This window comes from Panthera onca, chromosome B2 (assembly GCF_046562875.1).
Source record: "Panthera onca isolate mPanOnc1 chromosome B2, mPanOnc1 haplotype 2, whole genome shotgun sequence".
NCBI lineage: Eukaryota > Metazoa > Chordata > Mammalia > Carnivora > Felidae > Panthera > Panthera onca.
In genome coordinates this window covers 71,616,012-72,624,532 of record NC_138343.1, presented here as the reverse complement: position 1 = coordinate 72,624,532, position 1,008,521 = coordinate 71,616,012, and the positions used below count along the sequence as shown (strand labels likewise).

Below are 1,008,521 nucleotides of genomic sequence, written 5' to 3'. Positions count from 1 at the left end.
GAGATTACGTTTTTTTTTTCTCATAGAAACCCAGAAATTGAGTTCTCATAAGTCCTGTCATCTATATTGTCAAATGTATTCAGACAATTGACACAATGTGCTGACTACAGGTTTTAACTAAACACAAAGAACGCATCCACATTTGTGTCTGAAAAATTATTTCCAGCTGTCTTTTTAAAAACTGGCCAGTACTTGATATTCCTGTTCTTAGAATTTCTTAAACCAGTGTATTACATTCATTACCTCAGGATAATCGAATGTCTTAAATGGGATTTCAATTACTTTGAAGGTTAATATTTTTACAGTATTTCTCATCTTGTTATATTCATTAAGAGTTTAAGGTGATATAACAAAGGATACATTCAATAAAATTGCCAATATAAAAATACTATGAGGGGGAAAATATCAAACACTTAGGTCAACATAGTTATTGTAATTGACACTAAGTGTGTCTCTGAGTTCTCTGGCAGTTAGAGCTAAAGTGAAATATTTTAAATTTAATTGTTTGAATAAGCAAATTTGTTTCAGTAATCAGTATAGAAGATAATTTACTTAGAAATGAATTTTATCCTTATAAAGTATAGTTTCTATAGTTACAACTCTCTATATAATATATGTATAAATATATATTTGTATATATAAAGTGAAATATATTATAATACATTATATTGGTTTTATAAATAGAACTACTGAACAATTATTATTGTTACTGAACTATTATTTTAACCCTTAAGAATATTATGCCAAACATAGCCTGAAGGTATATTTTCATGAAGGCATTTCTGTGAAGATATGGGAAAAGAGCAGACAGGTCATTGGTTAGGGTACTGACATATACACATATACATATACATATACATATACATATACATATACATATACACATACATATACATATACATACAAATACATATACACATATATACAGACTCTGTGTTCTACAGTGATGGAGGACTATAGATCATACTACTCATATTAGAGATTGGTCCTCTGGATTAGGGTCTCCTGGATGCTTTAAAAATGTAGTTTGCTACATTTTGATTTAGAATCTCTCAGGACAGAACCCTCCACTTGACATTTTGGGGTCATTTTTAGATTAAATTATATGTTACAACAGTAAAATTAACTTTTTTAGTGGAAAGTTCTGGGAGTATTGACAAATAAAATCCACGTATTGAGCAAGTACTTCAGGTGATTCTTTTATCCATTAAATTTGATCACCATTGATTCCATCATTGGTTCTCAAACTTCACTGTGCATCGGAATCACAGGGAGGCTTATTAATACACAACCCTGGGATGCCTGGGTGGCTCAGTCGGTTAAGGGTCTAACTCTTGGTTTCGGCTCAGGTCATGATCTCGCGGTTCGTAGACTGACAGCTGCAGGAGCCTTCTTGGGATTTTCTCCCTCTTACTCGCCCCCCACTCGCCCTCTATCTCTGTCTCTCAAAATAAATAAATAAATAAACATTAAAAAAAAAAAAAAAGACACAACCCTGCTGTTGTCCACCCCCATTACTTTTTTTTTTTTTAAGGTTATTTAGTTTGAGAGAGAATCCCGAGCAGACTCTGCACTGTCAGTGAAGAGCTCTATGCAGGGCTCAAACTCATGAACCATGAGATCACGACCTGAGCCAAAACTGAGTCAGATGCTTAACTGACTAAGCCACCCAGGCACTCTCTCCACCCCCATCATTTCTGATTAAGCAGCTCTGGGAAAGGGGCTGCAAATTTGCATTTTGGACAGGTTCCAGGTGCTGGAACTGCTGCTGCTGCTTCTTGAGGAGCCACACTGAGAACCACTGGCTGAGAGCAATAGTTCTGAACCTTCGCTGTACATCACAGTCACCCAGGGAATTTTGCCAAAAAACGTGGATACCTAAGCTGAAAGAAACTCTTTAGAGATCCTGACTTCATTGGTCTGTAGTAGATCTCAGACATACAGCTTTACATGAACTCCTCTGGCGATTTTAATACGCAGCCAAGGCCAAGAACCACTGTCATAGTGGAAAAAAATGGATATCATTCCTTTTAGTCAGTTTGTCCAGAGTATATATTGGCTGGACTTTTGAGAAGAACCAAAGAGTACTGATAACGCCTGTTACAAGGTATTGCATTGAAAGTGTTCATTTTAGTATATTTATTTTAAAAAATCTTACTGCCTCCATTATATTGAGAAGGTAATTAAAACATAATACTATTAATTGAAACTCCAAAGAATATAAAATTAATAAGCGGAGGCATTTCTCTCTGTTTCTATAACCCATAGTTCATGATTCATACTTTGAATATCAGGCAGTCCTGGGGGAAAATTATATTTTCTTGTAAAAACCAAGGATTTGACTTGTCTTATTCCCCATATGCCAGTTTTACAATGTCGTGGACTGCTAACGTACCTCTGAGGAAAACTTTGGATCTATTCAAGCACTGATAAAATACTAGTTTTCACTCCACAGTTATTCACCATTAATCTTGAGAGAAATTATTCGAGCTGGAAAATATGGAAGAGGAGATGTTATAATTCAACCATCTGGGCCATAGTATTGCTCCAGTGGGATAACTGATTTTGAATAATATTGCATTCAGATGAGCAGGCCAAGGAGTAACGACTCCCTAATAGCTAGGAGCAAAGTCTGAGCTGTTCTCTGGGGTAGCTTCTTCAGTGGAAGAACAAGCTCTTAGGATCTGTTCTTTCCAACATTACTTTTTTGGTGACAAGATAAAAACATTAACATGTGAAAAATTCACAGCCTCTTTCCCTTTTCCCAGACATTACGCATTTATTTCCCCTCCACTTACTCTTAATTCACATGCCCACACCGATGTTAGTTCTACCTTAACTACTTTATTTTAATTATACAAACCAAAGTAAATTTAGAGGGCAAATGGAGGTAATCTATTGGGAGAGGAGAGATTGCAGCAGGGTAGACACACACACACACACACACACACACACACACAGGAGAAATAAAACTGCCTTGGGCCTATTGTTTGCATTAATGGCCTTGATTCTTCTCTACTATCTACATTACAAGGAGGCTCATTGCATTTAACTCTTCCACTCTGAATTTTCATTCTTCCAGGTGACGTGTTCTGGCCAAAAAGATGTTACAATATGTAATGAAAACAGAGACTTGAAAAGTGCAATTAGCTTAATATTTCTTGCCTTCTCTCATCACCATGCAAAGAACATGTCTGAGTGAAACTGTTAAAGGATGAGACACATGTAACAAACCCAAATGCCCTCAGCCATACCAATCCAGATCATTCTAGATCAATCAATAGCCAGCTAATTCCAGCATGTGAATAAGCCTGGCCAAGCTCAGCAGAGCTGCCTCATTGACCTATAAGGGATGACAGATGCATAGGTGAACCCAGCACAAATCAAATGAAGCCTTCAGTTTTGTGAGCTAAAAAGGGTTTATTGTTTATATGCCTGGGGTTTGCTGTGTTGCTTTGCAACATTATCATAACAATAGATATCTGATACACAGCTTGAGCATCTAAATTTAAGGCAATTTAAGGGGAGATAGACCAGAGTTGGGGAAAGGTTTTGGGCTGTTATTAGAGAGAGAACAGGCAAAAGAAAGTGATTTTCAAAAAAATTTGATGTGTGTTTTAAATGAAATACCCCTGAGCATTAAAACTTTAATTAAATTTTACATTTCTTTCCAGTTAATTTTGATTGTCCTATTTGAATTGTATTGAATATAACTTACACTGAGCCTGGCCTCACTATTACAAGAAGCAGACCAAAACTTATGGGTTATATTTCATACAAGTTTATGGAACAAGAAAAATATTCAGGAAACTTCAGTCCAGGTTAAGGCTATAGTCAAGATACTTGGAATACCTAGGAACTAGGCATATCATCATCATCTATTGGCTTCAAATCCTGTTATAGATTACTCCAGAAAGAGAAGCAGAATGATATGAGAATGCACGTTAGAAAAATCTATTTGTGCTTAATGAATTGGAATAATAGAACTCTAAATTACTCATAGAATATTTAATGAAATAATCTAAAATGAGAATAAATCTGCTGGATTCTCAGGTCTTTAAGTCAAAACAATATTTGTAAAGTATTTGTAAGTAGGTTGCTGCTAATGAAGAAAGCATACCAGTTGATATTCTATAAGTATCATAATTAGCTCTCATTTGAACTGAGATATTTAATAAGTATTTGGAAAAATTATGCAAAATGATCCCAATGATTTTGACAAATAGAAACAGTTTTCTAGGGAGAAAGTTTTCCAAAAGTTTTTTTAAAAGAAATAAAGGGAAGGTGTGCCTGGGTAACTCAGTCAGTTAAGCATCCAACTCAGGTCATAATCTCACGATTCAGAGGATCATGCTCCGCAGTGGGCTCTGTGCTGATAGCGTGGAGCCTGCTTGGGATTCTCTCTCTTTCACTTGGCCCCTCTCCCCAACTCGTTCTCTCTCTCTCTCAAAATAAGTAAACATTTTTCAAAAAAAAGAAATAAAGGGAAAATCATTGCCATTTTCACCTTTCAAGCTGAAACAAGATGAACTCAGGTCTGAGAGATGTAATTGGCACCGTAGCCAAGCACTGATGAATGGGAGAATAAGTTATATACTATTTCTTAAAGATAATTTGACAATTATTAAAAATTAATCAGCAATGATTAAATAAATATGGTACATCCATATTATGAAATATGCTTTAGAATTCAGATCATGACTTTAAATAAATTTAATGAATAGCAAAAACTAACAATATAGAATTAAGGACAAAGAGAAATTAAAAAAAACACCTACAAAAAAATAAATTAAAAAATTAAAAAAAAATAAAAAACACCTACCATATGAATTGTATGACATAAATATATATAAATTTGACAGTTTTACATTTACTTTTATTATTTTTATTTTTTATTAATTAAATCAATCTAATTCTAATCCTCACTTCCTGTGACGGCAATAAATTCTAGATCTCCTGTTTTGCATGGCTCCTTCCTCCTTCCTTGGTTCAGATTCCAATGCCAATCACCTTAAAACTTGTGGGAAAATAAGAAGAGTCGCTTGCAATCAAAACATAATGACCATTATCAGTATTCTTATTAAATAATGATACTGTCAATTACTGTATCTGACAATGTGGTCTAGACAGGCTGTGTAGATGATTTTCTCTCATCTGACCACAGGTTAACCTTTCAACCCTCACCATTTCTGTTAAGTCCATAGCCTTAGTAGCAAATTTGTACATTTATGTAACCATCTTTTTACAAGGTCTTGTCAGCTCTGTGTTGTAGAGACACTGGGATACAAAACTATAGGGGACATTTTCGCTCTCTGTGCTATGTATATAGAAACTCCTGGAATGATACAATATAGCAGATCTGTCCATGCTACTCTGTGTGAATAGGGCAGAGTCTCTACCTTTCCAAGAAACCAGAAACTCTAGTCTTTCTCTCCCAATACTGGGGAAGTGATTCTCCAGCGATGTGTCAATTCCTCTACCCTCTTAAAACAATAGCATCAAATCACCTCTTCTTTGAGGAAATCTGACCAAATCCTTTGGTGGACAAAAAGCTTTCAGAACAAAGCCATGCTCTGGGTCTATCTGCATGTGTGTGCAGAAGGTTGTCTCTAGAACAATCTTCCCCTACTTGGCCAGAACACACATTTAGAAAGAAGTGCTATCAGTACATCTAAGTAAATGTAGCCTCACAACTCAAGACTACAAGGTCTAATCTTTCTTCCTTTTAGGGAGTTGGGGAAAATACCTTGGTATGTATGTGTATATATATGTGTATATATATACTTATACGTATATATATATATGTGTGTGTGTATATATATATATATATATATATATATATATATATCACAGCTTTTTAAACAATTTAAAACAATTTTTAAACATTTGACATTAAGTAAATGACATGGCACTATGGTCATCTACATATTTTATATTTAGGGGAAAAAATCCCTCAAATATTCAGAGAAAAATGCTAATTAACATGAAGAAGTTTAAAGTTTTTTTTTAATCTTAAAAAAAAATTTATTTTATCTTTTTTTTTTTGTTTTATTTTTTGAGAGACAGAGACAGAGTGCTAGTTGGGGAGGGGCAGATAGAGAGGGATACACAGAATCTGAAACAGGCTCCAGGCTCTGAGCTGTCAGCACAGAGCCTGACACAGGGCTTGAACCCATGAACCATGAGATCATGACCTAAGCTGAAGTCAGACACTTAACCGACTCAGCCACCCAGGTGCCCCTAAAGTTTTTTTTTAGACAGATAATAACAATACAGGACAAAGTAGACATTTTAGGTGTAAATAGAGAAAAAAAGTTCTGGGAGTTAGAATTATCTGTAAAGTGAGGACCAATGATTCCAAATTTACTGTGATTCGAAAATATCTAGAATATCCAGTCCAGAAATATATCTACATGTATGCCATCAATGAATTTTACTGACAAAGACCCAAAATCTATTGAATGAGGAAAGTCTTATCAACAAACAGCATTGTGAAAAATTGATAAATGAATGGAAAATTAACCTCAACTTCAAACTTCTCGCTACACACAGAAATTAAGTTGAAATGGATCATAGACTTAAACATAAAAGTTAAACCTATAAAACTTATTGAATGCATCATAAAAAAATTTGTCCTAATAGAAAAAGCAAACAATTCTTGAAACATAAAAGGCATTAGTCGTGAACAAAATTGATCATTTGGTAGGCATAATAATGGTTTCCAAATATGTCCATGCCTTAAGCTCCAGAATCTGTGAATATTACCTTACATGTGAAAAGGTACTTTGCAGATGTGATAAAGAATAGAGACCTTGAGTAGGGAAATTATCTGGTAGGCCCAATCGAACAAGAGTGCTTAAAAGCAACTGGGTCAAAAAAGAGTGAGACAGAAGGAGGAAAGAGACATTCACAGTGTTAGAGGGACTCAATCCATCATTTCTGGCTCTGAAGATGGAGGAAGGAGTCATGAGCCAAAGAATGAAGGAAATCTTTGGAATCTGGGAACCACCTTTGGTGAGCAGCCAACAAGAAAATAGGATCCCAGTCCTTACAATTGCAAGGAACTGAATCCTGCCAACAATGCTAATGAACAAGGATCAGATCTCTCCCCTGGAGCCCCCAGCAAGGAATGTAGCCTGCTGACCTCTTGGTTTTAGCTCTTTGAGACCCATGTTAGATTTATAGAACTTTAAAATTATATATTTGTGTTGTTGAAACTGCTAAGTTTGTTACAGCAGCAATTGAATGTAAATGTAGATGAATTAGACTTCATCAACATGGCAGAGGATGGGCTAAATGGGGGATGGGAACTAAGGAGGGCACTTGTGATGAGCACTGAATGTTGTATGTAAGTGATGGACCACTAAATTCTACTCCTGAAACTACATTACACTACATGTTAACTAACTATAATTTAAGTAAAAACTTGAAACAAACAAAAGTGTTAAACTTCTGCTAATCAGAAGTCACCATTAAGAAGATGAAAAGGCAAATCACAGTCTAGGAGAAAATATTTACAATACATATATCTAACAAAAAACTTTGATCTGAAATATAGAAAAACTCCAACAAATCAATATCAAAAAAGAAAAACAACTACATTTTAAAATTTATATTCAGGGGCGCCTGTTGGGCCCAGTAGGTTAAGTGTCTGAATTCAGTTCAGGTCAGGACCTCATGGTTTGTGAGTTTGAGCCCTACATCAGACTCTGTGCTGACAGCTCAGAACCTGGAGCCTGCTTCAGATTCTGTGTGTCCCTCTCTCTCTCTGCCCCTCCCCCGTTCACACTCTGTCTCTCTCTGACTCAAAAATAAACATTAAAAAAATTAAATTTATTTTCATTATTTTATTTTATTTTTTATCTTTAGTTTCAAGTGTAAAATACAATGATTCAACAACTCTATACATTACTTAGTGCTCATCATGATAATGTACTCTTTTTTTTAAGTTTATTTATTTTGAGAGAGAGACCCTACACCAGTGAGGGGTTAGGGGGCAGGCAGAGAAAGAGAGACAGGGAGAGAATACCAAACAGGAATTCTTTGTCAGCACAGAGCCTGAAGCAGGGCTTGATCCCATGAACTGTGGTATCATGGTCTGAGCCAAAATCAAGAGTTGGACACCTAATGGACTGAACCACCCAAGTGCGTCATGATACTTAATCCCATTCACCTATTTCACTCATGTTCCCACCTACCACCCCTCTGGTAACCACCATCTTGTTCTCTATATTTGAGTCTAAATTTCTTAATTTGTCTCTTTTTTCTTTGTTTTGTTTTTTAAATTCCACATGAGTGAAATCATGTGATATGTGTCTTTCTCTGGCTTATTTCATTATACCCTCTAGACCCATCCACATTGTTGCAAATGGCAAGATTTCATGCTTTTTTATGGCTGAGTAATATCCCTTTATATATATACCACATCTTCTTTATCCATTCATCTACTGATGGACACTTCCATATCTTGACTATTGTAAATAATGCTCTAATAAACATAGGGGTGCATGTATCTTTTTGAATTAGTACAACCACAGTTTTTTCACTGGGCAAAGAACTTGAACAGACATTTATTAAAATAACAGATGCAAAGACCAATAAGACAAAGTTGACCTTTATTCATCAAGGAAATTAACACAACATATAATACTATTTCATACCAACAAAATGACTAAAATTAAGAAGACTGACACTGACAAGTATTGTCAAGAATGCAGAGAAACTAGAACTCTTGCACATTACAGATACCAGAATAAAAATGTACAACCACTTTTGAAAGAAGTTTGTCATTTTCTTAAAAAATTAAACATATGCCTCCCCAGAAAACCCTTGACTATATAGTTACCCAAGAAAAATGAAAATATATATTAAAAAAGAAAAACTTGTTCATGAATGTTCATATCAGCTTTATTTGTAAGTGCCTACTACTTGAAACAACTCAAATGTTCATCAGCAAAAGAACAGATAAACAGGGGTGCCTGGGTAGCTCAGATGGTTGAACGTCTGACATTGGTTCAGGTCATGATCTCACGATTCACAAGTTCGAGCCTCTGTGCTGACAGCTCAGAGCCTGGAGCCTGCTTCAGATTCTGGGTCTCCCTCTCTCCCTATGCCCCTCCCCAACTTGTGTGCTCTCTCTCTCTCTCTGTCTGTCTCTCAAAAATAAATAAAAACATTTAAAAAAATTAACAGATAAACAAAGTATGGTCACATAATAAAATATTATTTAGCAATAAAAAAGAATGAATAGTAGTTCAACAAGAGTTAAATGGGTAAATTTCAAAGTATTATGTCATACACACATTATGTCATATATATTATGTCAAGACACAAAAGAGTACAAAATGATTCCATTTATAATATATGGAATATATATTATTCCATTTATTATATATATATATATATATATATATATATATATACATATATACACATACATATATAGTCAGATAATAGAAATCAGAAGAGGGATTGCCCATGTGAGTGACTGGAAAGATCAACAAGGAAGCTTTCTGGGATGATAAAAATGTTGTATATCTTGTTTGGAGTTGTGGTTACATGATTTTATGTATTTATCATAACTTGAATCATAGTTTTAAAATGTGTGCATTTCACTGTATATAATTTTACCCAAATTCTGGAAACTTTGACAAGGAGTATGTATATATTAGAAGTGGAATAGGTCAGACATTTTGAACTTATGAAATACTTAGGAGAAAATTTGTTGAAAATTATTCATTCAACAAACCTTTGTATTAAGAAAATATTATTAGATTCAACAAAAGCAATGACAGGTCATCATGGACACTTCAAATTATATAGTTCAAGAAACAGAACAAAACAAAAAAGGTTATGGCACAATTATTTTGAGATATACTTTAAGGGTAATAGTTATAAAATTCAACAAGATGAACATAGAGACAACTTCCCCTGTCCACTGTTTTATTACCAATCTCTTTAGAAAACATACAACAAATCAAGACCACATTGAGATACAACTTCATACTGCTCAGAGTGGCTAAAACTAACAACTCAGGAAACAACAGATGTTGGCAAGGATGTGGAGAAAGGAGAACTCTCTTGCATTGTTGGTGGGAATGCAAACTGGTGCAGCCACTCTGGAAAACAGTATGGTGGTTCCTCAAAAAATAAAAAATAGAGCTATCCTACGACCTAGCAATTGCACTACTGGGAATTTATCCAAAGGATACAGGAGTGTTGATTCGTAGGGGTACATGTACCCCAATGTTTATAGCAGTGCTATCAACAGTAGCTAAATTATGGAAACAGCCCATATGTCCATCAACTGATGAATGGATAAAGAAGATGTGGTTTATATGTACAATGGAATGCTACTTGGCAAAGAAAAAGAATGAAATCATGCCATTTGCAACAACATGGATGGAACTGGAGAGTATTACGTTAAGTGAAATAAGTCAGAGAAAGACAGATGATCACTCATATGCAGAATTCGAGAAACCTAATAAAAGACCATAGGGGAAAGGAAGGAAAAACAAGTTACAAACAGAAAGGGAGGGAAACCATAAGAGACTTTTAAATACAGAGAACAAACAGGGTTGATGGGGGTGGGAGGTTGAGGGGGTAGGGGAGGTGGGTGATGGGCATTGAGGAGGGTACTTGTTGGGATGAGCACTGGGTGTTGTACGTTAAGTAATGAATCACAGAAATCTACTCCTGAAGCCAAGATTACACAGTATGTTAGCTAACTTGACAATAAATAAAATCCATCCATCCATCCATCCATCCATACATACATACAACAAAAAAGAGAGACTAATTTGTCTTATTTACAGTGTATTGTCACCACCTATTAAATTCTTTTCACATATGGGGTGCCTGGGTGGCTCAGTTGGTTAAGTGTCCAACTTCGGCTCAGGTCATGATCTCACAGTACGTGGGTTCAAGCCCTGTGTTGGGCTCTGTGCTGATGGCTCAGAGCCTGGAGCCTGGCTTGGATTCTGGGTCTCCCTCTCTCTCTCTGCCCCTCCCCTGCTTGCACACTCTCTCTCTCTCTCTCAAAAATAAATAAACATTAAAAAAATTGTGTTTTAAGAAGAAAATTCTTTTCACATGATATGCTTCAAATTGTCTAATAAATAAATATAAATAAATAAAATATTCTGTTTCAGAAATGTATGTTGGTGAGGCAACAATAAGGGTTTCAGTGTCCTAAGAGCTGGAATATATTTTGTCCTATATTTTGCTTATGCAGGTCTCATTGTGGAGTTATATGTCACATTTCATTTAAAAACAGAGAGGGAGGCAAACCATAAGAGACTCTTAAATACAGAGTACAAACTGAGGATTGATGAGGGGCTGAGGGAGAGGGCAAAATGGGTGATGGGCACTGAGGAGGGCACTTGTTGGGATGAGCATTGAGCATTGTATGCAAGCAATGAATCATGGGAAACTACCCTCGAAGCCAAGAGCACACTGTATACACTGTATGTTAGCTAACTTGACAATAAATTATATTTAAAAAGTAAAATAAAAAAATAAAATATTTTAATGTTAACATTTAAAAAATAGTTTTCTTTGTATCATAAAAGTAATATTATTGCACAAAATTCAGGCATATTGGAAAGTCTAAAAGGGAAAGAAAAAAATTTATCTAGTAGTCAGTCCAGAAATAACCACTGTAAATACTTTTGTTACATATTTACCAAGGCTTTATCTATGCATAGAAATATATTTATATACAATCACAGTAAATGACCATATGTATTTATACTGTTTATAACTTTCATCATACTGCGAAATTCCATGTTAAAAATGATAGATAAGGAATGGCAATTGAAGCATTTAAAAATATTTAATGGCTACATAGCATTCTTTGTAAGAAAATGTCACAATTTATAAACAATTCTTTGATTATATATTACATTCTCCTTTTATTGTTATATTGCTATTCTATATAATACTGTGATGCATAATACTTTATAGACTACTATGTTACTAAAGACTGAGAATAATCAAGAAACATTTTTGTGAAGAGTTCAGAAAAATTGAAGAACATGATAAAATGATCTCAATTGTTGAAGCATCTTGGGGGATAACTATACACATGTGAATGTGTGTGTGAGAGGGGAGGACTCAGAACTTACAGTGAGTGCATTAAGAATCTTCTCTTCCTGTAGTTTTACTTTTTTGTGTGTAGGGGGGAGGACAAGGGAGAAGTATTAAAAATGAACATTACAGAGTTCCCCAGTGGAGAAAAAGAAGGTTCCAAAAATACTGTATCCAACTTCAGAAGTTTGTTCATGAGGCAAAATATTGGTTTGGCCTTGCTGAAAGCATGAAGCTATGTAAACGGCATCCATGCTAAGCCCTTCAGCTTCATTAAGCACTAGTTGGTAGAGTTGGTTACCTCCCAGTCAAAGACAGCCTTCTTTGGTCACTATCCAGCATCCACTTCTTGAGCCCTTTCAAAGAGCAGAATCAGTGGGGATAATTATGCTGGTCAGAAGAGAAGACTTATTAATGTTGCCAAGTATATGGAATAACATTCTGTGGTGAGTGATTAAGGAAAATAAAACATAAGAATCTTGAGACATTTCTCTTTGAGATCTTATACAGATTAGAGGCATCACTTCCTGTCCCTTTGATTCTCAAATGCCCTGATAAAGGAGCTATGGCAGTGTAGCTCTATATTCCACAGTATGCCATTTCCCTAAAATAGTCACTGGTATATTTATGGCATGTTGTTTTCTTCATAATTAGCATATATTTCATATTGATGTGCTTCTCCAGAGATTTAATAATTTAAAAGAGCACCATATCCACATTTCTACTTAGCCATTCATAGTCATATTATCTGATTTCCCCATTTTACATTAACCCAAGAAACTTCTAATTAAACAAGAAGAAAAGTCAAAATATTTGTATCATATAGACAGTTCTTCTGATTTTTCTTAGAACCACAGTTAATAAACTTAAACCAATGTTATCAAGCCAAAGCCTACTTGTTTTATAATTCAATGTTTTCAATCAGTTAGTGTGCAGTTTTCCCCAAATTCACTTAGCATATAAATATTTTTCTAGTTACTTTTTTATTTATCATAACACTTTTTGAACTATAATCCCAATTTTTAAAAAAATCCCTCATATCTTTTTAGACAATTTTTTTTTTTTTATTTTTTTTTTCAACGTTTTTTATTTATTTTTGGGACAGAGAGAGACAGAGCATGAACGGGGGAGGGGCAGAGAGAGAGGGAGACACAGAATCGGAAACAGGCTCCAGGCTCCGAGCCATCAGCCCAGAGCCTGACGCGGGGCTCGAACTCACGGACCGCGAGATCGTGACCTGGCTGAAGTCGGACGCTTAACCGACTGCGCCACCCAGGCGCCCCTCTTTTTAGACAATTTCTAAGAATAAATTATAGACTGATACAAACCTAAATTTGTCTAAGTGGACAGGCAAAGAAAATAACTATCAAATATGGTAATAAGTATAATATTTTATGTTATAAAATAACATTAAAAATTTTTTTATTGTTTATTATTTTTGAGAGAGAGAGACAGAGATAAAGAGCAAGCAGGGAAGGGGCAGAGAGAGAGGGAGACACAGAATTGGAAGCAGGCTCCAGGCTCTGAGCACTCAGGACAGAGCCCAATGCAGGGCTCGAACTCGTAGCAAGATCATGACCTAAGCTGTAGTCAGCCACCCAACGAACTGAGCCACCCCGGTGCCCCTAAACCAACATTTTTAAAGACAAAGATAAGACAACTTGTGTCACAGAAAACGATGTAGTTTTTTGGTCACTTAAAATTAATTTTATTAAAAAAAATTTTTTTTTCATTTCTTATTCTATTTTTTTAATATAATTTATTATAAAGTTGGCTAATATACAGTGTATACAGTGTGCTGTTGGTTTTGGGTGTGACACAGTTTAACAATATAACTTTGAATAATCATTACATCAAAATATTTCTTGGGGCGCCTGGGTGGCTCAGTCGGTTGAGCGTCCGACTTTGGCTCAGGTCACGATCTTACAGTCCGTGAGTTCGAGCCCGTGAGTTCGAGCCCCGCATCAGGCTCTGGGCTGATGGCTCAGAGCCTGGAGCCTGCTTCCAATTCTGTGTCTCCCTCTCTCTGCGCCCCTCCCCCATTCATGCTCTGTCTCTCTCTGTCTCAAAAATAAATAAATGTTAAAAAAAATTAAAAAAAATATTTCTTATTGCTGTACTGTAACTCTAGGATCTTCTCTGTGTCATCTTGTTTACATTTTCCCACTCCTCTACACCTATGTAAACATAAATGATTAAGTCTGCCCCTCAATATCTAGAATAAATAGTATAATTTGAATTGATAGAAATTCTCATGTTGCAGTTAGTGAGTTTATCTTTTATAAGGTATTTTCAGGTATTTATTGCTTCAAATTAAAAAAGGATTGTGAATTAAACATCTATGTTTCTGATATATATACTCTCATTTTGTTTAAATAGTTGCCTTTTGTTTAGGAATTTCTTAGAATAATGACTTGTTGGCAGAACTGTAGAAGATAGGAGCTGTGATGCACTACTGTTGGGAATAAAGGCTTGTGTGACCATTCTAGAGAGCACTCTTTGGGAACTTAATTGAATATGTATATACCACTTAACTCAGAAATTCTGCTCCTGGGTACAGACTCAAACAAATTCTCAAATAGGTACCTAAGTAGACACATGGTGGAATGTTCACTGCCACATCGTATTTGATGTCAAGGATTTGGAGGCAACCAATCTTCTCCCTGTCATCAGAAGGCTGTATAAGTAAGGTATCATGGATACAATGTGGAGAATTATGAAGAAGCTCATGTCAATGAACTAAATGTAATCATAAAAATAAAAAATATGGATGTATCATTTTTAAATGTAATGTCAATTAATAAAAGAAAATGAAGAATGAGATATAAAACATGACCTAATTTCTATAAATTAAAAATATATCTATACAAAATAAACATACCAAATTTTCAAGAACACAAATAAAAATCCTATCTATTAAGTATATTAGAATAACTGACTCTAAGTGGAAAATTTTTATATGCATATTCTATTTAATATCTACATGTATGTAAGCATATACACACAAATGCATATGTTTTTCAACCTCAGAAGGAAGAATAAAGTTAAAGATGAAAAGCTCTATACTTGAAATCCCAATTCAATAATAACAAAATGAACTAAATGAATCAATGATTAATAGAAATGATTAAAACTAAGAAAGGATGTAGTATAATTTAGTCATTTTTGAGAACCATTCTATCTCAGCTGGGTTTTATGCAGTTGCTGACCCAAATCCCTCAAAATTCCAAACAAACCAATGAAAAGTGAAAGGTTAAAACCTTAAAAAACTTTCTTTAATACACATATGCCAATCTAAAGATAATCATATTTTGACATGTGTGGTTTCTAAAAGAAATTTTCCACACTATAGCTTTTTTCCCAATGTCTTTTTCTTTCTTCAGAGACATAGATGGTTAAAGCAAAATATGAAAAAATAAAATTTTCTGAGGGAGAGACACCAGTAGGTTCTCTATGAACCAGTAAATATGGATAAAAGGCGCTAGTGTTACCTCATCGCTCCCTCTGTTAGCCGTGAGTGATGTAGAGATGGATGCCAGAGAAAAGTCCAATAAATTTGGGAATGTGAATAACATAGCTCATTGTTTCTCTTAGCAGTGAAGACATCCTCTTTGAATTAGTGGAATAATCTGAAGCCAAGTTTCCCTCCACTGTAATAAGATATAATTATGTTGACATGGAATTAACTCTATTACAGGACATTTACTAATAGTAAAAAAAAATAGGGTAGATTATGGGACTATTAACCCCCACTGACCTAAGTCCCCACCAAACTGCCCCTTAGGATCTGTAGTAGGCAATTATTCAATGGCCCCCTTCCAAAGATGTCCAAGTCCAAATCTCTCGAATTTGTGGTTATTATAGGCTACATGGGAAAGAGGAAATTAAATTGCAATTGAGATTAAGGTTGCTAACTAGCTGACCTTATGATAAGGAGTGATCCAGGATTATCAGAGTAGGCCCAATGTAATTACCCGGTTCGTTCAAATTGAAAGAAGGAGGAAGAAGAGAATCAGAGAAAGATATGTGACTGTGGAAGCCAGGTCAGAGAGATGCTATGTTGCTGGTTTTGAAGATAGAAAAGCATTAAGAATTAAGAAATATAGACAACCTCTAGACACTAGAAAAGGCAAGTTAAATGGATTCTCCTTTAAAGACTCCCCATGGGAACACAACCCTACCAACAATTTTAGCCAGTGAGATCCATGAAGGACTTCTAACTACAGAACTAGAAGATAACAAATTGCATTCAATATTGAGGCAGTATGCTCCAATTAAAAGTCAGAGATAAAGCACAATAGATAAAATAAGCAAGACCTAACCATATTTCACCTACAAGGGAAGTATTTTAAATATAAACACACAGATGGATAAAAGTAAAAGAATGGGAAAATATGTTCCATTTAAGCAATAAGCATACGAAAGCCAGAGATGGTATATGAATCACATAAAAAAGACTTCAATATGAGGAGTATTACCAAAGATAATGAGACATTTCATAATGCTAAAGGGAAAACTTTATAAGTAAGACATAAAGATCATAAATAAGTACACATCTGATTATAGAGCATTGAAATGCTTGAAACAATATTTGAAGAATTAAAAGAGAAAACAGGTAATTCCATAATCATGGGGGTAGATATTGATACTTTTCACTCACCAGTTTATAAAGCTAGAACCAGAGTAGTAAGACAGAAGAATTGAATATCATTTTCTACTAACCGTAAGTGAGATATTTATAAAACATACTGCTAGCAACTGCAAAATAGATATCCATTCAAATGCACATAGTACATTTAACACGATAGACCATACACGGGGCAATTAAAAAAAAACAGTCTTGATGAATTTAGAAGGATTACATTCATACAGAACATGTTCAATAACTACAAAAATTAGAAATTAAAATTGCTTTAGAAGTTAATAACAATAAGATATTTAGAACTACACAGATTTGCAAATTAAAAATAAAAACACACATACCTAAATAATGCACGTGTAGGAGGAGGAAGTTAGAAAATATTGTTAGTGAATGAAAATTACAGCACAACACATCACCATTTGTGAGAGGCTGCTAAGCTGCATGCAGAGGAAAACCTATAGCTTTAAATGTTTTTATAGAAAATAGTAGAAATCTAAAATCAATGATCATGAGTCCTCCACAAGAAGCTAGAAAAGAAAAAGAACAAATGAAAGGCAAGAAGAAGGAAAATCAAGTCAAGAGCCCAAATCAACAAAATAAAAACACAGACAGATAATAGAGAAAATAAACCAAAATTGAATTCGTTGGAAAGATCAACAAACTCAGTAAATCTTCCCCTAGGACAGATCAAGATAAAGAAGGGAGGGCATAAATCACATTACCACAAATCAAAGAGTTCATCACTATAGATCCTACAGAGAGAAAAGGAAGTAAGAGAATGCTATTAACAACCTTATGCCAACAAATTCAACAGCATACAATACATGGAATTCCTGAAGTGACATGCAATGCTAAAGCACACTTGAGAAGAAGAAATATATGTTGCATCAACCAATTTCAACTGCTCAGTGACATTCTCCTGCAGTGAGCGAGAATGCAAAGGGCTGATCCTGTGAAGGGTCTGTATGAAGCTGTCAAGGGTTCAGAAGGTAAGTACCAGGAGTTGTGAAGTCCTGGTTGGGGTGTTGGCAGCATCCAGACTGGATTGCTGGATACAGTGTGGGAAAGTCTGTTCTGCAGGGACATGTTCCAAGGCATCCTCTCTGAGCTGCCCTCTCTGGGGGGAAAGTATCTTGACAGGTCCTCAGGTGATTCACTAAGGTGTGTTGGGTGTCCAGCACCCAAAAATGTAGAAGACAGTGTTTCACCTGTTAGGGAATTGTCTATTTTCCAAGGAGAAAGTAGCAAAAAGTAGGACCATAGAATATTGTATACTGTAGCAGTGCTGGGACAATTGATGCTCAATGAATCCCACATAAAACAGTGTCATCTCTCTTAGTTCTACATTTTAATATCTAAGATACACTAAGAGTTCAATACCAGACCTCTTCCCATATAACAAAATGACTTAAATTGCAAGAGAAATGACTGTTTCTAGAGTTTATATCATGTACCCAAGTATTGTTCCAGGAACATCATTTATTGTCTATTCCTTATAAAAAGCCAGTAAGGGGTATATTTCATTATTTTCAATTTCTAGAGAGGAAAAAAAGGCTCAAAGAATTATAAACTTGCAAAGTCCAATGTAGCTGGTGTTGGGGTCAGTTGAGAGGGCTGTCTGATCCGGAGCTCACACATTGTACCACTCTGCAGTGTGTGAAATGCATCCAAACTTTAGAGGAAACAAAGGTTTCTTCACAAAGGTGAGCATTTCTGGCATCTGGTTAAGCCCAGAAACAATTACTAACCTGGACTTTCTTATGATGAAGTCATGTGATCCAAGCAACCATTCTTTTTAATAGCTTATTATGTACAAATTCTGTACTTAGTAAATATTTTTCTCTTTAAGAAATAAAGAAAAAGAAGAAATATATAACCTTAAGAACTGTATATTATATATATTAAGAATCTTCCCGCAAATAAAGCTCTGGGCTAAAATGACTTTACTGTAAACTCTACCAAATATTTAAGGAAGACATGAAGGTATTGCACACTTTCTTCTATAAAACAGGAGAAGTAGGGGGGCTTGACTGACACAGTTGGTGGAGTGTGTGACTCTTGATCTTGGGGTTGTGAGTTTGAGCTCCACACTGGGTATAGAGATTACTTAAAAATAAAATCTTTAAAAAAAGAAGAAAGAAAACAAGAGAAGTAAAAATCCTCTCAACTCATTCTATGAGGCCATTATTCTGATACCTTAACCATACCGAGGTATTATAAGAAAATAAAATTGCAGACCAATGTATTTCATAAACATAGAAACGAAAATCCTTCAAAAACATTAGCAGATTAAATTCAGTATACAAAAACAGTAATTCATAATGACAAACAGGAATTATTCCAGGAATGCAAGATTAGTTTGTCATTTAAAACTAATTGATACATTGGGGTGCCTGAGTGGCTCAGTCAGTTAAGTATCTGACTTCGGCTCAGGTCACAATCCCACCATCTGTTGAGTTCAAGACCCTAACTGGGCTCTGTGCTGACAGCTCAGAGCCTGGAGCCGGCTTCAAATTCTGTGTCTCCCTCTCTCTCTGCCCCTCCCCCGCCCCTCTCAAAAGTAAATACCAATTAAAAAAGTTTTTTAAACTCACTGATACAATTCACTGAATTAACAGAATAAAGGAAGAAAACCTGTATGACCATCTAAATAGATGTAGAAAAAGCATCTGACAAAACTCAACATCCATTTATAATAAATGTCTCAACAAACCAGGAATAGAAGTGAACTTTTTCAACCTAAAAAGTGGACCTTTATGAAAAAAAGTATGGCAAATAGCATACATAAATGTGAAATGATGTACCCTTCCTTCCTAAGGTTGGGAAGAAGGCAAGGGTGTCTACACACTCACTTCTTTGCTATTATACATCATTCTAGTGGTTTCTAGATATTATAATAAGACAAGAAAAAACATAACTGACATACTGCTCAGGAAAGAGGTGGTAAAACTGAACTTAGTGAGGTCATGGGAAATAAATTTAAATTTCAAAGGGGCAATTTAATTTTTTATATACTAGCAGTAAATATTTAGAAATTAAACGTCCCATGTGTAATAGAGCCAAAAACAAAATACTTAAAAATATATGGGGCAAGTGTCTAAAATACATGCAAAACTTTCACACTGAAAATATTGCTGGGAAAAACTAAAGATGCAAACACAGAGAGAAATATACAATGTTATATACTGGAGAATAATATTAAGTTTTTATTTGAATTCCAGGGGTTTTTTAGTTAAATTCCAGTTAGTTAACATATAGTGTAATATTTAGTTTCAGGTGTGCAATAGATGTGATTCAACACTTCCGTACAACACCCAGTGCTCATCACAACAAATGCCTTCCTTAGTCTCCATCACCTTAGTCCCCATCACCATCCTCCTGTCCACCTCCCCTCTGGTAACTATCAGTTTGTTCTCTGTAGGTAAGAATCTGTTTCTTCATTTACCTCTCTTTCTATCACTTTCTTTTTTGAGGGGGAAACAATATTTTTAGAATTTCACTTTTTCCAAATGTATTTTAAATTTTTTTTTTAACGTTTATTTATTTTTGAGACAGAGAGAGACAGAGCATGAACGGGGGAGGGTCAGAAAGAGGGAGACACAGAATCTGAAACAGGCTCCAGGCTCCGAGCTGTCAGCACAGAGCCCGACGCAGGGCTCGAACTCACAGACCGCAAGATCATGACCTGAGCCGAAGTCGGCCGCTCAACCGACTGAGCCACCCAGGTGCCCCTCCAAATGTATTTTAAAATTAAATTAATTCCATAAAAATTCTAGCATTTTATATAAATTGACAAATGGACCTAAAATTTATATGGAAATGGCTTAAATGCAAATGGCTTAAAATAGACAAAGCAATTTTAAAACACAGTAGAATTCTTACACTACTTGAATTGACATCTCCTATGAAACTTCAGCAATGTATACAGTGATATAGGTGAAATGATAGATCAGTGGAATAGAATAGAGTATAAAAAAAGATACCGACACATACGGCCAATTGATTTTTCACAAAGGGGCCCAGGCACTTCAATGGCAAAAGGAGCCTTCAAAAAATTGCAGGAATACCTGGATATCCATAGACTTTTAATTGTACCACACACAAACACAATACTTGAAATGGGTCAAAAATTTAAATGTAAACCCTAAAAAATATTAAAATCTGAAAAAAAGGTAAAATTGAACCTTATCAAAATGTCAAGGTTTTTTTCTTACAGCCACCAATAAGGAAACAATAAAGTGTTTCATAGGAGAGAAAATATTTGTAAATTATATCTGACAAAAGATTTGTATCCAAAACATATAAGCAAAACTTGTAATGCAATATTAAGACAAATCACCTTATCAAAAAATAGGTAAAATATCTCAAAGACGTCCCACAAAGAGAAGGTGTAAGAATAGACAGTAAAGATGTTTTAAAAATGTTCAACATCATTGGACAACCCTATGATATGGCTAAATTTAGAAAGACTGACAAAACAAGCATTTGTGAAGATGTGGAGTAACTGGAAATCTTTTATACTCTGGCTGGATGTCAAGTTATCAGTTCCTTAGAAAAGTTAAACATATGACTGACCCATCCATTCCACTTCTAGGTATTCATCCAAGAAAAATGAAAACATGTTATCTATGAAGGTTTGCAGAAACATACACAGTATCTTTATTTATTATAGGCTAACCTTGGAAACAACCCAAATGTCTATCAATAGATGAATGTATAAACACAATTTGGCATGCCCATATAAGGGAATCCTGTTCAGCAATAAAAAGGAATGAAGTAAATCCAATAACATAGATAACATAGATAAATATTAAAATAAATGTGCTGAGTAAGAGAAGCCAGACAAAAAACAGCACATTCTGTATGATTTCACTTTTAAAAAATGAAAATCAATTTATATCAACAAAAGGCAGATCAGCTCTATTGAGTCAGGATGAAAGAAGGAAAGGATTGCAAATGGAGTGAATAGAATATTTTCAGGGAGATGGAAATATTCTGTATTATGATTTTAGTGTTGGTCTCACGGGTGTATATGACTCAAAATTATGAATTATAGATTTTAAATAGATGCAATTTATTAGTCCTCAATAAAGTTGATAAGAGGAAAAAAATAAAAAAATTAACAGTTGCAGCAAATATAATCCAAGAAACTGAAGACAAATCTGTAAGAATATATTAATTGAAACAATGAAAATGGTCTCACTTCCCAGGATACTGTTTATTCAGAGAAAGGCCTCTGATCCCCCTGGAAAGGGGTACATAACAAGTTAGATGAAAACTGAGCCATAGGTGTGCTGCAATCCACAGCACCCTCCACCTTTTTCCAGTATGAATCTTTTTTACCGTTCCTATAATAGTCATCCAAGAACTCAGCATTCTCTTCAAGGAACTTGCTCCCTATTCAGCAAATGAGTTTGTTTCTTAACTCACTCAGAAAATTAAGACCATCAAGTATGAACCTCCTTTAAAATTCTTCAAATGGAATTAAAAGGTCTCCATTATTTGGTATGGCTTACCTCTCCAGCATTATTTGAGTCTCACTCTAGCCTCCTATTACTGTTCTCTCAACAACAATATCTCCATGCCTCGGTTACCCTCTTCTCTTCCTTCTTCTCGTTATCTCTGGTGAATAACTGCACATATTTCAAAACTCCCATTTCAGAGGTTTTTCTATGCAGTCTTTCTAATTTCTGAGCTGGAATTCATCACTCTCTATAAGGTGATCCCATTGCAATATAGACAGATTCTATCATTGAATCTATATTCAATTATATTATTCTCTTTTTATTTTTCCTGATGTATCATGAGAGCACAGGACAGATTATTTCATGCTTATCCTGTAACTTGAACAGTGCCTGGTATATTTTAAGAGTTCAATATACATTTGTAAAAGAAATTAATGACTTCAGTAACTTGAAGTTTAATATATATATATATATATATATATATATATATATGTATATTTATAATCTAATTTAAGTCTCACACAACCTTTTGAGCTCTTCTCAGTCACCAGGGAATCCAGGGACCTGAACCCAAGCCAGATTCCAGAAGATCTAGGTATACAATGAGATGGGATTAGTCCATGGGCCATTGAGTGGGCTGGGGAGTGTCATCAAATAAGCATGACTGCCTACTGACCTGTGAGCTGGACCCAGGCACTGAGAGGCTCCTCATGCCATCCCCTGTCCTTGGACTGTGAATTCCACTTGCCTTTCTTACTCAGAGGCTGCTTCAAAGACATAGCCTGGAGATAGTGATGTGATATTGAGAACACATGCATAGTAAAGTGATTGAATCCAGTTAAGGCTTCTTTATAAATTTTTAAGATTTGGCAAGCAGGTGCAGGTATCCATTCCTCTTACTGCTACCCAAGGCAAGTCTCATCTGTAAGTTTCCTTTGTTTATTAAAACTTCCACTTAAAAATCTTGAGTGGCCTGCCTCTTCCTTTGGTCTCTCCCTGCCCATATGGGGGCCAGTTACACTTGGGAAGTTCTGGAGGAGATTACAAACCAACAGAGAATCTATGAAAGCATGCAGGAACAGACATGCCATTATGAACCAGGCAGAGCATCCATATGTAACATAACTAGTAGAACAGAGACATCAGAACAACAGCAGTGATTTCAGAAGGACAACTTATGAGCCAGACCTAAGCTGGTAGGCTATGCCCCACATGTCTTTGACAGAACAAAGTGGCCTTGAAAACAGGTGGTATTGAAGTAGTTATATATTCTTTAAAAGCTTGGGTGGCAATCTTATGGGACAGCTATTACACATGAAAAACTTATAAAACTGAATTACCCAAGGTTCCACAAGTGAAAAGAGGCAGAGCCAGAACTTGAAGCAATGCTTATGATATCAAGTTTATGATTTTTCTCCTACTAATTAATAATGCCTTGCTTCAAGGAAAGAGACTTGTGTACACCTTGCACTGAAGACAAAAGGAGAAACAAAGCAATAGATGCAGATCCAGGAGAGCATGCTTTTATATAACTAAAGGGATAAGAACATTTCAATTACGATTGAACAAGTGTCAAGTGCTATAAAGAAGACTAAGAATGTGTCACTGAGTTACAATTTCAACAGTGACAAATGATAGGACATCTATTTTTTACATCCATCTGTAAGCATGGTACTTCCCCAGGTGCACATATACATAACTCAAGTCAAAAATGTACTTTTATCCCTAATTGATACGTAAAACTAAAGGACCCTTGCAGACAAGCATCCTTCTTTATCAAGATCGCATTAACATTCTTTACATTCCCTGTACACCTACACTGGGACTCACATTTCCACCCCCAGAGGGTTTTCCTCTCAGGAACACTGCTTCCAGTGGCTTTATAGGTTATTATTGTGGTGATGCCTTTGGTTAAAGTATGTTGTCCTCATGAGATCCCTAGCTACAGAATTTGGGCCTTTTCCAGGCAAATAAATTTTGCCTGTGAGAATTGCGGACCACCTCATAGAATTTACTTCTCTTCTCTTGCTGGAAGAAAAATACTGAGTTATCAGGACTCTCTTCTGATTATTCTTGGATTCTTGAAATCTTGTTATGTCTAGGATACTACCTATACCACACTGAAGGTATTATAAGGCTATGGGATATCTTCAAAGAGTGGCACATTCTTTGCTTTAGGTGACTATTCCCTGTTGACTGGGGGAAGGGGATGCATGAAAATATTAACATATTTCATATTTATATCAGATGGCTATGTCAGATTCTTTTAGATGTTATGGAACGAAGACTCTCAAATGGAGAGTTAGAGTGCCATCTTTTACTTTGTGTTGGATAAAAATACCAGATACGACCCAGTATCGGGAATTCTGGTGGTACCTTGGCAACTCTAGAAGCAGTCTTGCCAGTACTTTCAACCACTACACTGATCCAACTACTTCCTAATTAAAAGTCATTTTTCATGATTAAATCATATTAAACTGTTGATATTTTACTGTATTAAACCCATAAAAGCAGGTATTTCATATATTTTGGCAGAATACCACTGCTACTGCTAGCAGCTTTCTGCTTTCTCCTCTTTGCTTCATGCTTTCTCCTTGTTTATTATTCTGATTGTCTTCCAACTTCTCATTTGTTGTAACTTCTGCTTATTGATTTCTCTGTGTCTTGTAGCTCATGGGACAGTAAGTCATTTGTCTCTGTTTATTAATGACATATCTTGCAATAAATGATTTTTGGCATACTTGATCATACTTTTTAAAAAAAATTTTTTAATGGTTATTTATTTCTGAGACAGAGAGAGACAGAGCATGAGCGGGGGAGGGGCAGAGAGAGAGGGAGAAACAGAATCCGATGCAGGCTCCAGGCTCTGAGCCGTCAGCACAGAGGCGGGTGCAGGGCTCGAACTCACAAACCCTGAGATCATGACCTGAGCTGAAGTCGGCCGCTAAACTGACTGAGCCACCCAGGCGCCCCTAATTGATCATACTTGAGGTAGAGCACACTCTTTGGGTAGAGCTCTCATAGCAGGCCATTCCGTATTCCCTATCCAGCCTATAGGTGCATTGCCTCTCGGACTGGTGCCATTCCTGGTTACTAGTACAACATTTGATTGCCTATGAAGCATAAGCAGGTATGAAGGGGAGCATTGAAAGTAGCAGGCATTAGAGTTGGTTACTCTTTTTTTTTAAGCTCTTTTTATAGTTGGAGAAAAATATATCCTCATTTCTCAAGGTCTCAAACCACATTTCTCCAGAGGTAGTCATATTACTTTGATTCCTTTTTTCCCCTTCTCTACGAATCAATGGGGCACGTAGTCAAATGACCCCATTAAAAACACATGAAATAAAGAACCCTTGACAATCTGCTAGGCCATAGACTCAATTATGATTTATCTCTTCACAAACATATATTTTAAAGATGACTTACACATTTCCCTTTAATTTTCTTCTTCCCCAAATGGGGTTTTCCTACATTGAAGTTTTATCCCAATCAGTCCTCAGATATTTAAGATCAATAATATATATTTAAATAATCTTTGAAAACTTTATCCACACTGAAGCAGTTTAGAATGGCCATCAGCTTTTCTTAGCTTTAACACAAACAATAGGTCAAGCAGTCTCCAACTGAACCATGTCTAAATAAGTCTGGCTCTCTCCCCTCATTGTTACTGCTTGGCAGGCTGAAGGCCCCAAGGTCAGGTCATGGCCCCATCTTTCCAGAGTATGATGGAGCCTGAAGTCCGGCTTTTCCTTCACTCCCTTCCAGACTGTTTCGTTGCTTTTTCTTCCTCAATGTGGCCAGATGGACTTTTTTATATCCTCTACTCAGCACTGTTTGGATTCGGGTTTTCAAGATGAATCCAAGTTTAACCTCTCAATGTTACAGAATCTTTCCAAGGAAAAATTTTTCCAACCACTTTTGTGCATTTAAAATGTCTAAATAATTGTATTTAAAAAAAATAATTGCTTCATCCAAACTTCCTCCTAGCTTCATATCTGTATCTAGTGGACATGACATAGCACACACAGAGGCAGAATTCTCCATGGATTCAACTCATGCTTAGTTAAAATGAAAGAAAAGTCAATTAGAAAAATATATTTTATATAAGAAACACACGGAGGCAATTGGGGGAAAACAGAACAAAGAATTATTTTCTCATGATTTACTTTTATCAATTATGGTACAAAATCTTGGCACTCTTTTTTTTTTCAATTCTAAGCAAAGTGAGTAGACTTCATCCTTTTTCTGCTTCATACCTAGAGATAGGGCATCTGATCTATGTGACATGCTACATCTATAAAGTAGTTCACTAGGATTATCCTACAGATTTAACAGACTGCAAGTTATATGCAATTTCAAATGTTAACTGCAAGTTGACCCTGTTTTGTTCCACTGTTTGCATGCCTAACGGTTAGAATTGAGACTCTTTTTATAGGTGAAGAACATTAAAATCTTAAGTGACTATTAAGGGTATTAGGGTAAGGAGAGGGGGACACCGAGTCTGCAGTACACAATTTGTGGTTCCCTGTCTAATTTTTTTTTCATGGAACTTCATCAACATGGACCTTGGATGGGGCCCTATGGATTGCCTTTATTTAGAGTATACGAGAAGTGAAAATTTACTTCTTTCTTGCCCAAACAACTAGATTTGAACAAATCTCAAACTACCTCTAAGAGGGAAGCATTGTGTTTTTTTTAGCATCCTGAAGGTATCTGTTAAATTTTGAGTGCCTTTATCCTACTCTTTTGAAATCTGAGCTGAAGGAAAGCATCAACTTTGTTTATTTTGGTTACTTATGTTTATTATTTAAACTTAGCATGTTGATAGTTCCAGGGAGATTTGGATTTTAGATATTATTTCCAATGGTGGATTGAAAGACATTATTCCTTAATAAAATAATTTAATAAATCAGAAACTAGGTAGTAGAAATGTCTGAAGACAGAGGTCTCCTGCCAAAACACTAAGCCTGTTAGGATATATGCTCTCCAGAATGGCAGAACCCCTTCATTTTTGGATTGACACACATTCATTAAAAATAAATTAATGTTCCCATCTGGTCTGACTCATTTGATGAGAACAAGAAGTTCCTCTAAAAGTACAAATAGGCATGGGGTTGGATTTGTACAATCTTCCTAGGTCTAAAGACCGCAGATATAATTCTGATGTGTAACTAAAATATTCTGAGCAGAACATCAGCACTCCCACTTATGTGTGAAGATATTTATTGCCCTGGATTATGCCAAAGATCAATTGAATTTTTTTTCTTTAACAGCTTTCTCTTAATCAATTTTCAAAACTAACTTCTGTTCCAAGATCAAGTGTTATATTATTAAGGGATGGATAAAGGTGTTCTGTGTTCATTCTGACTCATTTTTACAAAAGTAGTGGTGGAATTCATAAATAACTTAATTAAAATGTAAATTCCTTCAGCAGGGTTCTTGAAACAAGTAGCTCTGAACTTCCTCCATTCTCTAAGCCCTCTGGGGGTTGCATGTTACAATCTATAGTCAGAAAAGGGAGAAGGTAATGAAGAAAGAAAGAAAAAGAAAAAGAAAAAAATATATATACATACATATATATATGTATGTATATATATATCTCCATACATATGTATATATATATATATGTATGTATATATATATCTCTAAAGCTCCCAATAACCATAGTAGACTTGAAATACTGTAAATCAAGTTTATTTATTATTCTCTTTTAGGCGAGGAAAAGATTATCTTGATTTTTATGTCAGGCAATCAAAATTCTCTTTCACTTCTCAAGTTCTTAAATTACTTTCTATTCCCATTTTAATCTCTTTGGCCTTCATAAAATACAGTTGTCTTGGCAGAATTAATATAAAGTTATTTTTGGTTTTTTTAAGCACTTAATTCAGGAGTCACGTTTTCAAAAACATATATAACATAATGCATTAACTTGACACTCTATGCATAAATTCAGCCTTACACATAAAAGTGTCTTGATTATTGTTATGAACAATCTCAAATTGGCATGTAAAGTGAGATTTCCATTGAGTCAATGTTTTTAATTCTCTCTATCAGCATATTTCAAGGGAAAAAGTTCATGAATGATAAGCCAAAGAGATTTGCCAATTCTGACAATGTATTTTTCTTCTTTCATAGAAGAACTAGGAAAAGAATTGTATACTTGTATGAGTTATTTTTTTGAAACCTGATAATATCTTTTTCTGAGAAAGACCATATGCAGCAACCACAAAGACATGTGTGAAAGGAAGTGAGTGTGTGTTATCAAGAAAAAAAATGTAGACAATATAGACAAATTACCTTTCAAATGTAATTTTATCCAAGTACATAAAAGAAATTTTTTACCCTGTTATGAATTTGAAAAATAGATTTAAACTTGGTTTCAATTAGTACTGATTCTTGGGGGGTGGGATAGTAAGTTCAAGATTTCTAATAATCTCTCATTCTGAGAATCAAGAATTTTATCATAAGAAATCAGAGCCAAGTTATAATCTATAAAGAAAATAGTCTTATTTAGTTTTGGCTCCAGGTTTTCTTCACTAAAGAGAGCCAACATTTCCTTCCAAGGGACTTCTAGGATACAACAGACCTAATGTTTTATAACGTGGCTACATGTCTATATGTACAGTTTAAAATCCATGAAAATGTTGCTTTTAAGTCAGGGTCCCTGAAATGGACTTAAGGAAAGAATGTGATTACAGATGTTTGGCTGGCTGCTTAGTCGGGGTCTTCTAGGGGTAATACTTTAATTGAATAACACCAACTAAGGTCTAGTCTTCCACTTAAGACATTTAGAAACTCAATTTGGTAAGTACATTCTGAGATAATCAGTCTCTCTTGGACTGGTTCATGTGAATCCAATTCATAAGAGACTTAGGAGTTACATTTAGTCTCCTTCTCTGTGCTCTAGGCACTCTGGACTTTGTCCTGCCAAATATAATCCCACCTCACAGCTTTTAAACTATATCTTCCCTATGTCTGAAATTCTCAATCTTTGTATCTCTGTTTCGTTTGGTCTCAGTTGAAACATTACTGCCACAGATGGCAGAGAAATGCCATCTGACTACCCTATCCAGCATAACCTCTCCCTGGATTCTTTGTTCTTCTAACTTACTTTACTTTTCTACATAGCACTTAGTCGTACGAGAAATATTACTTATTTAAATTTTCTTCCAAATTAACCTCCCTTCCCATTAGGATATACATCTCATAAGGATACTTTTGTCTTTTTCCCCTGCCTGCCCCAACACTAAGAAAAACAGAAAGCTGATGCTCAATATATTTATAGGCAGGAAGAGGAACTAGGCATAACCTTTGATTTTTCCCTGTTTCTGTCCATAAAAACAACACAGTAACTAAGATAGCAAAACATAAGCTCACACACAGCATATGTAAGTTAAAAAGTGACCTTACCACAAATTTCAAAATATGAGTAGTCATATGCAGGTACAAATCCTATGTGATATGAGCAGCTATTGAAAGAAACCAAGGGAAGGCAAAGGGACTTCTGCAGTCCTTAAAGCTGGAGAACCTAGAAACTGCCAACAGATACCTGTTCATTATTTATTGACTCTGTGTGCAAAGTCCAGTAAGCCAATAGAACCCAAAACTGGGAGGGGATACCGGAGGCTCCGATGTAAGGGTACAAGGAGACCTCTGGAAAGCTAGATTGTTCTAAGCTAAAAGAACATTAGAAAATAATCAAAGAATTTATGCTGGCTAAATTTATGTGCTAATCTGACTAGGCCATGATGTGTCCAAATATTTGGTCAGATATTATTCTGTGTTTCTGTGATGGTGTTTTTGGATGCAATTAACATTTAAATCAGTAGACTGAATAAACCACACTGCCCTCCCTAAGGTGAGTGGGCCTCATCCAAATATTTGAGGGCCTGAAAAAGAGAATATTCTTCCTGCCTAACTGCCTTCAAACAGTGGGTCTGAAGGGAAACAGTGGGTCTTCCTGAATCTCCAGTTTACCAGCTGCAGACTGGGAACTACATCATCAGTTCTCCTGGGTTTCCAGTTTGCACTTCATCCTGAAGTTCTTGGGACTTGTCAGCCTCCATAATAATGTAAACCAATTCCTTACAATATCTCTCTTTAGCTAGATGATAGATAGATGATAGATAACACAAATCTCCTATTCTGTTTTTCTAGAGAATTCTGACAAATATAATCCTCTTCAGAACAGAGTCTAACTGAAGAATAAAATTTAAATTGAGACCGAAGACATTCTAGAGACAAGAGAAAGAGAAGCTCCACATGGAATTGCTATAAGAGGGTAAATTATAAAGATAAGTTCAAAGAGGCAAATGTAACAACTGAAAAACCAACCCTAGAATCCTATAGCTACAAAAGATATTTTGGTCTACTATCTTTTTTTTTAGTGTTTATTTATTTATTTATTTACTTATTTATTTTTGCATTAGGCAGTGGTATCTTTTTTTTTTAAATATAATTTATCGTCAAGTTGGCTCACATACAACGTATACAGTGTACTATTGGTTTGGGGGGTAGATTCCCATGATTCATCACTTACATACAATACCCAGTGCTCATCCCAACAAATGCCCTCCTCAATGCCATCAGCTATGTTCCCCTCTCCTTTGCCCCTCCCCCATCAGCCTTCAGTTTGTTCTCTGTATTTAAGAGGCTCTTATAGTTTGCCTCCCTCCCTGTCTGTTTGTAACTATTTTTTCCCCTTCCCTTTCCCCATGGTCCTCTGTTAAGTTTCTCAAGTTCTACATATGAGTGAAAATATATGATATCTGTCTTTCTCTAACTGACTTATTTCACTTAGCATAATATCCTCCAGTTCCATCCATGTTGCTGCAAATGTCAGGATTTCATTCTTTCTCATTGCCAAGTAGTATTCCATTATATATATAAACCACATCTTCTTTACCCATTCATCAGTTGATGGACATTTAGGCTCTTTCCATAATTTGGCTATTGTTGAAAGCGCTGCTATGAACATGGAAAACCAGAAGGACTCCACCAAAAAGCTGCTAGAACTGATACATGAATTCAGCAAAGTGGTAGGGTACAAAACCAATGTACAGAAATTGGTTGCATTTCTATACACCAATAATGAAGAAAGAAAGAGAAATCAAGAAATCAATCCCATTTACAATTTCACCAAGAACCATAAAATACCTAGGAATAAATTTAATCAAAGATGTAAAAGATCTGTATGATGAAAACTATAGAAAACTTATGAAGGAAATTGAAAAACACACAGAGAAATGGAAAAACATTCCATGTTCATGGATTGGAAGAACAAATATTGCTAAAATGTCAATACTACACAAAGCAGTCTACACATTCAATGCAAATCAATCAAAATTGCACCAGCAATCTTCTCAAAGCTAGAACAAACAATCCTAAAATTTGTATGGAACCACAAAAGACCCTGAATAGCCAAAGTAATGTTGAAAAAGAAAACCAAAGCGGGAGGCATCACAATTCCAGACTTTAGTCTCTACTACAAAGCTGTAACCCTCAAGACAGTATGGTATTGGCACAAAAATACATAGACCAATGGAATAGAATAGAGAACCCAGAATTGGACCAACAGCTGTATGGCCAACTAGTCTTTGACAAAGCAGGAAAGAGTATCCAATGGAAAAAGGACAGTCTCTAGCAAATGGTGCTGGGAGAACTGGACAGCAACATGCAGAAGAATTAAACTAGACTACTTTCTTACACCATACACAAAAATAGCTCAAAATGGATGAAAGAACTAAATGTGAGGCAGGAAAACATCAAAATCCTAGAGGAGAAAGCCGGCAACAACCTCTTTGACTTCAGCTGCAGCAATTTCTTGCTCAACACATCTCCAAAGGCAAGGGAATTAAAAGCAAAAATGAGGTCTTGGGACCTCATCAAGATAAAAAGCTTCTGCACTGCAAAGGAAACAATCCATAAAACTAAAAGGCAACCAACGGAATGGGAAAAGATATTTGCATATGACATATCAGATAAAGGGTTAGTATCCAAAATCTATAAAGAACTTATCAAACTCAACACCCAAAAACCAAATAATCCAGTGAAGAAATGGGCAGAAAGCATGAACAGACACTTTTCCAAAGAAGACATCCAGATGGCCAACAGACACATGAAACAATGCTCAACATCACTCATCATCAGGTAAATACAAATCAAAACCACACTGAGATACCACCTCACACCGGTCAGAGTGGCTAAAATTAACAACTCAGGAAACAACAGATGCTGGCATGGATGTGGAGAAACGGGAACCCTCTTGCACTGTTGGTGGGAATGCAAACTAGTGCAGCTGCTCTGGAAAATAGTGTGGAGATTCCTCAAAAAATTAAAAATAGAACTACCCTACAACTCAGCAATAGCACTACTAGGAATTTATCTAAAGGATACAGGAGTGCTGATTCATAGGAGCACATGTACCCCAATGTTTATAATGTGTATTTATTTTTGAGAGAGAGAGAGAGAGAGAGAGACTGCAAGCAGGGGAGGGGCAGAGAGAGAGAGGGAGACACAGAATCTGAAGCAGGCTCCAGGCTCTGAGCTATCAGCACAGAGCCAAACATGGGGCTCAAACTCATGAACAGTGAGATCATGACCTGAGCTGAGGTCAGACAGTTAACCAACTGAGCCACCCAGGCCCCCCCATTATCTTTTTTTAAGATCACAGGAAGACACATTTTAAATATAAGCAACACAAGATGGTAACAAATCATATATGAAGCTATTATAATAAAAAGTGCTATTATAATTTTAAAAAACTATCTCTACACAAAACAAAGATAGAAAGATATGCCCACAAAAGGAAAAAAAAAAGCCTATAATCTTGTATTTTAGGAAAAAATAAGAGATAATTAAGAAAGGCTAAAATAAATTAAGACAGTTATATAAGAGGTAAAATAAAAGCATAAATCAGAAGCAGAAAATTTTAGGAATGAGACAACTATACTAAAAGTAGATTTGAAAAAGGAGCTCACAAATCTTAGGAGAAAATTTTTTTAAAAAAGAAAAATATTCTGTCAGAAATGAAAACCAAATTAGAGGAAATGTAAGAGTAAAAACATACCATGAATAATATTATAGGAGAAGGATGAATATTTAAAACAAACAAAGAAAGGGGCACCTGGGTGGCTCAGTTGGTTAAGCATCCGACTTCAGCTCAGGTCATCTCTGGGTCTGTGAGTTTGAACCCCACATCGGGATCTGTGCTGACAGCTCAGAGCCTGGAGCCTGCCTCGGATTCTGTGTCTCCCTCTCTCTCTGCCCTTCCCCCTCCACTTTGTACTCTGCCTGTCTCTCTCAAAAATAAACATTAAAAAATTTTTTTGAAAAAACATATTCTCACAAAATAGCAATTCCCAAAGAGAAAATGTAATGTTAAGAACAAATACAAAATTTTATATTTAAAAAAAATGAATGACCTGAAATGCACAAATTCCTTGATATGCCAATTACAAAAGGAAATTCAAGAAGAAATAGATGTCCATGGCTCTCCACCTATTAAAGACATTGAACTTGTGGTTAAAAATCTTCTCACAAAGAAAACTTAATGAATGGTAGCAAACATTTAAGGAATAAATATTACCAATTCCATAGGAAATCTTTCAAAAATTTCAAAAGGAGAGAATACTTCTTAACTTATTCACTGAGGTCAAGATTACTCTGAAGCCAAAACCATACAAAGACATTACAAAAAAAGAAAACTACAGTTCAACATTCCTCATGAACAAAGACACAAAAATTCTAAACAAAATGTTAGCCAAACTGAATCCAACAGTACATGAAAAGGACAGGGGTTTATTCCAGGCATGCAAAGTGTTTTAACACTTAAAAATCAATCAGTATAACTCAACATATTCATAAATTAAGAAAGAAAACCATATAAAAATTTCAGTAGATGCAGAAGAAGCATTTGACAAACCTAACATACATTCTTGATACAATTCTCAGCAAACTATGGGTAAAAGGGAGTGTCCTCAACCTGATAAACCTGATAAAGGGCATATAAAAAACCCAGTGGTGGGGCGCCTGGGTGGCACAGTCGGTTAAGCGTCCGACTTCAGCCAGGTCACAATCTCGCGGTCCGTGAGTTCGAGCCCCCCGTCGGGCTCTGGGCTGATGGCTCGGAGCCTGGAGCCTGTTTCCGATTCTGTGTCTCCCTCTCTCTGCCCCTCCCCCGTTCATGCTCTGTCTGTCTCTCTCTGTCCCAGAAATAAATAAAAAACGTTGAAAAAAAAAATTAAAAAAAAAACAAACAAAAAAAAACAAAAACAAAAAAACCCAGTGGCACTTAATGATGAGAAAATGAATACTGTTTCCTCCTAAGATCAATATGGCAAGTATGCCTGCTGTGACCATTTATATATAACATATGTATATGTATATATATGTTAAAGAAGTTAAAAAAAAAAAAAGAGAGAGAAGTAAGAGGTGTCTCTATTAGAAAAAGAGGTAAATTGCTTATATTCACAGAAAATAGGCTCATCTATATAAGACAACTGATGCAACCTACTAAAAAAAGCTACTAGAACTACTTAGAAAGTTTATCTGGATTGTAAAGTGTATACATTATGTATATGTACATACATATACACATATACACACACACACAAATATCAAGTGTATTTCTATATAACAACTAACAACTGGGAATTGAAATAAATAAAACAGTGTCATTTTCAGTTGCCTCAAAATATGAAGTATTTAGGGATAAATCTGGCAAAAGTACAGGACATTTGCATTGAAAACTATAAAACACTGAGAAAAAATAAAGAGCTAAATACATGGAGACAGATACTCATATTTATGAGTTGGAAAGCTCAAATATTGTTAAAATGTCAATTTTTCTTAAATTGGTCTATAGATTCAACACAATTGTGATAAAATTTAAATAGATTTTCTTACAGAAATTGAACACTGTGTCTAAAAATCCTTTGGAAATGCAAAGGGCCTAGAGTAGCTAAACTAACTTTGAAAAAGAACAAAACTGGAAGGCTAATGTATCGGCATAAATAGATCAACAGAATGAAGGACATAGAAATATATCATGAGATAATGGACAACTGACTTTTGACAATGGTGCAAAGGCAATTCATTGAAAAAATTATAGCATTTTCAACAATGATGCTGGAAAAACTGGAAATCCATGCAGAACAATGAACTCTGACACATACTTTGTACCATGTACAGAAACTTAATCAAAATAATCATAGATCTAAATATAAAACTAAAAACACTGAGATGCCTGACAGTCAGCTGAGCATCTGACTTTGGCTTCTGTCAGGATCTCATGGTTTGTGGGTTCAAGCCCCACATTGGGCTTTGCACTGACAGTGTGGAGCCTGCTTCGGATTCTCTCTCCCTCACTCTCTGCTCCTCCCCTGCTCACGCTTGCTCTCTCTCATTCTCTTTCTCTCTTTCTCAAGAATAAATAAACATTAAAAAAGGTATTTTTTAAAAAACTAAAAATATAAAAGTTCTAGAAAAAAAACAGAAGATAAAATCTTCATGATCCTGGGTTAGGAAAAATGTCTTAATTATAGTAAAAATGCAATCCATAAAATAATTTGATCAGTTAACTTCATCAACATAATAAAACATGTTCCTATTTAAGTTGCACTGTCATGTCACAAAAATGAAAATATGAACCATAGAATACAAGAACAATTTTGTGAATCATGTATCTGCTAAAGGATATGTATCCAGAATATTTGGGAAGTCTCAAACTGTAATGGAAAAAAAACAAACAACCCAATCAAAAATGGCTAAATATTTGAATACGTCAACAAATAAGATACACAGATGGCAAATAAGTTCATGAAAAGATATTCAGCAACAGCCAAAAACCAGAAACAACCCCAATGCCTATTGAGAGATAAATGGATAAACATACTGGGGCATCGCCATAGAATGGATAATATATGACAATAAATAACAATAAACTATTGGTGCATGCAACAATGAAGATAAATCTCAAAATAATTATGCTGGAAAAAAAGTATGCTGCCATGGTTGTCTAGATATGGGAATAAGGAAGGATTGGCAGGAGGGATAACAGACACAAACTTTTGGGATTAATGAATGTATTCACTATTCACTACACTCTTACTAACTCTTCCTTTATCTTTTTGTATAGTTGCAGAGATTGAAATGTTGTTTGATTCTATATTATTTAATAGTGACTATATTCAACAATGAGCTTATATAATTCCTGAACGTTTAACAATCTACTTTTTTTTTTTTTTTAATTTTTTTTTTTTCAACGTTTTTTATTTATTTTTGGGACAGAGAGAGACAGAGCATGAACGGGGGAGGGGCAGAGAGAGAGGGAGACACAGAATCGGAAACAGGCTCCAGGCTCCGAGCCATCAGCCCAGAGCCTGACGCGGGGCTCGAACTCACGGACCGCGAGATCGTGACCTGGCTGAAGTCGGACGCTTAACCGACTGCGCCACCCAGGCGCCCCTAACAATCTACTTTTGACACTAGTTTGAGCAAGCTCTAGCATACCACTGTAACTGACCCTCCAAAAAGAGGTAGATCCAGATGGTTTCACAGTAGAATTCTAACAAAACATCAAAGGTCCAATATTGCATAAAATTTTCCAAAGTATAAAAACGAAGGAAAACTTTCAAATTCTTTTTAGAACAAGTGAAACATTCATATATAATTCTGATAGAGATAGTATAAAAATTAAATTAAAAACTAATGCCACTTATGAATATCAATGAAAAAGTACTAAATGAAATAATTATGAACATAACCCAATAGCATATTAACAAAATGATAAATCAGACATTTCAAGGATGTACAACTCGTTCAATATTAGGAAATCCATTAATACATAATAATAATAAATCTACAAAGACAAATTATATATATATCCCCAGGGATGCTGAAAAAAACTTGGCCCAAATTCAACACCCATTCCTAATAAAAACACTCCAGTAAATAAAAATTGTTAAATGTCCTGGAAAGACAGATAAAGCACAACCATCAAAAAATGAGAGATGAATGGGGAGAGTACATAGAAAACAGAATAAACTTGCATGTCTTTAGGATCTAAGACTTCAGTGCAAAAGAAGAGAAATATACATATAACATCAAAAACATAAAAATTCTAATCCTCATTTTGAATTGGAAATATCAGTATAAATTAGATATGTTTTCCCTTAAAAAATACCTATTTATTATTTCTGAACACTGAGCATATCTAGACTAATCTTAAAGCAATAAGCATCCCAAGAACCTATAATTGGGGAATCTCAAAATCATCCTCTAATAAAGATAAAATGTTCTTTTCAGAAATGGTGGATTCTAGACTTAATGGAGGAAATACAGAAGGTTAAACATGGAATATCTCATCAGAGTAGAAAATAAGGACTCAGAAACCATGATAAGACCCAAAGTAACTGAAGTTGGGACAATTAGATCACTAATAAGGATAAACGAAACACAGTGAACATATCAAATATATTTATTTCCATGAGCTCACAGGGATGTCCCCCCAAAAGACATTTTGATGGGTACTAGCAAGTGAAAATTATTATTTTGAAAATGACAGAAAGCATGATTTGAAAAGTTGATCAAGGGGAAAGAAAACATCACATATAGTTATGCATTTATTGTATCTTTTATTTATCATCTGTATCTCAGAGTAACCAAATAGTGATGAAGGGATGCTTCTATTTTATAGAAGTTTTCCAGTTACTCATTAGAAAAAGGAATGATAAAATTAGAATATGTTGATGACACTGTATTGTATAATTAAAATTTGCTGAGAGTAAAGAGTAAGAACTTCAATGTTCTCACACACAACACAAAAAAGGCAAATATGTGAAATGATGGATGTCAGTTAATTCAATAATGGGAATCCTTTCAGAATGTACACATATATTAAATCATTATGTTGTACACTTTTAATATCTTACAATTTTATTTTTAAATTATATCTCAATAAAGATAGAAACAATATCAATTTTCAAGCCTTTGCAAACCCTAATGAATTAATGAAATGCATAATCATCAATGACTGCTGATATCACAGACAGAAATCCAGACATCATACATTTGCTGATGAATATACACATACCTATAAAGTAGCCTTGCAAAAGTTGAACAAAAACAAAACTGAATTTGGGTCTGATCAGGCCTTTTTATATCAGTCTGAGTCTAAACAAGATACAGAAACCATATAGTAATTTGGACAGGAAAAGTGTTTTTTTTTTAAAATGTTTATTTATTTTGAGAGGGAGAGAACATGCACACAAGTGAGGGAGGGGCAGAGAGATGGAGAGAGAACATTAAGCACCCTCCATGCTGTCAGCGATGAGCTGGATGGGGGGCTTAATCTCACAGAGAGACCATGACCTGAGCCGAAATCAACTTAACTGACTGTACCATCCAGGTACCTCAGGAAAAGTTTAATATAAAGAAACATTAACTACTTCAGGATTGGTACAATAAGGGATTCCATAGTGTGGAGTAAAGAGAATTCTAAATAATATAGGAGTGGCAGTAGGGAGTTGCCACTGGCCCAAGGGCTGAAACAGAACACTCAAGAATCTTGAAATCAGGGAAAGACTACCAACCAGTAATGAGATCTAAATCTCATGGGAGAGGGTGTGGTCAAGAAACACTGAATAGCAGATTCACTGAAGTGCCACATGGAGGGATTTGCTGAGAATCTCAGAAGAAATTGCCCAAGAGGAGACTCACCCTGGAGAAATTCACTGGAAAAACTTTCTTCGAGGTAGTTGAGAAATTCCTCCCACAAGAAGGTGCTTATCCTGGAACTTCCTGCAAAAGTACCCAAAGGGGTGCCAGGGAAGTTGTCCACAGAAGGTGCCTTGTGATGCTGGCCACCTCGCACTACACAAGAGCCAAAAGAGCATACCAGAGCCAGGAGGCAGAATTCCTTTCTTCCTCTAGAATCCCTACTGATAGAGCTGAATATCATGCCCACTTGTAAGAGAAAATATTTTCCAATATCATAAGCAAGGTAATGACAGGTGGATTTGGAACTGAGGAGCAATATAGATTGATAACTGGAAAACTTTTTTTTATTAGTTTTTTTGTTTTTTTGGTTTTTTTGAGAGAGAGAGAGAGAGAGAAAGAAAGTGAGCAGGGGAGGGGCAGAGAGAGAGGGAGAGAGAAAGAATCCCAAGCAGGCTCCATACCCAGGCTGGAGCCAGACACAGGGCTCAATCTCACAATCCTGAGATCATGACCTGAGCTGAAACCAAGCGTTGGACACTTAACTGATTTAGCCACTAGGTTCCCCCAAAGGGGTGTTTTAGTTAACTTAGACAGCGATAACAAAATACTGCAGACAAGGTAGCTTAAACAACAGGTAACTATTTTCTCACAGTTCTGGGGGCTGGAAGTTCAAGATCAAGGTGCCATCAGGGTTAGTGTCTAGTGAAGGTCTTCCTGGCTTGCAGACAGCTGACTTCTCCCTGTGTCCTTATGTGACTTTTCTTCTGTGTGTAGATGGAGAGACAAAGAGAGAGAGAGAAAGAGAAAGATATCTATGGGGTCTCTTCCTCTTCTTATAAGGACAACAGTTCTATCAGATTAAGGCCCTACCCTCATCGCCTTATTTAATCTTTATGATTTCTTTATAGGCCCTATCCCCAAATATAGTCATATTGGGAGTTAGAGCTCCAAAATATGATTTTGGGGAGTGCACAGTACAGTCCTCAACAAGATGCAAAGCAACATGTTTATCTCATGGGTATATAATCAGAAAATTTTAAACAAAGAGCGAAGGGAAGTCTATTGATTAAAAATAAATCAACATATGCAACTAAAAAAAGCTATTTTCGCAAATGTGAACACTTACTAGATATTTGATGACAATAGTTAATGTTTTCAGAAGTGATAATGCTAATGGATAGAGGCTTTTTACAGTTCTCCTGTTTTGATGTTTTATGTGTTGAAATATTTACATATAAACTGATAAAATGTCTTGGATTTACTTCAGCATAAATCAATGGAGAAAGGAAACAGATGAGGGTAGAGATTAATTAAGATTGACATAAGTTAATAACTGCTGATGCTGGGTGACAGGAGAGCTCATTAACTTATCTCTCCACTTTTGTGTAAGTTTAACATTTTCCAAAATAAAAAGTAAAAATAACAGCAAGTATGCCTATAAATAGAAAGACTAAAAATTGTAAAAGAATACTATATTCAACTCTGTCAATTTGTTTATAAATATGTGTATATCTTAGAAGAATATAAATTAAGAATATAAATTATTGATTATCTTCAGAATTGGAAAATTGAAATAAACCAACTGAAATATTAATTATTAAAACAAATTGCTAAACTCCCTTCCAAAAATATGCCACAACTACATGGCTTTGCAGGAAATTTCTTCCAAGCTACCAAAGGCCAGAACATTTCACAGTGTACAAATTTTAGAACTTCTATATCATGCTGGCCAATAAAGTCCACAACTTGGTATCACCTTGCACTGAAAGATATTCGAAAGGACAGACCATATTTGAACGTTAAAAAACAAAATCAATAATAGCATTAAGGAGAGAAAGTAGTGGTGCTATCAACAGTTTGAATTTTTGAGAACTTTCTTGTGATACAGACAAGATGACATTGGAAAGACAAAGGAACATAAGAGTGGAGGAACCTCCTAACTATCACAAATTAAGAAGGGGCTTTTGAATAATACAGAGCTCCTGAATAGTAGCATGTGCATTAGTCCAGGAAGGCAGGAAATTAATTTAAGGAGTTCAAGAGCCCTGGGTCTGACTTTGCCTTTGGACTCTACTGTTTATGGTGACTATCTATCGACTATAGCTACGGCCTAGGTAACAGTAGATAGAAATCTGCAGTGATCATTGACGGAAGCAAAGCAATGATGATACTGATTTACACTGGTTATTCCTAAAAATCATTTTGAAAAACTAAATTAGGCTGAGAATAACTGTGAGTGAAAATAGGCACTTAAAAGGAGGCTTCCAATTTTCGCTACCAGAATGACCAAGGGCAACCACCAATTCTTTGAAGAGAGAGAACTGTCATGTAATATCCAAATTCCACTTTATAGTAATTAAAAATTCATGAACATATTTATACCTAAATTATTCATATAAACAAAATGTATTAATCATATCATGGGCTCTTTTCTGTTAACTCTTTTGCCATGTTCATAAATCCTAGCTTCAATAAATGTTCTAGGCAGGTCCTGAGAACAGATACTTTACACTCATATATGTTTAGACTTTTACGTTGTTTCAAATCAATTCCAAACATCTGATCTCAACCTTTTAGGGCTCACCTTGCTTTTCTATACTTTGTGACCCTCTATCTCCATTCTCTCCTAGTTTCCTGCTACCAGTCACTCTGTGCCTGCTTGAATTTGTGTCACATTTCCACTTATTTTTCTAACTTAAATGCAGAAGTCATTTCCAATATATGCACCATGGTTGTAAGTAAAGTTACTACTAGTCTCTAGCCTCTGTCCTGTGAGAGTCTGTTCCTTGCAAAATCACCACAGCATGGGGGATTGTGGAGGAAATGCAATAAATACTTTATAATTGTGATGATGGAATGTAATGTGAAAAGCCTTAGCACTATCATTTCTAGGATATTTATTTATTTATTTATTTATTTATTTTAATGTTTATTTTTGAGAGAGAAAGAGTGTTGAATGGGGAAGGGGCAGAGGGGGTGGGGGGGGACAGAGGATCTGAAGCAGGCTCCACGCTGACAGCTAAGAGCCTAATGCCAGTCCTGTACTCAACCTGAGATCATGACCTGAGCCAAATTGGGTGCTCAACTGACTGAGCATCCCATGTACCCCTAGAATCTTTAGGTGCATGTGCTGCATCTTATGAATGTATCTTACCATTTGAAAAAGACAAGTCTTCCTTAAAGATCAGCTGTTGCAGGATTCACTTGTCCTTTAAACCACATTCGAAGAAGTGAATGAATCCTATGAGATTCTCTCTGATCTCGACACCTGGTGAAGAATACTGACAGCGCTTAAGATCTCTATTATCAAGACCAAAGAATGGACGAAAGTGTACACCTCTTATATCATTGCTTTAACTTTTACCTTAAAAAGAGAATTGAAAAACCTTACACAGGAGTTTGTAGTTTGCATTTCTCTAAACTGACGTCTGCTTAATAAGGCCAAGCCTGGCACACTCCTCACCGAGTGGTCAGTGTCTCCTCCCTAATGGTACAGACTGTGTGGCGCTATGAAGCATAAAATTATCAACAAGGGGATTTCTGGTGCTTTTACTTGACTAAGAAAACAGTTTATAAAATAATATTAAGAATATTATGAACTTACTTAAAACTAGAAGGACCATATATCTCAGTTCTCCCAAGGAAATAACAATTTTGATTTATTGTTCAGAGTGATTTACTTCTAGTGTCTTCTTTCAGTGTCAAAAATATTCCTATGTGGGAGATAAATTATATGGTTCCACCATCTGAAACCCCTGGCCTCCCAGAGTAGCATCCATTTCATCCTCAAACCAGATAAAAGAGAAATGTAACCAGAGACGCAGCTCTTTGCAAAAGCAACTGTGGGCTGCCAGCTACAAAAACATCAGGTTTTGCTCTTGATCTACTTATACAGTAAACAACAAATTTTTAAAAAATGTATGAAGAAAATAACTGGACATGATATCAACAAATTAAGTTAAATTAAATTATTAAAATATAACCACTTGCTATTAACCAGAATAATCTTTCATACATAATAAGTGATAAGGAAGGATGACAAATAGAACATACATAATATTTTCAAAAATTTAAACACAAATAAAACTGTGGAATATAGTTCAGAAAAGAGAAATAGTATTAATGCAGTAGAATTAGAGGTTTACATAATATTCCTTTATAATCTTGTATAATTCTATTGCATTAGTCATTGGGAAAACAAGAGAAGAAAAGTACAGAAAAAAATAGAATATAATCTATCTACATAGAGATAAAGTTACGACAGTATTGGAGAACAACTTCCAGTCAGTTATAAGGTGACAATCTTTTTTATTTTAACCACCATTAAAGTTTTTATACTATCAGTTATTGGCTAAGATTCACACTGTTTTTTCTCATTTTTGGGATTTCCATTTACCTCATCCTACCTGAAAATATATTCCCTTTACATGGGTTGATATGTATCTATTTACAATTAATTTTGATAATCAATGGCTTCATGACTAAGAAGAACAGAAAAGTTTGTTCTTTGTGGGAAAACGTGCCTCTGGGTAGGATATTTTGGATATCTTTCCAGCTGACATATAATAGTAATATGCATGACCTTTTTAAAGATGGAAAATATATACATGAAAAGTAATACTTTTTTTTATATACAAAAGAAAGTTGTGGAAAGGAAAGGGAGACTTTAAAATCAGCAGTCCTGACACTGGGTCTCCATTGTTACATGAGTAGTGTTACCTTAGGTAAGTCCTTCACTACTTCGAGGGGTAATGAGGAACAAATGTGATAATACATCAGAAAGCATTTGTAAAGTGTAAAGTTTACACATGTTGATATCGTGCACATCATTATTACAGAAACATTGAAAAAATTGAGTATAGAGTAAGATGGATGTAATAGTATTGACATGTGTTTAAATACAAACTAAAACGAAACAAAACAAGAACTACACGCAATGATAACAGAAAGAGGAAAAGGGAAGTAACTGGGATTATTTCAGAACATACCAAAGTTTTCTTTGGAATTATAGAGTAAAGTGATGTACACTGGCTCCAAATAATAGATTATAGAAAACTTTAAGTCATTCTTTGTGAATAAAAATGATATCCTTTTTTTTCACAGTAATGCATAATAAGTCAGTACTTTTAAACTATTTTGAATTTCCTCAAAAATAAGGTGCTAAAGATATTTGCTACCTCATAAATCTAACACAGAAAATTTCTGAGATTCCACCATGGTTGAAATTGTGGTTAGCTATAAATTGAGAGAAAAAATATTTTCAAGTGACAAAAAGAATCAAATAGCACCATAAGCACTGAATTCAAAAAGAACTAGGGGCACCTGAGTGGCTCAGTCACTTAAGCGTCTGACTCTTGATTTCAGCTTAGGTCATGATCTCACGGTTTGTGAGTTTGAGCCCTGTATTGGGTTTAGTACTAACAGTGTGGAACCTGCTTGTGATTCTCTCCCTCTCTCTCTGCCCCTCCCCCACTCTCTCTTTCTGTCTCTAAATAAATAAATAAATAAATAAACTTTAAAGAAAGAATTAAAAAAAAAGAAAGAACTAAAAAGACAGGTTATCTAGCCATTGGAATTGGACTCTTATGTAAGACCAAATGTGACAGTTTAGATCACTCAACTTCAGTGCTAAAGTTGGCAGAATAATTCTTGTGTGAAGTAGAGGTGGGAAAGAATTCAATTTGGTACATAAAGTATAAATACCAAAGATTTTTTTCAAACAAAATATTTTCATATACTAATAAAGTCACTTTTAATGTATAAAGCTTATAGAACTTCCAAGTGCCTCATTTTGGAAAAAGTCCTGAAGAAACCAACATCAAGCATAAAATATTAGTAACTATTGCTGCTTCTGTCGATTAAACAGCTCAAGACTCAGTGAAAAGAATAAGGCAATGAGAGCACTCAATGCATTTCTAGAAATTGTCAGTGTTCCCACTATTCCAATGATCACTTTGAACCTTAAGAGTTGAGTTCCATTAAAAAAAAAAAAAATTGATAAACTGAATGGTCCTTTACCAAAACCCACTACACAACATCAAGCTCCTTTGCTGAAGGATTTCACCTTAATGTGTGAAATTAATCCTTGTTCTGGAGCAACAGGTTGGGTGCCTTAAAAGCCTACTTGTTTCCTTGAGTCGTGCCTTGCAACCCAGATGAGTTTAGTATTTCAGAAGCAGACACTAGGGGAAGCGCTGAACCTGCCAATTCTGTAACAGATACCGGCGTGTCGTCACGTCTCACAAAGACCACCTTTGTGGACCGCATTCTTTTCCCATCAGGCCGTGCAGCGCTGACCTGTGGTGTGTTTTTAGTTTCCAAAGAATGCTGATCCTCTCTAAAAGATCTACTGAAAACTGAGTGTTGAAGCACAAATGAAAAGTGAAAAGTGCCATTTAGCACACAACATAATTATTTCATGGCCTACTGCAAGTTAGCAAAGGCACGTTTCAGCTTTTAAGATGTGAAAGCCAGACCATGCTGTATCATAATATTTTGTCTGTTTTCTGGAAACAGCTTTAAATCCCCCTTTTCCTGGGTTGGTGGCTGCTGAGAAGGAAGGGAGAAGGGAATGATATTTTCATGTGGAATAGCTTTTTAAAGACTGAGTAATAAAACCTTGATTAAGTGAACAAACATTGAATTCAATATCTGCAATAGCCAGATCCTTTCAAAAGAAACTAGCTTAACCTCAGGAAATAGCATAAGCAATCATAGCTATTAAATTCACTTTGTACTAAAATTTAATCCATCCAAGTGCACCAGTAAAGTCAATACCATGAATAGCCATACAGTGTGGAAATGTATACACATACTAATTTTTAATACCACATAGGTTTAATTTTATACACATTCTATATAGTGCATGCTAAGTGGAAGAGAAAGTAAGTTTATATGACTTTCAATTCTCACCAAGATTCCTTCAATAAATTAATCTTGATGGTGGCATAAAAGATGCCATTTTTCTAGAAACATTCTAAGGATCTATAAACTAGTGTCCTTGGTCCTAATAATTGAGAATAACTTCTTTTTAAAAAATTTTTTAATGTTTAGTTTTGAGAGCGAGAGAGATTGTGCGGGGGGGGGGGGGGGGCGGGGGAGGGGCAGAGAGAGAGAGGGAGGCACAGAATCCGAAGCAGGCTCCAGGCTCTGAGCGGTCAGCACAGAGCCGCACGCAGGGCTCGAACTCATGAACCATGAGATCATGACCTGAGCCGAAGTCGGACGCTCAACTGACTGAGCCACCCAGGTGCCCCGAGAATAACTTCTAATTAGAGAAAAGAGAAAAGATAAAAAGGAATTACATCTTTTCCCAGGAAAATTCTAAATGTTTGCAATAGGAGCTCTTACGGGAAAGGATTTTCCCTTTGACTCACCACCACACACCACTATACCACAAATAAATTTTGAGATAAGGTAATTTGCTTCTCTGCCCAGATATCAGGTAACAGAAGAAAAAATAAACAGCTCCTTTCCTACTTTCAGTGGATTAAATTTTTTTTTATTTTTCCAGAACTATTAACAAATGACACTCTTGTGATTACATATTTTCCCACCTGTGTCTGCAACAGCTGAACTGGAACAGTATGTTTACTGACCACAGTATAATGACTGCTGTCTAGAACCTTCTTGATACATGTTATTTGAATGAACCAAGACTTTACTGAATTTCAGAATAGCTTGTTAGCTTTTATCAGTGTGAAATGTAGAGATCACAATATCATAGAGAGGCGGGAATATTTGCAACATTTATGTTATATACCTCAACTCAGACTTTTGCCCTACTCCCAGCACCAGCCATTTCCCAGTGCTGTTTTTTCTTTACAGTCAATCCTCGTAGCTTGTTGAGAAAGACTTTCATTGAGAAAGCGATAAAAAGCATCCCCAAATATTTTTATTCTGTAATTCTTTACTAAGTGCCCACTATATACCAAGCACTGTGTCTGGCAATATGAATAAAAACTCAAGGATAATATTTGATGCTATTTGACAAATTAGCTCTTGTTTACTATAACACCATGAAATCATTTAAGGAATAATTTTTTGTTGATTTTTCTACCATATGTTAGATGTCAATTCTCACAGTAACTATGAATTAAGTGTTATTATCATTTCCCACTTTCAGATGAGGATACTAATGCACAGAGGAATTAAGAAATTTGCCCAAAGTCATACAGATAGTTCCACAGACAACATTTGGACCACGGTAGCCTGGCTCTGAAGAAGGGCTCTTAACCACTAAATTATGCAGCAAAGTCTTGCTGGGTATGATGAGAAAGGAAAGCCTTGCAATATTATATGATTTGTGTTAGAAGTATCTTTTTTGACTGTAATATAGCTCTTTCTGTGGGTTAGCCAAAAGTTTTATGTAAAACAATCACATATTTGCTGAACCACTCCAAAGAAATATATCCATTTGATAAAGACTTTTTCTCCGAATTATCAGTTGAACATTATTCATTTATAGACCTTCAACAAATCGTACCACTTACACAAACAGTAATTAGTTTTAATTTCCCTTTGTCCACCTAAAATAAAAGTGGAGTAATTGATATCTTGGTACTGAGAATTTCATTCTACCTAACAGCAAGTTCAGCACTTTACATGAAAGGGTATTTGATAATTGTCAAGAATCTTAAAATTCTGATGACCTGTGCCTGAAAACGTTGTTTTATGAATTGAATTTCCTGTAACATGTTTTACAAATAAATTCTGGGTCTTAGATTTTGATGATGCTTATTACTGTTTGGCCTTAGTCTTCTTGCCCTAAGAAGAAGATTTTAAGATTATAAATACAAAGAGCTCCACAGCTCTTTTTACTGTAAGTGAAATGACATCTGGTTAAGTGGATTCAGTGTTTTAAGAAATGCCTCTCAGTCATAGACTTTCTTTTATGTCCTAACTTGGGCTTTGTTCTCTATCAAAATGCTTCATTGTTCTACACTCTGTTGCCCTCCTTTTCGTATGTATTTTGAAGGCTTTCTCCTTCCACTGTAAATATTTAAAATGTGTTTTTAATGGTTCATGCTTTGGTTTATCAAATATGTATGAAGGATCTATTATGTGCTGGTACTGTTTATGTGTTGGAAATACGAAGGTGAATTGCATTTGGCATTAGTTTTAGATTGTTTACATTGCATAATAATGCTCAATTTATACCAAGGAAAGTGTGCGCAGTATATATGTCTAAACTATAATGTTCACAACAAAAGGAAAACCTCTGAACCTAGCATCCAACCCAAGAACCAGAATACCATCAGAATTACAAAAATCTACAGGTTTGTTCCCAATTCCATTCCCTCTGCTTCCGTTCAAGAGGCAACTACCACTTGAACTTGTTGTTTTCATTCCCTTTCTTTTCTCCTGACCCTTACCGTTTTTTCTCCTCTTTTAAGAGTTTTAATATGGGTGCATATATCTACTTTCACTGTTCTGTAATATTTTATTCTTTAAAAAGATACAATTTTATTTATGTATCTACAATTAAGGAAACTTTGGTTTATTTTCAAATTTTGCTATTATGAACAATAATGCAATAGACATTCTTGTATATGTTCTTTAATTCAGGCTTTAGAATCTCTTGTACACACTCTGTAGTGAAATTGCTAGGGATGATAATAGGAAGATCCATGTTTTCAACATGCTATCAATATATATACCAAATTAAACTCCCATCAGAATTTCATAAGAGTCTCCATTGATCCTATGTTGGAAATTACCATGCTTCTTAAGTTTTACCCAACTAGTCTGTGCTAAATAATGTTACAATGTTAAAACATGATTTCTAATGAAATTTAATATATTATGTGTCTGGATCATTTCTATTGACTCTTCTATGAAATACTGCTTCATATAATTTGTTCCCTTTAAAATTTTTTTCCACTTTAACATAAGCATTAAAGATTTTGGTCCATTAAAAAATAATTTTGATGTATGGCATGAGGTAGAAAGCCCATTTCATTTATTTTTAAAATAATATACCATAAATAAGCTTCATTTATTTACAGATCTATTTATTTCCAAGTGCCCTTCAAAGTCACCTCTCTTATATGTCCAACTTAGGTCTGTTTCTGATACATCTTTTTCATTCTGTCGGTACTTGTCTGTTCCTGTGCCAATGCCACATGGCCTCAATGAGCTTTATAACATATTCTTACTTTTCTTTTTTCAGGAGTAGCTATATTATTATTAGTCCTCAAAAATCCCATTGGAAGTAGATTAAATCTATTGATCATTGGAGAAAATGACATCTTTATGATATGGAATTTTCTTTCTTATGAAAACATTATCTATAATGTCTTTTAATAAAATGTTACACTTTTTCATATATACATGCTTTGCTGTGTTCATGCTTAGGCGTCATATTATTTCTTTTTAAATTGGTTTTGGTAAGTGATATTTTTATAAGAATATAACCTCGAATAAATCAAGCTTTTTACATATTTCAAATCTTTTAAAAAGTTCTCTAATTTTAATTGAACTATCAAAAATTGTAAGATGTGTGTGTTATCATCTCCCACTTCCATGGATATTTGCAAGTTCTTCCCTAGAATTTATGTAAACTTTTGCCTTCTACATTTTGAAGCTTTATTATTTAGTGCATTCTAGTAATCTTTCTGTAAACTGAAAGTTTCCATTCTTGATAATGATTGTAATTAATATTAGAAGTTATTTAGCAAGAGTCAGTTAATATTTACATCAGAGCTGTATTTATTACTCAGTCAATGAAACCTGACTAAGCATTGTTACATGGAAGCACTAGTATTTGGCTGGGTATAGTTTTTATTCGGTTCGGTTGTACTGAATCTTTACATTTAGTTTTCCCCAAATGTAATCATTTGCTTTACTTCCTACTGGAAACATTCAGTAAATAATAAGAATGAAAATAAATTCCCAGTATATAGGCTAAAATTAAAAAAAAGAAAGGTTTTCTATTTAATATTCATTTAATTAAGATCCTAAGTACACAGGACACACCCATCATGTTCTTCAGCCCATTGCTATGTCCTTATCAGTGATTCCTACATAAACCTGTATGTTCACTTGTATCTCTTGATTCTAATTTCTTGTCTTTATCCCCAAAGGCACCAACTTTAGTAAATTTAATACACATCTTACAATTTATCTGCCTGTCATTTATTTTCATAGTTGTTATTCTGGAACAAATAATGTATGTTTTGTGTCAATGGAATTCTCATAACTGGTATAGCACTACAAATAACATACTCTTTCACATTTTTCCTTAACATTCTTCTTTATGTTTAGTCATGTTGCTCTTATTTACATGATTCTTTTGACTGCTTTGTATTAGTGCATATTGTAAATTTACAATATATTTACTATAATGATCCTTAGTGGCACTTAGGTTATCTCTAATTCTTTGCTTTCAAAACCCACTGAGTTTAGAACAATCTCATTCTTGTCTCTTTGGAGACCAGTGTGAATACTTCTCTGGGCTATGTATCCAACAGAGAATTGCTGGATGGTACACGTATTATACATACTGTAATATATACTAAATATATACTAATATATGCTAAAATATATATGTGCATATACATATTATATATATTTCATATTTATATATTTTGTATTTTGCATATATTTTACATATATATACATATATCATACATTTTATATATATATTTCACATAGGTATATATTCCCATATCCTTACAACTCTTAATGTTATCTGGTTTTCTAACTTTTGTCAACATTAAGGATATAAAGTGGTATTTCACTGAATTACCTTGTGCTCTTGTGACTACTAGTTAAGATGTGTATCTTTCAAAAAACAAAAAGATATATATCTTTCCCATGTGCATATTTACCATTTAGGTTTCCCCTCTTGTAAACTGATGTTCATATTCTTTGCTAGTATTTTTATTAATTTGATTTTTTTCCACTTTTAACAGATTAGCAGTTTTTTCCTATGTTTCAGCTATTAATCTTTTGCAATTGTTGATGTTGTAAATACCCCCTGCCAACCTGACAATTTACTTTCCTTTTGTTCCTACTGAATGGCCTTTTGGAGTATTTAAAAACCATGATGATATTCCCCTCTGTTTTGTTCCATTAGATTTTTTGGTTTTAACCTTTTATAGTTGGATATTAAATAAGTTGGAGATTTTAATTTTAATGTATGCATATGTGATATAGAAATTCTGAAATTTTTCCCATATGGTGAATCAACTTTCTCAATGCAATAATCTAAAGCTACTTTTTAATATAGATTTGTGGTGTTACTTCTGCTATATACCAAGTAAGACTCACTATTCTCTTCTATTTGTTATAGTGTCTTGGGATCAATAACACACTTTTAATAACTATGGCTTTATAATATATCTTAATATTCATAAAATATGTCTGCCCTTTTTTATTTCATAATCCCTCAAAAGGAAATTAATATTTTTATGTTCATGACCATGATAAAGTTCCTCATGTTAATGTCTTTTATTATATTCTTTAAAGATTGTTGTAATAGTTATCCTACTTTCTATTATTTTTATTTTTATTTTTATTATTTTTATAGTTGATTATTATTAGTATAAAGAAAAATTCCTTACTTTTTTTTTTTTAATAAATGTTGATTGTGTCTTGTTAACTTAGCCAAGTACATTATTCACTTCAATAGTTTGTTCATTTTCCTGGGTTTCAATTTAAATGATCATATCATCTTCAAAAAATAAACTTTATAAATGGCATATACAATAGATATAAATAAGATAATCAGTTGTTTAGAAATTTTATGACAGCGTGTTGCCAATGGTCAGTGTTCAGGAAGAATTCTGAGAAAAATCATGACTTAAATAAAAGTACAGAGTAAATATGAAGGTTTAATTGGAGTTTGGGATTTCATAATGCCAAGATTATTACAGTACCCTGCATTATTCTTTGTATGTACTTTCTTATTAGCATCATGATAAAAATAAATATCATACCGCCAGTTAAATTTTATACTGGTTGTTTATGGTTCCATTCTATAAGGGTCTTGATAATTAATGTGTTAGTTCCTTGGGGAAGATGAAAAAGTTCTTTGGTGAAAATATCGTCATACATGTGCAAAATGTTAAATTGTGAAAACTTGTCTATAATTTTCTAACACACACATGCCTATACTCCCCAAAACTAATTCCTTTCAGACAATTCCCACAGCAATTTTTCAAGCTGTCACTGTCTTCTTGGAACTAATTTTATGAACAGAGATTAGTCCTTTTCAAAGTTAGAATTGGATATCTCCCCCAAATAAAAGTTGTTCTTTTATCTGTAAAAGGAAAATAAGTAATGTAGGTGATAGGCTTGCATTATCCCATATAAAATTGTTATGCTGAACAAATTCATCAGAGAGAAAATGTTTTTAACAAAAGCAAACCAGAGTAATAATTGGAGGTTTGTGAAAAATAGCCAATTGGCTAATTTCTTTCTTTGCTTTGGATGTTGTAAATGGTAATACTGTCCCACCCAAATAAAACTTGATATGAAAAAAATGATCATGTTTGGGATAAATGTAAGACACTGAACCATATGCTCTAATTTTAAAAAAGAAAAGAATATGTCACTATACTTAGCTAATTTTCAATTATAAATGAACTTAAATAATGTTATTTGTTCAATTTAACAAGATATCTATTAGTATTTGTGTAATAAGTTTGCAGCTAGGTCCTACATATATTTCTAAACATAATATCAAAATGATGCTATTTAAATATTATATTTAAATGTAATGTTTCTGAATTGATTTTAATTCATTAGACTTTGTTTAGAAATGAGAAGGAAGCAAGTATCAGGATACATAAATAGTTTCTAGCAAAACTGTTTATCAATTATATTCAGCAAGATTCACTATTCCAATATTAAACCATTCATATAGTCAATAAATATTCACTAAGCACGTCTATGTGATCATTGTCCTAAGCAAAGGAGACATAATATTTAAAAAGAGATTGACAAAGTTTTGAATGAAGATTATAATCTAGTGAGAGAAACCTATAATAATTAAATTTATAAGCAACTGAAGAAATAGTTTAAGTAAAATATGATGGGTATTGAGAAGAATGCAATGTGCAGTGGGAGCGCATTAAAGGGAGCTCTACCTCAACCTGAAGACGTTAGGAGGGGCCATAGTAAGTCTTCCAGAGGAATTGACACACAGACTGAGACAGATATTTAACATAGGCTGGTGAATGGGAAGGAAGGGAGAGGAGGGTGAAAAATATTCTGGGCACACATGGGGATTGCCTGTTGAAAGACATTGCAGTGAGACAGAGCTGACACAGCTGAAGAGCTGAATGAGTTCCCTATGGCTACAGTTTGACAAAAGGAAGGGTAATGCCCAGAGAACAGTGTAAAGACAAAACCACTGGTTAAGTGATGAAAGGTCTCATAATATCCCGTGAGTATACATGTAATTTTAGGCAGTCTGGGGGATTTGAGACAACAAAGTGTCATGACCATAGTTTAATTTCAGGAAGATCATACTGGCACCATTCAATGAGTGAATTAGAGAAAGCCAAAATGGCAGCCAGGGAATCTAGTAAAAGACTATTTTAATCATGATGGTCTACGAGGTACAATCAACAGGACTCCATGATCAATTACGAATAGGGCAAGAAAGTAGAAGAAGTCAACAATAGCTCTCAGGTTCCTGATCTTAGAACTGAGTGAAACATGATACCATTCACTGAAGTGAGGAATACAGAGGAGGGGGAATGAGGGCAATTTAGTTCTGGACAAATTTAATGTATCTAGAAGACATTCATGTGAACATGTCCACTAGGAAGCTATAGTCTGGAACTTAGGAGAGAGAGCTGAGCAGAAAATAAGACTTTGTGAGTTATCCATGTATATTTGACAATCGAAGATATGTGAGAATTTGAGATATACTGGGGCCTAGAATGAGAAATGACACCAGGGCACCCCCTATAGTATTGCAGTGTTTAAAAATATAGTAATGTAGGGGTGCCTGGGTGGCTCAGTTGAATGAGTGTCCAGCTCTTGATTTTAGCTCAGGTCATGATCTCATCATTGGTGAGATCCAGCCCCGCACATTAGGCTCTCTGCTGACAGCACAGAACCTGCTTGAGATTCTCTCTCTCCTCTTTCTGCCCCTTCCCATGCTCATATTCTGTCTCTTTCTCTCAAAACAAATAAAATAAACATTTAAAATGTAGTAATGTACAAAGAACTCCAACTCATATCAAATGGTAACATTTCCTGAGAAATAGTGAACTTTATTAAAATGAGCTATCAAAATAAAAAGACAAGAATATGAATGAACATGGTACCTAAATACATTTCAACTCTGAAAATCTTTCTATATGTACTGAAAAAACTGTCCCAAATGTTATATAAACAAACTCATAACTTGACTTTTGTTTCAAGCTCCTAAAAAAAATCATTGAAAAAAATGTCTTCCATACCACGTTACTTTCAAGCAAAACAATTTACCATGCAGAGCAGGGTCTCTCAAATTTATGTTAAATATATTTGCTATGATTTCACCAATATTAATTTGCTAAAGACAGTTGTTAAATATACGAGACCAGGTTAAATAGGAGTTTCATTTTCTTACGTTTAGATCATTTATCTTCTTACAGTTGTTTTTTAATTAAAATAAATTATTAAATAATACTTATAATCAATTGAGAGAAACCTAGTTTACAAGTACAAAAGTAAAACAAAGGCTAACATTTAAAGCAAGAAGGAATTTAAAACATTTGGTTTGGGAAAGAAGCTTAGAAAATTGACCCTCTGAGATACACTTTAACACCTAGCTATAAGTCTGAAGTGGATTTGTCTATGATAAACAATCCTAACAATAATCCATCCTGAAAATCATTGAAAGACAGTTTACTGGTGAGCATATCATACCTCCTTTTATAGCCTGAGGATGGAGTTGAACTAAATTACAATCAATAAAACACCTGTAAACTTGTGTATTTTAATCTTTTCTGAAAGCAAATGGAAATGAAGATACATACATATATATTGAGGGGCTTTGGAAAAACAGATATATGCCAGGGCAGATGAGGGGAAACCTAAATTCCAATTTACTATATTCTGGCAAGACAATTGTTATTTAAATTATAAATATTGTTTTATATAATTTTCATTAGCTCATCTATTTACCTCTGTCGATTATTTTTCTGTTCTATCTCCTAGGGATAAACATGGGTGAGTTATAATTAATTTTCTGATCTTTTCCTCAAGCACTTCCTCTGAATTAAATACTTAACCTTTTGTCAACTTGGGACAATAGTTGTTTAACAAATGTTAATTTACTGTCTCTCCAACCTCAGTTTAGTTATGCAAATAAATACAAAAGGCTTAAACTAATCGTGCTTCCCAGTTTAGGTCAGGGAATTTTGGTTCCTTGTTTTAACATCAACAAAAAGGTGTGTTGCTAAAAGATACTCCCACTGAAATAAAGGACAGCAGGTTTCTGAGAAGGCACTGGGAGCCCTAAAGTGATCTGAGGACAAAATATATCTGGCATTTGGCTATCCCAGAGAGCTATTTCCACCTACTTTTAAAGCTCTGAGCCAGACCATACTTACTTACATTCTTAATTAATGCCTTTGTGTTTTCCCTACAGCTGTCTGTACAACACAGCTTTGGGGCCCTCTGTTCCTTGGCAGGAATATGGCCTTTATGAAGAAAGTCAACTTCAGCATGCTCTGAAGGCAACACAAATGTCAACTTCATAGGGGATGCACTGCCAACCAAATCAAAGGCTTTAAAAGAAATTTAGCCATGATATTGGCTCTGCCAATGCTTCCCACATCCCTGTCTCACAGAGTGCATTGATTCTCCACAGATTCTTCACTATTGGCCTAAATAAAGAGCTCATGAAGAGGCAGAAGCTGTGAACCATCTCAACAGCCCAAAAAGACTTTCATCCCAAGAGGGGATAAATCCAGCCCATGTAGTGTCACATAACTGAACATGTGTGTGAACATACTATATTTTGCTTAACCAGGAAGGAATTATCAAAAGGTAGTGTATATTCTACATTTAGTAAATATGAATATATGATTAATTTGATGTTTAAATTGTATTCTCCATATACAGCATGATTTTATAGATTCCTTGGTAGTGTCCAGCTACATATATTACCAGATTTTGTGTCAGTATATCAACAGACAGCTAAAATGCCTCTCTGATAGTTATTAGGGATCTCCTGGAAGTGAAATATTAATAAAAGAAGTGTTTTGTCTCTACGACACGGCCATAATAAGCAGCGTTTGGGGGAGCATCACAAGAAGCATCCTGCTTCTTCCCTATATTTTATCCCACAATACCACAACTTTCAAATCTAAACACCAATTGCTTTTCTCTACTCCTGGAAAGGGCAGGAATTACACTGCTATGTTATAAAACTTTGTACCAATTTATATAAAAATAAATTAAAATCAAAGAAAAAGTCTAATTGGCACCTACAATGAGATCTAACATTGTACTAGTACATTGTGCTTCTTGTTTCCCAAACATTTTATTCATTTATACTTCAGCAGTAAGCCCAATTGTGTCCAATGTCTAGGGATTAGAAGTAGGTTGTAAACCCTTATTAATTCCCAGGGGACATGATATTGAATCAAACATTTCATCTACATGATGTTTTTTGAACTTTATTTAGAGGCATGCAGTGCATTACAAAGGATAAAATTTGTCTTGGTGTGAGAGAAACTGTCTCTGAAACTATAAGATCTGACATTTTACTTCTAACTTTTTCTTTGATCTCTTTGCTTTTTGCAGAAGTAACACTGTCCTTAAGGAATGAGAGTTGGGTTTTTTTGGTCTGTTTGGGGTGTGTGTGTGTGTGTGTGTGTTTTTTGCTTAGCACTTTATACTTACCTAGTTCAGAAGGCTTAGAGGAGATGGTAAGTAGGAGCACTTAGATTCCTAATTTGGCCTAACAGGATATCAGAACATAAATAGAAAAAAGATACATTTAAACATCTTCAGAGTTACATATTTTGTAGATTTGGTTACATATAAAACAACTATCTACCAGGTATAAACATTCAAAGGCACAAACAAAAACATAGAGAAAAATTAGGATAATGATAAATTAGGCAATATAGTTCAGGAGATCAAAAATATATATGTATATTTAGGTATATATTAAAACTTCATATTTCACCCATACAAATGATAGCTGCACCATAAGTACTCCTTCCTCTCTGTAATTTATATATGTTCTACTAACTGAATAGTAGTAGTTTTTTGCTTTTTGTTTTTTTAGAGAGAGAAAGATCCCGAGTAGGGGAGAGGAGCAAAGGGAGGAAGAGATGGAATCTTAAGCAGGCTCCATGCTCAGCGTGGAGCTCATCATGGGGCTTGATCCCATAGCCTTGGGATCATGACCTGAGCCAAAATTAAGAGGTGGACACCCAACTGACTGAGACACTCAGGTGCCCCTGAACAGTAGTAGTTCTTGCTCTGAGTTGTTCTGATGGTTCCAAATTTTGTTTCCAAAAATATGTCAGTGAACCTTAGTCCTTAATCTATTATAAAATTGATTAATTAGAGCTTATATTAAAAAAATGCTTTCTTAAAGTGGGTTTACTGCAATTATCCATTCTATCTATGCTTTTGATCACCATACTTTATATTTTACAAGCCCTTACTCAGAAGACTATGGGATACTTTATATACCAAATAATTACTTCTTACAGCAATTTTTAATGGTTGGAAAATATACGCTTTTGAACTGGAAAATTAAAAACATAAATCCAGCCCCATTATTTAATAACGAAATGCCATCAGGAAATGTTACTATTTAATCTGTTTAGGCCTATTTCCTCATGTGTTAAAGGGGTTGTAGAGAATAAAGGGAGCAATACTACATATTGATACTGTCTCCACAACATTAATTCTGCCTATTCCTAGGTGTCCTGCCATATGCCCTTGGAAGTGATGCTGAGTCGGCCATCAGTTTGAGGAATGGAAAACTTGTTTCTCTGTCAGTATTATGGCTTTCAATAACCTCTTCCCAAACTAATCTGCATATGGTTCTCCTTCCTTTAACTACAGATATTGGTTCAAGTGATTCAATTCAGGCCACATAGATATAGGTGGAAATTTTCTGGAAGCTGTGGGTGAAAAAAAAATGGCAGTGGACAGATTTCTCTTTGCATTTTTCTTCCACATGTTGGGGTACACAAGTGTGAAACCTGGAAGTGTTGCAGCCATTTTGCCACCATGAAGTGTCAACTTTATGCTAACATTGACACTATGGGGCAAGCAGAGAAACAAAGAGAAATTGTGTCTTTAGTGTCATCATTTGAGTCACAAAATCAAACCAACCCCAAAGACTGTCCTAATTTCTACACTTTTAAAGTGTGCTTAAAGACTTTCATTTGCTTTTTTTTTTTTTTTTTTTTTGCTTTTGCTCTTACTATTGTTTTTGCTATTGTTTTCCTACTTTCAACAGGGAGAGGAGTAACTGCTAAAAAGGGATGTCTGCACCAAGATGTACTTTACTTATTTTCCAAATTTTAGAAGGCAATGTGTTTCATTTTGCATTCTGAAAAACAAAGTGTTTTTTTTTTTTTGGTTCTGTTTTATTTTAATACTGTCCTTATTGTGTGTTCTCCCATGTCCTCTCTCTACTTTGCCCCATCTTGTTTGCTGCCCTAGAAGACTCACCTTTTTGGAACATATTAGGTGTACCTGGGTGGTGCCTGGGTGGCTCAGTCAGTTAAGCATCTGACTCTTGATTTCGGCTCAGGTCATGATCTCACGGTTAATGAGTTTGAGCACTGTATGGGGCTCTGCACTGACAGTGCAGATCCTGCTTGGGATTCTTCGTCTCTCTCTCTCTCTGCCCCTCCTGCACACTATCTCTCTCAAAATAAATAAATAAACTTAAAAAAAAATTCACCCACATCCCCTGGCTTCTGTTGGGTTTAGAAAGGCCAGCAGGAGATTAAAGGAAGGGAGAAGGTCAGGGTATTTTTTGCTCTGGGCTTCCCCCACTAAACATTTGCAGTGAGCTGAACGTGTCCTTCCACTGAAGACCACGGAGGAGTCTACAAAACTATCTGCTTCAGAGACCCAAGAACTCTGTGCTTCCCTTGTTCCCTTGTCCTAGGAGTGGTAAAAACTTAGATGCTATTATGCTGTATTACTGGGCTTCTTCTGTTCTACAAACTTGATATATTTGCAAATGAATCCCATGTGAGTGTGCCTCAAATTATCTCTTTGAGTATATCATCTGGTTCTCATTGGAGTCCTGACTGATATGTAACATAGTATTAACAGAACTATTCTGTGGTCTGTCTGTTCTACCCAAGTCCATAACATTAGAGTGGAGGTCTTTTTGGTAAAATTCTTTGTGTGACATAATCAAGTTCTCTTTCATTAAAGAGAGAAACTGTTATGATGCATTTCAAACTACCACCAGATTAGGTTGATTTTGTCTTTTCATCAAATTTGATGGTCCTCCTCAGCTGTGCTCATATTGAATATATGCCAAAAATTGGCCATTATAGCTACTCAATAAGCATTCGATAATAATGGAACATATTTTCAGGGCTACACATTATGTGAACAACTATGTCATTGTGGAGAAAATCCTGGGATATAAGCCGCTTTGTATCAAGGCTTTCAAAGATGTGAAAAGAATTATCTCATGCTATAAGGATTTCAATAATGGCTTTAAATTATAGCAAGTTGGTACAGTCCTGGTCCTAATGCAGTAGGAATAGAAGACCCAAAACTGCATTCCACCTTCTAAATAGAGCAATTACTTTCAGTCCCCTGAGGCTGTTGGTACATGAGCTCTAAACAACCTGATTTTGCATGCACATAACTTCATGTGGCAGTCCAGAAATTATAGAAATGCCTAATTCCACTATGGCTTATCAGGGTGTGAGTGATCAGGGGGGATTCGTTTTAAATGCTTGTTTTTTAGACTTAAAATGACCATTAATCGCTACCGATCTGAATGGACATCCTAAATCCACATTACTTTTCTTTATACTATAAACTTCCTTGGTAAAACATTTCTTTTGTCTATCTTGTGAATAATTACAAACACAATCAAATCTTTCTGTTTCTCATTTGACAGCTTATGTATGTGGACACACATGGATTTCGTGTTATGAGAACTGCGATTATCACTTGTCCAAAATTTTCTAACTCGGATGATTAATAAGGCACTTGAGATGTGATTTCATTTAGGTTTTACTAAGCATGACAGTGTAACTGTGATTCTTATCCAAAGTATTTCTTCTTCTCTAAACTGGAAATAAAGCAAAATAATAAAAAGAGTAAGAGTATTTGATGACAAAGTTGTGATAGGGGTAGGAAAGAAGAAAGAAAACTGGTAAAGTTCCACAATTCTTCTAATCTGAACTATTAGAGGAAATTTGAGGAGGAAAAGGTTTAGGAATAAAGTACTCTATTATCCTTAATATTTGAAAATCTTTACTACTGTCACTGCAATAATTAGGCCCATTTTTGTTCCTCATACCACTTCTACCTCTAATTTATTTCTCCAAGGATTCAGAAACTAAGGAAGGGAGATCAAATGGCAAGAATTTCCATGAGGAGATCAAAACAATGGTGACTGGTCTGGTCCCTTCTGTGTGCAGTTACAGCCAGATTATTTTCTAGAGGAATTGAATTTTCCTTAAATATCAATGATAAACTGACTCAAGTGTGGGTTTGAGCTCAGTAAATATTAATTCAAAATTCTCATAAGTCATTTTAAAATTACTTAATTTATCACTTTTTTACAAATCAAATGGAGACTAGGAAGAAGTTATTTTTAAAATTCTACATATGATGTATTTCAACCCATTTTAAAATAAATTAAGCTTCATGTCATTAAATGATTTAGTCATTTAATCCATAATAATGTAGTCTATATATATAAAGTATATAAATTAAATTAGTATCTTACATTCTACATCAAAGCTATTCATCTAATAGTGTAAAATATTTTATAACACCTAATGGTATAAAATATTTTACATATGCTGCCAAAAGCTATTTTAATAAAAATTTTTTAATATGCATTATATACTAATTTAGGTATATTTATAAATATTTTTACTTTTATATAATGAAAGCTAATCAAATACAGTTATTATTTTTAAGAACTTACTATGTGTGCTTTTTCTCTATTAGTACTGAGATGGTATTTAGGCCCAAGAAAACATCAGTGATTGACATTTTTCATAGTTTAAATTAAAATTCCCTCTGTTAAGTGCAATCCCCCCCCCCAAATAAAAGAAAATATTTGTCAAACCTAACTTTATAAACCTTTAATAAATCTCTTACTAAATCTCTTTAAACACATCTAGAAATCAAACACTTAGAGATAACATGTAATAGCACTTTGCTGAATAATGTCTTTTTTAAAAAGTCTGGGTAAGGATTTTAAGAGCTTCAGTATAATAATTAAAGTAATTATATGCATGAATTAAAATGTACTAGTATTCACAAATATAATATGTTGAAATGTTAATTTACTGATTTAAACTAACTGAATCTACTTTCAATTGTTAGCCATTTTAGCAGCCTGTAAAAGCTTAAAAAGCAATTTTAATAAAAAAGTATCACTATTTGTTATTTAATTCACAAAATTTTCAAAGATTGAAATATTGTGCGCTTCATTTATTGTGTGGAAAGGGTAGAAGAAACGCTTTTCTCTGTTTTGAATCTCTAAAGTTTATGTTCAGCCTGCAATCGTGGAGTCTTTATTTAAAAATCTAAAAATTTAAAAATGCATGATCATGAGTAAATAAATAGATACAATTAGCTGGTACAAATTGGTAAAGATAATAATTTATGATATATTCAATGAATCATAGAAAGTTTTTATTTTTCCCCGATCTATAATTTTATCTGATACCATAATTCAATTCTGATACATTGCATAGGATGTACCAACAATCATGTTGATAAACAAATAATCTCCAGGACTTCCTTGGGTGACCTTTTTGATGGTAAAAGTCACAACACATTAACTGACACTTCCAACTACACCAAGGTTTGTGGAGACAGTGGCTTCTGTGCCCAAGCGGGTTGCAAATAAATTTCAAATGAAACCTGGCATGACCCTGAAGGAATTCTAACCTTACACTGTTGTGATAGTTTACCAAGATGGCTTCAGAGTAGAGTAACTTTACACAGCACATTAAAAAAAAGTGTATATAGGGGCGCCTGGGTGGCTTGGTCGGTTAAGCGTCCGACTTCAGCTCAGGTCATGATCTCACGGTCCGTGAGTTCGAGCCCCGTGTCGGGCTCTATGCTGACAGCTCAGAGCCTGGAGCCTGTTTCAGATTCTGTGTCTCCCTCTCTCTCTGCCCCTCCCCTGTTCATGCTCTGTCTCTCTCTGTCTCAAAAATAAAAAAAAATTTAAAAAATGTTTAAAAAAATTAAAAAAATAAAAAAATAAAAAAAGTGTACACACACACACAGTTAGCAATCAACAGCATGGGTGGGTGCAAAAAAAAAATTCTACATTAAAACGTTTGTTGGAATGTTCTACACTTCCCACAGAATAGAAAATAAAATAACCTTTTATACAATGAATCACAGTGACACTCCTCGAGTTTTTTGCCCATACACATTGTCCAAAACATGTCTTCTTTGTAGCAGCTAGGCCCTGGCAGCACTGTGCTTGGCTGAGTTCACAAATCTGTTGTAACCTGTAGCTTCCCTGTCACTTCTCTGGCTCTTCTTTCCTGCTAAGCTTTGTTTCCTGGCAGTAATTAAAACCTTCTGCTACTGCCATAGCTATTGCTGCTGCTGGAACTGCCATAGCCACCTTGGTTTCGTGGTTTGGCAAAATATTGGCCTCCACCACCACAGGGACCAGAGCTTCTCCCTCCAAAATTTCCTCCTTTCAATGGGTCCCAAATTTGAAGTTTGATTGTTGTCATTACCAAAATTATTATGGCTTCTGCCACCTCCAAAGTTGCTTCCATCATTACCAAATCCATTATGGTCATCCCTACTGCCACCAAAGCCACCTTGTCCACCGAAACTGAAGTTTCCTCCATGACCAAAGTTGTCATTCACATCAAAAACACCTCCATGACCCATCATCAAAGTTTCTAGAACCACTTTGACCTCTTCAGCTGGATGAAGCACTGGCCATATCTTGCTTAGATACAGCTCTCCTTACTTCACTGTTGCAGCCATTCACAGTATGGTATTTTTGAATGACAGCCTTGTCTATGGAGTCACGGTCATCAAATGTTACAAAAGCAAAGCCTCTATTTTTGATGCTGCCTCAGTCAGTCATGATTTCAATCACTTCAATTTTCTCATATTGTTCAAAATCATCTCTTAGATGTTCTTCAGTGTCTTCTCTAATGCCACCAACAAAAGTCTTTTTCACAGTTAAGTGGGCACCAGGTCTTTGAGAATTTTCTCTCGAGACAGCCCTCTTTGGTTCTACAACTCTTCCACCCACCTTCTGTGGCCTTGCATTCATGGCTGCATCCATCTCCACCGCAGTGGCACGCATCACAAACCCAAAGGCTCTGAGCCGCTTGCTGTTTGGATCTCTCATTTTACCACATCATCCATAAGACTTCCCCATTGCTCAAAATGGCCCCCCCAGACTCTCATTCATTGTTTCAAAGTTCAAACCTCCAATGAAGAACTTCGGCAACTGTTCAGACTCTTTAGGAGACTCTGACTTAGTCATGACAGCAGTGGGAGGAGACACTTTAACAATGCTTACTCTGCAGCGTCCGTGGGCAGAAAGCGAATCGTAGAAAGTTATTAAAGTGAACTTCAAGACTATGATGATGGAACGTCTGATGCCAAGATTCTAATGGGTCAGATATTGGTGTTGATAGTGTTTAAAACTTTGAAAGCCAAATTTGAGCATTTTGAGAAAAGAAAGACTTTGAAAGTTTGCAACATAGGCTGTACGGCAACATATTCCTAAAAAGTCTGAAAAATCTATATAATTCACTTATTCACTTTCCTCCAAATATCTGCTAAATACAAACATTTCCTCTTCAATATTTCAACATGTGCTAAAATCACCTGTGGCTATAAAACTCTTTACTGCATAAGCCTTCCAAGCTTGGACATTATCTAATTTAGAATATCATTCTTTATCTTTGCCTTCCTGAAATTGTGATTCATTGTCTATTTGTCAGCACTCTGCAAATTAAACGGAATAAGCTAAATCATTCAGTTTCTACATTTTCTTCCAGCCTAACAATTTTCAATTTCTTTCAACACATTTCATGTGGTACTTTTTTGAGTCCCTCGATCTTCCAGCTATCTGTTTCTGGAAAAGATCGTCATATCAACTTTCGTGTTACAATATGTTACCCCAAACTGCAGGTATGACCTGACCTGACAAGAATAAGATCTTCATTTTTTATGAAAAACATTTCATTATGTAAAACAAACATTAGTGTAGGCTGCAGTGGCATGTTTACTAGGCACTGAGGGACAAGAAATATAGTGTGAACGTTACCAATTATTTCTAAAAAGTAGAGTGACACAAAATATGAACTAATAATATGAACTAATCAGATAAAGCAGAGCTCCTCTCGTTTTTTTCTTCTTTAAGATTTTATTTTTTAGAGCAGTTTTAGGTTCACGGTAAAATTGAGAGGAAGGTACAGAGATTTCTCATATGCCCACCCACATACATGCACAGTCTCCCCCATTATCAACATCCCCCAGCAGAGTACATTTGTTACAACCGATGAGCCTACACTGACACATCATAATCATCCAAAGCTCATAGTTTACACGGGGTTCATTCTTTTTTTGTTCTTTACTGTCTTTTTAAATTTATTTTTGAGAGAGAGAGAGAGAGACAGAACATGAGTAGGGGAGAGGCAGAGAGAGGGATACACAGAATCTGAAGCAGGCTCCAGGCTCTGAGCTGTCAGCACAGAGCCCAAAGTGGGGCTGGAAACCATGAACCATGAGATCATGACCTTAGCTGAAGTCAGACACTTAACTGACTGAACCACCCAGGCGCCCCTCATTGGCTTCCTTCTTAATGTTGTATATCCTAGGGGTTTAGACAAATGCATTATGACACGCACTCAGTCATAATTTCTTTTATGTGTACATATATTTTGTCTATTATAAACTACTAATAATACTAAAAATTTTATTTCTTTTAAAAATATTCTTGTTGAATATTAACTTTCACTCAAGTATATAATTGAGGGGTTCCTGGGTGTCTCAGTCAGTTGAGTCTCCCACTCTTGATTTTGGCTCAGATCATGATCTCACAGTTCGTGGAATCCAGCCCCCCATTGGGCTTTGCTCTAACAGAGTGGAGCCTGCTTGGGATTCTCTCTTTCTCTCTCTCTCTCTGCTTCCCCTCCCCACCCCCGTTTGTGTGCACATATGTGCACACACACTCTCTCTCTTTCAAAATGAATAAACGCTTTTAAAAAAGAATATAATAATGGAAATATCACTTTCATATTCAATAAAATATTTGATCCTTTTAACACATTGTTGGAAAGATAGGAAGGACATTGTCTTTGACCAAGAAAGAAATTTTTGTTAATAAATGTGAGGATACTGATTTCAAGTCTTAGACCTCCAAACCACATTGCCTCCCCAGAAGGGCCATTAACTACAAAGGCTTTACTTCTCTTGAGTGGTCAGTTTATTTGAAATAAAACCAACATCACCATATTTGCATGCCATAGGGTCACCATATTTCCTTTTAGAATTTCTTCTCAGTTCATCAGTTAATCTGAGGTCACAAGATATTACCTTCCTATTAGATATATCATTTTAGATATATACCTATTTTAGGTATATCATTAGATATCATTTTTAGATATCTATTAGAGCATACCTATTAGATATATCATTAGATATCATTTTTTAGGAAAAAATTTAAGTTCTCTGAATAAGAAATGTATTTGGATGCAAAACTGTATGAAAGTGAAGTTTATTTGTTTTGTTTGTTTTAAAATGTGTACTTTTTATTCCCAACTATCAAAAGCCAAAGATGTTTGGTATTTTTTCTTTCTCCTATCTCTGCCATAAATGCCACTTTCCTATACGAGAAGAGGAAGAGAATATATTTAGAAGTGTCTCTGTGTATCCTTTGTTTTATATTCAAGTTGCCTTGAGAACTCATCTATTAGGTCTGCTATTAGAATCACAAGTCTGAAAAGACACAATTGTGTTCAATATTAGGATTAACCTTGCACTAATACTAGGCTGGAAATCAAAAATGTTCTCTAGTAATCATATAGTTTTTTAATTTCATCACTTTTGCAAAACCCCTTTCTACCTTGTGATTCCAAATGTGAAAGGTCAAGATGGGCCATATCCTCCCACCAGTGATGATGCTTTTGCTACATCTTCATTGAGTACTTCGAACCTTTAGCAAACATTTGACAAGATTAAAACACAAGATTTTTCCTTTGATCTTTCATACATGTTCAAGCCAATGTGAGCTCTGATTTTGTTCAGAGTTATTTCCTCACTTTATTCAAAACTCTTCAATGATTCACGTATCCCACAAAACAAACTCAGAATTCCTTAGTCTCACATGTGAAGTTTTGACTATCAGTACAGAAACTGCTTTCTCATTTTTATTTCCAACCACAAGAGCCCTATTCATTGGGCACACTGAATCGCGCTCCATTTTCCAAACATACTTTCCACTTTGCTATCTTTGAGCCTTTGTTTGTGTCATTCCTTCTATGAGGGATGGAATTCCCTCCCTCTTCTCTTCCAGTCAATATCCTACCTTGACCTTGCTTGGAATGCTACCATGGATCTTGAAGTGTGTGCTGATGTTTGAGAATTTGGGAAATATGTCACTTGGAGAAAGTCTGAGTTTTTGACTCGTATTGCCGGCTGGCAACAAGGGTGCATTTCCTAACTTGCCAACAAGATAGTTTAGACTGAATTTTTTTTCATTTTAAAAATGACACAGTTTCATCTGAAAGAAGGGCTCAATAGAAGTGGAAAATAATGGGGAAATATTGTTTTATTTTAAGCATAATTTGTCACTCTCACATCATCCCATCTTTAATACTTTGCTGGATTGATTAGCAGGTGAAATCACAAATTTGTTGAAACATTCCACTTTCCTTCTGGAAAATCCAGTTCTGTGAGTAGTTTCAGCAAGTATTTACAATTCCCACTGGAACGTGGAGACAATCCTTCTTTAATGTTGCCACTCATCATCATCAACTTCATATTAATGAACAACATTTTTACCATGGATATCATTTCATTTTCATTTTAATGAAATTAAAATGAACTTTACAATTTAATTTTAATTCAACAAATTGAACTTTACAAATAAAGTCTGCATTAAAAATGAGCCATCTAATGAACTGAATAGAAGACCAGATGCCTGGAGGCCCTTAAGTCACCAGAGTATTGGAATCAAGATGCATTTCATGGGGCACATATTTACCACATGTTACTGTAAAGTCCATTGAGTATTGAAAGCGACAAATTTTGTGTGGTTTTACTTAGTGCTCATATCACACTGATTGATGGTCTAAAAACAATCTTTGGACTTGGTTTACTAATACCAAATACAAGCTTTGGACTTGGTTTACTAATACCAAATTATTATTATAAATTCTGTTGACTTTATGAATGGTTTAACAACCATTCATTTTGTAGAATAATCAATCAGGTGTTTAGGGCTATAAAGTATAAATAAATTCCCAAATGATGTAGAGAGTGAGCTAGATTTGTAACAAACAAAAATGCCTTCTAACACATGATTGTTCTATGTATGTAGTACATTTGTGTCATTTATTAGGGTCAAAGCAGTTTATTATGGTTTACAAATCTTCAGAAACCATGAATGGTATGAGTGTTGACATGCGAAAGCTTGGATGCATTCTAGCATTGTGTATATTTAAGTGTGATTACTATTTAACCGCACTGTAAAAATAATGCAAATGCCTTGCAATCTCCTTTCCCCTTTTTGCTTAAAATATTTCATATTTCAAAGCCTACCTTTTTAATTCTTTTTTTTAAATTTTTTTAATGTTTATTTATTTTTGAGACAGAGAGAGACAGAGCATGAACGGGGGAGGGGCAGAGCGAGAGGGAGACACAGAATCAGAAGCATGCTCCAGGCTCTGAGCCATCAGCCCAGAGCCTGACGTGGGGCTCGAACTCACAGACCATGAGATCGTGACCTGAGCTGAAGTCGGACGCTTAACCGACTGAGCCACCCAGGCGCCCCTTTAATTCTTAACTACTAGCACATACTTGTTTCAACAAGGCCTAGCATATTCTTGCAATTTAACAATTAAACTTTCAGTGGTGTCAACCTTTTGTCTTATTGCTTTTTTTGTCCTATTCATTACATCTTTTGTTTGTTTTATAGAGCATTTTTTAATTGTGTGCTTTTTAATAACTTTTTTAACAGTAATATACAAAACCTTTAATAAGTGATAAGGTAAGAGCCTTAACCAGTCACTCTGTATTCATTAACTAGTCCCCAGAAGCCATAGCTATTCCAATCATTGCCATTAAAAGCCAATATAGTTGACCAGGTATGTTCTGGTTGCATATCATCTATATCACCCATGTTCTGAAGTGGATGCTCTATTTGTATTTGGGTGTCTAGAAACACAATGACAATAGAATAAGTCCCCTAATGTCTCTCAAAGAATATAAACTTTTTTTTTTTTTTTTTTGGAACCAAAGTGTAAAGGAATCACTTGGTGATTTATTGTCTACTTCTCATTCATTTATTAATTCAGATGGATTTTCAGGCTCAACTGCATTATAAAGATAGCATGTATAATTTGGAAGACATCATTTTCCATTTTCCATCAGCTTGTGCCCTGTTTATAGTCTTCCATTGTCTGGCCTATGAAAGTACTGTCATATGATGACTCAGAGTACGTGGATGGAACTGGAGGGTATTATGCTAAGTGAAATTAGTCAGTCAGAGAAAGACAAAAATCATATGACTTCACTCATATGAGGACTTTAAGAGAAAAAACAGACAAACATAAGGGAAGGGAAACAAAAATAGTATAAAAACAGGGAAGGGGACAAAACATAAGAGACTCATAAACACGGAGAACAAACTGAGGGTTGCTGGAGGGGTTGTGGGAGCGGGGATGGGCTAAATGGGTAAGGGGCACTAAGGAATCTACTCCTGAAATCATTTTTGCACTATATACTAACTACTTTGGATGTAAATTTAAAAAAAAAAGAGTCAGAAAATCAGGGTCCCAGACCCAGCTTAGCTACTAACAAACATTGCATTCTCAAGATTAATCATGTCTTTTGGACCTCTGTTTCCTTTCTTGCAAAACCTAGGATTTCAAATTACCTATCTGTAAATATTCAAGTGACTTTAATTCTTTGAAAATATGTTTGAAATAAAGGCAGATATTTCTAGATGTGACATACAGACTTTGTTCCATTATGAAAAAAGAAGCATTCATTTTTAATGCTAGTTTAGTCATGTGCTGAAATCTCAAGACTTCAATTGACTTCAAGCTCATATTCATCAAATCCTGTGTTCACTGGAGATTATAAGCCTTACCTTTTCCTTGCTGTTTAGCTATTAACGTTTCTGTTCTACCAGACAGTAAAAGGCAGTGGGATAATCCAAGACACACTGAGCAGTTGTAAAGAATTTCTCTTCATTTCTCTCAATAGAATTTTAACTTCATTTTTCATTTGATCATTTACCTTGTGTTGATCTGAAGTTTTTCCCACCACTGAAAATATAATCATCTAAGTATATATATATATACATAAATATATATATAATATTAATAATTTTCCAAGAGACATTCCTGAGGAAACAAATAGTTGAAAATAATTTAGTATATTATACTAAATTAATTACATGAAAATAATCCTACAAATTACTTAAGTTTTACCTGATCATTTGTTTGCATCCAGTCATTTGTGTAGGCTACAAAGGTGTTACTGAGCACTTTGGGGCAGAGTTCTCAAACTCAATTTTGAAAACTAGACTAATTTGGAGAACCTTGAAAAAAATACCAATAGCTGGGCTCTACCTCATAACACTTGGCTAAGAATTTCTTCTTTTTTTTAAATTAAAAATTTTTTAATATTATTTATTTTTGAGAGACACAGGGAGACAAAGTGAGAGTGGGGGAGGGGCAGAGAGTGAGGGAGACACAGGATCGGAGGCAGGCTCCAGTCTCTGAGCTGTCAGTACAGCCCCACCTGGGGCTCGAACCCACAGACCGTGAGATCATGCCCTGAGCCGAAGTCTGACACTCAACCCATTGAGCCACCCAGGCACCCCATCTTCCTTTTTTTTTTCTTTTTTCTATTTGAGAGAAAGTGAGAGAGCACAGAGGAGAGGGGAAGAGGTAGAGAAAGAAAGAATCTTAAGCAGACTCCAAACGGGGTTTGATCCCATGACTCTGGGATCAAGATCTGAGCCAAAATCAAGAATGAGATGTTCGAGGACACCTGGGTGGCTCACTTGGTTGAACGTCTGATTTCGGCTCAGGTCATAATCTCCCGGTTTGTGGGTTCGAGCCCTGTGGTGCGCTCTGTGCTGACAGCTCAGAGCCTTGAGCCTGCTTCAGATTCTGTGTCTCCCTCTCTCTGCCCCTCCCCTGCTCCTGCTCTGTCTCTCAATAATAAATTAAAAACAAATTTTTATAAGAGTGAGATGTTCAACTGACTGAGCCACCCAGTGGTCCCCAGAAATTCTTGAAACATTACGTTAGGGATAACAATGTATATGTAAAATAAAAATGTCATTTATTTGAACTACTACATGATAAGAGACATTAAAGCAGTCATTCCCAAACCATACTGCATATTAGAATCATCTGGGAAATCTTTAGAAACTGTTGATACCTGCATTGCTTCCCACATATTCTGATTTAATAAGTTTGAGGTTCAGCATTGGCACTGGGTTTTTAAAACCATTTAATACTCCTGTGAAACAAAGTCCAGAAACCACCACATTGAGAGAATGCCTTTTTTTATATCAATATGTTTTGCTATTTTATAATAATTACATATTAAAAGTGTGAAAGTATAAAACATAAACTCTTCAGATGGGCATCTTGGTGGCTCAGTCGGTTGAGTGTCTGACTTCAGCTTAGGTCATGATCTCACTGTTCACAAGTTTGAGTCCCACATAGGCTTGCTGCTGTCAGTGCAGAGTCCACTTGGGATCCTCTGTCTCCCTCTCTCTGCCCCTCCCCTTCTTGTGCTCTCTCAAAAATGAATAAACATTAAATAAATATTAAAAAATAAAAATAAAACAGAACTATTCAGAGATCTCTGAAAAGAAGCAGAAATAGAAGATATTCAGAATGGAGTATTCCAGGTTTAGGAGACTCAAGTATTGCTCCAGATATGCTGCACAAAATACCATTTCTCCATAAATCTATTTTTTCAATATATATGGCATTGTGTTGTATGTGTGTATGTGTGTGTGTGTGTGTGTGTGTGTGTGTTTTACCTTTTCAACACATTTGTGACGTAAATTATTCATAAAATTGGAAATATTGGGAGCTGTCAATGTTAAAAACAGACATACTGCCTAATTTTTATTGCCAATTCATCTGGATTATTATTTTCACTTGCTTGATTTGAAATTTTAAGGATAGATTCAGATTAGCTAACGCCAATGGATGTTCCTTTTCAAAAAATGTGTTGGCTTATTTTTTTTAACAATTCCAATGCTATTCAGTAATGGACAAAACAGATTTTTTTCATTGGTCCTCTCCGTTGGTAATTTTCAATAGGTAGATAGCATAAAGTCTTGCTATGTATTTTTGGAATTGTTTTGGAAGATTATCTGCACTTTGGGAGGTTTTATTTTATTATGTTTTGATTTATTTTGTTTAGGAGAATCTATATTGGGCATGCAAAAAAATGTAGTTATTTGTGTGAACTACATTCCTCTTGGTGAAACTAGATCTCTATTATTGACATTAAAACTAAATCTTTCCAGTGATTAAGCAGGGTGGATGAAACTGGGAAAGCAGCGATCATTAGATAATCATTGAAGATTGCCTGTAAAATCGCTTGGGCAAAGAGACACTTCAGTGTCACTTGGCAGTGGGCATGGCTGAGAATACATATCAAAAAAGCACAGGCATGTCATCAGTAAAACAGACACTAAGGAGGGTGTGGATCTTTAATACCATTGATACTTTGAAAATAACAATTTTTTCCTAATATTAGTAAGAACCTAAATGCCATCTCTGATGTCTTAGGAGGCTGTAATGATTTATTTTTGCTATGGTCTGAGAGTACGATCTAGATATTAGTGTGGAAAGGAAAAATTCAGAGATCAGCTATCTCACTGAGTTGAGAAAATAGAAATTGTTGGTATCTGAAATTTGTAGAGCATAATTCTAGAGAGGAGTGAAATATAAAAAAAAAAAATAACTTCAGAAACCTGCATGGAGTTTTCTTTGAGTCATTGGCTGAATATTAAATTTCATAGGGTGATACACCACAACACCAGGCAAAAAACAATTACTGGGGATTGTAAATGGAACAACTTAGAAATAAAAGGCTATTTAGCAATTGAAAGCTGCAGACTTCCAATACATAAGAAAATTGATAAATCTCAAAACCATTACATGAAAAAGAAATCAGATACAAAATAATACATACTGTATGATTTCATTTGTATGAAATTCTAGAATAGTCAGTACTATCCTATACGAATAAAAATCAGATCAGCATTTGTTTTGAACTGGGCTTCAAGTAGCTAAGTGGTGTGGCATGAGAGAACTCTTTGGAGTGATGGAAATGTTTGAAATTTTGTACTAGTGCTCATACAGATAAATTCATTGACCTGAAAACTTAAAATAGGTGCATTTTATTTTATGAAATTTATACCTTAATAAGGTTGATTTCATAAAAGAAAAAAGTTACATTTTCATCTCCTTTTTCAACTTGTTTCTTGGAATGATAATCTGATAACTGGAGCTTTAGCAGCTACACTGGACGAGGACAAGATCTGTCTCCTAGGGGATACTAGAGAAATGCATGAAAGACTTCCAGTCTCTGAAATGATACATACTCATGATAGGTATACATGAGTCATGTATATCTAGATGAGATATACACATCTAGACAGAGAGATCACTGGACTTTTCATCTCCCATTTCTTTTACATGGGAGAAAAACGAACACTACTGTTTTAAGCTATTATTTTTCTGTATTATATTCCTTGAAGCTAAGCCTGACTGTAAATAATACATACTGCTTATGGGCAGAAAGAGTATTTGACTTAAGAAAATTAAACCCATGTTTTAATTTACTACCTACAATGCTAGAATCTAAATGAGCAAAACTTATAGACCTCAGTGAAGAAAAACAGTGTAATAGTGCAAGCAGTCTACACCCAGAGTAGTCCCATTTTGGAGCTGAAGAAAGATTTTGTTAACATAGAAGGACCAAGAATGGATGTCACCTCTGTCCCCTACATGAGGAAAATCATTAGGAAACTATTCTAATTAAACTAAATCAGGAAAAATTTCCAATACAGAAAAGACAAAGATCACACTAAATAATGATGAACAATAAATCTAGAAAAAATGATAGATTGATGTATATGAATGTAATCATAATAGTACAACTGAGGATTTGTAAAATGTGTTAAATAAAGATCTCACACTGCGCGCGCGCGCGCGCACACACACACACACACACACACACACACAAGTAAGGGAAGAAACACTAACTTAGACTAAAAGTCCTAAAGTTTTTGCAATTAAACATCATTGGGAAAATCAAAGCCTTATAAAAGTTTCATCTCAATGGTGAAAAGAGAAGAAAGAAAGTAAATCAGCCTCATAAAGAAGGATATTCTTTACATTTAATGGTAGAAAAATACAGACTTAATATTCCTTTAAAGATAGAATGATAAATAGTAGTCAAATAGAGGTACATGATGGAACTTATAAATTAGTGAGGATGTAATTAAAAAGAAATTTGCTCAAATATATTTTTTAAAAAATCTAATTAAAAATTTGTAGTAGAAGATATTGAGGTAATGGGAAAATTATAATGAATATGAATGAGTTCATTTTCTTAACAAAAAGCAAATACTTCAAAATATCTAGCTAGGGTTTGTAAAAGAAAGGTGGCCAAATTGTAGTCTTTATAGATGGGATATGCACAGCTAGAAAGAGAGATACTTAATTGTACATTGATTAGGCTGTTTCTATGAATTTCTGAATTAATCCTTAAGACTAAAATATCCTCACTTTTCATTTTGAATTTAAAATTCTACTTGCCTATCTTCATTCTTATATATCCTCCTCAGACTACTATTTTATATGTCTATTTTAATATTTCTCTATTGTGGTTAAGAGACATTTCTGTCTACAGATTGTGACCTCCTGAAAGAAGGCATTATATATTATAATAACTCAATAAATATTCTATTATTAAGAAAGCTTATCTCTGTCCTTATTACAAACCCTTTGTGTAATTGCTTTTGTCATATTTCCATCATTCAGAGGGCTTCACATCCTGTTTTGCTAAAAAGAATGTGACCTCAGAGATTGTTGAATAAAATAGAACTTTATAATATATAGAACATTTTCAAATATAGAAAAGTGTGTTGAGAAACATAACTAGAAAATGAGACAACAAAAGGGTCAACAAAAATAGCATGCATATAAAGTTCTAAACCTCACCTTCTTATTTCATAGGCAGGTCTTTTTGTTTGTTTGTTTAAAGATTGTTTTGTTTTTAAGTAATCTCTACACCAAAGTGGGGCTTAAAATCACAACCCTGAGATCAAGAGTCACAGGCTCCACTGATTGAGCCAATCAGGTGCCCCAGCTCTTTTGTTTTTAATTAACATATGTTCTCTCTTATTTGGCCACATATTTAGCAAAATTAACTCTCTTTTTCCAGCTCACAGTAGATTTGGAGCAGCATAGTACAAACGTGCTAATGGATGAGAGATTTTAAAGGTACTTACCAGTACACATGCAGTGAAAAAAAACTGTTCATTGCATAAATGTGAGAGAAAAGAGAAAGAAAATTATACAAAACAGATTTAAGAATCATAGAGGCAAAATGTCTTAGAAGTCTAATAGTCCCTTTGGACATCTTTCCATTGAAGTACAAACAATAAGAACATATTTTTAATGATGGCATTGATACTTTGAAGTGTACAAAGTGTTCCCACAATCCATTTGTTGTAGAGAGCATGTAATGCATGCAGTTTTTAAATGCTTCTATTAAAATACAAAAAGGAAGAAAGTTGATTGATTATATTATTCACCTAGATGAACACCTCATTCTATAGCAAAACCCAAATGATGCTTCATTTTATTTTATGTTCTTTTAAATATGGATGATTTGTATTTATTTCCTCTCATTCTTTGAACATCACTGAAAAATAGGTAAAGAAATGATTTCTATTGCATAGGTGATGATATATAAGTTTGCAAACAACACAGATTCCCACACAACTAATTTGGATAATAATCTTGAAAAAAATATAACTCTAAATATTTTGCCCTCATCCATCAAAGACTTTTGATCTATTTTTCACATACTTGTAGTTAAGAAAGTTGAGGCTTTGCAACTTCATGAGAACCCTCAGGTTACCCTGACTGCTTTCAACATTATCAAGAACCATTTTTTTTTGTGAGGGAGAAGCAAATGGCACAATGTTACCAGCCCTGGACCAAGATCATGAATTCTTAAACCACTTAACAAAAAATTGCAATGTCAATGTCAACCCAGCCCATCTCAAATATCTCCTCCCAGCCACTTCAATATAAAATTGATCATCGGGGCGCCTGGGTGGCTCAGTCGGTTAAGCGTCCGGCTTAGGTCATGATCTCGCGGTCCGTGAGTTTGAGCCCCGCGTCAGGCTCTGGGCTGATGGCTCAGAGCCTGGAGCCTGCTTCCGGTTCTGTGCCTCCCTCTCTCTCTGCCCCTCCCCCGTTCATGCTCTGTCTCTCTCTGTCTCAAAAATAAACTTAAAAAAAAAAAATTTAAAATTGATCATCACTGATCATCATCAGCACCTCAAAAACTCATTGGCATGTTTACTTTTATTTTTAAATTATGTTTTATTTAATTTACTCTGTTGTTACAGGTGCATAATTATGAATCACTGGAATTCACAACTCAGTTGAGTGTGATGTGGAGAACAAAGGCAAGAGAAAAAAATATATATATTTCCTTACAACCTATTGCCCACTGGTAAGTCCTTGAGATGTTGGTAAGTGCCTAGTCCTTCCTCTAGGAACTCAACTGCCTCCATGTTAATAGTTTGCTAAAGGCAAAGGCAATTTCAACATTAGCCTGGCTTCCAGAATCCTGTAAGTCTCCTTTAACATATAAAGTTCCCTCGGAAACTTCCTTTATCTCTACTCCCCAAGCTATGTTAGCCATCATCTTCCAAACATATGGTCCACTGATATATATCTGAAGGGTCTCATGACTGAAGTTTTACTAGACAGTAGTAAATGACCTTATCCTAACAACAGCTAGCCCCTCAAGGTCCCGGAAACCTTGCTTCCAAATTCCATAGAGACTTATGCTATCCCTAACTCCCTCCCAACTTGAAAGTATATAATAGGCCACTCCTCACACAACCCCAGGGCAGCTCTCTGTGCCTATGGGTCCTGTCCCTATGCTTTAATAAAATCACCCTTTTTGCATGGAAGATGCCTCAAGAATTATTTCTTAAACATTGGCTCTGAACCCCAACATTTTTCACATCAAGTACAGCAGTTCTTCCAGAGAATATGCTTTATTTGAGCTGTAATACAGGCTAGGACATCCTTAAACCTCCCTGTAGGACTAGAGAGAAATAATGGAGTAGTGAATAGAGGTAAAGAATATACCCAAGTGGGCAGATACAGCTTATGTGTTGCAAAGGTTGAATGGTCTGGACTTTGTTCAATACCCCCCATGTATTACTCCCCCATGTAATGGTATTCTCAAAACAGGTTCTTCAAACGTCAGAGAGGGAGAGGTGGACCAATAGCCTAAAGCATGGAAAAGCATGTAAGACATTTGTAAGACTGCCTGAAATATATTTTGATTGCATTTACTGATGTATTTATAAAATTTAGTGTTTTTCTCCCCACATGGTACATTGTTTAGTGAATCTGTCTGCAAAAATAGAAATGTCTTCACCTGCTAATCTCCAAAGTAAATATGATCAAATTAAAGCTCAAAAGATGCCTTCGTGGATACTACAAAACAGCAGAGTTGGTTTAGATATTTATTTAAATGGCCATTGCCAAAAGGTGAAAAGTAACACTGAAACTATTCTCATTAGATTGAAAGTTATCAAGACCCACTGAAGAATTATTTCTCTTAAAATGTGTTTGCTCCTTTCTTCTTAATGCCTTCTGGAATGGTGCAAAATACAAACTAGATCTCAGAAATATTTTTTGTGTAGGTGGATTAATTTGATTGCATAATAATTTCCTGATGTGATGGCTTACTCTTGTGGTCATTACATAAATACTGTTTGAGAGTGATGAGTGAGGACTTACTGGGGTCATATTTGGATCCTACCCAAAGTGGAAGCAAACATTGGGCCTTCTGTTTCCAACTCGGTAAAAATGTTGGAAGTTTTTTTTTTTTTTTTTTTTTTTTCACAAAGCGTCACACATGGATAAAGTAGAGTAGAGGTAAAAGTAATTTTCTAAATAAAGATATGATCCAGGTGCCCACATCAGAAACTTCAGGACTGACTAAGGACTAGTCAATCTTGGCAAAATTTTGCAAGTGACTCAGATGCACTGCCATGATTGAGGACTACTCTGGGATGAAGTCTGTTCAAGATTAAAGTGGAAAGGAACATAATACTTAATGAGAGTTGAATGGGTTATTTCACTCATTCATGTTTGCACTACAACATATCTAAAATGTGTACTATCAAAGGAGCATGGGGTCCACTAATATTAGGTAAAGCAAGAATATTCTTCCACAGAGGCATTGAATGGTTCTTTTTCGATTTCCTTCCTGTTCATATTTATGTCTAGCTCTGAGCATTTACTTCTAAATTTTAATTATCATTGGTCAGTCTGGTAAAGGTTATAGAATTCTCCTGAAGAAAATGTATTAAAATGTTCCCTAGTAAACTGTCACCCAATGTTGTATGGTTTGGGATGCTCTATTTACATTATGAAAGCAATAAATTAAAAAAAAAACAGCAACAATGACAAAAATATAGAATTGGAATTTGGAATAAAGCCTTACTACAGCACTTAGAGACTTGCTATATAAATCATTTTCCACTTGTTTTTAGTGAAATCACAAGTGTTCAGATCCAGTATCATTGGTCAATTGTAGCACACATGTTCAAGATGCTAATTATGTTTGCATTTATAATAATGCTTCTTAATAGCATGGAATTACTCAGAAGAAATAAACTGATCACACAGGAATACAGTTGCTTCCTTAAACATCTTTCAAATGAGATTTTTTAAGATCATACTGTACAGCAATTATTTAGTAGTAATACTCACATGTACACATCACTTTATTAGTAGATCATATTTGGAGCATAAAAATAGTTACAAAATTATGTTCTCATTTTTTATGTGAAATAATAATCTAAATAGTCTCTAATAGTACAATACCATATATCTTCCTAATATATTTCAGTTTATTTTTCAGGTAAATTTACATGCAGTCGTGAGAACAGGAGAGCATGAAAACTTATTTTCCCTGTTCTCATGAGTTTCTCTGCTCAGAATATGCAGGTCATGATTGTGTAGGTTTCAGTCATCAAATTTTTCTCAGGACAGGGCTCCACAAAGATTTCTATTTTGCTGTGAATAAAGCTAATTTTTTTTATGTTTTGGTTACTTGAATTATGTGTAGACAGCTGTCATAAAAAATCAAGTAAACACTTAAAAGTGTTAAGGTAACATAAATCCAAGATTACTATTCAAAGTCATAATACAAGTGTTCCTGATGTGTTTGGTCAAGGGAAGTCTCAAATGTGTGTTTAATAAAGCCTATTCAGCCTTCATTCATGATTTGAACTTGAAGTAACAATTAAGGATTGATACAAACCTTCAAAAACAATGCAATTTAAGAAGATAACGTAATTCTTAACCTTTTTCAGCATTTGAAAATAAATAGTAGTTACAGATTTTTAATTGCAACAAATGCTAGTAAAACCTGGAACAATGTTAGTTTCTTATACTATAAGCCTAGTTTAAATTAAATGGTACTGGAGGGTATCACAAATAATTGACCTTCAGGGCAAAACAAACAAGCCATTTCCTTTTGATGATAATATTGTAATAATAAAGACAAAATTTCCATGTTAACTCTTCAAAGAAAACCTGTCTTATTATTTCACAAAATTATAGAGAGAGAAAAATAAGTTTTCCTCTACCCTTCTAGGTTTTTGGCTGAAACCTCCATGTAATAAAAGACGGATTAACTGGAAAAAAACAATCGGAAATTTAGTAACATGTATACTTCCTGTCAGGGAGGAAGACCTTCCTCTGCCCTTCTAGCTGGACTTAGAATCAAATTGACATAAGACAGGTTAATAGCAGAAAATCAAATTTAATAGGTATACATACCTGGAATCCACACAGACATGAAATTAACAGTGAGGCAGCATGAACCTTATACGATCCAAGGAAAGGGATAGGGGCCTAAGGACACAAAAGGGAGAAAACTCATTAGCAAGAAAGTGAAAGGAGATGTTTGGGGAAAACAAGATTGCTCTATTATTCAGATGAGTTCCTTCAGTACAGGGGGCCTGTTAATATTTCTCTTCCTGTTGCAGGCTCTCCTTTCCAATGTAAATTTAGGCAGTTATGGGGGTGGCAGAGCACCTTTCCTGCATCTGCTGAGTTTTTATTACATTTTTTTTTAAAAGAGAGAGTTGGGAGAGGAGCAGAGAGACAGAGAATCTTTTTTTTTTTTTTAAGTTTATTTATTTTGAGAGAGAGAAGACTGAGAGCATGGGGGAGGAGCAGTGAGAAAGGGAGAGACAGAGATAGAGAGAGAGAGAGAGAGAGAGAGAGAATCCCAAGCAGTCTGCATTGTCAGTGCAGAGCCTGACATGGGGCTCCATCTCACAAACTTTCAGCTCTTGACCTGAGCCAAAAGTCAAGAGTCAGATGCTTAACTGACTGAGACCCCCCAAGAGCCCTGGTTTTCATTACTTTAAATTTGAAATAATCTTTATGCTAAAGTGACACATTTTTGGGGTGTCTTCTCCTGCATCCCTTTATTGCTGTATATATGGGAGATACCCAGAGAAGCTGAGTAACTCTTCAAAATGTACCGAGCCAGCACCTTAAATACTATCTCTAGCTAAAGCCAAAAGTAAGATTTTGGGGGATGGGAAGCCAGTTTTGGGACATTTTCAGGCAAAGCACAGTAAACCAGGGTATGACTGTTGAGAAGATTTAGTTTCTACCTTCTCCAATGATAACATTTCCTGGAGATTTAGTCATCCTCTTCTTCCTGGTACAGGGAGAGAGACACTCTCAGAAATGGAGATTTCCCTTCTAAATGTAAATGTCTCTTACAAAAGGGTAATGCAGAGGCCACTTTGAGGCAAACTGGCTTGAGTGATGGAATGTGGAAAGGGCCCACAGGGACCACCTGGCTGAATACAGACAGGCCCAACAGGTGACCCACCTCAAAATATCCATAGGCCCTAAATAACCAATGGGCTACTTATAACTAGGCACAGTTACCAAAAAAGGGAACATTCTAGAGGTGGCTACCTCTTCATCTTTCCCCTTTAAATAAAGCCCCCATCCACTACCTCCTTGCAGACAGCTTTTCCTTGGTAGTCCTGCCTGCTCCTCCGTTGTGATGTATTCAATAAACTTCTCCTTAGTTCTCCTTAGTCCTTCTCCTTAGTTCTGCCTCAGGGGAATCCTTTCACTACCTGCAGCACCAGCTCCCACAAGACCATCACCCCACATTTAGGGATCCCCATCCAATTGGACAGATCCTCTATTTAGACACCACAGGTAACTTCTGCTTAGTTTTCAGAGCTTCTCCCTATGTCTGCTCTTTCTTAAAAATAATTTGCCTAAAACAATCCTTATGTCATAGAGGCCTACTTTGGGACGACAAATTGTTTTCCTTAAGAAGAGCTTTCATTCTTGGAGGTACTGGTGTCCTATTATTTTTAGTCATCTTAATTACATTAAAATGATCCTTCCTGCCTATGTCATTTAGTAACTAATAACCTGACAGAGTATAAATTTATGGTGGAAGTCACTTTCAGGCAAACAGGGTTGAGCAATGGAATGTAGACAGGGCCATGGTGATCATCTGGCTGAATACAGACAGGTCCACCAGGCGACCCACCTCAGCATATCCATTGGCCCTAAATGACCAATGGGGTACTTAACAACCAGGCACAGTTACCAAAAAAGGGAAAATTCCATAGGTCACCATACTTCTTCATCTTCCCTCCTTAAAAGCAGCCCCTTCTAATCGCCTTCTTACAGACAGCCCCTCCTCTGCTGTCCTGTCTGCTGCTCCCTTGGTGTGTATTCCGTAAACCTCTATCTCCTTTGTTCTGCCCGAGGTGAATTCTTTCACCACCCATGCTACCAACTTCCACTGGATCATCGCCCCACATTTGGTGGCCCCCAACTGATCCAGATACACCCCATTTAGGTACTACATTTATGAAACTGTTAAATTGAAAGAACTCTCATCTCAGCATTTGTAAATGATGTTCCTTAAATTTATTTATATTTCAAAGCATAATGGAACATATATTTTCAATTTCATGGTTACATAACTATCATGTGTACACACATGAAAACATGTGTGACACTAAAGACACTAAAACTTATGTTACATATGATTAAGAAATGGATTATCTTGAATTATCTGATAATTCCATTACTTTAATATATATATATATATATATATATATATATATATTTTTTTTTTTTTTTTAACGCTTATTTACGTTTTGAGAGACAGAGACAGAGTGTGAGTAGGGTAGGGGCAGATAGAGAGGGAGACACAGAATCCAAAGCGGGCCCCAGGCTCTGAGCTGTCAGCACAGAGCCCGATGCAGGGCTCAAACTCATGAACCTTGAGATCATGACCTGAGCTGAAGTTGGATGCTTAACCAACTGAGCCACCCAGGCACCCCAAATAATTCCATTACTTTAGATGGTCCTTTTAAAAGTTTGGTCATATAATTTTCCATAGTTTTTTCTAAGTATGTACTACAATAAAATTATATATAGATCATGACAGTTGCTGGAAGAGTAAGTGAAGTCAAGAGAAGGTTTTTGAGATTGAATAAATAATAGCACAGTTGGTGGAATAGCTCTGTGCAGAAAAAAATGGACAATGTTGATAAGAATTGCTAGAGAGATACTGAAATGGCTTCAAAGCACAAAGTTGAACAAAAACCCAAATGGCTGCCCTAATATTTCAGCGAAACTCAATTTTAAAGTAACCTTTTTCCTCCTTCCATAAACCTCTCCTACCTTTTGTTTCAGGAACCGGATACCACCCTATCACATGAGGAAGGAAGCTGGCAGCACATACACAATTCCTGTCAAAACTGGTTAGATCCCGTATTTCTCTGTAAACCCCCCAGCCCCTTTCTCAGGGTGGGCTTGCAGTTTTTTGAAGCCTTATTCACTGCAGCCTACTTTGCCAAGCAATTCCTGTCAAAACTGGTTAGATCCTGTATTTCTCTATAAAACCCCCAGCCTCTTTCTCAGGGTGGGCTTGCGGTTTTTTGAATGAAGCCTTATTGACTGCAGCCTCTTTTGCCAAGCAAAGTATTAAATTATCTTCCTTCCTTATATCCAGACTCTGTCTTTGCATTACATATTTCGGCTCCGGAGCACAGAGCTTGGTTTTCAACAAAAGTATCTCAAATATGTAATAGCAGAGAGGATCAGGTATCCAAGGGCAAAACATGGACACATTAACTACACTTTGAAGAAGGAAGGCAAAATTGGGGGGTACAGAATATTAGATGGGTGGATGTGCTGGTAGAAGTTTATGGAAGCCCTTTTCTGATTGTTTCGGATTGCACAGTAGTTTAGGAAGCAAGATCATAAGCAAATACTGAATGAGAGGGAGAACATGCTGAAATTGTAATGAGAAAAGTCTGTGATATTGAAAAGAGCTGGAGAAGAACAGACTAAGATAATTTCTGGGCAGCTCTATGAGCTCATTTGAGGTTTGTGGCCATGAAGTGAAAAGCAGCATGGGTTGTGTCATATTCTGTAGTCCTGGTCACTTTGTGGGTGGGGAACAGGTGAAAAGAGAAATTCAGTTGGTCGTGTGTTTACTCATCAAGTGTATGAAGCAAGGAAGGGGCGAGGAAGGTGAGAACTTATCATGAAATGATTGTAATGATTGATTATGGACGTTAAGTTGGGTAAGGGGGAAGCAGAGACGGTGCAAAAGTCTGCTTGGACTCTTCCTGACTTGATCTAGACCACTTTAAAAAGAAAACTCCTAGGGGCGCCTGGGTGGCTCAGTCGGTTGAGCGTCCGACTTCGGCTCAGGTCACGATCTCACGGCCCGTGAGTTCGAGCCCCGCGTCGGGCTCTGGGCTGATGGCTCAGAGCCTGGAGCCTGCTTCTGATTCTGTGTCTCCCTCTCTCTCTGCCCCTCCCCCGTTCATGCTTTGTCTCTCTCTGTCCCAAAAATAAATAAACGTTAAAAAAAAAAAAAATTAAAAAAAAAAAAAAAAAAAAAAAAGAAAACTCCTAGATGAAGCATCAGTGCTTCCAGAGTAGGTCTAAACCAATCCTGGTGCAAATGAGGTCTCTCAGAGAAGTGCTTTCCTTGCCACAGGCTCTAAATTACCCTGTCAAGGCCCCGTGGAAAATAGTTCAAATGACCCCTGGAAATCAAATGGTTGCTTCACTTTCCTTATTGTTTATCAATTCAGTGACAGGAACATTATGGATACTCAAGCGTTTCCCAAAAGAAAGGAATCTTCTCTATCTCCAACAAAATCAGAGAAGTGTTGGGATAGATACACAGGTCTATTAGCGTAATTCCAGACTTCATCCTCAAAATGTATGGGTAGTTTATCCCTCACCTCTACAGTAAACCTATGGCCCAGTTGGTCTGGGCATTTCCCAGTATACACCTATTATCCTGTCATCCTCAGGTTAAAGCTTCCCTTTACTCTAAGTGTTCCAGTTCAAATAATGAATATATCTAATCAGTCACCAAGATTTGGCAATGAGGGCCAATTTAACACTAATATTTCCTATAATTTCTATCATTTGAAACTAGATAAAAACCCAGAGTACAGGTTTAATTTATATGTAAAACTAAAATAAAATTAACATAGCAATAAATCTGTGGCATTTATTTATGCTCTTCCCATAAGCACAGCTACTAGCTATATATGCCCTTTAAAAATTTAACAAAAACAAAATGAATGTTTAAAATATTAAATATAGGAAATGTATTGCCTTTACAATAAAAAGTTATCAGCTGCGTTTTATTTTCATATGAAACTAATGCTAGGCCACTGGATTTGGATGTAATGAAAAAATATTTTAACACATTTAAATGGAAAAAAGTCTTGACTATTAAAATTTTTATATCAAAAGATCATAAGACTTTTGCAAGAAATAAAGCATTTCTCAATAAAGTGCTTTGTTTTGTTTTGTTTTAATATGTGATACCCAGTAAGCTCCACTTAAAAAATACAAAAATGAGTAAAAATAATAACACATAAGTACCTTCATTCTTAACATGACAGATAAATATGATTCCCTTTGCTTGGCTCAGTTTTCCCCCAAATCCATTCAAGTACATGAATCACAGATGTTCCCATGGCAAGTCCTTAGAGATGTGAACACAGGGTATAAACAAATATTTAAAAATAACTTGAGTAACAGACAGAAAAAATTAAACGTGAAAAATGTTAATACAGTTTTAAGATTAGCAACAACCCTTGGAGAAGTAGGGTGAGCATCTTACTGAAATCATAGAGTGTAGGAGGGTGCAAGTTCACAGTATGTCATTTCTGAATGTGGGAGAAGAGAAGCTATGAGGACCTCACTTGGCAGATGACAAACGTCCTCTAGGCTTTTCTAGGTGAAAGCCTGCCAAACATGAAATTTCTGCATAAAACTGTCAACTGATCTGTGGCACCATTGTATTGCTACAGATTTCAGGAGAGATAGCCAAAAGAATGAAGCTAAAACACATGCAAAAAGATTAAAACCAGTTTTGAGTGTTTGGGAGCAAAGGAGGACAGGAATCTACAAATAGAATTTAAAATATATTGAGGAAGAGGATACAAAACTTATATTGGAAGTAATAATTACTTGACTCCAAGTGACATAACAAAATTCAGCTCTACTTGCTATCTTTTATTCATGAATATTTAAAAATTATTAGAGCTGAAGGGGATACTGGGTAAGTCATCAAAGAGGTAGAACTATTCCACCTTTCAGTAACTCCAGCAACTTCTGGGTGATGAGGTGTGTGGTAAGACCAGTCAGTTTCATAGGCATGAACCCATTGCTGGGCTTTTTTTGTTATGTAATTTTCTCGATCAGGAACAGTGCTATGGAGACTTCCATAAGAGTGATTAAGGTGCTCTGTGAGTCTATAGATGCCTGTGCTTACACAAGTATTATAGGCAAGGAAGGTAAATCCTATCCATAATGTAATTAACTAGGTAGCTAGATGGCCACTCTGAGGAATGGTGCCATAAGAGAGGTTCCATGTGGGTCCCTGCTATTAATAGGTTAGGCATTGAGCAGCAATCTTAGTCAGGTCAGACTTGATAAGGAGAATCGAACATTGATGAACCTACTCGTAGCTTTTACTCCTATCTCCATGGTTATTTTTCCTTCCATGGATTTGTTAGCCAAGAACTGGAAAGAAAGTGACACATCCACAGAGTCTGTTAGTTTGTTAGAATTAAGTCTGTTGGTTAGAATTAAGATTCGCCTCTGTTGTGGATCCTTTTGAATGATATTCACATTAGACACAACTATATTCATAATCTGTACTCATTTTTCAAAGTCCATCCACATACCTCTTACCCAGAGTTCTTTGTAACCAGTCTTCCAATCCTATTCCTTCTGAGTCACCACCCATCCATCCAAGCCATTAACAACTGGTGATAGATCTCTGTAGACCCATATTTCTGATCATCTCTCACTCCAGGTAAAGTGGACAACCAAATGTTCTGCTTGAGGTTATGCCCATTTGGTAAGATTTTCTTTTACCACTGTCTCTTAGTGTTACCTTTGAGTGGAGCTGTACTGCTATGACTTTCCCCTTTTAGGTTATAATAGCATATTGCATAGACTTAGTTGTTCACTGGACTCAAGATATTGTTTTTGTTTTCTTCAGTTAACCAGTTGTAAGGAATGGATCATAGCAATGGATCATAGGTACAGTCTGAAAGACAGAAGGTGATATAAGATGAATCAGTGTCAAAAGAATCTGAGTCTTCTGATACAACTTATACTTTTTGGACCTGATTGAGCTCAGTCTCCAATATACCATTTCCACTTGATGATGGATTGATACTACATACACCCAAACTATAGCTAAGTGGGGCAGATGACAGTTAGTAACAGTAATCTCAGATCCCATGCTGACCTGAGTCTTTTCCAAGTCCCAATAGCAAGCCAGAGACTGTTCCCCAAAATGAGGTTAGCTAACTGCAGTGAAATGCACTGAATTGCTCCAAAATTCTAGAGGTTTGTGCTGTGATTCTCCTTTTGGTGATGACAGAGATTTCATTCAGCATACCCATTGCTATGAACATTCTGAGTATTGTTGGATTGGCAAGATCAAAAATCCAAGTATTAGAGCAACTTTTACTAAAGCCTTAACTTCCTGCAAAGCTTTCTTTTGTTCTACTCCTCTGTGGAAACTGGTAGTCTTACAGAGGAGTCTTGATTCATCGAAGTAGCAGTGTTGAATGTGGTAAATATATGTTTCCTCCCAAATCCAGAAAAGCATATCAAGTACCATAACACTTTTTTTCAAGGTAGATTGTGTGAAGTACACCAATTTGGTTTTCACTTTGGAGGGATATTTCAACATATTCAAGACATATACCCTCCCCCCCACAACACTAGAAATATTATTGAGCTGGAGAGCCCCTAAACTTTGGTGCAGTTTGTTTCCCACTGTTTAGTTTGGATATGTTTTATTAAGGCATCTAAAGTACTTGCACTTCTTATTCATAGGATCCAACCAACATAATGAAGTTAATAAAAAGGCCTAATGTAAAATTTTGTGGACTGTCAAAGATTCAGAGCTAGTGTGTGGTACGACCTAAAAGATCTGGGTATTTCCTTTTTCTTAGTTCACTGTCACTCTATTGTGGCCTCAGGTCCCTTTGGAGAAGGCCTGGAATGTTTACTATATGTACTTGCAATGATAGTGCAGGGTTTTTCCTCAAAGGAACTCAATTTCCTCTTCATTCAAAAAGCTCTGGGTCCAAAAATTTATATGGCTGTGAGTCTCCATTGTTAAGCTCAAGTCAGATTCTTGGCTACCTGATACAGAGTGTTTTTTTTTTTTATTTTTTTTTCTATTATACAGATCATACAATGCTCTAGTTGAATGACCATTTATGTTGTTTCCAAGGACACCAGAACAATTTGCCACTGTCAGAAATCCCTGAAAACCAAGAAATTCTTATTACTGATATATCCTTTTGGTTCTTTATGGTATATATGTTAACCTTATCTTTGGCAATTAATTGTTGTCATTTGCTATCATACTCTTGGTCCCCACTAACAACCACTAGTGGTTTGTTAGTAAATATTTAACAACTACATTGCTAGCACAAGAAGGAAAGGAAGGAAGGAAGGAAGGAAGGGAGGAAGGAAGGAAGGTTATGGGAGAAAGAAAGGAAGGAAACTGTCTGTGGCATTTGCTGATTTTGGGGGTGTAAATAATACCACTACGGCTGACTTCAAGTTACCAATGTGATATCACTGAACATAAAGTTGGGAAGAGATATAGTATATAGTATTTTGTATTTCCTCCACATACACATACTAATCATAATCTCATGGGCTTTTCCAATTTTGATATAAATTACTGAGGAATAAGGAAACGATGGAGAATAAAGAATCAATACATCATTTGGCACAATGAATCAAAAATTTTTTATAATCAGTTTTAATGCTAACTCCATGTGGGTGCTTGCATTTTAGAAATATATGTAATGATAAGATTAGTGAACCAATTTTAACATTCATATGGAGCCCTCTTAATATTGAGAGAAGTTATCAGAGTCAAAATTTTATGTGAGCAATTTTGCTAAATAAAATAAATATAAGTCATTTATACAACTCTTTTTAAAATTGAAGTAAAGCCAGATCCAAACTGATTTTGAAACTCCAAATCACAATGCTTACAATGACTTTAAACTTCAATACCAGACATTACTATCCTATCTGATTTTTCTGAAATTTTAGACAGAACTATTATAAACTGGAATACTGCTTGCTTAATGGGATCTTCTTGTATTGTCTATCTACAATCCTCCAAATTTATCTTTGTGATTCTAGATGTTATGATTTTTAAATATAGATTACTTACTAGTTGGCTATGATGTTGTTACATAATGGATTATTCACTTCCCTCCCCAGTAAAACAAGTAAATTAAACAACTGGTAATTTCCACCTGCAAGGTTGGTGTGAAGCACATCTCTTTAACTTCCTTAGGTTACTACACATATTTTTCTTCCCTATTTTTGTGTTGACACATCTAATATTTGGTTACTATCTATTTTACCTTCTTATAAAATTAAGTAGTCTTTGTCTCTTGGACTAAACCATTTCAACATAATACTACAGGATGTAAAAGGTTATAAAATAGGGAGACTGCCAGTCCGTGTGAACATTCAGTGGGGTGGTACAATAATCTGAATGATGTAGGAAAGTATTTAGGACAAAAGAGAATTAACACATGGGTGAGTAGCTTAGGCAAGGTCATTCAGGTAGAGTATTTTGACACTCATAGATTATTTTCAGTATTCTGAATTTTGGTTTACAAGGATCTACTATTTTAGGGCCCTGCCTATTGTGCCCATATTATTTCTGGCTGTCCTTAATCCATCAAACTCCTATCAGATTACTTCTGACACTTATTGCTTCTGACACAAAATTCAATTATAAATCTACTGTGTTAGGTAGAATCTCCCAGTCTTTCCTTTGGAATTAATAAGTTTCTGGCCTCTGACACCATCCATCTTCCAAATCATGATATTGCTTCACTTTTTTGCTTAAAATTTCACAACTTCTAGTTGGATCTGTGCAGCTCTTTTCCAGAGAAATTTTTTGATGGAACAAATTGCACTTTTGTATTGTGCTATTTAATTGTGTCATATATGTTTTATGCTGCTTTTAAATACTTAATGTTGTTATTTTTAAAAGTAATGTGTGAAAGGCAGGAATGATGGTGCAGTACTGCTGACAGTGAACCTTCCCAATTTCTTCTTAAAAAGAGATAGGCCAACTAGGAGCAAAGAAATAACATCTATCATAAAAGTTGCTGACAAGATATTTCTATGAGCCTCAGAGTGAGCAAGCAAGGCCAACCCAATGTAGTATGAAAACCTGCATAGGAAGAGAAGCTGTGTGGGAAAAGCAGAAGAAAGACAAAGAGGGCTTCTAACAGATTTAAGATCTAGGAACCAGAAATTCCCAACAAGCCCTCATTTCTATAAGAAGGCTTCCTCACTCTGAGTGAGTCAACTGACAAATTCGGGAGGGGCTCCAAAGGCTCCACCTTGTAAGCAAATGAGACAATGAGAACATGCTGGATATCCCAGGCCCAGAGGGTCCCCCAAAATACTCAGTGACTAGAAACAGCACTATGAGGAAATACTGCTGAGAACAGAATTTACATTTATTTGACCAGGAACTCTGAGGTGAAGAAGGATGACATTTCAGATACAAGTGGGAGAGGGGTCCTGACAAGAATATATCTCGAGAAATTTTGGGGAGAGGGACTGATGTCAGCAAGATGGCAGAAAAGGAAATCCTGGCCCTTGCCCCCCACTAAAGAAACAATGATATAACAGCCATATATGGACCAGAATACCTTTACAAAAATCCTAGAATCAAGTTAAGAAGTTGCAGTACCCTAGAAGAGCACAGGACTGAGAACAGCTGCATTGAAATAAATAAGAAGAGCAATTGACCTTTACCTGTGGTTCCCTCTCCTCCAAGTTGGCAAAGTTAAACATCAAGAAAAATCCCATTTGCCAATGACTTCTCCTGAAAGCGAAAGAGACAGTGAAGGGTGCATCCAACATAGTCAGCCTTTTGGAATGCTGCCTGAGAAATTTTCTCCTGTCTTGCTTCACCCAGAGTGGTGAGGAATTTGGCATAGCTGGAATGCCTCAGAACAGCTAAGAACAAAGAAGAAGCATGGGTGGCTCTCAGCAGCTGGTGTGGCCCCCAGCAGCCAGCTCAGCACCCAGCAGCCAACGCAATCCCTGGAAGTTGGCAACGAAATCAACAGACAGTGCAGATCTCAGCAGTCCCTGTAAATCTCAGCAGATGACGCATTTCTCAACAGAAGGCATGGATCTCAGAAGACATTACAGTTCTCAGCTGCTGGATGAGATCTGTAGGAACTGGAATGAGGAGCATAACCATGAGACTTCTTCAGGAGAGGGGGATGGAAGTGGAACTTGTGTCCAGTATCCCGGCATCTCAGTTTACTGCCCAAGGGAAAAAAGAAGGATGGCTCTCAGTATCCTGGTTCAGCAGGAATAGAAGAAGATGTACAATCCTGAGACTTATCTCCCAGGAAGCAGGGAGAGGAATAGAATGTTCACATCCATAATAAGGCTTGTGAGGTTCCCAGAATCTAGCCAGGCTGACTGGTTAAGGTTTTTTATTGCTGAAGCCAGTCCTTAAAACTGGAAGAGGTGGCTGCTTCCTCAAATGTGCAAACATGAACACAAAGTTATAAGAAACAGAGAGAATCAAGGAAATACAACATTAACAAATGAAAACAATAAATTCCCAGGAACAAACACAAAAGGAAAGGAGATTTATGAAATATGTGACAAAGAATTAAAAATAATTATTTTAAAGGAGCTCAGTGAGCTGCAAAAATAAACAGGCAGACAACTATACAAGGTAAGGAAAAGAAAATATGAACAAAATGAGAATATCAACAAAAAGATAGAAACCATACAAAGCAATAAAAGAGAAAATATGAAGCTGAAGAATACAATAACTATTCTAGAATTTTTCATTCAATGGAGTTTCATAGAAGATTTGATAAAGCAAAGGAATCAGCAAACTTGAAGGTAGGTCATTGAAATTATCCAGTCAGAGAACAAAGAGGAAAAAATAAGAGTGCTCAAACCTAAATGACTTGTGGGGAACCATCAGATGAACTAAGAATACAGGTAGTATAGGAATCTCAGAAGTAGAGAGAGATTAAGGGGCAGAAAGCTCATTTAAGGAAAGAGTGGCCAAAAGCTTCTCAAATCTGGGGAAGGAAATGCCATCCAGATTCAAAAAGCCCAAGAAACTCCAAATGTGAGAAATTTAAAGCAGTTTACACCAAGACACATAATAAAATTGTCAAGGCTAAAGACAAAAAATTTTGAAAAGAGCAGGAGAAAAGAGGCTTATCACATATAAAGGACCTTCCATAAACTATTAGCAAATTTTCAACATAAAACTTGTAGTTCAGAAGAAAATAGGATGATATATTCAAAATGCTGAAAGAAAATTCAAAATAAAAAATTCAAGATGTTTTATGTAAACCTCATGGTAACCACAAATACATATACAGAGATATGTATGATATATATGATATTTGATATATATGTATTTGATATATATCATATATATGATACATATGAGAAATAGAGAAGAATCACAGAATATCACAACAAAAAATAATAAAACACAAAAGAAGATAGAAAAAACAGCAACAGAGAAAACGAAAAAGACAAAATAATTAACAAAATGGCAATGCATACTTCCCTTATCATTAATTACTTTAAACAAATAGTGGCTGAATAGATAAAAAGACCCAACTATATGCTGTCTACAAGAGAGATTTGTTTTAGATTAAGTCTGAAAGTGAAGGGAGAGAGAAATGTATTCCATGCAAAGAGTAAACAAAAGAGACCAGGGTTCATGCTACTTACATCAGACAAAACAAACTTTTTTTTCATTTTTTAATTTAATTTAATTATTTAATTTAATTTAATTTAATTTTATTTTAATTTACATCCAAGTTAATTAGCATACAGTGCAACGATGATTTCAGGTGTAGATTCCTTAATGCCTCTTACCCATTTAGCCCACTCCTCCTCCCACAACCCCCCCAGTAACCCTCTGTTTGTTCTCTATTTTTAAGAGTCTCTTATATCTTGTCTCTGTCTCTGTCTTTATATTATTTTTGCTTCCCTTCCCTTGTGTTCATCTGTTCTGTGTCTTAAAGTCCTCATATGAGTGAAGTCATATGATATTAGAGAAAACAAACTTTAAATAAAAAATGGTCACAAGGGTCTTAGAAGTACTATACATAATGATAAAATGGTCAAATAATCAGGAAGATATAAAACTTATGAATATATATGTATGTACCCCACAACAGAGTAGCTAAATATATAAAGCAAGTATTAATAGAACTAAGGGAAAAATAAATAGGAATGCAATAATAGAATACTTCCTATATCACTTCCAACAATGAATAGAACATTCAGAGAGAAATTCAATAAGGAAATAGCAAATTATAGATCAAATGGATCTAACAGGCACATATAGAACTTTCCATAAAAATGGCAGCATAATGAAGGTTCTTCTCAAGTGCACGTGGAACATTTTCTAGTATAGATCACATGTTAGGCCACAAAACAAGTTCTAAATAATAAATTTAGAAGATTCAGTCATATCAAGTCTGTTTTCTTTTTTTCTTTAATGTTTATTTATTTATTTTGAGAGAGACTGCGAGCAAGGAAGGGTCAGAGAGAGAGGGAGACAGTGAATCTCAAGCAGACTCTGCACTGTTAGCACGGAACCTGATATGGGACTCGAACTCAAGTACTGTGAGATCATGACCTGAGCCAAAATCAAGAGTTGGACCCTTAACCGACCGAGCCACCCAGGAACCCCTCAAATCTTTTCTAACCACAAAGATATGGAACTAGAAATTAATAACATAAGGAAACTTGGAAAATTCAAAAATATGTGAAAATTAAATGATACGCTCCTGAATGACCAATGGGTCAAAGATGAAATCTCGAGAAAAATCAGAAAACATCTTGAGACAAATGGAAATGATAACACAGTATAACACCAACTTATGGGATGTAGCAAAAGCAATATTAAGAGGAAAGTGATAAATGCTTATATTGAAGAAGAAAAACAGATCTCAAATAAACAGCCTAATATTACATGTCAAGAAACTAGAAAGGGAAGAACAAATTAATTCCAAAGTTAGCAGAAAAAAGAAAATAATAAATCTTAAGGCAGAAATAAACAAACTGCAGGCTGAAAAAAAAAGGAAAGAAAAAAATCAATGAGAACAAGAGTTGACTTTCTGGAAAGAAAACCAAAATTGACAAACCCTTAGTCAGACTAATATTGAAAGAGTAGACTCAAATAAATAAAAACAGAAATTAAAGGGGAGACGTTACAACTGATGTCGTAGAAAAAAATGTAAGAGAATGGTACAAATAGTTATATACCTACAAATTGGGTAATCTACAAGAAATGTAGAAATTCCTAGAAACATACACTATCAGGACTGAATAATAAAGAAATAGAAAACTTGAACAGACCAATAACAAGTGAAGAGGTTGAGTTGGTAATCCAAAACCTCCTAACAAAGGACAGCCTACAACATGATAACTTCACTGGTGAGTTTTAGTAACTATTTAAAGGAGAATTAATACCAATCCTTCTCAAATTCTTCCAAAAAATTGAATAGGAAGAAACACTCCCAAACTCTTTTTACAAGCATTATCTTACAGTGTCAAATACCAAAGCCAGACAAGGACACAATAAAAGAAAGTTACAGTCCAACACCTCTTATGATCATAGATGTGAAAATCCTTAACAAAATATTAGCAAATTGAATTCAACAGCATATTAAAAGGATCATACACCATGATTATATGGAATTTATTCCTGGAATGCAAAGATAGCTCGAAATACACAAGTAAATAAACATGATACACTACCTTAATACAATGAATGAGAAAATCATATGATCATCTCAATAGATGCAGAAAGAGCATTTGACAAGATTCAGCAGTTTTTCATAGTAAGAATTCTCAACAAATTAGGTATAGAAAGAATGTATCTCAATATAATAAAAGCCATATATAACAAGCTCAGAGTTAACATCATACTCCATGGTAAAAACCTGAAAGCTTTTCCTCTAAGATGAGGAATAAGACAAATCTGCCCAGTCTCTCACCACTTCTACTGAACATAGTCCTGGACATACTAGCCAGAGCAGTGAGGCAAGAAAGAGAAATAAAGGGCATCCAAATAAAAAAGTAACAAGTAAAATTGTCTCTGCTTGAAGAGTACATGGTCTTATACATAGCAAACCCTAAATGCTCCATATACACAAAAAGTTAGAAATAATAACCCAGTTCAGTTAAGTTGTAGAATACAAAATGAAAATACAAAAATCAATTGTGTTTTTATACACTAACAATGAACTATCTAAAAAGGAAATTATAAATCAAAACTTCAAGGAGATATCACCTCACACCTGTCAGAATGGTAAAATTAACAACACAGCAAACAGCAGATGTTGGCGAGGATGCAGAGAAAGGGGAACCCTCATACACTGTTGGTGGGAATGCAAAAAGGTGTAGCCACTCTGGAAAACAATACGGAGGTTCCTCAGAAAGTTAAAAATAGAACTTCCCTACGACCCACAATTGCACTATGAGGTATTTACTCAAAGCACACAAAAACACTGATTTGAAGAGATATATGCACCCCAATTTTATAGCAGCATTATCAACAATAGTCAAGTTATGGAAAGAGCTTAAATGTCCATAGACTGATGAATGATAAAAAAGAAGTGGTATATACAAATGGAATGCTACTCAACCATCAAAAAAGAATGAAATCTTGCCATTTGCAAAGATGTGGATGGAGCTAGAGACTACTATGCTAGGCAAAATAACTCAGAAAGAGACAAATACCATATGATTTCACTCATATGTGGAAATTAAGAAACAAAACAAGTTAACATAGGGGGGAAAAAGAGAGATGAACCATAAAATGGACTCAACTATTGAGAACAAACTGAGGGTACCAGAGGGGAGGTGGTCAGGGATTGGGTTAACTAGGTGGTGGGTATTAAGGAGGGCACTTGTGATGAGCACTGGCAAGTGATGAATCATTAAATTCTACATCTGAAACTAATATTACCCTGTATGTTAATTAATGAATTTAAATAAAAATTTAAAACAAAATTGAATCAATGGATAAACATATAAATAAAGACAAAATGAATAAACAAAAAACAATCTAATTCATAGTAGCATTGAAAAGAGTAAAATAGTTAGGAATAAACTTAGCCAAGGAGGTATATATTGACCTAAGTTTCACACATTTACAAATTTTTAAAAAAAATTTTGTAATGTTTATTTTTGAGAGAGAGAGAGAGAGAGAGAGAGAGAGAGAGAGAGCATGAGTGGGGGAGGAGCAGAGCGAGAGGGAGACACAGAATCCAAAGCAGGGTCCAGGCTCTGAGCTGTCAGCACAGAGCCCTACGCAGGACTTGAACCCACAAACCATGAGATCATGACCTGAGCCAAAGTCGGATGCTTAACCAACTGAGCCACCCAGGTGCCCCACCTTTTACAAAATTTAACTCAAAATGGATCTTAGACTTAAAAGCAAGTTAAAAATTATAAAACTCTTAGAAAAAGAACATAAGAGAAAAAACCTCTGATCTATATATAAACCAATCTCAAACTTTCCTCCAAAAGCATGATCCATAAGAGGAAAAGTTAAGAAATTGGACTTGATCAAAATTAAAAATGTTTTTGCTCTGTGAAAATCCCTGTTAAGAATATTAAAAAAAAGAGAGTCTTGAATAAAATATTTTCAAACCATATACCTGACAAAGAACTAGTACCTCTAATATCAAATAGAACTTTCAAAATACAGATACTGAAAAAATGCAAACAATCCAGCTAGAAAATGGTACTCAAGTCATGAAAAGACATTTCACCAAAGAAGATATACAGATAGCAAATGAATATAGAAAAAGAGGTTCAACATCATTAGCTATTAGGAAATTACAAATCAAAATCAAAGTGTCCAAAATAAAATGTAGTGAGAACAAATGGTGGCAAGGATGTGAAGAAACTGGAGTGCTTATAATTGCTGGTGAGAATGTAAAATAGTATAGTCACTTTGGAAACAGTTTGGCAATTTCTTTAAAATCTATGAGGGGCCTTCACTTTCAAATGTCCCCTCTCTGTAAAGAGAGCTTTGCTACTATTCTCTCTTTCTAATCTTATAATCTAATAAGATTTGCCTGTTGTTAAAAAAAAACAAACAGAAAACAAAAAACAAAAAACTATGCATGCACAGCCATATGGCCCAGCAATTGCACTCCTGGACTTGTTTCCCAGAAAAATAAAAACCTGTGTTCACAAAAAAAACCTGCACATGAATGTTCATAGCCCTTTTATTCATAATAGCTAAGAACTGGTAACAACTCAGGCATCCTTCAAAGGACGAATGTGCAAATAAACTGTGGTACGTGCATACCATCGAATACTACTCAGGTGCAAGAAAGAATGAACTATTGATGCATGCAGAAAATTAGATAGACCTCCAGAGAATGATGCTAAGTGAAAAAGCAAAGCAACATAAAAAGTTACACACTGTATTATTCCATTCATATAACATTATAGAAATGACAAAATTATAGAAATGGATGACAGACCAGTAGTCGCTAGGGGTTGGGGGGAGTGATGGTGTGACGTGGATGTGTATGTGACTATAAAAGGGGAACAGAAGGGAATCTTGTGGTAATAGAAGTACGTCTCCTGATTGTATAAATGTCATTATCCTGGTTGTGGTATTGTTCTAGAATATTGCAAGATGATATCATTGGGGCAAACTAGGTAAAGGCTATATGATTTCTCTGTATTCTTTTTTCTTACAATGGTATATAAATCTATAATTATCTAGAAATACAAATTTTAATTTAAAATAGCCATAAACTTCTTCTTGAGTCATCTCAAGAAGTATTTTTGAGTCAAATTTTTTAAAGATGCACAGTTCAGAATGGTTAGCTAGCATATTATATAAAAGAACCATAATTCAGAGGAAATGATAAGTACTTCTTCAATCAGTATGTCAATCAGCAAATCTCATACTGTTAAACAGCACAATGAGTCTCATTTCTGTATGTATGAAAATAGTTTCTTAGCTAATAGAATACGTTTTTAGAAAAGTATTCATTTTTAAAAATAAAAGTATGTGGATGGGCTAACATATTTCAAAGATACTCAGTGGTTTGGTGGAGTCAACTCATATCAGCTTATAAGAAAGATTGTTAACTTTTCAGGAATTTTGAGAGTCAGTTATTAAATACAGCCATGATTAAAAATTAAATTATATAAATTTGAACTTAAATATATTATATTAAAAACAAAGGTAATACATACTCAAACCTCATCAATTCTTAGTTATTTTATGACTTTATTATTACTTATGCTTTTGAGATGATTTACATCTATTATAACTATTTAGTGAAAATACTATATAGTCGTGTATTACTCCACATATTTTCCCAATTTCATGTTCAGTGACATCATGTGGATAGCTTGAGGTCAGCCATGGTGGGTATATCTATACCACAGAAATGAACAAATGCTAAAAATTAGTACTTTTCGGGCGCCTGGGTGGCGCAGTCGGTTAAGCGTCCGACTTCAGCCAGGTCACGATCTCGCGGTCCGTGAGTTCGAGCCCGCGTCAGGCTCTGGGCTGATGGCTCGGAGCCTGGAGCCTGTTTCCGATTCTGTGTCTCCCTCTCTCTCTGCCCCTCCCCCGTTCATGCTCTGTCTCTCTCTGTCCCAAAAATAAATAAAAAACGTTGAAAAAAAAAATTAAAAAAAAAAAAAAATTAGAACTTTTCTTTTCTGCAGAGCCAGCTGTTAATTTTTACTAGATGACACTCTCCATTTTTGCCTGAATATAGTTTAAGAAACTAGAGAGGTCTTTAGCTTATACTCACTAATTGATCCCTGAGTGTCCTCTGTGTAATCATTGGTTGTCAAATGGAAAGAGCACTGACTTTGGAACACCTAAACAGACTCAGCTAGGACTTCACAGAACTTAATCCCTAGGTTGAATGAACTGATTCTTGCCGACTTGCTAATGAACTAAATGATTAATAGTAAATTTCTTTATAGTTGCTAGAAGTAAACATAGGTGCTTATTGTAGAAAAATTGGATGCATAAAAAAACTAAGATCATTAAAATTATTGATGATCCCATCTCCTAAAATGAACTATTTTTTTTAAGAGTTTGGTATTAAAAAAAAAACGCCTTAGTATATTTTTGAGATTATTTAAAAGAAATATTTTTGAAAGAAGCTTATAATTGTTAGCATTCTATACCGGTTATGTGCCAGGAGCTCACTACGTATTTACACATATTATCTCAGTCAATAATCACAGTAGTCCTTTGAGATATGATCTATAATTTCCCCCATTATAAAAATATGGATAAGGTACAAAGAGGTTAGGCAACTCATTCAATTTACCCAGCTAGTAAGTGCTTAGAGATAAATTTTAGTAAGTACTTAAAACTGAAACTCAGACAATCTAATTTTAAAGGCTGTTTTTTCTACATTTCTAGTCTGTTCTGTTTTATGAAAAACAAAACAAAACTTATCTTTTTAAATATTCTTGAGAAATGTTATTTGAAAGGTTATATGACACTTGATAAGATGGATGTGTCATAGTTATATATATTTTGGGAAATGTTATATAGTGGGTAGTATTTATTCAGAGTTGATTGAATATGGTATTTGTGATCTTTAAAAGTATGCCTAAGGGTCCTTGGACAGAAATATAATCTCCAATTATAACATTAACTTTTTAGGGAAAAGCAAAGTCATCATTTCAATTTTCTGTACCTTTTAGAAATGTAGCCTATAGTAAGTTCGGCAAGTGCTTATACTTTTTAAAATGGCTTCAAACTATTTATGCTCATCTAAATCAAGATAAACTGTAAATGTGGCTACAAAAGTAAGCAAAAGTATTTTAACCCCAAATTTTGCCTACTCGAACCAAATCTCTATACAATAGAATGGATTAATTTAATTTCACAAGTTTAAGCAACTTGCAGATTAGAGTTAAATATTCACCTGAGATCTTTTGTGCTGCATATTGATATACATTTAGAGGATCAATTAATGATTTTTATAGCCAATGAATTTTATTGAATTATTAATTAAAACACTATATTTATAATAATTGCTATTATATTATATAATAATTATTAATTAACTTAATAGATTTATAATTAATTAATAAATTTAATTATTGATGCTAATAAAAAAGCATTATAATTAAAAATTTTATGACCAGTATTATAAGGTTATATGAAATATAATAGGTATCAGGGCACCTGGGTGGCTCAGTCGGCTGAGCACCCAACTCTTGATCTCAACTCAGGTCTTGATCTCAGGTTCATGAGTTCAGGCTCCTCTTTGGGCATGGAGCCTACTTTAAAAAAATGAAATAGGTATCTTCCTAAAAAATAAATAATGTATACAAATTAAATATGCATGCTTATATACAAAGCTGCAAGGTCACTTATAGAAAATTGTCAAACTAGCCTGCAAACCTTCACTGCTTTATTATTTACAGTTACTTTACAAAGCATTAGAATGAAGAGACTTCATCAAATTCATGGAAAGGGAGTAAAGGTGTATCTTTCAACACTTTTCATTTGGGTCAAGTTGCTAGTATGGTCCAAACATAATGGAGATAAAATAATTAAACATTACCTTGTCTGTCCCAGTCCCAGAAGTAATATGCATTCATGAATTCTAAGTTGCAAAAGAGATATACTCAGGTAGGAGAAATGTGTTGCTTAATTTGGTGACACTTACCAAAAGCTACCACAGTTCATATCATCTCTTCCATTACCATACTACAGAGTGAGAGATGCCATCCCCAGAGAGATGGCAGTTGCCCCCAAGGAGGTAAACAAACTGAGGACAATGAATCTGCCTCAGCACTAACATTGCAAGATTCACTTCAGTAGCAAATTAAAAACTATAGAAGTGGTACCAGTAAAAACAGAGCAGAGGAAGATCACAACAACCTGACTTGGTTTTCCTGGAGAAAGCCTGCTCTTTAATAACAGCTATACCTGGCCATAAATCTTGGCTCCATTTCACTTGTGAAATTTGTGATGTTGTACACAAATTCTAAAGGCTCCTGTTTTTTGTAGGTAAGAGTTGGATAATAAAACATACTTCATGGAGCTGTGTGAAGATTAAAGGACCTAATATGTGTAAAGTGACTGGAAGTAATTGGCACATAGTAGACACTGAAACAGATGCTTTCCTTTCCCTCCACCTCACCACTTGTGAGCAGTATGAAAGCCTGGGTGTAAGAGAAACAGTCATTTCAGTGACTTGGGTACTAGATATAGACCACCAGAAATCAAACAAAAATCAGCAAATATTGCATCATTAGGATGATAAAAATAAAGAAAAGCCAGAGACAATAGGAGTAAGAGCACCTCTCCAACCATAGCTGGAAAAAATGTTAAGACTTACAATGGCATGGTAAATGAGGTCATAGAACAATGAGAACTTGTCTACATTGTGGAGAGCTTATAAATTCACACAACCATTTTGGAAAGTACATCAATTTAATTTTATCTAATAAAATTGACCATAACCTTTCATTACAGACTATAAACCTTAGAGAAAGTTCTGTGCATAGGTTTCTGGAAAAATGTACAATGATGTTCATAGCACCATTGACTGCAATAGAAACTCTGAAAACATATGAATTTGCCTAACAGAAGAAACAATTGTGATACACTTATTCAATGGCTTACTATTCATCAATTAGAAAGGGTGAACCAAAGCTACATGTTCCAGTAGCCATTAAGACTAAATTTTAATTATTAACAATTAATAAATATCTTTATACTCTCTAGAAAAAAGTAAACATAGGTGCTTATTGTAGAAAAATTGGATGCATAAAAAAACTATATAAGATCATTAAAATTATTTACAATCTCATCCCTTAAAATGAGCTATTTAAGAGTTTGGTATTAAAAAAACAGCTTGGTATATTTTTGAGATTATTTAAAAAATAGTTTTGAAATATTTCTAAGTGAGGTAAGTTAGACGCAGAAAGACAAGTACTGTATAATCTCATGTGGGAAATCTAAAAAAACTGAACTCATAAACACAGAGAATGGGTTGGCAGTAGCTAGAGGCAGGAGGTGGAGATGGGGGAAATGGGTGAAAATTGTCAAAAGTACAAACTTCCAGTTACAAGACAATTAAGTTTTAGGTATGTAATGTATAGTGTGGTGACTATAGTTAATAGTACCGTATTGTATTTTTGAAAGCTGGGCCGCCTGGGTGTCTCTGATGGTTAAGCGTCCAACTCTTGATTTCAGCTCAGGTTATGATCTCATGGTTCGTGAGATTGAGCCCCATGTTGGGCACTGACAGTGTGGAGCCTGCTTGGGATTCTAGGATTCTCTCTCTCTCTCTCTGTTTCTCTCTGCCCCTCCCCCACTTGTGTACTCTCTCTCTCTCTCTCTCTCAAAAAAAAAAAAAAAACATTTTAAAAATAAAAACATAAGAAAGTTGCTAACAGGATAGATCTTAGAAGTACTCACCACATGAAAACAAAAGTTGTAATTACAAAAGGAGATAGATGTTAACTAAACTTACTGTGGTAATCATTTTGTAGCATGTATACATAGGTCAAATCGTTATGTGGTACACCTTAAACTTACACAATGCTATATGTCAATTATATCTTAATACACTGAAAGAAAGACTAAAAGGCATTATATTAAGAGAAAATACAAATTAGAAAAACATATACATAGTCATGTGTAATAAAAATGTAAAGTTTTAAAAGTTACAAAACAACATTGTACGCTGACAATATCTATATATATCTATATATCTATACATATAGATGCATATATGGAAAGAATAAAAAGTGAATGACAGTTATGCAAGTAAATGCTGATAATAGTTGCCTCTGGTATGATATTATTGAGTGAGAATAATCTTGGGAAAGGAGTGTAAGTATTTTATTTCATTTGTATGATGATTTGCATTTTTTAATTTATTTTGTTTTTTAAAGTTTACTTATTTATTCCAAGAGAGACAGAGACAGCACCAGTGAGGTAGGGGCAGTCAGAGAGAGAGAGAGAGAGAGAGAGAGAGAGAGAGAGAGAGAGAATCCCAAGGAGGGCCCGCACTGTCAGTGCAGAGCTTGATGGGCTCAAACTCACAGACTGTGAGATCATGACCTTGCCAAACCAAGAGTCAGACGCGTAACCAACTGACGCGTAACCACCCAGGCACCCCTGTATGATGATTTTTAAATGGGTGTTTACATTAATCTTTATCCTTTTTTGAATATATAACATAATAGTCAAAATGAAAACTAAAAGTAGAAGTAGGTAAGACTTTTAACGTACACACGTTTAAGAAAACTGTTACAAATAATGAGACCATAAAACATAGTAAAGAAATCTTCCTGATACTGAGCTCATGGTTTTAAAAAAAGTCAAACTTGTAGTAACACAGCAGAAAAGTAGTTGTCAGGGGTAAAGCAGTGGTGGGAATAGGAGAGGTTGGTAAAAGGGCACAAACTTTCAGTTGTAAGGGGAATAAGTTTTGAGTATCTAATATAGCACGGTGGCTATAGTTAATAACACTGTATTCTATCATTGAAATTTGCTAGCAGAGTAGAACTTAATATTCTTACACACAAAAAAGAAAAATATGTGAGGTGATGATGTGTTAATGAACTAGATGGTAAGACTCCTTTCACAAGGGATGCATATATGAATCATGATATACAGTTTATTTTTCTTACAATTTTATGTCAATTAAAGCTGAAATTAATTAATTAATTAACTAATTAAGTGTTCTCAGCATGAGTTTTTTTTTTTTTTAATGTAGCATGCCACTTAGTGATTCTAATACATTACTGGTACACAAATATAACAGGAATTTCTACCCTCCAGCATGAGAGATTTTTACTTTTATTAAACAAAATTGAGTTATTTTTTTTACTCAGAAGCAATACTTTTAATTTATAAGGATATAACATATGTATATATTAAGATGTATTTAAAAATTGGTTTGTTTTCTACCAATTTATTAGAACATTCTAGGATACTGCAAATGCTTGTAATCTATAGTCTAACCCACATAGATTAAATAAAGCAGAACCCTCCTTCTAGTGCTCCTTTCTGAAGAGAGCATAACATTTTTATTTTCCTTGCAATTTAGAATATCTAAAAACCCATGGTTTAATATATCATTCTTGCTCGTATTTCACAACCATTTTATGTGTGGTGTCATTATGCTAGGTCAAATCCTGTGGAAAAAAGAGGACATCAGCAGAGTTTAAAAGTATACTTTTGAACATAGACTAAAGAATGTTGGACCGACTATCCCCAATGTATTGAATTCATCTCCACAAGGAAAGAGAAGTATGTTTTTATTGGAAGTCAAAAAAAATGTGGAATGTAAATAAGGAGTCATACCTACTTATGTAATTAAGGAATCTAGCTAGCAAGTTAGCTTTTTATCGCTACCAATTATCATCTGTAGTTTTATCTATCTAAATTTCTGAAAGCATTATCTTTTATGGGACTTATTGGGTGAGTAATTTCAGAGACTCATTTCTGTATCTTCCTTTGAGTGTTTAGCTAGGTGGGAAGGGATAGTAAGTAAGAATATTCCATTTTCTCTTTTCCCATATCTCTCATTAGAAATCTTTTATTTAAATGTCAAAGTACAAACAAGGCAAGTGGTCAGGGGCTTTTAAACAACATTTCATCACTGTTTTTCTGATTATACCCAGATTTTTCCTAGAACAATTTTTTCCCATGGATGGGTTGTGAGGAAACAATGCATCTGATTAAAAGTCATTTTAATGTAATGATTAAACTAAACATGGTCTAAAGACAGAAGTGAGTTCCAGGCTCAGCTGGGTAAACCTAAGCAATTTCTAAGCAATTTGTTTCATCTCTCTGAATGCTTTGTTTGTATCATTTACAATGGAAATAATCCCCATAGAGTTGGTGGGTGGGTTAAAGAAGACAAACTATGCAGTGTTTAGCACAGACCCAGGCACAAAATACAAGCTGAATATAAATTAGTTCATATCATTCTCCCCTGTATCCTGGGGAATATATCTTTCTTTAATTTTCAACACTGAAGAAAGAGGAATATAGCTCATACTATTTCATACCTTGTGTAGCAACTGAGGGGGAATAGAGACTGCACACTAATTGTCTGAAGTTTCATTTGGTATTGTATTAGTTTCCTGTGTCTGCTATAAATTACCATAAATTCATTGGATTACATCATTTATTCTGTTAAGGAGGTCAGAAACCCAAAGTCAGATTCACGAGGCTGAAGCTAAGATGTCAGCGGGGCTGCATTTCTCTGGAAGCTCTAGCTGAGAGTCCATTCCTTGCCCTTCCAATCCGGCAGTGTGATAAAAAATCTGCATTCTTTATTTGTGGCTGTGTCACTCCAATTTCTGTCTCTATGGTCACAGGACCCTCTCCTCTTCAGTGTGGAATCTTGCTCTGCTTCTCTTTTATACATGTACTGTTGGTAGCTTTCTAAAAGGGATCACTGAGATCCCTTTTAGAGAATCTAGAATAGATCTGAGATCACTCAGATGATCTAGAATAATCTCCCATCTCAAGATCCTTAACTAAATCACATCCAACATCACTTTAAACATTACCAGATTCTAGGGGCGCTTGGGTGGCTCAGTCGGTTAAGCGTCCGACTTCGGCTCAGGTCACGATCTCGCGGTCCGTGAGTTCGAGCCCCGCGTCGGGCTCTGTGCTGACAGCTCAGAGCCTGGAGCCTGTTTCAGATTCTGTGTCTCCCTCTCTCTCTGCCCCTCCCCCGTTCATGCTCTGTCTCTCTCTGTCTCAAAAATAAATAAATGTTAAAAAAAAAAATTAAAAAAAAAAATAAACATTACCAGATTCTAGGAATTAGTACCTGGATACCTTTGGGGATAATTTTTCAGCCTACCACAAGCAAATTACCCTCCTAATCATACTGATTATTTCTGAATTACCACTTCTTCTTTATCACATCACTGGCCAAAAAAGATTCTTTGGTTTAATATCTGCCACACATATGTGATATATTAAACCTTACAAAAGGAGTTGGTTTTCCTCAAGATTTTAATCAGACTTTGGGGTCTAGATTCAAACTGCCTGGCCTCAAGAATTGGGTCCTCCATATACTAGATGTGTGACCTTGGGAAGTAATTTAAGCTCTCTGTACCATAACTTCCTCACTTACAGATGGAAACAATAATTATTTCATAAATTTTATGTGAGGATTAAAATAAATCACACTTGTAAGATGTATGCAATAGTACCTACCACATTACTAAAGGAGAATTATTTTTATTCTTATTATGCTGTCGCTGTTGTTATTAAATTGACTTGCATGTGAGTTGCATTTTTTAATCAGTGATGACAAACATGGTTATCACATGCAGAAGGGAATTTGATTCTATGGCCATGCTACACTAAGGACAAAATGGAAGAAGTTGAAATATAGTAGAAGTCATGTGGCAACACCTATGATTTATCCTTAACTTAGCACCAGATGAAAAACATAATTGAAATTTTGAAGTTAACATTTTAATTTAATTAATTCATTTATTTATTTGAGAGAGAGAGAGAGAGAGAGAGAGTGAGAGTGAGTGCATGAGCTGGGGAAAGGGGCAAAGGGAGACAGACAGGATCTTAAGCATGCTCCAAGCTCAGTAAGGAGCCCGAGGCTGGGCTCAATCCCATAACCCTGGGATCATGACCTGAGATGAAATCGAGAGTTGAATGCTCCACTGACTGAGACAACCAGGAGCCCAGGGAAGTTAACATTTTTAAAAGAAGCCAAATATTATTCAACAATTGTTTAAAAGGTTTATAGAGGTCACCAAAGAAATCCTAATAGTCACATTCTGGAAAATGTTATAATTAGCATCAGTGGAATTTACTAGTCTAAGGTGGACTGAAAAAAATTATTTTTTCATCTACATGTTGCACATTAATTTTATAATGAAAAGTATTATTGCTTCTTCCATTTCTAACTTGTGTATATAATATATATCCATGTTTCTTATATGTATACATGTATATGTGTGTCTATATAAACACTGTATTTATAGCAAACATTTTTTCTATGAATGGTTTTCAAAGAGTTAATTGACTGCATGTTTGTTGAATGCTGTTGTTTGCATTCTAGCTGCAGTATAATAATAAGTGATGGAGTATAAGTATAATAATAAGTGAATAATAAGTATAATAATAAGAGATATCCTGATTCAATGGTAGAATTTCAGTATCAAAAAACTGTAGTACATGAGAGTTTTTAAAAAGCCATCTATGAGTAATAATTATAATTAATAATTACACATTGTTCTGTGGATTACTACATACATTCTAATATTTGATCCTCAAAAACATCAAATGATTTCCCTATGATTTCATAGGTAGGTCTTCTAAAAAACTCAGAAAATTAATCTATGACTCAAACTCCTATGCTTTGCTCCTTACTTTGCTCCTCTCAAAGGTTTAAAGGATAAGACCTATAGAATTTTAAAGGAAAGTGTTCATTATGATCTGAGAATCATGAAAGAGAAGTCACTGAAGTGGCTGAATTTTAACTCGATCTTTTTCAGAGATTTTTAAAAAATATTTATTTATTTATTTATTTACTTATTTAAATATTTATTTGTTTTTGAGAGAGACAGAGAGAGAGACAGAGCACGAGTGGGTAAGGAGCAGAGAGAGATAGACACAGAATCTGAAGCAGGCTCCAGGCTCCAAGCTGTCAGCAAAGAGCCTGATGTGAGGCTCAAACCCATGAACCATGAGATCATGACCTGAGCTGAAGTTGGACGCTTAACCAACTGAGCCACCCAGGCACCCCAATTTATTTATTTATTTTTGAGAGAGAAAGATAGAGCATGAGCAGGGGAGGGGCAGAGATAGAAGGAGAAAGAATCCCAAACAGGTACCTATCCAGCTGATAGGTGCACTATCAGCTCAGAGTCCGATGGAGGCTGGAACACACGAACCATGAGATCATGACCTGAGCTGAAACCAAAAGTTAGATGTTTAACCGACTGAGCCATCCAGGCTCCCCACAATCTTTTTTTTAATGTAAACTTTACCCCCAGTGTAGGGCTTTAACTTATGAACCTGGGATCAAGAATCACATGCTCTACCAACTGAGCCAGACAGACATTGCTTACCTCAATCTTGGTACATAAAACATAACAGCTTAAAATCAGGAAGAGTATTATTGGATAAAGGAAACAGTCTCAAAGTTTAGTGAGAAAAAAGTGCAATTATGGAATCGGGGATTATCAAGTCAATAAATACTAACACCAAATTATTGAAAGACTAAGAAGTGCAGATTTTTTAAGGGAGACAATGGGGAGTTAGAGTTTTTGAAGAGAAGAGTGATATGCTGCACATTCTTTAAAAGGAAGATAAAGTCACCAGCAGCATGTAAGTAAGATGGATAGGAAGGAAGGTGTAGTGAAAGGTTGCTGTTAGGGGCATAATGCAGAGCCTTTACAGAGCTACAGCAGAGTGTGGAAAAAAAAAAAAAAAAGTAAAGTGTATGAGAAAAGACAATTGAAAAGAATGTGTTGATTTACTTTAAAAAAAGATAATAGTATTTTTAGCTGCCTACTAATCATTCTTTTATGTTGATGGATATGATTTTCTAATATTTTGTTAAGATACCTGAACCTATATTCATAGGATATATTTGTGTTTAGTAATCTTTACTTGAGATAGTTCTCTGATTTTGTATCAGGATAATACTATCCTCATTGAGTAAGTAGGAAAATATTTCTTCCTCTATTATCTGAGAGTTGGTTTATAATTATTTATTCATTGAAGGCAGGAAAAAAGTTCACCATGTATGACATCTGGGTCTGAAGTTCTGTTTATGAATGGATTTTAATTGTAAATTCAAATTCTTTATATAGCAGCACTATCAACAATAGCTAAATTATGGGAAGAGCCTAAATGTCCATCAACTGATGAATGGATAAAGAAATTGTGGTTTATATATACAATGGAATACTACTTGGCAATGAGAAAGAATGAAATATGGCCTTTTGTAGCAACGTGGATGGAACTGGACAGTGTTATGCTACGTGAAATAAGTCATACAGAGAAAGACAGATACCATATACTTTCACTCTTATGTGGATCCTGAGAAACTTAACAGAAGCCCATGGGGGAATGGAAGGGGGAAAAAAAAGTTACAGAGAGGGAAGGAGGCAAACCATAAGAGACTCTTAAAAACTGAGAATAAACTGAAGGTTGATGGGGGGTGGGAGGGAGGGTAAGTGGGTGATGGGCACTGAGGAGGGCACCTTTTGGGATGAGCACTGGGTGTTGTATGGAAACCAATTTGACAATAAATTTCATATTTAAAAAAAATAAAATAAATTCAATTTCTTTAATAAATATAGGAATGTTTATGTTTTCTCTTTCTTTGTAAGTCACTTTTAGTAACTTAATGCTTTTAAGGAATTTTAAGGATTCTATTTTATCTAAGTTGTTAAATGGACTGGCATAAATTTGTACATAATATTTAGCATCTTTTTGCTGGCTATGAGATTTGTACTGATGTCCCTTATTACTAATTTTAGTTAGCAATTTTATTACTAATATTAGTAATGTTATTTTTTGTGCCTTTTTTTCTTTATTTCTTGACCAGCTAAGAGATTTTTTCCAATTTTATTGATCTTTTCAAAGAATCATCTTTTGATTTCACTGAATTTTCTCTTTAGTTTGGCTGTTTATTTTACTGATTTCTACTTTTCTCATTGTTTTATTCCTTTGCCTCCTTGGAATTTAAGTTATTTTGTTTCTCTAGCTAGAGGTGGAAGCTTAGATCATTGATCTTTAGATCTTTCTTATTTTCTCATATTTACACACATTAATTTTACTTCTTGCTTCTCAAAATGTTTCCATGCTGTGTTTTCATTTTCAGTTCAAAAGGTTTTCTAATATCTTTTCCAATTTGCCTTAGACCCATGGATTATTTAAATGTGTGTCATTTGAATTCCAAATTGTTTTTATTTACTGGGTATAATTTTGTTATTAGTTTCTAATTTAATTTTGTTGTTGCCCAATCTATGTGGTTTGAATTCTTTTATACTTACTGAGACATGTTTTATAGCACATGTGACCTCTAACAGAGAATTATGTAAGCTCTATGTATATTTGAAAAGAATGTATATTCTGCTCTAGTTGGTGGACTGTTTTATATGTATTAGGGTAATTTAGTTTATAGACTTGCTCAAGTTTTATATGTATACTTACTGATTTATTTTGTCTATTCTTTCTGTCAGTGACAAAGGAGTATTATAATCTTCAACTATGACTGGCACGCTATTTCTTCTTTCAGTCTGTTAATTTTGCTTCATGTATTTTGGAGCTTTGTTTATAACCGAGTGTACATTTATAATTGTTAAATATTTTTTGCTGCATTAATCTTATCACTATCACATCTCACTGGGTCTCTAGTAATGCTTCTTACCTAAAGTGTGAGACTTTTTGTTTTAATCAGTGATATGAGAAATTTAGAGAAAAATTGTACATATATGCATGTACATGTGTGAGTATAAGCATATATGTATGTATGTATGTATGTATGTATTACATATGTATGTATTACATTTACCAATATCTCAATTCTGATGATCTTCATTTTTTTCTTGCATAATCCATTTTAGTCATGGGTGCCATTTCCCTTCAGCATGATTTCTTGTAGTATTTCATGAAGTGAAATTCTGCAAGCAATAAATTCTCTCTGGTTTCAATATTTATTTGGCATTCAGATTTGAAGATTAGTTTGGTAAGTTATAGACGTATTAACAGTTTCTTTTCAGTACTTTGAATACCATTTCGATGTCTTCTGACCTTCATTATTTCTGAAGAGAAGTCAGTAATTAATTGTTATTGTTTGCTATATATATTATGTCATTTTTTCTTGTTGCTTTCAATATTTTCTTCTTATGCTTGGCTTTTATACAATGTGGCTATGTGAAATTTTCTTTGCATTTATATTGTTTTGTTTTTATATTAATGTTTGTCATTGAATCTGGGAAGTTTTTTAGCCATTGTTTCTTTAAAAAAAAAATGGCCTGCCTCCTCCTTACTTTCCTCCTTTCCTTCTGGGACTCCACGAAGTATAGTGTCCATTGATTGAATATGGCCCCACAGGTCTCTGCAGCATTATTCATCTTTTTTTTTTTTTTTTACATCTTTTCTTCTCTCTGTTGTTTACATTGGAAAACATTTATTTCATTTGTATAATTTCCAGTTCCCTGTTGTGGTTTCTTAATTTTTTGTCATTAGTATCAAATTAGTCTTTAAATCTTAATTTGTAGCATATTTTAGCACTTTGAACAAATTTGAAATAGTTGCTCTAAAGCCTTTATCTGCTATACCCCACAATTGGGTCCATTTGGAGTCAATTTCTAATGACTGCTTTCTTTCTTGAGTGTGATTCCCATATTCATGTTCCATCGGTCATTGTGTTTTGAAGATGTTGGAACCCGGTTGTTGTTGTTGTTGTTGTTTTTTTTCCTGGTGAAAATTGTTGCCTGTATTTTGTTACAGGAGCTGTTTAACTTGCCAAGACTCAAACTGAGAAATCTTTCTCTGGCATGGTGGGCAACTGTTGATAATCTTGCTCAGTTTTTCCTTCTGCCAGATGTTCCTTTCTCAGCTTGGGCTCCTGAGAGTCTCCCCTGAATCTGTGTAGCTTAGTATTGATTCAAAGACCAGGCAGAATTTATATTCAGATGTTGCAACTTACTGTCTCAGACGTTTCTTTGCCTCCAGAGTTTGCTCCCAATCTTACCATGAGCCTCAGTTCTGCTCATAAGCCTCCCAAACCGTACATGGGTTTGGCAACATGCTAAAAGAACAGCAAACACGCAAATCTCACCAGGAGCAATTCTCTCTGTTTAAGTTAGGTACTCTCTAATTTCTGTCCACTTGTGCAGCAGATGCCCTCGGGCCTCCGTGTGTTTGCAATGTTAGGCAGCTTATCTGCTGTTCAGGACTGTCACGTGCACCTTGAGCCAGAGATACTGCATACTGCCATTTCCTGAACTGGGGGGAAAAAGGGTCACAGAGCCCCTCAAACAAGAGAGCCATACATTTGTCATTCTTATCCAATGTAGCAGTTGCTCAGGAGTAAAAACTACAAGTTTCTGACTGACTCTTTCTTTTTCAAATGCCTACACACAGTTTTAAAATATTTTGTTCTAGCTTTTAAAATGTGAAATTGTTATCTATGGTTGGAATCACTGGCTTCTTCACATAGTCATTATTGGAAGGTCTTGCTACATATATATATATTTTTTTTTAATTTTTTTTTAACGTTTATTCATTTTTGAGACAGAGAGAGACAGAGCATGAATGGGGGAAGGTCAGAGAGAGAGGGAGACACAGAATCTGAAACAGGCTCCAGGCTCTGAGCTGTCAGCACAGAGCCCGAGGTGGGGCTCGAACTCTGGGACCACAAGATCATGACCTGAGCCGAAGTCGGACACCCAACCGACTGAGCCACCCAGGCGCCCCACATATATTTTTAATTAGAAGTATTTTGTGTTTAAGTACATTGTAAACCCATTCACTAATATGCTTGAGAGGAGACACTGCAGTTGGTAAGTTCAAACTCAAAAGCATATGAATTATCTAAATTTAAATTCTTATTTTAAAAAAAGCCTTATATAATGAATGCTTATCAATAAAGGTGAATCTTTAAGACTAGTGCCTGTATAATCAAAACCTTCTCTCTAATGGTGACTTTTCATAAGTGAGATAAATTTATTGAACTAAAACAGATGTGATTCTGTAAAGGTTCTAGTGGAAGTCCAAAGTGTTCAGAGGAAGTTTATACTTCCAAGACTCATTTCATGGTTCACTGGGTAAAACACATCTTTCTGTTCGATGATTTCAAAATAATTCTTGAAGAAATTCATCATGCTTTGAAGAATACTGGAAATTCAGTTTAAAACAGGCATGAAAGATTAGGGAAAAGAAATATGAAACACCCCACATTTCCTAATTTCTTGTATTTTACCAGTATGATTTAGATTAAATACAATTTTCTCTTTTTCTGTTTGATGTTTCCAATATTTTATTGTCCTCTGGCAAGATTTGATCCCTAATAAAAAAGTCACTACATTTTAAAGTGTAATTCCTCTTTACTTTATGAAGTATGATAGAACCTCAAAGTGTTTTGGATAATTATATCAGTGCCTTATATTATGTGAAAGGGTTGCCTTATCAAGGTGTATAAAATATAATTAATCAGTGTTTCTTCTATTTTTGAAACTTTAATAAGAATAGAGGAAAAGTAAAGTAAAGGAGAGAGAGGATAAAAAAACAGGGAGAGGGGGAATGTATGTGGGTATATATATATATATATATATATATATATATACATACATATGCATAGTTTCAAACTTGGAAAACATGTTGTAATTTTAAGCCACTTTTCTAGAACTTTCATTTTTTTCATCTCACTGGTAAGAAAATAAAAGAAATGTAGTTTATGTCCCTGCAACAGTGCTAATGAACTGTCTTATCTTGGTTTTCCTTCACTATTGGACTGGCAGCATCCTGAGGTTAAAGTGGTATGTATACATCCTTGGATCCTTCAATGCCTATTACAGTGTCTGACACATTTATGCAATCATAGTTTTTGCTGAAAGAATGAATAAATACTGGATTTCGTGTTCATTTCGCCCTGACACTCATTTCCAGTTAAATGAACCCTTTTTTTTCCCTTTCAGTGGAAGAGGGGAGGAGGTCATATTTCAGTAAGGAAACTGAAATTGGAAAAGCCATGCAGTCAGTAAACCCTTATCAGAGGGTATAGACAACTTTACTATTAGCCTTTTAAGGATAATCGGATTTCTGCCCACTGAAGCAAAACCATCCTCAACAAGAAACAGTGAATTGATTAAAGCTTTGTTCTGCTCTGGCAGGCTTTCAGCATTCTTGTGTTTTATACAGAACACAGATACTCTTTGGATTCTGTAGTACAGGATTAGATGATCTACAGAGGATCAGTACCGCAGACCTTTGTCTCTCTACAAGCAACATCTGCAATAATCTACACCAGATGGTGCTGGAGACGTCTTTAGTTTATAACCTTCTCCAAGGAACTCATGACTAAAATGAGGGTAAAATTAAGAAATAAAATTGTAAATTTGTGGAATAAAGTTGGATGGTTCTCTGTAAGTTAAATAATATTTTTATTGTTGCTACATATTTTTTATATCCTCTCTCATACTATAGTTGAACAGGATGATGTGTAAACAGGATTGAAGGAAAGTTCTGGAAATAAAAATGGATAACTATCTTTTGTGAGCATTTTTTCTATACTATTGAAATAGTTTATAGTGTACATGTGTGGGTATGTATATATTTTTTATTAATAAAAAACCGGTTTGTTGTATAATAGTTTTAAACAAGTATGTTAGGTTTCTCTCAATTTACCACTTACACATAATTAAAGAGCTAAACACTACTGCTGATGTTACTAAGGATGTTTTTCTCACATGAAACATGCCATGGATGTGAGAAGAGACATTAGTATCCTGATATAAATATATACTTGTATATAAAAGTTCTTAATTACTTGATATGCTAAGATTTTCAGTTTGATACCAGAAGATTAAGTTATTACAGCAGCATTGTATTAAATAAACCCTGTCAGATACTGAGGATGGAGGTATAAACTGTCTACAGCAATGTATCCAGCAATTATAAAATGATAAGAGAATTCCACCAGCACTGAGGTTGACGAAGAATTTGAACAAGGATTATACATATACTCAAATCACTGGCAAGACATTTGGTCATATTTCCTTAGATCAAGAATTTATAAATATTAAAAACCCAGTGTAATAGGTATAAAAAATTCTTTAGAATAAAAGACAACATTTTTGGAAGACTCGGGGAAATATAACATCTTTAAAGTACTTCAATACAGAACACAAATTAATAGTTAAGAAAATTACTTTGCATGCTCAATGGGAAAAAGTATGACATAGCTTATACAAAACAGAAATCAAGTTTTATAAAGAAAAAATAAGATTAAATAAAAAGGCAAGAATATGAGATGAATTAGAAAAGGAGGAAAAAGAAGATTGTGAAAAAAATGATATACCGATTTTCAAACTTCATCTGAAGGCTTGTTTAAATATAACAAATATAATGAGCAATGCAAAGGAGAAATTCACATTTTGTATGGCTTTTTACACAATAAGCAAAAAATATGTAATTAATGAGGGATGTAATAATTTAGAGAACAGAGAATTGAGAGTTTAAATAGAATGATTTAAAAAAGATCAACTGCAATAGCAATGGTTATCAAAGATGTAAATGAAGTAATTCAAGAGGTGAAAAATACTTTCCAGTATACAGAATTTTTGTTATGTTTTCTTCTAGTTTTATAGCTTCAGGTCCTATGTTTAAGTCTTTAATTCATTTTGAATTCTCTATAACCTTAAGATAATTTTTTTTCTCGGTTGGGGTTCAGCAATTTTTTTCTGTAATAGATAGTAAATGTTTAGATAGTAAATGTTTCAGGATCTGTGGGGCTGCATACAGTCTGTATCCTTTTTATTTTTTTTAACTCTTTAAAAACATCTAAGCCTTTCTCTGCCTGGGCCATGGGGTACAGTTTTCAGTTTTCAGTTTTCAGTTTTCAGTTCCCTGTTTTAGTAGCTTCGGAGAATACATAGTTTAGAATTAGATTCAAAGATTAAATCTCAAAACTCAAGCTGAAAACACAGCCTCAAAAAAGTTCTATTTTTTCTTAATTTAATTTAGGATATTATTTGGAGTGTGTAAAATGTGATTGGAGTGTCTTATGTAGAGTCTGATATTCTTGAGCTCCTTTTACCAGCAGAGGTAAGCTCTCTTTTCCTATCTAAATAGATTAGCCCTTCCATTAAAACCCCTGTGATGGTTTCATCTGACAGGATTGCTTCACAAAGAGCATCCTATTCTCTTCATAATCCACCCGAACACCATCCATTAATCTCAAACCTATAAGTAGTTAAATATCAATATGCTCCAGCAGGACAAGTGCAGAATCTTCTCTATGAAGAGATCTATGAACTAAAGTTTGGCAATATTTTGCTAATTCATTTCAGCTGTAACCTAAGGAACAAGTCTAGGATGAGATTCTAAGAATGTTACATCACAGAGGAAGAATAAATTTATTAATATGGGTGCCTTTTATGAAGATTCTTGACTTAGTGTGTTACTGTGATCAGCTTGAAGTGACTTCAGTAGATTATTAGTTTGGTTGCCAGAATCCTGATTTTAACGGTGGCTTTCATTCAGTGAAATTTTTATGACAGAATTTCCCTGGCATAATCGGTAGGAATCAAGGCTTATAGGGATGGGAATTGTGGACTGAAGTTATTTGGTATCAATAGACTTCCCTTTCATCCATCAGAGGACCCAGGAAACACTCAATTCTCAAGGCATTAAGAAATTAAATAATAAGAGAAATAGCATCCATGATATCTCCATGATGGCTGTCCTTGATAGGCTAGGAATTATGATGACAGATACTGCCATTGAAATTGGTTCCTGAATTTAATAGAGATGATGGAATTCTGTAGCAAAGGAGTCCAGCAAATAGTGACTAACCATCAGAGTCAATGCAGGCACCAACATTGTAATAATAGGCATCATGGATAGAGCGGAAACTAGAGTGTTTTGACATAATGAAATCAATCAGAGTGGTTTGTTGTTTATGGTGAGCCAAGGGATAACACAGTCTACTAAAGTATTACTTCATCCATATAACCAAAAAGTCCCTAGACACAGTGAAAAGATACTTTATTTGAACTATCAACATAGAAAGTCCTGGTTTTCTTACCAGTTAGCAGTCCTGTATAGAAGAGGAGTCTGATCTTCTTGGGAAAGTACTCTGCAATAAGGCCATAGTATTGTGGTAGGCAGAATAATGATCCCCCAAAGATGTCCTTGTCCTAATCCATGAAGCCTGTTAGATTATACGACAAAGTGGAGTTAAGACTATTAATCAGCTAACCTCAAAATGGACATTTTTTCTGCTTTATCCAGACAAATTCAATGTAGTTACAAGAGTCCTTAAAGTGGAAGAAGGAGGCAGAGGAGGGAGGCAGAGGGAGACGTGGCTAGCAAGAATGGCCAGAGAGACGCAATGCTGCTGGCTTTGAAGACAAAGGCAGAGAGCCAGGAAACAAAGAATGAGGATAGCCTCTATAGCTGGAAAAGGCAAGGAGAGATTTTCCCCTAAAGCTGCTAGAAAGGAACATAGTTCTACCTTATTTTCAGCCTAGTGAGACCTATATCAGACCTCTCACCTACAGAAATGTAAGATAATATATTTGTGTTATTTTAAGCCCCTAAATTTGTGGTAATTTGTTACATCAACAAGAGAAAACAAATATATACTATAAATATTTCTCCAAGATGTTGCCAAAGGTTTCTGAAGCTATTTACATATGATGACTGTGAACTTGGAAAAGAGTAACAGACTTTAGGGATACTGGCTCTGAATTAATGCTAATTTGGGGAAACAAAATAGTTCTGTAGTCCATATGGAAGTTAGGCAATTGATAAAAGGAGCTTTAGTCTGAATCTCTTACATGGGGCCCACTTAATCAATGAACACATCCTGTGGTGTTCCCACATGTCAATTCCTATATTTATAGTTGAAATAGCTGTACTCAGCAAATGGGAAAAAATGCACAACCTGGCTTCCTGACTCGTGGACTAAGGGCTAATATGGTAGAAATACAAATGGACCTTTCTAAATTTACTCCTCCCTACCAAAACACTAAATCAAATCCAGTCCTGCATTTATGAATGAATTATAGAGATTACTTTAATCATCAATGACTTGAAAGATGTAGAGGTGATGATCTATAGCTCATTTTTGTTAAATTGGCCAGTTTGGTCAATGCAAAAGTTGGATGGATCTATGACTGTAGGTTATTATTAATGTAATCAAAGTTTGATTCTAATTGCAGCTTTCCTCCAGATGCGTGTCTTTACTGGAGCAAATCAACATAGCCAGTGGCATGTGGTATGGAGCTATTGATCTGGCAAATAAGCTTTTTGCCATTACCAAGGCATATCTGAAGTCATTTGATTTTTACCTGGCAGGGACAACCTTATTGTCTTACTTCAGGGCTAAGTTAATTCTTCTGTTTTGTGTCATAGTATAGGACACAGGGACATCAACTACATAATGTCTCAAAGAACATCATGTTGATCCATGACACTGATGACATTATGATTGCACCTGTGAGTAGGAAGTACTAGCTACTCTAGATGTTAAGATGCCTTATATCAAGAATGTCAGAGGGTGGACAGTAAACTCCCTGAAAAATAATAAATTAAATTTATCAGTAAAATTTCTAGAGATTCAGTGGTCTGTGATACGTATGGATATCTATTCTAGGAAAAAGGCAGGATACTGTACCTGTTAATATCTACCAATTGTTGAAAAATTCAACATATAATGGACCTTTTTAGATTTATTTTTTAACAGTTTTACTTCTTTTTTAATGTTTATTTATTTATTTTGAGAGAGAGAGAGTGGGAGAAGGGCAGAGGGACAGACAGAGAGAAAATCCCAAACGGGCTCTGAGCTGTCAGCACAGAGCCCAATGCAGGGCTTGAACTCAAGAACTGGGAGATCATGACCTGAGCTGAAATCAGGAGTGGGATGCTTATCTGACTGAGCAACCCAGGAGCTCCCCACTGTTTAGATTTAGAAAGTAACATAAACCACATTTGGGTGTGGTGTTTTTACATGTAACTTAACACATATATCAACTAGCCGGGAGTGAAACCCAGAGCATGAGACTGCTCTGCAGCAGACTCAAGTTGTGATGCAATTAGTTTTTCGACTTAAGTCTTGTAAGTCAGTAGAACCAATGCTAATCAAAGTATCTGTAACAAATAAAGATGTTTAAACTGCATCTCTAATTGGCCCAAATAGAAGAATCGGTTCCTCCCCAAAAGTTTTGGGGAAAAGCTATTTTTTCCTGTGTGGATAACTATTCTCTTTGGAGAAGCAGTTATTTGATTGATACCTAACCCTGGTAGAGTCTGAAAGCCTGACTAAAGAAAAGAAAATGACTACTATAGGAAACCATGTTAGCTAATCCAATAAGCCATGGGAATAAGTGAATGCAGCATCAGCATGATTAAGTGGAATGACCCGTGAAATATCATGTTTCAACAGGTCAGAAGATACAAGTATGTTGTCTGAGCAGATACATCAGATTTTCACTATATCTTCTCCAAGATTGTATTGCAGACCCTTCCCCAGCCCCTCTTATGACTTCATGTGAAGTTACCTACAATCAGGGGAGAAAGGAAGAAAATATCAAACTTGCTCTATAGTGGGTCTGCATCATATGGTAGCATGGGAACTAGGGAAATACTGCTGCATTACAGCCCATTCAGGGGTAACTTAAAACAGGGTGGTAGAGGAAAATCATTGCAGTGGGCATATTTCAGGCAATACATGTAGATTCCCATTCTTAATAGAAAAATAGATAACATAATTTGGAATTATATACCAATTCATAGGCAATGCTAGTGGGTTGTCAGGTTGGTCTGGTATGTGGAAAGAACAAAATGGGAAGACTAGTCAAGATATGTGGAGATGGATCTTTCAGAGTGGATATGGAATTTGAAGATAATGATTCATCTATGTTAATGGAGCTCTCAGAATGGGTGAATGGGTACAGAATTGAAAGTCCAATGTGAACACCTATTGAACTGCATAAAAAATATGGTGGAAAATATGACTTGTCCTATGGTTATCAGTCTTTTTTTTAATCTTCAGCTACAATAGTTATTTAATGGGTCCATATACAAATTAGTAATAGTAGTTGGAATGGAGTTGATGAACAGCTCAAAATAATGGATATCTTCTCATCAGACTGATCTAGATGTTGTCACTACTGAATCCCCAACAAGATTAATAAAGAGGTCAATGTGAACACCTGATATGGCTTTAGTCACCATGGGAATCAGCTAACAACCTGGGGATAGGTTGCTTACATGGACTTATTTCCATAGAGTAGAGGGCAGTAACTTGTATTTACCAGTATTCACACTGGTACTGGATATGTATTTGTCTTCCTTATGGATTCGAATCTGCTAAATTCATCATTAGTGGACTAACAGAATGACTTATGGACCATCACTATAATCCAAACATCACTGATTTGACCAAGGAATTCCTCATTTCACAGCAGAATAAATCCAGCAATATGAAAAAAAAATGAGGAGAATGATATAATTTGGACATAGAAAACTAGTAAAGAGGACAACTATGACTATTTTGTTTTGGGGGATGGGTAAAAGAACCTTAATTCAAATAAAAGATAGCTTTGGTTTAGATGGAAACAAAAAATTATTGTCTGAGAGTTAAATGTTAGTGAAAGCGTAAGAATGGACTCTGAGCAAAAATATAAATTTTCCTAAAATTCAGGCAGAAAAGGAAACATAAAGTCCAGTAGAAAGCTGGGGGAAAATTTGATGAGCTGTTTTGCAAAAGATGGAATCCAGTTGGCAAAGCACGTATTTCCTTCCTTAGACTATGGGCCTGGCCATATGATTTACTTTGGCAATGGAATTGGGTAGAAGTCTTGCACATCTTTGCCTGACTCTTGTATTCTTACCATTGTCATGAGAAATATATACTTAGGTGAGTTCAGTGGTCCAAAAAGGGTAATAGAAATAAGAAACAGAGCCCTTTCCTCAGTTACCTCATAAATCTGCAACAAGAAGCAGAGCCACCAAGTCGAGCCGATTTAAACACTCATCGGACCCTCAGTGAATAACACCTCTATAAAAATATATGTTAATTGTTCCATGCTGCTAAGATATTTTGTTGGTGTTTATTATGCAGAAATAGCTGATTGATACAAATGAATAAATTTCTATTGACCATATAGTCAGTAAGTGTAAAGTCACACAGTGAAGGTCATGAATAGACAGACAAGTTGAAGCATAATCTACCACCACCACAGTGAAGCACCTGCCTGCACACTCCCATGCACAAAAGGGACAAGTAAATATTGACAAACACAAAAACTGAAACAAATGTTTCCACAAGAGACTTTGAAGTTCCGCAAGAGGGTTGAAAGACAGGAAAAGATACAACTGTACTCTGGAGATTTTATGAACATCTGGGCATAAATCGATAACTGCTTTACAGACTAGGCAACAAGTGAGGTCATTCTTCCTTCCCTGTCTAGATTCCAAAAGGTCTATGGTTTTGAAAGCAAGTATGGGCAATGCAACGTTGGCTGGGACATTGTTGTTCTCATGATAGGCATCATCAGCAATGACAGCAGGCAGATTTACATCTAAGTTGATTTATAGGCAGCAGTCTCCAGGCATTAGGACCCAAAGAGGCCAGATTTTGCGTAGTGACAATAGTTTAGAAACTATTGTGTGAGCAGCCTTTAGGAAAGCCACCATTTAACTGGAGAATGAAGTAAGAATGTTAGCCTTCTGCTGCAGAAGGTGTGAGCACAGCAACAGTTCTTTTAGGCATATTGTTTTAGACCATTTTGTAATATTACTGATGAGACTGTATATTCTTTTGTTCTGACAAGCATCATTAAAGAAGTTAATATCTTGTATGTAATTTTTCAATCTCATTTTTATTTATGACCCATTTCTTCCCTCATAGGAAAAACAGACAAAATATCACCTTAATTCCTCAATTTAAAGAGAAAGCTCTTTCCTATGAGAAGGGCATGCAAGTGCTCATAGATTTTACTCAATTAAGATGGAATTATATTATAAAGGTTTAAATTCCAAGTCTAATCCCCAAACAGTACTTATATTGCTAGTAGTTTTAATTTTTTCCTGGTACATATTTCCATTGTTCTCATGAAAAGAAAATTTTAATTGCAGAGAAGGAAAATAAATTGTCTTAGGAAAAAATGAATCACCCTTTGAGGAAATGTAGTCACTGGTGTGCTCACACAAACTCCATCTGATATATACTCTCTTTGTCTCAACCCACATAATTTGTAATCTTTCCCACCAAAGGCTGATTTTTAAAATGTCTTATAAAGAAAAAAACATCATCATAAATTCTGAAAACACAAGCTAACTATTTTAAAATCTGCATATTATCTACTTTTTTTTCTTGAAACTCTCACTAGAAATAGGGTAAATGCATTGTTTATTTCCAAAGCAACATCAAAATAGACCACACATATATTGGATGAGCCTGGATGGGATAATTTCTATATTAGCTATATGAACTGGAAAATCAAATCAGTGTGCCATGTCAAACACAAACAAAAGTAGACAGCTTAATACATATTCCATGTGCTATGAAACAGAGAAGCTATTTGAAGATGAAGGAAAGGATCATTCAGCTAAGAAATAAAGTAAACAATGATGAAATGATACGATGAGCAACAAAGAGAAGTTCTCAAATTTTGGCAACTATTTGGGATCTTAAAACTTTATAAAAACAGGAAAACAAGCTTCCTTTTAAGAAATACAATTCAATTCATCATTTGTTATTATTATTGTTGTCGTTGTTCTTTGTGCAAAGAATACTTTTAGTTTGTGGGTGGAAAAAAATGATGAATAAGGAAGAAATACATAATAGGGAAGACAAGAACATAACCTCTTCCTGTCTGCAGCCAAATGTGCTAGTATAACTAAAGGAAAACAAAGGATTCCAAGGCAGAGTAAGAACATACCTTGCTTGGGGTCAGGAGAAGCTTCTTATTGAAAAGTAGCATTTGTGGTCAGCATAAGCCTGGTGATATTACTACACAGAAATGTAACCTGAAACCAATGAAAATTTGAATCCAGAATTAATAGCAAAATTCACGAATAATAAATAAATATAGTGTGCTTAATTTTTGAAGCTATAGGCTATTTTATTAAAAACTAAATATCAAAATCTTCTTTTAGAGTTAGTTGCAATTTCAAAATTAGTTGAATATTATGTCCACAAAGGAAATCAAAACAAATATGCATTTACAAACACCCTTCTCCAAGGATTCTAACACACCCCTTCCAATTTCCCACTTAGAATTTTAATATGGTAGAGGTGTTGGTGATGAATTGTCTGTGACTGCTTATGGATAGACTATTTACCTGCCCATCAAATGTTTATTGATATATTATTATTTGTAAGGCAGTATGAGTGCAAAAGAGAAATAGATATTAATAGGATGAGTATAAGTATACTATGGGACATTAAATGAAGATAGTATTTTCAAAAAAATATTTTTCAATGTTTATTTTTGAGACAGGGACAGAGACGGAGTGCAAGCGGGGGAGGGGCAGAGAGAGAGGAAGACACAGAATCCGAAGCAGGTTCCAGGCTCTGAGCTGTCAGCACAGAGCCTGGCGCTGGGCTCGAACTCACAAGCTGTGAGATCATGACCCGAGCCAAAGTCGGATGCTTAACCGACTGAGCCACCCAGGCGACCCTGAAGATAGTATTTTGAAATGGAATATTATGAAGAACTTTGAGGTTGTGGTGATATTTGAGTTGAATCTTGAAAAATGGATATGATTTGGTGCACCAAGATTTAGAAAAATGTAGTTGAAAAGTTCTAGAAATTATCTTGGAAAGAACAGAAATGTCCATCACATCAAGGTACATCGGTAGGGATCTCTGTGAAGGCAGTTTGCTGGAACATATATTGTGTGAAGAGTACTGAGAATTATTTTTGGAAAATAATATTTGAGCCAAATTATAAAGGTAAATGGAGTTTGGTTCAACTCTGTTGTCAGTGGGAATTCACTCTCAGCGTTTTTATTTAGTTTGATTTTTGTTGTAGGACAGTGACATGAACAGATTGCATTTCAAGCATCTTCACCTGGAACAAAGTATAAAATTCAGTAGAGTTGTGACAGCCAGAAAGTTGGAGACTAGTTGGCTGGTTACTGCTACAGTCTGGGCGAGGGATTAAGGAAACAGCAGAGGCAGTTGGGAAGGAAGAGAGGTTAGTAAGGGCAATTCTGGGCAGCAGACCAGATGCTCTGTCAAGGCAAGGGAAGGAAAAATACAGCAATGACAGAGACCGCAAGACAGGTATGGGGCCCAAAGGAATGCCTTGTTCACACCATTCCTTAGAGCCCAGTCTCAGGAGACTGAGTTATTTGCTCCCTTAACTCTGCTTTCAAGACCAAATTAAAGCCTAAAAACCTGTTAAGCCTCTAAGGTTTAATGAGAAATCATTGATGTTTCCTTGTCATTTTTCAGTAAAACTAGTGAATGTCAGAGCTGAAAGGAGTCTTCGGTGTCAATTAGCTGAGTCTCTCATTTTTAAACAAGAACACTAAGACCCAGAGATATTGAGTAACTCATTCAAGTTCACACAGCTAATTATTGCCAACTCTGTAATGGAAATATGAGTCTCTTGCCAATTGGGTGCCTGCTTCACTCTGCATCTGTGGATTTAACAAGGGGGCTGGGAAGAGGGGGACAGAAGCAGTGTCTGGAAGGGTGATGACAATGGAGAAAGTCCTGGTAAATGCAACACCAGGATGCTGACACATGGGTGTTAAATTTAAGAATGGCAGTTAGCTTTCACCCACTTGATGGGATTGATATAAATGTTGATAAATAATCTCCATTTATGAGCTCATGGTTTTGGAAGAGGTGTTATGGAGATATACACACTACATATATGAGGCAGCAATGCTTCAACAGTCTTTTGAATTGTCAGCCCAAAGCATTCATTAAAAATATCAGGGAGACAGCAGGATCTATATCAAGCCCACAAGACTCAGAAACAGATACCATAGCTGCAAAGGATCCGCAGTGGCAATTACATGAGTTACAGGTACGAACAGAACACTGTAGCATATAAACTCAAACTATTTCCAACAAAGAAAAGTCTATTTATATATATTCAGACAATAGTTGGATCTAATGCAAACCTAGCGGTCTCTGTATTTGCCAGGATTATTTGGCTTGTTTTATTCTGCCAGATCCAAGCTAAACACAATACATGGGTAACCTCCTCTCTACTTTGAACAGAGAGGCAGACAGACTGCCAGAGCACCACATGTGAAAGGCCTAATTGAGGGGAGGGATGACTTAGTCAGCTATGCCTAAAGACTTTCTGTACTTAATGAGAGTGCAAACCTACTACATCACTACAAGATGAGTCAGTAAGATTTTGTGGTCACTAGTGACTACAGATGCTACTTTACTCAGAATTCACAAAGGTGAAGTGTTTGTTGAGAGAGGACTCTATGTATTAACCCCAAAGGAGGTACTAGCAGCTAATGAATGGTCGCTTTCGACTAACTCTCCCATAGCCCAAACTGAGTGTAACTTTTGCGAGAATATGAAAGAGCCAGGACATACCAGAATACTTCAGAGTCTGACTGCCCTGAGTTTAACTTCTGAGTTTCTGCCATTTATGCGCTTTATTCTCTGTGATACAGGAAAAATTACTAAGTTTAAATTCTTCTTCTGTAAAAAGGGGCTACAAACATCTCACATATTTGGTATAAAAATCACATGTAAAATATCTAGCAAAAAAACTAATACACTATAGATACTCAGGAAATTGTAGTAAATTACAGCAGCTTTTATCACTCAGAATTTTATTTCAACATGGGACCCTTGGCTCTCAACTATTATTTGGTCTTCCTTTCATATAATCTGTATATAATCAATTAGAACAAATCATAAATCTGAAAATGATAATAGAACACCATCTTATTTTATTTCCTTCTCTCTAGGAGGTATACATTGCTAAATAATTGGAATTCGATTTAGCTTCCTATGTACAAATTATTGCTTTATAATTTTAGAGAAGGTAAATGAGTCCAGATATTGAGAAAGAAAAAGTAAGGCCACCTGTGAAACTGTGACACAATTATTTAAATTCATGGATTCGTTTAATCCACTTTTAAACTAAGAGAATTGGAATTATTAATAGGTCACAGCTCCCGCCTTTAGGGAAGTCATGATTTAGCAGGGGAACCAGAAGGCTAAACAAACAAACAAATTGACTATATGTGTGTTATATGTGTGTGAGAGAGAAAGAGAGCGAGATGGAGCAAGGGAGAGAAAGAGTGAAAGACAGAAACAAGGATTGAAAGCAAATTATGGGGGAATGAATAACAGAATGGTTTGCAAAATTTTATGAAAACACTCAAGATGGAACAAATTCCTGTTCAGCCATCACTTTTTCTTTTTTATTTATTTATTTATTTTTAATGTTTATTTATTTTTGAGACAGAGAGAGACAAAGCATGAACGGGGGAGGGTCAGAGAGAGGGAGACACAGAATCTGAAACAGGCTCAATGCCCTGAGCTGTCAGCACAGAGCCCGACGCGGGGCTCGAACTCACGGACCACGAGATCATGACCCGAGCCGAAGTCGGCCGCTCAACCGACTGAGCCACCCAGGCGCCCCTGCCATCACTTTTTCAAACCAGCTTATTAGTATACTATTTAAAACAAACTAAAACAAAACAAAGAAACATCTCTTAATAGAACATTACTATAGAAACTTCCAAATAGTCAACTGTGTTCACCCAAAATCAACTATTTCTGTTTTACAAAATCCAAAATTATTCTTACTAGGAAATTCAGTTTACTGAATGAAAGAACATAGTTGAAAAGAATCCAAAAATATTCTTTGTTGAGTACACACAGACTTACTAAGCAATTCACATAGGTACATTAACAATTTACTAGCCAATGTTTTGTACAACAAAAGATGTTCTTGTTAACTGTCTTTTCAGCATCTCTAATCGATTTTGTCTAATCAAACCCCTCTGATTATCTGGGCCACTAGGAGGCCTCACCATGATTGAAAGACTTTGGCTCATCCTTCTTTTGAATCATGCTGATGATACTGGCTTTATGGCAGCTGGTCAGAAGTGACCACACACTCTACCTCACTTCAGGGACCTCTAAAGGGTTTCTCTGGCTCCTGTAAATCCTCTAAGAGGTCTTGTTGTCTATTCTCTAAAGCCACTTTTTTTCCAGGAAGACCCAAGAAGGTCTGTTAGAAAACTGTCTTCACCAGAAGCTCAATTAACTGTCACTGGTCCCATTGATCTCTTTAAAATTTTCTATACCCTACCCAAAACTTATAGCCTTAAGTTGTGCATTGCAACCATATGCTGATGGTTGAAATTAGAAATCTTCAAATGCTTTCCTGCCCATTAAAGGTGGGTTACAGACTTTGAAAAATAGAAAGTCTTTATTATGTTGGGTCATTCGTAGTGGGAAAAACTATGTAAAGTAAATTATTTAAGATAAAAATGAAATTAATAAATTAAAAAACATTAAATGATACATTATCTTAAAATGAAACTAAATTAAGATGATGTGTGTTTTTATATTCAATAACATTCAAAATATAATTGAAATTCTACCTAATTCTTAGAATGGACAAAAATAAAAAAGAATTCAATCACATCATATATGAAAGGCATGAATGCCAGTGTTCTTCATTTTTTTAAATGTTTATTTGTTTTTGAGAGACAGAGAGAGAGAAAGAGAGAGTGAGTGGGTGAGGGGAAGAGAGAGAGGGAGACACAGAATCCGAAGTAGGCTCCAGGCTCCAAACTGTCAGCACAGAGCCTGACATGGGGCTTGAACTCATGAACTGTGAGATCATGAGCTGAGCTGAAGTTGGACACTGGATGCTTAACTGACTGAGCCACCCAGGTGCCCCCTTCATTTTCTATTTGGTCTTTACCACAAGATCATAAAGAGTACAAAAATATTTGAGATATTCATCAATTTCCCCAAGGGTTTTTGTTAATCATTTGATAACCAATCTTTCTCTTTAGAAGCCTCTATCTTGTGATTATCTTTATTTTCTTTTAATCAGAATTAAGCAGTTTCACTATGCCATTTCTAATTTGTCAGTGATTTTGCCTATGGATTGATCAACTCTCCAATACAGTATTGCAAAATCAGCTTTGTCATTTATAACTGACTTTCACTGTATTTGCATTGTATTATTTAGTAATTATAATATCCAAAAACCAGTAAGATAATAAGTAGGAAAGAGTAGTACTCATGTGAGTAATTCTCAAATGGAGAATTAACTTTATAAATGGTCAATTCATTTGTAAATATGTTCCTATTATAATGTCATTTACCTCATCAATTATAAGTTTTCTAATTGGTAGGATACAGATAATTGTGTCATATTGACTCTTGTATTATCTTTGCATTGTACTTAGTAATTGTCAGCCCAACCTTTTGCTCATGATCAATCTAAGGAAACGTCCACAAATAACCTCACAAAATCAAAAATTACTTGATTGCTCAAATACTTATTAAGGTAGTAAGCCAGCAGCGAGAAATTATCATGCCATTTAGTGACCCTCACAATTTTTTTTATGTGTATTTATTTTGAGAGAGAGATAGAGTGTGGGGGGGGGGAGGGGCAGAGAGAGAGGGAGACACAGAGCCCAACGCAGGACTCGAACTCACAAGTTGCCAGATCACGACCTGAGCCGAAGTCACATGCTTAACCGACTGAGCCACCCAGGTGCCCTGACCCTCACAATTCTGATCTAAGACGTGCAAATTATTAATAGTACTGTACTTGTCTCAGTGATAAGAGTGCCCAGTCCAAATCTCATGACTCTGAGGGGCAACTAACTATGAAATAATGAGTTTTAGTTTTTTGTCATGGACTTTCTGGCTTATCCTTCATAGAAATGTAGTAAGAATGAAAGTGTCTGCTTGGCAGGGTGACAGTCCAAGGAATTCCAATTGGATCAAAGAGAACTCCTATCATCTAAAAGCCTAGAGCTCTGGATCCTGGCTCTTTCTTTTCCACGAACTCCAAGTGGAACTTCATAAAACTCTCTGTGACACCTGTTATTTCAGTTTTTCTCTCTGTTAAACTGGATAATGACCCATGCCCTCTTAATCCCTGTGATAGGCTGACTAATGACCCCTGAAGATGTCTGTGTCTTAGATCCACAAAACCTGTGAATATGTTGCTTTATATGTTAAAAGGGATGTTGCAAATGTGATTAAGTTAATGAATTTGGGATGGGAAGATTATCATGGGTTATCCAAATTGGGCCAATGTGGTCACAAAGATTCTTATAAGCAGTAGGCAGGAGGATCAGAATGAGCAACAGATGTGAACATGGGAGCAAGATGTTGGAGTGATGTGAAGAAGGGATCATAGCCAAGGAAATTGAAAAAAGGTAGTAAATGGATTCTCCCCTATAGTTTCCTCATGGAACACAGACCTACTGACATCTTGATTTTAGACTTTTGATCTCCAGAACTGTGAGGAAATAAAATTATGTTGTTTTAGGCCACTAGGTATTTAGTGATTTTCACAGCAGCAATAGGAAATTAACACAACCTTCAACAAATGACTGTGAAGACCAGTGGGGCAATAAGCACGAGATCTCTCAAGAAAGTCAAAAGAAATGTTTCAAGGCAAGATGATATGGTAGGTCATTTACTCTGTCCACAGATAATTAGAGAAATTCCATAAATTATAAACACTTGTGAGCCAGGAAGGCGGATTGTTCCTTAGTTTTCACATACATTAAAAAAAGTGAGGAAAGTACAATTAGAGGTGGCAAAGATCTTGGCTTTCTTGATCATGCCACAGGGGTCTCCAGGTGCATTCTGTATCACTCCTGTGACCTTCAGTCATTAATTATGTTGTCCCATTTTACTCTATGCCTTTTCTCCTTTTTCCCCTTCGATTCTCGCACCCCTTCCTGCTTTATTAAAATGGTGGCTTTGGGGTGCCTGGGTGGCTCAGTCGGTTGAGCGTCCGACTTCAGCTCAGGTCACGATCTCGCAGTCCGTGAGTTCAAGCCCTGCGTCTGGCTCTGGGCTGATGGCTCAGAGCCTGGAGCCTGCTTCCGATTCTGTGTCTCCCTCTCTCTCTGCCCCTCCCCCGTTCATGCTCTGTCTCTCTCTGTCTCAAAAATAAATTAAAAAAAAAAAAGTTAAAAAAAAATGGTGGCTTTGTTGGAGGTAGTGGTAAGGAGGCCATTAAAAAGAACCTAAAGTTGTCACATCTTCAGGGAAACTTTCTCAGCATAAAAAGCAGCTAGCCCCACATGTGGGAAGGAAGGATGAGGTGAGAGAAAGGGGTAACTTGGAACATACCATAAATATTCAGACTCCAGCTTGGAAGTCCACAAAGGAAATCAAACTCACCCATTTTTCATTTCCTGGTCATTACTTCTTTGGCTACAAAGTAACCAGTTCTAAAACCAATCAGTCTAATGTTTAAAAGTTTAAATATGATACAGAAACATTTACAAGGACAGGAATTATTACTTTGAGTATTATGTATATTTCCTAGGTTTACTAAGTGTGATATTGTGATTTATAATAAGAAACATATATTTGGTTTTCATCCCATTCCTGGGATGTGTGGCACACATTCCTGGCACACAGCTCCTAAAAACATTGGAATTTCCTAAATGTTGACAGGAGGGAATCATGGTATGTTTTGTATGTTAATGAGGTGACTTTTAAGAAAGCCTGTAGGTAAAATAAGGCTAAGGGCTGAGTGCCAGTGGAGCTAACCTTGTAATTAGGGTTGGAACTTTCAGCCCCATCCCTGACCTCTGACCCACAAGGAGGGGAGAGAGACTTAAGACTGAGTTCAATCACCAATGACCAATGATTTAATCAATCATACCTATGTAATGAAGCTTCCATAAAAACCCAAAAGGACAGTGTTCAGAGGCTTTCCAGGTTGGCAAACACAGAGAGATTCAGGGAGAGTGCCATGCTTGGGGAGAGTGCTCCCACATATCTTATCCTAAACATCTTTTCATCTGGCCATTCATCTGTATTCTCTATCATATTCTTTAATAAACTGATGAATGTGTTTCCCTGAGTTCTGTGCGCTGATATAGCAAATTGTTGAATCTAAGGAGAGAAGGTCATGGGAACCTCTAATTTGTAGTCAAGTTAGACAGAAGTTACGGGTAACCTGGGGATCTACTACTTGTAATTAGCATCTGAAGTGGAGGGAGTCTTATAGAACTGAGTCCCTAACCTATGGGTTGTAACTGAAACACAGAAGTGCAAGAGCACCTGGCTCCAGGGGTCCCAAATAGAACAGAGCCAGCCACTTGTTGTTGACAAAATCCAAAGGCAGAGAGATAAGGGGTGGTGAAACAAGAAAGGAGTTCATTTCAGTGAGGCAGACACCAGTAAGACAGCAGACTAGCATCTCAAAGACTGTCTCCAAAGTGCTGAAAATACTTCTGTGTTCATATAAGGAAAACAAAGGTTGGTGGGTACATGCAGGTGGGCAGTAAAGGTCAGGTTGATCTTTACTTTGGGGGTCAGCCACATGGGGCCTTGCTAACGTCAGGGCAGTCTCCAATGCGTAAGAAGGTAGTTTCAGTTCCTATCACAGTATGCTTTGCCCACTGGGTCTCTTGTGTTGAGTTAAGAGATGAATTGGAAAAAAACATAATCAATTAGAAAGTACAGGCTGAGGTCAGAATGGAGATAGTTTAAGTCCTCTTTCAGGATCTGATGTTATCTCCAAGTACACAGTGTCAGAATTGAGTTAAATTTTAGGACATCCAGCTGATATCCTAGAATTCCTTGATTGGGGGGTGGATCCCCACATTCAGTGTCAGGAGTATTGTGAGTATGGTAGTAGTGTGAGAGCAAAGGAGACACACGGGAGAACTGGGTTTTCCATATACTAAGTGAATGCTGATTATCTGGAATCTTCATGTAAAAACCCCCACTCAACAGCAATCTGTTTAAATTCTACAGTTAGACTAAAAATATTAAGGTACATTTCACTATAATTTAAACATGATGACAGACGACAAATGAAATTGACTATTGATCTTTATGTTTATATTCTTCTCTTAATATCACCTAACATTCTTAGAGATAACTCTAACATATGCCACTTATAATAATGACTACAAACTGTCAGCTAGTCTTAATACGAATATCAGCTTACACTGTCAGTGCACATTGCTCAAACTGTCATTGCACACTGTCAGCATGATATGCTCAACACATGATTGTTTCAGTTAATATACTGACTAAAATTTAAATATATGAGCAATAGTTTCCTGGAAAACATGTGTGAAATGTAAGTGTTGCTTATGTGATTTCAACAACCAAAAAAGAATAAGGTAAGTTTGTTCCAAATGTCAAAGGACTGCCCCCAATTCAAAGGAAGTCTGAGAAAAGAGTAGCCAATTAATATGTAATCAAGCATTCTATGAGTAATCAATAATTAGTAATTACTAATTACCATTAGCAATTACAATCAATTACTCCACAATACCATAAATGGGACAATACTCAGGAAACATGTGAGAAAGAAATAAAAATGCAGTTCTAAGTCTTACTGTTTTGAAATAGTATTCTTTATATATAATGGTAAAATGGGAGGATATCAATTAAGCAGTTATCTCAACTTTGTAGTTTATCGTTCTGAGTTTGGGCCAAAGTATAATGTCAGGCATATGTTAAGTGTGTGTGAATAAACACACGTGCACACACACACACATGCATTAATATCTAGCTTTTTTTTTTTTTTAGTACATTATTCATCTCTTTATCAGGTATCCTTCATTTGGTTATTCTGAATAGGCCACTCAGTTTCACCATTGGAGGTGATGATGGTTAATTTTATGTGTCAATTTGGCTAGGCTACAGTACCCAGATATTGGTCAAACGCCAATATTTTTTATTGGTATTTTTTAGATGAGATTAACATTTAGATTAATAGACTCCGAGTAAAGCATATTACCTTCCATGGGGTGGGACACATCCAATCAGTTGAACCCTTAATTAGAAAAAGACAGATTCCCTGAGAAAGAGAGAATTCCTTCTCCAGACTGCCTTCAGACTCAAACTGCAAGAGCAACTCTTCCCTGGGTGTCCAGTCTACTGGCCTGCCCTGCAAAGATTTTACCTGCCAGATTCTACCATAATCATATGAACCAATTCCTTAAAATACACCAGTCTTTCCCTCTCTCAATCTCTCTCTCTTTCATATATATATTAGTTAGTTTCTGTTAGTTCTGTTTCTCCAGGGAATCTTGTAAATACACCAGTTAATTAGAGTTCTTTAATTCGCAGTGAAAAAGCAAATCATAGTATCATAATATTCTGATATACCACTTTCTGAGAAATCTCAGATTTTTTTTTAAATATTTATTTATTTTTGAGACACACACACACACACACACACACACACACACACACACAGAGTGTGAGCGGGGGAGGGGCAGAAAGAGAGGGAACACAGAATCAGAAGCAGGCTCCAGGTTTTGAGCTGTCAGCACAGAGCCAGAAGCGGGGCTCAAACTCACAAACTGCGAAATCATGACCTGAGCTAAAGTCAGATGCTTAACCAACTGAGCCATCCAGGTGCCCAGCAATCTCAGATTTCTATAAGACATCACTAATGATATCATGAAAGAAAAGGTAGAAAAATTTAAAAGTTTGTTTTGCTGCCTCATCTACGTACACCTTCCCAATTTTGAGATGCAATCTATAAAATCTAAACTCAGGGGGCGCCTGGGTGGCTCAGTCGGTTAAGTGTCCCACTTTGGCTCAGGGCATGATCTCGCGGTCCGTGAGTACGAGCCCCGCATTGGGCTCTGTGCTGACAGCTCAGAGCTTGGAGCCTGTTTCAGATTCTGTGTCTCCCTCTCTCTCTGACCCTCCCCTGCTCATGCTCTGTCTCTCTCTGTCTCAAAAATAAATAAACGTTAAAAAAATTAAAAAAAATAATAAAATAAAATCTAAACTCAGGAAGGTGGCAAAGCTCAGAGTGGTTCTAAACTACTTTCTGTTTTAGCATTCTTTGATATTACAAATATCAACACAAGATTACTATATAATAATATTCATATACTTAGTCCCCTCAATGGACAGTAATAAATTGCTTGATTGAAATAGGTAAATTCAGACAGTAAAAATAACTGAAGGATCCAACAGCCTCATTTTTCTTAAAAAGCTTTGTTAATTGTTTCCAATATATATTATTAATAATTACCTTATGAATACTTAATAAGTAAGTATACAGCTGAAAGTGAGAATCCCATAAAATTTACTTAACTTTCTCATTGTTATAAGAAGTAAAAAATAAGCTATATCTTTTCTCATTACAAAGGTAACTGGCATTTTCATATTGAAGTTTGTTGTCTCTTCTGTCATTTACCTAAATCAAATTACCTAAAATGTACATTCCGAAGAAACATTTCTGTTTTCATCTGGAGCATTGACCCCTGTGCTACCTTTGGGATGTTTTTGTTGTTCTGTTTTGTTTTCATTCCTGAGGCAGGGAAGGATGCTTATTCTCTTCAGGTCTGAGTTTGCTTCTGGCCGTGTAAACTCTCTAATCCAATATCAAGGCATAACTACTCCAAGTAGTTATTTAGCAAAACAAAACTTGGTTTTTCACTAAAATCCATTATCATCATAGGTAATATATATATATATATATATATATATATATATATATATACACATATATATATGTATATATATATACACACATATATATGTATATTATTCAGACTGACTCTGATATGCTCAACACATGTTTGTCTCAGTTGACATATTGATTAAAATTAAAATGTATGAGGAATACAGTTTCCTGGAAAACATGTGTGAAATGTAAGTGCAGCTTATGTGATTTAAACAACCAAAAAGAATAAGGTAAATTTGTTCCAAAGGTCAAAGGACTTCCCCTAAAGTTCTTTTCTCTAAATATCATTGTTTTTCTTGCTCACCTACTTGTTAAAATTTATGGGGACGAACAACAGAATTTTCTGGAGAACTTCATGATCCTGCAAATGAGGCTGTGTAACTTATGCCAACGAATAAAATGTGACCAGTTTACTCAAGGTCAAAGCATTATACCAGTTATGATATTGAATAGGAAAAACTAAGAAAGAAAAGATGAAAGAACTGAAGAAGTACTTGGCCCTGTCTTCTCTCGATCAAAGACAAAATTTGGGCATTGAAGTTTTAAGCATGATAATAGGTGAACATGTATGATAGTATATTAAACATATGATATTGTAAGGTGTTTTTTTTTCTCATTTAATATAAGAATCCCCACATGAGTGAGGTACAGTGATTATCTTATGGATGATGCACCTAAGGTGGTTAAGTTGCCTGAGGACATATAGCCAGTGAACATTCAGACCAGGATTTGACTCAGACATCCTGTCCTTACTCTAGATAGGGCTTATAAAATTCAGTACTATACATATAGAAAAAAGTTTTCAATTCTTAGATTTTACAGGTTTTTAAATTCAAATCCAGGTACATAGTAGATTTCTTATTGTCTGAAGACAAAGGGAGATGAACAGTTAAGGAGTGTCCAGGTTTTCAAGTCATACTTGTTACCATATCATAAATTAGACTTAACAACCCCATCTGGGCAATGGCTCAGCAAACTGGGCTATGCCTAGAGGCCACCTACTTAGCAGCTGGAATAAAGGGACCTTTGGGGGACAAGACAGAAACAAGAGGGTGGGGACAGCAATTGGAGGGTGGGTGTCAACTTTCAGTAAATAGGAAACTTCTTAAAAGGGATGTGTGGTGGTTAATGGCAGGAGTCCAGCAGAGGTGGAACTTTCTCTTAAATATCATCTAATACAAACCTTTCTCTCAGCTGGCCAGCCTCTCTCTACTGTACCTTATAAAACATATGGATATTCCTATTCTTGAGCCTTTTCTCTTATTCTTGATAAATTTATTTCCAGAATATATGTCAGTCTTTCTTTTCTTTTTTTTTTAACTTTTTTTTTAATTTTTTTTTTATTTTTGAGACAGGGAGAGACAGAGCATGAACAGGGGAGGGTCAGAGAGAGGGAGACACAGAATCTGAAACAGGCTCCAGGGTCCGAGCTGTCAGCACAGAGCCCGACGCTGGGCTCGAACTCACGGACCGCGAGATCATGACCTGAGCCGAAGTCGGCTGCTTAACCGACTGAGCCACCCAGGTGCCCCACAGTCTTTATTTTCTAATGAAATGGTGTTCATTTGTTACCCCAATAAGTAAACTCTCTTGGCCATCTCATCACATGCTACCTGTTTAACTATGCTGAAAACATTCCTTCTATCTCATTCTTGCCCATCATTTACAAATAACAATATTTTTATTAAAAACTTTTTCTAATATTTATTTATTGTTGAGAGACAGAGAGAGAAAGAGAGAGAGAGAGCATGAGCAGGGGAAGGGCAGAAAGAGAGGGAGACACAGAATCTGAAGCAGGGTCCATGCTCTGAGCTGTCAGCACAAAGCCCGATGAGGGGCTTGACTCACAGACTATAAGATCATGACCTGAGCCCGAAGTCAAATGCTTAACAGACTGAGCCACCCACGCACCCCCATGAATAACAAATTTTTAAAGAAGTATTGTGATAGTACCTGGGTCATTTCTTACAGTTTTTAAAAGTTATTTTTTTCTCTTAAAAGGATTGCTTTCTTTTTTCTTTAAAGTTTATTTTGAGAGGGAGAGTGTGTGTGAGCAGGGAGGAGCAGAGAGAGAATCCCAAGCAGGTTCTACACTGTCAATGGAGAGCCCAATGAGGGGTTCCATCTCACAAACCATAAGATCATGACCTGAGCTGAAATCAAGATTCAGATGCCCAACTGACTGAACCACCCAGGTTCCCCAAGGATCAATTTCTTAATACGAGAAACATTTTCACTCCAAATATTGAAAAGCCATGAAAGTGTTGAGAAAAAGATGAAAAAGAATATTTAACATGAAAATGGAATGCCTACCTTTTTTTTTTTTTAATGTTTATTCATTTTTGAGAGACAGAGAGAGACAGAGCATGAGCAGGGAAGGGTCAGAGAGAGAGGGAGACACAGAATCCGAAGCAGGCTCCAGGCTCTGAGCTGTCAGCACAGAACCCGACGCGGGGCTCGAACTCACAGACCGCGAGATCATGACCTGAGCCGAAGTCAGATGCTCAAACGACTGAGCCACCCAGGCACCCCATGAATGCCTACCTTTCTATCTATGACCTGCAATAATTTTTGGTTTTTGTGGGTTTTTTTTTTTGTAGGTTTACATGTTTAACGACTATTTAGATCTTCACTAGGGCGTTGTCCAACTGAGAGCCTGCCCACTTGCTCTTCTGTCTTCAGCATAGTGCACAAAGCCTGAAGCACCAGGTGTTCAGTAAATATTAAGTTAAATGAATTATAGTATCTTTTTCCCTCAAATACAGAGCTTCACTTGAATATAGTGATAAAGTATGTAAATTTTACCCAAATAGAAACAGATCATAGGATCATAGAATTTTAGAAGTGAAAGAAACTCATGAGGTTTCTCTCTTGGTGCCTAGGACCATTTTAGATAGTAGGAGTAAAGTACACATCAAGAGATTCTGAACCCAGTTCTCAAGTTGCTGTTTTTTCCCCAGTTATGTGCATTTTTTCCTGATCTTTTAAAATCCAAAATTTCCTTTCCACTCATATTGGAATAACTCTGTCCAGTCTGCTTACCAGATGCCCTTATACTAGCCCTTGTCAAAACTCCGTGTGTTAAGTGTCATCTATTTATCAGATGTTCCTTCCTTTCCACTTACGTTAAAATTTTAGTGTGTCTCAACTATAAGGAAATTATGGCTCAGTTGCAATAGAACAATGCAAATTTCAGAGAGAAATGTTTAAACCAAAGGTAGCAACTAATACTCTAAAGCTTTTTTTAAATGTTTATTTATTTTGAGAGAGAGAGAGCACAAGTGGGGGAGGGACAAAGACAGAGGGAGACAGAATCCCAAGCAGGCTCCAGGCTCTGAACTGTTACAACAGCACAGAGCCCAAAGCGGGGCTCAAACTCACGGACTGGGAAATCATGACCTGAGCCGGTCTGATGCTTAACCAACGGAGTCACCCAAGCGCCCCTCTAGAGCTTTTAAAATAGAGAACTATAGGATGCATTCAGAGTGCTCACCTACTCCAAGGCCACACTATCACTATTTTTATAATGGTTGAATTAAAAGATGTTAGGATGAGAGTCAAGGACCTACTCATCAACCCCTATGCCTATTATATCAATAGTTTCATTCCTATGGATTTTTATAGCTTCAAAGCACAAACACACTTGAGACAGTTCATATCTGCAAACACCTTAAAGAGCATTCAAAACCTTATATGGGTTACTAAACACTTGACATCAATCCTGAGGCTCAAAGCAGGTACCTAAAGGATGGAGGGAGAAAACAGCATTAGAAGTAGTTTAAGTACATCAAAGGTCAAATCTATCTAAATGAACTGGATTTGAGCTCTTTCTCTTCAGACTCAATAAACCTTTTGTACAATTTTATGGGACTTATGTGTATTGCAGTTACATGAGTATTTTATTATTCCCTCCAGCATGTGTCCTCCGTTTGGGTAGGAACTGTATAATGCTTCTATTTGTCTCCTCGGTTCCTATTCAGTGCTTTGCATGAAGAAAATGTTCATTTTATGTTTGTATATTAAATTTTGCTTTGAGTCATCATTACATTTGGCAAATACACTCTTTGGTCACATGTAGAATAAAAGAAGAGCAAGCAATAGTCCATGGACTTGGGCTAATTAATCACAGAAGCACTAATATTCTAAAATACATCAGCTATAATGTGGAACAGCATCCATTTTGTTGGTTTTCTATCTCTAGATACAATTAAAAAGAAAAATACAGTTCATAGGCATTTTCAACCTATGAATTTTGTAATTTTGACCTTTGAATCTCCATACTTTCACCAACAACCTTTGCAAACCACCAGTTTCTGGTTTTATTTAATATGTCCAAATTAGATTTAACAGAACTCAGACCCATTCCAGCACATCAGGCACAAAAAGTCTCTTTGATCTTTTTGCCACTTTTAAGAAACATCTGCATCTTTGTAAAGACCTAGCAGGATGAGCCAAAAGTTTGAGAACAGATACAGCCACATGCAGGAAGATAGAATTATTAGAGGAAACAACTCTCCTTGTTAGAGTCCCAGAGACCTGAAAGAAAGCCGGCAGTATCTAAGACTTATAAACACAGAGTCATTTCCAAGAGTTGGACTGTAGAGGTGACCCATCCCATAATCCTATTGAACAGGACAGACTGCTCTCATCATCAAAGGACAGGGTGGTAGCATTGGTTATATGGTTATCCAAGCATTCGCTTCACAACAGAGGAAACTCACAACCCAAAAAGTGCACAGTTGTACATTGCCCTTTTCTAACTTTTCAAGATAAAGTTCACACCTTTCTTTGTCAAAATCCCTCTGTTACACTTTATTCAGTCTGACAGGGAGAAAGAGCATCCTGCACATACCTCCAAGATATCCAACATATGTCTCCATCCATAAAAGTGGTTGCATTTTTCTCCCTTACAGGGCTCTAAGCCCCCTAAGGGCTTAGTAACCCTTTGCATGGTCCACAGACAGCTTTTGTCACATGTTTGAGCTGAACTGAACTTTTTTGTTCCAGATAACTGTTAGAGTGTGCCATGTAAAATAACATTCAAACGCTTCTCCTTTTGAGCAGAGTGCTGCAAATGACAAGATGGGGTTTCCAAGAGTAGCTCAGATATACTGGACACAAGAGAGGCCATGAAGGCCAGCTTGAACACCAGGGAAGGGTTAACCTATGCCTCTCATTTCTGCTGCTGCTCTGAGGTTTATTTTTCCCAAGCAGGTGGACGTGGACCACTGAATGAAGGAAAAAGCAAAGTGGCAGATGATAGACAGCAGAAGTTTTCAATCATAGACTCATCCAGGTTTCTAGCACATGTTGTAGATCGAGTGTTCTGTGAAGCCCAAAAGGCATGAACTGAACAGAAGGTTGAGCCAAAACTTCTCATGACTTACTGAAAACATTTCCACGTCTTGGAAATATATCCTAATAGGAATTCCTATCATTTCTGGAAAATCCAGACAAACCAATATGTTCTGAGAATGCAGGGCCTTCCCCTCCCCTTTTAGCAAGAAAGATATAGTAGCCAGTCCAGGCAGTGCATACTTGAGAATAAGCTGCTTTGAGAATTGAAACGAGAGGAGATAAAGTTTTATATACTATCCTATACTATCCTGAATTGTCATGCATAGATGTACACATATGTGTATTTATGTTGATAATACATTATCGACTGGGAAGCAAAAGGTATGGATTTGAACCAAGCTTCTCTCCTCAAGGAAGGTTACTAAATGACTTCCGAAACTCCTTTAAATTCTAAATAATATTGTTATTTCATTTTATTTTTATCAACTTTATTGAAGTATATTTTAGGTACAACAAACTGCATGCATCTCAGGTATGCAATGAAATGAATTTTGACAGATGTACACACCCATGAAACTACAAACACGATCAAAAGACAAACTATTTCCATGACCCCCAAACAGTTTCTGGTGCCCATTTGTAGTTAATCCATTCCTCTATCTCCAACCCAGCCAAACACTGTTCTGTTTTCTGTCAATATAAAGGTTTTGTAATTATGTAAATGAAATTATATAGCATGTACTCTTTTATGTCTGGCTTTGTTCACTCAGCTAAATGATTTTGAGATTCATCCATGTGACTGCATGCATCAGTAATTTCTTTATTCCAATTGTTTTCTTTTGTTTTGTTTTTCTAACCACGCATCTGCTGATGAACATTTGGGCTATTTCTAGTTTGGAGCTATTCTGAATAAAGCTGCTATAACATGCACATACAAGTCTTTGTTTGTTTCTCCCAGGTAAATACATAAGAGTGGAACGACTGGGTCATATGTTAGTTGTATATTTAAATTCTTAAGAGAGTGTAAAATTGTTTTCCAAGGTAGTCATCAAATTTTACGTTCCCACCATCGTTATGCAAGAATTCTTACAAATCTTCACCAACGCTTGGTATTACTATTTTTTTCTATTTCATCCATTCTAATATATATGTGTAGCTCTCATTTCTATCTATATTTTCTTGATGACTATGTTAATCATTTTCTCATGCACTTATGGCCATTACTTTATATTACTTTGTGAAGTGTCAGTAAAGGTTTTTTTTTTTTTTATCATTTTCATTGTCTTTGTTTTTACACTTGATCTTAGCCAAAAGGCTGAGAAGCGATCATTGTCTTTGTTTTTATTGTTGAGTCATAAAAGCTGCTCATATATGTTGGTTAAAAGTCTTTTGTCAAATATACATATTGCAAATATCCATTCTCAATCTTTGGCATGATTTTGGTTTTGTTTTGTTTTGTTTTATTTTTTTTAATGTTTATTTCTGAGAGAGAGAGAGAGAGTGCGTGCATAAGCGAGCATGAGTGGGGGAGGGGCAGAGAAAGAGGGAGACACGGAATCTGAAAGAGGCTCCAGGCTCTGAGCAGTCAGCACAGAGTCCCATGTGGGGCTCAAACCCATGAACCATGAGATCATGACCTGAGCTGAAATCAGACGCTTAACAAACTGAGCCACCCAGGCACCCCATGTTTTTGTTTTCTTAACCGTGTCTTTGGAAGATAAAAACAAAATTTGCTGATAAAGCCAAGTATGTATTTTTATGGCTTATTTATTTATTTATTGTTTCTCAAAATTACAAAGATTTTCTCTTTTTGGTGTTTTTCTAGAAATTTATGATTTAACTTTTTATTTTGAGAGAATACTTGGGCACATAGAAAATTCTCCCAAGTCCAAAATACTGAGTGTTCCCAAGGATCCCTCACAGAGCTTTCCTTAATTTTAGCATCTTTTGTAATCATATTACAATAATCAAAACTAAGACAATAAGATTGGTAAAATACTATTAGCTAACCTGGAGATTTTATTTGGATTTCACCAGTTTTTACACTAATGCCATTTTTCTATCCCGAGATCCCACATTGTATTCGGTTGTCACATTTCCTTTGTGGAAATAAATGAAGACCATCCAAATAAGAACAAGCAAAAGCTAGGGCCACTTGGGTGGCTCAGTCGGTTAAGTGTCTGACTTCAGCTCAGGTCATGATCTCATGGTTTGTGAATTCGAGCCCTATGTCGGGCTCCGTGCTGACAGCTCAGAACCTGGAGCCTGCTTCTGATTCTGTGCTCCCTCTCTCTTTGCCTTTCCCTGCTCTCTCTCTCTCTCAAAAATAAATAAACATAAAAATAATTTAAAAAAAAAGAACAAGCAAAAGCTATATATAGCACTTGCTATAACATGGCGGTCAGCCACCATCACTTGTACTTGGCAGAGATTCAAAGATGGGCAGAAGAATGAGAAAGCTTATGGAGGAAAAAAAGGATAGACTTGGGTATGCTCTGATTTGAGGCTGTTGGCATAGGGAAGCGGTAGGTGGGATACCAGAAGTTAGGTATCAGATATGATTCCTTAGGGGGTGATAATTGGCTTTTCCAGGTTCTAATTTAGAAGCTGGGGCAAGAATAATGGAGGCTGTCAGATAGTCATCTGGCTGGCTTTTGGGGGCCAGTTGCTATGGGGGTGCTGTTTGGCTTTCTGGAGTGATTGTTACTAATAGGACTTTGATTTCTTAGACTGGTTATTACACATAATAATGGACTGACTTCTTAGACCAGTGGCTGCAGATTGTCGGTCAGAGTTCTACTTTTATACATGGTTTGGCCATTGTCCATTTGTATGTTGAGTCTCTCATTTTTGTCTCCTCCAAAGGAGTGATAGTTTCCCCCTCTTCCTTATGCTTTATGACCTTGGCCATTTTGAAGACAGCTTCTTGGTTATTTGTGTCTGCCTAATGTTATTTCATGATTAGATTGAAGTTATGTATTCTTGGCAAGAATAACACTGAAGCAAAATTCCCTTCTCAAGGGGTACATAATGTCGACAAGTCTTATTATTTGTAATGTTAACTATGATCATTTGGTTAAGGTGATGTCTGTTGAATTTCTCCACTGTAAAGTTACAGTCTTTCCTTTTGTTGGTAATAAGTGTCTTGGAGCAGATACCTTGTGACTATGCAAATATCCTGAGTTTCTCCTCAGACTTTCATCCAGTAATTTCAGCATACATCAGTGATCTTTCCTGCAAAAATTCTAATGAAGATTAGAATTTCTATTCTTTCATTTTAGAAATAGAATTTAGAAATTCTATTTAGAAATAGAAATAGAATTTCTATTTCTTTCACTTATTATACATTTATTAACTGAAATTGTCCTGTAAGAAAGAACTTTACCTTATCCCTTAAGTATTATTTATTTATATTTACGTGTATTAGTGGAATATTTTTGTTGTATAGATTACACAATAATACTACCATTACTTATTTTTTTGCCAGACTATTTGGGATTTGGCCATTGGGCACTCTTTTAGGTTGCTTCCTGTGTGCTTTTAACATGGTTCCATCTTTTTCTGAGCACTCTCATACTTTATGGCACTAAAATGTGCTTTTTGCTCATCTTGTATTTTTTTCTGTCCCAGATTTGGAATCAACTACGTCTCCTTGGTTCCATTTATTGAGAATGACATTTAGAACCATGATCTGGGAGCTATACATGCTAATTGGATATGAATGAGGAATGTCACTGTTTCTGTACCTTCTCAGTGGACAGAACCAGGAGATATATGTATGTATACTAACACACAGAAATTTATATTTATTTGTCTGTCTAGCTGTGTTTGTATATTTGTGATTCCAATAGAACACATGTCTATTTACCACCTCCTGACAATCTTTATTTTATAGTTGCCAAATACATTGCAATACATGCATTCTATACCTCACAAGAAAATGTAATTTTTGCTTTAAACCATTATACTCATTTTAAATAAAGAGAAAGGCATCCTTTATACCTACCTGAATATTTTCCATTTCTGATACTTTTCATTTATTTCTCAAGATTTGTGTTTCCCTCTGGTATCACACTTCCTTTCAGCTTTAAGAACCACCCTCTTGAAGTGCAGACCTGCTGGTGATTTTTTCTTATTGTTTTTTATTTTTGTTTATTTTGTGTTAACCAAAAGTATTTTTATTTCACCTTCTTTCTTGAAGCATATATTTTGCTGGACTAGAATTTTGGTTTAACAGGTTTTTTGGTTTTTTCTGTACTTCAAATTCTTTTTTTTCTTTCTTTCTTTTTTTTTTTTTTTTTAGAGAGAGAGAGAGGGGATGTGTGCGTGTGAGCCAGGGAGGGTCAGAGAGAGAATCCCAAGCAGGCTCCATACTCGGCAGAGCCTGACATGGGACTTGATCCCTTGACCCCAAGACCATGACCTGAGCGGAAACCAGGAGTTGGACACTTAACCAACTGAGCCACCCAGGTACTCTTCCTTTCTGTACTTCAAAGATTTGATCCATGGTTTTCTGGTCTTAATTGTATCTGATGTGAAAACTATAGTCTTTTAAATCATCTTTTTTTCTGACTGCTTTCAGGATCCTCTTTCTCTTTGGTTTTCAAGCAAATTTGTTTTGATGTGACCAGGCAGTATGTTTGTATTTACTCTACTAGTGATTCACCAAACTTCTTGAAGTTGTAAAATTAAGTCACCAATTTGGTATGTTTTTGACCATTATTCTTGATATGTTTATTTTTGCAGACAGTTAAATTGATTAGACCTAAACTGTAAATTCTGTTTCACCTGCAGTGGGTTGTATTGTAGATCTCAGTTCAGTCCTTTTACTTTAAGGGAAGCTACTTTGATTTTGCTCCATGTATGCATGGTCCCAGGGTCAATCAGGAAGTTTGGGTAGAGTCTACAGTTTAGGGCTCCTTTCTTTGGCTTTTTCCTCTTCAGGACTTCTTTTCCAATCTATAGAGGATATTGACACCCTGGGCTCTGTCTTCCAGTTCTTTAGCTGCTGTTTACCACCTTGCACCTGTGACTGTGGTTAGTTTCAGGCTCAGGTCATAAAAATAGGAAGCTTAATCCATGAAAGACTTTTCTTCAGAATTCCAAGTCACCTCCAATATATATCTGCTTTCATTCACTCTCCCGAGTCATCAAGTAGAATTGTATGTGTGCGTTTTCTCCAGAGTATATAGCTGTTATCTGCTGATGAGTCAATCTCTTACAATCTTATTCTATCATAGTAAAGGCAGAAATACCCCAAATTCTATTATTTTATATATCAATACATTGTACTTTTGAGTAACTAGACTGTTGCAAATGCTACTTATTACTTCAATTTCCTCATTTTCCATAATGTTAATTTTTATTTTAAATGAGTTACTGTTTTCATTGCTATTACGTAGAGTACTCACAACTTATCAAGTATTTTCACTTACACCATGTTTTCTGTTTTAAAATAACCCCATGATAGAATAGATATTCTATCAGGGTAGATAGAATTTTTAACAGTTTAGAGAAAAGGAAATTATAATCCCAAAGATTAGAAGATAATGTAAGATCACACACTTGGTATGTATTCGTGTGTGTGTGTGTGTGTGTGTGTGTGCCCCCACGTGCATGTGTGCAGAGAGAAAACTGCCAATTTTTAGAGCAGGAACAACCTAAAGAAACCTTAAGGATAATTAAATCCAAGTATTTATTATGGAAGAGTGAAGCTAGATCACTTAGGTGACTTTCAAAGCTTGTGTAACTAGTTATTGTCTTACTGTGTCTTAAAGATCAAACTAGTATGAAAGGGCATACATGGGAAGGAAAAGGCCAATATCAGCTCTATAGAAGGAAAGACTTTTAGCAAAGGTGCCATATAAAGATAACAAACTAAAGAATTATACATTCTCCATTAATTCAGAGGCACTTAAGCAGAGACTGAACTTGTCAGGAGGCTGTAGAATATATTTAAGCATTTGATGGGTAACTGAACTAGAGTTAAAGGCCCTCCATACCAGAGCACACGATTTAACAATTCAGTGACTATCACGCTGTTTCTAAAAGTGTCATTCTTTTGTTCTGACTCTATCATCTTGATTACACATTTGGGCATTTGTTCTGAAGAGATGATTTTTACAACTGTGGGACTGGTATTCTTAGCATGTTGTGCTTGCAGAGTTTTTTGGTGCCGCCCAAGACAATATTTTAGAAGCCCTGTCAATAGCATACATGGATGTCATATGAAAAAACACTTTCATAAAGTTAGTATTTATTCTTATTTGCCAAAAAATTTAACTAAGTTCATGTTCTCATTACAGTTAAAGTCAATTGTGATATGAAAAAGCAGAAATTTCTTCTTATAAATCAAACACACACAGATATACACATGTATGTATAAATATAGATATGTGGATCAATGTTTTCCTTGGAAAATATTTTTGTGACTTTATTAATATGAATGTAGTTTGAATTGAAAAGTTTTTGAGAAAGAGAAAATGTGCAAATTGTAATTGTCAGTACTGTTCTATAATTCAGCTTAATATACTCACGGGTCACTCCCTCTTTTCCAGAAGGGCAAGCAAGAGCTTTGGAAGTTCCCAAGACCATTTCAGGAGTTCTTCAAGGCCAAAACTATTTCCATAAAAATATGAACACATTATTTGACCTTTTACTTTTATTCATGTACAAGTATATGGTCAACTTTTTCAGAAACCACAGGCCATGTAGGATGTCATTTGCTCTTACTGCTAATGGAACACGTGCTTGTGTATTCTTGTTTCCTAAAATTAATGTTATCATATAAATATGTTCATTTTCATCTTTTAAGTAAACTTTTAACTAGTACTTAGACTTCTATTAGTCTCGCTGTTTATATTTTTTATAATATTTGTAAAATCATTATGATCCAATAAATCTTATGTTGATACCCTGAAATTCTCCTTGTACCTATATAGAAATACAAAAAGAAGTTCAAGTTGTCTGGATTTGCATAATATTTTAAAATTTTTGAAAAACATTCTAAACTTTTAATTATTATCTAAAGCTTGTTACTTTAGAATATTTAATATTTCAAAATTTTTAATATTAATTTAATTTAATATTAAATATTTAATATTTTGAAATTAAGGAAAGATATTTTATATTTAAGGAATGATTATTCACTAAAAAGATATAAGAACATTCATTTTCTCAACCCACAGATGCACCTTCTATATGTAAAGATGCTGAGAAAAATAAAACTTTCATATTATTTGACTCATGAATGAGAAAAATCTATTCCAAAGAACCTGGTTAAAACTATAACCCAGAAATAAAACTATGACAAAATGCTATTTCCCTCATCTCTATATATGCTAATAATTGTACATATGTATTTCTTTATATTTATTTCTTTATTGTATATTAGTCTTTATTATATGTGCATGTGTGTATATATATAGTGTGTGTATATATACATATATGTATATGTATGTGTGTGTGTATATATATATATATATATATATATATGCACATTTTTTTTCTTTTAGAGAGAGAGCAGAGCATGAGCTTGGGAGAGGGGAAGAAGGAGAGAGAGAGAATGGCGGAGACTTAAGCAGGCTCCACACTTAGCGCATAGTCTGATGCAGGGCTCCTTCCCATAACCCTGGGATCATGACCTGAGCTGAAATCAAGAGTCAGAAGCTCAACTGACTGAGTCACCCAGGGGCCCACTTTATTGTATCTTCTGAAACAGAATATTTAAAAATGGTTTTATAGTGACAGTTAAGTTGCAATGTCATTTTGAGACCAAACATTTAGAAGTTAAAGAAAAGAATAAATGTTTAAAATATAGTGCGGTTGAACTCTTTAACAGTGAAAACTATTTGTAATAGCTTTTCAAACTAGTGTTTCAGAAGACACTGAAATATATCACAGGTTATATTATCATATTTCACTGGCTGGAGAAGACCACATGGTAGCTGGAGTTTAATAAAGCTTTGGACCATTGACATTGTATAAAGCCTACTGACAAAAATTCAGTAAAAGCACACACATCAGTGTCATTTTTCAATGTTACAGCATCTTGTCAAATGAGAATTTTGCTTGCATGCATGGAGATGAGATAGTATCTTCAGAACTATACTTTTACAAATCAGTGAATCTACAGATATGGCTGGACTTGCTCATTTGTTTGTATTTAGTTGGTATGGGCACCAACTAAGCAGCCAGGAAGATCTTGTTTTATATGAATGTTTGGCATTCAAGCACAAGTGGCACTGAAATATTCAAAGTGTTGAGTAATGTTTTTGAATTTCATAATTTTTTTGGACCTTGTGGAAGAGCTGTGTTTACTTTTGCAATGATGGTACAAATGCAATGATGGGTAAAATTGGTGGTACCTTAGCATAAATCAAAGTAGTGACACCAAAATGTACTGGTGGTGATTATATTTTTCACTGATTGGCATTTGCAAGTAAGAAAAAAAGCCAATATTACGTAGGAATCTCTGGTTACTTGGATCTCCCTGAGCACTAAGGATAATATAATTTGATACCTGCTTTCTCCCCTGGAACACTCAGGGACAGTTTGATGGATTTCACTTGAGGGTGGTTTTTATGCCTCACTTTGTTATATTATTCCATAATACAGAGAGGTTGGGAGGGAGAAAGATTCAGGGATGAGTGAACATACTGCCAACTTCCCAGAAGTTAGTTGGTAAAAATATAAATAAATCAATCCATTAATCTTTTCTTAGAAGGCTAATTTTTAAAATAATTTTCACATAGAACTTTGTTATTGTCCTTCACAAGTGTAATCTAGGTTTATAGACTTTCTGTTTATTTATTGTTTTATTGATTTTTAATTAATTTTATTTACTGTTATCTTTCTCCCACTATAATGTAAAGCTCATGAGGATTGGGCCAATATCTATGTTCTATTTGTTACCCTGAAGCTTAGACTGATGACAGGTACATAGTAGGCACTCAGCAAATAAATGTAAAATGAAGGATTTTTATTTTCATGTTCAATTTAACATGTCTGAATTTTGTTATATTTTCTGAGCTATGCTTCAGACGAATCGTCCCTATCAACAACAACAAAAAAGTCTATCCAGTTACATCTGCCGTTATTTAAAAGACAACAACAAAAAAGTCTATCCAGTTACATCTGCCATTATTTAAAAGACAAATAGAATTTCCTTTCTATGGAAAACAGATATCTTTTAGCACTTTTTCTGCCTTTTTCTCAAGTTTATTTATTTTGAGAGAGAGAGAGAGAGAATGGGAGAGAGAGATTGAGCATGCACATTAGCAGGGAAAGACAGAGAGGAGAGACAAAATCCCAAGCATGCTTCACATCATTGTTACAGAACTCAGTATGGGGCTTGAACTCATGAACTGTGAGATTATGACCTGAGCCAAGATCAAGAGTCGGATGCTTAACCTACTAAACCACCCAGATACCCCACAGTTTTTAATTCTCTTTTTGGAGTTGTGATTTATTGCATTAAATTAGTGATATCTCATTGCTTCTTCTCTTTAGATTGCTCTTCAGTATTTTTGCCACTTTAATCTTCCAGACTTAGTTAATAATAAATACGTGTTTTTTGTTTATTTATTTTTGAGAGACACAGAGAGACAGACATGAGCAGGGGAGGGGCAGAAAGAGAGGGAGACACAGAATCTGAAGCAGGCTCCAGGCTCTGAGCTGTCAGCACAGAGCCCAATGCGAGGCTCGAACCCATGAACTATGAGATCATGACCTGAGCTGAAGTCGGACACTTAACCGCCTGAGATACCCACACACCCCAGTAAATATGTGTTTTTAAACATAACTTTATCTAGTGGGTTAAAACCATGTAAATCCATGTTTATAGGATGCATAAATAACTCAGAGACATTAACAACCAGAAATATCCCTACATTTGTTATTCACTGACCTTTTCTGGTGACCAATGCCTTACTCTCTTCTGCTCAGGATAGTAAGTTACAGCCTCACCCTGATTAGTGCCACACAACTGAGTCAGTTTGGACCTGATTAAAATCTCCTTCCTCTTTGGTTAAGGACTTGGAAAAAGCCTCCTCCCAGTTTACTATTATACTTGTCTTCACATGCATAGCCTTCTCACCATAGCATGTCCACAGAAGTATCAGGGAACAATTAATCAGCTCCCTATTGTGTCTCGCTATCCATCTCCCTAGGCTTCTATACGTTTTCCTGGCCTCTGTTCTTACAAAATCTCCTGATGGGTTTAAAGACTGGTTTAGAATCACTCGTTGTTGAAGGAAATTGTTCCTCTCCCTGCCTTGTTTCATCCCACTTTTTCTGTAGCTAAACCCATTTATGTCTTGTTTTATATACACCCTATTGATCCCCAGTTTGGGGACCTACAAATACACTAACATACATCCGTGCATACTCAATCATACAAATACTGAATGATATCGCTGCCTTCAAGCACCAAGATCAAACATGAGCATTCAGGTCAGCTTCTTTGGGTACTGGTGCCAGGTTGGATCACACTGGAAAGGGTTAATTTGGATGGCTGGCCATGCTCTTGAAGGGGATAGATAAATTTGTTCTTCCATATTCATAATAGCACATAGCATATTTCAAAAATATGGCTACAGTGGCTAATATATTTTCCTATGTAGTTTGTTTATTTATCATCATCACTATATATATATGTGTGTGTGTGTGTGTATATATATATATATATATATATATATATATATATGGTTACTTGCTATATATAATATATATATATTATACATAGCAAATATTTATATATTATGTATAGCAAATATTTATATATTATATATAGCAAGTATATATATATACATAGCAAATATATATATATTATATATAGCAAATATTTATATATTATATATATGTGCATATATATATGTGTGTGCATAATGTGTGCATTATGAACACAGCATGAATTTCATTAAATTAAATGCCCTAGAATATGGAATGTATCTATATTTGTTAAATCTAACATTATTTTCCAAGCCACTAAATTTATTTCTATTTTAAAGAAGTGAATTCTGATGTTCAAAGCAGAAAAGTAGTTTTTTCCTAATGGCCCACTGTATGTCAGTGATGGAGCTGGTAATAAAACCCCAGGTCTCTGAATCTCCAATTCAGTGCTCAATTGAAATTGTATTCTTCACTCAATGAAAGCTAAATGAGAAAATAAAAGTTACACTCTGATTCCACAGGATATGTTGTGTCAGACTAATGTCCCCCATTTTACTCCTTGCAACCCAAGCATACCTCAAGTACTATTTACAAAATGACCTGTGAAGGTCATTTTGTGTAATAGTGCAATGTTTGAAGATTGTGAGTCACCTATACTGAAATAGTAACAAAGCATATTTTGTAAGCCTTCTCCCCCTTGTTCATAAAGTTAATAGACCACTTACCTTAGTCTCCTAATGAGGTTATGAGAATTTATTCATTCAAACTAATAGCTATAATGATAAGTACAATACTAAGTTGTGAAGTAGATATTTAAAAAGTTCCCTGTAATTTGCCAAGCAATAACCATGATAATTTAACTTATACTATCCCACTGAAAGTCCTAAAAATAATAGTGAGATAAATATTATTATTATTACTTTACTATTGATAGAGACAAAGCTTTGAGGGTTCAATTCATGCAACAAATTAAAAGAACCAAGTTTCAAATTCCATTCTTAAGGTCAACATCTCTGACACTAAGGATAAGGCATTATTCTAAAACCCTTAGATTTCAAATCTGAAAAAAATAAACAAACAAACAAATAAGTAAGTAAATAAATAAGAAACTGAATTTAAGAAAGAGAAAGTATTTATTATCATCAGTATCTTCTGTGTGGGGGAACCTGGGTGGCTCAGTTGGTTGGGCATCCCACTTCAGCTCAGGTCATGATTTCATGATTTGTGTGTTTGACCTCCATGTCAGGTTCTGTGCTAACAGCTCAGAGACTGCAGCCTGCTTCAGATTCTGTGCCTCCCTCTCTCTCTGCCCCTCCCCACTCACAGTCTGTCACCTTCAAAAATAAACATTAAAAATTTTTTTTAAATCTTCTGTGTGTTCCACAATACTCTACTAGAGACACAATGAAACATTTGTAATTTGTAATCTACATTCTCAACAGGTATGCTATTTATAATCATAATAAAAAGGAACTTATATTTTATTACTTAAGAGAATTCTACCCACTTTGAAGGAGTTTAACAGATGCTTTTAAAAATTTTTTATTGTATTTTAATCGGCCTAATATTTACCAAAAAAACACAAACATGCCATGTGAATCACCATATAAAATAGATATTAAACTAGGCAGAGAATTACCTTAGTTTATTACTTTTCTTTGGTTAAATATTCATGGAGACAGTCATCATCTATAGAAACCATCACAAAAATGAGTAAAAGTAACATAAGACCATTAAAATATTTAAAGATAATTCAAAAGGCTTTCATGCAGAGTCAGAAATCTTAAGGATAGAGACGATACATGCCAAATAAAACTCTAAAACCATATATCCCAAAAGACAACAGCTAGGAAACAGAGTGTTAATAATGTATCTAGTAATTCCTAGAAGAAAGTAACAGGGAAGAAGGTCTATTAATGCATAAAGTTTGAAATGTTTCACAGTAGGTATATGCAATGGTTCTCAACACTGGATCCTTATAAGATTTCATTGCAGAGCTTTTAAAAGATCACCTACTGCTACACATCAACCTCACTGATACTCTGATTCAATGAGTGGACCTGAAGTAGAACTCTTGAGCCTATAATTAAAAACAAACAGCCAAGCAAACAAACAAGCCTCCTCAGAATATTGTTATGGGTATTCAGTAGTTAAGAACCACAACAAACAAAATGATCATAAAATCTTAATTACACGTGGGACATATTTTTATATTCCATCATAAGTTGTGATAACGGGGTTTACAAATGGTGCTTTCTTAGTTCAAAAGGAATATGTAAGTAAAAGGAAGGAAAAGAAAAATTATGTTCATCTGATTGGAAAGGCCACAAAAGAAATAAATGGTGGGATTAAAAATATAATGCAGTTACCACATTTATTGTTTAAACCAAATATCTTAGTATTATGTCTGATATTTGGAAAAGGTATTCTGTCAGTACTTGATGAGTCAATTAATTATAGTAGAAAGTATTTGACTTCAGTAAAAGGAGTGTCTCAGAAATGTGGAGAAGGAAAAGTTACAGTTGCTACTTCATACATAGCCAACATGAAAGCCTTTTTAGTGAAGAGTACCAAAAAATAAATATACAAAGAAACCCATCCTGTTATGTTACCTTTAATACTATTGAATAAAAAGCTGGCATATCAAACATAAAGTCTAGAATCTGTAAATTTATATTTACATTTTAATTTTTGAACATTGAGATATAACTATAAATCTGACCTAAACCATAAGTTTAGGACTGTAAGAAAAGGACTGTAAGAAAAAAAAAGTGATTTTATGGTGTTCTTCCTTAATTCCTAGCACAAAGTTTTGTACATAAGGAGCTTTCCATATTATGTTAGGTGGCCTTAGAGAAACTTGAGCTTCTAAGAAATAAAATTCTGGCTACAGAACTGGAAGCAATAAAAAGATGCACCAACTATAAAAAATAACATGACTGCTGAGGGACTTGTTTTACCAGCTCTGGCATTTAAAGAGACAAGATTACATTCAAAATATTAAATAATCAGCATGGCATGGACACTTATCAATTGGAACAGTAGTAACAACCAACCAGTCCCACTTAACATTACGTAGCAGTTTCATATCAGCCCTGCATATGGTACATCTTAAAATAAGATGAGGTATAACATGGTTATCAAGAATGATGCACACACAAAAATTCCATAGGAAAAGTGTTGAGGAAGTTAGGCTCAGGATATGCTGAATTTAAACAGCAAATCAGGGTGTCCAAAAAGCCTCATAAAACTTCATATAGCATAAGGGCCCCTGGGTGACTCAGTCAGGTAAGCATCTGGCTCTTGATTTGGGTTCAGGTCATGATCTGATAGTTCATGAGTTGGAGCCCCGCATCAAGCTCTGTGTTGACAGCGAGGAGCCTACTTGGGATTCTCTCTCTCCCTCTCTTTCTGCTGCTCCCCTTCCCTATCTCTCTCTCAAAAAAATAAATAAACCTAAAAAAAATGTATACTATAGAAAGACACACAAGAACCATTGTCAATGTTTGAAGAGTTCGTTGTAATCTTCACAAAGGAACATGTTCTTCAACTTCTAGTTAGCATCTGTCATCCTTGACAAGAGAAAGTCTAAAAGAATGAAAGGGAATTTGAAATTAAAAAGACTAACAGCCACTTTAATAAGTCCAGTTGTTTAGGCCTAGATCAATTACATCCTCAAAAAAAAATATTGGGAATGTGATTGTAAATTGTAATTTTCAAAAACTATAAAGATTTTCAGAGGACCCTGGAATTCTGAAAACATGCAAGTATAGATGCTACATGAAGCCTTTAAAAAAGTATCATTAAGAATAACTCATGATATTCAAACTAATACCCAATTTCACCCATTCAATAAACATTCTCTGAGCACTTATTAAAGGTAAAGCCTTGTGCTCTAGAGTGAGGAGAAAGATGAGTATCTGCTTCTAGCAGGGATTGTAATGTTATATAAGCTGGCAATTCAGGAAATACTGTCCATACAGCGGGATTTAAATTCTGTAAGTCAGTTGTTATATTACTTCGGAGTAGCGTAAGTAATATGAGTCTATATTCAACAGGCTGATATTCCAAATACAAAAACGATATTGAAAATGGATAGAAGTCTACGTATAACAGAGTGTTTATGGGTATTCCACATAGGGCTTGCTTCTTCATTCTTTTTTTTTTTTTAATTTTTTTTTTTTAACGTTTATTTATTTTTCAGACAGAGAGAGACAGAGCATGAACGGGGGAGGGTCAGAGAGAGGTAGACACAGAATCCGGAACAGGCTCCAGGCTGTCAGCACAGAGCCCGATGTGGGGCTCGAACTCACGGACTGCAAGATTGTGACCTGAGCCGAAGTCGGCCGCTCAACCGACTGAGCCACCCAGGTGCCCCCCCATTTTTTTTTTTTTTATTTTTTTTTTTAACGTTTACTTATTTTTGAGACAGAGACAGAGCATGAACGGGGGAGGCTTCTTCATTCTTTACTATGAAGAATTTTGTATGACAACATAGAAGCCATGGAGATTAAAACTGTATAAAGTTTAAAGGTGAAGGAAATAACTAAAATATCAAATGACAAAACTGAGATGTAGGAGTACTCTGATCAATGATGGGTTCAAACAACTGAATAAGAACAAGGTAAAGTCTTGATCTGCGAGCAAAAGAAACCAATTGTGTAAGGATGACATGGGGTAGACCTGGCCTGACAACAATTGAAGAAAAGAGATTCAGGAGACTTATCTGGCCATAAATTCTATATAAACAAAAAAAGTGACTTATGGTTAAAAATGTTCTATTTGCATGTATTCTCAGGTGTTTTTTTAAATAGCATTATTCATAAGAAAAAAATGAAGACAGCATAAAAATAGATTAGTTAAGTAAATTATACATCAAAAGCCAGTAGATGTATAATACAGCTCAGTAAAAGATTTTCTAATCACAATAAAATGTTACATAAACAGAAGGATGTATGTTATATATTCGGCATTATTTTAGCTATGTAGAAACTAATATGGAAATCATACTAAAAGAAAATGTGTCAAACATTTAAAAGTGGTGTCCTAACAGTCAGAGATGGAGGAGAATATATTCCCTAAATTTCTTTTTTATTTTCTCAACTTTCATAATACACTTCAAAAAGTTATTACCTTTATAATCAAAATGTTTTAAAGAAACTAATTGATTATCTCCTCATTTACAACCTTTGAATCGATTTTGATTATTAATATTTAATAGAATCTATCAATGATTGTGGGAAGATAAACTAGATTTAAAACCTCATTGCAGGAAAAATTCTCTATACAAACTTTTTTCCATGAGATAAGCAAGAACCAACTATATCCATTATTGTAAAATATCTATGTACAGCACACTCTTTTTCTACCATCTCCTTTTATCATCTATCCATTTTCAAATCATTCACACTATTTTCCTAAACAATATCTGGACACTCAATGCCTCCTTGTCAATGAGAGCCGTGTATCCTAAACAAGCAATGGGAGAAACACCAGTGGATCTGCTGGATACAAGATCAAGGCAGAAGGGGCAGTACTGCATCTGGGATGGTGAGTAGGTCCAGTTGAGGTGATCAAGAGAAAACTTTTGTAATGTCAACACATTGGGTGTGATAATTAGGCACTAGAGCAAGAGGGCCCAAAATGAAAATAAAGGAGGAGGACCAAAGACCAACTTCATTTACATCACAATTTTGGCTTGGGTCAGCTCTGTGAAGTGCTGGCTTAATAGTATGCGCACTAGTAAGAAGGGGTCAACATATAAACAATCTTTCAAGATTACTTCGAATCCTCAAATGAAAAAGTGTTTATTGACCAATGTTACAATAGTTGCAGAGCAGAGAAATATTTCTAAGGAGTGGCAGGTGAGCTCAAGAGACAAATGAGTTTATTTTACATTTGTGGATATATAAATGCTATCAATAAATTAGACTAAATGCATTCTTTGACTTATATAAATGAGGAGGAGTTTCAGTTGATTTGGTGCCATGGATAGTTCTAGGACTGTCACAAATTTAAAATTAATATAAATATGACAGAAACTTTTAACTTCATGGGTTTTAGAAGTTATTAAGTATGGAATAAATCCAACCATCTGGCAACATTAGTGATGCAATTTAAATTTTTCATCGTCAACATACAACTTAAAGATTTATTTCCATATATAAACATGAAATTTCCAAACTTTAGGATGTATGCCTGTTAAATAAGGTAGACATTTACAACTGAAAGACAGAAATCATCATTTAAACAATTACATTTAAAAATACACAGCTTAGACCTCTTGTGAGCTTCACTGCTCCAACATATTAAACATCCTCCTGACTCCAGGTTTGTTCCCCTCAACCTCTACTTTATTTTCTTCCTTCTGCTTCTAGGGTCATCTTTCTGAAATGTAAACCCTATCTGAATCCCCAACAGAAAAATCTTCCAAAAAACCCTCCATTTTTGAGAGGAGCCAAGATGGCGGAACAGCATGGAAGCTTTTTGTGTGTCTCGTGTCCATGAAATACAGCCAGACCAACACTAAACCATCCTACACACCTAGAAAACCAACTGGAAGATTAACACAACAATCTGCACAACCTGAACCACAGAATTCAGCATGTACGCCACACGAAAAGCTGAACTTGGGGGGCAAGAAGCCCCAAAAGGTAGGGAACTCCTTTTGCAGGCAGAGAGAGGACAGAGACTGGGGAGGGGGGGAGCATACGGGAAAAGCACCCCTCCCCAAAAGCAGCTGGAAAGAAAGTGGAAAACTGGAAACAGCTGCAGGGACTAAATTAAAAAGGGAGAAAGGAGAAAGGAGAGGGTTTAAATTCCATTAAGACTGTAAACAAGGGGAGCGCAAAGGCTGCAACTCCACAGATCGATACCTGGCGGTGCTCTGGTGGGAAAGGTGAATCCCCAGGAACAGAGTGGGGTCCAGGAGGTTCTTGGGCCACATGGGGAAAAGTGGTTCCACTGCTGGAAGGACATTTGGTAGAGACTGTTGAAGCCACCTGGTCCCAGCAGACCCTGGAAGGCAGCCACATTCGCTGGTGCTGGGGCAACGTTGTTGAGGGTGAAGCCTGGTGCCAGATGTGTGTTGCGATTTTCCATGGTCCCTGAAACGCTGAGGCTACACTGTCTCACAATTTTTTGGGGGGGCGGGCTGGCACCTGGCCACAGTCTTGGGGCACCGGCAACAGCAGGGTCCAGCAGGCATTCCTGGGTGCAGCCAACATTCGGCCATTGCTCATTCGGCCATTGTCGGTGAGACCCTCCCGCAGAGGGGCGGAGAGGGTCAAAGCTGCAGTCCTTCGGAAGTAAGGGGCCAGAGAAAACAGCCGCATCTGAGACAAAACTTGGGAGAGAGATCTGCCTGGGGCCTGGTCACGGAGAGGGGAAAAGCAGGGAGTGGACGAGAGCTGAAGATGGAGGTCCGGTGTGCGATTGCTGATCCGGGAGAACAGACTGGATGGCTGGGTGGCGCCATTTTTCCCCACTCCTGCTCATGTGCCCTGAGAGCACCGCAACAATCCACCCCAGTAGGCTAGCAGTGCCATTTAGGGGAGAGTGGAGCTGTTACACCAAGCCCTGACCAACTCGGCCAACTTCGCTCTTTAAGAACACAAACCTCACCACCGGCTTAATTAATCGACTATAAAGAGCTACATGGACTGACCTCTAGGGGAAAACAAAGCAATTTTGGTCCTACTTCAATCTGTTAGCAGGTTCATCTATTCAATTTTCTTTTCTCTCTCTTTTTCCTTTTTCTCTTTTACAATTCTTTTCTTTTTCTTGAATACAGAGAGAGAAAAAACTCATTTTTATTTTCAATTTTTGTTAAAAATATCTCTTTAATTTTATTATTACATTTTTTATTTTTGTGTAAATTTTTTCAAATTCTACTTTACTTCCATCATTTTATTTTAGTCTACTTCAGGGTTCTCACCTTTTCAAATTTTCAAACAATTTCCTTTTTTTCTTTTTCTTTTTCTTTTATTCTCTTTTTCATTTCTTTTTCTTGACTGCAGAAAAGAGAAAAACTTCATTTTTACTTTCAATTTCTTTAAAAAATATTTTTATTTAATTTTTATTACTATATTTTATGCTTTTATGTAAATTTTTTCAAATTCTATCTTACTCCTATCATTTTATTTCAATCTACTACATGATTTCTTTTTTGTCTTTTCTTTTTTCTTTTTTTGATGTTTTCTTTTTCATTTCTTTTCTTTTTTCTTAAATACAGAAAGTGAAAAAATTCATATTTTTTCTTTTTAATTTTTACTAAAATTATTTTTCTATAATTTTTCCTACTATATTCTCTACTTTTGTGTATTTTAGTCTACTTTAGACTATTCATTTTTTCAAATTCTCAATTTCCTTTTTTGCTCTCCCCCGCTTTTTTTGTTTGTTTGTTTGTTTCTTTGTTTTTTGTTTCTCTAATCTGTCAAGCCACTTTCTACACCCAGACCAAAACACACCTAGGAGCTAGCATCATCTATTTGATTTTTGTGTGTGTGTGTGTTTAGTTTTTAATTTTAATATTGTATTAATTTTAATTTTTTTAATTTCAATTTTTCTACCTCATTAATTCCTTTTCTCCCTTAAAAATGACAAAATGAAGGAATTCACCCCAAAAGAAAGAACACAAAGAGACGACAGCCAGGGATTTAACGAACACAGATACAAGCGAGATGTCTGAACCAGAATTTAGAATCACGATAATAAGAATACTAGCTGGAGTCAAAAATAGATTAGAATCCCTTTCTGCAGAGATAAAAGAAGTAAAAACTAGTCAGAATGAAATTAAAAATGCTATAACTGAGCTGCAATCACGGATGGATGCAGCGGCGGCAAGGATGGATGAGGCAGAACAGAGAATCAGCGATATAGAGGACAAACTTATAGAGAATGAAGAAGCAGAAAAAAAGAGGGAGATTAAGGCAAAAGAGAACGATTTAAGAATTAGAGAAATCAGTGACTCATTAAAAAGAAACAACATCAAGAACATAGGGGTCCCAGAGGAGGAAGAGAGAGAAATAGGGGTAGAATGGTTATGTGAGTAAATCATAGTGGAAAACTTTTCCTAACCTGGGGAAAGACACAGACATCAAAATCCAGGAAGCACAGAGGACTCCCATTAGATTCAACAAAAACCGACCATCAACAAGGCATATCATAGTCAAATTCACAAAATACTCAGGCAAGGAGAGAATCATCAAAGCAGCAAGGGAAAAAAGTCCCTAAGCTACAAGGGAAGACAGATCCGGTTTACAACAGACCTATCTACAGAAACTTGGCAGGCCAGAAAGGAGTGGCAGGATATATTCAGTGTGCTGATTCAGAAAAATATGCAGCCAAGAATTCTTTATCCAGCAAGGCTGTTATTCAAAATGGAAGGAGAGATAAAAAGTTTCCCAGACAAACAAAAATTAAAGGACTTGGTGACCACTAAACAAGCCCTGCAAGAAATTTTAAGGGGGACCCTCTGAGGGGAGAAAATATGAAAATATATAATATATATAAATAAATAAATACCAAAAGCAACAAAGATTAGAAAGGGCCAGAGAACACCAACAGAAACTCCAACTCTACAAGCATCATCATCGCAATAAATTCATCTTTCAGTACTCACTCTAAACGTCAATGGACTCAATGCTCCAATCAAAAGACACAGGGTAACAGAATGGATAAGGAAACAAGATCCACCTATATGCTGTTCACAAGAGACTCACTTTAGACCTAAAGACACCTTCGGATTGAAAATACGGGAATGGAGAACCATCTATCATGCTAATGGTCAACAAAAGAAAGCCGGAGTAGCCATACTTATATCAGACAATCTAGACTTTAAAATAAAGACTGTATCAAGAGAGGCAGAAGGACATTATATCATAATCAAGGGGTCTATCCACCAAGAAGACCTAACAATTGTAAACATTTATGCACCAAATGTGAAAGAACCCAAATATATAAATCAATTAATCACAGACATAAAGAAACTCATTGATAGTAATACCATAATAGTGACAGACTTCAACACCCCACTCACAGCAATGGACAGATCATCTAATCAAAAAATCAACAAGGAAACAATGGCTTTGAATGACACACTGGACCAGATGGACTTAACAGATATATTCAGAACATTTCATCCTAAAGCAGCAGAATATACATTCTTCTCCAGTGCACACGGAACATTCTCCACAATAGACCATATACTGGGACACAAATCAGCCCTAAGTAAGTACAAAAAGATCAAGATCATACCATGCATATTTTCAGACCACAATGCTATGAAACTCAAAATCAACCACAAGAAAAAAATTGGAAAGGTAACAAATACTTGGAGACTGAAGAACATCCTACTAAAGAATGAATGGGCTAACCAAGCAGTTAAAGAAGAAATTAAAAAGTATATGGAAGTCAATGAAAATGATAACACCACAACCCAAAACCTCTGGGGTGCAGCAAAGGCGGTCATAAGAGGAAAGTATATTGCAATCTTCCTTCCTAAAGAAGGAAGAAAGATCTCAGATACACAACCTAACCTTACACCTTAAGGAGCTGGAAAAAGAACAGCAAATAAAACCCAAAACCAGAAGAAGACAGGAAATAATAAAGATAAGAGCAGAAATTAACGCTATCGAAACCAAAAAAACCAGCAGAACAGATCAATGAAACCAGAAGCTGGTTTTTTGAAAGAATTAACAAAATTGATAAACCACTAGCCAGTTTGATCAAGAAGAAAAAGGAAAGGACCCAAATAAGTAAAATCAAGAATGGAAGAGGAGAAATCACAACCAACATAACAGAAATAAAAACAATAATAAGAGAACATTATGAGCAATTATATGCCAATAAAATGGGAAATCCAGAAGAAATGGACAAATTCCTAGAAACATATACACTACCAAAACTGAAACAGGAAGAAATAGAAAATTTGAACAGACCCATAACCAGGAAGGAAATCGAATTAGTAATAAAGAATCTGCCAATAAACAAGAGTCCAGGGCCAGATGGCTTTCCAGGGGAATTCTACCAAACATTCAAGGAAGAGTTAACACCTATTCTCTTGAAGCTGTTCCAAAAAATAGAAATGGAAAGAAAACTTCCAAACTCTTTCTATAAAGCCAGCATTACCTTGATTCCAAAACCAGACAGGGACCCCACTAAAAGGAGAACTATAGACCAATTTCCCTGATGAACATGGATGCAAAGATCCTCAACAAGATATTAGCCAACCTGAACCAACAATACATTAAAAAAATTATTCACCACGACTAAGAGGGATTTATACCTGGGACGCAGGGCTGATTCAATGTCCGCAGAACAATTAATCCTCTCATATGATCCTCTCAATAGATGCAGAGACAACATTTGACAAAATACAGCATCCTTTCTTGATAAAAACCCTCAAGAAAGTAGGGATAGAAGGAGCATACCTCAAGAGCATAACAGCCATATATGAATGACCCAACACTAATATCATCCTCAATGGGGAAAAACTGAGAGCTTTCACCCTAAGGTCAGGAGCAAGACAGGGATGTCCACTCTCGCCACTGTTATTAAACATAGTATTGGAAGTCTTAGCCTCTGCAATCAGACCACACAAAGAAATAAAAGGCATCCAAATCGGCCAGGAGGAGGTCAAACTTTCACTCTTCGCAGACGACATGCTACTCTATATGGAAAACCCAAAAGATTCCACCAAAAAACTGCTAGACTTGATTCATGTATTCAGCAAAGTTGCAGGATATAAAATCAACACACAGAAATCGGTTGCATTCCTATACACCAACAATGAAGTGACAGAGAAATCAAGGATTTGATCCCATTTACAGTTGCACCAAAAACCATAAAATACCTAGGAATAAATCTAACCAAAGAGGTGAAAAATCTATACACTGAAAACTATAGAAAGGTGATGAGAGAAATTTAAGAAGACACAAAGAAATGGAAAAAGATTCCATGCTCCTGGATAGGAAGAAGAAATGTTGTTAAAATGTCAATACTACCCAAAGGAATCTACATATTCAATTCAATCCCTATCAAAGTAACACCAGCATTCTTCACAGAGATAGAACAAAAAATCCTAAAATTTGTATGGAACCAGAAAAGACCCTGAATAGCCAAAGCAATCTTGAAAATGAAAACCAAAGTAGGAGGCATCACAATCCCAGACTTCAAGCTATACTACAAAGCTGTACCTATGAAGACAGTATGGTACTGGCACAAGAACAGACACTCAGATCAATGGAACAGAATAGAAAACCCAGAAATGGACCCACAAATGAATGGCCAACTAATCTTTGACAAAGGAAGAAAGAATATCCAATGGAATAAAGACAGTCTCTTCAGCAAGTGGTGCTGGGAAAACTGCACAGCGGCATGCAGAAGAATGAACCTGGACCACTTTCTTACACCATACACAAAAATAAACTGAAAGTGGATGAAAGACCTCAACGTAAGACAGGAAGCCATCAAAATCCTCGAGGAGAAAGCAGGCAAAAATCTATTTGATCTTGCCCGCAGCAACTTCTTACTCAACATGTCTCCAGAGGCAAGGGAAACAAAAACAAAAATGAGCTACTGGGACCTCATCAAAATAAAAAGCTTCTGCACAGTGAAGGAAATAATCAGCAAAACTAAAAGACAACTGACAGAATGGCATAAGATATTTGCAAATGATATATCAGATAAAGGGTTAGTATCCAAAATCTACAAAGAACTCATCAAAGTCAACACCCAAAAAACAAAGAATCCAGTGAAGAAATGGGCAAAAGACCTGAATAGACATTTCTCCAAAGAAGACATCCAGATGGCCAACCAACGCATGAAAAAATGCTCATCACTCATCATCAGGGAAATACAAATCAAAAGCACAATGAGATACTACCTTACACCTGTCAAAATGGCTAACATTAACTCAGGCAACAACAGATGTTGGTGAGGATGCAGAGAAAGAGGACCTCTGCTGCATTGTTAGTGGGAATGCAAGCTGGTGCAGCCACTCTGGAAAACAGGATGGAAGTTCTTCAAAAAACTAAAAATACAACTACCCTACGACCCAGCAATTGCACTACTAGGCATTTATCCAAGGGATACAGGTGTGTTGTTTCGAAGGGACACATGCACCCCCATGTTTATAGTAGCACTATCAACAATAGTCAAAGTATGGGTAGAGCCCAAATGTCCATCGATGGATGAATAGATAAAGAAGATATGGTATATATATACAATGGAGTATTACTTGGCAACCAAATAGAATGAAATCTTGCCATTTGCAACTATGTGGCTGGAACTAGAGGGTATTATGCTGAGTGAAATTAGTCAGTCAGAGAAAAACAAAAATCATATGACTTCACTCATATGACGACTTTAAGAGACAAAACAGAGGAACATAAGGGAAGGGAAACAAAAATAATATAAAAACAGGGAGGGGGACAAAACAGAAGAGATTCATAAATATGGGGAACAAGCTGAGGGTTGCTGGAGGGGTTGTGGGAGGGGGAATGGGCTAAATGGGTAAGGAGAATTAAGGAATCTACTCCTGGAATCATTGCTTCACTCTATACTAACTAATTTGGATGTAAATTTAAAAAAATAAAAAATAAAGTTAAATTAAAAGATAAAATAATAATACACAGCTTATTTTATCATATGCTAAAAATTAGCTTCTGAATTGACAAAATACAGACAGCAGATTTTTTTATAGATCCCTTAATTATTTCTATGTTTAAAAAAATGGCTGTTTTTCATAAAATCATGAAGCCTGATGCTTTCTTTTGTACATTCATTCTTTTAAACACAAATACACTTATCCAAGTTATTCAAATTTTTAATAGCAGTAAGTTATAGAGAGAGAAAAGAAGAAAGAGGAAAAGCAGAGAGAGAGAGAGAGAGAGAGAGAGAGAGAGAGAGAGAGAGATGGAGAATAGAAAAACCTAAATAGCATATAATGTAGGCTAAATTATTTCTACTTTTTTTCTCTCTATGGAGTCTATATGTCAGTTGAGTTCTAATAATTATTAAAAGACCAATTCTGTTTATTTTCTCTCTGTGTCCGAAGATACTTAACCAAAACTTAGATCTCTATCACAATACAACAAAGAGAATCTCTAGGGGAGACTCACAGAAATGATACAAATGATAAGATATTGGGCTACAGGATCTGAAAGTCCATCATATCCTCAAATTCAATGATATCCTCTTAGCTTTCACATACCAGGTGGGACACATAAGTAGTTGGTCTTCCCTGGAATTAGTATAAAAGTTGACAAAAAGTCTCAGATTCTCCCTGAATAGGCTCATTCAAGATCCTAACTTATATAAAAAGAGCAAACTAAATAAAAACATCTTTCTGACCATATATTCTATCATTTCATCTAAGTCACTTGTGGCTTACCACCAACTCAGAAAAATTAATCATCTGTAGTAATATATGTTCAAAGTAGAAACATAGATTCTGAAGTTAAACTGTCCAGGTTCCCACCTCAATTCTGCCACTTGTTAGTTATGCTCCTTGGGTAGGTTGCTTGACTATATCAACTCTGTGACATAGTTCTATTTAAAATATGGATAATACTGGGTCACCTGGGTTCTCATTTGGTTAAGTGCCCAACTCTTGATTTTGTCTCAGACCACGTTCTCATAGTTCATGAGCTCAAGCCCTGCGTTGGGCTCCGTGTTGACAGCAGGGGGCCTGCTTGGGATTCTCTTTCTCCCTTTCTCTCTGTCCCTCCCCAGCTCACACACACAGTCTCTCTCTTTCTCAAAACAAATAAATAAACTTAAAAAAGTAAAATATGGATAATAATATAACTTACCTCATAAAGCTATTGTGAGAATTAAATAAATTATTATGTGTTTGAACATAGTCTGACACATAATAGATGTTATATGTATGTTTGCTATTACTACTATCATCTAATCTTTTAATTAATTTCTCTGAAAGTAGGAAAATTGAGTAGAGTTAGTATGAGTTTGTAACTCACAGCCTTCTTTTCTCTTTGCATCTCTTCTTATCAAAGATATAAGTTGGTAATATTGTAACAGGGTAGAAATGTTAAACTCAAATTAATTTTACCTTTCTCTTAGCATCTTAAGAAATAATTCTGCTCATTTTTGTAAAAAAGGAATATTTTTCTGGGACTGGATAAAAACAAATTCCCTCCTTTCCAAGAGGAAAAGATTAGAAAAGATAATTATGGTTTACGATAACGTATCTTCAAGAAAAGGAAAAGTAGTTTTTAGACAATGGTGAGGAGTCCAGTTATAATGGTTTCCTGAGATTCTACCTGATAAACCATCAAATTCTGCTGTGTGAGTAATTAAAGAATAGGAGTTCGATGTGCATCAATGAGTAGACGCAGGGAGATTGGAGAGCCTTCGGTGGATAAAAAGAAGTAGCCGATTAGAGAATGATCATTAAAGTCCTTTCTGGAAAGCACCAAGTGAGTGGGAAAAAGAAAGAACATTAAAAGTATATTATTTTGGTGTCCATGAACCATTTTGAAAGAGTATATTTGACCACAAATCAGTCATTGTATAGATTATAAAGGGACTTTGTATAAATTATTAGTGTTTGGTTCTAAATATTAGAATGCAAAGGATCTATTTACTCCTTCTATCAAAAGTAGCCTGATTTTCCTTGGAGAAGGAGTTTACCTCTCCCCAGAGTGCAGTAGCAATGTTATTGAGGTGGGCCTGGCAGACTTAACCCAGTCAAACCATCTCATCACATGGTTTGGTATTTAAGAATGAAACATAACCCATTTCAAGCCAGGGAGATCACATGGAAGTACAGTTTTTCTTCAACTGCATGAATTGGTCAGATAATGGAAGGTGCAGGACTTCAGTCATCATAAAAGAAGGTAAAGGGGCCACCATGTAGAACTGTGAAAAGAACACTAGTGCCATGGAAGATGGAGCAAGGAGAGAAAGGAAAAACTGAGATGGTTAGTGACTTATTCACTGTGCCAAGTACATAAACATCCTTTTTTGAGACTACTGAGTTTATGAAGTCAATGAATTCATTTGTGGTTTTTGATTATACCAGTTTATGTTGAGTTTTCTGTTATTTGCAATTAAAATAGTCCAGCCAACACAAATAGTAATTTCACATCCGTATCCTAGGCTTGCACTTGACTAACAAGTGTTCAGGCATATAGTAATTTTATTTATTATGAGCCACACATCCTGTTAGCTGACCCCTCTGCTGAAAAATGTCACAAAGTTTTAATCTAATTCTATCTGATGAGTCCACAAGAATCTCTGAGAGGTTAAATAAAGCTTGCTAGAGTAACCAACATGAGGATAGAAGAACTGGAAAACATTGCTGCAAAACATTTTTTTCCAGTCATTTGTCAGCATCCTAAGTTCTAACCTAATAGTCATAGCAAGCACATAGTAAATCTAGCTTTATCTACTCATTTAGAGGTAGCACTCCACAGGTCAAACACACACACACACACACACACACACACACACACACACACATTGAACTATTATCCTACTGTACCAAAAGAAAGGCATAGAAGTGGCCTATATTCCAATTTTCAACCACTAATCTTAGTCATACATGGCCATATCATTATTTCTCCTGTATTACTTGGAATAGTAATCACTTTTTCTTTCCTGGAATAATAGGAAAAACGGATGGTTGTAGCAAAATTCCATGTGTTTGGACATGTGAGGCCTGTTAGCCCACAAGATAACCCCTCCCAAAGGACTCATCTTCATATTCTAAAACATGAATTTGAGGAAGATAGCGGCTTAGGAGGACGCTGGGCTCACCGCGCATCCTGCTGATCACTTAGATTCCACCTACACCTGCCTAACCCAGAAAACCACCAGAAGACTAGCAGAACGGAGTCTCTGGAGCCAAGCACAGACAAGAGGCCCACAGAAGAGGGTAGGAAGGGCAGAGAGGCGGTGAGCGCTGCACGGACTGGCGGGAGGGAGCCAGGGTGGAGGGGCGGCCTGCCGGCCAAGCAGAGCCCCTGAGTCTGGCTTGCAAAAGCAGAGGGGCCGGACGGAGTGTGTTCTGACAGCAAGCGGGACTTAGCATCTGGGAGGTCATAAGTTAACAGCTCTGCTCGGAAAGCGAGAAGGCTGGAGGACAAAGGGAGGGAGAGTTGCTGAGCCCCGGGACGACAGAGCTCAGTTTGGCGGGGAACAAAGGTGCTCACCAGCGCCGTCTCCCTCGCCCATCCCCCAGCCAAAATCCCAAAGAGAACCCGTTCCTGCCAGCGAACTTGCTTGCTCCACGCAAACACCCAACTCTGTGCTTCTGCGGAGCCACCCCTCCGGCAGCGGGTCTGACTCCCTTCCGCTGCCACAGGGCCCCTCCTGAAGTGGATCACCTAAGGAAAAGCGAGCTAAGCCTGCCCCTACTGCCCCCGTGCACGTTGCCTACCCACCCCAGCTAATACGCCAGATCCCCAGCACCACAAGCCTGGCAGTGTGCAAGTAGCCCAGACGGGCCACCCCACCCCACAGTGAATCCCGCCCCTAGGAGAGGGGAAGAGAAGGCACACACCAGTCTGACTGTGGCCCCAGCGGTGGGCTGGGGGCAGATGTCAGGTCTGACTGCGACTCTGCCCACTGACTCCAGTTATACACCACAGCACAGGGGAAGTGCCCTGCAGGTCCACACCACTCCAGGGACTATCCAAAATGACCAAATGGAAGAATTCCCCTCAAAAGAATCTCCAGGAAATAACAACAGCCAATGAACTGATCAAAAAGGATTTAAATAATAAAACAGAAAGTGAATTTAGAATAATAGTCATAAAATTAATCACTGGGCTTGAAAACAGTATAGAGGACAGCAGAGAATCTCTTGCTACAGAGATCAAGGGACTAAGGAACAGTCAGGAGGAGCTGAAAAATGCTTTAAACAAAATGCAAAATAAAATGGAAATGACAACGGCTCAGATTGAAGAGGCAGAGGAGAGAATAGGTGAACTAGAAGATAAAGTTATGGAAAAAGAGGAAGCTGAGAAAAAGAGAGATAAAAAAATCCAGGAGTATGAGGGGAAAATTAGAGAACTAAGTGATACACTAAAAAGAAATAATATACGCATAATTGGTATCCCAGAGGAGGAAGAGAGAGGGAAAGGTGCTGAAGGGGTACTTGAAGAAATTATAGCTGAGAACTTCCCTGAACTGGGGAAGGAAAAAGGCATTGAAATCCAAGAGGCACAGAGAACTCCCTTTAGACGTAACTTGAATCGATCTTCTGCACGACATATCATAGTCAAACTGGCAAAATACAAGGATAAAGAGAAAATTCTGAAAGCAGCAAGGGATAAACGTGCCCTCACATATAAAGGGAGACCTATAAGACTCGTGACTGATCTCTTTTTTGAAACTTGGCAGGCCAGAAAGGATTGGCACGAGATCTTCAATGTGTTGAACAGAAAAAATATGCAGCCGAGAATCCTTTATCCAGCAAGTCTGTCATTTAGAATAGAAGGAGAGATAAAGGTCTTCCCAAACAAACAAAAACTGAAGGAATTTGTCACCACGAAACCAGCCCTACAAGAGATCCTAAGGGGGATCCTGTGAGACAAAGTACCAGAGACATCGCTACAAGCATAAAACATACAGACATCACAATGACTCTAAACTCATATCTTTCTATAATAACACTGAAAGTAAATGGATTAAATGCGCCAACCAAAAGACATAGGGTATCAGAATGGATAAAAAAACAAGACCCATGTATTTGCTGTCTACAAGAGACTCATTTTAGATCTGAGGACACCTTTAGATTGAGAGTGAGGGGATGGAGAACTATTTATGATGCTACTGGAAGCCAAAAGCAAGATGGAGTAGCCATACTTATATCAGACAAACTAGACTTTAAATTAAAGGCTGTAACAAGAGACGAAGAAGGGCATTATATAATAATTACAGGGACTATCCATCAGGAAGAGCTAACAATTATAAATGTCTATGCGCCGAATATCGGAGCCCCCAAATATATAAAACAATTACTCATAAACATAAGCAACCTTTATTGATAAGAATGTGGTAATTGCAGGGGACTTTAACACTCCACTTACAGAAATGGATAGATCATCTAGACACACAGTCAATAAAGAAACAAGGGCCCTGAATGATACATTGGATCAGATGGACTTGACAGATATATTTAGAACTCTGCATCCCAAAGCAACAGAATATACTTTCTTCTCGAGTGCATATGGAACATTCTCCAAGGTAGATCATATACTGGGTCACAAAACAGCCCTTCATAAGTTTACAAGAATTGAAATTATACCATGCATACTTTCAGACCACAATGCTATGAAGCTTGAAATCAACCACAGGAAAAAGTCTGGAAAACCTCCAAAAGCATGGAGGTTAAAGAACACCCTGCTAAAGAATGAGTGGGTCAACCAGGCAATTAGAGAAGAAATTAAAAAATATATGGAAACAAACGAAAATGAAAATACAACAGTCCAAACGCTTTGGGATGCAGTGAAGGCAGTCCTGAGAGGAAAATGCATTGCAATCCAGGCCTATCTCAAGAAACAAGAAAAATGCCAAATACAAAATCTAACAGCACACCTAAAGGAAATAGAAGCAGAACAGCAAAGGCAGCCTAAACCCAGCAGAAGAAGAGAAATAGTAAAGATCAGAGCACAAATAAACAATATAGAATCTAAAAAAATGGTAGAGCAGATCAACGAAACCAAGAGTTGGTTTTTTGAAAAAATAAACAAAATTGACAAACCTCTAGCCAGGCTTCTCAAAAAGAAAAGGGAGATGACCCAAATAGATAAAATCATGAATGAAAATGGATTCATTACAACCAATCCCTCAGAGATACAAACAATTATCAGGGAATACTATGAAAAATTATATGCCAACAAATTGGACAACCTGGAAGAAATGGACAAGTTCCTAAACACCCACACTCTTCCAAAACTCAATCAGGAAGAAATAGAAAGCTTGAACAGACCCATAACCAGCGAAGAAATTGAATCGGTTATCAAAAATCTCCCAACAAATAAGAGTCCAGGACCAGATGGCTTCCCAGGGGAGTTCTACCAGACGTTTAAAGCAGAGATAATACCTATCCTTCTCAAGCTATTCCAAGAAATAGAAAGGGAAGGAAAACTTCCAGACTCATTCTATGAAGCCAGTATTACTTTGATTCCTAAACCAGACAGAGACCCAGTAAAAAAAGAGAACTACAGGCCAATATCCCTGATGAATATGGATGTAAAAATTCTCAATAAGATACTAGCAAATCGAATTCAACAGCATATAAAAAGAATTATTCACCATGATCAAATGGGATTCATTCCTGGGATGCAGGGCTGGTTCAACATTCGCAAATCAACCAATGTGATACATCACATTAATAAAAGAAAAGAGAAGAACCATATGATCCTGTCAATTGATGCAGAAAAGGCCTTTGACAAAATCCAGCACCTTTCTTAATAAAAACCCTTAAGAAAGTCGGGATAGAAGGAACATACTTAAACATCATAAACGCCATTTATGAAAAGCCCACAGCTAACATCATCCTAAATGGGGAAAAACTGAGAGCTTTTTCCCTGAGATCAGGAACATGACAGGGATGCCCACTCTCACCGCTGTTGTTTAACATAGTGTTGGAAGTTCTAGCATCAGCAATCAGACAACAAAAGGAAATCAAAGGCATCAAAATTGGCAAAGATGAAGTCAAGCTTTCGCTTTTTGCAGATGACATGATATTATACATGGAAAATCCGATAGAGTCCACCAAAAGTCTGCTAGAACTGATACATGAATTCAGCAAAGTTGCAGGATACAAAATCTATGTACAGAAATCAGTTGCATTCTTATACACTAATAATGAAGCAACAGAAAGACAAATAAAGAAACGGATCCCATTCACAATTGCACCAAGAAGCATAAAATACCTAGGAATAAATCTAACCAAAGATGTAAAAGATCCGTATGCTGAAAACTATAGAAAGCTTATGAAGGAAATTGAAGAAGATATAAAGAAATGGAAAGACACTCCCTGCTCATGGATTGGAAGAATAAATATTGTCAAAATGTCAATACTACCCAAAGCTATCTACACATTCAATGCAATCCCAATCAAAATTGCACCAGCATTCTTCTCGAAACTAGAACAAGCAATCCTAAAATTCATATGGAACCACAAAAGGCTCTGAATAGCCAAAGTAATTTTGAAGAAGAAGACCAAAGCAGGAGGTATCACAACCCCAGACTTTAGCCTCTACTACAAAGCTGTAATCATCAAGACAGCATGGTATTGGCACAAAAACAGACACATAGACCAATGGAATAGAATAGAAACCCCAGAACTAGACCCACAAACGTATGGCCAACTCATCTTTGACAAAGCAGGAAAGAACATCCAATGGAAGAAAAACAGTCTCTTTAACAAATGGTGCTGGGAGAACTGGACAGCGACATGCAGAAGGTTCGAAACTAGACCACTTTCTCACACCATTCACAAAAATAAACTCAAAATGGATAAAGGACCTGAATGTGAGACAGGAAACCATCAAAACCCTAGAGGAGAAAGCAGGAAAAGACCTCTCTGACCTCAGCTGTAGCAATCTCTTACTCGACACATCCCCAAAGGCAAGGGAAATAAAAGCAAAAATGAATTACTGGGACCTTATGAAGATAAAAAGCTTTTGCACAGCAAAGGAAACAACCAACAAAACGAAAAGGCAACCAACGGAATGGGAAAAGATATTTGCAAATGACATATCGGACAAAGGGCTAGTATCCAAAATCTATAAAGAGCTCACCAAACTCCACACCCAAAAAACAAATAACCCAGTGAAGAAATGGGCAGAAAACATGAATAGACACTTCTCTAAAGAAGACATCCGGATGGCCAACAGGCACATGAAAAGATGCTCAACGTCGCTCCTTACCAGGGAAATACAAATCAAAACCACACTCAGATATCACCTCATGCCAGTCAGAGTGGCCAAAATGAACAAATCAGGAGACTATAGATGCTGGAGAGGATGTGGAGAAAAGGGAACCCTCTTGCACTGTTGGTGGGAATGCAAACTGGTGCAGCCACTCTGGAAAACAGTGTGGAGGTTCCTCAGAAAATTAAAAATAGACCTACCGTATGACCCAGCAATAGCACTGCTAGGAATTTATCCAAGGGATACAGAGTACTGATGCATAGGGGCACTTGTACCCCAATGTTTATAGCAGCACTCTCAACAATAGCCAAATTGTGGAAAGAGCCTAAATGTTCATCAACTGATGAATGGATAAAGAAATTGTGGTTTATATACACAATGGAGTACTACATGGCAATGAGAAAGAACGAAATATGGCCCTTTGTAACAACGTGGATGGAACTGGAGAGTGTGATGCTAAGTGAAATAAGCCATACAGAGAAAGACAGATACCACATGATTTCACTCTTATGTGGATCCTGAGAAACTTAACAGAAACCCATGGGGGAGGGGAAGGGAAAAAAAAAAAAGAGGTTACAGTGGGAGAGAGCCAAAGCATAAGAGACTCTTAAAAACTGAGAACAAACTGAGGGTTGATGGGGGGTGGGAGGGAGGGGAGGGTGGGGGATGGGTATTGAGGAGGGCTCCTTTTGGGATGAGCACTGGGTGTTGTATGGAAACCAATTTGACAATAAATTTCATATATTGAAAAAAATAAAGTAGTACAGCAAAAAAAAAAATAAAAATAAAACATGAACTTGAAATTCATTATTTAATATTGTAAATAAATCTTTGAAATTCAAGATACCAAAATGGTTTCTAAACATATGTCAAATTATTTTTATAGTAGCTAGAGTAAGAGCCTCAGTAGATACATGCGTTCTTTCCTTCTTAACAATTTGGTATATTGACAAAAATATATTGGACCAACTCATGACATTCAGGACAATAGTTGAATAATCATGCAAAAAGCTAATCTCAAATCTTCTAAAGAGTTTTAGAACTTTTACATGATTGTAAAGGATGAAAATAGAAAATTATAATCAATGCCTACTTTGCATTCTCTCATATCACTTTCTAAATTTATCCAGAGGTTTCACATTTCAAATTGTGGTGTGTGTGTGTAAGAAAGAAGCAGAGAGACAAAGACACACACACACACACACACACACAGGGGATTGTTGTTGCTTTTGTTGTTTTTGAATCATTGCTATAGCTCCTTGTAGTTGGTAAACTACTAAAGGTCAAGGACAAAGTCTATTAGGCTGATAAATGGGAGGCTCTCAATGTATATTTGTTGAATGTATAGATGAATAAATGAATAAATAAGTGAATAGTATCATCCTCTATTCTGCATGAATCTAACAATGAAGGCAAATGCTGCAATGACATTAGTGTGTCTATATTCTTGTTAAGTGATCTATATTTACTGTACAAATATTAAACACCTAAAAATAATAGCCAGCAGAATAATGATGTTCAGACAAGCACATACAGCAGCATTGTCTTTGACAACTCTTGCTCTTCTAAGAGAACAGCAGGCTTCAGAACTATCTAGAAGTGGACTAAAGGGTTATGCTAAGAAACAAGCTTAACTGTCCCAGGGAGTGAGAGGCTTCCTGGGACTTGCATTTTAAACACTATCTCTGGGAAAATCCTGTCAAAGGAAAAATGCATCAGATGCAGTTAAGGCAAGGAAGAACTTATTCAAGACTCCTGCAATAAGAGAGGATGAACTCATCTCTACTGAAACAAAGGTGAAAGGGATTTTCTTTTTTAAATTTTAATGTTTATTTATTTTTGAGACAGAGTGCAAGCAGGGGAAGGTCGGAGAGAGGGAGACACAGAATCCAAAATAGGATCCAGGCTCTGAGCTGTCAGCACAGACCCTGATGCAGAGCTCAAAGAAAGGGATTTTTTACATTGTTTTTAATGTTTATTTATTCTTGAGAGAGAGACAGAGCATGAGTGGAGGAGGGGCAAAGAGAGAAGGAGACACAGAATCTGAAGCAGGCTCCAGGTTCTGAGCTTTCAGCACAGAACCGCACACAGGGCTTGAACTCACAAACCACAAGATCATGCCTGAGCCAAAGTCGGCCGCTTAACTGACTGAGCCACCCAGGCACCCCTGGGAGAAAGGGATTTTAAGCTGGGGCACCTGGGTGGCTCAGTTGGTTAAGTGTCTGACTCTTGCTTTTGGCTCAGGTCATGATTTCATGGTTCATGGGTTGGAGCCCTGCATTGGGCTCTGCACTGACAGTGTAGAGCCTTCTTGAGATTCTCTCTCTCTCTCTCTCTCTCTCTCTCTCTCTCTCTCTCTCTCTTTCTCTGCCCCTCCCTTGCTCACTTGCTCTCTCTCTCTCTCTCAAAATAAATAAGCTTTTTAAAAATTTTACAAAAAAGAAAGAGTTTTTAAGCTTTGGAGCAAGCTAGTGGGAAAGTATTGGAGGACATTAGGAGGGAAATTGGTCAAAGGTATTAGGCCATTTATGTTTGCTAATTATTGTTTTTTGAAATTAGGCTCCTACCTTCCCACAAAAACTAAGAAATAGCATGCTATCTTTCTTGATGGTCACTTGTCAAAGAGATGATTCTGAGGTCCCCCAGAAAGATATTCCTGGGTTGTGAAACTGTCAAGTGGCTGTGAGAAGATTTACAGTTTCAAAGAGGCAGAGAAAATTTTCAGTGGAAAGTTTTCTAAAGTTAATGCTCTAAGAAAGGGAGATTTGGGCCTAGAGTAAAAAAAAAAAGCATATCTAAAGTTTAGTCAAACTGAGGAGAATGTTAAGGCTATCATGCTCAGTCCCAGGGCACCTGGGTGGCTCAGTTAGTTAAGTATCCAACTTTGGCTCATGTCATGATCTCACAGCTTGTGAGTTTGAGCCCTGCGTCAGGCTCTGTGCTAACAGCTTCAGATTCTGTGTCTCCTTCTTTTTCTGCCCCTCCCCTGCTCTCTCTCTCTCTCTCTGTCTCTGTCTCTCTCTCAAAAATAAATAAACATTAAAAAATAAAAAATTAAAAAAAGACCATCACACTCAGTCCCAAGCAAACTGGGAGAACTGTCACCTACTGGATGTTAGGTGTTGCACAGAACTTCACTAAAAATTCTCTATAGCTAAAATTTGAGATATTCACATTTAGCAAATTCTCACATAAATCTATGATTTGATTAGCTTTGCAGGCCTACCAAGAATATGACTGCTTTTTTTCTTGTAGGATATCTATCTCAAAATACAAAAATTATTTTTGTTTCCATGAAATAGTTTTTAGAAACACTTATTTTTGGAACTTTTGTTGGGTTTTACTAAAACGAAGGTTTCTTATTCAGTAAAAACATCTTTAAACAAATCACACACACACACACACACACACACACACACACACACACACAAAGCATTTAAAGAATGAATCTGTGTTCCATGATGCTTTTGCTGAGCAATAAAAATCCCCTACAAAGGGTTTTAATTTATTGCTACACATTCCACCTCCTCATCCCCAACCTTAGCATTGTTTCAGATACTAAGAAAATCAAAGACCTGAGATTTGCTTCTTTCAAAAACATGAATTACAATAATGTGGCCACAAGGTCAACTTTGATCATTTAAACTCTGATGATAAGGACATGATAATTTCTATGTAGCTTGAAATAGCAGGTCTGTTGAAAACAGTCTTTCTGCTGTAATGAAAAATAAATCTCATAAGTTTCCAAGTTAAAATGAGTCAGTACTTTATTTAATAATATTGTATTGTTCATTTCCTATATTTTTAGTTCTTAGGAGAGTTCTGAGGCCATATGGTGAAGGAGTTAGACTCTAGAAATGCATTGAACCAAACATAGAACTAGGAACAAAAAGGAAAACCCTTTTCCAAAATCTGTGGCCAATTCATTGTTAGCTTGAGCCAAAAGAGGGAAATGAGAAAGAGCCTAGATATTTTTGTAAAGAACCAAATAAATTCTCAGTCAAATGTCAACAACCTTCAATGTTTATCATATTAGAAGAAAGACCATCACATCATCAGTAGCTTAAGACTACATTAAATTTATTCAGAGGGTAAAAGAATGAATTGGTAGTTCCAGCGGTTTTTATCCCCCATGTTAATTCCAGGAATTCTATTTCTCTATGGTGTGTGTGTGTGTGTGTGTGTGTGTGTGTAACAGTTCTGAGAAACTGTCCAGAGGTGATAAAATTAGAAAAATGTTGCAATGCACTTACTATATTAAGAGTTGAGAGAAAAACAGAAACCTCATCGAGTATATATAACGAACAGAAAATGGGTGAGTTTGGGTAAGAATGAATACACACACACACACACACACACACACACACACACACACATTAATTAGCTCATTCAAAAAATATTTACTGACCAGACCATCTTCTATGTGCCCAGGCCATATTATAGGTAATATATGAGTAGGAATGTTCTCTGTGGAACTAACATTCAACAAATAGCTTCATGTATGTATCATCACTCCAACACAACAGAAACCTAGTTCTTGCTCTTAAGACACATTGAGTAGGTAGGTTTGTCATCAAAACAACCCTCTTCCATGCCATCTTTCAGAATGAAATTAAAAGAGGCTCTACCATCTTTAATATATGGCTTCTAAGATCACTCTGGAAGTTGTCTCCATTCTAGCTTGCTGAAATGGAGAAAAATTAGTGGTGGATGGTCAAGGAGAAAGCCAGGGACATTTAATGGTCTAGGCTTGGAAGCAACCCAAGGCTTATCTACTCACTTTATGACTAGAACTGGTCAGCTGGCTGCAGGAGGGTGTGGAAAATTTTGTCTTTTGCTTCCCATCAGCACTTCATAACATGGAAGAGGAAAACGTGTTTTTCGGTAGATAGTCATTTCTTCTATAATCTATCTCTCTTACCACCAAATATTATTCTGTACCCCATCCCCAAGGAGACAATTCAAAATCCAATCCAGTTGCTGTGTTCACTACAAAGTCCTTCTCTATATAGGACATGCACTATCTTTTCCATCCATTCTAGATGGACTTCTCATAATTTAATGACCTATGAACTAAAAGGTCAATTATTTGCATCCTCCAACCTGACATGCCTATTTTATAAGGTGGAGCAAGGATGGAAATAAGAACTACCATTCAAAATGTTGAAGAATACAAGATAGCAATCACTCATTCATAGCAATAAAGCATCCTAATTGGCAGTTATTGTGGAGGTCTCTACCCTAGCAGTGATGAAAAGTCCTTTATTTACCCAGAGACTATTATCTGGAAGAAGCTGTTTTCAACTATTGTCCTTCAGAGCCATATCTCAACAGTGGTGTTGAAGAGTATGTCCTCCTTGAAGGATGCACAGATTTCACAACTCCCTTCTTGTTACAATACAAATTTGATAGCTAAGGAGTTGCTATAAGGTTTGAGCCATCCAACATTTCTTTGGAAACATAAGTCTTTCAAAAACAGTAGGGTTCTGATTTACTTGCCTCCAGTCAGCACCAGGTGCCAGTAACTATAACTTATATTTTCTCGTAGACATAATTCTCAAGACTGATTTATTTCTTTGCTTCCATGCCTCTATGTCTCCCTTCATGGCAGCCACCTTGAGGCCACATGAAATGACACGCTTGAGTGGAAAGGAAGAGTTTGAATTTAAATCTTTCAGAGCTGAGTTCCTCAGTTAATGAAAACCCTGGATGACCCTTTGTTACTTATGCCCTTTTTAGATCTTGTTTCCTACTGTTTAAGTTTAGACTCTTCACCCTTTTGTTTCTGTTCACGAATTAGTCAACTCTTGCTTAAATTCTATAGTGTTTGTGTAGAATATCTTCCCAAATGTAGTAAATAACAAACAACCCATGTTACTAACGTTCTGCTGTCCAACCTCTTCTAGAGTTACAAACTTTGTAGGCATTTACTCTGCCTTCTAAATAGTTGAAGGCTATACTTCTCTTTAATAATACAGTTAGACTAACTGACATAAAACATGGAACCCAAAAAGTACACTGTTGTAAGCATAATAGAAGATTATTTCTATTCATGTGGAAGTATTAGGTAGTTGAACAGTTTAGTGGGATCATCCTTGTACACACAAATATTCAAGAACCCATTCTGATGGAGCCATTGACATTTTCAACATGTTGTTTTCAAGGGCACCTGGGGATTACCCTAATTCTAGCCAGAGAGAAAGTATAGAAGGGATAAAGAAGCATAAGCAAAGATTTTAGCAGCTAAACCTTGAAGTGTCACACGACATGTCTGCTCACAGTTCCTTGGCCAGAACTACTTGCATGGCTCCACCTAACTGCAAGAAAGATGAGAAATGCACTACTTCCCTTTAATGACTGTATGTTTCAGAAGGGGAACCACATTTTTGTTGTTGTTGATGGACAATTAGCCAAATCTGCTACAACTTGTTGACTTGGTAGTAGATGAGAAGAAGGGGAAGACATTTGGGGTGGTTGGGTAGGGCTGGCTATCATTTGAAGAGACACTTCCGTCAGACAGATTGATATAGGAAGGGTTGAAGTGGAAAGATCCTGGCTTTTTGTTGTTTTAAACATCTCAGAGAGGGCCACTGTGCCTAACGCAGAGTGAATAGTGGAAATAGGGAAAGGTGATACTGAGAGGTAAGCTCAGGACAGATCAAGCAGGGAGAATTAACAGATTTGAATTTAATTTTAAATGTAATAGTTTAGAATATATTTTAAGTAAAAAAAGAAATTATTAGACATTTTAAAGACCATATTGGAGTTTTTAAAAATTCCTGTTTGCTGTATGGAGAATGGTGGTAAATATAATGGTCAGAAGAATGAGACAATCATACTAATCTTGATAAGACACTAAAGAATGTGCAGAAGAAAAGTGGAGAAAAATCTCACCTTATATATATCATTAAGCCATTAATTAGGTCTACTTGGATCGCTTGGATGGTCATTCTTTGTGAGACATAAGAAACTGCTGTCTAAAAACACAAGATGCTTACCAACCTAAATGAAAACTTGAAGGCAAGGATCTCATTTGGACAAAGAATATATGTGTTCTTCTACTCTTTCTACATGTACCCAATATATTTTTCCCCTTTTATTAACCTTTATTTCTTCATATTAAAAATCTGCTTGCTAAATTATTTAAACATTTTATGATGGAAAGTAATAGCATATTTTTCTTTTTCCTTTTTTTTTTTTAACATTTATTTATTTTTGAGAGACAGAGAGAGGCAGAGTGTGAGCAGGGGAGGGGTTAGAGAGAGAGGGAGACACAGAATCCAAAGCAGGCTCCAGGCTCCAAGCTGTCAGCACAGAGCCTGATGCGGGCTCAAACTCACAAACAGCGATTTCATGACCTGAGCCAAAGACCTACGCTTAACCTACTGAGCCACCCAGGCGCCCCTATAGCATATTTTTCTTAATCGGAACTTCCTTACACAAGGATTAGAGATCTCATGGACAGTGTAGAGAAATGAATGTTTTTGTGTTTCTGTACAGTTAGGCTTTTCAAAGAAAAGAAAACTGGAAGGTGGATTAAAGGAAAAGGCTTGCTAGTTAAAAGGTGAGTGGGGGCACCTGAGTGGTGCACTTGGTTAAGCATCTGACTAGATTTTGGCTCAGGCTCAGACCATGATCTCACAGTTCATGAGATGGAGCCCCACATGGGGCCCTGTGCTGACAGTTTGGGATTTTCTCTCTCCCTCTCTCTTTCTGCCCCCTCCCCATGTTTGTGAGTTTTCTCTCTCTCAAAATACATACATACATACATACATACACATACATACATACATAAATACATAAACATTTTTTTTAAAAAGATGAGTGAATAGTGAGAGATCTCCAGAGAGATTTAAAGGATTTACCTCCTTGGTGTTTGTTTACATTTCAAAGGATGAAACCCAGAGTCTTTTTTTTTTTTTTTTTTTTTTTTTTTTTTTACATTTCAAAGAATTTTAAATCATTAGGGAGTAAAGATTTCTCTGCCTTTTTCAGGAGGGAGGGGGAACTGTGTAGCCTATATAAATTCCCACATTCATAATTTGGGGCTTCTTATCCTGTAAGGCAAAAAATTCCCTTGCACATATATGCCCATGTGACCCTGACTGCATCAACCCAAAGGGGGAAGAATAGGGCATGGAGAATTAATGTCATTGCTACAAGAGATAATACCCTGTCCCTAATCCAGAGCCTTGATGTTTACTTTCAGGATAATATAAACAAATGCAGATATTAGAAATGTATTGGATTTATCAAAGGCGATCCTTTCAAAGAATATGTACCACAGATGGATGGAAAATCATGGAAGGGTAAACATACAAGAGTGATATCCACCTCTAAAAATAGCACCCATGACAATAAAGCTCAGAACAAACTGAGACTTGTGAAAAATAATAGGAACACTATAAAGGGATTTATAGATACTCCTTAAGCAAGGAGATGAGCAATGAAGGGAAAGAGGCTGTAATACTAAGACTGAAAGAAAGTCTTTTAATAAGGAAAATAATGTGTTATTTTCACTAAAACAAATCCAAATTCCTTCACTGTTTGATTAGGGTAATAAATTACATATAGTGGAATTTATTTAGGCAAGGCATTTTGACAGTTAGTTATAATACCTTTGTAGAATTTTTTAAATAGGCTAGATTTATACAGTTATTGGGTGATTATATGGCCAAATTATAATTTTGCATTGCATTAATGATTAATAGTGTCTTGTAGATCAGGAAAATGTTCACCACTGGTTGGCCATAAGATTTGATCCTGTTATACATTTTAATTAGACTTGGCTGAAAGAAATAATGTAGTCTTTTGAACAACAGAATTATGATTCAAAATTATCTAAGCTAGGTAAGCCAAACTATAAGAATAAGTGCAATTGATAAATTCTCACTTGGATTCAGAAAGCTAGTTACAAACTGGGGAGCCCTGAATTAGCAGCAGCATAATTTGAACCTACCTTTGACACTGGAACCCAATATTTGTCATAAAAGTTAGACTTTAGCTAAATCACTGTGCCATAGGTTTTGGTCCTAGCATTATGACTCAAGAGCTGAGAGATCTGGAGGAAGCCACTCAGTTGCGTAAGCCTGTGTCACTTTCTTGTTCTGTGCATGGTATCAATTCAAAAGAATTTCAGAATTGTGATCTATTATTACCATTCCAGCCTTACAACACTGTATCTGGTTCTAGAAGATTCACTTCAGGAAAGACATTGGCAAACAAGAAAGTATCCTGAGAACAATAGCCAGAACATAGCAGAATCCAAAACCTAAGTAATGGTACCCATTTGAGAACAAAGGACTTTTATCTAACTAGGTAGGGAATGTCATCTATACAAAGCAATATTATATTGACATTAAAAGGGCTTGTGTCAGGGGAAACATAGATAAGGAATAACAGAGTTAACTTTGTTAACTGAATATTTAGAAAAAGTGGCATAAATTAGAAAAAAAATGTAGCAACAAACATCTCAAGTCCATTTTGAATTGTTTGAATTAATTAGATAATGGGAAGTGTTGCCTTATGGACAACCAGTTTTGCCATAGGAAGAAATTCTAGGACCAACAGATAGATGTTAGTAACACAGAGTAATAACAGTAAAACCTTTTCAACTCTAAAAAGAATTCCCTTAGAAATAAAGAATGCCAAGTTCCTGAAAGTGCTCAAGCTAAGGCTGGAAAACCATGTAACTGGAGATGGGGTTGCTGTAAGATAACCCCCATGAGCTTTTCCAAATACAATTCATTATCCTATTAAATGAGTAAAGCCTATGTGGAGAAAAGGTTAGGAATACAGGAATATCAAAATAATATAAAAATATCTAGTAAAATTTGCAAAGGATAATGTTAGAGTAGAATCTGGAAATCATGTCTCTGGAAAGATTTTTCAGGAATGCAAGAATCAATGGAACAAAATGAATTTTGCAAGAAAAGCACTGAAGCTTGAAAAATAAAAGCTATTTGAAAAGAAAGCAAAATTCCAATTTTAGTTTTCCCAACATAACTATAGATTTATGGGTTGAAATTTCCAAATCACTAACATTTTACAATTTTCAATTCTTAGGTCACTGTGAATATCACATAATACACACAAATAAAACACATTATGCATATCTGCTCATACAAAGATTTGTATGCCCATTTAGAAATAATCTAAATAGGATTTTCACAGATGCTGAGAGCTTTATGGATTTTAAAATTTAGGATAATCCAGAATCATTTCAGCCATTAACTACAATCTAAAATAGATAAAATTTCCTTACTATGTTCAGCTGAAGGCCACATTTATTTACTTTTTATTTTATTTAGTATTTATTTGTTTTTCATGATGTTTTCTCAGTCTTTTTTCATGTTTCATATCATTTGTCTTTAGAAGAGATTTCCATGAGACAAGGCGGACCATCACTATAATTTCTAGTTTATAGATTCAGTGAGTTTCATTCATTTGTTCATTTGGTTCATATTTACTACTCAGAATAATCATGTATGATATCAAATAGTGGCAATATTATGGTGAGCTACTACCAAAGGCAAGTGATTAAAATAACTGGTGAAAGGTGTTAAGTGCTATGAAGTGATATAGCAGAGGCACTTGACCAAGAACTGAGGCAGGAGGCAGTTCATAAAAGAGATATGGTCTCAGTTAGTCCTGAAGTTTGAAGAGGAATTATTCAGAATAAGGAGGAAAAGGTACTCCAGACAAAAGAAAAAGCCCATGTGAAAGTAGAGGTATATAAGAATTGATAGGCACTAGGACTTGAAAGAATAGAATTGTGCTGGCACATAGAGTGCATGGGGGCAAAGCAGGTGTGCAAAAAAACCCCAAAACAAAACAAAACACCCAAAAAAACAAAAGCAAACAAATAAAAAACCCCAAAAACTATATAGCTGAGCAGGAACTATACTTTTTAAAGGCGTATCAATAAATTTAATCTTTGTCCTGAAAGCAGTGAGAAGATATTGAAGATTTTTGTCTGCCTGAAAGTAGTGTCAGAACTTGCTCTGATGTGAAGAATGGACTTACGACTAAGACTGGATCTTGGGGTGACTGGGTGGCTCAGTCAGTTGGGTGACTGACTTCAGCTCGGATCATGATCTTGCTGTTCATGGGTTTGGGCCCCGCGTCGGGCTCTGTGCTGACAGCTTGGAGCCTGGAGCCTGCTTCGGATTTTGTGTCTCCCTTTCTCTGTCTGCACCTCCTCCACTCGCACTCTGTCTCTCGAAAATAAATAAACGTTAAGACTAAGACTGGATCCAAGAAGACCATATGGGGGTCCATGACAGTCCATCATATGATGGACCTACCATGAGCATGATAGTGCTCATGTACTTACTAGTACTTACCATGATGATCCTAAGGAAGATCCTACAGTTTCAAAACATATGTTTTAAAGAAAATCCACAAAACTTTGTTACTGGTTGCTTACGGGGAGTGAGGGGGATAAAGGAATCAGAGATCACCTCCAGTTTAGAAAACCGAGTAGATGGTAGTTCCAAGGAAATAGAAGACACTAAACAAATTAACATAAGTTTGGTTTGCTTTTGAACACTTTCAGTTTCAGGAAGTTTAAAAAATAGAGATAACAAGGAAGAAAATACACAGATCTAAGACTCAGCCTAAAGACAAAATCTTATATCTGATAAGTTATTTTCCAAAACATATAAAGAATTCATCCACTCAATAGCAAAAAAACAAAACAATCCAATTTAAAAATGGGCAGAGGAACTGGACAGACATCTTTCCAAAACAGACATATAATGGCCAAAAGCACATGAAAAGGTACTCCACATCACTAATCATCAGGACAATGCAAAATCACAATGAAATATCACCTCACAACTGTTAGAATGGCTACTATCAAAAAGAAGAATTAAGTGTTGGTGAGGATGTGATGAAAGGGGAGCTCTTGTGCACCACTGGTGGGAATGTAAATTGGTGCCACCACTGTGGAAAGTAGGATGGAGGTTCCTTAAAAAATTAAAAATGGGACTACCATAAGATCCAGCAATCCCACTTTTGGGTATATATAAAAACAGGATACGAAAGAGATATCTACACTCCCATTATTTTCAATAGCCAGGATATGGAAACAATGTAAGTGCCCATTTATAGATGAATGGATAAAGAAGATGTGGTGTATATATACAATGAGATATTATTATATTATTCAACCATGAGAAAGTAAGAAATTCTGCTATTTGTGACAACACACATGGATCTTGAAGCATTATGCTAAGTAAAATAAGCCAGACAAAGAAAGATAAATATTGGTTGGTTTCACTTACATGTTGAATCTAAGAAAAGGAAAAGTCATTCTCATAGAAACAGAGAGTAGAAAACCAGTTGTGGGGGACTAAGGGGTGGGAGGAATTAGGAAGAGGTTGGTAAAAGGATACACATTTTCAGCTATAAGATGAACAAGGTCGTAGGATCTAACGTATACCATGATGACTGTAGTTGATAACACTGTATTGTGTAATTGAAATTTGCTAAGAGAACTTAAATGTGTTTTTAAAAAAAAAAAGATGGTTTTATTTATATTTACATCTCACAGCCACTACCATACATAACACCCAGTAAGTTGATGATGAATTAAAGGATATGAAGAATAATCTGGGTCCATCCATTTCAATGTAAGTTATCCTTTCAATTATAAATGGCCCTTGCTGTCTATTTTTACTGTTTTATAAACTGTAAATAGATATAAACTAGTGATATTTTAGGAGGAATGAAGCCAAAGTGTTTAGGAAGAGGGAAGTCAAATACTAAAAATACAGCTCGCTAAGAAAGGAGCAGGGGAGAGAAGGTATATATGCACGTTATCATCTCTGCCTCACCCATTAGCCTCTCTTTTATTCTGTTTCTGAGTCCCTTTATTTCACAGAAAAATACTTCTGGAGATTATATGGAGAAGTGCTGAACTATAAAGGACTAAGGGCAGGGAAGGGAGGAGTGGTCTCTTTGTGGGATGCTACAGACTGTACACAAAAAGCATTGGCAATTGACAACTTGATGGCACAGAGACCGATATCAGAACCCTGCATAAAACTAAAGTATTAACAATGTCTTCCAGTCTCCTTTGAAGAGACTACCTTTTTGATTAGTGTGCCCATTTCTTACATCCTCCATTTCTTTTCAATACTTGGTCAGAGATGGGAAGCAAGGAACTGAATTCACTGGTAGAGGAAAGAGGTTTAAGAGCAGATTTCTAACGCAGATGGAGATGAAGGCCAGACGTATCAAGGGTGCAAAGTCAGTGTATCAGATAATAATAGAAAGCCACATGTAAAACACAGGCCAGGAAATGACTCGATGTCTTACAGTGCTCAGTCATTTTCTTATTAAGAAACATGCTCTTTACTAGCCACAGGAAAAGCTCCTTGCTACTTTTGCCTGCTGGAATGTAGGATACACATTTCATTGGTCTCTCTTCCTGAAATCTGTGGCTTGAAACTTGGAGAGCAGAAAGGTCATTAGATTTAGCTGGCCTAAAATAATAATACTCCAGGAACCAATTTCAATTGTCAAGTAAAAGCATTGGCTTGAGATCTAAAATCCTGTAATTTACTGGAATGAATTAATTGACATCTTTAAAATGCAAAATTTATTTGCAGCATTTAGGAAAATGTGTAGCCTCTGTGAATTAGGGCTGTGTCTTAAGAGAAAAGTATTAGTTTAAGCCCAACACTGAATTTAAAAAAAATTTTTTTTAACATTTATTTATTTTTGAGACAGAGAGAGACAGAGTGTGAACGGGGGAGGGGCAGAGAGAGAGGGAGACACAGAATCAGAAGCAGGCTCCAGGCTCTGAGCCATCAGCCCAGAGCCTGACGCGGGGCTCGAACTCATGGACCGCGAGATCGTGACCTGAGCCGAAGTTGGACACTCAACCGACTGAGCCACCCAGGTGCCCCCCAACACTGAATTTTAAAAGACATTTTATATTTTGTATAATTTGATAAATTTGATATTTAAAAAAATTAAGTTTTATTTATTTATTTTGAGAGAGTGAGAGAGAGAGAGAGAGAGCGCGCGAGCATGAGCAGGGGAAGGGCAGAGAGATGGAGAGAGGAGAGAATCCCAAGCAGGCTCCACAGATAGTACAGAGCGCCATGTGGGGCTCCAGCTCACAAACCATGAGATTATGACCTGAGCCAAAATCAGGAGTCGGATGCCACCCAGGCGCCCCATAAATTTGATATATTTATCAGTAATTATCTCTTATCCTTTATCTTCAGCAAGGAATGAGATTTTAATTTTCAATATACCAACCAAAATTTTCACAAAGGATGTTGTTGAAACTTTAATATTTTATAACACCAATGTAGAGATGTTCCTACCTGCTTCTTCAATTCCAGTATATTCCAGGATTATGTATAGTTATAACTCTCCAAATTTAACTGTCAAATGAAGAGATCAGGATTTTCTTTAAAATTCTAAATTAAGAGAGCTATCATATATAGGAAAATATTATTTTTCCAAGGGATCATTAATAATGTCCAGGACAGATTTTTTTCATACATGATCTCTTATATATGTGTTTGAACATTTCTCTTAAGCTTCTATAATATGTGTCCTTGAGGTATGTGCCAAGGAAAGGCAAGGGAAAACCATAGGATGGTTGTGGTAATGAGCTCAGTATTCATTTAAAGGACCCTCACCTGATGTTAGGTCTTCCAAAATCCATATATTCTGAATGAAGTGGTCATTCCTTCTACTTAATAAAAAGTATTTTCAATAATTAATAAATAAACCACGGAGTCCTGATGTAAAAAATTCTGTCAGACCCACTGGGGTAAGGAAGACATAGACATTTTGATTTCTTGGAGCACTTAGTGGAAGGTCATAATCTCTCTCTTTTAATGTTTAGTCATTCATTCTGAGAGAGAGTGAGCAGGGGAGGGGCAGAGAGATAGAGAGGGAAGGAGAGAGAGAGAGAGAGAGAGAGAGAGAGAGAGTATGAATCCCAAGCAGGCTCCGTGCTGTCAGTGCAAAGCCCAACGCAGGGCTTGATCTAATGAACTGAACTGCAAGATCTTGACCTGAGTTGAAATCAAGAGTTGGTACCGACTGAGCCACAGAGGCACCCCAGGTCATAATCTCTTTAAATGGTGTGGGTTTTGCCTATTGTAGGACAACTCATAGCAGCAGGGAATTTGATATTTCCTAGGGTAGGTTTCAGCTCTCAGAATTTACTTATGGATGTACATATGAATTCTGATCACAACTATGGAGATTATATATAATATAATAAAATTAATACAATATATTTATTTATATTGTATTATATATATAATATGTAATATGTAATATATAATATATAATATATAATACATATGATATAATATATATAATATATAATACAATATAATATATAATACAATATATAATACAATGCAATATATATACAATACAATACAATATAATAATATATAATACAATACAATATACAATATATTATATTATATCATATATTAATATAGGATATTGATTTTTCTCCTTTGCTCTGGGGAAGATCTAAAGTCATTTGTTCTCAAGCCTGGCTGCTATTGGATCACCTGGGGAAGCTTTTAGAAATTTTGATGCCTGAAATCTACCTCCAGACATTCTGAGTCTATTGGATTAGAACAATGGTATTTTTAAGCTTTCTGGGTGTTTCTAATGTGCATCTGAGGTTAAGAATCATTGTTTTTGGCCACTGTGCAAAGCCAGACCTCTTTGGTCCATGACAGTGACTACTTCTTGAATTTTGATCTTAGACGTAGAAATGCCTAAGTTTGAGTTCATTCTCAGCACCCACTAGCTGGAAGGGGCCTTGTTAGTTTCTAATGTTGAGATTACTTTATGTGAATTATAGAAAATAATATCAGCTATCTCATGGGATTGTGGGGAAGACTAAATGAGATTCTACAATTTAAAATTATTAACTAAGGGCTTAGCATAGAATATGTCTGAAATATATACTGTTACTCCAGCTACTGCTGCTGCTGTCATACTTCTCTGATTACTAACCGTGCAATTCAAACATTTCAAGTGGAGAGATGGCCATGGTTGGTGGCTCTTTGCATATTCCTCCCCACAGGGTGAGGCCAGATTTCTACCCAAGTCCCCAGTATGGCTACTTCTCCTGCCAGCACATTTGACTCAAACCTCCTTCCCATATAACACAAATGTTTTTGAATTGTTCTCTTAGACTTATGTCGCCTACTGAAATGTAAGCCAAGTAAAAACAGAGCAATTGTCTTCTACTTTGCACTATATATTTTCAGTATACTTGTCTATATCAGACTGAAATCTTGAAGTGAGGGTTGAAGTCCAACTCTTCTTCATGTTTATATAACGTCTTGTCTAATTTTTTACACAGGGTAAACACTCAAGGTGAGTAAGTGAATAAATGAGTCAAAAAGTTATATACCTGACAACCCATGCATATCATATCTTGCCTTCTTGGCTTTTGGTATCAGGAAAAGCATCCCAGAATTAAAAGTCTTGGTAGTTCAGATCACACTATATTTTTTCTTGTCAGCTGAAAGCTTAGTGATGGCATAGGCTCTGTCTGTTATTCTCCCCTAGGAGAATTCCAATCACACAGCGGATGCTCAATAAATACCTGGAATAGGACAGTATGAATTTACGGATAAATACTTGGCATATAAGCTCTTTAACCTCTGCCAAATCTTTCCTGAACTTTATGATCCATGTGGATGCTTTCTAGCCTCTGGGAAATTCCATTTGCATCTCTCAAATCAGGGTATCCATACGTGGTGTCTTCTCATTGTTCCAGAAGTACATGCATATCATTTGTATGTGTGTATGCTTTTTTTCGCTAAGTTAGACTACATCCTTTTCAAAGAAGGGGTCAAAGGTTTTCCTCCTTTTATATCACTCATACTACTTAGCCAAGGTCTGGACATGCCTTGAATGATGATTAATATAAATGTTTATTGATCTATTCCCAAGCAGCAAAGTCAAGCATATTGTTGTTATTATTCTTCCCACTTTCCACTTCAGTTTTATGTTATAGGGAAGCTTAAAAAATCACCTTCCATAGGGAAATCTTGTAGGAGATTAAATCCTTCTTTGTGCAGGCCAGCGTGGGTGATGAGGGCTGCATGGAAGAGAGGGAATGCATGGCCTGACTCAGGGCTGGTCCCACTCTGTGTCTCAGAGACCTCAGCAAGTAAGTAAACAGGGTCTAAATGAATTCTGCAGACGATACTAAAATGGGAAATGTTGGAATAATAAAATGGGCCCTAGCAAGGAAAATAAAATAAGGTTCAAGTTGGAAAAAAGAACTAACACATCTAGAGGAAAAATAATTCAAAACACAGATTCAGTAGGAGAGACAAACTTGGAAAGCAGCACATGTGGCAGGCTACCCTCACACAGTCCAAAGCCTGGGTTGACATTTCAGTGCACTCATTCCCCTTCCTCCCCCTCATCCCTGAAAGGGCAACACTCTTCTATTGTTCTGACAAAATTGGAGGCTGACATTTTCATATCCCAAGTTCAACCCTTGTGACTTGAACAGGTAAATGTAACCGGGAAAGATGAGACATAAGTAATGAATTGGACAAAGAAAAATGTAAATATTTATCCACAATGATAATGTCTCAGAGCAGAACAAGAATAGATTATCAGAACAGAAACTAGGTGGCAAAACACACTCTACAAAATAAAATATTACTATTAATACTCCATCACACCTTCAATCACGTTTATTTTATGGCCACAGCACAAGGGCTCATACTTAAAAAGATGAACTGAGGTTCAGAATGTGTTACCATTTTGGGTTTTTCCTCATATTCAGAGTGCATCTTACCTGTAGCACCACTACTGGCCTTTTCATGGCCTTCAGCTCTCCAATGTCAGCCACACCACTTGCACTTCTACCAAGACAGAGTGAAAGAATCGACATTTCTAGAGGGCTGGGATAGGCTATTCTTACTACTACTTTCTGTAGTATGAAATTATTTTAATGCAAGCTTGCAATTAATTCTCAAAAATTGATTATGGCCTCCAATAGTCTATTTAACCCATATCATTTATCATTTCAGTTAATTTTTACTATGTTTCCCTACCTATCCATATTAAGAGTTAAAAGGAACAGGGGCACCTGGCTGGCTCAGTTGGAGGACTGTGCAGCTCTTGACCTCAGGGTTGTGGGTTCTAGCCCCAGGTGGGGTGTAGAGATTGCTTAAATAAACAAAACTTTAAAAAAGAAAGAGTTAAAAGGAACAGAGGAATCTCTGTATCCCAAGTATATTTGGAATCTTGCACAAATTCAGATTAGCATGAAAACCAGACAAAAAGAAAAGACAGACTAAATATATTGAGAATTTCATCATTAGCCTGTTGCCTGATTCTCATTTGCTCCACCCTTATTTCTTTTAGGCCAAGGGTATGAGACTGCAATTATTTTCAAGGTTTCTAAGAAAAAAATTGTTTACTATCATTACTATAATAAGCAAGAACCCTGGCAGTTTTTAGGTGTGAATAAATTTCACACAAAATGATAACAATGTATATTTTCATTTTCTTAAGGGATATTTGGGCTAAAAGCTATCTTGGACTTCCACGTCTGAACAAGATGAAGTAAAAGAGTCTAAATTTACTCTGTTGCCTGAAACAACCCAAAATGGACAAGCCATATGAAAAAGGGTTTACACGATACTACACATTAGGCAGTGAAAAACACTGATCTGTGAAAAAAGGGACAACAAACAAATGAGAACTACCACTGCCCCAGCATGTTATTTAGGAGATTTTTCAGGTCACAATACAGGGAGGAATCCAGATACAGACTGGCAAACTATGTAAAATGAGAAAACAGAGCTGAAATTCTGGGGAGAACAAGGCAGCCACAGTTCCCAGTAAGAGGTACCACAGAGGAAAGAGAGTCACAGAGAGAGATCTAGTTTTGAAGAGAGTCCATCTTGAGTATCCAGTTGAGTAGTGATCAACAAAGCCATGTGAGGAAACTACCCAAGACAAGAGGAAAAATTACCAAAAAAGATAGAGATAACATTCCTCAGCACTCATACAGGAGAAGGGATCATATCTGTTCTCACTAACCAAATTGGAAAACCTCAAAATTCATGGGTCAGTAGGTAGAATACACAAAATGGTCTTGCCTCAATAGTGGGGAATAATTAGCCATAGACTAATAACTGTTCTAGTCTTGCCTAATAAATATTAAAAGCAAAACAAAAAATCAACTTTTTTCATGTAACAACTTCATTCTAAGATAAAGCTCAACAACATTTGTGGTAATAAAAAATATTCACTACCAAACTGAGTAAGATTCACAATGTTTAGCATCCAATAAAGAATTACCAGGTAACAACAAAGCAGTAAAATATGACCCAGAATGAGGGCTAATTAACAAAACCAAGCCAGAACTGACACAGATGTTAAATTGCAGATAGGAATAGTAAGTATGTATTATGAATATATTACATATATTCAAAAGTTAAATAGGGATATGAAAGACATAAAAAAGTATACTTCTAGAGATGAAAACTGTGTATGATATAAAAAAATACACTGATGGGATTAATGCCAGAGTAGATTAGACACTGCAGAATAAAAGATACATGAACTTGATAGTAAAGTGATAGAACTGTCCAAGATGAAACAAAGAGATGAATACAGCATCAGAGAAACATGGGAAAAATTCAAATGGCTTGGTATGTATATAATTTTCTGGAAGAAGTGGGGAAAAGGAGGGAGGCAAAAGGAAAGAAAGAAAGAAAGAAAGAAAGAAAGAAAGAAAGACCTAATGGACACTTTTTTTTTTAATTTGAAAATAATCTATTAAGTACATAAGTCCAAGAATCCCAAAGTATAAGGAACATGCAGAAAACTATACCACGTACATTATAATCAAATTCTCAAAACCAGTGAGAAGCAGAAAATTTTAAATTCAGGGGGAGAATAAAGACATTGTATGTACAGAAGAATGAAGATAAGGATGAAAGCATATGTCCTGTTGTAAACAATGGAAGTAAGAAGACCGTGAAGCAACATTTTCAAAATAGTGAGACAAAAATTGCCATCCAGAACCAGGGGGAAATCAACAAAATTTTTTTATAAAACTAAAACAATAAGGAACTATTCTTCCCTATTGTTTGCTAAAACAATAGTTTTATAAAACTAAAACAATAGTTTTAAATAGTTTCTATTTAAAACCTAAATCTAGTTCTTTGAGAAATTCAATGAAATTAATAAACCCCTAGACTGAGATATTAGGGAAAATACAAATTAACAATACCAGGAATGAGAAAGGTGACATCAGTACAGGTTCTACATATATTAAAGGATACTAAGAGATTATGAAAACTTTTTGCTAAAAACTACAATTACTTAAATAAGATGGACAAATTCCTTGAAAGACCCAAGCTACTTTACATAGCTCACTCAAGCTAACTCAAGAAATAGAAACCTTAATTACAGATAAACATAATAGAATTATGTCTATTAGAGTAACTGAAATTTAGGTTAAGAACAACAACAACAACAAAGTTCACACAAAGAAACTCCAAGAGCACATGGTTTCTCTGGTACATTTTATTTTAAAAAATTAAGAAAAAAACTAATACCAATTCTACAAGAATTCTTGCAGAAAATTTAGGTAGTACTTCCTCACTGATTCTTTGAGGCCAGGATTACCATGATACCCAAATCAGAAAACCACCGAACAGTATTCTTCATGAATATAGATGCAAAATTTCTAAATAAAATCTTAACTAATCAAATATAACAATATATAAAGAGTTAATACTTCATGACCAGACGGGGTTTCTCCTAGGAATGTAAAGTTGATTTAAGATTTTAAAATCAGGGCCATCTGGGTGGCTCAGTTAAGCATGTGACTCTTGATTTCAGCTCAGGTCATGATCTCATGGTTTATGAGATCGAATCCTGTGTCCAACTTTGTGTTGACAACATAGAGCCTGCTTAGGATTCTCTCTCTCTCTCTCTCTCCCTCTCTCTCTCTCTCCCTCACTGTCGCTCCCAAGCTTGCACTCTCTCTCTCTCTCAAAAAAAAAAAAAAATTTGACTTTGAGGAGCCAAGTTGTTGGAACAGCATGGAAGTTTTTTGTGTGTCTTGTGTCCATGAAATACAGCCAGACCAACACTAAACCATCCTACACACCTAGAAAACTGACTGGAGGATTAACACAACAATCTGCACAGCCTGAGCCACAGAATTCAGCAGGTACATGGTGCAGAGAAGTGAACTTGGGGAGCGAGAAGGCTCAGGAAGGGAGGTGCTTTGGCAAGTGGAGAGAGGATGGAGACTGGGAGTGGGGGAAGAATATGGGAAAAGCACTCCTCCCCAAAAGTAGCTGGAGAGAAAGTGGAAAATTGGAAACAGCTGCAGGGACTAAACTAAAAAGGGAGAAGGGAGAAAGAGAGTTTAAATTCCACTAAGACTATAAACAAGGGGACCACAGAGTCTGCAACTCTGCAGCTCGATACCTGGCGGTGCTCTGGTGGAAAGGCGAATCCCCACAAACAGAGTGGGGTCCGGGAGGTTCTCAGGCCACACAGGGAAAAGCACCTCCACTGCTGGAAGGACATTTGGTAGAGACTGTTGAAGCCACCTGGTCCCAGCAGATCCCAGAAAATGGTCACATCCGCTGGTGCTAGAACAAGGTCCTTAAGGGTGAAGCCTGGTCCCAGATGTGTGTTGTGATTTTCCATAATCCCTGAAACGCTGCTGCTACACTATCTCGTGAAATTTTTCTGGGGTAGGCTGGCACCTGGCCACAGTCTCGGGGCACCAGCAGCAGCAGGGTCCAGCAGACATTCCTGGATGCAGCCGGCATTCGGCCATTGCTCGGTGAGACCCTCCCACAGAGGGGCAGAACGGGTCAAAACCACAGTCCTTCAGAAGTAAGGGGCTGGGGAAAACAGCGCATCTGAGACAAAACTTGGGAGAGAGGTACTGCCTGGGGCTTGGTCATGGGCAGTGAAGAAGTGGGGAGAAGATGAAAGCTGAAGACAGAGGACGGGTGCATGATTGCTCATGGGAGAGAACAGAGTTCCCATATAAAGACTGGGTACCTGGGTGACGCCATTTTCACTGTTCCCACACATGCACATACGCACCTAAAAGTACTGCAACAATCCACCCCAGTAGGCTAGCAGCGCCATCTAGTGGAGAATGGAGCCGTTACACTGAGCCCCGCCCAACTGGGCCAACCTCAGTCTTCAAGAACACAAGTCTCACTGCCTACTTAGTTTATGGACTATAAAGTGCTACATAGTCTGACTTCTAGGGGAAAACAAAGTAATTTCAGTCCCATTTCAATCTGTTAGCAGGTCCATCTATTCAATTTTCTTTCTTTTCTTTTTTCTTTTACATTATTCTTTTTCTTGAATACAGAAAGAGAAAAAATTCATTTTTATTTTCCATTTTTTATTTAAAATATTTTTCTTTATTTTTTTTACTATATTTTTTACACTTGTGTAAATTTTTTCAAATTCTATTTTACTTCCATCATTTTATTTTAGTCTACTACACTGTATTCACTTTTTCAAATTTTCAAACGAGTTCTTTTTCTTCTCTTTTTTCTTTTTTCTTTTCTTTTTCTTGAACACAGAAAGAAAAAAATTCATTTTTGTTTTTAATTTCTATTAGAATATTTTTCTTTAATTATTTTCCTACTATATCTTTACTTTTGTGTAATTTTTTTCAAACTCTATTTTACTCCCATCATCTCATTTTAGTCCACTTCAGTGTATTCATTTTTTCAAATTCTCAACCAATTTCCTTCCCCCCCCCTTTTTTTTCTCTAATCTGTCAAACCACTTTCAACAGCCAGACCAAAACACACCTAGGATCTAGCATCAATTATTAGATTTTTGTGTGTGTGTTTAATTATTTAATTTTAATATTTTTTAATTTTAATTTTTTTTAATTTTAATTTTTCTACTCCATTAATTCATTTTCTCCCTTAAAAACTACAAAATAAAGGAATTCACCCCAAAGTAAGAACATGAAGAAACGACAGCCAGGGATTTAACCAACACAGATACAACAAGATCTCTGAACCAGAATTTAGAATCACGATAATAAGAATACTAGCTGGAGTTGAAAATAGACTAAAATCCATGTCTGCAGAGATAAAAGTGGTAAAAACTACTCAGAATGAAATTAAAAATGCTATAACTGAGCTGCAATCACAGATGGATGCAGCGGGGGCAAGGATGGATGAGGCAGAACAGAGAATCGGCAATGTAGAGGACAAACTTATAGAGAATAATGAAGCAGAAAAAAAGAGGTAGATTAAGGCACAAGAGCATGATATAAGAATTAGAGAAATCAGTGAGTCATTAAAAAGGAATAACATCAGAATCATAGGGGTCCCAGAAGAGGAAGAGAGAGAAATAGGGGTAGAAGGGTTATGTGAGCAAATCATAGTGGAAAACTTTCCTAACCTGGGGAAAGACACAGACATCAAAATCCAGGAAATCACAGAGGACCCCCATTAGATTCAACAAAAACCGACGATCAATAAGGTATATCATAGTCAAATTCACAAAATACTCAGTCAAGGAGAGAATCACGAAACCAGCAAGGAAAAAAGTTCCTAATCAACAAGGGAAGACAGATCAGGTTTGCAGCAGACCTATCCACAGAAACTTGGCAGGCCAGAAAGGAGTGGCAGGATATATTCAGTGTGCTAAATCAGAAAAAATATGCAGCCAAGAATTCTTTATCTAGCAAGGCTGTCATTCAAAATGGAAAGAGAGATAAAAAGTTCCCCTGAATGGGGCGCCTGGGTGGCTCAGTCGGTTAAGCGTCCGACTTCGGCTCAGGTCATGATCTCACGGTCTGTGAGTTGAAGCCCCATGTCGGGCTCTGTGCTGACAGCTCAGAGCCTGGAGCCCGTTTCAGATTCTGTGTCTCCCTCTCTCTCTGCCCCTCCCCTGTTCATGCTCTGTCTCTCTCTGTCTCAAAAATAAATAAACATTAAAAAAAATTTAAAAAAAAAGTTCCCCTAACAAACAACAATTAAAGGAGTTGGTGATCACTAAAGCAGCCCTGCAAGAAATCTTAAAGGGGACTCTCTGAGTGGAGAAAAGGAGAAAAAAAAAAAAAAAATATATATATATACCAAAAGCAACAAAGATTAGAAAGGACCAGAGAACACCAACAGAAACTCCAACTCTACAAGCATCATCATCGCAATAAATTCATATCTTTCAGTACTCACCCTAAACGTCAATGGAATCAATGCTCCAATCAAAAGACACAGGGTAACAGAATGGATAAGGAAACAAGATCCACCTATATGCTGTTCACAAGAGACTCACTTTAGACCTAAAGACAACTTCAGATTGAAAATACGGGGATAGAGAACCATCTATCATGCTAATGGTCAACAAAAGAAAGCCGGAGTAGCCATACTTACATCAGACAATCTAGACTTTAAAATAAAGACTGTATCAAGAGATGCAGAAGGACATTATATCATAATCAAGGGGTCTATCCACCAAGAAGACCTAACAATTGTAAACATTTATGCACCAAATGTGAAAGAACCCAAATATATAAATCAATTAATCACAGACATAAAGAAACTCATTGATAGTAATACCATAATAGTGACAGACTTCAACACCCCACTCACAGCAATGGACAGATCATCTAATCAAAAAATTAACAAGGAAACAATGGCTTTGAATGACACACTGGACCAGATGGACTTAACAGATATATTCAGAACATTTCATCCTAAAGCAGCAGAATATACATTCTTCTCCAGTGCACACGGAACATTCTCCACAATAGACCATATACTGGGACACAAATCAGCCCTAAGTAAGTACAAAAAGATCAAGATCATACCATCCATATTTTCAGACCACAATGCTATGAAACTCAAAATCAACCACAAGAAAAAAATTGGAAAGGTAACAAATACTTGGGAGACTGAAGAACATCCTACTAAAGAATGAATGGGCTAACCAGGCAGTTAAAGAAGAAATTAAAAAGTATATGGAAGTCAATGAAAATGATAACACCACAACCCAAAACCTCTGGGGTGCAGCAAAGGCGGTCATAAGAGGAAAGTATATTGCAATCTTCCTTCCTAAAGAAGGAAGAAAGATCTCAGATACACAACCTAACCTTACACCTTAAGGAGCTGGAAAAAGAACAGCAAATAAAACCCAAAACCAGCAGAAGACAGGAAATAATAAAGATAAGAGCAGAAATTAACGCTATCGAAACCAAAAAAACCAGCAGAACAGATCAATGAAACCAGAAGCTGGTTTTTTGAAAGAATTAACAAAATTGATAAACCACTAGCCAGTTTGATCACAAAAGAGAAAGGAAAGGACCCAAATAAAATCAAGAATGAAAGAGGAGAAATCACAACCAACACAGCAGAAATAAAAACAACAATAAGAGAACATTATGAGCAATTATATGACAATACATGTGCAATTTGGAATAAATGGACAAATTCCTAGAAACATATACACTACCAAAACTGAAACAGGAAGAAATAGAAAATTTGAACAGACCCATAACCAGTAAGAAAATCAAATTAGTAATCAAAAATCTGAGGGGTGCCTGGGTGGCTCGGGCAGTTGAACGTCCGACTTCAGCTCAGGTCATGATCTCGCAGTCTGTGAGTTTGAGCCCTGCATTGGGCTCTGTGCTCACAGCTCAGAGCCTGGAACCTGCTTCAAATTCTGTGTCTCCCTGTCTCTCTCCCCCTCCCCTGCTCATGCTCTATGTCTCTCTCTGCCAAAAATAAATGAACATCTTTAAAAAATAAAAAAAAAATACATCTGCCAAAAAACAAGAGCCCAGGGTCAGATGGCTTTCCAGGGGAATTCTACCAAACTTTTAAGGAAGAGTTAAAACCTATTCTCTTGAAGGTGTTCCAAAAAATAGAAATGGAAGAAAAACTTTCAAACTCCTTCTATGAAGCCAGCATTACCTTGATTCCAAAGCCAGACAGAGACCCCACTAAAAAGGAGAACTATAGACCAATTTCCCTGATGAACATGGATGCAAAGATCCTCAACAAGATATTAGCCAATCGGATCCAACAATACATTAAAAAAATTATTTGGCACAAAAGTAGACACATAGACCAATGGAATACAATAGAAACCCCTGAACTAGACCCACAAACATATGGCCAACTAATCTTTGACAAAGCAGGAAAGAACATCCAATGGAAAAAAGACAGTCTCTTTAACAAATGGTGCTGAGAGGACTGGACAACGACATGCAGAAGGTTGAAACTAGACCACTTTCTCACACCATTCACAAAAATAAACTCAAAATGGATAAAGGACATGAATGTGAGACAGGAAACCATCAAAACCTTAGAGGAGAAAGCAGGAAAAGACCTCTCTGACCTCAGCCGTAGCAATCTCTTACTCGACACATCCCCAAAGGCAAGGGAATTAAAAGCAAAAGTGAATTACTGGGACCTTATGAAGATAAAAAGCTTCTGCACAGCAAAGGAAACAACCAACAAAACGAAAAGGCAACCAATGGAATGGGAAAAGATATTTGCAAATGACATATCGGACAAAGGGCTAGTATCCAAAATCTATAAAGAGCTCACCAAACTCCACACCCAAAAAACAAATAACCCAGTGAAGAAATGGGCAGAAAACATGAATAGACACTTCTCTAAAGAAGACATCCGGATGGCCAACAGGCATATGAAAAGATGCTCAACGTCGCTCCTTATCAGAGAAATACAAATCAAAACCACACTCAGGTATCACCTCACGCCAGTCAGAGTGGCCAAAATGAAGAAATCAGGAGACTATAGATGCTGGAGAGGATGTGGAGAAACGGGAACCCTCTTGCACTGTTGGTGGGAATGCAAACTGGTGCAGCCACTCTGGAAAGCAGTGTGGAGGTTCCTCAGAAAATTAAAAATAGACCTACCCTATGACCCAGCAATAGCACTGCTAGGAATTTATCCAAGGGATACAGGAGTACTGATGCACAGGGGCACCTGTACCCCAATGTTTATAGCAGCACTCTCAACAATAGCCAAATTATGGAAAGAGCCTAAATGTCCATCAACTGATGAATGGATAAAGAAATTGTGGTTTATATACACAATGGAGTACTACGTGGCAATGAGAAAGAACGAAATATGGCCCTTTGTAGCAACGTGGATGGAACTGGAGAGTGTGATGCTAAGTGAAATAAGCCATACAGAGAAAGACAGATACCATATGTTTTCACTCTTACGTGGATCCTGAGAAACTTAACAGAAACTCATGGGGGAGGGGAAGGAAAAAAAAAGAGGTTAGAGTGGGAGAGAGCCAAAGCATAAGAGACTCTCAAAAACTGAGAACAAACTGAGGGTTGATGGGGGGTGGGAGGGAGGGGAGGGTGGGGGTTGGGTATTGAGGAGGGCACCTTTTGGGATGAGCACTGGGTGTTGTATGGAAACCAATTTGACAATAAATATCATATATTGAAAATAAAATAAAATAAAATAAAAAATAATAAAAATTAAAAAAAATAAAAAAATTATTTACCACGACCAAGTGGGATTTATACCTGGGATGCAGGGCTGGTTCAATATCTGCAAAACAATTAATGTGATTCATCACATCTATAAAAGAAAGGACAAGAACCATATAATCCTCTCAATAGATGCAGAGAAAGCATTTGACAGAATACAGCATTCTTTCTTGATAAAAACCCTCAAGAAAGTAGGGATAGAAGGAGCATACCTCAAGATCATAAAAGCCATATATGAACCACCCAACGCTAATATCATCCTCAATGGGGAAAAACTGACAAATTTCCCCCTAAGGTCAGGAACAAGACAGGGATGTCCACTCTCGCCACTGTTATTAAACATAGTATTGGAAGCCTTAGCCTCTGCAATCAGATAACACAAAGAAATAAAAGGCATCCAAATTGGCCAGAGGAGGTCAAACTTTTACTCTTCGCAGATGACATGATACTCTATATGGAAAACCCAAAAGATTCCACCAAAAACTGCTATAACTGATTCATGAATTCAGCAAAGTTGCAGGATATAAAATCAACACACAGAAATCGGTTGCATTCCTATACACCAACAATGAAGTGACAGAAAGAGAAATCAAGGAATCGATCCCATTTACAGTTGCACCAAAAACCATAAAATACCTAGGAATAAATCTAACCAAAGAGGTGAAAAATCTGTACACTAAAAACTATAGAAAGCTGATGCGAGAAATTTAAGAAGACACAAAGAAATGGAAAAAGATTCTATGCTCCTGGATAGGAAAAAGTAATATTGTTAAAATGTCGATACTACCCAAAGCAATCTACATATTCAATGCAATCCCTATCAAAGTAACACCAGCATTCTTCACAGAGCTAGAACAAATAATCCTAAAATTTGTATGGAACCAGAAAAGACCCTGAAGAGCCAAAGCAATCTTGAAAAAGAAAACCAAAGCAGGAGGCATCACAATCCCGGACTTCAAGCTATACTACAAAGCTGTAATCATCCAGACACTACGGTACTGGCACAAGAACAGACACTCAGATCAATGGAATAGAATAGAGAACCCAGAAATGGACCCACAAACGTATGGGCAACTAATCTTTGACAAAGCAGGAAAGAACATCCAATGGAATAAAGACAGTCTCTTCAGCAAGTGGTGCTGGGAAAACTGCACAGCGGCATGCAGAAGAATGAACATGGACCACTTTCTTATACCATGCACAAAAATAAACTCAAAATGGATGAAAGAACTCAATGTAAGACAGGAAGCCATCAAAATCCTCGAGGAGAAAACAGGCAAAAACCTCTTTGATCGTGCCCGCAGCAACTTCTTACTCAACACGTCTCCAGTGGCAAGGGAAACAGAAGCAAAAATGAACTACTGGGACCTCATCAAAATAAAAAGCTTCTGCACAGTGAAGGAAATAATCAGCAAAACTAAAAGGCAACCAATGGAATGGGAGAAGATATTTGCAAACGACATATCAGATAAAGGGTTAGTATCAAAAATCTATAAAGAGCTTATCAAACTCAACACCCAAAAAAAACAAATAATCCAGTGAAGAAATGGGCAAAAGACCTGAATAGACACTTCTCCAAAGAAGACATCCAGATGGTCAGCTGACACATGAAAAAATGCTCATCACTCATCATCAGGGAAATACAAATCAAAACCACAATGAGATACCACCTTACACCGTCAGAATGGCTAACATTAACAACTCAGGCAACAACAGATGTTGGTGAGGACGCAGAGAAAGAGGACCTCTGCTGCATTGTTAATGGGAATGCAAGCTGGTGCAGCCACTCTGGAAAACAGTATGGAGGTTTCTCAAAAAACTAAAAATAGAACTAGCCCACGACCCAGCAATTGCACTACTAGACATTTATCCAAGGGATACAGGTGTGTTGTTTTGAAGGGACACATGCACCCCCATGTTTATAGCAGCACTATCAACAATAGCCAAAGTATGGAAAGAGCTCAAATGTCCATTGATGGATGAATGGATAAAGAAAATGTGGTGTGTGTGTGTGTGTGTGTGTGTGTATACACACACACATACATACACAATGGAGTATTACTCGGCATTCAAAAATAATGAAATCTTGCCATTTGCAACTACGTGGATAGAACTGGAGGTTATTATGCTATGAAATTAGTCAAAGACAAAAATTACATGACTTCACTCATATGAGGACTTTAAGAGGCAAAACAGATGAACATAAGGGAAGGGAAACAAAAATTATATAAAAACAGGGAGGGGGACAAAACAGAAGAGACTCTTAAATATGGAGAACAAACTGAGGGTTATGGGAGGGGTTGTGGAGGGGCGATGGGCTAAACATGTAAGGGGCACCAAGGAATCTACTCCTGAAATCATTATTGCACTATATGGTAACTAATTCAGATGTAAATTAAAAAAAAAAAAAAAAAGATTGGAAATCAGTCAGTACAATTTACCATATTGACAAGAAAACAAAACTAAAACAAATCTGAAATAGAATCATCTCAATGAGTACAGAAAAAGTATTTGGCAAAATCCAGTATCTATTCCAGATACAAAATTCATAAAAGTAGAAACAGGAAGAAACTTTTTAACTTAAAAAGGGCAACTATGAGGAAATTTTATAGCTTCATTATACTTAATGGTAAAACATGAATGCTTTGCTCCTAAGTTCAGGAACAAGACAGGGATATCCATTCTCTCTTATTTATTTATTTATTTATTTATTTATTTATTTAATTTTTTCAGTCTCTCCTATTTAACGTTGGACTGAAGTGTCTAACAAGTGAAAGGAAGCAAGAAAAATTATCAGCCAGATTGGAAAGGAAGTACAACTGTTACTACTCATACATGACCTGAATGTGTATATAGAACATCCAAAGCAATCTACAAAAGTGCTACTGGAACTAATAGGTGAATTTACAAAGTTTTATTAAATGAGGCACAAGATCTATAGTCAAAAGTCAATTGTCTTTCTATAATATCAATAAATAATCATAAATTAAAATTAATAACTAATACCATTTACAGTAGCAGCCAAAATATGAAAGTAGGGATGATTTTTCTTTAGATTTTTTATTTATTTTTGAGAAAGAGAGAGAGAGAGAGAGAGAGAGAGAGAGAGAATGAGTGGGGGAGGGGCATAGAGAGAGGGAGACACAGAATCCAAAGCAGGCTCCAGGCTCTGAGCTGGCATCACAGAGCCTGACACGGGGCTCAAACTTGCGAACTGCAAGATCATAACTGGAGCCGAAGTCGGACGCTTAATGTACTGAGCCACCCAGGCACCCCTGAAAGTAGGGATAATTTTGACAGAAGTCATGAAAAATTTATGCAGTGAAAATTATAAAATATTGCTGACAGAAATTAATCAGGTCATAAATAGAGAAATGTACTAGGCTCATGGTTCAGAAGACTCAGTATTATTAAAATGTCAATTCTTTCCAAATTCATCTATAGATTTAATATAATCTCAATCAAAATCCCAGTCAGTTTTTTAATATAAATGGATAAATTTTTCAAAATCCATTTGGAAACACAAAGAATCAAAACAACCCTGAAAAGGAAGAACAAAGTTAAACAATTAAAACTAGCTGATTTCAATAGTTATTTAAGCAACTGTAACCTAGCTAGTGTGTAGTGTGGCATTCAACAAGATGGACAAATAGAGTAATGAAACAGAATATAAAGTCCAAAAACAGAGTCACCCAAAAGTCAGTTCTCCAACTGATTTTGAAAAAGATGCAAAGCAGTTTAGTGAAGAAAGGATAATATTATCAACAAATTATATTAGAACAACTAGATATTCACATGCAAAAAATGGGCTTCAATATTAATACAGAAATTATCTTAAAACATATCATAAAACATAAAAGTAAAAGCCAAACTTCTCAAAAACATTGGCAAAATCTTTGTGGCTTTGGTGAGGTACAAATTTCTTAGATAAGACACTAAAAATGTAATTCACTAAAAAAATTAGTTATTCAGATTGCATCAAAATTAAAAACGCTTCGAAAAGCCTTGTTCAGAGACTGAAAATAAATTATTCTATCATTTATTGTTTTTTAGTTATAATTAACCATACATATTCACCATGCTCTTGAACTGGCAATATAAACAGAGAAGAATTGAATATATTATAAGTTACAAAATAGCATGAGACTGATAAACATTAAGTAATATAAAAAACAAAGTTGGCTAATTCTGAGCAGGAAGAGAAAAATTTGTGTTGAGCACAAAAGAAATTTTAAAAAGATGAGATGTGGGCTGGTCCTTGAGTAAATAATAGGGTTTAGATATACAGACAACAGTTAAAGAAATCTGGAAGGAAATAAAGATGAATGAAGATGCAGAAACTAGACTATATGTAATATTTAAAGAAAAAAAACCAATGCTGGCTGGTGCTTGCTTAGGTAAGAGGAAAGCTGAGTAAGTGGATTACTAAAATATTATGTAGGATCTTGAATGCCAGGCTAAGTTGTCTATGTGCACTGGAGAACCAACAGAGAGCTCAAACCAAATGTGGTCAAATGAGTCATTGTAAAAATTATTTTGACTGTAGTATGGTTTGGAAGGTGTATTAACAACAGAAGTAGAGACGTGAATGACTTTTTTCCCTAAGTTTTATTTATTTATTTTGAGAGAGAGAGAGAGTACAGGACGGGTAGAGAGAGAGGGAGAGAGAGAGAATCCCAAGCAGGATCCCACTGTCAGTGCAGAGCCCGATGCAGGGCTCAAACTCATGAACCGTGAGATCATGACCTGAGTTGAAACCAAGAGTAGGCCACTTAACCGACTGAGTCACCCAGGCACCCCAAGACTTGAAGAACTTTTTGCAAGAATGGTAACCAAAATTTTTCTGCCACTGATATTCAAAAAAACAGCTTTATGTCTATTGCAGTTACTGTGTAAATTACATTGTAATTTTATTTTTCTGGTTTTTTAGCCAGTGCATTTGATGCTAAAACTGTCTTTAGAGTTTAAGAAGTTTAAACTGTTTGAGGAAGTGTCATCATTTCTTCATGAATATAAATCTTCTTGCTATTATTATTTTTGTTAGAATTAAGTATTAGATAAAACTACTTCTGGGGCACCTGCATGGCTCAGTCCATTAAGCATCCTACTTCGTCTCAGGTCATGACCTCATGGTTCATGGGTTCCAGCCCCGTGTAAGGCTCTGCGCTGACAGCTAAGAGCCTGAAGCCTACTTCAGAATCTGTGTCTCCCTCTCACTCTGCCCCTCCCCTGCTTGCACTCTCCTCTCTCTCTCTCTCAAAAATAAATAAATATTTAAAAAAATTAAAACTACTTCTATAGCACCTATTTACAAAGATATGCTCTGTTAAATAGAGTCACCTGATGATAAACTGTACATCTTTGTTGTTTAGTATAGTTTAGCTTCACCTTTCTCTTAGTCTTTATGTAAGATTTATCTATTTTTGTATGTTTATTTATTTTGAGAGAGAGAGAGAGAGAGGAGACAGTAAACACATGCACAGGGGCAGGGAGGGGGAGGGGCAGAAGGAGAGGAAGAGAGAAAATCCCAAGCAGAATCCCTCCACACTATCAGTGCAGAGCCTGATGTGGGACTTGATCTGAGCTGAAATCAAGAGTCCAACGTTTAACTAACTGAGCCACCCAGGTGCCCCAAGATTTATGTATTTTTATTATTTTTTTTAAGATTGAATAAAGCCAAACACATTGGAGAACCCAAGCCAAACACCAAAGCTGTGCCCTACTTAGCAGAATAATAGTAGACTTTTAATGAAAGAGCTTTATAGTCAGACATACCCAATTTGACTACTACTTCAGCTCTGTGACTCTGAGCAAGTTCTTTTGTCTCTCTGTGTTTCAGTTTCCTCTTTTGTAACATTTGGATTATATATCATTGTACACCTACCTAATAAGATTGTTCTATAGATTAAAAGGAAATGTAATTAACACAGGATCTGAAATGCGTTCACATGTATTCTTGCTGTTTCTGTTAGTATCCAGTTGCTGTGTATATGCTGGGTCCATCTAAAACTCTCCAAAGTCTATAGATGTCCTGTGTGTCATTGGTCTCTGATGCCTCACAGAAGATGTCATAAACCCACTGAGGGGAAGTTGGACATAAAGTTTACTCCTTCTTCCATCTTGGATGAAGATTTGAAATATGAGTTGTTATATTGATGGGAGGGAGGCCATCTGGAAATAAATGAAAAGTTGCAGAAGGAGAAGAAGTTCTGGGGCCGTACATAAGTTTTTTTTTTTCAAATGTACCCCTCTAAGCCAAGATTGTAGACACTCATAGTCTCATGATGCCTGTGTGCATGGGAATATCAGACCAAACTCCCCTTTCCACTCCAGAAATCTGAAGGATTAAAGCATTAAAAAGAGGTGGTCTTAAAAACGTCAAATTAGGGGGGCGCCTGGGTGGCTCAGTCGGTTAAGCGGCCGACTTCAGCTCAGGTCATGGTCTCGCGGTCCGTGAGTTTGAGCCCCGCGTCGGGCTCTGTGCTGACAGCTCGGAGCCTGGGGCCTGTTTCGGATTCTGTGTCTCCCTCTCTCTGACCCTCCCCCATTCATGCTCTGTCTCTCTCTGTCTCAAAAATAAATAAACATTAAAAAAAAATAAAAAAAAAACCCACCTCAAATTAGGTATAAAGTATTCTCCTTGCTTTGTCACTTGATTTTTAAAAAATTGTCTCCAAGTAAGAAAAGCGGGTAAACAAAAATATTTTTATTGTTGACTATTATTACCATCCTTACCTAATAATAGGTTATTTGTTGAGTACCTACTATGAGTTAGACATGGTAGTAGATACTTAATTTTTGTTATTTCATTCATCCTCCCCCCCAAAAATCAATGTTACAGAGTTATTATTATATTTCTCATTTAGAGATGAAAAAGCTGAGGCTTGGAGACATTGACTAATTTGTCCCAAGACATACAGCTAGTAAATATCATGTGTGGGCTTCCAACTCAAATATCTGATGCTACAGTCCATATGTTCCTGCTATGGAATGTTTTCAAGCATTGTGTGTCTGGGGCTGAGATTGCTTAAACACCTAGGTCTTAAGCTGATTCAAGAGAATCAGATCTTGACTTTAACATTACTTATATAATTTCAAACAAATAACACAAACTTGTTTTTCTCAACTGTCCTATTTATCTTAGTGTTTTATTACAAGGGAAACATGCAATTTAGTGCTATAAGTTACAGTAAGAATTTGCATGCTCTATATAAGGCTGCTTCTTTATCACCATGATTATGATTTTATAGCCTATTAATGAGGTTAATGAGGGTTTTTAGCTACTTTCAAAATAATTACTTTTAGCAATTAAGACAAGCATCTTATTAAATTGAGAACCTAAAAATAATCATACATTTTTAATGTTGCCATAATTACCTAAGGGGGATTCCAGTTTGATCACAAAGATCATAGAAAAGCATAGAACAAGTTTTCAGACAGTACATTAGCAAATAAGTTCAGCTTTATTAAGAGAAAATATAATACAACCAAATTTATTGCCATTTATCACTTATACTAGTATAAGTTGAGGCAGTTTGAATTTCCTCAACATCAAATCTCAATGAATATATAATAGGGAATGTCTTACTATGGTAAATAGACGTATATATATATATATTTATTCTAACTGTATGCACATAGAATCAAATTTTCAATGCTCAGATCATAAGATCTTGATCAGCTTGAGGAATTTGTAAAAAGAAACAGTAGAAGTTGATGTTTCAAATAGATTTTAAGGACAGATCACAAGAGTCTTTATTGAAAGTCTAAAGAATTTGTATTTTACAGTGTGACGATGGAAAACCACTAAGTATATCTGACTAAAGAAGGTATTCATTGGAAGTTTTGGGTTAGAAATACCAGTGGTACATCAGAAGAATTCAAATAGGGAAGGAGACTGAAGGCAAAAATAGTCCAAGTGGCAATTTAAAGCTTGGGAACTGAAATAATGGCAGCAGTGAGAAAGAAGAAGAAATGAATAAAATAGACAAATCATAGTCAACTCTAGTTGATGGGGACTGAGTCTGCAAAGGAAATGTTGGATCTGATGGCCTGAAAGAATAGATATATCAAAAATAAAAGTAGGACAGTTACCTGAAAGTAAATACAGTTAGGAAAGAAGTGTCTTAACATAGAGAATTTGAGGTGATTTCAAGATAACAAGAATTAGCCAAGCAAAGAGTTAGAAAAATATAGAATTGGAGCCCAGGATCAGGTTAATAGATTTAACATTTACCAAAAGAAGATGTTTTCAAAGAATAATGGAAAGAAACAATAAGAGGCTTGGACTAACATATTTTATACATAAGAAGGATACTAAGAATACAGAGAAGAAAAGGCCAGAGAAATGGCCATAGCATGATATATATATACATTTAAGAAGACCTAAGAAGACAGACTTTCAAGACTAAGATGGAGAGGATAGGAGTTGTATTCTTTGTCTTCACGATATTAGGAATCAAAGTTTTAAACCAAAGGGACAAAGACAGGCAAATTAAATTACTGAAGAGAAAGCAGAGAAGAAAATAATATTTACTGAGGGCCTATTATGTGCTGATATATGTGCTGGACCTTGTGTGACAGAACTAGAGAACTGAATATTAATTAGAGAATGTTTCTTCCAAGAAACCCCAGGGGCAACTGAACCATCTTATAAATGACTCAGAAGGGATACTAATGGGGAAATTGGCTCAAGTTAGGTGAGCCAATTTTTCATTACCATTGAAAAAAATTTCAAAACCCAACTACTATAGTCAACAGATATTTCATCCAAGTTGTTAGGTGAATTGAAAACAGTGGATTGAAACAGTAGAGTTTTTAAGCAGAGTGATAGGGTGATGTGTGTAAAATGTGTATTGAAAGGTAGATCAGAGTTCAAGGTCACTCTCCACTACTTATAACTGACAACCATGAACAGTTCTCTGATTTTCAATCTATTCTTATAAAAAATAAGATAATTATGATAGAAAGTGTCTATAATATATATAATTTTTATGATCATGACATTGAGTAACTTTACATAATGGAATTCAAAAAAGAATCTTGTCTTAAAGTTTGAAAACAATGAACCACAGGTAAATCATGTTATATAGACCAGGACAGCAGTTAGCCCAGAAATAAGTAATAATGTTCATGTGTAAGTGCTTCCTCCTTACAGTGTTTGAACTCAAAGAGAAGACATGATGTTATTCAACACACACAATGGAAATTTTATCATCAACACACAAGCACATTCAAGTGCATGATAGAATTATTTCCATTCTTGGAGATGAAAAACAATATCCAAAATAAATAAGACACAGTTGGTACGTATAAGGTCAAAGTGAATATATAACAATTTGACGACATAGCACTTGTGACATTAAGCTAGGGTTGGCAGGTGAAGGAGGTTATCAGATTCTGCTCATCAGGACCAACGAGTACCATTACGATTTTTCTTTTTCAACTGGTCATTTTATAAAAAAAAAAAATTATACTTGTAGGATTCCACCTGAGGACACAAAATTGATAAGATTAAAGTCACACATTAAAAAAAAAAAAGAGGAAAGATTCAAATTGGCAATCACAAAGGTAATGATGAGAGGTTTGCTCCCAAGTTTGATCTCTGCCTTGTGTACTCTGGCCTCACAAACATTACAGCAGCTCCTCCTGGGTAAAATAAAGAATCTTGATTTAGAGTCTACACATTCTCTTCCCAGTTAGACACACATTCAATTGCTCCTAAGGGGATATTTTATGACATCAAGTGTTCATTGCCACAATATAAATGGGAGAAAAGTGGAAGAGAGGAGGACAGGAGCAAACTAAAAACAGAAATTTCATTTGTGTTTAAAGTTCAGGTTTAGAGCCACAGTATCAACAGTTTTAGCTCTGAAAACAAATCTTCAGTGCTCACATTAAAGGCATGGCTGAAGGACTTCATGTATTATTTATCTCGAGCTTCAACAGTCTACATGCCCACAAAAAATATCATTTGAAAAAATCAGGAATCATTGCAATAAAGACCCAAGGAAGTATTGCTATAGAAAATGCACATAGACACTAAATTCTAAAGAGTTAAGATATTATTATATAGCCCCAAAGAGACATCTATTTATTGTACCACATGTCCTTCTGCCTTCTGACATCCAAAGGCTAGAGATATATCTAAATTTAGTTTACATAAATTAAATCCATTGAAAGATCCTTTGACATTACAAAACCACCCACCGCCAACAAAAGACATTTATATCTCCAGCTAGTTTGTGGATGAGCAATTACTCTTTGCTGACCACCCATGCAGCAGAGTGCAAAGATGTACACATCTTCCACACAAGTCAACTTTAAGAGCACAGATTAGTTTGCAAAACATAATGCCCTAGGACAACTGGAGACAAGAAACTCCCTCTATTAAAAAAATACACTTATGGGGCACCTGGGTGTCTCAGTTGATTAAGCATCCAACTTTGGTTCAGGTCATGATCTCATGGTTTGTGGGTTTGAGCCTCGCATTGGGCTCTGTGCCCAGCTCAGCTCAGAGCCTGGAGCCTGCTTCGGATTCTGTGTCTCCCTCTTCTCCCCGACTTGCACACTGTCTCTTTCCCAAAAATAAATAAACATTAAAAAATACATTTTTACTAAGCCAGTCATATAGTTTAAGAGTTTTATAATTTACAGGCATGAGGGTGGCTAAGTCGGTTGGATGTACTACTCTTGATTTGGGCTCAGGGCATGATCCCAGGGTTGTGGGATCAAGCCTTGCAGCAGGCTCCACATTCAGCATGGAGCCTGCTTAAGATTCCCCCTCCCTCCCTCCCTCCCTCTCTCTCTTTCTGTCCCTCTCTCTCTCTCTCTCTCCCACTGCCCCTCTATCTCATTTGTGCTCTCTCTCTCTCTAAAATAAAAAAAGAGTTTTATAATTTAATATTATCTGGGCAAGTTATGCAGCTGAGGAAGGATATCTCAGATTATACCTGGTACTGCAAGATTTTCTCATAAGGTCCTGGAAATGTATATCAATATTAATAATTTCTAATGGAGTTTAAAATATATGTAAGATTGAAATGTATGACAACCTATGTATGTTTTCTAGGGCTACCATAACAAAGTACCACAAATTGGATGGCTTAAATAACGGAAATTTATTCTTTCACAGTTCTGGAGCCCAGAAGTCTAAGACTGAGCTGTTGGTAGGACTGGTTCCTTCTGAGGGTGGTGACATAAGTCATCTCTTGGCGTGTAGATAGTATTCTCCTGAGTCTTTACATCATCTCCAATCTGTACATGTCCTTGTGTCAAAATTTCCTCTTTTTATAAGGACATCAGTCATATTGTATTAGGAGCCCACCCTACTCTAGTATGATCTCTTCCTAACACATCTAATTACATCTGCAATGACTATTTCCAAATAAAATCACATTCTAAGGTATTGGGGATAGAAACTCCAAATATCAGTTTTGAGAAGGGCACAACTCAACCCATAATACAACCCTAACCATGAAGTTAAGAGTACTGAAGGGGTGCCTGGGTAGCTCAGTCTGTTAAGAGTCTCACTCTTGATTTCCTTTCAGGTCATGATCTCATGGTTCATGTGATGGAGCCCTGCGTTGGGCTCTGTGCTGAGAGTGGAGCCTGCTTGGGATTCTTTTCTCCCTCTCTCTGCCCTTCCCCTCACTTGCACACATGCGCTCTCTCTCTCTCTCTCTCTCTCTCAAAATAAATAAACATTAAAAAAAGAGTTCTGAAAACTACATAACATTTCTTATTTTTTAATTCTTATAGGTCTACAACAATCATACTTAATTTATACATTCCTGGATTTATACTTTCTCTGTGGAAATTAAGTACACAAAAAGAGCTTTAATGTTAAAAACCAGAGAACAAGAGCAGGAGAAATCATCAAAGACATTAAAAACAAACTATTAGAATAAGATGTGCTAGAATAAGTTTTCATTTTGGCTCCCAAAGTATGTTAACAATTATTTATGGAAAATCTTTAGTAGCATTTTTAGCATTTGGAAAATCTGTAGATAACAAATGGATGTATAAACCTGGTTTTGGGTCAAGATTGATAGACACAATTATCACTTTTTCAGCTCTGTATAGTACTAGTTAACTTCACTGAGGTTCAGTAAATGCCACAAGCTATTGTAGTTTTTAAAAGTATTACGCCTTTTCCCTTTCTTTCTTTCTTTCTTTCTTTCTTTTCTTCTTTTTCTTTCTTTCATTTAAGTTTTATTTAGATTCCAGTTAGCATATAGTGTAATATTAGTTTCAGGAGTAGAATTTGGTGATTCATCACATACATGTAACTCTCAGTGCTCATCACAAATGCCCTTCTTAATACCCGTCACCCCTTTATCCCATCCCCCTGCTCACCTCACCTCCAGCAACCCTGTTCTCTATAGTTAAGAGTCTGTTTTATGGTTTGCCTCACTTTCCCCCCCCCCTTATGTTCATCTGTTTCATTTCTTAAATTCCACATATGAGCGAAATTGCGTGGTATTTGTCTTTCTAACTGACTTATTTGGCTTAACATAATACACTCTAGCTCCATCCACATCATTGCAAATGGAAAGTTTTATTCTTTTAAAAAAAAAAATTACGTTTATTTTCGAGAGACAGAAAGACAGAGCATGAACAGGGAAGAGGCAGGAAGAGAGGGAGACACAGAATCCGAAGCAGGCTCCAGGCTCCAGGCTATCAGCCCAGAGCCCAACGTGGGGTTCGAACTCACGATCCTCAAGATCATGACCTGAGATGAAGTCAGATGCTTAACCGACTGAGCCACCCAGGCGTCCCAAGATTTTATTCTTTCTGATGATAATATTATAATATACTAGTATTCATATATATATATATATATATATATATATATATATATATATAATACCTTCTTTATCCATTCATCAGCTGATCCACACCTTCCTTTTCCATTTATTCATCCATAATTTGGCTATTGTTGATATACTGCTACAAACATCAAGGTGCACGTATCCCTTTGAACCAGTATTTTTGTATCTTTTGAGTAAATGCCTAGTAGTAAAATTGCTGGATCACAGGGTAGTTCTATTTTTAACTTTTTGAGAAACCCCATACTGTTTTCCAGAGTGGCTGTACCAGTTTGCATTTCCACCAACAGTGGAAGAGGGTTCCACTTTCTGCACATCCTTGCCAATATTTGGTTTTTCCTGTGTTGTTAATTTTCGCCACTCTGACAGGTATGAGGTGATAGCTCATTGTAGTTTTGGTTTGTATTTCCCTGATGATGAGTTATGTTGAGCATATTTTCATGTTCTATTTTTGTTCTATTTTACCATGTTCTGGTAGCCATCTGGATATCTTCTTTGGAAAAATGTCCATTCATGTCTTCTGCCCATTCCTTAATTGGATTATTTGGGGTTTTTAGGTGTTGAGTTTGATAAGTTCCTTATGGATTTTGGATACTAACCCTTTATCATAGATCTGTCATTTGAAAATATCTTCTCCCTTTCTAAATATCGCTGTTTAGTTTTGTTGATTGTTTCATTTGCTGTGCAGAAGCTTTTTATCTTGATGAAGTCCCAACAGTGTATTTTTGCTTTTGTTTCCCTTTCCTCCAGAGACATGTCTAGTAAGAAGTTGCTGCAGCTGATATCACAGAGGTTACTGTCTATATTCTCCCCTAGGATTTTGATGGTTTTCCTGTCTCACATTTAGGGTTTTACACAAATTTTCTCAGTAACTACAACTTTCTAATAGATATTGCCACTTTCCCTGCATCCATTTAAGGACATATGTCTTTGGGAGGTTAAGTCACTCAGCCAGAAACACATAGCTTGTTCAGAGGCCCTTAAAACTCCTAAAATGCTTCCCATGTTAGAGATGACAATATTTTAGAGAAAACTAGGAATGTATACACCTTCTAGTTACCTCTTGCTTGTGAAAATTATGCAACATTAATTTTTAATATTACAATATTACATAAATAATCTTTTCAAACATAAAAGGCAAACATTTGGATAAATGAATTCCCCAAAAGTGGTAAATTTGATTTCTCTTTCAAAATAAATTATTAAACAACTCAAAGCTACATTACTTACCTGGATGATATATCAGATTGTATAATCTGCATCATCAAAAAGGCTAGAATATTGAAAGGTAAATGTTTTGAACAAAGAGGGCTGTGAGCTATAGTAGAGATTACTATGGTGAGATTGCTCACCCACATCCAGTTATCCTCTCTTACTTGCTGCTTCCTGCTTTCATATATTAGATGGGAACTTGTGACCTCACAGGGGACTGTGAGAAGTGGCGTATATCACTTCCGGTGTAAGGCATAAATAGCTTCTGCTTAACCCTCTGGCACTCACATGCCCTGGGAGTTTTGTGCTCTGTCATTCTGGATTCGCAAGGTGCAGTCTGAAAGGAAGTTGCCCTGCTGTGGCACCTGCAACAGACTTTGTATGTCAAGCCACTAAGTATATTTGTCACCAGAGCATAGTCTAATCTACCCCAATTAATAACACAAACACCAATATTTAGAATTTATTTCTCTGTCACTTTTAAGCTTTCTTAAGATTTGTCAAAAAATGTAACCATTCCACCTGGACAGTCAGAGAAGCCCAACACGCAGGTGACTTCTCCCTAGAGAAATCAGATTGGCAACATGTAAAAGGATTTCATACCTACTTGCATGGTATGAAATCCATTCTTCACTTCACAACTGTTCTAAATGTATGGGACAGATGGAGAAACAAACTGCCATCAAAAAGTTGCCAGCTTTGACATTCCTAGGACAAAAAAATGCTTCCAAAAGGGCATAACTCCACAAGCCTTCACAATCTGGAGGACTAATTCACTTCATCGCCTTCATCAAATATTTAGGAATAGTACAATGTTCACTGGGATAAAACTAATGGAGAAAACAGGGAATGTTCTGATGCCTTTGTGCAAATTAGGCATTTTATTTTAACTTTAGAATTTTGCACAAAAGCACCAAAAACTTCTTTTGAATTTAAGAAACTGACAGTTGACCGACTGGATTGCTCTAAAGCTATTGTGCCTAAGTTATATAACTGTCCATAGAGACTATAAAATTTCAGACATTATACCTGGAAAAAATACATTTGTTACAACCTGGATTTTCACTGAAATATTTGAACTCTCAACTAATATTGCGGGATCTGGAGCCTGCCTGTATTTGACGCCCAGCTATCCCACTTAACAAGAATGTGTCTTTGGACAGATAAATTGTTTTTGCTCTTATACAATGGCAATTATCCCCACATTATAGTGCAGCGAGGCTTAAGGAGTCTTACATATGATAATCCATATACCGCAGGGCCTGACAGATAAAGTGTACACCGTGCTTTTTAATTAGTATTACACAACACCTTTAATTAGTATTACATGAACAGAATTAAATTAAAATGGAAATAACAAACTACTTGTATTAGTTTGAGGATGAGCAGGCGTGTTGCACCAGTGAGCCGCTGAGGCTTTTGGGTTTGTCTTTTAAGCTCAAATCTGTTTTCCTACTTCTTCAACATTGGGTAAATAATTGAGTGAACGTGGGCGAATTATTTAATTGCTGAATTCTTCAGTTTCTCCCTCTGTCAGCTGATAAGAACAGATACTACACTTGATCTTGGCCAAAAGGCCGAGAAACGATGTCAGCTGAGGTTGAAAAACATAGCCCAACTTAGAGGAATGTGAGAAATAAATGTGAAAAACCATGAAAGGTCCTTTTATCACAACATTACTTTTTTCAAAAGTCAAAAGGGATAGTGTATATACATCATTAGAAAAGTGTTTTTAAACCTAAGTACAAAAATATGTATTTGATCATTATGTTGTAGTCATTCCCAAGATAACTAAGATCTAGCATTTGATAATATGTGAAGCCAGACTCAAAACACCAGTATTTAGAAATATTATGGAAAATTACTATATGCTTCAAGAAACGCTTAAATATCAAGTATAAAAAGGATGGTAAGTGGCGCCTGGCTGGCTTAGTCAGTAAAGCATGCGACTCTTGATCTCAGGGTCTTGAGTGGAGAGATAACTTTTTTAAAAAAAGAATGTTAATACTTTATATCTAATAGCTGGAATATTTTGCATGGCTTATATCAGATGTAGTAAAATGCATACAGAATAAAAGCTTTATTAAATACCTTATAAGAAACAATTAAATCAACAATTAAAAACAACTCTGCATTGTTCAGCATTTTCAATAGTTACAGGATGGGGTTGAGACAATACACACAGTTGAAATAAACTATATGTGATTTGGGAAAGGAGTTTAAAACACACACACACACACACCAGAATAGAGCTGGGAACACAGAGCAGGAGCAAATGTAACTTCCTAAGAGTTTTTCTTTGGTTAGGCTGGGTACTGTTAAAGTAGAGAAAGAAGCCAGGAAATCACATTTCTATTTCACTACCCATCTTTTTAGCAGAGAAACACTCTTTCAATACCCAGGAAAATATGTACATGCCACCTCTCCTGCCTCCATTTCAAAAAAAGTTCATGAACATGGAGCTGAGTTTATCCATGCTGCTGAGCATCTCCAGGCTGCATATCCATGCTGCTGAGCATGGATGCTGCTGAGCATCTCCACATGGCCCTAGCCCAGGAAGAAAGAAGCAGCACCAGGGGGCAAGGGTCCCCAAAGTGGCTTTCTCCATGCATCTTAAATACAATAGTAGTTTTGGGTTTGTTTGTTTTTTAATTGTGGATACCAAGAGACTTAACAATTTTTTAAAAAAAAATTATAATGTTTATTTATTTTTGAGAGAGAGAAAGAGAAAGAGAGAGCAGGAGAGTGAGCATGAGCAGGGGAGGGCAGAGAGAGAGACAGACAGAATCTGAAGCAGGCTCCAGACTCTGAGCTGTCAGCACAGAGCCCAACACGGGCTCGAACTCACGAGCCATGAGATCATGATCTGAGCTGCAGTCAGTAGCTTAACCAACTGAGCCACCCATGTGCCCCACAAATTTTAAAAAAGCCATTCCATAGGGTGCCTGGGTGGCTCAGTCATTAAGCATCTGACTTCGGTTCAGGTTATGATCTCTCTCTGCCCCTTGCTCACTTGCACCCTGTGTCTCTCTCTCTCAAAAGAAAGAAAGAGAGAAAGAGAGAAAGAGAAAGAAAGAAAGAAAGAAAGAAAGAAAGAAAGAAAGAAAGAAAGGAAGGAAGGATCTCATTCCATAGCTCACTTATTCAACAATAACAGGCTGGGAAGATGCATGCACATGGGTCTAAGATCAAGCTTCCTTGGCTTTCCAGACTCACTTTCAGAGGCTCACATGTTCTGAGTAACAACGGATTTTCCCCAGAGTTTCACAACTGCACCCTGGGGTTCGAGTAGCAATGGGAACACTGTCAGTAAACCTGTCCCCTACCCAGTGGAGGCCCAAATTGAAGCTGGGAAGTCCTCTCTAGATATACCACTTACAACACCTGCATGTTCATGACTATGAGCCTGCAGTCAGGAGTGGGTCTGCCCCCACTAGAACTCCAAATCCATCTTTCCCAACCTCTTCAACTGCATCACCAGGACTAGGGCATCACTTAAGGTTTCTTCCTGCCCAACCGCACCCAAATCGCAACCTGGCCAGCTGTAGCACTAATCCCTTCAAATTTTTAGGTCTTTTTATACATTTATTCACCCCCAAGAAGTCCCAGATACAGGGGACAAGTCTCACTCACTGTATGCTAGCCTCTTCATCCACTTCTCCCACCCCTTGGCTACCCCCAAATCCCTTCTACTGGGCCCTCTGAAACACATTAGAGAAACCCCTGTTACCCTCCACCTCTTTTCAGAATGTTCTCTCCACACTTGTCTCCAGAAGATCTCATTCCTCCTTGAGGCCCCTAACTCCCCTACATCTTTCACCAGTGGTGTCTGTTGTTGCTACAACAGTGAAGTAGACATCTTCACTGTTCATTGTTGCTCTCAGGCTATTCTTCCTCCCTACTTCCTAAAAAAAAGCCTGCTTTAAATCTCATAGCATTCATTTACATCATCCACAATCTATCATTTTTGCTGCATGCGTTTCCCTCACATTTTTATGTCTCTCCCTTATATTTTTCCATGACTTAGCTTGTAGCTCATTATCAATCTCCAACATTGCTGCTCGTATATTCTTGTGGGTTCAAGGTTTATGCTGTTGCCTCTTTTCCACCTTAGTCTTTCATTTCCATCAATTCCTCTCCTACAATGATCTTGTCTTCTACACTTCCACAATTACCACCTGCCATGGTCACACCCCAGTTCTCGTCAATGCCAATAACATCAATTTCTTTGTCATCTCAGTTTATAACTCACATTCACTGACCCCCACTTTCTATCATTCTATCTCATTTCCTGTAATAATACAGATTCCAAAATACTTAGAACACACTGGGATCTCTAATCCATCGATTTTGTAACTTTTCACCATCCCCATATCTTCATACCTTCTCTCTCCTTTTTATTTAGCTTGAATTCCATGGTTTAACATAATCAGCACCTTGCTTATACCCTTGAATTCCCCCCCCCTTCACACTTTATTGTACTTTCTTGGCAAAAGCATAACCCTTGTTAAATTCAGTTCTATACTTATTCTGGTCCTACATCCACAGTTAAGAGAAAAATCTCTCAATTGTTCTGACTCTTCTCATTTTAATTTCATGGCTGTGAATCTCAAGTGCACATTTAATGCTGCACATTCACAATATGTCCTTAATCAACCTATGTGATCACTTTCTACTTCATTAGCCTATTTACTCTTCCTCTCCCCAGATGACTATATCATACCTTTTTTATTCTGTTCTTAAATCTCTAACAGTCTCACCCCAAAATTCACTCTGAGCCAATCATGCTCCTTCACATTTCTTGACAAAATTTAAGCATCAGAAGAGAACCTCCATAGACCTCCAACACCAGCTACACCCACCTACCTCCCCTACCATCTATCTGCACTCACATAATCTGCCTCCCTACCTGGCATCACAGATATAAACTATCCTTTCATCTCCCCAAACTCCATTCCTATTTGTTCTATTTGTTCTCCAGATCCTACCTTTACTTACTTTCCTGTGGCAGTTTTTTACTCTTCTCTATTATACCATCTACCATTGTGTGTGTGTCTCTCTCTCTGTCTCGCTCTTTCTCTCACCCTCCCTCTCTCTCCCCCTCACCTCTGCCCTTCTCCCTCCCCTCTCTCTCCCTCTCTCTTTCTCTCATCAATATAATATTATGCTAATATGTCTATCAATTTAAAATACCTTTTCATGACTGCACCAGTTCTCCTGTATTTATTGTCCCATTTCCTTCATCCACTTTGCAGCAAAACTCTTCAAAAATGTTGTCTATACTTCCTTTTCTAATTCCCCCTGCCCAATTCTACTTCAGGCTTACTCCATTGTTGATTTTGCTCCAACTCTTCACCAAATTTGTTTTTTGTTGACATTAAAAATGATTTCTCTATCACAAAATGATTAATTCTTAGTCTATAGCACATTTCTGATCTGTCAGCATTTTTGGACAAAGCTGATTGTTCTCTACATCTGAGCCTCCAGGACACCATATTCTTTACTTCCTTTCTCACTGTTCACTCCTTCTCAGTCTCCTGTGTTCATTCCTCTTCTTATTCCAGAACTCCAATTTTGTAATGCTGCAAGGCCGAGGTCTTGGTCCTTCTTCATCACTCAGTGCCTTAGTGATTTCATATAGCCTTATTGCTTCAAAAAGAATCTTTTTGTGGATGACTTTAAAATATATATAGTTCAAGTTGAAACTTTTATCCCAAATTTCATATTCATATACCCAACCACCTACTATCCCTAATAGATATTTTAATCAATACATCCATAGAGTGGATGAAGAAAGAAGAGAGTGATTGAAAGTTGGACATTAAGAGATTCTAAAAATAAAACAAAAGAAATCATCATGACAACTTCACACATTTTGATATTAGAGGCTAGTCACTGAATTATGCAAACATAAGTATTATAGTAATGCCAACCTAAAAATCCTATAACATGTCATCATTATTATAAAGTGCATGTTAATAAATGCAATCAACTAAGTAGTAATCATTTCATGCTGTTTTGAATCTTCTCCTTTTCTAAATATTTAATATTCTTCCATATTTCACTTTTCATTCAATTTGAGTGAAATTGATGTAGATGATATTTTTAATTATAAAATCTAAAAATTCTCCCAAAACATCTCTGAACTAAAAGACAAAACAAAACAAAACAATAATCTTGTAATGATTTTTTCACAAAAGAAAACCTTTTACAACCTTTATAACTGATGATTATATGGAGGTCAATTTGAAATGACCTTTACAACCTTTATAACTGATGATTATATGGAGGTCAATTTGAAATCCTTCATAAAGCAGTGATCTTAACACTGTGAGAAATGGAAGAAATATATTATGTCTGTGTTTGAACATTTTATAAAGTAATGATAATATCTATATATATTCATGGAATCTTATTTATACACATGATAAACACACATATACATAAACATCCTCTTGAAAAATATAAACTCAGTAGGCTTTTTTTTTCCTGGGTTAAGCATTGAATGGAAACACTGAAACACTCCAGTGATTTTGGTTAATTCATTTTACCTTCAAAGACAATACCTTTAATCTGAAATACTGGCTCCAGTTTTCAGCATTGAATTCCAAGTAAGCCTTAGATTCTTATATATTTTTAAAAATTTTAATGTTTGAGAGAGAGAGAGAGAGAGACAGAGCATGAGTTGGGGAGGGACAAAGAGAGAGAGGGAGACAGACTCCAGGCTCTGAGCTGTCAGCACAGAGCACAGCTCGGGGCTCAAACTTGGGAATGGCAATATCATGACCTAGGCCAAAGTTGAATGCTTAACCAACTGAGCCACCGGGTGCCCCACCTTAGATTCTTATATTAAAACTGGATAAAAGAAGTAAGTATAAACTCTCTATATAAACTCCCCAATCCTTCACCAATGATTTATTGATTAAACATGAGAGGTTACATCATTACCAACTGACATTAAAATTGAAATTCTCCCCCTTTTGCAAAAAGTTTCTGGTATTATTTCAAACTTATAAACTCATAAATTTTAAAGCTGTTTCTGGTGTTTCATTAATCTGTTTCCAACTAAGGCTAGATCCTAGCTGTAATTTTATTAGGATTCAGAAGTGATATTTTTCAAGATAAGGTCATGGAGTTTACCTTAGGAATTTTCCTTCTTGAAGTGGGAAGCCCTTGGAGAATTATATTAAAGAAGCAAAAGTAAAAAGAATGACTAGATAATTGCTTCCTCCACATCAAATGAAGATTGTCTGGCCAATTTTTGTTGTTCATAGAGTTAATGAGACCCAACAGATGTTTAATCTGATAGGAAACAGATTCTGTACCTTGGTGTGAAAATATAAGCATTCCATCCTTTGCCTAGTCATCTTCGCTATAGAATATTGTCAGAAGCTCACTCCATTCCAGCCTGTTCTGTTTGATGATTGTCTGTTCTTGTTGATGTCACATTCCATTACCACTACAAAATATTTCAAACCATTTTCTTCCCTCCCTTTTCCTAAAAATACTAACACAGTCAAAACTTCAACAAAGGTGAATGCTTTAATCTCTGCTGTCAAGTCAGCAATTCACACTTGCCCTCTATGGCAGAAAGCACACTCTTCATCCACCCGTGATGGTGAGTTAGAGCAGTGCTGTTCATACGGTTACTGCCGGATTCCTGTGTCAGCACTCTCCATGTTAATCCATCTGTTCACTCCTTCCCCGTGGTTGTAAAGTCAATTAGTGAAAATCGACTGGAACCAAGATATGGAGATTCTATTGACTTGAGTAAGGAGCTTATCTTCCTTCCTTCCTTCCTTTTTTTTTTTTCTTTTGAAAATGGAATTATAAACTACATAATGAGCCCTTGCAGGTGGAATGGTTTCATCAGACAGCCCATGCCCATAGACGATTAGTCATGTATCATGAGCCATTTATATATTCAGGCAGGTGGAGCAGATACACTCAGCCATGGCATGCAGCCTCATCAGTCATGTAGACCTACTTAGCTACTATGTTATCCTAACACACACTTTTGGAAAATTCAACCACTTGCCCCAATATTTCTGAGAATGAATATCATCTGTACTATTAAAGATGTATTTTTTACCAAACAAAATATTTTAAAATTATGGTCAGATGTATACTTCATAGATTTGATTAATCTAATGATGTAATAGTCTATTAATAATGCCTGCTGATAATACTTGTTATTAAACATGTTTATTTTGATTCATTCCAGGACTTCTCATAGTTGGATGTTGTTGTTTTATTTATAGAAAGAAAAGAAATCCATGTAGATAAACAAGTGTTTAAGTAGCACATGTATCTTTGAATATCTATGCTCACAAGTTTAAGGAAGGCACACTAGGTTTAAGCTGTTATTGAATGTCTTTTGAAAGTAAATGACTTCAACTAGGGAAAGTATATTGTAGACAAATCACTTTGAGATAGGCACAATAAAATATACATATGCACTTAACACACATGCACATGCATACCCATGGAAGGAGGTATTTATAGAAGTACATCTGTACATATAGTAAAGTTCAGTTATCTTAAGAAATTTGTGAACTATTCTCCTCTTACTCTAAGGAAAGGCAATAATGCTATCTTAAAGGAATGTATGACTTTGTATCAAGGATTAAAAGATTTAATCCTTTTGGGAAATTAAAAGATTTGTACCAAATAGAATCTTGAGCCCTGCTCTGGCCACATGTCTACCTAGTAGCTAGATTGAGAACTGAAATGTGATTGAAGAACAGACCTTTCACAGACTGATGAGATTTCACGAAGCCTTACTGATGAGTCAGCATAACATGCATTTAATGAGTGTCTATTATATGAAAAGTATTCTCTGAGGATGCTATGCAGCAGGAAATAAGTTCTATGTGTAGTGACTGAGATTCAGTAACATAGAGTAAGTTGAAAGAAGGAAATAGTAGAATGTAATCTTGCTCTAAAGAAGATACAGTCAGCACTAAAACAAAGTAATCAATGTAGACTTTATAAAGGAAAAAGAACATAAGCTGAAATTGAAGGATGGTTAGTTTCATGAAGGTCTGAGGGAAAGGTCAAAGTTCTAAGTAAATGAACCCTTACATGTAAAGACATAGTGCATTGCAGGAACTGGATTATTGAATGAAAATAGACAGTGTTGTGCATTAAGGAAACAATTTTATCTGTTAAGATATTAAAAAGTATGCAGGTAAAAGATTCCACGGTTGATTTAACAGTGCTAGTATCTTTCAGTATCCAATTTTCCCATCCTTCATATTCCATTTCCCTGAGCTTACAGACATTTGTTTCCTTTGTTGTCTCGTGGTCACAAGATGGCTAGTATAATTTCAGACACCAGGCTCTCATTCCACAACAAAGCATAAAGGAAGCGGGTGGAGGAACCATTGCCTATATGTCCCTCTTTTACCCAGAGAAACATCTATCTCAAAATATTCCAAGCTTAATTCCTCTATATTTAATTGGCCAGAGCTTGGTCACATAACCACCTCAGACTAACCTCTGGCCAAAGGAAAAGGAATCCACCATGATTATAATTCATCCCCTGGAACTGTGCAAGGTGATTCCTGAAGAAAACCAAGGTTCTTTTGGCAAGGAGCAAGGTCTATTTAGTAAGTAACCAACAATCTATGCCATTATGGGTATTTCTGGCATGTGGCATACATGGAACTCATATTACCTAAAACTGGAACGATTTGAACTGGAGAATGAAAATATTGACCATCAATCTAAGAGGTTGATTTTTAATTTGATTGCCAATTGGAAGACTTTTAAATCAAAAGCTTTGTTGGTTTGTTTCTTTATTTTTCAGCTTAATTTTCTTTTGGTTTGGTTTCATTCCACTGGTAGGAAAATTACTCTAACAGCAGTGTATAAACTGGATCAAAACTGAGAGTCTGGTAGTAAATGAAGGCTGGGAGAGTTTTTCTGATTACAAGTAATGACCAGTGGGAGATGGGAGTAGAAAAATTATTCAAATGGCATTGCGGAGGAATAATTGAAGAACATGGGAACTCGCTGAATGAGAAAATAAGTAGGAGGGCTCACAAAAGGACTATAAATCTTTAAGCTTAGGCTTTTAGAAACATAGTGCTTTCATGAATACAATAGGGGGGGTCAAGAAGATGATTCCACAAGGAAGCTAATGAAAGCAGTTTTTAGCAGACTGAAATAAGCTGAATTATCCTTTGGCTAATTATTTTGCCAAAATTACTACCATTTACAATACAACACAATGTAACAGTAAGCAATCTAGTAACCAGGAGGCAAATACTACTAAAAAAAGCTGAAAAAAGTCCTGAGTTTAGCATTAAACTTATACAGTAAATTATTAATAAAATGTGTTCACACAAAAAAAGGTTATTAAAGAATAGTGTAGGGGCGCCTGGGTGGCTCAGCTGATTAAATGACCAACTCTTGGTTTTGGCTCAGGTCATGATCTCACAGTTCATGGGTTTGAGCCCCACATCAGGCTCTGTGCTGATGGTGCAGAGCCTGCTTGGGATTCTCTCTCTGCCACTTTCCTGCTCTCTCTCTCAAAATCAATAAGTAAACTTAACTTTTTTTAAAAAAGGATAGTATGTATAAAATATTTGGTTTGTTAACCTACACTCTGCACCTGATGATAGAGTATAAATTGCGAGTTGCCTTAAGGGAGAAAAAGTTAAAAAATGGAATATTTTTAGCAGCTGCATTCTGACAATGAATTTGAAAGTTTTTATTTTTAATATTGCATTTATATATATGTTTTGAAACAACACTAAAAAGGAACAAGTTAATTTTAAGTGCAGTCTGTATAAATCATGATATGAATCTGATATGGACAAAATAAAATTTCTAGATTAAACAAAGAAACATAGTAATATTTAATAGGTTTTTCATTACTCTCCTTGTGAAGCCAATGCATTTGCTAAAACATGTTATTACATACCTTAAAATATATACAAATATAAATTATATTAAAGCATCAAATAAATGGAAAGAATGACCGGAAAATAGTTTAATAGATCAGGAGAAATCATTCTTAAGCTTAAAATATTTAATTATGCTAACTACTTTATATTAGCTATAGGCTAAATTATAATAGCTTCTATTTTAGACATGAGTAAACTTAGGATAAATAATAATATTTAATCTTTCTGAGCTCACACATCTAATAAAAAAATGACTCCACAGCCCATTATCTAAAACTTCTGTAATTTTGTGTATATATGATATGTATTCAAAGTTTGTTTCTTTACAATATTGCTATAAAAGCCTACACATAATGACACATAAAGCTGGTATGCACCTCTTAGAATAGCAGTGGCCAATTGAGAAAAGAAAAGCTGTAATGCTGGAAAAATTTGCTCAAACAGCAGAGGCCCACAGAAAGTCATATTATGGCTGAATTTTCAGCCATACCTGGCCATACAGATGCCAAAACACCAGTAGTGTTTGCCCTTATTCCTTGAGCTAACATTATGATTTCAGGGTAATTATGTTTTCTGTGTTTCACTTAGTAAGCAATTAATAAAGCATAAAGCTCTTATTTCTACTCGTGTGTTTATATTGTTAATACATTTTTATGATTAATAGGTCCTCAAGATAATATTTAAGATAATAAATAAGTACTTGTTAATTTACACTTTGTTAATAACAAAAAAGTTTTTGCTCCTGCATATTATTCATGCACTTGGCTCTTATATGGAGCTATATTCTATTAGTCTTTTTTATTATTAAAAACTAATACATTCTAGTTCATGGGAAGACTTCAATGTTTGTTAAACTGAACTCAACTACACCATATTTGAATAATGCCTTCTAAAATCCCACTCCTGGTGAACCTCAGTATCACTTGATTTCAAACTGTACATGAAGGGATTGACCATAAACTAAATCTCTTATCTAAAACAAGACTGGGGTGCCTGGATGAAAAGATGCTCAACGTCGCTCCTTATCAGGGAGATACAAATCAAAACCACACTCAGATATCACCTCACGCCAGTCAGAGTGGCCAAAATGAACAAATCAGGAGACTATAGATGCTGGAGAGGATGTGGAGAAACGGGAACCCTCTTGCACTGTTGGTGGGAATGCAAATTGATGCAGCCACTCTGGAAAGCAGTGTGGAGGTTCCTCAGAAAATTAAAAATAGACCTACCCTATGACCCAGCAATAGCACTGCTAGGAATTTATCCAAGGGATACAGGAGTACTGATGCATAGGGGCACTTGTACCCCAATGTTTATAGCAGCACTCTCAACAATAGCCAAATTATGGAAAGAGCCTAAATGTCCATCAACTGATGAATGGATAAAGAAATTGTGGTTTATAAACACAATGGAGTGCTACGTGGCAATGAGAAAGAATGAAATATGGCCCTTTGTAGCAACGTGGATGGAACTGGAGAGTGTGATGCTAAATGAAATAAGCCATACAGAGAAAGACAGATACCATATGGTTTCACTCTTATGTGGATCCTGAGAAACTTAACAGAAACCCATGGGGGAGGGGAAGGGAAAAAAAAAAAGAGGTTAGAGTGGGAGAGAGCCAAAGCATAAGAGACTCTTAAAAACTGAGAACAAACTGAGGGTTGATGGGGGTGGGAGGGTGCGGAGGGTGGGGGATGGGTATTGAGGAGGGCACCTTTTGGGATGAGCACTGGGTGTTGTATGGAAACCAATTTGACAGTAAATTTCATATATTGAAAAAAAAATAAAAAATAAAATTAAATTAATAGAAAAAAAAAGACTAGGGGTGCCTGGGTGGCTCAGTTGGTTAAGCGTCGACTCTCGATTTCAGCTCAGGTCGTGATCTCATGATTCATGGGATCGAGCCCTAAGTCAAGCTCTGCACTGACAATACAGACCCTGCTTGGGATTCTCTCTTCCCCTCCCTCTCTTTCTTTTTCTCTCAAAATAAACAAATAAACTTAAAAAATAAAACAAGACTCAAAATTGTATAATACTTAATAAATACATGGCTAATTATGAGTCATTGGTCCATCTTCCTAAATAAAAGCTCTAAGAAGTTTCCAGTGGAAACTTTATGCTCCTTTTTCCTGCTGCTCTAACACCTTTGAGGGATATAGGAGGCATTCGGGGGTTCTTTAGCTGTACCAATACAGTTTTTTGATGGCGAGTTCTAAATTTTTTTAAAATTTATTTATTTTTGATAGACAGAGAGAGGCAGAGCATGAGCAGGGGAGGGGGAGAGACACCCACAGAATCCGAAGCAGGCTCCAGGCTCTGAGCTGTTTGTTAGCACAGAGCCTGACGCGGGGCTCGAACCCACGAACTGCGAGACCATGACCTGAGCTGAAGTCGGACGCTCAAGCGACTGAGCCACCCAGGTGCCCCTGTTGATGGCAAATTCTAAAGAATAGTAAAAGAAACTAGAAAGAAAAGAATATGTTTGAAATGTCTATCCCCTCTTCCTTGCCATTCTGATATCTACTACCATTACCACGCTAGACGTACATGCAACTCACTTTTACACTTATTAGTTTAGGGTCAATATCTTTATTTGTGAACAGGCAGCTAGAGAAAATAGTTCAATTGCTTAGGATACTGATATTACTTTAGACAATCATTCTCCTCAAACTCCTCATCTCTAAAATGGTAGTAGTCAAAATAATTCAAGAGAGATGTCTCGATTTTCATATACATATACATTAATAAGAGTATTCTATTGTCACCTGATGTTGCCTACATGTAGGTTAAAACTTCAGCATGAAAAAGTATGTCGTTTTCTCACATAGATATGGTTGACATTTAACAGGGTCATTGTACAACCTTGGCCATTGATTAAATCTAGCTCCATTAACAAACGGAGGTGGGACCAGCTATAGTTCTTGTAGCTGCTCTATATCCTGGCTTCTCCCTCAATGTATTGTGACTCTAACCTCTTCTGCAATGAGGACATTATCTCCCTCAGCTAGAAAGCCTTTTATGACTTCTTTTGAGTACCATGCTGTCAGTTTATTTGTACAGGGCTGAGCATATGGCATTTCCAGCTCAGTTCATAAGACCACCTATTCCACTTGGCAGTGGTAACCAGGAAAGAACAGAGACGCTCATTCTTGATATCCTGCTGCCAACTTTTTAGAACACTGGAGAGAAGCACATTCAGATTAGAGTTTTGGGATGTCATTAAAGAGAGAGAAAAGATTGGAAGAGGAAGAAGAGAAAATGTTTAGAAAAGAAGGCATGGGAGCTTAGTATTTATCTCTGGCTATTTTTTCAATCTAACAGAGGTGACCCATTTGCCTCTTACAGTTTATTTTCCCCAGTTAGCACTCACTGTTAAATTAGTCAGAAATGAATAAGCAGGAAGTAATAAGTGCCCCTTGGCTTGACTTGTGGAGCTAGGCCTAGAGATCAGTTTAGGAAAATGTGCGTTTTGATTCTTACTAGTAAAAGACTCCATAAATAATAAACTGAAAAGAGAGTACTTCGGGAAAGTTTATTGTTACAACAGAGAAAAGGCATTTCCTTGTAAGAGCACAATGAAGCAAGTGTTTACAAAGCTAAGATTTTAGATCTTGCAAAAGTTCATTCTCTTTTCCTCACAGTTATGTAGATTCCACTTACCTGGAAAGGGGTAAGCAAGACTCACAACACTCAGTTCTGACAATGACAGTCTCACTTCCTAAACTTTGCTCTAAACATCCCACCTTGTAACATCCACCCACAATAGCTATTTTAACAATTTTCAGTGGGATACGTGAATATAATTATTCTATTTTGTGGTAAATAAAATAATAGTTATTATAATGTATGCTTTTTGATATCATTCTCAGAGATACAAGTTGGTTTTTTTTGTTAGATCTATTTAAGAAGCATCTCACAATAAGATAACCTCTTATAACTGTTCTAATTATTTAAGTAAGATTTTTTTAAAGCAATCTGTACACTCAATGTGGGGCTTGAACTCACTACCCCAAGATCAAGAGTCACATACCTTTCCAACTGAGCCAGCCAGACACCCTATTTAAGCAAGATTTAATGGAGATCAAAACAGCATTATAATATATGATAAAATTCAGGCACTTTCCAAAATGATGTGTGATTTGCTAAGACACACAGCACAATAATTGCAATTAATATGGGTTATTATACATCATATTTATAAAACATATAAAAGGAGAGTGTGAGTGACTTTATCCAGTGTGTGTGTGTGTGTGTGTGTGTGTGTGATCTTCTTCCAAAATGTTCAGTAAATTTGCAGTGTCACATAAGGTCAGTGATTGAGACAAAAGCAGTGTTGGCTGTAAATGTTTAACAACCAAATATCTGGGGGGTAAAAACATTGCTTTGTAGAATTGGCTGATCTCTGTGGTGTAAATATTCCCATAATGGCCAATTTCAACCTACTAATGTCATGTCACAGGATGAAGAGTTAGGAAGATACATGCAGTAGCTCACTATTACATAGTATTAACAATATACAGATGCAATATGTGTAAATAACCTCAAGATGATAGATGACAGTAAAATAATTAGGAAGCAATTAGTTTTGAGTCTTTATTACTTTTGTTTTCAATATAATTTAATTGCAAGTTATACAATGTACTATTTAATAATAGAAATGTTTAACAACCCGCACACAAAAATTCTTGAAATGTTCATAACTGGTTCTTCCAAGCTTGTAAGAGCCAGCCCTGTATAGGGCATACATATTCATCTCCATTGACTCCCTAAATATCATGAAAATGGTATCAAAAATTCAAAGAAAAAAAGGAGCACAGAGCAACACGGTGAAAAACCCAGCTGCCAACAATGAACTACCATTTCAAGGAAACTGGGAAGGATGGAAGGATCATAAAAATGTACTGATAATAAACCATATTATTGAAGAAACTGGTCCAAATGGGAATGGAAAAGAGAAGCAACACAGACCCAGCAACATCAAGATGTCTGCAGTTCACAGGGAGGAAAGGCACCTATGCCCAAGAGGGAACACCCCCATATTTCTTCCCGTATCTACCTCTTTCTCACCCGGGGAACCTACATTACAGACTCCCTCCAACTTAAGCAGGTCTGTGGTGAGTTTCCTTTTAAGATGAGAAGCCTGCCGAAAAAAAAAAAAAAAAAAAAAAAAAAAAAAAGACCAACCCAGCTAACTATATTGATCAGCTTTTATTCACACATAGGAAACACAGGTATTTGAATAAAATCAACAATATGAAAGGAAAGGAGTAAGACAAGCAGAATTATTCACCCCAAATAAACAGAGAAAAAAAGGAAGCAGAAAAAAACAACAAAAGATTAGTTAAATCAGTGTCATTAAAGAATATATAGGAGGATATTCAAATCCATAATATAATAACAAGCTGCAATAAAAGCACAAAGTAAAAAACCTACTACGTGCAAGGCAGTCTTCTAAGATTTTATGGATGTCATTTGTTGCAAATTTTTGAGAAAACATAAGAGTTGGTAAAAAAAACCAAAGAGCTCTGAAAAAGTACAAATACTAGTGACATACTAAATATTGAGAGGACTGTAAAACAGAATGGAAGTGGTTAAAATGCAAAATTCTTATTTCAAAATAGAGTTGTGGAAGTATCCCAAAATTTTGAGCAAAATTACTTGATTGCTAACAGGTAAAAAGGATACATACAGAAAGCCTGAATTTCATCAGATTCTAGAGTTTTATCAAAGAGAAGAAAACGGGAAGATAAAATGTTCAAAATAATAAATGATAAAAATTTTCCTAAGTCAGTCAGAGAAAGACAGATATAATTTCACTCATGTGTGGAATTTGAGAAACACAACAGATGAACATAGGGGAAGGAAAGGACAAATGGAGGGAGGCAAACCATGGAGGGAGGCAAAAAGAGAGGGAGGCAAACCATAAGAGACTCTTAAATACAGAGAACAAGCTGAGGGTTGCTTAAGGGGAGATGGAGTTGGGGGGGAAATGGGTGATAGGCATTAAGAAGGGCACTTTTTGGGGGGAGCAACTGGGTGACATATGTAAGAGATGAATCACTGGGTTCTACTCCTGAAGCCAAGACTACACTGTATGTTAATGAACTTGAATTAAAAAAATTTTTCTGAGACACAGAAAGGTACAGCTTTTCATATTAAAAGTTCTCATTGATATAGTTTAGCTGGGATGCTGAAAAAAATAAGTAAGTAATATCCATGCCTGCATCTAACACACTTGCATACATTTTTCAATGCTTTTTCTATGGTAAGGAAAAATGATAAAAGCTCCAAAGAGAAAGAGGTTATCTAAAGGGAGCAATAATCAAACTAACATTATTATTGGATGTGATGATTGAGTAAGGTATTCAAAGCTGTGAGAGCAAGTCATGTATTAAATCTAAAATCCATGTACATTTCAATACTAATTATGTGAGGAAACACATTTTTCCAATATGTAAATAAAAATAAAAGCCTACAAATTAGACATTCTTTCTAGGAAATAATTATATTTAGTTAGGTATACTCCAATGAAAAGTAAAAATAAATCAAAGAAGGTAGAAAATAGACTCCAAGAAACAATGGAACTAGTTAAGGGGTGAGCCAGGTTAGGGTAGGAAACAGAAACTCAGATCTGTAGCTCACTAGACAACCACAGAATAGAAGAGAGTATCCCAAATAAAAATAGGAACAGAAGGGTGAGTAAATAAAAGCATTAAATTCTTTAAAGTTATAAAGGCAACCACTTAAAACATGTGAAACAGTGGTATTATTAACAATAACTGGGGGAGTAAGGAGAGAATCGAAGGCTAGTGTGGGTTCTACATTTTTCATATTTTATACTGGAAAATAAATAGATGTTAGATGATAATTTCACATTCTTTGTTGTTGTGTTGTTTTGATTTTCCTAGAATAAAAAATTGCTTTTTTTTTTTAACTTGTTTAGTTGGTTTCTTTGTTTACATAAACACCTATGGCCCTAAACTACATCAAACTTCACATTTTACAGACTGTGCCAACGCATCTCGATGTATTACATCAAACTCACAAGGGTGCTGCAAGATATTTTACACTGTTGAAGAAACCAGCAATACTCAACATCTTCCAGCCACCAAGCAAAATACTACCTCAAGTTAGATCATAGTTTCAATATTAAATGGAGCCATAGTTTTTCTGATGATGTCATATCTACATCAGAAAGTGTCCTTTCACGGACATCTTTTTTTTTCTAAATGTTTTATTTATTTTTGAGAGAGAAAGAGAGACAGAAAGAGAGAGAGAGAGAGTGGGGGAGGGGTAGAGAGAGAGGGGACAGAGGATCCGAAGCAGGCTCCGTGCTGACAGCAGTGAGCCCAACGTGGGGCTCGAATTCATGAACCATGAGATCATGAGCTGAGCTGAAGGTGGAGGCTCAACCAACTGGACTGACCAGGCGCCCCTCCTTGACATGTTTTGCAAGACTGCTGTGATAAAAATCAAGAATTTTGGGAAACTCAGTGTGCCCTAGGAAATGAGGGTGTCGGTGTTCAATCTAATTCCACGTTTTGAGAGTTGTCAGTGCCCAATAGCTACTCACATTCTATTAGTAAATACTTATGTTTATTTAATAATGATATAAAATATATTTCTTTCCATTTACATACATTTTTACTTCTTAGTTTTAATGTCTGTAGATATTACTTTTCTATCCTCCCAATAATGTTTAAGTCAACATTAAGTTCCATCCTCTTTTTTAACTCATATAAATGTTTTCAAATTACACACACATCTTCATTTCAGTAAAATATAATCATATTTTTATTCTCATTCCCTATTTTCTTTTGAAGGGACACTCAAGGAGGGAAGATGGGGAAAACATCTTTCTCTGAGAGATATTTAACTTTTATGCATTGTTTAAACTGTTAAAAAAAATCACATGTATGTACTACCTTTATATTAAAAAATCAAAATTTTGCCAAAAAGAAAAAGTTTAAAATGATTATTAGCAACCAAATAAAATTTGGTTTAAATAAATTTAAATAAAATTTAAAATTCAGAACTGTATGAACACTAGAATGATATATATATATGATTATATATATAATTATATATAATGATTAAATATGATTATATATAATATATGGGCATATATATGGTATATATATGGAATATGATTTAGAAATTAAAAAGAATAAAGTGTTGTTGATAACATGCTACAATAGGGAGGAACTTCATAAACATTTTGCTATGTAAAATAAGATAGACACAAAAAGTCATATATTGTATGATTCCACTTATAATAACTGTCCAGAATAGGGAAATCCATAGAAGCAGAAATTATCCTAGTGATTGCAGGGGCTGGAGGAGGGAGGAATGGAAAGCAATCATTATGATAAATGAGATTTTGGGGGGGAACTAAAGATGCTCTGGAATTAGTAATGAAGGTTATGTAACATAGTGAATATACTAAAAGCCACTGAATTGTGTACTTTAAAAGGGTGAATTTTACAGTATATGAATTGTATTTCAATAAAAAAATTGTATGAAAAAAAGGAATATTAAATCAGTCTCTGAGCTTTATAGATTTTACCCCTTGAAACAGTTTGATATCTAACACGCCTTCTTGGATGCAACTGGAATTTGTTTCACTTGAATTGAGTATTTAAAAGACCTTTTTTTCCACTTACAACTTTTTAGACTCCAGAGAATCCCTAAGACACTTTCAGGCAGGAGAATGGAATCCTTCTCTTCAATTCATGAGGTAAAGCCTCCCTTCCAATTTTCCAGCCCACAGACAGGTATTCCTATTACTTCAAAATAAAAAGAAGAGTAAAGAAAAAAGAAAGCAGGAGAATATTCATTCTGGAAAAAAAAATAGATGTTTTCTTTCCCAAGGAAAGACATTTTGGCCACATATTTTTATTTCAGCCATAGAGTGCTTTAACATATCCATCCAATTTCCCTGGTGTTATTTTCCACCATATTTTTTCTGCTTTTATGTAAACACAAAAAGAATAAATTTATCCTTTTCTTAAGTTAATGTAGTTAAGTACTAAAATCTGGTACTTCAGACAAGACTGAAATGTGTGTGTAAAACTTGTATTCTTAATAACTAGATCAGGGAATGGAAACTTTATGTAAAGGGACAGATAGTAAATATTTAAAATTTTGCAGGCTTATGGTCTTGCAACTACTCAACTCTGATGTTATAGCATGAAAAGAACCATAGATGATATATACAAGAATTAGCATTTTAGAATTTTATTTGCATTCTAATAAAACTTCTTTTACAAAAATAAGCGGTAGGCCAGATGTAGCTTATAGACCATAGTGTGCTGACCCCTGAACTTGACAAAAACACTTGAAAAAATTTAAAAAGTTGAGAAATTGATAATAAGAGACATCTTCACAGTTATAGGAAAAATATTTATTGGTTTATCCTCATAATAACTATTGGTATATTTAATATAATTTATTTCATATTTTATCCTTTTTGTTCATAGATCTGACTGAGAGTTATCATCTAAAATTGTAACTACTGAAGTTATTAATTTGTTAGATCATCCCTCTTTTAGTCCCATTTAAAGAATCACATGTGTTTTTTTTTTAATTTTTACAAGGTTTTATTGTAATGATTTTTATTGATTTCATTATAAGAACTATTCTTGTGAGAAGTATGTCAGGAGTCACTGTGGCTTCCATTTGATCCCCAGATCATGTTTTAACGACCCTGTGTGTAATCTTAGAACAATAGGAAACTGTGTGTAATACCCACTTCAATCACCAACACTTCATTAGAAAGAAAATGTTTGCACATGTTCCAGCAGCACAGCCAGAACAAGTGTAGAAGAGAAAACCTCACTGGTTCCATTTCTTATTTCTTCCCATTAAAATTCTCTGAGCTGATGATCAGAAACTAAAATTATGATGACAAGGTGGTTTCGGAAACTGGCAGCCCATCAGATGTTTTTGCCAGTGTTTTAAAAATTTTGAGACATCATCTGGTCTACCAAGGTCCTGATAAATAATAGTCTTTCCACAACAGGAGTGTATCTACAACTGAATGATCTTTCTGCACTTGCCCCTATTATGTCCTCACACAATTTGAAAAATGAATGCTGGTTGCAAAAATATTCTGTGGAATCAAAGAAGAAATGTAAATGGACTATTGGAAATTGAATCCAATTTCACCCCAGTGAAATCCAATTTCCAGTGATTTATTAGCTCTTGTTCTCTTAAAGGTTTTAGCTAAACAATAGAATTTCTGACCTTATACCAAGGGACATGGCTTTAAAAAGTGAGACTATCAATCCTCCCTCTAAACTTTAAGGGAAGATTCTGTTCTTCAGGACACTAAATATTTCCTAGAAATGATATAGCCAAGAATGGAAGAAAGTGTAATATTTTGTAAGCTAAATGGATCTCTAAAATTGATATAAAATGCCTCAAAATGTTTGAAATCTGCTGGAGATTCTTTGTCCTCCCCCCACCCCCAACCTTTATGCTTTGGCCTGACATTGGTTGCAAAACCACTGTTAATTTGAGGGAAAATATCACTTAATATGGAATCTAACATTCCGCTTAATATTAAGATTTGACAACACAGATGGGTTGCCTGGGTAGCTCAGTCAGTTAAGTGTCTGACTTCAGCTCAGGTCATGATCTTATGGTTTGTGGGTTCGACCCCCGCATCAGGCTCTGTGCTGACAGCTCAGAGCCTGGAGCTTGCTTTAGATCGATCTCTCTCTCTCTCTCTCTCTCTCTGCCCCACCCCCACTTACCCTCTGTCTCTCTCTTTCAAAAATAAATAAACATTAAAAAAATTTTTTTCAAAAGATTTGACAACATGGAAATTAGAATATAAATGCATAAAAATGCAACATCTCAAAATGTACGTTTGGCAGACCTAAATTAAATCAAAATTTTCAAGCTGACCTATAATTTTAGAAGTTACAATGTGTCAGTAGATTAGACATTTGTAAAAATATACATCCTTTCATGTTCATTGTTAAGTAGTTGCAGTTAAGTAGTATGCCTAGTGGTCAAGTAAAATTCTAGAAAATTATACCATGATTCTGTTTTTTCAGAAAATTTGACTTCTTTCCATTTTGTTTCTATTATAAATAACACATAAATGAACACACTGTTTCATTCAGTTTTTCCTTTTTTATGTTTCTTTCCTTTACAAAAAAAATCTGTTATTTAATGTGTAAAAAATATAAATTTTTCGGACACTTTTGAATATATTTTGCTAAACTGCATTTTAAAACTATAACTTACACTAGCACTACTTTGGATTTACTAGTTTTTTACATTTGTCTAGAGTTGTGTTCTCTATTTTTTTTTTTTTTTTTTTTGCATATTCAGTTTAAAATCATTCAGCAAATTGGTGCAGCCGCTCTGGAAAGCAGTGTGGAGGTTCCTCAGAAAATTAAAAATAGACCTACCCTATGACCCAGCAATAGCACTGCTAGGAATTTATCCAAGGGATACAGGAGTACTGATGCATAGGGGCACTTGTACCCCAATGTTTATAGCAGCACTCTCAACAATAGCCAAATTATGGAAAGAGCCTAAATGTCCATCAACTGATGAATGGATAAAGAAATTGTGGTTTATATACACAATGGAGTACTACTTGGCAATGAGAAAAAATGAAATATGGCCTTTTGTAGCAACGTGGATGGAACTGAAGAGTGTGATGTTAAGTGAAATAAGCCATACAGAGAAAGACAGATACCATATGTTTTCACTCTTATGTGGCTCCTGAGAAACTTAACAGGAACCCATGGGGGAGGGGAAGGAAAAAAAAAGAGGTTAGAGTGGAAGAGAGCCAAAGCATAAGAGACTCTTAAAAACTGAGAACAAACTGAGGGTTGATGGGGGGTGGGAGGGAGGGGAGGGTGGGGGATGGGTATTGAGGAGGGCACCTTTTGGGATGAGCACTGGGTGTTGTATGGAAACCAATTTGACAATAAATTTCATATATTAAAAAAAAATAATAAAATAAATAAAATAAAATAAAATAAAATAAAATAAAATAAAATAAAATCATTCAATATTTTTTTACCAGTGTTTTCTCAGTGCTACTTTGTGTCAGGCATTGCTCTAAATTCAGAGGAGCTACATATGAAAAGACACAAAAAGTTACTGTTTTCATGGAGCTTACAATCTTGACTTTGGAATCTACACCAATGTACCTTTTACTTTTGATTTGCTTTTAAGAAAACATACATTTGGTTAGATCAAAAACTATTAGTGCTTCATTTCCATGAAATAACTCAATCTTCAGAATACACTTGGGAGACTGGATGGTTAGATAGATAGATTTCCTTTTTCTTTTTTTTTTTCTCAGAGAAATTAGAGAGCAAAGAAGTAAATGTTTCCAAGATCACACAGCCAGTAAAAGGTGTAGACAAGACTGAGACCAGGAGTCTGACTTCAGAGACTTTGTACCTAATGCTTATGTTCTATGTCTCCTCCATGATTATCAGCTGAAATGGGTATTTTTAATATACCTTTGTAACTGTTTTAGATATCTTCTCATATTTACTTATTCAAATGTTGATATTATTCTTATAAATGTCTAATAACAATATCATATTTAAAGGAAATGGTTAACAGTGTTAGCTTTGCACTCATACAGACCTGAGTTTGAATTCAGCCAGTGTACCTCTACCTTTGTTGTCTTGGGCAAAGTACTCAGTCTCTCTAATGCTCCTTTTCCCCATCTACAGGTATAAAGCCAGGCCTCCTTGGAGGGTTGCTGTGACGATCAAATGGGATAAGAAATGTAAGCTTTTAGTTCATTGCCTAACACCTAATGACTGCACACTACATTTGGCTTGTTAATATAAATACCAAATGACCTCAAATAATTGAAAATAAGAATTTTACTACAGGAGGAATGAGGCATGGAAAATTTTGGCATAGCACAGATACTGGGGTATCAGAGAGTGTGGGACTTTGACCAGTCAGAGCCTAGCACTAGGAGTTAGGTAGGGAAGGAGAAAAGAAAGAAGGAATCAAAGCAAGCTTTATAAATTTCAAAACTGCATTGATAGAGGAAACACTTATATGACTAAAATCTAAGACAGGCTTTCTAGCCCACTGCTGTCTGGCTTATATATATATTTATATATTATATATATATTATAAATATAATATTTATAATGTATCTACATTACATCAATGTATATGCATCTTTGCAAATGATTAAGACAGTAATTTATGACAACTTGAATGTAGGTACTTGAAGAGATAAAAGTATGCTGACAATCTCCCTAGAACTCTATGGCATCTCAGTGAGCTCAGTGGTTATTAAAGATCATTGCTTGATGAATGTTTCTAGGTCTTAGAGTTTCCTCAGGTACAAATCCTAGATTTTCTTCTCTAGAATCCTTCTTTATGAATACATATTCTCTTTCCAGACAATAATCTGGACAAAGCTTTTTAGATCCTCTCTACATGGGTAGACTACATATTTTTTCAGGTATCTTAAAGATATGAGTGGATTTAAAATTATTCTTCCTCCCACTCCTTTTTTTCCCTCTATCCACAAATATGCATGATTAAAAAGAAGTTAGAGAGGCACGGAAAATTCATTTTTCATTCATACAGAATTGTGGATACATTCAATTCAGTCAAACAAGAAAGGAAGTTTGAGAGAGGGAGAGCAATCCTTCTAATGAGCCTGGTCCGTCCCCATTGTCATCGTGGTTTACTCAGTATGATGATGTACCAGTTTATGATTTCCTGACTGTTAGAGCTCTAAGGCCACCCTCATCTACTTTACCTCCCATAGAATAGATATCCACATGGAATGAAGGGAAGAGAGTGTCTACAATTGGGTTATACAGAAACTGTATCATTTGGCAAAGAGGTGGAAGACAGTGATAGAGGAACTGATAAATGTACCCACTAACATGACACAGGTCTCCATGATTTTGAGCAGCTTCCTAACAAGCTACTTTCAACTGAAACTTCAGAGCTAGCAGCAACAATAACATGATGCCCACATTTTAAATCATTCTCTCCTTGTTAACCATTAATGCTGTGCAAAACTTTAGCTTTTGTGATAACTGAAGTGGTCATGTGCTGGTGACCATACGAAATTTTATTTAGTGCCATTATTCCTATTCCAATATGGGAAAAGTGTGTCACATAGGGAGGGTAAATCATTCTCATAAGCCCACAGTGTCAATTAATGGCCAGTGTTAGTGCCACAAATCTTGATCTTTTCTACCTGCTGCTTCTCTCATGTTGCCTGTCCTTTTCCCCCACGTCTCTCTGAAATTAAAATCAAGAAAGCTCTTTACGCAGCCCTACATTGATGCTCAGTAGGTAACGGCAATGATAAGACTTCCCAAATCCCTTTCTGAAGTGGGAATAATATAACTAAAATCAAAATGAATGAACACCATTGCAAAAGCATGGGAGTTTTAAGAATGATCTCACACGAATGCAAAGATCTAGGGAGGTATACCTGGGCTGAGGCTGACCGGGTTGCAGCTGTCTTTCAAAACAGTTCAGTAGGGAATCTCAGAAATTAAGGGAACCTCACTGTAACAACAGAAACTAAAATGGACTCTAAATGTCCTCAAAGAGCCAAAGAGATGTGTGGTCACGCCAAAGTGACCCTGATACTTGGAGGCTCTATATATCGGGGATGTCTGCATCTGCCCCTGATGTACAGCAAACAAGTGCCAGTTTTTAGGTTATCATCCTCGGTTCCTAACAATGTGGATGAGTTATAGGAGAGGATGTAATGTGTAAGGCAGGGACAAAAGTAGAATAGACTTCTCCATTTGGGAAGGATGGAGGAAGAGGATAGGTAGCAAAACTCATTAAATGTATATTCATTCATTTTCCTTTTTTTATTATGGAATCAAACTGTAACCTCAGAAATATGTTGCATAGAGATCCTTTAAAAACACTTTGCACATTTTTTACATTATCTCCTTTTATCAGTCAATCTAAAAAATATGAGTATGTGTGTGTACATACACATATATATGTATACATGTGTGTATACATACATATAGACACCTTTGTACTTATAGATGCCCACATAGAAGTGTATACACATATAAGTGTGTAATCACACACATGTACACATAGATTTATGTATTTGTAAACATACTGATCTTGAGTACTCTGATTCAAAAACTATGTTTGATATCAGAAAACAGTAAAGACATAATCTCAGACTTCATGGAGCTTATATACTGAAATTTTATCAATGTAGCTAAAATTAATAACTCAGGAAACAACAGATGTTGGCAAGGATGCAGAGAAGGGGAACCCTTTTGCACTGTTGGTGGGAATGCAAACTGTGCAGCCACTTTGGAAAACAATATGGAGGTTCCTCAAAAAATTAAAAATAGAACTATCCTATGACTCAGCAATTGCACTACTAGGTATTTATCCAAAGGATGCAAAAATGCTGATTTGCAGAAGCACATGCACCCCAATGTTTATAGCAGCGTTATCATCAATAGGCAAATTATTGAAAGAGCCCAATGTCCATCGCCTGATGAAAGTATAAGGAAGATGTGGTATATATATACAATGGAATACTACTCATCAACATAAAGAATGAAATCTTGCCATTTGCAACAAAATAGATGGAACTAGAGTGTATTATGCTAAGCAAAATAAGTCAGGCAGAGAAACATAAATATCATATGATTTCACTCATATGTGGAATTCAAGAAATACAACAGATGAACATATGGGAAGGGAAGGAAAATTAAGATAAAAAAAGAGAGAGAGGCAAACCATAAGAGACTCTTAAATACAGAGAAAAAACTGAGGGTTGCTGGAAGGGAGGTAGGTGGGAAGATGGGCTAAATGGGTGATGGGCATTAAGTAAAAGAAGAAAGATTTATATGATCTGAAGAGAAACCAAAGTATTGGGTGATGTGCATTAAGGAGGGCACTTGTTGGGATAAACACTGGATGCTATATGTAAGTGATGAATCATTGGGTTCTACTCCTGAAATCAATACTACACTGCATGTTAACTAACTCAAATTTAAATAAATAATTAAAAATAAATTTATCAATATTTCCACAGGAAGAATTACAAGATGGTCAATTCTAGTTAATACGTTGTCATAAAATATCTAGTTTTTGATAAACAAAAAATATACATAAATTTATTACATTCTTCCTAGTAATTCATAAACTATTGATCAGTTGTAAAAATAATTTTGATTCTTCATGGCATCCAATCATAAATGGACTATTAAGTTAGCCATCGATAAAAAAGTCATAGATATGCCATAGATAAGCCAAAAAACAAATGAACATTAATGAAATCTGGATGGTATTCTGCAATCTTATAAAGCACATAAGATATCTGAAAGAGAACTACTAATATATGTGGCTACATGAACTTTGAAATATTTACAAATTAAAAAAGAAAGCGAAAAACTAAGAAAAGTATTTATAGATATAAGATAGACCAAATGTTCATGTTTTTAATAGATGTAAATCTTGGGCAAGTAAATAAATAAAACCTAGTATATAAAATGTTTAATAGGGTGCCTGGATGGCTCAGTCGGTTAAGCGTCCAACTTCATTTCAGGTCATGATCTTGCGGGTCTGAGAGTTGGAGCCCCGTGTTGGACTCTGTGTTGACAGCTCACAGCCTGGAACCTGCCTCAGATTCTGTGCCTCCCTCTCTCTCTCTGCACTCCCCTGCTCACATTCTGTCTCTCTCTCAAAAATAAATAAGGATTAAAAATTTTTTTTTAAATGTTTAATAGACAAATGAAAAGATGAGGTTTTTTTTCCTAAAAAATAATGAATACATATAAAAATTCAAACTCACTAATAATCTAAGGACTGCATTTTAAAATATAATAATTATATTTTACAAAACTATATCATTTAATATATATTAACAATAATATTTGATAATGTTATGAGAAATCCCAGACCTTAAAAACAGTGCAAATTGCTACAATTTATTTAGGAAAAAAAAGGCAATTTGTACCCAGAATCTTGAAATGTTTTCACTTTGCTACTTCTAGTGACCTTTCTTCAAGAAACAATCTTTAGCATAATGTATGAAAAAAATAAACAAGGATTTTGTTCCAACACATTGTGAAGCATAGAAAAATAAGAAAACAATCTACTCATTTCCAATTTAGCATAATGTTTAAGAGCTTCAAGAAGTCAGACAGACTTGACCTTTAGCAAATTATATAAATTTCCAGAACGGATGGAAGTTATCTAGTTTGCCACATAAGAATAAATTCTGATTGGTGTGTTTCCAGATATCCCAGGTGAAGAAAAAGACATCCGTGTAATAACAAGGTTCCAATTATATGTCTCTTTCTATCATTGAAGAATACCTTTTGTTGAAAAGTCACAGTAAACTTTTCCCTTATATTGGCTATAATTTTGCCACATGCTTATCCCCAAACCACACAATATATCACATATTGGCTTTTAAGAAAGGTGCAAAAGCAATTAAGTGAAGAAAAGATAGTCTTTCCAAGAAATTGTGTTGAAAATGTTGGACATCCATATGCAAAAACAAAAACTCAACCAATAGTTCATACCTCATGTGTTATAGAAAAATATGCTCAAAATGGATCTTAGGCCTAAATGTAAAGCATACAACTTTTAAACTTTCAGAAGGAAACAAAGGAGAACATCTTTTGTGACCCTGAGTTAAGCAGAGATTTTACACATGACACCAAAAACATGATCAGCAAAATTTTTGAAAAGTTTTAAATTCAACTTCATAAAAATTAAAACTTTTGTTCTGCAAAAGTTACTTAAGAGAATACAAAAAAAACAAGTCACAAGCTGGGAAAAACTATTTGCAAATCACACATCTGACCAAGTTTTTGTTTTTGTATCTAGAATTCATAAAGAACTCTCAAATTCAGTAGTAAGAAAACAAACTGCCATAACTCAATAAAATGAAATGTGCAAAAAATTTGGAAGACACATCTCCAAAGAAATTGTACTGATGGCAAATAAGTACATGAAAAGTTGCTTAACATCATTATCCATTAAAAAATGCAAATTAAAACCATAATGAGATATATACATATATATATATGGCAGAATATGTATATATTCTGTATATATGGCAGTATATATATGTGTATATATATATACATATATATATATATATATGTATATATATATATATGGCAGAAAGAAAGAAAGAAAGAAAGAAAGAAAGAAAGAGAAAGAAAAACTGAAGGATTCAGAATGACTTGGAAATTTCATATATTGCTAATGGGAATGCAGAATAATAAAGTCACTAATGGAAATCAGTTTGGCAGTTTTTTATGAAGCTAAACATATACTGACCATCCAGCTCAGCAATCCCACTCTTAGGTAGTTATATAATTGAAATAAAAACCTGGATTCACACGAGAACACGCACATGAATATTATACCAGTCTTATTTGTAATTACCAAACACTGGGAACAACTCATATGTCCCTCAGTTGGGAAATGGATGACCCTGCTGCGGTCCATCCACTCAGTGAATCCTACTTGGCAATAAAAAGGAACACATTGTCAGACACTCCACAGAAGCATGAATTTCAAATGCATTACTCCCAGTTAAAGAAGCTAGACTCAAAAGGCTACATATGTGATGGCTCCATTTATATGACATTCTAGTAAACACAAAAGTATAGTGACATAGGACAGATCAGTGGTTTCCAGCAGTTAAGAATGGGATAAGACACAGCCTGAGAAACATTTGTAGAATGATGGAACTTTTCTGTATTTTGCTGGTAGTTGTGGTTATATAATTCTATGCATTTGTCAAAACTCAAAAAAAGTAAAAAGGATAAATAAGCAGAAAACAAATGATAGGAGTTTTATATTCTTCCAAACTTAAAGTATGTTTGATGGATTTCTAATCAGAGTAGGGTTTAATATCCTTTACTTTTTCATTCTTTTCTCAATTTACATTTTCCATCAAGTGCTTATAATTTTGAGTTTTAAAATCATGGAATATATTCCACATTGAATACGTTACTAGCTACATCATTATGAAGAAGTTATGTAATTTCTCTGAACCTAATTTTCTTATTTCATAATAGATATAACAGTATGTGTCTGACAGTACAGATTTTAAAAATTATGTAGACGCACAGAGAATAACTAGAAAAATGCAAGGCAATATTAATATTTTTTATATTGTCAGCAAATATTAACAAAGGCTGCACTCACTGGAAAAAGGTATCTGTATGAAATCACAAATAAATAAGGAAAACAAGGAATGTTGCATAAATTATATTAGTGAATCACGTAACGAGTCTAAAAAATAGACCAATGGACTTCAGGGAATAATCCAGAATTGGCAGAAGGATGAATTAGATAATTTAATATGCATTTTCCATGTCTGATTCACATGGTTATGTAAGCAATAAACTTATTTCTTCTATCATTAGGCCAAGAACATGCCAGATAAAAATATGGTTCTTCGAAACATGGAGAGAATTTAATTTGAGAGAAAATTATAAGAGACACATTGTAATGTGTATTACAAAATAAACAAAATTGCTTAAAAAAAACCTTTCCTAATCAAATATTAGCAGTGGTTAGGTTTACAAAGCTAGGTATCTAATCTCCTAAATCTAGTAATGTGGTTAGAACTAAGTAAAAGAGTAAAAGAATTCACCATTGCCCCTAAAAGGTAATCCCCTCAGTGTCTTATCAAGGTCACGTGAGCACAAGAAATTGCAGGCTTTCCAAATCCATAAAAACATGCAGCTAAAAAGCCACACCTCACAGCACCTGGTAAACATTTAACCCCAGAAACTGAAAGGTGATTTGGGGTAAGCCCTCAAAAGTAGATGACTGTTGTTAAACTAACTGGGAGTTCTTTTATTTCATAATTATTTTCCTCTTAATTGTGGCGGTAGCTAAGAATTTAACACGTAAGACTTCATAATAACATTACCCTGCAGAGAAAGGAAGGAAAGAGGGGAGGGAGAAAAGAAGCAACATAGACAGGCAATACCTTTCTCTTGTTCGTATCCCCAGAGGAAATGTTTTCAAAATTGAGACTTCCGGGAGAATATTTCTTAAAATCATATTTACCGGGGGGAAAAAAGCTGCTTGAGAGCTGTTCAAAATTTGTAAACAAATGCATTTCATCGGATTCCCTCAGGCCTGTATCCCTTCTTAGAGTTCAGAATGATCAATTCAAGTAACACCTCCCACACTCTTTCTTTTCTAAGAGACTGCTTCTATGCCTCTGCCTAAAAACACACTTCCTCTGGAAGAATCCACTGCAGGCAATATCCAGCAAGAAAGGCGAGTCTTCTTCCCTAAGTGACTAGCTCCTGCCTGCAGACACGGGTCTGGCCTCTCTGCTCCTGCCCTGTGGAAGTACTGGTATCGATTCTATGATGCAGGGATTTTACAAGCCAACAGTTCAAGGAAGGAGAGAGTAATAAGATCATTGAGTCCTTTTATGCGAAATAGAAAGGTCTACATCTGGCCAAAAAGTAATTCAAAACACAAAACTATAACATTTTACTCGGTCTTCTATAGAGCCTGCTGCACGGTGACCTCAGATTAAAAAGACAAATGTGTTGTATTCCTACTCTTTTGAGATTTTTTGCCTTATAAATGTATATTTGAGCATGAAAGAAAAGTTGAGCTACATATATTATTAAAATTTAATGCATGAGAAAATTTTACTTTTCTTTTCTTTTCTAATCAATATGTTCCTTTGATTATTATCCCACTTCAGAGAACTTGAGCATTTTATTTTAATTAAACTTTAACACGTGCCTATTTTATTTTATACAATAGTGTGATAAACTTACCTATAATATGTTTCAAAATTAATGTCCTGTATCTACTCGTGAAACTAAGAAAAGCCTTTCCAAATTGGAAAGGAAAATTATTAAAGAAAGGGTGATTGACTGGGCTGCATTTTGAACTACCAAGATTATATATAAGTAGAAGTTGAAGTTTGTCCTGGAAAAACTATCTACCCATGTATGACAAGAAAAAGTTAATCAAAATTTTAAAATAAAGAGGTTTTAAAAGTAAATAAAAGCACAAACATACTAATAGAAAAATGACAAAGATGTAAACTGGTTATTAACTAAATAAAATTCATCCTCACTTTCAAAGATAGAAAAAAACTCAACATGGGAATAAAATATTTCTTTTCATCTATCAGGCAGTCAAATATTACAAATTGAATGATTAGTGCTCCTGAGGAGACAGAAATCAACACATTATAAACTCATGCATGCACACTTAGTAATATCACAATGATTTCTAGAAAAATCATTTAGAGACATACACTTTAAACTCATTGCCGTATCTGACTTTAAGAGGTAAAACAGAGACAGAAGCAAGGGATTTACTCAAAGCAGACTTTAGACTCGTATGCAGTGTGTTAATTTTGTTCTTCCTTTTTGCTTTACTCTAAGACATTCTCATAGCACTTGTGTGATTAAAAATTGACACAAAAACTTGCAAAGAATTCTTACATTATAATGGCATATATAACTCAGTACTTAGTAAGAATATATACACGCCCATCACAGCAACCTGGAACCAAGAGAGACCTATGCATCAGGAACAGGAAAAGTTGACAAAACTCTAGGAGCCAGCCAGGAGCCTTGGCACAGGGTCCAAGGATGCCCCAGCTTCACCTTCATTCTAGATTCAGTCAGCACTAGGTTGAGATGGCACTTGTTTAGTTAAAGAGTGCAATGGTGGAAATTGTAGGTGTCAGTCAAAACCTAGAAGACGGTCAGAAAGACTGCCACCCATTAATCTCTACAGTTGTATACCCTGCCCTTGGCTGAGATGTGGGATAGGGATCCAAGTCAGAGGAGGAAGAGCCACACCAGGGAGGAGTAGCAGAGATCCTGAGAAGAATGGCAGGATAACTGTATGTTAGGTAAACGCCAGTAGGCAAAACTGGAGAAGGGTGATGCCTTAGTCCCACAGATTAAGACCTCACATAGTCATTCAGGAAACATACCTATTGGTAGCCAAAGACAACCCAGGCAGCCTGGAATTGTCCCCCCCCCCCCCCCGCCCCCATTACTTAAATACAGGTGTCTTTAGAGCAAGATGATCTGGGGAGCATGTTCAGAGGTGCAGCTTTAATGCCAGGCCATCCCTCACAAGTCTAAGTGGGTCACGTGTTCATTGCCTCCACTAGCTAGTAAGACAGTGATCAGGATTTGAGTGTACAGATGGAGAACCTTGTGGGCAAATCCATGAGGGACTGGAGAAGGAAGGAGAGGCTGGAGAAATGGATCTGGCCATGCCTATATTCTTTTTATTTATGAAAACAATACATGCACACTTCAGAAAAGAACAAATAAAAAGCAAGATTTCATCCTTCCCTTACCCAGTCCCACTTCTAACAGGGAGCCTCTTTCAATAACTTCTGAATTTAAATCTTGATATGGTTACTGTATCCAATTCCAGATAATTCAGTTTTGTCTTAATTTGTTGATTTATCAGCTCTAAAATACATATATGTCTTTGTGCTATGAAAAATGAGAACCTTTGCTTATGATAGTCTTACCTACTTTCCTGTATAAGTTCTGTTAGTTTTAATTCTTCTATTGGCCACTTTTTATACATTTGTTAATTCTAAATTGTTATGCCCTTTTTTAACCAATTCTGAGCATATATAGTAAGTCTCCACAATTTAACATGTATTACTCAGTTTTAGTAACTGCCATAACAAACAAATGTACAGTCCAAGTGGCTTAAGATAAAATGTTTCATTACTCACAAAAATCACAATTCCTCATGCATTTTCTCACTTGGGTTCCAGACTGACAGAGAAGTCAGTATCTTGAAACCTATGAGTTGACACCACAGAGGAAACAGTTTGGCAAGTTTCAAACTAGTAATTCAATGCAGTGGCCTAGAGGTAACACTTGACACCTTTGCTCAAAACTCATAGGCCAAACTTATTAAAGGTTTGAATTCATCTTTTTACATTCTTCTTAGATCTCATAAATGCACACAAATATCAGTTGGAAGTTTTCATTTGATTTTTACAACAACAACAAAGTGAGATCAAATTACCACATTTTAGGAGCTATATTTTTATTTTTTATTTTTTTAATGTTTATTTATTTATTTTGAGAGAGAGAGAGAGAGCGAGCACACGAGCAGGAGAGGGACAGAGGGAGGGGAAGAAAAAAAGAAACCCGAGCAGGTTCTGTGTTATCAGTGCAGAGCCCGACGCGAGGCTTGGATTCACAAACTGTGACATCATGACCTGAGCTGAAATCAGGAGTCAGACACTTAACCAAGTGAGCCACCCAGGTGCCCCAGGAGCTATATTTTTAAGCTGGATAATTCTCCAGGTAAAAATATGTAGATGTAACTCACTTTTTTAAGCCAACTGATATTCTATAGTTATGCTATCCCAAATACTACTAGCAACAAGTAGCTATTTAAATTTTTAATTAGTTTAAATTTTTATTAATTAAAATTAAATAAAATTTAAAATGGACTTTCTTGGGGGCGCCTGGGTGACTCAGTCAGTTCAGTGTCCAACTTTGGGTCACGTCATGATCTCACAGCTTGACCCCATCGTCGGACTCTGTGCTGACAGCTCAGAGCCTGGAGCCTGCTTCAGATTCTGTTTCCTTCTCTCTCTCTTCCCCTCCCCTGCTCACGCTCTGTCTCTCAAAAATAAACACAAAAAAAATTAAGATGGGAGTCTCTTAGTCCACTAGCTACATTTCAGTTGCTCAAAATATCCAAATATATATCTAGTATCTGCCATATTGGATGGTGCAGTTATATAACATTTCCATCATTGTAAAAAGTTCTGTTGGTCAGAGCTAATCTATTATATGAACATACAATAATTCATTCAATCACCCCTCTATTAGCAGACTGTATCTTATACCATTCCAAATGAATAATGCTGAATATACATTCTTGATCATAATACTGTATGTACTTGGGATTTCTATTGGTAGAATTCCAAATAGAATGCTTGAACTAAAAAAAGTACATACATTTTAAATGTTAAGAGATATTGTGTATTTATTGTTCCAAAAATATCACTGCAACTTATTCTTCTGCCAGCAATATATCAGAGGACTCTGATGATCTCTAAGCTGTAGGCAACATTCTTCTTTTTATTGTTTTCAGTCTGTTGGGTTTTCATTAAAAAGCCTTTTAATCAATATTTAATTTATATTCCCCTTACCTCTAGTTAGGGTGAGAACCTTTTCATGTGCTTGCTGGCAATTTGTACTTTCTCTACAAAGAATTGCCTATTCATGGTATTTGTATATTTTGCAATTCATTGTTTAATTTCTTACCAAGTGTCTGTTTTTTAAAAATACATTAATATTTTTGCCGTATGTACTTGCTTTTTCACTTTGTTTATTGTAGTTTTGTGACTTTTTTTGTGTGTTTATGAGGTCAAATTATCTTATCCTTAATGACATCTGGATGTTTATCTAGACTTTAACACTGTACTTGCTGGAATTTGGCTTCTGTGTTCAATACTTGAAAAATTTTTCCTATAATGTCACCAGCGATGGTCTACTCGACAAAGCAATAAATATAACTCAGTCTTTATTTGACGAATCGTCTTTAATACATTGACCATTCCTTTCATTTTGAAACTTTTTTGTCTGAAATCAATCTTTATTCATATTCCTTCTGTCTTGACCACCCCCTTCTCAGATCCACTCTCAGATACTCTTGCCCCATTTTTCCCCCTTCTTTGTAACATTCCTTGGATGATCTTTATTAGACCTATTGCTTGACAACCTTCCATATGTCACTGATTTCTATTCTGATAATCCTATGTAACTTTTCTCCTATAATAATTAGCTGCCTATTACAAATCCCCGTTTTGGAAATCTCCCTGATACCTGGAATCCAATATTTCATAAATAGAACCCCTCTTTCTTTATCTCCTCCTCATGCCTTTATGTCAAATCTATTCCCTGCTTTTAAAAGAAACTAGCCATCCATGCCAGAAACTTGCAAGACTTTCTTTAAAGTTTCTTTGTCCTAACCTGTCTCAATCATATGTCCTACCAATTATATATCTTTTTTAGTATTCAATAGGTATATAGCTATTATCCACTGCTATTGACTTAGTTGAGGCTCTGATTTCCTGTGTGATTTTCCAATATCCTTCAATCATCTTCCTACCCTCCATTTTGTTTCTTTCTAATTTGTTTTCTATACTGTCTGTAAAATGATCATAAAATACAATATGACAACAGTTTCTCCATTATTCATAAGTAGAATCTCCCTATGAAACCGTTTATAAGCTGAGATGGTATAAAATGAGGAAGCAATCATCATTAAGTTATATGGAAATTTTTTAAGTATTCCCAGATCCCTCCAAAATAACCCTTTTAGGCCTTTCTGATACCTTAGAACACATCTTTTTTGCTAACAGAGGCACAAAATAAATTGAGATAAAGAACAGATGCTCACAGACACAGTCCAAAGCGGCTTGATGCTGAGCCCCTGAGTGTAGTTCCCAGAGAACGAGCTTGGTGGTGCCACTCTCGCTGCTCGGGCCACCCTCTGCTCCCATACAGGCTTGCTGCAAGGCCAATGCTGAATGCTATTTTTGCTTTTCACTTCTTTTCCTAAAAGTGAAAATCCTCTCCAGATTTCTTTTGGTTAGCAAAAACAGGCACTAATGCAATTCTTTCATAAAAGCAAGGTGGCATAATGCAAACTTTCAAAAAGCAGGGGACACCTGTATCGCCTTTAAACGTAACATCCTTAAGTGACCCTTTGTCACTCTCAAGATCAAATTCAAACTTCTCACCATATACTGGGAGGCATATCATCTTGAGATATTATATGCCTTTACTCACTCACCTCTCATATTTCCAGCCATATTTCCAGCCATAAAGATATGTTTATACTCTGAGTGCATCGTGTGTTTCTTCCTTGGCACAGATTTAGCCTCTGATCTTTGTATCTCATCCTCTCCTTTAAATCATCACATAAAAATCACCACTTCTCTGAAGCCACCCCTAACACTCTCACACCTCTACCAGTATTGAGTGCCAATTTTGTTAGGACTCTAAACCCCATGATTACAGTTAACACTCTGTGCTGCTGTGATCAAAATTATTAGCTTTTTGGTTTAGTTTCTTATGACACTCATGAGACTGTGAGCCCTTTAAAGATGAGAATGCCAAAACATTTATTCATTCATTACCCAAATATTTAGATTATATTATATACACTTTATATCTTATTAGCAAATTCTATCCTTTAGAACAGGTTGCATGGAGACAAGGTTAAAAAATAGCCCTGGAGTCAGACGATTTGGTTTGAGTCCTGGCTCTATCACCTATAACCTGTGTAAATTAAGGCAAATAGCTAAGCCTTGTTAAGTGTCAGTTTCCTCATGTCAGGAAAATAATGCCTATCTCACATAGATCTTTTGAGAATTAACTGATATATTTTAAACTTTTAATACAGAGATCAGCACTTAGTAACCACAACACAATAATTTTCATCTTTAATATTATAGCTTTTTATAAATACAGAGTGATAATTTAACATGTATATGGCTATTTTCTAGCCTAATATAAAAATAATGCTCCTGGTTTGCTCTGTGTTAGCTTTGAGAAGTTATCTGCACCAAAAAAACTAGAAATAATAAATTCAGTAAAGTGGCAGTATACAAAATGAATACTGAGAAATTGGTTGCATTTCTATACACTAACAACAAAGTCACAGAAAGAGAAATTTAAAAAAATAACACCATTTACAATTACACCAAAAAGAAAAAAATACCTAGGAATAAACTTAAGCAAAGAGATACAAGACCTGTACTCTGAAAACTATAAAACGCTTGTGAGAGAAATTGAAGATGATGCAAATAAATGGAAAGATAGCCCATGCTCAATGGAAGAATTAATATTGTTAAAATGTTCATATTACTCAAAGCAATGTACAGATTCAGTACCATTCCTATCAAAACACCAATGGCACTTTTCACAAAACTAGAACAAGTAATCCTAAAATTTGTATGAACCACAGAAGACCCCAAATAGCCAAAGCAATCCTGAGAAAGAAGAACAAAGCTGGAGGCACCACAGTACCAGATTTCAAGATACATGAAAAAGCTATAGTAATCAAAACAGCATAGCGCTTACAGAAAAATAGATCAATGGAACAAAATAGAGACCTTGGAAATAAACCCACAATTATATGGTCAATTAATCTATGACAAAGGAGGCAAGAATATACAATGGAAAAAAGACAACCTTTTCAATAAATGGTGCTGGGATAACAGGACAGCTACATGTAAAAGAATGAAACTGGGCTACTTTCTAACACCATACACAAAAATAGACTCAAAACGGATTAATGACTTAAATGTGAGACCTGAAACCATAAAAATCCTAGGAGAGTAATTTCTCTGACATCAGCTGTAGTAATATCTAGATACATCTAGATATACCATTTCTAGATATATCTCATACGGCAAGGGAAACAAAAGCAAAAATAAACTATTGGGACTACGTCAAAATAAAAAGTTTTTGCAAGGCAAAGGAAACCACCAACAAAACAAAAAGACAACTTGTTGCATGGGAGAAGATATTTTCAAATGATATATCTGTTAAAGGGTTAATATCCAATATATATATAAAGAATTTACACAACTCAACACCAAAAAACAATTTGATTAAGAAATGGGCAGAGGGGGCGCCTGGGTGGCTCAGTCAGTTAAGCGTCCGACTTCGGCTCAGGTCACGATCTCGCGGTATGTGAGTTTGAGCCCCGCGTCGGGCTCTGTGCTGACTGCTCAGAGCCTGGAGCCTGTTTCAGATTCTGTGTCTCCCTCTCTCTCTGACCCTCTCCCGTTCATGCTCTGTCTCTCTCTGTCTCAAAAATAAATAAACGTTAAAAAAAAAAATTAAAAAAAAAAAAAGAAATGGGCAGAGGACTTGAATAGACATTTTTCTGAAGAAGATACAGATGGCCAACAGCATGAAAAGATACTCAACATCTCTAATCATCAGGGAAATAAAAATCAAAGCCACAATGAGATACTATCTCATCCCTGTTAGGATGGCTAAAATCAAAAAGACAAGAAATGAGTGTTGGTGAGGATGCGGAACCCTCATGCACTGTTGGTGAAAATGTCAATTGGTACAGCCCCTGTGGAAGGGCATGGAGGTTCCTCAAAAAATTTAAAAATAGAAATATTATATGACCCAACAATTCTAATATTGGGTATTTACCCAAAGAAAAGATATTTGCTAATATGAAAAGATATATGCTCCCCTATGCTTATTACACCGTTATTTACAATAGCCAACACATGGAAGCAACCTCAGTGTCCATTAGTAGGTGAATGGATAAGGAACATGTGTGTGTGTGTGTGTGTGTGTGTGTGTGTGTGTGTGTGCATGTGTATAATAGATTATTACTCAGCCATAAAAAAGGATGAGATAGTGCCATTTGTGATAACATGGATGGACTAGCAGGTGTTATGCTAAGTGAAACAAGTCAGACTGAAAAAGATAAATATATAATTCCATTCATAAATGGAATCTAAAAAAATGAGTAAACAAAAAACAGATTCAGATCTACAAAACAGAAAATAGGGGTGCCTGGGTCGCTCAGTCAGTTAAGAGTCCAACTTCTGCTCAGGTCATGATCTCGTGGTTTGTGGGTTCAAGCCTGGCGTCGGGCTCTGTGCTGACAACTCAGAGCCTGGAGCCTGCTTCAGATTCTGTGTCTCCCCCTCTCTCTTCCCCATCCCTCCATTCACACTCTGTCTCTCTCTCCTTCAAAAATAAACATTAAAAGAAAATTTTAAAAATATATAAAATAAATAAAAACATTAAAAAATTTTTAAATAAATACAGAGAATAAATTGATGGTTGCCAGAGGGAAGGGGAGGGAGGGTTGGGAAAAATGTGTGAAGGCTCTTGGGGGATACAGGCCTCCAGTTATGGAATGAGTAAGTCACAGCAATAAAAGGCAGAGCCTAAAGAATAGCATCAATGAGGGGCGCCTGGGTGGCTTGGTCAGTTAAGCGTCCGACTTCGGCTCAGGTCATGATCTCACGGCCCGTGAGTTCGAGCCCCGCGTCGGGCTCTGTGCTGACAGCTCAAAGCCTGGAGCCTGTTTCAGATTCTGTGTCTCCCTCTCTCTCTGCTCCTCCCCTGTTCATGCTCTGTCTCTCTCTGTCTCAAAAATGAATAAACGTTAAAAAAAATTTTTTTTTAAATAAATAAAAAAAAAATTAAAAAAAAGAATAGCATCAATGATACTTTAATAGTGATGTAAGACAGATTGTACTTACACTTGTGGTGAACACAGCATAACATATAAAATTGTCAAATCACCAAATAGATAGATGATAGATGCATAGATAGATAGATAGATAGATAGACAGATAGATAGATAGAGATAGGTGATAGATGGATGGATGGATGGATAGATAGATAGATAGATAGATAGATAGATAGATAGAAATAATCCACACTAAATGACATCTCTTTTTCAAAATATTCATTCTGTTCTTGCTACCCTGAAATACTTCTTAATATCATTTATAATTTTGAGATTTCTGGGTTCTATATCCTATTCATTTGATCTACATTTCTATCTTCATGCAAATACCACAGTCTTATTTATTGGGGCTTTTTAGTGATTTAGTGTGATTTTCTAGCTTGGTTCTCTTTTTACAAAGTTGTTTTATCCATATGTAAACAACAATAACAACAAAATTTCAACCCATACTTTGCACCAAAAACAAAAACTAACACAAAATGGATCTTAGATCTAAAGGTAAAACTTACAATTATAAAATTTCTCAAAGAAAACATAGGAGAGAGCCTTTGAGACACTGGTTTAAGCAAATATTTCTTACATACAACATCAGAAGCATGATTCATAAGGGCACCTGGGTGGTTCAGTCACTTGAGCATCTGACTTTGTCTCAGGTCATGATCTCATGGTTCATGAGTTCAAGGCCCACGTTGGGCTTGCTACTGTCAGCCTGTCAGTGCAGAACCCACTTGGGACCCTCTGTCTCTGTCTCTCTGCCTCTCCCCTTCTTGCACTCTACCAGAAATAAATAAATATTTTAAAAAAGCATGTTTCTTGAACAAAGTGTTAAACTATATGATCCTTTTAATGTACTGTTGAACTCAGTTTGCTAATAGTTTATTGAGGATTATGGCATCTACATTCATCAAATATATTGGCCTGTCATCTTCTTTTCTTGTGGTGTTTTCTTCTGGTTTTGGTATCAAGGTAACACTGGTCTTGTAAAATGAGTCTGGAAGTGTTCTCTCCTCTTTCACATTTTGGAAGAGTTTGAAACGTATTGATGTTAGGTCTTCTTTAAATGCTTTGTAAAATTCACCCATGAAATCATCTGGTCCTAGACCTTCCTTGGTGTCAGATATTGTGCTAGGTACTGGTAATTCAAATCTGAATCTTGTCCTCCAGAAATTTATGACTTAATGGTCAACCATGTGCAATGCTACCAAGAGGTCAAGTGAGGTAAGGACAGGGACAATATCCTTTGGTTTTAGCAATGGAGAGGAGTTTCAACCAAGAATGGATGGCAGTAGGGGCGCCTGGGTGGCTCAGTTGGTTGAGCGTCTGACTTTGCTTCAGGTCATGAACTCACTTTCATGAGTGTGAACTCCACATCGGGCTCTGTGCTGAAAGCTCAGAATCTGGAGTCTGCTTCGGATTCTGTGTCTCCCTCTTTCTCTGTCCCTCCCTGACTCGTGTTCTGTCTCTTTCTATATCAAAAATAAATAAAAAGATTTTAAAAATTAAAAAAAAAAGAATAGATGGCAGCAGCCACAGTTTAGAGGCTCAAAATTAAATGGAAAGAAAAAGATAAGAAGTAGATGAATGAGAATATTGAATTGAGTGCAAGATCTTTTTATGATCATGAAGATTAAAGAAGTTTTAAATACTGAAGGGACAAAATGAGAGAAATATTGAAAATTGAGAAAAATGAGGGAATAACTGAAACACTAACTCTAAGGTAGAAAAGAATGGGATTCAAAACACAGGTGGTAAAACTGGCTTTTTGTCAGAAGAAAAACAGAAGATCAGTTGACAAACTGAGACAAACAAATGTGTGATTTTGGTTCAGAACCTAACAGAGTTTCTTTCAAAGGTTTCTATTTATTTGCATCATTAGATGGTCTCTGCTAAAAAGGGAGTGTTTTCCACTGAAAGGGAAAATATTTTGCCAAAAAGAGCGAGAAAAAGAGAATGAGAGAGTCAAAACTTTAAAATTACAGACCTTTAAAACCAATTATTATTACTAATGAGATATGACTTAAAAATAAAAGCACCAGAGTATAATGGCATTGTTAAGTAGCATTAGGATCTCCTTTGTTTGATCACCAGGATTGTATAAAAATATATCTACTTGTGAGTTTTCTCCAGGAGAGGAAAAAGCAATTGTCAGGATTCTTCTATGAATGTGCAAAGGAGTTTAGAATATGAACTGTAAAGACTAGTCAGTGATAGCCCAGTCTCAGTAGAGAGGAATGTAGTGGACAGAAGTAGGATGAATGAAAGTCCCCAAGTAGTGAAAGAGCAAAGTATTGGTGGTTCAGTGGTAGAATTCTCAACTCTCAAAGTGGTAATAGAACACGTGTTTGGGTTATCATTGAATCCACAGCTCAAGTGGACTCAGATAGATCTCTGAATTATAATGTAAGAGGTAAGTTTAAGGATTTGACTATGTGGATGATGGGGGGAAAAAAAGGAGCAGAGAAGAAGGTTGCTGGAGATATGGAGATGAAGGTTTCCAGAAAAGTGGAACAATCAATCTTGTGGATATTGGTTTCGCTTGGGGCAATGTTAACATGTGAAGTGTTAATGAGTTGGGAATAGGTGTCAACGACTTTGAAAATTAGAAGAATAATCAGAAAGTTTATAGAATTTAATGACAAGATGAGTAGATAATTATAGTCTAATGCATTGACCTTAGAACAGCTGAAATTTTTGCATGAAGGAGAAGACAAATATCATGAACAAAGCCATGGAAGTAACAGGAAAGAGAGAGGTGAAGTAAACACATGGGACATAGCTCCTCCATCTGCTGAGTATAGCACTGTCTGAATTATGTGTTTATTATTTGATATCTTTATATACCTTGAGGGTAGAGACATAACTTAATGATCTTATATACCATAGGAGATGTGCTCTAAATACTTTTTGCTATCCATAAAAAATGTTGAATTTTTCCAGAAAAACTTTAAAAAAATTTTTCAAAAGATACACTTTTGCTGACCCCAAACACCCCCGCCACCATTGCAGACCTGTCAATAATGAGAATCCAATTTGAAAAAGACGAGGCATAGTCTTCTCTACTCTAAGATTCTAAACTCAAATATGAAATTCCATTAGGTCTTTCTTCACTTTCAGGATGCAGTGCAAAGTGCAGGGCAAAAGAGCTCACCTACTCTTCCTAATAATTTTCAATCAGACTATTAAGTCTCTTTTACAACCTGTTTTCACCTGAATCCTGAGTGTTTTAGAAAGTCAGTAAGTCAGTGCTTTTTGTCCTTCAGCTTCAACCTGAAAATTCATTCATAGGAAAGAAAGAAAGGTAGCATTGTGTCACATAACCCAAATAAGCTGATCAGGCAGATGGCTGAAGCATGGGTGAAGAAAAGAACTTCTCCATTGTGGTAACAAACACATTGTAAGAGGCTAAAGAGAGATAACACTGAAATGAGAGATAGTAAATTGGAGTTCAAAACGGTTCCTGTGTCTTCCATGATGTAGCTGTTTAGAAAGTTATATAACATCTTGGGGCTAACATTCCTTACCCATAAAATTGTTAGACAATTATCTGACCACAAAGGTCCATTTTAAGTCCAGGATAAACAATTTTTTAAGTTTTCTAGACCCTAAATAAATTGATGGAATTTATCTAACATAGTTGATTGCATCTAGCTCCCTACCTCAGTTTTCCAATACATTCTCTCCTCTGCCTTGTCATAGAACATCTTGGGTCTCTCAAATTCTGGCTTAAAGCATTCTACTTGGCAAAATTTAGGATAAAATGTCTAAGACTGCACCCAAACTAGAAGAATTAACTTTCAAAAACTGTTTATTCTGGGAAAGAGAGAGAGAGAGTCAGAGAATGAGAGAGAGGTGTAGGGGCAGAGAGAATCCCAAGGGCTTGATGCAGGGCTCAATTTTGCAAACCTAGAGATCATGATCTGAGCTGAAATCAAGAGTCAATCACTTAGCCGACTGAGCCACCTAAGTGCCCCTAGCCATTTCTAAATGACATGTTTATATTGCACTTTCTTAATTTTGTTTTTGTTTTGTTTTTGTTTTTGAGAGAGAAGGGGAGAGCAGAGGGAGAGGAGAGAGAAAATCTTAAGCAAGCTCCACACCTGCTCTACATCCAGTGCAGAGCCCGATTTGGGGCTCAATCCCAGGAACCATGGGATCATGACCCGAGCAAGAGTTGGAAGCTTAACAGACTGAACCACGCAGGCTTCCCTAGAAGAATTAACTTTTGATCACTGCTAGTTAAAGAACTCTAAAATAAGCAACTATCTCCTCTGACTTGAGCATGAGATGGTGTGGTATGCTGAGAAATTGCCTAAGTACAGTACCTGACATGTGGTATGTACCAGTTAAATATTAGTTTTCTTCTTTTGGGGTCATATGGGTCTTTGACTGGAGCCAAAATATATGTATGCTTTTCTCCAGAGTGCAACAGAAGCACCAAATGTTTTAAACTGAAACTGACTCAAGCTCAAGACAAGAATAGAACCATTACCTGGTCCTGCTCCTGCTCCTAGGACTTTATTTTTCATTGAGAGGTGGCGCTTTGTTTGAGATGGAGGTGGGAATTCCTTTCTCTCCTCTAGTTATAGTTTCCTGAAGTGCAAACAGGAAGAATTAAGCTATTCCCTTTAAGCCTCAGTGTCAATTCAATTTCACACATAGAGCAAATTGTTCAGTGTTCTTGTTTTCAGCGTGCAAGCTTAATTTGGCTGTTCCTGACAATATAATTGGTGTATAAAAGCAAAAAAAAAAAACAAACAAAACCCAATTTATACCATTTTGAACAATGTACCAGCGACCAGGGTGTAAATATATATATGTACATATATGTAATAATATACATATACATATATACACTAATATATAGTATATACTATATATGCTATATATGTATATACTAGTATATACATATATATACTAATACATATATAATATATATACATGTATGTATATATTATTTAATGCACACACAGACACATACATCTTCAGAGTCCTTGACAACTCTGTCCTCCCCTCCCTCCCAATTTGGTTGTTCTAATAAAAGAGAAAAACTTAACACTGTAGGAAAAGACAAATATGGGGTGAATGGGTGGCTCAGTTGGTTGAGTGTCTGGATCTTGCTCTCGGCTCAGGTCACGGTCTCATTGTTCGTGGGTTTGAGCCCTGCTGCACAGGGCTCTGTGCTCACGGTGCAGAGCTTGATTGGGATTCTCTTTCTCTCCACCTCTCTCTCTCTGCCCCCCCACCCCAAATAAATAAATAAACTTTAAAAAAAAAAAAGGAAAGAAAAATAGGGTAAATGACATTTTAAATATCTCTTGAAGGGATTACCAGGAAAATAGCCCAGTGCCATAAAGGGAATTAAGGGAACTGAAAGCCGAATGGGGAGTAGAGCGGAGGGGGGCAAAGCAATTCATTCTGCTGAAGGTCACTAATATATAACAAAACCACATGCAATGTGAAAGAGTCTGCATGTGTCCATACTGTGAAACAGTGGCACCACAGTGTCATAAGAACTGTGTTAATAATGCTTAAGAGTTTAACACAGTTAATCAACATAAAATAGGATTATCTTGTATCAATAAGAACATTAATAATAGATATTGAAATAGTACCTAACTCTAAATTACTAAAGCACTAGCAGGTAATTGAGATTTTTAATATATAAATTTTCCGACAATAATTTTATTTCCATGGAAAAATATATGGACTCTCAGAAGATTTAAAAAGACATGAAAAAATAGAGTGGTATCAGTGTGTGTGTGTGTGACTTTTGTACATTTTGGCATAATAAAATAAGTGAGGGATCAAATAAATTTTACTTTTGGGGTATTCTGGAAGATACATAGGAGAAAAGGAAGGGGGAGAGAATTCCTGAATAACAATCTTAGAAACTCCACACTAGTCAGAATAAAAGACGCGTTTTCTCCTGAAAATTTTTTTTTAAGTTTATTTATTTTAAGAGAGAGAGAGAGAGAGCAGGGGAGAGGGAAAGAGAGAGAAAGAGAGAGAGAGAGAGAGAGAGAGAGAGAGAGCGAGGGAGGGAGAATCCCAAGCAGGCTCTGCACTGTCAGCACAGAGCCTGATGTGGGGCTCGATTTCACAAACTATGAGATCATAACCTGAGCGGAAATCAACAGACACTTAACTGACTGAGCCACCCAGGCGCACCTGAAAATTTTGTCTCAAAATGACCCTGCATCAACTACCCCAGCTGTTATGAATGAATACTGACACAAAAAACAAACAACAAACAATGGATTGATTTAACTTTAGAGGGACATTTACATCCCTTCACTGAATCTTCTTCACAATGTGAAGCGTACACAACAGTAATATTTTATTACTCATTTAACTACTGAGCTAATTCCCAAAAAATATGATTAGATTATCCTTTGCTTATATCCTTTACACTTCTTGTTATAGTTGGTAAAACAATAGTGAATATCCCTAACAAATATTCACATAAATGTCTCACTTCCTATACATTAGTAGCTATCCTACAAAACAAACAAGTTGGAATTGGCCTGGGCCCAGCTTGACTCAACCCAAAATGTGCCAGTCTCGTAAGAAAGGTAACATTCTGGTGGAACCACCGAATTTATAAATACAGAGTCTGACCTCTCTAGATTCTTCTATACTTTATCCTGTTCCCTGGAATTCTTCTTGGAGGAACCTGATTGTTTCCATTTGAAATATTTTATCTCTCAGAGGTTTCTTCTCAAGAACATCTTCTGGCTATGTTAATATCTCTGTAATTTTTGAGGAAAATGTCTCATATTAACCCTTGTTATGGGCATGGACCATTCAAAGGCTATACTGATAAGTGTCTAAAAGACATGTTCTAGAGTCTGACTGTCCAAGTTTAGATCCTGCCTTTATCAGTTACTGGCTGTGTCCTCATGAACACGTTAATTAACCCCCTGTGTCTCAGTTTCCTTGTGAGATAGTAATAATAGCATGTTTTCTCAAAAATTTGCAATAAATGACATCCACAAAATCTTAGAAGACTTCCTTTCACATAGTAGGCACTCAATATATATTAAAATCATTAATTTTCTGGTATGGGGGTAAGGCAGAAAGGGAGTGAGAGGAAGGTTAACGTTTTTTCTTTGGTTTCTGATGTTTTTTGGTTATCCGTTGCTCCCTCAGTACATAGCCAGCACCTTCAGAAAGTAGTCTAGTACACATGACTTATAGATTCCTAGATCATTACATGCTGGATAACTAATACACAATGATTTATTCCTAAATTCTCTTACACTTACATATGCTTCTCAAACTTCTGCTCTGCTCTTGTTTACACAGAAGGGATGCATGTCTTTTCAAACATAAGATCTTGTTGTCCCTGATTAGAAACAAGGAACTTAATACATTCTTTCCATAGAGGTATTGCATCATGTAGCTTGCCATCAGAAAAGCTACATTTTACCTCTACTTTTTTTTTTTATCACTAAAACATTTCCCCCAGTCATCACTAGAGATTTCCCCCAGTCCCTTTATACATCACTTTAAACAACATTTGGCAAAAAACTTTGGCACAGAAACTTGTTCAAAATCCTTTTTTTTTTTTTCAAAATTGAAATAACACCCAGTTGTTTCTCTTTCTTTCCATATGTTCACATGCTCAATTACTTCTGAATTTGTTCACTATACAGAAACAGACTAAAAGGGTTAAGATTAAAGTGAATGAAACCACAAACATAATGAAGAAGATAAACTTAGATTTGTTGATAAAATCCCAGGAGACACAAACAGATTTGGAAACTTTTTTCTTGAATTCTATAGAATGAATTTTTTAGCCTCAAAAAATAAAGTACTCTGCTTTACTCAACAGGCAATCAATGGATTAAGTAAGTCACTTCAAAGAAATAGAGCCTGATGACCCTAAATCAGTACATACATCAGATACTTCCCAGGAAGATCCCATTCTGATATACTCAGGAAATCTAGAATTAGCTGATGAAATTTCCTTAATGAAATTTCTTTAACAATTCAGAGGATGATGTTAGCTTCCATAATTTGCCTAGACATCATCATACTCAGACAACTTATAAATACTGGAGGGAAATTCCATTTTCAGTCAAGCTTCTGTCAGTATTTTTGAAAAGCTCCACATTTTTTTTTTCTGGAGTTTTTATTCAGTGATCATTGCCAAAACCCTTTGGTTGCTTAGTATCTGGCAGGAATACCTTGAGAATCTGGTTATTTCAGTTGAGTGGGTATAGGGAAGGCGGGTAATTCTAGATATGCAAATTACATGAACTTCAAGTTACAGATCAAATTTAAACCTTTGTATATTTGAGTTTATTTGTCTTTGGCAAAACAAGTCTCCCTGTTCCTAAAAGGAAAAAGTACTGAAACATACCTTACTGAGAAGGCAGGTAAAGTTGGTGGTAAATCAAAAAGCTCATAAAACTAATATTTGATGATGTAAATGTAAATGAATTAAAAGCACATGGATGAAAATTTTCTTAAAATATACAAAGTTATATGAAATATACATTGGATTTTTCTTAGCCTGGCACAGTAGAAAATTAATTTAAGATGATTGGAACATTAAAAATGTGGCCAGGTTCACTTGTTCCTCAGACGTGTGCTGAAAGAATGGCATTTTATTTCAAGGCAGAATTCTTGTGATCTGAGAGAGCTTCCATCCATTTATTTTTATGGGTCCTCCAATTGTAAAGAGCCTCTGGGAGACTTCAAAACTCACACACGAGGAATTAAGATCTAAGAAATTCTTGTTACAACTAAGACAGATTTTAAAAAATCTACTTCTGAGTGATCCAAACCTGTATGTAGCTCTCTACTTATGATTTATTAAATTCATAAAAATGTCTCCATAGTTCCTAGATCATCAGCTTACAGCATGCATATTTTATTTGGAATTTCGCTTATGTCCACAAAACTCTGTTCTTTTTGTGCAATGCAAGTTGGTTAGTATTGGTGAAACAACCATTAGAGTTACTCAAAGTTACACATTGTATATTAATCTTAACCCTCCTTTTTCTTAGCTAACAGCCATGGTCAGAGGGATAGTGTTGCCAGTGGATACAACTTATTAAAAACTACTAATCTCAAGACCTATATTTTACATATGTTCACACATACAGTCTACCCACATCACCACAAACCATGTGGCACTGCAGTAAAGATATGCTAAGGTTTACCTGGGTTTGCAACAGAGTCTTTCTTGTAGATTTGTCCACATTTCATTCCCTGAACGCTGTCTTTTCTCTGTCACACCTTCACAGCCTCTCTGAGCTTCTCACTCATCTACTTCCTGGAGTCCATTTATCCTCCATGACCACTTTCAAATCGTTCTGTTTCCATGAAGAAATTCTAAGGATGGCAGCCTACGCTGATTTCTCCCTTTCCAAACATGTATTAATAAGTATTTTATTAATTTATGTTTTTCCCCATACACTTGTTTGTTTTATACATGTTGACTTGCTATCTCACCAAGTTTGTAAACTGTTAGAGGGCAGGGTGATGCCCAATACATTCTTTATTACCTTCCTCAGTGCATAGGAGGATGTCTGTGGTGTGTTTCCTATAATTAGAAACCGCTACAGGATCAGTGATGGCCCTTTTTGGTTTGGAGAAGCTATACCCTCTTCTTCCACAGATAGACAAAAATGCCCCCTCATAATAAGTTACACACAGAAGTACGCTGAAGTTCTGGTAATGAACAGAAGGATAAGAAGAGGACTGAACAGGCATACTCACTCTACTTGGATCTTTCCTCACACAGAAGGAAGGCTGCTAGAGCAATGGGGCTATTCCTCGAGAAAGTTAGACCCAACTCATCACAGACATCCTTAGAGAGTTTGTAGATAAACTGTATCCCTTCTTTTCTCTTCTCTCTCACTCTTTGCCAGTTTCTTATTTCCAGATATAATATCTATTTTATTAATCTGCATTTTCTAAGATGGAATAGCAAAGAATAAACAAATCAGCTACTTCTCAAATCAAAGCACTTATCTGGTTACATTGTGCACATTTACATGGAGATATGATTGGAGAATTTAACTTCTGCTTCATCTAATATATGTGTTCTTAAAAATTTCATCTTATTTTGCTCTTTTTGTTCTATGTGCTTTGGTATTTCCTTTTAATCTGCCTTTTTCTATTTGGGTTATGTTGCTTCAGCTTTTATTTTCTACAGAGTTTTGGATTATATGTGTGCCATTTCTAATTCTACTAGATTTCAGATTTAAAACCTAACAACCAGTTACGTTTTAAAGATTATAAAGCCTCTAAGATCATATTAGAGGCATGATCTGATAAATTAGTGTCCTTTCTATTTAAGATGAAAATGTCATCCACCTTTACTCTACACATAGTTTCTACCCATGCACTCATCCACTTTTTGGTCTTCTCTGTAACTATATGTGGGTTAATTATAAATTATTGAATTATTGGTTTTACATAATATGCCATTGTCATTTTGGACATTCGTATGTACTTTTGTACAAGTGATTGGTGTTAGCGAGCAAAACCAGGTATAGGCTACATTTCATCTAGTTTTCCACTTTATTTTAGCCTCTCAAACACCTTGTAAAGTACAGAGATATTTTACATGGAAGTGACTTAACCGGTATCTGACAGAAGTCAAGTGCAACATGTCTGGCCATAGAGTGTCTAAAGGTAACAGCCCAGCTCTTGACAGTCAGAGATCTCTATTTTTTTTAAAGAGTGTCAGGGTGTTTCACATCAGAAATACAACCATCAGGACTCACTTCTTCATTATGATCATAAGAGACGTGCTTAATGATTATGTGTGGGTTGCTAACTTCCACAGCCTCCCGTGACTTCTGGGCTTCTTCATCAGGTGTCTGTTTGCACAGCCCTCGAGACTTCAATATTCTTTTCTTTTTTAGTAATAAGAGTTTTTCCTCAAAAACTTCTTATTTTTTAGGAAAATAAAATGTGTGCTATATTTATGTTAAGTCCTGGCATATTACAGAAACTCCTTATGAAATATTTAACTTTATACTGTGCTGTCCACAAATGACATTTTAAAAACATTTTCAACCTTTCTTCTGAAAGCAACATTTATATAAAATAATAGCACCAGTCTTAAGTAGATGAGTTTTGACAACCATCAAAACATTCCCACCATCACGATCAGGATATTACTCCAAAAGATCTGTAGTCAACCCTGCCCCTCCTCTGGCCCCAGTCAACCACTCCTCTGCTTTGGGTCACTACAGATTAGTTTCACCTGTTCCAAAATTTCATATAAATGGAATAACATAGTAGTATGAACGCCTTTATTCCTGCCTTCTCTCATTCGGCATGTTTCTGAGATTCACCTAGTTGTATATATTAGAAGTTCGTGCCTATTTTCAGCCGCGTAACATTCCATTATATGAACACACCACAATTTGTTTAAAAATTAACTTGATGATAAGCACTTGGGTTGTTTCCATTTTGAAGTGATTATAAATAAAACTATTAAACATTCATGTGCAAGCCTTTGTGTTGATGTACGTTTTCATTTCTTTGGCATAAATACATTAAAGTGGGATTACTTGATTATGTGGTAACTGAATGTTTAACTTTGCAAGAAACTGGCTGAATGTTTCCAAAAGGGCCATACCATCTACATTGCTGCCAGCAACATGAAAGAATTCTACTTGTTCAACACAATAGTTTGTTTTGTGTTAATTTTTAAAATTTGAGTCATTCCAGGGGTGCCTGGGTGGCTCAGTCAGTTAAACATCCAACTTTGCCTCAGGTCATCATCTGGCGGTTGGTGAGTTTGGGCCCTGCGTTGGGCTCTGTGCTGACACAGCTGCTTCAGCTGCTGTCTCTCTCCCTCTCTCTCTGTTCCTCCTCCTCCTATCTCTCTCTCTCTCTCTCTCTCTCTCTCTCTCTCAAAAATAAATAAGCATTAAAAATGTTTTAGATAAAATTAAATTAAATTAAATTAAAATAAAATAAAATAAAAAATAAAATTTCAGTCATTCTAGTAAGTAAGTATATCATGGTATCCATTATGATTTAACTTGAATTCCCTGGTGATTAGTTATATTGAGCAACTTTTCATATGTTTACTGCCCATTCACATACATTGTTTTATGAAGTGTCTATTCAAATATTTTGCCCACTTTTATTGGGATGTTTTGGCCTTATTCTTTTAAGAGTTATTTATAAATTCTAGACACAAATTCTCTGTCAAATATATGGATTGCACAGACTTTCTCCCAGCCTTTGGTTTGCCTTTTTATTGTCTTTAATTGAATCTTTTAAAGAGTATAAATTTTTAATTTTTGTGAAATCTGAGTTATCAAATTGTTCTTCTATAGCTAATACTTTTTTCTTCTTAAGAAATCATTGTCTGCTCCAAGGTTATGAAGGTTGTCTTCCACATTTTTGGTTACTTTTATTTTCACAGAAAATACTTAATTTTCTGCCTGTGTTCCTTATATTGCATTTTTAGATCTTTTGCAATCCTTTCCAACTGTTAGGCCTAGTTTTTATCAAATATTTTTAATGTGCTGGGCATTTTTAAAAATTTTTTTAAGGTTTACTCATTTTTTAGAGACAGAGAGAGACAGAGCGTGAGGGGGGGGAGGGGCAGAAAGAGAGGGAGACACACAATCTGAATCAGGCTCTAGGCTCTGAGCTGTCAGCGGAGAGCCCAACACAGGGCTGGAACTCATAGTCTGTGAGAACATGACCTGAGCTGAAGTTGGATGCTTCACAGATTGAGCCACCCAGGTGCCCCTGCACTAGGCATTTATAAATAAATTATCTTACACAAATTCTAAAACCGTCCAAGTGAATTAAATATTATTGTTATCCTCATTTTGTAGAAGAGGTATGTAAAATATGGATAACGTAAAAAAGCCAAAGGGCCAGATTTCAAACCCAGGCAATCTATTCCTAGGGCCATGTTATGTGGCCCCTTAGTCCATTTCCTTTACTAGGACTTTCCAACTCACTCTGTTGTGTCTCACCTTATCTTTTATTTTCATCCAAGTTTTTCCTCTTTTTGGAGCTGTTCCTGGTTCCTAATACTTTACAATTCTTTGAGGATTTCAAAAATTTCTTGAACTTTCTTCTTTTATCCTAACATGTAGTTTTTAGTCTATCTTCCTTCACTAATTCTTTATCCTTGCCCATGCCTTCACCACTAAGCTACCAGGTTTCATGTATTTATGTTTTCACCTGTTCAAATATGGTAAATTCAGACTATTTTGACTGTAGATTTACTTTGTTAATATATAGTGTGTTCTGACATTGTGAGATTTTTGTATAACTCCTAAATGTGTACCTGTACATTTTTACCTACCCTGATATATGATTAGTTGGGAGGTAAGTGAAGGTCCATAGCTCCTACTCAAATTCCCCTTTTTCCTGGCAGTTTTACCCCATTGAAGTAACATGCTTTTCTGACCCAAAAGCCTGGTTACTGATATCCTAAATCAATGCAGTCCGTGGAAGCTATAATTTTCATTAAGCATTCCTTCAGAGACTTTTCTAGGTTACAAACCCCACCAATATGGTTTACTTACTAAACAGCAACATGCAAGGGCTGAGACTTCCTCACACATGGAGTGCTTAATATCCAATTGGTTTTTGGAAATTACTATCTGTGAAGGATTACGTGAAGAAGATGAAGAAGAAATGTGAGCCACCAAGTTCTAGCTGCCTTAAGATGAGGAAAGATCAGGATAGAAGGACAGCTGCTCACACCTTAAGTTTCTGAGTCTAAACAATGTCTAGAAGGTATATAGGGTTTACTGAACTTTTCCAGGCATCCTCTGTCACATGAAGCAATGCTCTAGTAAAGTTTTCACAAGCCAGTTCTATCTATATACATATCCATGTAGGAAGATCAACATGCAGGCACTGGAAATAAGTTAACTATTATTTTGTGCTCATAAAATGTCTGTCATGTGTTTTGATTCTTTGAAAGTATTTTACTGAGGGCTTAAAAGAAACACCATCAGGGTTACTTATCAACACCATTTTAAAGCAAAATTTCCATAAACTATTCCTTCTCATCTTTAAACTTCAAGTGCTGTTTTTTTTTACTTTATTTATTGTTTATTTATTTTTATTGTGGTCTCACATTTCCTAACACAGCTTGAGTCAATACCTAGTAGTTAGCATTCAGCTGATTTTTTAATTTCACATTTTATTTAGACAATTTTATCTTATTGTATTGTATTTTCAAATGTTTATTTATTTTTGAGAGAGAGAGAGAGAGCATGCAGGAGTTGGGGGTAAGGGGAGAGAGAGATGATCCGAAGCAGGCTCTGTGCTGACAGCAGTGAGCTGCCATGGGGCTCACTCACAAACTAGGGAATCTTGACCTGACCTGAAGTTGTATGCTTAACTGACTGAACCACCCAGGTGCCCCTTATGTAGACAATTTTAAAAAATTTTATCATAATCTCATTTGGGGATGCTATTTCTAGCTTATCATTTTTTTTCTTACCTCTACAATTAAACATCAGCTTCCTTTATCGAAGGACAACAGCAATTTCTAGTTTCAAATCTGTTCAATGAAAATGGAATCCGGGGTGCCTGGGTGGCTCAGTGAGTTAAGTGTCCAACTTCAGCTCAGGTCATGATCTCACGGTTCACGAATCTGAGCCCCCTCATCGGGCTCTATGCTGACAGCTTGGAGCCTGGAACCAGCTCCAGATTCTGTGTCCCCCTCTCTCTCTGTCCCTCCCCCACTCACACACACACACACACACACACACACACACACACACTCTCTCTCTCTCTCTCTCTCTCTCAAAAATAAATGTTAAAAAAATTGAAAAAAGAAAAAAAAAGAAAATGGAATCCATAGTTTTTTATTCTTTTTTTTTCTTTATAGATGAGAGAGAAATTGGAAAACACTGTTGAAAGATATATGAGATCTTCCAAATAATTTATGTAGATAATTCACCTCAAAGAGCTGAAGCTTTGTTCCCCATATTTTAAGTCACTGGGGGCTGCATATAGTGATGTCCTTCAGGGAAGTATGATATATAATTGTAGAATGATTAGAGAGAAAAATAACCATTTTAAAGTAGAGATAAATCTGACAAACACTACCTTAGGTGATCAAGGCTAACATCAATAGCGATAGCTCATGTTGATAGTATGCATCCTTGATATGATATGATGAAAATGACACTTTACCTCTTCCTCCCAATATTTCATAACCCAGGACAATTGTGGGGAAAACATCAGATTAATTCCAATAGAAGAAAATTTTACAAAATATATACCCAGTACTCCTTAAAATTGTCAAGGTCATCAAAGCAAAGGAAGTGTAAGAAACGGTCATAGACAAGAGGAGCCTATGGAGACCAGATAACTAAATGTAATGTGGTATCCTGAATGTCATCCAGGAACAGAAAAAGAAAATTAGGTAAGACTAAGGAAATCTAGTAAAGTGTGGACTTTATTGATAAGAAAATGTTGATATTGGTTCCTTAGTTGTGACAAATGTACTATCCTGATATTAATATTAATAACAGAGGAAAGTGGATGTGGAGTATATGAGAAATCTATTATATTTATAATGGCTCTGTAAATCTAAAACTGTAAAATAAAAAGATCTTAAATAAACGTATATGACATCAATTTATGTAAATAGATGAGAGTCTCATAGTATCAGACATATATCTGGATAAAAAGTAGTCTCCCAATAAATGACTGTTTAATTGATTTCAATTCAATGAAACAAGAACTTACCTGTGCATCAAAAGTCCTGTATGATAGGAGATGTCACATGCAGAGCTCTGTTATCTAAAAAGGTAACATGACTGATAGTTAAAATATAGACTAATTTTCTAGGCTTTTAAATTCCAACAGAGAACCTGATTACATTTGCACTGCTATTACAGGTGCACTACTGAATCTTCTTGGCCACAGATTTTTTTTCAGAGACAAACAGAGGAAATTAAAACAGGAAAACTTTCTGCTTTAGGGTTTAAACATTTATTATGTTTGACAGCAGGTAACAGAGCTAATGCTATCTACTCACTACTTAGTCACCACTTTCTCTTTAACACTAGAGTTTGGCTCCTACTGAAGGTTAACCTCACCCAAACTATGACATTGATGCTACAAATATGTACACAACACTATTCATCATGATGTCTATAATCTATTCCTGTCAATTCAAAGGAGTATCCTTTGTTTACATTAAATTTTTATAACAAACGGTTGAAGTGTTTTTTCAGGATATTATAAAAAGTGGCATGAAGTTTTACAAATTAAATTTTTCTCTGCTTAAGACAATTATGTTTTACAATAGCTAAGTTTCACCATTATCCCTCTGCAATGACATTCAATGACGACGTTAATGGTTAGCCAAATTAAAAACAAGAAATCTAATTTGCTCTTTCCAGGTAAAAAAAATAAAAGTGAAGTAGATTTTGTGGTTTAATGTTTATTAAGTTAATATGGAATATTAAGTTAATATTTAATATATTAATATTAAATGAATGCATTCAATAATGTAATATGAAATTTACACATAAAACTAAACATTCCCTTATACATAGCATTTTTCTATTTTTTGTAGCTCTACATTTATTGCTAAAATAAATGTAGTTTATTTGACTTGCATCTAGAATGAAATACAAAGTGTATCTAACATTGTTTGCATAGGCTCTATAATTTACGAGCCTTTTGGAACACTTTTAGTAGCTGCAGCAACTCAGCCTGGGGAGAAATATTAGTTAGCAAACAGCTGTGAGAAAAGTTTATGATGAAGCAAGAAAATACACTGATTTCAAACATAAATGGTTCTACTTACATAAAAATATTTTTCCTGGCAATGGACTGGTCAAACATATAAAAATTAACATAAGTACATATTAATAAAAACAGGGATCACATATGACATTCAATAAGTCTGAATATTTATGAGGCCAGTTTAATAAAAACAGGAGTTGTTGTACCTTGTTTTCTTAGTGGGAGCTGGACCACTAACTAGCACAGGGTACAATCAATGTCAGGATTCTAGCTATTGGGTTGCTGGCTTTTACAAGGCAAAGATAGCAAACACTTATTATCCAAAACATTTTACGGTGCTGAGTTCCTTCAGTTGTAAACTTCACAGAGAAGCTAAATCCATGTGATAAAGTATAGAGGTGCTTTAATGATGGCCATTCAATAAAGACCAATAAAGTGGTTCTGGGTGAGACTGGAACTCTACTTCATTTTTAGAAGTGTACACACACATATACACACGCACGCATGCACACAGACACACAAACACACACACACACAAATGTATTGCAGTTTATGTAACATTTTACCTTTTGATTTAATGAAAGAAAGCAATAATACATTAAAAATGGGAAAATTCTTTGACCCATTCCTCCTAATCAGAGCAGATCTTGGTATTGTTAATACTATAGGTTCTTTTGAAGATAATAGGAAGCAGTATCTACCTTCTAAAGCCACAAACACTTTTACTTAATTATTTGCAGTCTCATTCCCCATATGCATTGATTCTCATTTTCTTCTCATTGAAAGACATTTTAGTGCAAAAAGTATTCTTCAAGAGATCTTTGTGTGTTAAACTTCCAAGCCCTTAAAGGACATCAGAATATCCTTGCTGTACACACATTTATTTCAGTGTTACAGCTCTCTCTCTAACTGTTGAGAAATGTGATATGCAGTCAATTCTTATTCTTTTGTAAGTCCTCTAGAAACTTTTATACCTTCCTCTTTGTCTTCCTTGGTCATTGAATTCAACTATAGTCTATCCAGGTGTATTTTTTTTTTCTTTTATCTCTAACTTAATTGGTGTAGTAGGTTGTTTGTAAAGATGAGTAATAATTTCTGCTTTCACATTTGTCTGCTATTTTTGCAACATGCCTTTAATGTTCCTCCTTTAAGAAAGAACAGTCTACTTTTCCATCCCTAAATCTAGGCTTGGCCTTATGATTTATTTTGGTAATAGAATATTTGGCCAGCATGATGTAAGCAAAGACTTGAGTAGCACTTGCACACTGGGGCTCTCCCTCTTCTGTAGCTCTTTGAATTCTGAGACCACCGTGTGAAAATGTGAATGTGGCTGAGATGGCCTGTGAGAGAGGCCACTTGGAAGACAACTGAGGGTTCCTGGTTCATAACCTGCCAAATACGGGAGTGAGGGCATCCAAGTCACACCCATTCCATCCGACAGGTGGCCACAGACCGATGATCGAGCCCAGGAGAGATGAGCAACAGAATCACCCAGATGATCCAAACTCAAATTCCCAGCTCTCCAAATTTTGAACTAATAAATGATCTTTTTGTTTTAAAGCACTAAGTTTCGGGGTGGTTTGTTACATAGAAAAGGCTAACTGATGAATTGACTTTCCCAAAGAACTGCCAGGCCAAAGTTTCCCATATTTCTTTAATTCTTGGGAATTCTCAATTATTACCTATTTAACTATTTCTTTACATTTTAATTTTTAAAACACTTTATTGAGGTATGACTAATGTGTAAAAAGTTGTACATATTTAATTTATACAACCCAGTGAGGTTGGGGATAAGTATACACCTGTGAAATTGTCACCACCATGCAGGCCATAAACATACCATCACATTCCAAAGTTTCTTCCCACACATTTCTTATTATTGTTATTATTAATGTGTGTGTGCGCATGTGTGTGCAGCAGAAATTTAACACAAGATCTACCGTCTTAGCAAATTTTAAGTACACAACACAAAGATGTTAGCTGTAGGCACTACGCCATATTGTTGATGTCCAGAATATATTTATCTTGTAAAACTGAACTTTGTACCCTTTTACCATCACCTCCCCATTTCCCCTTGCCTCCAGCCCTGGCAGCTACATACAATGGAATATTATTCAACTGTATAAAAGATGGATACCCTGCCATTTGCAACAACATAAATAGACCTGAAAAACATTATATGAAGTGAAATAAGCCAAACATAGAAAGACAAATGCTATATAATCTTACCTATATGTGGAATCTCAGTTTGTTTTTTATCTCCACTTGAAATTGCTTTTATATGGATTTTTGATACTTTCACTTTTTCATCTCTATTTAGAATTTATTTTCTATCACTTTATTCTTTTATGAGATTTTTCTTTTTCTTTTTTAATTTTTTGATATCTCAATCTGATTTCTATGTGAATAATTTATTCCTCAGCTGACTTATCCCTTTATTACATTGTTTGATTTATTTAAATCAACCATTTTATTTTTCATATTTTGAATTTCTATTTGATGCTTTATCATTGCATCCTACTTTGTGTTGTGTATTTCCTATGCATATGTTTATTTGTCTAGTGAGATTGTTCTTATTTTGCCCTTATTTTATTCTATTTTTAGTCTCTAATTCTACTGAATTTTCTTGTATATTTTTAACTGGAAGTGTCAATCCAATGTATACATTTACCATGATGAAAAACTTTCAAAGGAGTTTTTACGTAAGAAATAGACTAAAGTTAAAATAGGAAAACCAGTGTTTATTAACACCAACTGCCTTTAATCTTTAGGGATACATTCAAATGTGACTCTGATGTGATTATTAGGTCTTGACTAAAAGGTCAGAATACAACCTTCTTGGCAAAAGTGAGCGTTTCATCCTGAAGGGACTTGGGGTTTCCACAGCCAGTTGTCAATCTTAGAAAAACGATTAAAACTTGGGAAGCGAACATTAAATGTAGTAGTGAGAAAATATTCCTCCATTCTGAAGTGAGGATCAGTTTAGTAAGAATGTGAAAGAAGCCCAGGCGATGACTGCTGCAGAGCTAGTCTTGACTATCTGAGGGCAGCCTTTTGTTTTAGGAATAACTCTCCAATCACCACATAAAAACAATTATGACAGGACTGTCCATAGCATGGGTCTGCCTCACACAGGGGTAAACTTGTGACCCAGCTGATTCTCTCTCCCTCTCTCTCTTTCTGCCCCTTGCCTGCTCATGTTCTCTCTCTTTCTCTCTCTCTCTCTCTCTCTCCCTCTTTCTCTCAAAATAAAGAAATAAATTTAAAAATAATGAACTTTCTCACTTTATATCTCTTAGGATGACTACTAGAAAAGAAAAGAGAAAGTGTTGGTGTGGATGTGGAGAAACTGGAGCCCTTGTATGTTGCTGGTGAGACTATAAAATGATGCAGATCCTGTGGAAAACAGTATGTTGGTTCCTCAAAAAATTAAAAATGGAAGTACCATATGATCCAGCAATTCCAATCCTGGTTGTATATCAGAAAGAATTGAAAACAGATTTATTAACAGCTATTTGTTTACCCCTGTTCATAGCAGCAGTATTCGCAATAGCCAAGAGGTGGAAGCAGCCTAAATGCCCATTGACAGGTGAACAGTTTTAAAAATGTGGTAAGTAGAATGTTATTCAGCCTTAAAAGGAAAAAAAAATACTGGCACATGGTACAATGTGGATGAACCTTGACGACATTATGGTAAATGAAATAATCCAGTCACAAAAAGGCAAATATTGTAAGATTCCACCTCTCTTAAATTAAATTCAAAGCATTTAAATTAGTTTGAAGTAGTTAAATTCAAAGAAACAGGAAGTAGAATGGTCATTGCTAACGACTTGAAAGAGGGGGAAATAGTGAGCTATTTCTTAGTTGGCAAAGAGTTCCAGTTTTGCCAGATGAAATGTCCTGGAGATTAGTTACACAACAATGGTTGTGTTATTATACTTAACACTACCGAACTGCACACTTATAAAGGTTCAATGGTAAGAGGAAACTTACCATTTTTTATGGACATTTTTAATGCTTTGGGTCTCAAGTGCTTCTTAAAATTCTTCTCACATTTGGAGAATTTCTTATATTCTGAGTCCATGCAAAGTACTCATTTTTCCAGTTTCCCTTGTAGCCAGATACAGGCATATGACTTGGCTCTGACATTCAAAATCACCCTTGCAAATCTTCAATTCAGATGCAGTGCAGAAGGTGACATCACACAGGATTTGCACCAGCAATGGTGGGAGCAGACACATGGTCCAGTGTCTTCTGACAAAGCAGCACTGATGGGGAGAGGGTCAGTGGGATGCTTCTGCATGTGTGCCTGGTGCCAGCCATGGAGACTCTAAGGGGCCAGCCCTGTAGTATAATATGTGTGTTGTTCCCAGCTGGGTTGCATCCAAGTCTGAATCTGTCTCTGCAAGATATTCTGGGATCTACCTAATATCTTCAATAAGTTATCTTTCTGCTTGAATTAGCTATATGCCCTTTACTAGGTTCTTAACAATGGAGAGTCTGAGGCAAAAGCTGATATTTTTTTTTATTTGTACCCATATGAAAGCAGTATGACTGAAAGTTTTTCATCTTATTAAAAGAGACAGAATAACAACAACAACAAATACTGAACTGGCTGAGTTCATGTGGGGTAAACAGTAGTGACTATAGGAAAGATTGAAATCCTTGTTAGATAACAATAAAGCAGTTAGGAGACTTTGGCTATGGTGCCTTGGGGTTTAGTGTGCCTCACAAAGCTGGAGCTTTAAAAAAAATTCAAAAGGCACCTGGGTGGCTCAGTTGGTTGAGCGTCCAACCTCAGCTCAGGTCATGATCTCATGGTTCTTGAGTTCAAGCCCCGCATTGGGCTCTTGGCTGTCAGCACAGAGCCCGCTATGGATCCTCTGTGCCTCCCTCTCTCTGCCCTTTCCCCACTTGTTTTCTCACTCTCTCTCTCTCTCTCTCTCTCAAAATAAATAATTAAACTTAATAAACTGAATACAAAGTCAATGTTGCTTGCTAATGGCCTCATCCTCTGAGACAAAACAGTTCTGATTGACTAGGTTCTCAATTAATGTGTGGAATTAATATTACATTTCAATAAGCATAATAAGCAAATTGATACATCTGCATCTGGAAAACAGCACATATTTTGCATCTGGGCTCTTAATTAATACATGGATCTGATTTTTAAGAAAACAAATCCTATAGTTCCAGGTTAACACTGATTGTACATTAACATTTACAATTTTTTTTAATTCCCTTAACTATTCTTGGAGGTGGTTATTATTTTCTCCTTTTATAGATAAGGAAAATACAATCCAAAGTTTAGGAATCCTACCTAATATCACACAGTTAACTCATGGAGCATTGATATGAGATCTGACTACAAACTTTCAAAATATCATTTTGTTTCTGTGAAAGTTTGAATTTAGTATGTGACTAGTAACTTAACTATTTTATACCTCAATTTCCCCATCCTCAAGAATGATTCAGTTTCCCTCTATTGACATTGGATTCAAAATGAAAAAAATTTCAAGAGAGTACCAATTATAAAAATAGCATTCAACTAAACTTATAATAATTCTTGATGCTTTTACTGCATAAAATTCTGACTTCTTTTTCTTTTTCTCTCTGAATTCCACATGGTCATTTACCTTCCTCACATCTTCAATTCCATTTAAGGAAAAATATAAACTGAAACTTTTTTTAGTGATAAAATAATATTCAGTAAAAAATACCCAATCATCATCATTTTCAGAATTCTTAGGGATTTGCCAGTGCAGAATTCAGCAGGTTCCTCCTAAACATTTTCCAAATGTCCCCAGCTGTGCTTCTCAGAATCAGGCCAGACCATGGCTAGACAGATAGTCACATCAAAGTGGCATCTTATGGACAAAGAGAACTCCCTCCTCCAGAAGTCTACCAGAGGGTCCATGAGGATGAGATCATCCCTGCAAATATTGTTTGCCTTGCTTTTCTCTTTATTTTCTTAACCAGGAGAGTGTTTGTCCATGAAATGGTTTGGCAAGGCCTATTATCCCAGAGGATTTCTTAAACTAATAGTCCCAATGTCAAGCGTAGGAAGAAAAGTAATTATTTTTGAACACAAAATATTCTTTATTATGAATTATCAAATTGTTTTTCATTTTGAGATTTCCAAAGTTTTATTTTTATTCCTATTTGTAATTTGGCCCAAGTATGATACTATCAGTGAAAAACCTATTGACTTGTTTTTTTGTGTTTTGTGTGTGTTTTTGAACCAAAAGTAAAATATTGTTTCGAGTTGAATGGGTGCCTCAATTCTCTGAAAAGCTCTTACACGACCTTACACCTACTTGTTTCTCTTGTTGAAAAGTAAATGATTTCATTAGGGAACACCCTGGAAATGAGAATCAACAGTGGATATGTTTTCCTAAGCATTACCTGTTTGGATCTGAACATGATTGTTCTCCATAAAAGTTCATTTGGAATTTTTACTTCCAAAATAACTGGACTGAAATTAGGAAAAAGCGATCCCATCCCATTCTGTCCTTTTTTCCCCATCCGACTCTCCCTGCAAAGTAACTAGGCTCTATGCCTAAGAAAATAGTCACACACTCACAAGCTGTAAAGGGTAAAAAAAATTACTACTCAAAATGTAATTCATTGCCAACCACAATTCACTACTTGAACAACCAGCTACTGACTCATCTAATTTTACTCTCACATTCATAAGAACATTTTACAAAAAAGCTCTTGAACAGATTCTTCATAAAATTGCTACTTGCAATTAGCTCATGCACTAGTATTTTGCCTGTGTGACTTTGTACATGCTGCTTTTTTTTAACTGCAACACCCTTATTCACCTGTTTAAATTCTACTGAGCCTTAAACTCTCAGCTCAGAAGCATCTTTCCCAGAAATCTTTCCTTGTCTGCTCTCTACCCTGGTCACTCCTTGTAGATGACTCCTTGTTGCTCCCAGGTGGTTATTACACTAACATCCATTATGCTGCATTTTAGCTGCTAGTCCATCAATCTCCTATAGTAGGTTGTGAGCTCTGTGAGGGTAAGTGCTGTTTGGGGACATATATAATCAACCCCTAAGACAGTGTGTAACACATTTTGTGGTCAATACATGTTTGCTGCATGAGTAAATTAATGCAGGAATTATTTACTCCAGAGGAAGTATGTGTTTCTGGTTGACTCTCCATCATCTATTCCCCACCATCTATCCCACAGCAACTCTCTTCATGCCAACAGAGAACTAAACCCTCCCACATGTTCAGTCTTGTGAATTTGTGGAAAATGATCCACGGTTCCTTCAAGGAAAGGGTTAAAACAATGTGTATTCTACCTCTAGCCACAGGAACTGCTTCAGGGATATGCATGCAATCTAATCTGAGCTGGTGAGAGTTTGCAGCATTTTGAGGGGAGGGAATGCCCTTTTCTTTTGCAGAAACTATTGAAAGAAGGCATTCTGTTTCAATGCACATGATTACAGAAAAATGACTACAACCTCAAGAGCTGCTAGTGACCGTCTTGTAATGAAAACAGGAGAACATCCCTGACAGTAGAATGCAGGAGGAAGCAGAATCAGGAAACAGCAAGAGAAACCATACCCTGCTCACATTATTTAAGACTTGAAAAAAGATGTCTCTAAAGTTAGTCCCTGGGCTATTCAGTTAGGAGAGGCAATATTATTTTTAAAGCTGTTTGAATTAAGTTTTCTGTTCCTGCAACATAATTAGCTCTTTTTACTTAAATGGCTCAATTTTTCAACCAATTCTTCCTTTAGTTCAGTCCCCCATTTGATAAAATATTTCATCATCTGCTTCAGGTCTCCCCTAAGGGCATAGTAAGAGCAGAGTGGAAACAACATGGGTTTTGAATTCAGATAAACAGATGTTTTCATTTAAGTTCTACCTTTTATTATCTGTGGACACTGGGCAAGGCATTTTACCCTTCTGGGTCTCATTTTCCTCAACCTTACCTACCTTAAAACTCACTGGAGGATTTAATGAGATAAACATATTTAACTTCATGCCTATGAGTTAGACGTTCATAAGATAATTTATATTTTTCTTTCTTCCCTTGTAATTCTCACTAGCTTAAATTGGCTCATGGGAATTCTGACATTTTGAGCCTCTGAAGCATAAATACCTTTTCATTCTACATCTAACAGCTACCATATAAAACCCCCTGATGTCATCAGCATTCAGAACAGCCTTTCATACCATTTATATATTCACACCCCAGTTTTGCTATCATTGTAAACGCCAACTCATCAACTTTCTCAAGTCCAAATCCACACTTTACATTCATTCTTCTTGATCACATGTCTATGTTTAATTCTACTTGCACTTACTGAGCACCTACTATATGCCAGCTTTAGAGAGACACAGCTGAGTAAGACATGGGTTCCTGTCCTCAGGATCCTTACATCTAGAAATAGAGACAGATTTTCTAAATTCGATAAATTCAAAAGACAGTAAAAAATGATGAGGGCAAGAGTTATATGCATGGGTCATATAGGTGCACCCTGAAAAAGAAACTAGTGTGGAAGCAGACAGTCGAATCAGGAGGCAATTGTAATAAACTAGGGGAGAAATGACTGTGGTTGACTCAAGATGGTGCCAGTGGAGGAAGTGAGAAATTAACAGATTACGGATATATTTTAAAATTTGAGCCAAGAAGTTGTGCTGATGGACTATATGAAGAGTGTGAGAGAGTAAGAGGTGTCAAGGATAGCTCCCAACTTTAGGGGAAGAGAAATTTCAAGAATATAATTATATTAAGTTTGATGAGGAAGACTGTGGAACAGAAGCTCAGTAGAGATATACAAAAGGTAATAAATACATATATACACACATATATAGATAAATATGGAATATATATATATATATATATATATATATATATATGCCTGGAGTTTATAGTAAAGACCTAGATAAAGACATACATTTGAAAGCTATTTGCATATGGAAGGTGAAAGCTTTTGTGATTGAGTAAGGCTATCAAGGAAGCAACTGCAGATAGAAATTAAAAAAGATCCAAAGACTAAGACTTGGACTCTATTGTTAAAAGGTTGGGGATATAAATATACATGCAAAGAAAATAACTGAGATTATATGCAACAAAATTGTAACATTGAAAAGGGAAAGTTATATTTTCTTTATCTTCATTTGCTAATTTTTTGATAGTGAAAAAGTATTCTTATATAATTGAGACTATTAAAAATTAAAATAAAAACTTGCTAATCATACGTGAATTTTATAGGTAAGAAGACAAATTAGTTAATTGCTTAATTTGGCCTTTTGTGTCTTTTAAGTAATTCCAGATTCTAAGTTGTTTTGTGAGGGAGATGCTTACCATATTCTCCAGACTCTCCTCATCCTCACCAGACTTCAGTGTTATCCCTCTCCCGGTACATTTTTCTAGGATCAATTTAGAAATGCTCCTGGTATTAATTGGACAGAGCCAGTCCCAAACACCAAGGTCCTGTCATCTGTCACCTTGATGGAATAACTGGGGTTCTACTCTATACTAAGGACTAATCTCTTCATGCCCTATTAAATAAGTAAACTTCTGTCTTGTTCTTTATTCTTATAGAACTCCTTACCCTCATCACCTAGGATTAGGATGACCTCCAACGTGTTTTATACCCCAAATAAAATAAATAGACTACAAAGAAAAACCATTATTTTCTTTAAACTAATGGACTATCTTCTTAAATACTTTTTGTTTTGACAAAATAATCCTTGCCTTTGTAGTTTTCCTAAAATCATGTGGCTGAGTTATAAAGATAAAGGTCAAAAAGTTCATCATTAGAGGTATATAAACAAAAATAACATCTGAATTGTCAATTAATATGTAGTAACACTGTTAAATATTGCTACAAGTTTTTCTTTCAACCTTTTCTATAAAAGACAGTTGGAAGATTTATCCAATATTATCATTCACAGTGAAAATGCCTCATGAATAGGCTTATCTTGAAAGCATGCAAAATATACATAAAACCAAAATTATTTATTACTATTTTATTCAGTGAAACATCCTGAAGGTCTTCTATGTTCCCAAGTGATAGCGCTATTTTTTTAATTCTATATACAGTGAAACAACATGTGGAGACCACTTACATTATATATGAACAACAGGCATTTTATCCACTACATTTTGGAGTATGTGTTCTCCCGGAACATAGACCCTTCAATGCTATTAGGTGACTCATGCTTAGTTTGATGCTTGTATTTTACCAAAATTATTAACTTTATTTATATGAGATAGCAATCATGAGTTAAAATGATAGAGCCCTTCCTGCATATTGCTTTCAAACTGAAACGTAAAATAAATACTATTGATAACATGGAATCAAATGCTTTATAGCAGCTGATAGAGAACTTAATTTGCTTAGATTTTGACCATTGACAGTTGAGCATCTGCTTTCATTTTAATTTCTCAAGTAATGGCACTTCTGATAGAAATAAAAGTGTATATGGTGATGGTATAAATGCAGAACAATTTGATCACCATGATTGATCCCATCCACCTCTGCAAATTTTTAAGTGCTTGATGAGGTATCAGTTACTCTGAACCTTTCTGACTGCCTACGGCAAGAAAAAATGATTTTACACTCTTTTAATAGATGTAACTATCTCATGAAAGTGAACATCATTGACTCATTCATTTGTTAAAGAGAATTTCACTGAAAAAGTGATTCTTCAGAGAAGTGAGATGGTCGAGTCCACTTGGGGGAGATGGTTCCAAGCAGAGAAACAAACCATGGCAAGAGCAGTGGGACTGGAGTTTGTCTGGAGAGTTTGAGCAACTCTAAGGCAAGGAGTGTGGCTACAACAGAGTCAGCAGAGGCAGAGGTAGCAAATATTAGAGCAAAAAGGTACCTGGAGGTAGCCTTTTGGACCTTGAGAAAATTCCGGGCTTACTTTGAGTGAATCAGGGCAATAGGGGAGAATTTTGAGCAGGGGCATTACATGATGTGTCCTTTGTGTTAAACTTTTAAAGGATCACTCCAGCTGATATATGGAGAAAAGACTGAAGGGAAACAATAATGAAAGCCAGTGAGGAGACTGCCTCCATGATCCCGGGGAGAAATGGTGGTAGCAGTAGAAGGGGTGAGAGCAATCATTTTCTGAATACATTCTGAATAAATTCTGAAAGGATTTGTTGATGGATTGCATGTGAGGATTAAAAGAAAACTAGGGGAAAAGAATCATTCCAAGATTTACATCAGTACCCCCCCCCCCCCCCCACTCCATGTCTCAGGCCTTCGACTTTGGAATGGGAGTTACACTGTCAGCTTCCCTGGTTCTCAGGCCCTTGGACTTGAACTGAATCACACCATCAGCCTTCCTGGCTCTCTAGTTTGTAGACAACAGATTATGTGACTTCTCAGCCTCCATATCTGCATGAGCCAATTCCTATAATTAACCTCTTCATATAATATGTAATCTCCTCAAATATATTGGTTCTGTTCTCTGGAGAACCTTGGCCAAGATAGTACAAAAAGCCATGGGATTAAATGAGCTCACCAGAGAAGGGAATGAGGGAAAAGAATGTGATCTCTGAGAAGCAACAAGATTAAGACATCAGGCTGATTAGATATCAGCGAAAGGAACTGAAAACAAGTGGTCAGTGGGATGAGTGGGAAACCAGAAGAGTGTATGTCATTGTTATTACTATCTGCATCAACAACATCACCATCAGCATTAATCAAATGTATAGGCGTCATTCGTGAACTATTCCAACTAACTACCTTACAAAGGAGGTACTATTATAATCTACATAGCAGTTAAATGATTTCCCCAAAGTCAACACAAAGAATAGAAAAGTCGAATTTTAAACAGGTCATTTGACTCTAGGGTGCAGTTTCTTCACTGCTACAAAGTGGCAACCAAAACTTAGGAGAAGAGAGAATGGGAGTCGTAGTAGAAGCACATTCATCATACATTTTTGTTATTTATAACATTTCCTTATTTATAACATTTTTGTACCCAAACATCATAATCAATCACTAAAAGAGCTTATAAGGAATGTTTTCTAATTCATATTCTTTTCCATTGGTACTCCATGTTTATGTATAAATACTAAACTAAGAAAAGGCAATGCCCATGTTCCTACTCCAAATCAACAAGTGTGAGTGCTATATTAAAGATGTGATGCATGTGGCTTTGTTTAAAGCATGCTGAGATGCGAATAAGCAACTGAGGTCAGATTGTTGGCCTAGGGAAGCCACAATGAGATGCTGAACAAGTCACCTGGCCTCTTTGAGCCTCCTTTACTGAATCTGTAAAAGAGAAGTTATACTAGAAGTTAAGTTAAAAATTTTGTCTGTAATTTTTATCTACTCCAAAAAAAGGACTGTGCATTTTAATCACTGAAAGTTCCATGATGCGGATTAAAATATTTTTGTCAAGCCCCACAAACAAATGTTTCCTATGTGATATTTTCTTCAAGTCTACATATAAGATCATGAGCCGCATATAAAAAGTGATAGAAAGGGTACAATATCTTTTTTGCAAAACATTATTAAAGCATACAATTTTTCTAAATAATTCTAAGGAAAACAGAGATTTTATTCGATTTTGAAGTCTTTTTAAAGCATGAAATATTTTAACCTTATAATGATAATCAGTGAATATTAATGCCATCACCATCTCACTATCATTAAAATCTCTGGAATGGAATAAGAAATCTATATGTTGGATTGAAAAATCAATAGGATGTCTTCCTACTGTTTAATAATACTTAGTGAACTTACTTTTTTGCATCAATTACATTTGTGAAAACTTAGCAAATATAATTTAAAGAATGACAACTGTGCACACAACATTGTCCTAGACTTATCCTCTTATTCATTTCATTATTACCAAGCCACATGTTTAAATATGGTTTATTAAAAGCAGATCTTTGCTTACCATGGATAATTTAACCCAGAAATAAAATTATAGAGGCAAACTTCCCAGTTTCTATAATTACTCTGGGGGTCTCTAAGAATTTACTCAGTGGCTACAACTCAGACATTTTTCATTAACTTCATACTATTTAAGAATTATTTAATTTCTTCAAAACTAACAATCACTCAGAAAAGTATAAAAAATTCATACAGTAAGCAAATCTCTTCTCTCAAATAATAATTAAGCAATATTCAAGGAGATAAAATAATATTCCAGGTCCTCTGGGTTATCCCTGGGCCAGCTCAGAAAAGTTCATCCTCGGTGGATTTTTTTCTTCCAGACTGGAGTCACCCTTTCCAATGGTTGAGTAATTAACATTCTACTCCACTCAAAACTCCTTTATCTGAAAAATATCTGAAGAGATTTTTCTGAAGTTTAGCCCGTTTGCTTGCCAATCCATTACTCTATTTCAGAAGTCTTTAAGTACAACATTTATAACACTGCCTTACAACCTGAGTAAGTGACTCATGTGTTCCACAGAAAGCTGCAGCAGGCTCACACAGGGATGGAACACAAGGAGCTGAGGTGCTGATAAACAGCATCAAGGCTGGTAGCCCAGGGAGCCTGTGGACTTGGTCTGCCAGAATCAACAGCAGCATGGCTGACAACACATTCCATGGCTACATGTAAAGAATTAACTAGAATTCAAAGACACACATTAAGGAACAGTGACCTAGAGGTGCTGGGTATATGCCTGGAATCAAGAATCAGATTTGTGGGGCGCCTGGGTGGCTCAGTCGGTTAAGCGGCGTTCAGCTCAGGTCACGATCTCGCGGTCTGTGAGTTCGAGCCCCGCGTCGGGCTCTGGGCTGATGGCTCAGAGCCTGGAGCCTGCTGCGGATTCTGTGTTTCCTTCTCTCTCTGCCCCTCTCCCATTCATGCTCTGTCTCTCTCGGTCTCAAAAATAAATAAACGTTTAAAAAAATTAAAAAAAAAAAGAATCAGATTTGTATCGCATAGGATCATAAAATATATCTACCATCCAATCAGTCCATCCATATCTGTTTTATTGAAGGGTGAGTGCCAAGACTAAACTGACACTCTAGAATATCAGAAAACTTCTTCCAGCTTCAACTTTATTCTCCTACATTTATCAATTTAGTAATAGATAATAAAAGAATAATTTTTTGCCTTCCTTCTACTTAAAAGAAATTCCTGGAAACAGTGAAATTTCAGAAGCATGCAACAGAAGAGGCAAGGGGAAAAAAAAGCAGTACCACCTGAAATGCTTGGTAAATGTTTAAAATAAGTCATCCAAGGGGTGTGTGGGATGGCTCAGTTGGTTAAGCATAGGATGCTTGGTTTCAGCTCAGGTCATGATCTCACAGTTCATGGGATCGAATCCCATGTTGGGCTTTGTATTGGGCGTGGAGCCTACCTGGGATTTTCTCTTTCCCTCTCTCTCTACCCCTACCCTCCTCAAAATTAAAATAAAATAAAATAAAATAAAATAAAATAAAAAGTCATCAAAGATATTAAGCATTCAAAGAGTGAAGACTAGAAGTATGATCTATAAAAAAATAATTGATAAATTGGACTTTGTTAAAGTTAAAAACTGTGTGTGAAAAACACTGTTAAGAGAATGAAAAGGCAAGTCACAGACTGAGAGAAATCTTTGTAAAAGATATTTGATGAGTAACTGGTATGCAAACCACACAAAAAGCTCTTAAGGCTCAATAATAAAAAAATTAAAAATGAATAAAAGAGCTGTACAGGTATCTCACTAAAAAAGGTATACAGACAGCAAAAAAAAGTATATGAAAATATGTTCAATATCATATACATTAAGGAACTGAAAATTAAAACAATGTAACACCACTACTCACTTATTAGAATGCCTAAGATCCAGACAGTGATGACATCAAATGCTGATGAGGTTATGGAAAAAATAGGAACTATCATCATTGCTGGTAGGAATGCAAATGGTACAGCTACTTTGGAAGACAGCTTGGCAGTCTCTTCCAAAACTAAGCACTCTTACCATGCAATCTATCAGTTGTGTTTTTTGGTACCTACCCAAAGGAATTGAAAACTGCCACACAAACATCTGCACAGGAATTTTTATAGCAGCTTTATTCATGATTGCCCAAACTTGAAAGGAACCAAGATGCCCTTCAGTAAGTGAATGGAGAAACAAACTATGGGACATCTAGGCAATGGAATATTATTCAATATAAAAATAAATAAGTTGTCAAACCATGAAAAAATATGGAGGAATCTTAAATGCATATTTAAATGAAAAAAAAAGCCAATCTAAAAAGCCTACATGCTGTATGACTCCAATTATACAATATTCTGGAAAAGGCAAAACTATGGAGATAGTAAAAAGATCAGTGCTCACTGGGGGTATGAGCAGAGGTAGGAAAGAAGGGACGAATAGGCTAAGCACAGGAGATTTTTTAGGGCAGTACAATTACTCGGTATGACACTGCAATAGTGGATATATGTCATTATACATGTATCAAAACCCATAAAATATACAACACAAAGAGTTAATACTAATGTAAACTTTAGACTTTAGTTAATGATAATGTGCCAATCAGCTCACCAATTTTCATAAATGTACCACACTATTGCAAGATGTTAATAGTGGAGGAAATTAGGGGACAAGCAGGAGGAGATATATAGGTATCTCTGCTTTGAGCTCAATTTTTCTGTAAAGCTGAAACTACTAAAATTTTTTCTAACATAAAAAATGACCAGGATTCTGCACACGTTCATAAAGACAAATACATTCAGACTAACATCATTTCTGTTTTGTTTTGTTTGGAATACTTCTTTAAAATACTTAGGAATACTTTGTTTAGAATACTTGTGTTAGTAAGAGACAAATTAAAAAGCAAAATAAAAGAGATAAATAAATAGTGAACTTAATCTGTCACACATAAAGATGCAAAAATGAAAACTGGGATGATTTCCATCATATTTGTTTTATGTGCTTTTTGGGACTAAATACATATTGGTCAATAAATTCACATTAATTAGCCATGCTGTTATTTAAAACACAGAAATAAATGAATAGAAATGAAGATATTCATAAGATACAGTTGCCAATATTAGCAGCTATCTGTTGCTCTGAAACCATTAAAAATTTTTTTTAATGTTTATTTATTTTTGAGAGAGAGAGAGAGAGAGCACAAGCAGGGGAGGGGCCAAGAGAGAGGGAGACAGAATCCAAAGCAGGCTCCACACCATCAGCACAAAGCCAGTGGGGCTCAAACCTATGAACCATGAGATCATGACCTGAGCTGAAGTCGAATTCTCAACTATCTGAGCCACCCAGGTGCCCCTGTTGCTCAGAAAACATTTAGGTAGTTATAATTTACAGTCATAATATGAGAATTTTAAAAATGGGTTGAATTCTGAAATTTATTCATATAGAAAAAATTTAAGACCCTTTTTATAGTAGAGTATTGATTTCATTCCAGATTTTACACTAAGTTTAAGACAACTGTAACTCTGAGGGTGAAGATAGTTCACTGATACTTCTAAAAGTTATTGTTTATCACTTAATGAGAAAAGCAAAGCCTTGGGCATTTTTTGATCATCACTGGAATTCAGCAAAGTAAATCAACATAATATAGTCTTAATAATTATACTCAGAATAAGAGGGAAATGGGAAAACAGTTCATAAAGAGAAATCACAAAGAGAATTTAAAAACCACATCTCAAAAGGTAAAATTCCATGTTCTTTTCACCCATTGGAATAGGGAAATAAAATTGTTACGAGTATTAGCATTTTGGTTTTAAATTTTGCTTTCAGGTAAGGACTATGAACACTTTTCCTAACTTTCTCCTTTTTAGTGTTCCTCTTCAAAATGTTTTGCATTTTTTTTTCTGGCTTTCCAGTTAGTTTAGTCTCATCTAGCCCATGTTTCAAAGTTGATCAATGCTAGAAAAGTGACCCTTCTCCTTAGGTGATTATATGGAACCTGCCTACCCCATTTGCTTTGAGTAAGTTGCTTTTTTCTGATGATACCCAGATGATACAAGAATAGTTAGCTCATCTCTTTTTTACATTTTTCTTAAAGACTCTGGTTTGCACATTGCCAGAAGTATTTCACCTTACATGGGAAGAACTTCAATCAGATCTTGCTTCATTCCACATATTATGAGAATATAGAGCTCTCCTAGAATATTTGTCTTTGGCTTATACCCCCCAACTCTCAGTAAACTGGGTTGTCAAAATTTGCTATATTTCATTTTAAAATAAATTAGCAAGAATTCAAATCTATCCCTATTTAACCTCTTCTACAATAGTTTCATTACCCATTCTCTTAAAGTTTCTGGCAATGCCAGAAGAAGGATCAGTGGTACTAATTGTTTTACTACTTATAAGATTTAAGGAAATTGAGGCATTATTTCAAAAATCTAGATATAACCATGGGTTTGTGTTATATATGAAAATACCCTCTTTAATGAGCATCAAAACAGAAAATCCATTTGGAATACTGGGTTTATAGTAAAAAATATCAAGTAATTAAAGTGTGCAGTCAGGAATAAGGTTACTGAGCTGTAGTCTGAATCTGAAGATGAGAGTTTAGAAGAATCCTTAATGGAAATCAGAAAACAAGATAAAAAATCTGGGGGAGCAGTGTTCTTTATAGCAGAAGTCAGATAATCAACAGCTGATCTTGGAAGAGGGTGGAAGACATGCTAAGATTCCTCAAAGATCAGAAATGGTGGAAGAATGCCTGTAAATTTCTCTATTCTTAATGATGTCCTCTCATCTCCTTACCCGGGAATTACAAGCTGAACTCAGGAAACCAGTCCAGCCAATTTTACGAAGGGCTCTGGTCTCATCAGAAATTCATAACAGGTTACTGGCACATTAACCCTAGCTCTTTCAACTGTCACATGGCTATAGCTATGGACTCTTTAAGAGAAGGGAGGAAGGAAGGAAGGAAGGAAGGAAGGAAGGAAGGAGGCTAGAAAGTTTGAAGCTATTTTGGTAGTATGCTAACAAGAATTTCTGAAGTTTTGCATAGTTTTGGTCATAGTAATGAACACCATTTATAAGTGTGACATATGTTTTTGCAGTACTAAAAACAACTACAAATTAGTAATAAATTCAGAATTTAACCTTAAGTTATTGAGAACATGTTCTTTTGATGGAATTTGCTCACTAAATTTGCATAATATTTACTTGACAGACCACAAACCACAATTTCCATTATAGAATTCAAGTTATCTGTGTATCAAACATCTCCAATGTATTAATAGAAGAAAATAAGATAAAGAATAGGAGATGAGCGCTAGAGAAAAATGTGACCCATAGTGTGATAAATACTCTAAGTACAGTATTTAAATAAATATAAATATAGATAATACTATATTCTTACTAGGAGGAAATTCAACAGATCTTGTTTAAATGGTTTTAGCGATTGTTGACTGAATTAGTCTAGCAATATTGAGTCTTCCTAAAACAAGTCCTATGTTTAGATTATTCGTCCTAATCTATGTATTCAGAGTATTTGGGAAAATTAAATTAGAAAGATTCATCTTACATATTGTCTTTAGCTGCATTCAAGCTGTCATAGCAAAGTTGAATAGTTGCAACACGGATTGTGTGTCCCAAAAAGCCTAGAATATTTACTCCTAAAAGGAATAAAGCCTAAAAAGAGTTTGAAGACCTGTGGCCTAAACTAACAAATTCAATCTTAAAAAAATAAATACCACAATGACAATAAAAGGAAGTGGGACATGTTACTTTACAATTTGCAATTTTTATACTATAAGTATAGGACATCCCTGACATATGTATGAACTATCAAAGTGATATTTGAGTCCTAGGGTATGAGGAAACTGGAGTCTCTGAATCCAGATGTGGGAAGGGTCCCCCTTTTTACAGTCTTAGATCCCATCTGTTCTGTTCTCTAAGAATCAACTTTTTGAGTCAAAAATGAATCAGTAACTTAAATCCAACTCTCCATTCTCAATAGTTGCCTTCCCTGTAAAATCAGAAATGTTTATGCTAGTGTTTCAAGGTTTTCCATTCCATATGACACTGGAAATTTCCTAATTCTGAAGCTCCCTTTCTGTAGTGAATCATAATAATAATATGCTGTGAATAATTTGTTTGCTACAGTATAGCAATGTGGTAGCCAGGGTCTCAACAATTCCAAAGAATTGAGAAAATATAATTCAAGTCTGAGAGTACCCAGAGGAACAGATATGTTAGCTGCAGCTGTCTTCAAAACAATTGAGAGATATAATTTTGGTTTTGTAAGGTAAGTAAATATGACTAATAAACCTTGGAGTCTTGCATAAGATCCTACTTTACACTCACAAGCACCCTCATGGGGTACCGAGAGGTGAAATCCTGCCAAACTCTTTGGATATTAGCAAACCTTACTCATAACACAGTTTTGCTATTTAGATCTCTTCTGGATCACACCAAAAAGGCATTTCCCCCTGGTTGATAATTCAAATGAGATTTGTTTTCATCCATGTGTGGGACTGGATTGAGCCCAGGAACAAAAGTGACTAGGTTAAGAGGCAGATTGCTTGGCCGGCTTCAGATTCCATGGCTACAAAATGATAGCAAATAACTGGAAAGCAGAGAACGACTAAAGTAACGCCAAATCGATCAGTTCCTTCGTTGGTGCCATAAATTATCAGGCCTAATAAATCAGAAACAACAAGTAGACGCTGAGGGAGAATATGACCTACTTTATTGGGTGGGCGTGGAAGTCATATTAATTTTTACCTCGTGCTGCAAAATAATATAAACTAATATTATCTATTAAAGGTATTACAGAAGAACTGATAATGGGTAAAATGAATCTTCTTTACTTATCCGTGTTTATCAAGTGCCTATCAATTTAAAGCAGTGAATCAAACTGCACTGGGCTTCAGTATCAAATGTTCATCTGTCTGAGCTCTAATTCCAACTACGTTTACCTCATCTTCCTCCTTTGTTATTTAGCTTCAAGACAAGCTTCATGAAAGAAGAGTCCTGAAGCTTGACAGAGCTGTTATAACACATATTTACACTGTAATTTTCACTAAAATAAATTTATATATTTTGAATTTTATCTCTTATGTGCATTGTATTTTATATAATTATTTATTGAGTATATAATATTCCATATATTCAATCCTTTGTTCACAGATATTTATATTATTTTCTAAATTTTGCTATATAAAAAATGTTATATTTGCAACAACATGAATGGACCTTGGGGGCAGTATGCTAAGTGAAATAAGTCAGAGGATGACAAATACTGTATTATCTCATATGGGGAAATCTAAACAAAACAAAAACTCATAGATACAGTGGTGGTTATCAGTGACTGAGGCAAGGGGTGAAAGTGGTAAAATGAGTGAAAGTGGTCAAAAAGTATAAACTTCTAGTTATAAAATAAATAAGTCCTGAGGATACATTGTACAGCATGGTAGCTATAGTCAATAATGCTGTATTGCACATTTTAAAGTTGCTAGAGTTTAAAAGTTCTCCTTATAAGAAAAAAAATGTAACTATGTGTGGTAATGGATATTAACTAGAATTATTGTAGTGAACAGTTTGCAATATATACATACATCAAATGATTATGTTGTATACCTCAAAGCTAATATAATATGTCAATTACATGTCAATTTTAAAAATGTTATGAGGCGTATCATTTCTCTATGTTAAATATCTACAAGTGTGATTTTTCTAGTATGTAGGTCCAGTAGTAAAATCTAAATATCTAGACTCATATCAATCTTTAGAATCATATCATAAAATTATCATCTAGTAAGGTTGTACCAGTCTTCACTCCTAACCCAGTATATGACATAGATCTGGAAGATGAATAGGGCTTCCTAGGTAGAGACACCCCGTTATAATAACTATATTATACAAGAATAGCACACTTAAGTCACCAACTTTTCTTTTGGTTTAAAATGGTAAGATCTACATTTAGCCAAGGCAACACTAAAGGTAATACAAGGATAGACTCAAAAGTTACACCAGCTTCTGTAGCCACCATCTGTTTGACTGAAGTGAAAAGGTACGGTGACAGAGAATGAGACAGCATAAAGTCTTTTCCCTTTGTGCATCTGTCTTTCTCTTCTATCTCCTGTTTTTTTTTTTTTTCATGTACCAAAAAAAACAGAACTAATCCATGAATTCAGTAAAACTGCAGGATACAAAATCATCATACAAAAAAATCAGTTGTCTTTCTACATACTAATGAAGAAGTATCTGAGGAAGAAATAAAGAAACCAATCCTATGGGTGCCTGGCTGACTCAGTTGGTAGAGCATGTGACTCTTGATCTAAGGGTCATGAGTTTAAGTCCCAAGTTACGTATGGAGCCTACTTAAAAAAAAAAAAAAAAAGAAAGGAAAAGAGAGGAAGGAAAGGAAAGGAAAAGAAAGGGAAGGGAAGGGAAAGGGAGAGGAGAGGAGAGGAGAGGAGAGGAAAGGAGAGGAGAGGAGAGGAGAGGAGAGGAGAGGAGAGGAGAGGAGAGGAGAGGAGAGGAGAGGAGAGGAGAGGAAAAAAATAGAAAAGAAAAGAATAGAATAGAATTCCATTTACAATAGTATCAAAAACAATAATATACTTAGGAATAAATTTAACCAAGGAGGTAAAAGATATGACCACTGAAAACTATGATACTCATGAAAGAAACTGAGGAAGACACAAATACATGCAAAGATATCCTGTGTTCATGGAATGAAAGAATTGATATTATTAAAATCTCCATACAACTCAAAGTCACCTATCGATTCGATGCAGTCCCTATAAAGATTACAATGGTGTGTTTTTAAGCTCAATTACTGTTAGTTTCTTAACTATATCCTCCTTTACCCTCCTACTTTTCCTACTTAAATGTATTAGTGAGAAAGAAAAAACAAAGTTATTCTACTTGCAAGCTGAAAAATATTTGTCATGAGTGATCCATTTGTTCAAAGTAACATTAAAATGTAAGACTTTATCTTTATTTTTTATTTGTCTGAAAGAGGTTTTGTCATGGGAGATCCATATTAAATCTATGTGATATTGGGGCACCTGGGTGGCTCAGTAGGGTAAGCATCTGAATTTGGCTTAGGTCATGATCTCGTGGGTCATGAGTTCAAGCCCCACATTGGGCTCTGTGCTGACAGCTCAGAGCCTGGAGCCTGCTTCGGATTCTGTGTCTCCTTGCCTCTGCCCCTACCCCTCTCATGCTCTGTCTGTTTCTCTTAAAAATAAATAAACATTAAAAAAATTTTAAATAAATCTATGTAATACATATAGTTTGATGAATGATTTTTTAACATATACAGACATACCTTGTTTTATTGTGCTTTGCTTTATTGCACTTTGCAAAGACTGTATTTTTTACAAATTGAAGATTTTTGGTAATCCTGTGTTGAGTAAGTTTATCACCACCATTTCTCCAACAGCCTTTGCTCACTTATGTCCCTGTGTTAACATTTTGGTAGTTTTCACAATACTTCAAACTTTTTCATTGTTACTATATCTGTTATGCTGATCAATGGTTTCTTGAGATTAAATCTACTCCTGATGAAGACGTTGTGAAGTATGTTGAAATAACAAAAGATTTAGAATATTATATAAACTTAGTTGATAAATCAGCAACAGGGTTTGAGAAGACTTGTTCCAATTTTGAAAGAAGTCCTACTGTGGGTAAAATGCTATTAAACAGCATCACATGCTACAGAAAAGAGTCAAAGGAAAGGAAAAGTCAACTGATACAGCAAACTTCATTGTTGTCTCATCTTAAGAAATTGCCACAGTCACCCCCACCTTCAGCAACTACCACCCTGATTAGTCAGCACCACCATCATTGAGGCAAGACCTTCCACCAGCAAAAGATTATGCAGAAAGCTCAAATAATGGTTGGCATTTTCTAGCGATAAAATATTTTTTAATTAAAGTATGTGCATTGTGTTTTTAAACATAATGTTATCACACATGTAATAAACTACAGTATAGTATAAACATACTTTTATATACACTGGGAAACCAAAATATTATTTTACTCACTTTACTGTGATATTTGCTATATTGCGGTGGTCTGGAATTAAATCTGCAATATTTCTGAGGTGTGCCTGTAATGGTTTTAAGTCTACCAGAAAGGTAAAAGGGATGCCAAATGGAGATAATTTTTTTCATAATGATCTTACAAAGCCATGTAATGGAAAGAGCACTGAATTTAGAGGTAGTTTTTTTTAAGGTCAATTTTAGTTTAATATTATATCTAAGACCTGGAAAAATCACTTACATTATCTGAACTTTGGTTTTATCTTGCAAAAGATGGTGATAATATTTATTTTACAGATTTGTTGGGGATATTAAATGAAATTAAAGCGATTTGAAAATAAATACCATATAAATAACATAATTTGTATCTTATATTCTGTTAATATGTCAAAGGCAGTTACTTTATTCCAAGAACCCAAACAAAAACAGCAATTCATGTGAATAGGGAAAAGTATAATAAACAGGTGAGCCTAAGGTTCTCCATCACACCATATAATGCCAAAAGACTAAAGATATTATAACTGGTCACTATGGCCATTCGTCATAACAAATAGATATTCTCAAAACTGAAGAATTCATCATCTAACAACATGTCTTTTAAAAAATTTCTATCAAATGATCAAGTTAATTATAAGTTAAAGACAAATGTGAGGTAAAAGCTGTCACACAATGGCTAGATAAATCACTGATCAGTTTGAATATGTATATAAAAAATTATGGGAATTACAGTTACATGAGAATGTAAATGTTTGGTGTCTTAATGTTAAGCTGTCAATAAAAATGTAAAAGTCAAGCTACAAAGGACATAAAGTTATGCCAATTTTCTTTATATCATGAGTTAATTGGTTCAGTAAAAATATAAATAAGGTGTTTTTAAAAAATTTAAAATTGTTAGAAGTTTTCATGGACTTTTTCTAACCTTACAAGTATCTTTAAAGCATTAGTATATTTTAGTGGGAGATATTTATGAGAAGTTCAGTATTTCCTTAAATTTTATTTCAGGTTTTTCTTCTGTAAACTTTAATATAAAATACTTTATTTTAGAATATAAAAATTAAATATGATTGCATTTTATGCATTTTTTATAAAAATACGTATCTACCACTTTTTCTTATACAGACTGCAAAAGCTAATTCCTCACTTTTTTCAGCCCCATTTCCAGTGAGAAGTGGAATTATAGTATAGTTATAGCCTATGAGCTATAAGCAGAAATCTACTGTAGGAGAGAACTACCTAGAAAAATTTTTTTGTTTCCTTTGCAATATAGGAGAGGCACATCTCTGACTAGTACTTCCTTTTTGTTCATGTCTCAAATATAGATGCCTAGAAGGGTGCCCGGGCGGCTCAGTTGATTAAGCATCCAACTCTTGGTTTGACCTCAGGTAATGCATCCAACTCACGTCATGACTTCACACTTTCATGGGTTTGAGCTCTGTGTCAGGCTCTGCTCTGGCAGCATGAAGCCTGCTTGGGATTCTCTCTCTCTCTCTCTCTCTCTTTCTCTCTCTCTCTCCCTCTCTCTCTCTCTCTGTTCCTCTCCCACTCACACTGTCTCTGTCTCTCTCAAAATAAATAAATAAATAAACTTAAAAAAAAAATATATATATATATATATATGTATGGATGGATGTAAAGTAGCCATTTTACTACGATGAGACCAAAAAAAGGGGGGGAGAGTACTAATAATAACACAGTTAAAATATATAGAGTTTTTATTTCATCACTGAGTTTCTATATCATTTCTAATTTCTTGTTATGTGGGAAAAAAGTAACCTTTATTCACCTAAACCACTATTGATTTAGTTTTCAGTAATTTGCAGTTGAAAGCAATGTTAGTTGATACACTATCTATCCATGTAAAACTATTAGTTTATACACATAAAGCAATATGTAGTATGATGTACTATTAATTATATATTATATCTGAAATTCTGAGTATATTTCCCCTTTCTGAACTTTGATGAATTGCTTACATCTTTCAAAATGAGAATATATTGGTTTTTTTAAGTGATTATTCTTCTAAAGCGTATGAGTATTTTTGAGGCTTGACAAAGTTATCACAGAACATAAACAATATTTCATAATATCTGATAAGAAATTAGACAGGAGATAAATTTTAAAACCATTATTTCGTAGTGAAGAAAACTCCTACATCAGACTGACAAAAAAACACTGCTCTTGCTGAATCCAATTGAGTGAGCAAAATGGCTTTTGTGCTAATTTTAAAAAGACAGGCTGGAGTGCTTGGGTGGCTCAGTTAGTTAAGCATCGGACTCCTGATTTTGGCTTAGGTCATGATATCATGGTTTCTGAGTTCAAGCCCCACACTGGAGTCTGAACTGACAGTGAGGAGACTGCTTGGGATTCTTTGTCTCATGCTCTCTCTCTTCCCCTCCCCCACTTGCACTGTCTTTCTCTCCTTCTCAGAATAAATAAATAAATTTAAATAAAATAAAGAAATAAAATAGATACATCCAATGCCACCTTTCTTATACATAATAATTGTTGACCAGTAGTAATGAGTATTTTCAGCAGAAATCTTAAACTATAATAACATGTAGATGTGTTTTGCTGACTTTTATAAAATAATTTAGGCTTTCTTTATAATTTGGTCACAGATACAAATACTTTTGTACTATTTACATGGATAGGTATGCTAAAACAAATTCATGGTATAAAACACTCAACTTATTTAAAGGAACATCTGGCACTCAAGAATGTTAGAAATGTACATATATTTAATAACAATGACTATGAAATCATAGTATTTATTTAGTATTTATTTATAAATCCATAGTATTTATTATAGAAAATCATCCTTTAATTAATAATAGTCTTTTAACTTTTCTCACATTAATATAAATGTAATGTATTATTCTTTTTTTCTACAGTTTAGAAATATCCACTTTAGCCTGAATTTATAAGCTTTATAGTAGGTGGCACATTATTTGAGCCTCTGAGCATTTTTTAATTTTTTAATGTTGATTTATTTTTGAGAGAGACAGAGTGAGAGTAGGGGAGGGACAGAGAGAGAGGGAGACACAGAATCCAAAGCAGGCTCCAGGCTCTGAGCTGTCAGCACAGAGCCCCAAGTGGGGCTCGAACCAACAAACTGTGAGATCATGACCTGAGCCAAAGTCAGACGCTTAACCAACTGAGCCACCCAGGCACCCCAAAACTCTGAGCATTTTTAATAATCATTTAATTCAATCAACCACAGACACTCAAATATTGAGCACTGATTTTTAATTTGGTTATTGTTTTGCCTCATTATTTAACTCATAATACTGTACTTCATGTTTAAAAAAGATAATTTAGTTTTATTATATACAAAGCAAATTAGTGAAGTAGAAGTAACTTAGAAAGCCAGAATACTTCACCTGCTTTGCACAAGACACTTAATATTTTGTGAGCATCAGTTAATACCTCAGGTCAATAATTCGCTCTCTTGCAAGGGTAAAATGAAGTAGAGCAGATTGGTTTTATTAGAACTGTTGCTCAATTGTAGTAAAAATTCCAAACTAAAATCAATATATTTTAGACTGCTCAAAATATGTGGGATTTTCACTTTATTTTTTCCTTAAAATGTAGTTTCATTAGATTCTTGATCTGTTTTTGCCATTTTCCCCCCATTTCAAAGTTGTTTCATGGAATTCCTTCCAGAATATGATAAAAAACAGATACAAAAGTTTGCCAATGTATTGTAGAACAGGGCAAAGCCTCTGATGGACAGCACACATCTGGCTTAGCAGTGGCCTTAAAGCATAGAGCTTCTGAAGTCCATACCTCATTGTTACCTTGTTATATTCTTTGGTAACCCTTCTTATTTCTCGGTTTTGAAAGGACAGAGTACAGAAACCTAAACAATTAAGAGGAAATTTTGAGGCAGAATAACTACTATGTGCACATGAAAAAAGTAGAAGCGGCAGCATTTTTTCCCTCTGGGCGGGGGGCAGAGGGTGGAGATAGGCCAGGCACATTTTTCATCATTATTCCTGCTCATGAGTAAAGCAATGAAAGGAGGGTGGGGTTTTTTTCCATAAATAATCATAAGGACAGAGGCAGGTATGTTTATAAATAGAAAAAAATATATATATATATAATGCATATAAAAGATATATGCATTTTATATATAGCTAGATTATTCACTGCACTTCTGTGAAGAAAAGCAAAATGCATTTTAGAGATAATGCATGATTGCATGATATCTTTGGCTGAACACAGCAAAGCACAAAAGAAACCAATTATACCCCATGTTGTGAAATTACTTTAAATTTCTACGTTTTAATCCTTGTTGGTTAAACTCATGATTAACTGTTCACAATGTGTTATTACAACTCTGCCAGAGCTCCTGGGGTCATTGAATCTCTGTAGAATACCTTCCTAGCTAAAAAGCTCTGTCTTTCTTTTCTAATGGATGGTGAGTGTGTTGGGAGAAGAAGGATATTGGAGGAGAAAGAGAAAGCATCATCATCACAGACTCTATACTGGCATATTTGCCTCCATATATACTCCCTCCAACTTTCCAGTAGAGCAATTTCCAAATAATTTTTAAAAAGCATTGATGAATGAGTTATTTAATGAAACTGGCTGAGCCTCTTTAATGTCCAGAGGCCCACTGAGAGGAGGAAAGGGGGAAGACAAACTCCACCAGATAGCCGAGATGCTGAGAATAAAGGACCCAATGAGGCCTTGAACTTCATCTGGGAACTGTGCCCTGGGAGCTATCCAAGGTACTAACCAGCCACAGCTTAAACTTTGTTCCAATTCTGATTAGTTTGTCCTTGGGAAGCAGGGGGGATAAAAAGAATAGAGAGAGAAACTTGATGTCGAGGTTGTGAGTTTGAGCCCCACGTTTGGTGTAGAAAGCACAAAAAAAATAATAATAAACTTTAGAAAAAGGTAGAAAGAACAGAGAAACGTTATTCTACCTACTCTAAGTTCAAGTCTTGACTTTTACTGTTGCAAGTTATGCATTTAATTTCTCTAAGTCTTAATTTCTTCACCTGGAAATGGACATAATAATGCTACCTATCTCATAGGATCATAAGATGTTGTAAGGATTAAATTGGTTAACACAAGTAAAGAATTTTACACAATGCCTGGCACAGAATAGGTACTTTATAAGTGTTAACTTTTTATTATTCATATAGTCAAAATATAATGCAACAAGTACCCATATGTATAACCATATATGTTACATTTTGTTACATCAACCCCCAGATATAATGCTTATCTCTTCTACTAGAATTTTATACTCCATAGGGGCAGAAGGTATGTCTGTCTTTAACCATTATTTCCCCAGTACCTGTTCCAAAATAGGTTTTCAATGCACATGTGCTGAAAGTTAATAAATGAAGTAAGGAAATAATAGAGTGACCATGAAGGAAAGAGAGCAGGTTGCATCACCAAAGCCATTTAAAAGAGGGGAAAATGTGCACATTATATTCCCAGCTTAGGAAAAACTGGAGCCAAAGAGCAACCAAAAAAAATGGTCCTACTTTTATTTCTACCTATGAGAAATTCTTTTGGGGAATTTTTGAAGCATAGAATAATACTATAAATACCTGGGCCAATTTTCACAATAAAATGCTTTGGGAACCAACATATTTTTCAGCTTTATCTTAAGGATGTTTGACCCTACAAAGTCCTCTAAGTTTATAGACTTTACTCCAGTACCACACAGGCAGCATAGCATAAAAAACAAGCCACTTGTGCCCTCCAAATGTTTATAGTTTCCATCCTAACCTCTGACTGTAAATTATTTAGAATTTAGAATCCAAATATGCCCCTAGATCGTCCTGTTTTCTGACATCAATAATCATCTTCCAGAAGATTGTCCTTCCTCAGTATGTACCTGATGCCCATCATGCTTCCTGAGCTCCAACATCTATTTTATGACTATAATTTTCTTTTTACTCCTATGATTCCTTTCTGAGCCAATCTGAACACACATGCCAAATAACCAGTCTTCCTTGGAAAATACCTCAACACTATGGACCCAGATACAAGTTAAGGGACTCTCATTTCACATGAAATCAATGAAACTCTGGAAAATGTGTGTAAAAAAGAAGTGCAGTATACAGGTAGCTGGACTTATAATCGTTCCAACCTCACCAAATACAAAAGCAACAAAAAAAGTTTGGTGAGAATGGAATTCTTAGAATATGGTTTTATGTACTTCCTAAAAGCTACCTAGATTTTGTACAGTTATATCGATTTCATCGTATTCAAAATACCACACTTTAAGAACAATAAAATTCATATTGAAAAATGACGTCTATTTTTTCCTAATAAAAAAGTTTCTTATCCTATGGAGTGAGCCTCCAAATGAAGGAATAAGAGAATAATTATTGTATGATTAAGCACACTGAATACAGAATAATGAAATATATTTGGAATGATGGGCAGGTTGATCTGCTAAGTTTGTGTCCTTACAGCCTTTATGATTGCGTGAGATTGTATGGGCTGCATAAATGTTGTCCTTTTCTCTTTAATTGTCATATCATTTATTTTTTCCCTCTTGTAGGACATTAGGCAAAAGAGACAATAGCTCATTTATCAAAGATGAAGACTCTGCTCACAAATAAATATATACATAGTCATAATTGCAGGCTGATTGATTCTGAAGTCTTACAGAGACCATCTACTAATGACTGTGACAACTAGGCAGAACTAGAACCGAGAGGCTAAAGAATTTTCCTTTTACCTGAAATAACTGCATAGCTATGTTGATTTGCACTTTAGTGGAATGAAAATTTCCATTCCTAGAAAAAGAGAAATTTAAGCTCTTTTTTAAAAAATTTTTTTATGTTTATTTATTTTTGAGAGAGAGAGACAGAGCGTGAGTGGGACAGAGTGAAAGGGAGACACAGAATCAGAAGCAGACCCCAGGCTCTGAGCTGTCAGTACAGAGCCTGACACGGGGCTCAAATTCACAAATAGTGAGCTCATGACCTGAACCAAAGTCAGACGCTTAAATGACTGAGACACCAAGGTGCCTCTCAGTTCTTACCTTAAGTTTTTAAAAGCTGATTATACTGGTTGTAGGGGTCAGTAGAAAGAGAAATATGCCATAAGCTGTCATCAAAGCCATGAAGAATAATTTCCAAAGTGTTCATTAAAATAATCAGGCATATTATAAAGACTAATGGTACCATAGAACACATTTATGTCCTATGAATTGCCTCTGTTTTTATGCCCATTTCAAAAAAATATATAAAAATAAATATAACATTTCATAGATTTCTTTGGAAAACTTTATCCTACTTGTTGCCTTCACAGGACTTTTAAGAAATGTGCCTTTATCTTAAAATCCAATGTGATTATAGATATTCCATGCTTCTCAATAAAGAAAGTAAAGTTAATTGGCATTCAGAGTATTGAGAATTTGAATATTGAATCAATGGTATAAACCAGGGATTGATATATATTATAATTACCTTAAAGAAATTGAAAGATTTTTAGATATAAAGATGTTATGATAATACAATTAATGGTATTAGGGTATTGTAAAGAATGTCTGTGTATCACAAAATTTGGGGATCAGCCTAGAACAGAAAAAAATATATACAGTGAAACAAAGTTTATAGTGCTTACCTAATACTGTGTAGAGGAGGGAACCAGTCAATTAAATTCAATTTCTTGTACCGTGAATTCATGCCTCTTATGGGATTGGATTATTAGTTTATCACAGCTTAATTTTATTAGCCATTTAAATCAATCAAACAATTCTTGTTCCAATTTCATGGTGTCTGAACAATATGACTTCCGAAATAGAGATTTCTCAACAGAGATGATAGGCAGAGCAGCCAACATGAGTATCTTGTTCATACTATGTTATAAATCACTATGAGTTAATAAGTAGGCAACCTGCTTAATATATCAGTCTTTATGATGTTCCTTATGATGAGTCCCTTAAAGACAGATCCATGGCACTAATTTAATCAAGTTTGAGGTTCCCCAAGCCATTGATAGTTGACACAAAAACAAGGCATAGTTTTTCAGTTACCATCATGAAGGCATAAGATAATCAGGCTTTTCTTAGCTGTTATTTGACCTCATAATTGCCACTTAAACTGTGAAATAAGAAATGACAAAAAAAGAGCCTGTGGAAGCAAATCATGGCCATTCTATCAAATGTGACCTTAAAGAAAACATATACGGTCTTTGTTACAAATTCTACTGCTGCTTAATTACAAACCATTCTTCATGGCCTAGAACAACAAACATATGATCAAGGATTCTGCAGGCCAGAAATTGGGAAGGCACAGTAGGAATATTTGTTTCTTTTTCTAGGGTCTCAGTTGGGAAGACTCAAATGGTTAGAATAAATCCCATGCCTGAGCCCTGAAGTTATAGGGTGAATCTTCACTGAGATGTTGGGCACTTGGGTCAAAATGATTCAAAGAATAGGGGCAACCGGGACTGTTGACCAGAGCACCTACATGTGACCTCTCCCTTTGGCTTGGGATTTCCAGACCATGTGGTCGCAGGAACAACATCTTCTTATGAGAAAACATCCAAGAGTGGCCATCTCAAGAGAATCAAAGAAAGCAGAATGGCCTTTTCTGACTTACCTTTAGAAATCATGCAGTTTCACTTGTACTAAATTCTATTATTAAACTTATTTATAATAAGTTACTAAGATTCACCCAGAATTCTTTTTAGTTTTCTCCATAGCATACTTACATGTTGTTACCTAATTCTTTATTGCCTACATTAAACCTACATTAAATGTAAATGTGTTTAATGTATTGTCTACATTAGCCTACATTAAAATATAGACTTCATGAGACAGAAATTATGTTGTTGTTTATTCATGGACCTTTTCTCAACACTTGGCACTATCCTAGCACATAACTAGTGCTAATAAATCCTTATTGATTAAATTAATGAATAAATTTTTATATTTACTTGATAGATATTAAAATAAGCAAAGATATTTAGAAAACATGGACATGCTGTATTTTCAAAGCTGGAAGTTACAGTATTGAATTTGAAACCTGTGATTATCTAAAAATGATTCATAGAACACTAAATCTATGCTATATTGCACAAAACAGGTTTCATGGTCAAGTATATTTGGGAAACACTTAATGCCAGTTAATTCTTGGAAAATCACTCTACTTAGCACATTAAAGGCTCTGAGAAACCTTATCATTTTTTAAAAAAAAGCTTAATTTTGCTCTATTCACTGTCCCCCACTTTACCATAAAACACCTCTAATCATTGAGTAGTTACTTACCTTCCATGGGGCTAGTTTTCACAGAACACATTTTAGTTAAGCCCCTCATTATAAGTTAATTAAAGTTATTTCTTGATATTTAGGTGCCAGAAACATATAAATATAAAGGCCCACTCTCTGGAGATATCAAAATATGGTGACAGAATTTAAGCTTCTTACTTAAGTCACAAGAAGAGTTATTGGAAAGCTCAGAATGAAAGCCAAGGTCTTGTTCCTATCAGTAAAATACTCCTTTTACAACACCGTGGTTTTTCCAGATTCATAGACACAACCCTACCTTGGACTTACCATGGACAGATGGTTATTCTCTTTTTAAAAGCCTTTGAGAAATACAATTTGTAATCTCCCTCAGTAGCCTGCCCCATTATTTATCAAGTCAAACTCAGATTGCATTAGGGTGGGATTCCATTCCAGAGGGAAAGCATTTTCTTTGTCTGATTTAAAATGTTCCATTAAAAAAAAATTTACAATAATTTCACAAGCACAGTTTGCACTTGTGCGTTGGCCAATAGGGTGGTGGAGCTTGGAGCAGTGTCTTCAGCATGCACTCAGTCCTTGGCACTAGGCCCTAGTTTAATGACAGTCTGAGTCCTCACACTCACAGGCCCCGCCCAGTGAGGCTGCCAAGGGTTTGTCATAGTCATGCACATCAGTCAGTCATGAGAATGGAATGTGAAATGGTCCAGAATACAGCAGACCCTGAAGCAGAGCGTTTTCCAGCTCCAAAATGCTGAATGTTTAAAGTACAAACCTCTATATATTTCACTGAAGTAATAAACTACATAATTAAATCATCAGATTCCCTCTTTATTTCCTCAAAGATGTTAATCACTATACTCATTTAGGTATATAACTTTATTTATCAAGTATTTTCCTATAGGCTGACATTCATCCATTTGTCCCACTATATTATGTAATAAACAAAATCTTAGGAAACTAGAGGAAAAATATTATGCAAGATAAAATACAGACTTTGCATTTCTACAGGTCCAGTTTGGGTTCAATATTGCCTCATCAACTGTTATGTAGCCTTTAGCAGGTTACTCAACACAGCCATGGTTTCCAAATATGAAAAATGAGGACAGTAAGTACAGCTTCACTCTACTTTTATAAGAATTAAATAAGAAAACATATTTAAAAGTAGCTGACAAAATGCCTGGAACATAGTAGTTTTCAGTAAATATTCTTTCCTGTCTCATATAAAATCAGAATTGTATTCTAAGTCTCTTGAGAAATTTAGTAACTAAAAGAATCTTGGGATGGGGGTGGAAAGGAGTTGTTGTTAAATTGGGTATAGTTTCATTTTACAAGATCAAAAAATTCTAGATATCTGTTACAAAACAATGAGAATACAGATAACACTACTGAATTATACACTCAAAATGTTTAAAATGGGAGGTGCCATCAACAAGATGTTGGAATAGGGAGCTCCCTACTCATATTCCCCATCAGCAACAATAATTGGACAGCTATCTATGGAAAAAAACTGTCTTTGGGGGAGCTTTGGGATCCAGGTAGGAGATTTTGAAACACTGGTGGAGCCCAAGACGAACAAGGGCCATTTTGAGAAAGTAGGCCTGTGCCCACTTAGCAGATTTATTGGCTCTGGTCCTAGCAGCAGCCATGTGACACAGCTCTAACCCATTTAATTGTAATCCTGGAGACAATACCATCAGCCTAGAGACCCAATAGATGTTTACATACTGAAACCAAATCTGTAAGGACTAGAAGAGGTGTTTGCTCCTTCAAATGCACAGACACCAATACAAGGCTACACAGATCACAAAGAATCAGACAAAAATGACACCACCAAAGAAACCAATAAAGTTCCCAAAGAAATGGAGATCTACATATTGCCTGACAAAGAATGTAAAATAATAATCTTCAAGAAGATCAGTGAGATGTAAGAGAACACAAATAGACAAAAAAAAAAAATGAAATCAAGAAAGTAATATTTAACAAGTGAGAAGGTTAATAAAGAAATAGAAACTAATAAACAAACAAACAAACCAATAAATAATGACCAAACAGGAATGCTGGAGGCAAAAAATACAATAACAGCACTGAAAAATTTAATAAAGAGTTCAACAGAAGCCTCAATCATGTAGAAGAAATCATCGGCTAGCTTGAAGACCAGTCATTTGAAATTAGCCATTTAAAATAGCAAATTAAAAAAAAAATGAATGGAAAAGAGTGAAGAATCATATGGGACCTATAGGACACCATGAAGCATTATAGGAGTCCAAGAAGAAGTGACAGAGAAAGGAGAAGAAAGCTTATTTTTATAAAAATGGCCAAAAACTCCCCAAGTCATGAGATAGATATGGACACCAAGATACATGAATCTCAAAGGACTTCAGACAAGATCAATCCAAAGGATTACCCTGAGAAATACTATAGATAAATTCTCAAAAGTGAAAGACAAAAAGAGAATTATAAAAATAGCAAGAGAAGACATTTGTCACACACAAAGGAACCTCCAAAAGACTATCAGTGTACTTCTCAGAAGAATCTTTGCAAGCCCGGAGGGAGTGGAATATATTCAAAGTGCTCAAACAACAAAAAAAGCAAAACAAGAATATTATACTCTAGAAATAAGGGAGAGATAAAGATATTTCAATATAAATGAAAGCAGAGGGAATTCATCACTGGTAGATACGCATAAAAATGCTAGAGAGAGTTCTTCATGTTGAAATGGAAAGGCACTAAATAACATAAAAACATGAAAGTATAAAACTCATTATTAATGGTAAATATATAGCCAAATTCATAAGATTCTAATTCTGTAACTGTGGTACCTAAATTACTTTTAATCAGCTTAAAACAGATTCTTACAAGATGTTATATGCAAACCTCATGGCAACCACAAAGAAGAAACCTCTAACAGATACAAAAAGAGAATAAGAAATCAAAGCATACCACTACAAAAACAATCACAAATAAAAAAAATAAATAAGAGAAGAAGGAAAGAAGAACTACAAAACAGAAAACACTAAGAAATTATAAAAGTAAGTCCTTCACTATGAATAATTACTTTAAATGAAAATGGAATAAATTCCCCACTCAAAAGACACAGTGTGAATTGAATGGGTAAAAAACAAGATTCAACTGTGTGCTGCCTATAAGAGGCTCACTTTAGATTTAAAGACATATATAGGCTGAAAGTGAAAGGTTAGAAAAAGATATTCCATGCAAATACCAAACAAAATAGAGCAGAGGTGGCTATACTTACATCAGACAAAATAATTGTTTAGTCAAAATTGGCCACAGAGAAAGGTTACTATATAATGATAAAAAGATAAATTCATCAAGAGGAAATAACTGTATTAAATATATATGCACCCAACATTGGAGCACTTAAATATTTAAAGCAAATATTTACAGAAATGAAGGGAGAAAAAGACAGCAATGCAGTTATAAGGGACTTCAATACCCTATTTTTAAGAATGGACAGTTCATTCAGAGAGAAAATCAATATGGTAACAGCAGACTTTCATAACACTAAGTGGACTTAATAGACATATACAGAAAATTCCCCCCAATAGCAGCAGAATGTACACTGTTTTTAGGTGCACATGGAAATTAGAATAGATCACATAGATCATGGGCCACAACACAAGTCCGAATAATTTAAGAAGACTGAAATCATATCAAGTATCTTTTTATAACCACAATGATATGAAACTAGAAATCAGTAACACAAGTAAAATTGGAAAACTCACAAATATGAAGATATTAACACATACTGAATAACCAATGAATCAAAGAAAAAAGCAAAAGTAAAATTTAAAAAAAAATCTTGAAACAGGTAAAAATAGAAAACAAAATACCAAAACTTAGGGGATGCAGCCAAAACAGTTCTAGGAAGAAATTTTATAGTGATAATTGCCTACATTAAGAAAAAAAAAGTTCCCAAATAAATTGTCTAACTATACTTCATAGAATTGGAAAAATAACAATGAAGCCCAAAGTAAGCAGAAGGAAATGATATATCAAGACATGAGTAGAAATAAATAAAATAGAAGCTAGAGAGACAACAGAAAAGATCCACAAAAGTGAGAGTTTTTTAAAAAAGATAAAATTGACAAAACTTAGCTACGTGAACCAAGAAAAAAAGAGAAGATTCAAATAAATAAAATTTTAAATGAAAGAGAAGACATACAACTGACACCACAGAAATACAAAGGATCATAAGAGACTACTATCAACAATTAAATGCGATAAAGTGGATAACCTAGAAGAAATGGTAAGTTCCTAGAAACATTCAACCCATCAAGACTAAGTCATGAACAAATAGAAAACTGAACAGACTAATAATAAGAGATTTCAGCAGTAATAAAAAATTAAAAACAGCATAGCAAAGGAAAAAAACCCACCAAAACTAAAAGGCAAATACAGAATGGGAGAAGAAATTTGCAAGTGACGTATCTGATAAAGAGTTAGTATCCAAAATCCATAAAGAACTTATCAAACTCAACACCCAAAAAACAAGTAATCCCATTAAGAAATGGGCAGAAAACATGAATAGATATTTCTCCAAAGAAGACATTCAGATGGCTAACAGACACATGAAAAGATACTCAACATCAGTCATCATCAGGGAAATACAAATCAAAACCACAATGAGATACTACCTCACACCTGTCAAAACGGCTAAAATTAACAACACAGGAAACAACGGATGTTGGTGAGGATGTGGAGGAAGGGGAACCCTCTTACACTGTTGGTGGGAATGCAAACTTGTACAGCCACTCTGGGGAACATGGAGTTTCCTCAAAAGGTTAAAAATAGAACTACCCTATGACCTAGCAATTGCACTAGTAGGTATTTAACCAAAGGATACAAATATACTGATTTGGAGGGGCACATGCACCCCTATATTTATAGAAGCCTTATCAACAATAATAAATTTCCAATGTATGGAAAGAGCCCAAATACCCATCAATTGATAAATGAATAAAGAAGGTATAGTGTATGTGTGTGTATATGTATGTGTGTGTGTGTGTGTGTGTGTGTGTGTGTATATACATATATATATATATATATATATATATATATACACATAATTGTTGATAAGGCTTCTATAAATATAGGGGTGCATATATACATACATATACACACACATACACTACACCTTCTTTATATATATATACATATATATATGTATATATATATATGTATATATATATACATACACACACACACACAATGGTATATTACTCGGCCATTAAAGAGAAAACAGATGAACATGGGAGAAGAAAGGAAAAAAAAAGAGAAAGGGAGGCAAACCATAAGAGACTCTTTTTTTTTACATTTATTTATTTTTTGAGAGAGAGAGAAAGAATGAATGGGAGAGGGGAAGAGAGAGAGGAGACAGAGGATCTGAAGCAGGCTCCACACTGTGAGCACCGAGCCCAATGCAGGGCTCAAACTCACAAACTACCATGAGATCATGACCTGAGCCAAAATCAAGAGTTCACTGCTTAACTGACTGAGCCATCCAGGCACCCCATGAGACACTTAACTACAGAGAACAAACTGAGGGCTGCTAGAGGGGAGGTGGACAGGCGATGGACTAAATGGGTGATGGATATTAAGGAGGGCACTTGTTGAGATGAGCACTGGATGTTATATGTAAGTGATGAATCACTAAATTGTACATCTGAAACAATGTTAACTAGAATTTAAATAAAAATTTGAAACAAAATTTAAAAACTCCCAACAAAGGAAAGGCCAAGACAAGATGGCTTCATGGGTGAATTTTATCAAACATTTAAAGAATAATTAATGTCAACTCTTCTCAAACTCTCCCATTTTGAAAAGGAGAAAACACTTCCAAACTCATGGCCTTTATGAGGCCAGCAATATCCTCACACTGAAGCCTGACAAGGACACCAAAAAAGAAAAAAAAAAAAGAAAAAGAAAACTACAGACCAATATATTTGCTGAACATACATGCAAAAATCCTCAAAATAAAATACTAGCAAGCCAAATTCAATATCACATTAAAAGGAACCATGATCAAGTTAGATTTATCCCTGGGGTGCCAGGATGTTTCAAAATATTCAAATCAATCAATGTGATACACCACATTAATAGAATGAGAGATTAACAGCCATAGGATCATCTCAATAGATGCCGGAAAAGCACTTGACAGAATTGAATATCCTTTCATGAAAAAATGCTCAACAAATGAGGTATAGAAAGAATGTACCTCAGTATAATGAATACTGTATGTGACAAGTCCACAGCTGATAGCATACTAAAGAGTGAATAGCTGAAAGTTTTTCCTCCAAAATCAGGAACAAAACAAGGGTGCTCAGTCTCACCACTTTTTAAAAAAAAATTATTTATTTATTTTGAGAGCAAGCAAGGAAAAGAGAGGAGCTTGAACTCATGAACTATGAGATCATGACCTGAGCTGAAACCAAGAGTTGATGCTAAACCTGACTGAGCCATGCAGGTGCCCCTGGTCTCACCACTTCTATTCAACACAGTAATATAAGTCCTGACCAGGCAATCAGGTAGGAAGCAGAAATAAGAGACATCCAAGAAGGAAAGGAAGAACACTGTTTCTATGTTGTAGATGGCATAATCTTATGTATATAAAACCCTGAAAACTCCACTAGAAAACTGTTAGAACTAATAAATTCAGGAAAGTTGCAGGATGCAAAACCAAAATACAAGATCAGTTATGTTTCTATACATCAACCACATGTTACCCAAAAAAGAACTAGAAAAAATCCCATTTACAATGGCATCAAAAAAATAAAATTCTTAAGAATAAATTTAACCAAAGAGGTGAAAGATCTGAATAATGAAAACTATAAAATATTGATGGAAGACATTGAAGAAGGCACAAATAAATGGAAAGGTATCCTATGTTCATGAGTTGGAAAAATTAGTATGATTACATATTCATATTATCCAAAGCAATATACAAATTTAATACAGACTATCAAAATTCTTTTTTTTAATGTTTATTTATTTATGTTAAGAGAGAGAGAGCACGATCTGGAGAAGAGGAGAGAGAGAGGGAAAGAGAGAATCCCAAGCAGTCTCCACATCTTCAGCACAGAGCTCAATGCAAGGCTCGATCTCACAACTGTGAGATCATGACCTGAGCCAAACCCAAGAGTCAGATGCTTAGCTGACTGAGCCACTTAGGCACCCCTAAACTATCAAAATTCAAATGGCATTTTTCATAGAATTGAAAAAAATCCTCAAATTTGCATGGGACCACAGGAGGTTCTGAATAGCCAAAACAATCTTGAGAAAGAACAAAGCTAGAGGCATCACACTTCCTGATTTCAAACTATATTATAAAGCTATAGTAATCAAAACAGTATTGCATTGGCATAAAACAGATATTTAGACCAATGGAACACAATAGATAACCCAGAAACCCAAACATAAATGTTTAACTTTTTATATTTTTAATCTTTGACTAGAATACCAAGAATACACAATGAGGAAAGGATTGTCCCTTCAATAAATGGTTTTGGGAAAGCAACTATGCAAAAGCATGAAATTGGACAGTTACCTCATGCTGTACACAAAAATTTACTCAAAATATATTAAAGTCTTAAATGTAAGACCTGAAATCATAAAACTAACTCTCAGAAGAAAACATAGGGAAACAGCTCTTTAACATTAGTCTTGACAATCTTCTTTTTGTAGATGACACCAAAAGCACAGGTAACAAAAGCAACAGTAAACAAGTGGAAGTAAATCAAACTAAAAAGTTTCTGTACAGCAGAAGAGACAATCAATGAAATTAAAAGGCAACTTACAAAATGGGAAAAAACAGATACATCTGATAAGTGGTTAAATCCAAAGTATACAAAGTACTCATATAATCCAGTTCTAAAATGGGCAAAAAACCTAAACAGACATTTTTTTTCAAAGAAGACATAGAAATGGCCAACAGGTACATGAAAAAATGCTCAATGTCACTAATGATTAAAGAAACACAAATAAAAATCACAGTGAATACCATTTTGCACCTGTTAGGATAATTAGTATCAAAAAGACAAGAGATAACAATTTTTAGCAAAAGTATAGAGAAAAGGGAACTCTTGTGCACTATTGGTGAGAATGTAAATTGATGAAGCCACTATAGAAGCAGTATGAAGGTGGAGACTCTGCCAAAAAATAAAAAACTACCATACAATCCAGCAATTCCACTTCTTAATATATATCCAAAAGAAATGAAATCACTATCTCAACAAGATATCTGCACTGCCATGTTCAATGCAGTATTGTTCATAATAGCCAAGACATGGAAATAACCTAAATGTCTGTTGATGGGTGAATAGATAAAGAAAATGTGACATGTATATAGTGGAATGTATATATCCATATATATGGATATGTATTGAATTTTTGTATAGAGTAGAATATTAATCAGCCATAAAAAAGAAGGAAACCTTGCCATTTGTGACAACATAGATGAAACTAGAGAGTATTATGATAAGGTAGACATAGAAAGACAAATACTGTATGATCTCACTTGTATATATAATCTAAAAAAGTTAAACTCATAGAACCAAAGAGTAGAACAGTGGCTTCCAGACATCAGGAGATGGGGGAAATAGGAATGCTGGTCAAATGGACACAAACTTTCAGTTATAAAATAAATAAGTTTTGGGGATCTAATTACATCATGGTGATTATAGTTCACAATACTGTATTATATACTTAAAACTTGCTAAGAGACTATATCTTAAATTTTCTCATCAAAAAAAAAGTATATGACGTAAGGGATCTGTTCACATTGGGAAAAAAGGGTTAACATAATATTTATGTTACTTGTTCTTTAGCACAGTTAAAACATCTAAATGTTTTTCAGTATTTTATTTTCTTTGTTTCAAATTTTTATTTAAATCCTAGTTAGTGAACATACAGTGTAATATTGGTTTCAGGAGTAGAATTCAGTGATTGATCACTTACATGCAATGCCCAGTGCTCATCCCAACAAGTGCCTCCCAAATGCCCATGACCCATTTAGCCCATCCACTACTCACTGTCCTTCCATCAACCCTCAGTTTGTTCTCGGTAGTTAAAAACTTTTTTAATTAAGAAAAGAGAAAAACATCAGAAAATCCCAATGGAAAACACCCAACCAGTACTCCTCAAAATTCTCAAAGGCATGAAACACAGGGAAAATCTGAGAAACTATCACAGCCAAAGAAGCCTAAGAAGACATGATGACTAAATGTAATGTGGTGTTCTGAATGGGATCATGGGGCAGAAAAGGGCCTTACTTATAAGCAATGACCTTTATCACCTCACAATAAGTGGATTTGCTTACCTTCCACATTTTGGTGGTTAGGCCAAGTAGACCAGGGTAGAGACCTTAGACCAATAGGAGCCAATGAACCCATGGTATAAGATCTGAATAATTGGGTAGTCAAAAAACAGTAAAAAAAAAATTATTATTTAATGGAAATAGTCTAGTTGAACTGTTTAAGCTTGGCTTTATTGTAATAGAATCATTTGAAAGGTAATTGTGGTTCCAGGTATTCTCTTTGATAGATAGTTTAGGCATTTAGCTATTTTGAATTTTTGCATTAAAATTTTATAGTCTTTATGAGTTATGTTATGTAACTACCTTAATTTACTTTCCATTGAATTGTTAAGGTGAATAATTTTATTTTGATTTTAACATGCCCAGAAAGCATATTTTTGGTGTGAAATGTCAAAGTATGTTTTTCTTCCCTACATGAAAATAGCTTACAGATTTGGTTGACATTTGATATAAAGTGATTTCTATAGTTTGAGGCACAAGTGAACTTCAATTTTAACCTTGTAATGATTATACATGTTTATGGAAAATGAATTGAAATGTAGAAGTGCAATCATTGTCTGCCTTTTTTCAGGTTTTGCCAGGCCTAAATGCCTTTTTATTTAGAGAATTTTCCATGCCTTTGAGTTACTAAAAATCAAAATAATGTAAACTGGTACATTCTTATTTGGTTGAATCTGTAGCCAAAAAGGCAGTGACCATGAGCTTTATTCATAATATCATATTTTGCATGGGCTTTGCCTATGGCTCTTGGAACTCATTGGTAATATATCAGGAAAAGGGGAATAAACCATTCTGGAAGAATGGTCTGGCTTAGGGATGTCAGAAAGCAAAGTTAGAGCATAATGTAATCTCGGGAGATCTGTGGTGGTGTTTGTAGTTAAAAGGCCCTGCCTGGTGGGTGGGTGCTTAGCAGCAAACTAGACACTTATCATTAGGCTGGTGGCACTCAATTGGATGCAAGGAGAACACAAGAGGTTTGATATAAGACCTCAACAAGTAGCCAACAGGACTGTGATAGGACCCGTCTCCCAAAGAAGGAGCTGGCTACAGCCAGGAGGCTTTAAGAATACTGGCCAAATGAGCTGGAGTTCAGGGTGCTAGTATCAGAAGTATATTTGAACACAAACTAAGAAGTGGGTTAAAGGCGAGATGTAAAGAATTTGCACAGAAGTGGGGAAACAGAAACAAATGCTCAGGGTTAGTGACCCAGTTGTGGGGATTCCATCTAATTCTAGATCTCACTTATTAACTGGTTCTCTCAATGTTATTCTCATTGGCTTGAGGATAGAGGAGTTTTGAGCTTATGGCAGAGGATCCTTGGTTACTAGTGATGAATAAGCAGAAATGGAATCACATGAGATCTTTAGAACAAATATTTTCAACTCAGTCAACCAATTGGTTTTATTTTTCCTTTTCATTGCTTTAATTGATTGGATTAATCTTTTACTTTAGGATTATATGGACATAACCTAATGTACATGGCATTTTCTTCTATATGATATTGAGTTCTTACAAATTAAATTCAAAACCTTCTTTCATCTCAAGTATTTAGAACTATATTATACAGTATTCTTGATTTGAAGCATATTTTTAAATATTTTGGTCATGTCTAAACTCATTTCAAGTAAAATTTTTGGAAATTTTTTTATTAGAGTCTAAAATACATTGAGGAAAATGTATACATTATAAGTGTACAACTTAATGAATGTTCACAAACTGAACATGTCCAGATCAAGGAATAGAATATTACTAGTATCCCAGAAGCCTCTTCAGTTCTCTCTTCTAGTTACTCTGAAAGAATAATCACTCCCCTGATAATAGATAGGCTTTGTGTGTCTTTGAACTTTATGTGAAATGTATCATATAATATATATTCTTTTGTGTCTGTTTTCTTTTGCTTAGTGTTATATTTATGAGATTCCTCAACGTTGCTCTTAGTCATAATCATTTATTAACATTTCTGTGCAGTATTCCACTGTATAAATATATCATAATTTCTTTTATTACTTCTACTGGTGAACAAGTAGTGTCTTATATTGGTGCTATTATGTATAGTGTTGCTATCAACAGGCCAGTACCTGTCTTTTGGAAAACATATGTGCATACTGTGGATACTGTGGAGTGAGATTTCAGGGTTATGTATCAGTGAACGTTTTTAATGTGGTAATGATGTTCACAAATTTGTCAGTTAGCCAATCCCAAAGATTTTCTGTTATCACAAACATATCACAGATCTATCCTCACTGCGCTTGATTTCTATTGCCCTACTTTTTGCCTCAGTTTTATACACAGAGATTTAGTTATGTGCCTCTTTCTTCTGTTATACATTTATAATTTCCCAAATATTAATTCTGAAACATAAGCACTCTAATTTTAATGAGGTAAGGAATACAACAACCCTATTCTCAGTTTTAAAAATTCATATATCAGTCTACTTAGTTTTTAGGCTAAACCATCATTTCTCAAATGATAGAGAAGAAATATTAAATAACCTAATGTAAAGTTGTTATCCTTTTTAAAAGTCGACCATGTTGGGGTATCTGGGTGGCTCAGTCAGTTGAGTGTCCGACTCTTAATTTAAGCTCAGTTTAACAGGTTCACAGGCAAAATAATGGCATATAAAGTAGTTGATATAGGAACTGGTATGCAAATACTAGCTGGGAAAAACTCCAGATTGTGTCAAGATGAATACATGACCAACGATCAAGAGAACAAAGCTATTGGGGTGCCTGGGTAGCTTAGTCAGTTAAACATCTGACTCTTGATTTCAACTCAGGTCATGATCTCATGGTTGGGATTTCAAGCCCCACATTGGGTTCTCCACTGGGCATGGAGCTTGCTTAAGATTCTCTCTCTCTCTAGCTCTCTCTCTCTCTCTCTCTCTATCTCTCAATCTCTCCCTCTACCGTAACACCTCTGCTCGTGCTCTCCCTCCCTCTTTCTAAAAAGAGAGAGAAAGAGAGAGAAAGACAGAGAGAGAGGACCAAGCTATTTCAAGACTACTACAGAGTTTAAGAAGTTTCAAGATTAAATAAGGGGCTGCGTTTCTAAAACTTAGTAGCTAAGCATAGATAATAGATTTTGGCACAGGTAGGTGCTTCTCAGCAAGTTCTGTAGTTATGGGATAACTTCAGTAAGTTGTCCTAGTCAGTTCAGGCTGCTATAACAGAATACCAAAGACTGAGTGTCTTAAACAACAAACATTAATTTGTCACAGTTCTGAAAGCTGGGAAGTCCAAGATTAAGGTGCTAGATAAAATGTCTCGTGAGAATACTCTTCCAGTTTGCAGATGACTGGCTTCTCATATGGTAGGAAGAAAGAGAAAGACAGAGAGAGAGGGAGAGAGAGAGAGAAGGGAGAGAAAAAGCTCTCTCCTATCTCTTCTTATAAAAGCACTAACTCCCTTCATGAGAGTTCCACCCTCAAGCCCTAATTACCTCTCAAAGGCCCCACCACCTAATACCATAACACTGGGGGTTAGAATTTTTCAAAATATAAATTTTCAAGAAACACAAATATTCAATCCACAAAAGTTGTCATTCATAGAGCAAGAAATTGGAAAGAAAAAAAATTCCCAGTGCAGTGGGCATGGTTTCTCTGACAGAAATTTAGAGAAAGCTACATGCCTTTGTTAAAATTATAAATTTACTGCAGGCACACTGGATCATTATGTTTCAGGTCCATTCTGCTTAAGAGAAAAACTTAACAGTAAGATGTGTCTCCTCTGAACCATAATATTTATCTTACTCTTTTCCAACATTCATTATTAGCCAACTTTAATGGTTTGGATTAATTTTAAATAATAGGACATATATTTTCTTGATCTATATCTATGAATCAATTTATATACTGTGCAATGCATAATAAATTCAAGCTTCAAAACTAGCTTAGCTGTATCTAATACATTGTTTTAGTATTTTTATATTACTTCCACCTATAAAGTTTAATCTTAGTTTTCCATTGACTCATTTAAGTGTCTTAGGTAAATTATTTACTTTTTTGTTATTTTATTTTTATATGTGCAGGTAGTAGAAGACATTTCTTATATGCTTCACAAGATTATTGAATCAGTTATATTACTTTTTTCAAAAAAAGAATAAATGATATTAGCATGAGGTTATAATTTTTCTAAATTTCCAATAACTATTTGCTCTATTTAGCTATATTTTCTATATTCATAGCCAAATATGGTCCAATATTCTTTAAAATTTTTATAAACAAGAAAAAAATATAATTCATTTAAAATTTTTATAAAGAATCCAGCTAAGTAGCAGAGTAGATGAAATAGTGTATTAAACAAAAAATTCCAAAAAAGACCATGAGTGAAAAAAGTTCATAAAATCAAAACTGTTCTTTCCTTTGACCTTATTATCCTTAAGAATATGGAGTCCAAGAACTGATCACAACCATAAGACCCACTTGGAAATCAAAAGTGGAAAAAAGCATAATTAATCATTTAGATAATTCTCAAGAAGTATGATGTGTAAAAAGACCTTTGGATACTAGCTTTGATTTTTTTTCTCTATATGAATATAAGCTTTAAGTACAGTAGTGGATACATTAACTCTTGATCATGACTATTGTTCAATAATGGCTTGAGTTTCAAGTATAAGCATAAAGAGTTAAGATGTCTTAACCCCTTATTTTGTAGATAAAGATTTCTAGTTCACTGGAATAAATTTACCTGTCCTAAAATAAAATAAATTAAGGTGAATCCTAAAAATTAGAATACAGAGTTCTCATTCTTGTTCTCAGATCTTTTCCATTATCCCAAATTACCCCTAAAAATTATCTTAGTTGGACCTGATAGTCATTGAACTTCTCAAATTCTTACTTAATTTGTATCTTTTTATTTTATATGTTTATATTAGGTCAATTTCTCCCAAGAGGTTATTTCTAAATTATGGATAATTTTGAGGAATTAGGTCTTTTCTGAGTTTATAATTCTTCTACTTCCACAGTAATGAACCTTCACTAATGAAGCTGAATTATGTTTTGCTTTAAGTAAAATAGACTCTTTTTAAGATTTCAATACTTATATTTAAAAATTATTCAAATTCAAAGTTTTTTACCCAGCCAGATTGATCCTAAAATATCACAATCAGAATTAAGTGAAATAGACATTATTTATATAATAGAGCTGTATAAATTTATGTTGTGTTGGTTTCATTAAAAATAATTTTCTACTTGTCTAAAAAAGCTCCCTATTCAAGATTTCTCTTCTAAACAAAGAAATTGTGGGCCACATCCTCTCATTTGCACTCCATTTGGAGATTTTTTTGGACATTTCAGTTTTTGCAACATTAATGCAATAAAAATGAACCTTGTCCAGTTTTCCTACTAATAATTCATATTTTATACATAATTTCCACAAAATATTTAAAATGCATTTGAAATCTCTGTTACTTTTAATGTAGATTCTCTTAAGCTTTCCCAGAAATGTAAGATTATATTGAATTTTTAATTGGGTATTTTTCAGTGTTTGGAATTGAGAAAAAATTACCATGATTTAGGCAGTGTAATTCAACTGTTGTAACTACTAAAATAAACCCAAATAAAACTTATGTATATGGTTAACAGATAGTCAACAAAATTATGCCTCTAATCAGGAAAGTTTCTGCTTGTATAAAATAGGATGTATACCATTCTAAATGGATAAGCCTATTTATTAATTGAGAAGAATATAAAAGAACTCTAATTTCATAGGTGGATAGAATTTGAGATCCCATATATTTGATCTGAGTCAAAAACTAGACGCTAAAAAAAAAAATGACCTATGGGTTAAAAGTAGTACAATGGTCTGTTTGTTTCCTGTCTACTCCTCTACCCAAGAGGCCCACATCTAATCATCCTGCATCTCTGGACTCAGTGCCCACAATTGGGCACCCATTTGGCCTCAAATACTGGACCTATAAGCTGGCCTATAGCAATATAGTACCAGCTAGGAATCTGTTCCAACTTTGAGATTATATTACTTTATTAATTTATTCATTTATTTTAAAAATATTTGTTGAGTGCCTACTACAGACCAGGCATGCTACCAGTCATGAGAACATAATAATGAGTAAAAATTACAAGTTACCTTTCATCTTCTATAGCACAGAGATCAAGATAGATATTGACAAATTATTACACTAAAAGCATAAGCTTAACATACCATGGATCATTTTTAAAAGGTAATTCAGGTCTGTGTTATGATCCGGGGTGTATCCTGAATTCCGAGACTATGAGAAAGAAAAGGGCAGGCAAGATATCTACATTCTGTGGAGGAAGGGGTTAAGGAGAGAAGGCAGAATTGGGCATAAACAAATACAATCAAATTTAAATAACTGAAGAAAGATACTGCAGTTTGTGGTAAATGTGAAGGGAAAAGACTGAAAGATAACAATAGAAAATAAGAAGAGGTTACCTTAGGTAGGGAAATAAATTTACAAATGGACCTCAAACTGGCTTTTTCAGGAGAAAGGGAGAAGGGTGTTTCCCCCACCAGATAGAATTTATTTTCATGTCTATAGACAGGAATTATTTCCACTGCTTTCAACTTGCTGTAATTCCCAGTTGCAAAATTGCTCAAAGGCAAGGCTCACAGGTCCCACGGAATTAGACAATTCCCAGAGGTTCCAGAATTGCAGTAAAATAATACCCAGAAATCTCTTTTGCTTATTCCAAAGTCAAACTATTTGCATGGATAACCAAGAGAATATGGTGTCCTGGAAGCCAACAAACAAATTTGTTTCAATACAGACTAAGTGAGGTCACCTCAATACAGGTCATCCATGTTGATTACTACTAAGAAGTACAAGAAATTGAAGACAGAGAAGTATCCTTTAGATTTGATAACATGGAAACCATCAGTATCTATTCCATGAAATAACAATTTTTGAGAGGAACAGAGCTAGAAACCAGACCACTGGGGAGTGAATGAGGAGTTGAGAAGTTAAGGCTGGAAATGTAAATGTAAATGCCTCTTGAGAGGTTGGGTTTTTTTGTTGTTTCTGTTGTTTACTTACTAAGGAAAACATTGAAATGTAGTAGAATCTGGAAGAGAAGGATAATATAAAATAGAGAGTACATGGAACTTTTCTTTCCCAGGTTAAAGAAAAAAACCTACTATGTTATCTAAGTTCTGAGGCTCTTTTTCAATATTCTACCCAATTATCCAGTTTTCTAAGACCTAGTTCTCCCAAATAGTTGGGCATTCTATTTCTGCATCACCCTATCTCCATGTCAGAAGCTTTACATTTTATCTATCTTTACATCCTCTAGCTGTCAAGATCACAATCAAAGTCCTGGTCTAGAGCCATCTACCAAATACTAGCCCTATACCTGCTTAAATGAACATCAAATTTCTGATTCACTTTGAACTTTTGACTCCTGGTGATCATTCCCTGTTTGTTGTTTACCTCTTAAAGAATTTCTCACTTTTAAATTTTCCTTAGCCCCCAATTCTTCATGTCTCCGTGCTTAGAATCACTGGCCTCTGATGCTACTCCTGTGTTGATGTTTTTGTCAGGCATCCTTCCCTAAGGATCACCATAGATTCTGTCCTGGGATTTCTTTATTAAATGATTATGACAACTAGCTTAAATGCAAAGAATTGAGAAGACCTTATGATCTAAGCAAATGATAGAGATTTAGGAACAATATAATCAAATTACAGAATACAATCAAGAGGCGCCTGGGTGGCTCAGTCAGTTAAACGGCCAGCTCTTGGTTTTGGTTCAGGTCATGACCCCACAGTTCACGAGTTTGAGCCCTGTATAGAGTGTCTGCTTGTGAGTCTCTCCCTCTCCCACTCTCTGCCCTCCCCTGCCCTCTCCTTCCCTCTCTCAAAATAAATAAATAAATAAACTTTAAAAAAATGCAATCAAAATGAACTTTTCTTCTTCACAAAAATTACATAGAAGAAAAAGCTTTATGTTTAATTAAATCCTACTAACGTGGTCTTAGAAATGAGAAGTAAGTATATCTGATATAATTATGTTAGACTGGGTATATGAGAGAGAACCTAGTTAGGCACTTCTAGATATTTTCAAATTTCAAAATAATGGATAGCAAAGCTATTATCTCTCCTTTCTCTGAAGACAGTGGTCCTGATAAGTTTTAGAAGCAGTCATCATAAATTATAAGGTAAAGTATCTTCTCAAATCATTAAAAGTAGCCTATTTTGATACAGTGCTTTCTCTTAACCCAAAAATGGAATTTATATATGTATTATATACACACATATATGACATATAATTATATATGTTATATATGTTATATAATTATATGTCATACATGTGTGTGTGTGTGTGTGTATATATATATATATATATGTATATATATATTACAATTCTTATGAACTTAGAAATGTCCAGCTTCTTGGAATCCCTAATAAATTGTGCATGTCAATTCATAAATTTTAAAAGCCACATTTCTAGCTGAGACGTTTGCCCTAGATAAGATAAAGCAATGGAGGCATATATTTTATATATTTCTAAATCTTCACTTACACAAGTGAATAAGTATATTCTATAAGGAAGAAAAGAAAACATTGGTTAATCTGGTGACTCAGTTCAGTGAAGGTCTTTGAAAGAGCTTCTGATATATTTTATCCTTCCAAAGGGCTATTATTTACCTTTTCCCATAGCAGCAGTAAGCCAATGTTAGTATAAGGTTTGTATTAAGCTTATTTTATTAGATTAGTATTATTATTCCCAGAACAGGTTTAAATAAAAAGAACATTTGAAGTCAGATCTTAATTTATGTAGAGCTAGGTTTGAACCACAATACCATGCTTACTTATTTGTTAGGAGATCTCAGGTCATATAGTATCTCTAGCCTGCGTCTTTATGTGTGAAATAAAGATAATAGAGATAATAAGCAATCACCCATAGGGATGAGGGGAGTAAATAGACTATTTAGAAGTAGTCCTAGTGACTAGTATGTACTAGATGATGGATAAATGTTGGTTCCTTCCCTCCCATTCAAAAGGAGAAAGCAGATACAAAGAAGATGCAATAAAGTACTTGGCATCTCACAATTAACTAAAGCAAAAGGGTCCAAATCAGGCTCCTTTGTTTTCAGTCACAATATCAACCAATTAATCAGTTGAAACATGAAAAGTTTAGTCAACCAATATGTTGCTGTTTCTAAATATTAACACGGTTGGTTAAACATAATAATAACAGCTCTTTGTTAAAGACCTCAGCCACCCCTAACCCCAGTTGTTAGCTCTCCAAAAATAGAAACTATCTAGGGACCAGACATAGATGGATTGATGTTAATCCAAAGCCAGTAGTGAAACTGAGTGAAGGTCTCTATGACAGTGAGTCAGTAGCGCCATCTATGTGTGAGAAGAATAACATGTTCCTCTGTGACTGATCTTTCACAATCAAATAGCTGGTTGTTTTGGTAATAGACAAGGGAAACAGAGCTACAGTCTACTGCTCAGGTTCTGCGCCATCAAGCTTCTGCAGAGTCCCTGGCTGATTTCTTAACTTCAATTTTCTAAGCCAGTGGTTTAGGTTAGAGATATGGATACTTGGACTGGGCAGATAGGACAAATCACTGAAAGGACTTACACCATAATAACATTTTATGAGTAAAGAATAGAATTTTTGGATATTGGTTGATATAGGCAGATAATCATGCTCTACCTAAAATACTAGTAAGTCATGCCCACATAAAAAGAAAAATATAAATATTTCTAAATATTTTCATCCCATATTGTATAGGAAAGAGCTTTAACATCCATTATCTCTTGAGCCTCACAATAACAATAAGTAAGGAAGAACACCAATTGATATACTTCCTACTTCGTGAGAAAACAAAACTACCTCTAATTATCCTTAGCTTAAATTAAAACAGCGAAAACACTAAGATGCCCTGACGGTTATCTGTAATGATAGTATCCATAATATTATTAGCAATTACATGATACTTATCATTTTAATTTGTAAAAAAAAATTTTACTCTTAGGTTTTTTTGAATATTATCTATGTCAGTTTTCCCTCCATAACTAAACTCATTGTTTTTAAAAAAGAAATATTTTTCAGAACATATATAAATGCATTGCTATTTTGAATTAGCTAAGTTTACCTCATTTGATCATTTTCAAGCATTGTTAGTATGAATACAATAATGAATACAGCTGCTCACATTACATATAATTATATCCTATTTTTAATACACTGACGTCTCGGAGAGAAACACTTATTCCACTAAATTTAAGACGAAAATAATATCTGAGAATCCCTCACTAGTCAAGAAGGCAAGAGAAGCAAAATCACGTCTGGGAGGTGGGGTTTTACATTCCATCTCCTTACTTCATAACTTCCCGCAATTAGCATAGCTCATAAGGTCAGCTGACATTTCCTTTGGCACTTGGTAAAACATGATGTCTTTCCAACATTATATCATAGAACTGCAATATATCTAATTTGCCAGAATTTAAAGAAAGAGAAAAAATACTGTGCTTCTTTAAAACCTCTAGCAAAGATTTTTGTATGGATCTCCTATGACAAAATCTTTTTTAGCTTGCAAGTGAAATAATAACTTTGTTTTTTTTTTCACCCGTACATTTAAATAGAAAAGGTGGGAGGGCAGAGGAATGTGTGGTGAGGATACCAGCAATTATTAAGCTTCTACTATTTCCCAGGTACGTTACATACAGTATTTCATTTAATCCTCTCAGCAGTCATTTAAGAAAGCATTAAAATTTCCATTTTACAGGTGAAGAAACTAAGGCCCAGTTGGGTTAATTAAGTACGTTTCTGAAAGCTAATACAGTTAGCAAATGACAGACTCAAGATCTGTATTCCAGTCTGCCCAACCTAAACACTTATGTTCACTATATTACCCTATGCAGTATATATTTATTTTTTTTTAAATTTTTTTTTAACGTTTTATTTATTTTTGAGACAGGGAGAGACAGAGCATGAACAGGGGAGGGTCAGAGAAAGGGAGACACAGAATCTGAAACAGGCTCCAGGCTCTGAGCTGTCAGCACAGAGCCCGACGCCGGGCTCAAACTCACTGACCGCGAGATCATGACCTGAGCCGAAGTCGGCCGCTTAACCCACTGAGCCACCCAGGCGCCCCTGCAGTATATATTTAAAAGCAAAAGAATTACTATTAAAACATCTCCACTAATTTAAAAAGTCAAGCACAAAAGAACACATTATGTATAATTCTTTTAACAAAACATCCAAAAAAACAGGAAAAACTAGTCTACCATGTTAGAACAGTGGTCATCCTTGGCGGGGGGGGGGGGGGGGGGGGGACGGGCAGGGGTAGGACCAGAAGGGTGTATACGATGGGGTACAGATATGTTTTGTTTCTTAATCTCTGTGCTAATGATGTATCAATGTTCATTTTTTTTTTTTTTTTTTTTTAACGTTTATTTATTTTTGAGACAGAGAGAGACAGAGCATGAACAGGGGAGGAGCAGAGAGAGAGGGAGACACAGAATCCGAAACAGGCTCCAGGCTCTGAGCTGTCAGCACAGAGCCCGATGCGGGGCTCGAACTCACGGACTGTGAGATCATGACCTGAGCCGAAGTCAGACGCTTAACCGACCGAGCCACCCAGGCGCCCCTTCAATGTTCATTTCACCAAGCTGTACACTCACAACTTCTGCACTTTCTCTTTGTATACTGCATTTCAAATTAAAAAAAAATATATATATATACCCGTTTTTCAGTTGGATGAGACATCTATGCCATGACATTTAGGCTTGAATTAATTCCATTAAAATGCTTCTCTTTAGCTTACATAAAGTCCAAACATCTTGAATTTGAAAAGCTAGGCAGAACATCTTTCCAAAATGACTTTCATCTGAGACATCTGTATTTCTGTTTCTGATCCCATCAAATCCTCAGAGGTCAGAGGTAAATACTTAAAAATAAAAATATGAACCCTTTATACTGCCAGCCACATCTAAAGTGACTCAGATCAAGAATTGGCTCCTGTCTTGAAGATGATGTATTTTTCACTCTTGCTATATCAGGCTGCTTGGCCCAAACATACCTAGAAATTACACTCTAGTACTGCCTTTTATTTCTACATTTAATGTAAGTATTGTAAAAGAAAATATTCAAAATTGATTTAAGTCAAGAAATCCCCCTATTCATTGCTTACTTCTGAACTGAATAGTTCTATAACCGAAAGTATTTGCATGAGTAGCAGTTTTCATATAATGGACCATTTATATCCTCAGTATTGAAAAGAAAAGGAAGGAGAAAAGGAAGAAAGGAAACAGTAAGTTAGAAGTGAGTTTTGAGTTTACAATGGATTTTGAAGTTTCTTGACACATTATGCATTTTTTTCTTTTGTTTATATTTTAGAGATAATACCTATACCTTATAAAAATTACAAATTTACAAGTCAGAAGATAAAGCATTCTGCAAATGTTTCAACAAGACAGTTTAAGATACAAGTTTTTAAATGAGAACATTAAAAGTTATCTGGCCACTCAATTTATGCCACATTTGAGTTACTTGTAGTAGCTGTACCACACAGTTGAATTTTAATTTAAATTCAGATTCCCGGGGCGCCTGGGTGGCTCAGTCGGTTGGGCGTCCGACTTCGGCTCAGGTCACCATCTCGCGGTCCGTGAGTTTGAGCCCCACGTTGGGCTCTGGGCTGATGGCTCAGAGCCTGGAGCCTGCTTCCGATTCTGTGTCTCCCTCTCTCTCTGCCCCTCCCCCGTTCATGCTCTGTCTCTCTCTGTCTCAAAAATAAATAAAACGTTAAAAAAAAATTCAGATTCCCTAACTGTTGTACAACAGATCTTCAAAAAGCACAATGTGATTCAGCCTTCAACCGAAGTAACAAGATGCCTGCCACTTTCTAGCCAACGCAATGAAAGCCAATAGAAATCACCACATTTTTGTCAGTGGTCTTAAGCTTTCCTGCATATTAGAATCAGTTCACTTTTTTTTTTTAAGTACCAATGCTCCAGATTCTGCCTTTGACCAATTATATCAGATTTGTGGAAAAGTGTGGAAGGTGACTAAGCATTTGAAGCTTTTAAAAAGTCCCCCCTAGGGATTCTAATATGCATCCTGGTTTGAAAATTAATTGGCAGAATCATTTTGAAAGTTAGAAGAGGTTGGTAAGACTTGTGGATGAATTTCAAGATAAACTGTTTAATGTCCAGGAATAAGTATTCAGTGTAACAAGTGTGATTATTTCAGTTATAATGACTGAAAGTCAGAGAAGCTCAGAAATCTAGACATTTGTCATTTTTTCCTTCAAAATTTTCTGTATCTGAAATTAAGTCTCAGACTCCGTTTTTGTTGGCAGCAAAAATGCTAAATTAAGTCTTCGATGATGCCTAGATGCTTTCAGATAAATTCAGTTCCAGCCAATGATCTGAAAAGCCAGCTCAGGTTATTATCTCAACCTTCGTATAATCTTTTTCTCCCTCCTCCATTCCTGGACCTGCTGTTCATTCTTAACCAGAGGAAGGGATGGGGAAGAACCTCTCTAAAAAGTGAGCATGTGTCCACTGTGAGGAGATCACGGGTTATTGTGGTTCTGCTTTTTCAGGTCTACTGCAGGTGTAGCTCCTGGAACTTTTGTGATCTGTTTCCTCAGTGGGACTGGTATGTAATGCTGGCTCCATTGGGCGGCACACTGGGAATTGTGTGGGTGTCCATCAGGCCTCTGCACTGCTTCTTGGGATGAGTAATTTCCTGAAGCCCAAGTGTACTCTGCATCAGAGAGAACCTAGCTGGGGGTCCATAGCTTAGATTTCCCAAAGGGTAAATCTTCCCATCACTGAGTCAGTGAATTTGCTTCTTGTGATGATTAATTTTATGTGTCAACTTGGCTAGGTTATGGTGTACAGTTGTTTGGTCAAACACCAGTCTAGACATTGCTGTGAATAGTTTTTCAGATGGGATTCACGTTTAAATCACACTTTGAGTAAAGCAGGTTACCTTTGTTAATGTGGGTGGGCCTCATCCAATCAGTTGAAGACCTTAAAAGTAAAGACTGAGGTTTCCCAAAGAAGAAGCAATTCTGCCTCAAGACTATAAATTAGATAGTTAGATAGATACCTAGGCTGACTTTCCAGCCTGCAGATTTTGAACTAAGCCTACATCAACCCTTACCTGGACTTCTAGCCTGCTGCCCTACACTGCAGATTTTACACTTGCCAGACCCATAATCACATGAGCCAATTCCTTAAAATAAATGTCTCCATGTGTATAATCTTCTATTTGTTATCTCTTTCTGGAGAACCCTGATTAATATACCCCTCAAATACTTTGTGTTCTACCACTTAGGTCTATAGGAATGAAATATCTCAACATTTCTAATCTTCATGCAAGGCAGGATGCTTGCTTGCTTTCTCTTCCACTGCCCTTTCTTTGGGCCATTCTTGGTATTTCTGTTGCCCTCTCCAAACCCTCGTGGGGTGATGCTCATCTGCTGGGCTTCCATAGATTAGAAATCTAGGCAAAACAGAGTGTCAGGCACATCTATACTTTCTAATTCCCCCATAAAAAAATTAAGAGGAAACCCAATTGAATTTCTACCTCTTCTTTTCCGTACCTGAACTACTTTGGGTAGCAGAAACCCTCATTGTCTTCACCTCAGTTTCTCTACCCTTCCCTGACCCTTCAGCCTCTGTCAAAATTCAGGAAGCAATGTAGGGACAGGTTGGATGACCAGTTGTCCCACTCTGCCCAGGACTTTCCCAATTTTAGCACTGAAATCCTGGTCCTAGGCAAACTGGAATTGTTGACCACACAAGAGAGGGGATGAAGCCAACCTATTAGATTGCCTCATTTTAATATTTGAAATCTCCATCCATTACCCATATAGTTGGCTTTTAATCTCAGATGTCAAGAACCCAGCAGATTTAGATTCCAGATGATTCTCCCATCAGAGAAAAACCTTCATGTCTCCATTCTGAGTTCAGGGAAGACATGTTGCAGAAGAAGCTTACATACTGTAAGATGTCTCAAAATAGGAAGCACCAGGGTGGCTCAGTCGGTTAAGTGTTGGACTTCAGCTCAGGTCATGATCTTGCAGTTCATGAGTTTGAGCCCCGCGTCAGGCTCTGTGCTGACAGATCAGAGCCTGGAGCCTGCTTCAGATTCTGTGTCTCCCTCTCTCTCTCTGCCCCTCCTCCGCTCACACTCTGTCCGTCTCTCTTTCAAAAATAATAAAAATTTTTAAAAAATCAAAAAGACATTTGAAAAAGATGTCTCAACATAGTAGTCTGCCACAGATCAATGCTTCATATGTTAAGCTAAGAGTATACTTTGATACCCCCCACATAATTTACTAATCCTCAGAAATAATGAATCTGGCATGGATTATGAAAGAAGGCATGGACTATGGCACTAGCAAAGAGGCTTTTGAGAATGAATAAGTGTATGTTAGTGCAGGTTTATAATAAAATTGTTGCTATATTTAATATAAAGCTCCTACAGTAAAGATATCTTACAATCAAAAATACCTTGGGATCTAGGAAATTTCCTATTATTTTTATTGATTTTGTAAAAATAGACAATGTGGTAATTGCACTTCAGTCCACAAAGTTCCTCAGTCACATCCAAGACATATGAGCAACAGTGGGAGCTTGTCAGGAACAGAAGAATGAGAGTCCAGATAAACAAACGTGAATGACCTTTCAGCTGTCACTGAGTACATAAAGTAGCAAGCTCAGGGAAATTAGCTAAGAAAGGCAGCAGCAGATCCTGTAGATGCAGAAAGGCAACTGAAACAGGTGGTAGGAGAAGCCTTGCTTTCAGAGGTGTTGTGTATACTACGTAACTAACTCATCTTGGTTCTAAAGGTAAATTCTACCCCTAATTCACACAGGGCAGGAAGTCTAAATCACAGGCCCTGTGGGCTAACACCTTGCTAATATGCCCCTGCATGGAAGAGATTTCCAAAATTAAAGTGAGAGCAAACTGATGCAATGGAAAATGTGCCACATAGTTAATATCTTTCTAAAGATCTACCTTTATAGCTGCAATGTACATATTCATTCGAGCATTTACTATGCTTTCAGCGAATTAAAAAAATGGTATTCTGATTTACACACAGTTTATTGTCTATGTGAGATCTGAGAATTGCTGGAAAAACAAATTCTTATCTTTTTTATTGCAATGCACTTTTCAAAAACTTCACAACTATTTGTGCTATACTGGCTAAGTTTCTATTATGAAATAGATTGACCGGGGGCAAGTACTTCAGAGTAAATGTCAAGGTGTAATTTGAGAAATGATATTATTTGCTAATAATCAAGGCTTGCCATTTTAGACAGCAAATACTAGTATATATATGTGAGCCAAAATATATAAACAGGGCTCACAGAAGAAATTATAGGGAAATACAATGTGTACCTTGGATTTAATATGGATGGCATTTACATCTTACTGATTCGTAAAGGTTAAAGAAAACTGAACTTCCTTGTCAGTGATTTTTTTCTCTGTTGGGAAGTCTTCTATAATAAAAAAGACAAGACTTTATTTACTCTTCTTAATAATTTTTCAAGTGCTCAATACAGATTGAATATGCTACTCACCCTTATCAATATTTGAAATCTTGATTAATAGCATATGGATCAAAATTTTCTTGATGAGAAAAATTATAATTATTGAGAAAATAGTCAAAATTATTTTAATAACTTCCATTGAAACCAATAGGGATAATAGTACATAAATGCATTGATTTAATTATCCACGCTACTGGTATCTCTATTGTTTTTTGATGAGTACCCTCCAGGGAACAGATTAAATCAATAAATAATAGCATCTTTTCACTATTTTCCTTTTCAAGTTTCAGGCACTAACAGGAGGATTCAGTTTATTTCACAAGGTATTTATTTCCATTGGGCATGAAGTTTTTCTAGAACTATGTTTATTAAAGTAAAGGACAGGGGCGCCTGGGTGGCTCAGTCGGTTAAGCGTCCGACTTCGGCTCAGGTCACGATCTCACGGTATGTGAGTTCGAGCCCCGCGTGGGGCTCTGTGCTGACTGCTCAGAGCCTGGAGCCTGTTTCAGATTCTGTGTCTCCCTCTCTCTCTGACCCTCCCCCGTTCATGCTCTGTCTCTCTCGGTCTCAAAAATAAATAAACGTTAAAAAAAAAAAAAAAAGTAAAGGACAAATTCTGGGCATAAAAGGAAAAGAGGTTACAGCATTTGTGAATCCCAACTTCCCGTAGTCAAATTCTTAGGACTGCTTGGATCAATACCCAGGTTCCCATCTCCCTGATGCCATCTGATCCTTGCTACTCACCAAGATTGTTGCAGACACCTCCTACATGGCTTCCAATGTTTTTCTTGAGCAAATTTTTCCTGAATACTATTGGAGATTTCCATCTGTCTAAAAAAAAACCCTGATAATGTCACTACTCTACTCAAAAATCATTAGTGTCCCTACTGATTAGAGAATTAAGGATCCATTTGTCCCCTAATCAAAGCCTTTCACAGGAAACCCAGCCGCCTACTCAGTCTCATCCTACCCTCTACAGAACTTGTCTCAGCCAAACCCATCTACTCATTCTTTCTTAGTGTGCCCCAGACATTTCCATCTTTGTTTACCCATCTGAAAGGTACTCTTCCTGATAATCAAAATCTTTTCAATCTTTCAAATCCCACTTAAAGTGGCATCCCAGCTAGCTCCCCTCAATCTGTGTAATCACTTTCCTCTCTAAAACCTCTTGGCACTTTTTTACTTTGATTCCATATACCATTTCTGCCTGTGTTACTGTTAGTTAATATAAGAAAATATGACTCCAGTATTTTAGAAGTTCCTTGAGAGAGGGACTGAATTCTTAATGGTAATTCCCTCTCCAGTGGCACCGAGTACAATCTAGGCACATGGAGGGACCCAAAAAACATTTGCTTATTTGATTTGCTTGTTTGTTTATTTATCCTATCTGGGAAGGTGCTACATCATAATAATACTACACTATGCACCTCATCACAACTCTGACAAAATGTGAATGCTTATGCTCCAGATTATACTTACATCCTTTATATGGGCTCAGTATAGACTAAAATACCATTATTTTAGCCCTCGTAAAGTTTTTTCTTCTCCCTGTTTCCATCTAATTTAGATCTTTGAGCCACATAATATAAAACTTGCAAGCCATATATTCTCAGTTCTATGTTAGGACTTCTTTCCTGTGTTACTTGGGTTCACAAAGTTTCTCAAGTAAATCATTATGAACAACCAAAACCATGTTTAAAATTACAGCTTAAATTTATTTGAAAAGTAATGCCAAATGTCAGCATACAATAGGGTTGAATATATAAAGACTATGAAGTAGGATACTTCACCAAAAGGCAGTAAGAATTCCCTAAAATGTTAAATTTTTGTACAATTAAATACATAATCTTGGAAAGAATTTTTTCCCTCATCCCCATATGGGATGTGTTGAGAGATGTTTCCTTCTCTGAAAAAATAAAAATATATGCTTCTATTTTCTCATAAGGCTAAAATTAGAGAAAACCTAAAGTCTCAAGTTTATTATCAAATCTTTACTTGTGTTGACATTAAAATCATTTCCTTAAACTGCATATATATCATATAAAAATAATCCCAGGTGGGATTATGGAGTTAATAAAGCTGCCCTGGATATAATTTTGGGAAACTCACAGATTTACCATTTAAAGGAATAGTAGCTCTTTTTTGCTCAAATGCAGTAGATCAGAATACCAGCAAGTCCAATTGCTGACTACTTCCGTTAACTTTTGTAGATATAATATTCTTCTGAGATTTACCTTGTTGCATGTAGTAAAGTCCTGAGAAAAACTTACATTTTCAAAATTGCTTTTCTCACTTAAATAATACCCACATGGTAGTAACAAAGTTACTAAATCTCTCACAAAGTGCTACCTGATGTTCTTTAAAATACCTAGCAGCAATGGACATTCATTTTGGTTAACCATTATAGTCATTTTTTGCATTTTTGTATCTTTTTCCAAAGGGGGAGAAATATGGCCCTATATAAACCTAATGCCAAGAAAAATGTAACCTAGTATTCATTAAAATACCCACTCTTTGCCAAAGCTAAATTCTGCCTCAGAATTGTGAGGGCAACGCCCGTCACAATGTCTTTGATGCCACAGCAAATTGTTTCAACCATCTTCATGCTATTTAAAGTGTGGAAAAAATACAGACAATCTTCTGGAATGCATTCATTACCTTGAAAGTGCCTGACATACTGGTCATGCTGAAATGAATATGATTGTAGCTTTTGTGGTACAAAACACTTTTACCTCATTATAGTCTCAGACAATTTATGATATAATCCCATTTTCACTTACAATTGCTTTCAAAATTCTCCACTGAGAAACTTTCATACAATAAAAACAGACTTCAGTTTACCTTTCACACGTATTTTAAAAATAAGAAAAAAACACATCCACCAAAAAAAAAAAAAAAGCCTTAAGGATATCAGATATTAGTTCTAAGATTTGAAGATTTGAAGATACTACTACTTTCATACTACAAAATTCATTTCAATGATCAGAATCACACTTAAAGAGCGCAAAGAGAAAAGAAAAGAAAAAAGAAATTCTGAGTTAATCAATGTTAATGTTTAATTGGCATCTGGCTTGGTATAATGAAATTTGAGAGTCAGTTGTAAAAGAAAGATATTTTATTTATGTATAAATGATCTATGCTGTCCTTGTACTATACTACTTGCCACAAATAATGAAGTTGATTTTCTTGCCACAAATAATGAAGAGTAAATGTTACTAGTAAACGGCAGTATGCTTAGAGAACATTAGCCATACAAAGAACTTAAAATTTACATATTATAAAAATTTAAGGGGCGCCTGGGTGGCTCAGTTGGTTAAGCGTCCGACTTCAGCTCAGGTCACTATCTCACGGTCCGTGAGTTCGAGCCCCGCGTCCGGCTCTGGGCTGACGGCTCAGAGCCTGGAGCCTGCTTCCTATTCTGTGTCTCCCTCTCTCTCTGCCCCTCCCCCGTTCATGCTCTGTCTCTCTCTGTCTCAAAAATAAATAAACGTTAAAAAATTTTTTTTTTAAAAATTTAAGAATATTTAAATTAATGCCATTCAAAGCTCACTGAGCTAGGACTAAATAAGAAGTTTAAAAGATTTCCTACTGATAGGAAAATTGACTACTCTTTCTCCACACTATTATTATGCCATCTTCTTCCAGGTAGTGAGTCTCCCCATATCCTACCAGATGGCACTTAACTTCCTCAGTGTGACCTGCATGCCTGACCTTGCCAGGCTGTTGCCATGTCTACTCTCACTCACCACCCTCCCGTCCTTTCTATGCCTTCACTCATGCTAGTGCATCTGTCTGAATTACCCTTCTCTGCATATCCTCTGACTGCTTGTGATCACAAACCCATATTATGGACTCAGCTCAAGCTTTACTGTCTTCGTTCAATTCTTTCCTGGTGCTCCACGCACTCTGAGAATGATTTGTCACTCTTTCATTTGGGTCACTTAGCATGACACCTATAAACACTTGAGTAGATATACCATGTTACCTTCCATCCATCAGAAACCCCCACTGGTTCTACTTCTAAAACATATTTTAAATTCCACACTTCTCTTCATCTCTGCTACTATCATTCATCTCAATCTGTGCCAACATCAATTTCTGGTCTTGTTGATTACAATACTCTCCTAATTTATTTCTTACCTTCTACCCTAACACCTTTCATTCTTTTCCAACCCACACTCCATGCAGAGTGACCTTTTTAAAATGTCATCAGATTATGGGGTGCCTGGGTGCCTCAGTCGGTTAAGCGTCCAACTTCAGCTCAGGTCATGATCTCGCAATTCATGAGTTCAAGCCCCACATCTGGCTCTCTGCTGTCAGCATGGAGCCCACTTCAGATCCTCTGTCCCCTTCTCTCTCTGCCCCTCCCCTGCTCATGTTCTCTCACTCTTTCTCTCAAAAATAAATAAACATTTAAAAATAAAACAAAATAAAATAAAATAAAATAAAATAAAAATTATCAGATTAGATCAATACCCTGCCCTAAGTCCTTTAATATGTTCCTGATGCTTTAGAAATCAAACCAAAAGTCCCTCCATGTCCTGGAAGACCCTGTATGATCTGGCTCTTCCTGCCTGTTCAGCCTCATCTCAGATCACTACCCCCAAACTCAACACCTCATCATCCTCCAACAACATCAGAATCATTCTGCTCATCAAACATTCCAAATTGCCCTTGTTCTTCTAACTTCTCCCAGCTCCCATGTGGCATTCTCCTTGTCATTCCTCAGGTCTCTGCTTAATATCACCTGTAGAAGAGCTCCTTATCACTACATAAAGTAGTCCCTCCTCAATTACTCTAGATCACGTTACCTCTTTCTTCCACAGATAGGAAGCACTATGTGTTGATTTGTTTATTTGTTCACTCTTTGTCGTCTTCCCTAGAACATGAGGGATTTGGGAGGGAAGACTCTTGTATGAATGGATGTTGTTATAGGATACCGTCGAGTCCCAGCTCACTGTCTGACCCATGAGGGATGCTCCTTAAATCTTTGCCTAATTAATTAATTGCTTGAGTTTCTCTCCCTGTTATGCTATTAACTCCTTGAAGGCAATATCTTTTTAATCCAGAAACTAGAGGAATGCTTGGTATAAGATAAATTGTCCATGAATACTTGTGGGATAAATGAATGAATATATGTACCATTTTGATCAGTGTCTTTATAGCCACAAAATGTAGAAATCCAACCCTAGAACAGTGTCTAGACCATTGAAAGTGTTCAGTAAATGTGTGTGAATGGACAGAACATGCATAGATAACTTCTTTCTCTCCCTGCTTTTGTACCTTAAATCATCCACGATAAACTGTGACTTAAACACTTGATGTCTAAAGAACAAGTCTGAACACGTTAGGACTTAAAGTTCTAGTTTGGGGCTGAGAGTCACAACCTGTCATTCAAAGTCCAGTGTCTTTCAGGTGTTTGTGTTTACTCGTCTTCCTGATTATAGCAAACTCAGAAAACATCTGGAACTTCACACAACCATGGTCTATGACTTCAGAAAATGTTACTCGGTCAAAAGCTCTGGCTTTGAAAGCATTTTTTTAAGTAAAACAGACTAATTTGGTAAGCACTGTTGCTGGAGGGCGCATGTACTTTAATCATACAAAACCTCTAAATTGTTTCAGTTGTCATTCTCAACAATGAAAAGAATCTCTTTGAACCAAGTTGTTGATAACAAGCTCAAAATCTGAAAGTGAAGTCTGAGACTTGGAGGGGTGTGAAGGCAGGAAAAATCATTCTTTATAAATAGTTTATTTTTTGAAAAAGTAAAACATGTGTTTGGATTAAAAGCAATCATCCTTCCGTGCTTATATTTTGGAATAGAATGTTATGTAGCAATCACAATATTAGGACCATAAGTGATAGACTTAATGAAAGATCAGTTCACAATAAAACAAAGAAAACCACTGCAGTTAAAAACTTAGTATTTTCCCACTAACCTTGACTTTACCTGAAAACACATTTTTTCCACACTGGTTTCACAGGAAAAATAGCCATTCATTTTCTTCCCTTTAGATTCTGCTTTTAAATAACTGCATATGGAGTGGGGGGATTTACACATCACAAGAAATAGTCTACACAAGATGTATTTTAACAAAATAAATTTGTTCAAATATAAAGCTTCTTGGAAATGGAATGAAGTCAACAAAGACCATCGAGATATTGTTTGATGAAGCCTCAGAACTCCCAGAGGTGCTTAAAATTTCACTGTTGCAATTAGGTCTCCTTGTTTGCATCTTTTAATTGTATCTACCATATTTAGAATTATAATTGTAGCTGCCATATTTTCAATTCCTAATATGAACTTGGTACTATGTCAGGCACTTGACGTTTGTCATCCCTATCATCTTTTTCTTTCTTTTTGTTTTTAAAGTTGTAACATACAGTGTTATATTTGTTTCAGGTATACAATATGATTCAATAATTCTATATATTATTTATTGCTCATTACAATAAATGTACTCCTAATTCTCTCTATTTCACCATTCCCCGACTCCCATCCCCTCTGGCAACCACCAATTTGTTCTCTGCATTTAAGAGTCTGGCTTTTCATTTATCTCCTTTTTTTCTTTGTTTGTTTTGTTTCTTAAATTTCACATATGAGTGGAATCATATGGTATTTGTCTTTCTCTGATTTATTTCACTTAGTATTATACCCTCTAGATCCATCTATGTTGCTGCAAGTGGCAAGACTTCTTTTTTTGTTGTTTGGTTTGTTTGCTTGTTTGTTTGAGAGAAAGAGAGAGTGCAAGTGGGGCAGAGGGAGAGAGAGAGGGAGAATCTTAAGCAGTCTCCATGCCCAGCATGGAGCCCACCCGTGCAGGGCTCTGACTCAGGGCTCAATCTCAAGACCTTAAGATCATGACCTGAGCCAAAATCAAGAGTTGGATGCTTAACCAACCGAACCACAGGGGTGTCTCCACTTTCTTTTATAACTGAGTGATATCCCATTGTGTGTATGTGTATCACATCTTCTTTATCCACTCATCTATCAATGGGCACTTGGGTTGTTTCCATATCTGGCTACTGTAAATAATACTGGAAAAAACACAGGGTGCATATATTTTTTTGAATTAGTGTCTTCATTTTCTTTGGGTAAATACCTAGTAATGGAATTACTAGGCCATATAGTAATTCTATTTTTAATTTTTGGAGGAAACTCCATACTGTTTTCCACAGTAGCTGTACCAGTGTGCATTCCCACCAACAGTGCACAAGATTGCTTTTTCTCCACATTCTCCAACCATTTGTTGTTTCTTGTTTTTGTTATTCTAGCTATTCTGACATCATCTCTAGTCTTCACTCCAGAGAGTTAAGGTAGATATCATCTCCCCCTCTGTCAATGAGGGAAGTGAATCATGGAGAAATGTGGCCATTTGCCAGGCAGGATTTAGTACCCTACCCTCAAAATCTCCACGGAACTCTCCAACCCCCTCCCGTGAACATGCTGTATATGTTAGTGGTTCTCAGTCCAGCAAGAGAACTCTTACTAAAGACCTTGTTAGAAATGCAAATGCTCAGCTCTCCATCAGAATCTACTGAATTAGATGCTGGGATGGGGAGTAGCAGTCAGCAATCCGTGTTTTAAGAATCCCTCCAAATGATTTTGCTGCATGCTCAAGTTTAAAAATACTGCTCTAATTGAATGCATTTACTTTGAAATGCAACTTCAAGACAAGTCCCTGTCCTTTTCAAATGAAAACTGCTTCTTCTAAGCCCTATTTGTCAAAGGACTCTAGTACTTCCACACTCTGGTCAGCTCACCTCAAAGCCAGTCCTTTCCTCCAACTTCCTTCCTCTTGATGGGTTCTCCAACTCCTCCCCTTGTTCTCTGCCTGAATCTTTTTTTCCTTGTGATTTTCTTCTCTAAGGATCAACCTTGCCACTCCTCAATCTGCCATCACTACATCCCAGACCTGGGATCAGCCAATCGGTCCCTAGGTCTTTTTCTTATAGAAGACTTCCAACTCTGGATGTGACACTTACAAAGCTGCAGAGAGCCTACAAGATTTATCAGAAAACTACTAAAAAAAATCCTTCCCGTCAAAGGCTGCTCTGCCATAACAGGCCCAGCCTGGCTATCTACAGCTTACTGACATCCACCATTATCTGCCTGCCCAGGGACTCAACAGCGACTCTGGCCAGAAATGGTAAACATAAGGTCAGGTTGGGCCCAACATAAGGTCAGGTTGGGTTCACAGATGACATAAATATCACAGTTTTCCCATATATTTTGAACTGGCATTTCTCATCTTCCATAAAGTTAACATCAGCTGTAACTACATGTATCCTTTAGGCAGAGTTAACAGAAATCACGAAAAACCAGAAACACAGGCCCTTTCAGAATAAATATCAAATAGAGGCAAATGCAGTCTTAGTTTGTGAATCGAACACCAAAAGGGCCAAAGTAATGATCTGTCAAATCACACATTTAGGCATTCAATATAAAAACAAACAATAAATTGATTGATGATTGGTCAGTTGGATATTTTCCCAATTAGTTATATCACTCTTTGGATGTCATAATAAATGCTGGAATACAATGCAAAATGAGCTGATTATCAGAATTTCTAAGTGATAGTTCCCAAATTTATAAAAATTTTCAAAGAGAAGAAAAATAATTAATCACAGAAATCTTAAAAATTAGACCCTTATTGATCTTCCTAGGTTCACAGGATTCATATGCTCAAATATTTTATGGAGCCTTTTATCAGTGTGAGGCTTTTTGTATTTTCCAACTGTATGATCCAAGTTAAAAAAAATAAAATAAAATAAAAAGAATTTGGCCAACCATGACTGACTCCCCATGACTGCCATGGGAAGAGGAATCAGTAATAACAAAAATCATAAATTATAGTATCTTTATCATTTATATCAAAATTTAGTATAAAAGGGGAAAAACAAATGGACATTCGTTGCCCCTCATAACTGATAGAAAAGCAAAGGCATAATCTACCATGCTCTACATTATTTTTTCTTATAAAAGCTACATTAAAACACTGGGACCAAAATTTTAAGATTATTATTACCAATGTATCAAGCCAGATTCATCTATAATTTACTTCAGGGAAAGAAAATGATACCTTCCCACAGCCTAGTTTAGCCATCCTTTTTGTTACTGTATGATGGAATCTTTTTGAGGCAGAAAAAATATGCCTGAGATTTTACAAATATTTCCACAATATTTCATGAAGTACTAGATCCTGAATGTCAGGGCTAACTCTGGATCATCAATCCATAAACAAATACCCATCAACGAATTAACTTCTGAGGCAATTAGCACCAAGAATAATATTGCTGCCTAGTTTTTATATAATCCCTAGAGAAAACAGGGATGGAATACATCAACACAACTCATTGCCAAAGCACCAACAAAGCAAAAGAGAGTTTAAAAGAGCCATCAAATTTTATTTTCAATATGAACCACAGAGCTTGCTAAGGAAATTTCAACTTCCAAAAAATTTTTAAAAGGAAATTGCTCCACTTTTTATTTTCCAAATATGTACAGCTGCTTAGCTCTTGGCAAAAAGGTTGATAAATGAGAAAGTGTGTCAGAATTTTAGAAGGAAAAAAATCTATCCATGACATTCAGCAAAATGAATTACTAGCTCTTTATCAGCTAAAAAAATTAAATAAAATATTTTAAAAAGTGTTGTGAAACTAAGGTGATTGTATGTCACTGACCTCAACTTATATGACCTAATTATCATAACTGGTCAAATAAAATGGAGAAGTAGCTAAGAATTACACTTTATCAATTATTGCTTCTGAAAAAATTATCTCAAAATCTTTTAAATTACTTGTGTTCCTTCAGCAGCTATTAAAACTAACAGGATATAAACTCCATGAGCAGAGTTCACTATGTTTTTTCACTCATATATTCAAAACACTGGGAATACTGCCTGTTATATAACAGGTACTCAATAAATATTTACTGAACTAATAAACAAATCCTGCCAGAATATCTAAATTTCTTTCTTTAGTAAATTCTGACCTTATTGATTTCAGGAAATAATAGCTTTGATGAAAGATTTTCAAAAATTTGTCATATTATTTTGTTACTTTAATAAACACAGAACATCACCTTATATATAAAAATTAATATGTTTTTGAAGCATTATCATATTTCAAATATTCTCTCATTCAATATTACCAAGTTCTGTGAGGAAGTAGGGAATGCTATGCCCTTTCAATGAATCAAACTTGCTTCTTAAAAATTACTCTTGCCCGAATCACTCAATTATTTAATAAAATACTTAAGCTGGTGATTTATCTATTGTAATTTCTCAGCCAATGGTTCTTTAATTACATGAAAATCATTTTTATTCTCAGCCTCTACTCATGTATGTCAGGTATAATTGAAATAAGAGACTTAACCCCAAAACTCCGAGAATAAGGGTCCTGAGTTACAAGAAGGGGAATTACGTAAAAGATCAAACATTTCAAGTCAATCTTTCAGGTTATTGGGATAGGTAACAGTACCCACTGTGTCCCAGGTGGAATAAGCCAAAATTGCGAATGATGGGTTTCAGTTTTGAGAGTCATTACAGATCATCTACTCCAAATGTTTCATTATACAGATAAGAAGAACGGAAGCTCAATGAGAGTAAATTAATTGCTTAATATCATATCACTAACAGCCAGTGAAACTAGATTAGAACTCCAGATTTTTTCACTCTTTCTAGTTCAATTAATACTTCATCCATACAAAGAAACATGGAAATGGAATATTTTTTTTGATGATCTCTATCTTGGAAAAAAAATATCAAAACTTGAGAGAATCAACTACTGCAACAATGCCAGATTCTGAATAGACACTACACTCATGAGCAACTGAGACAATGAGATATCCTCATTCTTACACAACAGCTGCCCATATGTGATGAAGTTGTCATCTTCGTATTATTTTTCTATATTTCATCATCTATATGTGCCTCCATGAAACCCTCCACCTCTACCACTCCTACGTTATTTCTTTCCTCTCTTACAAGATAATACTTCACCTGTTGTGAGAAGCTCATTTCTGCTCTAACGACAGAACCCCAGCTCAGTGCAAGAGTAGCAGTCTTATATTTCCACTATAGATCTGGAATCTGCCAACTGGCTGGCCTCACAAGCTGCTGGAGAAAGGAGATTGAAGCTATGTGTCAAGTCATCTCCTCCAGAAACAGCTCCAGCATAAGCCCTGCTGTTAACAGGAAGACTAGCTCAGAAACACCAAATCAGCAGTATCACATGCAATAATAAAACTAGGCACTGGTAAATAGTAATCAATGCACTAAATTCAGGAAAAACCTACTTAGGGGCACATGGATGGCTCAGTGGGATAAGCGTCCGACTTTGGATTCTGTGTCTCCCTCTCTCTGTGTCCCACCCCTGCTCATGCTCTCTTTCTCTCTCAAAAATAAATAATAAACATTTAACAATTAAAAAGAAAAGAATAACCTACTTGGGAAAGCAGTTGGGTTTTTGGTTTGTTTTGCTTTTTTTTTTTTTTTTTTGAGGTATAATTGGCATACAATACATTAGTTTCAGGTGTACAATTCGGTGGCTCAACATTCATATATTCTGCCAGATGATCACCACAGTAAGTCTAGTTACTACCTGTAATCATAGAAAATTAATACAGTATTATTAACCATATTCCATGCTGTATATTACATCCTCATAAATTATTTATTTTATAACTGGAAATTTGAACTTTATCCATTTTCCCATTTTGCAGCTCCCTGACCCCCACCCTCTGGCAACCACCAATCTGTTCTCTGATGAATCTGGGTTTTGCTTATTTTTTGTTTTGTTTTAGATTCCACACATAAGTGAAATTATGCAGTATTTGTCTTTCTCTGTCTTATTTCACTTAATATACCTTCAAGTTCTCTTCATGTTGTCACAAATGGCAAAATTTCATTATTTTTTGAGGCTGAGTGGTATTCCATTGTACACACACACACACACACACACACACTCATACACATACATGACACACATACACACACACCATATCTTCTTCATCCATTTATACTTTATCCATTCATCTATCCATAGACATTTGGTTATTTGCATATCTTAGCTTTTGTAAATCATGCTGCAATAAATATATAGGTGCAAATATCTTTTTAAATTAGCATTGTATTTTCTTTAGATAGATACCCAGTAGTGGAATTGCTAGATCATATCCAGTTGTAATGTTCAAGAAACCTCCATACTGCATAATGGTTGCACCAATTTACATTCCAATCAACAGAGCACAAGCGGTCCCTTTTTCCATTTCCTTGCCAACACTTTTTATTTCTTCTCTTTTTTATAATAGCCATTCTGACAGGTGTAAAATGATATTTCATTGTGGTTTTGATTTGCATTTCCCTGGGGATTAGTGACATTGAGCATCTTTTCAGGTGCTTGTTGGCCATCTGTATGTCTTTGGAGAAATGTCTGTGCAAATCCTCTGCACATTTTTTTTATCAAATTGATTTCTTTTGTTACTGAATTATATGAATTCTTTATATATTTTGGATATTAAATCCTTGTCAAATATATGATTTGTTAATATTTTCTCTCATTCAGTGTGTTGCCTTGTCATTTTGTTGATGGTTTTCTTCACTGTGAAGAAGCTTTTTATTTTGATGCAGTCCCACTTGTCTATTTTTGCTTTTGTTTTCCTTGCCTTTGGAGTCAGATCAAAAAAAAAATTGCTGAAGCCAATTACCAAGGAGCTTATTGCATATGTTTTGTACTAGTTTTGTAGTTTCAGGTCTTACAATCATGTATTTAATACATTTTGAGTTAGTTTTTGTATGTGGGGTAAGATAGTCATCCAGTTTCATTCATTTGCATGTAGCTGTCCAGTTTTCCCAACACTATTTATTGAAGAGACTTTTCTTTTCCCACCGTATATTCTTGCCTCCTTGCCACAGAAACATATGAATGGGTCTGTTTCTGAGGTCTCTATTCTGTTCTATTTATCTACGTCTCTCTTTTTACATCAATACCATATTGTTTTGATTATTATATCTTTGTTGTATAGTTTGAAATCAGGAAGCATGATATCTCTGACTTTGGTATTCTGTCTCAAGATTATTTTGCCTATTAGAGGTCATTTGTGATTCCATATAAATTTTGGAATTATTTGTTCTAGTTCTATGAAAACTGGCATTGAGATTTTGATAGGAATTGCATTGAATCTGTAGATTGATTTAGGTACTACAGACATTTTCACAATTCTAATTCTTCCAATCCATGAGCATAGAATATCTTTCCATTTATTTGTGTCTTCTTCAATTTCTTTCATTAATGCCTTTTAGTTTTTAGTGTATAGGTCTTTCATCTCCTTGGTTAAATTTATCCATAAGTATTTTATTCTTATTGATATGATTGTAAAAAGGATTGTTTTCTTGATTTTTCTTTCTGATAATTTTTTATTAGTGTGTAGAAATGCAACAGATTTTTGTATATTAATTTTATATCCTGCAACTTTACTGAATTTATTTATTAGTTCTACAGGTTTTTGGTGGCATCTTTAGGGTTTTCTATACATAATATTATGTCACATGAATATAGGGATAGTTTTACTTTTTCCTTTCCAATTTGTATGCCTTTTTTTTTTTTTCTTGCCTAATTGCTGTGGCCAGGACTTTTAGGACCATGTTGAATAAAAATGAGGAGAGTGGGTATCCTTGCCTTAGTTCTCATCTTAGAAGAAAATATTTAAGCTTTTCACCATTGAGTATGATATTCGGTGTGGGTTTGTCATATACAGCCTTTATTATATTGAGGTATGTTCCCTCTATGCCCACTTTATCAAGAGAATTTATTATAAATGGATGTTGAATTTTTTCAAGTGCTTTTTTTGAATCTATTGAGATGATCACAGAATTTTTATCTTTCATTTGGTTAATATAATGTTGCAGAGGTTAAACCATCCTGTATCCTTGGAATAAGTCCCACTCAATCATGGTGTAAAAACTTTTTAGTGTTGTTGAATTTGGTTTGCTAATATTTTGTTGAAAATTTTTGCATCAAAGTTCATTGGGCATATTGGCCTATAATTTTCTTTTTTTATGGTGTCCTTATCTCGTATTGGTATCAGGGTAATTCTGAACTTCTAAAATGATTTGGGGGATGCCTGAGTGGTTGAGTTGGTTAAATGTCAGATTCTTGATTTTTGCTCAGGTCATGATCTCATGGTTTGTGAGTTCGAGCGCCACATCAGGCTATGAGCTGGTGGTGAGGAACCTTCTTGAGATTGTCTCTCCCTCTCTCTGCCCCTCTTTGCTTGCTCTCTCTCTCTCAAAATAAGTAAATAAACTTAAAAAATAAATAAATAAAAATAAAATGATTTGGAAGCATTCCTTCTTCTATTTGTTGGAATAGTTTGGGAAAGGTAAGTATTAAATCATCTTTGAATATTTGGTGAATTCACCAGTGAAGTTGTCTGGTCCTGGACTTTTGTTTGCTGAGAAGTTTTTGATTAGTGATTCAATCTCTTTTCTAGTACTCAGTCTATTCAGATTTTCTATTTCTTCATGGTTTAGTCTTAGGAAGATTTTAAGTTTCTAGGAATTTATCCATTTTTTTTTAGGCTTTCCAATTTGTTGGTGTATAATTGTTCACAGCAGTCTCTTATGATCCTTTATGTTTCTGTGGCATCAGTTGTGACTTCCCTGTCATTTCTAATTTTATATTTGAGACTTCTCTCTTTTTTCTTAATGAGTCCAGCTATAGGTTAGTTAATTTTAGCTTTTAGTTTCATTGATCATTTCTACTGTCTCTTTAGCCTCCATTCCATTTTTTCCCCACTCTGGTCTTTATTATTTCTCTCCTTCCACTACCTTTGGCTTCATTTGTTCTTCCTTTTCTAGTTCCTTCAGGTGTAAAGTTAAATTATTTGAGCGCTTTCTTGTTTCTTGAGGGAGGCGTGTATTGCTATGAATTTCCTTCTTAGAATCATTTTTGTTGTACCCCAAGAGATTTTTGTATGTTACATTTCTTTTTTCATTTGCCTCTAGGTGCACTCTAGAGAGTGCATGCCTGCATGAGTGGTGGAGGGGCAGAGAGAGAGAGAGGAAGACAGAGAATCCCAAATAAGCTCCGTGCTGTCAGTGAGGAACCTGATGCAGGGCTTCATCTCATGACCCTGAACCCGTGAGATCGTTACTTGAGCCAAGATCAAGAGTAAAGGGTCAGGTGCTTAACTGACTGAGCCATCCAGGTGCCCCCCTCTTTTATTTCTTCTATGGCCCCATAGTTGTTCAGAAACTTTTTGTTTTTCCAGTTTTCTCTTTGGAACTGGTTTCTAGTTGCATAAAATTGTGGTCAAAGAGATGCTTGATTATTTTTTCAATCTTCTTGAATTTATTGAGGTTTTTTTTTTTTGTGTGGCCTAACATGTGATCTATCCTGAAGAATGTTCCCTGTGCAGTTGAGAAGAATATGTATTCTGCTGTTTTTGGCTGGATGTTCTATTTATATCTATTAAGTCCATCTGGTCTAATGCATCATAATCTCTGCTCTCCTCCAGGTTAGATCTGGAGGTGTATCCTGGGTGACAGTTATAAAAATTGAGTCTCCAGGCAAGTTTATAAGCTCCTTTCTTGGAAGTTGAGTTGAACTTAAAAGGGTGTGCAAGGATGGTATCTCCCTGCTTATATTCCCTAAGAGTGCCTCCTTAGCCTGTAGATGTATGGGAAACCTGAAACCTGTCCAACAGGCTATAGTTCCAAGCTATAATTAGGTCTTTTTCACAGGAACTGTATTTCAATCTACTATCCATACAGTGCCATAGTGGTGGTGGACAGCCAAGATCTATGTTTTCAGTTGTTACATTCCCATGGAGCCCAGGGATGCCAGCTCCCTTGCCCACCAGGGTCAGGCAATATATGGGCATTCCTGTGTAGAAGTTGTACACCCGTTGGCTGCAGCTAGGCAGCTGGAGAATGTAGGGGCACAGCATACTCACTGGCTTCAGAAAGGCAGAAGAAGAGTACTTTGTGCACAAGCACTAGCTTTGAGTGAGAAAATGTTTCGGCTACTCACACTCAGCAGCCCCAGCCAGTGAGCGGGAGACTGTCACAACTGCCCACACTCGCCAAATTTACTAAAGAGCAGGAGAATGCCATGACCATTCATGCTCATCTTCCACAGCCAGGAAGATGCAGTATAATGCTGCAACTTCCTATACTCTCCAGTTCCAGCAAGGCAGTGAGATAGTGCAGTGACCACTTACCCCCACCTGTCTTAGCAACGAGAGGGTATTGTGTCTGAGCTCATCCACCTGTGATAGCATGATAGCTGAAAGTGCCAAATTGGCATTTGCCAGTGTCTCCGTCTCCAAGGAGAATTTCAAATGTCTCCTGCTCCTTCAGCTGATGCTTTTAGATTATCAAATGAATCTTTCTCACATGCAGTCTAGCTGCTTTTCAAATTGCTGTTTTTTCACTGGATATTGAGCAAGCGAGACTGCACACAGCCCTTTAAAGGGAATCTCAGTTTCCTATAGCACATTGGGTCCATTGGACGTCAGCCTGTTTGTTTTCTAAACCAGACGTTTCAGAGGCTCATTTCTCTGGTGCAGATTCTAGGGGCTGGGTGCAAAATGTGGAGCACCAACCCCTTGCTTTTTCGGGAAAAATACCAGACTGGTGAGATCCCTCCTTACTGTGTGTCACTGTGCTGGGGGAGTTTTGGTGAGACTGTATCTCTGCCTCTCTTATCCCATGTCAACGTGGCCTTTTTATCCTTTGTTGTGGAGAAGCAGTTCATCTAGTTTTCAGATATTCTTCAGAGGTAAATGATCTATATGATCTGTCGATTTGGTGCGTCCATAGGAGGAGGTAAGTTCAGGATCTCCCTATGCTGTCATCTTGAAAAAGTTTCCAAACCAAATGATGAGTAGTTGTCTAAAATGAATAACTGGTACTTCTAACAAACTTCAGGAGCATGATATCACATTGATACCCACTAAAGCTAACAACAAAAATCCAAGTAATTCTGTTGTGTCAACCCTTGAAGATTCCATTGCGTACAGAACACTAACACAAATGGGATTTGGGTGCATTATCCTCCTGTCTTCTGAGATCTTTTCAGTCATTTGTCATTACTACAAAAATGCAGACCACACACAATATTAGTTCTTCCTAGTACCACCCCTAAAATTCCTGAAGGAATAACTTCAGCATTGTTGCTGAGAATTGGACTCAAAATATCTCACCCAAAATAGACTCCTATTCCTACTTGTAGAATGCTTTTTGGGTGGCTGGAAGGTTGTGGTTCCCCATAACCTCAAGAAACTTTCTATTTTAAGAATCATTATGGTTTGGTTTAAAAGTTTTTTCGTTTGATTTGGGACTGAGTAGATTTATGGAGAATCTATTTGGTCTATGTCAATCATATAAAATGGTTGAATTTTCTTTAGATACTTTGCATCAAGTTACAAGTTACAGCAACTTTCATCTTAGGTTAGCTTCACTTTTTAAAGTTAGTTTTCAAATGGTCAGAGTATAACCTAAAAGTTATTTTGCAAAGCATTTTGCCTTAAAGTCAGAAGTATGTTGCTAGTTCCTTTACACATAAGTCATCAAATGTTATTTAAAGAGCAATTTTTATGTCCAAAAAAAATCTTTTCCGCATGTTAGAGACACGTTAAAAATATTGTTCCGAAAGCTGGAGGTCATCTTTTGGCAAGATTATATGAACTAAAACTTAGATCACCTCTCCACATGCAAGAATTTTAGGTGGGCTCCTGTGTTTGAAGAGCCAATTCTTTCCTGCTAGCCTACTCTCAGTTTTTTTTAAGTCATAAGCAAATGGTTTTAATCGGATTTTCTCTCCACCACCAAAGTTGAGAGTTAAAGGCATGTAGTACTAATCTATTCTTTTATTTAAATAGATGTTTGTTAAATAGCACTTTTTTTTTATTTTAAAGGTAATACATGGTATTTGTAGTAAACTGGAAAATATACACAGGGGGAAGAAAATAAGAATCACTTGTAATCTTGTCACACAGACAATCACTATTAACATTTTATTTCAATATCCTCATAGTTTTTCTATGAATATTTATGCATGCTTTTAAATTTAACATTTATATTTTAATAAATATCTTTAAATATCTTAAATTCTGAAGTCTTCCCTATTATAAAACAACAGTGTAGTAGAGAGATTTAAATATCACTTGGTTCTTTGATTTTATAGATACTCAATCTTAACTACTCCCTTGTTTATTATTCAATCAAGTGTATATCTCTACCACTCTACTTAAAATGTACTTTCCGAAAACATCGTTAATCATCTTACCTATTCATCATCTTACTTGATCTTCTCTGAAATTTTTCATAATACCTTTATTAGTCTTTCAAAAATTATGAAGAAGTGAAAAAGTATTTGTTACCATCCCCTTCATAAAACACCTTTCATTTAGTGCCTATTGCCGTTTTCTTCTGACCTGTTCTGATCACACCTTCTCAGACTCACTAATTTCTCTACCACTGTGGCCTTTTATCTCAACATTCGCAGGGCAATATCTTGGCGCCTCTTTTTAGTATTTTCCTTCCTTTAACAATCCCTCCCACTCTTTAGCCTTTGAGAAATCATTAAAGGAAGGGAAATATGCATGCATTATTTTTAAGAAAATTGTAAAATACAATGGGCATAATATTTTATAACTTTCTTATTTAGCATAATAATTCACTATGAACATTTTCCTGACTCATTTACTATTCTATATGTTAATGGATAGATAAAAGTCTATCATATGGAAAAATATAATGTGTTTAACTAATCTGCTGTTAATGAACACTGAAGATGTTTCTAATATTTATCCTAAACATTGATTCTGTGAACATCTTTATATAAACACCTCTGTATATGTTCTGATTATGTTCTTAATTTAATTGTTAATTATTTTTCAAATGTTTATTTATTTTTGGTGGGGGGGACAGAGAGAGAGAGGGAGAGAGAGAATCCCAAGCAGCTCCATGCTCAGCGTGGAGCCCACTATGAGACTCAATCTCATGACTGCAAGATCACGACCTGAGCCGAAATCAAGAGTCAAACACTTAACCTTGAATCCATACTCTCGATTCCACATTCAAAACAATTCTTTCCTGTTTCTTCTTTTCCAGGACTCCTGCAACCACTTTAGGTCAAGAGCTCATTGCCTTTCACTTTAATCACAGGCTTTTAAACTATTATTGACAACCCACAAAGAAGTCTTCGAAATGGACTAGAGAGGAGCATGTTAACCAGGACTCTAAGACCCATCTCTGCTTAAACCTGATGCAATTAGTCGAGTTGTGGGTAGGGTTGCCATATTGAGCAAATAAAAATACAGGACACCCAGTTTAGCTTAAATTTCACAAAAATAATAACGAGTTTTTTGACCATAGACCAAATATTGCATGCAACATACTTATACTAAAAAAAAATCTATCGTTTATCTGAAATTCAACCTAAACTGAGCATCCTGTATTTTACCTGGTGGTCCTAGTTGTGGATGGCATAAAGTGGGGTAGTGGTGGTAGTACCTGAGTCAAGGATTCAAGGTGCCTTACCTGTGTCTCTTTTATCAACTCTAACGCATGGCCTGTTTCACAAATCAAGCTGATCATTTTCACAGCTGCCTGAATTCTAAGTGCCAGTATCTCATAGAACTTAAAACTCTAGGCAGTTATACTCTATAGAATATAGATAAATGTTTGAAACCAAGGTCAAAAGCCTCATAAGAATCTAGATCATTTTATCTGCATAATGTGGAATAGTAGGAATTCAATTTTTTAAAATTAATTTATTTTTAAAAAATTTTTTTAAGTAGGGTCCATGCTGGGCATGGAGCCCAACATGGGGCTTGAACTCATGATCCTGAGATCAAGACTTGAGCTGAGGTCAAGAATCAGATATTCAACCGACTAAGCCACCCAGGCACCCCCAGTTTTATTTTTAAAACCAAGGTAGGCTCGCCCCCCCAAAAATAGTTTTGATGTATAGATTTAAAAACATTTTATAACATTAAGTTCACTGAAAGAGTACAATACAAAACTGTATGTGCCTATCTAATGTAATATATACCATACATACATAAAGAGAACAGATACAGTGAGAAATAGTGTTGTTTTTACATATTTTATACGAACACAAATATACACACATACAAATAGTAAAAGGCTACGAGAAATGACAACAAAATATTAAACACTGGTTACTTCCACACTGTGGAATCATAGCTGAATTATTTTAGATGTGTCAGGGTTTTCCAAAATTTCTCTACAACTCTCAAAAAGCAGATTCTTAATATTGCGTGGTCTCAGTTGGGATTTTATCCAAATATACAGCATAACTTCTTTAAAATCCTATTTTCCCAAATACTCTCAAACACCCAAAGAATTTATTTTTCCCCTACACTCCCAAATCCTCTCAAATCTGAGCATATTAGTCAAAACACTTTCAGTACTAAGTCTTAGATAACCAACTCACAGTAATCTGCACTTAAAAAAAAGGAAAAGAAAATATATTGGTTTATATAACTAAAATGTCCAAGACCAGTTTGAACTTTAAGCATAGCTATATTGTCAAGTTGAGTTTTTTGGATGCACTAGAGGGTGACTTTTTGAGCCAACACAATTATTTACTGGGAACCCTAGTATATTAATATTCCATTTTGAAAGTTACCAATTCAGAACATTTATTCTTTAATCTTTTAGTTCAACTTCTAAATTGTATTATTCTATTCACCAGTTGAGCTTATTTTTATAATAATTTGTAACAGAGGTTTCATAATATAATTATGTTCATTCCTTTAAATATTTTTAAACTGTAGTTACAAATGTAATATATTTGATTTCTTGTTGCAGTACACCCAGATGATTAAAGAAACCTTTCTATGTATTTCAGTAATTCTCATAAAGCTATACTTATACATCTTGAGATTTCCTCCATGTTTTAATATAATTTTACAGTGCTAGAAGATTTCAACCAAAAAGCACAAGTTTAAGGAAATTAGTCAATTTGTTACTCAGTTACTCATTCGTTATCTTATTTGTTATCTAATTGGATAAAATCTCCCATAGGATTTTAAAAAGCTTAAAATACTGAAATCTGAACAATTTATATTTCTCTACACACACACACACACACACACACACACACACACACACACACACAGAGTATGGTATATTTGGTTTGCTTCATCAGTTTATACTCCATTCTCAAAGCTAGAATTTTAATTCTTCTTAGAGTTAAAGACACTTACCCCATAGGGGGCAACCACCTTCTCATCTTACCAGGCAGAAATGGGTTTAAAGATCATTTGGCTAGAAGACTATGGTTTTGACTTGGGTATGAAATCTGGAATTGTTGATATCCAGGGTTATTTTGTCATGATTCTAAAAACTGAGCTACACTGAAATTTATTATTTTGCTTATTTTGCTTAGAAGTCCACACTGTCTACATTGTGGGTTAAATCCTATCATTTCCTAATTCTTCTACATTATTCCAGGAAATTTAAGTTTTTCAGATAAACTGCTATTTCTCTGAGTGAAAAAGTGTGTGTGTGTGTGTGTGTGTGTGTGTGTGTACACGATCTGTTGATTTTGCATTCTGCAGCTCTCTGGAGACATTTGTGTGTCATTTATTGTAGCTCTAAGACTGGATGCCACATTACACACAACTCCAGGGAGCATGCTAGACCATAATGTGAGCTGACCTGAAATTGTGAACCTATATGGACATCTACAAAGATATTAAGGCTATTGCATGGGACTCCAATACTCCTTTAATTTGAAGAAATCTTTCATTAATTTATGTTATTCTTATCAATGAGATGCATGACTCTTAAACATTTTTTTAATGCTTATGATTAGATTCTGTCGTGTGTCTTAACCTTCACTTACAACTTCTAATGTCATTCCAACTCAAAAGAGGTGAGTCTTCAGACACAACTTAACCTAGTATAATCATGACTATCTCCTTCCATCTCTCACTTGTGGTTTGTTTTTCTCACTTTTTCATTCCCTCTCTCACCTTCTCCCTCAGCTTTGTTCTAAGGTATTCTCTTCAGAAATGTCAGAAAAGGTAAACACGAGCAGAGCAGGTCTCGGGAGAAGGCTAACTCCTGAAAGTTAGAGGCTGGGTCAGAATCTCATCCTATCACTAAAGAGCCAGGGGATTGGGGACAAGATATTTAACTTCCCTGTGCCTTGTTCTTCATCCATAATTAAGGATAAGAGTTCTTCTATCACATAATTCTTGTGAGAATTAACAAGGTATGCATAAAGTTTTTACCACAATGGCTGAATATGAATATGAGCTCAAAACAGAACCAAGAATCTTGTATTTATTCCACTCTCTCTTTACCTTCCATATGATAGTTTTGAATTATAGCTTCCTTTCTTCTTTTCTTTTCTTAATGCTTATTTATTTTTGAGAGAGAGAAAGAGAGAAAGAGACAGAGCACAAGTGGGTGAGGAGCAGAGAGAGCAGGAGACACAGAATTCAAAGAAGGCTCCAGGCTTCTCAGCACAGAGCCTGATGCGGGGCTCAAACCCATGAACAGTGAGATCATGACCCTGAGCCAAAATCAGACACTTACTTGGCCCCTCCTTTCTTCTTTTTCTCATAGAAATCCCCAATCCTCTTTGATTTCTCTTGTTTTTTTAACTTGGTTTATTCTTTAAGTTTACAAAACAGCCTCCCTGAGACTTCTTAGGCAACGCAGTACTTGCCAACTTTTATATTAAGAGTATATTAACACTTTTATTTTTAAAGAACACAAATACCTTTCTTAGAACAAAACAGAAATTTAATCAAAATCAAGCAAAATAGAGTAATAGCAAAATTTTTGGTACCATTTCCTGATACATTTCAAGGGCTTGGGTTTTGTTGACTTACATGACTATTGAATAACTTTAGCCTTGTTTCATATAAAATCATTATTTTCTCTGAGCCACTGCAGTATATTATCGCTCCCTTCCCAGTAGCCTATAAGAAGTCCAAATGGCTGTCAGGTGCCATGATTTTGACTAATCTTTCTATTCTCCCCCAGACCTAGCACAGAGCCTAGCATATACTGGCATGCACTTAACATCCTATAAAAATGCAATAAAATATATATACAATATACATACCAATATATTTGCCTTGGATTGCATGGATCAGGAAGTCATTTTACAAACGTCATTTTATCTGATGTTTAGGTTAACCATTTGAAGTATTCGATAAAGACATTATTCTCATTTTTAGATGAAAAGTTTGAATTTCAGAGAGAATAGGATCCTTCTAAAAGCATAGAGAGCCAAGTTTAAAACCAAAAGTGGCAATAAAACTAAAATTTGTATTAGATTCCAAATAGGGGTGTTTTCTAATAACAAGGGAGTAAAAATATATGCTCTCATGTAGAAATACAGATGAAATTAATTGACAAAAACACAAAGAAAAGCTGCCCAGAAAAATACCATACTTTGTGTAGTTCTGAAAATGACCTTGAGTGTGTTCTTTATCTTTTAAATGCCCTTTCCTGCTTTCTTTCTGTCTGTAAAACTTAACTATTACATAAGTAATAAAAGCTAGTAATTACATATTAGATATCAGCCAGGAAAGGAAGTAATAAAAATTAATAATCCAAATGTGCTTTCTTGAATATTTGTGTTCTTCATATAAATTTTTCATATAATGTATAATGAATGATATATTATATACTATATAACATATACATAATATTTCTTGCAAACTCAGCCCTATAAAAAACTCCATTAATGAAAAAGATATTTTGCTATAGTAATAGTGATCAGCCAACATATAAATAGCTACAGTTGAATTTTAGAGAATTTCAGTATGTAATTTGAGGGCATGGTTTGGCTCACACTGCAGGGTTCTCCTACCACAAGCGTGACCAGACCATAGGAACTGAGAAACACATTTATCAAAAGTGAAATGTTCAATGACTCCTTTTACTATGTACCAAATACACTGTGTACCTATCATGATTATGAGGTTATGACTGAACATTCAGTCTCCTGGTTTTGAACATAAAAGGTCTTCATTTATATGCCAGATGATATTTTTCAGGTGATGTGTGAGATTTCCCCAAGGCAAGTAAATTGAGAGTATATAGAACCCAGGTAAATATCAGATGATTAGTAATAAAAATTCCACCTATTTTTGCAGACAGCGATTTTTATAGAAACTAAAAGAAAGTTATAAAGTTGTTAGGTAACAGAGTAGAGATAGAAGGATCACAAGTCAATGAATATTCATTTATTAATTACTATAGCTTTTTTTTTTTTTGATGATTCAAATCAAATCCAGCCAACATAAGTGGAACTGATTCACTTCTTGATTTAGGTGTCATGTATGAAGGAAGAGCTTTACAACATCAACACAAACTTCATCCTAGTTCACTGTACTTTTTCCTCATATGATTCAGCATGGCTTGAATTTTATATTTGTGTGATGGATTTCATGAAATCTTATTGCCCACTCCCACCAGATCCTATGAGGACAAGGACTAACTGTGTGTCTGATATGAGCATCACTGCATTCTAGAACTGAGCAGAGGTATTAAATTGGTGGATGACAGAAAGCATGGCTTAAGGCAGGTCTTCAGTGCATTGGACACAATAATGGAATGTCTAAGATGTCCCATTTGTCCTTGGAAATGGTGATCAGACCCACAGGGGGAATATATATATATATATATATATATATATATATATATATATATCTCCAATGTCATGACACTTCAGCACTCCTAGCCAAAATTCTCTCTTCTTGTTCTCTCTGCTACATTTTTGTTTTAAATATTTCACACTTGCAAATAATGTCTATTTCTGAATATCTGTAACTGTCTGTGTGAAAGGTGATGTTGAGGACACTGGAAACTACAGCAATGCTTATGGAAGAAGAGTAATTTGGGACTTCGTGGGAATAAAAAAAAAAATGAATGGGTCAACAGAGTCCTGTGGCTAGAGGAAGACCAGGGTGGAGTTTTATAAAAGAACTGAAGCTCTGTGTAGGAAATAAAAAGAAGCCCAGTATAAACTGTACCTAAAACTGACAGAAGTGGCCTCTGGTCTACACCCTTCTCCCAAAAAGCACATGGTGCACTGATGGAAATCTTCTAGCTTCCGTAGACCTCGGTCCAAAAACAACTGCAAGAGGGCGTGTTGTATTCTTTATAGAAAGAGACAGCCTGGTATATTAACCCAGGTTGTTTCTTCAAAATTTTGAAAACCTCAGTGTTGTAGACAATGAGTCCTCCTTCTATAATGGACAGTTCTGCTTGTTCTCTACTCACAAACAGTATTTTTTAAAATAACAAGCTCACACACAAAGGCACACAAGAGTAGTTGCCCATTCTCACATCCGCAACTTCTCCAACCCTATATTTTTCTTTTCCTTTCTTGACTTCTCCCATTTAGAGGAACTCCCAGCTGCACGAGAATCACAGTGGCTCAGAGGCTGACCTAGAATATGTCACTGCTAACATTCCCATAGCAAGACTCATACCTATTTCCTCTAATCTCATATCATATTTTAAAATTTCCTTCTATTTTCTGCATTTTCCATTTCTTTCATAATACACAAGTTGTATTTAATGGGAAAATCAAAGTGAAAATAAAATAAGTCTCTGCTTAATGTGCAAGCCCCTGACCATGCTCAGTGCCTTTACCAGCCATCTCCTTGCTATGGATTCCACTAGAAAGTTCTCTTTCTTTTGTATTACATGGCCAAATTTTATCTCCTTCATTTTTTTTCTCATTTACCTTGATGGTAAATCTCCACTATGGATCTAATTCTTGGTCTAGAATTAGTGTTTTGAACAAATTTTTTTTAATGTTTATTTATTTTTGAGAGACAGCGAGAGAGAGAGAGAGAGAGAGAGAGAGAATGAATGGGAGAGGGGCAGAGAGGGAGGGAGACACAGAATCTGAAGCAGGCTCCAGGCTCTGAGCTGGCAGCACAGAGCCCAACATGGGGCTTGAACTCACGAGCTGTGAGATCATGACCTGAGCCGAAGTGAGACAACTGACTGAGCCACCCAGGAACCCTTGAACAAATTTTCTAATGCTGAACTGCCACTTCTGTCTCTTACAAGGATCTCAAATCTTATTTTTAGTTTGCTCATGCCTGTAGCCATTGGCTAGTCCAATCCTATCCAGCCCCAAATTCCAGGCATTCCTGCATGGTTCACAGACAGCAGCACTTTACTTTTCCAAGAGTGACATTTGTGACTGTGCAGGGCCTAAGAGGGATGTTTCTAAGGAGGCCTCTGTGAGTTTAAGGTCTAAAAGTTGGAATCAATGTACTAATACAAAAACAAAGAAATTAACAATCAATTTTTTTAAGTTTATTTATTTTAAGGAGAGAGAAAAAGCATGTGCCTGTGCCTGTGATCAGGGGAGGGGTAGAGAGAGAGGGAGAGAGAGAATCCCAAGAAGGCTCCACTCTGACAGTTCAGAGCCCAACACAGGGTTCAATCTCATGAACTGTGAGATCATGACCGGAGCTGAAACCAAGAGTTAGACACTTAACTGACTGAGCCACCCAGGTACCCTATCTCTCTGTATTATTTCTTACCAGTAACATGTGAATCTATATTTACCTCGATAACAATTTCAGTGAAAAATGAAGTCAGGTAAATGGAAAGAGTCCTTAAGGCTCCTACAGTGTTTCTCCATCTAAATTATTTTCAGTGGACATTCTTTTTTTCAGAGGTTATGTACACTACTAATACCCACCTGTCAGGGACAAACATCAGAACTTTTCTCAACATTCCCTTGAATTTACTATTTCCTAAAACTCAACATGTAAATACATTGCCCAGAACCAGTAGATCACCAACCCACTAGCCATCATTGACTTATTGCCAAACGATGCATATTGAAGTGCCTTCAAAGGGCTAGAAACAAGACATTTATTAGATTGTACTAGAAGCTGGAAATTCATGGTGCATCCTGGTATGGGAGGCAGGACAAAGGAAATAGCTAGGTTCCTGGACTATAGAAATAAGGAAAAAGAGAGAGGAAAAGAAGAAAAAAGACATCACTATGCCTTGCTAAGACCACTCCAGGAGGCACACTGAGGATCTATGATCATCAAGCCTGCTGTGTTTCCCTCTTTGTTAGCAGGGAGATGCATCAGGTGTGAAAGCGTCCTCAACAGCCTGAAGAGGCAGAGGTTCAATGATCTCACTGCACAGTAAGGAAATGTACACAGCCACCAGAATCAGTCATGGATGTTGCTGATGAGATCTAACTATCAGCTGATATTTGAGAACTGAAGTGATCTTCTTGGCGACGTAGAATGTAAATTACAGTTCTGAGAGTAGAACTCCTCTCCTGATTCCTACTTCAAAAGCCTTGCAAGCTAACTATGGCCTATGAGGGATACATGTCTATCAGCAAACACTAACTTGGTATGCCTTGGACCCACAGTCCTCCTCAATAGCATAGAGATATCATCTCCTTTAGTTCCAAATATAGAATTTTGGTGTAAGCTGACAAAACAGAAACAAGAGCCTATGGAGTTTACAATAGGTAGAATAAAGATTAGGATACAGAGTGTAAAAATGCAAATGAATATTTTGTAAAGGCACTGTGTGATCTGATTGGATTTAATCTTTTTGTTGCTTTACCTTGACCTTGGAACATTTCTGAAAAGTTTCCAAAATACTGCACACTCTAACAATTTACAATTGCATGGATTAGTCATAATCGAAATTACAGAAAGAACATTAAAAGGCAACAAAAAATTTACTGTTTAATTGAACTGTATTCTTATACACTTAGGAAATTTAAATTAAAAGATATGAACGATGGCCATATAATTCCATTGTTTACTTTAATAAGAAAATCCTAGGGGTGCCTGGGTGGCTCAGTCGGCTAAGCATCCAACTTCAGCTAAGGTCATGATCTCATGGTTCATGAGTTAGAGCCCCATATCGGGCTCTGTGCTGACAGCTCAGAGCCTGGAGCCTGCTTCAGATTCTGTGTCTCCCTCTCTCTCTGTTCCTCCCCTGCTTTCTCTCTCTCTCTCTCTCTCAATAATAAATAAAGATTGAAAGAAAAAAGTTACAGATGAAATTATATCAATGGAAAAGAAATCTTGGTAATAGTCATTTATCACGTTAGTTCCTCATCTGACTTGTGAATTATTTGAAAAATAAATGCCATGTTAGGCTACTGCTAATTTTAAATAATGAATAAATTATCAATTTGAATAGCTTGTTTATATCTACGAAAACATAAAAGAAAAACAGAGACCCTCTAAGAAAAGGTAGCTAGAATCAAGACAAACTTCTGTAGAGTTTTTCCCCCAATCCTATTTTAATTTACATCCCAGTGGTTCACAATCAGAGTTGGAATACAAAATTAGGTGTTTAGTGTTAACTGCCTGAGGCTACTTCACAACACTAATATATTTAACTTCAAGTGCCAAATCTTGAAATTATAGCAGAACCAGAAGCAGGCATTCAGGAAGAGTTCTGGAAAATGCCAAGTATAGCAAGGAGGCAGACCCAAGGGATATATCAACTCATAACAAGATTCTCAGCAAAGGATGCACTGTCTGCCAGGTCATTACGGAATCCACCACAACACCGCCAGGCTCTGCATCACTCTCTTGCTAACAATTTAACACAGAGATAACGTTATCATCATATCACTTTATCTAAGGACCACCCCAAAATCTCTTGGGGGCCCAAACAGCAAACTTAGCTATCTCACCTCTAACAATGAAAAAACAAACAAATTAGCAAGAAGGTCAAACTGAAATTGTCTCTTGAAAAATGTGTGACCTTAACAGGACTAAAAATATTCACCAGTGGTGACTCCTATTGATCCGTAGGTACAGAGAATAGCTAGAAAATTCTAAGCGATAGAAGGGGCAGAAAAACACTTTGCACTATACGTCTCAAATAGCAAGAGCTGAAGTGAGATTTTTTTTAAATTCAAAATTGTTTTCTGTAAGTTTCTTAACTAACCAGAGGTTTTCATTCCTCTTACAAAATACACAGCAGCGCCCTGTTATACAAGAGCCTTTCAAGAGGATGGGTCTGTCAAGACTCCCATATTGAAACAATTTGTTCACGGATGCTTAGTTATAGATTTTATATTTTTACCCAGAAAAAGCTTAACAGTATTTCCATGTTACAGAATATGTTAAGTATAATTTACAGTCTGCATATCCTGTATTGTATTCATAATGAAAAAGAATTTGTCAGGTGCTTCTGAAACATGTTTTTTGCCAGATTATATTCTCTTTCTTATGTAATGAAACCCAATCACCTAAGACACAAATCTGGAAGTCATTCTATTTTTTTGCCTCTCTCTCATCATAGATTTCACATAGATGGTGAAGTCCTGCCCCCTTCCCTCCCTACCATCTCTAAGCCCCTCCTCTCTTCTCCACCCTCATTGCTCAGGATTATACCAGCTTCTCCCTTGGACCACTGGGACCACTGGGACCACCCTTAGCCTTCATCTTACCTCCTTTTTCTCCTATCCCTTCCACCCTTTACATCTAGCCCAGCGAAATAGCTCTAGAGCTTGAATATGATCATCTTTTTTTTTTTTAATTTTTTTTAATGTTTTTATTTATTTTTGAGACAGAGAGAGACAGAGCATAAGCAGGGGAGGGGCAGAGAGAGAGGGAGACACAGAATCTGAAACAGGCTCCAGGCTCTGAGCTGTGAACCCAGAGCCCGACGCGGGGCTCGAACTCACGAACTGTGAGATCATGACCTGAGCTGAAGTTGGACGCTCAACCGACTGAGCCACCCAGGCGCCCCTTGAATATGATCATCTTATTCCCTTCAGAAGACACTGGCTCTATGATCCAGCTCTGCCAGATGAAACTGGTAGATGAGACTCTGTTTTCATTCCAGTCTCTCTACCATGTATGCACTGCACACGTATCTACTGAAATCTCTGTCATTCATTGAACATGTCCTGTTTGTTCCTCACACTTTGCTATTCTATTTGTAATGCCCTTGCTTTCATTATTTATCTTTACCTTTCAACTCTTGCTCATCCTTCAAAACTCTACACACAGTTTTCCTTTATAAAATCTTTTATGTTCTCTGCCTTTCTTTTTCTGAAGTCACTTCCTTCCCCATGTTCTCTAAAACCTCTATATGCTTTACCATAGCATTTAAAATACTTCCCACTGAATATTGAATGAATATTTATCAAGTTGAATATTTATCAAGATTGTTCTTGGGGCGCCTGGGTGGCTCAGTTGGTTGAGCATCCAACTTCGGCTCAGGTCATGATCTCACAGTTTGTGAGTTCGAGCCCTGTCTCCAGCTCTGTGCTGACAGCTCAGAGCCTGGAGTCTGCTTTGGATTCTGTGTCTCCTTCTCTCTCTGCCCCTCCCCCACTCATGCTTTGTCTCACTCTGTTTTTCAAAAATAAATAAATGTAAAAAAATTTTTTTAAAAAAGATTCTTCTTATGTAACCTCTACTAAGGAAAACAACACACTGAGAGAAATAATTGACTAACACTGCAAGCAGTTTAAAGTTCATCTTGAAAGTATTTTGGCACCCATGAACTAATCCATCTAAACTATGCACAGGACCCACCTGGACAATATGCGCATGCAATGCAAATATAATAAATAAGATTCTTTTATTGTAAACATGCCTAATTTGTTAGTTGTTGTTCTGAAATCACCATTGTACCTAGTAACACATAACCTGAATCTTAGACCCAAATTCGTGCAGGATAATAAGGGGCCTGAAAGCCCAGACCATTTCCTTCAGCCTGTGAGAATCGGGGTGAAAGGGGCAAAAAAGACCTCAAACTCAAGTCCCAAAGTTTAAGCCCAGGTGCATGATTCCACAGGAAAGCTGTGGTCTACTCCCTAGCTCCAGCTAATCCCTTTATCCAAGGTTTGCTGAAGTCTTTAAAACTTTCCATTCATCACTAAGTGCCTTCTGATCATTCCTTTAATATACTGCCAACAAAATGCTTTCCAGACCTGCTCCATGCTAAATGTAAGTGGAAGAAGAGCAGGCTTCTTTCTTTCTCATTAATTTGCTGTTCTGTCTGTTTAGTACTTTTTCCTTATATACTGAATACAATAACACACTTGGAGACATTGTAATATTTTAAACTTTTAAATATCTTAACCATGTTGCTCCTTGTCAATTTCTCCTGCTTCCTTTCTTTCTATAGTTCTCCAATCCAGTAGGATCCTGCTTTCTTCTTTGTCTTAGAAGACAAAAAACTCATTTGAAAAGCCCTCTTATATTATGCAAGTACACTGCTGTACTGAAACACTCTAGGTGGTCCTTAGCAACATGAAGAGCTCCAAAATATTGTTCAGTCTTGTATAATTCACATTTCATGGAATTCTTAATTAAGTAACACCTGTGTGCATTCATTCATGTATTAATTTAATAAATAAATATTGATTCAAGTCAGTGATGTTCTTCAGTTCTCTCAGAAATTAATGACTCTTCCCAGAAAGCATGCCTATTCACACAGCGATCTCACATATAATTAATTTAAATGCTTTGAGACCCTCTGGAGCTTTACCACACTGTTTCTAGAACTGTTTCTCAAAATTCTGACATCCGTGATTCACTTAATGGATTTTGGTTCTCAGGCAGAAAAATCCATAACAATTGAGAAAAATTTAAATAACATCTAATTTGAAATTACTGTTAATAGCTGTTTCATATCTGTGTGACAGCAGCAAAACATGTCAGATATTTTTGCATAATTAGCTAGACATGGACCCAGGAATAACAGAACAATGTCTTACTAAAAAGTATTTTCAGGGGCGCCTGGATGGCTCAGTCAGTTAAGCATCTGACTTCAACTCAGGTCGTGATCTCACGGTTCGTGAGTTTGAGCCCCATGTCGGGCTCTGTGCTGACAGCTCAGAACCTGGAGCCTGCTTCAGATTCTGTGTCTCCTTCTCTCTTTGCCCCTCCTCCACTCATGCTCTGTCTCTCTCTGTCTCTCAAAAATAAATAAATGTTAAAAAAAAATTTTTAAAGAGTATTTTCAAAATTCCATTAGTTGATAAATGGATGGCTATTTCCTGCTCAAATACTCAAAGACTGACTGTCTTAACTTGGGATAGGCACATATTCCTTATCTACTCTCTGGTTATATTTGGCTCTGAAAAACTATTACTTAATATTCTGTAACAACATTTGGATATGGTTCTAAATTATGACCAAGCATATGACCTCAATTTATCTTTTAGATGAGTGAAAAAATGTATCAATACATGGGTACATGCTTGTAGCAGAAGGTGTAACACTAACCAAACATGCCCACCAATTATTCTCGTACATTTCCCAGGCTTCCTGCAATTATATAGAAGCATGTGACTTTCTGGCCAATAAAATGTAAGTGACACTGGTGCCTATCACTTCTAAGCTGAGACCATGAGAAGCCCTTGTGTGAGTATCCAGGCTCTCTTCTCTGCTGCAGTGACAGGAAGGCGTGTGTTCCAGATGAGGCAACAAAGAGGATGGTAGAACCTCTATTAAATTTCATGCTATGTGAGGCAGAGCCTTGACTGCCCCACAATGGTCAGGACTGAGAATAAGAAATAAATCTTTATGATCCAAAGCCACTGGAGTTCCAAGGAAACTTTTACACTGCAACATAGGCTTAGCCTAGTCTAATAGTGACATGATAATAGCTACTGGAACATTGGCACCCAAGGCCAATATGTTTTATCAATCTTGTTGCCCTTGGCTTTTACAAATCATATTTCAAAATGTTAAAAATATCATGTCTTATGTGTAACCACTGGGAATCTTGGACATGTTCTTATTAGCTTTATTACCATTTTGAAACGTTTCAATTTTTCTTCATTTAAAAAAAAATTGTGTACCTTTTCTCCAACAGCAGTTCTAGTGCAATGTCAAGAACTGAATCATCTTGTATTTGCAACAACTGTCATTATGTTGCATGTTGAAAAGATATATTCCTAATAGCCAGATTCTGACTAGATTTTAGTTAACCACTTAGTGGTAAATACTACTTAAGGCACTAGAAGCACAAAGATGAGAAGGACATAGTTTCTCATCTGGACTTGCTCACAATATAGCCCAAGAGTTCTTAAATGTCTTTCCGCACACACTTACTCTTAGTAATGTTAGTGATTTTCACGTAAACAAAAGGCCACTGATCAAGTAAACTTAGAATTATTTTAGGAGCATAGGTTCCAGGGTCAGACTGCCTATTCTACCCAATCTGACTCCATGACTCTGGAAAAGCTGTGTAACATCCCAATTCTTTTGCTTCTTTATTTGTAAAAATGGCACTAAAATCTCACCTCTCACCTTATGGGTAAAAATCAAGTCATGAATTTAAAGTGTTTAGCACAATGCTCGATACATAGAAAGGGCCAAACAAAAGTAGTTATGATTGCTATTCCCTTTTCATCTCCATTTGGGACACTCACAATAAAAAAATGTATATATAGTTATGGGGGAAGACTTATTATCATCATTACACTTAACCTTCAACAGAACTGTATTGGAAGATTCTCCTTTACTTGAGACTGTAAGTTTGCTGGGCATTTAGTGACAGTTTAGTTAACGAACTACATAATGCACATTTCTGCTTCATTGAAGACCTGTTCCTTCTTTCACAGTTTCACAGCTTTTCCTGGCACATTATCCCAGGAGGGACCCAACATGAGCTTGCCATGGTACTCAGATTTGACATTCTGGTGAGTTTCACATGATCATCTTGCTGCTCCTTCCTGGTGAGAGTTGCTAGAATGTCCAACTGTTCAAGACCCTTTGAGTGTATATTTCATGATATGGGTCTCCAGCTTACCTTCTAATTTTCTTTTGCTAATTTCCTGGACAAATTGGGAAAAATGTTTTTGTTTTTTTTTTAATTTTTTTACTCACATTTATTTATTTTTTGCGAGTTGGAGAGAGACAGAGCATGAGCAGGGGAGGTGCAGAGATAGGGAGACACAGAATCGGGAGCAGGCTCCAGGCTCTGAGCTGTTAGCACAGAGCCCGATGCGGGGCTCGAACCCACGAACTGTGAGATCATGACCCAAGCTGAAGTCAGTCGCCCAACCGACTGAGCCACCCAGGCGCCCCGGAAAAAAATGTTTTTATTAAATAAAGTAATATATTTAAGTCTAGCAGAGTACTGGCCCAGAGTAGACATTCATTAAGTGATGGTTCTTTTTCTATTTTTGGCACCCTTCATGTACGACATTAACGAGCACTGTAAGGTGATTTCATGATTACAGGAAGTTCTCATAAATTAGGTTCTGGTTGATTAAGAATTCCAGAGTTCCTGGTGTATTACTCTAGTAATAAATTGGCAAAACATTTGGAATATAGTAATTCATTTTAACTGGATTTAAATCATGTGTAACATCTTGTATCATAATTATAAACATCAGTCACTATAGTGTCATACTTGCAGAAACTGATTAAAGGACAGAAGTTCTCCCTGGAACTACATAATCCTAAATACCATTCCTGGGGCTCTTTTTGTTGTCATTGTTCCTTTTGCTGTTGTTGCTATTGTTTGGTTTGGTTTGTGAGAGGAATATGGTTTGTGCTTTGATCAGAATTTCCCTACGCTATTTCTCAGATCCCCCACCGCAGCTTTCAGGGTGTCTGGTCACAGCAGGTCTTATTTCCGCTTCCAAGATTATTTCTAATGTTGTGTTGTCTTATAAAATAAATAACCAAGTTCTTAAACCTGAGACTAAAATGTACATAAATGAGGTATGAGTGCAGGCCTGAAATATCGCTTGCACAAAGTACATGAATTTGGAGTTTAGGGCCGATAACAGGGTTACCTGAGGTATTGTTTGTTAATGTTTATATGCTCAGTGGGATTCCAGAAAATGACGTTGCTAGAGACTTGAATTCAGCATAGGAGCTAGTTATCACAATATTGATGAAACGGAAAACACTAGAAGACAGAAACTTGTAAAAGGAGAATAGTTACAGGGGTGGCTCGGTGGTTCCATCAGTTAAACGTCCAACTCTCGATTTCCACTCAGGTCAAGATCTCATGGTGCAGAAGACTGAACCCTGTATGAGGCTCAATGCTGACAGCGCAGAGCCTGCTTGGGATTCTCTCTCTCCTCTCTCTCTGCCTTTCCTGCCATTTGCACACATGTGTGGTCTCTCTCTCTCTCTAAACATTTTAAAAAGTAAAGTAATTACGATAAAAATAGAAAATTATATATTTTAGCCACAGCTCATCTTGCTTTTTAGCAGCTAAAAAACTGTGGGTACTAAATAAATCAGATGGTTTCTTTCTATGAGTTTGAAGATTTCTTCCGCAAGGCATTAAGTAACATTATCATTTGTAAATCATTTTCCATTTGTTGAACACAAACCATGAATATATATGCCTTGAAAGCTTTCTGAAAATACCTGTTTCTTTAGTGCTTTTCCAGAGGAAGCCCTATCAGTGAACAAAAGTAGTTTTACTTCCTATTATGCATGACACAATATACTTTGAACATGAAATGTTCCAATATAATGCAGTAGGATACAAAAATATAAAATACAGTTATCTTATAACATTTAGAAATACATTTATATATAAAACAGATGGTAATTATGTTAATTATAACTATTTTGATTTGTAAATGCATAAAAATATGAGCCAATTTAATCAAGTCATTGAAAATGCCTTTAGGGGAGCTTGGGTGGCTCAGTTGGTTGAGCATCCAGCTTCAGCTCAGGTCATCATCTCACTGTTGGTCGGTTCGAGCCCCGTGTCAGGCTCTGTGCTGACAGCTCAGAGCCTGGAAACTGCTTTGGATTCTGTGTCTCATTCTCTGTCTGCCCCTCCCCGACTTGTGCTCTGTCTCTCAAAAATAAATAAATATAAAAACTTAAAAAAAAGAAAATGCCTTTAAAAATATATAATAAACTCATGTTTTAACGTTAAAAGTGGAACAGAGTCAATAACTCCTAGACTGGCTAAATTTGAAGTCTGCTGGACTCCAAGTTCATTATACTCCAAAGTCCAAACATACAAATCAATTTAATTAGAAAAAAATTGTGAAATCATTTCTGCACTTTCTTTTTAGGAGCCTTCATTACTAATTTAGTCTCCTGCTACATTTTTAGCCAGATATGTCTACACTATATTTTTTACAACATACATAGGGAAAACACAATTAATTATCTCAGGTAGAAACATGATAGGGATATTTAAAATAGCAGATTATCTTAAAAATGAGTAGTTCAGCTTGTTAGAACTTTGGAGTATTGAGAAGTAACTTTCCCATTTGACTATCACTTGAGAAGGTGAATTTTAGTCTGGTTTCTCTTAAGATGCAGGAGATAGTCCATAAGCAATTATTCAACCTAAATAAAGCTTATAATTCATATGAATATAAACAAGACGTAACCATTTAATTTATTGCCATTCTCAAATATAAGCATGGTATAACACCGTGGTAAAGAGCACTAGTACCAAAACAGACTTTGTGATATTAAACAATGGCTTCCCCAATTTCTCACTTATTTCACAAATAATAAAGAAGGACTTATTTATTACATGCCCAGTATCATGCTAAGGTTGCAGGACCATCCCTCCTGGATCATCTAGTGATTAAGCAGTGCTCAAGCAAGTAGAGATGCATGGGAACACAGGGTATCTGGGAAAGACCTTCCCCTAATGAGGGAGTTTTAGGGAAGGTTTCCCAAGAAGAGATCTGAAGAAAGAGGAGTTAAAGCCCACTTGTTTGCCCTGTGGCTTTGGGAAAGTTACTTGGATTAAATAAGCCTCAGTTTTCTTACCTGAAAAATAATACCAGTCTCACAAATTACTGTGGGAAATAAATTATATCACGCTTATAAATTAGTTAATATAATGCCTGCCACACAGTAAGCACTCAAAATGCTTAGGAAGGCATTAAGCTCTTTGTTAGCAATTGTGATTATTTCAGTGATAATCAACACTTTAAAAAGCCACAAATTAACAGGCACTATCTCCTAGAGATATCACTGATGAATTCAAATTTGTTGTTGACCCCCAAAATAGATCAAAACCAATAATATCTGATTGTTTACAAAGTGGTACCATATTAAGTTGAATCCTATGAAATTGCCATTTTAGAGATCAAAAATGCTCAAATATTAGCAATTCACATGTTTCAACTTTAATATTTATATCATAGTTACACTAATTGTGAATACTAAGTTTTATCAATATTTGCATGAACCTCAGGGAAAAGCTAATTAATATATATTGGCCTATCTGAGATATTTTGTGAAAAAAAAATTTACTCTTCAAAAAGAGGTCAGAGATTTTCTTGTATTAAATTTTCTTCAGACTTTAGAGACCAGCATTACAAATTGTTTCACTTCAAATATGACCAAATTGGTAAATCACTTGTGAGAAGATAATGTTAAAATTACGTTTTCCTTGTAAATTTGGATGAGACGGGCAAACTCACTTTCTTGAAAAGAAAATTAGAGACCCCCTAAATATAGAGAAATTGCCTTACAATTTCCCTGTAATCAAGTAATTGAGAGAAATTGTCGCCCCTCTCACTATCCTGTACCCAACAAGTTCATCTATCTTTGTGATTTCAGGCGTGAAAAAGGAAGCTCCGCATAAAACTCTCTGGGATATAGATAAAAATAAGAATGTGAAAGATATAGATTTAGTTAAAGATAAATCAGTTCATGATATATGACCAATGACACATTTTCACCAACGCAAAAACAAAAGCCACAAAAACAAAATCGCTAATGGGTCATTTCAGTTGACTACTCCATTTAATTAGCTTCTGCTCATCATTAGTCTAAAACATAGGTGTATTTTCCTGCTACAATTCAGTAAAACATTCTGAGGTCTACATAATCTTTCGAGTGATCGATAAACATTTGAGAGAAAATATCGTGCTAAAAAAGCATCAAGATTATGATTTAGTCCCTCATGATACCAGTTTCAGAAATGCCACTTCCCCTTTCCTCATATCAACCTGTATCCAGTGTAAAGTTTCAAACCTATTGCTCTATTTAGAGAAATTACTTTTGTAACAATCAAAAGCATGTCGGATTATGCAGTAGACATCAAAACTTTAGTTATAGCCTTGATTTTATTTTTTATACTTTTTAATGTTTTTATTTAAAAACCCAGGGCTCGAACTCACAAACCACAAGATCATGATCTGAGCCAATGGCAGATGCTTAACCAACTGAGCCACCCAAGTGCCCCTACTCTTCATTTTAAATGCTGTAATTTTCAATCAGGGAACAAAGCTAAACGAGTTGCCTTGTTGTCAGTTTGCTGAAGTACTGTTCTAGGATAAAAACTGATTTGGATTAGCAGTGTACAAAGCAAATACAGCACAGATGATTGAATATGATGTGCAGTGATGGTTCAGTCTTTTGTGCACTAAAATAAATACTTGCCAGACACTACCTCTGGGGCAGATACAATGTTAGAGACTGGGAACAGACAGACAAATAAAGCTCATAATCCTGAGCAGTTGTGTAAGCATTACCATGTGACATGGTACAATCAAGTCTTCGCATCTGTAGTAGCCGTTTTCTATAAAGTTGCCAAGAACACTAAATTAGCAAAAACTAAATCATTGCTCCAAGGGGAAATGTAAGGTTAGGTTCCTGCAAGCCTCTGGTCACATTTTGATCAACTAATCAAGACATAACCTTGTTTTATGTGTGTTTCTGTTTAAAGACACCTCATTTACTATGTATTGATCCATTAACATTGAATTCATAGTTGATAGTACTATACCTCATGCCTGAAAGTTATCTAACACACATATTTTCTCCACAAAATATATCACAGTCTTCTTTACTTAGGAACACTATACAGTATTTCAACTCTATACATGATGGGGTTATTTTAAACAGCAAAATCTCTCAACAAAAGCACAAAAATGAAAAATCAAAAAATGCAGCACTAAATAGATCACACAAAGGGCACTTATTTACCATAGGAGAGATGAAATTAAAAGGAAGGGTATCACTTTGTTTGACCTCAACTGGGAATGTACACCTTAGGCAACTCAATTTTTTACACTCTGTGCATGTCTGTGACTAACCATGAAAATGCCATGAGTATTACTTGACATAACAAATATGTTTCAGTGAGTAGGAAAATTTGCAAACACAGGATCCTTAAATAACGAGAATCAACTGTAATTGCATGTATAGTCACATGCAGTTGGATGTATCTGCAATATGCAAAGTATTTGCATATGCAAAGTATTATGTAGCAGTCACTGGTCTTCTCAGCTTGTAAAAAACACCAGGATCTTTCCTGCTTTAGGTCTTTGAAAACACAATATGCTATTCTTTCTTACTAGAAGGTAGTTCCCCAAACTCTTTGCATGACTGCCTCTTCTTAATTTTCTAAGCTTCCATTAACATGTATCTCCTGTGACTGTCTTCTCTGATTGCTCTATTAAACTTACCCCTATTATCTCTAACCCTTTTATCTTATTTCCCTTAAAATACTTATTGCACCAAACACCCCCTGTATATGGTGCATATTCCTATAGGTTCAGAAGCAGTGGGAGCAAGGATATAGACATGGCCATATTACACAATACTTAAAAGCTGTTTTGAACACACAATGAAAACTTAATGATTAAAGTTTTGCTAATATATTAAAAAGCTGTTAAAACCATTCTATCTGATATAAGTATCTATAAAACTTTTGAAACAATTAAAACAGATTTTGGTGAATTATGAATTTGTAAATTTGGCAAATTGGGTCAGCCTGAAAACGTTCAGCAAATCCTCCAAATTTGGAAATGACTGAAACCAAAAATTACTTCAAAAAAAATTAAAAAGAAGTTAATGTAAATTAAAAAGTTCCTTTATGGACTATATTTTGATCCCATTGTCATTAAAAAATTAAAGAATAAGTATCCATGAATACATTCATAAAATTTATATTAATGAAAACACAAAATGACATTTAACATCGTTTAAAATTATGCTAAGAAAGAGTATATCAAATATATTCTTGAGAAAGCTTATTTATCATCTTCAATAAAATGATTTCTTGAAAAAACATTTTGAACAAGTTGGCAAATTTGTGAGTTCCTCAAATTGTTCATTGGTATGTTGAGGCTCCAGTAATTTCACCTGCTTCCCTTCCAACAGCATAATTTTCAGAGATGGGGCGGTTGGCGGTCAAAGCCTAGTGTACCGAGTGATGCCAGTGAAAAGGCAGAGTAAGAAGCTCTAAATTCTACTATTCCATAAAACCAGTGGGGGAAACAAGGCAAACATTGTCAGAATCAACTTATTTGGAACAGTGGAAATTAACTAAAGACCTATAGCAGCATTAATAGCACTCATTCAAGGAAAGTAAGTTTTCAGTAAAAGCAGTTAACTTTGTGGCATTTTAACTTGCCCCACTCTTATCTTCCTCTCCTCTGATCAGTGATAGCAATGCAAATAACAGTCTGCATTCCTAATACTAAAGGTAAATTCATAAAGAATTGTAATTATTTATTTAAACCTTTCTGGTGACTCCTTGGAGAACCAGCTCAAAAAAAAAAAAAAAAAAAAAAAGAGAGAGAGAGAGAAAGAAAAAAGTATCTTTACCTTGTAACTGACCCAGTGCTAAAGTTGCTTTCTGGGGAAATTACAAAAAATATTTGCAAGCTGATATACTGGACACTGCTGCCCAAGGCAGTAAGTGACATTTGGGACTGTCAAGGACTATCATGGACTAGCCTAAAATCTTGAGGGGAAGGGCTAGGGAATAAAATGTACATAGGGGCTTTGAAAAGCTCCAGCATCCTCTTGAGAATAAAGAAGTCCACACACATGCTCAAACCTGTGGACATACTTCAAAAAGGTCTTGAGCTCTCACTTTCTGATGACCTTGAGGTGAGACCCAGCAGAGTTGAAACACTGTGGTTAAGCACTGAAGGTAAGAAGAAATTTCCCAACACAGTCAAATTGCAAAGACGGAGATTTTTTTTTGCTTATTTATTTGCTTTTGGCTACAGCCATTTAAGGAACTCTCTGTAAAATAAGTACCTAACAGAATGCAGACTTTAGAAGAGACTTTCAGGGCCATATGTGACAAAGAATATAGAATTTACAAAATTAGTTTACAAAAGTCACCAAACAGCAACAACAATAAATCTGGGGAGGGTTGAGAATCTGATTTCCACAATTACCACATTAGAATATTCAAAATGTCTGGTTTTCAACAAAAAGTTACAAAGCATGCAATGAAACAAGAAAGTATGGCCCCTACACACACAGACACACACCAACTGAAAGTGCCTGAGGAAACCCAGACACTACCAAACAGACTTTTAAATGGCTATTCTAAGTATGTTCAGCATGCTGCAGAGAACTACATCTAAAGAACTAAAGAAAGTATAAAAATAATGTTTTACCAAATAGAGAACAGCAATTTAAATATGGAAATTATAAAAAAAAAAAAACCTAAATGAAAACTGAGGGGCTGAAAACACAACAACTGAAATTTAAAAATTCAGAATTTTGAGCCAACAGAAGAAAGTATTAATAAGCTTTATAATAAGTCAGTTGAGATTAGCCAGTCTGAAGAACAAAAAATAAAAAGAATAAAAAGAAATGAGCAGGGCCTAGAAGACTGGTGGGACACCATTAGTGCAACAACATACATATCGTGGGAATCCTAGGAGAGGAGAGAGAGAAAAAGGCAGAAGAAATGCTTTAGAAAAATAATGACTAAAAACTTCTAAAATTTGATGAAAAGTATTTTTTTACATATACAAGGAGCTCAAAAAATTCCAAGTAGGAAAAACTCAAAGAGATCCACATCAAACACATTGTAATCAAATTGTTGAAAATCTTGAGAACAACAAGAAAATAGCAATTTGTCACATATAAGGGATGTCCAATAAGAGTAACATCTGATTTCTCATCAGGAACCATGGAGACCAAAAGGCAATGGGGTTACATACTTAAAGTGCTAAAAGGAAAAAAAAGAAAGAAAGAAAAACAAACCCTTGTTAAACATGGATTCTATATCAAGCAAAAGTATCCTTCAATAATGGAAAAGGAGTTAAGACATTCCCAGATAAACAAAAACTGGTATTATATAGCAGTGCTATCGACAATAGGCAAATTATGGAAAGAGCCCAAATGTCCATCAACTGATGAATGGATAAGGAAAATGTACTGTGTGTGTGTGTGTGTGTGTGTGTGTGTGTGTGTGTGTGTGTGTGTGTTTGTGTTTACTGGAATAGTAATCAGCAATGAAAAAGAATGAAATCTTGCCATTTATAACAACATGGATAGAACTGGAGGGTATTATGCTAAGTGAAATAAGTCAGATATCATATGTTTTCACTCATATGTGGAATTTGAGAAACTTAACAGAAAACCATAGGGGAAGGGAAAGAAAAATAAGTTACAGAAAAAGAAGCAAACCATAAGAAGCTCTTAAATACAGAGAACAAACTGAGGTTTTATGGGAGGTGGGGTTGAGGGGGAAATGAGTGATAGGCATTGAGGAGGGCATTTCTTGGGATGAGCACTGGGTGTTTTATATAAGTGATGAATCACAGGAATCTATTCCCGAAGCCAAGACTACACTTTATACACTGCATGTTAGTTAACTTGACAATAAATTATTTTTTAAAAAAAGAATATGTAAAATAAAAAGACTGTTCTCTGGAAAATGATGTCCTAAAAGTAATGTAATAGGAAAAAAGTGTTGATTTAAGAAATGATAAAATCATGTGTTTATTTTTACAGCTACTCTGAAAGAGTAAAAATAGTTTATATTTTTTTAAATTTTTTTAATGTTTATTTATTTTTGAGACAGACAGAGACAGAGTGTAAGCGGGGCAGGGGCAGAGAGAAAGGGAGACAGAATCCGGAGCAGGCTCCAGGCTCTGAGCAAGCTGTCAGCACAGAGCCTGACGTGGGGCTCAAACTCACAAACCGTGAGATCATGACCTGAGCTGAAGTTGGACTCTTAACCAACTGAGCCACCCAGGCACCCCTAAATTGTTTATATTTTTTAATGAAAAAAAAAAAAACAAACAAGAGAAGTCACCACAAGCATTATCATGCTGAAATAAAAGGATACCAAAACAGAAACTCAATTCCCCGTGAAGAAATAAAAACTGCTAGAAAATGTAACTACATAGGTAAAGATAAAATACAGTTTAACATATCTTTTGTTTTAACTTGGTTTTTTATCTGATTTAATAGAAAATATAAAGCAACAATTTTAAATTGAATTTGATGTATACAATTATACAATGTATAAGATATAATTTGTGGCAATAACAACATAAAGCTTAAAGGGCAAGGTATATAGAAACAAAAGTTTTGTATACTACTGAAATTCATTTGATATTAATATGAATTAGAGAAACCCCAGAGAAACCAGGATGGCAATATCAAAAAATATAGTAAAGGATGTGACAAATAAATTAAAAAGATACAATAGAAAATACCTGTAAAACACAAAATAAAGTAACAATGGAGGAATTGAGGGCCCCCCCCAAAAAAAACATGAGACATTGAAAACAAAATCTAGCATGTGACCATGGGAGTGGATGAAAAATCATATGGAGAAAATGATTATTGTCACTGAAAGGTCAAGGAATAAATAATTTGGGGTGTTAGAATTTTTATCCCCAGGGATATTAACAAGCAGAAAGAATAGAGGTATCAGGGAGGAAGAGCAGGTCCAGGGGCATTGTCTGCACTGAGTGAGGGAGAATGACAGCAGGAGAGAGGTCAACACAAACAAGGAGGGGGAGAAAATGTTCTAGTCCCAAGACATCGGATGGACAGGTGTCAAATTTATGATCAGCAGTAAAAGGAAACAAAGATATCACGTCTGACACTGTCCTGTGAGATGTGAAAGAAAAGAAATAAGCTGCCAAAGAAGGCAACTAGAAAGCTGAGTCCTCTGGGATTGGGTGGGTGGGTTTCAGCTAAAGCTAGTAGGTGATACAGCTGGTCACACACATTCACACACATTCACACACACACACACACACACACACACACACACACATTGACCTAGGTCTATTTTCCTCCTCTTTTAGCACTATCCTACTGTTTCCTTTTCTGTATGCAGCAGTGATGTGACTTGGGTCCTCTAGGCAAGAACCGTTAAGTAGAACATAGTAACATAAACTTTGAAGAAACACAAAAGCACTAAAATATCATGAATTCACTTGTTAGCACAGTGTTCTAAGTAGCAAAACAAAATAAAATAGCTCTGTTTTAAAACAGACAAAATATTCTCAAGCATACCTACATTAAGACACTAGCCATTGCAGTAAAAAATGAAACAAAACTATCTGGCAACAAGTAGATATTACATATTCGAAAGACAATCATGTAAATTATAATTGAAAAGTGGATTCTAAACAACAAAATAGTTTGGTAAGCTGAGGAATCATGCAGAGAAACTATAGTTAAATAAACAAAAACATTCACTAAAGATGCTAATAATTATGTACTTTCAAAGAGCTAATCTGCTGAAATGAGCTTACAAGGCTAAAATTGTGCAAGAGAAAAATAAGGATATTCAAATAAAAGGTCTCTCTTGTACTGTTTGAGTACTGAAGGATTTAAGTGTTGCCTGCTTTGGTTCTTTCTTGCTCCTGGCTGTTCCTAAACACAAATACTAAATCAGAAAGGAGTTTTGTTTATTTTCCTAATTAATTATTCAAATCCAGAACAATTCTCATATCCTAATGTGTTCTATTCACATTTTGAAACACCTCCCTTCTCCTTGTTCTCTGAATTGTATCACCTTACTACACAGTTAAATCACAGACTAGGCAAATGACTTTTGGTGTATATGTAACCTTGGCCTAGTTTCTTAAAATTTTTTTTAACATTTATGTATTTATGAGAGACAGGGAGAGACAGAGCATAGTGGGGGAGAGACAGAGAGAGAGAGAGAGAGAGAGACAGAATCTGAAGCAGACTCCAGGCTCTAAGATGTCAGCTCAGAGCCCAAAGCAGGGCTTAAACTCATGAACCATGATCATGACCTGCACCGAAGTCAGACTCTTAACCAACTGAGCCACCCAGGTGCCCGACTTGGCCTCGTTTCTTAACTTCCCTCTAACTGTTTTCTCAAATGTAACATGCAGAAAATAATATTATTTATCTCATAAGATTGTGGTAAAATTAAACCATATAACACATACAAATTATTTTGCAAATATTTTGCTTAGCACATAGCAAGCATCAAATAAATGCTAGCTGATATTGCCAGACAAATATATTTTTATTTTTGTTTTTATCAAAGCAAAAAACACACATGGCTAAAACAACATTTAAGTTTATTTATTTATTTTTGAGAGAGAGAGTACAAGCAGAGTGGGAGGGGCAGAGAGAGAGAGAGAGAGAGAGAGAGAGAATCCCAAGCTGGCTCCACGCTGTCAGCATGGTGCCGGATGCAGGGTTCAGTCTCACAAACCATGAGATCATGACCTAAGCCGAAATCAAGAGTCAGATGCTCAACTGACTGAGCCAAACAGGTGCTCCTAAAAATATTTTTAAAACATTTTTCCTATATCTAGACTAACTCCCCAAAAGAAATTCTTTAAGCAAATGATAAAAGCCTAAGAATTAGTGAAGCTACATGTTAACTTGTATAATTTTGTCTAATAGAGAATGTAACCAATTTTGATTCAGTATAAAGGATAATCCTAAAGGACACAACTTATTGTTTATAGGACATTAAGCAATTTTGTATCTTATTCAATGATCTTACCGTAACATTTCTTTTTTAAATTGTCTGACAATATTTAGTAGCTCAAATGCTCTATAAACTGGTCATAGCATCTTACTAGTAACTTCTTTAATGAGTTGAAAAAAATATTTGACACATTTTCTTTTTATAGTTTAATTAGAATCATCATTTTACCTTCTTGAAAATTACACTCTAAAACAATGAATCTTAATTATTTAACTGTTTCCAGTGACTACTCAAATATGTAAAAATTATTTCTAGTGCTATATCTGAATCTATCAAATTTATACATCTAAAGACAGATTTATTTATCTAAGGACTTCTTGTGATTGATGAAGATCTCTGTAGGCCCACAGCTTTTAATATGATTCTGATGTTATGAAATTTTAGTTCCTCTCTGGCTCATTCTTATAATATTTAGATAATAAAATAAATTCATTTCTTATTTCTTCAACTTAAAACAGTATCATGTGACTATCTCGCAAGCTGAGACTATCAGTACCATTCTCCGCCTTTCAGATCTTTATCCCTTTCTGCCTGTCTTTATAAATTCTAACAATGAATAACAGTCTAAACAGGATGTATATAAACTGAACTTTTATTCCTCATGTTTGGGGTTCTCTGAGATCCTTCTCTGTGTGGTTTAATTCCTTTTAATATCAGGGGAAATTTTCTCAGCTATGATGTCTTTATATATTTCTTCTTCCCCATCTTTCCTCTTTTCCTTTTCTTGGACTCATAGTTGTTGATATTGGACTTGGACTCATAGCATAGTTTTTGATATTGCCCCATACCCTGTAAATACTCTCTGTCTTGTTTCCTTTTTTAATGTGTTTTCTCTTTGTATTTCCAGTTCAGTAATATTTGTTGGACTATATTCAAGTAAATGAAGTCAAGGGGCGCCTGGGTGGCTCAGTCGGTTAAGCGTCCAACTTCGGCTCAGGTCACGATCTCGCGGTCCGCGGGTTCGAGCCCTGCGTCGGGCTCTGGGCTGATGGCTCAGAGCCTGGAGCCTGCTTCCGATTCTGTGTCTCCCTCTCTCTCTGCCCCTCCACCGTTCATGCTGTGTCTCTCTCTGTCTGAAAAATAAATAAACGTTAAAAAAATAAAATAAAATAAAATAAATAAATAAATAAATAAATAAATAAATAAATAATAAATGAAGTCAATTTGACAATGTTCCTCTTTGGAGTCAATAAGTCATGAAAAAGTCTTAGTCTAATATTTCTCACCAAAATATTTCACTGCTCAATCTCCTGAAAATACCACAAATAATTTTCATATAAGATTTATAATATCTATGTTGAAGGGGGAAAAATCAAAGGTAAAGATATTTTGAATCATTTAGAAATAGATTAGGACATGGAACAATTTGCCCTTATTTGGTAATCATTGACCCTTCACAGTAATGTAAATGGAAACTGTTAAAATATGTCAGATTCGTGTGATTTTCACTTCATGGCACTTAAAAATTGAAAGTACAACTTAAATAGATAGACTTTCAAGAAAATTATCTTATAAATATAGAAAATGAATAAAACCATTATGGTTGCCAGGTAAAATTTAAACCACCCAGTTGAGTTTCAGATAAACAACAAATAATGTTTTAGTATAAATATGCCCCAAATACTAAATGGACCACACATTTTGTATGGAAAAAAATTGAGTAGGGATGAAACTATACAATATCAAGGGGGAATATATACAAAAGAATTAGGATAAAACAGATTTAAGTTCTGTCTTCATGTAACTACAAGTACTTGAGTACATCCTTCAACTGCTCTGATGTCCAATTTCCTCATCTATAAATGGAGCTAATAATAGGCTCCCAAAGTTGTTGTGAGGATTAAGAAAGGCTTATATATCAGGTCCTATAATTAATATTATAACTGGACTCACAGTATCAATATAGAGAGGATAAAGTAGGGAAATATAAAAATTTCTTTGTTTCATTTTATATATATTTACTGTAGCCAAGGACTCTTGAGTAGAATTGGAACAGGACTTTTGATTTTCCTATACATTAAGTAAAGCTCTGTGCCTAGTATTGTGTCTGATACATCATTAATGCCTAACAGTAGATAGTATTATTAAGTATTTACCTTATTAATAAGTATTTAATGTATTAAGGATTTAAAATGTATCTCTGTGTGTTGAGTAGAGAGAGAAACTTAACCTTCAAATCCTCCACACTAAAAAATTGATGCAAACCCTGAGCCAAGGGGATGCAAAATGATACAGCCATTCTGGAAATGAGTTTGGAAGTTTCTAAAATTTTAATATACACAAAGCAAGTGACCACTCATCCTACTCCTACACATTTACTCTGGAGTAATAAAAATTTATATTCACACCAAAACCTGTACATGAATGTTTATAGCAACTCTACTTATAATCATCAAAACCTACAAACAAATGTTCTTCAAAGGGATAATGGATAAACAAATTGTGGTAAGTCAACACAATTCCATACATTACTACTGAGTAATAAAAATATTGAAGTATTGATGTACTCAACCACTTGGATCAATCTCAAGGAAATGTTTCAAATGTTACAAATTCACAATTTGTAAAAAAATTTGCATCATTTATTTGTATAGAATTCTCAAAAATACAAATCTATAGTAACAAAGCACTGACTTGTAGTTGCCAGAATTTAGGGGTGAAAGGAGGCTATGACTCAAAAGAAATTGCTTGAAAGCTTTGAGGGGGATTGAAAGAACTTTCTGTATCCTGATTTTGATGTTGACTATATATATATTGTAAATGTGTTAAAATTTATAGAGCTTTACACCAAAAAATAATAAATAAATTTACTAAATGCTCATTTTAAAAACAGTATTAAAGAGAATAAATATATTAGTGATCTAAACATTCTAATTAAAAGACAAAAGTTTTTAAGACAATAAAAAAGCAAAATCACTTATATGCTATCTACAACAAAAACACCCCAGATATAAAAGTAAGAGAATAAGAAAGGACATACTATGCAAATGTTCATCAAGTATAAGCTGGTGTGGTTATATTAATATAAAAGCAGATTTACAGATAAACATGAATGTTCATAATGATAAGAGATCAATTAATAAGAAAATATAAAAATTCTGAATATAAATACTGCTAATAAGATGGTTTCAAAGCACATTAAGCAGGAACTGAGAAAACTGAAAGGGGGAATAGAAATATTAATTTGCAACATCAATACTTACGCTTCCAGGAACATGATGACAAAGAATTTGGCAGAAATAAAAGACTTGAATGATATCATCCAACCATCTTGACATAATTGATGCTAATATCACTCTCCCCCCAAGAATAGCAAAATGTGTGTTTTTTTTTAGGAGCACATAAAACATTCTCCAGGGTAGAATATATGTGATAAAACAAATCTCGATAACATTGAAAGGATACAAAGGATATTCTCGGACTAGGAGGTAATTAGATTAGAATTCAGGATGATCTTGTACTTTGGCCAGGGGGTAGGGGTGGAGGGAGTAGTTGATTGCAGTTTTTCTCTTTATGGTGAAAAAAAAATCTTGCCAAGTCAAAAATAAAATAAGGGCAACTACAGCATGAGCGCTTACTACTGGTTATATAAGTGCTAGATTTTTATGAGTAAGGCTGCTGTCTATGGTTGTCCAGTTGTGGGCATTAAAGTTAGATGGGGCCGTAACTTATATCTTTGTGAAGATTTGACCATCACAGACCTGATCATACAAAGTGACACCTCTTCTTACTAATTCTCAAGCAACTTGTCTCATGAAGGATTAATACAATAGTTTACTCTTTTGAACTCTGAATAGGATGTGTTCTTTCCTCAGGACATACCTGTATATTTTTTTTATCTATTCAGCACAGTTACTACTTATCATATGTTTTCTAATACCATTTATTTTACTAATTGATTTTTACAAAAATGAGAGTAATTGCTGGGGAATTGCCATGTTCCCAGAAATGGCAAATGAAAGAAGGGAATCCAAGTAAATTAAATTATTCTTATGTCTTTGAGCTTTACTCAAACTGATCAGTCTATGCCTATTCCCCAGAGTCATGATAAAGTAGTTCATCTAACATCAATCTATTAAATAATTTCTCCACTAAAATAAGTTTCCCGGCATAACCCAGTGTGATGTCTCCAGTGAGGAAAGGAAAAGCTGATTCAGAAGTAGTGGGTACTGTAAACACAGTCGGGCAATACTTGAATTTTCTTTGCCTTCATAGTCACGGTGATGAATGAAGGAGGGAACTAAAAATAACTACACAACAGATGGAAAGAAGCATAGCAACAGCACCTGATTTCCTGCAATGCTTTTTGTGGATGCTAACCTGCACAAAGCATAATGAGCGAACTGATCCAACTTAAAAAAATGAGGCAGTGTTTGCAAAAATCTAGATATTAAAAAGTAACATAATAAGCATGGATGGCTTGCCCCTGGCTACTGGCTAAGATTTAAAATTCCAGGAGCTTAGGAAGTCCAGCCAAAGGATGTAGTCTTTCTCCAGTGTCTGTGACAGGATCATGCAGCTGCTCCAAACAGCATGTACCACATGACCGATGTGTAGAATCGTTTCTTGGCACCACACCATCGTGTGAAATGTTACAACTTTGACATCACAGCCAAAAACAATATGAAATTAAATGAGATGTATAAAAAACAAGCTTGTGCAAGCATGAGAACAGCTTTTGAAAAAATTAAATTCTTACTCCATAACCTACTCAGGCCAAAAACACAGTCTAACCATTCAGTTCCATTGTGACCATAAGTTCAGTGACAGCCTAAATTATCTAATTGTTGCCTTCTCTTGCCTGCATTTTCCTGCTTTTACGTGGCCAGAGATACAGACACTATCCCATCAGGATGCTCTTGTGCTTTTGGGGCGCAGGGGACAAAAAAGAAAGATCTTAATAGCATTTTTCCCTTTATGATTAAAAAGTATCTTGCAAATTCGAACAAAGACTGAAACAAATGCCAACTATTGCTTGAGTGCCTATTACTACTAGTTATGTAAGTGCTAGATTTTATGAGGGTTGTCATACATAGCTGTGCAGTTGTGCGTGTGGGTACCTAGCCAAAGTACAACTGGGGGTTGAAATCTTCCCCCAAGACAAAGAGCTTCTTCCTCCTAATTTGCCTGTCCGTGGGTGGTGCCTATTTGCAATCTGGTTTCTGAGAAGAGGTGTCTTTTACTAAGTCACACGAATGTAGTGGCATTTGTATGCAAGCAGAAATCCTAAATGTGACGGAAGCTAACCAAATGTAAAAACAAACAAAACCTGGATAGATCCAATCAGAACCAGGGAAATAAGAAAGAAAACTGCTGCAAGGGAAGGGTAAAGTTCTTACAAAAATCCCGAAGGCTGGACGGACCTTGAAGGGCAGGTTGGATGCACAGAGAGAAGACTGTAGGCATCATGGGCATTAGAAGTAAATGGGACCATAACCATATGCCCAAGAGCTACATCACTCATTCACAACTGGGTGAGATGAGAGCTGTGCTCAAGAACTAAGAAGATACAATGTGCATCCCATTCGTGTACTTTTATCACTACAGGACACACTTTAACATTTTTTAAGAAAACTATTCCAAAAAAGAGGAAAAATTTTTGTTTAACAGAAAATATATTTTTGCTTTGAATTTTGCCTCACAACAGTACAATTCAGGGTTTTATAAAAATAAAAATTGTCAGAGGAAAGAATGGATTGATTGCTTGTTGTTGTTGTTTTAAGTAGAGATTCCACTAAATAGTCACAAGAATGCATTCCATTCTAGACAAATAGATTAAATAAGGCAATCACAGACTATTAGGATAAACATAAAAGACATAAGCCATGAAGATGTGCAATGTACCAATGTGAATGACTTTTAATATAAGAAAAATCATGGGGAAAATGCATTCTTTTTTTCTTTACATAGATGCAGTTGTTTAGAATAACTTGTAAATAACAAAACTCCCAACAGTAATACAGAATTTCTACCTTTCTTTGTAGTTTAAAATTCAAAGCCATGATTATCACACCATTTAAGTTCATCCATATAAGAAGCACCTTATTCAGCTTCTTCCATGCCTTTCATCTTTTTATTGATTGTTACACCATCTCTGTCTTTTTAGTGTCTTCGTTTTCTGCTTGCCCTTCACTACATTTTCTCCCTCCCTAATGTCCAATGTCCCAACTCACTTCCTAACAACCAACCCTGTTAAAATCCAACCTAGTACAATGTTTTTATTACACTCAAATAGGCATAGATATGATGTTCAACTATTTCTGTGCTCACTGGATCCCTTTTTATTTTTATTTTTTAATCCACGCATCGAAAGTCATAAAATGTAGCCAGACTCGAACAGAGACAAAGAAAGTACCAGGATGGGAAGGACAACATAAATGAACCCTTTTGAGGAATAGAGCCATGTTTATGTTGTTTTCTCTGCTTAGAACACCAATCACCTATCACACCTCCCACATAGCTGTGTTTCCTTCCATTCATTCTATAACTTGGTGGCATTCCCTCTGCAAAGCCTGACCTAACTTCTCAATTAAGGGGCTCTCACTGCAGCCCATTTAACTACTTCTAAAGCACTTAGTGTGATTCCTTGGGGGAGGAGGATCAAGTACATCCCCATATCTACCATGAAAACAGGGTAGAAAAGGAAGGAAAGAGGGAAGGAAGGAAGGAAGGAAGGAAGGAAGGAAGGAAGGAAGGAAGAAAGAAAGAAAAAGAAAAAGAAAAAGGAAAAGGAAAAAGAAAAAAATTTAAGAAGAGAAGCCATTAAAAATATAATAGTTTAGGGGAACCTGGGTGGCTCTGTTGGTTGTGTCTGACTTCGGCTCAGGTCATGATCTCACAGCTTGTGACTTCAAGCCCTGTATTGGGCTCTGTGCTGACCATTCAGAGCCTGGAGCCTGCTTCTGATTCTGTGTCTCTCTCTTTCTCTGCCCCTCCCTTGCTCACGCTATGTCGATAGATAGATAGATAGATAGATAGATAGATAGATAGATAGAACATTGAAAAATAAAGCTTATTAAGTCATTTGAAGGAATGTTATGTAAGGAAAAAACCACCTTATTCTACATAATTTAGACAACAGAAAAGTGATCAATGGCAAAAAGATTCACAGGGGCAGTTTTTGACTCACACTAGAAGAAAGAACTTTATGAAATTATAGTTGTCTGAAATAGGATAAAGTATTCTGCTTTTTGTCTCTGGAAATATCCATATAAAGCCTAGAAAATTACTTTCAAGAGACTGTGTGAGATTTATATAGTAGATAGTAGTTGGACCATATTGACTTTGAAAATACTTTTAAGCCTGGACTATATTCTCTTGTTGAATTTCAACATTCAGGAAGGACAGTACAATGATTAAGGCTCTATATTTCTCTCTCTGTCTCTCTCTCTCCCCCACCCTCAGCCATTTAGCCCTTCACAGAGGGTAGTATTTTCAACAAATATTTATTTTATAAATCTGCATTTGTCTTCTGAAAGAACAAAAAACTTTTCATGAAATCCTTATGGTAAGTTATCACGTTACACAGATTGACATCTGAAAACAGTTTTAAAAAGTACAAGGGAATGAGACATACCACAAGCAAATATTTTTATGCCTACTGTACATGAGAGAAAAAGAAATTCAAAATATATGAACCATATTTCTCAGAAAAATGTCTGTGATGCATAAGCAAAAGCTATGAGTAGACTACATACAAATAATTATGATAATTCTAAATACAGTCTTTAAACATTTATATCATGTTTTTAGCTTGTTATATGCAGATATATCTAGATTGTTTTGTGTTGATCAAAAGTTGTGTGACCTTTTTTTTGCCAATATTTGGAATTTGGCAAAACTTAAAGTGAATTTTTCCACTATTTATTAAGCCCATATGAATTTCAAGGATTATTTATGAGAATGGTTTGATTCATTTGGAAGGTTCCTACTGATGGATTTGTTTATAAAAGCATGTTAATGCCTAGAAAATGTACTCAATTAAATTTTTCAGATGAATTTTTCCATCAAAAGGAGCACTAATTCTGAACTTATCCTAAGGACTGGGCTTCTAATCCCCCTTTGGCCTCGTTTCCTTAGCAGATCAGCCATTTCCCGAACACCCACTCCATGCCAGGGACTTCACATGTGTACCAAGGGAGTCCTGGCTGAGTTTGTTCCCTATGAAATTTCTTTTTCGATTGAGAAAAGATTAATTAGGAACTGGACTAGGCTTGATGTAGCCCCATGTGAACTAGACAGCCAATGTCCCACAGATGGTCTTACTTAAGACTAAATAACCTAGATTTTAGGAAAACAAACTGGTGTTCGACTACTGTGGGAACCGGGCACTGTGTTGGTGATGCCATAGGACCAAACTGAGAGTCTTGCCAAAAGAAAATGATGATGAAAATCTAGTCTTTTCTATAGACCTTGAAAGAATGTTTTTCATCCTAAAAGTGCCAGAGTTCAAAATCATGGGCACACTTTATTAAAAAGAGCCTGAAGACATGAAGCTATGCATAACTGCTAATTGTCACAAGCTTCTAAACACAAAAGAAACTTAGATCTACCCCTTAATTGTAGTGTAGGGAAAAGGCTGTATGTAATTTTATGGATAAATGCAAACAAATGTTGAGTAGCTTTCAAAAAGGACATTTCTTTTTCATGAAAACTGTGTATTAAATTGATGATTCAACTTTCATTGGAAGCCATCTTAATTTTTTTTTATTTTTCTTAGAAGCTAATTCAATCAAATGTTGTGGCACCGAATACTTTTGCCCATCTCTCTCCCCCCAATAAATTGTAAACATGTTAGTGGTATTTTATTCACTCATGACACACATGGCAGCCCCCGTGCTCTGTTACACTTTGCTTTATATCAGCTGCAAACTATGAGTCAACAACTCGCACAGCTTTAAATAATATGGTTTGTGAAAGGAGTCACTATGCATAGCAGTCACCATTTTACATGCAGAAAGCCTGGTAGATTGACATGAGGATTGAAGATCTTAAAAATCAAGAGATGATATTTATGATTTTGAATCTTTCAGTTCCAAGAATTGTTGTTGCTGTTGCTTTTAACCCACTAAGTTACTAGCTTCCTCATCTCTGTCTTCTTTTTCTCATGTTTTTCTTTTTCCAATCCCAGTTGTTACAAGGTTCTCCTGGAAATGTAACCTTTATAGTATGAATGATATTTTAGAACAAGATCAGATTCAGTTAACTGTGGAATCGGATCCATTCTTTCACTGCTCGTGTAACATAATAGCACCTATCATGTGTCAGAACAAAACAGGAAGGTAAATAAAACACCTCTCCACCTTCAAGTTATACACAACACAATGGGAAAGGATCTTGAAAGTTTACTTAACTATTTTTTAGTCTACAAATTGTTTCAATGGCATGACCATTCAAACATGACCCAGTTTGTCCAGGAGTTGGGTTGGGGGCAGAGAATGAAATCAAGGAAACAGTATATAAGTCAATGCCACTATCGACCTTTGACCATCATGGAATTCTAGGAATAAGGAAGCTTGAGCCAAGACTTGAGTGTTTACTTGACTTCCTTCCTTCCCTTGTAAACTTCTCATCTTCTTTGTCCATGACACTCTGGCTTTTCCCACTTTGCTCCTCTTTGCCTTATTTCCATCATATGGTAAGCTTCTTAAGGGCATAATGATGGATTCTTTTTCCTTTGGGTCCTCACCAAGTTATCCACTACCACACTTGGTACATAAGTGCTTAGTGAATGTTTTTTGAATGCTAAAGTTTGCACTAATGAAAAGGAAACTATAAAATATTATCAAAGGAGCAAAACAAAACTTTCAAAGGATACTTGATGTTAATAGTATCTCTATCAGAGAGCAAGGTGTTTGTACTTAATTTCCTACAATGTCATACATACAACGTAAGCCTACTCAGTTTAATTTTCCACTGGTCAGCTAATGCATGTGCAGGGGCACTGAAACAAATGAGGAAGAGAGAAAGAAGCACTTTGAACAGCTTAATTACAAATTACTCCTCAGATAATCTGGAAGATAAAATCCATTTTTATTTCAGCATATGTGGCAGATATTGAAGGTTGCCTAGCACAAGCCATTTCCCTCCTCTTGCTCTAGTGGCCACCCTTACCTCTTCATGATAATCTGAAGAGGCAAGCTATTCAAGTTACCAGCTTCACTTTCCAGTAGAGGAGACATAAGGGGATTCCACAGAGAGGCTTTGGGTGACCATTTTTATTCCCTGATTGAAAGAGCAAGACCCACAAGGACATTTCTCTCACCTAGCATCTTCTTCCTTTTTGTCTTTCTGTGGGTTCTGTCCTCAACCAGTGACAGTCATCTTGTAACTGAGAAAACATGCCGAGGATGAAAGGCAACACACAGAGCCTGGCAAAGAACAAGGACTGAAGAAGCCTAGGCCTCTCATTGCTGGACTTCTGAAGTAAGATAATGTAAATCTCCATTGTTTCAGTGACATTTATCTGAATGTTCTGTAGTGTGTATGAGGTGCTCTGCTAGAAACTTTATATGCATCAGTTCATTCTACAATTAAAACAATCCTGTGAGGAGATGTCTGCATTTCCAGAGGAAATTGGACCTCTTGAGCCTCGGGGAGGCACATGTCCATCCCCATGTCATAATAAATGGCAGGCTCTGGGTTCAAAACCACAACCGTCTCAGAGAGGACAGTTTATACTTTAACTATACATTTACACTTACTAATCGGCTCACTTCTCATTTCTTAATTTGGAAAGGAAATCATGCACAAGCGACTAGTTCAATGCAATGCATCTTTCCTTTAAAAAGATGGCATAAGACAACAATATGGCAGAGAGGTCTTGGGAGATGCCTGACAAATCAGGACTTGTCATGATGAAGAGTTTTTTTATTTCACACCCTATAACCTGGTAAGGTACCACAATTCGCCAAGAGACTCAATCTCACCTGAACTCTGGGATTATGAATTTTTAGCATTCAGTAAGAGCAGTTGCATAGGAGGCACTCAGTAAATATCCATGTATGGATGAAAAAGGGGATGAATGCCAACTATAGGGATAAGTGAGGAAGTACTCACATTAGGTTTCAGACAAATTAACTCTCAGAGTATCCACAGGAGGCTCAAGCAGCAAGAAGTATGTGACGTGTTCTTGAAAGAAGGAATAAAGGGAGAGGAGGAGTAAGAGAAGGAACCTAAGAGAAGTCCTTGCCATAATTTAATTGCAGCCACATCTGAATATTGTAGCACTGCTCCAGATCCCTCAGATCACTCTCATTGACTTTTAGGGTAGCAGCAATTACACAGACAAGAGCACATCTAGTTCTGTGTGTGTGTCAATGGCTTTCCTGACCTTGGCTTCTGAGCTCTCTTAACTCCTGTGTTTGGAGACATGACCCTTGTATCTGGACCTTCTTGAGGCTGTCTGGCTCCATGGGTGCTTCCACAGATACTCTTATTTGGTCATTGACCCACCTGCTTAGGCTTACACTGATTTTCTGATTTTTAGATCTCCATCCTGACTTTAGTGTTCAATACTCCTTTTCCTTTTCTCTTTACATTACTCTCTCCTAAGAGTTGCCTCTGGACCTATGTCCCAATCTATGTCGTTTGTATTCTATCTCATTCCAATTTGCGATGTTCTGCATAGTGTGTCTTCCCCAAAATCACATGCTGAAATCCTAACACCCAATGCTGGGCCTTTGGGAAATGATTAGGTCATGTGGATAGAGCCCTTGTGAATGGCATCACTACTCTTATAAAATAGGTCGCCCAGAGTTCTCCAGCTCCTTCTATCATATGAGGATACAAGAAGAAGTCTACAACCTAGAAGAGGGCCCTCATCCAACCAAGCTGACACCGTGACCTTGGACTTCCAGCTTCCAGAACTGTAAGTAATATGCTATTTATGAGCCACCTAGCCTGTGGTATTTTGTTATAACAGCCCCAAAAGACTAAGACACCATTCATTCTCATTCAAGGTACTGCCTGAACCTTAGCTAAAGCACACCAATGCAGTGGTTCCCAGAGTGGGACCAGCAGAATAAGCATCACCTGGAAAGTGGTTAGAAATGTGTGCTCTTGGGCCCTACACCAGACCTGCTGAATCACAAGTCTGGGAATGTAGCCCCACAATCTGTTTTAACAAGTCCTTCAGTGGAGTCTCATGGGTGCTGAAGTTTCAGAACCACTTTGCAAATGATACTAATGGATATTTATTTTGAAGGAAACACATTTGTCTTTATGGTTTAGGTTCAGAAACTATGAAAAGCACTTTTATTCAATCACTGCAAAGAGGAGATAATAGACTGAGTTATAGGGCTCAGTTTGGGCTTGAAAGCAAAGCCTGAGATAAGAAGTAAGATGCAGGTGGTTTAGGAAGCAGACAGAGGTCACTGTCAACAGCAGCAAAATTCATCTTTGCTAGAGCCTCTTAGATGAGTACAGATAGATTTGAAGCTTACTTTCAAATGTGCAGTTGAGGCAGAACCACCCCTGCTAACCCACAGACCTCAGTATTAGTTGGAATCACTCTGCCTGACCTGTGGGCATGATAAGAAATGCTTGACTGTTACATGGCACTGAGTTTTGGGGCAGTTTGTTTTGCAGGAGCAATTGATTGATACAAGTGGTAATTTCTTGTCTCTATTACTATAGCCAATCTTAGACCTACATTGTTGTCTCTGATAATTACCCCTTAACTGAGAAGAGAGAAAATTTTAAGCTTTCTGAAGAGGTATCATGTTGTAGAATCTAGGCAAACAGAGGCAGGAGTAGTAATAATAATAATAAAATAATAATAAGTAATAATAATAAACAAAGCACACATAACATTTGTACAATTATGGACATGCTATTTAACCTCTCTGAGCCTTTGTTTCCTCATCTGAAATATGACAATTATTCTACTATATCATGGTGCTCTCTCAGAATTTAATAAGATAATGCAGGCAAAATACTTGGTAGGTTATACAGTTACAAAGATTTATTCAAGGGTTTCCTATGTGCCAGCCACTGTGTTCAAGGCAATCAGATGGAAACATTCTGTTTTAATCCTCACATTACTTATAAGGAAACTAAGGCTTAGTGGGTTTAAAAAACTCATCCATGGATATACAGTTAGAAAATGGCAGAGCCCTTGAAGTCTCTCTCTTACTCCAAAACCTATAATCTTAATTTCCACAGTTAGCATCTTTATCCTCTTTCTTTCCTTACATTTCTTGCATTCTGTGCAGTCCTATTTGTATTTATCGTCAGAAGAAAACCATTCTTCTATAGCTGGTAAGTCAAATGTGCAAACTAAATGCTTACTCTGCAAGCAGAGGGTCACTTACCACTTTTGAAAAGCAGACTTGGTGGCACCCAGGTATACCCTCAAACCAGTGGTAAATGTTTATCAAATGTTTACCAAACCTGGTAAATGTTTATCAGTTAGCTCACCTCCTCATCCCCAACCATTTGTAACAGTTGCAGATTTTCATGGTGTAAATATAACCAGGACTGATTTCAAACTACCAACCCAGGGATCACTGATCACAGTTTGGGAAGAAATGTGCATAAGAGGCCTTCAGGAATTGCTATGGCATACAACTGCCTCAAACCCACTACATAAAGGGACTACTCACATCTAGGAAGAGTCAAAAGACTAAGTGTAGGCCAACTCAACTTCCCTTCGAATGCCAGAGGCAGTAATCAGCCTGAGGGGTTATAACTTTGCAAATAAAAATTGCCTCAGAGCCAAGAAAATTAATATTACTGTAACGCAGGGCGTTAAGTGTTAAAGAGAGTAGAAACAGTGGTGCCCAGTGATGAGCCAAAGAGATGGTATAAGCTATCGCAAAAAGGGATCCAAAGTCAATTTTTTAAAAACTTGTGCCTACTCTATGCACACACACACACACACACACACACACACACACACATGCACACACGCACACACACACACAAATCTATATACTAGAATAAAGTGTGGGCCATCAGTTTTCAAGTTCTGCTTCTCTATGACTCAAAATTTGAGTGATTAGACTCTGTGAAGACTGTATGCAAAATAATTATTCAGGAATCTTCAAAATAAATTCTGCACATGTAGCCTTTATCATGGTCCTGTGAAACAATATTATCTTCACTGTAGCAAAACAAACTCTTAAGTGACAAAATTCTAATGATGTCTTCATTCCCCGTTATCCTTAATTAACCCAAGATAGCAAGCCAAATGTCTGCTTTGAATTTTAAGCTGCATTTTTTTTGTAGATTCTATATGCCTTTGAATACAAAGGTGCCCTGGTTGAAAATGTTAATCTCCAAAGCAGTATTAGTTACTAAGCTACCAACTCTATTTCCATGGTTTTAAAAACTACCTCAGACAGAGATTTGGAATGAAGATCTCCAAAATCTGGGATCAATCAAGAAATCACTCCTTAAAAATCTTGTTAGCTTCATTAAGTGTTTCCATCTAAAAAATGAGTTTTACTTTAGAACAATTCCAAATCCTCCGAATTAATTTTCCATTTTCCTTTTCACTGTTCCAGCACTTCTTTTCATATATGCCTCTGTTTTTTCCAGCCTGGCAGATGTTTAAAAATTTTAATGAGTAAATTCAAGTTCTTAAGTTAATTCAGAGGGTAGGATTAAACCAATCTATTCTGGCCAACAAATTATCACTTTAAATTAAATCACCAAGAAACCAGAGTCCATATTCCTATAAAAATCAGAAAAATACACCAGAGGCTCTCTAAATATTTCATATTTTTTTGGAATTTTCTGTTGCCAGTCTTCATAATCTATATAAATGCAGGGGTTTTGCCAAGGAATATAATCTCAGATGGTCAGCTGTCCAGATCTTATCAAAGTCCATCTGAAAGAAAGTGATACTTACAGCATATGGTCGGAAGCATACACAGGCACCCACCCATTCCTGTAAATCAAGGATTTCTACCTTGTGTTTTAGAATTCTACATTTGGGTTTCAAGAACAAGGGCAGACTGAAGTGGCAGATTTCAGAGTCTCTTACTCCCACATATATTAAGGGAGTTTGGTTTAAAATGTTTTTTTAATGTTTATTTATTTTTGATAGAGAAAGACACACAGAGTGAGAGTGGGGGAGGGGCACAGAGTGAGAGGGAGACAGAATCTGAAGCAGGCTCCAGGCTCTGTGCTGACAGCTCAGAGCCAGACGTGGGGCTCGAATTCACGGACCATGAGATCATCGACATACGACGCTTAACCAACTGAGCCACCCAGGTGCCAGAAGGGAGTTTGGTTTTACATATTGGGATTCTACCAGAGATTTCATTGGAAAAGAAAGGAAGGATTCTGATGCTTAAAAAAACATGTAAAGACTAGTGTTGTAATAATGCTACATTTTATATTTAAATCAATCCTGAGCATCAGAAATCTTTGTTATTATACTATACTATATTGATTCCAAGATATTAATGACTTTGATGATTGTTATTAAGGAGAACACCAAGAAACTACACTGTGAAACCTTTAACACAGTTGCTGTGAGTAGTCACTAAGCTCTCTTTCCAGCACGTATCTCAGTGCTCCCCATATATAGCAACACTTGAAAAACTATTTCAGAGTTAAGGGATAAGCAGAGCTTTACTTCACGATATTGGAGAAAGCATACCTAATCATATATACCTTTTAACTCCCGCCTCCTAGTAACCTGAAAACCAAACGGATGTCTCAGAGACAACCAGTTTATGTAAATAACTTTATGACTTAAGGTTCTGGCTTCTACTTTTACTTTTAATTAAAATTAAGTAATTTTATGTTTTCTTCCTATATTAATTTATATTTTTATCATGCTACTTTTTTTAGTATTTTATATGTTATATTATTTAAGATATAAGTGTGATTAATATAACAGAGATCTGAAATAGCTAGTCAGAAATGTAGTTCTATCTCATACGAAAGGGCTTTGCTCCACAAGATCCAGGGACCTGGGCTCCCTCTATCTTGCCATGCCCCCAAGCCTAGAGTGTGGTGTTCATCTGTGCAGTCTGTGATGGGATGTCCCCTTGTCCTCATCCCATGCAGCAAGAAGAAGGCAGGGCTGGAAGAGGAGCACCGCTTGTCTCCTTATGACACCACCAGGAAGTTGTACATGTCAATTCCACACATATCACATTGGCCATATCTAGTCACACATACAATCTTTATCACTGTGGGTTCTATTGATACAAAAAAAGAAGCAAAGAATAGATATTGAAAGAAGAAAAGAAACATTCATTTTCTCTTTATTATAGCCTATATCATTGGTTCTCAAACATTAGCAGGCACCAGAAGCATGCCTATTTAAAATACAAATTTCTGGGCAACCAACACTGGCTTTCTCACTAAAACTTCAAGGATAGAGACCTGATAATCTGTATACTTAATAACCATTCCAGATGATTTTGATCATTGGGTATATTTGAGAAACCACAGAGTAAATTATATTGCTTTACCTCTTTATTGCTAAATGCAGCCCTACTGTAACTCCAACATCATCTTTGACAATAGCTGGTGTCATGAGGAAAGAGCACATTAACAAACAACTACACTGCAACATGACAATTGTTATTTTGGAGGCAAGTGCAGATTGCTCAAGATAATGAATAAAGTGGTGGCATCATGGACATCTCAGAAGAAAGAACAAAGAAGCCCGTGTCATTTGGGGGAATAATATAGGTCCCCTCCACCCCAATTTCTCCTAATACCATCTTCTTGCTATTATCAAGGCGGGATAGAGACTGACATCTCTCCAGAAGGCGTCTTCATCAGCTCCCCATGATTTTGCCTGGTCATCACCAGAATGAATCTCCCCTGCGTAAGTTCTTAAGCTAGATCATTCAGAGAAACAAAGGCAAACTTCTCATAGACAGGCTAGACTAGGTTTACCAATCCTGTGGGTTATATACAAGCAGACATCATGGCCAGAATAAACAATGCTCCCTCCCAGGGCTCCATTAGCCAATTTCCGATTTGCTCCAATAAGTTCGCACTTAATCACATTAGTTGTGTGTTAACTCCATGGCATTCTAAAGTATGGGTATTTTCAGTTGAAAATTATTTCTAACTTTACAAAGAAATGATGAGAAATTTGAATAATGTTAGAGAAATATATTTAATGCCACATCTGGGGGGCTCACACATATTCCAGAAAGCAAGATCTATTTATCCTTCTATCTTCAGACTACAAAACAGGCACTTTCAAAACTGTATGTACCAGGAGGCTAACAGTACAGGCTGATATACATAGCCAGTGTGAGGTTAAAGCTATGTCACTATGTTGATGATCTGAAGGGGAAAAAAAGTAGTCCCATTACAGGTCTCCTAGTGGACCTTCACATAAAAAGGAGTCATAAGAGAGCAAAATCTTCTGAAACATAGAACCTTTATAACCAAAGTAAGTCAAACTTATAGTAAAAAGGATTTGCGAGTGGTGCTCAAATATGTACATTCAAAATAAGCAGGCACAGACTATTCCTAGTATTAAAAAACAATTACATTGGATTTGAGTCCTTGCTTTATGTACATCTATAACACTTAAGGTGATATTAGATTATAACTGAAATTAGTTTGGGATACACACTTTTAAAACACACAGTCCTTTCTATGAAATAAGGCTTAATCTCATTTTCTATTGTGGATTTGGCATATAACACAGTCACTAGAGAAAAAATAATTCAAGAATATTTAACCATTACTATTTCTGCATTGAAATACAATGAGTATTAACTATTGGAAATTAGGAAATAAAAGCATCATATTATTAATATGACAGAATTATTTATCAAAAAAATTCCAAACAATCAACATAAAAATTACTAGACTTGCTAAAAAAAGTCATTAAGTGGATGACTACCAGAAAATAAGCAAAAATAAACAATTTTTTCATATGTAAGCAATTGCTATTTAGAAAATAAAATAATAAAACACTAATTTAAATATAAAGAAAATATAAAATATTAATATAAAATGCTGGGAAAAATATTAATTTTAAGGAATGCTTAAAAAAGTAAAAGTCTAAAATTTTACTGAAAGATGTGCAAAATATTTGAATAAGTGTTGAACCAAATTATGGTCATTATTTGTAACACTCAATATTGTAAATAATGTTGATTCTCTACATATTGATTTTCTATGGTTATCCAATATAATTCCAATAAATGTCAAAATGGAATTTTTTGGTATGTATTGAGTTGATTCTAAAGTTTATTAGAAAAATAAATAAACAAAATAAAGAAATGTTGGGGTATAAATGAGCAGGAGAGTGTTAGCACTTTCAGATTTTAAAGTATAGCATGAAATAAAAATAAAATAATTACTATGGTTAATAAATACACAATGAAATAAAAGACATGTTGAAAATAGAATTATATATAAAAGCACATATCCTAAGGAATCAGGAAGTCTCTTTAATAAATGGTGCTAGAGTAAGGGCTTATAATATAGAAAAAAATATAGTCTCTATATAACTTGCCAAAAAACTGTAATGGTTTAAAAAGCTGATTTTAAAAATTAAAACTATGTTTCAAAAAATAAAGAAAAGACAGGTAAATAGGAATATGATTAGGAAAGAGAAAAGACTTTAAAAAACAAAATAAAAATAAAAAGATCAGCTGATTCACTTTATAAAAATTTAAAGTTTTATGCTTAAAGAACACAATAAAAACATTAAAAGGAAGCTGACAAGCTAAGGACAAAAGATTCATAAAATAGATAGCTGGAAGTGGGGAGGCTGATATTCTTGATAAATACAAAGTGCTTAGAAAAACAGAAATACCTTTAAAGAAAAATGGCCAAAAGTAATTTTAAAAGAAAAAGAAACACAAATGACCATTAGGTAAGTAAAAAAATCTTGCCCCATCAATAATCAAAATCTTACACATTTAAACAAGGATGATGTACATGTACATGTTTCAGTTTGGCAAAGACAATTGTATACATAACACATATTTATTAAAACCCTTGAAAACTCATTTATAAAACAAAATACGAACTGAAAAGAGGCAAACATATCCAGGCTCATATATACTTAAAAGGGGTTCTGAACACCAAATTTCACTCTCATAATCCTCTGGGACACCAGCTGGGTGTCCTACAATTCAACTCAATTCTGACACTATTTACCTGAAGATAGCTTCAGATTCCACAGGTTAAGGGACTGCCCTCCACTCCCACTTCAGACATCAATCACAAATCCAGGTTATCACCTGTGCTTCTGGCTGACCAGCTGTAGATCAGAGATTCCAAAACACCCCTCCTTAGATTCAATTAATTTGCTAGAGCAGTTCACAGAAGTCAGAGGAATATTTTACTTACTAGATTACTGGTTTAGTAGAAAAGGATGTAACTCAGGAACAGCTATCTATCTAACAGCTATCAATCTTCTAACAGGAAGAAATGTATGGGACAAGGTATAGGGAAAGAGCAAGGAGCTTCCATGCCCTCGCCAGGTGCACCAATCTCCCCAAATCACCACATATTCACCAACCTGAAAGCTCTCTGAACCCTGTCCTTTTGGGTTTTCAGAGGTTTCATTACATAGGCATAACTGATTAAATCATTAGCCATTGGAAAATGATTCAACCTCCATAGCTTCTCTCCTCCCCAGAGGTCAGGGGGGTTGGTTCTGAAAGTTACAATAAATACTCTAGTCAGATGGTTGACTTCACTGTCAATTAGCCCCACCCTCAGATGTGCTCCCAAAGTCATTTCATTAACATAAGCGAAGACAACTTTATGACTTTCATCACTCAGGAAAGTCCAAGAGTTTTACAAGCTCTGTTCCAGAAACAAGGACAAAGACCAAATATATATATTTCTTATCATAAATCACAATATGGCAATACTATAGAGGAAAAAATCTGATGTAGAAGCATATTTTTGACATGAGAAAATGGCAAAAAGATAACTGAGGAGTAAAAACCAGGTTACAAAATAGCATGTCAAAAAAAAATCCCTTAAATAGATACACAGCTGAAAAGACCTATAACAAAATGTTAATTGTGGTAGTCTCTGGATGATGAAATTATCAATAGTTTATTTCATTCTTTGTTTTTCAGATATTTTGCATTGAAAATATTTTCCATTTAGAATCAGGCAGAAATACTAACTAATCCAGAGACAGAAATTGTGAGGACACCTGCAATAGCTAATTTTAAGTGTAAACTTGACTGACTGTGAGATGCCCAGATTCAACATTATCTCTGGACGTGAGGGTGTTTCCAGATGAGGTTGGCATTTGAATTAGTGGACTCATTAAAGTAGATTGCCCTCCCTCAATGTGAGGGGGCCTCATCCAATCAATTGAGTGTCTGAATAGAATAGAGGGTGGAGAAAAGAGGAATTTTTTTTTGTTTTTCTTCCTCACTGATTGAGCTGGGACCTTGGATTGGGAGGTACACCACTGGCTTCCCTGGTTTTCAGACCTTCAGACTGAGACTAAATCACACCACTAGAATACCAACTTTCCTGGGTCTGCAAGCTTGTAGACCACAGTTTGTGGGACTTCTCAGCCTCCATAATTATGTGAGCCAATTCCTAATAATAAGTCTATACCTATCTATATACAGATATATGTAAGACTATTCATATACATTTACTCTTACATATATATATATATATATATATATATATATGTAAGAGTATATATATATATTTACTCTTATATATATATGTGTAAGAGTATATATATATATTTACTCTTATATATATATGTGTAAGAGTATATATATATACACACACATATATATACATATGTATGTATATACATATGTATGTACATATATATATGTATATACTCTTACACACACACACACACATATATATATGTATATATATATATATATATATATATATATATATATAAACATATATAACTATATATATATACATATATATATGTACACTGGTTCTGGTTTCCTAGAGAACCTTATCGAATACAACACCAATAAAGTAAACGCTGGAGAAGCATGGATTCCCTTCCTCTTGATTTAACCAAGAAAGTTAGAAAGTTAGTTATTAAGCTAAAGCAAGTAATCCAGCTGTTTAGTATCACTCAAATAAATATCTAGATAGGTGTCTCAGTTTTTCACTTGAAAATTATTTGTCTGATATTTTGTGGGCACAAGCTGATCTGCAGGTTCAGAATGTGTCCAAGTACCATTGACCATGTCATTAGATCCATATATGAAACAGAACAATCAGAACAGCTGACATTCCTCGTTATCCTGCTGTGCCTCAAAAGATCACATAAATCATTTCACCAAAATCAAAGTGGTGGCCATTCTCAGCCATCCTCTGCTACCACTGGGTGTGGCCAAGAGAGGTATTGATTCAGTTACCAACTGAGCAACAAATTGGAAAGTGAAAAATCCAATCGCTTGAACTGGGAAAGAATGAAAGAATCACGCATGGCTTAGAAGGAACTGGAAAGGTTATACTTCACCAATTCTGGAGCTGTTGGGGATCTGCCTTTGCACTAAAGCTGCTCATAGTTTCTTCTGTATTAGCTGAAGTTGATGTCTAAGAGTGATAAATTCTATAACTCCTACTTCCGTATGACTCCACCTCCCTTATCTTCGTTCACAAGCACTGCTTTGCACTTGCCTATTGCCACGACCTTGTGATCCACCTTCTCTCACATATTTAATCTAGAAGTCTTCAAAGTGAGGCCCACACCCCTCCCCTCCCACCCCTGGGGCTAAGAGGTGGATCGCCTAGAGCACTGGAAGAAATATTAGATCTCCTTTTTATACTTATTTTTATCCTTAAAATTTAATTCACATAAAATAAGAAAGAACACATTTCTTCATATAAAATAGGAAGTTAATATATATTACCTGAAACTGGGTTCGCCTCTTGGTGGGTGTCGAGCCAAAAGACAATAACCAAGCCAAAGAATCAGAAAAGGAAGGATTTTACCTGCAACAAGTAAAGTAGAACACAGGGGATAAATCTCAAAGTAGTGTCTCCTGGAAAAAAATAACTGCGGAAGCTTTAAGCTAAGGATGCATACACATTCATGAAGGGGCTTGTGCAATGGGGAATTCAGCATGTGATTGGGGCCAAAGTCATCCTAAGGTGATGGACTCCAGATCTTAGTTGATCAAAGTCACCAGGGCCACAAGCCAACTAGTCAGGTATTTGAGTGCTCCAAGGGGTTGAAATCTTGCAGAGATAACTCAAGAATGTTCCCTGGGCAAGTAGTGCCAGTCTGGTAGAGATCACACCGTGATCAGAGACCTAAAATGACTTCTCATGTCAAGAAAACTGTGTCTCATTTTTTCTTTTTTCCAGAGATCCCTAACTCTTTCTATTTATTATACTAGTACTTTTCTCCTAGAGAAAAGCCGTGAGGATTGGTTAACATAAAACAGTGCCTGGAAAAAAATAAGTTCTGTATAGACTAGTTAAAATTCCTCATAGGTAAGTCAGTATTAGCAGACACTGCTGAAAGATGCCAGCTGTTTCCTCTTATATGGCAATTATCCTGAGGGAAGAGGGCATTCTACATGTGTGGGAGTTGACAGTGATGATCCTTTCAACATACTGCCTCAAAAAGCCAGTAAAAGTCAGGTTTTGATGATATTCCGTTTTAATCAGACTGGTCATCCCTGAATAGTGATACAAAGATTTCCACATCAAAAATAAATAAAGTGAAATAAAACAGTAAATTGAAAATTAACACTAAAAATGCAAACCCAAGCACCGAGAAGAAAACTGCTGCATTGATGCACTGAAGCAGCCACATTCTGAGGTAGAAACATGATGAAGTAATCACATCTAATGTGATTATGTAACGTTCCCTCAATAGTAATACTAGTGGCTATAAAAATTCTTATCCATACATTTAAAAACTCAAATATACATTTTGCACTTACTAAGAATTTTTACAGTTTCAGTGGGTATAGAGTTGATTTATTAAAAATTGACAATCCATGCACCTGGGTGGCTCAGTCAGTTAAGCATCCGACTTCAGCTCAGGTCATGATCTCACAGCTCTTGAGTTTGAGCCCTGGGTTGGGCTCTGTGCTGACAGGTCAGAGCCTGGATCCTGCTTCTGATTCTGTCTCCTCTCTGCCCCTCCCCCACTCACACTCTGTCTCTCTGTCTCTCAAAAATGAATGTTAGGGGTGCCTGGGTGGCTCAGTCGGTTGGGCGTCCGACTTCAGCTCAGGTCATGATCTCACGGTTTGTGAGTTCGAGCCCTGCATCGGGCTCTGTGCTGACAGCTCAGAGCCTGGAGCCTGCTTCGGATTCTGTGTCTCCCTCTCTCTCTACCCCTCCCCTACTCGCACTCTGTCTCTCTCTCAAAAATAAATAAACATTAAAAATTTGTTTTTAATTGAAAATCCTACAGCTTCCAATTAGTCTGCAACCTCTGCCTGATATCAGGGAAAATATAAATTTCCCAGCCAAATTTCAATACAAAACTTGCAATAATTGGAGGGCAAGATTTAAAAGTGAATAAATATTATGAAAGTTGAATAAAATCATGAAAATTGAATAAATATTGTAGCAACTATGGTAGCAGCGGAATTAAAACATCAAAACAAACTGAACTTAGGCCAGCACTTCAGACAGCTCTATATCAGAGTGTAGACTACAGGGTTATTGGGGTGTTTTTAAGAAATATATTCAATCACATTGTTCTCAATAAAAACATACATACATTATATATACAGTAGTAACATTTTATCACTATCTTAATTTTATATTAGGAAGCAAAACTATTTTACTGCTAATAATAAAATTTAAAAGAATCAAGAATGGAATCTTACTTCATTTTTCTTTGCTTTATATAGTTTTATAAGACACATAATCTTAGTACTATAATACTTTAATAATATAATTAATGAACAATAAACATGTAGTGGGTTCATGAGCAATCAAAAAAGCTGGGATAATAAACATTGCTCTAGTTTTTAATTCTCATTGCTGCTAAAGTTATTCTCTTCACACACTCTTGATTCATGCCTTATGCTTCTTTAAAAATCTGTTAATGGTTCCCCATAGCCTAATGAACAAAATGCAAACTCCTTAGCAAAATATATGAGTGACTGGGTCAACCATTTTCAGCCTAATATCTATCTGGCCTTTCCTACTCCCTCAGACATGATTAATTCCCCACATTTCTAAAGCACTTGACCTGTAACTCTAGCATAGCACTCATTTTACTCTGCAGGATTAGAAGTTTCAATGCCATAGTGAATAACACACTGGACAGAGTCAGGAATCCTCCGCTTGCACACAGTTCTACTGTCGCCCAGCTATGAGATCCTGACTCAGCACTTTATCTATCTGAGCTTAAAGTCCTCATCTTTAAAATGGAGATAATGACAGAGGGTTAGAAGTAACATATGTATATTTTCTAGGTAAGTTGTCTGTCTCCAGCAGTCACTCAATACATACTAGTTGAATCAATACACCAATGAGTAAATGATTCGTTTTGAGAAATAGATTTATACGTAGAATTTGACCCAAAGTGAATTACCTTACATTCCTACTGCTATAGATCTCTAAGGGACACACGGATTCTGATTAATTAATCATACAAATTAATAGAGGTACCATGTATTACATGGGAAAACAGCTTATTTTCTTCTTTTAGCTTTTTTTAAAACTTATTTTCAATAAATGTAAATGTGACACAACACTTCCTTTAATCACCTTTAATTATTTCCAAGACACATTCAAATTGTTTTGCCTTTTAACATCTAAAGCATTTTTTTCTATTTCTGACGATTTTATTTTAGGATTAACAGAAGTTGTTTCTATTTGGTTTTCAAAAATACTCACCGCTTTCTCAAGAAAAAAGGGGAGCTTGGATTTTAAGTGGCTAGAAGCCTCAATGTAGTGTAGGACTTCTCTCCAGTGCTATGCAATACGTGACAGGAACCACTATGGGTAAAATTTATCTTAGACCCGTCCTGAGAAATTTAGTCAACGAAGCAATTCAAATAAGTATAATTAATTTTTTTTAACTATGTAACCACATAGCTTGGTGGATGGTGTAAGGTTCTGGGAATTGATCAGCTCTTTCATGGATGCATATCACAAAAGATCCCACCTGTGGGCCAGGTTAATTTGTAAAGCTTGCAGACTCTGGCAACCAAAGAGAGAAATAAAAAGGAGTTGTTTCTGATATGAGTCACTGTGGCCTTTGTCTACACACACTCACGGAAGAAAGCAATTTTTAACCACACAACTCTTCCCAAATGCACACATATGTGGAAATAAGGAAAAATACCCAGTGAGCATATGTGTGATTTAAAGAGCAAGTAAAACTTCAAACTCTTGGCTGGGCTCATGTAGATGACTAGAAACAATGTTTATGACATGCCAAGAAGACATCTATGTATATATATTTATATGTTAAATAAATGTAGTGTGATCCATATTTTGAGTTAAATAAAATGTGAACATATGTTTGTAAATATTCCAGAGACATTTCTCTAGGTGAATTGTATGGATGTGTTTTACAGAAAGTGTCACAAAAATTCATGTGTGGGTGGAGTCAGTGCAAAAGCAAAAATAATAACTCAGTCCCTATAGATTACTGAATGGTTTTAATGCCTCTGCTTGAGTCCAAGCCAGAAATATACTGAAATTCTCTGGCTAAAAGGATTATTAATAAAATTATTTACTTTGAAATTATTTCTTACTTCTACAAATGCTATAAGATTCTGGAGAACCCCCCAGTGAACTTTACTAGCATGTTTCAGATCTGAGAGCAATCACATGTAGTTACCCATCATGCAAAATAAAGACAAATCCTGAAACTCATGAATTCTGGAAATGGATATGGAGAAAGGAGATTATACACTGAGGCTCTAATGTCATTTACAGACTTTACCTTTCAATTCTCATTTAAGTGGATGGATAGAAAAATCCTTCCCATAGAAAGATACCTCATAAGAACCTTTGTTATTCAGGCAAATGAGACTTTTTAAAAATCACAATTCTAATCTGGGGAAAATATTCTGACAAGTTTCAAATGAACTGAAGCTGTTCAACTTTTGAATTTTCAAATGATTTTGAGCCTGCTGGTATTGGAAACCACCTTTGGAGAAGCCCAGTTCCATTTATAAGAAAAAAATTGAAAAGATATGCAGTGACCTTGCCTCCCATCCACAAAACTATCCTAAAATTAATAATTAACTTAATAAACAGTTAATGTTTTCTAAACTTTATATGGATTTAAATACCAAGGTGAATATATCATAAAACTTATTTTGAATTTTTTTTTTTTAATTTTGTTAATGTTTGTTTATTTTTGAGAGAGACAAACAGACCCAGTGCAAGTGGGGGACGTCAGAGGTCACACAGGGAACACACAGGGTCACACAGAGACACAGAATCCAAAGCAGGCTCCAGGCTCTGAGCTGTCCACACAGAGCCCAACATGGGCTCTAACTCACCAACCGTGAGATAATGACCTGAAAAGTCGGACGCTTAACAGACTAAGCCACCCACATGCCCCTTATTTTGAAACCTTTTAACTCACTTTCTGGGAACCTAAGGGTTAATTATGTGATAAAGCTATCAAAATAAGTTTGGTATATTGGGGTACAGTGGGTAAGGTGAGTAGGGCATTATTTAGCGTATGCCATGTTGAAATAATTTATGAAATTGAAAATAGCATTCTTTCCAGAGTTCATTTTTATATCTAAAATATATACTAAGTATATGCTCAAAAGTATACAAAATCTTGTAAGCAAGATTCCTTATGCTTTCAAGTTACATTCTAGTATATGTACTGATGGAATGATATGCTGTCTGAAAGTTTCATCTGGAGTTTCACTCCAGAAACAGTGGTTAAGGTTAGAGTGGTTTATAAAAGAAACAAGATTGGCTATGGGTTAATAAATGTTGAAGTGAGACAATAAGTATATGTGATGTGCTACACTACTCTCTCAATCTAAAATGTAATATAACAATTTTTAAAATATTATGTAGATATTAAATGTAGCACTACTTGTTTAAGAAAAAGAATGGAGACAAACTAAATATCCATCAACAGAACAGAGAACTGGTTATAAAAAATATATTACAGGACACCTGGGTGGCTCAGCTAGTTGAGTCTCTGGCTCTTGGTTTCTGCTCACAGGTTATGTTCTCACAGTTTGTGAGTTTGGGCTCAGGGTTCTGTCCACATCTGTGCTGAGAGCATGGAGCCTGCTTGGAATTCTTTCTCTCCCTCTCTCTCTGCCCCTCGTCCACTCATGCCTGTGCATGCATGCGCTCGCTCTCTGGCTCTCTCTCAAAATAAACTTTTATTAAAAAATATGTTACAACCTTATATTATCAAAATAGTACACAACTCTTAAAAAGAAAGAGTATACCTATTTGAGCTGATAGGACTATAATAAAATCATAAGTGAGTATAATATATTCTGATTTGTGAAAAAGGGAGAAATGCTGACATATAAATATATCAATAGAGAAATAGATTTGCTAGTTTTCTAATGTTGCTGTAACAAATTGCCCCAAATGTAGTGGCTTAAAATAGCATGAATTTATTCTGAGGGTCACTAAACCAAAATGGGTTTCACTAGTCTAAAATCAAGGTGTTGGGTGGGTTACATCCTTCTGTATGTTTTAAGAGGGAGTTCCATACTTTCCTCCCTTCCTTACTTTCTCCAGCTTCCAGAGGCTGCTTTTTTGGCTCATGGCCCATCTCCCCATCTTTAAAGCCAGCAGCATAACATCTTCAAATATGTCTCTGCTCTGACTCTCCTATCTCCCTCTTATAAAATAGGGACCCTTGTGATTACACAGAACTGTATGATCCAGAATAATATCCTCACCTCATAATTCTTAAATTAATCACATCCATTAAGTCCCTTTTCCCATTTAAGGTAACATATTCATTGGGTTTTGGAGATTAAGATGTGAATATCTTTGGGGTGGCATTATTCTGACTATCACAGATATGTAGACATGTATCTTTCTAGAGATACATAAAAACTTGTCATATTAGATTCATCTGGGGAGGGAGACTGTGGCACTGGTGGTCTGAGATAGGAAAGATTTACTATTTGTTGTTTATCATTTTGCACTTTGAATTTTTCCCTTGTGTATGCATTATTGTTAAAGCACAGTATTTAAAAGGTCACCAAAATAGTAGATCATTTAGATAATTTTTAGGAAGATATAATTGTATCTGTCATAGAAATACAAGAGTAAAAAGTTATACTTTAAAAAATGACTTTAGCACAAAAAAGAGCAGTATGGGGCTGGACATTAATTTTAAATATTCCTTAAACTCTGAATTTTTGGTAGCCTTTGTCTCCATGTATATTAAGACTACTACAATTTGCTTGAAGCATGAATGCACATTTATAAAATCTAGCTATAAATTTAAAAATAGTCATCATGATTGGCACCTGGGTGGCTCAGTTGGTTGAGCATCTGACTCTTGGTTTTAGCTCAGGTCATGATCTCATGGTTTCCTGAGTTCAAGCCCCGTATCAGGCTCTGTGCTGACCACACGGAACCTGCCTGGGATTCTCTCTCTCTCTCTCTCTCTCTCTCTCTGCCCCTCCCTCACTTGTGCTGTCTCTCTCTCAAAATAAATAAAAATAAGATAAAAAATGGTCATCATGAGGTTGCAATTTACTTCTTCATTACATTATTTATTAAGTTTAATTAATTCAAATGAGCATATTTTTCTTGGAAACATAAAAGATGGAAAAGTTGAGTAACAACAGAAAGGAGTTTATGGGGTGCCTGGATGGGTCAGTCGGTTAAGCGTCCAACTCTTGATTCCCACTCAGGTCCAACATGAGCCCCACGTCGAACATCCCTGCTTAGGATTCTCTTTCTCCCTCTCTCTCTGCCCCTCTGCCCCCAATCCCTCAAAATAATAAATAATCATTTAAAAATAAATAAGAAATTTAAAATGGTCTATCCCAGATATATCACTTCTGCTCTTAGGTACCACAAAGTGATAGGTGCAGCAACATAGGAGAGCAGAAATGTGATCTCCTTTGTGCTTAAGAGAACAAAAGTGGCACTAACAGCTAAGCTACTCTGTTCCATGAAGATGGATAGTATATGTGGAAGTGGTCGGGACAGATGAGGAAAGATCTTCAAAGGCTCAAAAGTATACAGAGAAGGGTCAGAACGAAGCCTAAATGGGCAGGAGCAACAGTGGATGGGAGGCAACGATACTAATCTGTAACATAAGCACAGTTTGGTTTGCCTAAGTCCTAACAGAAAAATGACCATAAGTCATGGACTTTATTTCCCTTCCTTTGTTTTTTTACAACCACCAAGAAATTGCAACAACCAAATCTCTTTTCCATTGTTTTACTTCTACTTCCCTAGATGTTAAATGTGGCAATGAAAACATCAGTTTTAAAGGTTGCTCTGTTTCTGGTTTTGATCATTAACATTCTGCACAGCATGCCTCAGGAAGTATAAAATGAGATGTTCACATTCTAATTCTTAGAGATGAACTAATGAAGGAACCAGCAAAAGGTCATAGCCTAGAAACCAGATTCATGGAAAGCTGAACAATGTCATGTCTCATTGTGAGATTGATATCCCAGTTGCAATTCCTCCTGCTAACTTCATTCTTAAATCTTATTAAAATATTTCTCATGATTTATAAAATGGTAAATATTCATTCACGGATTGCCGCCAAATATGTACTTCCAACAACTTTGTATTCGATCTCCTATGAGGAGATAAACCAATCACGTTTACGTTTTAAAAAATCATACCACCTTCCTTAGGAGGTATCAGGGTAAGATGATTCACAGCATACTAAAAACTTTTTTCAACTAACAGTTCATTGCTGTTTCTATTTTGTTTCAATTATTAGCTTTTCCTTCTCCCATTCCTTTTGGTTTCTTACAGCCTTTGAGGTGACTTGCACTCAAAGCCCGCTGAGAGAGGCAGGCTGGGAAAACCACAGGCATTTCCCTCAACCACTATGCCCAGAGTGCAGTGAATTTTACAGCTGAGATCTGAGCTGCAGGGCCTAATGTGTCTGCTGGCAAACAGGATTCAGCGTTCTACCCTCTCTCATCCCTTCTCTCCTGGCACCAGCCACGCTGTAGAATTCCAAAAGTGTCTCATAACACTATTCAATTTTAAATCAGTCTTCACAAATCTCTTTCATAGCTTCATCTACTTTCATCGGCAATTTGTGATTGCCCTTTCAAAACCTTTGACAAATATCTTCCTCATAGCTGTCCTTGTACAGCAATTTCACTGACAATGAGATGAAGTCTGTTGAACCTCTGAATGCCAGCCCTTCTACCACATTCCTGTGTCATTATAGTTATAAACTCATCCTCCCAGCGCACGTTCTCTGTGGGCAAAGGAAGTTAAGACTTCCAAGTGACCTTAAGGAGTTGTATGTAAAAGTGAATTCATTATTGGAATTATATTTTTATCCAAGCAGTGTTTCCATAAAAACTGTGGTCTGTTTTACATTAGGAAGAGGGGGTCAACACTTAACCCTACTAACCAGTTTCTGAATAACAGCAAACAAACTAGGGTAAGGACTTAAGAGAACTCACCTTGCAAGTATGACCTAGTAATTAGGTAGGGGTTAGTTAGCACTAAATGTCATCGCCTAACAGCTGAAAGGTTCTGAACCATCCTTGCAGATGCCCTTGTTAAAAGGATGTAAGGGAGGGGCAGATGAGGTGAGAAGACGCTCTTAATCTAGCTCCCCATCAGCCCAGTCCCAAGGCTTGGTTCCTGTCACCATCAGTGTGAATCAGCTAATCAGCTTTATTACCCAGGCAAGTTCTCCCACTAGGAATGAAATAAGATAACCCACAATGCTGGAATTGATTTATTGTATTTTAAAATCCATTTTGGATTACATTTCCCTTTTCCCTTTCAGCCTACCTTGATGTCACCATTTCCTTGATTCATCAAGATTCATGATACTTTGGTTTGGGGGTGGTAATAATGATAACAAATCTTAATATTAAACTTTTCTATGTAAATATTTTATTATTTATTTTGTCTCACAGTTGGTAACACAGTTGGAATTTTAATCATCACCACTTTATAGATGACAAACCAAGGCTTATAGAAGGGTAGCACTGGGTATTATATGTAAGTGATGAATCACTAAATTCTACTCCAGAAAACAATACTACACTATATGTTAACTGACTTGAATCAACATTAAAAAAAAAAAAGGCAGGTAGGTGTCTAAACTAAAGGTACTCAACTATTTCATAAGAAGCCACTCAAGTCCAAGTTTTTTCTTCCAAAGCCCTCTGCTGCTTTTACTATGTCATAGTAGATTCCCTTGATGAAGATGACCCACTCACAGAGATTCTTTTTTTTTATTGTTTATGTATTTTTGAGAGAGACAGAGAGAAAGAGAAAGAGAAAGAGAAAGAGAAAGAGAAAGAGAAAGAGAAAGAGGATGTGAGTGGGGAGGGGACAGAGAGAGATGGGGACAGGATCTGAGGCAGGCTCTGTGCTGACAGCAGAGAACCTTGATGTGGGGCTCAAACTCACAAACCCTGAGATCATCACCTGAACCAAAGTTGAACACTTAATTGACTGAGTCACCCAGGCACCCCTGGGGAGATTCTTACTGACCATAGAATCAGTTTTGATTCTAAATGTGTATCTTTACTTAAAATATACCTTGTTCAAAAAAATCTACAATAAAATATACCTAGTTCAATAGCTCCTAAATATGTGTAGTAATGTTTTACTATATGCTAATGTCTGTAACTAATGTTGATTTTAAAAATTCTGTTCAAAATAACTGAATGACTTGCCTATGGATCAGAGAGCTGTTTTCCTATGCCTGTAGTATCCACAGCAAAGTCTTCTAAATTTGTTCTGAAGACACCTAATTCCCAAGGAGAATGCATATAGCAGCAAAACAGCTTGATTTTCTAAAAGAATGTAGATATCACACTGGGACTTGCTCAGTGGGACATCAGGAAAATTTCACATAAAAACCAAGGGAAGAAAATAAATTTGGAACTTAATTGTGACATTTCACAAAACTTTGGTGACTCAAAAGCAACATAAAAAAATACATACTCTAGAAAACAAAGCAAGGAGTTATCATACTAATGTGCTGTTAAGGAAATGGAACAAACATTTATTGAACACATACTATACAGGTGCTCAAAATTTTAATACAAATCCACAACCCTAACAGATGGATGTTCCAATTTCAAAGGAACTGAAGAGTTTTCCAAAAGTCTTATAAATGGTTAATGGCCATTGTTAATGGGTAATTAACACGGGAGTCTAACAGATTAAAAAGTCTCTGCTCTTTTCACTGAGTGACTTCAGCCATCATGCTAACACTGTTTTCCTCCAATCTTAAGTGTTTTACACTCTGTAAGTGAAAATGACTAATTTCCACAAAGTGGTAGACAAAGATCTTCTTTAGTGGGCCCCCTTTTTTCTAGCACAGCTCTGGCTACCATTGCCACTTCTACATCCTACCCTTTCATTCCTGATGTCTATTGACACAATCAGCATAGTGACTCTTTTAAATGTGGTCTCCTCAGATTATTATTAGAGTTCTACTTCCAATAAATTTATTTTCTTAGCCCTTAGCCCATTAAAAATTTGCTCGAGTCAGGTGACAGCCAAATGGTAGATATTTATGTACCACAGCAGTCAGAGTGAACAATTTGTCTTTTCTAAATTGTGTGATAGCCAGAAATTCAACTGGAGAATTATCAGAGCTATTTCAACCTCTCCTTCACCAACACAGGTATCCGAGTACAAAAACCATGGAAGCAGGCCCTGGGTTAGTGAGTTTCCCATCGAACCATTTTCTGAAGGCACTAATGGGTCATAGTCATGTTGGAGGGTGACTTTTCTATTTTTTCTGTTTCTCACTAGGAAGGCAAGATGACGTTACACAGATTTGGGGTTAAATCCAAGCTTCAACTCTTATCAGTCAGGTAACTGAAATAAGCATTGACTCTCTTTTTTCTCTCTCTCTGAAACCCTATTTTGCTTGCATCTGTAGAATGATGATAAGACCACTTACCTCGGGTTGAACTTTAAGCAAGGTCATGTATGTAAGGCCCCAATACAATACCTGACCCATAAAAGATGTTCAGAAAATGTCCAATCTTCATATCTGAGTTTGAAAATAAGTAAATGCCATTCACTGACAAAATATGCCATATGGTCCTATATTCATGATGCCTATACTACATATGCCTTTATTTCAAATGATTAGTTTAACTTTAAGAATGAGTAATTATGTTTTTTCCACTGACCAAGATGACTTACATTAGGATACAGAAATCAAAAGTAAAAAGATGGAGGTCTGGAAGAGAAAGCAATGCAGGATTGTGACGAGCAAAGTGATGTGGTTAATGGTATTGGCAATCAAAATTATTTGGGCATTTACAGAATCAATAAAGGAAGAGACTCCTGCCTGAGCAAATATTCTCTAACTGAAAGATACTTGTGTATTTGCAGATCATATTAAGCCACCATGGATTTCAAAACCAATTAAAACCTTAAAAACAGAGTAATCATTCAATTTTTGTTATTTTAGTGACATTTTATATATGAACCATAATGGAAAAATCCATGTTTTGTTATAATGCAATTAAAAATGTAAGGAGACATCTGCGCCCTTTTACACAAGACATAGCAAGAATGCAAAAGTAACTATCAGCACACGTACGTCAGCATGGATATAGCAAATGAAGCATGACATGTAATGAACTATAAATACCATCCCTCAGAACAGACATTTGTCATTTTTCTGGTCTCTAATAAAGGAAATAAGTGAAGTAATTAAAGCCTATAAGTTTTTCTGGGTGAGTTTTATACATTAGGGAAGTGGAAAAAATGATCCCTCCTGCATGATAACTAGCAAAAACAAAACAAACAACAACAAAAACCAAATATTCCTAGTGCCAACGGATGCTAATGGGCCAGGACCTAACAAATGTATTACAATACATGAGAAGAGACATGAAAAATAGAACCACTTGAGTTCACAAACCAGGATTTCAGCAGGCTTCCCATGGTGTTCCAGGTTATACCAATGCCCCCAGAGTACACACAGATGAAACAGCTTCATCCAACCCCAATACCACAACAACTGAATGTGATGAATGCACACAGCTGGATTTCAGGGATTAAGACTATGTTCAAGAAAGTGGTGATATTTCTGGTTGGCAACAACTTTCTTCTTCATAATCCAAGAGCAGATAATGCGGACTAATCTAGGTGTCTTTTGGAGGTACCCGGGCCAACAGAAGATCAATTAAGCCTTTAGTCTAGAAACTAGGGATCTGCCATGGTCTCTAATAATTGTACTGTGATTACCTCTACGGCAGGGAGTATGCTACTGCCAGAAACATAAGCCAAGATAATGGTTCCAGATCCTGGTTTAATCTTCAGTTACCTCATTCACCCACCCTTCACAGGCCTTCACCTTGGCACATTTGGGTAAGCGAAGTTGGCACCAAGAGTTAGCTTTAGGCGAGTCTGTGAAGCTCATGAAGCTTGACTGCAAACACTCTCAACTCTTTTCTATCATCGTCTTTTACTTCTATTTTCCATAACCCTTTACCCAGTTTTAATAAACCTTCTCTGTGCCCAAGAAAAAGCTAACTCTCCTGGGTTTCATTCTGTAAGCAGTGGGGTAAACTGGTTTAATCAACAACTTGTTCCTAAGCAGTTAATATATTCTGAGCCCATAGGAAGCACTAGGAATGGCAATACTGTTAAGACCTCAAATCTACCCTAAATGACTTTAACAGTTAGTTTAGAGAAGAAGGTAGACCTAGGGAATAACTGACGAAAAAACAGTGGACAATAAAATGTTAATGTCAGTTGTGCCCCAGGTGCAAAAGGACTTAGAGAAGTAAGAGATCGGGATGAGACTGCAAATTGGAATGATTTCAGGAGGAGATGAGACTAGAACTGAACTTTGAAGCATGAGAATTAGTGATATATGGAGAAAGCACTGCAGATGGAAAACAAGTAAATCATATAAGAATGAAATAGAAGCTAGTGGGTTTGATACCATCCTGCTTAACAAAAATGTGGCTTTTGGTTGGCTTCATTTTACCAACTCACAGACACTAAACAGCTAGAACAATATTTTGGGGGTAAAACACTTTGAAAATTCTTGATTCCATGCCTTCTGGAAGGTTGTCTAACCTCCCTGTACACATGGACAAGCACTGGACAGCTCCAAAACCAGAACCCACTCTGGAAATATGTACCTGGACCCCACAGAAGGTAACATGTCTTTTTTTCAAATCAGATGTGGATCTAATCCTATTTGCTTTTGTTGCTTTATCAAGACAGAGTACTTTCTCTCTTAAACCAACACACACACACACACACACACACACACACACACACACTCTGTTTTATATGTTTCCCTAAAAATCATGTCTTAAGTATCTGAACAGAGTAAAAGACAAAAAACGAAAACAAGAAAACCTTTGAGTAACATGACATTTTCACCTGAGAAAATATTAATGCCTTGTTATGCACTAGCCACATTTATGTGACACAAAAACAATTATTTGAAAAGTGAAAAAATTCAGTCAAAATATGTTTTGACAGCAAGTAGAGATAAAATGTAAAACCCCAGTTGTTTTTCTGAATTCAGAACCAATTTAGAGGTTGTTTTTTTTTTAAAGCTGAGCTTAAGCAAACAGCTATTTCTGAATGCGGGAAAAGTCTTTCCATGTACAACTACTGTCAGGACTAAAGAACAGCTTTATTATGGAGACCATGGTAAAATGCAGATCCCAGTTTAGTAGGTCTGGGGTCGGGCCTCAGAATATGCATTTCTAATAAGCTCTCAGGTGGTGATAATCCTGCTGGTTCACGGGCCACACCTGGCACAGTAAGGCTGGAGAACATGGGACATGGTTTTAAATCTTTTATACTGATGTTGGCTTTGCGTGTTGTTTTATATCTCAAGATGGATTGGCTTTACAATGATAAAAATTCTAATAATGAATATTCTCTGTCAAACTATACCTCCCTCATAATATTTCTACTACATTCTAGTGTTGATGGAAACACAAAGATACCCCAAATAGAGAATAGTAGAGTAGAGACACCGTGAAGTTACCTAGGCCTAATCCAATTCAATTCCATTGACCTGCTGAAACTTCAGAAGGTACTGTAGTAAATACTATGAAAGATTTCACTACCGTCTCCTTCTAGAATGTAAGCTCCATGAGGGCAGAAACTTTCTTTTTTGTGACTTTTAAAGTTCTCCAACACAGAAAACACAGCTTAGTATATAGTAGGCATGGAATGCTTGTTAAATGGTTGATAGGATGAATAATGGAAAGCAAAACTAATAATCCATGCCTTCACTCCACTAATACTTCTTTCATGTTAGTAACCCTTTCGCCTTTCCTTCTAAGATTGTATTTAAATCCAATCTTTTCAATAGTATCTCATGGAAGTAGCTCAGTTTCCTTCAAAGACTGAAAATCAGTGACTTCCTCTCCACATTTCCGTAAGGCAATGTGAAAACTAAAACATAACCTTGAGTCTATTTTTCCATGAGTATCTCAGCACATTTCTCTAAGCCAGACTCACAGCTCAGTTTTCCTAATGTTTCTTAATTAACTTCTAAGAGTACAGAAGCAGGCAAAATCAAGTTCAATTTATCATGGAATTCAAGATACACACACATCTAATATTGAGTACAACTGTTTTGCCTATCTTTCCTATACTATCTGCTACTTGCATTGGTTATCATTAATAGAAGAACAAAGTACTTTTCCCAATTGGGGAAAAAAGGAGACTTTTAAATAGCTCTTTCTTTCCAGTCATGTTTACATCCAAAAAACAAATAATCCAGTTAAAAATGGGCAGAAAACGTGAATAGACATTTTTCCAAAGAAGACACAGATGGCTAACAATCACACAAAAAGATGCTCAATATCACTCATCATCAGGGAAATACAAATCATCATGTTATGCAATGAAGTTATCATCTCACACCTGCCAGAATGGCTAAAATGAAGAACACAGGAAACAACAGATGTTGGTGAGGATGCAGAGAAAGGGGAACTCTCTTATACTGTTGGTGGGAATGAAAACTGGTGTAGCCACTGTGGAAGACAGTATGGAGGTTCCCCAGAAAGTTTAAAATAGAACTACTCTATGACCCAGAAATTGCATTATTAGGTATTTATCCAAAGGACAGAAAAATGCTGATTCAGTGGGGCACCTGCACCCCAATGTTTATAGCAGCACTATCAACAATAGCCAAAGTATGGAAAGAGCCCAAATGCCCATCGGCTGATGAATGGATAAAGAAGATGTGGTATATACATACAATGGAATATTACTCAGTCATCAAGAAGAATGAAATCATGCCAATTGCAATGGCATGGACGGAGCTAGAGAGTATATGCTAAGTGAAATAAGTCAGAGAAAGACAAATATTGTATGATTTCACTCATATGTGGAATTTAAGAAACAAAATACATGAACACGGGGGGGGAAGGGAGAGGAAACTCAAGAAACAGACTCTTAACTATAAAGTGCAAACTGAGGGTTGCTGGAGGGGAGGTGGGCAGAGGGATGGGTTAAATGGGTGATGAGTATTAAAGAGGGCACTTGTGATGAGCACTGGGTGCTCTAAGTGATAAATAACTAAATTCTACATCAAAACTAATAAAGAGAATTTAAAAATTTTTTTTTTAATTTTATTTATTTTTGAGAAGAGAGAGAAAGACAGAGCACAAGTGGGGGAGGGGCAGAGAGACAGGGAGACACAGATTTTGAAGCAGGCGCCAGGCTCCGAGCTGTCAGCACAGAGACCTACGCAGGGCTCAAACTCACAAACCGTGAGATCATGACCGGAGCCGAAGTCAGATGCTTAACCGACTGAGCCACCCATGCGCCCCTTAACTAAATAGAATTTAAATAAAAACTTGAAACTACAAAAAAAAAATTAGAGGAGTCTAAAATCAATGAAGTCAAAAATCAGTTTTACTGGCCCACAAATTATGTTTCCAAGGATACTACTTGTCAAAGAGAAAAAAAAGGTAATGAATAGGACAGGAACAAGTTTAAATTTGTCTTTGTTCTTTTTAAAGTATGAATTCCAAGGGGCACCTTAGTCAAGGGGCGTCCAACCCTTGATTGCAGCTCAGGTCATGATCTCACAGTTTGTGGGATTGAGCCCCATGTCGGGCTCTGTGCTGACAAGGCAGAGCCTGCTTGGGATTCTCTGTCTCCCTCTCTCTCGGCCCCTCTCCTCTCACTCTCGCACTCTCTCTCTCTCTCTCTAAAAAATAAATATAAAAAAAATAAAAAATAAAAAAATAAAATAAAAAATAAATAAGCACTTTTTTAAATAAATAAAGTTTGAATTTCATGACAAGAAAAGTTTTCACTACAGCTCAGCCTGTTATTGCTTATGTATCACTGCTATGAAATTTTAGAAACAAGGTTTGTATGATTGTAGCTTTTTACAATTGCAATCCAGTTGCCTTTTTACTTCCAGCTCTTGGCTGCCAAGTGTCCACAGTGGGATGAAGGGAATCCTCTGTGCTGGGAAAGACAGTCCAGCGAGTGCACAGTCTGGCCCAGTTCAAGCTTCATAAAACATCAGACCACTTTAGGCTCCATCATTCCTTCATTATATGAAAACACAAAGTGCTTTGCATTAAACTTTTTTTCCTTTTGCCACAACTTCCAACCAATAATAAACTCATTTTCCCATTTTGAAATATTTAGCCAACTTTAAAGAGTTATTTTTCATTTCTCCTTATTCCATATTTCTGGTTAGGAGAAGTAAAACCTGGAAAGAGATTTGAAAATTTCTGCCAATAGCCATGTCTGACCCAAGAGAAAGCAGGAACAAAATACGCAGAATGCTACAAATGCTTCTTTTCCTCCAACTTAATATCGCCTCTGTTATTAGTATAAGGTGATGTTGGTAAAAGCAGTAAAATATCTTGGTTAAGAACCTGAGTTCTGAGATCAGACTTACAACTCTTTAGTTCAAATCAGTATCCAGTTGTGTGTCTCCTTCGGTTACCTCCTTCTCCTTTGCTCCCTGTCGCAGCCTCTTCACTCTTTAATGTGAGAGACAAGAGCATGACCTCAAGGAGTTGTTGAGAAAATCAAGTGTGATAGTGTTCACAGAGCACTAAGCTGTGTGCCTAGCATGTAATGGTAGTAAGCACTCAATAAACATTAGCTAATTTTAATACTATTGTGTAGAATAAGAATTCTACAAGATCAGGACAAAGCAGCAAAGCAGTCATAAAATATTAAACAACACATCAAACCAGTAAGCATTGATAAGTGAGATGCTAGTGCTATTTGTTAGCATAATCCTCTGGTGTGAAAACTATTACTGTCTTATTTAAAAGAAAGATGGCTTGCTTGAAAATGTTGGCTTCTCTAAGTATTAAAACTGCAATTCCAATTTCAAGGATGAAATGCATCTTGACGTAGGTACTTCTAGTCTATCAATAATGTTGACATCTAGCTGCCTGTGTTTCTTTTGTGCTCAAAATGTTGAGGCTTCTCAGAAGTTGGTCAGTAGCTACCAAGCTCAGTGAGAGAATCAAGAGGGGGCCCATCTCCTAAGGTGACAGTTAATTGGATTAGGTATTAATTTGTTGACTATAACCAAAGAACTCCAAGGTTATTGCAAAACAGGTAATTTGAATGATTCCTCCCATAGAAATCTGGATTTACGACTAAGGTCATATATCTCAGAAACATCTCCTACATGTTACCACAGATAACCCATCTGCCTACACCTCTGACTGGACTGTTCATACGCTAGTCAATATACTCAACACAAACATACTGATTATCTGGTAATTAATTAGTGGCCCGAACTGATTGGGCAATTAGTTTCTTTTATTTTTATTTTTTTTCAGAGAGAGAGAGAAAGAATGATAGCACACATGAGCAGGGGAGAGGCTGAGAGAGAGAGAGAGAGAGAGAGAGAGAGAGAGGATCCAAAGTGGACTCTGAGCTGACAGCAGAGAGCAGGAAACAGGGCACCAACTCATGAACTGTGAGATCATGACCTGAGTAGAAGTCCCACTTTTAGCTGACTGAGCCACTCAGGTGCCCCAGGTCAATCGGTTTAAATGATCAGTGTGATAAACCCAAATAGGTGTTAGGAGAAACTCCATAGGAAAAACTCTTGTGGAGTGTTTTTATCAAAACTTTTTTTATCAAAATGGAAGATACACTCTGATCACTTGATTTTATTGACTAGGAAACAGCCAAAGATGAGCAGTGGCTCAGCTAGTCAGGGGCATAGGAGGGATAATATTTTGGTTTCCTGGTTTCTCATCTCAACAAAGTATTCTCACTGCCACCACTTCTTCCATGTATCAAGTATGTTTCCGTATCTTGGCTATTGTGAAATAATGCCTCATGAATATGAGAGTGCAGGTATCTTGTTAATATCCTGGGTTTTTTTTCTTCCAAGTTGTATTTAAATTCAAGACAGTTAACATATAGTGTAGTATTGGTTTCAGGAGTAGAATTTAGTGATTGATCACTTACATATAACACCCAGTGCTCATCCCTCCTTAATGCCAATTGCCGATTTAGCCCATCCCCCCCACCCACTTCCCCTCCAGCAACCCTCAGTTTGCATAGGAGTCTCTTATAGTTTGCCTGACTCTCTTATTTTACTTATCCTTCCCTTCCCTTGTGTTCATCTGTTCTGTTTCTTAAATTCCACATATTAGTGAAATCATATGGTATTTGTCTTCCTCTCACTGACTTATTTTGCTTTGCAAAATGCACTGTAGTTCCATCCACATCATTGCAAATGGCAAGATTTCATTCTTTTTGATGGCTGAGTAATATTCCACGGTACATATATACCACATCTTCTTTATCCATTCATCAGTCAATGGACATGTGGGCTCTTTCCATATTTTGGCTATTGTTGATTATGCTGCTCTACACATTGGGGTGCAGGTGCCCCTTTGAATCAGTATTATTGTATCCTTTGAATAAATACCTAGTAATGCAGTTGCTGGATTGTAGGGTAATTCTCTTTAACTTTCTGGGGAAACTCCATACTGTCTTCCACAGTGGCTGCACCAGTTTTCATTCCCACCAACAGGACAAGAAAGTCACCCTTGCTCTGCATCCTCACTGACACCTGTTGTTGCCTGAGTTGTTCATTTTTGCCATTCTGACAGGTGTAAGGTGGTATCTCATTGTGGTTTTGATTTGTATTTCCCTGATGATGAGTGATGTGGAGCATTTTTTCATGTGTCTGTTAGCCATTTGTATGTCTTCTTTGGAAAATGGTCTGTTCATGTCTTCTTCCCATTTCCTAACCGGATTATTTGTTTTTTGGGGGTGTCGAATTTGGTTAAGTTCTTATTGATTTGGGATACTAGGCCTTCATCTGATATGTCATTTACAAATATCTTCTCCCATTCTGTCGGTTGCCTATTTATTGTTTCCCTAGCTGTGCAGAAGCTTTTTGTCTTGATGAAGTCCCAATAGTTCATTTTTGCTTTTGTTTCCCTTGCCTCCAGAGACATGTCTAGTAAGAAGCTGCTATGGCTGAGGGCAGAGAGGTTGCTGCCTGTCTTCTCTTCAAGGATTTTTGATGGCTTCCTGTCTCACATTTAAGTCTTTCATCCATTTTGAATTTATTTTTGTGCATGGTGTACGAAAGTGGCCGTTTCATTCTTCTGCATGTTGCTGCCCAGTTTTCTCAACACCATTTGTTGAAGAGACTGTCTTTTTTACATTGGATATTCATTCCTGATTTGTCAAAGATGAGTCAGCTATACATTTGTGGGTCCATTTCTGGGTTCTCTATTCTGCTCCATTGATCTTTGTGTCTATTTTTGTGCCACTGCCATACTGTCTTGATGATTACAGCTTTGTAATACAGCTTTAAGTCTGGGGTTGTGATGTCTCCATCTTTGGTTTTCTTTTTCAACATTACTTTGGCTATTCAGGGTCTTTTCTGGACTCATACAAATTTTAGAATTGTTTGTTCTAGCTCTGTGAAGAATGCTGGTGTTATTTTGATAAGGATTGCATTGAATGTGTAGATTGCTTTGGGGAGTATCAACATGTTAACAATATTTGTTCTTCTAATCCATGAGCGTGAAATGTTTTTTACATTTCTTTGTGGCTTCTTCAACTTCTCTCATAAATATTCTATAGTTTTCAGAGTTCAAATCTTTTACCTCTTTGGTTAGGTTTATTCCTGGGCATCTTATCATTTTGGCTCCAATTGTAAATAGGACACATTCCTTGAATTCTCTTTCTGCTGCTTCATTACTGGTGTATGGAAATGTAACATATTTCTGTACATTGATTTTATACCCTGCAACTTTGCTGAATTCATGTTATCAGTTCTAGCAGTTTTTTGGTGGAGTCTTTCAGGTTTTCCATGCAGAGTATCATGCTGTCTAGGGAGACTGAAAGTTTAACTTCTTCCTTGTTGATTTGGATCCCTTTTATTTCTTTTTATTGTCTGATTGCTGAGGCTAGGACTTCCAATGCTATGTTGAATAGCAGTGGTGAGAATGGACACCTCGATCGTGTACTTGACCTTAGGGGAAAAGCTCTTAGTTTTCCCCCATCGAGGATATTAGCTGTAGGTCTGTCATATATGCCATATAATGTCATATAATGTCATATAATGTTGAGGTAAGTCCCTTCTATCCATACTTTTGTAGGGTTTTTATCTAAATAAAGGATGTTGTATTTTGTCAAATGTTTTTTCTGCATCTGTTGAGAGGATCATATGGTTCTTATCCTTTCCTTGCTTTTCTCAATGTGGTGTCTCACGTTCATTTTAATATCCTGTTTTCATTCCCTTGGAATACATACCCACAAGAGGAATTGCTGGATCATACAGTAGTTCCCTTTTTAATTTTTTTAGGAACCTCCACACTGTTTTCCATAGTGGCTGAACCAATTTATATTCCTACCAATAGTGCATAACGGCTCTCTTTTCTCCACATCTTCACCATTATTTCTTATCTTTTTAATAATAGGCATTCTAACAAGTACATGGTGACATCTCAGTGTGGTTGTGATTTGCATTTCCCTGATGATCAGTGATGTTGAGCACCTTTGCATGTACCTGCTAGTCATTGGTATGTCTTCTTTAGAGAAATGTCTTTTTATGTCTTCTGCCTACTTTTCAAATCACATTGTTTGGTTTTTTGCTATTCAGTTGTGTTAAAGTTTTTAAATAATTGTCTGCCATATGTTCAGAATGAATTCAGATTATTTTAAAGATTCTATTATTTTATTTAATATTTTTCTCTTCCCAAATGGAGAACCAGAAACAGAAAGAGAGAGGAGGACCTTTCTTAGATTGTGTAATAAAGAGTCTGACTCCATTTCTGATGTTTGACTACTGATGGTTGTCACGTCCCACCACTCCTCCTCCCTTCTGCCCCACAATTAGCAAACTGATAGGATAAGTCGGGTACTTCTTTCTTTGGTGCCAGCAGGAAGTTCAAACCAATTAAACCTCTGTCCTCAAGGGAACCTTCATCCTAGCTCTACTCCCTAACCACAATAAAAAACCAAGCCAATCTCCTTTCCCCACTTTCAAACTCCTTTCCCGACTCTTAGACTTCCTGAACTCTATTTGGACATGCTAGGGAGCTTCTCTGCTCTCCCTATAAAGCCCTATCACATGAGTAATTAACTTTTAGTACCCTCTTGGTGCATGTGTGGCATCATAGGTCAGCATATCTAAACAAACTTTGGGTTGGGGTCCATTTTGTCTCTGTGGAGTGTTCTAATAGACTGTTTTTATGCATACATATAGTCAATAGCAAAAAGGAGAAAAATCTTTGATGGGATTTGAATTTGGTGTTTGAATTGCAATGAGTGGATTCCTAAGATTGAAAAGTAATTTTAAAAATAAATGAAAAAATAGGTGAAACAGGTGAAGGGGTTAAGCCACACAAAATTCTAGTTATAGAATAAATAATTCACAGGGATGAGAAGTACAACATAGGGAATACAGTCAATAATTTTGTATTAAATTTGCATTAAAAATTATAAAATCTATTTTTTATTACAGGATTGAAACAAATAATTTACTGAAGCATAGTTGGAAGCAGTGATTAGAGAAAAAAAATGTATTTTATATTCCCTCTGAGTTGTGGACACTCAATTAAAAAGTTATATTTACATTAGAAAGAAAAGCAATTTCAGTTCAACTGATTTGAGGTCTATGCTTTTAGCATGACAAGATTTGCCCCACCTAAATAATCACTCTGTGGAATAAATAAACAGTATGACAGAAGTCTCTCCTGGAAGATCTACATTTTCAGTAATATCAGAGTCATTATGTGCTCTAGGAAAAAGGCCAATTATGTGTTTGGATGCTCTGTCACAACATGTAACCTAAATTATTCACAAATCAAATTTTCTTACAATTTCCAGCATTCTCTATAAAGACCCATTATACTCATCCATTTATCCCCCACAACATATATTAACTACAAAAAGGAGTTTGTTGCCTTAATTCTCTACCTTATCCCCACAACCTAATATAGTGCTTGGCAAACAAGGCTCATTCAATAAATATTTGTTAAGTGAAACTCATCAAACAAGATTCGTTGAATGCCTAAATGTCAGACACTGTTCCAAATACAGGTGCTAAATATTTTGGATTCTTTAAACACAGAATATTTTAAATAAAAATTAGCTGAGTGATTTGGTTATAATGATTTTCCTTGCACTAAGAATGCTCCAAAAGCACTGACATGGGTGGCTAGAAGCCATGACTTAGTCTATCACCTCAAATCCCTGGCCAAAATGTTGTAAGGATGAGGTATAGGCAGCTGGCCAAATCAGTCCCGTCCAAATCATCCTTCAGAGATTGTCCTAAGAGGAAAAAAAAAAAAAAGGTGGCCAGCCCAATTCTGATGCAGAGCATAAAGGGTATAAAGCTCAAAAGCTAGAGACTGTTTATCCTGCGGAGGAAGCCAGTCTCCAGCAGAAGAGGATGAAAATTGGCCACAGAGAGAAGAGCACTTTGGTAGATTGTATAAGTAACACCATTCCTTACCCATCCTTATATGTATACTTTTACCTGTGACTTTCAGTTTTCACAAGTGGCCAGAATCTATTTACCCAACCCTTGATTGGCCATTTGGGTATCCTCTTTTTTGAGAGAGAGAGACAGAGAGAGAGAGAGAGAGAGAGAGAGAGAGAGAGATTGAGGGGACATGAGCGGGTGACGGGCAGAGAGAGAGAGGGAGACACAGAATCCGAAACAGACCCTGGGCTCCTGTGCTGTCAGCACAGAGCCCAATGCAGGGCTCAAACTCACAAGTGGAGAGATCACAACCTGAGCCGAAGTCAGACACTTAACCGACTGAGCCACCCGGGTGCCCCAGATATCCTCTTTCATAAAGTGTCTATTTAAGTTCTCTAATGGGTCCAAGAAAAGTTGTAAACTTCTGATTTGTTGGTCTTTTTTTTTTTATCGCAAAGGTAAAAGCTAAACTCTCTCTAGCTTTCTACATTCCTGAATCGTACACCTCCTGACATTTGATTCTCCTCTAAATTCAATATTTGGATAATTCCTGAATCCGTTTTTATCATCTATTTTTTCTTGATTGTCACATATTCTTATCTTTTCATACGTCTAGTAATTGTTTATTGCATGTAAGACATAGCGTAAATATAAAAACTCTATAGGCTCTGGATGATATTATCTACTACCAGGCAGAATTCCCCCATTCCTTTCAGGCAGATAGGATAAAGAACAGATGAGCCCAATCCAAATCAGAGATTGAGTTATGGCACGGTTCAGTTTTAGTTGTAGTAAATCTGTGTCTATATCTAGCTCTCTCGTTTCCTAAGATGTGACCCTTCTGGGATTTTGATTGAGTGTCCTTCTCCTCAGCCCTGAGATTCTAGGAAGATCCAGATCTCCCCTTCAGGATTTCACAGCTTGACTCTACCTTCCAATCTCCAACTACCTTCCAAATCTGGTAAGCATCTTGAAAAGGAAATTAACAACGTCCTAATTCTGGATGCCACCTGCAGTAAGTCCTGTTTCCTCCGAGGCACTGTGACACTGCAGAGATTTCAGAGATTTCACTCTACCTTGTAATAGTTTCAGGCAACCCTCTCACAGAACTAGACCTTACATCATTTCCAGCGGGAAAAGGCATACGTGCTTCCTCGGCCTCCCGTGTTTCCGGTTTGTCACACCAGCCCTGCACAATCAGTGAAAGTTTTGCTGGTTTCTCTTTTCCCCAAGCAAGTCCTAGGAGAGATCCACTGCACATCATCAGGTCACCTGAGAAAATCCTTTCACCACAGTCATTTTGGCTCATGTAATCCTTGTTGTTTTCACCATTCTCTGATGGCTTTAAAAAATGATTTCACAATTTCTCTGGCCTTCACTCACTTTCATGGAGGCACTGGCCTGCCATCAACTAATACATGCCATCCAGAAGTAAACATCTCCTGCATCTATTCTTAACAAAGATTCTCAGGAAAAAAAAGCTAAGCTTGAATATGTTATTTTACAGAAATAAAATGGCAATATATTTACATGAACATTTAAAAACATTGATTAGTCAAAATATATATTCCCTTTAGAGTTTGGAAATATCTTTTTTTTAAATGTTTATTTATTATTGAGAGACAGAGAGAGACAGAGCATGAGCATGGGAGGGGCAGAGAGAGGGGGAGACACAGAATCTGAAGCAGGCTCCAGGCTCTGACCTCTCAGCACAGAGCCCGGCGTGGGGCTCGAACTCACAGACCACGAGATCATGACCTGAGCCGAAGTCAGATGCTTAACCAACTGAGCCACCCAGGCACCTCAGAGTTTGGAAATATCTTAAATGTAACAATTTTCCTGAGATCTTAAAAAATACTGTGAAACACAGGTTTAGAATAAACTATGGGACTGTAATTGGCAGAAACATCTTTGTGCCTTGGTTGTAACACCTCCAAGACCTAATTTTTACCTTCTTTCTTTATTTCTCTACTGACTACTCAAATCAATCAATTTCTTCTAACTGCTTTGTATTTTTATTTGTAAATTGTAAATGTAAATTGCTTGTAATTTACAGCCTAATAAATTGATCTCCTCAAGTCAATATTTTAAAAATATCTGTATAATATACAGTATTCTAGGGAAAGATGTTGTTATTAATTAAAGCAGTACATCTCTTTTCTGAAAGCTGGTAATACATACATCAGCTAAACCTTGGTTTTCTTCTTTGCATCTTCTCCAAAACAACAGTCCCCTTATCACAAGGTTATTGATTAAATGAAGATTCTGTAAAGGAGATTAGAGACCCTTTGTGTTATAGAGCATATTTTATGAGAAAGACTGTGAGTAGATGTGTCCCTTATCATCTCAGCTTCACATTAAAAAATATACTCAAAATATATTAAAGACCATCATACTAAAATTTTTATTATGCAGACAAATTTACGCAGGGTTTTGATATGAAGATAACATACATATATTTGAGTGTGTTTGGAGACAGTTCTCCATGGGTCTCACACACCTACACATCTTATGAGAAAAGCATGACTACTACCCTTTGTTCCAAACTATCACTTCAAGAATGTTTGTATAGTGACCAATCTTCAAAGATAGTAACAATGTTTCCTTTTAAAGCAATGGTTCTCAACTGAGGGTGATTTTGACTCTCACGAGACATTTGGCAATGTCTAAGGATATTTGTGATTGCTATGACTAAGGGTGCTACTGGCATCTAGTGGGCAAAGGCCAGGGAGCTGCTAAATATCCTACAATGTACAGGACAGCACCCACAACAAAGAATAGTCTGGCCCAAAATGTCAATAGGGCTGAGATGAAGAAACCATGCTTTAGAGCAAAGGGCAGACACGTTGCTGCCCATTATAAAATATTTAGGTTCCCTGAGTTCAAGGTTCCTCTCTTGAAATACATCCTACTCTTTGTGCAGGGGTCATCCGGCCATTTTTGTGTCACTTGTGAGATTGGGACTCAGGGTAATCATGCAAAAGTGTTGACACTTTTGCTACTGCTTTTGTGGTGAGTAATACACTGTCTATCATCTCTGACCCAGGATATGCATGTCTTCTACCAGCAATTATGAAACTATGGAACTTAGATTAAAAGCAGGGTGAAATTAAAAAAAAAAAAAAAGCAAAGTAAAATTGCAGACTTTTCACATTTCTTGACAAACTTTTCTATATTTTAGGAAAAAAATAAATGAAAAACCAAAACGTATCTGAAAAATCTTTCAATATAGATGATAAAAAAGAATTAGTTGATTAACTTTCTAAGCATTCTCATAATAATATGCTAAAAACTACATAACTCAATGGAAAAATGATCAAAGACATGATTATATGATTAACATTTTAATTTTTTTGTAATAATGGTATTATATTTATTTTTTAAAATGTCTTTGCCTTTAAGTTGTAAATAAAGTTCTCTATGGCTAAAGTAGCATGATGATTTCACTTTACTTTCAAATAGTTCAGGAAAAAAAAGTGTGTGTGTGTGTGTGTGTGTGTGTGTGTGTGTGTGTGTGTCTATGGAGGGAGAGACCAAGAACAAGAACATGGCAAATGTTAAAATGTAATAAATCTACGTAAAAGATACAGGGATGTTCATTGTAGTACTCTTAAAAGTTTTCTGTAGGTTTAAACTGTCAAAATGAAAAGGAAGGGAATGTAAAAGAAATATACGGCATAGGTCTGTGTTCAATAGTTTAAGACTGCAAAATAAAACTCTGATTTACCTTTTAAAAAAGATATAGTTGGCTTATAAACAATAAAAAGATCTGCCTTATTCATAATTTTTAAAATGCAAATAAAATGAGTTTTTTAAATTTCTATGATTGGCAAGAATGTTGAAGTTTTGTTTTTAATTGATTAATTTTTTAAATGGTTTCAGGAATAGAATTTGGTGATTCATCACTTCCATATAACACCCAGTGCTCATCCCAACAAGTGCCCTCCTTAATGTCCATCGCCCATTTAGCCCATCCCCCCACCCAACAACCCTCCAGCAACCCTCAGATTGCTCTTTGTATTTAAGAATCTCTCATGGTTTTCCTCCTTCTCTGTTTTTATCTTTTTTCCTTCCCTTCCCCTATGTTCATCTGCCTTGTTTCTTAAATTTCACATATGAGTAAAATCATATGATATTTGGCTTTCTCCGACTGACTAATTTCACTTAGCATAGTACATTCTAGTTCCATCCATGTTGCTGCAAATGGCAAGATTTCATTCTTTTTGACCACCAAGTAATATTCCATTGTATGTATAAACCACATCTTCTTTATTCATTCATCAGTCAATGGACATTTGGGCTCTTTCCATACTTCGGCTATTGTTGATTATGCTGCTCTACACATTGGGGTGCATGTGCCCCCTCAAATCAGCATTTTTGTATCCTTTGTATAAATACTTAGTACTGTAATTTCTGGGTCCTAAGGTAGCTCCATTTTTAATTTTTTGAGGAATCTCATACTGTTCTCCAGAGTGGCTACACTGGTCGGCATTCCCACCAACAGTGTAAGAGGGTTCTCCTTTCTCCACACCCTTGCCAACATCTGTTGTTTCCTGAGCTCTTTATTTTAGCCAAGAATGTTGAAGTTTGATTGTATTCAATATTGATGACACTTGGAGAAAAGACACTTTGGTGCAAATATGATTTAGAGTAACATTTTGGAGGAAAATTTTGAACAATAATCAAAGCTTTTTAAATGCACATAGTCTTTAATTGTTGATACACTGAGGACACAAATTCTTCTGCATAGCCCTTGTGCTCAGAGTGTTTAAACTGAATCTAAACATTTGAAAAATCTGAATTGTAGAACATTCTGGAAAACAACTGGTCTGGACCCTAAAAACCGTCATGAATAACAAAATGTCAATGTCATGAATAACAAAAGTAGCTGGGGAACTGTTTCAGATTAAAGAGAAATGATAATTAAAAATAGAATAGAAAAATAAAAAAATAAATGCACAGTCTTTAATCTGTTATATTTCTAAGATTTTACTGTATAGAGATATTCTCAATGTTCATCCAGACCCAGTACAAGCATGCTTATTGTATAGTTTCTTGTCATAGGAAAAAAATAAAAACAAGCTCAGTTTATGCCACTAAAGCAATGATTAAATGTTTTATGCATCCAGTTACGTAAATACATGTAGCACTAAGAACAAGGGTCTGCATATGTATAGGCTATTGTAGAAAGAACTTCAAGATTTGTTAGTAAATGGGGGAAAAAACCAATGGTTTAGTGTATTATATAGGTATCCTGTTTTGGAAATAAAAGAGATACAGACAGATGTGGGTAAATAGATGGAAGACAGCAGATACTATTGGTGCTTGGGGCAGTGAAAAGAGCAGATGGCACAGGTTCGTTTTGAATGTATAGAGTTTTGAATCAAAAGCAAAAAGTTTCTGTAGTCACACACAGGTGAAAGAATAAGAACAAGGGCACTGAAATAAAAGGGAAAAGGATATAAGATAAAATAGAGTCTGTGAATCACCTGCATCGTATCAACTTGAAATGACTCCCAAAATTATATTTCTGCAGGTCTCTCCCTGCCCCTCACCACTGTCCTTGCCCTCCCTAATTTTTTGGTGCAGAATCTCTGACTCCCAGGTTCAGAAATCAGCACATTAACAAGCTTCTCAGGTACGCTTGGCCTCACAATATCTGAGAATCAATAGAGTGGCTCTGAGTTTTGTGAGTATGTGGAAACAATGTAGCCAGAATCTCTTGATTGTTTTTCCTCCTGGCTGCAACATCCATTTGCTCAAAGTCTGTGCAAGCTTTTCCATCTTTCCTGTGTAAAGGAAAAGATATCCCCACTCTTTGCCAAGGTATTCTTAAGCCCCACCTGTTCCTGATCAATACCTCCCATCTCCTCTCCTAGTCCACACTATTAGTCGACATAAAGAACCACTGGATCATATTTTTCTGGAGCTGAAGGTACAGTTAAGTCCATCTTTCAGGTTGTTTTATTTATTTAAAATTTTTTTTTAATGTTTTTATTTATTTTTGAGACAGAGAGAGAGCATGAGCAGGGGAGGGGCAGAGAGAGAGGGAGACACAGAATCCAAAGCAGGCTCCAGGCTCTGAGCTGTCAGCACAGAGCCTGACACAGAGCTCGAACCCACAACTGTGAGGTCGTGACCTGAGCCGAAGCCGGATGCTTAACCATCTGAGCCATCCAGGTACCCTCTAGGTTGTTTTAAATTATGGGCTGAAGTGGCAAGATAAAAGTTGAATGCAGTATAAAATAAGAGAAAAATAGGCTAATGTTTAAACATCCACATTTTTATGCACAGCTGAGCCCTGGATGAGTTTCAGTCTGCAGTGGTCCTTAAAACAGAAAAAGAAAAAGGACGGGCAGAGATAAAGATAAATACTGCCTCACCAACAGGCAGCCGCTTTTAGTTTAAAATGTGAAGTTGGGTAAGAAAGAAGTGTTCTGTGACGACATCTGCAGGTCAGGGTCGCTTTGCTTTGATTCTTCTGAGCACCCACAGTTACAACTGCCAGGGAGGTACTGTAATAATAAAAGACCTGCCTCTAAAGCCTATCCATCTTTTCAGCATTGAGTATTTTTACTGCTACTCAGCTTAGACTGATATGTCATTTTACAACCATAAAAGTAGAAGGTTCCTCTCCATTAATTTTGCTAACTATTTAAAATGGTTGTCATTTAGATGTCCTAACATTTAGGGGTGTTAGGGGGTTGGGGGCTTTTTTTGGAAGGCATTGTTAAGTATAATTTTGGGTACTTCCAGTGCTAAAATGTTAATCAGTATATTTTAAATGTAATGTCCTTCAAGAAATTAATTAAAGGCAATGTCTATCAGACCCGAATAGTTATTACGCAGTGCCCCTCCCAACTGGGGAATGTTCACTGACCTCTCCAGTCAAATTTTTCTTATTAGTCAGTGTAGATTAGCAGTGCTTTGCCTGAGCAACTGGTTCATTTACCTCGTGTAGACACTCAATCAATAACTCATCATATTGTCTTCTCTACCTTGACTTCCTAAAAACTTAAACCAAAGCTCTGGCCCACCTCCAGCAAAGAAAGCCTCAGTCAAGCAAACTGTGAACTCACCTCACCCGTATTTGCTATTTTTTCACCTTAGTTTTCTCTTTCGCTCACTTCGTTACTTGGTTGTATCATTATTCTTTCAGAGTGGCTTAAATAATTTTTTGAAACCAAGGAGAATATAAACACATAAATTAGCTTCAAGCATTGCACGAGCTCCCGCTGAAGCAAAGTTTTGTTTCATCATGCTCACCTCCTCCTGGATGACAAAAATCATTCTTAAAAATAAACATGTCTCTCGGTGAACGCTTAGCCAGTCATCAAGGCATCAGCGTCGTTTGTTCAAGTAACACAAACTTGAAGTTACTCTTTGTTCCCATCAGTATCTCCTGTACACAGAGCGTGCCACTGCCTTCCCAGAGGCTAATCAGAAATCTTTTCCTTCCATCTGCTGCTTGTTGACTATTCAACAGGTGAAGCATTCTGAGGGAAACCCTAGAGTCACAGACTTCTCCTTCCTCTCTTCCATTTCATCAGCCATTAGCAAGGCACAAAACAAAAATAAACTAACAGACAAACTCCCACCCAGCTGTCCCTGAAGGGCAGCATTTACTGGTTTCCTACTTGTGGCTGCTCGGTGAGCTCTCAGTATTACCTCTTAGTGCCGTGTCTTTATATTTGTACAGAAAAAAAGCAGGTTTGCTCTCAATCCTATTTGACTCTCTGTTCTTGATAAAGCAATGCATTTTAGAAGGCTCTGTGCTCTTAGCTTAATGCTATTCATTTCAGAACATTTCTACCTGGATGCAGACCCCATATACGGGGAGGTACGTGCACAGATGATTTCAAGAGTACAAATCAGCGTGTCCTCTTAAGGGAGCTCTTTCAGATCAGCAGCTCTCCCAGCGATGTACAACTGTGAGCCTGTGACTTTTTCCCCAGGCTGGTAAGGAACAAGAGTCTTTGCAGTGACGCAGGAGGTCGAGCAGGAAGCGCTGGCTAAGTGTCTTTGGTGACTCACATCCATTTGCTCTCCAGCTCACTTGCAGTTTGTTCATTAGCATCAGTGCTGGAGGCTAATGGATACTCAGTAGGAAGTAATTTTTCTTTGTAAATGTCTGCTGAAAAATGGAACTGAAAACCCAAAGAGGGCTCTGTTCCTGACAAAGCTTTCCAAGGCTGACAGAGATTGTGTTTTGTGAGGTCTTGTTACAAGGTTCAGTGGTGAATTTTGTGTTCTTAGGACCGATTATCTTCCTCCTAAGATAGGCAGGCTTTCAATAACAAAAAAAAATAGCATGAAAAAATAAGTAAAGCTAAGTCAAAGAGGTTATATTTCTCTCTATTGTCTAACTGTTTGTTTCTTTTCAATTTATTAGAGGGACATTTTTAAATACCATGCATTCATTATGTATCCAAGCACCCAGTGGTATGTTTGTAAATGTTTGGCAACCGTCTCTGGGGAGAAAGAAAAGGCCCTGATTTCCACTGTTTCCTGATTTCCATGGTGTAAATACTCAGCCAGGGCCAATTTCAAGCTACAACATGAGTCACTGAATATAGAGGGTGGGTGGAGGGAATGTAAACATTCAGTGCTCTTGTGAGCTGGTAAGTACCAGCTCCAACACCAGCAGCCCTCTGAACACAAACAGGGGCTCGTCTCCAAAAAACTGAAGTATGATTCTATTTGGCTGAAGGCCACATATTTATATATTTATACAATTTGTTCAAGTTGCCACTTCTTTAAATTCTCATTCCTGACTCACTCTTGGGTCCCTCTAGTTTGCCCTAGAAATAATATTTGAAAGGTTACAGCAATTGTCAACTCACTGAATATAAAAATTGAGGTGTCCTCTGGTATTAGGAAGGTTAAAAAAAATTCTTTTTTCCACAAGAAGACTCTTGCACTGGGATACAAACCACTGATGCACTGACCATATGGAGTAGCTTATTGCCTGCCACTGCCAGCTTTTTTATATTGTTGTTTTTGTATCCAAATGTTTAATGGGTTTGGAGATGATTATTTTTATGGAAGTTATAAGAGGAGATGATATAATTCTGGGACTATGTAGAGATTCTGCACCTTTATTCACCTTTTGAAAGTGAAGTGAAAATATTGCTACTTCAATGAACAAAACTAACACCTGATCAATTTAACGTCATAGTTGTGGATTTATATGCACAAAAAAAAAAGCTGAGCTGTAAATAAAGTACTACCAAAATAGTCTATGCTAAAACTCCAGAATGCACAGGATTTTAAGACAAAAGATAACTAAGAAAAAGACTGGAATCAGTCTGGCTGCATGGTCCTCAAGGCCTAGAATGTGGGTTAGGGCTTGGGCCCTAAAGCCAGACTGATGGATCTGAATGTCAGCCCTCCCACTTGCGAGCTGTATGATATTGGGGAAGTTGCTCATCCTTTCTCTGGCAGTTTCCTCCACTGTAGTGGTGAGTATAATAATACCTAACTCACTGGGCTACCATAAGGGTTAAATCTGTCAATATATAAAATGGCTACAAAGGCATTTGCTAAATAGGTGCATACTAAATAAACACGAGAGAGAATTTTTAAAGACTAAGAAACACAAATGGATGAAAGATATAATCTAACTGTAGATTAAACTAACTAAATCAAGCCAGATGATTTATAAAACAAAGTGTCATTTAAGCTAATAAATTATATGACCCCCTCAATATTGCTTCCGCTCCCCCTGACCATGCAAAATAATGCTACTGCAACACAGTGGATTGCAAGTAAAACATTGAACAGTCTAGTTAAAAGAAGCTACCTCTTTCTATCTCAACCGACCTGAAGAAATTTCCTTCGTGTGAACATTCGGGTAGTCTAAAGGATACCTTCTGATTATCACAAAGACATTTCACAGAACCATGAGACATTCCCATCTCTGCAGTGTTTACTGCAATGACAAGGGTAGAGGGAGGGCATTGGTTAAGGCTCTAAGAAGTTCTGAGGTATTACTAGTCATATCTGAAATGTCGCTGTGAGAATTTCGTGGAGTTGTGCACAGCTCCTGTCAAATATCAGAGTCCTTGAGTTCAACTGAAGTCATGCATCCTTTCTACTCTATGAACCCTAAGTGATGGGATGAACTTCTTCAGTATTAGTATTGCCTGTTGATGCACTAAAAGAAGAGACAGACCTACATCTTCTATGGTGTTTGACCTTTCCAATCCTAACCTGCCCTCCTTTGGTCCCTCTTAATCTCCTCATACTGCTGACTTCCCCCTAAGTTTCAAATCATCCTTTTCCCAACCCGCTACAATTGCTGGTAAGATTTAAAATATACATAGATTGCTAATGTCTCAGTAAAAATTTCCTTCCAGATAACACATTTTAGAAAGACCCTTGTGGAAATATAGTCTCATAGTGATTCTGACCATAGGCATTTCAGGCATGTGGCAGATTCATAAAAGGACTAGGGGGAATCACTGGGGCAAGGATGCACTTGCAAAGAAAATTTTGTTTTCCAATTTCCTTTTGAACCACACTACATAAGAGGTCACTTTTTCTACCTGATGGGATTTTCTCCCATAGTAAGACTCCTAAAAGTATTAAGTATTTCCCCATGTTAATCTGGTTTTACCGTTCATTTATATTTTTCGCATTCAGAAGAGCTAAACACATATTTTTGTGATTTACTTATTTATTTTTATTTTTATTAGCTAATAGGTCCAGTTAAAATAACTTTAAAGCTACACTGGATAACAAAACAGAATTTATGCAAAAGAGCTGAGAAATAGACACTTCTTACATTCTTAATACATATATATTTTTAAGTGTAATAATAATTAAATTACACAAGCACCTTTTTCATGATCAGTGCAAATAGTCGCTTCAGCATAAAATAGTAATAACCACAAAACAGGAAGTATTCATTATTTAAGCATATGTATCCTGTATGTTCACATGTATCATCTCATATGGTCTCCCAACAATGAAAGAAAGTTCAGTTTTCCCAGTTGCAGACACCGATGTTGCCTACCAATTATCTATTCTCGTCTTCTTACTTAATAGAAAAATTTGAATTATATTCAGGATGTCAACACATTCAGCAAAACTACAATGTACTAGATTCCTTGTAGTTGGGGATAACTTTGTGTCACAGCTCTAAGAAAATATGTGGAAGTGGAAACCTGTTAGATTGTTTTCTTCATGAAAATGAATCTGTCATGTCCCTTTGAACCCCATCCTCCCCTTCTTCTTGTCTAGAATATGGGTATTATGCTTGGTGGTGCACTCAACAAGAAAACCATACACTAAGGATAGTGGAGCAGAAAAGTAGAAGCAACCCAGGATAATGATTAAGATGAAGGAGCAAACACAACAACTTTGAGCGTAAATGAGGAAAGTAAATCCCTTGCTTGTTCAAGCCATTATAGTCAGAGTTCTGTTACATGTAGCCAACACAATCATTTCGATATCCTTTTTTGATATATAAGAAAATACAATCCTGGGGAGTTCTGGTCCAAGATGATGACCTAGGAGGCTCCTGAACTCACTTCCTCCAATAAACATACTGAATCCACAGCTGTACATAGAACAATTCCTTCTGAAAGAAATCCAGAAACTAGCTGAGTGACTTGCTACACAATGAGTGAACAAGAAAAAAAAATCCACATTAAAATGGGTAGGAAAGACAGAGGCTCACTCTTGCCATAAACCTCACCCCCAGCACAGCAGCATGCAACTGGGAGGAAACTTAAAACACCCAGCTTCTCCCCGAGGAGTGAAGGGTACAGCTACCCTTTAAGACCTCCACCTGAGGGACAGGTCCCCAAAACACCTAGATCTGAAAGCCAATGGGGCTTGTATCCACAAGATCCACAAACAAAGAAACAGTTCTTAATACACTCTGGAGGACTTATGGTGACTATCCCCCAGGGTTTCAGCACAGAGGGAACAGGCAGAAACATCCAGCTGCCAGTCCTTCCTAAAAGAGGTCTATTTGCATACTTTTAAAGCTACAGCCTAAAGGTCTGGTTTCCAATCAGCCTATATAGAGGTACTAACTGAGATTCTCCCCTTTGGGACATTGACAGATCTTAGGACACTCTCAACTGAGAGCCACAAGAACAAGGAAGGAAGCTTGGACAATCACAAAGGTTTGAGGGACAACCAAGAGCTAGGGTCTAGCTGAACGATAAAGTTCATCTCTTACACGAAACCATACCATCAAGTCTGAGAGGGGTGGCTGTTTTACCTAATGCTCAGACACCAATACAGGGAGTCAAGGAAAATAAATAAATAGAGGAATATGTTCCAAACAAAAGAACAACATAAAACCCCAGAAACAGACCTTAATGAAATGAAGATAAGCAATTTACCTTATAAAGTTTTCAAAATAATGGTCATAAAGATGTGCACCAGGATCAGGAGAACAATACATGAACAAAGTAAGAATTTCAACAGAGACAGAAAATATAAGAAAATACCAAATAAAAATACACAGTGAAGAATAACTGTACTGAAAAATTCAAGAGAAGGATTCAACAGCAGACAAAATAAAGGAGAGAAAGGATCAGCAAACTCGAAGATAGAGCAGTGTAATTCATTCAATCAAAGGAGCAAAGGAAAAACAAATGAAAAAGAAAACACAAGTTTGGAAACACTAAGCAGCAAAGCCAAAGTCACAGAGCTCCAAGATTTGCACCAACGTTTCTTTGATGCAGAGCCCATGCTCTTTCCACTCTTTCATACTGCTTTTATAGACACACAGGCATTCCATGTTTGCTATGGAAAAAAACCTTAAGGAGTATACAACCCAAATCCTCATTTTAATCATGAGTAACCTGAGGCTCAAAACAGTTAAATGATCTATCCTTCTAAAGTGTGATCAAGAATGAAATCAAACAATCCAGTGCTCTCACCACTGAATATAGTCAGAAATCATTGGGATAAAGTATGTGGAAAATTAACTTGAAGCCAAAATCAAATGCCTTTAATTCGGGGTTGGTGGCGGGGGGGGGGGGGGGGGTGGTTTGCAGAAAGTGTGAAGAACACAAGGGAAAAAATACAAGTTCATTACAACAGATTGTGTTGGCAAATGATGAGGTATGGTGTTGCAAGAAGCAGATATTTTGGTATCACAGACAAGGATCTGAGGACTTCCAGGAAACAGACAAGCTGTAACTGAGGAGCACAGCCTCTGAATGACCCAGGGATAGGTCTTGCCAAGAAGGCTCTGTGATGAATTTCACTCATATATCCTTACAACAGGCAAGGCCACATAAAAATTTGCTTCTAAAATTTAAAAAGTCAGCATTTATAATGTAACTTTTGAATATATCCAAAGCCCCTTTCTTGCTTCACAACCATATCATTACACACATCCTGTGGGGAAAAAAAGCAGGTTAAGTAATGTACACGATAAAACACACAGATACATGCACACATATGTAAATGTAGACACAGAAAAAAAACTGAAAAGTAATACATCAAAAGGTCAACAGTGGTTATTTCTGAAAGGCAGGATCATAACTGATTTTTAAATTTGTCTCATTCCTTTTCTGCATTTTCTAAACTTCTATACTAATATATACTACATTTATAACAGAAAAATAAATAAAAACATTTAAAAACCCTTTTGATGACTATATGGCACTACAGTTACAACACAAATGGACAAATAGAACTTGGAACTTTTAAATATATTTTCACATTAAATATCAATTTCATTCTTATAGTGATCCAATATGTAAGATGTTCCAATAAAACCATTCAACAATTTTATTTTATTTGTTCACCACAATTTCTGATGGTATAAGGAGTGAAAAGTATGTCAGCTATGGTAAAATATGCTTTCTTTAAAGATCAGATTATTATTTTGCTTACTTTTTCAAGACTATGAGCTAAATTACAACCCTACATTATATTTGAACATGCAGATGCCACACCAAAATTTGATAAGCCACCTACTCTCACGTAAAATAAAAGCTGGTTTAAGTTATCGATGTAATTATTAAGCAACCATGTATTGGTAGTTGTTTGTTTTAGGAAAAGTGTATTTGAGCTTTAAAATCTCTAACCTAATGCTGGGAGAAAGTGAACATGGCAATTCTAAGAAGAATTTTTTCTCAAAATATTGAAAGCAATCTTTTTATATAAAGTTTTGAAAAGTATTTACTATTTTGAAAAGTATTTACTATTGAGAAAATAACTAGGCAAATATTAGTGCAAATATTATTTAAATATAAAAAATTCACATTCAATTCATAGATTCAGACTCAGAAATATTTTATTTTCAACAAAATGGCATAAAATATAAGGAAAAGATAATAATTTAAACTTTTTAAAATTCTGTAAATATTGATACACAGAAAAATATGCTACTGTGGACATTTATCATTTTGGATTGCCCAGATATTCACGTATTTGAGGGAATCCCGAACTGATTGAAAAAGCCAAAGTTTAAGATATTCCCTTTCTCAGCTCCTTAGCTTGATAAGTCAGATACTCAAACTTGGGACTTTACTCTGCTACAAGTGACTAACAGCGATGACACAGTCTGCATTATTTGTAGTGCCTGGTGCTGAATTAAAAGTCCTATGCCATAATGGTGAGTTTCCCTGGGGAGAAGGATCTAGAGGTGGTTGCAGCCTGTGGCCATTGTTGGTGGCACCAGTATTGGGATCACAGCCTACTCCTATGGCCATATTCTTGGTGGGTTTTGAGCCCTTTTGTTTCTGGTCACTTTCCAAGTCTAGTTCTTCAGGGTTCCCATCAATTTTGTGAACTACTCAGCAAATATTATTCTAAGAAAATGTTCATGCATTTTAACTGGCCTTGGCCATGAGATATATATGACCACATAACCCAAATTGTATTAAGTTAGGCAAAAGCCTTTGGATGGGGTAGAAGAAGTTGTAAGCAAAAAAATAAAAAAATAAAATAAAATTTGTAATTTGACTGGGACCGCCAAAGCAGTGGGCTGTGGTGAATACCTGTCATCTTGGAAGCCCAGCAAGCAACACATTTTCTATCTGATGTTGATCGTAAAACAAATGGGAATCAGGCATCATCTCCCAATATGGAAGCCAGGAAGACTTTTTTCAGATCCCAGACAACCAGTACATAGGCTCAGCCAATCAGTTACTTCCAGCTAGGACTTGGAATATGGAGGTCATAACCCAAAGCCTCAGAAATGTCATAGATTACTCATTATGAGTTTGGCAGAGTTGAAAGTATATGCACAGGGCAGCAAGTATCCAGGAATAGCAGAGCTGAGTCATGGAAGCTGCTCTTCAGTGAAACAGCACAACTGGTGATGTCCTGAACATTGCTATGGAATTATCTTGAGTCCTACTGTTCTCCCTTGGGGCCTGCCCATTTTCCAAGCCCAGTGCTCCAGTGTCCTATTGCTTTCATGAGCTACCCAATTTACTTTCAACAAAATTCCATCTTATTTAAACTGCTGCTTTTACTGCTGTCAACCAAATTCCCTAATTGTTGAAAAGCCAAAGACCCAAAACTCCAAAACTTAGCAAGTATTTTTTTCATAAATGTCAAGTTTGTGGATATTAGAGGCAACATAAAATATTATAGAGTTAACAGTTTTGCAGTCAGACAGTCCAAGGTTAGAATCTCTCGCCTTACCCTTGCTAGATGTACGTACTCATCTCCCCTAATCACAGTGACCTTTCTTTTTTTAACTTTTGTCCCATGCTTGCCCTTTACTTTTTGTCAAATCACTTATCCATCACTGAGTTCTTCCCTCCTTCTATTCCTTCCACCTGTGGTTGCACCTCCCTCTCTTCATCCCCTAGTTATCCCTAACTCATTCTCTAGCTTTCAGTTCAATGTCCACTTCTTAGGAAAAGTTCTGTGACTTTCCCAGTCAAGGGCCAACTATCTGTTCATCGATTAATTTGTAGCACTGAATTCCTCTTCTGCACAGAGATTAACTTTCATTCATTTAACAAGCACCTAATATATGCCAAACACTATTCTTCTGGAGGTATAGTGGTAAAATAATTAAGAACTTATCTTCCACATATCACACATTCCAGAGGATGATAGACAACAAATAACAAAACAAATTTCATCCAGGAATAAATAATATAGACTATTACAAAGGAAATGAGATTGAGTTAACAGATATTTCGTGGGAATAGTCAGCAAATATTTGTCTAAGAAGTGACATTTGAGCTAAAACATGAATAATACAGAGAAATAAGGGAAGTCCTAAGGGAATTGCATTTCAGGAAAGGGAAATAAGGAGACCCCGAGGCAGGAATGAGCCTGGCAAGTTCAAGGATCTCAAAGAAGCCCAGTGTAACTGGAGCATAGTGAACAAGGAAAATAGTTTGAGCTAAAGTCAGAAAAAGAAAATTTAAACCATCACTGTTCAACAGAAACATAATGTGAGCCAAAAAATTTCAGCCACATTTTAAATTTTAAATGTCCTAGTCATCACATTTTTGTATTTTATTTTTGAGAGAGAGAGAGAGAGAGAGAGAGAGAGTGAGTGATAAAGAGAGAGAGACTGTCAGTGTGGAGCCCAACAAGGGGCTCAAGCACACAAACCATGAGATCACGACCTGAGCCGAAGTTGGATGCTAAGCCACCGTGGCGCCCCTTTAGACATCGACATTTTTAAAAAGTAATAAGAAGCAGATAAAATTCATATTAGTACTATATTTCCACTATAATTCCAATACATTAACTTTTAGTCCATAACCACTGTATGAAAATTATCAATAACATATTTTACATTCTTATTTCCTAAGATTTTAAATCTCTTGTAGATTTCATATATATAACACATTTCCTTTTTGACTAGACTTAATCCAAGTGCTCCAAAGTCACACGTGGCTAGAAGCTACCATATTGGATAGTACACTAGATCAAGTTGGTCTTCTAAGTCATTGTAAGGTTTCCAATTTAGTATAAATAGAGTGAGAACCTATCAAGTGGTTTTCAATAGGATAGTATAATGTGAATGGTCTGCTGATAAGTGATGGATTCTTTTTTTTCTAACATTCAAACATTATAAAAAATATGCTAGAAAATTATTTGGTGTGATATATAATTTTGCCCCAAAATGTAAATATTGTACTAGTTATTAGGAGTAACAAAATATATATATGGAAACCAACCAATTCTTACCACCTGACCACTGTCCTTCTGGGTCCAATTCACCCTCACCTCTTATCTGGATCACAAATGTTCCTCCCTTCTCCTCTTGCCTCTCAGTCATCTATCCTTAACTGGCAGCCAGAATGATCTTATTAAAATCTAAACCAAATCATAAAACTCTCAGTGGCTCCTGGTCTCCCTCCCTACATGTCCCACTAAGGGCCCACATGCTATGGCCTCCCGTTGCATCTGTGACTTCACCTGATGCTAGTTGTTGCCTTGATCCCTCTTCTTCAACCTCTCTAGCCTTCTTGATGTTTGGAGAACACACCAGGCACCTTCGCGCCTCAGGACCTTGCCCTTGTTCTTCTCTCTTTCCCTAGAAATAGGACTCTTGCCCTCACCTCCTTCTGTTCTTTGTTCAAATACCATTTTCAGTGGAGCCTTACCAACCACCTTATTTAAAAGTGCACTCATACACCCCACCCCTCTTCATATAACCCTCCTACTTTGACTTTCCCTATAGCACTTATTATCATATAGCATCTTTAATTGTTTTTACTTACTTTTGTTTGTTTATAGACTTCTTCATAATAAGATAAGCTCATTGAGGCAAGGGATATTTGCAGGTCTTTTTATCTGTATATCCTCAGTGCTTGCAAAATTATCTGGTACATAGACATACTCAAAATATATGTAATAAGCTATGATTTTACCAATGTCCATCATCCCCACTGTATGCTAAGCCTCTAGGAAGAAAGGACCATGTCCCCTTTTGCTTACAATTGTATCTCCAGGCACTAGTGCCCAATAAATATATACTTATTTTATAGAAATTCAAAAATAAAATAAATAAATAAATGAAGTACCCTCATTCCCCCTTATCAGATAATATCACAAAGAAAAGAATAGTTCTTTCATGATAGTTGAGCAGAATGATAATACAATTTGTAAAAAGGAACTTAAATAGACTTTAAGTTATCACACCTCAAAGGTGGGGGTGGCCTGTTTATATGGGCTATTTATTACTTTAGTTGGAAAGGAATAAAAAGGGTCTGAAAATTTTAAGCTGTGTTCCCTTTATTTTTCTCCAATTATGACAGCCCTACTTCAAGTATATGAAAATGAACATCATAACATCAATCACCACCATTCACCTTTGGTGAAAGGAATTTAAGAAAGAGACATGAGAACACCTCAAGTGAAAATGCTCAAGTAGCTATTAACCATTCCTATCTAGATAAGTAAACGTATTTTTCTTTGTAAAACTGGAGATATCTCTATAGTTTCTTGATTTATGGCATTTTGTCACATAATGAATTTTTCAGGAGAACTGAAAACAATCAGAGAATTAATAATGTGCCCTGCTTCTCTGCCAATGTCAATAGGACATGCATGCTGGGTAATTTTTTCCAAGTCTGAGAAGACATTTGCACTTTTCCACTCACACTGTCCTTTGCTTTCAGCTAATGGTCCACATTAGCAAGGAGGTGGGCTGAGGTTAAGGGTGTGAGGATGACTAAATAAACTGGCCCACACAGGAAATGAATCCACAAACGTGACTTCATTCATATGGTGCTTTTAATCAACTGAATTAAGCAACCACAGTTAATTAAAGACCCAAACCTCTCTAACACTCACACACCTCTAACCTACAAATCAATCCATTCATTGTCTCCCTGCACCCCTGAAACACTTTTTCATTTAGGGATGGGCTTAACAGTCAATACATAAAACAGCCATTAAAAATTGCATTACATAGTTTTTTTCCTTATTGTTCCACTCTGCAGAATAAGAGTATGCTAAAAAAATTATTGCCTTCCCAAACTGACAATTTCATGAACAATAGGAACATCAGAATTAACACAAATGGTAACATGATCTGATTGGCTTAAAGAAGCAACATAGTGTAATAGTTAGAAGGCAACCTGCATTTCAGACCCTTGAGGGTTCAACTCCCGGCCCTGACTCTCCCTGCTGTGTGACCTGAGGGCAACTAGGCTTTTCTCAGCCATAATTTCCTTACCTAACAGAATGGAGTAATGATATTACTATGAGAATTAAATGGCCTGATGGACGTTAAGTGCCTGGCATATAGCAACCATTCAATGCACTTTATTATTATAGACTCATTGCTCTGGTAGCTGTTGTAAAGAGAGATTAAATAAATCTAGAATGGAGGAAGGGGAAATAGCAAGAGGGGTGTTACAAATCTGGTCTCCCAAACAGATTTGTGAGACGCTGAGGAGACAGAATCCATAGTTCTCTGACACGTCGTGAGCGGTTGAGGAGCAGTGAGGTAGTGAAATGCAGGGAAGGGTGACTGAGAAAGGACAGTTTAAAGTGGCTTTCACCAAGAGGTCATTCTACAGAGTTCCAGAAGGAGAGGTTATAAAGCCAGCAAAATTATATGAAGGTTGTGTGAAGTATCGTTTTTATGCTAAAATCTACTTTTCCCAACCTCTGGGCTCTGAATCCCTGGGAGCTAGACTTACCATAAGAGATATGTAAACCCATATGAACTCCAAACTACCATTTTAAATAAAATACATACTATTCCCCTCATATATTTTACTGCTATTTTTCTCATTTGTGTCAAAGCTGTAGCAATTAATAAATTACAATTTCTCATGCAGACATTTCTGAAAAGTAACTTGCAACTTATTGTCACTTTTTTCATTGTTTTAATTGTCAAATACTATGTCATGTGTTGGTAAATGGACCAGAATATAATTATCTTTTTATTTTCTTTAAGAATAGTCTTTGTTCTTAGAAATAATGGTAATTATCCATACCTAGTTCTTGGTAACCACTTTTCAACTTCAATAACTTGTTCTGATTATTTGAGGCTCAATAAATACAACCATAGTGGAGAGGAATTGAGAGGGAAGTCATGGAATATTCTGCTGTATCCAAACAATGTCATACTTGTTTGGTAATTGGTTTTCTTTGCATCAATTATTTCAGGCACCGTGACTGTTCCCATAAATATTTGTATACAGCTGGACATAATTCTGCAGTGCTTATTTCCCTGTTAAAACCTCTGCTCAACCCAAAGGACTTCCAACAAGTACTTGAGTGGAGATTCCTCCAGGTAATTGCAATAGAATCTGTATTCCCCTGTGAAAAGACTTAGCTTGATGGGTTAGGAGAAAAATAACATTAATCTAAAAACAGAGGGAAATGCTAAATAGAGAGATGAGTTGCAAAGACTGCCTGCCTGCCATTTTGACACACCCAAGACATTAGTCATTGGATCTGCATTTTCAGTTAGGTTGTCCATAGCAAAGAAAAGTGGGTGTTATCCAAGTCAGTAAGGATATGGAGAAATAATTGCTACCGGCTCATCTTTCACCACCAACCCATTTCACAGCCTACTTAATAGTCTCCAAAAGAGAAACTGAATAAGAACAAATATTCAACAATTGTTTGAGTAGGATGACAATTTTTCTTGTTTTATTTTGTTCCTGGAAACCAGAACAAGAGTATTTCTAGCCTAGTTAAGTCAATTAGAATGTGCATTCCCCTTCCCTACCTACCCCGTTGCTGCCACCACCACCACCACCACCACCTACACACACACACACACACCCCACACACAACACAACACAACACACAGACTTTTTTGTTTGCAAATATTTTTGTGGAGTTTAATATTTGAAAGAACTTTTTATCACATGGTATTCATCGTCAACTCAACAGCTGTGCTTTTGAAAACCAAGGACAACAGTTATGGATTTTTGTTCTTGGTGAAAATAGCAGAGGTGAATTTGAGACCAAATCCAACTACTCCACCAGAGGTCTAAGAGGCTCCAAATTTAGGAGAAATTTTAGAGGACTAAGACTCAGAAAGCCAGGCCTAAATCCAGCTCAGCTACAGCTGAGACCTAACCTAATCCAGTTGCTTTGGTAATCTGGACCTCTGATTACTGGCACAAAATGAGGGTCTAACACTGGATGATGTCTATAGCCTCTTGCAGCTGTTGAATTCATTGTTTCACTGAGCTGCCTGTCCATTCATTCAAGGTCCTGAATTTCGTATTTTCCCAGGCAGGAGACAGCCAGGCTCAACACCGGTCTGGTCCTAAGAAACTGCCTAGGCCTTACCTAAGGAATACAAGTTTAGTTCCTTTCTGCATTTGTCTTATCCTGTGATGAAAACCTAATTCAAACATTTATTTTGCCAAAGAAGCGTGTCTGAAAAATACATGTGAAAATATAAGTAAGATTAGGCTATGTAACAGGCTGTATCAAAACTCCTAGCTGACTCAATCAAACCAGTAAAGTACCTGAAATATTTATTGGAAGGAAAACTGAAATAAATGACCCATGCAGTCAAAAAAGTTAGTTGGAAAGGTTAAAACAGACCAGTAATTACCAAAATGTGTTCCATAAGATGTTAAATGTGTCTCTGCTTTTAAAAAGGGAGAAAGAGAAGTGGTTATTGTGGTCAAATTTGTTTGGGACTAGATGGGTTAAAAGAGTTAAGTAGATTTTTTTTTTTTCTACAGGACCTCTGAATATGGTATGAAGTTTTTCCCAAACTCACTGACCATGGAATCTTTCTCTCCCAGAACATCTCATAAGATCACTGTAAAAGACACTAAGATAAATAAGGGAAAAAATATATTGAGAAAACATGTTAATCTGTTTTCTGATATTCATTAATGAAATTGACATATGATCTTTAAGAGACACATCCAAAGTTGATATCTACTTGAGATTTTTTTAAGCTAGGAATAAAATCATTTGTTTCAAACGGACATTTGTCAAATGTCTAGATGATTCTCAAAATCCCTACTATTATATTCCAGGACAAATACGCTATGTGTACATTTAGAAAGTGGGCTTTGATATTTAAGGACTGAAGAGCTGAATAGAAATAGGAGAAAAATGATTTTTAAAGTGATCTATGTTTGTCTTCCATGGAATTTTTTCCATCTTTTTAAAAAGAAGTTCTTTGGCCAATTCTGGCATCTCTCGGGAAATTACAAGCCAGGGTAAACCAGGAGCCTGCTATAACACTTCATTCTTATGCATCATTTAAAAGGCATGTACGCTTCGTGTGATTCCAATAACACTAGGCATACTGAGAATGGGGGTTATGTTAGGACCCCATAAATAATGCTTCATCTCGTCACTTAGGTTTGACAAACAAAGAAACCTTGTGGAAGAGAGAAGTTACATTTTAGAATAAGGTGTCCTACTTTGTGAATAAGTTGAAGACTTCAAGCCTACAACCACAAAGATGAGTAAGTCGATAAAACGACACTCTCACTTTAAAAAGAAGTTGAGACTGATTTTTTTTTTTTTTTTTGCAGAACTGATGGTTGAGAGGATTGTCCACGATCCATAAGAGTATAAAGTACTACTATAAAAATGAAAGAGTCCTCCCAACCAAAGGAAAACGCTGAAAGTTAGTATAATAAAGAGATTATATTCAGACATTCAGGGAAAGTAAGTGCATCAGTTTAAGCCTATCCAATATTCAACTGTGTCTGGTAGGGCTCTGAGGTGAGCGTCACTGGGAGCATTACATAGGAGACCAAAATCCTCTTGGGTAAAACTTAAAAAAAAAAAAGAAAGAAAGGAATGAGGCACACATCTTTGGTTCAAGGATGATGCGCCAGAATCAAAGAGAAGATAAAACTGTAAGTATAGCACAATATCAGTCACTCATTCCCCTGGCCTCAGAACTCGCAGACTAAGGGCTAAGCACCAGAACATGGGAGCATCCACTAAAGGGCAGGTAAAAACAAGAACACCGCAGACAGATACAGAGTACATAAGGCAACTGCAGAATTTGGGCTAGTCTTACCCCCCACAGTAGGAGATATTGATGGCTGATGCCACGACAGATTCTTCAACACACTCAGCAACAGGCACTGGCAGCTTGGGCATCAGACACCGTTACTTCTAGAATCATCTCCATAGAGTGGCACAGGCAGAAAAGCTGTTACTTTTCTTAACAGAAGGCAGTACACAGAATATATGGAGTCAGGGTAAAAGAGAAAGAAAATAGAACATAGGATGCTATTTGGTAGTTAAAAAAATAAATTCACTGATTGTAGATGACACACATCTTTAAGAATGCTATAACTAGTAGACACGGAAGGGTGGTCTAGAGTTCTCACACAGTGAAACTGGAGCTGGGTCAAAGAAATACCAACTTGCAACAATCATAACATTCTATTTTTATCCCCATGCTGGTGAAGCCTGAGAATTAAGAATTACATAAGAAAGAATTGCATAATATTGAAACTGCTTGTATTGGAAGAGTCCTGGCTGGCTGTGGTAGTCTTTGTAAACAATGGAAAATCTCCTTTAATTGAATTGGCTTAAGTCTGGTCCATTGTGAGAGGTTGTGAATTTGATAACCTACTAAGGTCATCTCCCTAACCACCACAAATGTCCTAATGAATACTGCATTTTTTTACCTTACTCCCAAAGATCAGAACACTTTGGCTTCATCCTAGTTAAGTTTTGTCATTTCCAAGCTACATATTCTAGGCTGTTATTAAAAAAAGCATTATGATCATAGCCATAATGATATACCTGAATATTTTTAATAACAAAAAATAATTTTTATAAAGACAGCTCTATTTTTATAGCATGCTAAGCATTTCAAAGTTCCTCCATTTGATCACATTATCCTATAAGAAGAGGTAAGATATTTGGCAGATAAGGAAACAAATCTGTTGAATTGGCCAAGGACAAGCAATTACTGAATGATAAAATTGGGTTGAGAACGAACATCGCTGGACTGCTAGTCCAAGCCAACTCACTGAACCATACCAGACCGCCTCCTCTCCAGCACCTTCTCCCAATCTTTGAGTCAATTCGACAAGCTCAAATGTTATTCATACCCACTAGACCAAAACAATCTAAAACAATGAGCTTCATTAAGCTGTATTACCAAGAAGCATTAGGCAGTGAAATCTCCCTAAGGATTTACATTCTTTTAAAGTCAAAGATGCTGTTTTTCTTTGAGTTTTCAAACTTTGCTTTATTAGTGTCTTTAACAAAATGAATGCCAACATCGGTTTATTTGTTTCTCTCCAAATGTTCTTACAAAACATTCAGTGGTGTGTTCTTCTCAAGCTGTAATGCTGTTCTTTCCACGAGTTGCACAACCCAACTACCCAGCCAGAAGACAGACAAGGTATCCCCCATAGAGGTCCAGTTAGCCTGCCAGTTTATGCCTCCAGCTCAAGGAATGACCACATTGTAATAAAAATTAATTCACCAAAGGATAGAAATAGACAGTAAGGGGAAAAAAGACTTTCACAATAGTTAGAATGTTTGTTCCTCCCTTGACGAGGCAAATATAAAGGTTATTTCTGTTGTTGACCAGTCAATACAGACACACACAGGCACACACACATAAACATATCCAGTCTACCCCTCATAAAAATAATCTCATTAGTCAGTCAGGGGAAGTTCCACATGACTTTTTCTTTCCCAAGGTTTATTGAAGATATTGCAGCACAGCAGAAAGATTCAAACAATTCCACGTGGTGTTTTAAAATTCATCCCAATTGTAGGCTGAGTGACCTGCAGATTGGACAGACTCTGTCAAAGTCCAAGAGCTTCTACAATTCCTTAGTGTCAGGAATGATCTCCTGATCCAAGCCTATGACCTCAGGAGCATAATTCTCTCTCCTTTGTCTCTCCTTCTCCTCCAGCTTGATGCAGATAATCTCTCACCAGGCCTCTCTGAATCTGCTCCATCAGATTGTGACACAGCCTGCTATCTGGTTGTGGAGCTTCTTGCCGGGAATAATGGTGATCGACCCACACAGAGGCTTGTTGGTATGGAAGTTGTTGCCCAGGAGAGTGGAGTACTTCTCAGTGATGACCTGGGCCACCTTCTTCAAGGTTTTGATGCAAACACAGCCCATGTTGTTGGGTCCCCGGTAAAAGAGCTCCATATGACTTGTCTTTGGAGATCAATTCAAATAACTCAATCTGATATAATTCTACCTACAGTCAATAGTCAAGAATTACAAGAACGATAAAGATGTTCACCATGACATGATATCCGGAAATTTCCAAAGTTTGTGTTACGTTTTGTTAGTGTAAGAGTTTATACATTCCCAACACAAAAGAAACTACATGAATGATATTATTTATAATTATCTTCTCTTAAAAAATGAAATGTACTGTAATGCTTCCTTTTCCTTTTGATATTCTTCAACAGGTGAATAAAATGATTCATATTAAACTCATATTAGCTTTGCATTATCACAGATTTTTCTTCGTTTTTGCTTTTTCACCCCTGTGGCTGTACTTTAATATAACTTCATTAAATTCAAGGGACAATTTGGGAAATAAGATCTTATACATTCAAAGAGTCCTCATATTGAATTTATCCAAAGAATGCAAGTAATGACATTCTTAAAGCTTCACCATGGATACTGTAAACCACACACAAGTCTTTGGTCTTCTTCATGATTATACTTGACAGAATTATCTAAACTGAAACATCCTGGATAACGAGAAACTCTTTTGATCTATAATGTTTTAAAATATATTTTGTTTGGGAATATAGGCATATATCATACATAGTATATATGCACTACACACACACACACACACACACACACACACACACACAAAAATATAAAAGATTCTTTTCAGAGGAACTTTCTTTTTGTTATTTCTTGATCATATAAAAAATACAATTTTATTTTGAATTAATAAAACCATTAGAGTATGTGTCAAAATCTCTCGAAATGTTTGCGATAATACAAAACAGCAGAAATTCATTAATATCATTTTCCTAACAGCTAAAATCTAACTTTTTATTCATTCAAACTCTCTTTGTCTTTGTTCCTGAGCTACCTAGATAGAGTTTTGGGTTTGTTTGTTTTTTTCTTTTTTGAAGGCCTAAAATTTTAGTCCTGGTTTTTCACCCAGTAGCTTTTGAGGTTTTCACGGGACTCAAGATTGAAGAATTTGTGCAAACAGAATGTCTTAGAACTGACTTCACAGGCATGTGGTGATTATACAACAGAATTTCTGCCTAGGGACTAGGGGGGATATATATTAAAAATATAGCCTAGCTCTTGACAGCAACTACAGTAGAAGGGCTGCAAGCAGAAACAGGAACACTTAAATATCTCTTTTGCTCCCTCTGCTGGTTGGTTTCATAAAATGAGGAATGGGTGCTTTGATCTCTTTCCAGAAATGTTGATGCATTTTCATTTTATCAGACTTTCAAAATTTGGGTGTCAATACTTGTGTATTTGGTTTGTTATGAGTGAGTTTTTGAGTTTTTTATCTTCCAAATTATAAATGGATATGAAATATTAGATAAAGATACCATGAAAATGGAAGTTCCATTAGCTAAACAGACCAGAGGTTATTAAGCATGGTACAAAAGGGAATATATGACAGCCTCAGATTAATATAAAATGACCTCAAAGAGGGTAAAAACACATATGTAAAATTACTTAAAAATAAGGTAGACTGTAATTAAAAACTAAACTCTATAATACTGACTACATGTTGTAGACTTCAGAGAGGGGGAACATTTCAAAAATAGGAGATAGGAGTTGCATGAAGACTTAAAAATGAGTGATACAGAACACAAGCTAGAAAGTGATAGGAGTGGTTGTTGAGGGAGCAAGATGTACTATCATCAATAATATGATCTTTGACTTTTCCACCCAAGAACAACCTTCTTCCTATACATACTATTTTGTAAACAATAGCAATAGCAACGACAGCACTCTCGTTACTGGCATTAAGAAAATATCTACATTCCAAATTAAAACATGGGCATCCTTTCCTCAAAAGTGAATACCCATAATCATTCAGTCACCATAGCCATCTGGGAGGGATATTCAGTCTTTCTCTATTCCATTCAGTCACAAAGCCAGTTTTGATATACTGCTACCAGTGGATCAAACAATAAAGTTAATTCCTAATTATATACTCTCTATAAAAATACTAGAGGATGACTAGAAAGAAGATACACTTAAGACTATTGAAGGGTCCTTCCTCACCAAGACAAATCTTTCCTTTCACTTGAGGAGCTCTGATGCTATTATCTGATTCAGGTTAGGCAAGTGTGACGGGGACTGCCACTGCCAAACCCAGAGGGTTTTTAAGTAGGACCTTAGGGAGATATCAACAATTGCAGTTCTAGAATCCCCAGGATCAATGAGCTACCTCCAAAGTTTTCTGTGTGTCTAACTATTAGTATCACTCTCATCCCGCTGATTATTATGGGAACCACACCACCTTACTTTCAGTTGAGTGTTGCTCTTTGGCCTCAGTCAACACGGAATGCCAATGCACATAGTAGTACCATCCCAGAATACAGATGATAGTCATTGCAGTCTTTTTCAAGAACGCTGCACTCCCCTCCCTAGTGAATTCCTTAATGTCTAATGAAGAATGTATTTCTTTTTTATTATTATTATTAATGTTTTCAGGAATAGAATTTAATGATTCACCACTTACATATAACACCCAGTACTCATCCCAACAAGTGTCCTCCTTAATGCCCCTTGCCCATTTAGCCCATTCCCCACCCAACACCTCTCCAGCAACCCTCAGTTTGTTCTCTTATGGTTTGTCTTCCTCTCTGTTTTTATATTATTTCGCTTCCCTTCCCTTATGTTCATTTGTTTTGCATCTTAAATTCCACATATGAGTGAAGTAATATATTTGTCTTTCTCTGACTCACTTCGCTTAACATAATGCATTCTAGCTCCATTCACGCTGTTGCAAATGCCAACATTTCATTCTCTTCAATTACCAAGTAGTATTCCATGGTATGTATGCATGTATATATACATACACACACATACATCTTCTTTATCCATTCATCTGTTCATGGACACTTGGACTCTTTTCATACCTTGGTTATTGTTGATAGTGCTACTATAAACATTGGGGTGCATGTGCCCCTTCAAAACAGCACTCTTGTATCCCATGGATGGATACCTAGTAGTGCAATTGCTGGGTCATAACTAGTTCTATTTCTAATTTTTTGAAGAACCTCCATACTGTTTTCCAGAGTGGCTTCACCAGTTTGCATTCCCACCAACAGTGCAAGAGGGTTCCTCTTTCTCCGCATTCTCGCCAACATCTGTTGTTGTCAGGGTTGTCAATTTTAGTCACTCTGACAGGTGTGAGGTGGCATGTCATTGTGGTTTTGATTTGTATTTCCCTGATGATGAGTGATGTTGAGCGTCTTTTCATATGTCTTTTAGCCACCTGGATGTCTTCTTCGGAAAAGTGTCTATTCACGTCTTTTCCCCATTTCTTCACTGGATTATTTTTTTTGAGTGTTGATTTTGATAAGTTCTTTATAGATTTTAGATACTAACCCTTTATCTGATATGTCATTTGCAAATATCTTTTCCCATTCCATTGGTTGCCGTTTAGTTTAGCTGATTGTTTCCTTTACTGTGTTATATCCTCTTGAGGAACAAAGCTGGGAGATACCAAATCTCCCTAAATTCTTCAGATTTATCTTTCTATGAGATACGATCTCTGGCATTTTAACTTCATTTGGCACATTCCATTGATGAGTCCAGGTTTGAGGCAATGAGGCAAATAATCAGAACCATTTCTAGGTGTTCAAGTTAGTACGTTGAATCTACCTATTTACTTCTACATTTATTGGCGCATCTATTCGTACATTCAACAAATATCCAGTATTCACTAAGTGTCTGACAATATCTTAGGCACTGGAAATACAGCATGAATAGAGCAAACAAAACTTCTTGGCTTCCTGGAGTCTACATCTGATAGGAAGAGGGAAGACAATAAACAAATATGTTAAAGTATATAGTGCATTGGAAGATGATTAGCACAGTAGGAAGAAACAGAGCAGGTTAAAGAAAGTTGGGAGCACTTTAGTGGGGATCAGATTAAGCAACTCTGAGAGAATGACACTGAGTAAAGTGAAGAAGTAAGTGATGCAAATAGCCAAGGGAAGAGCATGCCAGGCAGAGAGCATAGCAAATGCAAAGCCTCAGGCTTATGTAAGGTCAGCAGGGATGCCAGCGGCGCCAGAACAGAGTGAGCAAGTGGGAGAACTATTGTTACATTATATTTTAGATAAACTCAGTTTCAGAAATAGAAGAGAGTACAAGTCCCAGTTTCCTCCCTCTCAAAACTCAGTTTCAGATTTGTTAATAAAGTGTGCTAAGACTTATTTTATATTAGTAAATACTTCATAGCAACCAGCTTATCACCAGTTTTCTAAAATATCTGGGTTAAATTAACAAGAGTAATTCAAAGCTGTTCTTTCCAACTTAGTCAACTCGTAACAAGTTTATCAATTGTCTATTACGACTCTCTCTAGTCATCACAAGCTATGAGGGAATTATCACCATGAGCCGAGTATTACAAAGTAGGAATATAATGCTAAGATTTAAGCACCATGATCAAAGATAATTAAAGTTTCTTTTCAAATAAAGCAAAGAGCTCATTAAAAAGCCTGGCAATATCTTCTAACTTGTCAGTAAACATATATATTTTTTATAGTCTGGCTTTTCTATTTTTAATTGGCATGCTTTAAGAAAAACATCCAAGTCATAGCTTTTGAATGGGGAAATTAATTATTGATTGGCCTCTAGGCAAATAACTTAATTAAAGCTATATGCTGAGTGCCTGGTTAGTTTAAAAAATTGAATATAGAAATTCATTTCTTGTTTGAAAAATATGTGGTTAACCTCAGTTCTTAAAATAGATTATATTTTGTGGAAACAATAGGTTCTAATATGGAATAAACATTCATTAATAGTCAATAATATCAATATCTCCATTTTTACATAGCAATGCCTCATTGAATAAACCAGAGCTGCAACCTCTTGTTAATGGATGATGTGACAGAGAAATGACTTTTTCTATAAAGGTTTTCCAAAGGTAATCTGCTGATCTAGAACTAATTATTTATAGAGAGAAATTAAGTAAATCAAGATGGAAATGACAGAAATTCTTAAACCCCATTTCAGTGGTAAAGTTAATTTTCACTTTATTAGTTGAATCTAGTATATGTTTGCTATGTACCTATCCCTAGCACTGCATCAAATTATTTACAAACATAATCTGATGTCACCATCATAACAGGCAGATATTATTATCCCCATTTTACAGATGAGGAAACTAAGGGTCCAAGTTAGATGGACCTTCCTGAAATCATATATATAGAACCCTCCAATCCTACGTGACCACACCCCAAGCTGACCCTGTCATTCTCTCTGACTCCTAGCACCAGGAGCATTTCCTTAAATGCCTTTATTATTTTCCCTTATCACCTTCCTACAACATTTCCTACATTTTTTTTTCAGGTTACCATTGATTAAGAAATCCATTCACAGGGTGCCTGGGTGGCTCAGTTGGTTGAACGTCCAACTCTTGATTTCAGCTCAGGTCATGATCCCAAGGTCATGGGATTGAGTCCCATGTTGAGCTTTGTGCTGAGCATGAGCATGGAGCCTGCTTAAGACTCTCTCTCTCTCTCTCTCTCTCTCTCTCTCTCTCTCTCTCTCTCTATGTCCCTCCCCCTCACTCACTAGCACTCACTTGTGCTCTCTCTCTCTCTCTTTCTCTCTAAAAACAAAAAGAAAGAAATAAAAAAAGAAATACATTTGGGGCACCTGGATAGCTCAGTCAGTTAAGCATCCGACTTTCAGCTCAGGTCATGATCTCACAGTTCGTGACTTGGATCCCTGCACTGGGCTCTGTGCTGACAGCTCAGAGCCTGGAGCCTGTTTCAGATTCTGTTGTCTCCCTCTCTCTCTCTGCCCCTCCCCTGCTCATGCTCTGTCTCTCTCTCTCTCAAAAATAAATAATAAACATTAAAATAATTTTAAAAAAAGAAATACATTCACAACAAGAAACTACTCTGTTATCTTGTAAGCATCAAATTGGCCTATACTACATTAAGAAATATAACAAATGAACAATTGCACAGTCATTTTTCACAGTCAAGATTTAAACAGTGAAATTTTCTTCATAGTTGTGTTCGTTTTTAACAGAACATAAAAGCATATCGAGATTCATGCAGGTATGGGGGAAGCAATCTTTTGCTTCAAATACTAAAGAAAACTCTTGTATATATATGTTCATGTACAAAACTTCATGAAACATAATATTAATGTTTTGGATTGATATAATTACAACTAGTGCTATTCTTGAGAAGAATATCTGTTTCTTAGTCTTAAAGTATTATTACTGTTATTTGGAAATATTATTATTAAAATTTAGACATAATTTAGTCATATGTTTTCAAGTTTTAGATAACTAAGTAACTTCCAAATAATATTTATATTGATTAATTATTTTTAAAAGGCCCACCTTAATTAGCAAGCCCTTAATGGAAAATATAGATACATTAAATAATTTCAAACTTCCCAAGTCTTAGAACTATAATTTCACACAGTCCTATAATTTTCTCATATCCCAAGGAAAACTGTTCTGGTAACCTCATCTCATTCCAGCAAAATTCTATCACTAAAAAATACACCTCCATAAAAGACAATCCACACGAAAACAGTTCTATTCCTTTTACACATGGAAATCAGTTTCTCTCCAAAAACAAAACCAAATGGAAAACAACTTTTTGGTAAAAAAATATATAATAATAATAATAATAATAATAATAATAATACAGTTTTAAAAACTTGGTCAAATATTTTAATCTTTACATTAAATGCTTTCCATTATCTATTTGTGAAGTCTTTAACCAGATCCCAGAATAGGACTTGCCTCCTGGTTTAATTATCCTGTTTAGAATCTTCAAATTTCCCTCTTTGATGAATATAAGAGGTACAAAATTAAGGGCAGAGGTCTCTGAGTTTCCTCATAGAGGTTTATCAGTCTCCTTTGGCTCTGTCTGTAAAGGACTCAGGACGAAAATAGACTAAACTGATGAATAAGGAAAAGGCACCTTGGGGCCACCAGCTGCACATGAGCCAGGATTAGACAGGTGCTAAAAAGCAAGCTCACCATTGTGTTCACAACAATGTCTCATATGTATCCAGCACTGCATACATTTCCTCTTTTAAGCTTCCTAAGAAGTCTAAATATAAAGCAAAGCAAACATTTCCATCCCCATTTCCCCATGAGGAAAATGAGGCTCACAGTGATTTGAGTGACTTGCCTGATGTTACCAGCAGTACCAAGGCTTGAAGCCAGGTCTCTAATTCCTTGTAGACTCCATGTCACTGCACTAGATGCCTTCTACGAAGGAATAAACCAAAAGATAAGCAGTTACATCATATAATCCTTTTCCTAGCTGAGTAAAAGTATTTTACTCCACAGAGGCATGTGTCCAGGTGACAGTGATGGCTAAATTACCACTAATATTATAGAGCTACTAGAAGAAGGAGGCTATGAAGGGAGGGACAGTAAAACCTTACATGAAATACTGAAGGTTTGGTATTGGCTGCATACTCAAGATACAATTGTGATGTCTTCATGATGAATTGATGGTTTTATGACTATAAAACATTCAGTTTCATCTATGATCTGTCTTCATGTATTTGCTTTGAAATATATATTGTTTGGTGGTAATACAGTCACATCAGGTTTCTGTTAACATGTGTAGTTATGTTATGTTATGTTATGTTATGTTATGTTATGTTATGTTATGTTATATTATGTTATGTTAACATGGTGTATTTTTTTCCATCCTTTACTTTCAATTTAGCTGTGTCCTTATATTTAAGATGTGTCTCTTATAAGTTACATGTATTTGGATCTTATTTTGATATATTATCTCCATAGTCTGACTTTCTCTGCCTTTCAGTCAGAGGATTTAGTCCATTTACATTTAATGTAAGTACTAATACAATTGGGCTTAATTCTACCATCTTTCTATTTGTTTTCTATTTGTCTTATCAGGATTATTTTCTTTATCGTTTCCTGATAAACTTTGAGTGAAATGTTTTGAGTATTTTTGTTTTGCATTATACCTCCTATTTTCTATTAACTTTTTAGCTATATCACTTTGCATTATTCTTTACATAGTGTCTGTGATGATTATAATATACATCTTAATTTGTCATAGGACACCTGAATTAATATTATATCACTTCATAAATAATGTAACAACCTAACAACAGTATGATTCCATTTGCCTTCTTCTATGTGATATTCTATGTGAAATTATTCTCATATATTTTGCATCTATATAAATTATAAACTTTACAGTTCTTTGAAACTATATTTGCTTTAGATAATCAATAGTCTTTTAAAGAAACATTATATATAATCTTTATTTACCATATATTGACCTTTTCCAGTATATTTTTTTTCCTTATTACAGATCTGACTACCACCTGGGACCTTTTTTTTTTCAGCCTAAAGAACTTCCTTTAGTATTACAGTTGACCCTTGAACAACACAGGTTTGAACTGCTTAGGTCCACTTATGTACAGATATTGTACACTACTGTAAATTCATTTTGTTTTCCTTATGATTTTTGTAATAACATTTTCTTTTCTCTAGCTTACTTTATTGTAAGAATACAGTATATAAAATACAAAATATGGTTTGATAGACTGTTTGTTATTGGTAAGGCTTACAGTCAAAGTAGGCTATTAGTAGTTAAAGTTTGAAGGGAATCAAATGTTTTACACAGATATTTTACTATGCAAGGGGTCAGTGCCCTTAACTCCCACATTGTCCAAGGATCAATTGTATGTACAGTATAAACTTCTGGTGGGAGTTTCTCCCAGCTTTTGTATGTCTGAAAAAGGCTTAAATTAAAACTCATTTTTGAAAACTATTTCTGCTAGGAATAGAATTCTAAGTTACAGTAGGTTTTAATTTTTTACTACTTTAAGATGTAATTCCATTATGTTCTGGCTTCTGTTGTTTCTGATTACATGTTATCTTTATTCTTACCTTGTTCATCTAAATGTATTGTATTTTTTTTTACTCTGGTTACTTTATAATTTTTTCCTTTATCTTTTGTTTTCAGCCAGGTCACTATGAAGTGTCTCTGTGTAGCTTCTTTGTATTTACCCTGTTTGTGGTTCACTGAACTTCTTGAATACGAGAAGTAACAGTTTTAGTCAATTTGAAAATTCCTGGCCATTATTTATCAACCATGTGTCACACTCCTTCCTCTTCTTCTGGAACTCTAATTCATGAATGTTCATTTCATTCTGTCCCAGGGTTCTGATACTCTCTTCTGTTATTTGCTAAATTCTTTTTTCTTTCTGTACTTGAGTTTAAATAATTTTTACTGACAGATTTTCTAGCTCACTAATTCTTTGTTCTGTCCAATCTACTCTTAAGTCCATTGAATATTTTTTCATTTCAGATACTGTAGTTTTCAGTTCTAACACTTATATTTGATTCTTTTTTTAAAAAATTTCATTTTCGGGGCGCCTGGGTGGCGCAGTCGGTTAAGCGTCCGACTTCAACCAGGTCACGATCTCGCGGTCTGTGAGTTCGAGCCCCGCATCAGGCTCTGGGCTGATGGCTCAGAGCCTGGAGCCTGTTTCCGATTCTGTGTCTCCCTCTCTCTCTGCCCCTTCCCCGTTCATGCTCTGTCTCTCTCTGTCCCAAAAATAAAAAAATAAAAAAAAAAAACGTTGAAAAAAAAGAAAAAAAATTTCATTTTCTTTATTAACATCCTTCATCTTTTCATCCATTTTGGTCAACTTCGTTTTTCTAAATTTTAAGCATACTTAAAATATTTCAAATTCATTTTTCTATTAACTCCAACATCTCTATGAGTGTGCTTGTTTTTTATTTTTATTATGAACCATATTTTCTTGCTTTTTTGCATGTCTCTTAATTTTTATTTTTCATCACTCATTGTGTAAGAAACAATAGTCAAGACTGAAATAGGTGATATTTTCCACAGAAAAATCTCCCCTTTTCTTTGGCAGACATCTAGCGAGGCTGATCTCTTTGACCTAATAAGGAGTTGAATAGTGTTGGGGCTGGTTTTCTCCAGCAGCTTGTTTTAGTTCACTTCTAGTTTCAAGCATCTTACTGATAGAATTAAGTATGTCCTTCCACGGGGATTTGGGATCTAAGTACCCCATGAAATCTCTTGTTTTCCAGCCTAGCTCTTAAGCTTCCATGTAGCTGTTTATTCAGCAGAAATCCTATAGAAGAATATTTGAAGGTGGGATGGATAAGCTCTGTGTTTGTATCTCCATGGGACTCCAATCTGCCACGACCCCACACTCAGAATCATTCAAAGTTCAATTGGATTCATAGCTTTTTGATGGCTTTAAGGAAAATACATTTCTTTGTAGTTTACCTAGTTCATTTTTCTCCTCATTGTTATGTCATAAGTAGTGATCTTTTGTGACCCACTACATTTTAACTGAAAGCAGAACCAACAGTAAGAAATGTAAAGGACATTCAGCCAGGCCTGAGTCAACTGCAAAAGGTTTACAACTTAGGCGGGCATTATTATATAGATAGAAGCGTACACTTTTCCTTTTAAATGGATTGATCAAATAAAGAGAAACGTAGGCTATAGATAAAGAATATCTTACAGGACATTACCAAAAGAGGTCATCACTATTCTGTTTTTAAATTATGCAAAGAGAAAAATCCCTTTTGGTATTGAATCATCCACCCATTTCATTGCTTTGATACAGGGATGAATGTGGTGGCCACTTAAGGTATTTTCAGTCCCATGGTTCTAGAATTGATGAATCTCTTTCAACCAAAGCCCTGCAAAATTGTATGTGAATGAAAAGAAAGAAGGTCAAAAGAAGCAGTAGAGAAAAGTAAAAGATGAAAAGAATTACTAATTATTTTTAACAGAGGAGGAAAAATAGGATGATAATAGTCATTTTAATAAACACATTAATGAATAGTAACTGTATACAGGGAACTGTGTATGCTTTACAAATATTTTTACTTATGGAGTAGGAAGTGAAGGTTCGAAGGAATTAAGTAATGTGCCTACAGTTATACAAATAAAGAGTGACTGAGGCAGAATTTGAACTGAAGCCTGACCAATGCCAAAATATATGCTTTTTCCACTATAATGTACTGTCTTCCTAAAACTTTAATGAACCCTTACAGATATCCTTAGCTCTGGCAGTTACAATCAACAGTATAGATTTAGACGATGATATTATACATGATATCACTTCAGTAAAAGCAAAGATCCTAACTGATATCTGGTACATCTATTTATACCAGCTTTACAATATTAGATTACATTTTTATATTTTGAAAAAAACTACCCTCCTAACACTTAGTAACAGTTTGCTTCATTATTTAATTTTTCTTAATATCTGTACTTTTAAAAGGAAATATTGTTCCCAATCCTTCAGAGCTTTGTGAAGAAAACATAACCAGAATATAAAATTTCACATGCAAATGGAGGAGAAATAAACGGAAAAAATATATATTTCAGACTCTAAACATCCAGGGGGAAAAAGTCCCTTAAGAAGTCATCTTTCATTGTTAATGACACCAATGACCAGTTTAGGTCAGTGACCTGCAACTTAGGCAAGAAAACCTCTTTTTTCTTTCCTTTTCTTTCACCTACATCCACTCATGAACTTTAATTCCTTAGCATCTCACACCCCTTGCACTTCTCTCTCTCTCGCTCTGCCTGGTAACAATATTTCTCCAGTCTGACACGTCTCCTTTTTATCTATTTTTCACTTCAAGCTCATTATTCTTTGCATGACTTTACAGTTTCCTAAGCCTCCTCCAAGTCATACTCACTCCTTGTTTAGACCTTCGAACTTTCAGACGTTCATCAGTGCCTCACTGTACTTGGCAATATGCAACTTTTAGTCATTAAACATGACTTAGTAACCATACACACTTTCATACCTGCACATGCAATCAGATGAATTTGTGGAGAGAAAGAAACACGTGTGTAGAAATATGTGAGAAGGTATAACCCTTGGGAAAATAAAGTTTTCATGTGCCAATCTGTTACTCACAGCAACTTCTCCACTAAACCTGTAAACTATTGTCAAAGGATTTTACTTTATTTTCCTTGGAGATAACAGTTTCTAAATTGTTCAGACATGATTTAGGCTACTCATAATTTTTACCTGAGTTCATTAGATGACAAACTAATGAGTGAAATCATCATTATTATTTATTTCCATCAAGTAAAATCTGGTAGTTTCCTGAATGACAAGGTGGACAATAGGAACGAAATACCAGGCAGTATTAATGTAGGATAAAACAAATAGTTTTACTATAAATAGTAATATTTAAAATAGTTTCCTTAAATCAATTATTAGCTTCCCAAAACTGACTACATAGACATCAGACTGTACATAGCAAAGAAGCAGTGAAACAATGCATCCAAGATAAACATAGTACTCATAGGAATGACTGGTTTACATCTCAGTAAGGAAGAATAAAAGGCATCCATACTTTATTTTACAATGACAATTATAAGTAAGTGCAAAGATAGGAAAACATATTAATCTAAGCCCCAAAGTTACATTTATCACAACTCAGATGCATCTTGTGGGGTGAAGGTGTTAAAAGGTGAGAAAAGCTGTTCTATTAGATCTGGCAAGTGTGCTATTAATTTAAGAGTGCAACCCAAGATCTATAACTGCTTTTGAAAATACCAGGTAGCAGAGTACATTAGCTGTCAACAGACATCTGCTAACAGAGGTAATTAACATCAGGCTCATGAATTCAAAATAGACATAAGATCAGCCACGTAGCAGCAAGTAAATGTTTCACTGGGACATCAGACCATCTTAGCCTTGCTTGAAATTTTCCTTAGCTAAACTCTCCTGGCTTATTATCTAAATTGTCTGATTCATAAAAGTGTGACATATGAAAGTTCACACTAGTGGGACGATTTTAAAAACTGAGGTCACTGAAATATTTGCAGTCAAATACCAGGTGTCATGTATCCAGAAATAACCTAGTAACAGAAAGGGGAAAATGACTAAACAGTCAAAATGCTAATCACAACATCCATCTTCTAAAGCCATAAAATAATCTTGTAAAATAAACCACTCAGCATCTATTTGCTATTATTTTAAACACCTTTCAAAAGATTTTTAGAATAGAACTTCAGGGCCCATATTTGAAAGTGGACAGTTACACTCAGAACAGAAATAAAAGTCAGGTGACAGTCGACAGTCAGTCAGGAATAGAAGAGAGAAGAATCATAACGAGAACACTAAGAATACAAGCGTGGGAGTTGGAGTCCACTTAGTTCAAGTAGCAAACTAGACTATTTCACTAATCCTGATTCTTGTGTTCTTGTTGCGATTATAACACATTGGATTACATTCACTTTAACACATAGATAATAGCAGTAAGATTCTTTTAAAAGAGTCGACTTACAAGAAAACTAGAGAAAGAATCAACCATTTTATTTTTTACATCTAGGATATTTCTTGCATTTAGTATTCAGATGGCTTCTAACAATTCCTGAAAGATCCATTTCTTCTCAGAAACAGCTCAGGTGTGTGTCACAGTCATCTGAGAATCCCAGACAGTAAGGCCCACTTTAGTCTTCCATGAGACTATTGTCATAGATGCCTATACATATATGTAATTGGAGAGCTACAGGAAATATACACATAAATGTTACAGGTTTAAAATTGCAGCATGTTGACATGATGCTTTCATCATAATGTTAACATATATACTGCTTGAGTTTTCTGTTCAATTATACTCGTTGCTTCATTTAGCATAAAGGTGTAGGTTAAAAATTAGTATATACTGAACATCACTAGTTATTATATAAGTACAGATTAAAACCACAATGAAATACTGTCCAGGATGGCTATATTTTAAAGAAAAGGGGAAAGAACAAGTGCTGGGAAGACTGTGGAGAAAATTGGAATCCTCATACACTGCTGGTGGGAATGAAGAATGGTATGGTAACTGTGAGATCTGACAGTTCCTCAAAAAATTAGTTACCCTATGACCCAGAAATTCTACTCCTAGGTACATGCCCAAGAAAGCTGAAAACATATGTTCGCACAAAAACTTGTACATGAATGTTCATAGGGACCTTTTCATAATAGCAAGAAGTGTAAACAATTCAAGTGTTCATCAGTTGATGAATGAACAGACAAAATGTGGAACATACAGTAGAATATTATTCAGCTATAATAAGTAATGAACTACTGACACATGCTACAACATGGATAAACTTTGATAATATTGTTAAGTAAAAGCCAAATAACAAAATTCCTATATATTGCATGATTCCACTAACAGAAGGTCCAGAGTAGGCAAACCCATGCAAACAAAAAATAAATTAATGGTTGCCAGAGGATGAAGGAGAGAAGAATTGGGTATAGGGCTTACGTTCCAAGTGATAAGAAACATTATAGAATTAGTTATGATGGTTGCACACTATTGTGAATATACTAAAAGCCATGGAAGTGTATCATTTATCATAGTCAAAATGGTGAATGTTATGTTGTGTGAATTTTGTTTCAACAAAAAGAGAAGAAATCAGTATATGGTGCAGTGCCTCCATGCTATCATTTTCCAACTCCACTGTGTTTAAATGCTCCCACAGATAATTAAATACATTCAAAAAGGGAATTAATGTTCAACTCTCTGATCTGAGCAGCAGGATCCTTCAGAATACTTCATAAAGTTTCAATTCCCAGATAATACATTTTACTTTACTCCACCCTACAAAAGATTTAAAGGGTGGAAGACTTTAATGCAGAACATTTTATCTACATGATAATTACCATCCACTTAGATTCCTTTTGGCAGAGGGAAAACTGTTTCTCTAATGTTCTATGTAGTCTTAGAAACAAAGCAATGAAAGGTAAAACTCACGGTCTAATTTCATATATATAGGACTAATATATATAGGTGGTCAATATTTATTGTGCCATCTATACAACATATTTCAAAGGAGGCAACTCAGAGTAGCTAAGTATTTTCTAAGCAGGACCCTCCAGTTCCCCTTCTTTAGACAAGTACTTTGTTTCCCCTAAATTTTAAATTGTCTTAAAATTTTTTTTCAAAAAAAAAAAAGACTGTTGTTGGATTTTCTAAATCTTACTAAGGCAAAGAATTAAAACATTAAAACATTATCTTAGGCTTAATGGATATAGTATTTTACTAAGAGTTTTAACTTTCAGGGAAACAATAATAATAATCATTTAACAATTCATTAACAATGGCCAAAACATTACCCTAGTTTGTATTTTTGAAAGTCATAGATGGTTAGAGCAATTCATTTTGTGAAATGAATAGAAACCCAGTGTTGCAATTTTATCTGCACAACCATAGCATTTCTTCAGCTTCTTCAGGATCATCAGGCTGTTACAAGGCAAGACATCCCAAATATTGCAGCATAACCTGCCTACGTGATCCCCTGGTAAACCGGACATACATTGTGTCCCCATCTCCTAAGTAATGTTGTTTGTATTTGCCATATCTTTTCAAATCAAAATTGCTCCTCAACTCGTGGCAACGGAGTGACAAGAGTACTTGCCTCTAACTCTTCGTCTGCTCTTCTCAAGAGCTAGAAGAGAGAGAAGCAGGAGATAACGGAGGGACACAAGCACTTGACTACTCAGAAATCGACAAGGCTGGTCCATCACTGTGTTTTTTTATTTTTAAACAAAATAATCTCTTATTTGCTCAGCACACACTCCTGACCCTTCTCTTCACTCCACCTTCTACTCTGATACAGTTATGCTGGTAATGCAAGAAGGGGAGGTGCACCTTTCTCTGTATGAACAGAGAATGAGAAGGAGGAGTGAGAAGGACCCCAATGGAGAAGGAAATGGGGGAGAAAGGAAAAGGAAGGGAACAGAAGAAAGCACCAATGCCAGAGTGCGTGGTTTGTGGTCAGTGTTATCCCTCTGGCTCCATCTGTAGGAGTGTCAGTAGCATACATTTTTTGGTTTGGTGTACCCAGCATTCCTTCCCCACCTTTAGGCATCAGTGGCCAGTACCTCACCCCAACCCTTTTCTGGCTAAACTAGTCTTCCTTTGTGTCACGTGGTTCTGCTGGGGCTGTAAATCACCCTCACAAAATAAAAATGAGATTTCTCTTTCTCTCACATACAAACACTTATGTAGAGGTGGGCACATGAGCTGAGCTCAGCTAATTAGATGCTCTGCAGAGATTTTAACTCTAAAGAGGACACGCCCACAGGGGCAGAAAGCCCCTTGAGGTTTGGGCCTCAAGGTTCTGAGGCTGATGTCCCTGTAGCTCTCCAAGTTTTGTCTCTCCTAAATCCTGATTTTTCAAATCTTCTTTTAATTCTCTGAGCAATCCATTAATATCCCCTGTATATGCCTTTTCCTTGCTTGGCTTAGATCACTTTCCTTTGCTTACAGCAAAGAACCTGAACTGATGTGCCAGGACTCACATTCAGAGGATTTTGAGGCAAAGGTAACTTAACTTGTAGAAGTAGCCTTGGATTTGGGTGGGGAAGGTGTTGAGGGTTGTGATGGTAAAAAAACAAAACAAAACAAAACAAAAACTAGTCTTGGTTTAACCCAGATTCTTTATGTAACACTGAGCAATTAGAACACCTCTCTGAAGCCCATATTTCACTCTACAAAATAAGGAGTTGAGCTTAGAGACATTTTTTTCCAGCTCAAAAATTCAACAGCTTTAATTAATGAAAGGGAATTGACTGGAAGACAGGAGTGTAGTGTTTGGCATGGATCGGCTTTGCCAATACAACTTCAGAGGACTTGAGAGAAATTTTTTGAAAGAATTGTGGGTTCTTTAGCACTGCAGCCCTCTCCCACTGGGAGGGCTCAGCTATCAGCTAACCTGCTGAAAACTGCTGCCAAAGAGAGCTTTGGCCAACAGAACCACCTGCCGAAGTCCAGGGCCACATCTATGCTGACTGAAGAAAGCCAGTAAAAGGGACTGCTGCCTCGAACCTGTGCCAGGGTCCCACCAACAGCTACCATTTGTAGACATGGGTGTGCACCTGTGGTTACCTTATGACTCTGAGGTGTCCAGACCTTGCCATCTTAGTATGAATCACTCTAAAAATTTGAGTGAGAAAAGAGAATGCAAGCTTTTGCATATATTTCTTGAGGGGAATGAACAGAAGCTCCCTACCAGTAATCTTTGCGGTATTATACCCAGATGATGTGTACAAGGGAAAGCAGATGGATCTGTGACAATCTCCCCAGGACTTTGGATCCCAGTATGCTGCACCCAGGTGTTTCTTTTCAGGCAGCTCACAATGCAGGACCGTGGAACAACTATGCCATGGTAGCACAAGAGAAAAACCAAGGTGGAAGCTGTCACACTTCCCAAAGAAGAGCCTGGAGAAAGGAAAGTAGAAGTTTTCCCAGAAACAATGAGCCAACTTGCTCCAACAAACAATAATAGTCTCAAGACACTCTTAACTCCAGAAAATGTGAAACAAAATGGAATGGTGATTCAGGGCACCATCTTATGTTCTGCTGACCTTGTGGTTAGAGGAACTGCAGAATGAAAAGATGATTCTGCAATTAAGACTTCCCAAGCTAACTGGGACCTCTAGAAAGTAGAACTCAAGAAAAAGATGTAGTAAATTTTGGAAATTTCTCCTGTATTTCCTCTTTTCCATTCTTAAATGACACCAAAGCCCCAGGTAACACCAATGAACAGAAGGTTCAATTTCAAGCTAAACATATAACAGTGTTTGTTCTCAAAGTAAGCTGTGTGGATACATGTGGGACCATAATAGCCTACTTGAAGCTTGTCAATGACTATCAGATCAGGTTGAGAAGACCTACACTTCACAAAAATAGACAAGAAATAGTTAGCAAACAATAAAGAAGAAGAACACAGATTGGTATTTCTTCTTTATTCCCAGCTACTAAAAATGAGTAAGAAGGAATAAAAGAGATAGATATTTATGAGTATAACCTACACACCAACACTAAAGGATTTCCAAATTTTGAAGGGAAAGCTTCTAGATGTCACTCATCCTGGATGTTATATTTTACTACCTAAATTCAAATTACAGGGGGGTGTCTCGGTGGCTCAGTCAGTTAAGCATCTGACTTTGGCTCAGGTCATGATCTCATGGCTTGTGGGTTCAAGACCCGTGTCAGGCTCTGTGCTGACAGCTCAGAGCCTGGAGTCTGCTTTGGATTCTGTGTCTCCCTCTCTCTGTATTCCTTCCCCACTCGTACTCTGTCTCTCTCTCTCTCTCTCTCTCTCTCTCAAAAATAAATAAAATATTTTTTAAAAAATTTTTAAATAAAAAATAAATTAAAATTATAGGAGTCCTTCCAAATTGAGGCAGCATAGGTAAAAAGGCATTTTGCTGTAAGCAATAACCAGAGTGCATTCTAATGGAAGCACAGTAAATCCCCTTCATTGAATGGACCCGGGTAGTAGCAACTGAAATAGCTAAAGCATCATTTTGAACACTGTGTTCTATGTAAATGAGTTCATTGAGATATTAATAGGTATTTTGCAAACAGCGCTCTGTGATCAAATAATTTAAAGATTTTCACTTCATGGAGATGTTCAATGCATTTTACCATTTCAAAGACTCTGGGAAGGTCTGCTTTCAGATAGCTTATTTGTCTTTATATAAACTAGTGTTTCTAAAAATTGTTTGGCCAGGAGGTTCCGGAAGATGGCGGCGTAGGAGGACGCGGGGCTCACAGCGCGTCCTGCCGATCACTTAGATTCCACCTACACCTGCCTAAAGAACCCAGAAAACCGCCAGAGGATTGGCAGAAGGGAGTCTCCGGAGTCAAGTGCAGACTAGAGGCCCACGGAAGAGGGGCTCCTCCTGAAGTGGATCACCTAAGGAGAAGCGAGCTAAGCCTGCCCCTCCAGCCCCCGTGCACCTTGCCTACCCACCCCAGCTAATACACCAGATCCCCAGCAACACAAGCCTGGCAGTGTGCAAGTAGCCCAGACGGGACACGCCACCCCACAGTGAATCCCGCCCCTAGGAGAGGGGAAGAGAAGGCACACACCAGTCTGACTGTGGCCCCAGCAGTGGGCTGGGGGCAGACATCGGGTCGGACTGCGGCCCCGCCCACTAACTCCAGTTATACACCACAGCACAGGGGAAGTGCACTGCAGGTCCTCACCACGCCAGGGACTCTCCAAAATGACCAAACGGAAGAATTCCCCTCAGAAGAATCTCCAGGAAATAACAACAGCTAATGAACTGATCAAAAAGGATTTAAATAATATAACAGAAAGTGAATTTAGAATAATAGTCATAAAATTAATCGCTGGGCTTGAAAACAGTATACAGGACAGCAGAGAATCTCTTGCCACAAAGATCGAGGGACTAAGGAACAGTCACGAGGAGTTGAAAAACGCTTTAAACGAATTGCAAAACAAAATGGAATCCACGATGGCTCGGCTTGAAGAGGCAGAGGAGAGAATAGGTGAACTAGAAGATAAAGTTATGGAGAAAGAGGAAGCTGAAAGAAAGAGGGATAAAAAAATCCAGGAGTATGAGGGGAAAATTAGAGAACTAAGTGATACACTAAAAAAAAATAATATACGCATAATTGGTATCCCAGAGGAGGAAGACAGAGGGAAGGGTGCTGAAGGGGTACTTGAACAAATTATAGCTGAGAACTTCCCTGAACTGGGGAAGGAAAAAGGCATTGAAATCCAAGAGGCACAGAGAACTCCCTTCAGACGTAACTTGAATCGATCTTCTGCACGACATATCATAGTGAAACTGGCAAAATACAAGGATAAAGAGAAAATTCTGAAAGCAGCAAGGGATAAACGTGCCCTCACATATAAAGGGAGACCTATAAGACTCGTGACTGATCTCTCCTTTGAAACTTGGCAGGCCAGAAAGGCTTGGCACGATATCTACAGTGTGCTAAACAGAAAAAATATGCAGCCGAGAATCCTTTATCCAGCAAGTATGTCATTTAGAATAGAAGGAGAGATAAAGGTCTTCCCAAACAAACAAAAACTGAAGGAATTTGTCACCACGAAACCAGCCCTACAAGAGATCCTAAGGGGGATCCTGTGAGACAAAGTACCAGAGACATCACTACAAGCATAAAACATACAGACATCACAATGACTCTAAACCCATATCTTTCTATAATAACACCGAATGTAAATGGATTAAATGCGCCAACTAAAAGACATAGGGTATCAGAATGGATAAAAAAACAAGACCCATCTATTTGCTGTCTACAAGAGACTCATTTGAGATCTGAGGACACCTTTAGATTGAGAGTGAGGGGATGGAGAACTATTTATCATGCTCCTGGAAGCCAAAAGAAAGCTGGAGTAGCCATACTTATATCAGACAAACTAGACTTTAAATTAAAGGCTGTAACAAGAGATGAAGAAGGGCATTATATAATAATCACAGGGTCTATCCACCAGGAAGAGCTAACTATTATAAATGTCTATGCGCCAAATACCCGAGCCCCCAGATATATAAAACAATTACTCATAAACATAAGCAACCTTATTGATAAGAATGTGGTCATTGCAGGGGACTTTAACACCCCACTTACAGAAATGGATAGATCATCTAGACACACAGTCAATAAAGAAACAAGGGCCCTGAATGATACATTGGATCAGATGGGCTTGACAGATATATTTAGAACTCTGCATCCCAAAGCAACAGAATATACTTTCTTCTCGAGTGCACATGGAACATTCTCCAAGATAGATCATATACTGGGTCACAAAACAGCCCTTCATAAGTTTACAAGAATTGAAATTATACCATGCATACTTTCAGACCACAATGCTATGAAGCTTGAAATCAACCACAGGAAAAAGTCTGGAAAACCTCCAAAAGCATGGAGGTTAAAGAACACCCTACTAACGAATGAGTGGGTCAACCAGGCAATTAGAGAAGAAATTAAAACATATATGGAAACAAACGAAAATGAAAATACAACAATCCAAACGCTTTGGGATGCAGCGAAGGCAGTCCTGAGAGGAAAATACATTGCAATCCAGGCCTATCTCAAGAAACAAGAAAAATCCCAAATACAAAATCTAACAGCACACCTAAAGGAAATCGAAGCAGAACAGCAAAGGCAGCCTAAACCCAGCAGAAGAAGAGAAATCATAAAGATCAGAGCAGAAATAAACAATATAGAATCTAAAAAAACTGTAGAGCAGATCAACGAAACCAAGAGTTGGTTTTTTGAAAAAATAAACAAAATTGACAAACCTCTAGCCAGGCTTCTCAAAAAGAAAAGGGAGATGACCCAAATAGATAAAATCATGAATGAAAATGGAATGATTACAACCAATCCCTCAGAGATACAAACAATTATCAGGGAATACTATGAAAAATTATATGCCAGCAAATTGGACAACCTGGAAGAAATGGACAAATTTCTAAACACCCACACTCTTCCAAAACTCAATCAGGAGGAAATAGAAAGCTTGAACAGACCCATAACCAGCGAAGAAATTGAATCGGTTATCAAAAATCTCCCAACAAATAAGAGTCCAGGACCAGATGGCTTCCCAGGGGAGTTCTACCAGACGTTTAAAGCAGAGATAATACCTATCCTTCTCAAGCTATTCCAAGAAATAGAAAGGGAAGGAAAACTTCCAGACTCATTCTATGAAGCCAGTATTACTTTGATTCCTAAACCAGACAGAGACCCAGTAAAAAAAGAGAACTACAGGCCAATATCCCTGATGAATATGGATGCAAAAATTCTTAATAAGATACTAGCAAATCGAATTCAACAGCATATAAAAAGAATTATTCACCATGATCAAGTGGGATTCATTCCTGGGATGCAGGGCTGGTTCAACATTCGCAAATCGATCAACGTGATACATCACATTAACAAAAAAAAAGAGAAGAACCATATGATCCTGTCAATCGATGCAGAAAAGGCCTTTGACAAAATCCAGCACCCTTTCTTAATAAAAACCCTTGAGAAAGTCGGGATAGAAGGAACATACTTAAAGATCATAAAGGCCATTTATGAAAAGCCCACAGCTAACATCATCCTCAACGGGGAAAAACTGAGAGCTTTTTCCCTGAGATCAGGAACACGACAGGGATGCCCACTGTCACCGCTGCTGTTTAATATAGTGCTGGAAGTTCTAGCATCAGCAATCAGACAACAAAAGGAAATCAAAGGCATCAAAATTGGCAAAGATGAAGTCAAGCTTTCGCTTTTTGCAGATGACATGATATTATACATGGAAAATCCGATAGACTCCACCAAAAGTCTGCTAGAACTGATACATGAATTCAGCAAAGTTGCAGGATACAAAATCAATGTGCAGAAATCAGTTGCATTCTTATACACTAACAATGAAGCAACAGAAAGACAAATGAAGAAACTGATCCCATTCACAATTGCACCAAGTAGCATAAAATACCTAGGAATAAATCTAACCAAAGATGTAAAAGATCTGTATGCTGAAAACTATAGAAAGCTTATGCAGGTAACTGAAGAAGATATAAAGAAATGGAAAGACATTCCCTGCTCATGGATTGGAAGAATAAATATTGTCAAAATGTCAATACTACCCAAAGCTATCTACACATTCAATGCAATCCCAATCAAAATTGCACCAGCATTCTTCTCGAAACTAGAACAAGCAATCCTAAAATTCATATGGAACCACAAAAGGCCCCGAATAGCCAAAGTAATTTTGAAGAAGAAGACCAAAGCAGGAGGCATCACAATCCCAGACTTTAGCCTCTACTACAAAGCTGTCATCATCAAGACAGCATGGTATTGGCATAAAAACAGACACATAGACCAATGGAATAGAATAGAAACCCCAGAACTAGACCCACAAACGTATGGCCAACTCATCTTTGACAAAGCAGGAAAGAACATCCAATGGAAAAAAGACAGTCTCTTTAACAAATGGTGCTGGGAGAACTGGACAGCAACATGCAGAAGGTTGAAACTAGACCACTTTCTCACACCATTCACAAAAATAAACTCAAAATGGATAAAGGACCTGAATGTGAGACAGGAAACCATCAAAACCTTAGAGGAGAAAGCAGGAAAAGACCTCTCTGACCTCAGCCGTAGCAATCTCTTACTCGGCACATCCCCAAAGGCAAGGGAATTAAAAGCAAAAGTGAATTACTGGGACCTTATGAAGATAAAAAGCTTCTGCACAGCAAAGGAAACAACCAACAAAACTAAAAGGCAACCAACGGAATGGGAAAAGATATTTGCAAATGACACATCGGACAAAGGGCTAGTATCCAAAATCTATAAAGAGCTCATCAAACTCCACACCCGAAAAACAAATAACCCAGTGAAGAAATGGGCAGAAAACATGAATAGACACTTCTCTAAAGAAGACATCCGGATGGCCAACAGGCACATGAAAAGATGTTCAACGTCGCTCCTTATCAGGGAAATACAAATCAAAACCACACTCAGATACCACCTCACGCCAGTCAGAGTGGCCAAAATGAAGAAATCAGGAGACTATAGATGCTGGAGAGGATGTGGAGAAACAGGAACCCTCTTGCACTGTTGGTGGGAATGCAAATTGGTGCAGCCGCTCTGGAAAGCAGTGTGGAGGTTCCTCAGAAAATTAAAAATAGACCTACCCTATGACCCAGCAATAGCACTGCTAGGAATTTACCCAAGGGATACAGGAGTACTGATGCATAGGGGCACCTGTACCCCAATGTTTATAGCGGCACTCTCAACAATAGCCAAATTATGGAAAGAGCCTAAATGTCCATCAACTGATGAATGGATAAAGAAATTGTGGTTTATATACACAATGGAATACTACGTGGCAATGAGAAAAAATGAAATATGGCCTTTTGTAGCAACATGGATGGAACTGGAGAGTGTGATGCTAAGTGAAATAAGCCATACAGAGAAAGACAGATACCATATGGTTTCACTCTTATGTGGATCCTGAGAAACATAACAGAAACCCATGGGGGAGGGGAAGGGAAAAAAAAAAAAAAAAAAAAAAAAAAAAGAGGTTAGAGTGGGAGAGAGCCAAAGCATAAGAGACTGTTAAAAACTGAGAACAAACTGAGGGTTGATGGGGGGTGGGAGGGAGGGCAGGGTGGGTGATGGGTATTGAGGAGGGCACCTTTTGGGATGAGCACTGGGTGTTGTATGGAAACCAATTTGACAGTAAATTTCATATATTAAAAAATAAAAAAAATAAAAAAATAAAAAAAAAAAAAATAAAAAAAAAAAAAATAAATAAAAATTGTTTGGCCATGAGACTAGTTTTTAATATAAAAATTATTTAAAATCTTTTGGAATAGTTCTCCAGAGAATATAATTTAGGGAACATACCTATAGAAATGAATGAAGTTTATCTAAAGGCTAAACTTTTAACAACTATAGACTCAGAATTACAAGTTAAGCCTGAACTTTAGTGAACGACTTTGGAGTGTGACACCACTTGAGAAGCAAAGTTCTAATTTTGTTTCAGCCACTCACCGGCTTTGTTATTGGACAACTTAACTTTCATGAATCTTAGTCTTGAAGAGGGAGAACATCATTAAGTAAGATATATGTAAGTAAGGTTTAGCACTATATCCAGCACATAGTAAGTCCTCAAAATGGTAACTATTACAATTAGAGAACCAGTGGTTAATAAAGAATTGGTTCCATGAATAGAGAAAAAGACCTAGACAGAACTAGGACAGAATTTCTGTAAGAAAGCCCATTTCCCCGGTGCCCGAATAAAGGATTAGTGTTTAACAACAGATCTGTAGGCAGGCATACTTTAACATCATGTTAAGTGGGATACATCAAACAGAGAAAGACAAATACTTTATGATACTACCTATATGTGGAATCTAAAAAAGCCAAACTGGCAAAAACGGGAAGTAAAATCTGGTTACCTGTATATAAGGGGTAGGATATAGATAGAATGTTCTTTTAGGATACAACTGAAATGAGAAGTATGTAAATAAGTTCTAGAGATTTAATGCACAGTACAGTGAAGATAGACAGCAAAATTATAATCATCAAACTTGCCAAGAGACTAGAACTTAATTATTCCTAGCACTAAAAAGAAATGCTAATTATGTAACATGATAGAACCACTAATTATTGCTACCATGACAATCATATTACAATATATAAATGGTATCAAATTTATTAAAAAGTCTTCATACTCACTTCCCTGTGTGTGGGGGTGTATGGAATGTCTTCTCTCTGAGGTGTGCATAGAGCTTGTTTCTCAGCTCCCTCAGAACCCTTATCTGGTGAGGCCACTAACTTCTCAGGGCTCCCATGATCACCTTACACAAAATGGCAACAATCACCACCACCCACCCAGAACAGCAATTTTTCTCCACAAGCACCAAACATCATCTGACAAAATACAAATTTACTTGCTATTTGTTTATTATGTTTCTCCTACCAGAATAAAAGGTCTATGAGGCCCATCTCTTTTTTTTTTTTTTTTATTCCTTATGGCTTCATCCCCTTGAATAGTATCTGACCCACAGTAGGTATTTATAAATATCTGAATAAGCATTTTGAAGGTAAATATCTTCTTTTCACCCTCTCTCATTAGTTTTCTAGGGACAAAAGTAAACACTAGATCCCATTTTTTAAAGTCACTGTTATAAATTTTTTTAAAATTTTTTAACTTTATTTATTTTTGAGAGAGACGAGAAAGTGATGGGGGGGGGTGTAGAGAGAGAGGAAGAGAGATAATCCCAAGCAGGTTTTGCACTGTCAGCACAGAGCTGACGCAGGGCTCGAACTCACAAACCATGAGATCATGACCTGAGTAGAAACCCAGAGTCAGACGCTTAACCAACTGAGCCACCCAGACACCCCTAAAATCACCGTTATGGTTCTTATGTTGCCTTTTTTTATAAAAATATTCTAGAGAGTCAAGATGAAACTTAAAACCTTAACTTAAAATTCAACATTAATATAGGCATTTATCCTTATAAATTACAAATTTATCCTTTATGTTCTTTCTTTAAAAATTGCACAAAACCTACACGATTAACTCAAAAACAGTTGCCAAGATTATATATAGTTAACCTCACGAATTTCCCTACATTCCTCAAATTTTAAACAGAATAATAAAATCGGACTTTGCCTTTAAAATTATTAAGCTCTTCTTCATCCCACCTAAACCCCTAACCATGTAAGCTAAGCAAAAAAGTATCTGTAAAGAAACTGCCCAATGAACATGTTTTATTCTACAATCCCCTTATCTATAGAAAAGTTTTGCCTTACCCTGGTTAATATCTCATGTGGGCTTCCTCCAACCCTTCTATCCAGCCATTCTTGGGCTGCATCTCCTTTGTGATGATCTAGCCTGTGGTGAGTATGTCTGCCTTCTTGATGTGCTGAAACCCTAATAAAAATAGAGTCCGTATTTTGTAAAAGGAAAGAGTTTAGCTTTTTTGTGGCATCAGCCTGTATGCCAGTGTCCCCAGTGTCCTCTCACTGTCCTTCCCACTGCATCTCAGAGCTTGAATTTCCACATGGCAAAGTCCAGTGCATAAAATCACTGGATGCACATTGAAGACCATTAGAGAACCAGAAAAGGTCTGACTTCTTCTAAGATATATTACTGACATTTTTCTAACTGAATAGAGATTATTCAGTATCTTTCCCTGAGCATAATGAGCTGATTTATGACACACACCAGCCTAGTCCAGTAATAGAGAAGAAAGGGTAATGACAAATTTTCATCCTTTCAGAGGCTGAAGATTTCTGAATGCCAAATGCAAAATACCCCTTAAGTTCAGGGCATTTTGCATGATGTTTCTATCTATATATCCTCAGCTTCAATATGTAATTTAGAAATCTAAAAATAGGGCTAGGGCCTTTTGTTCAAACTCTTTTGTGTTCAAAGTAATTCATGTATTGAAGTCACATTTGCATTACTTCATGGGTTTTCTATTGATAAAGGCAGGTTATTTTTCCCTTCTCTAGGATCTCTTAGACTACAATTAATGTATTATGGAAATAAAATATCAGTATTTTTACTAGAAAACATGCTCAAATACTGAGTTCTAAATATAAATATATAAATATATAAATATATATATATAGACTGAATAACAAACCATTGTACGTGAACGCTAAACATATCAATAATAAATAGCACATATTTTAAATCGACTGTGTGCCAGGCACCTGCCAGGCCACCTCACATTAAGATAAGCTTATACTTTATACGGGGCCTTTCTCTCCAGACGTTTCTACTATTTCCATTTGTATTTCCATGTGATAAATGGAAGGCAGTATTATTTTTATTTCATTTACATATAGAAAAATTATGAAAAAGTTTATGCTTTGTTTATGCAAAAAAGAACAGTTTAATGTACTTCCAGAAAGTCAAGGGGCAGGATGAAGTCAAGTGTCTTTATTCTTCTAAATGCTTCATTCTGAATGCTTTATTCTACATAAATGCTTTCAGTTTTTCCTCATAAAATATTTTCTTTAGAATTACAATATATTTGTTGAGCATTAGAGTTTTCAGGTGCTTTCTCACACAGTATCTCATCTGAATCTCACATTCACTCCAGGATGTGTACATATGCATGTTTTGTACGTGGCACAGTAATATTTTGGCTCATCTTCCAAAAGTGAACATAACCTCATCTTTAAGATAAAAAGCAGATACTAAAAAATGTCAAAGTAATTGATCCAAGTTCACAGAGCCTCAATCCTGGCCTTCTGATAGGTGCTGTAACTCTTTCCTCTATAGCATAGAGGAAACTCTTTCCTCTATAGCATACCACAACAAAAACTTGACTCTTCCCTTTTCTATAAAAATGTAAATATATATTGCTCCCATATCCTCAAATCATCAATGGGCTTTCACTAGACATCAATATCCCTCTATTTTTTTTTTTCTCTGTAGAAGTTAAAACAATAAACAGCATGAGACTGGCTTTGTAGCCAATAAACCAGAACTCATTCTAAAATTATTCTTCAAAGCAGTCAGCTTGAGAATCTTTAGCCCTATTACAAGCATACCTCACTGATTGAAATATGCTTAAAATGCTTTGGGAATTACTTTGAAAACCAGATAATAAGCCACAAAAGAATATCACTTTCTTTACTTAATAGTAACACCTCATTTTTTTTTAAATTAGTAAGCATTTAATCACTCACTTTCTTTACCAGATGAGACTCTGATTTCTTTGGACCTTTCTCAAATATAATATTTTGATTCAAAGTATGAAATTTTTCACTATTAAATATAATTTTTAAAGTTTGCTATGGTCTTGTGGGATAATTCCACAAGAGAAATTCTAAGAATGACTTGTCCAAAGGCAGCATCCCTAAAATGAGTATGGAGCCTGACTAGGTGATGTCTTTGATGGCACTAACTTTCCCTTAGTTTTGAAATTGTATTAAAAAAATAAGTTTTGAATCTTACAGTCACACATCATGTATATATGAATTTGTATAGACAGTGCCTAAGAAGGAGTCTTATATAGATATTGTCTAAAAAGGGGAGGCTTTCACTGCGGCTGCCAAAATTAAGTCCTCTAAAGATGGTGATTTTCTGAACTAGCAATGGTTCAATTGCCAGATGACTTCTGTTTCTTACAATTTAGCAAGTCTCAGTTCAATCTACCAATTTTCCCATTATGCCACTTTTAAGAGAAAGGATCATCTTAACCTCAGTAAAGCATTTCAATAAATTGCCCACTATAGAAATGCTGAGGATGTGTTATAACACCTCTTTCCTTCCGCAGAAATAATACCTTTCTGAAAGTTTGACAAGTTAATGAAGCATCTCTTTCCTATCTGAAAAAATCAGTTGGCATTCTTTCATTGAGCAAGTAAGCTTCCAAGTGTTTCTTCATTTGACCTTCAAAACACCTTTTAGTACTTTTCTTATGAGTGATGTCAACTGGTATGCAAGCCACTTGGTACATTCCCAGACCCTTTAAAAATAATTCCATCATATTGGCTAATCCTAGGGGGTCTCTCCAGAGCTAAGTGCACTTGTAAAACTATTCATAAAAAGGGTCTCCTATTTCTGTCTCTACTTCCTTTAACACCCTGGTTATATTTTACTTGGACTAAGAAACACATCAAATCTCAAAGCTTAGAGTATGGGTCCATTTTTCAACTGCTTCAAGAAGCCTGTTCTCTATACCCTCCTCTTTCTTACTAATAGATTTGATTAAGGCAAATTCCCCTTTGTGAAACCAGAAACCAAATTTTTCTGCTATACTCCCAATGCTTACATTTGGCTTCAGTCTTCATTAATTAACCACTTGGATCTTTAAAAGTCCTCACCTCTTTTTCCTAGCATGTATATATTCTTCAAAAGTCTCTCAGCAGTCAGTTGAAATGTTTAGTCTTGCTTGAAATTAATTTTCCACTTTTATTGTTGCAATTATTTGGCAGGTTTTATGGCTTTATAGTAATTCCCCAGAACCCTTTGAATCTGTTATGCTTTTTATGTTTGTGCTTGATATGTTTCCTTAGCAACACATTGATTCTGCCAACACTGTTCCATAAGATTTAGGGAGTGAACATGTCTGAGATATGAACATGAAGATGACTGTCATAGGTTTCAATGTTTTGATGATCCTCAAAATGGTTTTCAAATTATTGTAGTCAGAAGATACTTCTTTTATTTCAACCTTATTTTTTTCAACCAATGTGCTTCCTTTATTTCTTTGATTAATTTCTATTTACTTTACTAAAACAAGTGTTTAAGACTTGGTAAATTAATGAGGTCATGGAAATATTACAATAGAAAGATTTAATCAATTTCAAAAAAAAAAACCCAACAATTCCTACAAATCCCACTAATTTAGTCAACAAGCTTTTTTTTTTTAATTTTTTTTCAACGTTTTTTATTTATTTTTGGGACAGAGAGAGACAGAGCATGAACGGGGGAGGGTCAGAGAGAGAGGGAGACACAGAATCGGAAACAGGCTCCAGGCTCCGAGCCATCAGCCCAGAGGCTGACGCGGGGCTCAAACTCAAGGACCGCGAGATCGTGACCTGGCTGAAGTCGGACGCTTAACCGACTGCGCCACCCAGGAGCCCCAGTCAACAAGCTTTTTAAACATGTGAATTAGTTACACTAAAATCTCATAGTACTATCACTTGACTCCAGAAATACTATGCATCCATTAACTTATTCAACAAATATTAATATAGCAATGTAGATACAGATTTTTGAAATTACAGAGTAGGCATTATTAAAAATTTGCCATGGTTTCTTATATATCTTTAGACATGCTAGTATTTATAGTTCCTTTAGAATGAGGTTCCCACAAAAATAAATGGGGTCGGACTTCCGGGAAAGATGGTGGAGTAGGAGGAACCTAAGCTCACCTTATCCCATGCATACAACTAGATAACACCCACATCAATGTAAATAACCCAGAAAACGACTGAAGACTAGTGGAACAGACTCTCCACAACTAAATGTAGAGAAGAGGCCACACTGAAGAGGGTAGAGAAGAGGCCACACTGAAGAGGGTAGAGATGCAGTCAGGAGCCAGACAGACCAGTAGGACTGTCCATGGGAGGGAGGGATGCCATGAATACAGAGAAGGGAGAGTAGTTCCCCAAGCCAGGCACCCCAGACATGGGGGACACACACAGGGAAGAGGAATCCCCATAACATATGACTTTGAAAATGAGAGGGGATCAACAATCATGGGGCTTACCACCTTGAATTCTAAAAATCTGGGAAAGCTGGGAGGATGATAGGAAACTGAGCCCCAAACCCTTATAAAGAGAGCACAACAAACAGCCCCATGGAGATACAGCATAGAAGCAATAATTTGAAATACACCTGGAGTGTACAGGAAGCCTTGTTTACTAGTCAGAGCATGTCCTGGAGGAATCAGGATCATAGGGAAACTTCCCTAGGAACAGAGGAGCTAGTGGACATTGTTTCCCACCCTTGTCCCCAGCCAAATACACAGACACTTGCAGGAGCCAACACAGTGACAACACTTATTACCTAACTTGCTAATACCCCCACTCCTGCATTCTCCTACAGATCTGCGCCCTCCAATACTCTTGGCCAGAACCCATCCAAAGTGGTGCCACAAGCCTGGTAGTGTGCAAGAAGTCTTGGCAGGAGCCAAAACCACTCCAAAGTGACTCCTTCCCTGGAGAGAGGGAAAGATAACCACACAAACACACACATCAGTCCTACTGCAGCCCCAACAGTGGGCTGGGAGCAGACATCGGGTCTGACTGCAGGTAATATCCACCAATGAAAGCTTCTCGGGGGACAACACAGGGCAAGTGTTCTACTGTTTGGCGCTACTGCACCTCTGGCAAATGCCTGGACTGACTCAACTCAGGCCCAAGATGGACCCAGACTGGCCCACTAGCAACACGGGACCAAATCCTGCCCAGAACAGGCAAAGAGAGTCATTGCAGACAACTGGACTGAAGGCAAATGTGACTCAGCCACAATAGTAGGACACACACAATACACATAGGAGACACCTCTAAGGTACCAGATTCTGATAAACAGGGGACATTGCACTGTAGGGCACTATACAACCTGTGGTTATAGTGGTATAAAGCCATTACTTTCAAGAGCAGGAATGTAGCTGACTTTCCTAGCACACAGAAACAGAGAGCTAGAGACTAGAGAAAATAAGGAGATGGAAAAATATGTCCCAAATAAAAGGACAAAATGAGACCAAGAATGCTAAATGAAATGGAAGTAAGTAATATGCATGATAGAGGGCGTAATGTATTGGTTATAAAGATAGTCACTATACTTGAAAAGAGAGTGGAGGACATCAGTAAGACGCTCAATAAAGAGAAAGAAAACATAAAAAAGAACCAACCATATACGAAGGACTCAATAACAAAAATTAAAAATACACTAGATGGGGCACCTGGGTGGCTCAGTCGGTTAAGTGTCTGACCTCAGCTCAGGTCATGATCTTGCAGCTCGTGAGTTCAAGCCCCACATCAGGCTCTGTTCCAGCTCAGAGCCTGGAACCTGCTTCGGATTCTGTGTCTCCCTCTCTCTCTGCCTCTCCTCTACTAGCGCTCTGTCTCTCTCTCAATAATAAATAAAAGCATTATTAAAAAAATACACTAGATGGAATAAATACTAGACTAGAGGTAGCAAAAGAACAGATCAGCAGCTTGGAGGATAGAGTAACAGAAAGCAATCAAGGTAAACAGGAGACAGAAAAAATAATAACAAAGATGAAAATAGACTAAGGGAACTCAGCAACACCATCAAGCATAACAACATTCACATTATAGGTATCCCAAAAGGAGAAGAGAGAAAAAGGGGGTCAGAAAATTCATCTGAAGAAATAACAGCTGAAACCTTCCTGAATCTGGGGAAGGAAACAGAAATCCAATCCAGGAGGCACAGAGCCCCAACAAAATCAACCCAAGGAGGTCCACATCTAGACACATAATAATTTAAGTGTCAAAAAGTAGTGATAAACAGGGAATTTTAAAAGTAGCAAGATACTACCAAAAAAAAGTTACATATAAGGGAAACCTCATAAGGCTATCAGCTGATTTTTCAGCAATAACTTTACAGGCCAGAGGGCAGTGGCATGATATATTCAAAGTGCTGAAAGAAAAAAACTTGCAACGAAGAATACTCTATCCAGCAAGGCTATCATTCAGAATATAAGAAGAGATAAAGAGTTTCCCAGAAAAACAAAAGTTAAAAGAATTCATCACCACTAAACCAGCCCTACAAGAAATGTTAAAGGGGACTCCTTGAGTGGAAAGGAAATACCATAAGTATAAGTAAGAAAAACAGGAAGCATAAAAGCAGTAAAATTAAGTATATCTATAAAGAACAGTCAAGGGATTCACAAAATAAAAGGAGTCACAATTTAGTGCTTTTAGAATGGGCTCAAACTTTTTTTTTAAGTTTATTTATTTTTGAGAGAGAGAGAGAGACAGTGTGAGCATGGGCAGGGGAGGGGCAGAGAAAGAGGGAGAGACACAGAACTCGAAATGGGCTCTAGGCTCTGTGCTGTCAGCACAAAGCCCAATGTGGGGCTTGAACTCACAAACTGTGAGATCATGACCTGAGCTGAAGTTGGACGCTTAACCAACTGAGCCACCCAGGCACCCCAGAATGGGTTCAAACTTAAGCGATCATCAACTTAATATAGACTGCTGCAAGCAGACAATGTTGTATATAAACCTAATAGTAGCCACAAATCAAAAACTGGTAATAGATATGTATATAACACTAAAGAAAGCCAGCAAACCATGAAAGACAAAAAGAATAGAAAGGAAAAGAGAAGAATCAAAAAAGCAACCATAAAACAAGTAATAAAATGACAATAAGTACATACCTATCATTAATTATATTGAATGTAAATGAACTATACATTCCAATCAAAAGAGATAGGGTGGTGGAATAGATAAGAAAAAAAACAAGACCCATCTATATGCCACCTATAAAAGACTCATTTTGGCCCCTAAAATACATGCACATTAAAATAGTAATAGTAGTAGTAATAGTCATATGGGACAAAAAGACTTTAAAAGAAAGACTAACAAGACACAAAGTAGGAAACCATATAATCATAAACAATCCAACAAGAAGATAAATGTAAATATTAATTTACAATTAATAATTTACAATTAATAATAAATAATTAGTTATTAATTTGGGAGCACCCAAATTCAGAAAGAAGCTAATAAGAAACATAAAGGAAGTAATCAATAATAATGAAATAATAGTAGGGGACTTTAATACCTCACTTACATCAATGGATAGATCATCCAAACAGAAAGTTAACAAAGAAACAGTGGCTTTGATTGACATTGAACCTGATGGATCTAACAGATACATTCAAAAAATTCCATCCTAAAACAGTAGAATACACATTCTTTTCAAGTGCACATGGAACATTCTCCAGAATAGATCACATATTAGGCCACAAAACAAGTCTCCCCAAATTCAAAAAGATTGAAGTCATACCATCCATTTTTTATGACCACAATGCCAGGAAACTAGAAGTCAACCACAAGACAATAAGGAAAGAACACAAATACATGGAGGTTAAATAACGTGGTACTAAACAATGAATGGGTTAACCAAGAAATCAAAAAGAAAATTTAAAAAAATACATGAAGATAAATGAAAATAAAAACACAACACTCCAAAATCTATGGGATGCAACAAAAGCTGTTCATTTAAGAGGGAAGAGAGGAGTTCATGGCAATACAAGAAGCAAGAACAAAACTTCAAATAAACAACCTACCTTACACCTAAAAAAGCTAAAAAAAAAAAAAAAAAAAAAAGAATAAACCCCCAAAACAGTAGAAAGGATGAAATAATAAAGATTAAGGCAGAAATAAAAAACAGAAGCTAAAATAATAATAATAATGACAACAACAACAACAACAAAAAAAACAATAGAACAGATCAATGAAATCAGGAGCTTGTTCTTTGAAAAGACCAACAAAATTGATGAACCTTTAGCCAGATTCATCAAAAAGACAAAAAAGAAATAAAAGAGAGAGAAGGAGGACTCAAATAAAATCAGAAATCAAAGAGGAGAAATAACAACCAACACTACATAAATACAAAGGATTGCAAGAGACGATTATGAAAAATTATATGCCAACAAATTGGACAACCTAGAAGAAATAGAAAAATTCTTAGAAACATATAACCTCTCAAAACTGAACCAAGATGAAATAGAAAGTTTAAATAGACTTATTACCAGCAATGAAATCAAATAAATAATCAAAAAACTCCCAACAAACAGAAGTCCAGAACAGACAGCTTCACAAGTGAATTCTACCAAACATTTAAAGAGTTAATACCTATCCCCCTTTTTTTTTTTAGGTTTTAAAATTTTTTATTTTTTTAAAGTTAACATGTGCATAAAAGGAAACTGAATAACACAAGAAGCAAAGAACAAAGCCATCCATAATCACAAGCAGTTTACAGTTTGACTTCTAGGTCCCATGTATCTACACAACTAAGCATTTTAATGTAATTAAGATCATAGTTATGTATCATGCTTTTTTTTACACACCATGAATTTTAGCACTTCAAAGTCCCAAAACTATGAGTATTTTGATAACCAAGAATACACTACACCAACACCATCTGAAAGAAAAAAATGTAATCCTGCCTTTCTTGGCGACAAAAATGGCAACAGGCCTCTAAATAAAGATATTGGCAGAACTACAATTAAAATACTGCATACCCGTGCAGCTGCTCTGGAAAGCAGTGTGGAGGTTCCTCAGAAAATTAAAAATAGACCTACCCTATGACCCAGCAATAGCACTGCTAGGAATTTATCCAAGGGATACAGGAGTACTGATGCATAGGGGCACTTGTACCCCAATGTTTATAGCAGCACTCTCAACAATAGCCAAATTATGGAAAGAGCCTAAATGTCCATCAACTGATGAATGGATAAAGAAATTGTGGTTTATATACACAATGGAATACTACGTGGCAATGAGAAAGAATGAAATATGGCCTTTTGTAGCAACGTGGATGGAACTGGAGAGTGTGATGCTAAGTGAAATAAGCCATACAGAGAAAGACAGATACCATATGGTTTCACTCTTATGTGGATCCTGAGAAACGTAACAGAAACCAATGGGGGAGGGGAAGGAAAACAAAAAAAAAAAAAAAAGAGGTTAGAGTGGGAGAGAGCCAAAGCATAAGAGACTGTGAAAAACTGAGAACAAACTGAGGGTTGATGGGGGGTGGGAGGGAGGGGAGGGTGGGTGATGGGTATTGAGGAGGGCACCTTTTGGGATGAGCACTGGGTGTTGTATGGAAACCAATTTGACAATAAATTTCATATATTAAATAAATAAATAAATAAATAAATAAATAATAAATATTTGTTCAAGTTCAAAAAAAAATTAAAAAATAAAATAAAATAAATTAAATAAAATACTGCATTCCCTTAATGTTTAATTAAAAACGAGACATAAAGTAACAGAGTACACAAAGTATAATGCTTCTAAAAGAAGTCATTATCCAATCTATACTATTCAAATATTAGCAAGGAGTGAATGAATCACTGAATCACTTAATGTATTCTTATAGTACAGCCAAAGAGATGCACATACATTAACAGTTATCGCTAGAATGTAAATATGAACACATCCACATGCATCTCTCCCAGTATACTTCCTTCTGCCCCTCTGTGGCCAGTCTAATGAGTAAGTCCTGACATACATTTCTCAGAGACAGCCTAACACTTCCATGCCCAAAATGCTTCCTTCCTACCAATTATAACAACAACAAAAACTTAGAAACTGGTTAATTCAGTAGCTGTACATTGTATCATACACTGTCATCTCAGGACATCCAAAAGGCTTAGATGTTACCAAATAATGAACTTGTCCACAACAAACACAGGTACTTTATAAAAATGTACATATACACTTATGTTTATAATGTAAAACTGTCTTCTAGATGTGGAGATACTAGCAAAAAACCCTTCCCTTCATCCCTCCTCTGCTCCCTCCACCATTTCAATGACTAAGTACAGGACTACATCTAGCTCCAAGAGGCAGATTAACAGACACTCCCAGAACAGTCCTTCCTAAAAACTAACAAAAGGGCATTTATAAAGGAATTAATATACTTTGGGCATTGGGACTTGTTTTATCCTTTAACACACAGCGATATTAACTAAAATGCACATACAGAATAATGGTTAGACAACCTGAATTTGTCTTAAAAATTCATGGGCACAGAACCCTTCTCTCATTTCCCCCCACCCTCCACTCCCTGCAGTGAACACTCTCCAAGACATCAAGTTTAACACTTCCATTCCCCAAATACAACCATTCCTGTAAATTAACAAAATTTAAAGGGTGTTGTTACTTTAACTCTCTAGTAACATATTGTTCACTTTCAAACATCTAGAAGACTAGATGTTTCAAAATTTGCCCACTACATACATAGTATCACTGAAGGAACATTCTGGCCTAGAACCTTTCCTCTTTTCACCTCTTATCAACCCACTGGAAAGTATAAGCATCTGTCACGCTTAGAGGGGATTTTAACAATTTCACTTCCTCTAATTGTTTTCAGAACAGTTTTTCCTATGAATTTAAACACAAAGTGTATACAATGAATTTGTTTACTAACTACTTTTGTCATACACTGGCAACCTCTTTTAACATCTAGGAAGACTAGATGTTGTAAATTAGGACTGATTTGTCCTTTATATACACTATATACATAGCTAAGTAAAACAGAATGCAGACATAGGGAACAATGGTTAATCCTGCCTAACTATAAACATACTGGTATAAAGCTCTTTGCGTTTTCTTCTTCCTCCCTGAACCAGCACAACTATTATATAATGTGTACTGCTCTGAGAGGTGGTTTGATCATTTTGATCATTCCATTTTCAAAAAGACAATATTTCACATGAGTTTTAACAAAGGGCTATCTACAAAATGTGTTTTTTTCTACCTCTACTTTTAACATACTTTGTGCTTCTAACATACTTCTAAACATCTAGAAAGGCTAGATGTTTCAAATAAGGACTTAAGTTTGTCCACTATATACACAGTAGTGTTGTAAACTACACACATGTAACAATGGGTTATATCTGAAAGTGTCTTTTGCATAGGAACATTCTAGTCTAGAACCCTTCATTTCTCACAACTCCTCTCCACCACCAACCTACTGGGTGGGTATAGATAGGCACATGTGTCACTTAGATGTGACTACAACGTCATCTCTAAAAGTTCTTTTCAGAAGACAGCCTTTCAATGAATTTTAACAGAAAGTGTACAAAATGTGTTAGTTTACTAACTCTACTTCTGTCATACATTGGCAACCTCTTTAATATCTAGAGACTAGATATTATAAGATTAGGACCCTTTTTCCAATATATATACAATATATACAATCAAGTTAAATGCACATAACATAGGGCAATGGATAAGCTGAAATTTCCTAGCACACACTAGCAAAACATTTTTTGCAATTTCTTCCCTCCGACCTCCCACAAACCAATGAACAAGTAAGCATGCTGTTCAGAGAGGTGAGTTAGCAATTCCATTTCCAAAAATAGTATTTCCCACCAGTTTTTAAAAGCTATTTACAAGAAGCGTTACTCTACTTCTACTTTTAAATACCTCAAGCATTTCTAAATATTTAGAAAGACTAGATATTTCATATAAGGACTTAGTTGTTCACTATGTACAAAGCACTGTTAAATAAAATTGCACACACCTAACAATGGGTATAATCTGAGGTATCTTCTAAATCTGACCATTCTGGCTAAACTATTCCCTCCCTCACTTCCTTCTCTCCACCACTAATCCAGTAGACAAGTACAGGCATGTGTAATTATTCACAAATTATTAAAAAAAATAGAAGAGGATATAAAGCTTCCACATTCATTCTATGAGTTACCCTGATTACAAGACCAGATAAAGAAACAAACAAAAAAAAAAAACTACAACCAATATCTCTGATGAACATAGATGCAAAATTCCTCAACAAAATATTAGCAAACTAAATCTAACAATACATTCACAAAGTAATTCACCATGATAAGGTGGGATTTACTCAAATGGTATGCAAGGGGGGTTCAATATTCCTAAATCAATCATTGTGATATATCACATCAGTAAGAGAAAGAAAAAAATCCACATGATCACTTCAATAACTTCAGAAAAAAACTGACAAAATAAAATGTCCATTCATGATAAAATTGCTCAACAAGGGAGGTTTGGAAGGAACATACCTCAACATAAGAAAGGCCATATATGAAAAACCCATAGCTAATATCATCCTTAATGATGAAAAACTGAGAGCTTTTCCCCTAAGATCAAGAATAAGACAAGGATGTCCACTCTCACCACTTTTACTGAGCATAGTGTTAGAGGCCCTAGCCACAGCAGTCAGACAAGAAAAAGACATAAATGCATCCAAATTGGTAAGGAAGAAGTAAAACTTTCACTATTGGCAGATAAGATGATACTATATATATAGAAAATTCTGCAGACTCCACCGAAAAACTACTAGAACTGTAAAATGAATTCAGTAAGGTTGCAGTACACATAATCAATATACAGAAATCTGTTCCATTTCTATACAGTAATAATGAAGTAGCAAAAAGATACTCCAGCTCAGAGCCTGGAGCCTGCTTCAGATGCTGTGTCTCCCTCTCTCTGCCCCTCCCCGCTCATGCTCGCTCTCTCTCTCTCTTTCTCTCAAAAATAAATAAACATTAAAATTTTTTTTTTAATTCCAATACAGAATTGCTGTTGAGGAGCTTAAAAGCTTACAACAAAAAAGTGTTCAGTTCTGTCAGTTGTTGCTGTATTTTGAAGCTGAGTTGTTAGTGCAATAAATACGTAGATATATATAAATAAATATATATATATATATATATATATATATATATATATATATATATAGCTAAATATATACAGTTCCACATATATTTATGGAACTACTTAAGATTATTACATCTTTTTGGCAAACCAATCCCATTGCCAATATGCAATATCTCTCTTTATCCCTGGTAATATTTCTCGTTCTGGAGTCTACTTTGTCTGATACTAAAATAAAGTCCCCTAATTTCTTTTGACTGGTATTCGCATAATTTCCCATCCTTTTAATTTTAACTCATTTGCAACTTTAAAGTGGACCCTTTGCAAACAGGGTCTATAATTGGATCTTGCTTTTCAAGTCTGACAATCTGCTTTCTACATGTGATATAATTATACATACTTTTATATATTAAAATATAAATATAAATATGATTTAGTTTAAAATTTACCATCTTTCTAACAGTGTTCCAGGTCCCATCTGTTCTTTGCACCTTGTTCTTATTCTCCTGATTATTTTTGGATTAAGTATTTTTTATATTTCATTTTATCTTTACTATTAGCTTATTAGACATACCTATTTGTTTTATCTTTTTTTTAATGTTTACTTATTTTTGAGAGAAAGAGAGAGGTGGGGGAGGGGCAAAGAGAATCCCAAGCAGGCGCCACACTGTCAGTACAGAGCCTAATGTGAGGCTGTAACCCACAAACCACAAGATCATGACCTGAGCTGAAACCAAGAGTAGGGCATTCAACTGAGTCACCCAGGCACCCCGGTTTTATTTTTTTTAAGGTTGCCCAGGGATTATAACATTTCTTTTTAACTTCTCACATGCTAACCTCAAGTAATTTATCATTATGCATACTGTAATAAAGCTTATGGCAGTACACTGGCATTTCTTCCTCCTACCCTTTATGCTATTATTGTCATGCATTTTACTTCTACATGTATTATAAACCCAATTCACTTTTATTTTGACTTATAATAGTGAATTATCTTTTATAGATTTTTTAAATAAGGAAAAATGTCTCTTGCATTTACCAACCTTTACTATTTCCAGAACTCTTTATTGTTTCGTGTAGGTCTGAATTTTATCTGATATTAGTTTTTCTTCTTCCTGAAGAACTTCATTCTTTTAGCGTAGGTCTTCACTTTTATTTTGGCTGAAACAAATTTTTTTCTGTCCTTTTTGAAATATGATTTCCTTGGATATGCAAATCTAAAGAATTAGATTCTAGTCCACAAATCTAGCTTATTATACACGAGGATTAAAATAAGATACTTTACTGAGAAAATCCTTTCACTAACAAAAAACTCTAGATAAAATTTTCTGGTCAATTTTCAAACTAAAAATTCACTTCAAATTTCTTCCCTACTTCCAAAATATTTTTTGCTATTCAAACACTTTAGGAATCCATATGAGTTTTTCCAAAATACTTACACAAAGTGAAAGTAGAATCTTTTCCTAATGAAAACTTGTTTTTAACCCCAAGAATCTGAATTATTTTTACATACAGACTCCCGAAGAAACATGCTTTTCACTTACCATGAGAGTACTGTGGTAGGAATAATAAAGAACATCCAAATATGTCCAAGTCCTAATCTTCCAGAACCTGTGAATATGTGAGGTTACATGGTAAAGGGGAATTAAGATGGAATTAATGTTGCTAATTAAGCGATTCTGAGATAGAAAAATCATCTTGTATTATCTATGCGTGTTCAATGTAATCACAAGGATCCTTATAAGTAGAAGAAGGCAGAAGAAAAAGAACTAGAGAGATGGCTCAATGTTGCTGGCTTTGAAGACTGAGAAATGGGAACACTAAGCCAAAGAATGCAGGTGGCTTCTAGAGACTGAAAAAGGAAAGTAAAGACTCTTTCATAGAGCCTCCAAAAGGGAATGCAGCCTTACCAACACCCTAACTTTAGCCCTGTGAGCTTTGTTTCAGGTTTGTGATGTCTAGAACTGTAAGATAATAAATCCATGTTCTTTTCAGCTATCATACTTTGTTACATCAGCAAAAGAAACTAATACAGATCATGGTACCTGGGAGTAAGATGCTGCTGTATCAAACATCAAGGATATGGAAGTGACCTTGGAATTGGGTCACTGACAGGGGCTGGAGGAATTTTGAGATCCATAATATTAAAAGCCTAGAGTGCCTCAAGTAGACTCTTGATAGAATATGGATGTTTAGACCTAGAAGGATGTGGGGATCATGTTATTGGAAAATCGAAGAATAAGGATACTTATTATCTAGTAGCAGAAAACTCAACAGAACTATGTGTGTTGTGTAAAAAGCAGAATTTATTTAGCTGAGATTACCAAGCAAAGTGTTGGAGGTACACTCTGGTTTCTTTTTCTTTTTTTTTTTTTTCTTTTTTAAGTTTATTTATTTATTTTGAGAGAGAAAGAGCACATGGGGCAGAGAGAGAGGGAGAGAGAGAATCCCAAGCAAGCTCCATGCTGTCAGTGCAGAGCCTGATGCAGGGCTCAAGCTCACGACCATAAAATCATGACCTCAGCCAAAATCAAGAGCCCGAAGCTTAACTGACTCAGCCACCCAGGCACCCCAGTACAGTCTGGTTTCTTCCTCCTGCTTATAGTAAAACATGAGAGAAAAGAGATAAGTTGAGGAAAGAGCCGTTAAACAAAATGGAACCAGGATATGATGATCTGGCAAATCTTCAGCCCATACAGATTGCAAAAAGTGCAAAAATTAAGAGATTCGATGTCAGGAAAGCATGCTGTAGGGGAAAAAAAAAACTAAGGATGTGGCTAAGCAACTTTTTGCTAATATTTCAGAAAAATAAAAAATTCAGAGTAGTCAGTCACATAAAGAGCTCTTTAAAAGGATTATGCATGAGACCCACAGACCCCTCAGCCATTTCAGCTGAAGGCAAAAACAGAGATTGGATTATCTAGGAAAAACCTGTAGGGGAGCCTCCTGTCTAAAGAAGTGAATCCCCATGACACAGAGAGCACAAAGTTCTTGAGAACTGTATGCCAACAGAAGCACTATCAGCTAGGACCGAAGAATACAGAAGAGGACAAGATGAAAGAAGACTGCCAGATTCCTAAAATTCTACAGGCAACAAATATGCTAATAAACCCACTCAGCTGCAAACATATGCTACCTGTCATGGAAAAGGCTGGATGACTCATAGGACATAGCTAAGAGGCCAGAGCTCAGAGCTTCAAGACACAGAGGATTATTCCCAGGTCTTGAAACTAATTGCCTGTATGGATTTCAAAATTACTTAGGACCAGTGGTGTTTTTTTGTTTTCCTTCCATCTTCTCCTCTTTCAACCCAGAATGTCTATTAACTATTGTATTCTTAGGATATCCCAAGGGAAAATGATATCAATTAGGAATTTCTCTCCATAGCACAGCACAGCACAGCTGAAAGTATACTGTTCTAATTATGCTATTAAATAAAAGAAACACAGGCACCTTCAGTCTTTCAACTGTAAAGTGGAGTTAACATTATCTTAATAAGGTAACATGTAAAAGTATCTAGCCAAATACAGAATTCTTATTACAAGGCAATTCTTCATAAATGTTATTTGAAAAAAAAAAATGTTAAATTGGAAAAGCATTAACTTACTACCTTTTAAGTTTCTGTTATTATCAAAATATGAGATACACCAAAAATAAATGCATTATAAAAATCCCTTAATTTTTCTTGGAAATGTTAATTTTATCTAAATTCCTCCCCATAAGTGAGAAAAAATAAGATACTCTGTTACAAAGTCAAGGACACCTGGTTTTGGAGTAAAGGGCATGATAAATGTGTGTGTCATATTATTTGTTCTCTATTCTAATTAAATGAGACTTAGGAGCTATACAAACTGCAAAGAGAAAAGCCTATTTTGAGTTTAATGGACAGCTACCCAAGAGAACTATCTGCTTAATTCTTGTTTCTGTTTTTGTTTCTTTTTGCTCTGGCTTTCTTTTTAACAACTGTATTGAGTTATAATTTACATATGATAAAATTCTTCTGTCTGAAATGTACAATTCAATAGCTTTCAGTATATATACAGAATTGTGCAACTATCACCATAATATAATTTTAGAACATTTTCATCACCCAAAAGGAAACCTCTTACCCAGGGCAGCAATTCCCCCATTTCTCCTCTCTCCAGCCCTAGGTGACCAGTAATCAATTTTCTGTGTCTATCAATTTGCCTATGTTAAGCATCTCATATCAATGGAATTATACAGTACAGAGTCCTTTGTGACTGAATTCTTTTCTTAATTCTTATATTATCAGCTCAAAGTTATTTCTTAAAATAGACATTGACACCAACACTACATGAACATCAAGCTAAAATTAGAACATTTTAGTCATTTCTCAAAATAAGATATACAAATAACCAGTATGTGCAAGAAAAATAGTGCTCAACGTTCATTAGCCATCAGGAAAATGCACATCAAAACCACTGCACTCACTAGGATAGCTATAATAAAAAAGAGAATGACGTGTTGCCAAAAATTGGAGAAACTGGAACCCTCATACATTGCTAGTGGGAATGTAAAACAGTGCAGCCACTTTTGAAAACAGTGTGGCAGGGGTGCCTGGGTGGCGCAGTCGGTTAAGCGTCCGACTTCAGCCAGGTCACGATCTCGCGGTCCGTGAGTTCGAGCCCCGCGTCAGGCTCTGGGCTGATGGCTCGGAGCCTGGAGCCTGTTTCTGATTCTGTGTCTCCCTCTCTCTCTGCCCCTCCCCGGTTCATGCTCTGTCTCTCTCTGTCCCAAGAATAAATAAAAAAAAGTTGAAAAAAAAAATTAAAAAAAAAAAAAAAAAAAAAAAAAAGAAAACAGTGTGGCAATTGCCCAATGGTTAAACGTAAAGTTACCATATGATCCAGCAATTCCAATCTTAGGTAATACCCATGAGAAATGAAAACATAGACAAAAACATTATGTGAATGTTCATAGCAGTATTATTCCTAACAGTCAAAAAGTGGGAACAACTTAAATGCCCATCAACAGAAAAATGACTAAATAAAATGTGGCATAACCACGTGTTGCAATATTACTTAGTAATAAAAAGAAATGAGGCCCTGATACATGAAACATGGGTGAACCCTGAAATCAATGCTAAGAGAAAGAAACCAGTAGCAAAGGACCATATATTGTATAGTTTCATTTATATGAAATATTCAGAACACACAAGCCTATGAAGACAGAAAATAGATTAGTGGTTACCTAGGGCCAGGGGTTTGTGGGGTACAGAGGGTGACCACTACGAGTGTGGGGGTATGAAGGTTCTTTTGGGGGTAATGAAAATGTTCTAAAATTATGGTGATAGAGAGACAACTCTGTAAATATACTAAAATCCATTAAAGTATACACTTTAGAGAGATGAATTATATGCTATATGAATTACATCTCAATAAAGCTATTTTTAAAAAGAAAAAAAAAGACTCAACAAAAGAAACCTGTCTCCTCTCTTTTGGCAATTTTCTCTTCCTACAATAAATACACAATACCGATGAACAAAAATAAAAACTATAAAGTTTATACTCAGACTCAATATGGGTCAAAATCTCATTGAATAATCAGATATCCAAAATATAATAAGGTATGAATTGATAGCTGTTTCAACTTTTCAGGATATTCCCAACCTTTAAAATGAAATCTGACTGAAACAAGTCTGCTCCCTTCAAGTCTAAATTAGTTCACAACAAGAAAACATATATTAGGAAATATTTGATCGAATCTAACATAGGATCACTGGTCTATTTTATCTCTAAAAGAGCAGCTAAAAGAATCTCCCTTTTAACACCAAGGAAATCCAATTATTTTGACAATTTCTAATTTCCAAACAATTTCCCAATCTTGTTGGGGACAGCAATATATACCATACTTTCTGACTATAAACTCACAGCCAGCTATCTAATTTTTTTTTATAATCTTCATTGAGGGACAAAGATGGGTCTAGCTTCCTCTATTCATCTCCTTTTCTAAAATTTAAGAAATCAAGAATAAGAGAAAATCTTTTTTATCCTTTGGTTAGCTAAACTATAAAATAGAAGCAGAGCTTTCTGGGAAATAACACCCTATCTGCCAAATAAACTGACAAAAAGCATCTGTCAATATGTTGATCAGAGATACTGTAAAATATACATTTTTGATTCAAGTCCAGATATCATTTAAAGCAGTCAGTGCCAATGTTAATTTTGTTTTCCACCAGAACTTATTGGGTATTAAAAGCAGCTATATAGATTTTACTAAGTAAGCAATGAAATAATAGTGACCTAATCATACCCTGGTGAATTCTAATAATGTTAGGGTAGAAAATATGCTGGAGGTTAGGATGAAGGGAATCAGTTCATAAAGATAGAAACAGGGCACAATATTTTCAGTGCCTAATTCTACTGCAAAGATCAAGACATATGGTGAGGCTCATGTTTTTCAGTCAACAATTATTGACTCAGAGCCCACAGTGCTAAAATACACCAGTGAAGAACACAGATAAAATCCCTGTCCTTAAGGAGATGTTAATTCTAATTTTTATAAAATACAAACATAAATCCTTCTCTCCTTTTGTCACTATGCATAATGGAATACAACCAGGGTAACCATTTCCCAGTCTGAAATCTCCTCTAGTGCCACTTAGGAATCTTGACGTCATGCAGAGTAATAAATCTCTTTAGACTAGTGCTTAGAAACGGACAAACTAGATACATTCAACATGGTAACCACCTTTTTAAGCCATCACAAATCATAGGCCTGATTAAAGTATCTCTTCTACTCCACTGTGAGGGAAAATAATAGGAAAGCCATTTTCATTACCAAAAGCTCAGGCACATGGACTGGTTTTAGAGCCAACGAGAGTGTGTAAGTGTACGTGGGTATGCTGGGGGGGGGGGGGGGAGGTGTGGGGGAGGGTTGATATGGAAACAGGGAGGCACTTAATATTTTGATGTAGTGGAATGAAAATGTCATATTACCAGGAACCAGAAGACTTGCCACATCTTGGCAAAGTCTCAAATCTTTGGGTCTTCATTATCTTTTTCCTTTAGAAAAAGATCTGAACTACAGTCACACTTCACTCTAAAAATATGAATCCATGACTTCCTATGCAAAACCTAAAGCTACATCTCCTGAACTTTCACACAGTGATCCAGAAGATAGTCTTCTACACTGAGGAAGGAGTAAATAATGAAGCAAAAGATCAATAGTCTCTGACATACCTTTCTTTCCACCACTCAGTTCCTTCCCATTAACTCGTGTATTTGATCACAAATTGTGGGAAACAGAGTACAAGATTGGGCAGGGGATGATGAAATGAGGAGGTAAGGGAACTAATGAAGGGGAGAGGGGGTCAGGGGATCCTTAGAAGTTTTCTGAGATAAGCAAAAGACTGCAGGGTACAACAAGGGGGACAGGAATGAAACTATGATAAAGACAGGCAAAAGCAGTGATATGAGATAAGAAATTACTATTCTTATCATAACTTCCTCACCTCATTCCTTTCTTATTCTCCACTACAGGACTCTTGTTGAAGATCTATAACACCCTGTTGAGGATCTAGAGCACCCATCTGAAGACCCACAGCACCCACTTGCCACTATTCCCCCACCACAGGACTTCTTCCCAGTGACTGTTCTCTGCTCTCCTTGCCATATTCCAATTAGAATTCCACTAATTCTAATACATGCCCTTCTCTAATATGTTGACCTGGGAAGAATCTAACTAATTCTCAGTAGATGTTCCCAATTAATTTTATTATCAATCCTAAGAGGTCATGCAATTTAACAGGAATTACATTCACCTAAAGTGTTTTTAGATGTGGGAAAGACCTTTATTTACAAAGAACAGAAGCCAAGTCCATTCTCCTCTTTCTCCTTTTCATTGCCATACCACACCAAGCCACAGTGGTGCTGATATTGTCTGTGTTAGTCCTTCCTGTACTACATAGCCTTAATGGAGGAGTTCCTGGCACCAGGAGAGGTGTGTTAGGGATACTTTTGAAGCAAGAGAGATTTTTCAGCACCTTTACACATTCTCTGTAGGCTATCATCTTCTTAACTCACACATTAGGCTTCCCTGAGAAAGCAGACGGCAATATCATTAGCTCTCAGTATAAAACCAAACTGGTTTGGCACCTGGGTGGCTCAGTCAGTTGGGCGTCCGACTTTGGCTCAGGTCACGATCTCACAGTTTGTGAGTTCGAGCCCCATATTGGGCTCTGTGCTGACAGCTCAGAGCCTGGGGCCTGCTTCAGATACTGTGTCTTACCTCTCTCTCTGACCCTCCCTGCCTCACATTCTGTCTCTTTCTCTCTCTCAAAAATAAATAGACATAAAAAAAAACACCAAACTGATAAAACCAAGCAAATCTGCCATATACGCTGTATATACGCCATATATATATATATATATGTAAATATGTATATATATATATGTAAATATGTATATATTTTAGTTTTGAATAAAAGGTTTTGGTTAAATAGCCCATCCTTATATTGTTTACTCTAGTCCAAGTTTTCAAAGTGTTTCCCATTTACCTAACTTCTTGTCCCTGAAGACAATCATTTGAGCTAGTTGGAGAGCTAAGAATATCAGATTTGATGATTCTGCATAAAAGAAGTACTGGTTTAGAGGAAAGTATCTGGACTAAATAGCCTGGGGTTGGATCACACCTCTACCACTACTAGCGTGTGACCTCAACCAAGTTATTAACTCCTCTGTTCTTCAATTCGTTTGTGTGTAAAAATGGGGATAAAAATAATACTTGTTAGAGTTCTTGAGGATCAAATGACTTAATGCAAAAATAATGCTTAGAACAATGCCTGATTCTGGTAAGCACTCAATAAATGGCCATTGTCACCATCACACCACCACCGTCACCATACTCATCATCAATATGCGGGCTGGTTATTTACTCTGAGAAAATTAATCATATGATTACCAGATCCTCACCTCACTTAGTGCCCACGTAGATGTTCTGATGTTGCTGCTCGCTGGTAATGCCATTCCTGTGTCTTCTTTTATCATAATTGATTTCAAGAAGTGTTGAGTTGTGTCATGAAACTAAATGAATTCAATGAGTCATCTATATTTCCAATAAAAAGAGGGAAGTAATACCTTAAGTGGCAGCATGCTGAGTAGATGCATGACTTTCTCCCTTTCTGGACTGTGATATTAAAATACTTCAGGACTATGATTTAGGGTTATAGAACATCCAAAAGTTTCTAAATATCCTAATATTTGGGCTTCTATTATTAGCTATAATGTCTTTTATATATGCTATTATTGTCATTTAGACCATAACATGTAAAGTACTTATTTTAAGGCTTCAAGCAACTGGGCCCAGAACCACAGAAAATTTGCTAAGTTTATGACCCTTGGACAATAAACTTAATATCAATAACTCATGTTTACTTCAACAATGGTAATGGCACCAATAGAAATTGGCATATTTAAGAGAGTTAGTATTCCAAAAATAAAGCCATGTCAGCCAATGATTTGCAGCAGGGCTAAAAGATTTTATAAAAATATTAATTTGTTTGTTTTATTTTTAACACAGCTACAAAAGATACAGGTACTAAAAATACATATCTCTCATAAAGGTCAAGTTAGACAGTACATATTTGATAATATGACCTAGGAAAATTTATCAGTTCAATCACACTAAGGTAATGGCCCACAATCTAAATACCTACTACCTCATCAAAGACAATTTTACGGTATTATACCTTTTCAATTTTTAACCGACTACTTTTGTATATTGAGTGGTGATTATAATCTCAAGGCTAGGTATATTTCACCATATCAGCCAATATTCTTCTAAAAATAGTCTTCTTATTTTCAACTGGCAAACTCACATCCTCTCTGCTAAGAAGAGGTGTCCCTAACTTTGGGCACCTATTTTTCTTAACTGCCATCATTCTCACGTGATTATGTAAATCCAAAGCCAGTGCCTCCATATATTAACATGAATGCCTCTGATACCAACTCTCCAGTTACTTTTCAGAAAGCCAAATCTTGAACAGTGTCTTATAATACCTATCAAAAACAAAGATAAGCAATATTTATTAATGTTTCCTGAAGGATGTCAGGAGTCAATTCCATCAGATCCAAATCTGTCCTTGGATTAAGATAGACCAATAATACATTGTCCACTAAGATTGAATTATTAATTTGTACATATTCACCATTCTCATTCCTAACCCACTGGCTCATATTGAGGGATATTTGAAGAAACAACTTTATAAGAAGTATTTTTTTACCATTAGAACGTTGGAGAGGTCATTGTTTATTACATGACAAGAAAGCCTCATAGGGAGAGGGGCAGGGCAGAGAATTTGAGGCAAGCTGCTTAATAAACCATAATCAAAGTAAATTCAAGATGGTAACACTGCTCAATATAGAGAGATTCATGCCTCCAAAGTCAAAACCTCTAGCCTTCTTGGGTGCAAAAAAGCATGCCATCCCAGATTTCTCCCCTGGTCTTAAGGTGCTACCAGATTGGTAACCCCCTTCTATTGGATTCATTCTTTACCTAGCCTCTAATTTGTCCCCTGAGCTTCAAGCCATTCTAAAGATTTATCCTGAAGAAATTTTTCTATAAATCCCACCCTCTTCCCAGCCTCATTTTCTCATCAGTTAAATCAGATTCTACTTCAGGTGCACCTGGGTAGCTTAGTCGGTTAAGCATCAACTTCAGCTCAGGTCATGATCTCACAGTTCTTGGTTCAAGGCCCGTGTCAGGCTCTGTGCTGACAGCTCAGAGCCTGGAGCCTGCTTCAGATTCTGTGTCTCCCTCTCACTCTGACCCTCCCCTGCTCACACTCTGTCTCTGTCTGTCCCTCAAATAAATAAACATTAAAAAATTAAATCAGGTTCTACTTTTAGGTAAAATTGGATTTCTTACCATAATATAAATTTATGTCTGACTCAAATTCCACTGTTTATGGCTCTAAGGCAAATACCAAATTCCCAGAAATTTTACTGCCTATATCTTATGTTTGTAACTTCCCCCAATCCAATGCCTCTTCCTAGTTTACCAAATCCTTATTTCTTCCTTGATGTCCCACAATAATAAGAGTGGTGAAAATAAAAGAGAGAGAGAGAGAGAGTGTATCAGAGAGGAATTAACATAGTATTTTTTGAGGTTGCTATGTTTAGAAGGGTCTGCTTGCAGGGTTGGCCCTTGGCTAGCATCTGGGGACTTTGCTTTTGGGATATCCCTACATTAATAAAGCTGTTTGCCCACATCGGGTACTATACCCTACTGTCCCAGCTTGCCTAGACTGGTTGTACAAAAAATGTGATTAATGATGAATACCTACTTTCCTTCTGGAATTTGGTCTTATGGCTAGCCATGTTAGTAGAGACTACTTACAAGACTAGCTCCAAATAGAAACTCTGGACTCTGAGTCTCAAACAAGCTTCTCTGGGCCAAAACACTGCAAATATACAGAGGCAGGAGCAGGTTGGTTGTAACCTTAAAGGGGAAAATGTTAGAATTCTGCACTGGGATTCTTCCACACTGTCTTATACATCTTTTTTCCATTGCTGATCACTGCAATAGAATATAATCATGATAACTGCTGACTCTTGAGTCCTGTATTTCTAGTGAATCACCAAACATGTTGATGGTCTTGGGACCCCTAAGTTATATATGTAAAATTTTTTAAATAGGCAAAAGAGTTTAGTAAACACTTCATGAAAGAAGATATACATATCACAAGTAAGTACAGGAAAAGATGTTCAATGTTATCATTCATTAAACCACAATGAGATATTGCTATCAGACTGGCTAAAATGAAGAAGACTAACTATAACAAGTGTTGTCAAATATCAGCAATGAACAAATGGAATTTTAAATTAAAAACATAATGTCATTTTTTCCATTGGATATTCTTTCCTGCTTTGTCAAAGTTTAGTTGGCTATATATTTGTGGGTCCATTTCTGGGTTCTCTATTCTGTTCCATTGATCAACGTGTCTGTTTTTGAGCCAGTACCATACTGTCTTAATGATTACAGCTTTGTAATACAGCTTGAAGTCCGGAATTGTGATGCCTCCAGCTTTGGTTTTCTTTTTTAATATTACTTTGGATATTCAGGGTCTTTTCTGGTTCCATACAAATTTTAGAATTGTTTGTTCTAGATTTATGAAGAATGCTGGTGTTATGATGATAGGGATTGCATTGAATATGTAGATTGCTTTGGGTAGTATTGACATTTTAACAATATTTGTTCTTGCAGTCTATGAGCATGGAATGTTTTTCATTTCATTGTGTCTTCTTCAATTTCTTTCAAAAGCTTTCTATAGTTTTCAGTGTATAGCTTTTACATCATTGGTTAGGTTTATTCCTAGGTATTTTATGGTTTTCAGTGGAATTGTAAATAGGATCAATTCCTCGATTTCTCTTTTTGCTGCTTCATTACTGGTGTATAGAAACGCAACTGGGGGTGCCTGGGTGGCTCAGTCAGTTAAGCGTCTGACTTCAGCTCAGGTCATGATCTCACAATTTGTGAGTTTGAGCCCCACGTCGGGCTCTGTGCTGACAATTCAGAGCCTAGAGCCTGCTTTAGATTCTGTGTCTCCCTCTCCCTCTGCCCTTCCCTCACTCTCGCTCTCTCTCTCTCAAAAAGAAGTAAAAAAAATTTTTAATAAAAAAAATAAATGCAACGGATTTCTGTACATTGATTTTATATCCTGCGACTGATGAATTCATGCATCAGTTCTAGCAGTTTTTTGATAGTCTTTTGGGTTTTCCATGTAGAGTACCTTGTTATCTGCAAAGAGTGAAAGTTTGACTTCCTCCTTGCCAATTTGGATGCCTTTTATTTCTTTTTATTGTATGATTGCTGAGGCTAGGACTTCCAACACTATGTTGAATAACAGTGGTGAAAATGGACATCCCTGTCTGCTCCTGACCTTAGGGGCAAAGCTCTCACTTTTTCACCATTGAGGATGATAATAGCTGTGGGTCTTTCACATATGGCCTTTATGATCTTGAGGTACTGTCCTTCTATCCCTACTTTCTTGAGGGTTTTAACCAAGAAAGGATGCTGTATTTTGTCAAAAGCTTTTTTGGCATCTGTTGAGATCATGTGGTTTCCATTCTTTCTTTTATTAAATGTTTTTTTAATGTTTATTCTTTTTTTTTTTTTTTTGAAATACAGAGAGAGACAGAGAACAAGCAGGGGTGGGGCAGAGAGAGAGGGGGACACAGAATCTGATGTGGGGCTTGAACCCATGAACCGTGAGATCATGACCTGAGCTGAAGTTTGATGCTTAACCAACTGAGCCACCCAAGCGCCCCTCATCCTTTCTTTTATTAATGTGATCTATCACATTGATTGATTTGCAGATATTGAAAGACAGTCTCTTCAGCAAATGGTGTTGGGAAAACTGGACAGCAACATGCGGAAGAATAAGCCTGGACCACTTTCCTACACCATACACAATAATAAACTCAAAATGGATGAAAGACCTCAATGTAAGACAGGAAACCATCAAAATCCTAGAGAAGAAAACAGGCAACAACCTCTTTGACCTCAGCTACAGCAACTTCTTACTTGACATGTCTCCAGAGGCAAGGGAAACAAAAGCAAAAATGAAGTACTGGGACCTCATCAAGATGAAAAGCTTCTGCACAGTGAAGGGAACAATCAGCAAAATTAAAGGCAACCAATGGAGTGGGAGAAGATATTTGCATATGGCATACCAGATAAAGGGTAGTATCCCAAATCGATAAAGAACTTGGGTATCAAACTCAATACCCAAAAAACAAATAATCCAGTGAAGAAATGGACAAAAGACATGAATAGACACTCCAAAGAAGATATCCAGATGGCTAAGAGACACATGAAAAGATACGCAATATCACTCATCATCAGGGAAATACAGTCAAAACCACACTGAGATAACACCTCACACTGGTCAGAGTGGCTAAAATTAACAACTCAGGAAACAACAGATGTTGTCAAGGATGCAGAGTAAAGGGAACCCTTTTGCACTGCTGGTGGGAATACAAACTGATGCAGCCACTCTGGAAAACAGTATGGAGGTTCCTCAAAAAATTAAAAACAGAAATACCCTACAGCCCAGCAATTGCACTACTAGGTATACAAAAATAGTGATTCAAAGGGGCACATGTAGGGGCACTGGGGTGGTTCAGTCTGTTAAGGGTCCAATTTTTGCTCAGGTCATGATCTCACAATTCATGGGCTCGAGCCCCATATCAGCCTCTGTGTTGACAGCTCCTGAGCCTGCTTCAGATTCTGTGTCTCCCTCTCTCTGTCCCTCCTCTGCTTGCACTCTATCTTCCCCCTCTCAAAAATGAATAAACAAAAAAATTTAATAAAAAAAGGGGCACATGCACCCTAATTTTTATAGCAGTACAATCAATAATAGCCAAATTATGCAAAAAGTCAAAATGTCCATTGATAAATGAATGGACAAAGAAGATGTGGTATATATACATAGATATGTGTGTGTATTATTTTTTACTTACAATAAAAAGTAATAAATAATTCTTTTTATTACTCAGCAATCAAAAATAATGAAACCTTGCCATTTGCAACAATGTTGATGGAATTAGAATGTATTATGCTAAGCAAAATAAGTCAGAGAAAGACAAATATCATGATTTCACTCATGTGGAATTTAAGAAACAAAACAGATGAACATACAGGAAGGGAAATAAAAATAAGACAAAAACAGAGAGGGAGGGGCGCCTGGGTGGCTCAGTCAGTTAAGCATTGGACCTTAGCTCAGGTCACAATCTCATGGTTTGTGAGTTCAATCCCTGCATTGGGCTCTGTGCTGACAGCTCAGAGCCTGGAGCCTACTTCAGATTCTGTCTCTCTCTCTCTCTGTCCCTCCCCTGCTTGCATGCTCTCTGTCTCTCAAAAATAAGTGAACATAAAAAAAAGAAACAACACAGAGAGGGAGGCAAACCAAAATAGACTCTTAAATACAGAGAACAAACTGAGGGTTGCTGGAAGGGTGCTGGGTAGGGGGATGGTCTAAATGGGTGATGAGCATTAAGGGCACTTTGTGGGATGAGCACCGGGTGTTATATGTATGTGAATCACTAAACTCTATTCCTGAAATTATTATTACACTATATATTAAATAATTTTGATTTAAAATTTAAAAATAAACAGTTTTTGGGGCGCCTGGGTGGCTCAGTCGGTTAAGCGGCCTACTTTGGCTCAGGTCACGATCTCGCGGTCCATGAGTTCGAGCCCGGCATCAGGCTCTGTGCTGACAGCTCAGAGCCTGGAGCCTGTTTCAGATTCTGTGTCTCCCTCTCTCTCTGCCCCCTCCCCCATTCATGCTCTGTCTCTCTCTGTCTCAAAAATAAATAAACGTTAAAAAAAATTTTTTTTAAATAAAAATAAAAATAGTTTTTAAAATAAAATAAAATAAAATAAACAACACAATGTCATTTACATTAACACCCCAAAAAAGCTAAACACTTAGGTATAAATCTAGCAAAATATGTATATGATCTATATGTGGACAACTATAAAACTCTGATGAAAGAAGTTAAAAATCTAAATAAATGGAGAGAGATTGTAAGATATTCTTCCCAACTTGATCTATAGATTCAATGCAATCTCTGGAGATAAAGAGACAGGATGGGGAATTCCAGCAAGGAGGTATAACCAAAAGGCACAGGAAAATTTGGGGTATGATGAATATGTTCACTATCTTCAGTGTAGTGATGACTTCACAGGTGTATACATATTACAGAACATATCAAATTTTATGAAATATGCATATTTGTTATATGTCAAAGTTACATAAATCAAGTTTTTTTTCTTTTAAATTACATAACCAATCCTTTCAGGCTCCAGTTACAGGCTATTGGCAACACCATCTATCCTAGATTTCCTATGATAATATATGTAACTTTATTAATAATAATATAAAAACGATAGGAAGTAATCTTTGGGAATTTCAGCAATAGGTATAATATAACACCTACCAAGAATAATTTATCTGAAAACTGACTTAGATAAAAAAGAGACAAACATTAGAAAGATAAAGACCAGACACATTATAAATTCCCAGCCAAAATTCCACAACATAATCATTAGTTACTACAGGTTATATAAATTCAAACCAGAACTCTAAGTCACTAAGGTCTTAGAGCATACAGCTTGTCTAGACATAAACCTCTAAGATCTACAATATTCACTACAGTAATCATTGTAATTCTGTGGTTGGGGAAAACCACCCAAGTTTTAGACACATTCAGAACTTTGATGTCTCCAAAGCACTCTGGGAGATAAATGATTACCAAGTCTGTGAGAGAATGTATCATTAAATAAAATTCTTACAAGTTATATGGACACTGGTTTTTCACTTTAATTGCTTTAAAAAGTTAGAAATGCAAAAAAAAAAGCATTTAATTTGAAAAATTTCATTTTTATTTCCTTCACTAATCTTAACACCTATGAAGAAAATTAGGATATCATAAAACTCCAAACACTGTCAAATACATCCATAGAACAAAATCTATCCTCTTGACTGGTCATTTCTAGAAACTGACAAGCAAAGTCTTGAAGTTGTTTGTGATACTGTTGATCTTGATGATTTCTTACTCAAAACATTAATCACTTTAAATATTTCCAATCAACTGATAAGTTATATAACATTTCTGAGCATATTGACAAGTGGTCATTTCTCTTCATTGATCCATTAAGGGGACTTTATAAAATAGTTTATGCTCCTACCTATGAAGCTGATCCTAATATCAAATAAACGTCCCCAAATCATTTTATATATGCACATAAGGCACACTCATTGAAATCATAGCAGTCTTTGTAACAACAGTATTTTTAATTGACAAAATTTAGATGTATAAAATAACACATCTCTCCATAAGTGAGCTTAGTTGCTGGATAACTGCTGCTTGACTAAGTCAACTCCAAGATTTTTTTTCTCTCAATCACTTTAGAGTTTTTCTTAGTCAACTGAGAGGTAAATTCAGTCAATTCTAAATTGTTTTTTCTCTTCCCCCAGGGTATCCAGTCATGAGAAGGGGATAAAGATGCTTGGAGTCAGGTTGGTGGATGGCCTCCTGGATGTTCATTCCTCCACTCCAGCATCTTCTGAGGGTCTGCTGTGGCCACCTGCTCTACATCCACCTAGCCCAACCCACTTGCTCCCTGGCATCCCCTCACCACAACCAAGAAAACTCGTCAGGGACCATTGGCTTCCAAACAAATCTTGCCCCTTTGAGGGCCAAATATTCTACTATCTTGATTATTTTGGTACTTGACAATATCACCAGGCACAATATTCAAGGTCATTTTCCCAGGCCCCAAGAAAGAGGCAGGTGAAGTCCTCCAGGCTCCTGCTCTCAAATATCTCTTTATCTGGTGGGATCTTGGAAGGGGTGGGTGCTAGAGAATTCTATTCTCCCTATGTGATTCCCAGCCTCCAAGAACTTCTAAGACTTACTCTCTTGCTTCCTTTGAAATCGCCTCCTCCCACCTCCTTCCCCAGACAATGAGAGCTCCCATCTCATCTATCAGATATGACTTGTAATAAAAGTTATTTTCCTGATGTCATCTGTAGGCAAGGGATTCAACAAACAATACTTGCAAACAAAATAGACACAGTCTGAATGATTTATACCTGAATCACAACGCATTCAGAGCAAGTGCCTGATGCATTTTGCCATCAATCTTAAAAATCTACAAAAAATGATAATTGCATTTATATTTCTCTGAAAGGGAAAGTCATCACCTCTCAGCAACTTCCATCAAATTTAACTTTCTAGATAAAAATGTGAATGCTATTTTCCTCTTTATGACACACAGTGCCTCATATACGATAACTCCTCCATAAATGATTCTTAGATAAATAGCTTTCTCTTAAAGAAATTTTTTCCAAATAATTTATAATGGTGTTCTATTCAGAACCTGAACAAATGATACATCAATTTTTGACAGTGTCCTCATCACATATAACTATTCTAGTTTGGGGTCATATTAGATCCAAACAGCTTGCTCCTCCAGGTAAACAATGCTATTGGTGATTAGATATATGTATATTCATTTTGTTTAGAACTGGAATCAATGGGGTGTCTGGGTGACTCAATCTGTTAAGCATCTGACTCTTGATTTTAGCTCAGGTCATGATCTATAGTTTGAGGAATCAAGCCCAGTGTTAGGCTCTGTGCTGATAGCATGGGGCCTGTTGGAGATTTTCTCTCTCCTCTTTCTGCCCATCTCCCATGCTTGTGCACTCTCCCTCCCCCTCTCTCTCTCTGTCTCTCTCTCTCTCTCTCTCTCAAAATAAATAAACTTTAAAAAAAAAAACTTGAATCAAAATGAAAGACTAGGTATTTCCAAAAAAAACCCTGGTGTTTCCAAAAAAGGGGAAATGGAGAAGGGAAGATTCTGCTGTGATCCTAAAAATATAAGTGCTTTAGGAGGCACCATTTTTTTCCATTTTACTGCAATACAAGCTATTTTGCCACATTACTTACATAGCCAGAAATTATAGGCATCATGAATTAGAATCAACCCGGTGCCAAATGAGGTACCTATGCCCACTTTCCTATTCATGGTGGCCTTAGGAACTACAATCCTTTCATTAGCTGTTTAATTGTCCTGGGAACATCCCGAGTCAATATTTTTATTTCCTGTTTTCACCTGCCAGTGGTGAACATTTCTCTCCATTTTCTAAACACATGACTAAATTTAACATGGTAGTGATGACAAGACATGCAGGAAGCTGCCCAGGCCAAATGAAATGGAAAACTCGAACAATGTAAAAACGCTTTTCTGGTTTGAAGGAAGTCTTAAGCTCTGAAGACCCTTCCTCAGACCCTCCTGGAATTTCATTGTGATGCCCCAAGTTACCTGAAAAATTTCTAAACTTCTACAAAGTTAGAAACAAAAACATTTTGATTCAGTATTGTAGAATAAGTAAAACATCTTACACATTAATTTTGATTTAAAGAATTATAAGCTGAAGAGCTTAGTGCAAACAACATATGCCAGCTAAACTTTAAATGAAATTCTTCTAACTTACACGTCCTGAAACTTATTTTCAGGCAAAGATTCTTTGAAAATTTTATAGTTCATTTTAGCATCTTTTTAAGACCTAAAACCCAACTAGAGTCAGGAAGAGATATTAAGCGATCATATATACACTACCTCTCAGTAAATTATTTTTTATCAGTTAAACCACATGTGGCTGTTTTTATCTGAAAATGAAACTTTGCTATCATAGCCACGATATGAAATATATTGGTTTTCATAATCCATTTTGCATGTCTTCTTTCCTCTTTTCCAACAAATAGATTTCATAAAATACATGCACAGAAGTGAGCAAGCTGCTCCTTTTATGTAATCTATCAGAATATTAACCAAAAAATGTGCCTACTGTGGACTGGAAACCCAAATTTGTGAGGATTGAGCATAGCATAAGAGTAAACAGGTCTTCTTTTAATGCTTTTTAAAATATGCACGGTACAATTGAGCTTGATTTCCCAGACAGAGTAGTACAGAAGAAAAGACTTAAAAATGAACAGCTGGTTCTAGGGGAGATGGAGGTTTGGGAGGGATGATGCATGGGCTTCCCTCCTGGAGTAGATAAGCACAATGGCAATGAAGGGAAGATACAACTTGCCAATTGTATAGCAGATGATTTGGAATCACTGTGGCAAACAGACCTTCAATTCCCAGGGGCATCTAGAGCCAAGGATTTCTAACACTCCTGAGTTGTGACAGGCTCTCTTCAATTGTTGCATTTCATCAGACCCATCTCTCATCTACATCTGTCACGTGTGTGTGCATGTGGATGTGTGTGCACTTTTCTTAAACTTTACTCAGTTTGAAAAACAGACACCTTGGTTGAGTGGCCATTTACATATCTGAGTGGAAAGCTGAGAAATTACCCAAATACTTCAATATTTTAGGGCTTTCAAAATTGTTCTTATGTAGGATAGGCATTCTTCATTTGATTATGCTTCTCTTTACTGTGCCTTGCTTTATTGTGCTCTGCAGATGTGTTTTGTTTTTTTTTGTTTTGTTTTGTTTTGTTTTTTGCAAATTGAAGGTTCAAGACTTCAGGGGAGGAAGTAACTCAGATGTGGTAGAAACAGCAAGAGAACTAGCATTAGAAGTGGAGCTTGAAGGGGCGCCCGGGTGGCTCAGTCAGTTAAGCATCTGACTTCGGCCCAGGTCATCATCTCATGGTTCGTGGGTTCAAGCCCCACATCGGGATCTGTGCTGACAGGTCAGAGCCTGGAGCCTGCTTCAGATTCTGTGTCTGCCCCTCTCCTGCTCATGTTTTCTCTCTCTCTCTCTCTCTCTCTCTCTCTCTCTCTCTCTCTCTCTCAAAAAATAAACATTAAAAAAAAAGTGGATCAAACTTGAACAGAGGAGAAGTTGGTTCTGATGGATAAATAAACAAAGTGATTTCTTGAGACAAAATCTACTCCTGGTGAAGATGCTGTGAAAATTGTTGAAATGACAACAAAAAATTTAGAGTGTGTTACATAAATGTAGATGATAAATCAGTGCCAGGGTTTGAGAGGACTGGCTCCAATTTTGAAAGTTCTACTGTGGATAATTGCTATCAAACAGCATCCCAGGCTACAGAGAAATCACTCATGAAAAGAAGAGCCAATTGATGTGGCAAACCTCACTGTTGTCTTATTTTCTGAAATTGCCCACAGCCACCTCCACCTTTAGCAGCCACCTCTCTGATCAGTCAGCAGCCACCAACATCAAGGCAAGACCCTCCACCAGCAAAAAGATTATGACTTGACGAAGGCCAGATGATGGTTAGCATTTTTTAGCGATGAAATACTTTTAAATTAAGATGTGTACGTTGTTTTTTTAGATATAATATTATTGCATAATTCATAGACTATAGTACTGTATAAACCTAACTTTTATATGCACCGGGAGACAGAAACTCCATTTGACTTACTTTGTTGCAATATTTGTGTTATTGCAGTGGTCTGGAACCCAACCCACAATATCTCTGAAGTGTGCCTGTACATTTAGAGATGCTATGCATGTATTTAACAAATACATACTTATGAAAGGATGTCTCTGCTACTGAGAAAATTCACCCTCACAGTAATAATTTAGTTAATGGTTATTAAGCACTACAAGATGCCTAACATTGTTCTAAGTGTTCTACACATATAGTCTCTTAATCCTGACAACAAACCTCTAAACTGATCCTATTATTATCTCCACAGAGCACAGAAAGGTAAAGCATTGTATTCAAGGTCAGCCAGCCAGTAAATGACAGAGCCAGCATTCAATCACAAGCAGTCTGGCTCTGGAGTACATACTCTTACCACACAATACAATACAACGTCTAATTTGATCTACTTATAGAAGCACTATTTATTATAGCAATTTTTAAATTCAGAAATTTAGATTCACAGGCTTAAAAAACTTGCAAGTTTTCTCTGCTAACACATGATAGAGACTGTGAGTCAAGCCTAATCTTTTTGATTCCAAAGTTCATGCTCATAACCACTTACGTGCTCTTAAAACCACTACAGCCTCCTAAATACAGGACCACTGTGTAAAATGAAATGAAAGTTACCAGGACCATCAAATCCAACAGAAGCAAAAGTAACCAAGTTATAGTAGTGACCTGATCCCCACCATCTCACTGAGGTGGTTCACCCCTAGAAAGGGCCATTATTTCTATGACACCAACCCGAGGACAATGGTCCCAGGCTAAACCCCCATTTGGACCAGAGCTACTAATGTCAAAACTGGAGGTGCCCTTTGTTTTCCTGATCTTTACAAATCTGCACAGCAGTCTCCCTCTCTCCCTCTCTCTCTCTCTCTTTCTGGAAGTGGTCACATGGCTAGCCAGAAGAAAAGTCAACTCAGAGCCAGAACTGGATTCAAAATGGGAATTGCCCACACGCCTATGTCAGGAATTGTGTCCCCACAGAACTCTCTAATCTTGAGAGAGGAAACCAAGTGGTGCAAAGGAAGAGAGAAGCAGACCATGGATGAGAAGGCCTTTGTCACTAAAAGCCTTTTCCTCCTAGATGAGCATTCTGGATTTCAGAGTGGCTGCTTCCTGGTGAGTTTAGATGAGCCTGGCCTCTGCCCCTGTACAATTGAGTAGGGGAATTTTGAACTCAAACATAAAAGCACAGCAGCAGGCCACAGAGTTCACAGCACAGACCTGCTGGGAGCCTCAGCCAGTTCAGACACCATATGTGTTCTGCTTATCCATCTGGTTTAATGGACAAGGCCAAACAAAACAGTGAAAACAAATGGCAGAGTCTTTTGCCCTGGCCTTGAAGTGCACACTGACCTCACCTTGCAGAGTTGTTATTTAAATCATTTGGGTTATAAACAGTTTGATATGAAGTATAAAGGCCCAAGCGATGCAAAGCTTTTAAAAGGAAAGAAAAGTTTCAAAGTTATACCAATCTAGCCATCTTGTATCAATGGTTCTATCTACCAGTATCACTCCTTAAAGCAAAATTTGAAACTCAGTGAAACTGTAGAAACATGTAACTTAACCACATGTAATCCAAACCAAAAGCAATCACAATTTACATGACCACCACAAAAGCCTCTGCATTATTAAATTACTTCTTAGACTGAAGATCAGATTCACCTATCAAGCAAAAGTCAAAACAGTATATTTCAGTGTAGTAAGAATCCATAGTCTCTGAAAGGTCATTATTCTACATCTTAATTGTGCTTTATGTAATTTCTACTTTGATCAACTTTAAGATACTTTTTGAAATGAATGTATCTCTACAGCTGACACTTTCATTGAACTATATGTATTTTTACCTCTGGCCTCCATCCACCTAGATACCAGCAGCACTTACCCCATTTGTGAAAACCCAAATGTTTCCAGATATTGTTATATATCCATGAGGAGCAAATCAAAATCATGGCTGTTTGACAACTACCGGTCTTATAATATTGAGAGTAAGTTTTGAATACAGATCAACCCCTTCTCGTTTATATACAATCATTCAGTAATTGCTATAACTTGATACTAATGATTCAAGGTAATGTCTAGTTCTATTATTGAATTTTTTAAATCCAAGTTAATCATTTTTCTTCTAAGCTCATAAAAATTATTGTCATCATGGTTTTGCTTTTCTAAGTATCATGAAAACCCAATCATACACAAAAGTCTGTGTATTACATAATGGAATGAGTATACAATATACATATTAACATGTACTATGCAACTAAATACTGAAATTCTTTAAAAATCTGATTTTTCTGAATTGTTCCTAAATCACTGATGTCTTTGGATTTCATTCAAGAAAAAAATATGGGTTTTTCCTTCAAATCTAATAAAGTCTACAAATACTTTTTACAGTCTTATTACACATTCAAAATATGTATAAATTAATGTAATTTTTAAAATATATGTGATGTTAAAACATTATGTCAATAAATCAGGTCTTTTAAAACCTATGTTTTTGTCTGACCCATTATATTGGGCTCGATGGAAAATATTAAGATGAATGAGGCCGACATGAGCCTTTGCTTAAAAAGGCATGGCGATAGTAAAGGTGGGGGGAGAAAAGGAAAAAAAAATTTTAAAAAGTGGAAAAAAACTGCCAACATTTGGTATTAAGGAATGATTTCTACATGACGGGTAGATATGAAGGAAAAAATTTGAGAACAGTATCAAGCCAGTAAAATATAGGGTGTATTAAGACAAAGAATACTTAATTAATCTGGATTATAGAACTGTAGGCTATATGCAAAGCAAGTAGGTGTAGGAGTTGGAGGAAAAAGATATGATAAGAAGAAATAAGAATAAAAAATAGTTGATGCCAGATAATAAAAGGCCTTGCATGTCAGATTAATGAGACTGGCTTATTCTATGATCAATAGGAAGCCATTGAGTAAAATGGATCAGAAAGATCAGAGTTAAATGTTAAGATGTGCTTTTTCTGTATCTCAAACATAGCATCCACCTTCCACTTACATCTAAACAACCTGTCCATTGTCACCTATAGGAGGAATCTGGTCACCTAAGGAAATCATGTCTGATTCTGAGACCTAAGATCAATTCATTTTTATGACTTATCTGCTTCTTAGTTGGTGCTCTAGGGCTAATAACCAGTTGTCTTATTTTTAAAATCCTGTCCACCTTATTTTCAATTCTAGTAGTTAATCCCTGATTTTCTTCCATTATTTATAGCCCTACTGACACCTCAGAACACATTGGCGTGGAAACTGATCTCTGAAAGAACACTCATCCACCACAGGTAGTAAAATCCAACCTGCTGTGGCAGACATGCTTCTCTCCTATTGCCTGGGTACATCTTCCAGTATTGTTTTATCTAGCTTCCATGTGATCATGCCCTTTTAGCTTCTGGACCATCTGAGTTACTCTGGATTGGCTCTCTTTGATACCCAGTGGCAGCCATCAAGTGGCTCCATGTTACTTTGCTCTGTAGACATTGAGTTTTACGAGACTCTTCTCCTCCTCCATATATTACCCAACTGGGCAGGTTTATTCCAGGTCTGCTGGCAAGTCTGTTTGGTTTCACTGAGGTTAACCCTCCATGCACACCTGGGGTTTGCAATGACAGACAACTGGCAGGCAGGAAGGATGGATGAGAAAAGAGAAAAGCAGCAATAATACTAGTAAGAAAGTTCTGAGCAATACCGTATTAGTAATGTTCTTTATGATAGCTAGAAAAATGTTTTACTGCAAAGCAATTTTCATAATGTGTTTTGTGTGAAAACATTCCTTTACAATTAAATATGATACATAAAAATCCCCCTTTTGCTGTTCTTACTATTCTTACTAAAACTTACTAGTTTAACCTAAGACCATTTTTTGTAAACTTGTTATAGTATCACTTTACTTAAACCATCACAGGGGCACCTGGGTGGCTCAGTTGGTTAAGCGTCCGACTTCAGCTCGGGTCACGATCTCGTGCTCCATGAGTTCGAGCCCCGCGTCGGGCTCTGGGCTGATGGCTCAGAGCCTGGAGCCTGCTTCCGATTCTGTGTCTCCCTCTCTCTCTGCCCCTCCCCCGTTCATGCTCTGTCTCTCTCTGTCCCAAAAATAAATAAACGTCAAAAAAAATAAAAAAATAAAAAAAAAACCATCACAGTCTTTTTTTCCAGATGTTACATTTCTTTTATTTTTTTTTCAAAATGATAATATAGATTTATTGACAGAATTCAAGAAGTGCATACATACCCTGCCTATGCCGTAGGTCAAATTATTGCAGGGAAGAGTTAATTAAGAGTATCGTTAATGTTTTTAATGATAAAAACCAACATTTCATTCCGATTCAGTAGGGTGAAACAACATATTGTCAGAATAACGGGGAATCCAAACCTCAGGGAAACTAGAGGATGTTGATATTGGTGCCTTTCTACGTTCACTTCCACAATTCCCATGTCATCCTCTTGCTGTGTCTGTCTCCTCAGGACCCAAAACTGGGCAGACCAGATGGGTGGCTTTTAGGCTTTTAAGGGAGGATATATCCTCACCTTTAAATTTTCCTGCTTAAATTCTTCAATCTCACCATGAATCCACTATTCAAACTCCAGATACCACCAGCAAATCACAAGGATATAAGCTAGTTGAGATTGTCCTAATGGAAAGACATCGAGCTAAGTTTTGAAGGGAAAGAAAACAAAGATGCATTCGACAGTCCCTTACTCTCAAGATTCGTATTCCAACTCTTGAGAAAAGAGCAACTATCAGGTTAACTGCTGTTAAAAGATTGAAATAGCATTTTGTGATTATAGATGCTTTTTCACAGGATAGTAGCTGATGAATTGCCCCACCAGGCCTTTAGCCCATTGTATTAGCCACAGGAGGATGAATTCTATCATCCTTGTTGCTCAAGAGAACCCTTCTTCAGGAGTTAAAATAGCTGAGCTTCCTCTCCTCATGTTAAGATATTGGTTTCCAGTGAACACAGGTGAGGGAAGGAAGAGCATTTTAATTATTTTCTCCATTTCTCCTTTACACTGTGCCTTTTTACAAAGCAAACATGTCCCTCTGGTGAAAGCTCCTTCCCACAGGTTGACAATTCATCACGTGTCTCTGAGTACCTCTCTCCTTTTTGTTTCATGTTTTTTTTTTCATTTTTTTTTAATTTATAGAAATGTTTATTGATAAAATTATGAAATAATTACCCTTTTTGTTCCCCATTAACAATACTTGTTTTTATTTATTATTTTTTAAAATTTACATCCAAATTAGCATACAGTGCAACAATGATTTCAGGAGTAGATTCCTTAGTGCCCCTTAAACATTTAGCCCATCCCCTCTCCCACAACCCCTCCAGCAACCCTCAGCTTATTCCCCATATTTATGAGTCTCTTCTGTTTTGTCCCCCCTCCCTGTTTTTATATTATTTTTGTTTCCCTTCCCTTACATTCATCTGTTTTGTATCTTAAAGTCCTCATATGAGTGAAGTCATATAATTTTTTTCTTTCTCTGACTGATTAATTTCATTTAGTATAATACCCTCCAGTTCCATCCACATAGTTGTAAATGGCAAGATTTCATTCTTTTTGGTTGCCAAGGAACACTCCATTGTGTGTGTGTGTGTGTGTGTGTGTGTGTGTGTATTTATATATATATATACCACATCTTCTTTATCCATTCATCCATCGATGGACATTGGGCTTTTTCCATACTTTGGCTATTGTTGATAGTGCTGCTATAAACATGCGGGTGCATGTGTCCCTTCGAAACATATATCCCTTGGATAAATGCCTAGTAGTGCAATTGCTGGGTGGTAGGACAGTTCTATTTTTAGTTTTTTGAGGAACCTCCATACTGTTTTCCAGAGTGGCTGCACCAGCTTGCATTGCCACCAACAATGCAAAAGAGATCCTCTTTCCCCGCATCCTCGCCAACATCTGTTGTTGCCTGAGTTGTTAATGTTAGCCATTCTGTCAGGTGTCAGATGGTATCTCATCGTGGTTTTGATTTGTATTTCCCTGATGATGAGTGATGTTGAGCATCTTTTCATGTGTCAGTTGACCACCTGGACGTCTTCTTTAGAGAAGTGTTTATTCAGGTCTTTTGCCCATTTCTTCACTGGATTATTTGTTTTTTGGGTGCTGACTTTGATAAGTTCTTTATAGAATTTGAATACTAACCCTTTATCTGATATGTCTTTTGCAAATATCTTCTCCCATTGTGTCGGTTGCTTTTTAGTTTTCCTGATTGTTTCCTTCACTGTGCAGAAGCTTTTTATTTTGATGAGGTCCCAGTAGTTCATTTTTGCTTCTGCTTCCCTTGCCTCCAAAGACGTGTTGAGTAAGAAGTTGCTGCGGGCAAGATCAAAGAGGTTTTTGCCTGCTTTCTCCTCGAGGATTTTGATGGCTTCCTATCTTACATTGAGGTCTTTCATCCATTTTGCATTTATTTTTGTGTATGGTGTAAGAAAGTGGTCCAGGTTCATTCTTCTGCATGCTGCTGTCCAGTTTTCCTAGCACCACTTGCTGAAGAGACTGTCTTTATTCCATTGGATATTCTTTCCTGCTTTGTCAAAAGATTAGTTGCCCATACGTTTGTGGGTCCATTTCTGGGTTTTCTATTCTGTTCCATTGATCTGAGTGTCTGTTCTTGTTCCAGTACCATACTGTCTTCATGATTATAGCTTTGTAGTATAGTTTGAAGTCTGGGATTGTGATGCCTCCTGCTTTGGTTTTCTTTTTCAAGATTGCTTTGGCTATTCAGGGTCTTTTCTGGTTCCATACAAATTTTAGGATTATTTGTTCTAGCTCTGTGAAGAATGCTGGTGTTACTTTGATAGGGAATGCACTGGATATGTAGATTGGTTTGGGTAGTATTAACATTTTAACAATATTTGTTCTTCATATCTAGGAGCATGGAATCTTTTTCCATTTGTGTGTGTGTGTGTGTGTGTGTGTGTGTGTGTCTTCTTCAATTTCTTTCATAAGCTTTCTATAGTTTTCAGTGTATAGATTTTTCACCTCTTTGGTTAGATTTATTCCTAGGTATTTTATGGTTTTTGGTGCAACTGTAAATGGGATCGATTCCTTGATTTCTCTTTCTGTCACTTCATTGTTGGTATATAGGAATGCAACTGATTTCTGTGCATTGATTTTATATCCTGCAACTTTGCTGAATTCATGAATCAATTCTAGAAGTTTTTTTGGTGGAATCTTTTGGGTTTTCCATATAGAGTATCATGTCATCTGTGAAGAGTGAAAGTTTGACCTCCTCCTGGTTGATTTGGATGCCTTTTATTTCTTTGTGTGGTCTGATTGCAGAGGCTAAGACTTCCAATACTATGTTGAATAACAGTGGTGAGAGTGGACATCCCTGTCTTGCCCCTGACTTTAGGGGGAAAGCTCTCAGTTTTTCCCCATTGAGGATGATATTAGTGTTGGGTTGTTCATATATGGCTTTTATGATCTTGAGGTATGCTCCTTCTATCCCTACTTTCTTGAGGGTTTTTATCAAGAAAGGATGCTGTATTCTGTCAAATGCTTTCTCTGCATCTATTGAGAGGATCATATGGTTCTTGTCCTTCTTTTATTGATATGATAAATCACATTAATTGTTTTATGGATATTGAACCAGCCCTGCATCCCAGGTATAAATCCCACTTGGTCGTGGTGAATATTTTTTTTAATGTATTGTTGGATCTGTTGGCTAATATCTTCTTGAGGATTTTTGCATCCATGTTCATCAGGGAAATTGGTCTATAGTTCTCCTTTTTAGTGGGGTCTCTGTCTGGTTTTGGAATCAAGGTAATGCTGGCTTCATAGAAAGAGTTTGGAAGTTTTTCTTCCATTTCTATTTGTTGGAACAGTTTCAGGAGAACAGGTGTTAACTCTTCCTTAAATGTTTGGTAGAATTCCCCTGGAAAGACATCTGGCTCTGGACTCTTGTTTTTTGACAGATTTTTTATTACTAATTCGATTTCCTTACTGGTCATGAGTCTGTTCAAATTTTCTATTTCTCCCTGTTTCAGTTTTGGTAGTGTATATGTTTCCAGGAATTTGTCCATTTCTTCCAGATTACCCATTTTATTGGCATATAATTGCTCATAATATTCTCTTATTATTGTTTTTATTTCTGTTGTGTTGGTTGTTATCTCTCCTCTTTCATTCTTGATTTTATTTATTTTGGTCCTTTCCTTTTTCTTTTTGATCAAACTGGCTGGTGGTTTATCAATTTTGTTAATTCTCTCAAAGAACCAGCTTCTGGTCTCATTGATCTGTTCTACTGTTTGTTTTTTGTTTTTGTTTTTGTTTTTTTTGGTTTTGATAGCATTAATTTCTGCCCTAATCTTCATTATCTCCTGTCTTCTGCTGGTTTGGGGTTTTATTTGCTGTTTTTTCCAAGCTCCTTAAGGAGTAAGGTTAGGTTATATATCTGAGATTTTTCTTCCTTCTTTAGGAAGGCCTGGATTGCTATATACTTTCCTCTTATGACTGCCTTTGCTGCATCCTAGAGGTTTTGGGTTGTGGTGTTATCATTTTCATTGACTTCCATATACTTTTTAATTTCCTCTTTAACTGCTTGGTTCGTCCATTAATTCTTTAGTAGGATGTTCTTCAGTCTCCAAGTATTTGTTACCTTTCCAAATTTTTTCTTGTGGTTGATTTCAAGTCAGATGTTACATTTCTTTTAAATAACGGCAAAGATGTCAAATTAAATTAGCTTCACCATTTTAACAGTGAAAAGCTTCAGTGAGCAAAGACAAATTTTTATGGCAAATTGGTTAATAAAGTGTTGTCTCATGAGACCTGGACCTTAAACTGGAAAAGTGACTCTTAATGTTTAACTTATTCAGCAATGGGAATTCTTCCTGCAGTCACTGAAAATGTTTTCTGGTCTAACCATAACTCATCACACTGTACCCATGGAAATTTGTTCTTCATTCCTGTATTTAATTTAAAACAAATACAAACAAATAAACAAAAAATATGGGCTCTGCTAAAAGAATCCAGCTTAGTTCTGTCATTAGGTGTCATTATCTTACTTTAACTTCAGTGATCATATTTTCTTGCCATTTAGCCAGACTGTAGTGGTTCTCAATGTTGACTTTCAAAAAAATGCTTATAAATTTATATAAATAAAGTACTTAAAACAGTGCCTGAAAGAATGCAATATACACTAAGAGATATATAAGTGCTTATCATTATTATTATTATTATTATTATTATTATTATTATTATTATTAAAAAGCCCTGGACTCCACTGAAAACCAAATGACTTAATTGATGGAGTGTGGATGCTACCATCAGAGTACCTGAGCTCACACAACTGGTATTTTTCAAAGCTCTCCCTGTGATTCCGTTGAGGAACCAATATTGAGAACCATTGAGGTTAACCAAGAGCCAATAAGACAAATTCCATGGCTTAAATCTCAGAAAAGTGGACCAGTTCCATTCTATGCCCCATTGATAAGAACAGAATTTACCAGGGGTGCCTGGGTGTCTCAGTCAGTTAAGCATCTGACTCTTGCTTTCAGCTCAGGCCATGATCTCATGGTTCATGGGTTTAAGCCCCACACTGAGCTCCATGCTGACAGTGCAGGGCCTGCTTGAGATTCTCTCTTTCCTTCTCTCTCTGCTCCTCCCACGCTTGTGCTCTCTTGCTTGCTCTCTCTCTCTCAAATAAATAAATAAAAACTTAAAAAAAAAGAAAAGAAAAGAATCTACCATGTGCATGTCAAAGACGACACACACAAAAAAAAGTAAGATGATCTCTACCCTCAAGCCACTAGCAATCAGTTAGGTGAAACAGACCAGAGCTCAATTAATATAGAGAGATCAATTCTTTAAGGTAAGAATAGTTATATTAACTAAGAGCATGGGCCAGAAAAGAAAGGATAAAGCCAATTCTACTTGGATAAAGTCAGAAAGGCTCCCAGAAAAAGGAAAATTTGAGCTGACCCTTAAAGGATGAATGAATGGGATTGTGTGTTAAGTGGAAAGAAGGGAAAGACATACCAGACGGAAAGATATGTCAAAAATTTACAGAAAGGGGAACAGCATACAGTGTTCAAGGACCTATGAAGAAGTAAAGGAACTGAAGCAGAAGTACTGAAGGTAAAGCTGGACAGATCAGAAGGGCCTATAAAACCAGGCCAAACAATTATGACTATTCCCTATAGGTAAAAGGGATTTAAGGAAGATGTGTTTTTAAAAAACAGTAACATAGGGGCACCTAGGTGGCTCAGTTGGTTAAGGGTCTGACTTTGGCTCAGGTCATGATCTCACGGTTCATGGGTTTGAGACCCACATCAGGCTCTACACTGCTTAGGATTCTCCCCCTTTCCCTATCTGTATGCCCCTCCCCAACTTGTGCTTCATCTCTTTCTTTCTCAAAATAATAAATAAACCTAAAAAAAAAGTAACATAATTATATCTACAACTTGTATGTCCTCTGTCTTCATGTATCAAGGGCAGCAATAAACCTACATATTAGGCTTAGGCTCTCACATGGTCAGGCTGACATGTTCAGTTGAAACCAGCTTTTCTACTGTGCTTTCACATAGTTCTCTTATGGAATAAAGAGAAGATACTTTAGAAATTAAGTTTTTAATCATAACTCAAACTAAGCTAAAAAAGTTTTTCTATAAGTTTCCTTTTCCCTTGTATTTTCCATGGGAACAAATAAAGGAAACTTTGTTTTTGTTTTTGAATGGAAGCTTATACATTAGATTCATTCAAGATTTTATATAAAATTGTACTGAAAAAAAAAAATGAGGAGAGAAAGTGTGATTCTCACAGATAAAAGAAAATGACTCCCAGAGGAAGTACCTCTAGGAAGAGATAATTGAAATTGTATGTTTCTTAACAGAAGCTTTTAACAGAAGTTTTCTTTCAAAATAAGTCTACACATAAGAATTGGTTTATTTAAGGTAGGAGGTGAAAGTATCACTTAAATAATAACATTATCAAATACTGATTGTTGGCCTAGTATATGATTAGTACTGAGCTCATTGTCCTTACTAGCAGGATGTCAGTACTATTTGTGAAGTCTAGTTTACAGGTGAGGATACTGAGGATTAATACGATTAAGTAAGTATTAATTTTACCATACTTGGAAGCTAATAAACTATCCTTCAATTGTCTCATTGAGGCTTGTGGAAGACATGAAACCCCTGAGTCAGAGACAAAGGACTTATTCACAGCACTAGCAGTAGCCAGAGTATTAACATTTTCTTTCGCCAATTTCCTGAATCTTAATTCCCACACAACACACAAAGAGGGTCAGGTAACAACACTTGCACATGCATAGACTGAGTTAGAGGAATGTTATAATGTGTTATAGGAATTTTTACAGTCTGTATTATAAGAATTTTTGTAATGGACATTAAGCATGCCTACCCTTTGCTCTGGAAGGAAACACTATCTTTATCTTCAAAGGTTAGTCACTATACAAACATGCTTGAAACAAAGTCTAAAACAAAGGCAGTCAGTGCCTCTGCTTGAAAGATGTGAAGACACACAAGACAACCATGGAGAACTATCTCCCAGTAATAAGTTGACCATGTTCACACAATCAGTAAGTGATAGAACCAGGATCTGAACCTAAGCCCATCTCATTGGAGCAGCAGAGCTCTTAAAGTATCATGAAGTAAAACATGAAGGACACCTTGACTTCTGTGGAACTTGAGAATCTAGATCTAGTCATTATAGAAGAGGACGAACCAAAGAGACTTCCAAGGAGCTACAACTGTCAACATTGGTTAAAAATATCTCCTTTCTATGGGGTGCCTGGGTGGCTCAGTCAGTTCAGCATCCAACTTCGGCTCAGGTCATGATCTCATGGTTCATGAGCCCATGTGGGGCTCTGTGCTGACAGCTTGGGGCCTGGGAGCCTGCTTCAGATTCGGTCTCCCTCACTCCCTGCCCCTCCCTGCTCATACTCTGTCTCTCTCTTAAAAATAAAAATAAACAAAAAAAATTAAAAATATCTTCTTTCTAGGGGCACCTGGGTGGCTCAGCCCATTAGGGCTCCCAACACTTGATTTCAGCTCAGGTCATGATCTGATGGTTTGTGAGTGTGAGCTCCCCAGCTGGCTCTGCACTGACAGTGCATAGCCTGCTTGGGATTCTCTCTCTCTCCCTCTCTCTCTGCACCACCCCTGCCTTCTCACTCTCTCTCTCTCTCTCTCTCTCAAAATAAATTTTTAAAAAACTTTAAAAAAAAAAAGAATATCTCCTTTGTAGAGGTAGGAAAAGGACAAAAAAATATCTCCTCTGGAACATCACAGATCTCTTTATGCAGTGAGGAAAGTTTGAAAGACATAGTGACATAACAGTGCCAGAAACAAACAAACAAACACCCTAGGATATTCTTGGATGTTGTCTCCAGATGCTGAGTTTTAATAGTACTCTGGCTTTAACAGTAGTGAAAGATATTTAAATACTATGTAAATAGTGTACCATTTTCCCACCATAAGCTATTTTGGGGCATTAGGCTCTCAGTTCAGGAGATATTAAAGTATGGAAAACATGATCATAATTTATGTCTTCCTTCAGTGTTAGGACTCAGAGAATTTCTTATTTTATATTCAGAGGTGAACAAAACTATTGTTTCAAATATAACAAAAGCCCACATCTGTTCTTGTGCAAGCTCCTGGCTACATCAGGGATTGTAGATATGCATGCAAAGCCACACCCTATCCTAGTTCAAACACATCTGGCATTCCTGTCAGTCTTGTCCTTGTCCTAAGCAGCTGCTCAGGAGCTCACTGTGGAGAAGACCATGTTGTTGCAATTGGTGATCTAAGTCAAAGAAAATTCCTACTTCCCTACCAATGACTATGTGTAGGGAGATACAGACTGTTAGCTAATGATAAATGGGTCTCCACCTGTCCCATATCCATACCTAATGTTTTGGTCATTGCAATGTCCCCTGCTAAAGGTAAATACTGTTTGCTGACCTCTTAGAATAGCAGTGCTGACTTGGAAAAGAGAAAAGGTTTCATCTGATCTTGACATGTAAACACTCAGGGTAAGCCTCAGCAGGAATCCTAGCTTTAAGAGTTTTAGACAAGGCTACACCATGGCCAAAGACTCGTTTCTGCACACTGCAAAGGCCAATTTCCTGTTTCATGCTCTGTATGCAGCCATCCTCAACAAATGAGACCTGCTGAAGATCCCTTTCTGTTTCTGAGAAACAAAGTGTTAAGTCTGACATGGGTCAGTGAAATCATTTTTTGCTTTAGAGCATGCCCAAGAAGAGGAGGAGATTAATTCTCTCTTCCAGGATTTGAAATCTGTCCTGAATCCATGGCCCATGCAGATGCTGGTATGCTTCTTGGTATTTGGGGATTTCTTGCTGATGAATATAATACAGCCAAAGACTTGCTTGGCTGCAAAGAGAAACCAGAGAAAAATAAAGATTTGCTTTCGTTGGTAACATATTGTAGGGTCAGGATGTTGTTCTAGTGACTCACTTGAAAAAAAATGTGGTAGGAAAACTAAATTCAACCTCATGACACAGTGTTATGGCTTTTGTTTAACAATAATTCCAGCCAACTCACTGGCCAGGATTCTTTTTATATAGGTTGGGTCTACATGATTGCAAAATATTCAGTACATTTAATTCTAAAATTTGACTCAGTAATCCATTTTGCTTATAAAATGTTAAACCTGATCTGAACCAACTTGGACAAATAATATATGGGAGCATATACAGTGAGTAATTATTTGGTTAACTGGCCTGAAATTCTGGGGTACTTTGGTGTTTTATAGACAGATGCATAGAACCCATTGCTCCTAGAGCCCACTACCCAATATCATCTCTGCTTTCTGGCTTCGAGGTTAGAAAATACATTTCTCAACTAGAGTAGCCCCACTGTCATTAAGGTGGAGGAGGAGATGGGTGGAAGGATGTAACGGACCATCTCAGGTCCCAGCTTTCCACATTTGAGGCATTCTGCTAAGCACTTAGTATTTTTTACACCCCTTTATTTAAGTCTTTGTTATAGTCTGAGTTTTTAAATTTATATTGATGATTCTTCCATAACCATAATTCATGACATATGCATCCCGCCCAAGCCATGTTTCCCACCTGTTACCTTCCTGTGGAACAGCATTTACTTCCAGCTTCACTTCTCAAATATTATCTATACTTTGAGGTCCAGTTCAAATCTATCTCTTCTATAAAAACAAGTATGAATTCTCTCTTGTACTGGGCAATGATGCACCTGGCTACAAATTAAACTATGTTTATAGCTTTATATAGCAAGTTCTGCCTTATGTTATAATTCTTTGTGTCCATGTCTGCGTCACCACTAAATTGTTAACTTCTCGAGCACTGCACTTATGTTTATCCACAGGGGCCCATTCTTTTCTTTTTTTTTTTAATTTTTTTTTAATGTTTATTTTTGAGAGAGACAGACACAGAGCTTGAGTGGGGGAGGGGCAGAGAGAGGAGACACAGAATCCGAAGCAGGCTCCAGGCTCTGAGCTGTCAGCACAGAGCCCGATGTGGGGCTGGAACTCACAGACCATGAGATCATGACCTGCACCGAAGTCGGACGTCCAACCATCTGAGCCACCCAGGCACCCCCACAGAGGCCCATTCTTGTTGCATTTCATATCTCTATACCAGCCTCAGTTATTCACCTAGGGTAGGTAAGTGAAAAATATTTTTTTGAATTTAATGATGCACACATCCTCCAAATAAATATACCAGATGACAAAGTGGTGGGAGGTGGGAGGGAAGGGGGAATAGCAGGGAGGAGAAGGAGGAAGAGGAGAGTGAAGAGAGTGTCAAATTGGAAATCCAATCTGATTTAACATCCAATACATAATTATTCATATCAGCCACTATCATGAGGATAAACCCAAAAGCAACTGCTCTGCATTTTAAAATGCCTCATTTTCCCTTTAGTATCTTTATTCACACACAAACAACATTTACTTTCTTCCTGATTGAAACATGAACATTTCTACTTGGCTTTCTTTTGCACAAACAGCTTCAGAACAAACCAATTCTGCTAATCAAGTAAATTTTCTCACTTCCCCTGACCAACAACCTCATCCTTTGTATTAAAACAATAATTTGATGCCTAAATACTGCCTTCCCTCAAGGCAATGAAGGGAGAAGACAAGAGCCAGTGAATGCTATAATATATAACAGCATCATCAGTGAAATACAATTCACGTCAGTATGGAAATGACTCTGAGTGGGTGGTTACTGCCACAAAGGAAAAGTACATACTCAGAAATGAACTAACTGTAACATAGGAGTGAAATGTTTTCATAATCATAAAGAGATACTCCTATCCTAAATGCATTTTTAAATAAGATTCAGTATTCTTGGGGAATTCAGGAAGCAGATTTTTTCAGTTAGTGATTGACCCACTGGGAATTTTACTTTAAATGTGGGGAATGTTCAGGATTCCTGCTTCATCATCTATATTGATAGTTGACACTCTTTCAAATCTATTACCCAGGAGGTTTGATGGTTCTGGTTTTTTTAATAGAGATTTAAACAGCCCCACCATTTTTATTCGGTTTGATTATTAAAAACAGAATCTAGGGATTTTACACTATGCATCACAAATCGTGAACCTTTGCTCCTGCCCATACTGTACTTGAGATTTCTAACACTTAGCAATTTTCTAACATTGTGGTTGAGATCATCTTAGAAAGACCTACATTTATATTTTCCCCTTGTGATGCAAAATCAGTACTTGACTGGCTGAGAAAAAGTGAGGCACTCCATTCATGTTAGACTGCTGAGTGAAAATGCAAACAAGTAGGCAGCAAATCTTTGCATGTTATGGAAACACAGAAGCTAAAAAAAAAAAAAAAAAAAAAGGCTTGCTGATTGTTGACTTGCTTGCTGGAAATATTAAATTTGTCCAGTTTTCAGGTTTTTTAAATCTCATCTTTCTACACTTGTTTTTATGAAGAGTTTCATATAAAGCATGCATAATTACCAGAAGAAAATCTATAGTATTCTTACAACACGTCACACAAGAATTTCCATCTAACTTTCCACATGCTTTCTGCAAAGTCAAATCTTTTTTTCTTTTTGTATTTCTGTCTGTCTGTCTGTCTGTCTCTCTCTCTCTCTCTCTCTCTCTCCTACTTCCCTCCCTCTCCATCTCCCTCCCTCTGTCTCTATTTTGGCCAATAATAACATGATCAAATAATCTCCAGCATGTATCAGTGAAAACACCTGGGATGTGATTAAAAAAAAAAAAGATAATGTGGCAAGGAGAACTAAAAATAAAGCAAAATCTCTAGACCTTATGATTCTCCCCAAAGTTGCCCACAGGTCAAAACATTGGTTTAAGTGCAGAGGAAATTAGCTGTAATTGATACAGAGGAGCTTGAAGATTTAATCATGTGCTTGAGTGTGTAGTATGTTTTTCATAAAGGACAGCTTCATTCTCACCCACAGGCACCCTTGCCCTTGCCTGCCACAGGGCACCACATCCTTCAAGTACTTCCTTGTCCAGGACAGATTCTCAAACTTGAGCAAGCTCTGGAGTGAGCCCCCCAGAGGACTTGTTAAAAGGCAGACTCCGAGGCCCACCCACTGCTTTCTGATTCACTGAGTCTGGGGTCCAGCCTGAGGATTTGGATTTCTAAGAAGTCTCCGTGGGCAGCTGAGGCTGCTGGTTGCTGCCCACATTAGAGCAGCTCACCGGACAGCTCTGGTGAGGCAGTGAGTAAAGGAGCTGGCAGAGAGAGAGCCATGGAATGGAGCTGAGACTGCAAGGCCTGAGAAAGAAGGGGCTTCCCAGCAGTCGTTTTGCGAGGGAGAATTACAGTCTCAGAAATACGCCATGTGGTCACACTGAACCAAGGGATATGAGGATGAAGGAGACAACAGAAAAAGGAAAGAACTGCGATAAAAACTTATAAGGGAGTACAGATCTTTTACCTCTTTAGTGAGGCTTATTCCTAGCTATCTTATTGTTTTTGGTGCAGTTGTAAATGGGACTGATTCCTTGATTTCTTTTTCTGCTGCTTCAGCACTGGTGTGTAGAAATGCAACAGATATCCGCATGTTTATTTTATATCCTGTGACTTTGCTGTTCATGTACTAGTTCTAGCAATTTTTTTGGTGGAGTCCTTTGGGTTTTCTACAGAGTATCATGTTGTCTGCAAATAGTGAAAGTTTGACTTCTTCCTTGCTGATTTATATGCCTTTTCTTTCTTTTTGTTGTCTGATTGCTGAAGTTAAGACTTCCAGTATTATATTAAATATCAACGGTGAGAGTGGATATCCTTGTCTTGTTTCTAACCATAGGGGGAAGGGTGTCAGTTTTTCCCCTTTGAGGATAATATTAGGTGTGGGTCTTTCACATACAGCTTTTATGATGTTGAGGTGTGTTCCATCTATCCTTACTTTGTTGAGGGTTTTTATCAAGAATGGATGTTGTGTTTTGTCAAATGCTATTTCTGCATCTATTGACAGGATCATATGGTTCTTATCCTTTCTTTTATTAATGTGGTGTATCATGTTGATTGATTTGTGAACATTGAACCAGCCCTACAGCCCAGGAATAAAGCTCATTTGATCATAGTGAATGATCCTTTTAATGTACTGTTGAATTCAATTTGCTAGAATCTTGTTGAGAATTTTTGCATCCAGACTCATCATGGATATTTGCCTGTAATTCCCCTTTCTCGTGGGGTCTTCGTTTGGTTTTGCAATCAAGGGAATACTGACTTCATAAACTTAACTAACGAAGTAAAAGATCTCCACTCTGAAAATTATAGAAGGCTTATGAAAGATACTAAAGATTACACAAAGAAATGGAAAAAAACATTCCACACTAATGGATTCGAAGAATATTCTTAAAATGTCTATACTACCCAAAGAAATCTCCACATTTAATGCCAATCTTATCAAAATACCACCAACATTCTTCACAGATCTAGAACAAGCAATCTTAAAGTTTGTAGGGAACCACAAAAGACCCCAAAGCAATCCTGAAAAAAGAAGAACAGAACAAAACTGGAGGCATCACAATTCTGGATTTCAAGCTATACTACAAAGCTGTAGTCATCAAGACAGTATGGTATAGGCACAAAAACAGACACATAGATCAATGTAACAGAACAGAAACCCCAGAAATGGACCCACAACTATATGGTCAACTAATCTTCAACAAAGCAGGAAAGAACATCCAAGGGAAACAAAAGCAAAAATAAATTGTTGGGACCTCATCAAGATAAGAAGCTTCTGCCCAGCAAAGGAAACAATCAACAAAACTAAAAGGCAGCCTATGGAATGGAGAAGATATCTGTAAATGACATATCTGATAAAAGGTTAGTATCCAAAATCTATAAAGAACTTATCAAACTCAGCACCCAAAAACAAACAACCTAATTAAGAAACGAGCAGAAGACATGAATAGACACTTTTTCAAAGACATCCAGATGGCTAACAGGCACATAAAAAGATGCTCAACATCACTCATTATTATGGAAACACAAATCAAAACCACAATGAGATACTACCTCACACTTGTCAGAATGGTTAAAATTAACAACACAGAACAACAGACGTCGCTGAGAATGCAGAGAAAGGGGAACCCTCTTACACTGTTGGTGGGAATGCAAACTGGTGTAGCCACTCTGGAAGACAGTATGGAGGTTCCCCCAAAAAGTAAAAATAGCACTACCCTATGATCCAGCAATTACACTATTAGGTATTTACCCAAAGAATACAAAAATACAGATTTGAAGGGGTACCTGCACCCCAATGTTTGTAGCAGCATTATCAAGAATAGCCCAACTATGGACAGAGCCCAAATGTCCATCGCTTTATGAATGGATAAATAAGATGTGCTATAAATATATACAATGGAATATTAGCCATAAAAAATAAAATCTGGGGCGCCTGGGTGGCTCAGTCGGTTGGGCCTCCAACTTCAGCTCAGGTCATAATCTCGTGGTTTACGGGTTCAAGCCCTGCATCAGGCCCTGTGCTGACAGCTCAGAGCCTGGAGCCTGCTTTCGATTCTGTGTCTCCCTCTCTCTCCGCCCCTCCCCCCTCACACTCTGTCTCTCTCTCCTTCAAAAATAAACATCAAAAAAATTGTTTTTAATAAAATCTTGCCATTTGCAAAAACATAGATGGAGCTAGAATGTATTATGCTAAGCAAAATAAGTCAGAAAAAGATAAATATCATATGATTTAACTCATATGTGGAATTTAAGAAACAAAACAGGGGCGCCTGGGTGGCTCAGTCGGTTAAGCGTCCGACTTCGGCTCAGGTCACGATCTTCCGGTCCATGAGTTCGAGCCCCACACCGGGCTCTGTGCTGACTGCTCAGAGCCTGGAGCCTGTTTTGGATTCTGTGTCTCCCTCTCTCTCTGACCCTCCCCCGTTCATGCTCTGTCTCTCTCTGTCTCAAAAATAAATAAACGTTAAAAAAAAAAAAGAAACAAAACAGATGAACAACAGATGAACATATAGGAAAGGAGGGAAAAGTGAAGGAAAACAAACCACAAGAGACTCAACAATAGAGAACAAACTGAGGGTTGATGGAGGGAGGTGGGGAGATGGTGGCCTAGATCGGTGATGAGTATTGAGGGCACTTGTAATGAGCACTGGGTGTTATATGCCAGTGATGAATCACTGAATTCTGCTTCTGAGACCAATACTGTACTGTATATTACCTAAAATATAAATTAAAAAAAATTTTTAACTTAGAAGAGAAAAAGAGAGCTCACACACCAAGCCTTTCATAAATGACAGCAGCAAAGACTGATTACAAGGAAAATTATCCTGCACCATAAATATGATCATCCTCCAGCCCTCTTCTCCTCCCCTCTAAGGGGAAGTGATGGAAGCTCCCTCATATACTCAAGCAAAACAGGTATGAATCTCAGTCCACTGACTGCAGTGTACAGAAATTACCATGTTCCTGATTATCCAGTACTCAACTTTATTGCCAAATCCAAGAGCTATGCCAGCTGGGAAAAATGTGACCTCAGTTAGGTGTGAGGTGTCCTCCTGACCCAAAGGTTGTGATACTGAAAGCTCAAGGACCATACCTAGGCCCAGGTGTGGCACAGAGTTTAGTACCGGTCATCAAATATTGGTCCTCAATCCACATAGATCATAGTTGGGATATCATGGATTTTGTTCCATATCCAGGATCTGCTGCTTCTTTGTAACACCATTACCATGAGGATCTCTGTAACCTTTCTACAAACCAGTCTGACCAAAAGCCCTACAGGGCAATTCTCCTCTGCATGCTTGCAACGCCCTCCCAGAAGGCCAAATTATCCACTGCTCTGGGATCCACTGCCCACTTCTCTCCACCCTTGGGTTGGAGAGTGATGTCTTTTCAGTGCGTAGTTGACAACAAAACCCAGAAGTCTCCATGTCTCCACCTACATGTCTCTGGGGTCCAAGAACCCTTTTCTCTTTTTTACTTTCTTTACAATTTTCTAAATTTTCAGGATTTTTAAGTCCAACTGTCTGAGATTCCAGCACTTTCAGGGGCCACAAGAATAAAGTAAACTTAAAAAGTAGGTCAGGTATACATGATAAATAGTGACGGAGAGTGTTGTGCACTGGAGTGCACATTAATATTAAATTAATTAAATTTAATTTATTAATACATTAATATTGAAGGCATTAATATTAAAGACATTAATATTAAATTTTTTTAACTGTAGAGGCCAATGACACATATATTTGGGCCAATGGATAGCAGGCTTCTTGTTTGAACTTCTTGAACTTGGTTCAAGTTTATGGAAAACAAAGATGTGATGTCTATTTCTTCTTTCCTCTTGGCTATTCCTGAGGCACTGTGCATCCCACAGGCACTATTTTCTTGAAGACAACATTTGTGGCTGTCTTGTTCATTGTTGTATGCCCAGCTCATAGAACAGTGCTTGGCACATGGTAAATGACCTCAGTAATATCTTTTGAATGACTTAATAAATGAATAAATAAATTAATGCATAACAGAAATAAGTACTGTATTATTTCAAAAGTTACCTGGCTCATATTATCTTTAGCCCGTACAAATCACACTAATGATCAAATGTACAAAAGAGAAGACAGCACAGGGATCAAATACAAGGGACCCTTTTGAGGTTATATATTTCCATGAGAGGCAAGACCTCTTCTTTGCAACCATCCACCTTACCACTGCCTGCTCTTGGTACTAAAATCATAAATTCCTGAAGAAATGTTGAATGCATTGGACTGAACCTAAGTTAGGCAAATATGTTTATGCCTAAATATGGCCAGGATGGTGGCTAAAGTGAAATAGAAACTTGAATAATATGATGCATTATAGATTTCAGAGATTTTCTTTAAAAGTCAAGAAATAACTTGAGGAATCCAAGCTTAGAAGTTAAAAACTTGATCTGAACTTGTGTGTGCTATGCTTCTCAAATTGACTAAAAAGCTCTCTAACTTGACTTTCCCTTGGGAAACATTATCACAACATTGCTACCATCTATTTGCCTTTCTGCTTCAGCCAGCCACCAGAGTTCATGGTTTTCTGCCTGCAGCTTCCTCTTTTATCTGAGGCCATTCTATGAGACCCTGATCCACTGGAAAGAAACGTAATCGTCTGATCTGCATGGTTGCTTCCACCCATGGATTGCTTCCCTTGGTGAAGCATTTAGCACTAAGCCAGGAGCATACAAGCTCTGATAAAACACTCCAGAGGAAGAGAGGATTTGCTATTGCAGCTGTTCATTATTTGTTAACCTCTGCAATGTTTGTCCTGTTAGTATTGTCCAGTTTGAGGAATATTTGGTAAGAGAAAAAACATGTTTTAGAGTCCATATGTCCTTATGCATAGATATCTGGGAATTATTATTGTTCATTTTTTTTTTAACGTTCACTTATTTTGAGAGAGAGAGAACGCGTGTGCGCACAAGCAGGGAAGGAAAAGAGAGAGGGGGAGAGAATCCCAAATAGGTTCTATGCTGTCAGCACAGAGCTCAACATGGGGCTCGATCCCACAAAATGTGAGATCATGACCTGAGCCAAAATCAAGAGTCTGACGCTTAACTGACTGAGCCACCCAGGTGTTCCTGTTTATTCTTACTTTGTAGCAAAGATTATCTCTACATATGTGGACCCCAGGATCTTTATTTCAGTTAGGCGCACCTTACAGGCTACCTTCTCCATGTACCACTGATCCAGGACATTTTATCACTTGAACTGTCCCTGCTGAGAACAATGCATAAGAGCTACAACTTGTATCACCATGTGGTAGAAAGACCATGAGATTTGGGGCTAGGGGGTCTGGGTTGAGTTAGGGTTCTACCACCTAACCACATAGATTTGTTTAATCACTAACCTCTAAAACATGCGTATTGAGGAAGATTTAAGAAAAGAGTCTGTAGGAGGGTTTTGAAGTGCAAATGAAATAAAAGTATGAGGAAGCACTTTGTAGGAAGTAAAGCACAATAAAAGTGTTAGTCATCCCTGTTGATGGTATTAATGTGATTAGTAGAAACAGAGTGGGAAGAAAGAGAAAGATGTGCTTGGGAGATTAATCCTGGTAGCGGCAGGAAAGACAAAGGCAGAGCTACGGGACTCTGAGAAAAGTGGTGGTTGTGGGGCAGGGGGGACATGAGATCAGGGAACCAAGCCTGACTAACCATTGTATGATTAATCTGCTCGTCATTGTCCTCAAGAGAATAAACCTGGCCTGCAAAAGAGAGGGGGTGGAAAGATGAGACACCCGCTGTGAGACCTTAGCACTTTGTCATCTTTCCCACAAAGCAGGTTCCATGAAATCATTGAAGATGGAGGAAGAAATAAGTTTGAACACAATGTAAGGGGTATAAGCAAGTCTGAGAAGAAATCATAAGTGTGACCATGCTGGCCCTTTCTGCAGCTTACGGTTAATAATGGAACACTTTTTAATCACTTCTGCAGTCAGCTCAGACTCAGAAAGACCCACGCAGTGACAAAAGACTGCCGGTAACCTACACAAATGTCTGTCCTCCCACACTGTCCCCAACCCATCCTTCTCAGAACCCTGATTTTTCTACTCAGTATATTGCAACTCAAAACAGAAGACTACATTCCCAGCCACCCTGACACCTAGGGTGGGGTAGCGAAGATGGGACTAACTTCTGTCCATGACATATATTGAAAGTGTTTGTGAGACTTCAGAAAGGTCCCTTAAATGGAGCTGATTCAGCCTAGCAGGTTCCTTTCATGCCCTTCTTTCTCTGGCCAGCCACACAGCCATGATGCTGGACTACCAATCTTCTGCCATGAGTGTGCTGTTTCTTACACCGGCCACAGTCAAGTTCCCACTAATCCATCTACATTTGTTCAAACAGCACCTCCAGAAGACAAGAGGGCAATGATGAGAACCATCATGCCAAGCCAAGCAAACCACAGAGCAGAGGCTATCCTAATGGCAATGTGAACCCACAAAATAGAGCTCTTGCAAATAATCAGACTGTATAGATAAGAGAAGATGCAAACTACAGGACACAGATTACTCTAGGTGAAAACTTCCTGCAATCTAGAGATCAGAATGAGCACCAGGACCAAAAAACATTCTTGTAGACCTAAAAGCAATACTATAGGGGCAAAAAAAATGGATCTTGAGTCTGAAAACATGGAAGAAGAGCTCACCTCTGACAATCATGTACTGTAGGCAGAAAAAAATACCTGATGAAATAAACCAAATCCATCTTGCCTTTTTTCTTTCTTAGATGTTGTAATTTTTACTTTATTGCTGTTGTTTTGGTGGTGTTATTGTTTTTCTGGATGGAATTCTCTAGAAAATACAAAGAAGGAGGGCTCTCTGACACAAAAAGCTGTAAGAAGTACAAAAGCTAAGTTGCAAAAACTTCAGGATGCAAGAAAAAATAAAGAAGCAAGTGGAACTTCAAAAAATTTACAAATAATCCATAGGAAAATTTAAAGCACATTGGTAGCAATAAGTAGTAGACTATATATTGGAAATTTGAAGTAGTAGGGGTACCCCAGTGGCTCAGTTGGTTAAGCATCTGACTTCAGCTCAGGTCAAGATCTCATGGTCCATGAGTTCAGGCCACATGTCAGGTCTGTGCTGACAGCTCAGAGCCTGGAGCCTGCTTCAGATTCTGTGTTTCCCTTTCTTTCTGCTTCTCTCCTGCTCATGCTCTCTCTTTCTCTCTCTCTCTCTCTCTCTCTCTCAAAAATAAACAAACATTAATAAAAAAAAAAAGAACTCAGATTTTGATATCAGATAAAACTGGCCTTAAATCCTAGAATAACCGTTTCAGTGACTTTGGACAAGTTAGCCATTTCCAAATGACTGGGCTTAAAAAAAAAAAAATTCCAGTATGTAGAAAATTAGGGGGAAAAGAGAGAAATGATAAGGAGGAAAGAAGACTGTGAATCCAACATTCAAATAATTGCTACTCAAGTGTAAAGCAAATGAACAAAAATAATAACCAAAAATATTGCAAAATAAAACTTTCCTGAACTGAAAAAAAGACCACCAGAATGAGACCAACAATGACACATCATCCTCCTCCCTCTTTTTTCACTTTAGAAATAAGAATCTAGGTAGAAAATATACATGTCACATACGAAAGCACAAAAACGCTTTGCCCTCTAAAATACCCAAAGTTAAAAGATGATGGTGATAATCTGTAAATTTTTCTGGTATATAAATATATAATCCAACAAAATATCTCACCAGCTAAAATGTGGGGAAAGGCATTCTAATATATACAAATTCAAATCAATAAATAAAGAAGAAAATTAATGTATTAGAAAAAGGGAGACTAAGCTTGATAAAGAAATCCAAGCTCCTGCTATTTGGAAAGGTAAGAAGAAATAATTCTGGAACATGTAATAATTCAAAAGAGGAAATACAAATATATATGAAAGAAATGAGAAATGCTTTATAAACACAGGTTGAAAAATTATAAAAATTTGAGATGTCAAGCAAGAAAAATCTGGATAAAATGTGTAATTTTCTAGAAAGTTGCCAAAATTAATTCAAGAGGCAAAAATAGGCTGAAAACCATGAAAAATAATGAAATAGTTATGAAAATGTACTCCTGAAACGGCGACTAGGACCAGATAGATACATGAGTAAATTCAACAAAATCTTCAAGAAATAAAGAATTCCCATGCTGTTTAAATTTTTCAGAATGCATAAAAATATTTCATCTTCCCATGTCCTGATATAAAACCAGTATAACTCTCACAGCAAAACTGATGGAAGCAGCTCAAAAAAGAAACTGTGGTCTAATGTGTCACGAACATAGTTATAACAAATTTAAATAAATTATATAGAAATCTGTTTGAACATAATATGTTTAACTTTTAAAACAGTCAGGGAAACACATGTCCATGACAGGAAATTTTTTAAAATACACATCTATCAGCCCACCTTCTTTAAAAGGAGAAAAAGAATGAAAAAAAAATGGCAAAATAGTTTGGACCTCCCAGTTAGGGTAGTAGACGATGAGAGAATCTGCCCACTCCAACACTTGATGAAAGGAACAAAAATACATGACATAAACTTTGAAAAGAGGTGGCCAAACAAATAAATAAAAGAGGCTTATTTGCTCCAAGAAGGCTTTTAACCTTATCTGCATCTCTCAGAAGAAATGGTAGGGAAAGTAGATGATTCAAGTAAGTCCTCAAAATGTTACTAATATTTCTAAAAATAGGGAGGAAGCTGGGAGAGCAGGCTGCTGGTGAGAAAGTCAAGGGAGCACTCTGGCAAACATCTCCACCAGAGGAACCCACAGAGGAAGAGAAAACTTCCAGGAACCACCATTCTCCCCCTCCCAGCTGGAGAGGAAATAATAGAGGGTGCTCAAGACCTCTGGCAATACACTGCAGAAATGAAGACAAAAGATCAGATAAATAAGAAAAAATATAAAAACTGTTCACAAGAGCCAAAACTTGAGAGATGAAGCAGAAGGTAAAACCCCTTTTGTCCCCCAGTTGACATGATAACGGGGCTACACCCACAGTAAGTGTTATCCTGAAGGGGGAAGAAGGGTGAATGCTCACAACTGGGAGAAATGTGGAAGTAAAACAAGGAAAATGAAGATTTTAAACAACCCATCTACTAGAAGCATAAGCTTCAAGGCCTCACACACAAGCCAGAAGACTGGTCTGAAGTGGTCAGGAAGAGAACACACTCCAGGTAGATGGAGTAGACTGTGAAACAGGAAATTTGCCCAAATCAGAGAAGAAAAAGCAGAGTCAGAGTTTCTATCATCCCTACTCTCTTGACCTGAGGCTAGGGAAAAATTAAGTGCTAGCAACACCCAGATCTCAGAGCGCAGCTCTGAGAGAGAAAGATGAGAAGGAGAGGTCTCATGGAGAGGGAATCCTGGAAAATTCACAGACACACTTCCGGAGCAACCAAAGCATGTTAAGCATGAGCAAGACGAAAAGAAATGGCATTGCAATTATATAGAAGCACAACAGAAATACAGGGAAGAAAAGTGACATGACCTACAAGAGAGACAGAAAAATCTTACTTGGAAAAACACATTCTAAGAGCTTAAGAGACTGTCTTACATTGACTCATTGTGTGCAAGGACTTAGTGGCAATATGAAGGGGGAAAAAATGAAAGCCCCTAAAACAACAGAAGTAGGTAATAAAGGCAGTCTGCAGAGATCAACTGGGACTGCGATGACACCATTAGAATCATTACTCCTCTAGTTGATAGATTAGAAAGAGCAAGAAGGAGCTAAAGTCATATTAATGGGATAAAGGAAAGGCTTGAGATAGTCCCAATATCAGAAAACAAGTTAGAAAGAAGCTGATAGAAGGCAAAGCTAGTATAACAGAAGGATATTTTATGCCTCTGTCATTGTGATCCAAACACATAAAACAGAAGAAATATTCAGAAATATTAAAAAGAAAAGTCCCTGAAATGAGAGAGAAGCTCAGATTAAAGAACAGAGCTTCTCTACTGAGGAAAAGATATAGAAAGATCAACATCGCAAGGTATTAAGTATTAAGGCATTAAGTTTCAAGGACAAAGAAATAAGTTTTCAGGCATCCAGAAAGAAAAAGCAAGTCAGTTAAAAGGATGGAAGTCAGGTTGGTTGCAGACTTCTCCACAGCAACATACTAAACCAGAAAACAGTACAGCAATATCTACAATATCTTGAGTGAAAAAAATTATACTATATCAAAATAGATTATAACCAGACACATGTGTTTTGGAATAAGGGCAACAAGCAGACAGGCCAAAAATGAAAGAACTTAGGAAACACAATACATAAGACCTTCCTGAGGGAAAAAACAAATGCAAATAAAGTAAGCCCACCAACAAGTGAATGGGGAAATCATAATAAAAGGACTAGTTCAATACTCAGTGCCATAAAATAATAGAGAAATGTCAAAAAAAAAAAAATTCTAAGTCTGGTGTCCCACAGGATGAAGCAGAACATATATAAAGGGTCAAAACAGATTGGATTCACTGAATTAAAGAGCACACACATCACCAAAACAAGAGAGCTACAGTCAACTTTGCCTTGATAGAGTAAGAAACAGTTAAAAGGAAGTCATATTACCAGATCTTTGCTATTTTCAAGAAAATCCAGAAATCCAAACTTCTGTCTTAATTCTCCCAATTAAGGAAAATAAAGTCCGTCTGTTAGTGTTGGTTAGGACATCGAGGGCAGGGAAAGAGCGAAGGAAGGGGCAAACCGCTCCAGATTGGTAGGCAGCAGTTTTTAAAAAGCAGGGGAACTTACAAGACTTGTCTTCAGCAACTGCAAGAGAAGCCGCATACATCTCTGCACCTGCTGTCAGAATCTTAAGTTTATACGGAGGCCTTAACCGGCTATAGTCACGTATTCAGACCAAATAGCCTCAACAGCAACACACTCTCTCAAGCGTACGTCCTTGAAACAGTGTGATAATGGTGGACAGAATGTACATTCCAAAGACAAGGGAGGAGCCTCTGGTTGCCTGCGTCCAGCTTAAGGGTGGACCCGAGGTCATGTCTTCTCGATGACCTCCGCCAAAGTTAGCTGGCCTGGCTGGTTGGTAACCAGTTTGTCACCTCTAAAAACAAGGTAAAATAAGACCTAAGAACAATGCCCACTCAGTTTAATCTTGGAGGCAGACAATCAACTGAAAACTTTCCATAGGAAAGAATTCATGGAATAGGAGTACTATGGACCCTCCTTGTACTTAATGATAGAAAGTGGGCAATAAATGATGTAGAAACTGTGATAAGACCAATGGTGAGCAGTGAATCAATTTAAATACAGAAGTAAAACTATGACTCTAGTAATTATCCTTACCAAGTAACATAATGCAAAAAATATAAATCTTGGCAATGTAAAACAAATATATATAGCATATGTATATTATATATACAACTAACAGGTGGAAGAAAGAGAGGTGGGAATAAACATAAGCATACTAAAAATATATGTGTAATTTTTAGAAAGATATTCCATTATTTCAATGTTCTCATGCATTTTCTTTTTTTTTTTTTAATTTTTTTTTAACGTTTATTTGTTATTGAGAGACAGAGAAAGACAGTGTGAGCAGGGGAGGGGCAGAAAGAGAGGGAGACACAGAATCCGAAGCAGGCTCCAGGCTCTGAGCTGTCAGCACAGAGCCTGTCGCGGGGCTTGAACTCACAAACCATGAGATCATGACCTGAGCCCAAGTCGGTTGCTTAACCGACTGAGTCACCCAGGCACCCCTCATGCCATCATTTTCTTAATCTTTCAGTGATTGTTTAAGAATTAAAATATGTTTCAGTAGGGGCGCCTGGGTGGCTCAGTCGGTTAAGTGTTCAACTTCGGCTCAGGTTTATCCACAAAGCTAATATTTATCCACAAAGATAAATTTTATCCACAAAGCTAATATTACATAGGGAACAAAGCCATTTCACAGTTCAAAGAGTTCTGAGATCCATATTAGAGGTAAATACACAAAGTTCATTAATATATCTGAATGTGTATATGTATAGTCACATACTGAAATATTATAAGCAGGACAGTGTAGGAAGGTAAGACAGGTGTGAATGATAAATCATGTGGAGAAAAGAGTAGAATCTAATGGTAGAGAAATGAATTCACCGTGAAGCTAATGAAACTTAAGCTTAAGGGCTTCTCACTTACACCAGACACTGTCAAGTCCCTAGGAGGGAGTGTACCAATGTGTTCACATAGTCATATAATTTTTTACAAAATTTGCAACAGTAGGATATTTTAACTTCAGTTAGTAGGGCTTCTGTCTTTTTCTACTCATTTTCCCCCACTGGCACACTTTCCCTCCCACAGAGGGAAGTAGCCATGAGTATTTGTGGTTCAGCTACGGAGAAATTAAGTTGGGGTACATTTGTTGGGCTTAGTGGAATACACTGATGTGATTCACAGTCATCTGTATATATTGTTAAGTTATTACCTTCCTTCACAGCATAGGACTGGCTTCCAAAAATACTCTGCAATATACTTCACCGACTCATTCTCTATTCTGACATGAAGGTGCAGGCTTATAGGCTATAAACATGCCTACAGTTCACAACCCAGGGAACATGTGGATCATTTAAGGAGAACAAGACTTGAAAAGTATAGACTCAGAAGCCAGTCTGCAGAAAACTCTTCTGATCATCAGACCTGTAACACTGCAAACAGATGAATTGGCACCTTAGTATGCCTCAATTAGAAGTTGTTGTTTTTTTTTTTTTTCCTGGCAGAAGCAAACTTGATGAAGCAGAGTAAACAATTCTGACTACACTGAACTTTTTTTTTATAGCAACCATGAGAAATAGAATTTATCAGACTCTGTGTTTGTAGCACACAAACCTATAACAGAACTATAAACAGGAAGTACATCTGCATGTGAAATTCTGTTTCATGCATCCCAACTCTCAGTGACAAAGACACAAATTTCATCCAGCCATGTTAGAGGTAAGATTGAATTATCTGTCTGCCTTCTCCATAGAAAATGATCTTAGAAAATTGTTGTCCTGTAAAAAGGCAATCAGATCTTACAAAACTAAACATATTATTACCATATGCCAGTAATTGTACTCTTTAGTATATTCCCAAAGGAATTGAAAATTTATACACACATAAAAACCAGCACACAAATGTTTGTAGCAACTTTACTCATAATTGCCAAATACTAGAAACAACTTAGATGCTCTTCAGTAGTTGAATGGATAAATAAACTGTGGCACACCCAGACAATGCTACAAAGAAATAAGCTATTAAGCCATGAAAAACCATTGAGGAACCTAAAATGCATACTACTAAGTGAAAGAAGCCAAAATGAGAAGGCTACATATCATAGGATTCCAATATAAGATTTTCTGTAAAAGGCAAAACTATAGAGACAGTGAATAGATCGGTGGTTGCCAGGAGCTGGGGGAAGAGACGAATAGGCAGAGCATAGATGAATATATGTTATTACACTTGTGAAATGTCTAAACCTGTGAAATGTCCAACACCAAGAATGAACCTTAAAGCAAACTACAGACTGTGGGTGATAATGATGTGTTAATGTAGGTTCATCCTTGGTTTAAAAAAAAAAAAAGAAATGCAGGGCGCCTGGGTGGCTCAGTAGGTTCAGCGCCAACTTCAGCTCAGGTCATGATCTCACAGTTCGTTAGTTTGAGCCCCGTGTCAGGCTCTGTGCTGACAGCTCAGACCCTGGAGCCTTCTTCATATTCTGTGTCTTCCTCTCTCTCTTTCCCTCTCCCGTTTGCACTCTGTCTCTCTCTGTCTCTCAAAAATGAATATTGAAAAAATTTAAGAAAAAAAAATGCACCATTCTGGTGAGTCAGTAATAGAGGAGGCTAAGGGGGTTACCTAAGATATCTCTGTTCCTTTTTCTTCATTTTGTTGTAAACCTAAAACTGCTCTAAAAAAAAAAAAAAATAAGGCTTAAAAAAAAGAGACTATGCAGCCAAAAATAATAAAGGTTAAAAAAAGGCATTGTAGAAATGTGGCAGGCAGTTTATTAATACCGTTATTATTTCTTTTTTTAAGTTTATTTATTTATTTTGAGAGAGAGCGCAAGAGGGGGAGGAACAGAGAGAACCCCAATCTACTGACGACGCACAGCCTGACGCAGGGCTCGAACTCATGAACCGGGAGATTATGACCTGAGCAGAAATCAAGAGTCGGATGCTCAACAGACTGAGCCACCAGGTTCCCCTTGCATTATTTTTCTGAATTTTATTATGTCTGTGGCAATTGTCAGCTTTTTAAATTTTCTGATTCAATGTGTTTCCTTTTCTCATTCTAAACACTTTCTAAACACTTTTGTATCTAATTTCGTGTTTGGAATTTCGTATTCTTTTTAAAGAGGGCTCCAAAAATTGTAAGTAGTGGCCTCCATAAAACCTACATCTGTCTTTGTTCAGGGGAGGTAGCTTTAAGCAAAAGTGAATTTACAAAACCAGTGAATAATACTCTTGAGGACCATTATCAAATCACCAAGATCTCCAAATATCCTCAAAAGTGCTCAAAAGGAAAGAACTTGAGTAAGTGAGGGTTCTTTGAGACCGAGGTGTCACCAGGAGCTTACATGGCCTGCGCAGCCTAGAGAGAGGCCAAACGTGAATTCCACGTTTGGCATTGTCCCTGAGAGAGCTCATCCACTCTTCCCATAGCCTTCCCCTCAACATCAACAGATCACCTTCCTATGAGCCACCTTTCCTTACAGTGTTTGCACAGGTTTTTTTTAAGCATACCACAACAGAGCACAACATGACAGAACACGGTTGTTTACTAAGTCCCATGTGTAACATACAGGAAGGTGTACTTAATCATCCTGTCCTCATACCTTCGTCTCTCTTTCTCCGAAACACGGCAGAGCAACATAGCACACTTCTTCCATATGCTACTCCTGCAGCTGCCCCCTTTTCCCTGCTCCCCCAGTTTTACAAACCTTAACAACAGTGGCATTTGAGAAAAGCCTGGAATGTCTGGAGAGGTTCTGCATGATGGAAACTGTATTTAGAGAAACTAAGCACCAGAGCAAGCAAAGTAGGCCATAAACATCTGCCAGTGTCCTGCTGTCTGAAGCAAATGTAAATGGATTCCTGGCTTTTTTCAGAACCTTAGAGTCAACGATAGGATGTAGGTACAAACTTAGGGCAGATCTAACTCTAGCTCCTGGTTTAGAAACCAATAAGCTCAATTTCTGACACTCATTCCTTAATTCTACCTCCTAAAATGACCAACCAAGGGATAAATGATGATATGGAGAATACTACTATGAATCACAACCACCGATTTCCATAGACAGACATTTTGTTCTCTATTATATTTTTTTATCATTATTTCTTTCCTCATTCAGGCAAGGATTTTGCCCAATTTAGTAATTAAGGAGCGGGGATCTAAATAAAGAAACATAGCTAAACAACAAGAGGAGTAGAATAAGTCTCTAGCTTGCAGTTTTTGGTTTGGTTTTGCTCTTTTAATCCAGGCAGATAACCAAAAACCTGGGCAAGGAAAAATGTGATAAAGGATCCAGTATGTTCAAGAACCCCAAGCCTGGTAGTTTCCTCAGTAGATGCCATTATTTACACAAACATTAAAAACTTCAAGAGATGTAAGATCTGAGCTAATAGTAGAAGTGACCAATTATAAATAAGTTTATTGAAATAAAAAAAATAATTATAGCAGTATTGTAAGGGTTTTGCCTTCAAAACATAACAGAAATTCATTCTAGAACTTTCTATGATAGATACTATTATAAAGCTTAACTAAATATCAGACGTAAGAACACTGCTTTGAATTTTCTTTGATACATAAAAGCTGATTGCAATTACTTTAATGTTTTCCAGGATTGAAACATTATTAGTGAGAGAAAAAAGTCACTGTATTCATAAAATGTCAACATTTAATATTTTCTAATTCTTCAAGATGTTTCTATCAAACATTCTTTGGGTTAGGTAACACCAGGATAAAACTGACTCAGCTACTCTTTGCTGTATTTGTCCATTCATCTTCTATTATGTGACTAAAATACATGTTATTATCTAACAGGCTTATGTGGATGTCTCAATTCATACAACTTCAAAGAATGTTTATTAATGAGGATGTCATTCAATTGCATAGGTTCCGGAACATGAAGTTTCCAGCTGGGGGTGTCTAGTCTACCATCCTGCTTCAAAGAGCACAGAAACTCAATATCCAGTCCAGGGGAAAAGGTGATGAGTAGTAGTACGTTTGGCTAGATGCCACATTAGGAAGCCAGTGAAGTTTTGAAGTTAGTCATATTCTTCAGAGAACATGACTATTAATTGAACATCTACTATATCCTTAAACGGTTCTTGAAGTTGAAGTTAAAGATATGTGAAGGGAATGTAGATGTGCAGCTAATTGGGCCTGGCTTTGGCACGTACCAACTTAGTGGCCTGGGAAAATTTACTCAGCCCCTTATGGTCCTAATATATATATATACCACTGTTAATATCTACTGGAGAATATTGTTCTAATGGTGAAATGAATGATATAAGCATTAGCAAAACAAACCCTCACAAACAGTTTCATTTGTTTAAAAGCTCTGCTCAGCTCTGCCTATAATAAGAATCAGACTCAGCATCATTTTAGGGTATCACCAAGAATTCTCCAGAACGACACAATGAGTTAGGTCCACATTAAAATTCTCTTCGGAATTTCAGAAGAGAAAGTGACCACAGAGAAATGGTGAGAAAAGAAAAGGTGGGTGGGGAAGAGAGAGGAAAGAGAGGCCAAATATTTTCTTTTGTTCTCTCTCATGCTATTTCAGAGCAGAATATACCTCTAAATATAGAAGATTATTATTATTCTTCTTCAAAAAATCTGGAAGGAGAAATTGTAGCCACCCTCTGAAGTCTATTCACATGCTGTGGTAAAATGTATCTATCTGTGTGGAAATTACTGCAACTTTTTTTAATGTGCTCAGATTTCTCTTTGGAGTAAAATGGGTGCTAATACACAGAAACATTGTGACAGCTCATAACTATCCATATATATTGCATACACTTTGTAGGCCATCCGCAGCATATTTTAAATTCAAGCTGGCTTTATCCCAGCAATTTACCACAGATATGGCTAACCAACAACTGGTGCGCTCTCGAAAAGCACAGATTTCAACATTAACACAAAGCAAAAGAAACTAAAAGAGGTGTTACACGATCAAAGAAAACTGATTTGAGAATTATCTACCAATTTTGTTTTATCTACACCACTACACTCTCCCCTTATGTGGATAGTAAGAGTTGCCACTATCTGCCCTAGTTATCTCCAAGGCTGCAGTGCAGATGATGAAGATTACTGCCAAGTCTGAAATTTAGAGACTGCATATTGGGCCTCTGAAAACCCTCTAGGGAAAGTAATTATTTTGTCTTTTGAACCTCTTGAGATCGTATGCAAACATACGTGCATGCGAATGCCTGTCGGTGTGCAAGTTTGTAAGAGGGTTTCCAAAGCTTTCCTCAGACTCTCTAAGGTCTATGATTCTGCCTCTTGATTATCATGGCCAACTTCATGAAGCTTCCTAATTTTGTTTTACCAATTGTCCTATAAGCCTCTTTTTAGTACCTGCAGCCCCCAAACTTGTGTTTAAGGCGCAAAAGTTTACTTGTGTGATAGCACAGGTTTATAAAAACTACAAAGCATCCAGAAATGTAGTACCACTTCTAACCAAATCTGATTAGAAAGCAGAGGACAAATCTGAAGTGAAGCTGAAAACACCTCTGCTGTGCCTGGAGTGAATCTTTGAGCTGGAAGGCTGGAAAGTATCTCATTAGGCATCACAATTTTCACCTTTAGTAAACTGAGACCCTTAAATTTTAAATGAATTTTCCCCAAACTGCATTTCTCGTTAGTGACCAAATCAGCACTATGACTCAATTTCTTTCCTTCTAGCCCAGTACTTATAATTTAAAATATTAAACCAAAATACAGTCAAATATAGTGTGCCATTCTTAATGACGATGATTAATAATTGTTAAATTCAGTTCTAATCAAGTTCGCCAAAATCCGTTCTCTGAATTTATACTCGTAAGTACATACTCTACTCCAAACCACCCAACTTCTTAGAAAATGTTAATATTTGAACACCCATCTTAAGTTTTTCTAAACCAAGAAACTTAAGCCTACCCGCTACTGATTCTATTCTTGTGACCTACTGCATGCATTTTCTTTGGCAGCCCAATAAAAACCTCACATGTTGAAATAATTTATTTCTGAACCTAATATCCCTCCGCAAATTCTTCCATTTGATTAACTTTTTTTCTCTTTATCATCTCACAGACATTCTAACAGAATAGGAAAATTGCTCATTTCTCCAATTATGAGAATAAATTAAGTGAGGGAATTTGAGAAGGCAAGGGTGGGAGAGAAAGAGAAATGGAGAATTAACTCTTGTAAATTTCTCAGAGATTACATATGGTTCAAGTAATTTAAAGATAGCTTCTCAGGGATTTTACTCATAATCTTGTTACGATCTTTTTTAAGAGGAGGGTAGGTTCCAAAAAGCTGTTTCTCAACCCATTTGTTTGAACTTTGAAAGTAACCCTCTACAAGCAGCCCCTGAAGCTGAAGGTGGTGGGTGCTGGCAGAGTTGAGGCCGTTTGCGTTGGTCTCTGTAGCACTTTCCATGACCTATGAAGTTTACAGGTTAAACATTTGTAAGAAAGAAGCTTTTTTCTGAGTGCAAACGAAGGACAGAGCACAGAGGCTGCTCCAGTAGAAATTTAGGGAAGTGTAACCAGGAGCAGATGCAGGCATACAATTTCTCTCTGTCCCTGACTTTCCAGGGCACTTTTCTACCATGAGAGGAGCTAACAATGCCTTGCACGAAAGTTGCTGGTTTATCTTATCGTCATCATAGCCACTCCAGAAAAAAAGGGAAAAAAATTGCCTGCGAACTCTGCCTCCCATTTTTCTCTCTCTCAGTACTGCTAATACTCAAGTAGGAATGGCCTACCAGGAGAGGCAGTGCTGAGACCGAAATCGGAGCTTTCCACCTCTCTCAGAACACAAACACAAGTACCAGGTACTCAGCACCCAATGACTAAGTACTGAAGGGGATGAACTGACAGTTCTGAAAAGGGTAAGTTTTAAATATTTGATGAAGTTAATGGAAAACTCACTAGAGAGAAGCAAACAGTGTCACAGTATGTACCTGCAGACATAATGTGCCTGCTGAGACATTTTCCACTTAGCTTTGCCTTTTTGTACCTTGGGTGCTAGGCATCAGTTAAGTCCTTTTTTTCCTGATTACCACTGATAGGAGTTCTGCTTCACTGTTTACATTCCTGTCATCACCCACAAGCTTGCCAGTATCTGTTTGTGAGAAACCGACGGCACAAATGTTTAGCCTGTCTGACCCAGAGTATATCTAGGGAGGTTTTAAAACCTGTGTTGACACACGAAAGTACATATTCTGTGTAAAACATCACCTTAGCAACTATCGTGTAATCTAATCCTGGAAAAGAACAAATGATGACTGTGGACTCTCCCTCAACCCACTAGCAGTTTTGAAAGCCCAAATAGAAAGCACTTACAAAATGGCACCAAACCCAAGAAGTAGCCTGGCAGTGGTGATGACTTACTCAAATATTGCTCAAATTTAAGGAGAACCTTAAAGTATTTTAACACATTTCCTTTGAAACAAGAGAGCTTTCAGCTTTATAAAGTCTACAACAATTAATTTATGTAATTCATCTGAGAATTCGAATGTTTATGAGAACTATTACGTCGAGGTGGGGTTTAGAGTTAGTGTTACTTAGAATCTAAGAACCCAGGATCTATTCTGTAGAGCACATTCAAAGGGTAAATCCAGGAGAACGTACGACATGGGAGGCCTGTTGAGACATCCAAGTTCTGGACAGTACTGACAAGGCTCATAGGTCTGGAGGGGAAACCCAGAATATTCCCTGAAAAAATAAATTATTTCCAAAGATCTCTTTGGAAATAACTGAAAACAATATTAGGACAAACTATGGTCTCATATCAAGAATTAATCAACAGGAGAAATAAGAAATTCAGCCAGAGTAAGCAAACTGACATGATTTGAAATTCAGACAACTCCATTTGAGAAGGAAAAGAAAGAAAACAGACTTTCATTCGGGTCCAATCCCCCTGTCCAACTTTCACTTTTGATTTACACTTTGAGAGCACTTCAACTGGAAAAGAATAAGGGCTCAGCAAAAAGATGGAACAGCCACAAAAACGCTGTGAGGAACGGTCAGCGAGGGGTCTTCTGTACCAGTCATGGGCAATTTGAAGTCCCGGGGAACCTAAAAAACATACAAGTTCCGACCAAAGCTCAGCCTACGAATCCTTACGGCGCCTCGCTGACACTTCTTGAGGAACAAATCCAATTGTGCTGCACAGGGTCCTTGCCAGAGGAACAACAGCTTCCACATTAAGATCACATATGCTGTGCAGAAGTTGCTGAGTTTCCTGGAGTTTTTATGAAGGATTTCAAATAGCCCAGAAATAACTTTCAGTTGCCACAGTCACTAATAGCCCTGCCCTCCCTCTAAGCTGCAAGAGGTGAAAAGGCCTGAGGGCGTTCAGACTTCTCTGGAGAAAGTTGTCAAGGGTAAAAAATGAAAAACCAGTGAATTGCTTGCCGATGCTTCAGCTAAGAAAGTTCCAGGTGAGAATGGGGAGACCTGGTAGATCTGGGGTGAGGTTTATCTTGAGGGGTTTCAGAGCAAGCAATGCATTGCTGGAATAGCGACAAATGCCATTATCTTCTTTGTCCATGAAGAGATACTGAAACCGTGAAAACATGGGCAAACGCCCTTCTCCTTAGGACGGGATCATCTAGGCTTCTCACATGGGGATGAGCATCTATCCTCCAAAAGCCTCCACACACCCCCAACCCCCAACCCCTGCCCTGGCCTTCAGCATATCACAGGCCATGCTATGGGAGCTCCAAAAAGAAGACCGTAGGAGAAGAGCATCATGTGCCTATGGGCAGTTTTAAGAGAAAAGGCCTTTTAAGAGAAAACGCGATTTCCTCGCCTTTCAGTTCCAGTAAAAAATTTCACAGTGTTGTGTACAACATCAAAAATTTTCAAATATGGGAACCTCCACTCTTAGAAAAGCTGCCATACCTGCTGCCCCTTGCTCCCTACCACCCTTTTGCCCCTTATTCTGCTTTGTATTCTTACAGCATTGTTTATTCCTTAATGTATTAGATGTTTTTTTAATATCTGTTTACTGTCACAGCAGAGACTTTGTTTTATTCACATTGAGTTCAACCTTTAAAACCTAGATTATGCAAGATACCTATCAATTACTCAATACACTGCCTTTGAATAAATGAATTTATAAAATTTACATTCTCATTCCAATTTCTTAGTAAGAAAAGGATTAAAACCTGAGGCTCAGAGAGGTTAAATAACTGACTCAAGGATGTATAGTGATATAGCAAAGCCACTTGTTCTTCCCCATGGGTGATAACTTTAGCTACTGGTAGGAAAGAAAAAGCCTTTCAGCAGAATTCATGCTATATTTGGGAGAACACAGTTTAGGTAGCTAATATTCACTATATATTTTATATCCATTGAGCATTTTCTAGCCCATATAATCTGTGCTATAAAGAAAGGATGCTTCAACAGGGATATTTTCAGGAAAATTCTATAGCCGATTTTTAAATCTTTATTTTTCTCTGCACTTCAAAGTGAACAGTGATCACTGCGTGTCAACACAGGTTAAATACCAACAATAAACAGGCGCACCGTTTCTCTGGGGAAAGGGGCCCAGTGGTGATAATGACAGCCATCGCAAACACCGGGACAGCACCAACTGTGGCCTCAGCGCTGCTCTAGGCATGCACACTTGTCACTAACTCGTTCCATCCTCACAGGAACCCACACACTGTTGTTATCCCCATTTTACTGATGAGGAAACCAAGGCACAGAGAAGGTAGGTAACTTGCTCAAAGACATATAGCTAATAGTACATAGTTGAGCCAGGACTCAAACCCAGGCAAGCTAACTTGAAAGCCTCTACCTCAGAGCTGCATCCTTCTACCTCAGAAAAAAAAAAAAAAAAATAGCCAAGTGTGTCTGTATTTAGCCAGTCACTTGGCAAGTCCGTGTCTCATAAACAACACAAGAAATGGGAGTTGTACTGTAGCAATTAGCAGGACTTGCATTTTGTTTACTATGTGGAAGAATACTGATTAATGAAACAGTGTCACCCTGGAGGAACATTCCTTGACACATACTAGTAGGTCCCCTTCTGTTCAAATTTGCATCACTTGAAGGAATTCACAGAAGGCATACTCATGTGGTCTGCTGATGACGCCAAGTTGAGGAACTCTGCAAAAGTGTGGTTTGACACAACTCTAAAGTAATTTGTGTAGCACCCCCACTGGAAGGAGAGTAGCAGAGCACTGGAAAAGCTACAGCTCAAATTCTCTACCAGCATCACGGCTGTCTTCTGTCCTCCTCAAGCCCTGCTTCCTCTCCCTTATTTTAGGCTACAGCCCACATCATGGCCTATGGACAAACTGTCACTGGGATTGGGTTTGCTGTAATTCCTGATTACTGATGATGGTGACCTGCGTGATCCCTGCTTTCTTCCAGGTGGATAAAAACGAAACGGCTAAAGCAAAATATCTTTCTAATTCTCCATCTTCTCATGGGCCTTTTGAAATCACTCTATTACAGTTCCTTAGTAAGTAGCGTTCTGTTCACACGTCATCCTCTGAACACATTAATGTTTGGTCAATTTAAATGCACAGAGTGACAATGTGCACATATAAATTTTTAGTAGTTACCATTTAAAAACAGAAGGATGACTCACCAGGCTTTCCTTTTCCTGTAAACACCGCGTGGTGCAAAACACTTGAACCCTGTGTGTTTTCAATGTCTCTGACTTCCACATGTACGCGCCTGATAGGGGCTGTTTATCAGCTGAAGCCGAGGGAGATAAAACCTTGCCACGGAGGCGCAGTCCTGCATTTCCCCGTGGCCAGGTGGAAGCCTCTCTGGCTTCCGGCTGGAGATGCGCCCTCTGCCGGCACCAGGCCTGCTCCGCCTGCTTCCGGGGCTTCTGCACCCACAGCTGGAGTTGGAGGGAGCCTAAGTGGAAAATAAATGGAGGAGAGGCAGCAGTTAATGAGTTCCGGAAATTGTGCCATTGCTCTAGGAGAGGTCAGCATAAGTAACATCGTTCTTTCTCCCTGCCACATTGGCCCTCTCCACCTGACCCAAATCCTGTGCCATTCGGAGAGTCACAGGGAGTCCCCACGTGGGCTGCAGAGAAATGTGCTAGAATTGGGTTCTCGCTAGGGTTTGACTTTGACCTGAGGGGGCAGGGCGTCCAAACTACCTTTAACGGAAGGCATCATTTATTAATGCGTCTCGGTGCCTGCAGCAGTCCGTTGTAGTGCCTGGGAACACTGCAGTTGAGCTCATGCCTAACGAAAAAGGAAGGAGGCCACTGGAAAATGTTTCCTCTCGGACAGACATGCTGATGAAAAGTTGCTTGGTGCACGTCCAGATTCCTGTCTTTTGTTGAATTTTTAATCTTGTTTCTCTTGGATCAGCCCCACTTCTCTGGGTTTGACCACTGATACATGCGCAGGGGTTATTCTACTCTGAAACTATAGATTTTTTTGAGAGGAGCAGGCGTTGCACCTGGAAAAACTGGCTAGGGAAACAGCGGTATTGTTTTATTAACTCCCTAAGTACAGTTTCTGTTCTTTACAGCTTTCTTGAGAAATTGTACTAATAATAAAACACGTTTTCAGTGAGCAATTATAGTTCACAGAGTTTTCCTGGCTTTGCTGAAAAGGCATTACCTTCAAATGGATGCCAAAAAGCAAAGCCGTGCATTCGAATCGGGAAGAGGAGCTGTGTGTTTTAGAACTACCTAAATCACTCCTGTAATTTGCAATGCCAAAGAGGGAGTAAATGTCCTCATGTAAAATTCAAAAGAAATACTGGGACAGTATCTCCCATAGCAACAGCTGTTTTAGAAGTTCCAGGATGATTAACAAGCGTCTGTTTCATCTTTTCCTTTGTTTCAAATCAGACCACAGCCTGCTCAATCTGCAGGTCAAAATAGTACTTAGACTTTGACAAAAGAAAAATGTGATTACTGTGGATTTTTTTTTCTGGTGTGTTCAATTATTTGCCATGCTGTTCATCTGCTTGTAATTCATTACTAGCTAACCGCGATTAAGAAGCTGATTGTTTTAAAAAATCAGAAAATATTAGTAAATTCAAGATACTCTATCTTCATTAACATTTACAACAATTAATTGATTAGAATACATTTCAGAGTAGTAATAGCTATCAGAATTGACCATTAATTTGCAGTGTCGTCAAGACATTTGACTTCTGAGTATTTGGTGGGCATGTTTCACACCTTGGGTTCCCCAGATAGCATCCTCTGATTTGGGAGTGTTTGCATGGGAAAGCTCTTGGAATCAACCGCTGTGGAAGAAAGAGTAGGTAGCAGAGAATCTGAGCTGCACTCCAATCCCAACACTACCAGCAGCAGCCTCAGCTGTCCCAAAGGGAGCCACGGGGTTAGAAACCCCTTCAGAGACCACTGGGTCTTTGTACTCTATGTTGATCAGCCATTGGATGTGGGCTGCTCGGGGCAGGGGATTCGACATGATGCCGAAGAAGGCTGATAGCTGATGCCCTTCTTCTGACAGCACTCCCAGTGCGAATAATTTCTGCAGTCCAGAAGAAAGATCTGGGGGGCGCTAGACTGCCATAGTATATATACATAAAATGTAACATTCATTACCTTTTCAACAAAAGACACAGAAATTAGAGAATATAACACCTAACCTAAGCCAAGTCAATATTATACAAAATGATTAAATATTTTTGTTCTGGGAATAAAGCATCAGCCCAGGGTCACAGTATATTAAGGTCCAGTTCCTTAATAGATCTGGGAAAAGAACAAATTTAAATGTATTGAATTCTCATTAAAAATAAATGAAATAACCACTTCTGAGAAGAAAAAGATATTAAAATACAATTACTCAAAGCATATGGAAATTAAAATATTTCCCTGTGCCCGTTTCTAAAGTAAACTCCCATGCAGAGCTTATTTTAATTATCCAGCATCCATATGTGCTATAAATGTGCTTAACTTTATAAATGTACCTTCTACAAGTGTCCTGTGTAATCATTTTAAAACCTGACTTGGATTAAATTGTATGTACTTAAAAAATGAAATAAATACAGTGTATGGGCTTAAAATACAATTTGTATATACAAACATTCTGTCTCATTTATGAATATTTATAGACAGCATTATTTAATAATCATTTGTATCTTCATTTGATTGAAATAAAATGTAAACATTCAAGAACACTAGGAGTCAATATACAGATTTTTTCCCATAAAAGAAGCATTTCATAAAAGCTAGACATAAAACAATCCAATTAAAAAATGGGAAGAGGATCTGAATAGATATTTTTCCAGAGAAGACAAACAGATAGCCAACAGGTACATGAAAAGGTGCTCAACATCACTAATCATCAGGGAAGTGCAAATCAAAACCACAATGAGATACCACCTACACCTGTCAGATGAGTGACTATCAAAAAGATAAGAACTAACAAGAATTATCTAGAATGTAGAGAAAAGGGACCCCTGGTGCACTGCCGGTGGGAACATAAGTTGGTGCAGCCACTATGGAAAACAGTGTGGAGATTCCTGAAAAACTTGAAAATAGAATTATCACATGATCCAGAAATTCCACTTCTGGGTATTTACCTGAAGAAAATGAAAATGCTGACTTGAAAAGATATATGTACCCCCATGTTCATTGCAGCATTATTTTCAATAGCCAAAATATAGAAACAACATAAATGTCCATCGATAGGTGAATGGATGAAGAAGATGTGAGATTATATATATGTGAGATATATAAAGTGGATTATTATTCAGATGTTAAAAGGAAGGAATCTTGCCATTTGCAACAACGTGGGTGGATCTTGAGGTCATTACGCTAAGTGACATAAGTCAGCCAGAGAAAGGAAAGACAAATACTGTATGATGTCACTTATATACAGAAACAAATAAACAAACAAACTCATAGATACAGAGAACAGACTGGTGGGTGGCAGAGGTGGGAGGGGAAGAGCAAAATGGGCCATGGTGGTATCAAAAGGTGTAAAGTTCCAGTTATAAATTAAATAAGTCATGGTGATGTAATGTACAGCATGGTGACTATAGTTAATAATACTGTATTTCATATTTGAAAGTAAATCCTAAAAGTCCTCATAACAAGAAAAAAATTTTTGTAACTACACGTGGTGATCAATGTTAGCTAGACATTGTGGTGATCATTTTGCAATATATACAATTATCAAATCGTTACATTGTATACCTGAAACTAATATACCATTATATGTCAATTTACCTAAATAAAAGAAGCTAAGCATAATATATACAGTCACTATATACTTGAATCAGTCATCGTTTACATGATATAATTAAGTGTATATATATGTATATATATATACATATATATACACATATTAAATTGAAAAGCTCATCATATGTAATTAAAATATGAATAGCATTGCCAGATAAAGAAGACATGAAGAAAATGTGTGACTCTGTTTTGTAAGCTCCAGGAGGCCAAAGCAGGATCTGCATCAGCTCTCACCATGGAATCCCTGGGCCTTAACAAAGATCTGGCACATAGCAGACCCTCAGTAATGATTTGGTGAATGTTGAAAGCATTTTACATCTTAGTTAAAAAAAAAAAAAAAAAAAAAGTGAATTGATTTCTCTTTCCAAACACGAAGGAAGCTGGGTATTGGCTGTTTTCAAGTTTAGACAAAAAAATAAGCAATTGAAAAGAAACAAATAAAAAAATGTTTTATGTTTATTATTTTTGAGAGAGAGAAAGAGCACAAGTGGGGGAGGAGCAGAGAGAGAGGGAGACACAGAATCCGAAGCAGGCTCCAGGCTCCAAGCTGTCAGCACAGAGCCCCACATGGGGCTCAAACTCACAAACTGAGAGATCATGACCTGGGCCAAAATAGGACGCTTAATCGACTGAGCCACCCAAGCACCCCAAAAATAAACAATTTTAAATTACAAGTTTGAATTTATATATTCAGGTTGATGTAGCCTTTTTTTTTCTGTATTATTTCACAGACTAGGACAGATTCTCCTTTCCATTAAAGATTTCCATTGCGAAGATATCAAAATGAAGTCCAGTTGCAAAGTGAACATACAGACAGCAAGCCTAAATGTCTTGGAGAAAGAGGTGTTAAAATTTTGTCAGCACATTTAACAAAACAACATCTAGAAGTTTTACATATTTGCTCTACACCTGTTCATTCCTAAGTTTCCCAGAATGTTCCTAGAACTCAAATGAATCTCTCCAAAAATAAATAGGAAAATTTGAAAGAAAAATATAGAATGTATACACAAACAGAATTTCCAAAGGCCAGCCATGTTATTACAAAGCACCATGATAAACACAGAATGAATATGACCCTAAAAAGTTGCAAATGGGTATGTTTTGCTGATTTTGAAGTACTAAAATCCAACCACCCCCAGGTCTTCAGTACTTATAGTTACTACTCTTTTCTCTAGAAATAGAAACATAGCCACTCTATATTTATGTTCTATTAGTGGCTGAGTTTTGGAAGTCATGCCAAGAGGATTCCAGAAATTAAAAAAAAAAAGATTTTGTATGAATCATCTGTCATATCCTCCATAAATCTACATCATTACCAAAATATGACCAAAATTGCTGAATAAATACCAAAGAATTGGACAGCGAGAGGAAGGGAGTATTATGTCAGAATTCAATTAATTCAAAAATGGAAGGAAAGCCACATTCGTCTGGGAGTCCATGAAAAGTTCTTTTGTTGTTGTTTTTGATGTTTTACTTGCTGGTATTTTTTTTTTCTTTTTATGATACACTCACTTGAACATAAGGCTGATTCAGGAAAAGATCCATGAAACAGGTTTGCACCCCACATTGTGACCACATCATTGTGTGGTGATGTACTCCTTTCCTCCAACCCCTATGTTTCAAGGCTCAATTTAAAATCGTCTTAATACTTTTAGAATATAGGTAGGCAAGAATAGCATTCATTTCCATCATAATCCTCAAAAGAATAACTGTTCATTAATGTGTAATATATATTGGCCTAATTTTCCGCTAGAAACTTTTCAGCCAAATTATGTACTCATTACTAAAGTTCTGGATACAAATAAATATCTCATTCCCTTGAGTTTACACATAGCTAAAAGTCACTTGGAAAAAGATACAGTTTGACATTTTTTCTAATATTTTACTTCTAATTTTATTAGTTTCAAAGATTTTACTGAAAAGAAACTTTTAGGAAAAAACTACTGTAGATACTCAGATAGTGATATTTTATATCATCCCCATTAACTTGTTACCCAGTACTTGGGTCATCTATTAAAAACCTAATTCTGCATGTACATGCACACACACACACACACACACACACACACACACACACACATACCTGCACTCCTTATAACGTTGGCTCCTATTAGGAGCCTGGTAAATGCTACATCAGAATGTAGTGGCACTTCCTTCTATTATAATAGATTAAAATCAATAGATAGGGGCTTAAGTGGGAAAGAAAGCTATTTCTTTAATTGATCATCTAAATGGATCACTCTGAAATGGTTTTCTGAGGGACAAGCATTCAAACACAATTCACTAGCTCAGTCCTAAGACCAGAACAATGTTAGTGAAATGTGACCAAACCACACATGAAGAATGGTTTTGCAATAGAGTATATAATAAGATTGAAAATCCTAGGCAAATTGAAAAGTTCTGAGCACCTTGTATGCGTACGTAAATTCTGCCATGACGTCTATTTTAGAGATGGTAAAATTAAAGCTTACACGGGCAAGTCATATAAATTGCCCATGAGCCCACTGCTTATAAATAGTAGCCTCAGTCCAGATCAGGCTGTCTGAATCCAGAGCCCACATTCTTATATGGTTATATAAGAGAGAGAACAACACACACATGCTTACTGGCAACCATTTTTATTCAATGGTATTTACATTATTCTGGGATTTAAAAAAATAACAAGTGAAACTGTCTTTTCATTGGCACATGTAGTTTTTTAGAAAGCAGACGTTACAAATATGTGGAACAGTTAAATAATATGAAGTGCTGTATGATTAATGTCTATCCTAAGTATTATAGACTAAGAACCACACAGATGCCAAAAAACAGAGCAGTAATGTGGACTGGAATAGTTATGAAAAGGCTTCATGAAGACAGTGGACTTGACCTGGATCCTGAAATTGAATGAGAATTGGACAGTCAGAGTTGAGATAGGAGGATATTTCCACCTGGAAGAAAATTACCCAAGTAGCTTTGGCACACTAAAAAAAATCACATGAACCACCTTAGTTGCATAAAACACAAAGAACACATAAAGTTGTATAGCACCATGCTGAGACAATTACCTTCAATTATAGTTAAGGTTATTTATTTTGAATAACACTAATAGCTAAGTTAAATAATGATATTTTAAATCAAATTAAATCAAATACCATATGATTCCATGTTTACAAAGTTCAAAAACAGGCAAATCTAACCTACTGAAGTAGATATCAAATTAGATGACCACCTTTAGGCAAAGTATATTGGCTGGGAAAGGACTCAGGGAATCCTCTCTGGTGCTGGAAATTGTCTTAATTTGGGTGGTGATTACAGATACATATAAAAAAATTCACTGAGCTCTTATTACTTGTGAATTACACCTCATTCAATAAATGAGTAAGGGTTGGCATCCGTGATAGGTTTCAGGTTTTTTTAAGTATAATGTGCATTTAGCATTAGAAAAATCTTTGAAGGTAAACTACTTCAACTTTGTCTTTGACAGAGGAGGGAATGGGGATCAGAGACTTGCCCTGGGTCACACAGACATTCAGGGGCTGAGAGGGTACTTGTTGTTGAAAGGTTTTCCATGCTTTGCTCATGCCTGCAAAATATATTTCATGTGCCACATACTCCTAGAAAGAAGATCCAAATATACCATTGAATTCTTAGTAACGTTTATTTACCAGCTTCCATATTTTTTTTCACATTGATCACATTTATTTTTCCTCTTTATTCTTGGCATCTCTGGACTAAACATTCCAATCTTTTTTTCTATACCTACAGTCAGTCTAACATATTTTCTCCAAAGGTGCTGTTTTACATGTACCAATTTAATCTTATCCATTTCATAAAAATTCAGTAGCTATACATGTTCTCAAACTTCAAAGAGATTCCCTCCATTCCCCTGAAAGATCCTTTGCCTGAGCCATTTTATATTGATCATACCACCATATTTTAACACATCTAATCTTTGCCCTTTTGCTCTATAAAGAAGGAGATAATGTAGATATTAATATGGATGATTCACTTTAGGTAGATGTGTCCTTTCTCATTTTTTCACCTCATTTACCCACCACTGGTCTTTTCCTGTAAAGCAGTTCAGAATTTTCAATTCTGTTCCCAACAAACACCTTCTCTCTATTCTCAACTGCTTCTGAGATCTTGGTAGTAGAACTTTCCCATAAGAAAACTGCTAAGTCTTTCTTATTCATTTGATTTTCCATTCAGATAGCTCTCAATTCAAAATTTAGGGAGCATTCTCTAAATTCCATACATGGCGCCCATATGGTTTGTTTAAAACCTTTACACAAGCCTACATGTCATGATACAAGTGAATCACCTGTGGAACAATCTTTTGGCAGATTCTAAACTACTGTAAAATGATCCAAGTACAAATGTTTCTAAGATAACTCGATGGAAGGTCTGGGTACACTTGTAATCATATTCACAGATGACTGCAATCCAGGTTTCTGTTTTTTACAAAGTCTATTATTTTACCTGTAATTGGAGACAGCGCATTCTGGTAAAAACCACTCCAGTGATCTTCAGAAGAATAGCTTATAATCAAATGCAGCAGGTCCCAGAACATTGCTATCCATTGCAAACCTTTCCCTGAGTTAATCTGGTTCATATTCGTCTATGTTGACATAACCATGACAACTCATATGATAGTAAATTCACAGACTTCTTGATGAGTTGTGCCAGATTCTTCCCATCTGCCCCTTCAGATTCACTTTCCACCTTGATCCACCCTGTTGTGTTCGAGGAGGCTGATTTTAATGGACTTTATCAAAGAGCTCCCTGTTGTGTTGGTTAGTGGGAACACCAGGAAGGTAGTGGAGAATGAAGTCTAGGCAATTTCTCCTGGCTCCTTCAGAGGAGGATCTACCTACCTTCCTGAATCCCTTGAATGAAGGCCACTTTCCTGTGAGCTTGCCCTTTCCACTCAGTCTGCTGTGTCCTAGATTACCCATATGGTTTGTTTCTCTGTACCCTCCCCACATCTTTTTAAATGACCCCCCCACTCCTGAAATTACCCAATTTGAGTGTGCCATCTATTTTTTGCAGGGGCCTTGACTGATAATTGAGTTTCACTGAGGAAGTAAGAGTCACTTTGGAAATCTGACCCATCTTGAAAGAAAAAAGCATTTGGTTTGCACCCCACACCCTCGCCAGGCTCCAAGAAAGCATAGCTACCCATTAAGTGAGTACCAGGCAGTTGCATTAACAAGAGTGTCAATCCCAACCTCTGCTCAAAATCTCTTGATGATAACCTCTAATACAAACCAGATTGTTTTATCTACACCCAATAAAGTAACTGTGATATATTGTAAGCTTGTCTGTATCTGTTTTAGGGGAAAGTATTTTAAACCATAAACCCCTGAAAGTAAGTAATATGCTACTTGTTCAATCTTCCCTATGTGGTAGGATTTATGGACTAACTCATGATGGTGATGATTAGTAGGAAAGTGAAAATCAGCCCTGTCAGTAATTGAACTGTGATGTTTCCTGACCAAATATCAACAGTGTTTCCAATTAGCCATGGACAAGGTCAACAGAAAACAATATTTCTAAAATGACATCTCCAAGGCCATATTGTAACCACACAATGACCAACACCTCTTCTGAGTCAACTGCTGCTTCCTCTAATGACATCCACAGCCCTACTTCACTCTTCTCGCCACTGGCACAAAGATCACTGAGACACCCAATTGCCGAACTGCCCCACCCTTCGATAGCATTAGTGGAAAGTTGATGGCCATTTCTCTGATCCCTCCTGAGAATCATACAGCCCAAGCCTGACCCCTGTGAAAAGCCCTCCCCACCTTTTCTTACTGAGACATACCGAAGTTCCTCTGCAGTGTATTCCCATTGCTGCAGCAAGCTAAAACAAACAAACAAACAAACAAAAACAGAAAACAAAAACCAAAAAACCAACCAAACAAACCTCATTTTTTGGAGGTTTGACTGTATTGTGGGACCATTTCTAGTCCTCGATCCATTTTCCATTTTTATGCACATCCTCCCAAAGTGTGTTTTTACTCACAACAGCCACCACGTGCTTGGTTGTTTACACAAAGCCCTTAAAATACCTGAGAATTTACATTCTCCTGGAGGAGAACCCTTAACAATGACTGAAAAATGGAGAAATGTAACTTATCCTTCTCCCTCACACCAATCAAGACAACTCCGAGGTGTGACCTATGCTCTTTTTAGATACTGTCAGATCCTACTGGGTATGGGTGCTGAAGGGAAGGAAGGACTCACACATGACTTCCAGATTTCTAAGTTGGGTACTAGGTGGACAGTGAGACATAGAATTTGCCAATGACCAGGAGGAGAGCTGGTTGAGCTGGTTCCACAAGGTTTTACTTAGACATGCACTAAAACTGAGCAGTCCACAAAGTTCATAGAAGAAAATACCCAACCAGCAGTCAAAACTAAGAATATGAGTGTCAGAGTAATGTCTGAGAGGGAGATACAAGTTGTACTTGAGACACCAAGAATAGATGAGGTCACTCGAGAGTGTATATAGTGAGAAGAGCACTAGTGTGAAGAAGGAACCCTGGAAACCGCAGCATTTAAAGCACAAGGAGAAGAATGGGCTGATAAAGATCAGGCCCTAAGAGTTAGAGAGGTTTGAGGAGAACCAGAAAAACATCTCCCCATTTTTCCAATCACTAGTCTGCCAATTTGTGCCCCCCATGCAATGTCCAGAAATTGATGGGACATTGGCTCAGGATGGCAAAGTTCCTTTAATATTTTCTTATGGCCTGCAAACTAATGGTCCCCTAAACTGAGTGAAGTGCAGGCTTCTGCTCAAAGAATAGCTAGTTCAACAAATTGGGAGGACTGCTCAATGATTTCTGTATAGAAGGATCCTAAGCAGTAAGGGAATAAATAGTGTCATTTACATACTAACATGCATGCACTGAAGCTAATCCATCTCCTAAACTTCTCATGCTTGGTTGTCAAAGCCCACCTTTCCCTTTAGCATCTCTTTAAAACAAAGTAGGAACCAATTCTGCAGAAGAGCCATGTATTCTGTGAGGACTTAGAAACTGCCTTTCTCCCTAGCCATCATCAAATTAGTTACTTGTCAAATTGAGTCATGGAAGAAATACATCAGGAGCCTGGAGAAATAAATATAGAAAGGAAGAAGGAGAGTAGTTCTAGAATGATTCTGACCACAACAGATGTTAGTAATATAAATTAAAACAATACTGCCACTGAATCAGGTAACTTATACATGACAGAGAGCTATTCTATATTGAGTGCTTGCTCTATGCCAGTCATTATGTCTGATGTTTTACCCATATCTGCTTGTTTAATATTCAAAGTATACTTTAAGTAGGAAGTTATATAATCCCAAATTTAAAAATAAAGCAACTGAGGGTAAGTGAGAATCTAAGGGTCACATAGCGCAGGAGTAAAAGAACCTGGATTTCAGCCAACTATCTGTCTGGCACTTTAACCCATGCCCTTAACCCATCAAGCTCCATTGCTTGTTCCACTTTTATATCCTGGGGCCCTCAATGCCAGGAGAAGTTTGGAGATGGGGACAAAGAGTAGAGGTCTGAACACTAGAGCACTAATGATTGACCTTTGCTTTTTCCTTGCCCAAGCCCAGGTAATAATCACAAAGCACCAGAAGAGCACATAGGAAAATCTCAAGTCTAATTGAGTTTTTCATCCTGCTAGGACAAAGTACTCACCTCTACATACCATAGTTCTGTGGAAGAACTTATTAAAATACAGACTTTTTTTAAATGGATATAAAAATTTTAAATATATGATGAAGTACCAAGTCAAAACAACCAGTGACTGTTGCATCAAGAAGACAATGCGAATTTATTTTAAATTAATGGAGGCAAAGAAATTTCAACTTTAAGCTTCAGTGGTATGATGAAAAAATTTTTACAATGTGAACTGTACACAAAGGAAATGTTTCATAAAATGTTATCAGAACAATAAAAAGGAAAAATAGTTAAAGATATTTAAAAAGCGATTTTTTTAAACGATTAGTCTTGAACTTTGGGTGTGCCAGTGATGAAAGAAAAAGAGGCCAACACACTCACTGCTCCACCAGATCGAAAGGAGGGCAAGTTAAGCCCTTTGGAGACTAACTTTCAGCTTTAATGGTGAGCCCTGGGCTCTCAGCATCTATATTCAAACTACAAGCCTTTGTAAGGCAAGCAGAGACCTTGCATATGAAGAACAATCATTCATTTATACTCCAGGAAGATCCTTCTTGTAAGAACACATGCTATACCCTCACTACTCTAGAAAGCCTTTGTTCTCATAAAATTTAAGGGTGCATTTTTACAGCCTAAAATTCAAGCCCTCATGTGAAGAGAGGTGCTTTTTAAGGAACACATCAGCAGTCTGTTGTTTGCCTCTTGCATGCTGACCCTTCTTGGGTTTAGGATGACCATTTTCCGAGAATAGAAAATTTGGTCTAAATGAGAAATACTCTTTAAAATTGCTTTATTGCTATGTTGGTTTTTCTTTGTAATTATGGTTGAGTTATTCCATAAAATTTACTGCTATGATAGTCTTGTAATGGCAATACAGTCCAACCAATTTGTTATTCACTGGAGAAGATGGTAAATGGGCCATGGAATCTAAAACTTCTTTTGATGAAGACAATGGTTAGGTTTTCCAGAAGCTTTTGGTTGGGTTTTCCATAGGAATTGGCCTACAGGCAAAGCAGAGTTTGAGGTGTCCTAGAAATAGCATGAGAAAATGCCTCTCTAGCCTTATTTCCATCTTAAATAATGAGCAGAACTGTGTGTTGAAAAGGAACCGTTTGTGTTGGACTTGAGCAGTGAAGGAGGGAAAAAGAAAAAAAATGGAAAGACCAGAACAAAAGTAGGCAGAGTGCCTGGAAATAAATATGAATAAATATGAATATATATATATGTAATTTTTTAACTTTAAAATGATAGACTTATTGAAAAATGTAATTGAAATATTATTGGAAAATGTAGAGCTCCCAAACTCTGAAAATGGGAGTCAACTGGCATGATTTTGCCTCACAATGTGATATTGCAAACACCATGGATCCGTTGCTACTTAATTTGAATTATAATATACTAACATATTAAAAATCCTAAAATTCTCCTTAGTTTATTAAGGTAGTCATTCTTCATAAAGAATGCTTTAACTTTCCTGCATATCCATACCCTACTCTAGTTGCCTAATTTCTCTGTGTCCTCCTTATTGAAAGCAAGTGAAATAATGAGCTTAATAAAGTGTCTGGCTTAGGTTACTTAATTAACATAAAATAAAACTCAATTCACTTCTAATCTCCAGATTTCTTTCACTTCAACCTCTGAAATTCAATCCCTTAGCTAGTAATAAAGGGAGTGCAATAATAATTGAACATGTGACACCAGACCAAATACCACTGTGCCTAAAATAAGTAATAAAAATGTCATCCACGCCCTCTCTGCAACTTGGCTTCAGTCTATTATTGTATATAAGAGTTTTATTCAATTTATAGACAATGTCTCATTCATGAATGAAGAAATAATGAAAATGCCTAGGTCAGACATAAATATAGCATCTACTGTAAATAGTGGAGGAAATAATATGTACAGCAAAACTCCTCCTTCAGAAATGAAGCATCATCAAATAGAGCACTAGAATAATCCCACATATCAAAGAAGGGATACCAGAAAACTAGTACCAGAAGAGAATTCCCTTTTGTTCTTTCTTGTCACGTCATCTAGGTGAGCTTGGGTAACCCAGATAATCCTCCTGAGCCTCAGTGTCCATTGTATAAAATGAGAATAATAATACCTATTGGTCAGGGTTGTGGCGAAGATTAGATATTCTCATGGAGGGGAAATCACTAAATTTGACAACCAGTAGTTTGCAAAGTGCGGTCTTGCACCAGCAGTTTCAGCAACACCATGTTACAAATGCAAATTCTCAGGTCCCACTCCAGACCTCTTGAATCAGAAAATCTGGGCGTGGGGGACACCATCTGTGTTTGAAAAAGCCCTCCAGGCATAAAATCACTGTTTTGGGGGGCACCTGGGTTAAGCATCCAATTTCGGCTCAGGTCATGACCTCACGGTTCGTGGATTTAAGCCCCAAATCGGGCTCTGTGCTGACAGCTCAGAGCCTGGAGCCTGCTTCAGATTCTGTGTCTCCTTCTCTCTCTGCTCCTCCCCCGCTCACGCTCCTGTCTCTCAAAAATAAACATTAAAAAATGTAAAAAAAAAAAAAAGTCACTGCTTTTTGTTATAAATATGATCCATGTTATTTTCATCACAGTGAATCTGTGTGTGGAACAAATCTGCATATGTATCCACATAATTCACTTATAAAAATGTAAAAATATGTGAGGATTTATACTATTTTATAAATGTTAGAACTGAAACATTCAAGTGATTTACACTTTTTATACAAGTTTATACAACTTCTTACAATACATCCTATTATAAAATTATACACACACATACAAACATGCACACATATAACTTTCTCACTGGCTTGCTTTGTAAATTTGGAGATTCAGGCCTATAAGAAACAAAAAATTATTCAATGCTTTGGATTGAAAAACTTTCAGTGTCATAGCCCGCTTGGCATTATGATCCCTAGCTCACAGGTGTCGTCTGGAAGATGTACACCTGTACAGTTGACAGTTTGTTTTGCTGGAGTTTCCGAATTCTAGAGTCCCTTCTCTTTCAAGAGTCCCACTTTCCCTCAATAGATATGATTTTTTTCTTGTTCTCAGTGATCCCTGTGTTTTACTTTTTATTTTTTTTAATGTTTACTTATTAATTTTGAGAGACAGAGAGGAGCAGAGAGAGAGGGAGAGAGTAAATCCCAAGCAGGCTCCGTGCTGTCAGCGCAGAGCCTGATGAGGGGCTCTATTTCCCGAACTGAGAGATCATGACCTGAGCCAAAACCAAGAGTCAGATGTTCAATGACTGAGCCACCCAAACGCCCCCCCCCCAACTGTTTTACTTTTTAACCTCTATTTGAGCGTCCTATAGAAATATACTAGACAACTACATTAATGATGTCACTTTTTAATTCAGCCCGAATGTTACAGAAAAGAACGCTTCAAGTAAAATAAATACTTCTTGATGATACAAGGTTATCAGACTAAGTTCTCACTCAGCAAATATTTATTCATCAAGTGTTGAATAGGTAACTATTTCCAAATAATGACACTTTCCATCCATTTTTTTCTCATTTTTTTCAACATGTATATAAACAATTACGAAGGTTCTTTTTAATGTAATCTAGCAGTTACAACAGACTTGACTAATAGTAATATAAGAACAGAATTTACATACAGTTGAATTCTGTCTCCAAAATCAGACAAGCAGCAGAAAGGATGTGAAGAACAAGGGAGAAATCAGAACCCATATTCATTTCTCAAGTTTATGCTGTTTTCTCTAATGGTATAATGGAAAGAGATTCCAAATCTCTACATGTGCAAGTTAAAAAGATGAGAAAATAGAAGGTGAATTCAGAATCACTCTGTTATAAAAGGGTTCCTCTGCCTCGGCACTACTGACATTTCGAGCCAGATGATTCTTTGTACCTGGGGTTATTCTGCACATTGTAGAATGGTTAGCAGTACCCTTGGTCTCCACCCACTAGATGCCACTAGCATTCTCCTCAGTTGTGAAAACCAGAAATGTCTCCAGACATTGCCAAATGTCCCCTGGGGGAACAGAATTGCCCCCAGTTGAGAATCATTTTGTTATATTAAAAGGTTACATCTTCTCCGAGAAGATAAAGATCAAGAAGTTAAGAAAAGTTTTAAAAAGAACAAAATATACTGCATACTTTTGTCTTTATTCGATATAATGCAAATTATATGAAACGGATAAGGAGCAATTGGTTGACTATAAATCCGTCACTTGTTTAAAGGGAAAAGTCACAACCCAGGTAGAGGAGAAATGTGATTTCAGAGGGTTTTCTGTAATCAGTATCTCAGAAGCAGAGTTGAGGATTGTGTTAGCCGTATCACTTTATTTTTTTCTAAGTTTTATTTATTTATTTATTTATTTATTTGGAGGGAGAGAGTGAGGGAGTGAGAGTGGGGGAGGAGTAGAAAGAGGAGAGAGAGAGAATCCCAAGCAGGCTCCACACTGTCAGCACAGAGCCCAATGCGGGGCTCAAACTCACAAACTGTGAGATCATGACCTGAGCCAAAATCAAGATTTGGATGCTTAACCGACTGAGCCACCCAGGCGCTCCATCTCTTTATTTTCTATATTCTGATGCTTTAACATCTGGGGCTTGTTCACCCTAGAGGAACTGTCCTTCCCAGGGTTCTAATTCCTAGACATAGTAAACAACTTGCCCATGAATGTACTTTTCAAATGCAAATCAATCTGGAGCTCACAGCTAAACCATCTTGCTTATTGGGCTCTTACACTCTTGTGCCACTGTACATTTTCCCTAATCATCAGGGCCACATACCAGACAACCAGAGACAGGCCCTGTACTCCAGAGTGTGCTGAAATTACTCAAATTACCCTGTCCAATCCTACACCTGCTTACTCTGCCTTACCATTCTTCCCACAGAAACCAAAAAAAAAAAAAAAAAGATTCTTGCCCACAGCTCTCCCCAACTCTGTGCCTTGCAACCAACATCAATACTTCCCATGTGGCCCCCATTGGAATGACATACCCCCCTCTTGGGAACTGTTAGTAAACAACTATCTTTCCAATAGGAATTGGTTTCCTAATCTGTTGGTCTTACTACACCTCAGATTTACTATCCATACACTCCATTTTGAGACAAGGAGCATAAATCACAATATGGTATCAATCACTACACATCCAAAGGAACAAGAGTGATCTGATGTCCAAAACACGACACTTTTTAAAAATTATCCATTCCTTTCTGCTCTTTCCATGTTTTAATTAATTCTTAAACTTGTGGTTTTGTCTTCCTTATTTGCTAGTATTATATTTTACCAGCTTAGTTTCAAAAGTGTTTTGGGGAAAGACTTATTGTTATGGATATAGGAAAGTGCTTGGGCTCTGGGTAAAAATAAATCGAACTTGGAATCTAAAATTTTTACTATGTCTTTGTGTCTTCTGCTTTCACCCCCCCCCCTTTTTCTATTTTTCTATTTGTAAAAAGAAGATAATATTAAAATAATTGTTATGATATAGAATTATTTTAAGGATTATATAAAGTAGTATTAAACATTTATTCATTTAATAAAATTTAGCCTATTAGGCCAGGCACCGTACTGCATTTTTGTGATATACAGGATAGTGGTAAGGATACAAAAGTAAATAAGCAAATAAATAAATAAATAAAATTTTCAGTTGAAGGATATAGAACAAAGCAAAGTGTCATAGAGGAATGGGCCTGATTGGAATGTGCTTTACATATGATGGTCAGGTAGATCTCTCTGAGGCCACTGACCAACCAAGAGACCCCAGACAAGCTCTTTCTCCTTTCTGAGTTTCTATTTAAATATCTGTAAATGAAGTAAATGTATAGGATTATTATTAGCACACAATACTTAGCAAGTATTTAGCTATTATGATAAAGTATTAGCTACTATGATGGCATTATTAAAGTTTATGTCATTTTTTAATGTTTATTAATTTATTTTGAGAGAGAGAGTGCAAGCAGTAGGAGAGGCAAAGAGAAAGGGGGAGAGAGAATCCCAAGCAGGTTCTGTGCTGTCAGCCCAGAGCCCAATGTGGTGCTCTATCACACAAACCATGATGAGATCATCACCCAAGCCAAAATCAAGAGCTGGACAGTTAACCGACTGAGCCACCCAGGAGCCCCAAAGTTTATGTTATTCTTTTTTTTTTCCAAGTTAGTTAACATACAGTGTAGCCTTGGCTTCAGGAGTAGAACTCAGTTATTTATTTCTTACGTATGATACCCAGTGCTCACCTCGAAAAGTGCCCTCCTTAATACACTTTGCCCATTTAACCTGCCCCCTCACTCGCCCCCACCTCCAGTAACCCTCCGTTTGTTCTCTGTATTTAAGAGTCTTATGGTTTGCCTCCCTCTCTGTTTTTATGTTATTTTTCATTCTTAATGTAGAGTTTGGGTTTCATTACTTTCAACAACTTCTGTTGTAGATTTCATAAAGTACGAATCTAAAGAACTCCTCTCTAGATGGACTAAACCAGAATTCCATCTCTAATTCTGTCTTTAGCAAGACTTATTTTGATAAGAGTGAGCTAGATGTTACAGTAACATTTACCACAAGGAGTTGTTATTCAACAACACATACCTTGAGGACAGGAAGCAGTGTTTATAATTCATGTGTTTTAAAAACATATTGGTTGAAACATTAAAGAGGGTTCCGGAAGATGGCGGCGTAGGAGGACTCACAGCGTGTCCTGCCGATCACTTAGATTCCACCTACACCTGCCTAAAGAACCCAGAAAACCGCCAGAGGATTAGCAGAAGGGAGTCTCCGGAGTCAAGCGCAGACTAGAGGCCCACGGAAGAGGGTAGGAAGGGCGGCGAGGCGGTGCGCGCTCCACGGACTGGCGGGAGGGAGCCGGGGCGGAGGGGCGGCTCGCCGGCCAAGCGGAGCCCCCGAGTCTGGCTGGCAAAAGCGGAGGGGCCAGACAGACTGTGTTCCCACAGCAAGCGCGACTTAGCGTCTGGGAGGTCATAAGTTAACAGCTCTGCGCGGAAAGCGGGAAGGCTGGAGGACAAAGGGAGGGAGAGCTGCTGAGCCCCCGGACGGCAGAGCTCAGCTTGGCGGGGAACAAAGGCGCCAGCGCCATCTCCCCCGCCCATCCCCCAGCCAAAATCCCAAAGGGAACCAGTTCCTGCCAGGGAACTTGCTCGCTCCGCGCAAACACCCAACTCTGTGCTTCTGCGGAGCCAAACCTCCGGCAGCGGATCTGACTCCCTCCCGCTGCCACAGGGCTCCTCCTGAAGTGGATCACCTAAGGAGAAGCGAGCTAAGCCTGCCCCTCCACCCCCCGTGCACCTTGCCTACCCACCCCAGCTAATACGCCAGATCCCCAGCAACACAAGCCTGGCAGTGTGCAAGTAGCCCAGACGGGACACGCCACCCCACAGTGAATCCCGCCCCTAGGAGAGGGGAAGAGAAGGCACACACCAGTCTGACTGTGGCCCCAGCAGTGGGCTGGGGGCAGACATCGGGTCGGACTGCGGCCCCGCCCACTAACTCCAGTTATACACCACAGCACAGGGGAAGTGCACTGCAGGTCCTCACCACGCCAGGGACTCTCCAAAATGACCAAACGGAAGAATTCCCCTCAGAAGAATCTCCAGGAAATAACAACAGCTAATGAACTGATCAAAAAGGATTTAAATAATATAACAGAAAGTGAATTTAGAATAATAGTCATAAAATTAATCGCTGGGCTTGAAAACAGTATACAGGACAGCAGAGAATCTCTTGCCACAAAGATCGAGGGACTAAGGAACAGTCACGAGGAGCTGAAAAACGCTTTAAACGAATTGCAAAACAAAATGGAATCCACGATGGCTCGGCTTGAAGAGGCAGAGGAGAGAATAGGTGAACTAGAAGATAAAGTTATGGAGAAAGAGGAAGCTGAAAGAAAGAGAGATAAAAAAATCCAGGAGTATGAGGGGAAAATTAGAGAACTAAGTGATACACTAAAAAAAAATAATATACGCATAATTGGTATCCCAGAGGAGGAAGACAGAGGGAAGGGTGCTGAAGGGGTACTTGAACAAATTATAGCTGAGAACTTCCCTGAACTGGGGAAGGAAAAAGGCATTGAAATCCAAGAGGCACAGAGAACTCCCTTCAGACGTAACTTGAATCGATCTTCTGCACGACATATCATAGTGACACTGGCAAAATACAAGGATAAAGAGAAAATTCTGAAAGCAGCAAGGGATAAACGTGCCCTCACATATAAAGGGAGACCTATAAGACTCGTGACTGATCTCTCCTTTGAAACTTGGCAGGCCAGAAAGGCTTGGCACGATATCTACAGTGTGCTAAACAGAAAAAATATGCAGCCGAGAATCCTTTATCCAGCAAGTCTGTCATTTAGAATAGAAGGAGAGATAAAGGTCTTCCCAAACAAACAAAAACTGAAGGAATTTGTCACCACGAAACCAGCCCTACAAGAGATCCTAAGGGGGATCCTGTGAGACAAAGTACCAGAGACATCACTACAAGCATAAAACATACAGACATCACAATGACTCTAAACCCATATCTTTCTATAATAACACTGAATGTAAATGGATTAAATGCGCCAACTAAAAGACATAGGGTATCAGAATGGATAAAAAAACAAGACCCATCTATTTGCTGTCTACAAGAGACTCATTTTAGATCTGAGGACACCTTTAGATTGAGAGTGAGGGGATGGAGAACTATTTACCATGCTCCTGGAAGCCAAAAGAAAGCTGGAGTAGCCATACTTATATCAGACAAACTAGACTTTAAATTAAAGGCTGTAACAAGAGATGAAGAAGGGCATTATATAATAATCACAGGGTCTATCCACCAGGAAGAGCTAACTATTATAAATGTCTATGCGCCAAATACCCGAGCCCCCAGATATATAAAACAATTACTCATAAACATAAGCAACCTTATTGATAAGAATGTGGTCATTGCAGGGGACTTTAACACCCCACTTACAGAAATGGATAGATCATCTAGACACACAGTCAATAAAGAAACAAGGGCCCTGAATGATACATTGGATCAGATGGACTTGACAGATATATTTAGAACTCTGCATCCCAAAGCAACAGAATATACTTTCTTCTCGAGTGCACATGGAACATTCTCCAAGATAGATCATATACTGGGTCACAAAACAGCCCTTCATAAGTTTACAAGAATTGAAATTATACCATGCATACTTTCAGACCACAATGCTATGAAGCTTGAAATCAACCACAGGAAAAAGTCTGGAAAACCTCCAAAAGCATGGAGGTTAAAGAACACCCTACTAACGAATGAGTGGGTCAACCAGGCAATTAGAGAAGAAATTAAAACATATATGGAAACAAACGAAAATGAAAATACAACAATCCAAACGCTTTGGGATGCAGCGAAAGCAGTCCTGAGAGGAAAATACATTGCAATCCAGGCCTATCTCAAGAAACAAGAAAAATCCCAAATACAAAATCTAACAGCACACCTAAAGGAAATAGAAGCAGAACAGCAAAGGCAGCCTAAACCCAGCAGAAGAAGAGAAATCATAAAGATCAGAGCAGAAATAAACAATATAGAATCTAAAAAAACTGTAGAGCAGATCAACGAAACCAAGAGTTGGTTTTTTGAAAAAATAAACAAAATTGACAAACCTCTAGCCAGGCTTCTCAAAAAGAAAAGGGAGATGACCCAAATAGATAAAATCATGAATGAAAATGGAATGATTACAACCAATCCCTCAGAGATACAAACAATTATCAGGGAATACTATGAAAAATTATATGCCAGCAAATTGGACAACCTGGAAGAAAAGGAAAAATTTCTAAACACCCACACTCTTCCAAAACTCAATCAGGAGGAAATAGAAAGCTTGAACAGACCCATAACCAGCGAAGAAATTGAATCGGTTATCAAAAATCTCCCAACAAATAAGAGTCCAGGACCAGATGGCTTCCCAGGGGAGTTCTACCAGACATTTAAAGCAGAGATAATACCTATCCTTCTCAAGCTATTCCAAGAAATAGAAAGGGAAGGAAAACTTCCAGACTCATTCTATGAAGCCAGTATTACTTTGATTCCTAAACCAGACAGAGACCCAGTAAAAAAAGAGAACTACAGGCCAATATCCCTGATGAATATGGATGCAAAAATTCTTAATAAGATACTAGCAAATCGAATTCAACAGCATATAAAAAGAATTATTCACCATGATCAAGTGGGATTCATTCCTGGGATGCAGGGCTGGTTCAACATTCGCAAATCGATCAACGTGATACATCACATTAACAAAAAAAAAGAGAAGAACCATATGATCCTGTCAACCGATGCAGAAAAGGCCTTTGACAAAATCCAGCACCCTTTCTTAATAAAAACCCTTGAGAAAGTCGGGATAGAAGGAACATACTTAAAGATCATAAAGGCCATTTATGAAAAGCCCACAGCTAACATCATCCTCAACGGGGAAAAACTGAGAGCTTTTTCCCTGAGATCAGGAACACGACAGGGATGCCCACTGTCACCGCTGCTGTTTAATATAGTGCTGGAAGTTCTAGCATCAGCAATCAGACAACAAAAGGAAATCAAAGGCATCAAAATTGGCAAAGATGAAGTCAAGCTTTCGCTTTTTGCAGATGACATGATATTATACATGGAAAATCCGATAGACTCCACCAAAAGTCTGCTAGAACTGATACATGAATTCAGCAAAGTTGCAGGATACAAAATCAATGTGCAGAAATCAGTTGCATTCTTATACACTAACAATGAAGCAACAGAAAGACAAATGAAGAAACTGATCCCATTCACAATTGCACCAAGAAGCATAAAATACCTAGGAATAAATCTAACCAAAGATGTAAAAGATCTGTATGCTGAAAACTATAGAAAGCTTATGCAGGTAATTGAAGAAGATATAAAGAAATGGAAAGACATTCCCTGCTCATGGATTGGAAGAATAAATATTGTCAAAATGTCAATACTACCCAAAACTATCTACACATTCAATGCAATCCCAATCAAAATTGCACCAGCATTCTTCTCGAAACTAGAACAAGCAATCCTAAAATTCATATGGAACCACAAAAGGCCCCGAATAGCCAAAGTAATTTTGAAGAAGAAGACCAAAGCAGGAGGCATCACAATCCCAGACTTTAGCCTCTACTACAAAGCTGTCATCATCAAGACAGCATGGTATTGGCATAAAAACAGACACATAGACCAATGGAATAGAATAGAAACCCCAGAACTAGACCCACAAACGTATGGCCAACTCATCTTTGACAAAGCAGGAAAGAACATCCAATGGAAAAAAGACAGTCTCTTTAACAAATGGTGCTGGGAGAACTGGACAGCAACATGCAGAAGGTTGAAACTAGACCACTTTCTCACACCATTCACAAAAATAAACTCCAAATGGATAAAGGACCTGAATGTGAGACAGGAAACCATCAAAACCTTAGAGGAGAAAGCAGGAAAAGACCTCTCTGACCTCAGCCGTAGCAATCTCTTACTCGGCACATCCCCAAAGGCAAGGGAATTAAAAGCAAAAGTGAATTACTGGGACCTTATGAAGATAAAAAGCTTCTGCACAGCAAAGGAAACAACCAACAAAACTAAAAGGCAACTAACGGAATGGGAAAAGATATTTGCAAATGACACATCGGACAAAGGGCTAGTATCCAAAATCTATAAAGAGCTCATCAAACTCCACACCCGAAAAACAAATAACCCAGTGAAGAAATGGGCAGAAAACATGAATAGACACTTCTCTAAAGAAGACATCCGGATGGCCAACAGGCACATGAAAAGATGTTCAACGTCGCTCCTTATCAGGGAAATACAAATCAAAACCACACTCAGATACCACCTCACGCCAGTCAGAGTGGCCAAAATGAAGAAATCAGGAGACTATAGATGCTGGAGAGGATGTGGAGAAACAGGAACCCTCTTGCACTGTTGGTGGGAATGCAAATTGGTGCAGCCGCTCTGGAAAGCAGTGTGGAGGTTCCTCAGAAAATTAAAAATAGACCTACCCTATGACCCAGCAATAGCACTGCTAGGAATTTATCCAAGGGATACAGGAGTACTGATGCATAGGGGCACCTGTACCCCAATGTTTATAGCGGCACTCTCAACAATAGCCAAATTATGGAAAGAGCCTAAATGTCCATCAACTGATGAATGGATAAAGAAATTGTGGTTTATATACACAATGGAATACTACGTGGCAATGAGAAAAAATGAAATATGGCCTTTTGTAGCAACATGGATGGAACTGGAGAGTGTGATGCTAAGTGAAATAAGCCATACAGAGAAAGACAGATACCATATGGTTTCACTCTTAGGTGGATCCTGAGAAACATAACAGAAACCCATGGGGGAGGGGAAGGAAAAAAAAAAAAAAAAAAAGAGGTTAGAGTGGGAGAGAGCCAAAGCATTAGAGACTGTTAAAAACTGAGAACAAACCGAGGGTTGATGGGGGGGTGGGAGGGAGGGCAGGGTGGGAGGGAGGGCAGGGTGGGTGATGGGTATTGAGGAGGGCACCTTTTGGGATGAGCACTGGGTGTTGTATGGAAACCAATTTGACAGTAAATTTCATATATTAAAAAATAAAAAAAAAAAATAATAAAAACATATTGGTTGAATGAACAAAGCAGGAACCATTGATGATGAAATTTCAGCTGTATTTTCTTTGAGACCCACTTCCAATTTTTCCCAAACTTCTCTCTTTTTCCTCTTTTTTTTTTCACTTTGCTACACCTTGTAGGTGAAAACAGTCTGTATCTTTAAGTAGATTAAATAATTCTCATTATCTTAACTTTAAAAACAGATTTTAGTAAGAAAACACATATCTGCTAAGTTTCCAGATAGTGTGATCAGAAAAGGAGAAAGAAACTTCAATAGAGCAGAAATTCTTAAATAGATACCTGTTCTGAGTAGAAAATTTAATTTTTGGCTTCATTCTTATGAAAGAAAGATCCACTAGGTAAATCATTCCATACATCTGTATGTAAGAGAAGGGGCCTTTGAGGGAAATCTGAGTTTTAAAAATAATAACTTAGAAATTAGTAATATTGAACATATTTAACACGTGCCAAGACTCTTCTAAATGTGTTACACTAATTAACAATGAAATGGATACTATTATTATCTCCATTTTATACCTGAGAAAACCAACACAGATAGTAAATTATCGACTGAAGTAGAAAATGGCACAGCAGAGACGGACTCAAACCCAGGCGGTTTGGCTCCCGAGTCCATAAATTTTGCTCCTATACTATTCTGCCTCTTAAAAGTAGAGAACCTCAATATCGATTTCAAGTCCCAGGGCTACACAAATCATAGGACTTCTACAGCTAGTAATAATATTTCAGTTTTCGTCTGGAAAAAAAAAAACCTAAAACAACTGGCATCAATTTATTACTTTCATGGACAATAAAGCAAGTATTTAAAAATAAATGCTTCTAGTTTCTCCAAAAGACCTTCCTACGTTACTTCAGTTTTGCTTTTTGACACATGGGTAAACAAATTGCATAGCATCATAAATTAATTGCCTTGGGATTGTTTGAGGGTGGCCTTATTAAAAGCATCAAATAACTATTGTGGTGTTTCTGTTAGCTGTTTGTACTTGGGATCTTACTTGGGGAGAGAAGGAAAGACGTGTGAGGTCAAGAGAAACACCACAGAGGAGAAATTTAACATTTACCAGTGAAGCACAAAACCAGACACTTCCTTCAAGACACATAAGCAGCAGGAAAAAGCTACTGATGGCAAAGATAGTGTGAGGGAAGAAATATCGAGAAAGTTCACAGAAACAATAGAAACAGACACTATTGAAAGAAAATTCAGAAAATACAGCTGCTTTTTATTCCAGAATTTGCTATTTAGTCATATATAGCTTCAAGGCACCACAGATCTACATAAAGGTCTAAGAAACGTTTGGCTCTCTCTGCTGCTGACCTCCACCCAGTGATTATGTTTTACAGACTTAGGGGATATAAAGGAGAATTGGTATGACAGTGCATCATTTTTAACAAATCCTTTTCAGCACTTCTGGGAAAAGCAGATACACTGGCATACTTTGTTAAAATGATAAATTCTTTATATAAGTATTTTAAGAAAAGGAATAAAACCTGGCCCGTTTGAAAAATATTTCTGCGTAAAACAGCAAATTTTTTATGTTATGTAAATATCACTGAAAGGAAAGATTTCTGCTGAAAGTGGAGCAATTCCAATGACTTTGGAGAAATTACCTTTGAGAAAGTTACTGTGAAGCTAACTATGGGGAATCTCACTGTTATTTGAGATGTTAGCATCCAAATGGTTTGAAGAAATTGCAAGGTTGAAGGAAACTACGGTGAAAGTTCCAATTCAGTTAGAAGAAGAAGAAAAAAATGGAGCATAGAAGGGGGAATAGCAAATATTTCAAAAGAAGAATATTTTCTTCCAAGCTTAGTAGCCAAAGCTAACTTGGCTCCACACATCCCTCAGGCATGTGACCCGTGTGGCCTGTGGAACACCCATAGTACTTACACTTTTACAGGGTGATTGAACAAGTTTCAAGGCTATGTTCACTCTGGACAGTCTGCAGATGTCTAGTTTCCTAACATACATCTTCAAGTAATTTTTCAAGAGGGTACAGTTAGTATATTTTCTGAGCCTGTGAGTATCTGACAGTGTTTCTCTGTCGCCTTCCCACATGAATGACTTCACGGAGATTGTTCCCCGGCTCTCCGATATGCACTGCTGGAGTGGTAAATTTTGTTGTCGGCCTGAGTTTTGTACCGAGATGCTTGTAGGAGCTTTGTATTTTAATTTTTTAATCTTGGCCCCTTCACAATGTTGCAAAAAATGGAATGAGGTCTGTCTTTATTGATTGTTTTTCCTGGAATTCCATAGTCCTTTTGATTTGCATCTCTAAGTGTTTTCACACTTAAAAAAAAAAAAGTCTGCTTCAAGTATATCTTTCATTGTCTCCTGACACATTTGTGATTTCTTATTCCGAATTACCTATAATTTTCAGGCTGGATCTCCACCTTATGTACTCTGCATCTATCATTGGGTCCCCTTAATATTTTATCTTTTTGTTTTGTGGTGATAGTTTCAAGGGGGTCTCCACATCACTGATTCAAACTTTTAACATTATCAGTTCATTCTTTATTGTCTCCAATGCAAGTGTTAATTCATAAAAATGAATTCCACTCTTGTTGTTTTATTCAGTTATTTATTAGTTTTTTAGTTTCTCAGAGCTCTGCTCTTCCTTCTGTCACAAACCTCACTGTAGATGTGCATGTAGGTTCTAGAATCACATTACATGTATTCTTCCCCCAGTTCTACCACTTCTTTGCTCTGTAACTGTAGGAAAAGTTTTCTTATGTTTCTAAATTTTATTGGGAAAAAAAAGGATAAACAGACATATCTAGGTTTATCCTTCCTTCCCTTCCCGCACTCCCTGATCCTCTGCTCTGACCAGGCTATGGTAGCAGGCAGCACCACCTCAGAGAAATCACTTCCCTAAAAATAAAAGAAAGAGAGAAAAAGAGGATAATGAATTTACCTTCGTGACAAATTTGTTGTGAGGATTAAATGAAAGAATCTACCAGAAATGCTTCACTTCGTGCTTGGTACATCGTAAGCACTTTAGCAAATACTAAAACACACTTGAGCTGCCATTTCATCTTTATCATCATTATCATCCTTGGTGCCTTCACATCTCAGAGTTTTCTCTCCTTAAGGTTTTCTCCTGTTCCTGCTCATAACACAGTGATTTGGCAATGTTCTCCTCCTTGTTCTTAGTCTTCTTGTTTCAAGTCTATTTGGGTTGCAAACTCCAGATTGATTCGTAGCCTTAAATCTGAAGTGTCTCCACCTCGCCATCTCAGTTTGCCAGGTTTTGAGAGTTCACCTGATTTGTTCCACATCTCAGGAGTTTATTCTGGAGGAAACATGTTCCTGTAGCCACCACCACAAATGCTGTGCAGACACAGAGTTTGGAGTAAATTATAATCACGCCCTTCTGTCAAAATACAGTCACAAGCCATATACATAATTTGTTAAAAGTTTTCCCTGGCATTATTTGTCAGAGAGTGGACTAAAAAAAAGTATGTATATATATATATATATACATACTTTTTTTTAGAATATATATATATATATATATATATATATATATGGTGTTATTTATTTTATTCAACTAGTACCTCACTGAGCACTCACTATGTGCCAACCTGTTAAATGAGTTTCCTACCTTCATTAATGTTTTAAGAGGCATTTCGTTTTTGTTCTCAACGCTTCCTGGAATATAAATCTTCCTGAGTGGCTTTAAATCATGTGGCTGGCCACCATAATACTAACTGAGTCAGTTAGTTTCCCTAAGCTTTGCTTCTCCTGATGCAATCAGTGACATGTACTACTTTTAGAGACAGAAGAATCTCATTATTCAGCTGATTTATTACGACAACACTTCAAAGAAAAGCAACAACCAGAAACTAATAAAACAAACTACACTTTTGAAGCTGAACAAGTGTACAAACCCTTCCTTTTGAATGACAGAGAAATCAACTTGAAACGTGATGAGGTATTAGGGAAATAGAGAAGAAAGATTACGGTCTTTTTGGGAGTTGACAAAATGATGGATGCATCAGAAATGATAAAAACTAGAATAAGTCAGAAGATAATACTTATTTTCAAGACTTCAAAAGCCTAAAACCTCTCTAAATTTCATGATTGTCTAGGATCCAAAAGCAGGTTAGATTTGCACTAACTCTGCTTTAAGTGTCATTGGGAACAAAACAGAAAATCCCATAAGAACCTTTATTCTAAGGTTATCTCATATGACATTCTTTTTTCCCTCAGTCCAGAGTCAAATTTGTAAATAACTATTCTCAATGAGAGAACACCTGTGAATAAAGAACATGAAGAACAACTACTAACAAGGGCAAAGAAAATTCTGTATGGAAAATCTGTTCAATTGGGCAATATGTTCACAATTTAAAATGCTCCATGTAGGAATCAAGGTAACTACCATATAATCATGGAATGTGAGAACCAAAGTGTCTTTTTAAAAGCCATTTAGAAAAAATAAATAAATAAATAAAAGCCATTTAGTCTAATCCTTTTATTTTGCATATGGAAAGTCTGAAGTAGCAGGCTAAATACGTGCCTTGCTTAAGGTTCCTGCCATTTTAAGTGGGCCAGAGCACAACACAGTGTTTCTAAGACTGCAAAATGTAGACCATGCCTCAAGTCACAACACAATTATACACTTATTGGCTGAGGGCATACTTACCCCAATATATCTAAATGGTCTGTGATCAAAGCCCTTGGCTAAGTTACCAGAATAAGCTCTAGAACGAATAGAGACTGGTAGAGAAAGAAAGGGCTTCAGAATAAACTAAAACTTTTGTATTGCTGGTCTAGAGTTCCAGTATCTTCTGTAAATAAATATGAAATTCTTAACAAATAGAGGCGTCTGGGAGGCTCAGTCATTTAAGTGTCTGACTTCATCTCAGGTTATGATCTCACGGCTTGTGAGTTTGAGCCCTGCATAGGGCCCCAGAGCCCGGAGACTGCTTCAGATTCTGTATCTCCCTCTCTCTCTGCCCGTCCCCTACTCATGCTCTGTCTTTCTGTCTCTCAAAAACAAATAAACCTTTAAAAAAATAAAAAAAACAACAACGAAATTCTTAAAAATAGAGGATACTTTAGTAAGTTTCCCCAAACCTATTTATGTGAACTATCTCCTGTCAGGCCTTTCCCCTGTAATTCAGATTTACAAATCTTAATTTCTCTTCAATAACTTCACTTCAATATGTCCTCTTGTCCTTTAGATGTTAGCTCAGCTGGCACCTTCTCAGGCCTTCCCTGGTGATCCTTTTAAAAATTGCAACATGCTCTTTGACTCTCCATCTTCCTCTTCAAATTCATATTTGCTTCTCCTGATTCAATCAGTGACATGTACTACTTTTAAAGACGGAAGAATCTCATTATTCTCAACCTATATTCCTGCACCTAGTATAGGTCCATTGTCAGCATGAAATATTTCTGAATAAGCATATGGATGATTGAATGAATGGATTTATAAGTCTTACAAGCAGATTCCTTTATCCCATTGTCTTTAAAAGTATTCTTCACGAATATTAGTTGATCAGATTCTTTAAAGTATATAACTGAATAATTTCTTTCTTGATTAACCTCATGACATAAAGTGATATCTTTTTATAAATTAAACTGTGGTACGTAACTATACTATATGATCATATCATGAACTGAGCCCTTAAAGGAAAGGCGGGGTGGGGGGAAATGTCTTCTTGATATAGAATATATAACTAAAAAGACAGTTCTAGTTCTTTCCCAATTTGATGTCAGTCTAGATAGAGTTAAACAATCTATCTCTGAATTAAAATAATATTGTCCAGGGGCGCCTGGGTGGCTCAGTCGGTTAAGCGTCCGACTTCGGCTCAGGTCACGATCTCACAGTCCGTGAGTTCGAGCCCCGCGTCGGGCTCTGGGCTGATGGCTCAGAGCCTGGCGCCTGCTTCCGATTCTGTGTCTCTCTCTCTCTCTGCCCCTCCCCCATTCATGCTCTGTCTCTCTCTGTCTCAAAAATAAATAAACGTTAAAAAAAAATAATATTGTCCAACTCAGGACTTTACTCTTTACTCATACACTACATCAAGGATTATCCTCAGGGTATCAAAACATATTATAAGCAGTGGGACACATAGAAGTGATTATGTACCACGACAATATGCAAGGTTTCTGTCATTGCTTTACCCACTGAAATCCACAAGGAGACAACAGGAAGAAAAAACCACTATCTAAAAATAACATCATTTGGTCCAAATGTTCATTCATTCTCTTTATTCATGTTAGAATTTATTCCAAAGCACACTTTAATTCTAACTCACAGAAACTTTAACATGTTGGAACTACAGAGATTAAATTTAACTTTTCTCATAGTACCCCACCCTTTGCTTCAAGGTTTTGGCTCAGCTGGCCAAACTAAACTATGGGTTAAACTCCTGACATGAAATGAGATTCTTGCTTTCGGGCTGGTCTTAAGTGAGCAGCACCACAATGCAAACCACTGGAGCTGTCATTACTTCTTTTTTTTATTCTGAAAAAAAGATTTGTGCAAGATTTTTCTCAGTAATGAAAAAGAACCAAGAGACCACGAACTATCGATGCAATTTTTTTTTTTTTCCGGTAGCACAACTCACTATTTCTGGATCCTTAGTATGAAAAGAGTGTTCCTTCTCTTATCTGATGGGAAAAATTTAGTGTTCATTACATGAAATCTGGTTTGAAATTGAAAAAGTCTTAGATATATGCTGTTTTAACAACTATGGGAAACTAGCTGGGTTCATATAGAAAGACCTGAATGAGGTCTGAGTGAAGAGAATTAGGGTCGGTTCTATGTGGATATATATGATATATATATACAGATATTGAGTGTGTGATATAGATAGATATATAGATAGATATGCACTTGAAAGAAAGTGATCCAACACTGTCACAGAGATGAAAATCAAATCCAAACAGATAACATTTATTGGGCATTTATTCTGGACCCTGGACCAGACAAAGCAAAGTATTTTATATATATAATCTCATTCAATCCTCACATTATATCTTTGAGTGGATATTTTATAGATGAGATTTGTATTAGTTTCTAGGGCAGCTATAACAAAGACCACAAACTTGGTGGCTTGAAATAACAGAAATTTGTTCTTTGACAGTTCCGGAGGCCAAAACTCTGAATCAAGGCGTCAGCAGGGCCATGTCTCTCCGAAGGCTGTTGGGGAGGGTCTGTTCCATAACTCTCTCCTAACTTTTGGTGGTTACCAGAAATCCTTGGCATTCCTTGGTCTGTAGATACATCACTCCAATCTCTGCCTCGGTCTTCACATGGCTTTCTCCCGCTGTGTCTCTCTTCACGTCTCTCTTCGCATGTGTGCCTCTGTCTCTTCTCTTCTCATAAAGATACCAGTTACATTATATTTAGGGTCCACCTTACTCCAATTTGACCCCATCTACATAATTACATATACAAAGACTCTGTTTCCAAATAAGATCATACCCTGGGTTTCCAGGAAGCACATTTTTAAGCGGGGGTTGGAGGAAGGGAGACACAATTCAACCTAATACAAGGTTACAGGGACCCACAAAGACCTTAGGTACTAAAATTATTGATTTAAAAATATAACATAAATATGCTTAATATGCTCAAGGAAATAAAATGTAGTGTTCAACATATAACTAGAGCATGAGAGATTATTTAAAATGGTAAAGCCTATCTTGAAAAATAAAAACATAAATCTTCTTTAGAAACAAAAGCTATTATAATTTATATAAAATGTGTAATGTACAATACATTAGACATAGCCAAAAAGGAAATTAATTAACTGGAGTGTTTATCTGAAATTTTCTAGAGTGGAGCATATATAAATAGATAAATGGAAAATATGACAATGTTGCTAAGAGACATGGAAAATAAGTAAGAAGATCCAACCAATATCCATTTAAATATAGATGGCAAAGGAGACAGAAAGTTAAACCAAAGAAATGTTTGAAAGGTTAATGGGTAAGAAATTTACACAACTAATAATTAATTAATAGCTATGGAAAGGCTAATGAATCTCAAATAAGATAAATCAAGTGAAAGCCACATCTAGGCACACCACAGCAAAACCATGTAGCACCAAAGACAAAATCTTACCTTCAGCCAGAGAATACAGATGAGCTTCAAATGAATGACAAGTACATTGACAACTAAGCAACAGTGGAAGTTGGAAGAGAATAAAATAGTAAGTTCATTGTGCTGACAGAAACTAAAGGTCAACTTAGAATCACTGGTGTTTACTCAAGCAACAACAGATGTTGGCGAGGATGCAGAGAAAGAGGATCTCTTTTGCATTGTTGGTGGCAATGCAAGCTGGTGCAGCCACTCTGGAAAACAGTATGGAGGTTCATCAAAAAACTAAAAATAGAACTACCCCACGACCCAGCAATTGCACTACTAGGCATTTATCCATGGGATACAGGTGTGCTGTTTCAAAGGGACACATGCACCCCCATGTTTATAGCAGCAGTATCAACAATAGCCAAAGTATGGCAAGAGCCCAAATGCCCATCAATGGATGAATGGATAAAGAAGATGTGGTATATATATATACAATGGAGTATTACTTGGCAATCAAAAAGAATGAAATCTTGCCATTTACAACTACATGGATGGAACTGGAGGGTATTATGCTAAGTGAAATTAGTCAGAGAAAGACAAAAATCATATGACTTCACTCATATTATGACTTTAAGAGACAAAACAGATGAACATAAGGGAAGGGAAACAAAAATAATATAAAAACAGGGAGGGGGACAAAACAGAAGAGACTCATAAATATGGAGAACAAACTGAGGGTTGCTGGAGGGGTGGTGGGAGGGGGGATGGGCTAAATGGGTAAGCGGCACTAAGGAATCTACTCCTGAAATCATTGCTTCACTATATGCTAACTAATTTGGATGTAAATTTTAAAAAATAAAAAATAAAGTTAAAAATTAAAAAAAAAATCATTGGCGTTTACATATTTTTTCCACTCTTTCATTCTCAACCTTTTTGTTTTCACATTGAAGGCATATCTTTATAAAACAGCAAAGAGTTGAGTTTTGTTTTTTACTTCAGTATAATATTGTTATTTCTTCCATCCCATCATGGGAGTGTTTCACGTAAACATTGATATATTTTATTTTAAACCAATCATGTTACTATTTTTTTTCATTTGTTTCACCTGTTTTGTATTCCTCATTTACTTCTTTCTTGCCTTCTTTGGATTAGTAAAATATTTTCCACTTTCCTTCTTCTAGTAGGTTCTTAGTGACACGTTTATTTACTATTCTTTTAATGAATACGTATACAATTTTTGTATCCCTAGAGATTATCAAAAGTTCTGCTCATCATTTCACCCATGCAGCATTAAGAATCAGCAAATGCGGGGCGCCTGGGTGGCTCAGTCGGTTGAGCGTCCGACTTCGGCTCAGGTCACGATCTCGCGGTCCGTGAGTTTGAGCCCCGTGTCAGGCTCTGTGCTGACCGCTCAGAGCCTGGAGCCTGTTTCACATTCTGTGTCTCCCTCTCTCTCTGACCCTCCCCCGTTCATGGACTGTCTCTCTCTGTCTCAAATATAAATAAACGTTAAAAAAATTTTTTTTTTAAAAAAAAGAATCAGCAAATGCTTTGGGAAGAAAAACAGTGAGTGATGTCTGGCTCACCTTTTTTAAATTCCCTTCTCTTCAGGATCTTGACTGTGCACATATGGCTGCTTCAGTCCCTTGCAGTGCCTCTAAATAGTGCTTCACATCTACCCAGCTTTTTTAGTTATTCTTAGAGAGTAAACTGGTCTGTTACAATCTAATCCCTAATTCTTACAAGCAGGGGCTTCAGTCTAGAATTGTGTACCCAATAAAACTTTACTTTTAAAACAATGATAAGATTAAGAGAATTATAAACAAACAAGCAAAACCTAAGAGCATTTACTTCTAAGAGAGCTTCCTTAAAGAAAATTCTACAAGATGTATTACTGGTAGAAGAAGAGTAATATTCTTTCCAAACTCAAAGAAATCAAAAAAACATTGAGTGAGAAGAAACATTTAATCTATTTTTAAAGGCAGTGAAGAATTTTTTAAATCTCAGAAACATAGAATACTCAAAAAGAAATATTAAGGTATTATAAATAAATTAAAATTTACCTAAAACCACAGTAAACATAAATAAACATACCATTTAGATAAAAATAGTTGAGTAGATTTTTTAAATGCCTCTCCACGTTGAAGAGACATAGCTAAAAGATACCAAGTATAGAGGGAAAGAAGTTCAAGCACAGAAAAAGATATCATAGTCAAATACTAACCAAAATACCAAAAACTGACGATAATTATATTTAAATCAAACAAAATAAAGTCTAAGGCAAAGAGCAGTATTAGAAATACAAAGTCACTCTATAATGATAGAAGACTAAACTTATCAGGAAAATAAAGCCATTCTAAATTTATATGCACCAACAATACAAAATGATAATAGACATATAATACATAAAAAGGAAAATCACAGAAATAGAAGTAGAAATTTACAACATCTACCATCAGAGTGGAATATTTTTATATATTTTGTCAGTAATTCCCTGATTAAACAGACAAAATGTCATTGTGAACATACAGCACTTGAATAACACCATTCATCAGGCCATGCGCGGTTACAGTGCCAAATCAAGGAAAACTTGAAGCCTCAGTGATTTAACACAATAGAAGTTTGTTTTTCCTTTTATCACAGTCACCAAGGATTCGGGGATTATGACTCCATCTGCTTTGTGGCATTTTCACCTTCTACAGCCCCTTGGAATTCAATGGAGTCTACTGGGTCCTCTGCATTTAATGGCCAAAAAGAAATGAGAAAGAAGAAAAAATTTCATGGCATTGTAAGGGCCAAGACAAAAATGCCTTATATTACTTCTGCCCATTTTTCTCATGCTTATTCAGCTAGCCACTCAGTCTAAAATGTAGAAAACAAATAGAACTCCCCTCCCCAATATAATGAAGGAAAAAATAAAGATATGTGGACAAATTAATGAATTAACAAACATATGTACAGTATAAAGATTCAACAAAGTCAAAAGTTGGTTCTTCCAAAATGCAAAAAAGGAAAGACACCAAAAAAGTAGAGCCTTTCCAATCTATCCAGAAAGGGGTCCATGCCACATTGTCCTGGGTTCCTGTCATAAGTGAAAGGGAAAGTTTCACAATGTCTGAGGTACTCGATGTCCTATAGATGAAGGAGAATGTCCTCACAATCTTTGCAGCTGGAACCCATTCAGGTGAAATCAATCTCAACTTCCCAATAGAACAGTACGTCTACCAAAGGAAAAAAAAGATGGCATCTGTATCATAATTCTAAGGAGAATGTGGGAAGAGCTTATGCTGGCTACTCCTGCCATTGTTGCCACTGAAAGTGTTGCTGCTTTGTGAAGGGCAAGTCTCTAATCTAGTACATTTAGAAAACATGTCTCCATCTCTATGTTTGAAACCATATTAAACTTTAAAATACATTTTTTTTTTAATTTTTTTTTCAACGTTTTTTATTTATTTTTTTGGGGACAGAGAGAGACAGACAGAGCATGAACGGGGGAGGGGCAGAGAGAGGGAGACACAGAATCGGAAACAGGCTCCAGGCTCTGAGCCATCAGCCCAGAGCCTGACGCGGGGCTCGAACTCACGGACCGCGAGATCGTGACCTGGCTGAAGTCGGACGCTTTAACTGACTGCGCCACCCAGGCGCCCCTAAAATACATTTTTAGGGCTGGATATGTATGTCTTAAAATTATAAAGCAAAGCTTGTGAAGGATTTACAGAAAATTTTCAGAGCATAACTATTGGGAGCTGGGGAGAAGAGTGCAATTGGGGAAGACAAGAGGGTGGTTTCTAAATCCCCGGAAATGTTGTATTTCAGAAGCTGGATGTTGGATCCACAGGTTTCCATAATATTGTTATTTGTATACCCTATATATAGTTTAGATATATATTTTTCTACTTAATTACATCCATTCAAACATTAAACATTTATATTCTTATAGAATAAGCTTTGTTAATGCATACAGATATAAATATACATAGAATGCCAAAACAGTGAGCTTCAAAGCATGGAGAATGATTAACTTTACAGACAGCAACAAGAGGGTAGTAAGTGAAGCAAGCCAAGTATATTGATTTATATATTACAAGCATTTTTATGATTATAACACATTCACATCAAGGGTAAATATGTATAATATGATCATATAATGGAATACTTATGGTTATTCAAATTGTTCTGCAGGAGATTATTTAATGATATGGAAAATGTCCAAGATATATTTTTAGGGAATATAAAGATTGCAATTGTATTATAATGTTATGCCTTTTATATTTCTTTAAAATAAGAAATAATAAAGCAATAAAATTACAAAAGTCAACAAGTTGGTGGTAGTTTCCTATGGGGGATAAGAATAAGAAGGGGAAAAGTATCTATTCACTGCAGGATTAATGTATCCTTGACATCCATGTAGTCTCAGGCAAACAAACTCATCCTGATCCTCAAAAAAGACCTCAGAGAAGGCTAAGCAGAGTTTGTCAATTCCCCTTGGCAGATTCCTTTAAGTTTAACTGAGAAATTAGATAGATAGATAGATGATAGATAGATAGATAGATAGATAGATAGATGATAGAGATAGAGAGAGATAGAGATAGAGATAGAGATAGAGATAGATAGAGATATATTCCTCCTTTTGCCTGAGCCCTTGGGGGAACATTCACTTTCTGAACCTACTACATGAAATTTGAACCCCTAGAGAAAAAACTTCAGATCTCTGCTACTTCTGTTCAATACCAGCAAATATTTGTGGTCTCCCCACCTACATAGGGACTGTATGGTTTTACTAAGAAAAAAAAAAAATTAGATGACATCATTTGGCCTTAAGGAGGTGATATTCTGGTTCTGGAAGAAATGTTGATGCAAATTTAGCTCTGCATAGTGATGCATCTAAAATACGACAATTGTAGGTCACTTTGTATCCTAGTTGTTTAAAGCACCTAGATAGTAAATTAGGACAACTGAAATAAACAGAATTGAAGGGTCATGGAAAATGTAAGCAAAAATATCATTGTCTTCTGCTGAGTAAGCTGTCACGTGTCAGATTCATTCTCAGAACCTTCTGACAATGGAGAGTAATTTGCTTTCTACATAACGTATATGCTGTAAAATGTAGCTTTATTTTACCCAGTTCTCTGTGAAAGGCTTCCAAAGTTTTTCTCAAGCCTGTGAACCTAAAATATATAAGTCCATGAGTATTTAGCGAGTGAGTGTGTGAAAATTCTGTTAAGAAAATATAGTCTAACATGACACACTCATATGATAGCTTTGACTCTCCTAGGGGTTGATCTTTTCTAAGGTCCTTCTGACTCCTCAGTGGAGTCACTGACTTCAGCTTGCCACAGTTCTGAGGGGAGGAGCCATTCTAAATCACCTGAGTTTGGAATCATATAAACATGGAACATTAGTGTTTGAGCAGGGCTCCATTATGATATGTCCTCTATTGAGAACAATATTCCCTAGCATCCCTACATTTCCAATCCTGCCCATTCTTCAAAACCCACAGCAAATACTGCCTCCTTCATGAAGTCCTAATTCCAATCCACATGCGTTACTTTATACTAGGCTCCATAATCAGCACTTAAAAGGGTTTGTACCATGCACCACTATATCTCCAGTGGACAAAACATGCTCAGAATGTTCGTTGAATGAACAGACAAACCATAGATCTGTCTTAGCATCCTTGAGAACAAAACAAAACATTGGCACAGTTATCTTTGTAACTGTTGAGTTCATGGACTTGTCCCAAGTATCTAATAAATGACTTGAGTCCAATTACTCTCATTTCTATTCTAAAGAAACAACTTGGCTTGCCCTAAAATCTCAACATCTGATGGTACAGTAACAGTTGTGCTCAGTTCTAATGTTTGTAATTGCCACACTTTTTTTATTCCCTCAACTCCCCCTAATTTTACTAATAAGTCCCACATAAGTAACCAGTTAGGCATCTTGCTACAAAAGGAAAAAATTAAGGCATCAAGTCCACTTGATGACAGGTTCACTGGGAACATACATTTGGATGAGGTAATGCTCATGCAAAGTACAATTTCCATGAGAGATCAGAAGCCTAACACCTTCCTGGTAAAGAAAATTAGATTTTAACAGGAGGCGAATATGTTACATAGAAAAATTATGGTGCAAAACTCACCCCAAAATGCCCTGCTTATTAAAATCTGAGCAAGACATATTTAAACAGAGCCTTCTCCTTAAAATCGTTTCTTGACTCATTAGTTGATAAGTCCATTTGAAGCACATAAGTAAGCACATTTCTTAAGCTGACCCAAGATATGAAATTAGAATTTCCATAGCTAGAGTGAGTTCATCAGGGAGATGAAAAGGCCGTTAAAGATGTTACTGGCAAAATATCATGTCTGGAGTCTATTTTTTTTTTCACTAATGGCAATTTTCCTATACAGGGGAGATTCAATAGCGATGTGAAGGAACTATCTCAGACTGGGTCCTCTATCAGTAGGTTTTCACAATTGGATTGAAGAGCCCTTTTTATTATGTTCAACGTGACATCATTTTTGACATGTCTAAAACTTCCAAATTCCCAAATCTGACATGAGTTTTCATAAAATTCCAAATACCTACATGTCTTATTCCTATAATCTTCCAAAGTGCCTTCATCCATACCATATGTGAAGAGAAGAAACAGAAGGTGAGCTTTGTGAGAAACCTACTTGGCTTCCTCCTGGAACTTGTCTCCTGCTTTATCAGAGAAGGCAGAAATTACCTAGCAAGATCTTACAAAATTTTGTAAGACTTCAGCACCAAACAGAAGGTCGGAGGTCATCAACTTAAGTACCTCCAAGATTCTTTCATCAAAAGCAGACAATTACGACAAATTAATATATCTAGTATACTTTTTAAAGAACTCTCTTTTGAAGGCCACTTGGTTCATATCCCTACATGCCTACAGTTCCAACCACAGTGGCTGGCATGATAGTGATGGCATGATGGTGGCAGGAAGCAACAGAGACCCAAAGGACTGGAGCATCCCAATCTCCCAGCAAAATCTTATAACTGTGTTGCATGTGACTAGTTTGCTGCAAAACTATACCTGATTTATTGAGTTCTCTATTTCCTCTCCTTTCTCACCAATAAACAGCACTTCCTGAACAAGTACAGCAGCAAACTGAAAAGTAAAGACATCTAGGCATTCTGTTCATGCCTTGCTGAGTGTGTAATTTATGCCAGAGAGCGTCGTTGTCACCACAGGGGAATTGCGGATATGTTTATATCATGGACCCTGCCTATACGAGGAAGGAGGGATGGAATCAGAGATAACTCTGGAGTTTCAACCTGAATGACTATAAGTAGTAGCATTTCCATGAAGAGAAATGGAGAAGAGCTGGAAAGGGAACTGTTTTGACAGAAAATTATGACATGAATTTGGTTTTAGACATGTGCTGTGCTTGAGTTGACATTTGGACATCTGGACCATATACACCATAATTTGGGAAGGCAGAGGGATTCATGAAAAAAACAGCATAATGAGAGAAATGAATTGGATGTACAAGGTGGAAATGCACCTGCCTAGGATTTATAAGCTTCTTCTAAGTCTCTTAGCCTTACCCATTCTGGAAGCTTTGGCCGTTTACCCACTTCTGTCACCAATGCAGCACATGTATGCATGCAGGCTCAGGCAGGCAGTCTTTTAAAAGCAACCACTTCATCCCTGCAGTCTCTGTCTTCTCCCATCTCTTCTACATTTGGGGAAATGCCACCCTAGAGAGTATACGTATCTTCCTAGGAGGCTGCCAAAGAACTTATCTGACATAATTTGGCATGCAAGGAAGTTGACTCATAGCACCATCCCAGCCAAAGGGAGGCAGGAGGAAACTGGGCAGATTAATTTCTTCCCTCTTACTCCCCGCAACCAACCTGGCCGAGGATGTCCTGTGTGACCAAGTGTGGGCACCTGCCAAACAACGGGAAGTGCCTCTTTTCAGCTCACTGTAAAGAAGTAACTGCAGTGATAATGCTTCACATTTCCTGGCTTCCCATTATCCCCTGTGTGGCTTCCCTTTCCTCTGACTCTCACTGTCCTAGGATTTAACTTCCAACTAAAGTGCTAGCACCAAATCCTTATCTGAGGCTCTATCTTTCTCTGTCCTAGACTATGGAACCCAGACATAATGCAAATGTGGAAGGCAGCATGATAAAGAATGTGGTCTTTCCTCTGGAGTGTAGTTTAGTGATTGTTTTATAAGAGTAGGAAAGCAGTGTGGAGAACAAGAAGCAAGCAGTCTTTTTCCACTCTGTCAGTGAACGGCCCCTACTTGGGCAAGGTTGAGAGAAGAATTCTTATTTGATACTGATTTTTTAAGATAAGACAATGGAGTGATGATTTATAGAAATCCTGGGGCGCCTGGGTGGCTCAGTTGGTTGAGAGACCGACTTCGGCTCAGGTCACGATCTCATGGTTTGTGAGTTCGAGCCCTGCGTCGGGCTCTGTGCTGACAGCTCAGAGCCTGGAGCCTGCTTCTGATTCTGTGTCTCCCTCTCTCTCTGCCCCTCTCACTCATGCTCTGTCTCTTCCTGTCTCAGAAATAAATAAACATTAAAAAAATTTTTTTTTAAAAGAAATCCTAAGGAAGTTACTAATGTACTAATTTATTTTTAGATTCTACAGATATAAATTGTTTATTAAGGCTAAGTGAGTCACTGAAGATATTCAAGTGGCATCATGCCACCTGTGAACTGGGGTTGACAGTCCAGACAATGAGACAAACTGGAGAGAGGCTCAATATACTTGTGACAAATGTTTGTGGAGGGAGGCTCAAACACTGGCAGACAGCAGGAGGGCACCTATCTAAGGCCAGGGTGCTGGGTGGCAAATCAGAGAAAGTTCCTGAAAGAGCTGAGCTTTGAAAGACATAGGAGTTGTCCAGATAAAGTAGGGAAGGTAGGACATTGCTAGGAGAGGGAGTGAATCTGTAGGAGTACTGGGCAGAACATTTCAGGCAGAGAGAACATCAGCTGGAAAGGGCCTGAGCTTACTAACCATGTATGTGAGTGGGCACATCGCTTGATCTATCTAAGCCTCATTGTTCCCGACTGCCAAGTGAGAGAAATGGTACTGTTGTGTAGGGAAGGTGTGAACATTAAATAAGACACTATGTGCTCAATTTTATGGCATTGTAACGGGTGTTTATAGACAGTGGTATATCTTTTAAGCCTTAAAAATAGCTAAACTGGGGCACTTGGGTGGCTCAGTCGGTGGAGTCTCTGACTTCGGCTCAGGTCATGATCTCCTGGTTCGTGAGTTTGAGCCCCACATTGGACATGCTGCTGTTAGTGCAGAACCTGTCTTGGGTCCTCCTGCCCCTCCCCCACTGGTGCTTTCTCTCAAAAATAAACATTAAAAAAAAAAAAAAGAGCCAAACCACTTTCTTTCTACTATTTGTGGAAAGGAACTTGAAACAAACAGCAAAGGCTGAGAAAATCCAGTAAACTTCAGAATTTAAAAAAATATTGAAAAAAATAAGAAATTCAAAATCTCAAAGCTTCTGATTAGAAACAATTCCTTTCTCTCTTTTAAAATCTTGATTTGTATGTTTCACATTGAGGCAAGCTTTGCTCTCAGCTGTTGGTTTCCCCATCTACATCACAGGGACTGTAGCTTGTGTGTGAGCCTATTTGAGGTCTACCAAGTCATAAGAATCAAACATACTTTCCATTGCCAAAGAGAAATATGTTGCCAAACCCAAACACAGCTTGAATTCAGATGGAGTATCCTTTAAATTCAGAGCCATTTTTCTATTTGGCTAAAAAGACTAGTATCTCCTCAAAATTCAATACTTACCAAAGAGAGAAATGCAGCAAAGCAAGTCTCTTTTTACTTTACACATAAGGACAAAGCGAAATGGTTGTTTAATAAGAAAACCATAATTCATACCAGATCATTCAAAGTATGTTCACATATATTTAAATCTTACAGATAAATCTAATTTAGGAAAATATGTGATTCTCAGTTCCTCACTTACTCATCCTTCTTTTCTGTTTTAATTGTGGGTGTGTATCATTCCAAGCCCTCTGAGCAGTCCTGTAGAATTCAGAAAATCCGGCTCTGTTACATATTTGTTAAGTTCCATTTCTCATGCAATGGCAGCAAGATGGAGACCTGAGAACATGTTCATGGTGGTTTGTTCCCAGCGAATCACTGTCTGAAGAGGCCCCTGGCAGCACTCTAGACAAATAACCCCAAGGTTCATTTGGAAGAAGAAAACTTTATGGAAATATCAAGTTCTCTTGGCAGTCTCTAGCCACTGACAACCTTGATTTGATTCCCACAAACTCATGGAGCATCAGGTCCAACATTCTGGATTCCACATGAGTTCCCAAAAGCCATGAATGTGGAGTTAAATCTTTCCCTGGTTTCAGAAACCGTAGGGCACATAATGCCTTCAAGAACAATGAAAGATCTCTCTTTTGCTGCCTCAGAGGAACCCAGAAAAGACTCCTGGAATTCTGGTTATGGACTCTCAGAACTCGGTTCGTGGCTTCTAAAGCTTCAGTTCATTTGTCAACTATCTCGCTATTGCTCTCACGTCTAGAATGTCAATGGAGGGTACACCAGCTATGGAAAGCTGCCCAGAGAGCCTTATCTGATGCTTAGTGATTTCAAAAGAAGGCAAGATTTTTGAATCATGTCCTTTATCTTGGGTGGCAATTCAACAACTAAGTAGTTAATTCTAAAGTATATCTATTGAGTGCCTACTGTATACCAAGTACTGAGGAAGACATTAAGGATACAATGTTGAAAAGCTATATTGCTCCTGACTTCAAATAGCTCTTGGAAGAGACAGGTAAATAAATAGGCATTGGCAATATTTTTTGTAAGTGCCACGAAAAGTAAATGTATCAGGTGTTATGGAGGTAACAAGGAGCATCTAACTCAGATCTGTAATTAGAAAGAGATCAAGGATGGTTTCCCAGGTGATATACCCTCTCAGTTGAAGGGACAAGTGGGTATAAGCCAGGCAAACAAAGAGAGATCATTCCAAGCAGAGGGTTAAACATGCAAAAGCCTAGAGGAAACACAGAAAATGGCCCATTCGAGTACTTCAATATGGCTATAGCATAAATACCAGAGGAGAAATACCTACAGTTGAAACCATAAAGGTTTAAAAAAAAAAAAAAAGAGCAAGTCAGAGCATACATGATATTTTATGCCAATGTTTACAAGTTTAAACTTTATCATAAGGATGATGGCAAATTTTCGAGGGACTTTAATCAGATGAGAGAAGTGATCAAACATCTACTCTGTAATACTTGACAGAAGTCTATGTCATGGAAAAAGGCACCAGGGAAAACTGTTTGGAGTCTGAGGCAGTGATCAAGGACCACTGCTAGGAACTTGAACTGAAATACTGGCGTAAATGTGGACAGAAGCGGATAAACCTGAGAGATGAATAGAATGTAGATACAGCAGGCCTTGGAGACTGATTGATTGTGGGGAATATTGGAGACAGAGAAGTCAAAGATGACATCTAGGTTCTTGAGTTAGACAACTAGGTGATAACGTTCACTGAGAAAGGAAGAATGGAAGCAGCAGGGCAGGGCAAAAAATAATGATTTTAGTTCGGAGATGTTAAATTTGGGGTACCAGAAGAACATTCAAGTGAAAGAAATTCTAGTAAGGAGGTGGGAATATAGGTTTCAATCCTAGGCAACAATAGATTTTTTGATTCTCTATTCCTATGTGTGGTAGGTGATGCCATAAATGAATGACATCACCAGACACTGCGTGTGTGGTATAAGATGTAACAAGATCACAACAAATATCACAGGAAGACCAACTATTAGGGGATCAGCTGAGAAAGAAGAACCATCACAGGGTAGAGTGTAGAGAATCTCCCTGAGAGGGGAGAATCACAGAAGCCAAGAAATAGTGTTTCGTGGAGGAGAGTCCAAAAGAACAAACCAATATCACAGAACGGTCAAGTAAGATAGGGCCTGAAAAGTATCCGTGTGACTCTGTAATTTCAAGCCAAGAAGATGAGTGTTGGTTCAAAAATAGTATCAGCAGAGTTTCAATTTACTCTGGCCTAGAGCTCTCCAGCTTTTTACAATAGCAACCAATTCTTCATATTTCTTATTATTCACAGCTGAAATATACCACCAAGCCACAGACTCCAAGTCCCTTCAGTTTCAATATACTGAGGATAAACCTGAAAACTGAACTTTCCCTAAACAAAAAGGGCTTGGAGTATTTTTGTTTTTCTTCTTCTATCAAGTAGTGAGCCAATCCTTGGGCAGCCTTTACTCTGGGATGTAATAAATTCATCCTCTGTTTAGGGTGGGGTATTCTAGACAGCTTTTCTTCTGTGTGTCCTTGAAGCAAAGGTTAAGCAGAGTTCATGGGAAATATAAATTAAGCAAGTACTTCTACATTAGCATTTGTTTTGTTCCAGAAATATCCCTTTTTAATGAAGAAAACATCTCTCTACATTTACTTTAAAAGGATATTGTGTACAATTTTATTATTCTTTAAAATATGTTATCTTTCTAAATTTCAAGTTTTATAAAATGTACTCAGTATTATTTGTATATCTCAGTTGGAAAAATAAAATGTGAATTTCTCCCAAAACTCAAAGCTTCTTGCTATAAATATCTCCTTGATCATTTCACTAATTTTAAAGATTTAAAATGTAGAAGCAGCAAGTATATGTCTCATGTCTATTCTAATACAGAAACCATTAGGGTAAAATCAATACTCTCTGATAGTTCAGAATGAACAGAACTGTGAGAGCACATGAAAAAGACACCTTCTGCACCAATTTTTTTTTTTAACTTAAATCCCAGCTCCACTGACAGTAGATGATCTTTATCTATTTGGGATGGCTTGGGAAATGGCTTATGGGTCCAAGTTGTCACAGTAAATTGGAATCACTCAAATCACCGAGTATTTCCATGCAGTTACATAAGCTTGAAATTCAACCTTTGAAAGAATCAGTAAGAATACTAGTTACATGTTTGAGAGTAAAAATGATGGAACAATTCTGTCTTCCACAAAATCCTCATGCTGCTAGCTTTCCATGAGGTAAAGCATTAACGATGGGCCAATGAGAGTGCACCAAACGCTTCTATTTCATTTACTTTAGCTTAGTTTTGTCTTTCAGGAGAGTGCGGTAATTTTTCCCTTTTCTCTCGGAATGAAATACTTAGGAATTCTGGGTAACATTAGGAACAAACCAAAACATGGGTATCAGCCTTAACTCTTCCATCCCTCAAAGCCTGCATTTATTCAGACACCATTAATAAAAATAGCTATCATTTATTGGGTGTTTATTGACCATATCAGTTACCTGTCTAGGCACTTGATGGTAATAATCTCATTTAACTCAAACCACAGCTCTGTGAGGGGATTTCTACTATACACATTTGATAAATGAAGAACCCAAGGTTTAAAGAGATTAACTTATGCCACACATATTCACTCAGCTGGTATCTGGCCTAGCCAGGATTCACTTTCTGACTCCAGGGCCCAAGATCCTAACCACCATAGACATTGCTAGTATTTACCAAGTCTGGCTGCCTCTTCCATCCACTAAACAATAATTGGAAAATTTAGATATTCATATATATGTACAAATTCACAAAAAATACCCAGCCTCTGTTGTGTGCCTAGATGCCTACAAACATTTGTTTTGTTTTGTTTTGTTTTTTGTTTTGTTTTGTTTTGTTGTGTTGTGTTGTGTTTTTTTCAAAACTTCATTCTGGCTATTTGCTTGACCCATGAGGTTCCTGCAGACTGATTTATTATGCATTTTTCCTATCCAAGGATAAGAGAAGCTTTCCTTTGATGGTGTAGAAAGTGTGTGGAAAAAATTAATATGACTGGCAAAACAGCCCTTCCTTCAACATACTTGGCTTTTCCATGGGAGTTTGCCCCATTCATTCTTTCAGCAAGCCTAGTTTCTAAAGCTGCATTGAACTAGAGGAAACTGGGTTCTGGGGAAGTCACAAAAGAAGTTAGATACCAAATCCCTGTTCTTAATGAAGATAGGAGCTTAGCTGGGAAGATAATTAACTTCCATGAGATCTATGTCCACACACAAGTTTCAGATAATGCACTCCAAAGTACACATAAATGCCAAGAACAGCAGAAAAGGAAGGAAAATTGCCCATATTTCCAGATTTACAAGCCCTTCATTTTTCATCCTAAAACACAGATGAAAGGGGATACATTTGCCTTTGATTTCCTGAACACTGGCACTTTCGTGTCTTTGCAGTTTGTGAAGTTTCTGCACACTGCGGAGCCATCAGAGGGCCACAGATAGGATAAGTAAGTAGCAACAGGTAGAAAGTGGGACAGATCCATGTCTGATGTTCTGAAAGATGTGACAGATCCCAGCCTTCAGCCTCATGGTAAATAGTTTTAGGCTTTCCTTCAGGACTCTTCACAATTGCACATCAGTTCAAGCGACTGCGTTAGCACAGGAGTGCTGAGTCTTTCCAAAGAGAGGATGAGTGAGCCAATAGCTACAGCTGGCAGCCAGGGAAGGGAAAATGTGCTCTGAACACTCAGTGAGTCACTCGAACAGACAGGAGGGAGTGTGTGCCAATTTAGCCTGGATGCTGCGCCAGAGCTCACACACTCAGCAGGGTCCACATTTGCATAGGGGGTGAGTTCTCAAAAGTTAGACAGTGGCTAGAGGTGACTGGGAGGGTAGGATTTTTCCCACAGGTGACAGCAATGATTTACTATGGTTCTGAGGGGCCAGAGGCTTGCTTGCAAAGAAGGCATAAGCCTGAAGGCCAGCAGAGGTAGCTGCCCACATGTCCCAAGCTCACACCAGGTATAGCATATTCCAAACTTCTGTTTGCAAGCCACACATTCCAGCTGAGGTTACTTCTTCCTGGTTCATTTCTACCTGTGGTTTAAAATGCCACCAAATTCATCCATATGCTTCACGTTTGCTCTCTAGCTACTTATTTGAAATATGAGTGTGTTGGATAAGTTTACAACACAAGAGTTTATGTCCAGTAATCTGTTTATGATAAGTTTAATTGAATTATTCTCAAGGAAAAATAAAAGTTGATTGTGGCCAACATGGAAATGAAATAGGAAAGTGTATGGCTGTCAACACAGTATAAGGAACCTATCCTTTCTCCCCACGAGAACGCAGGTGGGTCAGATAGAAGATACACTTGTCCTCAGAAGGGAAGAATTCTTCTCTCCAACACACAGCTGAGAAAAGAATGCATACATGCAACAGCTTTCACACTTTCAAGCCTAAGAATGCCCCAGGGAACGGGGCATCTGGGTGACTCAGTCATTAAACATCTGACTTCAGCTCAGGTCATGATCTCACGGTCTGTGAGTTGAAGTCCCACAGTGAGTATACTCAAGCCCCACTTCAGGTGAGCACGAGCCCTGCTTTGGATGAGCCCTGCTTTTCTCTCTCTCTCTCTCTCTCTCTCTCTGCCCCTCCCGGGATTCTCTCTCTCCCTCTCTCTCTGCCCCTTGCTCACTTGCACCCTCTCTCCCTCTCTCTCTCAAAAAAAAAAAAAAAAAAAAAAAAAAAGCCTAAGGAAACTTATTAAAAAAGCAACAAGAGCGTTCATAGATTAGATTTTAAAAAGATTCTGTATTTTTAACAAATACAGTGATTTGTTACACAAAGTGATTTGGATACACATCTGAGAATCCACTTGGGAAAATGCTGTCTGATAACATATGGGGCCACAAAGCAAGTGGCGTGTAAGGGGCACTATCCAAATAGTATCCTTGTACTTAGGTACTTAGTTGATTTGCTTTAGATCCTGAAGACTTTTCTGTTTTATGGTGGCTAAGGGAGAAGTACAAGGGACTGGCAGACATGCCTTAAGCCACTACAAGATAATTTTTCAAGAGATTAAAACTTTTAATTTTTTAACTTAAAAGATAAAAATGACAAGCAGCTAGCAGGCTGCAGACAGGAATCTGGAGGCTGGGAAAGGGAGTGGGGATAGATTCGGCAGGTGAGAGAGACCAGAAAACTTGCCTGTGCCACAGCCTTTCACCTGAGCAAGAAGTACCTTGGGTTTCATTGTTGCTTTGGCTGTTCATTCATTCAATATATGGATGTGAATTTCTGCTCTGTGGGAAGCACCATGCATGGTGCTCCAAAAGGATGCCAAAACAAAACAAAAAAAAAGTTGAATATAAATATACCAGAATGAATAGAAAACTTGCTATTTAATCTAACAACTTGAGCTGCTCTGGCCCCTGAAAGAGTACGCAGCATGCCTGCTGTCCAGGGTAGATGGCCTTCCTTTTAGCTTGCCGCCTTGACTGGCTACTTTGCTCTGGCTGTGGCAGATGAGGTACCTAGCATATGGTTGGAAATGTGCTGGTGAGAAAATAGATAATTAAATTTGTTTGATAAAAAATTAAGGATAATGTCACGGGTGGGAATTTCTGTGCCACTGGAGATGGGCAGAGAAGAATGGGATGCAGGGCTCATCCCATTGCATAGGGCAGATTTTATGGAGAAACGTTAGCTGCTGAGAAATTCCTGTCAAAGGGTGCTGAAATGGCACTGAAGAAAAGCAACTTGGCACCACTTTTACTACGTGGTGCCAAAGGAGTCGAAAGACTCCTACGATGTCAGTAGAGTCTCTACTACTACTAATGCCTTCCATGAGCGAGATTATCAGGGAAACTAAAGAAAAGGAGCAGTTTCCAAGAGCAGGTTACTGCAGAGCTGGTAAGGTACAGTCTTCAAATGTCACAAGAGTGAGATTCAGACAAATAGAAAATGGAAAAGAGGGTAATTCATTATGAAATGAGGCTTAAAACCTCCCAGAATTTATAGAAATCTTAGGAGAGACCCTGGACTTCCCAGAGGATAGGACGCAATTTTATTTAGGTTTCAGTATGTAGAGTAACCTCAGCCGACAACCAAAACACATAAAATTGTGTCAGTTGTCTTTGCACCTCTACACTTTCCCTCCTACTTCCCATACTTATAGCCCTAGTCTTTAAGGAAATTACTCTTGGGAGTACGAGGTACCTTTACAGTGTCAAATACAAGATGGTTTTATGTGCATGAGATGAATGAGGGGAAAGGGGAAGGAGAGTACTGGTCTATGTGAAAACTCAGAAAAAGAAGCAAGACCCCTTCCAATAGGAAGGATTAGGGAAGATTCATAGACAAAGTGAAGTCTGAACTCAATTCTCCAAAACAAGTAGGATCAGGATGGTCAACTGAAATTTAGGAGATAATGTCTAAGGAAGGCAGGAAAACTCAAGCTTCAATAAAGGGTCATTAAGGAGGACAATTTAGACACAAATGAGGAAAGAGAAGCCAGAGCCAGACTGAAGAATGGACTGCAAATGCCTCTGAAAAGCATGGAAAGGTCTGCATCAATCTTGGAGGACCTGGCTAAACAGGATCGGCTAAACGTGCAGAGCAAGGCTGCTGACGCTGTGTGTGGTCTTGCAGACAAATCCATAAACACACTTCCAAGGGTCTTCTGGGCCTCAATCTCCTGAGGACCCAACTGGAAAGAGACTTATGCATCCAGTGCCTTGCAAACAATACTCATCTCCATCCAGGTCTCTATGTGAGATCAGAGGTCATGAGGTCTGCAGTCCTGACTTCTATTATTTAAGAGAGTTACCAACACTCAGCCCATTATTCCACAAAGGTTCCATGGCTGAGATTCCCACAATCTCACTGCGTCATTAAACAGAAGGTGTAGACCTTCTAGAGTGGAGCGGGCCGTGTCTGTGAGCAGTGGTGCCTTCCAGCTCTGCAAGTTCACGTACCGCAGTGGTGTGTGGCCAATCCTTCTCTCCGTCAGGCCACCAAGGAAAAAAAGTGTGACTAATTGCACTTGGAAAGAACAATGATCCAGAAACACCCTGTGCAGGAGGACCAGAGGTGATTGTGAGGTTTTGCTCTCAAGAGACAGGGCATATTTCCAGTCTCCTCACTGTGCTGTGTTTCCAGAAAGTCATGGGCTTATTACCAGGGGCTCTGCTCTCTGCTTCTTGAATCCTCATCTGTGCTTGCAGAACCCTTTCTTCCCCTTCCTATGATTAGAGTATTGGCCTCTAGGACACCCTTGCACCCAGTACTGATTTCAAAGTCACCCTTCCCAAAGTTAAAGGGATGCTGGTGAGGTACATTGTGTGGAGCAGATTCCTTTAGGGGTCCGTGTCATGTGACCTCATGGTCCATCTACTGGGACCCCAGATCCTCACATCACAGAGCTCAACAGAAAGGAAAAATGAAATGTTAAGGAAAACGTTTCTCAAACTTCTGCTTGTGGGAAAAAACAAAAACAAAAACAAAAACGGGCAATGGTATGGAGCAAAGGGTGAGGGGCCGGTTGATGCAGACAGTATTGAAAGAGGAAAATGAAAATGGTGGGAAAGGAGACTATGAGGAGTTTGTAGAGTGTCTAACTCTCTAAGTAAAGCAGGAAGAATGGGAAGAAATTTAGAAAAGATTTTAATACACTAAAATCTTTAATGCTTTGGGGATTTGTCCCTTCTCCAAGGCTGAGGATGTTCTCAGGCTTCCCCAGTTGCACCACCCCATGCTAACTCCTTTTTTTTTCTGGCATGTCCCATCAAAACTCACCAACTCAGGGGCACATTTCCTCATAGCCTGGCATCTTTCTCAGAGTCAGGCAGGCTGTCCAACTGAATTGTTCTGGATTTCCCGGAGGCCCAGACACAGGGGGGTACATTGTGTTGATTATTAACACCATTCACAAAATATTTTTAGTTCTTCCATTTGGGCTTATGGTACAATTTCATTTCCATGCCCTTGAAGGGTCCTGTGTTTTTTTCTCATCTTACGCTCCTCCCTTAAAATGGTTCTGTGATTTACTTTGGCCATGGGATGCAGAGAAGTGACACATAGCACTTCCAGACAGAAGCTTCAAGAGCTTGTGCATGATTCACCATTTTCCATTTTGCTCCTCCAATCACAGTAAAGCATGTGTTCAGCTGAAGTCTGGGTAACTGTGGTGAGCAAACCACCCTCCTTACTTACCCATGTTGGAGATGAAGCATGACAAAGAAATAAACCTTTGATATTTTCATCCATCAAAATTTGGGAGTTGTTTGTTACTGTTTGTTACTAAGTTTGTCACAACTTAGTCTGTCCAAACTGATATATGTATGTACCATAACAGTGATTTTCCTGAAAATAGAAGCTAATTGCATGGGATTTTCATGTATCAGAAATTATAGGTACACGTTTCTGGGTATGTCTGTGTATGCATCTTGTGGGGAAGAGAATGCACTTAGAGACGAAATAAGGGCACTGACAGGAAAAGAAATAGTTTGTTATATGCTAAAGGGTATTAGGGTGTAGGAAATTATGTCTAAGTCATCCCAAATAGTTCTGGTTCCTGAGATTTCATTTGTACTTGATTTAGTTATTCTTACAGCTTCCTTTGCTGTCAATCATTCCCCTTTCCTTTTGTCACTGTTTGCCTTCAGAGTACTCTGTGCCCACCACAATCTAGAACTTTCTGCTTCTAACCTGCTTCCTTGAATTGTGAGTAAATTAAGAACAATTAGATTTTGAGTGAGGGACTGAAGGATACTCTGTGAGTAAAGAAGTTGAGATGTCACACTCAGACATTCTGAAATCCAAAAGTAAACATTTCATAATCCTTTATGGTATATTAGGCACTTTTACATTTGTGACCACTTTTGACTCTTATGATCCCCTGCATCGCTTTTGACTGTTTAGAAAATATGTTTTCATTATCCCATACCCATGTCTATTCCTGTTATGAAGGTTACCAGATAATGACAATCTGTGATGGATTGCCTTCTTTTTCTAAAGAATTTGTCCTGTGCTCCCCATGTGAGAAAACTTCAATTCCCTGCCTTTGCTGTATGGTTTGCAGTGTCTTGTGCTGGAGAAGCAAACTCCTCCTACTCTGTTGAAACCAAGCTTGGCCATAGGACATGCTTTCGTCAATGGAATGTGAACAGATGTGCTATAACCCAGTACTGGAAGATGTAGGAGACATCATCATTTTCCTTCAGCTCTCTCACTCTGTCAGCTCCACGACCAGACTGCACCAAATTTAGAGACTACTCCTGCAGCCTGCGCTCCAGAGGGAGAAGACACATGGAGTGGAGCTTGGCAGATGTCCAGCAGCCATAGCCAAGTCATAGGCAAAGACGCATATCGTGAGTAAGAAATAAATGTGTGTTGTTTCAATCCACTGAGATTTGAGGATTGTTTGTAATCATAGCAAAAGCTGATTAATATACATCCTAAGCAGGATATTACTAAAGAGTTATATGCTTGACTTTAAAATACTTTTACATTTCCCTCTAGAAAGAGCTGGATGTAATGGCAGGCACAATGGCTTTGGACCTGCCATTTTATCAACTGCTTCACCTCGGCAAACATGAAACACCCTCCCAATGGCATTTTTTCCTCTTCCACTCCTTCTATCAGAGGTGATTTTTCCCCTCACATCCCACTCAGAATCCTGTTGACCAACTTGGACTCAAAAGCTACCAACTGCAATAGTTTGAAATACATTTTTATATTAAAATTCATGAGTTCAATATAATGCTCAAAAAAGGAGAGCCAAAAATAAACTCATTAGTCATCATTGAGATAGCCTTGGCACCAACTCCTTATTGGAAACTAATGGGAAAAGTTAAAGGCTTAAATATTTCAACATGAACCATATGGGCAGTTTTCAATAAAACAAATATACTGGTTGATGAGGGTAAGTTCTCTTTACAGAAAAATTCCAGGTAATAAATACTGAATAAATGATAACATTATACAATCACAATTTCATAACCCCTAATAAATTAATGATTTCAGAGATTGATTATCAATAGATTTTAAAACCATTTGGTGAAAGGTTGATGGGGATCTGGATATTGGCAGGATGCCAAATGATTACCCTATGGATTAATCTCTAGTAATAAAGGGGAGCTACAACTTTACCCTGGAAGGGTCAGGCTGTCCTTATTATCATCTTTAAAAGTGGGACAACCAGACATGATGAGCCCCGATGTGATGTAATATCAAGTTCACGTAACACCTTGATATATTTTTGTCAGAAAAGATGACCCTGAGTCTAATTAAGCCTTTAGATGTAACTTGATGTTTATAGAAAATATGGGGAATAGGGGACAGGTAGATTCCATTTGACATAACCTGGTTTTATTTTCTGTATTTTTTTACTATTTAATTTTTTTTAATGCTTATTTATTCTATTTATTCTTTGAGAGAGAGAGAGAGCATGAGCAGGGGAGGGGCAGAGGAAGGGGGACACAGAATCGGAAGCAGGCTCCAGGCTCTGAGCTGTCAGCACAGAGCGAGACACGGGGCTCAAACTCATGAGCCGCTAGATCATGATCTGAGCCAAAATCAGACACTTAACTGACTGAGCCACCCAGGTTCCCCTTATTTTTCTGTATTAATTAATTAACTAATTAATTAATTTTTACTGTCCATATGTCCTGTGTAATATAAGCTCCAATAGTACAGGGACCTTATATATCTGATTAACCACACTACCCCCAGGTTCTATGACCATGTTTGGCACATGTTAAGTGTTCAATATAAATGTGTTAAACACACAAATGAACAAGTAACTTTAACTTTGTCAAACTTGTTTCCACATCCATAACATGGAGAGGCACTGCCTTAGACAGTTCTTGCAAGAGTTAAACGAGGTAATTAACAGAGTTAATTCTTGTAAGAGTTAAATGAGGTAATTAACAAGAGGGCTGGTCTAGTTCCTGGTGCACTGTAGATGTTCAAGAAATGTATCTATCTCTTTCACATACATCATGCATCTGATTCTTACATTAACAGTATATTATGGAACAGAAACTCTTGTCCCCATTTGGCAGATGAGAACATTGAAGCACAGGAAAACGGGCCAGGGAGAGGACTCTTGACTGGACTTTCACCTGGACTACACAGCCAACTACACCTAGAAAACATGGCTTTTATTTTTGAACACCTGCAAAGATCATCTCCCAAAGTTTGCAAGCTTCACCCCCTCCCTGCCCCCCGCCTCTCCTCACCACTCCGGACGCGCCCATTCTGAGGCTGGGAGGTGCTGGGGCTGCTGACACTGTGGGCTGCCTCTTAGTAAGGAGGTCATGCTCCCAATTTCCAGTACCAGCTGGGTCCTGCCTACCACACCGCAATTCTGAAGGGGGCAGCTCTGTTGTCCCTGCGCCAATAAGCTGCTCTGCAAACACAGGAAACCATGTCATTGTGTTCTCTACCTTCTCAGGAAGGGCTGTGGTGGAGCAGCCCAATTATCCCACCACATCAGACAATGCCCTGCGGCCAGGCTGTGGAACTGAGCGCTCACACACACACACACGTTGAAATTCTCCATAATCCATCTTTCCAAGCAAGTCTCATTCTTTGGCTCTCTAGGCATGTTATACTCCAGTCATGTGAAACCACTCACTGTTTCCTGAACATTCTCCTGAGCATTCTCTTTTCTAAGCCTTTGCTCCCATGAATAATACAGCACAGAGATGGCCCACGGTATTTCTTTATTCACTTATATGCCCCGCCTTGGACCTAAAGTTTTGATGTGGCTGGTTTTCCAAGGAAGGCAATAAAATAAATGTATGTAGAATTTTAAGAGCATATTTTTGTCAAAGAGAGTGAAAAGTTGAGGTGTTTCATTTTGTGGACTTCATCTACAAGGAAAAGTTGCAGAGCAGGGTGGGACCCATAGACCTAGATTCTAAGGTCTCTGTTCTTGAGATGCATCTGCTACAAGTCCCTGTGGTCTTGTAATATTTCAGATGTGGTCTCCCTAAAATCAGCCACAGAGGCTCATGCATTCATTCTGTGGAGTGTTGAAAAATCCTTCAAATAACTATAGATGCAGATATGTTTACAGCTGTGCCTGCTTCCTCTGACCCTGCCTTTCTCCCCTGTTCATTCACATGAGCCTCATTCCACTCACCCACAGTCTTACCATCTTTATGAATGACTCCTCACCTATCTTTTACTTTAGAAAAAAACACCAGCAGCAACAAACACAGATCTAGTTTAGGCAATGGCTTGATTTACTTTTGATGAACTACAGGTAGTTAAATGTTTAATCTTGGCAAGTAGATCTCAACAAGAGGCCAGAGAGTGCTTGCCTCACATTGAAGGTGGTTACTGCTTGAAAATAAAATCTTACAGTTTAAAAGGACTCTGAAGATTCTATTAATCTGTTCATTTCTCTATATAACCATAACATTGAGAATTTAAGGTCATGTTGTGTAAGAAATTCTATAGCAATAAGGAAAGGAAAATGGAAGCAATGTGATGATTTTTCATATTTCTTAGGTTATTATAAGAACACCGACTAACATTTCTGAAACAAAAATTGAGACAAATGATTTGGCAAGGATAAGCATACTTCTAAGAGCAACAGAACACAAAATCAGAAGCTAGCTGATTCTGAAAAACTGGGTGTTATGGTGGCCATATCTCTAGGCAAGATATAAGAAAAGTCATTTGTGAATGCAATGTGTATAGTTGGCAGTTAGTAAAAAGTCGTTGAATTCAGTTTAGCCTGTCCATCATTAACCAGTTATTGTATACCTGCCAGGAAGAAGACAATAAGTGCAATTTCACATGAATTGCAATTTTAAAACCTAACAGTTGTGTGGTTGTATTTAGTTATGAAAAAGAAGTGCTATTAGCAAACACTGACTACATTAAAATAATTTTAAACAAAGTCTTAAATCTTCAATTTTTGTCACCTGTATCTAATACTTACTATGTTGACAATTTTAGGCAAATCCAGAACTAAAGGTTGAATTCTTTTAACAAGTATCAATAATCATATTCCAAGCACAGAGTAGTGTAACTGCATTAGCTTCTTTATCATTTTCATTGTCCCTATTCTCTTCCCCCTCCATTCTTCTTCTACATAGTTACCAGAACAACCTTCTTAAAGTGCTAACTTGATATTAATCTCCTATTTTAAACTCTTCCATGGTTCCAATGACTTACAAGTCAAAATCCATTTTTAAATCATGATATACAAGTTCCTTTACAATCTGGCTGCCACTTAACCTTTCTGTCTTATTTTCCTCTATCCCAATCACTCCCACCAAAACACCTATTTTTCTAGCTCACTAACACTCATAATTCCTAACATTTTGTGATGGGGTCATCAATTTACCCAAATCACAATCTGAAGAATAGTAAAAAATGGTATTTCTTTAGGTAGGAGGGAAAAGTTTTCAATCTACATGTTGGTTCCATAATCCTTAGATCATTGAACTTGGCTTAGATAACTCCGTTAGACAAATTCATCTTTCAGATATCTAAGTATATGGGATTAAGTAGGATCTTACACAATTATCTGTTAGACATACTCTCAATAAACTTACATGACTTTCAGATGGACAAACAGTAAAAACATTGATGAATAAAGGCTGAAGATTATAGAAAACATTACTGTGGCCTAAATAAATTGGAGATTGTTTTTACATTAAAAAATCCAAAGGCAAGCCGGTGTTACGATTAGTTTATCTGCTAGTGATAATATGAATAAGAAGTTCTTTCTGGTTTTAGTGTACATCATTAGCATTTTGGGTTTTTGTCTTCACATTTCTAGCTTCATGGACAAAGGAAGGATGCCTCACGTATATGTTCACATATAAAGAAAGAAGAGAGGGCAAGGGTGGTTCCCACCACATCCCTATCTGATGAAGATAGAAAATCACTACATGAAAGTTCCAGCAGAAAAGTTCTCTTATATCTCATTGACCAATCTTGATCAGATATTCACTCTGGTCTGTAAGAGACATATAAAAACATAGTATCTGGCTTTTGCAACCTCACTAATGGAAAGGGAGAAGCGGGTTAGCAATGGATGTAGGTGCCTTTCTCCGTGTTTTTTAGGAGTTGGGGGAAGTGATCCTTAGACTCATATGGTGTCCTCAGTAATATCCCTTGTCTACCTGACCACTGTTAACTTCATAATCTTTCTTGGATGACTTAAGCTCAACTTAGCTCTGACCAGTCTTTGAACCCCAACCATACACTAAGGTCTATGTTATTTACTTGTCACCAGCCCAGATGGCACAACCCAATGTATTTGCTGTAGAGTTTTTCATTCCTACTGCAACAGCTTCCTCTATCCTCAACACACAAGAATCAAGAATATTCTAAAAAGCTGAATATCACAGTCTCCTCCATGTCCAATCACATTCTGATATCATGTTTATTTGTAATAGGGAAATCTCCCTCAATTGAGCTAGAGGCAACGGCAACTATCTCCTGGAATTGAGCAAAAGCTCCCTGGTTCTTAAAGTTCCATATCTTCTGCAGCATTTCAAAGAGATTCTTTTCCTACCAGCTCAGCCTTGAGCATATGTACTGGGAAGTATGTTAGAGGACCCTAGTATCTTCCAGCTTTTGCCTCTGTTCTCTCTCCTCTTATTACCCGAGTAATAAAGGAAAATAATTAAAAAATGAAGATACTTTTTTATTCCCTCCATACTGTATCCTTCATCTCCCAAATTCCATTCTCATGGCTAAGGTTAAATAATGATCAAAGTCCTTTCTTAGAAGAAGATTTTGATTTCACAAACAGAGAAAAAACTCTAATATCCATTAGGCCCAAATGTTGATGTTAATGAGAATTAGAAGAATTTCAAAAGTCTTTATTCTCAAGGTCACCTGGGTGGCTCAGTCTTGAGGTTAAGCATCTGGCAGTGTGAGTTGGAGCCCCACATCAAGCTCTGCGCTTACAGCACAGAGCCTGCTTGGGATTCTGTCTCTCTCCCTCTCTCTGTCTCTCGCTCTCGCTCTCAAAATAAACTTTAAAAAATATATAAATGAATAAAAAAATATTTATTCTCTCAAACCTACTTCCTGTTGGCAAAATCTTATTCTGAGTGTCCAAAGCTGAATATGAACATATTTGATTCTTTCTGGAACAATCTCATTTTTCAAAATGCTACCGTTAGAATTTAATGTTCTTACTTACAGCTGTGTATTTAACACATGCTATTCACCCAGGCTGTTGTCTTTACTTCACTTGTCCCTTTCCATATTTGGAGATAATCCTAGACATCCTTAAAGACTCTTAAATGTCACCTCCACTATAAAACCATTAACAACTTAGAAGGGAGTTTTCTGCCCTTATTTGGGATCCAAAGAGTTTTGATGTATAATTTATAATTCATTCACATTATATGTATATGATTAATACTCTTTTTCCCTTTGAGGGAAATCTACAGCTAATTTAACTTTCTTTTCCTAAATCCAGGTAGGGATCCACAAATATGTGTTGAATGACTGCCTGATAGCATGATTGCTTTTCCTAAGAATATATTTTACTTTTAAGTACCGAGACAATCCAAACTGCAGTTTGATTGTCACTGCTCTACTGAATGCTTTGGCAGAACAGTCTAGAACCACTCAGGCCAAGCAATGGTATTTTCCATAGTAGTCTGTGGAATAACCTTTGGATGTAAGCTTCATTTTAGTTGATTTAAATTATTTTAACATACTCCTTGATGAAAAAAGGAAGATTTGGGCATTGTTTTATTTTACTTAGTGGTTAAGAGTATTTAAAATAATATTTGATTTGATGTAATCAAGTTTGAATTTCTAAACTTCTGAATCCTACTGTCTCGGAGATTGAGACCTATCCAAGTGTTCTCATTATAGCTGGCCCTGGATAAAATGTTTAAAACCACCACAAAGTTTGGTGGGGGGGAATACCTAAGCAGTTAAAACAATGGTCCAAGGTGTTGCTACACTTCAATTTTGTTTCTGTAAAAGAAGCTTCAAAACATTATTGTTCATCTTAAAGAATACTCATTTATCTATTCTTTGAAATCCTAAATTGATGTGTAACCAGCTTCCTCTTTGCAAAGGGTCTTACTTTTTAAAACCACATGTATAGGTTTTGCCGGTTTGTTAATCTGGTGTTGTCTTCAACTTTCTTTGGAACAACAATCTCCCAGCTGCAGTTATACATCCAGCCTAGAAGCCCACTGCCTGCAAGGCTTTCTCCAGTATTCCCAAATTTACCAACAGGGAAGCTTCAGTGTTCTCACAGAAAACGCCAAAAGTTGCTTGAAGTGTTCCATTATAAGTCATATTTTCCATTTTTATTTTAATATCTTTCTGACCCAGAGCATTCCTTTTCGATCAAAACTAATTTCTTCGAAGCCCTTGGTTTTGAGATATTAAATCCCACCAGAGTATTAGCATCTGACACTCTTAAAAAGCTCTTATGGTGAATAAATTTTCACTAAACACTTTAAATACTTTGTGGTCCTTAATGTTATGCTATATTTGAGTCAAGGAGTCATGGGACATATTTAAAAAGTCAAAGAATAGAGAAGTATATAGAATGGAAAAGTGATAGTCCCCATTGCACTCCAATATATGCTCTAAATCCCTTCTGCCTTGCCAGAAGTAACCTTGATGCATTGTCTTCCTATGCTTTTCCTGTGCAACTCACAAATGTATTTATTCATGTGGATGCAGCTTTTTACACTTTGGATGATAGGAAGGATGAAACTCTGGGTCAACATCTGGCTTCCATTATATGTTGGATACTGTAGAAAATGAAGGAGCTCAAAGACAAATTGCACTCTTATCTCAGCCTCGATTTCTTCCTCTGATCACATACACACTAAGAAACACACATGCACACACACATACACACATACATGGATTTTTAATTAAGTGGTGTCATAACATGCACATTGTTCTGTGATATATTTTTTTGTTACTACTTCCTGGTCATCTTTCCATGTCAGAAGAATATATGATCATTCTTCATCTTTCTTAATGAGGATCTTAGAGAATGGATTTTTCCACAATTTATGTAATCATTCTTATATACATAAATGCTTAAGTTGTTTACAGTTTTTCCTATTACAAAAAAAATCCTCGAAATGCCTGTCTTTTTGCATGCATGTTTGCGCATGAATGATTTGCACATCTTTCTGAAGACAGATTTTAAGAAATGGAACCGAAAGGTGATACATGTTTTTTTTTTGATAGATATCACCAAATAACTACAAGAAGATCATAACAATTACATTCCACACTGTATAAAAATCCAATATTCCTCACATTCTCATCAATACTAGATAATAAAAGAGAAATCTTTATATTATATATGTTTGAAAAATAAATTTATGAAAAAATATACATTGGTGTTTGTATCTCCAATCTGAGAATAATCACATTCAAAGTCTATTTGTTTCTTAAACTTTAAAACCACACATCAATTTTAACATAACCAGTCCAGAACACATCATTTCCCAGTTAAATGGAGTTATAATTGAGTTAGTTATATTAAAGAACGAGTCCTCTAACACAGAGCTCCTGGGACACAAAAGAATCTAGATCCTTTCATATCCAGAAAAGTCTGGAGGAGTTTTGCCCAATATTTTAATTTCTAGACCCAAACATATCACTTCTGCTCACTTCTGTTAACAAGAACTTGGGCATCCAACCACAAAGGAGGCTAGGAAATGAGGTCTAGTTAAGAAGTTAGATTCAACCACAGCTCTATTTTCATGGAAGAAGGGGCAATGAATTTGGTGAAATTATCTGACAACTTGAAATTGTCACATTTACTAAACCCCCAAATATCATAGTAATGACTTAAGTAAGTGAACTAAATTGGGGAGATAGCATTTCCTAAAGTCAAATCCAGGAGAAGATAGAATTGCTATGTTCAAAATTATGTTTTTATGTACATGTGTTTTAAATTGCATAGAAAGTTTTCTTCCAATAATATTTTTAAGTGCTTATTAATTTCACCTCCTCGGTTAAGTTTATTCCTAGATGGTTTATTATTTTATTATTGGTGCAACTGTAAATGGCATTGTTTTCTTAATCTCTCTTTCTTGCTACTGCATTATTAGTGTATAGAAATGCAACAGATTTCTATATGTTAATTTTATATCTGATGACTTCACTGAATTCATTTATAGTTCTAGTAGTTTTTTTAGTGGACTCTTGGGTTTTCTGTATACAGTATCATGTCATCTGTAAGTGGTGAAAGTTTTACTTCTTCCTTACCAATTTGAATGCATTTCCTTTTCTTATCTGATTGCTATAGCTAAGACTTCCAATACTATCTTGAATAAAAGTGGTAAGAGTGGACAGCATTGTCTTGTTCCTGATCTTACAGGAAAACCTTTTAGTCTTTCACCGTGGAGGTGATTTACTGAATAAGAGAAGATATTTGAAAATTATATATTTAATAAGGGGTTAATATTCAAAATATACAAAGAACTCATACAACTTAACACCTAAAAAACAAATAATCTGATTAAAAATGGGCAAAGGACCTGAACAGACATTTTTCCAAAGAAAACATACAGATGACCAACAGATGAAACGATGCTCAATATCACTAATCATCAGAAAAATGCAGATCAAAATCACAATGAGATATCAGCTTATACCTGTTAGAATAGTTAAAATAAAAGACACAAGAAATATAAAGTATTGGCAAGGATGTAGAGAAAAAAGAACTCTTGGGTACTGTAGGTGGGAATACAAATTGGTGCAGCCATTGTGAAAAACTGTATGGAGATCTCTCAAGAAATTGAAAATAGAAATATCATATAGTCTAGTAATTCTATTACTGGATATTTAACCAAAGAAAACAAAAACACTGGTTTGAAAAGATATATGCACCGCTATGTATGTTACAGCATTATTTACAATAGCCAAGGTATGGAAGCAACCCAAGCGTCTATAGACAGATGAATGGATAAAGAAGGTGTGGTATACCTACACAATGGAATTTTACTCAGCCATAAAAAAAAAAAAAAAAAGAATGAGATCTTGCGGTTTGAAACAAAATGGATGAATCTAGTGGATATAATACTAAGTGAAATAAGTCAGAGAAAGAAAAATACCACATTATTTCACTCATATGTGGAATTTAAGAAACAAAACAAATGAACTAAGAAAAAAAGAGACAAACAGAACAACAGATTCTCAAATATAAAAACTGATAGTTGCCCAAGGGCAGGGAGTAGGGGATGGGTGAAAGAGATAAAGAGGATTAAAAGTACACTTACCTTGATTAGCACTGAGTAATGTATAGAATTGATGAATCATTATATTGTACACATGAAACTAATATAACACCATACTTTAATTATACTTCAATTTTTAAAAAGTGTTTAGTACTATTTGGTCCATCCTGGACCACCTAAAGTAACTAGCCATTTCTCCTTATCTGCAAAAATTTCCTACAAATATATTGCAATGGCTTAGAACAAAGTTCCCAGGACACCCCACTTGTCACACTTTTTTCTTCAATTTGTGGCATTTTCATCCCATGACTGTTCATTTCTAGGCCACTCTTTAAAAGTCTAAACAAAAATAAATTTGTAACTACTTAACATTTTGCAAGTACATACAAATAAGCCTAAAAAGAATTTAGTGGCTAAGAATAAAATTCATCAGATGTATGCTCTACAGCAAGAAGTCAATTCCAACGCTGGCACTGGGATAGAGAATAGAGGAAGCCATAATCCCCTCTAGCTGGACTTATGCCTGCACTGGAAGACATGCCTAACTCCTGTCTTGCTGGCACAATGAACACATTTAACTACAGGCATACAAAAGGGCCTTTATTGTTTTCTGGAAGATGATAAGACCAGCTGAATAGTTTAATGCCTTTTTTGGCAGTGAGACATGGAGTCAGAGAATTTTGGCAACTCTAAGGGAGCAATAAAATGGCCATGTGAAAAGGGCACTTTGAAAATATAGTAATGACAGCAATATAAGATGCATAAATGTGATCAAGATTTACTGCTGGAAATGTTACCATAGCTTCTGATGTGCTGTCACTCTCCTGAGCCTGGCAGCTAGTGTTAGAGAAGGGAGTCCGCAGTAAGTACCAATAAAGGTAAATTCAGGACTTCAGTCTGAAACCTACTTCATTCTGACCTCATAATCAAGGTATTCTGTGTAATGTATGCATGAGCCAAGGACTGTATAAAAGGTGATACAATAACTAAGTACTCGACATAAAACAGAGGAGTAGGTAGTTTACCATTAACTTTACCAGATGGCTTCTTTAAGCACAGTCATAAATAATGAGTGAAAGTCATATAAAAAGAATCAAAGGAAGAGAATGAACAGACAGCTTCTTTAGCATGTTCATTTTATAAGACCCTAATGTTTTAAAGAAACTGCTCATTTTCTGGAGTTCACACCTCAATCTTATGCACCTCTGAAATTATACTGATTGATCTCTTCCATGTGCATAAATATCCTACATGCCCATGTTTGTTACCTAAAGATAAAATTTACTTCTGTTTTTAGCTTAGTATATATCCCTTTCCAAAAATGTAAATCTAGGACTTCCCTTCATTAGTGGGTAATTTTCTCCTTCCTGTTGAATGTCACTCACCGATGCCCAAGTGCTTAATGGGAAGCAGTTTATAGAAAGAAAACTCTGCCCAGGCCACCTGCCTGCCATTGGCTTTAATTTTCTTGCCATCTCAACCCCAATCTGCCTTTAGGAGATTGATGATAGGGTTCCAAGTGGATTATTTGTTTGATGGCTTTCTAACAGGGAGACAGTTCAAAGAGTCAGCATTGCGAAGACCAATCTCATGCACATGTGTGACCCAAGCCAAATTACAGTCCAAATGGTTGATGGTGAAAGGCAACACATTAACCTGCAGTGACACCTGTTCATTGACACACCCTTTCCTGAACTCGAAAGGTCTGTTTCCTTTGAAATATTTATGGCACTGAAACTAAAGGTCATTCAATTCTTGTCTTTAACTTTGCATGATGATTAAAACTGACACTAAAAATAATGAAATCACTTTCAAAGGCAGAGGATAAATATACAAAGATGTGTCCTTTCCGCCATGAGAGAGGTAAAGGAAATATACATACAGGGTTGCGAAAGATAAATCTTCACCCAATTTTAATGAGAGTTTTATTCAAATATCCAAATGACAGGTTCTGTGCAGCCTCTTCCATTAGTCCACAGTAACCAAACTGAACATATTGCCTTATTCTATTATGTATATGTCCTCTTGACAGTCAAACTCTGGAGAACTCAAAACAAGTATGCAAGTAAAACTGAAAGAGGTTAATATCACAAAAGAAACTGCCACTAATAAAGGTCCTCTGTGTGCTGATTCTCAGAGACATGTTAATGGTCAAATTAATAAAAATAATTTTGTAATTTTTTCACCTGACACTTTAGATTTAAAATTTTTAAATTAAAAAAAATAATCAAGCATAAAAGGAATTTGTCATTTTGAAATAAAGTTAGTAACTTGGACTTTAGTTTCTTTTCTGTTTTCTTAGCGCTTTCTGCAATATTGACTCACCTGTGGTCTTGTCTTTTCCCATCAATCCATTGAAACTGCTGTCAACATGTGTGTTAATGACTTCTTTGTTATTAAATCCAAGTGATATTTTTTCACTTCTTAACCTACTTTACTTCTTATTCATCCAAACAATATTTACCAAGTATTGACTAAGTGCCAGGTACTGCGTTAAGTGTGAGCATAAAGGTTGAAGTGGAGTTTATCGTAGAATAGGGGAGTTTGATATTAAACAGTTGCAGAAATGATTACTTGATTATAGCTATGACTAATGATAAAAAATTATAGTATGCAGTAAGAGCATATAATTGGAAATTTCAATTTCGGCAAAATTTCCTTAAGAAAATTATTTCTAAGCTGAAATTTAAAACTCTACTTCTCTACTCAAAAGTATCTATACACAACTATGCAGTTTACTTAGCTTTCGTTTAGTCAATCAAATAACATCTCAACTTTAAAAAACACAAAAACAAAAACAAACCAACAGCAAAAAAACAGAAATAACATCTCAACTAACCAGTATATTCATAGATACCATGCAATGTTGCTCAATACTTATAGTAATAGTTATGGATGAGAAAAGAGCTGCCTCCTGGATCATCAAAACTGATTAACACTTGACTACTATAGTTTTAATGCTTAGTGTATTTTATGTTTGAAAAAAAAGTATTCACGTGGACGATATATTTACATTATTACTAGACCACCCTATTTCTTTTTTTAAATGTTTATGAATTTATTTTTTAGAGAGAATGCATGTGTGTGGGGGAGGGACAGACGGGGGAAAGACAAAATCTCAAACAGGTTCCACGCTCAGCACAGACTCCAACACAGGGCTCATTCCCACAACCATGAGATCATGACCTGAGCTGAAATCAAGAGTCAGACACTCAACTGATTGAGCCACACAGGTACCCCATAGACCACCCCATTTCTTAGCTAGGTGGCATAACAGTATATTAAATTATACCAGATTTTTTGTTTATTTCAGAGTTGCTAATATATGTATGTAGATATGAGTTTATATGTGTATGTGTGTATGATTGTGTGTGTGTGCATGCGTGTGTGTATCTGTCTTAGAGTTGAAGCTAAACATGTAAAGAATTCAGAGTTAGAAAAGCATTCAGGGCTCTCAAGTAATTTCTATCCAGCAGTCTGACATGCTAATATCTGATATTGACTGTGGTGTTAAAAATAGCATTTCTAAACACTTTTTGAGTAGCTTCTCCATATCAGGCTTTTTCTCCATAACACACTAACCTAAAACGGTGGGGTGGCATAGTGACTTAAAACAACAGATATTAATTAACTCTCAATTCTGCATGCTGACAGTTTAAGTTGGGCTTAGGTAGGCATTTCTTCTGCTCTAAACCTGGCTCTAAAGCTTAGCTAGGCTCATTTAAACCAATAAACTGAGGCTAGAACATAGTGCAGTAAGCCTGATACATTAATAGGCTGGTAGGTAGGTTGGGGCTGATTAGTTTACAATGACCTTGACAGCAAGGCTGGGAGAATCAATGCTTCCTTCCAGTTAGTCTCTCATTCTTTGGCATGCCAGCTCAGACCTATTCATATGGTAGATACAAGTTGTTGTTTCTTTCTTTTCTTTTTTTCTCCTTTTAATGTTTGTTTATTTTGAGAGAGAGAGAGATACAAAGTATGATCAGGGGAGGGTCAGAGAGAAGAGACACAGAATTGGAAGCAGGCTTCAGGCTCTGAGCTGTCAAAGCACAGAGCCTGATGCAGGGCTCGAACTCACAAGCCGTAAGATCATGACCTGAGCTAAAGTCAGACACTTAACTGTCTGAGCTACCCAGGCATCTCAGTAGGCACAAGTTTTTAAGAAAGAGAATAGAAATCTGCAGTGTCTGAAGTTCCAGGCTCATAACTCACACACATCATTTCTACAACAGTGTATAGAACAAAGCGAGTCATAAGCCCAGCCCAGATTTAATGGATAAATGAAAAGTCTCAACTCTTCATAGGAGAGGCAGTAAGATCACATTGCAAGATCATGAAAAAAAAGGGGGAAGAATTTGTGATCACTCTTGCCATCCACCACAGTGAAGTAGGTGTCATTTCTTTTTATTTTACAGTGACAAACTAAAGCTGGAATATAGTCCAGGGCCTAACACAAAATAGACATTCAATGAACATTATAAAAATAAAAGAGCGAATTCCTGAATAAACTGAATAATTAAATTAATGCATATTTAAATAGAGCTATGATTCAGGCCTGGATTGTCTGTCTTCACGTCATTATTCTTCCTCATTACTCTACATTGACTCCTGAATATAAAAAAGTCAAATGAGGAATAAAATTTGAGGAATGTCATGACAAATTTTAGTAGAGTCAGACTGTGCCCAGCTGGAGACTCCCATTGCTGGCTATGAGAGAGCTATATATGAAGCAATAGTTGTAAAACATTGTGTAACAGACAGCACAGGACTGTGATCCCTGAGAGAAGAGAAACACATGAAGAAAAGTATACAAGCGCTCTGACTTGCTGCCTAGAAGTAGTTCCCAGGCTGCAATGCAGAGGGGGGGAGCCCAGGCAGAACCTAGCAAGCAGTCTTCCTAAGTTTGGAATTAGAGTTCCAAAGGGCCATGATCACTAGAATTCATAGAAATAAGTACTGGAGAGGAGAGAACTGCACAGAGAGAAAGCACCAGAGATGTATAGAAAAATACCTGTGAGTCTCTAGCTAAATACAGATCTGTGAATGCTGAAGAAATTACCCAAACCAGGAAAAGAATTACTGAAAAGTGGTAGGCTGAACAGGTTGTAGAGCTCAAATAGGGCTGGAAACAGTTCATACTCCCCAGAGATCAGAGTAGAGAGATTTAATAATACACAGGAAATTGGGTAAAGTCCCCAGAAGGACATTGCCTTAGTAGTGGGCTGAATTAGCTTGAGATAAAGGCTTATCTGGAGCTGAGAAAGCCTCAAAAGATTAAATTGGTTTCAAGTACCTTAACCATACGTCAGAACAAAGTCCAACACTTTTTAAGTAAAGTCTAAGAAAACAAACAAACCCAGGATCCAACAATGAAAAGAATCACTATATCTAACATCCAGTGAAAACTTATCAGCATGCAACAATCCAGAAAATATTTGTTCCATAATCAACAGAAAACCAATTAACAGAAATAAACTCATATGTGACAGAAGTGATGAAATCATAGTCTTTAAAACAGTCATTATAAATATTATACACGTGTTGAACGAATTCAAGAAGTAGAGAAAAACATTAAAATGAAGAGAGAAATGATATAAAAAAGACACAAAAGGAAGTTCATGAGGTGAAAAAAAAGCAATATTTGAAATTGAAAAATACATTGGATATAATTAAAAACAGATTATATGAGTTAGTAGAAAAGATCAGTGAACCCAAAACCAAGAACATAAACTTCTTAAAATGAAGCACAGAAAGGTAAAAAAAGACTTAAACAAAAAAAGACCATCTCCTCCCTCCCCCCCAAAAGAGCATCAATAATCTGAGAAACAGTATCAAGTAGTCTAGTATACGTTCAGTTAAAAACTGAGAAATGGAAAGGTGGAAGAAAGGGAGAGAATATTTAAAGAAAAAAGACTGAAATTTTGTCACATTTGATAAAACCCAACCCAGATATCCAAGAAGTTTAAGTAATCCAAGCAAAAGAAAGGAAAAACTCCACACAAAACTGTGCATCAAACATAATTACTGAAAACCAGTGATAAAGAAAAAAAAATCTTAAAATCAGCCATGGGGATGGTGGTGGGGACACATTATGTACAAAAGAACAAAGATATGAATGATAGCAGGCTTTTTGTCAAGGAGTACACAAACCAAAGCACAAAAGCATAATAACATCTTTAAAGAATGGGAAGAAAATTATAAACCTAGGATTCTATAGTTAGCAAAAAATCTTACAAAAATAAAGGCATAATTAAAAAGTTTTTCAGACAAAAAGAAAAGAGATAAAAAGCTGAGAGAATTCATTGCCGTTCGACATGCACGGAAACAAATATTAAAGGAAGTGATCAGGCAGAAGGAAAATGATAACAGATGGAAACTAAAATCTACAGAAAAGAATAAAGAACGTTGGAAATAGTAAACATGTGGGTAAAGTAAAATCCTTTTTACATTGTTTTTGTCACTTGTAAATCTCTTTAAATGACAATTATTTAAAGCAAAAATAATAATGTATTTTGGAGTTTATAAGATGTAGAAGTAAAACGGATGACTGTGTTAGCAAGAAGGTTGGGAAATGGAACATGAAAGCTGCTGTAAGATCCTTATACTATATGTGAAGCTGTATAACATTATTATTTGAAAGTAGACTATGGTAAGTGGAAGATGTGTACTGTAAACCCGAAAGCAACCACTAAGAAAAATAAAGCAAAGAGGTAGACTTAAGAAGCTCATAAAGAAGATGAAATGAAATCATAAAAGTACTGACTTTAAATGAAGCCAAAAAATAGGAATAAAATATCAAGGAAGTGCCAAATAGAAAACAAGTAACAAGATGGTAGCTTTATTGACACCCTATGTCAATAACCAAATGCTCAATTTTAAAGTCAGAGACTGTCAGGCTGAATTAAAAGAACAACCCATCTTTATGCTGTCTACAAGAAAGCCACTTTAAATAGGAAGACATGGGGGTATGTGGGTGTATCAGATGGTTAAGTGTCCAACTTCAGCTCAGGTCATGATCTCATGGTTCATGGGTTCAAGCCCTGTGTCGGGCTCCGTGCTGACACCACTTCAGATTCCTTGTCTCTTTCTGTCCCTCCCCCACTCATGCTCTGTCTCTCTCTGCCTCTTGGGGATAAATAAACATTAAATACATGTAAATATATATATATATATATATATATATATATATATATATATATGAAAACATAAATAAATTAAAAATAATAGAATGGGATAAAATATACTTTGCAGGCACTAAGCATAACATAACTAGAATGACTATATTAATTTCACAGGAAGTAGGTTTTAGAAAAAGGAATGTTACCAGGAATAAAGAAGGACATCTCATAATCACAGAGGAATCAATTTATCTAAGGAACATACAATTCTAAATGTTAATGCACCTAATAAATACACCAATACATTTTGAACTTTAATATACATGAAGCAAGTACTGATTAAACTGAAAAGAGAAATAGATAATTTGAAATTATTGCTGAAAATTTCAATAATTTTCTCTCAGTAACAGAACTAGACAAAATAAAAATCAACACGTATAGAAAACATGAACACACATGAACCAGATTGACCTAATTGATATTTATAAAATACTCTCCCCAACAATAGTAGAATACACATTTTTTAAAAAATTAGGTGCACATAGAACATTTACAAAATGAACTATATTCTGAGGCATAAAAACAAGTCTCAATAAATTAAAAAAATAAAATTCTTAGAAAGTATGTTCTTTAGTCACAAGATAATTAAACTAAAAGTTAATAACAGAAAGGTATTCTTTAAATTCCCAACTCTGGAAATTTAAAAAAAATGTGAAAGGTAAAATGAAAAGGTAAAATGAAAGATAAAATGAAAGGTAAAATGGGGTCACTTATGGGAAGGAGGTTTAAAAGGGAGCTGGAAGGCCATTAAGGAGATGTGCCTTAGCACATCCTTATGGTGGAACCATGAACATTTGAACTGGGCCAAACCACAAATATTCCAAGGACTCAGCCCTAACACCTGCAATTTGCTTTAGTAATAGCTTAGCAATAGTTTTCACAACCAATTACATTCAGTCAAGATTAGTTTCTGCCACCAACACCAATCAAAATTCTTTGTAAATAACATATAAGCAGTCCCTTTTCTCTCTCGAAACCTTTGACTTTTGTTCCCTGGAAGGACCCTATTTAGGTTGGGGCCCAAATCTGTGTTCCCTGAATTGTAATTCTGATAACCCCAAATAAGTATTTTGTTTTTTATTTTAGTCTGTCTCTTTCCTTGGTCAACACCTGTTTCTAAATAACCAAAGGGTCAAAGATGACATCACATGGAAAATTAAAAGATACTGGATGTAAGGGCGACATGGCTGTGACATCTGTCACCCCGTTGATCACCAGGGTTGATTTGGCTGATCTGGTTGTCCCCTTCCTCCCTCACAGCTCCATGTGCGCCCCTCCCAAAGATGCACACCCCACTGTAGAGGACAACCTTCTCTGATAGAGGAGGACTGCTCAGTCAAGAGTATACCCTAGCTGTGCTCCCCTGCTAGAATCTCCAAACAAACTCTCAAGGTCTATTTGTAGGAGAACGTTGGGTAGTAAAGCTGTCAAGACTCCAGAAACATCCAAATGAGATGCTGCATGTGTCAGACTGCCTTTATTTTAAATAAATTTAAAAAATTAAAAGATATTTTGTACTTAATAAAAATCAAAACACAACATATTAAAATCTGTGGGGGTAGCTAAAGCAGTGCTTAGAGGGAAATTTATAGCATTATATGATTATATTAGAAAAATTCTCAAATCAATGAACTAAGCTTTTGCCTTAAACTAGAAGAAGAGCAAACCAAACCCAAATTAAACAGAAGGAAGCATGGGGTACCTGGGTGGCTCAGTCGGTTAAGCGGCCGACTTCGGCTCAGGTCATGATCTCGTGGTCCATGAGTTCGAGCCCCGCGTCGGGCTCTGTGCTGACAGCTCAGAGCCTGGAGCCTGTTTCAGATTCTGTGTCTCCCTCTCTCTGACCCGCCCCCGTTCATGCTCTGTCTCTCTCTGTCTCAAAAATAAATACACGTTAAAAAAAAAATAAACAGAAGGAAGCAAATAATAAAGGTAATGTCAGAAGGAAATAGAAATATAATAGAGAAAATAAAAGATGCTAAACTCTAGTTTTTAGAAATGACTGTGCCAAGTCAAGGAGGCAAAATGAATTCAACATATTAAAGGGTGTAATACCAAATCATCTTGGTATAAACATTATCACTAGTTACAGAGACATCCTTACTTCCAGGCAGACAGCATTCTTACTGTTTTTCCTTGTTACTAGAAAACATTTTTCTTCCTGTTTTCCAGAAAATCTGGCACAGATATAAGTAGCCTATCTTTACTTTGCCTGGTTGCAAAGTCGGATGATTATGCATGTGGGAGTAATACTTAGAATACTACTCTACTAAAGCATAACCCAAGAGGAAAATATGAGTCTGAACCAGACCTATGTCAGCAGTAAGTCTTTGCCAGGAAGATCTGAAATGAAACAAAAAAGTAGGCTTTGTCTTTCTTAGATACAAAGTTGAAAAAAACATTCCACTTAGCCTCTAAGTATGAAAAGAAATCCTCTTGCTTTGAAAACAAAGTGGATATTACTGTCTCATTGGGTTTTTCAAAGAGAGAGACAGAGGTTTCAAGTTGCAACACTACCCCTTTTTCCACTTACAATGCACAATATTGTGAATATTAAGAAAAGAAAAATTCACTGGTATGTGAACATCTGAGATAGTAAGTTGTAAGACCCTAAGTGTCCAAAGCTGTCCTGCCTTCTTAAGAATAATGTAACCTATCCCCACACATGTTATTTTAAGCACTTCCATTGAATACTGCTTTTGAAATGACTTTTATTTTCAGACACTCCAGATGTAATCCCTTCACTGACCACACAATGGTTTCCTCTGAAAAATGCTGTCAAGAGCAAATTCTTTGAATCCATATTTCCTCAGATGACATGACCAAGCTATTACGATTTCTCAGTGACATGTGGCAGTTGCATCTGTAACAAGTCATAACCAGGAGAAACTCTGGAAGCTCAGTGGTTGCACGATTTATATTCAACCAGGAGTTAAGTATTTTGGTCTTGAATGCCAGTGTGGCCTGAGGAATGCTAGCAGTCTCTTTTTCCAACTCTGCGGTGTACATACAAATGGGTTAAGTCCCTTACACAGCGCTTAGTCATTATCCCCTGTATATTTGGAGAGTGTTTTGTGTGTGGCAAATTAATGTAAACTCATCTTTGTTTGGCTTCTTCCAAGCTGTAACTCATTAAATTCTCTATCAGTGAGTTGTTCCACTTCTTTAGTCTGGGAAAAGTCTTTTCCAGACATCATCTGTAATTTTAGCCATTCCTCCTCTTTGCATACGTACAATTTAATTTGTCATAAAATACCACAGAGGGTCCATGAAGACTCACAAGTTTCAAAGCCAGAAATATGATGACAAGCTTTCCTTGAACTTCTTTCTACTCTCCACTCCAAAGTCCATGGCTCCATACTAGGGACCCAACCATGACATTGACTCCTGATCCTTACTGTCAACCTGAGACATGCCCCAAAATATAGCCATTCTTAAAAAGCCTAATTGCCAGGGCACCTGGAAGTTGGTTAAGCATCTGGCGTGATTTGGGCTCAGGTCATGACCTCACAGTCTCATGAGATCGAGCCCTATGTCTTGCTCTGTGCTGAGTGAGGAGCCTGCTTAAGATTCTCTCTCTCTCCTTGTCCCTCTGCCTCTGTCCCCTGCTCATGCTCTCTCTTCCTAAAAACAAAAACAAAAACAAAAACAAAAACAAAAAAACCCCAATTGCTTCCAACAGCCCAAGACTTTTATTGGACTTATAAGAAAAATGTTAGTCAAACCACTTCCAACCAAAAGTACCTCCCTGTCCCAAAAAGGAAACTAATGAGAATCAAAATGTAGTTTCCAGAAGAAACCTTTCATACCAGCTACCAGGAAAAAAGAGACGTTCACTACATAAAATATGGCATTGTGGTAAAGACAACTAAGACTTCTAGCTTATAGTTCTGCTTCTGTTCACTTACTTGCTGGCCTTACGTAAATCTTCCCATCTCTCAGGGCCTTACATCTCTGAGATCTTTCTGGCTTTCAAAGTTTATGATTCTAGTGACATGAAAATTAAGTGGTAGAGTAAGGAGAACTTTTATTTATTTTTATGCATTTTATTTTTTAATTGTGGTAAAATATACATAAAGTGCCAAATTAATCATTTTAAATGTACATTTCAATGATATTAAATAAATCTACATTGTTGTGCAATCATCACCAACATCCATCTGTAGAACTTTTTTCATCTTCCAAAACTAAAACTCTGTACTCATTAAATGGTCATTTTCCATTTCACCCTGGCCCCAGCCCCATGCAACCACCTTTCTACTTTCTGTCTCTATGAATGTGACTACTCCAGATATCTCATGTAAGTGAAACCACACAGTATTTGGTTTTTTTTTTTTGACTGGTTTATTTTACTTAGCATAATATCTTCAAGGGTCATCCATGTTGTAGCATATCTCAGAATCTCTTCCTTTTTAAGGCTCAATGGTATTCCATTTTCTATAAATACCACCTCTTGTTTATCCATTCATCTGCCAATGGAAATGGGTTAATAGGAAATTTATTTTTTAACTATCTGCTATCGTGCAAATTTCCTTCCCAATCAAGTATTTAGCTACAAGTCAAAATCATGTAGAAAGTTTTTAGAAGTACAGATTCTTGGGCATAACTTTAGAATTGCTAAATCAGAATTTCCATATGAAACCTACAAATCTGTATTTTAATAAGACTGAAGCCCCACATTCTTATCAAAAAGTAGTTGTGCAGCTCTCCCCTTCCTAAAAATGTATTGCTTGTGGGATGACCTGAGCATCGGTCTCTATACCACATCCAATATAGTCTTGACCAGTTGTAGTTAAAATTGAAACGTGAAACAAGTCAGGAAGAAATACATATGTGTGGAGGGAATGGGTGGGTGCCTAGTCCTGCCTCAGGGTAAAGCATTGTGGCTGAAGCAGAAACATGAAACTCCCAGAAGCAGTGCATGTTGGGAGACTGAAGTTCTTACTGCACTGTTTTTGGTTCATAGTACTAAGGGACCAAATTGCGGGCGTAGGATAGAATTGCACCCTGGATGCATCAAAGCAGCTCTATGTGGACACTGATCAGATATTTAAAACCTTCTAATATGTAAGGAGCATATAAGGAGATTCGTCCATAAAAATAAGTATGGAGTTAACACAGTCAAATAAAAATCACAAAGCCTCCTTGTTGACAATCTCCATTTTGCAAAAATCATTATATTTTAAAGAATGAGTAAAGAGATAAAAATTAACGTGAAACTTATAAACATGACAACACAAGGGAAAAAGGACATTATACCAAGGCTCAGATGATATCCAGAGAAAATTAGAGAAAGCTGGCTATTCTCAAAATTATGTCAGGGATAAATGCATTTTACAAAAAACAAGCAAATAAGCATAATGAACAGACTAAGAATATTAGTTAAGATAATACTTACTGCTAGGACAAATTCCTCCCCCCCCCCCCCATCCACATACACACATTTTAGTAGATTAAGAAAACAAAAGTTTATTTTTCTGGTACGTAAAATCCAACATGTGGCAGTTGAGTTAACATGGCTGAGCAGTATGGGGACCCTGAGCTTGTCTTGTCCCTGAAATGCTGCTAGATCAGTATCAAAACATTTTGCACACCTAGGAAATTGATCTGAGGATTAACAAAACAATCTGCATAGCTTGAGACATAGAACTTGGCAGGTACACAATCCAGAGAGATGAATGAGGGGAGAGAAAAGCCATGGAGCCGTGAAGGGTAGAGACCTGTTTTTGCAGAGAGAGATGGAGAGTGCAGCGCATCGGGATCATAAAGCACTCCCCCAAAAGTAGCTGGAGAGAGAGGAAAAGAGTGAAAACACTCTCAGGGGACTGGACAAGCAATCTCTTCCCCAAAACCATTGACAGGGAGAAAGGAGAGAATTTCAATAGCAATTTTTTGCTATTCAATTTTTTTTAGTGTATATGTGTGTGTGTGTATATATATATATATATATATATATATATATATATATATATACTCATCCCAACAGGTGCCCTCCTCAATGCTCATCCCAACAGGTGCCCTCCTCAATGCCCACCACCCACTTTCCCCTCTCCCCCACCCACTTTCCCCTCTCCCCCACCCCCCATCAACCCTCAGTTTGTTCTCAGTATTTAAGAGTCTCTTATGGTTTGCCTCCTTTCCTCTCTGTAACTTTTTTTTCCCCCCTTCCCCTCCCCCCTGGTCTTCTATTAAGTTTCTCAGGATCCACATAAGAGTGAAAACATATGGTATCTGTCTTTCTCTGCCTGACTTATTTCACTTAGCATAGTACTCTCCAGTTCCATCCACGTTGCTACAAATGGCCAGATTTCATTCTTTCTCATTGCCAAGTAGTATTCCATTGTATATATAAACTACATGTTCTTTATCCATTTGTCAGTCAATGGACATTTAAGCTCTTTCCATAATTTGGCTACTGTTGAAAGTGTTGCTATAAACATTGGGGTGCAAGTGCCCCTATGCATCAGCACTTCTGTATCCCTTGGGCAAATTCCTAGGAGTGCTATTGCTAGTGCTATTTGTTTGGGCAAATTCCTAGGAAGGCTGCTAGGGTAGATCTATTTTTAATTTTTTGAGGAACCTCCACACTGTGGATTCTATTAAACTTAGTGGAGCACAGAGTCTGAAGTTCTAGAGCTCAGTGCCTGGCAGTGCTCTGGTGAGGAAGTAGGGTGAATCCCCAGGAGCAGACAGTGGGGGCTGAGGGGTCTGAGTGCCACACAGGGAGAAGCAGTTCCCCTGCTTGGAGAGCATTTGGTAGAGGCCATATAGCCTCCCCTTGGGCAAAGACCCCAGTGGACGCTGGAGAGCTGCCACATTTACTGATATTGGAAAAAAGATGCCAGAGTAGAGCAAAACCTGGTACTGGCTGTGTGTTGTGATTTACTATGAACTCTGAGCCTCTGCCACTGAACAATCACAGGAACATTTTCTGGGGCAAGCCAGCACCTGGCCATTGCTCAAGGAGACCCTCCCCCAGAGAATCAGCATGGGTCAAAGCAGTGGGGGTCTCTGAAATGTGGGGTTTTGGAACACAGTTCCATTTGAGATAAAACTCTGGATAAAACACCTAGCAAGCAGAAAGCTTGGACACAAGACAGGGTAAAGGTGGGGAGTGGACAGAAGCCTGAGACAAAGGAAGGGTGCTTGATTGCATGTCTGTGAATGCATGAAATTTCTGCACCAGAGACTAGAGAGCAAGGTGAAGCCATTTTCACCTCTAGTGTCTGCATGCACATATACAGATCAACCTCAGTGAGCTAAGCAGTGCCACCAAATAGAGAACGGAGACTTTACACTAAACCCCACCCATCTGCACCTTCTAGGCACATCCCCTAGAAGACCAGCACAAACCTCTTCCACCTGCCTATTACTCTATGGAATATAGTCTGCTACAAAGTTTCAGTTATAGGAGAAACTAGATGTAACTTCATTCAGGTTTCATTCTGTTTGCTTGTTCATTTGTTTGTTTTCCATCCTTCTGTTTTTGCTTACATTGTTTTCTTTTTTCTTTCTTTTCTTTCTCTTTCGTGGATACAAAAAGAGAAAATTTATTTATTTATTTATTTATTTATTTATTTATTTATTTTATTTATTTATTTTATTATTAGAACAGTATTTTTAATTTTAAAAAAAAATTTTAAACTTTTTTCCCTTTCTTTTTTTTCTCTTTTCTATCAAGTTTCTCTCAACAAGCAGACCAAAATACCGCTGGGATTTAGCTTCCTTTATTTGATTTGTTTTGTTTTGTTTTTAATTTTTTAATTTTTATTTTATTAATTTTTTTCTTCCTGCAAAATGACAAAATGGAGGAATTCACCCCAAAAGAAAGAACAGAAAGAAATGATGGACAGGGATTTAATCAACACAGATTTAAGTAAGATGTCTGAACTAGAATTTAAAACCACAATTATAAGAATAATATCTGGGGTTGAAAAAATAATAGAAGACACAGATAATTCCTTTCCACAGAGATAAAAGAACTAAAATCTAGACAGGTCGAAATTAAAAAGGCTATAACTGAGATGCAATCTAAAATGCATGCTCTGATGGCAAGGATGGATGAAGCAGAGCAGCAAATCAGTGATATAGAAGATAAAATCATGGAAAATAATGAGGCAAAAAAATGAAGAGGGAAACAAAGGCAAAAGATTATGATACAAGACTTAGAGAACTGAGCAACTTATTAAAGAGAATAACATTTGTCTCACAGGAGTCACAGAATATGAAGATAAACAAAAAGGAGCAAAAGGTTTATGTGAGCACAATAGAACTGAAAACGCTCCTAATCTACAGAAAGACACAGACATCCAAATCCAAGAAGCACAAAGAACTCCCATTAGATTCAAAAAACCTGATCATCACCAATCACAGTCAATCATTTGATTGGAGCATTATAAAAAAAAAAAAAAAAAAGTGGACTAAATGCTGATAAAAAACAAACAAACAAACCAAGACCCACCTATGTTCTGCCTAGAAGATACTCATTTCAGACCTAAAGACACCTGAGGACTGATAGTAAGGAGATGGGAATAAAAAAGAAAGTAGGGGGATGGAGAACCATCTGTCATGCTAATAGATGTCAAAAGAAAGCCAGAGTAGCCATACTTATATCAGACAAATTAGATTTGAAAATAAAGACTATAACAAGAGACGAAGAAGGACATTGTATCATAATTAAAGGGTCTATCCACTAAGAACATCTAACAAATGTAAATATTTATTCCCCAAACTTGAAAGCGCCCAAATAGATAAATGAATTAATCACAGACATAAAGAAGTTCATTGATAATAATGCAACAGTAATAAGGGACTTTAACACCCCACTTACAACAATGGGCTTCTAAGCAGAAAATCAACAAGGAAACAATGGCTTTGAATAACACACTGGACCAGATGTACTTAACAGATATATTCAAAACATTTCATCCTGATGCAGCAGAATATACATTCTTCCTGAGGGTATGTGAACATTCTCCAGAATAGATATATACTTGGTCACAAATCAGCCCTCAACAAGTAGAAAAATGATTGATATCATATCATGAATATCTGCAAACCACAATGCTACAAAACTTGACATCAACCACAAGAAATATTTTGGAAAGACCATAAATACTTGCAGATTAAAGAACATCCTACTAAAGAATGAATGGGTTAACCAAAAAATTTAAAAGGAAATTAAAGAGTATATGTAAACCAATGAAAATGAAAACATAACAGTCCAAAACCTTTGGGATGCAGTGAGGGCAATCATAAGAGGGAAGTATATAGCAATCCAGGCCTTCCTAAAGAAGGAAGAAATATCTGAAATACACAACCTAACCTTACACCTAAAGTAGCTGGAAAAAGAACAGCAAATAAAGCCTTCAGCAGCAGAAGGAAAATAATAAAGATTAGAACAGATATCAATGACATCGAAGAAGAAGAAGAAGAAGAAGAAGAAGAAGAAGAAGAAGAAAGAAAGAAAGAAAGAAAGAAAGAAAGAAGGAAGGAAAGAAAGAAAGAGAAAGAAAAAAAGAAAAAAATGAACGGTTCAACAAAGCCAGGAACAGATTCCTTGAAAGAATCAACAAAACTGATGAACCCCTAGCCAGAATGATCAAAAAGAACAAGGAAAGGACCCAAATAAATAAAATCACGAATGAAAGAGGAGAGATCACAACCAACACAACAGAAATAAAAACAATAATAAGAGAATATTAGGAGCAATTATATGCCAACAAATTGGGCAATCTGGAAGAAATGGACAAATTCCTAGAAACATATAAACTACCAAAATAAAACAGGAAGAAATAGAAAATATGAACAGACCCATAACCAGTAAAGAAATTCAATCAGCAATCAAAAATCTCCCAACAAACAGGAGTCCAGGGCTGGATGGCTTCCTAGGGGAATTCCACCAAACATATAAAGAAGAGTTAATACTTATTCTCTTGAAGCTGTTCCAAAAAATAGAAATGGAAGGAAAACATCCAAACTCATTCTATGAGACCAAAATTACCTTGATTTCAAAACCAGACAAAGACCCCACTAAAAAGAATTATAGACCAATTTCCCTGATGAACATGGATGCAAAAATTCTCAACAAGATACTAGCAAATCGAACCCAACAGTACATTAAAAGAATTATTCACCACAATCAAGTGGGATTTGTTTCTGTGGTGCGGGGCAGGGGGGTTCAATATCTGCAAATCAATCAATCTCATACATAATATTAATAAAAGAAAGGATAAGAAACACATGATCTCACTAGATGTAGATAAAGCATTTGACAAAATACAGCAACCTTTCTTGATAAAAAAAAAAAAAAAACCACCTCAAAGTAGGGATAGAAGAAACATACCTCAACATCATAAAGGACGTATATGAAAGACCCATAACTACTATCATCCTCATTGGGGAAAAACTGAGAGCTTTCCACCTAAGGTCAGGAACATGACAGAGATGTCCACTCTCACCACTGTTGTTCAATATAATACTGGAGGTTCTAGCCTCAGCATCAGACAGCAAAAAGAAATAAAGGCATCCAAATTGGCAAGGAGGAAGTCAAACTTTTACTATTTGCAGACAATATGATATTTTACATGGAAAACTTGAAAGATCCCACCAAAAACTGCTAGAACTGATACGTAAATTCAGCAAAGTCGCAGGATATAAACTCAATGTACAGAAATCTGTTGCATTTCTATATACCAATAATGAAGCAACAGAAAGGCAAATCAAGGAATCAGTCCCATTTAAAATTGAACCAAAAATCATAAGATATCTAGGAATAAACCTAATCAAAGATGTAAAAGATCTGTACACTGAAAACTGTAGAAAGCTTATGAAAGAAATTGAAGAGGACACAAAGAAATGAAAAGTATTCTATACTTTTGGATGGGAGGAAACAATATTGTTAAAATGTCGATACTACCCAAAGCAATCTACACATTCAATGCAATTCCTATCAAAATAACACCAGCATTCTTCACAGAGCTAAACAAATAATTCCAAAATTTGTATGGAACCAGAAAGACCCTGAATAGTGAAAGCAATGTTGGAAACGAAAACCAAAGCTGGAGGCAGCACAATTCACGAGTTCAACCTGTATTATAAAACTGTAATCATCAACACAGTATGATACTAGCACAAAAACAGACACATAGATTAATGGAACAGAATAGAGAAACCAGAATTGGACCCACAAATATATGGCCAACTAATCTTTGACAAAGCAGGAAGGAATATCCAGTGGAAAAAAAGACAATCTCTTCAGCAAATGATGTTGGGAAAACTGGACAATGACATGCAGAAGAATGAGCCTGCACCACTTTCTTACACCATACAAAAAACAAATAAACTCAAAATGGGTGAAAGATTATGAAAAATCTAAATGAAAGGCAGGAAACCATCAAAATCTTAGAGGAGAAAGCAGGCAAAAACCTCTTTGCCTTGGCTGCAGCAGCTTCTTACTAGACATGTCTCCAGAGGCATGGGAAACAAAAGCCAATATGAACTATTGGGACCTCATCAAGGTAACAAGCTTCTGTACAGCAAAGGAAACAATCCACAAAGCTAAAAGGCAACTGACAGAATGGGAGAAAACATTAGCAATGACATATTTGATAAAGGGTTAGCATCCAAAATCTATAAAGAACTTATCAAACTCAACACCCAAAACAAATAATCCAGTGAAGAAATGGGCAAAATTCATGAACAGACACTTCCAAAGAACACATCCAGATGGCTATCAGACACATGAGAAGATGCTCAACATCACTCATCATTGGGGAAATACAAATCAAAACCACAATGAGATACCACCTCACACCTGTCAGAATGGCTAAAATTAACAACTCAGGAAACAAAAGATGTTGGCAAGGATATGGAGGAAGGAGAAGCCTTTTGCACTGCTGGTGGGAATGCAAACTGGTGCAGTCACTCTAGAGAACAGTATGGAGGTTCCTTAAAAAATTAAAAATAGAGTTACCTTATGACCCAGCAATTGCACTACTGGGAATTTATCCAAAGGATACAAAAATGCTGATTCAAAGAGACATGCACCCCAATGTTTATAGCAGCACTGCCAAATGGACTAATGAATAGATAAAGAAGTTGTGGTATATATATATATATATATATATATATATATATATATATATACACACACACACACAATGGCATATTACTTGGTGATGAAAAAGAATAAAATCTAGCCATTTGCAACAACATGGATGGAACTAGAGTATATTATGCTAAGTGAAATAGGTAAGTCATATAAAGATAAATATCACATGATTTCACTCATATGTAGAATTTAAGAAACACAATGGATGAACACAGCAGAAGGGAACGAGAAGATAAAAACAGAGAGTGAGGCAAATCATAAGAGACTCTTAAATACAGAGAAAAAATTGAGGATTGCTGGAGCGTGTTGGGTGGGAAGATGGGCGAAATGGGTGGTGGGCATTAAGGAGGGCAATTGTTGGGATGAGCACTGGGTGTGATATGCAAGTGATGAATGACTAAATTCTGCTCCTGAAATCATTATTGTATACTATGTTAACTAACTTGGATTTAAATAATATGATTATGATATGATATGATATGATATGATATGATATGATATGATATGATATAATACAATACAAAATGTTTCTGCTTTGCAGGTGGCTCTCCACCAATTGTCATTTACAAAACCACACTCTTCCTACCATGTGGCTCCACCATTTTTGACACATGGCTTTTAAGTTTGCCATGGAATGGGAAATAGCATGGAGGATTGAATGTGGGAGATTTTTATGGGCCAGATGTGGATGTGGTTTGGAGAAACCCTTCATATATTCTATCAGTAGAATTTGATCACATGGATATACCTAACTGCAAGAGGGGCTGAGAAATGTTGCCCAGTGAGTGTGCAGGAGAAAGGTGAATCAGATTAGATGAACAGCTAGTCAGTCTCTTGTACCCTGGCTAAAAAAGGTCTACAGAATGAAATGTACATATAATAACCTGGGAAGAATAGAGAAGATTGGGGGAGGTAATATGGAAATAGAAGAGCAATAATAGAAATTAATCCCATTCAGGAAGCAAAGAGCAGAACTGAAATGAAAAACCTTATGGAGCCTGCTCAGGAAAAACATCTGAAATTACAAAAAACAAATGATAGATATGGAGAGCTGAGAAGTGAGAACATAGATTTTAATCTCAGACTTACAGATGCTCCAAAAGAAGAAATCAGAACACAGAATAGATAGGAATAAAGATATAACTGAAGAAGATTTCTTCAAAAAAGAGTCCCAAATATGCAGATATGAATGGACAACCATGGTCCAGGTAAATGCAGTGAAAAGATATACATACCAAATATACTGTGGAAGAATTTTGGAATTAGAAGGATAAGAAAAAAGATATCCTATAAGCATACATGCAAGCAAATAAATCAACAATAGGTTATAAGCTAAGCAACAAAAACAGATTGCCAAATATTTTCCTCTGCAACTTAACATTCCAGGAGATAATGTTGCAACATCTTTTGATTCTGAGGGAAGGAGGTTTGATGAAAGAATTTTACAGGAAGAGTCAATGTATTACTCAGATAGTAAGACAACAGAATGAAATTCTCAAATATGCAAGAATTCAAAAATATTTGACTCTGGGCACCAGGGTAGATTAGTCAGTTAAGCCTCTGACTTTAGCTCAGGTCATGAACTTGCAGTTCATGAGTTTGAGCCCTGCATCAGGCTCTGTGCTGACAGATCAGAGCTTGGAGCCTGCTTTGGATTCTCTCTCTCTCTCTCTCTCTCTCTCTCTCTCTCTCTCTCTCTTCTCTCTCTCAGTCCTTCTCCTGCTCACACTCTGCCTCTCTCTCTCTCTCTCAAAAATAAATAAACATCAAAAAATTTTTTTAAAAATATTTGTCTCAAGTAATCTTTTAAAAAGTAAAGAAATAGAGAATAAACCAAAATTTTTTTTTACTGAATAGCATACTCTAGATGGGAATAAATAAAATTAAATGCCTCAAGAATGGGAATCTTATGGGTAAAAAATACTATTGCAATAACATTAATACTCACAAAACAGGGGCCCCTGGCTGGCTCAGTCAGAGGACTATCCAACTCTTGATCTTGGAATCCTGATTTTGAGCCCCAGGTTGAGTGTAGATTACCAAAAAAATAAATAAACTTAAGGAAAAAAATGCATGAAGCATAGGTTAAATTTTTTAAAACATGTGTTTATAAAATTAAATACAAATGTCCAAAATAATTATTTTTAAAAAATTTTTTTTAACATTTGTTTATTTTTGAGGGACCAAGAGAGACAGAGTGTGAGCAGGGGAGGGACATAGAGAGAAGGAGACACAGAATATGAAGCAGGCTCCAGGCTCTGTGCAAGTTGTCAGCACAGAGCCCTATGCGGGGCCCGAACCCACAGACCAAGAGATCATGACCTGAGCCGAAGTCAGACGCTCAACCCCCTGAGCCACCCAGGCACCCTCAAAATAATTGTTAAAAGTAAATATATAATATAAGATATGGAGTTATGCTAATATGGTTCATATTATCAGAAACTAGGAAGTGATTATAGGGAAGAGAGGTGGGTTGGGCAAGAATAAAAATATGCAATATTTTTTAAATGTAATTTTCAGTCTTGACATTAGAAAGAATGTTGGGGGGAGCAGAAAGAATGTTAGAGAACAATAGATTAAAATGATGTTATTTTATTTTATTTTATTTTATTTTATTTTATTTTATTTTATCTTAAAGGATGCTTCTAAACTTTAAAGTTAAGCACAACCATAATTTCAAATAGGATAAGAACTCTGGCTCAAAGGGAATCTGGATAACAATTCCCATTCAACCTTCTTTCAACTTGTCACTACATAGCTGTTGAAAGCAAAAATAGATGAAAATTCCCAATAACACTGAACACAAAGACGTTCAGAATCTAGGAGGGATTAGTACTAGCTGAAAGACAGTTGGTGGAGCTGTGGTTTCTAACACACTCTCACTTCATTTCATGGAACAAAATTCCTAACAGTGGGTTTCATGCCTCAGCCACCATCCATCCCAGGACCTATAACAACTAGGACACTGCAAATATCCATCTGTATCCATTGACAGATGCTCTCTCAAGTATCCACTGCCTAAGTCCAGATACTACAAACTGGAAAACAATCAGGCACAAAGTAAAAGGAAATTTCTGGGTTCATTGCATCTTCTGAGGCAAGTATTCTGACAAAGTACTTAGGTAAGAAAGAATAGGATGCAGTGCATGCCCAAAAACTAATTTTTCAGACATTCTTTTCACTTCAAATGAACAATGAACTAATTTATGGGCAGGGGAAAAAGAAAACCAGAAAGAAAAGAAAATCAACTTAGAACAGAGCCAAGTTATACTCCATCAAAGTAAGCAATATGGAAGCTGGTGACAAATTCAGGAGCTGTGGAGATGAACATGATATAAAGTTGGAGAAGAGACGAGAAGGGGAGAAGGGAAGAGAAGGGAAGAAAAGGAAGGAAAAGGGAAGAGATGTGAGATGGCTGTGTAACCCAATTTCTTCCACCAAGTCACACAGGTGGAAAGAGGAGGAATAAGTAGAAAGCAACAACAAAAAGCCTAGGAAAAAATATTGCAGAAGAAAAAGTGTAAAGAAATGTTTGGGACTTCAAGGTGTCCCCCCAAAAAACATATTTGCCTCTGTTTTCTCTTGGCAGTCCAGTCAAAGGATTTAAAAGAATTTGAAATACATACATACACACACACACACACGCGCGCGCGCGCGCACACACAGCATTAACTTAACAAGACAAAGAGAACAAGAGAAGATTAAGAGTAGATAAGAGATATGAACAAAATTTGAAAACCAAAAAGCAGATAGAAGAAAAGTACCTGACCCTACAAAGGTAATGGTCGTTGGGGACAGTATACAAGCCACCTGGCACTACAGACACCAGGAAGGCCTCCAGGTACCTTTTGTAAGTTAGAATTAAGAGTGGAGGTATCACTTAAAAGTATATAAAGGAGGAGATAGACCCCTAGATCTCCTCCCAAACTCTGTGAAGCCTGGCAATGACTCACCCCTATATGGCTAAGGTAAAATTTTTGGACAAGCTGAACAAAAGAGATGCTGGAATCAGGAATTCTGGGCATAGCTGAGAGTAGGGTTTGAATTCTATAATTTCTGTAAGAATAGGAAGATCAAACCAAGAGATCCAACATATGATTGTGACACTCAGGTCCCTTTCCTCCCACTCGGCTCTAAAGCATAGGAAGCCACAGTTATTCCCTATTGACAAGGACTGGAGTACTCCTCACTAGGGAAACTCACCTGCCCAAGAGGCAAGACTGACAGGTATTGGCAGAAAAATGTAGGGGCCTCCGTCCACTCAAACTTTAGGGAAGCTATTACTTGATAAGCCTCTCCCACACCACACAGAGCTTACAAATGAACTTTAAGGGGCCTCAGGTCATCAGAAGTTGAGGAGAATCCCAAACACAAAAGAGACCAAAACACACAAAGAGAAGCAAAGGAACTCAGGAGAGACAGCACAGGGAGCAGAAATAAATTTAAAAAGAAAGAAATGAAGGGGCGCCTGGGTGGCTCAGTCGGTTGAGCGTCCGACTTTGTCTCAGGTCATGATCTCGCAGTCCGTGAGTTCCAGCCCCGCGTAGGGCTCTGTGCTGACAGCTCAGAGCCTGGAGCCTGTTTCAAATTCTGTGTCTCCCTCTCCTCTACCCCTCCCCCCACTTGCACTCTGTCTCCCTCTGTCTCAAAAATAAATATTACAAAATTTTTTTAATTAAAAAAATTAATAAAAATAAAGAAATGAAAAAGAAAATAATATCCTCAAAAAAGATGAGAGAAATACTAAATTTAAAAAGAAACAGGATTCTATTTTAAAAAGATGTGTTCAGGGAACACAAAGATGCCTTTGGCTACTAAGGATTTCATAAGATAAATTCAAAATTCAATTAAAAGGTCGAAAGAAAGCTAAGAAAATTTGTCAGAAAGTAGAACAAAAAAGATAAAAGATGGGAAATAGTGGATAAAACATAAGAATATTAGAGATACAAACTAGGGTGGCCAATATCCAAATAACAGGATAAGAAATATTAGAGAAAATGTAAGGGAGAAAATATCATATTAAAATGTAAATTTCTAGAACCAGACAGCATGATGTTCCAGATTGAAGGTCTATTTCACACAACTCAATAAATGAATAAACACTTCTCAAGTTACATAGTAGTGACATTTAAGAACCTCAAAAATAAAAATCCTAAAAGCTCCCAACTGGGGGAACAAAATCAGTGTACAAACAAAGTACACACAGGAGTTTTCAAAAGTAACACTAAACTGTGCAAGTAAAAAGAGTGGGGACAGCAAATTATAAAAGAAAAATATTTATAAGCTACAATTTTGTAGCAGAATTGTAAAATTTTGCAAAATTTGTAGCAAAAAGGTATGAGGGTAAAATTAAAACAAATGTTTTTTAAACATGTAAATTCTCAAAATTTTACTTCACTCTCTTCCTCAAGAAGCTCCTGGAATATAAGCTGTACTGAAACAAGGAAAGAGGGGTGCCTGGGTGACTCAGTGGGTTCGGTGTCTGACCCCTGAGTTTTGCTCAAACCATGATCTCACAGTTTGTGGGTTTGAGCCCCCCTGCGTTTACTTGGGATTCTCTCTCACTCTCTGCCCCTTCCCCTCTCATGTTTGCTGTTGTGAAGCAAATTTCCAAGATGATAGCTGTGCTCTGGGTCCCAATAAAAAGGATGTCTCTAAAAGAACTCCAGAAAGGATGTCTCCAAGAGAAAAGTAAAACTGGTAAATTGAGAAGGGATTAACCTTCTATGGGAAAGTTTAGGAATGAATTAATGATGAATATGTCAAAATTAATCAAATAATAAATAGGCAATTATTTAGGGAAAGTAAAACAGTTGCACCTATACTACATTATATGCCTGATAAGGGAAATACACCTATTGTAATTTTGTAAACATTAAGGGCCGCCAAGGAGTCTTGGTTTTGGCTCAGGTCACAATCTGAGAGTTCATGACTTCAAGCCCTGCATTGGGCTCTGTGCTGACCATGTGGAGCCTTCTTGGGATTTTTTCTCTCCCTCTCTCTCTTCCTCTCCTCTGTATGCACACACACTCTGTCTCTCAAAATAAGTAAACTTAAAAAAAATAATTCTTTTGAGAATATTTTCATAATTTTTCTATCAATCAATATTTAATGTTTACATTTAAAAAGATAATATGAGACAGATAATCCTCATATTCCATAGTATGACAAAAAATTCAAACCAATAAAATCAAGAGACAGCAATATAAGCATGTTATTTAGACCAAGAAGATAGTTACCAGAAGACACCAAGCAAAAGAGTTCAAGGGTTATCATTGGACAATGGGAATTAAAATGGTCAAGTTTAACCCAAGACGAGGCAGAGAACTGCTTTTCTTTGTAGTAGGCTTGTCATAAGCTATCTCTCATTTTAACTAGAATATTAAATATATGTTAATAAGAAAAGGATGTAAGTGTATGAGAAAATATTCTTTGGGTGATATAGAGGAAGAAAATGATCTAGTACAAGGTCCAAAAGAACTTTTCAAGAAAATGCTCAGAATCCTCAGTGAAGAGGATAAAACCTCTATAAACACAAAGCCAAAATCACAAAGAAATAAAAAAACAAATTAGAAAAGACAACACGAAGTTAGATGGACTGAAACAGAGCTAATAACATAGTAGAATAAAAATTGACATTGGAAACTGTAAAGAATATAAAAACTTGTGCAGAAAATAAAAACAATATTATTGAGGACATACTTAAGCAGCCATCCAAGAAGACAAAGAAAAAGGATGAGATGAAAATGATGAAGGAAAAAGATTCATGAAAATTGAGGTTAGAGAAGAGGTCTACTAGAGAAGACACAAGTGCTAATAAAGGCAAGCTCAAAATAAATAAAATAAAAATGATAATCAGAGTCTGCAATGGAGTGACATGTTGTGTTCCCCTCCCAAATTCGTATGGTGAAAGTGAACCCTCAATGCGATGGTATTTGGAGGTGGAGGGCCTTTGAAAGGTAATTAGGACATGAGGGCAGAGTCCTAATAAATGGGATTTGTGCTCTTATATAAGAGTCTCAGAACTCTCTGGCCCCTTCTATTACATGAGGTAGCAATGGTGGCATGGTGGTGAGCATAGCTGCCTTCCTTCTACTACATGAGGTTACACTGAAAAGATGGCTGGCTATGAACCAGAAAGTGTAGAACCAGAAAGACATCTATGGTTCTGTCTTTGAACCAGAAACATGGCTATGTATGAATCTTCCCCATTAGACACTAAATCTGCCATCACCTTAACCTTGGACTTCTCAGCCTCCAGAACTGTGAGAAATAAATTCCTGTTGTTTATAAGCTACTCAGTCCATGGTATTTTGTTATAGCAGCCTAAATAGACTAACACAGAGTCCTAATAGAACAAAATATTTTGAGCCGAAGAAAACAACTCTGTACGTATATTAAAAGGCTCACTCCACTTTAGAAATTATCAGTAAAAAGAGGCACATCTTGCGGCACCTGGGTGGCTCAGTCGGTTGAGTGTCCAACTTTGGCCTAGGTCATGATCTCACGATTCGTGAGTTTGAATCTCACATCAGGCTCTGTGCTGGCAACTTGGAGCCTGGAGTCTGCTTTGGATTCTGTGTCTCCCTCTCTCTCTCTGCCCCTCCCCTGCTCATACTCTGTCTCTCTCTGTCTCTTTTTTTATTTTATTTTATTTTTTTATTTTATTTTTTTTTCAACGTTTTTTATTTATTTTTGGGACAGAGAGAGACAGAGCATGAACGGGGGAGGGGCAGAGAGAGAGGGAGACACAGAATCGGAAACAGGCTCCAGGCTCCGAGCCATCAGCCCAGAGCCCGACGCGGGGCTCGAACTCACGGACCGCGAGATCGTGACCTGGCTGAAGTCGGAAGCTTAGCCGACTGCGCCACCCAGACGCCCCTCTCTCTGTCTCTTAAAAACAAATAAATGTTAAAAAGAGGTACATCTTGACAAAGTTTTAACAACAACAGGACAGGACTATACTTCTCCATCCTCTTGTCTCAGGTTTGGCCATATGATCAGCTTTAGTCAATAAAACATGAGTTGAAGTGGTGCATGTTCCTTCTCAATAAAAGTTGTAGGAGCCAACACATGTTTTTGTGTTGCTCCTCACCCCATTCCAACTACCAGCCCAAGATAGAGGCTATTCCTTCAGCTTGATCCCCAAATGGAGAAGATACAGAAAGAATAGAAAGAACAAAGCTGACTCTCTGCAAACATGCGTATGAAAGAGAAATAAAAGTTGGTATTATAGGCCACTGCCATTCCAATGCTTGTATATATCCACAGAATTACTTAGCAAAAGCTGACTGATATAGTGACCATAAATGCAAAAAATAATAAATGACTGAAATGAACTGCAATAGTAAAGATAAGAATGTGTTAACTGCTCTAAGAGGAAACTATGTAATATAAATTTATAAACAAAGAAAATGTAATAATAATTCAATATGATTAGTAAGAAACTTTTAATTATATTTCACTGATTGGCACATCAATCCTTTGGTGTTTTGCTTATTTTTAAATAGCTATCTCAAATTGAAATGTGCATGTGTGTGTTAATAGTTTTCAAGGCAAGGAAGACTTCCAAGGTAGTAGTGGAGAGAAGAGAGAATCAGGGAGGATATAATCTCCTGGGCAGTGGACATTTGGGTGAAGGAGACTTGGAGAAGAGAAGGACAAGAAAACATAATTCACTAAAGAAAAAATGAACAGGAACTAATGGGGAATAGTGAATCACATTTTAAAGATCTGCCTATCAGGTGGTGTAGATTATAAAGATGGTGTAGATTATAAAGGAATGTCATGAAATGGGCACTCTCATTTGGGGGGGTATAGGAGGTACAGGGCAAGGCCGCAGGTCACTCTGACCTGGAACATCTACAGAGATTCTATGCACACTCAAGGCATGAACAGCTCACTGAGGCTACTTGAAAGTAGCATCCCTATCTACATAGGGGTTTTCAGTGAAATGTGTGCATAGAGTAGATTTTGGTAATAAAAAGAAAGTATGTCCCAAATCTAATGAAGATAACCCCCGGCTCCATGCAGAAAGAATCATGAACTTTCTGGATGAGAAGGTGATTTGAAATGCCACTTATTATCTCAATGCTATTTTGATAACTTTCTTACAACTTTCTTTCTTCTACAACTTTGTCACAACCTAAATTAATAAGCCACAATTTATGTTTTGATGTTTCCAGAACCCAGAGTATTATAAACAAATATTATGCCCTCCAAATATTTTTAAATACATTTGAGGGTTGAAAGAAATAAAAAAATAGGTACTTTTTAGTCTGGAGTCCATGACTGTCAAAAATGCATCGAGGATGATGGTAAACATTTTCAACAATTGTTTCTTGTTCTTGGAATATGTCCTCATTGACATCACATCTATTGGCCATTAAATAAGCTCTTTTCTGCATTGGTTCCAATTTACCCCAAGTTATATTTCATTTAATAGAAACAACAAATATGTAGAAAACCTTCATATAACATGTTTATTTTATTTAATCAGGTGTTGGGAATTTCTCCAAGGCTCAGAGAATCACACTGAATATGTAAAATATGAAACATATTTTTAAAGAACAGAGCCATTGGTTTTCAGAGTTGTTAATAAAATAGATGCCATGGGAGTTACAGGGATCACCATTTTGCTTCTTTGTGAAATAAAGAATAAACCTTACTGCTGGGGGTTAGGAATGCCCTTAACACAGAAGTGATGCAGAATTTATTTGAAATTTTTATTACCAGAAATAACCATAGATGCATACTTCAGTGAAATGTGTTTAGACATAAAAGCTGATAAAAATTAAACATGAGACACATCTCAGTGAAGATAAAGGAAAACGTTTTTGCTCAAAAACCTGCTGACCTCATCAAGTGGAATTAATTTTTAAAATGTGATGAACTGGGAGGAAGACGAACAAACACTGTGTAACTGTTAAGTAATAGGTGGTGAGAAAAAACATCAGGCGTGAAACTCTCTTCCTTTGGTGGCTAAATAGATTGTAAGTGAAAGGTAAAATATATTTAATTTAAACATAAGGAAGAAGGGACCTAATACATTGAACACTTGGCATGATCCTCACTCTGGCTTCACAGTTACAGATATTCATTAGCATTTGATAGTTCCATTCTCAGAGGTGTCATTGACCTTGATTAGATGGGACTTATCTGGTATAGGAGGTTTTACCTTATTCAAAAGGGATGTAAGAATAACAGTGAATGTCATGAACACAAGTATCTCTATAATAGCCCATACAAATACAGTGAAAGGAGATTACAAAGCATTTATGAGAGATGGAAAAAAAATCTGATAACTTTGTATGCCTAGACTATATAACTAGCCTCCAAACCTAAGATAGAAATAATATTCCCCTGATATAGGTAGGGAAGGAAGAGGTAAAACCCTCTTTATTAGCAGATGACATGATCATGTGTATAGAAAATCTTAAGGAACCCACTAAAAAACTACTAGAACTAAACCATGCATTCTGCAAGGTTAGAGGATATAAGACCAATCTACAAAAATCATTTGTTTTTCTATACAATGAATAATCCAAAAATGAAAAATTTTTTCAATGTTTATTTATTTTTGAGAGAGAGAGAGAGAGAGAGAGAGAGAGAACACAACAGGGGAGGGACACACACACACACACACACACACACAGAATCCGAAGCAGGCTCCAGGCTCCAAGCTGTCAGCTCAGAGCCTGGCCCGGGGTTCAAACTCATGAACTGTGAGATCATGACTTGAGCCAAGGCTGGACACTCAACTGACTGAGCCACCCAGGCTCCCCCCAAAAATGAAATTTAAGAAAACAATTCTATTCACAATAACATCATCAAAAAGAATAAAATACTTAGCAATAAATTTATCAAAAGAAATGCAAAATGTGTACTCCGAAAACTGTAAATAAAATATTGTCAAAAAAATTAAAGATCTAAATAAATGGAAAATATTCCATGTTTGTGGATCTAAAAACTTTCTGCTGGTCTGATGGCAATACTCCCCAAACTGACCTAATAATCCCTATCAGATCCCAGCTGACTTCTTTGTAGAAATGGACACACTGATTCTAGAATTAGCATGTATTGCAAATGACTCAGAATAGCCAAAACAATCCTGAAAAAGAAAAACAAAGGAGGAATCATACTTCTCCATTTTAAAACTTACTACAAAGCATAAGTAATAGTAACACTGTGGTACTGGCATAAAGATAGACATAGAGCAATGGAATAGAACTGAGTGTCCAGAAATAAGCCTGTACGCCCATGATCAACTGGTTTTTGACAAGGGTGTCAAGACAATCCAGTGGCGAAGCAGTAATCTGCTCAACTAATGACCCTGGGACAAATGGAGAAACATATACAAAAGAATGAAATTGGACTCTTATTTCACACAGTACACAAAAATTAACTCAAAATGGATCAAAGACTTAGCCGTAAGAACTACAATTGTCAAACTCTTAGTAGAAAACATAGGAGTAAATCTTCATGACCTTGGTTTGGCAAATGATTATTAGATATGACACCAAAAGCACAAGCAACAAAGGAAAAAAATAGATAAATTGGACTTCAAAATTAAAAACTTTCGTGCTACAAAGTACACTGCGAAGACTGAAAAGATAGTCCACAGAATGGGAGAAATATGATTTGCGAATCATTTAGCTAATAAAGGACTTGTATCTAGACTATATAAAGAACCCCTTCAACTCGGTATTAAAAAGATAACCCCCTTGAAAATAGATGAAAGACCTGAATAGACCTTTTTCATCTTCCTCTGCCACCCTGCTCCCATTAAGAAATAATTTTTTACTCTGTCAAGACAAATTACTCTTTCAAATTCATACATTCCTCCATAATCCAGGTCACATCTCAACTCTTCCCTATGCCACACTTCTCAGTCTTTCAAAATGTCCTGTCCTTTTACAGGTAAAGAAATGCAAGAATACCATACAGTATCTATCAATGTCTAAAACCCTTTAGGTATTTTGTTTTCCATGAGGCTTATGAGGCTAACATCTTTGGTCCTCATCAATTTCCAGGGAGAAAGGCAGTTTAAGCCTCACTTTCTCTTCTCCATAGGGATCTGGTTTCTTCCACTTCTGAGCTCTTTAACAAAACTGTATACTATATTGTATCGTTCTCTATTCATATGCATATGTTATCGTTACCTCAAAAAGACTTATTTTCTGAGGGTGGAAGTTGCTCATTTTACTATTTTATAACACTGCCAGATGCATTAGAAGTTCAATCAATGTTTTTTTGATTGATATCTTTATTGGCTTTGAAGTTGCATAATGAAATGTCACAGAACCATTAAGACTGTTTAAAGCAATAGTTAAAATACTGTTGGGTACCTCCAAAATAGATAATTACTATAAAGTACCTTAAATGAAATATATCTTTGAAGAGCCCAGAAGTAAATGTTATTTAAAATCTTACTTTTAAATTTTACAAATAATGAGCACTTTACTTTCTGCCAGAATGCAGATTTGGATAGAGAAGTTGATACTGAATTCTAAGTTGGCTTCCTATTTCTTGTGCCTAACAGTTCTGTGGGCCACTTTTGGAAGCCACATGTTATTTTGGCATTTCTCTGGATTTATTATACAAGTAGCACATTATTTCCAGTGCCTGGGCCATCTGAAATAAGTAAAACTTCTGCCTCGGTGCTTCAGGCAGTTAATGACTGGATGAGCCCCAGTCAAGGAAGAAGGCAGTTTAGTCTTTCCACGCGCCAAACCTAAAGCAAAGATGGCTAGAAATTGGCTTGGAGGGTCCCATAAAAACAAGAACTGACTTGAACTTCACTTAAATATAAACCAAATACCATAATGGGGTTTGAAAGAATCCAAACCCCCATCTCTCTTTATTAGTTCTGTTTGTCTTCTTTTTGTTGGTGGTGTTGTTTTTAATACACTTGAACCTTTCCTGGGTTCTAGTCTGCACTGAAAGTGCCAGGAAAACAACACAAAATACTGCCATTGTATTTATGGCCTAACCAGAAGTGGGAAGCACTAGAAATATCAAAACACTGTAATTAAAGTCCATTCAATTGCAATTCTTGCAACAAAGAACACAAATAACAAGACAGTAGCCAATGTGGCTTTGAAGGAACTAAGTCTGAGGTCCATTGGCAGAGTTTTTTTATAAGGAAAGAGAGAGAGACAAATAGAAAAGAAGAAATGAAACTTCTTATTTTGAAATGATTGAAAGGCAAAGTTGTGAGCATATGTTAGTGAAATCTACTCCAAATCCAGCATTCATTTTAACTGTTAATATCAATGCCTTTCCTATTAAAAGGTTTTGGTTAGTGTTAAATAGAAATGGATGGTTTAACTTTATACATATTTTTAAATGTTTATTTATTTTTTTAGAGAAGAGAGAGACAGAGCATGAGCAGGGAATGGGCAGAGACAGAGGGAGACACAGAATCTGAAGCAGGCTCCAGGCTCTGAGCTGTGAGATCATGACCTGAGCCAAAGTCTGTCACCCAACCGACTAAGCCACCCAGACACCCCTGGTTAAACTTTACATTAATTCCTTGCTTCTGTATAATGTCTTAAAGATAGAAGAATAATTTTAAAAGTAGAAACAAAATAAGGGTAAGGGTCATCTACAACCAGAACAACCAACTTCTAAATGATAGAAATTGAATATTATAAATGTGTAACTGGAAGCAGGTTTTCAGTATGAGCAATAACCAGTGTATATTGAGCAACTGCCATGTTATCAGCTCTGTGCAGACTGCAGACCAAATGACTGAGTTTTGGTTCCAGTAACTCAATCAGCTTTAGGAGAAAAATGATGGGTTTTACTTTAGACTTGTTATGTGTTGAGATGTGTTCAGCAGGCACTTGGATATTCAGTCTGGGGAAAAGCTGGAAGCTAGAGACAGAGAGGTGTAAATTGAACCTATAATGGTGAATGAAAACTAGAAAGAGAAGAAGATGATGACAAAATTACACATGACACTGATTAGGTGGCCTGGATGAAATAGAAAGCCAGAGAGAGCCCAGGAACAGCTTCACAGGTGTGTGATCTGTTCAGTCTCACAAAGCTCCGTCCCCAGCAGGGCTCCAGCATAGTGAAATGTTCCATCACTACAGTTTTGAAATTCTTAATAACTGTTATCTCTGAACTTATGTTTTGTAACTAAAGTTGATGGGGCAGTGGAGGATGTAAGGAGCAGAAATGTGTGCAACATGCATGCCCACCATTCCTTGTCTCCTGAGCACAGAATTCCAGTACCCACGATGTGTAGAAGCTCCGCAAGACTCACAGTGACTATCAGATAATCTTCGACTGAGTAAGGTGGGGTAGGAGGAAGGCTGAAAGCCCCAAAAGGCCACCGTTTGAGTTCCAGCCAGAACTGCTGGTTTGAAGGAAATCAATAGTATTTTGGAAACACGAATAATCATGAAACCCTCTTATCCCTTCTTATTTTGTGTTACTTTCCTATATCAGCCAGCCACATATACCAAAAATGATGACATAGAAGGAAAAGGAGAGATAAGGCAACCCACAATTCCTTTTCTTTTCAGTCCTTCCTTACTCATCAGTGAGCCAATGGTAGAGTGTGTTGGTAGAATGTGTGCATATCAAGAAATGAAATTGAAAACCAGTGGTTTGTTTTGTGCAGTGTTGACTCCACTGTTCCGGTAAGAATGAAATACATGTGTATATGTATTACAAAATACTAATCGTGTAATTTCAGTGATTCTGCACATAAGCTAAATGCTCTTAAATTTGCATTTAAATTGATGTTGTTACAGTATAAAACTTAATGGCAAAATTCATACTAGTAATTTAAAATTTTAATCCTTCTTTACCTAGAATGACATCAAGTAGCAAATAAAAAGACACCATCACAAGTGATGGCAGAAACTGCAAGGGAAGGGAAAAAGGTTTGTATCTGAGTATCTCTCATGGTGCCTTTTCCTACTTTTGGAACACGGGAGCCCATATTTTCATTTTGCACTGGACACCACAAATTATGGTGCCAATCTTTTGGGAGGATTATTAGGTTTAAGGGAACTAGGATAATCAGAGTCATGGAAGTCAAAAGAGAAGTGTTTGGGAAAGAGAAATTTTGGTTATTTGCTCAAATAACAAATCTGGAACAGTTCTCTTGCTGGGCATGGGGACAGCAGACAGCTGCATGCCTACCCTCTGACTGGCATGGGGCCACGGCTCAGGGAGATGGCTCACCTCTGAAGTCTGTCCTTCTTCCCTGCTGAACCCAGGCTGGGGACTAAGAATAGACATTATGAAATAGAAGCTAATTTTGTAACCTCTGAGAAAGCAATATTGGGGGGTAGTTTGTTTTCAACCTTGTCTTCTACTCTTTAGAGTTTAGACACTGTATTATGAAATGGGCCAACTGGAGATTTTTATACTAAGACATGAAAACCAGAACAACACTGAAAATAATGTGTAAAACATGTCCTGCAGAACAAAATGTCACTTTTAGGTCAACAGGACACTTGGATAATAGGTCAACAGGACACTTGGATAATAAATCAAAATTGGACTTTCATACATAGGTTATTTTATTTTTTCCTTTTTTTTTCTTTTTAGATTTTTCTCTCACCATTAAAGGGAAATATTGCTGACTATGTTTATGAACAGGATGCTAAGGTTGTTGCAGACAGCGGGACATATTTGGTGTGGTTTTTTTTCCAGTTATTGGTATGGGCAGCAGTACACTAAATATCCATACTCTTACCTCAAGATCAAATGTGTCCCATGATAGGCATCTGCCTGATGTTGCCCAGAGATGGGAATTCAATCTGTGTCTTTGAAAGGTATTTCTCTCAATATGAAGCCAAATGGCCCACACGGGGCTTGGCTCTGCAACATCTGCCTCATTAACAGCTAATGAGTAGAGCTCAATGCCAAACAGGGAAATTCCTACTTTGATTACTCCAGGTTCAAGGTTATGGCATTGGTCTAGAGACTGAAATTGGCTTGCAGAGAATTGAAACACACTCCATACTAATAAAAACACAAACTGCATACACCATACAGCATCTTTGAGTGATTGTACCTGAGAGACTAATACCAGTTGTATTGAGATCGTGTGCTTTTCAAATATTTCCAACAGTGTCATATTATAGCCTCCTACTCAGAATGAATTCCTGGCCCCAACTTTGCTTTCAACAGGTTCACTGATCGTACAGGGAAAGCCAAAGTAGGAGCGAATCTAACTTTCTGTGAATTGCCAACACTTGTTCCTGTTATCATGAGTCTGTTTTTACAGTGTGAACAAGTTTGGGTTTTAATCTCAGCTGAGAACCACAGAGTTTGAGACTCCTGACAAAAAGACTGGGTCCCCTCATTTTGGTGTAAGTGGCCATAAACAAAGGTGTTTGAAGAAAAAAACTGAAGGAAAACAGGCTCTATTTACCTCTGAAATAGACTGATGAATACATTTTACTTGCAGAATAATACTTGTCTGAAAATCACTTTAGAAAAGCAGAGCAGGGCCATCCTCTTACCACCATTTCATGGCTCGCCACCCCCCCCCCGACAATGACACAGAAATAGATCCAGATCTCCTCCCTCCCCCATCCATCAAATATCCTTTTCAGACACCACAGCAACGCCTAATTCAATTATCCGCGCATCTCTGCAGGCCTTGTAGCTGCCAGTTCATGTCAGAGCCCTGGTCGTTTGTGGTGTGGCTTGAGGATGCTAGTGAGCTGTTCTTTCTTTCCTCAGTTGGTCCTATTCATTTCAGGTTTGGGTAATTGCATGTTTGAGTTCAAGTAAAAATACAAATATGTAAGTGATAAACATTCTCTAAATCCTAGCGCACATGACTCATACACACACATGGATTTCAAAAGAAAGAAGCTACAGAAGATCACTGTAGGACTATGATGAGTCATTCCAAACTTTGTAAGGAAGAAAGGGTGTAGTGTGTTGGCTGGAAGTACTTGTGAATTGTCTGAAACTTCTACCTCACTGCCGCAAATGTCTGCACGTCAATGGCATACATAACAGTGATTCTGTTGTCCTTTGAAGGAGCCCAGTGCTCACTGTGAAGCTGTAAGACTAGAAGGAAACACAGGACAGCCCAAATGTTAGTCGCTTACAAGCCTCCTACACAATTTTTGCCACATTAACATATTCTTTGTACTCTTACTCTCTTAGTATTTTATGTAGATCTCCTTAGATTTTCAGAGTCAAGTTTAACTATTTTAAAAGAAAACTTTAAAATACAGCTGTACTCTTTCTGCTTAAGTGCATCATATGTTCTGGGAGCATGGAGTTGATCCTACATTTCTTTTGTAATCTCCTTGGCCCACAGCCTTGTGCTATGCTTATAATAACAATTCGTACAATCATGCTCCTAGAATGAGGTCAACTTTTCTAACTTCAAGGAGCTTAGTATATGAATAATTTTCTACACAAAAAAAGTGTTAGAAAGTTCAAAATATTCATTTTTATGTCTGATAGAAAGGGAAGGAGAAAAATTGTATACCAGACTCATAGTCTGAGGACTTTGACATTCTGCATGATCTCTTATTTGATGAGACAAGAAAAATGTTTCCTAAAGATAGGCTCTCGAAAAAGAGTCTCTTGTAATCAAAAGCATATTAGTCCTTGGAATTTTTTGGTAGATTCGAGCTTTTTAGAAATTCTCAGGTCCATCAGCTCAATCATTTTTCTCACCAGTGAAAAGGATAGAGAAGTAGAAAAGGCAGAACAGAAGCAGAAATAAAAGTGACCTTACAAAACTACTTTTGCCTTTACTGTTTGTGCTCAGATTGAAGAGGGTTCACTATTTTCTTTGCTAAAAATTTTCCAAGTGTCATCAAACTGAGAACTTGGGGCATCTTGTCTGGTTTTGGGTAGAGAGTAATTACCATCTGCACCCTACAAATGTGGGTAAGCTTGCACCGAAATAAACCATCCAAATCCATGACGAACATCAAAATTGTAGACACAAGGAGCAAAGCGGAAAATTGTAGTATGACAAAATAGCTACATTTAATTATGTAAAATTACATAGAATTTGAGTCTTCTTTAGAGGTGCTTTATTTAAACTTACATCTAAAGGCACGTCTTTGGTTAATGCAACTTGCATTTCAAGTCAGGGAGCTGACAGAACAACATTTATTAAGTTTAAAATTCAAGCAGCTTGTCATTTTTCAAAGGTTTAGGGCCATATATTTAAGAAGAGTGTTATTTAAAACTGTGAGGCCAAGTTGATCTCCTTTTCTCCCATAAAACCTTACATGTGCCCCCACCTGTAAAGGTTTTTCTGCTCTCTTCCACAGTATAAATACCCATTTTCTGTTCCAGATTCTACTCAAAACTTTCTCTTCTTAGGGAGCATTCCAAGAGATGATGTACTTCTATACAAGGTTTGGCAGGTCCTATGACAGCCCTTGCTTGCCCTTTTCCCTGGGTCACTCCAGAGAAGCTGCAATAGTAAACCAGCACTATTCTAGAATAAGCAGAGACACTCTGGGTGTCTTGCTGGCTGGCCAGGAGCTGAAAAAAAACAATGGTATCAACCTCTAATTACAGTGGGAAGTCATTAAGCATCATCATGCCCATTATCCCCCCTGACCTCTTTGACCCCTTTCAGAGGAAAGCATCAGTGTACCTCCTACAAAACCAGTTCTAGCCTGGCTCTAGTAAATTGACTGAACCAGGATTGTGAGCTCAAGAGTTCACTCTGAGTCAAAAGGAGATCAGATTCCTTCGATCTGGGGGATTGAAGCTAAGAAAGGAAATAACCAAAGAGAGCATGAAAGCAGGAATGAGCTGGCCATCAGAGAGAAGAAATGGGAAGTTGATTTCTTAGTGCTACTTCAGAGCCCACACAGGCCTCCAATTCCCATCCATTCCTGTTGTTGCAATTAATCATCATTTCTTACAGATAGCCTAGCACACAGGTGATACATGTGAAAAATGATACAATAAGTAAAGATCACTTTAATTATGCAACTCTCAGGACAAAATGTGGCCTTTGCTCCTTAGAGCAGCCTCCTGGCTCTCTGCCATGCCAGTTTTCTGACTTTCTCTCAGAATCTGCCTCCTCCTCTAGTTCCTTTTCAGTCTGCCATGTGTGACCTGGGTGTGCAAAGACAGCATTTAGAGAATCACGGAGACATAAACCTGCCAGTCCCTCCACCCATGTGTGGTTCCCAAGCCTGGTGCAACCAAGGGTCCATTTTCTCAAAGTCTATTTGTCAATTCCTTTATAAGCTGTCAGCATCTAAATGACTTAAGAAATTTGGCTGAAGCAGAGAAAATGCACCATGTCTTGGAGGCTAGTGCTCCTGTTGATCGCAGTAAGAGCAGCACCAGACAGGACTGCCTGAAAGGCCCCCTGCCCCCACGTGCATCTGCTCCTTGGCTTCGCAAAGTCTTCTCAAGGACAACATGTTCATTCACACTTCATCTGACATTCATCTGCTACGTTCTGGATAAAATACCTTATTTATGGGGAAATAATAATAATAACAACAATAATAATCAACTGTTTCAGAGAGGGGGACCTGTCGAGTGTATTCTAACAGAGATGCAATCTTTCCCCAGCTCTCCATATGCCCCTGAACGCCCTGTCCCAACTGCGGACCAGGAGAGGGCACCTGACCCATGCTGGGCCAATTATGCCTATTCCTGGGAACCTGGAATTAGACTTAACAGATACTTTGTTAATTATGTGAAGCCAAGCTAGAAAGCCAGGTACAGACTACCTTTTTAAGGCAGCCAGGCACAACGTGATGAATGAATTGAGAAGGTCAGCAAAGAGAAAAGAAAAAACTGGCACGCAGGAAAGCAGAGATACCAAGAGGCCTCAGGGGAGAGATGGAGAAAAAGGAGGTGGGATTAAAAAAAAGAAACTTTATAACTTTCTAGTTCTTATAAGTCCTACATCCTTCCTGAAATTAGATTCATAAGAATAAATTCCACCTTGGGTAAACTATTATGAGTCAATCTCTGGTCTCTGTAATGACAAGGTACATACCAGTGGATTTCTTAGAATGAAAAATATGACTGCTAAGTAGCGATCTGTGAACATAAGGCTCGCTGTTTCAGTCATCCCTGATATTGAATTCTAAGCTCACTTTACATTTTCCAGCTTATTTTCTTCCATTTAAATTATTATTCCTATATCAGGATCTCCATATATCGTAGAATCATTCATTGAGTTACTTTGTGCATGGTGATGAATAAGGCAGGATTTCTTCGTGGTGGGGGGTGCAGTGAGGGTCAAAGGTGTGAACAAATAATGACAACAGCACGTGAAAAGTCTGCAGTAGAGGTCCAGGTTGCTGTTCTAAGGCTCCAGAAACATTACCTTGTTGAATTTTTGCCTCCTTCAAAGATAGTTATGAGAATTGATACTGTGCGAAAACAGTCACACCAGAGAGGGAAACATCATTTCAATTTTAGCAATTTGCACTTGAAACCTGAGGCAAAGTGTTCTCTTGGCACATAACCAGCATTTGATAAATGTGGTCCCCCCCCCCCCATGTCATGCCACGCCTAAGCACCTCCAATAACCATTTTGACAGTTAAAAATCAGGCACACGAAAAGACTAGGCAATTTATCAACTTCCCCAGAAAAACAGCTAACGTTAAAGCTAACAATTGGGCAGCATTTTTTTTTTCATTCTGTGATAAAATTTCCCCTGACAGGTTGAAAATAAACAAACATGCAGGCTTCCAGTTAAACTAGACTGTTGAACAACAGGTTTATATCCTCTCCTTCCAGAGATGGCATTAAAATGATAATGAAGAAAAAAAAAGTTTTAAGTATAAACACCAATGACAAAGAAAACAGGATAGGGGACATGAGCACATGGTCAGAAGAGTAAAATCAGTGAGAGGAGCTGTGACAGAGGAGGAAGGGAACAGTGGGGGCCAGGCATATCCAATGGAAGGAGGCTGACCTGTTGTGCCAAGACCCTGGGAGGGGCAGGCTGTGGCATGCCACAAGACTGAAGCAAGAGTAAGAAAACTGTGGGGTTCCCTTTCCTCACCCCATGAGAGCAACATGTCTACCTGCCCATTGGAGGCCAGAGGTTTTATCTGTGGCAAAACTGAGAGGGAGAGCCTTTAGGACCAGGAAAATCTGCTTCAGAGCAAGAATAGAAAATGCACAAGGTGAAAAACATGGAATTTGAGGTTACATCTGGACCCCAGAACCAGCTGGGCTGGGCTGCTACCCTATAGGTGGCAGATTAGAACATTTTTCTTGAGAAAAAGCCCCAGAGAAAATTTTTTCATATACCAACAGTGTTGAGCCCTTTCAACGGGGTAGGCTTTCTGCCTAATCATCCAGAAATGAAGGCCACTGCTTGTCCTGCCACACACCCACATCCAGTCAACTTCAAAAACACAATTTACTGGGGCTCCTGGGTGGCTCATTTGGTTAAGCGTCCAACTCTTGACTTCAGCTCAGGTCATGATCTCACAGTTCATGAGTTCAAGCCCCACATCGGTCTGTGTTGACAGCGTGGAGCCTGCTTGGGATTCTCTCTCTCTCCCTCTCTGCCTCTCCCCTGCTGGCTCTCTTTCTCTCTCTCTGTCTCGCAAAATAAATAAACTTAAAAAAAATTTGTTGAGATGATATTCACAGAACACAAAATTAACCATCTTATAATGAACAATTCAGTGGCATTTAGTGCATGTGCAATGTTGTGCAACCACCTCTATCTGGTTCCAAAACATTTCCATCACTCTAAAGTAAAACCCCTTACCCATTAAGCACTCGTTGCCCCATTATCCCCTTCTTCCAGCCCCTGGAAGCCACCAATGGGCATCCCATCCCCATGGATTGATCTAGTCTGGATAGTTCACATAAATGGAATCATACCATGTGTAACTTTTGATTCTAGTTTTTCTCATTTAGCATGATGTTCTAGAGATTTGTCTATGTTGCAGCATATATCAGAACTTCATTCATTTTTAGGATTGAATAATATTCCTTGGCATGTATATACTACAATCCAAATCAGCTGTTAATGCCTCAGTCTTGAATAAAAATGACTAGAAATCACCATACATAAGACAAAAGAGAGAATAAACAGAAAAGTGGAACTGGAAAAAACAGTATAGTTCAGAAAACACAATAAAACTTCCAAAAAAGCCATAGCTCTAATATATATATCCCAAGAGATTAAAACAACACACACACACACACACACACACACACACACACACGTGTATGTATATGTATATTTATGTGTATACACACATATATGCACATAGATACATAAAAGGCAGCCTTAAAATAAGAGGGTGCTGTGAGAGATGAACACAGGTTTAAAAAAAAAATTGGCCAAAAGAAAAATAACATAAAGAAGGTTAGAAAAGGTTAAGGAAATATCCCAAGAAGCCTGACAAAGACACAAACTTTGAGAAAAATAATAAGAGTCTTGGAAAAGTGTGAGGTGATTATGCAATGCCTTAACTATTCTGAGACAAAAATGTTTCTGGGCCTAAAATTCTACTCTCGGTCAAATTATCAGTCAAGGGTTAGAGCAAGGCCATTTTCTGACATGAGAAGTCTCAGAAAATTGAGATTTTTAAAAAAGGAATCTACTGATATGCTCCAACAAAATGAAAGAAAAAAGAAAAATCGTGGACTCCCAAAACAGATGTAAGCACAGAACACCTCCAGTGTGGCAGCTTTGCGCTCAGTCCAGATTTTTGCAGGAAGACTGAAGACTTGCAGAAAATCATCACAAATACACTATATAGATATAAATGCCATACATTTCCACCAGCAGAATACATAGCCATCAAAACCTAGCCCCCACCCCAGGAAAAGTTGGTATGGCTAAAAAGAATCTACATTTTCACCAGCTTCAAAAACAATAAGCTTGTAGGAGGAATTAAAATGGCAGAGAACTAGGGGGACCAGAATTTCCCTCATCCCTCAAACACAGCTTAAGGTCAGAACACTTGGAATACCCAGGAATACAGGCTGTAGAGTGACAGAAAAATCTCTACAGGTGTACAGAAACAGCTTGGCAGGACAGAGATGCACGTTTATGAATTGGGAGAGATAAAAGTGTCAAGCAGCAAAGGTATGGAGGAGAGGGGACCCCCTTCTTTGGAGAGACAAAAGGAACACAAAGAGAGGCTGTGGAAGTGTGGTATTTGAGCAAGAGGAAAACCTCCCTGGACCACGGACTGGGAAAAAAAAAAAAAAAAAAAACACGGAGAGAACCAGTTTCTACTTTGCAAACTGCTTTAGGAGCTAAAGATTGGAGTTTTCAGGAGTGTGCAACTTTCTCCAGACCAGAGCCACTACTGTGTGTGCATGCCTGGTGGGGAAGGGAGCCAGCCCAGGGTGTGATAGCAATCTTGGGGGCACACTGGGAGATAACAGTCCCCTCCCTCAAGTACTGTGGGAAGAGGGTTTATTGATTCCCCAAGGACAAAAGACCCTGCAGGTGCCAGCCAGAGGTCTTTCGTCAGCTGGGAGGAGTGGTGCTAACCACTTTCATCAGCTGGGGGGAGTGGTGCTAACTCCAGGCGAGCAGGATCCTTTAAGACATTGGGTTTTGAATACCAGGAGGGGCCAAGATGGCAGAACAGCATGGAAGTTTTTTTGCATCTCGTGTCCATGAAATACAGCCAGATCAACACTAAACCATCCTGCACACCTAGAAAACTGATCTGAGGATTAACACAATCTGCACAACCTGAACCATAGAATTCAGCAGGTACACGGCGCGGAGGAGCGAGAAGCCGCGGGAGGGCAGGAGATGTTTTTGCTTGTGGAGAGAGGACAGAGACACGGGGAGAGTATAGGAAGAGCATCCCCCCAAAAAATTCCATTAAGACTCTATAAACAGAGTGCAGAATCTGAAACTCCGCAGCTCGATACCTGGTGGTGCTCTGGTGAGAAGGACGAATCCCCAGGAGTGGAGAGCGAGGTGTTGGAACAAGGACGTTAAGGGGGAAGCCGGGCGCTAGATGTATGTTGTGATTTTCCATAAACCTTGAAACGTTGCTGCTACAAGATCATGTGAACGTTTTCTGGGGCGGGGATGGCACCCAGCCGCAGTCTCTGGGCCCCTGCACCAGCACAGTCTGGTGAATGTTCCTGGGGGCGGACCCACACCCGGCCATTGCTCAGCAAGACCCTCCCCCAGAGGATCTGAGCAGGTCAAAGTACTTCAGAAATGAGTGGCTGGAGGGAGGGGCCAACATGGCGGAGAAGTAGGGGGATCTGAAGTTCCTTCATCTCTCAAACAAAGCTGTGTTGAGGCCAAAGGATTTTGAACCCCAAGAGTCCGGGAGGAAAAGAGACAGAGTTGCTTCCAGAGATCCAGTGCGACAACCCCATGGGCCATAAGTGGGACTTCAGCGAAGGGAACTCGGCTCACAGTGGAGGCAGACCCACCCTAAACTAAACCACACCCCTCCGTGCCTGGTAACTGTGTATCTACTGGAGCAGGATTAATGCTGATGAACCAGACAGCCCCTCCTCCAGACCAGCACGGTTGCATTGTCTGGTTTAATTCGGACAATGCTTATTATATAGATATATTCTTCCTTCCTTTTTTTCTTCTTATCTCTTCCCTCCTCTAGTCTGGTTACGCTGGTTGTTGGTTTGTTTAAGCGAACATATTTAATCCATTCTCTTAAGACATGTTCTACACCTCCTTTATTTTCTTACTCTCTGGATTAAGCTGTTATAGTTTCTTTGGGTTTTGAATCCCAGCCGAGCACCTAGGAGATGAGGGAGACTGTGGAGCAGGGCAGGGTGCCTGCCTGGGCTACTCTGTGAGGGCTGCCTAACAACCTGGTTTGAGACACCCAGTTTCAGGAGGAGAGATTGGGGTGTTGCCATTTTTTCTCCCCAACATCAACACCGTGGGGCTTCCTGGAACAGGACAGATGCCCCCAGTAGGGGCGGGACCCCTTACACCAAACCTCTCCCCTCCGTGCCTGGTAACTGCATAACTGCTCATCTACCAGAGTGAGACTGACACTGACAGAACCAGATGGCCTCTTCTCCAGACCAGCACAGCCACTGGTCCCAGGCACCAACAGACAACTGTCCTGCAGTTTTGTATGTTAATCTGTTTTTTTGTTTTGTTTTGTTTCTTATTATTAGTTTTTTTCTCTTTTCTTTCCTTTTGTTCTCTTCTCCCTTTTTCTTTTTACCCTCCTTTTTTTTTTTTTTTTTTTTTTCCTTTCCTTTGGAATCAGACTCAGTTTCTCATTTGGCTTTTGGTCAATTCCTTTATATATATCTTTTTTCTTTCTTTCTTTCTTTTTTTCTTTCTTTCTCTGTTCTGGTTGTTTGTTTAATCAGGGATTTTTACTCTATTCTTTTTATATCTTTTCTTTATCTTCTTTGCTTTTCTCTCTTTCTCTGAATTAAGCCTTACAGTTTCTTTGATTCTCTGCCTGTTTCTTTTTTTCTTTTTACCCGACTGTTTCATTTTATTTCTCTCTTTATATGGGATAAGGTATCCCGCACACTTTTCCTTTTTCCAGGGTTACTTCAGTGAACAAATCAAAGCACACCCGGTGGAAGGTCCAAAATTTCCACCACTACGAGCAGTGGGATAGAGCAGCCAAAGACACAACAGAGTGCACACAACACACTCCAAAAACACTTCCTGGAGTACGAGGCCCTGGACAGGGTCTGACCCCTTTTAAATATAATAGTACTGGCAGGTTCAGGACATATAACAAGCTATAAAGAAACCTAGCCAAAATGACGAAATGGAAGAATTCTTCTCAAAAGAAATTCCAGAAAAAAATGACAGCCAGGGAATTGGTCAAAAGAGATATAAACAATATATCTGCGCAAGAATTTAGAATAATAGTCATAAAACTAATAGGTAATCTTGAAAAAAGCATAGAAGATAGCAGAGAATTTATTGCTGCAGAGATCAAGGACCTAAGAAATAGTCACGATGAATTAAGAAATGTTGTAAATGAGATGCAAAATAAACTAGATGCAGTGACAGCAAGGATGAGAAGCAGAGGAGAAAATAGATGAAATAGAAAGTAAAATTATGGTAAATCATGAAGCTGAAAAAAGAGGGAAAAGAAATTACTAGATCACAAAGGCAAAGTTAGAGACCTAAGTGATTCAACGAAATGAAATAATATCTGTATCATAGGAATTCCAGAAGACGAAGAGAGAGAAAGGGGCAGAAGGTTTATTTGAATGAATTATAGCTGAGAACTTTCCTAATCTGGGGAAGGAAACAGACATCCAAGTCCAGGAGACACAGAGAACTCCCTTCAAAATAAACAAAAACAGGTCAACACCATGACATATCATAGTGAAACTGGCAAAATACAAAGATAAAGAGAATTCTGAAAGCAGCTAGGGACAAATGCGGCTTCACCTAAAAGGGTAGATACATAAGGGTAGTAGCAAACCTGTCCACTTAAACTTGGCAGGCCAGAAGGCAGTGGCAGGAAATATTCAATGTGCTGAATAGGAAAAATATGCAGCCAAGAATACTTTATCCAGCAAGGCTGTCATTCAGAATAGGAGAGATAAAGGTTTTCCGAAGTCAAAAAACTAAAGGAGTTCAAGGCCACTAAACAAGTCGAGCAGGAGACCCTAAGGGGGACTCTGTGAGTGAAAAGCAGCAAAGACTACAAAGGACTAGAGACATCACAAGCAGGAAACCTACAGATAACACAATGACACTAAATCTTTATCTTTAAATAATCACTCTGAATGTAAATGGACTAAATGCTCCAATCAAAAGACATAGGGTATGAGAATGGATAAAAAAATAAAAAAAACAAACAAACAAAAAAAAAACAAGATCCATCTATGTGCTGCCTAGACCTGAGGACACCTGCCAACTGAAAGTAATGGGATGGAGAACCATCTATCACGCTACTAGAAGTCAAAAGAAAGCCAGAGTAGCCATATTTATATCAGACAAAGTAGATTTCAAAACAAAGACTATAACAAGAGATGAAGAAGGACATTATATCATAATTAAGGGGTCTATCCATCAAGAAAAGCTAACAATTGTAAATGTTTATGCCCCCGACTTGGAGCATAACAACAAACATAAGCAAACTTACTGATAATAATACTGTAATTATAAGTGACTTTAATACTCCACTTATGGAAATGGATAGATCATTTAGGCAGAAAACCAATAAAGAAACAATGGCCTTAAATGATAGATACACTGGACCAGATGGACTTAATGGATGTATTCAGAAGTTTTTATCCAAAAGCAGCAGAATACACATTCTTCTTGAGTGCACATGGAACATTCTCCAAAATAGATCACATACTGGGTTATAAAACATCCCTCAACAAATATAAAAGGATTGAAATCATACCATGCTTATTTTCAGATCACAAGACTATGAAACTGGAAATAAACCACAAGAAAAAATTTGGAAAGCCTCCAAATGCATGGAGGTTAAAGAACACCCTACTAAAGAATGAATGGGTCAACCATGAAATTGAAGAAGAAATTAAAAAATATATGGAAGCAAATGAAAATGAAAACACAATAGTCCAAACTCTTTGGGATGCAACAAAGGCAGTACTAAGAGGAAAACATATTGCAATCCAGGCCTATCTCAAGATGCCAGAAAAATCCCAAATATAGAACCTAACTTCACACCTACAGGAACTAGAAGCAGAGTGGCAAAGAAACCCCAAAGCTAGCAGAAGAAGGGAAATAATAAAGATTAGAGCAGAAATAAATAATATAGAATAAAAAAAAAACAACAGTAGAACAGATAAATGAATTTAAGAGCTGGTTTTTTGAAAAACTAAACAAAATTGATAAGCCCCTAGCCAGACTTCTCAAAAAGAAAAGAGAAAGAAACCAAACAGATAAAATCACGAATTAAAGAGGAGAGATCACAACCAACACCACAGAAATACAAACAATTATTAGAGAATACTATGAAAAATTATATGCCAACAAACTGGACAACCTGGAAGAAATGGACAAATTCCTAAACACCCACACACTACCAAAACTCAAATGGGAAGAAATAGAAAATTTGAAGAGACCCATAACCAGCAAAGAAATTTAATCGGTTATCAAAGATCTCCCAACAAATAAGAGTCCTGGGCCAGATGGCTTCCCAGGGGAATTCTACCAGACATTTAAAGCAGAGTTAATATCTATTCTTCTCGAGCTGTTCCAAGAAATAGCAACAGAAGGAAAGCTTCCAGACTCATTCTATGAAGCCAGCAGTACCTTGATTCCCAAACCAGAGAAAGACCCCACTAAAAAGAATTACAGTCCAATATCCCTGATGAACATGGATGCAAAAATTCTCAACAAGATATTCAACAGTATATTAAAAGAATTATTCACCATGATCAAGTGGGATTCATTCCTCAGCTGTAGGGCTGGTTCAATATCTGTAAATCAATCAACATGATACATCACATTAATAGAAGAAAGGATAAGAACCGTATGATCCCATCAATAGATGCAGAAAAAGTATTTGACAAAATACAGCATCCATTCTTAATAAAAACTCTTAAGAAGGTTGGTATAAAAGGAACATACCTTAACATCATAAAGCCATATATGAAAGGCTCATGATATGAGCTAATATCATCCTCAATGGGGAAAAACTGAGAGCTTTCCCCCAGATATCAGGAACACGACAGGGATCAGGAACATGACAGAGATGTCCACTCTCACCACTGTTGTTTAACATAGTGTAGGAAGTCTTAGCCTCAGCAATCAGACAACAAAATGAAATAAAAGGCATCCAAATTGGCAAAGAAGAAGCCAAACTTTCACTTTTCACAGATGACCTGATATTCTACATGGAAAACCTGGAAGACTCCACCAAAAATCTGCTAGAACTGATACATGAATTCCACAAAGTCACAGGATATAAAGCCAATATACAGAAATCAGTTGCATTTCTATGCACCAATAATGAAGAAACAGAGAGATATGAAGGAATAGATCCCATTTATAATTGCACCCAGCACCATAAAATACCAAGGAATAAACCTAATCAAAGAGGTAAAAGATCTATACACTTAAGACTATAGAAAACTTATGAAGGAAATTGAAGAAGACACAAAGAAATGGAAAAACATTCCATGCTCATGGATTGGAAGAACAAATATTGTTAAAATGTCGATACTACCCAAAGCAATCTACACATTCAATGCAATCCCAATCAAAATAATACCAGCATTCTTCTCAGAGCTAGAACAAATAATCCTAGTATTTGTATGGAACCACAAAAGATCCCAAATGGCCAAAGTAATGTTGAAAAAGAAAACCAAAGCTGGAGGCATCACAATCCAGACTTTAGCCTCTACTACAAAGCTGTAATCATCAAGACAGTATGGTACTGGCAAAAAACAGGACACATAGACCAATGGAATGAAATATAGAACCCAGAATTGGACCCATAATTGTATGGCCAACTAATCTTTGACAAAGCAGGAAAGAATATCCAATGGAAAAAAGACAGTCTCTTTAACAAATGGTGCTGGGAGAACTGGACAGCAACATGTAGAAGAATGAAACTGGACTACTTTCTTACACAATACACAAAAAGAAACTCAAAATGGATGAAAGTCTTAAATGTGAGACAGGAAACCATCAAACCCTAGAGGAGAAAACAGGCGAAAACCTCTTTACCTCAGCCACAGCAACTTCTTACTAGACATGCCTCCAGAGGCAAGGGAAACAAAAGCAAACCTGAACTATTGGAACCTCATCAAGATAAAAAGCTTCTGTACTGCAAAGGAAACAATTGACAAAACTAAAAGGCAACCAACAGAATGGGAGAAGATATTTGCAAAAGACATATCAGAGAAAGGGTTAGTATCAAAAATCTATAAAGAACTTACCAAACTTAATACCCAAAAAACAAATAATCCGGTGAAGAAATGGGCATTAGGCATGAACAGACACTTTTCCAAAGAAGACATCCAGATGGCAAACAGACCCTGAAAAGATGCTCAACATTTCTCATCATCAGGGAAATACAAATCAAAACCACATTGAGATATACCTCAACTGGTCAGATTCGCTATAATTAAGAACTCAAGAAACAACAGATGTTGGCAAGGATGTGGAGAAATGGGAACACTCTTGCCCTGTTGGTGGGAATGCAAACTGGTGCAGCCGCTCTGGAAAACAGTGTGGAGGTTCCTCAAAAAATTAAAAGTAGAATTACCCTACAACCCAGCAATAGCACTACTAGGAATTTATCCAAAGGATACAGGAGTGCTGATTCGTAGGGGCACATGTACCCCAATGTTTATAGCAGCACTATCAACAATAGCCAAATTATAGAAAGAGCCCAAATGTCCATCAACTGATAACTGGATAAAGAAGATGTGGTTTATATATATAATGGAATACTACTTGGCTGTGAAAAAGAATGAAATCTTGCCATTTGCAACAATGTGGATAAATCTGGAGGGTATTATGCTAAGTGCAGTAAGTCAGTCAGAGAAATACAGATATCATATGTTTTCACTCATATGTGGAATTCGAAAAACTTAACAGAAGACCATAGGGGAATAGAAGGAAAAATAAGTTACAAAGAGAGAGGGAGGCAAACCATAAAAGATTCTTAAATACAGAGAACAACTGAAGGTTGATGGAGACAATGGGGGGGGGGGTGGGGCGGGAGATGGGTGATGGTACTAAGGAGGGCACTTGTTGGGATGAGCACTGAGTGTTGTATGTAAGTGATAAATCACAGAAATCTCCTGAAGCCAAGATAGCTAACTTGACAATTAATTATTTAAAAAAAAAAAATAAGCTTGTAGTTAAACAGGTAATCTACCCAGCTGTCTATGATGTGGCATAGCTGTGGGCTCCTTGTGCCAGTTTTCTCCATTTGCCTCTCTAAATCCATTCTCCATCCTTTTTTGTCCTGCTCTGTTTCCAGAAAGGCTGGCTTCCAGTGAGTGCATCGCCAGGCTACCTTGCCCTATTGGCCTGCAATTGGGTTTGGCTGATGGGAAGCACTAGTAGGCCATCAGGAGGTAGGAAAGACCAGGATATGTGTTCTCCTCTCTCTCCATGCTGTTTTGTGAGCAGCCATTCCATTTCTCTGTGGCCACAACTCTTGTCTTTAGTCAGGGAGTCCCTCCTCCATGGCTATAGCTCTCACCAGGACCCTGGACATACCTTCCCCCTTAGTAATGACTTCTCAGAGTTGTTAATTCCTAGATGCTTCACTCTCCCTTCCCAGTTCCTGACATCTGCTCAGACCTTTGTGAATAGTCCCTTTAATATAAAACTCTATTCAGTTAAAACCTACGAATGTGACATCTTTTTTTCTCCTGTGACCCTAACAAACTCTTATACATCTTAATACAAAGTTCAAAACTTTACAAAGGCAGGACACCTGGGTGGCTCAGTCTGTTAAGCATCCAACTCTTGATTTCAGCTCAGGTCAAAAATCTCACAGGTTTTGAATTCGAGCCCCACCTTGGGCTCAGCACTGGTAGTGTGGAATCTGCTTGGGATTCTCTCTCTCCCTCTGTCTCTGCCCTCCTCTGAACATGCTCTCTTCTCTCTCAAAATGAATAAATAAACTAAAAAAATTTAAAAAAAAAATCTTTACAAAGGCATGTATAGTACTGTAGAAGATGATTTCTTTTTTAACTTTCCCTTCAGAGTTTACCTAACAAATCATTTGTGGATGTGTGTGTGAGAGAGAGAGAGAGAAAGAGATAGAGAGGGAGGGAGAAAGGGATGATAAAAAAAAAAAAATGTGTTTTATTTCTGGTTCTGGCAGTAATCAGATGAACAAAAAGACTCTTTAGAACTGATGCTTAGGGACCATGTTTTAAAGAACAGGACAGTTATGCAATGCTTAATACTTGGCTAAGCTTAGTAAAGTATATATTCAGTATTTTATTACTTTGCAGTAAGCATGCTAAAAAAGAAATTCCCTTTTAACATGATATAATTCACAGTCCTCATTTTAACACCGCTGTTATGTTCTCTATTCCTGTGTAAAAAAAAATCAGAAGTAACAATAGTTGTAATTATAATACACATAAAATTTTGCATCCTGATTTTTCCACTTAAAAGTATATAATGAGCATGTTTCCATGTTGCTACATAATTTTCATAATCATTACTTGCAAATTCTACATTGTATCTAATCATACAGATGTATCATAAATCACAAACCACTATAGCTCCTTTTTTTTTTCCTAGGCAACTTTCTCATAATCTATATGAAAATTGTTACCGTGCACAAAACATCAAATAAATCTGAGAGACATGAGGTCTTTCCTCACAAGAGTAAACCAACTTAGGACTGAAGTATGCTTGCTCCAGGATCTAGACTTGTCTGCAAGACTGGCAGGCAAGTTGGCTGCTGGTCTCTGTGTACTGAGAAACAGAGCAGCTTTGTGCAGAAGGCTATTCTCAGAGAAGAGGGAAGTAGGGAACCAGACATAGACCAGTGGCAGGGCTTGAGCCCCAGGAAGGGACAGAGGTTCTACGGACAATTGATCTCTTTCACCAAATATCCATGAGAGACTGGGGGCACATGGCCACACTATCTTGGGATCCATGTATCTCAATGGGAGATGAGAGACTTTCCTGCTTCCAGGGAGAACATAGCACTCTCAGGACTCCAGGAACCCAATGAATAGCATTAATAGCAAATGCTATGTGGGAGGCTCTGAAGGGAAATTCAGGGCAGTAAGTGCCAGCTGCAGGTGACCCTGAGATAGTAGCAACCCCAAGGAGACTCCCATAACAGCTAGCAGCAGATATTTCTGCAGGGAACTGGAACCAGAACCAAAGAAGCATGGACTCCACTTGGTTGTTCAAATGACTGTTGTAAAGCAACCCTCCAGCAAATCCCCTATATAAAGAAACCTCTGCGAGGCTGTCTAGCAGTTGGGACAAAATTTTTTAAACAACACTTCTTGTTACCATTAGTAGGGCTTTAAGATTTCCTCTGGGTTAAGGCAGTCTAGGAAAGGTGAATTGTACTTTACAATTTTTATGTTAGATGGAAGGTACGCGGACATTCACTACATTGTTCTTTAACTTCTGAAGTATTTCACATAAAAGATGAAGGGTGAAAGCAAACATATGATTCAACAGAAGGAAGGTAAATATAAGGAATTTGCACAAAGTGTTCCCCCAAAAAAATTGCTATTGGACTGACAATAGGCATTTTAAATTTCTCTGAAAAATAAAATTCCCAAGGGCTGTTTTTCAGCCATATGGGTAAGTTTAACAACGGTTCTAAGGTCTCATGACAGCAGTAAAGAATTTTATATGAATAAGCCCCAAAGACTACATCTTCTAAAAGACAGATGCTGTGGAACTGCTCATTTTCCTGGCCTAGGGGAAGCTTGCAGGCATTCAACTTTTGTAGACTGAAAGTCTGAATTCATTTATTTTATGGCTAAGACACTTGACGTTAATACACCAGTATTTGCAGCTAATTTGCATGTCGTAGATAGGAAAAAATATCAAGCACAATACCTATAGGAGTCCCAAAGGTGGAGAATTTTCTTCAAGTATATTTTGTTAAAAACACATGGGCATTCTCTTGTCAAACTGAATGCATTTCAAAGCACTTAGAATGATTGAATTAGAATGGGTTTGGTTGCAAGCAACCAAAATTCAGCTTAGAACAAAGAAATAGTTTATTGTTAAGATCCTGGGGTAATTCTTCATGAAAGGAAATATGGAACCATGAGGCTGTACACGGCAGAAGTGGAGCTGGCCTTGGGGGTGACTGATTCCAGAGACTGAAATCTGGCCAGGACAGACTCCATCTTGTGCTGCAGCCTTCCTCAGTACAAGGATTCTGTTCTTTTTCAGATAAAGATGGTAGCCATGGGTCCCTCCAGAATAACATCTTTCCAGATCCATTTGTTTGAAAAATACTGAAGAAGAGCTCTCATTGACCCAATTTTGGTCACCTTCTATCCTGCAACAAGCCATTGTGAAATGGTGTCCTACCAGTCCTACCCAGCCTCAAGTCTACAGACTCTACTAACCACAAAGAAGGGTATTATAGCACAGATAGGGCCACTGGGAGGATAACCCTGAGCCAGGATGACCTTTCATTTGTGACGCTAACAACAGAAATTAAGAAAATAGAGGGAGGAGCCAAGATGGCGAAACAGCATGGAAGTCTTTTGTGTATCTTGTGTCCGTGAAATATAGCCAGAACAACACTAAACCATCCTGCACACCTAGAAAACTGATTGGAGGATTCACACAACAATCTGCACAACCTGAGCCATAGAATTCAGCAGGTACACGGTGCGGAGAGGTGAATTTGGGGAGTGAGAAGATGCAGCAGGCAGGGAGCCGCTTTTGCAGGTGGAGAGAGGATGGAGGCAGGGGGTGGGGGGATGGGAGGGGACAATACGGGAAAAGTACCTCTCCCCAAAAGCAGTTGGAGAGAAAGTAGAAAATTGGAAAGAGCCGCAGGGACTAAACTAAAAAGGGAGAAAGGAGAAAGGAGAGGGTTTAAATTCCGTTAAGACTGTAAACAAGGGAAGCGCAAAGTCTGCAACTCTGCAGCCCAATACCTGGCGGTGCTCTGGTGGGAAGGGCAAATCCCCAGGAACAGAATGGGGTCTGGGAGGTTCTCAGGCCACACGGGGAAAAGCGGTTCCACTGCTGGAAGGACATTTGGTAGAGACTGTTGAAGCCACCTGGTCCCAGCAGATCCCAGAAAATGGTCACATTTGCTGATGCTGGAACAAGGTTGTTAAGGGTGAAGCCTGGTCCCAGATGTGAGTTGTGATTTTCCATAATCCCGGAAACGCTGCTGCTACACTATCTCGTGAATTTTTTCCAGGGCAGGCTGGCACCTGGCCACAGTCTCGGGGCACCAGCAGCAGCAGGGTCCAGCAGGCATTCCTGGGTGCAGCCGGCATTTGGCCATTGCTCAGTGAGACCCTCACACAGAGGGACTGAACGGGTGAAAGCCGCAGTCCTTCAGAAGTAAGGGGCTGGGGAAAACAGCCGTATCTGAGACAAAACTCGGGAGAGAGGTACTGCCTGGGGCCTAGTCACGGAGAGTGAAAAAATGGGGACTGGACGAAAGCTGAAGACAGAGGTCTGGTGCGCGATCACTGATCCAGAGAACAGACTGGGTATGTGGGTGGCGCCAATTTCACCGCTCCCGCACATGCGCATACACACCTACGGCGCCACAACACTACACCCCTGTGGGCTAGCAGCGCCATCTAGTGGAGAATGGAGCCGTTACACTGAGCCCCGCCCAACTGGGCCAACCTCACTCTTCAAGAACATAAGTTTCACTGCCTACTTAGTTTATGGACTATAAAGCGCTTCATAGTCTGACTTATGGGGAAAAACGAAGTAATTCTGTCCTATTCCAATCTGTTAGCAGGTCCATCTATTCAATTTCCTTTCTTTTCTTTTTTTTTCTCTTTTTCACTTCTTTTTCTTGAATACAGAAAGAGAAAAAATCATTTTTATTTTCACTTTTTATTAAAAATATTTTTAATTACTATATTTTTTACTTTTGTGTAAATTTTTTCAAATTCTATTTTCCTTCCATCATTTTTTTTAGTCTACTTCAGTGTATTCACTTTTTCAAATTTTCAAACGATTTACTTTTTTCTTTCCCTTTTTTCTTTTTCTTTTCTTTTTGAATGCAGAAAGAGAAAACCTTCATTTTTACTTTTAATTTCTATTAAAAATATTTTTCCTTAATTTTTTTGCTATTTTTTTGCTTTTATGTAAATTTTTTCAAATTCTATTTTACTTCCATCATTTTATTTTAGTCTAATAGAGTGTATTCACTTTTTCAAATTTTCAAGCGATTTCCTTTTTTTTCTCTTTTTTCTCTTTTTCGTTTCCTTTCTTTTTCTTGAATACAGAAAGAGAAAAAATCTTTTATTTTTAATATTTATTAAAAATATTTTTCTTTAATTTATTTCTACTATATTATTTACTTTTGTGTAAAGTTTTTCAAATTCTATTTTACTCCCATCATCTCATTTTAGTCTACTTCAGTGCATTCATTTTTTCAAATTCTCAAACTATTCCCTCTCCCCCACCTCTTTTTTTTCCTCTAATCTGTTAAACAACTTTCAACACCCAGACCAAAACATACCTAGGATCTAGCATCATTCATTCAATTTTTGTGTGTATGGGGGGGGGTTAATTTTTTAATTTTAATATTTTTTTTAATTTAGTTTTTATACCTCATAATTCCTTTTCTCCCTTAAAAATGACAAAATTAAGGAATTCACCCCAAAATAAAGAGCACAAAGAAACGACAGCCAGGGTTTTAACCAACACAGATACAAGCAAGATGTCTGAACCAGAATTTAGAATCACGATAATAAGAATACTAGTTGGAATCGAAAATAGATTAGAATCCCATTTTGCAGATATAAAAGAAATAAAATATACTCAGAATGAAATAAAAAATGCTATAACTGAGCTGCAATCATGGATGGATGTCACAGCGACAAGGATGGATGAGGCAGAACAAAGAATCAACGATATAGAGGACAAACTTATACAGAATAATGAAGCAGAAAAAAAAGAGGGAGATTGAGGCAAAAGAGCATGATTTAAGAATTAGACAAATCAGTGACTCATTAAAAAGGAACAGCATCAGAATCATAGGGGTCCCAGAAGAGGAAGAGAGAGAAATAGGGGTAGAAGGGTTATGTGAGCAAATCATAATGGAAAACTTTCCTAACCTGGGGAAAGACACAGACATCAAAATCCAGGAATCACAGAGGACCCCCATTAGATTCAACAAAAACCGACCATCAACAATGCATATCATAGTCAAATTCACAAAATACTCAGGCAAGGAGAGAATCATGAAACCAGCAAGGGAAAAAAAGTCCCTAACCTACAAGGGAAGACAGATCAGGTTTGCAGCAGACCTGTCCACAGATACTTGGCAGGCCAAAAGGAGTGGTAGGATATATTCAGTGTGCTGAATCAGAAAAATATGCAGGCAAGAATTCTTTATCCAGCAAGGCTGTCACTCAAAATAGAAGGAGAGATAAAAAGTTTCCCAGACAAACAACAATTAAAGGAGTTGGTGGCCACTAAACCAGCCCTACAAGAAATTTTAAGGGGGACTCTCTGAGTGGAGAAAAGAGAGAAAAAAAAAAAAATATATATATATATATATATAATCTCAAAAGCAACAAAGATTAGAAAAGACCAGAGAAAACCACCAGAAACTCCAACTCTACAAGCATCATCATCGCAATAAATTCATATCTTTCAGTACTCACTCTAAATGTCAATGGACTCAATGCTCCAATCAAAAGACATAGGGTAACAGAATGAATAAGAAAACAAGACCCATCTATATGCTGTTTACAAGAGATCCACTTTAGACTTAAAGACAACTTCAGATTTAAAATAAGGGGATGGAGAACCATCTATCATGCTAATGGTCAATAAAAGAAAGCAGGAGTAGCCATACGGCTACTTATATCAGACCATCTAGACTTTAAAATAAAGACTGTATCAAGAGATGCAGAAGGGCATTATATCATAATCAAGGGGTCTATCCACCAAGAACACCTAACAATTGTAAACATTTATGCACCAAATATGGGAGAACCCAAATATATCAATCAATTAATCACAAACATAAAGAAACTCATCGATAGTAATACCATAATAGTAGACTTCAACACCCCATTCACAACAATGGACAGATCATCTAATCAAAAAATCAACAAGGGAACAATGGCTTTGAATGACACACTGGACCAGATGGACTTATCAGATATATTCAGAACATTTCATCCTAAAGCAGCAGAATATACATTCTCCTCTAGTGCACATGGAATGTTCTCCAGAATAGACCATATACTGGGACACAAATCAGCCCTAAGTAAGTACAAAAAGATCGAGATCATACCGTGCATATTTTCAGACCACAATGCTATGAAACTCGAAATCAACCACAAGAAAAAATTTGGAAAGGTAACAAATACTTGGAAACTGAAGAACATCCTACTAAAGAATTAATGGGCCAACCAAACAGTTAAAGAGGAAATTTAAAAGTATATGGAAGCCAATGAAAATGATAACACCACAACCCCAATCCTCTGGGATGCAGCAAAGGCGGTCATAAGAGGAAAGTATGTAGCAATCCAGGCCTTCCTAAAGAAGGAAGAAAGATCTCAGATACACAACCTAACCTTCTGTCTTAAGGAGCTGGAAAAAGAACAGCAAATAAAACCCCAAAACAGCAGAAGACAGGAAATAATATAGATTAGAGCAGAAATTAATATCGAAGCCAAACAAACAAACAAACAAACAAACATAACAAAACCAGTAGAACAGATCAATGAAACCAGAAGCTGGTTCTTTGAAAGAATTAACAAAATTGATAAACCACCAGCCAGTATGATCAAAAAGAAAAAGGAAAGGACCCAAATAAATAAAATCAAGAATGAAAGAGGAGAGATCACAACCAATACAGCAGAAATACAAACAATAATAAGAGAATATTATAAGCAATTATATGCCAATAAAATGGGCAATCTGGAAGAAATGGACAAATTCCTAGAAACATATACACTACCAAAACTGAAACAGGAAGAAATAGAAAATTTGAACAGACCCATAAGCAGGAAGGAAATCAAATTAGTAATAAAAAATCTGCCAAAAAACAAGAGTCCAGGGCCAGATGGCTTTCTAGGGGAATTCTACCAAACATTTAAGGAAGAGTTAACACTTATTCTTTTGAAACTGTTCTAAAAAATAGAAATAAAAGGAAAACTTCCAAACTCTTTCTAAGAAGCCAGCATTACCTTGATTCCAAAACCAGACAGAGATCCCACTAAAAAGGAGAACTATAGACCAATTTCCCTGATGAACATGGATGCAAAAATCCTCAAGAAGATATTAGCCAACCAGCTCCAACATACATTAAAAAAAATATTCACTATGACCAAGGGATTTATACCTGGGATGCAGGGCTGGCTCAATAGCCACAAAACAATTAACGTGACTCATCATATCAATAAAAGAAAGGACAAGAACCATATGATCCTCTCAATAGATGCAGAGAAAGCATTTGACAGAATACAGCATCCTTTCTTGATAAAAACCCTCAAGAAAGTAGGGATAGAAGGAGCATACCTCAAGATCATAAAGCCACACATGAACCACCCAACGATAATATTATCCTCAACGGGGAAAACCTGAGAGCCTTCACTCTAAGGTCAGGAACAAGACAGGGATGTCCACTCTTGCCACTGTTATTCAACATAGTATTGGAAGCCTTAGTCTCTGCAATCAGACCACACAAAGAAATAAAAGATATCCAAATCGGCCAGGAGGAGGTCAAACTTTCACTCTTCGCAGATGACATGATACTCTATATGGAAAACCCACAAGATTCCACCAAAAAACTGCTAGAATTGGTTCATGAATTCAGCAAAGTTGCAGGATATAAAATCAACTCACAGAAATCGGTTGCATTCCTATACACCAACAATGAAGCGACAGAAAGAGAAATCAAGGAATCGATCCCATTTACAGTTGCACAAAAGACCATAAGATACCTAGGAATAAATCTAACCAAAGAAGTTAAAAATCTATACACTGAAAATTATAGAAAGCTTATGAAAGAAATTGAAGAAGACACACAAAAAAATGGAAAAATATTCCATGCTCCTGGATAGGAAGAACAAATATTGTTAAAATGTTGATACTATCCAAACCAATCTGCATATTCAATGCAATTCCTATCAAAGTAACACCAGCATTCTTCACAGAGCTAGAACAAATAATCCTAAAATTTGTATGGAACCAGAGAAGACCCCGAATAGCCAAAGCAGTCTTGAACAAGAAAACAAAAGCAGGAGGCATCACAATCCCAGACTTCAAGCTATACTACAAAGCTGTAATCATCAAGACAGTATGGAAGTGGCACAAGAACAGACACTCAGATCAATCGAACAGAATAGAGAACCCAGAAACGGACCCACAAACGAATGGCCAACTAATCTTTGACAAAGCAGGAAAGAATATCCAATGGAATAAAGACAGTCTCTTCAGTAAGTGCTGCTGGAAAAACTGGACAGCGACATGCAGAAGAATGAACCTGGACCACTTTCTTACACCATACACAAAAATAAACTCAAAAATGGATGAAAGACCTCACTGTAAGACAGGAAGCCATCAAAATCCTCAAGGAGAAAGCAGGAAAAAACATAGGTAGATGTTTTAAATGACCAAGAAAACATTTCAAAAATAATTATTCTAACTCTTTAGTCACTGTATCTTCTGAAAATTTTATAGTATAATAAAATATTTATGGTAGCCAACTAGGCTTCAGCAAGAAACTGAAGGACTTTAAGCAAAACAAGACCTTAGTAATTATTTTCTTAAAGTGATGGAATAAAATATCCTAAAAACAAAGACATTTACTTATCAATACTATGGGTGAACAATTAGGTTATACTAAATAATTTTCTCCCATCAAACAAAGGACCTGACAGGATTAGCCATTGTAGGACCAGCCATTATGTGGCCTTTATTTGCTGATATTATGACAGGAAAAGATAAGATTCAGTAGGCAGAAAGGGAGAGGCTAGGACTTGAAGGTCCTTGGGTGGGGAAAAACACACATTTTGGGACACTGCTGGGAGCCTCTGACCGCAAGCCAACTCCCTGAGGCGTAGGTTCCTCTTCAGAATGTAGCAGACACCACTTACTCCCCCTCAGGTTTCCTTCAGGGATTTGACCTAACTAAAAATAAGTAGTAGACCCTAATACGTACCCACAAGGAATGGTATGGCCATAGACCACCTCTCATACAATGGAAATGAGCCAATCAAAAATGATTAGGCGTTTAGAGTTACCTAGCCAATAAGGTAGGACCTGAGAAGAAAGAAGGGGAAAGGAAAGGGGCCAAGCAAAACCCTATAAAACAAGGCCCCTTGCCTATAGTTTCGGGCATCCACTTTCAAATACTCCTTCTCTGTAAAGAGAGCTTTCATACAAGTCTTACTTTTTTTTTAATGTTTATTTTTATTTTTGAGAGCAGGTGAGGGGCAGAGAGACCGGGAGACATAGAATCCAAAGCAGGCTCCAGGCTCTGAGCTGTCAGCACAGAACCCAAAGTGGGGCTTGAACTCACTAACTGTGAAATCATGACCTGAGCTGAAGTCAGATGCTTAACCGACTGAGCCACCAAGGCGCTCCTACTATTCTTACTCTCTAATCTTATACTCTGATAAACTTTTGCCTGCTTCTCATTTTATTCTGTGTCTACCTCTTCATTCTTCCAAGGGGTGAGAGAGAGAACCCTGGACATTGAGGTAAAAAAATCCTGCAACTATATCATAATTACATAAAAACATATGTAATGTAATATTCTTTCACATGGTACAGACATTAAAAAATGAATGAAAACTTCCATTTTGATGAAAAAATAACTTTTACAATTTATTTTTCTCATTTGAAACTTTCTGCTTTTATTTGCTTTTTATTTTCTTTTATTCTATTTTCTTGTTTTTTAAAATTATTATTCTTGAGCTTCTTCCTCCTTTATTCTTGCAATCTTGGATTTCTACTTTTCTCGTGAAAAGATTTAAAGTCTACGATTTGACCTCGGAGTAAAATCTTGGCTGAAGCATATCAGTGATATTAAGTTGTCAATATTTTGTATTGTTTTACATTTCCTCCTTGGTTCCATAGTTACTTAGCTGGATATGTTTTTATTCTAAGTAGTTACAAATGTTTGCTATTAATTTGGAATATGGACAAAAAACATGGTGCTTTTTAATACTTTTTTTTTTGCTTTTTAATATTTTTCTGTGTACCTTAGTATTCGATCAATTTTTTTAACTGCTATGTGTGCTTTAAAAGGTGATACAGTCTCTGTTTACAGGGACAAAGTTTAAGATATATTTCTGTTGACTCCATTCTATTATTTATTCCTATCTACTTCATCTAACAAATTTACAGTGGGATCACAAAGTTGTCTTCTACAACTATTCTGTCCATATTTTCCTTTTTATAAGTTTTGCTTACATTTTTATATTACACCCTTAGAACAAATAATCTGGGGCACCTGGGTGGCTCAGTCATTTAAGGGCCCAACGTTGACTCAGGTCATGATCTCAAGGTTCATGAGTTTGAGCCCCACATTGGGCTGTGTGCTGTCAGTGCAGTCCCAACTTCAGATCCTCTGTCCCCCTCTCTTTCGGCCCCTCCCTTGCTCATGCTTGTGTGCTCACTCTGTCGCTCAAAAATAAACATTAAAAAAAGAATAATTTAACTGTTATATCTTCCTTGTAGTATATTTTTTGTTACTATTGACTGCATACTTTTCTCCCCTTGTCTTTTACTTTGTCTGATATGAATTCTGCCACGTTTGTGTCCTTCATATTTATTTTTTGCCTAACTTTGACTTGTTCATTTTTAAACTTTAACCTCTCTAGGTCAACTTATTTCAAGATCCTTCCTTAGTATTTATCATTTAACTGGATTTTGTTTGTTAAGTCACTCTACATTCTTTCTTTTTTAACTAGGGAATTTACCCGGTTATATTTATAGTCATAATTGTTACATTTGGCCTCGCTTTTCCCTGCTTTTCTTTCCTTGTTCTTTAAACATTTTTTTCCCCATTTTCTTTGCTAGGGATGTTTCTTAATTAAGTTTGCATCTTAGAATCTAGCTCAGTACCTTGCCATGACAAGTATCCACTACAACATTTGTGGAATTAATTAGTAAGTATAGCATAGATGGTTTGTACAATGCTATGAAAGATACACATGCTGCTTTTAACCGTATTAGTGATTAATTTTCGGAGCATTTAGAAACCAATCTTAAACTTTCAAGACTAACAAGAGAATAATAAAGTTCTACTCCTCTTTACTGAAACTGAAGAATTTGGCACTTCTGAATTCCTCTTGGCAAACCTACTACTCTAATCTTTGTCAATTTAAGTCACATTTATTATCACCACCATTTTCTTATTTTTACAATAGGGAACATTTGTTTTGCATAAAAAGGGTAGTTAAGACAATTGTTTTAGATATAGATCTTTTTATTTAACTTGTTTTCATTCTTACTTCCAGTCTTTTCCAGCTATGATTTCCTCATTCTTGTTCTTATTTTTTCATTTTCCTGGCAAATATCTTTAATTATGATGTTCAGGGAGGTATCAGGTATCAGGGTTTCTAAATCTTTGCCCATGTATGAACATTTTCTATTTCTTTCCAAACTAGATGGCCTCGGGGAGTGTATCAGAGTCTCCAAACCTCACGTCTCTCTGGAAATTCTGACAGGATGGCTTTGGGGTCACGCTTCTCACTCCTCAGCCAAGCATTTCTGCTAAAGGCAACACTGTGTGCCTAGCTGGTTAACACCCATCAGGTATATCCTCAGGTATACTTGAAATAGGTACAAGTGTGAGAACCAGTCTTTCAGAATTTAGCGTCGTTGACAAGGCTGAGGCCAAGTTTTGTTTCTGCAGGGGTAACCCGACTTTCCATTCTGAGGCATCGGATGGGGCTGGGCCAGGGCCATCTCTGTGGCTAGTGCTGAATGGCACTGGGGTTGGCAGCCCCTCCAGAGCCACATGCAGTGGGGCGGGAGTTCCCAACAAATGTTCTCAAACAAACATCAGTTCTGTTACTAGAAGGTGGGGGGTAGGGATGCCTGGCAGCTGGAAACCACACATGTCCACCACAGGCAAGCTGATGGGAAAGGGATTTCACTCGACCAAATGTGGACCCTCTATGGGGTATCTTCTCAGTATTCTTACTCAGAGTTTCTAGATTATGTGACTTAAACCTAAAGGGTTGAACTGAGGTCATTTTCTTGATCTTGTGCTTGTGATCTTGATCTTGTGTTTTTTCCAATGGATACAGGTCTGTACATGTAACTTGGGTAATACCTATCCGTTGTATAGAATGTGGACGTTAATCATGTTTTTTTCCTAAAGGAATTGGGAAGTATGAAGTGTAGAAGACTACCTTCACTTATATATCCATGTTGTCCCAGAGAGTGTGGCTTTCCTGTGCTGAGCTGAGAGTCCTGGGGACTTGGAATTTAGTGTTCATGTAACACCTCCTAGGTGTCTCATTCCACCATTCTCACTTTTATAGTGTGAAGCATTTGCGTCATGTAAAGAAAATGTACTTATCACAATTATTTAGATGTATATATCCTCTGCCACAAACTGAGTTTAATATTAACTGTAACTCATTTATTTTGGGAGGGAAAAGGGTGTTAAGTGGTGGGGAATGAAGGGCTAACTGGAAGGGGAAATGCCTTGGAACTCAGGCTCCTAGTGCGTAGATTATCCGCACAGTTGTCTTCATGCTTGGTATTTCAAAACAGAGTAACAGAAAATAAAATTAAAATGGCTTAAGGGAAAATTCTTACAAGACCAGATGAATAGAAGAAATAGTATTTAGAAGATATCAAAGGCAATTAACTTAAAATAAGTAGCTTTAACTAAAATTATAAATTATATCAACTAAAAAACCTAGTGCAGCTAAAACAAATATGTTTGAATAGAACCCATTATAGGCCAAGATATGGTTGACTACTGCATATTTCCTGGCTTTCCTAGGCTGACCATGTGAGTTAAGAGTTTCCCGCAAGGATGCCTCATGACTTTGGAGGACAGTGAAAACAAAGTCAAGGTCCATGTTGAGTTTTGGCATCTTAAACTCAGAATGTCTTGTCTCATAAGCCAACTGGATTCACTAAATGTCTTCCAAACTTGTTGCTGACAAATACATCTTTTCCCATTCTATAATATACAGGTGTTTCTATTTTTAAACCAAGCACAGGGCTTTATTTTTACCCTAACAAGTGCTCTGGTTCTTTATTTCAGCCCATTGCTATATAGAATCTGTGATAAAGTGCCTTTAATTTACCTCCAAGTTTCTTGCTATCTACAAATATCACTGTAGATTTCTGTATCCTCCAAATATATCTGATAAAAATGAACAGAACACAACTTTTTAAACTGTAGTTTTAAAGTAAAATAAACATTTGTCATCATAAGAAAATATCCATTATCTTCATAGAGAAAGGAAAATGCTATATGACCCTATTTCTCTGATTTGTAGGGAGGTGGATCTTTCTGCTGGGACTGGTGAGAACAAACTTTTCTGGAATCTACGAAAGGGGCGACAGACCTCACGGCACCATCTGTGAGGGCCGGGCCCGCAGAGATGAGGTGTTCGGCGAAGGTTCCTGAGGCTGTTCAGGCCTGTCTCAAACTATGATGAAGGGCAGGGTGAGAAATGAGGGGCCCTGGCAATGTCCCCAGCCCAGAGGTTTCCTCTGCCAGAGCATTTGTTGTTGCTCATGTTGTTCTGCTTTCATCTACGTAATACTAGAAAGGGCATGGAAAAAGATATTTGCTTTGCAACATCATGGCAAAAAAAAAAAAAAAAAAAAAAAAAATTCCAACTGTATCAAAAGCTTGGCAATTTTATAACAAAAAAAGGCTCATACTGTCCAGCTCCCACAATTGGGAAGCGAGGCAGCAAGGATAATCCTGCCACGCCTGCCAGCTTCTGGAGAAAAAGTGAGTATGTCCATCAGTGGATCTTGTTGAGACAAGAGAGAAGGACGAGGAAAAATATTCCACAAGGTTCATACATACAACCATCTTAACCACAAAGAACTATAATAAATATAATGAATTTGAAAATCTGCATTTCTAAACATTTCACTTTCATTCAGATTTAATTGACAAGATAATCTATTACTCTGACTAAAATTCTTTTAACTAATGAAAAAAAAAAAAAAAAGGACACATGACCTGAGGACAATCTGATTTTGCTTTATTGAATATTATCCCAATCCAATATTTACAGATGTAATTAAATGGAATTTATAAGACTACCAAGTGGAACATTTAAAAAAGTTAATCTGAGACACTCTTACTGGAAATCATCGATTCATATGTGTTAATACCATAACTAATTTAAATTTTTCAGCCAATATCCAAGGTGGTTCAGTTCATAAAAACTCTTTTCAAGAAGAGAGAAGTCTGAGGAAATAAAAAGAAAAATGTTCAGAAAAATATTTCCATATCTAGTCACAATCTTCCAGTTTTTCTGTAAAAGAAATTCGATAACAATTATAGACATTCTGGCCACCACGAACTAACAGATTTCTTAACTGCATGACTATTTTCCTCAATGCCATATTTTGCTTTAAGCACAGAAAAACTATTTCTTCTTTTGTCATGTTTTCATGATAGGCTTAACCATTTTTTTATGTTTAAAAAGAAATATGTATCCATATTTAAATCAGCACCTAAATACTATGGCCACACATTATTATTACCTTGACTGTCCATTAGAGATGGTCCATGGAAGGTATAGGATGGACAACAAAGATGGCGTTCCTCTAGTCATAGGTGTGACTTACTGTAGAAGCCAGTGGCTTTCATAGACATTCAGAGGACACCAGATCTACTGTTGTCTGAAAGAACACCAGGGATATGTTCCTGGTGTTTGGGACTAAGGGCCCAAATTTACATCTGCAACATTGTCAGGGCCCAAAAAATTGGGGATCACAGTGAAAGATTGGGGGGGGGGATTTTTTTCTCCCTCTGTACAAATTTAAAGGTATCTCTCTGCTTTTAGGTGGGCTAGGTTTACTCCTCAAACACAGAATTCAAGAACGACAGAATTTCTTATCTTGAAGAAGTATGTGCTTACATTACTACACAGAGTCTATTCTCCCTTTTTCTTAGCAAGATGGTGGTTCTTCAAAATGTATTGTTATTACTATTTTTAGATATTAAAATGTAAATATCACATGTTAATATTCAAACGTTAAATCTAAAATTTAATCCTATCTATGTATTTCAAAAATGTCAAGATAAAATAAAGCAGTGTGTCAGTGATAGTAACTTCTGTATTAAAGCCCTGAAAACGAAACAGTTTTTAATTGTATTCATTTTTGCTAGAACAATACTGCCAAAGGGGTAAGCATGACATGAAAAATCGTAATGAATAAATATCAATTTATTATCCACAATTTAAAAACATTCACTTTAAAAGAAAAAAGAAATAAAAACATTCACTTGGGGGAGCCTGGGTGGCTCCGTCGGTTAAGTGTCAGACTCTTGATTTCAGCTCAGGTCCTGATCTCACAGTTCGTGGGTTGCAGCACTGTGTTGGGCTCTGTGCTGACAGTGCAGAGCCTGCTTGGGATTCTCTCTCTTTCCCTCTCTCTCTACCCCTCCCCCTTCTCTCAAAATAAATAAATAAACTTTAAAAAAGCCAAAACATTCACTTGCCAAAAAGGAATCTGGAAATGGCGGTGGTTCTGGATTCTTTTAAGTGAAACTTCCCTAATACACAATAAATAAGTTTCCTGCTCAACAAACCTGTTTTTAGATAATACAAATTTTATGATATGGATCATCATATAGTTTAATTCACTGGAGTCCACATTAATGGTGCTTGAAGGCCCATTTTTAAGTAACAGAAATTAACCCTCTTCATGAACAGTTTAAATAGCTGATAAAAATATACAGAAATGAGGATAAAACTGGAACAGTGGAGCAAGGTATATTTGCAATCCAACCATGGCACAGAGCATATGCACCTTCCTCTTTATTGATTCCTCAATGTTAATATGTGCACACATCTGTTTTATAGATATCTGATAATACATCAGATAATAATAATCGATGCGTTTCTATTCAATGTAAATATACCACTATGAATGTGAACTTTTTTCTTAAGTCCACATTTTGTTTTAGAAATTGCCAACACATTGATGACCATTGCCATTGGTTAATAGTATTCATGGGTGGGGTGCCTGGGTGGCTCAGGTAGTTAAGCCTCCGACTTTGGCTCAGGTCATGATCTCAGGGTTCGTGGGTTCGAGCCCCATACCAGGCTCTGTGCTGACAGCTCGGAGCCTGGAGCCTGCTTCGGATTCTGTATCTCCCTCTCTCTCTGCTCCTCCCCCATTCGTGTTCTGTCTCTCTCTCTCTCTCAAAAATAAATAAACTTTAAAAAATTTCGTAAAAATGGTACATTCATGAGAGTGGCATGCTAGCTTTCTCAAAATGCAGGGCAGACTTACCAATATGGTTAATAGTTGATCATTTTTCGGAGGGCATCATAGCACTTCCATTTGTCTGGGATGTAGAATGGCTCAAAAATGTGAGGAAATGGTGTGTCATACCCACATACTCTTGATATAGGAGCCTCTAGGTTCAGGAAACATTCTTCCTGCAGAGAAGAACACAGATAGTTAACTTCAAGAATATTCTCTTTTATTCACAGAGATGAAATGATTTCATTTAGAATACGGTTTTATCCAAGGGCATTAAAATAATTAAGTATATTTTAATGTAAAAAAAAAGTTAAAAAATAAAGTAACAAACAGCATGTTGGGCTCAACCCAATTTTACTTAAAATGTTTTCATCTACAGGCATTTGAATTTATGCCTACACATACCTCTACCGCTTAAGTCTAATTGGGATTATACCAAACACGCTGTCCTACAAATACAAGTGTAAGTCATGACAAAATCATAATGAAATGTTCACAGGAAACTCTGCGGCTTAAAATTAGTGATGGTATATGTTTTTTCTTGTTTCCTGTGTTTTTCTAGTTGTGTATGCAATGGACATGCATTATGTTCATAATCTATGTTTGTAATTATTCTACACTGCCACACTGAACATCTACCAGTTACTTAGCTGTGCCTGCATTCTCTCATGGCTAGGCTTCTGTAGATGCTGATGGTCCCCTGCCCAAGTCACTGCCCAAGCCCATCACTCTCTGCCTAACTGATGTGTGCACATCTCTCAGATATCATGTTAGGAGTCACCTCTGCTGGGAAGCCCTCCTTGGTGGCACTTCCCCAACCCTGCACCACTGATAAGAGAGGGGCTTCTGCCCTGAGCTCTCGCAGAACTGAACTCAGAAAGATCAGCAAGTTGCCTAATTATCTGTCTCTCCTGAGAGACAATGAACTCCATGAAGCTAGAGCTCTGGTTCAAAAATGTAAAATCCCAACCACAGAAGAATCCTGTAGGAAATTATCTTCAGGGGGAAAAAAAAAAGTTATTCAGGTGGCAAATTCATACTTAAAATTTTTAGGAGGTTAAAAAAATCTGAAGAGAGATATATGATTAAACTATTCCTATGAAAATGATATTAATGTTACCATTCACAGCTATTACCTCAAATTAAATCTTAGGTGTTTTCCGAATGTTGCCAGAAAGAAGGGGAGTGGAGGTGTTGAGCAAAGTGAGAGGGAGGGAGGTACAGGCCTCCAGTTAGAGAATGAGGTAAGTCACGGGAATAAAAAGCAGAGCGTAAGGAACACAGTCAATGATACTGTAATAGCCATGTAATGGGAGGCAGCCACACTTGTGGAGAACATAGCATGATGTATAAACTTGTCAAATTACTAAGTTGCATGCCTGAAACAAATGTAGCACCGTGTGTCAACTACACTAAAACAAAACAAAACAAGAGCAACAACAACAGAACCCTTAGGTTTTTTTATGCACCTGCATTCTACATTACCTTGCTTTACAAAGGATTTGAGGTTCACCTTTCCTTACGTATTGTACTTAATTGCACTTTATTTTTTTTTGCTTAACACAAATGTTTTATTTTTTTAAAGTTTTCATTTAAACTCCAGTTAACATACAGTATAATATTAGTTTCAGGTGTACAATACAGTGACTCAACACTTCTGTACAATAGCCGGTGCTCATCACAAGTGCACTCTTTAATCCCCATCACCTATTTCACCCCTCCTCCCCACCCACTGACCCCTCTGGTAACCATCAGTTTGTCCTCTATAGTTAAGAATCTGTTTCTTGATTTGCCTCTCTCCTTTGTTTCTTAATTTTCACGTATGACCGAAATCATATGGAATTTGTCTTTCTCTAACTTATTTCACTTAGCATAATACTCTCTAGCTCCATCCACATCATCGCAAATGATAAGATTTCGTTCCTTTTTATGGCTGAGCAATATTCCATTGTGTGTGAGTGTGTGTGTGTGTGTGTGTGTGTGTGCATGCGTGTGTGTATACATGATTTAAAAATATATTTTACATATTTATAATATGTGTGTGTATATATATGCATGCCACCATATACATACACCACATCTTTAACCATTCATCAGTCAATGGACATTTGGGCTGTTTCCATAGTTGGCTATTGTATTATTTTGACATTTTCATTTGAGCAGAAAGTTTTACATGAAGGAAACATGACAACTCATGTTCAATACCTATCCTCTGTGGATATTTCTTCAAGTGACAAGCATATTAGGGCAGAAAGAGCCTGGGAACAGAACAAATTAGCATCAAGATACAACCGGCCATTAACAGACCTCACTCTGCCCCCATAACCACTGTGGTTTATATTATCAAACACCAAGTAAGTGCTAGTTTTTCCTCACAACAGGAAATCTTCATTAACAACTTGAGAACACTATATACATAAGGCTTAAAGAGTAACCTAAGAAATTCCACTACTAATATGCTAAAAAAAAAAAAAAAAAAACAGATGGATTGTTTCTTGACTGCAACAAGTAATTTTAAAGGGATTTAAATTGTTGATGTGGGATTAACTCAGTTTTATTACTTTAATTGATATGGGCTTTTCCCCATCTTCCCTGATTATTTTACTCTTCATAACTGCAAGTACAGAAAATCAAAGGTAAAACATTTTACTAAATGCCCTTGACTTTACACCTGCTATAAAATACTGCTCTTTCAAAGTTGGAAAGCTGGGCTACAACAGAACGATCTGCCAGTATTTGTGAAAATGACTCCCTTTAACATAATGACTAACATCATCAAACTTTTTTTTCAAATAGCAATGCTCCTAATTCCTCAAGAATGTTAAAGTCACCCTTTACAAGATACATCTGTGTGTACAAAACAGATGAACATAAGGGAAGCAAAGGTAATGAAAAAAAAAAAAACAGGTAGGGGGACAAAACATAAGAGACTCTTAAATATGGAGGACAAAATAGAGAGTTACCGGAGGGATTGTGGGAGGGGGGATGGGCTAAGTGGGTAAGGGGCATTAAGGAACCTACTCCTGAAATCATTGTTGCACTGTATGTTAACTAACTTGGATGTAAATTTAAAAAAATAAATTTAAAAACAAAAACAAGATACTTCTGTGTGTTTGCATGGGCACAGAAAAAGGTCTGAAATGTCACACTTAAACTATAACCAGTGGTCACCCTCTGAGGCAAAGAGGTTTTCGAGAAAGGACTCTACTTCACACTTCAAATGTATTGTTTGAGTTTTTATGAAACAGTATTACTTTCGTAATTAAATGACACTGACATAAAAGAGTAAAGGATCACCTTCTTTATGTGAATAAAAATTACTATTTTATGTTAGTTTTGTAACTTTATACGTAGCATTTCCTTAATTTGGAAATAATTACTGTACATTAAATGGAATTAAAGGATTATAAAGTACTATATGTAAATATATAAAGTATATTTTTAACATCATGGAGGATAATATAAGGATAGATAACAGAGGACTATGGCTCAATTTTTGTAAGGATAGGCCCTAACCAATTGAAACAGTTTGAAATTTTGATGCTTTGCTAACTGAAGTAATATTAGAGATTTAAGTTATTCCTTCCACGGACTTGGGTTAAAACTTCTTGTAAAGAGATTGGAAATAAGGTGTTTGGGTCAAGCAGCTGCACACAGTGACTTCCTACTGAACTGGTTCATACACAAATGATTTATGTGTGGCTATATGTTTCTTTCTGCAACCATCAAAACAGGGCAACCTTGTTCACCCTGTTTTTTTCATACAGAAACTATATTCACACTCACATTTACAAAAAAATATTTGAATTTCATCAGCAGATTTGTAGATCAATGTACCAGATTAATCCTCCAGAAATCATATCTCTATTATATACCACATTATGACACCATAATTATCGTAACCATGTACCTGAATTTCCAAGACAGGCCAGATTAACTGTATTTTTCTTTTCCATTGACTGAATAAGTACACTCATATTTTAAAAACTGATGTTTTCTTGGAGTTCCTGGATGGCTCAGTTAGTTAAGTGGCCACCTCTTGATTTCAGCTCAGATCATGATCTCATAGCTCATGGGATGGAGCCCCTCGTCGGGCTCCGTGCTGGGTGTGGAGCCTACTTAAGATTCTCTCTCTTCTCTCTCTCTCTCTCTCTCTCTCTCTCTCTCTCTCTCTCTCCCCACCACCATCCCCCCAGGCCCTCTCCTGCTCATACACACATGCTCTCTCTCTCTCTCAAAAATAAACAAATAAAAACTATGATGATTTTTCATTCAAAAATAGTAACTCACATAAAATTAAAGAAAAAATAATTACCTAACCCACAGAATTGTGAGAACTACAGGTCTTGTCCAGCACAGGGGCTAACATGGGAAACATCGGTTTCTGCTCCTCTCCTTGGAGAGCTTGTATGTGGAGCAGCTCAGTCCACATGGGACAATTACAGATGTAACTGTGAGGTTCCAAAGCAGATTACAGTGTAATATGTAACCAGGGACATCAGAAGAGAACCCAGACAGGTGCCAAGAGAAACTTTTCTCCAGCTATTCATGGTCCTAAGTATCACCATGGATCCAGTGAGAAGGAGTGTACATGAACCCTGAAGCAATCGCCTAGTTACACTTACATTTTGTTGTGGTGTGTGCTTTCACATAGTAATCAGGTGCTTAAAAGGAAACAGAAATTCCTTCCAAAAGACCATTGTGTGACATTCTAGTATATGGTATTCAAAATTTACTTCTGAATATCTGTCATTCTGAGAATTTTTTTTTTCTAAAATATGTTAACAATAGGGCGCGTGGGTGGTTCAGTCAGTTAAGCATCTGACTCTTGGTTTTGGTTCCGGTCATGATCTTGTGGTTCATGAGTTCAAGCCCCGCATGAGGCTCCACACAGAGCATAAGCCTGCTTAGGATTCTATCTCTCCCTCTCTCTCTGCCCCGCCCCTACTCTTGCTCTCCCTCTTTCAAAAAAACAAACAAACAAACAAAGAAAAAAAAAACCTTTAAAATAAAATGTTAATAATAGTAACCAGTACTAACGATGTAACAGGAATGGTACTTAATGAATTATACTTTATATTTTATCTCTAACAAATCTATGAGGTAGGTATTATATTCCATTTCGCAGATGAGGAAATCAAGGTGAAAGAATTTGTCCAAGGTCAAATAGCTACATACATAGCCAATTAAGATTCCAACTGGACTGCAAAGCCCGTGTTCCTAGTCACTCTTCTGCAAAATGACTATTGAGGATAGTAATAACAAGAAAGATGATAGATAGATAGATAGATAGATAGATAGATAGATAAAAATAGGAATAAAGAAGAATGGTAAAATAGAAAGCAGGCTGGGATGGAGGTTTTAGAACAGAGTCTCAAGAGGCATAATGGGTTAAATGCAGTCTTATACATAAGGAAGGCAGAGGCTAAGACATGTAAAGAACTTGAAAAGCACACCTGTAAGCCTAAAAGTCACACATAGAGCAATAAACAGATGGTCCCGGGTATCAGCAACCTCCTGAGTTATCCTAAGTGATTTAAATCAACATAACTTAAATTGTTTATATATTAGCCATCTGGGTTGCTATGCATATTATAACCAGAAAAGGAAGCAGACAATCTGAAATAACAATTCCAAATCATAAAAACTATAGATGCGAACGAAATATATTCTTTATTTGCCTATTTGTAACAAAACAAAACAAAGTTTTAAGTATCTTGTTAAGATAGCAGAGGACAGAGATCCTGCATATTTTTTAGCAGGTAAGAGAGAACAAGTAAAAATTAATTAAATTGGATCCATTATTGTTTTAAGAAAAATAAAATTAACAATACATTTCTAAAAATTAAGTGTACTACATTCAGTCCTGTGTTTTAGTGACTGTAATATAGATTGTATAGTATGTGCATGCAAATATGAATATATTAGGGCTTTCATGGGATCTCACAAAATCTCTCAACACGTAACCTCATCTCCCCATTAAAGTTTTAAGTATATCAACCATAAATTCTCCTGTCACAATGTCACAGGAGTTATGGCGCTGAAATCAGTCTCAGGCATTCCACATTGTGGCTTCAATCACTCTCTCCACAAATCTTTTCACTGTTTTTATGGCAAAGCTGTGTAATATAATTGATACAGCATGGAATTTGGAAGTCTATTTAAAGGGAATCTTTGTTTTCCTATGATTTCATTTTTCCAAACCCCTGTTTACTCAATAGCAAATTAGAGGTATTGAAAAATATTATATTATCCTATTGTTTCATAACTCTATTGTTACTTTGCCTATTTGCGTCTCCAGATTGTGCAGTAGCATATGAAGAGTACCAGGTTTCAAGCTTGACACATCATAGTGCTCAGTAATTGCTAGGTTTTTGTTTTCTCTTAAGATTTTCTAAGTTATAATAAACACAAAGTATTTGAAATGATAGATCAAATCATCAATGAAGAGAAGATTCTGGTACACAGAACGGTCAACACTGAGAAGTAATATCCCTTATAGCACTGTGCCTGAACGGCTACCCTTTACTGGAGACTTACTAAGCCTTAAAAAATGTAAGAAAATACCAAAAATAACTAAGTGCTGTATGAGGAAGGAGGGTAGAAATCGCTGAGGTTATGAGAGAAACAGGCTACATTCAGGCCTCAAGGAAAGCAAGGGTCCGGTGCTGCCCCCTGGTGGGAGTCAGGGAATGTGGACACAAATTGCCAGTTCCTGGGGCTGGAATGACAGATTGTGTGGCTAGATAAGAAAGTCAAGAGCTCTGGAAATGGTTAAAAAAATCTACATCCTCTCCCCCAGAAGAACATAATTTCCCAGCAGGGCCACTATAGAAAAGTAGGCTGTCAGTTAGCTACTGGATGGTTACAAGTAAAAGAGCCCAATCTAATTGAATGTAATCAGGGCATATATACTTTGAAAAACAGTAAAGAATAAAGACCATGCAGTATCATTTGATTTAGTTTTAAAGTAACCATTTGGTTTTGCTTTTTATTTCAAGGCAAACCTAGGCTTGGATTTCTTTCTAGGAAAAATTCTGGATAATTTTTATTCAGTTCTTCTAATGACAGAAAGTTGGATACAGCCTATTGTGTAAGACCACATACCTTCTTGAGTTGGAAAGTTGTGAAAAAAAGTTAAAAGTGAGATAAGAAAACTTCAGTGTTTTTTATGTATGTACCTAATTTCTTATAGCTGATATAGGCTGTTTACATTACTTAAATTTTCCTGAAAAACTAATTTTTCTAAACATTTAATGGAAGGTCAGAAAGGCAGGACACTGTAATGAGAAACACATCACAAGTCAGAGTAGGCATACATTGCCTATAGGATTACCTGATAAATCAAGATTTTATGTTCGTCCTTGGAATAATGAGAAACATCAGTTCATTACTTAATTTCAAAGTTATAGCTCAGAAATTGATTTTTAAATTACTTTGCAAACAAAAAGGTCCCAAATATATCACATAATCATTATTATGCCACCAATAACCCATTTAAACTATGAGAATATATTTTGTTTCCAAGAGGGGGATAGGATGGGAGTAAATTAAGCTATAAATGTAATAAGCACCAAGCCAGACATAGATCATAGAGTTATCATTTCTTCTCTAGGAGAAAAAGAATAATACACAGCTTTAAATGATTTTGGATGTGCTTACTTTCCAACCTGAATTCCAATACCATTTAGTCCTAATTTAGTTAAACTGTTAAATTAACAATAGAACAAGAGATTTTGCTTCTAAGTTCAATTAGTTGTCTAGAGGTCATAATGAGCAGTGCAAGAGTAAAACTCTAAAAAATATGAAAAAGACCTGAATATACCAGATGATGTAAACTTGATAGCCATAAAGTCAATGAACTTCGAGACTTAAGTTGATTAGTCTTATCTATGTAAGGCTAGACATCATCCAGCCTCCCAATACTATCAGAGAATATTTGTTTTAAATTTGATTTAAATCTGCCATCAAAACTTGCCCATAGCCAAAACATGAGCTTTAGCAGATGAGAAAAAAATGATTCTGGTGTCTTGAATCACACTTCCTTAGCAAATGAGTCACAGAAACCTGTGAAGGCACTATGCCAGCAACTCCAAATTAATTTCATTACTGAATTAAATAAATACAACTTTTACTAATGTAACATATTATTTTTCATTTAAATAATGGTTTAAGTAGTATGTATCATGTTTTTAAAATATAGCTTAGAAGACATATTAGGCTGTACCAATTTTCCACATAACACAGACCTATGAAATTAAATCTTCAGATAGCACAGTCCCTAATTTGCCCTCAAACATTAGAGTTACGTTTATTTTATGTTTCTAATACCATATGCACACAAGATGCATTCAACAAACACTTGTTGATTTGAAGCTTCTCACGTTTAAAACACAGCTGAACCAGTACAACTAACTGAAACAGTATATGAGTAATATAATTTTATCTAGCTTTCTATAATACCTAAAAACATGTATAGTCTGTCCCAAAAACATGTATTTCAGCAAGGCTTCTCTGTAGAATCATAATCTTGACTAAATTAAAAGCTGAGATTTCTATTATTTAACTTCGCTGAAATGTCTTCAGTATCTGAGGACTTAAAAAAAAAATCCCATTTCTTCCTCTTGAATGCAAATTACTGGCAATCTGGTACAATTTTTGTTTTCTACGATTTCTTTAGCTAAAGAATGGAGCTGAATTCTAAATTAGGATTTTCATTTAAATTCAAATTCCATTTTTAAAATGGAAGCTTATTTTCTGAAGTTAGAAATATTATTTCTGAACTAAATGTGTTTCCCTGGATATAGGCTAGCTACCTAAAACAAAGTTGGAGTATGATATTAAAATCTGCATAGAAACGATTCATGCCTCAAATTCTATAGTCGTTAAGATATAAACATGTTACTATAAAATTATCTATGAATCTCAATATATTAACTGTGGAAACTAAAGTAGAACACATTTTAAAATCAAACTATAACATTAAAACAAACGATTTATTATATAAAAGGGATTGCTTTTGTTTCTCAGAATGATGGCTTTTATAAATTTCACTGTTTTAAAATCAGAAAATAAGTGAAAGTAAGTGATAACTCATGTCTACAATTTCTGATGTTTTCTAAAACCACTTTTTAAGAAAGTACATAGTGTTCATTATAGCCCAGGGACTGAACTAACTACTTTACAAACACTAACTCATTTTGTTGTTCATAAAAACTAAATTAGCAACCACAGAGGTAAAACTAGCACCCCATCCAAACCACTTTGGTTTTCCAGGTAAAACCGGTACAAGTTTGGTTCTGCTTCCCAACTTTGCCCCAGATACTGTCTTGAGCTGCCGCATCACCTTCACCTGACCAGCACGGTGAGAAACAGCAGCTAAAAAGGTCATTTCTTCATTAAGTCTTCCTGCAAAGAAGCATCGTGCTTATTTGCAGCAGTCAGTCTGTTCTGTTCTGAGGCTTTAAAAGTTCAAAATTTAAAGTTAAGATTCTTTTCAGATATCCTATGTGCAGATATATAAATGTGCAGACATTCAAAACGTACCGCGGCAACAATGCTTTTGTTAAAACAATTCATATTCAATAGAGAGGGGGAAAAAAGGCAATGCTCTCAAATTTCCACAGACGCTGAAGCTTCTCAAATTTTATAGTTCACAATTCTTCCCTATAGAAGAAAGCATCGGCAGCAGCAAAGTTTGAAAGTGGAATTTCCTGAGAATGTGGGTGCATAACGATAAACATAAGCGGCGTGCAGTACTGGGTCGTCTCACGAACAAACCACTCTCTGTCAGGTAGGATTCTTGCTTTTGTTTGACAACAGGAAACTTCAAATACTCCTATAAAGCAACTTTTGATGATTTTATAAAGCATTCCGTTTTTCTGATTGTCTTTACCATAAAGTTATTCCTATAGAATTCTGCTACCAAATGGTCCTCGGAAGGCAGAAATCAATCCTTGGCAAGAGCAGCTTAATGATTCCTTTGTCTCGTAGACACAAAAAATAGATTCTTTTAGAATTTGGGAAACTGAACCTGCACTAGGAAAACTTCTATTAGGATCTGTCACTGTCCCAATTTTGCAACCTGTTTTTAAGTTTTGAGACTGATCACAAAACGAAACTACTAGCCCCTATTTAGCACCATCTTTCTAAAAAGCTTGAGAAGCTGGATAAAGAAATGATGGCTAAAACATTTGCTATTCTATGAATGATTTCTTGTTACAATATAAAGTTTCGTGTGTGTGTGTGTGTGTGTGTGTGTGTGTGTTTACTGCTTTTTCATTTTCTTTAAATATGTCAAATTTCTAGTTTATGTTTTAGTTTATGTTTAAAACATGCTAAAACAACTTGCTAAATGTAGAAAAGGCAAGGAAAAGGGAAAAATCAATTTTATTTTATCTACAGAATGCCCAAAGAGATGTGTCAATGTTTTTACTGAAATTAAACACACTTTTTTTTTTTTAAGTTAATCTTGGGTGTCATAGCGACATAGCCTTTAAGCTGGGTTTTGCTGAATGAATAAATTAGACCAGGTTATTTTTCAGCACTTTAATTCTGGTCACCAGATAACTACAATTTTACTAAGAAAAGCACAACAGAAATGAATGTTCTAAGGCTATCATCAATTATTAGGGAGATGTAGGCAAAAATGTGTTAATTGGATCCCTGCAGTAGCAGCCCTCCCAAAGTTTAATAACTGAACAAATTAACAAAGCAAACAAGTTTTTGGCAGGAGTCTCTGACCTAAGTAAGAAGAGGCTTGTTAGGGCTCTCATTATTTACATGCAGATGACTTTTGCTAATAGGATGAGTTTAACCTTTTCATTAAAACAAATCTAGCACTTGTAATTGTTGTCTGCATTCAATTAAAATAAAATGCAGACTCCAAAATATATTTTCCTCTTTACTGTATTTACAGATCTATGTTTCTACCTTTAAAGTTGGTTCATATTTCTTACAAAGAAGCTTTTCAAATTAAATGTCTATGTTTTTGCATACACACCTTTTCAGAATTTCAAGAATAAGAGATATTTCAGAATGAGGGGAAAAATACACATACTTCCTTTTTTTTACTCCCATAACTGGGTTAATTGTATGCAGGTAAGATGAACCCAATTCTCACAAAGACCATATTGCATGCTCACTGTGGACAAACTTCTAATAAGCCTGATAAAATGACAGACACACTAGTGAAAGGTGATTAGTAACTGGGACCTGGTTCTGGATAATTTCACAGTTAAGTGCAAAAATATAATATTAAAAATGCCAAAGGTACTGTTTTTAGATGAACTCAATTTATGTAGTTTCTGTAAAAGGGTGATGTTCACACAGTTTACGTAAATGGACCAAAGCATTTACTTACTATTTTTTATCTACTTACTTGAGGCTGAACTCTATAAAAGTTCAATCAGGTCCCTCAATGAGGAATCAGGCTAAAATACATAGCACGGATTCCCCCACAGAGATCACAGGCGTTTCCCTACTGGGCATAGACACATGGACACAAATAATTCTGTGTGTATCAACACATCCTCGTGAATATCCCGAGAAACAATATGGAGCCTTACAGGAAAAGAAATGTATTTGTCCATGTGCCTGTCACTTCAGAAAAAGGAATATGTACATGTTTACAGAGAATAAAAAGCCCAGACATTTACTAAATAGTAACCCAAGAGATGTTCTTGTTTAATAATAAACAAGTACAATTATTTATGTAGTCTCAATTCTTTCAACAACCCTATGGAGTGTCAAAGCGAACCTTGCCACTGGCAAAGGTTAAGTGAGGTGGCCAACATCACGCAGGTGCCCACAGTTCTGTTGGTATTCAAACCAGCTCTGCTGCTTACTCTTAGGTATCCTGCACAGGGCTTTAGATTTATGAGTAGGCAAGAGAATACTGCTTGGATATAGGGCAAAATTTGTATTTAGTGCTCTCATTATACCTGTGAAAGAGAAACTGGTGGAATTGTCTACTGGTTTATGCCAAGTCCTATATATATATATATATATATATATATATATATATATACATATATATATGTATGTATGTATATATATTAAGTCTAATAAAAAGCTTATTAGCAGTATAGAGTCTTGGGTCACGGTGGTCATTAGGAAGAGATGGGTCTCTAGAGCTACAGCAGATTAAGCTCAGATTTATTTGTTTGGCTTCTTTTAGATGCTTGTTGGGGAGAAGACGGGAAAATGAGGGGAAGGGAGGACATGAATAGATCTTGTTTCTACTATTGGTTTGATTGAGTGCAGGGCACAAACTGCCACTGTGAGTTCTGAAACTGACTTTGAATTCTGAGGAAAAAACCTGAATGTTCCACCAGTGGTTAGGCTGGGAGCTTAGAGTTTCTTTTACTGTAAGAGTAAAGACAATAATTTAAGTGCTTCATCAGGAAATGAAACTCGCTTCCTTTCATTTCCTTATCTATGGGAAAATCGAGATTTAACTTAAGTAGCTAAGTGATTTGATAAGAATGTGACAGCTTTTTGATAGATTGGAAAAATAGTTTAAATACACACAGGTTTACAAGTTTTACCCCAGCCTTTAACTTAAATTGGAATATAAAATTTAATCCTCTCCTTGCAGTAAATATTTTATAGCTATTCTCCACGGTTAACTCACTTAGTAGAGCTCTAACAGTACTGAAGAAAATTCCTGGAGTAAAGAAATGTCTTTTTGAGAATAAGATTAAATTCTTTTTTTTTTTTTTGCAATTAAAACAACAATCAACAAATAAGACATTGCAATTAAATTAATCTGAAATTGAAGTGTAAATTTAAGTGCAGTATGGGGTCTCCCTGTCTCAGACCGTACTCACTGGCTTCAATTAGTGGTTACTGGCACAGGCTCCACAGCTGGCACTGGGGTGTTTATTAAATAGCTGTGGGCTCTCATTATAGGTGTAAAGCTAGTTGCACACACATAAGTGCCACCAAGTGGACATGACTGTGTGTGGACGGGTCCATCCCCGTGCGTGAAAACAGATAGGTCCCAGTTGTCTGGGACAAGAACTCCAGACATCCCGAAGAAAATATCACATTTAAAAGCTCAATTAAAAAATCATATATGTATATAATATATCTGAGTTAGGATGCATTAAAATTTCATCATTTTCAGTTCTCAGTCCCCTGAATGAGCATGCTTATATGTCTGACAAAACAAATCACCAACCCACGAGGATTTTCCTTAGGTTTCCTCAAATGCTAATTATGTAGCAAATCTAATTAAGTGTGTATGATTCACTTCAGCAGTAGGTACTTCAGTTACTTCAGAATTGCCGAAGGGGATCTGAAGTGTCTATTCTCCCTCCAAGACAATCATGCTGCGTGCCAAACTGATAACCATTAAACACAGCTGCAGAGCAAATGTGCGGTCTTGGTCCTGTAAATACAGTGTTCACACATCAATCTGCCCTGTGAGCAATTTCGGATTCAGAACTACCGATTACAGGTTTATGTTACTGTTAAATAAGTATTATATATGGGTATTTTCACCCAGCACAGCTTGAACAGATTTCTATATGTCATGAGAGTTTCTTCCACCTACGGATACTCACGGAAACTCTGAAAACCCCAAACAGTGATAAATGCATTCGATCAGCATCTTGTTGAACTGGTTTTCAAGCTCTATTCCTCACGCAAGAAAAGTCAAAGTTGCTTTGTTGTGTTTGAGAACATATTTGTGGAATAATTAACGTGCAGTATAGTTAACCTCATTCCTGAAGAAAATCACATATGCTGTGTTTATTGTAAATGCTTTTCTTTTAGTTACAGTCAGTAAGTGTGCAAAACAAATCTATGGACAAATCTGAATTTACAGAAATTAAACTATTTTTATTTCAGTAACTCAAATAATCTCCATGGAAGGAAATTCTTTTCAGAGGGGCTCTGCAAACTGGGTGGGTTGCCGGATGCTTCAGGCCATGACCGCATTCCCTCCAGAGGCTGTTAGATCGCTATGGCAACTACCCTTTCCCTATCAATAAGCAACAGCTCCGAACACTGATATTCTTAAAAAAATGGTTTCCTTTTCTGTGGCCATAACGATATGAACTAGTTTCCAGACTGAAATATCCCACTTTTCGTGCAAAACAAACAACACATTTGCTGACTGAATTCACTAGAATTCGTCTTTATAAATAAATGTAAAACTAGTGAAATGAGCCACTGTACCCCAGTTCAGTTTCAAAACAAGGTAAAAGTTGTGACGTAAGTAATCTAAGGATGTCACAGCTGGAATGTGTGATGTGTGGAGGTCCAGGCAGAAGAATAAAGCTGGTCTCCCGAGAACAAATGACATATCGGAAGCAAAACTTCCAAGAAAACAACATGCTTCCACCCAGCTCTTGGAGTCTCTTAAAAGAAGCACACATTTGAAGAGCTGCATTTCTTATCTGTAGTTATTTCCAGATACGTAATTATTACTGTGCAGGGTAGTAAATAAGCTGAGTACATTTATTAAATTAAATAACATCTCCCTCCCACTTAAGGAGACGAGCGTTTGCCAGCTTTGTCTTCACGGATTCAAGTATCCATCTCTCCAGCTGTGCCTCACTCGAGGTGTGCAAAACCAACACTACATAGTCTCATGCACACTGCTCTCCACAGCCCATTGTCTTAGAGGTACATGCCTGACACAGAGTGGGCCCCAATAGATATCTCCTAACCGAACAGATCTAGTTTCTCCTTACATTGTTTCACTCTGGGGCATTAATGAGCTTAGTCACTGATGAGGCAAAAAAGTCAACAAGACAGGAACTGGGGTGTGGACATTTTTGCTCCTTAGCGATTACTGAATGCTGTCTTACTCATCTACCAGACGCCACACTGTTTATTGTCATCATGCCCTCCCCTAGTTAAAAGCTTTCCTTGGCTCCCCAAAGCTTATTCTTTATTTACCCCGATTTCTCTCACAGCCCCGTACAGACATGCACAGGCCCACCTCCATTCCGAAGCTTACCATGTTATAACACTGCCTTTACACAAACCTCTCTTCACCAATTCCCTGCTTTTGCTATCCTTTGCTAGCTTCACACAGTCCACATCGCAAAATTAGCTCAAATGCCCTTTTCCAGGAAGCCTCACAACCTTGATGTTGATTTTTTAAAATTCATGTATTCAATCATTCGTCAAATGCTTCAGAGCCTATTATGTCCCTACCTGCATAGAGTTTTATATTCTAGTGGGGGAAATAAGTATGAGGACGGGCTGGAAAGGAAGTATGCAGGGGTCTGTGACAGATCATAACAGGGAGCTAGAGCTCCAAGAGATACTGAGAGCTCAGGAAGGAGCTTTCTGAGGAGGTGGTATTTGAAAACCATGAGCAACTAGCTCTGCCCAGAAACAGGTAGGAGCATTCCTGCCAGGTCATACAAGTACAAAGGCCCAGGGGCAGAAAAGAGCCTGGCGTGATCCAGAGAGGGAGAGAAAGCTGGTGGGCCTGTAGCACAGGAGGAGGGGAGAGCTTGCAAGGGAGGAGGAACAACGGGGCGGGACAACCAGATGGCCAGGTGGCCACCAGACCAGCCCTGGCAGGAAAACAGTAACATATGTTTTTGATACTTCACATATCTATATTTTACTGAGTACATACAAGAGTACCTACAGAGATTTACAAGATTCTCCAGGTAGACCCAGGGTTCATTTTCAGGAAATCAGAAATATCATCAGAGATGGATACTGGACTTGCTGATAATGAGACACTAAAGAACACAGGGACGAGGGTAGTAAGTCAAAGCACACAACATAAACAGACTATTTGGGGGGGGGGGGAGCAGAATTTATTCTCCAAATAAATTTTTGGGAAGTGATCACTTCATTCAGTAGAAAACTTTCTGAGGATCAACACTGAAATGCCCACTTCTGAGGAAAATAAAAATAGGGGATTTTAGAATTGGAAGTACTTTACTATACTTTGTGGCTAACTGGAATCCCTTCCTGGTGAATATTCAAATACCTTTTCTCTTCTAGTAATTCAGTAGATTTACTACCATATCTAATTCCTTAACGATAATATAAATTTCCCATTTACTCACACTACTGACTTCCTCTCCCTATTTCTTATCTCCGCATCTCTCTCAGTGGTTTTTTTATGGTTATGTATTATAAAGAAAAAGGCTCAAAACGGAAAAACCTAGCAACGTGCATGAAGATTATATTTTTGTAAGTGTTATTTATTGTTCCTTTGGCAAGGATTAGGAATCCATTGCAGATAGAAACATATTTTCATATGCTCCATCTAGGGGCAGTAGAGAAAAACCTTTCCTCTCATTCATGTGCTTGCTGGGGTTTTGTTTTGTTGTGTTGTGTTTTGTTTATTTATTTAGAGAGAGAGAGAGAGAGAGAGAGAAAGAGAAAGAGAGCACATGTGTGTACATGCAGGAGAGGGGCAGAGAGAGAATCCCAAGCAGACTCCAGCTGTCAGCACAGAGCCCAATGCTGGGCTCTATCTCACAAACCATGAGATCATGTCCTGAGCTGAAATCAAGAGTCAGATACTTAACTGACTGAGCCACTCAGGAGCCCATCCCTGCTGGGTTTTCTGTCACCAAAGCTGATTACAGTATAGCAAATTCTGAGCTAGTCCCATAATAATGTTGCTACCTAGCAAGCTGGGGTGATTGTGAGGTAATATAAAAATGAAGGAGGGGCGCCTGGGTGGCGCAGTCGGTTAAGCGTCCGACTTCAGCCAGGTCACGATCTCGCGGTCCGTGAGTTCGAGCCCCGCGTCAGGCTCTGGGCTGATGGCTCGGAGCCTGGAGCCTGTTTCCGATTCTGTGTCTGCCTCTCTCTCTGCCCCTCCCCCGTTCATGCTATGTCTCTCTCTGTCCCAAAAATAAATAAAAAACGTTGAAAAAAAAATTTAAAAAAAAAAAATGAAGGAAAAATATAATTAGGAAGTTTCCCATGCACTCAATTATACAACGTTGAGAAGGGTTTATTTGTTTTTGCTTAGCATTTATTTTAATTCTGATTTATAAAGATTCTGATTATTTGAAAGTTCTGTTATTTGGAATTATTAGTTGAAATCTCTTAGAAAGTTTAATTCCAATTAGCTGTCTTTTTGTTTTGTGGAAAAATGTTCTTTTTGTGAAAAAGAATGACAAAACATCTCAACTTCTTTGGTTCTCGGACTAATTACTGTACCAGAAAGTAAAAAGACTCGGGTCCTTGTCCTGAATCTGTTATCAGCTAGGTAAGTGACAAGACAGTGTGGCTCTAGCTTCTCTTAATCATTCGCACTGCCTGCCAGGGTGCATTGATCAGCATGATAATAAGGGAAATCGAACTCCAGTCACTGAAAGAGTAAATGCCCTTCCTGAATGCCTTTACTAGAAGTCATCCTAGCATACAATGTCTGGCACACAGCAGGCACTCACTCAGTAGAGGTTTACTTGGAAAACTCCAGTTTTCACTTATCTTCACATTTTTCAGACAAGGAAAAGGGCAAGGGCTTGAGAGTCATTTGCCCTTCAATACTGAAAACAGAAGCCAATAGATACTGAACAAAAAGAATTTCAGCCCTGATTTCTTGACAAAGCTTAGACTCAAAGTTGTCAGATGACCATTTTGACACTCAAATGGTAAAAAAATGATAATATAGATGGCCACAGAGCCAAAACAAAACAAACAAAACTAAAAGGAAGAAAACAAAAGAAGCCCCAAGGACCTTAAGAAATCACAAAATGCTTTTGTTTAAGAATAAACACTGGGGCTCAGGTCATGATCTCTTGGTTCCTGGGGTTGAGCCCAGGGTTGGGCTCTGCGGCTGGCAGCATGGAACCTGCCTACTTGGGATTTTCTCTTTCCCTTCCTGTCTGCCCCTCCCCCACTCACATGCAAGTGCTCACTCGTATGCGCTCCCTCTCTCTCTCAAAATAAATAAAATAAAACATTTAAAAAAAAGAATAAACACTGAAAGGGTCTAACTCCATAGTAAGGAGATCAAAAGTACTTAAGAGTTGGCCATATTGGTGAAAAATATCTTATTAATAAAATGGGTGGGGAAGACATCATCAAAGAGAAGTGTCAGAATCTCGTGAATAAGGAGGGCAGAGGGGGTAGGGACAACACTCTTTCATTTGTAAGAAAAACCCAGAAGTCTGACAAAAACTTCTTTGATGATGAAATGCGAAAGCATAAATTCCTGAGGTTAAAAGGTAGTAGCATCCCTCAAGGGAAAATCAGAACCTCTAAGACATGGTAAAATGTTTGATTTAGCAAATGTAGGCACAGGAAAGACTGGAATCAAATACCTACAAATCACTTATCTGGCAGAGGTCTTATATCACAGGATATGTAAACAACTCTCCAAACTCATCAGTAAACAAAGAAATGATCCAATTAGAACGTGGGCAAAACACAGGAACAGACATTTCATCAAAGAGGAGATAGATGCCAAATAAGTACATAGAAAAATATTCGACACATTAGCTACTGGGGAAATGAAAATTAAAACCACAATGAGATATCACTACGCACCTGTTGAACCACAAATAAAGATAGTGACAACACCAAATGCTGGTGAGAATGTGGAGATCTCCCATACATGGGTAGGGGGAACGTAAAATGGTATAGACACTTTGGAAAACAGAGTGGCAATTTCTTATAAAACTAAGCATCCACTCATACCATATGTCCCAGCAATTGCACTCTTGGGCATTTATCTCACAGAAGTGAAAACATATCTACACAAAAACATACAAATTTCACAACAACTTCTTCACAATAGCAAAAACTGAAAACAATTCAACTGTCTTTCAATGGGGGAAATGGTTAAAAACTTGTGGTATGTTCAGACATACCATGAAAAACTAATAAGTAATAAATAGGAACAAACTATTCATGTACACAACAACCTGGATGGAGTTCAAAGGCACTATGCTTAGTGAACAATGTCAAATTTCAAAAAATTCCATTCATATAAACATTCTTGAAATGACAAAACTATAGAGATGGAGAAAATATTAGTGGTTGACAGTGGACTGGAGATGGGGGAGGGTGCAAATATAAAAAGGTATCGTGATGGAACAATTCTGTATCTTGATTGTGGTGGTGTCTATTCAAGTCTACACAGGGGACACAACTACATAGAACCGCGTGCACACACACACACAAATATAGGTTGAATAAATGGTGAAAAGTGTTGTAGTCTAGTTAACAGCATTGTACCAATGTCAGTTTCCTGGTTTTGATATCATACTAGAGTTATATAAGATGTCACCATGGAGGGACACTTGGTGAAGGGTACAGAGGGCTGTGAGTACTATTTTTTTGCAACTTCCTGAGTGCTTCTAATCATTCAAACACTTACTTAAAATATTTTTTTAAAGGTATAGGTTAAAAAGAATATCTTGCTGATGTGCATCTCTCCGTAACAAAGAAGGCATTGGGGCACCTGGGTGGCTCAGTCGGGTTAAGCATCTGACTCTGGATTTCAGCTCAGGTCATGATCTCATTGTTGTGGGATCAAGCCCTGCATCTGGCTCTGTCCTAACAGTGTGGAGCCTGCTTAGGATTCTCTCTCCCACTTCCCTCTGCCCCTCCCCAGCTCATACTTACTCTCTCTCAAAATAAATAAATAAACTTAAAAAAACAAAAACAAAAACAAAACACAATGAAGGCACACATATAAGGAGGTCTAAAGGCCTAGAACTGAAGTAATAACCAGGCTCTTGGGTGGAGTCTAACAGGAAGCATCTGATTCTGGGAAAATTAGTCTTCTGAATCTCAGTTTTTCTCATTTGTGGAAATAGTAGGTCTATTCCACAAGCTTCTAAAAATTGGATGTGTTAATTTTAGTGAAGTCCAGTACGTGCTTGCCACACAGTGGATTAAGTTTCCTGGTTTCTTAACCTATACTATATTATAGTGAAACAGACAGCCAGACAGAAAGAAGGTCATAGGCCCAGAAGAAGTCCAAATGTCAAATCTCAGGGCTACCTCAGCCTCAATGACTGCACAGAGGACTCCAAAGAACACAGGACTTCTGGCCTTAGTCAAGCAGTACCTTGAGGCTCGGCTGCCATTACCTTGTGGTAGAAAGTCTTTTCTGCAAAATATGTTCCCCAAAATTAAAAAATAACTTTAAAATAGCTTTACACTTACAGAAAAAATTGTGAAGATAGTACAGAGTTCTCACATACCGCATGCTCAGCTTCCACTATTACTAACATCTCACATTAGTGATGGTACATTTGTCACAATTAACAAAACAATGTCGATACATTATTATTTACTAAAGTCTACTCTTTATTCCTATTTCCTCAGTTTTCTGCTGATGTCCTTTTTCCACTCCAGAGTGTCTTCTTGTTACATTAGCATCTCCTTGGCTGTGACATTTCTCAGACCTTCCTTGTGTTTGATGACCTTGACAGTTTTAAGGCGTACTGGTCGGGTATTCTGTAGTATGTCCCTCAATTGGGCTTTGTCTGATGATTTTCTCATGGTTGGAGTGAAGTCACAGGGTTTTTTTCTCAAGTAATTTTAGTCCCAAACTTTAATCCCAAATTGAAGAGAGGTGATTAAGTTGGACAATTTAAATTTCCAGAAACTAGCAAGTGGTTTTGTTTATTCTCTTGTTGAGAAACTGCTTTGGGATGCTAAACATTTCTTAAGAACGTTATTGTCACCATTAAACAGATCAACCTAACATTTGTCAATTACAACTAAACACAAAACAGTTCTAAGACTGATGGTTATGAGCTTTATCCTAAACAGGCTTCAGACCTCTAACAACCTTTTTTTATTTCAACTGTGTAGGAGGCTTTGACAGTCCTTTACCAAGCTCTCATTGCGGGGTTCCTGGGTGGCTCAGTTGGTTGAGCATTTGACTCTTGATTTCCTGGCTCAGGTCATGATCTCATGGTTCCTGACTATGAGCTCCATGTCAGGCTCTGTGCTTACAGCATGGGGCCTGCTTGGGATTCTCTCTCTCCCTCTCTCTCTTCCCCACCCCCCTGCTCTCTCTGTCAAAATAAATACATTTAAAAATACATTTTTTAAAAAGCTCTCATTAGCATTTGTTCCATTCTCTAGGCAGAGTTTGTAGAATCTTCATATGATATACCCAGGAACCACATTTTTCTATAAAATAGCAACCAAAAAAAGGATAGCAATCTGTTTGCCTGATAATCTCCAGAAATATGATGATATCCCCATGTATTTGGGGGAAAGCTGATACTTTCCCCAGTTCAAGCGTGGGCCTCTACTGATTTAGCAAATTGGCATATTCCATTCTCCTGACATTAGTCTCTGGTTCAGGAAATATGACTTTAAATATTTATTTTATTTTTTCATTTTTACTTTGTTAAAGTCTGTTTACTTATTTTTGTGGAGAGAGAGAAAGAAAGAGAGAGAAAGAATGCAGGAGGGGCAGAGAGAGAAGAAGAGAGAAAGCTCCACACTGTCAGCGCAGAGTCCGACCCGGGGCTCAAACTCACGAACAGTGAGATCATAACCTGAGCCAAAACCCAGAGTTGGATGTTTAACCAACTGAGCCACCCAGGTGCCCTTATTTTTATTTTTTAATTTTTATTTGAAAAGAGAGAGAGAGAGAGAGGGTGAGCAGGTAAGAGGGGCAAAGGGAGTAAGGGAGAGTTTCCCAAGCAGGCTCTATGCTCAGCGCAGAGCCTGATGCAGGGCTTGATCCCACAACCCTGAGATCATGACCTGAACAGAAATCAAGAACCAGACGCTCAACCAACTGAAAGAAAGAAGGATGGGGACAGCAGAGAGGTTACTGGGGAAAGGAGAGGTGTATCAAAATTACCTAGAGGTTTTATGAACTTCAGGTTCATCCCTGACCCCTAAATTGTCAACTCACCACCCTAAGGGACTGGCTGAGCCTCCCTGCTATGTATGCTGACCCAAATATGCTACTAAATTGTTACTGATATGTACAAGCTATGGTTCCTTGAGGTACAGTCCTATCTCTCTTCTTCCTTTAACCATGAAAACTTAACAAAATGATAGTCCACATTTCCTGTCTTGGTTTCTTCCCCTGCCACTCATTCTTGCAATTATTCTAATCTGTGTCTTACATAACACTCTCCCAGTGTAGGGCTCATATTAAAATCATTTGAAGGGGGCGCCTGGGTGACTCAGTCGGTTAAGCGTCCGACTTCGGCTCAGGTCATGATCTCACGGTCCGTGAGTTCGAGCCCTGCGTCGCGCTCTGTGCAGACAGCTCAGAGCCTGGAGCCTGCTTCTGATTCTGTGTCTCCCTCTCTCTGTGACCCTCCCCCGTTCATGCTCTGTCTCTCTCTGTCTCAAAAATAAATAAACATTAAGGGGCGCCTGGGTGGCGCAGTCGGTTAAGCGTCCAACTTCAGCTCAGGTCACGATCTCGTGGTCCGTGAGTTCGAGCCCCGCGTCGGGCTCTGGGCTGATGGCTCAGAGCCTGAAGCCTGCTTCCGATTCTGTGTCTCCCTCTCTCTCTGCCCCTCCCCCATTCATGCTCTGTCTCTCTCTGTCTCAAAAATAAATAAACATTAAAAAAAAATAAAAAAAAAATAAATAAACATTAAAAAAAATCATTTGAAGGGCTTCAAAACTGATGTCTCAGTTCCAAACCCCAAAGGCTCTGATTTCATTGTCTGAGGTATAGTCAGGTCACTAGGAGTTTTAAAAACCTTAGGAGACTCTACTGTACAAGTAGGATCGAGAACCACTATACCACTGTGCAGCTGCTACAAATGACCTCTGAATCACTGGAGTCAATGAATTTTGCTCAGCTGTTTCTCCCTTAAGCTGGACTGGTAGAAAATAGCAAAGAGGAGAAATAATACTTTTTTTCACCAAACGTCCCCTGAAGTTGGAAAAAGAGAAGAACAAAATCAATGTGCAGAAAACAGCTCTAGGAATATGTAACTTATGATAGCTAAAGTGCCAGAATTTTAAGGGGAACAATACTGCTTGAGAAAGTATATGTTAGGAAAAATACTGAAGGGAAAAGAGGAGAAATCAGTGCACACAAAATGGTCATCAAATTCCTCTCTACTACAGAACAATTGGAAATGGGTCTCTATAATGTGTAAACCCACTTATTAAACTGATTCAGAAAAACTCCTTTAAGGTGTTATACTGCCTTAAAATTTCTTTGTGGTGGGAGGTGGTGTGTGTGTTAAAAGAAAATGAGATACCAGAATTTCTTTTCTGTGTGTTTTCAGAGACAAAAATGATCATTAAAAAAAGGCCTATTTGTGTTATGCATTCACAAGTAACACAATACTTCAAGAGATAATACTTCGAAAGCAGAAAAAAATTACAAAGATGTCTTTTGGTAACTGAAATAACACTAATAATACTATCACAAATAGATAGCTTCATCTACCAGGGTGCCAGTATTAAGTGTGACTTGCATTATGTCATTAATCCTCATGAACCCTGTGAGAGGAAAGAAACTTCATTATCCTCATTTCAGAGACGAGGAAACTGAGGCATAGAGGTAGGTCACTAGTCCTGTTTGCATGTGCCAGAAACAGTATTTGAAACCACCTCTGTCCATTTCCAGAGCCTGAGTCTTTAATTGATATGCTTTTTTATACACTGTTATGAATCCACCAAAATGAGCTAAAAAATTAATTTTTTTAACTCCCAGACACACCAGACTATATTTAAAAAAAAAAAAATCATTAGGCAAATTGACAGAGAATGTGTTGGGCAATTACAGGACAGCAAAAACCAAAGGCAAAAGCAAGTTTAACTTAAAACGTAAAATCCAGAGCCAGTCACTCGGGGTTTTCCATGAATGTTTATTGGTGATGGTCAAATTATAATTTTATACTATTCTTGATTCATGTTATTTCTGCAACTTTAAAGTCTTCCCGTTGTGAATATATTTCCCAATGGCTCTGCTTTCCATTTCCACACAACCACAAGTCACTTTGGCAAAGTCTCCAACTAAAGGTGGCTAAGCAGCTCCCAGTTCCTAGTGAATTCATTTCTGTTTAGAATACAGACACTACCAGCTGGCTTCCATGGTCTTGAAAATGAAGCTTCATAGTAAATAAAGGAGAAATGATGGCAGTATTCTGGAAAAGTACTCACCTTTTAGCTGCTAAAATATACACATTATATGCTCTATGTAGTGATGATACAAATTAGAGCATCTCTCCTCTTAAGTGAATGCTCCCTGAAGGCAAGTACCATATTCTACTCATCACTGCTTCTCTACTGCCCAACACATGTGGTAGACTCCATGTAAATATCCGCTGAGCTCATTTAACATTTGATATTCAACAAAACACTACAATATACATATTAGATGAGGAAACACATTTTGTTTCCGATCATATTTTTCTATGGAATATCTCATATGTAGTTGTTTAATTTTACAAACTGTAACTGGGAGTACATAGAAACAGAAGATCAGGAAAGGGAACATTTTATGTTTTGATAACTCCTGAATATTTTATAGCTCTCAAGAATATGAGACATTATTTTCCTGTTTCATATTAGTTGAAATACATTAAAGATGATGATGTGTGAAGAATTATCCAGCATTTAAGCATCCTTTTTTAAAATTTAGGCAAGTTTGGGTTCTCTGAAAGTTTCTGAGGATTCAATAAGTTGCAGTTATGTTAATGAAAAATATACATTTTTAGGTTTCAAAAGGACTAAGTTTGGATACGGCTCTTATCAAGCTCCCACGTTAGGAATCCAACATAATCTTCATGACCACATGGATGGCAATTCATCTATGTCCATGTGAGTTAACTACCATGACCATTCAGTCTAGTACTAGAAGATCTAACTGTAGCAATCACACAAGAAATAAAAGGCATCCAAATTAGTAAGGAAGAGGTAAAACTGTCAGTATTTTCAGATGACATGATACTAAATATCAAAAACTCTACAGGCTCCACCAAAACAGTATTAGAATAAATGAATTCAGTAAAGTTGCAGCATACAAAATTAATACATAGAAATCTGTTGCATTTTCTATAAACTAATAATGAAGTGGCAGAAAGAGAAATGAAGAAAACAATTCCCTTTTACAACTGCAGCAAAAAGAATAAAATACCTAGGAATAAACCAAGGAAATGAAATATCTATACTCTGAAAACTATTAAGAAACACAACACAAAACTATAGGACAACACAAACATATGGATATACCATGCTCACAGATTAGGAATTAATATTGCTAAAATGTCCATACTACTCAAACCAATCTACAGATTCAATGCAATCCCTATTAATATACCAATAGCATTTTTCACAGAACTAGAGCAAATAATCCTAAAATTTATATAAAACCACAAAAGACCTCAAATAGCCAAAGCAATCTGCAAAGCTATAGTAATCAGAACAGTATGGTTCTGGCACAAAAACAGACACGTCGATCAACGGAACAGGATAGAGAGCCCAGAAATAAACCTACACTTATATGGTGAATTAATCTATGACAAAGGTGGTAAGAATATACAATGGGGAAAAGACAATCTTTTCAATAAATGGTGTAGGGAAAATCAGACAGCTACATGCAAAAGAGTGAAGCTGGAACACCTTCTTATACCATACATAAAAATAATTTCAAAATGGATTAAAGACCTGAATGTGAAACCTGAAACCATAAAACTCCCACAAGAAAATATAGGCCATAATCCTAGACATCAGCCTTAGCAACATATTTATAAATATGTCTCCTCAGGCAGTGGAAACAGCAGCAAAAATAAAAAGCTCTTGCACAGTGAAGGAAATCATCAACAAAATAAAAAAGCAACGTATTGAATGGGCAGATATCTGATAAGGGGTTAGTATCCAAAATATACTAAGAGCTCATACAACTCTATCTCAAAAAGCAAGCAATCTGATTAAAATGTGGGCAGAAGACATGAACAGACATTTCTCTAAAGAAGACATACAGATGGCCAATAGACACATGAAAAGATGCTCAACATCACTCATCATCAGGGAAATGCAAATCAAAACTAGAGTGAGATATCACCTCACACCTTTCAGAATGGCTAAAATAAAAAAAAAGCACAAGAAACAACAAGTGTTGGCAAGGATGTGTAGAAAAAGAAAAATTCATGCACTGTTTTTGGTGCAGCCAATTTGTAAACCAGTATGGAGTTCCACAAAAAAATTAAAAACAGAAATATCATATGATCCAGAAATTCCACTAGTGGGTATTTACCCCATACCAAAAATATAAAAACACTAATCAAAAGGATTATATGCACCTCTATATTAATTGCAGCGTTATTTACAATAGTCAAGATATGGAAGCAACCCAAGTGTCCATCAACAGATGAATGGATAAAGAAAATGTGGGCTATATATTATACATACAATGGAATATTACTTAATAAAAAAAAGAATGAGATCTTGCCATTTGTGAGAAGATCGATGGACCTAGAGGGTATTATGCTAAGTGAAATATGTCAGATACAGAGAAAGAAAAATACCATGTGATTTCACTTACATGTGAAATCTAAAAAGCAAAACAAATGAACAAACCAAAAAAACAGACTCTTAAGCACAGAGAACAAACTGGTGTTTGCCAGAAGGGAGCTGAGTGGGGGTATGGATGAAATAGCTGATGGGCATTAAGAGGTACAAACTTCCAGTTACAAAACAAATTAGGGAGATGCAAAGTACAGCACAGGGAAAATGGCCAATAATATTTTAATAACACTGTATGGTGACAGATGATGACCGCACTTATCAAGGTGAAAAGGAAAAAAAAAATTACTATGACCATTCCTCAGGTGTCCTGCTTAGGTAATCCTCCCTGACAAAGGATAGGACTACAGAAACAGGGTTTTCCAGGAAAGGTGATTCAACAAAATTGGGTAAAGATCCCAAGTTATGAGTCGGAAGATGAGGGGTCTACTGTTCTCTATGTCCCTTCCACCCAGACATTTAAGGATGGAAAATGTGTGCCACTCCTCACCCACTGCTGTCATTCCCCGCCTGTGGCAGACCAGATGGCGGCATGTTTCTCTGAATGCAGTAGCCTTCTCAACACACACTGGAGGTAGCTCCTACCCAAAATGACAGGAGTGGCATGTGAAATGAAAGCTATCAGCTTCAGGTAGCTGATATCAGCTTAGATAAACTACACTGTCTAATTCTTTTTCTGATACAATGCCACACTTTTATAATGTGAGCTTGCTTAGATCATAATAGACTCTATCCTGGGGTATACTGTCTCTAGGTATTTTTATTGGATTTTTATTAATCTCATACTTTTTGGGGAGAGCATGTCACAGGTATAGTGCAGAAACATCTCATATTTGTGAGATTATCAAAGGTTTAATTTATTCAGTGGCCAAAATAATCTCTGAGAAGCCTTTACATTTCAAAAGTATGGTTGTTGTACATGTATAAATGTAAGAAAATATTTATTTACATATATTATAAAGCAAGAAGCTAAAAGAAAATAATGTATGGATATATTGGTTACTACTTATAGTATGATACTGTAATTAAAGCAAATTTAAAATATAAACATACTCTATCAAATTTGGTAGAAAAAAGGACTTAGTCTTATTTATAATGCTTTCATGAAAGTTGAATTCATGCTTTCTCTATTAAAAAAACAAACACATGTTCACTTTGGTATCAGTCAGATTTCATTTTGCTCATTTGAGACTAAGGAGAAAATGCTTATATTTACTACATTTAAAATTTAGCAATATATTCATTTAGCAACACTTATACAATGTTTCCTATTCTATTAAACATTCATAAGCAAATATGACATACGGCTGATAATCCAACTCCAAAAAACAATTGATTCTACAATCCTATTAATATTTTAAAGAAGCTACTTTGAAGGCCACATTTAAGACTAATCATATAGCTTATGGGGTGCCTGGGTAGCTCAGTTGGTTAAGCATACGACTTCAGCCCAGGTCATCTCACAGTCTGTGGGTTCAAGCCCCACGTTGAGCTCTGTGCTGACAGCTCAGAACCTGGAGCCTGCTTCAGATCTGTGTCTCCCTCTCTCTCTCTGCTCCTCCCCTGCTCATGCTCTGTCTCTCTCTCTCTCTCTCTCTCTCTCTCTCCCTCTCTCAAAAATAAATTAAAAAAAAAAAGACTAATCATATAGCTTAAGCATAACAAAAATTAGTTTCTTTTAAATTATCATTCTCCATATTATCTCACCAAATTTATAAACATATAATGCTTAAAGAAAAATGTGAGCTATCTTCCTAATATAAGTTAAGCATTATAAATTATCTTGTGGAAACTGATAATTCCTATATTACATTTCCGTGTCTGTAGGTTGTATTCACATGACTTCACTTATGGAATACAATCAGAGGACATCTAGGTTCCTTATGCATCCAGAGGCAACTCCTAAACCATAAATAAGAGAGAAAAGCTGGTCTGAATCAAGACATTTGTTCCATATTATGATGGCAGAAAAGTGATGAGTAATTCAAGAGATATCATGATGATAAATGGTGACAGTAATATATTACAGCCATTATTGAATGTTTTTTGTAAACTGCATGCCATTCTAAACGCTTAACGTTATTAACTCATTCAAACCTCACAACAATTCAGCGAGATGGGTGCCCCCAATGGAAAAACTAAAGATAGGTTAAGAAATTTGTGCAAGACTACACTCTCAGTAAGGTGCCAGCCAGTTATTTGGATTCCTATTGGTTTTCTTTAAAAGCAAGGGGTGAGAAAGCAAAAAAAAAAAAAAAAAAAAAAAAAAAAAAAGCAAGTTGTGCCACAGACTTCTTTTCCACATCAAAAATTCCACAAGCATAACTCTTTCCACAAAGATAGGGTAAAAGCAGAAGACTTCTCTGGTTAGCCTGGTCATACCATCATCTGCCCAACCCTAGCTGCCTCTGGACAACTGTGTCTGAATCCCCCAGGGAGACTTGAGGGCTTACCTTCCCTGAGCTCCCATGATAATACACACACGTGCACATATATAAATGTACGCACATATCCATCCATCCATCTTGTAATGGCAATGATCACACTGCATATCTGCCTATTAGATTGTTAGCTTCCTGAGGAAAGGGGCCCTAAACTTTTTATCTGATTATCCTTATACTTTGCACACTTGAGTGATTAAGTGATTAAATTTCTCATCTGGTTTTAGAAGCCTCAACCTGCTTTGATAGAGAAAAGCTTCAGTGGGAATAAGTAGGAGACAATAGGGTTCTGAATTATTGCCCAAACACCCACCATTGTTGGGATTTCGCTGCCATTTCTGGGCAGCACAGTGTACATCCTGATGCAAGGAGTTGAGGAAAGTCACAAGAAAAAGAGAAAACCGGCATTTTGAGAACTCAGGGGGAGAAAACATGTCAAAGCAAGACGTAGAGCTGCTGGAGGGAATTAGAGGGAGAGACAGGCAGAATTCCAGTCTGTTAAACAGAAGGGCAACAGGCTGAGAAGCCTTTATCTATGCACTGGGTTTTGTGCTTTTAAAATAACTATATCCTGGGCCTGCTATGAGGAAGAATAGGGATGCTGGTCTCCCTCAGGTCCCCAGACTAGTGTGACCCGCTGACACAAAGGGAAGCAGATTGTGGCAGGAAGGGTGATTGCCCTGAAAAATGCCCCCGTCCTAATCCCCCAGACGCTGTGGAAATATTACCGTACACGGCAAAAAGCGTTTTTCAGAAGTTGATTAAGATCAAGGATATTGAGATGATACCAATACCTGGATTATTCAGGTAGGGCCAGTCTAATTGCATGAATCCTTAAATTTGGAGAACTTTCCCAGCTGTGGTCAGAGAGAGGGTGCTAAGACAACAGAAGAAGACAGAAAGATGCAACACTGCTGGCTTTGAAGATGGAGGAAGATGGAGCCATGAGCCAAGGAATGTAACCAGCCTCTAGAGGCTGGAAAAGGCAAGGATGATCCCCTAGAGGATCCTCCAGAAAGGAACGTAGCCCTGCCAACGTCTTCACTTTAGCCCAGTGAGACATGTGTTGAATCCAGATGTACAGAACTGTAAAATAATAAACTTATGTTGTTTTAAGCCACTACATTCGTGATAATTTGTTGTGGCAGCAATAGAAAACTAATACAGGGGTCTTCAAATTCTCAGTCAAGTCTGCCCCTTGAGGGAATCATTGCAGAGGCTCCAAGTTTGTGTTAGAAGCCCAGGCTGAGAGGAAGGCCACATCTGACCCTGACAGCTCAATGAAGCCTGAGAGGAATTGGAAGGAAAACCTTTTAGAGAATCAGAGCAAGCCCAGAGAGAGTACCTAATATAAAAGGCTGATAGCATAAATCTTTTTCATCCTTGGAGGAATGCTGCTCTGATTCTAAACCCCACCCCAAGATTCTCTTCTGGGAAGGCTGATTTGAGCCAACTCAGAATGTCTAAAAACAAACAGAATAAGAGTCACACTGTTCAGTGCTCCTAAACGGTCTCTGCCCTCCATTGCAATCCAAGGTCAGAGCAGTCTGTGCATGAGACGAGGAGCCAGTCCACAAAGCTTTCTGGAACAAACCCCATGCCCAAGAAGCAGGGAAACAATAGCTTGTTACCACTGAGAGATCAAAACAAGTAAGATCCCTTTCCTCTCATTTTTGCCAGTACTTCTAGGCAAAGAAAGCAAAAATCACAAGGCAAATGTTAGTGGTCTGAGGCATTTTATTTTAAGAACTCCTGTGGGAAGTATCTTGATTTCATAATTCTCTCCATTAATTAAGAGTGAGGATAAAGTGAACGAAGAATGGACATCATAAACACATTTGCTTATGCTGTTACCCATCATATAATCATATAATACGAACCTGGTAGTTGCTGGGAAGTTCTGATGGAAAGAAGCATATTTTTATCCTTGTAGAGAATTAAAATAATGACCATGTAATATGGAAAAAAACACGGACGCAAAGTGAAATAAAAAATAGCCTGTTTGTGTTTGAGATTCGCTGAATATTATGTCGTATAATGATACAGAACTAGAATTACTTTTCATTTACAAATTAAATCATTATGATTCAAGGAAAATCTAAGATAATCGAGTATAACTTTAGTTCTTAAGATGATTGGACGCTCAATTAAAAAATAGCTCACTGAGGTTTGTAAATGTTTTAACATCTGTTTTAGGATTTAACTGTCAAACTAAATTATCCTAAATTTGAGACTGTACTACCTAACGAAGCCTACCAGTTGTTTTCACTGCTTCAGAAACTGGAAATTACAGAATCTGAATGAAACCTGAGAGGTCACTCTAGTCCAACAACTTGCCTGGTGGGATGATATCCCTGACAGATATTTTTACTTTTTTTTTTTTTTTTTTTTTTTTTATTTTTACTTTTTAAAAGGCTCCAATTGATAAAGCATTTTTCCTTCTATTCTCCCCTGCAGACCAGTTTGTGCCCCAACTCAATGTTGCCAAAAAAGAAGACAGAGAAGGAAATGGTCATTTATTCTGTGCCTACTACGTGTCCGATATTGCAGTAGGTGCTATATAAATATTCAAAGAACTCCTTTTCACATCATCCCAGTGAAATACTATGAGCTACATTTTATAGATGAAATAAACAACAGGCTAAAATACCTAATAAAACCACTTCCTCTCTAAAAGAACTAAAATTCACTATTATACAACAGGTAACTATTTCAGAGAAAAATATTTTAATAAAATTGAAGTGGCTACAGAAAGTGTGAGACAAAAATAGTAGGTAAATGCATTCTTTTTTTTTTTTAATTTTTTTAATGCTTATTTTTGAGAGACAGAGTGTGAGCGGGGGAGGGGCAGAGAGAGGGAGACACAGAATCTGAAGCTGGCTCCAGGCTCTGAGCTGTCAGCTGTGAGCCTGACGCAGGGCTTGAACCCATGAACCGTGAGATCATGACCTGAGCATGAAGTTGGACACTTACCCAGGTCCAACCCAGGTGCCCCTAGGTAAATGCATTCTTGTTTCTCAAATTCACAGCCAATAGTCTTTATTTTTAATAGTAAACCAGAAAATATCCAATAGGTTTATAATGAGGAACTAGTGTAACAAACTAATATTAAAATTGTAGAGAACAAATGGCAACTTGAACATTTAGACCATGTCCCATATTAAAACAGAATTGTCCCATATTAAAACAGAATATGCCTAAAAGTGAACACAAATAAATTATAAATTTTTTAAAATATCTACATATTTTGTAGTTTTGTTACCCTTTCTGTATGATACTGACATTTTTCACTAGAAGTTATTTTTGTAGACAGTAATGGACACATCTGGAGACTTTTAAGTTTCATTGGACTCAACTGAAATTTTAAGAGAAACATGCTCTTTCATGGGGGATGTGTCTGAAAAAAAGGTAACAGAAAATCATTAGCGCTGTGAAGCACAGAACACTGACAGGGAGGGAGCAGAGACATTTAATATTGGATATGGTCCAATTTTAGATGATGGAAAAAATAATACAAATAACTTACTGCATTTCTGTTATGCATTTGACAATGTACTAGTCACTTTGGATACATTATTGCATATGATCAATGCATGTTAAATTGATCGTCTCCATTTTTCAGATAAGGAACTTAAGATGTATAAAAGAAAATCACTTTCCCAAGAAAACAAAGCTATTGTGTAACAGATTCTAAGCCCAGGCTATTTAATTAAAGCCTTTTTCTCCCCTTGGAAAAGAAAAGTTGGTGGTGAAGACCCGTTGAAGGACTGAGGAGCAAATCTCAGAATAAGCTGCTGGTTATGTAACGTAAATGACAGGAGAGGCTTGAGAACGCAAGTTCTGCTTCAAGGGTGAAGAAATTTCATGAACAGGTCTCAGATGGGCTGGCGCTTGGCCTAATGAGCAATGCTTCTGGAAACTGACCTTCACGTTCTCAGTCTCACAGCAAATACCATTCAGAAATGTGCTGTGGTTTATTTGTACCAGCCAGTCGCTCTTGATTAGCAGGTGGGCTTGGAGCCAGTCTCCAGAAGGAGAATCTCCAGGAGGAAGCTGGGGTCAGGACAAAGGCAAAGGGAAGTGTTCGGGCCTGGTATCAATCCACAGCTGCCTGACTGCACTGGAAAACGCAAAGCTATACCTCCATGTGACAGCATGCTGTGTCCTCACCGGATTTGTTTCCATAAGTTTCTGTATCATTTTCTCTTAGTGAAACTAAATTCTTCATCTGTGTCTGATAGTGTCTTTCCACCAACATACATCCTGTTGCCACAAGGTTATTAAATACTTCCTTCCTATGAATGGAACTCCAGTCATATCAGCCCTGGCTTAGCTGCTTACTGTCTAGGATACCTTTACTCATTCTTCAAGTCTCCGAGAAAATCCTACATTCTTTAGGAGTCTTCTGACTGCTTTTCTTAGGTTCGTTCAGGCATAATTTTCTCTATGTTCAGATTGTATTGTGTATGTATTGCCATTGTACTGGCATCTCGAAAATCACAACATTCGCCCACAAATGTGTCTATGTGTCTTCACTAAACCTGTATCTTTGGCCTGATAGCTCCTCTTTAAACCCAGCCTACAGTAGGTGCTCAGTATTCATTTGTTAAATAAACTTGGTATTCTATCTGTTGTTCTTATTGCTTCAGATATATACTGTTTGAACACCAGCATTTTAACACTGAATTAAACCTAAAACAAGGTATTTTCAAAAGCTGGCACATTGATTAAAGTATTTTGAGAAAAAGAATAACAATGTAAAGAAATAAAAACAGTAACAGCTAATACTTCCTGAGTACTGTGTACCAGATAATGTTGTGCTAGTTTTACATGAAGTCATTCATTCATTTACTCCTCACAATAACACTTTGCAAAAAAACCAAAAAACAAAAACACAAAACCAAAAAAACCCAAACAAACAGTTATTTCCCTCATTTTCCAGACAAGGAAGCTGATGCAGAAGAAGATCAAATGCCCATCAGCTCATACATCAAATACGGGGTGGAGCTTGTATTTCAATCTAAGCCGTGTAGCTCTGCGGTCACTGCTCTGAACCACTGTCAGTCAAAACCTTGCCAGTATTAGTGATTTATACATTCCTTTTCATTTAATCCTTGAAAGCAGTTCTATGAGACAGGAGGAATGAACATACTAGGAGCATAAATCAAGTTGAATCCACTGATCTGGTCCCATGGCTCTGCAGGTGAGTGGCAGGGCAGACAGTTCTCAGTGCTGTGTAAGCGATGCTAACATTATCTGCACGTGCACTTCTCCTTCTGGGTTAGTTTGAAGAAGAGATTATGCCTCATCTCATTCTTCCTATATAACATTTTAGCATCAATTTGTCAGTTTCAAGAAAAAAGTCTGGATTTTGTTTGAGGTTGGACTGAATCTATAGATTAAACAACGACTTACTATTGTAATCAACCTCCCTATCTATAAACATAGTCTTTAAAAAATCATTTAAAAGTTGTTTTTTTAAATGATTTTGTAAGTTTTATAATTTTCCCATCAAGGTCTCAGTAATTTTTTAAAGATTACTGTCACACAACTATAATTGCTGCTGTAGAAACTAAAGTGTTTTTTTTTAATTTATTTTCAGTTTGTATTTGAGGTTTATCTATAGAAATATTGTTAAACTCTCCAATTAATTCTAATAAGCAATATAGGAATTAAGGTGGGTTTTCTTTGTAGAAAATCATATTCGCCATCAATAAATGACAATTTTCTTTCTTGTTTTCTCCTATTCTTACGAATTTTCAATTCTTTTTCTTGGCTTACTGTGCTGGCTAGGACATCTAGTATAGCAATAATTAGTTACAGTAGGTACCCTGGCTTCTGATTTAAAAAGTAATGCTTCCAACATTTACCATTAAATATAAGGTGAGCTATATATTTTTGGTGGATGGCCTTGATCAAGTAAAGGAAATTACTAATTTGCTAAGAATTTTTTCCTACTTTTAATTATAAGCAAGTTCTAAAAATTACTGACTATTCTTTGCACATTCACTGAGATGACTGTGTAGTTTTTCTTCTTTTAGTCAGCTAACATAATGAATTATATTAATGGACTGTCCAGAGTTAACTCAACTTGCCATTCCTGGAATAACTTCAACTTGGTCTTCAATATTTCTGGATTGAATCTGCTATAAGAACTTTGCATCTAAGTTTATGAGTGAGATTGGTCTCCAGTTTTCTCTTCTTGTATTGTCCTTTTCTGGTTTTCAAGTTATAGCAACTTCATCAAATGAGATGGGCCAGGATCTTTCTTCTATTCTCTAGGCGAATTTCTAGTCTATAAGCATATAAAACATTGAACTCTGGTAGAACTTACCTATACAATCAAATGTGCCTGCTGTCTTTAAGAGAAGATAAGCTATTGGCTGAATTTCTTTCAAACTACAGGAAGATCTGAGTTCTTTTTCTTCTTGGGTCAATTTTGGTTCATTTTTATTTTTCTAGGAAAGTCAGAACTATGCATTAAACTGACATCCACAAAATTAAATTCAGAAGTTTGGAGGGGTCATTAGAAAACAAGTAAAAATTTATAGCAAGCCCACTAAATCAGATCCAGAAATCCCAAATCCAAAATGCAGCAATGGTAAAAGATATCAACAGATCTCTACCCCACTAGAGATAACAATGACAATCCAGATTTGCCAAAAGCCCCTTATAATAAGAACCAATGAAAATACCATAGCATTGCTAACATGTCTACTTTCTTATACTCTTATGACATTTTTACAAGTGTAATTCAGAGCATTTAATCTCATCAGAATGGTAACTGCTTTTGAATTAATCAGTTGTTGTTACCATAGCCTTCCTTATCTCCAGCAAATTATAAACTATTTTCTAAACTTTATTTCTTTCCAACATTCCTTTGTGTTCATATAAAACAATCTTTAGTTTGGTTCCATTTTTTTACTTTCTCCCCCCATTAAATTAGCATCCCAACTTCAAGAAGATGTTGACCAAATTACACAAAACTATGACACTCAGTCATACTTCACTCTTAACTGATATTGAGCATTAGGCCTTCATCTATCAATCAGAAATAAGATTACAAATCCCTAGAACCTTGTGCATGAGCTGCTTCAGCAATATGTCATTTCTTCCTTCAAATTTCTGTAAAAAGAGCTGGGGTAGAGCAAATAGACCTAAGGAATTTAGGAGTTAAAAATTTACATGGCATCTCCATCTAAAGCTTCACAGCAGAGAACCTGTCTGTTACCTTAAAGAGTCATTTAGAAACTTGGAAGAAAAAAATTAGTGTTTGCTGTGATTTCTAAAACACCATAAGTGATCTGAAATATAAAACTTGTATTTTCTAAAAGCCTTTTATAAAAGTACTCAAGTTAACATTTTCAGACAATAGCTGTCTTTGAAAGAAGTAGCATCTGTTCATCTTTAAGACCAAGAAAAATTTAATCAGTAGTCACACTGTGCTCCCAAGCTTCTACCAAGCAACTCAATAATAAATTCCACAACTAAAGGGAATTTCAAAGTCAACTAACAAGTCCCCGGGATGATACTTAAATGGCTCATAAAATCATTAGTTTTTAAAGATATATGGAAGAAACAGCAAATGGTTAGGAGGCCCTAAGTGAGGAAAGCATTATTTAAAAAAAAAAAAAGAGAGAGGAAAGTATTATTGTTTTTTTTAAAAAAAGGGGGGTCTTTAATTGGGAGGAGCAAGGAAGAATAGTAAAGAAAGAAGATGTGACAGAGTCTCAAAAGAATTCACAGATGGTGTTAAACTGCATCCAATTTTTTTTGAGCTGTTAAGAGGTCATGAACAATTTTCTCACTCTGACATTTTAGAGGTTCCTGCAACCTCCATCATAACGGTGTAGGTTGAAAACAGGGTTAGTTGATTTCCCTGAAATATCAGTGTGAGCAAACGACCTAAGAACCATTATTTCTCCGCTTTCTTCTCCCCATGGAAATAAGCACAATTAATAGGAAATATAACGATGGCACAATAACAAAGTTAGGGAAATAGGAAGTTAAAAACAAAGCTGAGGGGAAAAAAGATGTTAAGTAAGTTTACTACCTTCTCCCGTGCCTAGAGGGAAGCTTCCAGCTTAAGCATAGAACAGCTCCTCTCCTGAGTGAGGACTGGAGCTGTAAGACCAGCAAACAATATCCAGTCTCTAGACCTGCAAATTAACAACCCCAAAATGCTCCAGTGCCCCCCAAAAATGAGATACAATTTCCCCAAAGGTTTTATGAGTACCTCAAATCTATTCACAATTCATTCAAATAAGATATTCACTAGTAAAACTAAAATCCAGGCACATGAGTCCACAGAAATCAGTTAGTGACTAAAAACAACCAAGTGCTGAATAACAGCTGTGCTTTCTTGATATTGTTATTTTTAAGAGTATTTTTTAACTGAGTCAACTAGGTAATGAAAATCTAAAACCTATATTCCTTCTCCAACTATCTATATCATTACAATTCATGCCCATTTACAGCTTTTGTTCATGTTTGTTGATAATGTAATTTTTTAAAAGATGTATACAATTAACTCATTATATATTTCACCTCTTTTATATTTAATATTGATTTTAAATTCTAGAGCATAGTAAAAATAAAAGTTTTAAAGGATATTAAAATATGGAAAAGTTTCCTTGCATTTCTATTTCTTAGGCAAGAGTCTGGTCGTCTTACAGAATAAGCTTATTAACCAATGCTGGGAAATAACATTACAAGTTGAACATCTAATTAAAGATCAAATACTTCACACTCAGAACCCACAACATACAGACATACCATCTAACAATTTACTTATTTCTATTGTCTTTGAACAATTGTAAAGTAAGTCAGAAAGTTTGCTTGCCAAATTTCTCTTATCATTAATGTGGAAGTTAATTGATATTTTAAAACTTAGATTATCTACAAACTTTTAAATTGTATAGAATGAAACCTTATAGTTCTTGAAGAAAAAAAAAACCCAAATAACATTATCACAAACATGATGTTACAAATAATACCTACTTATGTAAAAACAAAAACAAAAACAAAAAAACAACCTGGCCAAAATCTATGGTGATATCAACTGTGGCATAATTTCATAATTTAAAAGCTTACAAAGTTATTTTGCTGCTTAAAAATACAAAGGATTGTTCAACTAGGGATTATATGCAGCATTTGTTTTTCTATCAATAAAAGTGTATTAAAACAGATGGAAAAGTCATCCTAAAACTAATTCCAGTGGTTCAAATTCTTCATAAGTGTGCTTACAAATATTTAATGGAAGTATTTTTTAACTTTTACTAGAGATATAGTATTTGTTTTTCTGTCAGACAAATTTTAGGGAAATTAAAGTCTATCATCAGATGACCAAGGTTTAAATAGGCTACCTGCTAGCTGTGTGATCTTGATCAGGTTGCTAAGCTTCTCTGTGTCTCAGTTCTTTCATCTGTAAAATGCAGCCCAGAGGGGGTTCTATTTGATAGTATCATTTTTTTTTTTTTTGGTTACAGTTTTGTATTAACAGTATTATAAATGAAATAACCCAGGTAAAAAGTTTAAAATGGGGTCTAGCATAATAAATGCTGGCTATACAACCTTTATTTTCACTTTTCACATTCCCTATTTTCCTTAAACAGAGTAGCAGCAAACCATAGCAAATGGTAAAAAAAAAAAATGAATTAAAGTGGAGGGAAAAAAAACTTTAAAAATGTATCTTTTTGAAATTAATTACCTAGTTTGTACTTCAATGGCCCAATAGTACCTGTAATTGAATTCCTTAATTACTTAGCTCCAACATATTTAAAACCTTGAAATGTATAAGGTTTTTTTAATTAAAAACTTTTTTTAATTTAATTTTTTTAAATGTTTATTTATCTTTGAGAGAAAGAGACAGAGCACAAGTTGGGGAGGGGCAGAAAGAGGGAGACTGTCTGAGCTGAGCTGTCAGTACAGAGCCCGATGTAGGGCTTGAACCCACGAACTGGGAGATTATGACCTGAGTAGAAGTCAGACACTTAACTGACTGAGCCACCCAGGTGCCCCTTACAAAAGTTTTTTTAAATTTTTATTTATTTTTGAGAGAGACACAGAACACAAGTGGGGGAGGGGCAGAGAGAGGGGGAGACACAGAATCTGAAGCAGACTCCAGGCTCCAAGCTGTCAGCACAGAGCCCAACATGGAGCTCGAACTCACGAACCACGAGATCATGACATGAGCTGAAGTCAGATGCTCAACCGACAGAGCCATCCAGGTGCCCCCACATAAAATTTTTTTAAAAATTACTGAAAAAGCTGAACAGTCTTGGAACACTCCTTTTAGTACAGGCTGTTCCTATTAATATTTTCTTGGAGACCCATCTAAGTGGAACCTTCAGCTGTATAATATATAGAACCATTTTATGAATTGGTACAATCGCCTACACACAAAAAAAGAAAGAAATGGATGATTAACACCAGGCTGACTTGTTGGCAAAGACAATAACACAAAAGCCAATTAACACAATCCATTGATAAGAGAAAAACATATGTAAAAGGAAGATAGACAAAATCGCAGAATAAAAAACTGTCTTTCCAAGGAGGAATGTGGAAGTTTGAAGAGTTTCTATTTCCATTAAATAAGGGAAGGAAACAACACTCTTATTGTTCTCATTTTATTGTGGACTAATTTTTTTTAAAAAGAGATTTTGGCACAAGCAGAGTAGACTCTAGTCTTTTCTTAACTTGCTCTAGGCCTACAAACCCTTACTGGTTCTTATGCAGATGCCTGTGTTTGTCCCATGGGTGGGTTTGTGTGGGCATACTCATGAGCATGCAAAAACATTCCCAGGGAGCACAGGAAGTGGGAAGTTGGGTTGGACATTCTCTAAGATTCTTTTTTTCCTTAGGATTTCCTATGTTCTGCCCTAATGTTTAGTTTTCTTTGTCTGTCATCTATTTTTGCCAGACTTATGCAGTTACAACTCCTAAGTACATGTCGCTAGTTTTGAAAATACTTACTTTTCTCCATCTAGTCTGCTACATTTACACCACATGAGCACCAGAGGATCCTGACACAGGGTTATATAAATGCCACTAACTAAGGCCAGAAGATACAACAGAGTTATTCTTTGAGTTCAGGTAATATATCATGTGAAGACTTTTCCTTGCATGTTTTTTTTCCTAGTTTTAATAAAATAAGGTCCTATCTATATTTCTTGCCATGAACACTGGAAATTGTCTTTTTTTTTTAGAGCACCATCATCCCATTTAAGCTCCCACTGATGTTTGTGAATCTCAAACCAAAGTAGTGCTGCCACCTCATAGATGAAGTTTTCTAATAAATACTGCTTTGTTCCGTATGTCCACATTGCCATGTTTTACAGAATAGCTCATATTTCATTTTTTCCCCAGAATTTTGTTTCAGCACAACTTCATAGAGTATTTTCCCTTTCACGGTGTAACTGAAGAAAACCACAAATCCAAAGTATAGTTTAGAGCTAAACAAAAATAAAACCTCAATTAATGATAGAACTCGTTGTTGTCAAGGTCTGACCAGTCAGAAAATGCAAATGCCTTTGCTTTACAATGACCTATGACAAATACTGTGCTAGCTGTATTAGAAATGCTTCTATCACCTACTTGACAACATATGGCTTTGCCAGACAAGTCAGCATTTCAAACAACCAGTCCTCCAACACTGTTCATGTTGATTATATCATGATTATACAACTCAAAATTCTGCAAAATAAAAAGATGTATTTAAGCTTTTGGCACTCACAAGAGAGCACAAAACTCGTAGGAAAAAATCTAGGATCAAAAAAAAAAAAAGGAAAGAAAGAAAAGAAAGAAAGAAAGAAAGAAAGAAAGAAAGAAAAGAACGAAAGAAAGGAAAAATCTAGGCTCTGTTCTCAAAAACAATTTAGTATAACAGTTTTAATTATATATTTAATATGAAATATATTTCAGTACCTGCAAAGATACTTCTTTCCTAGAATTTTAACATAAGCTTCACATACATATTTCTCAGATGAATCACTGAGCCAGCATGAATTCATCTCCTAATGTAAATATTTAAGTATTATAAAAGCTGAATCAGAATGCAAAGGAATACTTACAAAAGTGTATTCAATTGTATCTTTCATTATTTTTAAATATGTTTGAAAATATTTTGCATTCTACAAACAGAAACAATCTTTTCTTGACACATTCTACTTGCCAGATATAATAAGGAAATAGCCATTAAATTAAAAAAAACCCTTTTCCTAATGTGTGTATATATACACATATACATATATGTACATATATGTGTACATATACATACATGTACATGTATGTACACATACATACATACATATGTACATATACGTGTGTGTGTGTGTGTGTACCCTGAAAGAAAACAAAATAAAATCTATTTTTCTGAGTGTTATCACTCCTCCTTCATAAGAATGAATATTTAATTACTGAAATGCTATTAACATCCATGCTGGGGTGGAAGGTACTTTCAACTTCATGGGAAAAACGTTTTCTTAATATTCAAAGTATTTTATAACACTCTTCTGCTTAATTTCAATGGATTTCAGGGGTGCCTGGGTGACTTAGTTAAGCGTCTGACTCTTCATTTCTGCTCGGTCATGATCTCACCCACCGTTCGTTGGTTCTGCACTGACAGCGGGGAGCCTGCCTGGGATCCTCTCTCTCCTCCTCTTTCTCTCCCTCTCTCTCTCTCTCCCTCTCTCTCTGCCCCTCCCGCACACATATGCACTCCCTCTCTCTCAAAATAAATAAACTTAAAAAAAATGGATTTCATTTACAAATAGAAAAAATGGGTTTTGCGAATATGAAACTTAAAAAAATAATTACATTTTGAATTGAAAGAGAGGAAACAACATGGTCATCAGACACCTCTGAGTAACACCCCACCTAGGCGATCCAGTTTCACATGCTCAGTTAGTTTTCTCCTTGGTTTGCTTGGATTAATTACTGCAATGTTCATAATACATAAAGAGTCAAGGGAGCATATGGAACCTGGAGGCAGATGTGGGGCAGTTTCCGGTTCCTTTACTTGCATGCAATCTAGCCACATGCAAATTAACTACCCTCCCTGAGCCTCAAGTGCCTAATCTATAAAAATTAATATAACAGACACTTCATTAAGATGGCAAGGGATGAAATAAAAGGTGTGTCAAGTTCCCAGCAGAGCACTCGGCACACAGTAGGTGCTTGAGAGCTGCCCCGCCTTCCGCTGCCCTCCCACGTCCTGTCCTTGCCCTTCAACCATTACTGGAGAATGGGGACCAAGGAATGCCTAGCACATAAAGTTATTCGTAGTATTCCTTAACATCATTTTGATCTTTCTTGGGTCTCTCTCTTTTTTTGTTTTTTATTGTTTCTATTATCATATTTATTATTTCCTTCCTTCTACTTACTATCGGTATATTTGGTGTATATACTATCGGTATACTACCGGTATATTTTTCTTTCCCTACTTGAGGTGGAAATTTTAAACATTGTTTTAAGGTGGTTTTTTTTTTTTTCCTTTCTAAAATGAGCAAATACAGTTATGCATATTCCTCTAAATACTGTTTTAGCTTCTCTGCATATATTTTATTCTGCATGGTTATTAATATTCAATTCATAAGATTTTATAAATTCCAGGGGCGCCTGGGTGGCTCAGTCGGTTGAGCACCTGACTTTGGCTCAGGTCATGATCTCACAGTTCATGAGTTCGAGCCCCGCATCAGCTCTGTGCTGACAGCTCAGAGCCAGGAGTCTGCTTCATATTCTGGGTCTGTCTTTCTCTCTCTCTCTCTCTCTCTCTCTCTCTTCCCTCTCCTGCTCATGCTGTCTCTGTCTCTCAAAAATAAATAAACATTAAAAAAATTAAATATAAGATTTTATAAATTCCATGTTATTTCTTCTTTGACCTATTATTATTTAGAATTTTCCTTTTAATTTCCAAACATTTGAATATTTTTTAGGTATCTTATTGATACCTCATTTAATTCCATTGTGGTTAGACAACACATTATGTAAGATTTCAAACGTTTGAATCTTATTAAAACTTGTTTATGGTATAACAACATATGGTCTATCTTGGCCAACATTCTCTGTGCACTTGAAAAGAATGTGTGTTCTGCAGTTTTTAGTTATAGATCTAAGTTACCATCTGGTGTTGTTTCCTCTCAGCATGAAGAATTTCCTTTAGTATTTCCTGTAGCACAGGTCTAATGGCAGTGAATTCTCTCATTTTTGCTCATCGGAAAAATTTTTTATTTTTCCCTCCATTTTTGAAGGCTAGTTTGACTGAATGTAGATTTCTGGGTTGGTATTTTTTTTACTTCCAGCCCTATAAAGATGTCACTCCATTGTCTTCTGACTTCCATTATTCCTAATGAGAAATAAGACAACTTTGAGTGCTGTTCCCTATATGTATGTAATTTTCCTCTTTTTTTCCTCTGGCTACTGTCTGTCTATAAATTCTATCTATGTCTTTGAATTTCCTATCCTTCTCCTTCCCTTCTGAAACTTCAATTACATAATTACTTTTCTAACAACATTAACAGTGTAATGGAGAACAATTCTCATCATCAGTTAAGTTACAAGGAGATAAATAAAAAGTCTATGTGGAACATTTAAAAAAAAAAAAAAAAGAAAGTCCTACATTGAATTTTTGTTAACTGAGTTAGTGATTAAAATTACAGAAAATTTTGAATTACATACAACCAAATGTAACATTTATCTAGGAAACTAAAAGAATTTTTCAGAGCTACTTTCATAATTACCTAAATCGGCATTAACTATATGTTGCAACTTGTGTTATTCAAAATATGGCATTATGAGAAAGATGAAAAATAACACCACACCCTAAGAAACTCACGTTACTTGTCTAGGGCATTTTTGCATTATCTGGATCAAATTTTCTAGTTTTGTCTAATCACTAAGATATTCTGAAGCTATCATCAGAAGTATCTGCCTTTTGCCTTATGTTTAATTTTTTTTTTTTTTGAATACAATTACATTCATTCAAGGACCAAAAAGGTCCCTGAGGCTAGAAAAGAGTGAAGAGGGCAGAGAGAATTTGAAAATAAGATTAAGAAGTAGAGCTGTTCAGGCTATAGTAAGGAGTTAGGGTTTCATGGTGAGAGTGGGGGACTGAACTGGGACAAGGAAATACAGGATCTAATTTGTACATTTTAAAGGATATTCCAGCTACGTTGCAGGAAAAACTTGTGAGAAGTTGATAGTTCAGGGAAGAAAGATGCTGGCTTTGACTTAGGTAGTAGAGGTGCTAAGTGGTCAGATTAGAGATATATTTCTAGAGCAGTGCACCTCCTGGTGGACTGAACACAGCATACAGGGAAAACAGGCATTCATGAGGCCTCCCAAGCTTTTGGCCTGAGGTAGGGAACACTGAGAAAATAACAGTGGGTTTGGACATTTTTGTTTTCCTAAAGAGCTTTCAGAGAGCCAAATGGAGATATGAAGCAAGCAGTTGGAAATTTTGGAATCAATAAGGCCTTCGATAAAGAATTAAAAATCACTCATACATACAATTCCTCTCCCTAGAAAAAACAAACATCTACTAAAGTTTTAGAATAATTCTCTTGAATCTTTCTAAATAAACTTGAAAGATAACCTTCTCTAAATGATTTTACCCAAAAGTGACTATATATAAATATCTCAAAAAAGAAATATAACTATAATTTAAAGCAGAAGTCCCCTTTGATCATATCTTTTTAGCATCCAAAGGTTTCTCTGAAAACTCTAAAAAGAACTCTTTATTAAATAGAAGTACTAGCATGTGAGATAGTATCTGTCGACCCTAAATATATTTAACTAAATTTTCTAGTACAGCAAATCAAGATGTTATGGGAACTGGCCAACTATACCAAGTGACAAATGATCTGTTAGTTATTTATCACTTAAGATTACAAATGACCACTATTTTCTAACATTTATTTTTATCACTGCATTTTGTTCATTCCTTGATATTTTTGCAGTTAATCACTCCAATTTGACAATTACTTCACCACCTTATATAATTGGCAATCCTACCTTTTCAAAGAAGGGAGAAATCCAACTTTGTACTGTGTACAACCCTTAAAGAGCTATGGAATCAGTAAAAAGGTGGCTATATTTCGCTTGAATTTTGCACTATGCAGTAAAATTTTAAATGCAACCATATTATCTAAAATACCTTACTACCAACATAAAAAAAAAATAATTCAAAGAAACTCCTCTTCTCCCACACACAAAAATAAGATATTTAAAAGTTCTAGAAATACACAGATTGGCCCTTCAGTAACCATCTAGCAATGAGCGTTTTACCAATCGCTTTTGCTGAAAACAGCTTCACGTTTGTCCACCAGAGTTTTAAAACGTGACAGCTATTTATATATGTGCTCAGTTACATTCTGTCCCCTTAAACAAAAGGACGCTTAACCACTCCTGCTTTCTACACCTCCGGCTTCTAAACACTGCCTATTAGACACTGCATACAGGACCAAGACCAGGAAATGAAAACCACAGCCATAAGCCCCAGGACAATGTGTGAAAAGGCTGGGCAGTTTCATATGTATTTTGCCCAGATTTAAGGAAAACCACACACACACACACACACACACACACACACACACACACACACACAAATAGCTTGTAATGCAAAAAAAAAAAAAGTTTTAAAATCTTAAAAGATGAAGTTTAAAAGCTAATGTTTAAAAGATGAAGTATAGTCTGTATAACACAAAAGTTGTGAGAGAATATACCTGATGGTGCATGTGGTTCTGCACCATTGTGTGAAATAAAGATCACTCAGGAGAAGGGGTGCCTATGCAAGAGGCAAATCCATTTTCCACTTTCTTTTGGAAGTAGTATCCTGATTTACCTTACTTTAAGTACATATTTAAAGTATTTTTAATGTCACATTTGCTCCTACATCCCTATTATCTATGAGATCTTGATCTTGCCAACTGGGTCTTTCTCATCAAGGCATTTTTCAGAAACATACACCCCAAAGTCAGTAAGCAATTAAATAATCGTTATAGAATCATTTCAGGCCTCCCAATAATTTGATTCAATGCAATGAAAATAAAGTTTACTGAAAGACTAAAATCACTGAAATGGTTAATGAATCTCCCCAGATTCTTAATTTACCACTCAGGAACAATAAAATTTCCCCCTTCAGCAGTTATTTCAAAACGTCAAATTTCTAAAAATTAAAAGCTGTCACTAATAAAAAGGGTCACTTTGTCATTCACAGAACGGTAGAGCAGCTAAGAAGTAAAAGCCATATTGAGTCATATTGTCATATAATTATATTTTCATCTTCATTTTGTACATAGTACAAACAACCAAACATTCACTTTAGGGGAGATTTTAAAGTTATTTTAAATACATTTAGAACTTGTTGACATTTTAAAACTATTAAGGATTAATGTCCAGCACAACAAACAAGTCATTCAATGATTCCCAGGTAGTTTGCCAATAACTAAAAATAAATTACACATGAGAACAAGCAGCGGCAAGCCACTAGGCAAAAACAACCCATCTTAAATTCTTCTTTTACATTTAAAAGACATAACTGAAAGAAGAAATGGCACTTATGCTCTTGAGTTATTTCATGTTTGTTCTTTTAGTTCTTGGACCTTTAAGAAATCTAAATTTGATTTACTAAGAATCTTTCCTCCATAGTTCTAATTCCACTGTTACTAATCTTTAAGATTAATTGTATAACATGGTAGTTGACATATTCCCTAAAGTAGCCCAAGTCAGTAATTACACATCCTGGTTGTCATGGAATGACCCCAATTTATGCCTACTGTCCAAATTTGGAAGATAAAATATACGATCACCTTTGTTACACTACTAGGTCAAGTTCTCACTGTCCCTATGACAGGCTTCCTATTCAGGCAACTGGACATGAGAATAGGTGGGAAAGGAAATAACTTTTTAAATAGCTGAACCAATTTCTTTACTTTCTACCAGTTCACCTCTCTTTAGCCTGAGATGGAAGCTGAGACTACGGTCAGTTACTATAAAATTTGTGAACGTTTATTCTTGAGATAAATGTATCCTAATATAGATGTCAGTTCTATTTGACATACAGATGACCCAAGTCTTCATGAAAACCAAAGCAAAGAGGAAATCACCTTTAAAATCCTTGACTTGCAAAGAATATGAAAAGATAAATATTACAGGTGATCATACTTTAACTCTACGACACTAAAGAATAAAATAAGTCACTAAAAACAAAGGACTTTAGATTTCATCTATGAAATAGTTATCAATTTTAAAATGTTCTAGACAGTAGAGAGACTGTTGGCTTTGCAGTTGTGAGGCAAAAGACTTTCAACAGACAAACTAGTATCCACTTGATAAGCCCACCCATCCTTCCCTGTAACTCAAGGGAAGCATCTCTATTTGTATAACATGGAATTCTATCCTCTCAGAAAACATTATTTAAAGATTGTTTGTCCCTGAGGAAAGCAAACTCATTAGCTGGAAGCAAGTGAACTAAGCCTTGGTTCTAGAATTTTTTTAATAGAGGTAACACAATAATGATGTTAGACACAACTCTGCTTTATATTATTAAACTAAATGCATCTTCATGAATGAACAAATAATATTCTGTCCCAATTTTGAGTGACAAGGCAAGGAGTAAGAAAAGTCATTCAAAATGAACTTTTCAAGGGCTTAGCAAATTTCTTCAAATAGGATAACCACTAAATGAACATGAGAATTTTTTTTTTTTTTTTGAGGATGTTTGTTGTGAAGGAAAAAAAAATGAAAATTGGGTCTTCTCTTAGGCAAAATAAAAAAACGTTTTATGGACTTCTGCTTGTTCTTTTATTTATTTCAGATTTGGAAAAGAATGTCTTTCTTAATTATGTGCCCTAATGATCCCCCTAGTTTCAACTTCAGTAAATTATCCTCTAACAGCATCATTAAAACTACTGTTGGAGGAAATTAACAGTGTAGACAGAAGCATCCCACATAACACCCCATTCCCTTATTCCATTAAAAAAATCACTAGTAAAAAATATACACGCACATACTTCGTACTGATAAATGATTCCCTTTAAAAATGTGTCACAAATGGTATTAATTCCATACATTTTAAAAAGATCACCTTTGATCAACCATGTGAAAAAGAAAAGCTTTGCCTACATTTACCTTATCCCTCTACCTTCAACCAATATTACAGGATACTTCCAATTTGTGCCTACTAGGAAGGAGAAGGCTTTCATAAGCACAAACTACCCTGAATAATGCTAGACTGCCCAAGGTGAGAAGAGAATTATAGTTTTGCTGCAAAGATCCATATGTTTGCTGAGGCTAGCATAAAGAAAACTGTCAGGAAAGGCAAGGGGAAAAGAAAGGGAGGGAGGCAAGATGGCAAGAAAAGAGGGAAAAAAAAGATACTCTTGGTCTCTGGTGGGCTAACAAAAGGAATCTGGCCTGCTCACTAATAGGAACCTTTAGCTTCAACCACACTACTGTGGCTCTTGTGACTCTAAATATAGGTTAGTCAAGGTCCTAGTTTTGTAAAATACATGGGTTTTATTAAAATGGATACTGTATTTAATTTATTAGGTAAATTGATAGCTGCATACATAATAAAACATTCCCTCACATTAAAAGACTATTTTATCAGTATTTGTATAATACTTCATTATTTTAATGTACCTGAACTATGTTTTTGGAACTACCATAGGAAAGCTGGTTTTAATAACACAGGACTGTGTGATGCTGGAATATTATTCACAAAATACATTCAATTTTGTGTGCTATGCACTCGTAGGTAGAAATCGATGCCCAGAAATTTCACGGTTAGAAAAATAAAGCATAAATTTATTGTTGGGGTGCAGAGGAAGGAGACTCTTCAGTAATGAGTTGTAAAGGTAAGACTAAGTTTCAGTTTCTTTAACTGCTAATATAGAGTTAACCATTGGTATTTTTAAAGGAATAAAGAAGAAAAATGGTGCTAGAAAACTTACAAATATAAGCCATCTCAGGAAAAACCAAGGTTATGTCTTTCTGATCCAGAAAGTACTCAAAACACAGGCATGGGGTGGGGTAGGGAGCACCTCGCTGGTTTAGTCGGTCAAACATGCAACTCTTCATCTCAGGGTTATGACTTCGAGCCCCACATTGGGTGTAGAGATTACTTAAAAAGAAAATCTTAATTAAAAAAAAAAAAACAGGCATGGGGAGTATTTTATAACATCTGTATTCTAAGCTAGGAATATAAAATTGGTGCAGTGAAGAAATGCAGAAATGTAATTATTAAGAGGGTAAAATAATCCTACCAAAAGAAAGGAAATAATCAGGACTTGTTTTAAACAAGGATACAACTATAATTGTGGATGATATAAATAAGGATATGGATTTTGAAATGTTAGTCATCTCAAGGTACTTCTTAAAACATAAATATTTAGACCTTCTTATGAGAATAGTTATGAATTCTACTTCTCACCTAATAATTTTGATAAAGAAAATTCGTGGTGCCATGTGTAATATAAAACTACCTTAAATAGTAAATATCATTATATGGTCCTTTAAAGGATTAAAACAGGAAAGTGTGTCTCTTCAAGTAGATCAAGAATAAAAAATAAAGTACCTTCTTTAATGTCACTTGAAAGAAAATAATCAACATTTCCCCAATCACATGCAAATTTTCAGACATTCTGCAAATTAAAACATCTCTAACACTTTCATTAATTTTGATAGATTTAAAAATCAAAACAATTATAAACTAGATGATTTCTGCCTATAACTTTCATTTTCAACTGCTTGTTTTTGAGGTAAGTGTTGATTTTACCTCGTCTTAATTTTCACAAGTGTTTGGATTCAAACTGAGCAGAAAATTCATTAGCAGTAGTTAATCTTCATTTTAATGTCTATTTTAAACTCAAGCATGTTTTGGTGAGCTGTGAACTCATTTATGAAAAGAGATGATGGCCCTTGTAACAAAGCATAAACTAATTTGAGCTGTAAATTTAATTACACTAAATTACCGAAATAAAATGAGCTTTCAACAACAGCAACTTTACTGCCCACCAAGAAGCATGACGAACTAGCTGAGAAATTTTGTTCTGTCTCCAAGAGCCAACCCAGCCCCTTATTGTTTGTGAATACAATGCTGACAAAACATACCTAAAATTTCTTGACAAATTTAATATGCTTCTCCACATTTGCCTCTGATGTTACAAGGTGGCCGAGAGAGTTGGCCAGGTCATGGATAGATTCTCTGCAATCTCTCACTTATAGAATTTTAAATAATTTTATTTTAGTTTGAAAAATCTTAAGATTATACATATTTTAAAAGAAAAACTATTTCACACCAAATAAGGAAATGAAATATTTTCAATCAATTATAATTTTCTTTGAGGCTACAACCAGATCTTCAAGAATTGCTCTGAAAGTAAACTACAACTCTAGGTGTTAAAATATAACTTAAAGGTACCAAATCAAAGAAATCACTCTAACTTTTTTTTTTTTTTTTTAGTTTTATTTTTTAAGGGAGCACAATTCAACTTATAGGAAGTCACTGTAACTTTCAAAAGAAAGTAATGCTTTTCTATAAAGAATTTATATTACTCATTAAAGAGTCTATTCATTCTAGGAAACTTCACCGGTAACTATATAAAAGAAAATGTCTTTTTTAGCCTCACTAGAGAATTATGAGGATTAAAAACAAAAAAAGTATCACCAGATTATTCAAAAGAAATGAGGACACAAAGTAGAAATGTGAAGAACACCAGCACATGATATCAGGGCTCATTTTGGAAGTTAACTCATAAACAGAACAAATCTTTTGGGGGTGCAGGGGCAGTCAACAAATTGGGGTGGTGGTATACAAAAGGCAACAGTCCAATCTAGGAGTTTTCATGACTGGCAATTTCTATATACAACACAAACCAGCAAGATATCATTCTTCTTCAAAGAAATTGCTAACAGCAGTGATGCTGGGGGGGCAAAAAATTCATTTAATCATCTGAGTGCCTGCTTAGCATCAGGCATGGTTCTAGCCACCAGGCTAGCAGATGTGAACAAGCCAGACATGGTCCTTAAGCTCATGAAGCTTGCCTTCTCCTGGGCAAGAAGGGCACTAAACAAATTAACAAGCAACCTACAGACAGTTCAAGGGCAATGAGGACAGTAAAAAAGAGTAATGTGATGGGGGAAATCTCTGGGGTGGACAGCCACTATAGAGGGGACATCTGGGAGAGCCTTTCTGAGGAGATGCTAGTTCAAAATTGAGGCTATTGGGGAATCCATACTCCTTTAAATAACGTCTACCTCATGATTAAGGACTACACATTTATAACATAACCCTTCACTTTTCACATTTCTTTTCAAACATTCCAGCAGTTACTTTTTCCCATCCAACTGGCAGATCAGTCTGTCTTAAGCAGGATGGACAGGAGTGGTCTTGGGACATCACCAAAAGGACACAACAAAATGCTAACCAGAGGTTACAAAGAAAGGGAGAAAGGAGGGAGGTACATAATGAATGTGCCTTTGAATTCAAAGGGGACTACTTCTGTCAGGGAAAATATTAAGGATTGTGTGAGAAAAACTGGAGTACTTTATCATTACCCAGAAAGATGGAATGTGGATGATCTTTCTTCTGACTGGCTCACATCCAAAAAGATTTCAAAAAGAATGACAGCAATCTTTTGTAAAGCTAATACCAAAAGGAGGGAGAGAAAATAAGCAGGATTTCCAATGTTAGTCTCAGTATCACTAACCAATTAACATAGGAAGATTAAATAATCTGAATATCTCAATATAATGCTGCTTTCACTTTTATGATGAGAGCAATAAATCATAGAGGCCATACATGTGAGGGACGGAACTAATCTGCAGAATAACCTAATCTATGTAAGTAGGGTTTCCTGGTTTTAAAACTATCTCAGTTTACAAATCTGAGTAGGTAGCCACGATCACTAAGGACAGCAGCTCCCCAAACACAAATGTACATGATTAAGGAACCAAGTCAAAGTAAAGTACTATGATATTTTAAAAATCAAATTTATGAGAAAACATGGGCTTTCTTACTTAAAACAATTTAGCAAGAATTGGAAGATTTACTATGACATGTATTAGATACATCTAACTACAATAAAGCTTTTAATTACTATAAATGATATCTGTACGTAGGAAATGAGGAAATTATTAGGAAGAATATATAAATCAAAAAGTCACATTTTATACGTTTTTTTCCCTTATACCTAGATATACATGTTGTTGATTTTTTTTTCTTTCCACAAAGCTGGGCAAGTAAAAACACCTGTAGGCTTGCATAGTGAGTTTTTCATTTAATGTTATATCCATAGAAATGCTGTCAACTATTCTTTTAACAATTTTAATAAATCTATAACATTCATCCCATGGATAAACCATAGCTTGTTCAACTATATTCCTGTTTCATTAATATTATTCTCAGTATTTTCTTATCATATGGCTGGCACTGAGAAAAAAATGTCCTTACACTCTTTGGTATGGAACTCCAAAGTGAGGGTTTCTGGAATTACTCAGTCAGAGAATATGCACACTTTGAAGAGTCTCAATAGACATTCCCAAACTGCTTTCCTAAAAGAGCAATCCATTTTTACACTTGTGCTGCACCATCTCAACACCAAATACAATTTATTTTTAATCAGCACCATTCTTATTAGTAACAAATGACAGTTATCTCATTTTTGAAATTTACATTTTTAGTCATAAGTGGCATATATTTCCTTTTTTCTTTTTTTTATGTTTTTATTTTATTTTTGAGAGGGAGACAGAGTGCGAGCAGGGAAGGGCAGAGAGAGAGGGAGACACAGAATCCAAAGCAGGCTCTAGGCTCTGAGCTGTCATCACAGAGCCAAACACGAGGCTTGAATCCATGGACTCTGAGATCATTGCCAGAGCTGAAGTCAGACACTTAACCAACTGAGCCACCCCTGCGCCCCAAGTGGCATATATTTTCATCTTTGCCGGCCACTAATAGTTCTAAAAAAAAAAAACAATCTGTCTCTGACCTTTGAAATAAAGGTACTATTAGCTTCCTTATTGATATTTAAGAATGTTTAATATAATATTAATTTTTTATGTGCCTCAACACTGACCTAGTTGTCATTCTTTTTTTAATTGTGCTTGTTTTCTTTATGCAAATATATTAATCTATGACAACATGGTGGGTAATTGTTGCTTTTTAAATTTCTGCTCAAAATCTTCTTACCCATCTTAATATCAGTTATTTCCTACATTTTCCTTTTAGATTGTGTGGGGTTTTTCTCTTTTTTTTCTATTTTTTTAAATTTTATGTATTTTGAGAGACAGAGAGAAAGCACGAGTGGGAGAGGGGCAGAGAGAGGGAGAGAGAAAGAGTCCCAAGCAGGCTCTGCACTGTCAGCGCACAGCCTGATGCAGGGCTCAGTTCCACAAACCATGAGCTCATGACCTGAGCCAAAATCAAGAGTCGGATGTTTATCCAACTGAGCCACCTAGGTGCCGCTCTTTCTAAGTCCATTGAGAGTTTATTAGAAAAGTAGAAAGCAAAGGGCATGTTTGAGAGATGTTTAAAACTCAACGCTACATGGGATGGAGAGGTAAGGGAGAAGACGAGGATGAAGAGGCAGTGAGGGAGTGGGGTTCAAATGGAGAAAAATGGCTTTCTATGTTGAGTGAATAGCATTTAGAGATTGATTTCTACTTTATGCTTCTCCCTTTTATTTATTAAAAGTCATGTTTCTTAAAGTCATGTTTCCTTGTTTCAGGTCTCCCCACTCATTCACTCACCAGCCCAAATATAACACAGCCACCATCCTGACTACCACCCTACATTCAACGTCACCGATGTCTTCAGTTACCAGTGTCTTCCAGTTACAACCATCAGTCTTTGGCTAATTTAATAATGTTGACTACATACACTATGGTGAAATTCTCCATACTTGTTTTCCGTAATGGCTTTTTTCTGCTCCTTTCTCTCTGACCACTCCATCTCATACTCCTTGACAGCTTTTTCCTCTCTTCCTCTTAAATGTTGATGTACCTGGGGACTTCTTTAGAAACTTCCCCTGTGATCATAACCATACCCATGACCTCAGCCATCACCATAAGATGATAAATCATTAATCTTTTCCTACACCTTAGATTCTCTTCTGGGCTGAAGACACACTTTTTCATCCTCATCTCAGACTCTACAAGTCCAAAATGAATTCATCATCTTCCACAAAAGATATGCTTACACCTGTTTTCCAATGAAACTGCACCTCCATTCAAAAATCATCCAACCTAGAAACCAAGCTAAGCCTTATTCTTAACTCCTGCCTGCCTCTGTCACTCACCTCAGTTCCTTCACTGCTCGTGTCTCATCAGTCAACAAGTCTCTTTCAAATTCCCCGTTTTAAAATTCACCTTTCTCTACAACACCACTCTCATGCCCTTGATTAGAAGACCCTCAAATCTTTCATTTAAATTACTCAAATAGTTCCTTTGTTAATCTCTGTGACTTCCTGTCTCAGCCCTCACCATACGTCCTCAACACAAGTGCCAAAGAGTCTTTCCTTTCTAAATTGCAAATCCTTCTAAGTTAATTCCTGCTTAAAATCCTATTATGACCTTTTACATTAAATAATGAAAGTAATTGTGACCACCATTTTACTACTACAGATGGTCCCCAACTTATCATGGTTGAATTTGCACTTTTTCAACTTTATGAATGGTGTGAAAGTGATACACCTTCAATAGAAACTATACTTCGAATTTTGGATTGTGATATTTTTCTGGGCTAGTGGTACAATATTCCTCCTGATGCTGGGCAGGGCTGCGAGCTGCAGCTCCCAGTTGGCCAGGAATCACCAAGGGGAACAACCCATACACTTAGAAACATTCTAGTTTGCACTTTCAGCACAGTACTCAATAAGTTAGTTACATGAGATATTGAATACTTTGTTACAAAATCGACTATGTGTGTGATGATCATGCCCAGCTGCAGACTAATATAAGTGTTCTGAGCATATTTAAGTTAGGCTAGGCTAAGCTATGATGTTCGGCAGGTTAGGTATATTAAATGCATTTTTCAGTTACAATATTTTCAGCTTACAGTGCGTTTATTGGGACATAACCCCATAAAGTTAAGGAAGAGCTGTATTTCCTACTTGCCAGGAAATTTGTGAGGTGTGTTTTAAATAAATTATATAGGAGAACTGAAATTTATTATCTATGGGAGCTGGCTCTACTCTGTCATCTTTTTCCTCCATGCAAAAACAAATTCCTTAGTATTACATATAAGATTCTTTAGGGTCTAAACCATACCAACTTCTTGACCCTTACCTGGTGCTATAGCCTCATATACTACTCTTCAACCATAACCAAACCACTGAAATTGCTAGAAAATCAAATATTTTTCCTGCCTCCGTATTCCTTCTGCCTAGAACCACCACTGACCTTCACTCACGGGGTCATACTCATCCTCCAAGAGTTGACTCAGCTTGAATATGGGTTGGGTGAGTAAATTTTTTATAATCCCATAGTCCTCAGAATATTTCTCTATCTAATCATGTACCGTTGAATAACTATCTGTTTAGCATCTATTTTTGCTACTAAATTTGTGTCACAAAACAAGAACTCCATTTCTTGAATGAAATGCCCAAATTAAGGCTGTGCCCAAAGCACTCAATAAAGTGTGGTTGCAAGAATTATCATTCAGGAAGTGGCCAGTAGGACAGTACATTGGAGTCACATAAAGACGTGAGAGATATTACTGGAAACATTGGTTTGGGCAGATGAAGATCTTCAGTGTCAACATAAAGATCTTACTTCTATAGCCCAAGAAGACCTATTGGAGGTGTTCAAACAGAGGATGCACAAAATTTGATGTGTTTTAAGAAAACAGTAAATAGTAATCTGATAAGATGTGAGAGGCTGAGGGGCAGAGATAAATAACAAGACAATTTAAAAGGTCCTGAAAGGGGTGCCTGGGTGGCTCAGTTGGTTGGGCGTCCGACTTCAGCTCGTCCATGAGTTCCAGCCCCGCGTCGCGGTCCATGAGTTCCAGCCCCGCGTCGGGCTCTGTGCTGACAGCTCAGAGCCTGGAGCCTGTTTCGGATTCCGTGTCTCCCTCTTTCTCTGACTTTACCCCGTTCATGCTCTGTCTCTTTCTGTCTTAAAAATGAATAAACGTTTTAAAGAAAATAAATAAATAAAAAAAATAAAAGGTCCCAAAAGAGTTGAGGAAAAATAAGAGTTCATTTTGAGATAAGCTGATTTCCAGAAACTGGAGGATATCCATGTGCTAATGCCCACCTTTTCTCAGTCTCATGTTAAAAATCCTTACACATACACCATTTTATCATACAAATTTCTTATCACTAACAAAACTAGCATGAAGTTGAAATTTTTAGTCTAACACTCAAAAGGCAGAATAAGTCCTGAAGGATTTCAAATTTGAAAGTTTCAAGAATAGCCACCCAAAGGTTGGGACTGCCCAAGAAAGAATAGGGAGAGGAGGGCTAAAGATGGAGCCTTGGCCACATTTATACTACTGAGCAAAGGAGAAAGAGACACTGGCATGATCAGGGGAAGGAGGAGGACCACCACATGTAACCTGGTTATGACTACAAATAGTGAAGCAGTGGCCCCGGCCGTGATGTATCCCTGGAAAGATTTAGTCTTTCGTTCACATCTATGGCCATAGAAACTGTTTGCTGAACACTGAACAGGCTTCCAGGCGAAGTTCCATGTTAAAGAAGGCCATCCTATATCTGAATACTCTATGTTAAACTGCTTTTCTGATGCTCTGGCTCCATCTAAATAGATTTTAATGCAGAAGTACATTTCTCCTGGATGTTATATCCGTTGTTGTTGGCAAATGCATCATTGGTTAAAAATATAAATTAAAAAATTAAGATTATAAAATTGCAGTAAACTATTCATCAAATTACTACTCTGACAGCTTTCTCTGATAACTCTTACTTTTTAACATCATAATTTTAATATAACATAACATTTTCCACAATGATAAAAACTCAAGACCATTTAGGAGTTTTTCCCTCTTCAGATTGATGTTTTTAAACAGAGTGTTCATAAATTTGGTAGTAATAACAAGTTTATTTTAAAAAATCCTTCTGTATAATCCTTTCTAGCATGAAACAGTAAGAAAAGAAAAATTCCTTTATTTGAAATCATGAAAGTTTCCTTTTACACAGTGATTTGTGTAAACCCTATAAAAATCCTCTCAAACTATTAGAATATGATTACCTTAAAAATATATGTCAGAAGCAGGAAAGAACATCCAATGGAAAAAAGACAGTCTCTTTAACAAATGGTGCTGGGAGAACTGGACAGCAACATGCAGAAGGTTGAAACTAGACCACTTTCTCACACCATTCACAAAAATAAACTCAAAATGGATAAAGGACCTGAATGTGAGACAGGAAACCATCAAAACCTTAGAGGAGAAAGCAGGAAAAGACCTCTCTGACCTCAGCCGTAGCAATCTCTTACTCGGCACATCCCCAAAGGCAAGGGAATTAAAAGCAAAAGTGAATTACTGGGACCTTATGAAGATAAAAAGCTTCTGCACAGCAAAGGAAACAACCAACAAAACTAAAAGGCAACCAACGGAATGGGAAAAGATATTTGCAAATGACACATCGGACAAAGGGCTAGTATCCAAAATCTATAAAGAGCTCATCAAACTCCACACCCGAAAAACAAATAACCCAGTGAAGAAATGGGCAGAAAACATGAATAGACACTTCTCTAAAGAAGACATCCGGATGGCCAACAGGCACATGAAAAGATGTTCAACGTCGCTCCTTATCAGGGAAATACAAATCAAAACCACACTTAGATACCACCTCACGCCAGTCAGAGTGGCCAAAATGAAGAAATCAGGACACTATAGATGCTGGAGAGGATGTGGAGAAACAGGAACCCTCTTGCACTGTTGGTGGGAATGCAAATTGGTGCAGCCGCTCTGGAAAGCAGTGTGGAGGTTCCTCAGAAAATTAAAAATAGACCTACCCTATGACCCAGCAATAGCACTGCTAGGAATTTATCCAAGGGATACAGGAGTACTGATGCATAGGGGCACCTGTACCCCAATGTTTATAGCGGCACTCTCAACAATAGCCAAATTATGGAAAGAGCCTAAATGTCCATCAACTGATGAATGGATAAAGAAATTGTGGTTTATATACACAATGGAATACTACGTGGCAATGAGAAAAAATGAAATATGGCCTTTTGTAGCAACATGGATGGAACTGGAGAGTGTGATGCTAAGTGAAATAAGCCATACAGAGAAAGACAGATACCATATGGTTTCACTCTTATGTGGATCCTGAGAAACATAACAGAAACCCATGGGGGAGGGGAAGGAAAAAAAAAAAAAAAAAAGAGGTTAGAGTGGGAGAGAGCCAAAGCATAGGAGACTGTTAAAAACTGAGAACAAACTGAGGGTTGATGGGGGGTGGGAGGGAGGGCAGGGTGGGTGATGGGTATTGAGGAGGGCACCTTTTGGGATGAGCACTGGGTGTTGTATGGAAACCAATTTGACAGTAAATTTCATATATTAAAAAATAAAATAAAAAAAAAAAAAAAGAAAAAAAAAAATATATGTCAGTATGCACGATTTCTGAGTTCTTATTCTAGGAAAAGAGACCGCACAGAAAGGATGGAACAATGGTATGGAAACTTACCATCCTCTCCAATTGGACTCTTTATTGCAGACTTATTGCTTCCATGTGTTAAAAAAAAAAAAAATTCAAACCTTTAAGCCAACCCCAATCCCTAAAATTTTTGGCGCCCATATTAAGCATTGAATCCAGAAGAAAAAAATTTTCACAAGCCTATCAGAGTCAAGATTTATTTCATCATGATGGGAATGTGTTAGAAATTAATAATAAAGGTTGGTTTCTACAAGGCTAAAGAAATTATACTATTTAAAGCTACTCAAATGCCATAAATTACTTGGCCTTAATATTTAAATAAATAATGCCTATTTTGAACATTGCATTCTAGAGCATATAATATAAATTAATTAGAGGAATATTAAAGTGGATAAGGTTAACACATTTCTTTTTGCAAAGGAATGATTTTTTTTTTTTAACCTGGGGTTACATGAAGCTGAGGAATACAAACATCACACATAATTAATTTATATAATTCTCTGAAACAATGAAATCTTTGCTCAAACTACACTGTGAGGTCAATGAACCACCTAAACTGTTGTCTTTGTGCTTTTCTACAAATCAGGGTGCACAATGGAACGCATACCTCCCTAAAAGTAGCACATCTCCAAGTTTCAGTATGTGTCAAATGAAAGAAGGAAAAAGTTCCTTCACCCCCAAAGTGAGAACAGATGGGAATGTAAAATTAGATGGGAAGAGACAGGGAAGCTTTGGATGATGGACCAAGAAATCTTCCCCAGCGGGGAAGCCAAATACACCAGACCTCAGTTTGTTCTGCCTCTTAGTTAACATCCAAATTAAATCCAATAGGAATGCAAAGCAGTTCTTAGATTCGATGCATTGGTTTTGATTTCCGTAAGCATTCATATAAATTTCACGAAGAAGCTATTGACAAACATGTTCTAAAAATGTTATGTTTAGTCACTTCTGTGAGTTTAACATTACTTCATACTAAGGCTGTTAACAATGAATACTTTTTTAATAAAATAAAATTTTCTTTATGAAAAAGAGGCAACAGGCACGAACAAACTTAAGATGTGGACAATGAATTCCTTGTATGATGGAAGAGCATCTGCCGTAAATTGAAAAGTTAGGTAAATAAAGTATGAATACATTTCATATTCATTCTTTTCATATTTTATCTGTAGAACAACAACAAAAAACCCTTAATAGTAATGCCAGCAATATACTTCCTATACCTAGCAGAAAAAAATGTTCTGTTGATATTCAATTTTATATAGTATGATCTAATTTTTCTATCTAAAAATACCGACCATACACTTAAAAGAATATTCTAAAGTGCTGTATTGCCTTCAATATTTTTTATTTTTAATATGGGTAATAATTCAAAATGTAAGGGAAACAAAATGGTGCTCTCAGATTTGAACATATTTAAAAACAGTAGTTTTATTGTTAATCCTCATTCTCTGAAAATACTATAATATTAAGAGCAATTTTGTATAAGATTAACCATGACCTTTTGAAGTACCGGAGATCTTCCACAAACTAGTGCTTGTGGAGCAGATGTGTGTGTGTGTGTGTGTGTGTGTGTGCTCACTTTTACATAAAATTTACATTCGTTGATAAAACAATGAGAATAACTCAGTATTTTAATCAATAGTGCTCAAAATTTATAGATCATTCTCATCCATAGTTTCAGACTTGTTTTCCAAGACAACAATGAAAAGTTCTCTGTGTACCTTTTCCCTGCTGTCCCAGAAAATTGGCTTTCAATATCTTAACCCTGCTTTGTCTTTTTTTTAACCTTACATTGTAGTTTATACGACAAAAAGAAATATGGAAATATGAATCATTCCAAGTGGTGAAAGTAAGTGCATGTCACACTTAAGTAATTTCAGTTTAAATCATCCAAGGCCCTGGTAACAGGATGTAGGTTTCACTTGTAACAGGGAACGAGGCCTCCCATAAAAAAAGATGCTCAATATAGTACACTGCATTTAGCTGCATATGTGCGTGAAACAATTACGAAAAAGTAGATTTTATCATTCAGACATGCAAATTATATGCAAATTATATGCAAATCTTATTACCAACAACAACAAAACCTCTCAAGGTGTCTTTATTCCCCCTCTCTTATCAGTACATAAAAGCCACAATCGGCAAACATTTGGGGACATTATGTTGATATATTTTATTAAAATTCATTTTTCATACTTTCCATTTGTGCAAATAAAATGTGAATAAGCAAAAACACCTGTATTTTCAAATTCATCCTCATACTACTAAATCTAAATACTAATTCCCCAAAACATCAAATGCAGACCCCTCTACATCATTGCCTTAATTCATTTTGTGGTTGGTTGGTTGAATGATTTTAACATGGAAAACAGAACATTTTATAATAAATTTAAAACTTCTATCTTCCTCCTGGGATTCGGGGAAACCTTGAATAAACAGTGCATATGCACACACTCAACATTTGCTCCAGACTCCTGTCCTAGCTCCAGATCTTCCACTCTCTTTTTAAACTGGGTGAGTGAAATGCACTCTGGATGACAAACACGAGTGTGTAAAAGGGATAGGGTCAGATGAGGCCATGATTTCTCAGACTGTAGACTGCAGACACCTATGGGCATATTCTTGGGAGTCTGAGAGGGTTACAAGGTGTCTTGTTTTGTTGTCTTCATGTTATGATACAAATATAATTATATTTTGGATAATCTCATTCACAACTTTTACCACCAATTATTATCAAGTAATTTCAGGATCTGGTCTTAACACAGCGGTTATGATCTTGTTCGTGTTAGCTTTTTGCAATGACTTTGTTTAACTCATGATACGATGGTCCTCAAACTGAAATTCACAAATGTATTCTTGAGACCTGACATTTTTCTGGGAACACAAGTCCACACGTTATTCAAGACCGACAGACACTAAATTAGGTGATCTTTCTAATTCCTTTCCAGTCTGAAAAATATGTTACACTTACTGCAGCTTACTAATAATTTATGGAGATCAAGCTTAAGCACACTTAGAGAAAGTGAACTTCACAAGAGATAATGTCTAATTCTGCGTTGTACTTGTTTTCTTTTTATATTTAAAAATGAAATTTTTGAGATAACACTATGGAATTCAGTGAGCAAAATGAATAATGCTATTAGATCAAGATTCTATTAGCAAGTCACAAGCATTTCAAATGATTTAGTGGACTACATATTGACTAGGAGTCAGAAAATTCCAGTTTCTTTTTCCAGTTTTGCCTCCGACTTGAAATAGCATATTGGTTTTAGGGTGATTTGTTCTTGCACCCCCATTTTTTTACAAAGTTAGTACATTATGTTAATGAATAAAATGTACAATACCAGGCACTCATGTTATATAATGATAAGCAACAGTATGCCTCAAATTTTAATTTATATAATAAATAAAAAAACAAATCTGCAAACTCAAATATTTGCTTTTCTTAATTCCGTTAGTGACAATATATAACATATAAAAATAGCAGTATAATTTTTTACTATAAATTATAGATTATGTCAATCTAGTTTTATAAACATTTGTTTAAATTTGCTTCATTTAATTTCAAAGTGCTTACAATGTCATCAATTTGCACTTAAAAATAATTTATTGGTAGAAATCATTGTTTCCTGGTTAAAAGCTTAACCTATAACAACTTATCATTATTCATATATCATAACTTTATATCAAAATTTTAAACCACATACACTTAAAGGAACTCTCAACTTACACGTATCTTAACAACAGAATCATCTGAACACCAGTAAAGAGAAGTAAAATGTTTGCAAACTGTAAAGATATTCTGAATTTAAAAAGCATATACTTTATATTTAAAATCGTTATTCAATTTTTAATTTAAAAAACTCGGAAAAATGAAACTTATTTAAATCATCTTAATTTCCTATCTGTGAGATAAATGCAAACAAATATTTTAAAGAAAACTCCTCCATAAAGCAGTATATGGGAAAATTTGCTGCAGTTTAACTGAGTTTTTTTTAAAAAAGAAGGCTTTAAACCATTTCTAAAGCGTGGCTAATAGCATAACATAATATGATTATTAATTAAACTAATTAAATTAATTATTGATTTTTGAAATTATTTATTGAATTTATATTATTACCTTTTGACAGATTCATCTTTTTTAAGGTGAATGCTGTGAAAATCAACATATTGCATAAAAAGCTTAAGTTTTATCAAAAGAGAAATACCACATTCATTTAAAAGTTTTCATTTCCTGTTATCCTAGCAGACAGAACTTACATTTGTTTTGTAAACTCACTTCAAACTTTCTTCTTCCTATAAAAATTTCAGTTTTTATTACTTCAAGATTTCTTTTCCAGAAGATGTAATTAGACCACTAACTAACTAAAGGACAGTGGAGTCAAATGGAAAACATGCATTTCCAAAAAGTGCATGTATCGTGATAAGTAACTTTTTCTTGGAATTGGCAAGTACCATCGCACGAATGTTAAAATCAGTGCCAAGAAGTGACTCTACCTGAACCGTAGAGCTGATCTCCGATGCAAAGCCGCCTGTCAAGGGAGCCTCGTGACTGATTAGCAGTCGCCCTGTTTTGATCACAGACTGGAAAAGAAAGGGGAAATCTGATGTTGAAGAGAATACATGTTTTCAAGCATACGATGGCAGTTTTGATTAAGGAATAAAAACAACTGATTTCAGTCCAATAAATAATTTAAAATTAATAATACAATTTTATGCCAAGGAAGTTAAAACTCTCTCACACTGGACAGTCATTTGGTACTTGCATTGTTACAAAATTTTTCAATATAGTTTCTAATCCTACTACCAAAGAAAAATGAGATTTGTAATCTTGTCATCAAAAATGCATTCCATTATAAAATACTTTTGTGTTACAAACATAATTACTGTATTTCACACTGTCATCTCAAAATCATTTTTTCTTCATATTGCTTTAGGAATCAAAGTGATTTTTTTTGGTTCATTTTGGGGTGTATTTGCAATATAAATAAATAGCCTTTGAAAATATTATTTTGTGGAAAAGGAAAACACAAAAATAGCATATAAAAGCTGCACTGCAGGAAAAACTCAAGCTCCTAGATATTTAAGGAAACTGAGCAGGAAGAAATCCCTGCAGAAGTAAAAGCGTTATAACCATTTCTGTCCCTGTGCATTAAAACCTGGTTAACGACCACAACTCTATTTTAAAATGTCACAAACAATAAAGATATATTCTCAATACCAGCTCACTGTGGTTGTTCACACAGCATGATATACTCTGTACAATAATAAATCAAAAAGAATAGCTATGATATCATAGCAGGATGCCAGCTGTGTTGGAAGGTAAAAAATATTAAAATCAACAGCAAGTTACTGCTTAAAATACGTTGAATAATTACATGTTACCAAAGGGGTAATTTTCCTCTACACGTCTAATAATTTGATAACAACTTTCTTAAATTCTACATTAATATTTTGCGAATATGAAATAAGATCTTCCAAGCAAAAATATGTACATAAGCTAAAAGATTTCCTTCATTCTAAGCAATTAGAGTTTAAAATCTTAAAAGTATGCAACCATTTCAGTCAGCAGATGTTAAACCCTAAGATATGGCCATTAGCCATGATAAAAATAAGTTATTGTATATACTGAGTAAATAGTGACTTAAGAACATAAAATTTTATGGACACCTTAATGAATACCATCCCCACCCCCAGTGAAATGCTAACCTTGGGATACTGCTACTTGGATTTTATGACCGTGATTAATTATGCCATTTACAAAAGTCACAAATTTCAACGCACCTGGTTAGGAATATACAAAGACAAAAACAGTCCACGATCATGAAAAAACAAATGTGTTCTCAAAGCAATGCTGATCTACCAATGAGAAGAAACAGATTTGACAATTAAACCTTTCTTATTGCTCTGAAACTCAGAAATCTGCCAATGCCTAAGTGTCCAGAGATGACCTCGTTAAAATCCATCCCAGCTAGAGGATGCATCTCAAATCTCCAGGAGGTAGAAATGAGACACTTCTATAAAAATGCTACTGTTACCTTAGACCTCCACACAACAGATTTGGTGTTTTTTATTTGAGCTGAGTCCCATGCAAGATCAAATGACAGCCTTCAGAATGATCCCTGGAGGCTGATAACCAACCAGGGCAGACAGCCTGGCTTCCTAAATCCTGCAGAATGTAGTGGGAAACTAAGCACAGATGTAGCCAGAACAAAAATCTCCAAGTCCAGAGACCATCTGAGTGTCCTTCAGCAGGAGAAAGTCTAGATAAACCAAGCTATAGCAATACAGTTGGGTATTATACAGTCATGAAAAAGACTGAGGACATGGAAAGAGGCCTATGGTAAATTAATTGGTAAAATCAGCAAACTGCAGAGCAATATAACTTCATTTTTACAAAAGACAAAAAAACAAATAAAAAAACCCAATTACCACAGCAGTGGGACACCAATAAAACTAGCTGTATGTACTGAGTCAACTTGTGTAAACAGTCTGGAGGGATTTATTCCGAACTACCAAAACTTGTTCCTCCTATAGAGTGACAGTGAAGGAATTGTTGGGAAAAGGCTTTTGTATTTCACTTTATGTAAAAAGTATTTTTATATTATTGAAAGTATTCTCAATAAGTCATAAATAAAGGTAAAGCCCTTGAATTAATGGTGAAGGCAACAAGTACTTGCTATGTTGTAGTCATAATCTCCTCAAAAAACGTTAACAATGTGTTTTGGGGTTTTTTTAATGGCATTTTGGAGTAGCTTCACATACAAGGAAACCCTAAGGTCCCAAACTCCAGCAGCAAATAGGCACACTAAAAACACAGGGATTCAGCCTTCCCTTGTCAGTCTCTGTGTGATATGCTCCATGTCAGGATTATATCCAGCTCACCTCCTGACCCTCAAACTGTTGGATCCTAGACAGCACGGTAAATCAGCTATTAGTATAGGAGGAAACAGAATTCTTCAGCACCTCCATATGTGTGTTATGTACATGCATGTTCTTAGATCAGGAGTTATGCTGACAGTTACAGAAGAAATTCTAGAAATTTCTAAAACACCAAGAGCTAAAGGGTAGACACAACAAAAAGTAATAACACTGTGAGTTTATGGAAATTATTATGGTATACAAACCAGAGGGAGACAGTGTGGCAAGAAGAGAAGAGACAGAAATAATGGTAATCATAAACAACTGGTTGTCCTGCAAGTTGCTATGTGCTAGGCTGTGAGCTGACCATTTTAGATTGATTACTTAATTTAATTTGGAAAGCACCTAAGTTTCATTTTTGCTTCCTAAAATCAACTCTGACATCTGAAAAGTATTAAAATGTGTAAAATAAAATTACATCAAAATTCTGAAAATTGCCAAAATTTAGAAGTCACATTGATATTGTCAAAGTCTTATCATCAAAGAATTAGCATATATTATTAAAGATTAGTCTATAAATGCATTTCAATAATTTTGTAAGATATAAATAAATTCAACTTGGTATGTTCTTTTTTATCATTTGCAGTTTTAATTTACTAGAATTTATGATGATTGGTTTTTTCTATACTTTTGGAAATTATTAACACTGCTAATACTCTGATGAGATCATTACAAATCTAGAAAATTGGACAGTGTTACGCTATTCTTTGTGATTCAATTAGATATTCTGATTAAATTGCATGTTTTTTGTCAACTTTAACAGGCACTTAATTTTCATACATTTAAGCACAATGGTACACAACTGCCAAGTCATACTGCTAGCCAAATTTAGTATTTTGATATATTTAGTAAACACCAATATGGTGCCTTTCAACAGGGACAGCTGTTAACCTTTTTAAAATAACCATAAATATAAATAGTAATAATACTTTAAAATTCATTTTCTTTAGAAGAAATGTTTAAAGTTTCAAGTTTTCTTCTGAGATAAACCTATTTCACCACTTGAAAAAAATTTAAAGGAGTTTAAACAACTTTTCAATATGAAAAGCTCAACCTATCAGAGCCAGGAAAGATCACGTAAGGCTGGATTTTCCAGTATCTGCTTCTTCAACTTTCTGCCACTAAGACCTGCTCCAGGATTCTGGCCTCAGGCAGATGGAGCACCAGTGAGTTAGAGGCAACAAATGGCACCAGGGAAAGCTAAGCCAATTAAAGACCAGGGCTGTGAATAACTGTTCTCTGTATCCCCTACCTCTCAACAAAAGGGCTTTGTTCCCTATGGCTCCAGAAGATTTGTCAAGAAAACTTTAAAAGCAATTCTGAAAGGCTAGGAGGAGTAAAATAGCCTGTGGCTGCTAAGTCCGTTAGTACTGGTTGGCCCTGGATTTCTCTCATGGAGTCTCACTTTCTCACTATTTCAGTTAGCCATCCTCTCCCCCAGGGCACCAGCGGCAGCCTATCATAAGAGGAGTTATCAGAATTTCAATACTGAACACTCAGCAAGGTTGCCTACAGCAGACAGATCAAGACACCTCTGTTCTGATGGAACCCTGGCGATGCCTTGTTCCTGGTCTGACTGTTCCATGATGTGTTCCTGTAGTACTTCTTCTACCCAGACGTCATTACAAATGGCTATCACTTCAAGTTCTCTATGCAGGATACCTAGTACGATGCTCAGAATATGGCAGATGCTCCAGAAAAGTTAATTAGATAAAAACCTATTATAAAATAATTTCATTATATTAAGTATGTCCTCCTGTGATTTACTGAAGCTATTGCTTTCTTAGCTAGCTCCATTTTTAAGATAGGCAAAAGTATACTTCAGCACATCCCACAATTTAACTATGAAATAGTAGACTCCAAACTGAGGATATTTTAATGTAGAAATGACAATAAGATATCTGTGGTAATAGCAGGATTGCTAAGTTATACTCTGTTAAAATGACTGCACAGATTTTGGCTGCCCAAACATTGGACATATGTTTTAGTGAATGTAGCCTTTAAAGATTTTAACACAATCCAACCAGGAAAACTGTTAAGCTGTCATTCCAGGAGAAAATGATACAGACAAGCGAAGCATTAAGCTTGCATACGCCTGAATGTGTAACACTGATATTCAAAAAGCAAAATATATAAAATATATATATATTTCTTTCTCAAACTCCATAGCAAGACTTTCTCCTACAGAGCATTTCAACCCACCCAACACAAAGTTCAGTAGCCTATTCTGACTGCTCATAAGATAAATTAAGAAAGTAATACTTTGGGTAGGTAATTTACAGCCCTTTTATACATTGTTTTTATCTGAGTATAAAGCTAATGAAAAGCAAAAGAAACACCATAGCAGGGCCCTTACCATTTCCTTTTGAAATCAAATGTTTATAAATACATATAAGCAGAAGTAATAGTAAAATCACACACCTGTGTTTCATTAATCAAGAATGTATTCATCAGTATTTAAATAATCCAGAATCATTAAGAACATGATTTAAATTAGCTTCAAATATCATTGCGAATGAATTTTTTTTAACGTTTTCTTGTTTAGTAGCCAAATGCATTTGAAATGTTAGCCAGAAAAAAATCACAATTAATCACAGGCTAGCAAATGTGTAATATGCCCAATAACAATTATTAATCTTCATGATCTTCATGCGCAGACCATGTACTGATATTCCACTGGAGAAATACCAATGCTGAAAGAGAAAGAACAGTCATGAACTCCAGAGAAAGTCCGGAAAAGTCCATTTTGGCAAGGATATTAGTGGTGGGGTTACAAATATTTTGCTATTGTAGGAAAGTGGAGTAAATGGAGAAAAACTAAATCCTCGGGGCTTTATCACCCATGTGGAAAAAAGTAGGTAAGGGAGCAAGCAGAGCACAGAGAACTGAGTAAAATCAACAGGAAAAGAATGAACAAATACTACTAACAAAGGCATGAAATGTCTGGGAAAATTACAGACATCTTCACTGGTTCATTCTTGTCTGAATTATTTGTACAATCAGAGCTCAAATATTGAAGAGTCAAGGACAAACTACTCTTGCAAAAATTAAAAGTGGACATCTTTCAGGAGTAATTTCAAACCATGTCAGATAAACATGTTTCTACCAGTCAACCTTACCTTTCTGGCTTGTTTCCTTAGAGTCCCTCTAGGCTTAGGTCACGTAAGACCATTCACTACTCTGTGAATCTGACCCATACTTTCCCACCTCTGACTTCCTTCCCCATATTGGCAGGCATTCTATCCCTCCCTCAAGACCCATCTCACACAATACCTCCTCGTTGGTTCCCTTTTTCATATTATATTATATACATTCTAGCGACCATTTCCTAACAGAATTTGAAGTAGCTGACAATGCAAGGATATTCTATGAAATATAAAACTGGGGTACAAGGGCAAGGGTCAAGTACTAGGGTCAAGGCAACACTCATTGCTATCTCTCTCTTAGGAATACTAGTAATTTACCTTGTGTACATCTGTCATATTAGCCCTTCCAACCACACTCAAAATCACAAATTTGAAGGCAGAAACTGCTTATGTCTATTGTAGAACATACCATATGACAAATATGCATTAAATTGAGAAAATTATGCTCATGTTATTATTTGGAGACAAACGTATATATTATTAAAACAAACAGCTTGAAAACATACTTAAGCATCTTTTTATTTCTTTTTTTTTAAGGGTATTCTTTTTCTTAGAGAGGTAGGTGGGGGTATCTGTACTCTCTCTCCCAGAAGACTCTAACTCATTCAAAAGCACAAAATTCAGAAGGTATCATGTATTATGTACCTAACTACAATACCTAATGTGTGGTTGTGGATGAGGACTCAAGAAATGTTTTAAGGTTCACTTAAAAAAAAGGAAGAAGCATACAAACACAGTGATTTAAATGAATCATTAAACATCCAATACTCTGATGCCCCTAAGCTTTTAGGAGAGACTGCACAGAGCTATAAAATACATTAAAAAAGAAGTCCTTTTAAATGCATACTTGTAACAAAAACATGAACAGAACATTTCCTTTCCCTGGTACTGAACATAAATTTCATTTCTCTATTTATAAAAGGTCATGTCACCATGATGATAAAGGCATTAACTGGACTGGTGGACATTTATTAAATATGCAGTTAAGCCATGAGTAAATATATAAATAAATGTGTCTTAAAAGATCTTTTTTCATTTTCTCCGTTAGCTTAAGCATCATGCAAAACACAACCATCCATAAATTTCAACATGTTTTTGTGCCTAGACAATTTTTCAATGACTAAAGCAGCCATTTCTCAAGCTTTTTTACTGTGTTCATTTTATCATGGCTCTATCGTTTTTCAGCAGGATTTAGAATATTTCCATAAACTCATAACCCATCTCCCCTGCAACTCCTATGCATTTTTTTCAGGAAGAAAAGCTATAACATGTCATTTGGATATGAACATTATTGACTTCCATGTTGTACTATTTTAGAAAACTGTTAACAAGACCTAGTGCAAAGCCAAGCTGTACTTTTGGAAACACAGGGAGTTGTATCTTCTGCATCTTCTAGCCTTAGAACCATGTTGAGTTCTAGGAGACTTTTTCTTTGGAGTTTACAGCAACAGAAGCATTCAGAAATACCACAACTAAAATTCTGCTGTCAATATGATTATACTCTCATAATAAATGAAGAAGCTGGAGTACAATAGCTCCTATACACTTCTTGGCAAATCTAAACCTGATCCAACAGTGAAGACCAATGGTGGTACCATTCCACTACATTTATTAATTCAAGTAGTTTACCTTCACTGAAGTAGTATTATTTTGTTACCATGGTAATATAGACATATTGTGTGGGAGAAGGGGTTGATAATTCACAGATGACTCATGTTTAGCATCTAGGTTATGATTATGGGCTGACTGAAATGTCCATACAGATAGTTTTGTTTGTTCCACTATTTTAATCATTCTTTTTAAAAAAAAAAAAAATTTAAGGTTTATTTATTTTTGAGAGACAGAGAGAGACAGAGTGTGAGTGCGGGAAGGGCAGAGAGAGAGGGAGACACAGAGTCTGAAGCAGGCTCCAGGCCCTACTCTGACCGCACAGAGCCCAATGCAGGACTCGAACCCACGAACCATGAGATCATGACCTGAGCCGAAGTCGGACGCTTAAACTGTGCCACCCAGGTGCCACCATTTTAACCATTCTGTTTAACTGCCCCCAAGTGTTTAACCATTTAACTGAACACTTCTATGGCATTAAGCACATTCATACTGCCGCACAATTATCAGCACCATCCACCTTTAGAACTTTCTCATCTTCCCCAACGGAAACTCTGTGCCCATTAAACAACAACTCCTTATTCGTCCCCTCTTCCAAACCCTGGCAACCAGCATCTACTTTCTGACTCTATAAATTTGACTGTTGTAGGAGCCTCATATAAGTGGAATCATACAATATTTGTCCTTTTGTGATTGGCTTCTTTCACTTAGCATAATGTCTCCAAGGTTCATCCATGTTGTAGCATGTGTCAGAATTTCCCCCCTTGAGGCTGAATACTATTCCATTGCATGCAGGAACCACATTTTCTATAACCATTCATCTCTCAGACATGTGAGTTACTTCCATACTTTGGCCATTGTGAAAATGCTGCTATGAACATGGGTGTAGAAATATCTATTCAAGTCAATGCCTTCACTTCTTTTAGGTATATACCCAGAAGTGGAACTGCTGATCACATGGTAATACTATGTTTAACTTTTTGAGGAATAATCATACCAGTTTCCAAGGCATTTGCACTATTTTACATTCCCACCACCAATGCATAGGGGTTCCAATTTATGTATATCCTCAAAACATTTGTCATTTTGGGGTGTGTGTGTGTGTGTGTGTGTGTGTGTGGGTGTGTGTGTGTTTATAGCAGTCATCCTAATAGGTATATGGTGGTATCTCATTGTGGTTTTCATTTCTATTTCCCTGATGATTAGTGAAGTTTCATCACTGAAAATTCTTTAATCTTTTACTTTTTTTTAAATCAGGCTGTTTGATTTTTGTTGTTGATGCACATCGGTCCCTTTGGGATCTGGAAATAAAATCTCTTCATAATATAACATCCCAAATATAAAAATATATAATCAAACTTAATTGTTCATCATGGCCTCTTTCTTGGAAAACCATGCATCTGGTTTCCTCACTATCCTCTGTTCTGAAACAGACACAAAGACATTTTTTTCCTAAGATCACTAATGCCACATAGATCCTTTCCCAGCTTGATTGTCTGAAATGGCTTTCCTCTCCCGAAAAAAACTTCAAAGGTAAATCAGCCAATTAGAATCATGAAGATAACTTACAGGTAGTAACAGCATCTGTAGTCCACTGCCCAAAAAAACAATGGGGTCTAGCTACATAATAGAGAACCTTCTGAGCTTCCTGTCTTTGTTCCCTACTCTGCCAGTAATTAGGAGATAAAACAACGCCAACTAAGAAAGTCTGGAACATTGGTACCAACCAGAAAAATCACCATCATCTTATTATGTTTCCCATTTAATTTCTCAATTAATTTTTAATGTTGTAAAAATTCCAAGGTCACTGGTTCATGTCAAAAACAATTTATTGAACTGTTCACATGTGCCAATACTAGGGAAACAAAGATGAGTTAACCCAGGTCCCAAAGGACTGTAATATGGGTTGCCACAATGTCCTAGGACAAAACATACTTAGGAAAGAAATTAAAGAATACTGGGATTAAAAATCATGCCCTATTTGTTAAAAACAAAAGTTTTTTAGAATTTTAAACTTTAACTCCTAAGATCTTTTCTAAAATAACATTGAAAAACTGCATTTTTCTCTTCTGAAAACAAACCACAATTACTAATATTCTCTCCTTTTCTATTCATAAGTCTCCACTTGGCAAATTTTTCTCAAGTGTTGACAACAAAGGGAAATACTATGTCTGGCCATCATAAGAGTTCTACAGGGTAGAAACTGATATCATCCCCTGTGCTCCCAGCATACCATGAATAATAAGAAAGTGACCCTAACCAAAACCAGCACGGTCAGCCAGTTACGTTTTACACTGCTGTTTTAAGCATGTATCAAGGGTACAATTTTCCCTGAAGCCAGCTGGTTGTCTACCAAGGTAATACTTCTCTAAGGAATGATCAAAAGTATAAACACTGCTACAATTCTGCATCACCATGGATAAATGCTTTTATTTTCTAAAACCTGGTCCAATTCTGTTGAAGTAAATGGGTTTTTAGTCCATTACAAAACAAAAATCATGTGTAGTTCATAATACATGGGCAAGGCTTAAAATCTTTTGGGTCTTTTTTATGACTCAAAAGAGTAGTATAGTAAAACTCAAAAGATATTTCAGCAAAAGTTATACATGTAGTTTTGAGTATATATTACTAAGATGGCATACAGAAAAATAAAAGTATATAGATTTCATACTTTCATTAAAACCAAGATGATGGGGAGAAGCTATTTATATGACAGGTAAAGTCAGGAAAAGAATCCATCTAGCAGGAATAGTAATATTTGTCTGCAAAACACTCATTGATTTGCTGGAGAAGGTAAAGGGCTCAGAGGTACACATATCTCAAGGTAAGAATTACAGTATCAAAATCCATTGGTAATGAAATACTAGTGAGAAGTTATATGTGGTATAATAGTTTTCCAGAAATAAAACTCAATATTGAAAAATCAACTATATCTAGATTTAAACTTTTTTTTCCCCAGGGAAAACACCCTGAAAATTTCTTTCCTTATAAACCACAAAAATATTAACAGTCCACTCTTGTTTGATGCACAGTTCTCTGTTCTGCAACATTTTTATTGACAAGGACTAATAAAATAGAGTAAGATAACTGTGGCCATTATACCACAAAAAGTAAGACATATCTATTGCAGATAAATGATAAAGTCATTTTTTGAGGGGTGATCTAAGAAGATTTTGTGCTTGTTGATTTACTTTATCATAAGTTGCTCATTTTACTATATCTTTTATGAATATTATTATTATAAGAGAAGATAACATTACTAACCAATGAAATGTTCCACTACTCTAATAAATTTTAAAATATAAATTAAAAAAGAATGAAATAATACCTCATCCATTAAAAATCACAAAATAATTTAAATTTGAATTCTGGTTACAGTAAAAAAACATTGCCTAGGCAATGTAAACCAGCATAAATCTTTTGAGAAACATTTTGGGAATCTATTTATCAAAAGCTACTAATGTTTAGTCTCTTTCTGCCATCTTGGAACCCATGGAGGCCTGCTGAGAACAGGACTCCTGAAATGACAAATATGTCTGGAAGCCTGGGGTCCAAAGCCATTTTTGCTGGTGTAAGTGGGGTCTCCGGAACCAGAGGGAGCACACAGCTCTTCTTAAAATTGAAGGTGTTTATGCTCGAGATGAAACTGAATTCTATCTAGGCAAGAGATGTGCTTATGTGTACAAAGCAAAGAACAACACAGTGACTCCTGGTGGCAAACCAAATAAAACCAGAGTAATCTGGGGAAAAGTAACTCATGCTCATGGAAATAGTGGCATGGTTCATGCCAAATTCCCAAGCTACCTTCCTGCTAAAGCCATTGGCCAGAGAATCCATGTGATGTTGTACCCCTCAAGGATTTAAACTAACTGAAAAGTAAATAAATAAAGGTGTAGATTTAAAAACAAACAAAAAACGCTACTAATTTTTAGACTCCTAGAATAAGCAATCTCAGTTCTGAGATTTACTCTCAGAAAAGAATCCCCAAAATATAAAATATTGGACTTCTGTTTTAAAAATAATCATGTGCAGAGGCACCTGGCTGGCTTACCCAGTTAAGCATCCAACTCTTGATTTCAGCTCAGGCCATGACCTCGTGGTTCACGAATTCAAGCCCTACATCGGGCTCTGCACTGAGTGTAGGGCTTGCTTGGGAGTCTATCTCTCCCTCCCTGTCCCTCTCTCCCACTCATGCTGTCTCTGTCTCTCAAAATAAATAAATAAACTTTTAATTAATTAATTAATTAATTAAAAAAATCATGTGCATATACTTGGTCAAAAAAAAAAAATCAAAAAAAGTTTAAGAAACACTGTTTTAGAAACACGGTCTCACACAAAAGACTCCAATACCATATTTGGTTCATGGGCAAACTGTTTAAAGGGCAAAGCAGAGGGGCACCTGAGTGGCTCAGGCAGTTAAGCGTCGGGCTTCAGCTCAGGTCATGATCTCGTAACACGTGGGTTCAGGCCCCATGTCAGACTCTGCTGACAGCTCAGAGCCTGGAGCCTGCTTCAGATCCTGTCTCCATCTCTCTCTGTTTCTCCCTAACTCGCTCGCTCTCTCTCTCTCTCTCTCTCTCTCAAAAATGAATAAACATTAAAAAAATTATTTTAATAAAAAAATTAAAGGGTAAAGCACAGGCTCTATTGCCTAAGCATCTGACTCTTGATTTTGGCTCAGGTCATGATGTAATGGTTCATGACATCACTGTTCGTGGGACTGAGCCCAGCCCTGCATGGGGCTCTGTGCCGAGCCTGTTTGGGATTCTGTCTCTGTCTCTCTCTCTCTCTCTGCCCCTCCCCCTCTCTCTCTCAAAATAAATAAACATTAAAAAAAAAGGGCAAAGCACTTTAGAAATATTGCACTTAAATGCCTTCCACAGCCACCATACATTGCATAATGTCTAAGACCAATGGCTTCCATAATAATTTTGTTTCATCTGCCTAACTTCTTCAGGCCCCTGAGTTTACAGCCCCTGGTTCAGAGTGGCAGAGAAGCAGGTAGAAAAAGCTGGCAGGGCAGGAGCAGCTCTTACCTGGAAGCAGAGCTCCTATCCTGGCGTTCAGGCTGGGAGCTGCATGGCCTACCCTTTGGCCTGGAAATTCGAGAAAGGGATTCCCCCAGCAAACAAACAGGGCAGAATCAAAGTGAACCCCACACTCTGGCTATTGGCAAATGAGTGCGGACAAAATGATATCGCCCTGTTCAAAGATGAGTAAAGGAAGCAAAACAAAGAATAAACCATAGAGCCTACTAAAAAAAAAAAAAAAAAAAAAAAAAAATGCTGGAAAGTACCCTGTCTCTGAAAATGATCTACTCAAGAGCCAGAAGAAAGTGTTAAGCAACTATTGTGCACTGTCAAGAGAATACAAGTTCTAGTCTCTAAGAGACAGAAATAAAAATTCTAAGGATATTGTATGGTTGGTGAAGGATATAGTTGACCCTCGAAATTCTCACGTGGGAACTAAAACCACAATAATAGAACTAAAATTCACAGCAGTGACAGATCTGGGTATCTTCCCCTACTGCCCTCCACGACCCCGGCGCAGTGACCCACGTTCTGTGGACTTCAAAACTGTATGCTGCATAAATGAGAACAGATTAATTGGACCCCACACATGTGTTAAAAAATACAGGGGCAAGAAACAAGCACACAGGAAGACAAGATGAGTAAGGAGAGGGGTGTTTTCTCTTCCTTCCCTGGCTAGAGCATGGCATTGAGCAGCCTTTCCCTGGCTTCCCTCCACCTCCTTGGACATTGGGGGACCAGTGCTGGGGAAGCACAGACAGGACTTCTTCCCCTTCTCCTTCCATTTTCCTTTTCCCAAAGTCCAGCAGGGGCCTGCTATTGCCCAACCTGGGCTGAAGCCAAGAGGAGCAAGGAGCAGGAGCAAGGAGCAGGAGCAAGAAGGAGGTTCTTCTAACAGTCCAATGGCAACTTCAGGGCTTGGCAATCAGACATTGCCTACAAATAGCTTTCTTTTAGGAAGAGACACAAAAGAAACGTCTCAGAACCCTGGGGAGTAACGTGAGCAACCGAGACAAAAGCAAGTGGTGGGAGTGTGGACAACCAGCAAACAGAGTCTCCAACCTAGGTGGTCAGACTTTTTGTTTTTAATACTGTGAAAGCCAAGCAAAATATGCCTCCAGTCCGGATCTGCCTGAGAGTTGCAACCTATACTTTAAGGAAACATCTTTCTGGCAAAATAACACTTCTTTTTTTTTTTTTCCAAATGTCAGGATGCACTTTCTGCCATGTTATCTTTACCACAAAATTATACACTGAGTTAGGCAGCCTTCCACCCTGGCCTTACCAAACATTTTGCGGATATTTAGCAGGATAAACATCCATTCTGTTGAACGTTACATTTAGCAGAGCAGACCCAGTGTTTCAGAAGAAAAACATTTGAGCCATTTCTTCACCACGTGTTTCTAAAACCCAGAAAAACAATAAGCTATCCAAGATAACGTGTAAACTAAGTTTTCGGTAGTCCTGCTGTATGCTCCAAAATGACATCATAAGTGGACAATTACAGCACTTGAAATTTTACGTGTGCAGGAAAAAACAAGTAGCCTACAGCTCTGAAACTCTTCCCTGCAATGCGCTCAGTAACTGTGTCCTACATGGCCTGACCACGAGAACTCCAGTGTGTTTGTACCCTAGGGAAGGGCTGAAAATCAGTGTGCCAATTATTGTTAGTCCTTCATAGATTACAACTTTTTTCTCCTATCAAAAACATAATTTTCTAGGAAATTTTCTTTATGTAAAAGGGAATCTATAAAACTCTTTATTACTCCCATCACCACCACCACCAATTTTTGCAAGTGTAAATTGCTAATTGTGGCCATCAATATTGGACCTGGGCCAGGCCAACAGCAGTGAGAGTAACGTCCAAAGTTGGTGTGCCTGCCTTAGCTACAAGGAACAGGTAATAACAAGGAGGCATAGATGCCGTGACCAACATTTTCAAGCAGAGGAAGAGAATGAAGGTGGTTCCATGAAAATAATCAGGTTTATTTCAGGACCCACACAGAAAAGGGGCTGGAAAATCCAAAGATCCAAATGATGAGGATAGGACCATAAGGTTCTCCTAACAGTCATAATGTGGGCTCAGGACGATGGGTAATTACCACCTGACCACCACTGCTACCATCCTCCCAAAGGTTACCAACCCCCCTATCTGGTACATCTTAGGTTCAAAATGCTCAAAAATAAAGGGTTTTGTCCCTCACTAATCATAAATTCATTTCTGTTAGGCATAAAAATGGATGTTATTGAATCTATAATACATTTCCCCTTTAGTTCTAATGGTGATTAATGTTATAATTATTTCCAGTGGATTAAGGGAAACATACTAGGGTTTTGTTATTCTTTCGAGTTCTAAAAAAAAACTTATAAGAAATCACTCATAAATCTCTGTCTTAAAGAAAAATAACCATTTTTTCACATCTATTATTTAAAAAATGCATGACCTGGAAAATACGTGTGCTTGCTTCTATGCACACCTTTTTTTCACACTTCTTTATCGATACTATTAGAAGTTCATATATTTTAAACGACAGCTTCAAATGAAACCAGGAAACCTTCACGAGCATGGAATATTAGCATAACCTTTAATGTTATTGCTCCCCAGTCCCACCCTCCTTCAAAGGAGGGAGTCACTTTACACCAGGACAGCCAACCATAATTCTGAAATCAGAACAGGGCTGGTTCTGCATGACCGACACTGAAACCATAATATTGTAGCTGGCCTGGGCCAGCAAGTTACCCTGCTCACTGAACAAGGCAGTGGGGAGGGAAGGGTGGCTGGGGAACACCATTTGAGACATAAATCTGCAGATTCTCAATAAGCTACAGCCACTTAGAGCCAGTAACCAATCTGAGAAATGTCAAAGACCAGTTCTTTGAATAAAATTAAGTGGTGGTATCAGTAATACTAATAAACATATCTGCCTTCAATACTGAACTGTTTGGGTGACTTTTTTAAATCATGAGTTAAGTCTTCAACAAGAAGACAAGGTCATGGAGCTGGCATCTATCTTCAAATAATCATCTTTATGTAAAGAACTCTAAAGAGAAGTCAAATTCGCCAACAGGTGTCCCTAGCATACATTCCCATCTTTTCTAAAACACATATTCAGTTTTGAAATAGAGACAACATAACCGGTGCAATGCACATAGGTGGGGTGAGGGGGGTGTAGAAAGACTCAGATTAAAATGAAACCTCGATTCTCATTACCAGCTATGTGGCTTAAGGTAAGTAAGATAACTTCTCTGAGCCCAGGTTTTCATCCATAAAATGGGGATCGTATTGCCTACTTTCAAGGTTGCTGTGAGAACCACTAATTCCATACATGACATGCCTGGCACTAGAAAGTACTCACTTAAATGAATGATAATAGCTGCTTGCCTTTATCATCATCATCATCATCAACACCAAACTATATGAACTTAAAGACTGGGAAACTGGTCCTAAAAGGATGGATGACCCTAGCCAATGTGACGAATACCAATTTGGGGGGTTAAGTAGATTGTGGTCCCTAAACAAAATTGAACCTCATTTGAATTATGTGATTCCTAAGGTAGCATCTGGGCTCCAATAGATTGCAAGCCCTCGCTGAGTGGAGAGTTTATAACTACAGGCTCCAAATCACCATCCACTGTCAGCAATGAACAATAGTGGTGGGCCTGAGGGGACACAGGAGGTAGACCTCAGAGAGAGAGAGAGTGTGTGCTTTCCCAGGACCCACGATCTAAGCCAGTACGCTGCAAACTGCACGCACAGAGGCCCTTGTCCCATGTGTCTCAGCTTGAATAATGTTCAGATAAACACCATTTAAGAGAAAAATTTTGAAAACTAATTTATGAACTTATTCTGACACTTAAATGTGCATAAAATAAAATTCCTTATGTATATAGCTCTTATACAACCATACACCAAAGAAATTTCGAAGAACATATAAAAAAAAAGCAATGAAATTTATACCAATAATATTAACTTAATAGCACCTCCTGAATCTCAGTCCCTGAAGAAAAGTCAAAATGAGGAGGTTATGACAGAATTATTGATATTGCTTTACCTACTTTGTTTTCATGTACACAGTGTATTAAGTATAGTCTTTATGTTCAAGAGGTCAAGAGAGAAAGGTTCCCAGAACAAGGACAGGATCTGACCTGAGAGAAGTTAAAGAATGATCCATTAACACGGGGTATTCTCCATTCCTAGTGTCCTGACCATAGGATGCCATCCCTTAGGACATCTTATAGCAATAGCCTTATGTTGGGGGGAGGGGGGACATCAAATGAAGCAAACCATAATTAGAACCACAGTGACATCCACTCTAACTCCAGCCTGGGAGAAAGTTCTAGGGAGGAGTTTGAGAGAGAATTACAACCAAAGAGTTATAACATGAAGTTGAAGAATATGGTTTATACTTTCATGTGTTAATTTGAGTTTCAGGGATAGAATATACTAGTGCTGCTCAACTGTTGCCCTGTCGTCATGGAATAAATGTTGATACCACCCCTATAATGCCTGTTCTCACAGGATCACTGTATAGGAGTTAACTGGGAATCTTGGGCCGAGAAAAGGCAGATCCTCACGCTCCTGGTGCTTGGGTGTGGCTCAGAGCCATCTCTACCCCCAAGGCATCCAACCCACCAGAAGAGCAAAGTAGAACAGTGTCAACATCAAGAAAGGTGGGAAAGAGAGGGTCAGTAATCATTGTTTGCTGCTTCACAATTTTTTTATTCCACACAGAACTACAGGCTAGTGATGACAAAATGTTTACAAGTCTTTTCTTAAGTTTATTTTTGAGAGAGAGAGAGAGAGAGAAGGAGGGAGGGAGAGAACATGCGCACAAGTGGGGGAGGGGGAGGGGGAGGGAGGACAGAAGATCTGAAGCGGGCTCTGTGCTGACAGCAGAGAGCCTGATAGGGGGCTCAAACTCATGAACCCTGAGAGCACAACCTGAGCCAAAGTCAGACACTCAACAGACTGAGCCACCCAGGCACCCCAAGTTTGACTCTTTTTAAGGAAAGAAAGTTTTGTTGAAGATTTTCTCTGATATCTTTCTAAACAAAGAAGGAAGTGTCTTAATCCATTACTATACCCCTTATTTGTAATCAGTGTTCTACTGGTTTTCTACGAGTTAGATGAACAACTGCCTAAGTCCCTTCAAGCTCCAAAAGCCCCTGAAAATATGAATCCTTTGCTCAGTTTGGTGACCTTCTCTCTCAGATACCTCCACTATGAAAAGCTGACCAGGAGCTGGTGAAAACAACCTGCCACTGATCTCTGACTGCTTTTGAACTTTCAGGCAGAAATGGTGCCTCATTCGTCTCTTCATTTAATTTTGTTTCAGTCAAGCAAAGAAAAGGAAAAAGTCTGTGAACAAAGTAATGCAGAGGATGTATTATAGAGACAGAACAGTAAGTGGAAAACTTAGTACACCTAATAGGGAATATTTAAAGGCAGAATTGAGGGGCACCTGGGTGGCTCAGTCGGTTGGGCGTCCAACTTCGGCCCAGGTCATGATCTCATGGTTCGTGGGTTTGAGCCCTGCGTCGGGCTCTGTGCTGACTGCTCAGAGCCTGGAGCCTGCTTTGAATTCTGTGTCTCCCTCTCTCTCTGCCCCTTCCCTACTCACGCTCTGTCTCTCTCTGTCTCTCAAAAATAAATAAACATTGAAAAAAAATTTAAGACAGATTTGAAATCCTTAGAATGTGCATTACTGTTAAACATAATTCCCTGATTTACAAGTTATATCATAAAAAAAGAAAAAAAATGTATGAGTTGCCTGACACAAGGGATTTATATATCTTATATACATACATATATGTAGATAGTATTGTATGTATGTGTGTGCATATGTATATATATATTTTGGGGATAAGGTATGTGGAGGTGTGCAGACAGAGATATTAAAGAGGAAGTAGGAATTTTTTTTTTAAGTAGTCAATCAGCCAAATGTAAGAATGTAAGCCTCATACAGAAAGGGCTTTTTCTGTTTTTTTTAAATTTTTTTTTTATGTTTATTTATTTTTGAGAGAGAGAGAAAGAGCATAAGTGAGGGAGGGGCACAGAGAGAGGAAGACAGAATCTGAAGCAGGCTTCAGGCTCTGAGCTGTCAGCACAGAGCCCAATGCGGGGCTCAACTCACAAGCCATGAGATCATAACCTGAGCCAAAGTCAGACACCCAAACAACTGAGCCACCCAGGTGCACCAGACTTTTTCTTTTCTTTTCTTTCTTTTTTTTTTTTTCTTATGACTGGGCCTTGGTGCCTCAGTTGTCAAAGGGCTAAACATTTTTTTTTTTTCCTTTTTAAAAGTAGTCTCATATATAACAAAGAAACTGCAACTCTAACGGGAAAATTTATTTTTCCAAATTTACTATTTATTCCCCAGCTTCATTGAGGTATAACTGACATATAATACTATGTAAGTTTAAGGTGTGTGATGTATATGTTGCAAAATGACTACCACAATAAGGTTAGCTAACACATTCATCACCTCACGTGGTTATAGTGTGTGTGTGTGTGTGTGTGTGTGTGTGTGTGTGTGTGTGGTGAAAACGTTTTAAAGATCTACTCTCTTAGAAACTTTCAAGTATACAATACAGTATTGTTAACTATAATCATTGTGCTTCTTACAACATCCCCAGAACTTACCAGTCTTACAACTTGAAGTTTGTACCCTTTGACTACCTTTACTCTTTTTCCCCACCTCCTACACCTTGCTCCTGGCTACCACCAATCTGGTCTCTGTTTCTATGAGTTTGAGGTTTTTTTCAGATTCTACATACAAGTGAGGTTATATAGTATTTGTCTCTCTCTGTGTGAAATTTATTTTTAATAATGTAGGTATTCACATTTAAGCAACTGGAGAAACCATAAAATTGTGCAAGAAACCACTAGATTTTAAAGTAAAATCACCCACCATAATATGCAAATTTGAAAACATCCTCTCCTGTTACCCAATAATTGTATAATTAGAAATCTGTTTTGAACAACATTGTTGTCCAAAAAAAGTATACTATGAGACAGTGCATTTATCATGGCTAAACAATATTAACAATTATATCTCCTGCCTGAAACGCTAACAGATGTCAATTGGTTTTTTAATTTTAAAAGTATGACTTCAGTCTAAAAGAGCTACCTGATTTCTCCAGCACAGAGAAAAGTGCTATTTAGCTGAACCTAGGAAGAACTACCATGACACTGTTTTCTTTCTAAATAAAAAGCTAAACTATAAAAAACATTACAAAAATTGGCAATTTCGTGAATTTAAATAGAGGTTTACGTAAACAACTTTACATATATACATATACACATGCATACATATAGGTATATAGACCTAATTACATATACATGCACACACATATATATAAATGCAACATTAAAGAAGTTAAATAACGTGAAACATTTTTGCCAACTTTGAATTTTATTGACTTAATTAAGCTTACTATTCAGCTGCCAATCTGAAGACCCAAAGGGAAATTAATGGTTTCTCAAAGACAACTTCCAACCTTTAGGGGTGTAAGATAATAGAAAATACATTTGGTTTCTGCCCCCAGTTCTTTGCACAGAGATCTAAAACCTTATCATCCTGTAACACGGAAAACTGCTTGCTCCATATTTAGTTTTTTCCCTACTGCACACTGTAATGTCAGGCTCTTTAGTGATGAACTATCTATGGTGATCTGAATTTTGTCCTTTCATTTTTTGTAAATCAAAGTATTTGAGAAATTAATACCAAAACAGTTTTTAAAAACAGAAGAAGAGAGGCCACTATGAATGGAAAGAAAGAATTGAATGTGAAAAACCCTTCATGGAAGATTCATTTTTGGCAAACTCTAGAAGGATGGCTACTTTTAACAGATTTTGAGAAAAATATTAGTAACAATGTTATAATTCTCATAAAGAATTATATAGGACACATCTCTTTTCCATACTTCAGTTTATGTAGGTGCAATGTACACTCAGGAAAGCTAATAAGGTACAAAATCAATAAAAATAACACTTGGGCTCTGCCTAAGGAACTTAAAATCTAGAAAATCATTGAAGGTATATTTTAAAGTATATAGAGGGGCACCTGGCTGGTTCAGTTGGTTAAGCATCTGACTTCGGCTCAGGTCATGATCTCACGGTTTGTGAGTTCAAGCCCAATGTTGGGCTCTGTGCTGACAGCTCCGAGCCTGGAGCCTGCCTTGGATTCTGTGTCTCCCTCTCTCTCTGCCCTCTCCCCCACCATGCCACTGTCTCTCTCTCTCTCTCTCTCTCTCTCTCTCTCTCTCTCTCTCAGAAGTAAATAAACATTAAAATAACAACAACAACAATAATAATAATAATAAAATATATAGATAAAACATATACAACCTGTAGTGTCAATACAATCAGATTCATTTTTAAACAAATAATGAACACTGTGCTCCAAAATACCAAAACCAAGAGAGCACACTGTCCACACTGTATGTTAGCCAATTTGACAATAAATTATATTAAAAAAAATTTAAATATACCAATATGCTATTCTAGTCATAAATGCTTAATGCACCTTTGGAATTTTTTGTAATTAACTTTAAAATTTGTTTATGGACAATTAAAAAGATCACTCACATTAGTTTACAATCACACTTAATAATACAGAATTTGGAAAGAAAAATAAATTCTCAAAAAGAATCTGATTAAAAACCATGACGTGTAAAAACAACAACAAAAAAAAAAACAGGTTCACTAAAAGACAGAGGGATAGGATTAGGATAAAATAGATATGGGTATAAAGTAACAATAATATATTAAGATACTAAGAAATCAGAGGAGAAATTTTTAGTTTCTTAGATTTAATTATAAACAGGGAAAAGGTTCTGTGGCCCATCCTATATGATCCTATATGCACACTGCATAAAAGCCTAAATCAAACAAACATGAACATTGATACACCTTAGTTATTTTATAATAAAGGAAGGATCATGATTATTTCAACAGAGAAATGACTATTTATGAAATGTTGCCTAAAGATAACTTAATTCAATTTCTGAAGATATTTTAAAAGCATATTTCTATTTCAACAATATTTAAGTTTTAGAAAACTTGATAGGAATTAATGATCTATAAAAGCTAAAATTTACTATCTTCTCCTTTAGGGTTAAAAACAAGTTATGGCTTACAATCTTCTTTCACTGGGTGCCTGGGTGGCTCACGTTGTTAAACATCTGACTGGCTCCAGTCATGATCTCATAGTTCGTGAGTTTGAGTCCCATATCAGGTGAGGTCGAACCCCACTGTGGATGAACACAAGCCCAGCTCTGGATGAGCATGAGCCCGCTTTGGGTGAGCCCCACTTCTTTCTCTCTCTCTCTCTCTCCCTCTGTCCTTCCTGGGATTCCACCCCCTCCCCACCCCCACCCCCACCCCTTGCTCACTTGCGCCCTCTCTCTCAAAAAAAAATTTTTTTTCACCAATGTTCATTATGAAAACTACATAATATTCAGAAAAACATTATATATACAGCCATGAGTTTTGGACCAAAGATCCCCTGTGATTAGTATATTTAAAAAGATATATTATTTTGATGCATGATAAAGTGACATGGAATAACATGACATGTTACAATTTTCCCTACCACCCATGCCCACTCTCCTGGAGGTGATTTTTCTTTTGGAATTTCATCCCCTTTCTGTAAGGTGACATATTGAAGGCGCCATCAACCAAAGCACCTGACATTCTCTTGAGCAAGGAACGAACACAGAGCCCAAAGGCTGACATATGAATAAATGGCATGTTTGCACAAAGGTCAAAATCTCCTTGACACCCCCCCGGCCCGGCCAAAGTGACAACTGAAAAGACCATCCACTACTTGCTGCAACTTTCTTTCATCTCCAGATCTGCTGGGTATCCTGTTCTTCTAAGATACTTCTCAGCCATCTTAAGTCTTAGCATTCGTTAAAATTTAACATCTGCATGGCACACTAGGTTTAGAGGGCTAGACTGCTAACAGGCTGGAAGAAATGGCCCCAGGAACCACCCAGCCGACCTTAGACTAAGGGATCAATATTTATTCCCAATAGATCAATATCTATAACCCACTATAAGCACATCAGTGTGCTTTGGCACTGCTCGAAGAGGCTTGATTCTTCTGACTGTACTCAAACTGCAAACTGCAAGGTATCCTAGATCACTCCTTTGCTTAACTAAGCCTGAGTAAGTTTCTCTAGCTTGCAATTAAAACACTGATGTAGAGTCTGGAAGAAATTGATGGAGAGGATAGTGATGATGATCATGAACAGGATGCTGATAGGAGGAAGAAGTGAGGAAAGAAAAAGAAGAAAGAAAAGGAAAGTCTACACTGTAAGAAACTTTACAATGAGGCATGTCTAAATGGCTTTGCTTTAACTGTGTGATGGCAGATTTTAATCATTCAACTATATTTTTAATGATTAATATTTATCTGTTACTTTTAGTGTCTTACTTTTAGTATCTCTTAGATTTAAATAAAATTAACATTTTCAAAACTTGCAATGCTGAGAATAATTTAAATTTAAATTGTTGCAAATATTAAACATATTTTCAGAGAGAAGTAGCTATCTGTGATGGTAGCCATATATCACCCTAGTTTTGTGCAAAGTAGATAAGCTCTATTTGATGCTTTTAAAAACAATTTATTATTTTTCCTCAGTTTCTGTTCAGAAAACAGTGGAGAATTAAGGTACTTTCCTAATTCTATAACCATGTTCAGTTCAGGACACAGTCTTATTCATCAAATGCTAATGACAAAATAATCTGAATGATCTCAGCAGTAACATTGTTTGGATTTGAATTTCTCTAGAAACCACTCAATTTGCCACTTCATTTAATATACACAAAAATAAATCCCAGTGTTGTCTGAAGGAAATTTTGGAAATTTTACTGTAAAATGCAACTTCAGCACCGGCTTTAGACTTGGGCAGCTTGGATCAACCCCCAGCCCTGCAGCTCACGCATTGTGTGAACATGGGCAAGTGTCTCGACCTGAGCCTCAGTTTCTTCATCTATAAAATGGATGCAGCAGGAGTGCCTATCTAGTGCCGACCTAAGAGCACCGTTGGGATGTTTAAATGAAATAATGTACAGAAAGGGCTTACCATAATGCCTGGCACCACAGTAAGCATTCTGTTAGCTGTTGTTAGGGCATAAAAGTGACTTTCTGTTCTGTGTCAGTTCTTATTCTCTTTACTTACAGTAGTTTTTAAATATTTATATGATAAAGTCCCTACTGACTTTTATGCAGCAGCAGCACAACCCCCTAAATTAACAGCTCAGTCAAAAACCTGTACACAGCTTATGAAGAAAGTATTTTTGTGAGTTTAATTGGAGTTTTAATAATTTAACTCCCTGTTATTACTTTACAAATAATATATGCAGGAATCAACCATCTGTTGATGTTGGTTGCTACCAACACTATGAAAACAAACAGAAATACATAAAAGAAGAAGATGGTCTTTAAGACACGAAGCGTAGTTTTCCATGAGAATAGACAGTATGAGTGACACTTGAACTCTGAGGCCAGGGGTGAAAGTTGTTTTCTCTAAATTGTACATAATCTCCTTGGTTCACACAATAAACATATGGCCGAAGGAGAAAAATCTAAACACAGAAAGGATGCATGATTCGCACCCCCTAGAGCAACAGAGAGCTGGGAAACTGGGAGCATTTGGTTACAAATATCGTCTTCAGAGAATTTTGCCTTTGTCGTGGGTCCCTGTGACACACTGAGTGCTCTGGAGGCATTTTAAAAAAGTTTATACTGTCCTCTCACCTGGCACAGGACTCCTTAAGACATAATTCAGTTGTAAAATATCAATTCAGCAACATGCTCTACTTGTGCATATTTACCTAAAAATGATAGGACTGTTTGTGACTTCACAGTTCGCAGTGGCTATTCAAACTGAGATGAGTCAAGCTCAAATGAGTCACAAGATGCATTTCTAACAAGAGGACTGAGATTTTTAAATAGTAAAATAAAATTGAATTTCAGAGCTTAGAAAATGAAAAGATCAATCATTTCTGTGTATTGTTTTGGATATGAGGAATCCAGGGTGCACAAAGTTAAATGGCTTAGCCAAGGATTCTACCTCTTTAGTAAAGCCAAAACAAGAATCCTAATCTTCAACTTGGCAACAATTCTGAAGCCGTTATCACACAATTCCTGAGCAAATAAACAATCTATAGCATTTAAACCATAAAAATCACTATGCACTTTTACACAACAATCACATTAAATCCTGACAACCTTGAGTTGGCCTTACGGATGAGGAGTCAGGACTGGAGAGGTTAATTAACTTGACCCAGACACAGGGGGCCAGTAAGCAAGCTTGGATAAACACTCTATCCACTCACTGCACCACGGAGACTCTCGTGAGAGGAGACTCATAGTTACCATACTATACTTACTCCACATTTCCTGTACTGTATAACACCAAATTAGCCCAAATCTAGTTCTATCGCAAATGATAAAATACAGTTGCTGGTTCCAAAGTGGCCTATTCATTCCAACCAAATGACAGAAGTACACAGAAAAGGCCCTCGCCTCCCTCAGCTGTCCAGATACCACTCTTCTTGTCCCCAGGAGGAAAAGCAGTACAAAGACCTCCAAGCTCTGGTATTCTCTCCTTTCTCTGCAAGCCCCCCCATTTCTGTTAATCAAGGCTGTGATCAGATTTTGAGAACATAGGTATGGATGCCTCTGAGTGTGGGCTGAATACATGTGACAAAGGCTTGAATCCATCTTTCTTCCTCCATTTGGTAGAATGAGATTAAGATTGGGGTTGGAAGTCATAATAGCCACAGTACTATGAGGCACAGAGAATGTGCAGTAGCCACAGACAGGAAGACATGCTGGAAGATCCGTGAGAAGAGGTGGTACTACCAGCCTTAGCTCTCCCCAGCTGCAGGTCAGGGACACTAGGCTATGAGGAAGGGCGCCAGAGGTCAGGGAAGAAATAGAGCCAACCAAAAAGGATGCTAAATACTCTCACAGGCTGCTCCCCAGGCCACTGTGAACTAGAAGAGGGAGGAAGCGTGGGAGGTGAAGAAAAGAAAGTGAGCAAAGGGAACAAAATCCCTGTCCTCACCGAATTTGCACTGCAATAGAATAATTAATAGCATCCTTTCAGAGCAACATATATACAGGCCAGTGCTTGCCATGGACATATCTTATAAATAGTCTATTAACTGGGGTACTAATTCAAAGAGGACTGTTTCAAGCTACAAGTTTATTCAGCCACTAGAGCAGGTAACTTATCAAGTTACTTTCTTACATCCTTTTTCTTTATGAACTATAAGAGAGTATGCATTAAAAATTATTAAGTACTAGCTCTCATGTTTTAATATTTTTACATTCAAATTATTATAACAAGCTCATATTTGCCTCACTTGAACACCACTCTCCTACCTCCAACCCCAAGAGTATTCTCAGATAACTCTTTTGTATGGTCTGCCTTAAAACACTTGGCACATAAGGAACTAGCAGCAATTCCTGTGAAATGGCTGTGTCATAACCACGAGCGAGGTCATTCTCTGGAGTGCAGCATCCCCTTCGTTTATATATAATTCACACAGAGAAAAACAAGATTTGATTTGAACCTAGCAGCTATTTGTGCTTTTATGTGCAGGACATAATTAAAAAAACCCAAAAACAAAAAACAAACTATAAAATTACTTAATAGATCTTCCAAGGTAAGTAACCTGCTTCCTAAATGGGGATCAGGATAATTGCAGAAACAAATGTACTTTTCAGTTGTTTGGGAAGAGAAAAGCTAATGTAGCTCCTCCAAACATGCTTTACATAAACTCAAGAGAAGAACTTGCTCAGGTGGCTTTATCTAGCCCATAGGACATTTAGCAATGTCTGCAGACAGTCTGGGTTGTCACAGCTGAAAGCAGGAAGGGCAAGGAATGAAATGCTATTACCATCTAGTGGGTAGAGACCAGGGATGCTGCTAACCATCCTACAATGCACGTGACAGTCCCCCACAGCAAAGAATTATCTGAAACAAAATGCGAGTGGTGCCAAGGTGGGGAAGCTCTAGTCCAAGTCTGTCATTGATTGTCAAAACTGTAATTTCCAGAAAGTCCATCAATGACACTCAGCACGTAGACACCTCAACATCATGATAGCTATTTTGAGGGGTCTCCCCCCACCAGGATATCTGTTTACAGAAGAATAACCACAGCAAGCCTGGTAGTTACCCAACATGGAATTCATCTCCCTTTTCTTTCATTCACTCCCTTGGCTTCAATCTGCCACTTGGAGTCCAAGCATCTCCTAGTCAAGCTTTCCCCATATCCCAAACTCAGAGCAATCTCTCACTACTCCCTGACTCTGCCCACCCTCCTCCTCCACTCCACCTCTGTGTTCCCAGCCTTGGTGAATGGCACCACTACTGACCGCAACTCAATTAGGAAGCCTGGACACCCGGGGCTCATCCCCCTCCCCAGTACCATCACTACACTTTGCACATAACTGGCACTTGATCTGAATGTTGAATTCGAATCAATCTTTTTTCAAACCAATGTGTAAGTGATAAGCTCAAGGAAGACTGGAGAAAAAAATTAAAACTATGCAGCAGAGAATGTAGTTCACACTTGGAAACATTTCCCATGTTCAAACAACAGGAAGAGTCACAGACCCAAAGAGAACCAAAGAAGTCCCAGGACATGGTTTAAAGAGTGGAAAAGATGCTGAGATAACAAATGAAACTGACCATCCAGGGTGCTGATTTTAAGCTTACTTCCTCTAAAAAAAAATCAAGCTTTCCAGGCATGAATACCTCAAACCAATGAAACAAGAGAAAAGTATATGAAAGAGAAAGAGAGTACAGCAGGAGAGCTAGTCAAAATTTAAAAATAACAACCTAACACTTGCATAGAGTTGATGCTTGCAATGTTCACATATATTATCTCATTTTATTCTTTGAAAGACTCTGAACAAGCAGGCCCTCAATCATTCTGAATGTTAAGTAGCAGAAAACATCAACAGCAGCCTGACACAGCCAGGGTCAAGTGGTTCTCATCATCACACAGACTTCCACTAACAGCCATGAGCAGCAATTCACAGTCGCGATCATCCAAGGAGCTGCTATTTCAGGAACTGAACAGGGTCACTTCAAGAATCATTTCTATTCATTTTACATCTCTAATAATAGAATTTGGTTGGCTGCTGACATCCTTCATTGAGTTTCCAAAAGTACAGACAATATGCTTTATTGTCATAAGTGAGTCATTCTGTCTGTTTGAGAGATAAGATTCTGGAAGCTTTAAATAAATTGTAAAGACATCCATGTGAATCAGAGAGGAATCAGAATTTAAATTTTGACCAACAGTTTCCCCTCAACATCTAACATTAGCTCACCTATAACACATCTTTGACAAACTAATAATTCTGTTTATAAATATGCATGGGTATCATCAGCCTGACTCATCACAAAGTTAGGGCTATAAATGATGGAGGACTCATCTCCTGTGACATAACAACTCAGGTCTAGGCAATAAGATTTAACAGGATAGTATTTTTGAAATAGGACCTGATTTGTTTTTCATTCTTCCTGATTTTGTTGCTGTACCCAGTAAGGATGAGTCACCTTCAGCTTTGGGGGACAGGCAGATATAGCCAAAAACAAAGACTTTGTTGTTCAGATCTAACTTTCCAAATAGAATTTTTAAAACAAGATCAGCAGAAGCAACTTTCCTAAAACCCATACTCCGTATTGCAAGAACTTGAGAGAGAAATGTCCCAAAAGCATTTGACTTGCAACACCTACAATTGAGAGTTCATGTAAAAGTTACTCACAGAGTATGACAACAGCACAACATAGTATTAGAGCAGTTTTCCTGGCTCTAGGAAAACAGACAAAAGTCTGATTGGCTGGTAGAAAGAGGTAAGGACGACAATGTCTAGGTCCTTGAAGGTGTGTATATGCAAGTGAATGCCTGTAGGGGGATAAACAGGAGATGGGAGTGGAAAGATGGTAAAAAAAAAAAAAAAAAAAAAAAAAAAAATTCAGATAGACTGAGAAGGGTATCCATAAACATTAGGGGCTTGTGCCCAGCTTCCTATCTAAACACCTCTGGGAGAACCATTTTGATGGTTAGGTTGGGTAGTCAGTGTTGGGTAGATACAGAGCAGCAGTGGTGGCAAAATGGGATTAAGATCTCTGTGCTTCCCTATCATCCCCGGGAGCCAGGATTTCTTTGGATGTCAAAGAAATCCAAAAACATTCCCATGGCCCCTTCAAGGGAGGTCTGGCAGAGCTTTTGCTGCAGCAATGGCAGACAGGGTGGGGATACTGAGCATGGAGAACTATGGGGTCAGCCAATGAATCCAGCAAGCAGTCATCATGGTTTTAGCTCACCTAAAAAAATAAATAAATAAAAACAACCATAGATGCGGAAACCTGAAGACAAAGGCAAAGCCCTATCAGGATGAGACACATGAGAAAGGCCAGGTAGGCCCAGGGGACAAATGATTTAGATGGACACCTTCCTTCTTCTAAGGCTTTCCCTACATTGAGACCATCTGGAGTGTGCTGGGGAATGGTGGGAGTGGGAGTGGAGGAAGAACCACAGAATGGGAACAGCTCTAAGAATGACTATGAGTTTTGCATTACATCTTGCACTTGACTAGGTTTTTACTCCCAAGTGCTAAGGAGAGATTAACTTAAAGGAGCAATATTACATGTTTGCTCATACCAGCAGAAAAGGAGTTTCCAGAGCTAAGCTGAGTTCAGTTACAGAGAAATATAGTCACATTTCTGCACACCCACAAATGTATAAATTTGACATTGCTGAACAGTTTGAAGTTTTCACAGGTTAGAGCATCACAAATTATTAGAGCAAGATTATCTTAAAGTATGATTCCCACATGTTGATCTTAAAATGTCTTCCTTTTTCTCTTTTAACAAGATAATACTTATTTCTCTTCTAAATCGTTAGAACTGAAAGAGTGGAAAGAAAGGGCGCTGCCACGTGGGTGCTGCTCATTCTCTGTGGCCTCCTTCTAACCCAGCCCTGAAGTCAATACTCGGTCTAATACTATGGAGAAATGCACTTGGGAATAATCTTTTGCTATTCCAATTATTCCAAGGCTCCTAGACTCAGCTCGACTCTGTCACCAATAGTATAAATGAAAGACATATTGAAACTTAAAATGATCTCCATCATCGTACCTAATAAGGAAAGAAGGTGAACCTAATAAGGAAAGAAGCTCCAAAAGCTACAAATGAATGTGTCCCAGCCTCTGGCTTCATCTACTTTTTGTTTCCTGGCCTTGTGGGGGAAATTTTTTCCCCTTTCCTACAGAAAACCTTTCTTGAAATCTACTCCAAAAAACTATCCCCCTAAGGTTGTTATTTTTTCCAGGTCTGTGTACCCATAGCAACCTTCTGATAATATTTTCTTGGCATTATCAGGAAATACCAAATTGTTGGGTGGCTTACCTGTCTCTCCCAAGAAGACAATGTAAACATCTTTAAATCCCCAGTCTCTAATTCACTTGACTTTCTGTGCCAAAGTGGTAGGCACAGTTCTAAGCACTTTACATACATTTTAAATTGTAAAGTACAATTTACATAATTCAGTTCATCTTCAAAATAATAACAGAAGATAAGGACAACTATTATCATTTCCCCTTCAGAGATGAGGAAACAGATGCACGGAGAGGCAGAATAACAGAACTGAGGATCAAACTCAGGCTACACGCTCCAGAGTAGATGTTCAATAAAAGTTTGCTAAATTGAACCCAAGCTGGAAAACCTAGATTCAGAAATCCGAAGTTCCTTCCTTCTAGATACTGCCTTTGGTCAGCACATTTTAAACCAATAGTCCATGAGAATCCAATTAAAGAAACACTGCATCTCTTGTTTAAATAATTTGTCTGTTGTATTACAGATGTCTTTCTTCCACAGCCACACTCCTTCACTTTTTCCAAGATATCATTATTTTCTTGAGCCAAAAATCATAATAATATAATGACTTTTGTCAGCTTCCACAAGCCTAGCTTTTTGGGAGGGGAAAAAACTAATTCTTTCCATGAGCTGTTAAAAGACATTATCTGTTACTGTTATAGTAGACACACACATACATAAAGTACAAACCACACAAACAAACGCCTGGTATCCATTTTTCCCTCAGAACAAAGGCAATTTTATTCTCTATTTGGATAACAACAAAATAAAAAAGATTTATGACTAATTCTTTTAATGGTAATTTTAACTGTTATTATTTATTTATTTTTTTGTATAATTATGTTGGGAGTCCTTCAGGATTTGATTTATGAGCACCCATGTTAGAATCTCTATGGGATAATACTCACAAGGAAGCTTAATTTCCTAACATGTTTCTGAAACCACTCATTGCCTAGCTATTACTTCTACTATAACACATGCCTTTAGTTACACTATTTTATGGTTCAAGACATATACCTACACACAAAATAATCTCAAAACTCTGCCCTTCCCTCTCCACGCCTCTCCAGCCTTCACTTCTGTCGTCAAACACCTCAGCCTTCCTCAAATATCAATACTTAACATGTGTTTCCCAGTTACAGTTTCCTCAACATAAAAACCCAGGAGCTTCTGTTATTTTATAAGCTCAGATTTATAGAACCAGTCATCATGAAGTACTGTACTTTTTCATACACATTTTGAATACATTTAGAACATGTAACTTCTCACTGTCGTAGTTTACTGAAAAAGTTCTTCATCCTTAGGTAAACTTATTAAGATAGGCAAATATAAATATATCCTTCATAATTCTACGTCCCTGCCCTTACACCTGAGACCCATTTAAAGTAAGATTTTTAAAAATATAGATATTAGAAAATTTTACATCCTCATTTTTAGCTGCTGTCAAACAATGATTAACTGAACCTGGTTTTATCCTGACCTGAGTTTGTTCTATCTACCCTCAATCTTCTTACATCAGAAATGTACTGATTCAGCTACTATCACCTCACCATGGACCAAAGTTTGTAATGACCCACAAGGCTCCCCACTCCTTACCCTTCCCCTGATGGGGAAATTCTTACCTTTGGGATTATGCCCATTGACATTTCAGCCATTATGCTAGTGCTAAAGAGTAAAACATGACAGTATGCCTGGAAATGAGCTGGCTTAGTATTATTTTAATATCCCTGTATTTCCAGTTGGGTCTCAGTGCAAGGTCATGCTCCCTTTTGTCTCTTTTTAGCTTAATTGTACCCTGCTGTCCAACCTTTTAGTGACTATATCTTGTCTAGTTAGTCCTTGACTGGGATGTGTCCCTAGAGCTCTGATGTTCCATGCCTGAGCCCTTTCTCCTTAACCCCAAAGGAAGGAACCCTTTTCCTGATGAGACATGCCAATCTCTACCACCTGCCAAAACATTCTCTACTCTGACCCCAATCTGAATACTCAGATATGCCTTTACCTCTACTTGACTTGGGTATTTGGAAATTTACACAAATGGTACACTCTATCTATTCTTTTCCACTTATCATAAGATCCCATTACCAGGGGACTCTCAGATTCTTCAAGTGTACCATTACTATACACTAGGAGTACAGGAGATGGTACTCAGTACCCCTTAGCCTAGTTACCAATCATACTGCTCTCCCATAATCCCTCCTTTCGAATAAGAAGCCATGTTCTGTAGCCTCTGGTGATGAGGAATATAACCGATACTGTACTGTCCAAAGTGAAAAAGGGACATTATTAATATATATTATATATATGTTATATAATATATATTATATAACAATTAACATAATTGTTCTGGGACAACAATTAGGCTGGGCAAACTGGGATGTGGAGTCATCCTATGAAAGACTGAACCAATGGTGAACACTTGACCAAAACAAACAAAAGCCAAAAACAGCCAATTTGTGGGCTGGCCAAGAACCTGTGACAAGATGGTTGGGCCATCTTAACAAGATGGTTGGGCCAATATTTAAATTTAAAATAGTATTGACAGGAATATTGCCAGCTGGTTGCAGGTACTACAGTTGAAAGGCTGGATGAGAGCTGAAGAAGTCAGGATGACCAAGGAGCTGGTTAATCAAAACCCACCTGATAAAGAGCCCTGAGACATAACTGGACTCCCAGTTCCTGTAACTGGACTTCCCTAGATTTCCCTTCAGTCCACACAATGCTATCCAGATTTCTACTGAGCTAGTGGTCATAAATTCTAGTTCTTACAGTCAAAGTTAGTTAACTAAAATGCAGTCCTCCTGTGAATCTTCAACTATCCCTCTTCAATACTTCCTCTTATGCATCCAATCTCATTTAATAGGATCATCATTTGATTATCATGTTCCCAAGTCTCTTTCCTCACTCACCCCTTCACTTTCCTTAGTCATCAAGTTTTGAGGGCTGCCTCAGACAGCTTTGAAACTAGGCTTTCTTCTCCATAGCATCTCACTGATGCTAATTTGGGTCAGTCCCTCGTTATGGTCTCTCCATTTTAGGAGACTCTGCATCAAACTGCCCTTTCCATGACTAATCCACTCAACCTCCATACAGCTCAGTATTCAGTGAGAGTATTCTGGACCAGTAATAGGAAAAGAAAATGTAATAGGAAAAACAATAGAAAGATCCTATTCATCACAGCAATTAAATCTGTAAGGTATCTAGGAATATATCTAACCAAACATAAGCAAGAAGTTCATGGGGAAATCTACAAATGATTAATAAAGAACTCAGAAAGGTCTGAAGAAATGGAGGGATAGAAAATATGAACATATGAACATATTCATAGAAAGGAAGAATCAATAGTCAAGATGTCACATTCCCCAAATTATCTATAAATCAAATGTAATTCCCATCAAAATTCCAACAGAGCTCTGTGTGTGTGTGTGTGTGTGTGTGTGTGTGTGTGTGTGTGTATGTGTGTGAGATCTGGCAAGCTAATCTTCAAATTCCTATAGAAAATACAAGGACCAAAAATAGCCAAGAAGAAGTGTGAACAAGAGCAAGTTGGGAAAATGTGTCCTACTGTTATTCAAGTTTATCCTACAGCTATATTGTTAAAATAGTGAGGTATTAGCAGAAGGGTCTTTAGATACAAAGAAACACTCAAGAGGCCCTAAACAAACCCACACATATATGAAAATCAGATACTGACAGAAGATGTACCACAAATCCATGGAAAAGGACAGAGTATTTAAAAAATGGTACAGAGTGAAAAATAAAATATGCTTCTTATCTTAAGCCCCACTAAAAATATCAAATATGATTAAAGACCTAAGGCTGAAAGATAAAACTTTAAAACTATTCAAGGAAATACAAAAGAATGTCTTTATAATCTTGTGATAAGGAATGATTTCAGTGAGACAAGAGAATCACAAACTATGAATAAAAAGATAAATAAATCTGACCATAGCAGGATTTAAAACTGTTGTGTATCAAAAGTTACAATTTAAAAACTGAAAAGCCAAGCAACTGACTGACGAAAAATATTGGCAATATATATAGCTATAAAGCTTTTTTTTTTTTTTTTTTTGAAAAAATAAAAGATTTTTTATTTGGAAAGAACTCTACAGATCAGTAAGAAATTGTTATTTTTCGCTGACAGAAAAATGGGAGTTAGAGATGAGAAACCAGAATTGTCTACACACTTATGTAAAGATGTTCAATCTCATTAGTAATTGTAGAAATATAAATTTGAACCCAACAGGATAACATTTCACACAATCCATCACAAGACATCTCACATACTGATGGTGAGTATGTGAGGGTTAGGGTTAGGGTTAGAGTTACGGTTAGGGTTAGGGTTAGGGTTAGGGTTAGATACAGGGTTATCACACTGTAGAACAATTTGAAAATATTAATTAAAGTTGGCAATACAGATAAAAACCAAGACTTCTTTCCGGACATTTACAAGAGAGAAATGGTGCATGTCTGCACAAGAAAACATGAGCAAAAATGTACATAATAAATGCACAAGGAAACATGAACAAAATGGTACATAATATATGTACATATAAACAAAAATGTTTATAAATGGATATTTATATTAATCCCATCTCTTTAAAATACAGAAAACAACATTCTTGAGCCAACTTCTACCACCCTATACCATCTCTCCTGCTTCAACTTCGCCAATAACTCCTTGACAATTTTCTCCATTAGCAATTTTCAATTCCCCTTCCTTTATTTCTCTTAAACATACCCCAGTCAGGCTTTTCCCCTAAAAATTCACTAAAATTTGTATTAAGTTCACCAATGACCTCTGTGTTGATAAACCAACTGTTCAGCTCTCAGTACTCATCTTAGAGATCCTATCAGTATCGTATGGCACAGGTGACCACCCTTCTTTCTCAGCCCTAGGATTTCATACTACCTTGTGTATCCTACCTCACTGATCACTCCCCAGTCCCCTCCGCTGGTGCCTTCCTTCCTCCCTAATCTCTAAAGGCTGGAGTGTCCCAAGTTTGCCTTGCTAGATCTACTCTCTGTCTAGACTCATTTCTTTGGTGATCTTATCCAGTCTCGTGGATTATGCCTCTATACACGGATGACTTTGAAATGCATATTCCCAGGTCAGACCTCTTTCCCAAACTTCAGACTGAGGTGTATAAAACAACACAGTCAAAACTCTGTTCCCAATCTTCCCTCCATAAAGTGTATCCTTACAGTCATACCATTTTGTTCAATAGCAACTCCACCCTTCCAATAGCACTGGTCAAAATGAGTCATCCTTGCTTCTCTTTCCCACCCTCTACACCCAGTTGCTCAGTAAATCCCATTGTCTCTGCCTTTAAAACACACATGCACACAGAATCTGACCACTTCTCTCACCACCTCCACTATTGTCCTCTTTGGTCCAAGCCACCACCATTTCTCTTCCAAATTTCTACAATAGTCTCCTAATTGGTCTCACTGACTCTAATCAGTATATTCCAACACAGAAACCTGATTAAGCCTTTTGCAATATAATACACCATTTCACTCTACAATAGCATGCATTTCACTCAGGGTAGAAGCCAAAGTACTAATACTCCATTCTCTAACTTCTCCCACTTCCTCTATGACTAGACTTGCTGTCACTATCAATGCTTCAGCCACACAAACTTCCTTGGTGTTTTCTAAGTATATGAGACCACAATTCTGCCTTATGGCCCCTACAATGACTTCCTCTCTGCCTAGAACATTCTTCTTCCACAGAAAACTGAAGGGGTAATCCCCTCACTTCAAAATCTGGTCAATGGACTGCTCAATGAAGCCAACCCTTATCAACTTATTTAAAATTGCAACCATCCATCCCCTACCTCCCTAATACTTCTAATCTCCTTACCCCAGATGACTTTCCTTTTCCCTATAGTGTCTCCTTCTAGCTAAGTTTTCTCCTAGTTACTTTTTAGGAATGTCTATTGTCTATTATAGGTCTCCTCTAGCTAGAATATCAATGCCAAGAGAAAAATGATCTTTCTTTCATTTGCTTAATGTATTCAAAACACCTAAAACAATGTCAAGCACAGAGCAGTCCCCATAAATATTTGTTGAATGAAAAATTCTAAAAAATATAATGGAGAGTAAAAAAATACCACATATTGTAGAAAAACATGTACAGTAAAAATTTTTAAAATATAAAACATCTAAAGCAATGCTATGCATACATATGCTGTAAAACTATATAAAAATATGAAAGATAAAATCATGTGGTCATCTCAATAGATGCAGAAAAACATCTGACAAAATACAACATCTTCCCATGATAAAAATTCTCAACAAACTGGGTCTAGAAGAAATGAACTCAACATAATAGAGGCCATATATGACAACCTCATAGCTAATATAATCAGTGAAGAAAAGTTAAAAGCTTTTCCTCTAAGATCAGGATTAAGACAAGGATGCTCATTCTCACCACTCCTATTCAGCATAATACTGAAAATCCTAGCCGGAGCAATTAGGCAAGAAAAAGAAATAAAAGGCATCCACATCAGAAGGAATAAGTAAAGGTGTCTCCATTTGCAGCTGATATGATCTTATATAGAGAAAATCCTACTAAAGACTCCACCAAAAAACTGTTAAAGAAGTCAGTAAAGCTGCAGGACATGAAAGCAACATACAGAAATCTAGTACACTAACAATGAATATTTGAAAAAAAAAAAGAAAAACAATTCTATTTATGATAGCATCAAAAAGAATAAAATACTTAAGAATAAACTTAACCAAGGAGGTAAAACTCTACACTGAAAACTTAAAGACATTGAGGAAAAAAAATGCAGAAAACACAAATAAATGTTAAGATATCCCATGTTCATGGATCAGAAGAATATTGTTAAAACGTCCATATTACCCAAAGCAACCTACAGATTCAATGCAATTCCTATCAAAATCTGAAAGGCATTTTACACAGAAATAGAAAAAACAATGCTAAAATTTGCATGGAACCACAAAAGACTCCAAATAGCCAAATCAATTTTTAAAAAGAACAACAAAGCTGGAGGTATCACACTTCCTGATTTCAAACTATAATACAAAGCTATAGTAATCAAAACAGTATGGTACTACCATAACAGACACAGAGACCAATAGAACAGGGTTAAGAGCCCAGAAAATAACCCTCATGCATACAGTCAACTAGTATTTGACAAGGCAGCCAAGAATACTCAGGAGGGAAAGGATAGTCTCTTCAATAAATGATGCTGAGAAAACTGAATAATCACATGCAGAAAAATAAAATTAGCCACCTGTGTTACACCAGTCACAAAGATGAACTCAAAATGAATTAAAGACTTCAACATAAGACCTGAAATGATTAAACTCCTAGAAGAAAACATAGAGGAGAAGCTCCTTGACATTGGTGTTGGCAAAGACTTTTTGGATGCGATTCCAAAAGCACAGGTAATAAAAGCAAAAATAAATAAGTGGGACTATATCAAACTAAAAAACTTCTGAACAGCAAAGGAAACCATCAACAAAATGAAAAGGCTACCAATAGAGTGAAAGAAAATATTTATAAATCATCTAGCTGATAAGCAGTTAACATCAAAAATACATAAGAAACTCACACAACTCAACAGAAAAAAAACTCAATTTAAAAAATTGTCAGAAAAACTGAATAGACATTTGTCCAAAGATGACACAACTGGCCAACAGGTACATGAAAAGATGGTCGACATCATTAATAATCAGGTAAATGCACTTGTTAAGAATGGCTAACATCATAGGAAACCTTTGTGCATTGCTGGTGTGAATACAAAATGGTGCAGCCACTATAAAAAACAGTGTAGAGGGATGCCTGGGTGGCTCAGTCAGTTAAGCATCTGACTCTTGGTTTCAGCTCAGCTCATGATCTCACAGTTCATGAGTTCAAGCCCTGCATCAGGCTCCAGGCTGACAGTGCAGAACCTGCTTGGGATTCTCTCTCTCTCCCTTGCTCTCTGCCCCTCCCCCCCTTGCTCTAGCTCTCAAATAAATAAACTTTAAAAAAAAAGAAAAGAAAAGAAAAGGAAGGAAAGGAAAGGAAAGGAAAAGAAAAGAAGAGAAGAGAAAAGAAAAGAAAAGAAAAGAAAAGAAAAGAAAAGAAAAGAAAAGAAAAAGTCAGTGTGTTGGAAATCCATTCTCCTCCAGTGTAGTGCTAAAATCCTGATTAAAAAAACAGACAAACGAACAAAAACACAACAAAAAACAGCATAGAGATTCCTCAAAAAAATTAAAAACAGAACTACTACATAATCCAGCAATCACACATCCAAAGGAAATAAAATCACTATCTTGAAGCATTATCTGCAGTCCCATGTTCATTGCAGCATTATTTACAATAGACAAGACATAAAGACAACCTAAGTGTCCATCAACAGATAAATAAAGAAACACACACACACACACACATACACACACACAGGAATAGTATTCAGTCATGAGAAAGAAGGAAATCCTGCCATTTGCAGCAAAATGGATGAGCCTTGAGGGCATTATGCTAAGTGAAATGAGTCAGACAGAGGAAAACAAATTCTGGATGATCTCACCTATATGTGGAATCTAAAAAGTCAGAGAATAGAATGATGTTTTCCAGGGACTAGGATGTTGGGGAAATGGGGAAACATTGGCCAAAGGGTATAAACTTTCAACTACAAAATGAATAAGTTGTGGGGATCTATTGTATAGCACAATGGCTATAGTTAATACTCACGGTTTTGAGACTGAACTCTGCATCAAGCTCAGCACTGGGCACGGAGCCTGCTTAAGATTCTCTCTCTCCCTCTGCTATTCCCCTGAATGTGCATGCACACTCTCTCTCCCTCTCAAAAGCAAATAAATAAACATAATCTCCTCAATAACCATGTCAAGGAAGGAAGGAACGAATGAACGAACAAGCGAAGGAACGAACGAATGAATGAACGAATGAATGAAAGAAGAAGGGAAGGAGGGAGGGACGGAAGGAGGGAAAGACGGAGGCAAGGAGGGAGGGAGGAAGAGGAAAAGAAAAGAGTTTGGTTTTATGAAATCATGCCAGCCAAAATAGAACTTTAAAAAATACATTCAAGTGTTGTAACATATTTCAACTAGATAGGAAATGGTTTACACGCAACAATTTCCTCGCTCCTTTTCTCTTCCCCCATTCTTTCTACTATTTCATTCCTTGCTTTTTTAATAGCAGTCTGCTCCAATTGATGGAGGGGACTCACACTTTTCTCCTGATGTAAACAACAAAAGGCCACATATCGTGAGAACCATCACTTAATGGTTATCTTGACTTTCAATTTCTGACCTCGATTAGGAAGCTGTAAGTTTGTGCAGCAGTTGAGTGTTTTGGAGTCTGAAAGTCTTGAATTCAAGTTCTGGCCATGCCAACTTACTGGTTAATGTAAACATGGGCAAGTTAACCTTAATGTCTCACCTGTAAAATAGGAAAAGACAGTAATAGTACCTACCTTACACGGTTACTGTGAAGAGTAAGTAAGGTAACAAACATAAGGTGCTTACTCAAATGCCTAACACATAATAAACAGGAAGGAAACGTTAGCAACAATTATTACCAAGTTTTATGAATGATTTCCATGAGCTTGATATCATGAATAAGTCTGTGATGCTATTTTCTGCAACCACTGTGATTAATGAGCAGAAATTTCACTAAAAATCACTGACCTATAACTTTTCTAGGTGGTGAGGTGTGTAATAAGAGTAAAGTAATAAAGCAAAATTGCTTCTGTGCCAAGTTGTTAGAATCACTGAATTACAAGGAACTTTATATCCGGTCACCTCGTTCAATTATTCGATCAGCCAAGTGCTTGATTATCCTCAGTGACATGCTTTGCTTCCAGCCTATTCTGAGCATTCTGCTAAGAAAAAGCTCATCATTTTCTAAGGCAGCCCATCCATGAAGAAATCTCCTCATTACATGGAGCAAGAACCTGTTGTTCCAAAGCATCTACAACCAAGTGGTCCTAAATTTATCTGCCCAAGCTATAAAGAACAAAGCCAAACTCTCCACTAATTTCTCCCTTCAAGTATATGAAAAACATTTTCAATTCATGATAAAATGTTCTCAAAATGAAGTATCCATATTCTCTTAAATAACAGGACTTAAATTCCCTTTCTCTCCTGGTGGTTCTCTTCCAAACGCATTCCAATTCATCTAAATTCTACATAAAGTATATCTATATGAAAAAAAAGTAATTGTTTTACTTCATGTAAAAAGCTGATGTTAGAAAAACATAGATTTTTCTGAAAAAAAATGTTATATATTTTTCAAGAAGTGATAATGAGGCCCATTATAAAATTTCACACAAAGAACATTACTTGCAATCTCTCCCTTGACATAGACTGATATACATGCATGCGCTATGTACAGATAAACGAGGCAGCATAAATGGGTTAAGTGTACAGACTCTGGAGTGGGGCTGCCTGGCTCAGCCTTTATTGGCGGGCAACTTGGGACCAATTATTTAACCTCTCCGTACCTCGTTATTTTCGCTCCAGCTACCTCATGCTGATGTGGTACGGAATAAATCAGTTAAAACAGGTAAAATGCTTGAAAAAGCCATACGGTGAGGGCTTCTGCTCTTTTTCCATATAAATAATAGAAAGCCTCGGGCTATATATATGGAAATATGTAAGACCACAAGACCCAAAATTACATCTATATTCACAGATGAGAGTTTCATTTTTCCAGCTAAACTGAGACCTATAGTTTGAGTTAAATTTAAGTGCCATATATACATTCTGAACAGAGAAATGTTGCAGTTTAATTTTAGAGTTCAAATCAGTTCAATACCAACTGATCACCCAGAAGTCTGTCACCTGTTAGAACACAAAATTGTGTAAGACAGCCCTTCTTTCAAACAGTCCTTGGCTAGGCTGGGAATATGCATGTAAACAAATTACCATAACACGGGTAGTGCATTCACTGTATGGGTAAAGTGCTTTGGGAAGACAGCAACACCACATTAAAGATTTGAGGCAATAACTCATAGCCTACTGTTTTATTTAAAAAAACAACAGAACATCTAAATAGCTAGAGAACAACTGTTGTGAATAATATTTTGCATAAACTAGTCTTAAAAAATCAGTTTTAGGGGCGCCTGGGTGGCGCAGTCGGTTAAGCGTCCGACTTCAGCCAGGTCACGATCTCACGGTCCGTGAGTTCGAGCCCCGCGTCAGGCTCTGGGCTGATGGCTCAGAGCCTGGAGCCTGTTTCCGATTCTGTGTCTCCCTCTCTCTCTGTCCCTCCCCCGTTCATGCTCTGTCTCTCTCTGTCCCAAAAATAAATAAACGTTGAAAAAAAAAAAAAATCAGTTTTACACTTCACTCCAAATTCAAAGGGCTGCAGAACCAGCCCTCTCACATGCAGCATGAGTTAAATGCCTGGCTGAACAGCATAGCCTGATCTTACTGGCAAACTGGCCATTAATCCCCAGGTTCCGCAGCTAAATAGAGCCATTTCCATCTGCATGGCATGACTAACCAGTGCCACAGAAGCGTCAATTCCCAACAGTTTCAGACTATTATCTTGTTGCAATCTTATGCTGTAAAAAGCTCAAAGATGACACAGTGAGACTGTCCAAGAAGAAGGATATGAGTTATGCTGTCCACTACTCTGCCAGCAAATGCAAGGAGAATTGGTAGGACCTAACTTTATTCCTTATAATTCTTTCCAAGGAACCTACTAACTGCCACTGACCTTCAGACAGAATTAATGTGGCAATCAAACGTGAACAAATACACCTTAAAAATCAAGAACCTAGGCTTTGCTATTGGATTAACCTAGGTTTAAATCCCAGCTCTAATGCCAATTCAAAATTAATCTCTTCTACTTTACTGAAGACATATTCTAGGAATTGGCTTTTTATTTTCAGTGATTAACCACAGGTTAATTCAACTTGTACAAGTTTGGAAATGATAACAGCAAGTATTCCTTAAGGTTGTCAGCATTAAAAGAGGAACAAATGTAATGTGCTTGGTCAATGCCTGACACTAGATGTATTAACTATTGCTGTTGCTCGAATCTGCTCTGAAAACTTTAAAAATGTAAATTTAATATATCACTTACTGTCAAGTTACTAACCTACTCAAAACCTTTATCCCAGCTCTGAATTTACAGATATAAATGCCTACTTCTCCACCTGAGGCACAGTATTCTATCTCTGATCATAGCCAACAAAAAGTTAAGTTCCCAACTATCAGTATCCACCTAAATAGCCACGATGTGTTTTTTTAAAACTGTTTTCTTCGTTTTTTCATGGAATAAGAAAAAGACACAAGATTAATGTGACTAGACACTATGTCGTCTATACAACTGTTGTTATTTCCATTCCGTTTGACTTCTTGAAGTTTAGAATTTCAGGAAGTGAAAGACAGAACTCCTTTAGAGGCTTCTGAATAAAGCCTGTTGTACGTTTAGAGTATCATAAAAGAAGAGGTGGCCTAACAAATTAAGACCCAGCAGTAGTATTTCATTTCATTGGGCATTTGACCAGCAAAGTAGATAAAAGGAAGAAATTAAGAACTACAAATGGATATGACATTTACCTAAAGAAATTCTAAATAATCCCTTTGAACTAAGAAAGCCTAATTAAGATGAATAGGTTTCACAGTGCAGGGTTCTGTCCCACTATGACCCTGGGATCATGACTTGAGCCAAAATTAAGAGTCAGACACTCAACTGAGCCACCCAGGTGGCCCTGTAATGTCCATATTCTCCAAGCTCATTCACATTGTTCTTACAAAAGTCCTCTCCCTCCAGGCCTATGGAATCTCAGTTTGTACACAATACCAACACCAGCTCACGCTTTACTACTTAGAAGCAGAGATTAAAAACGAGGGAGAAAGAAAAATATAGTAAGAACTCACAGCAGAGGGAAGTGACAAGTGACAGCCTGACAGCAAAAGAGAAGAAACAGACCAGAATAAAATGCATTTACCCACACTTCATTGAATTTTGCACTTTGGCATTCAGAGCACTGAAGAGAAATCACATGGTGTTAGTACAGGGTGCAGACACTCAGGATTCTTCATTGTAATTAAACTGCGGGACTCTCCTGGTCTGTACGAGTACTAAATCGGCTGCTAGGCACCTTGGGGTTGGGGGTGGGGTGGGGTGGGAGGCATTGGTGGCAATTTTGCTTCAACACCAAAGGCATTATCCCTGAAAGAAATAATTGATAAGCGGGACTTCATTGAAATTAAAAACTTCTGCTCTGCAAAAGTTGGTATATCAAGAGAATGAGAAGACAAGCCACAGACTGGGAGAAAATATTTGCAAAAGAAATGGCCTGTTAGAAAACTGTTATCCAAAATATACAAAGAACTCTTAAAACAGTAAGAAAACAAAAAATCCAATTTAAAAATGTATCAAAGAGATTAACAGACACCTCAAAAGAAGATACACAAATGGAAAATAAGCATATGAAAAAATGCTCCACATCATGTGTCATCAGGGATATGCAAATTAAAACAATGAGATACCACTTACACACCTGTTAAAATAGCCAACATCCAGAATACTAATGATACCAAAAGCTGGTGAGGGCGTGGAGTAACAGGAACTCTCACTCATTTCCGGTGGTAAAACAAAATGGTACAACAACTTTAGAAGACAGGTGGGCAGTTCCCTATAAAACTAAACCCACATTCTTAACACATGATTCAGCATTTATGCTCCTTAGAATTTACTAAAAGAGCTGAAAACATACGTCCACGTAAAAACTTGCTGCACACAGCTGTTTAGAACTTGATTCATAATTGATAAAACATGTAAGCAACCAAGATATCCTTCAGTAGGTCAATGGATAAATAAATGGTAGTATATCCAGATAATGGAATATTATTTGACATTTTTAAGAAATGGGCTATCAAGCTATGAAAACTCATAGAATAACTGTAAATGTTTAATACCAAGAGAAAGAAGTCACTCCTTTTCCCTTTTCTTTATATAGATTCTGTATTTTCTGTCTTGTTTAAAAGTACATCTTCCAGGGGCACCTGGGTGGCTCAGTTGGTTAGGTGTGCAACTTCAGCACAGGTCATGATCTCGCGGTTCGTGAGTTCCAGCCCCACGTCAGGCTCTGTGCTGACAGCTCAGAGCCGGGAGCCTACTTCAGATTCTATGTCTTCCTCCCTCTCTGCCCCACCCCCGTTCACACTCTCTCTGTCTCAAAAATAAACAAACACTAAAAAAAAAAAAAGTACATCTTCCAGTCCTAGATTTTGTTGTTCAGTTTTCATACTTAAATATTTATCAAGAATTTTATTTTTATGTGTTAAGTTGGAATTTAATGTCATTTTTCCAGATTAATATAAATTTTGTCAGCACCATTTAAAATAAACCATCTTTTGCAAGTGACTTGAAATATCACTTTTGTTGCATATTGTGCTATCAGTTTCTGAGCACTATTTTGTTCTAAGATATACCATGAATTAGCAAACTGCAGTTTGAAAAATAAATCCAATCACACCCATATAGCTGCTTTCACCCTAAAAGTTAAAGGAGTTAAGTAGTCTAGGGAGAGACAATTTGGTCCCCAAAGCTGAAAATATTTACTATCTGGCATTTTACAGTAAAAGTTTGCTAATCCCTAATCTATATGTTAATTGCTAGCCACAGATTGTTAACATGGCTTTACAGTAAATTTAACTTCAGCTAATAGAAAATCTTCATTCTCTTTTTTTTCGGGGGGGGTGCTATTTGGGGGCATTTGTTCTTCTATGTAGAGTTTCAAATATATTTAGGGAGTTAAAAGAAAGACTAAAAACTCCATTAGGACTGAAATTGGGGTTGCATTAAATAATTTATGTGATATTGCTGTACCATCCAAGAACACAGTCTATTTGAGCCTTGTTTTAAGGTCTACCATAAGATTTTATTATTTTCTGTATACATCTACCATCTTTCTTATAAAATGTATTCTTTTTTCTTAATGTTTACTTTTATGTTTGAGATTACATGTGCATGCAAGCTGGAAAGGGGTAAAGAGGGGGTTGGGGAGAGAGAGAGAATTTCAAGCAGACTCTACATTGTCAGCACAGAGCCCGATGTAGGGCTCAAATTAATGAACTGTGAGATCATGACCTGAGCCGAAATCAAGAGTCAGATGCTTAACCGACTGAGCCACTCAGGTGTCCCTCTTGTAAAATGTATTCTTGGAGTGCCTGGGTGGCTCAGTCAGTTAAGCGTCCAACTTCAGCTCAGATCATGATCTCACAGTTCGTGAGTTTGAGCCCCGCATTGGGCTCTGTGCTGACAGCTCAGGTCCTGGAGCCTGCTTCAGATTCTGTGTCTCCCTCTCTCTCTGCCCCTCTCCTGCTTACCTCTGTCTCTCTCTGTCTCTGTCTCTCTCTCTCTCAAAAATAAGTAAACATTTAAAAAAACTTTTTAAAATGTATTCTTAAGTATTTTATGGTTTGTTTTTATTATATATAGGATCTTTTGGACATTTTCAATTTCTGGCTATTTATCAATAGAATAGGGAAAAACTGTTGTATTTTTAAAACATTTATTGTATATCAAGCTTCTTTTCTCAATTCTTTTATTCTTAATTGTTTAAAGTCTCCCAGGCTTCACAAGTGTACAAACATGTCAAGTTCAGGTAGTTTTCTCTTTTCTATATTTGTTACAATTTAATGTTCTAGTCTCTATCATTACTTAGATCCTCCAGAATAGTGCTGATTAATAATAATGAGAGTGGGCATCCCTATTTTGTTCTTGATCTGCCTGCTGGTTACTTCTACAATCTTATCTCCTACAACCACACCAGCCTAGTTGCTGTTACGCTAACAGGCAAAGCATATTTCTGCCTTAGGTCCTTTGCACGTGCTATTAATGCTGCCTATTGTTCTTCCCCAAATATTTATGTGGCTTCCTCCTTAAATCATGTATCTGCTCAGAAGACCTCACCTGAAAGTGGTTATCCCTGACCAACTGTGTCCTTTCATGTCACTATTCCTTTAAGCTTTATCATTCTCCATAAAACTTATCATGACCTGACTTAAACATATATATATTTGTTTATTCGTTGTCTCCTCTAATAGAATCTAAACTCCAAGAGGGGGAAAAAAAAAACAAAACAAGTATTCAGTTTGCTATGTCCTCCATTTCTAGGCCACCTAGAAAGTGCTAGCAGTTGCTCCATGATGAGCTGTCCAAGGAATAAACTGAAAGGATAATTTTAATGCGAAAGCCTTTAGCATATCCTAGTTTGCCAGGGTGTCTTCTGTAGTATTTCAGGGAAGATTCCTTGCCATAGGACTACTGGGTAGGTACCAGGCGTCCCTGAGGAGTTCCCAGGCTCCCAGGCAGCTTTAACGTCTAGGTCCTCACATGAGTCTCTCCACTGCTACTTTTTCCCCCCTCCCATCCTGCAGAGTAAACAAAGTTCTGAAGCCTTCGGAGAGCCCAGGCTGGTCACTGTCTGAGTCAGGAAGACACCTCTCATCTCTGTACATGTGCTTGCTTTGGCTTGGGTCTGATTTGAACAGGAGTGGAGACACCAAAGCTTGGCTCTGACAGATATAAAGCTCTCTACCCCAAGCCCATCGGAATAAACACAAAACCCAGATAAAAGCACTCCATGTGTAAAGAAAATACCATTTTAAGACAAGTTCTCTAGCTGATCCCCACTCAATCCCCCAACTTCCTTCTCTTAGAAATTCTGAAACTGCTGTTTTAGGTGGTTGAGAGGGAGTTCAGAGACACAAGTTTAAGATACCACCTTATCCAAAGCTTACCAGGAATTGGATTTCACTCTACTACATGTAAAATACAATTTAATTTACAAAATTAGATCATTATTAGACATTCAGGAAAAAGAACCACACACCCAAGTGTGCTATCTGCTTAAATGCTTTTGAGTATGGAAAACAAAGACTCTAATAGTTCAAATAAAGTAGTAGTTCACTGGAGGCTTTAGGTTTTACCAATCAATGCATTTTCCAAGAAATCATGAAATGAAGTTCAAGTAAACCATCATATAGTCTCACCTAAAAACTGGAAAGGAGTTAATTTCTAATAACATGACTGCTTTCTTAATCCATCCACACATTTCCCAAATTTTTCTGTAAGAGGTCACTTTAAATTTATTCCTCTAATATTGAACATTACATCTGGATGAAGAAAATGTCTTACATACTTTATTTATTATAAGTTATTTGGAAGGCTGTTGCTGTTTGTTCAAAGAGTACCCCAATGTCATTCCGAAGAGCCTAATCACCACATATGGTGGTTGGAAAAAAGCATCCACTCCATCATCCCACAATCCTAAGAAAGAATATTCCCAACCCCCTACAGTGGGTTCTTTCTACAGCTCATGGGAATAAAAGGCAAGGGAACTACAATGAGTCACAGACTTACTCTGATTAGATAACAGTTCAACCATTACTAGCGTGCTTTATACTTTTCAAAAGCTCGTATCAGACTTTGGCCTCACTGTGAGCTCAAGTCCCATATTTCAGATCCATAAACAGAGGGCTCCCTTGAAGGTATTTTATGGTTATACACCTAAAATCAGATTGCACTATTAGCCTAAGACTACAACTCAGGTTTTTAAAGTCTACAAATTTATAGGGTACCCAAATATGAGAAATGGAGGGTAAATGAGCTAATAAGGTTTTAAAGGCCTAATAGATTTCTGGGATACAAAAACTGAAGTCAATTTTATGTAAACTGGGTTACAAAAACTGGAATTAAATTTTATAAACTAGAACCCAAATACTTTTCTAGCATGAGAATAATTCATCCACTTAAAAAAAAAAAAAAAAACAGCAAAATGTAAAAGTGAGAGCCTTAAAGAGATGAAATAATCCTGATACAATTAAAAAATTTGATTCACTAGATGATTTTAAAAGGTCCATAAGAATCAACTACACCAACTGAGGGATTTTAAGGTTTCAGTGACTAAACAATCCTTCAGTGCTGCCTGAACATATTTAATGCTATAATACCATTTACATGGGCAACATAAACAACCACATTGCTTTTCCTCAAAAGAGATCAAAATAATTTATACAAGTTAGACCAGACTTACATCTTTTATTTAACATAGACAATCTGGAAAACATATTTGAACCCATTTGGGCCATTTCATTTAATTTATTCTTATAATCTGAAGAGTCAACCTATCTGTATTAACTAAAGTATTCAGAGAGGTGTTAACCCGTTCAATTTATTTAATTGTTATAAACTTTTTTAAGACTAAACAAGGGGAAAAAGTCTCCATTTTACAAAGTAGAAAGGAAAGCAGAGAAGAGGTTGAGTCACTTGCCCAAGGTCATCCAGCAACCAGCAGAAAACCAGGCCTTGAGATCCCTGTCCATGCCCTAGAACTCTGTGTACTAACCACACTATGCAGTCAGCTTTACAGTCTGGAAGCCTACCAAAGTTGAGATGGTATGCTTCATGGTAGCAAAAGAAGGAAAAACATTGGGCTATTCTCACAAAAAGCTAAAGGCAGCCGCCTGCTGTAGAAAAAAACTGACAGCTTCAGTTGGAAGGCTTTCTACCCCATTCTCCAAAACAAGTTAAGTGAGCCAAATGAATTCAACTTCTTACCGTATATTTCCGGTGAGTGACTTAGGGGAGACAATTAGTAAAATCAACAAACAGGAAATATTCATGACTCATATCCCACACTAGCTGAAGGACTCAACCTAATATCCATATACTCCTACCATCTTCATTTTTATTAATGGGCCAAAAAGGGATGCAAATTGAGCCTACATTTGTATCCCTGGCTTGATAAGATGGCTAGAGGCTTCAGTCCAACAAGACCATGTATGCTTTTTCTCAAGATTAATAGTCATGGAAGTTTCAACGTGCCTCCCTTCCCTGAGAATGAAACTACTACAAACCACAATTTACTTGAGAGATTTTGGGTTTTTAACATCCTTTCCTCATAACACCAGAACACTTTCATTGAGTGTCTTTACGTGCAATATATTATTGAACTAAATGTCTCACAACAGCCACACATTTTTAAAATTACCTCATGGAAAAAAAGACAGTAAGACTCTATACAGGTGAATGATGTTAACGTCATTAAAGAATCACTTATCTTAAAATAGACACCACTAAAGTTCTCATTGCCATAATTTGGCAAAATCAATCACCTACACAGCCCCCAATTTATAGCAAGGTCAATCTATTTTTCAATAACTTAATTTTAGGATGAAGAGTAAACAATACTCCATTTACAAAAATGTCACTGATAAATGGCTCAGATTACCTAAGAAAGCATAGCGAACATTATCCTAGGGGAAATGGGTGAGTAGTTGGTACTGGTCAAAATAATGCTAACAACAATACTGATTAAGGGTTTTCTAAGAACCTACAACCTAATTGTATTGCCCCAAATGTTGACTCTGTAAAGAAGGAGTAAACAATGTGGGCAAATGTAGAGAAGATTAAAGCACTGTATGTTGACATGAAGGGAAAATGTTGATGAGACTTCTGTGAGCTAAAAGTGTTTGACAAAAGATGCAATCTTTCACGGATGCAAAATAACCCTGCAAGTTTATTCAGGGATTGGTCAAAGAACAAAAGCATGTTAAGTGCCCTTCTGAGAGAAGAATATTCACGCAAGCATTATTCCCAGTATTACGTACTCTAATTCGTCCTGTATTTTATAGTTAGTATTTCATAAAAGTACTTTTTAAATAGCCATTTTAATTTACTTTCGTAATGATCCTACACTCCTAATTTGCTGTTTATCTATTAACATCCTTGACACTCTGTGTATCTCCTTAACATATCCAATGACATGGAACACACTACCTTTTCAAGTATTTCAACACAGAAACATAGAAAGCATTGTTCTCCTTCTAGGTCATGACAGAGGTCAGACCTTAGGAGAAAACAAGTCCGAGTGGGCATGTGGCTGACAGACATTATCTCAAGAATCATTTTTAAGTCATTTGAAGTTTAAAGGGTCATTGGACCCTTTTGAGAGTATGTCCAAAGAATTGCCATCTGAAATCTGAAAACCAGAGGATTTAAGTGATAGGTAAGAGGGATGGATATAATATTTAGACCAGAAATGAGAAGTCTACAAGGAAACTTGAAAGGTGTCCAAATATTTGAAGACATGTCAAGTAAAAGTAGGTATAAACAAGATCTTACAAGAGCGGACAGGATTCAATAGGTAGAGGTTAGAGAAAAGCAAATTTCACCTGAACTTTCTAACAGCCAGAACTGTACAAGAGCACTGGTCACCTCATTGGACAGAAAGAGTCTGGCAGGAACCGCTGACCATCTCTGTCAGGTTGCTACAACGCAGTGCACAGGGAACCGAAGTGGGTGGCTTCCCAAGTCTGCTCACATTTGCCTACTTCTGTGCTTACAGGATCTGGGGCAAAACAATCCGTTTACCTCTCTACTTATAAAACGGTGGTAAAACAGTAGCATTATAATTTTGTGGTAGTATAAGAGAGGAGGAAAAGATCTGTCTTGCAGAGATAATGAAGCATTATACTGCCCTATGCCTGTGGTAGGTGTCTTAAAATTAACCTGATTAAAATGCATAAATATGGGATGGAAGAGTGAAGATCTTTAGAAGACGCATGATGGAAGGATAAACCCCATGAAAGCCTGTGGAACCATCAGGAAGCAAAATACATGAAAGTGCCATGAGCACCCTAAAAGGCACCACTATGATCTGAGAGCAGAGGTACAGGTTACCCACGAGATGAGAGTCTAACTCCCAAAGAGCAGCTTAGCCACTGGAAAGTCTGGCTCTAACTCGTAGTTGTGAAAGCTTTTTAAGCTGCCAAAATATTTCAGTCACATGAAAACTGAGGTTGTCAGGCTTCCTTAAAATTCCATTCTTCAAAAATAAGCCTCTCATCCCTAGAGAGACTAATTAAAAACAAAAATCTCCATTTCTAACCATCTATGCGTTTGGTCAGAAATACTAATGAGAAACTAGACTCTCAGATAAAAGGCTACTTAACAGATTAGTCAACCCACCCTCCACCCTCTGGCACCACCAGCCCACCTCCCTTGGAGTCTAACCCCACTGAGAGACAAAAGAAACATGCCTCAAGTGATTCACACCAAGAAGAGGAATGGCTCCAAACCCCAGCACAGAGACTTGTAGTACTATTACTATATATGGTAACTGTCACACCTCAATATCTCCATCTTCAAAGATGGAAGCCTACTCCCCGTATTTTTTCCTTCTCACCAATTCAGTTAAAGAAAAGTCTGAGGGCACCTGGGTGGCTCAATCAGTTAAGCGTCCGACTTCAGCTGAGACCATGATCTCATGGCTTGTGAGTTTGAACCCCACATTGGGTTGTGTGCTGACAGCTTGGAGCCTGGAGCCTGCTTCAGATTCTGTGTCTCCCTCTCTCTCTGCCCCTCCTCTGCTCGTTCTCTCTCTCTCTCTCTCTCTCAAATAAATAAACATTTAATAAAATGAAAGAAAAGTTTGGAAAATGTCAAATGGACTTAATACAAAGTAGCATCAGAATTAATGATATACTGAGGTTTCCACCACTGAAAACTCATAAGCAGTTCCATAATTATAAGAACTGAAGAACAGTAAGAGCCAAGAGAAAGGGGTCATTTTATTAGTTTCCAAATGTGACATGAGAAATCAGAAATTAATAGAAAAATGCCCTAACAGAAGATCACCACATAACATTGTTAGCAATATGAATATAACCAAAGGGAAATTAATGATCAGAAGCAGAGCACCAGTACCCTGCAGCTTTCAGAAAGAAACTCAGCAAGAACTCATTTATCTAACACTGTAGGAGGCTGGGTCACTCAACATATTTGAGAGTTCACCCAGCTCTTACCTTTAAGCAATAATATTGCATTTCAAACACAGTGCATAGAACAGAAATTAATCTCCTCATGATGCTGGATAGAATGCGGAATATCAATTATAATACCATGCGAACAAGGCAGATATCTATTTTGTTTTTACATTAACTGACTACAAACTGCTGTGATTTTTAAATATTCTTATATGCTTTTTATTGTTTTTCTTTTCCCATAGAGTGCCTTGTTCTCAGGCTATGATTGTATCAGCTTTCGTCTTGCCAACATCTCTACCTCTGACATCCTTCCTAACTTTGCCCACCCCCACATCTAATGTGAGCTATGACAGCAAGTAAACACATTTGTAAAAATTCTGGGTAAAAGGTAAAGGCACATGATCAAGGGCCTCATAGTCTCTCCTACAGGATTAGTGTGTGTCTGCTTTTAGGCACTGGGTTTATGGCTGTTCCCTCAAGCTACTTGAAAGTCTTTTTCTACCTACTTCAAGATTCTCAGCCACATGATGGAAAATGGAGATTCTACAGAACCTAGTCTCTGAATATATGGAAAGTTCATTCATATATTATGGGACAAGAAATACATTTTTACTTCACACCTTCTATATGCTGCTGTGGTTGTGAAAACAGATATAAAAGGCAGCGTGGTGAGAGACATAGGTGAGGACATTAAAAACTACAACCCAAGAAAGCAGCTCTGAAAACTGGATGTAGTGCCCTGTGAACACTGAGAAGGTGACAAGACAGACTTAAAAGATGACAGGAGGGGCGCCTGGGTGGCTCAGTCAGTTAAGCATCCGACCTCGGCCCAGGTCATGATCCCATGCTTCATGGATTCGAGCCCCGTGTCAGGATCTGTGCTGACAGATCGGAGCCTGGAGCCTGCTTCAGATTCTGTGTCTCCCTCTCTCTCTGCCCCTCCCCTGCTTGCGTTCTGTCTCACAAAAATAAATAAACATTAAATAAATAAACAAACAAACAAATAAATAAAAGACGACAGCAAAACAGGTCAGGAAAAGCTTCCTGGAAGAGAAAACTTGTAAACTGAGTGTTGAAGACTAGTCAGAGCTCAGATCCATCCAGGGGAAGGAGGCGCAGAGGAAACCCCATACGCCAAGGCACTGCAGTAACAAAGAACAGGAGGTTTTCTGGGAACCACAATCAATTTGGTATAGCTGGGCTATCCTGTCTGTGTGGAGAAAATGGCAGAAAATGATGAGACAGCACACCAGGATCTGATAATGGGGGACCAAATATGTCATAATAAGATTTTAGATTTTGTCTCAGGAGCAATCCGAAAGCACTGACAGAATTGAACTATGAGTGGTAAGACCAAGAAGTTTTTCAGATTGAAAAATTACCCTGGCAAGAAGGAAGGACTTCAAAGGAGCAAGAGGACACCGTGCCCTGGGGAGAAATGATGCTAGTCTGAATAAGGCAATGAGACTGGAAAATAACAAATGGTTCGAGAGGTACAGCAGGTGGCCCAGCCTACAGCAAAGTGGGTTTAAACGGGGGTGTGGAGGGTGGGGGAAACAGAGGGAGAGAAAAGAGAGTAGCAGCTATGGAAAGTAAAAAAGGTAAACACCAGAGAGGTTACAAAAGGTTACTATAAAACTCAGCTAGTGGATGTCTGTTCTACTTACAAAACTGGAGAAATAACATACTACTTGATTATGGTAAAAAGAAGATAAAGCTGGCAAAAGAAAAGTCTAGGAATACAGGTATTTTACTAGAAATATTAAAAAGGAATTTCCTGTGTAAAAGATCATGAATAACTTCTGATATCTGTATTATTTTATTACATCATTTAGTAGTGAGATAGAAAACCTACTACATTCCCAAATGCTAAAGGATAGTTTTCCTTTATTCCACACAATCTCTGACGTAGATGAGACTGGTTACATCATCCTCCCCCTTCCTTCTCTTGACATCTCTGCCAGATGATCAAGTCTCTCCAATTAATGAGATTCTCACATCCAAAAAAAGGCAGTTCATTTCATTTTTTGATAGTCCCAACTAATTTAAAGTCCCTTTAAGGATAAAACTGACATACAGTCTTTTTTACTTTGACAGATAATCACTTCCCTGCAACTTCCACCAAGGATTTCCAAATACTATGCCCTAGAGTTTCACATCATGAATCAAAGCAATTCTTAAAGCACCTTTAAAACATAAAAATAAAACAAGCAGTTGATTTCTTCTGATAATTGATTTATTGATAATCAATAACCAGGTATTTTTGTCCTTGTCATTTAGTTGTCAGTCATGTAGGCTGTATTTATCACATGCAGTATTTGTCCAGTTATGGTTGTTTCTCTAAATCTTTACTGACGTTAGGGTAGAAGATCCATTATAGCTGCCAGTTACATAACTCATTTTCCTTGATTTACTGGCAAGAAATCATATTAATTTTGCTCCCCAACAATGAAAGCATCTTTGTCATCGGAAGTTTGGTAAACTCTACTGGAAGAATTTCTTATTTTAAAAAGCTTACGTTCCTTTCTTTCTCATCTCCAATTCTGACTTGTGGTTACTGGTAAAAGAAATACAAGAGGTACTCAGGCTGAAAGTGCTAAATTCATTCACTCAAAAATACAACTTGTGTAGGAAATTTCTGATGTTTTGCTCAGTGAGCCAGGACTCTATATAATGAAGTCAATACTTTCTATTTTCTACTTCACAATTCAATCAGTTGAATATTAGGCTTTAGAAATATCACATTCAATGTCAGCTATCATCATTATCGTTCAATATTTTTCAGTAGTTTTAGTCAAATGAGAAAATATATATAGAGTACAAGAAACAGAATTGGTCTTACTTGCAGAATAAGATGACCAACCTAGAAAATCAACTAAGAAACTACTGAAATGAATAAGATTTTGGTGAAAAGACAGTACACAGACTGAACTGTAGAAATCACCATGCTTCTTATTAAAAAAGAAAAAATGAAAAACGTAACAGAGATTTCCAGCTCAAGCCGATAGACTGAATATATGCTTTTGTAGCCTTTCTCTCCCAAGACAGGAAACGAATACAAAAGGGAAAAACCTGTAATAGTCAAAACAACGTTAGGGAGGAGTAGTGATTACTACACAAGAGAGACTAAAACAAGTGTCTTGTGGACATGTGATGAAGGTACAGACGAAGAGAAGCCAAAGCCCAGACCCATGGGAGAGGGAGGGAGTACGAGGGAAGAGGAAGCCAATCTCCCCTGAGACCCCAGATGGGCTCACCAGCAGGTGTGGAAGGTGGGTGTAAGAATTGGGAGTGAAAACAGGGGAATTAAATAAAGCAGCTGTACCAATTGCCCCACTTCCCCCAAATAAAACACATCTTTCCAACCCTGACCCCAGAGACAATCCAGGCAAAGAAGACAGTCTGTGATAAAACCGTTCAAACTGCCTACAAAGATAGGCCTATTCTGGGAGGGTTGAGGTCCAAAAGGCAAGCCTAGCTATTTGTTTATCTAGAGTCACCCACTCCCCTCATGCCTATGGACAGACTTCCCATTCACTCACCCTAAAGCAAAGTCTCACCCGGGTGCACAGATCTGCTCAGTTCTTCCCACAGAGATGCCTACTGAGGAAAGAGACCTACAGGAAAACAGCCAGTCAGAACTCCAAAATAATCAACAAGAAGAAAAAATTTATATTACAAAAGAAACAAACTACTGAATAAACAGATAATTTACAGAAGAGAAGTTTTAAAAGCCTATTATTTTGTAATATAAATAACTTGCATATTATATGGATATACCCAGGAGAATTGTAGACATGGCATAGAACAAAACAACAACAAAGTACAAAAAGAACGGAGCATAAGAAAAAATTGATTGTTGAAATTAAAATATTCAATATAAGAATTAAAAGAAAAAAGAAAGAAAATGCTTAAAACACTACAAGAACACAATGGGACAAAAACTGGGACAGAAAAGATGAGAGAGCATCAATCCAGAAGGTCTATTATCCCATTGATAAGTTTTTGAAAAGAAAATCTAGAAAAGAAAAAGGATATAATTATTTTTAAATAAGTAGTAAGTTCCCAGAGGAAATGCATGAGAGGCAAAACAAGATGAATGAAAGAGACTCTCATTGAGCCTCACGCCTATGGCATTTCAGTATAAAAGGACCAAAATAAAAATAAAAAAAAAATCATAAAAGTTTCTAGAAAAACAAACACACAGAACAATCACTTACAGAAGGATGAGAATCACACTGGCATCACATTTTTTATAACAACACAAGTATAAAAAAAAGTATTATCTTCAAACTTGTAAGTGAAAGTTACTATAAACCTAGAATTCTATAGCCAGCCAAATATCAATTCAGCGTGAATGCAAAATAAACACATTTTTTCCAAATGCAGGTGTTGAAAGCCTCCCCCCCACACACACACACAACTTCTGCTTGATGAATTATTTATGTTTCTCAGCAAGATGACAGAGAAAACCATGAAAGAGAAAGTCACAGGACCCAGAAAACAATGTCTTCAAGAGTGCAATGGAGAATTATCCCTGAAGATGAATTTGCAGCAGATTTAGAGAATGGTAGTCAAGGCTGGTAGAGGAGGTCAGAGGACTCCTGGAGGGAACGTGGACTCCAAGTGATGGTACTGATCTTCAAGGTATGTTAAAGGCTGATTATGCTTTTTCAAGGAAAAAAGAAGAGGTAATTCAAAATTCTAAAAAATCTAGAATGATTCAGAAGAATGCTATGGCCAAAAATAAAGCATCTAAAATGTGACAAGATTTTGTGGAATTAATGAACTATAAAAGAAAAAGGCAAACCATTTGTTCTAGAAGCCAAGAATATCTCCTTTTGGGCACCCAGGGTCAGAGACAATAAAATCTTACCCCTCGGTCAACATAAAATAAAAATATTTATGTTATCATAATAACATCAAGAGTGTTTACTGGTTTTTAACTTTTACAATCAAAAGTTTGGAAGATTTAATTATGGTTACAGAACAGAATTCAATGTTGTCAGTCTCAGAATTCAATGTTGTCAGTTTATTTTTATGTGTAAAAATAAATAGTTGCTATAAGACAGTACTTGGGAGAGGGGAGAGAGGAGAGAGGTGAAACCAGGGGTAGAGGGCATTAATGTCATCTTATACAGTGAAATGTGGAGGGATACTCAGAAAAAATTAATAGAACAAGAGATTTAAAACTAATGAAAATCAAAAGACAATCAGTGGAAGAGATTAAAAAGCTAAAAACTGGGGAAATGTTAAGGTGAAGTTAATAGATAATGCAAACACATGTATGTCAGAATGAAGAATAATGTTTAAAATTGATAAATGAAGGTATACACACATTGATACATATACTTATAGATGTGTATATACATATGTGAATATGTATGTATTGGACCTTTCATTGTGGGATAACCCAAAACTTTTGAACACATTCTCCACATTCTAAAAGTTTCCTTAATTATTAATCCCACTTTCTCAAAGTAGAATGCCAAAAACTATTGTCCAGTCTCCATCACAGCTAACATAAAGATGTAACCTAGGTGCTGTCAATCAAACCCAATTCACCAGTGAATTACATGAGGGACTGGGCAAGGGGAGTCCAATTTTCTGGCAAAAGGTACGAAGCCTATTTTTAGGTTAAAGACACCAGCAGCTGGCCTACTCATGTTGGCATATATGCAATTCGCCCTAGCCCATTAATGTTTTATGCTGCTAAGAAACACAGTAAGAGGCAAAGCATAACCATAAAGCTGAGAGCCTCAGTGAAAAACAGTTCCATACACTATGCCTCTTGACTCAGGCCAGCCCATCTGCTCTGTTTTAGAAGTGTTTATTACATGGTTCTCCCAACTTTTATGAATTTTGCCCTTAACTCCAAAACTCAGCAGGTTCACTTCTTCCTGACTCTAGTTACAAACCCTTCCTTGCTCTAGTAACAAAGCTGTGTATGTTTTAAGAGGTCTGCCTAACCTTCTTTTTTCCACAGACCCTGTTATTTTTGATACTTGTTTACAATTCAGGCCTTTTCAGAAATGAATAAAGTATTATAGCCAAAATACTTGTACAGTGCAGTTTCTTAGAGATATGGAAGTACAAAGAACAAAATAGAGAAGTGGTTAAAAGTGGCTGGTTTGGGGTGGACCTAGAAACAGGGATGGAAAATGTTGCTTTGCATTATATGCTCCATTAAACTGTATGTGTCATTGACATGTTAATGTATGACTTTAATTTTTTTTAATCTCTTCTATTACACACAGAAAAAGGGGGGAAACAGGAAAAACTAATAATAATGATGTTATTCACAATATCAACAGAAATGCAAAAAATACTGAAAAAGAAACTTAAAATGTGTAACAACTACATAAAAAAACATGTAACTTAAAGATATAAAAGAAAACAGGCAGGGTGCCTGGGTGGCTCAGTCGGTTAAGCATTATACTTCGGCTCAGGTCATGATCTCCCAATCCATAGGCTCGAGCCTTGAATGGGGCTCTGTGCTGACCACTCAGAGTCTGGAGCCTGCTTCAGATTCTGTGTCTCCCTTTCTCTTTCTGTCCTTCCCCCACTCATGCTCTGTCTGTCTGTCTCTCTCTCTAATAAATAAACATAAGAAAGAAAGAAAGAAAGAAAGAAAGAAAGAAAGAAAGAAAGAAAGAGAAAGAAAGAGAAAGGAAGGAAGGAAGGAAGGAAGGAAGGAAGGAAGGAAGAAAGAAAACAAACAGGGGGTGCCGGTATGGCTCAGACGATTAAGCATCCAACTTCAGCTCAGGTCATGGTCTTGCTGCTTGTGGGTTCGAGCCTTGCATTGGGCTCTGTGCTGACAGCTCAGAGCCTAGAGCCTGCATCAGATTCTGTGTCTCCTCTCCCTCTGCCCCTCCCCTGCTCACACTCTGTCTCTGTCTCTCAAAAAGAAATAAACATTAAAAAATATTAAAAGAGGGGCGCCTGGGTGGCTCAGTCGGTTAAGCGTCCTTCTTCGGCTCAGGTCACGATCTCGCGGTCCGTGAGTTCGAGCCCCGCGTCGGGCTCTGGGCTGATGGCTCAGAGCCTGGAGCCTGCTTCTGATTCTGTGTCTCCCTCTCTCTCTGCCCCTCCCCCGTTCATGCTCTGTCTCTCTCTGTCTCAAAAATAAAAAACATTAAAAAAAATTTTAAAAAAATTAAAAGAAAACATAAAACAGAGAGAAAACCAAATTCCTGTAAGAAAAGCAACAAAAGTGTGTGACAGAGAATGTATGTATTTGGAAGGGCTGACTATCTATGACAGATAAGAGCAGTTTCAATTTTGGAGTAGATAAATTATAGAGGCAAATGGTATTATTCCCCAATTTTATTTTTTAAGAAACTTTGTAGATCACAGTTTCAATAGAGTTTTAAGTTAAATTATAACAGCTAGACACTGCAAAACTAGAGTGTTATAATAGAAAAGGCAAGGCAAACTTACCAATTATAGTATAAATGCTACAATTTCCTAAGTGTAAGTACCAGTTTAAATGCCATCCAAAAAAAAAAAAAAGAAGAAGAAGAAGAAAAAGCCAACGAATGTAGATTTCTTACATTACACCGAAAATGTTCAACTAAGAACACAAAGTACCTATGAGCTTTTTTCACTATGAAATGAGGTAATGGATTTCTTTCTTTTCACTGCTATTCTTAACAGCGAAAGCAAATAGTTTCAACAAAATAAAATCTTGAGTGAAACTCAAATAATTTAAGTGTATAAGGGGACACATCAAATAGGATTAGAAATGGAAAAATGTAATTATAAAATTTAATCTTGCTCTCTCCAGTTCATGTAGAAAGGAAAATAATAATGCCAAATGAAATGAAATATGGTAATGTGATTTACGAGGTATATACAGTATTCAGGAATGTTATATTCTTTGAAAAATGTTACACAGGTGGGCAAATGTGAAAGAAAATTCTTGAAATGTTATAAAATATTTGCAAGCTCAAGTTTAGAAGCTTTTCATCAGCAAAACTCAAATGATACTTTCTAAAGCATGAAGTTAGATAATTGTAAAATAACTATCCTAACATGAGGCATGGTTATACTATGAAAATGTCAGCATGCCAGGATTGAAGACCTAAGATTGAACTGCAGTTCTGCTACTTATTAGCCAAGTGACTTCTGGAGGTTTCTATGCTTTCTGAGACACAGTTTCCTCATTTCTAAAATGCGAATAGAAATTCTTAGCCTAGAGAATGGAAATGACTACATCAGAACACAACAGTTCTGACAGAAAGCCCAGCATAAAATAAACAGAAACTACCCCTCCCCATAAATACATTTCTATTGCCAATATCGTCTATACTTGCAAGTTACATACAAATTATAGCATCAATCACAGTTGTTTCATCACATCTGAAAAATATTTACAAATTCTGCTCAAACTCTGCTTGAGAAGATGCATGCTTCTCAAAGGCAAAGGCTAAGAGCCCAGTGATCTCATCAGCTTTGTGACCCAGATGGAGCAAGTTACTCTACCTTCTCCAAACCTAGTTTCTTCACCTATAAATAATGACACTGGTGTCTAATTAGCAGAACTGTTGTGAATACTAAAGGAGGTATGCACAAAATATGTTGTTTTAAACTCTTATTTACCATCCATTCGCCAGGCACTATGTTAAAACTTGTTCTATTATGTATATTATACAAAGTTAGATCAGACCCCAGTTATTATCTTAATCTTTCTCAAAACATGTCTAAAACATAAGTCTTACCAAAAATAGACCACGTAGCAGGGGTGATACTTTCAGGGTATTTTTTCCTACAGAAATTACCACTTTCTCCTTTAATTTCTTTCACTGAAAAACTGAATTATTATTACATTATTGTTATCACATTTTGTGCTATTTTTGAAATGTAGTAAGATCATTCAACAAATATTTACTGAGTATCTTCTCTATGCTGTACACTCTTCAAAATTCTGAAGGATACAGTAATAAAATTCACAAAACTCCCCTGCCCTCATGGAACTCAGAGGAATCTTCCAAGAGCCACCATGCAGGACAGTAGATGCAGAAGTCACATCCCAAATATAGCATCCAAGAACCTAGAACTCTCTCCAGTTAGCACAACTAACTAGTTGTGGTCATGACAAAGAAAATCCTATAGGAACGAGAAGCTGGCAAAGGTGGACCCAAGTTCCAAATGGTCAGCCTTCCTATTTTGGAACAGAACAACTGTTCTTATCAGACAGGGTGGCCTTGCCCTCCCTGTCTGCATTCTTGGCAAGGTCAACCCACATCCAGAATAATTCCAAACTAAAAATGATAATTTCATTACTCCTAAAGGAAAGCATTTAATTTTTACCCCAGACAATATTAAGTCTAAAAAAAGATTTTTGAATCATTTCTTAAATAGATTTTTGATATTAGAAGCTTATTATAGTCATGAAAGAAATATACAAAATGTTAAAATTATTTATAGTCTACATCAGAAAAATATATACCACTCTCAATAATTAAACACAACATGGCAAATCAGTAACACTTTTAAACCTAAATATCCTTGCCGTGTCAAACAGACATATCATCTGGACATATTCTTTGATTACATGTGTTTACAAAAAGCTTATTTAGAGGGTGAAAAAGAAGAGCAGAGGGAGGTTCCTAATTTGTTTTCAGCCTAACAAATCATCAGTTCTGATAAACACATTAAAGAAAACATTTGGGTTAGATTATAATATGTGTTCTAGGGAAAAAAATGCTCTCATACTATTTATTCAGAACTACAACATAAAATATGCTTAATTTACAATGACAGAGCCAGGCCCCACTATGGAAGCCTGGTTTCCATGAAACTTGGCTTAAGAGAGGCCTCTAGTGGATGTAGGTAATCATTAGCTTTTCTTCCCACCCCAGCCCCCACACTCTAGTATTGCTCTAGTTCTCATTCATTCTCAGATTCTCTCTCTCCCCTATACCTCACAAACTAAAATCCTCACGCCAAAGAGCTAGTATTCAATCAGTGAATTATTCAATCAACTCCAAGAAATCAAGTAAAAACAATGTATATAACAGGTGGTACTAAACCATTGTAGATTCTCTAAAGACAAATTCTCCAACTGCCCCATAAAACCAATTTAGAGCCATTCAGTACAAAGTATACACCCTAAATATTACCTTGCTAGTGTTGGCAATCTTAATAAAAATGAAATCTAAGGTAATCTAAAATCAACCCTATGAAAATAAAAATAAACTCAAAGGCTACAAAATTACAATTAAAGTCATAAAATATAACCCTTATGAGTTTATCTTGATCTTCAATGGTAATATGAGTCTGCTGAAACTGTTTTGCACTATTCACAAATACACTAACACCAGGTATAGATATAGAGAGCAAGCAAACTTGGTTCTTTATATATAAATGATTAGACACACCCAAATGACCAAGGTTTAACTTCTTCCCAGTTCTGCTCCTGTAATAAACCTTTCCTTTCTTATTGAAGGACTCAGCTCCCAGAACCTCCTGCCGTGACCCCAGCTGCCAATCTCAGAACCTGCCTTACCTTTATCCATGGTCCCAATTTGTTCTTTTTTTTTTTTAACGTTTATTTATTTGAGAGAGAGAGGAAGAGAAAGAGAGAGAGAGTGGGAGTGATGGAGGGGCAGAGAGAGAGGGAGAGAGAATCCCAAGCAGGCTCTGAGCTGTCAGCACAGAGTCCCACATGGGGCTCGAACTCACGAACGCTGAGATCATGACCTGAGCTGAGATCAAGAGTCAGATGTTTAACCAACTGAGCCACCCAGGCACCTCACCAGGGAGGTCTTTTAAAGCAAGAATGGAAAGAGCTGGAGTGCAAGGACAGAAGAGGATGTTAAATCCTCCCTCCTGACTATAGTCACTTCCTCAGGCTACAGTGCAATTACTTCCAGCTGCTATCCCACATTATAGTATCACAGAGGCCTTGCCCTGCTCCTAAGATGCCCCCAAAATACTAACACTACAGATACCTCAGCATGAAGCCAAAGAACAACCATTTGCATCGATGGGCACATCACCATCTTTCGGGGCGGAAAGGGAAAAGAGAGGGAAAGCAAGAGAGGTAGAGAGAAGAGCAAACAGGTAGGGAGGAAGTTCCTGTCTACACCATTTCCAAAATTTAAAAACATAATGACCCATCTCCTGAGTACCTCTGAAAAAGTAGATTACTTTGGGGGAGAGGGGAAAGCGGTGAGGCTTTGAGACAGTGTGTTGTACCAGTCTGTTTGAATCGACAAAACCCCTCATAGGAAGCAGTGCATAATAGCTGTGACGGATGTTAAAAGTCACAGATCACTCCTGAGACCAGTAGAAAGGCCAAAGGGAACAGGCCCAGGCTGAACTCTTCCAGCCCTAAATTCCATAACAATGACCCACCTGCAAAGCAGGCAAGGAAATAAGAGGAGAAAGGTTCTGAAAAGCCCAAATTAGTATCATAAGGTTTGAAGAGTAAAGCATGTGTTCTTGATTCATGAGAAATCATTACAGGCCTTCCCTGGCCAATGTACAAGTCTCAGTTATAAAGTCTGGTCATCTGGATCCCATGCACAGCTGGTGATGATATGACAGCAAAAGATAAAAGAACACTTAAATTTAAAAAGGCTTAAAACCATGAAATTAAGCACAGAAATATATCCATGAAGTAAACAACCATATACCTTAATAAATGTAAACGTCTTAACACAGTGTAACAACTCATGTTTGTTTGGACTAAATTATTTTCAAAAGATGAAATTATATACATTATGTTTTCCTTGAGAAAGTATAAGCGAAAAGGTTTTGAAAATATTGACATGCAACAGGTTAAGTAGTTTTGAAAGCTGCTACACAGAAATAGTGACTCTCATCTATGCAGAAAATTATAAGAACACATTTCTCAGAAATTACAGATAACTGAGGTTAAGGAGAGTCAATTTCACTTTGATTTTTAGAATAAATTGGTCCTATTGTAATGAGAATTCAAATGATAATTTGTATATACCATTATGAAAAATGGACAACGGTCAAGAAAAATAAAACAAATTAAAACTAAGGTCAAACTAAAACTTAAAAATAAACGCTTCAGCTTAAAATAAAAATTTTTAAGTTTATGTATTTATTTTGAGAGATAGTGTGCACATGCTCATGAGCCGGGGAGGGACAGAGAGAGAGGAAGAAAATCCCAAGCAGGCTCAGCACAGGTCAGCCCAGAGCCTGACACAGGCTTTGAACTCACGAACTGTGAGATCATGACCTGAGCCTAAATCAAGAGTCAGTCACTTAACCGACTGAGCCACTGAAACGCCCTGACATAGATTTATTCATAAAGCAATATTTTAGAGTTACTTTTTACGCATTTATATAAGCAACAAAAATAAGAAAAAGTACCAAAATCAAAACATTTCAATAGTAAACAGTTTTCATAGCATATTATCAAACTTTCTTTTGCTGATATTCGTATTAATTCCACAGCAAATATCTACTGAACACCAGACCTATGCCAGGCATTTTTTCAGGTACTGAGAATTCAACAGTGACCCAGCAGACAAAAGCCCCTACCCTCACAGAACTTACCTGCTAATGGGGGAAGAAAATAGACAGTATAAATAATAAAGTTACATAATAGGTTAGATCATTTAATCTCTCTAGAAAAAAAAAGGAAGAAGGGGTAAAACGGAGTCTTGGTAAAAGGGATGGGATCTAATATTAAGTAAGCAGGTCAAAGAAGGCTTGAATGAGAAAATGGTATTTGAGTGGTGACCTAACACATTGGCTTGGCTGAGAGTCCATGAAGAGCATTTCCTGAAGAGGGATGGATGATGGGGTGTGGAATGTGGTGAGACGAAGTAAAACCCTGTAGACTTTGCTAAGAAACTTGACCTTTCCCCTAAATTTAATGGGAAACTACTGAGGCCATTTGAGACTAGAAGGGAAACGATGTGATTCACATTTGAAAGCATCAGTTCTGCCTTGGGCAAGTAAAGTGCAGAAGCAAGACTAGTTTGAGGCTATGGCCAAAACCCGGGTGAGAAATGCTCACAGTGTGAACCAGGATCAAGGGTAACAGCATTAGAGGTGATGGTCAGATTTTTGGACATATGGTGTAGACAAGGCAGCAGGATCTGCTTTGGAATTGAATGTAGGCAGGCAAAACATGAAAGGGAGAAGAAAAAAAAGGCTCCAAGGAGTAAAGGCAAACCCTTATTTATTTAAATAATTAGCAGAATTTAATCTTCAACTAAAGTAATGCATGTCAAAGCTCTGTGTCAGAGCTCTCTTCTCTTCTCCATAAACATATGGAAATCACCCACACCTTATGAATTGTCATTTTTCTTTTCTTTTTTGCACTTTTATGTAGTTGATTCTACGTTGAATGACAATATTATTCTTGAATCCTGAGTTTCTTTGAAAGACTGTCATCAAGTGCTTATTATCCATAGGCAGCGTCTCTGAATTTCTACACATTAAAAACAACAGCAACAACAACAACAAAAAACTTCATTTCAAGCTGGACAGCACCTCACACCTAACTCTATGCCTGGCCATTGTTTGTTTGTTTGTTTTTTAACTTGTAGCTCGCTTTTTAACTCACTTTGAATGTGGTCTGTATCTCAGCAGGAAAGTCCCCTCAAGCCCTCAACACTTAATCATGGTTCTTATACCTGGGGAGCTTGGGAAGAACAGCTCTACTTAGGGGTATGGGTTTCTGGCTGAATAACGGAAAAAACTCCTCCTGGTCAGAGCACACCAAAGCTCTAAGTCTATAAAAAGCTAACCAATGGCAGCACAGCAGTCCATCTTCACTCCAGTACAACGCGGTAACTACTATAACCTTGTAACATATCTTGACTTATGGTATGTGCGTCGGTTGCTTGCATCTTCTCTAATTTCTCTGAATAATATTTTGTGATTTTCTGTGTAAAGCTGTTACATATGCATCACTCAATTTCTCCCTAGATGTTTGATTCTTTGATATTTTTGCAAAATGTTTTCAATTTATTTTCTATTTGTTGCTGGTACATAAAAATACAGTTATTGTATATTGACCTTGTTTCCAGGGGTGTTGGTACACTTAATTCTAATAATTTGCCTACCGATTCTTGTAGATCTTCCTACATACAAATCACATTATCTATGAATACTAAGTTTTACTTCTTCTTCCCAATCCATATGATCTTTGTATCTCTTGCGTTTATGTATGGACATCCTTGTTGCATTCCTGGATCTCAATGGGAAAGTGGTCAAAATTTCACTAGGAAATATAATTTTTGCTGCAGGCTTTTTATAGCTCTTCATAGCTACAAGATAAAGTTACCCTTTATCATATTAATAGAATTCCATTCTATTTCTAGGCTACTAAGAAATTTTCATTATGAACGGATATTGACTTTTAACAAATGTTTTTCTGTATTATGAAGATCATCAGGATTGTTTTTCCCATTTTCTGTTCATGTGGGAAATTGCATCAACTACTGTGTGAATGTTTATGAATGTCAAACACCCTTTGAATACTTGAAATAAACCCTCAGCTTTGTCTCTTGATATATGGCTGGATTTGACTTTCCAATATTTTGTTTCAGATTTTTACATCTACATTCTTAAGAAAAAAATGTCTATTATTTTGCTTTATATACTGTCAGAAACAGGTTTGATATGAATATTAAGCCAGCCTTATAAAAAGAATGTGGAAGTTTTTCCTCTTGTTCTATTTTCTGTAAGAATTTGTATAAGAATTGTGTTTTAAAGAATTCACCAATAAAGCCCTATGAGTCTAGGGTTTTCCTTATATAAGCATTAATAAAAATGGATTAAATTTCTTTGATATATGACTATTGAGATTACCTAATTATTATTTTGAAAACATTATATTTTTGCAGGAGTCTGTCCATTTCACCCAAACTTATTTGTAAAATTATTCATGATATCCTCTCAATATCTTTCTATTGTCTGTATTCTCTGCTTCTTCATACCTGATATCTGTCATTTGTTTTTGTCCTATTTTTTTCATTAGTCTTCCTAAAGGTTTATCAAGTACATTAATCTATTCAAAGATCTAAATTTTACTTTATTAAGCTTCTCTATTGTACATTTTCTGTTTTACTGATTTCTACTTTTTATCACTACATTTATTCCATTTTCTCTAGGTTTGATTTTCTTTCTGGAATGGAAATTCAGATCATTAATTTTTTTGTTCTTATTCCTGTTTTCTAAATATATGTATTTGCACAGTCATACTGTTCTGTCTGAGCATGGTTTTAGCTAAATCTTGAAATTTTTGATATGTAATAACTTCATAACACTTCAGTATTTTTCTAATTTCTATTGCAGTTTACAACCCATGATTTAAATTTTTTTTTTAACGTTTATTTATTTTTGAGACAGAGAGAGACAGAGCATGAATGGGGGAGGGTCAGAGAGAGGGAGACACAGAATCTGAAACAGGCTCCAGGCTCTGAGCTGTCAGCACAGAGCCTGACGCGGGGCTTGAACTCACGGACCGCGAGATCATGACCTGAGCCGAAGTCGGCCGCTTAACCGACTGAGCCACCCAGGCGCCCCCTTTTTTTTTTTTTTTTAATTTTTTTTTTTTTTTAACGTTTATTTATTTTGGAGACAGAGAGAGACACAGCATGAATGGGGGAGGGTACAACCCATGATTTAAACGTAAATTATTTAATTTGTAAAAAGTTGAGGCTTTTCTGGTATTTTTTATTTCAATTTCTAACTGAATTCCACTGTTCAAACATACTCTAAATGACTTCAAACTTCAGAGGTTTAGCATTGTATGTTTATGTCCTAGCATTTGGTTGGTTTTGATAAATGTTCCATATTCAATCGAACTAGGCATATTGTGGTGATCATTTCATAAGGTATATGAATATTGAATCACTATGTTGTACACCAGAAACTAATACTATATGTCAATTATTCTTCAGTGGAAAAAAGAAAAAAGAATTATTCCTTATATAGTTGAGTACACAATTAGGACAAGTTTAACTCTTCAGATCTTCTATATACTTACTGATACTATCTGCTTGTTTGATCAGTTTTTTAAGAAGGGTGTCAAAGTCTCCCACTATGATTGTGGATATGTCTACATCTCCTTTTAGTATTGTGTTTTCTTTTGCTTTATGTATTTTGAAACTATGCTGTTGAGGACATAATAGATTTAAGATTGTGACATCTTCAAGGTAGATTGATTCCTTTAGCGTTATGAAATGTTCTTTATTTCTAGTAACACATCTTGCCTTAAAAGCTTTATCTGAAATTTGTATGGCTATACCAGCGGTCTTTTTTCCATCCCTTTCAAACTTTCTGTGTCCTTATATTTAAAGTATCTCTCTTAAGCTACACATTGGTGTTATTGATTGATTGATTGATTTTTTTAAAGAGAGAGAATGAGTGGGGAAGAAGGGCAGAGGGAAAGAGAGAATGTCAAGCAGGCTCCATGCTCAGCACAGAGCCTGACACGGAGCTTGATCCCACCAACCTAGGATCATGACCCAAACTAAAATCAAGAGTTGGACGCTCAACTGACTGAGCCACCTAGGTGCCCTATATTGGTGTTATTTTTTAATGAGGTTTTTAATGAAGGCTTTTATTAGATTTAATCCATTTGTGTTTACTTACTTACATACTTAGGTTTATATCTATCCTCTGTTTTCTATGGACACACCTCTTTTGCTTTTTAGGTTTTTGGGTTTTTTTTTTAAATATATATTTTCCTTTCTTTTAGTTTAACCAAATATTTCTATTAATCTATACTTCCCTTTTTAATTTGCTGGAAATACACTTTCAATATTATTTCAGTTGCTAATCCGAAGGTTACAACATGCATCCCTAAATTAATGTAATCTGATAAAAATTTTACATTTAATAATCCTAGAACAATGGAATATTTTAACTTCATGTAAGCCCCATTCTCACTGTCTTCGAGGATCATTTTCCTTCTGCCTAAAGAACTCCCTTATAGTATTTCTTTTAGTGAAAATGTGCTGGTGATTAATTCTCTCAATTTATATTTGTGTAAAGTATTTTTTACTTCATTTTAATTTTAAGAGTATATTTTCACTGGGTATAGAATGTTAGGTTGGCATCCTCAGCAAGTTAAGATGTCATCCCATTGTGTACATGAGTGTGGGTTTTTTTCTTTAATACATCGTTAGAGGTTCACAAATCCTCTTGACTATAGTGATGTCCTGAAAGTTTCATGAGAAATACTTCTTATATTGTTTCTGACCAATTCATTCTCTCTTTTCCTTCTGGAATTCAAATCATATATGGGACAGATCCTTTGACCAGATCCCCAATGTGTTTTATGCTCCCTTCTGTTTTAGTCTATTTTATTTTCACCCAATCAATCAAACTGTGCTTGAGTTTAAACATTTTCTATATACTTGCCTTCTAGTTCATTAATACTATCATGTTCTAAGTCCAATAACTTTATAAACGCATCCACTGAGATCTTATTGACAAATATTTCTTTGGTTCTAAAATGTTCTCTCTCTCTCTCTCTCTCACTCACACACACACACACACACACACACACAACCAACCCTCTAGGATTATTCTCCACACTCTTACCTCTTTTGTTCCTTTTCTTCCTCTATGTTCCTAAACATAAATAAGTCCTTGTCTGCTAACTCCAGTATCTGGATCACCTGTGTTTCTGCTTTCTATTGTTTGTGTTTTTTCTTGGTTTTGAATCAAATGGTCCTGTCTCTTCATATACTTAGTAATTTTTTATTGAATGCAGATTCATAGAGGTTCCAGATGATGGGAGGACTGTTTCCTCATTCTGCTGGGCAGACAGAGCATAAGGTAAGTTACATTAATCCAGGAAAGGAACTGAGAGGGGGTGAGACTGCTGCGGACTGGGGAAGCTGTGATCTACTTCTGGTTTGATTCATATCCTAAGACCTGACTCTACAGCTTTCAACTGAGAGTATGATTGGTCTTTGACACTTTAGTCTCCAGTGATGGCTTGGCCTTTTAGGTATTTATTTTCTGCTTAGCGCCCACCATACACAGGTTTAAAATTTGGCAAATATCTTTAATGGAAGACTAACTGTGTATTTAACACATACACACACAATCCCACCAAGTTTCCCATTCTGTCATTGCAACCCAATCAAATATGGAGTCTATACACTTGGATTCTCAATTTCTAGTTGAAACTTACTTGGCAGGTGCCCCCAAGTAAAAAGAGTCCATTTGCCACTCACTTCAGGGCCTTCAACTCTCTTCACTGATGTTCTCCCCCACCCCACTCATACCCCAAATCCTCGGGGTAGGTCTTGGTCTCCTAGGCAACTCAAAACTCAGGAATTTTTATTCTGCTTTTTAGAGGTTTCCAGCTTAGCCCTTTAATATCAGGTTCAGAATTAAATAAATGAACTACGGTTCTTAGATCTACTCAGGTCTCCAATTTTGTAGCTCCCTGGAGCAACATTCAAAAACTCTGCTGCTTTCTGTCCCCAAGCAATTTTTCAAAATTATAACTTCCAAACAATGCTTCAAGGCTTAAGCAAAAAGTAGGACTATGTTTTTAAAAATGCAGTTAAATTCAGACTTCATTAACCAATTCCTCAACTGTCCCAGAGTCATTTTACTATGCTTAGTGTGCTAATGTGTATTTTCAATAAGGATTTTTTTTTTACCTTTAATAGGCTTTTCTTGATTAGGTTTTCCAAAAAGATGCATTTTGGTGCTGAGCTTAACATGTCATGAACAGAGTTGAGGGATCTGATTTTATCATAAGACAAAAAAAAAAAAAAAAGATAAAACACAGCACTAACTGAAAGAGATAATAAACATAAATTTTGATTACTATGGAATTCATAAAGAAAAACTTAACTCTAATTAAACAACAACAACGAAAGCCTCACTTTTAATGAGGTTTAGCTATAGGGCCCTCTTGTTAAAGTTATCTCCAAATCCTAGAAAGATGCCAAGTATCAAAACTTTCCTTTGATACATGAAAGGAAAAAACAAGATCACCATGACCAGCAGGGAAGAGAGTCAAAGAACCCAAAGTAATCAAGATATGACAAGCTGGCTTTCACTGTCATAACTGGAGGGTCATCAACCAGACAATGGCAAGATGAAAGCACCCGAACACAAGACTACAGTGAGGATGCTGGCGACTCAGAGGTTTGATGCATCACCTTCTCATTGCAGCAGCGGTCTCTAGTCTCCTCTTTCATCTTTTCCAATAGTAAAGAGCCCTAAGGAAATAGGACCTACATTCCAGGACCATACAAAGGTGCAACCAGTAGATTTAATAAAAGGAGGAGGGGGAGTTCCACACAAGCAAATGATGTAGAGAGAAATGTAAACAAATAATTTCCCCCTTCTTTTTCCTCTCTCTTCATTACCTTCCCAATTATCAGCTTGGAGTGTTGTTACATTTGTGTTTTACCATAAGCTGCTACAAACTCTGTTTGGACATATAAAAATGTAAATAAAGTTTAAAAGTACTTATCCTACCCATATATCAGTACCCCCACTGTACCATAACAAAACATTATATTCCCATACAAAAGCACCTTTCACTTTATAAATATAAACTCCAAGAATAAGTGGGGTACAGTTGCAAAAAAAGAAGCCCATTCTGGGGCAAAGGCTATCAGTTCCAGCTTTCCATGATTTGGAACAGCTGGCTACTTAAAAGAAAACCCCGCATCTGACTCGATTTGAAAAAGCCTAAAGAAGCATTACTTTCATGCAGTTACGAATAATTCAACCTAAAATACTGCCCTTAATGATGGAAGCTACAAATATAAAGACTTAGAATATTGTTGAAACCATTTGTAACCATGTCCAGTGTTTAGATGATGTCAAGTGAGTCCACGGAACATTTACTATAACAAATCTTAAATCTTTCATTAAATTATAAAACAATCTTTACCTAAATATAACCTATGCTGTACTTTTACATCAGTAGTAGTTGCAGATTTTTTTTCACGTGACTAACCTAAGAAACAGCCTATAAAAGCTAGGAGAATGCTAAACTTCTTAAAAAATAATAAATGTTTGGGAATGCAAGCTGGTGCAGCCACTCTGGAAAACAGTATGGAGGTTACTCAAAAAACTAAAAATAGAACTACCCTACAACCCAGCAATTGTACTACTAGGCATTTATCCACAGGATACAGGTGTGCTGTTTCAAAGGGACCCATGCACCCCCATGTTTATAGCAGCACTATCAACAATAGCCAAAATATGGAAAGAGCCCGAATGTCCATTGATGGATGAATGGATAAAGATGTGGTGTATATATATATATATATATATATATATATATATATATATATATACACATACACACATACACACACCACACACAATGGAGTATTAGTCGGCAATCAAAAAGAATGAAATCTTGCCATTTGCAACTACATGGATGGAACTGGAGGGTATTATGCTAAGTGAAATTAGTCAGTCAGAGAAAGACAAATGTCATATGACTTCACTCATATGATGACTTTAAGATACAAAACAGATGAACTAAGGGAAGGGAAGTAAAAATAATATAAAAAGAGGGAGGCGGACAAAACAGAAGAGACTCATAAATATGGAGAACAAACTGAGGGTTGCTGGAGGGGTTGTGGGGGGGGGGGGATGGGCTAAATAGGTAAGGGGCATTAAGGAATCTACTGAAATCATTGTTTCACTATATGCTAACTAATTTGAATATAAATTTTAAAAAATAAAAAATAAAATTTAAAAAAAAGTGTTTTTTGTTTCCTAGAAAATAATCTTCTAGGAACTTGTCTTACTTAATTTTATATGTCTATTAGAACACTCGCTAATGTAGGTACTCAATAAATGCTGTGAAATAAATTGGTAAAAAAAAAAAAATCAAGATACATAAACCAGCCTCTGCAGAATTAAATTTCTGGCTTAACTTTTAATACTTCATGGTCATTTCCCTCCTTCTTTGTCTTATACATATATTCTAAGAATACTTCTAATAATAAAAAATTTTAATATTCCTTAAAAAAATAAATGTAAAATACCCTCAGTCTTATGACTCACTTGTTATAACAGTAAATCAAGGAAAAGTAATATATGCAACATTACCTAAACTTTAGTAGATACTACCATCACAAAAAAAAGGGCTTAATTTTCCTTACATACCACAGTGGGAATGTTTATCTGTACGTTAATATGAAAGATATCAGTTATAGCCAAGTAAATGCGACGAACTATATTCTTGAGAAGGGACTACCAAGCGGTTGCTTAGACAGAAAACTAAGAGCAGCCAGAATCCCACAACATAACATTTAAACTGTGATTCACAGTATTAAGACCGTGCAAAGAGGGGTTTTTTTGGTTTGGTTTTGTTTTGAACATAATCCATCTCCATCTCTTTTGGAGAGGAGACAATGAAAATTTAGCCAAACCATTTAGCAGACTATATTGAACAATGCTTATCAAATCCTAAGTAGTTCAAGTGATAAATAGTTAAAAACACAGGTGACTTTCAACATACTTGAAATGCTCCTATTTGCACTACTCCAGTTTTGTAATATTTTAAACAGAGAACTATGGAAGGGAAAAACTGTCAAGTGATTGGTTTCCTTGAGCATTAAACTGATTATACACCACATGCTTCTGTCACGGTGTAAATTTTTAAAGTTTTCAATCAGGTGAAAGTGCTCATGAAGCTCAAAATTTCAAAACAACTCTGCAAACTGCCAGTAAATATTCCCCAAGAGTTTAAAGAAATGACACCCTATCAAACTGTATTCATACCTTGCAAACTGTATCCATGTCCCAAGGTAGTATGGTCTTCAGATCAATGACTTCACAAGACACTCCAAGCTTTTCTTGAGCCATGGAAGCCACCTCTCGCATGACATGAACCTGAAATAAAAACAGCAGAGAATAACTAGAGATTGAGACCTGAAAAACTAACTGAATTCTGATATCATTAATAGAAACAGTGTTTAAAGTCAGAGAAACTGATTTTCATGAAGAATTAAACATCTTAGACATGTTGAACCCCATATTCTACCAAAATAATCAAACACAGATGTCTAGAAAACAGTTGGAAAGATGTTCTCAAAGAAAAGGAGAGCAGTCATTGATAGAGACATTGATTCTAAAGATATCAGCATACAGAAGGTAAAGTCACAGGAGTAGGTTGAGTTTCTAGAGAGGGCATGAGGAAGGAGAAGTAAAGAGCAGATTGTGGAACCCTGTAGATGACCAACATTTAAGGGGAAAATGGAGAAGAAGGAGCTCACTTTAAAAAAAGAAAGAAAGAAAGAAAGAAAGAAAGAAAGAAAGAAAGAAAGAAAGAAAGAAAGAAAACAACAACAACAAAAAACACGAAGAAAACTCAGGAGACAATATCTCCCAGAAACTAAAGAAGAAAGTGTTTCATAAAAACAGCAGCCAGTATCATACACCATAGCAATATGGGATAAGGGTTGGATTTAATCATTAGAAAATTAGGAATGTTAGCAGAAATAATTGTAGTAAATTAGTGGGAACAGAACTCATAGGTGCAAGAACATAAGGAAGTTAAGGAATTAAATATAGGTAGTAGAAAATGGTTGTTCAAGTTTAGTGATAAAAGAAAGGAGGAGATGTACTGGTATTTAAGGGAAAAGCAGGGTAGAGAAAAGGTATTTTTTAGATAGAGAAGAAATACACACCTTTTTTAAATTTTTTGCAATGTTTACTTATTTTTGAGACAGAGAGAGACAGAGCACAAGCAGGGGAAGGGCAGAAAGAGAGGGAGACACAGAATCCAAAGCAGGCTCCAGGTTCCGAGCTGTCAGCACAGAGCCCGATGCGGGGGCTTGAACTCATGAACTGTGAGATCATGACCTGAGCCGAAGCTGGACACTTAACCGACTGAGCCACCCAGGCGCCCCTAAGAAATATACACCTTGTTAATAAAAGGGACGTGGAAAGAAGAAACTGAAGATGCAAAAGAGAGAAGGGACTAGCTGGTAAGTTACAGACCTGGAGAAGGTAAAAGAGAATATAATCTGAAAGATTTGTAGAGGTAGGTATAAAAACCAGACACCTCTTCTTTTGAGTACAAAGAGAAAGAAGAAAGGAGTGGCAGCAGACATGGAAGGTATGAGGAAAAAGCAAGTTATAGGACATAGTATCCAATACACTAACTTCCCTATTACAAAGAGAGGCAAGGATGCATGCTGCATGAAAGGGTACAGATACAAGATTTTCCCACTGGAGGTAAGAAACCAGGAGGACTGGCTCTCCAAGCCAAACATCGAGTGGAGAGGAGAGTAGGAGGTTGTGGTATTATAAATGATTTCTATTATTTTCGTTATTTAACGTTGTACCAAATTTTCTAAAAATAAGTATTTCCTTTACACAGAAGAAAAAAAAATGGACCATTTCTTTAAAAGAAGGAGAGAGAAAAGTCAAAGATAGAAGTCTATGGCCAGAGGAGCAAAGAGTCCCGAGTTTCAAAGTCTGGAGGCAGGGCAGCATGACAAGCACTGGGAAAATGGAGACAGATCAGAATTGAGGCTCGCTGGAACAGAGGAAGGTATAGAACTCGGACGCTGGATCACTAGATGTCCCACGTGGCCAGCTACATAATCACATGAGATGGCAGCAGATGTGATGAAAAAGACACCAGGTCAAGTGCAGAAGCCAGAGTGAGTGATGTATAATATGTGCCTCAAAAGAAACAGTTTTGAATGAATCCATTTGCATAAACTCAACAGATTTTAATGGCTTTACCACATTCATATATATTTTAATATAACTGAATAGGCACCTCACTTTCAACCAGAAATCAATACCAAATACAGATGTAGCACAAGCAAGACTAAAATTTGAGACAGAAGAAAAACACTTTAAATTTTTATAGTATCAGGATTAAAAATGAGAGCTTCCAAGCACAATATGGACATTATTGGTTCTTATAAATGTTACTGACCTGAGTGCCCCAGGCAACTAGAGTAACATCACTCCCTTCCTGTATGACTTCAGCCTGGGACAGGGGGATGTGGTATGGTTCTACAGGAACCTGTTCAACTGAATATGTAATGGGGGAAAAAAATAAAAAGTTATTTTTTTTTCATGTGGCATTTGTGCATAAGAGAATATAAGAATTTCATTGTGGCAAAGCTTTATTTTACTCTTCCCCCAAATTCCCTAAGTTATTTAAAACAGAAATAGCATTTATTATATGGCTCCATGACATCACTACACATATGAAAAAGTACAATGTAAATGTATAAAATATATCAGCTATCCTGTAACAGAAGAAGGACTTTGGATAAAAACTAATCAAGTCTTACTTAAAGTTAGGGCTTTGGTCAACAATGTGTCAATATATGTGTCAACTGTAATAAATATGCCATACTAATAGGAGACGTTAATAATACAGAAAACTGCATGTGGTGTATATGGGAACTCTCCTGTACTATCTCCATACCTTTTCTGTAAATCTAAAACCATTCTAAAAAAAATTTTAACATGTCTGCTAAAACTTGATCAGACTGAAATAAGTTCTCAGACAAGTTTTCTATCAAGAAGCAAATTTATGGAGGTTTGAAAAATGAAACATACATAGTAGGGCCAAATATTTAAGCATATTTTATTTTTGCGCCTTACATCTATGAACACTTCATCCACTATGGCAGCCGACAACACCCTAATTTTCAGAGCTGAATCCTGTAGATCTCGAAGAGATATGCTAAGCAGCTCTACCGGGCTAAAGGAAGCATAAGCCACTGGTATCCCAGAGAAAACTATTTCATGATTATTTCTGCCCAACCAAACACAAGCAATATAGAGTTGACTGAATTCCAGAGGAAATCATGAGGTGAATTTTTAAATGAAATTGAGTAGGAAGTTGATGGAATTGCCCCATTAGGCTAGGAAGCCCTCTTGAATTCCATGTGAGAGCAGTGAAACAGCAGAAGTGGTGGGGAAAAATAGTTCCCTTTTGTTGGCTTTCCCCATAATCTTTTATCATTGTTGTTTTAATCTTTTTTTTTTTTTAAATTCAAAGAACAAAGAAGAGTAAAAAAAAAAAAAAAGGTTCCCTCTGAGCCCCAGTTAGTTCTTCCAACTCCACTGCCCAGAAGTAATCAATACCAACAACTTCCTGGGTGTCTGCAGGGACAGCTTTCATTCTTTCTGTCATCCACGCTTCTTAATCCTCTTCCTAAATTGGGGAAATGCCCCATCTGATGAGGCAAGGCACTTTGTCCACTACAGAAGTAAGGTCCACATATGCACTTTCCCAGCTTCCCTTGCAGCTAGGGCACAACATGTGGGCTCTGCCAATCAAAGGCAGACTCTGAAATGGAAGCTGATGAAATGGAAGCAAGTACCCAGAACTCATCCTAGAGTATGGGTAACAGTGGAGGCAGATCCAGCATTCAGATTCAGTGGTATCAATATTCAAGACTGCAGTTCCACATCCACCAATAGGTGCCGGGGCATCTTTGCAAAACCAGTTATGCGGTGGAATTTTGGGTATTGCTTTAGACATATGGCCTCTAAGCCTGGCTCTTAGGCACTGCAAAGATATCTCAGCTATCCATTATCCTTCAATAAATCTTTTCTGCTTTTATATTGGCCAGAGTTGATCTCGGCTTGAAAGTGAAGAACCATGACTGATTCAGTGTCTTTTCAGATATTTATAATAGTCAAGTATGCACACTTATCAACACATGTGAATCTTTTTTTCCACATATAGAATCACATTGTACACCCTGTTCAGAAGTCTTCTATCATCTCACTATTTTTTCACATGGCAACATATCTTGGCCATGTTTTCATGTCAAAAATATAGATTTTACTTATAAATGATTTTTTAAAAACTACCAAATTTAGGGGCTCTGTGCTGACAGCTCAGGGCCTGGATCCTGCTTCAGATTCTGTGTCTCCACCTGTCTCTGCCCCTCCCCCACTTGTGCTCTGTCTCTCGCTGTCTATCAAAAATAAATAAATGTAAAAATAAATAAATAAATAAATAAATAAATACTATCAAATTTAATGGTACTATTCTCAGTGATATGGAAAGTTTTTTCTTTTCTTTTTTTTATATTTCCAATCCAATAACATTTCTATAATCAATGCCAGAGAAAGAAATGAATATTTTTAAAATCACCAATACATTTAAACTATACACTAAAATCCACAAAACTACTCAAAGCAGATGACAAGTAAGCTAACTAACAAACATGAGACACAAGCTGTGTTAGAAAACTCATAAGCAGGGACGCCTGGATGGCTCAGTTGGTTAAGCATCTAACTTTGGCTCACAGTTCGTGAGTTCAAGCCCCTGCATGGGGCTCTGTGCTGACAGCTCAGAGCCTGGAGCCTGCTTCAGATTCTGTGTCTACCCCTCTCTCTGCCTCTCCCCTGCTCATGCTCTGTCCATCTCTCTCAAAAATAAATAAGCGTTAAAAATTTTTTTTAAACTCATAAGAATTAAAAGCATTTCTTTAAAAGTTCTTGTGTAGCACACAAATTATGTTGAGCCAGACACTTCCATCCACACCAGGAGTAAGCAAGTCAATTTTTATAAACAATATTTTACTGGAGTACAGCCACATCCATTCATTTATATATTATCTATGGTTGTTTTTAACCTACAACAGCAGAATTGAGTAGTTACAAAAGATAGCATGGCCTATTGGCTAAAATTCTTACTACCTCTTCCTTTATAGAAAAAGTTTGCCAACCTCAATTCTAAACAGTGCTTTCAGAGGTTAATTCCAGCCCATTTATTGACAGCTTAAATCCAGTATTTGATGGACAGATGAACCAACAGATATATGGCTGGATAAAGGAACACACAGAAGGAAGACAAACATTCAACTGGAGTAGTATATTCTACTTAGCAGTTCTCAGTTGCTAAACCAAAGTGATGGTAGTTTGCTGATGATATCCAGCAAACCTGTGAAAGGTAGCACCATAGGCTCTTTGTCATCATCAAGTCGTCTTTCCTAGGGCAGCAAGATCTGCATACCAATAGACAAGGCTTGAAGCCAGTACACACACCATCTTTTCAGTGAGTCAGTGGCTGTCATTCAAGAGTCCCGTCTTTCCCGCCTTTTATATCAGTTGCCAGCTGATTAGCAAATCCCTGGAACGCACAATTCTAATGGCTGGCACACTAAAAGAAGTGGGTTAGCATCTTGGCCCACTTCCTCTGAGAAATTGCCAGTGAGTGACTAACTGCTTCATTGTATTAAATAAATTACCCAGCATAATAAGACCTCATTACTTTAACACTTAATTAAGGAATGAGATGGCAAACAAGGCATTGTTCTCCATCAACAAAATCGTGCAGGGAATTATATTCAAGAAGAGTCTCATATTAATAACAACCAAAAAATCTACTAGAGTCACATAAATTTAATCCTGAGAGCCGGAGAATAAGAATACAATTTTAATATGTTTGTTTATTTAAACGTGGCACACAGGTCACTTAGAGGGTAAGCCGTAACTCACAAGTACCTTAGCTACCCCAATGTAAAAGATACTTACTCCAAGAGAAGCTTATTATTACAAATAAGCATTCTTGCATTCCTACTCCATGACTATGTGATTTTTGAAAGAGAACAGGTAAGAGGAGTTACAGCAGAAAACTTCAAGAACTGAAGAGCCCCTATACAGTCATATTACAGAATTCTGTTTTCATAGCAGTGGGACCAAATGAGACCATTCCATTTCACCAAATGCTGATTACATTCAAATCGTAGCACTAATGAATATTCCAGACAAACCCTTCAATATCAGATATATATTAACACAAATGTGTGACCCAGAAAAATAAGAACTCTAAAACCAAAATTAAAAAATGCAATTTTTTGCTCAAATATCAGATTTTTAAAACATACATTGTAAATTCCATATATATGTTTCCTTTGTAATTGCAAATGCACTTACAGTCACATTACATATATACTTACAGATTCATGGCATGAATTAGCTCATGCCCGCCCTAATTTTTTTCCTCATCCTCCTACTTTTTTCCTTCTAATTTTCTTGTAATTTGTTTTGTCATCTTAAACACATTTTTAAAATAAGGCTGTATATAAATGTATATACTATGTATTATATATTTTTATTCATTTAATAGTTATTGTATAGCCAATATATACAGGTATCACACAGCGTACTGGAATATGAAATTAAAAGAGGCAGTCCCTGTCTTTGACAAGCACATACTCAACTGGGAGGTATGAAGATGGGAAGACACAATCAGCAAACAAAAACAAGAGACAGTGGTAGGGATAAATTGCCCTAGGAATACAGAGGGAAGCAACAACCTGGTTGTAAGAATCAAGGAAGCGGTACCACCATGGAGGGCACAATTGACAGGGGTCTTGGAGATGATGAGAAAATACAGAGGGAATTCTATGTAGAAAGCAAAGATGTGTACAAAGAAATGGAGGTGTGAAGTTGTGTGTGTGTGTGTGTGTGTGTGTGTGTGTGTGTGCATCTACAAACACCAGTCAACATACATTTATGTGCTGTTTCAGGTAAAGGGGAAAGCTTTAAATTATATACCAAAGTCCCCAGGAAAACCTTTTCAGTTCCTTCTGGCTTCATATATTAATAACACATGCAGAAAGTGTCTGCAAGAAATAATAACTCACTCTTAATGATGCAAGTTTCCCTGTGAGGCACAATATTACCATTACAGAGATAATAGGGTCATTTCTCTGCCCTGGCACTAATCTGCAGTAATGCTAGTTTCCTCACAAATGTGAAAGTCAGTAGGGCTTTATTCATGTTGCATTATACATGATGCAGTGATAAAACATAAATGTTCTTCTTAAAAAGAAACAGAGTATATTTCTAAAATGTTACTTCAATGCTGCCTGATTACTAACAACATATTGGAAATCTTCATACCTGAGAAAGTCTACCGAATTTGTCAGAATTTACAGTCTAATGGGAGAGGGTGGGAAAATTCACCCAACCAAGAACCCAATTGCCAACCCCGTCTGTGCATCTAACTAAATTGGTGATCTCTTAGAAAGCATTGTAGCACTTTTATGCCCCAGTATCCCATCTGTTAACTGTGGAAAGCAGCATTTGTCTGTCGACCGTGTCATAAGGACAGAATGAGGACATGTTCAGTTAATCACTGTGGTCATCCTTTCAGTTCTTAGGAAGAAGACAGTTTTACATTTGAAATAATTCAATCTCATTGTTATAGTCATTAAAACTATAAATTTTTCATTCTAGGAACGGTTATTCTTACTACTATTATCATTTGCTGTATAAAACTGATATTTAACCATCAACCAGTATCTCTGTATTATAATTATTATTTTTCCAAATAATCTTTCAGGTGAGGCTACTTATGATCACACTTTTAACAGTTTTCACTTCCATACCAACAACTCCTCCTAACACTGATGTTAAAGATAAGAAAATATATGAACAAGAAATCTAAGTGAATTTTTTTGGTATAATTGTAGTAATTATAGTAATTACTATAGTAATTATCGTAATTGTAGTAATTACTTTTAAATTATTCCCCAATTTTCCTATCATCTCTTCACCTCAAAATACTGAAAATCTAAAGATTAACAGTCTATATGAGTAAGACCAAATCAATATACTGTTACCAATATTATTTGTCAATATGAGCTGTCCTTATAATAGTTGTTATAATATTACTATCTAATTAAAAGACAAAATTAACTTTTAATAAAAAATAATTAAGTACTAAACTTTTCATACTATTTTAACCGGTGGTGATTATTGGGAACATGTGTGGACAGCATAGACTGACACAGTAAGTCTCAATATCAAGGGAATAAGCCAGAGAAGTCTCTTAGAAGGGACAGTGATTGAAGATCACAGCCACATGATAACATAGGTCTTCACACCATGAGCATGTCAAGGTCTTATGGAGAACTAGAGTAAAAGGATTGCAGAAAAGTGAGAAAGCAGATGAACTAGAGCAAATAGAGAAAACCACAAAAAAAGATCCTGAAGAATGAATATAATCAGATGCACAAAAGCAAAAGGTTGGCATTCTAAGCAGTAGGGTAGTATATACAAATAACAGAAAAGTCAAAACAAGCAAGCTGAGAACACCATCATGTGTTATCACAACGTGATACTCTGAGAAGGGCACAGCATCACTTCAGGGGTATCCTTGCCCAAATATCTACATAACCTGAACTTAATCATGAAGAAACATCAGACATACTGATTGAAGGACATTCTACCAAATGTGAAGGTCATAACAGACAAAAAAGACAAAAGAATGGTCTATCCCAAAACAAAGGAGACTAAGGAGACAACAATAAGTGGAGACTCTGGAGACGCCTGGGTGGCTCAGTCCCTTAAGCACCTGACTTTGACTCAGGTCACGTGATCTCACAAATAGTTAGATCTGTGCTGTGAGTGAGTTTAGAGCTGCACTGACAGTGCAGAGCCTGCTTTAGATTCTGGGGCTCAATCCTACAACAGTGAGATCATGACCTGAGCCAAAACCAAGAGTCATACACTCAACCAACTGAGCTGCCCAGGCACCCCGAAAACATAATCTTAATAAATTATTGCTGGGGTGCCTGGGTGGCTCAGATGTTTAAGCATCCCACTGGATTTTGGCTCAGGTCATGATCTCGTGGTTCGTGAGTCTGAGCCCCATGTTGGGCTCTGCACTGCCAGGGCAGAACCTGCTTAGGATTCTCTCTCTTCCTCTCTCTGCCCCTCCCCAACTCGTGCTTGCTCTCTTTCTCAAAATAAATAAATAAACACTTTAAATAAATAAATAAATAAATAAATAAATAAATGTTATTTTCCCTGAAACCAATCAAGATTTAAATCTAGATTTCTCATTGACCTCTAGCAATTCACCCTCATTTTCTCAAATTAAATTTTTAGACATTAAGGGGGCCTTATATTCAATAAAGCAAATATTCTTTAAACTCTCCACATACATATCACCCTTTGTTGGTCTCTGTGTGTTGTGCTGTGTGTCACTCCTTCATATCTTTCTTTTTCTTTCATATAAATCCCCTCATATCAAATTATGGATTAAAACTACCTAATTATGAAGGACTCCAGGCATACTTACACAGCCAGAAACTATGATTTGTAGTCTAGTGGCTTAAGTCAAATATCATTTACTTAATAGTCACTTCATAATCCCGAGTTATATTCAATGCTAGAGATAAAAAAGATAAATTAGGTAGAATCCATAAATTCAAATACAACACTGACGGATGCTAGAAAGTATTGATAAAATTAATACATATTTCAAGTTATTAAAAAACTTTTTCCAGCTGCAATTTTTATAAGCCTGACCACTTTATTTCTATCTGTGAAAAGTATGTGAAAATTACTAAATATAACCCTAGTGGTCTTAAAAATTTAGTGCTTACTATCTAACTTGTAAGTATAAGTAATTTATACATCTTTAACTTTTTGTTCAATGCACACTCACATACATTAAACATGAAAACTCCTAAAGAGCTTTTTGTGTGCCTTGTATTCCTAATTTAAAATTCTTTAGATCAGCTATGAAAATATCAACTAAAAACACCCCATCTGCTAATCAACAGTTCAGTTTTGGCTTGTTAATATTACTGTCTGTATGCTATGTCATTGACAACTATGTTCACATGGTGAGGTTTAACTGGAAATTTTATATTTTAACTTTCTTCATAAAGAACACTGTTTATCACACGTAAGTCCATATTTTACTTTTAGACATCTGCCTTTGCACACATTTTGAGAAACATATTAAGAACTGTCTATAATCAAAAGTAGAAGACTGGTTTGATTTAACATGATACAATGCACATCCAACTAGCTAGCATATGTCGTAAATAATCCTAAATAATCTGTAAGAGTCCCTGAAGGATTAAAAATGTCCTAGAGTGGCCATGATATGACTGCCGACCCAGAAATTATTCTTCCCCACCTTCTTGCGAAAACTGAATTGCCCAACCAACAGATCCTAAACCACAAGATCAATCTCTCCCTCTTCACAAAACCATTTTGGACCAGCTATTCCTGAAACTGGCTGAACGTTGGCTGGCCTCTCCTCCTAAAGCTCTCTGAAATCTTTACCTTTCTCTCTCTCCTTAATTCAAACACTCTGAGTTGTGCTCATGGCTCAACAGGCTGCATAAAGTTTATGCTTAAGATCGTTAATATTAAAATAAGTCATTGGAGATTTTTAAATAATACAGAAACATCTTTTAGTACATGACATTTATCAAGTATTAATTATCAGATAAGCATGATAAATAATTTACATGCATTAATATATTTAATCAAATGATACTAGGAAAGAAAAGTTTTATACTACTAAGTTTAAAAATCCAAGGAATAAATACATTATACAAAGATATAAATGACCAACATTTACTCAAGAATAAGTAGTAGTCCAACAACCATAAAAGATACTCAAAAGAAAGTCAAAGATGTGTCCCCAAACTCGCAAGAACCAGATAGTTTTACAAGCAAATTATATTAAACCTTATAGAACAGATCATTCCTAGTTATTCAGTCCAGTCTGGAGCACAGAAAAAGCAAGCATGTCAGTTCATCCTGTAAGACTGGAACAACTTTGATTCTGAAACCAGACTTGGGTAACTTCTGATTCTGAATGAATGATGAACTATAGACCAATTTGACACATAAATATATGCTTATATTCATACATGTAAATAGAGAAAACTATGGTCCAATTTTACATATGAACATAAAGCTCTTTTTAAAAAATCTTCAATTGAATCCAGCAATATGCTGAAAGAGCAATGCGTTGATAAAGTAGAATTTATCCCAGGAATACAAGAATTGAAACATCAGAAAATAGGTTAATGAAATATACCCTCATCAAGAGATCAAAGAAGAGAAACCAGATAATCATCTCATCAGATATCTAGAAAGAATTTGGTAAAATTCAACACCGTGGAGAGGCACCTAGATGGCCTTGTCGGTAGAACATCCAATTCTTGATTTTCGCTCAGGGCTCGGGAGATTGAGTCCCATGTAGGGCTCTGCACTGTCAGCATGGAGCCTGCTTGGGATTCTCTCTCTCCCTCTCTGCCTCTATTATTAGCTATAGAAGATAAGGTTTTCCACCTAGAAAGTCTAAGATACTTAACTAAAATATTACCAGGGAATTGGGAATGGTCTCCAAATGGAATACTAACCTACAAAATCAATACCTTTTCTATATACCAGTAATAAAAACCTATTGGAAATATGTAATGGAAAAAAATATCCCAACCATACAGGCAAAAAAGACCCTAAGCATCTCAAAATAACTCTAACAACAAAGGTGTCAAACCTAATTACAATATCTACACAATTTATCAGTGGACACAAAAGTTAGAATAAATAGAGATAACGTGTTCTTGGAAAAGAAGAATCATTACACTGAAGATGCAAAAAGAAGAAATAGAATGCTTTAATGTTTTCTGCTTACTTAAACAAAGACTTTAAAACTAAAAATATAATTAAAAGACTAAAAACTAAAACTATAATTTAGAAATAACAGGTTAAACGCTGCTCTCAATGACATCTAGTCTGTGGGCACAGATACTATGATGACATTTCCAAGAGGGTAACAAACTGTTGAGACCAGTTATTTCAAGATGAACTTCTAACAAAGAAGACTAACATTTTTCATGATGACAGAATACAGAAAAAAGATGTCTTAAAAAAATACAAGAACAAGCAAAATTCTGATATACAAGAGAATAAAAATGCAAGACTTTTATTCTTAGTATTCTCAAGTTAAATGTCCTAGCAAACATTTCCAGCTTTCATTCTTAGCTTTCAGGCCATAAACAGGTAAACTGTTTGTCTCCCCACAGGACCTGTGTCAATATACGTTATCCTTCTAGTTTTTCCACTGCATTTAGAGACGTGCAGTGTCTGGCTTTAATCATTTATTACTCAGGGCTTAATCAATGAATATATGAGACTTTTCAAAGACAAGAATGGAATTAAGAAACATAGGTTTTATAATTTAAACAATAAAGAACATAGGCTTGTAATTTCTTCCTTCTATGCATGCGCATGTGTGTGTGTTTGTGTGTATAAAACATATATGCATATAAATAAAAGAGATGTTTACTTCAACATGGTTTAGAATAAGCACAATTTACAAATAACTCAAAGTTCCATAATAGGAGAAAGAATAAAATTCCTTTGAGTGTGCTATAATTTATGAACTAAAAATCAGCTAAATCATTGAAATTGTATACATTGAAATATATCCAAAATAAATTACCATATTGGTAAGTAAAGCAAATTACAGAATAGTTATAATATGTTATTTTTATTATATGTTTATATATGCTCTATACATTCACAGATTTGTATAAATGTAAACACATGGAAAAAGACTCAAAAAGTAAGTTACAGAACAATGTCTATAGTATGATCTTATATAACTGTTTATATGTAAATGTGTTCTATAAATTCACATATGCATGCAAATAAAAATGTACACAAAAATGTCTGAGAAAAGCTGTTGGGGGTAGGGAAAAGGAACTTTCACTTTCTGTTGATGCTTGAAATTTTTACAGAAGACATTAATTTTATAACTTGCATTTCTAATAAGCTCCCAGGATGCTTATGCTGCTGACCCAAGGATCAACTCTAGAGAACATCCATATAAAGATTTTGATGGCTAGCTTTTTTCCTCGCCTACTCTCTTCTGCAGAGAAGTTCTGTAGCTGTGAAAGAACTTGTGTTTTTCTGTTTACTGAGCCCCTAGAGGTCAAGAAAAGATTCAGAGTTCAAGTCCTTGAAATGGCACATAATCAATCACTGGGAACCTTCTGAAAAACTTTTGAGCCCCATTCCTCATCAGGGTCTTTCATAATCTCTTCTAGGGCCCAGGCCAAAAAAAAAAAATTCTCAAGCTCTTTCTCTTAGCTGGAATCCTGTCACATTAAACATTTCCCTTACGAATCTTGGTTTCAAAATTTGCAGCAAAATGAATATTACTTTTCCAAGTTTCTTATTCACTCCATTCATTAAATATGTACTGAAAAAATCTGCATTCGTTGATTGGCTTGAACAGTTGGTTGGCCTTACAAGTATAATACCCATAGAGTATCCACAGTAATCAGCAATCAAAAGGTTATTCAGTGTGATGCCATCAGTGTTTTCCTATCCACCTCAAGACTTTAAATTCTTATGCTATTTTTAATTCCATAATGAGATATAGATCACAACAGAGTTCCTAAAAACTGAAAAGATTCCATTTAAAATATGTTTACCTTAAGAGCACTGGAACTCTGAAACATTTCCAGTGAAAGTATAAAATGACATGACCACTTTGAAAAACTCTTCAGTAGATTCTTACAAAGTTAAATCTACATCTACCTTGTGACACACCAATTTCATTCCTGGTGTATTACCCAATACACCAGGGTGTCTGGGTATACTCATACCCATGAATATGACTCATTTACATGAGCCCTCAAAACGTGTAACTTATCTCTGGGGACAGAATCAGCAACTGGCTAAGTTTGGTGCAAAGAGAATAGATTGGCAAGGAAGAGGCAGAAGGAGCTTCCTAGAGTAATGAAACTTTTCTAGATTTTGTTTTCACAATCTTTACCTGGATTTCTAAGAGTGTCAAAAAATCTACCAAACTGAACACTTAATATCTGTGTACTTTATTGTATGCAAATCATATCACGATAAAAAATGTTAGGCCTAACTATTCAAGAAAAAGAAATATTTGCCAAAGCAATGTCCTTTGAATTCAAAATAAAATGTACCTCTTTGCCATTTGCTTAAGATCAGGTTTAAAAAAGTAAAGCTGGTAACTGGGTCTTTGTCATTTGCTTACAGTTAGGTTTAAAAATATATACTTTAGGGGCGCCTGGGTGGCTCAGTCGGTTGAGCGTCCGACTTCGGCTCAGGTCATGGTCTCACAGTTCGTGAGTTTGAGCCCCATGTTGGGCTCTGTGCTGACAGCTCAGAGCCTGGAGCCTGCTTCACATTCTGTGTCTCCCTCTCTTTCTGCCCCTTCCCTGCTCATGCTGTGACTCTCTCTGTCTCAAAAATAAACATTAAAAAAATAAATAAATAAAAAATAAAAAAAATAAAAATATATACTTTAGACAGAATAGTTTGATATTTAAAATTTCCATTATAGCTTATAAGTAATTTCCATTATAGCTGACAGATGAGTGTTTACAGGATTATGATTTTGAACTTAAGGAAATGTAACTGAACATCTCAGTTTGCCTTAGACAGTCATTCCAGTGTTGACCTGATGTCACAGCATTAACAGTGCCCCTTTCACTACCAAATGTATTCTGATTTAGATAAAGACCTATAAAGACACTTTAGCTGGAAAGATATTAGATATTATTTGGCACAATGCGCTCATTCACTTTTCCATTCAACCTACATTTACTAGGCATCTACTCTGTACCTAAATAAGTCCCTATATTCTTACTAACATTTCATATTGCTTCTTTGTTTCCACAATCAAAACATAAAACAGCTAGATGGATTTTCCCTAAAGTTAAAATAAAATATACAGTGAAAGACAAACTAAGTATAGAAGAGAGCAATCAGAACCTTCTATAAATAAGGAAAATATAAATCAAGCTTATAAAAAAGTTATAGTTTTTTTGAGCTAAGTAAAACAAAATACATAAAGATATTCACAACTATCAAATAAAGGAAACCTTTACCTGCTGCCCTGTAAAGTATTTTAGGTTCAAAAAATATACAAGGATTTTTATCCTCTATGCATGACAAAAGAAGTCCTTTGGCCTGGAAAGGGCTTCTGGGTACAACCACCTGCAAAAACAGATTTTTTAAAGACAATTTCAGTACAAAATGTAGCCCAGTAAACTCACTTATAAAGGGTTGATATTTCGGCAACTAATTGTTACTAATTATAGAAATCTTGTATTTTTAGCCTAATTCCCACTTATTATAAATTTTACATGTTGTCCCACCCCAAAAAAATTCCACCTGTTAAATGAGTATTTATCAGATGTTCACCATATTCTGGTAACTAAGATATTGTTCTTCTCTTAAAAATCTAAACTTGCAGGGCACCTGGGTGGCTCAGTCGGTTAAGCATCCGAATTTGGGCTCAGGTCATGATCTCACAGTTCATGAGCTGGAGCCCCGTGCTGGGCTCTGTGCTAACAGCTCAGAGCCTGAAGCCTGCTTTGGATTCTGAATCTCCCTCTCTCTCTGCCCCTCCCTGGCTCAGGCTCTGTCTCTCTCTCTCTCTCAAAAATAAATACTAAAAAAATTTTTTTTTAAAAAGCTAAACTTGCAGACACATAATAAAAGGAAGCTGCAAGAAGCAAAGTAGTCAGTATCTTCTAATACTCTGCTGATACTTTCAAGTGTAACTCTTCTCTAATTTTAATATATGAAAATCTCCTCCTTTTCCATGAATAATAGGGTCTTCATTTCCTAAGTGGAAAATAATCCACTGAACTTTATGATCTGGGCAATTGAATGTCCAGTTACATTGCAAAGCTGAAAGAAAAGTGTGGATACTGCCCACTTCCAGTCGAGAGGAAAGGGCTCCAGGATCTTCTTGAGAAGGACTTTGACAAGGAAGAAGATGATACCAGCAAGTGGCACATGTGTTAAATGGGCCAAGCACTCAATGTGGATACTACTGTTCATAGCAACCCATGAGGAGGCTGCTATTATTTTCCTCAATTTAGAAAGAGAGAGACAAAGGATTAAAAGAAAGACCAAATAATCTGCTCAAAGTTATACTCTTTGCTACCCCAGGGATTCTCCCACAGTTTTGAAACCAGAGCCTGAGGTCTTACTACACCACTTTGTCCCCAATCACAAACTTATGTCTAGTTTTTAATGACTGTTCAACAACTGCATAAATACCAGTGTTACAGAGGAAGAGTTATTAAAAGAAATCTGAATTTATCTCAAAGACTCAATTAAGATTCCTTGAAACAAACTACATTTGGCTTTCAGAATCAATTTTACACTATTTTCAATAGAAGGATTCTGATTTGAAAAACTAGCACAGGGGCGCCTGGGTGGCTCAATGATCTCAGTTTGTGAGATGAAGCCCCATGTCGGGCTCTGCGCTGACAATGTGGAGCCTGCTTGGGATTCTGTCTCTCTCCCTCTCTCTCTCTCTCTCTCAAAAAAATAAACATTTTAAAAGATAGCACAAATCTCACTATTTTCTGTAAAACAGAACACATTGCTTACCATAATACACAATGTCTTTATGTTCCTACTTTAGTTTCTCTTCGTCTGCTTTCTTCATGTGTTTTTAGCATTTTGTACTGTTTTCATTTGGTATTAAAAAGAAAAGAGAAAAGAGGGAAGCAAAGAAAGTAGGGATCGAGAAACAAAAATCTATTCTAAAAAATGCTGGGTAAGCATTTAAACTATAAATGTGAATGAATGTTCAGCTCGAGCACAAAAATACCTGTTACTTCAAATGTGGCTTCTGTCCCAACCTACCACTTCTAGCTTACATTGAAAAATTATGCAACCTCTACTCACTTGAAAAAACAAAAACAAAAAAAAAACCTTTGTGACTTTGCTCTGGTAGAAAAAATAAAAATAAAACAGACACATGTTTACAACCAATTCATGTTATCAAACTCACACACAGCCCTAGGTAGATATAGGAGTTTCTATCATGATTCCCTGGAAAGCTCTTGCAAACAGAAATCGAAAAGATCATGGAAAAAATTACGACATACTGGGGCACCTGGGTGGCTCAGGTCATGTATTCACGATTTGTGAGTTCGACCCCCACATTGGGCTCTGGGCTGTCAGCGCATAAAGCCTGCTCGGTATTCTATCTCTCTCTCTCTCTGCCCCTCCCCCACTTGCTCTTTCTATCTCTCTCAAAATAAATAAAAATAAACTTAAAGAAAAGAAGAGAGAGATGCTTCAACCTTGTTTGATCAAGTATTACCTTACCTGGACTGGAAAACACATCTGGATAATAAAGGTTTTTTCTTAGAATGAAGCAAAAGTCCTATCCCTCTGACTTTCAGGCAAATATGCATGCACTAAACAGATTTATTAAAATTAACCCAGAATCCCTTAAGTGAGAAAGGCCCATTAGAAAGAAACAGAGCTTTGAAAGAGGGGGAGGATAAACCAACTATGTTCATGGTGTTATTCTTTGAAGTCTGTGAAATTAATGTCAGGGTTAAGCCAGTGCTACTTCAATAAGAATATTCCATAAACCTGGGAATTGGGTAGCTGATCTAAAATAAATACTCTCTTTCTAAAAATAAAACAAAAATTCACATAAATTCCATAAATCCTGTTTGCTTTCCTCTAGATAAGCACATTAGTTAACGGAATGAACCAAAATGGAACTATCCAACAGAGATCAAATGTAGCACACAAATGAGGATACCTTGATTCCTGGGCAGTGAGCAAAAAAGGCTTCAGGACTCTGAGAATGATAAAGAGCCCCATGGCCGACGCAGCCCCAAGGGGCCCGGATGGTGAGGCTTCCACAATTAAAAAGATCTCCAGAGCGATAGCGGTACTTGGCAGCTTCATTAACAATCTGAGGGGGGAAGAGAGGAAGGACGGGTCATGAGGAGTCCTTTATTCCCATCCATATCCTTAACCATTTTATCAGATCTTTAAATATATACCCATAACAAAATAACTTGTAACACATTAGCTCTAAGACAACAACAAAAAAATTCCCAAGATTAGAGGTGGGAAAGTGGAGGCAAAACTTCAATACTTCCCCGAACTCTGTCTAGGAAATGTTCAATTATAGTAAAATGAAATCCTCCCACCTGATCAAAAGCAGGGAAAATGTAATCTGCAAACTGAATTTCCGCAATGGCAGTAGCCCCAGTGACTGCAATCCCAATTCCAAATCCAACGATTCCTTGTTCACACAATGGGGTGTTGAAAACTCTATCTTTTCCTAATAAAAAGAGTATGACAAATGAGAGTAATGTAATACACAATACAAGTGAAAATTCAGGGAGTAAATGGTGATGGAGAAAAAAAGCATAGAATAGGTGAAGGAAGTAGAAAACAACTACCAGGTGCCTAGATGACCCTGTCGTTAGGCACTGACTTTCTGACTTTGGATCAGGTCATGATCTCACACTTTGTGAGCTCAAGCCTCCCATTGCATGAGCCCAAGCCCCACCTAGAGTAAAAACACTAGACACACTGTATCAGGTGCACCCCACTTCTCTCTCCCTCTCTCTCTTTCTCTCTCTCTCTCTCTCTGTCTGCCCCTTGCTCACTTGCACCTTCAAAGAAAGAAAGAAAGAAAGAGAGAGAGGGAGGGAGGGAAGGAGGGAGGGAGGAAGGAAGGAAGGAAGGAAGGAGAGAGAGAGAGATGCCTGGGTGGATCATGACTTTGGCTCAGGTCATGATCTTGCGGTCTGTGGGTTCAAGCCCCACATTGGGCCCTGCGCTGACAGTTTGGAGCGTGGAGCCTGCTTCAGATTCTATGTCTCTGTCTCTCTCTGCCCCTCCGCTGCTCATGCTTTGTCTCTCTCAAAAATAAATAAATGTTAAAAAAAAATTAGAAAGAAAGAAAAAAAAAGAAAAAAGAAAAGAGAGAAAAGAACTAGCATGATGGCTAGTTTAAATGAAAACATAATTATATTAACCATAAGTAATCTTAGTGTTTCACTTGAAAGAAAGGTTGTCACTCTGGGACAAAAGAAAGCAAAACCCAACTACTTAAAAGAAAACACTGAAACAATACAGGTAACAGAAAAGTCCTAAGTAAAAAGGAAGAAAGAAAACAAATAATGAATATCCTAACCAAACAAGTTGGTGTCATCACAGAAATCACAGACAAAGTAGTCTTAAAGGGAAAAGGCATTACCAGAGATAAAGCCAGAAAATTCATAATATTAAAGGGGTCAAGTCACAAGGAGGACGTAATTCTAAAGTTATACTCATGAAACAACATGGGCTCCAAATAAATAGGGAAAACTAACAGAATGAAAAGGAAAAATAGATAAATTCCCACTATGGCTGGAGATAGTACTGTATCCATCACAGTAACGGACAGAAAAAGCCACCAAAATATAAGGCAGGACTAGGTAAGATTTGAATACAATTAGCAAATACGACCTGACATGAACAGGACACTGCACCTGACAGCCAAGAATACAAACCCTTTCTGAGTGAGCAGAACACTGACATTCATTGACCATAAACTGGGTTATAAATCCAACCTCAAGAAACTTTGAAGAAAATCATACAGGGTGTGTTCCCTGAGCATGATGACATTAAGCTGGAAGTCAATAACAGAAAGAAATAGAAAATCCTATGTTAGAAAAAAAGTTTAAATATGTGTATTTGTGGCTCAAAGAAGAAATTATAAGGAAATTATAAAGTATTTTGAAATGAATGATAAAAACTATGTATCAACTCATTGAGGTTCTGAATTCAATAAAGGTAGAGTAGCTTTTTTAAGTTTATTTATTTATTTTGAGAGAGAGAGAGAGAGAGAGAGAGAGAATGCACTCAAGTGGGGGAGGGACAGAGAGACAGGGAAAGAGAGAATCCTGAGCAGGTTCCACACTGCCGAACCCAATGCAGGGCTTGAACCCACGAACCGTGAGATCATGACCTGAGCTGAAACCAAGAGTCAGACACTTAACCAACTGAGCCACCCAGGCGCCCCTAGAGTAGCTTTCTTCAGACTAATCCTCCCACATATATTATAAACTCTGGACAACATATAACAACTACTTAAAGGCATTGGAGAGCCAAAAAGCAGGCCTACACCAAAGAGGGCTTAACCTTTGAAAGAAAGGAAGAGCAGTGGACAAACAACATTTATAAGGCTTGTCCCCTGAGGAGATTCCCCATTCTCTGTGACAGGGGACTACCAGAATTCAGACAAGACAGACTCAGTCTTTATTATCTCGAGATATCCGAGAACTGGGTCCAGGGCCACCACTGGCAGAACATTGAGGGACTAAGCCCCTACAAGAAGAACACTACATAGGAGCACCCCAAAGTCTGCACATAAACTCCGCTCAAATCTTTGGCCGACCTCTATGGCTGCAGAAGACTCCAAGAGTCCAGCAGATAACAGCTGGAAGTGCAAAGAGGTGAGCAGAGATTTGCTCTACCCACTAAGGAGAACACAGAGTTTGGAGTTTGAGACTCTTCAAATTAAAAAGCTTGATAAACACTTCAGGCTTTCCATTGAAACCACAAGGTACATGTTGCTAGTGTTCAATTCTCCTTTGAAATTTCACTACCTCTTGGCCAATATCAGCATTTCATGAAAAATCCTCATTTCAGGGAGCTGGGTGGACACAAGTAATGACGAGTCTGGCCAGGTAACCCAAAGTTTGTGGACAGATAAGGGATTCATATTTCAGTTCTGTAATCGAGGGATACCAGTTCTTCCTGGTGCACAGAATTCACTCTCAGCTCAATCATGCCTTCTGAATATGAACCATGAAGAGGGCAGGTGTTGGAAAACGCCAGGCAGACACATCCTGTAGTTTGCACTCTGAAAGCAGCTGCAGAGACTTCAAAGCATGATTCATACTCATCACAATCTGTGACTATCTTCTGAAATTGTGACCTCTATCGCTCATCAGTTCCCTATTTGACTGAGAAAAGCTTGATCATTTCTGAAAATCTGTAATTCCATTGAACTAAGAACAATTCATTAGTAGAAAATGAACAAAGATTCCAGGTGCCTCCAGTGGAATCCACATCCCTGGAATAACTGAGCCACCTTAACCAGATGCAGTGTTCTTATTTATTCCCTGCTGCTTCAAGTTCCCTGGATTCAGGTATTTTTCATCTCAGCAAATACAGCCTTTTTTTTTTCTGCTAGAAGGTGGCAAAGTTGAGTTTCTCAGAACCATTACTCAAAAATATGCTTGGTCTGAGGAAACAGCTTAATTTAACAACAGCTACAATGACGTGAACTAAAATCTGTTCCTATTTTCTCCCAGAAAGGTAATGATTGAGGGTAAGAGCACAGAACACACATAAAATGCACAACACTGATGACTTCCTCTATGGGATAATGCAATTAACCTGATAAAAGGTTCATACACACAGTATCCCAATGGGTAAATTAATACATACAGGTATTGCACCATGAGCCAAGACAGATCTGATTTTCAGTTCTATCTCCACCAATTACTAAACTCTCTGTGGTCCAATTTCTTCTCTGTAATGGAAGAATCATGATACTAAAAAGATTAAAATAATTAACATACTTATTGAAACATTTATAAGTATTTAATATTGTAGGGACTCTATTCTAGATGCAGAGAATAAACAAACAAAATAGAACAACCCTATCCTTGTGTAACTTACATTCTAGTCAGAGGAAACAGACAAAAACAAAATAAATGAGTAAAACATATAGTGTATTAGATGAGAACAGTAAAGCAGGGAATAGGTAATTAGAAGTAGGAGGCAGGACTACTGTGATTTTAAATAGGAGGATCAGGGAGGCCCCACTGAGAAGTGACATATACAGGAAGAGCTGAAGGAATTGAGAAAGTGTACTGTGCATATACCTGAGGGAATAAAATGTTCTGGGCAAAGAGATTAGTAAATGCAAAGGCCCTGGGGTATGAGCATTTTTATTACATCAGCACAAAGGTAAGAAGTCCAGAGTGCCTGATCTGGAGTAAGAGAAATACTGGTAAGAGATGAAGCTGAAGAGTAGAGAGGGTGGGATGGGAGGTGGCACAGGGCAGACAGGGCCTTGTCGATCACTGTAGGCCCTCTTTTACCAGGACAGTGAGTGAATCAACAAGTAGATGAGGGAGACAGGAAGCCATTGAGCAAAATCATGCCATTCTCTCAACTGCATTCCATCTCTTTAGCTGGTATTTGGTGAATAGCTTCTAACAAGGCAAGAGGGACACAGCAAGTCTGATTACAGGATACTGCAATAATTCCAGTTGGGAGATGATGACACATAATTGCAGAAAAGGTATGAGACTGTATATAGTCTAAAGATAGAGTCAAAAGGATTTGCTGATGAAATGGATGTAGAGTATGAGTCAGAGAAAAATGCCAAGGATGATTTAAAGGCTTTTGGCCCAGGTCAAGCAACCTGAAGGAGAGAGTTGCCCTTAACTAAGAAAGGGCAAACTATGAAGTATGTTGGGATGAGATATCAGGAGTTCAGTTTTGGAGATGTTAAATTTAAGATGCCCTCAGATGTTAAGGCAAAGCTATCAAATAGACTGTTGGATACAGGAGTTGAAAGTCTTCAGCATAAAGATAGCACTAAAAACACAGGACTGGATGAGACTGCCAAGCAAATTTAAATGAGTACATAGAGGAAAGATCCAACATTAAAAAGACAAGAGATGAGAACTAATATAATCAAAATTGAAAAGAAAAAATAGCCACAGTTTAGAGGAAAACTAGGAGAATATGCTGGCTAGAAGCCTCTCCTAAGAAGTGAGAGTAATCAACTTGTGCTGTTTGTTACCAATTCAATGTGAAATGAGGGCTGAGAATTGTATGATATTGACATTAGCAGTATGTGCAAAGTAGGAGGGACAGAGAAAATAAAAACCTACATCCAGAGGGAGTGGGAGAAGAGAGATTGGAGACAATGAGCAATGATCATTATTTGGAGAAATTTTGCTGTAAAGAAAAAAAAAGGAGTCATACATAACTAGCGGCACAAAAATATGGTATTAATAAAGGGAATTTTTTTGTAGGACAAAAAAAAGTATATTTGCAGGCAGATAAAAATGATAAGAAAGGAAGAAATAGTTGAGAAAATTAATGAAATGGAGAGACAGAAGAACAACTGGAACTATGTCTCTGATGGGAAGGAAGGGGTCTAGTATGGAGAAGTTAACAGGAACCCCTGCATTCAGTCAGGGTGCAAGAGGAAAGTGTATGGGCACTGACATAGGTACATGAACATGTGTTGGGGTAAGAGCTTGTCAAAGTTCTCTCTTCACTGCATCTACCTTCTTGGCAAAATATGAAACTATATTATTAGTAAAGAGTAAGGATGGGGGAGGCAGTGTTGAGGAGAGAAAGGTAGGAAATAGTCATCTGGGAAAATGGAGGAGTGAATGGACCAAGAACATGCAGCACAATGGGAGGTAGTGTAAGTATCCCCTGGAGAGTACTAGTCTGTAACTAAAAGTGACATCAGCTACAAGAGGACTTTTTTCCCCCAGCAACATTCTGTTTAAGATTGAGGGTTTATAGATTTTGGAACACTAACCCTTTATCAGATATGTAATTTGCAAATATTCTCTCCCATTCTGTTCGTTGCCTTTTAGTTTTGTTGATTGTTTTCTTCCCTGTGCAGAAGGTTTTTATCTTGATGAGGTCCCAACAGTTCCTTTTGCTTTTGTTTCCCTTGCCTCTGGAGACATCTTTAGTAAGAACTTGCTTTGCCTAGGTCAAAGAAGTTGCTGCCTGTGTTCTCCTCCAGGATTTTGATGGTTTCCTTTCTCATATTCAGGTCTTTCATCCATTTTGAATTTATTTTTGTGTATGGTGTAAGAAAGTGGTCCAGTTTCATTCTTCTGCATGTTGCCGTCCAGTTTTCCCAACACCATTTGAAGAGACTGTCTTTTTTCCATTGGATATTCTTTTCTGCTTTGTCGAAGATTAGTTGGCCATATAGTTGTGGGTCCTTTTCTGGGTTTTCTATTTCATTCCACTGTCTTGATGACTACAGCTTTGTAATAAAGCTTAAAATCTAGAATCGTAATGCCTTCAGTTTTGTTTTTCTTTCTCAGGATTACTTCAGCTATTTGGGGTCCTTTGTGGTTCCATACAAATTTTACTATTTGTTCTAGCTCTGTGAAAAATGCTAGTGGTATTTTGATAGGGATTGCATTGAATACATAGATTGCTCTGGGTAGCATAGACATTTTAACAATGTTTGTTCTTCCAATCCATGCTCTTTCATTTCTTTTTATTCTCTTCAATTTTCTTTCATAAGTGTTCTATAGTTTTCAGAATACAGACCTTTTACCTATTCAGTTAGGTTTATTCCTAGGTATCTTATGGTTTTGGGTGTTATTGCAAGTGGGATCAATTCCTTGATTCTTTTTCTTCCACTTCATTACTGGTGGATAAAGATGCAACAGATTTCTCCACATTGATTTTATATCCTGTAACTTTGCAGTACCCAAAATCTATAAAGAACTTACCAAATTCAACACCCAAAAAACAAACAACCCAGTTAAGAAATGGGCAGAAGACATGAACTGACACTTTTCCAAAGAAGACATCCAGATGGTTAACAGATGCATGAAAAGATGCTCAACATCACTCATCATTAGGGACAGACAAATCAACCACAATGAGATACCACCTCACACCAGTCAGAATGGCTAAAATTAACAACACAAGAAGTAACAGGTGTTGGCGAGGATGTGGACAAAGGGGAACCCTCTTGCACTGCTGGTGGGAATGCAAACTGGTACAGCCACTCTGGAGAACAGTATGCAGGAGCCTCAAAAAATAGAGCTACCCTAAAATCCAGCAATTGCACTATTAGGTATTTACCCCAAGGATACAAAAATACAGATTTGAAGGGCTACATGCACCCCAATGTTTCAGCAGCATTATCAACAACAGCCAAACTATGGAGAGAGCCCAAGTGTCCATCAAATGATGAATGGATAAAAATGTGGTATATACATTCAATGGAATATTACTCAGCCACCAAATAGAATGAAATCTTGCTATTTGCCATGATATGGAAGGAGCTAGAATGTATTATGTTAAGGAAAATAAGTCAATCAGAGAAAGACAGATATCACATGATTTCACTCATATGTGGGATTTAAAAAACAAAGCAGATGAACACATGGGAAGTTGAGGGGAAGAGAAGAGAGGGAAACAAACCACAGGAGACTCTTAACAATTAGAGAACGAACTATGGCTTGTTGGAGGGAGGTGGATGGGGGAGGGGCTAGATGTGTGATGGGTATTAAGGAGGCACTTGATGGGATGAGCACTGAGTGTTGTATGTAAGTGATGAATCACTGAATTCTACCCCTGAACTCACTATCACACTGTATGTTAACTAAAATTTAAATAGATAGATAATTGAGGAGTTAGCTACAATTGGATTTTGTCAAGCAAATAATGACATGGAATTTAAACTAGGTATAAAGGGAAGAAAGGTCATCAGGAAAGTGAGATAAAGTGACAAGGTGGTAGAATACAGGGCTTTTAAGAATAAATAAGGTCAAAGGGTTATTGAATTACAGGTACTAGAAGCAGTGAGCTGGGGAGGTCAAAGTGGAAGTCTGAGTTGGAGATGCTTTAAACTGAGATCTTGGAGGGACCTCCGTTACTGCAGGTCAGGTCGTACATAGAATGGATAGCCCTGAAACACATGAAAATTTGAAATCTTTATCCAGATGATAAATAAAATCTAAGACCAGTTGCAATTCCTAACCCTCAAAGACAGCTTGCATCTAATGACACCATAGTTTCTAAGCTTAAGCAGAGCTGCAGGGAGGAGGCTTCATCAAAGTGCTGTCAATCAAGCTGAATAAATGTTCTGATAGGTAGCCAGTGGCTTTGATTTCATAAGAAGGAAAAAACTATCCCTACTCTGAAAGTTCTTCAGTGCCCAACAAGCTTTGACTAGGTCAGAAAAAAAGGAAATACTATCTGAATTACTTCTTCCTAAACCTTAAATAACAGAGTAAAGTTCAATTAACATTTCAGATAAACTTACTGCTACAGATACTGCAGATACCTAGAAGAAAGGACATTCATACAACATGCCATCTTCTTCTTAAGTTTTGCTACCTGTGCTTAAATTTTAGGTTCTCTCTTTGTATAATTCCATGATCTCGAGTCCACACAAACATGGGTCTAGTAGATTGCCAGACGTTTGACCGTTTAAATAACTGGCACATCAATATCTCATATGTTGACAAAAATCAGGGCATAAAGTTGTAGCACCACTTTATAATAGGTTTTTTCTTTTGTAAAGGGAACATGATTAAGAAGTTTCACATCACTGGCAGCACACCGAGACATTAAAGATACTGTCCACCACGTAATGTCGAATATCAAAAGAAAACCAGCAGATGGCTTTTCTAGCCAAAGAAACACAAGTAGACAGAACTGAGTCCACCAGTGAACCCTGCTCCCTACCACAACATTGAGGCCACAACTAGCGCAGAAACAGTGAGAAGAGTGCAAAGAAACAACGATTAGAAAAAAGCACCAACCATGGGTTAAGGCGACAACCAATGACCTCCTGGGAGGTTACAGAAGTCATTGAGTACCTCCATCTGTTTAGTGCCCATTTTTTGGAACCCAGAACTAGTTTCAAATGAGCTTTCCTTGTGAACATAGTGGTCCTGCAAGTTATTCAATCTACCTTGTGTAGAATTAAAATTTTTATTCCCATAAAACTTCTGAAAAGGCAGCTTTAAAACTGCCGATCTCTGAGCAACATGATTTCCTTAGGACACAAATCTGAATAGGTGAGAGTATTCTTCCAGAAAAGAGATCAACTCCATAAGGGAAACATGAGTCCCAGATTTCCTGAGCAAAAGGGTAAATAAGGACATGAAACATTCGTGACGAAGCTACAAAATAAACCAGAGGAAAAGCCATTATAGATACGATTTTGGACGGGGGTGGCAGGGGGCAAAGAGGGTAGATAACGTATCGCAATAATTTCAGTCACAGACTTTCTGGAGTATGTTGTGATGTTACATTTTAAAGTTTGCTGATAAAGACTTTGATAAAGATGAAAAGCATTTACTTCAGGGTCAAGAAAAATAAAAAAGTTAATCTAGAAGATCACTGCTACCTCTTAAAATAAGTAGAAAAGTAAATAGAGTATTCCATTCACCAGAAAAACATTTAGAGAATAAACATGCAAACAAATTTTTAAAAAAGAAATACTAAGTAGAATGACTATACAATTCATGGTCCAAACTGTAATGTCTAGAAGTGTTATGGATACTAAAAATAATTATCAGATGTTAATTGATCTCAACAGGCCTAAACTGAGTAGTCTCAGGAAAAACAGAGCTGTTCTGAATAAACCAAGACTTATAGTCACTATTCTTAGAGTTAAGTAATATTATCATCCCTATAAAAATAAGGAAAATATAAAGCCAAGTGCTCACCTTAGCCATAAGTAATCTACCATGTATTAGCATCCTAAATTAGGAAATTCATGATTCAGAGCTGGAAAATTAAAAAATGAATTGAATAAGCCATTCTACCATCAAGGTAATGGTCACAGTTTACTGTCCAGGGCAGCACCGTGATGCCTGCAGCCCAGCTCCCCAGGCATGGAGAACTTGTTGCCCTGCTTGCTGAGAATGCTGTGGGCAAACAGACATCAGTGGTCAGCCCTTACAGGGGCTGTATCAACTGTAATAAACTTTCTAGTTCGAGGTCATGCTCGGTGGCCACCATCCAATGATTAATAAGTGTGACAGTATAAAGGCCTGGTCATTTCAGCACAATTAGAAAAAATCGAAAGGGTCATCATGACTCTAGAGATCCCACAGGGTTTGCCAAGGTGGTCCTAGGACCTCTATCACTTCTGGACATCTCCCTCTGCCTCATCCTGCTTTGACTTGAAAGTAACACTATATTTATGGTTCCAGATGACTCCAGGTTCTAAGGTTTCCAGATTTAGGAAGTTCACCTGTATTTACAACGATCTTACAATGTTTTCCAAATGCCTCCAGGCAACAATGGGTAGAAAGGGCTGTTTGTGAGCCTTATCCTATAGATTCTACCTCTTTCTCAGAATACTCTTGGCAAAGAGATCTGAGTCATTATAATGGGAGAGAGGAAAATTAAAAGATGAAAGTCAATCAGGAGCAATTACATATGCTTAGTAAATGTTTACTGAGTGAACAGATGGAGGGATGAAATGCAAAGTCCCTTTGTCATCGAGAAGTCTACAATTCTGGGAGCAGATCCAAAAATACCCACAGATTCGACAATCAGTTCCAAGGATTCAATGACTAGATTAAAAGTTGTAAGGTCCTTTCCTGAGAACACAGACTGCTTCCTTCATCTTTGGACATTCAATAGTATCTAGCACAATGTCTTGAATTTACTAGTCATTGAATATTATTACTTGAATGAACAAGCTTAAAAGACCCATCATGCTTGGGTTGAAAAGGCATTTAAGTCTGTGGCAATCAGAATGTGGTAATGTCCCACCAATTACTGAAGACACGTAGATATGACATCAAGGCAAAAAGAAATCTCGTTGAAATAGACATGTACTAAGTAACATATACATGAATTTTTTTCTTTTAATATAGAATAGGAAAATGAGACCACAAGGAGGGACCACTCAAGCATAAAGATAAGAATTACACTCAATTATCTCTATCAAGTACCAGTTCTTAAACATGGCAACATCTAAAAAATATTTAACTAGGTGAGTGAATGAAAAAGTGATCAAAATAATATTAAAATAAAAATGATAGCCCAAGTCAGGGAAAATTATAAAATCAGACTAGATCATAATATCTTGAAAATCCAATTATCCACACACAAAATTAATGGCTTATTTATTTCATCGCCATATTTTAGTGGCCACATCTTAGAGAAATAAGTTTTGGAAATTGACAGAAAAGCAAAAGAGTTAATTTTAAGCAACTCGTCAAGACTCACAGGGGTAACATCTGGCTGAAGGTTAGCCATTATGATTATGATAAAATAACGGTCAACATCATAGACCAAGCTTTCTCAAACCAGTACTAGATGGACAACTTGGTTAAAAGAAACATTCGCTTGCACTCCTAATGTCAAGTTCAATCAGTTTTATTATGTTATTTTAATACACACAAAATTAAACTTAGTATTTATTGCTCCGATAAAACAAAGACAAAACAAATTTATAAATACAAAAACAACTACATAACCAATTAAATTCAGATTAACAGAAAAGACAGAGTGTAACAGACCATGGTTTCCTGCTAAAATCACAGTACCAATGTACTTTTAGATTTTTTTTTTTTTTTTTTTTTTTTTTTTACTGTAATCATTCTAATGGGGAAACAATGCCTTTTCACTTAAAGTTACCCTACAAAATGGTATGTGTGACCTCATGGCTTTCTTTACTAGGTTAAGATAATCAGACTTACTAAATAAATCCACCCGCAAGCATTCCTTGAATGATAATTTTAAGAAAGCTGCTTCAGGAGAAAGTTGTTATCACAGTCATATCAAAATCAGCATTAAATGTGTAGCTATTCAATTATTGCTGGAATCAGGTGAAGAAAGTTCTTCAGTGTATAATTACTGATAAACTTACTGCTAGTGAACTATTGAAAGGTATGCATTAAAAAATGGAATCTGTGAAACTCATCTGACTCTAACTTGAATACGTTATCACTATGCTCCTGCGATAATGCAGGATAATCCACATCCTTTGGGTGTGGCATACAGGAATGCTCCTATCACTGCGTGTTATTTGAAGCTCAGTGAGAGCTTCATACACTTCAGACACTGTGAAGTAGTTCGACTTCACATGGCACAAACACAGCAATAAACACAAACCCCAATTTTATCATGTGGTAATACTTAACCAAGTATATGGCAGGTGTCTGGATGACCCAGAATGTGGTTTTTTGTTTTTTTTTTTTTGTTTTTTTTTTTTTGTTTTTTTTTTTTTTTTTTGAATTTTAATTTCTTTTTTTTTTTTCTCACTTGCTTTTATTTATTTATTTATTTATTTTTAATATATGAAATTTACTGTCAAATTGGTTTCCATACAACACCCAGTGCTCATCCCAAAATGTGCCCTCCTCAATACCCATCACCCACCCTGCCCTCCCTCCCACCCTGCCCTCCCTCCCACCCCCCATCAACCCTCAGTTTGTTCTCAGTTTTTAACAGTCTCCTATGCTTTGGCTCTCTCCCACTCTAACCTCTTTTTTTTTTTTTTTTTTTCCTTCCCCTCCCCCATGGGTTTCTGTTATGTTTCTCAGGATCCACATAAGAGTGAAACCATATGGTATCTGTCTTTCTCTGTATGGCTTATTTCACTTAGCATCACACTCTCCAGTTCCATCCATGTTGCTACAAAAGGCCATATTTCATTTTTTCTCATTGCCACATAGTATTCCATTGTGTATATAAACCACAATTTCTTTATCCATTCATCAGTTGATGGACATTTAGGCTCTTTCCATAATTTGGCTATTGTTGAGAGTGCCGCTATAAACATTGGGGTACAGGTGCCCCTATGCATCAGTACTCCTGTATCCCTTGGATAAATTCCTAGCAGTGCTATTGCTGGGTCATAGGGTAGGTCTATTTTTAATTTTCTGAGGAACCTCCACACTGCTTTCCAGAGCGGCTGCACCAATTTGCATTCCCACCAACAGTGCAAGAGGGTTCCTGTTTCTCCACATCCTCTCCAGCATCTATAGTCTCCTGATTTCTTCATTTTGGCCACTCTGACTGGCGTGAGGTGGTATCTGAGTGTGGTTTTGATTTGTATTTCCCTGATAAGGAGCGACGTTGAACATCTTTTCATGTGCCTGTTGGCCATCCGGATGTCTTCTTTAGAGAAGTGTCTATTCATGTTTTCTGCCCATTTCTTCACTGGGTTATTTGTTTTTCGGGTGTGGAGTTTGATGAGCTCTTTATAGATTTTGGATACTAGCCCTTTGTCCGATGTGTCATTTGCAAATATCTTTTCCCATTCCGTTGGTTGCCTTTTAGTTTTGTTGGTTGTTTCCTTTGCTGTGCAGAAGCTTTTTATCTTCATAAGGTCCCAGTAATTCACTTTTGCTTTTAATTCCCTTGCCTTTGGGGATGTGCCGAGTAAGAGATTGCTACGGCTGAGGTCAGAGAGGTCTTTTCCTGCTTTCTCCTCTAAGGTTTTGATGGTTTCCTGTCTCACATTCAGGTCCTTTATCCATTTTGAGTTTATTTTTGTGAATGGTGTGAGAAAGTGGTCTAGTTTCAACCTTCTGCATGTTGCTGTCCAGTTCTCCCAGCACCATTTGTTAAAGAGACTGTCTTTTTTCCATTGGATGTTCTTTCCTGCTTTGTCAAAGATGAGTTGGCCATACGTTTGTGGGTCTAGTTCTGGGGTTTCTATTCTATTCCATTGGTCTATGTGTCTGTTTTTATGCCAATACCATGCTGTCTTGATGATGACAGCTTTGTAGTAGAGGCTAAAGTCTGGGATTGTGATGCCTCCTGCTTTGGTCTTCTTCTTCAAAATTACTTTGGCTATTCGGGGCCTTTTGTGGTTCCATATGAATTTTAGGATTGCTTGTTCTAGTTTCGAGAAGAATGCTGGTGCAATTTTGATAGGGATTGCATTGAATGTGTAGATAGCTTTGGGTAGTATTGACATTTTGACAATATTTATTCTTCCAATCCATGAGCAGGGAATGTCTTTCCATTTCTTTATATCTTCTTCAATTACCTGCATAAGCTTTCTATAGTTTTCAGCATACAGATCTTTTACATCTTTGGTTAGATTTATTCCTAGGTATTTTATGCTTCTTGGTGCAATTGTGAATGGGATCAGTTTCTTCATTTGTCTTTCTGTTGCTTCATTGTTAGTGTATAAGAATGCAACTGATTTCTGCACATTGATTTTGTATCCTGCAACTTTGCTGAATTCATGTATCAGTTCTAGCAGACTTCTGGTGGAGTCTATCGGATTTTCCATGTATAATATCATGTCATCTGCAAAAAGCGAAAGCTTGACTTCATCTTTGCCAATTTTGATGCCTTTGATTTCCTTTTGTTGTCTGATTGCTGATGCTAGAACTTCCAGCACTATGTTAAACAAGAGCGGTGACAGTGGGCATCCCTGTCGTGTTCCTGATCTCAGGGAAAAAGCTCTCAGTTTTTCCCCGTTGAGGATGATGTTAGCTGTGGGCTTTTCATAAATGGCCTTTATGATCTTTAAGTATGTTCCTTCTATCCCGACTTTCTCAAGGGTTTTTATTAAGAAAGGGTGCTGGATTTTGTCAAAGGCCTTTTCTGCATCGATTGACAGGATCATATGGTTCTTCTCTTTTTTTTTGTTAATGTGATGTATCACGTTGATCGATTTGCGAATGTTGAACCAGCCCTGCATCCCAGGAATGAATCCCACTTGATCATGGTGAATAATTCTTTTTATATGCTGTTGAATTCGATTTGCTAGTATCTTATTAAGAATTTTTGCATCCATATTCATCAGGGATATTGGCCTGTAGTTCTCTTTTTTTACTGGGTCTCTGTCTGGTTTAGGAATCAAAGTAATACTGGCTTCATAGAATGAGTCTGGAAGTTTTCCTTCCCTTTCTATTTCTTGGAATAGCTTGAGAAGGATAGGTATTATCTCTGCTTTAAATGTCTGGTAGAACTCCCCTGGGAAGCCATCTGGTCCTGGACTCTTATTTGTTGGGAGATTTTTGATAACCGATTCAATTTCTTCGCTGGTTATGGGTCTGTTCAAGCTTTCTATTTCCTCCTGACTGAGTTTTGGAAGAGTGTGGGTGTTTAGAAATTTGTCCATTTCTTCCAGGTTGTCCAATTTGCTGGCATATAATTTTTCATAGTATTCCCTGATAATTGTTTGTATCTCTGAGGGATTGGTTGTAATCATTCCATTTTCATTCATGATTTTATCTATTTGGGTCATCTCCCTTTTCTTTTTGAGAAGCCTGGCTAGAGGTTTGTCAATTTTGTTTATTTTTTCAAAAAACCAACTCTTGGTTTCGTTGATCTGCTCTACAGTGTTTTTAGATTCTATATTGTTTATTTCTGCTCTGATCTTTATTATTTCTCTTCTTCTGCTGGGTTTAGGCTGCCTTTGCTGTTCTGCTTCTATTTCCTTTAGGTGTGCTGTTAGATTTTGTATTTGGGATTTTTCTTGTTTCTTGAGATAGGCCTGGATTGCAATGTATTTTCCTCTCAGGACTGCCTTCGCTGCATCCCAGAGCGTTTGGATTGTTGTATTTTCATTTTCGTTTGTTTCCATATATGTTTTAATTTCTTCTCTAATTGCCTGGTTGACCCACTCATTCGTTAGTAGGGTGTTCTTTAACCTCCATGCTTTTGGAGGTTTTCCAGACTTTTTCCTGTGGTTGATTTCAAGCTTCATAGCATTGTGGTCTGAAAGTATGCATGGTATAATTTCAATTCTTGTAAACTTATGAAGGGCTGTTTTGTGACCCAGTATATGATCTATCTTGGAGAATGTTCCATGTGCACTCGAGAAGAAAGTATATTCTGTTGCTTTGGGATGCAGAGTTCTAAATATATCTGTCAAGTCCATCTGATCCAATGTATCATTCAGGGCCCTTGTTTCTTTATTGACTGTGTGTCTAGATGATCTATCCATTTCTGTAAGTGGGGTGTTAAAGTCCCCTGCAATGACCACATTCTTATCAATGAGGTTGCTTATGTTTATGAGTAATTGTTTTATATATCTGGGGGCTCGGGTATTTGGCGCATAGACATTTATAATAGTTAGCTCTTCCTGGTGGATAGACCCTGTGATTATTATATAATGCCCTTCTTCATCTCTTGTTACAGCCTTTAATTTAAAGTCTAGTTTGTCTGATATAAGTATGGCTACTCCAGCTTTCTTTTGGCTTCCAGGAGCATGGTAAATAGTTCTCCATCCCCTCACTCTCAATCTAAAGGTGTCCTCAGATCTAAAATGAGTCTCTTGTAGACAGCAAATAGATGGGTCTTGTTTTTTTATCCATTCTGATACCCTATGTCTTTTAGTTGGCGCATTTAATCCATTTACATTCAGTGTTATTATAGAAAGATATGGGTTTAGAGTCATTGTGATGTCTGTATGTTTTATGCTTGTAGTGATGTCTCTGGTACTTTGTCTCACAGGATCCCCCTTAGGATCTCTTGTAGGGCTGGTTTCGTGGTGACAAATTCCTTCAGTTTTTGTTTGTTTGGGAAGACCTTTATCTCTCCTTCTATTCTAAATGACAGACTTGCTGGATAAAGGATTCTCGGCTGCATATTTTTTCTGTTTAGCACACTGTAGATATCGTGCCAAGCCTTTCTGGCCTGCCAAGTTTCAAAGGAGAGATCAGTCACGAGTCTTATAGGTCTCCCTTTATATGTGAGGGCACGTTTATCCCTTGCTGCTTTCAGAATTTTCTCTTTATCCTTGTATTTTGCCAGTGTCACTATGATATGTCGTGCAGAAGATCGATTCAAGTTACGTCTGAAGGGAGTTCTCTGTGCCTCTTGGATTTCAATGCCTTTTTCCTTCCCCAGTTCAGGGAAGTTCTCAGCTATAATTTGTTCAAGTACCCCTTCAGCACCCTTCCCTCTCTCTTCCTCCTCTGGGATACCAATTATGCGTATATTATTTTTTTTTAGTGTATCACTTAGTTCTCTAATTTTCCCCTCATACTCCTGGATTTTTTTATCTCTCTTTCTTTCAGCTTCCTCTTTCTCCATAACTTTATCTTCTAGTTCACCTATTCTCTCCTCTGCCTCTTCAAGCCGAGCCATCGTGGATTCCATTTTGTTTTGCATTTCGTTTAAAGCGTTTTTCAACTCCTCGTGACTGTTCCTTAGTCCCTCGATCTTTGTGGCAAGAGATTCTCTGCTGTCCTGTATACTGTTTTCAAGCCCAGCGATTAATTTTATGACTATTATTCTAAATTCACTTTCTGTTATATTATTTAAATCCTTTTTGATCAGTTCATTAGCTGTTGTTATTTCCTGGAGATTCTTCTGAGGGGAATTCTTCCGTTTGGTCATTTTGGAGAGTCCCTGGCGTGGTGAGGACCTGCAGTGCACTTCCCCTGTGCTGTGGTGTATAACTGGAGTTAGTGGGCGGGGCCGCAGTCCGACCCGATGTCTGCCCCCAGCCCACTGCTGGGGCCACAGTCAGACTGGTGTGTGCCTTCTCTTCCCCTCTCCTAGGGGCGGGATTCACTGTGGGGTGGCGTGTCCCGTCTGGGCTACTTGCACACTGCCAGGCTTGTGTTGCTGGGGATCTGGCGTATTAGCTGGGGTGGGTAGGCAAGGTGCACGGGGGCTGGAGGGGCAGGCTTAGCTCGCTTCTCCTTAGGTGATCCACTTCAGGAGGAGCCCTGTGGCAGCGGGAGGGAGTCAGATCCGCTGCCGGAGGTTTGGCTCAGCAGAAGCACAGAGTTGGGTGTTTGCGCGGAGCGAGCAAGTTCCCTGGCAGGAACTGGTTCCCTTTGGGATTTTGGCTGGGGGATGGGCGGGGGAGATGGCGCTGGCGCCTTTGTTCCCCGCCAAGCTGAGCTCTGCCGTCCGGGGGCTCAGCAGCTCTCCCTCCCTTTGTCCTCCAGCCTTCCCGCTTTCCGAGCAGAGCTGTTAACTTATCACCTCCCAGACGCTAAGTCGCGCTTGCTGTCGGAACACAGTCCGTCCGGCCCCTCCGCTTTTGCCAGCCAGACTCGGGGGCTCTGCTTGGCCGGCGAGCCGCCCCTCCGCCCCGGCTCCCTCCCGCCAGTCCGTGGAGCGCGCACCGCCTCGCCGCCCTTCCTACCCTCTTCCGTGGGCCTCTCGTCTGCGCTTGACTCCGGAGACTCCCTTCTGCTCTGTTGTTGTTTTTTTTTTTAACTATTATCACGGATATTAAAAACCCCCAAAATTTTAAAATCTCACTGACAATATGAAAACTCCCAGAATATCCATGGACTTACAGAGTTAGCTAGCAGCAGTTACAGAAACAATATCCCAGGAATAGAATAATAGCAAATAATCAACTTTACTGTTCAATTTTAGAAAAAAAAAATTCTGCTTGGAAATAAAACTGAAAAAAGTATTTTTAAAATAAATTACACATGGAGAGTGTGGCAACTGTTTAAAAACATTAGTATTAATAACCAAAAGTTGTTTTGCTTTTTTTTTTTTAACTTTGCATGGTTAACTGGAAAAAATAAGTCACATGGGGTAAGTTCATTTTTCATTTAAACAAAGATTCCTAGGGGCACCTGGGTGGCTCAGTCATTTGCGCATCTGACTTCAGCTCAGGTCATAATCTCAGGCCAGGGTTCAAGCCCCACATCAGGCTCTGTGCTAACAGCTCAGCTGACAGCTTTGGACTCTGTGTCTCCCTCTCTGCCCCTCCCTTGCTTGCGCTATCTCTCTCTGTCTCTCAAAAACTAAAACATTAAAAAAATTTAAACAAAGATTCCTAAATTAAAGAAAATATAGGGACACAACTATATTGTATCTATTAGGGGAAAATTCAAAGTTATACCTATAAGAAATTTCACAAGGGGTAAAACTATATTTTTTAAATAAAAAAAGAAAAACTAGGTAGAGAATCCACGAGAAAAATGTAATGATTATGTAAAAATTGGGTAGAATAAGAACAAGCAGAATAACAAATTACAGAATCACAAAACCCTAGCACCATTGAGTACCTGCCCACCAGCCCCTCATTCTTCAAATGAGGAAACTTAGTCGATTAATGTGACTTGCCCAAGGACAACAGCCAGTAATGGGCAGTCTTGGTGTTCTAATTAAAGCCTGAGCCACTCTGCTAGAGAAACTTCTTTCCTAAATTGGTTCTATCCTCAAATGTGAAAATGTACCAAAGTAGACCTTAATTATCTGGCACTACAGCCACAGATGCAAAATAGTTTTGAACATTTAATGTATATGTACTAAGTCTTTACAGGCGAAAATTCCCTCAAATGTTTTCCCAAAAAGTTTAAGCAAAAAAGACAGCTGGGTTAAGCCTTCAAATTACATGACTTAGTTTCTAACAGTGAAGTGAAAGAAAAAAAACACCTTTAAAAGAAAACAGTAATTAAAAATTATCAAGGGGGTGCCTGGGTGGCTTAGTTGGTTAAGTGTCTGACTCTTGATTTCGGCTCAGGTCATGATCTCATGGTTCGTGGATTCGAGCCCCACATGGGGCTCTGCACTGACAGTGCGGAGCCTGCTTCGGGTTTCTCTGTCTCCCTCTCTCTGTCCCTCCCCCACTCTCTCTGTCTCTCTCAAAATAAATATGTAAACTTTAAAAATTATCATGAAAACAACTGAGAACTTAAGAACTTTTAAAAGGGCTTCTTTAAACTTTGAGTCAATAATTGTAGAGTAAGATAGCAATGTTACTCGGTATAAATGTATACATGTTTCTGTCTAGAAAGAGTAGTATAAAATCTCCAAACTGTGCATAAAAATAAGATTTTGAGTAAAGAATCAAGTGGTTTTTACACCATCCACTCTCAGGAAAAAGGGAGCAACTACATAGACACCAAGGGAATTTTAGAGAAAGTCCTCACATCAGTTCAGATTCACCTGCATGCCCAACTGACTGTATCAGTTTCATAGTTCAAATGATATTAATTATGATAAGAGTTAGTTCTAAAAATCTTTCATTGCATTCAACATTTCCAGCTTGCTATGTTCCCGAAGTTATGCATCAACTTTAAACAGATTTTTACTTTTTAATGAATAATAAAGAAATCTTAAAGGGTAAAACAAAAATGATTTTGATACTTGGAAATTGGATCTTCTTTTGTTTGCCAAGAAATTCAATTACAATTAGCAATTACCAGATGAGAGACGAGTATAAATATGGAACATTGGGATGAAATTATTTTAAGATGAACAAAGTGCTCAGCAGCATCATTTAGATGGGATACAACTGATTCATTAAAGATTTTAAGAGGTGGACCAAACAGGATAGAATAAGAATAAGATATCTCAAGCATACCCTCCTAAACAAGCCTGTTGGAGAAGTGTGGGAAGGGACAATATCAAGGCCTCCCGAATCCTCTTGACATCATCAGAGGCTTTAATTCTGACCCAGTAAAAGATAACTTGATAGGATTTGTTGTACCCAATGCAATATTTACACAAAATACGTACCTGACCATCTACAAGGCACTGTAGTTGGATACTACAAATGATTGAGATAAGCAAGATATCATTTAAACAACTACAAACGTTTAAACACTCGAAAAACTTATGTAACAAGGACAGAAGTCAACTGGAAATAACTATGACACAGGAAATAATATAAAAATAAAATACTATTACAAGAGAGGGGGAAGTGAAATTCTTTCGGAGAGATGGGCACAGAGGGATCATGCAACATTTCATGAAAGAGAAGGCATGCCATTGGCCACTCAAGAATGGGCCCCTTTTGAGGAAGAGGGGATAGTGACTGAAGGCACAGAGGTAGGGCATGAAGCTCAGAGTTTGGGAAATGAACCAAGGAAGCTGAAGCATAAAGGGATTAGAGGCATTAGTGGGAGATGAAGGTGGAAAGGTTTGCTGTGTGTATGCAAGTCAGCAGTAGTTAAAGGGGTGGGTTTAGATGGGACTCCACTTTCTGGTTGTGTCAGTTTAGACTGTGCTTCAGTTTGTTCATTCATATCCTCAAATGACAATAAAAATAATGAACCTGTCTAGAACTGGGGTTGATGTGAGGTGTAATAAGAGAAGCCATGTACAAGTTCTTTGCAAATCAGAAAGCATTATAAAAATGTGATTATTATCAGGATAATAGTAAATAAAAAGGGTTTGAGAACACCACACAATCAATGGGATTTAATGGTTGTTAGTTGGGAGGCTAAGGGTTGGCACTGAGAGGTACTGGGACCATATGAGGTCTTCAAGATCCCCAGACCATCAGGTGGAAGAACCCACTCAGCATTGCATCCTGCACACGTTCAACCCCAATCCATCACAGCTCGAAGAGGTGAGTGCACTTTGACCTCCACAGTCAGTTCTCTGTTTATCTGGGGTGAAGAGTGGGTTAGGGAAGGAAGGTTAGCTTTGGTGACTGGCAGTTCTAAACTAGGAACCAAATCTTGTTCCATTAGCAAGACCACAAACAGGTACAGCAGGAGGTCTATATGCATGCATCTTTATCCAAAGATCCCAAGGATTACCACTGAGCTGAAGGGGGTTATGAACAGGAGGCCTGGCTTCTGCTAACCTGCAAGAAACAACCCAGGGGTGAGAATATAGAGTTGGTGATCAAATCAACTCCTGAGTTGAGAAATGAATGAATGCTGCTGCTGCCATGTATCTGCAGAGGCCTGGAGACCACACAGGTCAAGGACTGGATCCCAGGGAGCCTAACGTCTTCCAGTGTGCTGCTTGGAAATGAGGGCCCCGTTGATCCCAACAGACCACGGTTCTATTTAAACAAGCACCCAGGGGCGCCTGACTGGCTCAGTCAGTTAAGCATCCAACTCTCGGTTTCAGCTCAGGTCATGATCTCACAGTTCGTGAGTCTGAGCCCTCCATCAGGCTCTGTGCTGACAGTGTGGAGCCTGCTTGGTATTCTCTGTCTTCCTCACTATCTACCCCTCCCTCATGTGCACGCACAGTCTCTCTCTCTCAAAGTAAATAAACGCCATCCTCTTGGAAGCAATGGCATCTATATTACTCCCCTCAAGGGTACCTGAGCAAAGCAACAACTGGTCCCTAAAAGGTGTGTTGTGTGCTTTCACTATACATTTGAGTATGACCCTTACAGCAGCATGGAACCAACTTAGCATTCTCAGAGCCCTGCACATCCTCAGGAACTGCCCAGCTCTGGCTTTGATGAGGACTATGGACCCAGGAAAGACGTATCATAACCAGTAACAAATCAACCACTGGCATTTTGACACCTGAACAGAAACTAAAATTTTGTTTTTGAGCATGATCAATGTGATTTAAAGAGATACAATTCTCACTTATGAAATCACCTTATCTTAAATGAAATTGAATTTAAATAAGTGTAATCTGAATGTTTGGGTTCTAGGAAATATGTACTATCACACTAAGCGTATGTTCAACTCTCCTTTAAGTGACAGTTTGGGGGGGGGGGGGGTTGGGGGTGCCTGGGTGGCTTAGTCGGTTGAGCATCTGACTTCGGCTCAGGTCATGATCTCACAGCTTGTGAGCTCGAGCCCGGCATTGGGCTCTTGTGCTGACAGCTCAGAGCCTGGAGCCTGCTTCTGCGTCTCCCTTTCTCTCTGCCCCTAACCCACTCGCATTCTGTCTCTGTCTCTCTCAAAAATAAATAAACATTAAAAAAAAAAATTTGAGTGACACTTGGAAAGAAAAACCACAAAAACCCATTTCAGTCAAATTGTTATTTAGTCTTAAAAAACAACAACAACCAAAACCCACAGTTTTATCATGTAAGAAAGATGAATACTGTGGCTCCTCTACCTTTTATTAAAATTAAATTGACATGGTTATTGATGTGACTATAAATTTCTTAAGTGAAGCTATCTAAAAGTTAAGAGATGAAAGCTGGAGTTCAGGGAAATGTACACAAAAATATAATTTTTCAAATATATGTACACATAGCTGATGTTGAAAATGACTCCCAAAAAATGAATATAAGAAGTATTTCTGAATAAAGCTGTAATAACTTCACTTTGCTTGAATACAACCAAAGCTGTTTTTCCAGAAAGTCAAAAGAAATATCTTCATCATCCTTGTGATACCAGCTGGAATTTAAGGGCAAGCCATCTAATTTTTTTTTTTTTTTTTTAGTCTTCATTCATTTATATGGAAATGAGATGTTTCCTAAAACATATCTGTACCCAGTACCTACGTCAACACTAAAGCTCAAAGCACACAAATTCCGCCAGCTGATTCCTGACTATAAGTGAAAACAGCATGCCAACATCGTCTAAAACCCATGTGCGTCATTCAACAAGGAGGACATTACCAAGCTGTCAACTTCAATTAACCTGCCTAGCTTTATAAATAGCCTAAACTTCCCTATCTAAATAGGTTGGTGCCCTTTTCTCAGAAGCAAAGGGAACAACATGACAAAGAAGCATGAAAAATAAATGAGCTTTCCCCTTTGTAAACAGGAGAAAGTTGACATTAAACCAATTCTAAGTCCAAATTGAAGAGCTATTAATAAAATAAAGCTCAAGAGAATCGAGAACCGGTTTTAACCAGAAAATAAACATTCACTATCAGCTCTTTTAAAAATATCTGTGAGTCTCACTGCTATAGAAACTAATTCAATATACACACACAGGCAGAGATACACAGAGATACCGTAATTATGATCCTTAATATGGTCCCCAAAGTAACACAATTTCAAAGCCCCAAATGATTGATATTCAGTCAAAATTAAAGCCAGTTATTTTTGAAGTCATTCTCTTCTAAATATGAAATGTTTGATGATTTTTATAATTTACAGCATTACAATTTCTTATGCTAGTTCTAGATGTTTCTTCCTCTAAAATCAATCATACCCAACAAACCCTGCATCACTTCTATAATCTATTCACTTATGGAAAGCACTTTTCTAGTTCACACTCCAATGAGTAAATGAAAGCAGAATCAGAAAACAACAATGGAATTTATCAAAAGGCAAAAAATAACTGGTCCAGATCATTAATCAGGCTAGTGAATCCATTAGTCCATCTAACTATTATCTACTGTGTAGAAAAACACGGTTCATCACCATATTTATCTCAGGTAAAAATGTGTGAATTTATGTACGTACATGTGTATTTATACATACATGTGTCTTCTGGATAATGCTTACCAAGCTTGCCATAAACAGGATAATGGAAAAGGGACATCTTACAATAAGGATGCTACTCAGCTCACTAAAATATCTAGAACAACCAAAAACTAGTCAGTCAAATAAAAGACTTCTGACCAAAAAACATTACAAAGTCCCCTTAGAGCCTCACTCGCAGCAGTATTAGAAAATTCCAGTAAAAGGCATTTGCTGGTATGCAATACTCTTACTGTGTCAGTTAAACGACTCACCACTTTATTCGCACTAGATCATGACAACTGGCTTCCCTTTTTTCCATTCATTCAAACAACTTCTGTGTCACTATTACGAGCATCACAAGAGATATGAAAATGAATTTTATGTACAAGTAAAATAGGGGTCAAAATAAACATGATGAGTTATGGATGCAGCACTAGATGGAAACCGATGAGAATAACTAAGAGAAATGACTTCTAGGTCGCGAAGGCTGTGAGGAAGATGTGCTAGGTCTGGTAGCATAAATCAGATTTGAAGCCCAGGGAAGACTTCCCCATGGGTACAACTGGCGAGCACTGTGGATGCAGCCAAGAATATGGGGGAGGGAAACTAATGTTGGAAAGAAAAGTCAAAGCCAAATCACTTAAGATCTTAAACGCTAAGCTAAGAACACTGGACTTTAGTACCAAACATGGGGAAAGTTTCAAGGAAGGATATAGTGTGATCAGAACTGCATTCTGGGAAAACTCACAGATGTACACAATATGAACTAGAGTAGGGAGGAGAGTGAGAACAAAGGCTCTTATGACAAATATTATAATCATTCAGATCAAAGGTACTAAGTGCGCATGAACTATGCTAGGGACAGTAGTGAGAGAAAACCCAGGGTAAAGCCAACAGAACTTGACAATATCTAGTTTTAAATCTGAGTTCTTTTTTTTTTTTTAATGTTTATTTATTTTTGAGAGAGAGAAGAGTGTGAGTGGGGGAGGGACAGAGAGAGAGAGGGAGACACAGAATCTGAAGCAGGCTCCAGGCTCTGAGCTGCCAGCACAGAACCCAACATGGGGCTCGAACCCACAAGCCGTGAGACCATGACCTGAGCCAAAGTTGGCTGCTTAATCAACTGAGCCACCCAGGTGCCCCTTAAATCTGAGTTCTTTTGAAGATCCAGAAGCAGGATGCAAGAAGCAGATAGAGCTTGAAAGTCACTATACATAATAAAATGCAAGGAAAACAGTTTCCACATTGATCTAAAACTAATACGCACATATGCAAAAGGGGGAGTTTCACTTCAAATAAACTGGACACTTTTTAGTGTCAGATCTATTTCTAAACAAAAGGTCAGGAGGAAAGCCAGACAGTATCATGATGCATAACATGATGGAAGCCTTTAGTTTGGTCCAAACCAGATGTCCAGCTAAAATAAGCCATGATACACAGCATAGTCCAGGGCTTCAAAATTAAAGAACTCTAAATTCTATATGCTGGAACAGGATAATCGTTAGCTCCTCAAAGCCTCAGTAGTCTATTTCGGACCCCCCTTTGCCACGAAAATTTTCTTTAGGTCAGCAAGTCACCAATGGGCTCTTCACTGCATACCCAATCAACACTTCTCAGTCTATCTTTCATTCAATGTTTAACCCCTGCCAACAGCCCTAGGTCCTTTCCTTTCCATTTGTCCCAGCTTCCAAAGAATGGCAAGTCTCATCAGTTCTTCCCCGACTTCACTGCCCCCCTTCCTGACTTCATCTTCCCTCCACTGCCATACATTACATTCTCATTACCACTCAGATGCCACAGTTCTCAAACTGTGGTCTTCAGACCAGCCAGTAGCAGCACCATCTGGAAACCTGTTACATGTAAAAATTCTTGGGGAGCGCCTGGGTGGCTCAGTTGGTTAAGCGTCCACTTCAGCTCAGGTCACGATCTCATGGTTCATGAGTTCAAGCCCTGCATCAGACTCTGCTGTCAGTGCAGAGCCTGCTTTGGATCCTCTGTCTCCCTAACTCTCTTCCCTTCCCCTGCTTATACTCTCTTTCTCTCTCAAAATTAAATAAATGTTAAAAAAATTTAAAAACAAAAGAAGTAAAAATTCTTGGGCCCTACTTGAGACCTACTGAGCCAGAAACTCTGGGGTAGGGCCCAGTAATCTGTGCTTAGGCAAGCCTTCCAGATGATTCGGATGCATGCTCAAGTTTAAGAACACCTGGGCTCCCTGACTTTAGTCTCACAGCTAGCTCCCCATGCTGTGGCCAGAGTCACCTTCTAAATTACCAGTTTAATTATGTCATTCGCCATTTTCTACAATAGTATTCAAATTATATGAACCCATTTTAAACAGAAAAAACTAAGACCTCAAATGTTAAATTAAATTTGTATTTTAATGTTATTTGAATTTGTGAACACATAATATAGTCTTATAAAACTAGCATTAATTCCTTATATTTACCAAGCATATGTCAGTATAATCATTTTTTTTTTCAAAGAGAACACAAAACCAGAACATTAAACAATATTAACTGGCAATCAGGTTTTTCTGAAACTTAATCACAATGTCAGGTTTAATCACAGAAAGATGAAGTGGCAGGCCTGGTCATAACTGTGAAACCTTGAGGAAGTTACTTATCCTCTCTGTGCCTCAGTTTCCACATCTGCAAAATGGGATAATAGAATTTCATAGGATTGTGAGAATTAGATGAGTTAATATACATAAAGTTCCCAGGACAGCGTTGGCCACACAGAAAGCATCTTAAGAGTTTGTTGCTGGTGCACCTGGGTGGCTCAGTTGGTTAAGCCTCTGACTCTTGATTTTGGCTCAGGTCATGATCTCACAGTTTGCGAGTTCGAGCCCCGTGTCGGGCTCTGTGCTGACTGCTCAGAGCCTGGAGCCTGCTTCAGATTCGGTGTCTCCCTCTCTCTCTGCCCCTCCCCTGCTCGCGCTCTGTCTCTCTCTCTCTCTCTCTCAAAAACAAATAAACATTAAAAAAAAAAAAAAGAATTGTTAAAAAATAAATAAATAAAATAAAAATAAAAAAAGAATTTGCTGCTATTAATCATCACTATTACTAATGTTATTATACTAATGTAGCTAATACCTGTACATGTAAGCATGGTACTGACCGCTAGGTACCCCCGATATCCATTCTCCCTTTTTTCTACTTTTCTACAGTGACAGAACCCCATGGTTTTAGCTGAGCACACACCCGCACAGAATAAATACTACATTTCCCAGCCTCCCTCACCTCTAGGTGCATTTATACCTACCCTCCCCATGGAGAATAACCTCTAGGATGCTGCCTGGTTGTGGAGAGCTAAGAGCTTCTGAAAAACACTTTCGACCAATTTTCCTTATTCAAGAGCATCATTCCCTTCATCCCTATTCCCAGAGGAACTTGGTGTTGCCAATTCCTGAGCCTTTGGGTAATTGTGCAACATAAACTGGGCTGGTTCTTGGCCACTCCACTGCCCCTTCCAGGTTCTGTTTTTCCAAGCCTATTAAGCCCTTTACCTTCCAGAGTCCAACACTTTGTTCACGTGGTCTCCAATCCCACTCTCCCCATCCTTGAGGATTTAGGCGTCTACAAAAGAGGATCCCCTAACATTTTAGTGGGGTTTAGGGAAGGAACAAAAATAGATGCTTATGTTCAATTCTCTCTTTTTCCAGAACTTTCAGGTGCCATTTTCTATAAAAACTCTCCCAGTGCACCACTTAGTTCACCCCCTGGCATTTAAATTCTGGCCTAAATAAAAGAAACAAAGTTACTAGGCACCTTCTTACATAGTTTTATATTGTGATTTCATTCTTACACTGTTATTTTACTCACCATGTAATTATGCTTTGGCCCAGTAAGTGTACTGGGATTTCCTTAAAGGCAGAGACCACATCTTAAAAGTTTTAGTACCTTCTAGAGCAGTAGTTCTCAAACTTGGCTGCACATTTGAATCACCTGGGGACCTTTTAAAACTCCAACACCCTGGCCGCACCCAGAGCAGTAACCCAGAATCTCTGGGGTGAGACCTGAATCTCTGGGGTGTCCTGCAACACAGGAGCCAGGCAGAGAAGCACCACTGTGAACAGTGCTGCTGCTGTCTGGAGACCCACTTCAAACACTTATCCCACATGTGTACACATACAACTGAAAGGCATCTACCTGCCTGGAATGGCATCTTTGACAAACTCTTAAGGCACCGTAAACTGGTCACAGGAAAATAATCTGAGTAATACCAGGACATAGTAAAGAAGTGCCTTAGCCCAAGACAACCTTTGGAGGACACTTTAACAGTAACCACTTACTTCCTGCGCCCACCGCTCAATGTAGCAATGGTAAGGGTCAATGGGGGCCTTTCTCTGCTGAGCACGCTCCCGCCCACCGCTGCCTTCATTATCCCTTCGTTACTTGTGAGCACTTGGCCTCACAATCCAGATCACATGCTTGAAGGGACCTAGGGCTGTTTTGAGTGGCAACCTTCCAGTTCTGCAGAAACTATAAAACTGACCCAAACAAAGAAAACTGGTGGAGTTGCCAGGCAGCAGAGACTCCAGAATATCTATATAGGAGAGGCTTAGGAGAAGCATTGTGGTTGGAGAATAGAGCCAGACAGCTTGTCCTAATCTTACATTTTCATAGCTACCCTGCTGTTTTAACTTAGATTTTATGTATGCATGAGATGGTTTGGGGAAACTGTGAAGATTAAAGTCACCTCAAGCACCCCTGAGACCTCAACATTAGCAAAATCAGGAACCACAGATCCTGCACCATCAACCGAGGCCTGTTCATTGCCTTTTTTGGCTGTCCTCCAGAGGCTGGACATCAGGCCACTTAGGGCTGCACACGTAGTGATGGCAAGAAAAGGACAGGCAAGGCCAAACTGTGACAAACCACTAAAGCCTCCAAAAGGAGACCCACGAGAAGGCAGCGGGGGGGACAGATGCCACGTGATCTGGAAGGGAGAAAATATATCCAATGCTACCCACTAGGCCGAATCCTTTAGCAGAATTAGGGAGGAGACGCTGTTGCTATTGAACAAAGCCTCTGCTAGAAACCACAAATAGATACAAATAATACCAGAAGGGGACCTGAAAAAAACAAAACTGAACAAGGAAATCCTGACACGTTAGATCCATGTCTTGCAGTGAGAAGAGTGGACGTACAGCTCTTCACCATTTCCGAACAGAAGTGCAATCATTGTAGCCACAGTATCTAACTTTTCTTTTTTTTTCTTTTCTGTCTTTGTCTTGTAATCTCGACACCCACATGGGACTTGAACCAACGACCCGAGATCGAGAGTTGCAAGCTCCTCTGACTGAGTCAGCCAGGTGCCCCTAACTTTTCTCTTTTTATATACAGAGTTAAAACACACTGTGAGCAGAGTTGCAACCTTCAATATTGAAAGTAGAAAAGTAAAGTAATTATTTTATATAATTAACATATTAATTACAGAATATTATAGAATTAAAAACAAAACAATAAAAAGCTCAACGGCTACATGGTCCTTGGGAGGAACCTCCAGAATCTTTGACAGAAGAAAAAGGTGACTTCTTCAGACAAATGACTGATTTGCCCTATCAGACTTAGGAAACTGTTGGTTGAGAATCCTACAGAACTTCTCTCTTTAATGTCTACCTATCAGTATTCAATTTAGATCTGAATAGATATAAAATGGTGTATGCCATTTAAATGTTCCTTTCTCCCTTTTAAGAATTAACATGTTTCCAAAGTGATTTAAAAGTTTCCTTTCGAATTTTAAGGAGCCCCACGTCTTCCAGAACAAAATGCTCAAATTTAGCAGCTACAGGGTCTTGATTAATTAAGAATGTAATACCATGTTTGTGTTTCTGGCTTAGAAACTAGTGTCTTTGTTTCTGCTGGACTCCCCACTGGCAGAGACCAGAAGAGGAAAACATGAGGGTTAAATGAGCAGCGTGCCCAGAAATTGAGAGTGGGAGAAATCCCTTATTACCAATGATGCTTGAGTGTCCCGGAGCCAAAACTGCAGAAAAAGAATCTTTTGGCTAATTTAAGGTTGGCCAGATGCCACCATTTCTGGCTGGTGGCCAGAGGACCTCGGGGGGAGAGGGATGGCAGGACGCCACCAGAGAAGGTCAAGCACTTCATTGCTAAAGCTGCCTTTGGGTGTAGCTGCTCACTAGGAAACTGAAAACTTTTTGTCCAACAAGCTTCCCAAGTGATTCCTTAGCACATGACATTTGCCAACCTTTACCTAACTGATCCCTTATCCACTCTGCCAATCAAAGCAACCAAGAAATTTCATCTACACTAAACGGGAACAGAAAACAAAGCACTCGCTCCAATCCTCTAGGACTTTACATACGAGGCTTCGTTCAACAAATACCTGTCAAATGACATTAAGGCTATCTTCCATGCGGGGCTGTTTGTACTGGCTACTTCCAATTGGACTGGAAAATCATTTTTCCTGGTGAATTTAATTATTACATGAATTTCTAATTGCACTGAAGTCACTAGACAGTGGAATTACAAGTTAGAAATGAAGCACAGACTGTAGAGCTATGTAACAACCTACGCACTTAAATTCAAACCTCTTGAGACAGGTATGTGACCTCAGGTAAGTGACAATAACAGCTCAATATCTGAGCGCAGTGTCAACACAGGGCTAACAAGCCCATGAGGCAAGCTACTTCTAGAGGGAAAAGCATTCTCAGTTGTAATTTAATGGGCTTGTGATTGGCTTCCTCGAGCTGAACAGCACAGAATTGGGGGGGCCAGGGACTCCCAGATCTACAATCTGAAATGTATATGAGAATTGTTATCCTGCTGACCCCCTTTCATCCCTGATACTTTCTGAGATCTAAAAAAACCTTATAATTCCAAAAGTATATTTGAATCAAATAAGCAGCAATTCTGAATATATGAAAGGTTAAAAAAAAATCACCGGCTGCAATATGTAAAAGTTAGAAAGTGAGCTGTCCAAAATAAAACAATTAATATCTACCGCCTCCACATTCAAGAAATACTAAATACTGAAGAAAAGTGTGCGTTCTTCCCATTGTCAAAAGTACCAGTCTGGGGCGCCCAGCTGGCTCAGTCAGTAGAGCATGAGACTCTTGATCTTGGGGTTATGAGTTTGAGCCCCACATTGGGTGTGGAGATTACTTAAAAATAAAATCTTAAAAAAAGAAAAAAAAAAAAGGTACCAGTCTGGAAGAGGAGATTCATAAGACTTGACACCAGATTTAAATCGGAAGCTAATTTCACAGCATCATCCTTAATATTAAGGACATATGATATATGGCATACTGGACAGTGAAAGTGTAAAACAAAGGATCTTTTACTCTCCTTAACATGTTTTCAATATAGTTTCATTTTTCTAATTATTGTGATGTTTACAAAAATATGACTTAATTTTTATAGGTTCTGACAATAATGACCTATAATCCCATTTTTTCTGGTCTCCTTCAGTTCAAGCCTATCTCCTAAGCCCTGTTGGTGCTCATATTTGATAATTTTAAAAGCCTGCCATTGTCAAATAAGGTTGAGAAAAACTGGCTTAAGGGCATTACACTCGGATGTTCAAAATGTCAAAGAGAACACCTGTTGGTAGCTCTAACATTTACTGTTTGATCAGCTATGGAAAAACAGAAAAACTAGTTGAAGCAGCAGCTGCCATCCCAGAACAACTTAATGCACTAATCAGAAAACGTGTTCACAAAAGAATCACAAAAAGAATTTTTAACAACTTTTTCATAGGGGTTATTGATGGCTACGGATGGGTTATTCCTACTCAAATCAAAGCCCTTAAGCATTGTTCATTAAAATTCCTTATATATTCCTTCCATTCTTCATGTTTTATAAGAGTCGCTCATTTACAAGTAGAAGGAAAAACAACATAATGCAAAAAGCTCAGAACCGGGTTCTGGGAAGCTTGAGCTTGGGATCTGTCTCACTCACTCACCACTCAACAGTTTGGTACTATCTAACTTCTCAGAACTTCAGTTTCTAGATTATGTGGAGGACTAGATCCAGGTTTCTCAACCTCAGCTTTATTGACATTATGGGAGGGAGGGGCTGCCCTGTGCACTGTAAGACCTCTGTATCTCTGACCTCTGACATGCCAGTAGCAACCCCCTGTTGTGACAAACATGTCTCTAGACTCCTGTCTCCAGTTGTGCAAAATCACCCCCAGTTGAGAATCACCGGACTGATTCCAGCTCTGATATTCTACAAAATATATTCAATCTTATTTTCTTTTTTTTTTTTTTTTTTAATGTTTATTATTTTTGAGAGACAGACAGAGGAGCAAGCAGGGGAGGGGCAGAGAGAGAGGGAGACACAGAAACAGAAGCAGGTTCCAGGCTCCCAGCTATCAGCACAGAGCCCAACAAGGGGCTCAAACTCACAGACCGTGAGATCATGACCTGAGATGAAGGCTGCTTAACCAACTGAGCCACTCAGGTGCCCCTTCAATCTTATTTTCTTAAATGTTATTTGTTAAGACACTGGTCAACATGCCAATTGTGAGACATGATTTTGATTTTTAGATAAATTAAAATACAATAACAACTTGTACCAATTCTAATTTTAGTAGATTCTAAAGTCTTTTGGGAATGAAAATTCACAAAAGAACATCAAAACAATTTATAAGGAAAACAAATGTAAATGAAGTATATCTCAACAATATTCTCATCCCATTTTCTAGGGTAACTCCTTCAACTGGAAAAAAGAGATAAAGGACACATTTAAAATCCTTTTATTTTATATTATTTTATTTTTAATCTAGTCTATCCAATGTGTACTTTTAGGGGCTCTCATCCATGTGGGGTGCCTGGGTGGCTCAGTCAGTTAAGCGTCCGACTTCAGCTCAGGTCATGATCTCACAGTTTGTAAGTTTGAGCCCCACATCAGGCTCTGTGCTGACAGCTCAGAGCCTGGACCCTGCTTCAGATTCTGTGTCTCCCTCCCTTTCTGTCCCTCCCCTGCTCACACTCTGTCTCTCTCAAAAATGAATGAACGTTGGGGCGCCTGGGTGGCTCAGTTGGTTGAGCGCCGACTTCGGCTCAGGTTACGATCTCGCGGTCCGTGAGTTCGAGCCCCGCATCGGGCCCCTGTGCTGACAGCTCAGAGCCCGGAGCCTGTTTCAATTCTGTGTCTCCCTCTCTCTGACCCTCCCCCATTCATGCTCTGTCTCTCTCTGTCTCAAAAATAAAATAAAACGTTAAAAAAAATTTTTTTTTTTAAAATGAATGAACGTTAAAAAAAATTTTTTTTTATATAGAAAACAAAGGGCCTTGTAATACCAAGAGCAATATAAAGTGCTTGACTTTTGGGAAGAAAGACATGTAAAGCTAACAATTCTTTTAAAATATTTTTTTTTAATTTTTTTTTAATGTTTATTTATTTTTGAGACAGAGAGAGACAGAGCATGAATGGGGGAGGGGCAGAGAGAGAGGGAGACACAGAATCGGAAGCAGGCTCCAGGCTCTGAGCCATCAGCCCAGAGCCCGACGCGGGGCTCGAACTCACGGACCGCGAGATCGTGACCTGAGCCGAAGTCGGACGCTTAACCGACTGAGCCACCCAGGCGCCCCTAAAATATTTTTTAATAAGCATATTAGGAAAAAAGTTTACACCATCTCAATACCTGGTTTTACTCTAAATTCATGGAACATTTAAATATCTTACAACCTACGTCTGGTGTTCAATCTGCTATGAAGTCATAAATGTATACACTTCATAGGGAAAATAAATCACGTACTGCATTTCCCTCAGGAATTGCCATTATTTTACCAAGTTTTTGCTTCAGTAAAATTAGTTTCAACTGCCTAGAAGCCAAGCGTTCTTTCACAGATTGATATTCCTGACATTATGTCCGCGAGGATGATTATCACCCAAGTAATCCTTTCTCTGCAGAAGGTCACTTTTGCTGTTGAAGAGGTTAATTTCATAATTCACGTAAAAGTATTAGAGACTTGTCAAAAGATTTTTCCTTTCATCCCCCAAATTTAAAACTTATACTGGAAAAGGACTTATGAGAAAATTAAGGGCCTAACGTGCTCATGATTCTCAAAGGACAGAACAATTGCTATACTCCTAAAACCCTTAAATATAAAGGAAATTGAAACATAAAGCAAATGTACTCCTCTTTTGAAAGAGACACACAATCACAAAGAATACCAAAATATGAGCTCATAAGGAACATCTAGCTCTTTCCTTTACTGATGAGGCCACAGAGGCTGAAAATCAACTCCCAAATACTGACATATTATAGAGGAGAACATATCTTCTCCACATGCCTGCCCTAGTTTTCCTTCCTGAATCCAGTGTATTGAAGTGTCTGGTTATACAATTTCTATGATATTTACATAGGAAAACAAACAAGTGGTTATATTCGTTTTCCCAAGCTGCTAGGACAGGCCACAGTTGTGGTGTACAGGAATGAATATAGTAATGGAAAACCATCAAATCCCATGAAAAGGCAGATGTTTGGGCCAACAGACTAATTCAGCAAGTCCTCTGCTATTCCTTTTCTCACCTAAGTTTCCCCCAATAAGTGAACCAAAACAGAGCCTTACGAACCACAGCCCAGCAATGTTCACATTAATATAGAATAGTATTAAATAAAAACGTACGCTAAACCTGACATACCAAAGTGTTACGTGACTAAAACACAGACAATATAGAGAAGGAGAATAATGAGGACAGATTTTGTATGACACGTGGAATCTTATATAAATGAAAGGATGTGTGACATTCAACATAAAATCATACATACCCTAAAAAATCAACTACTTTTTGAATTGCCCTCTCCTACCCACTGCTTCCCTAGAAGACACCTAGTTCTAACTGTTCTCCCAAGCAAGGGATCCCTTGCTTAAAGAGGCTAAAGCTGACATTTGGTGTGCAATGTGTCAATGAGGTCAAACTATCTATTTTCAGTTTTCAAACCACCCCTATTATTTTGTTCCATCAAAGGATAAGGAAGGAGAAAAATGGTTGAGTGGTGGTAAACTCACCCATCTGGACTGTCTGGAGTACAAAAGAGCGCTCTCTCTCTCTCTCTCTCTCTCTCTTTTTTTAACAGCATGGTCCCTAATTACACAGCTCCTTCTCTTTAATATTAAGTAGCATTCAGCATCACAGTAGTAAGTCAGTAACCTGCAATTCTTCAAATTCTCCCTTCTGATGGAATTTAAAAGGCTCCTCAGCAGTTCCAAAGTATTGGTACCAGGCCAACAAGGACAGTGTCATTTCAAAGTGTAGGCTGCCACCTACCGACTGTGATCCATTCTCCCAACATTCAGCTCCTCCCCAGAAAGCTAAACAATTCCTTGCAAGATGTTCTTTGCTATGCCATTTAAAGCAATGCATTCAACTATATCAATATAATCTCTTAAATACAAATGCTTTTAACTTCAAAAAATACAAACATGCCTCTGTATAGCTAAACACCCTGGCCTGTACTCAAAAGGGCAGAGAATTATTTTTAAAAGATACATGCCATTTTTTTAATACAGAAAAAGTTCTATTTTAATATATTTCTCTCCACCATTCCCTTTATTCTTTACTCTTAAAAATTGAAGCTCACTCCTTCTCATTACACAGAGCTGGTGATTTAATTGTTCACATTGATCAACCTGGAATTATTCAAAACTTCAAGTCATAGTCCTAAAGTGCTTAGAAAAACTCACAGCAGCTGCTGACAATAAAGCTAAAAAAGCTAGCCCTTAATCAGCTCAACCCCCTGTCGTAGAAACATAAATCTGCAGGTGCCCTCTAGGAGTAGAGGACTTTTTCAAGTGAGAGTTTCTCCCTGTTTTAACATTTTTAAAAGAAAAACAATCAGACTAACCAACATCATTACAGGGAGATAAGGAAATCCCCTCTCCCAGGCAATAGGCCACTGTCTTGGTGAGAGGGTGAACCACATTCACTTAATAAGTACTGCCAGACACAATATTAGGAGCTAGGGATGCACAGATGACTTAAATATCTGTTGCCTTCCTGAAGTTGTCTGCTGCAGAGATCTGGTAGGGACACAACTGCAATGCAACCTGCAATATGTGAAAGACATGAAATCTGAACAGTGAAAACTAGCCCTTGGGTTTGTTTGGGAGGGTCAGGAAGAGCTCCAGAGAGGAAGCTTCTGAAGGCAAAATTAGAGCTTACCAAGTAATCAGATGGGAGAGAAAGATCCAAATGGTGTGTGCAAAGGAAGAGAGATGGAACAAAAGGCAGAGGCTCAGAGAAAACATCTAGCAATTCAATATCGGTAAAGAATAAAATGAATTAGGGGTGCCTGGGTGGCTCAGGTCGTGATCTCGCGGTCCGTGAGTTTGAGCCCCGCGTCGGGCTCTGTGCTGACAGCTCAGAGCCTGAAGCCTGCTTCAGATTGTGTCCCCCTCTCTCTCTGCCCCACCCCTGCTTGTGCTCTGTCTCTCTGTCTTTCAAAAATGAATAAACATAAAATAAAAAATTTTTTAAAGAATAAAATGAATTTAAAAAAAAAAAGAATACAATGAATGAGGTTAGGTAGGTAGGTAGAGGGCAGAGCTCAGTCTTTTGTACATCCCACCAAGAAATGTGCCTTTTAGAATTATCACAGCAAAGTAGGGACTGGAGGGAGGGTGATTGCTAAGAAAAGGGGTAAAAATCTCCAAGCAGGGAGGATTAAGGATCTGAAAGCAGACCAGGGAAGCAAGAATACAGAGACCATATCAGAGATAAGCTGTGAAGATGAATTTGTAGGACGTGACTGGGGGTGAAGAATGAGAAAGGAGGAAGAGACTAGAATCCCCCCCAGTTTCTGGCTCAGGTAACTGAATGGATAGTGGTATGTTCACTGAGACAGGAAATGCGGTGGGAGCCGTGGATTTGCTGGGTGGAGTTTGAAAACCGGAGTTTGGAAATGCTGAGTTTGAAGTGGCTGGAACACTGAGGTGAAGGTGTACCGTGGAACAATGAATACACAGATCTGAAGCCCAAGCCAGAGGTCTAGACTGGATTTAGAAAATCTGAAGTCACTTGTGTGTGAGTAGCGGGGGACGTGGATGAAACGCCCCAGACAGAATGGGTACAGTGAGAAGAGCACCATGGATGAGAGAGAACCTGGCAGACAACCAACAGAAGACTCGCCAGCTTAAACAAGCGCTCAGCATGTTACCACATTGGCTAAGGCAAGACAGACTAGTGAGGGCTAGAGTCTGCTCAGAAGCATAGCTACACCAGATGTAGACAAGACTAAGTAAACAAAAGTATAATTTGACCTCTGGTTTCCAGTTCCACATGCAAGGAGCTTGGAAGTAGCCACTCTGTCCTAACAGCAAGCGAAAAACTGAACAGACTAAAAAAATCAACAACTCTTGCCCACAAGGCAAGGGACGACACAGAGAAAACTGTTGTCCTCAAGACTAAAGAGACAGACAGATGAATATAGGGAATCTTGACTTACCAGAGCAGAGACTGACGAGCAAAAACCACTGCAAGAGCCAGTGCCAGGATAGGAAAACTTGAACTGTACTTGAGGAATTGATGGAGGTTCAGTGTGTACAAGTCTGAGAGTTAAAAATTCCAAGGAATCCAGTCAGAGAGAGGCCTCCACAGTTCTGTGAGGCTCTCCTCCAGAAGCTCTGATAAACATCGGAGAAAAATCCCCTGTTGCTTCCAGCTGGGGAAGCAGACAAGGAGCCATTTTGAAACTTGCCACAGCACTCCCTTTTTTTTTTTTTTTTTTTAATGTTTACTTATTTTTGAGAGAGAGCATGAGCATGAGCAGGGGAGGGGCAGAGAGTGAGGGCAGCAGAGGATTCGAAGTGGGCTCTGAGCTGACAGTAGCAAGCCCAATGCAGGGCTTGAACTCACAAACTGCAAGTTTATGACCTGAACCAAAGTTGGACACTCAACCTACTGAGCCACCCATGTGCCCCACAGCACCCCCTTCTTAAAAAGGCCTGACCTCAAGTGAAACCAGTTAACTAGAGCCTAATCTGCTGGGTATGTATAATTAGTGTAATTGACATGGGAAAAGGAAAATGGCCAACTCTAGTCAGCTCCATCCATCCTGTCCCACCTGACAGGGAAGAAAAAACACTTGTGAAGTTCACAGTCCAGAGGCATCGGCTCAATAAAGGACTTAGACCTATCACAAGGCTATATAATGCTTCCCATCCCCATACACCTCACTCCCGCATCCCTAAAGGCCTATTTACAGCAATTCCTTTTACCCAGTGCATCATGTCTAGCTATCAAGAGAAAATTACAAGGCAAACCAAAAACCAAAAATCACAATTCGAAGAGACAGAGTAAGCAACAGAACCAGACATGGCAGGGATTGGAATTGTCAGACCAGGAATTTAGAACAACCATAATTAATGCGCTAAGGGCTCCAGTGCATAAAGTAAACAGCATGTAAGAACTGATGGGCAATGTAAATAGAGCTGAAAATCCTAAGAAGAAAACAAAAGTATAATTCTATGTTTTAAACATTAGTTACTATATGCAAATATACTCAGATATATTCAAATATGGTCTAGAAGTGTGTGCATCAAGATGGGTACCATTGTTTTTTTTCATACTTTAGAAGTATGGACAATTTTTATGTTCTCCTTTATGCTTTTTTATATTTTCCATATTTTCTACAATGTATATGCATTGCTTTTGAAATCAAATGTTTAAAGGTTTTTAATTTTTTTTAAGAGCTAAAGTTTGTCGGAGTCTGAAGTCGCTGGAACTGAGATAGTGTGAGGTAGTTGAGATTGGCCCAACCATCTCAAAATCTAAACAGCTGTTAGAAACAGGAGACAACAGAGGGACAGGACTCAGAAAATCAACCTGCTATAAAGAGAAAAGGACTTCCTGGTAAACAAGATGGGCCATGCCATGGTATCTTGGATCCAAATATAATATAACCTCAGAGAAGAGAAGAACAAGAAGGAACAACAATTAGGAAAAAAATATCGGAAAGACCCTCCCTCCTTACTTGCATGCACCCATGAGCTTCAGAGGGCAGTGGCAAAAGTAAGAAGAAAGGTAGGAGTCAACTCCTCCCCCTAAACATAAGTGCCTTGCTGACTTCCAGATCAGTTAAGACTCAGAGAAGAAATGAATGAAGTCAAATCACCTCAATGTCACCCCTAACAATAAGGAGTTGAAATACATTCCTTACACAGCAAGTCAGGGCAGGGCAGGAGTGGGGGGTGCTGGGATGGGCCAAAATGTACTCTAACAGTATGAAGTCTGAGTCAAATGAAGTAAGTGAAAGCAATAGACAGAAATCAATCACACTCCAAGCAAAAGGCATTGATCAGCCGAGGTAAAATATCTGGAAGGATAATGGGACCGTTAATTTATGGGTCAACTTGGCTAAGTGATGGTGCCCAGTTATTTGGTCAAATACCAGCGTAGATATTACTATGAGAGTATTTTTTAGATGTGATTAACATTTAAATCAGTAGACTTTCAGTGAAGCGGATAAGTCTTCATAATATGGATGGGCCTCATCCAATTATTTGAAGGCCTTAGGAGAAGAGGCAGGTCTCCCAAACAAGAAGAAATTCAGCCTGAAGGCTGCAACACAGAAACACTGCCTGGGTTTCCAGCTTGCTGGCTTACCCTACAGATTTCAGACTTGCCAGCCCCCTCACTGTGTGAGTCAATTCCTTAAAAAATAAATTTCTCTCTCTCAATATAGATATAGGTAGAGGCATATAGATACAGGTATAGACATAGATTATAAATATACAGAGGTACATATACATACAAATAGATATAGATGCATATATAATACCTATATACACACACATATATAGATATAGTTATGCAGATAAATCCTAATGCTTCTAATTCTCTGGAGAACCGTGATTAGTACAGGTAATAAAAGATGAAATCTATTAACAGAGACCAATCAGGCACAATCTTGAACTAGAGGCAACGGAAGTGAAAATGGCTAAGGTAGGCAGTAGTAAGAGATGAAAGCTTCCTGGATTTGAATGCCATAATAAACAATACATTTAACTACGATTATTTTGGCATCCATAATATGTGTAATATGAACCAGGTCAGAGGGATGCTACAGTTAGAACACATTGGAAGAACTCTAGACCAAAGCATTCTGTGGATGGAAGAAAACAAATGCAAAAACAAAACCGACAACTATTTATACAATAAAGATATGGCAAACAATTTAACAGGAATATTCTCTATTTTCAAGATACTTAAATAAAAGTTATACAGGAATACTATTCATACATAAAGATGTTAACTTACCATATTTGTCTCGCAAGCCAACAGTACATCTAAAGACTCCACCAAAGGCAACATCTTCACCAAATATTACTGAAAAACAATGTTTAAAGAACATATTTTATCTGATAATCCTTAAATGGTACTAACAATGAAAAATAAGTAATTTCAATGTTTACATTTTAAAGTAGAAAACAGAAATAGATCAAAGGTTTAAAATAAGGTTTCTAAACTTCAACATTACCGACATTCTGGACTGGATAATTCTTTTCTTGTAACAGCCTATTCTATACATTGTAGATATACAGCAGCATCCCTGCTCCCTATCCCATGGATGACAGTTGCCCCCCCCACACACACAGTCCTGACAGCCAAGAGTGTCTGGAGACTTTGTTAAACATGAGAGGAGGAAGGGGGATTAAAATCATCCCAACTGATTAAGAACCACCAGTCTAGGACGTCATTTTGTTTTACCCATGAAGAAAATGAGGCCAGAGAAGTAGTGAAGTAACTTGACAAGTCAGAAAGAAAGCAAGAGGCAGAACTATGACTCACACTCCAGCCTCCTGAGTGTCTGGCCAGTGGTTGTTTTCTTTCATATATGGTATATAATAAAAGTCAACACTCTGAAGGGCTGAAGGAAAAATATCCCAAGCTGAGAGAACAGTCACAAATAGGAAAAGGACTTAAATCAAGTAAAAAGAGGCAAGTATGGTGGGACATAGTGAGCAAGGCAAAGAAAATAAAAACGGGTGTTCACAGAGGTGAATTCTATTCCTACATATGCACCTGACCAGCTCTGTGAACCTCAAGGAAACAATTCACCCTTATTTACTCAAGATCATTCTCAGCATTCAAACAAAGCAAAATCTAATCATCCACTATTATAGTTCTTACTTCCTCCTAACAAAATAACACGTTCTTCACTTGACCTTAAAACTAGGGATTTTCAGGGGCACCTGGGTGGCTCAGTCAGTTAAGTGTCTGACTCTGGCTTAGGTCATGATCTCACAGCTTGTGAGTTTGAGCCCCACATCAGGCTCTGTGCTGACAGCTCAGAGCTGGAGCCTGCTTCAGATTCTGTGTCTCCCTCTCTCTCTGCCCCTCCCCTGCTCATACTCTGTCTTTCTCTCAAAAACAAATGATAACACATTTAAAAAACTTAATAATAAAAACTAGGGATTTTCAAGTGGAAGCCCAAGGTATACCAAATATATATATATTTATATATACTAACACATATAAGTAAAGCCAATCAAATTTAGAAAACATACAGCAGGACAACTGTTTTTATACCAATGATTAAATTTGATAAGCTACTTATTTATTACAGTTATTTCCAAAATATCTTAAGTTGAATGACAATGTATTTCAAAGGAAAGCATGGAATCAAATCTTCATTTCATAAACAGATTCATAAATCTGAATGAAGTGGTACTTCCCATTTTTTTTTTTATATGCTGGAGAAACAGAAGTACCCAGTAGGTATTAATCCAGAAAGTATTAATATAATATCAAAACCACACACACTATGGGAAAAAGTTGACTTGAAGATGTTAGATATACATCAGAACTAATTCACCATGAATTAATTTAAAAAATGTGTTAATAGCATGATCTGATAACCTTAATCATTTGATCAGATCTTTTAAAAAATTTCAGGTAAATGTAATGTTAACCACTGAGCTCCAGACTCAACATTTCCAGCAAATTTTTGATTCTGAATTAACACAGCTACCGTAGTCAAGCAGAAAGGAATTTTACCTGCCGTAGGATCTTTAGCCAATGAGTTATCCAAGGCACTTGTTATCGCCTGGAAAAGATTCATTTTCTGAGTTTGCCCTGTGAAAATTTAAAAAAAAAAAAAAAAAAAAAAATTTAAGTAACATTCCCTACATTGTAAAGTATATTAAAAATAACCAGTTTCTTAACAGTTGATTACAACATGATTAAAATCAACGTAGAAAAGAAAGTATAGAATATACTATGTGAATTTATTGGATTATTCACAATGATGCTGGTTCTGTAGAAATTACAAAAGCAATACAGACTTCGGAGCTTGACGACGAAGCAAAAGTGACACATATTAAACAATTAAAAAACAAGTATAAAAAAGGAAAAATGAATATAATCCAGTCACCAAGTGTGTGTAGACCATAAATAAAAGCCAGAAAAGATAACCAGCCAGAGTGAAAGTGGTCTGAGATTATATTCTGGACAGGTGTTAAGAATATAAAACCGAGGGGCACCTAGGCGGCTCAGTCAGTTGAGCGTCTGACTTTAGCTCAGGCCATGATCTCAAGGTTCGTGGGTTCAAACCCTGCACTGGGCTCTGTGCTGACCGCTCAAAGCCTGGAGCCTGCTTCGGGTTCTGTGTCTCCTTCTCTCTCTGCCTCTCCCCAACTCACACTCTCTCTCTCTCTCTCTCTCTCTCTCACTCTCTCTCAAAAGTATATAAACATTACATAAGTGTGTGTGTGTGTGTGTGTGTGTGTGTGTGTGTATATATATATATATATATATATATATATATATATATATATATATCCCTGACAAATACACGTGACTCAAGGCACGTGTTAAATATGCCAGTAACAGCAAATGGTCATGGGCCATAAAACAATGAGGAAGGCTGGTGTTTAGAGAATACTATAATCCCATGCCTCAACACACCAGACTTGGTCCTTCCTACTGTCTCACTGCTCAAGTAGACTCTCTGCAAGCCAACTTCTAGTTCCCTAAATAGACAGATAGGATGGTTAAATGTAACAATACATGTAAAGTTAGAACAGTGCCCAAACACAGTAAGTGCTGAACAAATATGAGTTATTTATTATTAGAATCTGGACTTTTTCCATGCCCTTCATCTTGACTTTGGCATTATTCTGAATGGTAGAAAACTTTGTTTAATAAAGTTCCAAATGTTGGAACTCAGAAACATCATACTTTAGAGATTTAAGTCTTGGTGCTGCCCAGGACCTACAGACATCCCAGAACTTTAGGTCAGCTCCTCTCCCAAAGTCTCTTCAGGATGGAGACAGGCTTCTGCCTGAATCTTCTCTGATCCACAGGCCATCTTCACATTAACCCATAGCTAGCCATGCTGGTAGCAAATCCCTTGAATACCGCTAATTACCCTGACTACTGTCCCATCTAACCTCTGTACTCCTTGGTAACTTGTTGTGTCCCAAAAGCCAAGATCTAATTCACAATGTGGGTCACAACAGCACTAGCTCTGGCCATGACACATGCTGGTCACTCACCCTTTTCTTGAAGACTCATCTTTGTCCCAAGCCCAGCCTGGATCCACAGCAGGCTCTGATCTATGACATCTTCCATCTCCCAATATCCACTGACGCTCAACCTTCTCTTAACTGCTCTGACCCTTCCGCACTGCTGAATGCCCAGGCTTCAAGTCTTGGCAATATCCACTCAAAAATGCCCTGCTGCCATCTGTGCCAAGAATAAAGTCCTGTTTCTACTCTTATATTTGGTGGGGATAATGGGAATTCATTCAAGAAAGTACAGTACTGTTATGCCATCTATACCAAAGGATACATAATCAAACCACATGTCTGTGATAACTTCAAAATTTATTTTTCTTCAGGCTAAGGCTATATCATTTAAATAGATGCTTGCCTTTAATCCTTCTCCATTCACTAAAAACTCTTTAATAGTGTTTATTGGTACCCAGCATCAGGTGATAATGGTTTAGGGAAAACTTTTTTTCTGACTGCCATGATATTCCCATTCCTTCTCCCATTTCATACATTTCCTAAAGTCAGATTTTTTTTTTTTTTGTCTATTATGATTTTCACAGCTAAGGAGCTAAGGAGGATAAAAATGCCTAAACACCTAAGGTGATATTTATTTCAAGTATGCTAACCATCTGAATTAATCCTGAATGCCTCCGAGACATCTTATTTCATCGCTATTTGACAAGTTTTAGGTACAAAGAAAGCAAAGACTTTAACAATAAAAAAACACACCAAGTAAATCTGGAAAGTATTGCTTAACTACCACCAAGAATTGACTCATCTTGTATGAAAACAATGTATAAGAGTATTTAAAGGTTTTATTTCCATGTAAGCACAAAAACTTCTACTCCTGAATATTTTTCAAATAGATTCAAAATTTTAGGGGGTTGGATTAACTGCTATTCTACCAGATGCTTTTAAAAGATTTAAATAATTTTAATATAGTAACATCTACTCCCAACTATTTTTAAGGTGGCAGTATGGTCTGTGAATGGGTCAGGAAGAAATCACAAATTATTCACAGGTAAGATCATTTCAAATAATTATTTCCCTTAGAATTACTTATTCTCCTACAGGTTACATTAAAGACCATGGTAAGATATGCCTATGGTTCCTCATGACAAAGTATGTGCCTGTAGCACATGTAACTATGAGCGCTTAAAAATTATTCAACACTGCTGCCCAATCATGCAATTACCAATATTAATAAAAAGCTACTAAACCAGACTGACATCTCTTCTTTCCCAGATAAAAAGTTATAACAAAACAAAAATATACATAGCAGTTCAACTTCCCTAGTCAAGGATACAAGCTAATGGGCACCCACTGGTAAGACAGCTTTATGGCTAGAAGTAAGCTACTCACTCGAAATTATCCTAAGTAGAGCATGTGAAAAAATAGGCCATCACCACTGCTGCAAAGATAAAGTGGCAGGTAATGCAGGGTCAGAACACAATAGGAACACAATAGAACATGAGCCCTAAGAGGTCAGGGATTCCTATCTGTTTTTGATCAGAGGTATATGCTTAGTGCTCATAACAATGTCTGACATGTAGCAGGTGCTCAATAAATATTTGTGGAATGACCGCACAAATGAACATATGAGGCTGGTTCAATAAAGATAAAATCTACAAAGCATATTGCTAATGGACTGCTTAAAGAGAAAGAAATACAGTAGGATAAAACATCTACCAGTGTTACAATTCAAAGTCAGACTGCAGGAGCAGGGGAATGAGGCAGAAGTGATACTGCTATGGCATCTTCAGTTATTCTGACTAACTACTCAGTATGCAGTAGCATTGAAGACAGAAGCCTTCCACACAGCTAGAGCATGTAAGACAAAAATGGCAAATGAGTGCCCAAGGAGCAGTCTCTAGAAATAAATCAGGTCAACAGCAGGGCATGTTTAACAGTAAGTATGTTTGTAGTTAGATCCTGAACAAATAAAAATACACAGCTATGGGGGCACCTGGGTGGCTCAGTCGGTTAAGCACCTGACTCTTGATTTCAGCTCAGGTCATTGTGGTTGGTGGGACTGAGCCCCCGTTGGGCTCTGCACTGTAAGCACAGAGCCTGCTTGGGATTCTCTCTCCCTCTCTCTCTGTCCCTCCCCCTCCCCCGACTCATGTTCTCTCTCTCTCTCTCTCTCTCTCTCTCTCTCTCAGAGTAAACATTTTTAAAAAATACACAGCTATGATACGGAAAGTTAGGGTCTACTTTCAGAAACCGAAGTTTCTGCCAGCACATTCAGCACTGGCCCTCCTCGGAGCTGCCTAGTCCTTGATGTGTATTACAGCATTTTCATGTCATATTCCTTAGAAACCTCAGCATTTAGTGCCTAACACAAACACGACCATCAGTATTTGCTTGTTGAAGCATGATGGATGATTTTAGTGGCATAATCTGGCATTAACCACACTGTAAAATGGCAAGATGCCTAAGAAACTACCTATTTTCATCCAACAGAACTTCTTCCACCCCTCCAGATGCCTGTTCTTCAGGAATCCCTTTCTATGTGCCAGAAATGTACCTCTAACCCACTCTAATCCCTACTATGGGGTTTCCCAAACTCTAACCCATAAAGTAAGTTTCATGGAGCATTCAAATATGAGGGACAGGATCTTTTATATTAAAATATAAATGAAGGATCTATAAACACAAATGCCTTTTTAAGGTGCCAGTAAAGGGGGAGGGGGCTGCCACCTAAGGCCAACATTGGGAGGACCTAAGAAAGCCTTAAAGTTGAAGAAACTATGGCTAGGAGCCCTGGGTCCCCATCTCAGGGCACCTGGTAACTCATGTCATGGTATAACAAACTACAGTTGTTTCCCTCCCTTTAGCTGGACACTTCTCTCCTCAGTCTCTAAATGCTTTTTAAACTCTTCTGTATGCTGGTCACTCCCAAATGAGTATCTCTAATCCAGACTCCTCCTCTGAGTTCCTGATTTATATCCAACCATCACCAATTCCCCACTCGGGTGTCAGGCTTTTCTAACTCAGTAAGCACACAACCGAAGGCTTGATGTCTGCTCCCAAAACCAGTCTTCTGCTTCTCAGCGAACAGCACTATCCTCCACCCAAGCATCCAGGCCAGAAATTGAGGAAGCATCCTTGAATGTCTTCCTTTTATTCATTTTGTATATTCAATCCATCCAATCCAGCTTCCAAATATATTACTTCCAACATATAGCTTAAAGTCTAGTACTACCAACCATGTCCTAATTCCAGAACTCACCATGTCTTTCCTGTTTCTGAAAAACATCTCCTAACGGCCTTAGTCAGCTCTGGCCTCTGTAACAAAATACCACACAGATTGAGTGGCTTAAACGACAGAAACTTATCTCTCACTGTTTGGGGGGTTGCCAAATCCAAAATCAAGGTGAGTTCCTGATGAAAACCCTCTTTCTAGTTTGCAGAAGGCCATCTTCTTGCTGTATCCTCACAAGGTAGAGAGATAATCTCTCTTGTGTCTTTTCTTATAAGGGTTCTAATCCCATTAACGAAGCCTCCACCCTCATGACCTAATTACTTCCCAAGGACCCCATCTCCAAATACAATCACACTGGGGATTAGGGCTTCAACATAGTAATGGGGAAATGATATATTCAGACCAGAGTACCACCTCCTCACTTCTACTCCTTCATCCCTCATTCATCAAAGAGCTGCTATAAGAAGTCCTAAAAAGCAATGCATGGCATATGTTACTCCTCTGCTCAAAATTCTTCCAAGTTCTCTGACTGCACCTGGAATAAAGCCCTACTCCTCATCACATCCACAAAGCCCTGCTTGATCTCATCCTTGTTCACTTCAAAAGCCCTATTTTGCACCACTGTCCCCAAGGCTCACCACCTGAGTCTTCTCTCAGCTCCACCACAGCAAGCTCCCTGCTACGTCAGAACCTTCACGCACGTTGGGTCCTCTGCCTCGCACCTCCTTCACACCTCCTTGGATACTCTTTCCTGATCGCTTAGAGGGTGGTCAAATACTAACCTCTTCTTAGGGGCCTTGTTAGGTCTCTATTATTCTCTTTCCCAGCACCTGAACATGTCTTACAGGGCATTCATTGCAATTGGGATTGATTTAAGTATGCATTTACTTGCTATTTTTCGTCCATCTCCCCCACTAGACTTAAATTCCATGAGGACAGGTGCATATCCACATTTGTGTTTTGTGCTAAGCACCTAGCACAAAGTTTGGCAGCCAGAAGAAAACTAAAATGCACAGAATGAATACAGAAACCTACACGCATGCACACAATGTCCAAAATCAGGGGCAGGGAGAGGCCCCGATGTGTTCTTGGGGAGCAACACAGAGCAATGAAGGCAGCACACACACTGGCATAATCATGCACGCCTGGCCTGGAATCTGTGAGGCCATTGGGAAAGTTACTTAACCACTGACACTCCATTGCCTACTCCATAAAACAGGAATAATATCTAATGTCTAGGGCCAGTGTGGGAATTCAGCGAGATGATTACTATCAAAGGTCAAATATTTAAGAGCATCTACTCTAGAATCGGGAGACCGAATCTAGCACAACCCGTACCAGGCACCAATAATTACATGACTTACCTCGCTGGGTCCCCCCAGCGATGCTCTGAGGCAGAACAGATGAAGAAAAGAAAGCTTACGAAGACTAATAAACCCGGCCAATCTTACAATGCTAAGTTGTAAAGTGGGGCTCAAATTTAGGCATGTTTGACTTAAGAACCCCAGCTCTCAGCTTCCGTGCAATAGTGCCTCCAGAAAGTTGCAATTTCCCAAATGATAGCAAAAATGGAGTACGAATGGGATGAAAAATAGAGCAGAGGAAATACAGTCAATAATACTGTAATAATGGTGTATGCTGACAGATGGTGATCTTACTTATCTGGGTGAACACTGAGTAGTGTATAGAATTACTGAATCAATGTGTTGGACACTGGAAATGAAAAAAAGGTGCGGGGATGAGGTGAGAAACTAATAAGCAAGTTCCTGGACCATAAGTAAAGAAACTTGAAGGTGGGTAAATAACAGTAATAAAGGAGGACAGGAGTCTCTGTTCAAATGAGACACAAAAGATGCAACAAATTTGGGGAAAGCCAGGTTTGAGGTAGGGTTAAGAGCGGGCAAAGTGTGGTGTGAAGAAACTGTACGAATAATGCAAAAGACAGTGTGGTTGAGAGCTCAGGGGCATGGCCTCTTAGAGCAAACTGAGCACACTACTTAAAAATGAAGCCTGGCTTCACCTCGTACAGATAGTGTCACTTGGGGAAGTTTGGGGTTTTTTCTCCAAGTTTATATTTAAATTCCAGTGAGTTAACATACAGTGTCATATTCGCTTCACGTGATTTATCACTCCCATAAAACACCCAGTGCTCATCACAACCAGTGCCCTTCTTAATACCCATCACCCAAGTGTCAAAAAGTAGAAGTTTAGCCTCTTTGTATCTAAGTTTCTTCATTGTAAAATATGGTTGATAATAGGATACCTGCCACAGCACTGTTTTTTTTTTTTTTTTTTTTTTAATTTTTTTTTTTCAACGTTTTTTATTTATTTTTGGGACAGAGAGAGACAGAGCATGAACGGGGGAGGGGCAGAGAGAGAGAGGGAGACACAGAATCGGAAACAGGCTCCAGGCTCCGAGACATCAGCCCAGAGCCCAACGCGGGGCTCGAACTCACGGACCGCGAGATCGTGACCTGGCTGAAGTCGGACGCTCAACCGACTGCGCCACCCAGGCGCCCCAACACAGCACTGTTATATGAGGATTAAACGAATTGCTACATGAAAGGCACTCAGAATAGTGCTTGGTACCAGGTGACCTCTTATAAAAGTGTCTTCTGTCATCATTATTATCATTTGGTGGGGTGCCGTGGAGAAGTCTGGATGAGCAATGATAAAGAATAAGGAAACACAGTAGGAAGAGAAAAAAGGAAGGACACAGTTGGGGGCAATTCTGATAAGACTGGGAAAAGAGATGTGAAGAGAATTATCTAGTCTCAAAGATCCCAACTTTTGACATGGTTGTTTTGGTGCCAGACTAGCACTCAGACTAGCCGACCTCAGGATGCTATATTCTGCCAACACTGCTAATGCTATAGAATAAATGTTTGTGTTCCCCTCCCAAATTCGTATGTTGAAACTTCATCCCCAATATAATGGTACTTGGGGGGGTGCTTTGGGTGATGAATAGGTCATGAAGGTGGAGCCCTGCTGAAAGGGATTTGTGCCCTTAGAAAGAGACCCCACAGAGCTCCCTCACTCTTTCCATTATATACAATGTCACAGTGATGAGACAGCTGACTGAGAACCAGAAAGCGGGGCCTCACCAGACATAGAATCTGTCAATGCCTTGACCTTGGACTTCCCAGCCTCTAGAACTGTGAAAAATAAATTACTGCTGTTTACAAGCCACCAGCCTATGGTATTTTGTTACAGCAGCCCAAAAGGACTAAGACATCCAATCAACATATCCAAACCTAAGTCATCCTCTCTTCAAAACCACTCTCCTCTCCCCCAGTATCCCTCATTTGTTTGAGTGATACCACTACTCTACCATCCTTTCAGCCTCCCGGGCTAGAAATGGCAAAGTCATCTTTGATACCCCTTTCTCTTAGCCCCCACGGGCAAAACAGCACCAAATGCAGCCAATTCCTTCGAAAACACAACTATTCCCATTGGCAGTCCCCAAGTTTAAACAATTACATCCTCTCTCATGGACAGTACAACATCCCTCTAACTGATCTCTGCCTCCTTACTTTCCTAATCATTTCTATAAACTCTCCCAAGAATCTCATTCAAGCACACGTCAAGTCACTCTCTTGCCTATAAACAACCAACGGCCCTCCACAGCCCACAGAATAAAATCTGAACCTGCGTGTAATGCACTCGGCACAGTGTCAGCTACATTAGCCACATTCAATCTTTTCTCCACGCCCCCCCCCCAACCTTTTTTCTGGCTTTCCAAACTTATTTCTACCCCTCCCCTTTTTCCTCTAGATAAAATCACTACTTCTCATTCCTCATAAAACCCTAGGCTTTCTAGCCTCTCTTTACTTGTGTTGTTCCCTTCTCTACAAATTCTAATACTGGAAAGAAGACCTTCATTCTCACAAAGAGGACTCTTCATTACCCTTGAACAACTGCCTATCTTTCTGAGAACTGCCTATCTCCCCAACGGTGATGGCTTTCCCTGGTCACCAGTGAACATGCTTACCTCACCTCAGGGATTTCATCATTCTTTGTCCTTATTTCTTTCAGGAAAAGACTGTTCTACCCTGGTCTTTGTGGAGGTAGTTCCTTTGTCATTCCTCACAGTGAAGTTTAAATGTCACCTCCTCAGAGTCAACCTTGCCCATCACTCTATTTAAGCAGTCTTTATCATGTGTCAAAGTAACCAAAATTTTAAAAATAAATCTATTTGCAGCATCCACGAAAGACAAAGAGTTATTATCTTCATTAATATCTTTAATATACAAAACATTAACACAAAAGTAGTGTGGGAGACTTTAAAGGTAGACATATTTGGGTTCAAATTCTGGCCCTGCCACTACTCAGACTTGGGCAGACCACTAACATCTCTGAGCTTCAATTTTCCCATCTACAAAATGAGCATAATACTCTCTAGGTCACAAGGTTACTGTGAGGGTTATAGACTGATGTCCACCACACATGTGGAATATAGCAGTTGTTCAATAATGGTACATAGGATCAGTATTGATAGAAAAAGATTATCATGCATACAAATTTTTCAATGTGCAAAAACAAGGAACATCCAATTCATAAGAAAAAAGAAATATAGCAAACAAATATCTGGTAACTATTCCTTAATAGAAATAAAACAAATATATATTAAAACAAAATGCTGTGAGCACATAATATCCAAGCATGTGTGCACACACACAATTCTGATACCAATTCCTGTGTGTGTGTGTGTGTGTGTGTGTGTGTGTGTGTGTGTGTGTGTGTTAACACACAGCCAAGCAATTCTGCAACACCAGCTGAGTCTCCTACAACTCACCTCAATTCTGACACTATTGACCTGGAGCTACCATCGGATCCCACACATTAAGGGCTCAGTCCCTGTAAGACTGTGCCTACCTCCCAGTTCAGAGGCCAGCTGCAAATCCAGGTCATCACCTGTGCTTCTGACTGGAGGTCCCAACAGCCCTCTCTTTGGGTTCAATTAACTTGCTAGAATGGCTCACAGAACTCAGAGAAATATTTTACTTACTAGATTACTGGCTTAATATAAAAGGATGTAACTCAGGAGCAGCCTGGTGTAAGAGATGCATAGGGCAAGGTATGGAGCTCCCACGTTTTCTGAGCATGCCACTATCCCCAATCCTCTATTCACCCAATACCTATTCACCAACCCAAAAGCTCTCTAAATCCCATCCTTTTTGGTTTCCACAGGATGCCTCATTACATAGGCATGATTGATCAAATGCATTCAACCTCCAGAACCTCCAGAACTGAAAGTCCCAACCCTCTAATCTCACAACTGACTCCTCTAGTGACCAGCTCCCACCCTTAGATGAACAAGGAGCTTCCAAAAAAGTTACCATCAGCATAACAAGACATCTTTATTACTCTCATCAAAAGAAATTTCAAAGGTTTCAGGAGCTCTGTGCCAGGAAAAGGGGACAAAGACCAATATGTATTTCTTATTATAAATCACAGTATCACAGCACAATCATGATTTTATCATGGCACCCAATATTCACCCTCCTATACACACATGGAAATATAAACTGATAATTTGAACTCTGCATTAAAAATCCATTAAACTGTTCATGTCTTTGAGTCAGAAATTTCATCCCTAGAATTTATCCTAAAGAAATAATCTCAGATACACAAAAGATACATGAAACGTTTCTATCCACAAACGTTTCTATCCGCATTGTTTATAACACTGCAAAAGTGTAAAACAAAAGCATAATGGTAATTATTAAAAGTTTCCACTTAATGAGTGTTTCTTAGCAGACAAAACTGGGTTTGTATACATTGTGCAAAATTGCCTTTACTCCTCATAGCAACCTGTGAAGTACGTATTATTAGTAACTCCTCACTTACAAAGAAACTGAGGCTTATAGAGGGTAAGTGAGTAGTCCAAAGGCATAGGTAGCAGGGCCAAAACCAATCCTAAAACAATCTGATTCCAGGGCCAAGATTTCAACCACTGGACTACAGTGTTTCTACTCCACGGAACACACTGTCTTCTAAAGAAGGTTATGAAAATTATGCAATAATACGGGAAAATACCTCTGACTAAAGAATGCAGATTGTATCTGTATTAAAACTACAATTACATGGGGCGCCTGGGTGGCTCAGTCGGTTGAGCGTCCGACTTCAGCTCAGGTCACGATCTCGCGGTCCGTGAGTTCGAGCCCCGCGTCGGGCTCTGGGCTGATGGCTCAGAGCCTGGAGCCTGCTTCCGATTCTGTGTCTCCCTCTCTCTCTGCCCCTCCCCCATTCATGCTCTGTCTCTCTCTGTCTCAAAAATAAACATTAAAAAAAAAAAAAAAAAAAAAAAAACTACAATTACAAAAAGAGGTTAGAGTGGAAGAGAGCCAAAGCATAAGAGACTCTTAAAAACTGAGAACAAACTGAGGGTTGATGGGGGGTGGGAGGGAGGGGAGGGTGGGTGATGGGTATTGAGGAGGGCACATTTTGGGATGAGCACCGGGTGTTGTATGGAAACCAATTTGACAATAAACTTCATATATTGAAAAAAAAAACAACTACAATTACAGGAAAATTTAATTCTACTAAACTGAAAGGAAATACCTGGAAGGATACACACCAAAATGTTAGCAGTATTTACAAATAGTAGTGGGTGGTGAGATTACTTTTTCTTGCTTTTTTCTATTATCCAAATTAATGTAACATGTGTTTATTGTTTTTATAATAAGAACATATAAACATGATTATCATTCTACCTGGACTTTAGTAATTTCACAGTTGTGGAAGGCGGGTGGGGGATGAAGAAGAACTGTATTCTATTCCTTAAGTATTGGGCTAAAGTTTCTTTGCTTTGAAGACAGAATTCAAGGTTCATCTTGTTGGTGAGAAAAACTTGCTACTCACCATGGTATCTACTGTTTCACAAAAGTGTGACACCTCTTAGTAAATTATTTCTACATGCATTATAGCCCATTGTTTAGAATGGAAGCTCTAGAATCTGAATAACTAAAATCCAAAGCAGAAGCTATCACTAACTTATCTGTGTAACCTTGGACAAACTATGTCAAGACCTCCGTTAACATTACTCACTTTTAAAAGTTGTGCTAAGCATCAAATGAAATAACAAATGTAAATTTTTCAGCATAGTACCTGCCTACAGTAAGCACTCAATATATGTTCACACTTATTATTCACAAGTACAGACACCCTTCCAAAAATATCACTCTAGCATGTGAGAAGTTATCAGACAAAGAAAAGGTAAGTGTTCCCAATGTTCTGATAATAGACACTCGATCTTTCAGAGATCACATAAAACTTGCAGAAGAAATGGTAAAAGTCATGCAATTGTCATACTGTGAAGAGTTTGCTAGCGCCCTTCCTACCAATGAGAGTGTTAGTGGCCTCCTCTTCCGGTCACCTTCACCAATTACCTGCTCCTTGGCTAAATGGCAGCCTAGTCCAGCACAGGCTCATTGCTAGACTCAAATGGAAAACCTGGGTTCTTTCCCATGTCTAAGAACAACCTGTTTTAAGACCTTGGGAAAAATCAATTCAATTACTTAATCCTTCCGTTTCCTCTTCTCTGCCAAAGCAAAAAAAAAAAAAAAAAAAAAAAAGAAAAGTAATGAAAGAAAATTTTAAAAAGAAGAAAAAAAATTTCTCTTTTAAATACCGCTACCTGTAGTTAATGGCCCAGCTCCGGACAAACAGACAACACCTAGGGCCACGGCTGAGAAAGCGAGGATGGAGAAATGAGAAAAGGAGGGGTTCCCTGGGCACCATCCCTCCACCCTCGACCTCTCCAGACCGCGGCATGCCCTCTCACCCAACTCGAGGGTTCTGAGGGGCTGCCTCTCGTGGGTTGCTCAGTCACAAAAATAGAGCGAGGTGGAAACTACAATCAAACCCTATAGTAGGGAGGCTCCAGAAAGCAGGGAAGGAATTACACCAAGATGCAAGGAGATCAGCCTGCCGGCCGCCGCCGACACGAGCAGGATGGCACTCCTGGCGAGGCGCCCACAGGCCTGGGAGTCTGGGTTGCACCAGGAGCAGACAGGGCAGCCCCTAGCTCACCATACTCCTGAGGCTCCGGGTCGGGCTGGAAAGTGAAGTGAGCCACCTGCCGCCTCTGTGCCGCATCTCCAGTGGCCGAGGCGGGCTGCAACAAGGCCCGCTGCAGCCCCGCGCCTCGCAGCCGAAGCAACCGTCCCTCTGTCCCAGCCGCACGCAGCCCCAACAGCCTCCCCGCAGTCGCCGCAAACGCCGCCATCCCCACTTGCAGCCCAGGGTTGCGAGCTACGCGGCCGCACACTGCCGGCAGGGAGGGCGGAGCACCGAGGCGACTTCTGCATTGGTTGAGTCTAAGGGGCGGACCCATGGACTAGACCAATCCGAGTTCGGAATTCGGGGGTGGGGAAGGTGACGAGAGGAGGCCACAGGCGTTTGCCTGTAGTGCGCATGCGGCAGAGGAAACGGGGTGGGGTCGAGCGGGCAGGTGAGCTCCAATGAAATTGTTCCTGAAGGTGGAGTCTTTTCAAAGTCGCTGCGTGGGCTCGGGACGCGGAGGCGTGTCTGTAATGTGACTCGCCAGTCCTAGATTTGTTCTTTTCTGATGTCATTTGCATTGTTACCTCCGATAACTTTTTCATTTTAAGATTTATACTTTCTTTTAAAATGTAACCTTTTTTCTCCTCTCCTATTCTTTATCTGTATTATTTTATAAGTAAAAAATGTAAAGGGTTACTGATTGGCCTTGGTTATTGGTTTTGGGTTTCAGAAAACTGGGGGAATCACTGCTCAAAGCTTCCGCTCTTTTTTCATATCTTCCTTGAATGCTTAATAAGCATGTATACATTTTTGCTGGTTTTGTTTTTCAGGATTTAGAGGATAGTTGGAGAGATAAACTTAGATTTCAGCCTATAAATCCACTTAGTAGGAATTCAGATGCATTTTTGCCCAGGTGCAGGGAAAATGGACCTGACCGGCTTACTCTAGCTTAAAAACTTGGAGAATTCGAATGGTTAATTTGCATTTCTAACAATCAACTTCGCAAACTTTTTTTTAAAAATCCATACGTTTAAAAGTATACCTTCCCTGCTCATGAATGTAAAAATCACAGTAGAATGAGACAAAAGTGAAAGTGTTTCCATCAGATGAAGATGGGAGGGGGGGAAGGACCAGCCCAAACAGAATTTGGAGAAGACTGGGAGAAAATGAAGAGGAAGAAAAAGGGGAAAAGAATGTTCCTCTTCCGTCATTCTTGGCCTCCCAAACTATGTTTGGTTTTACATGGGGGGCAAGAGAGCAAAGAGAAGAAATGGGGTGAGGAGAAAGGGCAGGAGATGAACCAACTGCCTGTTTTCTGATTGGAACTGAGAGACAGAAATTAAAAACTGCTAGAGGGAACCAGAATTATATCCATTATTCCTAACTCCTACACCAAGCTCAAAAATGCAACCTTCAGGGGATTTTTATTCTTGGATTCTGTTACCATTTACTTCCGTTTGATGGTGTGGGTGCTGTATTGTTTTTCATTTTTATGTGTGTGATATTTTTTATTATTTTTTAACGGAGGAGAAGCAGAAATTAAATTACATTGCCATAGCTACATTTTCATTTAAAAAAGAAGAGAACAAAGAGCAAAGATAAAAATGAATCAAACTTTATTTTCTGTCTGCTAATAGTCTGGGGAGCTGGGGTACTGAGATGATTTCAGCCTGGGAGAAACAGAAAAATAATAAAAGGACTAGTGAGAATGTATTGAGACTTTGCTATGTGCCGGCCAAAGATGAGCTGCCATTGAGACAAATACATTCAATATATAATCTTGCCTGTAAGGATGTCCTAGTTGGTAGGGAAAGGGGACAAATTACATGACAACTACAATCTGATAGGGGGTCTAGAACAGTGTGAACAAAGTGAAACATTCAAAGAGCAATAACCTCTGTTTTTAGAAATCAAGAATGCTTCTAGAAGTAATGCTCAGCTTTTAGCTTAGCTAAAAGACGAGTAGAAATTACCAAACTAGGGAGGAAAAGGTATTCTAGACAAAGAAAAAAAAAAAAATGCAAAAACTAACAGGGCCAGAAGGAACAGAGTGGATTCAATAAAGAGAAAACAGTTTGGTAGCTGCTAGACTTGGGGTATAAAGATTAACAGCAGTAGGAAAAATAAATTGGAGGGATATTTTCAAGGTCTTCATATGCTGGTCTAAGAAGGATGGACTTAACAACTACATATAGTCAGGAACAACAAAGAGAACACCCAAAAGATTTGTCCGCCAAGCAAAAAATAATTTTCTTAAATTTTATCTATCCCCACCACACCCTCTGCCTGGTAACCATGGAAATATCTTTGTTCCTATAGTGGGACCCACCCTGGCCAGGTTTCATTGATATTAAGTTGGAAAACTGTCATTTTCTGGGAATTTTGGAAGGTTATTTTGGAAAGACAAGGTATCTTTAAATACCACTAGGAGATGCAAAAATTTAAAGTTTTCAGAAATCTGGTGGACCAGAAAAGGTGAAAAATATGACTACATGTGAGTTCCTGATGCTTTTTGTTCCTGAGGCCTATGTACTTTCAGGTCCTGGGTTTCCATGAGACTATGAGATGCCATGATACCCTTAAAATAGATTCTGCTCTATAATATTTACTTCTAATTATGTTTCTGGAACCTTAACTTCCCTGAACACCTACAGAACCCATGACTCCGGAGGGAACACAAGGAGAAGTTGCTCATCATTCTTCAGATGACTCGGCTTATTCTTTGTCACTGAGCTTCACTACCTATACAGGTCTGTACCTGTTTAAATTCAGCTTGCTTTTGGAAACCCTTCATGTGTAGCAACATAATATTTGTAGTATTATATCCTTATGTCCTGGGCCCTGTTCCCACTCAAACTTGACTAGAGGCATCAGGGACACAAGTAGCCAAGGGCTCAAATCCTTGCATTAGAATTTTAAAGTAGATTGTAATGTTGATGGCAGAAACAATAATTTGAGAGAAGAGTTTGAGTTTTAAAGACTGGTTTCTGAGTGTTAAACTTAGAGAACCTGAATGACTTAGGGCACAAAATTCATGATCTAAACAAAATATTATAAAAAGCATGCTAATTTAAGAGCCAGTTTTTCCCACCTTCCATGGAGGCAGACCCATAGAACACAAAAGAACTGTAGGTGTATTTCTTTGTAGATAGACCTAGGAGTACCACAGAGTCCCCAAACTCCCCACCATGGGATGGCATTTGGAACAGCAGAATGCTTTTCTTATATGGCCAAGAGAGATGCAGGTGTGGCATCAATGTCCAGAGAACTTAAGAAGGCCCAGAAGTCAGAATGATAAGGCATTTGTATCCAGAATATGATTTTTCAAAATTCTTAAGCTTAATAATAAAAAGATAAGTTACCTAATTAAAAAATAAACAAATAACTCATCCATTGGTAGTGGGAATGCAAAATGGCACAGTCACTTTGGAAGACAGGTTGAAGGTTTCTTATGAAACTAAGCATACTGTAGCCATACAATCCAGCAATCATGCTTCTTGGTATTTACCCAAAGGAGATGAAAATGTATACCTATACAAAAAACTGCCCACAAGTATTTATTGCAGCTTTATTCATGATTGCCAAAATTTGAAAGGAACCAAGATCTCTGTCATTACATGGATAAACAATCGGGTTGGATAAATAAACTGTGGTATATCCAGACAATGTAATCGATTTGGCACTAAAAAGAAATGAGCTGTTGAGTCATGAAAAGACATAAAGGAACCTTAAATGCATAGTCCTAAGTGAAAGAAGCCAGTCACATAGTATACAATTCCATTTATATGAAATGTCCAGCATAGCCAAATCAGTGGAAACAGAAAGTAGATTAGTGGTTTCCAGGGGCTAGGGAAAGGGAGTAGGGTGAGGAGTGGTTGCTATTAGGTATGGAGTTTCTTTTTGAGGTAATGAAAATATTCTAAAATTATATAATGGTGATGGTCGCACAACTTTGTGAATGTACTAAAAACCAGTGAAATGTACACTAAAATAGTGAATTTAGTAACAATTATATCTCAGCAAAGCTATTGTTTCAAAATCAAGTTGTAGGAAAATAATGTTAGTTATATTTGTACAGCTAAGTAGCTTAGGAGATTCATTCCCCTGCAGCATGTATTTGACAACATGTATGTGAGTTCATAGACTGTTTGAAATTGGTTTCAATTCAGGGCTGGAAATACTTAGATGGAAGAGCTTTAGCATTTGCTTGCTTTACTGATTATTACCATGTGGAATAATGCTGTCGGTATCATTCTGAAAAGAAAATTCAAAATATAGTCAAAGCCAACGTGTTTGTTTCCTAGGGCTGCTGTAACAAAGTACCACAAACTGGGTATAGAAAGTCATTGTCCCACAGTTCTGGAGCTAGAAGTACAAGATGAAGGGGTTGGCAGACTCATACTCCCTCTGAAAGCTGTAGGGCAATCCTTCCTTGTCTCTTCCTAGCTTCTGGTGTTTTACCGACAGTCTCTGGTGTTCCTTGACTTGCATAACTCAATCTCGTCTTCGTCCTCACAAGATGTTCTCACTCACTGTTCTTCCTTTCTTGTCTCTGGTATCTTCACAGGGCCATCTTGTAAGGACACATCCAGTTCTATTGGATCATGAGCCCACCCTACTCCAGTATGATCTCATCTTAACTAATTATGTCTCCAACACCTCAATTTCCAAATAAGGCCGTGTTCTGAGGTACTAGGTACTGGAGGTTAGGTTCAACATATCTTTTGGGGGAATGGGTACAGTTCATCCATAACAGCCAGAGATTTTGTGGTAGAAACAAAGCTGAATAGATGCTTTTGATGAACTTTCTGGAGATGCCTGCATTATTAAAGAGTTTTTGTACATTGTTTAATATATTTCTTCCAATACAGAATTCTGTGATTTGGAGTAGAGTTAAAGAAACTAGAGATATTTGGTCTACATAAGATGTTTTTTCTACATGAGACTTTTAAAGTGATATATTAATTCTCCTTAAATGTTTGGTGTCTCCCTTGTAGAAAAAGGACTAAATTTGTTGTTTGGTCCCAGAGAGAAGAACAAGAAACAGAAGAAATAAATTCCATCTCTGTATAAAGAACTTCTTGTTAAGTAGATTGTCTTTGGGTGTAATGAATTCTCTATCATTAGAGATAGGCAGGCACAGGCTGGATGAACACTATGGGAGGAGCCTCTTCAGAGGCCTTCTGCTTCATTTAGGTGTTGTTTACGCTCTTTCTAATTTTAAGAATCTGATTCTACTATTCACTAGTGTGCATTGAAAGCCTTGCATGTGCCAGGTACTGTGTTTTAATGAACATTATTTTAAGCCAACCAATGGATCTAAGCTTACTATACCATCCAGCATATGAATTATCCCTTTTTCTGCTCTTCTCAAGCATCCAGACAACTTCTCTCTGACTTCTCATCTCCGGCAGGGGCTTGAGATACACTTCGGATCAATCTTTCAGGAAACTGAATTATCTACCTGGATAGAAATCTTGTGAGTAGACACCAGAGAAAGGACATCTTTCAAAGTGACGTTATCTGGCATTTGTGCTTAGCCTGGTGGAAGGATTTAGATACAAATGATGACTCAGAAAACTCCTCCAAATATTGATATCTGCATGCATATGTAAGAGGCAGAGCCATTTATCCATAAACAGAAATACGTGCCACCTTGATTTTGTAATGTTTATTCATTTATTTTTTTTGGGGGGGGAGATAAAGGGCAAGCAGGGGAGGGGCAGAGAGGGAGACAGAGAATCCCAAACAGACTCCACCCTGTCAGTACAGAGCCCAATGCAGGGCTCAAACTCACGAACTGTGAGATCATGAGCTGAGCTGAAATCAAGAGTTGGACACTTAACCAACTGAACCACCCAGGCACCCCTTGATTTTTTTTAACTCCCCGCATAATTTGTATTGCCATAATTTGTATACCTGCCAGTATTGCCAGGTTTCTAAAAGCCTGCCTGAAGTTATGGCTTACATAATCATGAGTACTGGGACCAAAAGAAAATTTTGACACCCACACTTAACGTTGCCTCAATTTTTGTTGTTGATGTAACTTTTACCCATTTATCTCTACTCCAGGCCTAATGAATAAGAATTTCTCAGTATGAGGTTCAGGTCATGATTTCGCAGTTCATGGGATGGAGCTCTCGGTTGGCCTCTGTGCTTGGGTTTCTCTCTCCCTGTCTCTCTGCCCCTCCCCCACTTGTGCGCGCGCACTCTCTCTCTCTCTCTCTCTAAATACATACATACATACATACTTTAAAAAATTATGTGTGGGGTGCCTGGGTGGCTCAGTCGGTTAAGCGTCCGACTTCAGCTCAGGTCACGATCTCGCGGTCCGTGAGTTCGAGCCCCGCGTCGGGCTCTGGGCTGATGGCTCAGAGCCTGGAGCCTGCTTCCGATTCTGTGTCTCCCTCTCTCTCTGACCCTCCCCCGTTCATGCTCTGTCTCTCTCTGTCTCAAAAATAAATAAATTTAAAAAAAAATTAAAAAAAAATAAAAAATAAAAAAAAATTTTGTGTTTGTTTTAATAGCACACGACTTCTAAGCACAAGCCAACTACTTTACATGGTGTTTAGCTACTCTAACCTATTCTAACTGTTCAGGGAGATTCTTAGCTATATATATGGTGAAAGACCATACATTTGTCCCCAACATGATGCATAACTGTGACCATAGGTTACTATCATAGATTTACATGATCTTCAACCATAATTTTTGCTAGTCACAATTTTTGCCTAAGACATATTAGATTTTGGGATATAAACACCCAGTAATGATGCAGCTCTCCTCTGTTTAGGCAATATGAAAATCTCTACATGCATATTTCAATCCTTTAAACAACTTGATGAACAAGGTCTTACAATCCTCATCTTACAGATGAGAAAACAAGCCCAGTGGGACTAATTGGCTAACCCCAGTTAAAACAGCATAAAGCATTCTAATCTCTGTTTTTGAGATTTCAAGACCTGTACCCTTATGTTGTGTTTCTCAAATGTATTTTGCAGAATAATCTCTGAGCAATTTGTTCACATTTCAGATTTCCTGAACCCCACACTGAGAAATTCTTACTCATTAGGCCTGGAGTAGAGCATCTGCATTCTTAATAAGCTTTCCCTACCTGGTATCTTTGATAAGGTTGGTCCACATATCGTATAGACAAACCCTATAAATCCCATACAGCCTTGCTATACACTATGTTCCCTGTCTAGAGAAGAACAGCCACCATCTTACCCCCAGTTAGGGTTATTTAGTTACAAACTACTGGAATTACCTGTGGCTAATTTACGCAGAACTATAATTACTTTATAAGATATGGGATGGCTCACGAAAATTGAGGAAACAAACAGCTCAGAAAGAGCTGACACCAGTGCAGACCCAGAGATCCAGGTAACAGAAAGTAATTTAGAGACTTACAAAGATATTAAAACCTCTGGCTTGAATTGACTCACCTGTCTTTGATTCTGTTCAAGATTTAGTTCCTCGGGGAGAGCATCTGGTTAGCCCAGATTAGTTCATTGCTACCCCATGACTAAAGAAGAGAGGGTATTTTGTTGACCAATACTATATACAAAGTAAAAATGATTACCCAAACATAACTCAAGGAGCTGCTACCAAGCAAATGGGGAATTGGTACTTAGAAGCCAAAAGAACACCTAATGACCATATAGTCATCCTGCCTGGGAAGTGCCTGTGTGGTCCCTCCAGTGAAGAAAATTTCACCAGAAAAGTCCTCCTTCTGGATTCCTCACTATGAAACATAGTTCATTACTGGAACGTTATCACTAAAAGAGCACTTTAAAATGCTTCTGAATTTCTGCAGAAAAATTTTGGCTTCATAAATCTGAATCCCTGTACACATTTTCCTAAAAAAGAAAGAGAGTAAAAGGGAAAGCAAGGGAAATTAAACACACAAAACTTAATCTACAGAATAGTTAGAACATAAGAACACACAGAAGTCTACAAAGTCCAAATTCATGTGTGAGTGAGAAATTTAAAAACTTGTCATTGGCTCACACAGGTGGGAGAAGTTTAGGAAAAGCTTTGTTTAGAGCAAGAAAATAATGTGAATAATCCGGTATCTATTGAATAAATTAAATTCATACTTTAAAACATTCCAACAGAGAAAACTCCAGGCTCAAATGGCTTCACTGGGGAACTCAGTCAAACATTTAAGGAAGAAATATTACCAATTCCATTTAAAAAGTCCAAGATATAGAACATAAGGTAACACTTTCCTACTCATTCTATGATGACAGCATTACCCTAATATTAAAATCAGAGAAAGACACTATAAAGAAAGAAAACTAAAACCAAATATTCTTTGTGGACATAGACCCAAAAATCCTCAACAAAATCCTGTCAAGTATAATAAAGCAATATATACAAAAAGATAATACATCATGACCAAATGGAGTCAAACATGGGAATGCAAGGTTGGTTTAACATTTAAAAATCAATCAGTACAAAATCAGGAGACTATAGATGCTGGAGAGGATGTGGAGAAACAGGAACCCTCTTGCACTGTTGGTGGGAATGCAAATTGGTGCAGCCGCTCTGGAAAGCAGTGTGGAGGTTCCTCAGAAAATTAAAAATAGACCTACCCTATGACCCAGCAATAGCACTGCTAGGAATTTATCCAAGGGATACAGGAGTACTGATGCATAGGGGCACTTGTACCCCAATGTTTATAGCAGCACTCTCAACAATAGCCAAATTATGGAAAGAGCCTAAATGTCCATCAACTGATGAATGGATAAAGAAATTGTGGTTTATATACACAATGTAATACTACTTGGCAATGAGAAAGAATGAAATATGGCCTTTTGTAGCAACGTGGATGGAACTGGAGAGCGTGATGCTAAGTGAAATAAGCCATACAGAGAAAGACAGATACCATATGGTTTCACTCTTATGTGGATCCTGAGAAACTTAACAGAAACCCATGGGGGAGGGGAAGGAAAAAAAAAAAAAAGGTTAGAGTGGGAGAGAGCCAAAGCAAAAGGCTCTCTTGAGGAGGGCACCTTTTGGGATGTGCACTGGGTGTTGTATGGAAACCAATTTGACAATAAATTTTATATATTAAAAAAAATAATAAAAATAAAAATCAATCAGCACAATTGACTACACCAAGAGACTAAAAAAAAAAAAAAAAAAAGTGTTCATTTCAATAGAAGCAGAAAAAGCATAGACAATCAAAAGGCTGGGATTGATTGTCAAACTAGATAAAAAACAAAAACCCAGCTAAGTGCTATCCATATAATGACACACTTTACATTCATACACATGAAAATAAAAGGAAAGAAGAGATATATCATGCAAACAACAACCACAAGAAAGGCAGAGCAGCTGTACTAATATCAGATAAAATAAATTTTAAAACAAAATTACTAAGGATAAATAGGGACACTTCATAATGATAAAAGCATCAATCCATCAGGAAGATAAAACAATTATATATGCAATATAGACACAGAACACCAAAACACACAAAGCAAAAGTTAATGTAAATGAAGGGGAGAAATAGACAATTCAACAATAACAACGACTTCATACTCTGCTTTCAGTAATGGAAAGAACAACTAGGCAGAAAATTAGAAAAGAAATAGATGACTGAGCATGTGACTCTTAATCTTGGGGTTGTGAATTCAAATCCCATGTTGGGGGTAGAGATTACTTATAAAAAGAGAGAGAGAGGGGCGCCTGAGTGGCTCAGTCGGTTAAGCGTCCGACTTCAGCTCAGGTCATGATCTCTCACTCCGTGAGTTCGAGCCCCGCATCGGGCTCTGTGCTGACAGCTCAGAGCCTGGAACCTGTTTCAGATTCTGTGTCTCCCTCTCTCTCTCTCTCTCACCCTCCCCTGTTCATGCTCTGTCTCAAAAATAAATAAAATGTTAAAAAAAAAATTTAAAAAAAAATAAATAAAAAAAAATAAAAAATAAAAAGAGAGAGAGAGAAAAGAATCAAATTACTAGAATCAGAAATGAAATAAAGGAAACGATGTCAAGTAAAAGGAATGCCAAGGATTTAAAAATGGTTAATAGTTGTATGAATATAAAAGTTACCTTTCTGGGGCACCTGGGTGGGTCAGTCAGTTAAGCCTCTGATTCTTGGTTTCAGCTCAGGTCACAGTTTTGTGGGTTCGAGCCCCACATCAGGCTCTGCACTGGCAGTGTGGAGCCTGCCTGCAGTTCTCTCTCTCTCTCTCTCTCTCTCTCTCTCTATCTCTATCTCTCTCTCCCCTCCTCCTCCTCCTCCTCTTCCTCCTCCTCCTCCCCAACTTGTGCTGTCTCTTTCTCCCTCAAAATAAAAATAAAACTTAAAAAATAGTTATCCTTTCCATTTCTTAACTCCATCAAAATGCAAATGTTTGTTTAAAGTAAAAAATCATAACATTGTATTGTGAGGTTTATGATGTATTCAGGTATAAAATATGTGACAATAGCATAAAGAATGGGAGAATAAATGGAATTACACTGTTCAAATTTCTTACAGTGTGTATGAAATGATCTGATACTAAGTCTAAGTAGACACTGATACGTAAAGTCTTTAATCAATTTTGAGTTGATTTTTGTGTATGATGTAAAATAATGGTTCAGCTTCGTTCTTTTGCATTTGGCTGTCCAGTTTTCTCAATGTTATTTCTTAAACAGACTATCTCTTCCCTGGTGTATATTCATGGCTCCTTTGTTGTAAATTAATTGACCATAAATGCATGGTCATTTTTGAAATCTCTGCTTTGTTACATTGATCTATGTATATGTTTTATGCCAATACCATACTGTTTTGATTAACAGTAATATATAAAGAGTGAGTATTGCAATCCCTAGAGCAACCACTAAAAAAGCTTTCAAAGAAGTATAGCCAAGAAGTTAACAAAGGAATTAAAATGAAATAAATATTTAGTTAACCCCAAAGCAAGAAAACCTACTAAAAGATTATTGATATGGTTGTCATATTGAAATCATCATTATCATCTTGTAAAAGAAAAATGACTACATAAATAGAGTACAGCACACTCTATAGACTATAGAATATATAGTATAGAATAAATTAATTATTATATGCTCCTAAGGCAGTGAAAGAAGAAATAGGTTTAAATACCAATCCTTCTATCTCTGGCTGTATGGCCTTGGGTATATCAATCTCTCTGAGTCTCACAGGGAGAACATTAAAACTGACCTAGAGGGATGCCATGTTGATAAAATCACAGAACACATACAAGAGGCTGATACATAGCAGTCGTTCAATAAATATTTGTTGAATCAATTAGCTAATTAACATATAAAAAAGGTTTAACACAGGGCCTGGCCCAGAAAAATATCCAATAAATATTAGCTATGATTATTTTCATTAACAACTCACAATTATGGGTTGTAGTAACTTGGTCAAGGCACCAGGTGGCATGAGATAATAAAAATTATTGCCACTTGATAATGCTCTTCAGAATACAATTGTATAATGATTTGCATATTACATATGTTCATAAAAGGTTGAGATTCAAATTTGCTAAGTCAACATATAAATTTCAAAATGCTTGTATTAATTCATCTTCTAGTAGCAATTTCATGTCAGTATTTCAGTGTATCTGCCTTTGCTTCTGTCAGGCTTTGCTTCTGCCTTGCTTCTGTCAGCTCAAGCCCCAAATATTACACACATTATTTTATTTTATCCTCAACTCACCTAGGAGTTAGGTACTAACTCTATAGATGAGAAAACTGAAGCTTAGGGAAAAAATGGGATTCAAACCAAGCCTTGACAGAAATGTCTTTAAAAATTAGGTTACATCAAGGGGCACCCAGGTGGCTCAGTCAGTTAAGCAACTGACTTCAGCTCAGGTCATGATCTCGTAATTTGTGAATTTGAGTCCTGCGTAGGGCTCTGTGCTGGCAGCTCGGAGCCTGGAGCCTGGAGCCTGCTTCGGATTCTGTGTCTCCCTCTCCTCCTTGTGCTCTGTCTCTCTCTCTCAAAAACAAATAAACGTTTAAAAAAATTTAAACAAATTGTTACATCGACTCTCATCATCCTTAATTCCTCTAAAGAAGAATGAATAAAGACATAACTAAAGTAACTCTTTTCCAGGAAAATAAAAGAAGCAATCTCCATGTTTATTATGCTTTATAAGCTTGCATGTGGATGCACAATATTGAATTTAACATAGTATAAAGAATTTTTAAGTGAAAGCTTATTAATAATGCAAAGTATTTATATAATATTCCTATCCAAGAGTGTTAAGTGTAAGTGCTTTACATGTATTTTCCCTGACCTTCATGGAAATTCTGTTAGTTAATGACAATTCTTATCATTCTCCAATGAATACACTCAGAGGCTCAGAGAGTTAATTCACTTCCATATGGATATACATCTACAAGTGAGATACTTTGGATTCAAACCCAGGTAAGCTTGAACCCAATGCCTGACCTTTTCCCATGCTGTCCATGATGATTGTCAGGTGCAGTTCAAACTACCTACAGCAGAATGAAATTGGCAAAGATACAAGCCAGACAGATCAATGGACAGAAAGGTAAGTTTGGAAAAGTACCAAGTATATATAAGAGATGATATATGATACAGGTGTTATTTCATATGAGAGAAAAAATGGGTTTTCCAACAAATAATATTTTCAGCAAATTAATTAAACAATATTTTGACATGAAAATTTAAACATGTCCTACCTCATGCCATATCAAAATTCCAATTGGGTTAAGGTTTGTGATGTAAAAAAACAAACTATAAATATTTGCCTACATTTTATATACATATATATGTATATATATATATATATATATATATATATATATATATATATACACACACACACACACACATATATATAACATATATTTGTGTTTTCTGTATTGACTTCTATTTTCTAGATACATATTTACATAACACTTGGAAAGCATAAAGAAATTAGTGAGAGATTCAATTACAAACACATAAAACTTCCACAGGGGGTGGAAAAAATCTCTTAAATATACAGCTCTGGGCCTATATCCACCTCCCTGCTACGCATGCTGCTGGCTGTTTATAGTTGACTATTTTCCCATTACCATTGTATCCTTATCTAGAAAGAGAAAGATCTCTGAATTAATAGTATTCAACACTTTACTCAGCTGTAACTGTGACGTCAAGTATGCCAAACTTTCTACAACTCAGTTCTTTTTCTTATAAAAAGAAAGTGTTGACCCGGAAAATTTCTGAGGTCTTTTCCATCCCAAAGTTATGATTCCCTTTGTACAGCCTCTATTCTTTCTGTTGCAGCTTGAGGAGGGTAATAAATAACCACCCTTTCTTTTCCTGAGATTAGAACCAACTAAAAAATAAAAACACACTAGAGACACAAATGGTGACCAGAAGAATAGCAATTTCATTGACAGTGCTGAGCCTGAAAATGTGGCTTGAAATCCATGGCCACATGAATATGCTAACACTCTCCCCTCTAACACAGAATTCTACTCACCCACCAGTTGCAAAGCTGAGCTTGACCACCACAGGCCCCCATCCCCCTACTGCATGGCAGAGAAGGAAAATAAGGGGAGAAAATGTGGGATTGAGCCACACAGCTTCATTTCCCCCTTGCAACCTCACTAGAGGTAGAAGTACGAATGTGGCTGACATCCTGGTCCATGAAGTCATAAAGGCATGGAGAAGTGTTCTCTGACTCCAATGGGAGGGCACTTCTCTCATTCAAGCTCCAATCATATCTCTCTCCATACCTCTTGAAAAACAGCCTAGTTCAGAGTCCTTTCGCCATCATTTAGAAAAAACTTATTAGCTAAATTGGTCTTCCCATCTCTGGCCTTCCTATCACCTTATCCATTCTGTACACCACTACTGGATTAATCTTCCAAAATCATCTCATAATCAAGAAATAGCTAAACAAAATCTGAACTTGGAATGAGGAAACAGAAATTTGAACCCTAGTTCTTTTACTAATTACCTATATGGCCCTACACAAGTCACCATACTTTTCTACATTTAGGGAATCCTCATCTATGGCATGGCACAGTTAAACTGCCCCTACCTATTCCATAATATCAGTTCAAGTGTCAAAAACTTTCAGGAAATTTTTGGGCGCCTGGCTGGCTCAGTCAGAAGAGCATGAGACGCTTGATGTCAGGGTCCTGAGTTGTGAGCCCCACAAAAATTTTTTTGAGATTATGTAAATAAATAAACGAGCAAACTTAAAAACGAACTTAAACTTACTTAAACACACTTAAACTTTAAAAAAAAACACCTTTCAGTAAGTTTGTCTACAGTATAAACCTATTAGCATAGTATATATGACTCTATATAATCGACTGATGATTTCTAAACGTCATTCCCAGAACTTCCTACAGAGCCTGTCCTTTTTAGCAAAACAGATCTCTAAAACATTTAGTACTTTATTGGCAGGTACCCTCCTCCCACCACCATCCTTCCACTCCCAACACTGCTTCTCCAGAGGCTGTTCATTCTAGGAGATCCAGTAAAAACAATGTTCCTTTCCCAAGGCTTTTGGATCTTTGCTGCCAGAAGCGCTCTCATATTCAGATCATGGGTTGTCATATATCCACCCATGTCAGAGAAATGTTATCGCTCACTAAATGGCCATGCCCTACTCCCACTCTCCTTGCAGCTAGGTAAAGCCCTGTAACTAGTTATAGACAATGCACTAATTTTTCAAAGGGATACTTCCTATTTCTGGGCCAAATGACCCCACCCCACCCCACCCCCCCCCCCCCCAGTTTTCTCTTCCTCTGCTGTGGTAATCTGAAAACTAGGTGTTATATGTCCATTTCACAAGACCTTGTGACACAACAGACATGGAGGATAAACTGGGTGAAGCAAGTGAGACTTGTTACCCCAGCATAAATGAACCAGCCTGCCTACAACACCTGAAAGAAGGCCGAGGGCCACATGGCCAACTGCTGTTTCCTCAACTGTACACAAAGATAGCAATAGCACCACACTAGTGGAGGACCAGTATTTACTATAGCTATTTATAATTATTAATTATAATAATAAATAAGAATAATTATTTATAGTAGTACCATAGTTTATTATTATATGTGATCATATATGCTATACTGTATTACTTATTATATTACTATTTATCATTCTATTGTTTATAACAAATATCAATGTGTTTATTATATTTTTATATTGTTTATACTTAAGAGGCAGCTTTTCAGTTAGGGCTTAAAAGATATAATTAAATTTGTGTTCTAAACAATATAACAGAGACCCAGATAGAAGGCTCCAAACTTTTAGGGATTGCACACTTTCTGTTTGTTGGATTTCATGATATTTTTACCACTTCCTAAAAATATAAGTGACTTTAAAACAAGTGAAAAATAGGGGCGCCTGGGTGGGTCAGTCAGTTAAGGTTTCTACTCTTGATTTCAGCTCACTCAGGTCATGATCTCAGGGTCGTGAGATCGAACCTGGTGTCCGGGGTCTGCATTAAGCGTGGGGCCTGCTTAAGATTCTCTCTCTCTTGCTCCCTCTGCCCCTTCTTGCTTACTTGCACACATGCACATTCTCTCTCTCTTTCTCTCTCAAAAAAATAAATAAATAATAAAAAATAAATTGTTAATTATGAAAAATTCGAAGACTATACTCAAAAGTAAAGTTAATGGTCCAATGAACCCCATGACCCAGATTTAGCAATTATCAAGACTCTGCTCAACTGCTTCACCTATTTTTGAAATTTTTTTTAACATTTGTATTTTCGTACATAATTACATTGCCATTATCACACCACAATATTCAGTTCCTCCAATGATTTTTAAGAGTTAAAATTAACAGAAAAAATTAATTTTGCCGAGGAAATTATTTTGAAATGCAACACAGTACCTCCTTGCAACCCCTGGAGATGCCCTCAAATCCAACAAAGTGGAGGCTCCAGCTGTTCAGTGTCCCCGACAGCTTCCAGGACTTGCAAGCGTCAGCATCAGGTGACAGGAGGCAGGAGGCAGGAGGCAGTCAGCCAACCAGTTCTCCTGCAAACGAAAATGCCCACTCCCAGTGTTGCATCCACGCGACTCCTGAAACAGAATGCTACGGGCACCAGTGACAGTTGCAACAAAGTTTATTACAATGAGAGGCAAGGCTGACCAATCGGGACCAACACTCTTGATAAGAGTGTGGCCGACTGATCGGGACCAACACTCTTGACAAGAGTGTGGCCGACCGATCGGGACCAACACTCTTGATAAGAGTGTTGCCCCAAACAGCCGGGGTACAGAGTTTTTAAAGCCGATCACATCGTTTTATCATTATCTGGGAACAGAACAGAGAAACAGTTCCCAGATGAGTTAGAAACAGTTGTCAGATGAGTCAGAAACAGTTATCGAATGAGGTGATTATTTTAGACTTTCTGCCGCTAAGTTGCAACCAGTGATCTCCTTGACCTTGTCTCTGATGCTCTTTTTTGAGCTTTTGTTTCCTTCATTGGTAAAGCCTGATTCACAAGAGTATGAAGTATGATTTACAAGAGTAAAAGCAAGGCTGTTATCTTTTGACCTTCAGTGTCAGAACAAAGTTATCTTTTAAGCTAAGCATTAGCCTTACAGTACAATTTAACCCTTAAACCAGGATGAAAGGTTATCTCTGTCTCTTTCTGCTTTCTCTTCCAAAGATACTCTTAGATGAGTGAGACTGGAATGGGAGAAGGTGTGACACATGTAAGAGACTCAAGGAAGCTAGACATTCCCCCATCATAGAAGCATGGAGAAACCGGCATCGTTATGTTTGTTGTTGCAGGGGAGGGGGAGTCTATTGCTATAAGTTTTGACTTGTGTGAAAAAGGGAATTAGAAAATAGTAGGGGATGCTTGAAAAGATTTCAGTCACCAGACTTCAGTCACAGACTGAAGCTGTGAAGATCAGGAACCTTGCGTGGTATGCATGACAGGGCTCTTGGCATATTACCTATAATCTTTGATTTAAAAAATGAAACAAAACAACAACAAAAATTAGCTAAATAGGAACAAGCTGTGACTTGAAAGCTGTGTAGCCCGGCTAAGTCATCCATCCCTAATGGTTGGTTTCCTCACCTTGGAAATGGGGATGCTGAAGCCTACCTCTCATTAGTGGCATGCAGTGAGGACTAGAAAAAATGTGCATAAACAGGACTCAGTAGAACTCATCCTCTACAAACAAGGTTGTAGTGGGTGGAATATGCTTCTAGAGATTCACTAGAGTTCCATCCCCCACCTTTTGCTTGTGATCCCTTTTTGGAGTTGGTGTGACTTCTGCCCTCTTCTCTTTTTTTCTATCCCTGGTCATAAAATGTAAGGAGGTTAGAAACATAGTCTCAGGTTGTTCATAAAGCACGATCGTGACAAGGGATCAAGTGACAGTGGGGCAGGAGCTCCATTTTCCCTCTGGAGAGTGAGAGTTTCCTTGAGTTCAGTGCCTAAGGCAGGCTTCAGTACCAGGCCAGAGACACATCATGGGGAAATTTCAAGTACAAACTAAAAGTAAAAAGCTACATAAAGAAAAAAGAAAATTGCATATTACCCCACTTGTTTGTTTATACATACATTTATACACACACACACACACACACACACACACGTGTATATGTATATATATATATATATATATATATATATATATACACACACACACACACACTTAATTTTTAAATGTGTGAAGATTAGAATTGTTGAAGCTATTAGCTTATTATAGAAAAATCACTGAATTGTTCTGCTACCAGGGAAAATCTGTGATGGCTTAGCAAGGTTTGGGGTAGGAAAGAAAAGAAATCAGAATGAATCCCTTTTTGCCATCTGTAGGGAGAAGCTGGAAAGAAGCAAGATAATCAGGTATAGAGAGATCCACAGGGAATAGAGTGTACTCAAAGCTGAATGCCTTTCCCACTCCTGAATTCCCACACTACTTAATTCCCTGCAATAGCCACATGTGAGATGTGTACCTAACAGTGCCTCTTTGGGCCCTCCGAAGATGTCAGCTTACAATCCGGGGATTTCATTACAACAAAACCAAGCATGATGATAGAAACAATAAGAACAAATAATAATAGAGAATGTTTATTATGAGCCAGTCAAGTACTGTTTTCCCACAAAAGGTCCTGACATGCAGTATTTCCTGACAAGGGGGTGCAGTTGAGAGCTAAATTGGGTGTCAATGCTTTTTTCCCCTCTAAATTCAGAGAGGATGCCTCTTGCACTTTATTCCATCCGGGTAGAAGGTGCAATCAATTTTGGGTCCATAAGTTGAAACTTGTTCTATAATGTAATGGAATTTTCCTTGTTATTCAGGGAGCAATTCGTATTGGAGTAGCTTCTCTCATCATTTACAACCCAGGTACTCTCTCAGCACATCTTTAACCTGATCACGTGTGTAACAGTCAGCTTACAAAGGACACAATTTTGGGATTTTTTAGTTGTCTTATGGTATACTTTAAACATTTTATTTCAGAAAAATGTCAGACTTACACAAAGTTGCAAACGTCATACAAAGAATTCCCATATAGCCTCCACTCAGATTCTTGAAATGCTAGCATCTTACATAACCACAGTCCAACCATCAAAAACAGAAAAATATTGATAAACTCTACTACCTAGTCTGCAGATCTCATACAATTTTGCTAAGTTTCCCACTGATATCACTGTTCTTATCCAGGTTCTAATTCAAGAGACATATATTTAGTTCTCATGTTGCATAATTAAACCAGATTCTATATCAGAGGTGAGGAAACATATTCTGTAAAGGGACAAGTGATAAATATGTTATGCTCTGTGGGCCCGATGATATCTAGCAATACTGTTCAATTTGGCCGAAAGCAACCACAAACAGTACATAAACAAATGGGTGTGGCTATGTCCTGATACAATTTTATTTAGAAAAACAACCAGGTAGATTTAGCTGATGGGCTATAGTTTGTCCATTGTAGACCACTGGTTCTCAAAGTGTGGTCCTTAGACCACCAGCATGTGTATAACCCAGGAACTTATTAGATATGCAGATTTTCAGGCCCTATTCTGGACCTAGGAATCAGAAATTCTTAGGGGGAAGGGTGGGAAACACCAATATGCATTTTAGCAAACCCTCCCAGATATTTATGATATATGCTAAAGTTCTAGAACACTGATCTAGACACTTGCTTAGTGTCTGTCTTCTAAGAATGTGATATATTTAGAGAATAGAGGCCTATTGTTTTGTAGGATATCCCTCAGTTTGGGTTTGATTGATATTTGCTTGTGATTAAATTCAGGATATGCATTTTTTGGCAAGAATGCCAGTGAAATGATGTTGTGTCCTCCTCATGGGGATTATCACAAGGCACATGATATCAATTTATCTCTTTAAAGTTGAGGGTAACTTTGATTAAAGGGATGTCTGCCAGGTTTCTGTACTATAATGTTACTATTTTTCTCTTCGTAACTAATAAATATCTTGTGGGAAGATACTTCAGGTCTATGTAAATACTTTCATGTGCTAATTTTAGCACCCATTTGATGATGCTTGCCTAAAACAATTATTCCTCTCCTTTTTGCCAAATATGACTTTTCTATTTTCATCATTCTTTCCACACTTATTACTTAGAATTCTCCTTTAATAAATAGCAGTTCCTTATCCTTCATGTAATTATTTATTCAATGTACTTATGTCAGCATGGACCCATGGATTTTTGTTATACTCACGTGTTATAATTCATTAGTATCATCATTACTGTGTTTTTTCAATTGTCCCAGATTGAACCACTGCGAGCCCCTTGAAACTGGCTCTTTTGTCTTTTTTGACTTCTTCCCATCATATTTTGAGGCTTGAGAATTTATATTCTGGTTACCTACTTTTCCACTTACCTAGTGACTGGGTTTCAAAGAATATTGACCACTTTTAGCTGTATATAAATAATAATAATAATAAGAGAGAAATATATTCAAGGAAAAAAAGAAAAATCAACACAAGGTGAACTTAGCCATTTGAGTATGACTATAAAAGACTATCTTTGCAGTGCTTTAAATTAAAGATTCACTTGTAACTGGATGCAAAGATTTACATTTGAGGTGGTCTTCTAAAGGTAAGCAGAGACCCAGGGACTTCCAAGAGGTTGTTATCACTGAGAACAGAATTCAACAATTTCACCTCTATCTCCTTAAGCAACAAATTTCAAAACTCTATTATAGAATAGAATTTTCATACCCCATATTGGTTATGAATACAATGGACCTAGATTTTCCTATCTTAATGTCTTTGGAATTAAACAATGTGTATGTTCTCAAAAATAAGTGGTAGCATTATCCAGAGACACTGGTAAAACTTGGATTCAGAAAAGAGAAACTACATTTTGTCCATTTTTGTGATATCATCCTGACATTCCCGACTTAAGAATTACCAGCCAAAATCTGCAGGTGGTATGTGTTTTGGGTCCACAATGATGCAAGACCCTGTCCCAGCTGCTTTTGATTGCTACAGAAATCTCAAACTGGCCCTGTCCAACACCTACTTCTGTTATGGTTTGTGACACAAGTTACAGGTCAGCAAGCATGAGTGACAAAATGAACAACAGGTAGGAAGAACCACACAATCTAATCCTTTATCACCCAGACATTTGGAATTGTTGGCAATAACTGACTGGCTTAGTTGTGTATTTACTTACCATGTATTAATGAGCACAAACTGGGTTTAAGGCCCTGAGCTAGGTCCTAGTGGAATATCCCAAAAAGATCATTCCTAAGGATTAAATAAGTAATTTTATTTAAATAAATGTGATGAGACATTGGCCAACATGGCGGAGAAGTAGGAGGAATCCATACTTCCCGTGTCTCTCAAACAAAGAAGTGTAGAAGCCAAAGGACTTTGAACACCAGAGCCTGGGAGGCAAAGAGACTGAATCTACTAGGAAGAGAATGGGAAAGCTGGAAAAAAGATAGGTGGGTAATTGTGAACTGGGGGAGATGAAAAAAGGCCATGTGGGCACGGAGGGGAGGGACCCCCTTCTGCAGAGAGACAAAGGGAAGAGAAAGAGCGCCTAGGGAAGTGCAGGACCATAGCTGGACAGGAGAAAGACCTCAGACTGAGACTGAGAGGGATCCGATCTCAAACTGTGGGGCTTTCTTGGGACTGGAGCCAGCTCCCTGCTCGAGCACCTGGGGAGGAGGGGAACCAGGCCTGGGTGCAGTGGTAGGTCAGGGGTTCAGTCCGCAGCTGGAGAAAGTGGATCCCTCCCTGGAGGGCTGCGCGATAGTACAGAACCTACCTGCATCTGCCACTCCCGAACACAGTGGCCGGGCCAAGGGCACAGTCTGTAGGAGGAAAAGGCCACTGTTTCCCTGGAGTGCTGTGGGAAAAGACAAAGCCAGCCTGCGTCCACCACCCGCGGGGCTCGTGGTGGCGAGGCCTCGTGGTGGCGAGGCGGGAGGCTCAGTCTGCAGTAGGAGAAGACGGTCCTCCCTGAAGTGCTATGGCACAGACAAAGCCAGCTGGTACCACATATCGCCGCACTGAGAGGCGCTTCTCCAGCGCCAGACCTCACGGAGCAGGACTCTGAATCCTACCCAAGCACAGGGTCCCGGGAGTTCGTGGAGCGAGAAGGACCGCCCCCTCTGCTCCCACAGCACAGTGAGGACGACTCAAACTGAGTCCACCGGTCTGACTCTGTGGAGAAGAAACTCGGAGTCATCATTCCCCCCTCCCCCACCACCACCGAGGCAGGGCCTCAGGGATCACTCCTGGGGCACATAGTGGAAGTGGGTTCAGATTACACCAAACCACGCCCCTTTGCACTGGGTAACTGTGTATACACCCAAGCGGCACAGACCCTGCGGACAGCTACTGGAGACAAGTGATGCAGTATTGCCAGGATTAACTATAGGTCAATTCTGGATATATTGATATATTACCACCCCCCGCCCCCCCGCCCCCCCCCCCCCGTTTCTCCTCCTTATCTCTTCCCTCCCTTAGGCCAGTTACTCAGGTTATTGGTCTGTCTAAACAGGCATATTTTATATATTATCTTGATACATGTTCTATATCTCCTTCTTTACACTCTTTTCTCTTTCTCTGGAATAATCTAGCCATATAGATTCCCGGTCTGGGTAATTTTATCTTCCTTTCGTTTTCCCCGCCTCCTTCTTTATCTTACTTTCACTCTCTCTGGATTAAGCCTTTCAGTCTCTCCACCTAGTCAATGTTTATTTTTTCTTCACCCCCCCCAGCACCCCCGTTCCTGTCATTTCTCTCTTTGTATGTCCTCTTCCATCAGCACCGCCTCACCCTCTTCTTTACTTGTCGTCAGCGTTTTTGGGTTTTTTGTTTTTAGTCTTTAGATTTTTGTTTTTGTTTATTCGTTTGTTTGTGTTGTTTGTGCGTTTGTATGTTTTTGTCTCCTGTTTATCTGTTTCCTTTACAGGGCTACTCCAAGTAACAAATCAAAGCACACCTGGGGGAGGGTCCAAAATATTACTACAAGTAGGGTAAGAAAATAACCAAACACAACAACAGAGAGCAAGTAACAATCTCCAAAAAAACACCTCCTGAAGGTCCAGGCCCTGGACAGTGTATGACCCCCATTTAATATAGCAGTGCTCACAGGTGTAGAGCACACAACAAGCTTTTAAAACGCATAAGGGACAAAAAAACTAGCCAAAATGATGAAACGGAAGAAACTTCCTCAAAAGAAATTCCAGGAAGTAGCAACAGCTAATGAATGAATCAAAACCAATTTAAGCAATATAACAGAAGAAGAATTTAGAATAATAGTCATAAAATTAATCGCTGGGCTTGGAAAAAGCATAGAGGACAGCAGAGAATCTATTGCTACAGAGATCAAGGGACTGAGAAATAGTCACGAGGAGCTAAAAAATGCTATAAATGAGCTCCAAAATAAAATGGACGTGGCCACAGTGCAGATTGAAGAGGCAGAGGATAGAATAGGTGAATTTGAAGATAAAATTATGGAAAAAGAGGAAACTGAGAAAAAAAGAGATAAAAAAATCCAGGAGTACGAGGTGAGAATTAGAGAACTAAGTGATGCAATCAAAGAGAACGGTATCTGTATCATAGGAATTCCGGACGAAGAAGAGAGAAGAGAAGGGGCTGAAGGTGTACTTGAACAAATCATAGCTGAGAACTTCCCTGATCTGGGGAAGGAAAAAGGCAATGAAATCCAAGAGGCACAGAGAACTTCCTTCAGATGTAACTTGAATCGATCTTCTGCATGACATATCATAGTGAAACTGGCAAAATACAAGGATAAAGAGAGAATTCTGAAAGCAGCTAGGGATAAATGAGCCTTAACATACGAAGGTAGACACATAAGGGTAGTGTAGTAGCAGACCTATCTACTGAAACTTGGCAGGCCAGAAAGGAATGGCAGGAAATCTTCAATGTGATGAACAGAAAAAAATATGCAGCCAAGAATCCTTTACCCAGCAGGTCTGTCATTCAGAATAGAAGGAGAGATAAAGAGTTTCCCAAACAAAAACTGAAGGAATTCATCACCACTAAACCAGCCCTACAAGAGATCCTAAGGGGGATTCTGTGAGTGAAATGTTTCAAGGACCACAAAGTACTAGAGACATCACTACAAGCATGAAACCTACAGACATCACAATGACTCTAAACCCATATCTTTCTATAATAACACTGAATGTACATGGACTAAATGCTCCAACCAAAGGACATAGGGTATCAGAATGGATTAAAAAACAAGACCCATCTATTTGCTGTCTACAAGAGACTCATTTTAGACCTGAGGACACCTTCAGATTGAGAGTGAGGGGATGGAGAACTATTTATCATGCCACTGGAAGTCAAAAGAAAGCTGGAGTAGCCATACTTATATCAGACAAACTAGACTTTAAATTAAAGGCTGTAACAAGAGTTGAAAAAGGGCATTATATAATAATTACAGGGTCTATCCATCAGGAAGAGCTAACAATTATAAATGTCTACGCACTGAATTCGGAAGCCCCCAAATATATAAAACAACTAATCACAAACATAAGCAACCTTATTGATAAGAATGTGGTAATTGCAGGAGACTTTAATACTCCACTTACAACAATGGATAGAACATCTAGACAGACAATAAATAAAGAAACAAGGGCCCTGAATGATATATTGGATCAGATGGACTTGACAGATATATTTAGAACTCTCCATCCCAAAGTGACAGAATATACTTTCTTCTCAAGTGCACATGGAACATTCTCCAAGATAGATCACATACTGGGTCACAAAATAGCCCTTAATAAGTATAAAAGAATTGAGATCATACCATGCACACTTTCAGACCGCAATGCTATGAAACTTGAAATCAACCACAGGAAAAAGTCTGGAAAGCCTCCAAAAGCATGCAGGTTAAAGAACATCCTATTAAAGAATGAATGGGTCAACCAGACAATTAGAGAAGAAATTTAAAAATATATTGAAACAAAAATAAAAACTGAAAATACAACAATCCAAATGCTTCGGGATGTAGCGAAGGCAGTCCTGAGAGGAAAATACATTGCAATCCAGGCCTATCTCAAGAAACAAGAAAAATCCCAAGTACAAAACCTAACAGCACATCTAAAGGAAATAGAAGCAGAACAGCAAAGTCACCCCAAACCCAGCAGAAGAAGAGAAATAATAAAGATGAGCAGAAATAAACAATATAGAATCTAAAAACACAGTAGAGCATATCAATGAAACTAAGAGTTGGTTTTTTTGAAAAAATAAACAAAATTGATAAACCTCTAACCAGGCTTCTCAAAAAGAAAAGGGAGAGGACCCAAATAGATAAAATCATGAATGAAAATGGAATTATTACAACCAATCCCTCAGAATTACAAGCAATTTTCGGGGAATAATATGAAAAAGTATATGCCAACAAACTGGACAACCTGGAAGAAATGGACAAATTCCTAAGCATCCACACACTTCCAAAACTCAAAAAGGAAGAAATAGAAAATTTGAACAGACCCATAACCAGTGAAGAAATTGAATCAGTTATCAAAAATCTCCCAACAAATAAGAGTCCAGGAGCAGATAGCTTCCCTGGAGAATTCTACCAGACATTTAAAGCAGAGAAAATACCTATCCTTCTCAAGCTATTCCAAGAAATAGAAAGGGAAGGAAAACTTCCAGACTCATTCTATGAAGCCAGTATTATTTTGATTCCTAAACCAGACAGAGACCCAGTAAAAAAAAGAGAACTACAAGCCAATATCCCTGATGAATATGGATGCAAAAATTCTCAACAAGATACTCGCAAATCGAATTCAACAGCATATAAAAAAAATTATTCATACATCACATTAATAAAAGAAAAAAAGATAAGAACCATACGATCTTGTCAATCGATGCAGAAAAAGCATTTGACACAGTTCAGCATTTTTTCTTAATAAAAACCCTCGAGAAAGTCGGGATAGAAGGAACATACTTAAATATCATAAAAGCCATTTATGATAATAAATCATACAGCTAATATCATCCTCAATGGGGAAAAACTGAGAGCTTTCCCCCTGAGATCAGGAACACGACAGGATGTCCACTCTCACAGCTGTTGTTTAACATGATGTTGGAAGTTCTAGCATCAGTAATCAGACAACAAAAGGAAATCAAAGGCATCAAAATTGGCAAATATGAAGTCAAGCTTTCACTTTTTGCAGATGACATGATACTATACATAGGAAACCCGACAGACTCCACCATAAGTCTGCTAGAACTGTTACATGAATTCAGCAATGTCTCAGGATACAAAATCAATGTACAGAAATCAGTTTCATTCTTATACACTAATAATGAAGCAACAGAAAGACAAAGAAACTGATCCCATTTACAATTGCACCAAGAATCATAAAATACCTAGGAATAAACCTAACCAAAGATGTAAATATCTGTATGCTGAAAACTATAGAAAGCTTATGAAAGAAATTGAAGAAGATATAAAGAAATGGAAAAACATTTCATGCTCATGGATTGGAAGAATAAATATTGTTAAAATGTCAATACTACCCAAAGCTATCTACACATTCAATGCAATCCCAATCAAAATTGCACCAACATTCTTCTCAAAGCTAGAACAAGCAATCCTAAAATTTGTATGGAACCACAGTAATAGCCAAAGTAATATTGAAAAAGAAGCGGGAGGCATCACAATCCCAGACTTTAGCCTCTACTACAAAGCTGTCATCATCAAGGCAGCATGGTATTGGCACAAAAACAGACACATGGGCCAATGGAATAGAATAGAGACTCCAGAATTGGACCCACAAATGTATGGCCAACTAATCTTTGACAAAGCAGGAAAGAATATCCGAAGGAAAAAAGACAGTCTCTTTAACAAATGGTGCTGGGAGAACAGGACAACAACATGCAGAAGAATGAAACTAGACCACTTTCTCACACCATTCAGAAAAATAAACTCAAAATGGATAAAGGACCTGAATGTGAGACAGGAAACCATCAAGACCCTAGAGGAGAAAGCAGGAAAAAAACCTCTGTGACCTCAGCTGCAGCAATTTCTTACTTGACACATCTCCAAAGGCAAGGGAATTAAAAGCAAAAATGAACTATTGGGACCTCATGAAGATAAAAAGCTTCTGCACTGCAAAGGAAACAATTAACAAAACTAAAAGGCAACCAATGGAATGGGAAAAGATATTTGCAAATGACATATCAGACAAAGGGCTAGTATCCAAAATCTATAAAGAACTCACCAAACTCCACACCCAAGAAACAAATAATCTAGTGAAGAAATGGGCATAAGACATGAATAGACACTTTTCTAAAGAAGACATCCAGATGGCCAACAGGCACAAGAAAAGATGCTCAACGTCCCTTCTCATCAGGGAAATACAAATCAAAACCACACTGAGATACCACCTGACGCCAGTCAGAGTGGCTAAAATGCACAACTCAGGAGTCTATAGATGCTGGAGAGGATGTGGAGAAATGGGAACACTCTTGCACTGTTGATGGGAATGCAAACTGGTGCATCCGCTCTGGAAAACAGTGTGGAGGTTCCTCAAAAAAATTAAAAGTAGATCTACCCTATGACCCAGCAAAATCACTGCTAGGAATTTACCCAAGGGATACAGGAGTACTGATGCATAGGGGCACTTGTATCCCAATGTTTATAGCAGCACTTTCAACAATAGCCAAATTATGGAAAGAGCCTAAATGTCCATCAACTGATGAATGGATAAAGATGTGGGTTTCTTTATACAATAAATTTCATATTAAAAAAAAAAGATGTGGTTTATATATACAATGTAATACTACTTGGCAATGAGAAAGAATGAAATCTGGCCATTTGTAGCAACGTGGATGGAACTGGAGAGTGTTATGCTAAGTGAAATGAGTCAGGCAGAGAAAGACAGATACCATATGTTTTCACTCATATGTGGATACTGAGAAACTCAACAGAAGACCGGGGCGGGGGTGGGGGGGGAGCAGAAGGGGGAAGAAAAAAAAGGTTACAGAGAGGCAAGGAGGCAAACCATAAGAGACTCTTAAATACTGAGAATAAACTGAGGGGTGATGGGGGTTGGGGGGGGAAGGGAAAGTGGGTGATGGGCATTGAGGAGGGCACCTGTTGGGATGAGCACTGGGTGTTGTATGGAAACCAATTTCACAATAAATTATATATATTAAATAAATAAATAAATAAACAAACAAATGTGATGAAAGGCTAAATAAATAATGGGTTACACAAACACACACGCACACGTACATACATGAATAAGAAATTGCTAAGGCAATTAAGAACTATTATCCATTGGACATTGCTTCTTTGGTAATTCAATGAATAACTAATTTCTTCAGAAACTTTTCAAGTAAAGTTCAAACTATTAAAGATAAAATTGTATTTTAAAATCAATTACTGGGGCACCTAGTTGGCTCAGTCAAAGAGAATGTGAGTCTTGATCTCGAGGTTGTGAGTTTGAGCCCCATGTTGGTCATGGAGATTACATAATAGATAGAGAGAGAGAGAGAGAGAGAGAGAGAGAGATAAAAAAAATCAATTACTAATGACACACAGTATGATTCCATTTATATGAAGTTCTAGAATAGGCAAATTAATAATAATATAAAAACTCAGAACAAATATATTGAGAATGCAGTAGTATCTGTTGCCATACCAGAAATTACCCCCAATTTAACAGATTAAAATAACAAACAATTATTATCAAATAGTTTCTGAAATTTGCGAGTGCCATAGCCCAAAAAGTCTGGTTCAGAATCTCTCATGAGACTCAAATCGGGAGAATGGCCAGGACTGCAGTCATCTAATGGTTTGACCACGGCTGGCTGATTTATTGCTAATATGGCTCGCTCATATGGTTGTTGGCAAAGGTTTCAGGTCCCTACTGACTCGGGCCTCAGTAGGCCTCAGTTCCTTGCCACAGTGCCTTGAGTATCTTCACAGCATGACAGCTGACCTTTCCCAGAAAAAGTGATCCAAAAGAGAGCAAGATGAAATCTGAAATGTCTTTAAAGATATACTGCATCATATCTATAACGTCCTATGGGTTACCTTAGTCAATCTTATTTAGTGTGGGAGGAGACTGTACAAGGGAATATGGTGATCTCTGTGGACTATCTTAGAGGCTGGCTACCATAAGGATTAGGGGTTAACTGGGAGGAAACTTTCTGGTGAATTACAAATGTTCTATAGTATAATAAATACACAAATGACATGTGTACATATCTGTTCAAACTGTATACCTAAGATGTGCACATTTCAATAAAGGTATATACATTTTATATAAAATGAAGTATAAATAATAATCAGGAAGGGGTGGAGAGTGGATAGGGATATAATAGTGGTAAAATATTGATAACTTATGAAGATGGATGGATTGGTACAGGTGAATTAATGACACTAAAATACTATATAAAATTGCAGTTCTGAGGGTTATTTAGAAAAAATCAGGGAACTAAAGAACTGTACATATATCATATTTATCCAAAGATGCATCAAAAAAGCTTTAACTTGATATTCATGGAAATGTTTTAAACTGAATCACACACAACTCTGCCTTATTAAGTTGCATATATGAAAGTATATGCATATGTGTGTATGGAAGGGGGTTCTTACTGTCTCCAGGTTATCATTATGCCCGGTATCATTATTGTACTGTTCTGTAAGAAAAGCTTTTTTGGACTAAAGTCACCTGAGGGATAGTTTTGGTTGATTTACCTGATAGAATTTCAAGCCCTTTTCTTAGAAGTGACTTTGTAAATACTAAATAACACCCCAAATTTCCCAATGGTAGTTAACTCCTTCTACAAAAGCATTGTACACAAATGTCCCAGATGACTTTGCTTTTTTGAAATCTGTCCTCTTTTTATTATATTGTTTTTGCCTTCTCTCTTCCTGTTAAGCTAACAAGCTTTCACAGATTCAGCCCTAGAGCATTTTCCACTTCGAACACTGATCCCACTCCACTGAGGACTAAAGAACCAGGCAGTAGTTCTACCTAGAGACGCCACAACTTAATGCTTAAGAGCAGAGCAGAGGCACCAGAGACAAATCACATTGCCACCACCAATGATATATTATTTCACTTGTCCGTGTTTTTTTTTTTTTAATTTTTTTTTTTTAACGTTTATTTATTTTTGAGACAGAGAGAGACAGAGCATGAACGGGGGAGGGTCAGAGAGAGGGAGACACAGAATCTGAAACAGGCTCCAGGCTCTGAGCTGTCAGCACAGAGCCCGACGCGGGGCTTGAACTCAACGGACTGCGAGATCATGACCTGAGCCGAAGTCGGCGGCTTAACCGACTGAGCCACCCAGGCGCCCCTTGTCTGTGTTTTTTTAACCTTTCTATGTCTCCTTTTCTTATGTGTGAAACGAGCTTAATCACAGTACAGCAGAGGACTATTGTCAGAATTAAATGAGCTAATGCTTGTAAAATGTTCAGGACAATGCCAAAGCATCACAGATATATTGCATCCAAAATAAACTCTAAGGAATTCCTGCTTTGCTGCTTCAAGTAGTAAATAAAGGGTCATGTTCCATGAATACAAATTTACAGAAAGCACACACAAGTAGAATTTACCGTTTCAATCAAAAAAGCAACCAGGTTAACTTGATATATAGAGATATTATGTTGTATAATCATATATCATTTTTTGCTTAAAACTATAAGCAACTCACATAAGCAGTTAGAATCAGAATCCTTAACATCCTTAACCTACTTTACAATTTTGCTCATCTAATTTCAGTTATTTTCTGATACCTCATGTGAATTATCATCTTCCTTACAAATATACATTTCAAGCACCAGAGAGCCCACCCCAATAGCTGGAATTCCCAGGCTTTTGACACTTTCCCTACCTCCTCTTAATTTTAATTTTTTTTTTTTTTTACGTTTATTTTTGAGACAGAGAGAGACAGAGCATGAACGGGGGAGGGGCAGACAGAGAGGGAGACACAGAACCGGAAGCAGGCTCCAGACTCTGAGCCATCAGCCCAGAGCCCGACGCGGGGCTCGAACTCACAGTCTGTGAGATCGTGACCTGAGCTGAAGTCGGACGCTTAACCGACTGAGCCACCCAGGTGCCCCTACCTCCTCTTAATTTAGACTCCCCTGGACCCACTTCCGCATTCCTGTCTGGTCTATCTCTTTGGTAGCAGTTATGAAATTGAATAAAGGAAACCTCATTTAAAACGGGGTAGTGAGGCTGGGAGAAGTTCTCACTTCATACCATTCTCTTCAACTGCAGTTCCCAATCCGAAGAGATGTATCTTGCATTAAGTAGGAAGAAACGTACTTTACCACTCCAGCAGGAGGAAGAATTTCTCCATGCCAGCAACTACCTCAGCCAATGAGAAAAGACCACAACTCAGTCAATGAGAAACTGTCACCACTCTGTACTCTTGTTTTCCTCCAGTAGACTTTTGTTCAAAGCAGCCCCCCCAGGGTCCTCCTTTTCTCTGCAAAGCAACACTCCTTTCCTTTGATCTCCAGATTTGCCTGTGGTTTTACCACAGCTCACATGACCTGAATTGCGACTCTTCTGTTATTCCTGAATAAAGTCATTTTGCTGGTAAAATAACTGAATGTTCTAAGGTCGATATTACTTGGTGTCAGATGAGTAGGATCCAGAGTAGAACCCCAGCAACTCCAAGGCTGGTGAGAAACAGGTGGTGGTACCCACTGAACCCAGTGAGCTCTAACTGCTTTTTGGTTGATGCTGGAGTTTGAGGTAAGTTTTCTCCTGGATTAAAGACCTACTCTCTATGTGTTTTGAGCTCTCCAGGCTTAATTTGGGATCTGCTTAAAAGCTTTATCTTTTCTGTTTTTGTGAAAGCTTTGTCTTTTCTGGTGAGTTCTTTTTTGTTTTGTTGAACCTTGGTTTTGAGTAATGAAATCCCAATCCTCTAAACTGTCTCAGGAGAGCCATTTTTCTGGGACCCTCACTTAGTTTTAAACCCTACGGTTTAAACACTATGGCCCTCCTCATGAACATTTTTAATTACATGGGCCAATTTAGCTAAAGATAATTTAAACCAGAATGGCTATTACAGGGAACTTTCAACCTCCCCAAACGTTTTTTTCAGAATTAAATTGCCATGGCTCTAAATGAAATGATAATAATAATAATAATAATAATACGATGCCTATTTTAACTTGTAACCTGAGGCTTCCAGACATTTTCAGGATTCTAACACCTCTTTACAAAATATCATTTACAAATTAACCAAGGTGAACAATTAATGGAAGACAAAAAACTCCTGAGGCCTTTCTCCCTTCTTCCATGCTCTTTGTGTCAGGCACCCTCTTGCTCACCTCCCCCTCCTTCTTTGTCTCCAGGTATGCAACAGGCATTTTATGCCAGATGTCCTGACACCATCTCTCTTTTTTCCTCCTGCACTGGCTCCACATTCTTTATACCCTCTATTTCTTCATTCTAATCTTTTCATGGAACTTCCCTTTTTCTTCAAACCTCACCCATTTCTTCCTCTCCCCAACCTATTACAAACCTGCTCTTTTAGGGCTAGGAGCTGACTCTGTGATGGGCACTGTCGTCTGGGAGCGTTGCAGAGACCTCCACCCAAGACGGCCCCCCCTCCCTGGGCTGCTCACCTCTTACCGTCGAGTCCCTTCGCCTCGTGAGCATGTCGGATTTGATATCGTGGGGTGAGGTGAGAGCAGGCCCAGGGAGGGAGGTTACCGCAGAGGAGCCACAGTCACAGTCAAGATGATAGAGGTAGTGACAACAACTGACTCTCAGAAACTGCTACACCAGCTGAATGCTCTGTTGGAGCAGGAGTGCAGATGTCAGCCAAAGGTCTGTGGCTTGAGACTAATTGAATCTGCACACGATAATGGCCTCAGAATGACTGCAAGGCTAAGGGACTTCGAAGCAAAAGATCTTCCTGGTCTAACTCAGTTCTTTGGCTTTGACACAGAGACACTTTCTCTAGCTGTGAATTTACTGGACAGATTCCTGTCCCAAACGAAGGTACAGACCTTGGGTGTGTTGGGCTGAGCTGCTTCTGTTGGGCTGTAAAACCAGTAGAAGAGGAAAGGAATGTCCCATTGGCAACTGACTTGATCCGAATAAGCCGGCATAGGTTCACGGTTTCAGACTTGATGAGAATGGAAAAGATTGTATCGGAGAAGGTATGTTGGAAAGTCAAAGCTACTATCGCCTTTCAATTTCTGCAACTCTACTATTCATTCACTCAAGAGAACTTGCCAATTGAAAGAAGAATAGCCTTAATTTTGAAAGACTAGAAGCTCAACTTAAGGCATGCCACTGCAGGATCATATTTTCTAAAGCCAAGCCTTCTGTGTTGGCGTTGTCTATCATTGCACTGGAGATCCAAGCACACAAGTGTGTAGAGTTAACAGAAGGAATAGAATGTCTTTAGACACATTCCAAGATAAACGGCAGAGATTTGACCTTCTGGTAAGTAAGAGCTTGTATCCAAGTGTTTAACTGAAAATTCATCAAACAAGTGTTCCAAACCAAATGTTCAGAAGTTGAAATGGATTGTTTCTGGATGTACTGCATGACAGTTGAAGCATAGTTACTACAGAATAACCCACCTTCCAACAATTCCTGAAATGGTCCCTTAATTGGATTGTTACAACAACAAAATACTCCTCTGAAGCCTTTCTCCACAATCCTAAACTATAGATTCCATAATACTATAATGGATTTAAGCTGTGAAGCCTCAAAACATCACGAAGAGATTAGCATTGATGTTCTCAGATTTGGGAAAGCTACCTAATTAACATGGTGTAGTGGAATTATAATTAAACTTGAATTCATCTGTGAGGCATACAAGTCAAAGCTAAGAGTATAAATGTGAAATGTTAATAACAAGCCTGGGAAGGTAAACTGTGAATCTTCATTTCAAACTTTGATCCAACTTTCTAGATTGGGTCAGTATATTGTATTTAGATAGTATTAAAAGTGGTAACCTAATTAAATTCTAAATTATGAGGTATACATTAAACCAACATTTCACAAATGCACTTCTAAGGCATAATAAGGGTTACTATTCTAGGCAGGGAAAATGGTTTCTTGGTACCTGTAGCGCAAATAATAGATAATCCAGAGATGTGGACTTTATTGCTACTTGGGAATTACATTTAAATTTGAGGGCATTTTATAAAAGCAAAACTACAGACCTAGTCATTTTGGCATATTAGGTGATCTTTAATATTTTTCTAAAAAACAGGTAATATTTGTATCTGTGACAAAACTTATACAATATCCACTGTCTCCATCTAATCCCATCAAGAAAAACTGGTTTTATTGTGAAATTCAACATAAATTAACTTTGGTCCAAAAACTTGACTTAACACTCCATAAGTTTTTACTAAGGGCTGTTTTTATAAAACTTGCTATTCTAGGGGCGCCTGGGTGGCTCAGTCGGTTAAGTGGCCGACTTCGGCTCAGGTCATGATCTCGCGGTCCGTGAGTTCAAGCCCCGCGTCAGGCTCTGTGCTGACAGCTCAAAGCCTGGAGCCTGTTTCAGATTCTGTGTCTCCCTCTCTCTGACCCTCCCCCGTTCATGCTCTGTCTCTCTCTGTCTCAAAAATAAATAAATGTTGGGGCGCCTGGGTGGCGCTGTCGGTTGAGCGTCCGACTTCAGCCAGGTCACGATCTCGCGGTCCGTGAGTTCGAGCCCCGCGTCGGGCTCTGGGCTGATGGCTCGGAGCCTGTTTCCGATTCTGTGTCTCCCTCTCTCTCTGCCCCTCCCCCGTTCATGCTCTGTCTCTCTCTGTCCCAAAAATAAATAAAAAAGGTTGAAAAAAAAAATTTAAAAAAAAAAAAAAATAAATAAATGTTAAAAAAAAAAATTTAAAAAAAAAACTTGCTATTCTAGGGGCACTGAGTGGCTCAGTCAGTTAAGCATCCAACTTTGGCTCAGGTTTGTGAGCCCTGCATTGTGCCCTCTGCTGTCAATGCAGAGCCTGCTTTAGGTCCTCTGCTGCCTTCTCTCTCTTGGGGAGAGTGCCTCCCCCACTGGCACGCTCTCAAAAAAAAAAACAACAACAACAACAAAAAAAAAATTAAAAAAAAAAAAAAAACTGCTCCTTTAAAGGCAGACCCTCTGAGGAGCCAAATGCTAAACCCCGAATTTCTGACAGTCCCTACCTAAAGCTGAACTACAAGGGACAAACACTTTCCCAAAGTGATTGAGGATCCTCAAAAATTTGCTGAGGAGTTTAACATAGTTACTGAGACTTATCAACCCAGTTTCTCACTTTTATATCAGGTCCACATGCTTTTCAGCAGAGCCAGGCATAACTCTGGATGAACACTGTCAATTGGGACAATCTTGGAAGGTCTCTAGAAGTCTGAGAACTACAAGGCATGACCATCTGCCTTGTTATATGATCACGTCCATGCAACTTCTGCTAAGCAACCTCACCAGTCCGTTACTAGGGCTTTCCCCAAACCTACTAATTGGAATAAGATTCAGGCTTATGCCCAGAAGCCCGGTGAGCCCATGTATGATTATTATAGCCAGCTCCAAATTGTTGTTGTTTTAAGTTTATTTATTTATTTTGAGAGAGAGTGCAGAAGGGGCAGGAAAGAGGGAGACAGAGAATCCCCAACAGGCTCTGAACTGTTAGCACAGAGCCAAATGCAGGGCTCAAACTCACAAACTGTGAGATCATGACCCGAGCCAAAACCAAGAGTTGGATGCTTATCCTACTGAGCCACCAGGGTGCCCCTCCAAATTGTTTTTAAAGAAAAATCTGGTCTACCTTTAAATGTTGAATCCAGTCGGGGTCTTGTAACTCTATGTTCATCAATGGGCTGAACCCACTGGGATCTTTCTCTTCTAGTTAAAAGGACCAGGATGGAATGGGGAACTAGGTCCACTCCAAATTTAATTTGGCCAATCACCTTGCCAGCACCCTACATGATTCAACCAAAAGAAAGTCCACCAAAATTCTTACTATTCAACTCTGGCAAATGGAGGCCTCTCAACAAAACCAAAAATGTAAAGGTCTCTGCTATTATTGCAAAGAGCCAGGACATTGGAAAAAAGACTGTTACAAACTTAAGCCCTCCAGATGCCTTCCACCTTCTAGCCAGCCTTCCTAGTGTCCTCCTAATTCCAAATGATGGAGCTCCAAGGAAGTACAGGGTTTTTTTCTAATCCCCCCCCCCCCCCTTAATTGACTAGGAGAAACAACTCTTCAGATTGAGGAGGAATCACTCTCTGTTCTTTTTGACACTGGAACTACATTCTCCATGCTCAGGACCACTTTTATAAAGCAGCCCCTGCCTCAGAGTACTAAAATGATTCAAATAGTGTGGGTCTGTAATAACCCTCCACAGGTTCCTGTCTCTGAACCTATTCCCTTTTGTCAAGGCCCTTCAAGAGATAACCACCCGTTTCTCCTTAGTCCCTCTTCCCCTATTCATTTATTGGGCCAAGATTCTTAGAAAAATATCATGCTGGAATTTCTTTCTCCAAAAAGAGGGAAATAATGTTAGAATTTTATGGTAGTAATCAAAATAGCCAGCCAGGTGAATTGAATCCCACTTCGACATCTTTTATTTGCTTTATAGCTGAGTCTGAGGGCACTGATAAGCTGTGCCTACTGGATCAGCTACCACCCTCCTTCTGGACAAAATCTTCAACTAATATTGGCAGAATCCACGGTGCACCTTCCGTGAAGATTCAAATAGACCCCTGAAAACCTCTCCCCAGAATCAATCAATATCTATAAATAAAGAAGGCTTTTAAGGCATCAAGCTCATAATAGATTACAATGCTCAGGGCCTCATTATCACCTGCATTGTTCCTTCTAACTTTACTCTATTTTACCTACGAGAAAACCAGTGGCCTTGGATGGAGTTTTGTTCAAGACCTGTGAGCAATAAATGACATTGTTATCCCTTGGCACTCTGTTGTTCCTAACCTCTATACGCTACTGACATCCATTCCCATTGAGGCAAATCTTTCACTATAATTGATACATGTAGTGTATTTTTTAGTATTCTAGTTGATAAGGCTAGCCAGTATTTTTTTTTTTTGCTTTCACTTAGAAAGAGCCATAATAAACCTGAACACTAATGCCCCAGAGTTTTAATGAGAATCTTCCTTACTTTTCACAAACTTTAAAGACTGATTTGGATGACAAAGTTTTCTGTACGTTTTACTTTGTTACAATATGTAAATGACTTGCTTCTCTTTTCTTCTCAAACCTCTCTTCAGAGGAGACAGCATCCACCAGTTAAAACTTTCAGCCTTAAAGGGATATAAAGTCTCCAAAGAAATATTGCAGTTTTGCTCAGACTTGGCATTCAGGGCACCTGACCTTGGAACAGGGGCTACATTTAGACCCGGCAAGGCTTCACGGTATCCTGAACTTCCCCAATGCAAAATTACGTGCCAATTATGAGGTTTTCTCTGACTAACTGGCTACTTTCAAAATTCAATTCCAAATTTCTCTCTTATGTCTCAGTCTCTATATGCTTCACTGAAAAATGACAAACTTGATCTTATTTGGAAAGATCGGGCTGACATAGCTTTTGGAACTTTAAAGAAAAGCTTGACAAAGCCCCTCGTGCTTGGACACTTGATCATCAACTCCCCTTTTTTCTCTTTGTATATGAGAAGGAAGGCAATGTCCTTGGAGTACTCATCCAAAAACATGGGGTCCATCATCAATTCACAGGATATTATAGCCAACGACTGGACTCTGTGGCACAAGGACCCCCTTTGCCTCAGAGCCATTCCTGCCACTGCCCTTTTGGATAAGACCACTGAAGAAATAATCACAGGATCCCCTTTAACCATCCTGCGCCCCATGCAGAAGCCCCTCTGAATACTCACCCCCTCAATATCTTTTGGCCGGCCATCTCACCTTCTATGAAATCCTTTTGCCAACTGCTCCTCACGTAACTCTTCCTCACTGTGATAACCTAAGCCCCGCTGTCCTTCTCCCCTCTTTAGCTGATAAAACCCCTCACCCCTGCTTGATGCCGACAAATCACCTTCTGATTCCCTGTGATAATTTACAGAAAACTCTAACCAATGCAGATTTTTCATGGTATACTGATAGTCTTATTTAAAGGATGAAAATGGTGAATATCATACTGGGTATGCTATTGCAACAATTCCTTTTGAAGTTGTCAAGGTTTTACCTTTGACAATTTTACCTTTGGCAGCTCTGGCCCAACAGACTCAGTTGTATGCCCTTACTCAGGTTTGCACCTTAGGCAAGGGTGAAACTGCAAATATTTACACAGATAGGCGGTATGCCTTTGGGATAGCTCATGACTTTGAGACGTTATGGAAATAGCGAAGTTTCCTCTCCTCCATTGGGGATAAAATTAAAAATGGCTCCCATCTCCAAAATTTATCAGATGCCATACTTTTGCTCGCTGCTCTGGATATTATTATGAGTCCCGGGCTTTCCAGACTCGACCCCCAAAGGAAACTACCTTGCTGAGGTTTCAGCCAAAAATGTTTCTGTCAAGGACACCAATACCAACTTTCCATCATGGTCTAAAGGGATGTCCTCCTAAGTGATAATCTGGAAAAATTGGCCAGAGACACCCAACAATTGGCCCCAGAAAAGAAAAAAGAAAAAAAAAAGAAAAAAAAATATTGGAAATCTAATAATTATTGGTTTGATAAAAAGAGATAACTCTGGATTGGACCAAACAACAATCCAGCCCTACCAAAATTTCCCAAATTTCCACTACTTACCACTCATTGTACAAGAATTAAGCCATTGGTCTACTGACAAAATGATAGCACTCATGAACAAATATTGGTAGGAAAATATTAATAAGGCTGCAAGAAATGCCTATCTAGCTTGTCCTGCCTGTCCTAAATACAGTCCTTGGAAACCTGCCCACACTGCCCTATAGGATTTTAAATTGACCAGTGGACCATTTGAGGTTTGATAAACAGATTTCATACAGTTTACCCCATCTCATGGATCTGAATATGTTTTAGTCATAGTTTGTATGTTTTCTCACTGGAATGAAGCTTTCCCTTGTATATAGACCACTGCTGCTTCTGTGGCAAAAAGTCTGTTAGAAAAGACTACTACTACCTGGGGGCTTCTGTGGCAAAAAGTCTGTTAGAAAAGACTACTACTACCTGGGGAACCCACTTGAGTTTCGCAGCCACTTGATGACCCACTTCACTAGTCAAGTACTTTATTTTTTTTTTAATTTTTTTTTCAACGTTTTTTATTTATTTTTGGGACAGAGAGAGACAGAGCATGAACGGGGGAGGGGCAGAGAGAGAGGGAGACACAGAATCGGAAACAGGCTCCAGGCTCCGAGCCATCAGCCCAGAGCCTGACGCAGGGCTCGAACTCACGGACCGCGAGATCGTGACCTGGCTGAAGTCGGACGCTTAACCGACTGCGCCACCCAGGCGCCCCTAGTCAAGTACTTTAATAGATGTGTGCTGTTTGGCTGGTCCTACAACACTTTACTTACCAACTTCAACCCTCAGAGCTAGTAGAATGCACTAACAGCACCATTCAGACTCAATCAACAAAATTTGTAGAGACCCTTCAAATGCCTTAGCTAAAAGCATTGCCATTGGTCCTTCTAAATATGAGATCCATCCCCTTTGGAACTCATAGACTCTCACCTTTTCAGATAGTCACAGGGCACCCGATGCACCTGGCCCTGCCTCTTTGGAGCCACAGCCGATAAAAGGAGATACACTCCAATACCGTAAAGACCTAACTGCCTTAGTTGAGAATAACCATGCTTTAGTAGAATAACGGTTTCACAGAACACTCCCACAAGACAAAGACCTTTAGCATCATACCTTGCCACCTAGAGATTTAGCCTATTGGAAAAGACACCTCCAAAAAGACTCTCTTCAACCTTGCTGGAAGGACCCCTACAGGTACTGTTAACCAACACTGTGCTGTCAAACTTTAGGGAATAGACTCCTAGATTCATGTGTCACATCTAAAGAAAACAGCAAACCCCAAATGGCCCTGCACACAAACTAGTGACCTAAAAGTAAATATTTCCAGTAACGAAACCAGATGGCATCTTATAAAGACAGCTTTCCCAAGATATCCAGACCAGTCTGTATACCTTTTTCTCATTGTTGCTTCCTACATTAATTTTTCTCTCTTTTTTGGAAAGACAATGATCTTACCGGTATTTCCCAGTCTATTGCAAAAGGGAGAAACCTTTCTGACTGTTGGATCTGTCAACAGGAACTCCAATATGTTCATGATATCTGAGATCCTTTAGTCTTACTGTAACCCATTTCTCTTGTAATCTATTCTGCATACTCAAATGGAATATGAATGGGACGAGTCTTCATTTAAGGCTTTTAGAAAAGACCCCTTAAGGATGGGATGGTGCCTCACAGAATGTCATCCTAATTCCTCTGATCCCTGGCTTAAAATGGCCAATTAGGAAATTCCAGCCAATGGATCTATCAATGACCAGACCTTAGTTGCAGTCATCTGTGCTCCACCTGGTATCTTTTTTGTTTGTGGTTAGCCTTTCCCAAGGGCATATGAATGTTTAGATAGCTGGGGAACTTACTGAGATATTTAGCTGTCCCTGTCAACATCCATAAATCCGAAATCCCCCATTGATCTGCCCACTCATCCTCTAGAGCTAACTTAAACAGGAACTTCCAGGAAGTAGTCATGACTGCAGGTTTGCCTTCATAGGGAGAGTCTTTCTCCCTTCTGTTGGAGTAAGTGTCAATGAGTACATGATTGGGAACTTCTTCTGAAATAGAAGAGCTGGCTGATTCCATAGCCAAAGCAGTAACAGCCCAACTATGATCACTTCAGGCATTGGTTAAAGTAGTTTTGGACAATCGCATAACCCTTGATTATTTACTTGCTGAACAAAAAGGTATTTGTGCAATAGCAAATACGACCTGTTGCACATGGATAAATGCCTCTGGACAGGTAGAAATTCAATTACACAAGATCAGGGAATAAGGCCACCCATTACAACAAATTTTATCAAATGACCTCTAGTCTTTTGACCTATTTAGCCAGTTACCTTCAGGTTTGGGCTCCTGGTTTTGAAGACGGTCTAAATTGGATTTATCATATTAGTTTTGATTCTGCTTTGCATAATTATTTTTAAGTTTTGTACCTGTCGCCTGTCAAACCTTTGTGAAAAAAGGCATACCCAATAGGGTGATGCTAGCTTAGTGCTTGGAGAGGATCTCCAATGTTTATCACCTTGATAAGACTTTAGAAAAGAAATGCCTGAGATTTCTCTCTCTCCTAACCTTCCTTGCTACTCAAATGTGGCCTTAAGCGGTTTTCAACTGCTATGTACTTTCCCTCAAGGTACATGACAACCAGGAAAGGTCCTTTCTGGCACCAAGGGACAAAAACCACTAAATACAAAAAACTTGACTCTAGATGAGCGCTGCTTTCTTCAAAAGATCTTGACCAAAAGGGGGAAATCTCTCTTCAGGTTTCGAGAACATTTATCTTCTATTCTACCTCATCCTGAAAAATATCAGTTCTGAGACTAGGGAGGCAAAGAGGTAACTAAGGCATCCAGATAACTCTAGAAACAAGAAAAGCCCTTGATCACTTAAAAGACTCTGATTCTAGCTCTTCAAGAGTAAATCAACCTATGCCCGTTTAGCTTGGCTTTGTCGCTTAAAATTGCAGTGAGGAGAAATAAGAGTTATTGGTGTCTTTTGTTTCGGGGGTGTTTTGTTTTGTTTTGTTTTTAGCACAGGAAAAGTTACACTTTTGCTCAAAGGAAGTCCTTTAAATTTCTCACTGATTCTGTCTCTTAAGGCTGAGGGCAGCCTATTTTGGCCTATAGTTGCAAGGCATAAAAGAGGGTCAAGGGCACAGAGAGAATGGAATGGGAATCTTGGGTGAAGAAATGGAAGCACGTGTACTGTCTGTTCTGAACCTCTTCCTGCAAGAGTCCTCAAAATACCAAGTGCTGCCACCGTGTGTTTCCAGGCAATGCACATGCCCGCCCTTGCAAAATGACCTCCCACAGCCACCCGAATTCCCTCAGATGTCTTTTCAGAATTGAGACTAAAGGGCTTAAATTACCAAAACCTGGAAGAATTAACCTGCTCATATGAATGAGTTGTAAATGTAAATGATGGTCTCAGATCTTTGTTTGAATTGAGGGAGAGCTTCAAAAACTGTAAGAATAAAGACAATCATGTAAACTCTAAGAATAAGGGGAAAGGGAGGGTTTGACACTGAAGAATAGTAAACCCAAAGCAGAGGCTGCAGAGAGAGGAACGTTTCCAGGCATTTCACCCGGACTGGAGAAAGACCAAGCTATAGTACGAGGGACACTAACTAGCCAGGTTTGGTCAGGTCCAAGGCGTTACCTAGGACTGAGAGGTTTCCCAAGATGTGACACTTCCACTGCTAAAACCAGAAAAGCCACTGGCAAACCAGGACTGTCACCTTAACTATACTTCATACCCAGGGGGCTCTAAGGAAGGTCACATTAGCCAGAAATCAGACTTCAGAGTAAAGGCCTCAGGGCACTTTCCATGACTTAAAGTTACGATTCCTGGGGTATTTAGTTTACTGGAGTTCCTGCCTTCCTTCCTCCCGCTCCTCACTGTGAGTGGGTAGAAGGTATAAATCCATGAGCTTTATAAGAACAGTGGGCCTTTGAACAACTCGGGATTGAACTGAGCTGGTCCACTTACATGTGGATTTTTTGAATAAATACAGTGTAATACTGTACATGTATTTTCTGTTCCTTATGATTTTCTTAATAACATTTCCCTTTCTCTAGCTTACCTTATTGTAAGAATAATAATTATTATTATACAATATTGTATTATTGTAAGAATAACACATTGACATGTATATGATACATGCTATTATGTTAACTGGCTGTTTATGTTTTTCATAAGGCGTCTGATCAGCAGTAGACTATTAGTAGTTAAGTTTTAGATAAGTCAAAAGTTATATGTGGATTTTTGACTGTGATCCCTGTTTCTCACACATAGCGTGGCACAACAGCAATTCAGAATGGCTGGACCCAAGTCATTGGTCAGCCCCAGCTTCTCTCTCAAGCAATGTAGTTGTGTGCAAGGATCTAGAAGGGAAAAATGTAGCCTGACCAAAGAAACATGATACACTCCCCTGCAGTTCAATTACAAGTACAGTATAAAGTGTTGTTTTCAGGATCTTGACCTTTAAATAATAATTGAAGTGACTTTATTTTTACTTTCAAATGTAGCTATTTTGGAGGGGTGGTTACTTTTATATTATGGATTCTTATTTAATTTTGGTCTCCTATGTTCCTTATTCCCATAAATGGCACCCCACACTGCCCGAGCTGGAAGCCTACAATTGCCCTTCTCTTTTCCCCCCTTCCCCAACTACAGTGACCATCTTATTTACTAATCCATCCTCTTCTCCCCACCCCTGATCAACTGGGTGTAAGCCCTCACTGTCACTCATAGCTTTTAGCAAAAACCTATTTGCTCATGTCCTCACTATTCCATTTTCCTCAAAGAATTAAAGAGACATTTTAAAGTACAAATGGAGACAAATATGTCTCCATCCTGCTTGAAAGGCTTTACCGATTCCCAGTTAGTGGTGGGAAAAGAACCAAGTCCTTAGCATTGTATACACAGTTCTTCCCATCTGGCCCTTACTCCTGGCTCCAGCCTCAGCTCCTGCTGTGACCCTACCAGTTTCACAAGGATAGAAGCTTTATTTTTGCATCCCCAGCACTTATCCCACTCCCGGATTTGATAAATGTTTGCACAATAAGGGAAGGCTTGCATATAGTAAGAAGCGTGAATTTTAAAAAGATACTTTTTAGGGGCACCTGGGTGGTTCAGTCGGTTAAACATCCGACTTTGGCTCAGGTCATGATCTCGTGGTTCATGAGTTCGAGCCCCGCATAGGGTTCTATGCTGACAGCTTGGAGCCTGGAGCCTGCATCGGATTCTGTGTCTCCTTCTCTCTCTGCCCCTCCCCTGCTTGTGCTCTGTCTCTCTCTCTCTCTCAAAAATAAATAAACCTAAATAAATAAATAAATAAATAAACAAAGAAAAAATAAAAAGATACTTTGTAGCTCTGAATTTTCTATGAATGGTTCAAATTTATTTCAGATTGTCACATTGAAACTTCAAAGTTAGCTAAAGCTCAATTTCAACACTTAGAAAGTGGTCAGAGAAAACATATTTTATATAGATGTACAGATATGTGTATATATGTGTGTATATTATGTATATATATATATATATATATATATATATATATATATATACACACATAGGCATATTTCATAGAACATAAATACATTTATCTCCTAAACATCTGTTTTAAGTTTTATCTGCTTCCTAAAAACATCATTTAGCACAATAAACATATTGACGTTTATATCTTTTTGCCAGATAAAAAATGAGATGTTTTTTATTAAAGAGTGACAATTAAAAATTAGAATAATTGAAAATGAAGAGTACTGAAGACCACCCCCCCCCCAAACAAAAAACAAAACAAAACAAAAGGCTAGGCAAGGAGACACTGTGTTTGGAGGCCCAAGGAGTAAAGATCAGGCCAAAGGAAAGCATACCTGAACAAAGTGTAGCTATGACCTGATAGAAGGTCTTGTTGACCTATGTATGTGGCAACTCATTAGACATCATTTCACCCAGGTGCACATTATCAAAGCTAAACCGAGTCCCTCCTATGTGCCAAGCACTATGCTGGGTGACAGGAGGCCTAGATGACCATGAAATAGGTATTAAGGAGTTCACAATCTAGCAGGACAAATAAGCCGTTGATAATTATAATATGGTGGCATATTCAAAATGCTGTGAAACACAAAGAAGGAGCTTGAGTGTTGGGACCAACAAGGAGGCCAAATCAAGGAAAGCTTTTTAAGGGAGGTAGCATGAACCGGCCTTTAAGGAAAAACGGTGAAGGGTTATCCATCAGAGGACCCAGTGTGAATACTGGCAAGAAGTTTGGGAATTCATGGCATATTAGGTGCCAGATGAGAGGTGGGGTGGGGGTGGGGGCTGGTAATGAAGCTGGACAAGTAGGTGGAGGACAGATGATCCAGTGTGAAGGGCAATCTAAATAATTAATGGAGGACAAGTCATAAAGCCAGTACCCTAATCTGATGCTCAGAAACCAGACCTCTCCAGAGTGGAGAGGCACTGGATGCCTGTTTTTTATCCATGAAGCAATAGGGAATACTTCGCAAGGGTCATTTTGATTAAGTTTCGAAATACAGAATCACACTTTTCATTCAGTGCTGCAGATGTAGTCCTCTTCCTAACCACAGTTTTCAAAATGCTAGTCAAATCATGTATAATCCAAACACAGGGATTTTCTAAATGTGGCCAGCCTCATTAGAGCTAGCTATTTGATCTTCTTTCCAGGAAAATGCGCTTTATTTGAGGATTGTGGGCTTCTTTCCCCCTTTTACATTTATGCGTGTATTTATACTCCTACCACTTTCACAAATGATTTGGTGTAGTCTGTGCTATTTGCTATAGAATAAAATAAGGATAAAATAGAAGTAGAAATAATTATGACCAGGAAAAATCGGGGAAAAAAGAGTTCAAGACCAAGGAAAAAAGAACACAAATGTACAGATGATAAGATCAGATATAATTCATCAGAGCTTCAAATCTAATGCTGAGCTTCCTGGAAATCAAAGCAAAAAGGGGTATCCACCAGTCAGCTATCTGTTTTCAGCAGGAGAAAGAACATAGCATACCAGTTGATCAGGAGACACGGGCTCTAGAACAGGTCTTTTCTAATTTGTGTGACCTTAGGACAGTAACTGAGCCACTCTGTGCTTCAGAGTTCTCATCTGTGAAATGTATAATCATATTTCACTTGGTCTCATTCAGGAGGATCAACTGGAATTATAACACAGAAGTACTTTGAATAATTTAAAATGTCATACCAATGGATTATTATTTGTAACAGAATGCTGAAAAAATTGCCTTAGGAGTATTTGCTATCCATCTACAATGACGCAACTGCATGGCAACATCCCTGATGGCATGACAATCGTGTTGACATTTACATCAACTTGCAAATAAATCAAACACCAGCATCCCACAGGACTGTCATTTGTGTGGCTTTAGATAGTGCAATTCCTGGGACACATCAAGTCTGCCTCTTAATAGAAATAGCATCTCTGATTCTTATCAGCCCAGGCAAAAACATCTCTCTATCCTCCCACTATATATAATCATCTCCTTAGCTATTTATTTATATGTTTATTTGGAACAAGAGAGCAGAGCACTGAGTTAATCCATACTAATCACATTACTGTCCCATTTATGGAACATTATCACTGCTAACACATGCAAAAATCTTCTATTGATTTTTATATCAATTTACTCATTTCCCCCTATATCCACTACCATTGCCTTCCCTCATATGTGCACCCAATTTAGTATTTGATGTACATCATTTTATTTGCATATTTCCTTATAAAATATGTATTTTCCTGCGTGTCTTTATTTTAATGAACTTCTGTTTCCTACTTTCTTAGCAATGTTTTTAAGATATATACATGGTGGCCCATGGACATCTAGTCTACTCTGGTGACAGCATTCCCCACATTAACCTCCCCATATCCCCCATAACAGATACCCAGATTACCTCTATTTCCTTGCTCATAAATGTGTTGTCATAACATTTTTGAATGTTTCTCTGGGAATGATTGTTTAGACTCAAAAGCTTAACAATTCTAATTGAAATTATTGAAGAACAACTTAAATGAGAAATATTATTGTAATAAAATAGTTGAAATATGGTCTGTACCATCTAAGACAGAAAGAAGGGAGTAAAGGAAAATGAAATCAGGAATATAAATGAGTTTAAAATGAAAAAAAATTACATATTTAAAAAATGTTTATTTATTTATGACAGAGAGAGACAAAGCATGAGTGGAGGAGGGGCAGAGAAAGAGGGAAACAGAATCCGAAGTAGGTTCCAGGTTCTGAGCCATCAGCACAGAGCCTGATGCAGGGCTCGAACTTCTGAACTGCAAGGTCATGACCTGAAGTTGGATGCTTAACCCACTGAGCCACCCAGGCGTCCCCAAAGTTACTTTTTATAGAAGGAAAATAATAGAAGAATCATCAATATAGATGTGTCTGTTGGAGAAGAAAATTGACAAGCCGTGACCACCGGTTGACCCAAGCGATTGGACCCAAGCGATTGGAGGGTCCTCACTCCTTCCCCCGTGCTTGAAATGTACACTCTCCCCACCATTCCCACAGTGGGAGCTGTTTGCAAGGACACAGCCTTGAGAGAGCAATGTGTTGTTGAGACCACCTAAGCGGTATATGTGACTAAAACCAGTTAAGGTCTATCTATAGATTTTTTTTTTTTTTTTTTTTTTTTTTTTTTTTTATTTTTGGGACAGAGAGAGACAGAGCATGAACGGGGGAGGGGCAGAGAGAGAGGGAGACACAGAATCGGAAACAGGCTCCAGGCTCTGAGCCATCAGCCCAGAGCCTGACGCGGGGCTCGAACTCACGGACCGCAAGATCGTGACCTGGCTGAAGTCGGACGCTTAACCGACTGCGCCACCCAGGCGCCCCTATCTATAGATTTTTTAAGATTTGATGGATGGTTGAAGAGATATACTCATCTTGTGGCTGCCTAAGACAAACCTCAGAGTAAGTTCCCTTCTTTACTAAACATGCTCACCTACAAATTTGGAGTAGTCTAAGCCTCTCTCCTCAGTCTCCTCTTCCCCTGTGTATACGAGTGTCAGTTTGCAAACTAACAGCCTGGAGAGTACACGACAGGAAGAGTATGGGGAAAACTGGCTGAATTATAGGAATATCCATTTTCCTTTTGCTACTTCTGGGGTATGTGTAGTGGGAAGTAAAGAAGAAGAAAGACTGGCAAGATCCATGGTTGACTTCTGGAATTGATTTCTTAACTTAAATGTAAATACAGTTACATCATGTATGTTGCTCACCCACATCGCTGTATGTCATGCTCACTTATGCAACAGCAATAGTCTTTCCCTTTCCCTTGCAACTGGGTACATGAACTGCCAAGCCTCCTCTGCTTCTGCTCTGGGAATCCAAGATCTACTTGGGCCTTTTTTCCCTTTCCCACCCTACCAATGATTGGCCTTAGGACATGTTTATGTTATGACTTCTGAATTCAAAAATATTCAGTCTCCTCATCCAGGGACATCTGCTCACTAAATGTACAAGCAAATATACAAGCCAGATCTAATTTTTTCTATTTCTCAATATTACAAATCCTTCTAAACCTGGATTGCAAAAGAAGACTGAATATCCCCTGAGCAAATTTCAATAATATGATGAGTTTGAGTAAGTCAAGAGTCCTGTGAGATGCTGGTGTTCAATTTAAGGTAAACTTAGTGGTGACCAAGGCATTCCACATTCTTATTTTCCTTGCTTCCACTCTTCTTCTCCCATTTATTGTGCTGTTTCAAATAATAAGGAGGAAATTAAGGCAGCAAAACCATTTATAGATAAGAAAAATAAGATTAATCGATTGCTGAGATTGTAACATCTATCCCAATATCAAAACTAGAATACAGATGATCCCATTTCCCCTTATTCTTTGCTATGGTTAATTGTTCACATTCCCAATTTTTATTTTGTGTCTCTGTGGTAAGTTAATGTAATTTTTTGTAATTTTTGGGGGGCAGGTATTCTCTTACCCAATTCCATTAGGCCTGGTCTTGAAAGTGTTTCACATTGACATCTTCCCCTTTGTTGCCTGATCCAAATCTCAGTGCAAACAAAAGGGATAAAGTGGGAAAATAGATGTATCTTAGTCATTAAAACCAATGTGCTGGGGCAAGAAGCTCATCTGTGTCATTAAAATGCACCAAAGAGCAGTAAAATTTGGGGTGAATCTTAGGACATTCCTAGACCCCCTTTTCCTCATTAGTACAATGAGAATTTTAGTGAGATAAGTTCTAAATATCATCTCATTCTCCACTTCTCCCACTGCTGATGGTCCTCTTTGGAGGAGTTTTCCCTTACAGCAATCACAAATAAATTATGGAAAAGCTGTGTATCTAGATACACATAGGTAAGTGTTCTACATGATATCATTGACTCTCTATTATGTCCTGGGCATTTCACATTCATTGTTTCATTTAACCTTCAAAATAATGTTGCAAGGTATTAGTAATCACACTTTACATAAGAGAAAACAGAAATCTAGACAGACTAAGCAAGTTGCATGAGAACCCACAGTTAGGACACGATGGAGCTTGGGGTCAAGCGGGTCAGCCCCCATCTCTACACTCTTTACATTAAAACATACTGTCAATCACGCAAATCAGGGCAAACCAATGTGCAGACTGTAAAGGCCAAAATTATTCTCATTCTATTCTAAATACCACCAAAGAAATGTTAAAGTGTTTGTGTTGTACTAGAAATTAAGTATTCCAAAAAGTTATCATAGGATCTTGAATTTGCAGGAAGAGATGGAAAGAGAGAGAGATGCCAAACTGAGTCGATAAAAGGAGTTCAGAGGAGAGGGCTTATTTTGGGCTGGACTTTCTGGGCTGCTTCACAGAGATAATAGAACTTAAAACTTATGGGGCCCAGAGAAAATGTCTTTGTCTAATAAGCAGAACAAGGGCTTATATATTATTTAGGATGCTTCCAACTTCATAAAACAGATAATATACAACTCAGCTTGGCTTAAATATTAAGGAAAATGTATCTCATATAGCAAGAATTCTCAAGGTCAGATGGCTTCTGGATTAACTTCATGCTCTAGAATACCACCAGGACCCATGATTTTTGCACCCTCATGGTTTGCCCTTTTACTCCTAGTTTTTCTGTGGTTGCAAGAAAGCTACTGTAGTTCATGATATTAAATGCAGATATAACCATATCCAGAAGAAAAATACGTATTGCTTCTTCCCACGAACTTATTTATTTATGTATGTATGTATTTATTTTAAATGTTTATTTTTGAGAGACAGAGACAGAGTGCGAGCAGGGGAGGGGCAGAGAGAGAGGGAGACACAGAATCCAAAGCAGGCTCCAGGCTCCAGGCTGTCAGCACAGAGCCCAACGCAGGGCTCGAACTCATAGACCGGGAGATCATGACCTGAGCTGAAGTCAGACCCTTAACCAACTGAGCCACCCAGGCGCCCCTTCCCATGAATTTATTTTTAAGACCAAAGATATATTTCCTAGAGTCTCCTAGCAGATTTCCTTCATGTTGCATTTGCCAGAAGATATATGCCCAGGCCTAAACCAATCACTGACAGATGAATGAGACCAAGTTGGGCTTAGGCCAATCAGGATTAACCCCTAGAACTGAGAACAGAGCCACTCTTCTCTGAGTCTCTTGGAGGAGGGTTGGGTACCCTTAGAGAATTAGAGTCCTGTCCCCAGCAAGAAGGGGGGAAGGTAACGAGTAGGTAATTAGTGCGGCTACCTAGCACACCAAGATAAGGAGGGAGCAATGTTCTGGAAAGATCACCATAGCAAGGGAAGGCACTAATGGGGACAGGATTGGATCAATAGGTAAATAGATCAAAATGAGAATTTTCAGGGCTACAAAGATAAAAGAACTTATCTTTGGGCAAGCAGAAAGATGCTATATTATTTCCTTCACATGCCAGGAAAATAGGTTATTATCAAGGGATTTTAGCACAGTTTGTATGCTGTCTGGATGATTAACTCTTTTAATTTCTCTCCCTCTCTCTCTCTCTCTCTACCTACCTCTACACCCAACATGGGGCTTGAACTCATGACCCCAATATCAAGAGTTGCATGCTCTTCCAAATGAGTCAGCCAGGCGCCCTGTAACTCATTTTTTAATATTCCCGAAAATCATGTCTTTTTTTTCATTTTCAAAATTGTTTTAAATGTCTAATATATTGCCAGCAGTTTTCTTGTTCCTTTACTGTTGACTGTGTCTTTCATGCATAATTGGTTACTTTCTGACCATTGGATTCTGCAACGTAGGGATGAAATGACAGACTTGGAGATATAGGCCATCAGGTATAAACTCTAACACAGAAACAGAAAAAAGGGAAAGTTTTCCAAGTTCAGTCTTGCCAAGAAGAAGAGATCTCTTGAGACTCAGCAAAATCTCAAGGCCGATAAGTATAACAAGAAATACATTAATGACAGCTAATATTTATTGTTTATGTTGTACCGAGCACTGTACCAAACACTTTTCCATATATTAACTCATTCATTCCTCACAATGACCCCACAAAGTAGGTACAAGGTCTTCATCTATAAAATGGGGATAATAACTAAGGCATGGAACAGTTAAATGACACTTCCATGATCACACGAGTAATAAGTAAATGGCAGGTCCAAGATTCAGAATTGGGCAGTTACACTCTCTTTCCATTACTGTCTCTTTGAGAAGGTACAAATCAGAATAAAGTTTTGCTACAAGTCAATGACAGAAACAACTCATATTTATTAAGTACTTATTAAATGTCTGGCATTGTACTAAGCACTTTCAAGCATCTAACATTTACTAATCAGAGCAATCATGCAAAGTATTATTATTCCTATTTTGTAGGTAGAAAAACCAAGGCTTAGAAAGATTAAGCGATTATGTACAAAATTACACAGTGCATGACAGAGCCAGGATTCAAATTCAGATCTGAATAACTCCAAAGCCAATGCCCTTACTTATGCAAACAATGGAAATAAACTTTCAGATGAGGTGAATTACCATTCAAAGACCAAAAGAACACACAGGCGTTAAAAGTCAAATATATACCAGACACTGTCACAGGTGCTTTTTCATCATTATTTCACTTCATCTCTGTTACTAACATTTTGTTAGGATTAGGTCTCACTTCTGAAAACTTGGGATGACATTAGGTATTAATTATTCTTGTCCAGACAAAGATTCATGAGATATAAACTCTTAAAAAATATAATTACCTTTTAAAAAGCTGTACAGATTTTAAAAAGGAAAAAAAAAAAAAGAGGCCTAGGATGGTTGAGTCAGAAGACCTAAATTCCAGTTTCTGCTCTGAAAATAAACAGCAGTGCAGTTTGGGACAAGTTAGTTTTCTGGACTCAGTTTCTTCATGTACAAGGTGGCACAGGTTGGCCTGAATGATATCATTCTAAAAACAAGACTGTCCTCTTAGGGATTGCTGCAATGTATGATTCAGGGAGAGAGTAATTCACTGGCTCCTGGTGGCTCGTGAATATCAAAATCACTCAGCTCACAGCATGAGACATAATAAAAGGGAGTTGCACTTTATCAACATCTCCCTTGATTCCTACTCACATGTCCACTTCACTATTTGGATTCCTACTCACCAACTAAAATGCGAGTGGCATGCCCCTTAATTCAGACTGTCCACTTGCACCGTTTCCCTGTCACTCCCCTTCCCAATCCCCCCACCCCGCTGCTATCTCCCGGTGTTTGACCCCCATTTGCCTTCCTTGACTGTTTCTCTTCAACACCTTGTAAAGACTCAGGCACTCAGCAAGTACTTATCAAGTGTTCACAGGGTATATCTAACAAGGGCTCTTTTCTTCCCTATTTCTTTTAATCAAAAAGTCACCTCCTTAAAAAAAAAATCAAAAATTGATGGGTACCTGGGTGGCTCAGTTGGTTGAGTGTCCGACTTCGGCTCAGGTCATGATCTTGTGGTTCATGAGTTCAAGCTCCACGTCGAGCTCGCTGCTGTCAGTGCAGAGCTCATTTCATATTCTCTGCCCCTCTCTCTCTGCCCCTCCCCCACTTGCACTCTCTCAAAAATAAACATTTAAAAAATCAAAATTTGAGCATTTACTGTTGACAGCCATGTTTCCTAAGCATGCTTCATGATGGGAAACATGTGGGTACTTATTCAAACTATGGATCTTCAGGAATCTCCCCTGAAGAATCTAGTTCAGAAGGTCTATGGTGGGGCCTTAGAGAATCCATGTTTTTCACAAATATGCCAGGCGTTCTTATTATCAAGCCAGTTTTGGAAAGACTCCTGTGAAGTATAAGAAAGGAATCAGGCATTGTGAGTGTGACACTAAGAAGTTAACTATTATAAACCTTAAGAAGCTTGTAATCTATTTGGGGAAGCTAGATCCATATATGTAAAATAACATGGGATTTTTACATTACATTACAAGGTGGGATAAATAAATGCGTTAGACCATAAAAGTACATAAGATCAGAATAAGTTCAGGGAGAGAAGAGAGCTCTGGGCTGGGCCCAGAAGGAAGACTTGGGCTATGCTGCTGAAGACACAAGGACATGATTAAGTATGGAGAGCATGGAGGGAGGAGTGCATGGAATGGCAGAAATGTCAGCAAACATGGAGCAAAGGAAATACGTAAGAGAGGAGTTGCTAAATTTCAACTTAATCATGTAGGGGCTGGGGAACCATTCAAGATGTTTGAGCTAGGGGGCAACAGATAAAACAATGTTGCTAGCAGATGAGTCTGGCTATCACGTTTATCAGTGGCTCAGAGGTTCTCACCTAGAGGGCCCAGCCCCACCTCAAGTTTCCGATGGAGAAGCATGAGAATTTGCATTTCTAAAAAGTTTCCAAGCAATACAGATGCTGCTAGTCCAGGAACCACGCAGTGAGAACCACTGTTGTACCAGTGATGGATTGGAGAGCACAATAAAGAGGTGGGGATGCCTGAGTGCCAAGACAATAGTGGTGGTTTTAAAATAGGAACGAAAGGAAGGAATTATGAAAGAAACTGATGTGTGGTTCGGATGGGTGTGGATAGGCAAAGCAGGAAGAAAGGGAGATAAAATTATTTAGAGTTCAAATCTGTGGACCAAAATAGCACAAAAAAGAAAAGAAGAATGTTGAATATAGAGCCATCTTGATTTTAGGAAGACGAAAAGTTCAGTCTCTTATAAGGAGCTGCTGCTTGACTTGAATCCTTCTTGTCCGGTTCCATGTGGCCCCTGATCGCAGACAATTAAGCAGCAAGGACCAGCCGGTGAGGACAAAAGGAATGCAGAGATTCACAAGAGTGCAAGAAAGTGCTCTGGGCGCTCACTGGATAGATTGGGTAATCAGTGAGTGACAATGTCTTCCAACCTGACCTGACCCAGTTAGCCATCAGTCCCTGGCTGAGCCCTGCAGCATTGTTTCAAATCAGTTATTTACGTAAACTCCCACCCAAACCAGAAAATCCTGCTTAGGACCAGAACCACAGCTGTTGTCACTGTCAATCCACTCCTACCTGCTGGCTGTGAACCTTGACTCACTAGGCCATAGCTCCCAAACTTCAGGCATGGGTGACATCTCAGTATCTCTTGTCCTTACCACAAGGGGGCCCTTTCCAGCCCTACAGAGAATTCTGGCTAGCCTCAGAGTATGGAGAAGCCTCCAGCCCAGGGTGGGGAGAATATCTGGTTATGACAGAGTCGGCCCTTGGGGAGTCCCCACCAGAAGGGGAACCAGGATCCCCTCAGAGACAGCAACAGAGTGGGGAGAGAGGACAGCACTCCCACATCCTGCCCTCACCAGCCTCCCAGATCCTGCAGGCACACTGGGGCACACTGCTTGCCCCTTGTGTTCTGTCAACACTTCTATGTACTCGCTCTACCATACTATCAATGAGAACTAGAAAGTCAATGCTAGGACACCTGGGCTACAGCCAAAAAAAAAAAAAAAATTCCTTTTCATATCATGGAAGAGGAGAAACACAGAAATAAGCACCTGGAGGGCAGGAACTTCAGTTTACTTCATTTATTTGAATATAGACATACTTCGTGTAGGGGCATGTAACATGTGATGCCTCTGTGGAAAGGTAAATCCCTAATTCTGTATGAAATCCTCCCTGTCAGTTAAGGTTATTTCTGGAAAAAATGGTCTGCATCTGTGAACATCCTTCATTCCTAAAATCCAAGTGTTGCAAAGTAAGTCACTTGGAATGGGTGGTGACCATGAAGGACATCTTATTTTGTCTACTACTCTAGGATTACATCAGTCCATTGTGCTTGCCAGGTTGCTGATATAGCCAATATTGGTTTTCTCTGTATTCAACCAATATTTATCAAGTGTCAGCTATGGAGCAGGCATTATATTAGGCTCTGAGAATATAGTAGTGAACAAAACTGATAAAAAAGCTTTACATCCTGGCAACCGGTATTATACTGAGGGTGGGGGAGGGAAAGAGGGATAAATAGTAAAATAAAAACAAAAATCTAAATCCGTTCTGGGGAATGTTAGAAGGACAAATACACAAAAAGTAATAAAGCAGCAAGGAAGGGGATTATGGAGTGGAAGGGGAAGGGGATAATGACTTTAAATATGCTATTTAAGGAAGGCTTCATTAGGAAAATGACACTTGAACAAACAGAGGAAGATGAGGGAAAAAGCCTAGTGGCTACCAAGGAGAAAGCACTCTAGAAGAGGGAACAGCAAGTCCAAGCGCCATAAGGTAGGAGTGTGCCTACCACACTCAAGATACGCCTGCATACAGCAGGAGCCCTATCCTTCACGGACATGGGCATTTACTCTGAATTAGATGGGAGTCAGTTGGAAGGTACTGAAGAGAGAGCAAAGTGCCTGACTCATATTGGAACAAATCACTCTGGCTGTCCTATAAAGAACAGAACATGTAGGGACAAGAGTGAAAGCACAGCGAACAGTTAGAAAGTTATTGCAATGACCCAAGGTGACGTAGGTGCTGGTGGGGAGGAATGTTTGAATTCTAGATATATATTGAAAATGGAATCAACAGAATTTTCTGGTTAAATAGCCTTTGTCTCCGCCCTGAAATATTAATTAAACCTACTCACAAAGATAATAGGTTGGCCACCACACATCAGCGACAGCTTAAATGTGAACCCAAATTTCAATTGCCAAATCTAATATCAAATTGCTGATAAAAAAAAGTTTCCATGATGGTATCACAATCTTTATTTATCTATGGGTTTATGTTATTAGTTATGTTTTAGGACAAATATTAATTTCCATTCCCATCAGTTCTGAATTATTTTACACAAAACAAAAAATAGAGAAATATCCTTATACATTCACATCATAGGATATTACACAGGAATTAAAAATTATATTTATGAAGGGTTTAAATGACTTAGGAAAATGCTTGAGAACGGTAGGTGGAAAAATAAAGAGTATAAAGTTATATTATCTCGGTGCAAATATGCCAACTGTTAATAGTAATTAACTGAGGATGATAGGACTGGGAGTTATTTATGCTTCTATTATACTTTTCAAGTAGATTAAGATGAGACTATTATTTTCCTTTGATAGTAACATTAAAAAAAAACCACTATTGAATATTTCACAAGCAACAGTCTCTATCTATAGTTGCTTTACATGTACCCAACAAGACGAGATAGAGGCAATGTACCAGGTTTATTTAGGCTGATCAGAGTGCCACCAAACGGAAGAGAGGCAGCATGCGCGAGTCCCCACACATATGCAACCCCAGTGTTCCCAACTCTTCTCCAAAGGTGTCTTTTCACACCACCCCGTGCTTCACCACCAAACTTCTATTATATTTTCCTCCGTCTAGTCCATAGTTGCTCCATGACTAATTATCATTTTCTTCATCTTCATATGCTTTAAAAAAATTTTTTTTGGTAATGTTCATTTATTTTTGAGAGAGAGACAGAGACAGAGACAGAGTGTGAGTGGGGGAGGGGCAGAGAGAGAAGGAGACACAGAATCTGAAACAGGCTCCAGGCTCTGAGCTGTCAGCACAGAGCCCGACACGGGGCTCGAACCCACAAACTGTGAGATCATGACCTGCGAAGTTGGACGCTCAACCAACTGAGCCACCCAGGCTCCCCTGCATATGCTTTTTATTTTCAAAGAGGATTATAATATCCTTAAACTAAGTGGAGCCTTTGGAACAGAGTTTCCACTGGATCCTCTGTTCCACTTGATAGAAAGCCAACTGTGTTCCCTGCCTCTTGTAGTAGCAAGAATGTAAACCATTCACAATCACCTCCTCATTTCACCTATGACTACAGGGGCTGACCTTGTTATCTCAAATTGGCTAATTTAGTGTTTTTCTAATAACATAGTACACAAATCACTCCCATATATACACCCATACGACTCTACAAACATTGTAACATAATAAACATTATTATTACTTTTACTAAACAACTAGTCAATATGATTACTAATACATTTCTCTTTTCAAAACAATACACTTTCTTTCTGGACAAGTAGAGCAGAGAGGAAGAAAGGAAGAAAATAAAGAGGAAGGGCAAAGAACCATAGAAAGCATCCCAAACTTGTTTGCAATACTTTGGGAAAGTAGCATCAATTAAAAACCCTCCAAAATGCCATGACAAGAAAAAGCAGAATATTTTTATTCTCTCTGTGTCACTCAATACCTAGTAGTCCTAGGAGGCCCTGAATACAGGGAAAGAATCCCTGACTGACGCAAAGTAAGAAAGAGTATTGCCGTATCTTCTTATAAATTTTAGTGCTGTTCATCGTGTATTTTTTAGCCCTCTTTCTGGACGCATGATCATTACATTAAACCATGCAACTTCTTTAGCCAATGAATTGTGAAAAGGATGGGCACAGAGCCCAATGCAGGCCTCGAACTCACGAATTGTGAGATCATGTCCTGAGCTGAAACCAAGAGTCGGATGCTTAACTGAGCCACCCAGGTGCCCCTTTGAGTGGTAATTTTAAGAAGCAATAATTTATCATGCTTTCCCTTTCTGTCTGCCACAGCAAACAACAGTGGGGCACCAGATAGCCTGGGTCCAAGAGTGAGGGCAATGCAGAGCAACATCCTACTCCTCCCTCTCCCACAGACATTAGTGAGAAATAAAATTTCATTGTTTAAAGTTATGGACATCTTTCAGGGTTACTTGTTACCATGGCAAAACCTAACCTACCCTGATTGATACTGATACTCGTTTAATAGCAAATGCTGGTGTGAAAATTAAAAGGAAATCTCATTTAGAATGGAGTCAGGAGGTTGGGCAGTGGGAGGTCTTATGTCCTAACACTGTTGTTAATTACAAATCCAACAGAAGAGATGGACCTAGCATATGGATACTACTTTGCTATCTCAGTAAGAATAAAAGCTTTCCTCCTTCGCCTGGCAACAGCTCAGCCAATGAAAAGCCACTATACTTTAAACTGCCACTTTACTCCAATAGACTTTTTGTTTATATCAGCCTTCCAAACATCCCCTTCCTCTACAAAAGTGCTCCTCTGTCTTGTTCTATGGACTTGCCTATGATTCTGCTGTAGCTTGCTTGTTCCAGATTGCAATTCTCTGCTATTCCCAAATAAAACCATCTTTTGCTGGTAAAATAACTGTCAGTTTTATTTTTTAAGATTAACACTGGCTTCCTCTGGAATTTCCAACAATTGAGATCAAGCAAATCGGAGATCATGAAGGCTAACAAATTCACAAGAAGGTAAGTGTAAAGAGTAAACATTGCAAGCTTCAGACTGCTGTCCTTAAAAAGGTCTGCTTGGAAGGTTGCCTTTGGCCAGAATCTTGGAACTCAGATTTGAGGAGTGTTCCCACCATTGCCTAAATAATGAGTAGGCTCCCAGTGCCTGATTTGTGAGGTATAAACAATGTGGTGTATGCTAAATACCTCCTTTCCTTCTGGGAGCCTAAAATTTCAGCACATGTTAGGCAGTACATGACCAGTCCCCCAAGACACTTAGAGTGACAAGTCTGTAATAAGCTTCTGTCATAGACAACATTTAGTAGGTATTGTCACAACTTATCACTGGGCAATTAAGTGCATCCTATATGAGTCACTGGGAAAGGGCACTTGGAAACCTGTGGCTTGTTTCCTGCAGACTTTGCTTCATGCACCTTCATACCTTCACACCTTTTCCCTTTGCTGATTTTGCTTTATATCCATCCACTAGTAATAAATCATGGCCATGAATGTGACCAAATCCTGTGAGTTCTAGCAAATCATCAAACTTTGGGGGTGATCTTAGAGACCTCCAACACAGTTAGAAACCAATGACAGAATTAGACAACAAAAGAGATTTTAATTCAAAAACTTCAAGTACTAGAATTGCAGATATGGAAAATAAAATTGTTCCATGTAAAATGACTAAAGAAATAAATGATAAGAATCACACATTTGAGGAGGAAGCAAATAACCATCGAGGAAGAACAAGCAGATTTGAAAAGTAACCAAAGGAAATTTCTAAAAATGAAAAAGTTTAAAGAGATAATGGCTGAGAATTTTTCAGAATTAAGAAGATATATGATTCCACAGACTTGGGAAGCATAATATATACCAAACAAGATTAAAAACAAAACAAAATCAATAACTGGCCATATTTTAGTGAAACAGATCACAGAGCTTTAGATATTAAAAGTAGCCAGAGGAAAAAGGAAGATCACTTATATAGAAATAGATGGATATTAGAAATAATAATCAGATGGACAGACTCTGAAAAAAACAATCTCCTTGAAAACAAGGCTGAATTAAAACATTTTCAAGTAAGCAAAAAGATAATTTTATTATCAATGGATTTTTGCTAAAGTAATTTTCCAAAAGCATACTTCAAAAAGAGAGGAGATCCTCTCAAAAGCATAATTTGAGGTACAAGGAATGTATAAAATAGCAAATGTTTCTGTGAATCTAAGTAAGTATTTCTGTATAAAATCCTAATAGTAGTCTTGGGGTTATAATAGGATAAAACTAAAATATACCACGATTGTCACAGAAGTTGTGCTAATGTGGTTAAAATACATTACAATCTTTCTTGTTTGGTTGAGAAGGCTGAGATACTTAAGTCTTTGTTAAATTAAATAACGGTAACATTTAAGACTAATCACTAAAAACAAACCAAAAAAACCAAGACTCTAAACCTTCCAAGCCATCAGAGGGAAAATTATAGAATAGAACAACAAACACAAAACTAAAAAGGAGGGGGAGGGAGGAACAAGAATAAAGGAGGGGCGCCTGGGTGGCTCAGTCGGTTAAGCATCCAACTTCATCTCAGTTCAGGCTCTCACAGTGGATTCGAGCCCCGCATCGGGCTCTGTGCTGACAGCTTGCTCCGAGTGTGGAGCCTACTTCGGATTCTGTGTCTCCTTCTCTCTCTGCCCCTCCCCCACTCATGCACTGTCTCACTCTCTCAAAAATAAATAAATGTAAACAAAAAAATTAAAAAAAAAGGAAGGACACAAGTGGATCAGATAGAAATGCAAACATATTATAGTAGAAACATATTTACTATAATCATAACAAATATTAATAGATTAAATTTGTCAGGCAAAAGAGACAAATTATCAATGACTGGATATAAAGTAAAATTCAGTATGTTATTTACAAAGGATATTCCTAAAAGGCCATAGAAAAGCTGAGTTAAAATTACACACACACACACACACACACAATCAGGGAACTATTAACCAAGAGAAACCTGAAAAGGACACATTTAGAAGAAATAAATACATATTTAGAAATTGAGGAGATCCCTATGAAATGGTAAACATCATAATTAACCAGGAAGATAAAAAAACTAATTATGCATGCACCTAGCAAAATAGCCTCAAAATATATAAGGCAAAAATGAACTTAACTTAGCAACTGAAAGTGGTATTTTAAACATATTTATATATTGTCATCCTGACTGGATAGCTTGTCCCTTATCTAAGGTTTTATTGTTTCAGAAAACATGTGATACATCGTAATTTTTCCATTTAACATAATAGAAAATAGGCTCCTGGTTAGGAGATATTTTTACACAGACATCTGGTTTTTCAAAAACAGATTAAATAGGAGACACCAACATACTGTTCAAGAATAATTTTTAAAGAGCAAAAGAAAGGTAATTTAGATCAACCCTCCTAAGGACAAACTTTAAAAAATTGGGAAAAAAATAATCATAAAAAAAGTTAACATTTAGTGGTAGGGAGCCTCAAAGATGACCCATGATGATTTCTGCCTTCTGGTAGTCATACCCTCAAGAGTAATTTAAAAAGCATTTTGAATAAATGAAAATACAACATATCCAAATTTGTGGGATGCAGCAAAAGCAGTGCACAGAGAAAAGTCTATAATATTGAATGCATATGTTAGAAAAGAAGAAGGTTCTACAATCAGTGATCCAAGTTTCTACTTTAGGAAACTAAAAAAATAAAAGCAAACTAAATCCAAAGTAAGAAGAAGAAAAGAAATAATAAGTAGAGCAGAAATAGATGAAATTGAAAACAGGAAATCAATAGAGAAAAATCAATGAAACCAAAAGCTGATTCTTTAAAAGATCAATAAAATCAACAAGCTTCTAGTCTGACAAAGCATAAAACAGAGAGGACACAAATATCAGAATTTAATATCAGAAATAATAATACTAATATCAGAAAAAAAAAAGAAAGGACCTAATTACAGATTCTGTGGACATTAAAAGGATACTAAAGGAATAGCATGAACAACTCTATGCTCACAAATTTGATAAACTAGACGAAATGGACCAATTTCTTGGAAAACACAATTTGCCAAAACTCACACAAGAAGAAATAAACAATCTGAGTAGGTTTGTACCTATTAAAGAAATTGAATCAATAATTCATGACCTTCCAGATGGGATCCCAGGACCAGAGGGGTTCACTGGTGAATTCTACCAATTATTTAAGAAAGAATTTTGTACAAGCTCTTTCAGAACACAGAAGCATAGGGAATACTTCCTAACTCATGCTATAGGGCCAGCATTACCTTTATACCAAAACCAAAGACAGGGGTGCCTAAATGGCTCAGTCGGTTGAGCATCGGACTCTTGATTTCAGTTCAGGTCATGATCTCATGGTTGTGGGATCGAGCCCTGATGGATTCTGTGCTGGGCATGGAGCCTACTTGGGATTCTCTCTCCCTCTCCCTCTGCCCCTCCCCTGCTCATGCATGGTCTCTCTCTCGCTCAAAAAAAAAAAAAAAACATTACAGGAAACCTACAGATCAATATCTCTCATGAATATAGATGCAAAAATCCTCAATAAAATATTAGCAAATGTATAAAAAGAATTATACACCACAACTCAATAGGATTTATCCCAAGTATGCAAGGCTGGTCCAACATTCAAAAATCAATTAATGTAATCAATCACATCAACAGGCTACAAAAGAAAATTCACATGATCATTATTAACAGATGCAAAAAAGCAATCTACAAAGTGTAACATCAATTCACGATTAAAAAAAAACAACTAAGAATAAAGGGGAACTTCCTCAACTTAATAAAGAATATCTATAAAAAAAACCATACAGCTAACTAATATATCATAGTTAATGCTGAGAAACTTGAAGCTTTCCTACTAAGATCAAAAACAAGGCAAGAAGTCCCTTCACCACTCCTTTCAATAGCATACTGGAAGTGCTAGCTAATGCAAGACAAGAAGGGAGCCTGGTTAGCTCAGTTAGATCAAGAGCACGTGACTCTTGATCTTGGGATTGTGAGCTGCAGCTCCACACTGGGTATAGAGATTACTTTAAAAACCAAACCAAACCAAACCAAAACAAAACAAAAAGAAGAAACAAAAGGTATGCAGATTGGGAGGGAATAAATAAACAGTCTTGTTTGCAGATGATATGATCATCTACGTAGAAGACCCAAAAGAACCAAAAACTCCTGGAACTAATAAACAATTATAGAAAGGTTGCAGGATACAAGGTTAATATACAAAAGTCCATCATTGTCCTATATAATAGCAATAGACAAGTGGAATTTGAAATTAAAAAAACACAATACCATTTACATTAGCACCCTCAAAAATTAAATAATTGGGAATAAATCTCATATATACGAGGTCTATATGAAAAAAACTACAAAACTCTGATGAACAAAATCAAGGAAGAATAAATGGAGAAATATTCCAATCATGGATAGGAAGACTCAATATTGTCAAAATGTCAGTTCTTCCCAACTTGATCTACTAACTGAATGCAATCCCAGTCAAAATCCCAGCAAGTTTTCTTATGGTTATTGACAAACCAATTCTAAGGTTTATATGGAAAGGAAAAAATAACAATAGTCAACACAATATTGAAGGAGACAAAGTTGGAGAATTGATACTATCCAACTTTAAGACCTACTATAAAGTGACAGCAATCAAGACAGCATGGTATTGGTGAGGGGATAAAGAAATTTTGTTAATTCTTCACAAAAATTAACACAAAGTGGATCACAAATCTAAATGTAATGTAAACTGCAAAACGGTAAAACTCTAGAAGATAACACAGCAAGAAACAGATGACCTTGGGTGTGGTGATGACTTTTCAGCACGATCCATTTAAGAAATAATTGACAAGCTGGAGTACATTAAGATTAAAAACTGCTCTGTAAGAGACAATATCAAGAAAATGAGAAGACAACCGAATGAGAAAAAATATTTGCAAAGATATCTGATAAAGGACTGCTATCCAAAATACACAAAGAATTCTTAAAACTTAACCTTAAGAAAACAAACCACCCAATCTAAAAAATAAACCAAAGACATCTCACCAAAGATGGTATCAGTTGGCAAGTAAGCATATTAAAAGACACTCCACATCATGTGTCAGTGGGAAAATACAAAATAAAAAAACAATGAGATACTATTATTAGAATGGCCAAAATCTGGAATCCTGACAACACCAAATGCTGGCGAGGTCGTGGGGCAACAGGAACCCTCATTCACTGCTGGAAGGAATGCAAAATGGTACAGCCACTTTGGAAGACAGTTTGGCAGTTTCTTACCAAACTAAACATAGTCTTTACATACAATCCATCAAACATGCTCCTTGGTATTTACACAAAAGAGTTGAAAACTTACGTCCACACAAAAACCTGCACACAGATTACAGCAGCTTTATTCGTAATTGTCAAAATTTGGAAGCAATAATCAAGATGACCTTCAGTAGTTGGATGGATGAACTGCAGTACATACACATAATGGAATATCATTAGGCACTGAAAAGATCTGGAGGAACCTTTTTTTTTCTTTTTTTTTAATGTTTGTTTATTTTTGAGAGAGACCGAGTGCAAGTGGGGAAGGGGCAGAGAGAGGGAGACACAGAATCCAAAGTGGGCTCCAGGCTCCGAGCTGTCTGCACAGAGCTAATGCGGGGCTCAAACTCACGAACTGTGAGATCATGACCTGAGCCAAAGTTGGACGCCCAACCGACTGAGACACCCAGGTGCCCCTGGAGGAACCTTTTCTAAGTGAAAGAAATTAATGTGAAAAGGTTACCAACTGTACAACTCCCAACTACATGGTGTTCTGGAAAAGGCAAAACTATCGACACAATAAAATCAGTGGTTGCCAAGGGATTATGGGGTAGGGGTGGGATGAATAGGAGGAGCACAGAGAATTTTTAGGGCCATGAAAATTCTCTGTATTCTCATTATACACTTGTCCAAATGCACAGAATGTACACCAGCAAGAATGAACTGTAATGTAAGCTACGGACTTCAGACAACTATTATGGTGTACCAATGTAGGTTCATTAAATTTAAGAAATGTACCAATCTGGTGGGGGATGTTGATAATAGGGGAGATGGTGCATGTGTGGAGGCAAAGGCTATATGGGAAATCTCTGCACCTTCCCCTCAATTTTTCTGTGGACCTAAAACTGATCTAAAAAAGATCTTAAAAAGTCTATTGAGGGGCACCTGGGTGACTCAGTCCATTGAATGTCCAACTCTTGGTTTCAGCCCAGGTCATGATCTCACAGTTTGTGAGATAGAGCCCGAGTCAGGCTCTGCACTGAGCCTGCTAGGGATTCTCTCTCTCTCTTTTTCTCTCTGCCCCTCCCCTGCTCACGCTCTCTCTCAAAACAAATAAACTTAAAAAAAAAAAAAAAAAAGTCTAATGAAATCTAAAAAAAGAAGAGAAAAGATAAGATGGAGGGAGAATGTATTAGATTTAGTCCCAAAGATTCTAAGACTACATTGGTAATTACCAATTACCAAGCAAGTCATACACTGAGGGCACGCCCTATACAACTTATACCACAGAAGACAGCATGATACTCTAAACACCAAAAACAATCGGTATTATGAAGAATCAAAGGGAGAATTAAAAGAACCAGTGCAGCTCTAAAACTCTGGACTGTATCAGTGCCATAAAGCAATCAGGAAATCTATTTTAGAATTCAAACCCTTTGGAATTTTCTTCTTGAAGACTCTTGTGTCTTCCCTTAACTCAATTTTTTTAAAGTGTTTTGCTGCCATACCAGCAGTGCATTAGCTTAAAGAAAATAACCATACATTTTTTTACATTTTAGTGTCATTTTATGCTACAAAGCTTTATTTACATAGTTCTTCAGAATATATTTCAGTTGTCCATCCACTATTCTAAGTGTGATATGATATCAAATAGAGTAGATTTGCAGGAAAGCATAAAAGAGAGGGAACAATTCTACAACTTAATATATATAGTATCATTAGTGGTTATTATTTTTACAGTTTTCTTTTGAGAATAATCCACTGAATTTTTCTGCCATTGACATTTCTGGATTAAGTTGTCCTTAAGAGCAGTTTCCACAGAGAATTAAGAGTATAACAGTCCAATATATTTTTACAGTTGATATTTGACAGTTTGTGAGTAGGTGCAAATCATTTTTTCTCCCATTTTTTTTCAAAAGTCTTGGATGATGAAGAGGAATCATGACCTTCACCACTACTATATCGGTCATATAAAGTCTGAAATTAAAAACACACACCTGTTTTGTAACTTTTTAAATTCAATGGATTATCAGATTAATAAAGATAACTAAACATATTCTAACATGAAATGAATTTCTCTCTTGTTCTTTTAACTACAAAATTATTTTATAAACTATTGAAGATAATTAAGAATTGTAAACACCTAGCTTGGCCTAAAAATCTATCATAAGATACAGCTCAATATTTCTGTAAAAGAAATGTACCATAGCTATTAATAAGCATACATATGCACCTTCAAGCCCTTTTTAGTCTCCCGTATTTTTTTTTAAATAAAGCTAGTCTTAGATAAATTGCTACACTTTAAAATACCCTCATCAGGAAATAGACTATCAGATGATATTTCAACTAATAAACAGATGACATTAAAAAAAATAATACAAATTATTATATAAATAGGCATAATCAGCTATAATAAAATCTACATATTTTTTAAAGGATTCAAGACTAAACCAACATCTAATTTATGAAGATGACAGACATCTCTGTCTTGGAGAACACATAACCTTAGTGATAAAGGAAACTAATTCATCTCTATTTATAAAAGGCTCTAAATAATACACTGGTAGAAATTTAAAACATGAAGATGTTATTACTGAAATAAATAATTAGTAACTGCTTGGTTAACTAAACCAGTGGGCAATAAACATACATAGGGTTCTAGAAATGACAAGGTGTTTGATGGCAATGAGATCCAAAAAATGGTGGCATAGACATAAACCAACACTGGGAGGCTGAAAGGTTTGAGGCATTCACTTTGAGAAGTGTTCTGACTGCTGTACACAGCTGTAAGTCATTACATGTAACAAATACTGAGACTTCTCCAAGATGGTTTAAGAAAAAAATGGCTAGAAGAAATGAATTCAAAAGCTGTGTTAAGAATATTGTTGATTCAAAAGACAGGTTGCTTTTTAAATTTATCCAGCTGAGACCTGACTGCAATCTTAGGTATGCACCTTGTATGACAATTCACTTTCAACTGTGCTATCTGTACAATAAGAATGTAAATCAAGTAAGTCTATTTTGTCAAAAAGCACAAGTATCTAAATGTCGAAATATATTTCATAGTTGTCTTATGATTGGACCAAGTTTTCTTTGGAGTACCTGTTTAAGCATCTAATTCACTAAACTATACAAAACAATTAAAAGTAATGTAAATAGAGAACAGACATTCTTACTTTAGCAGCTTTCAAAATGGAGTTAGGAGAATTCAGACCAACGAGTTGGCCCAGAACATATTTCATTTCTTCAGTGGTGCCCTTAGCCATCTGATTACCTGTAATAAAAATATAATCAATAACCTACTGGTACCATTAAAAAAATATAAAATACACAAATACATTCTGTTTAACAGCACAATGGCTGGCTTTATGTAATTTATCATTGATCAAAGCTACTTACCAAGGATAAGTGAAAATGAATGCAAGTTAAAAAAAAAGGCGATTTCATTTATTTTAGTATTTTAGAATAAAAGAAACTTCCTTAAGGAAGGAGGAAATCTGGAAGTAGCCCATTCAAATTCTGGTTTTGTTATAGCTAAACGTCTGTTTATATTAGTAATTAGTATAATTACTTAGTATAATTAGTGTAATTACTTAGTAATTAATTAGTAATCTAATAAACTGATTTTCAAAGAAATACCTGGATGAGTTTGAATTTGAACATATGGATGCACCAGAAGCTCAGGAATGGATATCCTCTGTTTAGGGTCCCTTATTAAACAACACTATAAAAATAAGGATTAATTTTTTTAAAAATCAAGTTTTCTTATGTAATATTGACATAAAGTGTTTTTCAAGATTGCACCATACCACAGAAGTTGCTTTCTAGATAGCCCACTCAGAAATGACAAGATTCCATAAGTCATTCTTGCAAAATTCCCAAGTATTCATAAGCTTTTTAAAAATACCTTCAAAATAAACTTAACATGACTTAAAAAGCTAAGTCATTCAATAATTCCCTCCAATAGACTAGTTATATCTACCTATGCCAGATTTCAATGATTTCTTCTAAGCAAACAATTTAAGTATATGAAATATCATTCTTCTATATCCATATACTATTAATGTTACCTTTAACACATCTTGAAGATCTTTCTCTGGGATATCAGGAAATTCGATTTCATGATTAGGGTCAATTATGGCATGTAATTTAGAAATCTGATTAATTATATGTTGAAATGGTGTCTTCCCATAAGTCATATAGTACAAAATGCATCCTAAGGACCAAACGTCACTTTTGGGGCTTATCTAATTCAGAAAAAAAAAAAAAAAAAAAAAAAAAAAAAAAATTTATTTTAACATAAAATTAAATGTAAGAGTATTTTATATACACACATGTAAACATATATTCCCTGCCATTTAAAATCATAACTAAACCTCAAGGAATGTGCAAGTACTAGATTAAGTTTACATAAAAAAAATCTTTCTCTAGTTTTTGCTATATTTGGTTATTTTATCAAGAAATGAGCTTTAAGTCTCTCAACAAACTTGTAATTAAAATATTTCAACCAAAACATATATTACGTTCTTGTCAGCTTGCAACAATATAAACTAAAAAACATTAACTGCAAATTTTAAATTTATTTTTCTCCAAAATTATTTTATTATAATAAATTTGTATATAAAATTAATAATATGTAAATATGCATAGATTTCAAAAATGTTAAGTTGAACTATCCTAAACCCAAGAATGCAAATTATAGAGCCAGGCTGGGCTGCATTTGAATCCTGGCCTTATCATTAGCTAATTCTATGTATCTCCATTTCCTCACCCCTAAAACAGAAATAATAAAAGTACATTGTCATGGGCATTAAAGGATGTAACCATGAGATATGGGTAAGCATAAAGAATAATTTCCGGTTATAGTAAGTTCTCAAAAATATTACTTATCATAACATGTTCTTGTATTAAACAATCTCATTAGAAACAATGCAGTATTATAACATAATTACCATTTTGACTTTAAGAGAGAGAAAGGAGAAAAGAAAGCAGAATAGCAGTGTTGACATTAGGAAAGGAGAACAAGAACATAACAAAATACTTTTAACAGAAGAAAGAAAGGCATTTTATAATGATAAGAGATACAACCAACCAAGAAGATGGTCATGAACTTCTTTGCACGGAAACTACATTTAATAGAACTATATTGAGTAAAAACTACAATAAATTCTTTTGGTTGGAAGGGTAGAGAGATTTTAGCACACCTTTCAGAAAACGGCAGATAAAACAGACCCCATTGCCGAACACAAAGAAAACTAAAAATTAATAAAAATACTCCTCTTCCTCCAACTTAACCATCTGGAAATTAAATCTGTTTCTACATAAATCATGGATTAAAAAAGGATTTCAGATTCTAGAAAAATAGCAGTGGCTGTGGCAGAATAGTTTTTCTTATTTATTTTTTTTAATTAAAGTATAGCTGACACAATGTTAGTTTCAGGTGTGCAACATAGTGACAATTCAATACGTTATGCTATGCTCACCACAAGTATAGCTACTGTCTGTCAGTACACAACACTATTACAATACCATTGACTAGATTCCCTATGCTGTACCTTCCATCCCATGACTTACTCATTCCAGAGCTGGAGGCCTGTACCTCCCACTCCTCTTTTGGAGATCTATTTTGCCAGATCTCTTACCCACCTCCCTCCCCTCTGGCAACCATCAGTTTGTTCTCTGTATTTAGGAGTCTGTTTCTGCTTTTTATTTGTTTTGCATTTTAGATTGCAGCACAGTTTTTCATTCTGTCCAAATCCCCAGATAAGACAGACAGAGAAGCCTGTAGCAAAACCATAGACATATGGAGAAGATTTACAACAAAACAAAGTGAAAAGCCATACCCCAAAACCCCAGAATACGAAGGGACACAAACTACCAACAGCCACAAGTCGTGTATAGTAGAGGCATTTGAAACAGAAACAGAGGGAAATAGTGAATGTGCCCAATAGACCTCAGAATAGAAACTCCAAATAGCCAACAGATGTTCATTGGAAAGTAATTTGCAAACAGAGCTAGACTGGGAAGGGTTTGAGCTTTTCACAAGCAGGGATTATCTTACATGGTGGGATAAAAAATTTGTCTTCTGTTCAGAATCATTAAGGCCACTGTTTAGCAGGTGATTACATTGAATGGAGATTTACCCATAATATTAAAGCACTTAGTTGAAAACTGAAAAAATCTGAACTCTACAAGCAATTCAAAATAAATCTTATTTCAAAGTATTTTAAAACTGCAACTGAAAACTTTAGAATTAATGAAAATTAATACTACAAAAAAGTGGAAGTAGAAGTTAAAGTAAAACTCAGTAAAATTCAGTTTTAATGTTTTCATTAAGAAAGAATACAAAAATTAAATTGGCAATTATCTAAATCCAGAAACTACAAAAAAAAAGAAACCTAAAGGAAATACAATTAATAAAGATAAAAACAGAAATTAGAGAGCAAATGAAAATAGAATTAATAAATGAAGACTTGGTTCTTTAAAATTAACAAAACCTTGGAAAGTCTAACCAAGAAAAAGAAAAAAGACAACAAATCTAAGTATTAAAAGAAAAGGGGAAGCTAAACAAATGATAAAAAGAATTTTATAAGAGACTATTTGACATAATGTTATGTCAGTTATTTGAAAAGAAATTTACAAGCCACAATTTTCTAGGAAGGAAAATATAATTAGTAAATAAGCACATATTTATCAAGCAATTATTTAGGGCTAGACAATGTATTATGTGATTTATATTCTTTATCATTTAATCCTCACCTTTAAAATAGGTACTGTTTATAAGCTGAATTTATAGATGAAGAAACCAGGCAAGTTAATTCATAAAGATGGTTGTTAACAAAGAGGCAGGTCTATTACTTGAATGCAGGTCCCTGGACAACAATGTAATGCTTGCATGCACTTGGTTACACTGCTATAGAGCAACGAAGGATTAGCTTGGGAGCCAGAGGCATCCAGGCAAGCAAAATGAGCCCAAGAAGAGACACCAATGAGGCTAACACAAAGTTCACTGAGGTGGTAAAATAAGGCAAGTGGGAAAGTAGCTGTGGCAGGCTGGGAAAAAACTGCCTATTAGAATTGTACTTGGAAATGTAGAATTCACAAATGAATAAATAGTAAGAGATAAAATGTAAGAATCAAAGAGGAAACAAAAGACTTCAAGGATCATTTTAATGTGCCTAACTCTGAGCTAATTTAGTCTTAATTTCTACCTTTCATTTTGAAACTGAAAAAAAATACCCTGGGTACATTTTTTGTTAGAGCACATTGTTGAGACATCCCGTATTAAAAGCACAATATTAAAAGAACAGTCTCAAATCAATAACTGTAAAACTGAATCCCATGACCATTTGCCAAAGAAAGCAAGGTCTCTAAAATGGCCTAAAAAGTTTTAGAACTTAAGCAACTTTCAGTTATCCGTTAGGTTTAATCAGAGAATAGTCCATTCCCTTCTGATGCCAGATAAATGGGATCTAAATAACCTTCATAATACCTTTGACTTGGATTTCCCATTCTCTCTTGAGGAAGACATATCTTTGATTGCTTCTGGTGGCATGTAATTAACTGTACCAACCTGTATGCCAAAGCACAGAAAACACTAATCAATGAAAATATTTTATTCTGCTTTAGATTTTTTAAAACACAAATGTCAGATTCTTAGAAACTTGAATAATTACATATTTCAATAATATATTTTAAAAAATCAAGTAACTGACAATGATATTAGGACATAAGTTTCTTCACAACTCCAGAAAAATAAATTGGGTCCATAATCAGAAAAGTTATTCCTTTCAGAATGCTAAGCTTTTTCTATGATTATGATAGGCAACTACCATAAAACTGTAGAGGCTAAAATTATATTAATGGCCATAAACTTGAGGAATTGATATCACTCATTTCTCTGTGCTGGAACAGGCCTAGAATGCTTAAAAAAAAAAAAAAAAAAAATCAACCAAGCAACAATTCAAAAATCTAGCTATGTCTCCAAGTATTCCTTGGGCCCATGTCCAGAGTGAGATGGGGCAGGAATCTAAACCATGCAAGAGTTTCCACAGTCAGATTATGCCAACCTTAAAAGGCATTTATTTTAGTCTAAAATAAGTGGTTCTGTTTTCAAGCACCGAATACCTGTACTTTAGGGCCTTGCCATAGAGGGAATCTTCAAGTTGATTTACAATTACATGTTCAGCCATATTTTTGATACAAAGAGAAGTTATTATCAAATAGAATTGTTTCAAAGGCATGCTGTTCATCTATTCCTCCTAAAAATAGTCTAGTTTTACTTCTAGGATTATGGCACATCCACACCAGAAATCTGCATACATAGAATACATCATCTTGACTTCAAGCAGGATTATTTTTAGTTATTCTTTGGTGTTATCACCTCAGTTTTTATGGAGACAAATTTATTAAGTTTGTAACTGCATATCCTATTAGAAAAAGGCAGTAGAGTACAATATTATGGTTGTTTCCAATATGAAGGCCCACTTAAGAACTTTTTTTCAAATGCAAGTGATAGGAAAAGCTTTACTTCTCCAGAAGAATGAAATAATCTTACCTCATGGACAATAAAAAAAACATGTAACTGCAATTCCCTCTTTGGTTGCTACCAGGAATCTCTGAGACAAAGTTTCAGGTGAACTCAAGATCATGACAAAGGTGATTTCCAAGACAGGCATTATGCTTCTCTACCTCAGCTATAGGAAAATCATTTCAAAGTGCCAGATTTGTTTCTACCTGATCTTGACTCTCTAAAGTGTATTAAATATGGTTTTTATTCTTATAGTATCTATTCTTAATACAAAGGTTTCAAATCCTTTGAAGAATGAGGTAGGAAAAATAAAATCCCCATTAGCAAAATACTTTACAGGTGAAATGGAACTGAACTGTAGTGGGTAGTAACCAACCATTCGTTAAGTCTTACCTGAGAGTCTTTAACAATACTTGTTGTATCTGGTTGCATTTGATTTGCAATCCCAAAATCAATTAGTTTTAGCATTCCATCAACTATCAGAAAGTTAGCAGGTTTCAGATCACTGTGAACGATGCCTTCAAAATAAAAATCCATTGTAATATCAGACAATGTAAAACATTCTAAGTATAAAATATATTTCACAATGGGGTGCCGAGGTGGCTCAGTCGGTTGAGTGTCCGACTTCTGCTCATGTCATGATCTCACGGCTCGTGAGTTAGAGCCCTGCATCGGGCTCTGTACCGACAGCTCAGAGCCTGGAGCCTGCTTTGGATTCTGTGTCTCCTCTCTCTGCCCCTCCCCCGCTCACTCTGTCTCTCTCTCTCTCTCTCTCAAAAATCAATAAATGTTAAAAAAAAAAAAAAAAAAGAAATTTCACAATCTACTGGCCTAGTTGATTCCTTTGGTCAAAGTAAATGCTCATGTATAATATTTTTTTAATGTTTATTTATCTTGAGAGCGAGAAGAGAGCATGTGAGTTGGGGAGGGGCAGAAAGAGAATCCCAAGCAGGCTCCACACTGTCAGCTCAGAGCCCGATGCAAGGCTCATCTCAATCAACCGTGAGATCATGACCTGAGCCGAAACCAAGAGTCAAACACTTAACCAACTGAGCCACTCAGGAGCCCCTCCTTTTTAATATTTTCTAAAAAGATATAGTACCGGCAATGTACCAAGCACTATTCTAAGTTTGCTGCTTATCTTGAATCATTTAATCCTCACACCAGAACTGGGGTAATTACTATACTAATATTATCCTTTTAAGTGAAAAAACTAAGGCACAGAGATTAAGTAATTTGCTCAAGGTCATAAAACCTAAGTGACAGGGCCTCTGGCTTCAGAGTTTATGATCTTCACCACCCACTAGATAACATCATAAATTATATTGTCAGATGGAAGACCCTAATGCTCCTGACACCTCTATCCCTACAGCCCTGATCTTAATCACTGAATTATCTTTTAACTTATAGGGAGACATGAGGAGAAAAATTACAATTAATCTAGGTTAGCAGTTATTTTTTAAAAAGGATAAGGTAAAAATAAATAAATACATAAATAAATAAAATAATAAATAAAAAAAATAAAAAGGATAAGGTAAAGGCAGAGAAGCCCTAAAAAGAACCAAGTCCAAGTAAAAAAAAAAAAAAACAACCTAGGGCTAACAATTGAAAAAGAATAAAACCAACTCCCACACAAGGGACACAATACAAAACGACTAACATAATGAGCACAATAAACATCTCAGATCTTTGGGATGCCTGAACCCCAAAGTCTCAGATCTGCTATAACTGAACTATTTGGAGACACAGGATAATGGACTATGTTAATACTAATAAAGATATGGGTATATTTTGCACTATGGATGCATTATGGCTGTGAGGACTTGAGTTCATGCACTATATCCTTTGGTTAACGGTGTTTTAAAGAAATGTTTTTTGTGCCTCCATCTTTAAATGAGCGTCCAAATATTTAGTTTATCTAGTCTAGAGGTGCCAATAACAAATACCTAAAAATCGTAAGATGACACTATTAATGATTATTGTAACTCAGCATATAACGAGTTTTAAAATACCATGTTGATGAATTGTGTAAACTGCCTCCAACATATTTTTCCAGTAACTTTTACGTTCCCATGGATTGATGGATTTTTTCTTTTTGAGCCAACTATTAAGATCTATATTTCCACATTCCATTACCATATAAATGTACTGGTCCGTGATTTCACTGCCATTAAAAACAAAAACAACAACAAAAAAATACATGGTTAGCTTACACTATTAAGACTAAGTATTTATCTTCTTTATCTGTAGAATTATAGCAAAAATAGTGTTCTTTTATATTAAAAAAAATCCTTACTAATCATAAAGTCGGATGATCTTATCACTGTGTTGTTGTAGTTTATTCAAATAAGCAATTTCATTCCGATAACTATCAATTGTTTGATTATCTGCTTCTTCTAAGTTCACATACTTTATAGCATGTATCTGTTTCTTTTCATTCAATACCTGGAATACCTATATAGAACAAAAGAAAAAGTTTAGAATGCACTACTTTTACACTATCACAATATCTCTAAATTTATTAGAATTTTAGGTTGAGAAATACCGATATGAATAATTAAACGTGTCTGGGCTTATTTTGAGTATTGAAGGGAAAAAAAATATGTTAGGAGAGTTAACAGACCATTCTCAACTACCTATGACAATGGGCATTCAATAACACAAAGGCATAAACATAAAGTTTTTATAACAACATATAAGAAAGATTATTTAAATTTCATATCTATTCATAACACTGTTGGGTTGCCCTGACCAAAAAAATAACCTAAAGCAAAAGACATTCAAAAATGTTAAGAGGGGTGCCTGGGTGGCTTAATTGGTTGAGTGTCTGACTCTTGGTTTTGGCTCAGGTCGTGATCCCAAAGTCACGGGATAGAGCTCAGCAGGGAATGTGAAGCCTGCTTAAGATTTTCTCTCTCCCACCACTGCTGCCCTCTTCTCTGTTTTGCACTCATGCACATGCTCTCTCTTTCATAAATGAATTAAATAAATAAATAAATAATTCAATAAAATGTTAAGAACTACTAAGGGCTTTCATAAAGAGTCAATTCATTTCACAGATGGTGTTTTTTCCAGGTGCCTGGAATTGGCATCTCATTCATGTGGTATTTTAAAATATGTAATAATTGTAAGCTATTTGTATATTCAGTTGTGAAAAGTAGATTAGATCAAAGTTTATGAATTTTTCTTTAAGTAGGCTTCACACCCAGCTCAGAGCACAATGTGGGGTTTGAACTCACACCCTGAGATCAAAACCTGAGCTCAGATCAAGAATCTGTAGCTTAACTGACTGAGCCACCCAGGCGCCCCAGATTAGGTCCCATTTTCAAAGTCAAGTTGACAAGAACAAGATGTTCCTATAAGCCCACTGTCAGGTATGGGTCAAACAGCTCTGGCTATAATGACAGTCAACTTCTAAGCAATAGGGCAGATAATAAATACATTTTGAAAAGTAGAAAATACTGTTAATGTGTCCAACTTTCAGAAAACATGCAAGAGGCATGAGGCTTCTAAAATGCAAGTATACAAATACAAATGCCATTATAAGCAAGAAAAATTACATTCATTCATCCCTTTTGACAAAATGAAGTAAAATATCATTTATTTAAAAACCATTTAACCTTGACCAGGTCGGGGCAAGGATAAGAAGAGAACGAATGTGTCTATGAGATTCATGCATTTACAACTGTACTAATAAGGACAGTCTATCAAGCAGTCAGGTATAGTTACTTTAAAATTTTAAATATAAAACTAACAAAGTATTACTGGTTTTATTTGCACACACAGCAAATTAGACAAAGAGGGGCATTAAAACAGTGATAGGGCAAGAGACCGCAGAAAAGAGCAAAGGATGATAAAAGGAATTTTAAAACAGTGTAAAACCACTTTGTATATGGTAAACAGCCTTCTAAACCTCAGAGAATTGAGAGTACCTACCACTCTAGTAGAATTAAAATGTTGTTAGTAGTTCCTACCACACAGGGTTGGAAGGATGACCAAGATGGATGTGTCTGGAATGTAGCAAAGTTAGCTACCATCATTAAGGACAATTAGGACAGAATGAAGTGGACATTTTAAAACCTATTAAAGTTGTCAGGTATATCAGAAAAAGATATTTGCAAGATATTAAAACTATATAATAAGATCTCAAAGTTTTGAAGGAAATAAAAACTTTTCAATCAACTTTTTGCACGTATGTGCTTTTACTCCCCTACTGCCCCTTTTCTGGCAAAATTCTTGCAATAACTGATGAGTAGCCTCTACTTCCATCTCATAGAGATAGTATCAGAGTTATAATTTTCAGTTTCATGGGAAGTTGGTGAAAGAACTAGACAGGCTAGTATCATGACTATTCCTATTAGCCTCTATGACCTTCCTAAATGTTCTTAATACTGTATAAGTTGGCCACTGCCTAAACTCTAGAATAGAGCATAAATGGTTAGTTTCACAAAGCATGTTACCCTCTTTCCCTGAGGTACATTGATTTTGTCAACTCCACCATAATAATTAAATTAAAAAATGATAATATAATCACACTAAAAAAAATATGGGTCAGTCGTGTCTTTATCATCTGACCCTTCACTTAAGCTAACATCTTCATTATGCTCCAAGGAAAAAATGTTTAAAACACCGTCAAGATTATTTTACATCCTCTGAAAACATGCCACTAAATAAGTATCTCACCTGGACACTATTCAATTATAGCTAAAGTAATAAAGGTTAACAAAAGAATTTCTATTAAAGCAACTAAATCAGATAATTCAAATATATTGATAAAAATCAATTGTCCCTTTATTCCCATGCCTGAAATCTGAGACAAGGGAAAGAAAATGTATACAAAAAAGGAATGAATATTATTGAACTGCTACTCATAGTAATGTACACACCTTTTTATAATAAGTTAACAAGACCATCTTAAACAAATCTAGCTATTGTTAGTTGGCTTAGAAAATACAGTAAAACTTAAACCCAACAGGCTGTGCTTCATACATCATCCTTAACTTATAACAGCAAAACAGTTGAGGAGGGACATTCATTCAACAAATAACTTCACTCTGTCATGTTCTAGGTAGTATTCTAGATAACAGAGCAAACACTGTTGAGCAAATCAGACAAACATCCCTATCTTGATGGAACTATATTCAAGTTCAGGAAGACACAAACAACAAACCAAATAAGTAAATTACAAAGCACAGAGGATGGGCTACAGAGAAAAATAAAGAAGGAAATGGAGCTTACCAGTGACTGGAAGGTTAAGAGTTGTGGTACTAAAGAGTATGGCCAAGGAAGGCCTGATTGAGAAGATATTTGAGCAAAGACATGAGGAGATCTAGAGGAAAACTGACTCTTACGTTAAAATACACCAGGAAAGCAAGGATTAAATCAATGAAACTAGGGATACGGCTATTATAATAATCCAGGTGGAAAGATGGCAGTTGTTTTGAACAAAATGATAGTAGTGGAGGTGGTGAGAAATAGGCAAATGTTAGATATGCTCTGAGGTAGAACCAACAAGATTTACCAACTGACTGGGTGTATGTGTGAGAGAAAGTGAGGTCAATTATGATTTCAGAGTTTTTGGCCTAGTTAGTGGAAGAATGAAGTTGCCATTTACTGAACTGGGAAACACTATGGAGCCAGAGTTATGTTTGGGACATATTAAGTTTTAAATATCTAGTAGACACCCAAAGAGAGATAGTGAGCAATGAGACTGGATATACAAGTCTGGAATTCAAGTGGGAGGTCTAAGCTAGAAAGATGTTTAAGAACTGTCAGCATATACATGGTATCTAAAACCATGAGTCTGGACAACACCAGTGAGTTTAGAAAGAGAAGAAAAGAGGTCAAGGACTAAACCCTGGGGCATTGCACCATTAGGATGGGGGACAAGAACACTTAAAAGGAATGGCCAATTGGAGAAGAGGAAAACTGAGGGAGGCCAAGTGGGAATAAAAAAAAGTTCCAATAAGAAAAGAACAATCAACTCTCCCAAATGCTAAGTAACCCAAATTAAAGCAAAGAATTAGATTTAATAAAAACATTGAGATCACTGGTGATCTTGATAGCAATTGTTTTTGCTAAGTGATAAAGGTAAAAATCTGACTGAAGTGGATTTAAGAGAACCGAATGAGAAGAACTAAAGATGGTAAGTTTAGACAGATCTTTTGAGATGCCTTCCACCCAGAAAAGCAGAACCATGTAAATTTAGAGCTCAAATACATTTAGAAAATGATCTAGTCTAATTCCAGAAACTCTCATTACTAAACTGTTTTTGAAATGAAAAACTCAAAAAACTCAAAATATTAATCATATATCTTGCTGAATCATCCTAAAATATTATTTACAACATGCCCTACCTGATGTTTAGAAAGATTCTTTTATGATAATACATAGCCTCATTTGCCACCCCAAATCCATGTTAATGTCATTTAGAGAAGAAATCTAGAGGCATAGGACATCAGAGGGAAGAACAGAGAATTAGAATTAGGAGATAGGTCTAAAGAGATATGTCATTTGTTGGAAAGAGGGAATGGGAGCAGGGGATAAGGATATTTTTGGCTCAAAAGCAATATGGGCCCCTAGATGTTAAGAAAAAAGAACCCCAAAGGGTAAAAAGACAAAGAAAGGAAAGCTGAAAATATTTTTCTTTCTTAAATATTTAAGATACTTACCTTACTTGAGCCTCCACTTCCTATCTGCTTCAATATGGAATAAATTCTTCCTTTAACTGAAATGCATTCATTTGTTGAAGAGGATGCTGAAATCTAAATAATTAAAATATATAAAGATTCAAAGGTGCAAAGAATATGCCTGAGAAACTAGCATGCATTTAGTACAGTGAAATGCTTCCAATTTTTAAATTATCTTAAATTTCAAGTAATTAGATATTAGTCATAATATTTTAAAGAGGAAGTTTACATATTTTAGTCAAATTAATAAACTTATTAATATATAGATAGACTTCCAAGGTCTCCCTCTAACTTGCCTTTACTTAATTTAAAAAAAAAAACTTTTAAATTTAAGTATAGTTGACATACAATGTTCACCTTTACTTCTTAACATAAATAAATAGAAGATTCAGGGGAGAAAACACTTAATGCCAATACACAAACTCACAAGCTATTACTTTTCACCTTATTCTTTTTTCTTATATATCCCTCTTCACTTACATACATGCATAAATAATTATATCTAAATTCTTCTTCCTCATTTAGCACTACATTATAAGGGAAGCAGTATGCTAGCTCCAGAGTCAATCAGACAAATGCAAATTTCAGCAATGCCCCCTTTCTGCTGAATGATGTTCAACAAGTTAGTTAATTTGAACTTCAGCATCTACCTTGGCAAACTTGTAGCTGATGTACTATTGCAACAGACCCCATTTCCCTTCCCTTATGCCAGAGCTCTCAGAGAATCTATAAATGCTTTGCACAGATGGAGTGCAGTGAAGAGGACCCATTCCAAGCTGACAAGAAAGCTGAAGACACAAAGCGCATCTGATTAGCTGATTTACTAAGTTGAAACGGGTCTGTCTGAATAAACCTCAATTTAACCAAGTCCTGCTTTAAATCCCAAATGGTAGAACTCTCTCATGTAATCTCTTTCTTTACCTTTTAACCTCAGGGGTTAAAAAACACTATTGAGTCATGAAATATGTTTTCTGTAAGAAAGTATTAGGCTTTGAAATATGTACCTGTTATTTTTCATTCAGTTATAATTTCAGAAAGGCTCTTCACTACCTACTCCCACCCCTCTTCCTTTTGGAGCATCTTCTCGCACTTAAACTGAAGACTTCTGAGAGAGAAGAAAGCAGTTCAATGTTTTTGCCCCCTAACTGCTGACAGTTGTTAGAGTAAGTAATTCTGGCTTATTTCTGACTCAATACTAATGTGAAGTTCAGTTTCCTACATAGGACATTCCACATCCCCCTTAGCCCATCCTCCTCACTGTGGCCAGAGTAGTTTTTTTCAAAATGCAAATAAGATCACTTCACTTTCCTGCTCCAACCTGTTACACAGCTTCTTATCCCTCTTGGGGTAAAGTTCAAAGGGCCCAGAGGAACCCTAAGGATCACCTGTCCCTCTTGGACTCTTTTTAGTTTCCTCCTGACACTGGCCTTTTCTAGAAGGCTCCTGGCCCATTCATGTGGTCATGACTTGACTTCTAGATATCAACTCAAACAGGGTCTGACATGAGGAAGAGTTCAACAAATGTTTTGAATCAATGTATGGACAAACCTGATCATCTTTTTCTCCTTAGTAATTTATTATTCTGCTTCAATCTTCAAAATACTATTTCTCTTTCCATAGGATAATCTATTGTCAGCTTTTTTGTTCTTTATTAATTGCAAAATATACATAACAAAAATTTGCATTTTACTCTACACCCATTAAACAGTAATTCCTCATTCCTCCCTCCCTCTAGACACTGGTGACCATTGTTTCACTTTTTGTTAGCTAATTTTTTTTTTTAATCTCTCAATATGTAATAGCTAATTACCTGTTTGTGTGTGTGTGTGTGTGTGTGTGTGTTTTGCTGTTTTATTTAAATAACAATTGCTGCTATCTTTTCTTTACTAAGTAGCAGGCTCCACTGTACAAGTTCCATATATGTTAACTAATTTAATCTTCACAATTATCCTCTATGGTAGGTATCTTTATTATCCCCACCTTATAGATGATGAAATGGCCACAGAAAATTTAAGTAACTTACAAAAGGTCACACAGTTGGTAAGTAGTGAGGCCAAGAGTCATGGCCAGAAAGCCTCTCTTCAAAGTTCATGCTTTCCACCAGTATTTAGTGGCCACTCAGTTATTAGAAACTAATTTTAATAGTATTGATATCAGGAGTATTTTTTATCCAGATGACAATACAATTGCCTCACCAGCAAAAATTTTCCTATTTTTATAATTACTTTATATTTTAGTAGCATCTTATATTGCTATTCTGATACTCTTGAAAACTTAACTGCATATTAACCAGCCAGTGAAATGAGGCTGCACAGTTAATAGTAGGCTTAAGTAGTGAAACAGAATAAAAAGTTACCTAAATTACAAGACAAATTTTGCCTAGCTATTCAAACTGGGTCTTTTGGCCTAGTTCATGAAAAAGCTTCATTAGCTTCTTCAATAACTAACCTCTCAAAGTCACAAGGCACCCTTAATAGGTTTTCCCTATTAAGAGTTTTGCCTAAGAATGGACAAGTTCTTAAGGCCTTTCCTAACAACTAGATGCTATGAAAATAAAATCTTTGGATCATACCTTAAACATATACCATCATAAATAAAATTTATCAAACCTGTAAAGTTTGAAGTGGAGTAACAGGTATTTGCTGCTGCTGCTGCTGCTGGAAACAGGCAAGTTGGCTATAAGGTGTTGACAACTGACAAGCAGGTGGAAAGTCATTCTTTACAACTGGAGTTCTAAAACTAGGAAAGAAATGGTTTTAATTTAAAACATGAAAAATGTAGAAACAAGATTCTGACTCAGTGTTTGTGTGATTTTAAAAGATGCATATAAACTTAAATGTATTACATCAAACAGAATCCACATCAGTTTTCATAATATAGCTAAGTTATTTATTCTAGATATACTATCACCAGAAATTTCATTTTGAGGAAATTCTTTCTGAAAGTAATTTTTTGTCCCTAGACAAGAAATCCTTACTAGTAAAAATAATAAGATGGCATTTAAAAGTGAAGTTGGGGTTATTTTAGAAAATTTAGCCAATGCAAAGGTCAGCCTATTGTATACGAGTGCTTTTTAACAATAGTGCTCTACAACAGCATGCTATCAGAAAGCCAATTACATTACAGGAGTTTGGACTTTTTTTTTTTTAATTTTTTTTTAACGTTTATTTATTTTTGAGACAGAGAGAGACAGAGCATGAACGGGGGAGGGTCACAGAGAGAGGGAGACACAGAATCCGAAACAGGCTCCAGGCTCTGAGCGGTCAGCACAGAGCCCGACGCAGGGCTCCAACTCACGGACCATGAGATCATGACCTGAGACAAAGTCAGACGCCCAACCGACCAAGCCACCCAGGCGCCCCCAGGAGTTTGGACTTTTGAGATTAAAGCTGTTGAGTTCACATTTGTGTTTTGCTTATCTTATTCACTATCACATCCTCAACACCTAGAAGAGTGCTTGGCACAAAGGAGTTTAAATACTTGTTGACAATATATAACCTAACTTCACAAAAAATAACTATATCACTATTCTAGTTATCAACTTTCTTTAAAATATTCCACATATGGGGTGTCTAGGTGGCACAATAGGTCAAGCATCCAATTCTTGGCTTCAGCTCAGGTCATGATCTCGCAGTTCATGAGTTCAAGCCCCACATCAGGCTCTGTAGAGAGCCTGCTTGGGATCCCCTCTCTCTCCTTTTCTCTGTTCCTCCCCTGCTCTCTCTCTCTCTCAAAATAAATAAATAAACTTAAAAAAAAAATTAAAATATTCCACATATAATAAAATGAAGTAATATATAGCAAAACTATATTAAACTGGTAAGAGCCCAGGTTATAAAACTTCTAAGGCCAGTTCTAATTAAAATCAAAGATTACATTATGAAAATTAAAAACAAAAGGCATCATGGACTTAAGTTATCCTCTAAGACATTAAAAATATAGCTACTAGTTGGATGATATGATGTGCCACATTCCTTTATTTTCTTTCTTTGAAATGTCATTAATTTGCTTTTGCAATATCCCTGTGTTTCCTATCAATCCGCACTGACCATCCAATTTCTTTACTCATCCCTCATTCCCATACACTCAAGTCTTTTACCTTTGAACACTCCCAGAACTATGTGACCTATACAACCAACTTCTTTCAGAAACTATCACATTCCAATTAAAAACCCTCCTTTGCTATAAAATGTAGCTACCCTTTATCATGTATAAGAATGCTAACCTTTAAAATACCTCTCTCAGTTACATAAAGATATCCATGTAGCAATATGTAATTACCAAGAAGTTTTACATATTTAGAGTATTTATAGATTGTAGGTACAAATTACAATAGGACAGAGACTTTCAAAACAATCCTTAAAAATGTATTGTAGCCATCTTCCCCTCCCCTTTTACAGGTGAAATAACTGATGCTCAGAAAAATAATATAAATTTGGAAACTCTTTAAAGTAACAGAGCAGGATTCAACTTCAGATCTATTTAACCCCGAAGCCCATGTTATTTCCACTGTGCCAAACTAGAATGCCAAAAGTAATTACCAGCTCATGTAATCATCCAAGGCACTGCTACTGGGTGTCTTACAAACAGATTTTGGGTCAATCCATTTAGGTGCTGATATTGGTGGTGACTGCTTTGAAACTGAAAAGGCAGGTTGCTCAAAAGTGGTTTGTTTCTGCTAAAAAAAAAAAAAAAAAATCACGATTTACAGTTTTTAGACACCTGTTCAATAGCTTTACAAACATTTTAATTTCTAAAAGAAAAAATAATGTAATACACAAACATGCTAAAATAAGTAAACATATGTATTCCAGACTTCCAATAACTTTTTAGTATAGCTTTCACTCTAAGTTCTGAAGCCTATATTTTCTTCAAAAGGATTACAAGGAGAGGGAAGACTCATGGTATTGTTTAACAAAACAAGATCTAATATCCTCTGCCATCAGGACTACTATAACCATTACTGAACTTCTATAATCTAAATAAGTACTCTGTACTTCTGAAAACTTAGCTTCCTTTAATCAATAAAACCACAGTATATGGGATATAGGAATGGGTAGCTAAAGTGCAATTAAGGAAATGGTCAGAAGGGAGGAAGAAATTATTAATCAGAAGTAGGTGGAAGTTATCCAGAGCCTAATATCCTCAAGGAATGATGGGGAGTCACTAGGATGTCCAGAGATGATAGCAATGAGCAAGGAACAGGATGGTATATCCAAAAAACAGGAGCCTCAAAAGGTCAGGGCTCTGTAAGAGAAGAAATGATCTGGATATAGCTACAGGGAGTTTTTAGCTATAAGGTAAGTGAGATGTGAAATAAAAACAATCTCTACTTGAGAGGGCTGCTGGAGAAGCAGTGACTTCAGGAAACCACCTAATTCCTTTTTCTTCTTTTCATAAGTATGCTATCCAGTGGATTTTAGTATGTTCACAAGAGTACACAATCAGCACTATTTTATTACAAAACCTTTTCATCATCCTAAGAAACTCCATATCCATTAGTGGTCACCCTCTGTTCTCCACTCTTCCTAGTCTCTGGCAGCCACTAATCTACTTTCTGCCTCTATATGGATTTGCCTATTCTGGACATTTCTTATAAATGGGATCACATAATATGTGGCCTTTTGTGATAGATTTCTTTCACTTAGCATGTCTTTAAAGTTCATCCATGTTGTAGCATTTGTTAGTACTTCATTACCTTTCATTGTGGAATAATAAAATGAAATAATGAAATTAAAGTACCACATTTTGTTTATTCACTCACCAGCTGTTGGATATTTGGGATTATTTCCACTTTTGGCAATTATGAATAATGCTGCTATGAACATGCAAGTACAAGTTTTTGTGTGGATATAGATTTTCAGTTTTCTTGAGTATATACTTATAAGTAGAATTGCTAGATCATATGATAACTCTATATTTAGCCTTCTGAGAAACTGCCATACCATTTTCCAAGTAACTACACCATTTTATATTCTTACCAGTAGTACATGAGGGTTCCAATTTATCCACTTCATCACCAACATTTGTTATTGTCTCTTTTAAATTATAGCATCTTAGTGGGTATGCAGTGGTATCTCATTGTGGTTTTGATTTGCATTTCCCTAATGACAAATAAATGGTTTTGAGTCCTCTCACCCTGCTATTGACTTTCAAGTTTCAAAAAGAAAAAAGAAAAGATGCTGTTTCATATGATGCATGATTTAACCCATCAGGATTCTTCCCATCTAATATTTATTATTTACTTTATTACTTAGATCTTTAATTAAATAAGATAAAGTCTCTTCAATAAATGGTGTTGGGAAAACTGGACAGCAACAAGCAAAAGAATGAAACTGGACCACTTTCTTGCACTATATACAAAAATTAAATCAAAATGGATTAAAGACTTGAATGTAAGACCCTACACCATAAAAGTTCTAGAAGAAAACACAGGCAGTAGGCTCCCTGATAGGAGTCTTAGCAAGGATTTTTTTGGATGTGATACCAAAAGCAAAGGCAACAAGGCAACAAAAGCAAAATAAGTAAGTGGGGCTATAATTGAACTTAAAGAGCTTCTGCGCAGCAAAGGAAATCATTAACAGAATGAAAAGGCAAACTACTGAATGGGAGAAAATATATGCAAATCATGTATCTGATAAGGGGTTAATATCCAAGATATATAATGAACCCCTACAATTCAATAGCAAAAAAGCAAACAATCCAATTAAAAATTGGGCAGAATATGTAAATATGTCTAAACATATAGACATATTTTTCCAAAGATATATAGATAGCCAACAGGTAGAGAAAAAGACGTTCAACATCACTAATCATCAGGGAAATACAAATCAAAACCACACTGAGATACCACCTCATACCTGTTAGAATTTTGTCAAAAAGACAAAAGCCTCATACCTGTTAGAATTTTGTCAAAAAGACAAAAACTAATAGTGTTGGCAAGGATGTGGAGAAAAGAGAATTCTTGTGCAATATTGGTAGGAATGTAAATCAGTGCAGCCACTATAGAAGACAGTAGGAAGGTTCCTCAAAAAATTAAAAATAGAACTATCATATGATCCAGCAGTTCCACTTCTGGGTATTTATCCAAAGAAAATGAAAATACTAACTCAAAAAGATACAATCTTATGTTCACTGCAGCATTATTTACTATAGTCATGACATGGAAACAACCTAAGTGTCCACTGATGGATGAACGGATAAAGAAAATATGGTGTGTGTATATATACATAGTATACAGTGGAGTATTTGCCATAAAAGAGAATGAAATCTTGCCATTTGTGACATGGATGGACGCTGATGGCATTAAGTGAAATAAGCCAGATATAGACAAATACTGCATAATATCACTTACCTATGAACTAAAACAAACAAACAAACAAAAAAACGACTTCATAGATTCAGAGGGCAAATTAATGGTTGACAGCAGTGGGGATGGGTGGTGGACGAAACAGGTGAAAGGGATCAAAAGATACAAAGATAGGGTACCAGGGTGGCTCAGTCTGTTAAGCATCTGACTTTGGCTCAGGTCATGATCTGGAGGTCCATGAGTTTGAGCCCCATGGCAGGCTCTGTGCTGACAGCTCAGAGCCTGGAGCCTGCTTCAGATTCTGTGTGCCTCTCTCTCTCTCTCTCTAATATAAATAAACATTAAATAAAGACATACAAAGGTATTTCCAGTTACAAAATAAGTTATGAGGATGCATGTGTAGCATGGTGGCTATATTTATTAATACTATATGCATATTTGAAAATTGCTAAGAGAGTAAATCTTGTAAGTTTCACCATAAGAAAAAAAATTGTGTAGCTGTATGGGTACAGATGTTAATTGAACTTATTATGGTGATCACTTCATAATTCAAATATTGAGTTAGATTGTACACCTGAAACTGATGTTATATGTCAATTACACCTCAATAAAAGAAAACACAAAAATACTTATTTTTCATAAAATATCTATATTCACATGTGATTTATTATTGTTATTTTTAGTAAGTTAATAAATATTTTTAAAATGTCTGTTTTACTTTCTAATACAGTAAATACAGATAAATATAACGTACATAAACAAAGCTCTTTAGTGGTCTTGATAATGAAGAGTGTAAAGAGGATCCCAACACAAAAACATGTGAGAACCCACTGAGTTAGAATATAACTGAAAGTAGTGAGGACAGTATAGCCATGGACTATATATAGTATGACTCTCTAGTAACCTACCAGATCATTCCTTCTGAAATGACCTTTGACCACTGGGAATGATCATTCAACCTGTTATAAATTCACATACAGTGTCTAGTCTATATTTTTCTATTTTATCCATGGGATAATAGGAAATTATCAAATCTTTTGGTACAGCATTGCACTGGTTCAGGGGTCAGCATATCATATTCTGTAAAGGGCAAGGTAGTAAACATATGGGGCTTTTTAAGGCAGAGTCTCTGTTGCAACTACTCAATTCTGCTGTTACAGTTCAAAAGCAGCCCTAGACAGTAATAAATGGGGATGGTTGTCTTCCAGTAAAACATACTTTACAGACAGGCTGAGAACTAGATTTGACTGATATAGGCTGTAGTTTGCTGACCCCTGCACAGTCTACCAGAAATCCAAAAGCACCACTGAAAATAAAAAAAGACTTCAGCTTGACATACTTTTACTGAATCTGTCACTAGTAGTGATCATTGTTTTGTGAATAATAAGAAACATCCTTTAAGTAAACTATTCCACTAAAAATGGTACATAAGGATTTAATAAAAGAAAAAAATTTAACATGACCATCACATTACAAATAATGGCAATGTTACACTTTAGAGGAAAAGAAAGTTACCTCTGTATCAACTTTTTGGGCTGTGTCTGGAATCTGCCACTGATTTGAAGATACAGCAGGATTCTGGTTTATACATTCTGACTTTCTCTTAGACTGCCATTGTTTCTGGTTACTCTCTGGAACCTTTGGTTCTTGATGTTCCTTAATTTCTGAAATTGCATTTGTTGTTGTTATCAATAAAAGGAAAGAATATTTGATAATAAAATTAAATCTGAAATACGAAACATGTTACAAACTATATTAGTACAAAGAGAGAAGGGGTGCTTTGGTTGCTCAGTTGGTTAGGTGACCGACTTAGGCTCAGGTCACGATCTAGCAGTTTGTGAGTTCGAGCCCCACATCAGGCTCTGTGCTGACAGCTCAGAGCCTGGAGCCTACTTTTACTTGAATTATGACTAAGTTATGTTTATTCTTAAATGTGAAGTTTGCTTAACATGTGAAAATCAATTTGATTTGCCATAATAACAGGACTAAGAAGAAAAATACATGATCAACTCAATAAATGCAGAAAAAGCATTCTGACAAGATTCAACAGTCACAAAAAATATCTAATGATAATCTAGGTATAAAGCAAAATTCACTGTTTTGGCATTTGATTAAGAGTAGATAAAAAATCTACAGCAATTATTTCATACAAAGGTAAAATATGGAAAGCTTCCCTCTAAAATAAGTAATAAGATTGCCCACCTATCATCTCTTCTATTCATTATGATGTTACATGCAATACAAAGAAAAAAATGAAGGTTAAAAGGATAAGGAAAAAATGTTATATTATTTTCTTTCTATGAAAGAATTCATAGAAAAATGTTAGAATTATTCCGTGAATTTAGTAACTCACTGACTATATCTAAGATCAATAGCTAAAACCAGCTGTATTTTTATATACCAGCAATGAGGTAGAAGATGAAAAAATAGTTTAAAAATATTCCATTCACCATCACAGCATTGAAAATGCCAGGTATCTAGCAAGAACTCTAGCAAAAGAGAAGAAAAACCTCTAACAGAAAATAGTTCTCAATAACATCTTAAATACTACTTAAATGAATGAAGGGATATATGCCAGATTAGTGGATTAGAAAACCTATCTGATAAATGCGAACCTGTCCCATTAGGATCTCAATAAAAAAAAATCCCATTTTAAAAAAAGAAACTGGTAGATTCTAATATTTATATGGAAACCCAAAAGGCCCAATAGCTGATACAGCCTTGAAGATGAGTGAAGTTGGAAGATTTTCAATTGATTGCAGTAAATAAGATAGTATTGGCACAAAGATCTATGGAACAGAGAAGAATCCAAAACCAGATATCACAGGATATCTAATTTATAATTCACTAAGGGAGGGGCGCCTGGGTGGCTCAGTCAGTTAAGCATCAGACTCTTTTGGATCAGGTTATGATCTCATGGTTCATGAGTTTTGAGTCCTACGTCAGGCTCTGTGCTGACAACATGGAGCCTGCTCAGGATTCTGTCTCCATCTCTCTCTGCCCCTCCCCTGCTCACTCTCTGTCTCTCTCTCAAAAATAAATAAATAAACATTATAATTCACTGACGGGAAAAGAGGGTCTTTTCAATAAATGATGCTGGACCGACTGGATATCCACATGAGGGAAAAAAACAACAGAATCTTGATACGTCATCTTACTTATACACAAATATTAAATTCAGTTAGAATGTAAGTCCATATGTGAAAGGCAAAATGATAAATCATCTAAAATATGCAGAAATATCATTACAATCTTGGAGCAGGCATAGATTTGTTAAAAGACATAGGAAATACCACAAAGGAAAAGACTGATAAATTAAAATGCATAATAATTAAGAATTTCTTTTCCGGGGCGCCTGGGTGGCTCAGTCGGTTAAGCGGCCGACTTCAGCTCAGGTCACGATCTCGCGGTCCGTGAGTTCGAGCCCCGCGTCAGGCTCTGGGCTGATGGCTCAGAGCCTGGAGCCTGCTTCAGATTCTGTGTCTCCCTCTCTCTCTGCCCCTCCCCCGTTCATGCTCTGTCTCTCTCTGTCTCAAAAATAAATAAAACGTTAAAAAAAAAAAAAAATTAAAAAAAAAAAAAAAAAGAATTTATTTTCCTAAAAAGTCTTCACTACATAATGGGAGAAATTACTTGCAACACACATATGCAACAAAGGATATGTATCTAGATGATATAAATATCTCCTAAAAATCAATGAGAAAAAGAAAGAAAACCCAATAGAAAAACTGGCAAGAGTTTCAAACAAGTACTTCACAAGAGAATATCCAAATGGCCAATAAACATAAAAAAAGATGTTCAACATCATAAACCATCAGAGAAGCGCAAATTAAAACCACAGTAAGATATCACTTAGCAGCATCCAAATGTCTAAAATTAAAAACCAACAATAAAACAATTGGGACTAATATGGAGCAAGAGCAACATCCCTGCTAGTCAAAGGGACCACCATTCTAGAAAACTAGCACTATTTGCCAAAGTTGAACATACACACATTCTGTGACCCTACAACCCCACTCTTTGGATACACTCAAACGCGTATGAATGGAATGATATTTCAACAGACCGTACTCTCATGATTTGGGTGATTTTGTAATTGGCAGTTTTACTATATAATAAAGTATTACTGGCACTGTATAGGTACTCAACAAGTATTTACTGAAAAACATTAAATTAGGTATAAGATTAGTATTATTAACAAGCATATTTGGTAAAGATAATTTTTCAGTAATACCAGTTTATGATAGATGCCATGAAAATATCCTTCAAATACTAGGAAAAGGAATCTATTCCAAATCAAAATAATGGCAAATAAACCATTCTAGGGTGAATAACAGTCTCAGTTTGCTGGGAACTGATGGTCATTCTGCTATATATAGAACTTTTCAGGGCTAACACCAGGGAAGTTCCAGTCTGGAAACCAAAGAGTCTCAACAAGCCTAGTAGGTCCCAGTTTTCCTCTTCAGTCCATTTAAAGAAAACCATTAGTCAATCTGGTAAACTTTGTTTGGACAAGGATCATCCAATTCATGATCTTGTTCAAAAATCTCTAATGGTACTCTGATATCTACAAAAAAAAAAATGTAAGTGTGGAATTCAGTTTACCTAGTTTTACCTTCTACTTCTGTATGACCTGTTATAGTTTTCTGCATAGACTATCTTTTTTTCCTAAAATATTTTATTCTTTTGTTTTCATTATTTCCTCCATCTGAAATACTCTATCATTGCCATTTCTTCCTATTTAAACCTAAATAGTTCTTCACCTTTCTTCTCCATAAAACATGTTCTTACCCTAAACCAAATAGTTCCTCACATTTCTCCTTCTTCTGAATTCTCACAGCATTTTATTTATGTGCTTCTCAATATGCCCTCTAAAATTCTACACAGCATTATATTTATCAGTCTGTCTCCCACACTGGATGGCAATCTCCTTGGGACTGTTTCATTCATTTATATCCCCTTAGAACATATCATACTACTCATATAGTAGAAAATCAAATGTCTGATAAAAAAGAGAATTATCATAAAGATACAGCTTGTGTTTTTTTCCAGAAAAGTATTTGTCAAGCCAACTGAAAAACCTAACTCAGCCCCAATGTACTTTCCCTCCACTCTTGCTTTTACACAGCTTTTAGCCAAATAAACTTCCACTGCTACAGAATTCAACACTTTTCATAGACTCTATATAATTCAATTGACATACAAGATAAAGGGACATATAGTCTTACATTGTAATTTGTAGATGGCTGGTCAACTTTCACAAGCACCAGAGTGCTATTCTTAATTAATAAAAGCCTATTTTGTCTCTCTTACCTTCTAATTTTGATAGAAGACTTGATTCAGTTTTATTCTTCAAGGTTACTGAATCTGTAATAAGTTCAGAACTCTTCTCATCCGACATCAGAGGTTCCTTGGAATGGATATTTTGAATAGACTACATGAAAAGAATAAGACATAAAAATAATAAAGTCTCATAAACAGTAATAGTACAAATTTGTCTTAGTGTTCAATAGACTAAAGTCTCATCTATGTGAAAAGATTGCTAAGAAAATTATCTACTATAATCAGATATAGACTCACAAACTGTGAAAAGATTAACTTCTTGAATTATTGACTAGAACAGTGGAACTGGCCATAACCATAAATTTGGCCAATGTGCTTTCAATGGACGTAATCAACTCATAAAATATAATCACTTAAAAAGAGAGGTTGAAAATTTGAATATAACATAAGACATGCCTCATTATTTTGTGACTATGATGGTATTTTATCCCCAAAATAACATTAGTGAAAATTAAGATTTGCATAAGTCTAAAACAGTAGTTATTCTAAAATCCAAAAAGTAAACTTCTTAAACAACTATGCACTATTCTCTAAGGTAGCTATGATCAGTTAAAATAATAAGCATAGACCATGAAAAAGATGAATTACAAAAAATATAAACTTGAAAAGACCCACATTGTGAGGCCAGGGGTTGAACTCAAGTACAATAAGAACAGTAGGAGACTAAAACTGTTTCCAGTCTTTGCATTTACAAAGACACATCACAATTTACTCTCATTGCTATATAAGATGTCCTGTCAGAACATATGATTAAACACACCAGCCAAGAAACAGAATTTGGGGGGAATGACTCCCCTAGCTATTCCCAAACCCAACTAGTCTGTTTAAATATAAGCATGATAAGTATTATGTCAAAGTTATCCCAGGAGATCATTGATCATTTCTCTACATGAAATGTACATGTTCCTCAACTTTGGAGGAACAGTTTAGGACTTCTGTACCACTTCCCACTAGTGGTCCTGTATCTCTTGGGGCTTCAGGAACACTGTTGGACCCCTTCCCCAGGAAAAACTCCATGGATCCTAGATCAGGAAACCTTGCTCCATATAAAGATTTAAAAATTAAGATACCTTTAAATTTCTCAATTCACTGGAATCATTTCCACTTGATTTAGATCCAGGTACAATCATATCTTGGCGTTCTGATCCAGAGGTCTGTCTGCTACCCACAAACCAAAATAGTTTTAATGCTTAATTTGAAATTAATCTTTTTAATGTGCTATTTTTTCCATTTTAAAATTGACTTCTTAACAATATATACACTTTTTAATTGGAAAGATCTCTTGAAAAATTATTTTTAAAAATAACATGATTGTAGTACAAATGTAATGAAGTTAGGTGCTGGGCAATGATGAAAAGGACAGATAAGTGGTAGGTGATTTTGTACTTCATAACGTAATAAGTAACAATTGGGGCTAAGTAGGAATGTGGTAAAGAAGGGGACAGCAGTATGTAGGTGAAACCACACTTAGAAATGCAAGCAGCTTAAGGAAAAGGACTAGAGTATAAACCTTTCCATAGGCCTCCACAGTGCCAACCATACAGTGTATCATGGCAAGCACCAAGAAAATGGCTGGTTTTGTTTTATTTTTATTTTTTTACAATGGGAGAAAGTCTCCTTTTATTATTCGGAGAGGTATTTAAAATGGAGACAAGAAAAAAGTCATCTCATAAGATTCTGGACAACCAAAATATGCTTAGTATCTATCTTTAGTCAAGTGCTAAGTATAACCAAATTTTAATTAAAGATGCCAACTAAAAACAATCAGGGGCGCCTGGGTGGCTTAGTCAGTTAAGCATCCAATGACTCTTGATTTCAGCTCAGGTCATGATCTCACAGTTCGTGGGTTTGAGCCCTGCATTGAGCTCTGCGCTGACAGCATGAGCCAGCTTGGGATTTTCTGTCTCCCTCTCTCTCTGCCCCTCACCCTCTCCTGCTTGTGCACACACGTGTGCTCACTCTCTTTCTCAAAAATGAATAAATAAACATTTTATAAATAAATAAATGATAAAAACAACCTGTTGTATTTCTGAAGTTTATTTGCAAAATGATTCTCTGGAATCCAAGGGGCTTTTTCTAATAGAAATAAGGTTACCAAGAATGGTTAGAGTTAAGAACAGACCAGAATAATTCCCTTAGCTAAGATGGAAAACTAGATTCCCGCTTCTTTTAAGGGGATAAATATCCAGGTTGAAGAAAGGAGAACACATTGGACGTGATGAACAATATTTCATCTCTACCTGCTCTGCCCCACCTCTTGATGCCCTGGGTTCTGTAGCAAATGAGTGAATTAATCATCTTTCCCACTGATAGTTATTCTTTTCCTTGAACTTGCTAGCAAAGAAATTGTTCCTAGACCTCCTTCCTCCCCTGCTATGAAGACTTTCACAAACATAAGAAACGGATTCTTACCAGAGAAACTACCCATAAGCGAGAAATGCCCAGATACTAGGAGTTTTTACCCCAAAGATGTCTGCATATATCTTTTAAGCTTAATATTGATTTAATATTTTTTCCTCCATGTTCCATAATTTGTTAATCATTCTTTTTTTTTTTTTTTTTTTTAAGATTTTTACCTTTAAGTAATCTCTACACCTCACATGGGGCTCAAACTCACAACTCTTACCTAGATCAAGAGTCACATGTTCCACCAACAGAGCTAGCCAGGTGCCCCCATTTCTTTAATTTTTAATGAGTGAAAAGCAAAATAAAGTCACATTCCCCACTCATTCCTTTGTCCCTAACCTTTAATACTAAGTAAAAATACTTAATCATAATTACTATTATGCAATAAAAAACTGTGTGACCATCCTGTCATCAATCTTTAAGTATTGAAAACAAATTAAAAAATTAAAATTCAAACATACCTTTTTGTAAAACTTGGTACAACTGAATCATCTGTCTTCCCATAATCCGGGCTACTTAGAAGGTTAACTGGGACTCTTCCAAAAGGGCATGACTAGAAATGTTTTGAAAGATTAAGTAACCAACTAGGAAATAAGTATAGACCTCACCACTATCACTTTAATCAAGGTACATTAAAAATAACTTACCCGTTTAGCTTTCTTTGTTTGTTTCAAGGGATTTCGATGACCTATTTCTGCATCTTGAGGGGGCAAGTTTTCTCTATACAGGAAGAAAATACCCCAACTTTTAAAAGAATAATATTAATAGGAATTGCCATTAACTGCTAATGTTATTACTCTAACACTAAAGTACAGATGTAGATGTATAAATAACATAAATGTATGATGAACATTTAAAAAACAGATTCAGTTTCATTACCCATACAAAAACTTGGCTTTAGTAGTCTGTCCTCTGGAATCACAACTGATGTTCCTATTCTGTAAATGTCCAAGTGAATTGGGGAACGATTCTTGAGCAGTTAATATTGTAGATGCTATAAAAAAATTTAAATTGTAATTAAATTTATAAAGACATAAGAAATACACAAAAAGTAACCTCACAAATATGAATACTTAAAAAGATAATTCAGGGGCACCTCAGTGGCTCAGTCAGTTAAGAGTCTGACTTCAGCTCAGGTCACAATCTCGTGGTTCATGATTTCGAGCCCCACATCAAGCTCTATGCTTGATAGCTCAGAGCCTAGAGCCTGGAGCCTGCTTTGGATTCTGGGATTCTGTGTCCCCCTCTCTCCCTGCCCCTCCCCCATTGTACTTTCTCTCTCTCTCTCTCAAAAAAAAAGAAAAAAAAAAAAAAGATAATTCATAGTAAACATTTGTCCCCAAATAAGATATGCAGACATGAAGATGTTGTGAAGGTAATTCTCTAAGTATACATGTAATGGTTTCAAAATTACATAATTGTTTCCCCAGAATAAAGGTATATTCCTTATTTCTAAAAAGTCATTCTCTTGCTTAGACTGAATTTTTTAATTTACTAATGAGTTTGATTAGCAAAAAAAAAAAAAAAAAAATTCCAACATGGTTAATAAAGATTTTGGTACTTCTAAAAGCCCTACACCTCCTTTACATCTGAAATTTAATCTGAGATTTTGATCATTCTACACAGATGGTATTTTTCTTTAAAATGTTATCCTGAACTCTTTCTTGCCGGACAATCTACCACAGAAAAGTAGTAGTACACAGTAATACCCTTACCTGATAAACTCTTCTTTTCCTCCTCTGAAAGCAGCTGCTTTTTTTGAAGGTTTAAATTCCGAATGGCAATTTCTAGCATTTCCAGTGGTACTGCTCCACATTCTACAGCTTTATGAAGAAGTTGTTTACTTTTTTTGAAATTACCTAACAAAGTAAAAAAAATTTGTCATTTAAATGCAGCAATCTTCATTCCCCAGATACTTATTCCTCAGGACCTAGGGAAAAAATTTAAAAGGCTTAGGTAAAAATATTTATTCCAAGATTCACATACCTTATCTCATAAACAAATAAAAGCAATTTCTCTCTTTTGGTAAGAATTCTTGTCAAATAGCTTACTTATATAATAAGTAGTTAACATAATTATGCATTCGTTTTAGCAACACTGCCCATTTTCAGAAGTAAAAGGAATATAACAAAGCAGTATAAAGCGGGGGCAGCAAAAACTAAATAAAACAGAAACTTAGGGGATGTAGTAAAAGGAAAAACTAAGCTCTAGATGTTACTACAGTCCCAAGAGCATCAATCTGTTACAATGCAGTATAATAATCATTCATAACAACATTTAGTTATTAAGGATGACATATTTTGCTAAAGGGAATCCTCCATCAAAAGATTCATATTTTAAAAAATAGTAATAGGGACGCCTGGGTGGCTCAGTCGGTTGAGCGTCCGACTTCAGCTCAGGTCATAACCTCGCGGTTTGTGGGTTCCAGCCCCGTGAGGAGCTTTGTACTGACAGCTCAGAGGCTGGAGCCTGCTTCAGATTGTGTCTCCCTCTCTCTCTGTCCCCCCACCCCCCCACTCACACTATCTCTCTCTCCTTCAAAAATAAACAAACATTAAATAAATAAAGACTAGTCCTTAGCTATCAGACTTAGCTATGCCGCCCCCCCAAATGTAAAATAACTGACACCACCATAATTATTTTTCTGACTACAGATAAACCACCAAATTTTCTTTCAATTGCCAACTTACTCAATATATTTTGTCTAGAATTTGATTTAAAATGTCAAATGTGTACATCATGTATCATATGGAATGTGTTATCAGCATTTCTGGGAGCAACTCAGCTATGCTACACACTTGGGCACTTAGGATTTATTTATTTTTTTTAATGTTTTTTTATTTGTTTTTGAGACAGAGAGAGACAGAGCATGAATGGGGGAGGGTCAGAGAGAGAGGGAGACACAGAATCCGAAGCAGGCTCCAGGCTCTGAGCTGTCAGCACAGAGCCCAATGAGGGGCTCAAACTCACGGACCGTGAGATAATGACCTGAGCCGAAGTCGGACGCTCAGCCGACTGAGCCACCCAGGCGCCCCATTGGGCACTTAGGATTTAAAAATGATTAGGAAATCTCTATCTTCTGACAGTTTACAAATTTTAAGAATTTAAACATATCTGATAGTGGCTAAGTATATGTTTATTCAGAGTAGTGGTATTTCACAATTTAAGCATTTTAGGGCAGCAAAAGAAGGTACGCTTAGATAAAAACTAGTAATTAGGGAGCTTAATAAAGTAACAGACCCCTTTGAGAGTCTAATAAAAAAATACCAAATGTCCTCTAACCATACACACCAAACTGCACATAGAATTTCAGAGATGTGCATACTTCCTAAAAACCCATTCATAATCTTGTCCAAAATAACTGCAATTTTGACCTTGAGTGATAAGATTTTTTTACAGATAACAAAATTTGAGGTTTTCAATATTTGTGTATTCTAAAGATACAAAACTTGTAGTTGCTATTGATAGGCTACAATACTTCAACAAATGCTTTAAGTAGAATGACAAAAAGAGAGAGAGGGTACTAAAGGCCTTGCCAAACTTCCTCGAACAAGCAAGGAGGAATCAGTGTTCCTAGGCAGAAAAGGAATGGTTTTTTTAAAAGTCACCTGACAGTGCACAGGATAGATTAGAGGTGATTCAGATAACTAGGACTCAGAAATCATGTAAACACGTAAAAGTTAACGGTTTTCAAACCATTTCCTGAGCTATTACAGTGCTCTTCTCTAACCTCAATCCTGGGAAATACATGCCAGTGACTGAGCCCTGCTTTGGGCACCGTGATGGAAACTCTGGCTGAACCAAAACACTAGCGATAATGTGTGCATCACAGGTAACAAATGGGATTAGGGTTGGAGCAGAAACAAGACAGAGGGAAACATTAACATGTGGCCAGAGGGCAGACTGAAGCCCTCATGGATCCAAAAGCCCCAGAAAATTAGAAAAAGAAAAGACTAAGGAATGGGCAATCTAAAAATGTGAGGAAGACATTGCCATAGTTCTATCCAAAAACTCAAGACTATGAAGAATCAAAAGAACAAGAAATAAAAGCTTCCACAGCAGTTTCCTTTTTTTTTTTTTTTTTTAATTAAAAAGAAGAACTACCAGTTAATGCTACAATTTTATTTTGGTGTATATATTTTAGTACTATGAAACCATAGTATAAGGAAAGCTTATCTAAGCACTAACTTAAGTATCTTATATGCTTCTCTCGCACAAATACTCAATGAAAAAGCCACTTTCCTTTAGACGCTTCCTGAATCTAATCAATGGCACAAACACGATGTTCACTTACATCTCTGGATTATCTGTTACAAGTAGAAAAGCTAGTATAACAAACATTCTCTACATTTACACTTTGGTGGCATTCTTCCCCCATACTCTCACCTGATCAATTTTCATGCCTTTAGCCTCAAATTTTTACTTCATATGTATGATTTAATATTAGAATGTGAGTTACAGCGCGAAGTTAACATTTTTCAAATTTGGACTTGACATTTTCAAATTACCTTGTGATAATTCAAATTGTGCAAAAGATATATGCACAAAAGCAAATTTCTTGCAGTTTGCTCTGGCCATCTGAAAGTAGTCCCGTGCATCATCTGGCTCTTGAATACTGTAAAAAAGATTTCAGAGTCAAATTTTAGAAAAAAGGGCACAGCTACCTAAGTTTGATAACTCCTTATTCAATTTTCTTTTTTTTTAACGTTTATTTATTTTTGAGCCAGAGAGAGACACAGCATGAACGGGGGAGGGGCAGAGAGAAAGGGAGACACAGAATCGGAAGCAGGCTCCAGGCTCTGAGCCATCAGCCCAGAGCCCGACGTGGGGCTCGAACTCGCCTACCACGAGATCGTGACCTGAGCTGAAGTCGGACGCTCAACCGACTGAGCCACCCAGGCGCCCCTCAATTTTCCAAAGGACATGGGATTCTGGTTTTTTTCTGTGTAAAATTAAATACTAATAAGTTAATTTTTAACATCTTTCTAGGCAGAGTCCAGAATACAAACTTTTGTGGAAATATATACATAGTAAACAGAGTTTACAATATTCATTTGCTCATTATAAACAGAAGGATTTGGTTTAAAAATACTAATTTTCTTACAATTAATACTAACAACATGTCTTTTATAATGTAGTTGTGTACTATGTAATGTAGTTAGTTAAACATAATTCAAAAGTGAATACTTACGCTTTTAATTCAGCAAATCTCACTTGAATTTGAGCAAAACTCTCATTTTGGCCATATTTATCTGGAGGAAGTGCTTCAATTGCTTGACTGTAACGACCAATTAATTTATTTAAAAGAGCATCATTCAGAGGGACACTGTTTTTCTCTAGTTTGAGCAACAAATTTAACCAGTCCTCCGGGTTGTTTGCCATCATCATAATTTGGTTGACAGTTCCCGAGTTATCTGAATTAGAGGAAGAAAATATGCCACAAGAAATGCCAAATTGCACTTTTTCTTCAAATTAAAGTTAGTAATTTATATTCTTAATATAAATATACATAAACTCCTTAAATTATTTTAAAAACCTTAACAATTCATATAAATGTAAGCAACATATTTCCTGCATATATGTCTTCGTAAGAGTTTATTTTACTCCAAAAGTTACATATTCTGAAGGAAAGAAAAACTTTGGAAATAAGCTAGTTTTTTATAGCTTTTAAAAAACCATATGTAAGGGCACCTGGGTGGCTCAGTCAGTTAAGCGTCTGTTGATTTCAGCTCAGGTCATGATCTCACAGGTTTGTGAGACAGAGCCCTCATCATAGAGCAGGGCGTGCTTGGAATTCTCTCTCCCTCTCTCTCTACCCTTCCCCAACTTGCATGTGTTCTCTCTCTCTCAAAATAATAAACATTAAAAAAAGAAAACCCTATGTAGTCTAAAAAAATTTTATCTTGTAGCAGCATAATTCTATTTCATCCCCCTAACTACCCAAAGAAAACCTAAACCTCCCCAACTATCACCTATAACAACTTTGTCAGAAAATTCATCAATGACTTATTCGTTAAAAATTTTTAAACATATCACCTTATTCCTCCCAACATAATCTTTACAACTTCATCCATCCAACATTATCTCCATAGACTTCAAACTTACCTTTAATCCAATTAAATAAAATCAATTTATAAAAGATAAGTAACTGGTATGGTTATTTTCTTCTCCCTCCAAGTTACCCATATTTCTCCATAAAGATTGTAATTTATTTTCTTACTTTCTTTACTGTCAATTGTTTTAAAAAGACAAATTGAATTAATGTCAGTCTCCTGTTCAGGATATTTTAGTCATTACTAAATATTATTAAACACAGATTTCCCAGAGAAACTATCATTCTTTCTATAAGTTTTGGTTACCTTCAATAAGAGCTAAATCTATGCTTTTATAAACAAAATTACAGTTTCTGTTTTACTAAAACATAACTTTAACTCTGCTTTTTTATTTTAAATTTATTCTGGACTGGGGAACCTGGGTGGCTCAGTCAGTTAAGCGTCCAACTTCGGCTTAGGTCATGATCTCATACTTTCTGAGTTCGAGCCCTGCATCACACTCTGTGCTGACAGCTCAGAGCTTGGAGCCTGCTTCAGATTCTTTGTCTCCCTCTCTCTCTCCGCCCCTGCCATGCTCGCTCTCTCTCTCTCTCAAAAATAAACATTAAAAAAAAAATTTTTTTTTTATTTACTTTGGACTGATATTAATTTCACTTTCCATTTTTTACTTCCCTTCCATTGTTGTCCTAGCAAATTAGTTTACAAGATGTCTAAAAACCACTGTGTTTGTAAATGTATTCCCCATGCCTCTGAGTACCATTCTCCTTCTATTCATGTTTATTTTTGAGAGAGAGACAGAGCACAAGCTGGGGAGAGGCAGACAGAGGAGGGAGACACAGAATCCAAAGCAGGCTCCAGGCTCTGAGCTGTCAGCACAGAGCCCAACATGGGGCTCAAAGTCACAATCCGCAAGATCATGACCTGAGCTGAAGTCTGATGCTTAACTGACTGAGGCACCCAGGCGCCCCATGACCGAAGGATTTTAAATAAAGACTCATCTTGGTGTTCAAGCTTTGTTAACATTATTTAAATACATTTAATAAAGTATGGTGATACTCTCCTAAGATTTTGTTTAACACCAAAACGATCAGTTTCTAGGTTGTTTCAAGTGAATATGATCTGCCATCTTGACTAGACTTCAGGTTCTTCCATTTATTTTCAATCCTTCACTCATTTAATGGTCAGTATACATATAACAAACTTATCCAAAGGTCACTTTTCAAACAACCTCAACAGTGTGAAATATAGAAAGAGTTAGGCTTATAAGCTAACTTTTCATAAAGCTAAGGTATTAAACTTTGGGCACATTCTACTCATTAATCATCCAATAAATATTTAAGTACATATTGCATGTCAGACAGCATTCCAAGCTCTATAGATATAACAAAACAGATAAAAATCATGCCCTCATGGAGCTCACATTCTAGTAGAAGAGACAGACAATAAACAAATTCATGAGTAAATTAGATACAAGATGATTAGTGCTATGGAGAAATATAATACAGAGAAGGAAGAGAGGTGTCACATGCCCACACCAGCAGGTTGCTATTTTAAATAGGTGGGTGAGGAAAGGCATCAATGAGAGGACCTTTGAACAGACCTGGAAAAGGAAAAGGTAGACAGTTATCTGGGGAGTAGCGTTTAAGGCAGAGAGCAAGAACAAAGGCATTGGGGTAGGATCTGGTCTAGTATATAGTAGAGACAGCAAGGAAGCCATTGTGGCTGGAACAGAGTGAACAAGGAAGAAAAGGAGAAAAGGGGTAGTAATAGGAAGATTCTCCCCTATCAAAAATTGAGTGTTTGACTTTAAGTTTATACATAATTTCATTGCAATTGGTGAGATCTTCTCAGTTTACAGAAAAAAAAGGAATGGAAAAAAATGGCATATCTACTGCCGGCATGTGTATCAGCAGAAATAACAGCTGACAATAATGGAAGAGTTAAGAGCACACTGTAATAAATTATATTAAGTTTCCATTTTTAAGAAAGCAGAAAATCGTGGGAACGTTTCCAAACAGCAGGGTTAAATTATAAAGTGTCTGTAGTCTAACTGGTAAAGAACAATTACTGAGGAAATTACAATTGTGAATACACAAGGTTAACACTTCATTCCTTTACATTAGAGGGCACTCAAAGAAAAGGAACTCACCTGTAGTATCGGCAGAGACTTTATTCAAGCTTAGCTCATCAGTAAGGTCTTCATTTTTAAATTTATTTTTAATATCCCTCACTTTGTTCATTATAGAATCAATTGTCAATTCTCTGCCACTTAAATCTTCGGCCTCCATTTCTAAGGCATAAAAAAAGTAAACGTCATATCATTCCTTTTTACTAGCATTAAAGAAAAAAAAGATGTCTCAACTAGCCTTTTTTTTACCCAGAAGACTATAGCATTAGTTATACGAACACATCTAAACAGATTAATTAGAGTTATTTGTGAAGCTATGTGGATAAAAACAACAGCACATCCTTGTAATTTGTCCAGCAAGGTTTCCAATAGGCCACATATACCTTTTCTTCCCAAAAGAACTTCAACAAAGTCATTGCACAACACAGACGTTGCTACCCCTCCTTGCTTTCAAACTTTCCATTTTTCTTCCACAATTTCCTTTCACTCTTTTTCCAGAATTATTTTCTCTGGGCCATCTGCAAATTCACTTATTATTATTTTTTTAATGTGAGGGAAAGCTTGCTTGGATTCTGGTAATGACATATAGACATAATATTTTTGGTAATGAAAATAACCATTCTTTTATTCACTCTCTGTATGCCAGTAAACCTGCACACTCAAAGTGCTTCCAAAGCAGAACATGTACAACATCATAACCCTTTACTGATAAATGGGATATCAGCAGTCTTGTTCTTATGCATGTCTGGCATAATTATGCTTTGCTATCTCAATCGTTCTAAAACCAAGAATCTACTGTATTCTTACACTACTGAGCACTTGCTCATCTGCATGGTGGTGATGGTGCAAAGTGTCTGCAGTCGTTCTTCCTATCAATCTCAGGTTTGTGATTCTCAAGGTTAATACCCAGTAACCCAGGGTAACTGATATCAATGCCGCTCCTGACCTCGAGTTTGACAATGAAAAGGGGTGATAAAGTAGGCAGCTAGATACCACTATTTGAAGTCAGGTTCGAAAGGTAACTGTCAGAAAGGGGCCACCATCTCCTCGCTCTCTTCTAAAAAACCAGACGAGAGGGCGTGCCTTTTGGGAGAGGATTTCCTGTCCCCCAAACTCTCCCCAGGTGCCACACCCGATGCACACACCCACCTCCGGCTTCCAGGGTCAACAAAACCTCTCTCACCACCCAGTGGATTGGCGGAAGCAGCGAGACTTCCCCTCCCCCTCCAGTTCGTTTAGCCGCGCCCCACGTCTCCTACCAGGTTCTGAGTCCTCCCTGCCTCGCCCTCACCACTCACCGACCCTCGCGCTAAACAGCCTACACACGGGCCGCTGCCGTTCCTCGGTGTGCCCCCAAGGAAGAACTCACCGCCAGAAAGCGGAGTTGGGAAGAAAAGATGGAACCCAAATCCCTCTCCGCAAACACGTTTGAATTTCCCCGCCGCTATCTTCGCGTCTGCTTATTGCTCAGTTCTCGTCACGTGAAAACGTCTTCTCTGATTGGCTTGCGTGCGTTGGCAATGCCCCGCCCCCAGTGATCCGCGGAGTGCGTCTTGGGAGTGTCTCACACTCTAACCCCGGGCGGGGCGCCTGCGGTAGCGAGGTGCTCGATTTCCATGCGCGTTCGGGAGGTGTTTTTGAGCTGGCTTTCTTGCACTTCCCTGTTTAACCAGGCCAAATTTTTGCCGGGGAGCGAACCACCTCTGGGCGGAGCTACTGATGAGAGGAAAATAGCGACGGGGACGTTGCTTGGGATCTAAAAGATGCCCTGTGAATCGGTCCATTCCGCCCCATTCCGCCCCTTTCCGCCTCACTGCCACGCGATTGTGTCCTTCACGCGCCTCACTGCCCGGCTTAGGGAGAAGATGGCAAGAAAGGGTCGTTCGCAGGGCTACTTTCAGCCCTGCGGCCAGCTCGAGAATCTCAGTGCTTATTGTCCTTGAGCTTCAACTAAACGCTTTTCCACTATCCTAAAATAAGTAACTCCGCACTTCCTCTTTAAGCCAACGCCTTCCTCTTTGTCAGAATTCCGCACAGAATTCACCAGCTGTCGGGATTGCTGCGTCTGAATTTGCGCGATCAGACCCCTGCCTCCGAATTTGTCCCATTTAACAGTTCAGGTGCCTTCAGGGAAAGGGCACCTCCCTAGTAATCTACCCGTGCTAGGCCTCTGTGCTGAAGTGGGGTTGTGATCCAAGATAACACTTTTCTCTGCCAATGGGAGAGGTGTCTTTGTTGTACCAGCATTAGGACATACGCTGTATGGTCGAACAGGCTGGTTGATTTTGTGTGTGTGTAGAAACTAACTACAGCTGTCACGTAACGCCAAAGCTGTCCTTAGAATCCTCACATTCGCGGGTCTGCTGGCCACTTAGCAAGAAAGCCTTTCCTTGTTTAATGAATCTTTCCATATCTACTGGCTATGTGATTTCACTTCAGCTGAGCAAAATCATCCGTTGTAGCATGGTTGGCTAATTGTTACCTTTGCATCATTGCAAGGAATTTTTTAATTGCAAGGAATTGATTATTCCACCAATTCTTGTTGATCTCTTGGGACCTGATTTCAAAACTTGCATTTTCCTAAAAATACAGCTGCTGAATAACCTCACCCTAATACTTCTTTCTGTACACTTACTCCTTTCGTGATCTCTAGTCTTAATTTTTAAATATCAGCTATATGCTAAATGTATATGTCCAGCTGAACTCTGTTCCCTGAACTCCAGACTCCTGTATTCATTGCCTACTTAACATCTCCACTTAAATGTCTCACAGCCACCTAAGACTCAAAATTGCAAAACTGAGCCCCCGGTCTTCTCCTTTACCCCCCAAACCTGCTGCTTACAAAATCTCTGTAAAAGACAATCTCATTGTCCTAATTTTTAGGCCAAAATCATTGGCGTCATCCATGACCCCATATCCAATCTAAGAGCATATTGTGTTAGGTCCAACAAAGTACTCCTGGAATCCTACCACTTCTCCCCACCTTTACTGCTACCACCCTAGTCCATCACTCACCTGGATTTGTGCAATAGCTTCCTGGCTGATCTCCTTGCTTCTGCCTTTGCCACACTTCAATTTTTTTTCCAGCACAGCAAAATATTCTTAAATTACATCATATCACTCCTTTGTTCAAAACCCTTCAGAGCTCTCTGTCTCACTCAGAATAAAAGCCAAAGATCCTTACAGTGGTCTAGAGCTGCACTATTCAATATGGTAGCTGTTAGCTACATATATATGGCTATTGAACACTTGAAATGTGGCTAGTGCAGCTGAGGAACTGAATTTTTTAATTAATGAAACTAATTAAGTTTAAAAACTGATATTCAGTGCAATTATTAGAAGACTTTTAAGCATGTTTAGAACCTGAGTATGTGAATCTACTTGTTCACCTGTAAATCTTGTGAGATCTAAATGCAGATTAAGTACTTTCAACGAAAGTGCTTATATGTCGTAAGTATAAATACACACTGGGTTCTGAAGACTTATTATGAAAAAATAATGTAAAACATATTGTGGATAATGTAAAAAATATTGATCACTGTCTGAAGTGATATTTTTATATATTGTATTAAAATATATTATGAAAATTAGTATCCCTTGTAACAGACTAGAGGAGATTGACATGACAACTAAATGCAATATGGTATCATGGATTGGATCCTGGAACAGAAAGTGGACATTAATGGACAAACTGATGAAATCCAAATAATAACTGTGATTTAGTTAATAGTAATGTATCTGTGTTGGTGTCTTAATTTCAAGAAATATACCACGGTAATATAAAATATTAACAATAGGGAAATTGAGTGAAACCTATACACCAACTTTCTGGATTACACGTGCAACCTTTGTAAACCAACATTTTTTCCAAAATAAAAAATTTATTGAAATTTAATTTCACCTGCTTCTTTTTAAATATAGCTAATGGAAAATTGACAATTACATATGTGGTTTACACTGTATTTCCATCAGTGGTCTAAAAAAAATCCTATAGTTTTACTTATCTGACCCACTTATTTAGCTTATTTATTTTCTGACTCTCCACCCCTTACCCACTAGAATGTAAACTCCATAAGTGCAGGAATTTTTGTCTACTTTGTTCATTACAGTATCCTTAGTGCTTAGAATGGTATCTGGTACATTGTAGACACTCAATAAATGCTAGCTAAATAATAACACAACCATTAGAGTGTTTCAGATTCCTATTTCTCCTACTATACTTGTAGACTTCTTGGGGACAGGAAAGTAACCATGTAAACTTCCTGTAAGTGCTTGAAGAACCTTTGTACTGTGTTCTACACAATTCTCAGCAACTATTCATTTACAGATTATCATAACAAGCTATTCAGAAATAAAAGTGGGTACCATTCTTGGCTAAATGTTTTACTGATTGTTTTCATGGGAGGCATGTAACAATGTACCATTTGGGGATGAATAATTCCACTGCAGTATTTATACATTTATGTATGAGGGTGTCTGTGGCTCTCCTACCTTACCCAGATTCAATGTTTCTGACTCACCTATCCAAATAAATTTTGATCCTTAACTGTTGTTCATCCATTGGAATCACAGACCAATGAGGAGCCACCTCCAAAGATGAGTGAAGAAATGAGGTTTTTCCAGTCAAGATAACATACCACAATCACTAGTTTGTCTGAAAACCAACTTCACCTGACAGTGAATAAACTTGTTTATTTTCAGAGTCAAGCCTTCCACAAAACAATACAATTCACCGAGAGGCTATGACTTTAAGATGCAAAGCTTCAGTTTTTTGTTGGTTTTTTTTTTTTTTTTTGACACAAATAAAAGTTTGGACCACGTGACTTTGCCATTATCATTATGTCACTTTTCTGCTAATCTGATGATTTTCTGTTAGCACAGTTCCTTTTATTTGTTGTTTTAATGTTTATTGTTTACATTAGAGAGAGAGCACACGCGCATGAGTGGGAGAGGGGCAGAGAGAGAAGGAGACAGACTCAGAAGCAGGCTCCAGGTCCATGCTGTTAGCGCAGAGCCTGGCGACTTTTTTTTCTTTCAGTTATTGAAGTCATTGTTACATGAGTTCACTAAGTCCCAAACTTTGGTTCCAGAAACCGTTTCCCATAGTTGGATTTACTTTGTGCATGTGCAGAAGCTAAATTTCTAATCAATTGTAAGTTTTTACAGAACGTAGTCGGTTATGAACTGCTTTACAGTGATTTATTCTGGGATAAAAACTCATTAGTATACCTGATTTGGGTGCATATAGGAATGGTGTGAAGCTATAAGGACGGTGAGAACCTGTACAAATAACAGCAGGAAAGCTACATATCACAGAATGGACCAACCCTTTTCCAAAAGAAAAAGAAGAAGGGGGCGCCTGGGTGGCTCAGTCGGTTGAGCGTCCGACTTCAGCCCGGGTCATGATCTCGCGTTCCGTGAGTTCGAGCCCCGCGTCGGGCTCTGTGCTGACAGCTCGGAGCCCGGAGCCTGTTTCAGATTCTGTGTCTCCCTCTCTCTCTGACCCTCCCCTGTTCATGCTCTGTCTCTCTCTGTCTCAAAAATAAATAAACATTAAAAAAAAAATTAAAAAAAAAAAAAAAAAAAAAAAAGAAGAAAAAGGGGTGGGGGGGGGCAAGGGCAGCCAACAAAGTGCTTCATGATTATGAAGAAAAATGGCAATGACAGTTTAGATAATGTTCTGACAGGGAAAACAGCAGTAACAGTTTAGGATCACTGCTTGAATATCAGGTACTATTTAGTTATCCAGGCAACAGGTCATGTTAACAAATCACAGAAGAAAAATAAGATTCCTATTTTTCTTTTTTCTCCATCATGGATAATAGTGTTCAAACTAACAACCTTAAAAACAAATATGGTCGGAACTCTTATCAGGTGAAGCTACATAAGAAAGGCATTTAGGGGTGCCTAGGTGGCTCAGTCGGTTAAGCATCAGGCTTCAGCTCAGGTCATTCTCCCATGCTTCATGGATTCGAGCCCCGTGTCAGGCTCTGTGCTGACAGCTCAGAGCCTGGAGCCTGCTTCGGATTCTGTGTCTCCCTCTCTCTCTGCCCCTCCCCCATTTGTGCTCTGTCTCTCTCTGTCTCTCAAAAATGAATAAATGTAAAAAAAAAATTTTTTTAAAGAAAGGCATTTTAATGTCATCAAAATTTTCTGATAATCATGCTTTAAAAATTTTAGCCATATGTTTTCAATCTCTGCTATATAGAAGGAATTTCACATAGCTGAGTAATATACTGGAGATTATCAGCAGAATATTGAAAAAGAATTTGCATTATACTCCCAAAAATATTTTTGGCAGTTTCTGAAAAGTCATGATAAACAAGACCAAGGATGGGAAATGAGAAATGGACAAATGGCTCTTTTTTAGAAAAGGTAAAATTTGGAAGCTATAGGTCTACTTAATCTTGTGGATTTTTAGCTCAATTCTGGAATAAATTATATAATTGTTTGGAAGTAGAGATCTGCAGATACCAACATGAATACATTAAGAAAAAAGTCATAGAGCATAAACTAAACTCTCATTGTGACAGTTTCTAAATTTAGGGAACGCAGTAAATATAGAATACCTTAACTTTTGCGAAGAAAGTGATAAAGACTTATTGTTTTTGTGGGTAGGAGATGGGTATGTAAGTTCCGTGCTTACATATATGAGATGATTCTGCAACTCATATATAGACCATTATTGTCAAAGAATACTGCCTAATGGTTTGAGGAGAATTTCAGGTTGATCCCTAGTGGAAGGCCTCAGAAATCTATCCTGGTCTTAATCTAAACTACATATTTTATCTGTGTGACAAACATATAGAAATAATGATTATTAATTTTTCACATACTAATTAAAACAAAAAACCCACAAAATGTTAGAAGAGAATTAAAAGGGACTAAATTAACAATACAAAATTTATAGGGATAAATGTAAAACCACACATTTAGATTTATAAAAATAAAATTCTGAAATACAAAGTTGAGTCCAGCCAAGATGGAGAAACACTGTCCAGATTTACTCTCTGGAAACAACAAAAACTGTATAAAGTAAATGATAAGCATTTTAAAGCGTTAGACACCAGACGGCACCAGACAAGGATCCATGAAGGCAAGGAAACAAACAAATGAGTCCTGACATTGTCTGTACATTAGTGTCTGGAGAGAGTTTCCAAGATGCAGTATAAGAAGGGGAAAGCCACGTATTCCCTGGCATTCTCCATAAGTTAAAGAAATGGAGTTTGGGGGGGGCCTGGGTGTCTCAGTCGGTTAAGTGTCCATCTTCAGCTCAGGTCATGATCTCACCGTTCATGAGTTCAAGCCCTGTGTGGGGCTCTGTGCCAACAGCTCAGGGCCTGGAGCCTGCTTCAGATTCTGTATCTCCCTCTCTCTCTGCCCCTCCCCAGCTCGCATTCTGCCTCTGTCTCTCTGTCTCTGTCTCTGTCTCTCTCTCTCTCTCTCAAAAATAAAATAAAAACATTAAAAAAATTACATGAGGAGATGGAGTTTGGGATGGCCAAGGCAGCTAACGTTCACAGGGCAGAGGAGAGAAGGACAGAAAGAATTCTGGAAATCTACAGAGAGGCCTCTTGAGGCTCTGGCTCAATACCAATGAGTACATGTGTCTTATTTTCCTCCAAGGCCAGCGGAAAATAATAGCTGAAAATATCAGTGAGAATCTCTAGAGCCTATAAAAAGCAAGGGATAGTTCATGCTCACAGAGCATCAGGCAAAGGACATATATTGCCTTAGTACTGGAACAAAACTAGCCCTATACTAAAGACTGCACTGCTCCAGCTTAACAAGGCTTAAGAGCAAGCCTTAAAAGGATCTGATTGTTTCCACATGATTTAACTGCATCCCCAAAGCTTGAGAATATGTATAGAAATTCACAATGTCTTGTATCTAATTAAAAACATTCCCAGTTATTCAAAGAATCGGGAAAATGAGTGGATTAAACAACAAAAATTTGTTTCCCCACAGTTCTGGAGGCTGGAAGTCCAAGATCAAGGCTCTAACAGTGTTGGTTTCCAGGAAGGCCTCCTTTGTTAGCTTGCAGATGGCCACCTTCTCAGTATGTCCTCAAATGGTCTCCTTTGGGATACAGGTTGAGAAAGAGAGAGAGAGAGGCAAGTCTCTTCTTATAAGAACATATCACATTGGGGGTGTCCTAATGTGATGACCATATACATTTTTTATTTTAACGTATGAATTTTAGGGGGAAACAAACATTCAGTCCATATATAATATATACACATTAGCATATATAGTGACTAATATAGTTACAACTATATATAAAACCATATGTATATATATGTGTATATATATATATATATATATACATATATATAATAGTGCAACCATACATTTATATATATGAAAATACACGTGCGCACACACACACACAGATTCCTTTAATGGTGGGTGAATGGATGAAAGCAAAATAAACATCAATGAGTAATTCCATCAGGAAGTCCCAAATATTTTGAAAATGTTTAGGAGATATTTTGAAAATGGAGTGGTGTTTCATATTTTAGCCTATTGGTGACTCACTCTTTTCTACTAGCTAATTCAGCCTACTGTTCCTTTGAAAAATCCACGTTTCTCCACTATTTCTGAAAGTCCCTTGGGTTTTGCACATGTGTTCATATATAAGAACAGGCAGCTACTGTGTAGTATTTGAATTATCTTCCTTTGGCTGCTTCAATCACTCTTCCCAAGGTCCTATCAGGTCTGCAGGACATCTCTGACATTACTATTATTAAGACTATTCAATCTCAAGTTTTATGTATATGTTGCCAAATTTCTCAACACAGGGCTGTTGTAATGTGAAAGGTAGGCCTAAAAAAGTTTGACCTCCATGAACCTCCTGGAAGAGGTAGTTGCTAGATAGTTAATTTTGCTATGGAACTCCTCCAGCAGGGAGGAAGAAACCAAAGCCACTCTGGTGTCTCAGGGAGTGTCCCATCTTATGTCTCACGGAATAAGCTGGAGTTCAGATATTTGAGTCAATGCAGAGACAGCACACATTAGTGTGCAGAGTGAGCTTGGTGGCAAGTCACTGAACAGTGCCAGCTTACATTTTCTCAGGACCAGCTCTTAAGAATTTAAGTTTCTTGAGAATTGAGGGAGAGTACTGTGAGAAGATGGAAATGAAAAATCTCAGCACTTGTTACCGTAATTGCTAAGATCATGATTGTCCCCTGCTTATAACGTTCATAGCCTTCCTAGTAACTAAAGCAAGGAGTTGTGCTCCTGAGCAAAGTCAAAGGCCCTGCATTATTTGGCCCTTCCTAATTCTCCAAAATCATCTCATCATAATTTCTCCTCTCGCTAAGCTCCAGCTCACCTCAGTTCCTTGAACAAACACTTTCTTCTCGCCCTAGGGCCCTGCCTTTTATTGTTGCTTTTGCCTGGAACACTCATCTGTAGATCGTCAGTGGTGGACTCTTTTCCATCTTTTAGGTCCCTGTTCAAATGTTACTTCTGCAGTGAGGCCTTTCAGTTGTTTGTCATCATATCACTATGCTTATTCCTTTCCCTGTACTTCACCCTATCTGCAGTTACTTATCTTGCATTAATGTTCGTGTTTATAATTTATTACCCTTGTGTTTATTATCTACTCCTACCAAGTAAGCATTTTGAAACGAAAATCCTTCCTTGCTTACTTGTTCATTATTATGTCAAAAACATTGAATGATATCTAGCATATTGTAGGTAGTTCAAAAAGATTGTTGAATGAATGAACACATGAATCTGTGTTGCTCACTAGGCTACAAGGTCTGTAAGGACTGGATTAAAATATGTTTTGCACATGGTGTACTATATCCCCCTATGCAAAAGATATGCTTAATAATATGTGCTGAATAAAAAGGAAAGAAAAATACTAAGTCAAGGGGAACCCTTAAAAACCTAAGAGCCGGGGCGCCTGGGTGGCTGGTCGGTTGAGCGTCTGACTTCGGCTCAGGTCATGATCTCACGGTCTGTGGGTTCGAGCCCCGCGTCGGGCTCTGTGCTGACAGCTCAGAGCCTGGAGCCTGTTTCAGATTCTGTGTCTCCCTCTCTCTGTGACCCTCCCCCGTTCATGCTCTGTCTCTCTCTGTCTTGAAAGAGAGAGAATGTCTTGAAAGAATTTTCTCTCTTTCAAGAAAAATAAATAAACGTTAAAAAAAATTAAAAAAAAAAAAAAAAAAAAAACCTAAGAGCCTATGCCATTTTGACAAGATCATAGTTAAACGTAGCAGCACCTTCCGTCTGTGGTTACTGTGAGCCACTATCTAGCTCCAAAGGGATCTCGCCAGCCTACAGGTGCATATAGCATAACTTGAAGACTACTCAGATCTCAGATATGATTACCCCTAGTTGCATAATGCTGGTTCTCAACCCCTAAGATGTTCCCTTTAGCATTTCTCAGAGTCATAAGTGATGTCTTACTTGTGATCAGAAACAAATCTAGCCTTACTAGATACCACATTTCTCCTCTGACGGCCACCACTTCTTTTCCAGATCCTGTTCCTCCAAGCATCTCCTTCTTCAGCAAACCCTGTTGCTACTCCACTGAGCACAAAGGATGTTACAACATGTTGCAGTTCCTAAAAGTTCGCAGAACTAAAATTTGGTGATCTGTGGCAAATTGGGGTTGTCTGTCTCCAACTTGTAACATTCAATCTGAGGGGTCAAAAACAATGCAGTACATATGTGTGTACACCTTCATGTTTTATGAAGTGTTCAGTAAATGTTCTTTCAGTTTTTACTTACAGTCCTCATTTGGCCTGGGACCCAGACATGAATGTATGGGACTGGGCTGAGAACAGATGTGACATTCACAAAGCTATAATCAAAATCTCTATTTAACTCTGTTGACTAAGGGTTTGATGCTGGGGAGTTCATTAGGTCTCCCTCCTTCCAACCTTAGGATGAATTCTTTTCCAGGTAACTATAGCCCCCTTTTAATTGGACTTCTGCCAGAGATCTCATAATTTACCCCAAATTCCGAGTAGTCCAAGCAGGAGACAAAACTCAAGAATTTTCCATAGGCTTTTCAGGCCCTGGGAAAGTAGGCTGCTCACAAATTTCCCAGACATGCTCAAACAGGTATAAACCTATGGGAGCTGCACCCCAGATTTGCTATCCTGATGCACAAGAAGATCTTTAAATAAACTCAGCAGTGACAAGCTTTCATATCACATAAAGCCACCCACACTCTTGGTAAGAAAGCAGCCAGCAGCAACAGAGGCCACAGGCCGCAGCAAGAGCAATTTAAAGGCCACCAAAGGGAACACAAAGGCCAATCACACCAAAGGATATTCTATCAAGGGCAGGAAGGAATTTGGGCTTTCAAGAATTTTGCTGAAATTCTTCCATGATACTCCTCAAATTGGAAACACAGGTTACTTGTTACTATATACGTATATTGACTGGAAGGATATACACAGCATTAAAACAGTTGCTTTATTTGCATGATGGAATTGTGGTGCTTTTTCAAAATAAAGTTTGGTTTTTGTATTTTGTTACTGTGTTTCCACAATTAAAGGGCCAAAGAATAAGTGAAGATTACTGTCATATATCTGTAAACCTAGGTATTCTAAGATCATCAACACAACAATAACTTCTTGTTCAAACCAGGAATTAATAATTAATTCTCTCTAATCCCTTGTTCAGTTCGTGAATGTGTATGCTAAAAGCCATAACATAGGAATTGCAGAATCGTAGTTCACAAATTCAAAAGTGCAAAACTATCATATTTGTTTATAATCTATAAATCACTTGAAATCCAACTCCATGTCCTATTCTTACAGGCTGGTGGGAAATTCAGCAACAATTGGGCTGTACCTGTGTCTCATGTATGACCAAGATTCTGGGAGGCTCCAGTCATCATCAATCATTTGCTCATAGTGATTACTGGAGAAGTGCTGGGACATTTTCAGGGAATCTGCTGCTTTGGTCCACATTCACGGCCTTGGAATCATGAGCAAGGCTTAAAGGATCTGTGCTGAAGATACAGCATTCTGTGTATCCCCAGACAGACACCAGGTCCTCTAGAAATCTTGCTACCTCTTGCCTCTGAGGCAAGAAAATACTAAGGGACTGGTCACCTATTTGGAATAAATAATTCCAAATAAGTCATCAACATGAATTACTACAGAACATTTATAACAACTAAAACACATATAATTAACTATGTAACACAGAGCTGTGACAATCAACATTATAAGCAGTATTCTGAAATTCTAAAGTAACTTATTTTAAATTATTATATCAGGCACAGAGTGGTTAAAGTCTTTTCTTATCTATCTATCCATCTATCTACCCATCCTATTTAAAATTATCTTCTAATTGAATTGCCTGGGAGGAGCCTGAATTAACTTATTACCTGAATACATAAAGTGACCAAGAGCTTTCCTCATTTAATAAAAGAATTTAATATGTTATTTTATTCTAATATTTGGGTGCCTGAAGTTTTCTTACATAATTAAATGCTACTATCTATTAGTGATAGGAGTAATGCCTTAATATTTTCATAACATTCTCTTTTATTTCAAATCTTAAGAAAGGATTTCATGGACTCCGAGCACACAGAATCAGTGAGGCATTTATCTAGGGCGAGGAAAAAGTCACCCACCCATAGCCTCTTGCACAACCATGTGTACGCAGGGTCTGATTAGAGTGCCACTTTGCGCCATGGACACCCGGGATAGTGACAGCAGTACCTGTCAGAGGCTCACTCCCTGATTTATCTGATAGGGCAAGATTGCACAGGGAGTGTCCAACAGCCCAACTAGTCCTGTCAGAGTGGAACCCACAGATGGTTCAAGGGTGAAGAAGAGAGCCACAAGAGTCCCTTTCTGTAAAAACACTCAAGATGAGAAAATTAGGAGACACCTTCCCCATCAACTGTAGATGAGTGCAGGAAGGAGAGACAGAAGAAAAGCAGACATTGGTAAATGGTAATTTTTTCTGACAACATAAGTATCTTATAGAAAATAAGTCATCTGACTTTTTTAAGTGAAAGAAGAGGGAAAGAGAAATAGGAATTCAAGGGGGAAATATAACACTCTTAGCGAAATTGATGAGGTTAAAAAAAATTAAGTTTCTTTGGAATAAGACTTTAATAAAGTTTGGATATTTAATAATTGGTGATTTAGGGGCACCTGGGTGGCTTAGTTGGTTAAGTGTTCGACTTCAGGTCAGGTCATGATCTCATGGTTTGTGGATTTGAGCCTGCGTCAGGCTGTGTGCTGACAGCTCAGAGCCTGGAGCCTGCTTCGGATTCTGTGTTTCCCTCACTCTCTGTCCCTCCCCCGCTCACGCTCTGCCTCTCCCTGTCTCTCAAAAATGAATAAACGTTAAAAAAAATAATTGGTGATTTAGAGTTCTGAATTGTAGTCATTTGGGAAAAAATATATCCTACAATATAATCACATTAAATAAACTCATATCAATATGTAATGATAATAGCTATTATAGAAATCAGTCCCAATTCCTGAAGGAAATATCAAGAGTGAAACAAAAAATGATGTTTTCTGTTTGTAAATAACTTTACAGTTTTCAAAGTGTCTCATTTTGATCCTCATATCAGTTTATGAAAGAGGCATAACATATTTTTCATCATTTTTCAGGTAGGAGATTGAAGATTAGATCAGTTTAGTGACTTACCCTCGGTTATATGACTGGAAAATAGCAAAAGTAGGACTAGGACTCTGGATTCCCGCTTCCAAGTCCATTTTTACTCCTGCCGTAATGACCACTCATAATTCTACAGTTTTTGTTACTGAAAATAGTTACTAATTTTCAAAGTTGAGTAAAGCTTGTCCAGGGATAGATATAATTCATAGTTCTATTCATATTGGATTGATACATTTTGTGGTTGTCCCTTCTCATGTATTATTAAAATAATATGTGAATCAACTTAATAAACAACACCACTCACAATTTTCCTTTGTGTTCTCCAAGAACCTTACTCTTCAATCATAGCTTAGTTGGCAGACGGCTGAGTGTTCCATTTGAAGAACATCCCTTCCTCCTACTCCACCCTTTGACCCAGTTTCTACCAAAGTTGGCACCACGGCCATGATATTGCATATATTTCAGAAATTCTGAATTGGCTTTAAACCTGTCTCAGCAATTGCCAACCAGGCTATTTAACTTAGTCTGGAAAAGGCAAAAGTAGGAAGACACATATGCAAAAACATCATTAGGTTTATTCTCTTCCCCACCAATTTCTTAGATTCACCCCTTCCATCTAGGCCCAGGCGTAAATGTGCAGATGAGTTAGGCTGGACACCCTATTTGGGTCACAAAGACCTTGAGAAGGCCAAACGAATGTTCTCAGCTCTAAAGCTTCCCCGGAAACCATGGAAGCTTCACATGATGTGGTTCCATGGAGAATATCATGCTTACTCAGAAATTCTTGGTTACCCTGGGATGATCAGAAAAGGTCCACCCCTAACATTTGCGAGCTCCACAGCAAGAGTACAAATAGAGGTCCACATGACCATATATCTAAATACTTAAATGTTATATATAGGTCAGGCTAACAAGTTATAAGATGAAATATGTTCTCTCCTCCTACTGAAACAGCAGTACACTCATAATAACAAAAATAAAATACATGTTTAAAGCTATGGTTGGTGTTACTGACAGTTGGCAAAACATAAAAGACATTTGAGTTTAATTATTACACTACCTTTTAGGGATTTTTTTTGTTGATGGGTCATAGATGTTTATATTAATAATAACATAAAGATATATAATTTATAAATCATTTATAAGTTAATTCATTCCATACATTTATTTTTCTTACTTTCATTAGAAAAAGGTAACTCACTATATTACTCTAATTAAGATTTTTACATTATTTGTGTTCTATTGACAGTAAAGAGCGAGAAGATTAAAAATTAGTTGCAACTATATTGAGTACAAAATTTGAATATATTTTCAGCAAAATTAAAATAGATATAAAAATTATGATTATGTTACATATATTTTCCTAAAAAGTCATCTTCTTCTAAAATATTCAAATTATATATATTAAAATTAAGTCAAAATACAAATTATGATCAATGCATATGAAAAATTTTAATCAGGTTTATTAAATTAAGTTGATTTTTTTTTAACGTTTTATTTATTTTTGAGACAGAGAGAGACAGAGCATGAACGGGGGAGGGGCAGAGAGAGAGGGAGACACAGAATCGGAAGCAGGCTCCAGGCTCTGAGCCATCAGCCCAGAGCCCGGCGCGGGGATCGAACTCACGGACCGCGAGATCGACCTGAGCTGAAGTCGGCCGCTTAACCGACTGAGCCACCCAGGCGCCCCTAAGTTGATTTTTTAAATCATCTTTAAACATTAATTAAATCTTATTAAACATTTTTATAAAAATAAAACTATCCATTCATGGACCTTGAGGGCTTTATGCTAAATGAAATAGGTCAGACAGAGGAAAACAAATACTGTATTATCTCACTTATATGTGAAATGTTAAAACAAAACAGAAACCCTAAACCCCAAACTCATAGATACAGAGAACAGACTGATGGTTGCAGGAGGTAGGGGAAGAGGGGTGGAAAAAATAGGTAAATGTGATCAAAAGGTATAAACTTCTACTTAAAAAGTAAGTTCTGGGGATGCAATTGTACAGTATAGTGACTACAGTTAATAATACTATATTGAATATTTAAAAGTTGCTAAGAGAGTAGATCTTAAAAGTTCTCTTCATAAAAAAAAAAAATGTATAAGTATGTATGATGACAATTGTTAACCCTGAAAGTAATATGTTGTATTTCAGTTATATCTCAATTAAAACAAAAACAAAGCTATTTACGATACTAGCATTGCATATCCATTTAATTGTTAATAAAGAATCAGTATCACATTTTATAAATATTATGTCTAGATTAGCACCATCCAATAGAAATATTGTGCAAGCTATGTGCATAACTTCTACTTTTTTACATTAAAAAATTTAGAATTGAAAAGTAAATATTTAAAGTAATTAAAATTAATTTTAATAATGTATATTATTTAATTGAACATATTAAAATATTATTCCAACATGTAATCAATATAATAACAATTAATGAAGCTTTTTATATTCTTCTTTTCACATTGAATGTTCAAAATTCAATGTCTATGTTACACTTACAGCACTTCTCTGTTGGAGTAGCTACATTTCAGGTGCCCCAACAACCTCATGTGGTTAAGGCTACCATATTGGACAGCCATGTGTGCTGTTACAAATACCATATTAATTGGTGAGGGTCTTCTGACCCATACACTGAAACACAAAGAGAAGCAAGCAAATGGATGTTCCACACTACTGGGAATGATGTTAAGAGAAAGAACTTGACTAGTTAACTAGTCTTTCTCTAATCTAAGCACTTCTACCACTAACAGTCCTCTGAAGCAATGTCCGTTTCTGCTGTTGGCCATGGCACAACCCACGAACTCTCATGGGTGCAGGTGCCTTTTGTTTCCAAGGTCCTAGCATAAGAGGTTTGGGGAAGCATTTCCTTGGGGTGTGAATGGAGTGAGAAACAAGAGTGGATGTTTAGGGTTACAAATAACACTGTGCAAAGCCAAGCACTAGAGGAGTAACAGAGATAGAATGTGTTTATTAATAACCATTTCTTGGTGTGTTTTGTAAAAATTGGGGTTCAGGAGAGGGGCTGCTCTTGCTCTGGTATGAGGGGGGTATTGGATCAGGGTAGCCCTAGAGCTAGCCGGGCTTCCTGGGGCTACAGCAGAATAGGAAGGGACAGAGACAGGCCAGTCCTCGCAGGACTATGCTAGACAGGGACTGTGAATCCAGGATCACACCAGTTTCTCAGTGTTGAGTTATTGAAGTCTTCAGCATAAAGATATTCACTGGTACATATTTTCCCCTTTGTTGGGCTTTTTGAAGCATTGGTTCCAATATCAAGGTTAAATTTGGAAAAAAAGAAAGAAAGAAAAGCAAGGATTGAAAGAGGGAGATACCTTCTGACAGATACATAACAAATAATGACTGATCCAACCTCCCTCACCACCCTCCCATCTCTCAAACACACAGATATAGCCCTTATCATATAACACAAACGTGAAATTCCAAGGCAAGAAGTATTGCATTGTATTGTTTTTATGCTTTTATTTTAAAAGTATATATGATAAAATATATGAGAGGACACAGAATCTCCCAGAAATACATGCTGCCAATATATTTTGCTAAAACTGACTCCCAAGAGTTTCATCTGCATTTCATATTATAACTGACACTGACAGCTTCCCTGAAAGCCTTGTGAAGAGGAGCCTGCTTGCCCCTTTAGAGAGATGGTACCATGTAGTGTTGCATACATGATAGTCTTTGCAGTGCCTCACCTCAGAAGATACATGCCATCACTTTGTCCCTTATTGGTCATATTACCTTGACTATGTCATTAAGATACTATCTGCCAATTACCCATTGTAAAACTTCCTTCGCCCCTTTGTAATTAATGTGAGCTGTGTTAAGTGATGTTTCAGGTTATATGACTATCCTGCATCTATTGATAGTTCTAGCCAGAATCAACTATTATTACAGCTGCTGAAAAATCGTGGCTTTTCTACTCTTATTATTCCTTCTATATTTACTGGTGAGCATTTGTGTCAAAAGATACAAAAATGTCCCTCATTTATGTTCATTTTATGGAAGTTGTAGGAATTTTACTATGCTACCTCTGATGTAAGCTCCTTCCACTCATATTTTATCATTATTATAGTAATTCAATTAAAAGACTATGGAATAAGAAGTGCTATTTTGGGAATACCCAAACGGTAAGGATGGTGGTATTAGCTTCTTCTTTTCTTATTACTCACCAGCAGTGTTACAGGATACATGCCATTCTTGCTGCATAATATCAAAGAGAACAGATGCTGTAAATTCATACTCAGGCAGGACATAGAAAGGATCATTCAGAATGTGTACATGACAAGAAATCATTGCTTGGTTCTAGATGTTCTGCTGTCACAGCGTTTTGGTTTTTTGCCTTCCTCTTCTTTTTGACTTTGTTTATATTCAGCTTTACTCTTTTGCCCCACATTCCTACTCAGAAGAAATGTCTGCTCATTTACATTTGTAATGCTACAAAACTTTGAATAAAATGCTTAAGTATCAATTATAGTGAATAGAGATTTTTATAAATATTCATCACACACTATAATCTACTATTTCCTAGCGAGCAAATTAGTAAAGCTCAGTGCATTGTAAATAACAATCTTCACGGTACTTTGGTTTTATTTATTTTTGCCAAATGATTATTAGGAGAGTGGAGACTGGCACTGGTAATTACAGAAAGAGATAGGATGCCCAGGGTGCACATGTGTAGGTGCCTGACTGTTATTCCCACCCCTATCCTCAATCCTGCCAAGTTACAAGACTGAAAGAGATTATGATACATTGCTTTAGTCTATATTTTCTTTTTTTTAAATGTTCAATTATTTATTTTGAGAGGGGAGGGGCAGAGAGAAGGAGAGAAAGAATCCCAAGCAGGTTCCGTGCTGTCAGCGTGGAGCCAAGTGGGGGGGGGGGGGGGAGCTCAGTCTCACAAACCATGAGATCATGACCTGAGCCATAATTAAGAGTTGGATATTTAACCAGCTGAGCCACCCAGCATTCCTAATCTATATTTTCTAGGTAAGTCTATTATAACTACTTGTCCATCCACCCATCCATTTATCCATCCATCCATCCATCCATCCATCCATCCAACATTTGCCATCTATATTGAACATCTAGTCACTGTCAGGCACTGTTCATAGCATCACAAATATAGAGATGAATAGGACATAGTCCCTACTCTTAAATAACTCCTATTACTATATAGGAATCAATCTACCTCTAAGGCCTTCTTTCTTTTCTGTACAGTAATTTCCTTGCAAATGTGAATACCTACTGTGTTTCTCTCCTCCATGCTGATGCAGATAAAGCCTACTTTTGAGGACTGTTATACACATCGGCTTCATCTAGGAAGCTAAAAATCACTGCACAACAACTCTAGAGTTGTCCTTTTAAGACAACTTGTTAGGAAAACTGTATATTTCTCTCACCTCCTATGAATTACTGAAAAGAAAACATGATAGAGAAAGAAGGGATGGAAGTATTTGTCATGAAGGGACAGATAAAAATCCTAAAGAAAACTTAAGTTCTCCTTTCCCAATATATCCCTCAATAACTCTATGAGAGAGAAGAGAATATCCAATAAAATATTAGAGAATATAATTCATGCTATTCTTTTTAAGAACAATAAAAATAATTAAAAATTCCAAGTTATCTAGGGTGTGGGGTGCCTGGGTGGCTTAGTTGGTTAAGTAACTGACTCTTGATTTCGGCTCAGGTCATGATCTCATGGTTTGTGAGATTGAACCTCACATTGGGCTCTACATTGAAAGCAGGTAGCCTGCTTGGGATTCTCTCTTTCCTTCTTTTTCTGCCTCTCTCTCTCTCTCTCTCTCTCTCAAAATAAATAAATAAAACGTAAAAAAATAAAGGTATTGGAGGGAGGTTTTCTCTTTGTTCTTTTTAATTTTTTTAATGTTTATTTATTTTTGAGAGAGAGAAAGAGACAAAGTGCAAGCAGGGGAAGTGCACAGAGAGGGAGACCCAGAATCTGAAGCAGGCTCCAAGCTCTGAGCTGTCAGCACAGAGAGCCTGACGCGGGGCTCGAACCCATGAACAGTGAGATCATAACCTGAGCCGAAGTCGGATGCTTAACCGACTGAGCCATCCAGGTGCCCTGGGGGGAGGTTTTTTTCAACATGAGAAAATATAATAGAATACCTAGAGGGCTATACTTTTTCCACATGGAAAGAGATAGTTATCAGTGCTTATTTCCTTTTTATACAAAGTAAATTTTTAGAATATTATTTATGGTTACTCAATTCAACTACTAATGAAGAGAGATATATCTCAATATCTTTTTTTTTTTTTTTTTTTTTTTAATTTTTTTTTTTTTTCAACGTTTTTTATTTATTTTTGGGACAGAGAGAGACAGAGCATGAACGGGGGAGGGGCAGAGAGAGAGGGAGACACAGAATCGGAAACAGGCTCCAGGCTCCGAGCCATCAGCCCAGAGCCTGACGCGGGGCTCGAACTCACGGACCGCGAGATCGTGACCTGGCTGAAGTCGGACGCTTAACCGACTGCGCCACCCAGGCGCCCCATCTCAATATCTTTTTAAAAATCTTTTCAATTTTCCATGAAGAACTTATTCTCTTTTAAGTACATTTATTAGTAACAATTTCAGTAGTAAAATGCTGTGCTTTAAATATACTTTCATATTCATTATCTCATTTCACCCATATAATAATTTCATGAAGTAGATAGAGAATGAATTATCTTCATTTATCAGATACGGAGAACCATAAAGTGACTAGTGACTTGTTCATGCCCACACACCTTAGAGCCAGAGATAAAAATAGATGTAAGCTCTCCATGATTCCTGGTCCAGGATGCTTTCCATTATAACAATTATCTTCCTAGTTGCTCTTAATATCTATGATCTGTTGCAGACAAAATGCCAAAGGAAAATTCTTTCAGTAAAATAAGGAACATACTAGTTAGGATCTAATAAAATGTGCTTAAAAATGTGTTGCTTTCCTTCAGTCGTATCCTTATTTACCCTAGATCAGAAAAGGATGAATGCATACTACCAGAAATTTACCATGAGACTAATTATTTCATAGTTTTGTTAATTTTGTGGCCAACACTAATTCATGTGTCAACCTTTACTTGGAAACCTTCTGTATCATTCTAGACCAAAATCTTACTAGTAATATAAGAAATGTTGCTGAATCTTTGCCAATTATAATTTGGGAGTTTGCTGATGAGTTAAGTTAGACCATATTACTTACAGATTTGATTTAGTTTATTGGTTTAATGATCTTCTCAGTAGAACATGAAAGTGTAATATTTCTTTCACTTTCCACTTTGACTTTATAACTAGGGAGAATTTTATGATCACTAAGGTCCTATTCACATCCAAACCCATGCAATTTAATTCTATATATGTCTTGGCCAGGACAACACTCTCCAATTTACAGAGAAAGTTTTCTCCAAAGAATGTCCATTAGTTCCCAATATGATACTGACAGATATCATCTATTTTAAAGAAAAAGTACAAGTTATAGAAGGCATCAATATGATGGGGAAATCACTTTTGATTTCTCAAAAAAAAATGATGGAGTAGTGCCTGACATACAGAGCAGTGACTCAATGAATGTTTGCCGAATGAACACATGAACTGGTTAGCATTTATGCATGACATGTATCTTGGCTATTTACCTTTTCTAGAGAGGCATTGGCATTCCCAGTCTAAGTTAGGAGATCCTCTTGTTTCCATTGCATTCCATCATACTCCGGTCTTAAATTTGTCATCAAGGCTGTTGAGGTTAATACCATTGTTACTACTATATTTACTGGGTGCCAGAAGCAGAGGCAGTAGATTATTAGCTCATCTACTTATCTCTCTATTACACTGTTAGTTCTTTAAGGATTGTGCCTGGGTCAGAGTCAAAAGAGCAGCAACCAATATTTATTGAGTTCTCATGCTACTTGTATAGGCTGACCTCATTTAAGTTTCATAGCATGCTTATGCTGTAGGTACTACTGTAAAATCTACTTTACCATAAGATAACACAGTAGCTATTTCTTTAAGATATATTCCTAAAACTGAAATTACTGCAAAGGCTGTAACTATTTTTCCATGTTTTAATTATTTACTTAAAAAATTTTTAATGTTTATTTTTGAGAGAGAAAGTGAGAGAGAGACATAGCGCAAGTGGGGGAGGGACAAAGAGAGAGAGACACACACAGAATCTGAAGCAGGCTCCAGGCTCTGAGCTGTCAGCATAGAGCTCGTCGCAGGGCTTGAACCCACAAACTGCCAAATCATGACCTGAGCTGAAGTCAGACACTTAACTGATTGAGCCACCCAGGTGTCCCCCATATTTTAATTATTTATAATTTTAAAAAATCTTTATTTTTTAGAACAGTTTAGATTTAAATAAAAACTGAAAGTAGAGTCCCATATACCCTACACCCAGTTTCCCTTATTATTAACATCTTACATTAATATGATACCTTTGTCTCAATTATTGAACGAATGCTGAGATAGCACTTTACTCAGATTTCTTTTTTTTTATTTAAAAAAATTTTTTTTAACGTTTATTTATTATTGAGAGACAGACCATGAGCAGGGGAGGGGCAGAGAGAGAGGGAGACACAGAATCTGAAGCAGGCTCCAGCCTCAGAGCTTGTCAGCACAGAGCCCGATGCAGGGCTCAAACTCACAAACCAAGAGATCATGACCTGTGCCGAAGTTGGACGCTTAACAGACTGAGCCACCCAGGCGCCCCAGTACTTTACTCAGATTTCTTTAGTTTTTACCTAATGTGCTTTTTCTGTTCCAGGATCCCATCCAGAATAATGCATTATTTTTAGTTTTCATGCCTTCTTAGGCTCCTCTTGGCTATGACAGTTTTTTAAACTTTCTTTGCTTTTGATGACCTTGGCAGTTTTAAAGAGTACTAGTTAGATATTTTATATAATGGCCCTCAGTTGGAATTTATTTGATGTTTTCCACATGATTCTACTTGGGTTATGAGTTTGGGGTAGAAAGACCATTTTCATTACACAGGGTAAAGCGCCACTTTCATTACATCAGAGCAAGGTATATACTATCAACATTTCTTATCATTATTGATGTTGACCCTGATCACCTGGCTGAGGGAGTGTTTGTCAGATTTACCCATTGTAAAATTTCTCTTTTTCTTCCCTTTCCATATTGTGCTCTTTGGAAATAAGTCACTATGTGTATCCCTTACTCAAGGAATTATTTGGAATTCGTCTACAAGAGATATTTCTCTCTTCTTCCCCATTTATCTAGTCTAGTGATTTGTTTATATCAGTATGTACTCATAAATATTTATTTTAAACACTACTTTACCTATTTTTTTGCTCAAAGTGTTTCAACTTTGGGCATTGGGAGCTCTTCCAGTTGTCTCCTGTGTCCTTTTGCCGTACCCACACCAATTATTTTTTCCTCTTTGAACACATCTTTAATTTCTAGTACTAAAAGATGTTCTGAGATCCTCTTATGCATTTCCTGCCCCAGTCTTAGAATCAGTCATTTTTCCAAGGATCCCTGATTACTTTGATTGGAGAATAGTATTAGAAACCAAAATCTGGGTAATAAGTGTGCTTGTCGCTAGTGATGTATCAATGCTTCTAAATCCTCTCAGTTGACAAAGCAAAAATATAGACATGCATATATTAACTTGTGTATATACACATATTGATAAATACATCTATGTTTAACCATTTTCATGTATCTTAAGCTAAACATGAGTTTACACTGGTGTCTCAAACTGTAATCTATTACCACATGGATCATTCTAGCCTCCTCCAGCTTACCTATAAACTTCCACTCCAACAGTGTGAAACCTAGCTCACATCATTTGCCATGTGTTTACTTAATTGTTTAATCCTACTATACACATACAGCAATATCAGAATTGTTGACTTGTACTCCTGTGGAAAACTACTTTACCAACTAGAGTACATTGCCTATGTGCAGTTCCATTTGCCTTTAGTCTTACAGATGCTACTCATTTCCAAATTTATTTACATCAGTAAATTTTACTCTGACCCCATTCTGTGAGGTCATAGCATACATTTTATAAAACAATTGTATTCTTTTGTCACAGTCTATATTCCATCTTGGGATTCCCCAACCTCTAAATGATTAAAAAAATTTTTTTTATATGTTAAGACTCACTCTTTGCTGAGTGAGTTCTATGGATTGTGAGACACACATAGTGTTACTGATCTACCATTACACTACCATATAAAACAGTTTCGTTGCCCTATGAAATGTCCTGTACTACACAGGTTCAACCTCCTCCTATCTCCCTGGGCCCCTGGGAACCACAGGTCTTTTTACTGTCTCTATAGTTTTGCCTTTTCAGAAATTTCAAACAATTGGAATCATATAGTATATAGCCTTTTGACTAGTTTCTTTCAATTAGCAACATTCATTTAGGTTTCAACCATGTCTCTCATGGCTTAATAGCCTATTTCTTTTTGTTGCTGAACAATATTTCACTGTATGAATGTACCACAACTTGTGTATCCATTCATCTATTAAAGAGCAGCTTGGGGGGGGTGCCTGGGTGGCTCAGTCAGTTGAATGTCTGACTGTTGATTTTGGCTGGGGTCATGATCCCAGAGTCATGGGATTAAGCCCCACTTCAGGCTCTGCACTGAATGTGGAACCTGCTTGGGATTCTCTCTCTGTCTCTGTATCTCTCTCACTCTGCCCCTTTCCCCCACTAGTGCTCTCTCTCTCTCTCTCTCTCTTTCTCTCTCTCAAATAAAAAAAATAATAAAGAACAGCCTGGTTGCTTTCAGTTTTTAGTGATTACGAATAAAGCTACTATACACATCAATTGCAACTTTTTATAAGTTTTTAAAAAACTATTTATTTAGAGAGAGAGAGAAAGAGAGGGAGGGGGAGGGGCAGAGAGAAAGGGGGACAGAGTTTTTTTTTTTGTTTCTTTTTTTTTTAATTTTTTTTTTCAACGTTTTTTATTTATTTTTGGGACAGAGAGAGACATAGCATGAACGGGGGAGGGGCAGAGAGAGAGGGAGACACAGAATCGGAAACAGGCTCCAGGCTCCGAGCCATCAGCCCAGAGCCTGACGCGGGGCTCGAACTCATGGACCGTGAGATCGTGACCTGGCTGAAGTCGGACGCTTAACCGACTGCGCCACCCAGGCGCCCCGCGGGGGACAGAGTTTTTTAAAACTTTCTTTGCTTTTGATGACCTTGGCAGTTTTAAAAAGTACTAGAACCGGTGCAGAACCTGATTTGGGGCTCAAACTCATGAATTGTGAGATCATGACCTGAGCTGAAGTTGGGCACTTAACCGACTGAGCCATGCAGGCATCCCAATGTGAAACATTTTGTTGGACATAAGTTTTCAAATTGTTTGGGCAAATACCCAGGAGCACAATTTGTAGATTATATGATAAGACTATGTTTAGAAACTGCCAAACTGTGTTCCAAAATGGGTATACCAGTTTTTTTTTCCTTTTGCATTCTTATCAGTGAATGAAAACTCCTATTGCTCTGTAACTTTACCAGCAAATGGATTTGTCAGGCTCTTTTGGAATTTAGCCATTCTAATAGGCATGTAGTATATCATTGTTGTATTTATTTTTTATTTATTTATTATTTTTAAATGCTTATTTATTTTTGAGAGTGAGAACGCCTGAGAACAGGTAGGGCAGAGAGAGAGAGAGAGAGAGAGAGAGAGAGGATCCAAAGCAGACTCCGTGCTGACAGCAGAGAGCCTGATGTGGGGCTCCAACTCACAAGTTGTGAAATCATGGCCTGAGCTGAAGTCGGATGCTAAAACAACTGAGCCACCCAGGTGCCCCATCATTGTTGTTTTAATTTACAGTTCTCTAATGGAAAATGACATTGAGCATCTCATGTGTTTATTTGCTGTCTGTATATTTTCTTTGGTGAGGTGTCCAGATCTCTTGCTCGTTTTTAAATTGAGTTATATGTCTTATTACTGTTGAGTTGTAAGAATAGCCTGTATATTTTATTTTTTTCAATGTTTATTTATTTTTGAGAGAGAGACAGAGCACAAGTGAGGGAGGAGCAGAGAGAGAGGGAGCCAAAGCCAGGGTCCAGGCTCTGAGCTGTCAGTACAGAGCCCAATGCGGGGCTCGAACTCTTGAATCCTGAGATCATGACCTGAGCCGAAGTTGGATACTCAACCAACTGAGCCACCCAGGTGCCCCAAGAATACTCTGTATA

General features: G+C 36.9%; 2 protein-coding genes, 1 long non-coding RNA gene and 4 pseudogenes across 12 annotated transcripts; 2 read left to right on the top strand and 5 right to left on the bottom strand.

Moving 5' to 3' along the window:
* Positions 1-38,166: 38,166 nt before the first annotated feature.
* Positions 38,167-531,819, bottom strand: LOC132667318 (uncharacterized). 2 transcript variants are annotated; one of them, XR_009605082.3, is made up of 9 exons: positions 531,563-531,819; positions 395,500-395,581; positions 269,008-269,061; positions 121,932-122,019; positions 79,428-79,502; positions 56,767-56,824; positions 42,068-42,181; positions 39,564-39,677; positions 38,167-38,994 (listed from the first exon to the last, which is right to left on the bottom strand). It is a non-coding gene; the product is annotated as an uncharacterized LOC132667318 (long non-coding RNA). The 2 variants fall into 2 exon arrangements; XR_009605080.2 differs by lacking the exon at positions 38,167-38,994 and having other exon boundaries at positions 39,297-39,677; positions 531,563-531,816.
* Positions 214,572-214,695, bottom strand: LOC132668155 (U2 spliceosomal RNA; annotated as a pseudogene).
* Positions 442,807-443,868, bottom strand: LOC144616269 (small ribosomal subunit protein eS17 pseudogene; annotated as a pseudogene).
* Positions 531,820-670,530: 138,711 nt separating the features above from the next.
* Positions 670,531-881,488, bottom strand: BCKDHB (branched chain keto acid dehydrogenase E1 subunit beta). 3 transcript variants are annotated; one of them, XM_060616022.3, is made up of 11 exons: positions 881,233-881,487; positions 868,498-868,575; positions 866,758-866,826; positions 826,893-827,026; positions 826,496-826,651; positions 823,803-823,911; positions 811,067-811,164; positions 808,894-809,004; positions 735,777-735,863; positions 672,818-672,966; positions 670,531-670,827 (listed from the first exon to the last, which is right to left on the bottom strand). In XM_060616022.3, the coding sequence occupies exons 1-10, from the start codon at positions 881,426-881,428 to the stop codon at positions 672,826-672,828; spliced, it is 1,179 nt and encodes a 392-aa protein (XP_060472005.1). In that variant the 5' UTR covers positions 881,429-881,487; the 3' UTR covers positions 670,531-670,827; positions 672,818-672,825. The 3 variants fall into 3 exon arrangements, 2 of the variants coding, with proteins under 2 accessions (XP_060472005.1, XP_060472004.1); XM_060616021.3 differs by having other exon boundaries at positions 670,531-670,760; XR_009605079.2 differs by lacking the exons at positions 670,531-670,827; positions 672,818-672,966; positions 735,777-735,863 and adding exons at positions 804,801-804,931; positions 805,794-805,878 and having other exon boundaries at positions 881,233-881,488.
* On the top strand, positions 746,478-746,856 carry LOC132667316 (large ribosomal subunit protein eL33 pseudogene; annotated as a pseudogene).
* A 31,799-nt stretch (positions 881,489-913,287) lies between the features above and the next one.
* On the top strand, positions 913,288-914,618 carry LOC132666451 (cyclin-G1 pseudogene; annotated as a pseudogene).
* A 31,325-nt stretch (positions 914,619-945,943) lies between these two features.
* TTK (TTK protein kinase) lies at positions 945,944-984,621 on the bottom strand. Of its 7 annotated transcripts, none has more exons than XM_060616019.3 (23): positions 984,067-984,621; positions 983,081-983,269; positions 982,719-982,859; positions 979,708-979,930; positions 979,025-979,131; positions 976,232-976,375; positions 975,396-975,510; positions 975,164-975,236; positions 974,978-975,069; positions 973,181-973,271; positions 972,081-972,201; positions 968,283-968,431; positions 964,000-964,133; positions 962,068-962,197; positions 959,441-959,533; positions 955,066-955,223; positions 954,782-954,933; positions 953,163-953,287; positions 951,732-951,812; positions 948,310-948,486; positions 947,879-947,963; positions 947,416-947,513; positions 945,944-946,216 (listed from the first exon to the last, which is right to left on the bottom strand). In XM_060616019.3, exons 3-23 carry the CDS (start codon positions 982,855-982,857, stop codon positions 946,130-946,132), a joined length of 2,574 nt encoding a protein of 857 aa, XP_060472002.2. In that variant the 5' UTR covers positions 982,858-982,859; positions 983,081-983,269; positions 984,067-984,621; the 3' UTR covers positions 945,944-946,129. The 7 variants fall into 7 exon arrangements, with proteins under 7 accessions (XP_060472002.2, XP_060472003.2, XP_060471998.2 ...); XM_060616020.3 differs by having other exon boundaries at positions 973,181-973,268; XM_060616015.3 differs by having other exon boundaries at positions 964,000-964,136; positions 984,067-984,612.
* Positions 984,622-1,008,521: the final 23,900 nt, after the last annotated feature.

Bases quoted from the DNA above. Each gene is read 5' to 3' on its own strand.
- TTK (XM_060616015.3), bottom strand. From the start codon at position 982,857: ATGGAGGCCGAAGATTTAAGTGGCAGAGAATTGACAATTGATTCTATA. The intron at 975,070-975,163 runs GTAAGTTATTTT...AAACATTTCTAG, and splicing joins AAACAAAGAAAGCTAAACGG to TCATGCCCTTTTGGAAGAGT. The intron at 962,198-963,999 runs GTAATTACTTTT...TTTCTTTCCTAG, and splicing joins TTGGATGATTACATGAGCTG to TTTTAGAACTCCAGTTGTAA.
- BCKDHB (XM_060616022.3), bottom strand. From the start codon at position 881,428: ATGGCGGCGTTTGCGGCGACTGCGGGGAGGCTGTTGGGGCTGCGTGCG. The intron at 811,165-823,802 runs GTAAAGGTTTCC...TTACATATTCAG, and splicing joins AATACTTTACAGGGCAGCAG to TTGAACAGGTTCCTGTAGAA. The intron at 735,864-808,893 runs GTATGAATACAG...TTTCTTTTCCAG, and splicing joins ACATGGATACAGTTTGCAAG to TCTGTGATCAAAACAGGGCG.